At 45.2% G+C, this 946036-nt stretch overlaps 285 protein-coding genes and 4 non-coding genes across 289 annotated transcripts; 124 read left to right on the top strand and 165 right to left on the bottom strand.

Annotated features, from left to right (window-relative positions):
• Nucleotides 1–21326: 21326 nt before the first annotated feature.
• On the top strand, nucleotides 21327–22569 carry rad14 (DNA repair protein RAD14; the record flags this gene model as incomplete). The annotated part of the gene is made up of 3 exons (XM_041690625.1): nucleotides 21327–21428; nucleotides 21485–22070; nucleotides 22154–22569. 3 exons carry the CDS (start codon nucleotides 21327–21329, stop codon nucleotides 22567–22569), a joined length of 1104 nt encoding a protein of 367 aa, XP_041544191.1.
• Nucleotides 22570–23421: 852 nt separating this feature from the next.
• AKAW2_50771A (carbonic anhydrase) lies at nucleotides 23422–24814 on the bottom strand (the record flags this gene model as incomplete). Its single annotated transcript, XM_041690626.1, has 2 exons — nucleotides 23422–24050; nucleotides 24565–24814. The coding sequence occupies 2 exons, from the start codon at nucleotides 24812–24814 to the stop codon at nucleotides 23422–23424; spliced, it is 879 nt and encodes a 292-aa protein (XP_041544192.1).
• Nucleotides 24815–25544: 730 nt separating this feature from the next.
• On the bottom strand, nucleotides 25545–27300 carry AKAW2_50772A (uncharacterized protein; the record flags this gene model as incomplete). The annotated part of the gene is made up of 5 exons (XM_041690627.1): nucleotides 25545–25686; nucleotides 25748–26333; nucleotides 26394–26866; nucleotides 26953–27144; nucleotides 27239–27300. The coding sequence occupies 5 exons, from the start codon at nucleotides 27298–27300 to the stop codon at nucleotides 25545–25547; spliced, it is 1455 nt and encodes a 484-aa protein (XP_041544193.1).
• A 2967-nt stretch (nucleotides 27301–30267) lies between these two features.
• On the top strand, nucleotides 30268–32303 carry AKAW2_50773S (uncharacterized protein; the record flags this gene model as incomplete). The annotated part of the gene is made up of 3 exons (XM_041690628.1): nucleotides 30268–30517; nucleotides 30598–31081; nucleotides 31184–32303. 3 exons carry the CDS (start codon nucleotides 30268–30270, stop codon nucleotides 32301–32303), a joined length of 1854 nt encoding a protein of 617 aa, XP_041544194.1.
• A 1299-nt stretch (nucleotides 32304–33602) lies between these two features.
• Nucleotides 33603–34198, top strand: AKAW2_50774S (uncharacterized protein; the record flags this gene model as incomplete). The annotated part of the gene is made up of 4 exons (XM_041690629.1): nucleotides 33603–33680; nucleotides 33784–33857; nucleotides 33982–34026; nucleotides 34102–34198. The coding sequence occupies 4 exons, from the start codon at nucleotides 33603–33605 to the stop codon at nucleotides 34196–34198; spliced, it is 294 nt and encodes a 97-aa protein (XP_041544195.1).
• Nucleotides 34199–34739: 541 nt separating this feature from the next.
• AKAW2_50775A (uncharacterized protein) lies at nucleotides 34740–36508 on the bottom strand (the record flags this gene model as incomplete). Its single annotated transcript, XM_041690630.1, has 2 exons — nucleotides 34740–36228; nucleotides 36327–36508. 2 exons carry the CDS (start codon nucleotides 36506–36508, stop codon nucleotides 34740–34742), a joined length of 1671 nt encoding a protein of 556 aa, XP_041544196.1.
• A 1124-nt stretch (nucleotides 36509–37632) lies between these two features.
• erg1 (squalene monooxygenase erg1) lies at nucleotides 37633–39147 on the top strand (the record flags this gene model as incomplete). The annotated part of the gene is made up of 2 exons (XM_041690631.1): nucleotides 37633–38803; nucleotides 38879–39147. 2 exons carry the CDS (start codon nucleotides 37633–37635, stop codon nucleotides 39145–39147), a joined length of 1440 nt encoding a protein of 479 aa, XP_041544197.1.
• A 1878-nt stretch (nucleotides 39148–41025) lies between these two features.
• On the bottom strand, nucleotides 41026–44523 carry AKAW2_50777A (PAP/25A associated domain family; the record flags this gene model as incomplete). The annotated part of the gene is made up of 4 exons (XM_041690632.1): nucleotides 41026–43439; nucleotides 43508–43726; nucleotides 43789–43860; nucleotides 43914–44523. 4 exons carry the CDS (start codon nucleotides 44521–44523, stop codon nucleotides 41026–41028), a joined length of 3315 nt encoding a protein of 1104 aa, XP_041544198.1.
• A 1149-nt stretch (nucleotides 44524–45672) lies between these two features.
• On the top strand, nucleotides 45673–46038 carry AKAW2_50778S (uncharacterized protein; the record flags this gene model as incomplete). The annotated part of the gene is made up of 1 exon (XM_041690633.1): nucleotides 45673–46038. The coding sequence occupies one exon, from the start codon at nucleotides 45673–45675 to the stop codon at nucleotides 46036–46038; it is 366 nt and encodes a 121-aa protein (XP_041544199.1).
• A 5782-nt stretch (nucleotides 46039–51820) lies between these two features.
• Nucleotides 51821–53532, top strand: AKAW2_50779S (uncharacterized protein; the record flags this gene model as incomplete). The annotated part of the gene is made up of 5 exons (XM_041690635.1): nucleotides 51821–51905; nucleotides 51980–52036; nucleotides 52200–52304; nucleotides 52362–52580; nucleotides 52748–53532. The coding sequence occupies 5 exons, from the start codon at nucleotides 51821–51823 to the stop codon at nucleotides 53530–53532; spliced, it is 1251 nt and encodes a 416-aa protein (XP_041544200.1).
• A 782-nt stretch (nucleotides 53533–54314) lies between these two features.
• AKAW2_50780A (alpha/beta hydrolase) lies at nucleotides 54315–55265 on the bottom strand (the record flags this gene model as incomplete). The annotated part of the gene is made up of 1 exon (XM_041690636.1): nucleotides 54315–55265. One exon carries the CDS (start codon nucleotides 55263–55265, stop codon nucleotides 54315–54317), a length of 951 nt encoding a protein of 316 aa, XP_041544201.1.
• Nucleotides 55266–55854: 589 nt separating this feature from the next.
• Nucleotides 55855–57253, bottom strand: AKAW2_50781A (DUF914 domain membrane protein; the record flags this gene model as incomplete). Its single annotated transcript, XM_041690637.1, has 3 exons — nucleotides 55855–56708; nucleotides 56778–56968; nucleotides 57033–57253. 3 exons carry the CDS (start codon nucleotides 57251–57253, stop codon nucleotides 55855–55857), a joined length of 1266 nt encoding a protein of 421 aa, XP_041544202.1.
• A 3465-nt stretch (nucleotides 57254–60718) lies between these two features.
• On the top strand, nucleotides 60719–63992 carry PSY2 (SMEK family protein; the record flags this gene model as incomplete). The annotated part of the gene is made up of 9 exons (XM_041690638.1): nucleotides 60719–60832; nucleotides 60972–61068; nucleotides 61156–61237; nucleotides 61307–61356; nucleotides 61434–61760; nucleotides 61811–62611; nucleotides 62671–62838; nucleotides 62902–63335; nucleotides 63393–63992. The coding sequence occupies 9 exons, from the start codon at nucleotides 60719–60721 to the stop codon at nucleotides 63990–63992; spliced, it is 2673 nt and encodes an 890-aa protein (XP_041544203.1).
• Nucleotides 63993–64966: 974 nt separating this feature from the next.
• Nucleotides 64967–66352, top strand: AKAW2_50783S (bifunctional triacylglycerol lipase/ester hydrolase; the record flags this gene model as incomplete). The annotated part of the gene is made up of 4 exons (XM_041690639.1): nucleotides 64967–65551; nucleotides 65646–65830; nucleotides 65909–66204; nucleotides 66291–66352. 4 exons carry the CDS (start codon nucleotides 64967–64969, stop codon nucleotides 66350–66352), a joined length of 1128 nt encoding a protein of 375 aa, XP_041544204.1.
• A 170-nt stretch (nucleotides 66353–66522) lies between these two features.
• On the bottom strand, nucleotides 66523–67545 carry AKAW2_50784A (Dcp1 family protein; the record flags this gene model as incomplete). Its single annotated transcript, XM_041690640.1, has 1 exon — nucleotides 66523–67545. One exon carries the CDS (start codon nucleotides 67543–67545, stop codon nucleotides 66523–66525), a length of 1023 nt encoding a protein of 340 aa, XP_041544205.1.
• A 706-nt stretch (nucleotides 67546–68251) lies between these two features.
• Nucleotides 68252–71434, top strand: AKAW2_50785S (phosphatase family protein; the record flags this gene model as incomplete). The annotated part of the gene is made up of 1 exon (XM_041690641.1): nucleotides 68252–71434. One exon carries the CDS (start codon nucleotides 68252–68254, stop codon nucleotides 71432–71434), a length of 3183 nt encoding a protein of 1060 aa, XP_041544206.1.
• Nucleotides 71435–72109: 675 nt separating this feature from the next.
• AKAW2_50786A (uncharacterized protein) lies at nucleotides 72110–73624 on the bottom strand (the record flags this gene model as incomplete). Its single annotated transcript, XM_041690642.1, has 2 exons — nucleotides 72110–73154; nucleotides 73212–73624. 2 exons carry the CDS (start codon nucleotides 73622–73624, stop codon nucleotides 72110–72112), a joined length of 1458 nt encoding a protein of 485 aa, XP_041544207.1.
• A 333-nt stretch (nucleotides 73625–73957) lies between these two features.
• Nucleotides 73958–74329, bottom strand: AKAW2_50787A (uncharacterized protein; the record flags this gene model as incomplete). The annotated part of the gene is made up of 1 exon (XM_041690643.1): nucleotides 73958–74329. One exon carries the CDS (start codon nucleotides 74327–74329, stop codon nucleotides 73958–73960), a length of 372 nt encoding a protein of 123 aa, XP_041544208.1.
• Nucleotides 74330–75260: 931 nt separating this feature from the next.
• STE3 (pheromone receptor) lies at nucleotides 75261–76754 on the top strand (the record flags this gene model as incomplete). Its single annotated transcript, XM_041690644.1, has 3 exons — nucleotides 75261–75822; nucleotides 75883–76366; nucleotides 76427–76754. 3 exons carry the CDS (start codon nucleotides 75261–75263, stop codon nucleotides 76752–76754), a joined length of 1374 nt encoding a protein of 457 aa, XP_041544209.1.
• A 938-nt stretch (nucleotides 76755–77692) lies between these two features.
• Nucleotides 77693–78395, bottom strand: AKAW2_50789A (single-stranded DNA-binding protein; the record flags this gene model as incomplete). Its single annotated transcript, XM_041690646.1, has 3 exons — nucleotides 77693–77775; nucleotides 77873–77961; nucleotides 78106–78395. 3 exons carry the CDS (start codon nucleotides 78393–78395, stop codon nucleotides 77693–77695), a joined length of 462 nt encoding a protein of 153 aa, XP_041544210.1.
• A 2246-nt stretch (nucleotides 78396–80641) lies between these two features.
• AKAW2_50790S (uncharacterized protein) lies at nucleotides 80642–84197 on the top strand (the record flags this gene model as incomplete). The annotated part of the gene is made up of 5 exons (XM_041690647.1): nucleotides 80642–80918; nucleotides 80980–81109; nucleotides 81163–81211; nucleotides 81267–81654; nucleotides 81712–84197. The coding sequence occupies 5 exons, from the start codon at nucleotides 80642–80644 to the stop codon at nucleotides 84195–84197; spliced, it is 3330 nt and encodes a 1109-aa protein (XP_041544211.1).
• An 886-nt stretch (nucleotides 84198–85083) lies between these two features.
• AKAW2_50791A (putative leucine permease transcriptional regulator (SAC3)) lies at nucleotides 85084–89097 on the bottom strand (the record flags this gene model as incomplete). The annotated part of the gene is made up of 6 exons (XM_041690648.1): nucleotides 85084–85730; nucleotides 85791–86135; nucleotides 86191–87153; nucleotides 87297–88257; nucleotides 88314–88493; nucleotides 88567–89097. The coding sequence occupies 6 exons, from the start codon at nucleotides 89095–89097 to the stop codon at nucleotides 85084–85086; spliced, it is 3627 nt and encodes a 1208-aa protein (XP_041544212.1).
• A 1479-nt stretch (nucleotides 89098–90576) lies between these two features.
• On the bottom strand, nucleotides 90577–92452 carry AKAW2_50792A (uncharacterized protein; the record flags this gene model as incomplete). Its single annotated transcript, XM_041690649.1, has 5 exons — nucleotides 90577–91316; nucleotides 91381–91563; nucleotides 91620–92042; nucleotides 92102–92306; nucleotides 92360–92452. The coding sequence occupies 5 exons, from the start codon at nucleotides 92450–92452 to the stop codon at nucleotides 90577–90579; spliced, it is 1644 nt and encodes a 547-aa protein (XP_041544213.1).
• A 17727-nt stretch (nucleotides 92453–110179) lies between these two features.
• AKAW2_50793A (ATP-binding cassette glutathione S-conjugate transporter YCF1) lies at nucleotides 110180–115371 on the bottom strand (the record flags this gene model as incomplete). The annotated part of the gene is made up of 9 exons (XM_041690650.1): nucleotides 110180–110443; nucleotides 110535–110626; nucleotides 110717–110785; nucleotides 110852–111006; nucleotides 111074–111858; nucleotides 111910–111955; nucleotides 112024–112127; nucleotides 112188–115004; nucleotides 115078–115371. The coding sequence occupies 9 exons, from the start codon at nucleotides 115369–115371 to the stop codon at nucleotides 110180–110182; spliced, it is 4626 nt and encodes a 1541-aa protein (XP_041544214.1).
• A 1866-nt stretch (nucleotides 115372–117237) lies between these two features.
• Nucleotides 117238–119257, top strand: AKAW2_50794S (putative C2H2 finger and ankyrin domain protein; the record flags this gene model as incomplete). Its single annotated transcript, XM_041690651.1, has 2 exons — nucleotides 117238–117286; nucleotides 117381–119257. The coding sequence occupies 2 exons, from the start codon at nucleotides 117238–117240 to the stop codon at nucleotides 119255–119257; spliced, it is 1926 nt and encodes a 641-aa protein (XP_041544215.1).
• A 1067-nt stretch (nucleotides 119258–120324) lies between these two features.
• On the top strand, nucleotides 120325–121591 carry AKAW2_50795S (serine/threonine-protein kinase; the record flags this gene model as incomplete). Its single annotated transcript, XM_041690652.1, has 4 exons — nucleotides 120325–120582; nucleotides 120637–120683; nucleotides 120731–121015; nucleotides 121063–121591. The coding sequence occupies 4 exons, from the start codon at nucleotides 120325–120327 to the stop codon at nucleotides 121589–121591; spliced, it is 1119 nt and encodes a 372-aa protein (XP_041544216.1).
• Nucleotides 121592–125531: 3940 nt separating this feature from the next.
• On the top strand, nucleotides 125532–126452 carry AKAW2_50796S (uncharacterized protein; the record flags this gene model as incomplete). The annotated part of the gene is made up of 1 exon (XM_041690653.1): nucleotides 125532–126452. One exon carries the CDS (start codon nucleotides 125532–125534, stop codon nucleotides 126450–126452), a length of 921 nt encoding a protein of 306 aa, XP_041544217.1.
• Nucleotides 126453–127836: 1384 nt separating this feature from the next.
• AKAW2_50797A (AP-2 complex subunit mu) lies at nucleotides 127837–129305 on the bottom strand (the record flags this gene model as incomplete). Its single annotated transcript, XM_041690654.1, has 3 exons — nucleotides 127837–127843; nucleotides 127917–128895; nucleotides 128969–129305. The coding sequence occupies 3 exons, from the start codon at nucleotides 129303–129305 to the stop codon at nucleotides 127837–127839; spliced, it is 1323 nt and encodes a 440-aa protein (XP_041544218.1).
• A 1496-nt stretch (nucleotides 129306–130801) lies between these two features.
• On the bottom strand, nucleotides 130802–132984 carry AKAW2_50798A (ERF4 family protein; the record flags this gene model as incomplete). Its single annotated transcript, XM_041690655.1, has 2 exons — nucleotides 130802–131872; nucleotides 132979–132984. 2 exons carry the CDS (start codon nucleotides 132982–132984, stop codon nucleotides 130802–130804), a joined length of 1077 nt encoding a protein of 358 aa, XP_041544219.1.
• Nucleotides 132985–133566: 582 nt separating this feature from the next.
• On the top strand, nucleotides 133567–134857 carry NTA1 (putative protein N-terminal asparagine amidohydrolase; the record flags this gene model as incomplete). The annotated part of the gene is made up of 2 exons (XM_041690658.1): nucleotides 133567–133738; nucleotides 133914–134857. The coding sequence occupies 2 exons, from the start codon at nucleotides 133567–133569 to the stop codon at nucleotides 134855–134857; spliced, it is 1116 nt and encodes a 371-aa protein (XP_041544220.1).
• Nucleotides 134858–137973: 3116 nt separating this feature from the next.
• CBF1 (putative HLH DNA binding protein (Penr2)) lies at nucleotides 137974–139225 on the top strand (the record flags this gene model as incomplete). Its single annotated transcript, XM_041690659.1, has 4 exons — nucleotides 137974–138053; nucleotides 138099–138187; nucleotides 138257–138814; nucleotides 138873–139225. The coding sequence occupies 4 exons, from the start codon at nucleotides 137974–137976 to the stop codon at nucleotides 139223–139225; spliced, it is 1080 nt and encodes a 359-aa protein (XP_041544221.1).
• Nucleotides 139226–140958: 1733 nt separating this feature from the next.
• On the bottom strand, nucleotides 140959–142587 carry AKAW2_50801A (putative extracellular cellulase CelA/allergen Asp F7-like; the record flags this gene model as incomplete). Its single annotated transcript, XM_041690660.1, has 2 exons — nucleotides 140959–141372; nucleotides 141439–142587. The coding sequence occupies 2 exons, from the start codon at nucleotides 142585–142587 to the stop codon at nucleotides 140959–140961; spliced, it is 1563 nt and encodes a 520-aa protein (XP_041544222.1).
• Nucleotides 142588–143693: 1106 nt separating this feature from the next.
• On the bottom strand, nucleotides 143694–147692 carry AKAW2_50802A (exocyst subunit SEC8; the record flags this gene model as incomplete). The annotated part of the gene is made up of 9 exons (XM_041690661.1): nucleotides 143694–144677; nucleotides 144737–144844; nucleotides 144932–145077; nucleotides 145133–145268; nucleotides 145322–145762; nucleotides 145812–145928; nucleotides 145990–146975; nucleotides 147026–147199; nucleotides 147290–147692. The coding sequence occupies 9 exons, from the start codon at nucleotides 147690–147692 to the stop codon at nucleotides 143694–143696; spliced, it is 3495 nt and encodes a 1164-aa protein (XP_041544223.1).
• A 1206-nt stretch (nucleotides 147693–148898) lies between these two features.
• ampp (aminopeptidase P) lies at nucleotides 148899–151446 on the bottom strand (the record flags this gene model as incomplete). Its single annotated transcript, XM_041690662.1, has 10 exons — nucleotides 148899–149146; nucleotides 149232–149276; nucleotides 149326–149410; nucleotides 149475–150309; nucleotides 150362–150407; nucleotides 150463–150684; nucleotides 150742–150803; nucleotides 150857–151022; nucleotides 151124–151183; nucleotides 151251–151446. 10 exons carry the CDS (start codon nucleotides 151444–151446, stop codon nucleotides 148899–148901), a joined length of 1965 nt encoding a protein of 654 aa, XP_041544224.1.
• Nucleotides 151447–152573: 1127 nt separating this feature from the next.
• On the top strand, nucleotides 152574–155858 carry AKAW2_50804S (putative importin 13; the record flags this gene model as incomplete). The annotated part of the gene is made up of 4 exons (XM_041690663.1): nucleotides 152574–152636; nucleotides 152700–152890; nucleotides 152953–153439; nucleotides 153504–155858. The coding sequence occupies 4 exons, from the start codon at nucleotides 152574–152576 to the stop codon at nucleotides 155856–155858; spliced, it is 3096 nt and encodes a 1031-aa protein (XP_041544225.1).
• Nucleotides 155859–156471: 613 nt separating this feature from the next.
• AKAW2_50805S (uncharacterized protein) lies at nucleotides 156472–157695 on the top strand (the record flags this gene model as incomplete). The annotated part of the gene is made up of 1 exon (XM_041690664.1): nucleotides 156472–157695. The coding sequence occupies one exon, from the start codon at nucleotides 156472–156474 to the stop codon at nucleotides 157693–157695; it is 1224 nt and encodes a 407-aa protein (XP_041544226.1).
• A 638-nt stretch (nucleotides 157696–158333) lies between these two features.
• On the bottom strand, nucleotides 158334–158657 carry AKAW2_50806A (seipin co-factor family protein; the record flags this gene model as incomplete). Its single annotated transcript, XM_041690665.1, has 1 exon — nucleotides 158334–158657. The coding sequence occupies one exon, from the start codon at nucleotides 158655–158657 to the stop codon at nucleotides 158334–158336; it is 324 nt and encodes a 107-aa protein (XP_041544227.1).
• A 1562-nt stretch (nucleotides 158658–160219) lies between these two features.
• SNZ1_2 (pyridoxal 5'-phosphate synthase subunit PdxS) lies at nucleotides 160220–161285 on the bottom strand (the record flags this gene model as incomplete). The annotated part of the gene is made up of 3 exons (XM_041690666.1): nucleotides 160220–160849; nucleotides 160916–161098; nucleotides 161169–161285. 3 exons carry the CDS (start codon nucleotides 161283–161285, stop codon nucleotides 160220–160222), a joined length of 930 nt encoding a protein of 309 aa, XP_041544228.1.
• A 1050-nt stretch (nucleotides 161286–162335) lies between these two features.
• AKAW2_50809S (uncharacterized protein) lies at nucleotides 162336–162719 on the top strand (the record flags this gene model as incomplete). Its single annotated transcript, XM_041690667.1, has 1 exon — nucleotides 162336–162719. One exon carries the CDS (start codon nucleotides 162336–162338, stop codon nucleotides 162717–162719), a length of 384 nt encoding a protein of 127 aa, XP_041544229.1.
• Nucleotides 162720–163189: 470 nt separating this feature from the next.
• ORC2 (origin recognition complex subunit 2) lies at nucleotides 163190–164971 on the bottom strand (the record flags this gene model as incomplete). The annotated part of the gene is made up of 2 exons (XM_041690669.1): nucleotides 163190–164893; nucleotides 164969–164971. The coding sequence occupies 2 exons, from the start codon at nucleotides 164969–164971 to the stop codon at nucleotides 163190–163192; spliced, it is 1707 nt and encodes a 568-aa protein (XP_041544230.1).
• A 604-nt stretch (nucleotides 164972–165575) lies between these two features.
• AKAW2_50810S (bifunctional ornithine acetyltransferase/N-acetylglutamate synthase) lies at nucleotides 165576–167056 on the top strand (the record flags this gene model as incomplete). The annotated part of the gene is made up of 2 exons (XM_041690670.1): nucleotides 165576–166063; nucleotides 166138–167056. The coding sequence occupies 2 exons, from the start codon at nucleotides 165576–165578 to the stop codon at nucleotides 167054–167056; spliced, it is 1407 nt and encodes a 468-aa protein (XP_041544231.1).
• A 430-nt stretch (nucleotides 167057–167486) lies between these two features.
• Nucleotides 167487–169195, bottom strand: SEC61 (translocon subunit SEC61; the record flags this gene model as incomplete). Its single annotated transcript, XM_041690671.1, has 5 exons — nucleotides 167487–167568; nucleotides 167626–168701; nucleotides 168770–168937; nucleotides 168996–169096; nucleotides 169186–169195. 5 exons carry the CDS (start codon nucleotides 169193–169195, stop codon nucleotides 167487–167489), a joined length of 1437 nt encoding a protein of 478 aa, XP_041544232.1.
• Nucleotides 169196–169728: 533 nt separating this feature from the next.
• Nucleotides 169729–171279, bottom strand: AKAW2_50812A (uncharacterized protein; the record flags this gene model as incomplete). The annotated part of the gene is made up of 1 exon (XM_041690672.1): nucleotides 169729–171279. The coding sequence occupies one exon, from the start codon at nucleotides 171277–171279 to the stop codon at nucleotides 169729–169731; it is 1551 nt and encodes a 516-aa protein (XP_041544233.1).
• Nucleotides 171280–173289: 2010 nt separating this feature from the next.
• AKAW2_50813S (putative cyclin) lies at nucleotides 173290–174259 on the top strand (the record flags this gene model as incomplete). Its single annotated transcript, XM_041690673.1, has 2 exons — nucleotides 173290–173550; nucleotides 173618–174259. 2 exons carry the CDS (start codon nucleotides 173290–173292, stop codon nucleotides 174257–174259), a joined length of 903 nt encoding a protein of 300 aa, XP_041544234.1.
• Nucleotides 174260–175015: 756 nt separating this feature from the next.
• ATG3 (ATG3/ATG10 family protein) lies at nucleotides 175016–176184 on the top strand (the record flags this gene model as incomplete). The annotated part of the gene is made up of 2 exons (XM_041690674.1): nucleotides 175016–175542; nucleotides 175626–176184. 2 exons carry the CDS (start codon nucleotides 175016–175018, stop codon nucleotides 176182–176184), a joined length of 1086 nt encoding a protein of 361 aa, XP_041544235.1.
• An 871-nt stretch (nucleotides 176185–177055) lies between these two features.
• On the bottom strand, nucleotides 177056–178098 carry AKAW2_50815A (putative cell wall protein; the record flags this gene model as incomplete). The annotated part of the gene is made up of 2 exons (XM_041690675.1): nucleotides 177056–177952; nucleotides 178015–178098. The coding sequence occupies 2 exons, from the start codon at nucleotides 178096–178098 to the stop codon at nucleotides 177056–177058; spliced, it is 981 nt and encodes a 326-aa protein (XP_041544236.1).
• Nucleotides 178099–178872: 774 nt separating this feature from the next.
• On the bottom strand, nucleotides 178873–180165 carry AKAW2_50816A (uncharacterized protein; the record flags this gene model as incomplete). Its single annotated transcript, XM_041690676.1, has 1 exon — nucleotides 178873–180165. One exon carries the CDS (start codon nucleotides 180163–180165, stop codon nucleotides 178873–178875), a length of 1293 nt encoding a protein of 430 aa, XP_041544237.1.
• Nucleotides 180166–182038: 1873 nt separating this feature from the next.
• AKAW2_50817A (uncharacterized protein) lies at nucleotides 182039–182785 on the bottom strand (the record flags this gene model as incomplete). Its single annotated transcript, XM_041690677.1, has 1 exon — nucleotides 182039–182785. One exon carries the CDS (start codon nucleotides 182783–182785, stop codon nucleotides 182039–182041), a length of 747 nt encoding a protein of 248 aa, XP_041544238.1.
• Nucleotides 182786–184589: 1804 nt separating this feature from the next.
• On the bottom strand, nucleotides 184590–186034 carry ALG5 (dolichyl-phosphate beta-glucosyltransferase; the record flags this gene model as incomplete). Its single annotated transcript, XM_041690678.1, has 3 exons — nucleotides 184590–184934; nucleotides 184995–185789; nucleotides 185918–186034. 3 exons carry the CDS (start codon nucleotides 186032–186034, stop codon nucleotides 184590–184592), a joined length of 1257 nt encoding a protein of 418 aa, XP_041544239.1.
• Nucleotides 186035–187151: 1117 nt separating this feature from the next.
• AKAW2_50819A (uncharacterized protein) lies at nucleotides 187152–189784 on the bottom strand (the record flags this gene model as incomplete). The annotated part of the gene is made up of 4 exons (XM_041690680.1): nucleotides 187152–187307; nucleotides 187373–188859; nucleotides 188917–189497; nucleotides 189660–189784. The coding sequence occupies 4 exons, from the start codon at nucleotides 189782–189784 to the stop codon at nucleotides 187152–187154; spliced, it is 2349 nt and encodes a 782-aa protein (XP_041544240.1).
• A 7289-nt stretch (nucleotides 189785–197073) lies between these two features.
• On the bottom strand, nucleotides 197074–198524 carry AKAW2_50820A (C3HC4 finger protein; the record flags this gene model as incomplete). The annotated part of the gene is made up of 3 exons (XM_041690681.1): nucleotides 197074–197094; nucleotides 197162–198303; nucleotides 198362–198524. The coding sequence occupies 3 exons, from the start codon at nucleotides 198522–198524 to the stop codon at nucleotides 197074–197076; spliced, it is 1326 nt and encodes a 441-aa protein (XP_041544241.1).
• A 2250-nt stretch (nucleotides 198525–200774) lies between these two features.
• AKAW2_50821S (putative NUDIX family hydrolase) lies at nucleotides 200775–201700 on the top strand (the record flags this gene model as incomplete). Its single annotated transcript, XM_041690682.1, has 2 exons — nucleotides 200775–201116; nucleotides 201194–201700. The coding sequence occupies 2 exons, from the start codon at nucleotides 200775–200777 to the stop codon at nucleotides 201698–201700; spliced, it is 849 nt and encodes a 282-aa protein (XP_041544242.1).
• Nucleotides 201701–201887: 187 nt separating this feature from the next.
• Nucleotides 201888–202888, bottom strand: AKAW2_50822A (MutT/nudix family protein; the record flags this gene model as incomplete). Its single annotated transcript, XM_041690683.1, has 4 exons — nucleotides 201888–202126; nucleotides 202240–202480; nucleotides 202634–202726; nucleotides 202838–202888. 4 exons carry the CDS (start codon nucleotides 202886–202888, stop codon nucleotides 201888–201890), a joined length of 624 nt encoding a protein of 207 aa, XP_041544243.1.
• A 636-nt stretch (nucleotides 202889–203524) lies between these two features.
• Nucleotides 203525–205401, bottom strand: AKAW2_50823A (dihydroxy-acid dehydratase; the record flags this gene model as incomplete). Its single annotated transcript, XM_041690684.1, has 2 exons — nucleotides 203525–205250; nucleotides 205319–205401. The coding sequence occupies 2 exons, from the start codon at nucleotides 205399–205401 to the stop codon at nucleotides 203525–203527; spliced, it is 1809 nt and encodes a 602-aa protein (XP_041544244.1).
• Nucleotides 205402–206453: 1052 nt separating this feature from the next.
• On the bottom strand, nucleotides 206454–207253 carry AKAW2_50824A (HAD family hydrolase; the record flags this gene model as incomplete). Its single annotated transcript, XM_041690685.1, has 2 exons — nucleotides 206454–207179; nucleotides 207245–207253. The coding sequence occupies 2 exons, from the start codon at nucleotides 207251–207253 to the stop codon at nucleotides 206454–206456; spliced, it is 735 nt and encodes a 244-aa protein (XP_041544245.1).
• Nucleotides 207254–209083: 1830 nt separating this feature from the next.
• AKAW2_50825S (initiator tRNA phosphoribosyl transferase family protein) lies at nucleotides 209084–210754 on the top strand (the record flags this gene model as incomplete). The annotated part of the gene is made up of 5 exons (XM_041690686.1): nucleotides 209084–209436; nucleotides 209530–209564; nucleotides 209625–209797; nucleotides 209858–210524; nucleotides 210600–210754. 5 exons carry the CDS (start codon nucleotides 209084–209086, stop codon nucleotides 210752–210754), a joined length of 1383 nt encoding a protein of 460 aa, XP_041544246.1.
• Nucleotides 210755–210810: 56 nt separating this feature from the next.
• AKAW2_50826A (aldo/keto reductase family protein) lies at nucleotides 210811–211744 on the bottom strand (the record flags this gene model as incomplete). Its single annotated transcript, XM_041690687.1, has 2 exons — nucleotides 210811–211146; nucleotides 211229–211744. The coding sequence occupies 2 exons, from the start codon at nucleotides 211742–211744 to the stop codon at nucleotides 210811–210813; spliced, it is 852 nt and encodes a 283-aa protein (XP_041544247.1).
• Nucleotides 211745–213597: 1853 nt separating this feature from the next.
• AKAW2_50827S (alpha-actinin, sarcomeric (f-actin cross linking protein)) lies at nucleotides 213598–215859 on the top strand (the record flags this gene model as incomplete). The annotated part of the gene is made up of 4 exons (XM_041690688.1): nucleotides 213598–213653; nucleotides 213831–213897; nucleotides 213994–215601; nucleotides 215665–215859. 4 exons carry the CDS (start codon nucleotides 213598–213600, stop codon nucleotides 215857–215859), a joined length of 1926 nt encoding a protein of 641 aa, XP_041544248.1.
• Nucleotides 215860–216551: 692 nt separating this feature from the next.
• Nucleotides 216552–218201, top strand: AKAW2_50828S (putative RNA binding protein; the record flags this gene model as incomplete). Its single annotated transcript, XM_041690689.1, has 7 exons — nucleotides 216552–216590; nucleotides 216682–216747; nucleotides 217028–217059; nucleotides 217142–217179; nucleotides 217258–217318; nucleotides 217365–217440; nucleotides 217506–218201. The coding sequence occupies 7 exons, from the start codon at nucleotides 216552–216554 to the stop codon at nucleotides 218199–218201; spliced, it is 1008 nt and encodes a 335-aa protein (XP_041544249.1).
• Nucleotides 218202–218613: 412 nt separating this feature from the next.
• AKAW2_50829A (WD40 repeat domain-containing protein) lies at nucleotides 218614–219724 on the bottom strand (the record flags this gene model as incomplete). Its single annotated transcript, XM_041690691.1, has 4 exons — nucleotides 218614–218750; nucleotides 218833–219458; nucleotides 219538–219633; nucleotides 219696–219724. The coding sequence occupies 4 exons, from the start codon at nucleotides 219722–219724 to the stop codon at nucleotides 218614–218616; spliced, it is 888 nt and encodes a 295-aa protein (XP_041544250.1).
• A 1486-nt stretch (nucleotides 219725–221210) lies between these two features.
• On the top strand, nucleotides 221211–223721 carry AKAW2_50830S (WD repeat PLAP family protein; the record flags this gene model as incomplete). Its single annotated transcript, XM_041690692.1, has 3 exons — nucleotides 221211–221258; nucleotides 221348–221801; nucleotides 221872–223721. The coding sequence occupies 3 exons, from the start codon at nucleotides 221211–221213 to the stop codon at nucleotides 223719–223721; spliced, it is 2352 nt and encodes a 783-aa protein (XP_041544251.1).
• Nucleotides 223722–224027: 306 nt separating this feature from the next.
• On the bottom strand, nucleotides 224028–225153 carry AKAW2_50831A (NADHX epimerase; the record flags this gene model as incomplete). Its single annotated transcript, XM_041690693.1, has 5 exons — nucleotides 224028–224459; nucleotides 224604–224698; nucleotides 224766–224831; nucleotides 224890–224998; nucleotides 225070–225153. The coding sequence occupies 5 exons, from the start codon at nucleotides 225151–225153 to the stop codon at nucleotides 224028–224030; spliced, it is 786 nt and encodes a 261-aa protein (XP_041544252.1).
• Nucleotides 225154–225485: 332 nt separating this feature from the next.
• On the top strand, nucleotides 225486–226013 carry MRPS16 (mitochondrial 37S ribosomal protein bS16m; the record flags this gene model as incomplete). The annotated part of the gene is made up of 3 exons (XM_041690694.1): nucleotides 225486–225562; nucleotides 225678–225873; nucleotides 225975–226013. The coding sequence occupies 3 exons, from the start codon at nucleotides 225486–225488 to the stop codon at nucleotides 226011–226013; spliced, it is 312 nt and encodes a 103-aa protein (XP_041544253.1).
• Nucleotides 226014–228855: 2842 nt separating this feature from the next.
• AKAW2_50833A (uncharacterized protein) lies at nucleotides 228856–229167 on the bottom strand (the record flags this gene model as incomplete). Its single annotated transcript, XM_041690695.1, has 1 exon — nucleotides 228856–229167. The coding sequence occupies one exon, from the start codon at nucleotides 229165–229167 to the stop codon at nucleotides 228856–228858; it is 312 nt and encodes a 103-aa protein (XP_041544254.1).
• A 1959-nt stretch (nucleotides 229168–231126) lies between these two features.
• Nucleotides 231127–232956, top strand: WHI3 (cell cycle RNA binding protein whi3; the record flags this gene model as incomplete). Its single annotated transcript, XM_041690696.1, has 1 exon — nucleotides 231127–232956. One exon carries the CDS (start codon nucleotides 231127–231129, stop codon nucleotides 232954–232956), a length of 1830 nt encoding a protein of 609 aa, XP_041544255.1.
• A 407-nt stretch (nucleotides 232957–233363) lies between these two features.
• On the top strand, nucleotides 233364–233783 carry AKAW2_50835S (uncharacterized protein; the record flags this gene model as incomplete). The annotated part of the gene is made up of 1 exon (XM_041690697.1): nucleotides 233364–233783. One exon carries the CDS (start codon nucleotides 233364–233366, stop codon nucleotides 233781–233783), a length of 420 nt encoding a protein of 139 aa, XP_041544256.1.
• A 766-nt stretch (nucleotides 233784–234549) lies between these two features.
• On the top strand, nucleotides 234550–235978 carry AKAW2_50836S (mitochondrial 37S ribosomal protein mS45; the record flags this gene model as incomplete). Its single annotated transcript, XM_041690698.1, has 2 exons — nucleotides 234550–235047; nucleotides 235310–235978. The coding sequence occupies 2 exons, from the start codon at nucleotides 234550–234552 to the stop codon at nucleotides 235976–235978; spliced, it is 1167 nt and encodes a 388-aa protein (XP_041544257.1).
• A 1076-nt stretch (nucleotides 235979–237054) lies between these two features.
• Nucleotides 237055–239884, bottom strand: AKAW2_50837A (uncharacterized protein; the record flags this gene model as incomplete). The annotated part of the gene is made up of 3 exons (XM_041690699.1): nucleotides 237055–237441; nucleotides 237512–238188; nucleotides 238267–239884. The coding sequence occupies 3 exons, from the start codon at nucleotides 239882–239884 to the stop codon at nucleotides 237055–237057; spliced, it is 2682 nt and encodes an 893-aa protein (XP_041544258.1).
• Nucleotides 239885–241318: 1434 nt separating this feature from the next.
• Nucleotides 241319–242804, bottom strand: AKAW2_50838A (PQ-loop repeat-containing protein; the record flags this gene model as incomplete). Its single annotated transcript, XM_041690700.1, has 8 exons — nucleotides 241319–241589; nucleotides 241657–241705; nucleotides 241768–241824; nucleotides 241878–242007; nucleotides 242064–242154; nucleotides 242246–242331; nucleotides 242387–242421; nucleotides 242540–242804. 8 exons carry the CDS (start codon nucleotides 242802–242804, stop codon nucleotides 241319–241321), a joined length of 984 nt encoding a protein of 327 aa, XP_041544259.1.
• A 1101-nt stretch (nucleotides 242805–243905) lies between these two features.
• Nucleotides 243906–245030, bottom strand: sho1 (osmosensor SHO1; the record flags this gene model as incomplete). The annotated part of the gene is made up of 4 exons (XM_041690702.1): nucleotides 243906–244424; nucleotides 244487–244609; nucleotides 244670–244825; nucleotides 244893–245030. The coding sequence occupies 4 exons, from the start codon at nucleotides 245028–245030 to the stop codon at nucleotides 243906–243908; spliced, it is 936 nt and encodes a 311-aa protein (XP_041544260.1).
• Nucleotides 245031–248745: 3715 nt separating this feature from the next.
• On the bottom strand, nucleotides 248746–249463 carry AKAW2_50840A (putative nuclear distribution protein RO10; the record flags this gene model as incomplete). The annotated part of the gene is made up of 2 exons (XM_041690703.1): nucleotides 248746–249152; nucleotides 249232–249463. The coding sequence occupies 2 exons, from the start codon at nucleotides 249461–249463 to the stop codon at nucleotides 248746–248748; spliced, it is 639 nt and encodes a 212-aa protein (XP_041544261.1).
• A 354-nt stretch (nucleotides 249464–249817) lies between these two features.
• Nucleotides 249818–252746, bottom strand: AKAW2_50841A (uncharacterized protein; the record flags this gene model as incomplete). The annotated part of the gene is made up of 8 exons (XM_041690704.1): nucleotides 249818–250030; nucleotides 250091–250192; nucleotides 250253–250692; nucleotides 250750–251964; nucleotides 252023–252166; nucleotides 252237–252270; nucleotides 252339–252407; nucleotides 252465–252746. 8 exons carry the CDS (start codon nucleotides 252744–252746, stop codon nucleotides 249818–249820), a joined length of 2499 nt encoding a protein of 832 aa, XP_041544262.1.
• Nucleotides 252747–254281: 1535 nt separating this feature from the next.
• On the top strand, nucleotides 254282–256928 carry SNF1 (protein kinase; the record flags this gene model as incomplete). The annotated part of the gene is made up of 4 exons (XM_041690705.1): nucleotides 254282–254688; nucleotides 254775–255610; nucleotides 255690–256322; nucleotides 256381–256928. The coding sequence occupies 4 exons, from the start codon at nucleotides 254282–254284 to the stop codon at nucleotides 256926–256928; spliced, it is 2424 nt and encodes an 807-aa protein (XP_041544263.1).
• A 968-nt stretch (nucleotides 256929–257896) lies between these two features.
• Nucleotides 257897–259420, top strand: AKAW2_50843S (fungal specific transcription factor domain-containing protein; the record flags this gene model as incomplete). The annotated part of the gene is made up of 1 exon (XM_041690706.1): nucleotides 257897–259420. One exon carries the CDS (start codon nucleotides 257897–257899, stop codon nucleotides 259418–259420), a length of 1524 nt encoding a protein of 507 aa, XP_041544264.1.
• Nucleotides 259421–259483: 63 nt separating this feature from the next.
• On the bottom strand, nucleotides 259484–261165 carry AKAW2_50844A (putative MFS transporter; the record flags this gene model as incomplete). The annotated part of the gene is made up of 5 exons (XM_041690707.1): nucleotides 259484–260069; nucleotides 260144–260636; nucleotides 260706–260747; nucleotides 260819–261071; nucleotides 261148–261165. 5 exons carry the CDS (start codon nucleotides 261163–261165, stop codon nucleotides 259484–259486), a joined length of 1392 nt encoding a protein of 463 aa, XP_041544265.1.
• A 1768-nt stretch (nucleotides 261166–262933) lies between these two features.
• Nucleotides 262934–264768, top strand: AKAW2_50845S (putative monooxygenase; the record flags this gene model as incomplete). The annotated part of the gene is made up of 7 exons (XM_041690708.1): nucleotides 262934–262981; nucleotides 263060–263850; nucleotides 263913–263968; nucleotides 264041–264089; nucleotides 264161–264350; nucleotides 264438–264541; nucleotides 264642–264768. 7 exons carry the CDS (start codon nucleotides 262934–262936, stop codon nucleotides 264766–264768), a joined length of 1365 nt encoding a protein of 454 aa, XP_041544266.1.
• Nucleotides 264769–265107: 339 nt separating this feature from the next.
• AKAW2_50846A (Zn(II)2Cys6 transcription factor) lies at nucleotides 265108–267764 on the bottom strand (the record flags this gene model as incomplete). The annotated part of the gene is made up of 10 exons (XM_041690709.1): nucleotides 265108–265203; nucleotides 265277–265607; nucleotides 265671–265845; nucleotides 265914–266245; nucleotides 266294–266314; nucleotides 266361–266472; nucleotides 266528–266561; nucleotides 266610–267423; nucleotides 267497–267560; nucleotides 267614–267764. The coding sequence occupies 10 exons, from the start codon at nucleotides 267762–267764 to the stop codon at nucleotides 265108–265110; spliced, it is 2130 nt and encodes a 709-aa protein (XP_041544267.1).
• A 417-nt stretch (nucleotides 267765–268181) lies between these two features.
• Nucleotides 268182–269307, bottom strand: AKAW2_50847A (cupin domain-containing protein; the record flags this gene model as incomplete). Its single annotated transcript, XM_041690710.1, has 2 exons — nucleotides 268182–268922; nucleotides 269005–269307. The coding sequence occupies 2 exons, from the start codon at nucleotides 269305–269307 to the stop codon at nucleotides 268182–268184; spliced, it is 1044 nt and encodes a 347-aa protein (XP_041544268.1).
• A 4738-nt stretch (nucleotides 269308–274045) lies between these two features.
• Nucleotides 274046–276341, bottom strand: AKAW2_50848A (FHA domain protein; the record flags this gene model as incomplete). Its single annotated transcript, XM_041690711.1, has 5 exons — nucleotides 274046–275681; nucleotides 275733–275784; nucleotides 275843–275975; nucleotides 276050–276255; nucleotides 276326–276341. The coding sequence occupies 5 exons, from the start codon at nucleotides 276339–276341 to the stop codon at nucleotides 274046–274048; spliced, it is 2043 nt and encodes a 680-aa protein (XP_041544269.1).
• A 1606-nt stretch (nucleotides 276342–277947) lies between these two features.
• tom70 (putative mitochondrial outer membrane translocase receptor (TOM70)) lies at nucleotides 277948–280096 on the bottom strand (the record flags this gene model as incomplete). Its single annotated transcript, XM_041690713.1, has 5 exons — nucleotides 277948–278195; nucleotides 278257–278730; nucleotides 278785–279556; nucleotides 279630–279712; nucleotides 279784–280096. The coding sequence occupies 5 exons, from the start codon at nucleotides 280094–280096 to the stop codon at nucleotides 277948–277950; spliced, it is 1890 nt and encodes a 629-aa protein (XP_041544270.1).
• Nucleotides 280097–280666: 570 nt separating this feature from the next.
• On the top strand, nucleotides 280667–281479 carry AKAW2_50850S (uncharacterized protein; the record flags this gene model as incomplete). Its single annotated transcript, XM_041690714.1, has 1 exon — nucleotides 280667–281479. The coding sequence occupies one exon, from the start codon at nucleotides 280667–280669 to the stop codon at nucleotides 281477–281479; it is 813 nt and encodes a 270-aa protein (XP_041544271.1).
• A 1177-nt stretch (nucleotides 281480–282656) lies between these two features.
• Nucleotides 282657–283466, top strand: AKAW2_50851S (MSF1 domain protein; the record flags this gene model as incomplete). The annotated part of the gene is made up of 1 exon (XM_041690715.1): nucleotides 282657–283466. One exon carries the CDS (start codon nucleotides 282657–282659, stop codon nucleotides 283464–283466), a length of 810 nt encoding a protein of 269 aa, XP_041544272.1.
• Nucleotides 283467–284338: 872 nt separating this feature from the next.
• Nucleotides 284339–285196, top strand: AKAW2_50852S (uncharacterized protein; the record flags this gene model as incomplete). The annotated part of the gene is made up of 1 exon (XM_041690716.1): nucleotides 284339–285196. One exon carries the CDS (start codon nucleotides 284339–284341, stop codon nucleotides 285194–285196), a length of 858 nt encoding a protein of 285 aa, XP_041544273.1.
• A 6266-nt stretch (nucleotides 285197–291462) lies between these two features.
• Nucleotides 291463–292146, top strand: AKAW2_50853S (uncharacterized protein; the record flags this gene model as incomplete). Its single annotated transcript, XM_041690717.1, has 1 exon — nucleotides 291463–292146. One exon carries the CDS (start codon nucleotides 291463–291465, stop codon nucleotides 292144–292146), a length of 684 nt encoding a protein of 227 aa, XP_041544274.1.
• An 886-nt stretch (nucleotides 292147–293032) lies between these two features.
• On the bottom strand, nucleotides 293033–293551 carry AKAW2_50854A (uncharacterized protein; the record flags this gene model as incomplete). Its single annotated transcript, XM_041690718.1, has 1 exon — nucleotides 293033–293551. One exon carries the CDS (start codon nucleotides 293549–293551, stop codon nucleotides 293033–293035), a length of 519 nt encoding a protein of 172 aa, XP_041544275.1.
• A 2954-nt stretch (nucleotides 293552–296505) lies between these two features.
• AKAW2_50855S (MARVEL domain-containing protein) lies at nucleotides 296506–297296 on the top strand (the record flags this gene model as incomplete). Its single annotated transcript, XM_041690719.1, has 3 exons — nucleotides 296506–296547; nucleotides 296653–296919; nucleotides 297078–297296. 3 exons carry the CDS (start codon nucleotides 296506–296508, stop codon nucleotides 297294–297296), a joined length of 528 nt encoding a protein of 175 aa, XP_041544276.1.
• A 779-nt stretch (nucleotides 297297–298075) lies between these two features.
• On the top strand, nucleotides 298076–299113 carry AKAW2_50856S (zinc-binding alcohol dehydrogenase family protein; the record flags this gene model as incomplete). The annotated part of the gene is made up of 1 exon (XM_041690720.1): nucleotides 298076–299113. One exon carries the CDS (start codon nucleotides 298076–298078, stop codon nucleotides 299111–299113), a length of 1038 nt encoding a protein of 345 aa, XP_041544277.1.
• Nucleotides 299114–299691: 578 nt separating this feature from the next.
• On the top strand, nucleotides 299692–304299 carry AKAW2_50857S (uncharacterized protein; the record flags this gene model as incomplete). Its single annotated transcript, XM_041690721.1, has 6 exons — nucleotides 299692–299904; nucleotides 299955–300480; nucleotides 300530–300750; nucleotides 300803–301316; nucleotides 301381–302646; nucleotides 302696–304299. 6 exons carry the CDS (start codon nucleotides 299692–299694, stop codon nucleotides 304297–304299), a joined length of 4344 nt encoding a protein of 1447 aa, XP_041544278.1.
• Nucleotides 304300–305225: 926 nt separating this feature from the next.
• Nucleotides 305226–306832, bottom strand: AKAW2_50858A (terpene synthase family protein; the record flags this gene model as incomplete). The annotated part of the gene is made up of 10 exons (XM_041690722.1): nucleotides 305226–305331; nucleotides 305386–305603; nucleotides 305662–305695; nucleotides 305743–305832; nucleotides 305885–306041; nucleotides 306097–306109; nucleotides 306167–306324; nucleotides 306379–306397; nucleotides 306470–306596; nucleotides 306657–306832. The coding sequence occupies 10 exons, from the start codon at nucleotides 306830–306832 to the stop codon at nucleotides 305226–305228; spliced, it is 1098 nt and encodes a 365-aa protein (XP_041544279.1).
• Nucleotides 306833–308075: 1243 nt separating this feature from the next.
• AKAW2_50859S (oxygenase MpaB family protein) lies at nucleotides 308076–309620 on the top strand (the record flags this gene model as incomplete). Its single annotated transcript, XM_041690724.1, has 3 exons — nucleotides 308076–308477; nucleotides 308537–309265; nucleotides 309318–309620. The coding sequence occupies 3 exons, from the start codon at nucleotides 308076–308078 to the stop codon at nucleotides 309618–309620; spliced, it is 1434 nt and encodes a 477-aa protein (XP_041544280.1).
• Nucleotides 309621–313480: 3860 nt separating this feature from the next.
• On the top strand, nucleotides 313481–314696 carry VAS2 (AP-1 complex subunit sigma; the record flags this gene model as incomplete). The annotated part of the gene is made up of 5 exons (XM_041690725.1): nucleotides 313481–313491; nucleotides 313551–313584; nucleotides 313655–313772; nucleotides 313876–314150; nucleotides 314649–314696. 5 exons carry the CDS (start codon nucleotides 313481–313483, stop codon nucleotides 314694–314696), a joined length of 486 nt encoding a protein of 161 aa, XP_041544281.1.
• A 571-nt stretch (nucleotides 314697–315267) lies between these two features.
• Nucleotides 315268–316332, top strand: MAF1 (RNA polymerase III-inhibiting protein MAF1; the record flags this gene model as incomplete). The annotated part of the gene is made up of 2 exons (XM_041690726.1): nucleotides 315268–315273; nucleotides 315352–316332. The coding sequence occupies 2 exons, from the start codon at nucleotides 315268–315270 to the stop codon at nucleotides 316330–316332; spliced, it is 987 nt and encodes a 328-aa protein (XP_041544282.1).
• Nucleotides 316333–316961: 629 nt separating this feature from the next.
• AKAW2_50862S (uncharacterized protein) lies at nucleotides 316962–319390 on the top strand (the record flags this gene model as incomplete). The annotated part of the gene is made up of 3 exons (XM_041690727.1): nucleotides 316962–317018; nucleotides 317150–317992; nucleotides 318074–319390. The coding sequence occupies 3 exons, from the start codon at nucleotides 316962–316964 to the stop codon at nucleotides 319388–319390; spliced, it is 2217 nt and encodes a 738-aa protein (XP_041544283.1).
• Nucleotides 319391–319871: 481 nt separating this feature from the next.
• On the bottom strand, nucleotides 319872–321299 carry AKAW2_50863A (uncharacterized protein; the record flags this gene model as incomplete). Its single annotated transcript, XM_041690728.1, has 3 exons — nucleotides 319872–320389; nucleotides 320465–321055; nucleotides 321209–321299. The coding sequence occupies 3 exons, from the start codon at nucleotides 321297–321299 to the stop codon at nucleotides 319872–319874; spliced, it is 1200 nt and encodes a 399-aa protein (XP_041544284.1).
• Nucleotides 321300–321670: 371 nt separating this feature from the next.
• AKAW2_50865S (uncharacterized protein) lies at nucleotides 321671–322198 on the top strand (the record flags this gene model as incomplete). The annotated part of the gene is made up of 1 exon (XM_041690729.1): nucleotides 321671–322198. One exon carries the CDS (start codon nucleotides 321671–321673, stop codon nucleotides 322196–322198), a length of 528 nt encoding a protein of 175 aa, XP_041544285.1.
• An 815-nt stretch (nucleotides 322199–323013) lies between these two features.
• On the bottom strand, nucleotides 323014–327563 carry AKAW2_50864A (putative protein kinase; the record flags this gene model as incomplete). The annotated part of the gene is made up of 3 exons (XM_041690730.1): nucleotides 323014–327055; nucleotides 327193–327373; nucleotides 327458–327563. 3 exons carry the CDS (start codon nucleotides 327561–327563, stop codon nucleotides 323014–323016), a joined length of 4329 nt encoding a protein of 1442 aa, XP_041544286.1.
• A 1066-nt stretch (nucleotides 327564–328629) lies between these two features.
• On the top strand, nucleotides 328630–330380 carry AKAW2_50866S (PEX28-32 family peroxisomal membrane protein; the record flags this gene model as incomplete). Its single annotated transcript, XM_041690731.1, has 3 exons — nucleotides 328630–328790; nucleotides 328866–329006; nucleotides 329063–330380. 3 exons carry the CDS (start codon nucleotides 328630–328632, stop codon nucleotides 330378–330380), a joined length of 1620 nt encoding a protein of 539 aa, XP_041544287.1.
• A 624-nt stretch (nucleotides 330381–331004) lies between these two features.
• Nucleotides 331005–335628, top strand: AKAW2_50867S (putative ABC bile acid transporter; the record flags this gene model as incomplete). The annotated part of the gene is made up of 4 exons (XM_041690732.1): nucleotides 331005–331055; nucleotides 331138–331443; nucleotides 331493–332003; nucleotides 332057–335628. 4 exons carry the CDS (start codon nucleotides 331005–331007, stop codon nucleotides 335626–335628), a joined length of 4440 nt encoding a protein of 1479 aa, XP_041544288.1.
• Nucleotides 335629–335904: 276 nt separating this feature from the next.
• On the bottom strand, nucleotides 335905–337270 carry AKAW2_50868A (uncharacterized protein; the record flags this gene model as incomplete). The annotated part of the gene is made up of 4 exons (XM_041690733.1): nucleotides 335905–336839; nucleotides 336893–336936; nucleotides 336998–337129; nucleotides 337200–337270. The coding sequence occupies 4 exons, from the start codon at nucleotides 337268–337270 to the stop codon at nucleotides 335905–335907; spliced, it is 1182 nt and encodes a 393-aa protein (XP_041544289.1).
• Nucleotides 337271–337740: 470 nt separating this feature from the next.
• NOP16 (nucleolar protein 16) lies at nucleotides 337741–338536 on the bottom strand (the record flags this gene model as incomplete). The annotated part of the gene is made up of 2 exons (XM_041690735.1): nucleotides 337741–338329; nucleotides 338406–338536. The coding sequence occupies 2 exons, from the start codon at nucleotides 338534–338536 to the stop codon at nucleotides 337741–337743; spliced, it is 720 nt and encodes a 239-aa protein (XP_041544290.1).
• A 307-nt stretch (nucleotides 338537–338843) lies between these two features.
• AKAW2_50870S (Zn(2+) transporter YKE4) lies at nucleotides 338844–340358 on the top strand (the record flags this gene model as incomplete). Its single annotated transcript, XM_041690736.1, has 4 exons — nucleotides 338844–338987; nucleotides 339094–339244; nucleotides 339304–340246; nucleotides 340343–340358. The coding sequence occupies 4 exons, from the start codon at nucleotides 338844–338846 to the stop codon at nucleotides 340356–340358; spliced, it is 1254 nt and encodes a 417-aa protein (XP_041544291.1).
• A 596-nt stretch (nucleotides 340359–340954) lies between these two features.
• Nucleotides 340955–342158, bottom strand: MNN9 (mannosyltransferase complex subunit MNN9; the record flags this gene model as incomplete). Its single annotated transcript, XM_041690737.1, has 2 exons — nucleotides 340955–340975; nucleotides 341034–342158. The coding sequence occupies 2 exons, from the start codon at nucleotides 342156–342158 to the stop codon at nucleotides 340955–340957; spliced, it is 1146 nt and encodes a 381-aa protein (XP_041544292.1).
• A 740-nt stretch (nucleotides 342159–342898) lies between these two features.
• On the bottom strand, nucleotides 342899–343891 carry AKAW2_50872A (putative mitochondrial carrier protein; the record flags this gene model as incomplete). Its single annotated transcript, XM_041690738.1, has 3 exons — nucleotides 342899–343318; nucleotides 343376–343649; nucleotides 343719–343891. 3 exons carry the CDS (start codon nucleotides 343889–343891, stop codon nucleotides 342899–342901), a joined length of 867 nt encoding a protein of 288 aa, XP_041544293.1.
• Nucleotides 343892–343893: 2 nt separating this feature from the next.
• On the bottom strand, nucleotides 343894–344250 carry AKAW2_50873A (uncharacterized protein; the record flags this gene model as incomplete). Its single annotated transcript, XM_041690739.1, has 2 exons — nucleotides 343894–343985; nucleotides 344070–344250. The coding sequence occupies 2 exons, from the start codon at nucleotides 344248–344250 to the stop codon at nucleotides 343894–343896; spliced, it is 273 nt and encodes a 90-aa protein (XP_041544294.1).
• Nucleotides 344251–345415: 1165 nt separating this feature from the next.
• Nucleotides 345416–346420, bottom strand: AKAW2_50874A (uncharacterized protein; the record flags this gene model as incomplete). Its single annotated transcript, XM_041690740.1, has 1 exon — nucleotides 345416–346420. The coding sequence occupies one exon, from the start codon at nucleotides 346418–346420 to the stop codon at nucleotides 345416–345418; it is 1005 nt and encodes a 334-aa protein (XP_041544295.1).
• A 2579-nt stretch (nucleotides 346421–348999) lies between these two features.
• AKAW2_50875A (uncharacterized protein) lies at nucleotides 349000–349311 on the bottom strand (the record flags this gene model as incomplete). Its single annotated transcript, XM_041690741.1, has 1 exon — nucleotides 349000–349311. One exon carries the CDS (start codon nucleotides 349309–349311, stop codon nucleotides 349000–349002), a length of 312 nt encoding a protein of 103 aa, XP_041544296.1.
• Nucleotides 349312–351782: 2471 nt separating this feature from the next.
• AKAW2_50876A (SDR family NAD(P)-dependent oxidoreductase) lies at nucleotides 351783–352631 on the bottom strand (the record flags this gene model as incomplete). The annotated part of the gene is made up of 2 exons (XM_041690742.1): nucleotides 351783–352102; nucleotides 352160–352631. 2 exons carry the CDS (start codon nucleotides 352629–352631, stop codon nucleotides 351783–351785), a joined length of 792 nt encoding a protein of 263 aa, XP_041544297.1.
• A 1252-nt stretch (nucleotides 352632–353883) lies between these two features.
• Nucleotides 353884–355722, top strand: AKAW2_50877S (putative GABA permease; the record flags this gene model as incomplete). The annotated part of the gene is made up of 5 exons (XM_041690743.1): nucleotides 353884–353971; nucleotides 354018–354078; nucleotides 354131–354363; nucleotides 354428–355270; nucleotides 355346–355722. The coding sequence occupies 5 exons, from the start codon at nucleotides 353884–353886 to the stop codon at nucleotides 355720–355722; spliced, it is 1602 nt and encodes a 533-aa protein (XP_041544298.1).
• A 167-nt stretch (nucleotides 355723–355889) lies between these two features.
• On the bottom strand, nucleotides 355890–357469 carry AKAW2_50878A (agmatinase; the record flags this gene model as incomplete). Its single annotated transcript, XM_041690744.1, has 8 exons — nucleotides 355890–356101; nucleotides 356178–356403; nucleotides 356474–356516; nucleotides 356572–356593; nucleotides 356652–356675; nucleotides 356735–356888; nucleotides 356942–357136; nucleotides 357197–357469. The coding sequence occupies 8 exons, from the start codon at nucleotides 357467–357469 to the stop codon at nucleotides 355890–355892; spliced, it is 1149 nt and encodes a 382-aa protein (XP_041544299.1).
• Nucleotides 357470–357969: 500 nt separating this feature from the next.
• AKAW2_50879S (GAF domain-containing protein) lies at nucleotides 357970–358873 on the top strand (the record flags this gene model as incomplete). The annotated part of the gene is made up of 4 exons (XM_041690746.1): nucleotides 357970–357972; nucleotides 358056–358168; nucleotides 358331–358679; nucleotides 358763–358873. 4 exons carry the CDS (start codon nucleotides 357970–357972, stop codon nucleotides 358871–358873), a joined length of 576 nt encoding a protein of 191 aa, XP_041544300.1.
• A 551-nt stretch (nucleotides 358874–359424) lies between these two features.
• On the bottom strand, nucleotides 359425–361463 carry UTR1 (putative NAD+ kinase Utr1; the record flags this gene model as incomplete). Its single annotated transcript, XM_041690747.1, has 2 exons — nucleotides 359425–359936; nucleotides 359993–361463. 2 exons carry the CDS (start codon nucleotides 361461–361463, stop codon nucleotides 359425–359427), a joined length of 1983 nt encoding a protein of 660 aa, XP_041544301.1.
• A 1637-nt stretch (nucleotides 361464–363100) lies between these two features.
• Nucleotides 363101–363941, bottom strand: RRP46 (putative exosome complex subunit Rrp46; the record flags this gene model as incomplete). Its single annotated transcript, XM_041690748.1, has 2 exons — nucleotides 363101–363514; nucleotides 363606–363941. The coding sequence occupies 2 exons, from the start codon at nucleotides 363939–363941 to the stop codon at nucleotides 363101–363103; spliced, it is 750 nt and encodes a 249-aa protein (XP_041544302.1).
• A 1235-nt stretch (nucleotides 363942–365176) lies between these two features.
• AKAW2_50882S (putative EF-hand calcium-binding domain protein) lies at nucleotides 365177–366031 on the top strand (the record flags this gene model as incomplete). Its single annotated transcript, XM_041690749.1, has 2 exons — nucleotides 365177–365240; nucleotides 365304–366031. The coding sequence occupies 2 exons, from the start codon at nucleotides 365177–365179 to the stop codon at nucleotides 366029–366031; spliced, it is 792 nt and encodes a 263-aa protein (XP_041544303.1).
• A 270-nt stretch (nucleotides 366032–366301) lies between these two features.
• On the bottom strand, nucleotides 366302–368419 carry AKAW2_50883A (uncharacterized protein; the record flags this gene model as incomplete). The annotated part of the gene is made up of 6 exons (XM_041690750.1): nucleotides 366302–366663; nucleotides 366742–367109; nucleotides 367203–367562; nucleotides 367627–367833; nucleotides 367896–368153; nucleotides 368229–368419. 6 exons carry the CDS (start codon nucleotides 368417–368419, stop codon nucleotides 366302–366304), a joined length of 1746 nt encoding a protein of 581 aa, XP_041544304.1.
• A 471-nt stretch (nucleotides 368420–368890) lies between these two features.
• Nucleotides 368891–369750, bottom strand: AKAW2_50884A (uncharacterized protein; the record flags this gene model as incomplete). Its single annotated transcript, XM_041690751.1, has 4 exons — nucleotides 368891–369414; nucleotides 369474–369570; nucleotides 369650–369677; nucleotides 369737–369750. 4 exons carry the CDS (start codon nucleotides 369748–369750, stop codon nucleotides 368891–368893), a joined length of 663 nt encoding a protein of 220 aa, XP_041544305.1.
• A 591-nt stretch (nucleotides 369751–370341) lies between these two features.
• Nucleotides 370342–374962, top strand: AKAW2_50885S (type I polyketide synthase; the record flags this gene model as incomplete). The annotated part of the gene is made up of 8 exons (XM_041690752.1): nucleotides 370342–370977; nucleotides 371043–371391; nucleotides 371447–371531; nucleotides 371580–371739; nucleotides 371789–372322; nucleotides 372380–372500; nucleotides 372551–372710; nucleotides 372772–374962. 8 exons carry the CDS (start codon nucleotides 370342–370344, stop codon nucleotides 374960–374962), a joined length of 4236 nt encoding a protein of 1411 aa, XP_041544306.1.
• A 154-nt stretch (nucleotides 374963–375116) lies between these two features.
• Nucleotides 375117–377746, top strand: AKAW2_50886S (putative secondary metabolism biosynthetic enzyme; the record flags this gene model as incomplete). Its single annotated transcript, XM_041690753.1, has 5 exons — nucleotides 375117–375119; nucleotides 375181–375516; nucleotides 375563–375624; nucleotides 375678–375766; nucleotides 375813–377746. The coding sequence occupies 5 exons, from the start codon at nucleotides 375117–375119 to the stop codon at nucleotides 377744–377746; spliced, it is 2424 nt and encodes an 807-aa protein (XP_041544307.1).
• Nucleotides 377747–379066: 1320 nt separating this feature from the next.
• AKAW2_50887S (D-mandelate dehydrogenase-like dehydrogenase) lies at nucleotides 379067–380002 on the top strand (the record flags this gene model as incomplete). The annotated part of the gene is made up of 2 exons (XM_041690754.1): nucleotides 379067–379379; nucleotides 379461–380002. The coding sequence occupies 2 exons, from the start codon at nucleotides 379067–379069 to the stop codon at nucleotides 380000–380002; spliced, it is 855 nt and encodes a 284-aa protein (XP_041544308.1).
• A 319-nt stretch (nucleotides 380003–380321) lies between these two features.
• AKAW2_50888A (ferric reductase family protein) lies at nucleotides 380322–382442 on the bottom strand (the record flags this gene model as incomplete). The annotated part of the gene is made up of 6 exons (XM_041690755.1): nucleotides 380322–380713; nucleotides 380767–380928; nucleotides 380974–381382; nucleotides 381466–381651; nucleotides 381710–381774; nucleotides 381824–382442. The coding sequence occupies 6 exons, from the start codon at nucleotides 382440–382442 to the stop codon at nucleotides 380322–380324; spliced, it is 1833 nt and encodes a 610-aa protein (XP_041544309.1).
• A 692-nt stretch (nucleotides 382443–383134) lies between these two features.
• On the bottom strand, nucleotides 383135–383506 carry AKAW2_50889A (uncharacterized protein; the record flags this gene model as incomplete). The annotated part of the gene is made up of 1 exon (XM_041690757.1): nucleotides 383135–383506. The coding sequence occupies one exon, from the start codon at nucleotides 383504–383506 to the stop codon at nucleotides 383135–383137; it is 372 nt and encodes a 123-aa protein (XP_041544310.1).
• A 1141-nt stretch (nucleotides 383507–384647) lies between these two features.
• On the bottom strand, nucleotides 384648–387593 carry AKAW2_50890A (basic helix-loop-helix domain-containing protein; the record flags this gene model as incomplete). Its single annotated transcript, XM_041690758.1, has 1 exon — nucleotides 384648–387593. One exon carries the CDS (start codon nucleotides 387591–387593, stop codon nucleotides 384648–384650), a length of 2946 nt encoding a protein of 981 aa, XP_041544311.1.
• A 1554-nt stretch (nucleotides 387594–389147) lies between these two features.
• On the bottom strand, nucleotides 389148–390221 carry AKAW2_50891A (flavin monoamine oxidase family protein; the record flags this gene model as incomplete). The annotated part of the gene is made up of 2 exons (XM_041690759.1): nucleotides 389148–390106; nucleotides 390167–390221. 2 exons carry the CDS (start codon nucleotides 390219–390221, stop codon nucleotides 389148–389150), a joined length of 1014 nt encoding a protein of 337 aa, XP_041544312.1.
• Nucleotides 390222–390780: 559 nt separating this feature from the next.
• LAD1_2 (NAD(P)-dependent alcohol dehydrogenase) lies at nucleotides 390781–391943 on the top strand (the record flags this gene model as incomplete). The annotated part of the gene is made up of 2 exons (XM_041690760.1): nucleotides 390781–390944; nucleotides 391004–391943. 2 exons carry the CDS (start codon nucleotides 390781–390783, stop codon nucleotides 391941–391943), a joined length of 1104 nt encoding a protein of 367 aa, XP_041544313.1.
• A 518-nt stretch (nucleotides 391944–392461) lies between these two features.
• Nucleotides 392462–394265, top strand: AKAW2_50893S (uncharacterized protein; the record flags this gene model as incomplete). Its single annotated transcript, XM_041690761.1, has 3 exons — nucleotides 392462–392738; nucleotides 392789–393333; nucleotides 393390–394265. The coding sequence occupies 3 exons, from the start codon at nucleotides 392462–392464 to the stop codon at nucleotides 394263–394265; spliced, it is 1698 nt and encodes a 565-aa protein (XP_041544314.1).
• Nucleotides 394266–394947: 682 nt separating this feature from the next.
• On the top strand, nucleotides 394948–396430 carry AKAW2_50894S (FAD-binding oxidoreductase; the record flags this gene model as incomplete). Its single annotated transcript, XM_041690762.1, has 2 exons — nucleotides 394948–395203; nucleotides 395265–396430. 2 exons carry the CDS (start codon nucleotides 394948–394950, stop codon nucleotides 396428–396430), a joined length of 1422 nt encoding a protein of 473 aa, XP_041544315.1.
• Nucleotides 396431–396532: 102 nt separating this feature from the next.
• On the bottom strand, nucleotides 396533–397753 carry AKAW2_50895A (oxidase ustYa family protein; the record flags this gene model as incomplete). The annotated part of the gene is made up of 3 exons (XM_041690763.1): nucleotides 396533–396855; nucleotides 397159–397377; nucleotides 397441–397753. The coding sequence occupies 3 exons, from the start codon at nucleotides 397751–397753 to the stop codon at nucleotides 396533–396535; spliced, it is 855 nt and encodes a 284-aa protein (XP_041544316.1).
• Nucleotides 397754–398636: 883 nt separating this feature from the next.
• On the top strand, nucleotides 398637–399064 carry AKAW2_50896S (uncharacterized protein; the record flags this gene model as incomplete). Its single annotated transcript, XM_041690764.1, has 2 exons — nucleotides 398637–398700; nucleotides 398751–399064. The coding sequence occupies 2 exons, from the start codon at nucleotides 398637–398639 to the stop codon at nucleotides 399062–399064; spliced, it is 378 nt and encodes a 125-aa protein (XP_041544317.1).
• A 435-nt stretch (nucleotides 399065–399499) lies between these two features.
• Nucleotides 399500–400825, bottom strand: AKAW2_50897A (Gfo/Idh/MocA family protein; the record flags this gene model as incomplete). Its single annotated transcript, XM_041690765.1, has 1 exon — nucleotides 399500–400825. The coding sequence occupies one exon, from the start codon at nucleotides 400823–400825 to the stop codon at nucleotides 399500–399502; it is 1326 nt and encodes a 441-aa protein (XP_041544318.1).
• Nucleotides 400826–401169: 344 nt separating this feature from the next.
• On the top strand, nucleotides 401170–403221 carry AKAW2_50898S (putative MFS transporter; the record flags this gene model as incomplete). Its single annotated transcript, XM_041690766.1, has 8 exons — nucleotides 401170–401656; nucleotides 401710–401807; nucleotides 401859–401921; nucleotides 401976–402214; nucleotides 402272–402533; nucleotides 402588–402707; nucleotides 402791–402891; nucleotides 402972–403221. 8 exons carry the CDS (start codon nucleotides 401170–401172, stop codon nucleotides 403219–403221), a joined length of 1620 nt encoding a protein of 539 aa, XP_041544319.1.
• Nucleotides 403222–403362: 141 nt separating this feature from the next.
• On the bottom strand, nucleotides 403363–404648 carry AKAW2_50899A (glycoside hydrolase family 75 protein; the record flags this gene model as incomplete). The annotated part of the gene is made up of 5 exons (XM_041690769.1): nucleotides 403363–403541; nucleotides 403597–403875; nucleotides 403927–404075; nucleotides 404126–404328; nucleotides 404382–404648. 5 exons carry the CDS (start codon nucleotides 404646–404648, stop codon nucleotides 403363–403365), a joined length of 1077 nt encoding a protein of 358 aa, XP_041544320.1.
• A 3158-nt stretch (nucleotides 404649–407806) lies between these two features.
• bgt2 (GPI-anchored beta-1,3-endoglucanase EglC) lies at nucleotides 407807–409234 on the top strand (the record flags this gene model as incomplete). Its single annotated transcript, XM_041690770.1, has 2 exons — nucleotides 407807–408013; nucleotides 408080–409234. The coding sequence occupies 2 exons, from the start codon at nucleotides 407807–407809 to the stop codon at nucleotides 409232–409234; spliced, it is 1362 nt and encodes a 453-aa protein (XP_041544321.1).
• Nucleotides 409235–413329: 4095 nt separating this feature from the next.
• AKAW2_50901A (uncharacterized protein) lies at nucleotides 413330–413626 on the bottom strand (the record flags this gene model as incomplete). Its single annotated transcript, XM_041690771.1, has 1 exon — nucleotides 413330–413626. One exon carries the CDS (start codon nucleotides 413624–413626, stop codon nucleotides 413330–413332), a length of 297 nt encoding a protein of 98 aa, XP_041544322.1.
• An 888-nt stretch (nucleotides 413627–414514) lies between these two features.
• Nucleotides 414515–415345, bottom strand: AKAW2_50902A (uncharacterized protein; the record flags this gene model as incomplete). The annotated part of the gene is made up of 1 exon (XM_041690772.1): nucleotides 414515–415345. The coding sequence occupies one exon, from the start codon at nucleotides 415343–415345 to the stop codon at nucleotides 414515–414517; it is 831 nt and encodes a 276-aa protein (XP_041544323.1).
• Nucleotides 415346–415633: 288 nt separating this feature from the next.
• On the top strand, nucleotides 415634–419095 carry AKAW2_50903S (CHAT domain-containing tetratricopeptide repeat protein; the record flags this gene model as incomplete). The annotated part of the gene is made up of 1 exon (XM_041690773.1): nucleotides 415634–419095. The coding sequence occupies one exon, from the start codon at nucleotides 415634–415636 to the stop codon at nucleotides 419093–419095; it is 3462 nt and encodes a 1153-aa protein (XP_041544324.1).
• An 8383-nt stretch (nucleotides 419096–427478) lies between these two features.
• AKAW2_50904S (uncharacterized protein) lies at nucleotides 427479–429191 on the top strand (the record flags this gene model as incomplete). The annotated part of the gene is made up of 1 exon (XM_041690774.1): nucleotides 427479–429191. The coding sequence occupies one exon, from the start codon at nucleotides 427479–427481 to the stop codon at nucleotides 429189–429191; it is 1713 nt and encodes a 570-aa protein (XP_041544325.1).
• Nucleotides 429192–429362: 171 nt separating this feature from the next.
• On the top strand, nucleotides 429363–431012 carry AKAW2_50905S (FAD-dependent oxidoreductase; the record flags this gene model as incomplete). Its single annotated transcript, XM_041690775.1, has 3 exons — nucleotides 429363–430078; nucleotides 430163–430872; nucleotides 430918–431012. The coding sequence occupies 3 exons, from the start codon at nucleotides 429363–429365 to the stop codon at nucleotides 431010–431012; spliced, it is 1521 nt and encodes a 506-aa protein (XP_041544326.1).
• A 2378-nt stretch (nucleotides 431013–433390) lies between these two features.
• On the top strand, nucleotides 433391–436109 carry AKAW2_50906S (beta-glucosidase H; the record flags this gene model as incomplete). The annotated part of the gene is made up of 4 exons (XM_041690776.1): nucleotides 433391–433508; nucleotides 433570–434176; nucleotides 434240–435506; nucleotides 435561–436109. The coding sequence occupies 4 exons, from the start codon at nucleotides 433391–433393 to the stop codon at nucleotides 436107–436109; spliced, it is 2541 nt and encodes an 846-aa protein (XP_041544327.1).
• A 49-nt stretch (nucleotides 436110–436158) lies between these two features.
• On the bottom strand, nucleotides 436159–437886 carry AKAW2_50907A (uncharacterized protein; the record flags this gene model as incomplete). Its single annotated transcript, XM_041690777.1, has 3 exons — nucleotides 436159–436999; nucleotides 437048–437653; nucleotides 437711–437886. 3 exons carry the CDS (start codon nucleotides 437884–437886, stop codon nucleotides 436159–436161), a joined length of 1623 nt encoding a protein of 540 aa, XP_041544328.1.
• A 617-nt stretch (nucleotides 437887–438503) lies between these two features.
• Nucleotides 438504–440231, bottom strand: AKAW2_50908A (neutral amino acid permease; the record flags this gene model as incomplete). Its single annotated transcript, XM_041690778.1, has 7 exons — nucleotides 438504–438734; nucleotides 438796–438993; nucleotides 439049–439407; nucleotides 439470–439801; nucleotides 439859–439931; nucleotides 439988–440001; nucleotides 440065–440231. 7 exons carry the CDS (start codon nucleotides 440229–440231, stop codon nucleotides 438504–438506), a joined length of 1374 nt encoding a protein of 457 aa, XP_041544329.1.
• Nucleotides 440232–441911: 1680 nt separating this feature from the next.
• On the top strand, nucleotides 441912–442343 carry AKAW2_50909S (uncharacterized protein; the record flags this gene model as incomplete). The annotated part of the gene is made up of 1 exon (XM_041690780.1): nucleotides 441912–442343. The coding sequence occupies one exon, from the start codon at nucleotides 441912–441914 to the stop codon at nucleotides 442341–442343; it is 432 nt and encodes a 143-aa protein (XP_041544330.1).
• Nucleotides 442344–443668: 1325 nt separating this feature from the next.
• On the top strand, nucleotides 443669–445217 carry AKAW2_50910S (uncharacterized protein; the record flags this gene model as incomplete). Its single annotated transcript, XM_041690781.1, has 2 exons — nucleotides 443669–444717; nucleotides 444773–445217. The coding sequence occupies 2 exons, from the start codon at nucleotides 443669–443671 to the stop codon at nucleotides 445215–445217; spliced, it is 1494 nt and encodes a 497-aa protein (XP_041544331.1).
• A 1113-nt stretch (nucleotides 445218–446330) lies between these two features.
• On the bottom strand, nucleotides 446331–447341 carry AKAW2_50911A (uncharacterized protein; the record flags this gene model as incomplete). The annotated part of the gene is made up of 4 exons (XM_041690782.1): nucleotides 446331–446397; nucleotides 446475–446805; nucleotides 446871–446995; nucleotides 447061–447341. The coding sequence occupies 4 exons, from the start codon at nucleotides 447339–447341 to the stop codon at nucleotides 446331–446333; spliced, it is 804 nt and encodes a 267-aa protein (XP_041544332.1).
• A 1907-nt stretch (nucleotides 447342–449248) lies between these two features.
• Nucleotides 449249–450730, bottom strand: AKAW2_50912A (putative secondary metabolism biosynthetic enzyme; the record flags this gene model as incomplete). Its single annotated transcript, XM_041690783.1, has 1 exon — nucleotides 449249–450730. One exon carries the CDS (start codon nucleotides 450728–450730, stop codon nucleotides 449249–449251), a length of 1482 nt encoding a protein of 493 aa, XP_041544333.1.
• Nucleotides 450731–455718: 4988 nt separating this feature from the next.
• Nucleotides 455719–456651, top strand: AKAW2_50913S (NmrA/HSCARG family protein; the record flags this gene model as incomplete). The annotated part of the gene is made up of 1 exon (XM_041690784.1): nucleotides 455719–456651. The coding sequence occupies one exon, from the start codon at nucleotides 455719–455721 to the stop codon at nucleotides 456649–456651; it is 933 nt and encodes a 310-aa protein (XP_041544334.1).
• Nucleotides 456652–457091: 440 nt separating this feature from the next.
• AKAW2_50914A (uncharacterized protein) lies at nucleotides 457092–457815 on the bottom strand (the record flags this gene model as incomplete). The annotated part of the gene is made up of 2 exons (XM_041690785.1): nucleotides 457092–457442; nucleotides 457507–457815. The coding sequence occupies 2 exons, from the start codon at nucleotides 457813–457815 to the stop codon at nucleotides 457092–457094; spliced, it is 660 nt and encodes a 219-aa protein (XP_041544335.1).
• Nucleotides 457816–458060: 245 nt separating this feature from the next.
• On the bottom strand, nucleotides 458061–458327 carry AKAW2_50915A (uncharacterized protein; the record flags this gene model as incomplete). The annotated part of the gene is made up of 1 exon (XM_041690786.1): nucleotides 458061–458327. One exon carries the CDS (start codon nucleotides 458325–458327, stop codon nucleotides 458061–458063), a length of 267 nt encoding a protein of 88 aa, XP_041544336.1.
• A 409-nt stretch (nucleotides 458328–458736) lies between these two features.
• On the bottom strand, nucleotides 458737–465449 carry AKAW2_50916A (type I polyketide synthase; the record flags this gene model as incomplete). The annotated part of the gene is made up of 7 exons (XM_041690787.1): nucleotides 458737–460314; nucleotides 460369–461133; nucleotides 461181–463423; nucleotides 463470–463663; nucleotides 463713–464716; nucleotides 464763–465054; nucleotides 465115–465449. The coding sequence occupies 7 exons, from the start codon at nucleotides 465447–465449 to the stop codon at nucleotides 458737–458739; spliced, it is 6411 nt and encodes a 2136-aa protein (XP_041544337.1).
• Nucleotides 465450–466205: 756 nt separating this feature from the next.
• Nucleotides 466206–466659, bottom strand: AKAW2_50917A (EthD domain-containing protein; the record flags this gene model as incomplete). Its single annotated transcript, XM_041690788.1, has 2 exons — nucleotides 466206–466457; nucleotides 466507–466659. The coding sequence occupies 2 exons, from the start codon at nucleotides 466657–466659 to the stop codon at nucleotides 466206–466208; spliced, it is 405 nt and encodes a 134-aa protein (XP_041544338.1).
• A 936-nt stretch (nucleotides 466660–467595) lies between these two features.
• Nucleotides 467596–469060, bottom strand: AKAW2_50918A (FAD-dependent oxidoreductase; the record flags this gene model as incomplete). Its single annotated transcript, XM_041690789.1, has 4 exons — nucleotides 467596–467897; nucleotides 467963–468247; nucleotides 468301–468895; nucleotides 468974–469060. The coding sequence occupies 4 exons, from the start codon at nucleotides 469058–469060 to the stop codon at nucleotides 467596–467598; spliced, it is 1269 nt and encodes a 422-aa protein (XP_041544339.1).
• An 879-nt stretch (nucleotides 469061–469939) lies between these two features.
• On the top strand, nucleotides 469940–471588 carry AKAW2_50919S (cytochrome P450; the record flags this gene model as incomplete). The annotated part of the gene is made up of 4 exons (XM_041690791.1): nucleotides 469940–470008; nucleotides 470051–470348; nucleotides 470398–470583; nucleotides 470633–471588. 4 exons carry the CDS (start codon nucleotides 469940–469942, stop codon nucleotides 471586–471588), a joined length of 1509 nt encoding a protein of 502 aa, XP_041544340.1.
• Nucleotides 471589–471888: 300 nt separating this feature from the next.
• Nucleotides 471889–472323, bottom strand: AKAW2_50920A (uncharacterized protein; the record flags this gene model as incomplete). Its single annotated transcript, XM_041690792.1, has 1 exon — nucleotides 471889–472323. One exon carries the CDS (start codon nucleotides 472321–472323, stop codon nucleotides 471889–471891), a length of 435 nt encoding a protein of 144 aa, XP_041544341.1.
• An 875-nt stretch (nucleotides 472324–473198) lies between these two features.
• AKAW2_50921A (uncharacterized protein) lies at nucleotides 473199–473816 on the bottom strand (the record flags this gene model as incomplete). The annotated part of the gene is made up of 1 exon (XM_041690793.1): nucleotides 473199–473816. One exon carries the CDS (start codon nucleotides 473814–473816, stop codon nucleotides 473199–473201), a length of 618 nt encoding a protein of 205 aa, XP_041544342.1.
• A 310-nt stretch (nucleotides 473817–474126) lies between these two features.
• On the bottom strand, nucleotides 474127–474633 carry AKAW2_50922A (uncharacterized protein; the record flags this gene model as incomplete). Its single annotated transcript, XM_041690794.1, has 1 exon — nucleotides 474127–474633. One exon carries the CDS (start codon nucleotides 474631–474633, stop codon nucleotides 474127–474129), a length of 507 nt encoding a protein of 168 aa, XP_041544343.1.
• A 301-nt stretch (nucleotides 474634–474934) lies between these two features.
• AKAW2_50923A (iron-containing alcohol dehydrogenase) lies at nucleotides 474935–476086 on the bottom strand (the record flags this gene model as incomplete). Its single annotated transcript, XM_041690795.1, has 1 exon — nucleotides 474935–476086. The coding sequence occupies one exon, from the start codon at nucleotides 476084–476086 to the stop codon at nucleotides 474935–474937; it is 1152 nt and encodes a 383-aa protein (XP_041544344.1).
• Nucleotides 476087–478186: 2100 nt separating this feature from the next.
• Nucleotides 478187–479209, bottom strand: AKAW2_50924A (Zn(II)2Cys6 transcription factor domain-containing protein; the record flags this gene model as incomplete). Its single annotated transcript, XM_041690796.1, has 3 exons — nucleotides 478187–478922; nucleotides 478975–479138; nucleotides 479195–479209. The coding sequence occupies 3 exons, from the start codon at nucleotides 479207–479209 to the stop codon at nucleotides 478187–478189; spliced, it is 915 nt and encodes a 304-aa protein (XP_041544345.1).
• Nucleotides 479210–481315: 2106 nt separating this feature from the next.
• AKAW2_t50010S lies at nucleotides 481316–481387 on the top strand. Its single transcript has one exon. It is a non-coding gene; the product is annotated as a tRNA-Glu (tRNA).
• Nucleotides 481388–481761: 374 nt separating this feature from the next.
• AKAW2_50925A (uncharacterized protein) lies at nucleotides 481762–482561 on the bottom strand (the record flags this gene model as incomplete). The annotated part of the gene is made up of 2 exons (XM_041690797.1): nucleotides 481762–482167; nucleotides 482221–482561. The coding sequence occupies 2 exons, from the start codon at nucleotides 482559–482561 to the stop codon at nucleotides 481762–481764; spliced, it is 747 nt and encodes a 248-aa protein (XP_041544346.1).
• A 1125-nt stretch (nucleotides 482562–483686) lies between these two features.
• Nucleotides 483687–484816, top strand: AKAW2_50926S (putative cell wall organization protein/glutathione transferase (Gto3); the record flags this gene model as incomplete). The annotated part of the gene is made up of 3 exons (XM_041690798.1): nucleotides 483687–484070; nucleotides 484138–484602; nucleotides 484649–484816. The coding sequence occupies 3 exons, from the start codon at nucleotides 483687–483689 to the stop codon at nucleotides 484814–484816; spliced, it is 1017 nt and encodes a 338-aa protein (XP_041544347.1).
• A 1178-nt stretch (nucleotides 484817–485994) lies between these two features.
• Nucleotides 485995–486150, top strand: AKAW2_50927S (uncharacterized protein; the record flags this gene model as incomplete). The annotated part of the gene is made up of 1 exon (XM_041690799.1): nucleotides 485995–486150. The coding sequence occupies one exon, from the start codon at nucleotides 485995–485997 to the stop codon at nucleotides 486148–486150; it is 156 nt and encodes a 51-aa protein (XP_041544348.1).
• Nucleotides 486151–486642: 492 nt separating this feature from the next.
• AKAW2_50928A (spherulation-specific family 4 protein) lies at nucleotides 486643–488019 on the bottom strand (the record flags this gene model as incomplete). The annotated part of the gene is made up of 3 exons (XM_041690800.1): nucleotides 486643–486957; nucleotides 487031–487388; nucleotides 487439–488019. The coding sequence occupies 3 exons, from the start codon at nucleotides 488017–488019 to the stop codon at nucleotides 486643–486645; spliced, it is 1254 nt and encodes a 417-aa protein (XP_041544349.1).
• A 2725-nt stretch (nucleotides 488020–490744) lies between these two features.
• Nucleotides 490745–492885, top strand: AKAW2_50929S (uncharacterized protein; the record flags this gene model as incomplete). The annotated part of the gene is made up of 8 exons (XM_041690802.1): nucleotides 490745–490820; nucleotides 490896–490925; nucleotides 490978–491045; nucleotides 491103–491319; nucleotides 491384–491729; nucleotides 491785–491955; nucleotides 492008–492327; nucleotides 492392–492885. 8 exons carry the CDS (start codon nucleotides 490745–490747, stop codon nucleotides 492883–492885), a joined length of 1722 nt encoding a protein of 573 aa, XP_041544350.1.
• A 342-nt stretch (nucleotides 492886–493227) lies between these two features.
• On the bottom strand, nucleotides 493228–494800 carry AKAW2_50930A (ankyrin repeat domain-containing protein; the record flags this gene model as incomplete). The annotated part of the gene is made up of 2 exons (XM_041690803.1): nucleotides 493228–493618; nucleotides 493707–494800. The coding sequence occupies 2 exons, from the start codon at nucleotides 494798–494800 to the stop codon at nucleotides 493228–493230; spliced, it is 1485 nt and encodes a 494-aa protein (XP_041544351.1).
• A 1361-nt stretch (nucleotides 494801–496161) lies between these two features.
• On the bottom strand, nucleotides 496162–496893 carry AKAW2_50931A (uncharacterized protein; the record flags this gene model as incomplete). Its single annotated transcript, XM_041690804.1, has 1 exon — nucleotides 496162–496893. The coding sequence occupies one exon, from the start codon at nucleotides 496891–496893 to the stop codon at nucleotides 496162–496164; it is 732 nt and encodes a 243-aa protein (XP_041544352.1).
• Nucleotides 496894–497195: 302 nt separating this feature from the next.
• Nucleotides 497196–498013, bottom strand: AKAW2_50932A (alpha/beta hydrolase; the record flags this gene model as incomplete). Its single annotated transcript, XM_041690805.1, has 2 exons — nucleotides 497196–497552; nucleotides 497603–498013. The coding sequence occupies 2 exons, from the start codon at nucleotides 498011–498013 to the stop codon at nucleotides 497196–497198; spliced, it is 768 nt and encodes a 255-aa protein (XP_041544353.1).
• A 1900-nt stretch (nucleotides 498014–499913) lies between these two features.
• AKAW2_50933A (uncharacterized protein) lies at nucleotides 499914–500353 on the bottom strand (the record flags this gene model as incomplete). Its single annotated transcript, XM_041690806.1, has 3 exons — nucleotides 499914–500031; nucleotides 500095–500248; nucleotides 500302–500353. 3 exons carry the CDS (start codon nucleotides 500351–500353, stop codon nucleotides 499914–499916), a joined length of 324 nt encoding a protein of 107 aa, XP_041544354.1.
• Nucleotides 500354–501705: 1352 nt separating this feature from the next.
• AKAW2_50934S (uncharacterized protein) lies at nucleotides 501706–502519 on the top strand (the record flags this gene model as incomplete). Its single annotated transcript, XM_041690807.1, has 2 exons — nucleotides 501706–501790; nucleotides 501879–502519. 2 exons carry the CDS (start codon nucleotides 501706–501708, stop codon nucleotides 502517–502519), a joined length of 726 nt encoding a protein of 241 aa, XP_041544355.1.
• Nucleotides 502520–503913: 1394 nt separating this feature from the next.
• Nucleotides 503914–504937, bottom strand: AKAW2_50935A (uncharacterized protein; the record flags this gene model as incomplete). The annotated part of the gene is made up of 3 exons (XM_041690808.1): nucleotides 503914–504502; nucleotides 504572–504693; nucleotides 504767–504937. The coding sequence occupies 3 exons, from the start codon at nucleotides 504935–504937 to the stop codon at nucleotides 503914–503916; spliced, it is 882 nt and encodes a 293-aa protein (XP_041544356.1).
• A 39-nt stretch (nucleotides 504938–504976) lies between these two features.
• AKAW2_50936A (uncharacterized protein) lies at nucleotides 504977–505498 on the bottom strand (the record flags this gene model as incomplete). The annotated part of the gene is made up of 2 exons (XM_041690809.1): nucleotides 504977–505053; nucleotides 505114–505498. 2 exons carry the CDS (start codon nucleotides 505496–505498, stop codon nucleotides 504977–504979), a joined length of 462 nt encoding a protein of 153 aa, XP_041544357.1.
• A 3138-nt stretch (nucleotides 505499–508636) lies between these two features.
• AKAW2_50937A (catalase) lies at nucleotides 508637–510603 on the bottom strand (the record flags this gene model as incomplete). The annotated part of the gene is made up of 7 exons (XM_041690810.1): nucleotides 508637–509112; nucleotides 509254–509338; nucleotides 509414–509833; nucleotides 509918–510010; nucleotides 510088–510322; nucleotides 510396–510525; nucleotides 510573–510603. The coding sequence occupies 7 exons, from the start codon at nucleotides 510601–510603 to the stop codon at nucleotides 508637–508639; spliced, it is 1470 nt and encodes a 489-aa protein (XP_041544358.1).
• Nucleotides 510604–511613: 1010 nt separating this feature from the next.
• AKAW2_50938S (GMC family oxidoreductase) lies at nucleotides 511614–513515 on the top strand (the record flags this gene model as incomplete). The annotated part of the gene is made up of 3 exons (XM_041690811.1): nucleotides 511614–513150; nucleotides 513209–513372; nucleotides 513435–513515. The coding sequence occupies 3 exons, from the start codon at nucleotides 511614–511616 to the stop codon at nucleotides 513513–513515; spliced, it is 1782 nt and encodes a 593-aa protein (XP_041544359.1).
• A 213-nt stretch (nucleotides 513516–513728) lies between these two features.
• AKAW2_50939A (putative NRPS-like protein biosynthetic cluster) lies at nucleotides 513729–516752 on the bottom strand (the record flags this gene model as incomplete). Its single annotated transcript, XM_041690813.1, has 1 exon — nucleotides 513729–516752. One exon carries the CDS (start codon nucleotides 516750–516752, stop codon nucleotides 513729–513731), a length of 3024 nt encoding a protein of 1007 aa, XP_041544360.1.
• A 4564-nt stretch (nucleotides 516753–521316) lies between these two features.
• Nucleotides 521317–523226, bottom strand: AKAW2_50940A (uncharacterized protein; the record flags this gene model as incomplete). Its single annotated transcript, XM_041690814.1, has 3 exons — nucleotides 521317–521849; nucleotides 521909–523091; nucleotides 523170–523226. 3 exons carry the CDS (start codon nucleotides 523224–523226, stop codon nucleotides 521317–521319), a joined length of 1773 nt encoding a protein of 590 aa, XP_041544361.1.
• A 4349-nt stretch (nucleotides 523227–527575) lies between these two features.
• Nucleotides 527576–529710, top strand: AKAW2_50941S (glycosyltransferase family 2 protein; the record flags this gene model as incomplete). The annotated part of the gene is made up of 3 exons (XM_041690815.1): nucleotides 527576–527789; nucleotides 527879–528991; nucleotides 529193–529710. The coding sequence occupies 3 exons, from the start codon at nucleotides 527576–527578 to the stop codon at nucleotides 529708–529710; spliced, it is 1845 nt and encodes a 614-aa protein (XP_041544362.1).
• A 417-nt stretch (nucleotides 529711–530127) lies between these two features.
• On the bottom strand, nucleotides 530128–531809 carry AKAW2_50942A (MFS transporter; the record flags this gene model as incomplete). Its single annotated transcript, XM_041690816.1, has 3 exons — nucleotides 530128–531338; nucleotides 531392–531507; nucleotides 531559–531809. 3 exons carry the CDS (start codon nucleotides 531807–531809, stop codon nucleotides 530128–530130), a joined length of 1578 nt encoding a protein of 525 aa, XP_041544363.1.
• Nucleotides 531810–534476: 2667 nt separating this feature from the next.
• AKAW2_50943S (uncharacterized protein) lies at nucleotides 534477–535702 on the top strand (the record flags this gene model as incomplete). The annotated part of the gene is made up of 4 exons (XM_041690817.1): nucleotides 534477–534813; nucleotides 534890–535444; nucleotides 535495–535565; nucleotides 535622–535702. 4 exons carry the CDS (start codon nucleotides 534477–534479, stop codon nucleotides 535700–535702), a joined length of 1044 nt encoding a protein of 347 aa, XP_041544364.1.
• A 370-nt stretch (nucleotides 535703–536072) lies between these two features.
• On the bottom strand, nucleotides 536073–537661 carry AKAW2_50944A (uncharacterized protein; the record flags this gene model as incomplete). The annotated part of the gene is made up of 2 exons (XM_041690818.1): nucleotides 536073–537609; nucleotides 537654–537661. The coding sequence occupies 2 exons, from the start codon at nucleotides 537659–537661 to the stop codon at nucleotides 536073–536075; spliced, it is 1545 nt and encodes a 514-aa protein (XP_041544365.1).
• Nucleotides 537662–538197: 536 nt separating this feature from the next.
• AKAW2_50945A (uncharacterized protein) lies at nucleotides 538198–539705 on the bottom strand (the record flags this gene model as incomplete). The annotated part of the gene is made up of 5 exons (XM_041690819.1): nucleotides 538198–538511; nucleotides 538560–539020; nucleotides 539069–539192; nucleotides 539239–539365; nucleotides 539421–539705. The coding sequence occupies 5 exons, from the start codon at nucleotides 539703–539705 to the stop codon at nucleotides 538198–538200; spliced, it is 1311 nt and encodes a 436-aa protein (XP_041544366.1).
• Nucleotides 539706–541259: 1554 nt separating this feature from the next.
• On the top strand, nucleotides 541260–542623 carry AKAW2_50946S (uncharacterized protein; the record flags this gene model as incomplete). Its single annotated transcript, XM_041690820.1, has 6 exons — nucleotides 541260–541430; nucleotides 541475–541859; nucleotides 541906–542023; nucleotides 542069–542136; nucleotides 542183–542213; nucleotides 542275–542623. The coding sequence occupies 6 exons, from the start codon at nucleotides 541260–541262 to the stop codon at nucleotides 542621–542623; spliced, it is 1122 nt and encodes a 373-aa protein (XP_041544367.1).
• A 1131-nt stretch (nucleotides 542624–543754) lies between these two features.
• On the bottom strand, nucleotides 543755–545773 carry AKAW2_50947A (putative MFS transporter; the record flags this gene model as incomplete). Its single annotated transcript, XM_041690821.1, has 8 exons — nucleotides 543755–543982; nucleotides 544055–544159; nucleotides 544218–544913; nucleotides 544984–545055; nucleotides 545102–545393; nucleotides 545446–545516; nucleotides 545564–545640; nucleotides 545692–545773. The coding sequence occupies 8 exons, from the start codon at nucleotides 545771–545773 to the stop codon at nucleotides 543755–543757; spliced, it is 1623 nt and encodes a 540-aa protein (XP_041544368.1).
• A 1606-nt stretch (nucleotides 545774–547379) lies between these two features.
• Nucleotides 547380–549093, bottom strand: AKAW2_50948A (Zn(II)2Cys6 transcription factor; the record flags this gene model as incomplete). The annotated part of the gene is made up of 5 exons (XM_041690822.1): nucleotides 547380–548189; nucleotides 548258–548529; nucleotides 548582–548650; nucleotides 548707–548996; nucleotides 549059–549093. The coding sequence occupies 5 exons, from the start codon at nucleotides 549091–549093 to the stop codon at nucleotides 547380–547382; spliced, it is 1476 nt and encodes a 491-aa protein (XP_041544369.1).
• Nucleotides 549094–549450: 357 nt separating this feature from the next.
• Nucleotides 549451–551155, top strand: AKAW2_50949S (uncharacterized protein; the record flags this gene model as incomplete). Its single annotated transcript, XM_041690824.1, has 2 exons — nucleotides 549451–549641; nucleotides 549694–551155. The coding sequence occupies 2 exons, from the start codon at nucleotides 549451–549453 to the stop codon at nucleotides 551153–551155; spliced, it is 1653 nt and encodes a 550-aa protein (XP_041544370.1).
• Nucleotides 551156–551276: 121 nt separating this feature from the next.
• Nucleotides 551277–552830, bottom strand: AKAW2_50950A (NAD(P)/FAD-dependent oxidoreductase; the record flags this gene model as incomplete). The annotated part of the gene is made up of 1 exon (XM_041690825.1): nucleotides 551277–552830. One exon carries the CDS (start codon nucleotides 552828–552830, stop codon nucleotides 551277–551279), a length of 1554 nt encoding a protein of 517 aa, XP_041544371.1.
• A 545-nt stretch (nucleotides 552831–553375) lies between these two features.
• AKAW2_50951S (DUF3237 domain-containing protein) lies at nucleotides 553376–554034 on the top strand (the record flags this gene model as incomplete). The annotated part of the gene is made up of 2 exons (XM_041690826.1): nucleotides 553376–553636; nucleotides 553690–554034. 2 exons carry the CDS (start codon nucleotides 553376–553378, stop codon nucleotides 554032–554034), a joined length of 606 nt encoding a protein of 201 aa, XP_041544372.1.
• Nucleotides 554035–554415: 381 nt separating this feature from the next.
• Nucleotides 554416–556315, top strand: gmdB (general amidase GmdB; the record flags this gene model as incomplete). Its single annotated transcript, XM_041690827.1, has 5 exons — nucleotides 554416–554721; nucleotides 554781–555056; nucleotides 555110–555985; nucleotides 556049–556136; nucleotides 556203–556315. 5 exons carry the CDS (start codon nucleotides 554416–554418, stop codon nucleotides 556313–556315), a joined length of 1659 nt encoding a protein of 552 aa, XP_041544373.1.
• Nucleotides 556316–556583: 268 nt separating this feature from the next.
• On the bottom strand, nucleotides 556584–557209 carry AKAW2_50953A (uncharacterized protein; the record flags this gene model as incomplete). The annotated part of the gene is made up of 3 exons (XM_041690828.1): nucleotides 556584–556816; nucleotides 556877–556990; nucleotides 557044–557209. 3 exons carry the CDS (start codon nucleotides 557207–557209, stop codon nucleotides 556584–556586), a joined length of 513 nt encoding a protein of 170 aa, XP_041544374.1.
• Nucleotides 557210–557456: 247 nt separating this feature from the next.
• Nucleotides 557457–558464, bottom strand: AKAW2_50954A (uncharacterized protein; the record flags this gene model as incomplete). Its single annotated transcript, XM_041690829.1, has 5 exons — nucleotides 557457–557708; nucleotides 557753–557892; nucleotides 557942–558008; nucleotides 558054–558169; nucleotides 558215–558464. The coding sequence occupies 5 exons, from the start codon at nucleotides 558462–558464 to the stop codon at nucleotides 557457–557459; spliced, it is 825 nt and encodes a 274-aa protein (XP_041544375.1).
• A 1464-nt stretch (nucleotides 558465–559928) lies between these two features.
• AKAW2_50955S (uncharacterized protein) lies at nucleotides 559929–562273 on the top strand (the record flags this gene model as incomplete). Its single annotated transcript, XM_041690830.1, has 5 exons — nucleotides 559929–560309; nucleotides 560375–560887; nucleotides 560929–561260; nucleotides 561307–561654; nucleotides 561700–562273. 5 exons carry the CDS (start codon nucleotides 559929–559931, stop codon nucleotides 562271–562273), a joined length of 2148 nt encoding a protein of 715 aa, XP_041544376.1.
• Nucleotides 562274–562588: 315 nt separating this feature from the next.
• On the bottom strand, nucleotides 562589–563575 carry AKAW2_50956A (sulfurtransferase; the record flags this gene model as incomplete). The annotated part of the gene is made up of 2 exons (XM_041690831.1): nucleotides 562589–563354; nucleotides 563421–563575. The coding sequence occupies 2 exons, from the start codon at nucleotides 563573–563575 to the stop codon at nucleotides 562589–562591; spliced, it is 921 nt and encodes a 306-aa protein (XP_041544377.1).
• Nucleotides 563576–564147: 572 nt separating this feature from the next.
• On the bottom strand, nucleotides 564148–564231 carry AKAW2_t50011A. The gene has a single exon. It is a non-coding gene; the product is annotated as a tRNA-Gln (tRNA).
• Nucleotides 564232–565250: 1019 nt separating this feature from the next.
• AKAW2_50957S (putative histidine acid phosphatase) lies at nucleotides 565251–566630 on the top strand (the record flags this gene model as incomplete). The annotated part of the gene is made up of 2 exons (XM_041690832.1): nucleotides 565251–565850; nucleotides 565908–566630. The coding sequence occupies 2 exons, from the start codon at nucleotides 565251–565253 to the stop codon at nucleotides 566628–566630; spliced, it is 1323 nt and encodes a 440-aa protein (XP_041544378.1).
• Nucleotides 566631–567561: 931 nt separating this feature from the next.
• On the bottom strand, nucleotides 567562–569589 carry AKAW2_50958A (uncharacterized protein; the record flags this gene model as incomplete). The annotated part of the gene is made up of 10 exons (XM_041690833.1): nucleotides 567562–567776; nucleotides 567842–567937; nucleotides 567991–568058; nucleotides 568115–568321; nucleotides 568379–568456; nucleotides 568513–568688; nucleotides 568741–568935; nucleotides 568982–569145; nucleotides 569198–569240; nucleotides 569308–569589. The coding sequence occupies 10 exons, from the start codon at nucleotides 569587–569589 to the stop codon at nucleotides 567562–567564; spliced, it is 1524 nt and encodes a 507-aa protein (XP_041544379.1).
• Nucleotides 569590–570676: 1087 nt separating this feature from the next.
• Nucleotides 570677–571537, bottom strand: AKAW2_50959A (alpha/beta fold hydrolase; the record flags this gene model as incomplete). Its single annotated transcript, XM_041690835.1, has 2 exons — nucleotides 570677–570948; nucleotides 571000–571537. The coding sequence occupies 2 exons, from the start codon at nucleotides 571535–571537 to the stop codon at nucleotides 570677–570679; spliced, it is 810 nt and encodes a 269-aa protein (XP_041544380.1).
• Nucleotides 571538–574381: 2844 nt separating this feature from the next.
• AKAW2_50960S (uncharacterized protein) lies at nucleotides 574382–575207 on the top strand (the record flags this gene model as incomplete). Its single annotated transcript, XM_041690836.1, has 2 exons — nucleotides 574382–574514; nucleotides 574573–575207. 2 exons carry the CDS (start codon nucleotides 574382–574384, stop codon nucleotides 575205–575207), a joined length of 768 nt encoding a protein of 255 aa, XP_041544381.1.
• Nucleotides 575208–575508: 301 nt separating this feature from the next.
• Nucleotides 575509–577785, top strand: AKAW2_50961S (Zn(II)2Cys6 transcription factor; the record flags this gene model as incomplete). The annotated part of the gene is made up of 3 exons (XM_041690837.1): nucleotides 575509–575594; nucleotides 575651–577211; nucleotides 577261–577785. The coding sequence occupies 3 exons, from the start codon at nucleotides 575509–575511 to the stop codon at nucleotides 577783–577785; spliced, it is 2172 nt and encodes a 723-aa protein (XP_041544382.1).
• Nucleotides 577786–578252: 467 nt separating this feature from the next.
• On the bottom strand, nucleotides 578253–579761 carry AKAW2_50962A (uncharacterized protein; the record flags this gene model as incomplete). Its single annotated transcript, XM_041690838.1, has 5 exons — nucleotides 578253–578587; nucleotides 578656–579110; nucleotides 579180–579303; nucleotides 579353–579482; nucleotides 579531–579761. 5 exons carry the CDS (start codon nucleotides 579759–579761, stop codon nucleotides 578253–578255), a joined length of 1275 nt encoding a protein of 424 aa, XP_041544383.1.
• Nucleotides 579762–580408: 647 nt separating this feature from the next.
• Nucleotides 580409–581909, bottom strand: AKAW2_50963A (uncharacterized protein; the record flags this gene model as incomplete). The annotated part of the gene is made up of 2 exons (XM_041690839.1): nucleotides 580409–581710; nucleotides 581793–581909. The coding sequence occupies 2 exons, from the start codon at nucleotides 581907–581909 to the stop codon at nucleotides 580409–580411; spliced, it is 1419 nt and encodes a 472-aa protein (XP_041544384.1).
• A 1030-nt stretch (nucleotides 581910–582939) lies between these two features.
• On the top strand, nucleotides 582940–589467 carry AKAW2_50964S (non-ribosomal peptide synthetase; the record flags this gene model as incomplete). Its single annotated transcript, XM_041690840.1, has 1 exon — nucleotides 582940–589467. The coding sequence occupies one exon, from the start codon at nucleotides 582940–582942 to the stop codon at nucleotides 589465–589467; it is 6528 nt and encodes a 2175-aa protein (XP_041544385.1).
• A 459-nt stretch (nucleotides 589468–589926) lies between these two features.
• On the bottom strand, nucleotides 589927–590439 carry AKAW2_50965A (uncharacterized protein; the record flags this gene model as incomplete). The annotated part of the gene is made up of 1 exon (XM_041690841.1): nucleotides 589927–590439. One exon carries the CDS (start codon nucleotides 590437–590439, stop codon nucleotides 589927–589929), a length of 513 nt encoding a protein of 170 aa, XP_041544386.1.
• Nucleotides 590440–591788: 1349 nt separating this feature from the next.
• Nucleotides 591789–592271, top strand: AKAW2_50966S (uncharacterized protein; the record flags this gene model as incomplete). Its single annotated transcript, XM_041690842.1, has 2 exons — nucleotides 591789–592005; nucleotides 592060–592271. 2 exons carry the CDS (start codon nucleotides 591789–591791, stop codon nucleotides 592269–592271), a joined length of 429 nt encoding a protein of 142 aa, XP_041544387.1.
• A 9039-nt stretch (nucleotides 592272–601310) lies between these two features.
• Nucleotides 601311–601736, bottom strand: AKAW2_50967A (uncharacterized protein; the record flags this gene model as incomplete). The annotated part of the gene is made up of 1 exon (XM_041690843.1): nucleotides 601311–601736. The coding sequence occupies one exon, from the start codon at nucleotides 601734–601736 to the stop codon at nucleotides 601311–601313; it is 426 nt and encodes a 141-aa protein (XP_041544388.1).
• A 2502-nt stretch (nucleotides 601737–604238) lies between these two features.
• AKAW2_50968A (uncharacterized protein) lies at nucleotides 604239–604632 on the bottom strand (the record flags this gene model as incomplete). The annotated part of the gene is made up of 2 exons (XM_041690844.1): nucleotides 604239–604522; nucleotides 604572–604632. 2 exons carry the CDS (start codon nucleotides 604630–604632, stop codon nucleotides 604239–604241), a joined length of 345 nt encoding a protein of 114 aa, XP_041544389.1.
• Nucleotides 604633–604839: 207 nt separating this feature from the next.
• Nucleotides 604840–606122, bottom strand: AKAW2_50969A (Zn(II)2Cys6 transcription factor; the record flags this gene model as incomplete). The annotated part of the gene is made up of 3 exons (XM_041690846.1): nucleotides 604840–605263; nucleotides 605313–606007; nucleotides 606054–606122. 3 exons carry the CDS (start codon nucleotides 606120–606122, stop codon nucleotides 604840–604842), a joined length of 1188 nt encoding a protein of 395 aa, XP_041544390.1.
• An 831-nt stretch (nucleotides 606123–606953) lies between these two features.
• On the top strand, nucleotides 606954–607825 carry AKAW2_50970S (RTA1 domain-containing protein; the record flags this gene model as incomplete). The annotated part of the gene is made up of 3 exons (XM_041690847.1): nucleotides 606954–606984; nucleotides 607068–607310; nucleotides 607362–607825. 3 exons carry the CDS (start codon nucleotides 606954–606956, stop codon nucleotides 607823–607825), a joined length of 738 nt encoding a protein of 245 aa, XP_041544391.1.
• A 1985-nt stretch (nucleotides 607826–609810) lies between these two features.
• On the bottom strand, nucleotides 609811–611379 carry AKAW2_50971A (class I SAM-dependent methyltransferase; the record flags this gene model as incomplete). The annotated part of the gene is made up of 11 exons (XM_041690848.1): nucleotides 609811–610044; nucleotides 610096–610450; nucleotides 610498–610528; nucleotides 610582–610607; nucleotides 610664–610782; nucleotides 610835–610870; nucleotides 610920–610964; nucleotides 611019–611025; nucleotides 611077–611130; nucleotides 611195–611229; nucleotides 611323–611379. 11 exons carry the CDS (start codon nucleotides 611377–611379, stop codon nucleotides 609811–609813), a joined length of 999 nt encoding a protein of 332 aa, XP_041544392.1.
• Nucleotides 611380–615243: 3864 nt separating this feature from the next.
• On the bottom strand, nucleotides 615244–615330 carry AKAW2_t50012A. Its single transcript has one exon. It is a non-coding gene; the product is annotated as a tRNA-Gly (tRNA).
• A 5893-nt stretch (nucleotides 615331–621223) lies between these two features.
• Nucleotides 621224–621654, top strand: AKAW2_50972S (DUF2406 domain-containing protein; the record flags this gene model as incomplete). The annotated part of the gene is made up of 3 exons (XM_041690849.1): nucleotides 621224–621347; nucleotides 621400–621471; nucleotides 621548–621654. 3 exons carry the CDS (start codon nucleotides 621224–621226, stop codon nucleotides 621652–621654), a joined length of 303 nt encoding a protein of 100 aa, XP_041544393.1.
• A 1200-nt stretch (nucleotides 621655–622854) lies between these two features.
• Nucleotides 622855–624253, top strand: GAS1_2 (glycoside hydrolase family 72 protein; the record flags this gene model as incomplete). Its single annotated transcript, XM_041690850.1, has 2 exons — nucleotides 622855–623455; nucleotides 623526–624253. 2 exons carry the CDS (start codon nucleotides 622855–622857, stop codon nucleotides 624251–624253), a joined length of 1329 nt encoding a protein of 442 aa, XP_041544394.1.
• A 104-nt stretch (nucleotides 624254–624357) lies between these two features.
• AKAW2_50974A (gamma-glutamylcyclotransferase family protein) lies at nucleotides 624358–625854 on the bottom strand (the record flags this gene model as incomplete). The annotated part of the gene is made up of 2 exons (XM_041690851.1): nucleotides 624358–624710; nucleotides 625557–625854. The coding sequence occupies 2 exons, from the start codon at nucleotides 625852–625854 to the stop codon at nucleotides 624358–624360; spliced, it is 651 nt and encodes a 216-aa protein (XP_041544395.1).
• Nucleotides 625855–625918: 64 nt separating this feature from the next.
• Nucleotides 625919–626446, top strand: AKAW2_50975S (uncharacterized protein; the record flags this gene model as incomplete). The annotated part of the gene is made up of 1 exon (XM_041690852.1): nucleotides 625919–626446. The coding sequence occupies one exon, from the start codon at nucleotides 625919–625921 to the stop codon at nucleotides 626444–626446; it is 528 nt and encodes a 175-aa protein (XP_041544396.1).
• An 850-nt stretch (nucleotides 626447–627296) lies between these two features.
• On the bottom strand, nucleotides 627297–629051 carry AKAW2_50976A (FAD-dependent oxidoreductase; the record flags this gene model as incomplete). The annotated part of the gene is made up of 2 exons (XM_041690853.1): nucleotides 627297–628734; nucleotides 628789–629051. 2 exons carry the CDS (start codon nucleotides 629049–629051, stop codon nucleotides 627297–627299), a joined length of 1701 nt encoding a protein of 566 aa, XP_041544397.1.
• An 846-nt stretch (nucleotides 629052–629897) lies between these two features.
• On the top strand, nucleotides 629898–631488 carry AKAW2_50977S (uncharacterized protein; the record flags this gene model as incomplete). The annotated part of the gene is made up of 8 exons (XM_041690854.1): nucleotides 629898–630111; nucleotides 630161–630228; nucleotides 630288–630473; nucleotides 630521–630584; nucleotides 630632–630640; nucleotides 630698–630780; nucleotides 630852–630992; nucleotides 631060–631488. The coding sequence occupies 8 exons, from the start codon at nucleotides 629898–629900 to the stop codon at nucleotides 631486–631488; spliced, it is 1194 nt and encodes a 397-aa protein (XP_041544398.1).
• A 3846-nt stretch (nucleotides 631489–635334) lies between these two features.
• Nucleotides 635335–636714, bottom strand: AKAW2_50978A (uncharacterized protein; the record flags this gene model as incomplete). The annotated part of the gene is made up of 1 exon (XM_041690855.1): nucleotides 635335–636714. One exon carries the CDS (start codon nucleotides 636712–636714, stop codon nucleotides 635335–635337), a length of 1380 nt encoding a protein of 459 aa, XP_041544399.1.
• A 5583-nt stretch (nucleotides 636715–642297) lies between these two features.
• On the top strand, nucleotides 642298–643721 carry PME1 (pectinesterase 1; the record flags this gene model as incomplete). Its single annotated transcript, XM_041690857.1, has 7 exons — nucleotides 642298–642516; nucleotides 642580–642716; nucleotides 642767–642846; nucleotides 642897–643043; nucleotides 643094–643154; nucleotides 643209–643402; nucleotides 643462–643721. The coding sequence occupies 7 exons, from the start codon at nucleotides 642298–642300 to the stop codon at nucleotides 643719–643721; spliced, it is 1098 nt and encodes a 365-aa protein (XP_041544400.1).
• A 381-nt stretch (nucleotides 643722–644102) lies between these two features.
• Nucleotides 644103–645096, bottom strand: AKAW2_50980A (fumarylacetoacetate hydrolase family protein; the record flags this gene model as incomplete). Its single annotated transcript, XM_041690858.1, has 3 exons — nucleotides 644103–644401; nucleotides 644485–644854; nucleotides 644911–645096. The coding sequence occupies 3 exons, from the start codon at nucleotides 645094–645096 to the stop codon at nucleotides 644103–644105; spliced, it is 855 nt and encodes a 284-aa protein (XP_041544401.1).
• Nucleotides 645097–645504: 408 nt separating this feature from the next.
• Nucleotides 645505–646766, bottom strand: AKAW2_50981A (2,4,5-trihydroxytoluene oxygenase; the record flags this gene model as incomplete). Its single annotated transcript, XM_041690859.1, has 5 exons — nucleotides 645505–645984; nucleotides 646032–646263; nucleotides 646315–646462; nucleotides 646515–646692; nucleotides 646746–646766. 5 exons carry the CDS (start codon nucleotides 646764–646766, stop codon nucleotides 645505–645507), a joined length of 1059 nt encoding a protein of 352 aa, XP_041544402.1.
• A 1216-nt stretch (nucleotides 646767–647982) lies between these two features.
• AKAW2_50982S (uncharacterized protein) lies at nucleotides 647983–648483 on the top strand (the record flags this gene model as incomplete). The annotated part of the gene is made up of 1 exon (XM_041690860.1): nucleotides 647983–648483. The coding sequence occupies one exon, from the start codon at nucleotides 647983–647985 to the stop codon at nucleotides 648481–648483; it is 501 nt and encodes a 166-aa protein (XP_041544403.1).
• An 892-nt stretch (nucleotides 648484–649375) lies between these two features.
• AKAW2_50983A (uncharacterized protein) lies at nucleotides 649376–649994 on the bottom strand (the record flags this gene model as incomplete). Its single annotated transcript, XM_041690861.1, has 2 exons — nucleotides 649376–649597; nucleotides 649653–649994. 2 exons carry the CDS (start codon nucleotides 649992–649994, stop codon nucleotides 649376–649378), a joined length of 564 nt encoding a protein of 187 aa, XP_041544404.1.
• Nucleotides 649995–650668: 674 nt separating this feature from the next.
• On the top strand, nucleotides 650669–653662 carry AKAW2_50984S (uncharacterized protein; the record flags this gene model as incomplete). Its single annotated transcript, XM_041690862.1, has 8 exons — nucleotides 650669–650758; nucleotides 650813–651167; nucleotides 651219–651580; nucleotides 651646–652309; nucleotides 652364–652546; nucleotides 652593–652776; nucleotides 652828–653467; nucleotides 653525–653662. The coding sequence occupies 8 exons, from the start codon at nucleotides 650669–650671 to the stop codon at nucleotides 653660–653662; spliced, it is 2616 nt and encodes an 871-aa protein (XP_041544405.1).
• A 575-nt stretch (nucleotides 653663–654237) lies between these two features.
• On the top strand, nucleotides 654238–656662 carry AKAW2_50985S (uncharacterized protein; the record flags this gene model as incomplete). The annotated part of the gene is made up of 7 exons (XM_041690863.1): nucleotides 654238–654255; nucleotides 654312–654335; nucleotides 654415–654967; nucleotides 655032–655348; nucleotides 655401–655817; nucleotides 655884–656110; nucleotides 656185–656662. 7 exons carry the CDS (start codon nucleotides 654238–654240, stop codon nucleotides 656660–656662), a joined length of 2034 nt encoding a protein of 677 aa, XP_041544406.1.
• A 1280-nt stretch (nucleotides 656663–657942) lies between these two features.
• AKAW2_50986S (type I iterative PKS) lies at nucleotides 657943–666117 on the top strand (the record flags this gene model as incomplete). Its single annotated transcript, XM_041690864.1, has 12 exons — nucleotides 657943–658565; nucleotides 658649–659162; nucleotides 659218–659508; nucleotides 659570–660002; nucleotides 660060–660506; nucleotides 660554–662806; nucleotides 662858–662883; nucleotides 662961–664094; nucleotides 664150–664224; nucleotides 664276–664616; nucleotides 664669–665146; nucleotides 665209–666117. 12 exons carry the CDS (start codon nucleotides 657943–657945, stop codon nucleotides 666115–666117), a joined length of 7524 nt encoding a protein of 2507 aa, XP_041544407.1.
• A 573-nt stretch (nucleotides 666118–666690) lies between these two features.
• AKAW2_50987A (putative monooxygenase) lies at nucleotides 666691–668857 on the bottom strand (the record flags this gene model as incomplete). Its single annotated transcript, XM_041690865.1, has 6 exons — nucleotides 666691–667556; nucleotides 667612–667754; nucleotides 667801–668118; nucleotides 668168–668451; nucleotides 668499–668578; nucleotides 668632–668857. 6 exons carry the CDS (start codon nucleotides 668855–668857, stop codon nucleotides 666691–666693), a joined length of 1917 nt encoding a protein of 638 aa, XP_041544408.1.
• Nucleotides 668858–669389: 532 nt separating this feature from the next.
• AKAW2_50988S (uncharacterized protein) lies at nucleotides 669390–671069 on the top strand (the record flags this gene model as incomplete). The annotated part of the gene is made up of 6 exons (XM_041690866.1): nucleotides 669390–669544; nucleotides 669593–670385; nucleotides 670431–670631; nucleotides 670686–670775; nucleotides 670826–670876; nucleotides 670923–671069. The coding sequence occupies 6 exons, from the start codon at nucleotides 669390–669392 to the stop codon at nucleotides 671067–671069; spliced, it is 1437 nt and encodes a 478-aa protein (XP_041544409.1).
• An 85-nt stretch (nucleotides 671070–671154) lies between these two features.
• Nucleotides 671155–671976, top strand: AKAW2_50989S (uncharacterized protein; the record flags this gene model as incomplete). Its single annotated transcript, XM_041690868.1, has 1 exon — nucleotides 671155–671976. One exon carries the CDS (start codon nucleotides 671155–671157, stop codon nucleotides 671974–671976), a length of 822 nt encoding a protein of 273 aa, XP_041544410.1.
• A 756-nt stretch (nucleotides 671977–672732) lies between these two features.
• AKAW2_50990S (sterol desaturase family protein) lies at nucleotides 672733–673712 on the top strand (the record flags this gene model as incomplete). Its single annotated transcript, XM_041690869.1, has 3 exons — nucleotides 672733–672886; nucleotides 672937–673611; nucleotides 673660–673712. The coding sequence occupies 3 exons, from the start codon at nucleotides 672733–672735 to the stop codon at nucleotides 673710–673712; spliced, it is 882 nt and encodes a 293-aa protein (XP_041544411.1).
• A 726-nt stretch (nucleotides 673713–674438) lies between these two features.
• Nucleotides 674439–675364, top strand: AKAW2_50991S (GNAT family N-acetyltransferase; the record flags this gene model as incomplete). The annotated part of the gene is made up of 2 exons (XM_041690870.1): nucleotides 674439–674985; nucleotides 675108–675364. 2 exons carry the CDS (start codon nucleotides 674439–674441, stop codon nucleotides 675362–675364), a joined length of 804 nt encoding a protein of 267 aa, XP_041544412.1.
• A 415-nt stretch (nucleotides 675365–675779) lies between these two features.
• Nucleotides 675780–676145, bottom strand: AKAW2_50992A (uncharacterized protein; the record flags this gene model as incomplete). The annotated part of the gene is made up of 1 exon (XM_041690871.1): nucleotides 675780–676145. One exon carries the CDS (start codon nucleotides 676143–676145, stop codon nucleotides 675780–675782), a length of 366 nt encoding a protein of 121 aa, XP_041544413.1.
• Nucleotides 676146–676787: 642 nt separating this feature from the next.
• On the top strand, nucleotides 676788–677970 carry AKAW2_50993S (NAD(P)-dependent alcohol dehydrogenase; the record flags this gene model as incomplete). The annotated part of the gene is made up of 3 exons (XM_041690872.1): nucleotides 676788–676961; nucleotides 677013–677624; nucleotides 677674–677970. The coding sequence occupies 3 exons, from the start codon at nucleotides 676788–676790 to the stop codon at nucleotides 677968–677970; spliced, it is 1083 nt and encodes a 360-aa protein (XP_041544414.1).
• Nucleotides 677971–678028: 58 nt separating this feature from the next.
• AKAW2_50994A (uncharacterized protein) lies at nucleotides 678029–678842 on the bottom strand (the record flags this gene model as incomplete). Its single annotated transcript, XM_041690873.1, has 2 exons — nucleotides 678029–678591; nucleotides 678641–678842. 2 exons carry the CDS (start codon nucleotides 678840–678842, stop codon nucleotides 678029–678031), a joined length of 765 nt encoding a protein of 254 aa, XP_041544415.1.
• A 447-nt stretch (nucleotides 678843–679289) lies between these two features.
• Nucleotides 679290–680047, bottom strand: AKAW2_50995A (DUF3237 domain-containing protein; the record flags this gene model as incomplete). Its single annotated transcript, XM_041690874.1, has 4 exons — nucleotides 679290–679352; nucleotides 679414–679481; nucleotides 679553–679762; nucleotides 679819–680047. The coding sequence occupies 4 exons, from the start codon at nucleotides 680045–680047 to the stop codon at nucleotides 679290–679292; spliced, it is 570 nt and encodes a 189-aa protein (XP_041544416.1).
• Nucleotides 680048–680481: 434 nt separating this feature from the next.
• AKAW2_50996A (cytochrome P450) lies at nucleotides 680482–682126 on the bottom strand (the record flags this gene model as incomplete). The annotated part of the gene is made up of 6 exons (XM_041690875.1): nucleotides 680482–680647; nucleotides 680696–681326; nucleotides 681371–681500; nucleotides 681547–681687; nucleotides 681736–681766; nucleotides 681813–682126. The coding sequence occupies 6 exons, from the start codon at nucleotides 682124–682126 to the stop codon at nucleotides 680482–680484; spliced, it is 1413 nt and encodes a 470-aa protein (XP_041544417.1).
• Nucleotides 682127–683050: 924 nt separating this feature from the next.
• Nucleotides 683051–684051, bottom strand: AKAW2_50997A (BTB/POZ domain-containing protein; the record flags this gene model as incomplete). Its single annotated transcript, XM_041690876.1, has 4 exons — nucleotides 683051–683261; nucleotides 683322–683673; nucleotides 683731–683833; nucleotides 683887–684051. 4 exons carry the CDS (start codon nucleotides 684049–684051, stop codon nucleotides 683051–683053), a joined length of 831 nt encoding a protein of 276 aa, XP_041544418.1.
• A 540-nt stretch (nucleotides 684052–684591) lies between these two features.
• Nucleotides 684592–685871, bottom strand: AKAW2_50998A (MBL fold metallo-hydrolase; the record flags this gene model as incomplete). The annotated part of the gene is made up of 3 exons (XM_041690877.1): nucleotides 684592–685181; nucleotides 685235–685495; nucleotides 685553–685871. 3 exons carry the CDS (start codon nucleotides 685869–685871, stop codon nucleotides 684592–684594), a joined length of 1170 nt encoding a protein of 389 aa, XP_041544419.1.
• A 502-nt stretch (nucleotides 685872–686373) lies between these two features.
• AKAW2_50999S (flavin-containing monooxygenase) lies at nucleotides 686374–688418 on the top strand (the record flags this gene model as incomplete). Its single annotated transcript, XM_041690880.1, has 4 exons — nucleotides 686374–687011; nucleotides 687061–687314; nucleotides 687362–687498; nucleotides 687549–688418. The coding sequence occupies 4 exons, from the start codon at nucleotides 686374–686376 to the stop codon at nucleotides 688416–688418; spliced, it is 1899 nt and encodes a 632-aa protein (XP_041544420.1).
• Nucleotides 688419–688543: 125 nt separating this feature from the next.
• On the bottom strand, nucleotides 688544–689792 carry AKAW2_51000A (uncharacterized protein; the record flags this gene model as incomplete). Its single annotated transcript, XM_041690881.1, has 3 exons — nucleotides 688544–688691; nucleotides 688752–689499; nucleotides 689564–689792. 3 exons carry the CDS (start codon nucleotides 689790–689792, stop codon nucleotides 688544–688546), a joined length of 1125 nt encoding a protein of 374 aa, XP_041544421.1.
• Nucleotides 689793–690747: 955 nt separating this feature from the next.
• On the top strand, nucleotides 690748–691971 carry AKAW2_51001S (FAD-dependent oxidoreductase; the record flags this gene model as incomplete). Its single annotated transcript, XM_041690882.1, has 1 exon — nucleotides 690748–691971. The coding sequence occupies one exon, from the start codon at nucleotides 690748–690750 to the stop codon at nucleotides 691969–691971; it is 1224 nt and encodes a 407-aa protein (XP_041544422.1).
• A 758-nt stretch (nucleotides 691972–692729) lies between these two features.
• On the top strand, nucleotides 692730–694246 carry AKAW2_51002S (Zn(II)2Cys6 transcription factor; the record flags this gene model as incomplete). The annotated part of the gene is made up of 2 exons (XM_041690883.1): nucleotides 692730–692769; nucleotides 692829–694246. 2 exons carry the CDS (start codon nucleotides 692730–692732, stop codon nucleotides 694244–694246), a joined length of 1458 nt encoding a protein of 485 aa, XP_041544423.1.
• A 2030-nt stretch (nucleotides 694247–696276) lies between these two features.
• Nucleotides 696277–696540, bottom strand: AKAW2_51003A (uncharacterized protein; the record flags this gene model as incomplete). Its single annotated transcript, XM_041690884.1, has 1 exon — nucleotides 696277–696540. The coding sequence occupies one exon, from the start codon at nucleotides 696538–696540 to the stop codon at nucleotides 696277–696279; it is 264 nt and encodes an 87-aa protein (XP_041544424.1).
• Nucleotides 696541–696621: 81 nt separating this feature from the next.
• AKAW2_51004A (uncharacterized protein) lies at nucleotides 696622–697131 on the bottom strand (the record flags this gene model as incomplete). Its single annotated transcript, XM_041690885.1, has 1 exon — nucleotides 696622–697131. One exon carries the CDS (start codon nucleotides 697129–697131, stop codon nucleotides 696622–696624), a length of 510 nt encoding a protein of 169 aa, XP_041544425.1.
• Nucleotides 697132–701305: 4174 nt separating this feature from the next.
• On the bottom strand, nucleotides 701306–702438 carry AKAW2_51005A (uncharacterized protein; the record flags this gene model as incomplete). Its single annotated transcript, XM_041690886.1, has 4 exons — nucleotides 701306–701495; nucleotides 701563–701628; nucleotides 701690–702290; nucleotides 702345–702438. The coding sequence occupies 4 exons, from the start codon at nucleotides 702436–702438 to the stop codon at nucleotides 701306–701308; spliced, it is 951 nt and encodes a 316-aa protein (XP_041544426.1).
• A 77-nt stretch (nucleotides 702439–702515) lies between these two features.
• Nucleotides 702516–703138, bottom strand: AKAW2_51006A (uncharacterized protein; the record flags this gene model as incomplete). Its single annotated transcript, XM_041690887.1, has 2 exons — nucleotides 702516–702912; nucleotides 702978–703138. The coding sequence occupies 2 exons, from the start codon at nucleotides 703136–703138 to the stop codon at nucleotides 702516–702518; spliced, it is 558 nt and encodes a 185-aa protein (XP_041544427.1).
• A 1002-nt stretch (nucleotides 703139–704140) lies between these two features.
• Nucleotides 704141–706100, bottom strand: AKAW2_51007A (sulfatase family protein; the record flags this gene model as incomplete). The annotated part of the gene is made up of 5 exons (XM_041690888.1): nucleotides 704141–704476; nucleotides 704529–704650; nucleotides 704702–705194; nucleotides 705246–705724; nucleotides 705785–706100. The coding sequence occupies 5 exons, from the start codon at nucleotides 706098–706100 to the stop codon at nucleotides 704141–704143; spliced, it is 1746 nt and encodes a 581-aa protein (XP_041544428.1).
• A 924-nt stretch (nucleotides 706101–707024) lies between these two features.
• Nucleotides 707025–709193, bottom strand: AKAW2_51008A (putative glucan 1,4-alpha-glucosidase; the record flags this gene model as incomplete). Its single annotated transcript, XM_041690889.1, has 5 exons — nucleotides 707025–707711; nucleotides 707770–708407; nucleotides 708470–708566; nucleotides 708622–708905; nucleotides 708980–709193. 5 exons carry the CDS (start codon nucleotides 709191–709193, stop codon nucleotides 707025–707027), a joined length of 1920 nt encoding a protein of 639 aa, XP_041544429.1.
• A 662-nt stretch (nucleotides 709194–709855) lies between these two features.
• On the bottom strand, nucleotides 709856–711544 carry AKAW2_51009A (uncharacterized protein; the record flags this gene model as incomplete). Its single annotated transcript, XM_041690891.1, has 1 exon — nucleotides 709856–711544. The coding sequence occupies one exon, from the start codon at nucleotides 711542–711544 to the stop codon at nucleotides 709856–709858; it is 1689 nt and encodes a 562-aa protein (XP_041544430.1).
• Nucleotides 711545–712451: 907 nt separating this feature from the next.
• On the bottom strand, nucleotides 712452–713135 carry PAD1 (UbiX family flavin prenyltransferase; the record flags this gene model as incomplete). Its single annotated transcript, XM_041690892.1, has 1 exon — nucleotides 712452–713135. The coding sequence occupies one exon, from the start codon at nucleotides 713133–713135 to the stop codon at nucleotides 712452–712454; it is 684 nt and encodes a 227-aa protein (XP_041544431.1).
• A 320-nt stretch (nucleotides 713136–713455) lies between these two features.
• Nucleotides 713456–715679, bottom strand: AKAW2_51011A (Zn(II)2Cys6 transcription factor; the record flags this gene model as incomplete). The annotated part of the gene is made up of 6 exons (XM_041690893.1): nucleotides 713456–713496; nucleotides 713543–713616; nucleotides 713676–714458; nucleotides 714507–714738; nucleotides 714789–715045; nucleotides 715093–715679. 6 exons carry the CDS (start codon nucleotides 715677–715679, stop codon nucleotides 713456–713458), a joined length of 1974 nt encoding a protein of 657 aa, XP_041544432.1.
• A 649-nt stretch (nucleotides 715680–716328) lies between these two features.
• FDC1 (UbiD family decarboxylase) lies at nucleotides 716329–717883 on the bottom strand (the record flags this gene model as incomplete). Its single annotated transcript, XM_041690894.1, has 2 exons — nucleotides 716329–716862; nucleotides 716915–717883. The coding sequence occupies 2 exons, from the start codon at nucleotides 717881–717883 to the stop codon at nucleotides 716329–716331; spliced, it is 1503 nt and encodes a 500-aa protein (XP_041544433.1).
• Nucleotides 717884–718891: 1008 nt separating this feature from the next.
• AKAW2_51013S (BTB/POZ domain-containing protein) lies at nucleotides 718892–719880 on the top strand (the record flags this gene model as incomplete). Its single annotated transcript, XM_041690895.1, has 3 exons — nucleotides 718892–719079; nucleotides 719127–719253; nucleotides 719323–719880. 3 exons carry the CDS (start codon nucleotides 718892–718894, stop codon nucleotides 719878–719880), a joined length of 873 nt encoding a protein of 290 aa, XP_041544434.1.
• Nucleotides 719881–720864: 984 nt separating this feature from the next.
• AKAW2_51014S (uncharacterized protein) lies at nucleotides 720865–721847 on the top strand (the record flags this gene model as incomplete). Its single annotated transcript, XM_041690896.1, has 2 exons — nucleotides 720865–721099; nucleotides 721153–721847. The coding sequence occupies 2 exons, from the start codon at nucleotides 720865–720867 to the stop codon at nucleotides 721845–721847; spliced, it is 930 nt and encodes a 309-aa protein (XP_041544435.1).
• A 525-nt stretch (nucleotides 721848–722372) lies between these two features.
• AKAW2_51015S (flavin reductase family protein) lies at nucleotides 722373–723286 on the top strand (the record flags this gene model as incomplete). The annotated part of the gene is made up of 2 exons (XM_041690897.1): nucleotides 722373–722426; nucleotides 722618–723286. 2 exons carry the CDS (start codon nucleotides 722373–722375, stop codon nucleotides 723284–723286), a joined length of 723 nt encoding a protein of 240 aa, XP_041544436.1.
• Nucleotides 723287–723366: 80 nt separating this feature from the next.
• AKAW2_51016A (uncharacterized protein) lies at nucleotides 723367–725263 on the bottom strand (the record flags this gene model as incomplete). The annotated part of the gene is made up of 7 exons (XM_041690898.1): nucleotides 723367–723698; nucleotides 723749–723964; nucleotides 724012–724309; nucleotides 724358–724473; nucleotides 724520–724834; nucleotides 724886–724970; nucleotides 725018–725263. 7 exons carry the CDS (start codon nucleotides 725261–725263, stop codon nucleotides 723367–723369), a joined length of 1608 nt encoding a protein of 535 aa, XP_041544437.1.
• Nucleotides 725264–726002: 739 nt separating this feature from the next.
• AKAW2_51017A (uncharacterized protein) lies at nucleotides 726003–726409 on the bottom strand (the record flags this gene model as incomplete). The annotated part of the gene is made up of 3 exons (XM_041690899.1): nucleotides 726003–726111; nucleotides 726157–726221; nucleotides 726269–726409. 3 exons carry the CDS (start codon nucleotides 726407–726409, stop codon nucleotides 726003–726005), a joined length of 315 nt encoding a protein of 104 aa, XP_041544438.1.
• A 1197-nt stretch (nucleotides 726410–727606) lies between these two features.
• Nucleotides 727607–729115, top strand: AKAW2_51018S (PI-PLC domain-containing protein; the record flags this gene model as incomplete). Its single annotated transcript, XM_041690900.1, has 3 exons — nucleotides 727607–728174; nucleotides 728223–728822; nucleotides 728889–729115. The coding sequence occupies 3 exons, from the start codon at nucleotides 727607–727609 to the stop codon at nucleotides 729113–729115; spliced, it is 1395 nt and encodes a 464-aa protein (XP_041544439.1).
• A 2657-nt stretch (nucleotides 729116–731772) lies between these two features.
• AKAW2_51019S (putative MFS peptide transporter) lies at nucleotides 731773–733893 on the top strand (the record flags this gene model as incomplete). Its single annotated transcript, XM_041690902.1, has 6 exons — nucleotides 731773–732106; nucleotides 732152–732274; nucleotides 732319–732541; nucleotides 732589–732957; nucleotides 733005–733159; nucleotides 733211–733893. The coding sequence occupies 6 exons, from the start codon at nucleotides 731773–731775 to the stop codon at nucleotides 733891–733893; spliced, it is 1887 nt and encodes a 628-aa protein (XP_041544440.1).
• A 352-nt stretch (nucleotides 733894–734245) lies between these two features.
• AKAW2_51020A (NACHT domain protein) lies at nucleotides 734246–740591 on the bottom strand (the record flags this gene model as incomplete). Its single annotated transcript, XM_041690903.1, has 4 exons — nucleotides 734246–739356; nucleotides 739412–739687; nucleotides 739748–740087; nucleotides 740142–740591. The coding sequence occupies 4 exons, from the start codon at nucleotides 740589–740591 to the stop codon at nucleotides 734246–734248; spliced, it is 6177 nt and encodes a 2058-aa protein (XP_041544441.1).
• Nucleotides 740592–745081: 4490 nt separating this feature from the next.
• AKAW2_51021A (uncharacterized protein) lies at nucleotides 745082–746565 on the bottom strand (the record flags this gene model as incomplete). The annotated part of the gene is made up of 3 exons (XM_041690904.1): nucleotides 745082–745179; nucleotides 745257–746187; nucleotides 746245–746565. The coding sequence occupies 3 exons, from the start codon at nucleotides 746563–746565 to the stop codon at nucleotides 745082–745084; spliced, it is 1350 nt and encodes a 449-aa protein (XP_041544442.1).
• An 829-nt stretch (nucleotides 746566–747394) lies between these two features.
• On the bottom strand, nucleotides 747395–748852 carry AKAW2_51022A (flavin-containing monooxygenase; the record flags this gene model as incomplete). The annotated part of the gene is made up of 1 exon (XM_041690905.1): nucleotides 747395–748852. The coding sequence occupies one exon, from the start codon at nucleotides 748850–748852 to the stop codon at nucleotides 747395–747397; it is 1458 nt and encodes a 485-aa protein (XP_041544443.1).
• A 98-nt stretch (nucleotides 748853–748950) lies between these two features.
• AKAW2_51023S (lipase/thioesterase family protein) lies at nucleotides 748951–750423 on the top strand (the record flags this gene model as incomplete). Its single annotated transcript, XM_041690906.1, has 3 exons — nucleotides 748951–749429; nucleotides 749486–749631; nucleotides 749702–750423. The coding sequence occupies 3 exons, from the start codon at nucleotides 748951–748953 to the stop codon at nucleotides 750421–750423; spliced, it is 1347 nt and encodes a 448-aa protein (XP_041544444.1).
• Nucleotides 750424–750781: 358 nt separating this feature from the next.
• AKAW2_51024A (SDR family oxidoreductase) lies at nucleotides 750782–751887 on the bottom strand (the record flags this gene model as incomplete). The annotated part of the gene is made up of 3 exons (XM_041690907.1): nucleotides 750782–751064; nucleotides 751114–751507; nucleotides 751563–751887. The coding sequence occupies 3 exons, from the start codon at nucleotides 751885–751887 to the stop codon at nucleotides 750782–750784; spliced, it is 1002 nt and encodes a 333-aa protein (XP_041544445.1).
• Nucleotides 751888–752448: 561 nt separating this feature from the next.
• On the top strand, nucleotides 752449–754232 carry AKAW2_51025S (cytochrome P450; the record flags this gene model as incomplete). The annotated part of the gene is made up of 4 exons (XM_041690908.1): nucleotides 752449–752640; nucleotides 752694–753109; nucleotides 753182–753566; nucleotides 753618–754232. 4 exons carry the CDS (start codon nucleotides 752449–752451, stop codon nucleotides 754230–754232), a joined length of 1608 nt encoding a protein of 535 aa, XP_041544446.1.
• A 92-nt stretch (nucleotides 754233–754324) lies between these two features.
• Nucleotides 754325–756400, bottom strand: AKAW2_51026A (CobW domain protein; the record flags this gene model as incomplete). The annotated part of the gene is made up of 5 exons (XM_041690909.1): nucleotides 754325–755162; nucleotides 755227–755676; nucleotides 755764–756075; nucleotides 756129–756217; nucleotides 756284–756400. The coding sequence occupies 5 exons, from the start codon at nucleotides 756398–756400 to the stop codon at nucleotides 754325–754327; spliced, it is 1806 nt and encodes a 601-aa protein (XP_041544447.1).
• A 359-nt stretch (nucleotides 756401–756759) lies between these two features.
• Nucleotides 756760–758335, bottom strand: pgxB (putative extracellular exo-polygalacturonase; the record flags this gene model as incomplete). Its single annotated transcript, XM_041690910.1, has 5 exons — nucleotides 756760–757149; nucleotides 757201–757446; nucleotides 757510–757683; nucleotides 757754–757921; nucleotides 757994–758335. The coding sequence occupies 5 exons, from the start codon at nucleotides 758333–758335 to the stop codon at nucleotides 756760–756762; spliced, it is 1320 nt and encodes a 439-aa protein (XP_041544448.1).
• A 998-nt stretch (nucleotides 758336–759333) lies between these two features.
• Nucleotides 759334–760075, bottom strand: AKAW2_51028A (MAPEG family protein; the record flags this gene model as incomplete). Its single annotated transcript, XM_041690911.1, has 3 exons — nucleotides 759334–759536; nucleotides 759626–759918; nucleotides 759975–760075. The coding sequence occupies 3 exons, from the start codon at nucleotides 760073–760075 to the stop codon at nucleotides 759334–759336; spliced, it is 597 nt and encodes a 198-aa protein (XP_041544449.1).
• An 81-nt stretch (nucleotides 760076–760156) lies between these two features.
• On the bottom strand, nucleotides 760157–762475 carry AKAW2_51029A (putative C6 transcription factor; the record flags this gene model as incomplete). Its single annotated transcript, XM_041690913.1, has 4 exons — nucleotides 760157–760237; nucleotides 760289–760363; nucleotides 760411–761988; nucleotides 762041–762475. The coding sequence occupies 4 exons, from the start codon at nucleotides 762473–762475 to the stop codon at nucleotides 760157–760159; spliced, it is 2169 nt and encodes a 722-aa protein (XP_041544450.1).
• Nucleotides 762476–764737: 2262 nt separating this feature from the next.
• AKAW2_51030S (wax synthase family protein) lies at nucleotides 764738–766075 on the top strand (the record flags this gene model as incomplete). Its single annotated transcript, XM_041690914.1, has 2 exons — nucleotides 764738–765572; nucleotides 765633–766075. 2 exons carry the CDS (start codon nucleotides 764738–764740, stop codon nucleotides 766073–766075), a joined length of 1278 nt encoding a protein of 425 aa, XP_041544451.1.
• A 541-nt stretch (nucleotides 766076–766616) lies between these two features.
• Nucleotides 766617–768047, bottom strand: AKAW2_51031A (uncharacterized protein; the record flags this gene model as incomplete). Its single annotated transcript, XM_041690915.1, has 1 exon — nucleotides 766617–768047. The coding sequence occupies one exon, from the start codon at nucleotides 768045–768047 to the stop codon at nucleotides 766617–766619; it is 1431 nt and encodes a 476-aa protein (XP_041544452.1).
• Nucleotides 768048–769010: 963 nt separating this feature from the next.
• On the top strand, nucleotides 769011–769415 carry AKAW2_51032S (uncharacterized protein; the record flags this gene model as incomplete). The annotated part of the gene is made up of 1 exon (XM_041690916.1): nucleotides 769011–769415. The coding sequence occupies one exon, from the start codon at nucleotides 769011–769013 to the stop codon at nucleotides 769413–769415; it is 405 nt and encodes a 134-aa protein (XP_041544453.1).
• A 312-nt stretch (nucleotides 769416–769727) lies between these two features.
• Nucleotides 769728–770965, bottom strand: AKAW2_51033A (DUF1996 domain-containing protein; the record flags this gene model as incomplete). Its single annotated transcript, XM_041690917.1, has 4 exons — nucleotides 769728–770144; nucleotides 770195–770375; nucleotides 770434–770555; nucleotides 770636–770965. 4 exons carry the CDS (start codon nucleotides 770963–770965, stop codon nucleotides 769728–769730), a joined length of 1050 nt encoding a protein of 349 aa, XP_041544454.1.
• Nucleotides 770966–772112: 1147 nt separating this feature from the next.
• AKAW2_51034A (uncharacterized protein) lies at nucleotides 772113–772454 on the bottom strand (the record flags this gene model as incomplete). Its single annotated transcript, XM_041690918.1, has 1 exon — nucleotides 772113–772454. One exon carries the CDS (start codon nucleotides 772452–772454, stop codon nucleotides 772113–772115), a length of 342 nt encoding a protein of 113 aa, XP_041544455.1.
• A 199-nt stretch (nucleotides 772455–772653) lies between these two features.
• AKAW2_51035A (repressor protein) lies at nucleotides 772654–775124 on the bottom strand (the record flags this gene model as incomplete). The annotated part of the gene is made up of 2 exons (XM_041690919.1): nucleotides 772654–772905; nucleotides 772959–775124. The coding sequence occupies 2 exons, from the start codon at nucleotides 775122–775124 to the stop codon at nucleotides 772654–772656; spliced, it is 2418 nt and encodes an 805-aa protein (XP_041544456.1).
• A 3446-nt stretch (nucleotides 775125–778570) lies between these two features.
• On the top strand, nucleotides 778571–781632 carry AKAW2_51036S (putative C6 transcription factor; the record flags this gene model as incomplete). Its single annotated transcript, XM_041690920.1, has 2 exons — nucleotides 778571–778648; nucleotides 779065–781632. 2 exons carry the CDS (start codon nucleotides 778571–778573, stop codon nucleotides 781630–781632), a joined length of 2646 nt encoding a protein of 881 aa, XP_041544457.1.
• Nucleotides 781633–783517: 1885 nt separating this feature from the next.
• On the bottom strand, nucleotides 783518–785280 carry AKAW2_51037A (protein phosphatase regulator REG1; the record flags this gene model as incomplete). Its single annotated transcript, XM_041690921.1, has 2 exons — nucleotides 783518–784607; nucleotides 784664–785280. 2 exons carry the CDS (start codon nucleotides 785278–785280, stop codon nucleotides 783518–783520), a joined length of 1707 nt encoding a protein of 568 aa, XP_041544458.1.
• A 6129-nt stretch (nucleotides 785281–791409) lies between these two features.
• Nucleotides 791410–792367, top strand: tma22 (putative RNA binding protein Tma22; the record flags this gene model as incomplete). The annotated part of the gene is made up of 4 exons (XM_041690922.1): nucleotides 791410–791473; nucleotides 791572–791591; nucleotides 791764–791851; nucleotides 791946–792367. 4 exons carry the CDS (start codon nucleotides 791410–791412, stop codon nucleotides 792365–792367), a joined length of 594 nt encoding a protein of 197 aa, XP_041544459.1.
• Nucleotides 792368–792542: 175 nt separating this feature from the next.
• Nucleotides 792543–793937, bottom strand: AKAW2_51039A (uncharacterized protein; the record flags this gene model as incomplete). The annotated part of the gene is made up of 2 exons (XM_041690924.1): nucleotides 792543–793269; nucleotides 793327–793937. The coding sequence occupies 2 exons, from the start codon at nucleotides 793935–793937 to the stop codon at nucleotides 792543–792545; spliced, it is 1338 nt and encodes a 445-aa protein (XP_041544460.1).
• Nucleotides 793938–794653: 716 nt separating this feature from the next.
• On the bottom strand, nucleotides 794654–795141 carry AKAW2_51040A (CGR1 family protein; the record flags this gene model as incomplete). The annotated part of the gene is made up of 3 exons (XM_041690925.1): nucleotides 794654–794794; nucleotides 794858–795003; nucleotides 795090–795141. The coding sequence occupies 3 exons, from the start codon at nucleotides 795139–795141 to the stop codon at nucleotides 794654–794656; spliced, it is 339 nt and encodes a 112-aa protein (XP_041544461.1).
• Nucleotides 795142–795826: 685 nt separating this feature from the next.
• On the top strand, nucleotides 795827–796884 carry amcA (putative mitochondrial ornithine carrier protein AmcA/Ort1; the record flags this gene model as incomplete). Its single annotated transcript, XM_041690926.1, has 2 exons — nucleotides 795827–795937; nucleotides 796006–796884. The coding sequence occupies 2 exons, from the start codon at nucleotides 795827–795829 to the stop codon at nucleotides 796882–796884; spliced, it is 990 nt and encodes a 329-aa protein (XP_041544462.1).
• Nucleotides 796885–797665: 781 nt separating this feature from the next.
• Nucleotides 797666–798605, top strand: AKAW2_51042S (cytidine deaminase; the record flags this gene model as incomplete). Its single annotated transcript, XM_041690927.1, has 5 exons — nucleotides 797666–797750; nucleotides 797827–797960; nucleotides 798099–798184; nucleotides 798410–798491; nucleotides 798564–798605. The coding sequence occupies 5 exons, from the start codon at nucleotides 797666–797668 to the stop codon at nucleotides 798603–798605; spliced, it is 429 nt and encodes a 142-aa protein (XP_041544463.1).
• Nucleotides 798606–799475: 870 nt separating this feature from the next.
• Nucleotides 799476–804014, bottom strand: VPS10 (vacuolar protein sorting/targeting protein 10; the record flags this gene model as incomplete). The annotated part of the gene is made up of 2 exons (XM_041690928.1): nucleotides 799476–800115; nucleotides 800203–804014. The coding sequence occupies 2 exons, from the start codon at nucleotides 804012–804014 to the stop codon at nucleotides 799476–799478; spliced, it is 4452 nt and encodes a 1483-aa protein (XP_041544464.1).
• A 1364-nt stretch (nucleotides 804015–805378) lies between these two features.
• AKAW2_51044A (uncharacterized protein) lies at nucleotides 805379–806278 on the bottom strand (the record flags this gene model as incomplete). The annotated part of the gene is made up of 1 exon (XM_041690929.1): nucleotides 805379–806278. The coding sequence occupies one exon, from the start codon at nucleotides 806276–806278 to the stop codon at nucleotides 805379–805381; it is 900 nt and encodes a 299-aa protein (XP_041544465.1).
• A 1442-nt stretch (nucleotides 806279–807720) lies between these two features.
• Nucleotides 807721–810468, bottom strand: SEC10 (exocyst subunit SEC10; the record flags this gene model as incomplete). The annotated part of the gene is made up of 2 exons (XM_041690930.1): nucleotides 807721–808227; nucleotides 808288–810468. 2 exons carry the CDS (start codon nucleotides 810466–810468, stop codon nucleotides 807721–807723), a joined length of 2688 nt encoding a protein of 895 aa, XP_041544466.1.
• Nucleotides 810469–811392: 924 nt separating this feature from the next.
• Nucleotides 811393–812586, top strand: AKAW2_51046S (ditrans,polycis-polyprenyl diphosphate synthase; the record flags this gene model as incomplete). Its single annotated transcript, XM_041690931.1, has 2 exons — nucleotides 811393–811882; nucleotides 811988–812586. The coding sequence occupies 2 exons, from the start codon at nucleotides 811393–811395 to the stop codon at nucleotides 812584–812586; spliced, it is 1089 nt and encodes a 362-aa protein (XP_041544467.1).
• Nucleotides 812587–813094: 508 nt separating this feature from the next.
• AKAW2_51047A (uncharacterized protein) lies at nucleotides 813095–813980 on the bottom strand (the record flags this gene model as incomplete). Its single annotated transcript, XM_041690932.1, has 2 exons — nucleotides 813095–813719; nucleotides 813802–813980. 2 exons carry the CDS (start codon nucleotides 813978–813980, stop codon nucleotides 813095–813097), a joined length of 804 nt encoding a protein of 267 aa, XP_041544468.1.
• Nucleotides 813981–814676: 696 nt separating this feature from the next.
• On the top strand, nucleotides 814677–814809 carry AKAW2_t50013S. The gene has a single exon. It is a non-coding gene; the product is annotated as a tRNA-Asp (tRNA).
• A 1107-nt stretch (nucleotides 814810–815916) lies between these two features.
• Nucleotides 815917–818189, top strand: AKAW2_51048S (ELMO/CED-12 family protein; the record flags this gene model as incomplete). The annotated part of the gene is made up of 3 exons (XM_041690933.1): nucleotides 815917–816180; nucleotides 816282–817647; nucleotides 817726–818189. 3 exons carry the CDS (start codon nucleotides 815917–815919, stop codon nucleotides 818187–818189), a joined length of 2094 nt encoding a protein of 697 aa, XP_041544469.1.
• A 1525-nt stretch (nucleotides 818190–819714) lies between these two features.
• RAD17 (putative cell cycle checkpoint protein Rad17) lies at nucleotides 819715–821532 on the top strand (the record flags this gene model as incomplete). The annotated part of the gene is made up of 1 exon (XM_041690935.1): nucleotides 819715–821532. The coding sequence occupies one exon, from the start codon at nucleotides 819715–819717 to the stop codon at nucleotides 821530–821532; it is 1818 nt and encodes a 605-aa protein (XP_041544470.1).
• Nucleotides 821533–822765: 1233 nt separating this feature from the next.
• Nucleotides 822766–823590, top strand: YEA4 (putative UPD-GlcNAc transporter (Mnn2-2); the record flags this gene model as incomplete). The annotated part of the gene is made up of 1 exon (XM_041690936.1): nucleotides 822766–823590. The coding sequence occupies one exon, from the start codon at nucleotides 822766–822768 to the stop codon at nucleotides 823588–823590; it is 825 nt and encodes a 274-aa protein (XP_041544471.1).
• A 455-nt stretch (nucleotides 823591–824045) lies between these two features.
• DNM1 (dynamin-related GTPase DNM1) lies at nucleotides 824046–826038 on the bottom strand (the record flags this gene model as incomplete). The annotated part of the gene is made up of 2 exons (XM_041690937.1): nucleotides 824046–824360; nucleotides 824416–826038. 2 exons carry the CDS (start codon nucleotides 826036–826038, stop codon nucleotides 824046–824048), a joined length of 1938 nt encoding a protein of 645 aa, XP_041544472.1.
• A 1292-nt stretch (nucleotides 826039–827330) lies between these two features.
• Nucleotides 827331–829908, bottom strand: AKAW2_51052A (putative actin binding protein; the record flags this gene model as incomplete). The annotated part of the gene is made up of 4 exons (XM_041690938.1): nucleotides 827331–827417; nucleotides 827538–829409; nucleotides 829464–829651; nucleotides 829704–829908. 4 exons carry the CDS (start codon nucleotides 829906–829908, stop codon nucleotides 827331–827333), a joined length of 2352 nt encoding a protein of 783 aa, XP_041544473.1.
• A 1931-nt stretch (nucleotides 829909–831839) lies between these two features.
• AMD1 (AMP deaminase) lies at nucleotides 831840–834999 on the top strand (the record flags this gene model as incomplete). The annotated part of the gene is made up of 4 exons (XM_041690939.1): nucleotides 831840–833231; nucleotides 833283–834403; nucleotides 834490–834617; nucleotides 834671–834999. The coding sequence occupies 4 exons, from the start codon at nucleotides 831840–831842 to the stop codon at nucleotides 834997–834999; spliced, it is 2970 nt and encodes a 989-aa protein (XP_041544474.1).
• A 212-nt stretch (nucleotides 835000–835211) lies between these two features.
• On the bottom strand, nucleotides 835212–837071 carry AKAW2_51054A (uncharacterized protein; the record flags this gene model as incomplete). The annotated part of the gene is made up of 1 exon (XM_041690940.1): nucleotides 835212–837071. One exon carries the CDS (start codon nucleotides 837069–837071, stop codon nucleotides 835212–835214), a length of 1860 nt encoding a protein of 619 aa, XP_041544475.1.
• Between the last annotated feature and the right edge of the window lie 108965 nt (nucleotides 837072–946036).

Genomic DNA, 946036 nt, shown 5'->3' on the forward strand with positions numbered 1-946036 from the left:
TGGACTTTTAGAGATTGCAGTCCTTCTACCAGCATGGTAAATAACAAAAACCCTCTTGGAAATATCAACGATGCCAAAAAAGTAGGTATACACACACAGAGCACTGCAGTGATGAGGAAGTCAAACTCTCCACTCAACCTAGGGACCCACAGGTTTCATGCGTGACAAGAACTCCTTGGCACATAATCCGCCGGTAAATGGTTCATCTGCTTCTGCCCCGGGTATCCATCGCACGGGGTGTTCATCTCCGGATTGTCTGGGGGGATTCTACTGAATTCTCACAATAACGTAACATTGCATACTTTGGGCAGGTAGTTTTGGATCAAGATCCATTCGGCAGCTATATCATGGACAAGCAGTTCGGGCAGCGCCTCCGGTGCTGTCTTTTACTAATTAACTACGAAACCTAGAACCCGCCAGTTGACATTAGTACTTTGATAAAACATAGACAACAAACAGTAGTAGAATTAGTACTTATCTTTCTATATTTACTCATTCAATACAAATATAATCTTTCTATAATTACTATTTCAAACACTACATAGAGTAAATAATAAATGTAAAAAATATATAAACAATATTTATATAGTATACCTTATCTGTGTGATGACTAATCTCTTAAATACTTAAATTTCTTATACAGTGTGCATATATTTAATCAGCTGATTATAATATAATTAGTTAAATTCTAGTCTATTGGATAAATTCTACTGATATTTTTTTTATAACTCTAAGTATTATATGACTAGTGATAGTACAGATTATTTTTCTTTAACTTATTCTTCTTTTTATATGTAGATTTATATTATTTACCTGTATGATTTAGATTTAGCAGACTAGAGACAGCAGTGGTAAAAACAAGAATTCAGGATATTTCAGTTATAATATCTGTTGGAAGGCCAGGGTGGCACTAAGCCTAAAGGGGAAGGCGGTCTAGTACCACTAGGCCTAAACAAGGTATTGACTCTTCCAAAGCAAAAGAAGTGGGTCTGGTAATATAAAATATAATTATATAATCCTTATATAATTAAGTCAGGTAATACTAATCCCAAATAAGAAACTAGATATTAGAATAATAAAAATAAATATAATTAATAAACTAGTTAAAAGGAAGCAAACCACCTTCCTAAATAAGAAATAAATAAATCCTAAGATAAGAAGTGAATTAAAATAGCTTGACTTGCTTAAAAAAAGTTAATTAAAAATAAAAAAGCTTTATTTATATTTAATTTATTAATAATCTAGATTATAAGTAAATTATTAATATTTAATCATTAAATAAAGAAAGTAAGATTAAAAACAAGATATATAATAATAAATAATCAGAATAATAATTATAATATCAAGAAATACAAGAATTTATATATAAAAGAATCTAGTTTATATTCTTCTTTTTAGACTGGAAACTCTATATAATTTATATAGAAAATACAGCCGATCTGGATTTTTCTAAATTTATTAATATTTAATAATTTAATAAAAATTAAATTAATAATAAAATAAGTTTATTAATTAATATACTCTTCCAGATTTATATTTATATAAAACTGTTAATTTAGCTGGTTTATATTATTTAATTCTATTTAAATTAAATATTTAATATTTTTTATATTTAGATATTGAATGAATTTTTAGAATTTTTAACTAATAAATTATTTAATAAATCTATCAGCTGACATCTGATTAGTTAGAATCTATTTTATTTTAATTTTATTTATATTAATTTATTATTTTAACTAATTTTTATAAATATTAACATATTTAAGTTTTAAATAATAAGGTGAATTGCTGTTTATCAAAATTTATATTATTTATATATTATTATAAATAATATAAACTAGTTATTTAGGATTAAATTTAATGGTTTTAAAAATTTAGATCTACTAGAGGAATTACTTACTGGCTTAAGTAAGAAATAAAAATTCAGCTTCTATAGTAGATAATATTATTATTTTTTATTTTTAAGATATCCAGTCAATTGGCCCATTGAAAAATTTACTTATATAAGTTTCTGAGCTTATTTTATTTATATTATCTGCAAATGCTGCATCACTGGCCATTTGAAAAATTGGATTTGTTTTGTTTGATTTGTTTGTATTGAAAAGTTGCAGGCTTGTTTTGATGGTCCAGGGTCAGGTGATTCTGAGTGATTTTGCTTTCCAATGATTTGGTCATGTGATTCATGAAATTTTAATAAAAAATCTGTATTATTAATAAAAACAATAGATAGAGTTAGTAGTAGAATTAGTAATTAATTATCTAGAATTTAATCAATTTAATTAATTTAATTAGTTTGATTATTTTCATCATTTTTATTATTTTTATTATTTTCATTATTTTTACTATTAAAAATTCTTGAATTATTTTCTTCTATAGAAAATTGGTTGGTTTCAGGAATTCTTGAATTTTTATTAATAAATTTAATAATTTTATTTAATTTTTCTTGATTTAGGGCTTCAGGAGGATTTAATCCTAAATTTTTCTTATAAAATTTATTAATTTTCACAGATAAATGATTATATAATAAATTTTTATTAGAAATATAATCTTTTACTTGAATCATCTTTTGCTTAATAAAAATTTATATTTTTTATATATTAGAAATAGTATAGTTAATAAGATAGTTAATCAGGACTCTTGGATTTAGCTTACTAAGATAAAATAACTTAATAATTTTTATATAAGCTTTTATACTATACTGCTTTAGATTAGTTAAATCAGGTTTTTTATATAAAAAGATAAATAGGTTTTCAAGATATTTATATAATTTATTATATAAGGTTTTCCAGTTATTTACTTTATTTAATATTTTATTTAATATATATATTATTATTTCAGCTGCTTCAGGCTATAAAAAATAAGATAATCTTAAATTAATTATTAAAATATATATTTTATATATAATTAGAGCTCCTGTTTTTTTTGTAAATATATTTTATTTAAAATAATTTTCAGAGTTCTGAATAGCTTGAAGCCCTGATTTTTTATAAAATATAAAATAATTAAATAGATTAAAGTTATTATGTAAGTGAAAATAGCAAGAATTTATCTTGAATTATATTTATATAAATTATATTATTTATTTTAATAATTAATATATATTTAATTTGTTTGCAAGTATTTATCTAAGATAATATTTAATAAATAAGTCATAGATATAACTTATATATTATTTATTTTTAATTTCTGGAGGTATGTGTATAAGATCTCAGTATAAATAATTAAATAATATTTAGCTTATTTGCATTAGTTTATAAGATATTTATTTATTTATATATATTATATAGCAGATTTTATAAAAATTAAATTTACCTGTTTTAGATAGGGCATTTAAGTAAATATTTATAAATAATTTTTTAATATTCTTAATAATTTCTTTATCAGGATAGCTTATTTGTTGATATTATAAAAAAACAGATTTTCTTGATTAAATTAGATTTATACTGTTTATATAATTTAATATAAATTTATATAGTTTATTATTATGATTTTGATTAATTTAATGACTTTAGTCAATTTGATGATTTTAATTATATAAATAATTATTTTCATGATTTTCTTTATAATTTTAATTATTTAAATCATCAATTTTTGTATTAATTTTTGAATGAAATATTTGGTAATTTTGTCTGTTTTATTATATTTATTTTTATTTTATTAATAAAATACTATTTTATTCATTGATTTTGTATATTTGGTGGTTTTTGTATGTTTTAAGTATATTTTTATATAAATTTAAATAAATATTATCTTCCTTGGCCCTGCCAGCAGAGATTATATTTAAATAAAAATAAGATATATAAACTATATTTTTTAATTTAAATTTAATTAGTTTATTTCCAATACAAAGAGTAAGTCTGATATAAATAATTTTAGATTTATATATTTTTATATTTATATTATTAATCAAAACAGCAGTTTTATTATTTATAGATATATAATCAGTGAATTATTATAGATTATTATAAATATATATATTAGACTCTGTATTAAAGATCTAGATATTTTCTATATTTATTTTATTTATTTAATTTATAAAGATTTATAGAATTATAAAACTAAATAAATTATCAGAATTTTTATCAGAATCATTGTTTTTATTGAATTTTTGTTTTATTTTTTTAAATATATATTAAAATTTATTATTTTTACATGTTTTTTTAAATTTTTTAATGATTTTTAGATCTGGTTTCTAGTATTTAAATTATTTTGCTTTATTTATATAAGAATATTTATTAAAAAAATAGATCTTATTATTTAGTTCTGATTTATAAGAGTATTTTAGTTTATTTATTAATTTTGAATAATTTATTAAATTTATTAAATTTACTGAGTAATCTGAATCAGATTAATTTTTAAAAATTATATTTACTATTTTTGATTAAAATTTTAATTTTATTTAATAATTTTAGTAGAGTTTTCTGATTCTATAGATTATCTTATAGAAATTAGGAACTTATTCAGAACTTTTATTTAGTTTAATAATTTTTTTAAATTATATTATTAAAAATATTAGTAAAAGTATTAAAATTAACTTTAAAAAGTTATATTATATATATAATAATTATTAAATCTTTAATATTTATATTTATTTATATTTTATATATAAATTTTTTTATATAGAGATGTGGGTCTCTAAGCTAGAATAAAATAAAATTTATAATAAATAATATTTTTTAATTAATTTATATTTTTTTACTTCCATAATAGGGGCCAGTTTATTTTGTAGGATTTATAAAATTTTATATATATTATTTATATTCAAAACTGACTGTTTATGGAAGTGAAGCAGTAAATTATATATAATTAATAATATAATTAATAAGCCAGTAAAAATCATATAATATTCTTTAAAAGATATCTTATAATCTTATATATAATTATAGTAAATTTTATGTTCTTTTATTAATAAATCAAGTAATATTTATACTGTTTATTTAATTTATTATATTTTTAGTTTATTTAATTATTTTAATATATTTAGCTGGTTTAGTTAATCAGGATTAATATATTTTTATATTTATTTTAATTTAATAAGACTTTTTATATTTTTAATCCATACCAGCTAATTATATGAGGTAATTAATTAATTAATAAACTTGTTTAATTTTATTATTTTAATTAATAATTAATATAAATTAATTAAATTTATCAGAAATATTAAATATAATTAAGTAGGTCTTTTTATAAAGATATACTAGATTTATAATTATTAGAAGATTAGAATAGTATTAAGTTTAAAGAGAAAGATAGTCTAGTACTATTAGACTTAAATAAGATATTAATTCTCTTAAAATAAAAAAATAGGTCTAATAATATAAAATATAATTATATAATTCTTATATAATTAAGTTAGATAATACTAGTTCTAAATAGAAAACTAGATATTAGAATAATAAAAATAAATATAATTAATAAACTAGTTAAAGAAAAGTAAATTATTTTTTTAAATAAGAAATAAGTAGATTCCAAGATAGGAAATAAATTAAAATAATTTAATTTATTTAAAAAGAATTAGCTAGGGATAAAAAGACTCTATTTATATTTAATTTATTAATAATCTAGATTATAAGTAAATTATTAATATTTAATTATTAAATAAAGAAAGTGGGGTCAAAAGCAGGATATATAATAATAAATAATCAGAATAATAATCATAATATCAAGAAATATAAGAATTTATATATAAAAAAATCTAGTCTATATTCTTTCTTTTAGGCTGGAAACTCTATATAATTTATATAAGAAATACAGCTGATCTGGATTTTTCTGGATTTATAAATATTTGATAATTTAATAAGAATTGAATTAGTAATAAGATAGGTTTACCAGCCGACAATATCTAATATTATAATTATATTAGTAAAGGTTGAAATAAAGTTAGAAAGATCTATTAATAAAAGAAAGCTTATTAATCTTACTAGCTTGTAAACTGGCAGGTGTATTACTAAAAAATTTACTAAATTTAATTCTTTTAGAAGAAGAGAACTATAATAATTAATAATTAAATATTTTAAACTTCTAGTTTCTACTGGAAGTAGTAGAAGTTATTATAGTATTTATAATAAAGTCTTATATCTGAAAAATATAAAAGAGATTACAGAGAGATATATATATAATATAATAATTCTTCTAAGGATAAAATCTGATAAAGTAGCTAGATATCTGGAGAATATAACTAACTTAGAAAATCTATTATTTTTTTAATAAATAATATCTAAAATAGCACAGGCAATATAAAATATAATATAATTTTTTTTATTATTTTAATATCTGGTATAAGCAGTTACTTAAAAAATAAATATATAAATATTCTAGGAATCAGTATATTCATTTTAAACTATATTAATAATACAGATTTTAGAATTAGATATCAGAAATAAAGTATTGAAGTAATTATTATCCTGGGGATTATTAGAAAAGGAAATTATAAAATCTATAAAAATAAAAAAATTTAAAAAAAATTATTTATTTTTTTATTAATAATTAAACAGTTATTAACATTAATAGTCTGATCTGGTTTAAAAAATATACTGAACTTATTATAATAATATATAGTATACTGTATTTTCTTAAAAATAATAAGAGTATCTAATTAGTCCTATTCTAGACTATTATAAAAGATAATAAAATAAAAAAAAGAATAAGTATTAGTAATTAATAATAATACCTGTAGAATTATTATTATAATATATTTATAATAAGTTATATCTACAGACATAATAAAGATAAAGAGTAAATAATAGAATAGAATAAGATATAAAATAGTTAAGTAGTTAGTTAAAGAAAAAAAATATAGAAATATATATATTAAAATAATAATAGTAAATATATAAAATTATAGTTATATTAAATAAATTTATTATTAAATTCTAATACAGAAAGATATCCGAGCCGCAGTAGATTCTAAAATAAAATATAATTATATAATCTTTATAATAAAAATATAGATAAAAGTAATATAAAATATTATAAAAATAATAAAATTTAGTAGCTCTGTATGCGAGGTCAGAAAAATATCTAAATATATTAATAATTATTATAAAAAATATTAAGAATCTTATTATAAATAATATTATTAACTAATTTATCCTTATTTTGACTATTAAAAAGAATAGTAATATTAAATATATCTGTAGTCTATGATAAAGCAATATAAAGCTAGCTATAAAAGAATATTTAATTCTATAAATCTAGACTGATATAAGTAAGTAATTAATTCTATAATTTATTAATTATTATAATATATGCTAGATATACAGGAAATTAGTATTATATTAAAGTAAACAGTAAGATAGTATTTATTATTAATAACTTATAGTAGTAAATAAGCTGATAAGAATTTTTCAGAGAAAGATTATTAATTTTAATTTTAAAAATATATTTAATAAAGTATTTAACTGTACATCTTGTACTGTTGTAAAGATTATTTAAAAAATTAATATTATATATAATTATAATTAAAGCACCATGCTTCAGGTATAAATAAATTAAAAATAAATTATTAAAATAGATATTATTTAGAAATTTTATAATAATCTTATTTGGATGGACCCATGTCTCCTCTATATTTATAATATAAAAATTATATAAATAAAAAATATAGACAGTACTAGGTATATAATTAAGCAGTATATTATTTAACTTATAAATATTTTTATTATAATATATCAGAATAGTATATCTATTAAAGAATCCAGAATAATCAGAAATATGGCATAGTAATACTGGAGGATAGATATAATTAATAAAAAATATTAATTCTATTTTATAGAACTTGATTACAGCAGAAAAAGATATTTAATTATAATAAAAATTATTATAAACTATATATTATAGCCAGAATAGTAGATTATAATTATTAATATTTGTCGGCTGGTAAACCTATCTTATTACTAATTCAATTCTTATTAAATTATTAAATATTAATAAATCCAGAAAAATCCAGATCAGCTGCATTCCCTATATAAATTATATAGAATTTCTAGTTTAGAAGAAAAAGTATAGGCTAAATTCATTTATATATAAATTCTTATATTTCTTAATATTATAATTATTATTCTGATTATTTATTATTATATATCCCGCTTTTAATCCTACTTTTTTTATTTAATAACTAAATATTAATAATTCACTCATAATCTAGATTATTAGTAAATTAAATATAAATAAAATCTTTTTATTTTTAGTTAACTTTTCTTAAGTAAATCAAACTATTTTTTATATACTTCTTATCTTAAGATCTATTTATTTTTTATTTAAAAAGATGATTTGCTTTCCTTTAACTAATTTATTAATTATATTTATTTTTATTATTTTAATATTTAGCTTCTTATTTAAAACTAGTATTATCTAACTTAATTATATAAAAATTATATAATTATATTTTATATTACCAGATCTACTTCTTTTTATTTTAAAAAAGTTAATATCTTTTTTAAATTTAGTAATATTAAATTATTTTTCTTTTTAAACTTAGTACCACTCTGGTCTTCTAATAATTATAAATCTAATATATTTTTATAAAAAAACTTATTTAATTATATTCAATATTTCTGATAAATTTAATTAATTTATATTAATTATTAATTAAAATAATAGAATTAAATAAACTTATTAATTAACTAATTACCTCATATAATTGGCTGGTATGGATTAAAAATATAAAAATCTTTATTAAATTAAAATAAATATAAAAATATATTAATTTTAATTAATTAAATTAATTAAATATACTAAAATAATTAAACAGGCCAAAAATACAGTAAATTAAATAAATAATATAAATATTATTTAATTTATTAATAAAAAAATATAAAATTTACTATAATTATATACAAGATTATGAAATATTTTTTAAAAAATATTATATAATTTTTACTGGCTTATCAGCTATATTATTAATTATATATAATTCACTATTTTATTTTTATAAATAATCAGTTTTAAATGCAAACAGTGTATATAAAATTTTATAAATCTTATAAAATAAACTGGCTCTTACTATAGAAGTAAAGAAATATAAATTAATTAAAAAATATTATTTACTATAAATCTTATTCTACTTTAGCTTGGAGATCTATATCTCTATATAAAAAAATTTATATATAAAATATAAATAAATATAAATATTAGAGATTTAATAATTATTATATATATAATATAATTTTTTAAAATTAATTTCAATACTTTTACTAATATTTTTAATAATATGGTTCAAAAAAATTACTGAACTAAATAAATATTCTGAATAAATTTCTAATTTTTATAAAATAATTTATAAAACCAGAGAATTCTACTAAAATTATTAAATAAAATTAAAATTTTAATTAAAAATAGTAAATATAACTCTCAAAAATTAATCTGATTCAGATTACTCAGTAAATCTAATAAATTTAGTAAATTATTTAAAATTAGTAAATAAATTAAAATACTCTTATAAATCAGAACCAAATAATAAGATCTACTTTTTTAATAAATATCTTTATATAAATAAAATAAAATAATTTAAATACTAGAAACCAGACCCAGAAATTATTAGAAAATTTAAAAAAATATATAAAAATAATAAATTTTAATATACATTTAAAAAAGCAAAGCAAAAGTTTAATAAAAATAATAATTCTAATAAAAATTCTAATAATTTATTTAATTTTATAACTCTATAAATCTTTACAAATTAAATAAATAAAATAAATATAAAAAATATCTGGATCTTTGATACAGGGTCTAATATATATATTTATAATAATTTATAATAATTTATTGATTATATACTTATAAATAATAAAACTACTATTTTAATTAATAATACAGATATAAAAGTATATAAGTTTAGAATTATTTATATCAGATTTATTTTTTATATTAAAAACAAACTAATCAAATTTAAATTAAAAAATATGGCTTATATATCTTATTTTTATCTAAATATAATCTCTGCTGGCAGGGCTTAGAAAGATAATATTTATTTAAATTTATATAAAAATATTCTTAAAATATACAAAAACTGTCAAATATACAAAATTAATAAATAAAATAATATTTTATTAATAAAATAAGAACAAATATAATAAAATAAATAAAACTACCAAATATTTCATTCAAAAATTGATACAAAAATTGATAATTTAAATAATTAAAATCATAAAGAAAATCATGAAAATAATTATTTATATAATTAAAATTATTAAATTAATCAAAATACTAATAATAAATTATATAAACTTATATCAAACTATACAAACAGTATAAACCTAATTTAATTAAAAGAATCTGCTTTTCTATGGCATCAACAAATAGGCTATTCTAATAAAGAAATTATTAAAAATATTAAAAAATTATTTATAAATATTCACTTGAATATCTTATCTAAAAAAAGTAAATTTAATCTCTGTGAGACCTGCTATATAATAAATATAAATAAATAAATATTTTATAGATTAATATAAATAAGCTAAATATTATTTAATTATTTATATTAGGATTTTATATACATACCTCCAAGAATTAAAAATAAATAATATATAAGTTATATCTATAATTTATTTATTAAATATTACCTTGGACAAACACTTGTAAATAAATTAAATATATATTAATTATTAAAATAAATAATATAATTTATATAAATATAATTCAAAGTAAATTCTTATTATTTTTACTCAGATAATAACCTTAATCTATTTAATTATTTTATATTTTATAAAAAATCAGGATTTTAAATTACTCAGAGCTCTGAAAGTCAATTTAAATAAAATATATTTATAGAAAAAGCAGGAGTTCTAATTATATATATAATATATATTTTAATAATTAATTTAAAATTATCTTATTTTTTATAGCCTGAAGCAGCTAAAGCAGTAATATATATATTAAATAAAATATTAAATAAAATAAATAACTAGGAAATCTTATATAATAAATTATATAAACATCTTAAAAACCTTTCCAATTTTTTTATATAAAAAGTTTGATTTAGCTAACTTAAAGTAATATAGTATAAAAATTTATATAAGAATTATTAAGCTGCCCTGCTTTAATAAGTTAAATCTAAAAATCTTAATTAATTATTTTATTAGCTATATTATTTTTAATATATAGAAAATATAAATTTTTATTAAGTAAAAGATAATTCAAGCAAGAGATTATATTTTTGATAAAAATTTATTATATAATCATTTATTTATAAAAATTAGTAAATTCTATAAGAAAGACTTAGAACTAAATCCTCCTAAAACTTTAAATCAAGAAAAATTAAATAAAATTATTAAATTTATTAATAAAAATTCAAGAATTCCTGAAACCAACCAATTTTCTATAAAAGAAAATAATTCAAGAATTTTTAATATTAAAAATAATAAAAAAAATAAAAGTAATAAAAATAATAAAAATAATCAAACTAATCAAATTAATTAAACTAATTAAATTCTAAATAATCAATTATTAACTCTATTATTAACTTTACTTATTATTTTTATTAATAATACAGACTTTTTATCAAAATTTCATGAATCATATAACTAAATTATTAGAAAATAAAATTAATCAGAATTATCTGATCCTGGACTACCAAAACAAGCCTATAATTTTTTAATATAAATAAATTAAATAAAATAAACTGAGTAAATTTTACTATTTTTACAAGTATTTTTAACTGAGATTATATATAAAATATTAAAATTATAAAAATATGACCTTCCATCTTTTCCAGCTAATTAAAGAAAATTATAAAAATATCTATTTTAATATCAATTCACTGAAGCTGTAAAAATTGAATATTAATAATTATAAATAATATAAATATAGATTCTTATTCCAGTAGAAAAAGTTAAAAATTAATAAATTCTTTTATTAAAATGGATCTTTATATATAAATTTAATGAAAATATAAACTTATCAAAGTTTAAAACCTGTATTTATATACAGGAAGACTTATAATTAATATTTTTTTAGAAAGAAACTAGGACTCTAATCTTAGAATCTAGAATTTTAAGAATAATATTTATATTAGTTACAATATTTAATCTTGAAATATATTAACTAGATATAGTAAATATCTTCCTGAACAGCTAATTATATAAAGAAATTTATATATTATTCTCTTCTGGTTTCACTGTTAAGGGAAAGATATTTAAATTACTTAAAATTTTATATAAATTATAAAAGTCACCTTTACTCTAGCAGCAAATAATAAAAGAAATCTTAATTAAGTTAAAATTATAACTAGTGAATGAAGATTCCTGTGTCTTTATAAATAATTATCTAATATTAATTATTTTTGTTGATAATATAATCATTATTTTTTATCAAAAAAATCAAAAAATATTTAAAAATTTCAAAAATGAACTGATTTATATATATAATATAAAGAAAATAGATAATGTAATAAAATTCTTGAATATTAATATTTTTCAGGACTATAAATATTGAAAATTATAGATATTTTAAACAGCTTATATTAAAAAGATTAGTTATTGATTTAATATAATTAAATAAAAATCATTAAAAATACCATATATTACAAATATTTAAAAATAAATAAATGAAGTAAATATTCATGCAAATCCTCATTAAATTAAATTATATCAGTAAAAAATTAGTTTTTTATTATATATAGCTATAATATTAAGACCAGATATTATAAAAATAATATAAATACTAAGTAAATATTTATTAGACCTACTTTTAAAATATTAAAATACTATAAATTATATAATTTCTTATTTTTATAGATCAAGATATCTTTGTATTAAATATTTAAATAATTAAATATTATAAAATAAGTAAATAAATCCAATTTTTTAAATAGCTAGTAATATAGTATTTATAGATAATATAAATAAAACAAGCTTAGAAGCTTATATAAATAAACTTTTTAATAAATTATTTAACTGGATATCTTAAAAGTAGAAAACAGTAATATTATCTATTATAAAAACTGAACTTTTATTTTTTATCTAAGCTAGCAAGTAATTCTTCTAGTAGATCTAAATTTTTAAAACTATTGAATTTGATCCTGAATAACTAGTTTATATTATTTATAATAATATATAAATAATATAAATTTTAATAAACAGCAATTCACCTTATCATTTAAAACTTAAATATATTAATATTTATAAAAATTAGTTAAAATAATAAATTGATACAAATAAAATTAAAATAAAATAAGTTTTAATTAATTAGATACCAGCTGATGGATTTATTAAGTAATTTATTAATTAAAAATTCTAAAAATTCATTTAATATCTAAATATAAAAAATATTAAATATTTAATTTAAACAGAATTAAATAATACAAACCAGCCAAATTAACAGTTTTATATGAATATAAATCTGAAAAAATATAAACCAGCCAAATTAACAGTTTTATATGAATATAAATCTGAAAAAATATATTAGCTAATAAATTTATTTTATTATTAATTTAATTTTTATTAAATTATTAAATATTAATAAATTCAGAAAAATCTAGATCAGCTGTATTTCCTATATAAATTATATAGAATTTCCAGTCTAAAAAAAAAGTATAGGCTAGATTTATTTATATATAAATTTTTATATTTTTTGATATTATGATTATTATTCTGATTATTTATTATTATATATCCTGCTTTTAATCTTATTTTCTTTATTTAATAATTAAATATTAATAATTCACTCATGATCTAGATCATTAATAAATTAAATATAAATAAGATTTTTTTATTTCTAGTTAACTCTTCTTAAGTAAGTTAAGTTATTTTCTATATACTTTCTATTTTGGGATCTACTTATTTTCTATTTAAAAAAATAGTTTGCTTCTTTTTGACTAGTTTATTAATTATATTTATCTTTACTATTTTGATATCTAGCTTTCTATTTAAGACTAGTATCACCTGACTTGATTATATAAGAATTATATAATCATATTTTATATTACCAGACCCACTTCTTTCTGTTTTGGGAGAGTCAATACCTCTTTTAGGCCTAGTGGTACTAGACCGCCTTCCCCTTTAGGCTTAGTGCCACCCTGGCCTTCCAACAATATTAGATATAATATCAAGCTGTTAATTCTAATATAAGATAAGATATTTTAAATATAATTATATTACTGTTTTTTAAAGACAGGCATCAACAGTTTATATTTAATTTAATTATAAAATAACTAATAGAATCTATTAAAAGTCTTTATTAAGAATAATTAATATTTTTTTAAAAAATTATTTACTGCCAGGTAAGTCTACTTAAATATTCTATAAATTATAATTAATAATATTAAAATATTCTTAATATATTATTAAAGTCTTATCTTAAATAATTAAAAATATAATATAAAATAATTTAATAAAGTAAGTACTCTGCTTAATATTTCCTGAGGTATCTGACTATAGATTAAATAGAAAATAAAAATATTTATAAATAGTATAACTGCTTAAAAGAAATAAAGAAATAATATTAATTAAAATAATATATATTATAATCTTATTTTCAGTATATAGAAATATATAAAGAATATAATATAAAAAAATCTTACTAATATTATCAAGCCTATATAAAAAAAAATAAGTATTATAATATATTATAGATATTAATATTTTTATTATAATATAATTATAAGTATAATGCTGCTTGATATTAAGCTTATTAAATATATTAATAATTAAATTATATTATTGGTTATATAAATAATTTAGTTTTTGCTTAATTAAAGAATTATTAACTACTGAATCCCAGTTATTTGTAAAAAAGAGAAAGTTAAAATCTTTAAATAATCTATTATTAATATAAAATTTAGTAATAATTAGAAAAAAATTATAATCTAGATAAAGATCTTCTAGAGCAAGATTATAAAAAAGCTTTTTTTTATAAATCTTCTCTAATAAATACTTATATAGATATTTTTTATAAATATTTTAAATAAATAAAATATTATCTAAATTATTATATAATATTACAGTAATAAATATATAACATAATTCTTAATTTATATATAAAATAACTATTTTATAAAAATAATGTAACTATTTATTATTATATTAAAGAATACCTCGGATATAACAGGTATTATAAAAAATACAGTAAATAATATAAAAAATATAATAATTAGTATTCTTATATTTTTTCTTATTAATATATATTTTATAATTATTTATAAAGATTTCTCCTGGAGCTAATTAAACAGTTTATAAATTCTTATATAATTTTAAACTTTTTACCACTGTAAGTAGACAGTAAAGATAAAAAGATTTATTATAAATAAAAAATATTAAATAAAAATAATTAAATTAAACTTTTTTTTATAAATACTTCTTCCAGGATTTCTTATTCTAGGTAAAAAAAAATATAGATAATAGTAATTAAAAAATTTAAAAAGAAAAAATATTTATGACTTAATTAATTCTACAGCTTTATTAAAAATAATTAATAAATTATATTTAATAATATATTTACTTTTATAATATATAATTAAAGCCATGATTAAAAATATTATTAAAGAGATAAAAAACTTTAAAAAATATTATATAATTTTAAAGAAGTCTATAAAATAACTATTTAAATATTAATAAATCTTATTAATTTTGGATTCTATAATTCTACAGTCAGGACTCTTATATATATATTTATATATATATTTAATAATCTTAATAGAATTACAGATTTTAATATTAATATAAGCTTTATATTTCTAGACTAGATAATAATTATATAATATAATAAACTCATTTCTAATTATTAAAATTTTATTTTTTTAAACTAGATATTTAACTTTGACAGTACAGCCAGAATAATAATAATATATAAAATAATTATCAAAAATAAAAATAATCTCTTTAATAAAATTATATAGAAAATCTTTAATATAGATAGATTTAATATTTTTAATCTTTATATATAGAACAGAGAGATTATAATTACTATAAAATAAATAAATTAAATAATATATCATAATATCAAAGAATTCATGTTTAATATTATTACTATTCTTATCTAGAAATTTAGTAGAAATAACTTTATTAATTAAATTAATAATATTAAGATCATAACCCTTTTCTAGCTAAAGAAAAATATAGAAATAAGATATTCTATATTTCTAATATTTAATAATATATATATTAATAATATAAAGATTAAAGATTCCACCTGATCTAGTAATATTATTAAGTAAAGTCTATAACTTAAAGTAAAATATATAAGTAATTAAATCAGGATAATTATATTATATTTATATAAAAATATTATAATAATCATAAATAAGATTATTAGTAATCTTATTTTAGTAAAAATTATAAATAAAAATAATAAATAAGCAGGACTTGCTAAAATAATATATAATTATTATAAAATTCTAATAATATTATTATATATAATATATATTTTTTTTAATTATAGAAGACAGAACAAAACAATAACTAATATTAATAAAATTAATATTATTTAAAAAGACTTATAAAGTATCAGTATATATATTTATATAAATTATATACTAATTAAAATAAAAAAATTCCATATACTTCAGATTATAGAATAAAAAAATATTAATTATTTATTACTGAAATAGCATGCCACCATAATAAAGTATATTAAAATTATTTTTATATATATATAACAGTTATTAATAATATATTACTGAGATTATATTACTTTATTAGCAGACTTAACCACTTTTAATTAAGCCAGTTAGATAAATATAATAATAGAAGTTATGACTACCAGTAATATAAAAAAGAATATAATATAAAAATATATATAATATATATTCTGGATAAATATAAGACAGATAACAAGAATAGCTGTTAATAGATATAAATTTAAAAAAAAATTTTTATTAAAAATATTCTTATCTAAATCTAGATCAGGAACATGGTCAGGATTAATTAGAAAAAAAAATATATTATTATTAAAAATAATAATTAGATTAAACTTTAATAATAAAAAAGTTGTAGTCCTATATATAGGAATCTTGTATAAATATAACTAAATATTATAATAATTAATTAATATATATTTATTTGAAATATCAGGAATAAAAGTAGTAATTTCAGAAATTATAAAAGAAAAATTGTAAGAACAGCCAGCAGATTAATTTAATATTAAATAAAGCTATATAAATTAGTATTCAAGATTATTTATATATATATATATATATATAATTTATTTATAATATACCTCTAATATTATAGAAAGAGATAGAATATACAGAGATTAAAAAAGAATTTTATAAATATAAAAAAAAAGATAGTAAAATAAATTATAAAAATAAAATATAATATCAAGCTTATATAATATTACAAGATATTTTTTAAGAAGAGGCTTATATAAGAGATATATATTAGTAATAATATAATAATTAAAAAAATAAAATTAAGTATAGAAAGGAAACTAACTAGATAAAAAATCTTATATATAATAAATAACTCTCTGCAGTTTAAAAAATATAAAAATTCTTATATAATTATAGGTAAGGATTCTATTAATAATTAATAAAAATATATATTAATAAATTATTCAGTAATTAAATATATTTTTAAAATAGCTTTATCTAAGCTGTATTAATACTTAATTAATAATAAAATTATTAAAAAGAATAAGATATTAGATAAAGAAATAAAAAATTAATTTTATAATATTATTCTTAAGAAGACTGACTAAAAAAAGATAAATAAATTTTAAAATATTAAAAAAAAGTACTATAATATAAATATATTATATTTATAATATCTAAATTTAATAATTATTATTAAGCAGCAGATAAATAATAAGTACAGGATATAATAATATTAAAATTAATAAAATAATAATTAGACTAATAGACTACTTTTAAGTAAATATAATAATAATTATTTAAGATATATAGTTTTCTTTTCTTTTTATAGGACTGGTATTATTTAGCTTATTATTAAGTAAAAATAAAAGTAAAATATATTATTAATAAATAAACTAGTTTAGATAAAGACTTTAAAAAGATATTAAGATACTAATTAATAGGATTAAAGATATCTATATATACTAAAGCTATAGTAATATTATTAGTACTTTAAATAAATAAATTAGAAGTTAGAATAGACTATATAAATTATATATTTAAAGAAATTAATAAGAAAGCTGTTAATATATAGTAAGTCTAATATTTAATATAGTACTGAAAGACAGGAATAATAGTAATATAATATATATAAAATTAAAACTAATTTTGAAATACAGGCTCACTGCTCTTAATAACTTTTTTATAAAAAAAATATTTAATAATATAAAAATTAAATAATAAATAAGCTGTGCAATGTAGATAGTAATAAAATAAAAATATATTTAAAAAAATAGAATATAATAATTAGAAAATAATTTAAAAAAAATATTAAATATATAAATTCAAATCTATACAGAATATATAAATAGATAGAATAATAAGAATAAATAAAGATAAAATTATAATTATTAAAAAAATAGATCTGCAGGAATATTATGGATATATAATTATAATAAAATAAGAAAAAAATTATATAAAAATAAAAAAAATTGATTATTTTATTATATAATATAATAATAATATAATATTAAATAATAGAAAATTATATATCCACAGGCAAGTAAAACCATAAAACAAAATATTAGAAATATAATTAAAAAAGATTAATAATAAAAAAATCATGTAGACTGGATATTTAACTATTATTAAATATAAAAATTTATTTTTTTGTATCAGCTATATTAAATATATTAAATAATTAAATAAAGATATTAAGATAGAGTCTGAGAAGTAGTAAATTAAATTTATATAAATTATAAGAAATACAGAGAAGGCAGTAAGATTCTAGTAAATAAGAATAAAAATATAACAGAATATAATATAATAATTAATCTAAATTCTTATAATAGAGAATAGAGAGGCGCCAGAATTATAAAGTAATATATATATAAAAAAAATAATAAATACTATAATATCTTTAATAAAGCTGTAAATATCTATATAAAAAAGTAAAATATTAAAAATATAAAAAAAAGAAAAATATAATATAAATATAGATATTAAAGATATAAAAGCAGGAACAGATACTTTAAGTTATTTATAATTTATTTTTAATAAAGAGTAATAGACAGACAGTATACTATATTATATTTATATATATTACTTTATTATATAGAAAAGAAAGATATATTTATAATAAAAGTTATTAAATTATATAATACTAACCAAACTCTGATAATAGAAATATAAGTATTATTTAAAATAATAAAATTTTTATAATCCAGTAAGTAAAGAAGCAGATATATTATAATATAATATTAATTTTAAATAAATTTAATTATATTTTATATAAAAATTAATATAATTAAAGAATACTATGCAAGATCCAAAAATACTTAAAAATAAATATTTAAAGTATTAAGAATAATTTATCAAGTAATATTATTAAGTAGAATTAGTAGTAAAGATATATCTGGTATTAACTAAATATAAAAAGAAAAAATATTAAAAATAATAAATAATACTGAAATATATAGCAGAGTAAAAAAGAAAAATATATAATATAAAAAATAAAAAAATTAATTTATACAGCTAAACTTATAATTAGAAATTAGCAGATTAAATAAATTAAATATATATAATAAAAATAAAGAACAGCAGGATAACAGTAAAATTATATAATATAAAAAATAAATTAAATAATATTAGAAATCTAGTAGTTTTTTTATTATTTTATATTTTAGTAGAGCCAGTAATATAGAAATATCTTTTTAAATTTTAATATTATTATTATTATCTTATTTTATTATTATTATTATAACCATCCAGTAATATTAAGATAGTATTTTTTAATATAGAAAATCACAGATTTATCTATATAATATATAAGATATTAATAAAGAAATTAATACTAAAAATAAGAAATAATATAATTATAGTTAAAAATACTAATATTTACCTGAAATACTTGCTCTGTAGTAAATATAAATAAAAAAAAATCTTAATAAATTAATAAAATTCTTTAATATAAGAAATATATTAATATATAATAAACAGATACTAAATATTAATAAAGAACTAGTAATAAAAATATATATTAGAATATTATAAAAGATCTTTTAATAGATATATAAAGTATTAAGAGAAATAATATTATTTAGAATAAAAAATAATATAATTAAATAATAGTATTAAAGACCAGAAAGAGAAGATAAAATTAAATATATTAATAATAATTTTAATATAGAATCAGAATCAGATTATAATTTTAATTATTTTAAAAATAATAGAAGAATCAGAAGGCACCAGAAATCTAATTTAATATATAATATAAATTTAAATAATTATTAGTTCTAATTAATATAGCTGTAAGAAAAGCCAGGCTAGCTGAAAAAAAAATATTTAATAAAAAATAGATAAAAAAAATTAAGAATATAGATATAAAATCAGAGTTTATATAAATAATTAATATATATATACTAAGAGAAAAGATTAGAAAATATAGAATTAATTTATAATAGAAAATTAATAAAGATATATACCAAAAGAGAAATAATAATATAAATATCAGATATAGTTTAAAATAAATATAATAAATAATAATATAGGTAATTACAAGTACAGAGAATAAAGTAATAGAAAAATTAATTATTAAAATAAATAAATAAATTAATAATATAATAAGGCAGAGATGTAAATACAGAAAAAGATAATAAATTATTAAATAAAAAGATAAAAAATAAATTCTAAGTAAGAATATATAAATATAAATAAATATAAATAAAGTAATAGATGCAAGTAATACAAGTAAAGTAAATAATATAAATTATAAATAATATAATTAAGTATTAAAGCAGCTACACACACAGCAGTAAATAAAATATAAATAAAGAGTAGAAAACAGTAAATAATAGATATAGATTAGTAAGATAAAAATAATAGAAGAAGACAGCAGAATCTACCTGCAGGTAGTGAGACTTTATTAACTAATCAGAAACAGCGAAAGTGTACAAATGAGGTGTGAAATAGCCTTTTGCGCGCTTTTGACAGATATATATATGATAACTGGCGCATTACCACACTTTCAGGCCGACAGTATCCGCCTACCTCCTAAGTGTGGAGGTAAAAGCCACCTATGAAACAGTACTACTAGTATTGCAGATTGAGCTTCCCAGGGTGATAACCTCTGAGAAGTGCAAGCTGTTGCGAGCTGGAAATTGATGGACATGATAAAGTCACGTGATTAGCATGCGGTTATCGAACCGGCGATAAACGCGCCGACGATTTTCCCGCCCGATAACGCCACCCTTGCGATAGCCACCGTCTACCACTTCGATTGTCAAGCTCGTCCTCTCCCAGTCACTCTATCTAAGGAGATATGGTGACAGAGGAACAGTCAGCGCCCCCGCTCGAAGTTGGGATGGGCACGCCCGGCGGTCCGAAGCGGACTCCGCTGACTCCAGAGCAATTGCGGAGAATAGTACATACTATGATCACGGTTCCTCTAGTTCGGAGCTAACACGATACTGAAATTAGGAAAGCAACCGCCAGAAGGCCATAGCAATACGGGAGCAACGCGAAGCAGAACAGGCTCGGGCTGATGCTTCATCTACAAAAGGTGTCAAGCGAACCTACTCCTCCATGACTGCCTCCGATCCTCCGGCGACTCTGCGCGATGCGGCCTCTACAGATAACCGCCCACTAGATGGCATCAAGCCGGCGCGCAACTTCACCAAGTTCGTTGAATACGACTTCTCTAAGATCACCGACACGAAGGGCGGGTTCTTGACCGAAGAAGATGACCGGTTCAACAAAGCCCTTCACGTTCGGGATGAGAAAGCGGAGCAGAAGCCAGCGCACATGACGCAGAAGGAATGGGAGCGACAACAGCTGCTGAAGAACCTCCATCGAGATCGAGCGGGAATTTTTGAACCGGGGCTCAGTGTGTTGGATGAGCGGACGCAACAGAAAACATGTCGAGAGTGTGGCAGCTTAGAAATCGACTGGAAATGGGAGGAAGCCTTCCGGTGCTGTGTCTGCCATGCTTGCAAGGATAAATTTCCGGACAAATACAGTCTGCTTACCAAGACCGAGGCACGAGAGGACTATCTCTTGACCAATCGTAAGTATCTCCCCCTCCGCTGCACAGGTTTGCGACAGGGGTTGCCACTGAGCGTTCTTGCTGACTACGGGACAAAACTACAGCCGAGCTTCAAGATGAGGAGCTCCTCCCACATCTTGAGCGCCCGAACCCGCACAAATCAACGTGGAATAACATGATGCTGTATCTACGGTATCAGGTCGAAGAATACGCCTTTTCCGCCAAGAAATGGGGTTCGCCGGAAGCATTGGACGCGGAATTCGAGCGACGCGAGAATGAGAAGAAGCGCCGGCGGGAGGTCAAATTCAAGAGCAAACTGGAAGACCTCAAGAAACGTACACGAGTCGACGCATACCGACGAAGCCGTCAAGGAGCAGCCGGCGGTAATTTCGGCGATGACTTGGGGGGTGGTGGACGACATGTACATCAGTGGGGTAGATCGGTTGAAGATCCCAAGACGGGGATTGGGGTCAAGAAATGCGTTGACTGCGGGATGGAAGTCGAAGAACTCGAATTCTAAATCATCAATGAACATATTAATGTACATGGTACTGTCGTCCTGCTCTCATCTAGGTGTTGTAGATACTCTCGGTCGCCGATCACTGCCTCAGGTATTGATTTGAAAAGCGCCAAGCAACGTGGCTCCGCGTACTCTTACCGGACTTGCCCTCCGTAATCTACTGCTTCAGTATGTCTTGGTATCACCAATATCTCCGGCACCTGGAATAACAGTAAGACAAGAAGAACCAACTATCCTAGGTGCGTAACACCCCGAAAGCATGCAAGGATGTCTGAGTGAGAGTCACAAAGATCATCCCGAGTCAATGCCGCTTCGGCCGGGACTATACCGCATCCAGCCGACCCGGGGATCCACCCAGGTCCTTCGAGTTTCCCATCCGGGCAAGGAAGGGCTGTTACCTTTACATGCGGAGACGAGCAAACAGAATGAATGGTTCGCAGTCTTCGGGGCTGCTTTCCCTCTCAGGCTGCTATGTCAGCGTTTCTTCTTCTCTTTCCTCCTCTTTCTTCCTCCTCCCCTCTTCTTCCTCCCCGACATACACGGACCCCTTCTGCCCACTCTTCACTTGCCTTTATCCGTTTCCATTATTGCATCATCTTTTCCTTGCTTCCTTGATTGACTACTACTGAAGGCTGCAAAGCGTTCATCTGTTTGATGGATGTCATGATGGATGTCATGATGGATGGATGGCATGAATACGCTCGCTGGGATGATTGGTGAAGCATTCATGGGAAATGGATTATTCAAAAGACGACGATATATCGACGTCTGCTAACACTCGCTGGTCGCTGAAAAGCAAAAGAAACAACAGGTGCAAATCGAATCGAGAATATACAACCAATGACCCCGCCGCTAGACGTCGGTCTTGAACGATGTTAGGCGCGCCTTGAGTTCCTCCTCCGGCTCATCAATGTCCATCTCTCGAAGAACACCGCTGCCAACATCATATATCAACCCGTGAACCTGAAGACCCCGATCCTGTACGGCTTCCAGGATTACATTCTTCTCCTTCAACAGTTTGACACCCTCCAGAACATTCAATTCCACCAGCTTAAGGTTGGCTTCGTCGGCCGGCAGCGAGTTCAGCAGATCCAGGTGTCTCGCACGGAGCTGGCGCAAAGGCAGCAGCCAGGGGTCAAGAATACCCAGTTGTTTGTTACCCAGTGCTGCAGCAACACCACCGCAGCTGGTGTGGCCACAGAGGACTACGTGCTTGACCTGCAGGTAGCGGACAGCATACTCGATCACGGCTGAAGAGCTGAGGTCGCCGGCATGGATGACATTGGCGATATTGCGGTGAACAAAGACGTCGCCCGGCTTGAGACCAAGAAGGGTGGTCTCAGGGCATCGAGAATCAGAGCAGCCAATCCAGAGGATCTCCGGGTGCTGGCCGACCGCGAGTGTAGGGAAGAGCGAAGGGTCCTCCTTGGCAATCTGCGCTGCCCAATCCTTGTTCTGATGCAGAGCAGAGGTGAAGCGATCTGAAGAGGCAATATTAGCACACGCTGGTGGCTTGGTGGCTGAAAAGCAAGCGATTTGTTGATATGGGTTTGTGACTGGGTGGGAAAGAAAACGGCGAGGGGTATGAGGAACACCGACTCCACAGCCCTTATACAGTTGTCGCAGTCGCAAAGCAAGCCTTGTGGAATTCATCATGGGTTGAAAGGGTTATGGGAACAAGGAAAAAAGGGTTTGCTCAACCGGAAAACAGCAAAAACGCAGTCAACGAAGTATGAGTCACTCTGCCTGTGCACGGGGGGTGGGTTTAGGAACCACGGAGCCAAATCCAACAATCACAATCTTGCTCTGGAGGTTTGCATACGCCAAATGAAACTGCGGTACAAGAACAAGGATGCAATGATACATGCAACTTCACAGTGCTCATGAAGTTGGGGAGGGTGGGAAAATCGTGGGTCGCCGCCTCTTTGCGAATTTGTCCAGGAACGTGTCCAGGAACGCCAAGAAAACATGGCTCTTGAGTTTATGCTCACGTACCTGTGCTAGTGGTCGACGCCATGATAGCTGATGCGGGAGAGAAATGATTTGAGGGAGGGTTTGCAATGATATTACGGTCGGATAGTTGGATTTGGATGCTATGGAGTAATCTGAGCTGGCAAAGGGGCACTCCTTTCCTTCTCCCCGCCGGAATCCGGGGGAGATTCTCCTGCCACTTCCAGGCCTGCAAACAGTGCAAACATCCACCACGTGAGGGTCTCACCGGAGCCCCGAAAGTGCCGTCGGTCATGCTACTCTCTAATCATGCGATCACAGATAAGCGTCGAAAAATTGTCTGATCGCTGTTTCTCTATCTCTTCATCGGTTCCACTGCCATTCAAGCCACGACGGAAGCCCGAGGGACTCGCAAACGTCGCATGACACCGCTCGCGATTCTAAGGTTTTTTCCAGCTAAGACCATCGATAAGGCTCAGTACACAGGCAGGCGGGGCTCGTCTGATTTCCTGATGTCTTCTAAAATCACACAACTCGATCTGCTTCCCTCCGCCCGGTCCTGCTCGATTCGACTCAGAAGTGACCGCGGTCTGGCCTGGCAATCCCGCAGCCTACGAATACGAATTGCCTGTGTCGTAAGCAGAACGCGGCACCCCGATTACGCTTCGCTCTGCATTGCCACTCTTATAGCCTCTAAAGTCATCCATTCTTGCAGCGGTCTCACCGTGTTGATGACAGGAGACCCAACCCTCTTTACAAAGGTGAGTGGGCCCTTTTGATCTTAAAGGGTCCTCAGGACCTAAACCCCGCGGGGTGTGTAGAGCTGTAGACCCCCACGTAAGAGTCGGTCTTACCCTGAGACTCGCAAAGTAGCCTATTCCACTGCGCTTATTCAGGATATAGAGTTGAATAATGTCCTTCTAACTTAACATTTCTACAACATAACGGCTGTGAAATGTCATTCCCTTAGCTGTACCCATGAATAGCATGAATAACAACAATCAATGCACTCCACAACGAACCACTTATACTGTCTTCTCGATATACTGGCTGAATATCTGGCCGATCTGTTTCGCACTGTCCTTCGGAATCCTCTTCTGGCCATGCTCATAGTCGACGTAGGTCGACCCAAACCGGGTCTCGTAACCTTCAGCCCATTCGAAGTTACTAGTCCAGTCAGTAAGCGCACATAACAACATCCAGGGAATAAGTATATCACAGTACTCACTCCATCAGACTCCAAGCCATATAAGCCCGCACATTCACCCCATCCAACGTATAGGCATCAGCCATAGCAGCAATATAATCACGGAAATACTGCGTCCGAAACTCATCCTTCAGCAGCTCCTCCACCGGCAAGTCATTCTCGCCCTTCAAGCTCGTCCCATTCTCCGTAACATAGATCTTCGGCTGACCGTACCGATCACTCAGCCAATTCAACAGCTTCCGGAACCCAAGTGCATACGGTCTCAACCACGCAGACTGTGTCTCTGGGCCGATGAACTCGCCCTTCTTGTTCTGGAGCAGGATTTCCAGATTTCCAGCGGTATCGTGGGGATCCGCTTCGCCGGTTTTGGCTTTGATGTAGTTGGCGCAGTAGTGGTTCATGCCGTAGAAATCATTGCTGCCGTGAACGAGAGCGATGTCTTCTGCGGTCCAGCGGGGGAGTCGGTCCCCCAGCTGCTTAACCATGCTGTCTGGATACTTTCCGTGGTAAATGGGGTCGGCGAACCATGAGATGGCGAATTCGATCTTGCGGTCGCACGCTTCGATGTCCGCTGGGTTCTCGGGGTCCCAGGGCTCGGCCCAATCTCCTATATATGAAAGAGGTAAGTAAGAAGTAATTGAGAAGAAGTATCCATACATATACATACCGTTAAGCGTAATACCTATCTCCCCACCATCCCTACCTTTAAACTCCTCGCGATAGATCTTCACCGCAGCCCCATGAGCCACAAGAATATTATGTCCCACGATCCAGCACTCCCTCGAGCTATCCCCCTCGGCGCTCTTACTCCGATCACTTGTCCGACCCGGAGCAAATTGCCCGACATTATACCCAAGAACACTACTACACCACGGCTCATTGAAGGTAATCCAATGCTTGACTTTTGAGCCCAGGGCCTGGAACATGACTCGAGCGTAGTGTGCGAAATCGGCAACGAATTCCTCCTTGTTCAGGAGTCCACCGTACCGCTTGTCGAGTTCATCGGGCAGATCCCAGTGGAAGAGTGTCACAAGGGGTGTGATCCCCGCTGCTAGGAGATCGTCGACGAATTTGACGTAGTGTTGGATTCCCTTTTCGTTGATGGGGTCGTTGCGGCCTCCCAGGGGGATGATGCGCGACCTGTATGGATGGATGGATGGTTTAGAACTACGTTCGGGTTGTGGTTGAAAATGAACGTTTGTCATGGTGTAGTATATTAAACTCACCATGAGATTGAAAAGCGGTAGGCCTGGGCGCCGCATTCTTTTAGCAGTGCGATGTCTTCCGCTGTGCGGTGGTATGAGTCGCATGCTATGTCTCCGTTGGCGCCTCCGGCTATCTTGCCCGGGATCTTGCAGAATGTGTCCCAGATGGATGGACCACGGCCGTCTTCGGCTACGGCGCCTTCGATTTGATAGCTGTTGATAAATGAGTTAGTACTCTACTGGTTTAACTGGGTGAAGTGCAGTATTGGTTGAGTGGGGGGTGGGGAGGAAATAGGTGGAAGGATACCTGGCAGTTGCGAAACCCCAGAGAAAGTCCGGAGGCAAAGTTGAGGTTGTTGCAGAACCCATGTTATGAACTTATTCGGCAAATTGATGAAGAGCGATGGTCTTTAGATTGAGAAAGAGATTGATGTCAGACAGCAGCGAGGTTGGGAGGTTTATGGGATGTTTATATAGATCATGTTGGATGTCCGCCAAGGAGGATAAATCCGCGCTAAAGAGAGTGGGGAAAGCGGGGAGGGGAGTAGTACGGACATCGAGATGAAAGAAATTGGTCGGATCCTGCCTGACTTCAGAAATCCAAAGTGGAATTGATTACTAGTAACTGAGGGGGATCAAAGAGGATCATGCTAGTAAGGATGGTGATGGAGGGAGAGAGACGCTGGAAAGATTGACGGCTGGACGGGCCGACCTCCGAAGTGTAACAGGCATAGCGTGGTCTACTTACTACTATATACTATCAACTAGTAAGAACTACTAACACTACCATGATGGAACCACTGATGGCTGGCTTGCCAAGATATAACAATGCTGTGACTACGCCCAGATCCCATTTTCTATACATGCATCCTCCTCCCCTTAAGAACGAGGCGTGGTTGTGCGTTGAATATGAATTTTCCGCTAGGGTACGAAAGTTGATTGATGCGTCTGCCAGGTTTCAAGGCGGGACTGGGTGACGTATTAATGTTCACCACGCGGTTCTGATCCACTCTCATGGCAAATTGGAAAAGATGGCCCTGGTCCATGGATCCCTCTACTGCTCTGCTCTGCTCTGCTCTGCTCATTTGTTTATCTTTATTGTTCTTACTACTTCTTGTTGATGAACACAGTGGTCGATTAATAGCCGCGGCGATGGACCGCGGAAGCATCTGTTTGCATCCACCACTGCCAAGTCTAGAACTGGACCACCTTCAGCATTCAACACACGTGTGAGCTGATGTGCTCGTGAACGGGAAAGAAGGCGGCCGCCGGCTACTTTATGAATCAAATACCAAGCGAGTATGTTTGGCAGGCACGTCAGTCTGAGGGAATTCTTGCTATGGAGCGCGGCTGAATGCGACTCCGAAGGCGTCATCAACAGAGCTGAATAGTGGCAAACTTGAACTGAATCGCTGTTTCAAACAAAATGATCCCGATGCATCACCGACAGGATCGGACCAAGATGAACGGAGCAGAAAGCTACCGACGGGCGCATGCATGACACTGAGCCGAGGAAGCAAGGGGTGATCTAACAATGAGACCCCCTAGATCGATGGCAGACACTTTAAGAGTGCGGAATCTGTCGTGCTCGATGAATGCCTATTCAAAAGTACCTGATGTAATCTGTGTCGGAGCCGAGGCATCTTAGATACAGGCAGCCCGGTCATTCCTCTAGGGATAGACGCGTGCGGGTGAATGTTTTCTTGAAGATACTAGAGCTCCCTGCCACGTACTACGGGGGATTTGTTACTGCTATAGTACTATTCACTCGGCAGGTCTTTCGGTGGTAACATCTAATAGAAAAACAGAAGGCCATTCACAGACAGTCTGATCGGTTAGTTGTAGAGTTCAGCGCAACTAAGCCTCCATTGCCCTGGTAAGAAGGAAATTACAAGAATCTAATTTTGGCTACACACCATGATAAGGCATCTAAATAAAGCGAACGATCCAGGTGCTGCGATATGTCAGATAGCATGAGATAAACCAGTCTGTAAAGCAGACCTGCATACCGTACGAGGAAAAGTGTTATCATGAGTGCTCTTATGAACGGAGACGGACGGCCAATTCCAAGGCAGTGTGGTGATTATGATGCTAATCTTTCAAGTCTGAATCCGAAGCATTCTCATTAGTAGGGTATACAGTTCAGTGAAAAGCATCCATCAGGATGGAATGGATGCTAAGGTGGTCTCTCTGCTGTGCCTTGTTTTGCAGGGAGAGGGATGGCCGAAACCGTCTCCGCCTCGTGGTATCTAATGACTCGAGGTCGAGGGTCTGCCATGGAGAAACAGGATAGGGAATCGGTACGAGCCGACCGCGGGAGCTCCATACGTACCACGCACTATTCATAGCAAACTTGGGGAATTGTTTTGATATCATAGTGGGCTATGATGTTGAGGATGAGTGGCGTCCGATCGGAGCAAAGCTAAGGATGGGAGGGACGGATGCGGGCAGTTCTCGGCCAGCAAGGGCCTAGGCTAGACTATACCTTACTATGCGGGCCGGTCTCAGCGCACTGGCATGTCTATTGTTGTTATTGTTATTATTATTATTATCATTGCTGTTGTTGATTCTCTTCGAAAGACAAAAGGTATTGCTAATGCTGTCTAGAATGTTAGGCTTGCACGCAAGCACAGCGCTGCAATGATTAACTAACTAGTCAACCAGTTAAGTCTCAACCTGTAGTCAGTCAGTAGCCCGATCTTTTTAGGGTGCGCTCGGGTTGGATCCTCCCGAAGATGTGGGGAGTTGCAGTGGGGGAACCGAATGTGTAGTCAAAAGTAGTAGGATACTATCTAATACATACTGACATAGATAGAAATAACTAGTGTTTACCACTTACTTTGAGTAGATAACCCCAACCAGGCCATAAACAATCCAATTGAGCAGATTGTTTGTTTGCGGTAGGGTGGAACAAATCACGTGCAGCGAGAGTAGCCCCGAAAGCGAAAGCGATCGAGGATCGAGATCGGAGACGCCCAATCCTCGCCTCATTCCACCCTTCCCATCCCTGCTGGGGAAAAATCAAAGAGATGCTTCCGAACACTATGAGCATCTTCGAGTCAATAGTGCTACCGCTTTCCTCTGCATTCCACTCCTTGGGCCGACATTCTGGCCCGAGTTCGGTAAACCATCTTTCTATGCCCCAGCTCTGCCGAAACCTCCCCAATTCCTTCATAACAAGCACAATAACAAGCATGGCGCGCTCCATACATATAAGTCCCGCCTCGACCGGCATCGAGATCTCACATCATATCCATCGCACATCTCGATCCACTCAGAGCGGGTTAGTCAACTCATTATTCATCCGCCGCTCCCTTTCCTGGCACTTCGCCCAGCATGAAGTGGTCCCAGCTCAACACGCTGGTTCTGCCAGTCCTGTCATGCCTCGTCCAACTCTCCTCTTCCCGCATCGTGGATTTCAGACTCGACTTGACATGGGAGGATAGCAATGTTGCGGGTATCTCCCGTAAGGCAATCCACACCAATGGCCAAGTCCCAGCACCAAATCTCCGCGTGAACCAAGGCGACCAGGTGAGAGTTCTGGTCAACAACTCCATGCCATTCGGCACCACAGTCCACTGGCACGGTAAGCTCATCGCAGCGCGGCAACACGCCTATCCAAGCCTCGGCCTTGTTCTTTCTTTCAGATACTGACCCACGGACTAGGTATCCCTCAGTATGGCACCCCATGGTCAGACGGGGTCCCGGGCCTCAACCAAGAAATGATCAAGCCTGGTGAGCAATTCTACTATGAATGGACGGCCACCGATTACGGCTCCTACGCCTATCATGCCCACACCAGAGCCCAGATGGACGACGGTCTCTATGGTGCCATCTATGTAGAACCGCGTGCAGACGTGCAGAGACCGTTTAGCAAGATCAGCAGCATCCCGTATGAACTCCAAGCCATGCTGCAAGCTGAAAAGAACACCCATCCAATCATGCTCTCCGATTGGCGAGCTTTCACGTCCGAGGAGACTTTGCAAATCGAAGAAGACTCTGGAGTTCAGGCGACCTGTACTAATGCCATCCTGGTCAATGGTAAAGGGTCGGTTATCTGCCCCCCGCAGGACCACATCAATGACCTCACCCGATCGGGTGAATGGACTGCGCTTTCAAGCGCAGGAAATGCAACCATGTCTGATATGGGGTAGGTCTATTGTCTTCTTCGTTCTTGATCTCTTCATTCCTTTGCTTTCTTCCTTGTTGGCATTGTTGCATGCTATCGATCGGTTCACTTACCATGTATCAGCTGCATGCCACCCCTTAAAGCCCGTCTGGGCGGGTTCCCGTTCGACGTGAGCAAGATTCCGCCGGGGTACTACCAGGGTTGTGTACCGACCGTTGGTGAGCAAGAAGTGCTTTCCGTCGACCCGAGGACCCGATACGTCAGCTACGACCTCATCAGCCTACCTGGCACGTCCAACTTGGTTTTCTCCATCGATGAACATCCTATGTATCTCTATGCGGTCGATGGCCGCTATGTCGATCCCCTGGTGGTCGATGCTATCAATGTGTACGCCGGATCGCGGTACTCGGTCCTTGTGAAGCTAGACCAACCCATTAGCATATATACCGTCCGCGTTGCTAACAAGTTCGCAAACCAAATCATCAACGGCACCGCCCTGATGTCCTACTCTGGCTCCAATCCAAGCCAGTTCAACACCTCTACACGTTACATCAACGAAGTCGGTACCGCGGCTGGTATCAACGGCACTATCATTCTCGACGAGGCCCAAATCGTCCCATTTGAACAGGAGGCGCCTGCTCCCGAGCCAGACCAGACCCAGATCCTTCAAGTCAACCTCTATAACGCCTCCTATCGCTGGACCCTCGGCGAAGCCAGTTATCCCATGGCCAATGAGGATCTCACTCCCCCTGCACTTTTCAACTACTCCTCAATCCCGGCCGAATACACTGTCAAAACTAAGAACAACACCTGGGTAGACATTATCTTCAATATGACCTCGATCGGGCAGCCGCAGCACCCGATCCACAAACACTCCAACAAATTCTTTGTCCTTGGGTGGGGCGCCGGGGTATGGAGGTGGTCTACTGTGGCTGAGGCAATGAAAGAAATCCCTGATAGTCTCAACTTGGTGAATCCTCAACTCCGCGACACCTTCCAGACGCCGGCATCGACACCGAACCATAGCTGGTTAGCGATCCGCTATCATGTGGTCAACCCCGGTCCGTTCTTTATGCACTGTCATCTGTCTATGCACGAGAGCGGTGGATTAGCTGTGGCCCTGTTAGATGGGGTGGATGCGTGGCCGACGGTACCAGACCGGTACCAGTTGCCAGCGTTGGCGGACCCGGCGGGGAACACCCCGGCAACGCATGGATTGATGGATCATCCTGGCTTTGACTGATTGACCATCCGTCAGCTGACTGTTTTCTTTCACTACCATTCATCATCTTGCATATAGCCGGCGATCTCGCGATGTGTGAGCGGCTTAGGGCGTTGGGGTTTTTCATTGGGTTCTATTCTGTTCCGCTTGGCGGATCTTCATGCATTGTTCTGTCACAATTACACGTTGTTCCCGTGACTCTCTTTTTTCGGTGTTTATTTGAGACTATGAATTATCTGGCATATACTTTGAAGATGGACATGGTAATCAGCTGTCGTTAGCATGCATCTATTTTATATTCTTTCAACATGCTCTGCTACATATAATACTAGTTCCCGATGTATTTCTGCTTCGCGAGTGCAGCTATGACTTGGTAGTTGAACTCAAAGTGAACGTCATATGCAATACTACCCCTCTGCGCGATACATACACTCACCCATACAGATATATATATCACCATCACTGCCCTACCAAGTTACAGAATAAAGACAACCCAAACATCCAACAGAGATTGCACTAAATTGATAGACAGTCCGGACTGCGACAGTAGTAGATGAGGCAATGGATATCCAGCTACCACGCACTGAGATCACGAGTTAGATACTACATGCTACTACATAATACTCTATCTATGTGTGCTTCAATTGAACGAGTTGTCTTCAAGCTGGAAAGTGGAATGTAGTATTGTATTTCTCCAAATCCACCCCTTCTGTATATATTGCACCCGCGACCCCGAACAGACTTAATGAACATGGACCTGGACACCTAAGCCCTTCTTAATGGAATCTTTCCTTCATTAAAAAAATGAAAAGAAAAGTCACTCTTCTCCATATACAAAGCACATTACTACATCCACCCCCAGTTCCTGACTACCACGCGAGCACCAATTCCTGAATGCCATAAGCACATATAACCACCCACCCAACACAAACCTTAAATAGTCTCTGCATGTATGCATGCATGCATGCATGCATTAATGTACCCCCTCCCAGCAATCCAAATATCGCGTGGCTGGGCAAAAGGAAAGGAACCATCCACCCCCCCTGGATTGGGATTGAACGCAATTTGCCTCCCCTCTTTTCCCGCAAGCAAGGGATGAATCGCCGTACGCGGAAAAGAAGGCGAAGTTATGTAAGTAAACCTGGCATTTTTGCCCTTGGGAAGGACGGACACATTCTTAAATATGCGCTACGCTGTTCTCTGCACTATTGCTGCTGCATGCGATTAATTGCCTCCCTCTTCACCATCAGTTGACTCCTATCAGTGAGATAGATACGAACTTCATCATCTCCAGCAGATATCGCTATCGCTATCGCTATCATGTATTCTTTCAAAGCCTTCACTCTATTGAGCACGCTGCTTCTGGCTGGGGTTGGGAGTGCGAGGTTGAGTACGACTGTACGTGCCCTTTTTTCTGAATAGCTAGCCAGCTGATTACAACCCTACAATGAATGCATTGAATAATGGATAAGGTCACTAACTAACTGAATACTGTATACAGATCGGTCTTGAGACAGACGAAGGCAGCCACTCGGTTCAGATCCCCTTCGATGACTGTACTCAGGTTGGGCAGTTGTAAGTTGATGATTCACCAATGTCGACTTCATTTGATGTTATAATATATTATACTTGAGATGAGAAAGAAACAGAGAATGAAAGGAGGAGTCTCGTTAACAAAAGTTATTATTACCTGTCACAGTGAAGTTCGAGGCGTGTTCCTCTCAAAGACGTGTCGTCTTTTCACGTAAGTGACTTTCCTTTTACCCAAGATAGTACTTGACTGCACATAGTGCATACTGACTCGAACATGTTTCTATAGTGGAGTAGGCTGCACCGGACGAAACACCCTCCTGCAGCCTGGTGAACATACCTCGTCGGAGCCGGTTTATGTCGATAGTGTGCTGTGCTACCCGTGAAGGGACATATACTTGGTTGTTCTTGGGGTGGGAATGGGGGTTTGGGGGTGTATAATAGGAGTTGAGGGATGAGTGGTTGGGAAGTTATGGAATAATGTGTCATAATAGGTTGAATGGTAATTGTTGAGGTGGATTTCACCTAAATTTCATTCCATCGGAAGCTGGGTAGGAAATATAGAGGGCAGTGTATTATTTACGATTCTCTGATGTGGGATCGATGGGGTGATACTCAAGGTACCACCTCGGCCTTCGTATTTGATGTTTGTGTAGGTCGTAGGTCACAGATGATTTGTGCAGATGAGCTCCTGTGGAAGGCGACTTACTGCACGTAAGTTCGTGATAGCATATCACTTGCTGCTCCTGAAGGAACTAAGTCTCACGGAATACTTTCTGGTTTCCGGTACGATGCAGCGATCACTGTAGGGTAACAGCGGTCCAGAAAAGGGTCCAGGTGTGATAGTCGTGTTTACCAGGCATCTGGATTGGTTTCCTTTCCAGGCACCGCCCCTGATCACTCGTGTATAATCTGCTCATCTCAACATCACTCCTTTTTCCTCCCCTCCAGCACACGCATCACATCCGTCACACTGTCCTTGTCGCCCTTCTTCTTCTTCGGCCCTCGTTTCCTCTTCTTCCCGCCGCGTCCCTCGGTCTCCAGTACCACTTCCTCGTCTTCCTCGTCGTCGTCATTGCGACTTCCTCCAAAGCCCATGTCCATATCCATGGCATCCAGGGCTTCCCGCCGACGCGCCTCCTCCAGGAACCTCTTTCGTCGAAGCGCCGTCTCGTCGTCGACATCTTCAGCATCAGCATTGGCAGCACCAGCCTCCTCGGATTGTCGTAATGCAGCAGCTCGTTTCAGGGCCGCCAGTAGAGTAGGATCTTTAGCCAATGGGTTCGACCGGTCCACCTCAGGAACTTCATCCGTTGTAGACGTAGAAAAGTAATTTCGAGGCCGGCTTGTTGTCACCTCCGGTTTCTTCGTATCACCGGTAGCAGGAGCTGGTTCTGTGACCTTTGGCTTCTCGCCATCTTCACTCTCATCCGACGAATCGTCGTCATCTGGTAGATCACCAAGCGGGTTATAGTCATCTCCGACGCCAGCAAAAATATCATCGTCATCATCCTCCGCCGGCGCGGGAGCCTTAGTGGCAACCTCTGCTGGAACCTCCATGCCTAACGGCTTCGCATCCTTATCCGGCATCAATAACCCAGCAGGCCCATCACCAGCACCACCACCAACCTCACCAGGCTTATCTAGCCATCTCACCTTCCTCTTCGTCTTGCCCTCCGCGTCCGTGATCTGTAGAATCTCCTTCCTTCGCCCATTCTCATCCTGCTCCACCCAACGCTTCTTCTCCGCCTTAGACTCTCCCCCGATCCTCTTGAACTTAGTCCCCAACGCGGGCTCAGCCGGCTTCGCCGCCTCAGCCGCAGCAGCAGCCCGACTGGCCTTCAACTCCCTGAGAATCTCGTCTCTTGATTTTCTCTGAGCCATGACCCCCTTCTTCTTCTCTTTATTCTCCTTCGGGGCAGCAGTCAATGCATCCACCCCCTCGCCCTTTTCTCCCAAAACCCGATCCAACTCCTCATCCACATCTGCCACATCTTCTTTCTCCTTCCCCTCACCCTTCTCCCCTTCCTTTTCCAAGACATCAACATCCTCACCCCCCTTAACCCTCCTCAGCAACTCCCAATCCAGCCCCTTGACCATATGCGTACTCTTCAAATCACCACCCACCCCCATCTCAGCCCGCAACTTCTCAAACGTCCCCTGGTCAATCTGTCCTAATTTGACCATCTCCTCCAACGCCTTGACACGCTTCTCCAAATCCGACACATCGCCGCCACTATCCCCCCCTTCTTCCGCTTCTTCCTTCTGGCGCAACAATGCAGCCCGATCTTGATATCCGGACGGTAGTTTCGTTCCCTTGGGGGCGGCGGAGGATTTGAACTTCTTGGAAGCGGGTTGGGCTTCGCGGCGGTATTCGGCTAGTTGGCGCGCAAAGTCGACGTTTGTCAAGGCGCGACTGCGACGAAAAGAGGGTTCGTTAGTAAGACCAACCATGTAAAATAAAGGTAAGGTTATAAGCGCAGGTGGTTTTGGGGGGGGGGGGTATCAGCTCACGGTGTCATGGGGATGCTGGAGCGGAGGCGCGAGCCCAGAGCGCCGGCTGCGGGGGTCGCATTGCCGATGCTTTTGCGCGGTTGTTGTTGGGATGGAGAGGATGCATCTGGACTGGTGGATTTGGCGGCGGGTTTGGAGGAAGGGTTGTCGAGGACAAGGCGACGGAATTGGTCGTTGTTCATGGCTGGATGCGATGGATGCGCTGCGATGCGGAGGGCGGAGGTTGTCCAACTGTTATGTGCTTTTGCGAAAGGTATCCTTTCCGGTGAGGTTTGAAGAAGATGATTACTATTGAGGCATGTCTCACAGTAGGATGCGCGTTGAAGGAGAGATATTGTTTGTAGCGGGTTCAATCATGATGGGGGAAAGTCGCGGCTTCATATGAAAGATGTTCAGACGTCAGGTTCTTGGCATCGGCATCGGCGATAACTGAAGTGCCTGAGGCTGACCACCTAAACTAAATAAAAATTACCACAGTTTTGTAAGGGATCATGTGATTGACTATTTTTCAAAATGAAACGGTATGCAACATCATGATATTGTATGCCTCCAAAGGTCCATGGTTTATTTTAAAGCGGCACCAGAAATGGGGGAGAAAAGCGGCGGGAGATCGATACGACTAACAAGCGCTTCAACGGCCTCAAGGGAGGCTCCCAATTTAGCTAGAACTACTAATCATTTTGTTTTACAGATGGCACTCAGACTAACTAGCTAGTTTTAGGTTAAAATATTTTGTGTCGGAGGATCTACAGAATTTTGTTCTATTTAATTGTTTTATTTTCTATTTTTCTCCTCCCGAGATAAGGAACTACTTCCTACTAAGATCAAAGTGCTAAATCATCATTGACAATGAAATGGTATAATATGAAACATCCAACATTAGACACGTATTACATCTAAAAGTCAAAAATACAGAGGGCATCCTTTTCGAAAGTCTAGATTGATTACTATCAGAAACTAGTTTAGTAGCGGAGGGTGTGAACAGGAAGAAAGTATCATATCAGGCCATAAGCTGCTCTTTCCTCTTTCTCCCGCGTGCGCCCTTTTTGTCCCTTTTTCACATGTCACGCCACTCCCCTTGTGTCAATCCAAACTCTCCAACTTTCCTTCCAGCACTTTTTCTTCCTCATCCCTGCCTCATTGCTGCCTGCTTGTTCTTCGCAGCATTTTTTACCCTCCATCTCTCTCCTCCGATATTCACGGCCATCGAAATATGCCCTTTGCATCCCGCCATTCTTCCTTGTCCTCTCGATCCTGACCTCCCTTGACTTTCCACCTCCGCAATCCCCCCCCGTTTCCCGCAAAAATGGCCGCCGCTGTTGTCGCCAATGGCCATACCACCCCCTCTGCCGATGTCGCCAAACAGCGCAGGCTAATTCACCACCATGCCGATGTCGTGATTGTGGGCGCTGGAATACTGGGATGTGCATTGGCGGTGGCACTTGGAAGACAAGGGCGCAGCGTCCTACTGTTGGAGGCGTCCATGAAGGAGCCTGACCGGATCGTCGGAGAGTTGCTACAGCCTGGCGGTGTCGAGGCGCTTGGGAAATTGGGTCTTGCCGATTGTCTGGAAGACATTGACGCCATCCCAGCCAAGGGCTACTATGTGTCGTACTTTGGGAAACCCGTCTCGTTCGCCTACCCCAAGCCCTCCCCGTCGTCGCCCGCCCCGCAAGGGCGTTGTTTCCACCATGGCCGCTTTGTCATGAAGCTGCGAGCTGCCGCGCTGGCCTGTCCCAACATCACGGTCGTAGAGACCAAGGCCACCGACTTGGTCACTTGCTCCCACACCAAGCAGGTTCTTGGTGTCGAGTGTGTGACCGGCGACATGAAGGATTGCTACTTTGGCCATCTGACGGTGGTGGCAGATGGCTACGCCTCCAAATTCCGCAAGCAATACCACTCCAACACCCCTAAGGTCCGGTCCAGGTTCTGGGGCTTGGAGTTGATCGATGCAGACCTTCCCATGCCTTACCATGGCCACGTCCTCCTTAGCGACAATGCCCCTATCCTCGTCTACCAAATCGGCACCCACGAAACCCGCATCCTCATCGACATCCCTGAGAACCTCCCATCGGCCTCCGTCAAGAACGGCGGTGTCAAGAACCACCTTCGCAACGTCGTGCTCCCGTCCCTTCCCGAATCTATTCGGCCTTCATTCGTTGCTGCGTTGGACAAGGGTCAGCTGCGCTCTATGCCAAACTCATATCTTCCTAGTGCGCCGAACAAAACTCCCGGTCTGGTCATTCTGGGAGATGCGCTCAACATGCGGCATCCGCTGACCGGTGGAGGAATGACCGTCGCATTCAACGACGTCGTGGTCCTACGTGACCTGCTCAGCCCGGAGAAGGTCCCCACTCTCGCTAATCATGAGCAAGTCCTGCGACAGCTGTCCTCCTTCCACTGGCAACGGAAGAAAGCATCCTCAGTCATCAACATCTTAGCGCAGGCTCTCTATGCCCTGTTCGCTGCCAAAGGTTTGTTTTATAACCTCCCCCATTGCACCCAGAGTCCCAGCAGCTAATGCCAGACCCCTCCTGGGGCAAATCCAGACGAAAATATGCGTGCTCTCCAACGAGGCTGCTTCCGTTACTTCGAGCTAGGAATGACCAGCGGCCCAATAGGTCTTCTAGGTGGGCTGATCAAAAAGCCAGATGTTCTGTTCTGGCATTTCTTCAGTGTCGCCTTTCTCTCTCTCTGGCTCGTCATCACCGAGCACCCCTTTTACATGCTGCCTCTGGCCTTCCTGAAATGCATCATGGTTTTCTGGACCGCTTGCGTTGTAATTTTCCCCTACATGCTGATAGAGGCATTCTGCTAAAGGGGAAATCGCCGCTGCCGTCACCATTACTACCACCATCATCAGCAGCAGCATCATCCTCATTTACCCTACATGTCTTCCCCTAACTTCATTCTACCTCTTTATTTATACCTAATGAACCCACACCGGGTTGATTCATTTCAATGAGTTGCAAGTGCCGAAGAAGCCATGACCACCAATCCCGTCCACATGTATTTATCACACACCAGATCTGATCATTTTTCTCTTGTCATATATTCTCTGTGTTACCTTTTAATACCTCCCTTTCTTGCTTCTGATCCTACATGTATTACTAGAAAGCTATTTCTTGTCTTCTTGCTCCAAAAGTACTACCATCTGTATCTTCTAGATTCTGTATATACGATAGAATTGATCGATCGTCTTCTTTCCGAAAAATGGCAAGGCCCGGACGCATAATCTGCAGGATGTAACACCGGAGGTGATCCAAGATGAAATCTTCTGTTGTATTGGGGTTGAAGGAATAACGTAGTTAGTATATTGTTCAATGTTCAATGACAATAACCACAACATGGTTCTACAGGGAAAGAAGACCTGATGGTAGAAATCACATGGTATATGTAAATTCCAACGTCTACATTTGCACCTCTCCCCCCGCCCCCCAACCCAACTGCCCAAACCCCATGACCGATGTGGATGAATATGTAACATAGGCAATGAAAGAACAAGAAGAAAACGGAAGCAGCATCTCTGTCAACTAATCGACACACACGCACGCAAAACAAGAAACTGTGAAAGTCAAACCATATGAACCCGCTCGCCCGGCTCCCTGCTATGATGGTATATTGACAATGACAATGACAATGATAATGATGATGATGATGATGTTGGTGATGATGATGATGATGATGATGACGGTCATGCCGATGGACTATAATCTTCAAGAGCGGATGAAAAAGAAAACAAAACAAAACAATATGATGAAGAAACAAAAACGGCGAGGAGACCAATTAGGCCCAGACGAAGGAAGAAGAACGGGCCATCTAGGCCATATGCCATTCCGCTTCAATTTTGGTGTCTTTCAAATCAGCTGACACTTCTTTTTTTATCTTCCCCCTTGGAGCTCAATGGCATCCGCGGGGATATTTCATTTGGTCTGCGTAATTTTTTTTTGCGTTTCGCTGCCCTCTATGCAGCACCACTGCAGGGAGCAAGGGGGAGAGATGATACAGCCGGTATGCAAAGTCGTATGGACCCAACAGCCTGGGGGAAGCCCTCAATCACAACCCAAAGGAGTCGAATGTAAACTCCAAACCACATCAAAACAAAACCACAACGTATAAGATGAACCACGACATAGAGGACGGGGCAACATATATCATATGCAATTCTCACAAGTAACCCATGGTAACCAGCCAAACCCCCCTGACTTGCCAATTTTCCGTTATTTAACCTTGCAAAACGCCAATATTGAACATGAAAAGAGAAAAAAAAAAGGACGAATGAAAAGTGTCATGTACTTCCATAACATGTAGCAAGAAAACAAGTGCAACCGAAATCATGTCATTTGCAAGAAGAGGACGCCGCCTCATTTATACGGTACCATGGAACGTCCCTCCAGTTGAACGAAGGGTTCGATAGTATACTCAAGCACTCCCCCAAAAATAAACGCACTTGTAAAACCGTAGCACAGGCTGTACAATAGCCATGCATGTAACAGGCTATATGGCCGCTAGGGAGCTCTCTACCCGATGCTGGTTCAGTCAACAGACCAACCCGGTATGTGTTCCCCAACCAAGCACAACAATGGCTCAGCTTGGCCGGAGGTATCGCGCGTGCGGCCTGTGCTGAATAAGACTGCTGGAGGCAACGCAACACGGACAACAGATAATGCTCACGATGACACATTATCTAATGTTTTCAACCCCCCTTTCTCAATGACTCATCTGCTGGGAGGGGCTCCGCACCACTATGCAAGCCATGCCTGTGTTCTGTTGAGTGTCTGGCATTCTTCTTCGGCTTCCTTTTGGTCGTCTGCCAACCACCACCGGCATGAGCGACAGCGGAGTCTGGCGTCGAACTGACCCCGTTAGACTTTCGCGATTGAGTCATGGGATGACGTTTCTCGTTGTCAGCTGGTCCAGAAGGCTGATTGTGATTCTTCGATTTCGTTTTGTGTGAAACCCCGTTGGTCCGTTCAGACGCATCCACGCCATTAGACCGCCGTTTCCCACTGGAAGGAAAGTGTGAGTCCGTCGCTGGCGATGGCCCTGTGGTCAGTGGCTTTTCCCCTGAATTTACCTGTTTCGAGCGATGATTGTCTCTATCCGCTGCTTCGTGATTCGATTGCGGCACTTTCATCTTCTCGGTATTATGCTTCAGCTGAGGTTCGGAGGACTTTTCGGAGTTTGCGAGATGAAGGCTTTGCAACCGGCTCGAGAGCAGACTCTGCTTTGCACCGTGTCCATTAACAAAGGAATCAGCTGCTTTCCCTGTTTGGTAAATGTCAACCCCCTGGCGACCAAAGTAGGGCGGCTGGTCAATATCGACCGAGCTGTTGTCCTGGTATTCATGAGACACAGAGTCTGAGACGCTCGCTGGCGTATCCATATTCAGGTCATCTGAATTCGACGTACAGTGGCTCATAGCCGTGTACGGATCATAGCTTTCCGCCGATACTGAGAGACGCTGTTCACTAGGGGGTACGGACCCGTCCACGATCAAGGGTCCGCTCCGATCGCCAGATGCAGCTGGTCGCGAAGTTGCACGCTGCGTCGTCGACCCTGGTTTCGTCGGCAATGCAGAGCTGTTATCTGAGGCTTGACCGGTCGCTTCACTTGCCGGAATTGACGTCATATAATCCTGAGGGTTTGCAACAAATGGCACGACGCCACCATTTTGCAGTGCCAGTCCTACCGGAGACAGCGGCGATAGTAAAGCGTTTTGATGATACGTCTGTAGCTGCGGGGAAGTTGCAAGGTAATATCCCATATATTCATTCGGTCGGCATTCATCGAAATAGGTGGAACGAGACACGTTGGGAAGGCTGCTCGGCATAAAGGTATTGTTCTCATCGCCCTGTGTACCGTCAGGTGAGCCTGGAGCATTGCGCGCCTTCGACCCCGGCGAGCTGTCCGCCATTTGAGATATCGAATACAGCGGCGCAAAGCTCGGAAGGGAATTGACTGTTCGCGCCGGCTGTGAGTGTGCCCGGAGTGACCCACCCGGAGATCCGTTCGCAACAGAGGATCGACGCGGACTACGCCGAAGGTCCGGCATGGCAGCAGTGGCTGAAGGCGACGGCGGATTTGTGTTGCTCCCCTGCACGCCAGGAACTCCCACAGGGAGGTAGTGACTGTTGTAATACACGTTCTGGCGGTGCGGTGTGCTGAGAGGCGGATGGTTCACGGTGCCCGACCTTGATCGAGAGTTGTCGTCGCCAGAGGATTCTTGTTGCTGAGGCATTGGGAACTGAATAAACGGTTGGCGGATGAGAACCGGCGGCGGCCTCCCAGTGAGGAGCGCCTGGTTCTGCAGCTGTAGCCGCAATTCTTGCTCTTGGGCCTGAAGGATCTGTATTTGCTGATAGAGATGGTCATGCAAGAGGTACTGTGCGTGCTGTGCTTGCAAGGAAAGCTCAGAGGCGGTCATACCGTTGGGTTGACGAAAGTTACCGGATTTATTCGGTGTGTTGGAAGCCCTACGACCACCGGAGTGCCCGCCTCGGGAGAACTGATTCGAATGTCGTCCGCCACGACCTCCGCCGCGACCTCCGCGGGACGGTGGCGGTGCTGCAGTGAGCACAGGACGCGGTTGGGGCGGTGGTCTCTCCCATGAGCGTTCTTCCTCCGGTGGATATTCGTATTGTTCGCAGCAGTGCTCCAGGTTCCCTTCGGAAACGGCTTGGAATGCCCGGCGCAGCTCCATATGGACTCCTCGAAACGAAGTGTCGTCCGCTGTGTTTCCCAAATTCCGTGAAGTATTAAAAGGCTCTTCCACACATAAACGGTTGTTTTGTAGCAGATGCCAGCCTTTCGCCTCTTTCGACAAGAGCTTCCCCTCACGGACAGATATCACATGCCGTTCGTAATCGAGTTCATGACCATAGTATTTAAAGAACTGAAAGAGAAGCTCTCCGAGGCTCTGCTTGTTTTTTCGCCCATAGCCGACTAGAGAATCGAGGTCATCATCAAAAGAACAAACTATGCCGTCCGCGGTCAATTTCTTCTTATGCGGCCGAGCTTGAAGGCTCGGCAAAACAGGCGGGTCTCGCGTTTGTAGGAAATTGATTATCAGGCAAATCCACGTGTAGGAGCTTAGTGTGCCTCCAAGGCCTGTGTGCGGACAGTCAGTCGAAAACTCGCTCCAGTTGTCTGTCCCAAATCGACGACTCGACACATACCGGCATCGTTGAGGATCCTCCGTTTCGTCCAGTGCTTGATTATCATAGCCAAGGGTCGCACGCGTTCGTCAAGTTCCACATACGTCCGGACCATCCGCGTATTCTCCAGTGCCATGGTATTATTGACGTTCATGTCGCATGCTAATCGCAGCTCCGGATCCCAGATCTTCACGATAGGTACTTTGGCGTGCGATACGCAAACGACTCGTTCCATACCATCTGTACCCCAAATCATTGTCAGCGACTGCGTACACAAGGAAGGCAAATGATGGTTCGCTTACGCCTGGCTAGTACCTCTGCCAAGAGGCATACGTGCTCAAGCTCCTTATAAGTGGTAGTTATACAGATGTCCACTGAATCATCGTTAGAACACACACATAAAGTAAGCCGCGTTACCGAAACATACCGTCCGAGTCACTTGAACACAGCTTATTCCCAGACGAGCCGAAAACATGAACCTTGATATTGCAGCCTGGCCACTGATCATTGAAGAGCTTCTCCAACTTGCGGACTAATTGACGTCGCCGGTCGTCGCTTTCTGCTGACGGCAGGAGCTGATCGTATACCTCCAGCATATCGGCGCTGAGTCTCTTCTCCTCCTCCGGCTCCAACCGCTCCTTGAGACCATCCTTTTCCTCCGGCAGCAGGTCGGCACCTAATGAATACGGCATTCTTCGACGGAAGAAAGCCATGGCGGTTTCATATTTGCAGCCCGAGAACTGTTTTCGCAGCGAGGGGGGAAGATGCGTTGACTCGGAGTGGGTGGAGCGAGGGGAGGTGTTTCCTTGCGGGGGCGAAGGTGACCTGGAGTGGAAAGAGATCTTTCGCGCATGTTGGTATGGGGTGGAGGGTAGGGAATTGGATTGCTGCGAAGTCAATGGCGGCCGATTCTTTGCCTCCGGAGACGTTTCTGTGGATAACTTCCACGGCATGTTCGAGGCCTTCCGTGCTGCTACCGGCGACCTTCCACCTGGGATGGAAGATAGTTTAGCATTCCCATGGGTGTCTGGGATCATATAGCGACTCCAACGTTGATCGAACAACGTTGGCCTCTGGGGAAGAGTGGGACGAGGAAGGTCCGACGGTTTTAAGTCGCTGATGTCGAGGTCCACCTAAAATCCAACCTTGCGGGCGGAAAACAGTCCGCCACCAGCGAGTGCAGTATAATCCGTCAACGAGGGGAAGCACGGCGAGTGTCTTCGGACGGGGACAAAGGGTAACCGTAGGGAAAGCGAAAGCCGGAGACGAAGAAAGCAGTGGATTCTGTGCAGAACTCGGCCAGCGATAAGTCAGCAAAATCGCCTTTGGTGCTGCTGTGCTGTGCTATGCGCGGGCAAAAGGTGTCGCAGTCCTCGATTTGAGGAGGGGGGTGTGGGAGGGGAGGCAAAAGGCAACTCTCGCAATAGTGGACCCGCCAGAAAATGGATTGAATGGAAATCTGAAGCAGACCGGAGACAGGAGTGAATGAGGTATGGGGATTTTCCAGCGCGAGGTAAATCGGGGTAGTGGGCAGAAGGTTCACTGAGTGGACGGACCGGGCGATCGTCAAACAGATAGACGGTGTTTTAAGGGGAGGGAGCGATGGTCTCTAGCCGGGAAGAAGGGCACACTGGAAAAAACCACACAAGGCGAGCGGAAGAGTCGTATCGCGGAAGAGCAACACCGAATTTGCTCCATGTAAGGACCAGCCAGGTGATTTGAGCGAACGAATATACGAAGAATTCCAACAGGTTGCTAGGCAGGTCAATCGACGAAGCAAGCACCGAAGGGGAGGAGGGGGGGTGATCTGCTGGTGGTGGTTGTAGTGGTAGTAGTAGTTGGTTGGTGTGGTTGCTTGGTGGTTTGCTGCAGAGGTAAGCCAAAAGCCAAAAGCCGGAGCCAGAGCCAGAGCCAGGGGGGGGGAGGGAACAACTGCAATTGCGTTCCAACGGCGGGAAACTCTGCCAGGCGTTCCGACAAGTGGGCACGGCTGGGTAACCGCCGTTTATGCTTCCAGCCCAGAGGGAACTATTATCGCTCTATGAGAGATAGACCCCTCCACACAGAAAGCCTGCGAACAACAATAGACAGGGGGCGGGAAAAAAAAAAGAAGAAGAAAAGAGAAAAAGAACACAAATAATAAAATATAAGTCACAGAGCACCGGAAAGTGAAAAACAAAAACGGAATGGGGAAGAAAAAAAAGAAAGAAAAAGAGGAAGCTATTTCCTTCCTTCCTTCCTTCCTTTTCCTTTACTTCGTTTCCAAAAAGGAAAGAAAGCAAAAGAGTGGGAAACGACTCAGGGAAAGAATGACAGTTATAGGAAGAAATCAAAGAAAAATTGAGTGTTTGCAGAAAAGAAAAGAGATGGAAAAGCACAAGGAGTCCGTTGGAGGGGTTGTTGCAGCAGAAGGGGCGAGATTCAAGAGAAAGAGAAGAATACTACCGAGCAATAGAAAGCAGAATTTGAGGATGATTGAAGAACCAACACGTTTGGAAACAGCAGTCAACTCACCTAAGCACAGAAGCAAGGAAGTAATCCCAGATAGATGACAGGTAGCCTGGTCAGTGTCCCTCCTGAAGGACTCGGGGGACTAGCCGGGGAAGGAGGAAACTACTACTAGTAAAAGCAGCAACAGCAACAACAATACTAGGAGTAGGAGTAGTAGTAGTAGTAGTTCTTGTACGGAGTCCGCGGTGGTAGCGGTTGGTGGTGTTGGAGGTAAATACTACTAGTAAGTAGTACTAAGTAGGTGTGCCCCGAGGCAGGAGTAATATCGGAAGCTATTGGTCTTTTGCCAAATTAATTGCGGCGGTTGCGAATGGGGAAAAGGGAAGAATGGAAGAATTTCCTATCAATAGGGCAAGTCATGTCATCCACGATGTCTGGTTTTGATTTGTTCCAGTTGCCCCTGTTCCCCTATTCGATTTTCTGATTTTTCCACCTCTGGATTATTTCTTCGTTTCCATCCGTAGTTTCTTTATTCCCCATCGAACCCACTTCTTTCCCCTTCGCTGCCTCAGGCATATATCCCCATTATAGGATTAAGAGGTCCTGAATATCGATTACTTGACCCATTGATGATTATTGAGTAGGCAGGGTTGTTTGGTATGTATTACTACCAGTAAGTACTAGTAGTATGAGTAGAGGGGAGGAGGGAGGGTAACAAATGAGTACGTAGTTTTGTTTGGCCTATGAGACTTGTTCTCCAATCTGGTGGTCCTGCTCATATCCATCTGAAACCAAACTCCCTCTTATTATTCACTATTCATGAGGCACTCAATCGGATGCGCCATTGCACACCCATATGCTGATATCTGCTTCTACGAAATGGATATACTACGTACCTCCATGGAACCTGCAGCAATTGTCATGTTAATCCCCGTCCATGGGCTGGCCAATTGACTAGCTCAGCAGGGTGACGTGCATTCTCCGACTACTTATTACCACCGATGCATGCGACATCTAGTCCGGCTAAATGTCCTCCGTCCTCTTCATGATGTTAAGCAGTAAAGCGCTCCGCACCAAAAGAAGAGCGGAATGATACGGTAGTAAGAGGGGGGAAGGGAAGCCACGTCCCGATCGTGTCCAACGCTCAAAAGTGTCTAGATAACCCATCTTCTCTGCTTCTTTGTGTGAACCTCGATCGCTGGTACGCGGTAGAAGTCATGTTACTCGACGCCTCAAGGTTTCCAATAGTCGGTTCCTGCCACTAAGGAAGCCCGGCTGGGTTCATTGTTCTTCCCCTTTTTCTCTGCCCCGCGTTTCCCGTGCTCCTGTCAGGGAGAGTTTCAACTTTCGACTGTCTCGGCCCTTAGTCCGGTCAAATGCGTCTTGCTGGCGGCACGTGTGGCCGACGCCTCCAGTCAGCGTTCCAATGAACTAACTTCGGGCCAGTTGCCTTGGTCCACCACCTGTTTAAACACCTTCGGAAGCCCGCTTCTTCACAACGACGGTTTGTCTTGGGTCAGCTATTTAGTTTACTGGCTTGCATATTATGTCTGAAACTCCTACTCCCTTCTCCGTTCTGAGGGCCAGAATGTTGTCCCACTCTCAGCCACAACACCAACACTTGCAGTGATGATGGGGCCGATGACCCTTGACGGATCCTTCTCACATAATGGTTTGAGTTTGTATGGAGATGCGATAGAGCAGACTGCCACTCTGTTTTGTGGGGTGGGAAATATTCTCAAAAAAATCAAATTTCAGCCCAATAAGCTGGTGAGTTACGAATGTATAGATAGCTCACATCGCTATGTAAAGGTGAAAGTGAGCGTAGTATAGTCGCTGCCTCGAAGTACTTTCCGATTCTCCTAGCCAGTCATACAACGTTGGCGCTCGGTCTGTGTTTCAGTAGGTTGGGTTTTGCTTGTATGGTCTTGACCTCCCTTCGTTCAGGTGACGAAAGTTGCATGCGGGAGCTGGAGTTAGCTTAGAGATGGAAAGCAATCGTAAACTGGGCACATAACAATCCCAGCAGCTATGCTTGACATCTCAACTTGATTGGCGAGATCAACTGATATATTTGGCTAATGAGTACGTAGTACTCAGTATCTGGTTAGCTGGGGACCTCCCGAATCCAATCATTCGGGAGAAGAGCTTGATAAATTCGGACGGGGTCGTCTGCTGGCCGAAATTGGATAAGAAGACCCAGGACCCCAGAGTGGCGTAGAAGCTATTGACTCGGGTTGAGTAGCGAGAACTAACATGCACGAAAGCCAGCACGGCCAGCCACAGAGGTCATATTTCTGCAGAGGCGCGCAGCAGCTGAGCGAAACATAATATGCTCTATGATGTAGATAGTAGACGTGCAGGTTGAGTGCACATCTCTTGGCACAATCATACTAGTACTGGGTAGGACAAGTTTTTTTCCAACGGTCAATCGTCGAGTCAATTTAAGCCCCCCCATCCGATGTCGGCCGATCAAAACGCCGTAAGGACCCTTGAAGTAGTAAGTTGGGTTGTCATTTCTGTATCAGGATTATCGCCACTGGGAAAGATCCATTTCTATCCCAATGTTTCCCCGATATGTTGGATGGTGGATGATGGATGACATGCTGATCCAAGCCACTGGCAGCATGATGACGACGGACCAACCCATCTTGTGATTTGGGTATGTTCCTACCTCCTACTCAGAGCGAGCCAGGGGGGGCGGCGGTCCGAGTGTTATCCGTGTTGAACTGGCCATGCCCCACCACCAGAGACCTCCTGGATTGCGCGCCCAGACGATACGGAGTATTTATCCAACATTACTAAAGACGTAAGGTTGAACCGTGACAGATGCCGGACTTCCCACCACTTCTTATTGGAGACAAGCAAGACTAGGCTAGTTAGTAGGCAAGAACCTCGCCGACCTTGTGATGCAGCTGCTGTCAAGGAGAGCCCGAACAGGATTGCTATGATCACATGATGTGTATATTTCGGGACAGAGACACCTTGTTGGAGATCACTTTCAGGTCCAGACGTGGAAGATTTATTGCAACAACCATGAAAGAAATATACACAGTTTGTATATAGTTAGGGATGTGGAATGAGATGCTAATTCACGGTGGATTTTCAAGACAAATCTGACTCGGGGGACCGATGGAGGTGAGATGGTGTACCCGCAAGGAGTGTGGCCGACCACCGCACGCTAGCCCCCTTTGGGATTGATTAGGAGCATACCAAGTTCCAAATTTATCCCCTCGAGGACTAATGACTTTGCTGACTCTGTTCAAATTCCGTTTGGTTCCAATGTCTTCGTTCTGTAGGAAGCCTTTCAAGATCTCTTTCAGACCAATGCCATCATATGAGAGCCAAAGTGTAGTTTGGATCTAGTTTCAACTTACTATTTGATTAGTGGGATATAATACCATTTCGAAACCCGTACCAGTGTCGTACATGTATTGTTTCCTTGCGGGACAATAGTGGTACAATACATATCCCATGTCCCTGGTCGGAGTAGATAAGGACACAACCTCAGAAAAGGGGATGAATGACTGACAGGCTACTTCTGTATAAATTGTACCTTTCCGAATATCTGATATCTGGTTGAGTGCTTGGGTCAGAACAAGTAGGGAATAACATTCCAAGGCGGGTGGGACAATTCTTTGAGAGAATAAGAAAAAGGTTGACGGGCCGACGCTAATAGAAGCATAGGATACAAGGTCCTTGCCCAGTGCACGAAATTTCCGGCTTCCGGCTCCTACGGAGAGGGACTCCATATCTAAATGTTAAAAAGTCCGCGGTGGTGCAACTGGTTCACGGACTTTGTGTATTTAGCAGTCAAGGAGATATATATTAGTTAGACTAAATTGTACTACAAATGAACAGATGTTCGCTACAGAAGACATTTAAATCATCGATTTCCCTGCCTTGCCATCGGTTTTGATGCTGTCAGCAAGTCACCTGCGAGGACGAACGGGTATCATGAATGTAATATCCAGTAATAGTTACCGGAAGTACATTGCCAATACAAGTGGGACTCGAGGAAACAATACCACATGGATTCATACCTGTCAATTGAAGAACAAATGATTTCCATTGATAGCCAAAGTAGTGGACGGTAAATAAAAGAGGCGTAAAACAAGGACCGTTTAATCTTCACTTATTTTGCCTGCAATTCAACTACCATCTATGAAGCAGTCAAACAGATTGGAAGGTAAGATTTTAATTTTATGAGGGGGGGAAATAAAACCAAGAAAAAGCAAAGAGAATAAGAGGAGGACCCTCGGTCGACTAGCGATTCAACAAGCCGAATCTCCATTGCCAACCAGAACAATGCAAATCCGTCCGATGCCCACCCTTTTTTTTTCTTGAACCTTTCCTAAACAGGCTGGAGACTGACGGGTTGTGTGTGCGTGTGCGGGTGGACTACTTGGGAAATACTAGCATGAGCTTGTGGTGGTGTGCGCTTTTTCTCCCAAGGTGGAGAGGACGGAGAACTCGATTCGAAATTTTTTTTTTATCTCACACCTTTCCACCTTAAGGTTTCTTTTTGTTAATTTCCTTTTTGGACTCCGTCCCACGACCGCCATCTAATTTCTGGCCTCTGGTCGATGGGGGAGGATACGTAGATAGATAGATAAATAGGATCTAGTACGGAGTTTCTATCTAGTGATGGTGATGGTGGTGGTGGTGGTGTCTATTCCGAATGGAAGTTTGCGGATGGATTGATTGATTGATTAGTGATTAGTTTTGTAGTGAGTTGGTTAGGAGTGATAAATGGTTTCCATTATTATTACCTAGCAGCTTTTCTGGCTGGCTGTCTCTCTCTCCCTCTGAATCTGCGTTTCTTATCCCCGGGCCAGAAAAAATCATAATATCCACGCATCTCGCTTCCCTTCCCTTGCCCCCCCTCTCCCTCTCTCTCTCTCGCACCCTCTTACTCGCTCCTCTTCTTTTCTTGGTCCTCCCCTCTTCCACCCCCGGTCCTCCTCAATCTCCCTGGACGTTGCACCTCTGCTACCCGACGCCTTTCTCCTCTCCCTCCTCCCTCCCTCTTACTCACTCTCTCACTCTCACTCTCTTCCTCGCCATTCTTCTTCCCTCCCTCTCCCCCTTTCCTGTCTTATTTCCCGCACCCACCACCCCCACGCCTTCTCCAAACCCTTTTTAAATCCCTCACGCCAGACTTTTTATTTGTCTGTCGTGCCTCCAAAGGGTGAGAAGCCGTTCGTCTCGTCCCTGTTCTGCCTCGTTCGCTCGTGGTAGAACCGTCCGGAATTTTTTTGCTCCAGGAGAACACCCATTTGCTTTGGTAAGTCTACAATTTTTTATGAATCTTACCGTCCCGTACCATTGTTATTATTATTTTTTTTTCCCCTTTGGGCCCAACTCGACCATGAGACATCACCTCCATGATTTCTGGAGGAACGCAGATTCACAACTCATCCATTATATCTCTCTGCATCTGCTTGGCTCTTAATCGAAGTTGGTGTCTTGCATCAATTAAAGTTCGTTGCGTCCGCACCTCATTCCTGTCATGTGAAGAGCCCGGAAGGAAAGGGGATAAGATCGAAGGCAGGGAGAAAAAAAAAAGTTCGATACCTAAGGAGTCAAATTGGGAGATCTAATAATAAGTCCGATCGATGTCATCGCTGGTCGCCATCCGCCATTTTGTCACTCCTGTGCGCTGACTCGGCCACCTGGCCCGTTTTATTTTCGGCCTCCACCTCGCTCTAGTCGCATCTTGCTTTTTTTGTCAATGCCGTTCAGATTTGTTGTCGCACCCAAAACATTTACTCACCCGTCATATCCAGACAGGCCTCTCTCGATTGCCTTCGAGCGGATCCATCCCCATCGCATCAAAGCTTGACTCCGTCCGTCATCGTACCACGTTCTCCTCCGGTAAACATGTCATACTACGAGCCTCAGGGTTGGCAGGCACCGGCCGCGCGCCAGGCCTCTTGGGAGCAACCTGCTCCCCCATCACGGTCAGGTATGGATGGCAATACACCGATTCCAACTGCGTGCATCACTGTTCTCAATACTTACGACAATTCTTCCTTACAGGATCGAGCTCCGTTTCCCAGCGTGACGAAATCCCGGCGTTTTCTTCTCAGTTTGATGGTACGAATAGCCGTCCCCTGCCTTATTTCGCCTTGTCTGGTGCCACGACCGTCCAGTAGCGCGCAAGCACATACACTGTTCGCCGTGCCGGAACTTGTGGCCTGTTCCGTTCTGTGACAAACGTAAAATAAACGATTGAGTTGGGTGCTAACACATCCATCAGAGGTCGACCGTGCTATCGATAACCTCGTCAAGAGTGGAAAGCTGTGGGCTGCACCCCGGAGGGATTCTATGCCCATGATGATGGGCCGTCCCTACCCCGACTACGGTATGATATTGCGAGATCACTTGATTACATTCGACACGTTCTAAACTTCAGTAGCAGATCCCCGCATGGTCAACTCCATGAGCCAGCGTCATCACTCGATCAGCGAGTTCGATTCCCGGATGCATCCCAGTCCCAATGTCCAGGGCTTCTATGCCTCTCAGCGTTTCCAGGGTCGCCCCAATGAAGTAGAGCAAATGATGCAAGCGAAGCGTCGGATGGCAGCACAGCGTGAGAGGGAGCTCCGCAACTATCACCAGGAGCAACAGTACAACCGAAGTACGTGGTAGCATCTGTCTTTGGAGCCTTTTTCTGCACCTGCATCTTTCTTCCCCAATATTCCCCATACATACTTCTTGGCCCATGTGTATTTGTTGGCTTGTATATTACGTTGGGACATGGCTCCCGCTTCGAACATGGTTTTAATTCTTTTCTTCTTCTCAAAGGCCTGCTTGCCGAAATGTCTGGAAACAAGTCCGATCGCTCCCTCAGCCCGGCCGCCATGAGCGAAGAAAGCCGCCGGGAACTACTCGCTCGTCAGCATAGGGCTTTATACGGCAACGACAGCCCTGCCTTCTTCCCTCCCACCGGTCTCGCCGACGACGGTACACGTTCCGAAAGCCAGGCAGGTGGCACGCCGACTTCCTCGACCGGCGTCCGTGGTGCCTCTCCCCGCAACGTTGATCCGTTCGGTCTCGCACAAACCCCCGTTCAGGGTGGCGCAGACAGTATCGGTCAGGCGGCCGCCGGCGCTGCCTCCTTGCAGTCGCCTTCTCGTGCCAACAGCACCTCCTCCCCCAGCTCTGCCATCAACCCTGTTTTTGGCAAATACGACGGTGCCGACCAGCCTGTAACCTCGACTTCGTCTCCCGGCGGTGCTGATTCTCCTTCGTCGAGACAAGCTCCTTCCAAGTCCATGGCTGGGCCGATTGGCTCCGTTGGCCCCATCGGAACCCGTCCTCTGCCCCAGCCTCATGCGGGACAGGTCTCCAACCCAGCGCTGAACAAGCGCTCCACGACTCCCCTGCCTTCTCCCTTGGGATTCGGTTTCACTGCGGGCGATGGCGCCTCGGATCGGTCTGTTCCCTCCGTGTCGACCGCACCCTCTGCTGCGGCTGCGACCGCTGGTGTCAAGGATACATCGGGTGGAGTTGGCCTTGGCTGGGGCAACGGCAGCGGTGTCTGGGGTTCCAAGAACGGTCTCGGAGTTCAGGCATCGGTCTGGGGTTGAAGAGTAGAGGGCGGATAACTAACATCACGCATTATTTGTTCGGCATGTGTTCGCTTCTGTGCAGTGGCGTTTTAAAGAGAGGGGTTTCGTTTTGATACTATTGGGAAAAGAGCATGGTACATATTCGGAAGAGGTGGTGGTGCAAGAGTACGTCTTTTGATTTTGTCTAGCGCTCTGTCACATGTGGACTGTTAATTTGGTACATGGCTGGTTTACTGACTAGGGGACTTGGTTGGCCTGTTGGTTTCTGGAGTCGGTATTCCCCATTTGGTGTGCTTTTTTGTGCTTGCATTGATGGTTTGACACTGTGGTTTTGGTTTTTCATCGTTTTGATTTTCCATTGGTTCCTGCATCCTTTCCACTCTGCTTTTTTTTTCTTTCGTCATGACCAGCCACGACCTGCCAGGTTGGGGTTTGTATTTACCTTCAGGGAGGAGTGTACGTCTCGGGCTCTTGTTTCCCACTCATTCACGGGGGGTTCAGGTGTTATTCTATCATCATTCGGGTCTGGTTGCGAGTTCGGCCGAAACATGCGGGTTTTAGTTCAGCAACTGGGCTTTTAGTTTGGGTATGGAAAAGGTTGATTGATTTTTGTGTCTTACTGCGTTTCATGTGTTTTCTGGGGACATTGGCAAAAAAAGGAACATTCGGGGATGCAGGCAAAACATCAAAGAGTTAACGGAGTCTGATCTCATGTTTTTATCAATGGTCATATACTATTTGCCATTTTCCTTCTCATCATCCCCCTCCCATCCTCCATATCCTCCCGTACAACACAGGTATCAAGCCAAAGCCTCCCTAAAAAACCGCACCAACTTGGGCCCCGACACCTCCAACCGATCATACAAATCAAAATGGCCCATCCCAGCCACAACAAACAACTCCTTGGGCTCCCTCGCCAACCGCACCGCCTCCTCACTATAATGCAACGTCTCCGCCTCCTCCCCAGCAATCATCAACACCGGCCTCGGCGCAATCAACCGCATGAACGCAAACGAATCATACACCACCATCCGATCATAACTCTGCAGGGGTACCCTCTGCGTCGACCGTTCATGCTTCCCCCTGCTAGTTCCATAATACTCCGCTGCTGCAGCAAAAAACGAATCCACATTATCCCCTCCTCCTTCTCCCTCTTGCACCATCTGCAACACCTTCTCCGCATCAAACATCTTCGGCGCCTCCCCATTTTCGATTCTTCTATTCCTCTCCCCAGCTGCACCCCCCAACACCCCCCCAATCACCTCCCCCCTCTCCAATAATCCCCTCCCCACCCCACCACACCTACACATCCCCCCCACACAAGCCGCCGACACCGTCGCCACGGCCTTAATCCGCAAGTCACCCGCCGCAGCGAAACAGACGTACCCGCCCGACGCGCAGATGCCCAGCACACCGATTCGCGTACTGTCTACCCCCGGGACGGAGGTCGAGAGATACGTCACTGCCGACTTGATGTCCTCGACGCGCTGGAAGGGGTCTTCGAGGCCCCGGGGGTGGCCGGTGCTGGAGCCTTGGTAGGCGGCGTCGAAGGTGAGGGTTGTGAAGCCTGCGTGGTGGAGGTGGGTGGCGTAGAGAGTGGTGGTTTGTTCTTTGACCCCCGTCATGGGGTGTGAGAGGATTATGGCGGGGGTAAGGGTGGTGGTGTTGGTAAGGGGATTGTGGTGGTGGTAGAGGTGCGCGGAGAGGGTGTGTGTGGAGGAGGGGAAGGTTATGGGTGTTGGTGTAGACATTTTGGTTGAGAGTAGGAGAAGGATTTGATTGATTGAATGGATTCAGTGGTAAGTAGTAGATGATTGGGTTGGATTGGCGATGGTAGTGGTAGTTACTACGAGTAATTTATATACTTGGTTGCTGCTTCGGAGAGTGGTCGGGAAGTCCGAAGATTTTCGGGGTTGGAGATTCTTGATCGGCACGGGTGGATGACGAGGGATATAGGTGTTAGGACGGGATTTAGATGCTGCTTGTTGTTTGTGGGATTGTTGGAGTTATCTAGTGGTGGTTATTTTATAAGTATTGGGAATGGGAATGGGAAAGCTGCGCGGTTGTGGTGAGTACTAGGTGTGGTGTTGGCATGATATGGAAATACAATAAGTATATACTACTTGGTGAATTGGATGCCATGACTTACTAAGTAGTAGTAGTACTAGGTCTTACTGTGACTGAGTACTACTTTACTGACTGTTGTCATTGTTCAGTGGTCAGAAACAAGAAAGTGTAATATATCAATGCTAGTCCCCTAGTATATGATATCGTAGTCCAAAGATGATTGTATGCAAGCGCTCTTGATTATCATGTCGTCGTCTAATCAATTCTTCTAATTTAAAGGTCTGCAGGTAGCATAGGGTCTCGCTCAGAACATGTTGTAGATATGGAGTCGCTACGACTCCGCTCAGCAGCAGCCTCGATCTTTCTGCGTGCTGTAAACAGTCCCGACACGCCACGTTCCTGATTCCGTCCCAGCCAGGGTTTGCGTGCCTCTCCCAGCACACGCCGTCCCAAATAGTATATGAGCTGCCCGAGGATGATGAGGCCGAAAGCAATCGGGTACATCCAGTGGATTGTGTAGTGAAACACCCCCACCCCGATGAGAACACCCCAGAAATTCATCGTCAACATCGAGATATTGAAGAATGCCGCGGATGACAGCCGGAATAGCAGTGGTACCATACAATAGAAAGACGCAAGACACAACGTATATCCGGTCAAGTAGATACCAACCTGGCTGTTCCAGGTCGCATTTTGGAACGAGCTACGGTCGAAAATGCCGGCCTGGATGCCATTTATGACCATGCCGTACATGGCCATTTGACCCAGGACTTCGTACACCGGGGCCGTACTGACGAAAAACTCCTCACCCGTGTTGGCAAGTCCGTAGAATGTCGCACCCAGGAGCGCGAAGAGGTCGCCCTTGATCAGGTCCCTGCGCGAATAACCCCCCTCATCGGCACCAGTGATGCGGTCCGAAGCAATCAGGACGCCCATGCCGCCAATACAGATCAGGATACCTAGCACCTGGGTGATATGGTAACGCACGCGCAAGATCGTGAAGGACACGATGACCACGACCGCAATAGCCCAGAAATTTATCAGCTGGGCACTCAGCATAGTCGTATAGCGATAGGCCAGCACAATGAAATAGTTTCCTTCCACGTCGCAGAAGGCCAAAAAGATATCTATTCAAGATCCGTAATTAGAGAGACGTTGGGGAAGTGTAGGGTATTTACGTATACAGTGAGACTTACATTTCCAACCGTGCCGGAGCACCACTCGTACCCAGCCATTCAGACCATAACGGTATATGGTATATGGGGTAAAGATAGCGTTGAGCAAAAAGTAGTTGAAGAATGTCTGGAAAGCCGGAATTGAGGTTCCCTCGCTGACTAGTAGTGTACTAAAAGTGCTACAGGCAGTGTTGGTGATAGCCAGAACCTGTCTGTGTGACAAGTTAACCATCGACCACACCTTGGTGCTTCAAGCATCTTAACTGTAGCACTTACCCAAGGAAAAGGGTAATGTAGAACTCTTTCGTTGCAAGGTAAGCAAGGACATTGTCTTCTTTCTCAACATGCGTGACAGGCGCTTCTGGTAGGTAGTCGGCGCTCCGAGGAGCCTCTAATATTGGATCAACCTGCTCGGGTGATTGAGCTACAGGTATGTAATTAGCGGGTGGTGGAGAGGATCTCTGAGCGGCAAGCCGAGCAGCCCTGATATCGGACATCTCTGATAAGAGATACAAAAAATTGAGTTTTTGAGCCGGGCAAACTTGAGACTGATATGGTTCTAGGAACGACTGGGTGACTTAATAACCAAGACGAGCGCAAAGCCCCCAAAAGTCGCTCGTCTATGGCGATGGCCAATCCGGTGACAACCTGAGAAAAACGAAGAGCTATCGAGATATAGGTGCCAAGTAGAAGATACTGCTGAAGCTGGAAGTAGATCGATCCAACGTCAAGGCTAAAGCCGAGGTCAAGGCGGGGAACATTCCTTAGGTAAGACAACCGTGGATCGGATCTCGCCGCTATCCCTTTTGCAGTATGATATGCCAGGTCTCTGCTGCAGCTATCTATACCCTCTGAATTTGTGATACCATTGAGAGCGAGCCAAGGCTGGTCACAGATGGCTCGGTATTTAATAATCGAAGCGTTGGATTCAATGGTCCGAAGACCGACAGCTCACCTCAATGCCATAAGCACCTAATGTCTTAATGTACTTGGTGCTGCAAGATGGTTATGGCAGAGACAATAACTAAATCTAGGAAGGCGCAATGGAATTTATAGCAAGGAAATTGCAGATCGATATGCATAGCAGACTGGGAGCCAGGGATATACACGATGGAGATGAGGTTAGAAGTTATCGCCTGTGAAGGCACAAATTTACTAAAAGAGGAAAAAGATCAGGTGATACATGTCCTAAAAGGGAAAGAAGCGGAAGCGGCTTCTAGAAAAGTGCCCGTTCCAATCAAGTCACACCCCAGCCAGAATGGCAGCTGCTGCGCATCAAAGCTCCTCGGATGCTGCTGGTTCAGGTTTTGGGCCATTCTGGGCAGCCCTCGAGCTTGAAGTAGGCACTAAATCCGCGATGTGGGCTCGAATCAAAACCAAGTGGAGACCCTCCGACCATTTCGTTCCATTGCAGTTTCAACTTTGACAGCTTGCATTGCGATAGCCTAGTCATTTTATGCGCATCATTATTGCGACCGCTAACCATTGGCAAGATCATCTTCATGTAGGTATTGACTATTTAGGGCATTTTGTTCGAAGGACTATATGAAGGGTAGACAACCATGATTCCGATCGAAGTACAAGGTCAGGAGAAGTCATTGCATGGGCAACCACCAATTGCCTTAACCCCATCTGACGCCACAGAAAAAGCAGCGTTACACATAGCAAGTGTGTAGAAAACCCACAAATAGCGGTCAATCGGTCATGGACTATGATATCTCTCCCAATGAAGCATTTCCATACACTTCTTGCATGGCCGATGCATACAAAGTGCTGCAAAACGGATAGAGCATTGTAAGATACGTGCGTCCTACTAGACTTACAGAAGAGCTAGTGGAATGAATGGAGGAAAATCAAAGAGAAGAGAAGCTATGTAAAAATAAGCATGGTAGCTTTCAAGCAGACCCCTAAGCATTAGCTTTGCGTGAAGTGATAGCACACTCCTGCGCACATCTCTTAATGTGTGACGACTCGATGCTTAGCCATCGCATGGGATTCCCGAGATAGCAGGAACTGGGGACATAGTATCATCATAGTTTATTCCACTGAATCAGGGAGGCATGATAGATAGCTGTCGGCCGGGGATAGCGGGTACTGCAAAGCAGGTGACGAGCGCATCGTTGCACAGATCAGGCAGGATTGGAAGTGGACGGTTCGGTCGATGCCCAACATGGAGATGCTCTGACGTTTCATGATTATTACTAGTTTCCATGAACTCTGATATCAGAGAGGAGTCTCATATGCGTTGCTGAGGAATTCTACTATGCAGGTGGTGGGAGGAGATGAACAAAAGCATTGTGATGTTTCATGAACCGGTGATGCCCATCGGTTATTGTCCAGGCATGGAGATTTTACATAGTTACAATCGGCGGTGGGACGGGCCCAGGCAAAAAGACAAGAGACGTGGAGACTGGAGACCGACTGGGCCAGACTTTGTTTGGTTCGGGAGGAAAAGGATTATAATTAGAAACTCCAGGCTCCGAAGGCCGGGGGAGGTATGACAACGATGGCTACTGAGGATCACTTGAGAGTTAAGACCTCCTCGGTGTATAGGCTGATTTGTATCTACACTGTGTACAGTAATTGTTCTATGATTTAATTTATTATTATTATTACAAGTCTTTGTAGGGTACAAAATTGTCAGACAGAGTGGACCTGACATTTAACAACCCCTGAAACATTCTGAGATTTGTTAAGCTTTCTGGAATCCAACCAACTTTACCTGACATATAGAAAGGCTATTTAAAATCCTCTAGTAATATCTAGTAGTATAGTAGTATAGTAGTAGAATACTCCCCAGATATGTATACGGCGGGAGCACGTCATTTGTAACCAGTTGACCCCCCTGGTTGACGCTGGTTCCCTTCGGTCGCTTCCCTGCAGATCCCCGTCTCGCGCGTCTTCGGCTCGTCTCCTTTCTTCAGGACATCTTTATCTACTATAAAGTATAAGTTAGTAGTAGTGGCTGTGACTAACTATCATGAAGACTTTTGAATAACCTAGCATTATCGCATTGCTTTGCCGAGTCATATCAGCTCCAGACGCCTAGCTCTCGAGCTTGTTCCCAAGAGTATCGTTCCAAGCAAGTCCGATTCCTCCGAAAGCGCTGCTGGCTGGTGTCCCCGGCGTCCAAAGCAAGCAACCAAATCCTCTCTCCCAGTGGCTTCCTAATCTCCGGTCGCGTGTGCTGGGTGAGTATTGTAGCGCGTCGGCACCAAACGCAAAGAACGGATAAGAGACAGCAAAAGTGCCAAAAAAGATAGAATAGAGACAGCAGCGCCAACCACAGCCGAGGCCGTCAGGTGGTCCCGACCCCAAAGTTCAGGATCATCATCCATCATCGCATCCGCAAAAGCAGCGCCAGAGCAGAGCAGAAGCAGAGCAAAAGCAGCCAAAAAGCACAACCTTCATCAGTCCATCCATCCATTGTGCTTTCCCTCGCACACCCCAACATCACCCGAAATTATTATCATTATTATTATTTTTACCCTTACCCCATCCATTCTCAGTTCAGTTCCCCCATTCTTTTCCATCCTTTCCAACCTCTTTCCCCCCCTCCTAAGTAGGGCCTCTTCGTCATCTTTGACTTAGCTTCTTCGCAAGTCTTTTACATCATTCTTCCCCTTCCCTCCGACCAAACTTCCGAACTTTCAAACTTCCAAACAACAACCCGCCCCCCCTCTACCTCCACCCTTCCCTTCATTCTTCTTCTTCTTCCCTTCTTCTATTCCTTTTTTTAATTTTAACCCTTTGCCTTTGTTCCCCACTTTCCTTCCCTTTCCGCCCCCGAAAACCAAACCAACCTAACCTTTTCCCCCCCTCCCTCCTCCCTCGTCCAATCTGGACCCAAGCCGCGGTCCGTCTTATCATTCCGCCTTCTCGGGGCTCTCCTCGCGCCGGTGCACACTCGTTCCTGAGTTGTCCCGGAGTGACGAGACGCCACCTCGCCATTCTGCCGGACCATGGCGTTGGAGGTGCAACCACCCAGCGATCGCAAGCGGGTGAAAGTTTACGAACTCAAAGATAATGACTGGTTTGATCGCGGGACGGGTTTTTGTACAGGGCAGATCCTCGATGTGAGTACCGGTCGCCGCCCATGTGTCTGGCCGCAGCGCGATCTCCGTCGCCGCTCCTCGGGCGCAAACATTGCGGCTCTCAGGCGCGCGTGCCTCATTTCAGCTGGCTGGTTGCTAACACTCCCGTCTCTGTTTCCAGGATGAACCGCGGATATTCGTCGAGTCGGAGGATGAGCCTAATCGTGTGCTTCTGGAGACCAAAATCTCCAAGGATGACGGCTATCAGAAACAACAAGGTCCGCTGCCCCTTACGCCTTTTGCTGCATCGCACGCAGCGAGCGAGATCGCAGAATGCGAGCTGACATTTCCGCGACGTGATCTAGAAACGTTAATAGTATGGACCGAGCCAAATGGGACGGACATGGCGCTGAGTTTCCAGGAAGCGGAAGGGTGCGCCGTGATCTGGTAAGGCTTGCACATGCCATCCAGGAGCTTTGCGGCAATGAATTCAATCCGTCGCTGACGGCGATATAGGAATTTTGTGACTAGCGTACAGCAGCATCTATTGAACTTGGCACCAGGAGGTTCGTCTTTGCCTATTGCTCGCTTACATCGCTTTTCCCGTTGTCATTGCTGACCAATTTCACGTCTGGTGCTCCAGAAGATGCTCTGTCAGACGAGATAGAAAGCTACCAGTCGATCATGCTGCCTCCACCCGAACTCGGGAACCTGCCCGAGATTGATCATGTTATGAGGGCTGCTAGCATTACCCAGGCCGGACGTGATGCGCTATCGAAATTCGTCATCCGAGAAGAGTACATCCCTAAGCTTATCCCGTTGGTCACGATGGCCGAGGATCTCGAAAGTCTCTCCGATCTACATCGCCTGTGCAATATCATGAAGTCGCTCATCCTGCTCAACGACAACACCATCATCGAGACAGTAGTTACAGATCCTATCATCCTTGGCGTGGTGGGAGCATTGGAATGTGCGTATACTGGTATCCTCCGGACTGACCGTGTTGCTGACGGATTTCAGACGACCCCGAGTTTCCACACCACAAAGCGAACCACCGGCAATACCTCGCAGACAAGTCGCGCTACAAGGAAGTTGTCCCTATCAAGGATGCCTTAATTCGCCGCAAAATCAGCTACACTTGGCGCTTGCAGTATCTCAAGGATGTGGTCTTGGCTCGCATTCTCGATGACCCGACTTTCTCCGTTCTCAATTCCTTGATCTTCTTCAATCAGGTCGAGATCGTCAACCACATCCAGGCAAATGGACCCTTTTTGAAGGAATTATTTTCAGTCTTCGACCCAAGAAGCGCGGACACCAAACGCAAGGAGGACGCAGTCCAGTTTCTCCACCAATGCGCTGTCATCGCAAAGAATTTGCAGGCGCCGGCGCGTGCCAATCTCTTTGCGAACTTCATCAACCATGGCCTGTTTGCCGTCATTGCTTTCGCCATCAAACACCCCAAACCGGCTCTGCGTACGACTGGAATCGATATCCTAGTGGCACTCCTGGACCACGACCCCGTGATGATGCGTGGGTATATGCTGAAAGCCGTCAACGAGAAGAAGACTCCCCTGACCGACACGTTGATTGACTTGCTGCATACCGAGTCCGACCTGGGGGTCAAGAACCAACTCGCAGATGCCGTCAAAGTTCTACTGGATCCCCAAATTCCTTTGCAAGATACCATGGGCCGGGCGGGGCCTGAGAATTACAACAAACCGCGTCCGAATATCCTCTCTGATGCCTTTGTTCAGAACCATTTCGATGAATCCGCGAGGCGGCTATTCTGGCCGCTGAAACGACTCGAACATAATGACCACCGTATGTTTCTCTTGCAGAAAATTCATCCAGGGGTCTGACGTTGACTATAACCTTTTTAGTTCGAAACTTAAGCTTCCAGGATGTGGCGCTGTATTCCCATCTCGTTGATATCTTAACGTTTTTTGTCCGCCAACACCTATACCGGAGTCGGAATGTCATTCAAAACGAATCCCTTGCCCCTCGAATCGCTCAATTACTCACGGTACCCCACAAGCACCTCAAGCTGAGTAAGTTGTCCCTGTAACCAGATCATCAGCATGGGAAATGTTCTAATAGTGCCGTGTTCTCAGCTGCGTTGAGATTTTTCCGTGCTTTGACTAGTCTTCAAGACACTTTCTACCAGGCTCTGATGACCCATAACAACATCTTTGGGCTCATCCTCGACATTGTTTATGAGACTATGCCCCGTGATAACCTTCTAAACTCGGCTTGTCTCGAACTATTCGAAGCGATCCGATGCGAGAACATGAAACCGTTTGTTCTCCACGTAGTGGAGAAGTATGGCGAAAAAATTAGAAACATCACCTACGTGGACACATTCCAGAGCTTGATTCTACGCTACGAGCAAATGCAGGGCTACGGTGCTGAGCCGGAGTCGTCCCTCATGTCGCATGAGGAGGCGATGCCTTCCCGAAGGATGCAAGCCGGCGGCCAGCGTTGGCAAGGTGTCGGGGAGATGGATGCTGCCGAGGAGGAGTATTTCAACACCTCTGATGATGAAGAGGTAAGGCGCTTGGTCCGGCATGGTCCCCTTTCGGAATCAGCTAACCATGGATATCAGTGGCAGCAGGAGAGTAGGCAGACCGCATCAGATGCTGCCCGAATGCAGAATGGCGCCGCGTCGCCCATCGTCAAACCGCTCGTCGATTACCCGGATGATGACGATGAGGACGATGCGATGGACACAAAACCAGAACCCAGCGATGGACAAGCGCCACAGAGCCAGGAACAACCGCAGCAAGATGGCCCGGAACACGATGCTGCTGCCGGCTCACCCGCAGACTCACCGTTCACTCCGGTATCGACGCCTCAAACGCCACCCGAACGGTTGTCGGAAAAGCGTCGGCGCGAGGAGGAAGACGATGATGAGCTGATGAAGCTCACAGCTGGGCCTAAACGAAGAAGTTCAACCAGCGCCGGCCCCGGCACTGCCGGAATGGTGCGGAGGAAGCGAAGTGTGTCGATTGGCTCGCTCTCCGCCAACGACAAGGGGGCAGCGCTGGGGACCCTCAACAGCAGTGCACCACCGAAGAGAATCGCGATCAACCTTAGCTCGGCCACGATCAAGGCGTCTGACCCAGGCTCGACCGATTCTGGAGCTGACCATGCGAGCAACGAGAAAGAAAATCGAGATGACAACCACAGCGGTGATGGTGACTAATTGGAACCCACCACGTCTTTGTTTGATGCCTTGATGGCTCTTGTGACGAGCAAACCGTCTTTTCCATTTGCTGCAAGCATCGTTCGCGTTTCGTCAGAGTAACAGGATCTTTCCTTGCTTGTTTTTACGACAGCCTCCTAGATACCAGATGAAGTGATGTGTTTTTCTTTTCCCCTACCCTTGTGAGCCGGACGTATTTTAATGTACGATCGATCTCATTGTGCTGTTCCTTCTGCATCCTTGCTGTTTTCATCTTTCCTTTTAGATATCATGTATTACGGACTCAGCTCTGCGGCGAGATCTTTTCTGTTCCGATTATACCTTTGCCCATTCATCTGATGGGCACGATGTACATCTACTCGCATTCTCTGCCACCTCTTTTCTTTTTATTGTACTGCTCGCTTGTCCCGGAGTTTCCGGTGCTGTTGCGGTTCTTCTCACGCATATGATGGGGCGCTTTCAGCCGTACATTCAAGGGCCACCAGGGTTCTCGTTTTACATGGACACTGTTATTTAGTGCGTGATAGTGATCAGTTGAGCTAGGCATTCGGGATGATTGATGATCGTGGAATGGCGCGAGCACACCGTTGTCTCCATCGTTTCGCCACATTTGTGGTTCAAGGAGCCCTGGATAGGAGCATAGTCTAGCTGGAGGACACTGAAATGCATTCTCGAGGAAGACCGACTTGCACATACTATGTTGCCTCAGTCTAATCTGACCCGATCTCTTCGATGCAAACAACCGACCTGCCCACTGTAGTTAGCTGAGCACTTGTAGGGTAGCGATACTGTCCGTGCGTCTGGATAGAACGAATGATCGGCATGCGGGTCCCGAATCCACCGGGTGTTTTAACCCGGGAAACTCTCTTTCCTTCCACCCTGGATCGGCCAACTCAATATCTACTTACAACTATTCTCCCCTAATCGCAAGTAACTACAGAGTAGGCTACACCCCCGCATTGTGCAGACAGGCCATGGCCCCTTCAATGCAACCCCATGTCACCCCCGACAGCTTCTTCCACACAACCTCGCCGCCACGACCAACACTACCTACCAATCCACCCCCAGCCCCAATTCTAGTCTATTTTATATCCGGAAACCCAGGTCTCATCTCCTACTACTACCCCTTCTTCACCTTCCTATCCGACAAACTCCAATCTCTCAGCAGCAGCAGCAGCAAACAGAAGAAAGACCACCATCAATTCTACATCCACGGCCACAGCCTAGCAGGCTTCGAAGTCCAGCCTCAGTCTCCCCTTCCCACGCATTACCACAATGTGGAAGACCAGATCCAGTTCATCCAGCACAAGCTCGACTCCTTCGTGCAAGCCACTACTACTACGCAATCATCTAGTACCGTTAGGCGGCCCCGCGTCATTATCATGGGCCATTCCGTGGGCACCTACATCGCCATGGAAGTGATCCGGCGCCATCGCGAACGCCAAACATCTGCCCACGCCAATACCACTTCTACTACTGACTTCGACATCATCTGCGGCGTGATGCTCTTCCCGACTGTCATGGATATTGCCAGTTCGCCCTCGGGGAAAAAGTTGACTGTACGTCTTCCAACTAACCCCCCGGAGACACAAACACTCTGAGTACTCTCCTCTCCTGAACAAATCAATACTTACCAACATGAATATATGATAGACTCTATTATCACTCATCCCCCACCTGGCACTAATCGTCTCCATTTTCGCCCGCTTCCTCACCACCCTCCTCCCCGACTTCGCTCTCCGTGCCCTAATCAAGCTATTCATGGCCGATCCGCCATCCCAGGCTGTCGATACTACCTGCGCTTTCTTGAAGAGTAAGAGAGGCGTGAGGCAGGCTTTGTAAGTTCCCATTCCCCATTATAAAAAAAAAAGCCAATGATCAAAAGATCGCATATATTAACGTTTTGAATTGGAAAGACACATGGCCGCTGATGAGATGCGCACCATCACGACGGATAAATGGAGTGATGATGTCTGGGGGATAGCGTCCTCCTCCGGAGAAAATACAAACGACAAGGTGCATAATGATGATAACGGCTCAACTTCTCGGATGTTCTTCTACTTTGGACGGAATGATCACTGGGTTGCGGAGAAGACGAGGGAGGAGATTATCCAGGCTAAGGCTAAGAGTAGTAGTATGGTGGGAGGGAAGGGAGGGACGGGTCCGACTATGGTGGTTTGTGAGGATGGGTTGCCGCATGCGTTTTGTTTACGTGAGTACTATATACTATTTACCTATCGGTTCATCTTCTGCTGTTGGGGTTCGGGGTTGCTAATCTGGGTGAATGCGTGTGTATAGGTCATAGTGAAGTTACGGCGGGGAAGGTTGCGGGGATGGTTATGGATATTGTTGATGGGTGAGGTAGAGTTCCAAGGTCTATGTGATGGGGAAATGGTTGTAGATATTTAGAGGGTTTGTTGGATATGTATATTGTTATCATACTGTCAACTAAGCGAAGGATGAATTATGGGTATCTAACGTGTCTAACATCTGGAAGGCGAAACAAAAGACAACGGCAAGTAGCGTCGCGCTATTGACCCCCCTGATACGCTAGTCCAGCCCTCCGGAACAAATCCCCAAGAACATCCTGCTGCGGAGGATTCGGATTTGCGCCTACGCCAGGCATCGCCGCAGCCGGCGGGTGCTGCTGCTGCTGCTGCTGCTGCCACTCGTTCGGCGCAAACTGATGTGCACGGACACTCCACTCATCGTCCTGCGTCCGTTGTTGTCCAAAGAGATCCTTGAGCGAGATCTGCCGACCCATCGGTACACTTGACTGCACCTCTTCCAGCGGAGGCGCGGTCGCCGACGCCACAGCAGCAGCGACATGCAAACCGTTCTGCTGCGCGGCTTCAAATCGCTCGTGCGCGAGCTTCATACTCTGTCCGGCGTGGGTTGCGCATTCGCGAATCATTTGGGCGTTGATGGTGCGCGTCTCGGCGGTTGAGTTAGGCGGAGGCTCCGAGTAGATCCAGAGACCGTAGATGCGGACATTGGTGCCGTCGTTAACACCTGGCTTGGTAGATCCGTTGGCGCCATTGGTACCATTGCTGTTGTTGGCTCCTACTCCTTCCACCTCTGGGCTGTAGTCCGATTTCAGGATGATGTAGTCTTCGGTGATTTCGACATTCTCGCCGTCAGTGAGGAGGAGATCGAAGTTATTCAGACCTCGTCGGTTGAGCACAAAGACACTGTACCGCTCCTCGCCTAGGGGGCCTTGGGTGAGTTGGCAGACGAATAGGGAGCCTTCAATGCCGTTCTTTTCCCATTGTCGGGAGCTGGGGCTGAAGATGTAGACGACGGCGTATTGGGCGAGAGAGAGAATGTTGGTGATGGAGGGGTTATGGCGGCGCAGGACGGAGAGGTTGAGCTCCTCGTTGGAGCGGAGCGGAGGAGGCATAGACGGTTCTTGGGAATCTTGAAGTTGCTGGGTATCAGAGAGGTAGTTGTGAAAGTCGGAGTCGTAGTCGGAGGGTTGGGCAATGCCTTGGCTGGGATGACGACGGTGGTTGTGATTGTTGTTGTTTGGACGGCGGGGCTTGCGGCCTGTCATTATGCAGGATGTCTAAACTCTGGGAGAGGAAAAGAGGAGAGAATAGGGGAGAAATAGGAGTGAAACTGAGGGAGATGGAGAGAAGACGGGGAAGAGGGGAAGCTGGAGCGATAGCAAGCTGGAGGAAGAGGGAGAGAGGGAAGATGCAGGATAACGTCGAAGCAACAGCTGGTGCTCTGTTCGGGAAGCGGTCGGGACCCCCGCGCGGTCTGGACTCGCCGTGCCAAACGACTGGAACTGTCCTCATCATCACCTCCATCACCACTTCCTCTGCTACGATTCCCTCTCCTTATCATTCCAATTGACCGGTCGGCTCCTCTTGTACATGTCCGCGGCGGATCTGCGATCGGTTGCCCTGCGCTTAGCCTCATCAATCCCGGCGTCATAGTATCCTCCGTCGGGACCCTTGCGTGCATCATCCACCTCCCTCCGTTACATCCGATCGGCTTCTGGGATAGCAGGACCTCTACTACCTACAGTACCTCCAACTCGTCCATTACAATAGTCCCAGCAAGGCAGATAATCAACTGCGCGAAAGAAACGCTCTCCTACCCTCTGCACCGTGTGACTGCCCCTCCAGGTGAATTCTTAGCCGCCGGTCCTCCTACCCCCATAAGTCTATACGCACTTAGGGATATATTTATATAACGTCGAGATAACTTTTCTGGATCTTCTCGGCGTGCTACAGTCAGCGACTTCCCCCAATATGGCTTCGGGCTCAGCGCAGCCCGCATCGCAGCCTTCGTCCTCGAGCGATTCCTCCAGTAGCAACGACCCCTCTCCCGATCCGTCGGTCGATCCCTCTTCGCTCCCGCAGGCTGTAAAGGCAAGGAAGGCTGAATATACCCATCAACAGACGATTCGTGTGAAAGTCGGCACCTGGAATGTCGCTGCCATTCCGGGCACCGAGAATGACATTGGGAAATGGTTCATACAGCGGGAAGGCGTATGCGAGCAAATATCCGGGCTTCGGGTCTCTGACTCGCAAGAGCAAGCTAGTGTGAGGAATAATGAGCCTGGAAATGGTGGAAGCCTAGCCGAGTTTGCGCCGGACAAGATCGGCCTTTACGTTCTGGGGTTACAGGAGATCGTGGATGTCTCGTCGCCTGCGGAGGCCTTGAGACCCTTTGTTGACCCAGCGCCGTCGAACCGGTGGAAAACAGCGGTCCAGAAAGCACTGCCAGAAGGCTATAAGCTTATTGCAGAGACTCAGCTGGTGGGCTTGCTTCAATTGGTATATGCAGCACCTTTCCTCGCCGATCAAGTGTCGTTCGTTAGCTGCACCAGTGTGGGCACGGGCCTGTTGGGATATATGGGCAACAAAGGTGCTGTTACAACTCGATTAATGTTGGGCGAAACGACATGCGTGGTTTTCGTGAACTGTCACTTGGCGGCTGGATCCGACAAGAATAGTTTGGAACGACGGAATTGGGATGCCTCACAAATTGTCGGTCGGACGAAGTTTGAGCCCATCGACCCAAATGTAGCGCTTCGAGAAGAACCCGTCGAGAGTATAGGGAAGGAGGACTTTGCATTTTGGTTTGGAGATCTCAACTATCGCCTGGAGGATATCCCAGGTGGTGACGTGCGACAAGTCCTAGCCCGGCATACAGCAAATGACTACGATGATAGACATCAATCCCAGACTGGACCCAAGGACAGCACTACGTCGCTGGAGGCCACGGATGAAGCGCAGAAGCAGGACACAGACAGCCCCCTCCCAGCTGTTTCCGACGAGGATGTGGATCCTCACACCGACCCAGCGTCTCTGCAAACCACCATATCGTCACTACTGCCCCATGACCAGCTTCGAATGCAGCAGGATAAGCGAAAAGCTTTCCATGATGGTTGGCGGGAGGGCCCAATCACTTTCCTACCCACGTATAAGTATGACGTGGGAAGTGTTGCTAGGTTTGACACAAGCGAGAAAAACCGAGGTCCCAGTTGGTGTGACCGAATACTGTATCGGACTCGCCAGGACAGAATGCGATACGAAAGACTGGCCAAAGAAGCTGCCGAGGCCAGAAAACGCGACGAAGAAATGAAAGCCCGGGGCTTGGATAAGGCAGCGGCGGACGATAGCGTGTTGTTTGATTATGACCCCGATGTCGACGGAGCGGACAGTGTGGAGGAATACGATCCAGATAAGGATTCCAACGGTGACGCCTCATTAGATCTGGACGACGATGCGGATAACTCGCTGCAGCTTGAGTACTATGTATCGCATCAAGGAATTCTCTCCTCTGATCATAAGCCCTTAGCCGCAGCATTCACGTTGACATACGATTCGGTGGATCCGCAATTGAAAGCTAAGGTACATCAGGAGGTGGTCCGGGAGCTGGATAAGGTGGAAAACGAGTCTCGGCCTGGACTCACTGTTGTGGTGGACCACCACGGCAGTCAACCTACAAGTGAAGACCCCAATGCCGTGAACTTTGGTGACGTCCCTTTCGATGTGCCTGTCACCCGTACACTGACGGTCGCAAACACCAGCGGCGTGCCAGCAACTTTCACCCTAGAAAAGCCGGAGCAAGATGTCTCCAACCACACGCCATCCTGGCTGGACTACCGTATCGACCAACCACAACACTCCGACTCGGAGTCCGGCTCAAACCAGAAACCGCCGTCTCACGAGTGTACCCTGCATCCCGGGGAGATTGCCAACATTGAGCTCACAGCATGCGTTCGAGATATCAAACTGACTCGTTTACTGAACAGCGGGAAACTGAGTCTAGAGGAAATCCTCGTCCTTCGGGTTGCGCAGGGCCGAGATCACTTCATCTCCGCTCACGGCAAATGGCTGCCCACCTGTTTTGGCCGCTCACTACAGGAGCTAACCGTCATGCCTGAATCAGGTGCACGCAGCCTGGTCCCAGCCAAGGCACCCCAAGACCAGAAAGACACCCCGGGCGTGCCTTTGTCGGCTCCTCGGGAACTGTTTCGTTTGACGGAGGCCATATCCGAGATATCAGAACGTGCCATTGCCGAGTGGAGCATGACCAGGAGTGAGGCGGAAGAAGATACACCACCATGGATGCGAGAGACCTCTGGGTTCGGATGGCCCTTTCAGCCCGAGTCCTGGACTCTCCGCGATCAAGACGAACGATCCCATCTATTATCCCGTGCTCGCGAAGCACTCGACACCAACAAGGATTTCAACTCCGTTTTTGCCCCAGAGGTAACTTCACTCCAACGTCTCGAAATCCTCAGCGAAACACTTCTCGCATTCCTCGGATCCCTGAAGGACGGTATTGTCACTGCCGCCGTCTGGCAAGACCTCGACCAACAACTCCTCACTCGCGAGAAAACCAAACAACCCCCCTTATCCTGGGAAGACTCGCAGGCCTGGGTCCTCGAAAGCCTCGCCTTCTCCCCAGTTCACAGCGTCTCCTTCACCTTCGTCACGTTCATGTTAGCCCGCATTGCCAACGAAGTCGCCCCTGCCTCCTCCATCCCCAACAACACCAACACCAACAACAACAACAACCGCGGCCCCACGCCCAACCTTCTAATCTCATCATCTGGAAACGAACCCCAACCAAACACAACCACCCAGAAGAACCCACCAGAAGATGCACCCCAGCCCGGTCCTGCCCCCGCCGCCTTCATCCGCCGTAAAACACGGACCTTCACCTCATCCATCTCAAGCATCGCAACCGAACAACCCTCACTCAATTCTACTCCCAGTCCAATGGCCATCCGTCGTCAAGCCGTGGAAACCGCTCTTGCATCCATATTCTCATCCGTTCTCATATCTTCGGACGTTACTGTGCCCGCAAAGGAGAAAGATCGGCGTGCGCTAGAGGAAAGGAAACGGGGGATCGTTGAGCCGTTTCTGAAGACTATTGGGGTGGATAATAAGGGGCCTTCCGGGGGTGGTGTTTCCTAAGAAAGGAGAGGAGAAGATAGGAGAGAGAAAAGATGATAGGGTTATAGTGGATGGTAGTTGTTTTTGTGTGTTACTACTCGTTATTATATATATATGTAGGTGTGTATGTATATGTATAGAATTTTCCGCTTCGTACATCGGACTTCTGCTTCTGCACGGGTTTAATTTGTTTGTTTATACTTACTAGTTAGTAACGGTGGTAGTTGTGTTGAAATGGTATACTCTACTACTGCCACTTTGGCAGGTGGTAGTAGTTTGCGTTAGAGCTACGGAGATACTACTAGCTGTCGGAAGGACTGGCCACGGGCATTTACTAGTATGGTTAAAGGGTGTAATAGAACAATTGGCACCATCTGACGTGAGATAAGTCACTAGCTGATGTCATCAGTACGCATTATATAGTATCGGGTTGAGATGCGGTCGAAGATTTGGAGACAATCGACTCCAAAACAGCGCATAGTAATTTGCCATTGACTGTCTACAAGCCATCTCGGTCTACTTTTACAACTCCAATCCAACCAACAGTTCTCATCTTTGAATAGACGTAGTTAAGACTGATAGTTCCAAAGAGGGCAAGTCCAAGGAAACAAAAGAAGCGAAAAGGGACCCATAATCCGTCTTCTATAATCTAGGTATATAGTTATGATCGGCCAGGTGCAACGCCGGTTGCAAGAATTATTGAATTTCTTTGATCTGACCAAGGGCCCGGGCATCTGTTGGCTCCTCTTCCGAGGTTGGCCGTGCTGTCTTCTTCGCCAGTCGTGGTTTGCCGCGTGGTGCTTTCTCCTTTGTGGGGTGAGATGTTAAAGAAGATTTTGAGAACAGCATGCCTCTAAAATAACGCAAGCAGCTTCTCGACATGTGCAATGGGAGAGTGACAATGGACATGAAGGCCTGCACAGGCAGTGAAAAGGCAGCGTAAATGCCATTGACTATCATAAGAAAAGCACCCTGTGGCCGTTCAATACTTGCTCGATGGGCTGTTGCCGCTAAGGAGAAGGCGTCGTGCATCTGGGTTTCCAGGGCTTGGAGACGAGAATCCGTTTGGTAGGCAGAAACGGCGGTCCGTTTTTCATACCTTCGTACGGCCCGATTCAGCGCATCAATGTCTGCTTGGAAGGTCTTCCGCACTTCTGCAGCCGTTTGCGTGATTGCTGATTGAATCGTTTCCAGATCTTGCGTATGTGGCTGCGCCTGATCCACGGTACTGGCTGACAGACGTGCTGCAGCAGTCTCCGCTACGTGGGCTTCGAGCTCCTCAAGGCGCTTCGCAATATCATGCACATCTATTCTGTCTGATTCGTCTTCCGACGATAATGTGACGACTCGCTGGAGATGGAGCGTTCGCGCCTGCACCATTCTTAGAAGATGGGAGACAGGCCGGATCTCCGACGCCAGCAGGAATATCGTCAGGTTGTAGTTGGACACTAGCCCTTCCGAAGGGCGCGACAACTTGGATCTGATGGCGTGTAGAATCCAGGTCCCAATTACTGGGAATACGAAGCAAGACACAAGAGCTATGATTTCGTGGATCTGTAGCTCCCTGCTGGCTGCTGCCGCCGCAGTACTGTCACGGAGCTTCTGGTCATCACTCTCAGTTGCATCTCCTTGGTGTGCCTGCGAGGATGGATGGCCGTCTGCTTCTGATCGAAATGGCGAATCCGTGGCGTCAAAGAACCTATCTGCATGGCGGATAGCTTGTGCGGAGCGATACCAGTCCCTAGATAGAAATTGGCTTAGCATGTGACGTATGGGGATAGGGAGCGCGTGCCCTTACCACGGCAATCGAACGGACCAATTTAAGAAGACCGCGGCGAGAATTAGGAGGGTGACGTCGGTGACCACGGCACTTCCGTTCTGGAAAAAGATTCCGGCAACCGCAGGCAATAAAGCGAGGCCCAAGGGTGCTGAATGCCAGTGTGATTCTTCATTTGTCAGATTCACGTCATTTCTCTTGGCCGCACGTGGGAAAAGTATGTCGTCCGTGGATGACCGAATTGAGTTCCGCGCCTCAGATACTGTGTCGGACAAGGTGGAATTGCGACGTTGATTTCGCAGGTTGGCGGTACCCTCTGCAAAGGTTGCAGATCGGCCTGCACCGCGGTGACGGAGCGTCATGGACTCACGGGGATGGACGCGGGGGCTGCGGTCCTCGGAGGGAGACAGGGATGGATGAGCAAGCTCTGGCATGACACAACAAGCGCCTGACGTGATCCAGCTCTCTCACGAGTCGCTCATACTCATGAAGAATCTGGACAGTAGATGGCGAAGAGAAGAGAGGGTACGCGAAAGTTGAAGAATGAGGGAAGAGAGAGGGGGTGGGAGAATGGGAGTAAGTGAGGTGAGAGAGAGAACCACGGGAGATTTACCCTGTGCGATGCGCAGATCTCCCTTGCTCAGCTCCTACTCAGCTCCCACTTAGTAGTACTACGATCACAGCGACGCAAGCCGGGTCCGCGGGGGCGATCCGCAGCCGGAACCCCAATGACGATCCCTCGGGCGCTATGTTTCCCTGCTAATTGGTCAGGCCGTGCGGAGGAAGTAACCGAAGCCGTGAGGAGTGACGACAAGGGACCCACGCCTGGCAATGTGGTCGCTGGTTGCCGTTCCAAGGCTGCTTGCTGCAGGTGCCTGTTTGCTGCCTGCCCCTTTGCAACGAACTCCCCCCGTACAGAGAGCACGTGGATCGATTTGACTCTTATAGGATGATCGGACACTAGGCCGGCAAACTAAATATTTATGCACAGGCCCTGGGAGGCTAGCTGAGGGTGATGTCGGTCCCTTTCCTCCAGCCTTCATGCCAATGGAGTCGTTCACGCTGGTAACACCCGTTCGCAATTCCAATTCTTGGCAGATGCTTTCTGGAGCCGATGAGAGCCTAGTCTCTATGCTCATACGAATCTTGTGTGATCACTCTCCTAGCCGTAATGATTGAGGTGTCAGACATAGCGCTTCTCGTGATGAGCCTTGAAGGCGCTCAGAAGCACCTACTTTCTTTTATTTCGTCCAGCAAGGGCCATATTAAACGAGAGAAGGAGAAGAGCAGATAGTGGCGCTACCACTAGTGCTGGTTTCTGCAAATGAGTCCCCGTGTTGGTCAGACAGGAGGGATGTGTGTGTTGTATGTGTGTGAAACTAGAGGCAGCGCAGGAAGGAAGTGGGCAGGATGGCGCTGAGTCCTTTGATACCCAAAAGGGGAATGGCCGAAGACAGTTCCTGTTCACTGCACCTCCACCAACCCTCATTGCATCGCACCACTCTTAATCTCCACCCCAATTCAGAGAGCTGTGTTCTGGTCTTTTGGGGCCAAGCCATAGGGGAAATTGTCACTTCGAGATCCCTTGACTGGACAACTCCCCTGGTTGTGTGCTGCTGGAACCCGTCGCAGTGTTTCCCCAAGATGGCCACAACATATCACAGCACCCCTCGGTCTTTTTCGAAATTTGCTTCTTCTGTGTCGCTTCAACTCTTACGAGAGGTGTCTCAATTATGCCCCACCAGCATGTTAAGCTTGCTTCGCATTAACTCTGTCTATTCAGGGTTTGGAACCTCAATAAGAAGATCGCTGTTGCTCATGTGTCTGTCACTCGCTGTCGAGCTTGGGCTCGACCACCCGGTATTTCAGGATGGCATTTCTCCTCTTGGTAGGATGACATATTGGGTCATATCTACCAGTTGTTGTTATTCAATCATCTCTCTCATCTTGAGATTCGGCCATCGCAACGAGAGAGGTATCCAGCAGCAAGGTGCATGATTCGGATTCCAGCAGTTATCAGGCTCATATGCTCTGTTGATACGGACGCCCTTTCGATAACGAAGACTCAGAATGGCATCTTCAGTGGCACCGGGTTCTTCGCAGGCGATACTCCTTCCGGTTACTGCATTTGTCTCCGTCCTTCTCAGTATCATTCCTCTAGTCCTGCACTGCAAAAACCGAAATGTTGCAGCGAGCAGCTTGATCTTATGGTATATCCTACTCAACATCTTCAATATCATCAACGCTCTGATATGGCCGACGGATGACATTGATTCGTGGTGGGACGGCAGGGGACTCTGCGATATTGAGGTTAAAGTCATGATTGCCAGCTATGTTGCTATCCCCGGGACCTTGGTTTGCATTTTTCGCACCCTGGCACAGGTTTTGGACACGAGTCGCGCAAACCTCGTTCCAACCCAGTCGCAACGTTGGTGGAATCACGCAGTGGTCCTTTCGTTCTGTGCAATCGCCCCGGTGGTTGCGATGCTTACGCACTACGTCTATCAGTCAAACAGGTACATTCTGTATGCTATTGCTGGTTGCCTCAATAACTATGACCGGAGCTGGGTGACTCTCGTGCTCGCCTGGATCTGGCCACTTATCATCTGCTTGATTGCTGGTTACTATTGCGGTTCGTCCACTGACGTCTGATGTCTCCCTTGCTTTGTAATGAATACTAACATTTGACTAGTCATCGTGCTACATCGTCTGACCAAGTACCGAAACCAATTTGGGGACATCCTCCAGTCCGCCAATAGTAACCTGACCAAGTCGCGGTTCATGCGGCTGTTCCTGATCGCCTTTATTATGTTGTGGGCTATTATCCCAGTTCAAACATATGTTGTCGCATCGAATATTATCGTCACTCAGCCATGGCATTCATACTCGTGGAGTGTCGCTCACCCGCCTGACTGGAACGAGGTGATCAAGGTTCCTGTGGAGGGCCATGTCTTCTACGACCGTTGGATCCCGGTGGCTTCGGGATATATGTTCTTTATCTTCTTCGGTAGTGGGAGGGATGCATTCGTGATGTACCGTGCGATCTTGGTTTTTCTAGGATTTGGCAACTGCTTTACATCTCTTCAGTCATCCTCAGCAAACGGTTCCTCTGCGTCAGGATCCCTGGGCAGCCGGGCAAAGCTTCTGTTCAATAGAAGATGGACAACCACTGCAAGGTAAGGGAGCCTGTACTCTTACGGATGCGCTACTCGTGTCTAACTCTGAAGCTACTCTAGGGCATACTCTAACAATTCTGCGGACGCAAGCCGATCTCCTCATGACTATTATGATATCGAAAAGGATGCAGTGTCACCAGGCAAGCAATCAAAATGGAGGTCGCGATACGGACTGCTTTGGTTTTTGCGAGGTCGGCCTTCCGCCTCCAGTCGGGAAACAGCGATTCCTCTGCGCCATATGGCCGAGCAAACAACCACAATTCGTACCAATGCCTGGGCTGGAGTGAGTCAGAGTCGTGGAAGCAGTGATCATGGAGCCGCGCCACTTTCGGAGGATCAAATCCGGGTCAAGCAGGTAATCAGACAGGAGAGCGAGCTGCATTTGTAACAAGATCTACCGCTGGGGTGGAGATTGTTTTCAAGCACTGGAAGGTCGCGCGGGATGGGGGGCTACAGGGTTTTATTTACGACTGATCCCCTTGGTACTCCATAACCTCTACTGTATGCTCTCTTATACCGTGCCTTGGAGGACTGTTATTCAAACCCAAGATAATTATCCAGGAATTTCCCTACTTCACGTCAGCTACCGGAACTACTTAGGCTGATTACAATCATCCAGAGCGTAGCCGAAGATCAATCAATGTATTGTAAATGGTACTACCAGACAGCTCAACGTGCCAGACGCGTAAAACGTGTACTAAGTTTCCGAATACTTGCCTTTGCCTTCTGATATCATCTATATTTATCAACAACGGCGGATTACGCGACACAGCCATTGCCTGGGCGGATCGTACGCGTCAACTACTACATGCAGCGGTGCAGCAGATAGAAAGCCGTAGTACGTAGATAAGTAAGTAGTACGGAGTAGCAGCAGCAGCAGCAGCAGCAGCACCTAGTATGGAGCGAGACCAGTCAGATTACACACAACTATTTATAGCAACACGAGCCCCAAGCAGAGCAGACAGACAGACATACCCGCAAAAGTCATGCCGAGAAAAGATAGAGAGCATATCATATGAGGAAAGATAAAAAAAAAAAGAGGATATTTTACACGAGAAGACTGCTAGACATGATACATATGGCCAAGGAAACTTTGGAAGAACCCAAATGAGAAGAGTTTCTGATGGCAGGCTGGCTGGCCCATGGTGCCCGATTTTCACCGACAATTGAGAGAGAGAAGTCTGCATCGAACACCTGAGACCAGCAAAGGAATAGATAGGGTGATGTCTGACTTCAAGACAGCTGCATCATCCTGCCGCCCGCCCGGTATTATAGAGAATTGCCAACCAACTCTTACAGTATTATCCGATCATACTTTGTTTCCTTTTACTCCTCCTGCTGCTGCTGGTGCTGCTGCTCCTCAGAGAAAGCTTCGGGGTTGTACGGACGCTTGAGAACCTCGAGGGCGCCTGCGGATTAAATTAGGACATATTAGTATTTCCGCATTACAGCATGAAGAGTATGTCGTTTGTTTCATCGTAATTAGGTTAAGGGAGGATGACGTACGCTGCGTGATGTTCAGGGCTGTCTGCTTCTTGCCCTCTGCGTTCTCCCACTGGCGCATGGTTGCGTCTCCCTCGACAAACACGAGAGTTCTGTGATGGAAATGGAGAAAGTTAGCGCAATGGACATTGAGGATGGGACTTGAAACGGCGCATCCGGAGGATATCAATGGAACAGCAGACACGGATATCTGTGGTTCAAAGGCGTGACTGGAGTTGACGAGCAAGAGAACTTACCCCGTCTGCAGGTTGGTGATGAAATCGCGCTGGTTTCCCTCACTGAAGGCCGACACCTTGAAGAAGCTCGGCGGGCGCTTATCCCTCGAGTTCTGGTTAGAGGCCACGGTGTATCTGATAACTTCCTGGCCAGAAGCGGTGGCCTGCACCTCGGGTTGGCCAGCCAGACGACCCGTGATCATGATACGAGCAATGGAACGCGACGAGGAAGAGCTGAAGGAACGCGTGGACAGGGCGGCGCCGGAGGAGGCGCGGAGGGTAGGGCGCAGCGCAGAGGCAATGGCCGACATGTTGGAATAGTGGGAGAAGGTTTAGGTTCTAGAAAAGAAAATAAAATTAAGGGCAGTAGATGCACAGTGAGAGGAATGCTATAGCGAGGGTATGGCCTGTTTCCGAGTGGAGTTGAGAGTAGCTCTCTCTTCCGCGGCGTCACCGATATGTCACGTGAAACTATACCCGCTATACCCCATTGGGCCTCCACCTTCCCATGTCTCTCTACCAAGTAAACTTATCTATCTTACACAAGATCCTTGATTGTAGGTCGGCTGTGCTTTACCCCTTCCTCTCCCTTGATCAATGGACTCCTCATATCTACGCACATTGCGTATTCAGAAACACCAGTCTCCAGGCTGCTATCTGTTCAATCTTGCTTTGGCGGGCATGAAAAAATAACTTTAGGTGATGCTTTGTGTGTTGCAGGTGCATGCATTTATCAATCATAAACTTTGAACCCTGGGAACATTAAGCGAGTCAACCGCTCAGTTACGAGGCAGTTGGCTTCAATGCAGCTGTAGCCTGTGAGATGTCATATTGTGAACCCATTGGGGAAGCAGCAAGGCACAGATGCGAGGTTTGGCCGTCAACAGTGCATGCCTTTTAAGACTTCCACTTGCCCTTGAAACTCTGCTCACCGCACCTATCGTGCATTCTTTATTGGCATGTGCTGGCAGACATTGGACAGGATTCAACTAACCTCCAAAGCTTCCGTCGGATGGTTCGACCACAAACGGCGCATTGCTCGACACCGCTCGACCTCGACGGAAGCCCTTGTTCACACATACTTTGCTTCCCGGCCGCTAAGTTTTAATGCACCTTATTTTAGCCATGGGCCGAGAATCTACTCGCATATATCTACCGTATACTTCCTAGGATCAAGGATTCCGTGTGGTCCGGACTACTTTGTCAATAGTCACGGAGAACCCCTGGGAAATCAGGCCATGTCGGATATTAGGCTAGCAGCACGGTCCATTGAGAGCACGGCGTGGTCTTTGTCAGAAACCCCAATGAGCATTGTCCTCCGAGCCGGGGGCACGATAGGCTGAAAACTCCGCGATTGAAATTAGATGTGTCTTGACCTGCAGCCGATCACACGAACAGCCTAACTATGGGCGGCTAGTAGTGCTAGTTCTGATCGCCAAATCGCGACGATCGGTCGTCGCGTCCCTGGATCGTTGCAAACCAAGTTACTCCGTAGCCTGCGCTCTATTGAAAATCTTAATCCGGACCATAGCCCGCGACAAGGCAGGGCTAGAGCCAATCTTCTCTTACGCTCAATATGTCATCGCCCTTCCGTGGCCAAGTAGGCCAACGCGTTCAGCCGTCCTATTGAAGCCCGGCCATCGCACGCTTGCATTCGCTCTTATGCTCTTCCTTCCAGGCTCCCGAGACTTGCCGACATCTGATAAAATTCTGGCCTGGGACATACAACTGACCCTATTCCCACTGATCTCAAAGGGGGGCTCACAGTTAAGTAGGTGGATGTGTTTGCGATTGGGGAGACAAAGATTCTTGTCCAGTTCGCTGCTCTTTATAGAGGATGATGGATAATGTCTAATCACGATGCATGGAGTACCCCATGCTTATTCGACAACTCCAAAGTCAATGAATTGCAGGGGCGGATCCTTGCCAAATAATTCCATTTAACAAGCACAACCATGCGAAGGATATTGCTTTTTTGGGCGACAGGGAGTGGATCAGCCCGCATCTTTCGTGCAGGTAGTCTACTGCTACCATCGTTATTCTCCTCGAATTGCCGATGAAGCAGACCGTGGCTATCGGACTGGAATGGTTAGGTTTCAAGACTAAAAAAGAAGGAAAGGAAAAAGAAAAGCGGTCATTTTTAGATCACCTCCAACGTGAAGCCTGGGGACTTTTTATTTCTTTTGCTCCCCTACTTTGCTTTCTTTTTCGTAGTCTCCTTTGCCCTCCATTTCCCTCTCATTTCTCTCTCCCTAATGGCTACATATAGGTGGTAGAGATGAAATCATTGTATTGTTGAGCAATCCGCCTGAATCACGCCACGCTTCCCCCAATCCCTTTGCCTATCTCGAGACTTGATCGTGCGAAAATAGGCCTACTCTTACAAGTGTCTGCGGCTTGCATGGGAATTATGTGCAAAAGTGGCCGTTGAGAACACCACAGGCAGCATTCTGAATCCCACTGCCATTGTACAGAGGCGCAGACATCGTTTAGTCAGGAACCAGCCTATCGGCAACACTGATTATCTTGTGCGATTCGTCATCGATCTAAATTCGCCATGCGATTCTTGCTTGTGTTTGCTCTGCTCGCCTGCCTTGCGCATGGCTTGTTTGTTGCCGCGCAAACTTCAGTTCCCGAACCCCATGAGCTTAACAGCCTTGAAGAAAGAGAGGCCACTCCGAGCACGACAGCTGCTAGTGAAACCTTCAGTGACACAGCATCACCAAGCGTGACAGAATCAGCGATAACACACAGCAATTCCACAGCGTCGTCAAATGCAACCCTCCCAGCATCCACAACTATAACGTCCTTGAACACGTCTCAGGCATCGCAAGGCAAGGGAACCTGAATTACAATGCCCCATTTATTCCTCTTCGATACTGACCTGACCCAAAGATGGCAAGAACTCGACCAGCCCTGATGCCCTTCCTATCCAGCCAACAGTTACACCTGCTCTGGGAATCGGCGGTTTCATTCTCATCGTCACAGGCGCCATTCTCGCAGTAATCGGCATTCGAAATCTAAGGTTAGTTATTTGTCCTTCATAGGCTTCGATCTTGTGGCTTACAAGTGATGTAGGGTACAAGTCTTCCTATCGACGGCTTTTCTGACTAGCCTTGGAGTGACGGTAGGCTTTCCCCCAAATCTTGATAAGCCAGCTGTCTAATCACCTTCTCCTGTAGGTTCTTATTGTCTATGTGATGAGCCCTCCTGTCCGAGTTGCCGTCCAAGGGGCATATCTCGTTGCCGTATTTTTCACTGGCATTACATTCGGCGCGCTTGCAATCGTTTTCAAGGAGTTGACCGAAGGCCTTGGATGCCTACTTGGGGGATTTTGTAGCAGCATGTGGTTGCTTTCTTTGAAACAGGGGGGTCTTCTCACCACTACCGATTCCAAAAGTGGGTTCATCGGCGCAATCTCAGTTGCTTTCTATGCCTTGTCATTCAGTCATCATACACGTCCTTACGGACTGATCGTGTCAACGGGTATTTCCGGGGGCACCGCTGTTGCACTTGGAATCGATTGTTTTAGTCGGGCAGGGTTAAAAGAGTTTTGGCTCTACATATGGGGTAAGTCAGCCTGATCTCGGTCACAAATAAGGGCGAAGCAACTGACACCAATTCTAGGTCTGAACGACAATATCTTCCCATTGAATACGAATACGTACCCAATCACCCGTAATATCCGTGTGGAGCTTGCTGCTACAGTTATCATTGCTATCTTGGGCGTGGTCTCACAACTGAGGCTATGGAAAGTGGTTCGTGAACGTCGACGGAAGGAGAAAGAGAAGCGCGATGAAGAGCAGAAGAAGAAGGAAGAAGCCGAGGCCGAACTCGGACGAAAGCTGGAAGAGGAGAATATGCAAGAGCGGAAGGAGTGGGAAGCGAGATATGGTGGTGCTGAGCCAGCCGCGGGCGTTTCGGAACTTGGAGATGAGACCAAATGTCAGGCAGACGAGATGGATGCTATGGAGAAGGGAGACATTTACGAAATGAAGAGCATAGCTGAGACATCCGAAGGCTCCTACCGCTGTTCCGATTGCAGGGAGAGAGAGGCAAACAGCGATGCTGGGTCAGATGTGACGGGAGCGACTGAAGGTGACTTCGACCACGCCCCGACTGGAACGGCCAAAGAAATATCAGATAACCTGAAGGAGGAAAGTGGCCCACTGCCGATCAAGGTCTTTGACGGTGCAGATGCAGCCAAGATAAAGGACGATAAAAGTTCGGATATGACGGCTGTCATTGGTTCAGATACTGCAACGATCCGCTCAAAGCGACTATCCGGGCCATCGTGCATGCCACGGACGTCTCGAAACGACGAATTGCCCATGTCTCAGTCTCAAGAGGCCCTGGTGTCCGTTGATGATGGCACCTCATCCGTGCACGGCACCGTAGACGAGGGCGGCAACCTGGACTCAGATTGCCCTACTGTTCACGATGATAGTCCTGGACTTACGGAGAAAGTTCCCGAGTCGGATGAGAAGCCTCACGTCGATGTGAATGAGCAGCCGCAGGCCAAACCTAACCACCAGTCCCATGGCAGAGAGTCACCAATTGATAGAGATGGTGGTGAAAGAAGCACTCAGAAAGGAAGCGAAGAATCGCCCACTCCAGCCATCGAAGAGGGACCTGGGAAAGACGAGACCAAAGGGGCCCTCAATGCAGGATCACATACCGCAGCTTCGGAGACCTCATTGACAATGGTCAACCGGCAGAGTAATGGAAGTTCCGGACGTGCCTCAGACATCGTCCAAGGAGAAGAAAAGCTTGAAAGACCTTCATCAACCCGCGCTGACTGCCAAGGCGAATCAGCTGTTGAGGAAGGAAGACAACCGAGAAATTCCACCAAAGACACAGAGACTGCAGCAGCTGTCATGAAAGATCACGAATGCGTTAAACCCCACTCCGACGGCCCCGAAAAGACCGACATCAACGATAGCGAAAATAAGAAATCTCATGCAGAAGATCCATCGCTGCCGTCCCCTCAGAGCTGTAACGGAACCAAGAGGGCAGCTATTCATGACAAACGCAAGTCTCCAGAGCCACAACCTAGAATCGAGCCGGAGCCGATCAAGCTTGAACCTCCCAAGTTGAACGAAGAGACGGTGAAGGAACTGCCAAAGCGGACGTCTAAAGTGGTACAATCATATCGAACGAATGAGTGGGCAAAGCATCTGGCCGACGCCGAAGCTCCTGAGTTGGAACCCATCAAGCCGATCGAAGAAGAACAACCAGAGTACTCCCCTGACGCAGAGGAGGCCGCAGCACCCGTCAACGTTGAAGAACTACTGCAAACGCCGTTCAACGCACAGCCTCCTCCAGCAGTAGAGCCCCGTGTCCATGACACACCAAGCAGACGGGAGAGTCGACGGGTCTCCAACAGCTCTCATAAAGACCAGAACAAAAAGAAGTCACCCAATTCTCCCCCACCAACCGCACAGCCGCGCTTTAGCAACGGATATCAAACGAACACACTGCTCGGAAGCCCTGGGCTCACAGAACCACCTCCGGACGAAACAGAGGCTGCTAAACCGCAGTGGAGAGGTCCCGCGCCCCTGATAGCAGTACGAGAGGACATGATGCGAAACAGGCTATCATCATTCTCACTAACTATGGATCCATACTCACGAACCAGTCCCGGACAATTCCCCGTTGAAACCCTGCAGCGATCGGCTTCATACCGAATCCACGACGGGGCAGATGACATGCCGCTATCTCAACGTCGCGCAATGTTATCTCAGCAGCAGCAACAGCAAACAGTCATAACCCCACTTCCAGTGCACACACCCTACTCAACTCCCCCGCGAAATCATACAAACGGACCTTCCCCGACAAACACACCAGCCGCGATGGCCGCATGGCGGGAATCCGTTCAGGAGGATCTGAGAGATAGGCGTAACCCTCTCGGCAAACAAGGCATCCCTACAGGACCTCAGGACCGAAACAGCCCGCCGGCTTATACTCAATCGCAACAGCGGACTCCATCTTCCAATCATAATATTGGGAATGCAATTGCCGAGGGTATGCAACGAGGCGATATGAGCGAGTTGCATCGCGAAGCCATGCGACGAATGCAAGCCAAGGCAAATAAAACTGTGAAAGGGGCGTGAATGATAAACCACACTTTCAGACACCAAATCTAGTCCAAGATATCTATCCTATTCGGTTCGACAAATGTGTGGGGAAAGTATGAGCTAAGCAATTGCATGCATGCATCGTTATCCAAAAGCTCAAGTCATCCGTCTCTGATTCGATTCCTGTGTGTGCATCGACGGAGGGTATATAGTATATGTACAACTAGTTACTAGTTAGTGACTTTGCCGTTACATCCTCATCTAAAATTAATAATAGTAGTTCAAGTAGATTAGTGATTAATTGACTGCCAATATTTCTCACTTTTCTCAATTACTAGTAGTTCTTTTAGTACTATTATTCGGCTAAACCATTCGTATGTTTCAAATACATTGACTTAGGTTACGAGATTCCTGAAAGTAATAGTAAAATCTATAGCACCTTGTCCTTCATCAATGTCTCATAGAAGATTGGCCGCTTTCTTGATACTATGATAGAGATATCATATCGAACATCTAACTAAGACTCGGATACTGACTGAAGCATAAAGGGTATATGCTATGTATGGGTATAGAAATTCTGGTTCTATTTCAATTTCGCAGTGGAAATATACAGCGCCAATTTCAACAGGATTCTGAGACATAGTCATGTCCCACCGATTGTGGAATCTCGAATAAAACAGTTCCAACCCACAAACCCGAAGAAAAATAGACACAATAAAGGCGTACATGAACCTCAAAACGCCGATGCTGAATGCAGTGGTATAGGGATGAACTGAATAGCCAGAATCACGGTAGGTCTCTTCAAGGTGAAATGGAATCAGATGAGATGAGTGTCGCATATAGAGCAGATTGCATGTGATTCGAAAACAGGGATGAGGAAAGAACAGGAAGAGGATGCGCAGGACTAAGATCTACTGCCAGTCTAGCGAGATTTCCGTTTCTTGTCAGGAGTGAAATCCAACGGCTTGTACGCCAGACCCTTAGCTCCTGTCAGTCGGATTCGTTGCTCGGTTCGAGACAACGTACGGCCAAGTCCGAGATCCGTATCTGGGGCTAGCGAGACCTCATAGCCATTGATGTAGGATGATGATTGGGGGGACTGGCTTCTGGAGAATGCAACAGAAGATGATAGACTAGCCCCGGGGCTGAAGGAAGAGCTTCGGGGCTCGTAGGATGTAGACCACCCATCGAGGAGTTTGGGTCCACTTCTTAATGATTCGGCGGCAATACGGGCAGCAGATAAAAGCAGCTCATCTTCGTCAACTTGAACCGATTTCGGCGCCTCGGGCTTGGGTTCCACCGGCTTTCTGGCGGTCATGGATTCGATCTGTTCCAGAATTGGAAGCTTTGGTAGAGGTTTCGTAGATGCAAGTGCCATGGACTTCTTCTGCGGAGTGGGCACTTCAGCTTTTTGCAGTTTCTGCGCTTTAGGTCCGCTATCCACGAGTTTTGGTTCTTCTGGCTCCTCGTGGACTCGCTTACGTCCATTAGCTACAGTTTCTCGTCTTCTGTCAGCAGCTCCTTTCAGAGCGGATAACCACGCAGAACGCCGCGAATCATCGTCAGTTTCTGTAAAAGATCGATTAGCGGCACGGTAGCAGTAAAAAGCGCAAGAGACCAGGGACTGACCGGCAGATGGTTCTTCAACGGGCGTTTCAACAGATACAGGCTCGTGTTCCTTTTCCACCTCAACTGGCTGGGCTGAACGCTCTCCATCAATAAGGGCGTTCGTTGCTTCCGGTTCTTCAGCAGTCGATGAGTGCAGCGACTCTCTGGAAATGTCATTGCTTGGGAGTGATATATGCTTTTCTGCAACTGACGGTTCAGGCGAGACCTCCTTCTTGAAAGGAACAGCGGTCTTCTCATCAGAGGGGGTTGATTGTTTCTCTTCGACTGACGGACTGCCCAGTTGGGTTTGGGACGCGGTGTCGGATGGCACACGACGCGGCGGGGAGAAGAAAATGCGAGATTGCTCTGAGAAGCAGTTTAGAAATAGATCAAGACAGAAATGGAGCGAGATAAGACATACCTTGCTTCTCCGAGGCAGATGTATTCGTAAATGGCGGTGATGCAGCTGCAAAAGGTTGTAAGGTTGTTTGAGGTTGAGGGGGGGTTGCGTCAGCAGAAGTTATGCTTTCGTTAGAGAAACTGAAGATCGAATTAGATGTCCCTGGGGCGTTCGGCCCCTTTACTGTGCTGAAGGGCGTAGGTGTGGGCTGGCCAGCAGCCGCTACGTTGGCTTGGTCGGACTTTGGGCCGAAAGAAACTGTAGGGGTACTGAATGGTGATGTCGGGGCGGTAGTAGTGTTGACGGCATTCGCGAAGCTGAAAGGTGTGGTAGTAGGGAATACGGAAGGCTTTTGTGTGTCTTGTAATGCAACTGGGCTCGGTGCAGGGGCAAAGAGGGTGTTCGGCTGTTGATTTGCGGGCGGAGGTGTGAAGGCTGTAATGCATTCTTTCGGGGGGCTTTTCGATAGGGTGGATGACTGCATAACATTTGCAAAAGGATTTGGAGGTACACTTGGAGGTGCCCCAAAAGCATTGGCTGTGCTACTAGGCGGAAATGGCGACGAGAATGTCTGTTGCTGCGCACCAAAGGGCTGTGATGGTTGTGGAGTCGGATTAGGAGCAAACGCAAAAGCCGGTGGATGCGAAGTTTCAGGCTGTGAAAATCCCGCGAATGCGTTCTGAAGGCTAGATGCTGAGCTCGGCGAATCGCGTGGGCTCTCTTCTTGTGAAGGAGACCCAGCCGTTTTAGAGTTGAACGATTGAGAGACGTTATCATCGTCGCTCACGAAAAGCGAATCGTCATTCGTAGTCATAGGCGCGGGCAACGCAGGAATGCGCTCGGACAAATGAGATATATCGACCATTCCGAGATTTGCAGCTTCTTTGATGTTGAGGCCAAGGATGATGGCAGCCAGTGTTCTGCCTGCACGCTTTGACTCAACATGCTGTTCCGAGAATGAGTGATCTGACGACGGCTGAAAGGCTGTGGCAGTGAACAGTTAGTCGAGTTTAAGTAGTAGTTCCTATAGGACTGTCATGGGGAGATAGCAGCCATCCGTGGATGCTGATGCGAACGCCACTTGACGAAATCTCGGAAGCAGAAGCGCTGTCGAAAGCAAAACGTACCGACTGTATCAATTGGACGACTGCCCCAGTTAAGATAAAGATCACCATTAGCGTTCTCGGCAAATTCCAAGCCTTGGTCTTCACAGAACTTGATAGTCTGTTCGTGGTCATCAAAGCAAAGAACTGTCGTCAGCTCGTCAAGAGTCCATTCTTCGTTCTTGTGCTGTTGGGATGCAGGATAGCGACAGTATCCTTTCCAGATGGATCGAATAGCGGTCTGACGCATGTGGTTGAAGTAGATCTCTGCAACGCAGGCTGTGAGATAGGAAACATTTGGCGAATCAATGATGTTAAAGAACCGTGCGTAGAAGCCTTGCGCGATCGCGTTTGGCCGCTTCGCATCGAGAGTACCCTGATACTCCCATGTATTCCCGGCAGCAGCAAACAATTCCAGGGCGATTTGAACCCGGGGTGAGTTCCTCAGCTCCGCGGGCCACTTCTGGACACGAGCCTCCAAATCAGGCCGTTGGTCATGAATCGAGAAGATGATATAGTAGGCTCTGAACTCGTCTTCGTTCGGAAAGGCGATCCGGCCTCTATTGTCATCATAGTAGTACATCAGTGACAACATCGTGTTGTTCAGCTGCTCGCGTTCCTGATGGCGATCAAAAGGCTCATCATTCGCAGGGCTCGACAGCAGATGTAGTGATATGATGTGGAACCGAGCAATTCTCTCTAGGCATGTTACCGCCATCTTCACATGATCCTCCTGTGTGAGCTGCTGGACAGAGAAATCATTACGGATGGAGCGAGTTCGGTCCCATACGAACTTATGGATAAGTCCAAGAGGCTCGGGCCCATCAATGACGTGCCGTATGAGGTAGTTCATGGTCTGAAGGAGGGTCTTGGGTGTTCGAATGTCTGACGGAAGCTGTTCATCATAGCCGGCTGCGGATCTTCTGAACCGTTTTAGCATCTTCAGTTCCATATTCTGTAGCGAATTCGTTGCGGGATGCAGAAACTAGTCACTTGGGGTCAGTACGATGTTAGCGACAGACTGGATACAACGAGACGTACCTTCTCGCTTTTGTCGACCATCTTCTGAACTATACGTTCCACTCTTTCGAATTCAGGGCACATGCTCGTACACGTGCCTACGGGCGTAATGGCTTGATTCAAGGAAGTCGGTTGATTTGGATCTGCCATCTGCCCTTCCCTAATGGCCTTTTCCCGTTCCTTGGTTCTAGCGAGTTTAAGCTGTTCGACATATGAGTATTGTTTGGAAACCCTTGCGCAATTTATTCATCCGACTATTGCAATCATAACTGACCTGTTCGTAACGCTCGGTATAGCTGCTCATATGCGACAGTTCTTCGACGGGAACGCTGGATCCGTTATTGGAAGGCGAGGGCTGGTGGGAGGGCCCTTGGCTGAAACCCGTACCGAAGCCGACGCCATTGCCATCGAAGTTGGGGGCAGCAAACGGCACCGGCGAGGCCTTTCCAAACCCTGTAGGAGACGCCTTCTGCTGCAATGTCTGGCCGCCAAAGGGCGACGAAGCAGGTGCCGTTTGCTTAAGTTGTGCGAAAGGCGAGGTAATCGGTCCTACAGAACCCGACGGTGAATCTGACTTGTTGCGCCAGGTATTGTTCGCTGAGGCAGCGCCCCTTCCTTGCCCCCGCCCAGACCTTGTTGCTGATAAAGTCCCTCGTCCCCGGCCTCGAACTTTGGTTTCGCGTGACGTATTAGCGGCTTTGGTTTGATAAGGTCGGCCAGATGGTCCACCGCGTCCACGTCCTGCTGAACCGGCTGGCCCATCTTTCTGGCCGAGGCCAGCAAAGGGATTTACAGGGCCGGCCATGTTGCCGTGTACAGCGGAAACGTGGACGAAACCAAATGTCCTCCAACAGTATGATCTTCAGAGCTTCTGAGTGGGGTCGTGAACAGAGATTCCGAGCGAGATGCGGACAACGAGGTCGTTCGCGAAACGGGCGTAGGCTGATAAATCGTAAAGCTATATAGCGCTACTGTCCAAGACCATTGACACGCGCGTAACGGAGAAGTCAGCTTTTGTAAAGACAGGACGACATTTGAAACCACATGGCGATGATATCATTTAAGTCAAGGAAAATCGCGAAGGCACGAAAACCGTATGAAAAGAAAGCGAAGATGTTGAAAGAAGCGAGAGACGCGAGAGCAAGCAGCGAGTGATGCGGTACCTTTAGAGGTTCGTTGACAGAATCTTGGAGGGCAGCAGTCGATGGATGAGAGAAGATGGAGTACGAGCTCCTGGACTCCCCGACCTCCAAAGGCGTGGAGTATTCCGATACAAAGCGAAGCGCTATCTTATAGGAACCGAACGACGGCTGAGCGCACGATTGCGAATGCAACAAGCTCAAATGCCGGATAATGCAGGACGGGACAAGCCAGCGACGGACTACTGGCTGTTAGTAGTGATGGGAGGAGTGTCATGTCTTCAGTCCACCACGCGAAGCTCCGATTCATCGGCGGGACAGCGTCAATGCACGCTAAGCCCGTTCAAGCGCAAGCGCCACTGCCGCGCGCCTGATCGGAGCTCCCCTAATTGATACATTTGTTGTCTGGTACTCTGTAGTTATTGCATGGAAACACTCTAATATGTCCAATTTCGGAATTTATCCGACTTCTACTAGATCGTCTTCAATGTCTTTATGGTGTTTTTTACCAAATTGCTCAAGGAACCAAGTTGTTCGAAGGAATAGATTGATTTTTTGAGTCCACAGATAGAAAATCGTCACAAACGCTAAAACGCTGCTGTCACATGCCTCACAAAAATTTCCATAAACTAAAAGACTCGCTGCTCCCATGTAGCACCCACCAACCTGGAATTTTTTCTTTTCTCCATAAGCGCCCAAGCGCCCTTGCTTCCCAAAGTCTATTCATCCGCAAACATACAATGAACCCAAAACATAGACGTGCCTTGAACCCGTGAGAGGTCACCCGCCATCGGATCACGTCCACTATCCTCTTGGACGCCTGGAGATCCGCGAGGCATACACTGTCGGATAGTGCTGACCACCGTGAAATATGTATGTAAGTATATATAAAACATCCCATAAAGCAGAAGACAAAAGAGAAAAACCAAAAGCAAAGAAAAAAAGATGTTGAAAAGAGGTGTCCACTCAGGCAATGAAAGAGCAGCCACCTCATATCGCACCTGGGAAAAAGCACGAGAAGAAGGGAAATGCTTGAAGATTCGAAGGATAAAAGCTCGTCATGGTCGTACGTATCGTGAAATTGAGTTATCCCGCAGACTGTCTGGCTCTCAGACACAATGCGCGACTGCTGAATTTGCCGTTGATCAGCATTGGTGAGAATGAGTGAAGTGTGGATGACTCAGAGAACCCGTACGGAATAGGGGTCCTCTCGAGCTCATCGGCTCCATATACCCATGCTGATCGCGAGTAAAATCGGGCATGCCATGTATCTCCTCAGGGTGGGCAGCATATCCCAACGGATAGTGCATACGAGGCTCTGGGAGGCCATGGCCGGCGGCAGCTCCATATTCCAGAGGGCTATACAGCTCCTCCCTGAAGGATGGAGCCCAGTGGTCATATTGGCTGACGGAGTGCTGCATTGGCACTGCTGCTGCTGCGTGGTGCTCAGCAGTACTGGCGTCCGGGAAAGGAGCCTGTGTCAGGTATTCGAACGAGGCAGCCTCTTCGATAGGTGTTATTAATCCTTGATTGGCAGGATCCTCAATAATCGCGTTGGAATAGTTACCGGAGTAGTCACCCGATGACGTGAAGAATGTTTGATCCTGTCTCGCTGGCTCTCCATAATTGTAAGACCCCGGCAAAGGGAAAATCGGCTCTTTGCCCTCTCTTAGAGGCATAGTTTGAGGCACTGGCAAGTCGCTGGGTTCCTTGATGAATGTCGCTTCGATTTCCTCAACTGAAGGAGTCGGGGTCGTGACCTCTTCCTCCGCCTCTGCTGGCTCCTCTGGCTCAGTCTTTGCCTCGGGTCCAGCGACGGAGTCAGCGTCCTTGTCACCCTTAGGGTGTGCTTCACGATCCATCACGTATACGAGGGTTGAAGCATCTAGCACCAGTTTAGCCTCGATCTTTTTTGAATGATGATTATGAGAACTGTGAGGAATACTTACCAATTTCACCTCGTTCGTATCTTTCCTCCATTTTGCGTACCTTGAAAATTTCCTCAATAATCGTGAATTTCTCCTGTTCCTTGAGCTGTCTTCTACAGTCGAATGCGATTTCTAGCAGCTTATCGGCTGTGACTCCAATGCGACCAAGCTTGCGCACGATATGGACCAACAGGTCAACTCTCTCTGTTGTACCTTGTAAGTACTGATGATCCGTAAGAGAAAATAGGCTTTCCACTTACCCTCCTTCTTCAGATGATCTGGCTCCCTATGCACTACACCAGCCGGCCACCACTCAGGCTTCGTCTTCTCTGGGTCACCTTTGGTGCCAGGGGGGGCTCCGGGCTTAGGCCTGCCTCCGTTATAGGGATGCCTTACTTGCTTGCGCGGCTCGATGAACTTGATGAATGCCTTTGCAACAACGCGGCAGTTGACTTGCTGGAAGTGTCTCAGAGAGATCGTGTAGTACTGTTCCAATCGATCGGTATCACCGACTTCAAGCGCGATCCGGTTTACTGCAGCGCCAGACGGTGAACTTGGGAATTCGGAGCGAGGGTTCTGCGTAACTGGAACGGGACTTTCCACGTGGAGTCTACGTCTCTTACCATGGCGGTGGCAAGAGGCATCGTCGGAGCGGTCATAGCTCAGTGCAGCGGGGTTGATGCCTAAGTTTACTCAAAATTAGTTATGCTTTGAACCAGCCCTATGGAATGGATGTACTTACTTTGGAGTAGAGGCTTCTGATATCCGACTCTTGCTCCAAGAATTTCCAGGAAGTTTTCTCGCACTTCGGACGTGAAGATAGTGGCGTGATTGTCACGGATCGATGGCGACTCCGACACGCGGAGCCTACCCATGTGGTCCAAGTATATCAAAGCATAGTGTGCGTAGGGCAAATTGATCGATGTACGCGGAGGGGGTAGCATGGTCTTTGATCATCTAGAATCAGTAAACGAACCCTACATTGTATTTTGTTACTCACCGGAGCAGTCTCCCATCCAATACCGTCGCCTTTCATGGCGGACGAGGGTCTTTTCCCAAGCCCTGTCCTCGGAAGAGGAGAGTTGAATACCATAGTGGCCCTAGGGCAGAAACTTGCACAATTGTCGGGGGGTGGTGTATGTATCGAGGTTGATGCGTTTGGAGACGAACCGGCTCTAAAGCACGAGTTCAAAAAGGGTAGGAAGAGTCAAGCTTATGACTCTGCAGGATGAAAGAATAAGCCTCCGGAAGGTGGCGGGGAATGTGCTCGAATTGTAGGCGTTTCCCGAGTCTGGTGATTTAGTGTATGGGTCAAGGAGCTGCTGCAATGCCCCAGATATAGCAATTATGGTGCACTGTCGACGTCTGCCAGCCAGTTAGTGTTTGTATTTCTTTAAGGACCAGCCGTTGAGGTAGTCTATTGGAAGGGAACAAGCATGCAGTTCCCAACCGGTGTTGGAGGCATTTGTGTGCTAAACAGGAAGTACTATCACGCAAACATCCTCCATGCTAGGGACATGTTGGGAAAGGGTTGCATAGCAAGCAGCTACTACTCACCTAGCCGCAAAATCAAACACCACCGGATGGCTGACAAACAGTAGCTGAACGTTCTATTGGTATAGTAGCTTGCAGGGAAGCTGCTAACAACCGGTACTGGTGCACTAGATAGTCGATCGAGACCCGGTACTCCCGTGAGGAACGATGATCACCCAAAGTACTTCTGTCGTTGCGCCGAGATAGTGTGAAGAAGGACGGTGACACAAAGATGTGGATGTGGATGTATGTTAGGTAGTACAAGGTGCCGAAGAGGATATAGTCAAGGCCGACTACTGATAGTAACGGAAACGGTTGAGATGTGAAGCAAGCGAGGCCAGAACTATGCAGATCCGATCACGAATGAGAGAGAGGAGAGTGATGGAGGAAAAGTGAAGTCAGGAACAGGCGAAGGATCTGGATCTTGAGGCCCTTAAGTATAAAGAGGAGAGGAAGAACGGAAAAGGACTGGACTTTTTGACGACTGGGGACGTCTCAGGATTTCCAGCCTGTCTGCTGTCTGCTAGATAGTAGTAACTGATGGATCGAGATTGCATCTGAACAAAAGAACCCAAATCCACTTTCGTGTGCATCGGGGGGGCCCCTCCCCTCCCTTCGGGCCATCATCCTCTCGATCCCGATTTGGCATCGCACTGGGGACGTGTGGTGGGATCCCAGCAGCATGGATAATCCTTGAATGTATCAAGCCGAAACACTAACGGACAGCTGCTACTCTAGAAAAGCATGGATAGAATCTATTTTACCCATATGCCGCTGTGTCTTTTTGGTAAGGCCGTGCAGTATTAGGGGGAAAATATTGCCCTTTCTCTTTTTTCCTGTTATGGTTGATTTTATTTTATCTTATTTTATTTTATTATTATTTTTTTTCTCTTTCGGTTATAATAGAATTTATTATTATTATCGTCACTTATTTTAATTTATTCCTGGGTTTTATTTTTTATTTTTATTTTTCCCCTCCGCATATTGTATTTTCCCATTTGAGAAATGTTCTATTTTCAAGATTTCTTTTTTTCCATCGGCTGGGACATACCTCTTTACCCTCATTTTGCATCATTATCGTCCCGACACAAAATAAAATTGATTAAATAACTAGGAAGGTATTTCCCACCCGTCCCACCACACGGAAATGTCCATCATCATATTGACAAAGCATTTCGGTTCTTCTGAAGATAAACATCATTTAAAGCACGTACTTTAACTAACTGCCCCGACCACTTACCTGACTAATACTATCTGTAGATCGACCACTCCGTCGGGGCTGTGGCAGCTGGCCCAGGGCTTTGTTCGGAGCGGGCCACTCACAAGGACACCCGGTGGCGCATCGATAATTTGATTGAACTCCACAACCGAGAGAACTACGAAACTGAGGAAGCATGAGGTTCGTGCGAACTGACTCCAAGGTTACTAAGAGATATCTTCAGTTGCGCAAGTAATACCACTTACCACTACTACGCAATCCCCACCAGTCGTCCTCTTGAGCGGGTTGATGATCATCGAGGTTCGCTAGTGCTGGGGCAGCTGGCGGGAGGAGGAGGGGGACCGAGAATTACCCACTACTATGGAGTACTACTTACTAGATGGTACTATTAGGTTACGGAAGGCGTATTCATACCATGGGCTTGGGCTGAAAGTACGGAGTACACTGTCCGAATAAGGGAAGAAGAACGGGGAGGGACTAGGGGAAAGCCTGCCAACCGTCACTCCGATCTTTCATGACTATCTGTGTAAAACGACTTGTGCTAGCAGGAATAATGATAACTTAGCCCGTTCACTAGCGTTGAAGTTGGCTCAGGAGAACTCCAACCGCCACCCAAAAGACCTGAATGACTTAGTATCAATCGGATACTCTGACAGTGTACACTGTAACAGTAAATAGCTGCCGTAAGTAAAGTACTTACTTTCAGGGATGGCGTTCCCGGCAGGCCGATTCAGCGCGGGACTTTTGGCACTCGCAACTAGCTGTCATGATTGGCAGATCTCACACCCACCAAACTGGAACCGGTTTTCTTTCGCCAGCGACACGCGCTTCCCGTCATTTCAGTCCATGTACAGAGTACGAAAAAATTGGACGTTTCTGTAAACAACCCAGTATTTACCAGTTAATCCTCGGGAAACGTCTGCTCTTGCCTCTTACCCATCCCTGGTTGCAGAGTTGTATGAAGAATATCCAACTGCTGTGGTAACAGTGGCAAGGACTCATTGGTACAATGAAGTGTCCATCGCCAACACAGTGATTTTGAAACCACAGTTGGCGCAAAGTGTATGGAATCCATACCCCTGTACATAGGTAGTAACATGCGATACAGGCCATATTCGGCTCTACTGTAAATCACGGAAAACCCCCTAATTAACCATTCTCCTCGAACGGCCTGCATATTCTGTATGACAAGAACGTGTTTGAGATAGGACTCAGCGGATACTGGGGGTAGGGGGAAAAAAAATAAAAAACACAAGAAATCCCGATTACGCACAGGCCGCGCATATCGTCAGGGCCGTTCCACCCAGCTCGCGCTTGGGCCAGACAGCAGGAGATCATCTGGAGCACGGGAGTATACGGCGTAACCTAGATACGGAGTCCATACTTATCCATTGGATCTCTAGGTGAACACCATGTATGACCTGAATTCTCGGTAAGACTGCTGAAGTCGAAGCGAGTGTCCGACAAGATTGTACGAATCCACAAGTTAGTAACTATTCCTGTCAGCCATGGACATCATATCCGCGCGGCACCGTCGACCTCCTCTTCTTAGGGTCATCAGCAGGTCTTCCAGGAGAACTCTGCTACCGATGTACTCCGCACATGTGTAACAACCTTCACAAGTGCGCTCATTTATGCGCATCTGAAACATTTGATCATGACAGCAACTGTGAGTACTTCTTTGAATTGTTGATCGACATCGGACTCGCCGAGTTGCCGCCACCACCAGCTGACTGCCCTTTGTGCAGAAAGATATGCAGCGGATGCATATAGGTCCTGATACTAAGCTGGTTGATCCAAAGATACAAAGTCCGGGCGACGACGTCACATGAGTTGTATGTCTATGCCAGGGTCATCATTGTCACGGACTGAAGCTCTCGCTTGTCCTTGTTCGATTCAGTTTAGAATGAAAGCCACGCCCATTATGGATTGTTCTGGTCCACCATGTGTACATGGAGAAGTACGGTAATGTGAAAAACACAGCCTGGCAGACCCAAAATGACACGATACACAGAGCAATGAGGCAAATAGAATACACCAGTTACATGTACTGACAGATTACGATAGACGAAAATTGCGAAGAATCAAATAGCGGATCTAGAGAGATGTGCCCCGAACTAGTGCCGGTGGCAGGTGGACCAATAGCAGGCTACGGATACTATCCGTACCAGGACGATCTACCGTCTGGAGGAGCTTTGGCTTGCGCATGGCCCAAGGGACTGAGACGGAAGAATGAGCTAACTTGAGACAGTACGAAGTAGTAGTGCTTTGAGGGGGTGAAAGGGTGGATGGCTTTTAGTAGAGGAGCTTTCCCGAGCCGTCAGGATGTAAGGCAAAAGGTTCGGGGAACCTAAGTACTTAGTTCCTACTGATGTGGGCTGTCGGGGCATAGTACTACTACAGAAGTTGAGGGAAGCAATATAACTATAACGCCTAGTGTGCAAGTACCTGTCGTAAATAATCTCCGATTGCTGGGGTAGATGGGGACCACAATGACAAAAGTATTTGGAATTCGAGGGTAGCTTAATGCTTTAGCACCACACAAGCACCACAGTACCCAGAGGATAGCCATTGGGATGCTTAGTATGGCATACCATGATTCCACAACAATCTATAGAGACCCTCTATTATACAACTAAATCTTTCCTTTCCTCCACTGGCTTTCGATCATTCTTGCCGCGAGCTATGTTAGTAACACGCCACCACTTTGCCGGACAAAGAAAGCAGTCATAGCAGACCCAACAAACCAGATGGGCTGTGCAAATACCTCCCGGAGCGAGGACTTTCTTCCTTCCTAACGTAAGTACGGTGTACATTAAGCGAATGTTCGGGCTGCTGATCTAACTTTCTATCTGCGACGCTCCCGCGCCCAGGTACCTGAACCGTGGAATTGGCGACGATGATAAGAGGACCCGATATAGTGGCTTCACGTCAGATCAGAGACCCAAACCCCCTATTAGGGCCAATCCAAGACCACGTCCACCCGAGACTTTAATCTAACTAATGGCGGGCGGTACTTTGCTACGGGGTTAAGATTGTCGTTCGTCTGTGCACTTTCCCTTCTGGGAAATCAGCAGTGTCAATGCTAACAAGAACAATGTCTAGTCGTGCGGAGTACCTCTAGGTCACGGTCAGTCAGTCAGTCAAGCAACATCAAACGAACGCCTCGTGTAGCATCCAGTCGGTCTACGAAAGTACCTTTCTTTTGCTTACGATGATTGTCTTCTCTTCAGCACCTAAGTTGACACTAATTCAGAACCTTGACGGCCACTTACGTACAGTATTCGCTATGCGCACAAAAGAACCATGCCAGGGACAAACAACTGCAGAAAAAAATTCCTTTTTCCCTCATTGTTTGTTCCTAAGCCAATGGGGAACAACTGAGGATAGCAAAGAGAGCCGATATCCGAATTGAATACTCCGTCTCGACGATCGTCGTGGACGGGCCCGAATATTCAGTCAACATGATAAGATAGTGTGACAGGAGACAAGTTCACAGTCTGGCGAAACATGATGGCGGTATCATCAGTCCCCACAGAGAGTTCCTCACAACGACAATAATTGAGACCGAAGTATACCCGTTGTGTTTTGGGCGAGATTCCCATATTCCCCGAGCAATTGCCCGAAGTACTGGCTTCTAGTAGTCTGTTTGACTGCCTAACTACTAACACATTCTCTGACCAGAACCAACGAGCTGAGCACTAGCTAAAACATCACGCAAATAGTCACGCCAATCTTAGGGCGGAGGAGCTTGTCATCCCTGTCTGCCTGGTTCTCGGAAAGTGACCGCCAAGCGGGCAGGTGACCCCTTTCATTCCTCCTGGCCGGCTAACCCGAGTCTAGACCTTTTCATAATACCGACACCAATCTCAATTACCGTCTCGCAAATATCCTGACTGTTTTGATGAGGTGCGCTGTGATGCAATGCCATCATATCAAGTCGCATTAGATGCTATCGCCGTTCGCAACGTGGCAGCGGCAATTGCACACGAGCCACGGCGCCTTGCATTGAACGGTGTGCTACACGGGCCATGATTACAGGCAGAACCGGTGGGAGAGGCTCACCGCCACGATATCGCCTCGGTCGTGGACGGCATAGATGCATATGGGCACACCAATGCTATCTCAATTGCAGGGCCTGGATCCGATGATTTGCCTTGACGGCTATATGGTAGCAACCGGTCTTCTTCCCGCCTGGGCCAAACACCCCTCCCAGCTGGATATGCCTTGGGCTCTCGCCATCGTTCCCAGTATGGTAGTATTGGTGACATAATTCCCGCACTGTCAGGAATATAAGCCGCAATTACCGCTACGCAGGCCGGTCTCCTTCACTAATCACTCGCGCTCTGCACCGAACAGAAAATGGAAGTGCCTAAGGTAGGTACTAAATAGTTACCATACAGACGGGGTCGATCCTCCAGTCCCGATCTTTGGGACTCGTAGGGTGTTTTGCACGCCTAGCGATGGAGGGTAGCAATGTGACGACAACAGTGGGGGGAGAAGAGGAGAGGGAGGAAGAGGGGGGTGGGGGGAAAAGGTCATGCTGGGGCAGGGGAGATTAAACATGAGATTAGCCCCGCTGATTGGCCAGTAGAGGACCTGTCAGACCTCGGAAATCCCTTACTCTGTTATGCTGGTTGTCCACTCAGCATTTCAGCTACTGGGGCTTCGGAAGTGGCTGGAGCACACCATGCCCCAACAGGGGATAGACGAGGGGCTAAGTATATTAACCCAGGAACCTCCTAGGTAAAGAGAGGCTAGACTGCCTGTATCTGGCTGAATATTGAAGTTACACCATTATTGAGAATTTCGCGGGACAACTTCGTCGGAGAATTTCAAGACTGGTGCCCGGTAAGGCAATCTCTGCGATGATAACTGGAGACACAGCCGGTCAGCCTGACGGTCTGCGAGGCGGTTGTTAGGAGTGGGGAGGGTCAGTTCCTGGAGCTAACTAGTAGTAATCCGTCCACTTACTTTGTACAGAGTAGGATCCTTAGTACTTAGTAAGTCGGACGCTGACCTCCAAGCATTCAAAAAAAATTCACCCGCGATAAGCAGACCATCCCGCAACTACTTTGGTACATTGGGCTGATGGCCGCTCACGCGGTATGCCCGTATTTGGCATGATCAGTGAGACCTACGGCGCCTAATCCCGACAGGATAATTTGGGGCCTTTTGGGGGGGAGGGGGGAGGGACTGTGCGGTGGGTCCAGCGACACCTGAAGAAGATACTCGTCGTGAACATATGGACATGCCACTTACATATGATACCTAATGGACAGACCAGTTTACACATGTATATACAGTAGTAAGTAGGTAATTATACTAGAAGTGGCTCCTATCAAGTAGTCTCATGACAACGTTTTGCTGCAATGCAAGAATGAATGAGGAATCCTTGCAGCCGATGCTTGTCCCGCGGCGTGAATTCCAAGGTTGATGATGGAACAGAAACAACTGAATTGCTACGTCATGGTCCCTCCTTACAAAGCAAGTAAGTGGGCGACGGCCTTCAAGGACGTCCAGCAAATAATAATATCTAGCGAGGGGTAGCGCCATGATAGACAAACAAAATAGTATATTCGTACAAAGGAAAATCCGTCAAAAAGGTGCCCAGCCCACTTGGTGTCTTGAACTAGAACCCATCATTGAGGATTTGGGACGAACTAATACCGCTAAAGGGTTAGGGCCGTATAGAAGGGGCCCCCACCCGAAATCCATCCCCGTACTTTGTTAGTTACCCTCTGGTTCCTTCCGGAAACGAGATGATTGTCTGTTTGTCTGTCTGTCAGCGTGTGTGCTCAACTCACCAAATACTTATTTACTAGCTCGCTACTCTCTCGGTTAGTGGCTCCCATGGGTTTAATGAATGCGCTTTGATCAAACACCCTCCCGGTCGTGTACGTATCGCTCGGTAGATGAGAATTGTGCTTCGTTTCGCTCAACTCTCATGGTATTGTAATATCCCCGGACAAAATACTGCCAATATACGCCAAAAAAAATATAATAGACCACCTGATTGTCTATCATCATCAGCCATTCACCAAGCGCAACTCCAAACAGGGCGGGGGCGCGGCCCGGGGAGGGCGGGTTGAAGGTCCCAACGCTCGTCATGGAAAAAGCAACTATAAGGATCGGCTGTCAGAAAGCCCTCGTAGGCTGACAGCAAGCAAATCCCTGCCATTGCTTCCTTCTATACGAAGTACGTATGTATTGTTGTTATTGTTGTCACTTCTCCCTAAAAGTACAACAACCAACTTGCTGTCAGCACAAATCTATCAATCAGCCCAAGGCCGGTCCAGACTCCACTCGAACCGATCGATTCCTTTTCCCCCCGCCTCGCTGACAGCCATTTGTTTTCCCTTGCTCGAGAGATCGTGCGTGATTATTGGAGGTTCGTCCTGCAATCGTTCTTGATCTTCCAAGAACCGATCCTGTTTCCGGGGGACCGAGACGTGACCAGGGCGCCTACTTCTTACAGGCTGTTTATATATAGACATGGTGGTTAGTAATTCGGGTATTACTACTACAATAGTTAGTAGTGTCGCAAAACAACCGCTGCCAGACCTGACGAACGCTTGACAAGTTGCAGAACCGTTTGAAGAAACTAAGGGTCCCTGAAAGCTGCCACATGAATGGTATTACGGATTTACGCTGTAGTACTTAGTAGTACTACTAGTGTACTCCCTCCCATCGGTCTTTTGGAAAAACAGTCAAGGACTTTTTTTCGAGCAGCTTCAGCTCCCTTCCCTTCCCGCCACTCCCCCCTCCATTTCGCTTAACGCTAATCGCTTCCGGGAACCTTAACCCCCATCCCAAGACCGGTGTGTACCATGGGCCAGGTTGATGGGAGAGAATCCTTGCTACGCCCACGGCCTGAGCGCTGAACAAATTATCCTATGACACCCAAAGCACCTCAGGCTCTGTGAGATTAAAGTACAAATGCCACACCATGATTCGCGACGTAATCCTAGTCCAAGATCGATGTTTCAAGGGGGAAGAGTGGAAGTGTAAGTTCCAGGCATAGGAAGAAAGTAATGATGCATACTACGATTTAGATCACCAACTATCTATCAGTACTACTTACTATGAGTATAGTGTGGTCCACGCACGAAAGCACCTAGATACCATGGCCCCAAACCAGCCGAATGGTAATTTTGAGTGCATACGCCACCTCCCTTCATTCTTCTTCCTGGATTAGATAGCTACTAGCAGTGCTTAAACTTTTCTGCCAGTGTTTCAACAAGCTCACAATCGATTGTCCCATTTGGAAATGAAAAAGTCGGTTTACACGATTCCTGGCACGCCGCGTACCATTTTCTTTGCACGGGCATTACAGGTCATAGGGAGGCGGGAAGGAGAGGGGCAAATCGCAATCATTACCCTCTGCGGATGATCGAAAATGAGATCGAAGTATCGTGAGTCGCCATATTCCCCCCATCTCCAGGTTACTCGCAGTTGATGTCTCATAGATCATCTTTGTTTGAGGCATATCTCCCGACCGGGCCGAGCCTCTGCAGAGCAACTGCAGGTAAAGTGGTAGGTAACTAGGTAAGAAGTGGTGATTATGGAGATGATGACAATTCCATCACGGGAAGGCCCGGCCGGACCCTCATCGGTAGATTGATCCGCTGTACTGCCGAATGTTGTACAACATCACTACTGTAGGTCTATTATGGAAGGGAAGGAAAAAGGAAAGAAAGAAAAACACCGTTACACAAGGGAAAAAAAATAAAAAATAAAAATAAAAGTGGGATGACAGAAAACGTTATCGAATATTTTCCGAACCCGGGAATCCTATGAGAGTTGCTTGAGAAAAAGGGCGGCCTGCCCCTACAAGAGCAGACAACCTTGTCACTACTACTACTAACTGAAGTAAGCTGTGGGGTAAATTCTCAGCAAGCCATACTGAGTGAGCTTGACAGTGACGATAGTACCTTTTGCATGCAGCACACCGGGTTACACCCCCAAGTGTTCCTACATAAATTATGATTTCATTTTATTCTAACCTAGTTTATTTTTGTGTTTCTTCTCCTGCGCCGGAAAGATCCTCGCGCGAGGGGCATGGCAACGAGAGCAATAAGATGAGCGTGGTCATCTGAGGACCGATAAACCCCGTGCACAGGTTCGATTTTGAATTTCGGATGTCTCCCACGGATCAAGGTCTGGAAGGTGTCTGACCTGCCTACCTGGGTCTAGTCGCAGTGTGTACAACTCATCGTTCAAGGTTGCGGGTATCTGCCGGAAGACCCTTCTGAACCATGGAACCGCGGACATAGTCGCTTGAACTATATCATAGCTCCTACACGCCAGGCATAGTAATTGTGCTATTCCGACTAGACCAATCGCGGTGGCATAAGACCTATGTCATCCGAGGGCTGGCATTTCCTATCTGGGGAGGCCTGTCATGCCCGGAAAAGAACAGGTGCAGGGCTGTGGATGTTGAGGAAACTACCATGATCCCAGTCCTTTCCCCACCAAAAACGACTTCTGGTAGTAGTAGTACTAGGACTGTCATTATCGACGAGTCGTTTTGCCGGGCTTATCTTGTCAATCCGTGGTTCCGTTGGCACTACGACGAAGTACTAACCAGCCACGCCCACATTTTCTCAAATCGGCCCCGATCGAAAACTCGCCGATTGGATTGTTTCGCATCTAGCTGGGTAGATACTCCTCTGGCCATAGCATTCTGCAACTCTCCCCATGAGGCGTACGCCATGTGTTTGGCGCCACGCCTTGGAAGCCTAAGTAATTGACTTTGGAGACTTCGTGTTTCAAAACAGAGATGAAGAGACCCTACTAGGCTGTAATTGGTAGGATCAATGATCCAACCAGTCCGGGCCGGATGGATCCTCCAATGACTCGCGTGGGCGGAAGACCATCTGCAGCTGTTCGTTAGTCCCGAACCTATCTTTCTCAGGGGATCCCTGTCCCAGGCTGATGAGTGGCCGAGATGTCAACATGGTTTTCCGGGATGTGGACCCATTGCTGCAGCCATCATACAGCAGTTGACTTACTTACAGGCTGGGCACGGCCTACCCACTCTCTCCTCGCACAGTGGAGTCCTCCTGCTCACCTGGACTGGTCAGAATCATCCTGATGGATTCGTTCCCAAGACCTTCTCGACGAATGAGAGCCCAATCATGCCAAGCGGGTGGGAAATCGTGTAGGGATGACCCAGGTAACTGGATGCACGGTGGAAGTTGCTGATCATGAATATCACACTTTGCCTATTTGGTTCACACTGTACGGTGCCCGAAATGGACACTGGCCATCTATGGAGTAAGTACAGAATGATTGCCGCCGGATTATGACCGACCGATCAGAGGGGCTTGCATGCTTTACCTGTCTCTCATCATGATCAATCATCACCACCACCATCACCAACATCTACAGTAAGTGTGCATTTATGTAGGTAGTACTCAACGTCAAACCCCCACACGCATGCCCCGATCATGTCCTGGCAATCAGAAACAGCAGGGATGTTCGATCTGAGGCATCCGCGCGGCGTCTGGAACAAACTACTGCCTCATCATCTGATTTATCTCGCAACGAGCACCATTCCCAACCCCCCCGATCTATTGCCGGCCTCGTCAATCTCCTCCACCCTTACTAATACCCACACGCGTAAGCAATTTAACACACACACTTACACTTGTGTACGGAGTACACCCTTCGGTATATCCGGTTTTCTCAAATCAGATCAACCGCGTAAAATTCGCTGGAAAAACTATCCCCGGCGATGGGATTCGCACAACCCCCTCCGATCGCGATGCCCACACATTACTGGCGCAGCACTAACGACGGATCCGATTGACTGATGCGCCAATCTACGCAGGGATTTCAAAAGATCATTAGTACATCGGTCGTCCCGTCCGCTTGCTGCCTCGCTCGCTTTTGTTCGGAGCTATGCACTAGATAGTCTACGTAACTAAGGACAACGACCACTCATTGTGCACGTCAACAATTAAATCCCGAGTTTAGTTAAGGAAGAGGAGGAGCTGAAACTTGACCGACTATTTGTCCGGGAGCGCGGTTGCTTTCGGATAATGAATCCGCAGGGGCCAATTCCCCGCCATGAGCCATTCTGTCATTCAATGGTCGCAGTTGGAAAGTACCTACGGAGTACTAGACCTTTTGTGCCAAGTGCTCAAGCTTGCGATGATGAACAATCCCGCTTGATGAAATCAGGAATTACTCTTGAATATTGGTCAATCGCTAAATGCTTACTAGTACTTTCTAACCTAGCTATCTAGGGTGTACCGCGTTTTGAAGAATCTTCACTATCTTATCAACTTGACGCAATATGTTTGTCTTGAAGTAGTACTCAAACACCGATCACTCAAACACCGCAAAATCCACAGAAAGATACTACTGTATACATCCGGCAGGTACGGAGAACCACTTCGGCCGACAGTTCCATCTCCCAATTGATCCGTTTCAGATAACCCCCTCTTGGCCATCCGTACCTTTTCTCCATTTTGAGCGACAATCACACCCACCAGCAGGGGTGCGATAGGTTGCGTGTGTGGGCACTGACAAACGAACGGAGCGGATCATGTTCCTTGAGGCGAGACAAGAACAACTTACACTAAGGAGACAGAAGACAGGGTTCTCTGGGATCCACAGGGTTCATTTCCTGGGACCCAAAGTCCTATGCAGCAAACTAACACCGGGGTTCCTGGTTCGTACCTTAGATAAATGGCCGGGAAGGAAGAATTGACCGACAGATAGAAGGATGGGATGATTTGTTTTGTGCGTGCTGCAGCAAAATGATGATTGTGGCTGGCGGGCGCCGCGTCTGGGTATGGGGTGTATCCCGGAATACTACTACACTTCGTCGGTGGGTGCTTATAATAATGAGTATTATTGTGGTGTACCTAACATGGTTACTTTATTATTATCCATTTAGTTCATTTCCCTTCCTTCGTGCTAACTAACTAAGTGCTGATGGATGATGAGGGCCTCGCTGGGCACGGAGATATTGCTTGCTTGGGCAATTGGCATCCGGGTCAGGGGAATTCGGGGATTGGATTTGGGGATTCGGGGAGATCTGCAACGAGCCAAATGATGATGCTGATGAGGAGGATAATTGGCGATCAGTTGAAGGTTACTACCTAGTTAGTTAACCAACTATTCAGTTAGTCAGTTACTGTCAGTCAATCTGTCAGAGAAATAATTTCGATAAATACCCTTATTCAATTACGTTATGCTGCTTAAGTGAGTATGAGTATGGTCTCTAATCGCTTTACTCAGAGTTGTAATAAATTAATTACTATACCTAGGAGAAGGGATATTAACATACGTACCACAATTAGTATACTCCACATCTTCAATATTGCACTGCATACGGAGTATTTCGTATATAATTTTACGGAGTACTTTAGTATCATCATATCACAGCATCGTCTACTAAGCGAAGCCCCAAACCCTGAAAGAACACACAACGCAACACAACGACCACCACAAACGGGCGTGTCAACAAACCACCACTACAAAACCTGGATAGTAAGTAACCCGCGGGGCGGGTTGGACAAATGAGCCATGGCCAGCTGTCAAGCTCCATTCCCGGTGGATGCTCTCCGGTAGGGATATCCTGGACAATGTAATTGTCTGGCCCCGTCGAAAACGGGAGGAAAAAACAAAAAAAACAGAATGAATCCTTACACAACGCACAACAAGCCTGTGGCTCTATCCACACCTACTGTTGTCCCTGCAGACAACTTCCCTTCCCATGGCGTCGAGAATGTTCAAGATGAATCCGTAATTCGTCTGGACTTCTTGGGTCGACTCGTCGGGAACTCCGCCCACCGTCGACTGCTGAACCATGGTTGGCGTCTCGGGGAAGTTGACTGAGTCTCCATAGATAGTCCTAACGGCCTGAGCGTTGAGCCCATTGCGGCCAGCCACTGTCTCTCTTTGGTCTATTCTACTAGTTACTCCTTACTCACTCTTACTATATTTACACAGCCGTCATCCTGGTCTGCCATGAGTGTATAGCCGCTGTCAAGCGCTCACCCCCAATTACTTAGCTAGCCACTCACTGCTGTCAAATATCTCGGAACACAATGTTTGACTATAGTCAATTATTTTCTCGGTTAGATACCAATTCAAATTCCCCTCCTCCCAATTCCTTTCAATCCAACACCATTCTCGCTTATCGCTTGGCTAACTAGCTAGCTCTCTCACTGACTTTCCACTAACTCCAATTTAAACACAATCCTCATAGTCTAGACACCTGTGCCCCGTCGCCACACCCAAATCCCGCGACCACTCAATAACCAGTCGATCCGAAAAACTAGACCTCCTTCCCTTCCCCTTTTGAGGTACAAGTCTCGAAACGAACTTGCCCGTCCCACGACCCAAAGCGAACTACCATCCAATCCGTTCGTTCAATTCCCATGCACGCCGCTCAAAGTGGTCATCCTGTGGATCGCGCCATGAGCTGAGTTCCGCGATCCCTCGACCCGACGACCAGGTCCAGCAAGCGGCGCGGCACTTGGCCCATGCAGAACATCATCGTCATCGTCATCATCATCATCATCATCTCAGATCCGCCCTCGTCTAACCAGCAGCTAGCTTAACTATCGCAGCGCTTCCCCCTCTCGCGTCAAAAGGGGGCGTGCACTCATTGGCGCATTCAAACCCCGGAACAAATCACCGTGCCCACCCTGCTGCTTGCCTTCCAACACCCTCAGACCTGAAGGGACTTCCGCGAAAGTTTACCAACTGAGATATGCTTTGGTAGCTCAGTTTTCCTGGAGTTTATTTCGCGGAGTTGATTGTGGCTAGAGACGGCCTTCTCGCCGCGATACTAAACTTCCCTGGAAGGGTCTGATTGCCACACTCCCCCTCCCTCCCTTTTTCTACGATTGCGATCGGTATCTAGACTAGGCAGGAGTTCTGAAGAAGGCTAATCGATCGATCGCGCGCCCAGTACTCCGTAACCTCATCGACTAATCGCGACGACGACGACGATGATGACGATGCGCGAAGCAAGGAGGGTAACTTTCTTTCACGGTCCTCCAGTAAGCTAGCTTATCATGTCACTTACAGTAGAGCGCATACAGATAGGACTTCGTACTCGACAAATATCCGCACAAGCCCCGCGACCTATGGTAATCCCCAAAGCCTGTCCTAAGTAGTGGGGTACACAGGCTCAACAATATGCCAGGCTTCTTCTCTCTTCCAACCACGTAGACACAGCGAAGTAAACTACCTAATTATGAAACCTGGAAATATGCAGACACATCGTCAAGGCGCCAATTAAGCGCCGCCACAATCACTCACCCAAGAAACCTAGTAATACTCTTCAGCAAGACCGTCAAGCTGAAAAGCGCATATCCGCCACTCGCCCCCCAATCCATCAATTCAGGCTAAAAAGATACTCGCTATCAGCCCTCACATACCCCCGTTATCTGAGTAGAGTAGTAGTACAGTACGTAAGTATATCTGTGGCAGTGCAGAAAAGCCCCAGCAGCTAGCCAGCGGCAACCGAAACAACAACACCAAACTAAAACTAAAAGGGTGTTCAGCTCTGCCCGCTTCTTCTTATCCCTCGGTAAGTAAGTAGATTTAGACCAGGTTAGTCAGGTACCTAGAATTAGTGGTTGACTATTCGTTGTTCTTTGGTTTCTTCGAAGTACGTATGTAGTGTACTGTGGAATATCTAAGAACCTCTTGGATTTCTCTGCTGTTATTTCTCACCGCCAGTTTGGGAACCCCTCATTTTCCCTAGGGACAACTAAGTAGGTAACTAAGTAATTCGCTTATCGCAGTGGGTTGTTAGTCAGTCAATGCTTGCAGCAATAGGTAGGTAGATACTACGTAGTAGGTGTCAATTAGCTAGTACTTGCTTGGTTGTTCTAGACTTCGGGGGTGGGTTGGTGGTGTGGTCACTTATACATTTTGATTTTGGTCTGTGGTTATCGTAGATAGGAGGGTTAGGAGTATCGGGCTTTTTTGTGGTGATATATATATATGTGTGTGTGTGTGTGTGTGTGTGTGTGTGTTAATATATACTTTTCTTCGAAATGAACGAAATACTAGTTGAAGACAATATAACTTAAGTTACTTATATACTTGAGCAAATAAGGGATATATATAAATAGATGTATATATATAAATATATATTTATCCTGCTCCATCCTCACATTAGCAGTAGTATCAATATTGTCTCATGACATGAGAATTATTTCAAAGTAACGCATAATATGCTGCTACTATACACGATCATATCAGGCCTCAACAAACAAACTCTATCTGGTCCATGAACATGCTGGCATACTACTACTACCACCACCTAGTACTGACCATAAGTATATTGACTCATGACTAGACAAATTGCCAGCTTCGAACGCCACCATCGAACTTTCACTACCACATATATACACATCTCCCAATGACACCCCCACGAGGAGGAGGAGCCCAAGCACGAGCACGAGCAACTCAAGCACCACCGTGTATCTATCTCACCGTCAATCCAGATCAGATATAAAAAAACCTGGCCAGGACACAGTAACGACGCCACCTCATGCAAAGCTTCATCAGGGCGGGCTTCGCTTAACTATGAAGATGAAGTGAGTGAGTGAACCCACGTAGCAGATGTCATCATATATAATAGTACAAGTTACTAAGTAAGTATGGATGATCCAAAGTACTTGAACAGAAAGAACCGGTACTTTCCTACTACAACTAGTAGTAGTCAATACGGTCATTTCAATCTATCTTGCAAAAAACTATCAATACTTTCAATCAATATCTGCCTACCTGCGGTGTTTGTATATATACCATACAGAAAGAGTAGAGAGAAACACGTAAGTTATTACTTACACACATACACATACACTCAAACAACAATTTGAATACAATCAACTACTTACTACTGCTACTACTAATTAACTTTCCAAATGGGATACCCAGAAGGGCGCGAGGCTTTCACATAGTACCATACATAGTAAGTACACCTTTAACAAACCACGTAAAGATACCTACCTACCTAGTTTCATCGCATATAATTTACTTTACTTTACTATACTATACTATACTATACTAGTCCCGAAACCTGATCCCATCCCTACTAGTCCATAACTCCGTAGTGACTGACTGACTGACTGACTTCATCGGCATCACATCACATCACATCCAGCATCGTGACACCAATAACCACAATAATAACATGACTGCATCAAAGCTGCTATAAGATTGGCGGAAATGGCTATCAGTCAGCAGAACGCAGAGCAAGTCCAGTTGTTTGTTCTGGTGTGTGTGTGTGTGGCGCTAGTACATGCATGCCATGCAATGCATCCTGCAGAGTCCGGGTTTTCTGTCTGGCAGGTGCCTGCCCTTTTTTCTACACCGCTACTATTGTTCATGGTGCTGATTCTTCTCCTCCTCTTTTTTTTTTCCTTTTGTCGCTTTGCGCGTGGAAAAAGAAAGGAATAGGGTGTGGTGTGGGTTTGAGGGGTAAGAAGAGTTACTACTACTAAGTAGTTTAAGGAGAGGGTTGATAGTGTACGGCGGTTGAGGTTGATGCAAGTTCAATATTTGCTACGACTTTGGATGGTTTACCAAATCAAAACGCCAATATATATAATACTATGTGTGTGTGCGTATATTCCAGCAAGATCATACTTTTTTTAGTCACACCCTGACAGAACAGACCTCCACTTCCTATCTAGACCCAGACAGACAAAACACCTCCGAGCAATCCGGAATCGCTAATCACATCTCGTATGATTCCACGCTCGAATCGTATACCTGGTTCCGCCGGTGCAATACCGACACCCCTCCGACACCCCCTTTTTTCCTTTCATCTTTTTTAATTTTTAAACGTCCTCACTTTGCGTCCCAATCAGACGCACAGACTTGCTATGGACCCCCATGCAGCGCTCGAACAATAGCTCTGTCTATGTACGAAGTACAGACAAAGCCGGGCCTGTTCCACGGGGTACGCATGGTACGCACTCTCATAACGCAGCCCAGTGAGTCATGTCGGGGGCGAGGGATCGGCCTGAAACCAGACAGGCTACCCTTCCGGCCATCTAGGAAGCGCCATGTTCGTCATAAGCGCTAGGATTGTTGCGTAACTCCAGGCCCGTCGCTGCTGTCAAGGAGTCCGGCCTCTTTGACCAGCTCATAAAATCGGCCTTCGCGCTTGATCAGCTCCGCAGGCGTGTCGAACTCGACCACCCGGCCCTTGTCGAGCACCACGATTCGATCAGAATCGATAATGGTATTGATACGATGTGCGATGGTGATGATCGTCCGGTCTTGGAAAATGCTGCTGCGCAACGTGCGTTGCAGCAATGCGTCCGTTTCCACATCCACTGCCGCCTAAAGCTAACTGTAAGTTTGGAGGCGAAATGAAAGAAAAACGGGGGTAAAGTAATGAAACAACCAAATTGCAATGCGATTGGCCACGTACCGTTGCCTCGTCCAGCACGAGAATATTACTAGGCGTCAACAGCGCTCGCGCCAGGGAAACCAGCTGTCGCTGCCCTTGACTGAGATTGGATCCTGCCAACAACTAGGTTAATCCAGATCCTTAATGTGGTAAAAACCGCGCAGAATGCACGAGAGAGAGGCCAAAACCAGCCACATGCTTACCTCCTTCCTGAATTTGGGCATCCAACTGACCGTCCATTTGCGCGATGTGATCTTTAAGTCGCGCATGTTCTGCAGCAATCACAGGTCAGTTAATTAATCACGCTTAGCGTTCGTATGCAATGTAGCCCAACGTACCAAGCACACTCCAGAGTTCGGTGTCATCATGCACATGTCGTGGGTCCAAATTATCCCGTACGGTTCCTTCAAACATGGCCGGATCTTGAGGAATGATGGCAAGGCGGCCCCGCAGGTCGAAAAGACCAATGGTCGACACGTTCAGTCCGTCGATGCTACACACAGCGTTAGCCTTTGAACCTATTTCGCCACGATGGAATAACGTCGGGCAGCAGTCCTTACCTGATGCTGCCATTATCTGGTTCGATAATGCGGAACAGTGCCAGAGTCAGTGAACTCTTGCCTGCACCTGTGCGACCAACCACGCCGATCTTCTCGTGGGGCTTGATATCAAGATTGATATCTTTGAGCACGAGATCAAGCCCTGGGCGGTAACGTGTGCTGTAGTTGTTGAACGATACCGCGCCTTGCGCTGGCCAGCCAATAGCAGGACGATGCTTGAAAATCACCTCTGGTGCCTCGCTGGGCAGGCTTGCGTACTCTAGTACACGCTCAACCGACACGATGTTGGTCTCAACCTCGACCGTCTGGCGGACGATCCAGTTCAGGGATTGGGTAATCTGTAGAGCGTAGGACATGGCTAGACCAACCATGCCAGCAGATATCCCACTGCCGGTCGCTACGGAAACGATAGAAAGTACCGCGGAGGCCAGGATGATTACAGAGCCAATGAACTCGAGACGCACAGCCAGCCAACGGTTGGCACTGATGGATGGGAAGTATGCACGCACATTCGCATCCATTCGCCACTCGTTCTCCAGAGTAAATCGCTCTTCCTGTCTATAGGCACGAATCGTCGAAATGCCCCCCAGAGACTCCTGGAAATGAGCATAGATAGGACTGCGCGTAACGCTGTCCAAGCGCTTCAGTTCACGCGATGTGCGGAGGTAGTACTTTTGGTAGCTGAAGTATACGTAGCTCAAGGGAACCACCAGAATGAGGAACGCCGGGGTTGAAGATGCGATAACAATCATGGTGAAAATGGCTTTGGCAGAGTTTCCGAAGAGCTATGCAGATGTAAGCGACAGTAGCCAATCATAAGAGAATCTCAAACTCACCATGTTGAAAGTCCGCGCAAGCACTTCATCAATGCGATAGACGTCGCTGACCAAGTAAAGTTAGCCTTCCTCGATCAAATGTCATATCTCGATGATACCAGGAAAAGAACTCACCTAGAGAATCGGTTAAGAATTCGGCCGGATGGTGTTGTCTCGAAGAAGCTCATGGGAGAACGGAAAATGGCGAATGCCATGCGTTCATGAAGTTTGCGGGAAGCCTAGCATATGGTTAAGCAATTGATTTGGAGGCCTCTTAGGTTACGGGAAATCCAGCATACCTCAATAGAACAGAAAATCCACAAGATCAAATTCTGAAGGATGACCAGAAGGGATGATCCCAAACCAAAGGCCAAGTAGATACCAATGTATTTGCCGACAGGCACACCTGGCTGGGCTTCGGTAACTTCAGACCAGTGCTTAAGCCAAAAACTGCCTAAGACCTGCGCAGTCTGGGCTCCCAGGAGGGCGACCAGGTAGAAGCAAACGGCAACGATGTTACTGTTCTTAGCGTACTCTCCATAAACACTCCACTTGACTTTGCCTTGCTGCGATGTCTCTTGGGTTTGCTTGCTCTTCAGGACATTTTCTTCGTCCCCTAGCTTCCGCCTAGGGCCCTTCCAGCTGGCAGTGCTCGCACGTCGCAGAGTTACAGTGCTTGTTCTTCTACCTCCAGCAGCCCTAATTGGAGCAAGGGCACCGATTTCTCGCTCAGCATCCTCGGGATCCGAGTCAGACTCCGCGTTGTCGATTACAGTGGCAGATTCCGAGCTTTCAGGGCTCGCTAGGTCACGGCTATCAGTGCCAGACTCTTCGTCGTCGTCCGAGTCGTTCATCGTGGTACGAACCAGGTTCGCGACCTCACCCTTCATAGCCAGCAATTGTTCATAGGTTCCGCTCTCGATAATGGTCTTGTTGCGCAGCAGGCCGATGTAATCAGCCTCCTTCAAAACAGGAATAGCATTTGTCGCAAGGATCCTAGTTTTGGTGCTCAGGATACCGTTTTGACCAAGAACCCTGTTGATGAGATGTCTTCCCACATGTTGATCGACTGCAGAGAGCACATCATCGAGAAGGTAAATGTCGGCACGAGCATAGACAGCTCTAGCGAGGGTCAACCGAGCCTTTTGTCCTCCAGACAGTGAGATTCCTCTTTCACCAACTTCGGTTTGATCACCATCCGGCAGATTCTTGAAATCGTCCAGCAAAGCACATGCCTCGACGGTGAGGTCGTAGAATTGGGGGTCCCAGCGATGACCAAAAACGATGTTTTCACGGACGCTTGCGTTCATGACCCAGGGCGATTGGGCAACATAGGCAATGCGACCTCGTACAACAACTTCACCTTCGGTCCTCCACAAATCACCCAGCAATGACTGAAGCAAAGACGATTTACCAGCTCCGACTCTCCCAACAATGCAGCTGAGCTCACCCTTACGGGCACTGAAGCTGATGTTTTCGATCACGTGCGTGCCTTCGTATCTGTTCCATGTGAAGGAAGCATCCTGGATCCTGACAGACTCGTCGCCGATATGAGAAACGGTATCCTCAATCTTGACAGCGTCGGTTTGCAATTCCTCTGCAGTGAAATAATCCGTTAGACGCTTGACAGCCACCGAGGCCTCAATGACAGCCGTGATGACCATTGGAAGGATAGAGAGCGGGAAAGTAAGCAGATTGAAGAGCGTCAAGGCCGGAAACACCACATCCGTGGTAAGAGGCTTGTCTTGCGTCAAGGCGTAGACAGTGAATGTGGAGCAAGAGACAAGGAAGGGGGTGGACTGCCAGGTAAAGTTTGCAATGGACTGTGTCGCACCGATTTTGCGGAGCGTGTTCAATTCCAAGTCATTACGGATGTGGCTGAGCTTGTTCATGAAGGCTGTATTCCATGCGTAAAGTTTGATACTCTTGATGTTGTTCAAAATCTCCGTCATCAGTCGTGATCTTGAATCCTTGTTCTTCATCTGAATAAGCTGCAGCTTCTTCATCATCCGAGCTATCACACCGTTCAACGGAATCATGAGTAGCATTACACCGATTCCCGCGAACATGCTGTATCCGACAAGCTGATAGAGAGAGAGCATGCAGAGGGTGATCTGGAACGGCGCGGACCATAGCTGAACACCGAACTGGGTGAGATCGGACAAGCGCTGCTGATCGACAGCCATATGATTGACAATGTCACCAGTTGTCTTCGTTGAGCGGCCCTCGCTTGAGAGTCTCAGTGACTTCGCATAGATCAGGCCAGTCAGAGCAGACTTGACGCGCATACCGGTGTCAAAGGCCCTTTGGAAGTATTGGTGAAGACACATGGTCTGCGATACAGACACCAGAAACATGGCGAGTGCTATGGCCACACCCCGAATGACTGGTTGAGGCTCGTCGGTCCGGTAGGAATTGATGAAGTTGATCAGCAGACGCAGAAGCTGGGGCTGGACGAAGGCCAGCGTGTCGCTTCCGCATTTGATTATTCCACCACGCAAGAAAGAGCCACCGAATGATTTGATCAAAGCCAACGATAGAGAAGGCTTGCTCTTCTTCAGCTCATGTTCCCAGTTCTCCCTCAGTGTCGCCCCAGTCACGCCGGTTGTATCGCGACGGCGGAGGTTCCAGAGATCATCTTGGGTCAAAAAGTTCTTGTAGCCGAATTTCATCATCGGGGTCATCCAGCTGAAAGTAAGGACCGAGAAGATATCTGCATATTCATAAGGGCATTCATCCTCGTCGCCCAATGCATCGTAGGCGCTCTGTTTCTTGGGGACCAGGTACTCTAGAGCGAATTCCAAGAGCGCCAGCCCCAAGCTCACCGAGAAAGTAACGAAATATGGAAGCTGATCCTGATATGCCTTTCGTGCCACAAGCGACCGCAATTTGATTCCGTAGACGATGGTGAAGAAGAGCCAGTAGAACAAGACAACGCCGTTGGGCTGCCTGCTGCGCCAGTGCTCATAATACTGCACTGCAAAGATGACGCCGAGAGAAGCAAGCACAAGGACTGAGCTCCAAAATTGAAAGTCGGCAAACCAGGTATCCGGGTAAGTTTCGACCTGAATGGCTGCCTGTAGGGCAGTAGCAAAGATTAAGGCGGACAAAACGACCTAAGCATAGGGGCAATGGGCACCGGTCAGTCCATAGGCAGGGATGCTATAGGGGAAGGGATAGGATGCTAACCAGCTTGGCATAAAAATGCCAGTTCTTCGACACAGGCTGAGGGATTCGCTTTTTAAGCAGGAACCACACAGCACCTGTCCCCATAAGCAGACCCCATGCTGCAACGACAGCCACTCCGGCATCTAGAAAGCATGGCGTCAAATCGAATCTGAACTTGCTAATCGGGCCCCAGCCCTCGACGTCGCCACAGAAGGGCTGCGACTTGGGGGACTGGAATGCTGTGTTCGGGTTTGACGATAGCAGGGATCCGGGGGTGGAATCCCCCAGGAACGTTTGGGAACTGCCTTCCAGCATTTTCCCCGAATGTAAGTATCCCAACCACTAGATCGCTCGTCCTTTCGGACATGCAACGGGGGGAAAGGGAGAAGCAGTGAAAAGCCCCGAGGTTGCCTTTTCACGCAAGGAAGGATTGCGATCGTGAAGGAAGAACGTTTCGTCGAGGGCGATAACCACGGAGAACTACTGATTCGTTAGTGAGCTGCAAGTTGCTTACTAAAAGGCATCGGGGCCCAAGCTTTTGCGGAAAAGATACAAGGCTATGTAAGCAGTCGTACAAGGGCGTTACCGTTTTGCCCAGCCTGATAAGCGGCATAAGCGCTTGGCCCCCTTTTTCCTTTCCCTGGTACAGTTGCGATGAATGCAAACCCTTTTGTAATCTGTATATTAAGCGTGGATGTTGGTATAAGTTGAAGCGTTGCAGTTGTCCTCCCGTCCTCCTGTACCTTTTCTGGTCAAAGTCAAGACGGGAGGGATGTATTCCGAACTTATGACATAATTCGATCTCTTTCCTCGTGGTAACGGTGCTTGGCAGGGTTGATCCAAGGTTCTCGACCGAAAGCAGTAGTATCCTCTATAACTGCCATTCTATCACTCTACTCGGTCTTACAAGTCCATTGAACGTTCTATTTCCGAGATTCATACAGTGTCCCATCAACGGTTCGGGGATTGTGAAGCGCACAGTCCGACAGAGATGATAGACTGGATGAAGAGTAGTAGGTGGGCGGAGGCAATAACCAATGATGTAATGAACGGCTGCTTATCTACGCAGTGCTAGTCTACTACTGTAGTAGTCTCACTGGAGTTAACTCCGGACTCGCCGGATCATCCCAGTCCAGCCTCAGAGGAATGGCCGACTTTAAATTGTAGTCGCTTACACTTCTGGTAAATCATTATGTAACTGCCTGCTGTTCCAATCTGACAGTGTTTCTGGTTGTCTTATTAAATCCTACAACTAGGATCAGCTTCCGCGGATTCTCGTACGCCTAGTAGTAATAGAGTAAGTAATTTACTTTCAGAGCGGTGACTCGCCTTTAGATGACACTAATCGATGTCGTGCTTACCCGCCGGAATGTGCTCAGCCTGATTGGACGTTTAGAAGGTCTCGGGGTCGGCGTTTAAGCCCAAATTAGCACCGACTACCCCACCCGGAGATACCGCCTGTTCGGAGTAAACTTCCAGAATCTCTGCCCGCCCTCACGGTATCTACATCGGACACCAGACTGCGATCGACCGTCTGCTCATCGCCTTTTCTATCGCTTGAGGCAGTTAGATGAATGCCATTGGGCAACACCATTACTAGTTACTGTAGCCTATCAGCCCTGCTCCACTTGGAAAGAGTGCTATCTACCAGATATCCACAGTAGCCTGTGTGTTGATCGCAACCTCTGTCATCGTCAAGCAAGCTTCATCGGGATAGGCAGTTGCATGGCTCGGATATCAAGGAAAATATTGTAATAGGGGCATAGAATATGTGGACAGGGTATTGGAAGCATGCTCGCCTGACGACGTACAGATAATACTGATAATAATGTTTCTGGGGCTACTTCGAACGGCGGGCTATGCAATTTCCAACTTACCGCATGTTCACAACCAGTAGTCCTAGACTGTCTCACCGCTTCCATTGAATTTCATTATCCTCGATCCGGTGATGCAGCAGATACTTAATATTCTACAATAGTAATGGCCAGTCTGGGACCGAACAATGGAACAGCTGCCTTCCAGAAGCATTTGGATCGAGGCTCGCGCCCCACCTCCAAGGCGGAAGGCGGTGAGTAGGCTTGCAAGAGGGGTTCCTGCAGCGTCATTCTTTTGGCGCGCAACATTCAAATCCCAGATCGCTCAAAACTTCAACAACAGGCGTGCGTTTTCTGGGGCGTCAACATGGCTGCAGATACACCTCTTGAGGAACTCATTAAAAGGCCTCTATATGGTAAGAACTGGAGTTCGCTCGTCCCTGAATTGAGCCTATTATTTATTAAATTCATAGTGATAGATGGCTTGCTGACATATTATTACATCCAAAGTGTACAATCTTCCACAGGAACTTCTCTCGACGCTGACCACAAAGCATGAAAACCAATCGATATTACGGGCGGACACTCCTGAAGCTGTTTCAGACAAGACGGATGAAGTAGTGTTGGATCACGCGGTGGCCTCGACGACAAGTTGTACTCTCTGCAGGGTCTCGTATCTGAACGTCCAAGAACAACGGAGTCATGTTCGCTCGGATCATCATAGATACAACCTGAAGGTGCAGCTTAGGGGTGGTCCGACGTTGGACGAGTCTCAATTCGCAAAGGCTATAGGGGAACTCGACGAGTCTATATCTGGGTCCGAGTCGTCAGAAGCAGAGGATGAGGAAGAGAATGATCAACTTTCAGCATTGCTGAAGAAACAGGCCAAACTCTCCCAGGTGACCGATGAGGATGAAGCACCATCGAAGAAGATAACTTCCGGCAGGCCACCTCTTTTCTGGCTCTCTAGCACACGACTGCCTTCCAATATGTCCTTAGGTGTCTACCGGGCCTTGTTCTCAAATGCTGAACAGGATGAGCCCAGACACCTCGTTGAAACCATAAAAAGAAAGCAACTCCCGCCTATCATGCAACCGAGAGCCAACGGAAATGCTCCAGAGGCGCCGTCATCACCCAGCCCTCATGTTTTCATGTGCATGATTGGGGGCGGTCACTTCGCTGCTATGTTGGTCTCGCTGGCTCCCGAAATCCACCGGAGGCAGGGTGGTATTGAGGATAGACAAGCTCGAGTCATTGCGCACAAAACGTTCCATCGTTACACGACCAGACGAAAGCAAGGTGGCTCACAATCTGCTAATGATGCTGCCAAGGGAGCCGCACATTCGGCAGGTTCCAGTCTCAGAAGATACAACGAAGCTGCATTAGAGAAGGAGATCAGAGATTTATTGGCCGATTGGAAACAGATGATTGACGAGGCCGAATTATTGTTTGTTCGTGCCACGGGCAGTACGAATCGTCGAATCCTTTTCAGCCAGTACGAGGGCCAGGTTCTCAGGCAAAACGACCCGAGATTGAGAGGCTTCCCGTTCAGCACCCGTCGAGCAACCCAAAGCGAGCTGATGCGTTGCTTCAAGGAGCTCACCCGTGTGAAAGTAAGCCAAGTCGACGAAGCCGCATTGGCGGCTGCAGAGGCCAAGCAACGGGACGAAGTGTCGAAGCCATCAACTCCACGGCCTCAACAGCAGAAGCCCAAGGTTTCTAAAGAAGATGAAGAGGCTATGCTTCACACAACCCAAATACAAGCTCTTATCCGTCGTTCTAAGATCCCAGCCTTGATGACCTATCTATCTAAGAACTCGATCCCTACATCCTTCATCTTTCGACCTTCCGACTCTCAGCAGAATTTCCGCTGTCCTACCCCCCTCCACTTCGCTGCTAATCTGAACTCACCATCCATGGTCCTTGCCCTTTTGACCAGAACTACAGCAGATCCGACCGCAACCAATGGTGAAGGAAGAACGCCATTTGAGCTTGCTGGGGATCGTGCGACGCGAGACGCCTTCCGCGTTGCGCGTCACGAGCTAGGGGAGTCAAAGTGGAATTGGGAGGCTACCAAAGTGCCGTCACCAATCTCTCGAGACGAGGCCAACAACCGCTCTGAGAGGGAGCGAAAAACCGCAGAAGAAGAAGAGACTAGTCGACGCAAGGCTGAAATGGATCGTTTGAAAAAGGAGGAAGCGGCTAGTGCGGCACAACGCGCCGCCAAGAAACCAGCTGGTCGAACGCTGGGGTCTGTTGAGAAGACGGCTTCTGAGAAGAGAGAAGAGGAGATGCGAGGTATGACGCCGGAAATGAGAATGCGGTTGGAACGAGAGCGCCGCGCTAGAGCAGCTGAGGAACGCTTTCGAAGAATGCAAGGGCAGTGATGGGCTAGCCACTCAACTCTTCCACTCTTTGCTTTCCCCCAGATGTATGATGAAGTCATGGCCTGTAGCATTGCATTTTACGGAGCGTATTGATGTCTTTTGACGAATAGAAATGAATGGCCACGGCAGCCAGCAGTCCATTTTCGGTTGTGCTCCGGCTGACTATACCTCGTATCCTGCTTTCGAACCTATAAATGCTGGCAACTAGTAATTCAACGGCGACCCCAATTCATCAGCAGCATACTAGATAACAGTGATAGTGAAATGGACGATCGTTGCTGCCTTGGAGCTTACCAGATAGGAAGGCAGGCACCTAACCCGTGACCTGCTGGCGTTGGAAGTTCCAACGGAACAACTTTATACTAAATGTTTATTATCCTATTCCTTGCCTCATTGATTTTTTCAATTGATTTCTATCTATATCCCACCTAGCAAACAACCTAAGTTATCGTTATTCCTACAATTTCTCGATCACCCCAGCGCCCACCATGTCCTGGTCTCAGGCTTCGGATGCAGTAGGGATACTATCTAGATGGTATCCAGAGACCGGCCAAGCAGGTGAGGAGCTGATAATTCGGAGCCATCAGACGGTATATGTCGGTAGAGACTCGGATAGATGGTACGCTTCTTTTCCCATCTCGCTTGTGGAGGTTAACTGGACAAAGCCATTTCGTCGTGGATGCTACGTTCATTTCTCGTCAACACCTCCGCATCTACACCGTCCTGTTCGACCATGAGAACCCTGGAACCATCTTGCCATTGGTTTACGCTGAGGATATCTCGGTAAATGGGGCCTTGTGGAATATCTACCCCATGGCAGGCATGGGTGGGTTTCTCCTGAGTGATGGCGATATACTCCAGCTGCCGAGGAGTATATTTCTCAAGTTCAGTTATCCGATGCATATGCAAGAACGCCTAGATGTCATCATGACAAAAGAGATTCAGGTAAGCAATGCTATTTTATTCTACATTGAGACCGATATGCTTGCTGATTTTCGCGGATTTTCGACAACTTGTACTGCGTCACACCACGTAAACTGGGTTCTGGTGCTTATGGACAGGTGTACATGGCCTACAACTCGATTAGTGGTCAGCAGCTTGCTTGCAAGGTTATAAACCTTCGACCTCTGAGGGAAAAGATATTTAGGGGATCATGGACAGGCGACAATGATGACGACGATGGCGATACAACTGTCTTGCGAAAAGCCAAACTCTTCAGTGTGAAGTATGGGAAGAAGCTACGAAAGCCTGACCGTGAAGCAAAGCTTAAGAAAAGATTGGAAGTTTTCGGCCGCGAGGCCCTAATACTGAAAGATCTATGCCATGTAAGTTGGCGCCTTGAATCTTGTTCGTTCGCCACTGCTCTGACACCACAGTAGCCCAACATTGTCAGCCTCGAAAAAGTGATACAAACTAATTTCCATATGTAAGTGTCCACGAACCTGCACATGGGTCATAGCTAAAGAAGCGTAGCTATCTCTTTCAGGAGCTGGTACCTGGTGGAGACCTGTTCTCTTATATCCAGTACAAAGGGGGGATGCTGACTAACATGGAGGCTGCAGTCATAATCAGGCAGCTGCTGATGGCTTTGGATTACTTGCATGGACAGGATATCGTTCATCGGGACCTGAAACCAGACAACATACTTATGACATCTTTGGATGACGGATGCCGGGTGGTGCTATCTGACTTTGGATGCGCCACCCGCAACCCTGGACGAATGTCGACAATGGTTGGCACATTCGAATATAGTGCTCCGTTAGTGCTCTGATCGTTGCAGTTGTTTGGCGCTAACTCCAGATCAGAGAAGTCATAAATCCTAGTCAAGAGGGTTATACGAAAGCTGCAGACATGTGGTCGCTAGGTTGCGTAACTGCGGTCTTACTCACAGGTAGTACTTCGTGCGATGGCTCAATGGCAACGTACGCGATTGACTTGGCTAAAATCGGTGGGTATGAGAAGTTGGAAGCGAGTCTTACCAGACATTCTGCGCTTCCCCGAGCAAAGGATTTCATTCAACGCCTCCTCAGAATTGTCGCAGAAGAGCGCATGACTGCCAACCAAGGGTTGCAACATGCGTGGTTCAGCAATTCCGCCCATTCGTCCGAATTTCGAGAACTTTACTGTCGATCAATCAAAAACTGGACTCCATGCTCTCCCCGAGCGCCGGTAATCGTGGATATCACCAGCTTGAATTGCTTCAATGACCAAACACTTGCTCGGGAAGCAGCGAGTAATACAAAGAGCCCCAGCTCATCACTCGAGGATCTCTCCGGTCACGAGATTGCTTCCCCTACACTGTCGGATCTCAACCTACCTCCACTCTCAGTCTGAGGGGTCAACAGCGAAAGGTGAACTCGTGGGACATGGATGGGGGATATGCCAGAAAGATAGGCTAATATTAACACGCTAGCTATAGCATAGATAGATCCATAATAGCTTTTAAATGGCAAACCACTGAGTTTTCCAGTACTCAAGACCTCGAACAAACAGTAAAATGTAATCGAACAGACAGCGTTGCCGTACATATCAATATTGAGCATCCAGGCCAGACAAACAAACAAGGGCGCATCCCGAACACCCGCACAAAGGCGCTCATTACCCTACACAGTTCATGTCTCAACCGCTCCTTGTAGCACAAACCAGTAAGCGCCAATAGTGCCCAGCATAGTAAGTATACATCTTTGCGTCAATACCAGAGACTCATTACTCATCCCCGTTAATCAACTACACTACTACTACCAATATAGTATCTCAATCCTAACTCTAACTTTCTAGACCACGGAGTCCTTGAATTCATTTGGGTAAGAAAAAGGGGCTTTTGGAAAGTATATTCAGTGCTGATGATAGTAGGATGATCTTATCAAGGGGTGGGATGGGATTGGGAGTCCCTTTGTCTGGTCTGATGGCTTGAAGGGAGAGGGTAGGAGAGTGAGAGAGTGGGAGGGAGGGAGGGAGGGAAGGGAGGTATATTGGGGATACGTAAATCTTGCGTGTAATGTACGGAGTAAGTTATTGTGTGTCAAGTGTTTTGTTTGATTCGGGTGAAGGCTTATAGGGAAACAGGTAGGATCGAGGCTGAGTTGGAAGTATTACAGATCTGGGATGGATCCAGAGTGTAGGTAGATATAAGGTTGCGTTTATTATCATTTTAGAATCCAGGACCACTACGGTGTAGGGGTGTTATGTAGGGTGAGGTGGGTGAGACTAGGTCGATACTCTGATTACTACTAATGGTATAGTGTATAGGTTGGATCAAGGTACGTACCCCAAACTGTATCTATGTGTGTGGGGCCGACGATCTATCCATGTCTTAAGGCTGTACCTAGTAGTGTACGTAGTCGGTTATTACTAGAAGTAGTAATACTAAAGACTCCTTTCACCGTAAAGTTCTATAGTAGACGCTTGATATACTTCCTATGAGATGCACGTTGACGTCGTGTGTTCGGACTACTGGTGCTGCGGAGGGACGTAACCAATAACAGTGCATCAAGGGGTAGCTGATGAAAAAAGCTCCTAGGTGGATCAAGAAACCCGTGCAGGTGTCAATCGCCCTGCACCTGCATGTGCTGTGATTCGCATAGGTAGTTAGTAGATTAGATTCCCCCGGGAACCGGTGGGAAAATTGTCCGATAGGGTGTGGTGTCCCTTGCGTGGATAGTGGATGCTGCGCAGAGGCTGGGGGAGAGTAGGGATGAACGGAAAGGTGGGTAGAGTTAGAGAAACAGGGCAATAGGTTTGAGCTGAGTTTCTCTCGTGCTGATGGTTTGCGCTTGTGGTGCTATTCTAGGGGATCTTCTGAGAGGGTTGCTAATCGTGGTACTGAGATCGTCAACCCTTGTCTGGGTTCTTTGGTTTGGTCTCAGGCTCTGGCTTTGTAGAGGCAGGCTGGGGCTTTTTGATGGATTTGTCTGGTTCTGGGCCCAGTGTAGGTGATGCCAAAACGAAGAACGTATCTGTTGTTAGTGGTCCATGCTATGTCAGTCTGAATGGGGGGGTGTTTGTGGCAAATTCATTGGGGCAGTCGTAGAATATACCCGTCCGGAGATATCTTCAGCTGCGAGATAATGCGATGCAGCAGACCGTGGGCAATTTCTCCGAGTGCAACTCCAGGTTGCACTGATGAAGCAAGGACAAACAAAGGAGGGTAGGCAGAAAGAAACGATGGGCAACATCAACGTGCAGTCATCTGACGCATAATATCCCGAGGCGGCTGGGGAGCTACTAGTAGTCGTAGGCACGATCTTTGAGACACGAGCCAAAATAACAGTGCATAGCCACCTGGAGTCACGATCCTGTGCGAAGGAGATCAAAACCTTGCCCTGAGCAAGAATGTGGACTTGAGAAAGGGAAGATCCGTGAGTGTCCGGGAAAGAAGCAAGGGAGGGCAGGAGGAGGGGGGGACCCGATAAGCCGGAGCGATAGGAGGAAACAGTGGACAATGGGTCTCTTGCTCTACCAGCGAGACACAACTGGTTACTGGAGGGATGCTTGTCTTGTGTTCAAGACAACAACGGCCAGAATCATCAATCGTTGCAGTTCATCGGAAGCCCCGGCTAGAGGAAATTCGATAAATCCAATGAGTGCGATGACGGTGATGCTGATGACCGAGTCGGTCACTTGGAACTGAAGTCATCTAGACATTCGATGAGTCCAGCCGATTGGTCACCTGCGTTGCTCGCCACTGTTGATTGGTGAACGCGCTTCCGCCAGACGCGCTACTCACGCGACGCGACGCGCGACGCGATGGCGTTTCAATTTTACCTGTCTGGGAAGTGGCCCCAAGAAAAGATGTTCATGTATTGATTTCTTTTTATTTGAGGTAAAAGCAGAACTTCTTAGGGCTTTAATCAATTCTACGGAGGGAAAAAGCACTTCATATGTAGACATCTCGTGGTGATAGGGAGTAACTGCGGGACTGAATCATTTTCCCTAAGTATCCAGGTTATCGAGGGTTGCCATCCCAACCAGAAACTATATGGACGTATCCGCTGTAAGAGGGATAGGACTCATGATCGATCAGTATCAGCCCAGCATCGGCTATCTATCTACCTCGATTATACCAAGCTGCATGGCGCATCATGGCTTCGTAGATAGGTATAGATCAACTTCATCCAGGCGTATACTCCGTAACACGCAATGCAAGCTGCAATGCAACAGCCTCCTGTCCCACTCCGGTCCGGCCCATCCCAGTCCAGACGGGTGATAGCTCCTCTCCTCTCCTCTCCTCTCCAGCTAGTGTAGATGCATTTGACATCAAGTGGACACGGCGATGGGGAAATGCCGCAATGGGTGACCCTGCGAGGAGACGCCTTGCAGCGCGCATCCCCTCCGAAGTGGCTCCTGCACTCCTTGTCTCACTCCACCCTCCGGAGGGGCATTAAGAGAGAGGAGATATAGAGGGATGAAGGCAGTGTTCGACCTTCAAAAATAGGCCTTTCCCCTGTCCTCAGGGCAGGAATGAGAGGAGGAAGAAAAGCAGAGACATGAGAAACCAAGAATAAAAGACAAAAGAGAAAAGAGAAAAGAACAAACCTGAGTTGAGTCCAGGAGGCAACGAAAAGGCAGGCAGGCATGAGGGCGACCGACCAAAAGTGTTACTGGTCATTCTTTGTACACGTTCGATGTCATCCATTCAGTTTGTGATATCACATTCAATTCCAGCTGAAGGCCGGTCAATCATTCCTATACCTGCCACCGCATTCAACTGCTTCTTACTTCTACCCTCCTCCTTCACCGTCCATCGACACAAGAGTGGCTTTGTTTAGTGTGTGTTTGGGAATTCTGCAGCCCGGATTTAGACTTTCCAAGAGCCATTGTTGCCGGTCATTGGGCCAGAAGCTGCGTTCCCCCCGTTTGCGGAACCGAACAAAAACGCCAGAAAAGCCCGCTGGCATCGGAATCTCTCCTTTTTCGCCCAATTTCCCACCCATTTCCTTTCTCCGACATCATCCCATCATCATCTTCCTCTGATTTGCGCCGCTTGATATCCTCTCTTCGCCTCCCACTCCTCTTCGCTGTCATTCCCTCGTCGCATTTCCCCGGACTTACTCCAAATCAAAGCGCTTGCTGTTGGCATTTCTTTCACACTCTTTCTGTCCCCCGATCTCTTGTTCTTCTCCTCCAAACCTCTTCCGGCGCAAACCTACATTCTTCGCGGGTTCCTCTTGATCCGCGCACAAACACTCCCGGCATTGACTGCCTCACCCCCACCACCAACACCACCACCACTTCGCCAACTATCTAACTCATCTTCACTCCTTGGTCGTTTCATATGTCACTCATCCCTGGGGAATACCCATCTCCGTCGCGCAAGATGTTACTCCCATCTGCGCTTCCTAGCGACATGCCACAACAGTCGACCCAGTCGCATCTCGCGCCCAACCTACTATTCAACACTCCACCCCCCACCGAAGATGACCTCTTCCGATCAGGCAATGGCCTACTGGGAACCAGTCGCGCCCTCCAATCCCTTCTCAATATCTCTCCTGCTTCGGTCCCCCGTCGCAAGACTCCTCCACGTCTCCTAAGTCCCCTCCAGCTACGATCCCCTCCTCCCTCCCGGTCGCAGAAGCGTGTGGCCCAGAAGAAAGACTTGAACAACCTCACGCGCTCCTCCCCATCACCCTGCTCTCCCTCCAAACTTCCGCGTTGTGCGAACAAGCGCAACCGATCTGCCTATGAAATAGACCTCGACTCGGAAATTGAGGATCGCAAACCCTCCAAAAATGCCAAATCGCGCGACCGTTTCTCCACGCCCAAGCGTCGCAGACAAATCCCCAATGATTTACCACTAGGTCTTACACAGGAAGACTTCTACTCGCTTTATTCACCCCCGATCACACAGTCGCCTCTGTCGCCGGCGCATCGACCGCAAGAAGATTTGAGCGCAAGTGAAATAAACCCTCTGGGAATCTCACTATACAACCCCGACGCGCCGCTGCCATCCATCGAGACAAACGATGAAAGCATAAAGTTCGCGTCACATGAATTAACGCCAATCGATGCGTCGCCTTCCTGGGTCGCCGAGGACGATCGACGGCTAGTGAACTTGGTTCTTGAACGATATCAATTCTCCGAACAAGTCTTGGATGACTGCGCCAGAGAACTAGGCAGAAACCACGAGTCCATCAGACGCAGATGGCAAACTCTCCTGGGCCAAGGGGAGATAGGCTTTGCGACGACGAGGAGCTAAACCAGACCCCCGTTGGGGACCTAAAATGGCCTCTTTTCGTTTCATTTCTCCTTGTCTGTCTACCGATCAAACTTTTCGTTCGTTTATTTTTGCTTACGATACCGACTCTACTCGCTTCTGAACTTGCGCCTTTTTAAACCGCCAATACCCTGATAGCATCGCTACGCTACCTCCTGTATTATGACTTTGTGACTACTCGGCTCTCTTGTTTTACTTTTCTCACAACTTACGGGCTCATGTACGATACGGGATATGGATGGATTTGTTTTATTTCTTTTCTTCTTCTTCTTTTCGTCTGGTGTTACTTTCGGGGGATTTCAGATTGTGTTATTACTACCATTTCCTTAACCTTTATTTCACGGTGTTGTGTGTGGTTTTGTTTCTAACATTTCCGGGGTTACTTACATTATGTCTGTCCATCCAACTATCCACATACATCAGAACTCTAATGTATGAACGGATAGATGTGATATGGATGACCATACTTCGGGGTTTTTCTCTTTTTTACTTCTTCATTTTCATGTATCATATGACTGACTATCTATGACCGACACACACTGGTTGTGTATGTACTTTATTCTACTGTACTATCTATCTATCAATCTATCTATCAAGGTACTATCTATCCATGGGTTCATCCTATAAACAAATGGGTTCTTGCTCCGCATGTATGTATGTATGTCATCGTACGCTTTTTCCAAACAACATGGGCCTTTGAAACCTTAGACTCGCCTTCTATGGTAGATAGATATGTAATGAGAATTAGGAGACTTCGGCGCTTGAGTAGAATGGAAAAAGGCTTTGATGAGTGGTGGTCGAGCCTTCCGTTAACTTTTCATTATTACTAAATTAGTAACCATAACTAGGCAATAAGTACTAAGTAAGCAGTGCTACTGGAGCCGCTTCAGTCGTTGCGAAATGTAATGTAACGCTGTCTTCAATCGCAGTAAACTGTGTAGTGTAGGTATTGACGGGATATATGCATGAAATAAAGGGAAAAGAATAACAAAAAAAACATACCAAGATCGTTACTACTATAAGATTCCAAGACGAAGCATGAATTTGAGCAGATGTAAGCAAGCAGTAAAAGTACTCCGGCTAAGTTGCAAATAAGAAACGAACTACCAATGCCATCTAAGTATGTCCATGACCAAACCCAGTAATGCCATTATGCCCATGCATCAATCAGCCCCTATGTGCAAACAAGTGAACAGAACCTAGGAAGTATGGGTACAGCAGTACACATCCAACATGAAAACATGCAATCGATCAGTCAACGCCAGACACCAAGCTCAAAAGGTCGGGAAATTGGAATGGAAGCTATTGAGATATAGATAGGGGGGAATAGGACCATCGGCCACCCTGTCTGCACTATTATATCAAACTAGAATCTGTTTCGCTTGGAGTTAGCACAGTAATCACCACCCCACATATATCTGCGCAAGGGGTTCACATCAAACGTACCGAATTTCATAACTGCCCGCGCGAGTCATGTACCGCACCCACTTCACACTGCTGTAGTTGCTCTTTTCGAATACCTTCAGGTACCGCACCAATAGTCCACTGCTGGTGAACATGAGAAGACTGAACGACAGACTAAGCGGTGGCCGACTCCAAGCCTTCTGGTGCGTCATGCTCGTCAACGTCGCTTCTGCTGTCAGGACGTATTCGCTTCCACCGGAAAACCGCGCGATCTTCCACACAATGTTATTATGTTCCGGCTCGTACTTGGCCCGACCCTGGCTGGTCCGTTCGGTTGTCTTGGCCGTGTTCAGCGGTGTTGGAATGCGAATCACCACGTTCGTCGCGAAGAGTTTCGAGCTGTAGTTTGCTTTGATAGCAACGCTGTATTCCACCTTGGTGGTGCCGACTTCACGCACGATCGGATGAACCTTGAAGGGCAGGTTGACGTTTTCAGTAGCGCGGTAGCGCATGAGCTCAAACTCGCCATCGGGAGGCACAAAGGAAATAATACGATCGGCGTCGAAGCGGCCCAGCTTGACGCACTGGTGGAACTGGCAGTCTTCGAGGGTGACGGAGCCCGCGGCCGCGCGGGTAGCCTTCATGGTACCATCGCGGTTGCCCGGGGTGGAGGAGCCAGCAGCATCAGTATCGAGGAGCAAGCGGTCATTGAGGCCGAATTTGCACTCTGGAGTGCCGGAGAGGTAAGCTCGCATGACGATTTGGCCGTTGACATCGGCGCGAAGGACAGTGCCTGTGGCGGACATGAGGAGGTTGACGTCTTCGATCACGTCGACAAAGGCCTCGTTCTTGCGGTATTTAACGTCGGCACGGCGCCAGGAGAGAGCGCCAGTGGCTTGCATGGTGATACGGCTGGAGTCGGTCGCAGAGTTGGCAATGGCGGATTTTACGCCTTCGGTGGTGATGTACATTTTCAGGGTGTCGGTCTCGGTGTTCTGAGGGTATCCGAAATCGAGGATTTCTATGAAAGAGAAAACTGCGGTTTAGTAATCTTTCCATTTGGTAGTATTCTCGAAAGTAGAGGTGAAGCGCACCGTCGAGCAACTCGTAGATCAGGACAAAGTTGTTCTTCACGGCCTCCTCATCGAGCTTCCCAAAATAGCTCTTTCCCAGCATGACCAATCGATATAGAAACTCGAAGACCAGCGCGGCATTGGCATTGCTCTTGGTCACGGCGACCAGGTAGATGTTTTCGTGTTTAACATGACTGAAGGTCGTGGAGCCTAGGGTTAGGATGGGCGAGCGGACTTGAGGGTTGGAGATGACTTGGATGCGGAAGATGTCGGCGAGGCGCGGGCGGCAGTCGCTGCGGAAAGCGCGGAAAATCAGGTTCTCGCCCTTTTGGTTGAAAATGAGGATACCGGAGAGCATGGTGAAGGGGCGCTGCGGAGGATGAGGGGCGGGAGGGGGGTGGAAGGAGAAGTAAGTAGAAGAAGAAAGGAAAGGGGGGAACGGAGAGGAATGAGGGGGCCGCGGAGAGAGAAGGTGAAGTCGGTCTCGACCGGCGGAGGCGATGGATGCGGTTTGCCCGCCGACACAACTACTACTACTACTACTACTACTACTACTACTACTACTACTACTACTACTACTACTACTACTACTACTACTACTACTACTACTACTACTACTACTACTCGAATCACTACAGCTCTTTCCGATGCGCACTTCGAGTGGCCAGCCAGTATATAGTTTACTTTATCCAATTCTTCTGTGTATCTGGTGAAAACTTGGCGATCAATAATTCAATGTTCTAATGCGTAAATATAAGTCATGGCGACACAACACTCACATACGCAGTGGTTGCTCGAGCTGTCAAGGATGAGCATCGACAGCTTGAAACTAAATAGTAGAAATCTCATTCATGAAATTGTTGTCTGCGCGTGTTGAAAGGGGCCCGTCATTCAGCTTCTGGTTATTTTGTTTCTCGGGTCCAAGTGAGGCGAGGCAGTAAGAGGTATATAACTTAACAAAAACACAGTAACTGGATAGTTCTTTCGGCTTCTTCTCACGGCTGCGTCGAAGTAGGGCATATAATCTCTTTTGGTAGATTGACAAATCCCTGATGGTGCGATGGCTCAAGTAGTATGTTGAGAAGATGGTGTTCTTTTATCGTATAGGCTACCGACTGGTATTATATGGTCTCATGCGTCTAAAGGGCTAAAGGCAACCGATGTAAAGTCGGAGGATCGATGTCGAATCGAACACCAAAAGAGGACGCTTAGTACACTGTGTGCGGAGGCGCCTACGGAATACTACGTTCATGTATGTGCAGAATCAAACTTGACTAAGGAGGGCGTTGATCTCGAGATCAACCGTGGCAATTTGAAATAGGTATTATGTATGCTCGCGTTATTCCCGACTACAGCTCTATGTTAAGCTTTTTCCGGGTCTTTGACAGTCGAGCATACTAGATGTATATATACACAGCTCATATAGGCACCTAAATACATACAGACAGTAACACACTGAGGGTTGGGAGGTTGTGCTATGCTCGTCTCATGTGCTGGCCGGATGTGCTGTCCACGAGTCGGCATGGAGCGACAGAATGCAACATGCCACTCCGTACTTTCGAAATCAGCAAAACCTCGTAGCGCTGGTTCACATTGCGATAACATGGACTGACGCCCACATGGCGGGTATCAAGGTTAGGGCATGGATATCATGACGGCGAGTCCAGTATCAAAAGAAATCACAAGAAAAAAAAGAGAGAGAATAAAATCTCGGAGATCGGAGTTCGAACGCAATCCCCCCTTCCCAACGAGACATATTAAAAAGGCGTAGATGATTAAAGGAAGTCGTAGAGAATGTAAAATGGGACTCAAGACCGCAGATGGCGATCTGACAGAAATCGTGCGGGAATTCCATCAAACGCCGCTGCTCGGCCGGGTCCCTGGAAGCGACGGAACTCCCTCACTGCGGATGATGCCAACCTTAGGATCCGGAATCTGGATGTCCAGCGACATGTACGCCGTCCTGCGGAGACTCCAGATATGTACTCCGTCCTTGGCCCCGACCTCTCTGTTCCACCTCTCCAGCCACGCTTCCACCCGTTTGAGATGGCTCTTGATTCCTGGCGCGCCTATGTCTTCCCAAATCCATCCCGTCAGAAGGCTCAGCGCACTATCGATGAAGTTGCGAAGGCTGAACGGATCGAACGCCTTAACGAGCTCATCATTCACTGTGGCGATCACCTTTCGAAACTCTTGTTCGGGTAATAGCGGGTCCAGAATTTCGGGGTACAGGTTGGAGAATGTGGGAGCTAGGTCTCCCTTGATCATCCAATCACGCCGGATTCGTATGATGCGGGTGGTCATGTACTCGTCAGACCCAATCGGAACATGTGGGTTGATGTGAGGATAACACGGATGCGCAGGGCCCCAGGCCAACTCCTCCGCCACATCAGCCTCGCCGCCATTCTGAGCGCCGGTAATGGATGGTACAGATGCAATGTGTGACTGTGATCGAAGCGAGGATTGCGACTGGATGTGGCGGGGCCGGTCGTCGTGAAGCGGCCCAGGCCCGTCTACCGCGAGATCGAGGCCTAGATGCGCCCGTTCCGGAGCGCGAGGGTTCTTTACCTCCGGGGCACCATTTGATACTCCCGACTCGGACATTTCTCGTAACACCAGCTGGTCGTCAAATGCGCCACTGCGCCTCTGGCCACGAGGCACTGCGATGCTGGAGCGTCCACTCTCCGTTTCTCCTTGGCTGCGCTCCACCACCAGACTGTTCGGGGATGGGATCGGTCGACTGCGACGCCGTTCGGGGATAGTCAGCAAAGGGTAGGCGTCTCGGTGTGCGTCGAGTGGGAGGTTCTCGTCGGAGAGCTGCGACAGATGGGGTACCGTGACCGGAGTGTTGCGGGGAACGTAATTGACAGGATTTGCAAGTCGCACTGACGGCGGGCGCAAGATCGTGGGAGGTATCCAGGAACTCTTTCGTCGATATGAGAATCGTGCTTGGGAGGAGCTCGCTGCGGTGAACTGATCGGAGGATGTGGGGGGATGTGCCTCGAAGGAATGGCACCGAACGCGGAGGCCTCGCGGGGGATAAGGGGATGCTTTTTTAACCGGGGGCGATGATGTTGAAGGGTCCGTTTGTGAGGCGAGAGGGGACGTTTTCGATGAGGAAAACGACCGAGGGGGCCGCGAGGCGCGCTTAGATGGCGGAGAGGCCGTGGTGGACGAGGAGAGGAGAGACGTTGTGGTGGGAGGATTAGGAAATGATGTCGATGGCCCAAGGATAAGAATCGATCGCAGCGGGCGGCTTTGATTGGCGGGTGAGGATCGAAAAGGGGCGCGGCAAGGGACAGAAGATGATCTGAGCACGACATTCAACGATGGAAGATGGAAACGATGCTGGTCAAGACGAAGTTAAGTTAAAAGGGAAAAGGACCTCGAATGGCCCTCTCCGACTGTCTGGTGGAAGCAAGAGGAGGTGTATTGAATGAATGGGAATGGAGTAAAGGAAAGTACCCAGTCAGTAAATAGTCGGTAGTTAGTATCTACTCCCTATATACACAACTTGCTCTCACTACTAGGGAGGATGATGATCTCGATGATGAGGTGACTCCACCCACAAAAGAATGAATGCAGTGGGATTGAAACGAGTGAGTAGTATAGTTGACGGTTTCAAAGATTGTCTCAACTGCTAGGCCGAGAAAAGAGGATGGCCATGGCTCTTATTATTGTAGCGGAATGAGTTCGCCCAGAGGCCCATCCTTTATCCACCGGATCCCGACTCGAAACAATAAACGAGTCAATAGCCCAAGTAAGGCTCCAACCCAACGCGGGAACCGGACCAGAACTACCTCGATTTTCCAAAGTTAAAAATATATCCCTAGTACGGAGTACTACCGAGTAGTAATGCATCCATCCATACTACTATTCATTCATCCGTCCACCCAAAAAATGGTTGTGCAGCAAATCAGGTACCGCCGACCCTTGGATCAGATGGATTGATTGGCAGGTCCCCTCACAGCACGGTCCAATGTTATTTTTTCTCTTAGACGGCCAAGGACAGGGCGAGCGATGAATGGCACCCTCATGGCCAAGGACAAAGGCAGTCCGAGTCTGAATTAGATTAAATATTGGCCTGGGATGGAATTAAAATGAAGCTTGATCGCCTTCCTTCCCCCGTGCCATGACGTCGCCCGGCAGTCTTTTTGGGGTTCTGGCCACGGGACTATCACGTGAACCCATTGCTTCTCTACCAATCAGAACCTGGAAACATCTTCACTGCCGGAGCTCCCCTCTCCAATCCAGTCAAGTCTCTCGCTTCACTCACTCCATCAAGAACTTTCAATCAATTGTCTATACTTCGCTACTGCAGGCTCCCTTCGGCCACAGCAAGGGGACCAAGTAGAAGCATTTATCTCTAACCACTCTGTTTCATTCCAAGCCAAGACGGGTGGGACGTTCTGTGCATCCTTCGTTTGTACCTCCCAGTCAAAGTGTTCGCACCCATCCATGTCGGACCCTTCCAACGCAGCTTCCGTCTCCTGCATTTGACGCGGTCTCCGCTCGCCATCTGCAATACCAGTATTACTTTGCGCGTTACAAGCAGCTGTGGCCCAGCCCAAATCTATCGTCCTTCATTTCTGCGTTTGTACCATCAACGGTGTCAAGGAATGAAAGTAGCAACGCTGCAGTTTGCCCCTCGTTTGGGCGATGTCGATGGCAACATCAAGAGAGCCAATGAGCTGCTCAAAGACGGGAAGGTAGTGCGGGGCGTTGGAATTGGGGTTGGACTTGATCTCCTGAAGCCGGATGTTTTGATTTTGCCCGAGTTGGCCTTGACGGGTAAGTGTTACTCTGTCCTCCCCACGAACGTCACACGACGCATGAGCTTCGGGATGTTTGTGCTCGGTGGCTTGTTCAGTGCGTCTTAGCCTGGAGCTCTTACCACTACCGACATCCATTGAGATTTCCTTCTCCCCCGGAATTTTCTGCGCAGCACGGTCATTAATACGGCCAGGATACAACTTCCCCTCGTTGGAGGCTATAAGACCCTTCCTTGAGCCCGTTGGACAAGGTCCTTCAGCGCAGTGGGCTCGAGAAACGGCCAAACGCTTACAATGCAAAGTCTGTGTGGGCTATCCGGAGATTTACACCGAAAATGGTGCCCAACAGGCTTCAACTAACTCCACGGAGACTTGCTACAACTCCCTGCTGGTGGTGGACGAAAGTGGTGACATCGTCCTAAACTACCGTAAATCGTTTCTATACTACACGGATGAGACGTGGGCGGCAGAGGGCAACCCGCAGCAAGGCTTCCACCAGCTCTCCTTCCGAAACTCAAATCAAAGCTCGGTGGAGTCCCAGATAGCTACCTCTTTCGGCATCTGTATGGACATTAACCCATATCGATTCGAGGCTCCCTTTACTGCCTGGGAGTTTGCCAATCGGGTCCTGGATACGAAGTCTGAGCTGGTCATACTCTCTATGGCTTGGTTGACCTTGTTGGAGCGGGACGAGCTCGACTCGCTTGCTGATGAGCCGGACTTGGACACGTTCAACTACTGGATCCAGCGATTTATGCCGCTTATCAGGAAGAAGATGGGCCATGAAACCAACTTTGATGGCGATGATGCTGATCGCGGAAAGAAGATCATCATTGTGTTTGCAAATAGAGCCGGAGAAGAACCGGGTGCCGAAGGGACGAACCCAGCTCGGTATGCGGGCACGAGTGCTATCGTAGCAATCACACAGAAACCACCATCCCGTACATCAGGCAAGGAATCTTCTTCTAAAGAAGGAGACCCTGGTGACGATACGGATGCCGCTGAAACAGATGCACCGTCATTTGATACGAAAATCCTGTGTTGGGATATGATGGGTGCGACGACGGAAGGTATTTGTTTTGCCGACACTACGGCAGACCCCAGTATGGTGTTTGGATTGGTCAAAGCTTCAAAATGACATTCCAACTGCACATGAGGCTAAAGCCACCTCAGAATCGGTGGGTTGCAGCCTGGAGTGGTGCCCTTCCTATGAATTCTATTTCAAATGGCGTCACTTGAGTCGGCGTTCGTAATTCACATAGATCGTATACTGGGGTTGCCTTGGACGTGGTCAAAAACCGAATAAGAGTCGCAATGCATGTCCAAGGATCTATTGTCTGGCACGATAGGAAGTCGTGTATTCGACCTTTCCCCTGCTGTGTAGGAAGCTTATCAGGGCACCAGTCTCTCGCTCACTTGTTCTGTTCCATGCGCTTTGGGCTCCCCACCCTGTCCTTTGACCTAGTGGGCTTCTTATCGGAGAGCGAAGTGCATATCGTCAACCGACCGACCGACAGACGGGCAGGTTCCAAAGTCCCGAGTTGCCACAGTGAGCCATGATCTATCATGTGAGGCACTTTCTGGCCCCAGTCAGACTCGACCATCATTCATGTGACAGGAGATGGCAACTCGTCATTGTCACTTGGCTGTTTATTCGCATTGGAGCGACCAAGGCGAATCTAGACTCATTTCTGCTCTCCAAAGAATACCCGCCGACTACACAGTAAATGTATACTATCCTCCAAGGTCGATTGCGGCAAGACCCCCGGATGATCAGAGGGCTCCGGACAATGATCGCTACAGCAAGCTAAAGTACCTAATGGTAGAGTATCCACTCCAGCATCTTATCTCATGACCAACTGATCAGCGACGTCGCCCGTCAGATGGACTCCTAGTTCCTCAGAGTCAACTGCTGAACCTTGGAAGGAGGCTTTTTTTTCTCTTCCTGTCGGGTACCCCCCCGTTTCTGCATGCAACCCTTGACGCGCATCCCTAGGCAAGGAAAGGTAGCATATTTCGGAGGATGCGCGGCCATCTTAGTGAGGAGAAGGCTAGTAGAGATCGCGACGAGGGTTCTGATAGGTTGCATTGCGCACACATGTGACGGTTGGAGTTAGCGGACAGCCTTGGAAAGATTGAGAATTGACCCGGGTTGGTTCGAAAGAAAACAGAGTTGCTGCGCAATGGGGCAGAGCATGGAGGCCCATCGTGGCTTGATCGTGCCAAATGGAGGGTGGATTGCGGCCCTCCCTGCCACCAGTACTTTGTAGACTGACGATTGGAAGTCACTGATAGTATCTATGACCCGTTCGCAGAAAACAGGGGGCACAACGGCAGGTGGACGACTGGACAGTCAGATCATGACGACATACATAGAAAGTTCAGACTGCAAAAGAGATCGGCGGCTAAGGGGAGGGGGGGATCAGAGACAAGCCACCACAGTAGTGACGCTTTTGAGACTTTGGTGCTGACTCGACTTGAAATAACTCATTAGTACTCCATAGATAGTCACTAGTTGTAACTACTGTCCAGTAACTGGTTGCTACTTGGAAGGGACGGGCCGACCGGGATGAGCAGGCACCCTCCACGGCGCAGCGACGTTTCCACTCCAATAAATGGACTTCTGCAGGAATTAACAGGACATTCCCCCATTCGATCAGTGCTACTGTATGTTCTTGAATAGACCGATCGCAGGACACTAGAGAAGTCAGAAAGGACACCAATCAGTCCCCTTTTCCCCTTTCGAGCCAAGAGGGCTGCCGGGTTCCACGTGATTCCGGGTGAACCCCTCCTCCGACCACCGGGACAGAGGAGGCCTGCCGACCAATCAGAATTGGTGATCGAGGAGTTGGGTGAGGAGGGGGCACGGGATGGCAGCACCTGACAATTTTTGTGATGGAGAAGGAGGGAATGGGAAGAGGAAAACCGGTTGGAGCAGAGGTGAAGGGGTGGGGGTGGTGAGGGAAGGGAAAATAGGAAGATGATATTGTGCCAGGATAAAAAAAACTCAATGAGCATGATGTTTACAGAAAATGGTTGGTATTGGTGGTGGTATGATTCCGGGCTGGCCTCACTTGAACAAGAGAGACTGCTTACTTACTACTAGTAAGTTTATTAGGTTTCTACTTTACTGTAAGTGATCAGAATAACCCTCCTCCCCCTTCTCTTTTATTGTCTGTTTTGGATAAGGTACTACAGTAGCCCTGTTTTTGGAGGTAGAGAAGTTGAGTTACATACTATTTACATTGCAGCAAGTACCACGGAAGTATAACATTAATAACCAACTGGTTAGTTAGTTAGTTACTATCAATACTCCGTGACTTTTGACTTTTGGGAAGGGTGGGGTCAGGTGATCGGCCTGGCGTTACATAACTACTCACATTATCCTTTACTTTTACACCTCGGGTCCATTTGGGTCACCGTAGCGGGCGGTTCTCCTCTCTTTGATTCTCGTCCTTCGTCCCTCGCCACGTGAGCAGTCCCTCTCTACTCGACTCTCTCTCTACTCCTCCATGTATCCCTTTTTTCCATTGTAAAATCCGCCACAACTTTTTGCTTGTTTTCAAAGCCGATCCGTCCGCTGTCTTTGATGTGGATGCTTCGATCCCGACCATTTCTTTCGTGAACAAATTTCGTTCTCCAGCTTCTGCGATCGAACCGGTGTCTTCCCTCTTGTTGTTGCCCGTGGCAGGTGACTTGCTGTCAGGTGATAGATAGACCATCCCAAGGTAATCAATCCAGCTCTCCCTCTCCTCCCCTTCGCTCGCGCTGTGCCCTCTACTCTCTTTCGCCTCTTGTCTGCTCCGCGGTTCTTCCACGGCCATCAGCATCGCCATAGCATTATGGCTTCTGCTTTGGCATGCCCCCTTGTCCTCTCCTTCTCCGACATGGCCCGGTCGGGCGATGGCCGAGGATGATGATGCTGTTTTTTCCCGCTTCCATCGGTCGCAAAGACGTCTTCGCGACGCGTCGCCGATCTCGCTCCCATCTCAGGGACTTGCTCTTCATCTCCTCATGTGCCCGTGCTACTGCTTTCACTTCAGTGTCATCTCTCGTTTGTAGTTGTATCTCTGCTGGTGGTCGCGCCGGTCGTGCCGTTCATCTTGTGTTCGGTGCTTGTTGGTGCTTGGATGCGGAGGTGGGCGCGTCAGCGAACGCGTTACTAGCTCACAACCCGTTCAGATCTGGCTCACCTGTGCACCCCAGCAACTGTAGCCCTTCACTGGGACTATCCAATGGCTCCACCGCAATTCAATGAATGCTACCATTTTTCCCCCTTGCAATAGTGTTGCTTTGTTCATCCGCCGGATCATTTTCCTACACCATCTTGAACCGTACTGATCGTGCAAAAGCAACTTGGTTACTAACAGAACTTCTAGAGTTAACGGGAATTGCCTAATCTCTCCGATTAGGCCCCTAGAGCTGGAGCGAAACTCCGGTAACTTCACTGAATCCCTATCGTTAGCAGGTAAGTGCGCTTCGAAGGTGGTGGCTGGCTCCCTATATGACGCGCCCTGATACTAACCGCTACGCACAGGGCAGTCATATCATACATACCTAACGATGTCTGATCCGTCGTTGGGTGCTACCGATGGTAGTGTTACGGCCAAGCGAAAGCGCGATAGTACCGATAGCACCGGTCCAGATGCCCAGCGTCTGAATCGATCTTCCAATGGGAGCAACGGCAGCATTCCCGCCCCCGACACTCAGCCGAACTTCGCCCATAGCTCTCTTGGATCTTATGACACGCATCTTCCAAGTGCTACGACAGAACTCAACATCGACCAGCAAATCCTGCAGCATGTTGGTCCTCAAAACGGTATCTCAGATGATAACGCCCTCACTGCTAAGGCGGCACTCGCCGCCCACACCCCTCAGAACAAATACCCGCCTCCCCCTGATGCGACCTTTGACAACAATCTCGCCCATGGCTTGACGTTTGGAGACGATATGGGCCAGGCTATCGGCTCCGCACATGGTCACAATTCTACTGCTGCCGCTGTCTACGCTGCTCGCGAAGCGCAGAGCATGAACCAGAAGCCTTCTGTAGGTTCTCCCGAATGGCATCAGATTCGGAAAAACAATCACAAAGAAGGTACAGCAATCTTTCCCCCTCTCCACATTTCATAGTGCATCCATTGATAAAGTCTTAGTGGAGCGGCGGCGCCGTGAGGCGATCAATGAGGGCATCAATCAGATCGCTCGCCTTGTCCCCAACTGTGACAAGAACAAGGGTGCCATTCTGCAACGCGCAATCGAATATATATGCCAACTACACGAAGAAAAGAAAGCCATGAGTGAACGCTGGGATCAGAACAATATGACCACGAGCCATGCAATCAACGAAATCAGCTCGCAGAACTCCAAACTGAAGATCGAAGTCAACCGTCGCGGTGACATTGCGCTGAAGTGGTTGCAGCGCTGCCGCGACGCAGGTCTTGATTTCGAAGACTACGAAGACTCGAAGGAGCTGGAGCCCCTTGACATTGACCAAGGCCAGGTTTAATCTAGACTAACGTGCATTACCGCGCGTGCAGAGAATGTAGTGTGAGGATCACTGCATTATCTCGTTCCTTTATATTCACATGTGCTACGACTTGTTTACCTTGGGAGGCATGAGACAGCATCGATCTTGTCGCTTGCTTTCCTCTTCCTTTTTCCCCCTTTTAACACTTTATCCTAACAGCTTCTCCTCTTTCATTGAACAGACCTTGCCTGATCTCTCACTGTTTCCACTTTTATTTTCCATGTCAGTTATTTGCAAGGTACAGTCTTACGATGTCCGGTTTTTGTTGTGAGGGAGAACGATGTGGTTCTCCAATCTTTATTTTAATTGCCTAGCCTGGGGTGGGTATCCTGTTTCTATTTCCCCCGTATCTGCTTTTACCCCTGCTGTGATTCTTTCTGTATGCTATTCTTAAGGATGGGACGGCGAAACTATGGCTGGGAGTGGATGATCCGATGGCCATGTAGCCTAGGACACCACGGCGTGTTATCGGAATGCAAGCTCATTTCAAGTCTGATCTCGGTATGATTCTAGTAATGATTTTGCAAACAGAGCATATATCGGACGAGTAATTCAACATAAGAGTGATTTGTCCAGCTGATCTTAGGTCCTGTCTGCAATGGAACCAAGAGAGTACGTAGTAGATTACATGCAGCAACATACATAACCGATCAATCACTCTAGGATTCCCCAGTACCGGTGTCTCTTTTCCCCTTGTTCCATTACTCATAGAGACTTCCCCCCACCCATTCACACACTCCATTTCTTTTCCTTTCTCTCTTCTAATTTCATCCCCTGCCCCATAGCATTACCATCAACCGCATAAGCAGTAATTACAATTGTCCAACACTTCGATCTACCTGGTAATTCATAGATGATACCACCACCACCATTACGTACTAATAAGTAGCCACCGTACCATATCCAAGCCTCCTTTCTCATAATTACATACATTAGATAATAAGAAACATAGCCCCTGGCAGTCTATATCCGACCATACAACATCTGAGTAGTAAATGTCACATTTATCCATCCAAATCGCATCGCTTAAGTTACTAGCCGCACGTCCCATCCGGGTCTCTTGTAATTTGCGCTGTTGAATCAATTAATCATTCAATCCATCACGTGAATTACATACATACATACATACATCCTCATGCGAAACGAAGTGTGTGTGCGTGTGTGTGTTGATTCCAAATTTGGCCGAGATCTGAGATCAAGAAGGACAATTGTCCGATTTCTTCTTCTTCTATCTTTATTCTTTTTGATTAGTGAGTTGTTTTGCTTAGCTAGCTAGGTAGTAGTAGTAGTGTTGGATTGAATTGAAAGAGTGGGTTTGTAGCATGATAGGCTGAGAATGCAGTGAGTTGAATTGAGTAGGGTAGTAGATGATAGTGATGACTATTTTATTATAGTGTAGTATGATAGTCAAACAGTCGTGGCTAGAGAAGGAGACCTTGATGGATGTGGGGCGATATATGACATGAATGGTGTCATCCTTGGACATAAGTAGTAATAGTGGTAGCCTAAGAGGTTTTCGAAAAGAAAAAGTATATACAGGAAGTTTATAAGATTTGTCAGAAGAAGCCCCCAAACAAAGCGCTAATACACCAAAGAAGCAGAAGCATGACCAAACCCGGCACACACACTTCTAGAGAATTAAAATTTTAAGAAGAGTACAACATCATATCCCGTCATCGCAAACACCCAGTCAGTCAAGTCAGATCACCAATTTACTCAAAGTTGGAGGAAGCAGTGACAGACGAGCCAGACGAGACGCTGACGTTCTTGACGGTGATCTGAGAACCACCCTCGGCAGTGACACGGACATCGACGGTGTCGGTACCGAAACCGCTCTGGTTCTCGAAGTAGTTGTAGGAGGAACGGGTGGTGGATTGCCAGGTGCTACCGCTGTCGGTGCTGACCTCGAGCTTGGTAACGGGGAGGTTGGAGTTGACGACCTGCATGGCGAACCAGTAGGCGGAGGTACCGCTCTTGTTGACCAGTTCGATCGGGGAGGTGATACCACAAGCAACGTATTCCCAGTCGATGCTGATAACGCCCTTGGAGATGTCGGCCAGCTCGGAGAAGGCGCTCTCGAAGAGATCGAGGTGGTTGGAGTCGCATTCGGGACATTCATCGACAACCTTGAAGTTTGTTAGAGACAGGAACGAAAGGACGTAGGGAAGCAGTGCCTAGGAGGTAAGACTTACCATGGCCTTAATCTTGGTACCGCTAGGGCCAGTGACCTCGACACAAGCACCGCATTCCGCTGCGTTGTCCCAGCGTTGGGAGGAGAGTGCTGTGCCGAAGAGGCCAGAGGGGATAGTGTAGTCGGTGAACGAGCAGGTTCCACCCGAGACGTTACCGCCGTAGAAAGTTGCCTCACCCGAGTACTCGGAGCTCAGGGCACTGCTAGAGGTGGAAGAGCTAGAGCTGGAGGCAGACGATGTCGCGGCGCTAGCAGCGGTTGAGCTAGAAGAAGTAGTCTTGGACTCGACGGTAGTGGCTGCGGCCTGGGTAGCAGCAGCTTCGGTAGTGGCAGCCTCAGTGGTAGCGGCCTCAGGGGTAGACTGAACAACGGCTTCGGTGGTAGCAGCAGCCTGAGTAGTAGCAGCTTCGGTGGTAGCGGCAGCAGCAGCCTGGCTAGTGACGGCCTCGGTGGTAGCGGCTTCAGGGGTAGGCTGGGCAGCAGCTTCAGTGGTCGCGACAGCTTCAGTAGTTGCAACCTCAGTGGTGACAGCCTCAGAGGTAGGCTCAGCGGCAGCAGTAGTTGCGGCAGCATTAACAGCAGCATTGGTCGTCACCTCAACGACCGAGGAAGAGGAAGAGGAGGTAGCCTCCACAGCAGCGCTAGTCTCAGCAGCAGGGGAAGCTTCGGCAACGGATGAGGTGGTGGCAACTGGTGCAGCGCTCTCGACCGCGGAGCTCGTGGTGGCGACCGCAGGGGTTGCAGTCACGACCTCAGTCACGATGACGGTTGAAGACGAGTGCAAAGTAGTAACCTGATCAACCGAGGTAGAGCTTGACTCGACAGCAGGGGTCGAGGTTGACTGAACAGCGGGAGCGGAGGTTGGCTCAACGGATGCAGTTGAAGTGGGCTGGAGCGTAATCGTCTTGTAGTAGACGCTCTGAGTGTAGCCAACGGGACATTGACCTTCACCTACACTGGCGAGCGTAGAGGTTGGCGCGGTTGGCGCAGTAGAGGAGGGCTGGAGAGTGATAGTCTTGTAGTAGACGCTCTGGGTGTAGCCTTGGGGGCATTGACCCTCAGCTTCACGGTTCAGCAGTGGGTTGGCAGAGACCGTCGCAGCGGCACTCAGGGCAGTAAAGCCCAAAGAGGCGAGGCGTTGATACTTCATGTTTGGAAGATGGAGAAAAGTGTCTCAGACAAGGTGCCAAGAAATGAAATAAAGAATGGATGTCTTTCTCGCTTTGCCGGCCAAGAGATGGCGTGGAATCACAGTAAAGACAGGACGTGTAGTCAACACAATAATGGTCAGTAAGAATGAATGGACGGGATTTCAAATCCCAGGGTGTAGAATCTGCTGTTCCAGACAGAATGGCAAAGGAGCGACAAAGAGAGAGGAAGCTGAGAAAAGAAGGAACTTCGCAGAATAATAAGAGGCGAGGGAAGGAGAACGAGCGTTCGGGGGTGTCTGGCCCCAGAGCCAGGATAGTGTGATCCATCAGCAACCATCATCTAAGGAAATGAACAGTCGTAAAGATTTTCCCTGGTTAGCGCCTCAACTTTAATGACACATAAGCCCGAGGGAAGGCAGCAGCGATTTCGTTCGCGCACCGCGAAATGAGATCGCAATGTGAAACACCGGGCGTGGATCACCACATTGAAAGACCAGGGAATTGGAGCAGAACTGATGGAGAAGCGCCGCCGCTGGGTCTTCCCTTTGCTCCGCACGTCTTAGATGTTGGCCAACATCAATGGCTTCTGATATTGAGTAATTAAACTACACGGGCCCGACCCACTGCTCGGAAATCACCTAACGGCCAGAGAAAATTGCCCGGCTAGTAAGCAGTCGGGGGCGATGTCTCCCCTGCACCAAGCCGCCAATAGCCTGACCGAGAGCTCCAGGGGTGTTCAAGCCGGGCTCACCTTTGGCTAGCCAGCTTTAGTCCAGGGTAAACAAAGGGAGTGGAAAATATGGGCTGATGGCGGCAAAAAGAACCATCAACCAACGGAGGGCTAGCAATGAACGGGGGATCCATCCGCTCCGCGGCATCCCGCAGTGGGTCGGGTCTCTGGAGTCGGGAGTTCGTTCACCAAAAAATCTCAATAACAATCTTTATCAAAAATATCTTAATCTCCGTTGGTACTGTTGAGAGTGTTGTCTAGCTTTCTAATCAGGTAGGGTCTTCAATCGGATAACCATAAGCGTCCAGGCATGGCCTCCATTGCGGGCTGTGTCCCCAGCACAGTCCTGGTTTGAAGCCGCATATAATCTCTCCGTCACTTGGAATCCCACATTACCTCGTTTAACCTCAAGAGCGCATCGGCGCTGGCTTTCTTTGCTGCCATGAACTCTTCCCGATTCTCTGCACCTCGGGGGCCTAGTAGAATGTCTGAGAAGCAAAGGTCAATGAGGACCTTGAGTTCGTCGTACGTGAACGGTTCGCCATTACCAGCGGCCAGCGCTTGGTCTCCGTGGGTTGCGAACGATTCCTTCTCATCCTTTGCGTAGTCTAAGGCTTTTTCCGCACCTTCCAGGAACCAATCGAGGAATTTAGCGCTACGAGGCAAAGCAACCACCTCGGTGTGCTCACTATTCTGCTGTGAGTTAGGAATGTCATCTTTCCGTCCATCATCTGTTGGGTCTATGATGATGTTCTTCAGATTCTGTTGCAGCACTAGCACGTCTAGCTGCAGTCGGAGTGCGCCATTTTCGTTCATAGCCCCAATATGGCAGGTGTTCGCGACGAAAGTACGGTCGATGAATCGAGCAAGCCCAGACGTGATGAACCATCGCTCAGGTGGTCCTAGGTAAGACGAGATGTTGGTGTCAAACGCGATCAAGTCATTGTTCAGCTCAAGCACTGTAGGAGACGCAGCAGTTGGTTGGTTTGAGAGAATGTGCCACCAATTGGCGAGCGAGCTTGGGGAAGGCGTAGCGGGTTCCGAGCTTCGTGTGTTCCGGGGCTTGGGGCCTTCCATTGTCCGCTTCAGCATATGGATGATGCCGCAACGGATGTCGACATGCAGGGCGAAGAGAGCAGTGCATGCAAGATCGCGGAGAGACTGAAGAGTAGTATCGAACACAGTCGCTGTCTCTTGGTTCAAAGGAAGATAAACTGGTTGATTGATGCCCTCGCACTTCGGTTTCATGGCTCCAATCAGAGTCCAGCGGCGATTGGCTGGTCGGGACTCAGTCTGTCGCGAGTCGGAGGCTGGTTGTGTGATTTGACGTAACTGAGCAAGATGGCTTGCGAACCATTGCTGTACTAATTAGCTTTTGTGATTGAAAAAAGTTGGACTTGGGGATTGTCTCAACTAACCATGCTGTTGAAAAGAAGCGACAAGGATACGACTGTCTTGGGGTCAGATATGATGTCGTATGGCTCCAATGGAACCTCATTCGTCGATTTGATAAGGATGTCGGTTTCCTGATAGTGTCAACTCGAGCTTTCCAAGAAAAAGGCGTACCATAGGCCTTCGATAGGATGGAATGGCACGGGGACTTTGTTAGCTACCTTGTCTACGAGCTCCCGCTTGTTCTCGGTCACTCCGTTCCATAATTCCGTGATAATGTCATGAACGTCGCCTGATTCCGCATGACGCGCGGCAGCCTTGAGTCGGACTTCTCCATTGTCTCGGGGAGATGTTTTGGTCACGATCGCTAAACGTTGCAAATTAGAAGAATGAAACAAGGATGCTGGCCACGGATGTCTCACCTTTGTACCATCCACAACATTTGTCGTAGTAAGTCACAATTTGCGAGAGGAGTAGCTGTGTGAAAGCTTGATCATGTGGGATGCTGGATAGCATTTTACTGAATTCTCGAATAATCGACATAAATTTGACCGTACCCTGCGCGACCAGCTGTTAGCAATATGGAAAGAGTTGCCTAGGATTTCAATTACCCTGAAAACCGGCCGGGGAGAGACCCCAGACCAGTGAGGGTCCTCTGTGAAAGCATCCGGCGAGATAAAGCTAAGAGTACAGAGGTCTGTCACGGTTTCATCTAGCTGAGGGAGGAACACGTTGACCAAGAAGTCATCTAGGAAAGAAGTCAATGTACTCATGGCAATATCGGAATCCACGGGTACTATCTCCTTCAGTCGCTGAATAAATGATAGCGAAGGAGGAAGAAGGAGGCTCATGTTGAAGACGCTTGGCTCTATGAGGATCTTATGCCCAGTTCCCGAGTTTCCTTGTCTGGAGTCGGATGCATCGATGACAGCGGCTTTCTGGCTTGATTTGGTGACCAAGCCAGGAACCGAAGACCTGAGAATCTCGTCCAACTCATTTTGCTCGGCTTGTATTTCGGTAGTATGGTCCGTTTCGGACAATTTGAACATTTTCTATGGCCAGTGAGCAAATAAATAAGCATGTCTTCGTCATAGCACGCACCTTGTTCTTATCTCTCTGCCCTGTATAAAGTTGTCGTTTCGCTTCAGCCTCTTCGTGCCGGGGCCGGAATGATGATTCTCCATCCGTTGCCAAGTAGTCATGCATGAGGGACCGGATCTTGATTGCTTAGAGTTAGAAAGACGGACGAAAAAGCCCACAGCAGAGTCCATTCACGCACCTCACTTTGATACAGCTTCCAGAGTTCCTTGAACCCACCCGCGAGCGCACTTCCCTTTGGTATACCCTCGCGTTCTACTATAGCCGCGATAACATCATGAACAACACGATGACCTTCAGCAATAGCCTCAAATTTGGCATACAAGGTCCAAAGAAACTCCGATAGCACGTGACCACGTTTTTCGATTATATCTGTCGGCAAACTTGACTTGCTGTCTTGTGAGGCAAAGCCGCGGGTATTGTTTGGATACCTTGCATCGATCTCGGCGTTGGTTTTATCAACAACGGCAAATAGTTCAACAGGCAGGCGTTGCTCTATCCTATCAACTGCGATGTCCAAATGACCCATCTTGTTCAGCGCTTCGATCAGCAATTGTATGTAGTAGAATGTATCGGCCTCCGGGTTTCGCGAAGCGTCTTCAACCATAGGCGTGGATGCGTCCAACTTCCCAAGGAATGCATAAACGGGTCTCTCCCATGAGCTTGTCCCGGTCCAGCTGGATGGATGGGCTCCATTTTCACCATCAGCAGCTGGTGGTTTCCAGCGGCCTGAACAGTAGGGAGATTTGAGGTAGAGGTGATCGTGTAGCTCCTCGATCAGAATGTCTGTAAGAGATGCTTCTTGGTTTCCAAAGTAGGCTCGAATATCTGCGAGAGCTCCAATATTTTCGAGTTCAGAGCGCCGCAACAGCCGCAAAGCGTTATGCAATACCTCCACAGCCGCAAGGAATCGTTTGTCCGATATTCGTGACTCTAGCCTTTCGGGCAGAGATTGAATCTCTTGTATCTGGCTGAATAATTGAATGATGTCGTCATATTTCTGTGACGACGTAGCTAATCCCTTTAATTCGGGTTTAGTCGACAACAATCCAGATTTTGCCTCTTCCAGCGAGATCTTCAATGTGCGGACTCGGCTTTGTGAGCTCTGTATGCTTGACTGGATCTTATGATAAGTGCCAATGGAGCTATTGAAGCCCTGGTGATGTTCTGGATACTTCAGCATCGTGTGAAGGCAGATGAATGGTTTGGCGGCTTACCATTGACAACGGACTTCAATGTCCTCTGGATTTTATCATTGATTCTTATAAAATCCGGCTCGCGATCGGCTTTTCCCAAGGTACTGGTATCCATCAGCTGCAAAGCGACTTGCACAGGCACACAATTTTCGGAGGCCACAAAGTCCCATTCTCGTTGAACCATTTGCAGTACGTCTGTGACAGGAGACAGTAGTGTTAGCATGCTTCTGCTCAATCAAACCTCCCCTGGCAAAAAGTAAGAGGAAGAAGAGGTACAATCCGAACCTTCGATGGCCTGGGGACCTGCCGCATGACCGGGAACATTCTCGCCGCTGCTATTATTTCCTAACCAGCTATTATCCCCGCGAGGGCGACCATCTCGAGAACCGAGTGCCCTCCTATCAGCCTCTCCGTCCCTTGTGCGCGATCGCGACGATGAGTGATCACCATCTCTTTCCCGTCTTTCCCGTCGTCGTTCGGGTGACTGCCCCGGTGACAAGGAAGATGATGAAGGCTCTGGATAGAAGCCACCGTATCCACCTGGGCGACGCTCTCTCTCCGCACTGCCTCCTCCGTAGCCGTTCATCCCAAGGCTGCTACTGCTTCCGCCGTATCCACCATCACCGCGGTCATAGCGGCTGGTATCGGAGTATCCGTATCCGTTTGCGTAAGGGTTACTGCCACTCATACCAGAGAATTGTCGTCGTCGGAGACTAATTCGTGGGGAAGCTGATAACTGGGAGTTGAGGCTTTGCTGGCGAAGCGAAGGGAACGGGCTGTTTCGAAACCCTAGGTGAAGTTATGATCATGTAATGTTGTTGTCGCAATGATTCAAGCTAGAAACTATACTAGCATGAGCCTGGGTTGAGTTCAAGGCTAGAGAGGAAACGACGCCAGTTCCAACTGCGGAGGGGGGAAACAATAATATTAACGTTAGGTCGGGGATGCTATGCGGAGAAGGTGTCAGCTTGTAGATAGGAGCGGCAGTTTGGGGTTGGCGGTCTCAAACTTTACCGCCTTGCTGGTTCTATAGTATACTCCGCACTAAGCAAGCCTGACAAGGTTACAGAAACTATGAATCGTTCTATATCCATTTTGTATCATAAGTATGTAGGTATTGAATTTGAAGCAAAGGGAACCATGTATACTTTGCCTAATGCACGTCATAAAATTGAGCACGTGTTACCGAAAGTCCTCTCAACGCGCATCCGCCTGGTCATGGTTACTACAGTCCATCCAAGCCATATGTCCCTGTTAATCCATACTGTACTTCATCTTCTTCTTCTTATTCTTAACTTCTGGTATTCATATGAACTATTTTTTATGAAGAGCAATTCAGGTAGCTAATGCCCAAGTATCTACCTCGCATGGCAGCAGTACAGCCACTTACAGTGATTGGCTTGTTAGCGGGAGCTAATGTCCCTCGACATCATGGAGGTTTGTGACCCACCTTTATGGGACTCAGGTAAGCATTCATCTTATCTCGACAAAGTGAACGCGTTCTCTCCTGGGACTTTGCGTAGTTGGCTGGGGAAGAGATCCAGTCGGTCTTTATACGAAAAGTCATCCTTCTCTCATAGAATGCCAGTCGGAGTTTACAAGGCATTAGGCAACGCATAATCAAGAAGAACGCAGGCGATCATCACATGGGCTCCATGCCACGAAGCCTTTGTGCTCGTCCTCATGAGATTTTCTTCGGACTTGGTCATTTCTAACACAAAACGGGCTCGCCCAACGGTTTAGATACATGATTATGTAGTATGTATGCTTGTTCTCCAACGCATCTATCAAGCCTAGTAGCGGAAGAGAGACGGGAACATATGTATTACCAACAGCATAAGACGCCCTTCAATCTTCGTGCTGATCGCTGTTTCTCACGGTATGTCGAACCAGTCTATTTGGATATAGGCTGGGTCTCGCGCTGGAGCCAACTGCGTGTGTAGTCGTCGTTTTCGAAGAAGCGGTGAGTCTTCTCCCACACCTCTGCATGATAGTCATTTACCCATTTGATCTCATGCTCACTGAGAAGGGATGCGTTGATCAAATTGCGGCCCAGTGGAGCCATGGTGACGTGCTCGAATCCCAGCCATGGTTTTTCACCGAACTTATGAGTCGTTTGCACTTCACGCGCCATGATAACATCTGAGTATAGCATTAGTCAAATCCAGTCATTGTAGAACAGTCGCGAATGAGGTGGAGGGTTGCTTTTGAGAAATGAAAAACGTACTCTCAATACGGATGCCGAATTTTCCGTCCTCATAGAATCCGGGTTCTGGTGCTGTTAGCAAGCGGCCTTGTATCTGTATCCCAACTATCCTTACCGTCAGAAATAACGTTGCCCGCGGCGATGGGAACCTCAGTATACTGGACACGAGTGCCGATACCCATGGGTCCCTCGTGCACATTCTGTCGATACTGTTAGCTAAATGGGGACAGGCATAAGCGGGGAGCTCTGTTTTGTAGTGCTGACCAGATAAGAGCCGATTCCGTGGCCTGTTCCGTGGAGGTAGTCGAGGCCTTCCTTCCATAGGAATTGTCTAGCGAGAGCATCAAGCGCAAATCCGCTAGTACCCTTGGGGAAGACAGCAGTGTCGATAGAAATGAGACCTTTGAGCACCAGTGTGAAAGCTTTCTTTTCCAGTTCGGTGGGTTTTCCGAAATGGAACGTCCGGGTTACATCGGTGGTGCCATCCAGATACTGGGCACCGGAATCGCAAAGGTAAATGGCTGTTGGGTCGATAATGGAACAACTTCCTTTCTCTGGCTTATAATGGATAACTGCTCCATTCGGGCCTGTGGAGGAGATAGTATCGAAGGACAAGCCAGCATACAAATCATGCTTGGACCTGATCTGTTCCAGCTTGTCTGCCGCATCAACTTCATCCAGGGTAGTTTTCTTGTTGATCAACTCGTTCTCGAGCCAAGCGAAATATTCGATCAAGGCCGCACCATCACGAACGTGGCAAGCGCGCATTCCCGCGAGTTCCACATCATTCTTAACGGCTTTGGCATCAGCAATAGGGCTACGGACCTCCTCAACCTGCTCTTCACCTCCCAGGCTAAGGCTGAGAGCCCAAGAAGCCTTGTTTGACAGCAGGAACTTGGGAGCCGCTCCCGTCGCATCTTGCTTTCGCGCCTCGCTAAGCGCTTTGGCATCTGCGAAGATAGAGTCATACGGCTTGATGACGACATCCTGGCCTAGATGAGCTTTCACTTCCGGTGTCAACTTGTCCTCGTCAACGTAGAGATCAACGGTAGTAGGGGTTATAAGGGCGTATGAAAAGAACACTGGGTTGTATGGAATACTGAAAACCATTAGCACGAACCAAAGGGCGAACTCGAGAGCTAAGCACTTACTCGGTGCCTCTCAGGTTGAACAGCCACGCAATCTCATCAAGCATCGCTATTGTATCCGTTAGCCGCAACACAATGCAGATTTGGAAAGCAACATAGCATACAGATAACAATCCCAGCCGCTTTCTTGTTTTCCAACTCCTTGCGCAAGTCGCCGATTTTCTCCTGAAAGCTCTTGCCCGCATACTGCGCAGGGTGCACTCTCACCGCTTCCCTTGGAGGGGCCGGTCGGTCTTTACCCCAAACCAAGTCAACCAGGTTCTGCTCGACGCCCACGAGTGATGAGCCATTCTTCTTGAGGGTTTCCGAGAGACTACGGGCGCCCGCTACAAGGTCTTAGCGTTTGGATCGCTTTTCGCCATAAGGTCCGTGACGTTGCTTACCAGGTGTAACCAGAGCTGGATCGACTCCAACAACCTTTCCTCCCTCGGCTTGTTCTGTAGTCCTATACCCAATTCAGTTTGCGATCCTATGTGTCTGATGGTAGGTTTCCAATACCATTCCTGCCATGTCGGGAATCCCTCAACGCCTCGCTTCAGAAGCGCCCAATTGCTGTCCAGCTGCTTCGAAGCCTGGTTGAAGTAGCGGCCATCTGTCGATAGTGCCGCCTTGGTCATGGAAACAATAGCAGTTCCTGCCGATCCGGAGAAACCCGAGATGAATTCTATCGGAAGAAAGCAAAGCGTAAGTTACAGTGGCGAGGGAGACAAGGCGCAAATGCGAATAATATCCGAACTAGGAAACTGCGGAAGGCGGGATTCTAACCTCGGCGGCCGTCACATGGAGCAATGTATTCGGACTGATGACTGTCTTCCGAAGGAACGACTTTGGCTTCAGTGAGTATATGATTTCCAACGAGAAGAACAGTGAACAGGGTTCATTGATGCCATACTGTAAACGTCCACCTTACGCTCCTGCATCAACTGCCTTAACCTGGCCAGGCGTTCTGACGTGTCCACAGTCTCCATATCGATGATGAAGCGCGGGGCGGAGCTGGAGAAGAGCCTTGAACGGGGTAGGGGTAACTTGCGAGCCGATTGGAAAGCTGAAGTCCAAGCAAGGCGAATTGGAGGGTGAGAAAAGAGCATCGACTGGCAAGGATGTGCAAGAAGAAGCTGCAGGTTTCCGAGCAGAAGGTGGCCTTGGATCCAAAGACTCCAAGAACACAGCTCTCAAGGTTGCACGGAGCAAGCAAGGGCCAAGGTAGAGGGGGACGGAAGGAGGGGGAAAAGGCGGAGGAAAGGTGGGGAGGGGCACCAAGCTAGTTATAGCTGGAATTTCCAACAGGGAGGTCGTGTGCGCAGGTAAAATTGAAGCTGGAAAAGATTTGACGTGGAGAAAGCGACGACTTAGAAGAACGATAAGCACAATGGCAGTACAAAGTTGACTAGCAGCAGCAGTAGCCGAGCATTGAGACGTGGGAGAAACGCGGAAGTGGGTATTTCCCAAGAGCTGTCCGTTGGAGCTCCGGGTTTGGTGGGCGGTGGGACGGAGTTACTACTGGCAACAATCACTACTGGCACCGTAGTAGCAGTAATAATAATTGCCACGGCTGGTAAGGAGACGGAAGTTACCAATATGTTACCGTCATTAATCTCGCCATCCATTCCGGTCGGGTAGATAGGTCCCGGTGATAGGTCGAGCTAGCTAGCTGGGTTATTAGGCCTCAACACACCTGGAAACCTGGTAGGGAATAGTTGAAATATCAAAGAGTCAGTCATAACTAGTCCACTCGAGATGACTATCCCTACATGTCGCCCGGTCTGTTGCTGACCTTACTTGTCTAAAATTGAGCAGCTTTGTCTGTTGCGGTATTTTAAATTTTTATTATTTTTTTATTTTTCAGTCGCTGTATGATCAGCCGAATGTAGTGGTGAAGCTATGACACCACACCACAGTTGATAACTAGTTATCTAAGTGAATGACTACACTAATTGGTACTAACCCAATTCATCAGTGTGAACCAAACTGTTGCCCCCATTACCTTGGATCTCATTATTATTCACACCTGCCCACTATAGCTCTGGTATTCCTTTCTCTTGTTGCTGTCTCACTCTGAACCCATCATCACATCCCACCTTCCTCTTCTGCTTACCGCCTGCTACTTTCGTGATAGCATTATCAACACGTGACTCCCCTTTCACCATCTCTCACCAATCTATATTGTGCCAGTGACAGTTCCCCCAGCCTAAAGAAGGCCCTCATTGTTTCGGCCATGTCTGTGGACATCCCAGGCCAAGCCATAGACGCGCAACTCCTCATCAATGAGGCCAAGTCGGTATGCTCGCTGCTTTATGTTCCCATATGGATCGAATAATCACTAAGGCATAGTTACCTCTAGCTCGTGTCCCAACTTTATGATCCGGGGAATACTGGAAACCCCGCCAAGATCAAAGCCATCCAAGAGCACCTGCAGAGTCTTCAAAAAAGTCCCCAGGCATGGCTAATCGCCAATCAGCTTCTCAGTGAGGCCAGCACAGACTTAAGGTTCTTTGGTGCTTTGACGTTCACGGTCAAGATTAATCATGATTGGTTCGTTCCGTACGAGCCCCAAAATTCCACCAGTGACAGTGGCTAACAGACGACTCATCCAGGCAAAGTCTAAGCCCTGAGGAGGCTCAGGAACTTCTAGGGCGACTGATAGATCATTATGTTTTTCTCGTTAATGGGGGCGAGCGGCCCTTGGTCATACGGAAGTTGGCTTCAAGCCTCGCAACCATATTCCTGAAACCCAACGCTCCCTGGTCCAGAGCACTCTGTAACCTGGCAGCATCACTAGCAAACGGGAAACATGTCTCAGAAGAGCACTGCAAGTCCATTGATTTGCGGGGTGCGGTGCTCCCTGCTATGTCCGAGCGGCATGTAACCTCATTGCTCTACTTCTCCAATATCCTCGCCGAGGAGATTCACAGATGGAGTTCGGAACCACGACGAAGCAGAGAGGAACACCATACATACGTAAATGTCAAGGACGCCTTTGCTGTCGTTGACTATGTTCTTTCTCATATTATGCAGCAGCATGCCTCTGGGATCCCGGTATCAGATGAGGCCCTGGGCACTGAAGCTATCAACTCATATCAAGTAGGTTTCGTTTCTCAAACTTTATTAGATTCTCAGTTGCACCTCGTATCTGACCTGATATTAGGCGTGGATGAATGTACGGAGCGCAATTCAATTGCGTGATTCGTTGTCTGTCTTGGACCTAGCCTCTACGACGGCTTACATCATTCAGAGCATGAAAGTACCTGGACTTGCAAAATCTGCAACACAGGTTGTGGTCGAGCTGATAGACTGGCGTGACAGTATCTTTACCCAGGATCATCTCACTGCTATTATGGAGTATGTTGTCAGTGAATTTGGGGCTGCGCACGTCGCGTCACTTATTGAGGCGGATTTTGAGGACGAGAACATGACGTTCTTGGATCTCCTATTGGCTTATGCAACGTTGAAGCAGAGAGACCTCATGACCAAACAATTAGACCCACAGCATGCGAAAATGCTCACTCTTCTACACACGCTGTTCAAAGCTCCTGGCTATGCAGCGGTGGACGATCCGGCCTCGCCGCTTGTTCTTGAGTGGTGGACAGAAGTCGCCGACGACCTCCAGGATTTATATTCGGACTCGGAAGATCAAACGAGTCTTGAACCGGCTAAAAGGAATTTGGCCGAAGCGGCTTTGGACTGCTTTGAAAAACTAAAATTTCCTAGCCCAGAAGAGCTGCAAGGTTGGGGTGATGATGACCGTAGCGAGTTCGGTTCGTTTCGGCGTGATGTGTGTGACTTCCTCCTAGCCATCTACCCAATGTTGGGGGTGGAGCTTGTCCGGGTCTTCCAAGAACGAGCAAGAATATCACTGGTACAGCAGGAATGGCGCACGTTTGAGGCTGCGATTTTCTGCATTGCTCAGCTTTCGGAGGCTGTCGATGAGAACCAACACGCTGACGAGTGTCTCAATTCGATCTTCTTCTGTTACGAATTCGCTCGCCTGTGCGAAGGAAATGGAGTGCTAATCCCAGACAAACCACGTCAAACCTTGGTGGACATGCTGGGAAAGTATCAGTCGTACTTTGAACGCACACATGCCTTGCTACCTCGCGTCCTTACCTTTCTGTTCGCGTCTCTCGATGTTAGCTCGTGTGCGCCAACAGCATCCAAGTCGATTGCATATCTTTGTAAATCATGCCGCAACGCGCTAACCTCAGAACTGCCAGCCTTCATTGACCAATTCGAACATTTCCGCTTCAAACCCACGGCCACTACTCATACCATGGAAAAGGTGCTAGAAGGAATCGCCGCCATCATCCAGACTTTGCCTACGGACGACGCAAAGTCACAAGTCATTGAACGAATTCTCCGGTTTTTTCACGGGCAGGCAGAGGCGGCCCGTGATGAGGCGGTTGGTGGCTTAGTGGAGCAGGCTCAGACCCGTGGCCAGTTTGTGCTGCGCTGCGTCGCAAGTATTGGTAAGGGTTTGAGAACCGATGGTGAGGTGAACTTGGAGTCGAACGACCATGGGGATGGTGACCCCTACCCTCCGACATTCTGGAATACGGGCAGTGGCGCCGTGTCTCAGAACCTGATCATGCAATGCATGCAGCTGCTCATCACCGATTTCCCTGTCGATGTGACCATAATTGAAGCCGCATGCGACATCTTGAAGGCTGGTTATATCGAAAGTACGGGGCCATATGTCTTCCCACCAATGGTGACTGTCAACTTTGTCAAGAGCATACCTCTAGGCAGTGTTGGTACCGACATAGTGATGGGTACGGCTTCATCTTTCCTTGCATCTCATAGCTCACACTGTCAGCGAATCCGTGACGAAACGGTTGCGCTGATCGTGCACGTGTATGACACTTTCTGTTGGATGCATGAGAAACCTGAGTACTATGACCCCGAAGTCGCCAACAGTGGGATCGACTTCCTCACACGCTTACTCCCCAAATATCACCCTTTCCTATTTGCACTCACGACGCCGCCCCAAGAAGCCAGCCAGATTCCTTCTTCCAATGGGGGTGAGCTTCAACGGCCGTCAGTCCTTGAAGCTGTCTTGAATTTCACTCTCCTCTCATTGCGAGGGCCTGAACCACTTCCGCTCCGCTCTGCCTCGCAGTTCTGGGTGAATGTGCTAACGCTTCCAAACGACGGTGGGTCTATTCAAACTGCCATCATGCAGTGTCTTCCAGCCCTTTGTCGTATCCTGATCAATCAGGTGGCCGGGCGATGCGCGCGGTCGGACCTCGAGCATCTCTGTGAGGTGCTTCGAAAGCTCATCTTCAAACAGCAAGGGGCTGCGCGCCCCCACCTCGCTGCAGCGCTGGCTGATCTAGGTAGCAATGACGCTTCCAATCAACATCAAGGCGCGTCTACGTCGCCCGAGGACAGGCAACGCTTCCTTGCGTCACTGCTAGCGGCAAGGGGTGCCAGAGCGCCAACTAGTCAGTTGATACGCACGTTCTGGGTCAAATGTCGGGGAGTGAGTTTCGACTACGTTGGGTAGATATTAACGTTATCTGGCTCCGGTTTGGAACAGTATGTGGACAGGCAGGGGAGGAATACAGTCAAGTCGCTAGCATTGGATCAACCCGAGTAAACCAGACCAAAAAGAAGAAAAATGATGATTATTCTATAAGTCCAAAGTGAGGCAGGCTGTAATGGGAATGATGCAGTGAATCGCCACCCGAAACGACAACAAGCGCTGCTCATGTGTATGTGTGAAAACCCCATAGGACCATGGCCGTGGAACTGATGCAAGTTGCGCAGACACGATGACCTGGCAGTCAGCCTCTTTTCCTCAGCCACAGAGGCGGTGCATTCTTGGCCCTACAAAGTAAGGGGCAGCACGACACTTTACTCCGTATGGGGCATCGGTTTCAGGTGTCGCCTCGATTTTTCGCCAGATGCTACTAATTTAGCTTGATCGGCTATGAATATAACACGATGTGGGTCTCTGCCCCCTAGCCCATGGGCAAATAAAGCCCTTCAACCTCGGAATTCTGCCGCTGGTTTGCTTTTAAACATGCCTGGTGATATTGCCGCGCTCTTTCTTGCCTGTTCTTTTCCACGCTTACTCCATTTTACCTACTTTTGTTGAAGCGCTGCATAATCACGCCATGCCTATTATTGCAAATACTCCAGAAGCTGTATTGGGTCGCACGGACTCGCTTGATCCGGCCACAACTTGTCGCGGTGTCACCTCCAATGGGCGGCCATGTCGCCGGGCTCTGGCGTCTCCATCGCCATCAGAGACACCGGCTTCAAAGACACAACAGACCGACCTATCTGCGATGTACTGCTGGCAGCACAAAGATCAGGCAGCGTCGGTTCTGCAGACGAACAGCGGGGCCAACCCTTCGCGATTGAGGCCCCGTGGCAGTATCGACACTTTAATGGAGCGGTTAGGGTTGATGGATCTTAACGACGCAGGGACTTCAGACAAGCGGCGCAGGCAGCGGAAACCAACACCAAAGAAGCGGACCAGGCGTACGATATGCTGCTGCTTCGAGGTCATCGAGGAGGAAGACATCCGGCCGTCGCGGCCGGTCAATGCTCCAACGGAAATGCAACAAGCCCCCGCTGGGAAGCTGTCAACACCAACCCCATCCCTGTCTCCTCACCAGGTTCCTGTTCGACCCAGCAAACCTGGCTCTTCCTCTTCAGGAACAGACGACGACATTCTCTCTTGGATTCCGTCTGGCCTTGCGCCGGAGACGACCTCCAACCTCACCGCAGAACTGTCGAAGCCTATCTCGGAAGCCGACGAGCCAGGCTATATCTACATGTTCTGGATGACACCGTCGACATCTGAATCCAAAGAGCTGCCTTCTTCAGAGACAGCCTCGAACCTCATGCCGCCAACAACCTCCCCAGGACGTGACCGCCGCGTAAGCGATGCAATTCGGACCGCCCGCGATCTCAATGCCTTGGCATCTGCACCAACTCATGACAGCCCCGGCACGCTCCGATTAAAGATCGGGCGTGCTAACAATGTGCAGCGACGACTCAATGAGTGGAGCCGACAATGCGGCCACCATCTCACGTTGATCCGATACTACCCTTACACGCCCTCCACCCCGCAACCATCGCCATCTCGACACGGCCGCAGCAATGATGACAGTACTGCAACTCTTGTTCCGGGACGCAAAGTGCCCCATGTCCACCGTGTGGAACGGCTCATTCATCTGGAGCTAGGGGACGTGCGGATCCGCGACCTAGGGAAATGTCCGGACTGCGGACGGGAGCATCGCGAGTGGTTTGAGATCACGGCAGAGAAGGCGTCTCTGAAACGGGTAGACGATTGTATTCGCCGATGGGTGAAATGGGCAGAAACGCATTAGCCATTTACGTAATGCTAACACCACTATTGTTCGTTAGAAACAATCTGCGAACGTTTCTATTACTGTTTCAGTCAAGTACCTGTTGTATGGCATGATAACGATAAGAACAGCAACACAGACAACAACAACAGCCTTCTCCTAAATCATTGATAATCCGGACTGATTCAACCACCTTCAATCAGTCCCAAATCACTACCAAATACTCTAGTGGGCAGTCACCGAATATGATCAGCGTAATGATCGAGAACCAGAACCCACCAACAGCAATTATGATCATAGCTTGTGCTAAGAAAACGGCTAGTGTTTAAGCAACAATTGATATACGTACCCCCAAGGACGAGGGTTATTATTAGCATATCTGCTAATTCCCCATGGCTGAGTTCGGATAGTAAGAGGCATATATTATCGCTGTCTTTGGTGTGGACAATCTACTTTTATTAATAATACAAAGACCAGAAACCATAACCAACTCCATCGCTAGTAACAACTATGATATAACCCATCATACCCATAATCCATTCCTTAACCCCAGTCCCTCCCATTCTATGAACCCTCTCCCATCCCATCCCACTCCCACCCCCAAATCTCCGACTCCAACTCCACAAAAAACCATCTCAACCAAAACTGCCCAAAGCAAATCAGTTAGCCCACCCATTCGGCAAAGGACCAGGAGGCCACAACCTATTAACCAGAAGACCAAAGAGAACCGTGAAGGCAAATCTGCACGCTCTATAGGTGAGGACGAAGAACCACGTTATAGCCGCCACCACGAGGATCACTGGACTGATGAAGAACATCGAGAACAGGGCGAACACGACAACCGCGATTACACCGCATACGGCCACACAGAAGAGGAAGATCCCAGTGGGGATGGCAGCTAGTATGAGGATAGGGATAAGGAAGATTCCGATGATGATGGTGAGGAGAATGGGGATAGCGGGGATCACGGCGAGGTTGTTCATTATTGCTGTGTGGTATGATGCACTAGTAGTAGTGGTGGAAGACACGGTTGCAGGGTTTATGGTTTGTGTTGGGTTTGAGTGTCAATGTATATAAGTAGTATGATTGAGTTGGGTTAGATGAACGAGTGTGTATGTGTGTGTGCGTGTGTGTGTAGTTATTGATGATTGTTTCTTAGAGAGAGTGTGTGGTGTAGATGTGGGAGGGAGGGTTATTGTAACTACTTCTACTATATTCTATGCCGCGGGCAGTAAGTAGTAGTTGTGCCTTCCATATTCAGTAATCAAGATGTAAGGAAGTGGCGGCCTCAGAAACTATATCAGGATAGTATCTCATAGGGAGTGCAGCTAAGCCATACTAGGTTTATCAAACAACCATAATACCTAATTTAGGAAAGTTTATATCTGTTGTACTTGCCTAGGTAGCAGCACCCCCCATAGTGCCTCTGGAGTGTGCTCCTGGGAGTTATGAGTCTTAGTAGTGGCCCTGGTAGTGGCTCTCGGAGACTCTTGAGGAGCTTCGGAGGGGGGAGGGAGGGAGGAGGGGCCTTGGTGGTAGTCTAGTAGGGCTCTCCAGGATAGTTTCTTCGAGGATTTACAGATTTCAACTATATATGCGGGCTAGCTATAGTATTCTAGTACCTGACTTTAGGGCCTTACATCCCGTAGCGGCCTCCGTAGTGCCCTAGAAAGTAGTAATGGTCTCGGGGTGGGGAGCCCTGAAGGGTCACTAACTAGTGGTAGCTGTCATAGACTGACTCCCCCGAGCTCTTATTCACATGGTCGCATCGCTAGGTTTGGAATAGCTTTCACGGCTAGAGTAGGAGGCCGTATGCTTAACTAGCGGTATGGTAAGAGCTGTCATTGCAGATTACCCGTCTGCAGGGTTGGTATGTCACGTAACGGTAATTGAAAGTAAACTTTCTCGGCGCCGTCTCGGTGGATGATTTGATTACTCAATGTCAAGAGAGGGCGCAATGGGGTTCCTGTATTCAACTCAATAATAGGATTTAATTACTAGTGGAATCTTCTTGGCGTGCTCTGGAGGTTCGAACACGAAGGTGAGTCAATTGTTCACCGGCGAGATGGGTCTTTTGCGCGAATTCATCGGCGGATCGGCGGCAAGCCGAGGGCGCCTTCCGGCCCGCCGCTAGCCTGGAAAACGGAGTTGAGCTGTTGCTCCGGTCCCTTCCATTGGAATGGGGAGATTGTTTATAGGTATGGGAGATCGTTATATCAGAGGCGATATTTTTGGAAAGATGTGAGAGATTACTGGCTAGCTATAGCTAGGTCAGACGATCAAGCTACTATGGAACGTTGAAGTGTGCCAAGGAACCCGAGGTTAAAAAAGTCTAAATGAAAAAAAAAAAAAAAAAAAAAGGTCCGTCTAACCACCGCATTTCTATTACTCAAAGGATAGTAGATCATGTGCTCATGGCTCATATCAACAATGTACTAAGACAAATCGCCTTGACGGCAGCAAATGCAACACAAGTGTACAAAAACACAGTAGACCAGCTTTTCCAACGCCCGCGATGAAATCAAGTCTCTAGAATGCTTCTCGCTTACCATCCCCGCTTGGCCAGCTTGTCGGCCTCGGACATCTGCGCCACGTTGATGCCCACCATGGCCTCACCCAGACCCTCGCTCACCTCGGCGAGAACCTTAGGGTCGCGGAAGTGAGTGACGGCCTGCACGATGGCCTTGGCGCGTGCCTTCGCATCGCCGGACTTGAAGATACCGGAACCAACAAACACACCATCGCAGCCCAGCTGCATCATGAGCGCCGCATCGGCAGGGGTAGCAACGCCACCGGCAGCGAAGTTCACCACGGGCAGACGGCCCTTCTCGGCCGTCTCACGAAGCAACTCGTAGGGAACCTCCAGCTGGCGGGCAAACTGGCGCAGCTCGGGCTCGTAGTCGGCAGAGGACTGGTAGATAGCACGGGCACGGGCGATGTCCGAGCTGACCTGGCGCATGTGCTTGACAGCTTCTACGACGTCTCCGGTACCGGCCTCACCCTTGGTGCGGATCATGGCAGCACCCTCCGAGATACGGCGAAGGGCCTCACCCAAGTTACGGCAGCCACAGACGAAGGGAACCTTGAAGTTGTGCTTGGTGACGTGGTAGACGTCGTCGGCGGGGGTCAGGACTTCCGACTCGTCAATGTAGTCAACGCCAATGGCTTCGAGGATCTAGTGGACGGTGTGTTAGTTTGTGGCGAAACGGACTGCCATGAAGTAATGTTGATTGTAGCCTACCTGGCACTCAACGAAGTGTCCAATACGAGCCTTGGCCATGACGGGGATGGTAACGGCCTTCTGAATCTCCTTGATCATGCCGGGATCGGACATGCGAGCCACGCCACCCGTAGCTCTAATGTCTGCGGGGACACGCTCGAGGGCCATGACAGCGGCGGCACCAGCCTCTTCAGCAATGCGAGCCTGTTGGTGAATCGAATGTTAGCAACGATTGATTCAGATTGAGCTTTATGGATCCTATGTAAAGGCATACCTGTTCCGCGTTGACAACATCCATGATCACGCCACCCTTCAACATCTGAGCCAAACCGGCCTTCAGAGTGAAGGTGTTGGCAGTGCCGTTGGAATCGCCATTCTGCTGGGAAGCCATTGTGGAGGAGGGGAAGAAGGTTCAATGTGATGAAGAACAAGAGTATGTACGAGAAGAGAAGTCTAGAAGGAAGAAGGCACCCTAGGGAATGGAGAGGAAGTGAGTAGGAGGATATCGAGAGAAAGAAAAGCAGGAGTGAGTCAACGGCCGACGAGGAACAACTACTAAGTACTCCGTACTGAACTATCAGTAACGCCGCCCGTTCGCCTCCGCGGAGACGGGGGGCAGCATCTGGACCAACCACTGCCGGTTCCTGCTTTCTACCCCTCGATTTTTTCCCCGCGGCGGCCGACTTTTTCCTGCCGTCGTTCGCAGGGCGGCCGTGGCAGCCAATCACTGCCCGCCCGTCCCTCCTTTGCTGCCTATAGAGTTGGTCACGTGATACATAGTCTGGTGGATTTCCCGCGGTTTTCCACCTTGGCGTATCGTAATGCTGGTCACGTCTGGTCATGCAGGTCGTGTGTATGGTCACACCCGTATTCCCCGTCAACTACTAGTGGTATTATCCTTAATGCCTCAGGCATTAGAACTAACTGCAGTCCTCGTTCTCCAATCACCTTCCTATCCGAGACATGCTTGCTTGATTGCTTCATCTCCTCATTCTCATACTAGCACTGGTGCCCACCTCAACACCTTCTCTCCGTCCATAGCCATTGACTGCAGCAGTCAAGCAATTTCTTCTTTCTATCTCAAAAGCATATCTTCCGCTCGTCTTCGTACAATACACCCTTCCTCCATAAACATCTCCTACTACAAATTACCCAGAACAGGGTATCTACCTCTCAGACTAACCCCCGTGACGTCACCGTACGCATACCGAGGGCGCAACTCCAGAACAGCTGAGAACCATAACCATAATAACCACAACCTGCAGCGCCCTTCCAGGCCCCTCTCATTCCATCTCATCCCTATAATCCATTCCTCCAAACCCATCCCATTACCGACGACCAGAACGCCAATAACCACTCAATTGCCTCACCATCCCCCTCTCCCAAACAAGTCCCCCCTCCTATCCCTATCCATCGCAACCACAATCGTCGCAACCAAACAATGGCCTTCCTCCTCAGCCGCACAACAACCACTCTCCTAGGCACCGGTCTCGGTGTCGGCCTCTCCCTCTCCCTCCACCCACTTTCCCCCTTCCGCGCAGCCCCAATGCAATGCCAATACACCGCTCCCTACTACCGCCCCGAATCCCAAATCTCCCCGGACTCCGGCTGGGCCATGGACTCCCAGGACCCGTTGCTGCGCAAACAAGGCACCACCCGGAACTCGAGTCATACTGCAGGTGGCGGGATCCTGACGGCCTCGAACATGCGCCAGGTCAGTCTGGGCAGCGTGCTGGGGTTGGTTGTGGGTGTGGGGTTGAGGGCGTTTTCGAGAGTGTTGGTGGTGCTCTTGGGGATGGGGATTGTTGCTGTTGAGGTGGGTTGATTTGACCATTCTTTATCTCCCTTTTGCTGTCTTTGGTTTTGGGTTGGTAATGTGGGTACTGATATCAATGTAGTGGGCTGCGGCGAGAGGATATAATCTGCTTCCGGTCAACACGGTGCAGAAGTACTTCAAGCGGGTGGATCTGCAAAAGACGGTGTCGCACCATATTCCCTTCAAGATTAGTTTCGGGGCTACGATGGGGTTAGCTGCGTTTGCGCAGTTCTAGGCAGACTATGTTGAGATATGCGGGATGAATGGGATATGGTAGTATTGCATGTCGAAGAATCTATGTATCTTGTCTAGCAAGTGAAGTAACACCGGGCTTGCTACACTCCAATTGCTGCAATAAGTCTTCTGTGTTATACAGGGTATCACGGATTTGTGCCATGCCGTGCAAGGCGCTATACTAGCCTATCTTATACTATACTATACTATACTATCTATCAGTCTATCATTCTGTCTGTCAGCAATCAACTCAATACCAAATCTTCCAAAACCCCCTCCATCTCGTCACGCGCCAATGGGACTCCCAAGATCTCCATCCCACTCGTATCCATCCGCGAAGTAATCATCTGATGATCATGGAACTCCTTCAACAGCGTCCGGAACATCATCTCCGATGAGGCAATGAACTCTTCCGCCGCCTTTTGATACAGCATTCGAAACTCAATGCCCGTTTCCTCTCCTCGGCCGTTGCCACCATCCCCTCCTCCATTACCCCCACCATCCATGTCATCATCCGACATATGTCCCTCATCCGCCATGGATAGCAGCTCTGTGAGAAGTAACCGATACAGATTCCTCGCGTTCTCAGGCAGACTCTTCAATACGAACTCGACACCTTCCTTACCACCGACACGGCGGCCCTTTCTTCCCAGCAGAGTGCTGACCTCCTCAACAACATCAAACTCGGTATCAAACGGCGCGAAGGTTGTACAGTCGTGGAAGACGAAGTTGAACTGGTCACGCAGGCTGAGATCCCACATCAGCAACAGATTCGGGGTATCAGCCGTCGCGAGAAGATGGATTTTCGGCGTAGCTGCTAAACGGGCAAGGAGAGCTTGGTTCGCCGCTCTCCGGAGGGCAGGCGCATCAATGGAGTTGATGAGAACAGTGATTGGTTTCTGGGAGGATCGGGACTTGAGGACAGACTGAAGCAATTCGAGGACTTCTTGGGGCTGAGAGCCCATTTTGGAAGGAATATCGGCGCCCAGGACGGCGGTGACGATCGTGGCGAAGATGGAACGGATGGACATGTTTGGCGTATGTCCATTGACGATGACTACGGAGCTTGAGGCGGAACTGCTGTGGTGACGGCGGTAGAGCCAGTCTGCGAATTCTTGGAGGAGGCGGCGCTTGGAGCCGTAGCCGTACAGGCAGATATTGAAGCCTTGGTCGAATTCGAAGTCCCACTGGGGAAAGGACCGGCAGTGGAGGTCGAGAAGGAAGGATTTCTCTTGTTTGTATGGGTCTGCATATTGTGACATCCGTTCGAAGTACTCCTCGTGCGTTAAGAGGTTTACTTTGCCTAGATTGTTGTTCGAGGTACGGGGTGGTCCGGCGCGGTTTTGGAAAAAGTATCGCTCATGAGCTGGGAGTTCTCCTTCCGGGGTGGGAGAACGCTTGTTCTTTGCCCCCTTTGGTCGACCTGCACGACGCTTGGGTGTTGGTGCTCCTTCTGTCGCACCATTTGTGGCGGGTTGACTAGACTCCTCCTCGATGGATTCTAATAGACCTGTCCCCGTCGCCGATGCCTTGCTGGGGGCCTCGTTGGTATCATCTTGTAGAATCTCCTCCGCAAGACGGTCGGCGCCGTCCCAGATGTCTTCGTCATCCTGTTCGAGGAGAAGCCGGGCGCTCTTCTTCTTAGCGGACCGGTCGGCACGGGCTTTCGACGGAGTTGCAACAGTGGACTTTTTCGTGGGCGTTGAGAATAGATTCTTCGCTTTGGCCTTCTGTGTTGGGGTCTTCAACCCCGAAGCTTTAAGAGCGGCCGGGGTGTTATCGGTCGTGGGTTTTTGAGGTGTTGATTTCACTCGTTTCGTAGGGGTGGTGGTAGCTTCAGGGGTTCGTTCACGTTCACCGTTGGTGTGCCCATTCACGGAGCCATTGGTGGCCGTAGTCCTCTGCCTCTTGGGTGTAGAGATCGGGAATTGGTCATCGGATTCTGGATGCTTGCGTTTCATTTTAGTCAATGGGTCCGGGGAGGTAATCGAAGCAGCTTCGGGGGAATGGCGGAGAGCAAATACCATTCGGGGCACAACAAAGCTCTTCTGGAGGTCCAGAAGGAACGACGAGCACAACAGAGGACGCGAGGAATGAGCGCGCTGGCTGGGAATGCTGATCGCTGATAGATCTGTTCGGCTTCCTCGTGGCTACTTTTTTGCCCTGCGATGGGCGCGTCTGGAACGCGCAGCAAATCAATCAATCAATCAATCAAAGGCAGGCCCGACAGTTTCTCCGATTCCGCGATATCGGAGCGGCATTTCATCGCCGCGAATCGCATCACTTCACCTTTCCTGTTTCCGGTGCTTTGCGCTTGTTTTGTTAATTATATCTTCCATTGAGACTGCTCACTTGGTTTGTCCGGCAGTGGTCTACACGTCCACTTTGCCTGATCGAATTTGTTGCGGTCGTTAGGCCCCTGACAAGTCGAGCGAGTCAATTCGGTGAGTCATTTATCTACTTCAACTTATCTCCGATCCTCTCTCCTGCAGGTATATATACCCAAGGACACTCTTGCAGCCCTGGAGAAGGCATCCACACCCATTGGATTCCTCCAATATAAATTCCCTCAATCGCAGGGAGCAGTTTTTACTAACATCTGCTCATCTGCCCCAGGAAAAAGGAATTCCAATGGCTTTGCCTAGCAACTCGGCGGCCACTACCACCATGGCTACCTTCGCCCGCATGGTGAAGGGCCAGGTGCGTTACTACTCTGCGCCCTTGGATATGGCCATTCCCGCCTCCAAGCAGAAGTATATCCCTGCCTCCGGTACCTACCCTAAGGGCTTCTCCGTCTCCGGAACCCACGTCGGCGTGAAGGCATCCAACACCAGATTCCCGGACCTGGCCCTCATCTCCTCCGAGACGCCCTGCTCCGCCGCCGCCGTCTTCACCACCAACAAGTTCCAAGCCGCCCCGGTCCAAGCAAGCAAGAACACCCTGAAGACCACCCAAGGCGAAGGCATCCGGTCCGTGGTAATCAACTCAGGCTGCGCCAATGCCGTGACAGGTAAAGGCGGCCTGGAGGATGCCGTGAGCATGGGCAGCAAGGTAGATGAGTGCAATGGCCTCGCCCAGCCCAGCACTCTCGTCATGAGCACCGGTGTCATCGGTCAACGGTAGCGATCCCCTCCTTCCTCCCAATTCTCCCGTCATCATCTCATCACTAAACAACTATAACCCTCACAAACAGCCTCCCCATCTCCAAGATCCTCAACAAAATCCCCACTGCGCACTCGACCCTCTCCTCCACCCACGATGCCTGGCTCACAACCGCCCGCGCCATCTGCACAACAGACACCTTCCCCAAGCTCCTCTCCCAGACCTTCACTCTCCCCTCGTCCCCGGACCGCACGTACCGCCTCGCCGGAATGACCAAAGGTGCCGGCATGATCCACCCGAACATGGCCACGCTCCTGGGAGTCCTCTGCACCGACGCGCCCATTGCCCCCTCGGCCCTCCAGCCGCTCCTCAAGCACGCCGTATCCCGGTCCTTCAACTCCATTTCCGTCGACGGCGACACCAGCACCAACGACACCATCGCCATCCTGGCCAACGGCGCTGCCGGCGGCGCACCCATCACCTCGACCTCGTCCGCAGACTACACGGCCATGCAGAACGTCCTGACCTCCTTCGCGCAATCCCTCTCGCAGCTCGTCGTCCGGGACGGCGAAGGCGCCACCAAATTCGTCACGGTCCGTGTGCAGAACTCCCCCGACTACGAGTCCGCCCGACTGATCGCATCGACGATCGCGCGGTCCCCGCTCGTCAAGACTGCTTTGTATGGAAAGGACGCGAACTGGGGCCGGATCCTGTGCGCGATTGGCTACACGCAGGGCGTTGCGGAGGGTACGGTGGTGCCGGAACGGACTAGTGTTAGCTTCAAGCCTGTGGATGGCAGTGCGGAGCTGAAGTTGCTGGTGAACGGCGAGCCGGAGCAGGTGGATGAGGATCGCGCGTCGGTGATCCTGCAGGAGGAAGACTTGGAGATTGTGGTTGACCTTGGAGGTGGTGAGAAGGGCGAGAAGGGTCTTGGTGGAGAGGAGGCGGTTTATTGGTTCTGTGACTTCAGTCACGAGTATGTGACTATTAATGGTGATTATCGGACCTAGGTGAGTGGGAGTAAAAAACTGAATACCGATGTTGCAGTGGAAGTGGTACTGCATTTGATTGTGTATAAGTGTCGTATCGGTATATACCCGCAATTGTTACCTTAGTTATAGATCTGCATCAGACACTCCCTTGCAGTTGTACTAAAAAAGGCACCCGAGATGGTCAAGCCAATTAAGTTAATTTTAGATCTTTTGTCAATATGGTTACAAACCAGGTAGGTGCTATGTACAGCTGTGGCGTGGACGTATCTTCGTAGAGAAGATTTTCCCCTCCTGCAAATTGTTAAAAACTAGCCATACATCCATCAAGAACTAAATAATCCAGATCCCAGCCACAACAGCACTCTACCCGAGAAGAAACAGAAAGTTGCAAGAACAAACATAAGCCCTCAAACTTCTTCTCATGCTTTCATCAAAAAGGGGGCCTTATTTAGTTACCCGGAACAAGGCCCTTGAGGCCCGATCCAATGTCGCCCTCACGGGCGGCAATCTCGAAGTATCCGTATATAATTCTGAATAGAAATGTTAGTAGTTACTTCAGAACACTCGAGACAAGAGTGAAGACTTACGTAACGGCAAGGAGAATACCAGTACCGCTGCCAAGAGCACCAAGGAGGTCAGAAGCGACGGACAGGGCACCAATGCAGGCACCACCGAAAGCAGCGGCAGTAGGGATGACACGCTTGAGCTCCTTGTACATGCTCTGCTCACGGTGACCAGCCATCACGAGACCCTGGTCCTTGAGCTGCTTAGCAACATCACGGGGAGCAGAGCCAGAAACCTCGATCCAGGTCTTGGAGAAGAGAGCGCAAGCGACCAGCATGAAGGTGATGTAAACGGCGGTGTGGATGGGGTCAAGAAGGGCCTCCTTGAAGTTCAGGGGAGGAGACATGTAGTAGGCAATGCCGGAAGCGGCGTGGAGCTGGGCAGAACCCTCGCGAGGCTCCCAAACTCCGAGAAGCTTGACAAGGAGGTTGTCAGAGAAGCGAGAGTAGAGCATCTGACTGATGAGGAAGATGTTGGAGCACAGAGCAGACTGGAGCATGATGGGCATGTTGGAGGTGTAGAACAGGCGAACAGGGTAGGAACCACGCATGCCACGCTGGCGGGAGGACTTGACGGGGATCTCGACACGGAAGCCCTGGAGGTAGATCACAGCGGCGAAAACGAGGAGAGTGGCCAACAGGTTCATGATGTTGGGGAGGTTCTGGCGGTAGAAAGCCTCACGAAGAGCGCGCTGCTTGTCGGACCAGGTCAACAGAAGGTGGAAGAGGGCAATGATGGCACCCTCGAACTCAGGACCACGGCCAGTGTTGATGGTCGTGGGGGAGAAAGCCTTCCAGACGATCGACTCGCAGATGTTGGTCGCGATGAACAGAGAGATACCGCTACCAAGACCATAGCCCTTCTGGAGGAGCTCATCCAGCAGAATGACAACCAAGCCAGCAACGACCAGCTGAACAATCAGGAGGACACAGATACCGGCACCAAGGTCACTGGGCTGGCCGTAAAGACCAGTGAGGACGTAGACACAGGCCTGACCAAAGGACAGGATGATAGCGAAGAGCTTCTGAGCAGTCTGATACAGTTCACGGTCGGTCTTGAGGTCCAGGTTGACATCGATGAGGTGGGTACCAGCGAGGAGCTATCAGAAAAGCCACATATTAGCTAATTCCCGGTTCCCAGTTCAACTTGCAAATTCCCATTACATACCTGGAAAACCATGCCGGAGGAGATGATGGGGGTGATACCCAATTCCATCAGGGTACCACGGTTACTGGCCAGCATCATACGGAGCCAGTACAGAGGGTCGGAGGTGTCAGAGGAGACAATTCCGTACAAGGGCATCTGACTCATGACCAGGAAGATCAGGAGAGTCAACTGCAGAAACAATACATTAGCTTAGAAGCTCTTGTCGAGCTGGACAAGTATCACGTACCCCCGTCCACATCAACTTCTGGTTGAAGGGAACCTTGGTTTCCGGGGCGGCCACCTCCGGGAGGAGGGGCGTGAAAGGTTTGATGAGATCGAGAAACCGGACTAGAATTGAGTATCAGCATTTGCTGACCCATTGAGGTAAAAGATAGAACGCTGTCGCGAAAAGGGCAGCGATCGCGTGCAAGACTCACGTCCGCTCATTGTGACTGTTGCACCTCCCAGAGCTGCAGGATTACTCGAATTAAAGGGGAGGGAAAGAAAGAAAGGAAAGCTGGAGGCGAGAACCAGCTGAAGGAATGGAGGGGAATTACAAAAGAAGAAGGAGAAGAAGTGAAGACGACGGGAAGAGAGAGAGGATGGAGGAGAAAGGGAGGAAGCGATGAGGTCGACGGGGATTGCGGGTGCGATCCAGAGTCGCCTCGCTGGCCACTTTGCGCCCACCCAGCCACGCTAACCCGTTGAGGCCACTTGGTCGCTTTCCTCCGCCCCTACAAGAATTATAATGTCCACGATGCAGCACTATGAGCTGGAAACGACCAATGATCTGTTTGTATGGTAGGGTATTCGACAATTCTAACAAAAATAGTAAAAAGTATCTCTCTCAAAAAGTACTCTATCTAGGTATCTCAAGGTATCACTGTATAACGGTCATATTCGCCGTTTCCTCCCAATCAAGGCCGTGGTGTTCTGGTATCCGTACGCTTCGGTCAACGTAGAGCAAGCATACCAAGCTGTCAGGGCCCAACAAGACACAGGCAATCATCAATCACGTTCTCCAACTCCCCGAGTCGCTCCTTCAGTCCTTTGTTCTCTTCCTTCAAGATCCCCATGACGCTCCAGGCTTCCGAGGAAGGAACCCCATGACAGATGTTACATTTGGAGCTGTTGGTCCACGAGCTGGCGATGCTCCTCGGTGTCAGCCCTTTTATAACCCGATCGTAAGTAGATGGACGCGCAGGTGTCGGTGCTGATGCAGGAGTTGGCGCTGGTTTGAGCTCTTTCTGGCTCTGTTGTGCAGGAGCAGCTGTACTGGGTGTAGACAAGGCGATCTGCGAGATATTGGGAGATGGCGCGACCGTCGACGCTGGAGACTCGAGCACTTCGCGGCGGGAGAAGACACTCTCTGCAAGGCTCTCGTCTCCTGAATCGAAGCCGGAGTCGCTTGTAAATGTACCATTGCTGGCGCGTTTGAGGCTCCGCTTGGGGGTCTGAAGTTCAGCCCCCAGGTCAGAGGTACTCTCGTCGTCGCTGGATCGAACCAGCGTGATGCTGCGCAGGCGTGCCTCTTCCTCTCGGCGACGTAATTGCCGCTCATGCTCCAGCTCTTCTGCCATGGCCTTCATGGCTTTTTCCTGTTGGATGACTTTCTCGGCCATGCCATCTAACTGGATCTTGAGGTTCCCGATGCGTGTCCGAGTGACCTCCAGCTCCTCTTGCTTTTCATTCTTGTCGGCCAGAGCTTCATGCAAGGCGAATGTCCTCTGTTTGTATGCAGCCTGTAGCCGCCTAAGTACAGTATCGGCGTTTTGTCTCAGGGCGTCAAAGGCTTCCCGACCTTCTAGATTACTGAATCCAGTCGGGAATAAAGCGGCGTTGATATCGAGGTTCAAGAACTCGTCCTGGGCAGGTTCGGGCAGCTCCGGTCTGCTCTCCCCCTGTCTCTTTAACCCGAAGAACGAGAAGGGACTTGATGATGTAACCTGTTTCAGAGGCGACGGCGCAGTCATCCGCTTCTGAGTTCGGCTTGTCAGGCCCGTTGGGACATTGGGCGACCCGTAGAATTCGCGACTGGCGCGCTTCTCCATATCGTCTGTGGCGGCGGAGTCCTGCTCTTCTGACTGATACACTACTCCTAGGTTGACCGGTTCCGACTTTCCTTGAAACCAGCCCGACAAGCGCTTTGCGCCTTCTTCGAGTCTCTTTCTGGCAGTATTCTCAACTGGTGGGTTCGAGGGAGTAGTGCCGGAGTCCAAGTCTTCGTAGGTTTTGGGTTGATCGGAGAAGAGCTTCCTGGACGGCAGAGGGGCTTGCCGCGGGATAATCTCGGTGTTCGCCCGACGGTGAGAGGGGTGTGAAGGATATTGTTTCGGCGGTAGTGGGGATAACGCATCCGAGCTCGGTGCTAAAGAAGTTACAGGGGTATTCTGGTGGGCAGGTTGATTGTCGGCGTAAGGCTGACAAGTCTCTTCGATTTCGGTCGACGCGACCGCTGTCGAGGATACTTCCGCAGTATTGCTACTCGCAGGCGTGGCTGCAGTTGACGGGTGCTCGGGGTCGCGGAGCATTGTTGAGGTCGAAGGTGACTGGACGGTAGGTGGGAAGGGATGGGGCTTGGAATGACGAAGGGTCGCGGTCGGTCGCACCACTTGGACACGGACTGGAATGCCACGTCGATTTGTCGTCCAATCCAATGCACGGTCACGTATGCCGCGGTCGCTCGTCTGCGAGGAAGCAAAAGGGGGGGAAGAGAGGGGAGGAGAAAGACGGAAATGAGTAGCTCCCGAAGCTGTCCCTCTAGATCTTCTCTTCTTTGCTGGATTGCGGGGCGATAAACAAGGAATTGATAGAGGATCAAGCGTAAAAACGGTTTAGCAATGGGCCGAAAGTCGACGGTGTATACGTTATGGACAATAGCCTAAGTGGAACAGGACGCGATTGTAACAGATGTTCTTCAGGTTGATGAACTCGACCGCCAAGCGATAAGTGATCAGACGGCGTACCCGCACGTGCCCCTGTCAGCGACGAGTGCTGAGGATCCTGCACGATCTATCTAGGAGTGGATGGAGCGATCTTGGAGAATTCAGAGCCGGACTGTCTTAGTTGGTGTTCAGAATGTTCGATATGTGGTCAACAATCTGACGAGGAATCGCGATGGATCCTTTAGGTCAAGGAACCACGAAATATCGCGAGGTTGGGTATGTATTCTTAGAAGTCATGCTCCGCCAAACAGCAAAAAGCCGGTGGCTGAACAACCTTCTCTTTGCTCCACCACGAGGACCTGCGCTAGATGAGTGGTGGATGAAGCGGGTGGTTACATGGCCTTTGAGTGATATTGTGCTGTCATGATCTTTTATTAGGCACAAATTCGCCCCATTCCCTCAGCTCCCCTGAACCGGGCAAGCAATGACTCCAGACGGCGCATGAATACCTTTCCATGACCCGACGACGTCATTTGTAGTACTGGCAGAGGCAATGGTCTCCTTGACGACTGGATAGTCGCATCTACCATTGACGCCACGTCCTACGCAGTGACCAAAACGGTGATGCCCCTTTTCCGCTGTCATTGCTAGACAGACCCTGGGGTGCTTAGAGTCTGGACTCTTGGGGTCCCGTTTCATGCGGTTTAGTTCGCAGACGATCCTCTCCTCCGTGAGATTAAGCAATCTCGGGGTTAAGCAATCATTTGCGGAGGATAAGGGGGACACAGCAATATCCACTGTGTTCAATCATTGTCAGTACTCCATCCTTCAACCCGACTGGATGAATGAGTCTGAACTTTGAAGAGCAGGCCTCCAGGACGTCTGGCATGTACGGCTCGGAAATATGTACGTAGTCGGCTTTATACCGTGGAACCTGCGAGGCATAGATAGATGTTAATGTGGGCTGCGTGCACTCGAGCTGCAGCGATGCATCGTTTCTGGTTTACGAGGAGGCATGGTTGCCTAAGGCTTGTGGGGTCACATGCTCTAGTCTCTACCAACTGATTATTTCATTGTCTAGTATGCTGATATGGAAGGTATGAAGTATACTATACGCATAGTACATCAGGGTCTACTTAGGTAGGATTAGAAATAAATGAAGCGTCTGCTCATCTGACACTTCTACTAAGTAGTAGTACTACCACTACCGTACTAACTTCCGGTATATATTTCCAAATAGTAGGGCGCTAGAGTACTAGTAGTATATAGTAGTATACATGCAACCCCCTGGTCTACACCTCCTGAATACTGGTCATCATCATGTATTGCTAAAACCTGATTACAATATACCACGATATTGAAGACAATTTACTTCACAATGTCCATTGTGAATTAGTAAGGTTCTGGACCTGAGGATGCATGTCGATGTTGATCACTCCCACTTAACCGGGCGGTGAGCCTCAAATGGCCGCAGCTTTGCAGGAACAACAATCAAGACCAAGCTTATGGATCGAAGCAACAAGATCCTCTTTGCAATCACTAGCCAACTGCACATCAAATATCCAAGGGCTTTCCTTTTCATTGTACTCATCAAAATTGTGATCTCCTTCCGCGCATATTCCTACACGATCTCCCCGGCATTCCCCCGCCAGCGACATGGCAAGCTCGGCCGCAAGCGGGTTGAAGTACCTTTCCAATGCGCTAGCAACACCAGAGCAGCTATCAAATTCATCATCATCTATCGACGGTGTGCCTGTTGATCTAGAAGCATCTGTCCGATTTGCCGGCGCGCAGCTCACACAAACAGCGGGGGTTCTGTTACGATTGTCGCAAGACATCATCGCGCAGGCCATTGTGACATTTACCCGGTTCTGGATAGGCTCGGAAGGTGGCAGTCTACGAATATACTCGGTGAAGGTATTCAGAGTCGCTATTTTCTCTCTGAACGAAGTAGCAAAGGTACTGATAGATTATTTTCTCCTAGGATGTATCCGCCGCAGCGCTGTACATGACTGCCAAGTTATCCTTCCAACCCACCTCTCCACGCTCGGTGCTAAACGTCTACGCTTTTCTCCTGTCGAAAGATGCGTCGCCGTTGTGGTTCATAAACCCCAAGGGGTCGCCAGACAAGGCAATGCCAGAAACCTATCACCTTACGGAAGGCGATTATCAAGCACAGCGACTGGTTCTGCTGCGCATCGAGTCGATCATTCTGCGCACGTTGGGATTCAATACGCATGTGGCTCTCCCTCATACTATCGCCTTGACCTACCTCCAGACCCTTGGTGTTCCATCCTCCGCCGTTGCTCACAGAGTATTCGAGCATCTCAACTCAGCGTTGCTGTCGCCGCAGCTGTTATACGTCACGCACCAACCGAACGCCCTTGCCGTTGCTTCGATCTACCTCGCATCCCGGGAAGTGGGGGTCAAGCTCGTCGATGGCGACTGGTGGGAAGTATTCGACGTTGACCGGGAGGACCTCGGATTCTTGGTGGTGGGCATGAGAAGCATGGAGGGATTTGCGCGGGCGGAAATGGAAAAGTGGAAGGGTCGAGGAATACCCATGACGGTGGACGAGCTGGAGGGTGAGATAGAACATAGGAGAATGATGGAAGAGGGTGAGTGAGGACTACACAGCATGCAAGACAGTTCTATCATGCGGGCGCAGCTGGCTTGAGGAAGATCCCGGTTACAGGCTATGAATGTTCCAAAACAAAAGTATCTGGAACACAAAAAGGGCCATGCTGGATCCGATATGATGGGATATCGGAGATAGTAACCAGCCTTCCCGAGGACCCGTGGGCGCAGAAAACCCGCCACTCGAGTGACAGGGCCTCTGTTCCTTCGGAGGATGCCATAGCCAGTTATACTTCCAGGTCTTTTAGATGGCACAAGAAGGGACGGACCTACGTAATGATTTGCGGGTAAAACCGAGCCCGGCCCCTCTGCAACTCCGCAATCACCTACCAGAACACTGAGTAGACCAGATGAATAAAGGAAAGTCCAGTGACTGGCAAGCCACATGGTTAGCGAAGTAGTATGATCTCCGGGAAGAAAGTGTCCCAGTCCAGTAAACCCATCTAAAAGTGTGTTGCTTTTGGTGGATGACGGAGCCTCAGCCACCTGATGTACCCCGCGTGCATCGTTCAGGGACTCCGATAAGTTCGTCACCGCCACAGCCAAATCTCATTCCCTCCATCCCCATCATTCCCTCTCTCCTCTTTAAATCTTCCGGTAGATAAGCTTCCTTCCCCTCCATTTCATTTATATATCATCTCCTGACCTCATCCTGACCCACTCTATCAACAGCCCTTCTAAATAACCCAAGAAAGAAACGAAACACCAACCAGACAGACAAGCAAGCAAGCAAACAACTCAAGCAATGAACATCCTCCACTCCACCCTCTCCACCTGGCGAGACCGTCTCGCCCCCGTCTCCCGCACCTCAACCTTCCGAACAACCGGCCAGATCACCCCCGAAGAGTTCGTCCTCGCAGGCGACTACCTTGTCTACAAGTTCCCCTCCTGGTCCTGGGCCGATGCCGCGACCCCCGCAAAGCGTGTCTCCTACCTTCCGCCCGGAAAGCAGTTCCTGGTCACCCGCGGCGTGCCATGTCACCGACGGCTAAACGACAACTTCGCCGGGGACGCAGGCCACGAAGACGAGATCGTCCGTGGCATGCTAGCGGGTGAGGGGGACAACGATGACGATGGTTGGTTGCGGACGGGAGGCGGCGATAACGCAGCATCGTCGTCATCATCTGCTCGGATCGGCGATGTACGGACGGTCGACGAGGCCGGGAATATGGGCGAGGTAGAGGAACCAGAGGAGGATGAGATTCCGGATATGGAAGATGAGGATGATGATGAAGAGGCGATTATTCGGGAACCGGTGACGGGGACGACGCAGTAAGTTGACCTCCCCTCCTCTATCTGCAACATCAAGGAATCCGCAGCATCAACGAAGCTAATAAATAAATAATCCCAAACAGACCAACCCGCACCTACAACCTCTACATAACCTACGCCAACTTCTACCGCACCCCGCGCCTCTACCTCTCCGGCTACCTCTCCGCATCTGAACCCCTCCCGCCCCAACTAATGATGGAAGACATAGTCGGCGACTACAAAGACAAAACCGTCACCCTCGAAGACTTCCCCTGGTTCGAAGGCAGCGTAAAGATGGCGACCGTGCATCCATGCCGGCACGCCTCCGTGATGAAAACCCTCCTGGATCGCGCCGACGCAGCGCTCAAGATCCGTCGCGATAAGCTCAAGGCCGCGGCCTCGGCGCACGCAGAGCCTGATGCGAAGGTCGCTGCCGGAGCGGGCGGGTTGGAAGGGTTAGTAGATGATGTTAAGGGATTGTCGGTGAGTGAGGGACATGGCGGCCAGGGGCAAGCAGGTAGTGGTGGTGATGAGTGGGAGATGCTGCAGCATGATGAGGAGGATCAGGTTGCCATCCGCGTGGATCAGTATCTGGTTGTGTTTTTGAAGTTTATCGCTAGTGTTACGCCGGGGATTGAGCATGATTTTACCATGGGGGTCTAGATAACTGACTGACTGACTGACTGACTGGCTTGAGAGGACCCGTCTCCCTCTTTCCTTCTTTCCTTTCTTTCGTTATTGGGTTGCCTTTTCTGTTGTTTTGTTTTTTTTCCCTGTTGTTGTTGGTTTCGGGGTTTTCTTAATACGGGATCATGAGCTTGATTTCATACTTGATCTTCATCCGCCTTTCTGATTCTGCTCTCGTTCTTGTCCCTTATTCTGCTTTGTTGGTGGCCATGCAATATCTCTCCACCTTCTCTCTCTCTCTCTCTCTCTCTCTCTCTCTCTCTCTCTCTCTCTCCCTCCCTCCCCCGGAGGTCCCCATGAACTGGCGCGAGGAAACAATTATCGATGCTTATTACGAGGACATGAATATGATATCACGAGACATTAATGCAAGATACTCTTATTGTCTTTTCTATATATTCCTATTAAACTGAATATCAATGATATTAAGAAAATCAACTGTAAATAATAATAGTAATAGTAGTACTAATACAACCCAAAGAACATTACAAGGTTCATATGCTAACCACCCAGTGATTCAGAAAAGAAAAAAGAAGAAGAGAAAATGAATGAAAGGGAATGAAAGGGGACAATAACCATCCAGTCAAAAGCAACAAGCAATAGACACAACACAGTGTTTCCAGTTAAACTAGAATCACTCTGGGAAATAATTTGTATATCGAAGGGGAAAAAAAATAATATGGGATTTGGGGGATGGGGGGTAGGGAATGAATGATGGTGATTGACAAAAGGAAACTTTGTGGGGGATGATGGGGCAGGGGCAGGGGCAGGGGGATTCATAAAATGAGAGTTATGGATATAGAGGCAAAGAAAGTGAAGGGGGTGATGGGAAACATATGTCAAAAGCTCACGCAGGGCATTGACAGGTGTATGCAGGCAATGCTGGAGCAGCTGGGGAAGGAGTGGGTATGATCCTGGGCTCGGATGCAGGCTCGTGGTCAGGTTGGGGCTGGGGCTGAGGTTGGGGTTGGGGCTCTGGTTGAGGGCTTGGTGGAGGGTTGGGCTGAGGTGCAGGGGTAGGCTCGGGGGCAGGAGATGACTCCGGTTCAGGGGAAGGTCCATGTTCAGCTGGAGGCTCAGGAGACTGCTGCTCAGGCTCAGGCTGTAGCTCAGGCTCCGGTGCTGGGCATGCTTGCACTGGCTCCTCAGGTTCTTCGGTCTCAACAGGAGGAGCCGGCTCGGAGGGGGTAGACGGAGCTGGGGGTGCTGGAGGAGCAGTGGTAGGGGGAGCAGCTGGTGGAGTAATGGTTGGAGGAGCAGGAGGAGCAGTAGTTGTAGGAGGAGCCGGGGGAGCAGTGGTTGTAGGGGGAGGAGGAGGGGGTTGGATAGTGGTGGTAGTTGTAGTAGGAGGGGCAGGAGGGGCAGGAACAGAAGTCTCAATAGGAGGGTTGACTGGTGGAGGTGGAGGGGCCGTTGTGGACTCTGGGATGGTGGTAGTGGAAGTAGTCGAGGGCTTTGGCCGTGGCTCTTCAGATTCTTCATAGTTGTTACTGAAGTAGTTGCCCAAGTTGACGCTGGGACCACCCGGGATGCCGATATTCATCGAGTTCCCTGCGTTGGTGTTGCTGGACTCACTTGAGCCCCCATTGTCATCCATGTCGCCCCCACGGTCTTCGCGATATGCGTTCGAGGCGTACTGGCCAGAGTTGTAGGATGGGCCATCAGGGATAGAGAAGCCCATGTTAGAACCGGACTGGGTGTTGGTATTGAAGTGGTGGCTCTGTCTTCGCACAACGGCTCCATCCTGCAGTATGTGTTAGCTTCGCTGATGTTTAAGCTTGAATGCAAGATTGAGGTCTAACATACTCCAGCAGCGACAGGTGCAGACAGGACGGGAGCGACAGCCAGCACGAGGCATAGCAGTGCCGGAAGGCTCTTGAGGTTGTACATTGTAGAAGGAAAAGAATGTGACGTAATTATCAAGAGAAGGAAACTATGGGAGTTGAAGGAGCGAATAACCAAGTTAGAGACAGACAGGGCTGGAATGAGCTGTGAAAGAATGAATGCTGTGATCTGCAGCGGATGAATGCTCTGATGAAAAGAATGTCAGCATGAGATTTTGGCCTTCTTATACCAAAAGACAAGACACTCCGTCCATTGCGGTATACAAGGGTTCCAAGACCCTATCTAGGACATTATCCCTCAGCATAGGGCCAGCCGAAGGGCCATGCAAGGCCCACGAGACAATGGCGCCGATAGTCATGGTGACCTCATGGCGAGGAGGAGCTAGCCACTCTCCAGGAGATAGCCCCTCCGAAGGGTGACATCCCTGTAACAGTAATTGAAGAAGTGTCGAGGTTGAAAGGGAACTGGGATGATAAGATAGGGAGGGATGGGGGCTTGACCGGGTCGGGGGCGGACGCAAGGAGAGCAGAGCCTGTTCGACCAGATGTACACAATACTGCGAAGAACCAAAATCAAAGAAAACCCCTGTTCTCAGAAAGACTTCCCGTAGCTTTAATATTTACACATAAGTGTCCGATGCATATGCAAAGAGATAAGTTCCGTCATATTCGTCAGTCATGGTATCCGTCCAAAAAGATAATGGCCCATCCCGTAATCTGGGGTCCATCGTACCCATAGTCCTAATGTGGCTATGAGCTTATGAGGTTAACATCCACAACAAAATATCTGCGACCGCACGATAATCCTTCCTCTTCTACCCTACACCTTCCCACAGTCCGAATTTCCAAAAGCCGTACCAAAGTTCGTCGTATTCTTGAACCTTAATTCGGGCTCATCACCCTGACTGGGGGGCTCGACTTCAGCCTGTTTCTGATCAGTGCTTCGGGGATAGCCAAGGGCCTGCTTGACCTGGTCCAGAAGCTTCTGATCAAGCTCCTTCAGAAACTCACTATCATGCTCTTCCTCATTCAGCAAGGTAAGTGGCCCCTTCAGGGCAGGGTCATCCGCCAAATCCCCAAAGTACGAGTCGGAGTTTTCTGCAGGTTGCCGAGGCGCTTTCGAAGCGAGGGGTTCCTCCTCGTTCGCGGTCTCCTGGGGTGACGGCTGCTCCGTGTCGACGTCCCGATCGATCCTAGCCATGGGTGTGTGACCGGCGTTCCTGGTCAGGTTAAACTCTGGGGGGCCAAGTTCAGACAGTTTCAGTTTGAGGCTGTTGCGGTGCTCAGCAGAGGGTCTGGAAGAAAGTGATGGAGAGCCCTCGAGGGATGGTGGCGATGGTGGCGTAATTACTCGAGCGACAATTTCTGGCGGCAAAGCCGAGGACTTGAGCGTGATCCCGTCAAGTTTGCTATCAAGCCTCTCAATTGGGACAGGCACGCATGTGCTCGAGGTCAAGTCAGTCGCATGTGACTTAGGTGAGAGGGCAGCGTCCAAGGATGGCGCAGAGACCGATGGATTGCCTCCTTGCTCCGGAAATAGGAGACCTGAGAAGTCTGTCTTCTCCGCGTTAGGGAATACCCTCGTGGGTTTGCTTCCAGGGCTAGAGCCTTCCCACACTTGGGTACTTGTCGGGTGAGAAGAATCAGTATGTTCTGCCGAAAGTGGGTGACTGAATTGGCTGTGAAATGCAGATGATGATGATGATACATAATGTTGAAAAGTGCCGGTCGGGAGCGCGGCTGTACTAGTAGCGGCGGTTCCTGTGGATCCCCTACCCTTGAGCAGCGACTCTAATTCAGAGATCCTCTGGTTTAGTAACGCACGCTCATTCTCCCATAGATGGCGTTCCTCGTTGAATAGCTTCCTCTCATGCTCGAAATTTGCCCGCTGGCGATCGAGGAGCGACCGCACTTGTCTTAGGTATTCGGCGCTTACAACCGAATAACTGGCTGCTTCTATATCTGGGCCGCCAGTATAGTTTGGCCTCGAGTCGAGATGAGTGTCCGGTACTGACTGTGTTCGACGGACGGGAGTGGGTGTAGGCGAAAAGCGAACCTCCTTGTAGAGGCTCCCACGACCATTGGGGGACTTTGTAGCGGTTGCTGGCTTCATTTTGGAACTATTGGAGTTGCTGAGATACTCCCGGGGCAGTTTGGGTCGGGTGGATTCCCTTCATAAAGAGACGAGAAGATGAGAGAGAAAAAAAGAGGGAGAGAGAGGGGTAAGGGGAGGGCGAAGGGAGCGAACAATTGGCGAAAAAGTCACAACGTGAATGAATTTAGTTCGGTACTAGCTAAAACATCAGCCGAGCTAGATACAGCAGCATCACAGTGATGATCGCGCGTGGAGCGACTGAATGTCATTTAAACAGCGGTAGGAGAGTAGAGGGACAGAGGGAGGGACAAGTAAGAACCGGGGAACCACACCGACCGGGTTAACCTACCAGTGGCAAATAAGATGGGGAACGGTGGGGGAGCTTAGTTACTACTACTTAGTTGTCCGGAGTGGGCAATCGAGCGTTGATAAGCCACCGGTGCCTGAAGCAGAGTTTCAATCCGCAGGGCGAGCAGCTTCGTGCGTCGTGGACCAAAGACGTTGTTGCTGGTAGCAGCCTGCGACCACAAGAGAATGGACAAGTGGACGATGCGCTTGAATTGCAGACTGCAGCGCGAAAAGGCACACAGCATTTATCAGGCGGCGGGAGAGCCTATGAGCAACAAGCCAGCCTGCAGGATGAAGAGATTAATTATTATGCCAATCTTCTCTCAAACCCGACTGAGGTGAGAATTGATGACAGGATGGGAAGAAGATCCACCCAAATGCGGGGAGGAGCCAAAAGAAAAATGGAATCAATAGAAAGGATATTACTACTCACTACTAACACTTATTACTCGATATACCAGGAGATCAAAGTGCTCAGTGGTTCGATATCAGACGTGGGGGGGTTTAATAGCAGGCTGATATCTTCCAAGACGAGACAGGGAAGCAAACCAGGGTAGGGGAACAAAACAGGAGGGAACAGAAGAAAGGGAAAGTTCATAAAGAAAAATAAGAGGAAGAAGAATGGCAGTTAAGAAGAAGAAGCGTGGGATTGAAATGTAATTTGGCTGCTTTCTTCAACCACCAAAAGGAACTTGAGGCCGACGATCACGAGGCAGACCATGACGTTATTGCTTGGATGCGCAACAGAAGCAAACAGTCACTCTTTCTTTCCCTCTGGGGTTTCATCTCCATATTCGGCTCATTTCTTCTTCATTCCCCCTAGCCTTCACACCAAGTAGTAATCAGGTCTTCTTCCTCTTCTTCTTCGTCTTCCCCCTCCTTCTAGGCTATGATTTCATGGTCCAGGCGGGTCAATGAATCCCCATCATCTGGTACGTCCAGCAGACGGACCGATCTGAAGCTAACCCACTACACTAACCGTGCGGGCGGCAACGGTTGCTGCTGCCCGCTGCAAGTCCCCCATGCATCTACCAACTATGATCATGCTACTTTTCCTAGCTTGCAGGAATAAGAAAATGACCAGAAATGACGCTGATTCAAATAGCTCTATCCATAGTAGGAAACATGACGCTTGGAAAAAACAAAACAAAACGAAGAAGACCCTTCCAAGAATGCAAAACCCTATCGCTTCCCGCCCGTTTGCGACCAAAACACCCATTCTCCGTGCTCATGCCCGTCCCCCCACCCCCAAACCTCCAACGTGACATTCCGAGATGATTGGCAATCAAAGAGTGGAGTACCTCAAGACTAAGAGAGTCCACTGCGCAGTGTGTGCGCATATTAAACTCTCTTCGCACCGATCTCCCTAAACGTCATCCTGCAGATAATAGTCCCAGTGGGTATCTGATCGGAAGGAGGAGGAAACCGCCCCTCCAGTCGGGAAAAGTAAATGGCAGGACAAGTGAGACAAGGTATTACTAATGTAGACAAATAGGAAAAAGAGGAGATGATCCTGACCAAAACAAATAATAACACCCGGTTCCTATGCGATAGAGAGCTTCATCTGTGACGCCCGCGTCTCAGCCTGTAGCGATTTCTTTGCATCGTCCATGACATGTCGATGCATCGACGGTAGTGGAAAGAAATGGAGATCCTTCTGCAAAGCTCCAAATATCGTCGCCAGATACCAGATACCCCGCGCGGACGACTCCAGATTCCCTACTGCAGCAGAAGGGAAGTAGAAGCGAGGATCTAAGTAAAACATGGTACTTGTCCAGTTCGGCAGCTTTTCCATCAACATGCGAGCAGCTGCTTTATACTCCTTCAAGGTCCGCTTCGGCACGCCTGTTTGCGAGTGGACAAAGAAGAAAATCTCAAACCCGACGCTGCGAATGCGCTTGCGCGCCGTAGGACTGATGGTGTCGAGGAAGGTGCCCAAACGGTCAAGATTGAACGAGTTCAAAAAGAAGAGGGTATTCTGCGAATACACGAAATCCTCCACCTCATCGTGGATTTGCCGGTTCACGGAAAGTAGGCTGCGAACTCGACCGTTCTCACCCACCCAGCTGGGACACATCGAGAGAGCTCGGTATCGGCCGCGGGCAGTGAAGACGTTCCCGCGGTCGTTGATCACGATCATCGGACGATCCGTGAATTCGTTTGGAACGACCAGCGCATACTCGTAGATCATGAGACGAAGCTCCAGAGGCAATTTGAGAAATGGCGATGGTTTGGTTGAATTCGTCTGGGGAGCATCCACCCAATGCTCCTGTGGTCGTGGGATCCCCATTGTGAAGAGACAAGAAGTAGTATGTACTAGCTCACGCTAGCTAGTGGGTTCGTTCGGAGTCAGTCGACGAAGGAAGCCAAACAGAGATCCACTTCAGATCGAATCACTCATAGTACAATAGTACTAGCACATAGAATAGATCAGATGTGCAACTCCGTCTATGGTTCAGTAGTAGCGTATTTGCCAACGCCGCAAGAGGAGTAAGTACTAGTATATAAACCCACTCCACAACGTCAGCTCCAACGCAAGGAGAGAAACCCCAGGACGTAAGTAGTAGTAGTACTAGTAGTAGACAAGATCCAACGTGTCACCAGTCACCACAGAACCACTAGCCCATTCGTAGTATACTACCACCACAGGGCAAGCAAGTGAGAACAACAACCACAACCGAACAACCGATGATCAGGCTATCTCTGCCAAGGACGGATGTTGCTACAGATGTTGTCTCACCATACCATGAGGTGGATATGTAGTAAGACCACAACACAGCAAGAAGTAGTAGTAGTGATATGACTTCCGGAATCCTTCAAAGCAGCAGAAAGCCACTCTGCAAGCAAGCAAGCACGCCAATAAGTACCAGCCAACGAAGGCAGTATTCCTCCGAGAACCGGTAGAGTGTAACGGCTAAAAAGCCCAGTAGTGTTGGGGTCAATGAGCTAGTACCGTAGCTCGATCAACCTGCAGAATTGACCGGGCTATAGATAACCGAGGGTATATGTGAGTAGACGAGTCGAGTCGAGTGACTTGAAACCACTGCAGCAGCGTGTAACTGGGGAGGGGGGCGTGTGATGAGAAGAAGAGGAATTGAGGGGAAGCAAAAAAAAAAATATCAGACCACCTCTGATCCCTTTATTTTTTTTTTTTTTTTGTCTTTTTATTCCATTTATTTTCTTTAAATAAAAATATTCGCCTCATTTTGGCATGGATGCGAAAAAAAAAGTTTTTTTCTAATTGAATGAAACGAACCACGTTACTTCGGACCGAGAGCCAGCCAAGTCGGAATAGAAATTGACTTTTTTACCACCTTTTTCGTCTGTTTTCTTTTAAACTGACAAACTTTATCCTTTCCTCTTCGTTCAGGTTTCCCCTTTCTATGCTTTCGGGTAGGGCCGTTCGGGGTGGTTCCGTAGTAGTAGTACTAACTACTATACCGTTGCCCTGCCTCTTACAACTAATAAAATTTTATGTTCTATATGCTACTAGGTGTGTTTACCGTTGTATGAATAGTCAGTGATGTCATTAGAGAGATACATAGTAGAAGGAAAGGATATATTGAAAGAACATGTACTACTGTATGTAGTCCTGTAAACTGCTTTCTGGCATGATTCAGGAAATTCTGTTGGTGATGCAATGACGGGATTGAGGAGGTGGTTTAGGCTTCTTCCGGGCCGGTTTTGGGATTCGCCACCGGGGCCTCGCATGACATACAATGCACATATTAATTCAGGATTTGAGGGTGAGCTGTGTGAAAGTCTGGTAGTTTGTACTACTACTACTACTACTATTCAGTATGATTGAGGGTCTTTTTTTTTTACTGGTATATTTACTACTTACTAGTTAAGGTAGGACTTGCAGTTACTATTATTATTAATACTGAGTATAACAGCTCTGTGATCTGGAATATACTTTTGTTGGGATGTACGGTGTACTAGGAAGTAGTAATAGTAGTAACAGATCCTACTTCAACCCGAAATAGTAGATGATTGTATTATGTGACAATGATGATGATGATGCTGTTTGTTATCTGCTTCACTACTCTATTTGCTTCTCTTTGGTCTCCTGATAACAGAGCAGTATGTATATCTCAAGTACGCCGATAAACACCAAGTAACCATGCAGCTCGCAGGACAGCCAGTCCCCAAGCCATGCCGATGCTATCCCGGATTACATTCAACTTGCTGCCCTTGACCTCTCTCCATCCAACGGGCACCTCGGCCACGGGGATGTCGGCAAATTCGGCGAGCATAAGCATCTCCACGTCGAATATCCATCCCTCGGAGTGCATATAAGGAATAATGTACGGCAGCGACGCCCGGGAAAACAACTTGAATCCACACTGCGTATCCTTGATAGTGGCCGTCTTGGAGGGTGTCAACAGCCACAAGATCAGATGAAATGAATGCATGAGGAAGTTGCGCAGCTTGGAGCGCTGTATGGGAATCATCGGTTAGCTATCTCGGGTATAGAGAAAGGATATGGTAGAGCATACCTTGACTACAGCTTCACTTCCCACCATGTGCGCCCGAGATCCAACGGCCACTGCGCGTCCTTTCGCGTCCTCGGTTTCCTGGCAGGCCGCGACAAGCTTTCCTAGATCCTCGAATTTGCTCGCTCCGTCGGCATCTGCAAATACAACATACTGGCCACGGACATGTCGCATGCCGTGGGTGACGGCTCCACCTTTGCCCCTGTTCTCTGTCAGACACACCACCCGGATAGTGCCCGGGGGAATGCGGACACCCTCATGCGTCCCCGGAGTCCAAGGGCCAGCGTAGCCCTTGGGGTGCATTGAGAGTTGATGATCACGAGCGAATGTAAATGCTATCTCTTCTGTTTTGTCCTTGGAGCCATCAGAGACAATAATGATTTCCCACCCCTTGTTGTCATGTACCGGACGATGAGTCGCAGAGCCATTGGTGTGCCCATTGGCCTGTTTCCGTTGACGCACTGCCTTTTCCGCCGTAACGGTCTCAGCGCCATTGGCGGAGTTTGTTACCGTGCCATAGACCTTTTCCAGGTAATCCACTGCCTCTTCCAGCATGCCTGCCAGGCGGTCTTCCTCATTATATGCGGGTACTACCAATGACATGAACAAATCGGCTTCCTCCATCGAGGTGTGGTCGAGAACCCGACCGGGGCGTTTTTGAGCGTCTAGGGCATCTTGCCAGCAAGGTAAATCGAGGGGCTCCGTGATCGATCCATTCTTCAGGAGCGTACGATATTTCTTCTCTTCAGGGAACGGCTTCCGCGGGACCGGGGCGACGATGTAGAGAGTGATGTAGAACTAGACAGGATAAGGGCCGCTAGTTAGCGTAACTGTTCTAATTGCGTCGCCAACTAAGGGCATTCCCAGTTTACGGGGGAGCCATAGGCGCAACGGTAAACCCGAGGATCAATGCAATCTCAACATACCAGGACGGACAGACCAGCGAGAGTTGCGACCAGGGTAACAAAGAGGACCGAGAGCGGAACGTTCGCCAGGAGCTCGGCGCAATGACCGCAGGTACCGAGGAAGGTACCTTCAGCCATGATGTTGAGTCTTGAAAAGAGCAGGGGGTGGTAGAGACGTCGGGCGAAGGGACAGATGGCCTCGAGCGGATGAAGATAATCGCGGACAGGCAGCGGATGGAGAGGGGAAGTGAGCTTCAAGTGCTCAACGGGACAGAGACGATCCGATCTTGGCCAGCCATGCGACACGGAAGCTGTCTTGAAGGATTGATCACCTCACTAACATGGAGAGAAAGAGCAGCGATCCGGAACAGAATGACGGTGAACAACAATGGCCATCGTCCGGGACCGAGGGAAGGATGGCAAGGCAATAATAAAGTAGGAGGAAAAGGCGGAGGAGGAGCAGCTCCGAAGGGGAAACGTGGTGAGATAAAGATAGGTTAGTAGAGCGGGCTTTAGCCTTTAGCATCCAAGCATGAGACGCGTTGCAGACGCCAACTTGTCCTTTCAGTGGGTTTCATTCGTTCTGCAGGCTCCGCTCGGCTTCGGCTCCCCCACTCGGGGCTCGGTTCATCGCTCCGCTCTCTACGTAGTAAGTATGTATTATGCTGGTTAGTCTACGCAATATGAAGATCTCTCGCATCATCTGTTCTGTTTGTTCTCTTGATAGCTTCTTCGTTAATTACATACATACCAGTGACTTCGTTTTCTATTTCATGCTCCCCCACCATGATGGGAGTAGTAGTAGATCTAAATGCTCTCACGCCCATCTTCTCCTCTCCCTATACCAGTAGGGATGATCTTACACTATTAATAGATTTTGTCGGAGGCCCAAGACAGGCTTGAGTGAGTAGCTGCTGGATGAAACCTTGATCGGGTGGCGGCTGACACTATCCTCCTCGACAGTCCTTTTCATGTCGCATGGCAATCTCATCTGTGATCGACCTCCAAAGCGGATGCAGACAAAAGCTAGCTGCCAGGCTTGGGCCTCGACGGGACTCGCATCAATACTTATTTCACCACAATCATATGGCTCTCCTTTTTAGAGCGCCCAGATACCGGGCCTTTATGTTATTGCGGCGAGGACTTTTGGTGGTATTATAATAGATCGGGCCATCCAGATAGCGTCTCTCGCAATATTCGATACTTCACAAACGTCCAAATTGCATGGCTCACAAGTGGGCCAGCCAGGCCGTCCTCATGTTTCGCGCGCGTCGTTGCCTGCACTATCCTGACTGGCCTCACTCGGCGTGGAAAAGGGGTTGTGTTCTTCGGCAATAGTCTCAAGCTCCAGGGCGAATGGGGTAGCAGAGAACTTCCGCTCGTTGGGGTCATATGTGATCCAACGTCCAAACTGCTCGCTATTAGCATGACTCTTTTAACGCGATCATAGTATATTCCTATCCACAGGAAGCTTACCTTGGCAAGCCTGATTCCCAGCCATATGCACCTGTACATCCTCGTGATATCCCGTGACGGCGGCTCAATGTTCCTGCCCTCGCCGGCAGTAGGTGCGTTGTCGAAGAAAGATGCAGGATAGAGACGTTGGCTCCAGATCTGGCCACGGATAAGGAAGTCTTCCGCTACCCAGGTGGTCTCTTCCGAGACGGGAAAGTCTTCCCTCTCGGCGATCTCGGGCCTGATGTAGCTGCGAAACAGAGTATTGAGAAAGGACACAAGTTTTCTCCACGGTACTGCAACTTCCAGGCGGTTCATACCCCGCGGTGTAAGTGACAAGCACCAGAGGAATGCTAGAGAGACATGGCATGCTGCGTATATGTTCCTGTCAGGGACCTGATTGACTTGTTCGAGCATCACGGACAAAGTGTGGTAAGCGAGGTAGGACCCGTAAAAGAGCAGAGGCGATGGATTTGGGGAGTCCCGAGATGCTAAAAACTCTGCTTGCACGGCCTCGAGGTCATTGACAGGAATCCAGGCGTTGGCAGCAGAGTCGTAGACCTCTTCTAGTGACTCTACTTGCGACTGCTCCGCCTCCTGGAACTCGAGGCCCAGGTAAGCGTCGGGGCTGCCATATTCTAGCATGGCGGAAATATTACAAGCGCAAATGAAGAACCCTTGTAGCCTGAGTGCAGCCCCCAATTGGCTTATAGTCTGGTTCAGAAGCGATGCAAATGTGTCGATCGACTTAATAAAGCGATCTCCGACGTCTCTAGTGTACAAGTGGCCATGTGCGGTCACAAAAGCGCTTACTAGTGGCAGACGACCGAGTGCTCGGGGACCTCTCAGGAATGGATTGAAGAGGAGAAAAATACTCTCCCGTGTGCCCGCGAACGGCTGAACACTGACCAGAGATCTCGTATAATAAAACAATTGCTGGATGATATCCGGTCGGGCCAAAACCGCCAGATGATGCTGGATTCTGCCCACACTCGGGTTCCGGTCTGCAGCCTGGTTGTACCAGTATCGTGCCACGCCCGCCCAGGATTCACGTTCGCGAAGGTCGGATTCCTCCACGGCCATCCGGTAGCGCGAGAGATCTCCCAGACACTCAATCCAGGTATCTTGATAGGCGGGCACCGATTCGAGCATCAGTGTGAGCATGGAATAAGCGTAGTAGATGAAGGCTAGCATGTGCTCCAAGGATTCAGGAAGCCGATGGCGCAGCAACTCCAGCAACGAATGGATTCCGTGGCGCCATAGTCGTGCAGGCATGGCATATTTCTCCGCTAGGCGTTTGAGCACAGGGCTCGCGACAGGATGTTGGGAGCAAAGGAAGAAATCGTGATACTCTTGCAGTATAGTTCCGTGGGTTCCAACCAAGCTTTGATATTGAGCGTGCGTCATCGTGGGCAATTCTTGGGCCTGCTTGTGCAACACCTCGCATCTATTTTCCGCCAGCATCAACCCGGCATAGATCCCTCGAACATCCTGAATCAGTCTTTCTTCTGTGCAATAATCAGTTTCTACTAGCTGAAGTATAAGCCCATTTGATGCTGATGTACCTCCGGATGTCCCCGTGACCGCGCCGGCGGGACTATGAGCATTGCTCAATTGTCTCGCGGACTCTTGGCCATAGCTCAGATCTTCCGCAGACTCCCGTGACACTTCGGAGAGGGAGGCCATCTCGTCTGGATTGGCGCTTGGGTTCATTGGCGGACGGCCGGCATTCATAATGGGACTGGAGCGAAATGCTTGCGAATGAAGCGGGGATGAGCCGCCATTACTTTCGCCTATGTCGTCCGCCGTGGGGGCGGCATCTCTAGGAAGGCGGGAATTGCTGTCAGCCGGACTAGCCTGCCCCATTCGACTTTCAGCTACTGCGCGGCTTGATGAGCGGACTAACTCGGTGTCAGACCGCCTCCATTGCTCCTGCCATGCTTGACGACACCCGTTTGGCACGTTGGAGGAAGCAAGGTCGGCCGCTTGCTCACTCACGCCATCCGAGGCAAAATCATCCGGGATGGCGCCCCCTGAGTCGCCTCTCTTGTGCGAAAATGAGGCACTGGCAGAGTGAAGCGCTCGATTGGTAGTAGAGGATCCGGCAGGGGAGCCAGCATCCGACACCAACGGTGGTAGTGGCTTCCTATATGGACTGTTAAAAACACCGCAGATGGTAGTTACCCGACGATAATTTGATAGACCAAAAAAGGAGAAGATACAATATCATAGCGCGATACATGGACAAGCATTCTGGAATTGGTTCAATAGCCCGGTGTGTTGGGGGGGGGGAGGGGATACTACTCACTTGGGGTGGGAGGAAGAATTCGGATGGGTGTCCGGGTTGACGGGCTCTAGTAGGGCTGTTGCAGAAGAAGCTCGATCATGATATGAAACCAGTAGGGAGTCCTGGCCAGCATTTCCGTCACTCATCGTATTGGCTACCGTAGGGTTATGTAACACGTCATCTGATCCGTATCAGCGAGCCGTCCAACACCAAGTATTGATAAGACGATCAGTCCGATGATGGTGGAGCTAATGCGACAGGTGAAGGATGGTGTGGTGGCGGTGGTAGTGGCGGTGATAATAGAACAGTAGTGGTCCTGGGGCAGAAGGGCTGCAGAGACGAGAAGGAAAGAGGAAGTTTGAACAAAAGAGGAGCGGGTGAATGTGCGCAAGTAGGGAAAAAGACTAATATATAGTAATCGTGGCGCAAGTGAAGTGATGTTGGCGATGACGGAGGAAGCCGAAAGGAAAACAGAACGAGAGACGGGGGCAGTGGTTTGAGAGTAATAGATCGGATCAGATCTACAATGACATCAAGGCCTATGTGACAAGGAAAATTGGGAAACCTTGAACAGCACAGCGAATCACAGGGAGATAGTAGATCGAGAGAGCAAGCGAAGAGAAGGAGGAATAATAGTAGTAGTAGTGATGGTGGTAGTGGTAGTGGTCGCAGTAGCAGAGGGCTTTTAAGTAGAAGAATAGTAGACATGGGCAGGAGAAGGAGGTAAATAAACGACAGTCATAATAATATAGGGAACTGACGATAATAATCAAATAATAATGGTAATACTGACCTGGACACGTTGGAGGGACACGGCGGGATTATTTAAGAGGCAGATGACATTTAGGTTCTTTAGGCAACTAAAGTCATCTCTGCCTAGGAATCAGAGTGAGCAAACCGGTTAGGAAAATTGCGCACGAACACCGAAAGGAACGATTGATAGTCCAACCCACCTCGGCGTGATAGTAGGAAGGCTAATTTTCCCTTGAAGAATGGATAGATCGAGAAGGTCAAATCGCGGAGACAAAAAGCGACTAAGAAGAAGGCGGAGAAGAAGAAGAGCGAACAGCAGCAACCAACGCAGCCAGCCAGTTTCCAGCAAGCGGCGGCAGCAGGAGCAGCAGCAACAGCGGTAGCAGTACATTAGTTACTTACCGTAGGGGGAAAAGGGAAAAGGGAAAAGGAAAGGAAAAGTAGTTAGTTAGTCTTCTTCATCCTCTTCTCTTCCTTTCTTTTCTGTCAACCTTTCTCTGTTTTTTTATTTATTTTTTCTCTTTATTTTTGAATTCCTTTTTGGTTGTTCTACTAATGAAAACTAATTTTCACTTCCATTACTTACTTACTTACTTATTACTACTGTACGACTGACTTAACTTTTTTTGACTCTTACCGGTGATACTTGGATGGATGGTATTGATACCAGGAAGAGAGGGGCTGGCTGGTCTTTGGCTGGCTGGAACTGGCTTGACTGGCCCTTTCATAATCACCATAAAACGGTTTCACCGCGGTAATTTTCCGGTATTGGGGTAAGGATGACTTGGCGGCTATGGCTGCCTGTAATTACCAGAATCACCACGAAAGTGACCAAACTCGGGTAAGGATACGGATGGGGGTTGGTAAGCCGCAGTTTTCGGTAGCCTGACGATTTGCGGGCAGTTGCCTCGTCGACTTTGTCCCACTCGCTGTTCTCCCTCCAGTTTCTCTCAAGGGATCAACCTGGTAATTGCTCTGGGATGATCATCTGGTGAACTTTGAAGATCGGTCCCGATCAGTCCTTTGCCTATATCATTTCCTTCTCACATTTCTCTTCTGCTGTCCCCTCTCTCTTTCCCCCCCAAACTCCGAATAGAACCGCATCGTGGCGAGGTTTTGTTTCTCGGTCCCCGGCCTTGTGTGGCGCCGCTTTGCTACCACTATACTACTAAGAAAAGACGGCTCCGTACTACTTACTAACTATTGCTCCTGCCTCAATTCTATCTGCCTGTGATCACGGCTTCCAAAGACACTTCGGCAAGCTCACTTTGGATGGTTCAAAAGTTAATGGTCTGTGTCTCGACGGTTTGCTAGCAATAGCCGATCGACTTCCCCTCCCCTCGAGCGCCACATCCTTCCAGGCAGGGTAAATTGGATATCATAGTATGCTACCGACTCGGTTACCACCAAAGCTGCCCACGCTCCGGATCTCCCTTCTTATGCCTTCTTTCCTTGTTCCTTCCCACTCTCTTTCTCTTTCCCACCCCCCCTGGTCCCCTAAATCTCCACGAGGGTCGTGGCAAACTTATCTGTCACCCCCTGTTTCAATAGTCTCTAATTACCATCTATCTTATGACGGTCCTCCCGCAAGAATTCGAGGAGTTGGCAGACAAACCAAAACAAACTTTAGCTGAATTGGCGATGTTGATGCTAGGATGATTTGGGGAGGACCACATTTACCGGAGCTCCTTGCATGCAGCAGCCTGTGGGCATACTTGACTCGACCCTCATCGCCACTAAAACCAACAAGCTTAATTCCAGGAATGAGGATGCTGTTGCCCTTGCTTTATAAGGTGTGTCCCCCTCCCTTGACGAATCCACAGTTTCTCGAATTCGCGCCCACGCGGTGCTATTCGATCTTCACCGAGACAACGGATGCTACTGCTGCTGGTCGCCTGAGCGGCGTTTAACCTCCGACCTGTTTGATTTGCCGCACCAAGGCTGCGGTTGACAGCGTCGAACCACAACCCTGTTGGGAACCACTCTTAAGGGAGTCGCTGCCTGATCTGATCATGAGCAAAAATGTCCGTGTTTTGCCATAGCCACAAAACCCCCTCCCCGCCAACAATGGATTCTACAAGCCTTGGCCTATAGGGGTCAGAAAATGACAAACCGGCAAAGGCCGGTTTTCATTCCCGGTTGTTTCCCCTCTTCACCGGGTACGTACTGAGCAGACTAAATAATCGGGATTGCCCTTGCATGGACACCGCTACTCTGGTTCGGCTTCGAAACCTACATAGAGTTGGTGACACTTTGCAACAGTACAGCAACGCACTGTTTGCCTCTTGGACAGGAGCACATTTATGTAGGTCAGTTGTTATCAAGTAAGTGCACGAGCACGGCTACCGGCCGACTCCAAGTGCTGCCGAACCGCTTCATACCGACGGTAGCTAGTCAATAGTAGAAAAAACATGTCTCATGTGGGGACCGAATCGCGATCAGCGCGCCACGTTCAACGTCGGAAAGGCTTGAGCTTGAGAGATGGCCAGGTGTGATTCAGGGCTTGATCGACCTGCCGCCCCAGTGAGGCTGGTAGTTTATCAGCTAGTGGTGTGGATCAGTCGTATAAGAGTGGGACGGTCTGCCTTTAACCTCGAGGTGGTGTTGCTATACATATGGCCTCATATCTGTCAACACCCCCAATCCTAACTAGAGCAATCGGCGTACGATTGAATATTTGTCAGTGCTGTCTCCCTTGGACAAAGCCCAAGATTGCATTGACAGGCACCTCTAGCTTGTCGTGATACATATGTCTGACATAAGACAGGCAGACAGACAGACACACTTACTACTAAATGAGCCAGGTACTGCAGATACCAGTGCCTAAAAGTAAGGACATTATGACAGGCCCGTCTTTCGATCGTTTGGGCGCTGCCCGCCTGACCGATATTGGGCCCAAGGGGGCCGTGCAGACACAGCCAGTTCAGTCTGTACGGATTTCGCAGCGTTCCCACAAGCCTTCTGAGATCACACGCCTACCTATATCCGACGTTCCATGGTAGTACACCCCCTCTAACTTGCCACCCGGCGTGGAATGACCTGTCATTGCAAGGCTATCGTTTAAGAATCACTGGTACCGCATGTCGACTGGCAGGTACTATTGGGGCGGATACTTTCTTCCAGGTTTCACGGCGTGGTGATGCTCCAAAAGTGTGAACCAAACTCTCTGCGCGCTGGATGGGTGGAGGAAGAGTCGGATAGCATCCCTTTTCGCAGGTATATATTTGGGTACTATGAGCCTACAACGGGCTGGAAATAAGCGATCTACCGTTCACGCATCGATACGAACCAGATCCGTACAATTGGTGACTACAATTGGTAATGACACAAGACGCCCTAGGAAAAACCAGCAGAATACAAAGGCGAAGATACTGCTAGTGCGGCTCAATGCTTACGAATACGGGCTTGTCAAGGCCAAGTTGACAAGCGAAAGGAGGACTCCGAAGCTAGTCATTGAACCACATAACATATTGTTTTCACTGCCTAGCCTTGCTAGGTTAGGCTATGATATATCCCATTGGAGACCAAAATTTGAGTCACCCAAGGCTATCGATTTCCATACTTTGGTAGACGATAAAGCTATTGACACCAATCCAGACACGTCTGACGTTACCATGATTTTAGGTAATGGAAAGGATAGCTTATATTTGCAGTGGTATAGATCTTCTTATGCACACCAACGCCTGGAATAGGTCGACCAGGTAACGGTCTACCTGTGGTGCTGACCTATTGGATTCCAATTACCAGGAAGGCGAAGTGGAAAATGTTTCACTTATCTACAGGACTAATGGAAAGCTATCATTGCAGATGCCCCCTTGGTCAAGAGCAGTAGTACAATGATGATATCAAATCACAGCCATGATAAACAGCTGGTAAATCATGTTTGAAACATAACACTCAGACCTCTGTATTGAAGCATCAGCATGTATACCTGCATTGGAACAGCAGCAGCTCACCATACCTGTTTGCTCATTCCCTACCAGTTACAGATGCATGATCTTCGACGAGCAATCGCCACCTATCATAACATGCAGGGATGTGTTGCAACTCTAAGACAAACAGTTCAACGAGAGACACAGCGACCAACGGTCAATGCGCATACATACTACATAGTACGCAGACCGGCACGAGCAGAGAGGCAAAGACCGGTTGATAGGGTCTGTATGGACTATCAAATAGTAGTGTATAAGAGGCAATAGCTAGACCCTGGCTGGCCTAAAGATAGTTTGTTTTCGAAGTGATGGCCAGTTAGCTACCTCGACTACGGCCTCCTTTCTCCTACCGTGGCTTGCAGACTGGCAAGCTCACTGGCCAGATACTTCCCCAAGATCCAAACCATGAAAACAATGCCTCCCCGGTTCTTTGCTAGTGGTTGCCTTTTCCCATGCGGCCCATGCACGTTGCCGGGGGATGAAAACCCTGGCTTGGCGGTCCCATTCTGGGTCCTTGATCGGGCAATTGGTCCAGGGCTGGATGGAGGCCCTGCGATGCACCTCGCCGTGTTGGATCTCATCCCTCTGTCCTCTTGACCTTGAGGGGGGTTTCCCTTGACCCCTTTCCCTCCCACGTATTCAATTGCTTGCTATTCTTGTAACTCACATTGACTGAGCCAAGGTGAACTAACTATCCTTTTCAGTTTCTTTCTGACACTAGACCTTCTTTTGCCCGTGATCACAGGACCACATACCCCCCATCTATTCCATTTCTTCATCCAGAAAGCTTCCACTCATCTATCCATACGCTGTGCTTCCATACCAACAATCCCACTCTCTCAACCCCTCCGGATAATACTGAAAGAACAACCTTGCCCCGCCGCTGGACTAATCTGTGGTGGTCCAGCTCACTGCCAAGTCAACTGCACAGTCTGCCAACTCCCGTCACGCCAAGCAGGTGCCCTCTCAAGCGCAGCAGTATCCCCGATGGGTCAATTAGCCACTCGTCAGCACCACTGCAAGTGATAGGGAATCCCACAGAAAGTTCATCTTAATGAGAGGACCGCAATTTTTCCTTGTTCGTTTTCCAAGAGTCCCAGCGCATCAAGCAGAGCCAGCGCATGCACGCCGGTTTAAACACTCGTGCAGCACACGCACTGGGAGGTTCTGCAGAGAAACTGCTCATCTCTGACATGGCCTAGTGAGCCTACTCGCAGCTTCAGATTTAAACCTTCTGGTAATGCATATGAGCCCGATATTCTGCGACGATGAAATGCGTATGATTCGGGATTCCAGAAGAGCTGTGGGGTGGGAAACAATATCGGCTTCTGCGCCATTGTTTGATGAAGAGTCAACTGTATCGGAATGTCATATGAAACCTGTGCAGCTTGAATAATGCGATTGATTCATGAAAAGAGATGATGAGTACTGTATCTTGCTTTGTCCACCATTAACTACTCTTTCTAGTCACAGAATTAATAACACTAACTACATCCGCATACTCTCTCTGCATATCCCCCAACCAACTCTCTGCATCAGAATACCCACCACGCGAACAGAATGAAAGCCTTTAGTAAAAGGAACCAAACACCTCGGGGAAAAATAATGCCTATTAAAGCATCCATAACCACCCCACTAAGTATTTACTCAAGCCAGTGTGACACTGCCCCAGCAAAAACAAGGAATAACCTAGATACAAACAACCAATGAACAAAACAACCCTCGACTGATGATACACCTTCAATTCCCCCGCAACACTGCCCCTAACCTGATAGATATCCATCTTCCCGTCCTTCAACCCAGCAAATATCTCTCTAATCCTTAGTAAAGAAAAACACCATAACAAATAATGTAAGAAACGAAGGATAGGTAGGTATACAAGCCCGCCCTTCTCCCAAACCAAGACCAAACCAAACCAAACCAAACCGAATGCCTGCCAATGAAACAAAACTGCTAAGTACTAAATCCCCAAAAAAGGAAGGAAACAACAATAAGTTCATTCACCGTCCTTCCAACCACGGTAACAGCCGAAAACGCCACTCAAGAATTAATCAAAATCCACTTTCCATCCATCCATCGATCTATCCATTCCCTAAGTACGTACTTACTTTATAAGTATTATAAGTACTCCAACTAATTAAAGAGACAATAATATTAAGTAGTAGTATTAAATCGATCTCGATCACCCGTTGGTCATGATTGGTCGATCTATCTTAACCACAAAACCACCATCGACGCCCTCGAGTTTCAATTATCCGGTTTTCCATGGAGGAGAATTTACATCTATTCTATGCCACATTCCTCAAGCCTCTTTTTTTTTTAATTTCCCGGCTTTGTGTTTTTCTTTCTGCAGAAAATTCGCCTGATCGAGGCGTGGAATACGAGGTTCGGTGCGGGTGTGTATGTAGGTACTTTGTTTTTTATTTGAGAATCTAGATTGTGGCTCTTTATTGTAAGTCTTATCTGGGTAATACCAATGTAGTCGTGGTATAGCATAGATGACTCATACTGAGTATGGTGAATTTATCGACTCAATTTTCTTTTCTAGATCTGGACATGAGCTATATTCTAATGCACTAAAGAAATCCCAATTTACTCCAAACCTGAAACTCCCGAGTATGCAAAGCCAGCCACATACTGTGTGTCTCTCAAGCGCACACACCAATAAAGCCAGGGCAGTAAGTAGCAACTAGTACCAACTAACCAGCGATGTGTATCGGTACATTGAAGGTGCCATAGCACTGCATATGTTAAGAAAGGAAGATCCGCATCTGTGTCCCCAAGTCAGTGTGAGTAATATTCAAAATTCTCGGGGAGTTTTGAAATATGGCCCTATACCTTTTGCCTCACAGGCGCTCGGCATATCACACACGGGGGCTGACCCCCAAGCACGCCTCGTTCCAGGACGCTGCTTGGAATTTGGATCTCGGCACACCATCGACAGAGGACAGCATGGCCGCAAGGAAGCAGTACCGTATCAACGAGTTGGGTGAAGCAAACCTTGCATTCGAGTGATACTCGCATTTCGTGCGCCTCTTTTGGTTCGGGGCGGCCGTCTTTCGCATTGTCAAGACTTGCGGATGGCTTCGTGGGGTTGGTACCAAGCCCCTGGCGCTGACGGAGCAAGCGCTGGCGTTGCAGCTGCATATGAGCCTCCACGATGGCCTGCGCAGCCTGCTGGTTGTGTGGATGGGCGTGGAAATGTGCTCGCCGAGCAAGCTCTAGCCGCTGCGGAAGAGGGCGCCCATATCTGGGGGTTCCCGCATTCATCGAGCGTGAAGACGGCGTGCCAGTTGCTACAAAGTTGGCCGACGATGACTGGGCAGGCGTTGTAGCTAGTGAAGCACTATAGGCGCCATTGTCATGTTCTTCAAGATAGGGCGGCATATGAGAGAATGGACCAGATGCATGCGAATGTTGTTGAGCTTGCGACTGCTGATGATAACTTGACGACGTTGGCCCTGGAGAAGCAGCAGTATGGGCTGGGTGCTGTGTTCCTTGCTGGGTCCTCGCTGATGGGGGCACGTAACCTCGAGGTCGAAGTGTTGGCGGAACCACTGCAGTGGATGATGTCGAATCGGCGTTGTTCGGTGACGCGTCGTTCGGTGAGATGGCAGATACTGATTCCGGCGTCGTCATGGACATTGCTGGTCGGGTGTTGCTTGAACGCGGGTCTCGCTGGGGGTAGGCAGGAAGGCCGCTGTGTTGATTCTGTGGAAGTGAGAGAGTTCGTGTATGAGGGTATGCGAATGAGCGACCTCGATCTCCACCAGGAATATAATCCAGTTGATGACCGATATTGCTCGGCTCCCCGTAGTACTGGTTCGGCGTGTAACGGGGCATTGTTATGACGCCATTGCTCAAGTATGAGAAGTAGGTTCTCGGTGGTGTTTGCTGTGAAGTGAAAGAATCTGTTTGGTTTGAGGCAGCATTGGCTGAGAAGGTGTTTGGAGCCCCAGACAGACTCGCGACCGTAGGGACTGGAAAGCATTCTGTTATTTCACTTGTAAACAACATCACTTGCATCGTTGTACTGACCTTCTTGATGATATGTCGGACGCGGCACGTCAGGAATGATGTCCATTACGTCTTGGGTGTTAGGCTGGGCCAAAGTGGCTGAAGTTGGGGTGTTTTGGAAGTTGGTATCGTTGGGAATCGCCGTGGGAAGCCCTTCAAAAGCAGGCCGACTCGCAGAGTCCATGAGTAATTGTCACCCTGACGCAGGCGTAGGAGTAGTGTTCCCTGGATGTGGTACGCTAATGGCGCATCAGCTAGTAGCTACACGCTTCTAGCTTCTATCAAGCGGGAGTTGTCTTCTCACGAATAGGAGGCTCATAAACATGTACCGATGAAATCGCAATCGACAGAATACAGGGTTTAAAAGGCTGTGACAAACACAAGAAGCGTAAATGGAGATAGTATACTAAGGTGGAGATGTGTAGAAGCGGTTCGCTTCACTAGAGCAGAGTAACTAGGAATAGTGAGTGGTCATCCCAGTGGGTTTCCTGGCAGTGGACCACGACCCAGCAGTGAAAACAGGCAATCGGATTATGCCTCCTTCCGCTGCATCAGACGATATATCCAAAGCCCTATCACTTTCACAGTGACTGGGGGATTCTTGCAGCTTCCTGAAATAAGTATCGGTAACAGTCCACACCCATATAGACCATTGATAGGATATGTAGTCTCAATATGTCGAGATGGGGAGTGCTTGTCAATGCAGACTGAGAAGTGATGACTGGATAAACATAACCCGCAACTAATAGCTTAATGCAGGCAGGGATAGGGAGTGAATGCATACATGCTGTATCGAAGTTTGCCTTCCTGTTGTCCTACTACCGCCGAATATCGGTCGGGCCGTTTGGCTGGTTATCGCGATTATATTATCTGCTGAAGGGAAAACCCATGAAAGCGGCACTTTCCAAAGTCGATAGAAGCACCAGCGTCTCCGCAACAATCCTGCCAACAAGAGGCTGTGTCCAGGCTGTTCAATGTTTCGTACTGGCCACCAAATTCAGATTGTGTTTGAGATCATGATCTGAATGAGCCAACGATGTAATGAAGACACCACGAAGCAAGCGAGCAGGTGTGAGACCGTAGTCGGGGAGAAGCAGGAATCCAAAACAGGAAACCCAAATGGCAGCTGAAGCTTAACGCCGATGGATTCCCGGTCTCTCCTTAGTCGGACCAACTCCCAGCTGAGCCTGAATTCTGGCTTCTTGGGTTCCCAGTGGAGTTGGACCAAAACCTCATCGAAACGCAAGAGGCTTGAGGGGAAGGAAGTCGAAACAAGAGAAGCTTGGAATCACTGGAAGACCAGGCGCATAGGCAATATGGAAGCTTTCTAGAACGACAGCAACAACGGATTACAAAGGGGTAGAATGAATCATGGAAGGAGTTGCAAACAGGCTGACAACGAGCAGTAGCACTTCGGGGACCAGATCACCGATCCAATCGGACTGGAAGGCTAGTTGCAGGGTAGATGGTAGTATGAGTAGGAAGAGAGGGAGAGAGAGACGGAGAGAAGAGGCTGCAAGATGGAGGACAAGCTTCCGAGAGTCTCACAAGAATAGGGAGAAAAAGAAAAAGGGAGGAGAGCAGAGGGGAGAAAGAGAAGAAGAAGGAGAGAGGGAGGTTGGATTGGGGAGGGTGTCAGTGAGAGGTTGAAGAAGAGGCAGTCAGTGTCACCGTCGGACCCCGCAAGACACGGCGATCCGTTGGATCCATTCCTGGAAAGCAATCGGGGACTGGTCAAGTGATATTTAGAGGAAGGACAAAAGTTAGTTGATGAATGGTACTTTGTACCTGGTCGAGACGATTGGCATTAAGGATACTAACTACTACTACAATGTCTTGGGTTGTTGATCCAATAGCCAGTCAAAGAAAGCTGTTCGGACTTGGGACTTGGACGAAACAAGAGGCTACTCCGGCGTTCAGTCCCCGACTTTTCCTTTTGTTGACCATCCATCATCGGAGGTATCCCTAACCGATCAAATCGATCAATCGATCCCTCCATCCATTCATTCATCCTTGTCTTGGGGAGGATCGGAGGAGCCACCGCGTCTAGACTTTGGCCCGACGAGGGCAGTTCGGACACTGCGGAAACAAGCTGCGAAGCCGACGACGTCATGCCCTTCTCCGTCTCTCCCCTGAAAACTTTCCCCTCATGTTCCCTTCAATCCATCCCCGATAGCTCCAATAGCTTCAATAGCTCCTCCCCCGACCCTCTTACTACCACTGGAAGAAGACCCTTAAGATAAGGCTCATCTGTATATCGCCTGTCTTTACTACATGACTTCAACGCTCTCCGATTAACGTTAAGCGCCCGTCCCTCTTCCTCCGCCCGTTCCACACCTCGGCTCGGTTCATGACGCCCGCCCGGTGGCTATCGGCGTCTGTGCGACATACGCGACCAGCTCTCCTCCTTCGCTGCCTGCCTTTGACCCTCACAATGTCCTTCTCCACCTTTACCATTCCTCGCAATCTAGACCACAATGGCTCGGCCACGCTACCCGTCTCCTGTCCGGCAGACCTGTCTCGTGAAGATCTGCTGCGATTCCCAGCTTTCCGTATCTGGCTTACCACCTTGCAACACTCCTTGAGTCGCCAGCAACAACCCTCCCACGAGTTCTCCAAAGACCCCTACGTCCTGCGGAAAATAGATATCCAGAGTGTGGACCGCTTCGGTGGTGGCCGTCTAGGCTTCTTGAAGTTCAAAGCGGAGGTGTCAAATGAGAATGGAGAGACCCTCCCGGGAAGCGTGTTCTTGCGCGGTGGCAGCGTAGGCATGCTGGTAAGCGAGCTACCTCTGTTTATCGCCTACTGACAACGTTGAGTTCTAATGCTAACGCTGCTTCTCTCTCTCCTTAGCTCATACTTCAACCAGACGATGTGCCTCCATCGGCAGAAGACGAGAAGCGTGCCATCTTAACCATCCAACCTCGTATCCCCGCGGGTTCTCTTGCGTTTCCCGAAATTCCAGCCGGCATGCTTGATGACAGTGGATCGTTCGCTGGTGGTGCAGCAAAGGAGATTCAAGAGGAGACAGGCTTGACAATACCACAGGAGGAGCTAATTGACATGACATCGCTGGCTCTGCAGTCCGTGCCACAAGAGGGCGAGACGTTGCAAAAGGCAGTGTACCCTTCGGCCGGTGGGAGCGACGAGTTTATTCCCTTGTTCTTATGTCAGAAACGCATGTCGCGCAAGGATATTGATAGCCTGCAAGGACGACTAACTGGGTTACGACAGCATGGTGAGAAGATCACGTTGAAGGTGGTACCGTTGCGCGATCTATGGAAAGAGGGTCTGCGGGATGGGAAGACCCTTGCCGCGTGGGCTCTATACAAAGGCCTCAAGGAGGAGGGGCTGCTGTAGGCGGACTTCACATTCCGCAGCTGTTTGTGGGCTCTAATACTGGAAGCAGTAACACTCACACCAATGTAAATACATCGCATTCGACAGTATATCGACTCTAACGGCAGTGCCGTCAGAATACCATAGGATGTACAGATCCATGGTACGGGACGAAGACGGAGCCAAAGCTGGAACATCTACATACAGCTCAAAGCTTGAATCTCTTCGCAAGTTCGATACCCTCGGCTATTGTGCCCACCCGAGCATCAATGGCATATCCCTCCCGCTCCAGCTTCTTCATGTCCTCAAATAACGAAGACAAAGGCACAGTGAAGCACTCAATGAATTCGTTATCTTCGAGCTGGGGCTTCGGGTTCTGGTTCTCCGGCAACGACATATCCACCCGGACATGCACCATATTGAGATTGGTATTGCAGAACCCAGGGTCTGTAGACACCGTCAGTCAATACCCCAAACAACCCAACTTGAAACCATGCTCGACAGGTACTGTAGTCTAGTCTAATCCGAAGAGGGGTAAAGGAAAGAAAGTAAAAACTCACCATTATACATAACACTACTAGTCTGCTCCGCCACACCAACGTAACCCGTCTCCTCCTTAAGCTCCCGCACAGCGCACTCCTCCACCGTCTCATTAGGATCAATCAGTCCCGCAGGAACCTCAATGACCACCTTATCGATAGGTGGACGGTACTGCTTCTGCAGGAGCAGTTCTGGCCCGGTTTCCTTGTTGAGGATTGTCACGATTCCAACGCCGTCAATCTCGCAGTTTGCGGGGCGGGTCTTGAAGCAATTAGCAAGCATACAGATAACTAGTATATAACTTCTCAATGCAGGGCTATCACTTCACCCCCAAAAGAAAGAATGCTTCGATTGGAGACCACCAGCAGAAATGCCATCTGGAAGAAAGTTGTAGGGAGGAAAGTAATTTCGTACCTGACGCTCCGCAGACTCCCACGTCCTCTCAACACCATTAGGATCCGTATACGACGACATGACCAGTCGAGTCCATTTGGCTTCTTTGGGGTCCTATAAGAGAAGAATTACCTATCAGTATAAATCCATTCTTCATATATCAATCCCCTTATATAACACTATAAGTTATGGAAAAAAAAAAACCATATATCCATTAATACATACCAACGGACCCCTCGACAGCAACTTCGACCCGGCGTATTTGGGATCGGACATGTTGGCACTTTTTACAAGCAGAGGGTGCAGGGGAAACAAATTGGTGGTAAAGATATCGGATAGAGCGGGTCTATGTCTAATGGGTTTATATGGAGAAGGTGTAAAAGATTAATGATTGTAAAGGTAGGGAGTAAACAACTGGTCTCGGGTGGACTGACGTAGCAGGAGGGGAAACTAAGCTGGTCACTGAGGGGGTCACCAACCGTATTGGGTTAGAGGGCTAGCCCTTATCTTATCGGGTTGGGGGAGCTGGATTTGGATCTGGATTGAGAGGTTGAGGTTGGGTTGTGTGTGGATTATATTAAAGAGAGGTTGGTTGGGGTAGGAGGTCATTGGTGTTTTGGGAGGATAGGTTGTGTGAAAGTGTGTGTTTGTAATGGCAGGTTTATGTGTGTGTTGTGGTGGTTGTATTTGGGTTGAGAAGCATCGATGCTGAATGTAGATAGTAGTCATCTGGTCGGACTACTATATTGCAGGATGGCAACTTGATGATTAATTTAGGAGCAGCGTTGGTCGATCATATAAACATTAATACGTATAAACACGGTAGTTTTATAGTAGGAGCAATCATGTGTCTGGTCCAATATATATTCTCATTAAACTAGCTACTCAGAGGAAAACTAAGTAAGTTCCAGCTTAGATTGGCCCATCCGTCACGCATCCATGACTCGCGTCGCTCACCAGCTTCGCATACTTGCTTAATGTCCCCTTCTTCGCCCGAGGCTCCGGTGCCCTCCAAGAAACTCTTCGCTTTTCCATCTCTTCCGGGGCAATCAGCAGATCAACCACTCTTAGCTCCGCATCAATCACGATCCGATCGCCGTCCTTCACCAGGGCGATGGGCCCGCCCTCCATAGCCTCAGGCACAACATGCCCGATCAAGAAGCCATGACTACCTCCAGAGAATCTCCCATCAGTGAGGAGCGCAACGTCCTGACCTAATCCGGCACCCATGATGGCTGAGCTGGGCTTGAGCATCTCAGGCATACCGGGACCACCCTTGGGTCCTTCGTATCGAATAATGACGACGGTTTTCTCGCCCTTCTTGATCTCACCTCGCTCAAGAGCCTCGATGAAAGCATCCTCATAGTCGTAGCATTTGGCGATACCTTCAAATCGAAGACCTTCTTTACCGGTGATCTTGCCAACCGAGCCGCCAGGGGCCAATGACCCACGGAGGATCTGCAAGTGGCCGGTTGGCTTGATGGGATTACTTAGGGGGCGGATGATAGGCTGGTCAGGTGTGAAGTCGGGCCATGAGGCTACATTCTCTTTCATGGTTTTGCCAGTGACAGTGATTCCGGAGCCGTCGATAAGGCCTTCCTTGAGCAGGAACTTCAGCAGTGCTGGCGTGCCCCCGACTTTGTACAGGTCATGCATGACATACTTGCCGGAAGGCTTCAGGTCGGCCAAGAAAGGTGTCTTGTCTGACACGGCCTGGAAGTCATCGACGGTCAACTTGATCCCGACGGAATCAGCGATGGCGATCAAGTGCAGTACCGCATTGGTGCTGCCTCCAAGAATATTCACGACAATCATGGCATTCTCAAATGCCTGCCGCGTCATGACGTCCTTGGGCCGAATATCCTCCTTCAGCAGATTCTTCACTGTCTGGCCAACATCCTCACACTCTGCCCGCTTACGTGGATCCTCTGCTGGCGTACTGCTACTTCCAGGGACCGTCATACCGAGAGTCTCGATGGCCGTGGCTAGAGTATTGGCAGTATACATCCCCCCACAAGCACCAGCACCGGGGCAAGCGTGTCTGATGATATCGAATCGTTCCTTTTCGTCGATCTCACCAGTGAGATACTGGCCATACGACTGAAAGGCGCTGACCAAGTCAAGTGGCTTACCCCCCGCACTGCAGCCGGGCTTGATACTACCACCATACACCATGATACTCGGGCGATTAACCCGGCCCATAGCCATCAACACACCTGGCATGTTCTTATCGCAGCCAGGCAGCGAGATGTTAGCATCGTACCACTGGGCGTTCATGACCGTTTCAATCCCATCGGCAATGATCTCTCGGCTCTGTAAACTGAAACGCATGCCAGATGTGCCCATACTAATGCCATCAGAGGCGCCAATGGAGTTGAAACGCATGGGGACCAGGCCGGCTTTGGCGACCGAGTCACGGACCAGCGACGACAAATCCATCAAGTGCATATTACAGGGGTTCCCTTCGAACCACACTGATGAGATTCCAACTTGTGCTTTGGACATATCTTTCTCTGTCAGACCGGTCGCGTAAAGCATCGCTTGAGATGCACCCTGGGACTTGGGCTGTGTGATCTTGGAGGAGACTTTGTTCAGTGTTTCGTCGGCATAACGGTGTGCGTTTGAGGAGAGAAGACGACTATATTGACATAACACGATTCACCGTTAGCATCATGGGTATTTGTACGAACTGTAGGGTATACGAACGAGGATGATTTTCTTTGTGATGGCATCCGTCGACCAAACGCCAGAGCTCTGGCAGCTCGGGACGGAGTGGTAGATGTGATCATTTTCTAGCCTGTATGTAAAACACACCAGAAAGGATATATGACTTGCTGCTCTTTCAGGGAATAGAAGTGAGCCAGACGAAGCTGCAGGTCAGGTTATATACCATAGTCTCAGGGGCCTTCGAAAAGCCTGACCGAGAGTGGCCATAGTTCAAGTGAGTCATTATACCCCTGTAATATCTGAAATATCGGCCATTACTTGCTTAGCCCATGTAGCCAGGTAGCACAGAGCCATTACAAAGTAGAAACAGCGGACTTGCGAAGAATTATGGTCATTGGACGGAGAAGGACAGGAACCACCTTGTTCTACTCCGCAATGGTCGAAGGATCAAATGGTTGCATGGGTGCATCTCCAATCAAGACGCAGATAATGCAGCCGATTATCCGAATGCCAGACACTCATGTATGTCTGGCAAGAAATAAGCCGGGTAAGGGTCTGGGGATAAGCAATAAAGTGATGGTCGAGGTCGTCTATAGATCCTTTGGAGCGATCCAGGCCCACCCGGCCGGAGTCGAGTCGCAGCTCCCCGGGTGGATACTCATCCCTGCGATCACTCATAACAGTTCCGTAGGTTGCTACTATGCACTGTGTTTATGTTGGGGGTGCTTGAGCTTTTGTTAATTTACTCTGGAATAGGACTTGTACTACTGTAGTTTTACTTGAAGGAACACAGTGATAGATAAGCTCTATTTGATTGTGCAGGCAGCAGGCGCCCAGGGAAGTACCTTAAATCCATGAATACCTCTCTATTAAAGACATTGAGTAACGATGTAGATATCCCGGTCATGAAGCGACTTATGCAGATGATACAGATAAGTCGTATGGGTTATCAGACGACAACTCCCCAACAAGGTGAGTGATTGTTTTCTGCGCGATGGACTAAGGTAACTCGGTCGTGTAGAGGACCTGAGGCATAGACTAAGCGGCGTCTGAGACGTCACCATGTGAAATGAAGGAAGTGACCCAAAACCCCGGAACGGCCAGCGCGCTTGCTATCGTGACTTCATGCTCATAATCGTAACTGGCGTACAAAATGGCCCCATCTGCTAGAGATTCAGGACTCCTCGATTTCGGAGAGACATTTCTGGAATTCGCTCCAATCCTTCATGATAACCTTGGCACCCAGCCCTTGCAAAAGTTGGGACATTTCCAACTGCTTGGCGTCACCGTGGTAGCTTCCGACATAACCAATGACTGGGATTCCAGCACGAATGGCACTGAGTGCACCAGACTTGCTGTCCTCGACAGCGACCACCTCTTCGGGCTTCTTCTTGCGCACTTCGAGGGCATGGATGTAGATAGCCGGATCCGGCTTCGAAGTTGGCTTGGGAAGAGAGGTGGCTGCGCTGAACACGGCATCTTTGTCGAAATACTTGTCCTGTCCGACCTTCGTGATCGAAGCACGGACACGGCGCAAAGCAGACGAAGAGACCACTGCTAGACCATACTTCTTGGACTCGAGAAGCTTGTCAAGTTCAGCGTTAACACCCACACATGGCTGAGCTTTTTCAGTCAGCTTGGCGATGACCTTGTCCTCCTCCTTCTTCACATATTCCTCGAGCTCCTCCTGTGACAACTCGAACTTGTACTTGGCCTGGAGGGAGACCATCATTCCTCGAAAGTTTTGACCCACAAAATCTTGGATAAGCTGCTCTCCTGTGTAGCGATCCGGGATATTCTGCTTTTCCAAGATTTCATTGGCGAGATCGGCACACGCCTCGAAGGCCAGCTCTTCCGAGAGGACGAGGGTGTTGTCGCAGTCGAAGAAGATCTCAGTAATCTACAGTCAAAGTTCGTAAGCACATTGTGTTCATGCCAACATCGCATGAAGAATTGATAGCTTACCTGCGGCATGATGTATGCAGGTCTAGTAGATCTTTTCTTAATTGAGATCAAGAATGTTGCACAGCAATGACAGTAGAGGAACGTTTATGAAACAAAGCGAGATAGAGGTCAAGGTGGGGACCGATGTAAGGTGGAAGAGGATATGACAGGAAAGGAGACTGTTGTCTTTTTCTAATTTGTAGAGGAAGGAAGGACACGAAAGGTCTGTGGGTGAATTATCTGAGAAAAGTGACAGAGGAAGAGGGGCAGGAACGAGGGTATTCACTTTGTTTAAGTAGTATTGGAAGGGACCAATACAAAGGAAGCCAGCGGGTGAAAGGGGTACCTAGTAGTTATGGGGAACTCAGCCACGGAATGAGTAGGCTTGAACCCACTGCCCGTAATAGATATCCAGTAGAACCGAAGAATGACTAGAAACCCCCGAGGGAATCCCCAATTCCTGTTGTACACAATCCCGGTGTCCAAGGTAGGAGCGGGGTGCCGGCCCTGACTTCCCTGAGATCATACATTTGAGAAAACACCCATGACGTTATCAAAAGGCCGAATTCTAGTACTAGTGAAAGATGCTAAACCGATTCAGGCAAGCACCCGCTGCCATTCGTCGTTCGAATCGCGCTCGGATGCCCCTCTTCCTTTCCCGTTGAGGCATAGCGGTATCACCCCATGGAAAGGCACCGAATCCTCTCTGCCCATTCTTCTCGCCTTCAATTTCCGGTTCCTTTTCTGTCGACGCCTCAAAAGCCCAATGATGAAGCGCAGAGCCAATCGATAGGATTCCATGGCATGTTTATCGACATCCCATGTGCTGGGGGCGCCATATTGCAGATGTGGAACCGTTTTGTTCCTCTACTTTCTTTGCTATTCACAACGATTCTTTCCCCTGTTAGGTAGGCAAATCGTATCGGCAGAAGTGAGAGAGTTTTGTGCTCCTTACCGTTTATTACCAAACTTCACTTACTACCCAGTACCGTATCATGCTAGGTAACCTTTCATACCAGTCAGTCACCGGGTGTGCTCATGCGAGGGGGGTATACTCGGTTACAGTCTTCCTTAGAATAATGCCTGGAACCTCGTCCGTTGACTATGTACGTCTCCCGGAGCACAGTATTCCATTCAGTTACTGCTAGGTCAATTTGTTTCCTGCCTGGACTGAGCAATAATACGTCGCCAAGGATCGGACCATGCGTAACTCTCTGTACGCCAGGGCATTACCCGGGTACCCTCAATAATACTAAGCTGTAGTAAGATAGAGACACCCTGCGGTCGGATGAAACCGTGCCATGAGGGAATTATCGTATACTAATGCAACTGTTCAAGCCAGTTGTTGCGAAGACGGGACGATGAAATTCGAATACAATACTTGAGAGTGCTCGGGCTTCATCCGTCATGAGTAAGATATCTACTATCAAAGACTGCAGCTAGTTATAAAAACTCCGAAACTATAGCCGACAATACATAGTATTGTTTACTACCACATGTTCCTGGAATCATCCTCCAAGCATGTATGTAGTCCCCCCTGTAGGTACCATCGATGGCTCTGCTCCACCCCGCGTGAGGATGGCGTTCGACTTGTCGGCACCGGCCTTAAATGTGGGCCGATCGTTGGCCGGCGAGGAAATTCTAATGGCGCTTGCATTAGAGCCCCTCATTATTATCGATCGCATTTGATCCCATTATTCTCATTACCACTAGGGACGTCAAAGCCAAGTGTGATATTGTTTCCTGCTTCCCGAGGCATACTGTAACCAGATTCGTGAATTTTACGTACCAGTGTCTGATTCTACTGCGAATACGACCCGACAGCTGGCCCTCAAGCCAATACAAAGCACTCCGGGCAACATGGGATCTGCTTCTGGTTCCGATCCCTACCCCGTGTCTATTTCGTCCCTTCACTTCCCCTCCGCAGAGCAACAATCGATTTCTCAGACGCTATCTGCATTGCGACGATCAGCTCTCTCCGTCACCAACCGACTGCGTTCCATCGAAGCCGACGCGGCCTTTGTCCGTGAGGTCGCAGCCCATTACGACCTTCCTCTCATCGCCAACGAAAGATGCGGGAGCTGGTACATCCCTCCTGAAGTCAAGTCTGGCAGTGCGTACTTCAAGAGTACAGATGGTCACACGGGCCAGTGGGATTTCAGCTTTCGCAGACTAAACTTGCAGCTTCTACCAATTGCCAGGGAACATGGAGGGTCAGTGATCCTGTCATCCATCTTTTCCTGCCATCCCTGCTGATCGTTCTGCTTCGGGCTAACTGAATGGCTGACCCTTATTCGTTGATACAGTTGCATTATCGTGGATTCCACGCGCCGGGGTAAATGTAAGTACCCAGCTAACCCCTCAATGTCATTTGTGCACTGATTAACGACGTATGCGCCAGTGATGCCTGATGCCCTGTCTAAAACTGTTCCGATCTGGTGTGCCGTCATCAACAGGGCGCTATTTCCATCTGACACTGCATATCACGCGGTGAACTTTCCGCCAAATTATCTGGGCGCCTCTGAAGAGTCCCAGATTGAGCGGAGGATTGACGGCTTCGTCAAATCCCTCGAGGTAACTCATTCTCTGCTGTGAAATGACCCATAACTCCCATGTGTGCTGATAGGCTACTAGGACCTGAAACTCGATCTGGATGAACTCAAGCAGCAACTTGGAAAGCCTATTCGGGTAGCATGGGCCAACCGAGCCTATTTTCATCCGACAGATCTGCATAAAGGGGATGACTATCGCCTTTTTGTTCTCTGTTCCGCATCGAAAAGGGTCCATGGCGCAGAAATGTCTGAAGGCGGCTATATCCAAGGAGCAGGAGATGACAGCGAGAGTTGGGCCTATGGGCTAACCCCTCCTGTCTTTTGGGCTACTAAAGCGACCCTGTTCCAGCACTCAGAAGAAGATCTCCCGACCGTAATCGAGCAGCTGGTAGAGGATCACAGTAAAAAGAATGTTGATCAGAGAGCGATACGCATTGCCCCAACACGAAACTTATATCTCAGCCAAACACACCCTCAACTGAACAACGGCAGCATGTTTGATCTGGTCATAGATTGTAATGCGAGCGCAGAAGGGGCAGAAGAGAATGCGAATCGCCTGAATCTCGGTTGCGGATCTTCTAAGCTTGGAAGCCGTGACCTGCGCAAACACCTGGACAAGGTCCAGGACTTCGTCAAGTCCCGTATGAGCGCAGATCCATCACGGTCATTGCTGGTGACATGTGAGACTGGTAAGGATCTTTCTGTTGGTGCTCTACTTGCAATATTGTGTCTGTTCTATAACGAGGAAGGTAAGTCTCTCGTCGATCTGTCAAACCGTCTTGTCTATTCTATAAGGTGTCTCTACAGTACTAACAATACGCTAGGCGAGTTCACTGCTGTTCCAACCAACCAACTGATCGGCAAACAGTTCATTCGTCAGCGGCTCGCTTGGATCACATCCTCCAAACATGATGTGAATCCCTCGCGGTCTACGCTTCAATCGATCAATGCCTTCCTCATGCAACGCCCAGATTACTAATACCTTGAAGAAATGAATCTGAAAATCACAATTAATTATGTCTATAAATGGACGAACTACTCGTTCTCGACGGCCTCGACAATAGCGCCACTGCTTCCCTGGTCAAGAGCATTAAGCACCGCCATGTCCTCCTCGCTGATGTCGAAATCAAACACATCAGCGTTAGCCGCAATCCGGTCTGGGTTGTCGGTTTTAGGAAGTGGAACCCATTCCTTCTGCAGCGCGTAGCGTATCAGGACCTGCTGGGTCGTCTTGTTGTATTTCTTGGCCAAGTCCACGAGTGTAGGATCATTCGCTTTATAGTTTCGCACAATGGGGGCATAAGACTCGACAACGATTCCGTTCTTCTTGCAGTATGCATCGATCACGCGTTGTTGGCACCAAGGATGGAGCTGTGCGATTCAATGAGTCAGTCGGATTCTCTTTCTATTGCACCGCAGCGACCAAACAGAAAAAAAGTATGGGGGTACTAACCTCGATCTGATTAACATGGGGCGGCCAGACTTTCGCATACTCCTTCATTTCTTCAATGTGCTTCACTCCAAAGTTACTGACACCGATACTCTTAGCCTTGCCCTCCTCCAGCAGCCTCTCCAGGGCCTGCCATAAGTGCTTGCGACCCGACGAGCCAGACTTGGAGCTATGAATCAGGAACAGATCAACGTATCCGTCCGGGCCACCGATCTTCTCGACGCTAGCCAGCAGTCTCTCATAGGTTGCCTCGGGCGAGCCCGCTGGGCTGAGGATTTTGGTAGTCACGAAAATTTCATTGCGGGGCAGGCCAGAGGAACGGATGGCGTCGCCAACCTCTTTCTCATTTGCATAGAACTGAGCGGTATCAATGTGCCGGTAGCCAACTTCGAGGGCCTTAAGGCAGGACTGCACGCATTGTGTGGAAGGTGACCGATAGACGCCGAAGCCGAGGCGGGGTATTTTGACGGCGGAATTTGGCAGTGGTACCTCGTCCGCAAAGGAGTAGTTGGCCGGCATAATGAAACAAAAGAATTCGGAAATGGCGAAGCGAAACAAGCTTGGGGAATCTGAGATGTTCGGTATGAACAGGCGCAAGGTAATCAGTAGTCACGGAGTGAACCCGGAGAATGACTGACAGGGAGAGGGGAAGCCGATTAAGTTGAGCTGGATGTTTCGCGCGCGCGGGCCCCATCACGCCTCGGCGAATCCGATGATATCATCAGCCCACCCCTTTGCCGCTTGTGTCTCCGGCCTCATCTGTTTTGATCTTCGTATACTAATCTGTATAGCAGGAACTATCTACATACTATGATGTATTCAACATACTTGGATGAACTGAGACAATTACATCAATTCTCATTCTGGCGAGACATTCGGTCTTTGCACCCCCGCACGGATAGGGAGCTTGTTGTTCAAGCTGGAAAGATGGCTAAAATTATGGGGCAACTGGTATCCTCGCCCTTGCATCGGGAAAGGTAAAATGTAGGTTTCTACCACGGTACTTTTCTCGCGTGTGCCCTCCATGTTTATCCCGGCATTTTAAGACTTGTTTTACTGGGGTTGTCTTTGTGCAACCATACAGCCAGCAAAACATCGTACCCCGAATCGTGGATATGCCCTCCGGCAGACGCAGACGAACTAGACATCCATCCATAGCCGGCAATGATCACGCCTTCAGGTTGGGCGACAACATGAGAAACTAGTAACCCCTCAATCGTCTTGCAGTTCCATCGACATTGGTGGATTGAAGTCAGGTTGGTGGGTCACTCAAGAATTTGATCAGCGTCGCTTCGGAAAATTGAACATGGATCATCCTCCAGAGCCGTGCTATTCATATCGCAAGAAAGTCTACGAGTCAGACACCACTGAAGCCCGTCTCACCTGCATATCCCCTGGTTGGGCAATCCTTTCTTCGAACCATTGAAGTAGGACTGAAAGAAGACAAACGCCTGCAGAGTAATAGTGGATGGATGCCCATGCGGGAAAACTTGAGTGCTACGGTGCTTCTCTCGACTCTGAATGGTCATTAAGCGCCATCCTTCCCCTGAACTACTACTAGTACTATTAGGACTGTACTATAAACAGAAACCGGGTCAACAATTGATATGAAAGAATTCTCTTTACGGGATTTGGACGGACATAAATCGACGCTAGATGATAATTCTTGGGCAAGCAATGCGAGAGAATGGGGCGAATTTACTTTTAGAAATTCTCCGATGATAGAAGACTGTGTGGCTGAAGAATGGAGAATGGACGATGAATGAATGAATGGATGAATGAATGAACGACTGGACGGGGGGATGGGATCTGAACCTACCGGCAGCAGCCGACCGGGCAGGACCAGCGGCGGTTGCTGTGGGGGTGGAAGTTTGTTGACAGGCCCTCTTCCACTGCACGGGAGGGACAGAGACAGAGAGGGAGGGAGTGAGAGCCCCTTAAAAGCAATGAATGGGGCCTACTTTTTAAGTGCTTAACTGTACTAAGGCAAGGCTACTAAACTAGTAGTCTCCCTCACGCTCCAGGCTCCAACTAGCAAATTAATCAACTAAATTTCCTAGTTTCCTACTCGATGATTATTCATTCTGCTTATTTCTTTCTTTCAACTCTGCGCCCAACCGCCGACTATCTATCTAGGCGATTCGATCTCTTTGAAACCGGCGAATCGCAGCCCACCCCTTCCCACTCGTTCTAGTCACCTCCGTCCTGAAGATCCTGCCTTTTCTATTCAAGTCGGTCTCCGTCGGCTCCATCCATTAACTCACTGGATACCAGCCTCCAGATAGACAGCAAACGCTCCCTCAGTCCGTGCTTCAATCGCCCAATTTCTCCCCGCCCGCCCTGGATGTTCTCAACCACCCTCGCCATCCATCATGTTGACAGTTGAAAAGCAGTGGATTAATGTGCAACAGAAGACCTTCACCAAATGGTTGGTTCCCTTTCTCATTCTACCCTAATTGCATGCTGGGGAAGAGAGGCCTTCTCCAAATTACCCCTCTTGCCCTCACATGCCCCGAAATATTTTTTTTTTCTTTCGCTGTTTCTTTGTTTTCCCTCTTTACGAACTCTCCCGAAATTGAGTAGGCTGACCCTAGTTTGTCTGCAGGCTCAATGACAAGCTGAAGGTGCGGAAGATCTTCATCGATGACCTCGTGGTCGACCTTTCCGATGGTGTAAGTACACCCCTGCTTTCGTCCTTGTTCGGGCGCCAACCCCTGCGGCGAACTGAGGGAAGCTCCGGTTGCTAATGATTCTTATCGGAACTTCAGGTTATCCTTATTCATCTACTCGAGATCCTGGGTGGAGAGTCACTTGGTCGATATGCCTCGAAGCCTAAGTTGCGGGTACAGAAATTCGAAAATGTCAACAAGAGTCTCGATTTCATCAAGGGAAGGCGGATCCCGATGACGAACATTGGAGCAGAGGATGTTGTGGATGGAAATCGGAAGATCATTCTGGGCTTGATATGGACACTCATTCTGCGATTCACGATCAGCGACATCAACGCGGAGGGAATGACCGCGAAGGCGGGTCTCCTTCTGTGGTGTCAACGAAAGACTGCTTGTTACGAAGGAGTGGAAGTCCGGGACTTCTCCACTAGCTGGAATGATGGTCTGGCCTTCTGTGCCCTTCTGGATATTCATCGCCCAGACCTGATTGACTTCGATGCTCTGGACAAGAAGGACCACCGGGGTAACATGAAACTTGCCTTCGACATCGCAGCTAACGAAATAGGCATCCCTGACTTGCTTGATGTCGACGATGTTTGCGATCAAGCAAGACCTGATGAGAAGTCGCTTATGACATACATCGCTTATTGGTTCCATGCATTCTCGCAGCTGGAGCGTGTCGAGAATGCCGGACGTCGGGTGGAGAAATTCATCAACAACATGCATGGTGCATGGGAGATGCAAAATTCCTACGAGCGGAGAATGAGGGAACTCTTGCGTGTTATCAGAGTGCAACGCGAGGCATGGAAGAACTCTTCCTTCGAAGGCACATACAAGGACGCGAAAGAGCAAGCCCACCAGTTCTCCTTGTATAAAAGGAACCAGAAGCGCCAGTGGGTTGCAGAAAAGTCGGATCTCGCAGCCCTGCTCGGTAACATCAAGACCAAACTCAGCACATACCGATTGCGCCCTTACCAACCGCCAAAGGAACTAAGTCTGGAGGTTTGCGATGAGGAGTGGGAGGGCTTGACTCGTGACGAGCACGAACGTAGCCAGCTTATTAACGAGACCATTCGGGATATCAAGAATGCCCTCCGCCGATCGTTTGCAGACAAAGCCAACGATTTTGCGCTAACGTTGAAGACCCTGTCTCTGGCAATATCTGGTCTCGATGGTGATGTAGAAGACCAATTAGCACATGTCAAGAGACTCAATGACAACCTCCCTCCCCTCGATGCGTTCTTAGATACCATTGCGGCTCTGGACGAGCAATGTGCGGAGGCGAATATTGAGGAAAACGACTACACCACATATACTTTAGATGAACTCTCTTACGAGCTGAGCTTGGTCAAGTCCAGCATCTCCAAAAAGCTGGCATTCCTTGACAATCAACTCGTGGCTCGGAACATGACCAACCTGACCCCAATTCAACTGGAGGAGTTTGAGTCTGTCTTCAGACATTTCGATCGCGACGCTTCCAATACCCTTCATGAGCTTGAATTTTCGGCAGCCCTCGCCAGTCTTGGCCTTGTATATGATGAAGAGGAGATGCATGATGTCTATGTGGAGACATGTGGACCAGCTCGACTTGCGCAAAATGCCGGTGTCAGCTTTGAGCAGTTCATCCGATTCATGGTCAGCGTCACTGAGGATCAAAACACGGCCGAGCAAGTCTACCAGAGTTTCCGCGAGGTTGCGGATGGCAAGGTATGTTATCCCATCAGAATGGCAAAGTGTTGCGTTTCATTCATAGTCTGACTTTTGCATTAGCCTTATGTTACGGAGCTCGACCTTCGACACTCTCTCATTCCCGACGAGGTAATCGAACATCTAGTCCAGACTATGCCGCCGCACAACGGACCGGATCTTCAAGAAGACAGAGACCTTCCCAAGTATGACTACATCAGCTTCATGGAGAAGATGATAGAGCATAACAACAGCGACCCTGTGAATGGTGGGAATTGATGGGCTAGTACGTTTGCATTGCACTGCCGGAGTTTTGTTTCCTTTCTGATTCGGTCCTCTTACCTCTTTTCATTTGCTTGTCACCTTTCTGAAGAGTCTTGCTGGAGGTTGCTTTTGGTGTTTTCTGGAGCAAAAAGGGAGGGTTGTGTCTTCGGTGAGCTTTCGACCATGCATACAGGACTATGAGCCGAGGCGTCGTTTCTCTTCCTTTTTGCATTACAGCCATGAGTTTCTCCTTGTCTGCGCCTCTCTTCCTGCCATTGGGCTCTCGACGGTTCTGAGCGGGCACGCTTGGCTTCCGGGGAAGAAGTAGTTTACATATACACACGTTCCCAACAAAGCACTCATTCCAATATAATGACAACTGTCCCTGTAAATAGAGTACGGTTTCGCGTCAGTAGTCCATCGAATCTTAAAACATTCAGATTACACACCACCAGTATTTAGAGGCAGGCAGATGGCCATCTGTATACTACGGACTTTGGTCACGTGATTCTTCTGCTTGGCCGGGCGGTCTGAGCAGGCACGGTCCGGCATGGATCTATTCCAAGCTCATCTCCGACCTTCATTCAGCTTTCTACTGTCCATCCATCAATTCCCACTGCACACCTGACCACAGTGTGAAATTCAATAGTACTCGATTGTTATTTTCAATTCTCTATTCCGACAAACACCCTCCCCGACTGTTCAAGATGGACCGCAGTTTGGACGAGATTATCGCGGAGCGTCCTGTAGGTCACTGCTAACGCCTCCGGGATGACAAGTCTCAGATGGTCTGCTAGACATCACACCCTGCATGTGCGCTGACTTGACTTCGTGTAGCAGAAGCAGCATCAGAACCGCGGCCGTCGCCCTCCTCAAGGTCGTCGCCGTGATGGCGTAAGAAAGGTATTTCCTCATCCCTGTCATCATCCCATGAGCTGCTACTGTTTCTTGCGTCTGCTTTGCGCGTTTCGATGCTGACCGAGTGCTTGCTTCCCGCAGGTCCTCCCTCCTTGTCTCTTTTCGAACGTTTCTCGCGCATCGTGATAAGCAAATTTCGCTGGCCTCGTAGCATCGTCTCTTGCACAGGCAGACCGCCGCGAAGAGCCGCAGAAAGATGGAGCTGTTTACATGAATACCTAGTGTGACTTCGAGCTGACCTTCTCTCTCTATTCGACTGCAACAGCCTCACAGAGAAGAACGTCCTGATTTGGATCTGTAAATACCTTCCCCTTGCTCTTTTCCGTCAAGCCTTACAGCCCGATTGATGGGATCGCTAATGCGTTGGCTCGACATACAGTGACTGGGTTCATGACAAGTACGAAGACGACAGAGATGGTGCGTTATACGACTCTCAAAATGGCAGATAGCCGTGGGAATTCATCCATGTTGGGTCATTCTTAACACCTTACTCAGCACGCCCTTCTCGTGCCCCCCGACGTCCGCGTGGCGACCGCTACTCCCCCTCTCCCGAACAGTATGTTTATCTAATGCGCCTCGGTGGACGAAGTTGACCTGTACAGACACAGCACTGCGTCTAGCGGAGCTAAGCTTCGCGTTGAGAACATTCACTACGACATTACAGAAACCGATCTCGAGGTAGGCCTTGTTCCAGTCCCGACCCTTTTTTCCCTACTGGGCTCTAACATATGCGATCTGAAAAGGACTTGTTCACCCGCATCGGACCAATCAGCAATGTTTCTCTCGTTTACGACCGGGCAGGACGTTCCGAAGGAGTCGCCTTTGTGACCTACAGCCATATCAGCGATGCCCGAACCGCGATCAGGGAATTCGACGGCGCAAACGCCAAAGGCCAGCCTATCCGTCTGACACTCATCTCTACCGGCGCCGGAAGACGCGACCGCAACCCATTTGACAACGTGGAACGCTCGAAGGGAAGTCTGTTCGACCGCGTCGAGAGACCTCGTGACCGCGACGCACGGAGTCTCAGCCCCGGTAGTAGAAGCGGCAGTCCTGATGGAGGCGCACGCCGTCGTCGCGGTCGTCGCGGTGGTGGTGGCGGCGGCGGGTACAGGCGCAGCGACGTCTCCAAACCTGCTCCCGAGCATATTGACAGATACATTCCCGGTCAGCGGTCGCCGACTCGCAACCGCGGCGCTACGAACGGGCGCCGCCAGGGCGGTGGAGGTGAGAACAGGGGCGACAGCCGCCGCACGGTCAACGGACGGCCCAGAAAGACACAGGAAGAGCTCGACCAAGAAATGGATGATTACTGGGGTGGCTCCGGAAACGCTGGTGCTGGCGCAGCCGATAAAGAAGTTGTCCCTGACGAGCCTCAGCAGATTGCGCCGGCTTCTGCGGCCGCTGCGGGTGATGATGATATCGACATGATTGAGTGAAAGACTCGCTTTCGATTTTGAGTACTATCGCCTGACAGTTTCCATCCACTTGCGAGGGCTTGTGATGGCTTTGCTTTCTTTTCATTACATGTAACTAGTATCACTCCCGGTTGGAATACAAAAGACGTCTTGAATAAAAAACCAAAGGAATCCGAAGGCATGCAGATGACCATACCATAACTATGGCATATCGCTAGTTAACCGCTGCGAGTATAACAACATAGCCATGGTGTCTATATTCCGAGTATCTACATCAAGGTAATATGCGTGCTGCCGCAGTTGCGTAGTGTATAAGCAGATCCATGCCACCACAGCTCGGCAAATGGGAAGGATCGCGTTCGTATTATTTGTCTCTTTTTTTTTTTGGTACATCTCAATATGTGAGTAGATGGCTTCCCGCTCTATCGGTCCATCACCGCCAGAGACCATACGGCTCCCTGCAAGCCTTCCACAACTTGATCGTTCCATCCTCGCTTCCTGTACCGTAGAGTTTGCCGTCAGGCGAGAAACTGACGGACCAGATCGGACCGTGGTGACCTTTTTGGACCTCTGCGAGTGGATTGTTAGCCACATCGGAAGTGAACGGTGATGGATGATGGGGGGTAATTAAAGGGTGGGGAATGGAACGTACCCAGTTCTTCCTCCGTGCGGACGTCGTATACTCTCGCCCAGGTATCCTCGGCACTACCCGTGACCAGTCTGCTTGTTTCATTGTTAACTGCTGCGCTGGCGACCTCGTAGCGGAAATCGATCTTCTTCAAGAGACGACCGGGGCTTAGGCCGTCGAAGAGATAGACGGATCTGCCGGCCGCGACGGTAAGGATTCCGGCGTCGTTGGGTCTGACGGCGAGGGAGTTCAGTTCGCAACTTCCGATGGTACCTTCCACGGCGTATTCGACGACGGGGTGGCGCGAGCGAAGATCCCACCATCTGATCTTGCGGTCTTCCGCGGCGGTCGTGAGGATGTTGTAGTCCTGGTTCCAGACGATCGATTTGATGGTTCCGCCGTGAACGCCGGGGCCAATCTCGTAGCTTGTTACTGCGGAAGGGCTGGCGTCGGTGTTGGGGGTGGCACTCGTCGGTGAGGAGCTGTTACTGCCCCCACTGCGAGTGAGGTCGAAGATGCGAAGCTTTTTCTCGAAGCCACCTGTTGCGACGACCTGCGGGGAAGGCTGGATTGGAAACGCTACTGCGCGACAGATGTGCGAGTGCTGGAGAGTGTGTTTGCATTCGCCGGTGTGAGTGTCCCAGATTTTGCTGTTGTATGGGGAAAAGTTTGGCGGGTTAGTGAGATGCGACGGCGACGTGCATTGAAAGTGGGTAGGTAGGTACTCACGCGGAGAAGTCCGCAGCTGCGGTTGCTGCCAAATTCGCATCTGTCGAGAGCCGGGCTTGCCATACTGCGCCCTTGTGGCCGAGGAAGGTTCCAATCCTATATGACATTGATGGTGAGCATGTGCGGTGTGCGGAGTATTCAATGCGGGGAACACGCACCAGTCACCTGTTATGCCATCCCGCAACATGGGATTGTTGTCTGGTAGATGTCAGCACGGGGATCTTAGCCATGGTTCTGAGGATATTCACCTTTGCAGGCAGAGATTAGGTAGTACTGATCATCCTCGACGGTGGATGAGAAGTTGATGTGCGGCACGGGACGTGAGTGTCCGTGGCAGGTCAACGGCACAACTTTGGGGATGTCTGGAATGTGTCAATAGCCAATTGCTATGAAGAATGGGCCACTGTATCCACCGCACCTGACGCCATTGTATATAAACTTCACTTGAGGTAATGTACAAAGTTAATTGCAATGTGATGAGTGTCGCATGCGATAGTAGTGGCCGTTAGATGAAGTGACGATAAGGTGTTCAGTTGAGATTGAAAGAAATCGTCTCTGAACTGTCGCAGATGAAGCGCAGAGTAGCAGTGAAGTAGAAGACACGAGAGATGAACACAGCGTAGAAGTACACAAGGAAATTCGTCAGTCTCGTCAAGTCATCAATCAGCCCGAGGTAGCGGGGTCGTTCTAGAATGATTGGAGGTGGAAGAAAGGAAAGGTAGGACTAGGAATTAGGTAGAGAAGTCGGGTCTCCCAGTTAAAACGGAACCCTCGAACAAATGTATGAGCCACCGGCGCTTCTAAAGACACGGTGAAGAGGGACTCAAGCCCGGAATAACGAGAACAATGGAGGTGAAGCTGGTTGGGGGGAAGTTTAGGACTTTCTTTTTGATATTCACGCGAATCGTCGCCGGGCCGTTAGCCGCCCTAAGCCTATCGGGGACTAGTGTCAAACAGCACGTGAGGGGTAGCTGTCCCTAATCTGTTCCCGAATAGGCAATCTGGATGCATTCATGGACTTCGATAGTTTGATACTACAACGACGCGCAGAAGTGTGTTAGGTCCAGAACAATGGCATACGGAATCATGCACTCTCATTGACCCTATTGGTATTGCACTACTAACATGCGATGTGGTCCCTGAGTGAGGAGTGCCATTTCAGGGCATCTTCATAAGAAATGGTGGTATGGAATTCAGGATGGAAATCAGCATTTGTTCCTTATGGAAGCCCAATGCAAACTAAGACTAGTAGTGAATGCAGAATGGCCACTAGTCGCGTACCCAATCAAGCCAGGGTATAGCTCCCTTCCCAATGCGATAATACTAACTAGCTAATAGTTAGTTACTTAGTAACATGGCTTATCAAGACTTGGATTCTAGCAACTTCTTCCCGGCGAATACACTGGCGAGCCACCGCCCACGTGATTGCCCCAGATGGTCCCATGGCCCTCCCTTTAGTCTCTAAGCAGCAGCTCCTCAGGTACTCCAGGTCAACTAGTACTACTAAGCAGGAACTCCTCCCCCTCCCTCTCTTCCCAAAGGTGCCTTGAAACCCTCCCGGCCATCTTTGGTGCCTCCATTTCATCCTTTTGGCTCTTGCCAGTTCCCCCTCTTCATCCTCAACCCCTTCTACTGGGATCTATATTTCCCTAATTCTCTCCACTGGTCTATGTATGCCTGAGTTCAAGATCTCCGCTTCTCTGGAGGGCCACGGCGATGATGTAAGAACGTCCCGGCTGTTAACGCTGGCCACCTTTCACCTTCCAACCCTCCATTGTCGCCCACTGACGCCTCTTTCTCTCATTCTCAGGTTCGCGCCGTGGCCTTTCCGAATCCCAATGCTATATTCTCGGCGTCCCGAGATGCAACAGTCCGACTCTGGAAACTAGTCTCTACCCCACCTCCGGCATATGACTACACCATCACCTCTCACGGCCAGGCCTTCATCAACGCTCTGGCATACTACCCACCTACCCCCCAGTTTCCGGATGGACTTGTCCTCTCCGGTGGTCAAGACACTATCATTGAAGCCAGACAACCAGGCAAAGCTGCCGATGATAACGCGGATGCTATGCTCTTGGGCCATACACATAATGTCTGTGCGCTGGATGTGTCACATGATGGCGGATGGGTAGTCAGTGGAAGCTGGGACTCGACAGCTAGGCTATGGAAGGTGGGTAAATGGGAAACCGATGTCGTGCTGGAGGGTCATCAAGGAAGTGTTTGGACGGTGCTTGCTTATGACAAGGATACTGTCATCACAGGTAAGCGCGCGCCGTACCCCTGCATATATGACGGATGGATCATTCCATGTATATGCTAACAACTTTCCAGGCTGCGCGGATAAAATGATACGCATTTTCAACACCTCCGGCACTCTGCTGAGAACGATCAAAGATTCCCAGGACGTTGTGAGAGCTCTTTGCAAGGTTCCCGCCTCCAACCCCACTGGCGCACACTTTGCTTCGGCGAGCAACGATGGGGTGATTCGTCTCTTTACCATACAAGGCCAACTCGTCGGGGAGGTGCATGGCCACGAGAGCTTTATTTATTCGCTGGCCGCTTTGCCCTCGGGTGAGTTGGTCAGTTCTGGAGAAGATCGGACGGTGAGGATCTGGGATGGTACGCAGTGCGTACAGACGATCACGCACCCTGCGATCTCTGTCTGGAGCGTTGCGGTATGCAAGGAGACCGGCGACATTGTCACAGGAGCCAGTGACCGCATCACACGCGTGTTTAGCAGAAGCCAGGAACGCGTGGCAAGCGCACAAGTAGTACAACAGTTTGAAAAGACTGTCAAGGAGTCGGCAATTCCGGAGCAGCAGGTTGGTAAGATCAACAAAGATCAGCTTCCGGGTACGGAATTTCTCAGGCAGAAATCGGGAACCAAGGACGGGCAGGTGCAGATGATCCGTGAGGACGATGGTAGCGTTACTGCTCACACTTGGTCAGCGGCATCACGGGAATGGGTTGCAGTTGGTACGGTAGTTGATTCCGCTGCCAGCAGTGGAAGGAAAACGGAGTATCTGGGTCAAGACTACGACTATGTCTTCGACGTTGACGTGGAAGACGGCAAACCTCCCCTCAAATTGCCATACAACGTCTCTCAAAACCCGTACGAGGCTGCGACCAAGTTCATCCAGGACAACGAATTGTCGATGAACTACCTTGATCAAGTCGCTCAGTTCATCGTTCAAAATACGCAAGGTGCAACACTTGGGCAGACTTCACAGGGTCCGACGCCTGCGGGGGCCGATCCTTGGGGTCAAGAGAGGCGTTATCGTCCCGAAGATGCGCAGTCACCTCCTGCTCCGGAGGCTCGACCGAAGGTCCTTCCGCAAAAGACCTATCTTTCCATCAAATCTGCCAACCTCAAATTGATCGCCAAGAAGTTGCAAGAGCTGAACCAACACGTCATATCCTCCGGATCGAAAGAGTTGTCGCTCAGCCCTTCGGAGTTGGAGACGGTGGCAACCCTGTGTGGTCAGTTGGAGTCTTCAAATGTCGAGCAGTCTCCGGCAGTGGAGGCTGGTGTTGTTTTATTATACAAGGTTGCAACCGTCTGGCCTGTCGCAAGCAGACTGCCGGGTCTTGATCTTCTCCGTTTGTCCGCCGCTGCCACTCCCATGACTGCCACGGCCGATTACGATGGCAAGGATCTCATCTCAGGCATCCAGTCTAGTGGGGTGTTTGACTCACCATTCAATGTTAATAATGCGATGCTGTCAATACGCATGCTCGCCAACCTTTTCGAAACGGACGCGGGACGCGACCTTGCCACCAGCAGGTTTGAGCAAATCCTGAGCGGCGTCAAGTCCGCTTTAACCAATAGTGGGACGACGCCGAACCGAAATCTCACCATTGCCATTACAACCCTCTACATCAACTTTGCCGTTTACCTCACCTCTGCGGGCAGAGAATCGATGCCTGAGTCATCGGAACAGGCTCTGGTCCTTCTTAGCGAGCTAACGACAATGATTACCGGTGAAAAGGATTCTGAAGCAGTCTACCGCGGTCTTGTGGCTCTAGGAACTTTGGTCAAGGGACTAGGGGAAGAAGTCAGGACTGCGGCCAAGGAAGTGTACGATGTTGGAGATGTTTTGAAGAAGGTTTCAAGCTCGGGCCTTGGTAAAGAACCAAGAATCAAGGGTATCATAGGCGAGATTAGGGAGTCGTTATCATGAAGGTATAGCATGTTAAGGCCCGGGTCTTAAGACGTCTCATACCTCATGGAGCGTCTGTGTTCTGCTTCACTACTGCTGTCTATAGCACGTATACATCTCTAGTTCACGATAGCGATACACACTACACTGCATGAATTCCATATTGGACATATTCTCAAGATATTCATCGCTAATATTAGGTGCCCTATAGCGCTATGCGATATGATGTAACAACAATGTAAACTCATAATTATTCTGACCTTCATCTACTATGTACCTAAGCCTTGCAGATAGGCCATTTGATTCATCATTTACCCACTCCAGCGCTCAAAGCTTTCCCTCAGCATCAACCCCAACCTCGACAATCTGCTCGATACCTGGATACTCCGGCAGATCCAATTTATACTTATCCGCAATGCTCTTCGTCAGGAACCGTCCACCCAGGAAATGCCGTCCCTTATAATACTTCACGCACGGCTTCGGCGCAGTCAGACTGATGAGCGCCTCCGGCATGAACTTCGATCCCGGGCCTTCCTTGGGTGGCCCGCTCTCAATGTCCCAGGAACTGGGCGCATCGACGCTCAGAACGGGGATACTGGCTGTTTCGATTTGGGAGATGATGGTTGGGAAGGGTTCGCGGAGGGGTCCGCCGAATGAGAAGCCGAAGATGGCGTCGACGAGGAAGTCGGCGGATTTGATGGCAACGGGGAGGTCGGAGATGAATGGGACGGAGAGATTCTCGAGTTGCGTTTTGAGGCGCTATATTGTTCGAGGTTAGTAGGCTGGGGTGTGTGGCTGGAGAGTAATGTGTGTAGCATATATATATATATGTTTGCAGGGTGGGCGTCCCAACTTCATGTTTCGGGTCATGTCAATGACATGTGGGGCGTACTGGGAGCTTACCTGGTAAAGATCGTTCTTGCCCTGCTTTGGATAGTAAACTGAGGGCTTGTACCCATAGTGAGCTAGATGGCGTGCGGCTACTAGGCCATCGCCGCCTGAGAGGAGGTTAGAATCGTTGTTTGTTCTGTGACTGATAGAAATGAAGGGTCGTTCGAGGCCTACCGTTGTTTCCTGGGCCGCAGATAACCAAAACATCCTTACCCGAGCTTGGTGGATGAATGCGGTAGACTGATATGTCAGAGTGCCTGGTTCTACACAGTGTTGCAGGACGGTGTCGCATTCTCACCGGCTTGAGAGACAGAGAGGCCCGCTAGTTCCATTAACTGGTCCAAAGACCAGCCACCTATTTCCATGAGGTCTTTATCGAGAGATGCGGCATCTTTGGAGGAGATGGCCTGTTTGGGATATTCCTCGTGAGCCTGAGGTACTCTTCCTCTTGAGCGGAAATAGTGAAGTTATTGCACACCTTCAACGACATCTTGGCGGATCTACTATAGTATCGAAATAATGCGGGGATAGGGTTCCGCCTGGGAAGTGCGGCACGGAACATACAATGGTGCCTTTTAAGTGCAAGGTTGAGCGTGAAGAGTATGCAGCAGCACTCCGATATACTCAATGCAACGGATAAGTGTAGGAAATATTGCTAGGAGGAGCGATTTCTTTAAAGTGATGTGAATTGCCATTGCATCATTGTTATCGGGCCCTCCCCACTGACCGACGCTAATCCGAATTCCGCAGTCTCGGCCCGATAGATCTCCCGACCAGGCTGGAAACTGCCGCGGAGTCGGAGACTCTGGCCTGCTTGAGCTTGATCAAGTTGCCCTTTTGCTGTGCAGTCGCTCCTCTTATTTCTCCTTCCAATTGCAGAAATCGCCCGTCAAGATGGTCGTTCGCATTCGCCTCTCCCGCTTTGGAAACCGGCACCAGCCGTTCTACAACATCGTTGTTGCCCAGGCTCGGTAGGTAAATTTTTTATGGATCCCGGGGATCAGTATATCGCGTTCCGCGAGCGACTCACTGGGAGTGTTCTAAATGGAGTATGAGATCCAATGCTAATGGGGATATATTCTACAGGTCGGCTCGCGACTCGAAACCTCTTGAAGTTATCGGTACCTTCAACCCTATTCCGCAGCGCCCTACGAACCTGTCCGAGAAGGAGGCCCGCACCGCCAAAGCATACAAGGAGATTTCGCTTGATCGATCTCGAGCCAAGTACTGGATTGGTGTTGGCGCACAGCCCAGTGATGGCGTTTGGAAGTTACTAAACCTCGTACGTTGCCTGCCACTGTATAACAAGCATGTCCGCTAGTAGGAAGGGGATATGGACCTGGGTTACGACATTGATTGACTAATATTCGGTATCTACTACAGGCCGGGATTGTGAAAGAAAGCAAGAATGTGAAAAACTGAGGCGTGGATATCTGTTGACTTCGACATCTGTATACTTGCACGGTGCACTCACCTTCGAGCTTCCGTTGCTCGGATAGGGCCAGGCGAATACTGTCATTCTTCGGGGACGTTGGTGAGGGCTTTTCCGGAGTGGAAGAACTTTTCTTTTCTTTTCTTTTTTCAATATCATGCTACTGGCATTTCTCATGGCGTTTACTGAGAGCTATTCTCCTGGAATTGATTTATGGGTCGAGAATTTATGTACATTATGTGAGTCGATTACGTGCTGCCTGAGGCCTCTGTGCTTGTGTGATATACAATATACGTTTTATCAGGCCTCTGTTTCCCCCCTTTTTTTCGGTATAAGCGTTCCAACGTGCAGCCAGATACCTCTTCTTAGGTATGGCGATTATGACTGGCTGGGATGAGGTTTCCGCACTGCATGGGCAGGCATACATTTCTTGAGCCTGCTAAAATAATGCTAAAGCCACCTCCGGGATCAGGCAGGGTTTCCATCTGCGAGGCGGACACTGAGGCAGAGAAAGAGGGCAACATCTCTATACTACGTTTATGGTGAAATTTCCAGATGCAGTCTGGTAAATCTATAGAGACCCGAATACACATCGTTGATGTGTTCCTTTATGCTGAGCAACAGCGGGCTCAATACGATTGAATCATTCATTATCTTGCTTAGTTAATAAGGACAGGGGGGAGCAGAAAGTCCCGAGCGACTCCGTACTTTGTGCATCACTGCATGGCTGCTCCCTTGCGCTCAAGGCTGGCAGGTGACCATGCAGGCATCACCACTTGGCTTTTCCGTTAGATCAGCACTGTCATGAAGCAACGCCCAGATCGCCCAATCCGAGCCAACCACACCTGCGACAATGAAAGGGCGTTTGATCCTTGATGCACGTCTTCAGTTTCGGTGAATAAGAATGTGATGAGAGATTCAGAATACCCAGACAGAAGGAAAGTAGATGAAACTTAAAGAGGTGTGTGTACTTTAGGTACTACTATCTATCGCGTCTTATCAGTCTAACTTACATCCACGTATCAGAACGACGAGTCCAACTTGGACAAATGAAAATCCCACCCCTCTCGCAAATCTGGCGTATGCATTACCTAACCTGCATATAGGCATCTAGGTGAAATAGCGCGTTGCTGGCATCTAGTCCTATGCTCCTGCTATGATACCTGTAAATCCCGAGTCATCGGTGCCACTCCCTCAGCCGTCATCCATCCCGGGATGAGCGGCGTGGTGCACGGAGACATGGTACTCCGCAAACACTAGGGAGAAGTAAACATCAGGGGGAGAAAAAAAATATGACCATGCCTTGGTCTTCCTAACTACTAGATACCCGTTCATTCCCGGCACCCACTGGACACATGAAAGGATTCCCGTTCCCCTCTCTCTCATTGTCCCAAATCCCAATCATTGCCCGCGCAATGAGGGTCAGTCATGGACCAATCCCGTTCTGCGGGCAAGGCACAGAACGCACCAGTCCCGAGTCCAGACGTCTGACGGACCGTGATGATTGGCTGTCGTAGGGAATTTCAGGTGGGAAGATCAGCGTCAGAGTTTGTCCTTCCCATGGATCTCTGGCAGCCACACCACCAGGGCCCGCCTCTCCCACTCATCCCTCTTTGAGGTACATGATGGTACCTATCGACGCTCATGTGGGCTCATATTAGCTCTTGTATGGGGAGGTCTCGTCTCAGCTGGACGTAAGCGTTTTTGCCTGACTGATCAATATTGTGATTGGTTGACTGGCTTGTTTTGAAGCCAAAAAACATCCAGGAAGGACATCCTGGTTTGGTTCTGACTATCCAATACCCAGGATAACTGACTAGCTTGCTATGCGCGCTAATCGCTATTTGTGCAGATAATAAGAATGAGTCTTGATTTCAGCAGAAGAAGAGAAGGTGGTAAGCATTTGCGCCTATGAATCTGCCACCGATTTTGTCAGAGTGATGATGAGTCTTGTTATTTTATTCTTCCTCGATACGGTCAGCTGAGAGCATCGCCTATACATTCCGTCCATGGTCCATGGTGCCGAAGCAGTCACTCAATGAGCCTTTTGGAGGGCAAAGCAATTCGGAGGTTCATCGTCATGTACCCAGAGACAAACACATTGGGGCGAAGAAAAACATTGTGCTCTAGACGATTAAATCTGTAGCCTTACACCTAAGTACGAGTCTGGACTTTAATTCGAACGGCAATCGTGGGCTTCGGAGTGGATCGCTCGATTCTGTTTGATTATGTGCAGTAAGCTAGGAAGGCTTCGGGCTGTAAGGCAGGATGGCTCTTCGACATCCATGGGTATGCTCCGCGGGGTGGCTTTTGTGTCGTACAGAGCGATAACCCCCCCGTGATCAGGTGGATGGGGTAAATAGGGTTCCTATAAACACGGTTGGGATGATTTTGCCTTTATCACACGGGAAAGGTCTTCGTCATATATCTCGGGGGAGGGGCATGAGTCAAGAGGAAGACTACGACTCATGGTAGTATTCGAGGTAGGACTGGGAGGTGAAGAGGAAGGCTACAGTATAGCCCCATAAGTGCAGGCATGAGTTGATGGCCAACTAACTGTATGAGAGGATTTATGCGAGAACCCCACCAGCGACTGGGGGGGAATAGTAATCGATTCTCAGCCGTTTGAGCTGACTGGTACAATCGGATAGATGCGTAGGTTGGTAGATGCTAGCTGGATCTGGATCTTCATGACTGCTGTAGGTTCTTGGACGTTGATGTTGTTGTTCATCTTTATTGCTGTCCGCACCCTTGTGGTTCGATGATAATATACAAGTGATAGTTGTTACTATCTAGACTAAATGTCCCAACCATGAGTTTCCATAAGAAGCCCTAAATTTGAATGAAAGTATCATAACTATGGCCTCGGCAATTGAACTTATGCGGATTGGGTGTTGTGTTGAACGTGAGTCTCTGCCTTTGAGAGAGGGCTCCTTCTGCCCTATTTGCCACGCTCCCTGGGGCGTTCAGGACACGCACCTGTGATGTCGCATCCGGATGCTTGTTCCCTCCTTTGTTTCGGTTGTTTGCGTGAAGGACTGCCGCAATCGGGTGGTCTTCCTGGATGGTCTGGATGCGAAGATAATCCCCAATGACACCTAGATAGAAACAGGTGAATTCATCGTTCGACAACAGCGAAACCATGTGAATTTGAATCTAACTAAACAGAAAGAAGTTGGTTGAATCAATGCATGGATGAAGAACAACTTTCCAGGCACACACGGCCACCGGACAGATCCAAAGCACGCCAAAGCACACCAAAGCAAGCATCAGCACGGGATCGGCTGGCACTCCATTGATAGCGCGTCGTGTCATCTTAAACTGCCGGGTCGCGCTTCAGCTGCAAGCGCTCGTTGGACGGCGCATCTTAGTCACTTTTTTCCTTTTTGGACCCGTTCTAGTTCGGGGATTAGTCGACAGGCCTTCAAGGGACTCCCGACTGGCCATCGCTTCATGGAACGGAGCCAGTCTCGATCCGTGGACCAGACCAGACGAGACAGAAGACGGTCGGTCGGCCGTCCTCAGTCAACTTGCTTTCTCTCTCTCTCTCTCTCTCTCTGACGCTTTGGTTTCCTTCCCTCTTTCGCCCCCTTCAACTTTACTCGGTTTCCTAGTATTCTTCCCACCCCCCTAAAAGTCCAAAAGGACCGGCCAGTTCACTCCCTAAATGTAAAAAAGGACCGTTCCGGAACTTGACGTTCATTCATCTTTTTCTTCACCTTTTGATTAGTTAATAGTAGTATTCTATATTATTATTTTAATTATTCTTTATTATTTTTATTTTTATTCGCATTAATAGTATTATTCTGTCTACGCAGTACTACCAGACAACTACTCCTACGTACTTACTACTATCTACTCCATAGATACACTACTACCCATTTCGCCGGATCCTTTCTCACCATTTCCAGTTTCAGTTCCTACGGTTCCTTACGCCGATTGTACGGCAGCCTTTCCTCTTCCTCTTCCTCTTTCTTCTTCTCATTCCCTTTTCCATCTCCCTCTCTCCCCCCATCTTCATCGTCATCATCGTCATCATCTATCCATTCCATACATTCATCCACCTAAGAAATCGATAGATCGATTTCTTTCTTCATTGATTACTACAGTCAGAAACATCCCGATCCCATTTGATTAACGGATTCGCGGGTACTACTACAACAAAACCATTTGGACATTGATTTAATTGATTACATTGAGTCCTCTACCGCTAAACAACTACTACTGCACTACACCACGAACTAAACCACTACCACCACGCATTCTACCAACGACTGCCTACGGCACTTACTTAACGCGCCTCCCCCTCCCTCTTTCTTCCCACCACCCACTCATTCCCTTCCCACCACTCACTCACTCACTAAACCCACTAATACTACTTACTACTTGACTTGCTACCAATCTCTCTCCCCCCCTCCTCCCTCCCTCCCTCCTCCTCCCCCCCAAAACTCAACCCAATCTAACTTTATCCTTCCCCCGAACGGTCTTGGTCGTCGCCGTCCTTCCCTTCCTCTCTTTCTTCCTTCCTCTTCCCTTCTTCCTCACCCACCCTCCCCCAACTTTCTCCTCCTACTCCCCCCCCAATCCTTCGCCATCTTCCCTTTCCGTTCCCGTTCGCGTCTTCCATCCTCCCCTATTCTACCTCTACCTCTACCTTCCCAACTTCTGCCTGTACCATTTACATTTTATTTCTGAGTCGCATAATCATTCCTTTTGCATTTGATTATCAATTCATTTTTCCTTCTTCCCTTCCCATCGTGTGTGGCCTACTTCTTGTCTCTCCCTCGGACACTCGGTCCGTCGCATCCTTACCTCCTTAAACACGCATACCGCGAGTTCAATTGCGCGTGTTGATCCATCGCACTTTTGCTTCCTCCCAACGAGATTGCGTCAGAATTCTGATCCTATAATCTGGTTGATTTACCATTTTACATTATCGACTTGTTCCTGACACTCTTCTGGCTGAGCCCCTCCAGCCTCTGTCCCATCTGTCATCCGGTTGCCTCCCGCACTCCCTTACCTTCTTGGAGGAGCCCGTGCTCCCGTCCGCTCGTGGGGTTAATCGATCGAGTCAGACGCTTTTAGAATTTCGGTCCGTGAGGCATGAGTGGCAGTTCGAATCAGTCAACCCGTACGAGTCCAGGCTCCTACAGCACTACTCAGCGCACGCCCTCGGTCTCTTCGGGCGCGTCGCCTACCCACCAGCCGCTTTCGGCCTCTCAAGCGCCCGCGACGGCCCAGAATGCGATGTCGACCGACGTGTACAATACGCCCGCATCGCAGGCACCAACTTCGTTAGGTCCTTCGTTTACATACCCTTTCTCCCCGATCGGCCCCTCTTCCACTTTTGACAACGTTTCCTCATCTGCTATGCGTCTGGGCGACTCGGATCGGTCGGCGCAGGGCCTGAATGGCTTTATCCGACCGACAAATGGAACAGGTGGCGGCGCGATCCTTATGCGCAAACTCCCGCGCAACACCAGTCGCGATGCTCTGCGCAGCATGCTACTCTTTGCCAAAGATTTTGTGGATGCCGACTTTGTGCCTTCCGACGCTCCGGAGGACAACGGATACTTGTGTGCGGTCGCGCGCTTCAGCACCCTGGCTGCTGCGGAAGAAGCACGAGCACTTCTCGACGGCAAACCGAATTCGAAGAACGACGCCACCATGATTGTGGAAATGTTTTACGGCTCAGTTGGTTCCTCCTTGGTGCCCAGACGAAACACGATTGACCACACCGCGACTCGGGGCTTACTAGGACATGTTAATGGAGGTTTACCGCGACAGTCGTCGCGCTTCAACGGGACTTTCCAGACCTTGGAGAAGTTGAACGCGACCACTGCTACCTCTGGTGATGCCCTGCCCCCATCTGAACCTGGCTCCCGTCTCCACAGTCTCTTCTCCCCCCAGTCCCCGATCGGCAACGGCGTTCCCGAGCTCCCGCGAGTCAGTGGCAAATCGATGATTGATCAGGATATCGATGAAGATACTGGAGAGTTGCTTAAGGATCCCGTGGGCTATGCCGAAAACGGGCATTCGTCTTCTGTCTCTGTCCCTCGACGTTCCACGAACCCTCAGATTCTGGGTAACCAGTTTGCCAACATGTCTTTGGCTGGCAATCTCAGTTCCCCTCCACTACCGAATTACAACCAAGGAGGAAACGCGCACGTCGGCGTTCCAAACCCTCCATCGACCTTTCCCCAACCGATGAACAATAACATCGGGACGGGCCATGTGTTCCCTTATGGTAATCCGCATGTACCTCGCCATAGTCTCCCTGCAGCCAACCCGAACGACATGAACCCTCCATGCAATACATTATACGTGGGGAACTTACCCCCCGATACCTCAGAGGAAGAGCTGAAGGCTCTGTTCTCTAAGCAGCGTGGATACAAGCGTTTGTGCTTCCGAAACAAACAGAATGGGCCGATGTGCTTCGTGGAATTTGACGACGTGGGCACCGCTGGCAAAGCCCTGAACGAGTTGTATGGCGTGAAGTTATCCAACAGCATCAAGACCGGCATCCGTCTAAGCTTCTCGAAAAACCCCCTCGGGGTCCGATCAGGACAGCCCGGCTCCATGAGCGCGTCTAATACCATGGCCTCTCAAGGTGGTGTGCCTGGGGGTAGTAGTCTCGGTGGAATGCATAACCACATGTTTTCGACGGTCAGTGGACCGCCACCGGGCCTGTCTGCGCCTCCAGGCTTGGTCCCTCCCGTGGCAGTTAGGAGCAACGGCGCCATGCATCCCTCCGGGAGTCCAAATGCACCATTGCCCAACAACGGTACTTTCAATGCCAATTCGGGACTTGGAATTCGGACAAATCCGATGAACGCAATGGTGTCCCCGCCACCTCAGCTCACCGGTGGAGCTTCGGGACCCAATGTGGGTGGCTACAATTCCTACTACCCGGATTATATGATGGGTCGGTAGGAAGGTGCACGTTTCTGTGGAGATAATGTCCGACATGCTTGATGATCACTGGGCTACCTGGCGCATTGGGGATTGTTATTGTTTCTATTTCATGAGCTAGATCAGCATTTGGAGGCTCGCCTTCCTCCTGGGAGTAAGGACCACGGGGCTCTCGCTTTTTCAGCTTTGCTTTCTGTGATTGTATTCCATTCGTTTGCTGTGCACTCCGATAGCATGGGATCAGGGGCGCTGTGACTATACATGTTGTGTTTGTTGTTTTTTTTTTTTTCTTTTTTTCTTTTTTTCTTTTTCCTTTTCTTGGGTGGGGAGACATTGCATTTGTGCGCATATGGGTTTCTCTTTAATACGTCCAGGAGCCCGTGTGGATTTTCATTGCCAACTTCGCTTGTTTCACTTGCCCTGTCGTCATGTTTGCACTACCTTCATACCCTGTGCCGTGTTGTTGCGTTATCTATTCAGATGTTTTCCTAATAGTTGCTTTCTCTGCCTTTCCTTCCTATGAGAGGGGAGGCTTCGATTGCCTGTCCGTTCTTCTCCATTCTTCTGTGCGTGCTATTGTCTACATGTGGGAAATTGCCGATCGTTTTTGCTTGATTAAACCTTTCAGCCCTTCGTTTGACCCCCTCAATCACGCAGGATGGGAGAAGGATGCGTTGGCCGAGACCAGAACGCCAGAGATCACGGAAATCCCAGAGGGAAATCCTTTGTACTGGATCTTGTTTGAGCTACTGACCACCCTCCCGTGTTGTGATACATTGTTTGCAGCCTTCATCTGGACAACAGCTAATCATTGTGCGGGGCGTTTACCTGGGTACCTATACACTTGAGATACATTTCTGGGACGTCATCTATCTGTCTTACTCTGATCATTGGGCAAGGGGTGTATCCCAAGGCATGTGTTGGCTGCTGCTGGCCGCCTGGGATTGTAGCGCATTGTTCCGTCCCTTATTCGCATCGTGTTTTGCAGCGTTGTTGCTCTTCCGTCATTGCTTGGGTTACATGGGAGTCATGGAGGCTATTACTACCCTATTTATTTCTTCGTCACCTTTGCTAGTCTTGAATCTTCTATTTGTTCCCTTTGCCGGGGGGGATCTGTTCATGAGCGGGAATTTACCCTGGAAAAGAGGCGTGTTGAATTTGCTTCCCTTCTTTTAACTTCGCGGGAAATTGCTCTACATGTACCAGCTTCAACAATGGAATTGCACCGGTCATTCACTTCAGAACGTTTTGACAGTCATAAACCTGGAGGGAGAAAGTTCGTAGTTCCTGTTGGGAGCCCGTGGGGAATGAAGCCGAAGCCAATAGTGAGAATTGCCGGCGGGACCGTCCAGAGCTTCCTCCCCAATCGGGCCAAGCGCCGCACCACCGGTAGCTTCACGTGACCACCACCGCGCCGAAAAGTTTCTTCCTTTTCTTCCGTCGAGTTCGTGCCTTTCTTTCCATCTCGAACCTCCATATCATCCACCTTCCTCCTTCCCCTCCTACACTAAACTCCCTACCCCGTCAATTGGATTGCTTCTCCTCGGAATCTGGTCCATTGACGTCGGAGATCCTTGTACTCTTACCCACTCACCCCCTGTCCCCTTAAACAACATGGCACCCCGAATACAGAACTCGGTCGTCTCCAACTCTCTCCTCCCTTACCTCACCACATCATCTACCTCATCCTCCTCCACATATCTTCCCAGGCTAGCTACTACATGCCCCTCATCACAAGAGTCATGGCGTTCGTGTCGGTCATTTTCGTCCACGCCGGCCCCTCAAACTACTAGGCGTCGCAGAGAGATGTTTGCGTGGCTCAACACCGACGCAGCTAAGTTGAGAACCCATACCCCAGGCTCAACAAACTACCTCATGCGGACCAATCCCAAACTCAAGGATTCACCGGCTGTTGAGACCAGAGTTTTTCCGGCAAATCCTGCCTACCGCTCAGAGAGCATCCTCAGTGAGGAGCTGCGGACGGAGATCTACAACCGGGTAGTAATAAAGAAAAAGAGTGTGCGTGCTGTCAGTGTCGAGCTGAAGGTCGACATGAGGAGAGTCGCTGCTGTAGTCCGGCTGGTCGAGTTAGAAAAGCGGATGGAGAAACAGGTATGTTTACAGATCCTTCCAAGTCATCAGCAATGCGTTCCCCCTCCTACCCTTCTGCCTTTCAAAGCGGACATACCCGCGGTGTGCAATGATGAGAAAAATTATAAATTCGATTAGTCTTTATGACCCAGTTGACTGGGAATGGTTACAACGCCTATTTTTCTGATATACACCGATTCTCTCTTGTTGTTTTTACTATCACAAGCTCTGATCATGCTGCCTGTACTTTGGTCGAACGCAACTAACAGACTTGTTGTTTCAGGGTAAACCCTTGGCTGTGCCCTACGCTCGTGCCATTCACGAAATGATTCCCGTAACACCTCCCGAGCAGGCCCATGAAGAAATCAACGAACTGCCCGTTCACCGCCTCACCAACCCTCAAATCTTCTATCCCGTCTCCGAGTCCCGCCAATTCAACCGTGTTGACGCTGGCCGTGTTTTCTCCGCTGCCCCGGCTTTAGAACACGAGAAGCTTGCCAAGGATGTTGCTAATCCCTCTGAGGCCATCAGCCGGGTTACTCAGAACCCCTCGCGCATCGAGCTCGTCGGCAAAGGCGATGAAGAACATCAGGTCCTCCAGGCGGCGGACGTGCGTATTCCGCACCCGCACATGGTCACAAGTACCCGTGACATAAATGAGGTACCGAATGAGATTCGCCAACACCCCAAGCTCTACAAGGCTCGCCTCAGGGCGCAAGAGGCTGCCGATCAAGAGCGCAAGCGTCTCGCCCAGGAGCGTAAGGAGAAGCAGACGCAGCGTGTACAGCCCGAGGATTCTCGCTTCGAGTTCCGTATCAACGACGTTGTCGTCAGCCAGGAAACCACCGGCAAGGATGGTCGCAATGCTCGCGCTCCTGGTCGCAGATACGGTGTCCCCAGCTACGACCGGAAGAAGGGCCAGGTCAAGATCCCCACCCGTGTGGAGGTCTAAGCTTGCAAATCTTGACCTTGGATTACACCCCCCTTTTTTTTTCGTCGTCAATCATGTTTATTTCCTCCCCAAATGACATGAAATATCCCTGTATAGCCCGTCCATCTCGCAGTGCGGTATGGATGGTGGATGTATTTGTATGCCCCTCTTGGTTGCCTTGTATTTCAGCTGTACGATACAGTCCTTCTCGACTGGTTGATCGATTGATATTTCCTTTTCTCTTTTTTTCCGAGGAGCTTGTTCGGTTACTACCCCACCTATTTTACTTGGAAGCCATGAATATGTATCTATAGCACTTTTACTATTATCTATCACCTACCTACCTCTCGTCGAACCGTATACTTCAACACTTCACTACTTATAAGAGTTGAACAAGATATATGTCTTTAATGTCTGTTTAATTCACACCAGTCCATTTAGAATAACAGAATAGAGAAAAATAAGTTACATGATGGTGATAGTATATAATTCAAGGAGGGCAAAACCACCCATCCAATCGACAAAACGATCTATGTACATCAAGAGCAACTCTACGAGGCAGACACAAGACACAAGAGACAGAAGGCCAAGTCCCTTCAAAGGCGGCATACACGTAGATGTATAAGGATGATAAGAATGATAACAGAAAACGGACAAAAACGACATCTCGATTCGTATGCGTGAGTATGCCACCCTCTTCCTTCCCTTGCCCTTTTCCCAAAGCAACCAACCATGGAAAAACACATATCAGAGACGCCTGTGAAGTTGAAAGTTGATCACAAACGAACAAACAAAGGGAATGAATGAAGTGTATGGCAACCGCGTACGGGGGGCCGCGGACGCCAGGAAGGCAAAGAAGTATAATAAGAAAATAAGATCGACGATGGGCTATGCTGGGTATCCATTGGAAGACGCAAAATAGCGGGAAATGCGGTTTTGGAGATGAGATGAAATGAGAGAGAAAGAGGGAGCGGGAGAGAGATAGATAATCAAACATGCACGCGATGTGCTCAATCACACAGGCGCGCAGCAGTCTGACAATCGGTCGAGGTGATATTATCCCAATTCGGAGGAAAATTGTATAGCGTGAGGAACAATTAGAGTGCATCAAGATCTGCAGGACCGTCTGGAACAGGGACTGATGTTACCGGACTAGCAGGTGAGTCCAAGCCCTCGCCGCTACCACTGCCGGAAGAGTCTTCGGGTGTAACGTCGATGGGTTTAGGGAAACTGGGGGTTTTGCGGTCCTTCTTGGTGGCTCCTTGACTCAAAGTAGAAGATGGCGAGAGTGGTATAACAGGGGACTGTTTCCGCGAAACTCCGTCTCCGCCAGTTTGCATGGGACTCGTATGGCCATCAGACGTGGGCGAAGGCTGAGTGTCATCGGCGTAACCGCGCCATTTGCGCCAGCCTTCAAAGTCGATCAAGGCTTGCATGCAACCCCATTCTGTCACTTTTTGCTCCAGCCATTCAAAGCGAACCGGCTTCGCAATACGTTAGCATGCTGCGATAGAAACGCGACATGAATGATAGTCCGAAAAGATATATGCATACCTTGGTCAAAAAGTCGTTGCAGCCAGCTGCAAGAGCCTCATGACGATCGCTCTGCAGACTGCTCGCGGTCAGGGCTACAATAATGACGGGACTTTTAAACAGAGACAGATCGTGTAATGTATCCTCTGCCTTCAGAGGTTCCCGACTGCCTGCAATTGCCGAGGGCGAGGCCGCATTGGCAGTGGCAGCGCTCGACCGTCCGTCAGCAGTCTTGGGAAACACACCGATACCGTTCAGGCGTTCGAGCCTGCGGATCTCCTTGGTCGCATCCAGGCCGTTCATGACGGGCAATTGGATATCCATCAAGACAAGATGAAAACCACCCTGGCGCCACTTATTCACCGCCTCTTCACCGTTCGCCGCGCACTTCCAGCGGACGCTGAGGCGTTTCATAAACGCTTCCAAGAGACGTTGGTTGATGTTATTGTCCTCTACGATCAAGACGTTGATGGGCGGTACCGTGCCCTCGATGAGGCCTCCAAAGACCCCGCTCAATGCTTGTGCTGCGCTGGTCTTCTTCGGCTTCGCGGAGGATGTGGAGGGGCGTGGACGCGGGGATGCCCCGCGTGCTGGAGGGGTGAGAGATTTGGCCTGCGGGGATTCTGGCGGCGGGCCTGGCGGAGTAGGGATGGACGGAGCAGGCTGCGGAGGGATACTGTTGGGGACGATCCCGGGGTCTATTGACACAAATTAGAAGGTTTCTTAGCAGTTGCATGCGACGCCTTGTCGCGCTTTAAAATTTCGATTTGACTGACCTTTCGCTGTTGGCGCCTGATTGAGGATGGTGGGTGAGTTTGTGGCATGACGAGTTAGAGGCGGCCGACGGGGATGTCGAGTCCCGCGACTCCCTGGCGAGGGCAGCGGAGGGGCCATTCCTGTTGTCAGTATTGATATTGATGGGGCGGGATGAGCATTAACACTGGCGGACGAAGTCGACGGATGCGTCGGCGGCGTGGGAACACTGGGATTCGCCGGCATGAGCGGAAAGTACTCGCCATGCTCGCCCGGCTCGGAATGATGGTGGTTGTAGTATACCGAATGGCGTGGAGAAGGCTTTGGAGTGCGACGCGAAGGGATATCGATAATCAAAGCTTCCTCGATAGCTTGACCACCCGGGTAATATGAGTCCACCACGCTTGCCAGCGGCTCCTCCGGGCTTAGCATCCGATCAGGAGTAGCCTGCCTATTCGATCCATCTCGCGGAGTAATGCGAATGACAATGTCGGGGGCATCGAAGGTTCTACCAAGCGAGTTCGAGTACTTCAGGATCACCTGGTCCCGTAGCTCATCAACCAAGCTATCGAGCGAGATGGGGACCAAGGTGGCCGACCCGCCTGGCCGCTTGACCCAGATCTTGCGAGACATGCCTGTACTGTAGGTGGCGGAGCGACCGTTACCGTTAGTCTCAGGCTCTGCGGTCAAACCGGGATCCAACAGGCTGTTGATCAGGTGTTGATGAGACGGGGCCAGCAGCGACTGACGACGGGAGCCTAGACTGGGACGCTTTGGGAAGGGAGGAGCGGGAGTATGGTTGGAGGAGGGCTGAAATTCTGGTTCGACCGACGGATTCTCCGCAACGACATCCAACACGGGCAACTGCGGCTCCGCGACCGTAGGCCCCAGGCGATCGGAGCCTTGAGTTTGGCCAAACTGAAAGGAGGCTGAAAGAACACCACGATCAGAGACAGGGGGAGGAGGGGTAGGAGAAGGCGAAGGGAGCAGATCTGGCGATAGAGTTGTCGGGGGTGGGGAAAGGACGTGCTCGGAAAAGGGACCGTGACTGTGACGCCTGTAGGGCGCGGGGCGAACACGATCGCAAGAAGTCGTCGCGTCCAATTGCTGACGCTGGGGGGAAGCACTGGGACCAGCACCAGCACCGGCACCTGGAGGAACGAGGAGCGAGTGCCGTTGTCCCTCACGTTGTTCCGCGACCGGTTCGGGGGGAGAGGAGGATTTCGATTTGAAGTTGCAGTTCTCCAACTTCTCGACCTGCTTTTCTTCCTCCTCCAACGATCCCCTCGACCGCCCGCCTTTCGAGCCAATCACCGATGTCCGCCTCCCTTCAGCTGCACTCGCCCGATCGTCCTCCTCTTCTGGCCTCTCTTCCTTCTCCTCCTCCTTCTTTATTAGCTTCAAGGCTTGGGGCACAGCTTGTAATGATACCGCGCGCCGGTTGGAACTGATGGGTCGCGCTGGGGGACAATCCGCGATCGAATCGTTCAATTGTCCGGGGGCGCAACTCTGTTGGGCGTGGGCATCATGGGGATTGTTCTCGGCAACAATGTCGCTGGTGGCGGCGGGAACGGACGATGTTGACGACGATCGCCGCAATAACAGCTTTGCCTTGAGCTTGGCCCAGCGACGGTCTGGCATCGTGCAACTGCATAAATTTGTCCCTCAATTCCCCGTGTGACAGGTCGATGGTCCTTTTCAAGTCTGCCTCCGTTGCTTACCGCAATGCAGAGGAGAGAAAAGAAGTGGACAATCAGCAGCTGACGAGATAGAAACCCCAAAAAGAAAAGATAACGAGAAGCAAGAAAAAGCAAAAGAGGATACACCCCAAAAATAAATATCGTGAAAAGAACGAAACGCGGGAAAGGTCAGTGAACCCTCCGCCGGTCCAAATGGCAGCCAAGCATGAAGGAGAGACGGGGGAAATGTGCAGCAAACAATGGGCCACTCGGCATGGCTCGATCCAAAGGAGCAGTACTAAAGTATGGAGTAGATGGGGAAGAAGATGGTAGTAGATACGATATTGAAGAGAGGGAGGGGGCGAGACTAAAAAGTAAACTAAAAAATGAACGACGGCAGAGACGCGGCCGGATGGATCGGGGGAGAAAAAGGAAAGATGGATGAGGAAGACAAGGAGAGCGAGGGAGGGACAAGAGAGGACTGTGCTGTTGTGCAATACAGAAATAGCATAGCGACAGTAATCAAGATGGAGAGAAGTGGATAGCTTGAAAGATGACCACAAGAGAGGAGGAGGGGGGGTGGAAGGGAAACAGCCGTTCTAGACTGGGATTGAGGAGAGGGGATGCGCTAACAGCCAAATAATCAAAGGCGAATAATCATGATAAAATAGATGATAATAATGACAATGACAATGACAATGGACTACTACACCCAAGACAGCATCAGAATGATCATCATCCATCCACAACCTTTAAAATTACTTACTCCATCCAGTTCGAGAACTTACAACAAAGTCAGGGGAACCCGGAATAGAATCCCAAAAAAATAGCTCGATTTTTTTTAACCCACGCTTGGACCCGTAAGAGCACCGGGCTTCCCTTGCCATTTAAATAAGTGTCAATTTAAATAATAATCTCAGCTCAAACCCTTCAAAAAGACCTAAAAAGTCTAGGTAACTTTCAATGCAACCCGACGGCAGGCGCAAAGGTTTGTTGTCCGCGTTCAATTGCATGACTAGCGACATCCCAAAGGCAAACTAAGATCCCTTAGCAACCGTCCAGCTGCCACGGCGCACATGCATCTCTGTCTCTGTCCAGCGGCCTGTCCGCAACATTCTCGCTGCGTTTCAGGCCCAGAACATGGGTCTCGATGCATGACTATCTATCTATCTATCCATTTTTTCTTTTCTTTCTTTTTCTTATGTAGTAGTAGTTGCCTCGCATCTTTCGGACCGTTGGGCGGGTCTCGGGTCGAGATGCCATATCTCAGATCTGTACTCCGTAGTAGGGTAAGTTTGGAAGTAAGTACTTTATAGTAAAAAGTATCTGATTCGGCGAATGGCAGATGCACCCGCAGCGCCTATCACCTGCCACCCATTTTCCGCTGCCACGGATTTCAGGCATCGGCAACATTTCCCTCCGAAATGCTTTGCGTTACTTTTGGCTCCGAATGCTGCTGCTGCTGCTGCTGCTGCACAGGGCTGTTGTTCCCTCGGTGATGAGAAACGATCCCATCTTTCTTATTATCCTGAGACGTTTCGACCTGATTTCGCTCCTCCAGCACTTCATCGATGCTTCTGCCAGATGCCTTGGCTTCCTTGCGTACTGCGCGGTATCGAATCCGCCAGATGATATGGCTTGCATATATTCCTGCCTCGAGGACGACCCTATAAGTCACCCACCCGGGTCAGCCAGTCCACAATTAGTACAAGCCCGTATATCCACCCAACTTACACGAGAATGTACATGATCCCTCCGAGAATATCGAACGAACCCTGGGCAGCTAAAAACCCTCGTTAGACCTCACATGATATTAAATACGGTTCCATGCCGGTGCAAGCGAACCTAGAGCGAACAGCGAGAACAGTCCTCCCAGCGTATCAATGGACAAGAACACCCAATCTACATAAAATCAGTAATGTTTCAATCGCGATAAGACACAACTAGATACTCACTGAACCCAATGACGCGACCATCTCTCTTCCACAGTTCAAAATACGGCGGCACAAGCCCAGATGCTAGTAGAATCGCCGCAACAACTCCAACCACCAGGTCCGGCCAGGTCACGCCCTTATTATATGGTATCTGAACAGCCAGAGAATCAGCTATGATTTGAATTGCAGGAAGTAGCGGGGACAAACCCTCAAAGTGAGAATCAACAACGTCTCAATCCCACCAAACAACATTGCCGTACCCACAACTAACGACGTTGCCTTGAGACAAGTATAACTACTATAGTAATCACACACAAAAATCATCAACATCCTCCTAAAGCCCAAACCCCATCTCAGCAGCAATAGCAAACGAAACAAGGACCACATACTGATTATAGTATAATATCTGCCCCCAGCTCACCAGCGAAAAGAAGCCAAAAATCTGCGGCTGAATCTGTAGCGGTAGATTGACCTCCTGCGAGTCGCCCTCATTAGCTAGTAGATCAATCACCAAGAAACGTGCTACTCACCTGCAAAACCATATAAGCACCCATCGGTACGGCACCTATCCAATAAAAGCATCAACTCATCAGGTCAATTTTTCCATCCCATGATATATGCAGGCTATAACAATCACAAAAGCGCGCAGAAATCAACATGGAGTTTTGTTCCGAAAAACGCACAAGAAGCCCACAAAAGCATCATCAAAGGCGGAAACCCATCGGTTTTCTTCTGTCGCCAATTATACCAGATCTGAGGAATTAGCTGGATGCACCAGAGGACGGTGCCAATCGTGCCTAGGACATAGGAGGCAACCGTGATGTTGCCGTCATCACTATCGCTAGCAGTCATAACGCAGTAGGTGGTTGGTAGTAGTGCATAACAACTAAATAAGAGACCGATATCGGTGTGTAAGTGCACAACGACAGAAGTACTACTTAGTAGCATGGCGACTTTCCGAATACTACCAGCAATGAGAAGTATATATACAAAAGAAGGAGAAGAAGGAAAAACAGTTAAGGAATCACTACTGCCATTATCACTGCTTCCCCTGCAGAACTTATCAAGCGGAAACGCTCGAGCGAAATAAAGCCTGAAGAATTAAATTGTCCGGGGGAAGTTCCGCCGTCAGTGGGTGGGTGGGCAAAGAACTACTACTTATCCCCTGGGTCTGATAGCGGAGGGGATAGGGAAAAGGGGCACATCATTGGACAGAGCGGGGAGATGGAGAAAGCAAGAAGCACCGAAACTAGGACAAGACGGGTAAACCAGAGGAGAATTCAGGGAGGAAAAGTTCTAGACGGGGACTGGGCTCGGGCGGAGTATTCGGGAACGGGTGGATGAATAGTTCCAAGGAACACACAACATGTCTGGATGGGCCGCTCCACGATGCGGGACTGCGAGAGAGAATGGGCTTGGATGCAGCGGTTTTTCTGATACCTCATGTCGGCCAGCAGAAAAGTCAATCGCTTGACGCACGTGGTCGCGGAATAGGATCGGTCAAGTGGAAGTTTACTTGATTTCTATATATCTATCCTGCTTATCTACCACCATTTCAATGCAGGAGATCGAATGCGACCTGTCTAATTTGACTTGTGCGACGTATCGTTCATTTATAATGAACAGTCAAGAGGTGAGAAGATAGCATAGCATTTAAACACGGACTCATTTCCAATAGTAACACGAAGAGATATAACCGTCAAGGATGAGGGTGCTTCTGGGCATGATCAAAACAGATCCGAAGGCCATACATAACATATCAACAGCACAAATTCCCGCGGAAGGAGTCGGGGAGCACACATAATTCAAATATGCCAACACGCACAACAAAACGAAGAGAAATGTCTCTAGTGAACGACAAATAAACCAACAGAATACACAGGGCCATCAAAACGTAACATGACTTCGCGAACCAGAATCACGCCGAGTGATACTACTCGAAGGGTATCAAAAACTGATTTTTCTCTCGCGACAAAATAGCGAGAACCATGACAGACCAGAAAGACAGAAGAAGGAAAGGACGTGACACCGTGGGTTGCTCTGCACCGATCACAGCAAGATCAGGTAGTTGGATGGAGCAATACCGGTCTCTCCGGTGGCCTTCCTGGCCTGCCACCATCTACCGCTCACATCGGACACCTCCAAAATCTCATGCTTGGTGAAACTGATCTCATTGGCGTCTTCGGGGTTGGCCTCATACGAATAGATGGCCTTCGCACGGTACGGATATTCCGTTGGCTGGGGAACCTCATCTGGTGTGCCATTGTTAGGCAGGTTCGTGGCGGACGGGTTGCCGAAGCGGGGCTGCGAGGAGCTGCGGTGTTCGGAGCCAGGGGCTCCACCGGGGTAGCCCGACACGGGGGAAGAAGTCTCGAAGCCATTGAGTTGAGCGGACGTGTACATCTGCGGGGGCTGGCTGGATGTCGTCTCGGGTCTATTGCCGAAGGCGGTTGACATAGGCCTGCCATTTCCATACGAGCCAGCACCTTCCTTCTGAAGGGCGAACGAATCGATGAAGCCGCGATGCGAAGCCTGAGGGCTAGATCCGAAGTAGAATATCCAAATGATCTGCATCAAAGGTAAGTCACGTACTGCCTAGTGGGTCTGTGTCGAAGCCGATTATCACTTACAATAACCATAGCCAAAAGAATGAACCCAGCACCGGCAGCTTGCGATGCGGCGCTGTTCGCATAGACTAACGAGTTGATGGAGATTGTTGTAATAACAAGACCAGCGGAAAGATACCCCACGATCTGCCATAAGTCAGTACGAAGGGTTGTCGAAAGATTGGGTCAGAAGGCATGGCGACATACCGCTATGTTGTAGACGGTACCAGTATCGGTGCCGAAGACAAGCGCCATACCAGCAATGCAGCAAAAGGAGTAAGCAACAGCCCACCACGAATAGGTGGGATATCCGCCATGTACGCCAGTGACGATGGACGAGATGAATGCGATCAGCCAAGCCAACTAAACGAAGAAAAGGTCATTAGCCGTGAGCCCGAGCCATCGCACCAGAATGGATTGGAAGTCATACAATCGAGATGGACGTGGTCGCGAGCGCAAAAGGGTCGCCCAGAATATTGCTGGCTCTGAAGCGCGCCATTTTTCGTGGAGGCTCAGGATAGGTATATGGCTTCTGGAAGGAGGGGGAACGCGAAGAGTAAGCCACCATGAATGTGGTTCGAACGAGGTCGCGGAAAGTTATATAGAAGCGTCCGGAATGGGAGGATGCTGTTCAAGACGCGATGCGACGATGACTGTGAAAGCCCCAATGGTGTATATGGATAGTAGCAGAGAAGGTCCTTCTATGCTTTTGATTTGTCGAGTCAATAAACGATTTAGGTCGGATGTGATCTGTGAATGGGAGACCCGTCGAGTGTGGCAATGAGCGTGAGATCCGACCAAGGTGGAAGAAAGTGTCCGACTACAGAGCAATTAGCCAGGTGCTCAGGTGGGCGAACGTGTATGATCAAGGAACATGCAAGTTGATCGACGGCGCACGGAGGACATCGTGAGGAACGACAACAACGCGATCCCCAAGGAGCCTCATGCAGGGAACAGGACAGAAAGGTAAAGCGGATGAGTGCGACCAAAACTCGAAATAAGATTTAGAGGAACAAGAACAAGGATCGACGCATCACATACTTCTGAGACAGACAGGTTAAATGAATGTGGAATGGCTGAGGGTCGGCGAAAGGGGAGGAAGAGAAGCAGTGGCACCGATCGTCTCAAACCGGCGGAGCAATCGAAGGAGTGATCGAGGAACAAGTGCTCGGAGAGGTTGGCTTGGGTTGGTGTGCAGACAAGCCCACGGAATGCCCCTTGCAGAAGCACGAAGAGAAACAGCAGCACCAGGCTGGAGAAGAACGGATAATGATGAAACGTTAGTGTCGAAAAGAGGCGGATGGAGAAGCAGAGGAATGAATCAAGAGAAGCGGGAGACGGAGGAGGGAAAAAAAAAAGAGGGGAAAAGAGGGAAAGAAACAAAAGGTGATAGATGAAATAGAGATAATAGAGAAGATGATGGGGGGGAGGGGTGAACGAGTGAAACGAGTGGGAAAGGGAAAGAAAAGTCGATGGGGTAGACAAGCCGACCGGATAGAGGAGAAGGGAAGGATGAGAGAAAGAGAGGAATGGGAACGGCTGGAGATGGAGAAAGGCGAAGCCCAAATCTGGAGGGAGCCGTGAGCGAGGCCTACTTAGTTCCAGGTTCGAGGTCCGGGAAAAGGAGATGATGGATGGGGTGGGTGGATGGATGGGTGGATAGTGGATGGGAATGGGGACAATTGGGTGGAAGGGGAAAGGGAAAACAAATGGGATCGAGTTTCAGAGCGACGGTGCCTGGCCCGAGTGGCCCACGCGAACCGTAGAAAGACAGTACTTAACCCTCAGGCACTGTCTTTTTGGGGGCCCCCCCTGGGTTTAGTGCGTGGCCTGCGACGTATGGCAGTTTGGCATACATCTATCTGTCTATCTATTAAACTAATAGTTCTATTTCTATTATTCTGTCTACCTAGTTCATCAGTCCATAGATAACTACTACTCAAGTCTACCAATTAACAATTGGGTACTACTAGGCCGTTTTTCTGCCGTTACTATTCTTATAGTAACTCGGAGGATGTTCTAGGGAAGGGGGGGAAAGAACCGGGCTGTGAAGGATGACGACTGTCTTGGTAGGTAACTAAGTATTTACTCCGAACTTACAGCAAAGATAGTATCTGCTGTCATTTCGTTAATCGCAAGTTTGTAATTATTTTTATTTTCTCAATTACGGTCGCATTAATCTCAATGGGTGAATACATTAAATGAAAGGATACTTAAGCTCAGCCTTAGTACGTCGTCCCTTTCATTGAGATTTTCAAGAAAAAAAGCCTAGACTAGACTTCACAATAACAATGATTATATTTTAATTGGCATGTGCACGTCAAACAATTTCAATTTTAATATTTCATCCCGTTAGACAAAAAAGTAAAATTAAATTTCCACGGGCCATCTCATTCCCCTCTCACTACTACCACTTCGGTTACTAGTAGTAGTACTAGGTAGTGTCAATGTGTCTTTTTTTTTTACCCTCCGGAGAGAGAATACTAATGAGATCGATGCATTTTCCTTATGAAAACTGGGTCCCGGCCTAACCCGCTTTGAGGCGGCACGACACGCAAACTCCGGCCATGATTGTTGTTTGATTAGTCGATTTCCCGGAGGGCCTCGTCGCCCCTCTTTTAGTGCCGGTGGTGGATTCTCTTCGTCCATTCTGGCCCCTGGAAAGGCTGAGGCTGAGTTGTGGCTCTCGTGGCGGCGTCGATGGCCTGTGTCCACCGTTTTGAACAGTTGGTTTGGTCGCTGAGACCTAGGAAATTTAGTACCCTCTAGTTAGTTATTATTAAGTAGTCCGAATACATAACCAGAGATTATTGGTAGCGATGTACTTCGTACAACATGGGCTCAGCGAGGATTCACCCAACATTCTTATACCAGACAACCAACGGTTTCTTTCTAGAAAAAACCTCTCTAGGTTAAGCCTTACACTGACTGCCACGATTCCAACCCTGCTGATCATGTTGCTGCTGCTTACGCCCCAGGTGATCCTGGGAATAAATGATGATAGTGTTCTTCCCCTTCGGTAGTTGGTTACTTTGGGGATAACATGACTCGTATGGAACACTGGTCCAATTTTGGTTTAATTCTAGCATAGCACTCATTATTACTCACTACATAACTAGTAATTAAGCATGAATGAATTCATAAACATAGTTGCAAAGGTACCAAATTATCATCATCATCATCATCCATATCTCAGACTGCAAGGCTTAGACCTGCAGATACCCCCTATCGGACTGTTGCTGACCAGCCAGCCCCATCACAAGCAACCTTGTGTAAACACAGAGTATTCATACCGTACACAGTAAGCAGGTGAGACACACTGGCTGTGCCCGACACAGTAAGAATCACGAGTTACCTAGGTACGATTATAGCAATCCTTATACCTCGTATCACATTCACACACGCAGACACACATCTGATCACGAGTTCATCTTCTTGTTGCTCTCTCCCCTCCGTCAAAATATTACCTCGTATACACACATATAAGGTAGGCCAAACAAAGAATTTCCCACGACGATATATTCTCCTTCTCATCACAATCAAAATCACAACGCACTTCCATGCTCCTCATGCAAGGATCGAGCTCATGAGACAGACATAAAAGTACCCGGTCGGGATTCTTCCCCGTGGGTCTTCATCTCAACATAATATGTACCATGTATGTACTCCGTAAGGTAAGGTGACTTGTTGTGTCCTTGAAATGAGCCAGGTACCTTTGAGTTCTACTTTCAGCAGGTATTGTAGATACCCACTAACTAATACAGTTAAGTATGGAGTACACACGGATCGCAGTGTCTAGTGCTTGATAATAGGGACATGCGCCGTTCTTCCTTCCGGGTTTCGGCGTGGTCGATCAATTCTGTCGGGAGTCCAGATCCTCTCCGTGCGTCGTCGGTATACTGCAACCCCGGCTGCCGGTCTTTGTTTGATGGAACCTCCGAAGGGAGCAAGATCAGAGTGCCGGTCGGTCTGTTTCATGTCCAGATGAAAGAACAGAAGAAATGGAAAGAAAGGACTGACTGATGATTTCCAACGGCTTTACTATCCATTCAGTAATCGTTGCCACACAAGATGATGTCTCTCAATGGATGAATGAATCGTTCTCTACATACAGTAGAAGAAGAAAAGATTTACTTACTACACACCATTCTCCTCTATAACCACTATCCTTAACCATGACCAGGACAAACAAAGAGGTATCATATCATATCACAAGCCAAGCACGCTAAAAGAAACATGGGAACCAGAACCAGAAGAAGAAAAAGAAAGCAACTGCCTCATTCTCACAACTCCTTCGCTCGCCGCTCCCTCACCACTTCCTCCCGTTTGACCTCCCTTTCCACATCCTCCAGTCTTCCTTCCCATTCGGCCCAGCATTCACCGCCACTAACCAGCGCCACTTCGTACCATCGCTGCAAGACTCGAGCAGACCGCACACGTAGCTCGGAGATTTGTTTGGCCTGGTCCTCCTGAGTTCGCGCCAGCTGGTCCAGTCGTGGCTGAAGCTGGATAAGCGACGCTGAAGTCTCGGCGTCCGGGATGGGGAGGTCATTCAACGAAGTAAGTCGGGAGGCGGTTTCAGGGAACGCAGAAGCGTAGGATAGGACGATCGAGGCGAGGTTCTGCGTCGATAGATTCTCAGGGAGTGATTTGGAAGGTGTTTGGCGGAAGAGGTCGGGGAAGCGGTCGTCTGGACGAAAGTAATAGTTTAGCTATTGATCCCACCCCCTACGTACACAGTTCGGCAAGTGTAAAGAGGTCAATCATACGGAGACTCAGAACATCTCTAACGGCGGGGATGTTTCTGCTCAGCTTTTCCAGGTCCCTTTCTAGGCGAAGAAGACGGCGCGAGACGCTGTCATCGAGAGATGCGGGCTTTGCGGGCGGCGTGGGATTGCCAGTCCAGTTTGCATCGCCGGTCAAGAGGTATGTGAGACGCCGCAGACGGGTCTCGAGGAGCTCAATTGTGGCACCGGCGACCGCGTCGTTTTCGAGGGTCATTGTGTAGGTTGCTTAGTAGAGGGGGTTGGTTACCCTGTTCGGACAATATTGCTAGAACCACGGTTCTCGAATCTCGATGCTAAGGGGAGACGGCGTCCTTGGGGGTGTGGACAATGCAAACGTGACATACAACATCAACAAACGGCACGTGGGGAGCCATTCTTTAGTCCCAAACAATGGTCAAACAAAACCCTGTTGATCCTAATCCGTCGCTCAGCCTTAAGTTGCTTCTCATTTGACATTCCAAGCGCTATATCTAATTGTGCCAGGTTCTAGATCTCGATTGCGGGACGCCTAAGTATCTAGTCTAAATGACAATAATTACGGATCGACTTAAGACTTCAGCCCTGGGTGTCATGTCGCCTTGTCGTCGACTTGGTCCCACATCGCGTCGGCATTCTGCGAAGGTTGCACAGGTCCAGCTGTGCTACTCCGGCTGAGCAAAGGGCGTCCACCTCTTTCCTCCATTTCCTGCCCCCGGCCCACTCCCTCGTCAAATGATGGGACCTGGTAGTCAAACACGTTCACATTTGGCGTCGTACGACCTTCCTGTTGGCTGAGCGGTTCCTGTTAGATGCGTCAGCACATAATGTCCTAAGGTTTCAGCTATGGCTCCTGGGAACTGACAGAAGCACTCAATGCACGGTTCTGGCGGCCAGATTGGGTCCTAGTACTATCTGCTTCCTGACATTCGGCCTCAAATGCTTGATTGTCCAAGTGCACAAATTTCTGTAATGACTGCTGTTAGTTCCAGCCACTCTTGCCTTTAATTAGTAGACGTTGTCTTACCTGAAGTTGACTGGGAGCTGGCTCTTCCGGCACGTTCATTGCATTGTTATTGGCGTAAACAAGCAAGACATTCTTAGATTCTTCACGGGCCGCTCGAAGGACCTCAATTTCCCTGACCTTGCGAGCGGTATACCCAATGACGTCGGAGTTGTGCAGAGCTGCATCGCCTTCTGAGCTTGTTCCAGCCTGGCGATTCTTCGCATCGTCGGTCGAAAAGCTGATCCGCCACCATTGATACTCGTCATCGGCTGAGGTAGTGCATCCATTCGTGGAGCCTTCCGGCACACGGCGCTTTAGGACATAAGTCACATGTGGCTCAGTACACACGCCCCGCAGTGTGTACTTGTGATGTGGTAATTCGCCCGAAGAAGAAGCTTCAGTGAGGATTTTAGAATAGCTCCGGAGGCTTTCCATAGCATCCTGCTTCTTAGTCTCTAGCTCTGTTTCAGGGACCAGTTAGCGCTGAGTGGCAATCGTACGGGTCTTCGGGATGCTACCTTTGAGCTTGGCTTCTATTTTACAGGATATCGCTTTCAGCTCATCAGCCACCCTCTGTGCCTCCGCATTCGCCGACTCTGGAGTAAAGGCAGTCGTTTCATTTGACAAGCTCTTGGGCAGTGTCGAGGAAACCGCAGCAGCAGCTTTTTCCAGCGTCTCTCTAGAGGTCAGTCCTTGATGAATGACCGACTTAGATGTTGAGAAGCGATTCATCAAGCCCTCTAGTCTGAAGATTTTTTCGTAGATCTGGAGCCTTTGCGCACGGAACTCCCGCGCGAGATCTCGGTTGGCCGCAAGATACCGATCAGGATAGAAAACTGCAGGGATCTTCACATCAACGGGTTTATTAGAGCCTTCCAGCTTGATTGTGAAGACCTCTGCGACGTGTTCTAGCCATACGTCGTCAAGATCTTCGCCCGGCCTGTCGGACCACATGGTGTGGTCGATAACATCATAGAGAGTCTGACCATGCTCTTGCTCCACGTAGGAATCTAGTAAGAAGAACTCTTTATCCAATGGTGTGTCATAAATCGAAAGAGGTCGCTTATATGCAGTTGACGAGAATATGGTCGCCAATTGATTGTCTGGGTCTGCCCGGACTGCAGCTTCTTGCCACGATTCCAAAAATCTAGCCGCGCTGCCCTCCGAGTCGTAACTGGACATGCTTTTCAGGTTGGCTAATGCATCAGCACTTCCAAAGGCGCGATCAGTAGAGTCCAAAAATGCTGCCACACGCTGGGCTTCGTATATAATATCATCCCATTCAGTATCGCCGTCCTGCGCGTCATCAATAGTGACAATCTTAGGAAGTGTAATAGACTGGCCGTTCCACCACTGTGGATCTTTTCCATAGTCCGTGAGAAGTCGGTTCCTGAGCAGAAGAGCTTCTCTCGCCAGAGGAATTGAATGAAGGATCGTCAATAGTCCACCCAGGTACATGTTGTCATGGGATGGTCGTATGAAGGCCGGTTCACCGTCTTTCCTCCTCCGCTCTGCTGGATCGGGGCTTATGACAATTTCACGAGAGGTAGAATTGAACAACGTCATTGCCCAGGCGCCTTCATCATAGTGGTCACGAGTAGCTCGACCAAATTTCGCTTCATTCGTTGTGACACCCGTCTCTTGCTGTCCGAGATTTTGATTCAAAGACATGGCCATAGCTTGTTGCAGTTCCCGCTCCTCTTGCTCGGCCAAGGATAAGCCCTTGTTGGCGTCTGCGTGAAGCGGGGTTAGCCTAGCAGGAAATCAGGCAGTCCCTCAGTGTGCCCTCACCGTTAGCAGTCTGTGTTGATGCAGGTGCGCTATGCTGATATTCAGAACCAGATGCCTGTTCACTCGAGTTTAGGGCTGATGGCGGGCGTGAAGGAGCGGTGATCGAGGAACCGGGGGCCGGGTCGGCGTGTTCGATCTGGAACGCTTCATCAAGGCACATCTGTCAGTACTAACTCAAATACACATCACTCTGACGACAGAGATACAATCATACCAGGAACGGCAGAATCATTTTGGTATCCAATATTCTATATCGACATAGGTCTGACAATCAGTCGCTGCTCCCAAGACATCGTGCGCAGTTTCAGGACGTCACCTGCGTCTGAGGGCCCGTGGGGTCTTCAAAATAGGCATTTATGGCTTGGTTCGAGTTTAAGTTATTCGCCTACAATCCGATCTAGTCAGTTAAACTGCAATGGTCCCAACTTAAATCAATGTTCACCTTGAGAAAGCTTATTGCCTGTTCGCGGGTTGAGCTGGTGAAGCTCACGAAGTTCGCAATAGCTTCCTCCGTTGGTTCGGAGGCCATGTCGGAGCCTCCCCGTCTCAATCCCACCGGCTGGAGCAGGTCGCCCTTGCAATAACCAAATAAGTAGAAGCGCCCGATAATAAATTCAACAGACCAAGTGAGGGGCGACTTCCAAAACCAGTCACAGTGCGAAAGCCAGATGTAGCTGATGGTGGAGGATTGTTTGAATCGATCGGGAGAGCTTCCCCACCACATGACATGCGGCTGCCAAGCCCCGGATAGCCAGGCACATTGCCTGCAGCAAACATGCGTCACGAATTCACTAGATAAATCCTAAGCGAATGCTACACAATCCATCTACGTGAATATGATAAAAATTTTCTATCACAATCATGAACTACTACTAGAAACAGTGCTTGAGTGCAGATTGCAATATTTTTGACGGCGATTAAGCTAGGGTTTCGCCTAAGCCGACAGCAGTTCTCCTTTTAAGATCCTCGGTAGCACTGCAAATAGCGGACTGATTTGTGCACTTGTTCACTAGTCAGTAAGTGACGATGCTCATTAATAGGCATATGACATGCCCAAATATTCTGCGCATGTTCTAGTCAAGTAATACCTCATGTCAAAGGGGTCATCCACTTTGTCTCGTTAGGTATATCGGTATATATCGTGATATATATACTTATATATTTTTAGGACAACGACCACTTAACGAGTACTAATATCTGCATGGTGAAAATCTGGCTGCATCTGCTACTGGTAGTAAGTAGTAGTCTCAAAGTAATAGAAGTACCAATCAGTACTCAGTAAAATACCTTTATATGACCATGCCTGCTAGTAGCTCAGAGAGACTACTCTACTTACCGCCTGCATGAGACTTGACGTACGGAGTAGATTGAAATTGATCATTTTATTTATATAATGGTAGAGATAATCTCGCAGTTCTAGTCATAATCGGTTCCATTTGAGTGATGGGCTTCAAAGGATGTTTATCTTGGTACATCAGTTAGTTGCTTCATTTTAGACCAATCCAATGCCCCGGTCAAACCCAGACACGAGCCAACCATCAGCAGGACAGAGTGTCTGTGCTAAATCTGCTAAATGGATTAGTCGCAGTTACTTTCCATCTAGCCTAAACCCGCCCCATTTTTCCTCTCCATTCATCTGTCCCTTCCCCATTGTCAGCATTATTCCTACCACCGTTGAAGCTACTAGAGTCCATTTCGTTCGGGATCTTCTCCCACTCTCCAATAATAACAGAAGTTGCACTAGAGAGGTATGTTCAATAGTCCGCTCTGCTATCTATCTACTCTAACGAGACCAGCCAGCACATCAGGGATCATCGTAACCACGGTTACCCAAACCCCCTCCCGCTCTCCTCAATAACCTCTCCGCCCCTCCGTCCGCCCCGCTAGCTGGTGCGTTGTTGATGGTTTTCGGTGTCGACCAGACCGATTCTTCTCCAAGCGCTCCACTTCCACCAAACCTGACCGGTTGTGGGGGAGACCCGATCCTCTATCCACAGCCCGCCCTTTTGATCATATTTTTATTGGGTTTTTCGAACCCAAGCTAGTGAGGCGTCGACCCGAATTCCACGAATCATTCTAGAGCTGCCATCAGGGCGAAAAAAAGGGGAGCGAGAGAAAACTAAGAAGAGGGAGGTGAAAAAAAAAGGCAATCTGCCCAAGCGCGGGACCACCCCTCCGGCCAAAATCCATCACGTCACGTTGTCCTCCCCGTCCTTGCCGAACCGACGTCGGCCGTCAACCTCCAGTCTCCCCGTCAGGATGGCCGCTGCTTTCGACGACGAGGATCTCTCTGTCTCGCTCCCACCCATCAACAATTCCGATCGCTCTCGTGACCGTACCGCCGGGACTGAGCCTCCTTCCAATTCCAACATCCCCGCCATGGCGATGCCTCCGCCATCCCGCCCGATCGGAAAGGGCGGCGAGCCTCCGATGCAGTCACCAGCAACCACCCGGGACATGCAGCGCCTCGACCAGTACCAGACGATCAAGATATTGGGGGAGGGCTCCTTTGGCAAGGTGAAACTGGCCATTCACCAGCCCAGTGGTCGCCAGGTCGCTCTGAAGATCATCTCCCGTCGCAAATTGCTGTCTCGTGACATGGTTGGTCGTGTTGAACGTGAGATCCAATACCTCCAACTGCTGCGGCACCCGCACATCATAAAATTGTACTATTCCCTGCATCATGCCGCAATGGCGGACAGAATCCGATTCGAAAGCTTCAACAATGGCTAACTTGCTGTTTTCCCGACAGGTACACCGTCATTGCCACCAAAACCGACATCGTCATGGTGTTGGAATATGCCGAACGGGAACTTTTCGATTATCTAGTCAAGAGGGGCCGGTGTAATGACGCTGAAGCCCGCAAGTTCTTCCAGCAGATCATATGTGCTGTGGAGTACTGCCATCGTCATAAAATCGTACATCGTGACCTCAAACCGGAGAATCTTCTGATCGATAGCGAGAAGAATGTGAAGATCGCAGATTTTGGTCTGAGCAACATTATGACGGACGGAAACTTTCTGAAAACCAGCTGCGGAAGCCCTAACTATGCAGCGCCAGAGGTTATCTCCGGGAAGCTTTATGCGGGGCCGGAGGTAGATGTTTGGAGCTGTGGTGTCATTCTCTACGTGCTCTTGGTAGGAAGGCTTCCGTTCGACGACGACTATATACCGGCCCTGTTCAAGAAAATTGCCGCGGGCAACTTTCATATGCCTGGCTACATATCCCCCGGAGCTGCTCGGTTAATTAGGTCAATGCTACAGGTACATCCTGTTCATAGGCTTACTATCCCTGAGATCCGTCAAGATCCCTGGTTCCTTCAAGACCTACCCAAATACCTACAGCCGCCGCCCGAAGAATTCATTGCTACTGGTGTCGATCCGAATAAGGCCATTGATCCCCGCAAGTTGGTCCCGGGGAAGCCCCTGTCAGTGCAGCACAAAATCCATCAAGTAGCTATCTCCAAGCTGGAGAGAAGTATGGGTTATGCCCGCGACGATATCGAGGATGCGCTCAAGAATCCGGAGCCCAGCGCCATCAAGGACGCTTTCTTTATCATCATGGAGAATGAGATGATGCAAACCAATTGTGAGTACTACAGAAGGTCTCTTTCTATGGGTCTTTGCTATTGTTTCTGTCTCATGTGAAGCGTGCTGACACTCTCCAGCGCCAACAGACGATAATATGTTGGTACCCCCGGTAACACCCTCGCCTCCTCCCGACAGGATACCTAAGCCTACTGCAACGTCCGGACGAGCAACTCCTGTTCCTGCTCCGGGAACCCCACCTGGTCCTCCAACAAGAACACGTAGTGGTTCGCAACGCCAGACCTATCAACCGCCTCAGCAGAGCGATGCCGACGATTTAAACGCACCTCGCGTGAGCCATGTTCGGATTTTACCAACGAGTTTACCTTATGTCCACGACCAACTCATGGAACAGCGCGAGCGCGAGCGCGAACGCGAACGTGAGCAAAGAATTCAGGCCACTGACCGGTTATTGGAGGAACAAGCGCAACGTGGTCCAGAATCCGAGGGAGACTCGCGCCGTGGTGGCCGCTCCCCGGAGGAGCAAGAGGCGACAGCAAGGGCTCTGAAGCCGCATTCTCGTAGTATTATAGACCTTGACAAGTTGCGTTTGGAGCCGCCTGAAGGTCGGAGTGCCCCGCATCAACCCAAGAAATCTCGCAAATGGCAGTTTGGCATTCGTTCACGCAATCAGCCTTACGAGGCAATGCTTTACCTTTACAAGGCCATTGAAGCACAAGGCGGGATATGGGAAATCCAGCCAGCTGGTGCAGGTGAGTCCACACTAGATCTACTTCTCGACTCAGGGTGATTAATGTATTTTCTCTTCAGACGGGTTGCAGATTGGAGTCAAGCCGGCCGACGCAGGACAGCCGCAACCGCTGCAGAGCAAGTATCCTGACCTACCATCGGACTACTACATCCCGAAAGAACCGTGGTTCATACGAGCCCGCCTTTTGAAAGAAGGCGTCAGAGCTCCAGGCCCGTCGACCAGTGTCCACAGCAGTCGAAGTGATCTAGAGGAACTTCGCCGCCGCGTCAACCTCTCAAGTGCGCCGGCTTCCTTGGATGACAGGAATTTAACCCCAGAGCACGCGAGCATGTCGGGTCCTTCCTCTGCGACGCAGCATCATTCCATTTCGCGCATCTCTTATGGAGTCTGGGTGTTCGTCGACATCCAGCTGTACCAGCTCGAAGAGAATAATTACATGGTCGATTTCAAATGCGATGGATACCAGAATGTGATCCGTGGCGAAGGGGATGCCGATTGGCATCCCATCAGCAAGCGGTTCTGGAATAAGGAGAAAGAGGTCACTAGTCCCTATCCGTTCCTTGACGTGGCATCGGATTTGGTGGCTCAGCTTGCGGTTGCTAGCTGAGGTCTCAGCGAGTTGTTTCTGGATTTGTGAAGGCGTTCGCATGGGTGTTTTGGAGCATATAATAGGCAGCATTCGGCGTTTCTTGATTGTCCAGCTATGCACCACTGTTTCTATCGGATGCATCTATTTAAGCTGGTAGCTGAGCATCATACCGACCAACCTTTATTTATAATATATTCCACATTTTCCTCATATTAATTAGATCATGTCCAACAGCTTCTTCATGAGTCCGGTCTGAAAGGCGGTCACGCTAGATAGTTGCTTGTCTCCGCATCCGAACTATTCCGCTCTCCACATTTCTTTTCTTTCCCCGCAAAGACCGAATAGCCTATGGTTCTTTGCTGGCTAATGCGCAAACGCCCTGAAACTGATGGATCGAGTCAAGAAGTTCAAGTGTCACCAATGCAATAGGTCATATACCAAATTCGAACACCTTTCAGTACGTTTTGCACGCCTTTCCTTTGCCAGAGAACCCTTCTTAACAAGGCCCAGAGACATGAGCGAACTCGTAGGTTTTGGGAATGTCACTCATTATTGCACGAATCTCACGCTACATAGATACCAATACCAGGCCATTTCGATGTGATGAATGCGGCAGAAGCTTTGGACGAGGTGATGTCCTTGGCCGACACAAGAGGCTCCATGCCCGTTCTCGAGCAAATGCCTCCTCTGATGAAACGCAATCAGTAGGCGGCACAAACGAGGGCAATCTACCCAGTCCCAAAGAATCTGCACTGAGCCTTCTAGGCATGTCTTCATTCGAGCAGTCTCCATTGTCCGGGAATCAGCAACTACTCGGCTCTGACAACCTCTTGGATTGGTTTATGCCCGACTTTTGAGGCCCATCGGCCATCCCGCTACCATTTACCGAGCTTCCAAATCAACCGCATCTGCAAATATCCAATGGCCCGAACATCCTCTCTGCAGAGGACTCCGGGGTTTCTCAACAAGAACCTGGAAAGATAGTCATGCAGCAAAGCTACAATTTGATAGAGGACCTGTCAAAACGCTTGAACTCGGAGTTGCATAGCTCGGGGATCACATCCGCCTTCCTTGACGCATGCTTGCAGCAATTCTTCGAATGGCTTTCACCATGCTTTCCCGTCATACACAAACCGACATTTTCAACACGTGAAACCATCCCACCGCTTCTGCTGAACATGGTAGCCCTCGGTTCCTTGTTTGTATGCCAACCAGATTCATCTCAAAAAGGAGAGATGCTCTGGCGCCTTGGCCATACCGCGGTAGCAACCTCCTGGCAAACACTAAGTAGCCTGCGGGGGCCGCGAGATGCCTGCGACGGTGTCCAGTTGGTCATGACGGCGCTTCTAGGGCAACTATTTGCACTACTCTCCAGCAATGAAAGCATACGAAGAACTGCATTTGTATGGCATGGACTTGGCTTCTACTGGGCGCGAACATCTGGCATGTACGCCGCAGAAGATATGCAACAATACGACATTCCAGGACGAGAAGCCCCAGGCTCGACAAAGCACGCGGCATGGTTGACATGGGCGGCCATAGAAACTAAACGACGCGCAATCCTGGGCCACTATATACTCGACGGCCTAATCTCACAAGCTTCGGGGTCCCCGGCCAGCACTCGTCACCTAATAAATTCCATCAAGACCGCATGCCCTGATGCTGCCTTCCTCGCAAAGACCGCAGACGATTGGATCGTCGAAATGGAAAAATCGAGCCCAACTCAACGTCCCTTCAGCGAAGTCTTTGTCTCCGTCTTCTCACCAGATTATTCAAGTTCCTCCCCACCACGTCTCTCAGTATTCTCTACCCTTGTCACCCTAGAGGGTCTACAATCCCTCATATCCGACCTGCACGAAACCACCGGACCGGTATTCGGCGCAATTTCCGAAAGGCAGATTATCCAAGCTTTGTTGAATATTTACGACACGAACATCAGTAAAGAGTCACCCATCCATGACAACAAATTCCAACTCACCCTCCGATGGCACACCGTTTGCCTTGAACTAGCCGTTTCTTCTGCTTCCTTATGTCGAAGGATATGTCACGCATATGGTCTACAGCAGCCACTCGGAGGAATGGCCACCAAGGAAGATCAGCTGTCATTTGATCTAAACCAATGGGCTAGAAGCGCCGGTGCTACGAGAGCAGTTCTACATGCACTTGCTATTACTCGAATCGTCAGTCAGATTCCGTTCAAGTCAGCCCACGCACCTCATATCCCCGCTGCTATATATGCCTCAGCAGTTGTGATGGGTGGATGGTGTTTATCCCGCGAAGAGACGATCCACGTTGGGTCAAATACTCCATGGCATGATATCTGGCGTGAGGGACATGACATCGATCAATACCTCCGACACGAGGATACCGACGGGACTAAAGTCCAACTGCTCAATGAGATGAACTTTCTCCAGATCAGTCTGAAAACTATCACGTCACGCTGGAGCGTGTCTCGTCCTATGGCAGAAACAATCCAACAAATAGCCACCTTGGCTCGACAATATCATTGATTGATGAGGGAAAAAAAATATTTAACCTAGTTCATATGAAATATATACAGAGACTGATCATCGTTAAAAGTACTTGGAAGTTCTCTTCCTGATCCACGGCCCGAAGAAATATAATGGTAATCCCAAAGCGAGGACCGCCCATTGTACAGCAGCGAACTCATAGAACATCTTGTCCACACCCTGGGTGGTCATCCAGTCCACTGATCCCTTGCTCAAACCGAAGGCAACGACGTTCTTGCTAGCATTCACCAATACTAGCGCCTCGCCGCTAGTGTGCGGGTATGAGTCGACAACATATGACAACATCACCGAAGGGACTAGCGTCAACCCTGCTGCAGACATGGCCGAGCCTACTGCCGGTATCACATACTGCATGTGGCGGGAGACGGTGTATCCAAAGATAACCAGACCGAGTGGAGTGATGACGAACGGGATAATGAGGGCGGGAACCCGATGCTCCGGTTTATGGACGCCATTATTGCGTTTGCGGAGATAGGCAGAGAGAGCGTCTGTCAGAGGGCCCGCGATGGGCCATACGACGAGAATGCCGACGAAGCTACCAAGCGTCCAGAGGCCGAGAGCAGCAGAGGAGAAGTTATATGGCGGAGGGGAGAAGATGTTGGCAGAAAGGGTGGATATAGAAACCACACTGTCGGCATAGCATAGTCAGATCGCTTGTTCCGTGAAACAACCAGGCTCAGAATGGGGAGTGGGGAAACCTACCCTCCTAATACAACACCGTACATCATCGCAGCTATCAAAACTCCCGGCACTAGAAGCATGGGCAACGGTAGCCAGAACAGCCGAGCCAGATGCTTGAAGACACCATTTTCTCTTGCGGCATCCGATAGGCCAACTTTAAACAAGCTCTTCCAATACCCTCCGTAGGAGAATTGCTGCTGCTGCTGCTGCTGCTGCTGCCGCCAGGTGTTGACGTCAGGTACGGCCTCCACGTGGCTCTGGTAGGCCTCGGCCTTCTCTTCATCGTCCACATCCAATTGCTCCTCGGGACCAGGCTCGTAGAGCGTCTCTGGGAGAAAGAAAAAGGTAGTTACGAAGTTGACTGCAGCAATAATGAGACACAGGATGAAGAACCAGCGCCAGCCACGGGCAGCAACGAGGTAACCAGCGATGAGGGGACCGACTTGGGAGCCAGCCGAGAGGAAGAGAGCGTAGATTGCCATTGCACTGGAGTAGTTGCGTTCGTAGAACATGTCTAGGGCAGGCTTGTTAGTGGATCTGCTCGCTTCGTTTCATATGTATCTTGGAAAGATGGAATACCAACCAGCAAGGATACTAGGCCCCAATGACTCAATCGATCCATAGCCTGTGGCTGTTAGCAAAGACTCCTCCTATTCATCGCACGGACAGAATCCCAGGAATGGTTATATATCATACCAAAACTAGCAAACACTCTAGCTCCCATCAAGCTATTGTAGTCCTTTGCGACGACCGTCCAGATTATCCCAGCGACAAACATAGCCATGGACACGAGTACAACTGGGCGCTTTCCGAAGCATAGTGCCAGCGGCATCCAGACCAGGTTGGCTAGGCCCATGGACAAGACGGACCAGGAGACTAGGTCAGCGAGCTTTTGGTATCCGACGTGGAGATCGGCCGCGAGGGAGTCGAAGCCGGTCGCTATCCCTGACTAATGTGGAACATTGCGTGTGAGTAGTGCTGGTCCGGACAACTGGGGATTATCCAGATGGTGGGTAGTATCATACCGAGTACATATTGCCCATGAAGACGAATACATTGACGGTGAGTAGAGCTGCATATCGGACTCTGCGGGGATAGAGCTGTAAATTCCCGATAGGAGGACATAGAACAGATGGTTAGCGCTTGTTTCTAGTTTGTTTATTTTCCGATTCGATGATGAAGAGGAGGGAGTGACACACCCTAGGATCTATTTGGGATGCCATATTGTACTATGATAGAAGTACTAATACTAGTACTAGTAGAAGTACTATTGGACAATTATCAGGCCACTCAGGGTCCAACTGTTGTGAGGAACAGAAGAAAGGTCATACGATGCCAAGTTCTATATATCTAGAGATGGAGCGGATCATATATCGGCAGTTGGGTTGTTGTCACTACTACCCCGGTTTTACCCCACACAATCTATGCCATCATCACATGGGCTAAACCCACCGGAATCTCCATGAACAGGGTAGTGACTGGCGTTGAAACGCCACTTCATCCCGGGATGTGGCCCTCGGGTTCCCCGAATATTCGGGACCACGTACGATCCTGCGCCGTAGATGGATTGTGATAGGAAGAGCGAGATAGAGTACACTAGTGGCGTAAAGCTACCGAATAATAGTGTCCCGTCCAGAGGCCCATGCTGCTCAATAGGAGAGCCTGTACGGTGTTCTCTATATTAACGGCGGCTGGGGGACTGAGTCGAAGTGCCTCTGGGAGGGGTCGTATCTAGGCGTTATGGCCGTAAAGACTGCGTCTCCTCCCTGCGCGGGTTCTTCCCGACGTCATGACCTCAGACTTTGTTTGCATTATGATAGAAAAAGAGCTTTGCCTCAAAGTGCTTCTGATAGGACCTTCGAGCAATGTACACGTGGGATACTGGTGCCTGGTAAGCGGGGAAGGTCATGCTTAGTATTCAGTGCTAGGAGAGCTTACCTCGGCGAATCAAGTCAAGCATAGACCGTGCTTAGAGCGTTCCCAAAATTTGGGTAAGCTGTCTGTGAGCTCGTCTATTCTTTGGCTGTCAGATGAGTCTAGCCTCCGGCAGGTCTGGTAGCGAGATTCCAAACAGCGAAGCTAATCTCCAGTCGTACTTGTCAGCACTTGCGTGAGCGACTTCATCCCCAAAGATTCCTGGTCAATTAACAGTTTCTTCGGGTGAGACAGATATGCTTTCGGATATTTCTGCCTGCTTTAGTCGATCCACTTCGCAGAGACGACATCAACCGCAAGCATGAATTGACTTTACCTATGGACCATGGAGTGAACCATGGATGGCAATTCGAACATGGGGTTGGAGGAAAAGCACAATGAATTCAGCAGGGCGAAAAGCAAAGGCCCCACGTGACGGAGTCACCTGCTCTGCCATTCTTGACTTGTGGGGGGCTTCTCTCTTTTTCACTTTCCGCGATGGCTTCGTATCATAGCCCTCCACGGGATTTCCGTTCGCCAAATCCCAACATACGTTGCCATTTCCGTGCCAGCCAAGGCACTAGACCCCGGATCCCCCGCAAGTTGCTCAAGATGAGGAATGGGGATGAACGTCAGCCACTGGAACCGTTGCATCACACCCCCGGATATCCCGACCCTCGGGAAAGCCGGGGACTCCGGGGCAAATCCTACAAATCAGCCCCAGTTTGAGCTCAGGAATTCTCTCCTATCTGGACCAATTGACGATTTGTGATTGCGGATAAGTGCAGCTCCGGCGGCAAAGCGTGTTGACGTGGATTTAAAGAGCAACAAGCATCACGATTGCCTCCTTACTTGCCATTCCGCATTGCCATTAATATCCCAGACGCCTCTGCCACCATGGGCATCTTCAACAGTGTTCTCGGGAGAACTGAAGGATCCACAATGGTGTGTTCTATCCCTGAGTCGTACCACGTAACTTTAGAAAGGGGAGATGATGAAGATAAATACTAAACCATCAAATAGAGCCATCAAGACTCACACCTTGACATCATCGTCGTGGGCGCAGGCCTCAGTGGCCTCGCCACCGCCATTTCCTGCGCCATGTCCGGCCACACCGTGACAGTTCTCGAGCAAGCGAAAGAGTTGGCAGAAGTTGGCGCTGGTCTTCAGATCACTCCCAATGCTTCCCGCTTGTTCTCACACTGGAAGCTCCCCGAGAAGCTATGGACCGACGCTGCAGAGCCCACTTCCTTAACAGTCCACCGCTACACAGGCGAAGTCCTCGCCCATGAAGAATCATTTAACCGGAATATCCGTTCCAAGTACTCCGCACCCTTCATCGACCTGCACCGCGTAGACCTGCAACAAGCACTATATGCGCGAGCCAAGGAGCTCGGCGTGACCTTCCATCTCGACGAGAGAGTCAACACCATTGACTTCGATACTACTACCGTCACCACCCTCAGCGGCAGAACTGTTTCCGGGGATCTAATTGTCGCCGCAGATGGACTCTGGTCCCGGTGCCGGGAATGCTACTGCGGGAAAAAAGACGACCCCATTCCCACGGGAGATCTGGCGTATCGGATTGTCCTAACGGCAGACCAGATCTCAGACCCGGACCTGAAAGCTTGGGTTGAGAACCCGACGGTACATTTCTGGATCGGACCTGGGGCACATGCAGTAGGGTATTCCCTGCGCGGAGGGAAGATGATGAATATTGTTCTCCTGGTACCGGATGATCTACCCCCGGGAGTATCTCGACAGACCGGCTCGCTGGACGAGATGATGCGTTTATTCGTGGGTTGGGATCCAGTGTACGTTTGCCTCCCCCTACCACAAACACTTCAATGATCCCCAAGAAACTGATATAGTGCAGCTTAACCCGCTTCCTGGGCTACGTCAACGGCGTTGACAAATGGAAACTCATGCACCGTAAGTACACCAGCACCAGCACCACCCCAACCCGATCCCCCTGTCATCTACTAACCAACTCGATCGACTCAGACGCCGAAATGGAATCCTGGATCAACGACAAATCCAACCTCGTCTTCATGTACGTAGTCCAATCCCCCTTTCCCCCAAACCAACCCACCCACCAACTAACCAACCCAACCAAACCTCCAGCGGCGACGCCTGCCACCCAATGCTCCCCTACCTCGCACAAGGCGCCAACTCATCCCTCGAAGACGGCGCCGTCCTCGGAGGTCTCCTCGGCCACATGAAACACAAATCCGACCTGCCCGCTATCCTCCGATTATACGAGAAGCTGCGCAAGTCTCGAGGTGAAGCGATCGTGAGGGAGACGTTCAAGCAGGTTAGTTGACCACATACAACTCCCACCCCACCTCACCCCCAAGAAAGCACAAATATACTAACCAGTGGTTGTTTACTGGAACAAAAGCGAAACGACTTCCACATGCACGACGGCCCCGAACAAGAAAAACGAGACCAATTATTCCTTTCTCAGCTGGGGAAGGAGCTCAAAGGGGCTTTTCCGAGTCGGTGGTATGTACTATTACTAATCCCTCCCCCACCCCATCTTCTTCTGGTTTGAGAAGTAAGGGGGGTTTAGAAAGTCAGCATATGCTAATACGATAATGTGTAGGACGTGTCCTGAAGTTCAACCATGGCTATATGGATATGATGCGATTAAGGAGGTGGAGAACGTGGTGGAGCAGAATCCGGGGTTGTTTGGTGATAGTAAGAGGAGGGGGGTTACTTCGCATCTATAGAATAGTAGTGTTTTAGTTGGGTATAGATACAGTATGGTGTGGATCTATAAATTCATCTATTCTATCTAGGTTTTTGATTCGGTGGAGGGGCGTGATTTAGTAGTTGTTTTCAATTGTTCTAATTACGTGGGTCACTAGGTAACTATCAATAGCAGTTTCTTTAGATCACTACTAGATCAGATCCAAGATGTGGACAATGAAATAGTAGACTATGAAGTCATATATGAGTTCCGCTAACTAGCTATATACAAGTCAACCCCACTATACAAGACCCCCAAGTCCCTAATATCGACCAATGGAATTGCATAGCACATGGTAAAATATAGTAGTAATACATGGTCACCCATCCAACATCGGCAACCCTCCCAAATCATCGAACAGTCTAGCGATGCCTTCAAAGGAACAATCCGGGAAGCCGAAGCCATATGCCCATTCCTATACCCCCTGTATTAGCAATTCTGTTTCTCCATTTGTACATGAAGCGGGTTGAAGGATCGAAACAACATACCGGAATATCAAACCCTGTCTGGGCAGTAGCCGAAGCAGATGCTGCAGCAGCAGCTCCTGGGTCAGTAGTAAAGTCGGCAAGTTTGGTTCCATCGTTGCTACTGGATGGTGTGGTAGCGGATTGAACATCGATGGGCCGGAATTCTCGCAAATAGTGTTTGATAATCTCGACAGATTTACGCGCCACCACGGATTCGTCCATTGCTTCGAGGATCTCGACGGCCATTTCGACGGAGCGGCGGAGCGGGATGGTTTCGGCGCACATGCCTAGTTTGGACATGGGGAGGAGGAGGGTGGACGTGGCGAACATGACATATGTAGTGTTGTACCACCTAGTTTTGGGTTAAACGGGGTATGGATGGGAGGGTATAGGAAGAGGTATAAGGCAGGCGTACCAGCAGCGGAAAAAAGTGTGAATTCGGTAAATATCGTAAATGACTTGAATGGTTTTCATTGCTGCGTCGAGACATTTGGCGATCGTTTCTTCTAGTTCCATAGGGGTATGTCGTAATTTGCGTGTGAAGTAGCTGAGGAATGGTCGGAACAGGAGCATCTTCACGTTGTAGTAGCCTGGTCGGGAAGGTTTAGTGTCTGTGACTGAAACAAATAATGAGGACGTGCAGGGGGGGAGTGCTTACGAATACCGAGCACTAAGCGTTGCCTTCGTGCCCATTTCGGATCTCTCAACGCCCCTCCTGTTGCTCGTTGAACAATGTCTGGTTTGATCCTGTCCGGCAGTCTCGCCATCCATCGATCTAGCTCATTTTCAATTTGGAGTGCGAGATGCAGCTTCTCTTGTAACGTAATACGCGAATGGTATATCTGCACAGACACCTTGCGGATGATGTATGCAAAATCCACCATCCATGGGATAACAGCGTACTCAGAGTCGTCTCTCTCAGGTAGGGCTCGGTTGTGGTACTCATCCATGCCTAGAGTATCCGGACGGCCTACAGAAAAGCTCATTTCACTGGTGTGGTTAGGACCATGACTGAACCGGATGTCCAGAAAGACTTACATCTCCAAAGAGAACAGTCCCCTGCCAGGGTTAGCGTGAGATCTATCCAAGCAGGGCACGAACCTACCACCACGTCTTTGAAATCCACTCCGAGCGTTGCTCTGTCGAACTGCGCACCTCACGATTGAACCCAGCAGCTAGACATGTGCGGATAGCCAGACCCAGGTACATGTACGCCACTAAGCCATGTCAGCTTATCAGTCGCAAAAGCAAGTAGCGAATTAGTTTACTTACAGTTCGGATTCAGCTCGTTCTGACAGATTTTAGCCTAGACCAGGTCAGCCCGTACTTCGCCCAGGAAGAAAACATCTCATACCATAAGGTATAGACATTGCACCGTATCCAGAGTATTCGAGAACTGCAGGTAGTTGAGGTACATCTGAGCTTCCCCAAACAACTTCCTACTCCATTCAAACCGGGTCAGTCCACCCAGCCTGTCCTCATCCCAGACCCGGACCAGGGCCCCGAACGACAGGATACTCAGATACAAGGCAACAAAACTCGGCTCTGGCTGAACGCCACGATTGAACCAGAGACTGTGCGCCCGAAGCAAAAAGTCCTCCTTATCAATAAGAGGATGAATGAAATGGATATTCTCAAAATAGCCGTTGATGAATGCATGAGCCTGCTCAAAGTAATAGTTCTGTTCCCGTAAGGTCAAGGGCTGGGCGGAGCCGGTACCCGAGGGTGAAAAGCTCGAGTTGTGCAGCGTCGAGACAATCGAATATCCCGGGTCCTCGAGACGTGCATCCCGACGCTCCAAGGAGCGTTGCGGCTCCCGTGCCTTTTGGAGATGACCGAGGAGAGCCGTTGAAGAAGTGCTGCCGTGAAATTCGATACCGTTGGTGTGGTGATTTAGTTCGCTGATTTCATCCCCCACCGACTCCCCAGCTTCGTCATGGTGTTCGTAAATGAAAGGCGCATCTTCTCTCGGCGTGGATGCAGCGCGAGGAAGTGACAATGGAGTCGCCTCAACGCCCACTGGGGGAGGAGGAGCTTGCTTGGGTCCCGAGCTTGGTTGTACTACTACCTTCTGGGACCGCGAGGAATGCTGGGACGTAACGTCCGCCTCTGCCAACCTTAGTCGAGCCGTCAGCTCGTCTACTTTGCGCTCTAGATCAGCGACGTATCTGTCTGATGTGTCAGCAAATACCAAGGCACGAACTAGCTAGCTACTATATAAACGAATCATGATTTACATACCGTGCAGACCTGCTGCTTTCGCGTTGACGGTAATTCCCCTGATAGACGCAATTGAGTTGGCTTTCTAGGAAGGAGGTTAGTTCAGGATGGGACAGCTTATCGCGATAGTCGGCATACTTTTACAGTGCGCGCAGGGATACTGCTCGTCGCACTTGTACTTCTTGGCCCTGCAGCGGTCGCATGCTTGTGCAGCGCGAGGGCGTTTGGCCCGCGGCGGGGGAAGAGAATCATCACCCGCGGTGTGAATGGGGGGCGACTCATCCATCATCCATCTAGACGAAGGTAAACGACATAGGGAAAACTGGGGTATGTATCCAAAACGAACTATAGGGACAAGAGTGGAGGCAAATTGAAGATAAGGAGGAAGTAGTCGATCGTAGTAGAGGCCGAAGTTAATCGCAAAAAAGATGAAGTTGGAAAGGGAGACTCGGCCGGGATTTCCGATCGTGAGCATCACGTGGGAACCATCTGCGGGGTCCCCGCGGGGTGCAGAAGAAAAAATTAATTAAATGAAATGGATTCGATTCCTTTCCACTTTTCTAACTAACTAATACAAATAAGGTAGAGCATGACAGGTATCGCTAATAGTTCCAGTTCCAATAGTCGTCACAAGGGCTCAATTGAGCCACGCTAAGTTCATGCATCCACGTCATCCACCCTTTCCCCCTTCCCCCTTCGCTCCCCTCTAGAGTTCAATGGTCACATTCAACTCGGACGCCACAGACCCAACCTCCGCCGGGTTCCACTCCGGCACTTGGTCAGGTAGAACAGCACCTTCGAATGGTGTGCCCAACCGATGGATCAAAGTCTCAATGCCATCGCCATCGGTAAATGACCAGACCCGCACATACCGACTGGCGAATCTTAGAGCGAACGCCTGACCGGCCGGGATCACAACTGTCTCTCCTTCGCGGAAAGTTGACTCGGGGCCATCCTTCAGCTGGACGGTCAATGTCCCCTCCTGAACACATAAACAGTGATCAACCGACTGGAAGGTCAGGAATTTAGAAAGTAGAGTTTCGCCGTATGTCTTAGAGGATTCAATGCTGGAAATGGCGCAGACACCCTGGCTCTGGCGGGTGGTGATAAATGGTCGGGACATGACACCTCCCAGCATCCATTTGGGACCCGTGTTGGCGCGCAGGAAATATGGTTGTGACGACTCGGGGAGCTTCTCCTCATCTGCACTCCACTCCCCTAGGGCAGGAGGTTGGTAATGTGGTTGGAACACGACGTCAAAGTCCTGCTTCGCAGCCATCACTTTGGGTATTAACAGAGCCTTGAGGTCGCGATCGTCGTTCTCGGGAACCAGGATACCCTCATAAGGCTCGGACACGTAGCGGAAGAAGTCGACCCAGTCGCCGGGAGTAACGACGCCGTAGGTCTCGGTATGTGGTCCCAGCATTTCCGGGTTATGAACCACAGTCTATAGTAGACATTGGAGAGTCAGTCGTGAGCGAAGAAAGGGAGGACAGGAAATGCAGCATAGCAAATAGCATCTGACATACAGGAGGGACATAAGCGAAATCCCCAGGCCCCATTATCCGACATTTGTCTCCATTCCACAGTTTCAAGAAGCCCTTGGTCACCAGGAAGACATCATGGGCGTGGTTGTGATAGTGAAAGCCCGGGGCGTCTGAAAGGACAGCCCCGCTCTGAAAGACAGCCATGAGGCCATTGGTCTGCTTAGAGGAAGCCAGGATACGAAAGGCTCCTTTGCTCCCCGGAATCGTGATGCGTTCACCCTCCAATTGCGGGATCGCATAAGGAACCCTCCCCTGCGGGGGCTGTTCAGTGAAAGACAAGGCCATGTTGTAGGAAAATCAGAGCGTTCCTTAATGAGTAAGGAAAGAACAAGCAGATTTTGAGTTCAGGGGCAGTCATGGTTCCTACATATAGGTTTCTGGGGGAAACAGCATTCGGAACCTGAGGTGGAGTGATCGTCCTCGCGTCTTGCCCCAAACTCCAGAACTCTCATTGCCGGCTGTCGGATATGCCGTGGGATGGGTGGGGTCGGGATATCCGGGGGTGGGAGTGACAGAGACGTAGCGAAAATGGTTCCTTAGATTATTCAAGAGGATAGTGGGGGGGCGAATGAAATGACCCTTGCACTTCTTCGCATCCGAGGCAAATCAATGGTCCTGAATCCAACATGGAGAGAAGCTCGGGAAAACTCACCCCGGGAGCTGACGTCACTCCATCCAAGCATCTGGCATTTCATTTCCCTATTGGTATCTGGCGTGAAACAGTAAATACATCGAAACGAAGTGCGACGACGATGGACTATCGTGACATGGTGCGCAATCAAAAATCCTCAACAGGTTTCCTGCATGGGAGGCCATGCTTCCCTCTATGTCCCGATGCGCCTGCGCTTCGCCAAAAAAGAAAACCCCCGCAGACCTGGTCCTTCATAAATCAAAAAGGGTACGATAGCGCAACACATTTAAGCGGTCGAATGAGTGTCCGAAAGCCAACTGGTCACACGGGCGACCAGCGCCCTTTTTCCGACGTCCCTAAGAATCCTCTATACCGTCCGTGGTGAATTAGTCCCTGCTCCGACGTGTCCGCCTGAAGAGCTCTCATCGCTGTCCCCCGACCGCCTTCCGTTCCCAACGGGCCTGGTATCAGAGGATAAGGTGGATGAGCTTCTGCTCAGGGATGACGGCGAAGCAGGGACAGATGAATTCGGTGTGGTGCCTTGTGAGGATCCAGCAGAGCCCTTGAACGCTGCCGCCGCAGCGGCCGGATTGCAGTGAGGACATATGAAGACATTGAACCCACGGCCGTTGCAGCTACTACAAACGGAGTTTCTGATCCCGATTAGCATTGGCAACACAATCCAAGAATGATTGGATGCATCGACTGACCGTGGTGCGTTTCCCGCACAGCTTCGGCATGTCACCACTGTCCGCCCCCCAATGCAGGAGGTATGCCCCGGGTCTCGTTGATACATTAGTCCGGCTTGATGAGACGTGTCTTCTGGAACGAGGACGAGATGGTAATATGTAGTCCAAGAATAGGCTATGCTCAGAAACTGGTTCCACAACCTTAAGGAGGGTTGATACGTTGATCGGACAGAGAGAAAGAATCAAGAGTCGGATATGCTACTTCCCATGACCAAACGCGGTATTTGTAGGGGGGCCACTGGGCTTATCAATCATCAAGATGAGACATAGAGTCGGCGAAGATTCCCGGATAGGAAGGTAATGAGAAAGAAAAAAGCAAAGGCGAATTGCTTCAGTCAAATCATCCCGCTCCCTGCTTAGTGCCAAGGGCAAGCTCGCGGGGGACGGGAACTGTAAGACTCATTCGGTCATCGATGTGTGCTACCAGCTCTCGAGTCAAGACCACTTCGTATCAGCAACGTCAAATTATCTGTCAAGATTTCATCTTCCGAGCAAAATTCAAGGCACGAAGATTCAGTCACATCCAGAGATTTTTTATTTTCGATATGCCGCACCAATAACATGAGACCGGACGGTGCGGCATGATCCCAGGATCATGAAGGGGCCGCAGAGACAGCCCCAGACCACCTGAGGAGATGCAGGATGTGCCTGTCGGGCGTGTCAACACCTCCGATGCCTTTAAGGAAAGACTCCGCGCCCCAGTGGAGCCTTTTCTGCAATCTTGATCCATAGGGCCGGGTCCAGTTTATGGGCGTTGTGCCGGCCGTTGCCAACCAGACCAGGTGCCTAGATGCACGACTTGCCCAAGCGTATCGGACAATGATGGATCTCGGTTATCATTGATTGGGCGACCGAATAGGTGATTACGGCTGCATGGTGCGCTTAGTCGAAAATACAGACGTCGGTTCAGGCTCGAGTATGTGACCAAGCAGAAGCCGGAAATGTTATACGGCGGGATACAAGACCCAGAAGCATGGCAGCCACGGAGAATTGTGTTACGCGACTAACAAGAATCGCTAAGCTCGGCAAGCATTCCAGGTCAACTGCTTTCAATGCGACGTGGCCCTTTAAGCCTTTCGCTGACCTCCCATAACGGATAAGCGCAGTGCGACACGCACTTACACGATCATGGCTGGCAACATATCCTGACAACGCGGAATTTTGTTCCAGCGATGTGTTGTGGTCGTAGTGACACTGGACTAGCAGCCATACAGAGTCATCGACGTTCGTCAATACCGTATGCCTTGAGTTCACCCTGGGCTTTTCCCTATATGTTGGTATAGTCGTAGGGTGTTCCATGCACGAAGCTGCGTCTCAGCCGGGCTGTTCACCCAATCATTTTATGGCACATGAATAGGCTTCGGGATAGTCTTGACACTTTCTGCCTAACTCTGTGGCCCTGTAAGCTACGCCTCAGCTTATATTCTAGGCGGAATACTCCGTGGGCCTTCTAATGTGCCCGCCAGCGATGGAGCAACGGTCGTGCGGCGTTGAGGCCAATTTAGCGGCAGCGCCACTGCCCATGCGCTAAAAGCCGTCTTCTTATCCCCTGAAGTATAGGGCATATGGAGACTGAGGAAGGCAAAGAAAAAATAGCGAGTCAAACCCGCGAAGAGTGAGGGAAGGGGAGGGTTATTCATGCGTGCCTGTGAACAATGGGCACAGTGTGACGGGAGCCATGAAACCGCAGGGGCACGAGGACACGCGGACAAGCGCCCTCGAAAGAAAGAAAAAGAAAATAATTAGATAGAAGAAAAATCAAAATAAAATATAAAAATAAAATGAGAAGGAATAATCACGGGGAGAGGGAACAAATGAGAGTAGCAGATTACTGGACGATCAGATAGTGATTTTTGCAGGCCGTAATTTCCGCCCCTCGCAAGTGGCAGTCCATTCCCGATTTCTGCAGGTATCCGGTTCTCACTTCTCAAGGGGGGTAAGGAAAGGGAGATGGCGATTCCATCGCAACTGCAGTGCAGCGATGATTGCTCGGCCTTTTGGGGCATTAATCTTGCGTCGTCCTCATTAAAAGGCAAAGGAAATTTTCTTGCCTGGACCAATGGCCGATGATTCTGGAGGTTCTTTGAGTGGCCTGCGTCTGCGGATTGGTCACATGTTATAAGAACCCCTGTCCATATTATGGGATTCGAACTGCGGTTGGAACTCACGCAGTTCATGGCGGGAAACTTGCTTGACTTTGATGCTCCTGCCGCAGGTACGGAGTACGGAACACCTACTTGAGCCCTAGTGGTCTTAAAGGGACCAATCTGCCCTTACTCAGGGATCCTAGACCGAGGCGAAGGATGGCTAAGAAACCCAGTGACAATGCCATCCATGTGGTCCATTTCTGTCTCGGTCACGGGTGGATCCCACAGCCAGGGAAACAGAAGAGACTTGTGGACAAAGAAATGAAATGAAATGAAAACCAGAAAGAAGAAAAGATGCAAGGGTGGGTGGCTTACAGGTAAGGTAGGAGTGGAGGACGGCAAAGTTGGGTCTCAGTCAGATCAATGGTCGGTGAGCTGCAAGTATCCGGCAGACATCACGCGCACGACTGAGGACCCAACTTGGAATTTTATTAGGGCACATAATCGTGGCCATTGTTAACCTGCCCGAGTCACAGGAAAAGTGCTAGCCGGGATAGAGATCCCTGGAAGGAGAAAAAGCAAAAGCAGGGTTGGCGAAGGAGTTCCAACCTTGAACTCAAGGCAAGGCCACGGGACAGGGACACTACCGGGGGGAAACTGGATGCGACTCGCGCGCTTGACGGAGTGGAACTGCTGCTGGAGGCACCGTTTGTTGTACAGAGAAAAGCAAAGCTGGGAGGAGGAAGAAAGAGTGACGTACGGCAACTTGGCCGGCCGAACGGCTGGACACCTTCAACCTGGTTATTGCCCTTGAATGATAAGTTCTACTCTGGGTGTACGACGACCCCGACAATGAGGGGAAGTAAAGGAGGGGAGGGAAGGTGGGGAAGAAGAAGCGGTGGCAGCTCCTCTACGGCAGATCAGGATAGAGAGGAAAATGCAGAGACGGAAAGAGAGAGGAAGAGAAGGAGAAAGTAACGAACGAGAAGCCTTGAAAGAGGCGCCGACGTGGTGGTCATGGTCGACTTCATGGCGGTCACCAAGCCAATAGGCCAATAGGCCCATAAGCTCCACTCAGCAGGAAGAACCAGTATGACCCTCCGGTCATAACTAAAAGCCGGCCCACCGATCATGAGAGCGAGAAGAGCCTGCCTTGCGGCCGTGGTTACATTGGCCCGTCTCATCCACCCCGGAACAACACCGACTAGTGTGCCATCGGAAGAACTGGCTGTATTATTTGCTAGTACAATAATTACATCCAGGTTTGCGGGGGCTGGCTGGTTGTACCTCGGTTCTGAAGAAGCCCATTAGAGCAAGGAAGATAAGAAAACAGCGAGAAACACGCCCAAATACCAAACATAGGAAAAGTGAACGAAAGATAGAAAGAAAGAGAAGAGAGACAGAGAAGCAGCACCCGCCATATCCCAATTCGGAAAGGTATGAGAAGAGAACGCCGATAGCACCACGTACTCGGTGTGGTTCATAAGCACCGTATTTCATAGCAGAAGCGCATGGTTTCCAAAGCGAATGGCCAATTTCGGGACAACTCCTATTCTTTACTGAAAGTAATCCGGGGGGAGCGACGCCAACGCAGCGATAGTACCGAAAGCACCGATGGCTACACCCAGAGCAGCACTTGCAGCATGGCTGGCAAACCTCCCCGTACTAGAAGTCTTTGCTCGCTTTGTAGGAGATGCGGTCGTCTCGGCATCATTAATGGAGTCGTCAACTGACGGCAGCTCCTTCGCACTGTCTAAGTCTGCCAACTGGGATGGAAGTTCCTGTTGGTCCGTTGGCATCTGTGGCTGAGCATCCGGATAGCAAGTCTCTTGGTCAGACGATTGGCTATCGCTTGTCACAGCTGAGTCAACCCCGTCTCGATGATAAGTAGCAACGTCTAGCTCGGAACTCCCAGACGAGCCATCAATCTCCTCCGCCTTCCTTTTCAGTGGCTTGTTTGCGGGAACGCTATCTAATCCTGTCTCGGACCTTTGCAATGGTGTTGGAATGGGATCTGGCTGTTTCTGGGGCATGGGTGTCTCCTGGATTTCTTGTCCGTCGCTCGAAGGTGCTTCCTGGCTTACAATCCCAGGGGTAGCCATAGACGCAACGACCGAATCCCTTCCACGGTTACAAGCAGGATCAGTCTCACCAAGCAGGAACGACTCGTTGTTGACAAAGGGTCCGTCAGCGTAAGGCACTTGCGGAGTTGGGGGGATATGTAGGGAGTATGAAGTGTTTGCAGTGGTTCGTGGATTCCACCAGTCCATGTGCATCATTGGCGGGTTATTCTGGTAGCTAGGTAGCGAACGATCGACTGTCTTTCCGTACGGAGAAGATAGAGTTGGCTGCAATAAGATTGGCGGCGGTGGAGCTTCGGTCGAAATTATTCTGGAAGGGCCAGTGCTCTGAGAACGCAGATCTGATGTGGAATTTCTAACGGCGAGCAACTCCGGCTCACACGTCTCAGCGTCATATGCCATATCCTCCCCATGTCGATCGTTAAATTCGGGCTTGGACGTATCATTTCCAGATGGCAAGCGGGCATTTGTTTCCTCCACAGCATAGCTCGCCTCTGATGCTATCAAGTCGCGAATCCCCAGAACATGAAGGCTGCTCGATCTCACAGACTCCTCATCTTCATGGGACTGTTCCACATTGGATCTGAACGACGACTGGGAATCAACCTCGTCATCTTCGTCGTCATCCGAACCAGCATGGTAATCTTCGCCCCAGCTGGAATCCTCGTCGTCAGAGGTATTCATTGCAGACGCACTGTCCGCCTCCTGGATGAAATCATCAAAATCATGAGCCGCGTTACTTGGATCGTCGATAAGATCTATGACGGAGGGTGGGGTTATCCGGGGAGTTACCAGAGGCTGTTCATGTTGTCCATGCTCGAGATCAATAGGGCTCAATTGGGATCCTTGCTGGCCATCATGTCTACCCACTTGATCTGTATCTGAGCAGGCACCCACGTGGGAATTTCTTGCGTCGTCCCTCTTCAGAGGGGACGTCAAAGGCGACGAAACCTCCATGACGGATTGGTCGTCTGAATCTGAATCGGGGGTGGAGTTGTCAATCTCGGAAGCACTGTCGGATGCAACCACCATAGGAACGGAATCTTCTTTTGCATCACTGTCATCATCGTCAGGAACACAAAAGGTATTGGTTGCAAGGGCGGTTCTTTGGCTGTCCATGGTGTCAGCACTGCTCAAACTAGGCGGGACACATGGGGCATACAAAGGGTCAGGCCATTCGAATTCACAACGAACTTTAAGTGGAGGGAAGGTATCTTATATGACACGTCAATAACCCATCTGTACCTTTCTCAGTAGTCGGGCAAGACTCACCAGAGCCACGATACACTGTGGAGCCAAAGGTGACCACGTCATCATGTTTGATGACAGAGTCCTCCTCTGTTGGAATTCTCTTCCCATTTATCCAGGTACCATGCATCGACCCACCGTCACGAATGTAGACGAGCTAAACAAAGTTCAGCCTATCTTGGCCTGAAGCCCAACTACCTGTTGAGGTGATAGCCATATAGAAGAACATACCTGCTTGTCGAAGCACACCCATAGCTTGGCATGGTTGCGCGACATGACCCTCGATTCAAATAATCCATTGTTTCTGGCGGGGATAAGATTCTTTGATTCACGCTTAGAAGCCCGACCAATGTTGACTTGGTTATTGGTAGAAGTGAACTCTAGGGATCGATATGGCAGATCATCGGATACGGACAAAGGGCGGAGAGTCACAATAGCTGCCCGAAGAACAGGTATTAGTTCCATTTGGCTTCGGTGCGTATAGACTAGTGCAGAGCAGACACTTACCCTGTGTGGCAGGCATGGTGATAAGTGGTGGTGCCGTCAGCACAAAGAGATAGAGCGACAGTTATTAAGACGTGCAGTGCAGTCTGGATCGAACCAAGGTATCAGTGTCTTATATCTCAGAATCCCCAGCGCTTGAACGGCAAGACCGGATGCCAGAAACCGGACAGGCTGCCTGAGCGCTTACCTACTCAGCATCAACATCAACCAACAAGACGGCAGAGAATGAGAAACGGATCTGAGTGTAGCCTTTGAAGGTAGATGAAGACCACGATAGCGTCGAGAGGGGAAAGGCAAGGAAGTGATGAGGTGTTTACAGCAGGCTGACGAGGCGGCCAACGGGGGAAGCCAAGGAAGCTTTGGGTAGGAGGGGCAGGAGCATACGACCGACCCGATGGGATCAGCCTGAGGTCAATCAATGGGCGGTCGCTGTCAGGCACCCGGGAAACGTAGAAGAAAAGTCACTGGCTATGAAAGCGTACCAAAGTGTTAGTCCCAGCAGTGAATGTCAAAGGCAGCCTAGACAGTCCCCAGATATTGCCTGCAGGGAAGGGTTTAGACGGCGATCAGGCAGAGGGCGCTGATTCATAGTTGTATTTGATAAGAAGAATAGGAAGGGGCCGTATCTAACTTACTACCACTCAGGTTTGGTTCACGCAACAAAAGTGAAAGAGGTAGTTTAACACACCTCGGAAGGGACTGAGACAGAGTCTCACTCACAAGAAAGATGGAGAAAGAAGTAGGAGAGGCATCACTCAGCAGACAAGCTGTTGAATGAGTGTCAGATAGGGAGTAGATGAGTCGAACGATAACATGTTCGGACAAGATGGATGACGCCGATGCGGGCGAGAGAGTGAGTGCTGATAGGCCGACGGGTGGGGGGGAATACCCGTCAGGTGGACCAGCACCTTTTAGTTTAGTCGGGCGGAGTACAGGAGAGGTAAGATTAGGTGAATACTAGAAGTTACTCAAAATGGTGATCCAGTGACTTGCCATCTAGTATCTCCCCCATCACTCGACCCGACCTGTCACCATTTCCTTAACTCTTTTTTGACTTGAAGTTATTCATCCCACACTTGGCTTTCCCTATACTATGGTACATACATACATCGCTCGTGCTTGCCCCTCTTCCCAAACCGACATGCCGGATAGAAAGTATATGTGTATCTTCCGGTCCGCAGACCTCTCTCATCTCTCATCATGCCCCGCATTTCTTCCTCGATAAAAGAGCCCAGTGTGCCCCCTCCCAGAACCAATGGAGAGAGCTTGGAGACAAACAGAGAGGGGGGAGAAAAACCATCTCGCAAACAGAAAAAGTGGAAACACGGTCGCAACAGGAGATAAAACAGTATATCGGCACAAAATGAAAATAAAAGATCCAGACGTCAAATAAATCGAAGACATAAAAAGAAAAAGGAAAAGAAAAGAAGTCCTTATAGTAAATACACACAGATGAATGGTTCAGGCGCCCATGCACCTACCAGAGCAGACCAGGCATAAGCTACGGCCTGCCACGCTTCAACCACCGAATTCCAAGACAGAAGAGAATGAGGGGAAATAGATTAGGTCGTACACGTCTTTTGGCGTCTTGACGGGTGTAAATGAAGATATATCAGGACTCAATCTTACAGAGAGGGAGGGGGGGCAAAGCCAGCACCCATGCCTTGCAGACGGGCAGCAAGCTGGGGGTACTTCTCCTGGACTTCCAGCTGCGTGCGGGTGGCCTCGGCATAGGAGATGGCATTGATAATCTCCGCCTCGGTACGAGCAAGCTCAGCGGCGCGCTCGAAGTACTTGAGGGCCTGCGAGACCTTGCCCTGCTGCAGCAGAAGCTGGGCCATCGTTCCTACGGCGATATCGCATTCGGGGTCGACTGCAAGCCGGTTAGTGTTCCAAGATCTCTCCACTATACAGCGAACGTTCGCAAGACTTACTGATCAAAGCTTTCTGGCAGAGGTTCTCGGCCTCCTGGAAATCGTGCTTCCACTGGAACAAGGCAAGAGCCTTGTTGATCAGGGGCAGGACGTTAATACCCATAGGCTTGCTCTGCTTCTCCATCTCCACGGCCTTGTCGAACTTCTCAATTGCCTCCGAGAAGTTCTGCTGGTCGAGGAGAAGTTCACCGTAGTAGTTGTAGACATCAGGCACTTCTTCAAAGTTCTTCACGGATCTTCTGAAGGTGGCCATGGCGGACGCAACGGAGCCCATCTTGTACTGCGTAACACCAAGCTGAATGTGGGAGTAGATGAAAGTACGGTCGAGGTCGATAGATTTCTGGTAATCCTTAGCAGCCTCGGCGAACTCTCCGAGGATGAAGTGAAGCTGGGCGCGGTGGTAGTAGATGTCGGGGTCATCCTTGTTGTGGGTGATGGCGAGCTCGAAGTCGTCGGCAGCGGCGTCCTTGTTTCCTTTGGGACATTGTCAGCAAAGCATCTACCAAACGAAAAGGGCGTTTAACATACCGAGCTCGAGGTGCAAGCTGGCACGCTTGATGTAGCTCTGAACCAACGACGGCTGCAGCTCAACACTCTTGTTGAGATCCAACAATGCGGCCTGAGCGTTACCCTCGAGATAGGTGAAGGTGGCTCTCAGGTTAAGAGCAAGGGCTTCGTATTCACCCAAGTCTCCGAGCTCCAGAGCCTTCTCAAAGGCAGAAGCAGCCTCCTCGTAGCCATCACCAGTCTTCAGGGCCATTGCAAGCAGACCCTTGCGGAGTTGACCCTTACCGGAGTCGTCGCTCAGATCCGCAGACTCATCGAGGCCTTCGGGCAGTGCCTGGGGGCGGAAGCTCTGGAGATAGTTCGAAACAAAGGTCGGGCTAGGGAGCTTCTTGCCCTTTGCCTCAATAATGGCCTTTCCTTTCCTCTCGGCAACCTTCTTCAGGAGTCTTTCCAGAGCAACACGGCTGATCTCGTTGGAGAAGCCGTCGATGATGCAGCTGGCAGTGAAGTCAAGAAGAGCCTCGCTGAACTTCTCCAGGTGTTCGTATGCAATGGCTCTGCGGTTCAGGGCCTTGACGTACTCACTGTCCATAGCGAGAGCGGCACTGGTATCTTCGACGACCTTCTCCCACTCCGACAGGACGTTATAGCAGGCGGCACGGTTCGAGTAGAAGACCGGATCGGGCTTGCAGAGAATGGCCTTTCCGTAGAGCTCAATGGCATTGTTGTAGTCCTTGGAGCCATACGCCTTGTTTCCAGCAGCCTTGAGCTTGGCTGCGTAAGCCTTCCTTGTCTTTAAATCCGGTATTAGCATTTGCGGTATCGGCGACCGGAGGTCTTTCCATCGTAAAAGGCCAAAGACTTACCTCTTCCGACAGCTGTGCAACGGATTCCTCGTCAACTTCTGGGAGTTCTTCGGAGGCTTCCTCCGTCTTCTTCGCGGCAGGCTCTAAGGAGATCGTCAGCCCGAATCGGATGCTTGTCGACGGGAGAGGCAAAGTGTGGTTCTCTTCAACATACCCTCTTGAACGGAGGCAGCCTTGGCCTTCTTCTCTTCTTCTGCCTTCTTCTTCTCCTTTCTTCTCTGGTTCTTGCTCTTCTTCTTCTCTGTGGAAGGGGCTGGGGTAGTCCGACCTGAGTCGGAGAGGTAGTAGACGACACCCGCGCTGGTCACGACCACAGCAACACCGGCAATGGTGTAAACAAGGGCCTTATTTTCCGACACCCATTTCGAGATGCGGTCCCAAACTGATGCTGATGAGGATGGGGGAAGAGAAGTCGTGTCAAGAACGACGTTCTTCGTAGGCTGGGGCAATGGCGACTGGCTTGACATGATGACCCGACAGAGGAACCCGTCTTCTTATCGCTTTTCCTATGAATCTACAAGGGGAGCTCGGTCAGCATCGTGACAGCAAATGGGCCTGGGAGGGAATTGATAGGGAGCACGGACGGTCCTGAGTGCAGAGCAAGTGCTTGTCGGCAGGGCGGACAACTTGTCTTGGGGTTGGGAGAGAGCGAGGAGAGATGCGGCTTGAAAAGTTATGCGTTGCGATGTTCAGGTTCCGGCGACGCAGCGGGCTTTCCGAGCTGGTTTGGGCCAATCACACTCGCCGCAAGGGGATGGGCTCCGTCAGCTCCTGCTTTCTCCACAACATCATCATCCGTGATTCCAAGGCAAATGGGACCAATGTGTCGTTTTCTGTGCTGGATCATGACCATCTCACATAGCTCAGGCTGGCGCGAATTAATCTTCTCAACTGCGCAAAACCCCCTTTTTCTAGTGTGCGACCGTCTAATGTGCCGAGGTGCCAACAGCACGGCTATCACTTGCTAACAGCTCGGTGCTCATACTTACAAGTGTCTTGTCTACTACCCTCGGTCGCAATTGCCGCGACGGCAAAAAATGGCCTCGGAAGTGCTGCCACAGGACTTCAAAATCATATCGTCTCTACGCTACGATCCTGCTCTTTCAACGATAGGCAAGCGGGCAGCGACTAGAACAACACCCGATCCATTGACCACACCGTATTATCTCCTCCCTTACCATCAAGAACGCCTTCGAAATGCAGCGGCATGTTTCAGCTGGGGAAAGGCTCTCGCCTTCCTGAATCAAGACACGAATCAGTTCGTCGAGTTTCTTAACACCTTCATTCCGGACAACACCAAGCCATGGCGCCTCCGAATTCTCCTCGATAGCACGGGCACTTGCGAGGTTGAGGTCAACCCGACGACGTCCATGAATCCGCTAAATTATCTAACTCCAACCGAAACGAACCTTCAGTCCACTGCCTGGCGTGTATACATCGATTCCGAACGCATATCCCCATCCGTTTTCACCACACACAAGACTACGGCTCGCGACTTCTACACAGCTGCACGACTCCGATCGGGAATAGTTTCTTTTGTAGAGCCTGCGGAAGTTCTTCTGGTAAACCCGGCGGGTGAGATCATGGAAGGAAGCATTACAACACCATACTTCAGGCGACGAGATACGACGGATGGGGAGGGAAAGCCAGCTTGGATTACACCGCCGCTTTCCAGCGGTGGCAATGCCGGTACAACGAGGCAATATGCTTTAGCACAGGGATTCTGCGCTGAGGATACAATTGCAGCTACTGACCTAGTGGATGGCGAGGAGTGCTGGCTCAGCAATGGTGTCCGAGGTTTCATCCGCGGTCAGATTGTACTAGGAGGAATCGACGAGCCACATGCCTAACGTCTATCTGAGCCAGACAATAGAAGGATTTCCGAGTAAAGTCGAGGATAACACACGGATATCTCGGGCCCCGACCTTGTGAGAGACCAGGATTTCCCTATCGGTCATGTAGGCGTATGAGCCCGCAGACATGTGTCACACTTGTTGACACATCTTATGCATAAAAGCGCCAAATAGTCCTCCGCACCTATTGTCATTATATTGCAGGGCCACGTATGAGTCCGACTGTACTGCACCGTGCTATGACGAAAGGTTGTTATGAGATGGAGCATAAATAGTACAGGCAGAGCACTGTTGAATTATGCTAGTACCTTTGTGGAGTCCGAACTGGGTGCTCACTACTACAGTAGTAGTACTACCGAGTGACTACCCCTCATACTAGTATGCTATATAATTGAGTGTGACTAGCAGTGGGTACTACTATTAAGTATTCTGCTGTTAGCCTGTTACTACTACTAATTATACTGGTACTAGGACCAAAAAGCTTGGCTGTCATGGCTCCTCCGTTTCGTCACAAGTCGGCACTAGTAGTAGTTATGGTTAGTGATTGAAGTACTTAAAGTTATACTACTAGTACTACTAAACACTATTGCTGGAACTACAGTATTTGTGGAATAGTGAGTAGTTCAAGGTGATGATACTTCTTGTTATTCCCCGTATACAACCCGAATATATAAAATGATGGAAGATTGGCTGGTAGTCCGTTGTGTGTTGAATAATACTACTATCACAAGCAGGGTGCTTGTCCTGACGTCAGAAATTCGATACTGCAGGTATGATCATACGAGGATCAGCAAAGACTTTGCTGTCTGCCACGCAGTCCTGGTCTATAGTAGTGCTTTGTAGCTGAAGAAAACCAAGAGGACTACTAAGTACTACATGATGATTGGCCCGACGGGAGACAATCAGATGATGCACCGGCCCATCCCCGCATTACCAAACAGGCTTAGCGGCGAGCGGCCAGAAGCTGACAGAAATTCTTCCCAGTCGGAGGCTCGGGCAGATTCGTCCGGCCACTGAGAAAGGCGATTGAGCAGGCGAGCACTGCAGTTCACTTTAAACCAAGCAGCATCCCCAACGCCACCCTGTGCTCCAGTTCCATCCTCTCTCTTCCCCAAGTTGGTGTGACTTCCTCATTCCAATTATCCGATCCACTCTGTATGCATCATTCGCAATTATGAAATTCTTCGAGAATGTCTTCACCTACGACTATTCCTTCCCGGCCGTGTCGCTGGCCTACTTCCTTCGCTATCCCAACCCATATTCTCGCCATGTGCTGACCACCGATGTCATTGACCGTTATGTCGATCCGACGACTCAGCGTCTCCACACCACTCGCCTCCTCCTCAAGAAATCCAAGGTTCCCTCGGGAATCCTCAAACTCCTCCCCAAGGGGATTGGCGGCTCAGACAATTCCGGCCAGAGCTATATCCTCGAAACGACTGTTGTGGACGCCAAAGAGGGCTGGATGCAGACGGAATCTCGTAACATGGAATGGACTGGGATATTGAGCGTGGTCGAGAAGCAATTCTACCAGCGTCAACCCGAAGGTCCGCTCGGCACTCTGGAAGGGCTTTCCCTCGATGACAAGAAAAGCGAGCAGACTACGGTGCGCACTACAGTCACTTTCCGCTCTAAATTCGGACAAGGAAAACTGCTAGGCAGAAGGAAGACGGAGCCGAGTAGCGATCACACCGGTGATTACGAGGAAGAAGCTCCAAAAAGAGGCCTTTTCACCTCCTTGTCCACTGCGGGAATCCAACGCACGATTGAGCTGATTGGATTGAACCGCACTCGGGATGCCGTGCTCAAGAGCAAGCAGGGTATGAACGTGGTCCTTGAGCGCTTGCGCAATGGCGGTATCGTAGGTGTTCTCGAAGGGATGCGTCAAGATCGGGAGGCAGCGTTCGGGCCTGAGGGCGGTCCCTGGAAGCGAGTTTGGCTTTCCGGCCATGGGCACGCGTCTATTCAAGATGACGACAATTGATTTCGAACTTCTCATCGAACTGGAGAAAAGGCGACCAACACGGGAAATATATGTGCGACATTCAAGCGTGGAGCTCTGGCGTTTTTGGGGGATTCTCATTTCTTTCTTGCTTTTGACGGACAATCTCCTACCCTTCTGAAACTTTTCTTTTCCTTCCATTCAGGGTTATACTCTGAAATTGCTGACTATTTTGACACCTGCATATTATCTCACCATGTATACAACGAGAAACGTCACGGATCAAAACCTTGTGTATATTAGGAAAGGGCGGCCAGTCGGATACTCTTGCTGAATTCGGTTGCACCTCTGCTACAATATCGATGCAATTCACATTTACTTCTTTCACTTGCTTCTATTTCCTGTAGTTGCATGTCTTCCAAGACGACCACATTGGCTTTCTTTGAAAGCCCTGTTCGGTTTACACTTCCCTCACTGATACTTCATCTTGACTTCTGCCCGACCATCCTTTCACGGAAGATTGTCTCTCACCCTTGAAAGATCCTCTGGCAAGCAAATACCGCGAGACAATCTGCCGGACGCCATCGAGGCTCGCCAGCAGGGACTACAATTGATTGATTGCAGGGAGACCACGGCCAATAATCAGAGACGAACGGTCTGGAATTGCACGTGACCACTACCTGAACCAGAACGTGGTATCCTTTCCGTGAGGAACTCCTTGAACAGCTGGATGACAGTTGGTGTGACCCCTGCGGACTAAACACGAGCCCATGAACCTTCTTCAGGAACTAACATGAAACGATTTATTCCAGCTGGCTCATAAGCTGTTGTACTATCTCGGTTCCTGTCTCTTCAGACCGTCCGCATTCAAACACCCCAGGAATCCCTACATAGATTAGACCCGCCACCGGAAGATGGAACGGCAACTACCGACGCGTGGGGTACGCGTTTTTGATTCTCAGATAGCACCAGAACGCCATGGAGTGAAGCGTGAATATGAAGATCCGGTTACGCCTTTTGCGGACGGTACACAAGTAAGCGAGGGTTTCAGATTCCTACCTGTGCCTACCGAGACGGATGATCTTCAAACGACTTGCACGAAGCTTGAAGAGCTAGCTAAAATAGTCGAGCAAGGAAACAGTCTCGCACTATTCACGGGACTAAAACTAGCAGCATACCCATCAAAAAGCGACCCGGAGAGCGTGGCCATGAGCCAGCTGACATCGCAAGAGCTGTGGATGTATGAGACTTGGAAGGAGATGAAGACGAGACAAGACACCGAGTATAAGAACGGTGACCGTTCCTGCAACGAAGGGGATAGCAATGGTATGAAGCTACCGTACTTCGACTGGGAGCAGAACGTGGCGCCGGTGCCCCAGGGAGCTCATAGTCTCAAGAGGTTTACGCAGCGGGCGGCGGCTATGGACGTGGTCTTTGGCCATCGAGGCGCTACACCTGAAAATGCTTCCTGGCTTACGTCGCACATGATATTTATGCTACCCCTGGTAAAAGCTGTCACCAAGGTTACCAACATTACAAAGAACCTTCAGAACAGCCATCTGTCTCGCCAGACACGTGGGTTGACAGAGATGGAGGTGGCCGAGGTTGAAACGGCACGCAAATTGGTTTCTATTGTGAATAAGAATCGGGCCCGAGAAATGGAAAAGATTCGCCGGTTGATGAAAACGATCGAGGGATATGCGTCAGTACTCAGAGAGCGCGCTGAAGCACTGGAGAGACTGAGGCACACCTCGACTATGCAGCGACGATGAAAGTATACTGTGGGATCTATTTTCTATAGATCAGGCAGGAGAAACCCAGACAAGGGAGAATAGGTCAAGGGGTTGTGAGAAACATCTCCAAGGCACGCGACCTCGTATAGAGGGCCTTTTGCAGACGGAACCCGCAGACTTGCACTTGTTACCTTTTGCATGTGCTTATCAGGATACGAAGGGAAAGCAACGAACATAGGAAGTTATAGTACCATAGTAGTATTTAGCACCCGCTAACTAGTTACGACTCCACAGCAAATATGAAATTGGGGCATGAGCTCCCCATCTCGTCTTCTTTGACTCCTTAGATGTCCCTCTGTCTCATCGATATGTTTATAACTACTTAATACGTTGGGAGACAATCCGACAAAGGCAAAGCTCGAATCCACAGGCAACCTCTACCGAAGAAACCAACTATGGTCCAATTGGTTCTTGTGAAAATACTCCAACTTGGCAGCATTAGGCAGCTGCTGAACCTAGTACCTACCTAGGTAGTAGGACTATACTGCCATGCTAAGCCCCGATTATAATATCACGCTAGAGGAGAAAAACTTAGGGGGGGAAGGTATTCCGGAATGAGTCCCAAAGTAGTCCCCCACCCACGCACTTCCGAGAATCCCGAGGCTGAATGAGTGAGTGAGTTCTTCGAACGAACCGGAAGCGAAGCGAAAGGAAGTGTGAAGAACAGGAGGAGTTTTCTTCCTTTCTTTCTTTCTTTCCCCTTATCCTAGGCAGCCAAGATCGAGTGGATCTATCTAGTATGTAGTATCTACTAATGACCATTGGCATTTAGGTATTGTTGTGAATGGATTTGGAAACGAACTGTTTGTTAATAATAATAAAATAGAATAAATTAAATTTTAGTTACTTGGTGATATGATGGGTAGGGGGTTCGCGATTGACTAGGCAGCAAGCAAGCAAGCATACCTTACCCGAGAAAGAGCCAGCCCACTTGCTTTGGTTGGCCGAGCGAGCGAGAGAGCGAGTCAGTCAGATAGTGCAGGCAGGCAGGCAGGCAGGCAGATGGATGGTTGGAGAATGTGTGTAGTTAGTAAGTTAGTTATTTAGGGCATTCCGGATGGATCATGGATGACCTCATAGGCATCATTAGTATTGTCGCATAGTTAGTACTACGTACATACATGGATGCCATTTCATTTAATTGATCCTGATCCTGGGAGAGCGGGATGAGATGGGATGGGATGGGATTATGAGGAGAGGGGTAGAGTAGACTAGGACTGGGACTGGACTCTCAGCTCTCAATGTGCATGCATGTAATGAATGAATGCATGAATGAACCCTTTTTCTTGAAGGGAACAGATTTCATTGCTACTTACTTATTACATTAACGAATAGATTGTCGGCTGACTGAGTATACTATTCGGCCTGTGGTTGGTTGCACATGGTATGGTAACTAAGTAAGTAGGTGGTAAACCAACAGACAGAGAGAGAGAGAGAGAGAGAGAGAGAGAGAGAGAGAGTGTGTGTGTGTGTGTGCCTCCTACTGTGTAAGTATGTAGTACGTAGTAGAAATGATGCATTCAGACTATCCCTAAAAGAGAAGATCGCGGATGTTTGGAATGCGGGTTCGTCGTGGGTGATCAGGGATGGGCATCACTGATGTCATTGCATATTTTTTCTCTACTACCCATCCATCCATCCCTTCGGTCCATGGGAAAAAAGGGAACTAACTACGTACTAGGGAAGGGGGGAAAGGAAAAAGGTTGAACAAATTCCTCAACCCCACCTCCTTTGGAAAGACATCATAGTTTAGGTAGTTTAGTTGAGAGAGGAAATTGGCAAGCAGCAAATGCGAAACAATAGTCAAATTCTACGAAGTGACGGAGTAGGTAGTGCTGCTATCTTGACTACTTGGGATTTACTGGCCGCTTGGGCCCCTCGGGTTGGTGCCGGGTTGGTTGGTTGATTAGTGGTAGACACTAAAGTAGTAAGTACTGATGGTGGCTCTAAAAACCAGGGATCAATTTCAGTCCAAGTTAGTTGTTAGTTCAACCACTTTCTAACTAGTGAAAAAGGGAAAAGGAAGTGTCAGCTTGGGGTTGATTCCACATGGGAAGTAATTAAAAAAGCCGCCACCGAGGGTCTTGTTCTTTCTTTCTTTCTTTTTTTTTCTTTTCCAATTAGGGTAGACTGCGACCCATCACAAGCTCTTCTGGGGAGGACGGAATGCTTGGAATTTATTGATTCCCTGCTTCTATTTCTCTGCCTGTTCGCTTGCAGTGAGATAAGCAGTGTCTGACCACTTCATAACTGGAGTAGTGAGGTAGTAGACATATCACACGCCTCCTCTTAACTGTACAGGCGTGTGGGTGTGTGTGTACCAAGTGATGAATGAAGAATGAAAGAAAGAAAGTGAAAATGGTATGCAATCGATCGCTACCTACGTACATTGCATGCATGCATACAAACAGAGACTTTTTCCGCAAGCGAAAGCGAACCCAGAAAAACCAAATCCTACCCACCTAACCCACTGGTGGCAACAGCGGCAATAGCCGACCCAACAACAGCACACGATGAGCTATGAAGACTGAAGAGAGAGAGCCCGAGAGAGAGAGGTGGGGGTGTTGAGCGAAAAAGCAACAAACCCAAATGAATTAATTTCGGGGGTTCCATTCAAGGAACGGTGCTCATTGCTCGGAAATCTTCATAGCGGCCACTAGTGGCCCTTGTTCCTTAGCTACGATGGTCGAAAAGAACCCCAAAAGTGCAACCCCGAAAAATCCACTAGTAAGTACTGTCTAGCTAACTAACTAACCATTGGATGGAATTATTTTTGTCGGTCGAACCCCATCGCAACAGGGGGAAGGAGGGAAAATCAGGGACTTTGCTGGCTAAGACGCTAAGTTGGGCAGGCTACTTTAGTACTGTTAGTTTAGTAGATGGCTACTAGTGTGGTGTGCCTGTGAGTTGAGTCGAGTGAGTGTATCAGGGACCACTAGTATTTATCTAGTAGTTACTGAAGGGAAAGTGGATCTCTCCGAGGGACCGCGCTAGTCGTATCGGTCAGGCTAACTAACGGTTCTCCGACAATCAACAAACCCCCCTCTTTGTGCTTTTGCAATGGAAAACGGTCTACCGTTCCAGACATCGTCTCATCTATCGGATAGAGTGGATGATTGACATTGTAGTAGCATGTGATACAAAAGTTGACATCTTGAGTTGCTTGGTTCTGATAGCTGGTAACATCGGCAGCTACCGCTACAGTAGCTTTGGTAGGATCACCAGCCACGCTCAACCATCCTGTAGATCAAAAGGTAAATCTATAGCTCGTTGGCATTCATGATTATGCCGAGAATTTGGGAAAGCCATGATAGGTTATAGCTAGCCTCGGGTCAGCTTGTCTTGCTGGCTAGCTGTATGGACACTTGATAACCTCACCTCACTTCACCTATTCCGATAATATCACTCTGATTAATTGGCCTACGGCCCTTCCCCCAATACCATTGGTGCGATATCTGGGCCTCTCTCTACCAACGGCGTGCTTCAGAGTGACTCCTCCGGCAACCATCACACTTGACCTAAAGCATAACAAAGTCAAGGGTGTTCGGACATCCGACATTTACCCGTGTTGAGTCCGTTTCTCGTTACAGCGAGACCCTGCGGGCATGGCCTGAGCTCTGGGCTGTATCGCTGAACTCACTATATTCTAGCCATGCTTGTTCGAGTAGGTATTTATCACAACGCGCCATGCAGCAAAAAACCTCCGAGACTGGGCGCATTGATTGGCAAAAGCAATACTATAGTAGTAGTAGACGAGGGAAAGGCCAATATGCCGATACGCTAGCCACGTGCGGTTGGCATATAACCATTGACTGCTCAGATATTGGCAGACTCACCGTACTTGAGGTAAATTAATCTGTCCCAGAAACATAGTAATCGAGGCGTGAGTGAGTCGGTTAATGGGAAATACCAGGTATCAGACTGAGAGCATCTAGTCTTTGGTAGTTTCGGGAACCGTTGTGTACGAACTGAGTAGGCGGATCCGAGGCCGAAAGAATCGTGAGACCTGAACACACGCTGGTAGTCATCCACAATTGCTAGTGTAGCCTATCCAACAGCTCAGCAGGGTTCTGCAGAAGTCACCTATAAACTACTATCAGATGGATGGAAAAAGCTTGTTCGACGTTTACCGCAGAACACGAGGGATTGATGAAAGTAAGGCCAGAAAAGTTCACGGGCGACAGGACCAAATTGGGTTAGTGGACAATTCGGCCGAAGTGTCAATAATAATTCACAAGCTGTCCACTGTAAAGTGTAGATTAAATGTGCCGGTCCTTCAATATCCCCCTCGAAGCAGACTTTATCCGCTCTACTGTACTGTACTGTTGTGCCCTCAGGGAATTGATTATTGGGGGTTGGTGAGACCAATGTGTTGAGCCTTGACTACTTCCTCGAAAAGTGGGAAATGGAGATGGACAAATCATCGAGCATATGTGTTCGGAAGGAGCTCCGAATAAGTGGAAAGGCAGGTCTTGAAGCATTCTCGATGTCACCGGAGGGTCCGGATGATGGTGGAAAAAGCCAAAAGCGTTTTAGTTAGCGTCCCAAAAAAAGAAATTGTAATTTATCACCAGTTGGTGATTAGGACCCGCTACCGGCCACTATAGTCAGGCAGATATTAGATAAGTAATATTATTAGTCGGATTGAGTGACCAGACCCTGAAACCGGAAGATCATAGTGTTTCCCAAACCGTAAAGAATAAGGATAATAGTCATAAAAATAATCAGAAGAAATCATCTCAAACGCTGGTTCCAATACGGGGCTTGGTATGAACTACCACACAATACCTGAGATACGAGATACCGACCGTACACAGAACAGCAGTCCGAGCAGGTTCACACCGACGCTGCTCATCAGCACTACAGATCAACTACTAGTATCTTGTTGGTTAGCTAGTTATATGGAGACAACTTGGACCGTGAGTCAGAAAGGAAATCTCACCAGACGCACAGCTAAATAATTAGTTACTCAGTAAGTATTTAACTAAAGACGCGTTTTCTGACTGTCACTGGGCGTGGGAAGAAAGAAAATAAAATACCACCTAACCTCCTAGTTACGATGGTGGCTGGAACATAAGCGAGTCTATTGGCCCCTGAGGAGCGGCGCCAGTCCCGAAATATGTGGTGAATGGGCCCTGTGACTGGCTCCCTGCTGCGACCCTGGGCGGGATTACCCTCCGGAATTACCGCATTCGGCACAAGGTATGCGGGGGCTGCCAGTTAGCGTCGGTGACCGGGCAGCGCCAAGAATGCCTCGAGGATTCTGGGAAGTCAGGGAGTCACCGAAAGCCAGGCACCTTGGACCAATCCCCATGCGTATCCACACGCCTTGTTTCACGGGCAAGACAGTCCAACTCCGCCCTGGCAAGAAAAGAATAATCTGTCCAGGACGGAGCAGCATCATACTACTACTACTCCTTCCGACTTGACCTCCAATTCCTCACTACTGCTAACTAATTCACTCACTCTCCCTCTCTCTACTGGCAATCACACCCTGATTACCTTATGCTTACCCCCTCTCTCTCTCTCTCACTCTCTGGCTAAATACCTCTGCTTGATTCCTTCTCCGCAACCGACCATCGGCCCCTGTCGCTCCGTACACACCCATCATTGACCGTCGCTCATCACCTCCCACCACCACCACCACCCCCTCCCTATCATTTCTAACAGAGGCCCTGGCGCCAGGGACAATTTGAGCAGTCTGCCAACCGCCAGAACCCCCACGGCCCGGTCTGTTCTTCCAGCCTTGACTTGATAACCTTCAAGTATCCTTCAATTCTGAACGAGTGCCTCCTTTACCTCCCTACCATATCTACCGATAAGCCGTCAGCCTGCCGCCCTGTCTGTCGCGACTCCTGCACCCGATCGTCGCGGCTGCGAACGCGAATAACCCTACACATATCTACTGCCCATAACAAGCGAATAACCAAATTGGACTCTCGTCTTATACACTTTTGAATATTATACACGACAGCTTTGGACTTCTGCGAATCCGTCTTGTTCCGCGCCTTTTATGCGTTTATAGCAAATCTAGTTCTGGCATGATTCAGGCGACCGCCTCCCGACCCTGACCATTTTCAAGCGACCACCTATCCCACCGCCTGTTAATCGACCTTGATATACACCGAACCACGGTTATGAGCATGGTCTTCACCCGCTCAACGGATCCCATTAAATCATTATTGTGTCTGTGAAGCAGATCGGTCTCTCTTCTCAGCACGATTTCCGACCGTTCGTGGTACCAAATGGCCGGCCCTATTGGAATGGGGGCAGTCCTCCGATCTTGTGTAAATGCCTTCGTTCTATTGCTTGTTTTTGGATCGCCCGCGATAGCTCAGTTCTGCTCATTTTGGAGTGGTAGCTGTCTTGATGCCCTGGCTCAGACTGCCGTCTCCTTCAACTTCCCGCCTCTGTTTGAAGAGAGTCTCAACCTCTACTATGGATTCGATGCCAACTCTCGAGGAAAAGGCCAGGAACCTATGACTAAGGTCAGCTTCTGGCTTGGATACAGTGCTCATCTCAATAACTCTGTTATCAACTCCAACCGCACCTCCGAGATTGCCTTGCGGGTGGGAAATCTTACCGGAACGCCGTCAGGTTCCAACAATGGCTGCGATGGCGTGTGGGGCGCACAGTGCTCGTACGACTTGATCACTATGTTGAAGCAGGCCTTGTTTGGACTCACCACCAGTGGAAGTTACTACGATGACCCTCTGGATACGGTTTTGAGTGAGATGCTCATCAACCAGCCCGTACTCTCCAATTGCCCTCCACCTCTATTCGACGTCGCTGCCATTCCCTCTATTTGTATGTTGGCTCCGGTTTTTGTTTTACCTCTTTTTATTGAGTCTATTTTACTGACTAAAGAAAGCTTTTGCTCAAGAAACCGATATCACACGAGTTGCAACCCTCCAAACGTCCGGGTCTAGCAGTGAACCGTGGAAGACTTGGTTCATTGACAACATGACTGCCAATGACCAAGCAGCTCAAGTTGCAGTTGCCATTATTAGCAGAGCTCCATCCTACAACGGCCATCCCCCCAAATATGTGGATGATATACAATTAGAACTCGTTTGCACTCAGGCCCCGTCATCGGGCAGTTCGTCGTCAAGTCAAGGTTCCTGACCTATGATTCACCCCGCCTTTCTGGCAAATAAACCGACAAGAATGAACGCAAGGAATATGCCCGTCACAATATTGGAGATCACCCACCAACTATTTTATTACACCAGAAATATCTCACATTGACTGAGATTTCTCGGCACGAGCTGTGCCTGACCTGGGTTGGTTTCGACGAACAGCAGGGTGCCCACCCTTACCGGACATTATATGACACAGCTCTGTGATGCACTTCGACAGGAAGAAACGAGGCACCCGAAGATTGGTGACATGATACTGCGACAGACGTGAATAATCCCGTCAGTCATTGAAAGGTCAGCTGCTGTGATATACGCCGCTGCGAAGACATCTGAGGGAAAGGCCAACGGTTACGGATGATGACTCGACACCTGATGTTTTCTTAAATCCGACCGACTTCTTTCCCCTCCGTGAACCCCGGTGGATTCATACAGATGCACAAAAGGGGGTAACCCATGTAACACCCAATTGAAAGGAAGACATAAACGAGACAAGCATTGCATGTTTGCTAGTTAAACGTCAAGATTCTAAAGGGTATACCAGATATTTGCGAACTAAGCACAAAATAGAATACCATTTTAAATAACCACCATATTAAACCTCTTTCTCCTATAATCAATCCTCATTCAACCGCACAACCCCTCTTGCGGTGCGTACGTTCCCGCGAACTTGCCTCGCCTATAATGTCGGCCATTCCATGTCAATCGGCTCCAAATCACCAGGGCCTCGGAAATCCTCGAGGATGTCTGCTTGTTCGCTCAGGAGCTTCCGATCCGTTTGCTTGCCAATCGCGGCCAACCCCCTCCATCTTTCCAGATCCTTCGCATTCCGCTTGTCGCCGTGAGCCGCCTCCGCTTCCTCCCAATGTCCCTTGGAGAAGCCCAGCAACGTGGTGATGCGCTTTCGTGGAATGTCGTACACCAGCGAACATATGGTACCGGTCTCCTCAAGCCAATTGCACTGCCAGAGCTCGCCCGGTCGAATGCACTGGTACGTGGCCGTTTGAAAGTTCTTCCGGCCGGCCATGGGACCGCCGTGGATGGCATAGACGATGCGGTCCTCGTTATAAAACCACATTTCATAGCGCCATTTCTCGGGGTTGCCTTGGGCGTCCTGCGCGGCGTAATCATATATCAAATGACGGTCGCGAATGTCGGTGTCGAACGGGGTATCTTTCAGCGAAGGAACGACTGGCATGATGGATCTGGATTTGGATACTCTTGGATGTGGATGTGGGATGGAATGAGAGGTGAGATGGAGATAGTTATGCTCTGTGAATGAGACAATCACCGTGATATGGAATTTTATTTAGGTTTCAACTTGAATCTCAATCGCAAAGTATGCAGATATTGACCACCACTACCACCACCACTACTACCTTTATATATGGATTCTTTCCTCGTATATCTATTACCCTATAAGATTAATCCAGTCGTAACTGGTAACTGCCATCCACCTTCCCGGTACCTTCATTCAATATTTTTGTTTTGCTTGCTTTGCCGGGAATCTCTCCCGAGTCGACAACGATGACATCACGACCCAAGTGGGACGGAAATCCCCCCCTTCCCTCCTCCCCTTTGCTATATTTTTTCCTTCTTTTTTTTTTTTTTTTTTTTATTTTCTTTGGTTGGGGTGGTTGTATCCTGTATTCCCTTGCCGGTTTTACCGTTTGGCTCTACCCATCTATTCTAAGCTGCCTGTGTGGATTTCCATGCTTTGGTGAAGTATGGATCCACCCTGGATTACTACTAGGACGACGGTCTTCTGACAGTGGCGAATCGAGTAGTAGTTCAGGCGGGATAGATGATTCGGCAATTGGAAGGCTTAATTTTCGGGCGTTGTGAGCCTAGGCTTAATGAATGGGCTGAGTAGAGCCTAGGTAGTTTGATTGCTTCTGCCGGCTGTTTCGGTACGTGTGCAGGAGTTGTGAGCTAGGAGGTGCGTTGTGGAACATACATTGTATTGTTAATGTTATGAGGTAGAGCAATGGATATGTGGCTGTTTGGTTGGTCTTTAGATGTGGTTGTTCAGGAATGGATGGTGCATTAATCTAAGTGTGTAGGGGTGATGCAGTGGTATATCGTGTTGCATATGTAGATATTGTACTACCCTACTAGATGAGAGTAATCTAATTATGCGTCTGAAGAACGCTCACGTGTGATGCTTGGTTAATCCAAAGGGGAAGATGAAGAGTGAGTGGGGGTTCCTGTTCTTCCTTCTGCATCTATCGTGCCTATAGTGTTGATCATCCATGCCTCTCAGGAACATTGATATTTTCTCAAGTGAGGATTGGTCGTTTCCTAAGATGTATGGATACATCTGCTTGAGAGCCATTAGCGTAATCGGGTAGAGTTATCTGCTCAGTGAGTTACTTCCTTGCTTCCAAGGGAGATCGGGTGTAGTTGTGTACTTTCTTAGGAGACGTCGGTGAGGGGTGGTTGTAATGGTTATTTGGGGACGACATTGGACTTAACCTGCCCTTCATGTTGTAAGTAGTCTAGCTCGGTATTCTCTCATTAGCTGGTTAATCGTCATTTGTTAGACACCTTGGGCTGTCAGGCGTTCAAATGCTGCTTCTTGCTCAGTACTAAACAGGGTCAGATGATTTACGTCCAGAATACGTCTTGTATACCAGGAAGAGCAACTCGAGCAGAAAAGCGCAGAAGAGGAAGCGAATCAAAGATATAGAACGTGGTAGCGGCAGTGTTCTCCGCTATACGAACATTGCCAGATGCTTCAATCATCATGAGATTGGCTACCAAAAGGAAGGTGGGTATATACTATATAGATCTTTCGGCACTGGTGTGCCAAGCCTGTTGATCAATGCTTAAGTTGATCGTCTCTATGGCTTCTCATTGGGGTACTATATTGCCGGCTAGCATTATCCCCCCTATTACATTGATTGACCATTCAGCAGAGAAATATGCGCCAACTGCTGCCCACATGCTAGATATATCAAGCCGGAGCATCTCCTACAATCACATCGGCACCAATTGAGTTTTCTAGACACCAGAAGCCTTGTACACAGAACCAGGCAATTCGGCACGCATTCCCAATGATCGATTTTGGAACAGCCACCGATGGATTTTAGATTGGGCTGGACCTTCGGGCTGCCTGGTTGTGGGTGTTGTACCACCGGAGCTAAGTCGGTGGGCTATCCGTCATAGGAAGGTGGGTATGGAGATGCTGCTCTCTTGCTTCTTCCACCTTCCCTGTGATCGTGACTGCTATCTATTTAATGAATTTGTGAACAGGCTTATTCGACCGAGGCGTGGTGTGGGTGGGATCCTCTCATGTCCCGCCGGAAGAGAATGAACAATTACACTTGCGGCACAAAGCAGATCATCCGGTCAAGGATCTGTTGGCTCCTGTTTGCTGCATGTGTGGTTCATGAAAATCCAGCAAGCTCTATGGTCGGCCATCATGCTGGCCAGTCGAGAAGCGACAAGCTCTTTCAGCTACAACGTTTAAAGTTTGCCGGCCCACTGGTTGGAGAGCTTAATGGGGGATCGCATCCCACCACAAGCTTGAATGGCTCCGCCCATGGGTGACGGCATTGATGTTTCATGCTCGGATGACCTCGGAAGTGATGATTGCAGAGTGGTGCTGTCTATGTATCAAACGAAGCGTTTGATCGTCTTGAGGGGAAATCTGGAGATAATAGTGTTAGGCATTTCTTTTTCAACGTGAATGGGGAATGCGTGGAGCAAACTGCAAAAGCGCCCAACAGCGGCAGGCTGGGCACCTTTGGGTTCATAAGGGGACCACGAGTCTGTGCTAAAAGACAAACACCTAGACCGCTGTCCCGCTCCATCCCACCTGCTGGACGATCTGTGGTGGAAAACTTCAATGGTGCAGCAGTGGTGGTGATTTCATGATTCGGGCCGGCGCATGACGTAGCAGATCCCTGGACCGGCGCATATCGTCATCGTTCGTGTTGCCCGATCATCCCGCACTGGAGATGATTATTCTTATAATTATCACTCCTTCTAACTAATGTTCTCTCGTCCCGATTTATTAATTTCCCGGTGCCGGATCTACTGATTCAGATCGATAATCTACAATCTGCACAACCCACCAAGCGCGCTTCCCCCCGTCAAGTCTCAATCACCACCACTCCTCACTCAATACATTCCGATCACACCACCAAGATGGTTGCCAAAGCTATCCAGCTCGGTCTACGGATCTGGGAGGTATGTCGATCTTTCTCGAGCCATGAGCACCTGCTCTTGCTGGACCTGCAAAGCAAGCAAGTGCCGCAGATGGAAATTCTGGACTAACGCCGATAATGCCATCAGTTCCTCTGGACTCTGCTCGTCATGGCCCTGATCGGTAACATGATCGCTGAAGCGTTCGCTGGGAACCCGTCGACCATCAACTACACCATGTTCGTTGCAGCTTTCTCGATGTTCACACTCTTCTATCTATTCCCAGCGACTATCAATATTGACTGGGCCATCCACCCAATCTTCTTGATCGCTATCGACACGCTCAATGCGATCCTGTTCCTTACAGCCGCCATTGCTCTGGCTGCGAAGTTGGAATGCCACAGCTGCAGCAACGATGTACGTATAGGTGCATGATTTTCTGCCTTATCAGCCGGGGAAACTATCCACTAAAAAGTGGAGAGTGGAGTTTCCGTCCCGCAAAACCCCCAAAAGATGAAGAAGCACTACAGTATTATAATCTTAGGGCAACGCTGACTTGTGGATACTTACTCTAGTCCTACACGCTCCACAACGAAATCACCAACGGTGCCCATAACCGCACGAAGCGTTGCCGCGAGGCTCAGGCCTCGACGGCATTCCTGTGGTTCGCCTGGGCTGGCTACACGGCCTCGATGATTCTGTCGATCATCATGTCCCGCCAGACAAGTGTCAACCTTCGTGGACGCACCGGTCCTGCTCGCGGTGTTACTCGCCCCAGCATGGCTCAAGTCTAAACAGTGGTCCATATCCGCTTCTCCGCCTGGGCTGGGATCACGTCTACCGAACTAAATGTCGCTCTCAGGAATGGAATGAAACGAATGACAAAGCGCGACTGGACCAAATATCACATGAGATGCAATTGGACACAGCGCGCTAATTTTTGACTGATGAAACCAACCTAACGATTCTCATCACGTTCATTACTAATCTAAAGAAAAAAAGAAGTCCTGGCAGTACTTGACCAGGAACTATGGCTGGGGATAATCATAATCGGGGTGGGAAGGAGTTCTGTGTGTAATTCTAATTGTGTGTTCTTTTGATATGTATTTGATAGTTTGTAATACCGATCGATCCAATGTGTCGAGGCTGTTGGATACTGTCAAAATGTCAGATGATATTATTTCTGTCATCAAGTGAAGTCAGATGCCTGTCCATAACGTACAACTCTTTGATGACGCAGGTAGGCGGGGTACTGCTCCGAGGTGAGAAACTGTTAAAGGTACTCCGAGACGCCGTTTGAGAAGAACCCATATGCCGACCGGGGAAGAAGCAATTAGATCGAGCAGCTTAGAAATCCAGGCAGGTCACTTCGGAGACACGGGAAGCTGCATTTCAGCTCCTCACTAGTCGCCGCATGATTCGATTCGGAGAAGTCAAGTACTTCCCTCTTCCCCTCTCGACAGATACATACATAAGGCTCGATCATCGGTCATGCTCTCTAGGACCTTTTTAACACAAAACCATTCTATAATCTCCCCCGCCCCGTGCATCATTCTCCCTAGATATCACCACCATGGTCAAAGCCATTGCCGTCACTGCTCCCGAGACTATCTCCGTGGTGAGCGACTGGCCCAAGCCTACCCTCCGTCATGACTGCATCCTCGTCAAAGTGGTGAGCGTCGCGCTTAACCCCACTGACTGGAAATCCGCCCTTCGAAGCACTCCCATCGTCACTGTTGGCTGTGACTACGCCGGCATCGTAGTAGACGTCGGCCCTGCAGTCACGAAACCCTTTCGGGCCGGTGATCGCGTCTTTGGCGTCATTCGCGGCTGCAACCCCAATCTCCCCTACAATGGAGCATTCTCAGAGTACATCCTCGCTCCAGGTGACCTGCAGTGCGCCATACCGGAAAACCTCAGCTTCCAGGAAGCTGCAACCCTAGGTGTCGGCATGGGCACCATTGCTCAATCTCTGTACCAAAGCCTGCAGCTCGCACCGTTTGATCATCCATTGGCCCAGCCGGAACCGATTCTCGTCTACGGCGGTGCGACGGCCACAGGGACTCTGGCAATTCAGTTTGCGAAGCTGTCCGGGTACGAGGTGATTACGACGTGTTCGCCCGAGACTGAGGAGCTAGTGAAGAGCCGTGGTGCCGACCATGTGTTTGACTACAAGGATCCCGAGGCGGCTGACAAGATCCGCGACGTTACGCAGGATCGTCTGAAGTTGGTGCTGGATACCATCTCGACAGACGAGACGGCGGCATTTTGTGGACGGGCTATGAGCTCCCAGGGCGGTGATTATACGGCGATGATAGACAGCAAGGTGCCTCGTGCGGATGTACGCAGTCGCTGGACGCTGGGGTATACGGTATTCGGTGAGGAGTTGACGTTTCGGGGTGTGCGTATCCCTGCGAGCCTGGAGGATCGGACCTTTGCGTCAGAGTGGATGGAAAAGGCGGCCAAGTTGTTGGCGGATGGCAGGGTTGTTCCTCATCCTGTGAAGCTTGGGTCTGGTGGCTTGCAGGGTGTCATTGAAGGACTGAAACTCTTGAAGGAAGGTAAGGTCAGGGGGTGTAAGTTGGTGTATAATGTGGATGAGATTGCTTGACTTGGTGGTTATATGCAATTATGACTGCTATGATTGCTACTACCTATGAGAAGACATGCTTCCATATGAGTGCTCCACGCGTTATCGTTGGAGTCAATACAGGTATTTTTGGCTGTACGGAGCCCCGACGGCTTAAAGACCTATTAGAGGTCTCCTAAAAAGAACGGTGGAATTCAATCGTGCGTAGCAGCCTTACAGGGGGAGTATCAGGCAGACATGTGTGAGTAGCTAGAGGCTAAGACCCGTCTAGAACCCAGATTACCTCCACACCGTGGATTAATGGGTTTGAAGGGGGGACTAAGTAGTAGTCTTACGACAGGGGTCTTTTCACCCAGTCACCTTATCGCAGTCACCTAATTGCTGGATTTGCAACACCATCCAAGACTAAAGAGGCGGATAGGCCAGCGAGATTAGCTCCTTAAAGGTACTGTCTGCTTCGATTCCACATGACACTCACAGCCTCCTCTCCATCTCAGCCCGCCCCCCCTCGCCAATTTCAACTTTCTACCATACAATCCAAGTCTCATTGCCATCTAGTGTTCTCTCGTCACTTATATGAGTATTGATATTCCATCAGGATGGAGAACATCCATACTTGCGGAGACAATGGATTCGGTCCTCGAGTGGTCCACTGCCGAGGGGACTTCGACTTCACCCTACTGTTTGAAGAATGCTTCTTCTCGATCGCTCCTTCAGCATTACTTCTCCTTGTGCTTCCATTGCGCTACAAACAGCTATGGAAACATCGGACCGCCATCGTCTCTCAAAGCTGGGCATACTGGGCTAAACTGGTACGTGAGTCGTGTCACTCAATGAGCTATCGCTAACTAATTATGCGCAGGTTTCGGCTCAAGCCTTTGGTGCATTGCAATTTTCACTTCTAGTTCTATGGCTCCTCCCTCACACGCCACGGACGCAGACTTCCCTGGTAGCTGCGGTTCTGACCTTCATCACATCTGTTGGCCTACTGTTCCTATCACATCTGGAGCACCTATATTCTGTGCAGCCCTCTTCTCTTCTGAATCTTTTCCTATCATGGACAATTGTCTTTGATGCCGTACGTGCAAGGAGTCTGTGGCTGGCCTCGTACACCGTTCTTGCTGCTCTCTACATAGCGAGTATTGCGGTCAAGTTGCTCTGGTTCTTTCTGGAGACAAGGCCAAAACTGGCCGATTTCGTGAACAAAACCATGCAATATGGCGACGAGGAAACCAAGGGCTTTTATAATCGCGCCTTCTTCTGGTGGGTTAATCCTTTGCTCTTCCTCGGGTTCAAGCAGTCAATATCCCTCGAGGAACTGCCGTACCTTGATCGGGCTCTTTCTGCAAACGAATTACATCGGAAATTTTCAGCGCAATGGATTGCAAGTAAGTAGCAGCCAAGGTTGAATTTCTGGGGTTCACTGACCAGTTTAAGTGCCGAAAACGTATGAAAATGCATTAGCCTATTGCGCTGTCCGCACATTCAGAGCTTCGGTCTTTTACTCTTTCCTGTCGAGGCTCATGAGAATTGGGCTGGATTATACGCAACCTTTTCTGATATCCAGATTAACTATCTATGTTGGCCAGAAGAATTCTAGTAAAGACGATGGGTATGGCCTGATTGGTGCATTTGCACTGGTCTTCATACTCAAAGGCGTATGCTATTTACTCCCTCCTCTAAAACTCTATTCTGATGAAATCCGTACAGGTCATGAACTGTCTTTACGAGCACTATGTATTTCGTCTCATAACGCAAATACGCGGTGCTCTCGTATCTGTCATCTATGATAAGACACTTGAGCTGAAATATGACGAGTACACTGACTCGGCAGCGCTGACTCTTATGAGTAATGATATGGATAACATTGCATCGGGAATCCAGAATGCGCATGAGGTCTGGGCGAGTCCTATAGAAGTGGGCATTGCACTATACCTGCTGCAACGTCAGGTAGCTTGGGCTGCTACAGTTCCTGCCGTCCTTTCTATCGTGGTCTTCTGTTGCACCCATTTGTTGTCGAAGTCCGCACCAGGAAGACAAAAGATATGGATGCAGGCTGTCCGTGAAAGGGTTGCATTTGCTTCGAGTTATCTCGATGCGAGTGTAACTATCAAGATGCTTGACCTTCAGCATCATTTCTCTAGAATGCTACAGCAACTCCGCATTGACGAGCTTGATCGACAGTCGAAATTTCGCCACCTGATGGTGAAAATGAATTTGCTCGGTAAGTTCAGTCTGAGTGCGAATATTTTGCCAGATTGAATTCATGAGACTAATTTTGTTCTTAGCGGGCACAACAACTAACCTCAGCCCTGTTCTCACACTCAGCCTTTTTACTGGTGTTGCACTCCATACCGGACGAAGTCCATTGACAGTGGCTCAAACGTTCGCATCTCTGTCAATAATTTCTCTATTAAGCGGTCCTTTGTCAAACCTGGTCTATTCCGGGCCCAAGGCTAGTGCGGCTTTGGAATGTTTTCAAAGGATTCAGGCTTACTTGCTAGCAAGCCCCAGGCTTGATGATCGATTTATGTCGCAAGGCCATCCTAAATGCTTCAAGCATACAAATTGGGCTGAAATTAACGCCGAGGGGACAGTGACCATGGAGCTTCAGCCTCCAAAACCATCGGATCGAGAACTTCTGCACGGTTCTGTCGCAGCTGAGTCGGACTTGCTGCATATACACCAGGCTGATTTTGGTTGGGATCGGAATTTGCCAGCTACATTGTTGAACATCGAGCTGAAATTTCCTCCTTCATCGCTTACCATAATTACTGGGGCCGTTGGATCAGGAAAGAGCACTCTGCTTCAAGCGATTCTCGGCGAGGTTCCCTGCATGAAGGGCTTCATTTACAGCAATGTTTGCGAAATATCTTTTTGTAGTACCAAGGTCTGGATTCGCAATGGATCCATCCGTGATAACATTTGCCAACCCTTGCCTTTTGATGAGCAATGGTACCGAACAGTGCTCTATTCCACTGCGCTTGACCAAGACATCGAGAGCTTTGCCCTCAAAGATCACACAGTCATTGGCAGTAATGGTATGGCAACTAGTGGCGGACAAAGACAACGGATTGCTATTGCCCGTGCTATCTATGCACGCAAGCAGCTAGCTCTTTTCGATGACGTCTTAGGTGCTCTAGATGCGAAAACTTCAGAGCAAGTCTTTCAGCGCATTTTCGGGACACAGGGCATCTTGCGCCGTCATGGAGTTGCTGCTATCTTAGCCACTCATGACCAGAAACTTCTTGCCTTTGCTGATAATGCTGTCTTGCTTCGAAACGGAGTGATTACGGAACAGGGTCCTCCGCAATTGCTCCAATCACGGGATCTATCGGATGGACCAGCAGCCAATTCACGATCAACCGACGAGCGCCAAGTAGCATTGCCAAATCAGGCAGCTCCAGGCATTGCGTCTTCAAATGCTGACGATATGAACAGGAAGACAGGCGACATGAGTATATATGCATACTACCTCCAAGCTGCCGGCCCTTGGCATGTATCAATCTATTTTGTTTCCTTGATTATAGGAGTGTTTTGCTCTCAATTTCCCAGTAAGTCTTCCTGCCTTCATTGTCTACTTTCACTGATAAAGAAGTGAAGATCTTTGGGTCCAATGGTGGGGAGAAGAAAATGCTCGGACGCCGTTCGGAAGGCTTGCCCTTTATATCAGCGTATATGCTGTTCTGGCCGCTGTAGGAGCTGCACTGTGGGCATGGTGCATGTGGCTGGTCTTTTGCCGCATTGTCCCCGCGTCCTCCAACAGGCTCCATGATTATCTGGTGATGAAGGTTAACAAGGCTCCTTTGCATTGGCTCACCTCCACAGACAGCGGTATCGCCCTGAATCGCTTCAGTCAGGACATGACTCTAATTGACCGATCACTTCCTGCTGACTTTCTTAAAACATCGCGGAACTTCACACAATGTTTAATGAGCGCTGTATTTATCTGCGTTGGTGCTAAATATATGGCTCCTCTGATTCCCCTATCAGCCATTGTGGTTTACTCAATCCAGAAATTCTACCTCCGAACATCACGACAACTTCGTCATCTGGATCTCGAGAGCAAGTCACCACTGTACACCCAATTTACCGAGACGCTAAATGGACTTGTCACTATCCGTGCATTTGGCTGGCAAGACAGCTTCCGTGAAGAGCACCAGGAATTGCTCCAAAGATCGCAACGGCCCTACTATATGCTGTTTGTCATACAGCGTTGGCTTATCCTTGTTCTAGATCTTTGTGTTGCCGGCATTGCAATCTTGCTAGTGATACTCGCTGTCTTTGTGCGCGAGATTGGGCCAATAGGTGTTTCACTTATCTCACTAATCACATTCAGCCAGCAGCTGTCGGAATTGATCAATTTCTGGACATCCATGGAAACCAGTATTGGTGCAGTTACACGCATACGCAGTTTTCAGAAGGTTCCCTCAGAGGACCTTCCTGGTGAGGAAGCAGTTCCTCTTGCTGATTGGCCATCAGCCGGCCATATAGCTTTCCAAAATGTCAGCGTATGCTACGAACTGGACTCTCCACCTGTTCTTCAACAACTAACCCTGACTGTCCCTGCTGGATCCAAGCTAGGGGTATGTGGGCGTTCTGGAAGTGGGAAAAGCTCTCTACTTCTTGCCATTCTTCGCATGGTGGAGATACAAAGTGGTGATATTACTATTGATGCCGTGAGTCTACAGTCATGCCCTCGTGACATCATCCGCAGTCAAGTTACAGTGATACCTCAAGAGCCCGTCCTCTTCCGGGGCACTATCCGTGACAATGTCACTGGGTTCAGCCCCATGAATGATGAGAATGTTCTCAATGCACTACAAAAAGTGCAACTGTACGATCATGTCCAGAGCTCCGGGGGACTCGATGCTAAGATCGATCAACTCCCCTTATCAGCCGGCCAGCGACAGCTCATTTGCCTCGCTCGAGCTATTGTTAAGAAGAGAAAAATCTTGCTCTTGGACGAGGTCACAAGTCGGGTGGATAATGAGACAGATTCCTTGATGCAAGAGGTAATACGCACTGAATTTGCAGGCTGCACTATTATTGCAATCGCGCATAGGGTTTCTACTCTTCTGGATTACGATCAGATTGCTGTCATTGATGGAGGTAAGATGGCTGAATATGGCACACCTAGTGCGCTGTTGGAAGCATCAGGCTCGCTTTTTCGGCAATTGTATGATCAGCAGATATCCAGGTTGTGATGACACTACAAGTATAATTCTTATGCTAGTGCCTGCCGGTATGGGCTACAGCGGAAGATGCTCGAGGGCATCAGAGACACTGGGAGCAGACTGAGAGAAGGGTGCTTATCCTTTTCATCATTACCTAGTATCAAGGGTTCGCTTGTGTTTTCAATATCCGTAAGCATAGATGTGAGTTGGGGGGGAAGCATATTGTGTATCCTGATGTTGAGCAGAACTGGCGAGACAGGATTATATATATCACTTCATCAGTAGCAACTCGGTACTTATGGGCAATATGGGCGCTGTTTCTTTGAAGGAACTTATTCCCACATCTCTCATACAGCGCTGGGCCTGAATTTTTGATTATATATAAACTAATTAACCGATGGCCGCATACTGAGTTGTCCCCCACTTCATTTTCCAATAATGACACGGGTGGTACAATCAATATATACAAAGCTCATACCCTCTTTTTAACAGACAAATTGCAGCATAATCGGGATTTCGGGCTTTCAGTGTAGCCAAAATATTTCTCCAGGCATCAGGTGACAGTAATAGTCTGGTTGTCATTGTGGCCCCCTGCCAAATCAGGTAAAACCGCTGCCAACGTGACCGGCACTGTGCAACCTCCAGCACCTCTTGCTTCTCTCTGTCTTCCCTCTCCCCACAGCAACATAAGAAACTGTGCATTTATTTACTTTACTATATTGAAGCTTTCTCGAATTATAGCTCGTTAATACTTCTTCATTAATGGCTGAATTATCGCCAATGCTAACCGGATTGCAAACAAACAATTACCATGTCCATATTGAGTACCCACGCTGAAAACCAATTACCCGCAACATAGACAAACGCCATTGAATAACCTGGGTAATAAGAAAATTGTCACCATCAAACGCGCAAACACCTTGAAAACACAGACTCGATCAAGGACTAGCCGCTGTCTACGCCATGGACAGCTTAAAGTCGGCGTTATTGCTTCGCACCGTCACAATTCCGGTCTTTCGCACTTGGTCGTTTGCTTTCCCAAAGTATCGACCCGATCGGAAGCTATGGCATTATCGTCAGTATTCTGGGTAACAATGATCATTACTCAGCACCTACCTCCAGTGGAGATTGGCGCGAACGACATTCTGCACGCCTCGGATATATTCCTGAACGTCTGCGTCGATTCGCTCCCCCCAGGTTGGCAGTGCCGCCAAAGCAAGGTACCAGTCTCGGTATCGCTCAATGAGCATTTCACCCACATGGTTAAATGCCACCTGCGCTGGCATGCCATTATGACGGCAGATGGCCACTAAATTATGGCTTACACCTTCTTTCTGTATCCCTTTGTGAGTCGTGCGTGATAGAGCTTGTATTGGCAGGTAGAAAACTAACCTCTTCCTTGCAGTATGACAGTATGTCATTTTGCCTGGGATGCATTAGTTCAGTCATATGTGGGAGTTTGGGGCGGCATACAGTAATACAAGGTCAGTACCGATCCTCTCTATCTCCTGGATGCTTTTGCATTCAAAAACATGATCTGGGATGTCTAGTTTGTGGGCATATCTGCAATCCCGGAGTCAGTGCTGATCACAGGCCAGCAGAAGTGATGACATACTCTACTAAAGCGAAGAGGGGCGAAACGCCTGCAGACTGTCTGCGCAGAGACAGCATCTCTTCAAGCGAGGGCAATTCCCCCTTGGAGCATGAGCGTACTTGGGCCATGCATCCCGTGCAGTAGTCATTCATGGCACGTGCAAACCTGCGACGAATTCCTTAGACAATGTTAGCAGATGTCCTAGAGTATGTGGGAAGTTCAGCGCTACATACCGATAGGTTGAGCCTACAATACCGTTAGACGTCAATGAGAACTCCCAGGACAGTATACTGATCAACGTACCTGAGTGATTCGATGCCATACTGAGTTGTGCACCTGTACTATGGGGTAGTCTGAGAGCACTGGTCTCTGCCCAGTTTCGTCGGCCATGCCTGCTCGCAAATCCTCAACAAGCACTTGGGCCCGTTCCGGATCATCCTTGAGGCTTCCATTATCGAAGACTAGAATCAAAGCTCAGCTATCATACACATGCATTCCGAAAGAATGGTGCTTACGGTCATCAAAAGGGAACACCTGCTCGACAACATCGGTTTAGATTTAGTCAGTGGACCTTCATGTGGTGTCAATCATGGGCAATGAACGCACCCAGTTTCCCCAATCGATAACTGTCCGCAACTCCTCGGGCTCAGCATCTGGAGCTGCTATGGAGCAGAAATAAGCGAAGTCCGTCTTTTGTAGTCGCCTTTGGCTTCTTTCATCGAAGTAACATTCTCTATTATGACGGTGGTCTAGTTAGAGAAAGGTCATGCCGACATTGGGGGGTCATATGCACCTTGAGATCCATGCTTCTGACAGCTCTTTCACACACTTATAGTGTCGGTTTACTGTTGGTTCGCCTGACAAGAACAACACGAACATTTCGGGGAGGCGGATGGAGAGAGAAGTATCTCGCCGGGGTGCCTTGACCGTAGGCGAAGATACACTCTGCTGGACTCTTGTGACGGCCATGTTCAACTGACACGAACTGTGATGGTTTAAACGCAATCGGGAGGAAAGTAATGAATCGGTCGCTGTTTATATGAAAGCAATGTGGATCAGGACAGCACGTCTACAGGTGCCAGTGCATGGTACTTTATATACAGACGAATGCTACGACCTACTTTTGGAACCGTACGAATGGCCAGGATGATCCTACAACTGACCTCCCTGTTCAAGGCCCAGACTTCGGGCTTTGGTGACGACCTGGGCCCACAGGATCGTCCAGCCTCAGAATATCGTTTCCCGGTATTCGAATTTCAATGGCGCCAAACAAAAGGATTAAGGTTTCCCATCGATAACATGCAAAACCCGGAAGTTAGAAAAAAATAATGGCCTCTGTTATACATCAATTTAGGTCTGCAAAAGTCTAGCGCTACTCAGCCCGAGGAGCTAGTGCCTGGGGGTTCTCCGCCGCCGGAGCTGAAGGCTTCTCACGAGCAATGGTCAGTCGTCCACCAAAGCGCGGTATGAGTTTGACGATCCCTGCCCGAATACGTCTAGAGCACCCATTTGGGGCCTCAGGATCTTGACTTTTGATCGGCCCGGAAGCCGGATCTCTCCCCGGTTTCCGGGATTTAGCACGGTCTCCCCATCTTATTCTTGGAAACCTCTCCCGGGAGATTGGCTACCCTGCATGCTAGGACGATTGGGCATCATGACAACGGGGCCCAAGAACATTGATTAGCGCCTCCAGGTCTGAGAGCTGGTACAGCTTGTTGCTTTTTCCCTTGCCCTTGATTTTCTCGCCGGCCTGTCCATTCAGTACCGGTCTGGCCATGGTGGGAACGAGCACATCTGATCGTGATCATACCATTGGGCCACTCTGCTGGGGCGCCGCAGTGGGTCCCACGAGGTGTCTCGCCTCGCAGCCACGGGACTGGGCTCGAACATCCGCCCGGAGCACGATGCATCGTTAGTAGCTTTCACTAGACATAATGTCCCAAAAGGACGGGTGAACGTGAGGGGTGGCCCAGAACCCAATTGCTTTTGTCAGGTAACACTGGCGGAAGGCAGGTCCGGTACATGGAGTGGCCACTGTTGGCTCTCAGCTCCATGAGCTCTATAGTTTGTCGATTCCTAGCTTGGTATCCTGGATTGCGGTATAAAATGCGGGTGAAAGGCGCAATGGTCCGACTATCAATCGCTAGGCATTGGCCTATTAGACACCTTATTGCACTCAATATTTGCAAGCATTGCTCGTTGATTCTTCGATATGGTCTCCTCTCTACACCCACAGGTTGGTGACAGAATCAGTAGCTGGGGCTACTCCTTCTCCTGGACAAAAGACCATCTCTCCAGGGAAGAGTTAGAGCCATTGCGCCAGCAGTATGATAGCTCTGCGGCTAACGCGCTGGAGAGGCTACAAGCAATTCGGGCTACCCTGATGGAAGAAAGCAAAACAAAGGGGACAAGCGCACCACCTAATGATCTTTACGTCCTCTTACGGGACCACCGGGGGGATGACGGTGTCCTGGCTAAGTTCTGGACCGAAGTGAACACTGTTCCTGAATGGGTGGATTGGGAGCAGCTACAACGCGGCCAGCAATTCTTCTATCGCTATGCCATTGCCAATATTGTGGGGTTCGCTTTGCAAGGGTTTGTGGCGGAAAACTCGGTATGTTCTTAACTGTACAACTATAGACAAGAGACGAGGGATCTAATGATGCTCATCAGGCGGCACCTGGGGTCGTCGAGGTCCTTGTCCGAACGGGGGGCTTCTCCACCCGTATGCTTTTGGGCAGGTTGCTCGAAACCTTCCAGTGGCTGATCCAAGTCACCCATTGTATCGAATCAATTCGCCCCGGCGGCGAAGGGCACATTGCCAGCGTCCGGGTCAGACTGCTCCATGCCTCCGTCCGCCAACGCATCGTTCAGCTCTGTCGAACCAGGCCGGACTACTTTGATCTGGCACGCTTTGGAGTACCGGTGAATACCCTGGACTCGATCCACTCCATCAGCACCTTTTGTTGCAATCCTATGTGGCTTCAACTACCCAAGTTTGGCATCCAGCCTACTCCGGATGAGGTCAAGGACTATATTGCGCTCTTCCGGTACCTGGGCTTTCTCCTTGGAACGCCCACATCGTATTTTGAAACGGTGGAGCGGAGTAAATGCACTATGGAAAGCCTTCTGGCGCACGAGCTCCGTACCACTGATACGTCGCGAACGGTGGCGTTTAACTTTGTGGAATGCGTGACGAACTTGCCAGGGCCATTCAAGGTCTCCAAGGGATTCATCGAAGCGGGCAGTCGGTGGATCAATGGCGACGAGCTGTGTGATGAACTGGAACTTGGCAAACCAGGACTCCTGTTCTATCTGGCGTTTTGTGGGTATTGTGCACTAGTGGTAGCTATGGCGTGGGTCCAGCGGCTATTTCTCAGTCTGGATGAACTACTGATTGCTGTAAGGTGGAATCTTATCTTGATCAGTGTGCACGGTTACTGACTCTGTACAGGGGTTCCGAAGTTTGCTGTATGGTGGAGTGGTCCAGCGAAAGTCGCGCACTCGTTTCGAGTTCAGATATGTGCCCCGACTCGGGAAGCAGACAGGGAAAGAAGCATACAGGGGTGGTGATGCGGCTACGACAAAGGCTTCCTGGGTTGCTCACCCGGTGTGGACGATACCCACAAAATGCCTGGGAGTGGGCCTCTTTGAGATGGTGCTTCTCGTGATACTTGGTGTTTCTGGAGTGGTGATAGTGGGAGGTGCGCTCGGAGTCATGCAGGGTATGCATAGGTATTACAAGACGCATGCATAACATGCTGGACGGTGATGACGGGTTCATGCGAGATGATTTGACTATAACTATGTTGATATTGACATTTATGAGAACAACAACAATAATAGAATTGACTAAGATTATGATATATACCCCAGTTCATTTCTCCATTGAGTGTCCTACATGTAACGAAAGGGTTAGTATGAGTAGTAAAAGTGAAGCTGCCGTGTGATTTCGCAGGGATTTGATCAATGCAGGTGACCAAATTGGCCAAGTCGAAACTCCCAACAAAGGAACCCTTGACCGGCACGACCGTGCCCTCAACAGGGCAGAAGAAATACCTAGTTAGATACTTTGGGCCAAAACTAGTACTTACTGACTAAAGTTACTGAATGACTGATTGATTGATCGCTGGCCCAAAGCTAAGGATTGCGCTAAGAGAAAATCCGTGGGGTAAGATCCCTGCTACTTGCATCTGGCGGTAGATCCGTTTCGATGAATGTCTCTGCTCCAAAAAGGACAAGAAAAAAGCAAAAATCTAGACTATGCGCCGGTCCTTCAGCGCTTCCCGGTTTTCGTCAGACTGAAGCGAGAAAAAGAAAGAAGGAAAAAGCAAGCCTACAATTCCTCCGGTAAATCGCCATCTCTTCCGCTCCCGAGATTAAAAAAAAAATGAAAAAAATGAAAAAAGACGATGTATCAATTCCATCATCCTGGTTGTGCCCGATGAAATACGTACTACGGACTGGTACTTTTCCACCATCCCCCATCGTTTACGAAAGATACTACTACTAACTTACCCACCGGTCTATTAAGTACTTACTTTACTTGGTTTGGTTTTCTTTCCTCGAGGGAAATGAGGCGCGCTAAAGAAGGCCCGATCCACTCGGAAACTTAATCCCCCTCGTGCTGCTACTGCTACTGCTGCTACTGTTGTTTTGCGTGGTTTTGTGTCTGTGTCTGTGTCTGTTTCTGTTTCTCATCCACCAAATAGAAAAGTACAATCTGAGGGCTCGTTTGGAGATTCCTTCCGGGAGTGATTATGATGATGATGTATACTTTCAACAAGTACTATGACTGACTTCGCCTCAATTTCAGTCCTATTATTCAGTGAATGCATCTGTCACCGACTCCCGGAATAGGGATTGATATCATATAGTACTATGTTGACAAAGTACTATACTCTCTACACCGGTACTCTTCATCATCTCCTCTTCTGTCTCCACTTTGTTTATCGGTCTGTTCTGTGGCAATTCCTTTCTTGGGAACCAGAATTTGCCCCCAAAGTACGATGTACTTCGTTTCATCGGTTCTAGGCTGTATGGAAGTAAGTAGGTTCACTAAGTACCTACCTAACTTACATACTACAAAGTATCTATCTAACTATACTTATCGGAGGTGTTGCCTATCTTGGATAGTATGTAAATTCCATCCATCCATCCATCCATTCGTTTAGTTAGCCTCGGGTAGAGGCTTATCCCTCGTTCAATTTCCTTTTCCTCTATCCCGGATATGATCGTTGCCGAGATGAACTTACGATTTAGTTACGAACTACAGTAGTACTAGGTATTTCCGGAGTCTTGGGAATGGGTGGGTGGCCCTAATCTGCCGCCCGCACGATTGAGTTATGGTGGCTGTGTGTGTGTGGCGCATTGGTGATCCTCGCTTTTTTTTTTTCCTTTTTTTCCCTTAATGTCGTATGGTGGTCTTTTTTGTGTGGGAGTGTTCATGAAGGTGGTGTGTGGGAAGGTTGGAGGTGTTTTGTGATCCGTGCGGTGTGGATGTTAAGTAGTCTGGTTGATGGGATGATGATGATAAGATGGGATGAACCTTGTTGCTTTGTTGAGTGGGGGGAAGGGGGGTGTGATTGATCTCAAAGTTAGAGAATATGAGGCTTACTGTTCATACTAGTATACTAGTATATTGCTAAGTAAGGAATAGGTGAAGCATGGATGGTGTAGGTGGCTACAGGGGTTCATTGTAGACGGATGCGGAAACAAAGGATTTAGTATTGAGTATAGATGGGTGATGATTCATGCACGAGATAACCGATAACAGTATGATTCGGACAAAGGGGAATAGTAAATTGGAAATTAGTAGCCGGGCAAGTATAGGATGTGCCAAGTTGAGTGTTGACTTGATTCAGACACACTTCCACTTCTTTTCCCCCTTTATTTATTTATTTTTTATGTAGTTGAGTTAGTAGTTCATATCCTGGATTACACCGCAAAAAACTCTCGGCACTGACCTACTTCCTTCAGTCATATCTATAATATCATGTATGTATCTCCTTATGGCAAGTCAGTTACTTTGCAAGTACTTGGGTATCCCCTGTCAAGTTTCCCAAGTTCAAGTCACAATAGTTTGGGGAGCCAAGAGCCAGAGAACGTGTCACTTTCATATTGATTGGGGGCTTTTTTCTTGTTCGGTCGACGACCATCTCGGGACCCATTTCTAGTCCAGACTCCCCGTCCAGGATATCCCTGACAAAGAAGGGCATGTCGGAAGGGATCACTGATTACTGTCTTGGGACGCGTACAGATATGGTCCCATTCTTTTCCTCTCATTTCTTTTTTCTTTTTCCTTCTCTGTTTCTTCTTTCGGTATTTTGTTCCGTATGTTGCGTATGTGTGTGTGTGTGTCTGAACTATGCATCTTGCACATAGATACTACTAAAGCAGTAGTAGACTTTAGGGCGAGGATAGAAGTGGATACTCAACAACCACCACCACCAGACAAAGAGATGTTTCGCTGTGATCATGATCGTGATAGTGTACATAGTAGTGTGTGATCTGACTGACAGCTGCCAGTTGGCCTGAATGACTGATGGGTCGGGCCGAGTGGAGTCATTTCTTTCTTTGTTTCTTTCTTTTTATCTTTCTTGCTTGCTTGACTTGGTCGTTATTGTGCGACATGCCTGGTTTGGGGATGTTGCAGGATTGCTCTTTCCCTTCTTGGGGTGAGTACATGTTTCTTTGTTCGAATTGTGCAGGGTTTAGGAAGTGTGCTGTACTAGAGTGTTGTGGTTATGGTTATGGTTATGGTTATGGAATGGAATCAGTGGTAGGTAGTAGTAGATAGTAGATGCCAGTTAGGGTAGAAAGTGTATTGGTGGATTAAGGTGAGGCTGAAATATATGCTAGCATTGTTTGCTACGGAGTAGTAGTTATTAGTGATAATATACATTCCTATTCCTACAAGGGAGCAGGGAACTGCCACTTACTATCCAGTAGTACTGGATGTGATTACCACACTACTAGGGTATGCTGAGATACTGAGCACATCTTACCATGAGCATCCTTTAGTGTCTATCTACCTTCTAGTTAATCCTCTACAGTAAGTTACGCTGGAAAACCATGCCCCGAAGGTGTCGTCCATATCGCTGACTACTGTTCCATAGGTGCTTGGGTATCTACCATTATCAAGAGAATGTCCCTCTCGATAGAATAGCCCTTGGACTAGAGTAGCTTTTTCAGACTCGCCATTATTGCCTCTTTACGAGCATCATGACTCATTGTTTTGTTGTGAGGCTGAAGTACTTGAATACATAAGAGCTTGGTGACGGTTTGTTTGGAGTCCCTCATCGGATGTGGTGGTCGAAATGGTTGATGCACTTCAATTTCTTGAAAGCCTATTCCGGAGTTAAAGACTCTTCTTCCATTTAATCAATTATCTGGTTTAATCTCTCCCTCTCCATCATCTATTTGTAGCAGCACACAAGTAGACACAGAACAGGAAGAAACAGTGAAGACGGCGGGGCAACAACACCAGGGCGGCCCGTGCAAAGAATTTCTCCAGAGCTCGGCCGGCTCTCCCTCTTCCTCCCACAACTTCCCTCGTGGCCTTTCTGCCTCTCTACCCCCCTTTTCTCATCCCCACTATCAAATATCTTTCGCACAATGGCAATCCAGTGAGTCCCTCATCGGCTACTGAATTGGCCGGAAATGCGCTAACCTCTCATTTCCCCAGCTACTTGATTCTCCTGTCGAGGCAGGGCAAAGTGGTTCGTTTCGTGGCCCACCCAACTCTGTGACCTGGCTGGAAGCGGAGACTAACACAACAAAATTTCCCAGCGCCTTGCCAAATGGTTCACCACTCTCTCTCCCAAGGAGAAGGCCAAGATCATCAAGGATGTGACCCAGCTGGTTCTGTCGCGTCGCACCCGCATGTGCAATTTCCTCGAATACAAAGGTTCGTCCGAATCATTTCCACCCCTCACTTGGATACTCCCCCGCAGCTCGCCCACTACCCCGATCGGACTGCATCTGACTTTCTTCTTCGTCGTCGTCGCCAGACACCAAGGTCGTTTACCGTCGCTATGCCTCCCTCTTCTTCATCGCCGGTTGTGCATCCACCGATAACGAATTGATCACCCTCGAGGTCGTGCATCGTTACGTCGAGCAGATGGACAAGTACTACGGCAATGTGTGCGAGCTGGATATCATCTTCAACTTCCAAAAGGCATACTTCATCCTTGATGAGCTGTTGCTGGCGGGAGAAATGCAGGAGAGCAGCAAGAAAAATGTGTTGAGGTGCATCAGCCAGCAGGACAGTCTGGAAGACATGGAGGTAAGTCGATAGCGTCTATTGCTTCACAACACCCAGCACCCCCTATTTGGAACATGAGCACGGAACACCTGTCTTTGGAGCGTCCAATTGCTACGTTTCTTTTTTCCGGCCCGCCCCTTTTTATACCTGCGAGGTTCCGACATCATGATCAATTCCTGCGGCAACCTCCTTGTCCTCCTCCCCACAACATCGTTTCCCTCCGCCCTGCCCTGCCCCCTCAACCAATCACTTCATCTCAGCGAGCCATACCATCATCTTCTGTCGACGTCAGCTAATGCCGCCTCAGGTTGAGGAAGACGTGGTCACGAAGATTATGTAGACGCCTCTCCGGCCCGCGAGCGTTTCTTTGTTGTTTATACTGTTTGGGATGTTCGTTTCTGTTTCTGGGGCAAGCTGGACTGCTATACATACTGGCGTTGGACGTACATAAGCGTTGTGTTCTACTGTCTCGCGACTTTGTTGCCAAGAACTAATTAATACCACCATGACTACATTCAGGATTCCAAGGAAGTCGTCAATCATTTAGCCAAGGAAGGGCTCCTGTGAGGGGATTCACAGAATGGACGGATCATCCGGGAGAATAATGGATGATTCCGCACTTTGCCTCATTATCTGGGCTGGTTGGCCATCCTTGGTTCAGCGCGCAACCCGTGAGGTGGGTGCGTGATATCACTGGCCCGACCTGCGCCACGTGACTGGGGGCTCCCCCCTCGGGGCGCAGCGCGCATCCCCCATCCCCCCCAAGACCAGTCGTCGCTCTATCGCGCTGTCCATCTCCCATTCCTTCCCTGAGTCTTCTTCCATCTCCTTCCGTCTCATCTGCATCTGATATGGCGACTTGGCTCTCCATACTCACCTATTAACTCACCCATTCTTCGCTCCTGTGCTGCCACCGTAGCAACGGTTCCACTCGCCAGCTCATTCACTCTTATCGCCGGATTCGTGACGTCTCAGGAGACAACGGCCCCGGTTTATTCGAACCCAACTGCTGCGACAATTGCTCTGATCTGCTTGTCGCATCACCTTGAGTCTTGATCACCGACCACGGTGTTCTCCGCTTATCTATCATCACGCCTTATCGTAATCAGCGACTGCTACACCGCAACTCTGGCTGAAGATGAAGGTATGCAATCTAGCCCTATTACGCCGCTGCAGCCTCCCCTAGAGTGGCCTGATACTTACCGTGCCTGTTCTTTTCTAGTTTCTTCCTTTGCCCGAGTTCGAAGACGTGACGAGTTCTCTCAATTTCGACACTGCCGATTGTCACATTGTTGGGGGATGCGATCTGTACACTACAAAGGCTGCTCGAGCCGATCGGAAATTGTACAAGAACATTGAACAGTCGCTTGAGTCTCAATATGAATCGGTTCTCCGTCTGTCAGCTTCGCTGTCACCTCCCAACGCATCGGACGCGGCCGCCTCGCTCAACCTGTCCCGGTCGAGTCCTTTCGGTCCCCTGAGCGACCACTCCAGTCGACGAACATTTGCCTATTTGATCGCGACATTAAATGCCAGTCATCCGGATTATGACTTCTCCCATGTGCTGCGCCCATCAGACTTTCATCGTGAACGGAATCTGAAAAGGGTCATGAACACGATCGATTCAACATTGTTCAATCTTCGGCCACGCGAGGCCATTGATCTGACACCTCCATCCCCTGTGACGATATCGGGTTCCTACAATGCGGGCGCATCTTCTACGTGGGGGCCGAGAATGTGGAGGGTGATCGATGAACATATGTCTCTGAAGGAGTGCTCCCTCTATTCGTTTTCGCCGGATGAGGATCCGTCGGATGCGGACGATGGAGCAATCTGGAGTCTTCATTACTTCTTTTTCAACCGACTACGGAAACGCGTCTGTTATCTGTATCTACGAGCGATCCCAATCCTGAGCCACACGCCCAGCGAGGGACTTGCCACGCCGACAACGAAGAGAACGTACGACGACGGATACTTGACACCGGAACTTGGCTCGAGCAAGCGGGCCCGCTACTGGCTAGGCGAGGGTATTGAACTCGAGAGCGAAAGCGACGAGGAAGCCAGTGGGTCGAAACCGGCGCATCCAGTCGTGGACGAATACGACCACTACCTGCTCAGCGATGAGGAGTTTCGCTCCCGATCGGGCAGCAAGGGCACCGTTCGGGCCATGAGCGAGGAAATCGCCGACTCGATGGAGGTCTAATCCTCCCCTCCCTTCTGCCTTACCTGTTTATTCTTCCATTTCAACCAACCCGGCCCTTCTTGTTGCCATGGGCCGTTTGTTCAGTTGCTTGTTCTCGTTTGGTTTTGACTGCTCGGCGTAATTGTGTTCTTGTCTGCTGCATTCAACCTGCATTTGCACCGGCTAGGGGCGTTATACTCGGCAACCGGAAGGAAGGGAAGGAAAGCCCCTAATTGTAATTGAACGGCTGTTGGTCTAATGATGATGATGACGACGAACGACGTGCTGCGTCACGGCAATCCGATGCGGCGCTCAAGGGCAGGTTCCACAACGGCGGGCGTTGTCATTCTTCTGTTTCCTTCCTGTATTTATTACAAATTGACATTTCACTCTCTGAATTTGATCCGCTACGAGTAGACAGAAGAAATAGCTATTTATAGATCAGACCAGCTATTCAGTAATCAAACAGTATGAGTAGTGAAAGACCAGCGACTTGGTGTTCCCCGATTGGTCCGTGCACCGCGGCGGCCAAAGCTGTCCTCCGATCCGACTATCACCAAGTAGACCATCTATCATCGTCAACAAGCAACCTTCAGAACACACTACCCATTCCACTTCCCCCGCACGCGCATTTCCGCAATTTTTACACAATGGCGGATGACGAAGAGCGCATCAAGGCTGAGAAGCTAGCTGCCGCGAAGAAAAGGGTAAGCATATCCCTTATGAATGCACATTAGCTACCTACCTACCCCGGCCCGTGTATCTGTCCTTAGTCTATCTATTGGAACAGCACACTCAAGCGCAGCGCGAACATATTACTAATGGAATGAGTTTATAGGTAGCCCAGCTCCAAAAACAGAAAAAGAAAGCAAACAAGAAAGCCGCCAGCGTCGATACCTCCAAAGATACTACCCCCGCTGCTGCTGCTGAGTCCTCAGAACCAGCCAAGGAAGATGCGCCCGCGGCGTCGTCTCCGGAACCGGCGCCTGCACCGGCCACAGAAAAGGAGGGAGGGGAGGAAGGTGCTAGTGCTGCGCCGGAGGTAGAGGAGACACAGACAGAGAAGGCGACAGAGCCAGAAACGAAGACAGAACCTCCAGCCGAAACCACCACATCGGAGGAGAAAACAGAGAAGAGTGAAGACAAGGAACAAGAACAACCCCAGGAGGAGAAGAAAGAAACCGAAGCCCCCGCAGCAGCAGCAGCAGAAGAAGAAGGGACTGAGCCCATGCCCGATGCACCCACGTCGCCGGGTCCCGAAACCCCCGCGCAACCCGCCATGAAGCCCGAGTCATCCGGAAGAGCGTCAGCGCACGGTCGACAGCCCTCTCTATCTATCCAGTCGAAGATGCGGTCATCGTCGTTCCGGAAGGGGTCCGTGTCGCAGGGGAGCAGTGGGTCGCCGTCGCCGGCGGCGAGTGCGATGCTGAAGTCGCCTTCGTTGCCGCCATTGAGCGCGGATGGCGAGGCGGTGCAGGAAGTGTATCGGAAACAGTCGACGCGGATTGAGGAGTTGGAGAAGGATAATAAGCGGTTGGAGAAGGAGTTGGAGGAGGGGAAGGGACGGTGGAAGAAGACGGAGGAGCAGTTGGAGGATCTCCGGGAGGCTAGTGTGGATGTTGCGGAGTTGAAGGTGAAGTTGCAGGATGCGGAGGCGAAGGTGGGGGAGATTGAGGAGTTGGTGAGTTGACCTTTTATCTCTACATGGTTCTGAAGGGCTTTATCGGGGACTTCTAAGACTAACGGTCTACTGGGTGTGTAGAAAGCAGAAATCGCATCCCTCCAGAGACAAAACTCACATCTGCAAACCCGCACGCATCGAAGCACCGCCAGCGTCTCTGTGCCCGGTCCCTCGGAGTCTCCCCCAGCGGACCTGGTGCAGCAATTAGAATCCAAGTCCGCGACGATCGAAGCGATGGAACTGGAGATCTCAAACCTGCGCGCACAGCTCGCATCGAGCAGCGCACACGAGGCCCAAATAGCAGCTCTCGAAGAGAAGCTCTCCGGCAGTGAATCCGCGCTCGAGAAAGCCCAGCGCGAGCTAACCGACACCAAGAGCGCGCTGACCCGCGCCTCAGAAAAGGCCGTCAAAGAGGGCGTGGACAAGACCTCCACAGAGACACTAATCAAGAACCTCCAGCGCGAGCTCGAAGAGCTCAAACAAGAGAAGACCACAACAGACAGAAAAGTCGAGACCCTCGAAAAGAAGCTCGAAGCCATGGGCAACCTACACAAGGAATCCGAAGCTCGGCATCAAACCCGTCTGCGCGAGACCGAGAAGATCGAAAAAGAAGCCGCAGTGCTCCGCAAACGACTCGCAGACGTAGAGAACGAGAACCTCCGTCTCAAAGAAGAACAAGAATCCCTCCGTAAACGACACGCCACCGACCACGGCAGCGCCGGCGCCGACGATGACGCCCTCGACGAACTCGAAGACGAAGAACGCTCCCGTCTGCACCGCCGCATCCGCGACCTCGAAGGCGAAGTCTTCGACCTCCGCCGCGGCATCTGGAAAGAACGTCGCGAGGAACTTGCCCATCACCTCCACTCCCCGGACACCCCCTTCCCCCATCCATCCTCACCATCTGCCGCCACAGCAGCAGCAGCAGCAAACACCTTCGACGACGTCGACCTCATCGGCGGAACCCCCGACCACGCCCGTCGCCGCAGCATGGCCGCCAACAACCACAAGTCCCAACAGCAACAACAACACTCCTCCTTCTCAACCGTCCTATCCTCCGGACTCGCCGCCTTCACCGGCGGAAACTCCTTCTACGGTGGAGGCAGTGGTAGCGGTAGTAGTGCTACCCGCGGCCGCGCTTCCTCAACCCAGCAGCACCATCAGCCCGCCACACGGGGCAGTCTGGAGCTCCTCTCCGAGGAGAACTTCGATGATGAGTTCGACGAGGCGGAGTTTGCGCGCGCACAGGCTGAAGAGGAGGCGCGGAAGAGGGTCGAATGGGTACGCGAGATTAAGAAGAAGCTTAGGGATTGGCATGGTTGGCGGTTGGATTTGGTCGATAGTAGGGCTGGCGCTGAGGGGGCGGGGGTGGGTATGGGAGAGATTTTTCAGATTTAGATTCCTTTCCCCCCCCCCATTTCCCTTCCGGTTTAGTTAGTTTATTCTAGTTTTGTTTATTCTATGGGAATGATACCGTGGGTTGCGGGGATAGGGTGAATTGGTTTTGCGTTGATGAGGGTTAGTTAGTTAGTTTGTTTATGTCGCTCATCATGGTATAGGTTACCGGGATGGAGACATGCACTGTGAGTATAGATGATGGATACTTGTATAAGTGCCCCAATGTTAGTAGGACGAGGTCATATGAACGGGTACTTTCTTTCGATATGCTAGTTTCCGGAATACAAGACAGATGGTAAACGAGAAGTACAATATGCAACGCAAAACACATATCTCTTTATCTAACTATTCAGTTTTCCCTCGTATTCTCACAAGAGATATACACAATTCGAGACAAGGACGTAGACTTAGACAAAAGATGATAATGCTAATGACAAAAATTGATGATGATGATGATGATGATGATGATGATGGAGATAATCTAATCCTCCGCATAGTGCTTCCCCGTAAGCACACCCTCTGACTTTCCTCTACCCCGTTTCCGGTTCACCAGTTCTCCAACCCACCCGGAGATCTGATAGATCCAACCGCCCGTGACCATGACTCCCGACACGGTGTTGACGAGTCTGATCAGCAGCGAGAGGAAGCTCGTCCGCTCTTCGCTGATCATCAACAGGATCGGCTCGATGTTGTACTTGAAGAAGATGCCGGGGATGAAGTAGGGATTCTCGGGCAGCTCCTGGGCTTGGGTGGTGGCAGCGTATTGGTTGGTGAAGACGAGGTTCCTGTTCCTGTTGGTGGCGATGAGATCGGGGTGGTTGGTGTAGGTGTCGAGGGCGCTGGCGCCCTTGGAGTAGAGGGTAGGGACGACGGAGAGGAAGTATTGGTACTTGTAGTAGTGGGTTTCGGTGGTGGCGATGGTTTTATCGAGCGGGTTGAGGAGAGTAGGGTAGTGAGGGCCGAAGGAGAGTTCGGTGACCATGTGGGAGAAGTTGAAGACTGGGATTATATTAATTGACTGCGTTTCATTTCTTGAATGTGTGTGGATGGGAGATTGAATGAGTGAGAGCGTACCTCCATGATCCAGATGTTCTCCAAAGTTCCTGTAGCCATGCCCGCGAGCCGTAATGTGGAAGTCACCCTGGACCTTGTTGCCCTCCAGGCTGCCGTAGATGCGACATGAGTCGACGGTATCGCCGCGCCTCAGCCTGGGTCCCTTGGCGAACTTCCGGCGCGGGTTCTTCCTCACTTCACCGAGGACGTGGTGGACGTGTGCATCGGCTTCGCGGGCGGAAATCCGGTCCGAGTCTTCCTGGCTGAGGGTTTGGTATTCATGGACGCCGCCGGAGGTTTCGCGGTTGCGCTTGTCCATCCAGAGCTTCCAGCTGGTGCGCTCGCGTTGGAGCAGGTCGCCGGCGAGGATGCGGTCGCCAGAGGCATCTTGGATGTTGACGTCGAGGGTGTCGCAGGGCATGCGGACAACGAGGTCAAGGTTCAGTTGTAGGTCATGGCCGACACCCTTTTCGACGCTGAAGTGGTGGTTCTCGGAGCCGTTGAGCCAGGTGCGGAATTCTGAGAAGGTGAAGACTGTGCAAATGACGAGAATGAGGACGGTCCATTGTCCTCCGCGGCGGGATGGAGCAGTGTATGAGGGTTTTGTCTTGGCTGGATGAACAATGCGATGGTTAGTTCGAGGTGTAGCTGGCTGGTATGGACCGGCAGTATATCCATGCGCGGCTGTTTACTACAAGGCTTGGGCCATAGTAAACGGATGATTGTGGACATTGAAATGATCCATGAGTACGGAGCTCAACGTACGAAAAGCGTCAAATGTCTTCAGGCCGCCCTGCAGCCCAGACTTCTCCCCGAATGCATCCTCGTCGAGGCCGTGCGATGCGAAGCCATTCATCACGAATGCGTGTCGCGAAGTGTATAACAATTCAACCGATCAAGGCATGAATAGAGGGAGGATAGAAGAGAATGAAAGGAAGGACAGAGTGTAAGTTCGATGAGGATATAGGGAGCGACAATCAATGGAGCTCAAAGCTCTCGTATGGAGGCCGAGGAAAGCAAGAGGAAGAGAGGGGAGCGGCGGAGGGATTGGCGAAAGGAAGCCGAAAGGCCAAGTAGTCCGGATTCCCCTTCAGTTGTTGATTCTTTCTCCGCAATTCCCCTTCCCGCCCTTATCGATAAGCCTTGATCATCCTCCGTGAACCATAGACTACTAGCTAGTAACTAACTAACAACTAGTATCATAAGAACGATAACTGCATACCAAACATGCTAAACTTCCAAATCATCCACTTCATTCCCCCGTCTCGCGAAGCAATCATCCTCAACAGCCCAGTACATAGCATCACCGCAGTACCTCACACCCAGACCACCGGCACCAACCACTGGTGTCTCTATCTCGCAACATCAGATACAACCTCCGTCTGCATTGATTGCCAGCCAAGTCATACAGTCCCAAGCACAGTCCTCCATGGTGGCTCCAAAGGATTCATAGCTATTTCAGAGCTTCCATATCTATGGGCACCGGATGCCCAGGCCCAGTTCAAGCTCAATGTTCCTCCAAACCTGAAGGTCAAGGACGTCTATAATCTCCTCATCCAAAATGACCGCCACAAATACGAATTCGACTCTGCAGGTGTCGGATGCAGGTATTGGGTTACGGACCAGCTTGGTCTGCTTCAGCATCAGGGGTTACTTGTCAATCCCGAGGACGTAACGGCTGCGAAGACTGGAATCGTACTGTTGTGGCCAGATCAGACACCTCTGCCGCTTGACCAGGGGGCTTATTATCAGTGAGGGCTTAGCTATAGCCTGGAGAACGTAATTCATATCAAGAACTAATATTGGTACTCCGATCAATACTGACCCATACAAGCAGTCACTATTGTATACCCATGATAGCATCGTTTCCCGCTGGTTAAAGCTGGGAATAGACAACGGCGGGACTGTAACCAATACTAGTAGATAACATCACTACAGAAAACACGAATCCACAGGCGATATGCACGGTATGTATGCCTATATGGTCTAAGTCATAACATCACGATCCTCCACCACTGGCACCATTCGTGTCACTGCCATATCTATGATGAGGGGAGGCCAAAGAATAAGAGACAACTGTACAGATGCTATCCACGCATCATCATCACATTTACCCAGACCCGCCCATGAACACGGAACACCGGCCATCAGGACCCGATCAGGAAGGAAGAAAAAGAGATAGAGATAAGAAAGGCATATAAGGGGGGAAAGAGTGACAAAGGAAACAAATGCAGGAAGGGGAGTAGACAGCTCCCAGGGTCATGACAGGATTGGAGAACAACATGCTCGGAAAAGGGCTCTAAAATCGAAATGCAAATCATACGGAAGGCATGCAGATGCTCAATTAAGGGTATACCACGAACCCCTTGGACGTCCACCACTCGGGGCCCATAACGGTTCAAAATCAATCATGACAACGGGAGACAGAACCGCCGATGCTTCCACCCGTTTATGCAACCTTTAAAACAAAACAAGAAACAATTATTATTACAAATATGCAAGAAGTGAAAATGGGGAGGGATGCGAAGCCGTATGATACTGCCCACTTCATTTCGTCCTCTGTATGCACGTTAATGACCGGCTCGGGGCGTTTCGTCGGGCTCTTCGGCACTTACCAGGCTGGTCGCAGCCGCCGCCGTCGCGAGGTCTGGCTTGCCACTAATACTCCGGGCTGCAACGCGAGGTAGCGCTGAGCCAGGAGTACTGGTAGTGCTAATGCTAGTCCCTCGTTTGGCGGGCGTCGACGGTGGTAGTCCACTCACAGTCGAATGGCGTTTACCCGCAGGTAGCTTGACTGGAGAGGTTCCCGAAGCATCCCGGTTGCGGATCAGCGTGCCGGATTTGAGGCTGGTCACCGGAGGTTCCGGCAGAGGCCGGCCGGCAGAAGGGTGAGAAGACGTCGTTGCCCGCTTCGCAGGAGATTGCGTCGTCAGTGTATAGGTTCTTGCTCGGGACGGCATCTTCACCCCCGTAATGAATTCGTGCCTCAATGCGTCCTGTGGACTCATACGGCGGCTGGGATCCCATCGAAGACAACGGGAAATGAAGTCGAGGAATGCCTCATCGTCACATTTCAGGACCTGCTTGAGCTCCTTGGAGCTGGGACGACGTCGTCGACCCTTGGAAGAGACTGTAAGTCTCGGCTTGCCCAGTGAGTCAAAGAAGAGTTTCTTCCGAGTGCTTTTCTCAATCAAGTGCTTCTCTGGAGGTCCGAAGACCTCCATGATGCAAGCAAGCTGTTCCTGCTCGTTCTCTCCGGGGAAGATGGGGTATCCGGTAAAAAGCTCTGCCAGAATACAACCAACACTCCACATATCGATGGGCATACCGTACGACATGCCGAGGATGACTTCCGGGGAACGGTAGAATCGACTCTGAATATAAGTGTACACCTTCTCATTCTCAAAGCAGCTGGATCCAAAATCGATGACTCGGATCTCAGAGCTCATGGGATGCACGAGGAGGATGTTTTCTGGCTTGAGATCACAGTGAATTACCTTCTTGTTGTGTAGAAGCACCAGTGTACCCAGCATCTGCTTGGTAAAGCGACGAATCAGTTTGAGAGAGAATCCCTTGAAGTCGTGTGCCTTGATAAACTCGTAGAGATTCATGCCGAGCAGCTCAGTCGAGATGCAAAGATGGCCGCGAAAGTAGAAGCTTTGGGTGAAGTTCACAACGCTGTGTTTACGATGAGGATCCCATTCCTTCAGCTTCTGAAGAAGATTGACCTCAATCAACGCTTGCTGATGGAACCTCTTCTTATTGCGGATAATCTTCACGGCAACCAAGCCGCCTGTCTTGTGATCGATGCATCTCACCACTTGACCAAAACTACCCTTGCCCAGAACATCAATAACCTCGTATCGGTAGGCCAAATGGTCTCCAATAACAATATTATAGTCGCCACGGTCGTCATCGTAGCCAAAGTTCGCTTGCGCAGTCAGATCACCAACATGCTTTTTCGCATTCTGGGTCCCGCAAAAGTAGATATCCTTGAAGTCGATGATCTCTCCACGCTCGAAGATGTTCAGACTGGCGACCCGCAGAGCCTGGGCCGGACTGACACGCTCCTTGGGACTGGCTTTGCGGCGCAAGTCATCCAGATTCCTAGCCGCGGTCTCAAAATCTTTACGCTTGCTGCCAAGCCGTCGCATTTCCTCATCAGCCACGCGTATATCGGCGTCTACATTAGACTCCGTGGGAACTGACGTGGCCCCGACACTCGACTTGGCCGAGCTAATAATCTTGTGTACAGGCGATAAGATCGACGCCGCTGAGCGGTGCGCTACCACATCACTATCGCCTGACTCATTGGAAGGACTTGGCTCCAGCGCGAGGCTCTGGTCGCTGCTGAAGCTAGGGTTCCTCATCGGCTGGTTGGTAGCGGTAGACATCGATGCTTGTCGCCGTGACTTGAGATAGGACGGCTTGAGTGATGGGCTAGAGGTACTCGCTGTTGACATATTACTCCAAGTTGCAGAGGCTGGGAGCTTCGGTGGGGGCATCTTTTCATGTTTTATAGGGTCGCCATTTGACTCGGGCCCCTGCTGGGGCTTGGAACTGCTGCGATTCCGAGTGAAGGTGATCTTACTGCGGAGGGAGGAGGCCGACACGCTGTTATTGTCGGGGTCAGAAGGGGTCGAAAGCTGACTGATGGTCTCGGCATTGGAAGAGAAGGCGGATGATCGTGTTTGGGGACGAGGCCCGGTGAGCTTGTGAGACTGAGTCACCTTGGGAGAGCAATCATCGGTAGCTTTAGTGCGCAAAGCTGTATAGTCGCTAGTGCTTTTCGGCAAGCTGTACGCGATGTATGGCGAAACGGTTCTTGTGCCGACAGAAATGTTGTCAAAAGCCGCCAGCGCACTAGAGCTGCTGGCCGTCCGAAGAGCCGCACTGCCTGATGATGTACTCAAGGCGAAATGCGACGTGCTACTTCTAGCCTGGGTAAGTGGCACTGCATCCTCATTGTCCTGTGGTGAGAAAAAGTTTGCCTTGGAGGCGGTTAACGGAGTACTGGGGGTTTTGGACAGAGTCTGTGCCGAAGGCGTGTAGGATTTGACGTCATCATCCCGGTCCTTCAACGCCTCGATCTTCGTCGTCATTGGGGTACCCAGAGGAAGTAAATTCAACGGCGGTAACTTTAAGGGCTGTAAACTCTTTTTCGCCAGCCCGGCGGATGGCTTGGCTTTCGCATCCGGTGTTTTCAAAGCTCGCTCGTCATTCGCTCCATGTGTATCATCTTCGGTCGCACTTGCTGTTTGATTCGTGTCTGAGTCTTGTTCTACTTTAGGCTTGGGTTCGACGTCCAAGTATAGACTTGGCTTTCGGGGGGTAACATAATTTGGTGGGTCAAAATCACCTTTGGGTGACTCGTACGCCTTTGGAATTGCAGGAACAGGCGGAACCTCCTCATCGGCCGCCGCATGTTCCATACGAGGCTTGGGGGTAGGCAAACGTGACGTGGATGAAGACTGAGATAGCCTGGTCTGCAATGAGCCCCCCGAGTTCCTTGCGGAGTTGTAGCTGGTGTTTGATGATAGAGATAAGCCAGAGCTATAAGATTTCCGATTTGGGTCAGGCGTAGTACGGGTTGACGAGGGGGTTACACTGGTCTTTCGAGGAATATGCGAAGGCGATTGCGCCGTGGACCTAGGACGAGTAGGCATGGGCTCTGTCTGAGTCGGAGGGGTAAACGGTGCTTGTTGCGCCGATGGCACCGTAGACATACGCTTAATTCGTCGCGCATCAGTGGGGCTTATGGTCCGAGCCCCTAAGCCAGTAGCATGTGGCGGCATGACCGAAACCCTTTTGGATGAAGATGATGGAGTTGCCATGGGAGCTGCCGCGTTCTTGACTGGAGTTCGAACAGCGTTTGTGGAACAAGAACGAGAATGCTCCGCAGGGCCAGATGCTGTCAGGTAGGTCTCTTGGGGTTCCCTCAATGGCGGTTGCAGCGACTTGGCTTTGATGCTCCGGGAAGTGCTCGAGAGCTTTGTGCCATCCTGTTGTCGGGCCGGTTCGAAATGCTGTGTCCTCGGACGCAGAAGGTTGCCCTGATCCATCTGTGTTGTGTCTGCACTGGCTTTTCGTGCTGACAGGCTTTGCCGTCTGCCTGTCCCGGTTGCCGAGAGAGAGCCAGGGCCGATGGACTTTCGAGGAGCGCGCGAAGTAGTTGTGGTTGTGGCTGTAGGTTGGGCAAGGCTCTGGCGACGGCTTCGAGCAGCCGTGGCCGAAGCTGGAGCTCGAGCCGAACCTGGTTCGATAGAACCGTTGACCAGGCTTTTCCTCCGCACGGAATTGCTCCTTGACCTAGTAGTCGTGCCATTATCGTTACTATTGTTCGGAAGCCTTGGCTCAAACCCAGCCCCGGCCTGTCCAGGAGTGGGAAAGTGACTGAGACTCGGCTCTGTTATGCTGTTTTGGAGATCGTCGAAATTGACGGGGGCGAGGAATTCTGTGCTGTCAGGAGGGGTTTGTTTGTTGTATTCGATTTTTGAGAAGTTACTTATGCTGGTAGATCGGAGGCTGATGCGGGAGTTGTTGCTCTGCGTCGAGTCGTTGGTGGAATCAATCGAAGAATGACCGGAATGAAAGAAGGAACCAGACATGTTGCTAAGACATCAAGATCAGCCCATCGTCACACATAGAGCTCTAGGAGTAAACTTGGCGCATAAACCAATAAAGAAAACGAATTGTTTGGGAAAGGGGGGCAACAATCCACCAGAAAGAGAAAAAGGAGGTCCAACTACCTTGTTCGCGAGGGATCCTGCGGTCGCGGGCCCTGCGGCACTTTCTGGTCTCGAATCGAGAGTCTCCTCTTGCTCATCACGCCAGTTCGGGTTCCAGCAGCGACTTTAGGGGAATGGAAGGCAGTATCTGATAGGAACGGGGTGGAGGCGTGTTTTTGCAATCGTCTGCGCGTAGTACCATCTGCTTCATTGATAGATAATGTTAACGTCTCGATATCTAGCCACCCGCAAACAGCCTGGATTCCATTTCCAAGTCAAGACTTACCTGCCGAGCTTGTATCATCAATGTGAGATGGGCTAGATGGCCTTGATTGTACCCTGCGCGATTGCCCCTTTCCTGGAGTTTGCTGGAAAGCTAGATTTTCCGACATCCTCAACTCCGACCGAGAAACAGCATCCGACGAACAAACGGGCAGGCAAGAGGATGGTAGCTCAGATTGGCGAAGGAATCGAAATGAGATCCCAATCGCAATGGCGTTCAGAAGTAAACGACTGCTTAGTATCTAAACCAAGCAGAACCTTTATCGACACCGTCGCGCGACCCATCGATAGTTGTTACCGGTCCATTGCGGGGATCAAGAACAGCGATCTCTGTTCCGGGATGTCGACGAGAAACCTGGGCAGCAAGTTAGACCGTCGAAAATCTCCCAGAAAGCGTTGACAGATGAGCCCAAGCGCCCTTTCCAGTTAAAAATATCAAAAGGAAAAACCAAGCGTGGGATTGCAGAGGAGAACTCTGGCCGAGGACAGGAGTTCTGGTAGACTTGGCGTTGGAGAGAAAGTTACGGGCGCATATACCTTAGCAACGGACGAAACCAGACAATAGGAACGGGGCGAGGGCAAATGTAGAAATACACCGAAGAGGTAAAATCGGCCGGTAGCAATCAGACAAAGAAATGAGTAACCCTCCCGGGGCCTGTTAGGAAGCGTAAGAGGATGAGGAAGTGGGAGAGGAAAATGGAGGAAGAAGACAAAGCGGTGGTAAACAACAATAATAATTCCTAGCCCAAAACGCTCTTTAACGTATCGCGAAACCAGTTGTGCCCCCCTGCTCCTTTTTGCTTCTACAAAAATGGGGCCCGGTGGGTTTGCAAACCACTCAAACACCGCTGGTTTTGCTGCTTAATGTTCTGTCGATCTTGTAACGTACCGTGCGTATGAGACGTATCATCTTTACCAGTTGGATACAGGTGGATACACAGTAGTTACTGAGTTTACTGCAATTACTGCAAGTTTCTTACCCGCCCGCCATACTGTCCATACCAGGCACTGACATTGGTGAGCCACCGATAAGCTCCCGCGGCTCTCTCTGCATGTGCTTCTCTCGGAGTTACCAACCAACCGAGCCACTGACTTTCTTCTCTCCTGAGTTGAACCGTCTATCATCAGACATGCCCCTTCGCCTCATGCGACTCGCATCACCTTGGATGGGGCATCATGGAAGATCACACTACGGACGCCCTCGTCAATCGTGACGAGCCTGTCCCGGTCATCGCCGCTGGGAAGCACAATGACGATGCCGAGCGATCAAAACCTGGAGTACTGAAGCGATCAGTGTCCAAGGCCGGTCGCTCTCTACAGGATAGGATCTTCTCCAAGTAGGTAAACTCTTAATAACTCCTTCTCATATCGATATCGTGTGAATTACCTTGGCTGACTGAGTCCGGAAACAGGATCTTGGAGCAAGTTATGCCCGTCGAAGATGTCGATGCTGAATCAGTGTCAGTCGGAGACAAGCCAATTGCCATCGATAGTAAACGGCCGGCGTTTAGTCTACCTCTGATGGCCAACAATTTCCGCCGATTCAATGCAAGGTAAAAGAGACTCTTCTCATTCTCTGGCTGATTCAAACGCTAAATTTCTTTGATAGGATTGGCATCGTTTTCCTGTTTCAAACCCGTGTGGAGCGCCTGCTCAGCTGGAAACAGACCTCCCACACAGTCTCCTTTCTCTTCATCTATTCCTTCATATGCCTAGATCCCCATCTTCTCGTCATTATTCCATTCGCCGTACTCTTGTTCTTTGTCATGGTGCCTGCATTCCTCGCACGCCACCCTCCACCTCCCTCGACATCCACTTCCAGCATCACCCCTTACTACTCATATGAAGGCCCAGCCCTTGCTCCTGCCAAAACCATCAAGCCAGCGTCGGAGACGTCTAAGGATTTCTTTCGGAATATGAGAGATTTGCAAAACTGCATGGCAGACTACTCCGATGTACATGATGCGACAGTTTCCGCGTTCGCGCCGTTGACAAACTTTTCCAATGAGAAACTTTCATCGACAGTATTTCTTACATGCATGCTAATGGCAGCTCTATTATTTTTAACCGCCCACCTACTCCCGTGGCGACTGATTCTCCTTGTTGGTGGCAATGCAGCCATTCTGTCAATGCACCCAAGCTTTCCAGACCTGGTACAGAGTCTTGCAGGGGATATGTTAGATCAGACAGCAGAAGAGGGTCCGGCAACGGATAGAAAAGGCCATGAATCATTCAACGTCAGCGGTGTGGCTATGCCTGCTTCGCCCTCAAAAGCCGTGTCATTGATGGAATCACTGGCCAATATCTCCTTGGACTCCTCCCCAGAGGAGCGGGAGGTTGAGGTATTCGAGATCCAATATCGCTCCCTTGCTCCTTATTCGGAATCGCAATGGGAGCATTTTCTCTTCAGTCCTATGCCTTACGATCCGCTCTCTCCCTCACGCATTGCCGGTGATCGTCCTAAGGGCTGTCGATTCTTCGAGGATGTCCAGCCACCCACTGGATGGGCGTGGAAAGGTAAGAAGTGGGAGTTAGATTTGGACTGTCGCGAGTGGGTTGTGGAGCGCATGATCACAGGAGTTGGCTTCGAGGTCTCCGGTAGTCCATCGGAAAGTGGCATGACCAGTGGCGAGATTGGTGGTTGGGTCTGGGACCTGCCTCCGGCCTCCAACAGATATGAAGAGGCAGTGTCTACGCTAGCATATGATGTCCTCGAGTCGTTAAACCCATCGAAAGGACATGATTCTAAGGGCAGAAAGAAAGGGAAAGAAAGGATCTCCCAAGATTATGAGGAGAAGGTGCACACCGGATCCCATGTAACGGGGGAATGGAGAAGGAGACGTTGGATTCGCATCGTGCACCGTGTCAGTTTACCAGCTGCCGATAAGTATGATCAAGCAGCTGAAGACGATACCCGCGATACATGATAACATGTACGATCGCTGAACGATACTGGCGATGAGATGTATCCATCGAATTGGGGATTATATTCAGATCAACATCGTACATGCCCAGAAGGGCGTTAAGCAAGTGGACATGTATAATCCGACCCACGCATACCAAGTTGCAATCAATCGCAGTCACAGGTCCACCCTGATACCGTACGATTACCAGGCTTGTGGCTAGCAGGAAGGCTCCACAGCATTGATGGATTCGCTTCGGGCACTATCGGACACTTATCGATTGTTGTTTTTTTTATTCTTGTACGCTACATACACACTGCAGGTTAATTAGTGGAGACACAAGGTAGACCTCTCCTTGTTGAAAATATCTTCACTCTATTTAGGATTAAATCTGGGTATCTGTAAAGACTTCTTTCATAGTAATAGTTGCCATGTGAAACCTGCCAGATGCTGGCACTAATGTGGGGAAGCGCCCGCATTTGGTTAAGTCCTGCCTAAGGCAGCAGGGTGTGTTTCGGAGGCAACGCCGATGATCCGCCGTTGCGATAAGATTGAAGGCGGACTTTGGGGGCTGACAGCTTCCAATACCTTGCTTCCTCTGGACAGTCCCAGTGTCCCAGGATACCCATCCCTCGATATCTTTCTCCAATGCCAGTTGAACAGCACTATGGAGCAGTCATCTCCTGCAAGTGGATATGGGTAGGTCAGAAATTGGGAGCGACCACAATGATAATGTTGAAGTTACTAGTCGTGGTATATTGACATATTTCTATGTTACTAGGACTCGCGCGGGGCGCGGCCGTCTCCATGTGCTATGGGATACATGTCTACCATACCCGCAATTGTCATCTCAATTGCTGTACTAGGCTACGTACTCGGTAAAATATCGATTGCAAAGCGTCCCCAATGGACCAAGCCTTTCGTTCCAGAGCAGCCTATGACCTCTGACTTGCCGATTGATGGCTCGAAACAACGGATGGGCTGGGTGATAACCCTGTTTGCCATCTCATTGGCAGGGCTATCATCTGAGCTTATTAAATTAGTCCTTCTGGGGTGGTCGTCTAATCTTTCTCTCTTGATAGCCTGGGTAAGCCAAGGGTGTCCCTGTAGGGAGTCGTTACACTGACGCTCAGTAGACGGCCGCAACTTGTTTGATCGCAATAGCCCGTCCGAGGTCTTGCCCTCTTTCCTTACTCAGTTTCTTTATTAGCATGCTGGCAGTAGAGACCGCCTCTATAACGATCTATGATACGCATGAATCTACCCTCGCCCCTCATTATGTCGCAGCCGGTACTGCTTTGGTTGGATGTCTTGTAATCCTCGTGATGCCGCTTCGAGGTCCTTTATTTCCCTGCATGGACATTGGTGCTGTTGGCCAACCCCCATCCAGTAAATACCGCAGCCCCGAGGACAATTTACGGCTCTGGCAATTTTTGAGCGTGTCGTGGATGGCCCCGTTGATCTCCATTGGCAGGAAGAGACAGTTACAAGAGGAAGATGTTTGGTTCTTGGGATTCGAATTTCAGCACCGCAAGCTACATGAGAAGTTTCGCAGACTAAAAGGGTCTGTCATTGTCCGACTGCTACAGGCTAATGGAATCGACGTCCTGATAATCACCACCATTGCCATTGTGCAGATGGTTTGCGGTCGGTCTTTGATATAACACACACATAATGTGATGTTGCTGACGAAATAGTAGACTTTTCTACACCGGTACTACTCCAGCAGTTGCTACAAGCCATGACTGACCGTGGCTCGTCAAACCGTGTTGCCTTGATATATGCTTTGCTGTCTCTTGTCCTTCGCTTGATTGCCGCGCAGTCGCAAGTGCTAAGTCTATGGTATGGGAGACGTAGCTACGAGAGAAGTCGAGGCGAGATGATCATGATGGTGTATGAAAAAGCTCTTTCTAGAAAGAATGTGTTCGATCAGCAATTGGTGGACAAAGCAGAGGAGGATGGGGTGCAAGATGAAGATAGCACTGCTTTGGATGCGCAGCCGGAACAGCGCAAGTGGTGGCAATTCTTCGTCTTTCGAAGAGCCACGCGCAAAGAAAAGGCCAAAGAAACCGCTTCTATGGGGAGGATATTCAATCTTTTGCGCGGGGATGTCTACGAAGTGGCCCAGCGTTTCTGGGAGATTGACACATTGGTCGATAAGCCCCTAGGGCTGGTTATTGCGGTTGTGCTGGTCTGGAAACTGCTTGGTCCTTCATGCTTTTTGGGAATTGTGGCAGTTTTGATCGCGCAAGTCCTGAACGCATTTGTCACTCGTGTCCTGCTGCAAAAAGAACGGATTCGCCGGCTTGCAACAGATGGTCGACTACAGGTCTCCTCACAGTTTGTGGAGGCGCTGCGCCATCTTCGATGGTATGGATGGCAGAACCACTGGTTGCGCCAGGTTATGGACGCCAGACAATCTGAACTGAACCTTCGTATTGTCACCATGCTATGGGGTATCGTTATCCGGTTCATCAACACCTTCGCCAGTGGCCTCTTCCCTGTAATAGCACTATACGCATATACTCTTTTGGCGGGAAACCCATTACGCATCGACGTTATCTTCCCTGCTCTACAACTCTTCACTATGCTCGAGACTCGTCTGAGGGACATCCCGAGTCTCATAACGGTGCTGATCAATGCGTCCATCGCTATGGAGAGAATTGAGGACTTCATGGCTGAGCCAGATAAGGAGCAGAAGGAGGTCATCGAGACCGAGCCAGCATCGATTCAGCTGGACCATTGCTCTTTTGCCTGGCCTGGTAGACAGTTGCCAGTCCTTCGCGAGGTCGACCTGAGTGTACCAACAGGGCTAACTGTTGTGTATGGCAAAGTCGGAGCTGGTAAAACGGCTCTACTCCAAGCCTTGCTTGGCGAACTGGACAGACTCGCTGGTGTTTCATATGTACCAAATGAAATGATTGGATACTGTGCCCAGACCCCCTGGCTGCAGAGCATGAGTATACGAGACAATATTCTGTTCTCTTCACCATATGATGCGCAACGTTACAGACGGGTGCTGGATGCGTGTGCCTTGTTACCTGATCTGTCTAACTTCAAGCATGGAGATTTGACCTTTGTGGGTGAAAACGGTGTCGGTCTCTCTGGTGGACAGAAGGCACGGGTGGCTCTTGCACGGGCGATGTACAGCACTGCCAGGATACTGTTCCTTGATGACCCCCTGTCAGCTCTGGACCACAACACAGCCGAAACTGTCGCTCGCAAATGCTTCTCAGGTCCCTTGATGCAGAATCGTACAATTGTGCTGGTCACTCATAGAATTCACCTGGTTCGACAGATGGCAGATCAGATTGTCCTCATACAGAAGGGCCGCGCAGTTGTCGAAGATAAGCATGAGCTCTCTTCGCATGAGAGTGGTCAATCGGAATCCAGCTCGTCCGATAGTTCATCTAGTACTGAATCTGAGAGCGAAACGGCACCCACTGATGAGACTGCTGCAGTGCCGACAAAGTTCATAGAAGAAGAGCATCGAGCAGAATGGGGTGTCAAAGCTAGAGTGTATTGGAAGTACATCAGAGCCAGCAAGTACAGATGGTGGATAACCCTGATTCTCGTACTTGCTGTGTACCGGTTCACATCCGTGGGACAATCCTGGTTTTTGAAGGAGTGGGGAGAAGCCTACAATGAAACACTTCTATTGTTCGGATACTCCGGTACGAACAAGAAGTCGTTCTCGGGGGACTGGATAACACCGTCGGCCATGGTGAAAATGCTCGACTGGAAACCTTCCAACCCTATTGACGAATTCCCGGCACCAGTTGAAGATGTCCGTCCGTGGCTGCTGGCCTTCTTCATCATCACCACTTTCCAATCAGTCGTCCTCCTGGTTGCGCAACTTGTGATGCTTGTGATGGTCTATAGTGCAGGAAAGACGCTTTTCCAGGAAGTCATGGTGCGAGTGAGCCATGCTACCTTTCGGTTCTTCGATGTGACTCCCATTGGCCGATTGATGAATCGCTTGACCTCGGACATCGGCGTTGTTGATGGAAATATCAGCGAACAGTTCCAAATGATTGCCTTCCAGGCTATTACTTGGATTTCATCTATCGTTGTGATCGCCTCAGTGACACCGATCTTTCTCGGATTCTCACTTGTACTAACGGCAGCATTTGTCATGGTTTTTCTGCGTTTTCTACCAACGTCGCAGAGCCTTCGGCGGTTAGAGATGGTGTCACTAAGCCCATTGATATCTAATTTCGGTGAACTGCTTCACGGTCTGACCACCGTTCGCGCATTCCATGCCGAAGGGCGCTTTCAGGATCGAGTCATCGCAGTAGTGGATAAATTCCAAGGAATGGACCACTTCTACTGGTCTCTCCAGAGCTGGCTCATGTATCGATTCGAGAGCCTCTCCGCTTTCTCGACATTCTGCCTTACTGTCCTGGCCTTGTACACGAGCGTCTCGCCGGGTCTAGCAGCGTTCGTGCTCGTAGCAGCCAATAACTTCGTCGCGTCTACCCATGCCCTGTGCAAGCAATATGGCCAACTGCAAATGGATTTTGTCTCTGTTGAGAGGGTAGACGAGCTGCTTCACGTCGAGCAAGAATCACCTGGAACGATAGACCCCCCTGCATCATGGCCCAAGTTCGGCCGTGACATCGTTTTCGAGGACGTGACTATTCGCTATGCGCCTCACCTGGACCCGTCACTCAGAAATGTTTCTCTGCGCATCCCAGGGGGCTCCACGACAGCTATAATCGGCCGAACCGGTAGCGGCAAGTCCACACTGGCCGTGTCCCTACTAAGTGTCATCCGTCCCGACTCGGGACGCATCCTTATCGACGACCTGGACATCACACAAGTCAGTAAACAAGCTCTACGCACCCGAGTCACGTTTGTTGCGCAGGACCCAGTTCTCTTCCCCGGAAGCATCCGCTTGAACCTCGACCCAGTAGAGGAGTACTCTGACGCAGAGTGTGCAGACGTCCTGAAACGAATCTGCAGTCGACACGGCTGGAGTCTTGAGACGCATGTTGAAGCTGGCGGACGGAACCTCAGCCAGGGAGAACGCCAGCTAATCGGTCTCGCGAGAGCTGTGTTGCGCCGAAGCTCTATTGTCATCCTGGACGAAGCGACTGCCTCAATTGATCATGAGAGTTCGCTCGAGATCCAGCAAGTGCTACGCGAGGAAATGAGGGAGTCGACCGTAATCACCATCGCGCATCGGCTGGAGGCCATCAAAGACGCAGACTACTATATCATGTTGGACCAGGGAGGAGTGTCCAAGCAGGGATTCGTGAAGGACGTGTAAGCGTCCGATAGATAGATACGTAGAGAGAAGAAGAAGCTTTTCCATTTCCATTGCCAGCGAATACATCACAGTAGAAGCCAAGGCAGAAGAAACTTTTCCCTCCATAAACGCCCGCCATTCATCCCTGAACCGAAACTCGCCACAAACTCCTACGCTGAACGCAGGCATAAACCCACGAGATCAACTCCGCAGTAAAAGAAAAAAGAAAAACAACCGCCATCAACCTAACAGCAATGACCGATATCCATCGAGTCGAGTCATGAATACACTCCCCCATCACACGAAAATGTACGCAAAAACCACCCACATAACCCAGATGACAGCCAAATCCTGGAAAACAATACTATCATCCAGCGCACGCATTTCCGACCCACTCTCCGAAGTATGGCTAGCGTCACTTGTCTTGACCGGGGTAGTTTCTGTCTCAGGATCACCGTTCCCCACACCCGTAGACGTCGGAGTGCCCGTTTCAGTAGCAATGGTTGTGACGGTCTCCGACGCTGCGACTTCTGTAAATCCACTGGCGTAGATAGTCGAGGTTGAAGTTGACAGAGGCCCGTCATGGCCACCACCAGTAGTAGCAGCGGTAGGGCTACCCATAGTGGAAGTAGGATCAGAGGACAATGTAGAGAAACCCATATCCTGGATGGAGAAGGAGGATGGGGGTATTCTTCCCGGATCAGAGCATGCGCGCTTACGTAGAGCTCTTTTCTCTTCCTGCGCGGTTGCAGTTTCGGTTGCAGATGGAGAAGTAGAGGTCATGCTCAGCAGCTTGATCAGTGTCAACGATGGTTCAGGTGTAGATGAAGCCTTTCGCAGATGAGTAGCCGGCAGAAGAGGAGGAACAATGGGGAGCGTAGGGCCAGCGGATGGATCTTCCGTCGGAGTGAAGAGAGGATAGCCGTATTCTTCTTGCTCATTGTTGTCAGGATAGTCTTCGTCATAGTCGTCATCAAAGTCTTCGTCGAATTCTTCGTCGAAGTACTCGTCAAAGTCTTCGTCAAAGTCTTCATCCTCGACATGCTGGTCGAAAGCATCCTCTGCATCACTGGAATCGTCCCAAGTCTGGCCTTTAACCTCATTCTCGTCATCGCAGAGAATAGTCTCCGGCACAGAGACAGGAATAACATCTCTGGACTTCTTAATGATGGCATAGCCGGTTCCATTGAAGGCGCAGAGAGCGTCACCAGCCGATGAGGTGGTCTCATAGCCTGCTCTTTCATTAGTGCTGGGTGGGTTATATATATATTTGGGGTGTAAGTACAGGTAGCTTTCTCCTCATAGCCTTCGGGGAGCAGGTCCTTCAGACTATATATCCCATTACTGTGAGTACATTGCCTGTTCGTTAGAGGGAAGAAGCCCAGCGTACAAGAGGTTGCATGAACTGATCTCGACCGTGTGCTGAGATGCACAGGTGATGATAGTCGGGCCCTCAAGGGAGCCGGAGGCGCAGTAGCTGCCGCCAGGCTTGGAGCAGACGAGCGAGTTAGTCTCAGGGTCACTGTTGCTTCGTTTCATTTTGGTTAGATATCTTGTTCGTTGTAGGAGATATAAGGAGAGGGAAGGCAGACTATGCTATCTGCGCAGCGGCAGTGAGCAGGAGCGTCAGTAAGGTGATTAGGGCAAGGAAGTTGGGAGCCATGGTGATGGTCCTGATCCTGGCGTTGTTTTGGATAGAGGAGATGAGAAGGATAAGAGGGAGAGAAGGATTAGAGGTCTGATGAACTACGCAGTTTGGATCTGTATGTTTCTATGTGAACGCGCCAGGGGTCTTGGACGCGTCCGTGGATAGCTTCGCGACTTGTGTTGCATATAATGCAGTGAATGGACATGCTAATGGCTCATGTTGTTTGTGCTTGAGCTCACGTGGTAGTACAATAAGTGTGATAATGTTCTGAGCAGGAACGGCAAGTTGGATGACCAAATCAAGTGTATTAGCATTTGCGACCTGTGCCAGACATGCACAGATGGAGTCTATAAGATGGTATAACCGCAAAAGCAGAGACAATTCGGACGTGGTCCAACAATCCAGCCGCAAGCAACTTTTTATCCCAAATCAGCCCTGTCAAAACGCCATACTCGCCGATAGAAATGCATCAATTCAAATCCCAATCATGACTGGCTCTGCTGCAACTTGCGGATCCTCCGCTTCAGGTCTCCTTCCGTCTGCTGCATCGGGTTCAATTTCCGGTCGCGAGCCATGGCCGAGTAGTTGTCTCCGTGCTTCTCAATCAATCTCGTCACCCATTCTTGCTCTCTGGTGCTCTGATGGCGCGGCTTCTTCGCCCGGACAGCCACTCCCTCCTGCGCAGCCTGACGCTCGAGTTGCTCAACAATACCATTTCCGGAGGCGTTCTGGCGGGGTTGTGTGACAATCTCATTACTCGACAGCTCGTTCAAGGGGTCGTTCAGCGGGTTGTTGCGCTTGACCTTGCGTCCGGCAATTTCGACCTCTTCGTCGGCCGCACCGCGAATCACACGCAGAATCTTGCCGGTCTCGGGATCACGCTCAACCTTAATTTCGCTCGTGGCGGTTTGCTTGGCGAGTGCCTCAGTGCTGCTCTTGATGTACAAGGAATCTTCGGGCTCTCCTTGGATACCGTCCGCGGTTGCGCGCTTCTGAGAACCACCGGAGGGAGCATTGAGGCGGTGGACGAGACCCAAGCGGCGGTAGTTTTGGGTGAGGGTTTGCTTGCGGTCCCTATCGAGAGCAGCATTAGTATACAGTCCAAAGGTAACTCTTCTTCCTGGTTTGTTCTGTCAGATCATAAACGTACCAGTTTTCCGCAATGATAGCATTTCCCAAGACATTGATCTTCTTCTTTCCGCTCTTGAGGAGACCGGCTCTCTTGGCCTTTGCCTTGGGCAAAGAAGATCTCTTCTTCTTGGCTTGTCTGATGTTAACCATGGTGCCAGATATGGGATTGGAATATCAAAAGTGGGGTGATGTATTCAAAGGACCGGAATTGAAGCTCAAAAAATTGCGGCGACAGAAAACGGATCTTATCGAGTTTGCATGTTTGCACTGATAGGGGCTTGGCGTGTTTGCTGCAGGGTCCCGATACGGCGATAACAAATCAAAGCCGGGATTTGGAGATCCGAGAACGGCGCATCATATTTATCTCACCGGCAGCTATTCCCCTCTTGTTTTTCTCTTTCTATCAAGTTTTCTTCTACTATTGTCTGGGGTAGCCTACAATTGATCGATTGCTACTATGGCGCCCTCTCTTCTGGCTCCAGCTCGGCGCATGGGCCTTGCGCTCGCCGCGGGTCTCGTTCTCTTCTCCGCACTAGCTGTTGCGCATGATGCTATCTCTGTAGGGGATATGTCCGTGGGACAAATTGAGGAGGAGTTGCAGGTACGCCCGTGCCCCCCTTGCATCCTTGATGTTTTGTCTGGGATGGAGAGCCATCGATCTCCCCATGACCCCCTCAACATACCCATTGGGTACTAATGCTATGTAGAACTGCCCCCTCGTCGAGTCCCTCAATGAGCATAAGCGCGCCGCAGCCCCCCAAACAGCCAGCTTGACGTCCAAGATCTTCTCCATCCTCTTCCCCGGCAGCCCTGCAGTCAATGCTATCCTGGCGACGATCTACATCTCCGGCCCACCCAGTATGTGACTTCTCGCATTAAAAACCTCCAACAATCATAACCATGTCCCCCCGCACTAGACTTCCTCTTGGCCCTATGCCCTCCCAACATCGACCCTTCCTCCCTGTCCGTCATGGTCGCCTTCGCCGTAGGCGGCCTTCTAGGTGATACCATCTTCCACCTGCTCCCTGAGATCTTCCTCGGCGAAGACTCGCCCGACCACGTCCGCTTCGTGATGGTCGAGCCGAACCGCAACCTCCTCCTGGGGCTCGGAATCATGGTGGGCTTTTTCACCTTCGTCGCAATGGACAAAACCCTACGTATCGCCACCGGAGGAGCAGGACACGACCACTCCCACGCCCACGCCAACAACGACGACCACAAACCCACCAGCACAACAACCGGCGCCTCCCCGCAACCCTCCACCTCACTGAAACAGCGCAAGCCCGCAAGCAACAACAACACCACCACTCCCCAACCCACCGACGACGACGAGAAGGAAATCAACCCCAGCGTCAAACTGGGCGGCTACCTCAACCTAATCGCCGACTTCACGCACAACATCACCGACGGCCTCGCCATGTCCTCCTCCTTCTACGCCTCCCCAACCATCGGCGCAACCACCACCGTCGCCGTCTTCTTCCACGAAATCCCCCACGAGGTCGGCGACTTCGCCCTCCTCATCCAATCCGGCTTCTCCAAGCGCAAAGCCATGGGCGCCCAGTTCGTCACAGCCATCGGCGCCTTCCTCGGCACTTTCATCGGAATCGCCGTCCAAGAGCTCGGCGGGAATAGCTCCTCAGCAGCAGTCACCGATAGTAGCCTGCCCTCCTCTGGCCTCCTCGGAACAAGTCTCACCTGGGGCGATATGCTCCTCCCCTTCACAGCGGGGACATTCCTCTACGTGGGAACAGTCTCCGTTATCCCGGAGTTGTTGGAAACAGGCAAGGATAAACGCACGGAGATTAAGAAGACCATTGTGCAGTTCTTGGCTGTTATGGTTGGGGCTGGGATTATGCTTGTGTATGTTTTTTTTCTCCCCCTCCTATCCCTTCCTTCTTCCTCTCTCTCCCTTGGTATATGAAGTGTCGTGATTTGCATCGCTAACGCTTCTCATAGCATTTCTTGGGATTAGATGATGAGTATAATGTGGTAGCTTTCGATTGATTGACGATTATGAGAAGAATGCATGGTTGAAAGATGAGATGAGATGAGATGGCATATGGATATAGAATTAGTAAATAATGATGGTGTGGACCATCAAAGAAATAGACTATCTAATATCGAGGTTTATAGATTACTTACTATACCACTGGTGGGTTAGTTCGTCTGTGATATAGTCCGGATCAGTCCTACGCTTCCTTCAGTTATTGACTGTCTACTCGTAGTTACGCATGTACATAATGGGCCAGTGCAGTGTATAGCGAATTGACATAAAACCTAAGCAACTATATATAATAGTAGTAGTAGTAGTAGTAGTAGTGCTACTCAGCCAGAAACACCAGAACCACTAAGCGCCCAGCGCGCGGACGTAACATGAGACCAACTCCCCTGGTAGATGTAGATGGATAAAAGTGTAGTCAGTAAGTAGCAATAGTAGACGTGGACCGTCAACTAATATAGTCTAATCAAAGCAAAGTAAAGCAAAGCAAAATACATTCTTCATTCCGGTCTATTGGTGGTGTTCGCTTCATGTGAAGTCATCTCGTAATTGGAATCTATCATGCGAAATCACTCGTTATAGTGATACACCTGTGGGCATGGCGTTAGTGGGGTCAATCAGATGAAAGAAGGAGGGGGGGGGACATACAAAGTAATCAGGCAAGCCGTAGACGGAATATCCCAATCGCTTCGCCATCTTAGCGAAGCCCTCCGTCTCGACGAGGTGATAGAATGGGAAGGCGGGGAACATGGCGCCGTCGCGATGCACGTCCGCCTTCACAAGGAGTGCGGTTCCACCGACGCCGTCAAGTTCTATTTCGCGGCTAGGACGGGGCGCCCCGGTATTTGCCATGTAGGCCATCAGGGTGCGGTAGGTGGGCATCTCGGCGTATCCCTCGAGGAGGATCTCATCTGGACCCATCATTCCCGCCAGCTCTTCGGCGGTCGAACTGTCGATCCACGAGTTGAAGTCGTAAGGGCGGACGTCCATCTTCTTGGTATCCTTGTTATAGTAGCGCTGGAAGCAGTTCGGAACGATCACGGGTCGATTGTGGGCAGTCAGGTCTTGGATAAGGGTGGCTGGAGTCTCGACAATGTCGGAGTCGAGCCAGAGGACCCAGGAGGTGCTGGGACCGAGGGTGGTGAAGAGGAGGCTGTTGCGGGCGCGACTCATGGACTCACGGCGTGCTTTCTGGTTGGACATTTTGTGGCGCTCTTTCTCGTCCTGCGATTGAATGGGCGGGTCGAAGTCCTGGCGAAGGATGCTGATGCTGGCGAAGCGGCTGTCAACCGGACCGGACTGAGTCTCGCTGATGGCCTGTTCCAGCGCGGTGACAGCGGCATCACCGTCCTTGGTTTTGGGGACGATGAATCCAATCGAGATAAACTCGTGTGGGTAGCTCAATTTCACGACATTATCCCAGAATTCTTGGTAGAAGCGGGCCAATGGGGTCAAAATCAGCACCCGTTCCCCTTTCTTGATGGATTCGCTGGTGCTGCTGAGCTCGTTGAGATTGTAGTGCATCACGGGCGGGGGTGCTTTCTGGCCATCTTCGCGGACGGCTTGAGATTTGAGGAAAGGTTTCGTCGGAGGAGAAAGGGGATGTTCGGCGGCATCTTCTCGTCGTAGCTGCGAGGAGGAATCGGTGACAGGAGCGGCGGCGGCGGCGGAGGAGGAAGGGGACAGCAGGAAGCAAAGGAATCCGAAAGCTAGCAGGGCAGCCAGGAAGACCGTAATGGGGCTTGTGCGACGCATCGAGCGTGCGACGGCCATCGTAGCCGTTTGCTGATCGAGGGAGAAGTAGCAGGTTCGCAGTTCGAGGTGGTGGTGGTGGTTGTTGAGATGCGCAATTGGATAAGGCGGCGACGGCGGAATCGATCTGGCCCGGCGAGAAGTCGAGAGTGAGCTCTTTAGCCAGCAATCATAAGGGGAATGATCCGGGCCCCGGACATAGCGGAAGAGACTGTAGAAGGGAAGGAGTGTAAAATGAAGAAGTTTTAGGTGGATGAGCGGAGGATGAGGCGGGAGAGAAGGGAGGGCAGATTGGAGATGACGGGATGGAACGAACCATGGCCAGCCAGATTGAAGCTGGCCGGAAAAAGAACACGCGGAGCCCGAACTCTCGTCTCTCTCTCTTCCACTCACTCCTCTTTCCTGCTTACCACAACATCCTGCGTCTCCTCTCACCGATCTGAATCAGCCAAACCTGATTCCTTCGCAGATAAGACTCCCAGAGTTTTCGACCCATGGATCGATGAGGTAGTGGAAGGTGCCGCAGTGGCTGCATTGGGCGAGGCATCGCCGCATGCGGCCGTTGCACCAGTCTAGATTTGATGAATATCCCTGCTGTGAGACGCGCCACGATCGGGCCCGCTTTATGGGTTGGCTGGAGAAATCCATTCTATTTCTATCGTCTATCACATTACAACGTAGCTTTCTTTTGGGGATCTATTGGAGTCCCGTTCATCTTGATCGTTCGGGTATAGCCAGAGTTCTGTAGCTTCGCCGTCTCCTCACGGCAGCCACCGCATCACACCCTCAAATGCAACCAAAGCCATAGCATTCGCCGGGAATGCTCGTAGGAAGCATGGCACAAATCCTCGCCAGTATCCTCTCCACCCTCGTTCCCGATAAACTGCCACTGCAGCATCCTTCCACCACTGGAACTTGCGCTGCCCGTCGCCCAGTGCGCCTCCCATCGGGTCTGTCATGAGGCGTTGCTTCACCACATCGGACGGATACGACGTGATCCAGAAAATTTGCGCGGAAATCCCCCCGGCCCAGAAGTTGATGGCAGGGGCAGACAGGCTGGTCTTCTCCTTCATTAACCGGGTCAGGACGTCGTAGGAACCCCACCAGAAGAAGAAGAATGACCGGAATACCATGGTCGCGCATAGTCCACGATATAATCCAGCAATGCCGTGGGTGCGAAGCTATAAATATCGAGTCAACCATTAAACTCGGACGCTTTGAGGGTGTGTATTTCTTACCATCTTGCGAACGCAATCTATAGGTCCACTGTACAGACGTTTGGACTTATCCGCAGAGTACTGGATCTGAAGACGCGCCTTGACGTGCTCCACCGGTGCGGCAATGAAACTGACTGTCGTTCCGGCCATGATGCCTGCAATACCATGACCGAAGCTAGGGAGCGTGTGAAGATCCGTCTGCTTGCCAATGAACGGCATGCTTGCACGAATCTCCGGTTTTGAAAAGACATTTTCCAGTAACAGTCGGCGATACAAGGTTAAGGAACCCAGCATGCTGTGTTTGACCGATCAGTCCTTCTGTGTCTTTATGGACATTTTCCAGCCGTCGGGCAAAGCTACTCACACAGAGTCCATGACCATCCAACCGACCAGCGGCGGAGTGGCTCCCTTATACAACCCACTAACACCCTCCTTGCGGACTGTTTGTAGCACGCAGTCCAATGGACCCCGGAAATGCCCATCATGGCTCGTTTGTAAGCGCACCTTGATTGTGTCGAACCTGCGAAATCCATCCATGGTCAATTTGTGACATTATATGGGCGTTGTCCAGAGAGGTAGTATAAGTGGTAGGGAAGAGGTAGTAGGAGCGTGATCACGTACGGATGGCCAACTATGGATCAGAATCTGTTAGCGATGGTCACTTAAAGACAAGACGAACGCTCGCGAGCTATGCTCAGCGCTGGCAAGGACATACCACTTAGTTTGGCAATTCCGGAGAAGACTCCTGCTACAAAGCCTTTATAGTCATGCTTCGAGCTTTGAGGCTTTGGCGGACTGTGCTTTGGTGTATCGGCCTCGGTCATATTTCCGGAAGAACGTTGCTCTGGTGTCCCGGACGTTGTGGCAGTCGCCAGCGGTGCGGACGTCGACGACATTATCGACAGTGCAGTGCTCGTGTGCCGTGAAAGCCGGTATGTGTCTCCCCCTATTAAGACTGAGTGGGAGTGTCAATTGGAACTCGGCTGCGCTGGACCGAGGATCAAAAATTCGTGAAGGTCTGTCGGGGTCCGCTATCGGACAAAGCAATGGGCGGGATTAACGAGCGCACGAGAGGTCCATTGATGGTTGAGAGCCACCACTTCTAACAATGATAGGGAATGAGGGGAATAGTTCTCAAGGCATGTAGATGATGGGCAGTTGTAGGAGAGAAAAAGATGCCCCAGCGGAGTAAAAGGCAAAAGACGGGGGAAGAGGAACAAGCAGAGCAAGAAGATGATGCGCCCCGCAAAACCCGGCGGTTCGGGGAGCAGCAGCCCAGCTCCGACCGGATAGGCGGCCGATCGGGGGGCAAATGGGTTGGGGGAGCCACTCACGGCGCTCCAATCCATTGCGACTAGTACAAAAGACGGAGTACTAGACTAGTAGTACAAAGTAGTGGTCACTAGATATGCAGTAATCATCTACATTTGCAATTAATGAGCAGTCGGCAGGTCAGTGCGATTGCTTTTTCTGAAGGTTGATCGAACCCAGTAAGTTCATTGCCTATTTCGCAACTAGCAATGAAACACCTCTCCTTCTTCTATACTGCTTGTCGCTTTCTTTAATCGACTTCTTAGTATATAACAATCTGAGCGAAACGTCGCATTCCAGTCCCACCTCAAGGATGACAGGCTGTTTCTGTTCAATCCATGATGATACAATGCCCGAAATAACACAGTGTCGTAAGAAATAAAAAGGCGCAATACACACTTCTGGAAACAAGGGAGTGTAGTAGCAGAACAGGACGGGAAATACAAATATCCGGGAAAGCCCAGGGATCAGCTGCGGGGTATAGTTGCATAATTTCATAATACATAGATGTGGTTTTATAGAAACGTGAAGGATGAAAATAAAAACGGCACGAATGGCCTCGAAAGAGAGTCGAATCATATCATGCTTTGAGCACATAATCGATGCTGTCCTGCAGGCCACCGATGGCACTCAATGTGACCCGGAGTCCGAAGTCCGAGGCCTGAGTCATGTCCTAGTACATAACTGTGCTGACAACCAGATGTAAGAGGATGGTTGCCGCTTGGATGGATGGATGGCTGGACGACAGCTCTAGAAGCCTTTGAGGGGCTTCATAGCTTTCTGTCGGGTCCGTTCGGTCTCCCGAGCAATTAGCCTGTCCACCATATCTGGGGCCGGCCCAGAGTGTTCTCGAGAGGAGAAGTCGGAGGAGCTAGAGGGGCCCGAGGTCAGATAACCACTGGCCTCTTCCAGCGCCAGCGGGGTTACCGGGCCAGGGCTGCGAAGAGGGTCTAGTCGCGGAGCGGATGGGCCCGGCGATAAGGTTCCAGGAGTCTTGGGTAGGGCAGCCCCATCCACAAAGTCTCGATACTGCCACATTCCATCACGGGAGCCAGAAGCCGTGCGATATCCGGGCTGTCGAGGCTGGCGTGGTGAAGAAGGCTGTGCTTGAGTGCTGCCGGATGACTGATAGACTGCCGGATGGAATCGTGGCAAGCTTCCCAAATGGAAGGCAGGCATGGACTTGGAGGTGCTCTGTCCCTGCGAGCGAGAGGGCTGCGGGGAGGAGGGACGTCCAGCTGGAGACATGGCGGGGGAGATGGCGGATGGGTAGAATGTTGAGCTGTCAGAACGCATTCTGGACGAGGGTGAACGATGAGGGTGGTGATGACCAGATCGACTGGCCTTGCGATGGAAGTCCCTTTCTCGCTGCCCCTCGGGGGTGTGGTCACGATGGGCAAAATAATAGCCTTTATCAAAACGCCCTGTTAGAGGGGTGACGGGAAAGTCCTTATCGCGAAGGGAGGGAGACGGCTTGGGGATGGGAATAGGCCGGGAGGTTGACTGAGTCAGAGTGAGGGTCTCGAGGGAGTCTGATGTGTCTGAGCTCGACGAGTCGGGGGAAGGAGGATTATATGTAGATGAGGTTGCGGTTAACTCCTGGAGCGATGACAACGAAACGCGGGTGGGGTGACCGTGTCTGGCAATGAGACTTTCTAACTGGTCTCGGGCACAGAAGCTGGACGGCCGATAGGAGGGCGACCAGGAGGAGGAAGAGAGATTGGCTAGTGGCAGCACGCGATCAGCATGAATCATTGGGAATGTGCAGAGGTAGATGCCACACGTGTCAGGTGGGGATCAGTTTTTTGGGATCAGTGCCAACAACTGAAACGCAACAGCAAAGCAAGACTTTGACCAGGCAATGAAGACTAAAAAGTAAGAAGAATGCAGAGGGGCCAATCAGGATGTTGACGTTGGGAGGAAAGGAAGGGTGAGATCTGCCTGAGAGGAGTGGGGAAGGCAACGAGGCATGGTTGGACGGAAGGTTTAATGGAGGGGGAAATAAAGATGAACTGGTTGATCGCAGAAGGAGAAGGAGAGGAGGGGAGACTTGAGACTTACTGCTGAGCAATGGCGGAGAGTGACAGGAACTGTGTGAGGAAGGATACAGGGAAGGCGAGGAGAATGAGGCGGACGGAGAAGAAGAGGGTGGAGAGGTAGCCATTGACGGAGGGGGGGTTCCCTTTCCCTTATGAATGATTATTTTTTTTTTCTCTCTTTCTCTGTCTTTCCTTTTGCTTTGTCTGTTGGCCCTTGTTTTTTTTGTTACCCTCTTTTTTTTCTTCCCCAGTTGTCAGCACCGTAAGTGGATAAGCCGGATGGGACGATGCCAATCCAGGCACCCCCGGATGACTTCTCCCTGACAGTGACAGGTACACTGTGTCTCTCTTTCTCCCCAGGATACGTACCCTCCGCGGATGCCGCCGTCGCCGTGATACTATGACTCAGGGGAAAAATCATGCAACTCCCCTCTTTCGGTCTTGCCTCACTCTTGATACTGCCGTTTATGTTCTCTCCTTTTTTTGTCTCTTGTTTCCTCTGTTTTGATCCCGAACTCTACTTTGTCCTGAGCCAAATTTCTTTTTTTCCCTCTTCTCTGCCCACTACCTCCAGACTAAGAAATTCTAATGGATCGTCAGCTTGCGGGGAAACTCAAAACCGTCACAAACAGCAGCCGAACCCATGGCGTCATGGCGGGAGACGCGGGATCCAAAGCCTGGAGAGAGAGGGGCAAAGCGGAGCTCCCACGGTACGGTACGGTATGGTTACCGCCCATCCGGGTTCCACTCCACTCCGCTGCAACAAGAGAAAAGAAAGAGAAAGAAGAAAAATGATGCCAAAAGTGTAAATGTAAGAGGGTGACGATCTGAGGTGATAGTACGCTGGGGAGGCAAAAAGAAGGGAAAAAGAGGAGAATCCATCCACTCACATGGAAGCAGCCTCCTTCTCACCACACACCCTCCAAACTGCAGTGTTGTTTCTATAGGCCGCACAGACAATCAAGGCCAGTGTCGACTATCGTATTCCACGACGGGAAGGAGGGGTGATTGGTTCCTGAGGAACCGACGGGCACTAGTCGTGATCGGGGCTAGTAAGTTACTCACTAGTAACTTACCACCAGTGGGAGGGAAAGCGGTCACGCTGAGCAAGAAAAACGAGGAATGAAACCTAGCCAAACAAGGCAAGAATGCAGACGGTGACAATAATATAGCAAGATAATAATTATAAGGCAGGTCACGTTGCAAGGTTAAAGAAAGGAGTCCAAGGCAGGTAAAATGCCAGCGAGTGGATGGTTGAATCAGCACGTTCTTGGCAGGTCTGTTTGGAATCCAGTAGGAGACACCAAAGGTATTTTGCCCTAGTCCTGGTCATGCAAATAGATGAACAGGGAGAAATAGATAGTTGCTAGTCAAGCTATGAGTAACCCCGTTCGAGGAGCGAACGATGTCACTCACCTATCAGCCGCCCCAGAAAAAGAAAGGCGAGAAAAAAAAAAAAAGATGAAGTAGAGGTAACTATCACTCCGTAAACTCGGAGAAATAATAAGCAGATGAATTCGGACAAAGGATGAAGTTTGTACAACATTAAAAAAGACCACCGCCAGATATCATCTCCTCTCCTCTGGCATGGACTCCGTGGTTGTTTATATTCACCTCCAGGCTCCTCAGCAGCACTTCCCTCCGCCTGATACCCCTGTTCAGCCGATGAAACCTGTTGTAACCACACGCGGGAAACTCGGGTGACCCGGCCGGCTACCATCGCAGAGGCACAATGGAGTCAGAGCACACTTCTACTATAACAATACGCTTGAGAATAATGGACAAAGCCAGGATCGCCTGGGCTTGGACGGAATCCGAGCGAGACACTCCCCCTCCCCCAAGTGAGTGCACTGTTGCCCGGGATTTTTTTGTGGTCGAAGCTGATGGGAATCAATCCTGAACGGAGACTGGCTATCGGTCTGGAGGGGATGGCCACACTATCGAGACGCTATCAGGGACTAACTGCTGCTAGCAGGAGAAAGAATACTATCGCTGCGAGTCATCCATCCAGTAGCGCGTTGTAACCCCAGACCCAAACGACTCTCTACGCACAGTCGATCTGCAGCTGCCGGTGTCACAGAGCGCCCTGGCCATCCCCCTTCGAACTGCGGAGAGCAGAAACTAGGGCTGGGAACTTTTTTCATCCTTCCAGTCCACCCCTTCGATCGGTCCAGGCCACAACAACCGAGAAAGTTCAAGATGGTCTAGATAAGACGGTCTACACTGGTCTACCCACCATGCCGTTTAGTATCAACACTTGTCGACTTAGTTCCATTCAAGATGGCTGAAAAACCATCACAAAGAATGTGAGAGGGCGAGAGCGTCATTCACGCCGTGCTGAGCGATCAGACGACTTCCTCTAGTCTCCCCTCCATCACACTCGCTCGTCCAAATGCCCCGCCCCAAAATTTTACCAGCGACGCGTCTGGATTCATGATCGGATCTGCCTGGCTCCTTGAGGTCTACTTTGCATTGACCTTTTCGCTTGGTGATTTCGGCCGTTTCAGGATCCAATGATGTTGGGTGGAACTCGATTCCCAGAGTGGCAAATGCGGTGTTCCTGGGGCAGGAAAATACCCGTGACGATACCATCTTTGTGGGTTCCATTTGCGCTACAGAATATCATTTACTGGCCAATATGTCTTTACAGTCTGCTCAATAATCCCTGTTGCCGTATGCTTTGGTGTCTGGTCCGTGAAGGCTCATTGTCCCGCCCTGCCGGATAGTTAAACCCTCGATCCATGGCGCAGGCACCAGCATAGATCTAACACCAGGATGTCCTGACGAAAATTTATTTGCTCGCGGGTCTGGAGGGTAGGCTTCGTCAGACGCAACGTTGCCCCCCCGGCAGATCGACTCGAGCTGATTTGTCCGTTGCCTTCGAGCCAGCTACATATTTAGTTACAGACTGGTGGTGGTGACTGGGATGCAGATCAATCACGCGTCACAATGGCTGCTTCAATCAATCAATAACCCCACCATCCACTGTGACTGGAATAACCCCTGCAGGGCTGACTACCTAGGCCGCGCTGGTGCTTCACCTCCTCTGTCACTTGTTGCTCGTCACACCTTCCCCTCCTCTCTTCTATTGCCTTTCTTGGATTTGGCATCGAGTTTGGATGGGGGCTATGCTAGACAACGTGCGCGTCCAAGACAAACAGACCCCGTGCTACGGTCGCCCCTCCCATCTGTCGATATTAAAGTCATGTCCTGACTTGCTTATTGGCCAGCATTGACGTCAATGGTCTGAAAAAGGAAGCTGGTCTTTATGCAACTGAAACACCTGGCAATGTCCTAACGTCCTGGGCAAGCGATGCCAGGTGCGGCTTGGGGACGAACAGCCGTTGGTACCAAATCCATCCCTGTCTCTGAGCGTGGTCTGGATCCATGGCTGGGAACGTCCCTCCGACACTAGTATACACTCCGACATAGCGGCATCCAACAGTGAGTGCAGAAGCTTTCATGGGAGCTGCCAGGGCCGAGTCTGTGCGTATGCAGCCTGGTAATGCATCTGTCCCGAGCAGGATCTGGAAGTGCAATACATTGTGTGAGCGATTTACCATGACCTTATGAATTGGGATCTTATGAATCCACTTGAGTGGATTGTCGCAAAGCCTCGTTAACTCATTCGCATACGGCCCGGCCATGTATAGCCCCCATACCAGGCCCGGGCATGATGTGGATGTCTTGGTCTGGATGCTTACAGTCAGAACCTAAATATGAGCACGCCAACACCTGACACCAGCTCGGCTGTAGGCACACCACTCTAATTCCCGAACCAACATCTTCCGGATGCCCTGATTTCGAGCGAGGGTAGCGTCGGATACCATACGCCCCCTATCTTTAGCCAATCACTCCTCCAATTTCGAACCTGATAGCTCTGCTTCGAACTACTGCGCTTGGAATCGGATACTATGGCGCTCAGACAATAATAGCTTGACTAGACCACAGCCAATCAAACGATACGCAGCGGTGATGACCAGACATTATACGTCCGTGCTAGAGTACATACATGTAGAAAGACGACGATCACTCAACATTTAGATGATCTTTCAATCGAGGTGTGTGAATCATCTAGAGCTGATAGCATCCCCTCGGTCAATACTGAGGACAATGCTCCAAACCGTGACAAGCCATCCCGGCAAAAACAACAATATATCGAAGCCGCCAAAACAGCGGCTGAAACCAAACAAAGTCTCAATATATCCACGGTACTTCTAAAAATTGAACCTACAGCAACAGAACTCGGAGAACATCCGCGGCATATCCGGACTGACGCGTGGGCTACCGTGTCTAGAGCATACTGTGTTTGTAATCGTGACGCCCAGAATGCTCGTAGCCCGTATACCCCGACCCTGTTCAAGAATTATGCTTTTAAAGCAGGGAACCTTTGCTCAATGTATTGAAACAAGACATGATTGGACGCAGGTCGCTTATTACCCGGGTGATGGTGACTGGCCGGGATTTACCACCCTACCACCCACTACTACTACTTAGTACTACTACTATGTATGTACTAGTAGTTGGACCTGTTCTATGTCCACCGGTAAGCCAATGATTCGTGTCGTGTCTTTGGGGAATTTTCTTCACTTCTTTCATCTAGGTACACATTGGGAAGTATACGTTTAGGGGTAAAGAAAAAAAAGGTTAATGTGCCTTTCGGCACGCCCATTAACAAACAGGCTAGATAACATATCGAGAATTGGCACTTAATTATGATTATGTATGTGGCACCTCAGTTGATGATTGATGAAGATGGCTTTCCCTACAACGCAGAAAAGAGGAATTCCAGCCATGTCCTTGAGACTATTTAGTGGTGGTGGTTGTATGTATGTGGGGTTCGACTTGTGCGGAAGTTGGTGGTGATTACAGCTGGGGTGTTGTGTTGGGGTAAGGTTAGGGTTGTGAAGGGGTGGAGGGTATTGGGCCTGTGAGGCATATATGGAGATAGGGAGGGTATATCCGGGCGAAAACTACATTGTTTATTGAAGGTTTAGTGAGATGGAGGAGATAGCGGGTGTAAAGTATTTACATTGAAGAGAAATATACAGTCGGCTAGATATTTATATAAGTCAGAATTAACCCAACACTCCTGACATTCCATGATCAATCGGGATACACGTCCCGTTGATAATCTCCGCCCCAGGACCACAAGAGATAGACAGACACAGCTCAGCAACGCGGTTGATATCGCACATCGGTGCTGCTGCTGCAGTCATGAGAGCAACGGCCTTGTCCTTTCCTTCCAGGTTGATGTTGGACATGAAAGCATCCGTGATGTTCGTCTCCATGCCGCCCATCATCAGCGCATTGCAGCGGATACCCTTGTTGCCGTAGTAGGAAGCCGTGTTCTTGGTCAAGCCAACAAGGCCGTGTTTACTAGCGGTATATGCGGCACCTGTCACTTGTCAGTCGATCTATCCAAACATAGGGAATCATTCGGTAGAAAACATACCCGCCATCCAACCCGCCTTTCCAGCAATGGAAACGATGTTGACGATACTTCCATTGACAACTTCCTGAGCAAGCATATTGCGAACAGCCAGTTTGCTCAACAGAAAAGGCGCAGTCAAATTCACAGCCATGACCTTGTCCCACAGCTTCTCGTCCAGGTCACCGACAGCATGGAACTGATCCATGATTCCGGCATTGTTGATGAGGATATCGAGTTTCTGGAATTGCGCGACGATTTCATCAAACAGGGCTTGCACCTCTGTCGCAGAGGTGATGTCTGTCTTGATGACCTTGAGTCTTGCGTCGCCGCTGGGTCCGGCAAGATCCAGCGACGTCTGACGAAGTCGCTCCTCGTTCACGTCGCAGATGACCACGTTGGCTCCGGCGGCGAAGAACCGGGTAGCGATAGCTTTGCCTAGGCCTCCGGCACCACCGGTGACGAGGCAGGTTTTTCCAGTGAGGTTGATCGACATGGTGATTGTTAGGATACCAGTTTGATGCTCTTGTGGGTAATGGTCAGGGGACGTCTATTCCCTTTATAGTTCGGATCCGGGCCTTGACAGCCATATCCGCATGGTCTAACCGCTGGAACGCAGGCAGCCGTTTCGCTTCAAGGGGCCATTCTGTGGGTGCGTATAGACAAGGGCGTAAGGGTTCGGATACTGTGCTGTAGTACGGGCCATCCGACCGGACCGTTTGTCGTATTTGCGTATTCGGCGGGTTGTGTGGGTCAGGGGACCATGGGAATTACCGCGGCCTTCTTATATAGACATGTCGCCGACGTATAATGCGTATTTCGTATAGGGTACGATTAATTAGCTGTAGGGGTGTATTTGAGGTTTGTGGCCACAAGTTACGCGTCGTTGATCCGTCGGATGCGAGATTCGTTTAAGTTTCTCATGCCGTCCCGGAATATATCATAAGGGGCTTCGGACCTCAGAGAATGAGAAGCTCATCGTGAAGTTCAGTCTCTCGGGTCTGCCTCAATATTATACCTGAACATTTTATCAATCTTCAACTGTGACTATAGGACATGGTCGAATGATTACTAACCTTCAATGGCATGGGTTTTGATCGACCTGGACCCATTAATGGGCTGGTGAGTTGACATGTCTGGGACATGGGAAGCGAAGGGCAGGACATACAATAGGAAAGACAGTGGGAGACAACAGAACAGACTGAGAATGGAAGAGATAATGAGGCTGAAGGGTCACATGTCCATATCTCGTCGTCCTTCCCTTTTCCATTATCAACATCTCCACCTGCAACTAACTTCAACTTCAACTACATCCTCTAATCGACACAATGACATTCCGAAATTCCCCACGGCACAAATCCTTATTACTCACACTACATTATCCCAGTCGCATTTGATAAGCTTATCAACTTGGGATGGCTTATGACAAATTGACATGACTGGAGACAGCTGCTCGGTCTGTCTCGTCTGTGGTCTCCCCAGCTTTTTCTGGGCGAAAAGTGCTCCACCGGCCATCGCGCAGACCTTCTCGATCTGGCAATGCTCGCTGTCGGCTTATCTTATCGCTACCCCGGCTATCGCTTCCCCGGTTCCTCGATGCCTGCAGAATGCATCTATGACCCTATCGCTCATGGTCCGAGGCGCCCATCCCCCTCCTGTAGCATGGCAATAAATACCCCAACTGGTGGCGGCGGCCACGATGAACTCAATTGTAGAATTGTCTTTGTATTCCCAACCTTGCCCCAACAATGGCGATATCAGAAGATGAGATCCAGCCTGTGGGCCCTTCTACAACAGGAGAGGATGTTCGGCTGGAGCATTTGGGCTATGAGCAGGGTATGTCAGCCAAATTAGGCCAGTGGAATTGTGTTAACGTCCGTAGAGCTCAAACGGTCATTTGGCCTCCTGGGTATGATCGGCTTCAGTTTCAGTGTTGTCACATCGTAAGTCATTCCCAGGGAGATATAGAGCCCATCGTGCTGACTCTGTCTCAAGATGGACGGCATTAAGTGGTGTCTTTATTGTTGGCGTCACGTCGGGTGGTCCCCCAGTTATGGTCTTTAGTTTCATCGGTGTCAGCCTTCTCACCTTAGCTGTCGCCATTCCCATGGCTGAAATGTGTTCGATGTATCCAGTTGCTGGAGGTCAATACTCGTGGGTGGCTGCTTTGGCTCCCCCAAAAATCTCCCGCCAGTTATCATACATCACTGGATGGTTCATGCTGATAGGTATGACCCAACAACAATACTCCCCTTGTAAATGCACAGCCAAACTCACCAGGAAAACTGCTAGGACTGCTCGCCATGGGCGCAACCAACAACTCCATTGCCGCACAATTCGTACTCGGAATGGCGAATCTCGTCTTCCCATCCTACGAAATCCAGCGTTGGCAAACCGTCTTAGTAGCCTACCTCGTGGCGATCCTCGCTGCTGCCATCAACATCTGGGGTCCTCATCTACTCAACCGAATCGCCCGTTTCATCCTGATCTGGAACATCACCGCTTTCTTCATCACTGTCATCGTCCTCCTCGCCACAAACGACCACAAGCAGTCCGCATCATTTGTCTTTGTCGAATTTCAGAACTTCACTGGCTGGGACCGAGCCATGGCCGCCATCGTAGGCATCCTACAAGCCTGCTTCGGTATGTGCTGCTACGACGCCCCCTCCCACATGACTGAGGAGATGAAATCCGCCTCCAAACAAGCACCGCAAGCCATCATAATGTCCGTCGTCCTTGGCGCCATCACCGGCTTTGCGTTCCTTCTAGTCCTCTGCTTCTGCATCGGAGATATCACCACCACTCAGAACTCCCCAACCGGAGTCCCCGTCATCCAGATCTTCTACGACTCCACCGGTAGCAAAGTAGCAGCCTGCTTCCTAGCCAGCATGATTGCCGTGATCGTCATCGTCGCAGGGAACAACATTCTCGCCGAGGGCTCTCGCTGTGTCTACGCCTTCGCCCGCGACAACGGTCTCCCGTTCAGCCGGTTCCTCGCCAAAGTCGACAAAAAGCGCCAGGTTCCTATCAATGCGGTCCTGCTCACCTTGATCGTTCAGCTCGCTCTGGATGCAATTGACTTTGGCACCTCAACGGGCTTTGAGACCGTCATTGCTATTTCCACTGAGGGATTCTGTACGTCTCCCCCATACCCCTCCCCGCCCCCTTCACAAAAAGGAAACCATCGCTAACACAACGGGAAAAAAAAAGATCTCTCCTACGCCATGGCCCTGGGAAGTCGCCTCCTAGGCTATGTAACCAACCACCGACGAACCCTCACGGGCCCATTCGCCCTCCCTACCTCAATGTCGATTAGTCTGAACGTGCTGGGCCTGTTGTTCCTGCTTTTCGCGTCCATCACATTCAACTTCCCAGAATCATACCCGGTGACGAAGGACTCGATGAACTACACCAGCGCTGCGATCGGAGTGATTGGAGTTATTAGTGTAGCGACGTGGGTAGTGACGGGACGAAAGCATTTCACTGGCCCGGGGGTGTGGGATGGAAGTGGTAGTAGGGTTACGGAGGGGAAAGTGGTTGAGTTGAACGAGGAGAAAGATGAAGTTGAGATGGAGAAGAGGGGATGAATATTTCCGACTGTGACATGGTATCTCTTGTATGTTGAAATTATGTGCAGAATATATGTGCGCAGTATACCCATTTATGTACAAACATACCTGATAATATTAAGACTATGTACATATTCACACTGTGACTTGTAAACGATATCTAGTAACCTGGAAAAAGAAAAAAGTTACTCATCACCCCCCACCGGCCTCGCAACCATCAACGCCAACAACGAGTTAGCCACCTCCGCCGCCGCAAGCGTGGTCGTCTCCCCGGCTGTATCATAAATCGGGGCTACCTCGACCACGTCGGCCCCAATAACAGGCATTCCTCGCAGCGCGTCAAGAATAGTCAGGAGTTCACGGGTAGTAAATCCACCTGGTTCCGCAGTGCCGGTGGCTGTGCATTCTCATCAGTTTTTCTCCATTGTTCTCTTCATATCCTCGTAGTGAAAGGGAAGCTAAAGTGGACATACCAGGTGCATAAGCCGGGTCCAGCACATCAATATCAACTGAGATATAGACTCGGCTGTCCCCTACGCGGGATTTGATTTGTTCGACGAGGCCGGAGACACCGAGTCGGTCGAGGTCACGGGCGGTGATGATTTCGAAGCCGCAGCGGAGGTCGTTTCGGATGTCGCCTTTGGGTCGGACGACGGGGGCGCGGATCCCGACGTGGATGGAGGTGTTGCGGATTAGGCCCTACTTGATTCTTAGTTTGTTGTTGGGGTGGGGGGAGGGAGAGATAGTGAGGCATGGTGTGGTTACGTACCTCTTCGTGGGCAAGGTGGAGGAATGTGCCGTGGTTGACGCCGCTGTGGTTGAGGACGTGTTAGTATGATGGGATTTATTTGGGGATTGTTGGCATACGCATAGTGGGAGACTCCACCGCCTGTATAGGACATTTGTTAGTTAGATATATATGTGAAGTTGGGGAAAACTTGGCATACCCAGCACTTTGGGGTCCCATGTATCTAAAATTATGTTGTTAGCGTTGTTGTACATGTATATCACATGAGTGGAATGTGCATACCAATATGACTGTCAAAATGAATGACAGAAACAGGACCCCAATTCTCGTACGTCGACCGCAGAGCCGACAAGGTCGTAGTATGGTCTCCACCTAGGGTAATGATACGGGGGATTTGGCTGAGATGCGTGGAATTGGCACGACGAGACGAGACGACCTATATCATCCGTCATTAATCGAGCACTAACCCTGGAATATAACTCCGTATACCTTGTGTGCCATATCAAGCTGCTTCAACGCCACAGTATTATCCAACCAGGTCAATGGTGCATCACCGCAGTCAACGAGCTTCGCCCAGCTAGCAAAGGCGTTTTCTCCCGTGTAGATGCTCCATCCGCCGAGACGACGAGAACCGAGACGAATACCCTTAGGTCCGAATCGAGCTCCAGGGCGAGCTGTGACGCCCTACGTGTGTGTCTATTAGTTGCGATCGATGGCGAGGTGAGTGAGGAGGGAATGGCTAACAGTGTCGAAGGGAGCGCCGAGGAAGGCAATGTCATAGTTGTTGGTGGTGGTTGATTCATCATCCACGAAGCAATTGAGGTAAGGCAGGTTGGCGAAAGTAGTCAAACCAGAGAATTGGCTACCGGTGACGATGTCAATGGGGTCTTCGTGAGCGAGAGGATATTGATGGGAGGAGGGATTGTTATGGACTGCAGCAACGGGAGGGAAGACGATATCCCTAGCGTAGGCTGGGAGAATGAGTAGTGAAGCAGCTACAATAATGAGAGAATACATGATGCCTATCTAACAGCCAGGCAGAGACCAGTTGAGCAAGTATGGACCCATAGTGGAGAGAGACAGGACGATCCGAGGAAGTTACTTATAGTTTTGCTGCTAGTTGAAGCTAGCCAAGGGCAGTTTCTTATCGGAACTGGACCCAAAAAAGCAGTTGCATGCGATGAGGGAAAGCTCCACAGCTGCAGCCAAGCGAAGGGGCCCAGCCTGACAGGGGTTGACTTTATCATTGATTTGATTGATTGATTGCCTGAGTGGTAGATTTGATTATTCATGGAAATAATGTTGTTACTTATGGAACCGGGATGGGTGGATGGTTGGATGATGGATGGCGATGAGGGGACGGCGGATGACGATCGCAGAATCTCGTGCGGAGAGAAGAAGGAACCCCACTTTGATTTTTCGCATCGCTGCTTTGCTTTCCTTTCGCGTCATCCATCCACTCCCCCCCAATTCTCAATCTGCTTCATCGCTTAATACTACTTAGTACCATAATTACAATGGTATAGTTTGATAACCTCGCCTGCCATCTGCGGCAATTGATCCCCCGAATTCTTTACTAGCATACACTAACAACCCCCACCAGCCTCACGCAGACTCCTCTTACTTCGGCGCCGGCAATGGCTCCAAATCCGAAGTCTACACTCAGGTCCTAGAGCAAGCTCGTGGTTTGGTATACGACCAGCGCAACTGGGTACGGTCTTCTCCTCATATCCTTACCCCCTATATCCCCCCGCTTTCATTGCCAATTCACCAGCTAACCACTCCCTCCACCACGAACAGGTCAGGTAAGAACACAACCGAAGCCCCAACTATCGCGCCCACTCCCACCCAAGCCTAACCCTCTTCAAATTTAAATAGTAACTTCTCTAACGTCGCCTCTCTCCTCTGGCACGCCTACGCCGCTCTCCCCGCCCCCTCCTCCTCTGTCAACTGGGCCGGATTCTACATCCGCCAGGATAAGTTCCCCGTCCTCGGCGGCGCACCACCCTCCGAAGAGGACAGCAACAAGAAGCCCGTCCTCCTCCTCGGTCCCTTCCAGGGCCGTCCGGCATGTCAGGAGATTCGCTTCGGGCGGGGCGTGTGCGGAACGGCGGCGGAGAAGCGCGAGACGGTCGTGGTGCCGGATGTCGAGAACTTCCCGGGGCATATTGCTTGCGATGCGAGCAGTCGGAGTGAGATTGTGGTGCCGATTTTGAGTAAGGGGGAGGTGAGTACATATCTTCTCAATATCTATCGGTCTGGTGGTTTGTTGAGGTGGTGGATGGCTGATGTTGTATGTATGTGGTGCAGACTGTTGCGATTATCGACATTGATTGTGCGGAGCCCAATGGGTTCGATGATGAGGATAAGAAGTATTTGGAGGAGTTGGCGGCGTTGTTGGCGGAGTGCTGTGATTGGTAATTACTACACAGTAGTATGGTCTGATGTGTGTATAGATCAGTCGTTGTGGGTCTGATGATTTGGGTATGGTTTTATGATATATAGATTGGTGGAGTAATGATGAGACGGTAGTCATGATGATTTGTATATTCCCAGTGCGAGATTGCATTATCCTGGGTGTTTGGTTCTTCAATTTCTATCGCAACGTGCAAAAATGTAACCGTCTAACGCCTGTGCATCGCTGGGGTCTCACGGACCCAAATGTGTCTTCCCAATATAGTAAAACCAAATATTGCGTCTAAGTCAAGGCCCGCTATGGCAACCAAACATATATCCAAAAAGTCTATCAGGCGTCGCTGTATCCCAAATAAAAAAAAAACGAAAGTGTATGTGTGCCGCTGTTCCATGGAACGAGAAAAGGATGCGCGTGCGCCAACCAGGGTCGCCCGTGGAATGAACAATATAAAAGGGTGTATCCGACAAGACGGGAACAATAGAAGAAAACTTAAGCATAACCCCAGAAGAATGGGGTGGTGAGAATGGGGAGGACGGCATCCGAGACAATGATCGGCTTAGGTGCTGAACATGCTCATTTGCCGCTTCAGAGGACTGTTCGATCCGGCATCGCCATCCTCACTGACCCCCAAGCCACTGTCCGTGCCAGTTAACCCGGCATCGGTATCAATGTCCCACTCCGTGTCTTCGTCATCCTCGGTGGCTTCGAGGCCGGCATCCGAAGCGCTGTGCCAGCTCTTTTGCACGGCACCGCGTGTATTCCATCGCAGTGCTCGCTGAACGCTCTGGAACCACTCTCCGCTGCCCGCTACGACGGTCGGGAAGGGGTATTGACTTGCTTCGACGGTAACATAGTCGCCTTGGCGGAGTTCCACACGACCCTTCCCATCGAACGAGCAGTACGCGGTCGACCGGGACCCGGCAGGAACGGCAATACGAAGGAGCAGCGTATCGGAGAGAACCATGGGACGGAAGGAAAGTGTATGGGGGCAGATGGGGGTCAGAAGAATGCCGGGAATAGAAGGGTGAATCAAGGAACCGCCAGCGGAAAGAGAGTATGCCGTGGAACCTGGAACCACATGTCAGTCGGCGATCAAATCAGTCTGTTTTGCGCGTCACACGTACCGGTAGGTGTAGAGAAAATGCACCCGTCCGCTTGTACCACGGTGAGCAGATCATTGTCTGCGTACAGTTCGAGGTTTGACACGTATGGTGACGGCCCGCGATCAATCACGAGCTCGTTCAACACCTCGAACTGTTCCCCTTCCTCCACAGCACCCGCCTCGGCGCCCTTGCTGCGGTCTTTACGGAAGACCGTGCAGGTGAAGCGCATCCGCAAGTTCACTCGCATACCTACATCACCCATGACTGCATTCAAGTGAGACTTGTAATTCTCAAATTCGAAGTTCGTCAGGAACCCTAAGCTCCCAAGGGAAAAGCAGAGGACCGGTGGGACAATGCGTTGGAAGAGCCAGGATGTGAAAAGCACGGTCCCGTCCCCCCCTAACGTGAGGACCAAATCGAATTTCTCGGGGGCTGTCCAGCAGAGATCCGGGGTCCAGTAGTGTAACATCTCCTCGAATCGGGGCTCCTTGTCCAGAAGCCCCTGGGCATTGAATCTTCGTGAGTTGCGAAGTTTAGCGTCTACGTAGACATTCACACCCAGATCGTTGCCGTAGCGAGGGGTGGAGAGAAGCCACTCCGCCAATTCGCGGGTCAGATGCACCAGACTGTTATCCCGCGCCTTGGTGACGATCATAACATTCTTGACAGCGCGTTTGATTGGTCTTCGCTGCAATTGTTTCGACACCTCTCGGACGCCTGTCGCTGTCTGTACCAGACGGGAGTGCGATAGCCACTCATCGTCCGCAATCTCTTCCAATACTTTCTGAATATTTACGGCGTCATCGAAACGTTGGTGGAAGAAGCATGGTGATTGCATGACCAACCGTGCTGTCGCAGGAGAACGGTCCAGGTAGGTCCCTAACTGAATATTGGACAGAGCTGCTGAGAGCATCTGTGACGAGGAATTACTGGAGTTGCGCTCCGTTTCTTCCGACGAGGTAGGGTTCGTGTTGAGAAGCCCCAAAGAGGCCGCCAGCGGCATATTTGGACTTTGGTGGTTGCACATGGATGGTCGTGATGCGAGAGCTTTGAGAAGGGTCTGGCGAGGGATTGAATCGTTAGATAACGCGTTCCGATGATGGCCCGCTAGAGAGGCCGTCTGCCGGCGTGGCAGGAAGGACGTCGTGAAAGCGGGAACAGCGGCGCCCTCACGAGGATGATCAGGTTTCTGGAGAGTGCCAGTGCTGGGACCCAAATTGGGAGTCCCGGGAGCCGAGTCGGCCGTGTGGATATCGTTTGTAGTGTGAGAGGGATCTATGTGCGAGGCATAGTCGCGGAGGAGCGACGCTCCCACAGTGGCCGAGCGATGAGGAGGAGGAGGGCGCACCGGAGGAACTGATAGTGGTGGGGCCGCGGAGGAGGGCGGTGGTGGTGATGAGGGCAATGTTGTTGAGGAGGACGGCAGAGGGCCAGTTGCGGACGAGGGAGAAGGGTGGTTCATCGAGCCATGGTCAAGCGGGGAGGACGCCATGGACAGATATAGAAATATGACAGATTGTGTGATGCAGGAGCTGGTTGGTTCAGTCAGACGGGAACACAGAAGAGAGAATTTAGAAAATAAAAAAAGGGCTTCGATAGGTAATGATGGAATATGCTGGAGACGGAATGGAAAAACGCCGGGGGGGAAATAATAATAATAATGGGAGTAACGAACTCGGATGTAACGGGGTTTGGGCGGGCGCCTTATCCAGTGTAATCCACTTCAAGGTTCATGGCGGCCCTGACCATTGGTCAGGCTAAACACTTTCCTCTGGTCGCATCCACTGGCATCGGTAGTCTAGTCTGCTGGTCGAACTTCGATAGGCTTCCACATCCTTAATAATGAGAGTCAGAGCGGGTGACTGTCATCATTGAAGCCGGGGGATTCCAGTGCGGGTGGCAGCTAACTCCGCAACAGACACTCCGCGGGCCTGAGAAACCATTGAATGTACCGTAAAGTCCCTACTACCCAATCAGTAAACTCACCCAAATTTCCAAAGGCCATGGAACACGCACCGAATACAAAGAGACAGTAGTAAATAGCTGTCGGAAATGACGTGGGTGATTTCCGAGGCTGACGGAAAAAGTAATGTGGGCTTCCTTGATGAAGCGTACAAGTAAGTCAATCAAAAAGGTAGGGGGGGATGGAGATGGAGAGATCCTACTGGAGTTAGTCTAGTGTGGGTAAACTATGCAACTACTGCTCTCGCCCGTATTGTCATGATTATTTACATGATTATTTACCGGGTGAATTCATCCCATCCCTTCCCTTTCTTGTTCCACCCACCCCCATTGCCTGAAGAGGCCGATTACACATATCACACATTGAAGAACCTTTCCTTTCCCCCTCCAGGTGCAAGGGAGCATCATACTGTGCAATGCACTTGCGGCATCTGATTGATCCATCAGATTCTTTCAGCTACTACTCTATTCCATTCAGCTGTGCAGGTCGACGCATGCCTCGGTCGCTCTCCTTTTCACTGGATGATCTCTCGTCTTCATAGATTACGAGCCATTTATTACACGTTGCAGAACGCAGGGATGGGGTGGCCTACAGTAGTACTATTCAATTCCCACTAGTAATCGTCTTCATCCCACAGATCCCTGAAATTTTTGCCAACTCCACACACATCCTTAGCTTTAGCTCTTTAGGACTGGAATGGTCACTTTCTATTAATATCCGGTATATTGCAGCACTCCCCATGTGGCTGGAGCTGGGGGGTTCGCTTTGCCTTATCGCTGAGAATGTAACTCTTCCGAGACATCTAACTAATGGAGGTGGTTGGCTCCTTTCACGCACGTCCCTCGCCGTGATCCTGTTAGATGGCTTGTCGGTTCCTGCGAAGAATTCCTCCCCTGCCATACCCTGCGTCCTTCTCTTAGCCTGCCCATCAGCCAGTAGGATATCGTCGATGACAATCCTTCTACACTCGCCCAGAAAGTCTCGTTCGCGCACATGGGCCCGCGTGCTGTGTGAAAAGCTTCCTTCATGTGCAAGGGGCATGTGTACAAGCCGCCTAAGAAATACTGGCGATAGAAGGGACGACAATTCATGGGAGCGACCGCTCGCTGGCTGTAAGCGCCCGTCGCGACTGAATTTACTTAGCTGCCGTGGTATCCGCGGGGTAATCAAGCAGCATCGATCTTCCAGGCGTAGTCGCGGTGGACCTGATCCTCGATGGACTCGCGCATAATCCCCTCCAGGGGCTGGCCATCTACATCCTCCACCATGGCAATGTCTCCATCAGTGCCAGCAGCCGGTGTGCCGTGACAGATCGCTGACGCGCGCTGGTGGACCTTCTCCCACGTTTCAAAGTCAAAAGCCCCTGAGCTCTCATTCAGCAGCAGATGGCCCTTGGACGAGAAGGCCAGGGCGTGGAGGGATTTGGAGGTGGCTGCCTGTTGGGTCGACGGCTCCCGGATGATTTCACCTGATGCATCGACGGCCAGAACAGTCGCAGAGAAGGTCATGGATAGGGGAACAGCGGCCGATAGCAAGGCAAGAAGGGCGGTATGAAGTAGCGCGGGCAGAAGAGTCAGATACTGTTGTAGAATTCAAGATAATGAGTTAGCCGCTAAGCGCCGCCAGCTGGACAGAAGTTGTCCAAGTCTCGCCATTTCATAGAATACGTACCGGTTCTCCTCTTCCTACACTCCCACCTCCGACGATGGCTAGCGTGACCACGACACCACGCCGAGGGTAGCCCCTCTCGCGTCCCAAGATCAATCTTCCGAGGACTCCCTTGATAATTCCCTCGACGTACCGTTCGCTCACACCAGCAGGTGCAGTGCCCGGCTTAACAAATACTTCCACGGTCGCTTCTTCGGGCTTCAAGGCGTCTCGGCGTCCGGGAAGCTCGACGGGGGCATTGACAGAGCCCAGGATATTGGATCCAGTGGAGGGACACAGATAGGAAGCCGAGCCATCAGCGCGAGCAAGAGGGGTCAGAGTTGCGGTTGGGCCGGCCATAGTGATGTGCAATGTATAGGAACAGTTGAAAAGAACTCGAATAGAAAAAAGAATGAATGGGGATAGCTGGTTAGTAGTATTTCGCAACTTGATGAGCAGCAGACTTGAGGTGATGCTCTGGACCCCAAAGAGCTTCCAAGGTCGCCTTGGAAATTTTTGGCCGCGGAGCCTGCCGAGTGCGGGCCAGCTTGTGATTGGTGGACTCTCTCCCTGCTCACTCACTTCATTCTATACAACCGAAGAACCTGAACAGTTGTACACCTCCCTTCTATGAATGTGCATTAAAGGCTTCCATGGCCTCACTTGGAAATCCTCATCTAGTCGCATATGATTCTCACTCTCTGCACTTCGTATCGTTTATACATTGCAGATCGAATGATCCGGTCTTCCCATCGAATCCTCGATCTTGCATAGTAACAATAACCCATCGACATCCGGCGAGTGACTTACCACCTTTACCGACGAGGTTGACTAGGAAGTTTAAGATACGCAAAAGGACAATTTCAGGTGCTGATCTAGCCTGCCATTTTCTAGAACTATACTTTTATCGAAGTTCATCAACGAAATTGCTGTTTGATCTTTGTTTAACCCACTCCGTCAGCCGGAAGGATTGCTTCGGATGCCGACTCAAAAGCCGGAGTGTGTGCGACCGAGGGCTTTTCGCCGAAGAGTTCAGGTAGTGGCTCACTTTTGACACACTTGGACGCTGCTATCGTGGTTTCGGTGATTAACCATCGCCGAGGAATACGATATGACGCAAGGGGCGGGATCAACGAATAATTTCCGTGCTGTATCGCTGTTACACACCGATGGCTGGCATGCTCTTTGGCAGGCTACTGTTCCGACAAGGATAGCCCGAATCGCAGGCCACGAGAGTCCAAAGTAACGTCTCTGGTATTGCCCCCGCAGTGGACCTGGGATCATCACTTCTCCGGGGGCACTGACTGTGTTCATGATTATAGTATGTATGTACTACATCCCACACGGTTTGGATGCCGAGATCATATAACCCGACCTCCCAGAGATAGATACTCCGGGTCGGACGATACCAGGGGTGGCATTTAGCATCAGCATGCCTTGTTTTAAAGCCCGCGGTGTCCACTTGGCCTTGCTATGCTGGCATCTGCACCTGTAGTGGGGGCGGTCTTCCTACCAACGCTGCATGTTATTCCTCCTTGGAGTTCATCTTCTCACATCTCCTCCTCCAAGAATTGCCTCTAAGAAAGCCTGCAACCATGCCCCGGATACTCTGCCTCCACGGCAAAGGCACCAGTGGTGCAATCTTCAAGTCTCAAACGTGTTGGTTCTACGACCACTCCTCAGTTTAGTCACCTCTCAGCTAACTTGGCTTGTTCTCCTTAGCTGCGCTGCGCGCTCGATTATCTGACCTTCAAATCGACTTTGAATTTGTCGATGGGTTTTACTCCTCCGATCCGGCTCCAGGGATCGACCTCTTCTACCCACCCCCTTACTACTCCTTCTGGGAGCAAGACAATATCGAAGCCGTCTTCCACAGTCGCGACTGGCTCGTGAACTACCTAAGAACCAATGGCCCGTACGATGCCCTCATGATGTTTTCGCAGGGATGCGCTGTCGGATCATCCACCGCCCTTCTTCATTTGCTCGAAGAGCCAAATCAGCCCTTGCCCTTCAAAGCTGCCATCTTTATCTGTGCGGGAGTGCCACTACGCGTGTTGGAAAAGGTGGGGTATAAGATTGCCCCCGAGGTCTGGGACAAGGACATTGTGACTCGGAAGGCACTGGCAGCGCAGGCGGACTCCTCGGCGATCTTGTCGCAGGGCTCGATGCGTTGGCAGGGGGAGAAGGGGATTAGTGCGTCTGAAGCGGATATCCGGAAGGAAATTGCGCCTTCAAATGTCCAGATCGACATCCCGACGGTGCATATATACGGTGATAAGGACCCGCGATGGTCAGCTGGCATTCAGTTATCCCAAGCGTGTAATGCAACCAAGAGGAGAATGTATAATCATGGCGGAGGACACGAAGTCCCTCGTACGAACGAGGTGACTACCGGTATGGCCGAGCTGGTGAGATGGGCACTGCGTGAGGCCGCGGTGATTGATGAGTAAACAACCTGTGCCAACTGTCGACGATTCCCTCTCAATGACCACTTTCCATATAAACTGCTATAGATTTTCTCCTAATTTATCTGAATACACTATCTTGCGTTCGGCAACATGTGGGCCAATGTATGGGGAGTATAGATGTCTAAACAGCAACAGGCGCATGCGAAATAATTTTGAGTAATGAACTACTCGGTCTAGCGATTGAATCATCTCATGTATACTGCATCCTTTTTTATTTCTTTCTTTGAAAATTCCTATTTCTACTTCTAACACCTAACTTACCGAGCCGTTCAAGTTTCCAGAGTTCTGATCGGTCTCGTGATCATACACCCAAGATGTCTTCGCTTGAGGATCGAAGCGGACTTGGTCTTTCTTCCACATCAGTGCAACACCGAACAGTTGGACCACGCCGCAAGCCCCCACTGCGTACATCTGACGATTATAGCCATGTGCATACGCGGTCCGGATCGTTTCCTGGACACTCATCGGCAATCCCGTGAGGTGATTCGGGTCTGCAGCAGCCTCAGCGGGCGCGAGATGCCCCTTGACGTAATTGGTCAGAATGCTATTCACAATAGCGATGCCTAATGAGGCACCTAACATGCGTGCCTGGAGGGTCAAGCCCATTACAATGGCTAAAAAAAGGATGTCAGTTGGAGTTGGTCGAGAAAGTGAAGCATTAGAACTGGATCCCCCTATTGTATCGGACTGACCTTGTTCACGATGTCTGACCACCAAGGGAACCGCCATATACAGGGCCGCGATGGATATCCCGGTGCCCAGACCAGTTACAACCATGTATCCATACTCGCCCGGCCAGGCGTTCACAGTGGGAGGCACGGAAGACAGCAGAAAGGCCCCCACTATCTGTAGCACGGACCCAGCTAGCGTCAGATGCACAAACGGGGTTCTCAAGCGACCGGCGAGGACGCTGCAGCAAAATGCCCCCGCAGGGGATCCCACCCCAAAGGCAAGAACTCGGAGACCCGCCTCGATGGGGGTGAAGTTATTGACCGTTTGAAATCTCTGGGGCAACTCGATGTATAGTATAGTGATTGCAGGCCCGGTTGAGAAGAAGCCACTGCGCGACCGTTAGAGCTCCCATGTCCAGGTTCAGCGAACTACGTACTACGAGATGACCATTATGGGACGGAGAGGGGAAGTATCCACTAACATGATGATTCCCAACACCACCCTGCTTTTGAACAATCGCCATGGCAGCATTGGCTCTATGCGCACGTGCTTCCGGCCACTGAGGATCCACTCCCACGCCAGAAAGGCCGCCAGAAGGACACCTGAACCGGTTAAACACCCGATAATGATCCCCGATGACCAGGCATAGCGAACGTTGGCTTCCTCCAAGGCGGCCACTAGCAGCAGGGAAAATCCCAGAAGAAGCAGATATCCTAACAGGTCCGCCTGGGTTAGATATTGATGCAATTTGCTCTGCGCAGAACGACTTGTTAATCCTCGAGGAAAGTTCTTCGGAAAGAACAGGCAGAGCATAATCCACGCCCATCCTCCCGCAGGCACGCTAGAGACAAGAATTAAGAATAGAGCTACACAACAGGAAGGAGTCTAGTCTGCTATGATCTTACTTGAAGAGAAAAACCCAGCGCCACGAGCTGGAGCTGCTAATGCCACCTCCGATCAGCGATCCTAAGATAAGGGCGAAAGTCAGCACGCCGGACCCCACGGCATTGGCAACCTCAAATCTGTTCGGAGGCACAATGCGCAGTAGGGTATATAGTCCAAGCGCGAAAAGTCCGGAGCCACCGATCCCTTGGAAAGTGCGGCAGATAATCCTTCCGTTTTGTCAGCAACAAGGTTCGATGCCCTCAAATCAGGATCCCCGAAGCCGGCTTACAGTTGGTCGATGCTTTGGGCGGCACCACAGCCCCCGGAAAAAGCAATGAATAGGAGCAGACTGCTCAACAAGGTTGGCTTGAGACCAAAAGCAAGCGCACATTTAGACCAAGGCGCGAGGAATCCGGTGTAGGTTAGAAGGTATGATGTGATGACCCAACTGCTTTGATCGCCTCCTTCAAGGTGTTCGCTGATGGTGACAAGCGATGTGCTGATGACTGTAATCTCAGCGGTGGCTAAGAAGAGACCTAGCGCGACACTAGTTATCGCGCGATAATCTGCATTAGGATACATTCTACCAATCCCGGTCGGAGAAATGATTGCGTTCGCTTACCTGACCCCTACAATCCATAGTCGAAGCCCGTGCAAATATCCCGGTTGGGATATCTGACTCTGAGGCTCAACTACCGAATGATTGAGATTGTTTTTATGGGTAGCTTCGGGCCTTGACAATAATGGCTCTGGGGTCACTGCCGGTAGATCTATCAACTCAGTTCTCGAACCATGCAACTCAAAACTGCCCATGGTTCGGAGTTCGGAGTGAAGTGAGCCCCACTCACTCGACTAGAGAGACGCCAAAACTGATCTGTCTTGATGCAATCAATAGTGGATGTGTGACTTATCGTCAGATGCGTGTGTACCTTCGGCCCCAATCCAATTAATCTTCGAACCCCGTCGATGAAGCGCTAGAGGAGATCCGCAGGACTGGCTTTCTTTTCTGGGAATTTCACACGGAAAAGGACATCTTCGTAGCTATGCTGATAAATTCAGCCACCAATATAAAACGCAATACTTGGCTGCTCCCAGCCGGCGGAACTACAGAGTATGTGGGCAAATCGAGGAACTAAAGAGTAATGGAGTGGTGTGGGGAAAAGAAACACAAAGAACCCTGAAAGGTTGCTTGCTTTGTCAAATGTTATGAACTCCTACATTCCCGTCCCCATCGATTAACTATGTAGTGTGGAGATCAACATAGCGCTGCCCCCTTGGGGTGCATCAATAAGTGGATGCCGTCTCAACTGCCCTGCGAATAATATTGACAGCTTGGGTCACATCCTCCATGGACCCTCCGCCGGGAACTTCGTGCCCTCGACTATGAACATACACCCATCTCACCTCAGCCTTGCAGACACTATTTGACGTGGCTACCTGGCTGGCTGGCTCGTCGAGTGAGCCCCAGATGTGGGCCGTTGGGATTGGAATAATGCCTTTGGTGGCTTCAAGATCAACCGTCATCACACGACCTTTCTGAAGAGCTTCGTAGTCAAGAGGGGGATGGGTGATCGAAAGGATAATTGCAAATTTGAATGGCATCTCAGCCCGAGGATTCTGCTTGGCAAGATGAATCAGGTACGTGAGGATCATCGTGCCTGCTTGGCTGAATGCGATGACCCCGTCATAGGGCCCCTCTTCAAGAAGGTACTCTTCCAAATAGTGATAAGCCGCAAACCCAGTTTGGGGGTTGTGCTCATCGAAGTAGGCATACACTGGTTCATCCTTCCAAGCCACCACGTCAATACCTGTGCCTCCTGCATTTAGCCGACTAGTTCGCGAGGGGTCTGTTCTCCGGCTACGGTACCTGGCTGCATCTTGGATGGAACGGTTCCTTCAACAAAATCATAGATGTGATTATCGCCCAGTTCATACCGAATGGCAGCCGTCTGGATCTCGAATATCTTTGATGTTGAAGAGTATCAGTCAGTCAGTCCAGAAGGTCGCATGAAGCTGATGTCGCTATCTAGGGCTAATGCTCACTCGAGAATTGGTACCCGCCCCATGTAGACTATCGAGAGATCAGCATCAAAGAACTAATGTTGACAGCAGGTTCCACAGTAACATTACCAGAGAATGCGCATTCTGAATGGTTTAAGACAATGTAAATTATTGTTGAGGGTCCTTACGTTCAGCAACTGGACTGGCACATCCATTTATCCCCGCGGGTTTGGGTGTCTGGCATTCTACGGAGGGTTACACACATTCCTCTGTGAGCAAGATTGCAGACTAACACTTAGCTGCATGAACCTAGTACTCCTATCATATTTTAGGACCTGACCAGTTCCAATAATGTTCCACCAACATATTGCTTTTGATGAATAGTCTTCAGGCTATGCAGGAATGCACGGCCATTTGTCAGACCTCACGGGCACACTGACAGACAGGCTTCCGGCCAAGAGCATCGATGGCGGGGCTAATAACTTCGCCTTCAGAATTAAATAGTCACTAGCCATCTTCTGTTCTCGCTCATGGCGGCGATCTGTGATATCAGTCGGGAAATGGCCGTTTGAGTAGGTAAACCCCGAGCTTAAGGATCTAGAGCTTACTAAATAATTTCCTCTTAAAAGCCTACCTTACCAGGCACTCCGTTGCTCAAACCTAGTCATACCCTATTGCATTAGACATGCGCTGTCGGCTGTTGTCCATCTAAACGACTTTAGTATATCTTGACCATGGTGACCTTTTCCGGAAACAAGGCCCACAATGCCGCCGAAGGGAACCTCCTCACTCCTCTAGCCGTCGTTGGGATGTCGCTAAAATTCCCAGAAGATGCGACATCCCCGGAAGCGTTTTGGAAAATGTTGGTTGAAGGCCGATGTGTCTCTACGGAGTTTCCCAGTAATAGAATGAATATCGATGCCCATCACGACGCTGAACGAGGCCGACTTCACAACGTCACATGCCGAGGAGCACACTTCGTGAAGGAGGACCTTAGTCTTTTTGACGCCCCCTTCTTTGGGATCACTGATGCCGATGCGAAGGCTATGGATCCTCAACAGCGCCTTGCGTTAGAGACAGTTTACCGTGCGCTAGAGAATGCCGGGCTTCCGATCGAGCAGGTTGCAGGCTCCAAGACCAGCGTCTTCGCAGGCTCCTTTTGTAGCGATTACCATATGCTGCAGATCAAGGATCCGCTCAATGCGCCTAAGAATGCCACGGCAGGAACTGGTCGGAATATGATTGCGAATCGCATCAGCTGGTTCTACGACTTCTTAGGTCCTAGCGCGACTGTGGATACCGCCTGCTCAAGCAGTCTGATGGCGGTGGACCTGGCCTGTCAATCTATATGGGGCGGAGATGCTGCAATGGTATTCGAATCTCTTTCCCTCTTGATTATTGGTCTAGTATAGAATTGCTGATCCGGGATCACTAGGGCGTCGCTATTGGCTGTAATATAATCCTGGCTCCAGAGATGACCATTGGCCTGGACAATCTTGGGTTGTTATCGAGAGATAGCCACTCTTATAGCTTCGATAGGAGAGCCAATGGATATGCGAGAGGAGAAGGTGTCGGTGCTGTGGTCATCAAGCGGCTTGATGACGCTATAGCCGATGGAGACACCGTGAGGGCTGTCATTCGATCGTCCAGCTCAAATCAGGATGGGAAGACGCCTGGAATTCTGCAGCCGAGCAAGGACGCGCAGGTTCGTTTGATCCGGGATACCTATCAAAAGGCTGGCCTGGACATGGGGGTCACTAGATATTTTGAAGCACATGGAACGGGTAAGAACACATTCCACCCATCGTAGAAGCAAATCAGCTGCTTAACTTCTGCCAGGAACACCCATCGGAGACCCGATCGAGGCTCGAGCTATTGGCACGGCATTTCGCCCATATCGGTTAGAGGAAACGCCCCTATATGTGTATGTATCGGAGATCGAACAACATGATGGTGCCTAATTGGATTATAGTGGTTCTGTGAAATCCAACATCGGCCATTTGGAGGGGGCAAGCGGAATTGCTGGTTTTATAAAAGCAGTCCTTGTGTTAGAGAAAGGTGTTATTCCACCGAATAGCAGCAATCTGCAGAACACAAACCCCCAGATTGATGAAGATTATCTGAGGCTGAATGTAAGGGTACCAACGTTTATAATGGCTTTGATGCTAATGGCCACGGTAGATAGTAAAAACCGCCATTGTCTGGCCTACTACTGGACTACGACGAGCATCCGTGAGCTCATTCGGCTTTGGTGGTGCCAATAGCCATATCGTGCTTGACGATGCTTACAATTCCCTCCGACTGAGTGGCTCCGAGAGTGTTGGCCACCAGACTGTAATAGTGCCTGCACTGGGGCAGATCAATGGTATACGACAATTAAATGGTCACCACAGTACTAATTGTGAAGACAAGTTTAACGACCCCAAAATTGCCTGCAAAACAATTCCGAAGCTGCTCGTCTGGTCAGCCACAGACCAAGCAGGCATAAAACGTCTTGCAGAGAGCTGGAGCACGTATCTCGCGAGTTTATCAGTTGAGGAGCCAGAAGAGTACCTGAGGGATTTAGCACATACCTTATGTGGCAGGCGAAGCCACTGGGCCTGGAGGGCGTTCGTTGTTGCTAAACCAGGGGTACTTCTACAAGATCTGACCAACCAGTTTTCCCCCGCTACCCAAAGCGTTGATTCGCCACACCTTGCATTCGTCTTCACTGGCGTAAGGATTCCTCAGAAAAAAAAGAAAAAGACTCTATGGCATGCTGACATTGAACAGCAAGGCGCTCAATGGCACGCAATGGGCCGTGAGCTTATAGGCCATTACGAAGTTTTCACAAGGAGCCTTACCGAATTGAGCGCGTATCTCAAAGAGCTTGGATGTTCTTGGGATATTTTGGGTGAGTAGACTGACTATATATGTTGCATCTCTCTGACCTTTATGCGGTAGAGGAACTACAGAAACCAGGGCTGGATTCGAATGTGAATGATCCAGCTTATGGTCAGCCACTATGCACAGCACTACAAATTGCATTGGTAGATCTTCTTGAAAGCTGGGGTATTTCACCTGCTGCAGTGGTTGGCCACTCCTCTGGTGAGATTGCCGCCGCGTAAGTCCTCTCTGGTGCTTTAACGCTCATCGCATCTTACTAAGCCTTCTTGCAACTACAGATACTCTTCTGGAGCGTTAACGAAATGGTCTGCGCTAAAGGTTGCATACTTCAGAGGTTCTCTAGCAGGAGTCCTAGGAAGATCTAGCAGCATGAAAGGAGCTATGCTTGCTGTAGGTCTGTCTAAGGAGAACGCGCAGAAGTACCTGGGCACACTTGAGTCCCAGTCTGATGGTCCGCAAGTTGTTATCGCTTGCGTCAATAGTCCTCAGAGTGTCACATTATCCGGGAAACTGGAGCAGATTGACGCACTGCATGGCCTGCTAAATCGGGACGGCGTATTTTCACGCAAGCTGGCGGTCAACGTCGCTTACCACTCGTTCCAGATGCGGGAGATTTCTGATGCATATTTAACTGCCCTTGGGGGCCTGGAGGCACCGCGCAATAGAAAGCGAAGGCGGCCATTTATGGTGTCCTCCGTCACTGGGACATTGATCTCAAGCGAGCGGCTAATGGAACCGGAGTATTGGGTCAATAACATGATATCACCGGTGCTGTTCCATGATGCAGTAAGCTATCTATGCTCCCAATCTGGTGAGAAGTACAAGAAAATCGATGGAAGCCACCGCCATGCTGTCAAGATTGATCACCTCCTAGAAATTGGGCCACATTGTGCACTGCAGGGGCCGTGTCGGGATATTGTCAGCGTCCTGGGAAAGAGCGACAAAGTTTCATACGTCCCTTTCCTGGTACGCAACCGTTCTGCTCTGGAATGCGCCATGGAAGCTGCAGGTCGCCTCCACTGCAGTGGATATCCGATCAAATTGACAGCGGTCAACGGAGATGGCGATGCGAAGGCTCGACGAAGACCGCGTGTCCTGGTTGATCTGCCCGAATATCCCTTCAATCACTCTACATCTTACTGGCATGAATCCCGATTGAGCGAGGGATACAGATTCCGTCGATATGGCTACCTAGAGCTTCTCGGTGCCCCGGAGCCTAATGGAAATCCAATGGAGGCCACCTGGAGGAACATCATCCGCGTTTCGGAGATCCCCTGGGTGCAAGATCATAAGATCAATAGCACTATTCTATATTCAGGTGCCGGTATGCTGGTCATGGCCATCGAAGCCATCAAACAACTGGCTGATCCGGACCGACTCCTTACTGGCTTCAATATACGGGATGCCGTATTCTCAACTGCCCTACAGATCCCTACGCACGCAGAAGGAATCGAAGTCAATGTTCACCTCAAACGCACGAAAGAGGAAAGGTCTGACGCCACCGGATGGTTTGAATGGCGCATATATGCATACGACAATGGGAACTGGGTGGAAAACAGCACAGGGTCTATCCAAGCTCTGTATGAGAGCCGAAACACAAGCTTTGATGCTGACGTTAGGGAAGAAAGAGAATGGGAAAGTCATCTTCTTGAGACCTACAACAGTGCGGTACGCTCATGTACTTCGACTGTTGATGCAAAGTCATTCTATAAGCATCTCAACAGCTGTGGATATCAGTACGGGCCTGAATTTGCCGCGATTCAAAGTCTCGGTTACAGTGAGTCGGACTGCAAGGCGCTCGTCACAGACATCCGGACATTCCAGCCTACCGGCGTTTACCCGACTCATACTATACATCCTACAACACTGGACGCCATCATTCAGATGGCAGCTGGGCTGGAATCAACCATGGGCCAGAGTGCGACCAATGTGGCTGTACCTGTGCGGATTGACCGGCTCTGGTTGACCAACTCAGGTGGTCTCAGCCATCCATTCGCAGATGCTGTCAGGGTTTGTGCTACTTTCAGTCAATCTGTTGTAGGATATAAAAGTTACTCGATGACAGCAGTAGACGTGGAAGTCTCTAAAGCACTACTGAATCTTGAAGGCTTAAAGGTGACGACCATTGCCGGCGGAGGGACAACCCCTGTCTCGGACCAATTCATGACGGACAACCTATGCCACTACATAGCACATAAACCTGACATTGACCTCTTGACACGGGAAGAGGCCCAGAGCCTTTATGGGGTCCACGAATCGCAGGTCAAAGAGCCAGTGGAGTACTACACTGAGCTTGATTTTCTTGCAGCAACCTGCGTGAGCAGGTATGCAGCCTCGTTCCGCGAAGAGGAAAGAAACAACATGCCACCTCACTTGAACAAATACATTGACTGGGCCCTCGAAGTCAAAAGAACACTTGATCAGGGTTTTCGAATTCAGCTCCAAGCAATGGTTAGATCGCATGCATGACGATGACTATATCAGCAAGCTACACCAACGAATTGAGAGAGGCAGTAAAAGGGGTCAATTGACGAGTACCTTATGCCGAAATCTGGCTGGTTTCGTGAACGATCCGCTTTCCCATCTGTTCGGCAACAACCTGCTCGCGGATGTGTATCGCGAAATGGTAAGCAAGTCTGAAACTAAATGGATGTGGTCTGGTATTATTAACACGTTGACATATATAGCTTTGCGCCGACTCAATAAAATCACGGCTGGATAGGGTCATCGGCGCACTGGGACACAAAAACCCACGGATGAGAATCCTAGAAGTGGGAGCTGGCACGGGAGCCATGACTGACTCCTGCATCAGGGCGTTGAGCATGGACTTTCCAGCGGACCCAAATCTGCGTCGTTACGGTCAGTGGGACTTTACTGATATTTCGAGCTCCTTTTTCCCGGGAGCACAGGAAATGTTTGCAGCAGAAGGCCAGCGTATGCGATTCAAGGTTCTTGATATTGAAAAGGATCCTGAAATACAGGGGTTTGAGTGTGGCACTTACGATATGGTCGTAGCATTCATGGTAAGATAGAGTGCGAACAGGTATGGGTTCTCGCTAACGTTCCTAGGTAATACATGCCACGAAGGATTTGGTTGTTAGCTTGAGCAATGTGCGGAAACTATTGAAGAAGTACATGAATTTGTCTTTACCTAAGAAAGGAATACCTGCTGATATGGATCTAGGGGTGGAAAGCTTCTACTGTTCGAAATCACTCACCTTCACCCGCTCAGGCTCAATCTTATCTTTGGTTTGCTTGATGGATGGTGGAGAAGTACGTCATTCTTTGCTCGCGTGCCGATCACCACTGACCATAGTAGGTACGGAAGCATACCGCCAGGCCGGCCCCTGCATCAGTTCCGAGAAGTGGGGAGAGCTCCTAAAGGAGACAGGCTTCTCAGGATGCGATGTTGTAGTCGATGATTACGAGGCCGATGTCTGCCGTGAAGGAAGCATGATTGTGTCAACAGCCGTAGCTCCAGTCCCTACCGATATCACGGCAGTGAACATCATCATCAATCCGGAAGACCAGAAACAGGCTGATCTGGCTGCGGCGATATCTGATCGGCTCCAGCAGCTTAGTATTTCAAGGATCACCCTAACATCCATGACTGACATCGCACAGCGAAAGCTATCGGCGAACTTGTTAGACATCAGCCTTCTGGAAGCGACAACCCCTTTTGTATGCGACATGGACAGCTCGGAGTATGAAAGCTTGCAGGCACTGGTAGCTTCCACCAAGAGCCTCATCTGGGTTGATGAGGGCGGAGGGCGGCAGCCTCATCCCAAGTACCGACTAGTCGATGGGCTGTTTAGGGCTCTTAGTGGGGAGATGTACCGGGCTCGACTGACAAACCTGAGTCTGGAGCGTCACTCCTCAAGAGAGCACAAAGCAGCGCAGATTTGCAAGCTAGTCTTGTCTGTTATTGGTGATGTTGAAAGGGGTGCAGACACGGAATACACGGAAATAGATGGAATACTTCACATCAGTCGCCTAGTAGATGCTAGGTCACTGTCCCAAGACGTAGCCAGAAAGGCTCTTCCACAGCACGAGGAGCTGCTACCGTATGGTTCAGGGCCATCGTTGAGACTGAAGATAGGATCACCTGGTCTCCTGAACACGCTGCATTTCATCGAGGACAGGTCCCTGGAAAAGCCACTTGGCTCAAAGGACATACGAATCAAGGTCAAAGCCGCTGGTTTGAATTTCCGCGACGTGCTTGTTGCACTGGGAAGGTTGGAGAGCGATACCCTCGGGGCAGAATTTGCTGGTGAAGTTGTCCAGGTTGGAGATCAATGCCAGAAGTTCCGGCCCGGCGATAGAGTTGTCGCCTTCCATGCCTGTCGCTATGCTAATTATGTTACTTTACAAGAGGACATGCCCATCGTTGGGATCAGGGACGAGAAGATGCCATTCACGACGGCTGCTGCTATCCCTGTAGCTTATGCAACGGCATGGATAAGTCTTACCAAGATAGCAGCGCTTCAAGCAGGAGAATCTATACTGATTCACTCTGGGGCAGGAGGTACAGGACAGGCTGCTATACTGGTTGCCCAATACCTGGGAGCGACGGTCTTTGCAACAGTTTCAACTGAAGAGAAGCGGCAGCTTCTGATGGACCGGTATAACATCCCAACGGAGCATATTTTCTCTAGCCGGAACACACTATTCGCGAAGGGGATCCGTCGGTTGACTGCCGACAGAGGTGTAGATGTTGTTCTGAATTCGCTTTCAGGCGACGGGCTTATTGCCTCGTGGGAATGCATTGCACCGTACGGTCGGTTTGTGGAGATCGGCAAGAACGATATCCTGTCGAACTCCAAACTGCCAATGCACCCATTTGAGCGAAACGTGAGCTTCACGGCTACTGACCTTGCTGGGATGTCGATCGACAGGCCGCATATAATCAGAGCAGCTTTGGAGACAGTATTCTCCCTGCTCGAAGAAGGCAAACTAGGCCTGATTTATCCTCTGCAGGTCCGGGGGATTGCAGATATTGAACAGGCCTTCAGGCAGATGCAGACTGGAAAGAACTCGGGCAAGACTGTGTTGGAGATGAGGGACACGGACGAAGTGATGGTAAGTCATGCGATTAAGGTGGAAACAACATATGCTAATCCAAACAGACTGTTCTGGACACGAAGCCTACATACACATTCAAGCCAGATGCCACATATGTTGTTGCGGGTGGCCTGGGCGGCCTTGGTCGAAGCGTTTCTCGTTGGCTTGTTGAGCGGGGAGCACGCAATTTGATACTGCTCTCGCGCTCTGGCCCGGCAAGCCTGCATGCCAGGAGCTTGGTTGATGAGCTGCACGCGCGAGGCGTACGAGTCATTACTCCTGCATGTGATATCACGAACAGAGAACTACTTAAGACAGTTCTCGAGGTCTGCAGCCAGCTGATGCCTCCGATTAAGGGCTGTGTGCAGGCATCAATGGTTATTCGCGTAAGACCTCCCAGCAACAAACCTTGCCCCAACAACGCACCATAACTAACTCTCTGCAATGTATAGGCTCATAACTTCGAAAGCTTACCCTACCAATCCTGGAAAGAGACCACATCCCCCAAGGTCCAGGGATCATGGTACCTCCACGAGCTCCTCCCACGAGGCATGGACTTTTTTGTTCTCATGTCCTCCGTCTCGGGCATCATGGGAGTAGTCAGTGACTCTGGCTACGCCGCAGGCAACACATTCGAGGACGGACTAGCGAGATACCGCGTCGGAATCGGCGAAAAGGCGGTCTCACTCGACCTAGGACTCTTCCTAACCGCAGGATACCTCAAAGAGAACCCCGAGAGTCGAGAACTATTCCTCTCTAAGACGGTCCTTAACGAGATACAAGAATCCCATCTACACGCCCTACTAGACACGTACTGCGACCCCACTCAAGGCCCGATCTCCATGCAGGAAAGCCAAGTGGTCGTGGGCATCACACCCAGCAGACAGAAACTGAAAACGAACAAAGCCGAATGGCTAGACCGCCCACTCTTCCGACACTTATCACTGACCGACGACAGCACAGAGAGTAGAGGAAACTCCGAAGACTCCTCCAACCTGGCAGCCCTGTTTGCGGGGGCGTCATCAACAGAGGAGGCCACGGCGATCGCCATGCGCGCAACACGGGAGAAGCTCTCCATTATGATGTCGACGCCAGTGGACGAGATCGACACGGACAAGCCCATTCACCAATACGGAGTGGACTCGCTGGCGGGGGTGGAGCTGCGGAATTGGTTTGCGCGCGAGCTGCGGGCGGACCTGGCCATGTTTGACATTCTGGGTGGTGCGAGTCTTGCATCGGTGGTAACGTTGGCAGTGGGGAAGAGCGAATACCGACGATGATCGGGACGGTTGCACTGCAGGAATAGAATAGTCGGGTATTCAATTCTCGGATTTCTGCATCGGGTTTTGCCCCGACGGCAATTGACGGATATTGAGTTTCCGTTTTGGGAAGGTAACCAGTATATACATACCGCCAGTATAGAAGTAGCCCTGAATTAACCACTTCAACTCACCTATATCCCCCAAGTCGCCTTCCAATCCCACTTTCTCATACTCCAAAGACACAGCCAAAATGTCCAAACCCAGAGTCCTCCACATCGGCGACCCCATCAAATACAACCACGACATCTACGCCCGCTTCGCCTCACAATTCGAAATCATCCGCCCCAGCACCGAAGAACGCGCCCGCGATGCCTTCAAACAAGCCCTAAAAGAGCGCCGCTGGGGCGACTTCGACGCCATCTTCCGGCCCTTCTGGAACACCGGCGGCGAAATGGGTCGCTGGGACGAGGAACTGATCTCGTTGCTGCCCTCGTCGGTGAAGATCGTTGCTTCGGCGGGTGCAGGCTACGATTGGGTGGATGTAGATGTTTTTGCTAAATATGGTATGCCCATCCATCCCTCCCTCCCCCTTTTTCCTTTCTTACCAGAGTACTATACTAATTAGAAATTCGATAATGATACAGGAATCCTCTACTGCAACGGCGCCGCGGCATCCTCCGAATCCGTCGCGGACATGGCCCTCCTCCTCATCCTCAGCGTATTCCGCAACCTGCGCTGGTCCCATTCCGCAGCGCACAGCATCAACTCTTCCCAATTCCTGGACGCGCACACAAACTCACCCCTAACGGCACGGAACCCCAGCACGCAAGTCCTGGGGATCATCGGGCTGGGACAAATCGGGTATACAATCGCAAGGAAGGTGCACGCTGCGTTTGGGATGAAGATTCTCTACCATGATATTATCCGGAAGGAGCAGCGGGTTGAGACAGAAGTCGGGGCAGAGTATGTGAGCAGTCTGGAGGAGATGTTGGGACGGGTGGATTGTGTGGTTGTGGCGACGCCGTTTGCGGGGAGGGTGTTGATGGATCGGGAGATGTTTGGGAAGATGAAGCGGGGGAGTCGGTTTGTGAATGTGGCTAGGGGTGGGTTGGTGGATGAGGAGGCGTTGGTGGAGGCGGTTGAGTGGGAGGTTGAGTGGGGTGGGGATGGATGTTCATGCGAATGAACCGTTTGTGCATCCTAGGTTGGCGGGCAATTCGAGGGTTATGATGATGAGTCATAATGCGGGGGGCACGGTGGATACGCATGTTGGGTTTGAGAGGTTGGCCATGGAGAATATTGAGGGGTTTTTGGTTAGGGGGAGGGCGTTGACGCCGGTTAATGCGCATTTGATTAGGGGGAGTAAGTTGTAGGGAATTGGTTCATGGTTAATTGGGAGGGGATATATTATGTGTATCAGTCTCGGGTACAATTGTATAGAGGAACCAGAATATTGAAGTATCAGACTTGGTGAAAGTAAGCAAACATCAAAGTCAGTTAAGTAACTACCATGAAAATGTCTCCTCGTAAAAGTCCACCTTCTTGTTCCCTTGCTTCGCCCTCACTACCTGACGCACATCGTCGCCCATCTCGCCAGGTCCGCAAACACTCACAGCCATTGCGCCGACCTGGTGCGCCATCTCGACATCCAGAGTGTCCCGGAAGGATGGCCGGCCGGTGTTGATACTTATTGCCACTCCTGTCGGGGCGGAAATGGCCCATGGCGACTCCGGGGAGAAATCTTCGGGGCTGCTGTCGCGATTGCTGAGGTAGATCTGGATGGACAGGGCGAGCTCGGGGAGTTCAAAGTAGGACTCCTGTTTGGGCACGTTCGGCCCTTGCAGGGCTGGGTGGCTGAATAGGGATACCATCCAGGGCTGAATCCAGGACAAGTGGTCTAACAAGGGGTAAGTTATGGCTGCCTGAACAATGTCCTGCTGGTCGACTCACCTAAGCTGCGGACGACCCAGACGAGGGTCACTCGTCGGACAGCGGTCGACCGGGATGCGAACCCGTTCACGATCTCGAGGAGGTAGGCGATTGGGTGCGTGATGCCAATGCCGCCCGCGACCAGAAGCACCGATCCATATGAATCAAGCGACTCCAATCCCCCTGTTCTTGTCAGATACTGTCTGAGCTATACATGGGAAGGCTTACCGTATGGCCCTTCTGCAAGGGTGATCGCATTAAATGTCCGCTCGGGCGAATTGCCCGCCTTTCGTACCAGCTTACTAGTGAGTCCATCGCGTCCTTTGACCAGAAAAGATACCGTCGTCTCCTGCGACCCTCCTACTGCACGATCGAGGGAGTCGTTGGAGGAGTTGGTGGCATCCTTATCAAGCACACTTGTTCCGTCTTTCGATGTCCAGGCTACCGAGAATGGATGGGAAGTCCACAAACCCACTGATGGCATATACAGGTACGCATATTGGCCAGCCTTGAATCTCCATGGCCGTGCCACGGTGACATTCACGCGCGCCACATCACCAGGGAGCATCTCTACGGTAGCCTTGGAGCATCGCGTGCCAATATTGCGCCAGATAACACATGCCAGTCGGGTTGCTCTCTGCATACTATTAGCCATACTCGATGAAATTTGACACGTGGAATGGACTATCTCTCATCCCTCTGAAGGGACAGAATGCTTACATCGAAGCCCCAGAGGACCACTGTAACCAGCATAACATTTTGATGCGACATGCCTTCCAGGTGGTACCATAAGCCCACGAATGCCATAATGGCCAAAGCGATATGGGAGTGAAGGAATGCTTCATAGAATGCATGTCTGACTGGCGACAAGGACTGGAATAGAATCGCCGTGAACGCAAAGATGGCCTGCATTCATCGAATTTATCAGCGATCGGCCTCAGCCTATTGGAACGATAAAACATACAACCAAGCCGCAGATGAAGAACTTCGTATTCCAGATGAGAAGTGTGGCCGCGGCCAAGCCGCCCTCTGTCGACCGTCAGTTTTTCTCTTCGCCCAGTCGCACAAGCATACTCACGTTCGAACACTTTCATCCTAACAGCAGCAATCATATGGACAAGCGCCGAGAAGATGATAGTCCGTCCAACCCAACGGTGCATGAGATTGAAGCAATCGAACTTGATGCCCAGAAGAGGTACCAAAGGGTTATTGCGGCCTGCTGCCAGAACCAGCCCGGGCAGGTTCAACACCGCCATACTACCTGCCGAATATTGAAACTCGAAGATCACTTCGTCCCAGTCTTTCCACCAGTCAACCATGACAAAGAAGAAGACAATGTTGATTGCTATGTAGACGGCTAGCAGAGCTGCTTCAAATCGCAGCGGAAGGATGCCCATATGGATGTTGTTACCGAGTTTCAAGTAGCGACTATGGCGTATGGAGAAAAGTGGCGCATGGAAGACATGCTTGTATAGACTGGTCGAGATGGCGCTCCTTCGTTTAAATCGACCCTGTTTATCGGTTCGTAGAATTTCGCGTAAACGCCGGCGATGGTAAAGTCGTATTAGCGTACGGCCAACAAACAGAACGAACAATGCTCCAGCGAGAATGAACATGGGCGTGGCCAACGCTACATTCATCGGTGGATGGTAGTCTATCTGTCGGGCCTCCCCGGGCTGTAGATGATCTACCCCCATGATGTCTTTGCCTTGAGGCTACCTGCGTAGGCGAAAAGTGTCGGGCTAGGTTCAGTGTTGATATCTATGTCGGGTCAACGGAGGCGCACGTTTCCAGAAAGTGGGAATGGAAGAAACCAAGTCACACCAACAGGGTATTCTCCAGCTACATATATGACAAGTCGGGCTACTATACATATGGTTCCGATCGTGGCGTTCCGAAGCGACTCCCGAGTATCTCTTCGATGCCGTCATGTAACCGGATCGGGGCTTCAGAGGCCATCTTGGTTTGGGCCGGCAGATCTCCAGTGTGTCGTGCTCTCAGGATTTTGGCGCATCCAGACACTACATCTCAGCTTCCACATGTATCAGACGATTGCAACCTAGAAGAGTGGGGGGCTGGGAGGGTCCGCGGAAGCGTGCCTGGAAATTGTCTATCTCAGTGGAAACCAGGCACGAGAGCTCCTCTAGCCAGCATGGCAAGCTTCGATCTCGAGTATAATGGCCAAGGAAAAGCGGGTCTTTCAGATTTGGCTCCCGTTAAGCTTTCTTCAGCGTGTGGCCAATCAATTGTTGGTCTGCCGTGCAATGGAATGGCATCGCCGGAAACGGAAAGAAGGTGGATGTAGCTGCAGCGTCCACAGACCCGAATAGCCTCCAATCATCATCCTGTGGAGAGCAGATTGTTGCATTCGCCCGTCTTTCTAACTGGTTTACAAATACATGACTTGGTGGTGATGTAAGCTTCTGGCCTGGGTGGTGTTGGCTCCCAGCCTAAAATGAGAGGAGTTGAGCAGCTCAATTAATGCACCGAGTAGAGTATCTAGGAATACGTTACTCGCGCAACTAACAGAGACTCTGTTGTCGAATGCATCTAAAACACATCTGCATGCTGAGTGGCTGGCCATGCTTGACAGAGACATGTTCAATTCCATCCTTCCAATATCGACGCAGTCAATAGAACTGACGTCATGGACTGGCTGGATCCCCATGGAGAGCACGATTGACAAGGAGGGACGGGAATCTATGATCGCTTGAATGCCTGGGGAACCCGAGATAATGGTTGCATCCCGACCGATAACCATCGGGCATTGAAGCTCGACCTGGGCCGGTTGCAACGGCGCAAGCTTGGGACTGTCTCACTCACTCAGGGCTTCCGCCGAAAGTACCTGATTAGCTCATCACTGAGGCTTGTCGAGGCCCCCATCGACCATTCCAATGCCACCATATTTTCCACCATACCATGAGACTTTTTGTTCTAGCCAGGTCAACTGTCACCTGCCATGAATTACATCCAACATCTGCCGCTCGACCATTTTCAGGCAACATGCGACGTAATGAGGTGAAGACGCGGCGCAGTGCAGTCGTGAATTGCATCTCTGGCATATTGGCACTGTCTTGTCTGAACCTTGACAGTGAAAGTTTGCTAGCTTAATGCCCGCAAGCTTAATGTGCTTACAAGGCTGGATCGAGCACGGGACCAGGGGTGCACGCCGCGTGGTCGGGGACTGCCAAAGTCTATTCCACATGCTGAAAGTTTTGGCCGAAAGCAAGAATGATCCTGGTCGACCCTGAGACATAGCCAGGGGTAAGTAACGGGCCTGAGACATGGCCCAGGAGAAACCCGACAACATAAGACATCCGCTACAGGAACCGCGACACAACTGAGACAGGCACCATCTTCAGTCATGGATACGCATGCATACATGAATGATGACTGGAATTCAAATATGCACTTAAGGAAAGATTTCAGCCCCGGGGCCACATCCGATACGATTATCGCAAAACATTATTAAGAATTACAGACAGATGAGGATGAAAGGTCTCAAACATCTATTTCCGTTCCATTCCGGAAGCTGAGGGAGGGTAATTGAACAGACCAGTGTCACAATCCAGTAACGCCTTTGACCGGGCAACAAGAAATGGGGTAGGGAGCAAATCAGCGGTTGCGCTGCCCCGTCACACACAACAGTAATTCGCCTTTAAAGTAAAGCAAGGTGAAAAAAATACACGTAGAAGGAGGACGATACCGACTTAGTCATATCATTAATGGGAACGTAACCGTGATATCTTTGAAAGTTTGTATCCGGGTGGGGAAATTTGTCACGAGGTTATGGAACTGCTGGGCTCCAGGCGGCAGTCACTGTCATCGAGACCAGAAGCACCAAAATCGAAGAATCTGTCTTTGTTTTCTTGTCTATTTTGATTCGTCTAAACGACGAGTGCTCATGACCTTCTTGGGTACTTTTTCTTCTTTTTGTCTTTCAGTTGTTTCGACTTGATCTTCTCCTCCTGAATGCAAGAGTAGTCGGTCACATCGACCCCAGCACTATGGCATAGCGAGGTGCATTCGGTTTCAATGACCTTGACAAGCTGAGAAGTGAAACCGTAGAAGGCCGGATTGTATGCATTCCGCGCCCAGTACATGAGTTCGGATGCCACACGACCCAAATTCGGAATTGATTGCGGCAAAATCTCGGGCTTCTGCGACACACGTGGCTTGTCATTCTCCTCTTCATCAGAGGAAAGCGAAGACGACGGGGTGGAACTGCGCGAGGCGGGAGAAGATGGCGAAGAGGACTCGGAGGACGACAGATAGTCGGTGTCAGAGGCCAGGACATGGAGCAGATGGTACACAGACGCGAACCCGAGAAGTGTCAGATCCACCGGGTCAAGCGGCAACTGATTGAACCATGTGACAGCTCGTTGGATAGTGAAGGATGCCGGTAGAGAAGTGTCGCCTGTAGTCCTAGCCGTAAATATAGCCGCAATCATTGCACAGCGAACCGAGATCGCAATCTCTTCCCGCACGGACACAGGAAGAGACGAGTCAAGAAAATTGGATGCTTGGTTCTGTTTGCTCCTCCCTTTATCTTTCGGCAACGCGGCGAGGACAGTTACAATATTCGCAGCGCGGTCTTGCTCGAAGAATACTGCCTTCATCACCAACGCTCGAGTATGGGCGGCGGAGGGCTGAGGAGCGACGTCCAGGGCCAGTTTAATCTTCGCCTTGAATAGATCGCGACTCTTCTTCGCGTCAGGACCACCAGAGCTAGCTTCGAAGTATCTGAGCAGGGCCCGTTGCAAGAGATGGCTAGACCACCAAGCTGCGAGGGCATCCAGGGAAGATTGAATGGCAGGGTCTTCTTCCACCACATCCAGCAGAGCCTGGTCATCATCAGTGCCTTCCTGAGTGGGACGATTCCAAGTGAGGTTTGCCGCTCTTTGCACGATGCTGTCAATCATGACTTCGTCGCAGTTCAGTTGCAACAACGCGGCTAGGTGGCTAGGCAGGGCATCAGGATGATCTTTCGGCATGGCCTTGTGCATGGTCCGAGCGAGGTCCCATTGATACCTTGCCAATGAACGAGCGACATCATTCGACAAGTCGAAGCTCCAAGAGCCGCGGTCCCCAACTCTCCAAAGCAGGATACGGCAATGGAGAGCTTTGAGCATCATTCTCATTGGACTCCTAGGCAGGGTACCTGCCGCAAAGATGGTAAGGACTAGACGACTCTTGCTGATTTCAGCGTCGCCACCAGCCAATTGTGCATCAATTGCAATATCCCAGGTCTTGACTCGCCCCTTTTCGTCCTCCTCAGTAACCCCGGTAATCGAAGAATACAGTTTCCAACCCAGGAGACACCGCAAGACGTACTCAAAGCAGCGCGAGGTCACGACGTACCACTCGTGGAAAAAGCGGTGGCGCGGGACCCCGACCCGCTGTATGCTTGTCAGCCAGGCCTGACGTCGGAAATTTGACGATGTATCAGACGGTGACGAAGTCTTCAGCGAAGAGGACTGTTCACCAGGAGTAGCGTTGAAGAGGTAAACGAAGACAATGAAGGCACTGCCGACGACAAGGGTAGCGAGAATAAGAAAATGCGAGATGGCTCGTGCATGCCACGAGTACCAAAAGTTTCGAGCCATTACAAGCCAATATGCCGCGGTGGGGCTCTGAAGGCTAGCTTGCAAGTTTCCGAACAGGTTCATGGGCATTGCCAGCAGCCCCTTGGCGGTTGACTCTGTTTTCTTTTCGCTGCCCATACCCTCGACGATCATCAAACCAGCAAGGGCACCAAGCATGTACTTGTTGGGGTAATATGAGCGCCTGGTACGACCACCACATGAGGATGAGACATTGTTGTTGCTGCTGGGATATTGGATGTATGATTGGGAAAACGCGTTATCTTTGGCAGTGGATTCCTCTCGCATGCGTTTGAAGGCATCGGGTACCTTTAGCAAACCTTCCGGGGGATATAGAGAGGTCGGCGAGTGGTCACTAGGACTATCCTCGACATGCGAGAACACACTGGGGGATGAGCTCGCGCCAGACTCTGTGGAAACGGTGTAGTTGCTGGGTGAGGAGACGGATGCTGCGGAGGTCAGTGACTGATCAACGGCCTTTTCCGCTTGACGAAGTCGGTTCTTCAAGGCCATGTTCTCATCCTCAAGTCGCTTGTTCCGGATCTCCAGGTGACGAATATACTCGGTGGCTTTTGAAAGGATAGAGGCCTTGTTCAACTTGTTGGCGGGAGTGACCCCTTCGTCGTCGTCATCCATTAGACTACCCGATGCATTCTTAGACGCTCGGAGACTAGGTACACTATCCCTCAACTCGGCAATCTTCTCATTGAGGTTGGCTCGATACCGTTTCTCGATAACGTTGTGTGCTCGCTTTTTGGCCGGCATCTTCTTACCGGTCGGGATCACTCCACTCACGGTTGATCCATCATCATCACTGCCCGACTTTCGTTTGCGAGCAGTTCCTTCCGAGGAAAGCGGGGAACCCGACGTAGCGGAAAGCGCTGACTGGAGGTCGGTACCAATGGATCCAATCTTCGGTTGGCACACGCCACCGTAATTCTGGTCGAGTAGGGAATCGAAAGGAATATTGGTACAGTCCAGGTTGATGTCGGGAGAAAAGTCGGACTTTTGAAAGAGATCTGTGTTGCCAATTGATGCATTGGGTGAGGTGAAGGTAGTATCAAAGGGAGATTGGGAGACGTCCTTTGCCCCATCGGCGAAGCCCTTGTCGTCCCATCTCATCCACTGCGTCCAATCCTGGCTCGAATCTTCCGTTGTAGACTGGGCGAAGGTCGTGGAGTCGGCCTGTGAGTCTCTTCTGTCCGAGGACTGGAGAGGGGAGAAGAGCTGAAAGTCGCTCCCCATGGTGGGCAGTGCCATTCCGTCCAGCGGCCAAGGCCGGGACCGCAATCGATAGCGTCAGTGCCCTGCGGCAGGTAGTACGGAGGTGGATTCCGGCTAGCGTTTAGTGATAGGTTAGTGACCAGGAGACGGATATGAGCAAGATAGCATTGATCGAACAAAGTAGTAGTTGTGGGTGACTGTTCTATGAAGAGGCAGGCATACCTGAGGGGAAAGAAAGGTCAGGAGCGATGCGGCTAGTTGCGGGTTGAAGTCACCGGCGAGGGTATCACCCACCCCAACCAGACGCGCTAACGAGACTAGATTATGAACAGTGGAGTCTGGCTCAGGGACAAGCAGACGAGCAGTAATTGAGGGTAATTGTGGATAGATGGATGTATGGGAAACTGGGTTGGTTTGCAATAATACAGCCTGGTTGATGATCTGTCCAGGCGATGCAGGTAGTAGGAAGAGAGAGAGAGAGAGAGAGAAGGTTTGACGCTGACAGGGTTGTCGTGGCTTCCGGAGACGACCGTGGCAGGGCAGGGCAGGCAAGGTACGTTTTAGATCTTATCGAACCGTTGGGCGGTTGAGGGCGCGGCCAGTGACTGGATCAGTGGCTCTCCGTCCCGGCGGAGCAGATTTTGACTTCTTGCTATGTTATGCTAAGGAGGCTAAACCGAGAGAGGGGCGCGCAATGTACTTTGCAAAGATACCCCCTCAATGCTGTTTCCACGACGGCAAATGATTCAAAGATGATGATGTAGCAGAGGGAGAAAGGGTCCGAGGGAGAGTCAGTGGCCAGCCAGTCCAAATCACAAGCGACCGAGAAAGGAAAGGCGAGGCGTGGGACTGTGGACAAGTGAATTGAACTGAACTGAACTGAACTCCATCTCCAATTGCGCTGCCTGAAGGCAAAGGCGGGCGGTGATCCTCGGCCAAGATTCGGTGGTGGGCGTCGTATGATCGCGGGTGACGGCGCTTCCGGCAAACCGAGCCAGTCATGGAAAGTGGCACCAGATGGAGCTGGTGATTTCGGTATTATTACCCTTCAATGAGTGCAACTCAGTGATGGAGCTGGTAAGTCTGTATTGCACGTATGGTTAGATGGTGTATTAGTACCTTCCGCCTACGTAATCAGCCAATGATGTCGCCAAACTACTAAAAATAACAAACCTCGGGGTCCCACTTACTCAACTCTCCATGTCTTCGGGTACAGTAAGATATTCTGCTCGTATCCAAAGCAATGCAGCTGAATGCAAGAGGTGCATACAGCTACTATACCTCTGCATTCATTTCTAGTATCTCCTCCACATGAGAGAATTAAGCTTAATTGTTAGCCTTTTACCATTTTGACTATGGTGACCTCATTACCTTCCTGTCTACGGGACCGCTTGTCTGCCTTAGTCGATGATTGTTTGTCAACTAAATATATACTAACACACGTTGCAGTGGTGGGTCTCGCTTGGATGAAATGAATCTACCACTGAGAACCTTGAAAGAGAGCATGCCCCGGAGGCTTCAAGACGAGGTTCAATGCTACAAATACAATTCTAAAGTACATACTAACCCCCATATTTAGTTCTGTCGCAATATGTCTCTAGTGACTCGATAGGTGTCTTCGAAGGTGATGGATGAGATCACGTTGATGGGGATTGTCGAGATGACGAATTTGGACACAAACTGATTTCCATCTTCCAGGGTGACAGTAACAGGATAATCGGGAAATTCTCCACTTGTCTGAGTGATTGATGTCACAGGAGAACCAAAGATCCGGGCTTTCTGGTAGTCATCAAGGATTGCGCGCGCGAAGGCCGTGGTGCCTCGTGCGATCTTGTATTTCATGGTGGCTATCTCCATCATGGCAGGATCAGAGTTGCATAATGCATGGGTATGAAGCACTTCGGCAAAGGAAACCTTTTCCGGCGAGACGCCATAGAAAGAAGCGGTATGCGCGCTAAGCATCGACCTTTCCTCCTGGCCGCAACCATCAAGCTGTGAAATACGATCCGCTAGGCTGAGTTTATCCAGTTCGAGGTAGTCCGGACTCTGTTCGACACTTGAAGCCGTACTAAACGGGAATCGGATTACACTGCGCCCGCCTTGCCCATCAACATCAAAGAACTTCTCCATCAGTCCTTCTAGTTGCTCCATCATGTCTTGTCCTTCCGCAGAACCCTGCACTCTAGCAGGGTGAGACCGCGATTCCTTGACCACGAACTCACCGTTCTCAGGAAACGCCACAGTTTCCTGAAAATTGGCGAGGTCATATCGTTGCAGCTCGCTGAATACATGTGGTTGTTGCCAATGCACCCTTGTGCCACCAAGCTCCATCTTGGTAGCGTCTCCTACCTCTGCAGTCCAACAACGACCTCCAATACGATCTCGAGCTTCAACGAGGAGCACCTTTTTGTCTCTAAAAGCAAGGTCGCCGGCGGCAGTGAGACCGGCAAATCCCGCACCGATAACAATCACATCATATCTGAAAGAGAGGCCTGACGGTGGGGTAGATGGGACAACAGCCTCAGTGGTTATTCCTTCACTGTATACTTAGCCGAGTAACTATAACGACTCTGTCGAGATAAGTTACTACATACCATACTGAAAACCGCCTTTGGCAGTCCAGGTGAATCCTTCGTCCGATGTTGGCATTTTAACTGAATAGAATAATATCGTTTGTGGGCGAAGTGTCAACAGCAGGTGTGTTGATTCTATCCAAAATAAGAGGCTGACGATCGGTCTCCACGGTTTCTGTTATCTCTCAACTTTCCCCACTTTCATCAGTGGAGAAAGAGGACGAATGATCACTGATAGTTACTACGAACTAGTAGTTATCAGATCATAACAGTATGTCTACTGATGCCTCTCTCCGAGAACAGCTGCTGTTGGGGTCTTTTGATAGCCTCACCATATTGGTTAGTGTGTTCCCCCTTGTTCAGAAGAGATTCGGACCAAAGTTGTACCGCGACACGTTGCCTGACGGAGGAAATCATGCGAACTGCAGCATCGCAATCAACGATGATCCGGCATGGCAGTGGGGTTGCGCGCCCCCGCTCTTCCCAACCCCGCGTATATTTCCCCATACGTCGAGGAAGGTATATAGCAATAGATCCATAAGTATGGCTTAAAAACTCCCAAGATGATTCTATAATATTTTCATAAGCCAGATAAGGTGACTCAAATCTCATAAGACGTATTCAGGAACACACTCATGGTCAATATGGAGTTACAACTTCCAAACCGAGGGGTCTACACGGACCCGGATCATAATCTCTTTATCAAGGAGGCAGAGCCTACCCTCGATCACATAACCGATGGATCAAGCTTAGCAGAGGGAGAGGTCACAGTAGCAATCAAGTTCAGTGGAATTTGCGGGTAAAGCGGTGCCGCTTAGTCCCATCCATCCAGGATGAGAGCTAATCGTAGCGATCAAGTTCGGACGTGCACTTCTGGAAACACGGCGGGATCGGTCCGTGGGTGGTAAATGAAGCGCATATATTGGGGCATGAGTCTGCAGGCCTCGTCGTCAAGGTCCACCCTTCGGTCACGACACTCGCAGTGGGAGATCGCGTCGCGGTGGAACCTCACATTGTATGCAAGGCATGCGAACCGTGCCTTACCGGACGCTACAATGGGTGCAAGAATCTGCAGTTCCGCTCCAGTCCACCATCTCATGGTCTCCTGCGGACCTACGTGAACCATCCCGCGATCTGGTGCCATAAGATCGGCGATCTATCATTTCAGAAAGGCGCCTTGCTGGAGCCACTGAGTGTCGCACTCACCGCAGTGACCCGTTCGGGGGTCAAGATTGGAGATCCGGTGTTGATTTGCGGCGCAGGGCCAATTGGGTTGGTGGTGCTACAATGCTGCCGCGCTGCGGGGGCGTATCCCATTGTGATTAGCGATGTTAACCGGGCGCGTCTACAGTTTGCACAACAGTTCGTGCCTGCTGCTCGAACACTGCAGGTTCGGCCAGAGGAGACGGACAAGGAATTTGCAGCTCGGGTGGTGCAGCTGATGGGTGGGGAGGATTGTGAGCCCGTGGTTGCCCTGGAATGCACGGGAGTCGAGAGTTCCATCGCCAATGCTATTCAGAGTGTCAAGTTTGGGGGCAAAGTGTTTGTGGTCGGCGTGGGCAAGGACAAGCTTCAGTTTCCATTTATGCGACTGAGCGAGCGCGAGATCGACCTGCAGTTCCAGCAGCGCTATGTCAACATGTGGCCGCGCGCCATCCGGGTGATGTCCAGCGGAGTGATTGATTTGGACCCGATGATCACGCATGTCTATGCCTTTGAAGACGCTTCCAAGGCATTTCAGACGGCGTCGGATCCGAGTAGTGGCTCAATCAAGGTGCTGATTGAGGGGCCAAAATGATCAATGGCGGAGCTTGGACAGTGAAGTCATGAATGCCATAAGGAATAGCAGAACAGAACATGCATTTTCTACATAACATGATGACTATCCTACACTCTGTTAGTGAAAGGATTGGTTCCAGCACGGACTGGCTCAAGACATGGAATGATTCTGCTGATTATGAGGAGTCAAGAGTGGATAAGTTAGTGTGAAGAAGATATATGCGTTAGCATAAAAGCTAAGCTCGAATGAAGAAGAGATGTGGAGTCATGATAATAATATCGAACATGGTAGAAATGTAGAATGGTGTTTTTGTTGCTAACGGTGACTCGGACTCCGTCGGCTTTGCCAGCGATCGGCAGGTCACGCGTCTGCTCAACTTGGTACTTATCTCCCCAGTCACCTAAGCGTTGTTACTCCACACTTCTCTCTTTTCCGATAAGAGATAGCAAACTTTCTTGATAAAAGGGTGAAGAGCATGCTCTGAATATCTTCACTTTGAGAATTTCCTTCCCCATCTTTGATCTCTGCTGTCCGACATGTACACTCTCTGGGCTGCTGCCTTGGTGGCTGCTTTGCCCGTCTCCAGGGCCCAGTTTGTGTCTCCACCCACGGATCTCATTCCCACCAAGGGGTATCTCGACATCCCCGTCCGCTACAAACAGGTCCCCACCGGCATTTGCGAGACCGATCCCAGCGTCAAGAGTTTCTCTGGTTATCTCGATGTCGCCGAGCACGAGCACATCTTCTTCTGGTTCTTCGAGGCGCGCAATCAAGATCCTACCGAGGCTCCCTTGACCGTCTGGATCAATGGAGGCATGTCTCACCCCGGTCATCATTTCGGTGCAATCGCTAACTATTCCTAGGTCCTGGTTCCTCCTCTATGATCGGCTTGTTCCAAGAGCACGGCCCATGCGGCATTGACGCCAATGGCTCCGTCTACAACAACCCGTACTCTTGGAACAACGCCAGCAACATGCTCTACATCGACCAGCCCGTGCAGACTGGCTTCTCCTACAGCATTCCGGTCCCCGGCTACGTGGATTCCTCCACGGACAATGTCATTGCCCTGCCCTCCCCTGTCTGCCCCGACTATGCAGCAGACATGTCCTGTGGCACCTACGCCTACCCGAACGTGAGCCTTACGGCCAACTCCACCGACAACGCTGCCCCCAACTTCTACCGCGCCCTGCAGGGTTTCATGGGCGCATTTCCCCAGTACTCGCGCGAGACCTTCCACTTCACCACGGAAAGTTATGGCGGCCACTATGGACCCGTCTTCAACGAGTACATCGAGGAGCAGAATGCTCATCTCCAGCCGGGAGCCAAGAAGATCCAACTGGGCAGTGTGATGATCGGCAATGGCTGGTATGACCCGATCATTCAATACCAGGCCTACTACAACTTTACGGTACACTACCTGATTCGATCCTTTTTCTGACTACCCGGACGCTAATCCGTCCACAGGTATATCCGGGCAACACATACGACTACCTGCCATTTAACAAGTCCATCAGCTCGCTGTTGTACAATAACCTCTACGGCCCTGGAAACTGCCTCGACCAGCTTTACGACTGCGCCGCCCGAGGCATTGACGAGGTCTGCAGTACGGCCGACAGCTTTTGCGCCAATGAAGTCGAGGAGATCTACGACATCTACTCCGGTCGGGATGAGTACGACTTCCGCGAACTCACTCCAGACCCGTTCCCCTACGAGTTCTACGTCGACTACCTGAACAAGGCATCTGTGCAGGCCGCCATCGGCGCATACATCAACTACACGGAAAGCAACAACGCTGTCGGACTCGCCTTTTCGTCCACCGGTGACGACGGGCGACTCATGAACACCATACAGGATGTGGGCAAGCTGCTCAAGCAGGGCGTCACGGTGGTCATGTATGCCGGCGATGCTGACTTCAACTGCAACTGGCTGGGCGGGGAAGCCGTGTCACTGCAGGTCAAGGCCGCCAACTTCAGCAGTGCGGGTTACACCAACATTGTCACCTCGGATGGAGTGACGCACGGCCAGGTGCGCCAGGCAGGGCAGTTTGCCTTTGTGCGGGTGTATGAGAGTGGCCATGAGGTTCCCTTTTACCAACCGTTGCTTGCGCTGGAGATGTTTGAGCGCGTCATTGGCGGCAAGGATGTGGCAACAGGGAAGATTCCCGTGACGCCGAGTCTGCAGACGGTGGGCCCACTCAAGAGTACCTACCGCGAGGGCAACGGCACGATTCAGTGGGAAGTGTTGGACTCACTGGCGACGTACAACACGACCACTAATGCTCCGAACCCAGTGAGCCGGAAGCTGAAGCGGATGGGACCGGCTTTGAGGTTTCAGATGTAGATCTGAAGTACTTGCAACTGTGCGTTGGAGTACATTGTTCAGCGCCATTTAACGATCATGTCTAGCTGTGCCGCCAAAGGGAAGCTACAGATATTAACGCCTTTCTTTCGATGCAAACATCTTACGAGCCATGAATGCTATTTATGATCAGGCCATCTACTGCCGGTGAATTATTGTAGTGACGGAGAGTTTCTGTTCAATCGCAACCAAAAGGAATCAACTGTAAAGAACACAACATGACTCGCTAGTGACAAACCGGGTGGAAATATTGTGAGGAGCAAAGTTTGAAATCTCTCAAGCCATGGGTCTCATCTCAAGCTTCTTCCAATCCATTGGTCTTAGCTGAATGAACAAGGTAGAAATTCAGGGGTAGAACCAGACAAATTTGGGTCTGGCGGGGTTTTGGTGGGGACCGGATCAAAGTTGCATTAGTTTGAGGCATGATCGGCGCGCAACGAACAGGCAGTGGAGGCCGAGATCGCTGTTTTGACTCAACATTGCACCCAAACCAAGGAAGTTCGTATCCATCGATCAATAGTGCATCTCATCTGGAAAGGCATGGGATCCTCACCCCACTTCAGGCCGGCACCTCCCGGCACAACAAAAGGAGCAGGGCAGCCTGTTTTTTCTCTGTTGAACAATTAGTCGATTGATCTTCTGTTCAAGATCAGTCTCTCCCAATATGGGCAACACAACCAGCATAGCAGGGCGTGATTGCCTGATATCTGCCCTGGGAGGTAATTCAGCCCTTGCGGTTTTCCCAAACCAGCTTCTTTGGACCGCCGATGTCCACGAATACAACCTCAACCTCCCGGTTACTCCGGCCGCCATCACGTACCCGGAGACAGCAGAACAAATCGCCGGCATAGTCAAGTGCGCCTCAGACTATGACTACAAAGTGCAGGCACGCAGTGGAGGCCACAGCTTTGGGAACTATGGTAGCATACGCTCAGCCCAACAACCTTTAGGCCATCTTCCACTGACAAGTACTCGACACAGGCCTCGGCGGAACCGACGGCGCGGTAGTAGTCGACATGAAACACTTCACCCAATTCTCCATGGACGACCAGACATACGAAGCAGTCATCGGACCGGGCACGACCCTTAACGACGTCGACATCGAACTCTACAACAACGGGAAACGAGCTATGGCGCACGGCGTTTGCCCAACCATCAAAACAGGCGGACACTTCACCATTGGCGGACTCGGCCCTACCGCGCGCCAATGGGGTCTTGCCCTGGACCACGTCGAAGAAGTCGAAGTGGTGCTGGCCAACTCGAGCATCGTCCGGGCCTCTAATACCCAGAATCAGGACGTATTCTTCGCTGTCAAAGGCGCCGCAGCCGACTTTGGCATCGTGACCGAGTTCAAAGTCCGCACTGAGCCGGCCCCGGGTCTCGCGGTCCAGTACTCGTATACCTTCAACCTGGGCAGCACTGCCGAAAAGGCCCAATTCGTCAAGGACTGGCAGTCTTTCATCTCGGCGAAGAACCTAACCCGCCAGTTCTACAACAACATGGTCATTTTCGACGGGGACATCATCCTCGAGGGACTATTCTTCGGCTCTAAGGAGCAGTACGATGCCTTAGGACTAGAAGACCACTTCGCACCTAAGAACCCAGGCAATATCCTAGTTCTGACCGACTGGCTCGGCATGGTCGGGCACGCGCTGGAAGATACCATCCTCAAGCTGGTCGGCAACACCCCGACCTGGTTCTATGCCAAGTCTCTGGGCTTCAGACAAGATACACTGATCCCATCTGCCGGAATCGACGAATTCTTCGAATACATCGACAACCACACCGCCGGCACGCCAGCCTGGTTCGTCACTCTGAGTCTGGAAGGCGGAGCCATCAACGACGTCGCTGAAGACGCAACCGCGTACGCGCACAGAGACGTGCTCTTCTGGGTCCAGCTCTTCATGGTCAACCCCCTAGGCCCTATATCCGAGACGACGTATGAGTTCACCGATGGACTGTATGATGTGCTTGCACGCGCGGTGCCAGAGAGCGTAGGACACGCGTATCTGGGCTGTCCGGACCCGAGGATGGAGAATGCGCCGCAGAAGTATTGGCGAACGAATCTACCCCGGTTGCAGGAGTTGAAAGAGGAGCTGGATCCGAAGAATACGTTTCATCATCCGCAGGGTGTTATTCCTGCTTAATACTCCTGGACATAGATGTATATACCCAAAATAATAATTGAATAATGTGCCATGCACAGTAAATCTCTGACTATTTAAGACTGCACATCCCCCCTTTCCCCATCATACCCCATTACCATGACCCCCATGATCCCCATGAAACCCATTCGGATGGAAATCCGGATGTCCGGGAATCCTCCCCGTAGCCTTATACTCCTCGTCGGGAAACGAAGGGCCCAGAGTAGGATGAACCAGGGTATTTTCATCAAAGATATCGAATCGATGTTCCTCGGCCCATTTATCCACCTTGTCCCAATTAGCGCATTCGTGCTCGAAATTGGGTTTCGGGGCGCGATCTGTCGGGTCCCATGTGAAGGTAAGGAGAGAGACATCGGCTTTGCACATGATGTTTTGGCGGAGGTTGTCGATGCAGTGTTCTGCAGCTGCTAGTTACAATCTCTATTGGGTTGTTAAGTTAGGGGGGGGGGGGGGGGGGGAAATGTACCAATATGAAGTGGGGTAGTAGGTTTCCCGACGTGGTAGTAGCTGTGGTAGACTACTTGGCGAAGGAATTTCTGATAGTTATTATTATTATTATTATTATTAGCTGTGCTAAGTATAGAATGAAAGTGGTAGGTAGGGAAGGGTCGTCTTACCAGGCAATGCAGCTGGTGGTATACATCTATTTCATTTCTGTTAGGGCAACAACTATCGATCAGAGCTACGCATGTGGGAGTTTTTAAACATACCCGGAATGGCATAATATCCTCCCTTCTCATCGTTTATTGGGACGGACGTGCGATTTATCTTCGCTAGGTCTTCCGCCGTAACTCTGACATTGGAGTTGATGAATAGCTGGTGCCAGGCGTGGTCTAGTTTTTCAGATGGAGCACCTTTGAATGGATTCTCGCTCTCGATTGAGGCGTTGATGGTTTTGCGCTCGAGTTCTATGGCTTCCCATAAGGGGGCTAATGTGGTTATGTTAGTGGGTTTGGAGTTGGAGTTGAGATTGGTGGGATAGGTGGGCTTACATGCGATGAGATGTGCAGGTTTACTGTCTTGGTGGTTGATATTGCTTGTGGATCGGTACGTTGCTGCTAGGAATGCTGCGCCGTAGATCAGGGCTAGGATGAGGTGGAAGCATAGACTGGTCCATTGAAAGGGGGGTTGGCGTTGATGGTTCATGTAGTGGGGGCATTCCTCGATGGGCGGTTTGTTGAAGGACTCGTCGCGATAGTCTTCTGAACTGTCTGATAATGGCAGTCTCTCGGAGGAGGACGAGGTGCTGTCGGTTCTGTCTCTTCTGAGAGCCATGTATATTGTGCTGAGCCTTGCCAGGGACATTTTTCTTAGGGATTTAGGGTGGACGGTTTGTTGGGGGCATGGATAGAAATGAGGTTGAGGGGATTGAGTGATCATCTTCAAAGGGGAAGTTGGAAGGGTTCCAAGTCGGTGTGTTGATGAACACATCATTGCCTGTTTCCATACCATAGATGGAGTAATTGTGAAACAGCGATTTCCCCGCAGGGTCAACATGGAGGCATGGGACGAGCGGAGGAGCTTTGTACTACTCAAATCACTGCTGCGAATCTGAGGGTACACCTTTCAGTTCATGTAGAGCTTCATCAATGGCCGGCTACCCCGCGCAAGAGGACTTTGCGCCATCTGCTTAGACGATGTGCAGATATTCCCTGGATGCTTAGAATAAGGACATGTCCGTGGTAATAGGGTGAAGCTTCACCATGTAGTTTGATGATGCATGCATCCTCGCTGAACTATCGATGTCAGGCAGCACAGTGTCACATAGCTACACTTGATTCCTGGTAACTTGGGGCCACAGCAGGCAAAATATTGCTTTGCCAGTCGGTTCAGCAAAGTATACCTCATGTTCTATCCTCGGCTGGGAAGGGAGAAGACGCAAAGAGAGAATGTTGCCACAACTATACTATCACCGTCGATCCAAGCAGCAATCTAACTTCCATGTGCTGTACATCATCGTCATGCATGTGTTAGGAAATGATGACGATGTCCGGCTACTCGCCACACTACGCTCATATGACCGACCCCGGTGCAGTATTCTGACATGCCGTGCAAGTAGCCAGCTATATTGATCCATATAAAGGCTTTGACATTCCTATTGATACCTTATCCCCTCGACCAACCACTCTGCTACGAGCAAAAGAGCATACATCTTGAATCTAGGCGAAAAATAATCCAAGCCATCACGATGCATACCCCCAAGGTTCTACTAGCCTTATGCCTCGCCATTGGTATGGCTGCGGCCTTGCCTGGTAAGTAGCTCACCAGTCCCATGAAGATAATTTTGTATTGACATTCTCAGCGGTGGGATCTATCAACGAGCTAGACGGTGACTTGTACAACTACAAACGAGGTACTAGTGAGCTCGACGGGGATCTCTACAATTATAAGCGTGACAAGGCCGAGCTCGATGGCGACCTTTATAACTACAAGCGCAGCAATGCTGAACTAGACGGTGATCTTTACAACTACAAGCGAGGCGGTTATAAGCGGGACAACGCTGAACTCAATGGTGATCTCTACAACTACAAACGCAGCAAGGCTGAACTTGATGGAGACTTGTACAATTACAAGCGTGGCACTGCTGAGCTTGATGGTGACCTTTACAATTACTGAGTCTGCAGTCTGCAGTCTACAGTCTACACTCACTTTGCGCAATATTCTATCATGTCGATCGGGGCCGGGGAGAATCAATGCAAATTACTCAGTTGACGCTAGGTTTGGGGGGGCAGGGAAGAGTTTGAAGGTTCCGATTCTGGAAATAATTCTGTGTAGCTCAATGACACCTCTTGCAGTGACTGTGATACAATACCCAAATTGTAGGTATTCCACTCACAAATTAAGCTAAATAAAACTTTATATGTCACCTCTATTCTAAGTTTGTGCTTGAGGTAGACAGTTTCGCTATCTAGAATATGTACTCGTGACCTCAAAGCTGAACCTAATGACAAGAGGGCATCTAACGTCGGTCTACGAACCTCTGCCCATCGTATCTCAGGTCCATTACGCATTCTATTCTACCTTTACCTCTTAAACCAACCAAACAGCAACTCACAACGGCATCAGATCCCTCACCCTCACCACCTCTCCCCTCCGCATAGACTCATTAGCCGCAATCCCCGTAGCAATAGACCACGCCCCATCAACATGCGTCGCAGCCCTACCCAGAGGATCCGCATCGGGAGTACCAAACAGATCCTTCAGCAGCTGGGGATCCCCACCCCCATGTCCTCCCTGACCCGTCGGCACCTCAATCTCCACCGGCTTCTCAAACAAAGGCCTTAGAAGAATACTCTGTCGCTCAAGAGCGCCCTCCAATGCCTGCTCACCCCCGGAGTTAACGTACGACTGCTCCACGACCTCCACCTCCAGCCGGCCTTTACTCCCAGTAAAGTTCACCCGGAATCCCTCCCAAGGCGCATACGCCGTGAGACTATACGTCATCACAGCCCCAGATTCATACCGGACCATCACACCCATTGTATCCTCAATGCTGATGCCATCCCCGAACACGCTCTGATCGCGATAATACCCGTCTTCCCACTCTGCATCCGCGTACATCCCTTTCAACTTCTCATTACCTTCCAGGTCGAGAGAAAACGGATCATCCCGGGCCACTTCACTCCCGCGAGAGCGCGAGTAGAACCTCGTTTCACCCCGACGCTCAGCATTTTCTTTGCCATAGAAGCGCAGATCCCCCATCGCAACGACCGTCTCAGGTCGAGTGTGGAGCCAGAAATTCACCAGATCAAAATGATGCGTTGATTTATGCACTAGCAGACCCCCAGTATTTCTCTTATCGCGATGCCAGCGACGAAAGTAGTCCGCTCCATGGGAGGTGTTGAGCACCCATTCGAAATGCACGGCATTGATCTCGCCAATTGCCCCGCTGGCCAATAGTTCCGCAATGCGCGTGTTATGCGGCGCATACCGGTAGTTGAATGTCACTCGGACCTGGCGCTGGGTGCGATCCACGGCGTCGAAGATCTGTCGACAACGCGGCGCATCGATGGTCATGGGCTTTTCCGTGATGACGTTACAGCCCAGTTCCAACGCACGGACGATATACTGGTGATGGGTGCGGTCGATGGTGGTGACGATCACCACGTCCGGATGGGTCTCCTCAATCATTCGGTCAAAGTCCCGCGCATTGTACGTCGGGATCGCAGCGTGACCTAGCGATTGGATCTGCGAGTTGGCGTATGCCAGACGAGTGGAGTTGGTGTCGCAGAAAGCGACGAGCTGGGCGGTGCTGGGGAAGTCGCGCACGATGGCCGTGTAGAAGAACATGGCACGGCCGCCGGTGCCGATTAGGGCGTATTTCTTCATTGTGCCGTTGTTTCTAAGTAGCAACACCCCGTAAAACTTGGCGACCATGTTTATGAGGGGGATGATTGTAGCTGGTTTATATGCTGTCGGGAGACAATCACCCGAAGCGCAGACCTCTGACATCTCGCACGGACATCCCACTCCCCCCACGCAGCTTGATTACCAGAGTTTTTCCATCAACCGGAAGCATGCCAAAATGCGGGGAGACTGGGGTTGGAGAATCTGGGGTACATCAGCCGACGAGATTGATGGTGAGATAGCCTCGGTAGGTATCTGATCTGGCTGTGATTGATGGAAGTGCAGTGATATTAGCCGGTTTATCCTGCTGAAGGATATAAATCACATACTAGTCATCGAGTATCTATTCTGTTAGTTGCAAGCAGGTACTCGCGATGGCTACCCGTGCAGAGGATTCCCACGATGCCATCACCGCCGTGGACACGACGGCCCATGGCACAGGAAGAGAAAAGGCAGCGGACTTTCTAGCCACCGTCAAGGAGGAAGAGCGGACATTCAGCCCAGAAGAAGAAAAGCACGTCCTTAGACGCATTGATCTCCGTATTCTACCTCTTCTGCTGGGGGCATACTTCTTCCAACAGCTGGACAAGTCGACGCTGTCGTACGTGTCCATCTTTGGCCTCGTCGAGGATGCGCATCTACACGGCCAGCAGTACTCATGGCTTGGATCTATTTTGTACCTTGCCCAACTAGTCGTGCAGCCGCTTGCTGCCTTGCTACTTGTGAAGGCTCCTACTGGCAAAGTCATTGGAACAGCCGTGCTGTTATGGGGAAGTTCGCTGGCCATCATGGCGGCATGCACGGACTTTCCCAGTTTACTGGGACTGCGGCTGACATTGGGGACATTTGAAGCTATGATCGGTGTGTGTTCTATCTTATCCCATATACTTCGTTACGGTGAACTAATGAAACAGCACCCTCATGTGTGGCCGTCACACAAATGTGGTGGCGTCGAGGCGAGCAGACCCTCCGAACAGCGATATGGAACGCGATGAACGGGGTCACCTTCATAGTAATCCCCCCTACTATCATCCTACCCACACTATCCTAAAGATTCCCACAGGTCGGTAGTCTATTCACCTACGGACTCGGCCACATCCACAGCGACAGCCTCTACTCCTACCAAGTACGTCTCCCCACCTATCCCCAATAATCCCATAATAACCCTCAAAACGCACAGATAATCTTCATGTTCTGCGGCCTCCTCACCGTCGCCTACTCAACCCTAGTCCTACTATTCATGCCCGACTCCCCCATGGAAGCCAAATTCCTCTCCGAACGCGAGAAAGTCATCGCCGTGGAACGTCTCCGGGCTAACCAGATGGGCATCATCTCGCGGGAGTGGCGATGGGATCACGTCTGGGAGACAGCATACGACGTGAAGACGTGGCTGTGGTTTTTTCTCATCGTGACTATCTCGTGCGTACATTCCCTCCCAACCTCCCCTGTTCCACCATAATAACTAACGGGATGCAGAATCCCCAGCGGCGGCATCAGCACATTCGGCAACCTAATCATCAAATCCTTCGGCTACGGATCGTTCGAAACCATCCTGTTCAACATCCCTTTTGGCGTGATCCAAGTCATCGCCATCCTAGGCGGAGGATGGCTGGCTGCACGGTTCCAGAGGAAGGGGATAGTGATTGCCCTGTTTGCGGGGATTTCTGCCATCGGGACGTTGTTGATGATTGTTGTGCCGAGGGAGCAGAAGGGCGTGCTTTTGTTTGGGTATTACTTGGTAGGACCGTTTCATTCGTCAGGGAGATGTGGTATACTGATGATGTATGTACAGGTCTCCTGCCTCGCGGCCATAACGCCCCTCGTATACGCCTGGGAAGCGCAAAACACAGCTAGCGATACGAAGAGGAAGTGTACGTCGGCTGTGGTGTTGATTGGGATGTGTGCGGGAAATGTAGGCCCCCCCTTCCTCTTCCCCCTTCCTTATACAACATCCATGGATGGGCCTTAGCTAACGCAATTGATAATCCTGGCAAGGTCATCGGCCCCCAACTCTACTCCACCTCCCAAGCACCGCTCTATCGACCGGGTCTTATATCGAATCTTATCCTGTTTGTGCTGGTAGCTGCTTTTGCTATGTACGTACCAGCCTCCCTCTCCCTCTCTCTCTCTTCTGTCCATATGTGAAATGGAATAAGGGTCTAACTGACTCTGCCAGTCTTGCTAATCTATACCTCATCTATCTTAATCGGAAACATGCACGACGGAGGACGGAACTGGGCAAGTCGGCTCGAATTGTGGATGAGTCTATGGTTAGAAAGAAAGCGGTGGAGCAGGGGAAGGTGGTGGAGGTGGAGGATGTGGGTGCCAATGTGAATGTGACGGGGGAGAGGGTGGGTGTGGATGGTGATAAGGGGTTTTCGGATACGACGGATCTGAGGAATGAGGATTTTATTTTTGTTTATTGAACGGGGAATTTCTTTCATGAATGGTATGTTTTTTAAATAGTAATTTTATTAATTATGTGGTTTGGTAAATAAGGATTAAGAAGGAAAGGAGACTGTTGAGCTGAGATGGTGAGGATCTCCGATATGACTGTAAGTTGTTGATCACTCGTCGTCCTCGTCGTCCTCGTCATCCTCATCATCGTCGTCGTCGCCCTCATCGTCCTCGTCGTCATCCACATCATCATCATCCTCATCCTCATCCTCGTCATCAGCAGAGCTGCACTTCCCACTATCACATACCAAATCATCTGAGCAATCATCCTCAGTAGAACAAATAGCGCCTGCAAAAAGTTAATATGAGCCATTGTATTCGTATCGACCGGAGCGTCCACGTACCTTCGCAGTGTCCCTCCCAGGAACAGGTGGCCGTGGAGCCCGAAGGACTCGGTGTGCTGGCGGCGCTCGTGGCCAAGGTGGTCTGGGAAGGGACACTGGCGCTGGCACTAGAGCCAGAGCCAGAGCCAGAGCCAGAGCCTGACTTGGAGAGACCCAGGTTAGACGCGAGAGCGCCGACCAGCTTGTCGCCCATCGAGCGCAGGGTGCTGAAGTTGGTGATGTAGTTCTTGTCCAGGGCACTGCTGGGGAGGACAGCGTCGTCGCCGGTGAAGACGATGTCTGTTTCTGTATTAGGCAGTCTGATTTTAGGTTAGCGGGAGTAGGGCTTACAGGTTACGTCTGCTTCGGCATGTCCCTCGGCTCCGTTGAGATCATCGTCTGGGAAGCAGGTGCGGGCCATGAGCCATGAGGCTTCGCCGGTTACCTCGGGGTCGTCGCCGTTGGAGTCACCTAGGATGCCGTAGTACATTTTGCCATTGCTAAGGAGGTCGGTCAGCACAGTGGTTCAGAAGTTGATGGGCAGACTCACCAGATCACTGCGGCAATGTTGTTACCCGGAAGCAAGTCCTCGTTGGCCGTGAGGAACTGGTCTGGGATGACGATCCAGGGTACCTCATACGCGGACAGAGCTCCCCAGTTGGTCTCGGGTAGGCCATCCCCGTTGCCCTTGCACTTGTAGTCTATGCCATCACAATCGACATCCATGTCTGCTACCCAGCTGAGTGCGGCACCCTGTGGTCATTAGCGAGGGCTCTATCACCCATCCGAGGGAGGTTGCAACATACCTGGTTGAACTTGACCCAATCGCTATGGATAGTCGACTTGGGAGAGTTTTTGTCCGTATTGACGGGATAGGTGGCCTTGGATGGCACAGAGCTTGCCTTGGCTGCAGCCGACTGCAAGGCCGCGACAGGCAGGGTCGTGGCCGCGGCAAAGTAGCTGGCCGGGGGACCGTTAGTTGGGCTGTTGTACTTGGAGCCATCCACGGACTGGGCTTTGACGGAGCCCGCGAGAGCGAGGAGGGCAAGACCGGCGGTGGTTTTGAATGCCATGATGAGAGGGTGGTGGTGGGTGGTGATAGAAGCGAAGAAGGTAGATGAGGAACGATGTGAGAGAAGATGATGGTGATAATAACTATGGTCGAGGCGAGCAGGCAATTTATATCATCGTCGTCGAGTTAGATGGTCTCGCTTCACATCATATCCATTCACTTGATGTCGAGAGAGTTGAGTCTGGTGGAGCTTGGCCCCCAAGTCGAGTCGGAGCGAGCTTGTCGATGGAGATCCGATGTCTCGTCACTGTGTCATCAGGGGGGGGGAGTTAATGTTGAGCATCGCGTTGAGAGCTATTGAGAAATCTACTTATTTCTCTTTTGATTTCTCGGTTTCACGTTCGATGAGTGATGTTTCTACAGTTAGAAACGGGTTATTCACAGGACAGGTGGTGATTGCCACGCTGAGCAGATGATGCTATCCCCGTTGACCTGCGACCGTTTCTCCTGCACTATTAGACCCGACCACATACCCTGCAGGGACCAAAGTCAAAACGAAGCACTAATGACTAAAGAAGACCCTGAATGGTGTTTAGCGATCCAGGGTACGAGGGTTGAAGAAGCGTTTCAGCCCGTTCAGCCCGCGGGAATCCGGGAAGGAATAGGAATACGACCTGGGGGCCTTGGGGGCGGCCACAGGCGAGGTTTTGATATGGAGTCGGAAACCCTTTCCATATATTTTGTATGTCATACAATGGGATTTTGAAGGTGGAGGATCACCATAGGATCGCCGGTGACCGTTGTTGAGGTTAAATATAGAGATGGGGTGGTTTGATAGTGAGACGGCCCCCGACCGGATCATCTTCAGTACCCGAAGTGGAAGGTGATTTCATGAGTGATCTGAGTTCATATCATATGGGGTTCAACGAAGGGGTTAATTGTCGTTCGATCGCTGGTGAATACTATGCGGATAATTCCGCGTCCCTTGACGATTCAGATCATCGGACAATATGGCTGCCTTGCACCCACCCTTCCTTGCTTCTGGGAGTCCAGTGAGAATGAACCGTGCCATAGACATTGACAGAAACAATTTTTTGAATTGATCATTGATATGTCAGTCTCTAGAAGTGCACGGAAACAATTCCCGACCGTGAGATTGGAGAATGGTCCAACCGGTCGAGCTGACAAGATCGTGAAATAAGGGCTGACAGCCCTGAGGGGAGGGTATAAAGGCGGCCATGCGTCATGCCTCGAATATTCCCAAGGTGCTCTAGAAACAGCCGATGCTCTCTGTATGAGAGAAACCAATATTCAATTCTACTAGGGTTAAGTTAAGAAGCTACGGGTTCTGAGTGAGATGGACAGGCACAATCTGGGCATGGAACCGACTCCACGAGGCCATTTTCTACGACTAAAGGACGACTTTGCACGGTCGCGTGCGGTTTCTACTTTTTAAATCGCCTTGCATCAGGCACCACTCAGGGACAGGTGTAGACAACTCACCGGTGCCAACGCAGGTACATGGATTGAGCTCTGACCGGAAGAGATGGGAAGATGGGAAGTGGAGGATGGACGATCTTTGCTCAATGCGTGCCTCTCAGGGACCGACGAGATCCGTTGTTTAGTCACAAAGTCAAGTAACCTCGGGTCAGATCTCGATCCCACCCAGCCATGTGCCTTGACCTTGTCCACTTCAATTGTTACCCTCACAATGAAATTTTCACCACCGCAACCATGTTCCGGGGGTCGCAAGATCAATTCCTGGAGTTAAATAGGTAGATCTAAAATTTGTCAGGTTGCACCAGATCTGCCTGTACTCTTCCACTTCTCCGCAATCGGAAACACCAACACTACTTACTACCATGATGACTATGTATGGCAGTGCAACAGTTGGGGTCGGGTTTCAGTCTCTACGGGAGAAACCCCAATCCTCCGGGGCCAAATACTTTCCCCCTTCGGATTGATGCGGGCTGGCAGGTTGGAATTGCCTCGATGTTGCTTGCGTTGACGTGGTGTGATGATGGTGCAGGAAGAGATGCTCGGCAGATGACCTGTCTGGTGACAACCAGAGGATGTGATCAATGCGAGCAGGGGAGTTTACCCTGTAGATGAATTGATACATAGTGACTGACTAGCATCCACTACTGTAGGAACCCCCTGGGTGTGCCTGGACCGTTCCTGCATGGATGTCCTGCCCGACCGCGTCAGCCGGCTGGGGCCAAACATGGAAACCCTTTCATCCAAGAAGGAAAGGATTGCTGACGATTTTCCCGTCAACCAACACCAAAAGTCTAGCTTGGTTACTGTCAAAAGCCTGGGTCTGGATGTCACCCCCCCAAAATCCAAAGAAATATGGCCTCCCTGAAAGCCCCCGCTGAGGGGGGAAGAGGGGGAACCCGTGCCGGAATCCATCATGGACGCTGGCAAGGCAATATCCACAAAATGGATCAAAGGACAAGAAAAAGAGAATCAGGGGGGCATAAGGAGAAGGGCTAGAAGCAACTCTCCCCCACTCCGCCAGTTATTATCCATTCAAACCAGTTAAATCAGTTAATTACCGTTGAAATGAATTGGGTGTTTATTTCTATGAAGAACAAGCATCGGCCCTAAGAATAGCTTGCTATTTTTATCCCGTTACTATTGGATGGTTAGTCTTGATTGTGCCTCTGTGATTTGCCACTCGGCTGCCGGGGTGTCAATTTCGTGGCTGTCCCTGGATCCAACCAGCATTCGCCAAGGTCACCAGAGCTCCACTGCGCTCTTTTGTCATCCCGGCGGGGACATTCCTGATTGGACCATGTGGCAGCCACAACTCCACTCTCTCCCAGTGGTGGGGTGGAGTCCAACTCAGGCACAATCCTCTCCCATTGGCTACAAGATTTACTGACGGGGCGGCCGAATTTCCGGGTTCAGGCCAATCTGGTCGGGCCTCGAGTCTAGAATGTCTCGGTTGCCTCCCTTAGTTTCCTTTCTCTTGTCGTCTCTTTCTCTTTTCCCCTCATACATCTTACTTCTTCTCCTCTTTTCCTCTTCCTCTCTCTCTTTTCATCTTCAATCCTCTCTCTCTCTCCAAATCAGAACTCGGTTTGTGCCTTGTTCATTCCATTCTTTCTCTTACACTCCATCCCATCGCTCTCAGCTTTCTGTGTAGCGTCTCACTCTCTTTCCCACCTTACCCACTCTTTATAATCCCTTACGTTCTTTTTTACGACCGTCACCATGCTCTCCAAGATGCAGCTCGCCCAGCTGGCCGCTTTCGCCATGACCCTGGCCACCTCCGAGGCTGCTTACCAGGGTTTCAACTACGGCAACAAGTTCTCCGATGAGAGCTCCAAGTTCCAGGCCGACTTCGAGGCCGAGTTCAAGGCCGCCAAGAACCTCCAGACCACCTCCGGCTTCACCTCTGCCCGTCTCTACACCATGATTGTACGTCCTTCCCAGATGAGAATGCATCTTATATAATGATTATAACATTCGCTAACTGGTTCATAGCAAGCCTACTCCACCAGCGATGTCATCGAGGCCATCCCCGCCGCCATTGCCCAGGATACTTCCCTTCTGCTCGGTCTCTGGGCCTCCGGTGGTGGCATGGACAACGAAATTACCGCCCTGAAGACCGCCATCTCCCAGTACGGTGAGGAGCTCGGCAAGCTCGTCGTCGGTATCTCCGTCGGCAGTGAGGATCTCTACCGCAACTCCGTCGAGGGTGTCGAGGCCGATGCCGGTGTCGGTGTCAACCCCGACGAGCTCGTCTCCTACATCAAGGAGGTCCGCTCCGTCATCTCCGGCACTGCCCTCGCCGACGTCTCCATCGGTCACGTCGACACCTGGGACTCCTGGACCAACAGCTCCAACTCTGCCGTCGTCGAGGCCGTCGACTGGCTGGGCTTTGACGGCTACCCCTTCTTCCAGAGCAGCATGGCCAACTCCATCGACAACGCCAAGTCCCTCTTCGAGGAGTCCGTCGAGAAGACCAAGGCTGTCGCCGGTGACAAGGAGGTCTGGATCACCGAGACTGGTTGGCCCGTCAGCGGTGACTCCCAGGGTGATGCCGTCGCCAGCATCGCCAATGCTAAGAAGTTCTGGGACGAGGTCGGCTGCCCTCTCTTCGGTAACGTCAACACCTGGTGGTACATCCTGCAGGATGCCTCCCCCACCACCCCCAACCCCAGCTTCGGTATCGTCGGCAGCGAGCTCTCCACCACTCCCCTGTTCGACCTGTCCTGCAAGAACTCCACCACCTCCTCTTCGTCTTCCGTTGTCTCTGCTGCTGCCTCTTCCGCCGCCGGTAGCAAGGCTGTCGGTTCCTCCTCTGGTGCTCAGGCCTCTGCTACCCCCAGCTTCACCGTTGGCCGCCCCGGCGTGAACGGCACTGTCTTCGGTAACGGCACCTACCCCCTCCGCCCCAGCGGTTCCGCCTCTGCTCGTCCCTCTGCCGGTGCCATCTCCAGCGGCTCTGGCTCCGGCTCCAGCGGTTCGGGCAGCTCTGGTAGCACCGGCACCTCGGCCACCTCCGGCCAGTCCTCCACCTCCGGCTCTGCGGCCGCTGGCTCTTCCTCCCCCGCTGCCTTCAGCGGTGCCAGCACTCTCTCCGGCTCCCTCTTCGGTGCCGTTGTGGCCGTCTTCATGACCCTGGCTGCTTTGTAAGGAAATGAACGGATGACACGGGTTTCCCTCCCCGCCACCCTCGTCTCTTGGTGATAGGAGTTCTCTCGTTTTTGGGTAGCCCCGATTTTGTGTTCCGGTGTTCTTTTCGGTCGACCTTCACTTCTTGATACATATTTTTTCCCCATCAAAACTATTTTCGCTTGCCATGGTTGGCCCGGATGATAGACAAATGTTAATTTAGACTTGAGCTCTTTCCATCCAGCTGCATGATCAAGCGCATTGCAATCGACCGAAACGTGGGTTTGTAGATATATTCCATAACATGGTTACCAGCCTACCTGCCTTAGTAATTTCCTCGACAGCCTGTATGCATCGTAGTTCCCAGCGTGTTCCATAAGCGCAGTGACTGCCGAGTGCATCTATGTCCCGATTGTTCCCACGGGGTGCCAGCTTTGCATTCCGTATAGTATCATCTGACCCTTCTTGCTGTCTTGGATCCCTTGCTGGTTTGCTTCCTTGCAGTGCTGCGGAAGACATCCTACTTAGCAAATGTCTGCTATATGCCTAAACTGACAAGATATTTAGATAAAAGACTGACGGTCTTTACTAATTTCTTTATTTGACGATCAGAGTTGAATCACAAGTTCAATTCGGCTTAAAACAGTAGTAGTTCACCTCGTTCGCCAGTAAATTCGTGGGTTCATGATGCCGGATATCAATGTCATTTATATATATTTTGATTTATGAGTTAAACAGCATCCTGCCTTCCTCAATTAAAGATCGTTTACCCGTGGCTCTTTTATGACCACTCATACCTATATCTGCATATTGAAGCAATAGTACATCAAGTCCACGGATCTTCTATAATTTCCTCGAGCAACGAATTATTGGCCATCATCATTGTTTGAACCTCCGATTTTCTGCCGGTTCAACCAGTGTCCCAATCGGGAATAGTCAGGTTGCAGGTTGCAGAAATGGTCCTTCCTAGTTGGGAGGCGGTGTGACAGACATATTCTCCATCTCCAGTGCGACATCTTCCTTACAAAAGGGTTGTCTGAATTGCAACACTCGTTGCATCGGGCAACTTCGGGGCCCGCTGGGTGATTCTTTTCCCTGCATCGCATCCACTTGAATGGAATTGTGGTAACGAAAAGTAAAAGTGCTGAAAACTCTGGCAAGGTACCATCATCAATCCATGGCTGTTCCATCCACGGTTCCCCGTAGAATATCTGCCTGAGGCTACAAGGCTGCCTGTGCGGGTCACGTGCTGACAGCGTCTCCTCCAGTCATTCATACTTTTTATCCCACTAGACTTTATTATTACTTACTGACTAAACATGATATATAAAATCTCAAAAGCTCTGAGGCCCTGTCCTAAATACTAGCTATTCCTTCTTGTCTAACAGGCAATGTACTCTTGGAACCAAGGGGCGACCTCTAATATAGTTATTCAGGTAAACCGGCTCTTTTCTTTCGTATTTTTATTTTTTAGTAATAGAAACTTATGAGCAGATCTGTAAAAAGAATATAAAGAATAAGGATATATCTATTCTTTGCTCATTATTAATTATTTTAATGTACTTTATTAGTGGCTTCGGCTGTATAATAAGTAGTATTTATATATACAGGAAAATTGTCAGGAAGTACCAAAGTATATTATTTTTATTAGAATAAATTATTCAGATTGGCTGTAATTCTGGGAATCTATATATATAATATGTTAGGGGTCGCCCCTTGTTTCCAAGAGTATGTTGTCTGTTAGACAAGAACTTGAAGAAATAACTGATATTTACAACAGGGCCTCAGAGCTTCTAAGATTTTATATATTATATTTTATTAGTAAATAATAATAAGACTAAAAAGCTAAGTCTTCTAGTAAAAATTTATTCTATAACATTATCTCTCTTTCCTGATATGGTATTGATTTGGGGTACTAGTATATTTATAAACTAGTATTTTCAGGGATTTATTTTCTTTAAGATAAGTTATATTATATTACTGTTCATTACCTTTTATAGATATAATAAAGCTTTTAAGACTTATACAGCTTTGACAGCAGCGTTTAGGCTGTTAAAGATTCTGGTTTTTGCTTAGGAGAAGCAGATTCGGAGGTTTACAGGGCGGTTTGCGAAGAGTAAGGCGGATTGATTGGGGAGGTGGCTTTGATGAAGGGTGTGTTGTGTTTCTGTTTGGTCGGATTCGATCATCTATCATTCTTGTTGATGTCCGAAAAACGTGGAAGCAGCCGTTGATCAAATCTAGGGCAGGTTCAAAAAATGGACCAGAATCGATGACCGGACTTGCTGTCTTCACCCTTTAAAATAGATCGTCTAGTATATCTTCCTTCATGCTATATTGACGGACCAAGACACTGATCTCGCTGAAGCTTCCTAAAAATATTACACTTTCTGCTTCAAGTGTTGCTATCTGGCCGCTAACACAAAATGATCCTCGCGAGAGTTCGAGGAAGCGATCTTCCTGTCATTCATCCGGCTAATCGAACTTTTCACCACCTCTCTCCCTGCACTCAACTATGTTTTCAATTATGCTATTCTTCCCATTGGTCAAGCACAGATTGTACTGGATGACACAATCATCATCCTTACTATATTTTCCGCTGCTTTGACCCCATCTGTTCCCACTTTATGTACCCGTCTCGGCCATCCTACGTCTCATCTCAAAGAAGCGGCAACCATCATCTGGATGGCCGTCGCAGCTTCCGTGTTCGTTCACCTTCAGTTCCACCATGACCAGTGGATATATGACGCTTATCTTTCGAGTTTCATTCTCGCGGCCACGCACAGTCCATCCAAGTGCGTCAATTTCCACGAAGGCACCTTTCCCGACTTTCTATCTATCTGCTTGGGCTACGGAATACTATTGCTGGTTCCTGCAATTCACGCAAGCTTGCGGTTATCCACTTCTCGACAAGCCATGTTTCCATCGTATCTCATCTATATCGGTCTTAATGCCTTGGGAGGACCGATTTACATTTTCCGGATGCCAGATCGACTTGGCGTACTCAATGGTAGCAAATGGGTCTCGCACTGCTGTAATACTCTGGCAATAATGTATCTGTCCAAGACTTTGTTTGCCACATTGGTCGCTGATCGATCGGGGCTGTGAGGCAAAGTGCTTGGCCCGGGTCGCGAGCCGCCCTTTGTCGCGCTTCGCGTGAAGCGCGGACCGCTTCTCCAGATATGTGGCAGCATACCAGCGGCGATATCTCACGCTTCATCTACATCTCATCAAGATGGGATTGCGATGAGTCTGCCCATCTCCAGCAGTTGATAATTGGTAATGTTAGTGACGTTAGTGAAGATGTCTTATGCACAAATATGGCGTGTATGCCATCAAAGTTCCCGCCAACACGTCCATTCTACAAAGATAACCCTGAAACTTAACTGTAACTAATTGAGTACTTCTCGAGTTACCCGACTGCGCTTCAACCCAGTCAAACGATTGTTCACTTGTCTCCTTAACTTTATCCCGTAACAAGCTGATACTAAGACACTATTCCACGCCCAAAGAAATGTACATGCACTCTTGACATCAATTTCCCAGAAAGTAGCTTTTCGTTGAAACCCATCCAAATTATTGAATGAAGTACTTGGCACCAAAGCACATTACTAGCATAACAAGGCTATCGTGAGCTAGGAATTCTAGATGTATCTTCGAAACACTTATCTACTATCTCACATTTCCCTTGAAACATCGTGATATCACGCTACGTAGTTGATGTTCCACGTCCACACTTGTAAATAGAATTCAATGTCTGTTGAGCTCGACAGCTGATCCCCCCAACTACCTAAGCAGCTTGGCATGATCCACCGCGTTGTCTGTCTAAGATTTGTTTTGCCAAAACCACCCGAATCAGTGACGACAGACACTAGCTGTTATTCTTTCGATCAATACGCTTTATTTCAGTAAATAAGTAAAGTAGAGACGCATGGGAATTCTAGAGCACTAGAACCCTCAGCGGGAGGCACCATAATTCGCTCACCCTGAGGTTAATACTTGCTAACTATCTCTGCGAAGCGTAGCATAATATTCTGTAACAGAGACCCCTATACGATATGAAAGCACTTTTACAGGACAGTACAGAGGAGCCCTCTACATGGACCCATCCCTGCCTTACAGTGTCTCGCTTGTCTCACCCTTGCTGGAAAAGTCGCGGACATTGTTGTCATTTAGATTGTCAATGGGTCTGGCATCACACATCTGAGCCGGGAATTCAGCGCCTGTATCTAAGAGCTGTAGGTTCATGCCCTCGTGAGCATCGAAATTTGCTCTCGGTTCCGGAGCTGTCGACATATTTCCCATTCCACTTGAGCGTTGAGCGCCCATATCATCAGGGCGTTTCATGGTGTCACTATTTCTGGCCTCCCCATTTACCAAGGGGCTCAGGCTGTCATATCCGAGGTCCGCCATGTTGGGTTGTGGTCGTCGATCGGTCACAAGGGGGAGAGGGCTTTCGATAAAGCCTGGACCTTCGTTGTTCATCGGAGAATGTACAGGAAATATCAGAGTGAGTGCAGCAGTTTAAGAAGTTTCGGAGCCGTTTTTCGGATATGATCTCCCGAAGTGGACGAATTGTGAATATTCTGAAGTAGGGGTGGGCGGAAAGGACATATGTCGGTTGGGGAGGGACATCAGCTCGTTATATCACGCGCGCGGAAAAAGGAGAGTTTATTATAGCGTTGATAAACTTGCTTGACCCCTACGTCTCCATTTCATTAAGGCCATGAAGTCGGTGGCTAATTTGTTGCTCGATTGACATCCAGGCCTTGTTTTCTGTCCGGCAAAAGGTCCACATGGTTCAAATAGGGGGGTCACAAGATATTGTTTGTTTTGACGGGTGGTAGTCCTTTTCTTGGACCTGTTTGCCCCCAATTGACTACTCTAGGGAGTGCGTTTGCCGCTGGTTTAGTCTACATATCTAACATGCTTTCTGATGGCAACATTCGCATCACGTGATTGCAAGGGCTGTGAGAACTGCTTCAAATATGTGGAAAGATGTGGCGGAAAAGGTTTGGTGCCACATTCGAGACCAAACTATCAATTATACCCTTATCCAAAGTGATGGCCACGTGTGGAAAGCTGGTGGTGAAGAATGCCCTTGCGCGTCTGCAGATTTGTCAAAATAATCTGGTAGGTTACGCGTTCCATCGAAATTAGGGCTAAGGATTCCATTGAGATTCCATTGAGATTCCATTAAGATACTGGTGTTAAATGCATTCAAGAACGTGTTAGGTTTCGTATTCCGGCAAATCTGTCTATTTAAGACCATTTCTGTACAGAGGGGATATCCAAACTTCCTCAATCTGTCATTACTATAGCACTTGAGAGAATCTTATCCTCACCCCTAGCGCAGCTCTCGCGCTCCTCTTCCAGCGCAAGCTCGTCCTCCATCTCAATCTCGGCCATATCGTCTCCGGCACCCCGGAGCTTATCATACCTCTTCCAACACGCCTTTTGCGCCAGGGAAGCCTGATCAAAACTCCGGCCCGAGAAAAAGCGCCACCGGATCTTCCGATACTGGACCGCGATGATCTGCTCGCCTTGCGCCAGATACCGGTGCCGCTGCATCTCCGTCCGCTCGTGGTTGCTCGACACCCCGGGGTTTAAGACCTCTCCGAGAGGGATCACGACACCCGTCGCAGCCAAGGCAGTGGAGATGGGAACTATCAGCTTGCCCCTAATGCCACTTGCGTCTCCTCCCTCCTGTATGATTTCTGCATCCTCCACGGTGTGATACCCAACCACAATGTAAATATCTTCGCCCTCGTCGATCTTCTGCTCGATCCACTCGGCAACGTCCGCGGACTGCACCACTTGACGGAACCATTGCGCGCTGTTGTCGAGGTAGTAGGCCTTGACCTGCTGGCTTTTGATGCGCACCACGCTCCGCGTCCGACTTGAGAGGGTGGATGAGAGGAACGAGGTCAGCTCACTCCCGAAGCTGCGATCCACGGCTGTATTTTCATCACCTTCGTAGCAGGCATGGACCGCAGTGAGAGTGGCGGGGCTTACGATGCCGGAGGGGTCGTGGTAGTCGTACAGAGGCTCGTCGACGTTGACCACGAAGCGCCCGAGCTTGATTGCCGAGGACGGCAGGAGAAATTGCCTCAGGAGAACGCTTGTATGCATTTTGCAGACGGGAGAGGGGTCAATGATTGGCAAGACATAAGCGAGATCCCAGAGAGGGATTTATATCCGCGTCCGCGCCATGTGTTTGCTTTTTGCAAGGCTCGGCGCGGCTGAGATGAGCTCACGTGCCACTACTGACAGGGGCCCCGGGGCGGGGTAAAATCAGATGTGCTCAATTTCATTTGTGTATGTCCACTTCTTGGATCCTATTAGGCGTCAACAGAATAAATCCAGCAAGAGCAATCCCCTCCCCGAGCGACTACTCGGTCTGTCACATATCTCGGTCCAATGTCTGGCGAGTTGGAAGCAGAGTTCGTGAGAGAATTCAAAGACCCTAATCACGAAAAGGGGCCTGTCACAGACCTGGAATCCCTCAATGTTGCGATCCGGGATCTTGAGCAAGTGGTTGATGCGACACCAATGCACTCTCAAGCCCTCGTGGAACATCTAAAAGCCCTTAGAAGCTTGGTTTCAAGGCTATATAACATGACATACTACGAGGGGGGTCTCGAAAAGCTGCTCGAGCTCTCTCTTCAAATTCTCACGACTCTTCCAGAGGGGACACATGATCACGAAGTCGACCTCTATACCACGGCGTTTATTCTCATGGCCCTTCATATCAGAACATGGAACCTGGAATATCTCGAAGAATCTCTCATCATGCTGTCGCATGCAAGGAAGGGGGAAGAACCGGCTAACAGCTCGGAGTTATCAAATGATCTAAAGAATCTATCCTTGGAAGTAGAGAGACACGATCCGAGTACAAATGTGAAGAGGAACATGGAGATAGCAGTAAAGGTGCTGCGGCAATGCATCAATCTGACGGCGGGGAGGGACCCTCTTTTCCTCCGCTGGTTAGATCTCTTATATTTCTTGCTTGACAAGCTCTTGTACTATACCCCAGGCGGCAATGACCGTGTGCCCATTCACCAGGAGTCAATCCGAGTGCTCTACGATTTGGCCAACCTTGAGATTTTAAGGGGGGACTTTCAGATTGAAAAGCTTCTCAAAATCATGGGACATCTTGAATGCTTACTCAAGGATACCGGTGACCCGAGATTCAACGAAGAGGCGATGGCAGTGTCTGGGCGCCTGTTGAAAATAATCCCAACCACCCATCCACAATACCTGACTGTCGTTTACAACCGTGGGACGGCCTACCTGCGGCAATTTGAGAGTACGGCCCACGTTCAGGATGCATTGCAGGCCATTGAGCTATTCAGAAACGTCATAAAAATCCCACGAGAAGATAGCATTATATACCGGACTGCGATGCTTAATCTAGGAATTGCACTTGTCTGGCTATCTAAGAGAACGGTAAACGCAGATCTTCTTGACGAAGCTCTCCCCATTTTGCAACGAGCTGTTGAATTGGAGGGGAGAGGAAGTGAACGTGTACGATGGACCACAAATATCATAGAATGTCTTATGGAATCTGGGAAAGAGGCGGAGGCTATCGATACCGCTATGAAGGTCCTCCAGTCTGAATCCTGCCCAGTCGAGATATACACCATGTTAGTCACCGCATATGGGTGCCTATACGACAAAACATCGAGACTGGAGGAGCTGAACAGGGCCATAGAGATAGGCCGGCAGGGACTCAATGCGCTGTCTCAGGAACTTTTGCAACATTTGATGTTCCGGGGTACCCTCGCGGCGCAGCTGCTGCGACGGTATACGCGCAGTCATCAACTTGCGGATCTCGAGGAGGCCATCTATATAAGTAGAAAGGTAATCAAAAACGTCCCCAAAGGTCTCTTCTCGCGGTGTAAAGCCTTGATCAATTTAGCAACCATGCTCAGGATGCGGTATATGTGTTTGAGGAACATCAAGGATCTCCAGGAGTCGATCGAGCTTCAGACCGAGGTCCTTGATACCATCCCCTATGATCATCCGGCTCGGCCGAATTATTTGAGAATGCTTTCAGATCACATCTATACTAGGTACAAGGACCTCGGAGACGATAAAGATCGTTCGAGAGCATTTGCATTGTCTCACGAAGCATTAGAAAGCGTGGTGTTTGACTCCCCATACTTTGCACATTGTCATTTCCACCATTGTAATCTGCTTGCACAATGCAATCCTCCACCTTGGTCGGAAATCTCGTCTTTGCTATCACGGTCGTGGAGGTCGCCGACCATTCTTCCTGGATTACAACTGAGAATGGCTGCAATGCTGCGAGATACTCGCCGGATGGAAAAGGATTTCGATGGTGCGTATGCAGCCGCAGCAGAGTCTATCAGGATCCTGAGACGCATCAACCCCAGCTCGCTTGCCATGGGTGACAGCCAATATTTGATCAAACAGTATCGGGCCCTTGGCAGCGAAGCGTGTGAACTGGCGCTGCGTGTAGGGAAATCGGGGACTGAGGCCTTGCAGCTCCTAGAGCGCGGACGGGCCATTATTATAGGTAACTTGATGGGCACCAAAAGAGACGAGAAAGAGCTCAGAGAGGCACATCCTACCTTATGCACAGAGTACGAGCGTCTGCGCCTCGCAATCAACCGCGCGGGTCAAGGCCTGGGCTTGGATGAAATCATGACAAATGGGAATTCGCCAAATCAAGCCAACTCGATTGCCAAATTTGAAAGTCTCGTTAGTCGCATTCAGGAACTCCCAGGCTTCGAGAACTTTCAGAAGGGCTTAACGGAGAAGCAATTGCGGACCGCAGCGGGTCAAGGCACTATTGTCGCGATCAATTTCAACGCATGGAGAAGCGATGCGATAGCACTCTCATCTAACGGGGTTAAGGTCATTGCTCTTACAGACCTTAACGTAGACACAGCCAATGGTTGGATAATGAAACTTGTTGACTCAAGCGGAGGTCCCAGCAACAAGGAATACATGGAACTCTTAAGGTGGCTCTGGCAGGATTGCGTCGAGCCTATTCTGAGGGCACTTGATTTCCGTCCCCAGGATTCCCCCGAAGATTTGCCCCGGGTCTGGTGGATAGCAAGTGGGGGATTTACATTGTTTCCCTTTCATGCCGCTGGAGATCGCTCAAGGGGCCCAACAGCAAATACATTATCATACGTCCTCTCCTCATATACATCCTCAATCAATACTCTGCTCGAAATGAGAAAGCGAAGCCCGTCTCATCTTGCATCCAACTCAGGCTCTCCAGCCAAGCTGCTCCTCGTCTCCATGCCCACAACCCCCGGCGCTGCAGATCTTGAGGGTGTGGAGCAGGAGGTGGCCGCCATCAAAACCGTGCTTGGCTCCTCGATCCGGATGGAGAAGCTCCTCCAACCCGATGTCGACACCGTGATGCAGCATCTTCCTCACAGCCAGATCGTGCACTTCGCCTGCCACGGCGTGGCCGATCCCATCAACCCCGCGGACAGTGGGTTGCTTCTCCAGACAGCCTTCGCCACCCCCGAGCAACAGGTTCTGACCGCGCGAGCGATCTTTGAGAGCCACAACGTGCAGGGACAAATTGCTTACCTCTCTGCCTGCTCGACGGCGGAGGCCCGGGTCGCCGGGCTCCTGGACGAACACCTCCATGTTGTCAGCAGCTTTCAGGTCGCGGGATTCCGACATGTGGTCGGCTGCCTTTGGCCGTCGGATGACGCGGTCTGCGTCGAGGTTGCTGTCTCCTTTTACTCGCAGCTCCACCGGAGCGGGATGCAAGCCCTGACGGACCGAGATGTCGCGTTGGCTCTTCATAAAGCAGTCAAAGCGATATCGGAGCACAAGAAGTATGAGAAGCGGCCTTTGCGCTGGGCCCAATATGTTCACTACGGCGCGTGATGGCTCGCCGGGCTACCTGCTTGGTTGACGTTTCCGGACCATCACGGTCTACGGGGACTTCGCCCCTCAGCTGGGCGCCTCTATCGGCTTTTACCCGCAAACAAATCGGCTGATGAATCAACTGGGCGTCTGGACTGAGATTGAGAAAGTCGTGGCCCCCTTGTGGGAGGGATATCACTTCGATGAGACCGGCTACTGCATGGAGAAATCCATTGCTCTGCAGTATCTTCAGCAATAGTGAGTCTACCGTCCTAAGTTGCTTGAAGCGAGCGCACCGACTCACTTTCCATATAAATGGGCGAATTGACTGTCTCTCAATCTGGGATATCCGACTATCTTTATGGAGCGCAGTGGAATGTTGCGGATTCTCCACAACCACATCGCGGACCCCAGGAAGCTCCACAGCCAGAGCCCCGTGGTTGCGTACGAAGAAACCCCAGAAGGTATTACCGTGACGACAGCCGACGGCCAGACATTCCCAGGGAGCATTCTGATCGGAGCCGATGGGATCCATAGCCGTGTGCGGCAGCTCATGGCGGATAAGATCCGTGCTTTCTATCTAGCATATGTTGGTTTTGTTGGCATGTTTTTATTTTCTTTTCTTCTATTGGGAAGTAAAATTTGATGTATGGACTTGATGGCAATGCATGAAGGTTCGCGCTGTACCATTAATATGCAGCCGACTGTAAACTCCCCAGAACAGATTTCGCTCCAGCAATGAACTAGTGAGAATTTGTTGGCCTTATGAGATGCATCTATGCAGCTCTTGGTAATAAAATCCTAATAAAGTGCTAAGGTATCGAGTGGAGTACTCCGCAGCACATGATTTGATCGCCCAAGTCTCGTGCCCAACCTGGTCCTCCACATCCTGGCGAACCTGCCTCAGATTGACTGTTTTCGAGCTGCATGTCACTTTCTCCTTGCTCATGTAACTGGCTACTTATAATTAATCCCATATCACCAGGTCACACGCATTACAAGATACCCATAAATGGTCGAATCTGCAATAATATATTATATAATCAGATTAAAGTATATTACAAGGAGCCATTATGTGATAGAATAACCCAACTATCAGGGCCTTGGGCATCGGGATGAGCTAGAGTGGGCAATGGCCAGGTCAGGTCAGGTTATCAGCAATTCTTATACCTGACTGCGGTACAGTTGCAATTAGAATAATTAATTATTTTAAGTGGTCTTGTTGCTAAGACCTATCTATTATATTTATCTAAATATTAGTATAATTAAGATATACTTAGATTAATCTCTGTTTGACCTAGAGTGGTTAACGGCCAGGGTAGGGTAGGTTAATGGAAAAATTTATACCTGCTGTCAGGTTAACAGTTAGATATAAGATTCTCTTATACCTAACCGCGGAACAGTCCAAAAATAGGATAATTAACTATTTTAACTGTTCTTAGCGCTAAGATTTATTTATTATATTTTTTTAGATCTTAGCACGGGTAAGATATACTCAGATTAATAATTATTTATTCTGATTATTTATATCTTTTTAGATAATTAATACAAGACTAATTTTCTTGATTTTAAAAATAATCAGAAGAAAGAAAATAGTATATTTTATTTTATTTTAATTTATTTAATCTAATATTACCTCGGGTGATAATAAAAATTAAATTTATAAGAAAAAATTATTCTTATAATTTAAAATAATAATAAATATATATATTTACAGCTCTGTTTTTATTATATATTATTTATAAATTATAAATATCTTTTAAACTATTTTCCCAGGCTGGTAAATTTCTTTGAAAATTATTTTATATATTAATAAATAGATTTATTATTTTTTTATAAATTTAAAAAAGATTTTTAAGTATTTATAATAAGTCTAAATACTGTAAATTATTTGTATTATTTAATTATAATATTCTGTATTATTCTACTTATTTAATTTATTTAAAAATCTGTATTTTTTATTAATTATAAATATAAAAATAATTAGACAATATTCTATTAAAATTTATAAAAGACTTTTACAGACTCTACTAGTAATATTATTATAATAATAATTATAAAATATCTTTATAAAACTTCTATTTATATTACTTAATAAAATCTAAATATTTATTATATTAAAGATATTTTATATAACAGTTACTAGATACTGTAAAATCTTATTTATAAATAAAATTAATAAAAGATATCTTTTATAAAAACTTATTATTATTAGATATTTTTAATATATATAAATATAATAAATTATATTTATATTAATACATGTTTAAGAGTAAAATAATATTATATTAATTAAATTTTTTTATTCTTTATTCTCTTTAATTATTTATACAGATAAATAACTTATTATAAATTAATTATAATTATTAAATCTATTTTTAAAAAATATTATTAAATCTTCTTCTTTTATCTTATAGATTTTTATAAATTATAATAATATCCGGACAAAGAATAATTTTTTAATTTATATTATCTTTTTTTTTCTAAATCTTAATATCAAGTATATTATAAAATATTAAAAAATTATCCTATATTTAACTCTCTTAGAAAAAATTCTTATTTTTTATAATTAATAATAAATAATTATTTTTAGCTAGGCTTATATACAAGACTAGAAACTATTTTTTTATTTTAATTAAAAAAAATAATAATAATATAAATTTATTTTTAAGAAAGTGCATTATTCCTTAATAAAATCTTTTATATTTTTTATATTATATATTTATATATTTTACAGTATCTAATAATTAATAATTTTAAAATTAATTTTATAAATTACTATCTTTACAAGAGCTATAAAAAATAAATATTCTAGTATATTTTTAAGTAAACTATTAAATAAATATTAGATAAAGAATTATTATAAGTATATAATTATTAACAGTCTTTCTATAAATATTAATTTTAGAATTTTATTTTTAGATGAAATTTCTAGACTTTTTAATAAATTATTATTATTAATATTTATTATAATATTTCTAGGCTCCTGCTGCTTATAATAAAAGAAATTTTCTTAATTAAATATTATATTTTCTTATTACCTGCTGCTTGCTGTTTTATATTATTAAATATATTTAATTTAAATAAATAATTAATTTTACTACTTTAGTATTCTCCTGAATATTTATTTTTTTTTATTAAATATAAATAAAAAAATATCTTTTAAAACTTTTAAAAAAAATGTATATTTAATTATTATTAAAGTTTCCAGACAGCGGGCATATGTTAATTATAATTAATTATTAAATTAATTTAAATTAAAAAATATTTCTTACTTTAACTAAATATTTTTTAATAAAGAATATAAATTACTATAAAATTCTATTAGATTTCTGACTGATATTTAAATTCTATATTAATAAAAATTTAATTAAAATTATTTTAGAAATCTTATAAAAATACTACTTTATTTACCAGCTATTAAAGATAACCATTAATAATATTAATAATAATATTATTATATTTAATATTATTATATTAGAATTTTAAATTTAATTTAGCCAGGGTATTTATTTTTATAATATTATAATAAACTCTAATCTTATACAAATTATTTAAAACTAGTATTATATTCTCTGTCTAGCTTATATTATTTAACTTTTTATTGTTATTTTTCTTTAAAAATTCTAAATTAAAATTATAAATAAAGTAGTTAAATATATATAAAAAAATAATAATAAAAAACTAGAAATCTCTTCTAATATCTTACAGATAATTAAAAAAATATATAATAAAAATTATTTATAAAAAACTTCCGCAGAATTCCTTAAAAATTATCTATAAAAATCTTATATAAAATACTCTAGAAATTATTTACAGAAGATTTTTATAAATAACTTTTATAATTTATTTATTTTCTTTTATTTACTCTTTTAATTCTTAATTATAAATTTAAAAAATTATATATTTTATAAACATGAGTCTTTAATACCAGGAGAAATTTTAGTTTATTTAATAATTAAAATCTGTTTTAGTATACTATCTATTTTTTAATTATAAAATTTAATAGAACTTAACTTATCTTATAATTTATTATATAATTAAACTATGTCCAGTTATTAAAAATTTTATTTAGTATTAAAATTATAATAATATTAATTATTTTTATTCTATTTTTATAAAATAGAAATAGTTAAAATATTTACTTAAATTTTTATATTTTTTTTTATCTTCTGCCTATCAGAGAACAGTAAACTTATAATTTATAAAATTTATAATATTTATAATAATTTCTTTAATTATCTTAACCAGTCTATCAACCGGCTGGTATAAAAATAAATATTTTAAAAAAAAAGATTTTTTAAGATTTAGAAAATATATATCAGAAACTTTATAAATATTACTACCAGACTTACTAAACTGAAAATTATATTTATATAATTATAATAGTTCTAGACCCCATGTTAAAACTTAAAAAATTTAAAAAAAATATCTAACTAGATAATAATACTGATTAATATTTTAAATATTAAATTATTTTTAAAAAAATCTTTTATTTTTACTGCTAGTAAAATCCTGTTATTAATATATTATTTTTAATTTCTAGTATATTTTTAGATTTAAATAAAATTTTTTATAATATCTTAAAATACTAGAAGCTCTTATTTTTTATAATAATATTTAAAAAGCTTAAAATTTATTTTAATATTAAAAATATATAAATTATCAAAGATTAGAATATTAATTTAATTATTTTTAAAGTTATATTTATACTAATAATTATTTAAAAATTACTAAATACTCTAATATTCTTACCTACTGGAAGTCCTGTTATAATTAATTTTTTATTTTTTATTATATAATTAAAAACTTTCTAATTATTATAATTAATAATATTAATATTAAATATTTTTTTAATAATTTTTAAAATATTTATTACTATTACCAGAGCTACCTGTATTCTGAAATTATTAAAATTCTTATATTTTAAATATATATTAATTATTTTATTATTATAAAAGAATATTAAGATATTCTTAATAATTTTTCTTTAAATTTTATTATATTTACAGCCGAGAATCAAGAAAATAATAAATTAATAATAATTTTTTATATCAGTAAAAATGAGGATCTAGATAACTTTAATAATAATTCTAAAAATAAAATATTATTAAAAAAAAGATTAAGCTTTTTCTTAATTTAGTAATATTATATATATTCAGATATAGATAAATGTTTAAATTATATAATTTTTTTATTATTATAACCACCGACCAGGATAATATAAAAAAATAATTTAAATAATAATTTATATATTTTTCTCTAGTAATCTAATATAATTATATTTAAATTTTTAATATTATCTATAAAAACTTAACATAGAAGCTATTAGGCTGCTAATTACTAGCCAGAAAATTTAATTATTATTAATTAATAATTAATTTAATTTATATCTGTTCTAATAATACAGTAATTAAAAGTATATTACTACTAATATATCATTTTTATAAAGTCACTGTATAAATTATTAATTAACTTACAGTTATTAACCTTCTGAGTATACCTAATCTTCCTAACCTGTGGTTAAGATTGATTAAAGTAATCTCTTAACCATAACCTACCCTTAACCATACAGTTAAGAGGATTCTTATACCTTAACCTAACCGTCAGGTTACGGTTAAGGTTAGGTTAAGATATAACGGTCAGGTATAACCACTCTAGTTTGACCTGTCTTTTTATATCTTTATTTATAAATATATTAAAATTAATATTTATAATTTATTAAATCTGATTAATAAAGACAGGAGGACTATTTCTATATATTATTAATTTAATAAATCTAAGATAATCTTTAGTATTAGTTAAAATTAAATTTTTTAATCTGAATTCTGCCTACTATATAAAATATTTATATTATAATATATATATAATGCTGATTGCTGAAATAGACAGATAATAATTAATAAAAGTCCTGATCTGCTAGGATAACTATTAAAGAAATATATAATATTAATAACATTTATACTGATAAAGTAGAAGTAGTATACTGCTACTATTCAAGTATATATAAATCAGTAATACTTATATAGATAGATACCACCTTGACTATATAATATAATAATAAAAGTATTAATAATAATAGTGTAATGGAAAAAATGAAAGGGATAATACAGATTTCCAGCTTATAAATATTATTGTTATAACTAATAAAATACTTTATTAGGTAGTCAGAGAGCTGTAGATAATATTCATAGTAATATCTATAATAATAATAAGACTGTTGAGAAGCAGGGTTTAAAAAATATTTAAAAAAAACAAAAGCTTAAAGATTTACAAGCTATAGTTAAAAATAATATACTGTATACAGATAATTCTGTCTGTCTAAATATAAACTTACTTCTAATATATCTCAGGTCTCTATTTACTAGAGCTTTGTAATGTAGAATTATATGTTAAATTATTATATACAAGAAGCATATCTCTTATAGTCAAGAACCAGATAAATAGTATATATCTTAATTTTCAGACTTTTTTAGACTAGAGGATATACTAGTTAGATTTAAGTTTATTTCTTAATAGAATATATTATATAAGAGAATAGTCATATTTTATAAATAGTAAGAAATTAAATATCATCAAAAATAGTATTTTAATAAGACTAGCTCTGAGACTATACTACTCCTCTAGTATAATTAACTTAATAATTAAATCTGTAAATAGTAATGTTTATACAGAGATTAAAATAACTTAGATAACTAGTTATATTATAAAAGCTTTATTAGATTTATATAGAAAGAAAATCTTCTGGTAAGAATAAGTTAATAATATTATTTAAATAATATTACAGATTATATACCTAAGTAATTGTAGAAATTAATATCTTATTTTATCTGGCTGTTAAGCCAAGCATTATCTAAATATTAAGGTATTATTTATATATTTTGACAGTTATTTATAATACTAATCTGAAAATAAGTATTATAATTAAAAGAATAATTCTTCTCATTATACTAATTATTATTGGTATATTAATAAAATTACTAATTCTCCTGGCCTAGAATTAGCTCTATTTTATATATATTCCAGAATACCCCTGTGGGCCTGGACGCATCATCCCACCATATCCCTACCATGTTGTACACTATGGGAACCCTGCTTGCAAAGGATGCAGCAGACTGCAGATTCCAATTCAGAACAAGGGATACCGCTTTCTGCCTTCGCTCGTCAATCATCTGACGAGAATGAGGAACACATTCTACTAGTGGATGAGTTCACCAGAAAGCATGGTGTTCTCGCCTTATCCTGTGATGCCGCATCTGAGAGGAAAAGCCGTTGTGACCAGTATGCAGCAGCAGCAGCAGCAGCAGCAGCGTTATCTGATCCAATAGTAGGGATTGTGCTGAGAACCTACTGCAGCTAACAGACACAATGGATTGACTGCTCTCGAACCAGCATTGTCTGGTTCACAATACAATTGCAACGTGTTGACCCACAACAGACCATGGTTTGGCTGCTACCTAGGCCTCCTGTAGCTGGTCTGGTCGTCATGCCCGTTGCCGTTGAATGCATCCAGTCTGAGTAGGAATAGGTACACTGTCTGGGATAACTTCTGAGAGCCATGGCATGCAACAAGACAGCAGGGTGGGCTCATCCTATGTACCCATTCCATTCCAATAACCGGACCATACCTAGTTGCCTCTTTGTGCATCTTGCAACCTTCAATCTCGTACGACTGCGGTTCCTGACCTGCCTACAACTCCTAGCTCGTATAACCCAAACATCGATGGATACGGCTTGAGTAATTGATCAGGAGCTTCATGGTCTCCGATCAGCCCATTGATCACTGGATTGGCCGACTGTCTTTGTTGGGCAACCTCACCCGACCTGATTCGGAGATTAGAGTGTAGGGCATGTTATCAGTGCCTAGAAACATGCAGTTCTGGAAGGAACCGAGCAGCCACTGCCGAGACTCTTCCTGATAAGCGGGAGGGTGCGGCGGAGACTTTCACCTTTGCGGAAGATGATCGCCGCCAGCCGCGTTAGTCCGTTTCAACGCTCTTCTTCTGGTGGACCAGCTTTAAGCTTAATCCCCCAGTCATGCCAACCGCTGAGACCCGATCTCGTTATCATTAGTTGGAGAACCTGTACCTGCAGGGCCTCGTCATCCTTGATCCAGTCTTTATTACCTTCTCGCCAGGCAGCACCCACACCTTGCCACTTTCAGGTTTACCGGCCGGATCAGTTCTCTCGGTTGCATCCGAACCGGCGGACGACCGCATCCTCAATCAAGATGGCTGTTTCCAATGCCTCGTGGGTGGGGTGGATTACGTTGCTTGCAGTGGTTTAAGAACCATTCAAATATTCTCTCAGGCGTATATAATGGCTACGTATCCCTGCTGCAGTCAATCTTCCACTCAACCAGTCACTCCTTCAGTCTCTCTTTAACTTTGGTCAGTCGTTCATTATGTCCAAGTTCCTCTTTTGGACCGCCTCCGCGGCGGCCCTCGCGCGCGCCGCGACTCTCGAGCAGGTCTGTACCGTTGCTCACGCAAAGGCCGCCGTGCCCGCATCCGGCCTGGTGCAGGGTGTGGTCACCAACCCTTCCAGTGTCACTGCGGTTCCCGTCTACAATGAATCCACCTCTGGATCCGACTACTTCCCGGCCGGAACCTATGATTACTGCAATATCACCATGACTTATTCTCATGCAGGCAAGGACGACAGCGTCCTGCTGCAATTCTGGATGCCCACTCCTGATGACTTCCAGAACCGCTGGGTGTCCACCGGTGGCTTTGGCTTTGCCATCAACGTTGCCTCCAACGTGCCTGCCGGTCTTCCCTATGGTGCCGTCGCCGGCCGGACCGACGGTGGCTTTGGCAGCTTCGACACCCAGTTCTCCTCTGTGTACCCCCTGGTGAATGGTACCGCCAACTACGATGCCCTGTACATGTTCGGCTACCAGGCCCACCACGAGATGTCCTCCATCGGCAAGGCCTTCACCAAGAACTTCTACAGCATGTCTGACAAGCTCTATGCCTACTACCAGGGCTGCTCCGAGGGTGGTCGTGAGGGCTGGAGTCAGGTGCAGCGCTTCCCCGAGGAGTGGGATGGTGCCGTCATTGGTGCTCCTGCCATTCGTTATGGACAGCAGCAGGTGAACCACCTGGTGCCCCAGGTCGTGGAGCAGACCCTCGACTACTACCCTGAGAACTGCGAGTTCTCCGAGATGGTGACTCTGATCATTGACGCCTGCGATGAACTCGATGGCCGCAAGGACGGCGTCATCGGCCGCACCGATCTGTGCCAGCTCAACTTTGATCTCAAGTCCACCATCGGTAAGCCTTACGCTTGCAACGCCACCACCAGCATGGGCGTGACCACCCCGGCCCAGAACGGCACCATCACGGCGGAGGGTGTGCGCGTCGCTCAGACCATCCTGGATGGATTGAAGGACTCTCAGGGTCGTCAGGCCTACTTCTGGTACCGCATTGGCTCGGAGTTTACCGATGCAGAGACCATCTACGACTCGACCACCGGCACCTACGGTATCGACATCTCTGAGCTGGGTGGTGAGTGGGTGACTCACGGACTGCAGCTGCTGGACCTTGACAACCTCTCGACTCTGGACAACGTCACCTACGACACCCTGCGTGACTGGATGCTCGAGGGTCTCCAGCGCTACGAGGATGTCCTGCAGACCACCTGGCCCGACCTGTCCCGCTTCCAGGCTGCAGGCGGCAAGGTCATCCACTACCACGGTGAATCGGACAACAGCATCCCTCCTGCATCTTCGGTGCGTTACTTCGAGTCCGTCCGCGACACCATGTTCCCCAACAAGACCTACAACGCCTCGGTTGAAGCCCTGAACGAGTTCTACCGTCTCTACCTCGTTCCCGGTGCCTCCCACTGCAACACCAACTCCCTGCAGCCCAACGGACCTTACCCCCAGAACTCCCTCGGCGACCTGATGAACTGGGTCGAGAAGGGCATTGAGCCGGTGACTCTGAACGGCACCGTGCTGAGCGGCGATCTCGAGGGAGAGGAGCAGAAGATCTGCTCGTGGCCTCTGCGTCCTCTGTGGAAGAACAACGGCACGGAGATGGAGTGCGTGTACGACCAGAAGTCGATTGACACATGGTTGTATGATCTGGATGCGTATGACATCCCGATCTACTAGTGCCTTTTTAAAGTAAACGTCCATTCTGTACATTGTACATTATTGTGAACATAATACCAATCCACAACTGGAATCATCAAAACTCTATACCCAGAACCAAAGTAGACCCCAACCACGTAACAAATAATAAACTTCCGACCATCGGCTCATCCCGTAGGCAACAACATCATCATGACTCCCCACCACAAGCTTATCCCCACGTCCACCAACACCTTACCTACCTACACCTCAAACCTCAAAAACAACAACCAACCAACCATGAAAATCATCATCATCGGCGCCGGCATCTCCGGCTGCGCCGCATACCTCACCCTCCGAAAACACCTCCCCCCACCACCCCCCTCATCACCTTCCCAAGACCACGAATTCACCATCTACGAAGCATACCCCTCCCCCTCCTCCCCTAACCCCCCTAACCCCACCAACAAAATAACAGTCGGCGGCGGCCTCGGCATCGCCCCAAACGGCCTGCGCGTCCTCGAACGCCTCGACGAGAGCATCCTCCGCGACGCCGTCACCAGCGGCTACATGCTCGACCACACCAACCTGAAAGATAAGCACGGGAAGACACTAATCCAACTGCCATCATCAAGCAGCAGCAACAGCGGAAGTAATGAAAGTAGTGGAAGTAACAAAGCACTCCACCTCCTCGGCACAAGCCGGCACAACTTCTGGCTCTGCCTGCACAGGCGCATCCCGGAGAACGTCATCGTGTATAATAAGCGCGTAGCGAGGGTGATTTCCCATCCTACCCAGCGGAATACGGTCACGTTCGTGGATGGGAGTGAACCTGCGTATGCGGATTTGGTGATCGGGGCGGATGGGTTGAGGAGTGTGGTTCGACAACAGAGTATACTTGATGGTGAGGGGGATGGGCCGAGATATGAGTATACACCCTAGTCTACCCTATCCTACATATCTATCTCATGAAGTGAAGTATACATACTAATGATATATGATATAATTGAAAGAGGCCTCATCGGCATCGGCGGCTTCCTACCCACACACACCATCGGTGGTATAGAACCCGGCTCCCTAAACCTCCACTTCAGCGGGACAGGCTTCTTCGGCTACTTCTATGCCACCAGCTCATCTACGTCCCCGACTCGCTCCTCAGCGTATCATGTTTCCGAACCGGGGGATACCTTGGTTTGGTGGACGACCTACTCAACACCTACTCCTCCCGACGGGAGGGATGTAGATGTGGATGATGTGAAATCCCAATTGAAATCGAGATTCTCCACTTGGACTGACCCCCTTGTGCTCCACATTATCAACTCCGTCGAGGTGCAGACCATGTGGCCTACCTTTACCACTCCTGAGCTTCCGACGTGGGAGAGGGAGGGTGTGGTGTTGGTGGGGGATGCGGCGCATGCGTTGCCCTCGACGTCGGGCCAGGGGGCGAGTCAGGCGTTGGAGGATGTGGAGGCGTTGGCGAGGCTGCTGGGGCATGAGGTTGGGGTTTGGTATCAGGAACAAGTGTTGGGGGGCATGTCTGGGGGATCTGGTGGTGGGGTGGAGGGGGAGAAGAGGGCGATTCAGATGGCGTGTAAGAGGTATGTGGAGATGAGGATGCCGAGGGTGAAGCGGATTTTGGATACGGCGAGGGGGATGCAGAATAGTAAGAGGGATATGGGCGGGTGGGGGGAGTGGGTGATGTATTGGGTTATGTGGGTTATGGGTATGTTTTATTCTATTGACCTTGGGATGATGCTAATGTGGGTAGGGTTCTTTCCTGGGTTAGTTGCAAGGCAGCAGCAGGAGGTGTTTGATTATGATTTGCCTGCGGAGGTGGAGCGGGTGTTGGATCGAGGATTGTAGTATCATTCATCGTATATAGTATCAGGCCGCAACTCTCTCCTCATGAACACTATTCACCTTCTTCTCTTCGAGCCGCTTCTCTTCATCCACTTCACTCTCTACCGGCCCATCGAAGATTACCGCCACCTGCTCCAACGAGTATCCCTTTGTCTCTGGGTAGAAGAAGAATGCAGTCACTGCAAACAGCACCAGCACCACAATAAACACAATGTAATACCGCCACCCAATCGCGTCCAGAGCAATCGGATTCACAAATGTATTGAAGAACATGCCGATAATCGTCGCCACCCAGGTCACGGTCAGACCGCGGGATCGTAGTCGGTACGGCCAGATTTCGCAGGGGTATGAAGTTAAGAATGGTGTCCTAGACCACATTAGCATAAACACGAAACTACTGCTGCTGGTGGTGGTACTAACAAAGCAATGCAGTATCCTGAAAAGTAGATAAACAGGAACGGGATCACAGCAGCCCCCGTGGCCGCATTGTTAGTGGTCTGGAATGATCCTGAGAGCGCTGTCACCAGCACGTAGCTGACGAACATGATGCCCGCTGAGGAAAGGAACAGTGGACGGCGACCAAAGTTATCGATAAGGAACGCCCCTAAAATAGCAAAGACGAGATCCCACATCTGCAGACAGGCCGAGATGAGCGTCTGGTCACGGACAGTGGTAATTCCGATTGAGTCCAAGATGAGCGACAGGTAATACGAGATCACTCCGTTGCCGGTCCACTGTGCGAATAGTCCCAAAGTAATAGAGATCATCAGGCGCCATCGGTTACCCGGTGTCTTCACCATCTCTATGTAGCTGCCACTGCTGTGGGCTTCTTGCTCCGCTTGGATGGTCGAAGTGATCTCGGAGAATTCATATGCCACAAGGGGAGAGCTCTCGTCGCCGGCAGCGTGGTAGCGCGTAAGGATTGCCCGAGCCTCCTCGTTGCGGCCTACCGAGATCAGCCAGCGAGGGCTTTCCGGGGCCAGAAGGAACCCTGGTAATCCGACAACAGGCACTAGGGCCTGGAGGATTGAAGGAAGCCGCCAAGCCCAGGAGGAGTTGTAGGTACGAGAGGCGAAGACGACCCAAGCAGCGACTGTCCCACCCACGTACCACCCAGACATGAACAGCGAGTTGAAAATGCTGCGGTGAGTCGGGTAAGCAACCTCATTGATGAGCAAAGGAACGGCATTGCCGAACAGGGCAGACGCGCCTCCCAGAAAGAGACGAGCAAGCATAAACGCAACGGCATTAGGGGCAGCAGTCTGGAGGGCGCAGCCCAGCGTCAGGAAGAGGTATCCGAGGTAGACGCCTGGCTTGCGCCCGTATCGATTGGCAATCCAGGATGCACTTGGGTAGCCAATGCCGCAGCCAAGCCAGTAGATGGCATTCAGCCATCCCAGCTTTGCTCCAGTAGGATTGTTCATGAAGGCTTTCCACTGGTCCAAGGCTTCAAGACCGTTCATGAGAGATCCGTCAAAGCCGTTGGCGGATGAGAACATAACCAATGAAAGAATGATGAGGTTGAGTCGCAGCAAATGAGGCTGCTTGTACCATGCAGGACCTGAAGGGAGGACCGCCGCGAGGTGATCTTCTCCTGCATGCTTGCTCGATGTGTCTGCTTTGGTGATGCCCATTGTCGGTTCCAACGTTGACGAAGACAGTAAACTCGGCATAGGCAAAACCGAGGAATCGCAGGCTATTTCAAGGATGGCCTGAGAGGCGCCTATACGTCGGCGGTTTAATCCTTCCCACCCCGCTAGCTACGTCTCGTGTGGCTCTTCTGGGACACGACGGCTGCTGAACGAAGCCACTGATGCTATTAGCGAACTTGTACCCTGCGAATAATCCGGAACTAAGCCATGTCAAAACTGCCAATCGTAGCGAGGCGGCTATACCCATACCCATGACGCGAAAGACGCTGGACGGCTCATCATGGTGCTAAACCCACAGACGCACGGTTATCTGGGAAACGGCAACGAGGACAGTGTGGAGAACTGGGGGAAGTTGGGGTAGGGCAACGGCAAGGAGTCGGGGAAGAACAGACGGAGAAACGGAGAAAAGGAGAAACGGAGAATTAGAGGAGCTCTGAAGCCAGTCAATGGGACTGGATGGCCGTTGAAGAATCAATCAGAACTCGCGGAGCTGGTGGAGCTGGCCCGTCGACCCAGAGATCACCCCATCCATGCTGGTATCGGTCGGCACTGTGCGAGCTCTCGTGTACTCCTCCGAAGACGCACTGCAATGTCCATCCGCACGTTTGCGAGAACATAATTAGTTGGTGTGCCCAGTGCTCGACAAGATGGAGTTGGAAATCTGCGAGCATTTGTCTCAGCTCCCGACAAACCATCCCCAACCACACGCTGTAGCAGACTGCACGCATCATGCCTTGCGTACATGCCGCCGCCGAGACGGACAAGTCCTTTGTTCAAATCGCAAACGCCGATATTGAGGAGCTCATCAAGCAACTGACCCTAGATGAGAAAGTTGCCCTGCTAACGGGTATGCCCACGATGCACCGCTTCTTTCTAACTATGACCGAAAGCTGACTGCCTCTGGCTAGGTGACGATTTCTGGCACACCGTTCCAATCCCCCGGCTCGGAATCCCGTCAATTCGCCTGTCTGACGGCCCGAATGGCGTCCGTGGCACCCGCTTCTTTGGCAGCGTGCCAGCAGCTTGTCTGCCCTGCGGTACGGCCATTGGAGCGACATTTGATGAAAATCTCGCTGTTCAGGTTGGCCATCTGCTAGCGGCAGAGGCCAAGGCCAAAGGCACCCACGTTGTCCTTGGCCCGACGATAAACATCCAGCGAGGTCCTCTGGGAGGGCGGGGGTTCGAATCGTTCTCTGAGGACCCGCTGCTGTCAGGAACAATAGCAGGTCATTATTGCAAAGGCTTAAAGGAGGAGAACATCATTGCAACGCTCAAACACTTCGTATGCAATGACCAGGAGCATGAGCGAATGGCTGTCAATTCCATTCTCACCGACCGGGCGCTGAGGGAAATCTATCTTCTGCCATTCATGATCGCAATTTCTCTGGGAAAGCCCGAAGCCATAATGACGGCATACAACAAGGTAAACGGGCTTCATGCATCGGAGAGTCCAACACTTCTTCAAGACATCTTACGTGAAGAATGGGGTTGGGAGGGTCTGTTGATGAGCGACTGGTAAGGTTTCCTGATTCACAATCACGCTTTTTTTAACCCTTTCCGTCGCTGACTCGCTGGCAGGTTTGGAACATATAGCACATCCGAGGCCGTCAACGCTGGACTCGATCTCGAAATGCCAGGGCCGACAAGATGGCGCGGCAGTGCTCTGTCACATGCCATTACCGCAAACAAGATTCCCATGGCGACGGTCAATGCCCGTGTTCGTGCTGTGCTGCGTCTGGTCCAGCAAGCCAGCCGATCGGGTATTCCTGAGCGTGCGCCGGAGTTGCAGCTGAACCGTGCCGAGGATAGACGGCTACTCAGGAAGATCGCCTCAGAGGCAGTTGTCCTCCTGAAGAACGATGACGGCATTCTGCCTCTGGACAAGACCAAGAAAGTAGCCGTCATCGGTCCTAATTCCAAGATTGCTACCTACTGTGGAGGGGGCAGTGCAGCGCTCAATCCCTACCAGGCTGTAACTCCCTTTGAGGGGATTTCGAACTCGGCTTCCGGCGGCGTGGAGTTCGCTCAGGGGATATACGGACACCAAAACCAACCCTTGCTGGGGATGCGCCTGCGGACTCAGGATGGCCGTACTGGATTCACTTTGAAAATCTTCAATGACCCTCCCACCGTAGCGAACAGAGTACCACTCGAGGAACGGCACGAGACGGACTCGATGGTATTCTTCCTTGATTACAACCACCCAGAGCTGCAACCCGTGTGGTTTGCAGATGCGGAGGGATACTTTGTCCCAGAGGAATCCGGCCTATACGATTTTGGCCTTTGTGTGCAAGGGACGGGCAAGCTCTATGTGGATGGAAACCTATTAGTCAATAACGCTGATGTACAAAGGCCGGGGTCTAGCTTCCTTGGGAGCGGCACCATGGAAGAAAGAGGCACATTGGAGCTCACGGCCGGTCGGCAGTACAAGATCCATGTGCAGTGGGGGTGTGCTAAAACCAGCACGTTTAAGGTCCCCGGGGTAGTCGACTTTGGTCACGGTGGCTTCCGATTCGGCGCCTGTAAGCAGCTCTCGCCTTCTAAAGGCATCGAAGAGGCAGTGCAGCTGGCTGCATCGGTTGATCAGGTCATACTCGTGGCTGGCCTGAGTGCGGAATGGGAATCAGAGGGCGAGGATCGTACGAGCATGAGCCTGCCGCCACATACAGATGAGTTGATCTCTCGTGTATTGGAGGTGAATCCAGACACTGTTGTCGTCCTTCAAAGCGGAACTCCCGTGGAGATGCCCTGGATTCAGAAGGCAAAGGCAGTGCTTCACGCCTGGTATGGCGGTAACGAAACTGGCAACGGCCTTGCCGATGTCATCTTCGGCGACGTGAACCCGGTAAGTTCTTCTTCCCAGCTGGCCTGGAGCTGCTAACTCATTCGGATGTCTTAGTCTGGCAAACTTCCACTCACGTTCCCCCGCCACGTCAAACACAACCCCACCTATTTCAACTATCGATCAGAGGGTGGTAGAGTCCTATATGGTGAGGACGTATATGTCGGTTACCGGTTCTATGACGAGGCTGAGGTCGATCCGCTGTTCCCTTTCGGCCATGGTCTCTCGTACACAACATTCGAACTATCGGGGCTGTCCCTCAAAAGGGAGGCATGTTCACTGCAAGCCACATGCACGTTGCGTAACACCGGATCCAGAGCTGGAGCGGAGGTGATACAGCTGTATGTCACCCCGGTCTCGCCGCCAATCAAGCGGCCACTGAAGGAGCTAAAGGGTTTCCGAAAAGTCTGGTTAGAGCCAGGTGAGGAAGAGGTGGTGCAGATTCCGCTGGATCTTGTCCGTGCGACAAGCTTCTGGGATGAGAAGAGCAGTAGCTGGTGCAGCCACAGTGGTACATATCAAATAATGCTTGGATCCAGTAGCCGTGGGACGTTCTTGGAGGACTCCATTGAATTGAGTGAGACCACTTTCTGGTCGGGACTCTGAGTGGAGCTGGGTAGCAAGAAATAGCACGCTGCCACTATTATGAATTACCCTATATTCGATCTGTATCTATCCAGGTTTGTAGGTGCATTGTGACCATGCTTTCGCTACTGTCTATGCGGGATAGGACGTCGGTTGACTGTCGTAGGTACTCGGTTGCTCGCTCCGCTTCCGGGCCAGCAGGATGAAATGGGCAAACCAGCAGGCCCGCCGCGATATCACGTACTTTGTGCGCCAAATGTAGACCGTTCGCTTCCAGGTTGATCTGGGGCAGGCTGAATAGTATGCAGAATAGTTGACGACAAAGATCCTCCCTCTGGAGCCACAACGCCTTTGCATCAAGCATTGGTTGTGCATGGCCGGTAGATGTTAATGATAGCTCTGATTTGTGCGCTTGCGCCGCCTCCAGCTGATCAACAAGCAAGCTTTGTAGCCATAGGTGTGTAACATGTAGGTTCACTCGCATAGAAGCAAAATGTGACTGCGTCATCTCCGTCACACCAGTGCTCCCACCGTTAGCGATAGCCTCGGTATCCGATGGCTGCCATGGACGGAGAAGAGGTGGGATATCATCCAGTAAGAACCGTAAATTGTGAAGACGATCCTGGATGTAAGAAATCTGCACGACTGGATCCCGGGCTCTCACACAGGGACACGGGCCAGCCGGTGATTCTGGACAGGTGCTCCTGATAGCAGCCCAGAACACCTTGGAATGGAGGATAAAGCCCGTTACCAGGCATGGACTTTGGGACGGTGGCATAAGCACCTCGTTCTCGAAGATAAATTCGTCATCAACTTCGAGTGGCATGAGATCTTCCGGATTAATGGAATGAAGAAGGATGGGGTCCAGGTATGACAATCGCTCTCCCAGCACATTCTGCAGTTGATTATGGCTGGATGAAATGAGCAAGACAGCTACTCTCCGGGTCATGTCCACTTACACGAATCCGTAGAAAATCAACCAAAAGCCCTTCTTTCGCAGCTGAGTCTCGATGCAATTAAGCCCATCATATTCAGAGATGCGATGGAGGTTTAACAAGCGAGCAAGTTGTGTTGCCTCCACATCTAACATACGGGACCAATTGTGGTCACCCAACTGCCGAAATGCAGCATACAGCAAGTACGAGATGGCAAACTTTTGGAAGTTAATGTGGTCGAAGTAGGTCGAATCCCTCAGCCGCAAAATTTTGTCATAGCAATGACGGACCATGTCCCTTCGTGACGTGAATCTCAAGGGCGGGGTCGCACATCGATAAGTATGAAATCTACTAGGCATTGTGGCGATGACCACCGCAGCGATGGCGGTGACGAGCCCAAGGAATCCGCTGTCCTCGCGATCATGGTTCTCCTGCAAAGACTGTCGAAACGACGGCCGATGCACTATTGGAATCAGGGGATACAGGTAATCCAAATAGTCCTGCATGATGCCGGAAAATAGGTGTCGATCGCACAGATCATCCGTGGGATAATTGATGGCACCCAAAACCCGGGCCTCCCCAGTCTCTCCATCTTCTGGCTGCGTTTGGGCCGGAGATCTTGTACGTGAACTTGGAGTGTACGTTAGCAATCACCACTCACTGCAGAAGGAGACTCGAGCAACGTACCGTTTCTTCGGGCCTCGCGTCCGGGATGGGGATAGAAAGGTGCACGGCAGGTCCAATCTAGCACAGCGCCCACATCTGGAAGGGGCATCGGTCGATGACGAAGTCACATTGCATTTGACCTTGCGCTTCCGGCAGATATCACAAGCCTGAGTGACCAAGTCTGCACGCGTGGTCATGGTGACAATTACTGTCAACAGTAGACAGCCGGAAGGGAAGTACTCAGGATGGTTGGATATCGCCGGCTGCCAGCAGTTGGTTTGGATCGCAAGGTGCTGCCTGTATGCCTGAGGCATGAAGGATAGCACAGAATATCTAACCTGGAAGGGTATAGTGTTGTTGCTAGTTATGCAGATCACGCTTAATCAGCACGCATAATCCCAGTTCGCCTCCTGTTCATACTTGCAGTTGTGCTAGTACTCAATCAATCGTCTGCTGTTAGTGTAGGATATTGAGACCTATTACTCAATCTTTAATCACATACAAGGAAAGTTTAACCCCTGGCTTGGACTTTAGGCTGTTCTGAGCTTCAATCTTCAGACAAGCAATTACATACCCACCGTGGATCAGGGTACAACGAATTGCGACCGGATAACTCCACTACAGAGGACAACCTTGAAGTAATAGATAGGAAGATAGATGGTAACATATTATGTACTCATGAATAAATCATTAGCTAGTCCGTCATGCAAATAAACCCGTCACGCCGTCATCTGCCGCGGTCCCAGACACGCGGCAAAAGAATTCGCTCATAAACGCCATTAATGATGTAAAGTCTATATATATAGATGCACATTCAGCTGTCCGTGTTGGCACAGGTGAAACTGTTGCTGTTGGCATCGTTGTGGATGGCTGTTCCCGAGGCATAGAGACCCAGGACACACAGCACCAAACCGAACACGGCGATACCGGCATTCAGCACGGTCAGGGCGATCTTGCGGGGGCTGGCAAACCACTGGCCGTAGTTAAGGTGGAGCCAGTAGATACCACTGAGACCATAACTGAACCAACTAGCGAAGAGAGCGCTCTGAATTATGACATTAGCGACCGGCACGAGATGGAACTGTGCAGGGAAGTAGGTGACTTACAATCAGAGAGTTGAGGTCGCTGAAGACAGGGATGGCCTCGGCGATGATCCAGGCAACCAGCCAGCAGGCCAAGCCCAAGGCGATCCAGACAAGGACCGAGCGGCGGCTACGGCTGTGGATGAGACCCGACTTGGAGCAAGTGCGGAAGTAGATGTACTTCAAGCCAATGTGACCATTAACGACACCGGCACCGACAATCTGTGGAGATGTTAGTGTTCGTGGAACGAACAAATTCATCAGTTGGTTTACTTACGGTGGGAATGGCAATCCCATAGGCAATCTTCTTCAGAAGAGGACCAGCAGAGCTGAGAGCGGGAGATTGCACATCCTTGCCGACGTAGTAGTAGATGACGCAGGCAGCAGTCACGTACAGACTGATTTCAAAGGTCTGCAGCATGAACAGCGACTTCTTGAAGTCCTTGGGCTGCTCCATCTCGGCGATAAGACCGAAGAAAGCGACGTGCGCACAGTAGGCGAAGACAATGTTGGAGACGGCGGTGAAGGCCGTGTAGAGGTTGGTGTCGACAGTGGCCTCGATGATGCGACCGGGGTGCTTCTCCACACCCACACCGATCATAGTAATCATGACAGCACTGAAGATACTGAGGAAAGCTAAACGGCAAGATGCCTATCAGATCATGATTCGTACGCAGGCAATTGAGAAGTGTACTCACAGGCAAAGGAAATCCAGGTCATGCCCTTCATGGTACGGGGAATGGAGAGGACCATGGAAATGACCATGCCGATCACACTGAAGACGATGGAGCAGGTGCCATGTTCGGTGATGGTGTTCATCATGACACGGAAGGTCAGGAGGTGGCTGCCCATGACGAAGATGCAGAAGAGGAACTGGCCCAGGCCGAAGAGTTCACGGCCAAAAGGGCCCATCAGGATTTCTCCCGCATCGGCGAGGTTCTGAATGTGGGGGTAGCGTTCTCTGAACAATCCAATGTTGTAACCGGTGTAGGTCGCGAGAATTCCGAGACCAACGATGAGGATGATGGCCCTGAAGGATGGGAGTTAGCGGACTGTGAGGTTGCATCGTCGATCCGGCTAGACTTACGGGACGAAACCCAGGGTTGCAACGGCGGCGGGTAGCGAGAGCACACCCAGCGAGACAGACTCGCAAATCATGACTGCGGAAGGATTATTAGAGTTTGTGATGCAGAGAAGAGGTAGGAAGAAAGCATACGCAGTCCACATTGCCTGTTGTGAATGTGTTAGCAGAAATTCCGGAGAGATGGTGGGAGGCGGGGAGCGGATACATACCACCACTTCAAGGTCTTGTACTTGATTTCCGCAAACTCCTCATTACCGAAAGCGTCGGACTCCTCCAGGCCCGGCTTGAGGTTCTGCTCCACCTGGCTGATATCCTCCTTCTTCTCGTCAATGCCATCGGTGGCGTAGGGAGGGGGACTGTCGTGAACGGCCTCCATGGTGGTGAGGTGTAAGGGTGCAGGCCGTGTTGAAAGGCGGAAGGTAAGGGGAGGAGCGGGAGGCGGGAGAGGAAGAAGATGAGGTGAAGACAAGGAAGATGAGGAGAGGAGGAGGAGAGAGAAGGAGGAGAAGAGTGGAGGCAAAGAAGGGGAGCTGGGGGGGGGATGGGGGAGTATAAAAGGAAGATTCGGGAAAAGTCTGCGGATAATATATGGTGATTTGAAAGGCACAGACAGGATTGAGTTTCGGGCAGGCACGAGTTGACAAGCCGGGAATTCTGGGGACAACCAATTGACTGGAGAGCTGAACCTGAGTGGAAGTGGAAGGCAACACTGATTCAGAGGCCGGGCTTGTGGGGAAACCCAAGCCAAAAGGGCCCCATCGTATGTTTCTACCGTTTTGAGACAAGCAACGGTTCTTCTCCTCACCGGACACTCGCTGATCGGACCGCATCCGAGGTTGATGACCATGAATAATTGGTCATCCCCCCGATGGCGGACTGTCCGCTCCAATCATGAAGGTTAAGATGACACAGGGAAACCATGGATGGGCTCCGCCAAGCACAGCGCCGTCGCTACCAGCGCCCCTCGGATCCCGCTTAGTCTACTTGTAGCGCCAGATGCGACGCGGTGCATCCCATCCCCGTCCGGACGTGTCTGCCGGACAGAACGGCATCAGCCATCAAGAGCTCCTGCCAGCTCCGATGGTCGCTTCCCCGCAGAAGAACCGCGTGGGTAAACGAGGAGATACTCGGCAGATAGGTCGATGGGTGGTGATATCTATCTATCAACCATGTGGTTTGACTAATTGTCGTTCCTCACTTGTTCGGCAGTCCATCCAGACTAGACCAAGGAGTATCTAGTGACGATAAATTTGCACTCCCTCACATCGCCCACTATCTGGAAGCTGGATCCGCTAGGCAGGTTGGGGCCTAGACAGCAGCCGGTCGCCTCACCGGTGCAGGAGCTTAAAGCTAAAGTGCAGCAAGCATTCCACTATCGTGCAGAAGATCGCCATATTGTCGCAGCTTCTGTCGATAAGCATTTCTGTCGATGGCTTTATCAGAATAGATAAAGACCGAATTTTATTCATTAATTACACTTTTATTCGAATCCTCCTCTAATGCCTTGATAACCATGTTGATCATGAAATTGCTGGGGGGCAATCTCGCTAGGAATGTGCCGTGTGGTGTGCGTGGCCACTTTCTGCAACACTTGTTGAGAAGCGAGCGGGCGAACAATGAACCGGCCTGTGCTGCAGGTACCCGCCACCTCAACCAACAAATCACAGTGGCGGCATAGAATATCCTTCTTCTCTCTTCACCGGAGTAGCACCCTCCGAGTCCGAGCCGTCTTCTCTTTGATTATTATTATTGCTGTTGAGCCTCCCGGTGGGTGTTTCGGGCCCGATGGATCGTGTCCGCTTGTCTCTACTGGATCCAGCTAGATAGATAGACTGGTCCTCGGCCGGAGGAATGGTTCTGGAAAGGAAGAACATCCCTAGGATCCATACTTTAGCGGGAATATGAATGGTTAAGGCCTGCCAATTGAACGTGGCATATTAGATGCTAGAGTGTGGACATCACTGTGAAGCCCAAAGCTTTAATAGTGGAAGTGTTCAAGCACGACAAACAGTGGTGTCAGAATGGTTTCAGCTTTTGGTAAAGTAATCTGGATGATATGTTTGGGCTATGGAGAGGTGACGCACCAGCCGGCCCCATGAAGCATCTCAGATGGGCGGGTGGCGAGGCAGAGGCAAAGGGAATACGAGGAAAATTGAGTTGCGCACCGGAATGTGCCGAGACTGACTGTGTGTGCGACAAATTATCGCCGGCTGTTATCTCCGCTGCTTATTTTGCTGGTCGAATCACGTGGATCGGTTTCCGGGCGGATGAGGGAGATTCCGCTCCGTTCTTTCTCCGTCGTGTCCAATCCATTCCTTCAGGTATTCTTCAGCTGTCGCCTCGGATCACGCATAGTCTACTTGATGGTTCACTTATCTCATTTCCATGGATCCATGCTACCCGTGACAGATCCGATGCTCCTCTGATGCCACTCCTGATGGCCACCTGTTACTCGCTCCCTCATAAAATGCATGATCTTCAAACCTAAACGAGATACTCCTACATGAGGTCCAACAAGTGCACCAGCACCCCGGATGTCTCCAACTGCACAAGAACAATTATTGATCAGCAGATAATATATGCAGGGGGTTTAAGGGCTATGATATCATGAGCAGAGGGAGAATGAGGCTGTTCTGATTTTCATTGGCTAGGAGTGCACGGATGCTCGGCGGATTGAATCCTTCCGGGCCAAAGAGATGGCTTGGGTGTTTTCTCTTGGTTGCGACCGATCCATCTTTCTACTGATAGGGATTCTGACATCCAACAATTGACCCACCACTTCTTGAAGTCATCTCGCTAGCTTTGCTCTTGCAAGCTTCATCTTTCATGACACCAGAGATCGATGTTCTGGCACGTTTGCAGATTCTACGGTTCATACCACAGTGCAGCCCTCAGGCTGTGACTGGAGCAGATTGGAGCCAAATCAGTCGCGCCATTGATCCGGCGGACTAACCCAACGGTGAGACAAATACGAATGGACAAATTTGAGCGGTCATCTTGCTTGTGGAAGGAATCATGATGCAGATGCAACATCGATGGGATTATGCGCCTTCGTGAACCTGTGGCCTTGATGGAATTTTCGCTTCGCTCTAAGCGGGCCTGCTCCAGCTTAACTTCCCAACATGCATATATACACATCGGCCTGGCGGATAGTAGATAGCCGGAGTTGATTCGAAGAAGAAAATGAAACAGTTCAAAATACCAAGTGAGACGCACTCGGTCATGAGCTAAAAGCACACCGATCTTGTTGAACATCTCTGAAAATCCCATGTCTGTGGACCGACATCCGGGAAACTCTCACGAAGCAATGGGCATGAGCTTACGATTAAAAATACAAGCTGCGCCATCACTGAAGCTCCCGTCAACAAACAAACCGAAGACGGGTCGTCGCCATGCATTGTATACATATTTTTCATTTCAAATGTAACCCCAGACAGTATTTCATGCATGCTTAATCGATCATAATTTCATGGGAACCCCCCGTTGCAAAGGAGGACTGGATAAGAATAGTCCAATCACGACCGGCTGCATCGACAATAACAAAACATTGTCGATCCAGTCATGTTCGCAATCAGTAATGCAAAAATCAAGTCTACTTCTGCTCTTTGTTCAATTCGCAAGTTACCGTTGTTCCTCACCAACTTTGTCCCTGCATTGGTTTTCTCTTTGCGAAGAAGATGTACCATTCGTGTATAAGACGCGCAACCTTGCTCCACACACAGAGAGCAAAGTACAGGCTGACTTGACCCATCTGTCTGATTCATTGTTATCCATCAAGATTCTCCGTCAACTATACACAGCCTGTACATCACAATGGATAGCCCTTCGGTCAGCGAGATGACCATCTCGGCTCTACACAAACTCAACGACTGTCTGCAACACGCAACGCTAAGAGAATGGGCCGAACAGATGAAGACATACTTTGAGAAGAACTGGAGACAGAAACTCCGAATCTGCGCCACCTCTAACGGGATCTATGATGACAGCGGGATGCATTCTGACGAATTTGTCCGACCGCATGCCGTTCGACGTTTGAAACAGCTGATCGAGGGGCTGGATGAGTGTATTGAGACAGCAACTAAGCCTGAGGAGTGTCTGTTTCCAGGCTGTGCTGACCAGTCCCATGAGAACAAAGAAGATGTCGTGTCATCAGAACCCGGCTGGGATGAGTTTGGCCCTAAAATTGAACGGCCGGTGAGGCCTGAGGGGGCGCCCAAACTTACCGAAAAACTAAAGGAAGCCCAGCTGAGTCTTGAGAAGCTCGGTTTACTCGCAGAAAGAATGGCAGATCTTTATAATGACGCCCGCGACTATGAAGCCAAGGCCAAGTTCACGTACGTGGACTATCAAAAGCTGGATGACCCCGATCATAAGTATTACCGTGATGTGGATGTTGAGGGCCTGCGCAGCTTGAAGAATCATCTTATCCGGGAGTACCATCAAGGATACTCCATCGACTTCCCCCACTACAAAGCAGGAGCTAGTGAAGGCTTACCCAGCGATAAACCTGCGCTGGCTTATCTCGAACAGGATCATCGACAGCAAGTACACCGCTTAATCTACGTCGTACTCCGCCGACACCACCGGCTGAGCCTGTCGCGAAAAGCAGCGGAGAAGCGGGCCACCGCGCGGGCTGCAAGTGGCACTGGAGACGGTAACGGAAAGGATATTCTATCCGAAAACCCGCCAGCAAATGTATTCCAACCCCAGCTGCCATCCACCGATGAAATGAGGCAGTTGAAGCTTGCCTCTTGGTCCAACGCCCCTTCTCCAAAGTCCATCGAGGGGCAGGAGCGCACATTCCAATGCCCATACTGCGGTGACATGCTCCTGGAGGCAGACTCGGAGCGCACAGCCTGGTAGTAAGTTTCCTGCCCGACAACGAGAGAAGAATCTATCAGCTAACTGTACAAACAGCGAACATGTAAACAACGATCTTCTACCATTCACCTGTCTCTGGTCATGCTGCAAGCAGGAAGATCCGAAGGAATTCGACAACGTCGTTGAACTAACAGCCCATCTCGAAGAGAATTTCGGGACCGTCGAGCACTGGGTGTGTGATGCCTGCCTTTCACAGGGAAAGTCCTGCAACAGTTGCGAGTTCACAAACAAGAACGATCTTGACAAGCATCTTGCTTCGTTTCATCGAAACAAGAGTAAGAGTTCGACACCGACCACCCGGTTAGAGGTTCCCAGCCAATGTCCGCTTTGCCCTCGGAAGCTCATCTACAAGAATCGGGGCCCTGACTCGTTGTATCCCCACGTTGCCAATCATATGGAAAGGTTTACTACCCTTGCATTGCCGGAGATTGGGATTGAGCAGTCGAATCGTCGAGAGGGTAAGCCTACAGCTGCCATGTAGATTGGGAGTGAGGCGGATGTAGTAATTCTTTAATTCGTGCTTTAGATGTTATGTTTATGCTATCAGAATGTGAATCGCAGTATTTGACAACTATCATAATTCGCAACTCTATATGTGAACTGAGGAAGAGGGTTGTTTACCATCAATAACCAATAATATATCATCCAGCAACTCTCACATCCAGATATTAACCCCACGGCACGAGACGTAATGACATTTCCCTGCGAACTTAATCTCTTCAACCAAAATTGGTTCAACGTGGGGCCAAACATTAGACACAGTCAAGCCGAGTAACTTTATGCCAGTCTGGAACGAACCGACCAAGTCAGCGTGGCCACGGATTTGTTCCGATGCTAGTCTACGGTCATAGCAGTCTTTGTTGGTTGGTTCTTATTACCGCCTCATCTATACTTATACATAGAAATTTAGTCCTTTCATGATCTTAATCAAGGGCTAGTCTCCTCTTTTACCACTTGTCATCTCTCGTCTGAACGGAAATATATCCATGATGAATTGGGTTATAACGTATACTGATGATAAAGTCACGGAAGCAGTTATTTGAATCAGATGGTAAATAGGCTGTAAGAATATATGTTAATTTAATCTTTGATGGATATTCTTGCACGTGACAACTTCTTCTTCTTCCAGATATTACTAGAGAGGGATAATACGGTGTTGTTTGCAATGATGTATAAGGGGGTCTAATCTACCACAAAGACTTACTCAATTGTTGTTATCTATTGTCTTTGTTATGTTTCTCTTTTGTTAGTTCTACCTACAAAGAATAGCAGATTAAAATCATAAACACAATACCTGACTTTTCCAACAAATAACCCCCAGCAAAAAACACCCCTTTGTTGAGCAACTATTGATCTTGTGTTACAATAAGCAGCCTACGCAATAAGGTAAGATTTAAGGTTGGCACTTTGAATTAGACTCTAGTCAAGGGTGTATGTATGACAGCTGCATGGTTACACAAGATTAGCCATAGAGTCCAGATCGAAGATGGGTAAAATCCAGAATTCAAGCCCCAACACTCTCTCACAAAATGGAAGTGCAATCCATCCATCCCGCAAGAGTCTCCCTCGAATATATACATCTTTTGGATTCAATTTAATCCAGGTTAATCTGCAACCCCAAGGTAGCATTCATAACCGAGTTACCGTAGAAGAACTCCGTCCTAAACCACACACACCACACATTAGCTTGCTTCTCTTCAACCAACCCATCTTCTCAAAAGAAAGGAATTTAACTCACCCTCCATTCCCAACATTCACATACGCTTCCTTCGTAAACTTGCCCAACTGAACCAACTCCAACAACCACTCCTTAAGATCACCCTCAAAGGAGCCCTCGAACTGGGTATCAGGCAACAACGAGCTCACAGTGACGCCCGAATCCTCATTCACATCCTCGTACAGCTTCCAGGACGTGCCGAAGAGGTTATCAATCGTGGCGACGGCTCCGTTGGTCCAGCCGATAGGGAGCTGTCCACCCTCGTATTGAAGCCAGAGCATGAGTTCGTGGGCGGAGCTGGAGCTGGAGTCACCCTTTGTGGCGGAGGTGATGAAATCGAAGCAGACGTTGCCTGTACCCATTTCCAACATTATTATTAGTACTGTTCTTGAAAAGATGGGTGCTGGGGAAATGTACCCTTGAAGGCAGTAGAATTCGTTCTCGACCAAGTATATTCCGCCGGAATGGACTCGATGGCGGAGATCTTGGTCTCCAGGTTCTGGGTTAGTCCGACGAAGGAGTATCCCTTCGGGACATTGTTGCTGTACAATCATTAGACATATTCAGGGACAAGGGATTAAGGGAGGGAGGGAGGGAAATGGCTTACGTGCTCTCTACATATTCGATATCAGTCACACTACTCCAAACAACCTCCTTCGTGCCGTTCGTGGAGGTAGTCATCTCGCCGTAGTCGGTGCACTGGGTACCGACGATCTCGTCGGCGTTGTAAAGCATGTTGTATACGATCCATGGCGAGTCCTGCAGGATGATGTAGTCGTAGTCGCCGCAGAGGGAGGTGGAGGACTGAGTTTGGGCGCGGGTGGTGAGGGCGGGCAGCGCCAGCGCTGAGGAGGCGAGGAGGGGGAGGAGGGTGGTTGGGGCGAACATTTTCACTAAATTTTTCTGAAAGAGTGGACGAAGTTGAACAGTAAAGAATGTATGTATGTATGGTTGAATGAATGAAAAACACGCCAGGTGTGGAGGAAGTTACTGTGTGGAAAAGAGCATGGGATCAGGATCGGGTTATAAAAGGTTAAGCTTAATATCGGGTGTTTCTAGATGAAACCTCCTGAAACTGCGGTGGGGAACGGAGATGGTCCTTATACGATCTATCATCGAACGAGGGTCTACGGCATATTAGGGTGCTATGGATACAGTATCTTTGTATATTGAGATGTAGTTGATTGAGAAATGCATTGATGAGGGTGGGCAATGGGTATGGGCAATGTGGAAGGGTGTCCTTCTCGCAAGCATGTCGGGCGGGTTAGGGTACCATGTTCCATCTGACGGGCCACTCACTGACTACGACTAAGATTGTAGAAGCCTTAGAATTGGCATAATATCACTCATGGATAGGAGTATAATATACTATATTATATCTCTACCAGGGAGACTAGACACTTACCGATGACGACAACATCCCAGAGGGCAGGAGATGCCGTCCCAGCCGCAGAAAAGATTGCCACAGTACCTAGACCACAACCTCAGCCATCCACACGCACACGAACCACCCATACCTCCAAGCTGACGCGTCGAGGCTACACGGATAGTTCGTATCCGAGGATCACGGCCTGCAAGCGAAGGCAACAAGGGCAATCCAGGTGCTAGGCAACGAAGGCAGCAAACTGCATAATTAGCCGCACAAGGTTATCTACACATTCATCATTGGGAAGCTGCATGTTCTGCGGCTGACAGCTGATACCCGATGATCCCTCGAGACACCAGCAGGTTACATGCGATGCGTTCGATCGGGGGATCGGGAAAAAGCGCCCAGCAGGAGAAAAGGAAGCCATTGCCAGGTCTTGGCAGGGACCGATGCCCTGTTTCGGTATGGTGGGTCAGCATGGAAGTGGAAGGGCTGAGCTGATGGAGTACTGGACAGCTGAGAGAGTTACTCCGTGTAAAGTATGCTGGGCAAGCAAGCAAGTAAGACATGTGTCAGGGCTGAAGATTAAAAACTACAAACTAACAGCGGGATGGAGTAATTATCCCTGCATGAGCAAGATAGAGGAGGAGGGGATCGTCGATACCCAGCACCGCCACAAAATATCGAATCTCAGATCCTTCGGGGGACTCTCGGGGTTCAATCCCTCCAGATGATGGAAGAACCAGGTCGAAACCGGTTCATTCAAGTGGGGAAGGGAAAGACACGGGTTCATGCAACGTAAAGTAAATCACATCATGGGTCGCGGCGGATGCGATCGAGAGGATCGGCAGCAGCAAAAAGCAACGCCCACGAGGCTGTGGCGCATGTAGATCAATATGTGGCTGTGCATTATAGAGGAGGAACAGGAATTCACTTTTTCATCACATCAATAGCTTTATTCAGGATCCTTGGCTTGGTCTCAGCTAGCCCAGATACATCAGATAGATGAGCTGATTGGATGGAGCCCCAGACCGAAGGAACACCATCGTGCCCTACTAGCTGCTTCTGCTGCCCCCCCGGTTCGAGGTGCCCTATATTCATCTCGGCCCCGAGCCATCCGCGCCCCTCTTGGTTCGTCTGCATCAAGCATAGTGGGATCGCTAGTACTGCCCGGCCAGATAGCCGATCTAAGACAGATTCACATGCGTGGGGGGCGTTTAACCGGGTGAGACTACGATGACCCAAATATTGGTCCCCGTCCTAGTAAGACGAACTCGCCCTAGCAGGGAATACGATCAATAGTGCAGGAGTGCAAAGACCAATTAGAACACCGTTACTCTAAACACTATAATCTGTATGACAGCTATACACAGAACATTACGACAACAGATGGCTCGATAAACATGTACACATCCACATTCATACCCCACTAGCACCCATCACGCGGGCCAAGTCCACTGGTGTCAGGCACCCGGTCCCGGTAGGTTTTGGTAGCAAAGTCGAAAAACCGATCTACATCTGCTGTATTCGAAGCCACGCCAAACGATACCCGGATGGCCCCTCCCGACGGAAGACGACCAATGCTGATGATGGTGTCCATCTCAATTAGGCCCTTGCGGAGACGACGTCGCACGCGCCGCAGCGGCCGCGTATCAATCCGTAAAGCCTTCTCTGCAGGCCCTGGATTGCAGAAACAGCCAGTGCGCAGAGAGATCGAGGCAGCTGATGATTCCTGCCCCACAATCCGCTCATCCACAATATCTCCCTTGGCGTCCAGGAAGTTGAAGCAAATGGTGCCGCCGCGACGCTTGAGGTCGGTGGGCCCGTAAACTTCGGCCATCGGGGAACCGTCGCTGTGACGGAGTCCGAGCAGCCGCTGGAGGAACCAGCCCGTAAGGCAGCGCACTCGGGTGGAGATCAAAGACATGTTCACGCGCTCCAGCCATTCCAGACCCACTTGGACATCCGGAATGGACAGGAAATTCAGGGTGCCATCCTCGAACCCGGCCTCGTCGGCGGCCATGACGTGCCAGGTCAGCGCTACCCCCACTGTCTTGACTGTCCCGCCAGAGAACCAGGGCCGTGAGAGGCGACTAAGAGCATCGCGTCGAGCAATCAGACAGCCCAGACCGGTGGGGTAGCCGAAGAGTTTGTACCAGCTGACCATGACAAAGTCAGGCTGGGGGTTCTTGGGAGACAGATCCAACTTCTGGGTAGGCAGATATGCCGCAGCGTCTAGGAGCACATCAAAGCCACATTGTTGAGCCAATGTCACCCATTCGAGAGGATGGCGGACTCCACTAAAGTTGCTCTGGGCTGGATAGGCAAATAGTCCCCGATCACGGTTCGGACGGCCTCCTTTAGTCAATGCTAGTCGGTCTCGTCCCCACTCCCACCAGTGGCCGCCGAGGACTGATGCCAAAGTAGCCGGACTGACTCGGAGCTCCGGGGACTGCACAGGCACATAGACGGTGCGTGCATGCTTTGCTCGAGCGTACTCCCGGATTCCATTTACAGAATTGTGGTTGTCTGCCGTCAAGATGAACTGCTTCTGCCGGGAGAAGGGGTAGGATTCGCCAACAAGACGCGCTGCTCCCGTAGCATTCTGAGTGAAGATGACGGTATATGTGTCGGGAGAGGCATTAAGATAGGAAAGTACATGGGCGCGCGCCTGCTCGACGAGTCGGGTGGAGTTCTCGCTAGTGGGACTGACGGAGTGCGGGTTGCCAAAGGCCTGCTCCGTGAGGCGTGCATTGTGGGCATGATACTGTTCCTTAGCAGCGAGACCAGAACCGGTGTAGTCGAGGTATGTGTGACCCCTTTCGTCCAAGTAGCTATACTGGGTCTCCCGCAGATGATCCAGAGATGTCGTCTGGGCGTATTCAGGGAAGGTATCCAAAATGTTGCTCATCTTGTAAATCTTATGTAGAGGGTAAAAAAACAATGTTGTGACCAGATATCTGGACAGGTGGAAGGATGAGTATGGCTGAGGAAGTATGGGAGACTAAATCGGGATGCTAAATAGTCCAGTTTATATGTTGTAGAGTGATGGGAATCACAGGAATTATATAGACAAACAGGCACAAGTTGTTGAGAGTGACGAGGAGGGGTGAAGATAGACAGATGAGGAAAGGAGCATGCCAAATCATTATCTCAAAACCCTGTCCAACTCCAACATCAGCTTTCGTCTTGCTCAAAATGGAAACATGATGAATGGGGGCTAGGTGAAGGGCTCTACAGAGATACAGCTCTCGGTCTAGAGGAAGTGAAGGACGGAGCTGGCGCCGAGTGGTGCCTGAACGGGCCATTGCTGAGATGTAATGGCTAGTGAGTGGTGCCCTACAGGCCAGACGGGTATTGTGGTCGAGAGCCACTAGGAAGCACTAGACGCTCTGATCGACCCCCATGATGCTGTCAGATGAACTCTCGTCCGTCAGCCTCAAGCTAACACGAACGGCCTGTTCACGCCCCATGGTTCGTGCTACCCTGTCCCCTTCTCTCCCCCAGTCAGGTCGCTGCAAGCCACCCTCATAGCAGGTCAAAAAAGTTTCCCTTGCACGGCCTCTGCTGCAGGTCCCAGTCACATCCGCTGCGTAATCCCTGAACTCTCATCGCCCCATTTCCAACAACGGCCCCGTCATGGCATCTTTCCTAAACCTGACAATCCATGGCTGGCGGCTACAACCGACCGTCTCTTCAAGCCAACGATGTTATCATCGGAGATTGTAACCCCGAATTCGCCACCAAAGGACTTCAGATAAGCAGGACTGGGCTGGCTGAAGGGCACCCTTCTTCGTGTCCCATCATACCTGTCGGCTCTCTACAATTCGGATCGCCTATACCAGCTGGATGCGATCGACGATGCCACGCGCTGATCAACGACCACAGTAGTTGACTAGATCAGCGAATCGAGCGAGTCCTACCTTTTGTGGTAAGACCTGGACATGGGATAGGGTTTTTCGTTCTGATGGAGGCCGAACAAAGGCATTATTGAATCTACGCACACTCCAGTGTGAGCTGCCAGCCAATAGGATTGGTGGATGCTGTTAGCGATCCGAAGTCAAGTTTCTCCGGAAGGCAGCATAGGCTACGCTATCTGCAACCGCGTGCACTCGAGCATACTAGCCAAACTCTGTCGCAGATAGTGCACGCGCAACGCGCTGATTAATTGTGAGGGAGGGGGCGGGGGGCATCCCCTCACGGCGTCGTCTCGAGGCTCAGCCATACTCCTTTGCGCTGGCTTGTCGTCCTGGAGGAAGAGCCAAGACAGAATCTTACATGCAAAGGCACCCGTCAACCTGATTATCTCCTTTCACATGTAAGAAGGTTCGGATGAGGCTCTGTCGCACCGGGGGATGGCTCATCAGTCTGATGGAGGATGCGACCATGAAGCACTCCCCAGCAGTAATCTCTTGGACACTTCTGTCAGAGTCATCACAATGACTATCATGTCGGCTAAATTCCATGATGACGGTTTCCCAACAACCGGCTATTTTCTCGGGAGAGGACAGGATTTGTTGTTGAGATAGTAAGGACATCAGTTATCTGGACTGCATGTTGTGGAGTCTGGAATTAATGACGACCGTGCGCGCCTTGGCCAGCAGGGTTCGCGTTGGTGGTAATGGGAGTGTGGCTGTCGCGAATGAAGTTGTTCAGACGAAGGATGGAAGGGTGTGAGGGCAAAAGGGAAGGAGAGGATCACGCGGTGGAGAGGGAACAAGAGGGACTCCGGCCCGACCCGTTCATCTGCCCGCAACTGTCTTTCCTCTTCTTTTCTCGTTCCCTCCCCATGAAGTCTTTCCTAGCACTAATATGCTGATCCTATTGCCTTGAAGCATGGGAAAACAATCCAGGATGGATCATACTGAACCGAGTGTCCACTTCACTCTACTCTACAGAGTTACCCATTTATCCTCAATTATAGGATGCTCTCCGTACCCCACCAGTTCCTTAACATCGCGATTCTAAACCGAACCCTCTCCGATGCATCTTCTCCAAGACGCCTACGTCACTCGCAGTGGTTGGAGCAGCCCAGGTGACGGGAGTTGCCATGGATTCATCGGTGTATCCCATATGCGACCGTATCTAGAGTCCGACGGTAGCGGTCAGTGATAGTCCATTCGAACCCGAGGCACCCATGCTCCCTAGACTATCTCTATCCCCATGGCTAAGCTCATTCTTGTGATTAATAGGTCGTCCCTCTATCACTCCATTATTTGTCAGTAACCCCGGTCGGATTGCAATCTGGGCTGATGTGCTGCAAGGATGACGCGCCATTCAAATAACAACCACGTGCTGTCAGGGTCAGAAAGGGACACGGGCATACTGCTAATGTCAGGGACAGTCATTCATCCAGCAGTCAAAAGGACATGTCTGGAAGCTATGCGTAACATCAAGCTAGGATACACCGTGTGACTGGTCTACACGTTCACACCAGTAGGTCAGGGCTAAAATTGCAACACGTATTTAAGGGACTAAAGTTGCTACGAACGCAAAACGCTAGCCACAGCAGCGACGATGATAACGTTGTGAACCTTAGATAAGCGCCCTATCAGACATGCAGGTAGTTATGCTAGCGCAATGTCTCTCGGTTGTCAACGGGCCTATCGAGATATCACGAGGACAATTCGCTGGACTGCATTAGCAACGATGGAAAAGGGGCGAGGCGGAGCATCCCCTGCCACCTGCACATTTCCGCAACTATTCAATTTGCCTTTACCCCCACAACAGACCGATCGTGGACAAAATAGTTGGGAGAGTGCTAGGCCAGGTTTACGACGACCGCACTAAGGGAAACCCCCATTCCATTCAATGGTCGGGAATTCAAATCAGTCGCGACCTAGACCGACTCCACCTGCAGTGCAAAAAATACCCAATGATAGTGAAGGTCCAGTTCCCTATACCTACGAAGTCACTGAGCATTTTGGGAGATGCAGATATACCACTTTGACGAGCGCCTAGTCCGTGTTATCGGTATCCAAGTTAGCCAAAAGGGAAGACCGGAAAGTATTTGCGTGCAACAGAACAAGCTCACTAATCTCTTGAGGGCGATTGATAACCCCTCTGAAGTAATACAGCAGAGAAATCCCCATAGAGCCTTAACGGGGCGGGATAACAGGCGTTCATGTTACGCATGCAGTAAGCCTCATAGCCACTCCGAAGGATCACAACAGGCGCACTCCACGTATCCACAAATGATATGTGCTTCATATGACAACCGGAAAAGGCTTGGAAGTCTGCCGCTTCGGGAAATTTTGAGCATCGCAGCTTATTGGTCAAGACGACAACACAATCACGGAAAATGACGTCGGATTATTGCCCACCAATCGGTGACTGACAGAGGGGCTGCGATAAATATAGGCTTGTAATGGTGGTGATTTGTCATTCCGCGACTGTCACTCCAGACTTGCAGGCGACTTAACCTATTCGTAGCATGTGAAAGAATTGTCCTATTTGACATGAAAGTCTGGTCTAGCTCTAAGTTGGCGCATGTTTATTTGCATACTAGCTTCAGCCTTTGTCGGGCGGAGGAAGCACTGACATAGGCTAAACGTAGACGTTCCATATAGATCCCATTATTGTGCTGGAGTCGATGAGACTCGCTCTACTGACCAAATTGATGACGAAAGGAGGGTTACTTGCCGAAGCAAACTAGCTACCAAATTCCATATACCTGAGATGTGAATACCGTAGCGCAGCCCACTGTGTTATATTTTGGTTTGTACTTGTCTAAAAGCCCGAAAAGCCTATCCTTAAATATATTACCTTGTTTCATTCCATGATCAGGCAGAAGCGCCTCAAGACTCATTTAGATATATATCAAACAAACACTGCCATATGTGATGTTCGATGTCGGTAGCGGATTATGTACGTCCAGTTTATATATTTCTATTCGCCCCGATAAGACTAAGTCATAACATCTTGACAAGTAGAAGGGGACCTATGCCTTTCAGATTTCGAAAACAATCTTGCTTTGATATCGCAAAGTTTTACAGTATACCTAAACTAACATGCGCTAAGGAGACAGCAGAAGAATGATAGCCAAGAGAATTTGAGGCCTGTCGCCTCCCGAAGTGGCTTTAGCTCACAGTATGAAGTTCAGGATGGGACGCATGTTGGAGATAATGCGACACAAGATGCCAGCAAGACCCTTACCTGGTTGTTGGGACCAGCTGAGTCTGAGTAATATATGGCAAAGATCACGATACCAGCTCTCGGACTATATATATAAGCCGGAACTCAATACATGCAACCATACAAGTCGACTACCTTACGTCCCACCTTTCAGAAGCCTGAAAGACACATCCCCTAGACCATTCATTACCCACGGAGTTTTCCTCGCACCCAGCTTTGTGAATGACGGCGCCAAACCAATCGATCATGCAGCAGATCCCTCTACGCATGGGGTCTACGGTGACAAGAATATATGCGGACAGTATTCTCTTTCTCCGAAGAAGCAAATCGATAGGATTTGCTTATCATACCGGTATCCCCAGACTTTCCAGATGACTACCCAAATGTAACCATGACAGCGAACCAAGCACGGCCCAATTCAATCGACAGCCATGATATCTGCACAAAGAAAGGATTATGCTTTCGGGTAATATCGAGAATACGGCGCCAAGATCATCACTCTGATACCAGCGGCCGGACTTAGTGGCCGGATTTAACGAGCAAATCCCAGGATCCGTAGTATACAGGGATATTTGAATATCGCACACTGACCATCGTCGGACTCCGTTCTTTGTTCCGAGATGCAGAGTTTCGCTGCTCGGTCTGCGTGAGAATACGAGCGACTCCTTTGTCCCCTACAAATTGCGAGGACTCGTGCGCCACCACCTTGCAGCAACAACTCCCAGCAACACCAGAATTAAACCAAGCCAGACGATCTCAACCACAATGTCTAAGATCCTAGTGGTAGTGGGCGCCACCGGCCAACAAGGCAGCTCCGTCGTTGATGCTATCATCTCCGACCCCAAATTAAGCCAGGAGTATACCATCCGCGGCACAACTCGCGACCCCAACAGCCCAAAAGCACAAGACCTAGCATCCAAAGGCATTGAAATCGTCGCAGCCAGCTTCGATGACCCCGAATCACTCCAACGCGCCTTCACCGGCGCACACGTCGTATTCGCAAATACCCCAACAATCTACGACGGCCGCACCTACGAGCACGAAGTCACGCACGGCCGCGCCCTAATCGACGCCGCGGTCGCAGTGGGCGTGCCCTACTACATCTACTCCACTCTGCCCAGCATTTCAAAGATCTCCCAAGGATGGCTAAAAAACGGCGGCCATTTCGACGGCAAAGAAGAAGTCGAACAGTACATCCGTACGCAACCAATCCGAAGCGCCTTTGTCGCGCCGGGCTCATTCATGTCGAATTTCCATGAGACCATGGCTCCGCGACGCATGGAAAATGGTGAATACGCTTTGCTTCTGCCTGTTCCACCTCATGTGAAGCTGCCGTTGATAGATACAGATGATGATCTGGGGAAGTGGGTAGCAGCTATTCTGGCGGATTTCGATCAGTATGAGGGAAAGGTGCTTTGCTGTGCTACCGCAATGTATAGTTTTGAGGAGATAGTGGAGACTATGAGCCGCGTATCGGGGAAGACGGTAGTGTATCGTGAGGTGCCGGAGGAGATTTGGAAGGGGTTTTTACCGGAGATGATGAGGGATCATATTGTGGATATGTTTACGCTTTTCAGGGTCTTTGGGTATTATGGGGATGGGACGGAGGAGAAGGTCAAGTGGTCGGCGGAGCAGGCGAGGGGGGAGTTGACAACTTTGGAGGCATATTTGAGGAAATATCCACTTAAGCTTGAGTAGGTGGATTAGCAATACATGAGTGGAGAATGGAATGGCGGACTGGAGCTGCTGGGACGACTATGGCGTCTCTTACGGAATCGATTCTTCATATATATTTGTCTGTCTTAGAAAATCAGTAACACGAGGCCAACCCTCACGAAAACAGCATGAAAACTAAAACAGTATGCTAAACGCAACCGTAGGTACACCCCCAACCAGCGCCATGCATCTAATCATGACCATTCATAATGGTAAACCCAATCTCAATAATCGAATCCCAACTCCCCTCCGGTCTATGAATCCCCAGAACCTTCAGTCTCTTATCCGCCAAAGCAATCACACCCTCCCAATCCTCCCTACTCCTCTCCTGCGTATTAAGCATCTGCAACATGGTGACATCGACATTTCTGTCCAAGTCAGCACACTCCCCTTAGGAAATCCTTGAAGGATGAGGATCCTACTCACCGCATATACCTCTCCTGCACCCGATTCACAACCCCCGGACGAACCGTCACCACCTCAACCAACAAAATCCGACTACTACTCTTCATAGCAGGGACCAAATTCCGCAGAATCCGCGCCGCATTCTCATCAGACCAATTATGACAGACATGGCGAAGAAGGAACACATCGCCGGCCACAGTCTGCGGGGCGAAGAAATCATGCGCCTGAAAGGATACCCTTTCACTCAAATGAGGGGGTAGTGCCGCACGCCCTTCATCAACGGTATGTTTGTAGTCCTGCACCACGAAGGACAGGTCCCCGTATGCGTTCGCGAGAGCAATGCTCAGGAAGCCGGAGGATCCTCCTACCTACAAATATCCCAGTCATCATTGATGGTCGAAAGTAAAGAGGTATGAGGAAGAGGTGACTTACGTCCACAACAACCCCCCTCCCCAACTTCCCCCAATCAAACCTCCCAACTACAAATCCCAAATCATGTCCTCCATCCATACCCACCGCCTCCATCGCACCCTGAAACCGTCTCTGCTTATCAGGCCTTTTCTCAAAGAACTCAAACACGCTCTCACCACCACCGATAGCCAAACTAAACGCACTATCTTCCGCTCTCCCTCCCTCTATCCCACTCCGACTACATCTCTTTAACGCCTTTGCAAGCTTCGCACTAGCTGGAAACACCTCCTCCACTGAATGCCCAAACCAATCATAAAATGGCGCATTCATCACAAGAGCGGCTGAAGAAGCCGTATGCGCGACACGGTCTGGTTCCGGTTCGTGGAAGATATCATTGAGGAACGATTGGCGGAGGAGGAGTCGAAGGGTTCGTTCTGGGAGATTAGTTTGGGAGGATAATGTGGCGTAGCTGATGCTGGACTTCAAGGGGATTAGGGTAGGGATGTAAAAGTGGTAGAGGACTTGTTGGACTGCTAGGTCGATTGTCTATCGTTTATATCATGTTGTCAGTAGGGTTAGTGTGGGTTGGATAGGACATAGCATACACTCCAGCATAGTTCGCGGACGACCTGCGCTGGCCCGAGAGCGTAGTTGCGCAGAGTCTGGGTGTCTTCAAGAATGGCTATGCGGGCTGATTCCACGGCCGGGTCATTGTTCGGGTTGGGGAAGTCGGGGGATCCGGTGGGAGCTGTGGATGGGTATGGCAGGTTGTGTGACTGGAGATGGGCATCGAGGAGCTGGGCGTTTGCGGTGATTCGAGCTGCGAGGTCGGTGAGAGACATTTTTCTTCTAACTGATGATGATTCTCAGTGGAAGATGATGTAGTATGAGAGATTTAAATGCAAGTCATCGGAAATAAACAGCTACCGGCTTTATACTCGAATAGCTCGTTACACAGCGCAGGGCAGAATTGGCATCCATGGCAGGGCTTGCCGCGCTCTCGGCATCCGAAGGAACTTACAAGATTGGATCAATGTCCCTGCCAATACGCAAGGACGTCCCGCTTCATTGGCGGTCTTTGTGCCATCAGCCCATGCCAAGTCAGCGACAGGGGGAAAACCAGCTTAACGTATGCAGTGTGACAAAGAGAGGTTTGATTCAGAAGGTCACCAGATATCATGACAACAGCGAGGGTATTCCGTCAGCATTATCCATGCCTATCTACTCCTATGAGATTCAAGGTTGGGATTCCTACAGCAAGGCCCGGCAAAGAAACCCCTCAAACGCTTCCATATGCTCCCCCGGATCCATCATCGAGAAGTGATTTACCTCGCTCAGGACCTCGATATGGAGGTTCTCTCTTCCCAACAGCGATGCCCACCCATCCCCACTAAAGTCGGTCCGGTTCTCAATCAACCAGATCATCTCACGCGGATCATCTGGCCGGCGCTCCGGCCGAGGGCTACTAGCATCCTTGCAGATTCCGTCGCGTGCGTACACTATATGAGTCTCGATGGACGCTCCAAGTGGTTGGATCCGATATGCGTCCAGCAACCGGATAAAGGCATTGAAGTGTGGGATCAACCAACTAGGTGGCGGCTTGCCACTGGTCCCGAAGAGCCCGATGCTTTGGAAAAAGTCGTACATTCTCTTTGGGGGATTCTCCATACCGATTGGGTTAGGTGAGTCGATAAGAATAAGCTTGGCCGTTGTCTGACCGTCTTGCGCAAGCTGGCGGGCAGCTTCGTACGCGCAAATTCCTCCGGCGGACCAACCGCCCAAGTAGTATGGACCGTTCGGCTGACGTCGACGTACTTCCAAAAGGTACTTTGCTGTCAGCTCCTCGAGGCTGACTGTCATCTGCTCCGGTGTCTTCATCCATGGGCAGTTCAACCCATACGCAGCTGTGTCGTTGCCAAGATTCGGAAGAGCGGAGTAGGATGTGGCTGACCCGGATCCATCGGGAAAGAGGAATAGTATCTTTCTGGCTTTCTTGGGCTTACCCCAAAGCAAGATCGAAGTGGCTTGTGGACCAACAGATGGATGGAAAGCGGGCTTAGGAAGCACTAAATGCTGTGGGGAAGTCTTCGGGTTCACTTCAAGACCAAGTGCCTTTCCGACCTCTTCCAGGTTCTCCTTCTCCATTAATATATTAGAAGGCAGGGTTATGTCGTATGTCTCTGATATGGTGCTCACAATGGTAAGAGCGAGTAATGAGTCCACGCCGATGTCAGTGAACGCCGTGGTCGGTGTCAGCTCATCGGTTGATACACCCGCTTCCTGGGCGATCGTTGTCCGAAGAATCTCGAATACAGACACATCCGACTCGTGCTCTGAAGTTGCAACCGTCTCGTAGCTTGATGTGTCATCCTCGGTGCTCCCTTCCAAGGAGGACGTGAGCTGAGAAGAGTCATCTTCCACCCCAAAGAAACCGATCAGATCCTTAGGGGTGGGATAGTCTGCGAACAACGAAGATGGAACATCAACATCCAGCTCCTCTTGAATACGACCGCAGATGGTCAGCGATAGCAACGAGTCAATCCCGTAGTTGGTAAACTCTTCATTAGCCCCCAAGTCTGATGGATGGACGCCCGCTTCCTTGGCAATGATGGCCATTACGCGCGCTGCGATCCCGCCCGACGAACCTACCGGCTCCTTGGGCTTTGGAGTTGGACCTATTGGTACAGATGGAGGACCAGCTTTTCGGCACACCGGTTGTTTATTGACCGGCGCTGTTGTGGGCTGCGCTTCCTGATTCCTGTCTGCGAGGCGCGACTGCGTCTTAGGCGGCAGTAGTCGGTCGAGAAGTCGTCGAGGGACCCCTTGGAACTACACACATTAGCTATTTACACCATCTTAAATTTAGAGTATGTGGTTACCTACTCGGATCCCTTGGTACACTGCCACTACAGTCTCACCCTCGAAGATGTATGTGTCACCCACGTAGGTTGTCCCCGTCTCCAGCTGCATTCGGTTATACACTTGGTACTGCTTGCCTTTGTCAAACCGCACGGCGCATCGCATACGCTCCCAACCATGGTTAATGAAAACCTGCTCTTTGGAAGGAGTAGCATCGCTGGCGTTCATAATGAATCCAGCAATATGCCCAAGACTGTCTATCCAGCACGGATTGAACACGAAGCCGTTTTCGTCGATCTGGAAGGACACCTTGGCAGTGGCTTCATGATTGTCACAGTCTAAAACAACCTCTTGCATCCCTTGGTAGCTGGTCTCATATTGCACGAGAGTGGCAAACAACTGGTATGCCAGACGTCGCTTGAGTTTGTGCGCGTCGCCTTCTTCCGCACTGCGATGCAGGGAGGCAATTCGACTCCGTACCAAATGTGCGTGACGTTTCCATTCAGTCAGCCATGTCTGAACCTGCTCGGTGATGTGCACCACATATGCAGCGTGCTCAACGGTTTTTTTACCATTGCCGTTGACACTATACAATCGGAACAAAATGTCATTTATTCTCCAGTCTGCTGATGCAGACACATGGAAGACTTGCGATTCAGTGTCTGGTCGAGAAGTCAATGGGTTTTGCACCTGCATGTCAGCGACATCTAGTCCAACTGTATCGGTGTATTTTCCAATTGCCTTCAGCATGTGCTTCGAGATAGTTATACCAATGTCGGCATAGAGTGACTGGGCCATGTCAGCATATAACAACATAACGCTACGTGGTTACCTACAGATGGACATAGCATCGCGCCATTAACAACATGACCTGCCAATATTGGCGCCAGCCTTGCGTCGTGAATATCTGACTCAGCCAAAAGGGTAGATGTTTCTGGGCCGTCATTCTGCTCGAGAACTCTCTGGACAGATGGAGAAAGATACTGGAGAATGCGCGGAAACTCCATATGCGGCGACACTGCTTGCTGTCCCGCAGGAATCAATCCTTCACCTTTCAAGAGACAAAAGTTGTTCCTGTATTGTATCCAATAATTCTTCAGATCCCAATCATACCGCGGCAGTTGGAGGACCTCGCGAGCACCAACAATTCCGCGATGATACTCGACCCACTGGATGTCAATACCATGGGAGTAAAGGACTTCCAGGCTTGCCGATAGTACACTCCAGGAATCTGAGCCTTTCCGGAGCGATGCAATTGCAACGCTTTTTGCACCCAGTATGCCCTTTACCATGCTTGAGCAGGCCGGGTGCGAGCCGATGTCCACCCATATGGTTTTCTCGTTGACTAGACCAGTCTTCTCTGCTGCTTCAACAGCACCCTGGAAGTTGACTGGCTCACGACATGCATTTTTCAAGTAGCAAGCTCCAAACATATTTGGCTCGCCAGTTAGAATGACCCTGCTCAGAAGAGGTGAGATGTATGGAATTGATGGAACGCAGTACTGAACACCCGCAGCTATCGCCATGAAGTCATCTAGAATCGGATCCACTTGTGCGGAGTGAAAGGCATATGGTATATCAAGCTGGACACTTTCAATGCCACGAGACGTGAGCCAGTCCTTCAACTGCATTAACTCTTTGATCGATCCGCTCACAACATTACTAAAAGGTTGGTTCAGGCAAGCCAGAGCGCACCCTGTGTTCTGTAGCTCGCCCTGGATACAATCTACCGACCCCTTCACCGCCAGCATAGCATGGGTCCGTGGGGTGGTCTTCTCCGCTAGCAAGGTAGCCCGAGCGCCCACCAAATATATTACACTCGACGCTGTAAGAACACCCGAAGCATACAGTGCAGGGTACTCGCCGAGGCTGTGGCCAATAGTTGCCGATGGAATCACCCCTAGAGACTTCCAGTAGTTGTATAGCGCCATCTGAATGCAGACCAAGGCGAGGTGGGCTACCGTGGGCGATGCTTCCTGATGGTTGATCATGGAACCATCAATAAGAGGCAAGAAGCTTGGAAAGCCCATTTGGCTTGCGATCCCATTGAATCGCGTGACGTCCGCCCTGAACGAGGGTACGGTGTCGTAGAACTGTTTGCCCATACCGACATAGAGGGTGCCCTGTCCGGTGAACGTCATAACAATGTTTGGCAGCTTTCCCGGTGGAGGAACTGGCCTGTGGCTCTCCAGGCCTGGCAAGATTTCTTGCATCCGGTGTAGAAATTCCCCTGTATCAGAGCCGGACACTATGACCCGATAGCTATGGTGGATACGTCGGGCAGTGGTGGTATAGGATAAAGACGACAAGGATACACCCGGGTGTTGCTCCAAATATGCTATTAGGGAACTGATATTTCCCTTGAGAGCTTTGATGGTTTTCGCTGTCACTGTCACTACGTGCTTGGAGCGAGGATCCGCACCCAACTTGCTCTCTCGGATCGGCGCATCCTCGAGGAGCATGGCGGTATTACCTCCTGCTGCGCTGAAGTTATTCAAGAACACTGTTCGCTTGGATTGCGGCATCTGTTCACGGAGCCAAGGCGTAGGTTTGAATGGAATATGCACGTTGCGCTGTTTTAGGTCAGTTGGGTAGGTATGGTTTATCCGGGTCTTGATGCCACAGTGCGGTGGGATCATATCATTTCGCATCATCAGTAGCACTTTTATCAAAGATGAAACTCCGGAAGCAGACTCGGCATGGCCCATATTAGCTTTTGCTGTACCCAAGTACAGAGCGTTCTGCCTGCGCATATGAGGCGCAAATACAGACAACACCGACTTCATCTCTGTGGCATCCCCGGCCTGGGTTCCAGTGCCGTGCATTTCGATGTAACCCACGTCTTGGGGGTTGACTCCAGCATATCGCATGATCCGATTGAACACGGTTGCCTGGTCGCCTTCAAAAGGTCGGGTAATGGAGTCTGTTCGACCACAGTGGTTGGTGTATGCACCACGGATGACTCCAAATATGGGATCGTTATCCTCTAGAGCATCCTCTAGGCGTTTGAGAATAACGGTACCGACGGCGTCTGAGCGACAGTATCCGTCGGCTTCATCATCGAAAGCATTGCAATTGCCTGTGTCATCAGCTTGAATGCTCACATAAAAATTAACCAAACCAACCTTTAGCCGTCAGAAAGTGGCCCCTATCCAGTCCACAGAAGTTATCAGGGTTCGTCAACACATTCACGCCTCCAGCCAGGGCTGTATCGCATTCACCTCGCCATAGGTAGGCACACGCTGTTTGAATAGCCGCGCAGCTGGATGAGCATGCCGTGTCGATACTCAGGCTGGGGCCACAAAACCGGAAGAAATAACTGTGCTGTCAGCACACTAGTACTTCAGTCATCAATCGAGAAAACATACCTGATCCTTCCGGGAATGAAGGCACGATTTCCTCCCGGGATAAAGTATGTGTCAACATTTTGCCCGCTATTGACCTCGCGCCAGTCATCACTCGTCACCCCATAAAACACCCCGATGCGATCTCCTTGGGTGGACGGTGTCGCATTTGGCACCAGCCCCGCCATCTCCATTGCCTCATATGCCGTAGTGATGGCCAATCGCTGTGCCGGATCTGCATTCTCGGCCTCCCGGGGAGACATATTGAAAAAGCGAGCATCGAACACCCCAGGCTCCTTGATAAAGCAGCCATACTTGACGCGACTGGTGTTTTTGGTCTTGCCAGTGGGATCATAGTGGGCCTTCCAGTCGAACCGATCCTCGGGAATGGTGCGATGTACATCTCGACCCGCCAGAAGCATCTCCCAGAATTCTTCATTGGAGCCAGATTCTGGGAAGCGTCCAGAGAACCCAATAATAGCAATGCTTGATTGAGAAAATTTGCCAGTTGGGCTCGAGAGAGCAGGTGATACAGCGACATCTCCTATGGATTGCACGATTTTGACTCCAAGAAATGCTTCTTGCAATAAAACTGAGCTGATGAGCGATCCGCTTCGCGATGAGACTTGGTTGATCACGCATTCTGTAAACTGGCCCTGCTTTAACTCCTGAGAAAGAGATGCAGTAATGCAATTCCACTGGAGAGGCTCACAGAGGGCTTCCTGGACTGCTCGATGCAGCAGACTGCGCAGGTCAGACGCTACAACAACTTCGCCAGAGACGGCGCAAATAACTTTGGTCCGTTGCGTGTACTTCAGCAGTGAGAAGTCGTGGAAGTCGCCCACAATAATCTCTGCATCGTCCTTCCGGAAGAGATGCGACGCGTGGTACGGCAGCTCAATAGGAAGTAACGAGTGCTTCCAGGCACATGATAGAAGGAACTGGCCCAGAAGGCGTGGGGGCCCACTAATCGAAACATTCGTTCGACTGACTGAGCTGAGGTATAGACGAGCTACAGGAGGCAACCCCTGTGACTGTCAGCTTCTGATTTCCTTGGTTGTGGATTTGACACACTTTCTCAACGTTGAAGCACCGGATTGCATTTGCTGCTTCTGGCTCAGAGGCCCCTACAATAGCGGACCATGATTTCTGTGGTCCATCTATAGTAAGTTCTAGGTCATTTCGCAGGATCAGCGATCGCAACGCTGTACGGAACGCAACGGTGACGGCTTCAACCGCAGCAGGGACAAGCTCTGCTAAGGTTTGGGCAGTTGCAACTGCTGCAGCAGCAAATGCCCCCGTGCAAGCCCCAATCAGGAAGGTACTTTCTGGTGCAGGGTATGTCCTTCCTGCTTGTCCATAATGCCTACATGAAGTTCAGAATCATGCATTGATGAGCATGTGGAAACAGACCTCAACGGCTCACCTAATAAATTGGCCAAGCTCCGTCGCACATAGCAGGGGCAACTTTAATGCTGGAGCCGCATGGCAGTTTTCGTGCTGGGCCAGCAGGTCAATGAGGGTAGTGAAGTAAGGGAACCATTCTTGCTGATGCAAGGGGAGATTCCCGACATGTCGACGCAACTGGTACCCAACGCGATCAAAGAAGTCGGTGAGAACTGCATTGTCCTTCACGTGCAGCAACGAGTGTAGCGTCGACTCGAATGCCACCGTTTGGTCACCGAAAATGAATACTTCGGCGACTGTCTCCATCTTGCTCATGGCTGAAGTGTCGGTTTTTGTGCTCGATTCTTCCAGCATTGTCCTAACGACCATGTTCATAAGATTGAAATATTATTTCTATCAGAAGGTGTGAGATTCTCCTTTCCATGAGCTGACAGACATCTGGAGGAGCAATGTATTCATAATGTTCGAAAGGCTGTTCATTTGGATTTAGGAAGTTGGTATCCTAGCATAACACGAGGCGACAGGGGTTTATTCCCGAGTACTGCTGACCCGCAAGATAATAGTGACCTAGAAAAGTCTATACCCTGGCAGTTAATGCCAACTAACGATCGAATGATGTCCGAACATGTACTTTCAGCTCGGTCTTGGCCCACGACCTTTACTTGAGGGGCGTCGCTGACGCCGCAGATACGGGTCGATTCTCGGAGAGTTCTGGAGAAAGGCGAACCTAGCGCGCATTCCCGTTATGCCATGGCTACACTTAGAGCGGTTGGATAATGCTGATGTACAAGTGTTGTACAGATGGAGAATCATGCAATAAACATGTTCCATAGCTGCATTGTCACACTTATTTGATCAGTCGCCACATGCAACATATGATGTAGGGACAAGCACGAGGATCACGATATTATACTTTCTTGGGCAGACTATTATACTATCACTATAGGTGGTAGGAGTTCAAGAAGAGATTCAAAAAAACCAATACTTGATATTCCATCTTGTCTACAGCCAACCACAGTCTACATCAGAGGACTCCAGCTGCCCGATTTTAAATATTGGCTGTAGCACTTTGCTTGACCATTCGCCACTATCACTCTTCATGAGATGCCTCTAGACTATCTTCCCATCAACAATATGGCACTCCACCCAGCCAGTCACAAACTGGGTTCTGTTAGAGTCGGCAAAATTCTCATGATCGGGGAAAATGACTTCCTTGTAGTAGGGGTCATTCCGAGCGCGGACATAATCCTCCACATCACGAAAGATAATCTGGGCCAAGCAGTCGCAATCAGAGGTATGGCCCTCTGGAAGGTTTCCAAAGATACGCTTCATCATCTCTTTTGTCTCGGACGTGTTGTGCGTCTAGCAGCGTCAGCAACTTCTCGCACTCATATTTTCTTAGCCAACCTACCAGAGTGTATCTGACAATACCCATCTTCACGAGATGGTTTCTCACCAAAATAGCATGGTGATCACTTAGATAACGATGATACTCATCCTCAGGCATACCTGGCTTGCGGTAGCCGTAAATTGTCAAAGCGTAGAGGCGCTCAGAGGCCATCATTAAACACAGTATCGATGAATTGCGGTAGGAGGAATGGCACAAAGCGTTGGAGTTACATTTCAGCAAACGTGAGCATCTCCAACTTAAGGGCATTCCACAAAGAGTCGGAAGATAACATTCGGTCTCCGAGGCAATTCCACATGCTTCCGCGGAGCACAAGACACGACATGTGGAGCTGGAGAAGTTAAGTTTCGGTATCCGGAACGCTTAGTGACTCCGATGCGGAATACACAGTTCGGGGAATACAGATGCCATGATGTCGGAATCTCCGTCAGATGATCGGATCTCGTACAGATCTGTCCGACTTCTTTCCGCCACTGAGATTGACCAGAATAATCCCTGTCAATTAGCCTTAACAGCACCAGACTGAGGGATGTCTTCACATAGAAAGGCTGTCAGCCTTACGGGCTAGCTCGGGTATCACGACACATGCCCTGTGGGTGCCCAGGTTCACATATCTGGGAATGGCGCACGTGGCTGTGCTGATATATCCCCGTCCTTTGTGTTGTCGAATGTTACCATCGGAGGCGTCATACCATGGCTATTATATTTTGCTTTTCTAAAGTAATCAAGTCGGTTAGATAGCAGTGCGAACAAGTTCTGGGCGACTGGGTTTTGGCCCTAAGCAGGTCATGTACATAGACGCAGCCGACTAACGCTTACTTCGGATGCTCATACCTATAATAGGGTTTGATTCAGAAAGTCTACTGTATGTCTGCTAAATTTGTAGTGTGCTTAGCAATGTCAGCTCAGTGTGGTACTCCGCAATTGCATGATATGGATATGTAACGACTGCGCCATTATGTCGTACTAGATCCAATAGTGCTCCAATATCAAGCCAGGATTTTGCAGCACGACGTGAACAGCATCATTATCAATCGTAGTACTGATATCTCATAGCTCGCACAACAGATGCATGTGCATCCCTTACCACACTCAATTAGCTACAATATCCTTTGGTTGCATCTTCTCATGTCCATCGACAGACCCACGATCGTGCCCACTCATAGGCCGGAACCCTTGTCGGAAAACAGGACTTTCACGGACTTGTTCCCAATCATGCAGCATATACCCGTTTTCTACTGAGCACTTGACTTCTTCGTGACCGCGGGGAATCATCTCTGCTTCGTACGCAGTGATTGCCTCCTGCAGAGTAGCAGTCCCAGACACTACCTTCTGAATGCCAGCCAAAAGATGAGATGTATCACATATGCAGTGATTAAGACCCTGTCCTCTGTCTAACCATCCGAAGCATACCATCATTAGTACATCACTATGTTCAGTTACTGTAGGGTTAACTTACACGGCGGCATCGGATGCGCCGCATCCCCAACCAACGTCAATCTTCCCTGTCGATTATCCCAAGGCTGAGTAACCCAGTAGCTGATATCAGCTTTATGGACCTGCGTATCATCCGGGATCCAAGTAAACGAGGACCGAGCTGGCTCAGCGAGACTCTGGGCTTTCTCGCGGATCATGTCTAGTCTTTCGCGGTAAGTTGCAGGTTGACCGTGGTCCATGAACCAGGCCATAGCCAAATGAAATATCCAAGATTCAGGGTGATCGGGACCATCAGGCATGCTCGAGACTACACAATCAGTAACCGACCCAAAGTGACGTAAACAAGATATGGATACCTACTAGATTGGAATGCATGATACGACCTATCACTCAAAGCCAGATAACTCGTCGGAAAACGCTGCCTCACATATCTAGCTTTCTCGGCATCGTTGTAGGAAACGGTCATGTTAGTATGAAAAATAGGAAAGCGGCTAACGGCCGCCTTTTCGGCCGAACCCATGGCAAACTCACGGACCTTCGAGCGAGGCCCATCCGCGCCGATGAGGATAGTTCCAGCAACCATGGAACCATCATCAAACAATGCAACTACTCCTTTATGGCTTTCAGTGAACGCCACATCGATCAGATTCTTTCCATACTGGACGTCAATTCCCTTGCTACACAGATCCCGCATCTTACTGCGCGGAACCCGCAGTCCTTTAGCATACGGCACACCGGCAATCAAGTGACCAGTTTCTCCGTGGATGATGGGATAGTTTCCGCCCGCGTTCAGGGCAACGTCTGGGTTGCACGAGACGGATTCCATGTGCGCAAAACGGTCGGCGGGGAGAAGGTCGCGCAGACGGTCGAGAGACCAGTGAATAGCCATCGTCCATTCATTGCTGCGATAGTTCATGGACACTTCCTTTTCGAAGATGGAGTAGCGGATGCCGGCCTGCGGCACGTTAGACGGTTACTGTTACTCAGGGAGGGGTATTTGGCGAAATCATGGCGGCGTGGGGGTCAAGTTTACCTTCTTGAGAGATTGTGCGAGGATAAGGCCGGTGATACCTGCGCCGATTATAAGGACATGTGTGTCCTCTGAGCTGGGGACGGTCATGTTGGATGTGAGTCTGTGTGCAGTGGTTCGATGGTTCAGTGATGAATGTGGCAGAGGGGAAGGAGCGGGGTGGTATAGGAGTACCACCAGGCAAGGGTTTATTATTGTATCTCAGCTAGGTTTGGGTATTATCACCTGATTCAGCCACATGCCATAGTACATGCTTTCTGCTTGTGCATCGAAAGTAACAACATTTGCTGTATACGGGAACTTGCTGGCGATATACCAGCCAGGGTTACTGTACGACGGAGGCCATGACCATCCATACTTCAGCAAGCCGACAAACTGCATACTGACGCGGCATTGTCCCTTGTTACGAAATGACCGATGACTGAGTGTTTTCTTTTCCAGTGATCTAGATATACTTTTGGCTTCGAATATGGGATAAAATAAAGTTTCTCTGAAATGGACATTCTATTCGTCAGTCCAACATATCGCTTGTCCTCATGACTTGTTTCAGAGAGCAATATGCAGTAAAAGCACATAAGGTTAATTGCCGTTAAGTTAGCTTGATTAGCTAGTGGTGTTCGTGAAGTAGTCCCTCCTGTATTTGCCTGTTTTCTCGTATGTCCGATATAGTAACAGTCTAGATCTTTGGAGGCGTCACCCCCTTGCGCCTGAGCTCATACTTTGATAGGCGCCCCACTCGCATTACATGGCCTGATGGCGGTTTAAATTGCAATGCTGACTAGTCATCAGGTCTCACAGAGTCTCGGGGTCCGATTGCACAGCTGACTACATCCACTTCGGGACTTGCTTTTGCTGGAAGAGGGGACGAACTCCACGAGTTACTCAATTGGGCTGTTTCAGAATCTCGCCGATACACATGTCTTTCTAGCTCTCAATACACTAACACCATGTCTCCAAACATTCAGAGGAATGGCATTGACTCAGGTTGTCAGTTCATGTCCTATGTTTGGTCTTAGTGGTGCAGCTGCCCTTACATCGGTAAGTCTTCGAGCTCGAGGCGGCTTGTACTAACGTCAACAGCTGCTCGCATGCATCATTCTCTACATATGCTACAATGTGTTTGTTCATCCACTAAGACGGTATCCGGGCCCCTGGCTATGGGCTGCCACGCGGCTACCATGGTGCTGGTACCAGGCTCAAGGCCGGCTAAACCAGAAGCTGCTCGAATTGCATCTACGATACGGCCACATCGTGCGAGTAGCTCCGAATGAACTATCTTATAACTCAGAGGAAGCATGGAGAGCTATTTACGGGCCGCGATCGGATGAGATGGGCAAAGATCCGGTCTTTTCGCTGCGAACGCCAACTGGCGTACAAAGTATACTTCCAGTTCAAGGACTGCCTCGGTCGAAACTGACAGAGAACAGATATCCTGACGGCAGACAGACAGACACATACGAGACAGCGCCGGCTTCTATCGCATGCTTTTTCCGAAAAAGCATTACGTGAGCAAGAAGGCATCATCCAGGGTTATGTAGACCAGCTCATGAGACAACTAGCCGCTCGAGCAAACGATGGCCCGCAGAACATGGTAGACTGGTTCGCCTTCATTGGTATGTTATCAGCTGTCTGATCTTAATTCAACGATTCTCAGATCAATAGCATATGATCTCATTCGAGACCTTTCCTTCGGCGAAAGGTTCCATTGCCTGAACACCGCGGAATACGATCCCTTCGTGAGATCTATCCGTGCAATCTCCAAAGAACTGACTTTCATCCAAATGTTCGCCTACTACAATCTACTGCCTTTTCGACAGCTATTCATGCCCAAGTCCATTGCGGGTGCACGGGCACAGAATATGCAGCGGGTTATTGAAACCGTCAATCGTCGCGTAGCTCGAAACACCGACCGCAAGGACTTTCTGCACTACATCCTCGCTGCGATGGAGACGGGAAAAGGGATGTTACAGGCAGAGATGAATGTCAATGCTTTTTCCTTCAGCATAGCTGGGTCAGAGTCGTCGGCGACAGCATTAAGCGCGTTCACATACTACATTCTATCGCATATGAGTGTGTACGACCGACTCATCGCTGAGATCCGTGGCGCGTTCGAGAAGTACGAGCAGATAGATATCTCTTCTGTCACCCAGCTGCCATATCTAAACGCCGTTCTGCAGGAGACGCTGCGTATCTACCCTCCTGTGGCTGTGACTCTACCCAGAGTTGTCCCAGCCAACGGCGCAGTTATTGACAATAAATTTGTACCCGCTGGAGTGACGGTGGGAATCAATCACTTTGCATGTTACCACGACCCACGCAACTTCTACCGTCCACAGGAGTTCCTACCTGAGCGGTGGTTGCCAGAATGTCAGGAGAAGGAGCCTTTTTCCATTGATCGCCCGAAATGCTGTCAACCTTTTTCTTTTGGGCCAAGAAACTGCCTTGGTAAGAATCTAGCGTGGGCAGAAATGCGACTAATTGCGGCGAAACTGCTGTTTCTATTTGATATGGAGCTGGTTGGGACAGGAAAGGGTTGGGCTGATGGGCAGAAGGTCTTTGGGTTCTGGGTGAAACCGCCGTTGCTAGTGAGATTGGTACCGAGGGCTGGCCAACGATGATGTGTGAGACAAAAATCATATCGCAGATGAAGCCCGGGGGGTAAAGATGAGATAAGATGAAAATGTTTGGTCCCGTAGTTCTCTCTGCAGCTGCTAATGCCACTTAAATCCCTTGCCTCGCAGCTCACGCCAACCACAGATTATCGTTAGTGGAATTCCAACGCTAATCCGCGGTAACTTAAACGCCAATTTACATGCCGGGTTCGCTAAACGGTCTGCATTCCATCCCTTAATAACAACATATGCGTACACTTAGGCCACCCGTGATGACCTCTCCACGCAAACTTATCAATCCTATTGCTATTCACCCCTTTTCTCTTCGGCCAAGAAATCCACGAACTTCTCCCCCTCAGTCTCAGTCTCAGCCACAGCTACACTCTCATTCCCCATCCCCTCTATCTCCAAACTTTCCACCTCCTCCTTACTTACCGGCACAGTCGCAAACCTTCTCAACGCGGCCTTGTTGATTTCCGGCGTAAGCACCGTCCCCTCGCCGATCAAGTACTCAAGGTACTCGAAGTACCTCACGAAGAATCCCGGTGTAGCTGTGTTCATAAAGACAGCTTCTTCGTCGAAAGGGTTACTGAATCTATGAGGCAGACGAATAGGGACGATGATTAGGTCGCCGGCTTTGGCATCAACGTCGGCACGGCCAGGACTGTGGAAGCGAACAGTTCCTTTCTGCATGCCGTACACTATCAGCAGACGTCTCTTCTCAGAAAGGGATAATATCATGGTAGAGAGATAATCACCGTAACATAAAACCCCTCATCATGCATCTCATGGAAATGGAACACGGGACCCTCGCTGTGGGGCGGAAGGAGACTCTCGATTGCAGCGAGACGATATTGAGTGTGCGTCCCGTCTTCCATAACGCGGTAGAGGTCTTTCCTCGTTAGTATGACATCTGAGCACAGGTAAGGGAGTATGCAGGAAAGCGGTAGTACATTGTCCCAGTCGACGCCATGGCGTCCTTTCCGGCTGGTAGTGATGGATGGATAGATTCTTTGTGTAGGATAAGTCGACGCGGTCCATGGTCTTGGTTGTTACAGGGAAGCTAGCTAGGTTATCTCTACGGGAAGTAGCATTGGTAGTAGGAGGTATATAATCGCTCAGTTGAGTGAGTCGGAACCCGACGAAGAGTACACTGGCTTGACGCTGGGTTTCCATGACAGTTCGGGAGCTGACATAGTTTGCTTTCCGGCTGGTTGTGAAACATCGTTTTGCAAAACAACGGACCAGATTGTTATTTGTACGTTGAGGTCGGTGGTTATCGGCATAAGTATTGGCGGATGCTGCGATTGAGCAAGCGGTGGCCTAGGAGTGGTCTTCCCAGGATCAACCTTGAGTGTGTGCGAAGCGGCTCTTGGCCATCAGGCCATGTCGAGGTGATCAGTTGGGGAAGAGAAATAGCCTCGCTGTACCAGCTGTTACAAGCTGTGCCTCGTTTGACAGCTGAGTTGAGAACTGTGAAATTAAGAGTGAGCCCATCCATAGTATGTGCTATGTGTTCCTTCTTGTGACCTACACGATCATAATGCCAATCTACCACCCAATGTAGATATTTTCTATCATATATGCTAATTTCATCACCATCATCATCATCACCATCATTCATCGACAAAGCTAATCTCCCATAGCCCCTTATAGACATGCGAACTTCTCCCAAGTGTAGACTCCACCCGTACACTCGGGGCAGCTTGCTTGAACACCCCTACCCACTCCTCCTGTGTCCTCTGCTTCACGTTATGCATACTCATAGTCGTAATATCCCTCCGTCGATACGCAATCTCCTCATGTAGTGGGAATTGCCCTGACACGGGAGACACGCCATCGGTAACCAAGATACGGGTAGATGCGCCCACTCCTTGTTTAATAGCTCTCATCAATCTCACAACATCTGTATCAGACCAATTCCACAACAAGTTCCTAATAACGTATAGCCATACCGTATGCGTATCGCACGTGGGGGGTGAATCGAAAACTGACTTGCAATGACTGAAGGATATTCGTTCCCGACAAGAAGATGGAACTTGTGCGCTGCCGCGGTCGAGAAAGTCTTGAGAGTCGGAGCGGACTTCGAATGAGAGTTCTGGGTGTTTCTGTACGAGGGAGACAGAGGCGAAGCCATAGCGACCTCCGATCTCGACGATCTTGGTCTTGGTGGTGGGCGTGTGCTGTTGGATATAGCCCTCGATTAGGGAATCCGCAGGATCAAGGGCTAGCATATCCGATGTGTTCAGTAAATCTCTATGCACGGACATAAGCACAAAAGGCACTCACCGCGCGAGACTCCCCTCATAGCACGACGAAAACGCTCTCCCTTGTCAGGATGGCAAGCGTGCCAGTTGTACATCTCCATGCCAAATCTATTCCATTAGCACCAACCTATCACACATTTCGATGGTGTATATTCACCCCTCTTTAAACGCCGATACACCATCGACATACCCATTCGGCTTCCTCGCCAGAGCATCCGCTAAATGCGCACTTGCAATGCGTGTCTCGAATAATCTACGCCATAAGCGTTCATACTCCCTATCTCGCAGGTAATACGTACTGGAACTCCAAACACGCCCTTGAATCGCTGTCTTTGACCAGTTCTTCCGATACCGCAGTCAGCGTATAAACACCCTTTTCGGGCTCATCAACGATGCGCCGACACCGAAGTAGCCCAAGGATCCGAACTAGCTTGTCTGCTGGGATACCAGATTGAGATTCGAGGTCTTCAATAGAAGCGCGCCCCGAACTCGCTATATACTCGAGGAGCTGCGAGTGGAGGAATGCATATAGCGCCCCGTGGTCCCAGTGCGAGGCGACGAACTCATGTAGGAACTCTTGTGGCCCCTGAATAAGAACAGTTAGTTCCTCTAGCAAACCGATAGCTGTAGATCGTGTAGCTTCTATCTCAGAATTAGACCAGAATGAACTTCTGGTGTCTGCGGAGAGTGACGGAGGGGGAATATCAGCTTCATTGCACGTTTGTTCGAGGTGGGTGCAGAGGGCAAGGATCTGTGTAGCTAATTCTCGAATAGTTGAAGTCATTTTTCCGGCTGTTAAATTAGCTTTCTGAAAGCACTTTATCCTAGTCTATGCCAAGGAGGGGTTGTTGTCGTTATAAATGATCCTACTGTGTATACGAGCGAGTACATTCCGATGCGGCGTCCGGAGTCCGAGCAAATTACATCTGTCAGCACACAGCTACCCGATAGCTGCCATGAACACATTGGCAATATTACGATAAAGGCAAAACTCAACCGTTCAATTGATTATCCCAAGTGACACCATCTCTCTTGACCCTCAAAGCGGAAATACTAACATCTCACCTCCCCCTTGAATCCCTACATCAAAAGAACGACTCTACCAACCCCTCAACCCTGTCATAAAACTCCCCCTTATCAACTCCCCTCAACGCCCTCCTCACAATAAGCGAAACCTCATCCCTACCCACACCCAACTCCTCCAAGGACCTAACCCCCAACCCCAAAGTCTCGACCAACGCCACAATCCTGTCCCCGACAACCCTTGCGTCGACTTCATCATCACCCGTCCGCACGCCCCCTACCGCCCTCACCAACCTTGCAATCTCCCTCCCCTTCCCCTCACCCACCATAAACCCGACCACTTTCCCAAGCGTAACACAACTCGTAATCCCATGCGGAATCCCATACGGACTCCCCAGCGCATATCCCAGCGAATGTGATAATCCCATCCCAGCGCCCAGATCCTCACCTTTAAGTCCCGAACTAGCAAATGAAGCTAGCATTAGCCTAACAGTTGTGGCGTCGTCGCTCATATCACCGTCTTTCTTCGCCTTGGGCAAGCACTCGAACAATTCCCTCACTGCGTATATAGCAAGGATCTTCCACGGCACTTCACTGGCAGTAGGATGATACATCGCCTCGACGGCATGATCTAGGGCTCTGATTCCCGTGCTGAGCCAGAGATCCATCGGGGTGTACTTTGTATACACCGGGTCGTAGAAAATAGCATGTACTGCCATCTTGGCATCTCGGATGCCGGTTTTGGTTCCATCGGGTTGCGTGGTGCTTCCGGCGGGTGTGGTTTCAGCGGCGCTGAGGGTCGTGGGGATGGCGAGGTGGGTTAGGGTTATATTGGTGGCTTGATGGAATTTTAGGGCAAGGATTTTAGCGGCGTCAATGGGGGAGCCGCCGCCTAGAGATATGAGGGTGTCGGTTGTTGGGTCTTCGGCGTGGAGGGTTACTATAATGTTGATGGCATCGTCTATGATGTGGGAGGGAGTGTGTTGGGCGATGGAGGAGATGGTGGCTGCGTGGTGGGTGGATAAGAGGGTTTGGAGGCGCTGGACGAGTGGAGTTCGGGTAGCTAGCGTCGTGCCGGTGATGATGATGGCTTTGGATGTAGATTTTGGGAGGGTATCGAGGAGGTGTTGGGAGACGCAGTCGGGGCCGTAGTAGAGGTGCTGGAGGTGAGGATTAGGTTGCCAGTGGCCGGAGAAGGGGTGAGGTTGAGACATAATGGTGGTGAATTCTGCAGATGGAGTTCTAAATTGTGTGCGTATTCTGCTCGGATCTCGAATCAAGACACGGCCAAGTGAGCTGAAACTTATGGCTGTCTATTAAGGGCAGATGAGTCCCCTAATCCTCTTGAATTATGCTAACGCTGGGAGAAATGGAAGGTCAGCAATAATCGATACGCTGTGACATTCGTCAAGGTTCTGAGGCTTTCACAGTCTTATATACTATTTTACTAGTAGAATTCTCTTCCTCTTTATAGATGTCCTCACGATGGGGCAATGAGTGGCTCTGCCAGCGATGCATTGCCTCCTCATAACTTATGGAAAACACAGCCAGGGTTCGCCGGATTTCGGGTACCGAGGTGTGCCCCGGACCCCGGAGACACAGTGTAACAGACACCACAAGATTCCCTATGATGGAAGAAGGAAGGTTGAGAGAAACTTAGGACAACTATGTGATGGTAATGTCTAATAGGGCCAAGTGCCAAGTGCCAACTGATCTTGGTGAGCATTCAATTCTCACGAGTGGTTTGTCGCACACGATTTACCGATTACCACTTAGTCGGCTTTTGTAAGACATCATATTGTGCTACGTATTGGCACACATTTAATCATTTCAGTCAGCTATCCTCCATCCGGGGAAACAGAGGTTTGATTGCAGTCTAGCCGAATCTATATATGCCTAGACGATGCCTAGCCATGCCAGTTATGCTGAGCTGTCACTGCAAATCGTCATCGCCCACTAGCCGCAGACAAGCGCCTGGAAGTACCTCCGCTCTGAGGGCAAGCGGCAAGCACAATCTACAGGCATCACCTTACAGTGCATCCCTATCTTCAGCACCACCTACGTGCTCATAATGCGAATTTTTAAATGCCACAGGCGGCCTCCCGCTGGCTGTTGGCCACGTCATCAACCCTTCGCCGTCCAGGGCCGGGGTTCCAACGTTCCATGTCCCGAGCGGCGTCGCAGTTCCAAGGGAAGGCAGTGCCAGCGATGATGCACCGCTGAGCCAACTCTCCCAATTCAAAGGGGCGGTTGATTGCTGAGCCATCGGCCAGTATGGGGGACTGGGGAAGTCATTCTGAGCAGGGGCCCGAGGTGAGTCAATAAAATGACAGCCCAAGCGTGCGTCCACAACAACGCGAACCAAAGACATCAATTGTGAAAATACCCATGCTATCTTTTGGTGGTAGGTATTTGCCGGCATTTGACTAGCATGATCGGTATAGCAAGCTGACACCCGCCGCAGCAAATCCAAGTCGGATATCATGCCAGCTGGAGTTTCACGCGCGCGCGACATGAGAAAATCCTGTAATAGAATGAAAAAGGCGGGAACGGAGAACGCGTTTAACACACTCGTGAATGACACTATAGGGAAACAATGAGACTGATGGTTGCTATTTGGTGTGGTTTTTTCTCCCGTTAACAAAGCGTTGAAGCAGTATGAAATCGCCGGATCCTGGTCCCCGTGTGCTATCAGCAAAAGCAAACAGCTCAACCGCGCATCTTGCTGAATTTGTCGCGTGTGATATGATTCCTGTCCATGTTGAAACGCCATGATTCGCGTTGCCAAGAACTCCATCGTATCTATAGCATGGGATCCACAGCATTCTGACGGAACGTTTTGGCCATGTAATAAATACAATGTTCGACCATACTCATCAAGCTGCTTTTCAATGCGCATCAGCAGTTCTTGGCTGTCATGTGTGTTCGCGGAAATCGAGCCGACTTGAGCCAGTCGGTGTATGTCTTCCTGCAGCATGGCTAGATGGAGCCGGGTTGAGTGCTTCCCTAACTCATCACTAGTTGCACACAACTGAGTAGCGATGGTATATTCGTCACAGGGCATCCAAAGCACTGATCCACGAAGCGTATACAGACTTCTATCACGGACGTACAATGCTCGAAGTACCTTGCCTCGTTCGACCTGTTCAATGTCGCCGTGGTCTGAAGCTTGGCTGCAATTCAAACCTAAGATTCGCGCCAGTGTGCACGCATGGGCGAATATCAACTCTGCCGATCCAGAATAGTCGAAAAATTGTGCCGCAACACTCTACATATTCAATGTCAGTTCTGCACACCAGAAGGTCCTAAGTCTACTACCATACGAGGAGAAGCAAAGCCTGCACGTTTATGAGTCTAGGCGTATTTAGCAGGCCGGGGCAAACCACTACCGCCCGGCTGGGTACAGAGGAATGCACAAAGTTTTCAAGCAATCCCTGCATAGCTTGGGATGTGACCCGGGCCAGCAGGGTAATGGTCTGGAAGCATATGCCCCACGCGGCATCATCGGGCTGCGGCTGATGCTGCGAGTGCAGGCGCTGGAGGTTGGCGCTTAGATTGTCCGGTACGAAGACATCGGTCTGGCAGTCTAGGTTCTGGAGGAACCGATCTATGGCGGCGGTAGCTTGCTGCCTAGGCAGCAGTGGAACGACGAGCCGGTCACTGTACAATGGGATAGGTTCGGATACTTTTGTGATCTCGCAGAAATGCTGCAACATTTCGCAGAGCGGTCGCCATATAGGCCCTGTTGCGTGGGGTACCGACTGAACCCTTACCTTGAGGTTTTCGCACAGAGCAGCAACGCATGAGCGTCCAAAGTAATATTTTGACTGTTTAGGGGCAAGTATCCCGGAAACCTCCTGCTTGTGCTCCTCTTCATCGTCAATATCAACGCAACTACTTGTTGCAGATACACCCTCTAGCAAGGTTCTTGGTTGTGATGATTCGTGGTCCTCTTCGAACCCCGGAGTCCGGGGGCCAAGACCTTGGAGTCGACTAAGGTGAGACTCGATTATCGTCAATCGATCCTGCAGTCGTTCAATGCTACCGCACCTATAGCATGATTAGCAATCGATGTCCTTGCTAGCCAAAGAGATTCACTGACAATAACTTGAGGTGATTTACGCGTTTGGCAGGAATCCGATACAGGCAAATCACACCGCCCTCTCTCTCGCAGTTACGACAATGAGGCCGTTCCCGGCCGCAGCGTATCTTGCGCTCTCGGCATCTGGTACACGCCAAGTCTGGCATGGCATCTTCACCGCGGTTCTGGGATATCGCCGTTAGTGCATAGTAGGACGATGTCAGTAAGGTGAGTGTCATACTTTCTTGTGCTTCATGAGTGTCTCAGCTAGGTTGCGCTTTTCCGTCAAACTTCGATGTCCCTGTCCCGGAAATTCTACCACTTTCCGAGCCACCAACAATGTGTGCACCAAAAGAGCGAAAATAATCCAGCTTGTAGAATGTGCATGACAAAGGTCAATGAGACTACACTATTATACTTCATCGTACCGAGTCTTGCCATCAGCAGATTGGCCAGGACATTCGATAACTCTGACAAGGGAGGTTACACTTGACACGCCCTCTGTCTTATTCAGTGGCAGAAGCGGTAGCTTCTTCTTGGCTTTCACCTGGGGTTCGATTGGTAGCCCAATATACGGTTCCCACTGATTACCGCATTCCTATGGCTTCACATCCTTTTTGGGGGTTGTAGGGTCCACTCAAATAACAGGCGCCAATTTCTCAGAAGTGACTGTCAGCCAAAGGGAGGGGTAGTGATAAGGTGACGTAGGCCAACGACGACATGGATTTGAAATCAGACTGCGGTGATTCCAAGTGCATGAGTGGGTCGTTGCTTCTCGTAATAGCTAGATCTTCAGGCCTGTGATCGATCCTATTTGGAAGGCCAGGAAACAGGCGAATGCCTGTGCTCCATTGAGTGAACACATATAGCAATGACATATGAGAATGTTGCCATTTCCGTCAGCAGATGGCCTCTGCCACTGCAGCATGCCTCGGCAGGCAGCAGCTACAACGTTACTACGCCTTATCCGAGACTCCTCTTCGCAGCACCGCCATGGATAGGCGGGATGGAGGTGCAGCATTGTCTGTCAACTCTTGATTACCGCTGAGTCAGCGGCATACGGGCAGCTCAGCCAGCCATCCCGATGTCAAGGATGGATGCGCTTGCTGTCTCAATGCTATAGGACACCATTTAACCTTTCTCCGTGTTATGGTGGCGGTCGGTATGCCGGTATAGTATACCGAATGCTTTTACTCGAACAGTTCTAGTTAGCGATGACTTGTCGGGTATGACCAACAGTATCAGATCGATGAACACGCAATTTTCTCTTGCAATCAGATCGACTTGTGGAAATCCTGATAACTGAGTCGTACATCTTTCGGTCGTCCAGCTTATAGTGCATGCTGTACTTGCAGTCAACATTCAATCCCAGGGGTTTTGGTTGCTGGCCAATGTCGAATGCACAAGAACCGATGCGTTCACCAAAGAAGACCAATACCTTGACATAAATCTGGTATATTCCCGGTTCACTAGTTCGACGTGCGCCTTAAGTCCCTCAACGAGGACGGAGAACATATGCCATTGGTCTTGACCCAGGGTCAATCTCCGACAAATCCGATTCCGTCCGGATTAGAATAGGCCGGTGGTTGCTGAGAATCAGGCTGACATCTGTGTAACAAGACTATTTAATCGCGGAAGGACGGTGATGTTTAGCTCTCAGCTCCCGGGCCTCATCTCTAGGACCTTCGTAATCCTGCTCGGGCTGACGTCTCAGGTGCTCTGCGGGAGTTTTAGCTGCAAGAGGCCGCAAATAGGTTACACACGCGGTCTCGAGCGCTGCTAATGATGTCGTGAACTGGGTATGTAGGAAGTAGATACCATACATGGTTCAACTAACATATTTCAAGTTCCCGATCATATGTTGATGTTCCAGCCTGCAGGAGCGGTGCTTTTTGTGCAATGCTGAATAACTCCCTGTAACTCGCTGGCTAATGGTGGCGCTACAAACTGGCCATACCTATTTTGGATATTTTCTCTCGTAGTAAGTCTGGATTCGAGATATCCATAGCAATCGTGAGCATAGAAACCGTCTTGTTCGATCGAGTTTATGCTGAGGAATTAAATCCCATATGCCCGATGTAGTAAATATATGTTTCGAGCGTCAATAGGAGGAAGACTACTTCAAGCAGTGGGTTTGAACAATTGTCATCGTAGCTCTCAGACCGAACATATACTATAGTAACGTGTTAAGCAAATACATATGAAACTCAGTTTTAATATGATGACGATGGGGTGGGTATATAAAGTACACTACTATGGAGGGAAGGTGAGGAAGATATTTCAAACGATGCGATCGGGAGCCACGTGACAACAGCTTATCTTAGCCTTATAGGGGCAGAAAAAGACGAAGAAAAACAAGTAATCCGATATGGTGTAGTGGCTAACATCGCCGTCTCTCACACGGCAGCCGGGGGTTCGATTCCCCCTATCGGAGCTCAACATTTCTTTTTTGGGGTTTTTTTCCCTTCGATCCCCGCTGATGATATGATGCACGCCCTTTCCAACTTTTCATTTCATTTTCTTTTGATATCTTACGCAGCAGATTCACAGCTACCAATGCAACAGGATAGCAGTCCCGCGAGACCACAGGGAATCTGCAGCGATAGACTCCATCCTGACTTCTACCAGTACAAGCAGTATAACTCCCGACTACTGTTGCCCCATTAAGATTTTTAATATTCATAATCGACGATATTAATGTCTATCTGGTGATGAAGCACCATCAACTTGGTCACTTATATCTTTAGGGCCTTCACCATTTCTCCCCCGCCAAAAAACTCGGCCGTAACTCTCAATCTACCTCAACTACTAAGTGTTGATGCTAATCGTGTACGGCGCAACCGTGAACCAAGCATCAGAGCCCGTCTTCGGTTCCGTACCCGCACCCAAAGTCTGCAGATACAAGCTCGACGAGACGCCCTCATTATCAACTAGATAAGTGAAGAACTCCATAAGATCCGCCGAGAAGTCCGTGATAGTCTCGCGGGCCACGAAACTATACACTGTCCAGTCGTTGGGTCCCTCGTAGAGATCCCAGGTGTAGCCACCGATAGTGGGACTGGCGATAGGACCGTCCGAGTTTCCAATGGGCTCGATGCCTCCGTAGGCGGCGAGCCAGATCATGATTTCATACTCGTGGGTGGCCGTTGTGGAGTCCGTGGTGGCCAGGAAGGCATCGTAGGAGACGTCAGCGACGAGGTCATCGCCGGTGTAGCTGAAATCATCATTAGACAGTAGCATAATTGGTGGTAGGGGATATTGGCTCACCTCCACTTCCAGGTAGAAGGAATCGTAGTGATCGTGCTCAGCTGCTTGGCACCGACGTTCAAGACGGCATTGGGATAGCTCTTGACGTAGTCATCACCGCCGGCCCAGGTCCACGACGTCTGCCACGAGATGGAGTTGCCGCTGTCATAGTCGAGGTAGGTACACTCCGAGCCAGAAGTAGCGTAGTCCTCACCCCAGAGATTGTTGTAGAGGATGAAGTCGTCGGTGGTGATGATGTTGTTCTTGGTGCAGATGGTGCCAATGGGGTCGCGGGCCGCCAGACCCGCTAGCGCAGGAACAGCGCTCGCCAAGCACAGGGGGATAGACAGGTACCGGTGCATGATGATAAAGGTTCAGTGAACTGGTAGAGATTCTGTGTGAGGAATTGTCAACCGGGTCGGTTACCTACCTGGTTTTATTTCCTCGATTTGTTGATTAAGGGGGAACTAGGTTTCGCCCCCAACATGACTGAGTGGGAATTGGATCATTCTCTTCAGCACAATCCTGCTAAAAAGTTCATCTTATGCCGCGTTGCGGTCGCAGTCGAGTGGCTTAGCGGGTGGCCTAGTCTGACAGCAGCCTAGCGGGGCCATATCGGGCATGCTTTACGGCGATCGATCGATCCTTGTTGGAGAAAGTTGGTGCGTGAAGCTTGCACTGCCCTCGGAGATAGTCTAAGCTGTGAGACTAATGGAGCTTGATAGCGCCCCACTGATTGTGTCCGGGTAAGCCGGGTGTTGAGGTTCAAGCGGTCAGCAGCAAAGTAGCTGGAGCGTAGCAGCTGTGCTTTTGGTATTTAAACGCTAACAGAGCCTATTATCCCTGATAAATGTCTGCACTAAATATTAAGTCAGTTGGTCGTGGTCAAGAGTTGCTGTCAGGAGATGTCACATGAATTCACCTGTTGGTTTAAGAAAGATCAATGGCCCCTCAATGGTGGTCGTCAAGAGAAAACCAAATTCTGCTAAAGTAATATACAAACAAACTGTTGAGTGTGGTTTAGGGTATTGTCCATCCGAGTAAAATGATAATAAATCTCGGGACCCAGATGTTGCAGATATTGCCAAGCATAGTACTATCAGCCCAGATGACGACACAATCCGAGCCAAGCATGAACCAGGTCTTTAAAGGTTAGTACTCAGGGGATAGTCGATATAGTTGCAAGTAAATATCTGGGACAAAATATCCCCACCACGTGGCCAGCCTTGGCACAGCATTAGTTACATGGCTGCATAGTTGCATAGTCGCATAACTAACTAGTCAGTTAGTTAGTTACTTCAAGAATGATGACGAATCCAGCATGACGCCAGTGCGGAATTGCTCCGGACCCCGCATAGTTGAGCCCTCAGATGATGGCATTGCCAACTGTCCCTTCAGCATTCCTGGTACTCTCCTCTTCACCCTTCTTCTCCCACTGAATCCTCAAAGTACCATCAATACTTCCTAATATCAACATCGCCACCACAATGACCATCCATCAAGCGGGTACCGCCGATAGTTGGCACGGCATCATCCCGAGCACCGACTTCCCCGCCGAACCCGACCGCTACCACCTGTACATCGGACACTTCTGCCCATTTGCTCACCGCGTCAACTTTGTCCGACACCTCAAGGGCCTCACCGACATCATCAAAACCAGTGTTGTGCGAGCGTACCCGAAGGGAGATCTCAAAGGCTGGCCGGGATGGAAGTTCCCCGAATCGGACGACGAGTACCCCGGGTCAACGGTGGATCATCTATACGGAGAGGATTACCTGCATAAGGTATATTTTCGGGCGGATCCCGAATATAAAGGACGGTATTCGGTGCCGCTCTTATGGGATACGAAGACAGGGACAGCAGTTTGTAATGTATGCTACCTATCTTTGTGTTGAGATGGAGATTCATTACAGTAACTGACGGATGTGCTGAATCTAGGAAAGTCTACAAATGCTCCGCTGGCTCCCCAAAGCATTCAACTCCCAGATCCCATCATCGCTGGCGGAAATCGACCTCTACCCTAGCCATCTACAAGCAAAGATCGACGCCATCAGTCCGTGGATGCAATCGGACGTGAACTCGGGTGTGTACAAGGCCGGATTCACAGACACGCAGGAGGAATACGACCGTAATGTGGTTCGGGTATTCGGGGCACTGAACAAGCTTGAGCGCATTGTCGCGCAGAATGGGGGTCCATTCGTGCTAGGGAAGGAGATGACGGAGTTGGATGTGATGCTGTATGTGACATTGATTCGATTCGACGTGGTGTATGTGGAGCACTTCAAGTGTAATTTGGGAACCATCCGTCATGATTACCCGGTGCTGCATAACTGGCTCAAGGGGATGTATTGGGATGTGAAGGCTGCGAGGGACACTACGGACTTCAAGCATATCAAGGAGAACGTGAGTCAATTGAATATGCCCAGGGAATATGTGCTAACTGCAATAGTATACGAAGAGCCACTGGCATATAAACCCGAAGGCGATCACACCGCTAGGCCCGTACCCGGACATCGAGGAGGGCGTGGAGAGAGATTGGGCAAAGTTGCGAGTTGGAGGTGTGAAGCACCCGGCTGTGTTGGAACATGAAGCCAGTATCCCCGATGTAAGCCAGTAGACCTATGTCCAGGATGATGGGATATACCGTTAGCCATGATTGCATTGTCTCCATGAACATTAACGCCAGCCAAGCCGGTCGGAAGTGTGCTCCGCAAGCTAGCCAGGATATGATCAGCGGATCTGCAGACTGAGAACGTTATTTGAGCGACATGCCCTGATTTGAGCGAGTTGAATTTGAATTGTGAGATCTCCGATCGGTAGTCTGCTATCAAAACTGGGAAGAAGTCTGGGTTCGTCCAGTGTCGTACGTGTCCTGAACCAACCATCAACAGAATGCATCTAGAGCAGAGTACTTATCAACCAACCACAACATCTGTCATAAAAATACGATTAGCCAGTACCTTGGTTTGATAGCAGGTCGAAAATGTAGTCGATCACGTAAACGCCTAGAACGTAGTCAAGTTCCCCTGACCCGGACGGAACCGTGGTTGAGATATAGGGACGCAGATGTAGCCGTGGCATAGCCGATGGCTATCTTGAATGTAGGTGGAAAAGGCAGCCGATATGAGATCCATTATTTGATTAGGGCTAAGTGCACAATACAATACTACAGCCTTCAGTATATAAGATCTTGGATCTACAATACACGGGCAATCGCTGTGAGCGGACAAGCGAGCTATTCTTCGTCATGTTTTTTTACCCAATCTGGCCTAATTACTTAGGCCTTAGCACCATCTGATGTAAATATTATCACACCCATATAAAATAATGATTCTACTAGGTAGTAGGCTACCACTAGTAAAACACCCTGTTTCAATATATCTGAAGCAACCGCCAGATCGATCAACGGCTACTATCTCAACGGTCGCCTCCCGGCCACCCGAGAAGCCGAAAATTTGGGTCCCCGCAACTCCTCAAAAATGGTTATCTCCGATCGACTGGATCATAACCATGTATGTAGAGCATCCATCAATGACATGGTTCTAGACTTCCTTCTCATCGTTTGAGTATTGTAGAGAAACTGGGATAATATTGTTGTAGAGAAAGATATAAATTGACCTTCATGGTCTTCAGATTATCTACCATCATTCTCATCTACTACCTCTCTACTTCTCACACCTACAAGACTTATCCAAACCATCCTATATCACTCTACCTACCACTACCGTATGTGCTTCACTATGCACTACTATCAAGCAGAGATACATTTACTGACAGCTCCAGTCAGATACCAAAATGAAGTTCATCCTTCTCTCCGCCCTCTCCTTCCTGGCCGTCTTCGCCACTGCCAACCCCATTGACATCGATGTCGGCGCGGTGGTCTCGGGCGCTGCAGATGCAGCAGCCAGCGTTGGTGCGGATGTAGATGCCGCTGTTGGTGATATTATCTAATCTATTACTACCTACATTGCGGTATGTTCTGCCCATCATAATGTTTCTTTTATGTTGGGGTGAGGGCTGATCATTGAGCACTAGGTTACATACTAGGTTTATGGTGGGAGTTAGGCGATAAATTACTATACTGTGTATATATTATATAAATATAAATTAACGGGAATGAAATGATTGTATATGAGATATTTTCGAAGTATTTGTTGGCCATGTTTTATCCCTATCCTACTGTAGGGATGAAACTGTCTCAGCCCAGTTGAAGAATTCCCACGGGTGGCGCCGCGGCCTACCTACACTGACTGTATCTTCAACCACAGCCTAATCTGTAGCCTACCAACATATAATAAACACCCTTGGAAGAAAAAATTTTGCACATTGTTCCACAACATACACAGCTATATACATAAAGGGTAAAATAAACGAGAGACAAGAATTGAAACACAGCATCATCTAAATAACCCATCGCCCTGCGACAGCCAGCCACCATCCACATCAAGAAGAAACAGGCAACAACAACGGAATCACCTGGTTCATGTACGAGTTATACACGGTATACGAACTCGTATTCCCCAGGAAGATCTGGTCGGAGATATTTCCAACTTGGCTAATGAGAGTCGGCAGATGCACGGTATCCGGAACGGAGTAGACCATCGTAGCCAGCGCGCTGTGATTTCCGCCCCTGATGGCAGAGAATGAGTCTTCCGACACGGCGCTTAGGAACGAGTCGTAGGGCGACTCGAAGACCACGGTGGAGTCGGGAATGGTGAGGTAGGCCGAGTCAGGGACTGTGCCGGGGTTGGTCACGACCTATACATATCATTCATTAGTTACCGGGGATACAGGGTGGTGGAAAATCGGGATAGGTGGGAGGGAGACATACAAAGTTCTCCGGTCCCAGGCCGGAACTCTCCTTGATGAGATTGGCGAGTTGCTGGTAGTATGAGACCAGCTCCTCGCTGTAGGCGTTGGGGGCTTCGTCGAGGAAGATGCCGTGTACGGCGAAGGAGGAGTTACCGGAGGCGGAGGGCCAGCCGGCGTAAGTCTTGATGTCGCTCTCGACATCCGAAATGGAGCGGGTGCCCTTTTCTGTCGGGACGTATCCGATGGCGAGTACGTTGCTGTAGCTGGTGAGCCTGGGAACAGCGGTCAGGAAGTTGCTGTCAGGGAGACTGCTGGAGCCGGGACCGCTGTCAGGGTTGATGATGATGGTGAAGTGGACGTTCGGGAAAGCCGCGACGCTGAGGAGATTAGTAAGTTGGTATGTTATAGTCATAATATCACAACGTACAGTTCTTCCATGGGGGTCCAGGCGCCAGCTTCGGGATAGACGTAGAATGGGATGATGACCTTTGCGGTGATGTTGCTCTCGACTACCGCGGCGGCAGAGGCGGAGGCGGAGGCAATTACTGAGGATACTGCAGATGGGGCCCAGTAGCATGCGGAAGGGGCTTCAGTAGGAGCGGTGCCCTGAGCGATAGTGATGAGGGTGCTGGGCTGGGGTTGCTGGGTGGGATTGATGGGATTGATGGGATGATGGTGACGGTGACCGACGTGCTGGTGTGCCGCCAAAGCCTGACTGGGCAGGAGGGCCACACAGCTGAGCATCCCCAGGATGAGGCGAGAAGTAGATCCGAACATGGCGGTAAAGTCTTGAGAATCAACAAAGGAATGACGAAAAGTTGGGAAACGAAAGACGAGGCGACAGGCTTTCCAGAAGCTGGGAGTCAACACCAAACCATCCAAGACCAGCTGGATGGGGCCCTGAAGGGTTATATACTGGCCCCCGAACGGAATGAATGAGGGACAATGAATGAAAGATGAGATGACAGGTTTTTGGCGCTGGAAATGATGGCGCCCCCCATCGGACATTTTAGGTGAAACACCAGGCGGCGATCCGATTCGAGCACGAACCGGTGAGATGCTGGATCGGGTGGAGATTGCAGGGTATAGGCAGTTTGGCCATTAAGTGGCATTCGTGGTGGTGATTGGGCGATCTGGGGAATGACGGGGGCGTCGCTGGAAATTACACGATCCGCTCGGACTAAAAGAACGCTCGGGGTTGCGGGTAGCAGATGGTTTCAGAACGGCCGTTTGCTAGTGATATATCATGTTTCTAGTACATTGTGCTACTAACTATCCCGTATAACTTAATGTGAATAGACAGGTCAACGGTGAATAACTACCTTGGAAATGAAGTGTCCTACTTGTCCCTTCTGTTTCTACCATCACTGGGCATACCGCTGGGAATGTTCCCCACCGCGTCGCGGATGGCCCCGTCCAATTTCCACACCTCGCTGCAGGATTCCAAACCGACCCAACATTTGGGCCATACGCGAGCGTGAATCGCTTCCTGTGGTTGGCGGATCCGTCGTTGCGTCATGAACTATGCCTGCATTTGGGGTCCTTGAGCTTATATGAAATGAGCAGTTGGTCCAGGAGCAGAGAGGGACCGCTACTGTCAGCTGGTGGGCTAACGCTGGTTCTTGCAGGTACTGTCTGTTTTGTCTTGAGGGCATCATCGGAGTTTATGCGCTGCTCACCTACCCAAAGACGCAGGTTCAAAATTGATCTGCTTGAGATGATATCTCCGAGGATATGCAGATGATATCGTGAGGTGTAAATCTGGGGATTATCTAGTCAAGAAAGCAATGCAGCGACATGATCATGGGGTCGGAAGTAGAGGTACTGGGAGTGACCACCAGGTACACACCGGGTTGCCGCCATCTAGACCCGGCGATAGAACAGGATCTATCACCACCCCCATGGCTAGTGCCGCCTCGTTTCGGGGAGCCTGTTGATCGGTATTTGACTACGGAGGCACACAAAGAAATGTGTAATACATAATTATCGGCCACCCGAGTTGATGGACGTATCAATTCAGGAGGTCCAGGAGACATTAGGCAGCAAGATGGTGGGTGACTCCATCTGTATACGTTCTGAGACTGGTGCAACAGGGCCAGAGACTCCCCGATCAGCTGGGTTCATCTCTGTGAGAGTTGAAGGCATTCCCGACCGGATCCTTAAGTTCTTGGAAGGGGGGTCCGGAAGGGTTCCTGGCGGCGTGCCCTGAGCGAACCCGAAAATGGACTAGTGGCGGGCACCGGAAAATTATTTGATCCAGACACCCATTCATTCAAAGCACTCTTTGATCTCTTGATCTTGAACTATTCTCCGATCAAACCTTTTTCAATACAATAATCCCTTGGACAAAGCAATACAACAGACTGAAGGTCCACATGTATTGACTGACAGTCTATGGGGAAACAAAGTTTTTGACCGTGCTTGGCATGAGGTCACGTCTCAGTCACAGCGCGTACAAGTGCCTGAGCGTCCTCCTAAGCGAGTAACTTCACTGCTGATGCTGTAACGTTGCAGCAGAGTAGCGTCGCCACTGTTGGCTATGCCAGTCAGTGACTGTCTGCCTTTACAGTCGGCAGTTATTACTAGATAGGGAGCATCACGCCGAAAGAGATGCAATGAGCAGCAGTATTTTGAACCAACAGCATCTGATTGACAGTAACAACTATACTGGTTGTAGTGTTGACCGTTGTGTTGATATCGCGGCTGATACGATAACTGTCTGTGTGCAAACTGGCGATAGTCGGCGGTTATCCCGCCTGCCATCGGGGATGAATCCTCCGTCGTCCGCTCTAGGCTCCAGCCATTCATTGCATTGCTACTTTGGTCTGGTCCGGCAGATTTGACCGACAGCCTTTATAGCCACAGTGATTGGTGGACGAGGAACCAACCAATCCACCCATCCATATTAGCCAGTGTTCCAAAAAAACCCTGGTGTTCCAGCAAGGCTTCGAGAGCTTCCATGCTCGACGCCGTTCATTGTTAGCTGCTGCTAGTATCTTGAACCGGTAAGTGTCACTCCAGATAGTATTCATCTCAACGTCAGCGGAGCCTATCACCGACCCCATCATGCCACTACTTTTAGTAGCCTGCAGCATGGCATGTTCTCATCCAGGTATGGCCGTTTTTCTTCGGCCATTCACCGAGGAACCAGCCCAACTGCTCCGTCCCCACTGGAATATTAAACTGTAGACCCACGACCGGGAGATCCTCGTTGAAAAGGAAAAGAAGGGCAAAGAAGGGAAAGAAAGAGAAAAATTCGCAACAACGATGACCCGAACAGCCTCGTGAACGGGGCTGACACCTTGTTTGGGTATAGCGTCGGAGCATGGGGATGCCGTGATTGGACGAAGGTGACTAAGATAAACCCTCAAGACAAATAGGGTTACAACCTTACCCTCTCTTGCTATACTCTTTCCAGCAAAGGTTGGTTCCAGCCATCTCAGAGCTTATCACCAGCGGCGTGAAGGAGGGGAGGCATATAACCAATAAGATAGTTAAAAATAAGAATTCTCCACCACTATCTCTAGGCATTCCCCACTGGTTGCTGTTCTTATCACTTCACAGTTAAAGTGTGGGTGCAAATCTTTGCCCGCCGCGTGCTCAGGCGCCACGCCCCCCGCGGAATAAAATCCTGCAGCTGCCGTGCACCATGCGACCTCTTTTCAATCTTTAGGTGGCCGGGGTCGATACACTGCGTCCTCTGTCTTTCCTACTGGTCCATAGTTTCAACATCATGGCCAGGTTTGGCAGTCGGGTGGTCTCCGCCCTCGAGCTGGAATCCAGCCAGGACTCGCGCTGGTCTAACGAAGGTCGGCAAACCCTATTCAAGTAGCTGTGAAAGCTGCTGCGCGCGGCACGCGACTTGGAACTTACCTTCTCTGCAGATCTGCTTCCCACTCCTCCGGAGCAGTGCAGTAAGTCTTGAACTTGACCCAGTGTCTGCTCATGCCAGTGCTAATGATGCAGCCTGGCGCTGGTGGAACTATGTCTCGTTCTACTGGTCCATCTCTTTTACCAACTGGACCTTGGGATCGGTATGCTTTTGGTCCTTTCTGCTAGGCTTTTATTTCGATGGTATACTGATTCTGTAGACCATGATCGGCATCGGTCTTAACTGGTGGCAGTCGATTATCGTCATCTTCGTCTCCCAGCTCATCTCGTCCGTCGCCATGGCATTCAACTCGCGCGCCGCCAGTGTATATCATCTTGGATTTCCCTGCGTCGGGCGCAGCGTGTTTGGCATGTGGGGGAGCTACTACTTTGTCGGTGCACGAGCGGTGCTGGCCATCGTGTGGTTTGCCATTCAGAGTATGTGACAGTTGCTTGTCACGAACCGCTTCAAATGATGAACGCCTCATTCTGACCCTTGCAGTGGACTTTGGCGCCGAATACATGTACAACATTCTGCGGGCGATTTTCGGTCACCATTACACCGACATCCCCAACCACATCCCATCCAGCGCAGGTATCACCACGCAGAAGATGCTGGCCTTCTTCCTCTGCTGGCTGGTGCATCTGCCCTTCTGCCATTTCCGTCCCTACCAGCTGCGCAAGTTCTTCATCTTCAAGACCTTCATTTCCCTGCCCGCCATGTTCGGATTGTTCATTTTCGCCATGGCCAACACTAAGGGTCAGCTGGGGACGATGTACACGGCCGAGGCACGATCCACGACAGCAACCGCCTGGATGATTATTGCGGGAATCAACAGTGGCTTGGGGTAAGCCATTCCTCTCGGAATCCTTGGCACACCGACAGAAGACTAATAAGACCAGTAACACGGCCACGTTGATCACCAACCAACCCGACTACTGCCGCTGGACTAAAACTCGCAATGCCCCGCTCTGGACCCAGTTGCTCTCGAACCCGATCGCGGTGACGCTCTCGGCGAGTCTGGGTATTCTGGCGACAGCCGCCATCAACAACAAATACGGCACCGACATCTGGTACGCCATTCTGCCAAATACCTAATATTTTCGATCCTTGCTAATGAAGTAGGAACCAATGGGACATGATGGAATTCATCCTGGACCATTACTGGTCCGGCACGACCCGATTTGCCGTGTTCCTCGTGGCCTTTGCCTGGCTGGTACAGATCCTCGGAACCAACATCGCGGCCAACATGATCTCCTTCGGTGCCGATTCCTCCATGCTGTTCCCCCGATTCATCAACATGCGTCGCGGACAGTACATCGTGCAGACGCTCGCGTGGGCCGTCGTGCCATGGGAGATTCTCACGTCGGCGACGAAGTTCGAGGACTTTTTGTCCGGATATGCGTTGTTCATGGGTGCTGTCGTGGCCATCATGGTGTGCGAGTGTACGTCCCTCTTCCCTCCCTCCTCTACACCTCCAAATGGCCAAAACATACTAATGAACTATAGACTTCTGCTTCGCTAAAGGCAACATTTTCCTCTCATCCCTGTATGACGGCACGAAACTCAACAAAAACTACCGATACTACGGCGGGTGGAACATCCAAGCCGTGATCGCATACATCATTGCCATTGCGCTGCCATTCCCTGGTACATTTATCCTTTCATCTCCCATAACTCACCAGATTTTAATAATTACCTGTACAGGTTTCGTCGGCTCTCTCGGCGCCAGCGTCTCCATAACCGCGACCCGCATGGGCGATCTCGGGTGGATCCTATCCTTCACGACCGCATTCGTGATGTACTACATCATCTGCACGTTCTGGCCCACGGAGAACCAGAAATTGATTAAGAAGCAGGGGTTGACGTGGGAGCAGACGGCTCAGGATACGGACCCGCAGGACTTCTATCTTAACGGGGCGGGACTTGGGGGTGCGGATGAGCCGGTGGCGGCTCATCAGCAGGTGGTCGTTGAGAAGGGGGTCGTGGAGAAGGATATATAATTTGTACAAATGTGTGAGGATTGATGGATATGATTGATATGTTTTGGGAGGTATATACATAGGGAGGTATCACTCTGCTCTGAATTGGATATGGATATAGAACTTTTTTGTCATGATTGAGCCTGTTCTGGATAGTATCTACCGAAATGTAACAATGAAGCTTGCTGTCTGGAGTAGGGCAACGCCCACTCATACAGCTAATAATACCATGCAATATCCCAGAGATGGACACAAAGCAAACACTACTTTTAGGTATCTCAAACGAATGACTCAAAACCACCCTCTTCACATACCAGACTCAGACGAACAATGCATCCATCACCACCACCACCACCACTCAACTCACAACTCCTCAATACTCTCCACCACCGTATCCATAACCCCAAGCGTACTCTGTCCACTCCCACCCACACTGTTCAAGAACCGATCAACTTGGGCATCCAAACTCATAGCATCGCCCACGACCTCACCACCGTCCAGAGGATTACCAGTTCCCGAATTGGATACAGCAGCGAGGGAATGAGCAGGAGCAGAGACATTCCCACTCCCATTCACATTCTGCCACCCAGCCTCACCAGACCGCTGCGGACGATGAGTATGAGCATGATCCCTGACACTCCTAGCGCGTCTACTCCTCGACCTCCTCGTCTCAATTCCCCGGATGTTAATAATACTCGGGGTCAGAGCAGGCCGGGGACATGTAAGAAACGGGGATAAGCATGAGCGCCATGATCTACACACACACACAAACAATATATTAGTCAATATTACTTATACTTTCCATGAAGGGGGGTGGCGCTAGGTGAAGGGTAACAACATACAATCCTAAATTCCGTCTAATCATATCCACAATCTCGGTATTACCCATGTACAGCGCGACGCGGACAGCGGCCTTCGCATCCGAAACCCACTTCTGCGGCGGATACGCGAAGAGCGCCGTAGTCGATAATAGTAACTTGACGACGCGACGCAGGCCCATACATGCCGCTAGGAACAGCTCGGTGCGGTCGTACCCGTGGCGCGTCTGCAGGCTCATATCGGCCGAGATGAGGAAGCAGGCAGTCGGCTCATTTCTCTCCAGGATCGCCATGTGGAGAGGCGTCACGTCCCAGTCTGTGTATGTGGTGCGGAGGTGCGGAGCACGAGCGAGCAGCAAGTCGCAAACCTCCGGGGTGCCGAACGCGGCGGCCGAGTGGAGGATGGTGTGGCCTGATTTTGAGCGTTCGTGGAGCACATCCGGATAATTCTTGATAAGGAGCTGAAGGAGCTCTGGGGCGTTCCCGGGGGAGTCGAAGAGGATGTTGAGGGTGGGGAATCGGCGGATTTGGGCGCCGTATCTAAGTAGCAGACGGAGGATGTCGACGCGGATAGAGCTGAGCTGCGGGGCCACACGATCGGGGCATTGGAAGAGTTGGTCGAGCTCAGGGACTTCCGGGTCGAAGCTGTACTGGGGGCTGGCTCCACTCTCAAGTAGGAGATCGGCGATACCCAAGTGACCGGAAGTTAGGGCTAGGTGGAGGAGGGAATTTCCTTCGCGATCGCAAGTGTTGAGGGGCATCCTGCCGGACGACAGGTGGTAGTCGACTTCGTCGATGTCGCCGAGTTGGATGGCGTGGGAGAGGTTGTCGGTGAAGGCGGAGACGTGAGGGTTACGAAGGTGCCATCTACCAGTTGGGTCCATTCGACCGGAGCGGAGGCTTGCTGGGGTTTCGCAGATGGCGTCTGCCCAGCAGTTCTTGCGGACGTTGGTATATAGATTGTCGACGAGATTCTTCGTCGAGGTGGAGAGTGATCTGATGCCTTCTGCCGTGAGGAGTCTTCTGCTGCCGCTGGCACGAAGCTTCTCGGCCACAGCTTCCAGAGCCGGGCTGGCGTTGGGCACGGGGGCCTTGAAGGGGCGAGGCGTGCAAGGCATAGTTGGCGACGGTGGTGGTGGTGGTGGCTCCTAGACTGGTGATGGCAACGTTCGATGCTTGTGTTACCGGGAGGATCAAATCCATAGTGGTATATATATGGACAGGGGTACTTTGAGTTAGGTTATTGTTGCTGTGAAGGAGGGTATACAAGGTACTGAATGACGACTGGGATTGCTTGGGCATGAGGACATTGTTCTGGGTGTGGCCGTGATGGAGGTATAGATGTGAAAGGAGAATTGCGCTGTTGCGTCTGGGATTCGAAGTTTGAGAGCTGCCAAGGGTGGTGATGGCACAGGGGATGGGATAGCTTCGTCGTTGCATGAAGTAAATGGACTGGGGTTGACTATTATTTGTAAGGTGGTTAATGGAAGTATCCATGGCTTAACCCTGACAGAGTTCTGAGGGACCCAGGGCAATGGTAGCTGGAATTCCGAGACAGATACAATCGGAAATATCCAAGAGATACTGGTCATTTATGGTTTGTTTCCATGAGGAAGCATATCCTCGCTCTCCGAGATTGTTATAGCTCGATTCTCCTCGTGTTGCTGAATTTTGAGTCTGCAAGATCTGTTTCAGGGTGGCCATGTCGATCATGCATCGATAAAGGAACTTGCCGCAACAAGGCCCATTTTGGACCTCAGAGTAGAGCATATTCATGATTCGAGTGGGTTGACTCCAGCTAATTTTGTATGATGTGTTGCTTCCAAGATATTGCCAGACATTCTCGTATTCAGGGTATGCCAAGTTACCTTTACAGTGTTAAGGCAACTCCCTTAAAGCAGGACCACCAGAATAGGCGCGCTGACAGAGAGTATCGACCGCTGATTTGAGCAGATATGTCTTTATACGCCTCTGACGAAGGCTGAACATCTGATTATCACAGGCCCAGTGCATCTTCATCATTCTCTAAGTAATATCTCCTGTGCTTATACTTTATGATATACTTCACTTATAAAGCGAACGCCTAGTCCACACAGACTGATGAGTTGCGCTTGATATGACTCGGATCTTATGGTCCTGTTTCTCTTGCCGATGAGAGCCTTCGAGTATACGTCTCCAGCAAGTGACAAAGGTTGAACACCTCCTCTCCACACACGAGTCATCGTCTGTTTCGAAGTAGTTCTCTGCTCGGCTTCCTCATTCCAAGCCTTGTCTCGAGCTATACAGCATCAACGAAGTGTGAACACCTCATCTCCACACACACAATTCATGTTCCTAATTACTTTTCTCTTGCCAACTACTGTCTCCAGCTACACGCCCTCAACTGAGGGCGAATATCTTTCCCACACACAGTGCATCTTCCTCGTCTTCACCACTCATTGCCTTCTCAGGTGTCAGATATACACCCTCCAACACCCATTTATAACTCCCAAGTCCTCGCCACCTCACTCGAATATACCATAGCCTGACCCAGATCCAGACTGGACCACTTCTCCGGATTTTGCACCGCATCGACATAATGATTGAGCGCCAGGATCATCTGTCTGGCCCACTTCTCAGGCGAGACAAACCCACACCCCGTCGCAAACGGGGTCATCAAGAGACTATCAATCCTCGTTGCCCCGTCTGCTGTCCTCTCAACATCACAGTTATGTCTGTCGATAGCGCACAACAAGCTCCAGATACACTCATACACAATCTCCCGATCCCAGCGCACATCCTGCGGCACTCTCATGGTCGGACAGAGCGCCAAGTACCTCGTTTTCCAGACATTCTTCGACCGATGGTCAAACTCCTCCGGGATAGGGATGAGCGTACATGATCCCGGAGGCAGGTAGCCTCGATAGTCGCGATAGAGAATACCCTGCGTGTGGCGAGTCAAGGCGAGGTAGTCTGACGTTGGGGAAAAGGCACGTGAGATGGCGTCGTCGAAGCCACCGTCTAGCCGGCCGTAGGAGTTGGCTGGGGAGACGATCACATCGAATTGAATGTTCGGGGAGATATAAGAGAGGGAGCAGTTGTGGAAAGTGATCTTAGGAAATTGGGGAGATGTGGTGGTTGTCGACAAGACAGATTCGAAGGCATGGATGAATATTTCGTCCATGCAGAGGAGATGAATATGGGGAAGAGGGGAAGTTGTAGCAGGCATCATGGTTGTAATGATGTGATTCCGGACAGATAATAATCTTGAATATTACTTTGGAGGATCTTTCTATATTTATATTTTCCCGAGTATTGCTGCAGCCTTGCCTTGGCGCCCCACGGAGGCTGAGTTGTTCATGGGTAGTGCTGATGAGGCTGATGAGGCTGATGAGGCATTGTGCAGGCAAATGACTCATGTGACTTGTGTCCTCTAAATATCTAGGATGGTGGCTCTGTGATTGAAATCTGAGACACGCAGGTCTTACGTCCTATTTATAATGTTGGGAAAGAGATATTCTAGAATTATGCAGTTCACAAATTGGCGGAGTTTCCCGCACCACTAGTCAAAGCCTTGCCCGCGAGTTCCTCCAGAATATCCGCCACCTTGTCTGGCATGCTCAGATACGGCGAATGGGAACTCTTTAACTGATAGATCCACTTTGTGTTCAGCATTTCTGCCATCTGCTTCTGCACATGTGGAGGAAGTGCCCGATCTTCCTCGCAGATGATATAGGCGGTCGGCATAACATGCCAAGGCTCAAAGGTCGAGGCACCGGAGAATACAGCAATAGAAGTGTGTGTCAACCGGGATGTCCACAGTTCTTGGTCGGCAGGTGGGATGTCGTGGAAACCGTATTCGGGTCCTTCAAGGCAATGCACGTAATCACCCTGAATCATGTAAGGCGAAAGTCGCAACTTCGCGATGTCATTGAACTCACCTCTGCCTTCATGAACGGCAAGAACCGGCCTCCCAGCATATCCAGGAGACTCTTCCCCTTTGGTATGGCAAACGCGCTCATGTACACGACCATGACAACCCCACCCTGTTTTCCCTGTTGCGCGCGTTCTGCCTTGCCCAACCCTTCGACCGCCCCGGACCCGACAACTCCACCGTATGAATGTAGCACTAAGATGATGTCTTTTCCCTCGTCGATCATCGAGACTAGCTCGGACCGTAAGTGGGCAACATCGTCGGCCAGAGTCTTCGAGGGTGGCTCCGCACCAATGGAGGGGTGGGCAATGGCCGTCGAAGATAAACCACGCGAGGTTAGAGTAGCACGCAGAGCATCATAGACGATTGGCGTGCACCACGCACCGGGAACCAGGACAATAGTTGGGACAGAAACCATTTTGCGAATGTAGATAATTGCGATGTACCAGAAGATGAACTGATTTGCAGATTTGAGCAGCGGGGGAAGCCTCAAAAGAGGGCAAAATTCCCACTTACCGAGGTGTCCCGCGCCTCAGGTCTAGATTCCCCATAACGGGGTGCGATCTTCATCCCTCTGTTGCAACGGCGTTCTATGCCATTATTGAGATAGCCCATAATTGGGCCAGTCAGTTCTTAGCCCACCTGTCAGCCCTCTTAGTTCACTCGCTTGGACATTGGCAAACCGAACGGTCCAATACCGTTGCGTGCACGGGTGCACTATACCATGAGTATCCGCAAACCGTTTCTTGGACGAAGTGGATCCAGCCACTCGGAAATTCCGCCAGCCGAGTGAGGGCTATCGTTCATCGACCCGTCGAGCAGAAGGGTGGTGTAGACCTGACATATAGGTAACGTCGGGTATGCCGGACGGGACATTTGACTTCATGCTGTGGCCCGTATCGCCCAAAGCGTATCATAGGAATTGTGGGCGTTGTAATATAACACACAAATCGAGCAGCAAGCGAGGACGGTTGTGCTTATTGTCTTGGCGAAATAGACTTTGCTGCTCCCTCTTGCCAGTAGAGGGGTAAAAGATTGCCTCGGATGTTGTCAAGCTTACACTCGTCTCCTAAGGCGTTGTCATTTTGACTTCCCGAAAAGATCGTGTCAATATGTTCATTGCCGTCCATGGCTTGATGAATATGATGTGGTGAGCGATTATGCAGATATCATGTACTGTAAATTGTTCGTTTGATAGACCAGGCCCTTGGACGATGCTTCACAGCATCTGGCAGGCTGAGTATCACTTCACCAATGATTTGATCAGTGCTGCTCTCTAGTAATCTGTTGCAGCTACCCAATAAAGCTGACAGAAACCTTTTCATCGCCTGTCAACTCAGTGTGGTGATACGAACAAAGGTGGATGAAGGTTATGATTGAAGACTAGGCGTAGCCACTCTAGCTTGCGAGCATGAAGGTGTAACCATAGTGTAATCCAGGATAGCTATGTTAAATAGCCATTTATCCAAACATCAATATGGTTATTTGGGGAAAGTTGAACAGTGATCATCTTCGACAACATTTGTCTGGCCTAACCGTCCTAACGCTTAGGTTCACCTCTGAATATTCGTCAAATTATGACTGCTGTGAATGCGGTATAATAAGGTTGCATCTGTACACCACACCCTCCGACAGGCTTGAAGAAGCTGTGGGAGATCTGGACTTCTCTAGGCTTGTCACTGTTGTGGAGCATGGCGTGGTCATGCTGCTTGATCCAAGAAATTGTTACTTCTGTAAATAACCATATGATGATGAGGATGCATCGGAAGGTAGTTAGATAGATTTAAGAGAAAGAAATGTAGTATTGGGGGGGTGCAACAGTAGCATCCTGAGAGAATTGGAAGATGAGGAAGTTCTGAAATGAATCCCACATCGATGAACTGCTCGAGATGTGCGTTGTCACCTGACTATTGGAACGCCCTGGCCCTCGCTATTCAATTTCTTGCACTGGCTCACCGGAGCTTTCCTTGAACGCAGATAATAATGGTGCCCAATGTTGGGACGAGCCTGGTGAAGACTAGATACAATCCAAGCATTCGACACTAAGTGCAGATTTCATTCAACGCCACGGGATTCAGGTACGTAGTCGGCTGAATTTTCCATGCAGATTCCGTCCTTTCCATCGATATTTACGAGTAAGCAAGTTGTGACAGGACGTTGGAAGCTTTTTACAATCGCAGGGCTGAGGTGGTCCGTCAACGAGTTTACATAGAGATGTCCGAAATGCTACCAATATGAAGACGCAAAAATGACACCATTCGCTAATGTATGCAACTAACATAATGCACCCTTGTTGCATTCACGGCAAAGTCCAGCCCTCAGCTAGAGGGATTAGACCAACCTTCCAGGTTCACCGTGATCGGCTTTCTTCCTGCTCTAGTGATAACCCATTCGACATCCTGGTCTGATTGGTTCATCTCCTGGTGCTCAGTGTGACTGCACACAGGTTGATCCCGAGTCAGTCTGTGTCCTCGATCAAGTAGAGGCCGCACTACTTACGCAGGAATGATAGCAAAGTCACCTGGGGAGAGGTCTTTGCGCTGCTTTCCTCCATCGAATACAATGGAACCATGGCCCTTTGCGGCATAAACGATAGTATCCTGCTCACCGTGATGGTGAACAGCCGAGCAGGAATGTGGCTCGGCGCACATGACTGTTAGGAATTGTATTAGAAACAGTCCAAGTCCTGAAAGGGGCTCGACCAACCTAATGCACACAACTGATCCGACTTGTCGATAATAGCTCCCTTCCGAACCATTCCTTCAGTCTGGCCCCCTATCGTGTGTTGTGGTCATTATACCATCCTCTGTTCCCCGGAGAAAGGTTGACATACCCGTTGCCTCATTCAACTCCGAGGATCTGGTGACATCAACCTTATTATTGGCCATTTTGAATACCTTTACTTGTCCAAGCAGACACAGGATGCTTTTAACAGCCAGCTTTCTCGAAGCTGCGACATGAGCTTATAAGGGGATGATGCAACCCCACCATGCTGAATAATGCCATGACATCACCGGCTGCCGATTTCGACGATCCAAGCAGGCTGCCGAACTACAAGAGACACATATATTGCTGCTTATCACTCGGCCGAGTACAATTCAGGATTTAAGCTTATACCCATGTCAACACAGGGGTTGGTTAAAGAAGTCGGTGTTAGTGGTAGGGTTGCATGCTCCGAACTGGAAGTCTAAACCTACTGAACCTGAACGCCAAGCTTCGATATGATGCTTATTTGTATCATGATGGACTCGCAGGAGATCATGACTCGCTCAGATGGAACTGCCAAGAACCTCGGTTCACATTGTGGGACCAAGGCAGGCACCCACCATGTGGAAGGTGATCCCACAAATACGAACAAATGCAAAAAGTAGGTCAAGGCCCTTTCCCGGCTAGTGTGCGGCCTGAGGTGGTAATATCTTTGTTGCTGCCTGAGGCGACAAGCAGTTTATGCAACTATCTCACTGCTGAGTCAGTAGTACACACTCTCATCAGTTATGTCAACACAAATGTTTCTGTGTCCGCTTCGCAAGTGACGCCCAGAAATAGCGAGGAAGGTCAGAGAGTATGATGCTACAGAAAAGGCCAGTTAGACAGACATTATATGCAGGGAGACATAGCTGTAGTAAACACAGCCTCAACCCAGGAGTCCTCACTGGCATGGATTTGTTTCCATGCAACTGATGCTGCCCACTCATAAGGCGTGAAGCAAATTCCACTTCCTTGATGAGAAGCAAAACAAAATATATCATGCTAGGTGGAGTATCAAGAAATCTGGGACTGCTATTTACGCTCGATGTTGGTATGGGTAGAGCCAGCCAATCCTCATGGAAACTTCGGCAAACACATGGTGAATGAGAGGTGAAGCTGCATTATCCTGACAGCAGTGTTACTGGCAAGCATACTTTCCGCGAACTAGCAAGATTTGGCAATACTTCATGAGCAGATGACAGTGAATGCGGGTATAGTTCTCATAGTTGAGGACTAAACTTCTTAGTTCAGATTCCACTCGCCACCACTCCCATCTTCCCTACACTTTCTTCTACGCATTCTAATATAGCATCAATTTCGTCAAAGTACTCTCTAGGGTTCATTCAGGGTTCACCTTCCATCATGAGCAAACGCAGGCCTCTGCCTGCCAACACAAGACGTAAAGGGACACCCGCAGAAGACGGTGGTGATAAAAAGATAAAGCTTGGTCAGACAGTGTACCCCCTCGACGGGCCTGGATCTAAAGGAAACTCGGCACGCTCTGTGACAAAATCGCTAACACATGAACCTCTTAGAATCCATACCCAGTGGCGCTTTTACGAACATCCTCCAAACCGATGTCATTATACTTAGCACAAAGGGCTCCGACTCGGAATTCAGAGTCCACACGGGGCTCTTAAAGTCCAAGTGTTCTGCTCTCTACAAATCCCACATAGAAAAAGCAGTAGACGATTATGTCTGCATGGATACAGAGGCCAGCACACTCTCTGCTCTTGTCGGGTGGGTATATACAGGAGAATACCCCGAAAAGGCGGACCTTGAGAAGAGCGACATCAAATGCGCATCCAACCATGAAGAATCCGTCGAATGCAAGATAGCCGATTCGGTCTCCGACAACATCCAGCTCTACGTGTTTTGCGACAGACATGGTATCCCAGAATTAGCAAGCCTTGCAATCACACAGATGAAGAAGATCATGTCTAGGATGGGCGATAGTCGGATACATGTGTCGGGGGCTTTGATACCGGCTGTACGGTTCGCTCTTTCCAAGCTCAAGGACAACGACCCATTGTTCGCCTATCTTGCACATTTCGCAGCCTACCACATCGAGATCCTCAAATGCAGTGGTAGCTTTTGCACGCTACTAAGCGATCATCCCAACTTTGCATTCAGCATTCTTCACTATGCAGGGCCCGCAAAAAAGAAGCCAGAGTAAGCTTTGAATCTGAAGGCCCCTGGCGTCTTTGTACTTCTAATAAACACCGGGCGTTGTTGGACAGGGAAACTGTGTCGAGATTGAGTTTTACACGGATTGATCACATTGTGATTACCCCCAAACGACCCGAAGGGTCATCTGCATGTATTTCAATTGAGTCTAATCTAGTCCAATAATAACAGTACAACCCTCTTGCTACCAAATATCCCCTCTTCGATGTCCACCACAAGCGAAGCCCACTTAAAAACATCACCGAAACGCGCAAGCCGTAAAAAAAAAAATCTCTTGCCGACTACTATGGTGAACCCCTTCCCTCCCCACCGACACACTCGAAAAATTGGCCCTCATCCAGCTCTATATATACACCCTAGTTTAATATAAATAAAATACACTAGATATAATCCTCTCCCGCCCCAAACTCAATCCTAGCCAATAACAAAAAGTACGCTTTTTAGTGTCGGAGACGGATACGGACACGGAACGGGAATCGGGAAGCTTCGGAACACTGTCGGGGTAAGCTCGGGAGTATATTCCGATCTTAACGGTGGGCAGATCCGAAGTAATAATTTCTGATTAGGGAAGATTGTTTACCTGCTGGGGCAGGGGATGGCGTATTGTAAAGTAACATGTTCCAAATGAATGGTCACCCGATATTCTTATGCGAGGCGCCCGTAGATCGAGGTGCTTACAGAAAGTTTATCTCAATCATATCAATCATGAAGATCACCTATTGTATTGCACCGTTACTATGTATTAACTCGATACATTACCAGCCTAACCATGCAATACTGGAATCTTGCGTTCCTGCATGCTTGCCTCTCCTTACATGCACCGGTATGCGAGACTGGGTTTCTTGGCATCGATATTCGCCCATGATTGGAAAAGAGCGGTTCGGCGGAGACATACATGTACACAAGCATTTTACAGAGATCATCCGGACCCGAGGATAAAGATCGATATATGCAAGGCATGAGATATCTGTGGTATTTGAGAGTCTGATGTCATTGTGCATAGAACAGGTTGTGTGGGGATGTGGCGATCTCGCCTTTGTAGGGGGTGAGTTCAGCAAAGTAACAGAGTACGTGTGCGAGGGAGTGATTTGCTACGATATTGCTTATTACAAGCAAAGATGCCATCGTATGGCACGCAGTGTGGTAATATATAGGGAATATTCAATCTTGAGGGCCTGTTATTCCCTAAGTGATATGTACGTTGATGTCGTGGTTATGACGGCCTTACCTGATGGAGAGTGGAGTACGGAACGAGAAAGACGTAACGAGAGGTTATCTGCTAGCAGCTGTCTATACTATGTAGTACAGACATCACAGTCAGCGTCGTGCTGCTCGATAGCCTCCTGGATAGTACCATTGAGTGGCATATCGCTCAACTTATAATCAACGCGTTCCATCACTTTGGAGATGTGAATCAGCCTTCACCTCTTGGCTCTGCCAGAGGAGTTTATTGAGAAGGCATTTTGCGACAGCTGCTTGTGCGGACTCATTCAAATAAACCAGGTTTTGGGCCACCTTTGTGATGAAGCTGCGAGCTGAGGGGCTGAGCAGGAGATTGAAATGATCCTCCATCAGAAACTCATATAGCTCCTGCGAAGAGCGTTTCCATATACTCTTGCTCTTAGACAGAGCTTCGTTTAATACTGGCAATTTGTCGGTGAAGGAGCGACCAAATTCCGGCGATGACGAGTAGAGTGACTCTTGAAAAATCACAGCAAGTACGAACAAGCAGAGGAGTGTATGATCTTGGACATTGGGCGATGCGTTTCCCGATAAGTTCGAGAAACTCGCCAGGAATGTTATCGTTTCATGAATATCAGGGTAAGCGATCAGCCCTTGGGAGGCCTGTGGGTTAACCTGGTGTAGTCGAAGTTCGATTGCTGGATGCACGGTGGCGGGGGTAAAGTACTCTGAGATTTCCCAGACATGCGCTGGGGAGGAATTTCTTGACGGCTCTGCCAGAGAAAACGCCCTATGCAGTCAAGATATTGATTAGCACACAAAGGCCGTAGGTATTAGTATGAACATCATGATCACTCACAGGAAGAGAACCATATGAAGACGCCAACTTGACCGAAAATTTTCTACCCCACCCCTTGCATTAATAACGCTGACAAGGCCGTTTTTATGGGCACGCCATTGGTCATCGATGGCCCAGTATTTCTGAATCAGAGAGGGAGAAATAAGATGAGTAACTTGAATGTTATAATGGAGGCCCTAATATGGTAATACTCACCTCGAACATCAGGAGGCGTGCAATAGCCGTAATCGTGTCATCCTGTGTCGATTTTCTTTCATCGGCCAGCCATTTCGCGATGATGCCCACAGCCAGGGTCCTGAACTTTTCCGATTCTATCGACTTTGTCTGGCCTTGACGGTGTGCGACATGGGCTGCCGCATGAGCCATCAATGCACAAAACGAGGCACTATTCGATAGATCCAAAGGTTACCAGACATCACGTACAGGGTCGAACCCAGTACTCTGTGACAAGCCGGGGCCAAAGCTAGCATGTAAATCGAGCCCTGTATAGATTTCAACATCAGTTGCCTGGAGAGTATCGGAATTCTCTGTATTCAACTCACATGAAGAGAAGATCTCTTGGTCTTTAGCCGACAGATCTATCGGAAACTTGGGACCTGGCCCTTGAATGATCGAGGACTGATGCCCGTGATCGACGTCTGAAGCTGGAGATTTCGCGTAGGCGGAGCCTTCTCGACCTTCACCCTCTGGTGGATCGGGGGTCTGACCCTGTGACGCATCCTGCTGATACCCTCTGCTCTCTGAGCTATAGTCCTTCGGAAGTAGTGTCCTAAGCTGAGGTCGAGTGGTCTGGGGGGAACTTTGGAGGGCCTGGTGCCTCCTCCTCCAGAACTGTCGCATCGCATGGCTGCGGGCGCCTGGCTGGTCTGTACCGAATACAAACTGGTACTCGGTTGTTGTTGAATCCGAGTCTTGGTCTTCGCTCATGGTGGCGCTATTGATGGGTATCTAGGTCATGCCGTGTGGAGCTGATAACGGGTGGCTGTAAGAACCAGATAAATCTAGGAGGAGGCTGTTTCTGAAGGTCGCTTTCCCGGCATAATCGAGGTTGATAGGTGACTGGGAGTTGGCTTGAGGCTTTGACAAGGGGGTAGAGGCGGGATTAACGAATGCACGGGGTGACGTGGTTTGATCTGGATTTAACAGCAGTGAACAACACTACGTGCCCATCTCTCGCGGACCGGGGATCGGGTGCTGCCCGAATCCCTGTGCAGCTGAAACGAAAATAAACATTATTAGGGTACCCTAAGGTACTGCTGCATGCTTTCCTGCCCTCTTTTTCCCGTAGTGGACACTGTCGTGGCTTGGGTGGCCGGGCTCAGATATGGCTGACAGCCATCCCCCGGTTATGTGGACGCGCTTAATGACCAATATTAGTGCGGGATGGACACTTACTAGTCTTTCTTGGCCGGCAGATCGTCTGAGATTGGGAAAATGAAAGGTTGAAAAGATCATATTACATGCAGCTGTTGGGGTCTCACGATCAAGCTGACGGGGAGGGGGTCCCTTTGCAGCCTTAGAGAGGGGCTTCAAGAGTTCGCACCAGTCAACCCTCACCACTCGGACTAGTCCTAAGAGCCATCCACTGGGGCTCTGATTGGCCGAATACTGTTACCCTATTGGGTAATGGGACCTGGGTCCAGTGAACGGTCCGGTCCCGGATGCTTTTTGTACCTCCAGTGCCATTGTGTTGGGCCCTACCAGATCCAGTTGTAACCTTCAACTGGGTCCCATGAGTCCGGCTCCGTAGATCATCTTGTCTCGGGCAGCATCTGGTATGTGTAAGGACTGTGTGTTTGAGTGTCTGACGCAGTGGTCAAGGAGTATATGGCTGGAGAAGCATGGAACCTGGAAGAGGTTGGGGTCTAGCGGTACCACGATTGCGTTCCATGCGCTTCCGGGGCCGCTATCTAGTTAGCAAAGGACTGTATATGTACGCGAAAGAGCTATGTCTCACCAACCCAAGGCGAACCAAGGTCACACTGCTCGTCCCCCAAATCCTCCTAGCGGAAATAGTATCCGTAGCCCGAGATATTTGTTGTTGCTATCCTTCCCACATGTTGTGTTCGAGATTGCCGGGAAGTCGTGGCACGCGCTTATCGAAGGGCGCTCTTCCCTTTCAAGTCCAACCAGGTCAGAGCCCATGTACGTATCTGTTATGTATTGGTTACTTAATCGCGATCATGTTCCGCCATCCCAGGGTTCCACGGAAGGCCTTTTATGTTGCAAAGAGTACGAGAGTTGACCGAGGGAATCCCGACTGCCTTCCGACACAGTCCCACCTTTCTCCTCTCCTTCCAGCATGCCAGGATGCTATTCAGCTCTCATCACCAAAATTCCCTGCGTCGTAAACACTTTGAAAATGTTCCCTTCCATCGACGATGGTCTCTTGCGGTGGAGACCATGGTATGCTAAGATGCCTGAGCCTAAATGAATAGACTTCGAGCTATAGACAGCCCATCGCTAATAGCCGGAGATGGTGCAGGCTACTCGGTTGGAATCGTACTAGGGGGCTCGCTTAATCTGACCTGCGCCATTATTCCGATTTCCTCCAGTTGCACGATTGATTGCGTGACTATATGGCTGGGCGAATTTCCGATCGAAATGAGCTAACTCTTTGGCCCTAAATATATCTGCTGGCCTCTCATGAGCTGTCATATTCCAACCTTAATTGTTTCAACAATACCCGGGTCTTGTTATGGTTACTGCTCTTGCCCAAGCCCATCCGGCATGGGTCTTTTGCAAAAAATTTTCATGCACGCAGTCTATTGTGATCCATGCTTCAATGTGTATGAATGGTCTTTACATAACTTCTTCCAGGAGCTGTCTCAGAATCAATACAGAAAGAAAAAGACCTCAAAAGGACAAGAAAGGAGGAATCCCGTCTGATTCAGAGATTTTCTGCAGCTGGTTAACTGTTGTGCCACTGCCGTGTCATCAGTGGAACTTCAAGGCCCTAGACCCATGGTTCGCAAAGCCACTAGTTGTAGTCGTGGGACCTGCCTGTCATGGAAAAGGGTTCCGCTTATTTCAGCTTCTCCAAATACCTCTTTGTCTATTACTAGGATTATTGAGTTGCGTCAGATGATAAAACCTTCAGACCCGTGAAAATTGGCTCTGGGAGAATGCACATCACTTTGATTTGAATCCGCCTATCTCGAGTATCTGGTAAAACCCACACCCACTTCAACGAAGATCGACTCGCACGACAGACAAATAGTCAAACCCCAATAACGGCAGCAGCTTCGTCTTAGCATCTGCGAGAGAGTCCCTTGCGTTCCTCCGCCAAATCAGGCCCCATAATGCCCAAGCACTAATAATTGTCTGCAATCATACCAGGAAAGCCCAATCCGGTTAAACATCGGTACCAGCGCGAAGATCACGTCGGTTATTCTCGTCTCCAACATCTCCAGTCCCACCTCGCTTATCACCTCCATATCTATCCCCTTCCCCTAGATCAACCGAGCACATATGAGTTCTGCTGCACCGACGGAACTGCGGATCTGGCCGTCGGACCTGTCACTTGAGCTTTGCCCCGCAGTCCTGTTGGGGGCTTCTTGCACATTGTAATTTGGGCGCTTACCATGTTATCCCTTGGAGTCATCAGGCCCGAAAATATGCAACCAGGAAATCAATCAAACCACGTGGGCTGCTCACGGACACTCACTTCCGAGTAACTGGCAAGCTCCAAAGTGGGTTCCTTTCCCTCGACTTGGCAGACTCTATCTCAGTCGTCCCATGCTATGTTTTTGACTTTGTCGAGCAGCCACCCACGTATAACGAGAGCAAAGAGCTTTCCAGGGCTTTCTAGGGTGACTCTGAAGAACGTGGATCAACGGAAACCCTTTCCCGATTAACCGTGCTTAACCTCACAGACTAGTGGCGAATTTCCATGTGCAATTTTACTGCAGTTGGCCTCGGGCCAAGATCCTTACTTAACAGATTTCAAATTAGATGCTAACAAGGCTTTAGAGATAGGAATAGAGAGCTATCGAACATACAATTTCCCTCGCCCTGAATTCTCAGCAACCCATACATCCACAAATATCACGAACCCCTTCACCTCTACAGTCGCGAAATATCCCTGACCTTTGCCCCTAACATCTCTCTCAAGCGACCATCGACTCTCCCAAACATATTCACCACAGCCTCCTTCAGTGGCTCAGGAACCTCAGCCAGCGTCTCAGCAAGATTTGCAACCCACTTTCGCCTTTCTGTCTCGTCAAAGACCCTATTCCAGAGGTCCCGTGGCTGAACGAAGTCTTCTTCATCCACTGGAATCTCATTCTGGCCCAACGCGAACGACAGAATCCGCTCATCGTGCCGTACCTGGACCTTATTTCGACTCACAACTCCAGGAGAAAGCGAGCTGCGCACATAGTTCGGGTCACCACCATAATTCTTCGTCACTGTTGCAAAGCCATCCCTCTCAAACAGCGCGTAGACAGGACAAACAGCGCGATTGGGCGGGAGCTGAGTGTAATTGACCCCAAGGCGGTAGCGCTGAGCATCGGGGTAGGCAAACATGCGGGCTTGTAACACTACATAAAGCCAGGGATATCAGTGCATGTTACACAACTCCGCAAGATTGGTATGCATGAACCAAGGAAGAGAGACATGGCCAACAAAACAGAAACACAATCAAGGGAACGCAAATCAGCAAGGATGCAATGCAAACTTACTGGGATCGGGCGTGCTAGCAATCCCAGGCACCATATTCGATGGCGAAAACGCCGCCTGTTCGATTTCGGCGAAGTAATTTCCGGGCTGTTACTATGTTAGCACACGACACGCCACCCACCCCAAAGCTATGCCACCAATTAGCAAAGAGACATAACTCACATTCTTATTCAAGGTCATCTTGCCCACTTCAATGAGTGGGAACTCCTTATGCGACCAAACCTTTGTAATATCAAACAGTCCCCGTCCGAATTCTTCCGCCCTCTCAGGCTCCATAACCTGCACATACAGCTTCCAAACAGGATACTGCCCCCGTGCAATAGCATCCCACAGATCCAAGTTATGGAAGTCGGCATCCACTCCGGCCATCCGGGCAGCTTCTTGTCCGGAGAAATATTTTCCGTCGAGCTCAGGCCGGAAATGGAACTTGCAGTACCGGAAGGTGCCATCGGGGGATACGAGCTTGAAGGTGTGTACGCCGAAGCCAGTGACGGATCGAATGGAGCCTGGAATGCCTCGAGAGCCGAAGAGATGAAGCAATGCGTGGACGCTTTCGGGTTGGTTGGTGTGGAAGTCCCAGAACTGTGGTACCCCAGAAGGTGAGTTGGTCAGTATACTATGTGGTAGGTAGGATAGCAATATATGGCCAGAGGGTGAGGGACATACCATGGTCCAATCCGGACGATTCGTGGCAGGGTGCCGTTTATGGCTTCTGTTCAGGGAGGGGAAGCGGATAGGGTCTCGGACGAAGAAGACAGGCTATTGGCATCATTTAGCACACAAGTCCTGGGAAACCTTCCTTCAGTACACAAAGAACGGTAGGTAGGTATACATACGATATGGTTTCCCACAATATCATGGTTCCCATCTTCGGTGAAGAACTTGACTGAAAATCCACGCACATCTCGCACAGTATCCGCACTACCCTTTTCACCACCCGTCGTGCTGAGTCGAAACAAAACGGGGGTTTTCTTTCCAATACCGTTGAGGAACTTAGCGGAGGTTAGGGACGATACGTCGTTTGTCACTTCGAATTCTCCCCATGCGCCGGCTGCTTTCGCGTGGACGACCCTGCAGAGATTTTGTTGGTTAGATGAGGATGGACTGGAATGGGGGCTTGATGGTGGAGGAAGGGAACGGGTACCTTTCTGGGATCCGCTCACGGTTGAAGTGAGCCAGAGTCTCGAGGAGAAGAGTGTCCCCTAGGGTTGTGATGCCTCCACCGCCAATTGTGGGCAGCGTAGTGCTCACGGAGGGATCAGGGATAGGTTGGCCTAACAGAGTCAGAACATGGAATTGAGTGTAGGATCGAGGAAGGGACCTTCTGCCAGGGTATAAACAGGTCTGGACATGATGAAAGGGTGTTTCGACAGACTACTATCGTTGAAGCTCGAATATAAAGGCTGATAATGATTCCTGAGCTGCTTGTTCTGTTTGATCAGCAGTTCCTGGTAACCCCGTATATATATTGCCAGCAGCCGCGGAGTGTGACGTCCATGGTGAATCAGCCAACATAGACATCTTTAATCGCTCAATGTGAGTCAATTCTCCAATTCAATGCCAGAGTATCTCGGTGTACACAGTGGTGAGGGGAAGTATAAGACAAGGAATCTATTTCCGGCCAAATTGAGGAGTATTTTTTTGCAGCTGGTGGTGACCGAGCCAATGCCGACCGGTGGCCGAGTTTCCCCCTCGCGTGTGTTTTGTTTTCCCCTCAGAGGCTTTCTTTCCCCTCTCCTTGTTCTCCAATGCTGTCATTACAATGATGACCGCAGTGGCTAATAGTCTCGAAGATGTCATTTGAGTAATCTGACACCGTATAACCATGGATGGGAAGAATATGGCGTGGTGATGCCAGTTGACACCTTGACAGCTGCGTCCCGTGGATGCCGCATTGCCGGTCAGGGTTCAGCTTCTTTACCCTCATAGCAGAACTGTCCCTACTCAATTTGCTTTGAATTGTCCCCGCATGAGGGGTTAAAAAAATATCGATCAAGCAAAACACGATCTAACGCCTAGACCTTTGGAGATCAGATCTACAATGCCATCGCAGCTACAGTAGAACGGTGGGCCTCCCCTCACCGGGCGCTGCCGAATCCACTAAGCCCTCTCAGGCACCAAAGCTGCATGTTTTTCGACTTTACGGCGATGACTCGGATGTCGGCAGACATAGAAAAAAAGAAAAGTCTCATAGATGAAAAGATTCAGGATGATGGATATAAATACGATAGATGCATCGCTTGTTGATTCTCTCTTTCCGTCAGCATCATCACAGTTCATCTCATCGCATCTCTACTACTCTTTCCTACAATCTCTCACATAAACATCATCTGTCTCATCCTTTTGATTCCAATCCATCATCATGGCAATGGTATCCAACGGCAACGAATACGACTTCATCGTCGTCGGTGGTGGTACGGCAGGCAATGCAGTAGCTGGTCGCCTCGCTGAAAACCCTAATGTTCGCGTCCTGGTCGTCGAAGCCGGTATTCCCAACCCTGACCAGGTCGACGAAATCACCACTCCCTCCAAGGCCTTCAACCTCCGAGGAAGCAAGTATGACTGGGCCTACAAGACCACTATGATCAAGCGCGACGACTACGAGCGTGTCGAAAAGCCTAACACTCGTGGTAAGGCGCTGGGTGGAAGTTCTTGTGCCAATTACTTCACCTGGATTCCCGGCTCCAAGCCCACCTTTGATGACTGGGAGGCCTTTGGCGGCCACGACTGGACTTGGGACAACTGCGTCGAGTATCTCCGCAAGTGCGCAACGTATCATGATGATGAGAAGCTCTACCCGGCCGAGCTTAGCAAGATCGGAACCGGAGGCCCCGTCCAGATCGCCCATGCCGACTTGGTCCCCGAAATGCAACCCTTCCGTGACGCACTGACCCAAGCGTGGGTCTCCAAGGGCGAGAAGCTGACCGAGGATATCTACTCCGGTGAGATGCGCGGTCTTACCCACTGCGTGGACACCATCTATAACGGCCAGCGCCAAGGCAGCTTCCTCTACCTGAAGGACAAGCCTAACGTGACCATCCTCTACGGAGCCCACTCGAAGCAGCTGATCATCGACCCCGTCACTCGTGTCTGCTCCGGAGTGACCGTCGTCAGTGAAGCCTACAACACCGAGATCAGCGTCTACGCCAGCCGCGAAGTGATCCTCTCTCAGGGTGTTTTCGAGACCCCCAAGCTCCTCATGCTAAGTGGAATTGGTCCCGCCGCAGAGCTAGCCAAACACAACATCACTCCTATCGTCGAGTCTCCCCACGTCGGTCAGCATCTTCTCGACCACCCCATCGTACCTTTTGTCCTCCGTCTTAAAGACGGCTACGGTCTGGAAGACCACATTCTCCGCCCCGGTCCCACCAACAACGCAGCCATCGCCCAGTACAAGAAAGACAAGACCGGCCCCATCAGCTCCGGACTCTTGGAACTCGTCGGCTTCCCTCGCATCGACCAACGTCTCGAGAAATACCCCGCCTACCGCGAAGCCAAGGCGGCCAACGGCGGACTGGACCCCTTCGGCCCTGCAGGACAACCTCACTTCGAGCTTGACTTCGTCGGCATGTTCAGCACCGCCTTCCAATGGCACTATCCCGTCCCGGAAGAGGGCAACCACATGACTGTGATTGTCGATTTGCTGCGCCCCTTGTCAGAGGGCGAGGTGACGCTCAACAACTCGAACCCGTTGGTGCAACCTAACATCAACCTCAACTTCTTCGGCAATGACCTCGATATCCTGGCTATGCGCGAGGGTGTCAGATGGACCTATGATCTCCTGACCAGCGGTGCCGGCTTCAAGGATATTGTCCTGTCGGAGTACCCATGGAAGATGCCTCTTCAGTCGGATGACGAGATGAAGCGCGCTGTTTTGGATCGCAGCCAGACTGGATTCCGTAAGTCTCAACAGTACTTTGTTCCTATTAAACGTGAATACTAATGATGGTATGTTAGACCCATGCGGCACTGCCCGTCTTTCCAAGAGCATCCACCAAGGTGTCGTCGACTCGAAGCTCCGCGTGCACGGAGTGCGCAATCTCCGCATTGCAGATGCCTCCATCATCCCTGTCATTCCGGACTGTCGGATCCAGAACTCGGTGTACATGATCGGCGAAAAGGTTAGTGATCCTTCCCCTTACGAAATAATTATTCAGTGATGTGAGAACTAACGAGCATCTAGGGAGCGGATATCATCAAGGCGGACCACAAGGATCTGTACGAGTCGAAGAACATCCCGTACTTTGTTCCGAGTCGGTTGTAAGTACTTATGAGTGGCTAGGATATGGGTTTGTCTTGGGGGTTTGGGAGATTGTATCGCTGGATATTGGTGACATGCTAGCTTTTTGCATTGCTCTTTGGTCCCTGCTTCATAGATTCGTCTCGTTTTGGACCGGTATTTATGAGCATAAAACATTCTCTACTCTATAAATCTAAAATTGTAACTAATGCATAGAAAACGGGGGGGAAGGCATATTCACATCTGATAGAATCCCTTGAGAGCCCCAAAACCCAGCAACCTGGTCAACATCTCCACATCAAACGGCACATATCTGATCCCCGGCGCATCTCTCAACGCTGCAACTGTATTGGAACAATCATAACGCGTCGTATTCTTATGCATCTCCAACCACGACAGTCCATCCTGCACTGTCTCCTGCAACAGCGACATCAACGGCATCAACGGGTTATCAGGACCACCCCTTTCCTGCAGCAAACGCACCCAGCCCCAATATTCCACCAGTTCAACTGGATACCCTGCCTGGTTTATAATCCGCCACGTCTCTTCAAGATCGATTGAGTCCGCCTCATCAGGAGCAACGAGGTTATACGTCTTCCCGAGATTACCATTACTGGCAGCGATATGCAGCACCGCATCACACACATAATCTGCCGACACATACTCCATGCGCTGGTTTGGTAGATGTGGAAACGCACCAACCTGGATACATCCCATGACGAACCGAGCGAAGAAATCATCAGGATTCCCACACCCCTCCTCGATATCGCCTAGAATAAACCCCGGGCGGAAAATCATAGCTGCTAGACCGTGCTCGCGCGCCCGACGCACCATCATCTCTGAGACCCATTTCGTAGCCGCATAGCCGAGCTCATATTTCAGTGCGTGGAGATGCGGCTCTAGCGGACCGTCCTCGAGGACCTTCTCTGTGCCGAGGACGTGGCCTGTTGGCCCGAAGACGTCAATACTAGACATGTACATGAACGCCTTGCGGCGACCGGAGGTAGCCACTTCCATGACGTGGCAGGTTCCGAGGACATTAGCATCGTAGTGCGCGGCATATGGTTCCAGATAGTTGACTTTTGCGGCGAGGTGGAAGACCACGCTGGCCCAGTTGGTTAGCCAGGTGAACATGTCCTCGGTTAGACCGAGATGTCTCGTGGTGATGTCGCCGTTGAGGACAGTGAGTTTATGGATGCAATGTGAGGTCTTGTCCCAGAGGTTGTAGCGTTCCAGGACTGATTGGACCCTTTCGCTGGCGGAGATGCCGAATTTCCCTCGCACTAGACAGACGACTTCCTTGACGGTGGGCATTGCGAGACAGCGGCTGAGGAAGTGGGCGCCTACGAACCCTGTCGCGCCTGTGAGAAAGATGCGGCCTTCTTCGGCGGCTTGCCAATTGGGAACGGTGTGGAGATCGTCGGCGGTGTGGGCGTCTGTCATCCAGCGGTCGAGGTCGTTGGGGTTGTTGTCTTGGATGGAGTTGTCGATGCGGTTGGCTAGGTCCATTAGTCGAGGGTTTTCATACAATGTGCGCATGGAGACGGTGTTTCCGAATCGCCTCCTGGTTCTGGAGATCATAGCAGCCGCTTGAAGGGACGATCCTCGAAGAGTGGAGAAGAAATTGTCTTCGTCGTTGATCAGCTGTTGGCCGAGAACGGAGGTCCAGATCTTTCGGAGGATGTTGGTTGTGGTGGTTGGGTGTTCATTCGTTGGTAGAATTTCCTGAATCTTGGTATAGTGGGTGGTATACTGCCTCGCTAATGTCTTGCGATCAACCTTGCCATGGTCTGTTAGGGGATAGTGCGAGCATAAGACAATATTTCGCGGCACAGCATAAACTGGTGCTTTTTGCTTAATGAACTCCAGCATGTCTGTAGCTTGAATAGTACTAGCAACAGCCGGAATGAGAAATGCAACGAGAAAGGGTTCATCTTCGGCAGTTTCTGGCTGAATTTGACACACCGTCGCGGCTAGGAGCCGGTTACTACCAAGGAATGACTGCTCGATCTCGCCAAGTTCGACGCGAAAACCGCACTGCTTAACCTGCAGGTCTACACGACCGATGAACTCGAGCAAAGTTGGATCGTCGGGACGCCACTTGGCAAAGTCACCAGTTCGGTAGAGTCGGTACCCTGCTTCATCGACGAAAAATCTATCCTCGTTTTCTTTAGGACATCCGATATATCCTGCTGTCAGGCCAGGTCCGCCTATGAGTACCTCGCCGATGCTTCCGGGCTCGGTTATTATACCGAGGTTGTCATCAGCAAGCAAAAGCCTTGTATCGCCGAATGGCGTACCGATGCTGATACTGTCGTAGCGCAAATCATCTACCGTAACTGAATGCATTGTTGACACGATCGTCGTTTCAGTGGGGCCATATGCATTCCACAGATGTTGAGGTGGATTAGGCGATTCAAGGACAGCCTTCATGCTGGCCAAATTGGCTACTTCACCAGCAATGAGGACATGTCTCAAACCAGTAAACGCACTGGGACATGCTTGTGCAATTATTGAGAAGAATGAAGTAGTTAGGAAAGATACAGAGATATTTTTCCGCGCGATGAAACTCTTAGCTTCCAACGGATCCGTAATTACCGGCCGGGGTACTGTGACCAGCGTGGAGCCTGACATTAGAGCGACGAATATTTCAAAGACTGACATATCGAAGCCTGGATTGTTAAATACGCTCACACGGTCCGATGGCAGAAGCGGCGTGGCAGGACTCTTGAACATAAGGTGGAGGATGCCACTCTCTGGAATCTGAACAGCTTTTGGCTTTCCACTGGACCCTGATGTATATAGGATATGACTTCGATAATCACAGTTGGACAGACCCTCCAGTTGTACACGCTTAACACTGGCTGTCCTCGGTCGGACTCCTTTTGTAAGTGGGTGGTATTCGCCACTGATGGGGATAATGACCATATCATTGTCAATGTCCAGTGTATGATTAGAGAGAATGTACTGTGTTCCGACATCTTTCAGGAGGTTTATCAAACGACTGGTTGGAATCGAAGGCTCGAGGGGAACGCATGTCAAGCCCGCCCGGATGACGGCAAGTTGGGCAATGATGGTCTCACTGCCCGCACCTTGCAAGATACAAATGGGCTCCTCTGGAGGTAGGTCCAGAGTCTTCAGAAGGGATGCGATACGTTGGACTTCACGGTCGAGGTCTGAATACGACCACTGATGTGCTCCATCATCTATTGCCAGGGCTCCCGGATCGATAGCGACGTTATGAGAGAAAAGAGAGTCCATGACTTTGCCCAGTATGTCGGCTGTACAAAAGCCCTTTCAGACTTGCAAAAGAAGTCCAAGATCTTGAATGTGCCTGTTGGATAGCTTTAGTGAAACATCTATTTCTTTCATGCAGTCCTGCCATATTTAAAACCCATCATAACTTCATTGATAGGTACAATCAGATGAAATCACCATGATGATTTGCCATGCGCGCATCGTGACGATTTACGAACGCCCACCATATTTCAAAGTTGACTGGAATTAGGTCCAGCCTCTCAAAACAATATCGGTGCGCACAGATCGTGGTTTCTCCAAGGCAGCTGTCCCTATAACCGTCAGTTATCAGACTGATAGGCGAGAACGATACCCCACGAGGAAGGTATGCATAAAAAAGAAAAATGATGTGGCTGAACTTTACTTGTTCGTTAATACCGGTGACATATTGCCCTTTGTGGCTTTGTACGGAACCATGGTTGTGTTGCAGAAAATCATGAAACAGCAAGGATTGAGTTTCTCTTCCCGGAAGGAACTTCTCACATTGCGACCAACTTGGAAGCTGCATCGCAAATTCGCAAATTTAACGTTGGGTTGGAAGACTGTCTTTTGCTGTGTTCCTCAAGAAGATCAGTGCAGTGACCGGTTGTTCCCTTGTGATCTTGATTACCTGCGATGGGAGCAAGCCTCATGAAAGTTTACCAATTCATATTTAGCTGAGCATTGAAAACTACTCACTACAACCAGGTTTGCAATTGTTGCGGCTCTTCCCCATAGATGCTGTTGCGGGTGATCTCTCCGTCATGAATTCCGGCCTAATGTGGCGTCAACCAGGCCTCGGGGTGGTTGATTACCCGCGGAGCATGCCTTTATTTCATGTGAGTTCAGATTGAAGTTTTCCGGGCGCCAACAGCGCCCGTTAGTATTCTTTGGTGAAAACATCCGTCGAACTATCACATTGAGAGTGAGAAATCAAAGTAGTCGGTTACGGAGAGGACCACATGCCTTTGATGTGAGGCGTGGCTGAGTCGATAAAGTGAACACACAGAAACTATGCACATAGGAAAGACTGTGAGTAATGCATAATCCGCGCTATTTTTCTAAGCGCCAGTGCAAGAATAAATAGGGTTTTCCCGGCCAACGCTGTCAACAACACGGCATTTGGTGAACAAAGAAGTAAAATAATCCCTCTGTTGCGAAGATTACACTGCTTATTCCACGAAAGTGTGAATGAGACGATGCTTCTTCATTACATGGCTGGTAAGAGCACTCTGTTGTCTGCGGCTGCACGCTATCCTATATTTTAAAGCAGGCTTCAAGATCTGTTTATTTCACTATTCATCATAGGTAAATTCCTCCATACCACATCTGCTCAAGCAAATAGTCAGGAGCAGGCCAATGTACTTAAATACGATCTTATACTCTTCTTTTTACGTCCTCGTTAGCTGTCAAACTTGTGTTCATCTTACCCAGAAGCATCATCACCAAGATTTTTCTTCGCATCAATTAAGTCTACATTTACCATGCATGAAGCCAGCTGCCATCTGGGAATGCTTCCCCGCGAGATATTGTTGCGTCTTACTCAATGGCTGGACCCTTTATCCGTCGTTCATTTATCAAGCACTTGCAAGGATTTCAAGGCGGTCCTACGAGAGAGATATTCCTGGGCGGCAACTCAACATGCAACCACAGAATTTGAGTATTATGTTAAGTCTTGGATATCTCGCTGCCCTAGATTATACAAAGATTTTGGCCCCCCTGGGGATATGTGCAGATTGGCCACCCCTGATGATCTCCCAATGAGAAAAATGTTGCTTCGAATTCAAGCCGTTGTTCTGAATAATCGCCAGAGAATTCTTGAGGCGTATATCAATGCAGGCGTTAACCCCAATATTGTGTCAGCGGAACACGGAATGGGGTCACTACTATTTTTAGCCGCTGTATCTAATCATTCTGATATGGTCGAATTTCTATTCGAGAAGGGGGCTGAACCCCGGCGAAGGCAGACGTCCCCGGCAGAATGGTCTATATTGGATGAGGTGGGAGTATACATCGACACGGAGAAGGCGGTAGAGGATTGGGGGGAAACGATGTTATCATTCCTTGAACGCGGTGTCCTTTTTTCACACCCGGAATTGACTCGGCAACTATGTAACATGTCAAACGCCCCACATCTTCTTGAGGTTGCACTCAGGAATGGCCTGGATATCCATCACACATTGGGAGAGACATGTTTGCTCCACTTTGCTGCTGGAATTGACAATCAGCAACTGTTGAAGACTATAATCTCCCATGCACCAGAACAATTACACGCCCGAGCAATTCTTGATTCGATGAGATACCCCGTCAGACACCAACCGGCCCTAGACGTAGCAATTTCTAGTGGTATCACGATGAATGTTGGGTACTTACTCGACATGGGAAGCAAGCCAACCTTCTATTCCCTAGAAGACGCAATCAGAATATGCAATACGGGACGCTGCGGGGATAGAGTGAAATGTCCATACGGAAGTGGAGGATGGATAGCATGGAAGCTTATATGGGTTCGTTATGTGCAGTTGATTGCAAGCAAGCTTGATCTTGACAGCGTGGAGGCCGCTTCGACTATTGAAAAGATTTTGCGTAATGAGTCGCAGTCCGTTCAATGGGAAGATACAGAGGATGGAAGTTTATACCTGCCTGATTTATTCCGGAAGATGAGCCGGCGTAGCCAGTTGCTCTATGCGCGCAGGCTTGAGTTCAGGAGATATGAAGTGAGATTAACTGTAGCGAGAAGAAAACTTCAGGAGCTGGAGGACAACCTTGACCGGTCAAAGCCTAGTTGGTGGCAGACTTTGGATCAAAGAGTACCCAGAGATACGTCTGTCTGCCGCAAGATAATCCAGGAAATTGAGAAAGCGAAAGAACGTGACTATGTTGAAGAAAAAGTAAAAGGGCTTGAGGAGATTCTGAAACTGAGGCATGAGGCTGCCGTGGATTTGCCATAGAGACTTGCCGATATCCGCGGTTAATGAGGCAGTTTGTTTCGGGAAAACTCTCAATTGTACTTGAATCATGTCAAAAGTCTTTGAACTAAAATGATATAGACCTAGCATATGGACATTTTACCAATGGATTTTACGGCTGTCACGTTATTTAGCTGTCTTTATTTATCGTTTCCAATATCATGTAGAATCTCTTGTGTAGAGTTAGTCAATACGCGAGTAGCCTCCATCGAAGCAAACACGATAATGTCAAATAACAATGTATATCGTCTTCAATGTTATGTTTACCATCCTATACAGGCTCTCAGCTGTAAATCTCAAGGGCGCATAAGCGGGTTTCTCAATAATGTGCACCATGAAAAAGAAGACTTGTTAAGGTTAGAAGCCCAGAAACAGTGGATGTTACTCTGACAACGTACTATCGGCTAATAATGCATGTTTTCTACCTATGAATTACCGATCCGCGAATCATGATTTGCTATATTTTATGTATCCATCTTGTAATACAAGAAATCCTGATAGGTAATCGTCGATGGCGGCATCATCAAAGGCTGTATCACTTATATCGCTTCCGCGAGAGGACTACCTTGAAAACAAGGCTTTTCCAGACAGTCTGTTGCCTTCCTTGCTGAGCAATATAGGTCGTCGTATTCGTGCTCTGTGTCTTGACAGATTTTATACTGTAATTTTTGAGGATGATGTGGATAAACCTAGGTATATCATTGGCTGGTGTGAAGTCTCTCTCCAAAAAGAGATATAAAGGGAAGGGGAGATTGAGATTAGCGTAACAGATACATCAAAGAATAGTCTTTCTTTCTTGGCATTTTTTTAGATATTATGAGAGGGTACAGCGAGGAATAGTCGATCTTTTGAGAGAGGCGATGCTATATTATGAACCTCCGGAAACGTCTCAACGGGTTGGGTGATGGATAGTAGTATGTCATGTACACCAACCCATTATCTATCACATTTTTCAAATACGGTCACTGCTAGATCTGTGGTCGGCATTCTGTATGGCTTCATCATGAATTTCCTTCCTCATCAATATAAAGATACGAACAGGACTCTACCCATTGCAGTTCAATCAACAGATCGCTAGGCCATAATCAGGTCACATCGACATCTAGCCAGGCTCTCTTGAATATTCGTAAACTGAGCTAGTATACTGAGCTGTCATCAAGGGAAGCCAGACGCCGCCTCTGGGAATCATTTCTTGAAAGTCTGGACTTTCCGTACATCAGATAACGCCAAGCCACATGTATAACAAATGTTAACGCTATGATTCAGGGACACAGGTAGATGATACAAGCCACAAGAACAAACACTTTTACACTTTAGTGTCTGTTCACGGTGTAATCCAATGCTTGATAGGCGTGCAGGTAAGAATTACAGCTCTGTTGGAAGGTTGTGGGACGGGCTTTGCAAAGGATGGTTTGAGTGCTCGGACTCGCCATGAGAATGGGTATCTACGCTTGTTAGGGCCCTTGTAGTACCGGTCTCTTTGTGGGCTTGTTACTTCTCGTATTAGAAGGAAGAGAAATGAATTAAACATCAATAAAACATGGGAACATGCGTGAAGATATCCGCAATGAAAACAGTTGCTATTATTCTGGGGTAGGATCAGTCATCTTGACTGTTGTCTTATCTTCCACAAAGACATTAGCTTTAACAATAAGCTGACGATAGTCAGGAGAGATAAAACCCCCACAGAAGTATACCGCTGGATACCTCATGCTCATAATCCGGTGGCCATTGAGGTGGACACTGTCAAAGGCTTGGGAAGAATCTGCATCCATATCTGGGTTCGACACATCGAAGACTCCTCCGAGCTCATGCAAGTTGCGAAATACTACATTATGGTCGTCCTTAGATAGTCTCACAGAGAGTTCTGCGGCACGCTGATATGCTACTGTCAGACTCCGCTCTGTAAGAGCGACTGATTTCTCGTCCGGTGAAGCTTTTAGAAGGGGCTCCAGTAGCTCATGAGACATGACTTGCTTGACCATAGTGTTGATCATGAGGTTTCGGCGGGCGATCATGCTCTTGGCGAAGTTGCTTTGATCAGCACGGACGTTGGTGCTGCAAAGACGGGCTGTCCATAGGCGCCATGATTGAGCTAGAAAGCCTTCCTTGCCATCTGAAAATAACAGTAAGATATTACGGAATCGCAGCCTAACGGAGAGAAGGGTTACTTACCAGTGTCGAACTTTTTAAGTAGCTCATGAAGTCCGGTACCAAAGCGGGTAGCTCGTGGCAGAACTTCCTCATCAAACTCGGTCCCTTCTCCTGGATGAGGCACAATGTACCAAAAGGGGTTCAGAAAGAAGCGTTCAAGACAGTCCTTGACAAGAAACATGGTCACGATCTCCGTTCCAAATATATCACCCAGTTCAAGAGCACCAAGGATTTCATTCAAGTCAAGTTGGGCACAGTAGCCATCCAAACTCTTGACGAGAGCTTTCTTATAGTTCGCGGAAAGACCGTCCAAGACGGCCGTTTCCTCAAGAGCGTGGAGTCTTGCCCAATTTCTTAGGAGGGCCCAAAGACCGAAGAACTCTTTCTCATAGTAGTCATGCGATCTGCATTCCCAGCCGCTAGAATCAGCGGCCAAATACTGGTATTTGTGTAGTGCCTCAGCTGTCCAATCCTCCAGACAGGCTACCCGTTCCTTCACTCTTTGGTATTGTTCCTTCATATCCTGGCATTGCTCTTTCAGCCTGGCGGATTGCTCTGTACTGCGATGGTGTTCATCTTGCAGTAACTGATGCTTCGTTTCGAGCTTTTGATGTTTTCTTTTCTCCCTCGAGAGTTGTTTATTCGTCTTCAGATGTTGTTTGCTCATCTCTTGCTGTTGTCTGTTTATGTCGCGATAACGTCTGTTCAACTTCCGACCTTGTTTCTTTGATCTTCGATACACTTTTTGCTTGAGGTTTTGGTCCGGTTCCCTCGAAGAACCGACATTATCTGGTGGCAATTCCTCAACAGACGGAAGAAAATTTGATCGCTGTTCCTCCACGGTCTCTTCATTGTTCGTTGGCTGTTCCCCAGGAGAATGGACGTAGTCTGGTATCGGTCCCTCCGCAGACTCGTTATTATCCGCGTGCTGTTCCTTAGTAGTGGCGATATTAGTTGATGGCTGTTCGATAGGACACTGCGTATCGTCCGGTGGCGGTTCCTTCACAGACTCGACATCATCTAACATTGGCAAGCCTTTAGATTTGCTACCATGACGGACTTCTGTTTTCGAATCCTCCATGGCTCGAATTCGCTTCGATCTCCGGATTTCGACGGCGTCTAGATGTCCCTCGCCGTTTCCATTCTGTGTCCCATCCGAAGACGGCTTATAGGACGAAGATGCTGATGGTCCAGGGGTAGAGGACTCCTGGATGTTAGATCTCGGGGGCCATTGGAGGGAGGATGAGATAGACAGATAGAGTCACGTGCTCAGTGTACGTACTTTTGCGTTAGCCTTTGCGTTGTGTTTTGCCTTGTTCCTTGCCATCTTGGCTGCCATTGTAGATAGAAGGTGATATGACCACCTCTCTAACTGAGCATTGGATAAGGCGGCGGCCTTAGGTGATGGTAGAGATAACTTGAGGATGAATGAAGGTGTGTAGAACTGTACTACCCGGGGAAAGCGGAAGGGTTGGGAAATGAGGGCAAGGTGGAAGAGCGCACAGTGGTGCACAAATGTAAGACAAAAGAGAGGCTAGACCAGAATTTCACTGCATCGATGCACAGACTGTAATTCGTCCGACAGCGTTTGGCTCGATGGCACAGTCTGATCATGGCGTCTCATTGTTGATCTTTTGTCTATGTGGTGCAAAATTCGTCAGTTCCGGGCGCCTTTCTTTCAGCAGGCTGGGGCTGTGTTCTTTGTCAGATTGGGGCGGAACGAGAAGATGGTCTAAAAAAAAAAAAAAAAAAAAAAAAAGGAAGGGGCAGCCAAGACGGGTTGGACGCCACGGACTTCATCGCGGCATCAATACAAGCTCCTATAGATTGAGTGCAGGAAAGAGTGGCCTTCCTCATTGCTTATGTTTGCGATGGATAACGATATGGGAACGTTGAGATCATATTGCCACTGCCCTGGATCAAGCACACACGCACTCTGTAACCCATCGAAACAGGACAAGCCAATACTACAGATACTTATGCCTGTATTGTATTCAGCAAACGTAATTCGTGCAACGAAGACGCATGAAACGAAGAAATGCCAGCGAAGATTATGGATTACAGAAATAACTGTTGTGCTGCCATCGAATGAGTGACTAGGATTGCTTGCAGTATAACCACCGACAAGATATTCGTTTGGCGTGACCATCAAGTGGAAGTGTCTAGGGTGAATGCACCACCTTGTGTAGATGAGTAGCTGCCAGTGCATCATCATATGATCCTGCACTTTGAATAGGAACTAACTGTGAAACCGCGAGCCACTATATAGGGAGGTCTTCGGGATATGTCTGCGTCTGACATCCTAACACTGGGAATCGAGAACAACACAAGAATAATTCAGTTAACTAGTACGCTTCACTGCGACAGTCTTTTATTCGGACGTACTTTTACATTCTCACGATGCCACTGAGAGTAGCAGAAGATGGAAAAATCATGGTCGGTGTCGACTTCGGCACGACCTACACTGGCACGTTATCCTTTCCAAAAATGCCATTCTCTTCTGGAATATAACACTTTGCTGACTCGCAATACTCACAGGCGTATCCTACTCCTTGAGGGGCCTTGAAGTGCGAGGAGGGGAAGATAATGATCACCCCATTGATGAGTGGCCCGCTGCCAATGCCAGGAAAATAACTGCAACTAGAGTTGCCTCGATCGTCCAGTACGAGCATAAAACCGAGGACGGTATCGAGAATCTAGTCGCGACCCGATGGGGGGCCCGACATACTGACTATAATTCCGGAGCCCATAGCGGCAGCAGTGGATATCTTGAAAGAGAAGCGGATACATTCCAGGTACGCTATGGTAGATCCCACTGCTATGATCTTGGTAATGATAGTTGACAATTAGCCAATAAATCAGGGTGACGACGTCATGCTCGTATGTGATATCGGCGGAGGAACGATCGTGAGTTTTACCCCTACTTTTGTTATGTCGTTCTTTGTCATTTTTTACTATATTTGGTGCCCCTATTATAATAATTCACGCATGAAGTCCTGGCATACATAGGATGTAGGATCGGTTTTTATCCGTCAAACTGAGTTTGGCCGCTATATTCGGCAGCTCGAGCCAACCCGAGGTATTCCCGTTTCCATAACTCATTACCAACGAAGCTAATCCATCATACCAGGGGACCTTGGCATGTTATCAGTGGAGGCGGCTTTCTACAGAACAATGTTTGAGAGGTTTGGGACGCTTTCAATAATCAGGACACGGAGTCCATAGGTCCAAGTAGTGCCTTGATTTGCGATTTCGGGATTGCTTTGAGAGATTCGCCCCCGAAAACCTAGAGGGGTACGGCTGGAAATGCCGTTTGCCGTTCGGGTCACTACTATCGGCTAATAACCCGGACTTTTACGACCGTCGCCGGAAGGAAATAATCCTGTCCGCTCGAGACATACAAGTGTTTCTCGAGCCTGTCATTGATATGGCTGCAAGTCTGATCAGCGAACAGCACCATACTTGGTGGTAAAAAGCAGGCAAGTATTTCCTGGGGTCAAGACAGAAAACACAATGGAGACAATCGTAATTGACAATGGACGTAGCATGTTTACTTGGTAGGAGGTGGGGCAGAAAATGCCTACATCTTACGGTTAGTCAAGCGGAGGATAAAAGATAAGCATGCGCTAGATGTCTACACTCCTGACAAGCGGTACGTCGACTAATTATTTGACGATGTTGGTGGAGATTGTAACTAATGTTTGTTAGGCAACTAGCCGTCGTCAATGGAGCGGGAGTTTACGGCCTCGATGACGTGCTATCCATCCACAAATGTCCCCAGCATATCGGGTCTGAATGTGCCCAGCGGTATGGCGCAGACAGACATGGCTAGCCACGACCGGAGCTCCTTACACGAGACCCTATGGACGGTAGAAACATGGTGACCGGGGCGGCGATCGGGGCGTTCGATATGGTAACTACAATTACTCGCGTTCCGACTTTGGTGCGTGTCTGCTAATGATGTGATGAACAAAGGGGAGGACATATGATGAAGGTGCAGTGGAAAAAGAAAATGTTACGGAATACTTTCTTGACTCCACGGCCACCGGCCTTTGTGACAGGTAAGTCTCCCTTTTCTTTCTTTCTTTCTTTCTTTCTATCTATTTTTATCACAGAAGACGGGGCGACAGCTTACTCTAGGCTTATTCAGGATCCGAACCTAGCTCATCTACCTGTAGCTTGGGCTTGCGGCTATTGATTAAATGCGCACTGCTTTATCTCCTCCGTGCTTACAATAGTCGTTGAGTGTTCTGTAATGAGACATAGCTATCCCTGTGTCGGGGCCATTCCATGGGGTGGCAGTGCAATTTACTTCCTCCACCATAGCAACATACTACACAGGGCGTTCAGCTAACAACACCAGTCTTTTGTTATGTCCACGCCATATAGTGTCTCCGAGGGAGCCATCTTTGAGGCCCTCGACGAGTCGAAATAACGGACTCGAGACCCCAGACATATAAGTCACGTGATTTACCGACATCCCAGATTGTCCACATCCCGATCCTTCCTTCTATTGGCTGGGGCGCTGCCGGATGTCCCCGGAACCGCAAAACCAAAGCAGCAGCCCTGAGGTGAACGAACCCCTGCAACGATTTCCCCCGGCCGTTCCAATTAAGCGGGGACTTGATCTGACAAGCAATTGACAGGAGATCGATCATCCAGCATATCCGCTCCATGACAATCTCTTCTCGTTCCTGTTGTCTGGTGATGGGATCGAATTACTGATCAGGTTTTTCCCTCCCTGTCCACCCTGCAGCCTGCGGGGTACCGATGATGGGGAGGGTGGCGGCAAAAGGACCCTACCAGTCTCAGTCTAGACTAATTGAGGGCGAAGCCTCCTTCAACTATGGATAGTGAGCTCTCCAGGGCCGGCCCGGAAGATGACAGGATGCCAGGCAATTGGTTGCAAAGAGGCGGTCTGGCCAATGCATCTCCCCATCCCTGCCGAATGAACTGTGCGCCCCAATCACTGGCCTTCACAGCGGATTGCCGCCTAAAATTCACGGATAACCTGCTGCTTCAACTTTTCACAATCACCACCACCACCACCTCTTTTCATTCACAACGCACTTGACTGCACCGGGCTGACCTGGATGGGCACGGTCCTCCTCTCTGGATGCTGGCTGCACTTTTATCCTCTCACTCATGCAATTCATCGCCTAATGCAGCCCTGTTTTTCCGTGCAAGTAAGAAGATCAAGGTGATAGATGAGAGGAGAATGGAAAGCGCATCATGTGAAAGTCGTCAAAAAAGAATACTATTTAAGCCTCCAGTAACATATCTAAATCTACAAGATGAATCTCCTACTCCGCTGTTCAAGATCACCAGACATCCCGACTAGGGAATTAGTGGAGCACGTGTGGTAAATTCTAGAACCCCAAGGCAAAAGGGGGCGGCCGCCGCACAAAAAGCCCGGCCTGTGATGCCCTTGGAGACTTTTCTCCTTTCTCTCATTTTTCTCGTCAACCATGCGCTGTGAGTGTGTTTGTATTTCACGGGTATTGTGTGCATAGTACCGGCCATTGCAGTGGTGTGGTGATCCATGCTCTGCTACTAAGCACCCCGGCCAGTTTCACCAGCAACAGAGTGTCAGACTCGGTGCAACGCTCTAGCTGACCACGCATTGTAAGCTGCTTTGGTTTTCAGGGTCTGCAGCTGACCGTGGTCTTCGTCACGCCGCTCCGACAAATGCTGTCTAAACTGCTCTACAACATTCAGGAGCTCCCGCCTGACCATCGCGTTATCGCGGGACAGCGGCACCGACGCTTGCTCTATTACGTAGCCCATCTGGCATCATGGACCTTCAACCTTTATCTCGTCCTTCGACTGGCTCTGGGTTTCTCTGCCGTGAAACAGGATTGGCGAGTATGGCTAACTCTGTTGGTCGAGATCGTCCTCACCAGTATGTCTATACCACCGTGAGCTGCCGTGTTTCGGCATCCCGGCTCCCTTCCTGAGCAAACGAGGACGCGCAAGCTAATATGTTGTCAGACATTTGGCGCCAAGATCAACTTCTTACCATATTAGGTGGCTCGGCATCAGATGGCCAACCACGCAAAAGACTGCGATTACACGGCACCGATGATCTACCGCGGGTGGACATTCTGGTGCCCTGCTGTGGAGAGCCAGTCGACGTCATCCTGGACACCGTGCGCGCTGCCTGTACGATGGACTACCCAACTTCCAGCTTTCGGGTCCGCGTACTGGACGACGGTGCTTCCACAGAGCTCGAGTCTGCCATTGCATCACTGCGCACCGAATGGCCTCACCTCTTCTACCACACCCGGGGAAGGCAATCCGGTAAAGTCTTCGCCAAGGCTGGTAACATGAATTATGCCCTCTACACCCTGCAAGAGAAGGCGCCACCTGAGTTCTGTGCCATCTTCGACGCAGACTCCATTCCCATGCCTCACTTTCTGAGGGCGACGTTGCCCCATCTCCTCCAGACCCCGGAAGCAGTGCTCCTCACCACCCGGCAGTACTTTTACAACCTCCCATCAGGTGACCCCCTGTCTCAGTCACGTCTTCATTTCTACACATGTGAGAATGCAGAGCTCGATCGTCGGGGCCTTGCTCAGGATGCAGGCTCTGGGGCCCTTTTCCGGCGACAAGCCATCATCGATGCCGGCGGATATCCGACGTACTCCTTTTCCGAGGATTGGCAGCTATCGCTTGTTCTGAAGGGTCTAGGTCACCGCACCATCCAAGTCCAGGAGCCACTACAGTACGGATTGGTTCCGACGTCGTTGGATGGACACATTGCACAGCGCAACCGGTGGCACATTGGCCACTCCCAACAGCTTCGGGCGTTGATGCCGCCCACAAACAAGACGCTTCCCCGCAAACTGCAGTGGACTATTGCATGGAATGGCGTCTTCATCATGGCTGGGGCACTTGGCTGTTTGATCACGTTTGCGATGGTTCCATTGCTCCTGGTGTCGGGTCACCTGGTCCCAGACGTTTCGCCACTGCTGGCCAAAACACAGTTTTTCTTGGCTGTTCTCCATATTGCCTTGACTTGGGCGTATGGACTTTTGCAAAGCGCACATACAGGGTTTGAAAGCTTTCCGTTCTCTCGTTTTGAAAATATCTGGCTGGCTGGAGGTAAGCTACACATCGTTTGTTCTTGTTTTTCTGCTTTACACCCGCGTATCGTCGTTGCCCGTTCTATTATGGTCTTGAAGGGGTTCTGGACTTCAATCCCACTAGTTTGTTTTAACATTATCCTCACCTTGCATCCCTCCATGACGACGGAAGCTCTCTCTTGCCTTCCACTATGATTCAAGACATAACTAACAACAACAGCACACATCCACGCTGTCGCTCGATTCCACCTTCTAGCCAGCCGACCAAAAGGCTCCTTCGTGACTGGCAGCAGCGCCAACTCATGGAATCGCAGCGCGACCCCGACATCCCTCCAAAAGCTTTACCACAATCTGTGGCACAACGGGATCGCTTACAGCCTCGTGATTTTGCTTGCCACTGTTGCATCCATCTTCTACTCGATTTACTCGGCCATCACAAGCACCGACGATGGTTTGCTATCCCGCTTGCTCACCACAGTTGCCTGGCCGCCAATGCTTCACATCTGCTACCTCTCCATCGTCAGTTACTGGGCGCCCGTCTCCTATCTGCTGAACCCGCCGCGGTATCCGGAGCGGAAGGCTGGATTGGCATTGTCGGAGACTGGTGTGGTGCTTCCGAGTGCGAAGGTCCAGCAAGCTGCTATGGTGCGTGGGGAAGCGCCGGTCGGGTTTTATCGTCAGTGCGTGGTGGTTGTGTTCGTTCTAAGTGGGTTGTTGTTGGGTGGGTTGGCGTTGTGAGTGATAGAGATGGATTTGATGCGCTGCTAGATTAGACCGTGGGTAGACGAGGTGGTGTTAGGTTTCCTAAATATGAATATTCGTGGTCTTTATTTATGAATGACCCATGAAAGAGTTCAATGTGAGGCAAACACAACTAGTAGGATTCGCCTGTCCTAATCCACGTTTGATACAATATACACCATTGAAACAGTAAATTTGTACTTCATAGATATAGTCAAAGAGCTCATTCAACCGATCTATAGATAAGTATATTAACATTTCAATTCAATTCCACCTCAGTCATAACCGATCTAAGCACCCATCCAACCAGCCAGAGCATATAATATAACCTATACAATACGATACAGTTACCATCTTAATTCGACCCATCACAACCCTCAATCAATCCCTCAATCCCATCCACCCCCAACAAATCTACTCCACCAACCTCTCCACAAACCTCGACTTCGCTCTCAACCTCTCCCCGAAATAATAAATCCCCAAGAGCCCCAAAACCCCCAACCCACTCACACCCCCAAGCACACTCGACCCCCTAGCCATCCCCAGATTCTTATACAAGGGAATTCCGAAATGTACGGCCCCAGCAGCCAACGTACTCCGACAGAAGTCATTGGCCGCAAACAGACTCGCCGCGTACTCGGGATATATACTGGGTATATACATGGACAGACACTGCAGGATGATGAACACTGCGCTAGCGTACATTGTCACGCCGATGATGCTGACGATCCAGTGGATGGAGGGGCGGAGAGTCCAGCCATAGAGGAAGAGGGAGATTGGGACGAGGAAGGTAGCTGGGATGGCGGGGATGAGGTGCCGTTCGTGTTTTGTAGGGGGTGTAGGTGTTGGGGTGGATTTTGGGGAAGTGTGGTTATGGTGTTTGCGGAGGTAGTTCGGGAGGGAGAGGTATATGAAGTAGGCTGCTACTGCGAGGAGGCAGCCGACGAGGACGGAGAGGTAGAATAAGCTGAGGGTTGTAGTGGATACATTATAGACGGGTGGGTAACCGATGGGGAAGGCGTCGAAGAAGGTATAATACGTGCCGTAAATGAAGGAGGTGTAGATGTTGGCGAAGAGAATGGCAGGGTCTTGAAGGGTGATTTGGACGGGTTTGACAAGGTAGAATTTCAGCTTGGCGAGGGGGTTGTCACTTTCACTACTAGTATTGTTGTTGTTCTGGTTGTTGCTGGTATTGAACGCACTGCTGCGGTATCGTATGGTAGGGGCGAAAGTTTCAGGCAGGAGGAACAGCAGGATGCATACCGGGCCGGACATACAGGCGAGAAGCCACATGGTCCATTTCCAGGAAATGTTGTTGACCAGGCTGTTGGTGAGCAGGGGTCCGAGAGCCGGGCCGCAGTACGCTGCAGCTACCCATAGGGCGAGGGCGTAGGGGAACTGGGATTCGGGGTATAGGTCGTGCATGGAGGCGCCGCCATTGGCGAGGCACGGGCTGCCGAAAAGACCCTGCATGAAGCGAAGGAAGACGAATGCGCTGTAGTTGGATACTTCGGCGGCTCCGATCGTGACGAGGATGAATGCTACGAATGTACCGAAGTAGACGACCGAGCGTCCGATTCGGGGAATCTCGCTGAGCGGGCCCCAGAGGAGGGGTCCGACACCGTCTGTTGAAGTGAGTATAGGGTTATGGGGTAGCATTGCATGGGGTGAGGCGTACACCCGAGCACGTAGATGGACAGCCCTAACATGGCGCGTTGCTCGGAGAGGTGTAGCTCGTGCATCACCAATGGAACGGCGGTAATGAACATGGATGACCCAGAATACACCACGAAGCTGTACTTTTAGATAGGTACTTTTGTTCGAGGCGTGATTGGGCGGACTTACGTGTAGATGTATACTACGAGGGATGTGATGACTCTCTTTGCGAGAGGCCAGTTATGTGGATTCTCGCGACTTCTTGCCCAGTCCTCGACTGTAAGTGTCTTTTCTGAGTCGGATGAGTGTTTTCGCCGGTGGGAATGTCCGTCGATCTGCTTGGGTGTCTCTTGTCTGACATGGTGCTCTGTAGGATCAACATTATTGGGTCTATGCAAAAAGGACCTCAAAAATACAACGCAAGGTATATCTAGCGACATGGTGATGATTATTCACAGAACAAATAGTAGGTGGGGTAAGGAGACAGTTCAAGTAAGCAATGCGGTGATACTGGAAATATAAAGTACCCGAAGATACATTCTATCGCCACGTCCGAGGTACAAGCACGCTTCACAAAACTCAATCCAAGAAAGTTGTGTAGCTTACCATTGAGACACGGCATGATCCACGTATAGGAATGCGGTATGACATGTGTCATTCCCGATGTGGTAATCGACCACCAGGCCGGAACAGTGCAACTGACCCTGGAACAATGAAGTCTATACAAGGTTTGCTGCATCATGTTGAGGAATGTGGGTCTCTGTCAGTGTGACCGGTTCACCTCGTTGTTAGTCTCGCAACACCTTCCACGGCAGTGGCACAGTGGCCTCGGATGCTTGCATGCGCATTGACAAGGCTATAAAGCTTAGCAGAACGACATCTCTTGCCGGATCTTACCTAGAGGGCGCTCGGCCCTTTGCTGATATATTTTGGGTGAAGATTTGCGGCCCCAGACTGAGATCTGCTTTATGAAAAAGTCTTCTCAGAATGCAGATCATCTTCTCCCTTGTTTTAGCGGTAACGACCCTGCTGAACAGCCAAAGCCTGGAGTGCTCGAATACCTCATCACCAGTGGCGACCGACTCTCTGAAGAAGTATGGTGTGGTCACTGCGTCCTCAGTCTACCGAGTGTATTACCTCGTAGTGGGCCTTTTTCACGCTATACTCGTCACTCTTCCACAAACACAGCAGCAAGCGCTTTGCCCGAATTTAGAGCATGTCCGACATGATCACCTTGCTCTCACTTGCAGAACCACAACTGCTCTTGCATTGATCTGCCTCGGTAGTTGCATTCGTATCTTCGCCTTCTGGCAACTAGGCTCATGCTTCACGTTCTCTCTCTCAAAGCCTGATCGTCTTGTCACTACGGGTATCTATCGCCACGTTCGTCATCCAGCATACGCTGGATTAGCCATCCAGGCCCCTGCAGTGTTGTATTTCTGGGCAAGAGAGGATGGTGTACTTGCATGTTTAATGCCAGATCTACCACTTTTGCACGTAGTGACCATTGTACATTGGTGGTTCTGGGCTATATGCCTGCCAACGATCGGATGGGTACGAATTAAGGAAGAGGAGGAACTGCTAGAGAAGACGTTTGGTCAACAGTGGAAGCAGTATCGTCACACAACACGCATGTTGGTGCCGTTCCTCTTCTAAGTAGGGATGGGCGGGCCCGAGTGGGTCATGCCATTTTAGAAGATAGCTTGCATATGGTACACGCAACCACCGTGTTCTTCGGGACTAGCGGTAGTCGGCTGGAAGCTCTTGCATGACAGTTTCATTATCGTTGAATGTAGTTTCCTAGCTATAACTAGTCTTTTAATGTAAGAGAACTATCCCTTATGATGACTGCGATGCCGTGTTACGATGGCACCACCGTCATAACTACCATCGAATATATGTCCAGTGCCAATTTAGGCAAGTTCTTTGCTCTCTACCACCACTCATTGGTTGCTAATTCTGCGGACATGCATATTCAATGAATTTAAAGGGTAGTATATGATACCCTGATTCGGTTCTCCTAATCAAATTGGTCTGAGAGCGCCGCTGGCAGTGGTTCTTAGGTGCTATCTCTTTCCGGCTCAATCATGGATATATATCTCGGGCTACGCGTCGCGAGATCATTGACAAAATGAACACTAAAGGGATGTTATACTGTCTTGCGGAATAATCATGTTAGGACCGTGTCATCTATAATAGTTATGCATTTAACTGTGTTAAGCATGATGTAACGCCAAGATCGCTGGCATGCGCTCAGGAGCAGGTGGCATGTTCTGGGATTATCCCGGCCTCATAGACTGAATTTTGAGGTGTCATAACTCAACAGATCATTGGATACTAGTAGCAACCTGAGACGCCTTGACTAACAGCTACTCTACACCCTCCCGTGCACAAGAATGTGATGCCCCAGTTTCGGTCAACGGCCGAGGGCGCTTCCGAATTATCGGAATAAGAGTGCCACTCAAACTATGGAAATAGACTCCGGCACCCGACCGAGGCGAAGCAGCTTCCGTGGTGCACAACCGTGCATTTAAATCCGAGCACAGAGACACGCACATACCATGTTGCACCATACGGGCTCATAGATAACCTGTTCGGAGCCGGGCCAGCAGGGTCAAAATGCCGAGTGACATCACGGACACGAAAATGGCACCGCTACTCCGGACCCCAAGCTGACTTCGCTACCAAACTGTCATACCAATCATCGGGGTATTCCCGTCTCATATAGAGCAAGTGGTGGCAAGGGCACGATGATAGCACAGACAGCTATCTCCACAATCAATGCGGTCGGTTGAAGGATGATCCCCACGGCCAGCCATCGGCCGTAGCTTATCTGGCAATTCGGCTCTCTCACTGGCCGATCAATTCAAGTCGACAGAAAGATTTTGCAAATAATTTCTAGAAGCCTTCTTTATCTCGGCTAAACGACCCACAATTCTGCGGCGCCCCCGAGTTTGCCGACCGACCATCACCATTTCTGCATCCCGTTTCATCCCGATCGCGCCTCTCCAGCCCTAGACCGGGGCCTCCCGATCACAAAAACGTCCCCTTCACCACGCGATCAATTGCATACAATCCTTTCTTATCTTTTCCTATCTTTCTCTGACATGCTGCAGAAACAAACCACTTATCTCGATAGCAGCAGCAGCAGCAGCAGTCATCGCACCCCCTCACCCAAACGAACCATGGTGGTCACTTATCTCCCCGAATATGAAAGCGACGAAACACATCCCCAGCACCATGGGCTCGAGCCCGCCATCCCGCCATTCGCGGGCCGCATGGGCGGAAACCAGGATTTCGTGGTTGATAGGACGGACCCCAAGAACTCAAAGGTGCTAGAGAAGGTGCCCGACGCAGCACCGTGCATGACACTAAAAGAGATATTCGACTTGCGGGGGTTCCTGAGCGTGGATCTATGGAAGTTTGCTGTGCTAGAATGCATAGGTAATTCCCCCGCATACTCCGAAGTCCTACCCCATACCAAAGATGAGCCCCAAGCTAATAAGTGTATAATCAACAGCAAGTATGATGAACGTTTTCATCACCTGTTGGGTAACAACTCACCCACTCTCCGCAACAACATCTCCCAAAGGCCAAGCCGGCGTCTACGGAACGGTCACCTTCTTCTCCCCAGCATTCGGCGGCCTCACCAACCTCCTCCTCACTCCACTCCTCATCTACACCTTCTCCCCTTCCAGCGGTGGCCACATTAGCCCCACAATCACTCTCGCCACCTTCTTCGCCCGCATTATCACTTTCCCGCGCATGATCCTCTATCTGGCTGGCCAAACATTGGGAGGCGCACTCGCCGGCTTTGCCATGCACTCCGCGTACGGCACGCGTGAGTTCACCGTGGGAGGATGCCACATCGACTCGACCATGGTGTCCGCAACTGATGGGCTGGTCATTGAGTTTTTTGCTTGTCTGATTCTGATTTTCTTGGCGTTTGGTGTTGCCTTGGACCCCAGACAGGCCAAGGTGTTTGGTCATGCTGTTTCGCCGTGGTTGGTCGGTGTGGTGTTGGGAGTTGTTACGTGGGGAACGGCGTTTACGAGGGAGGGCTATATTGGTGCTAGTGAGTATTTCACATCTCGAAATTGAAGCACGGTGACTGACATGCTGCAGGCGTCAATCCAGCGAGGTGTTTCGGCGCATATGTCGCGAGTGAATTTCCGACGTATCACTGGATTCATTGGGTGAGTTTTATCCCTGACGGCTCAATTGATTGTGAAAGACGTACTAACGAAACTAGGTTGGTCCCCTGGCTGCAGCAGTGGCGCATGGGCTGGTCTATTTCGTTGATCCCCTTTGGAAGGATCCTCGCACGGAGTAAATATCTTTTCAAATTTATGGTTACGGAATGTGGGATTGTATATAGAAGTGACGGATTTGTACAAAGTGTATTATATAGACCTGTGAATACTGCCAAGAAGGCTTTCAGAACATCTGCCATGTTGAAGTGACAGATGCGATGACCCATTCTGACTACATACTTGCTGTGCTGTTGTAGGAAACGTATCATCAAAGACGAGCACAGCAGCCCTTTCCATTAACCGCAGACAAGCGACAATAACACGAAGTCGAGATCGGCACATCAGCCGACCCCAACGCAATATCCAATTGCACCTGGACAACACGAGCCTCATCCATCTTCCCAGAAGCAACCAAACACTCATGCAGTCCATGCAATCCCCACACATTATTCAACCGGCCCTTACGCCGCGGAAACCCCTGCGCCATGCCCAGGTCCTCCCGGAAGACCTGCTCCGCCTCGGGCCCCGCTTCTGCTCCAGCAGTAACCCACCTAGGGCATGCCGCACGGGCTGCATCCAGGCCGGCGGGTCACAGTACGCCAGGCCATCTTCTAGCTTAATCGCCCGACGCAGCGTTGCAAAAGCTAATTGAATATTCCCCTTGCGGTACTCCAGCTCACCTGCTAACATCAAAGATGCGACGGCAAGGAAATCGACCTGCCGAACAGGCAAATTATTTATCCGGGATCTCGGCACCCGCTTGCGCGCCTCCTCGAACTCCTGCCGGGCGACTTCTGCCTCCTGGGTACGTCCTAGGGCGCTGAAGGCGAGGCCTCTGGCGTACAGGATGTTAGCTGTCTTGCAGCAGTATAAGGCTCGGTCTTGTGGTGCTGGGAGTTCTAGCTGTAGAATTTCTTCCCAGCGACCGAACCGCACCAGGACGTGGGCGTGACTGCCTAGAAAGCTCTCCGTCCAGTCTGCCATTGGGGGAGACTTAGTAGCCAGTAATTTTGCATCGACGACCTCGTCCAATTTATCCGCAGCCAACATGGCCTCTCGCGACCGACCAGACATCAGAGCGCAGTACAGCTTCGTGACAATGTTATGCACCCGATAGGCCACATAAAGCGGAGATGCATCCAACGTGGCGAAGAACATATCATCGCCTACAATAGCATCGTCACTGGAATCGATTGCCCGGCGATAGTCCCCAACAGCCATATCAATGTGCGCAGGCATGTGCACCATATGCGACGCATCCGGGATCATACGACGCAGTCTGTCTGCAGCAGGCAGGGCCACCTCTGGTGTAGCGGACATCTCCATGAGATGAATATACAGATGGCATAGGGCAGGATGCTCTCGACCCTCTGGACTTGTCATTGCAGTATCAATTGCCGCGTTCGCCTCGAGAGTATGAGAGCTACTGGCTTCACCTGTGTTCATATCCCACAGCTCGCGCGGATTAACGCAGATAAGCGCCTCGATGAACAACGATGCCACGTCGAGATCATCTGGGTAGGCTTTATACACGACGCGCATAGCATCTGCATATGCTTGATTGTACTGTCTCATCTCAGTAGGAGCGGGGATGTTATCCGGGGTAGGAAACCGAGTAGCGATGGCTTTGAGCAGCATGTGGAAGAGTGGGGATGCATGCGTAGCATGTTTTTGAGCGGCATTAAGCGCATCCCATGCCTTTTGCACCGTGGCTATGAGACTAGGGATGTCGAAGAAGCCCCAGGCTATATTGTAGCTCGGTCCGATGGCGTATGCGATGCCCCAGTATGCCAGTGCGCAAGTGGGGTCGCATTCGACAGCTCGTTCGAAGCATCGTGCTGCTTCGCCGTGATTGAAGGAATAGGACCAGAGTAGACCGCGGTCGAACCATCGCTGGGCGGCTGGGGAGGATGTGGCGATAGGTCGGTGGTAGGAACCAAGGTTGAAGTTTGGGTAGTCATCTACCTGGGGCGAACGAGCTTCGTTTCTGGGAATTGTCAGTGCGAGACTGTTGGGATGGTATAGGCTCACTTGTTCATTGTAAGTGTTGTTTTGGGTAGGTGTTGTGGACGACAGCCGTGAGACAGCAGAATGACAGAAATCCGAGGATTTTAAACCACTTCGGTAGGTGGACATGCATTATGGCTCCTGAGGGGTTGTTGAGATACTGGGTAGGTAGGGGGTAGTGGGATGGGACACAAAAAATCTGCCAGGCACCCAGATTGGATGTTATACGTCGTCTAGAGGTTGTCTTATAGGCTGTAAAGTTGGTTTAATACCTCCTTGTGCCACATAACTGCTCGTTAATCAACCCCTTGCGCTTGATACTTGTAGCCATCCGTTCGATGGGACTATGTCTTGAATACCATTCTCTTTATCGGATGTCCCAACAACATGCAAGGGGACTTAGATCATGTCATTATCTGTGTGAAGATGAAGTTGCAGCTTGAATAATAATGTATACACGCATCACACTAGAGGTAAGATCAACGCAGCATGAGACAAGTCTCATAAGCAGAATAATGCTACTTCATTATAAATCCCTAGATCTTCTGTTGAAAAAGTGAGAGCATCATCAAGCCAGTTCGCACTCAATAAGGCTCTCCACGCCCCTCCGCACAGTCCATATCTTGGTAATCTTGAGACCGGCGGATTCCACCAGCGCCCGCCACTGCTTCTCCGTGCGTTCAGTCGACGCAAAGTCCGCCATCATGATAATGTCCAGACTGGTAGTTTCCCAGTATGCATTCGTGCTGGGAATAACATTCTCATTTAGCAAAAGCTTGCTGTGCCCCCGCTTCATAGCAGGAATAACATTAGCCAATATCCGACGACAGTCATCGTCTGTCCAGTCATGCAAAACAGAATGCATGTAATACGCACGGGCGCCTGCATAAATGTTAGCCATTGCCTTAAATGGCTTTATACAGCACTTACCCTTGATCGGTTGTTCTGTAAAGAAGTCATGTGTCATGAGCTCAATAGCCGGATCCAGGTTCATACTTCTGGCCTGTTCCACAACCTTAGGTAGATCTTGAAGAATAAGCCGACCTGACACCTGTGGCCATTTGCGGCGGAACTCTGACAGGTCGTGTCCCAAGCTTCCCCCCATATCGACAAGCAAGGCGTCATGATCACTGATATTTGCCTCGGCAACTAGCGACAACACCGGATAGAAGCCGACATCCATCCAGCTCGGTCGTCCCTGGTGGTATACGGACATGTGATTGTTAAATTGGACGGCATGGATAGGGTTCTCTGTGAGGAAATCGAAAAAGTGGAGCGGTGTGCTGAACCCACGCTGAAAGGCGCAATCTTTCCCGTCGCTGGGGTTTCGGTAGCCCATTTTCTTGAGCTGGGCGGGAAGGGCTAGGACGCCATCAGTGATGCAACCAGTCCTAGGTCCAGTTAATAGCTAAAATAGCCAGGATGTGAGTGTAGCTTACATGCAAGGATAAGAATCACTGTATCTATTGCACATCATTGACATGGAAAATCCCGTGCGACGGTATTCATCAGGACCAGTCTCCGTGATCACGCCCATGGCCGCGAGATGCTTCAAGATGCGGGCTAAGAAGTTAACTTCCACAAATATGATAACAGCGTGGTTACTTACCAAGCATCGTTGGGTCGGCACCGGTAGCTGCGGCAAGTTGGCCAGATGTCTTCGGTTTGTCGTTCTGCGATAGGGCAGTGAAAAGCCCCAGATCGACGCCCGTCTCCAAGGCTGCATAGAGTGTGCTCTGCCATGCCCCTTAGTGTGCTTTCACTTTTGCTTAGCTAGTAGTTATGGCTCACCTGGGACCAGCAGTGTCGGATGATGGCTTCTCGAGGAGTCTCAAGAGCGTAGACCAATGATCGCGCTGCATCGAGAATCTTCGTTCGCTCGTTCTCATCATTCTCTGTGAGGTAAGCCTCACTATGCAATGCTATGCGCTTTAGAAGAGTGGGGACCTCCTCAGGGGCATTTGGAGATATGGCAATGTTGTCATCGACAAAGGCCTGCTGTGCATAATCGTCCATCCTGCCGTTCGGCTGGCAGCAGCTGTTGCCATTGGGGCTGCCCTCTGCTGCACTTATCATGGTGGCTTATAATGTATATTGGACAATGAATAGACCAGGTGAAGGGGAATCTGTGAACGACAGGTCATATCGCGGAAGATGGCTCTGTTATATCAATAGTGACTGGGCCTATGAACCATAACTCGGTACCAACGTGGCCTATCGGAAGGTACAAGAAGGGGCAAGTCTTGAAACTTGAAAGAATGGTCAAAGTGGGATCAACTATCCCATAAGGAGTATTTCGTGGCTGCCCTTACCGTGCTCCATCCCAAGCATTACCCTACTAGTTCAGGGGCTTCACCGTTAGTGACACAACGTGGCGGGAAAGTACCGACAGGAGGATCGTGATCATCATTGGACGCGTACACGTACCTCTTTTGAAGCCATACCCGGGGGTAATTTAAGAACTGGGTACATGAACAGATTAGGAAAGGTTCTTGCTCGGGTATCTACCGGTAGACCGTGCCCATCAAGTATCAACACATGCCGCCTAGACATTCATTCCATCCATATTAGATATGAGCTGATACAGTCAATAATAGATATACAATGTGCGACTTAGATCAAACTTCAGGAGAGTCCACTACTGCACAGGACCTGACATATTGAGCCTTGACACGGGAGCATAACCAACTATCACAATAGCTAGGACACACCATTGCTGTTGGTCTGACTTGGCGGTTGTCCATTCAGCCGGATGGACCCAACGGCGTGACCCAGCCTGCTGGTGTAACTTGGGAATTGGAGCCCTTAAAAGGTCCGATATTCCTTTGAGAACGAGCTAGCGATCCTTCGGCGTTTGAGTGCTCCATCCGGAACCTTTCGTGATCATACTGCCAGATTTGATAGTCTTCGAATATCTACACTTCATTTTTGATCGTTGTATCCCGGTTCATGGCTCTGGAGCAAGGGCCAGAGAAAAGTACCACCTCACTATTATATTACCCTTGCGAGAGACTTATGACTTGTATATTGACTCAGACCCATCACAGTGGCTCGGGGTATAATGGTTATGTTAAGCTTCCTCTCAACGGCGTGGCGGCCCCACTACCCGTCTGTCAACTGACCATATGGATCCTATCCTACCAGCGGGACATCCAGTTTGTCACTGTTCGCCTTGTCTATCCACCGGTGGCACGGATCTACTGCAAGGCTACCAAAATGGGCGATCCAGGGCTAGTCAGACCAGCTAATCTCTGCCAGCATCAGCACCGTATTATGCCTTAGCGGCCACACGGCCTTTGTGACCTTGCTGGCTCACCTTTAATCGAGAAAATTATTGGCTACCAATGCGAAATAACGAAACGATTAATACACGAAAGGAGAGGTCACTGGAAGTAAGGGATGTCTATCAGTCATCGCAATTCCCTTTCAAGGAGAATTTGATGTCACCCGCTCATCGAACAGATCGCAAAATGAAGGTGGAGGCTGAAATCCTTCGCTTGTCGGAATAATACTGTCTGCGTTTCCCTTGCTTGCCCTGCGGGTGACCGTAAATATCTGGATTCTTATTCATGCTACGTGTTCCTCGTTCGATTGTGTGTCACGTCACGAACTCCTGTGCTACACGCAACAATGGCTTCGTCAGAAGATGGAAGTGCCAGCGACAATAAAGGTCCGATGATCCTATCGGTCCTGTGGGCACTGACAGGTCTCACATCCGTCCTTGTCATAGCGCGCATGTACATCAGGACAAGTCTTTTGCACAACCTCGGACCGGACGACTGGCTGATCACAGCGTCGTTGGTATGTATGTACCATGCAAAGGATACAACCACTAACTTCAACAGGTGATGGGAGTCGTCTACTGTGCCATTACGACAATAAACGTGGATATCGGATATGGGAAGCATGCATGGCTATTGAGCGAAAGAACTGTGGAACGTGCCACATTCCTCAATTGCTTGAGCTTTCTTTTCGGGATAATCTCATTCGCGATTCCGAAGCTGGCGGTGACTGCGATGCTCAATCGGATCCTCAACCCAAGTATGACTCAGCGCATATGTCTGTGGACACTGACTGGATTCGCTGCGGTTGTGTCAGGGATATGCATCATTGTGCTGTTCACGATGTGCGACCCGCCTGAGGCGCTGTGGAAGACACATCTGGTGACAGAAGGCAGGGCAACCTGCAAAGACGTCTGGATTTTGATCGACTACGCAATATTCACTGGAGGTTGGTTCATGCTACCATTGATGTTTGGCAGCAGCTGACAATCCAGCCCTATCCGCGTTTGTCGATCTGATGCTGGCCGTCTATCCGAGCACGGTGCTGATGAAACTCCACATGTCGTTGCGCAAACGGCTCGCGTTGTGCGCAGCCTTGGGTCTGGGCTCGGTGTAAGTATATGCATATTCATGAGGAATCAGCGACTAACCTAGCAGTGCTTCCGCAATGGCCATCGTCAAGTGTACACAGTTAAAGGGGTTAGCCGACAAAACCGACTACACCTGTGAGCATACCCACCACCACCCAAAAAGAAATACTAACATCAGCAGACGGCACCGCCGAACTCGTCATGTGGACAAAGTAAGACCATCTCTACGACATCTCTACAATACGATAATAAACACAGACCTAAAAAATGTAGCATCGAGTCCAACGTCGTCATAATCGCCTCCTGCATCCCGACCCTCCAGCCCGTTCTCGAACTTATCCTCGGTAAACGCACCACAAGCTCCTACAACAACAGTGGCAACCGCTACAAGGGGAGTTCACAACTGCCCGATTCCTCCTACGACCATAGCAAGCTGTCCAAGCCACGAAAGCCCGACTACGAGATCACAACGGCGGGAAGTCAGGAGAGCATTCTCCGAGAGGAAACCAACGGGCGCATTGAAAGTCATCCGATGGGAGCGATTCGACGGACGGATAATGTAACCGTGGAATATGAGAGTCGGTCGAGAGAGGATCCCGAGGAGCCACGGGTGTCGTGGTAGTTTCTTATCGCTCCATCTTTTTGTATACTACTATCTTAAAAGCGTTTTCTCTCACTTCTATCCTTATCCGATCATGTGGATATATTCGTTGGTTGCGTTTTTGACCTGCTCGACACAATGCACTAACACCATCAAATCACAATGTCAGTTAATTAGCGACAAAACAAATAGAGAATCTAGCATATTATTATATTAAAGCATTCAAAGAGACAAAGCAAGTCAAACCCCAGCGATTCGATCTATCAACTACCACAATCAAACCCTGAACACCAATCAACCATCCTGTGTATAACTCACGGACCCGAAGCCACGCCACAACGAAACCAAAGTCCCACCTTCAATCTCACCACATTAACACCAACGAAACAAGCAATAACATAGGAAATAAAACTTCTTATTATATACCCATGCTGCGCAGTATCCGATCCACAGCGTACTCATTCCCTGGAATAGAAACCTGGACGCCTGATGGACAGGTACTAATTCTACTCCATAGTGGGCCCGGAACGGCCATCCGTCCAATAGTGCCATGTGGAATAGATTGAGTCCGTTGTGCTATGCTAGATGAGGAAGTAGTTTGTTTCTGAGGTTAGGACATCCTAAGAATCGAGTACAGTAGTGGAAGGATTGGCGAGGTACTTTGGCAGATGTAAGTCGAAATTTATGTTCCCCATATATCGCTCGGTCATATTACCAAAACACAATGATATTTTTGGATTTATTGCAAGGTTTTGTAAGTGGAAATTATAAATGGGGGCTTCTTTGTTTGCCAAGTCAGTCATCTAGGGCACTGTTTGGTCATGTGTAGATGTATGCTTTAAGTTCCACCTTATCTGTTCCTATTTCTGGGTAGTGTACAAATTTCAGGAGAAAATATTGCCACTGCATACTGTGTGGACTGGTATTTGAAAAGAAGTAAGTTGAGCCCGAGAAGGATTCTACACACCGTCTCGAGTTGAATCCTTCGGGATTTTCTCGGGATCGGGCATTTCCAAAGCACTGGTAGGCGTGACTACTAGATCTTTTGGCTTCCTTCACTACTAGCACCGAGCATTGACCATTTCTGGGGTACATTGGGTTCTCATTCTACATCCATCATGCCATGTACCTAGTGCAACCCGAATAAATAAACTACTTCCCGGCCATAATCCGATACCTCTCCGCGGTGGCCCTCCTCATCCGCTTGCCCCAAACCACCATGGGAATTATGGTCAAGGTGATGGCCAAACTAATAAATCCACATGCAATAAACATGTTCTGTGCGCCCGATCGGTCTAGCCAAGGACTTATTGCGAATGGGATGCCGATGCTGATGGCATTGCGCATGAAGGCGACTCCTGTGAAGGCATCTCCAGTAATCTGTTTAAGAAAAACTCGTGAGAAGGTGTAATCAGGTCTCATAGAAAGGTAGTGGCAGAGTGATATACTCACGTCACGGTAGGAGTCAATAACCAACGTCAGTGATGCATCGCTGATACTGCCTAGTCCGAAGCCGAACAGAGCACCACCAATGCTGGGATATATCCAGTGCATTCCCTGGTCGGGGCCCGTTAGCTTGTCTTTTAACGATCATAAGCGACGGTAAGAGGCTTACCCGTGCAATCGTGGCTCCAAACATTATCAACCCCCCAGCCATTGCAAGAGCCGGTAAATGAAGAATATACAAGCGCATCTCCGGCTCATAGTATCCTTTGTTGCGCTTTGAAAAGAACAATATAGACCAATCGCCGAGGAAGCCACCATAGACAGACCCGATGAGATTCCCGATAAACGGACCAACACTCATGAACCCGATTTGCTCAGAGGTGAAGAGATACGGGGGCAAAGGGAATACCAAGCTGAGGGTGGAGGATAGGATAGTTAGCCAGACCACACCAAAGGCATACTGCAAGGCACAGAAAAGGACAGCAGGAAAGGCAGCCACGACGTAGAAGGGACGGTAGAAATATGGCCAAATGGACTCGGGGGTGTAGGTTATCAAGGCAAATCGCTGTCTCCATGTTCTCATTGGGATCCTATAGTCTAGCTCGTGGTGATCTGCTGGTATTGGACTCGTTTCGGTTCGATTGGCAGAACACTCAATATCCCGTTTGCGATCGGCTTTGATGTTGTCGACTGTGTGCTCGCAAGATTCGTCGACGCCGGGGATGACTGGTGTATACTTGGTTTCCTCGTAGAAAAGCACGAATAAGACAAATAGAACGGCGTTAGTGATACCAAGTGTTTGGTATGATGCTCGCCATCCTTGATTTGTGGCTTGAGTCCCGGCCGCCATGGGTGTTAGAAAGCTCTGTCAAGGAATGAGTAAGCGTGTCAAGAGCAGGCAGATAATAGTCATTTCTCCACAGATTTTCACATACACCTATCATGACCATAGTCATGTACAAACCATTCATCCCTCCGCGATGGTGGACGAAAAAGAGGTCGGAGATCTGTAACAGTCAGTCAAGAATCATTGAGCAGAAGGGGTATCACTACCGTAATCTGCACGATTGATTCATTCGTTGCTCCAGCAAGCCCCTGGAGCAAGTTAGTAGCATACAATTCCGCAAGAGTATGCAACTTCGACGTCCAGAAAGAAGTTGCCAACATGAGGGCCGTCGAAACGAGATACACGGGTCTTCGGCCGAACTTCTTCGCTAGAGGAATGAAGAACACGCAGCCGACGGCAAGGCCAACGAAATTCACAGACATGGCACGGTTCAGCTGGGCATATGTCACATCGAGATCTACTACCATCAATTGCCAGAAAATTGCCTGGATCGAAAGCCTATCGACCACCATTAGCACAGAGCCATCTGTGAACGGAAGAAGTAACTAACGCTGTAAATATGAGTGCCGTCACAGCGAGAACGAGGGTAAAGTTGCATATTTTCCGCGCTGTACTCCAATTCTGCAATCGTCAGTGGTCTCGGATGTCACCAAACGCGGGACACCGACCAACGGTTCATTGGGATCGCTGGACGGGACGGGATTTAGCATAACCTGGCGGTTGCCATGTGCTCTTTCATCTTCGTCTGCTTAATGGTGAGATTAATTTGCGATGACTTCAGCTAGCCTTTTCATACCTTGGATCAGACGGAATGTCCCAGGTGGCAGATTGTCGTGTGGGTCAGGAAATAGTGGGTCGCAGGGCTGATTCTGTGCCATTAAGACTTGCTACCAAGCGAACACGGTAAATTAAGACAAAGATATTGACCAGTCAAGGGATAAACTGGGTCATTCGCTGTGATATCAAACAGTCAAGATGTAGGGACGTTCAGGGGAGTCATAACGCTATATACTATCCTGTGTATCAAGTTCGGAGCACCGACACGTACACCATACAGATAGCTCATGTCTATCAAGTGGTAGGAAGTCAATTACTTGGTATCAAGCCAAATGCGGGGGTATGCACGCAGGCGAGATAAGAATTGGCGCCAAATGGAGCCGATCTGCCATCTGCTGAAGGATGAGACCAGTGCGGGATGGGGTCGACCTGCCTGAATAGGAATGATGAATGCATATCCGCATACCGCACTAGGGGAACAAGACAGGCTGATGAGCGTGATCCCCACGATATCATTCGTCCAGCTGGCCGAGCAATTAGCGAACAGCCTTTGTGATGTTATCAATATGCATCAGATCAAACTTGGATCCAAAACAAAAGAAGCAGGTTGACCCTGCAATCTAGTCACAGGCGTCTCTCCTCGGCACCAGGACATTTATCATCCCTACATTGAACCTGAAGTATACTTCGTTGGCAACCTCCAAGTGACGATAAGAATAATTTAACACCTGCGACTGATATGAAGGATATCAATCATCGATCGCAATGACCGCCAATCAAACGTTGCGACTCCTCCGTGTCCACGACGGTACGTCCAACCCAATCACCTCCTAGGAGCCTTTACTAAAACATATCGTCATAAAGAACGAAATTCAATAAGTGCAGTTGCAAATACAATTACTACATCTTTTGCTCAAGATCCTCTGATCACATGGTTACGCCCTCGAGCTCCGGCCTGGACGAAATATAACATCGAATTATGCAACTGGCAATATCGTCGGGTCCAGCGAGCTGTTGCAGAGGGCATAGTTCTGCAATCGGGACCGATTTACCAGATAGCCCGTTGCTTCCCTCCTAGACCTTCTGAACCGTGCCTTGTTGGACCCGATGTGAAAGGTTCAGTCGCCAAGGAGAGCTGGAGCGAGGGTGGCGATGAGGATAAGGATGCAGGAGTTGTGGCCCTCTTATTTCCTCCTCGAAGGCATCAAAAATGGACCTTAGAAAAACTGGTACTTCAATTCAAGCTGGTTCTCCTCGATATCTTTTGCGCCCGTCGTGAAAGTGGTACCGATGTACAGGTATGCTCCGAAAGCCGACCTGACAGCAGGGACGAAATATAACGGTTAAGTTTTTCAGAGACTAGAGATCATGATGAAGAGTCATGACGACACAATTGCTCGAATAAAGAAGCTGCAGCGGCTGTCCGATCTATGGTATTTGGAGGTTGTGGCTGTTCATCCCTCTCTCCAGGGTCGCAGCCTCGGCAAGAAAGCGATGACATGGGTGTTGGACCATATCAAGCACGAACCAATCTTACTAGAGTGTACAAGTGAGAGTAACATCTCGTTCTACCAAAACCTGGGGTTTGAAGTTGTTGAAGAAGTCGAGTTGATGGAGGGTGGTGAAGCAGTCAAGTTGTGGTTCATGCTACGGCAAGTTTCTAAAAGCGAACACAGTAAATAGCAAAATGAAAATGGCGAATCCACATCAGAATAGGCCAAGTTCTATTCCTCGTGACTGCGCAATCTGATGTATATTGATAGTGTTTTGAGGATAGGTCCAGTACTCTTCCAGTAACTCCAGAAGTAGTCGATATTGCTTGTTCCAGAAAGGTCCATCTGCGATTGCCACCAGGATCTTCCGGATAAATTCTCTTAAGTCGGGGTCCTTATTCAATGCATCCGTTTGAAGGCCAGCGACGAAGACAGGATAAGGAATGGCATTTATGATCAGTGTAACCTTTCCCCCTGCTTCTGAGGACGCTCGATATATAGCGTCCACGCAGCTGAGAAGTCGCGTGATGATCACCGCCGTTGTTGGAAGTGCTGATTGTCTTTGGCTTCGTCCTCGCTGTGCTGGGTTATCGTCCAGTTCAAAAGGCAGTCGCATTGCACCATGTCGGATCACCAACATCCCAGCCAGTCGATATGCTTCCCACAGCTGGCACTGCAAAAAGCACCCCCTGGAACCGGGCCAATCCCAGAAATCTTGTTCTGTTGCGCCCTGATAAATACAAGAGAAAATGTCAACCAAGGATCGCGGTAAACCACTCATGACCTCCACATCATACTGTTCAGATGGGTCCGGCATCGATTGATTGCGACAGTACTGCCGCCAGAAACCTAGATATGGGTGTTTTCTACCGATCGCGAATGTCGGGAGATCCATGATTCCCATTACCTCTAACAAATGGGCCCGAAAGGGAGAGACCTGATCATGCGACCGTGTCACACTGTGTGACTGTAGGATGTTATACATCCCTCGGAGATGCATAGTCCACGGTATCCCTTGCATAATCTATATACACATATCAGCTAACTAGTTTGATAACTTAGGAGACAGGGATGGAGAAAGATGAGACGTACACCAATAGTACACAACAGCAATCCAGCAGTTAGTGTACCATCCTCTAAATAGGCTTCGCTCCGATCTAACTCGCTACGGAATTTGTTCAGGGCTGCGTCAAAGTACTCAAAGAATTCAGACTTCAAATCCGGACGTATAGAGACCTGTAGTGTGATGCATATTTGATACAGCGCTTCCGATTGTTGACACAGTCCTGGTAGTCGTACTTTGAGTGGTATTTCACCGTCGTGCATAGTCGTGGAGTGAAGGACATTGATGCCAGATGAGAGGACTATCGATATTGATCAATATCACAGTCAGTAGTAAACATCTATCAGGCTCACAGTCACTAAACAATTCTGCATAACGATCCGTCTTCCAAGTCTCGGATAGTAACGGGCTGAGTAGCAACTCTAGTTCAGTGGAGTCAACAATCATCATGACGAGACGAGAAGCCACTACGACCTACCCTCAGTTCCCTCTGCTGAGATGTCAGATCCAGAAGATTTCCGCACTTGATCAGCTACCTGCAACTGCCGCTTCCTCTCCCGAAGCAGATCTCTCTGTCGTCCTTGAAGCCTCGGCGAAATTGACGACTCGGCAGGCGCATCGGCGCCGGTAAATCTCCCTCGCGAGGCAATTCCGGTTCCCCAGCGGAGACGAACATCGTAACCCTCACATGGCACTCCGCGTTGAGCACAAACCTGACATGTCGGGCGCGCACGATCACACTTTCGCCGGCGGGCTTTGCAGGTCCAGCTAGACGGTAGAGTCAGTTTCACGGAAAGTGGAGAAAAGTAAAAGATCGGGAGTGACCCTACCATCCCTGGTGGGTTCGGCGACCGGGGGTCGACATTCCTATTTTGAGTGGTGATCGGATAGAGATGAAGAACCTCGTATGCGAGCAGCGGATGGGAATTAGCTTTTAGCACAGATGCGGGGAAGATAACAGGACAGGAATCCACACTTGTTTTTGATTAGGTTTGAGGGTCGACCTGCCAATTTGAGTGTAGCCTGGAGATAGCTAACCTGGGAGCTACCGTCCGGAGTCAGATAAGAAAAGCCGAGGTTCGAATATGCCTATAGAAGCTATCTCAGGTCCCTATGACAGACTGCATATACTATACTCAATCAACTGGCCCTGTAATATTATTCGGCATTAATTCTCATCTTCTCATCTTCTCATCAAGGGCCAACGGGTCAACTGGTCAACATGTCTTTCCAAATTCCTACCACAAAATGCAAGACAGAAATTCCCACCCTTGGCCAACTTGAGGGTTTTCAATTTGCGAATGGTGTCCAACAATACTGTGGAATACCATATGCTGACCTGCCCAAGCGCTGGACAAGATCAACACTCAAGACTTCTTGGACAGGCTCTAAACATGATGGAACCAAAATGGGGTAAACTTACCTACATCTCAATCTCGCTGTAGACAGCCTAACGGATCTGCAGAAATGACTGTCCTCGGCCCTACTCCGAAGGAGACGACAGCGATGACCTCGTTCCAGTGCCACCACCTGCTCACTTTCCGGATACTCCAAAAACAGACGAACTAACTGGGCTTGTGATGAACATCGTAATTCCATTCGCCCCAGCCTCCGACAGGCGAAGTCTTCCCGTCATGGTTTACGTCCATGGAGGCTCCCTACTCTATGGAGGCGCGAACCTCCCCATCTTCAACGCTGTGAATCTCGTTTCACAGAGTATTAAGATGGGGAAGCCAATAATATGTGTAAATTTCAATTACCGCGTCGGACTCGGAGGCTTCCTCGCAAGCGAAGCCATACGCCGTGAGTTGCAAGATGATGGGTTTCAGGGCTGTGGGAACTTCGGCTTCACCGATCAGAAAGTTGCATTCGACTGGGTTCAACGGTATATCGCGACCCTCGGCGGAGATCCCGATAATGTCACTGCAGTAGGGGAGTCTGCTGGTGGGATATCGATCAGTAACCAGCTGGCAGCTACTCATCCACCGAGATTCCGGCGCGCCGTCTGTATGTCAGGACTTTCTGTCTCCATTCCTCCTTGGACTATCGAGCAACATGAGGCTCTCTTCCGGGCAGTTTGTCGGTATTTCAAGATAGACGCTTCACAACCCGATGTATTGGATCGACTCCGACAGATTCCGCAGCAGAAAATGGCGAATTCGACCCCGGCCATCCAAGGCGTTCTTTCGGGAACTGGGAACCCTTGTCTCGATGGATGGTTTTATCAGACCGATCCCTGCGAGATACAGAAGGCACCAACATGGCTGGAAGCCTTGATGATTGGAGATACATACCACGAAGGGGTCATTTTCCATCTTAATCTTCTCGACGACGATTTTGCTTCCATTCGCCGAACATTGTTAGATCATATCCAAAATGACGACGAGACAGACCAAATCCTGAGGGAATATGACATACACCACGCGCTTCCGCATGACATGCTTCTCGGGCGCGTCGAACACATGTGCGGAGACGCGGTTTTCAAGATTCCCAACTACGCCACTGCGCTAGAAAACACTACGCTTCGCGATAAGGGTGGTCTATTCCTGTACCATTTTGATCAGCGTTCTCGTCTTAAGAATCCGCTGGAGGGGACGGCCTACCATGCCCATGAGCTCTTGTATCTTTACAAAAACCTCGAGACAGAGATGGATGAGAGCGAAAGAGGACTGGCGGAAGGGTTTGCTACTGCTTGGATTAGATTCTGCAATGGAGAGGCACCATGGTCAGCACGCAAGGGAGAGTGGAAAGTATGGGGACCAGGTAGTGTTCAGTCTGTCAAGAACGAGGAAGAAGATGAAGAGACCAGATCATATCAACGGATGAAGCGGATCCTGGCCATGGGTAACGGAGAGACTTGGAAACGATGGCTTGCTGGGGTGGATGTGCTGGTTAATAAGAGAATGAATATGGGAAAGGTAGCATAATATTTCTAAGATACTATTCAACAATAATGAACAAGATGACTGGGCTGTCCACGGTATTTCACATTAGGAGAAGCTTTGAATCGATCACCCAGCTCATTTCTAATCGAATTGCACCTTTGTGTTACAAGTATGAGCGCTCTTGCACATGGCGCATCAAAACAGCCTTCTTGACCCTATCTTCCGTCACCAGCATTTGCTCTGGAAACCACGAAAGATCCGTAGACTCAGTCTCGAGCAGTTTATCATCATGGATCAGCAACGTCGTCGCCAATGCTTTGCCACACAACCATGCCAGCACCATTCCCTCCCCTGAAAAAGCAGCGGATACCCATTCAGCACCCTGTCCTTCATTATGGAGTCCACGCTGGGTTGCCGAAACAGGAAGCCGTCCTACCCAGGGAAGTCCATCTGCACTAAATCCCATATTTCCGGTCCACATCTGCTCCACGCTCTGTCGGGCAACATTGCCCCAATTGTTACGGCCAAACACCGCACTTAGCGCACCCGATAGATGAATATCAGCATACAGACTGATGTCTGAGTCTGTTGCGACGCCCATATCGGCAATTCCACCTCCCCCTCCCTGAGCAAAACCTCCACCGAACATCATCATCTGTCCGGCCTCTGATTGCGGCAACTGCGTGAGGTAGTCGAACCCACGATCGTAATTAAAGATCCAGGAGTGCTCCTCTCCCTGACACCGGAATTTCTGTCCCGGGTGTTGCGCCGACATCTGTCCACGTATAGGATAAATGCGACCTCTCAAACCAGGTACGAGGTGGCCAACATGAGCATTTGTAGAATGAACGACATGACGAGTGCGAATAACACCCCTGGATGTAGATACCAGGTATCGCAGACGCGAATCACTTTTCTCACTCATGTCCTCCTCGATACCAGTCACAGGCGTATTCGTCTCAATCAGCAGATCTTGCGGGAACTCTGCCTTCAATTGGCCCAAGACACCAGTGACAAATCTGTAGGGCCAAATGGCCCCTCCCGGGCCAGCAACGATCCCTAGCGCACGAGGAAGACAGAAATCTTCTGGGATCTCCTCTCTTTCATACATCTTCCATTCCTTCGTCTCGTCGGGCAAACCCGCCTTCAGCCGGCGTACCCGCTCTCGGGCATCTTCCCACCCATCCTCGTCGAAATAAACGCTTAGAAATTGTACCCTTCGCGCTTGACAGTGCCCGGTAAGTCCATACTCCTCCGCAGTATCAAGCATCTCGCGTAGATGTGCCAAGCGAAATTTCATGATCTTCTTCGCTGCGTCAGTGCCGTGCATATCCTCAAGATCGGCGAATTCCTCCGCCGTCTCGAGAATATGTCCGCCATTTCGACCGGTCGCGCCACTGCAAACGTCGCGCGCTTCAAGGATGACCACAGCCGGTCTATTGCTGTCAATCTGGCTCTTCTCCGCCTTTCGGGATTTGAGAAGTGTCCTTGCGATGGAAGTGCCGGTTACTCCAGAGCCAATGATCACGACGTCCGCTTCTGATGGCAGCGTCGCGGACTGGGCTTTTGCCAGGTGAGGGTGTGGAGAGCGCAACCAAAAAGATGAGGTCGTGTTCGCTGATGGGAGACTTGGGTCAGCAAAGGCTCTGTCGAGGGCTTTTTGGCGGTCTTTGGCTGGGATTGCTGGATTGGAGAGTTGAGCTTGCACGAAGGCCATGATGTTTTGCGATGATGCAGTGCTGTACTTGTTCTGGGTATGGTTGCGATGGAATAATTGTGCTCCTCTTCAACGAAGCGGGGCTATCTACGGTGAATTGTATCGATCTTAGTAGTAAGGCAGGATTGGCTTCTCAGCTTCTCAGTCGGACTCCGCGGAGTGCGATGACTTCCTTGATAGCGCAAGGAGTTTGTGATAGTCGCATGGACTTGATGGTTATGGTTAGAGAAAAGTTTGATCCGGAAGGTTGAACCGAAGGCTATCTTTGCCTTTGGTTATCATTCTCGGGTATCATGTAGCCTGCTCACTCTCTTATCGAGGGTCGACCTACCAATTAGGGTAATAAGCTATCCAAACCCCACACTGAGGAAGCCCTGCGGGGTAAACACGGCGCTATATTCTGTATTCAACATATTAGAAAACTGGGTTATAAGTATTGCGAGCGAAAGAGTTGATACCATATTAATGTCGGCATCATAGAGATACTATTACCACACTGAAATAATCTTGACATTCTTGGTATTATATTGCATCACATTACCACAATGACTGCCAAACCCGCCGACTCTCCGGGAAACTCCTACTATCCAAAGAGTCCTCCGATGCGCCGTCCAAGTCTAACATTCCTGTATCGACTTGAATGCACCATCGCCGCAGAAGAAATCAATGTCGGGGCACCCCACGGCGCAGGCATCATTCGCAGTATTGCAAATATTACTGGAGGTACCTTCAAAGGACCAGAACTCGAGGGGACGATCCTCCCATTGGGAGGAGCAGATTGGGCAACAGTCATTGAAGGAACACACGTGAGTCTATCCATCATTGCTATATTATCTGAAGAAACAACTAACAAAACCAGTCCATGACCCTCGACGCCCGATACACTATCAAAACTACAGATGGTCACTACCTCTTTGTGCAGGCGCATGGGCTCTACCGTCCTGGACCAGGAACCGAGTACGCGAAGCAGGTTGCAGATGATCCAGCGATGAGGCCTCCACCGACCGTTACTCAGGATGATGTTGAATTCTTTTCGCATCTACGGATTGAAGCGGGTGGGGGCAAATATAACTGGTTGAATGGGTTGGTTTGCGTTGGAGTGATGAGTTGCGAGAACGATAGGATAATTATTGATGCGTATTATTTGACAAACTTTGGGGGTGTGAGGCCGGATGATGTTGTTGTTAGGAAGTCATCTCTTTAATAATGGATTATTACCTAACTGGTGTTATCTCGAGTAATCCAGATTCTATAAGATGATAGTGTGATTCGGCCTGCTCCTATAGTTCGGTCAATATCATTAGCGGCACATGTCCCGAGGTTAATAGTCTCATCTTCATCATATTACCCGATATGAAAAGCCGGGCATGTCTGTATACGTCAGTGCGTCAAACTAGCCTGTTCAGGAAGGTCGACGCACTTCTACTGGGTCACCCTACACAATGGGTGGTTTCAATAGTAGTCATGCTAACGACTTCCAAAGTGGAGTAACAGATATCTTGATGAGGGGTTACAGATGACCATCCCCGCACTATATAACTCTAGGCGGCATCGAGTACAACAATGCACATACATCAATCACAAAATGACCCAAACAACTTCTACAACAGATGACTGGCGCACCCTCGTGGCCCGAAAGCGCAAGCAATTAGACGCACAAATCCCTTCCGAGTGGCGTCTAACAGATACATTCCTCGCAACAATCCCCGCCAATGGCCGCCTCATTGAAGCCGATGTGATCCGTGGCAGTGGTATCTTGTCTGAGAGAGAGCTCAGCATTACCGAGAATTATTCTGCGACTGAGCTTCTAGACGAGCTATCAAAGGGGAAAATAAACTCCGTTGAGGTTACAACTGCGTTCTGCAAGAGGGCAGCTATTGCCCAGCAACTTGTATGTCCCTTCTTTCTGAACACATGTAGTACGTGGTACAAGTCTTACTGACAATTTAGACCTCATGTTTGACCGAGCATTTCTTCCAGCGTGCTATTGAGCGTGCTCAGTTCCTGGACGAGTATTTAGAACGAGAGAAGAAACCGTTCGGACCGCTTCACGGCCTTCCTATCAGCATCAAAGATAGTTTCTGTATTGAGGGTATTCAGAGCACTGTCGGATATGTCAAATTCCTTGAGAACAGCCCGGCTTCACACAATTCAGCCATCGTGGAAATGCTATTGAATCTCGGCGCTGTGCTCTACGTCAAGACAAATATCCCACAGACGATGATGGTCAGTCACCACCATTTCCTCTTCACTATCTATAAACACTGACAGATTTATAGACAGGGGACTCAGAGAACAACATCTTCGGTCGAGCCCTGAACCCCCACAACACCAACTTGACTGCCGGTGGCTCAAGCGGAGGCGAAGGAGCTCTAGTAGCATTCCGCGGCTCAATCTTAGGAATCGGCACAGACATCGCAGGATCAATTCGCATCCCCTCCCTCTGCTGCGGCGTGTATGGCTTCAAACCCAGCATTGACCGCATCCCATGGGGCGGCCAAATAGCCGATATAGCCATGGAAGGAACTCCTGGTCTTAAGCCGTCCGCCGGACCACTTGCTCATAGCCTGAATGATATCGAACTATTTATGTCGACCATTATAAACGCCGAGCCCTGGAGACACGATAGTACCGCAAGCGCGGCACCCTGGTCATACCCAAAAGCCTCAGCTGATGAGCCCAGGCAACTTACCATCGGCATCCTCCCTGAAAGCAAGGACTTTCCCCTGCATCCACCCGTCAAAAGAGCACTGCAGACCGCCATATCCGCTCTGATAATGAAGGGCCACCATATAGTTTATCTCTCAGAAACCCCCAGCATTGATTTCGCATATGCGAACCGCCTCGCCTTCCAATATTTCATCTACGGCCCACACACCGACCACATTGCAGCCAGCGGCGAACCACCCGTGACATCCGTGGCAAAGATGTCCTCACCCATGTTCACGGGTCCATTTCCAGTAGACATGGAACTACCGCCATTCGAGAAAATAGACGCATTGCACAAGGCGCGCAAAGCATATGCCGAGGCATGGCGAAAGACATGGGTTGAGAACAATCTAGATGTCCTTCTTGCGCCCGGGGCGCAGAATACGGCTGTTCCACATGATACATTTGGATGGCCACCGTATACCGTGGTTTGGAACTTGCTTGATGTGAGTGACCCATATACTACCTCTTGGGCAGTTCGGGGGACTGTATGGCTAATGATAGTGTAGTACCCTGCTTGCATTATTCCGTACTGCAAGGCTTCGAAGGAGCTTGATCCTGAGCCGATGGCTATTACTGATGGGGTTCAGCCTAGCTGTGAGTAATATATCTGTAGATTATGCACTTGTTTTGAGGGTGTAATAGCTAACATTTGATGTCTAGATGATCCAAACGCTGTTGATGGAGCACCATGTGCGATCCAAGTAATTGCACCTCGGTTTCAGGATGAGAAGTGTCTTTCAGCTGCGAGAGTTATTGATCAGGATATTCGGTGATGGGGCTAGCACATTGTCCTACAGTTTATTAGATTCTTTTGTCGACTTTCCATTCATACACCAAGAACTGATTCAGGTTATGTTATCCCCATGCGCTAACCGCTAGACCCAAGATCTATCGCATCTATTCGGCCAGCCGACAGAGGCATGACCCAACACCTTACTACTACCTAGGATCAAGTACTGTATTTGTCAACAATAATCTGCTTTTATTTCTATTCAAACAAATAAACTCTATCACTCTATAAAACAAAAAGAACCTGCGAGTCTAAAGCATATATCTGAAAGTAGGAGACTTATCCCCCATCTCACCAAGTTCCTGTGCCGAATATTCCGGCCGAAGCTCCACCAATTTATCCACACGCTGTCGGTTGATGCGCACATATGCAAACCTCGTAATCACGATAGCCACCACGCCCATAATTCCAAAGGCAAGTTCCAGCGCATGGCCCATGATATATTGTGGGGAGTCGCGCGTGCGATAGAAATGGGAAGCCATGGCTAATATTTATTAGCACGTTCTGCCTAAACGCCTTCATGAATGGGAAAGGGGGTAATTACCTCCTGCAAAGTTCCCAATGCCAATGTGTATCGCCATTCCTGCTGCTCGTTTATGTTCCGCAGCGAGATTGCTGCTTAGCCATGTTATGAGGGCGGGAATAGCGGGGTATATTCCTTTTTCTTATTAGGATGGCCGACAATATGTGTGAAAGCATATGGGGGCTTACCTAGGATCGCAAGGAACACACCAAAGTATACAAGTCCCGGAACCCATCTTTGCGATCCTGCCAGACAGACGAAAAATCCGGCTACGATGCAACCGATGTGAAAGAGGAGAAGCGGTGAGCGCTCGCCATTGCGGTCTGCAAAATATGCTGCCAGAATGGCAGCCATGGAAGCTATGATGTACGGGGGTACCTAATCAGTCAGTCATGATACACGTTGCGAGTGTTGATGTCCAGGGCCATTACTGTAAGAAGCTGCGCAGTAGACGACGTATATCCTAGATCGCGGATTATGGTCGGTAGGAAGAATGATATCCCGTATAGCGGACAGACGGCGGAGAAGTATACTGGAGACCATTAGCAGAGACCTCACCGACCTGATGGAAGAGCATACTAAGAATGGCCATATAGACCTGCTAATCCTTGGCCGCATCCCACACGTACTTCCACTTGAAGTCACCAGCCTCGGGAACCACATTGCCATTGTTGGAGAATTGTAGACTTAAGCGGCGCAGAATCCAAGCTCGTTCGTCTCGGGTCAAAAAGGATGCCGTATCAGGGTAGTCGTAGAGAAAGAAGTATGACATGACAGCTACGACAACTGTTGCGAGCCCTTCGATAATGAATATCCAGCGCCAGCCGGAGTACCCGCCAACACCGTTCATTTTCTGACTTGTTAGAATTGCACAGCAGATAAAGTTCCATAACTTACACCGATCGCAAATGCAAGTAACCCCGAAAAGGCACCTGCAATACTCGCCGCGCTGAAGCATAAGGCTTGGCGGAACTGAGCTTCATGACGAGAGTACCACATCGTGATATAATAGGCCACTCCCGGGTAAATACCCGCTTCTTCATGATGTTAGGATAGATCATTTCTTGTGGTTGGTGGAGATCTTACCTGTGGCACCGAGGAATATCCTCGCTATCAGCAGACCGTGATAGTTGGTCACGATACCCATTAGAGTCTACGGACAATTAGAGTCGTACTAGCTCGGCGAACGGGAACGAACCATCACCGTCCCCCACGCCACCATCAGTGACGGTATCCATATTGAGGGCCTGACTTTCTGCAAAATAAGGTTCGATGGTAGCTCAAACACGGTGTATGTGAAGAAAAAGACGGTCACTAAACAATCAGAAATCCATCAACAACATGGTCGGCGCTACATACGTGCCCAGTTGTACTGTGTGCCTCCGAGATGCAGATCTTCCTCCATGCCTTCAATCCTGGCGTTTCCGATATTACCCCGATCGAGGAATGAGAATAGGTATAGGAGGGTTAGCATCGGCATGAGACGGAGGTCCATCTTGCGCAGGAGCTTTCGCTCGTCGATATGGTCGAGATTACCCTCGAGATGATTGAAGTCGCGGCATACTGTTTGGATTCCATTGCGTCGCTTAGACTGTTTCTCGGTCCTCATGTCGAGGTCGGACAACTGAGTTGCTTGCCTTGTGAAGCCACGGAGGTTCCTTGATGGCTTTGAGCCGTTGAAGGTCTCATGGGACAGCCCATGAGTTTTGACTGATGCAGGTCTATTGGTGTGGCTGAGGAACTATGTAAGGGGCTAGGGAATGTGGGCGAGAAGATCATTATTCCATTCGTTCCTCACAGAAAGCTTCCAGCGATAGGCTAATTCTTCAACGGGAATCATTTTTGCATTGGATATTCCGTATGCATGGGTCCGTTCCCGTCATCCTAAATGTTAAGAGTAGATCATATGCCCAAGGCAAAGGCAGCAATAATGCATGGGTAAGTATGGTCATCATTTAGAAGTGAGACAAGTTACGTCTCCTTTGGTATCTCAGAAGGCAAATAGAGTGTTGTGATCTGCGAGCAATGTTTGCTGATCGGCCGATCTTCACAATGAGAGTTAAATGCACATTTGCAATGGAAGAATCCCATTACGTTCATGATCCGAAGTTTAGCATCTAATGTACTTCAGTGCCTGTGAGACTTTATCGTTTCAACCCTAATTATTGTCCATGTGCCAATGGGCAGTGCTCAATTATTAGTGGACACCTTGTGATTAGAGACTGATCAGCGTTCATTAGCGTTGCCTAGTATGGGCAGCGATCGATGACATATGAGATAATCCAGTCCCGATCAGTAGGGTAAGACAATGATCGTCCTTGCATCAAACCTTGCATACACTGATCGGGAGTGTCAAATGAGACCATTAGGGGCTGGGTGGCTGGCTATGGTCATCTCACCCTTGACGTGTGTGGGTGAGATGAGCACATCGTAGTCCCAGGTGTTGTTATCGCCTTACTCTTTCAGGAATGGTGAAAGTTGGCTCCCATCATGCAAGTCTTTATTGGAAGCAGACTATGGAGTCTGTGATGATGACACATAGTTAGAGGCAAGCATCGATCGCTTCGACGTGAGTCTATAGATGAGTGAGCATTCTTGGTCGTGTTCGTGACACATGATTAGGTCCTATTTCAGTACAAGTCTTGATACATATACCCCAACGAATGGTGGTCCATGAAAACGTAACATACTATCCCATCCGTCATGTTGACGGCATTATAAAAATACCTCCATAATGTCTGGATAATAAAGGTAGAACAACTGGCGAGAGTGGAATAGTACAGTTGATGATTAACCTGGAGACGGTTTTTGTGTCATCCTGTCATCTCCCAGTCAAGAAGCGCATTAAGGGCCGTGCCCCCAAATCACTGACCGCCAGTTCGTGATGGTAGGCGATAAGATAGCAAGCCCCACCGCGGACCGAATTCCAATACACTGGGACTTAGATTTTGTTCGATCCAGACCCCTCCGCTTTATCTGTTTGCCACCATTCTACAACCAATCGGTATTCTGACCAGAAACCATGACGAATTGCTAGAGCCCGCTTCATTCAAGCTTCTATCCACCACAGGCCATGTCTGCGCGGAAGGTTCCTTCGCCCAGCCAGCCCACCAGTCTTGGCCCACCAGAGGCCGCGACTGCCGGGCGAACCGCCGGGAAGGTTCTGATTCCCCGGGATCGATCGAGGATCGTACCGGCTAGCCCGAAGATACGTACCTCTCGTGCTTGTGATTCTTGTCGGCAGCGCAAGGCCAAATGCAATGGGGGAAAACCGACATGTACCCAGTGCGAGAAGTTCGGGATCGAATGCAGGTACTCAGAGCAAAAGCGGACCCAGGAGAAAAGAGAACTTGACATGTTGCGGGCGGCTATTAAGCGGCACGAGCGGATGCTGCAACTTCTGTCGCTTCGCCCGTCCAGCGCCGCAGTTTCCACCAGTGGAGAGGGTCCATATGTGAGCTTCATTATCATGCCACTGATCCCTGTTACTGACGACCAGCTACTAATCCAGTCATGTAGGTTTTGAGTTTGCCGCAAACAGAAGGGCTAGCTACCCAGCAAACACTGTCTGGTAGCCTGGACCGCACGATGGAGCTCCTGCAAACACAACTCCGTGAGCTGCATTATGTGTATCAAAATGTCCACGATTGTGACCCCACAATTCTTCCGGCTGTGGTGGACACGATCCGCAGGAGTTCCTCGGTGCACGAGGCAGCCAGTCTACTGAGTCAACAGATGTCATCACAATTCCCGGGTATGACCCTGGAGAGGATGCAGAGGTCGTGGCTGACACGGCTATCGGGAAAACCAGAGCTGGTGAACCGAACACCCCTATACAGCGTGAATGCTGCAGAACGCTGGACGGCAATTGTTGATAACGCGGCCACTTCGCATCTCTTTTCTTTCTTCTTCGTTTGGGATAACCCAACATGGCATATCGTTGACCCGGTGTCATTCCTGGGTGATTTCCAGCGTGGAGGGACACACTTCTGCTCGTCACTCTTAGTTCATACTATTCTTTTTTATGCGTGTGTACGTATCTCATTCTCTTTATGACTTCGCTGACGGACTAGCACCTTTCATACGACTTTGAGAAGCCATGGGACCGGCGCATGGAGATGTCTACCGCCAGAAGACTTCTGCGGGAGGTGGAACGCCTGTGGCAGTGTGATAAGTTGAATATCTCTCTTCCCACCATGCAGTCAGCCCTTCTATTAGGGTTATTCTTCTGTGCTTCTGGAAAAGACAAGATCGGTGTTCAGTATATCCGGTATGGCGCACAAATGGGGTTGCATCTGGGCTTGCATACCTCGTCGCCTGAGACAGGCCAAGCCAATCCAGCAGAGGCAGCTCGCATTAGGCGAGCTCATAAACTCATAGCTAGTGCGGTCTATGAGGTGCAAACGTAAGTCATTAAAAGATAATATGCAAAGCAGTCACTAATTCAATAGTCTGTCTTTGCAATTGGCAAGGATACCGTCAGTATGGCCGGGGCCGTCAGAGCTTTTCTTATCTGAAGAAGAGGCAACGGCGGCGGACGTCAATCAGCAGTGGTCACCATACCCATTTACCTATCCTGTTTATAAGCCCTTCTTCCATACGGGCCTATGGAGCAGACGGGACCTATTTGTTATTATAAATGATGTGGCGGATTTGCAGCGGCAGCTCAGTGGACAAATAGATCTGTCTGGATGGCAGCAGGGTGCTGTACTGTATCAGAGACTTATAAGCCTCGAGATGAATCTTCCTGCCGTCCTTAGGGTACAGCGGAATAGGACTCCCCACAATCTGTGTTTTCAGTGAGTGGTCCGAACGCAGTCACGGCTCTATGCTAACAAAAGAAGCATGTATTACCACATTACAACAGTCAACCTCTGCGGGATTTTCATGACCCGTAGTAGCACCGGACTGACAGAAGAGCTGATACGATCCACTAAATTCGATCCACAGAGAGTACTAGGCGAAGCGATGGACTCGATTGCGACATTGATATTGCTCTATCGGGTGTCCCATGGCTGGAAGTCCATCCCAGTAATGATGGTTCACTACTTTATGGTGGCAGGTGTACACGCAGCCTCGCACTTGGAGTCGTCAAAGTGGCGCGAAGTGTTGGTCAGCTGTGTCTCTGGTCTCTGGCATATGGGCCTGGTTTGGAGGGTCTGTCGACCATTCTTGCGGACCATCCAGTTAGTACTCCAAAGCAAGGACGAGACGTTAATCCCCATCGAAGCAGTGTCGATATTGAGGGAATTCAACGAGAAGGTGTGGAATCAGAACGAGGTAAACGCGCTGGCCGCCAACTACGTGGTGCAACACCATCCCAGTCAGACACTTGCGCTGGACCATGACAAAAACTTCCAGGGGAAAGGCCTCGAGAGCTTGATACGAGATTTCGAGAAACTGAGCACGGATGATTAAGACGAGGAAGGATGAAGAGAGTGGGGAGGATGAGAAGCGGAAGAAAAGTACCGGTCTGTATACGAATGACTGTAAAATAATGTTTGTTTATGTTTGACGATACGATGCAGTACACGAGCTATGAGAATATACGACTCAGGCAGCAATATACCATGTGACCTTCCACTTTCATAGATTTGACTTGTGCGCTTTCAGTCTAAAATGGTCTATTTGAGTCCAGCTCTTTCATGTACAACACAGCCGTCCCATATATACAAGTAGTTCTATCATGTACATCCTCCACCATATCCACCAAACAGCTGTCATTAGCTGTCATTACGAAACCTCAATCAATTCATCCCCTACCCTCCTCGTCCACTCCATCCAGCTACCATCATACACCCTTCTGGATCCCTTCGCCCCAACCAGCCTCGAAGCTAGATCTAGTGATGCAGCCGTAACCCCCGAATTGCACGTCAGGATGTATGGCACTCCCTCATCTTCTTCCGCCAACGCGCCCGCATCCGTCAAAACACCCCTTAGTTTCTCAGGAGCTAGTATCATCCCAGTCTCATCTTCCAATAAACTAGCCAATGGCACATTGACAGCTCCAGGAATGTGCCCGGACCTCAAACTTGGATTCATTTCCGGCTGTACACCTTGAAACCGACCTGGTATCCTCGCATCGACAATCCTCACCTTCTCCTGGTCCCTCCCAACAACAACGTCCTTAACCTCCTCGAACGCTATTACCCTTCCGGTGTCAAAGTCTCTCTCTTCCACGACATACTCATCGCCTTGCTCTCCTCTCGTCCCAACCACTGGAACCTCTATTCCCTCAGACCCGGAATCTACGGGCAGCCGCATCCGCACATACTGCCTGAAGTTATTCAAGACGTGCACATCCTTATGTCCATAGAGCTCACACATAAACGCCAGCCGCGGGGCATGATACGTGCCTATCTCATCTGCATCGTAAATAACTAGAATATCATCGTTGCGAATACCGAGGGCAGTCATTGCAGCGGCGAAGAGGGAAGGTGAGGGAAGCATGGAAGGGTAGGGAGAGGCGGTGTCACGAATTTGGTCGAGATTGAAGAACCTAATTGGCAAGAAGATGTGTTAGTATGGGGTAGTGGGGTGTATAGGGAGCGGGGATATGGAGTACTTTGAGCCTGGAAGGTGAAAGGATTCGAAGGACGAGTGGAGCGTGGGACGGTAGGCTGCTAAGGGGACAATCCGCCTACGCTTGGTGTCCTTGCATACTGCCGCATTGTGATAGTATTCGGCTGGAGTTATGAGAGGAGACTGGAAGGGGTTCATTGTTCAAACTCCGATAGTTGTAGATGGTGAGGGATGAGGGGAGACATGAGGGGAATTGCCGTTATCGGGATATCAACTTAGGCATTGGTTATGCAGTTGTGCGTATTTGTCAGCTGTGCACTCAGGTACCGACTCCGCCCCTTCCGGTCGGGATAGCAAGAGAAAGAGTGCGAGGTATGAGCTGATGAGGCAATACTACAATATACTACCAGTGTATTAACTTACCTTTGAAACATAGGTGCTGACGGCAGTAGTTTTCGTGAGACAAATTGTAATAGCACCAGATTTCCCTTGTTTTGCGATACCAACGACCTGAGCACTTGACCTAGTACTAGTACAAATGGGACACCGCCCGGGATATATATATATATATATATATATATTTGAAAACGAAGAGGGACGACTCGATCATACGGCTACCATTACTATCATGCTTGCTGCGAAAGCTACCAGTTAAATAGATGTATATACCCAAGTCACCATGAAGATAAAGAATTGAAGAAGAATGGAATGGCAAGAGAGCAAAAAGTCAGGAGTGAAGTGAGGTGGGGAAAAAGAAAAAGGAAAAAGAAAGGTCGTGCCCGGGATCGAACCGGGGTTGCCGGAAATCTGGTAAGATTCAAAATCCGGAGTGATAACCCCTACACTACACAACCAGGTGCTTGTGAAAAGTTGAATTTGCTGATGATATATAAGTGCCATTGTTTGCGAAGCGAATTGTAACTGCCCTGGAATTCACCAAAACAATTATCCACACCAGCTGTGATGAACAACCACATCTACGTACTATATCCACAAGGCTGTTGCCCATGCTTAGAGAGAATCCTTTGTTCTGCCAAGACAACTTTTGTTCATTTCTAGTCGACATTCCGGAAAGCTCAATACCTCCAGATGCCCTCTAAACTGATGATCTGTCCAGAAATTACACCGAAAGGGCTAATAAAATTGTGGTGGTTGTGGCTTTGATCCTGTACAGGCTTCGGTGTCGACAAATAATGAATGCATTTGGTTGTGCCTGGAAAAAACACTCCGATGACGGCATTCCTTCGGGCCCAACAGCACAGCTGAGAGCGGCAATCCTTGACTGTTTGGGATAGGCAGTCAGCGCCCGCGCAACCTTGGGGCTAGATGCTGAGTTAGCCTCACACATGACGGAATCTGGCTTTATTGATGAGTCGCTTGGTTATGCAGAAGAATGCACTCACCGTGATATTGTGCTCTTCAAGCCCGTTTACCTCGCATTTGAATGTTTCTTGAGTGTTTGTTTACCTGGGTAAGATGCCCTTAAGGCTATTGTGCCTGGTCCCTGGAGTATCCACATCCAGCCGCACTCCACTCACGCCAACAAATGGCCCTAAACCGCCCGGTCGATGGCTTAAATGACGTATTTACCAGGATTAAGCAGCCCCCATTCTACCAGTACAGTCAGCTCCACTGTCCTTGAGCCACAACAATCTGCATCATACGGTGTTTGGCTTGCATAAAGCCAAGGACCCGGCCTAGAAGCTAGTGATGTAATCATGCAAGTTCAGGATCTGGATGCTCTCTCAGCAGGCTGGATATATCTTGCCGTGAATTCCCTCCTAGTGACGATGTTCATATCAATCCAACACCTGTCACTACTCCAGGCCCAATTGACAGTTGCAGCCCGGGGGCCTCATCCCGGTCTTTCATCATGAGGTCTCTTACAAGTCTCGTCGTTGCCACTTTATCCAGCACAACGGCATCCTACCAGTTCAATCCTCTCCACCATCTTGCCGGTATCGCTCCTTACTTCAGCTCTCATGATCCCCAGATTCATCCAGCTCCCCCCGCTGGCTGCAATGTCACCCGCGCAGCTTATCTCGTCCGTCATGCGGCCATCTACGCCAACGACTTCGACTACGAGACCTACATCGAGCCGTTCATCGAGAAGCTGCGCAACACAACACAAAGCTGGACAAACACCGACTCGCTCGCCTTCCTCGCCAATTGGACCGCGCCGATCACTGAGGACCACCTCGAAAAGCTGACTCGCGTCGGACTCCAAGAGGCAACAACCCTGGGCGTTAAGTTCCGCCAGCGATACCCTGACTTGCACACCGACAAAGTTTGGGCCGCAACTGCCGAGCGGACGACCAAATCTGCCCAGGGCTTCATAACCGGCTACACCAACAACAAAACGCACGTCGACCTGGTCAGCGTCGCACAGAGTGACACGACTGGCGCGGACTCCTTGACACCTTACAAATCCTGCCCAGCATACAGCTCCAGCTATGGCAGCACCTATGAAGATGTACGCCTACCGTCGCATCACCCTTATCTCACCTGGCACAAACTAACAGTATCCTAGGAATTCATAGAAAACTACACAGGCCCCATCATCAAGCGACTCGATACTCTCGCCCCAAAATTCAACTTCACTTCCTCCGATGTAACCGCCATGTTCGAGCTCTGCGGCTACGAGACCGTAATCCGAGGCTCCTCGCCATTCTGCTCCTCCTCGCTCTTCACCAACAACGAATGGCTGTCCTTTGAGTACGCCAACGACATCATGTATTTCCACAACACGGGCTACGGCCGTCCCGTGTCGCCGGTGATCGGCTTCCCCTGGGTCAACGCCAGCTACAACCTTCTCTCCGCAGAGACCAGCGAGCAAGACATCTACGTCTCCTTTACACACCGCGAGGTGCCGCCAACCATTGTCACAGCGCTGGGCCTATTCAACAACAGTGCTTATTCGGGCGCGGATAATGTGAACGCTACTATGCCAACGAATGAGGTGAATTACGATCGTGCCTGGAAGAGCAGTAACATCTTGCCATTTTTGGGAAATATTGGAATCGAGCGGATGGAGTGCAGTGGTACTCAGAATGGTTTCGACGAGGGCGTGTATTTCCGGGTGTTGGTCAACGAGGCTGTGAAGCCGCTGATCGGGTGTCGGGATGGGCCTGGGGAAAGTTGTAGCGCGGAAAATTTTGCCGAGTTTATTAGCGGGAAAGAGAAGAGGTTTGGAGATTTTGGCAGGATGTGTGGCAATTCTTCTGCTTTGGATACTTTGGATATCTATAATTAGTAGTGGTGGTGGTACGCTGGTACTTACGTCGGGTAGTAATGCCTGGGATGTGATTTATGAAGCATGTTCATAAGCGGAAATGCTGTGATTATTTGTAATGATCCATTCATGCGTCTTTGGACAACCCCTTCCAACACAGATAAATCTGACAAAAGCCTGAAAATCGGGGGCGCTACGGTGATGCTACTACCTAGGCAGCTCATAGTCTGAAGCATGACACATTCTCCAGGAGTAGGTACTAAGGGGAAAATAGAACAGCTAAAGAAGCGTGTAGCTTAAAATATACAGACTGAGGGGTGGTAATGTGCAAGCAATGCGGTTGAGAGACAGTACAGGTAGCCGTATTATACACTTCCCCTGCCAATGATCCCTCGAGCGCAATATGCTGCTTATCTTCCACGTAGTGTTAATATACTAGTAGCATTCTGCGGCTCTACATGCTGTGTATACTAAAGATAGCGCTCGATAAGGTTGGCAGCTGAGCAGTGGGGCACTTTAGTACCACCGTCGGACTCCGGCCTACTTTTAGTACTAACAATGTGTCCCTGAGAGGGTAAGCATACTACGTAGTTATTGAAGACTAAGTTTGTGTGGGGTGTACCTTCTATACATATATAGACTAGACCGTTCTGTACGAGGCCCTATTTAGCTTGGTTAGTATTGTTTTTAGCCTTACTAATGGTATGGTTCGGATGGCGGGGAGTACAATATGTATCAGTTACAAGACTATGCCCATCCGATAGATTTACCGCATCGTCGCCATAGTTCAGGATTGATAGTCGGGAAAAAAAATGAGATTGTCTGGGTGCTGAGGCGCCCATAAATGGCCTCTTGTAGGGCATGTAACACAATGAACAACCTATAGTGCATAACATGGAGAATAGGTCCTAAGACTCAACTAATGGTAATAGTGCAAAGTCCCTTCCGAGCACTAGAGCAAGAACCGGAATCCCACTGCCACTGCCCGGCCAGGCAAGCCGTGTTCTTCATTCTCACGAGCCCGCGCGAGATCAACACCTTCTAATTCATCGAGCTGTTTATTCAATCTACCCAGATAAATGCGCAGGATGGTGGCGATTACGATTGTCATTGCAAGCAAAGCGATATTGACACTGAAGGCGGCGATATAACGAGGAGAGGCGGAGTCTATTAACCCCAACATAGGTTAGCGAGTTTTATGTAGCTGGAGATAATGGAGGCTTTTAGCGTACCGGGGTAAAGATATGGCATATAGATCTGGCACACATTACTGAGACAATTGATGAAGGCTAAGGCAGCGGCCCGTTTTGTGGCTGGGCGAGGAAGGACTGCGATCGTCAGTAATGTAACTAGTCTCTGAGCCTGCACCATAGACGCTTACTGTTCGAAATATATCCCAAAGACACTACGTAACCTGCGTAAATGCCACCAAGCATTATACACATTGCCCTAGACCATCTTGTGTTAGTCATCTCGATCGGGAGGACCTATTAATTAAGACTTACACATATCGGGCGGCGAAATTGTTGCCTGCCATAGCTAATATGAATGCCACAATAGCAACGACAGGCGGGAGTGCTATATGAAGGTATCGCTCGCCTGTTCGATCCGCATTCCAGGCATGCACCAACACAACAAGGGTAGCGATAAGATATGGAGGTGTAGTCAGAAGCAAGGTATCAATGTTGTTTCGGCCAAGTCCGGCCATCACGCTGGATGATAGCGATAAGTATCTGTAGACCGCCGGAGAAACTGGATATAGCTCATACCTGGGAAAGAACGTTGTTACGCATCCGGCAGATGTGCAGCCGTAGATGACGCCTAGCATTAGCCAAGTCTTTATGTCTCTGTTGTGCGATGATGAGCTTGGTGACCAAAGCAAATGGAAGATTGGAGTACTTACGTGACGGCGAGCTTTGCACCCTTGGTCATGCTTTGATGTTCATTATCCACCCAGTCATCTTCGCCAATGTCCTTTTCTAGCCTCCATGCCGCAAGGACTTTCTCGTCATCTGTTAGCCACGAAGTGGTCCGGGGTAGATCGGGAACAATGAAAAATGCGATCAAAGCTGCAAAGATCTAAGATGGTCAATATCAATTGGGTTACTAAATTCAGAGAATTGGTGTTTACAGTTAGCGCTCCCTCGATAATGAAAAGCCACCTCCATGCAGCGATGCCTCGTGCGCCGTTCAAGCCGCTCGTGATACCGGCGGCTATCAGACCGGAGAATGCACCCGAGATCAATGAACCTGCGTATAGAAACGCAGTCCGTTTCCCCAACTCTTTCCTCGTATACCAGGCTGATAGAAGATATAGACATCCGGGCTAAAACGTTAGCATATATCTAGAAAGCAAGTAGAGGGATTCTCACAAAGTATGCAGCCTCGACGAATCCGAGTAGAAACCGAACGACCACCAAGCCAGCGAAGTTGTGGGTGGCCGCAGTGCAACACGAAATGATACCCCACGCTACCATACAGCCAGGTAGATATATTGAAGGCTTTCCGAGCTTGTTGAGGATCAGGTTCGAAGGCACTGCGCCAATTAGTTGGCCTGGCAACAAAGGGAACAGAACAGTAGTACTGACCCTGCATAAGAAGATACCCGACGAACAGGATACTAACACACACCTGTGGCGTGTTAGGTCCTCGCATGCCTTGTAAATATCTATCCTTCATAGTTTGTTGACTGTCATACCTGGTATTGGTCACCTCTAAGGTTTAGGTCCGCTTGCAAACCAGCCAATTTCGCTGCTGCAATGTTGTTGCGATCCAGATAGTTCAAGATGTACATAATCAACATCATGATGAGCAACCTGATATCAATCTTCCTAACTAGCTTTGCCTCCCGTCGCTGTATCTCTTCTGGCGTCAGATCTTGCAACGATGTTGGCACAGCAACAGTGCCCGAGCCCTTTAATGTGTCCTCCATCCCGGGGAATTCGATGTGTTCGGCCCCTGAATTCTTGACATTATCCATAGAAGGCAATTGGGTGATGGGACAGGAGCACTTGAGAGTAGTAAACTGAGATGTGCAGGGGCGAGTATGTTTGCCGGACGAGAGCAATGGAAGCGAAGAGAGCGGTTGTGGGTATTCCAGCTTATCCTTAAATGCTTGAGGATTCTCGAGCTTGGACTATTTTTGCACCAGGCTACCCCGTGGGGTGGTGAACAACCAACCGGGTTCGAGGACGGGGCTCTCTTCGGATATCTCAGGCGGGGTTGACGCACTTGGCAGCGGGAGCAAACAACCTGCCATATCCAGTGCATATCCGATGATTTTCCGGACTGAAGGGTCTGAGGACCAGGGGAAAATGGTTTGCTCCTACAGCAAGCCTGAGCCATGGTAATGTATGCTAAGATTTTCATTATACATTCGGCGTCAAAGCTGAGATCACTGGCAAACTACCAGAATGTACGATCAGAAAGGAAGCATTAATAATATTGTGCGGGTATAGCAAATGTTACAACCCTTATTACCATTCTATCTTGATCCTAGCACAATTTTCCCCTTTGCCAACTTTTAAGAACATTGCGTGTAACGTAACCGGCAAGCGAGTCGGCCAGGCAAGCCAGTCGGCCACCTGTATATCCCATACTAATCCAGCAATTTTTGAGCTGTAATACTACAGCCAAACTTCATATATTTAAATTTATTTAATGAAACTGGCATACTAGAATATATCTAAGATTAGTATACAAATATTATAAGATAAATATCAATATTTAATCAAGTAAAATAGATTACGCTGTATTTTTTTTGGTAATTTATTTCAAACTCGTATTATATATAATATGAATCCTATTATATTATATATTTTTGATATTTGGTTTCTTAAAGTATATATATAGCTTCGATTAATATTCTATTGTAATTGAACTTACGGTGGGTGAGATATTAGAGTTAGATAAATGTTAGATTAGTATGGGATACACAGGTGGCCGACTGGCTTGCCTGGCCGACTCGCTTGCCGGTTACGTTATACTGGAAGGGAGAAAGAGGGATCTTCACCCCCTTTTAAGATGGGAAACTAACCACTTTACATGAAAGGGTACACGGAAGAATATCACTCCTTTTGGTTTGCGTCCAAGAATTCCAGCAGTCTTTGCGCAACAGCAGATGGTTGCTCTTCGGGGAGGAAGTGGCCACAATCGTGAATAGCGCCTCCGGAAACATTGGCCGCGAACTTCTGAACCAAATCGATCATACCCGTACCAACCGAGCTCTCTCCACCCAGAGCTAAGACAGGAATATCAAGTGGTGTCTTTGCGAACTCCAGATTCTGCTTCGAGCTCGTCTCAAAAGACCGATAGTACTCGAATCCTCGACTCATGGCTCCTGGTCTCGATTAGGCTTGAATATAGCGTTCAAAATGATCTTTGTGCATACCATCGGGATGAACGGTCTTCAAGTTGAAAAACCAGGTCAAGAGCTCCCGCTCACGACCGCTCGTCAGGATTTCAGGTAACTCAGGAAGTGCATTGAAGGAGAATTGCCAAAGACGCAAATTGGTCTGCTGAGACAATGGGAACTGAAACTGAGGCAAGAAACCCGGCACTGATGCATCTAAGATACTGAGCGATTTGATTCTCGATTGGAATTGAGCGGCCCAGGGATACGCGATCCATCCGCCCACATCATGGCCAATTAGATGATACGGTTGTTCTTTCAAAGCGTCGTGAATGGCTTCGGCCATGATCTTGCTCACGTTCGCGGTATCATAGCCATTGGCGGGAGGAAGAGAATCACCCAAGCCTGGGGGGTCAAGTGCAAAGAACTGGTAGTTTCTGGAAAGTGGCTCAAACATGTCACTCCACGCTTCTGCTGTCTGTGGCCAGCCGGGAATGAGCACCACAGGAGGACCTTGACCGCCGACGATGGCTCGGACCCCGTGCAGGAGACGGGTGACTTGCCACTTTGCCGTCATTATGTAGATGTTTGTCGGGTTAAGTGACGCGATAAAGATTTGAATGACGTGTATTTTTCGGCCAGGTCAAACCCACCGGCATTAAATAATATTTTACTTGGACACTGAACCGTCCTGATTATATTCTGGTCATGAGTCACGGAGACTTCGATGAGTCAAGGCAAGGGGATGATGCTAAAATCTCATATCTACCGATACTAACTGTATTCAGGTTAGGGTATAGCTCAAGTCCAATTTTGATTATAGAGGACAGATCTCCGTTATATAACGATCCGTCTCAAACAAAGTCAGTAACTACCCAATGCAACTTGGAAATAAGGATTATGAGACAGACAGATTATTAAGATATCATATACAATGTATCTTTTTTCTCTCACAGGCGTTGCCAGTCTTCGGCGAAGTGGGTCCCGCAACTTGCCTGTAACTTACCCGGCCGGCATATAAAGCTTAGCTGGTTAGCCTATTGCGATGTTCGGCAAGATGGATCGAGGTAGGTCAAAAGCTATCCTCGCGAGGAAACTCAGTGTCTTGATTCTTTCTCCGACCTGCTCATTTCTGGCATCGGTAAAACCCCCGCAGAGTCGGAGTCACTCAACCACCAATTGCACTATTTTTACTTGCTGTGGGCTATTCCACACAAATAGACTTTCCTAAAGGTAAAACGGGCGTAAAAATTCTAAGATATCATACTCAATGAACAAGGTGAGGTAGTTGTTGCTAAGCTTGTTTGATCGACCCAAGCTATAACAGGAGCCAATAGCAGTGAGCAGAACGCGTAAGCCCAGGAGGTACTAGATGCCATGTTACAGGTCACGGTCCTCATAAACTGGAATATACTTTACGATTTCTATTGATCGTAGTCCGTCAATTTAGAAAGGGATATTGATGGTCGTGGATCACCATACCAAGAATGTCGATGGATGTTTGCATGTATCCGTAGAGATATTTTCTGTAGTGACAAACGAGATCTCGAGGGGTATCTGGAAGCACCAGCTCTATTTACTCTGATGTCAACCCAAACAGAAAGCAGAAGCCAAACGGTAGTTCCAGAAGAAATCAATCCGACATAGGAGGCAGGATTTGTAGGATGAATATCTCACCCGTGACCGGTCAGATGTTAAGCATAGCACAACAGCAATAGATGCTATAAGAAGCAAGAATGATAATGAACCCATAGAGAGTATATAACTGCCCAGGCCACGGCGGCATGTGTGAGGCAGTCCAAGTCTCATCATTCTCCCTCTCAGGGCTATCTTTTGGCATTTTTAGCAGACTCTTAGGACCTGTACACATGATGCGTAGTGATATGGGTTCCATCTTCTGTCTTGAAATCGACAGTCAAATGCTCTTTCGGGTCATTGTTATTTGAGTGCCATGTTCCACTACCTAGCATTAGCCAAAGCAAACGAAAGAAGAGATGGGCTTTACTCAGGAGTCGATCTGACTTGTGCTTCATGCACCCCACGCTTTTCTAATCGCTTAGCATGCGCAGTCACTGACTCGTCGGCCGAGGGGCTTTTTTGATAGACTTTATTATAGGTGATCTTCTCGAGGGGCATCTTGGAATGGTAATATGACAAAGAATTCTTCTAATGAAAAAATAATAATATTTGACAAGCTTGATGAAGATCGAGCGGCACAATTACTTGGGCCCTGAGATTGTATACTTGCATCTTTTCTCCTGCCTATATACTGCACATTGCTTCCTCCACTACCAATATGAGGTGCTTTGTGCCCCTCGAGTAAAAATATTTTGGGGGCTTTTATTGCACTATCATGTACATCCCGCTGTAGGTTAGACTCCATTGACTAGCAGAGAATTGCACTCAAGATAGCAGCCTAACATCAGTGGTAATCGGACTGTAGGGACAATGAAGAGAGAGGGAACCATGGATACCATGCAGTTCACTTACTACATATCGTAAACCTGCTTGCGTCTGATTGATAGTTCGCCTACTTCTTTGTGTTCAGATAGAGTCACGACTTGTAGTGAAAGGGGAGCGAAACTGAAAGAGCGCGTGTTTTAAGTCTGGTATTTCAAATAAAGAGTTTCAGTGCGCTTTATGTTCGAGTACAAATTTAGCAACCAGACAATATCTAGGCCATATTGCTTTTTGGACATGACGAAAAATCACGTAAGAGCTGCATTGGGATTAGCTGGTCAACAGTAGGAGATTTCTGTCACAGCTAGGTAACTTGTTAATAACTCGTTGTTCATTGCTTAGCCGTCGAGATAAGTTATGTAGCCAGCCACTTAGTGCGAACATTTAGTTAGCAGCTACTGTTCAATATACACATTCAGCCTTGTTTGACCCAGGAAACAAGAGACCTCAGGACCGTGCGCATGTGACCTGTGTGACCAAGCATCAAATACGACACATTCTCTTTCCGCCCAAACTCTGAGCTCAACTTCTCTGTCGTCCTCGAGCAACACCTGTCAATTGTACTGTCATGGCTACTGTGAGCGGTCCTTGCAGTGCTGACACCAATATCATTCTCGATATTGGAGAAATCTTACACGAACGATATCGAGTACTACAGCAACTGGGTGCTGGGCGCTATTCAGCTGTCTATCTAGCGCGGGACCAGAAGTACGCTTTTCCTACACCGTACAAAACAAACAGAAACTTAACTTTTAATAGGGAACTATCTTACAAGGCAATAAAACTATTGAGGGAAGATTGCTATGACGGAAAACATGATCTCTTTGAGTTAGAGATACTGAAGCATTTACGCGAGGCGGATCCCAATCATCCAGGCTATCAGCACATTACCATCCTTCTTGATGACTTCACCTACATTAGCCGGTCGGGTACTCAGCATGTCTGCCTTGTAATGGAGCCAATGGCAGAGGACATGAAGACCTTCCCCCTTTTCTTTGAGGGGGCCCGGATACCTAACCATATCATGAAGAAAATAACGAAACAATTACTATCTGCCCTGGAATACGCACATGCTTGTGGTGTCATCCACACAGGTAAGTCTATATGCTAATTGATCTAAAAAGACATTCGTATTGACTCTCACTTGCCCAGACATCAAACAAAGTAACATTATGGTGAAATTCCGAAATCCAGCTATAATCGATAAGTATTTGGAAGATTCCTTGTCAAACCCAGCTGCCGATCTTGGAGAGTACAACTTCGATGATGCTTCTGAGTTGGTTCAGGCGGATGTTGTACTAGGTGACTGGGGATCGGCGAGTTGGGTCGAGAAGCATCTGACAGACTTCATTCAGCCTACATTACTTCGCGCGCCTGAGGTTATACTTGGGGCACCCTGGGGAACCAAAGTAGATATTTGGAATCTAGGCGCCCTTCTACCCGAGCTTCTGGATGCCTTACGCATGTTCAATGGTAGGGCGGATGTTACAGGGGGTGTTTACCTTACCAAGCATCACTTGGAGGAAATTGAAGCCCTGTTTGGTCCTTTTCCCCCCGAGTTGTTGCAATCTGGAAAGCCGCAAATTGTTCAACAGTTTTTCGACAAGGAGTTCAACTTCCGTAATTGGACCCAGAGACCACCAGCGGTACTGGAGCGATGGATCGAGAGTATTGGTGGCCTCGAAAAATCCAATTTCCTTTCAATGATACGCTCTATGTTGGTTATCGATCCAGAACAGCGAATGACCGCTCTTTCTCTTCAAGATGCGCCGTGGCTTAGTACATAGAAATATACTCATGGTGCGTACCTCAGATCAGAGGTCAGGCGGAGACTCAATTGCAAGGCTTCAAGTGTATTACTAACCAATATAAAGGATAACCATGTATAAGGGCAGCTACTATTGCGGACAATCGGCAAGCACTTGTAGCCTGGAAGGGAATAGTCCGAGATTTACCCCGCAAACCTTCTGTTACCGCTTCCTTTGCTGATCAACAGCTCCCTGTTAGTCGGATATGTAAAATGCCAGTCCTTCCCCCGGAAATAAGTGATCGGATAATTCTTCGACCAGCGCCTGATCAATATCTCATATGGAGGTGCGAAACAGTCCAGCAAGCAAACGGCGGATTGCTAAGAAGCGCGTCCGAGTTACGCGGGCTTGTGATGCCTGCAAAAGGTGAGCCAATGTTGGGAGCCTTCACCCTGAAGGGCAAGCTTACACAATAAACCTAGGAAGAAACTGCGCTGTAGTGGGACATTACCCTGTCCGACGTGCCTCAAAACTAACAAAGCGTGCGAGTACACTGCCGAGTATAACAGGGGCAAGCCCCCTCAGGTCCACATCGCTCAGCCATCAGTACAGGGCAATGAACAGCAACAGAAAGCTGCAGCCGAGGGGGGCAGCACACCTCCTGCACCATATGCGCATATTCTGGAGCGCTATAGCATGCCCGACAGCCAGATAGACAATCCGCCCTCTCACGCCTCGCCTGAGCATCAAACGGACTTGGAGGGCCATTATGTCGGTCCTTCGTCTGGGGTATCCTTTCTCCTCCGAGCGCAGCGGAGACTCCAAAAATATGTCGCGTTGCCAACTAACACGCCGATATTTACGTTCGGAGACTCTCCACTCCCGGACGTTGAGTCGAACTTCATGCTATTGCCTCCCCGGAATGAGGCCAATGCGCTCTTGGCCCGGTACTTTGACTTCGCCTTTCCCACACATCGCTTTCTCCATCAGCCCCAGGTTGAGGGCTGGGTTGAAGAATTCTATCGCGCTGTGCAAGAGTCGGAGGCAGTCAGTCCCGGCATGCGGGGAAGAAGGGCAGTGGTACTTATGGTCTTCGCTCAGGCAAGACAAGGCCAGCCTGACAGGGACCAATCGTCCGTCCGATCTTTGATTAGTAGGTTCGCTGGCACGGAATCCTTTCCAACAGGTTTGATCAACTCACGAATGGCCAGTGCGGGCTACTTTACAGCCTCGGAGCAACAGCTCTCCGCCGAGACGGGACCCGTGCGAATAACCAGCGTTCAGGCACGGCTGGCCCAGTGCTTCTATCTTCTGTCTCAATCTCGCATCAACCACTGTTGGAGTTTGTTCGGAACCACTGCTCGACTGGCCATGACCATCGGTTTGCACCGTGCAAGAAGACGTGAGTATGGTGCCAAGATCGATCATATCGAAGCTGAAAGTCGGAAGCGCGTCTTTTGGTGTGCCTACAGCTTAGATAACTATCTGAGTGCTGCTTTGGGCCGCCCTCGGATATTTCACGATGATGACATTGATCAAGACTTTCCTACTGTTGCTGATGACTCGTGGATTCTCAGAGACCGAATCCTCACCCCCGTGTCGACGACCCAGAGTATAATGCTTGCCCCTCTTTACCATGCCAGGTTGTCCGTCATAATTGGTCGCATACTCCATGACATATATGGAGTTCGCAGAGGTGGCTTACAAGCGGAAGTATCCGCCGCCGCTCAACACGGTGCTGAACTTATCAGTTGGCGTCAAGAGATTTCCAACTTCCTCGACACCCCAAATGTGGATCTTTTGATGTTGACGTACCAGCGCCAATACACAGTGCTAAACTTGGCCTTCTATCACGCACAAATACTACTCTACAGGCCATTTATCCTGCGCAATTTTGGGATCATCAGTCACGAAAGTCCACGAGATGGCCCGTCCAATAAACCTGTCGACGATTATATCGAGATTTGTCTTGACGCGGCCATGAGGATTGCCGCCATTATCCGCGAGCTTTGCGAGAAAAGGCGGATGTACAACACGTTCTGGGTACGTAGCTATTTTCTCTTCGCTGGTAGTATAAGCTGATGTCGGACAGTTCACACATTACTACGCGTTCTCAGCAATTATGATTCTGTATTTCCGAGTCATCCAGCTGTGTGCCCAGAGGGGCAATGTAGAGGAAGTATGCCTCAAATATCTGCGGAGAGGGGAGTGCGCCCAGCAAGATCTCGCTAGCTGTAGCTCCCACTCTTCTTTCGTACAGCGCTACATCGTTGTTCTCGAGGAGCTTCGCCAAGAGGCGCGAACGGCAGTTAATCAGCCTCTCCCCCATGATCATAGGATCTCACACATTGGGGCTCTAGACTACGAGGAAACAATCCTCCCGGGTGAACCTACACTTAATCAAACCGAAATAGCTGGCGGATTACAGAGTGGCAGCCTGGTACCTCCTATGATGGAGGGCAATCTTTCCCAATGGGAACAAGATTTAACTGAGGATGGCTTTACTGCGCCTGGCCTTTCAGGATCTGCAGAATGGGAAGAAGTTGACTCGTTAGCTATCGCAGGACTGGGGGAGTTAGACTACCTGTTCCCTCATATAGACCATCCTGGAAAATAGCACTCCTGGCCCTGGCTCATTTATTGACAGGATCGCGTTGATCGACAATTTTGTAATAGCCCCGCAGTGCCTTTTTATATATCCATCTAGAGCTACTTAGTCAGAAAGTCATATCAGTGAGCTATCCCAGTACTCACGGAAGCTTTATCTATTCCCAAATATTTGCCAAGGCTATAGTCTTTCACATTGGCGACTCTAGCTCTGACTGATGGCTTTTCCGTGTGGCTTCATTTCCGCCCGAGAGCCCGGAAAAGAAAAGTCGGATAAGTCTACTGTGCCGAGGCAGTACCCCTATTAATCTCATCGAAAGATCTTTACCAGTGCTCGCAATTTTACTCTGAAGACTGTGCGTGATGTCTAACCATCCGGTTTCGTTCTCATGATGCATAACATTCAATTTCATCATCCTTCATTTTGTTTGAATCGTCGGTCGCATAACCAGAAATGTAGCTTCATCAAATTCCATGTCATGCTTCTCCCTCGTAATTGGTTACTTCGCACTCAATCACGCTTTCCACCCCAGCACCAGCGCTCCAGATCTGTACGATCCTCAGACCAGCTCGTCTCTCAATCAAGTCATACCACGCGACCCGAGTGCGCTGTTCAGAAGAAAATAGTGCCAACATCATCATATCAAGCCCAGTAATCTCCCAATGGGCCCCCATCTCCGGCACAACGAACTCATTTATGAGTAGTCGGCTGTACCCAGGTTTCATAGCCTCCTTGACACGCTTAAGTAGTGATTCACATACATCGTCACTCCAATTATGTAAAGTCGAGTGTATGTAGTAGGCCCGAGAGCCTGGATATATATAAATAATGCATTAGCCTGAACGTGGTATATGAAGAAATGAAAAAGACTGTACACACCTTTAACAGGTTGCTCATCCCGAAAATCATACTCCATACGCACAATAGATGAATCTAAATTCTTGACTTGACCAATCATCATGGGCAAGTCTTGGAGGATGAGCTTCCCGGGCGCATCTGGAAATGCAGCGCGGAATCTTTCCAGATCGTGGCCTACGTTACCACCGATGTCCACGAGAAAAGATGCATCCGGGCTTGGATCAGCGCCATTAATGAGCCTCTCCTTCACAGGATAGATATCAGGATGAATCCACCATCGGCGACCGAGATTGTAACCACCTAGATAATCATTCAGGTGTTTCCCATAACCTAACTCATTTACCCGGCTGAACAGGTCCTTGTCAGTACCATACGCATCCATGAGCGAAGTATCCTCAGGGTTAGTTGGGTTTATCCATCCACGCTTGCGAGAGAATTCATGGTATTTTAGACAGCCCGCACTGGTACATGCAGTGCTGGTGCGCAACGGAGTAGCTATATTAGCTATGACATGATCAAGGTCTGAAAGTGTAGAGTATACTCACAGGCCGAGATATCCATTTCCAATCTGAGGGAGACTAAGGGCTTTGGTATAATTAGTGGGCTGGTACTCGTCCTCACCGACCTCGTTGAGGAGACCCATGGCGCTGAGGTGGCGCAGGAGACGACCTGGTAATATGTTAATGAGGTTCATAACACCTAGGAACATGGCACATACTGAGAAGTTTCGGTTCGATTCCTAGGCTCGACGCCAGGTCTGGGGCCCTCTGCGGTTTATCTCCATTCTGGGCCATCAAGTCCCACAATCCTGAGTCCAAGCCAAATCCTACTGCCATCATAGCTCCGATCTATTGCGGTTAGTGTATTCTAGGTTCGTTGTGACCAAAGGTACATACCTGTCCCCAGCAGTGGTCAGCCATAATCTCTCGAGGGGTCGATAGAGCTAGGAATAGCTGTCGACATTTGAATATTGCATCTTTGCGGATTTCATCCGTATCAATACCAAAGCGTTGAATATATTCTCCGATTTCACTCAATAGCTTGGGAACCTCATCAAGATTGCTAGGAGATGAAGCGACAGAGATATCTACAGTAGTTGAATCTTTCACTTTGTTGTCTGCATCCATTTTTGTTGATACAGCTCATTAATGGGAAGACACACGATAAGGGGCTTATATGAAGAGGGGTTAATGCAAGGGTCTGCTTGCCGCCTTTGAAGTAGCCAGGGTATGTTGGAAAGCAAAAAGAGAGAACAGTGTTACCCTTGAGATCACCTGCCCCGTTTGATGAAAATTCCAGCCGAATTTGGCTCCATGCAGCATCCTACATACCCTAGATGTGAACCATACATCTCCACTACAACAGGATCCGCGGCATTCCCAGGTCCTGATTGCGGGTCAGCTGTCCCTTACCACAAGATGCGAACATACTGATGTTATCAATGCTATTGCGTTTCGGAGGAAAATTATTTTGCTCGTAAGAAGTCTGTCGGTCAGTTCTGGCAACACTTGACAGGCTCCAACTGCTCGGAATACGATGTTTCCAGTTCAAGGGACTCCAACTCGTATTGGTCTTATGACCTACCATTATCGGACATGCCTCGTACTATTGCCTTGATTTATTGTTCTGATTTGCAGGGATCTGCCTGCGAACCGGTGACGAGTACTCTCATTCTGTGCGCGATTGCTATTGGATGTAATACTTTACATGCAAGATATAAGAAATTAGTAAGTGGTAGACCTATTTATCGATACTGAAAATATCCAGCCGAACATCATTCCCCGCAATCTCCACTAACCACGCCATGCCACTTATGAAAAATATTCTCCGGATCATACCTATTCTTCACCATTCTCAGCCTCTCCAAATTGTCCCCGTATGCGTCAGTAGGCTTTACCGGCCCGTTCTCCATATTCAGATAACGCCCCACTGGCCCTGCCTGTAGATGGTCCCCTTCACAGTGGCTTTGACGCTCATATCCGTTGATATTTCGTATCACCGTACACAAGTTCGCATTAAATTGACGCACAGCCGTATCTAGGCTGGAATCAGTCCATCCAAACATGGTAACGACATCATAGTACGCCCCGCGATTGGCGTACGCTGTAGCATGCAGGGGAACTTCGCGTAGCTTGTGGGTGGAGAAAAGTTCCACTGCCATGGAGCAAACAGTAACATTCGGATGGTCATCATGAAACGACCAGACCATATCCGCCATTTGCTGAAAGGCTTCTATTTGCAGGGGCATCGTGACATTCGCAGAGCCTTGGTGACGGCGCATCCCGTATTCGCACAATGGGTTCTGTAAGGTGTTGACCTCGGCGATGGACATCATTTTAGTTGAGTCCATGATAGGTCTCATGTTTAAGAGTTCTGAGAAGTAGCTCTTGGCTTCCCCCTCTAGACCATGATAAAGTGGGATAGCAGTGAGGATACGAGTTGTCCCATCCAGCGTGTGGCCCACGCCGATAGTCAAGCAATGACCTTCGCGATTATCTCGATTGTGGAACTCATTGGCAAATGCCAAAAGTCCAGGCAGGGAATCCGGTGCAAAGGCGAGGATCCCGCTCCATACCTCTCCCTGGTGGTGGACACGGTACAAAAATCGCGTTACGACGCCAATCTGAGTCCCAGCTCCACGGACGGCCCAGAAAAGGTCTTCATTTTCTGTTTCTGAGGCGTCAAGGATGGAACCATCGGCCGTAACGATTTGGACTGCTATGAGGTTGTCGATCGCCAGGCCATGCTTCGCTGTCAGCCATCCATGGCCACCACCTAGGATTAACCCCCCAACCCCGGTGTGGTTCACCGCGCCTCCGACGACAGCTAACCCGCGGGCCTCTAATGGCTTGTCAATGTCGGCCCACAGGCATCCGCCCTCAAACGACACAGTCATACTGGTTTCATCCGCGTCAACCCTTCGCATATTTCCGAGATGTATGAGCATGCCTTCTGATGATGATGCCCCGCTCGTCGAATGACCGCCGCCACAGACAGCCAGGGAGAGCTTGCTAGCAGAGGCAAACTTCACGGCGGCAGTTACCTCCTCAGCACACGCTGGTTTAACTACCACGCACTAGAAATGAGTCAGTATGGTCCTAGATAAATATGATGAAAGTTGGGCTGATGGTGAGTAGAAGATCTGGGGCTTAACTGACAGACTTCAATTCAGCCGCCTTGCTCCATCTCGTAAGGCTAGAAGCATATCCATCATCACTTGGCATCAATACTTCACCATTTGAAATGACTGTGTATAGTCTGTTCCATTCAGGCATAATTGAGAAAGCTTTAGTGTAACTCGTATATTGAGCTTGAAGGAGTTAGTAGGCATGCTAGTGCGACCTTTAGCGCCTTTTGTCGGGTGAGTGTGTGAGCCAACTGAAGCCTGTCAGGATATGTTATCAGAATCCTCTACAAGTCCATCCCTGACATCATTTAAATGCACGCAAATCTATTTTAGTAAACTTTTTGTGGGGTGAGTGTGTGAGCTAACTGAAGCCTATCAGAATAGATTATCAGAATCCTCTGCAAGTCCATCCCTGACATCATCTAAATGTACGCAAATCCATTCCGGTAAACTTCTTGCTTCTAAGTACTAATCTTCTAAGCCAGCTGCATCAGCCTGTACAACCGAACTTCCATCTTTGACTGGTGGCATGATTTCTCATGACAAAGGACATGTACTGTGCACCCCCCGCTGCTTAATGTATTATGATGCATTTGATGAAAAGCAAGGACGGAGGACCCCTTTCTATTTAAGTTTATTAAAGTGCCAGGAGGGGATCAGTCAACAGATACTCAGGTTAACTTCTCATTGGACAATACAGTAAGGGCTGCAGTAGTCAGATATCTTCTTTCCTTCTTCCTTGAAGCCCTTTGAGCAAGGATTATCACCTTGTCGCTGCCGATCAGCTATGCAGTGGTTTGCGCCTAGTCCTTCGTCATGTAAGCTCAGCGTCTGCAATGCGCATCTATTCTTCAAGCGCGTTACTCCTAACAGTTACTGATAGTTATGAGGGGCAACCATATTTGTTGTATTATGCTACTTCGTGGTCACTTGATACGTCGGATAAAGTTCATTCCTGCGCTTTCTCTGGATGAAATTAGGTACTTATATACTGTGCGACAACCTCAAAAGAAGCATCAAGGCTTTGTTTGGGCAGCTTTACTTGCCTATTTGGTATAAAACTGCGAACCAAAGTGAGACAGGAATGATAGAAACATCCATCTTGAATTGGGTGTGACCTAGGAAGACAAACAGCGAGAAACCCTCTCAATCAACTTTCGGCTTCCACCATTACCGCAATGTCAACCAAGACACGAAAACCCGATAAGAAAGATACTGACGCATCGAGCTTCCAGGACATACCGGAAGGGGATCTGAGAAAAATTTGGAAATGGAACGAGGTATGCCCACCACCAATCATGCGCTGTGTCCACGAAATATGCGAAGAAAAGGCACGAGGGCAAGTTGATGCACTGGCTATTTCTGCTTGGGATGGCGAATTGCACTACGGAGAGTTGATACAGCTCGTCACAAAACTAGCAAAATGGCTCTTCCTTTCTGGAATACGACCTGGCATGATTGTGCCTCTCTGCTTTGAGAAATCGCTGTGGACAACCGTAGCTATGCTGGGTGTGCTCAAGGCTGGTGCGGCATTTGTTATGCTTGATACCTCACTGCCTGAACAGCGTCTTCAGGCCATTGCTGAAAGCGTAAACGCAAATATGATCTTATCGTCTGTTGCAAGCAACACCATCGCGGCATCATTGGCTGAGACCGTAATTGCCATTGATTCGACTTTCTTCTCGGCGTTGAATAACCTGGGAGGACAAGACCCGCCACCAGTCGACCCATCGTCACTCATGTACTTAGCCTTTACATCAGGTTCCACAGGCTCACCAAAGGGATTACTCATAACACATACCAATTATGCATCATCTCTCCATCACCAACTGCCACTCCTGGGGTTCACTAAGGAGACCAGATTCTACGACTTCTCTTCCAATGGCTTTGATGCTTCACTCAGCCACACATTTACGGTCCTCGCCGCAGGCGGTTGTTTATGCGTGCCATCCGAGCAAGACCGGAGAAATAGCTTGGCTCAAAGCATAACGTCTCTCCGGGCAAATGCTATCGGGCTTACCCCATCAGTTGCCAGGTTGCTGAACCCTGCTGACACCCCAACATTAGCAACGCTCTTGTTTTTTGGCGAGGCTTTGCGTGTCAGCGACGTTCAACGCTGGTGGGATAAAGTGAGGATCAGCAATATATACGGACCTAGCGAGTGCACGCCCTACGGTGTCATCAACACCAGCGCGGCGAGTCCGCAGGAGGCCACTCGAATAGGCAAAGGTGCAGGACTAGTGACATGGGTCGTTGATCCAGATAACCACGACTGTCTACTACCCCTTGGCGAAACTGGTGAGCTACTTCTAGAAGGACCACTAGTGGGCGAAGGGTACTTGAATGATGCAGAAAGAACTGCACGAGTGTTTATCCAGGACCCAGTATGGCTACGACAAGGTGGACCCTATCATCCAGGACGATGCGGACAACGTTTGTACAAAACAGGGGATCTTGTCCACTACAACAACGATGGAAGCCTGACCTATGTCGGTCGCAAGGATACGCAGATTAAGATTCACGGGCAGCGAGCGGAACTCGGAGAAATTGAGTTTTGCCTGGAGCAGCACTTGCCACAAGCCAAACAGGTTATAGTTGAGACAATTACAGTCAAACAGGAGGAATCAAGCACACTATTGGCAGCTTTCATTCTGCCACGTCAGACCTCGGCCAATACCGAGGGACCGGGAATGACTTCCATGGAGATATACAATGTGCCCCTTGATGTCATACAAGTACTAGCTGAGAGCCTGCCAGCATATATGATACCGTCGTTTTTTCTGTCAATACGTGAGTTTCCCAGGACCATGTCAGACAAGTTGGACCGAAAAAAGCTGCGGGAAACAGGTACTTTATGGTTCCAACAATGCGTTAAGGACCAAAGCCACAGGGTCAAGACAAAACCAACATCTCATGTGGGAATTGAGCTTCAAAGAATTTGGGGGGATGTTCTATGTATTGACTCGGTATCAGTCGGGCTTCAAGATAATTTCTTTCGGTTGGGAGGTGACTCTATTGCAGCAATGAAGGTCGTGTCCAAGGCTCGACAGGCTGGTCTCGGGCTGACGTTTTCCGAAGTCTTCCAGTATCCCACACTTGGTAGTCTGGAAGGTCGGTGTCGCCTTGAGCATGCGAAGCCCATTGAATCGATTCCGCCTTACTCCCTTCTCGGGAAAAGATGGAATGAAGCACTTCTCCAGGACATTATGACCTATTATCAGCTGGACCCCAATACAGTGGAGGATGCATATCCTTGTACACCCCTACAAGAAGGTCTCTTGTATCTATCATTTCAGAATCCAGGTACATACATGATGCAGCGAGTTGTGGAATTGCGTCCGGATATAGATACAAGAAAATTATGTTGCGCCTGGGACAAAACGACCCAGAGTACGCCCATCCTACGAACAAGGATCATACAACATACAGACATTGGCTTTTTGCAGGTGGTCTTAAGGGAGGACATCCAATGGATTCATGCGAAAAGCCTACAGCAATATCTTGAAAAAGACAAAGCAACTCCCATGGGCTTCGGAAAGCCTCTTGTACGTTGCGCGACTGTCACGGACGAAGAAGCCAACCGCCGATGGTTTGTATTGACCCTTCATCATGCTCTATACGATGGCTGGTCAATGCCACTATTGTTGCAAAGGGTGAGAGACGTGTATCATGGCATGCCCAAGGGGCCCACTCAACCAGCGTTCAAGGCTTTCATAAAATACATCCAGGGCCAGAGCCACGAACGCGCTGTTGGATATTGGAGGGACAACCTCGCCGAATGTGACTGCGAACCATTCCCATCTTTTCCGTCGTCAGTACAGCGGGTTAAGACCGACAGGGAGATTACACATAAACTATCATCATTAAATTTACATACACTAGGGTTTACGCCCGCTTTACCCGTCCGTTCAGCCTGCGCTCTTCTCCTCAGTCACAGGACCAACTCAGACAAAGTAGTGTTTGGGGTCACCACGTCAGGCCGAAGCGCCCCTATTACTGGTATTGAGGAGATAGTAGGCCCAACAATTGCGACGATCCCACTCTACGTCAAGATACAGCAGTCACAAACCGTTATGCAATACCTTGAAAGCATTCAGCGGCAGATGACGACCATGATCCCTTTCGAGCAGTTCGGCTTGCACAACATCGCCAAAACCAGTCCCGGTGCCCGTCGAGCGTGCATGTTCCAGACTCTTCTCATTATTCAACCCGAGGAGACTGCAAAAGCCGATAATACGTTCGGGGAGTGGGAAGGTTGGCAAGATCCGGAGTGGGACAACACTTACGCTCTTGTACTGGAGGTGCAGCTTGGGACCGGACATGTCAGCGCCAGATTCGATTCCAATGTGATCAAACCGTGGATCGTCCAAGATTTACTAGAAGAACTCGATTTTGTGATACAGAAGCTCGCCACAGCACAATCCAATATGAGAATAACAGATCTTGATCTAGTGACGCCCCATAGTCTCGAGCGCGTATGGGGATGGAATAGAATCGTTCCATCACCGGTCAAAGCAACAATCAACGAGCTTGTTGAGAAGCAGGTGGAGCAACACCCGACTGGAATGGCAATACACGCGTGGGATGGAGACCTAACATACGTTGAGCTTGACCACCTCGCCACGAGCCTGGCAACCGAGCTCGCCAGACTTGGAGTCAGCCCATCCCTACTTGGGCCGAACAATGTCGTCCCACTTTGCTTTGAGAAATCAAAGTGGGCCATAGTAACAATCCTTGGGGTCTTAAAGAGAGGTGCAGGCTTTGTGTTGCTCGACCCGTCTCTACCGGAGTCCCGATTGCGCTCTATCATTCAGACAGTCGGAGCTAAGATCTTGCTCTCCTCCGAAGCCAACATGGATCTAAGCCGCCATTTATCCAAGATGGTGATACAAGTTGGTCCAGACTTGTCCAAGGTTCCTGCCCATATGGGAAATCATACCAAAAACATCACGGGACAATCGCCACTGCCTTCCAGCCTACTATATACAGTGTTTACTTCCGGTAGCATAGGGACACCTAAAGGAGTCATGGTGTCACACGAGAACTTTTGTTCTGCTCTACATTATCAATCGAAACTTTTGAACTATACGGTCAGGTCACGAGTCTTGGATGGTGCATCATATTCATTCGATGCCGCGATCCATAACATTCTAACCACACTTGTGGTTGGAGGATGTCTGTGCATACCATCGCAAGAGAGCTACAAGGGTGACATCGGCAGTGCTATAGCGGCTATGCGCCCTACCATTTGTAACTTAACACCAACAGTAGCGCGTCTGTTAAACCCGGAGAGGGCATACGACCTCGAGACGTTGATACTTCTGGGCGAGCCCGTTAAAAGGAGCGATATTGACCGGTGGCGGTTGAGCAATGTTCGAGTCATAAACGCTTACGGACCTGCTGAGTGCACACCAATAAGCACTATCAACGCTCGTCCGTCCAACACAGAAGAAGCTATCCGAATTGGAAAAGGCACAGGTGTGACAACCTGGATTGTACATCCCGAGAGTCATAATCGGCTGGTACCGCTAGGATGCACCGGTGAATTACTCCTTGAGGGACCCCTTGTTGGCTTAGGCTATATGAACGACCCAGAAAAGACAGGAGATGTATTTGTGGAAGATTCTGAATGGCTGCTCACAGGCTCAACAAGCCATCCCGGTCGCCGTGGTCGTCTTTATAAAACTGGTGATTTGGTGCAGTACAACGAGGATGGAAGCTTATCGTTCATGGGGCGCAAGGACAACCAAGTCAAGATACGTGGTCAGCGGGTAGAGCTCGGAGATATTGAGTACCATGTTTCAGATTCCTTGCCAACGAAAGCGAATCAGGTCGTGGCCGAAGCCGTTGTACTGGAGGATGACGGAGAGCCGAAACCGGTGCTGGTAGCTTTTATTCACTCGGATAACAATTCTATTTCTTCCAGTAAGGAGACGACAGTCACCCCAAAGCTATACCAAATGACCGACGAGGTCATGCAACGGATTTCACGCCGTCTGTATATTATTCCCGACGTTTTTGTCTCCATGCAGAAACTCCCTCTGACGCCAACAGGCAAGATTAATCGCAAACAGCTTCGTGAGATAGGCCGGTCACTTCTCTTGAGTGAAGAACACGTCTTTTTTTATGGCACTTCCGACCCCTCTCATAGCGGCGACGACTCTCAAGGCAATTTGATACTGCAGAATGATCATCCTGCATACACAATCGCCCAGAAGGTGTATTCCATGCGTCCTTCGTGGATGAAGAACGGAGATCGAAACGCAAAAACAGGATACAGAGATATTTCTTTACACTCCTCTGGTCTGGACTCCGTCAATATGATGGAACTCACCTCTTTTTTTTCACGACACTTCAACATCCAAGTCGACATGCAATATGTAATGGCCAAGACGACTACAATCAGAAGCCTAGCGGAGTACGTACTTCACTACCAAAAGGACGGTACTAGCCCTTGCTCCACCGAGCATACTTCGACCGGGGTTGACCTCATGAGGGAGATCAATCGACATGACACAAGGATTCGGGCTGCTCAACTCACACTTTCAGGGAGCAATAACCCAACATCCAAATATCCCTCAATCTCTAGAGACAAGGGATCATCCACCGTCTTCCTGACTGGAGCAAACGGTTTCCTGGGTACTCAGATCCTCCGCCAACTCCTATCTCACCCCAAGATCAGCCGAGTCATTTGTATCGTCCGTGGTGATACCGATGACGCTGCGAGAGAGCGCACCATCAGCATGGCTAAAGAGGCCCTCTGGTGGACAGGCCACCACGCAGAGAAGCTCGAGGTTTGGCGAGGAGATCTAACATTACCAAAACTCGGACTTGACCCAGCTCGCTGGGGATCTCTCAGCTGTGGTCAAACAGTTGATTATATCATACACAACGGTGCTACCGTGCACTGGATGAAGGGCTACGACGTTCTAGAGGCTGCCAACGTCGGATCAACCATGGAATTGTTGCAAGTCGCACTGAGATGTCCCAGGATGAGATTCGTCTATATCACAGGTGGTCGTCCATGGAAAGCCCATGAAGAGGAAGACGTTGTGGCGGAGCTGTCCGCTCCCGATGCTATCCCCTACAGCCAGACGAAGCTGGTCTCTGAAGTCGTCGTCCGACGCGCTGCAACGCGCAAATTACCGGGAAGCTCTACCCCCACTCCAGCAGGAAATATTTGTGTCATAAACCCAGGATGGGTCATCGGAACACCAACTGAAGGCTATTCCAACACTACGGACTATATCTGGCGGCTGGTAGCAACGTGCATCAGACTGGGGGTATATAACGCCGAGGACGCAGAGGGATGGCTATCTATTTCCGATGCTACTACCACTGCAGAGGCAGTGCTTGATGCAGCATTCAGCACGAGCAGCGACATCATAGGCGATGAATATGCTACACAAGGAATGCCTTGGAGAGAGTTTTGGGCCATACTGCAGGAGATGGGGTACACGCTAGAAGGAGTAAGCCTAGCTTCGTGGATGGGTCTTGTCGGAGCGGATATTGAGACTGCAAGGGAGCAGCATCCGCTTTGGCCATTGAAACATGTATATGGATGGTTGCAGGGGAACGAGAGAGTGGCTGGTAGGACTAGAGGGCAATCCGGTGATACTCCGGTGCGGTTGAAGGTGGCTGTTAGGATGGGAGCTGAGTTCCTTGTCAGGCTTGGGTTTTTACCTGCGCCTACGGGCATTTCTTAAGGAATGGGATAAATGGGCAAGAGGCGTAGGTGGTTGAACTTTAGTTATGAGGACAGGTAATCTGATGTGACTAGACAGCCAGTACTGGTCTTCAAGAAGAGAACGGTTTAGTGTGCAGTAGAAGAATCGCATCTGGAACACTTAGCGCTTTGTAGTCGACAATGGGCTTGGGGTGGCGAATTGAGTTCGAAGTACTAGACCCAAGGATAACATTATAATGATTGAGATTATTTTGTTCTGATATCTTAGTATTCTGGATGATACTATTACCCAAGGTTTAACAACACTGCAGTTCGCCTTACAAGATCTCAATGTCACGGGAAAATCTCCTACTTTGTCATTAGCTATTCGTATGTTGTTTCAGAAGTCCATGTGTTTAAAATTTTTTTTGTTTGGCCTAGTTTCTAAGATACTTGTTGTGGTAGTAACGACCACGAAAATGGAATCGCCCAATGCCCGCTAATCACTTCCATAGCATAGTGTCCAGTCGCCCGAATTGTCAGTCTGAGTCCCTACTATGACGCTCAGAAGCTCTTTGGCATAAGCAGCCGCAGTCGCAGCCGCATATCCCTGCCATGCCTTATTTTTGTGCGAATCGGAATAATCACAGATTCCTCGAATCACCAGGCAAGGGAATGAGTCGACAATTCCAGCAGCTTCCATCTCGAAGCAGAGGATGTCATGTCCGTCCCGCAATTTGTCGCGAGTCTTGCCGTCTCTCATTACCCTGTTACCCGATGCGATGAGTCCATAGTGGATACGGGGAGCAGTAGAAAGTCGTGGTTGGCGCTGGACCAATTTCGAACGGTCGCATCCATCGCAGAAACTACCATCCCTGAGTGTATCATGATCGTAGTCACTCGCAAAGAGGATGTCGTGCTCTACACCAGAATCCGAGTATACTGAACTCATATCAGGATAACTTTCCACAATTTCAGTGAGATAGATACTGTAGAAGAAGACAGCATGCATTGAGATGTCCACAAAACACCCGCAGTTCTCGTGGTCCCAAATCTCCAAAATAGTCTGCACTAGTGTGAAATGGCTCGAGGCAATCACGAAGATGGATGGTGGTCTTCTCAAACACTTCCAGAGTCAGACAAAGCTCCCTAACATAGAGGGCACAGCGTGTAACAGACTCCTCACCTGGAGTGGCATCATTTAAGACTCGTTTGTATGTCAGCAACCATGGTTAGATGGCTGCAAATTTGGGTACCGATCATCTCCAGGCCGGAGGCGCTGGACGGTCCGATTCCTATATAACTCTTTTGACACAAGTAAATGGAAAAGGCAGGAGATCCCTCTAGGCTCCCCGAATCCCCCTTTGCCCGATTTAAAGAGTTAAAACAGAAACATACAAAGGGAAAGGCACCAGTGAAGGAACGTAGCCAGGAAGAACCTAGCAGGAGGTAATTACACTTCCCATTCCCTGTCTTTGTGTAGTTGCCGAAAGGCTAATTCATACCAAAGTTAAAACACCGGATCTTTTCCAGGTCGGTATCAATGGATTAGCCGCACTGAATCAAAAAACTTTGAGGGAGTGGAGGATCTCTCGTCATATCGCCGAGACGCATAGGGAGTATCTTTCTGTCTGTCCTATCAAAAATTGCGGGCAAATATTTGCCGATAGTGAGGATTATGTGAAATATGCGCAGGTTTACCATAAGAGATTGTAAGCATAGTCCCCTTAGTCATCTCCTATACGTCAGTAGAAAGAATAACAATTATCCAAGACTACTTTCCAGCCAGATGGCGACGCGTTGCCAACGGGCCGGTTGCACTACAAAGGATTATTTCGACCCACGCGTTGACGTCGGCCGACATATTCGAGACATGCATTTATAACATATTTGTCTTTTATCTTGGTATGTTGGGCCTAATTAACTTTATTTGTTTGTTGTTTGGCAAAGGTATTAACTAAGATCTCCGTCTCAATCAACCCGCGATTTGATGAGACGTCACAAAAAAGGCCCCGGCTTATCCTGTTTAGGAACAACCACTGCAAGGCTCAGGACCCGCTCGTGGATGATCCATCTCCTGTAAGGCTGGTAAGATGCAATGCACTCTACTAGTCTAAACTCGAACAATACGCGCACAATGATTTGGGACGTTAGACTTCCTGTAATACCCACTGCCAAGTAAGGGATGCCGATCTTAGTTCAATCGAGAGAGTTCTGCAGGTTTTGGGGGTGCACAAACTACGTAACGCGTTGAGAACACTGAATGTCATCACCAGCGATGAAAGAAGATATATTTCTCGTGTATCATGCTGCTCTTCCATCCTCAAGAAACCTTATTCCCCAGTCCTCTAAGACCACACCATGACCAAGAACACCGAGCTCGACCACCTCCATGAAACCCTCTTCGAACAGGGTATAAAACTCCGCCGAACCGTCGTCGGCGACGCCTACGTCGATAGAGCCCTATCCCAAGGATCCAGCGATTTTTCACGTCCCGGCCAGGAACTCGTAACTGAATGGTGCTGGGGTCACATTTGGACTAGACCTGGACTTGAGCTGAAGCAACGAAGCCTGTTGAGTAAGTGAGATATACTTCCTCGACGGAATAGATATATGGCTAAAGTAGAGTCAGATCTGGGTATGTTGATCGCGTTGAAAGCCTGGCCGGAGTTGGCTCTCCATACTCGCGGTGCTATTATCAACGGCCTTACCGAGAAAGAGATTAGTGAGGCGGTTTTGCAGGCCACCTTTTACTGTGGAGGCCCTTCGGGGATTGAGGCTACGAAGGTTACGGAGAGGGCTATTAATGAGATGATCGCGAATGGGGAGTATAAGCGGGAATAGAGTGTGCGTTTTTGGCTTATGGGGTTTAAAATATGAGAGCATCTTTTGTTCTCTTGGAACGTTGGATCGCTTCAATTTGCAGATAATAGAGATGAATTAGAAAGGTTAGAGCAAAGTACTAGATTTAAAGAGGGCATACTACTTCTTCCAGGCTGGATCTGAACATTGCTCTCTGCATTTTTGTTTTATTATTCAGGGATACTGTAGGTCGTTAATGAAAGGCCCAAAAAATTATTAGCTTTCTATTTTTATGTTTGTCTTTGTATGGAGGTATAATAAGATGTGCTGAACTGAGTGTTGCCTCGAACAGGGTTTGAATGCTGAGGAGGTGTACCCAATCGAGCATGTATCAGACAATCACGTGCCTTGAAATCTGTCTGGGCTGCGTAAATAGAGATGCGTATATCAGTCAACAGAATACCCAGATCATATCCTCACTATAACGCCGTCAACTCGGCCAGAACCATCATATATCTGTCTATAAATTCCTTCCCATAATGGTAGACAGTAGAAAGAGATGTCATTCTATACCATTGTAACCTTTCAGTTTTTGAGTTTATCTTTCATGATACCCTTCCATTCTTTCCATCCAAAAATGCGCGCAGTGAGTCTCGAACCCTAGTCATAGTAGGAACAACACCCAGACAATTCCAGGAGAACAGGCATCCATATGCAACATGAACGAGCTGCTACACAGCCCACGCAACATGGGAAATCGGGGGCGCAGTAACATTGACAATATGACGAATGTCACTCCCCTCTGTAGACTTCTTCCAACTTCATAAAAATTTCACCATGACAGTGAAAGTCACAATAACAATATTCACTGTGGCGTAGACATGCTTGGGTGTTTAAATCATCCCAGTCATTGATCCGTAGATTGTGTACTCAATCTACCAATTGAGGAAGACATTCTTCGAGTAGACCTTTTCATCATCTGTAAGAAGATATATGGACCATGCACTAAAGTCCGTACTATTGGACGAAGCTCTTAGCAGCCTGCCGATTAGAAAGACTTGGGAACGATGCCACTTTTTCCTGGTGTTCGATCCTTTCGCAGTGTGCAGGGAAGCCAGCCGTTTTTTGCGATCTTCAAGTATTGTTTGGTCGAATTAAGGATCCGGTGATGAGTGGCTCATGCGATCGGTAATGTATCTGATCGCATACGCCCCGGGAGGTGTCAAGACGCTGTTTTCGGTTACCACGGCTGACCACGCTTCATCTGGAATGAGGCCACCCGTGTCAAAGCACACTTTGATGGCATTATGTCTGTGCAAGCGCGTCGTCCCTGTACCAGATAGACGGACGATATGTGACGCATTGATATGGAGAATTTATGTCTCTTGCTTAACTGGTAAAAAGTCGGTCTTTCATAAATCCGCTAGGCATGGCATCCACTTTGAGCAAGCTTCATAGACGCGATCCATGGATTATTATATCCAGGTTCACCAAAAGTTTCGAAAGATTTCCGACAGAGGCAGAAGGTCTGATTTGTAGGCCTTACTACCTACGAGTGTGATATTTGCCCCCGGCTCTCGGTAGTATTCTTCGGGAGTTAGGAGATCAGCAAGGCAAGTCATTTGGCGCAAGGTGTTCACCAGGTGACCTGATCAGCCCACCAGTGATGTTTGGAGCGACATGTTGCGCAGATACCCAGCCCCAAATATCCCATATGTCTCTGCATTTGTTTTGTAAACCATCCAGGGGGACATATTGCCACAATGGATGTTGTTTGGAAGTGGCCGCTGTATGAAATATGCTCCGGTAGAGACAAGCTGTCAGATGCTTCCTATGTGATCCTTGACACCACCACACATGGGGTGGAAGTAAGACTAGCTAGCCAGTGGACTCTCCGCACCGGAGCTCAGAGCGGGTATATCAACGGAATCCTTCTCGAGTAAGGGCCGTGCAAGAGAGGGCTGATCTGGGTGGAAGTCCAGATAGGCAATATATAGCTCGTCAGATCTCGAGCACACCTTCAGCCACGGAAAGATTGTAGTGCTGATCAACGCCGAATGACATGCGGTCAAGGACACAGCAATGAGACGTTGTGCCCGTGTTATCCGTAGTATATCGTCATAACACCGTTCGTCGGTCGAGGAATCCCAGAATGTCGCTGTGGTTCTCGATTTTCCAATGGCGTTTGGATAGAGCTGTGGAACATGGGCATGGGCATCAGAGGGAGAGTGTAACCTGCGATGCCTGGGTATCGCCATACATTTGCTGATAACATTCAACACGTTCGACTGTCAATTGTCAATTGGGTGTCACAGATAAACGCGAGGTCGATAGTTAGGTCCTTCAGAAAGACTGTGGCATTAAGGAGATGGCGATGACTCCTAGACCCTTTCCATTCAGCGATGCGATCGACAATGTTCGACTGGCTAATAGTAGTAAGGAAGAACGCAGTCGACTCAGGGTCCGCCTATCATCCGAATGTTGCTCAGCACACCGCAGAATCTGACGCGGGACTTCTGCTCGATTTCAGGACAGGGGCTGATGCGTGCTATGAATCAGGTGTAAGGAGCTCCTCGATATCGATGTTTTAGAAAAGCAAACAGCCCGACCCATCGTATGGGTAGAATGTGACCACCCAGCGTCTTTTTAGAATTTAAGGTCGATGACAGCATGGCATGAGACGTCATGACTTCGGTAGCCATCCATAGCATACTATTGCGGCCCGCTATGCTTGTCACTCTGGCAATGGATGATCATTTCTGCCGCATCCGAAGTATTTCATGGGCAAGCGATAGAAACCCCCGTATTTAGCAACAAAACCGGTGCTTGAGCTGCCTTCAGATCGATTGATATCCCAAAAGAGTCGGAAAGTCGCAGATGTTCCTGCAACTCTATGAAGGCTCCACCACAAGATTGTCACAATCATATATAGTGTGTCCCGACACGTGCGACACACTAGGTAGACTTCCGTTATTGAGGTTAGATTAACAGGAGCAATTTTGACGATGTCGTCAATGGAATTAGCCTCAGAGCATGAGCTGTATGAGCATGTACGAAGATGCCTCAATGGGTTAGGCGCCAACCGGATCATCCAGTCAATATCTATAGGGTCGAAGACGGCCGACCAGTGAAGTCTTGCTTGACTTGGCAGTATATGAATTGTAGGAGTAGTAGGACGGGAGTGTTGCTCAACCCGCTCGATCTGAGCCTACCCCTGGTTGCCATCAACATCTGAAGCAATGTGATGAAGGCGTACGAAGGATTCTCACGAAGAGAACACTGATGTCCACGACCACCCAAGGCGCGTTTACAACAGGCGCCGCGGACGAAACCGGACGCGATTTCGCATTCAGCAAGAGGAGCTTTGCTCTACGGCAGCAAGAATAGGCGGCAGAGCCGATGTTCGATTCCACTGGTTTGGAGAAACGCAGTCTGGCGTGTCTGATTGTTCGCATCGTCAGAAGAAACGACGATCTCTCCGAAAGTAATACGCCAAGTAAGACGGCGGACGGAAGCAGTAACACCGCAATAGTGTTTGATAGCGAAATCAAGAACACTGGAAAGAACTTAGCATTCAAAATCAAGTCCCAGGGGCACCGAAAATACCATCACCAACGTGAGCATTGCCCTGGTCACTGCTGTCGCTCAGATGTTAACTCCTAAATGTCATGAAGATCGGTGTGCCTTAGCGTCTTCGCCGGAAGTGACAGAAGAAAGGGTATTATCAGTGCGATTGTCCCCATGCAAATAGCTAGCCATCCATCGGCTTTCTTCACCACTCGTATTTTTCCTATACTAATGAGGCACTTGTTGGCTCGGTGTATCTCGACGTGCTGAGCAGGACGTACCGCAGGGTCCGTCACCACAACCATCGGATAAGCGGAGTGGAGAAATAGTTCATATCCGGCGTCTCCCCTATGTAGACATGTATTTACCGAGCAGATTGAGGGTGGTGAGTCTGACCTCTCGGATGGTTGAGTGGAAAGGGTAAGCCAGGCCCGACACGAGTTGATGGTGTGAGGTAGCCTGCAGACATCCCAGATATTGCACAGTCTGTCAATGTTTAACTCAGCCATCGAATTTGCCACGTTCCTCAGCGCAATATGTGATAACGCTAATTCCCTTTCGTCAAAGTCAAGTGCTTGTAAAGTCGTCAAAGAACCCCAATGCTGGCAAAATCCCGTCATCAGTTTGACCTTATGGACCAGCTCTTACTCTGGGGCATAATCCAGGCCACTGTTTCCCAGAAGGTACACGCGGGAAAGACATGTCCTTACTTCAATGTCCCGAGGACGTCAGCAGCAAGCTGTAATGTGAGGTATTTCCTGGACTCTCAGTTTCTCGTTGCAGTCGTACTTCCCGTCGACGGTTACCTTCCATAGTGGTTGTTGAACGGGTCTGACAATGTTGAACACCTTGCGGTCTCCTTGTACCGAAATGGATACAGATGAAGCTTTTCCGAGGTCACAGATCCCACCACTTCTGTTGGGTGGTTTGGACTGTCGAGTATACTTGACGTACCCATTCAGGATAATAATCACTGACGTCCGTGGAGGTGGAAGGTCTCGTTGTCGTTCTGTCAACGGACATTAGGTAACTGCTCGGAGAGTCGGTAGTATCTTCGCATTGCGTTCTGAGACCAAGCACCCATGTCTGCCTCCTTGCCGGCCGATGCAAGTCTCAGAACTCTGGGACTTATTTTATGTTTGGTCAACCATCCATTTGCTTCTCGGGGTGCTCACATGATCTTCTGACTGGGCGTCATGTCACTCCCGAGCACGCCGTGTACTCAGCGTGTTCAGGTACCTGTGCACTTGCTGAGCTGTGATGGGCATGTAGGGTTTTGTATCGACACCACCGCTGGCAGATGGCAAATAGCTTGACGCCATCAGGCTTAAAAACCGAATGACAGAACCCTTATTCTCTTGGTCTGTGTCATTATAAGAGATCCTGACTGCTTCTTCATCTCCTTGATCGATGATGATTAGGATTCCATGGTTACATTCATGTTAGCTAGGATAAAACCTGCCAATGCATGTGTTTGGAAGAGTAAGATTATCACTCTCCAGAGCTGTCTGAAGGGTGTCATTATACCGCAAGACCTTTCTTTTTGGCCCATATCTGTGTCCATGAGCGAAAGCGACCGAGAATGGAGTTTGTGTGCTTATGGAAGATATTCGCAGAGGAGGACTCCAGTCACACTGCTCGAGCTGTTGTTGAGCCATTATCACCAGCTCGTCGCTAAAACGTGGGGCACTTGCGGACCAGTAAAAAGCATTTGTTCCCAGGAGCTTGGGTCTTTTTGCAGTTCGGGATAGGGTGGGGAATTATGAAAATGGAGCAATCCTGTCCATCACCAGTGTGGGAATGGAATTGTCCGAGGCATGAGATACGAAGCCCACTTCGTTGGGTATTCGTGCAACATCGTCCGATGACATTCCTAGTATAATCAATTGCCCCTTGAACCTAGTAGGTCAAATTAGCATCTGTTGTCTCCCACGACATGTATCTGTTGACGACTCACTTGAAAAGGATCTCGATGGGGGATGTTCTGAAGTCCATCCAATTACCATCTATTCTCGCCGTTATTGAAGACCGTCTCGTAGTCTCTCTTCCTTCTGGTCCTGTATCTGGAAAGCATGAGATGGAGAGGATGCTTCAGCTCATAGCCATTTCCTGGAAGTGGATCAGCCAAAAGTTCGGACTGCACCAGATGTCATCCATTGTCCGCACCCTAGACACATTCGATGCCATGGTTGACAGACCCGGTCCGGCTTCCACATCCTTTTCAGCCGCTTTCCTGTCATGAGCAATAATTTCGACGTGCCAAATGGTTCTGCTTGGACGCCGACCGTGAAGCGTTCACGTTCTCGCCTAAGTGCGGTACACACCAACAATGGCACTTAAACCAACAAGTTCTTTTGTTGATCATAAGAGAATGTCGAGGTATCTGGTGAGGTGTGTCTTGAAGTATCCCCGCATGTTTTCTGGCAACCAATCCTCTCGACGGATCGCGGTATCCTCGATCACTAGTCGGAGCTCAGCAGCGAAATTAGGAGGCTTGAAGTTCGCAGTAAGGGAATTTGGAGCACTGTCTATCTTCTGCGGTCAAATCTCATATCGAAGATTCTTGTACGCGATGTTCTTCATGAACATCTGCACCCATTCGCGATGAAAATTAAGAAAAAGGTGACATTGGAACACCAGGCGCAGGTTATCATCACAGTGAGGCTGGTGATCGGCATAAAGGGAATTAAGCCACTGGTAGATTAGACGAACTCACCAGTCTCCAAGATCACACTGCAGGCTGAATGTCGACGTTAAGACGGAGGCCTCTGCATCGGCACATCATACCCACGCGTTCGCCAGATGACATGGGTCAGAGTTTAGTCTTCTCGTGGGACGAGTAGTCGCAAGATTAGTGATAGCGCTTCATCTCAACCATCTCTCCTTCAATAGCCAGTGCAGTTTGGGCCACACGGAACTTCAGGGTATCATGCTTCCGACAGACAGTTACTTGTGGACCTCCGTCGCGGCCTTGGAGTTTGTCGCACAAATACTTGGCTGAAATGGAGCCCTTCAGCTGCGCGTCGTGCGCTTTTATATATTGTCGCTACTGTACATCGAAAGGGTTTCCCATCCACAGCCCGAAAGCCTTTGACGTGGTGTTGATAGCTGCGACTCCTGTTTCACGCACCCTGAAGGTTGCCTTGAAATCGGTCAGGTGTTTCGTTTGTCAGAAAGGGAACGCAGGACAATGCGCTCATGTCTCTACTGGAAAGACTGTGGTTCTCGTTCGTATGGGTCAAGAAGTAGAGACCTATAAATGGAACGACTGTCGTTATCGTATGCGCCAGCCAAACCAGACGCAGAAGTCATTCTATCACCCTGCTTCCGAAGTGAGAGGTGAGGATTGATGTAAATACATCGTCCCGGTAGCTAAAGCGTCCAGTGCAATGTCCCAGTTGAATTTTGCAGCGTAATTTCGAAGAATGGCCTGAAAGGCAGAAGTCGTAGTTGGCCGATTGCAAATGTGTGTCATATAGGAGCAAGGCAGTGAGACGCAATGGTATCGTCGTTCCCATGGACAGATACAATCGAGCATATCTTCTTGGTGTGATCCGGGAAGGCGTACGGGAGAAGCCGCGCGGTTTTCTCCATGCCTGTTGGTCAAATCCGCGGGAGTGTAGACCGCACCACGATCCAAGTCAAAAACTTCCATCAAGTTTAGTAGACGCTCGAGATAAAGGGATATAGAAATATATAAATATAATAAAAACATACAACAGAAGGGATTCGCTGGTGGTCACCCACCCAACTACTAACCTCCCGGCGTGTGGCTTAAGTACGGCTGAGCGGACGGGAAGCCCTGTTTTCCACACCCTATGGTCGTATGTGATTGCTTTCTCTCGCGAAAGAGCTTATATCATGTGGACTTGAATGACCGGTCGCTGGATGATTGGTGCTCACGATCCCAAACGGATCTCTCAAGAGTTGGTGAAAGTATATAGAAGTATTTGAGCATGACAGATGACACTGGAGAATGTCACAGTGATATATCCAACGCTCGTAGAATTCCTCATCATATTTGAATGCGGTCGCACCTCGCCGATATGAGAAGGCGGGAACGGTAATTCTTTATACCCATGTGCAACCTGTTGCCTCGAGTATATTGGGCCGAAGGTTATGCTAATTCGGAATGTAGCTACCGCATAGACTGTCCGTAGTTCGCGGCGTGTGCAATCAGACGAAAAGCAGGTACCCAATCCACCTGTCAAGATAGGAGGTGGCAGCTCCAGATATCTCATTTTGGAGATCCTGAAGTGCGCGGCCGTAAGCGCATCGTGGTCATGTCGTTCCCACTGCGGCGTGGTACCCTTCATTCAATATCACGATCATCTTATATATGATTCGATAAATATCGGGCGTGTTACAGTAGGCGCAATGTCTCTCATTGGTGCAGAGAAATTGGTCTAAACGAACGCTTTCTTGGTCTGCTGGATAGTGGAAACCGAGACGTGGATAATCTTCCTCAGATGTGCCATGTACCGAGGCGCTTGGATCTGATCCCTCATCGGAGACCGTTCTGCAGTCTCGAGGCCGCACACAGCCTCCGCTTTGCGCCGCCTGGCCTTTCGAAGATATCGAAATAGTCGATCTCAAAAGAAAAAAATGTTGCCAAAAACATGTTAGCTAGCGAACCGCACCATGCTGAGAGTCAGCTTAATCGCAACAAGGTCGTAATCCGCTTCCGAGCGATTAGAGCTTGATCCCTTCAAGCCGGCCTCTGCGCCGAGGAAGATGACCCCGGATTTCGAAATGCAAGCCAGAACTAGAACCCATTACACCGCAAGTGAGGGATGAACTGGCGGGCATCCATTGTGTTGGATAATGTAGTCTCGGAAGGTTCTTCCTTCTTGATAAGCAGGAAGCAGATTGTCTATAGGAGCACTGTATAGTCAAATGTCGGACTGTGCTACGAATATTCCAGACCCGCACTTCGTGTGTGTCACGGATTTGCGAATGGCTGTGTCTGATCACTTCCTGGAGGCATTCGATTAGCCCAGTTCTAATCTCCCACCAGAGCATGGTACACACCGACTATGTCATGGATGAAGAAACACGCTTTGCAGTGCATGTCGTATAGCTTGTTCTGGACCATACCAATCGCGTCTTTGATGTGTTCGCGGAGTTCGAGCGAATCCTGGGGCTTCTTCGGTTCATCACTGAAGAATGAATATCATCGACCGCGTAAGATGGTAGGTATCTGTTGGCATAAGGGGCAGCAAAGCCAGTGCGTCCGGTTGATGGTACCTAGACTTGGTACCGGGGAGAAACATTTGCTTGGACCCATCATTGCTGCAGCAGTGTATATGTAGTAGGGGCCTTTGTGTCGACGTCCATGGCCCAGATAACACTGCTTTGGGCGAATAAAACTCTCAGGTGCGAGTGTGAGTTTGACTTCTCGTTTATTGGCAAAAGCAATTGGTTTCTCTTGTGCACGGCATATGAAGAGCCAAACCATTAAGTAATTTGCCCCATTATGTTCAAGGAAATCTATTGCGGATGAAACCAAGCTGGTTAGCGCACTGTCTGTTGGTCCGCGTAGCTCTGTGGGTAGACCATGTATCGTGACACATTGGCGCTTGCTCTCTCGATCTCCTGTAGGGTAACTTGCCGACCGCATAGGATGAGTAGCGCTTCCTCTATCTGCGTCGAGAAATGTGCGATCGGAGTGGTAATCGGAACAATTATGAAGCCAGGTCCCGCTCGTGGAAGGGACATGAAGCATGGCTGGGCGGGGTGTAACCGAGTTACGTGGCCGTAGTTGTCAATGAAATAGTTGAGGCCGGAGCCTTCTCGACTGCTTCCTTCGACCTTTCTCTCGCTCTGTGACACAATGCTAGCCCTATCAGGCTCAAAGATATAGCCATATATTTGGCATCGAATTTCTGGTGGAGGTACGTATTTAAGATACTTGTTATCGTTTGATAGTGGTGCGCCCATCGTCCAAGACCATTGAGCCTTCAGGAACCCATCTCGTTGGTTCGGATTTCTTTATCCTGTCAAGATGAAATGTTGATGGGACGATAGATAAGATCGTCAATTGGCTTTTGTTTTTGGTCTTGTTCGCATGGGAATCGATACCAAGGTCGTTGCAGTATAGCTATTTCGATCGACGGATAGGAACAACGCGTAGATGTAGACTGCTGGATCTGCAATTTCTTTTCAACTTGCAAGATCCGACGATGAGATGTTTAGTGTGTCAGACATATTATATCAGACATAGTAGTGGCCGGTAACCATTCAGGGAACACATGAGCTGGTTCAATTGCTCGAATCAGTCGTCAAGGCCGATAACACAGTCACAGAAAGGTAGGAAGCGTTTAGGTCCGGGAGATATACCGTAAGCGATACTGTGTAGCAGTGGCTCCAAGCCGATTCGTAGTCCTCAGTCTGACTGGATCCTATCCTTTGAGGTTCCTGAGAAAGGGTGAAATGACGGTTATTGTTTTCGTTCCGCGGGACCGGCAATGCGTCGCCAAATTCCGCCCGAGCAACGCGTGATGCTTCGCCGATGCTTGGAAGATGCCACAGATATTCTCGAACGAAGCGTCAAGTAATAACAGATAGTCATGCCAGAGGTGGTTGGGTTCGCTCAGTTTCAACTATCAGAACGAGGTTTGGTAGCAGATAAGCCGACCGACCCAGGACAGTGGCTTAATGGTGCTGACGATGCTCTAGTGAGGTAACCAAATTGACTAATTCGATGCCTTCAGTCCTGCCTTGTAGACCTGGCCAGGTAATCCGCAAACTTTAGGCGATAGCTCCGTGACAACAGCGTGTATGATTGCCTGACGTCTGATGGTGTAGAACATGCTGGGTGGTTCTGCAAGTTATTAATAACACCTCGTTTGAAATGGACTTAGAAATAAATGCAGATTGTTTGCATATGCTCTTGCCAAGTTCGTAAGTCATCGGCAGCAACAGCGAGACAATAACTTGTCGTCACTGACAAGCTGAATTCCGAAGCGGTTTTCGTAACAAGATCTAGGTAAATTTCCGAGCTGATCGGATCGCCGCCTTTGAGGGAGGCAGCATTGCGAATCTTGCTCAGCATTTTGAACAATGTATAGCAGATCTCCAAGTTCTGTCGGCGTTGTATGCCGCTTCTTCTGCCCTGACTTGTGCTGTCTGGAGAGTAATATCGTCAGAGATTGATCACTCATGAGACTTTCATGAATAGATGCTTACCTGTCCAACTGTTCAGTTGATCATGACATTGAGTCATTAATATACTAGCCACTCCACGCTTATATTGTGGCCTCGACTGAGTATAGGAGCCGGAATAAGCCATGTGACGATCCTCTGCTTGATCCCAGTATAGAAGGACATTCATTAGGATGACAGATACTGGTCGAGTCTGCGTGGCATGCGAATGGCTGAGAGATAATAGTCAGCACGAAGCACGGAGCAAGATGCAGTAGCTTGTATCTGGGGTAGAATCATAGTGTATGGTCCAGGTCTATGTGTGTTCGGCTCAAAAGCAGCCCCATCAGAGAACACAACAGTCAGAGAAGGAAAGAGGAAGAAGTGATAGAGAGATGGAACGAGACAGCGTGTGAAAATAATAACAACACACAGGTCAAATCTAAACAAGCCACACATGTTAAAGCAGGTCCTGTTCAAAGTAGTTGCCGCGACAGCCCGCCGTGTGAACAGGCCAAACACTCAGATATGGTCAAACATGTGAATCTCTTGTGAGGGAGACAAGAGGCATGATCTGACAGTGTGCATATACAGCGATGAAGAGGTAAACTGCCTTGAACCATTAACCATGATGTATAAAGAGGTAATCGTCAAAAGAAGCATACTTTGGGAGGTGTCATTATGCCCTCCATGTCCCATCAACCTAAGGTGTTGTTTCCTGCTTGTGCTTCTCACTAAGTGAGGGTAAACTCAGGAATATATATAGAAGGAAACATAAAAGAGTTGAGCTGCTAGAGAGAGATAGAAGAGGAAGAGAGAAAGGAAGGAAGGGAGGTAGGATGAGAGACTTTTATACCCAGACAAGCCCTCTTCAATGATCAGGCGGTCACTGGATATAGCTTCGTGAATCAGCTCATACGAATTTGTCAGATACGTGACTGAGATATCTACGTGACTGCGGTATCCGTGAAGTAGGCTTAAGAATCGTCACTATAAATGCGTGACTAGAGACGGGATGTTCCGCCAAATTCACGAAAAAGCCCGAATTCATCTAGGATACGTCACCACGAAAAGCCACGTGAGCACAAGTCTCGGAATCGATAGAGAATCTCAAATCAATTCCAATTATTCTTTCCATTTGGCCCATGGCTTATTGGTTCAAGGGGTGTATATCGCGATACCAAGGACTGTTCTATATTTTGCTTTTTCGACCTTGAAACCTGAAGAATGCCAAGTACATTTTACAACAGTCCTCAATACGAACAATCGGACATAGCACAGGAATCAGGATAACAATATTTATTTACAGGCTTGGATGGCCCTACAGGCCTCGTATGGACTATCAAGTTGCGCCATGAAAATCGCAGGCTTCTTGAGAAGCCTGCGTCGATACTGCAGACATCGACCGGTAATCAGGACCCGACCTCGACACGATTTATCGAGGGCGTAACGAAAGAACTGCGAGTTGGCCCAAGCTCCAGTATTTTTCTGGAACATCGTATCGACATCTCTGACATAGCCCAAGCAATCCGCACAGAATGCCACATTTTCACCGGAGCCTCTCCAGCCTTTAGATAGCGCGGCTAGCGCATCATTAGCGTATTGGCTGGACGACGAGAAGAAGGTACATACCCCAGCTCAAAATGAATATGCCAACAGCCACTAGGGCGACTGGAATGAGACGGACCCTCATTGCGATGGGCACAGACAGGCGTGGATCCGGAAAAATAAAAAGGAGGAGCGATGGATGTGGCTGCCTGGTGGCCGGCACTTGTGCCTGAGGGTCAGGGGGTGTTCTAACCGCTTTGGGCTAGTTCATCGCTGGTCCAGGCGATGGCCATGTATGATGTTGGAGTGTGAGGAGAGAGGTTGAAGGGCCGAGAAACAAAGCAATATAGCATCACTCAGGAAGGGTGCCGCTGGAGCAAAATTGCCTTGGCCAGTCCAGCCAGTGTGCAAGCCGTGACGGTAGGGCAGCAGCTACTGCAGACAGCAACTCGTGGGCGCGGTCCTCTACGAACCAGTATCCACGAAACAGGTATAACTGGGCACAATATTGCGCCAACAAGATAAGACCGATCGGGCTCCTGTCCAGCAGAAAGCCTACGAATTCATCCCGCACGCTGATCGGCCACATGTAAATGATGCCACATTGGGCAGGCTTCTCACAAACCTGCAAACGCCAGAATGCTTTTTCCAGACACTCAGTGGCCTGCTGATAGATGAGTCTCTCCTGCTCACTAAGAGGTTCTGTTGCGATTAGTTGTCTGATCGCATCTAATTGATCATCCAATCCTGGGAAGCGCAGAGACTGGACATGGTCTCTATTTGTCGGTTAGCATGCGCCAGATTACAGTATGGGGCAGGGCTTACTCGAGTGGGCCAGGGTCGGATCGAAAGTCTCTCAGAAATAACGGCGCCAGGGGGCCGTTTTCAACGTGGGACATAAATGGTTGAAGAGTCATTATTCCCCTACACAAGTTGAAAAGGCGTATTATACTTTCCAAGGGGCGGCTATCGCCCAGATCGGTCGGAGCTCCACAAGTCCATACCATGATCAGACTTGAGAAGCAGAAGAGTGCCTCGCAATTCTGTTTGGTTGGGTTTTGCAAGATAATGCGAAATGTTTGCAGGCCCAGCGCCATGTGGAAGTTGGAGCTGTTGAGATAGTGGCTGTATCTTTCGGGTCTGGTGTACGCCAAGTGCAGAGCCGACAGCGACAAGATGCCATGCATGAGGAACTCGTACGAATAGGCAATCTTTGGCACTTCGATCTGCCAGACATCACGGATCACCTCCCGATCAGACAGAGTCTTGGAGGCATAGATGCAATAATGGTGCATCAATTCGGGATCCTGCGCGCCCCACTCGCGGAGGAAAGCAGATGCATCGGCGACTTGATGCTGAAAGGCGGCAATGGCATCGTCGGTCCGTGATGAAACAGTCGGCGACTCGGACAATTTGCCCGACTGCGTACTGGGATACGGCTCGGGTTTGGGTGGGCGACGTTCAAACGTGCACGTCAGGTTGCGTTTCACGCAGTTGGCACATGGCTGAGCTTCATCGCACTGTCTGGATCAGCGGAAATTCCAGGCTGAGGAGCGGACAACGCACTTTGACTCGGCGAGATTTGCACTGGTCGCATCCGTTCCGGGACTTCGTATGGGCTCGTCGCGGAGGCATATCGAACGAAGTCTAGACTAGATGGACTTCCACACAATCCCGAGAGGAGTGGTGTAGACATCGGACGTTACTGCGAGGAACAGGAATTATACGACAGACGAGAGCGGAAGCGAGAACGAGAACGAGGAAAGCGTGCCGGCGATGAAGTTTTCGATCGAGTGGAGAGGCGGTGGATCCTTAGTTTCCGCCCTCACCCAAAGATAGGCTCAGACGGCCCCTAGTCTACCACAATGCAGTGTCAAAGTTCACTTGTTCCTGTTTTCCTACCTATCAACGTTATGCTGTCCAATTTCAAGAGCTGTCGAAGTATCAGCCTAGCCAGGAACACGTATTGACCCCACCAGATTTCGATCCCTAATGCCAGGCACACTAAGATTAGAATAAACTTGCTGGGGAGCACTCGGCAACCAACGAATGCTCTTCACGCAGGGAAGCGATAGCGAGAACGAGTCAGTTAGTTGAGGGCTAGTGCCTTCTCATACGTGTATACTATCCTAGGCAGATGAAAATAGTATTAGATCTAAAATGGTGGTGATCCAGTTCAACGACTTAAATTATCCTTATTTCTCAAAGATATGCCAAGTTACCCCAAATAGGCTCAGGCTGACATGAGTCGGAAAAAAGAGCTGGACGAGCAATCAATTAGTCCATCGCATAGCATCCCCGTCACAAAGGCTGTTAAAAGTTGAAACACTTCCTAGAGCACCAGTTTTTTTCATAGCCAGAGATCTGCATGCCCGATGTCTTCATCATACGAGCTTTATCGCTACACCCCGTCTTTGGCGGCAGCAATTCTCTTCACAGTTTTGTTCATCTTCATAACAGCCTACCATGCCTACCAAATGGCCCAAGCGCGAGCCTGGTATTTTACCTGCTTTGTGCTGGGCGGAATATGTTCGTGAAGACGCATTTCGAGTTACCGGTTTACGCTAACCTACCGCACAGTCCAAATCATTGGATACATTACGCGTGCATTAGCACATAGCAACACCCAAAGCGTACCCATATACGCTGTGCAAGATATCCTAATCTTACTCGCACCACCTCTCTACGCTGCGACGATCTACATGACACTTGGACGGCTGATTACTCTCCTCGACGCGGAAAGACTGAGCCTTATCCCAATCAGATGGCTTACGGCAGTCTTCGTGACCGGAGATGTATTGTCTTTTCTCCTGCAAGGAGCTGGTAAGACCTGAACCTGATATCGATGTCCTTATTATATTAATATAACTTCAGGCGGCGGCATCATGTCCAGCGGCAGTCTCAGCGGAATGACCACCGGCGAAAACGTAATCATGGGCGGACTAGCCGTCCAGCTCATCTTCTTCAGTGTTTTTGTGATAGTTGCGACACTTTTCCACTATCGCATTCATCAAAACCCTACAGAAAAGTCAATATCTACGTGCATTGCACGCAGTGGTTGGCGCACCCCCAATTGGGAGACGACTATGGTAGGATTATATATCGCCAGTATTCTTATTTTGATACGGTCGGTTTTTCGGATGATTGAGTATGCTGGCGGGAATGATGGATATCTGATAAGCCATGAGGCTTTTAGTTATGTCTTTGATGCGATGTTGATGTTCTTTGCGATGATTGTGATTAGCGTGCTTCATCCGTCTAAAGTACTGGGTTCGGGCAAGGAGGGGAAGGTGGATAAGAGGGAGAGTGTGCAGTTGCAGAGATTATATTCTAGTTGAGATATCCACTGAAATTTAAGTATAGAATGTAGGTATTTAGGGCTCGTTCGTTTCTTTTCCTCCCATGTGTATTGTGCCCTGCACTTTTTGTGAAACATCCTCGAACAATTGGCCAGGGATCTCATGGAATGGCCAGGCCATTCAATACAGCCACATCCCTCATCCATCTTCATGATGAATAGCTAGCACGTCGTCATTCCCATTTGCTACCCGATCGTAGTGAAATCTTTCTGTCCGCCGATGCATCTTTGACAAATATTACCATCCCCGAATTCAATCCATGTAGTGACTTGACATCGTATTCCATGCAGTCTACATGATTTGTCGTCTTCTCTTTCTTTTTCGATGTCGATTATTCTTCCCTTCTACACCATACAGCAAGTAAGCAATGACTGCATCCACTGGTAATAACTTAAGGAGCTACGACACCCTAGACCTACTATCCCCTCCATGCAACCATTCTATTGATTCTAGTGTACACTAGCACACAATCGGAAGACATTACGACGGGGCCTACAAGCAACATCCCCTATTCATTGAAAGATACGATATGCGGCCATAAGACGGGACGATATATTGGTTGATTGATCAGCTCCTCTACTACGCATGGCTTGTTTCCTTTACAACCCATCATAGCGGGGATGGCAATGTACTGTAAGTATAATAATACATCTTGCATGTAGCCAAGCCTAACTGATAGTCAGGTTACACCATTTAAATGTTACTCTGGTCCAAAGCCATCGCATGAAGGATGTTATCGGTAAAAGTTATTGAGGCCTATGTCCGTCATTGTCTAATGATCGTTGCCTTATGCTGCCAGTTTGACTGCGGAGCCGAAAATGAAGGCCGCCATAACTGCAGAGAACAGTTACCTCCCCTCCCACCGTTAAATATTGCAAAGTTTCATCCGTTACCAATTCGCTTTCTCTATCACAACAGAATCGTTCTATTGAGATGCAGTCAACTGATTACTTGGCAGAAACAGCCCAAAGCCTATTATATCTATCGAAGTATGTTTGTCTTTGCTATCCTCTTGGAGCCAAACCCTGGTATTATGCCACTATCGAATGATTGTCCGTCGGGTAATAGTCAAAATTGGAGTCGAGAACGGTCGTTATTTACATCAATCTGGGTATTTTCAGGGATATCAAATGACCAATCTGTTTTGGTCTCAAGAGAGATACGGGACAAGATACTACTCTACTAAGTAGTCTATTCGGGTGTGATAAGTGACGGTTAACTTCGGACTGTTATGACAGAAGATCTAATTCCACTGGCGGAGCATATCTGACTGGGGAGATATAGCAGTGGTCGATAGTCAGAAGGATGCATATGATGATAATAGGATTGTCAGAATTTACCGCATTAGGGCACATTATTGCTCTGTTCCAAATTTACCTAACATAATTCTACTCAATGGAGCATCAATCCTAATCGATAATGATCAGCCTAACAGACCGCACAAGTCGATTATGCGACACTTGCTTTTATCACCCCACATCAACTACCCCTCATGCTCATGCGAGCAGCACACGAGAGACCCAAATGGCAAAGTCGCCCCGACACCATAACCCGATGCAGACAACAACATCGGGCCATGACATATCCGATGTGATACGTTTACAGGAGGGAGGATTTTCACGGTTAAAGATTGGGAGGTGGTTAGTGGGGAATCTGTGGTTTATATCAAGAGGGGGATTATGGGATGTTTATGGGTGATGACTGCAGTGGTATGCAGCACCGGAGTCAAAATATAGAAAGTGTCGCTGAATTCCCTCAAGGGGTTGGATGGACGATAAAGCATGGTAGTGTAATCATTGTAGGTCACCCTACATCGTATTCAACAAGCATTATGATAAGTAGTACTGGACATGACGTGAAAAGACGCTTAATGAATGGGCTCATATCACATGATCAGAAGGAGAAAAGCCCCGATAATCAAAACAGCCGACACCAGACACAATGAGAGATGCTCACATCCTATGTCATTCCGGCCGCTGCCCGTACACAATGTGCACTTTCGTGTACAAGTGGTTATTCAAGTCGCGCAACTCCTGTTTCATGCCGGCAACAAAAACTTCAATCTCCGTTCTTTCCCAGCCCATCACGCGCGTGAACAGCGCGTAGCAGTACGGGCCCAACGCCTCGAACATGTTGACTTGGTGATAGCGACCGAGATCTTTCATCTTGGGGTCCTTCGGCCAGGGGCTTTGGGGGAGCTGCGACCGTCAGTATGAAAAAATAAATGGACAATGTGTCGGGAATGATACCTTGAAGATCTCTTCCCGGACATTGACGAAACCGGCCTTTTCCATCTTCTCCTTCCAGCTGTGCACACTGGTCATGTCTTTTCCATACTCCCGAGCGCAGTCATGCATATAGACTATGCCCTCTAGCAGATTCTTGGCCCTTAAATGTGTATCGTCGTCTGAGTATGTGTTGACCTCCATGGAGGCCATTTCCATCCATCCTCCCGGCTTCAGATTCTCGAGTGCTTGGCGATAGAGGTTGTCGATATCGCGAACGCAGCCTTCTAGCTCTCGACCGTGGATATAATCAAAAGGTTTGCTGTAGGACCATGGTTGCTCAAAATCATCGACTTCGAATCGGCAATTCGGCGGAATCCTGCACGGTCAGTGGCGAGGACCTCAACGGCAGCTGGCAACACCTACCAGGACGGTTGAATGGGACTGAGATCGTTTCCTGCGTCATCTTGTCAGTGATCCATCATTTTTCAGTCGTGTCGCTCATCGTACCGATCACTTCTGCTTCGGGATGCTCGCTGCCAGCACGCATTAGCGCTATTGATTGTCAGAGGTATCACATGTCCCCGCTTACTCGGCATAGTCGATCGCCCAGATTCCCGTGCCGGTTCCAATGTCTAGTACGCGCGCGGGATTTTTGATGGGTGCTCTGTTCAGCTCTCCCTTGAAGAGCATACGATAGATGTGGTGGCTCTGTTCCGGTCAACGCTGGACTCGCCCGTCGGGTTCAAAATGCGCCACTAACCAGGTCGAGACGATCTTGTTCTTGTTCATCATTGGGCTGTGAGATCAGTAGGGGCGATGCGATGTGGGTGATCGAATGGACATACCAGGACGTATTCTCCCTCGTGGTAGGAATGGTATCTGCGACCGTTCTGCGACACTTAGCCGAGGCTCGACGAAGGGTGGGTGCGGAGGGATTCCAGTACCTCATATCTGGATGGGTTAGTTGTCGCAAAGCGGAATGGCGGGACAGGAAGAACCTACGCATAGTTCATAGCACTGGACGTGATGCTGGTGGTGTAGCTGGCGTCGCCCAGCCTGGATTGCGGTCAGCGCGAACCGTTGGAACCAGACGTCGGGAAGGTCGCGGGTAGGAACTTACGAGCCGGGATAGGTGGAGTCATTGTCGCTGAAGTTCTGTGGTGGGGGAAAGGTGAGAGAAGGTTAGCGGAGAAGTAAGGATAAACAAAGTTAGAGCTGACAGTTTGGGGGGGATGGAGAGATACGCACATCAGGTTCAATGACGCTGGATTCCGGGGGAGGAGGAGGAGCGCGGTCGGAACACATGGTGGATTGAGAAAAGAGGGCGATGACGGGCGGGCGATGCGGGAAGGGATGGGAAAAAAATAAGAGGGTCGTCGACTCGCTCTCTAATGATATCGTAATAATAAGCAACGGTGATCGGTTTCCCCCACTAATTAAGTTTCAATGTCCCAGAATAATAAATAAATAAGATTTGTCGAACAAGGAAACAAGGTGCGATTTCCAGAACACAAGAATAAAGGGGAGGGATGGGGGCAACCCGGTGGAAGTGATTTCCCCAGGGCTAGACTGACGGACTAGAAGCCACGAGAAAACAAGGAAGAAATAACAGTACGTACCGAAAGCAACTATTTCCACCGCACGATCAGATCGAGATTAGCACACCGGGGAAGACCCAATATGCGACCAGGGGGGGAGGGGTGGAAAAGGAGTGTCTTTACCCAGTTGAGTAAAGTAGAAGGGATTTAAGGTATGACTTTGACTCGTAAGTGGTGGGATACGCCGTAATGGAATGAATACTGGCAAAAGAGCAGAGTATTCGAGGGATAAGCAGGACAAGAATAAATGCCAATGGGCGAAAATAGGTTGATGATAGAAATGAAAAACAGAAAAATAAAAGGATGTGCCTGCAGCCAACACCTTTAGATTAATTAAAGAAGCGATGAACCAGGCCCGGAGGTCAAGCTGGTCAAAAAAAGTCCATGCGCGATGACCGTTTTAACCCTCAACCATTCGTCCATCGGTGTTCAGGGCCTGTAAGTAGGACTAGTAAGGACTAGTAGTGTGTACAGTAGTGCCCGAGAGGACTAAAACTATCGGGCTTCATTTCATCTTCCACCCTCCTGACCCAGTCAGCCAGTCCTTGGCCGACTGGCGGTCGCTTACGGAGATGCAGCAGGGCATCTGCCGGCGAAGCAACAGAACAACAGATACTGTTGGTCCGTTCGGTTGGCGCTGAACGACTATCCATCCCACTAACCCTCCTCGTCCGCCTATCGGGGCCAGCCGGATTCTTCTCCGCCTGCATCTACTTTTACTTTGTATGGGGAGGTGTTCTAGTGGCATTAATGAAGATATTTTTTTTTCTTATATTATATATTTATATCTCATTTATTGGCTGATGCAATCTCTCGATTTTTATCATATATTATATACTCTGTGGATATCCCAGTGTATGCACACATCTTTCGAATCTGCCCTAAGCAGTCTGAAGGAAAAAGGAGAGCGACACATGGCTATCCGCACTAGTAGCCGACCTTGACTCCTCCCCCCCCATAATTGACTGGGTAAAAGTCCCGCGCAGAGCAGAAGAAAATGATCAAAGACAGCATCGATCATCATCACTACACCTGGACTAGATCGACATTGGACCTGTTCTGCACACCTCCCTGCAGCGAATCGCCATTGCAGCTCCAGCGGACCCAGAGTCTTTGCCCAGAGTCTATTTCTTGCCATGTGCCATGACCCTCGGGCTAAAGAACCACGTCAATTCCTGAAGAATCCCTTGATGGGGCAACTTACCATTCGGAGGCAAGTTTCTCCTGCTGCTGCTGCTGCATACACAAGTACTACGGTGTACTTTTTTTGCACTTCAGCCTGCAGCTTCCCTGCCAGTGCCAGCTCTCCACGCACCCTCTACAATCCCTTCATCGGGTTTAGTCGATCGCACGGCCATCCGTCGCTGCCACGATCGGGGAATCCATTCATTAATTAGTATGTCGGCCGAATGGAGACAAGAGTGGCGGGCAGCAAATTCGATGGATCGCGCACATCACATTCCCTCGAAGGTGAACTAGTAGAAAACTATTAGATATAACTATCCAGCTCAAACCCCCCTCGGCTGCCTTCGTATGCCTTGCTTTTCTCCCGCCCTGCGTGGTTGATCCATTCCTCGCCCCCTGGATGGTCACTTTTTTCCCTCTTCTTCGACCAACTGACCATGATTTGCCCTTTCTCTTCGTCTTGAATAATAGAAAAAACCCTGCTGCCCACCGGGCCCCTCAGACCCTCCAGCGGCTGTGGAGTTGCCTCCATGCCTCCACTCCACTAGATCCGGATTCTCACCAATAAGCCCCCCTTGAGAAGTTCTTCGTGCCGTCCGTCCATTTCGCCATGTCACCGTCGATTCTTCAGGCTTAGCAGTCGGGTCCACTCCTTTCGGCTCGTCCCATGTCCTACGATCCTTCACCGTTATGCCTGCGAGTCTACGTTTTGAGTAACCACAGCACCTCGCCTGTCGCTGATCGGCCTAAAAAGTGTTCGCGCTGTTACCCTGCAACAGTGGCATGACAATGTCATCATCGTCGCTGCATTGATCGTTGGATTCGCCTCTATATACTATCGACTGTTCCTGGTTTCCCCAACGTCGATCTGCCAGGCAATAGACAATCACACGTGGTTCTCAATATCGCAAAAGTCATGCTGGACGACTGGAAAAGATTTCCGATCGAAGAAAAGAACAATTCCACGTCAGCCATGACGTTCTTCAGCAATCGCCACCCATGCCGATTTATTCCCGGGGACTAAGAATTTTTCGAGCTAGTTTCTGCCTGGCACACATCCTGGTCGAATGAACGTTGATCTGGCGGAGATGGATGGGCCAGCTGGTTAGTACTTTGGTGCTAGCTACAAAGTACCTCCGAGCCCTCCCCGCCCGAATCCTGAACCGACTTTCCCCGTATTTCCGTGCGAATCAAGCGCAAAAAGGGTTTATGTGAGGTTAATACGCCTACATACAACAGCAAACGGCCAGGGATCGCTCTTGCCCAATCTGGCATTGTGCTGGCTGCGTATCCAGTCACACGCCACGACACCCTTTGGCCGCTCGGGGTCACGCAATGCCTGTCAGCCCATCTCTTGTTCGCGCTTCACCATCTATCCCTATAAGGATTGAGTTGCATCGCAGTTCTTTGTTTACTCACAGCCATACAGGAGACACGACGGCCAGAACTGGTAGCCACAGGTGTTTGCTAGCACCTCACCGGCGGTCTCTTTGTCAGGGACGGGAAACGGCCCGAACCACTGATCGTGATGGGCCTGACCTTAACATTCGTTGATATACCTTCATTTGCGGACTTGGAATTGAAGGAAGGCATCATATCTCAGCTGATTGGACCTCCCAGTCGGCTCTCCTCATTTCAATAATTCACTGAGGTATAATCGTGTCCGGCCTGGATGCTCCATCAAGTCATTGCTCCGAAGTCTAAAGCGCGCACGCATCTGAGCGAATACGCCCATCCTCAGGTAGAATCAATACAGCTGCCGGGATATTTCTGGCCAAATGTCTGGGATTGTGCTCGGCAAGGCTGTTGTCTGACTTGTCGTGTCAACGACATGCAACGGATTGCGAAAATGTAGTCGGAGATTTTACCGGCTCTACTATCCCATCCACCAGTAGTAGCTCCGTATTCAATGGCCGGCAATTGACGCCGTTCCAAGTCTAATGTAAAGACAACTAGTCCTTCAAACCTTTTCAAAGTAACGACAATATTGTGTTTCTTTTTCGTGTCTTGTACTCCGGATCACATGAGCGAAAGCGCTCTTTTAGACCGAGAACAATTGACAGCAGTTCATGATCTCAGGACCCGTTGAATGAGTGTGCATACCTCTAAGGGCAATCCCAATGACAAATGGTTGACAACCCAAATTGCAAAAAGCATTGCAGGTGACAACTCGTGCCACTCACCGATAAAGGAAAGAGACAAGCAAGGGATCCTGCTGGTTCCGTGGTTGAACGACGATCGTTCAGCTACCCGCACCCCACGAACCAGTCGGCCAACTGTGCATGTTGTGCAGCTGGTCGCATCACATACGAATCCATCACGCATACTAAGTACATCCCGGTATTTGCGCTCGAAGAAAAAACAAAACTAAAAAAGATAACACATATGCGTTAGCTGGGAGTCGAACCCAGGGCCCAACCTCACGATAATCCAATCATGGAAGGGTTGAATGTTACCGTTACACCACTAACGCTGGCAATAGTACATTTGCTGCACTTATGATATTATAACGTTATGGATATAGTTAAGAACAAAGCAATGAGTAACTTTCGGCAGTTGCTCAGGAGTATCCCCGGGATCCATGGATTCATCGAATTTAGACTATCCGATCACCCAGCGGTCAATCACTGAGCGGATGCCACGTCACCCGACGAACCACCAGGGATTCATTCAAGCGTGTGAAACCCGAGACTGACAGACAGACAAGAGCTAGTCTAGGTACTGTACAGAGTAGACTCCTACCCTTTTGAACAAAGGTCAAATGCAAGTACACACGGAGTCGTATGACATCCTCCGAACAAACCCTCCCCAAGAAACCACCACTCAACCACACCACCCCCAACCAAAATCTCACGGACGGCACGGCTCTTATCCCGTGTCTTCCCCTGCAAGAGCCAATCCATGTGGTTGACAGCCTGTGGAGACAAGGCGGGCTACCCTGTGCCCTCGCTACGTACACTAGTCACTACCGTGTACACCGTTCGAGTTGATGGAGAACGAGACGACGCTCATTGCCCAATGCGGTAACAGGTGTCTGGGCGGACTTTTGTCTTCCTTCCTCTTCCCGTGTTCGACTAATCCTTCCTTCCCATCCATCCCTGCTAGTTTGGGGGGGTATATCACTCTCGGCTTATTGCGGTCAGATACTGCATGTTAAGCATGTTGCAGCTGCGGGTGACTAACAGCCAGCCCGTGACAACTAACAGTTAACTACAGTTTGTGATGAGTGAACATTGAACAGGTTGTCGAAAGTTAACACTACTCTGAGTTAACTAGCCTCGGATAGCTGCTAGTTACCGTCGGATACCTCTCAACTTCTGTTGGATGGAACAAAAGTTCCTACCAATTGCACCTACATCATCTGTAGTACCGTGGACTGTCAGCAGCATAAGCACCAAACTGAAAATAATCATAACAGTCCGTGCACCCGCTTATCCCACAGACAGGATTCATTATCTCGCAGATAAATGCAGTACGTACTTTTACTAGTTCTGTGTGGACCAAATCTGCCGGTCAAGTCACGAGACTAACTCGACACCACACAACTCACTCTTTTTGTGATGGAGGCTGCAGCCCGCAGGATTCAAGATGCCGCGGGCGCGGACTTCTTCCGGTCTCACTTTTCTTTCGCTTCTTTTCTCTTCTCCTGTAATGATAGTGACTGGATGGGACTGGTCTGCTGTACCGCGCGGGGTATAGTGAAGTCTTGGCGTCCAGTGAGCTTGGTTTGAATACGAGATGTAGTAGAGTAGTTTGTCTAGAGGTGTTGTTCACCGATTTTGGGGGTTGGGAGTGTCTTTCTCCTACAACTGTTAGTTGGGATCTTCCTTTTTTGTTCTTGATGGGGGATGGTGAGTGCAGTGGTGCTTGATCCTACCGTAGATAAATTCCATGCTTATACGGCATGCTGCTTATAGTGATAAACTAGATGATGGTATGATGAACGGTTGCTTGAAAGTGGGATTTACCCTCGAGTCCAGCCAAAAGTTGACTATGTTTACCAACAATGATCACACAAGACATAGTTTCATGCTTGCTAATATGTAAAATATCCTCCGAAGAGTAACACATTTGGCAGTTCGCTGCTATTCATGATAACTCGGCCGATATCTATGGCTTGATTCCAGAGCCTCGAGCTTCTTAGACATACTATACCTTAGGTCAATCGAGAGAGCTATCAATCTCCTGGTCTACCTACGTAATAATTCTGGTTGGGATTATGTCATCTGACTATTCACCGTCATGGTATATATTATCTGCTGTGGACTTCACGTCACAATTGAAGTTATCATATTTAGCAACAAACAAGTTAATACTTATATAATCAGTTACTGGGCACATTCCACACAAGCATATGACAATTGCTGAAGCGCAATACTATTTAGCTAATATATATAAATCAGTGTTTAAGTTATCATGCTATTAGACGATTTGTCCTGACTTGACCGGAAATTTACCCACTACTACTTCTCCATCTGCTCATACAGACTTGACATAGCACTCCAATGACAATATATCCTAGGATAGCATTCGCGAACTTCAAGTTATGTTTCTTGGAATGATGCGATATGTTTGATGATATGAATAGCATGCTAATGGCAACTACCGATCTGAGATTTTGTTCGGCTACACGAGTTGCTCGATTCCGGTGTGCACACCCGCAGCATGGAGCAGTATTCTTTGCATGGAAGGCTCAGATGGAGTATATATTGCCAGGATGAAAAGGGTATACTTCGATCAGCCTTGCCCGTTATGTATAAATCGGAGTTGGTGTCTTATTGCACTATTTTCACTGCTCCGTTCCTCGACGCCGGGAACTAGGTCGTCCACAACCGATGCGCAGTTTTGGAGAAGGCTAACAATATACTATAATGATGCTTGCTCGTTACGATAACCCTTGAGGTATGCAAAGTGGGACGACCAACTCGAACCATCTAAATCGCATTGTTATGTTCTAGCAAGCTATCTTTCACCTCGCAGCTGCCGTCCTTCGGCCTGCTACCTCTTGTCACTTGCCCTTATCACATTATTGTGAGATAACACTACAAACTATAGATAGCATGCAATTCTCTATCTTGAAGGTTATTATCAGTGTTTTTCGTCAAGGAGATATTATAGATAACCACATTGAACGAGGACCACTCTGGATGTGGAATATGCTTGGGTATGCGAAAACTTCAGGTCAACACTTTCTGTCATAGCAATGCTACATAAAACCAGGAGCATTGCTAGGAACATTCTAACAGGGTAGATACTGGTCGACAACTACCAAAAAACGAGCCATGTGTCGCACTGCTCTTTTTTATCCACCGTGGAATTTAGAATATCGGTGCCTGGTTCTCGATCCACCCAACGGGAATATATTTATTTACCCTATCTAGCCCCCATGAATCATAAAGGGATATCTCTAGAAATCATAATTATTAGCATCTACCAGTGTACTAGTATCCACACTACTCCGAGTTGCAATTTTCGATGATATAATCTAAGTTCTCTTGTACGTGTTGTTAATGTCTACGGGCGGTTTCATTCAACTGCGCATCCGTAAATATGTGCGTTTCTACGAAGTCCGGGAGAATGTCTTGAACCATCTATCTTTGAAAATATATGTTCGATCTACGGGCTTCTCGACATTACCTACTTTTGGGATGTAGCTCTGAGATGAAATTAGTATGCGGATTCATATTGTTGTAGATGCGTTTTCGGCTTCCTTCAATGGCTTCCGGTGGCATGGATTATACTTGTGACATATGTATTCGTACTTGATATGGCCAATGTGACCATCTGATCTGAAATGTACCTCAGGTTATATTATATGCGCGATCTAAGTGTGTTGACGCAAAATCCTCGTCTTGTACCGGATAGCCCAGCGGTATTGAATTTCGAAACAATCACTCCTGTTCGCACCAAGAGCGGGTTCTGACAACTGAGGCAGAAATTTGCGCATGACTTTCATTCTGAGCATTTGGGGCTTCAGCTCGTAGAACTTGTTTCTTGCTAGAGGAATTGAGACATCTGTCGGCTAAATCTGGGAGTCCAGCTCCATCTGGATGATGATCAGGAGGTAGTGATCATTCTATATATAGGTGTCAGATAAATGATGGGAGAGAGCTGGTGCCAGTATCCCATATGGCTGAGATCCTCTAATACTAGCACATGCTTCACAGACTGGCATTGTTGGAGCTTCAGGCCAGAATAGACACACGTATATCCACGAAATATGACAAGGGGGGATATCCACCCTTCAATTAGAACTTTCAATCTCATTGGCAAGATGTGAACCTGTAAAGAAGTTCTAGATCATAAGATCTATGATTCATTGAGTTAGATAATCCCTGTCGAAAATCATACCGAGGTTCAGATTCTGGTTCCATTCCAGGGACAGCAGAAAACATGGCTCAATGTAAGCTTAAAGGTTATCCAAAGATGAACCACACCTACCATGCGAACGCAGAACAGGCACAGCCAAAGTAGAATAAACTATGTTTGTTTCCGTGGTTCATCGGACTATTCAGCAGACAATCACTGAGCTCACTCCACATCACCCCGGTGTGTTTGCTATGGGACAAGGCTGACGGAGTAGCTTACGTACCACAGCGGAAGTGTCAACCTCGTGCCATTGCACGTCAGGAGGCTATTACTTCAGATTGAGCTACACCTTTGCTTCATGTGGAAGTCCATTTCGAAGATCAATGGAAGTGGACGCTTAAACCCGACCTTTGGAGTCATGACCCACCTTTTGGAAGCTGGAAGAATGCACAGCTGACGTTGACATTCAACACACCATCAGTAAAGAGTTGGTAGTAGTCTATGTAATATCAAGTTTCATCCCTAAGGGGCCGAAAACTAGCAATGCTTAATGCTCATGCAGAAAAAAGCACACCGGGAATGCGAGGAACCGACATCCTGCATAAATCTGCCTCGGAAGTTTTATTTCCCTCCTCTGAGACAGCCCCATTGATCGCTCTGAGAATTTATCCGATGGGATTTCCACAGCACGGTGTGCCGCCTATCATTGATGCTCGGACGGAAGTTTCTATATCCTGATTGTTAAGCAGAAGCCCGTTCTATATTTATCACTCATGGCTGAGCTGCTCTGAGACTTATCAAGCGCACTAAAAATGGCGATCGAGTTGAGCGACGGCGACCGGAGCAACAATTAAGAATGCGCGTAAAATCGATTCGTCGCCTGATTTTTGAGTAACTTTGTCTATTTTTACTCGGTGAAACCGCGTCTCAGCCAGGAACCGTTACGACACAACCAACACGGGCCATAACGCGGCGAGCCCCTGATCCTCGGGGCCCCCCGTCGTTCACGAGCCGAGGTGATCGTTTAGCGGGACTCGCGGATCAACAGGTGCGACCGTGTTTCAGATGTCACCATGACAAGGTGGCTATGAGTAATTCCAGGCGATGTGCCGTGTGTTAGTGTCGTCCAGCAATGATGGGCCGGCAATGATGGGCCGCCAAGAGCGGTTGGGTGTAGTGGAGAGAGACAACTCACGGACAGAGCATCTCATACCTACTGTGATTCATTACTACGTACAGATCGACCCTATTCCGACCGAGTCGTGGTTCTAGACCTGTGGGCTTGGCGACCGCAACACGACCTTTGCGTACATTCCTGAGGATGAAACACTGCATCAGGCACGGGCATGCCGGATCGAGCGAGACCCTGACAGAATTTGGGGCGGCCCCTGATGATGTGCGGACTCAAAGCGTCATCACCCATTTGGACCTGCCAGGAACAGCAACGTTGGAGCCAATCGCGGATGCAAATCTGGCTGCCTAGAATAGCAATTGCCACGGCCTCAGCCCCCGTGATTGCGCGGCCCATCTTTTTTGCGGCCAGGGAATTAGACACTTCTATTGGCTGAAACCCCGAATAAGCCTTGGGTTTTGTGCAGTAGTGGAAGCTTGGCAGGCTATTGCACCAATAACATCTCTCGATTACCTCAGAGGAGGGTGCGGGCCTGCTAACGTCACGGACCTGCTTCCATTGCCTCCCCCTCCGCTCATCCTTCCATCCCAGCCCGGGCGGCCGCGTCACAGACCCGGCTGGAAAGGCAACAAGGCTCGCAACCTCATGCCCATCATTGGCCGGTCTTGCGTGATGCTGCAGGTCAGCTTCCAAACTCAGTCGCCCATGCTGACCTTTTTCATGCAGCCGGGCTGCTTCTTGCATTTATAGGGCCCCGTCTGGCATGTGTCTTCCCACCACTTCCGACTCACTCCACCTTTTCCATCTGTCATCTCTACATAGATTCTTTCTTATATCTTATCCGTGGTTCCTTCCTCTCTGGCCCAGATTTTAGCCATCTACCAACACGAGAAAAAAAAGTTCATTTCTATCCTATCACATCACAATGTCTGCTGCTGCTCCTGCTCCCCCAGTCAACCCTGACCGGCCCGAGACCGGTCACTCGGCTGGCAAGAGTTCCTTGTCCAGCAAGTCGGACCCGAACCAGGCGTTGAGAGGTGAAGAGGCTGGTATGTGAATATAGCAGTGGCTTGTCTGACCTCTTGCTAATATGGTAAACAGTGTACAGCGTTGGATCGAGTGGATTCTCTCTACGCTCAATGCAGCATCGCGACCGCGAGGGCAAAATCATCAGTACGTTTATAACATCGCCATCTCACCAGTTAAAACAGACAAGAATCTGCCAGCTAATTTGCCTGTCTGTGCGCAGCTGAACCCGACTTGTCCAACCCTACCCGTTACCGATTCGAGCGGCCGCTGGACACTATTCGATCGTTCGAGGCAGCCATCGAGCGACGTCGTCGTGAGGCCATGTAAGATGCGACATGGCGTGTGAATATACTGCGAATGATGTTTGATTCTTGTGATTATGTTTGGGTTCGGCGCTGGACGACGTATGGACATGGACATGGATATGATTTGGTTTGATTGAGCGTGTATATTACTTTACTGGGTATGCTTCTGGAATATTACCTGCTATCTTATCACATACTCTCCATGCGGTGGTCGCAATGAAACCTAACTACAGCTCGCACTGATCGACAACTACTTGACTGTATCGACCTCCCAAGACTTTTCTCGCTTCCGGACGAATAAAAACACCCTCGCAGCTTCCGCCACTCTTGGCACGCTCATTATTCTCTGACCGGCCAGCAGGCGAGGTCTTGGCCGTACATATAGTTTATCCGGTCCTCGACTCCGACCCACTGCTTGCCTCTATCCGGAGATAAAGCATCCACTTCACCAAGACGCTATCTGCCACTACACCATGTTTTGGGATAACGTCCCACCCAATAGCCACTCCCACTCACCGTATAGGTCTCTTGTTTGCTTGGCTAAATATTGGAATTTTCAGGCAGCTATACTTGGCTTGATCTTGGCGTGTCGCAAAGGTCATGGCAGGGGCGTCGGTTACAGTGTGATTGAGTCGTGGGTGGACAGAGGAGAAGAAAAGGCTGCTGTTTAAATGTCTGGTGAAATCCGGGGGGTGTTTGAGTTTGGAATTCCGTCATTATAGTCGCTCGTTTGATACCAGTCGCTCTTTTATACATCCATTTTGTTTGTTCGTTACCATGAAACTGTCTCTGGCTGTTGGAGCAGCCCTAATGGGCTCTGCTCTTGCAGTGGATATTGATCCTATCGTCATCAAGGTAAACCAGCTCAGCTCAGCTGACATCTTTAACACTCTGGCTAACGACAGTCCAGGGATCCAAATTCTTCTACAGCAGCAACAACACCCAATTGTATTCCTCACCACCCATAGACATTACTTATTCAAGCTAACCATCTCAGCTACATCCGCGGTGTCGCCTACCAAGGCACGTCCCCTAACCCTCCACCTCCAACCACTCCATCTAACTCATCCCAGAGGACTACACCGGCAACTCATCCTCCAGCTACATCGACCCCCTCGCCAACCCCACCCTCTGCAAACGCGACATCCCCATCCTGCAAGAACTCAACACCAACGTAATCCGCGTCTACGCCATCGACCCCACCAAAGACCACAGCACATGCATGAACCTGCTCGCCGCCGCCGGCATCTACGTGATCTCGGACCTCTCCAACCCAACCCAATCCATCGACCGTTCCGACCCGGCCTGGGAAACCAGCCTCTACACGCGCTACACGAACGTCATCGACGAGCTCATCCAATACAACAACACCTTGGGCTTCTTCGCTGGCAACGAAGTCTCCAATGACGTCGCCACCACGGATGCCAGCGCCTTTGTCAAAGCCGCCGTCCGGGATACGAAAGCTTACATCAAGAGCCAGGGATACCGGTCCATTGGTGTTGGGTATGCGACTAACGATGACTCCGACATTCGGGACAATATATCAGACCACTTCAACTGTGGGAGTGAGGACGAGAGTATTGATTTCTGGGGGTATAACATCTACTCCTGGTGTGGAGAGTCGAGTTATACCAAGTCCGGCTTTGATAAGCGGACGGAAGAGTTTAGGAATTATTCCGTGCCGGTGTTCTTCTCCGAGTATGGATGTAATGAGGTCCAGCCGAGGAAGTTCACGGAGATTAAGACGCTGTTTGGGGAGAAGATGAATGATGTTTGGTCCGGTGGTATTGTGTATATGTATTTCCAGACGGATAATGATTACGGTAACCCCCACCCCCTATTGCCCTCCTTCACTAATACAACTGGAGCACCGTCAACTAATCACATGAATAGGCCTCGTCTCCGCCATCGACAGCACCAGCGTCTCCAAACTCGCCGACTTCACCTACTACTCCTCCCAAATGGCCAGCGCCACACCCACCGGCACAAACAAAGCATCCTACACCCCCACCAACACCGCCCTAGAATCCTGCCCAGCTGTATCCTCTGACTCCTGGCTCGCGACCTCCTCCCCACTCCCACCTACCCCCAACGACCAACTCTGCACCTGCATGGACAACGCCTCCGGATGCGTGGTCAAACACTCCGTCTCATCCAGCGACTACGCTGACCTATTCAGCACTGTGTGCGGAATGACCTCCTGCGATGGCATCTTGCATAACGGTACCACGGGTAAGTATGGTGCGTATAGCATGTGCGGTGCAAAGGAGCAGTTGAATTTCGTTCTCGACAAGTATTGGACGGAGCAGGGAAAGAAGGCGAATGCGTGTGGGTTCGGGGGGTCTGCGACCACGACTAGTACTGTCAAGGCGACGGGGACATGTAGTGCGTTGATGAAGGAGGCTGGGACGGAGGGGACGGGGACGGTTACGAGTAAGCCATCGGCGACAGCGGCGGCGAGTGGGAGTGTGAGTGGAACGGCGGGTGTGAGTGCTGTTGGGTCGGCAGGGAGTGCGAGCTCGGGAAGGGGAAGTGTGATGATGGTTAGTGTTGGGACGTGGCAGGTGGGTGTGTATATTGTTACGGGTGTTGTGGCGGGGTTGGGGATGGTGTTGCTGTAGATGTATAGTTATATCAAGTTGGTGTGTAAGGGGACATCGCCCTGAAGAAGAGCCGCAGAGGAAGAATGAAACATCCAAACCACCAACAAACGAAGACTATCAAATCATAACCCTACCCTCCCACCCATCTGCCTCTCCCAAAGCACCCTATCAAACCGCCTCTCAAGTAGCGCCTGCGCATCCCCCGCATACACAAACACCTTCCCCTCAGCTTCGTCCGGCTGCTCCCCATCCTTGAAGAAGACCAAACAGTCCACAACTTCATACGCATTCGTCTCATAACGTGCTAGTTTCTCCGCCTCTTCCTCGGACTTGACTAGGTAAGCAGACCCCGATACCACTTGTCCTTCGCTCCCATTAATAAGGGCAGGATAATCGCCCCATTTCGCAATGGCGTAGCCTGTTACTTCTGCTTTGCGGAGGTGTGGGTCCTCGGGTAGATCGAGGATTCGTGCAACTTGCGTTGGTGAGGTTAGGGTTCCGTAGAAGAAGTAGTAAATTGGGAAGGTGGGTGGGGGGCGGAGTGGTTTGTTGTTCTGGGTGAGGGGGGGTAGTGGGGTGGGTGGGGGTTTTCTGGTTAGAAATGGTTCTGGGGGTGGAGGAGGAGGAAGTGGTGGTGGTGGTGTGGAGGGGTCTGTGGTTGGGGGTGTTTTGGCCTGCATGAGATGTATGAGATGGAAGTGATATTGATATTGAGGTTTGATTGCTTAGGTGTAGAATGAGTGCAGGAGTGAATTGTTGCGTGAGAGCTACGACAGGCAACAATGATGGTAGTAGGCGGTGAAGGGTACGTAGTACTAGAGATCAGCCAGATAAAGATTGACTTGACGCATTCCCAGTATATATCGAGGATGCGGATATGCTGCGTAAGTTCACTGTCTATTGCTTCTTGTGCATATTTGCTCATTGGCCTCTCAGGGTGGGCATCTATTCTGTATACGCCCAAGTGGGAGAAGATTGTTAAACGGCTGTGGGAGAGATGGTAGAAGAGCTGTCGTTCGCGAGGGTGAAGGATATCCTAACGTGTTAAGCGGGTCGTCTGGATTAGATTCATCCTCTCCCCAATGACAATCTGAGGTATGAATACCATCATGTGAAAACAATAACTAAGTCACCCAGTACAAATCAAACTCTTGCTAACTTATCTATACGACTTTTGACATCCTCAAAACAGTGGCAACGAAAACACCCTTGATACTCCCCTGGATAAAATCCAATTTACCGTCCATCACCCTTGCCGGCTTCCCCCAGGTTTAGTACTCAAACTTGATCGAATTATCTGTGGTATTAATGTGAGGCTTACTGGTAAGGCCAATGATATGCGTTGTACCCTTCACGTCGCCGCCCCCTAGTACTTTTGAAACAACCCACAAAGCAACACTCTTGGTAGACGACACATCCAAATCCTGCAGAGTGTCGATAGACGGGCTCGCCTCATAGTACGGATCCCAAGTAACATTCGCAAAGAACCCCGTTGCATTATACCAGTTTTTCATTTCAGGTGCTGCCATGTCCAGCGCCACGGTACCAGTCCCGTCCGATGCGCCCTCATAGTCGATAAACCAATCCCGGCCGTCGCGAAGACTACTCATCATCATCATGATGATGTGCTAATTGAGTTCTACTCTACACTCACACCTCATTCAAAAATATCATCATCATGCGATGACCGACTACGCCCAACCTCTCAGTAAAGTCATGGAGATGACCTCTCCCCCACCACCCCCCATGACCCTCCCCGATATGCCCACTCCCGCCCAATCCATCCCCACCACCCTCGAATTCGCACCCCATGCCCCAGCCACCACCCCACCGATCCCTTCCATCGCCGCATACTGGAATAACAGCTGCGCCGGCGGCGACGTGCAATCCAACTACTGCGCGCACTATCTCTCCGACGCATTTATACACGCTGGCTACACCGAACTGAGTCAACCAAACCAGCACATCAACGCGCGGTGTCAGACTACCGCTCGTCGGCCAATTCGTGCCCGCGACATGTGGAGCTGTTTTTGGTCTAAGGCTCAGGTGAGTAGTCGCAGCGTGCAGAGGAATACGGGCTGGTGGGCGGTGTTTCAATTGAATGAGAGCCAGTATTGGGGTGGGCATGTGGCGGTGTTGGATTCGAATGCTTGGGTTTATTATGGGACGGGTTGGTATCCTGATTGGGACCAGTATTGCTATCAGTGGTAGGTGAGTAGGTCGTTTGTTGGATGGTGTGGGAAAGATGTGCGCATCTCATTTGCGGGACTCGAGGGGGATTGCTGTGTTTGAGACCTTGGGCGTTTAGCAACAGATTGATTGGTGTTTTGGAATATGGTCCAGTCTTGGTAACTACGAGAATGAATCATTTTTCTGTTGCGTTTTCCACGTTCATTGCTATGTAGCTTTTCGCATTTATCCTGTAGCATTGCTTCCCAGTGTTATCCTACGATGTCGAACATCATAATCACGTATCCTGTCATAACAATAATGATAATTTGCTTATGCAGTAACCCATCAATATACAAGATGAGATGTATGTTTGAGGCGATAGGACGTTTTCGTATCCTGTGGGCACGATAGTGATAGCTGGTCAGCGAATCCTAGCAATAATCCCCCGAAATTCCAGCATACTTCAAGCCATAATGTGCAAAACCCACTAGAGGCGCCATGTAAAGTGGAGACATGAGCACGCAATATCCTTTCACAATTATAGTATCTATTGCAGGGATAACATCAGCACTAGTATGGTCAAAGCTTGTTGGAGATAGCGTTGAGACATGGGGAGATTATGGCGCGGTAAGACAGATCCTGCCTAACTATGATCGGACATCATCCACGGACATATTGCAGGGGCTAGGTATGGATATTGTTGCATCCAATATAGCGTCTACGTTTGGAGTCCAGAACTAAGATCCTTATGTTCTAATGTGGATGCAATAAGAGATACAAAACACTTTTCGACACTAGCTATATACACATAACATGCCCTCAAACATAATCCACACACCTATATCTCCCTATATACAATCTATCTTACATCTAAGTTACAACTCATTTTCTAGGCGCGGCACAACCGACCATCCTCCAACTGGGTCCAAGCATCCGAGCCGACCGCCTTAAGAGCATAGAACAGTCCGTTGGGATCATACTTGTTCTTGACCTGCAACAAGCGGTCATAGTTGACGCCATAGAAGGCCTTCTTCCAGTTAGGCTGCTGGAAGTTGCCCTCGTTCATGTACGCTCCAGAGTTAGGAGCCAGAGCCTCGAGCAGAGGGATGTAGTCGTAAGTCATCTTGTCCTGCTCGACAATCATCTCGGCACGGGCATCCCACTCCCAAGGAGTCGTCAGAGTAGTATCAATGAGGGCCTCACGCCAGGCGGGTAAGACAGCGTTGTCAACGTCGCCGGCAATAGAGCGGTTGACATTCAAGCCGACTCCGATAAAGGTGGCTCCGTCAGACACAATCTGGCGGTACGCGTCCGTCAAGGCCGTGGTGTTCTGCACCACAACCTCGCGGGGGATCAACCAACCACCATACTGGGCCTTGCCGACGGCGATCTCGGCCTCCATAGTGTTGAACTCCTCGAGATAAGTATCAAACATCTTGGCTTCAAGAGTGTAGTTGATACCCAGCTTGGTGAGTCCGGCTTCGAAGGGTGCCACCAACGAGCGGAGGGTGGCAACAGGGACACCCGGTCCAGTGAGAGGAGAAATGTAGAAGGAGGTGTTGGTGAAGTACCAAACACTCATGACGCCAGCGTCAACAATGCTAGGAAGAAGAGTGTGGTACAGAGTGACAGCCTCGAAGAAGGTATCCTGAGTGATGTTGGAGTTGGTGAAGGTCAGGCTCAGACCGGAAGTAGGGGTAGAAGTGTGAAGCTTGGAGGTCATAGCCACGACAACACCATAAGTACCACCGCCGCCACCACTGAGTGCCCAGTAAAGATCCTTGTACTCATTATCACGGGTAGCAGTCACAAGCTCGCCAGTACCGGTAACAACATCCCAGGCGAGGACCTGGTCAGCTGCCAGTCCGTAGCGCGACGAGAGCGCAGAGTGCCCACCACCCTGAGAGTATCCACCAGCAATACCCACTGAGGAGCACTCTCCGCCTACGATCTGGTAGCCGTGAGCATCAGCGAACTCGTATGCCTCAAATCCCTGCACACCTGCGCCCAGCCGCACTGCAGCGCCAGTGTAGTGCGAGTCCGTGTAGTTACTGATAAGCGTCCTGGACTTCAGGTTGTGTGTCCACACGCCCAGACCACCTGCACCAGTGGACTTGCCATTGTAGTCGTGGGCGGTGTTGCGGATCACCAGCCGGATATTGTGGGTGTCGGCAAAGCGGAGGGTCGCCGAGATATGCGCAGGAGTGGAGACGTTTACGGCGTAGTCGATGTAGTTGCCCATCGTGCAGGGCTTGTCAATCGGGTGGAAGGGGTCACAGCTGCCATTGGCGAACCATGGGGCCATGACGGAGCTGCTAGAGGTGTAGCTAGTGGGCGAAGGTATTAGCAACGGGAATGTGACATTGGGAAGTGCATCTTACTGAAGCTCAGGCTCCGTCCATTGTTCCTTCAGTGAGGCACAGACTGAGGCATTGTAGTAGGGAGAGTGGCATGGCTTGCCCAAGGGAATGGTCTTGATGAGGCGACCCTCAACAGTTTTGTTGAACTGAGCCCATTCGCTCTGGGAGGGCCAGCAGGCATCTCCAGGGAAGCAGCGGCAGTTGGAAGAGTTGCTGCTAATGGCCGAAGCCGAGGCTGAGGCCGTGAGGGCCAACAAGCTAGTCCAGAGGGATGGTGCCAACATGATTGAGGGATAACAAGCTCTGCTCGGGAATCCCTCCGAAGAGACCGGGGATGACCGATTTATATCCCTGTCGATAATGCTAAAACTCCTATGCCACTACCGGCAGCTGTCGGCTCCTACAATCACCTACAGCAAGTGAAGTGGGCCTAGTCATTTCCGTTGCTCGTGAAGATATTAATTAGATTGCATGATCCCTGTTGGGTTGGGGGGACACATTTCGTGCAGTCTGCACACGTTTAGGCAGAGAGGTTTCATGGCAACTTGGGGGCTATTCTTCCTGTTCGCCCACATGGTCAGCTGCATGGCATTTTATTTGCTCAAACCACCGCGCCGCTTGGATCTAGTTTCCAACGGTCTCGGCCAAGGTCCTCGAAATATACAAGCTCCTCCACCATCTTCGTCGTCCTATCATGCGAGCTGATCGATATTGGCCCAGGCTTTTAGTCTCTCCGCTTATTGACCGGACAGGGTTTGCCCCGCTTGGGGTCTACGCGGCGCGATTTCCCCGTTCCTGGCGGACGCTTAGGGCATCTCCACAGCGGGTCGTTAGTGTCTGTGTGGCGGCGACGGTTTCTGGCACGGTTTCCAGTCCGGCGATGTCTTACATTTAGCTTCATTTCGCTTGCCAGGATTCGATCCATCGCGTAATCGCCAAGTTCTCGCAATTTCCTCGGCTTTTCCATATGGCTGACAGGGATTATTCCTGCAGAAGTGTGATTAATTAAAATCTCACCTGAAGATGCTTGGTATCTAGGGTTGGGGGATCTCACCCTGCACCGTGTGTGTTGGGCAGAATAATTTTTGTTTTCATGTCTTCCCAGTTTCTACGATCAACTGCGGAATGCCATGGGTTGGGTCCATAATCTTGCCCACCCGGATGCCCACAGCCATGTGGCGCGAGTGATCGCGATCTGCTTGACATTCAGCATCAGTGCGGTGATCGCCCTTTTGCTACGGTTTTATATCCGCTTGCATTCGAAACGTGCCCTTTGGCTAGACGACTACTCGGCGGCATGCAGTGCAGTGTTGGGATTGGCTTACGCGGGGATTGCAGTGGCCCGTACGCTGCCCTTGGACAACCCGAATGACCAGTGCAACTGACAGTTTAGAAACACGGTATGGTTTAGGACTGGATGCAGCTTCGTTCCCAGATGCGAACGTGGTGATGTTCAGTAAGGTCGGCAAACCTCTGTTTCCGCTCTTTGCCGTGGATTTCTGACACTGGTGACAATTCAGATCCAATACGCCGGCGGCCCCACGTATATCCTCGCTATCCTCTGCTTCAAGGTCTCGCTCCTGACTTCTTATCTGCGGATCGGAGGTTTCGTGGCCACCTATCGATGGAGTATCATTGGCGTGGTGATAGCAGTGGTGTGCAACCAGGTTATTTTCACTTTTCTGTTAACACTGGCGTGCAATCCAGTCAGTATATTCCGGTTCACTGCGGGATCTATCTAACAAAAGATTAGGTCGCAAAGCAATGGGACGCGAGTCTTCCAGGAACATGCATTGACACGGTTGCTTCATATTATGGTATGCGCCCACGGCTATCATCATAATTCATACTGACAAAATAACAGCATTGGCCGGTACATCCATCCCCTCCTCTACCCCAATAAGAAAATAATTCATGACCGAAACAACAGGAACAAGCCTGGGCTTCGACATAGTCATTATTGCCCTGCCCCTCCCAGTCCTATGGTCCTTACAACTCCGACAAGCGCAAAAGGTGTCATCCGGTCCTCGCCCTCCCTCCCCTTCCCATCCAACGTACACTAACAAGTCAACCAAACAATAAAGATCGCTCTCATGGCCCTCTTCGCCCTAGGATTCTTCATTACCATCATCCAAATCATCCGTATCTTCACCATCAAGCATCTGAAAACCTACACAGACAGCCAACCGATCGTCTTATGGTCGCAAGTGGAAATAAGCCTGGGAGTAAGCAATATTTCCGTTAACACCACATCCCTATGCCGCACCACTAACAGAACCCCCCCAAAACCAGGTGATAATCGCATGCGTCCCCACCTACGGCCCTTACTTCCACGCCTTCGCCTCGACCCTCACCTCAAGCTACAACACCCGCCGCCAACGACGCCAACACGCCTCGCAAAGCCAGACCATGGATGCTGGCCGCTCGTACGCGTTGAGTGGGGTTCGTCGTACGCAGCGCAACCAGAGTCGCATGTTACCTTCTGAGACGGATGATCAGGCTGAAATACTGGAGTTGGGGGAGGCCAGTGCTGGAAGAAACAGGCCGTGGGATAATTCCGTCGCGGTGACTACGACAATCGGACACGGTGATGGAGATAGTAGTGGCGGAGAGAGGAGTTCGTTGGGAAGTGGCAGGGGGAGAGGAAGTGGAGAAGGGAAGGATGGGGAGGGGCCGTTGCAGATTCAGAGGGTCGTGGAGGTGGAGGTTAGGGTTGATTAGGTTTCTTGATGTATAGGGACTGGTTTGGGTATAGAGAAAAAGTGAAATTGTAGTAATAATAATGGTATCTCATATGTTCATTAAACCTCTTCTACAACGATCCGTTTGTTTGGTTCTATGTTCCTAGCCAGTGGAAAACAAAAGTAAATACACATGCAAAAGCTGAAGACGGGCCAGGGCTTGTCCTTGCCACCCAACAGTGCTGTACTGTGACCCATGTATTATCATGCCAACCTTGATTATGATTTATGGCAGTCTCTAGAAAACCTTTCGCTCGCGACGTGCGCTCCAACTGGCTTTAGCATACCCAGAGGCTTCTCTCTGTTCAGCATAATATAAATGCAAACTTGCAAGGGGTTGCAACTACCAGTCTTTGCAACAGGTAGTAATGAACCTCATCAATTGGTGGTGGAACAGGTGAGACACCCAAGAGTCTGGATATAGGGCACTTCATGCCTGATAGTCGATGAAAGATCAGTCGTTACTTGGCTATTACTTCGTCATAAGCTGTGGTAGATATACCTAGTTACTGGTTATCTCATAATGTTGATGACTGCAAGAAACGGTTTGCTATCAAACCACGTATGCTAAATCCAGATCCGCCGTTCCTTGCATTGAGGCAAATAGAACCCAAATAGTGTGATGGTGGGGAAGAATATAGAATAGACGAGGTTATCATACATAGAATTCAATGGCGTGGCCGGGATATGGTGGAAATATATGAGTAGGTCTTCTCATTGTTCTCTTAAGTATTATAATCAAGAATCTTTGCTTTCTGTTCCTTGCGAATGCTTGCTTCATCGCGCCTCTTTCTTCTCCATTTTGGTCTTTGCTTTCTGTTTTTTATGAATACTTATTTTATTATATCTCTTTTTTCTTTATTTAGTCTTTATCTTCTGTTTTTTATAAATGCTTGCTTTATCGTCACAGGAAATAGAAGTGAACAGATTCTAGGATTTCATAAAGAAACTTAATATATGATCTGCATAAAAAAAAAAGTAAAAATATAAAGTAAAAAATAAATAAAAATATAGGACAGAGATCAAAAGAATATATAAATAAACCTGAGTAAGTTTTATAGAAGAATACTTTTAAAAAAAGTATTGATAAGATATCTATAAGAGAATAGTTTTAAGTATTCTGATTAATTAATTAAACTTGAGGATAACTTCATGCTTGAAATATAGTATTTAAGTAATATTATAAGATTATAAGGATTTAATATAAGGAAGAAATAAGATTCTGTATACTAGAATTTTACAGCATGAAGGCCTACTCAGGCTACAGGTACCCTGCAAGAGTGCCCTGGCCGCGCTATATTAGGGTAACCCAATCTATTTATCTATCTATTTATCTAGTATTATATCGAGGACCAAGGGGAAGGTGGCAATGACTCTGAAAGAACAGGCTGATACATATAGCGCGATAATTACAACGAATCTATCGCGGAATGCATCCGGCTACGAGAGACTAGTGACAGCCGAACTAATCCGGCGTCTAGGGGAGTGTATCCCCGGGCAAAATCTTAGATCGTCGGCCACAAGTACAACAGAAGTAGATCCCTCATTCTCCGAAGCTCTAGAGTTGTATGCTGCCGAATATAAAGGATCAGCAAGTTCAGAGAAGCTTAACCACATTCACATACTTGGTGGGGTTCAGGACTCCCCTGCATGGGATCTGGAGAGATTAATCTTGCAGTGTGGAAAGAGGTTAAGACTCCTCAACGCACCCGTGGCACAGTGCCATGTCAACTTCGTCCAGCTCTTTCCCAATAGTTTTGTCATGCAGCAATTTGAGGAGATGCTTGATTGCTTGAAGAAGGACAAAGCTGTAGCAGGCAGAGTGGTAAATCTGGCCCTTCCTTATTGGATGATTCCTCTACATATTTGCGGACAGCAGCATCCTGACCAGCTCAATAACTGCAGGTGCCGAGACTCACACTATTTGATATATTCAATTTACAGGATGATACAAACGAAAATATCGTTTTTTCTGGGCTCTCAGACGCAGCATTAGCTGCAGCGCAAGAACAAGAAGCAGAAGCAGAAGCACCACGCTCCGATTTTTCTTCACTTGAACAGACGCCGAAAGATTGCGAGATAAACATCAGGTGAGATACACACCTTTCTTTCTTCCACATTTCTTATATTATAGCTCGCTGCATCCCAAGGTCCGGGCGACTTTACACGGGCGAGAAAAAAAAAAAAAAAAAAAACAATCCCTGACCTTGCATAGGGGACTTTCCAGCTACACCGAGGCCGAGCCTTTACGACTCCAGTACTCCAGTTCTCCTCTTTCGGCAAGATTATTGGCATAGTATGATACTTTCAATTCCTGCCACTTACGATAGCGCCTAGCGTGGGGCTTCTTCTGAATGGCTGATTATATTGGGTCTGTCCATATAGGAATTTGATGAGGACACAGTCGATTCTCTCACAGGCGCGGCATATGATTCCTATGCTTTCCAACTATACGATACCGAGTTAAAGACGGGGAAGCCTTTTCCTCCGGTCTCTAAAAGTAGTTCCCGTCAAAGAGTTACGAGAATCATATACGCTCAACATGACTAAGCAGAGGCTGCGTGCGTCAGTATGAACGGAAGCAGGTATGTTCCAAATGCTTCTATATCACCACACCTTCGGTTTGGGTGCTAACAATATCTGCTTTCATTTTTCAGATTTGATGGAGAGGTCATCCACGTCTTTATGGTGAAAAGGCAACCTGGTAGACAGGCTCTTTCGCCTGTTCCCGAAGGCGATGGGGTACATTCTCGACCAACGTACTAACAAGTCTGGGATGCGCGTTTGCAGCTATATGAGAGGGATGACGGAACCTACCTACATTGCTTTCTATGGCTACTATCACATAGCGGATGGCAGTATATAGGGAAAGCTGTCTCGAGGAGCTCTAATATGACTTGTTATTTCAACAAAAACCTAATAAGTTCAGGTCTCGCAGTAGCCAAAGGAGAACAATGAATTAGAACGTGAAGGGGATTTTATAGCCTGACATCCTAGAATAGCTAGGAATTTCCTCTCCCAAGCCAGGACTTATATCAAAACTATGACTCGTCGAAATATTCTGGCCGCTGTCCCAGTTAGAGTACTGATACGCCTCAGAGGCGAAAGCCCATTATACGGGTATAATACTCAACTCAACCCATAGACCTATTTCACATCTGCGGGTATCATTTAAGGGAATGTATTGAGCCCAGCAAGATAGTGCCACTAGAGACACGCTCAGGATCGTTTCCGCGCTAGCGCGCTTCGGGGTTCCCGGATGAAGTTGGAAATTGCGTCTGCCTTGTCTGATAGCCACTGGAGCCCTGTCAACCTTAACTGTACTAGCAAGCAATTGTGCGTATTTTGTTTGAATCGAAACCCCAACACTGCAGATACCCCTCTCTGAGAATATCATTGCTCCATTCGGGCCCTTGAGATCCCCCACGCACGGCATTTGCGGAGACTAAACTGGTTTCGGTATGGATGAGCGGAATGTGGGGTCGGCAAGCAAGGAGAGCAATGTTGAGGGTTGAGATCTCGGGCGAAGATACTGCGTTGAGTTTGGCGGTGATGGCCTTGGACTTGACCTGCTGCTTGATGATGTATTGAGATAGACTGAAGATGGGTTGGTTAGTTGTCTGGAGAGGATGCGGACGATAAGTCTCCGGCTCTTCACAGGAACGGGACAAAAAGAGGGACGAGGAAGTATGTAGAAGAATGCCAGGAATATTAGTTTATGGAGTGACGGAATTGAGTGATTTAATCCTAAGCTAGCTATTTCACACACAGTGACTATACAAGATACAGGATAGATAATCTATCGTACACGATGTCCGCGAATTGTTTACAAGAAGCGACCCTCCTTGCTCAACCACTCCGCCATGTAGTTGTAAGCAGTGTAAAGAGTGTTACCATACTCTCCGGGGTACGTTTCACACTCAGTGCAAGTGACAATAGTGTGCTGAGCACCCTCGACGAAGGCAATCTCAGCATCCTTGCTACCAGCGGCAAGGTGGAGCTTCTCGGCGTTCAGGTACTCGTAGTGGCCGGTGTTGCCCATGTTCAGCAAAGGCACGGTAACACCGCCGATGTTGCCGAGCGGAGCAGTTTGACTAGAGTTCCAGACAATACCCTCGAAACCATCCACCTTGTACTCGAAGTCGTCGGTGACGCGAATAGCCAGAGTGGAGAGGTAACGTTTGATGGTGGTCTTGAGGGCGCCACCCTCGAAGTTGTCGGCAAAGCTCTCGAAGTTAGCGGGTACACGAACGGAGGGAACAATCTGCGTGGTGATTGATCCGTTGCGGTGAAGAAGAGGCCAGGGGTGGGTGGTGTGGTGGATCCAGCGGGTGTCCTGGGCGAAGAACTTGTTGTTGAAGCCGACGTACATGGAGTCGACGATGTAGAAGGGCTCGTCGTCACTGAAGATGCCGCTGCCGTTGTTGATAGCGGCCAGGCGAGACTCGGCGTGCTTCAGGATACGGTTGTTGCGAGCAACGACACCCTTCTCGAAGGCTTTCTTGAAGGACTGGGTGTAGTTGGCGCCCGACTCGGAGAAGCCATTCGCGGGGTTGTAAAGGTTTAGTGACTGATCGATCTTGGCACCGGAGTGCTCGTCAACGATGGCGGGATTGAGACTCAGAAGAGCCATGGTGGAGAGTCCGTAGTTGGCGTCAATGAGAATAAGGCCGTCGGCTGCAGGGAGGTCGGCCATGGCGTCGGAGCAGGGGTAGATACGTTCGGGACCATTGCAAGCCTTGACACCGTTCTCAGCGATGTTTTGGTAGGCAGTCATCATGGCGCCGCCACCACTGTGGCCGAAGATGACAACCTTGTCGATCTCAGTCAGGTTGCGCAAGTAGCTCATGCCCTGGCCGACGTTGGTCATCATATCTTCGAAGTTGATGTCGGTCATGTAGCCGCTCTTGCTGGCATCATTGTTTGCGCAGAAGGTAGTAAAGCCGCGGCGGGGGAGCTCGTGGCAGGCTGAGAAGTTCAGGTAATCCTGCTCAGCGTGCATCACGTAGACACCGATACGGGACAGAGGGCTCGTGGTATTGGGTCGGTAGAGGCCACCGACAACTCCATCATCATCAAAGTCAATCATAACGGGTTCAGGAAGACCATAGGGATCGGCAACAGCATAGTTGTAGGTGGCAGCAACTCCAGAAAGAGCGTTAAAAGCCATGAGGCCCGCAAAGGCCGCGGTCTTGGAAGAAAGCATGGTGACCGGCTGAATTGGAGGAAAGAGAGGAATGATGTCCAGATTATAGGTGGTGAACGGGGCTTATATAGTTCTCTATGGAGCAGACAAGACATGATCATGTCGGCCGGAATAGCTCCTTATGTTTGAAGTAGAGAGGGTGGGACTGGATGACGAGTGCTGCAGTAGACCGCTTCTCTGTCAAGCAGCCGTTGAAGTCCTGGTATGGACAGCCAGTAACGAGTGAAGTTAAGATGGGTCCTGCATTGTGCAGAGGATTGGTCGTACGATGAGACGGTACAAAAGTGTCTGTCCGCCAATACTTAGGCAAGGCAGAAGCGAAAGCTAGCAGAGGCTAGATATGTCTATTTGTTGACGTACGCAGTTCCTGTTCTGAGGAATGCGATATCGGTCTGCCGGCACCTGCAGAGGCGTTCTGCAGCAGGAGTAGTCCTAATTCGCCCTGCGTTCAGAGCTACTGCAGCAGTAACATAACCTGCAGAAACCTGTCAGGCACGTTTTCTGCATGTTCTCAAGGTCTGGGGACATTTCCATGAATTGTGGTTCGACCTGGGTCGTATCTCCGAGTGTCTCCGCGTTTGGCAACTCCCGCCGAACGATCGTCACAACCCTAAATTACAACATCTGGAGCCATGCCCACTTATCAGGCATCTAAGTTTACAACTTGGATATTCGGGAAGTAAAAACATAGTTCCTGGCATTATCTTTCGATCAGTATATCTAGTATCCACTGATCGTCGGGTACCGTCCTTATCAATTCAATCACCTAAAACGGCCATGAAAATTTCCTGCAATTTGAACACCGCTCACTGACCAATTCCTCTCTCGTTGGCTGTTTGCAAGCCAGCATAGTACGCGTATTTCGTAGAGGGCTTGAATCGCTACGTCGATACCGTAGTCAGCGTGGTTACTAGCAACGATGTTGCCCCTCTGTGCCATCTTACATGTAGTGGGCATCGTATGCTTGGTTCGCACGGGAATGTAGCTTCCATTTATGATGGCGGAATCTAGACCTATTCTAGTATGATTCATACGGGATATAACCTGCTCACTCGTATCTCTATATATATCTCCAGGTAGCTGCATATCCAGTGGTTGTTAGGGTGGATATGTTCCATGATTCCATGAACTAGCTTTTTCGAGACACGGCGGATAGAGGTACAGACACTATCGGAATTTGATATATCTAGCAGCCTTTCCGGCAAAGGCTTACGTTCTTCTGTTGCTTTTCCTCATGCGAACGTACGGGTTGCAATTTATCTTCATGTTGAGGGTGGGTTCCTCTATGCTTCTCTCCGGAAGATGTCTGAGTTGTATTGTTCCCACAAGAACGTCCTAATTACCTTCAACCGCCGTATGGTCTCTTTTTCTTCTATCGTTATGGTGAGCGATCATGGTGAACATTCGGGACCTGATATTCCTGGGAGTACATATGTGACAGGTGCAAGGCAGTCAGAAGAATCGAGTGAAAAGTGTATATCAAGGATGGAATATATTTTTGCATCTATTATCCAGATAAATGTGTTCCATCGCTTTTTGTTGGCTCTTCAGCACCTTTAGTGCATCCTTGTAATATCCAAGGTAGAAGGTACTAAGAGGCGACCACAGGAGACATAGACCCAGGGCAGCGACGCCGGGAAATGCAGAAGGAACAAGCATGTTGGGAGCCGGGTAAGGGACGAAGAATGGAGAGGATGGTAACTCGCAGACAGCCAGGCGGCTGCGACCCTCTTTTATATCTCTACCGTTGTATGACTACGCTTTTGCTTTTGTCATTTAATTGTGTTAGCTGCGACGACAGCCTTCCTGCGCCGTGGAATGCGTTACTTTTGTGAGTACTGCAGAATGTTTGGACTTAATGGTGTTTGGGGCCATATTGTTGCTTCAAACGGTGAAGCACCTGCAAAGGTAGGATCTAAATAGCGGGGTCGATCGGTATAAGTATTTGAGTTGGATCGAATTTAACTGAAGTGGATTGCAGTTGGCCGAGCTGGGCGTGAGGTACAATAATGCTCTCTTCTAATAGAACTCATTTTACGGTGATGAGTTAGTATGTTGATTCGACTCACTGCGCCCATGGCTGTGATTGCAACCTATTCCCACAAGTCCCTGTTTTATGGGTAAATAGGTTCAACTGCTGGCTTATGAGAATGCCTTGACCGTGCACTTTACAAGAATTGTATCGGAAATGCGTCACAGCGAACCCCAACAGAGTCAATACATCACGTTCAAATCCAGGGATCTGAACACGAACTTGCCCCAAACTCATGGCGCGATTAGAAATCTCACTCGTCAGGATAAAAAGCACTGCACACACCACCGATGTATAGACTTGCAAAGGACAAATTCGCCGATATTCGATATCAAGGTCGAGTAGTCCAGGGCCTTGTGTCCCCCAGTCAGGCTTATTCTGACTAACTTGCCTAGACTTCGGGCTCGTGTGAGTTTCAATGCATCATAACACCGACCAAATATAATGGCCGCCCTTCCTGGCAAGAGTACCTCGAAAATTAGTAAATTTGAATGGACATCTGTCACTACTCCCCTCAACCAAATTGCTGATTGGAAGCATGGCAATGCGAGCGGTTAACATCCTCGGCATGTAGTTGAGTTGCTTTGGACGACTAGAAGAAGCACACCAGATTCATGACCAAACTGAATGAGCTACTCATTATCTTTGGATTCACCAACGGCCTGATTCATGAGATGCTGGACAAACCAACGTATTTGAGCCTATCCTCGCCTTTATTCAAATATTTAGGTCGGATACAAGACAAGCCATGGTGTCGGCCTAAGCCATTCGCCAATTTGAGTTGCATCTGCCCCGTAACGGCAGTGTCCACAATCGCGTGTCCTATCAAGTCCCAGGCACGGCCCAACACAAGTAGGTGAGGATGGCCTCAAGTATGTGATTAAGTGAAGCACAGCCCACGGCATATCTATTGGTCCTCTAAATCTCCCTGTGGGTCATAGTACACCACAACGAGAAATCGGGATATTATCAACCGGCGGCATCCAGGCAAATTCTGCAAATAATGACACTTGATATAACACGGACGAGCGGGTCGGGGAGATGGGCAACATCTGACAAGCCGACATGAAAGCATTTCGGAGATGAAGAGTCTGAGGAACCGGAATTCTCACCAGGAAAAGCTGTATCAGGAAAATAACATCCATCAGCCATCCACTCCCACGATTATCCTTATTCACAGCAACGTTAACATTCTGTCGGTACTCACATGAAATAACGCGTCGTTCAATACGGTAGTAGTGCCTAGGTCATGTCATAAGTGGCAGCAGAAATATCAATTGAATGTTCGAGGAAAGTCGATGATAGAATTCTACAAACAGAAGTTCATCAACAGAAAAGGTGGGTTATCGGGAGTCTGGCTTTTTCTTTTCGGGACCTTGGCTAGCTTCACCTGCTCAAGGCGAAAGCCACGGTGGGCAAGAAATACCGTACTAATCAAGCGAGGCATGGTGGGAAGTTCGATTGAGGAACGGTTTTTGGTTCTAGAAGGACTTGATATCAGCTATAAAGCATTGTCAATATTATGGGCGAAAATTATGATCACAAAAGGTATATACCTCGCATTCTATACTGAAGTATCTTTCCTCGCCGTCTGAAGTGATGGAACGTACAGAGCAGTCTATTTGTGTTCGAACAATATACCTTTGTTGCAGAAAAACTGGGCTCCATTCATCTATTTCAGCAGTAATGCACCAAGGCACCAACTAAGACTGTGGAGGGGGATATACAGGGGTTGTGATCTTTCTGCACTCGAACCAAGGAACTCTACCGTATTGTAGTAATTAGGCTTTTTTTTCAAGCCATATATCTTCATCACTTCAGAGCCCCAATATGACGGTCTACAAACACCCTTGGTCAGATGGTGCTCGCAACTCAATCCTTATTTGGATTTTGGAACGACATCTGTCACTCAAGTTCGTCTGTGCTGCAGCGTCAAGTCCACTGCTTTTTCTCGGGCACTTGTCAGATACCCCTGAACTCCAATGCTTGTTAATATACTCAAGATATACTAATTAAGTAGCTCGTTGCGATATGGTAAGCCTTGGCAAATTTTGTGGTGGCTCATTAGCAAATTGAGCTGATGCGTCCTTCACTGCGCTTACTCGTCACGCAATATATATTATGCCGGCAATCGTAATACCGATATCGGTATTACCAAGAGGGGAAGGTTGTGCAAAATGATCCAGCAACCACTCTATCAATTTACACAATTTATATCTTCTGTGGTTTAAAGATTTTTCGTGCTGGAAAGTGAGGCTTGAAGCAACTGCTGGCTTACCTGACAGGATGCTCACAAGCCCGGGATCGAGGTCCCGACAGCGACACCATACCGACCAAACGGATCAGTGAGCGCTGCATAATCAACATGACTTTCCACCTCCAAATTAACTTCTTCTAGGCTCAAGCCTCTTCTAAACCACTGCACCGTTATGGGCACCCAACGAATACGAAGGAGCGGACTCCACCCAGTCTCCCGGATTATCGCCGAAAAGTGCTGCAGTAGCTCGGCGTGACACGCAATCCGAGCAAGCTTCATAAATACTTCCGAACTCCGACGGTCATCCTGATTTGATAAACCCCATACTGTATATTCAGGTTCTGCTAAGGTTCGACCACGAAGCTTGGTTCGCCGGGAAGCATGTACGGCAGAGTTCTTCCGAGAAGGGGGTGTTTCGTGATTTTAAGATCCCACCAATAATCACACCGACACAAGTGGAGGGCGAAAAGAGGGGAACCATTCGCGACTCAGTGTCGGAATCTTGTTCGGCCTTGTAGACTCAAGAGCGGAAATAGAAGAGGATGGGGTCATCCGAACGGAAAGCTTCCAAAGGATTGGCGACCCTCTTTCCGTAACGGGTTACCAAGACAGACCGTGCGGTTTCATCCGTTCCTTCCGTCCATTGAGTGCCAATACAGGAGATAACGATGTGCGAATGTCAGCTGCAGTTGCTTAGTTTCGCAAATTAACGGGAGCAAATTGGCCGCTCTCTAACGTGTAAAATTCAGGCCATCATGTGGTCGGATTTTGCACGCACAGAACTGAGACGCTTGAGCGAAACTGCAATTACGTACAGTATAGGGTTTTGGTCCGTCGCGCACCCCACAGGGCCCAAACAATGGGACGCGATTCTGGAATCCAGCAGCCCAGGATTAAGGAATGGGAATGGGACTGCCAAGAAGCCCCTGACTCAGAGCTTGGAGCTTGGCGAAATTCAGCGTTCATTTGTTCCTGCCAAGCCGCGAAATCATCTGGGCTGATAATGATGTTCTGATATAGGCCCAGGGTCTTCTGTCATTCGATCATTTATATTGCCCATAAATTAAGAATCTCCAGCGTCAAGGCAATTGGTGGAAGACCCGGTTCCACTAGCCCTAAGAAGCTTCTTTGAACGCCTCCACATTGTCAACGGCCGGCCCAATTGCCTCACTCCTCCTAGTCTTCTCAGATATGGTTGTTCAAGCTGTGACAGAACCCCGCCGGCGTCTCCACACGGAGGTCCTGAACCTTATGAGGCAAATACTGACCGATAACAAGAGCTCATGATGAGTGGATGGCATGCGGTTCCTATAAGAACGAGGTCTCGCAGCGTTCTCTGGTTCCTCCATCAGCAGCAAAGTTAAAATCGCCGATCAGTCGATCCTTAACAGCAATCATGGTTAAGTCAATTCTTGCATCCGTTCTCTTTGCAGCGACCGCGCTGGCCGCGAGCCGCATGACGGCTCCTTCCGGTGCGATTGTCGTTGCCAAGTCCGGAGGTGACTACGACACGGTAAGCATCTCGATTGTCGATCGCATGTTGCAGATGTGTGGCTGATAGTGTTTGCTTGGACAGATCAGCGCTGCCGTTGATGCTCTGAGCACTACTTCGACCGAGACCCAGACCATCTTCATTGAGGAGGGATCCTACGACGAGCAGGTGTACATTCCTGCTCTCAGTGGAAAGCTGATTGTCTACGGTCAGACTGAGGAGTACGTTATCCGTTGTGTATGGAAAGCCAAGGATACTAATGAGGGTTTAGCACCACTACCTACACTAGCAACCTGGTCAACATCACCCATGCCATCGCGTTGGCCGATGTCGACAATGACGATGAGACTGGTCAGTTCACCAGACGGGAAAAGGTCCATGATTTCGCTGACAATACGCAGCAACCCTTCGTAACTACGCTGAGGGCTCGGCCATCTACAACCTTAACATTGCCAACACCTGCGGTCAGGCCTGCCACCAGGCTCTCGCCGTGAGCGCCTATGCCAGCGAGCAGGGATACTACGCCTGCCAGTTCACCGGATACCAGGGTAGGATCAAATCCAGATATGCCAACCAACCCTGCTAATTCCGACAATAGACACCCTTCTGGCCGAGACCGGCTACCAGGTTTACGCCGGAACCTACATCGAGGGTGCCGTGTATGTCTCCCATCATACCTCCAAAAGGGGGAACCCAGCTAACATAATCACCAGTGACTTCATCTTCGGACAGCACGCCCGCGCCTGGTTCCACGAGTGCGACATCCGCGTCCTCGAGGGCCCCAGCTCCGCCTCCATCACCGCCAACGGTCGCTCCTCCGAGTCGGACGACTCTTACTACGTGATCCACAAGTCCACCGTCGCTGCTGCTGATGGCAACGATGTTTCCTCCGGCACCTACTACCTCGGTATGCCACTAGCCTAGATTCGCTCAAAAAGCTACCAGCTTACTGACCAAATATTATAGGCCGCCCCTGGTCCCAGTACGCTCGCGTCTGCTTCCAGAAGACCTCCATGACCGATGTGATCAACCACCTCGGCTGGACTGAGTGGTCGACCTCCACTCCCAACACCGAGAACGTCACCTTCGTTGAATACGGCAACACCGGCACTGGCGCCAAGGGTCCCCGTGCTAACTTCTCTTCTGAGCTGACTGAGCCCATCACTATCTCTTGGCTTCTCGGATCTGACTGGGAGGATTGGGTTGATACTAGCTACATCAACTAAACTTGTGTGAAAGTTGTTAGCTGGTTGGGGAAGGGTCGTATATAGTGTTGTGGATCTGTATATATGTGATATGGAGTATATAGCTAATTGTGGTTAGTTAATCACTACTCAATTCATTTCGAAGTGACTTTGGATTGGTGGAGTTTTGTGCCGTAATCGGAGAAGTGACTAGAAGGCAGTTGGAGTAATGCGGACTATTACGAATAACGTTAGCGTGCGTATTCGCAATGAGCCAAGCTAGCCACCACTCCTAATATGGAGTAGCACCGAATAACTCTGCATCCTGCCACGCACACTATCTTGCTCTTCATGATCCATGTACTATTATGTACTCTCCATTTGTTCCCCCTCCCACCGACCTAATAACATATTTTGATGAGCCTACTCATACCGAACCTTATTAATCAGTGTTCCAACACCCCCAATCCTAACCCGAATATCATCCCCATCCCTGAGCACCACCCTCGGCTCTTTAAAGAAGCCAATTCCCGCCGGCGTCCCGGTAAGAATAATAGTCCCGGCCTCCAATGTCGTACCTTGTGACAGGTACGCGATCGTCTTCTTCACCGAGAAAATCATATTCTCCGTGTGTCCATCCTGACATACTACACCGTTATGGATAGTCTGGACAGACAGGGTCTGGGGATCAGTGATCGCAGAAGTGGAGACCAGAACAGGTCCTATTCACAGATATATATATCATTAGCCATGCCCACCACAATACCCAACAAAAATCAATGGAAGAAAGAAAGGGGGTATATACCAATCGGACAACTCCCATCCAACCCCTTCGAGAACCCCCACTGAGAGGTAACAAATTGCAACCCCCGCGCAGAGACATCATTCGAAGCCGTATACCCCAGGACGTAATCCAGTGCCTCTGACTCAGGGATATCGCGACCTGTCTTTCCGATGACGAAACACAGCTCCGCTTCGTAGTCGCTTGTCCCATCCTGGGCGCATTTCGGGACGTTGATTGTGGCCGGGTACGGGCCGTTTAGGGCCGTCCGGGGCTTCGAGAAGATGGTCGGTGCGGTGGGGAGAGATAGGTTCGCTTCTTTAGCGTGGTCGGTATAGTTGAGGCCTAGGCAGCGGATGTAGGTGCATATGGAAGGGGGGAGGGGGGAGAGGAGCTGGTTTGGTGGTGTTAGATTTTGTTCGCACGGAAGGAGGGGGAGGGGTGACGTGCCTGTTTAACGTGCATTATCTGGCTGGTTACGCGGCCATTGAAGATGTCGCCGTTGATTAGGTATGCTGCGATGTCGATGCCATTGACGCTGTCTTCGCCGACATCGCGGGTGGGGTCGACGAGTTGGCCGAGGTGGGTTTGGCTGTCTTCCACGGCGATGAAGCGGATGAGGTGTGTCCAGGACATGATTGAGGGTTTACTTTGAGGTGCTGGGTGTACCGATGGGTGGTTGAGTATACTGGGTGTATATTTTCGAGTTGATTGTTGTGGTTTTGTATGAGGGGTTGGTCCCACATTGTAGCTTTGCGGGGCTACTTGAGATGTGGGATCTATTCCGCATTGCCGAAAATGCGGCTGACAGTGAGATACTCAGTCAGAAGATGACTTGATTGGATTAAGGGGTTGAAATGCGGGGTAAGATCTCGTGTTAATCATTGCTGCGATAAGAGCTGCAAGAGGGAGGAAAGGCTGACCCAAGCGTTTGCATTCGTATTAACGCCAGGTAGAAAGACCAGTATCGAATCTGTCATTGAGAACAAAAATTGCGTGGAGTATAAGCTATGGCACACTACGAAGAGCTAACTTGTCATACAATCATTTCAAAAATGTAGGCGGCACATCGGGGCCCCAAACTGCTAACGACTCATCTCCAGCGGGACCGTACCCGATTGGAGTCTCATCAGTCACTAAGTCTCCGTCTGCATAATGCTCGACCATGTTGCCAGTCGTGTCCCACCAGTAGTCGAAGATCTGCGAACCGAGAATATGCCGTCCCACTCCCCACACCGACTTGTACCCCTTTCCGGCCAGCCAGTAGTGTCCCAATTGCTGGGTATCGAAGTCGTGAACTTCGAAGGAGCAGTGGTGCACATGAGAGGTCTCGTTCGTGCTCATGAAGAAGGAGTGGTGGTCAACGGGATCGCTTCCCCGATCGATGTGGGCAAAGACTGCTACGTTCACTTTTTGGCCGTCCTTTTCCACGTAGAGGAAGTCACTCGGGACGAGGTTGAAGTTCCGGGTGTAGAAGTCGAGCATTGTCGGAAAATTCTGTACGCAGTATCCAAAGTGACCAAGCTATTTTCTGTTAGACGATGGGTTTTGCTAGTTAAAATGCCTCATACCTTGTGCACGGGTGCCGGTCCGACATTAAATCGGTGAAATTTTCGCAGACGGGGTTTGTCTGCCTCGTAATTGACAACCAACCTTTCTGGATACTCTCCTACCTCCCGTGGTGTCTGTCCATGGATCAGGTTGACAAGGTATCCTTCCGGATCAGTGAAGCTGACCAGGTGACCACCGCCGGGATGGTCGACCAGTTCCTTGATTCCACTGGTGTTCGGCAGCTGCAGTGCCCTGCTCCAATTAGCATACTCAATCAAGCTAGCAGAAAAGGGGATTGCTTACTTCTCCAAATCCTGATACGACTCGACCTCAAAAGTAGCACCCAGGAATTGCTTAGGTCCTTTCCTTGCATAGTAAACATAAGGGTCGGGTCCATAGCCGCGATACCAGATCTGATCGTCTGTTTGTTTGACAATCTGCATGCCAAAGTCTGGGTCAGTTAGCATGCATACTGACAGCTCCGTGTATGTGTATTCACATACCCTTTAGGAAAACAGTAATCTGATCCAGATCCGGATGCTGGTACCGCATATGCGACAGCTTCACCAGGCGGATCTGTGCATCGGTGTCGATACCAACCCGCTCTCTCCAAGAGGCGATGGATTCGAACTCCGACCCCTTGGTGGTTATGTCCGGAACAGATGCGCCATGGCACACGGTCTGTAGGTAGTAATTTAGTGTGGTATGCTAGAAGAAGAGGATCGGAGCCTTACTGGTTCTCCAGCGCTGCCCATCTTGACTATTACTATGTGTTTTGCACCTGTAAACAATGCTAATCTCGCCTAAGCGTAAGATTCAATGTTCAAGAGCTCAGGTCTAGGCAGAAAGAGGTTCGTGTCTATTGAAAAGGCGGAACTGCGGTGAGGCCCCCCTTCTCGTGTGGGGTCACAGCGGGGGTGGGGCTGGAATGTGGAGCTACAGGGGGGGCTCGGATGTACGCATGTCGGCTCAGATCAGCGCGATGGTCACGTATTACTTCTTCAGATTATTGGGCAAAAGACAGGATTGAACCTGTAGATGACTCAAGGTGTCATTTTGCTAACGAACGGCACGACTCTTACCCGCAAATACGGGGTCGGAACTAGATACAAGAAACATAAATGCCGAACATTCTGGAATCAACCAAACATAGCTCGCTTAGCTATGGCCGATACTTCCGACAAATGCTCACACGACCTTTACTCTCACACTAGGTATTGCGAGGGTGAATCATTTGCACACGCCCTGTGCCTGGCTAGGGGTTTGCTATACAACGACAGTCAGTCTTCAGCCGAGCCTGCTCGAGGTACGGATGTCACATACCACACACAAGTTCGATTCACAGACACCCATACTTCCGTCTTGCTTGCAAGGAGCACCAGCAGGGAGCTGTAATTTCTGTTAGCACCGCATATTCGTGGAGCTAAAAGGGATTTGCGGACCTTGGCGGCAAAGGCAGTGCCAATGAGGGTGATGATAGTGATCGCAGAGAAACGCATCTTGAAATTAACCTCTAGAGTATTGTAAATCTTGTTGGATCTATGAATTCTCGTTGATTTGCTTGTCCCATACAAAGATGTCGCATCCAATTTATATCTATGTTTCTCCGTCTCCTGGTAACTGATGCTGATCGATATCCCGGGATGGTCTTTCTATCCCGAATTGAAGTAGAAACAGCCATGTATGATCGACATCGTGGATTTACTCAAGTTCTGCCTTGTGGGCCACATATCAATAACCATGCACACTTTTCAGCATCTCCTGGAGTATGTCTCAGGCAATATGCTTATACCGGCTATTTTTAGCCGGGAAGAGACAGGCATTTCTTGGTCGTTCTTGGCAGTACCAGACCCATCCTCAGTGAGCTTGCGCCAATAATCCAATATAAATTGCCAAATGAATGGAATAAGCATAATACACTAAACATCCAGATTTTTTTCTAACTTCCTCACAATTGAACCATCTCCCACAATGACATCCACAACTACCACCTCAGCAGCAGCAACATCAACCACCTGCGGCGGCTCCGGCCAATACGAACTTCCCGTCAAAGACGCAGCATGTGGCGTGCCAAACACCAAAAACTACCAATTACTCCTTGATAACTGTGCGAAACCCGCCGGTTCCCGATCATACTATCACGATTGTGCTCTGTGGAGTTATGCCATAGATCAATCTGTCCAAGACCTCACCGACTGTCTTTATAAGGCTGGGGTAGCGTGGGAGGATGTTTGGTGCACAGGAAACACCAATGCGACGGCAACAGTCACCTCATATCCAACCGCAACGGCTACGGGTACATCAGGTACAAAGAGTGAGGGGGCGAGTAAGACAGGAAGTTCGACTTCTTCTACTGCTTCTGAGACAGCATCGGAGAAGAATGCGGCATATTCTTGCCGCAGTCAGGTTTCTACTAAGCTTGCATTGGGAATGCTGGGGCTCGTTGTGACGGGGGCTATGGGCTGGCTTTAAGGGGGATTGTCTGGCTACTTCATGTTGTTGAATTATCTTGTAGTAATTCTTTGTATTGTACTTATATGGAGATCGTCTTATCCTGCAATTCAGATTCCTCTCACCCAAGTAGAGTATGTGCCTAGAAGCAGACCGTTACTCAGGCCAGGGAACCTCAAACGTAGTGGCTAAATGCTCCCGCACTACTACACCTTGGACATCATGGATATATTCAACCCAGCTGTTATGAAAATTTTATATTGATGCTGATATATTTAACCTATGATGGAGACAAAACGCGAACCGGGAAGAGAAACTCTAATATCCTTGACTGAAACGAGTGTTAGCTCACAATCCCATGAGGCACTTCTGATAACTCACATTGTTTCGCCCGAATTCAATGCCAAGTCTGATCTCCAACTTGTAGCTCCGGGTGACATTGCATGTTTCGAATGTAGGTGTCAGGCAATGTGGTAGACGATGCCTACTCCATACCGCATCGTCTAGAGTCATGACCGTCCCAGACGCTGCCATTGCATTCAAAAATGGTTTTCCCAAGTTTGTTATCGTCTGTATAATCCACGAGCGGGTAGCGCTTTGCATTATCCCATGTGCCCTGATATCTGTTGTTTCGATAAGCATGGATTGGAAGTCCCGTAGTGATACATCGGGTTTCTCGTCATTAATGTTGGTGACCTTTACACTCAGTGCTATTGGGTGTCCTAGCAGAACAAACGGTCCGTTCACCAGTTCGGCTTGGATTTCATACGTTAGTGGTGGAGATAGTAGCTCCGCTGCCTTCGTATTGCATGTCACAGTCTTTCGGACTACTACACTCTGTGATGGCTTAGGAACAGCAGACACCGGATGAAAGGATATTTGGCGGGTCTATTCGACGCTGTTAGCACAGGCTCTAGCCGCCCAAGGTGGTATACTCAACGGATCTGTAGGTTCTGTACATGAGCCCATTCTGCGTGATGATAGCTTCCAGAGAATATCTGATCTCCTCAGGAGTGTTGAAATTTCCACTGGACGGCGGAAGCTTTCGTAAGAGATGGTGTAGTTGACGGTTTGCTGATCGCGTGTGAACGGCATCTCTAGTACTACCCTTGTAGCATTCCGAGACATGAGGAAACTTCAAGAGGTTAGGTTTCTGTTCAGCAAATGTGTGCGCAGATGCTAAAACATACCATAATGGAGAATGGAAACGAGTGTTCCCCGGGGGGCATCGTAACGGCTCCCGAAGTGAACCATCCGGCACAGTTGACGGGCGGGAAAATCTGTTCATTCCGTTGGAAGAGCTTTTTCGGTAGGGTTAGTCTACTTGTATATAGAAGTGTAGTGACAGCACATGCCTTGTGTGTTTCATTCAGCTTCCTCGAGTCTAGCCTCGATGTTGCCTGACCGGATAGACTGATTACTATCGTGGCGATGTCTAGTTCGGTATCACTGCGAAGGACGACATGACCGGACACCTCGTCCTCATTTGTGTAATAGAGCACCTTCTCGTCGAGCTGGATTTCAACTTCCATGTTTGCGGGATATCCAAATAACCGTGCCACTCTTGACAGCATGAAGCTATGGTGATGGGAGGGTTGAACTTGATACGGCATGCACATGCTCAATAATGCGAAACACGCCTGTTTGCTTTGGAATGTGTAGATATAGAAGTCGCAAGATCTGTAATTAATACTACGAACAGAAGGGATAGCTGTACTCATAAATAAGAAAAATTATTGTTTCATCTGCACTCGGTCTTGGTATCGCTGTCATCGCCGAGAACATGGCCGGCAGTCTTCCAGTGCTGCACCTCACGTTTTTTTCCAGCAACCCTCACCCGCAAGGAACAACCACGGACCAGACTGAGTCTTGAGACTTTCGCTACCCAAAGGCGAACCTCTTGCTGAATCAAATCGCCGAAGATCTGGATAAACGCCTCGTCCAGTTTCCCGACTATATTTAAATTTGATTTTGAGGCCGCTAATTGGCTCGGCATAAGGGCGGGGCGTTGGAGATCCAATCAGAATATGTGCTGCTGCTGAGACATTCACTTCAAGTTGTTGGAGGTACTATATACTACTAGTAGTAGAGCTGACAGTATCTGGGAGGACATAGTCAATCTCCAGCCGTCGAAAAGGCGCGCCTCATTCAACGCGTACTACGCTTTCTCGATCATCTTCTTGAAAGCTCTGGACATCAGAACAACATGGATAATGCCCACGATCTGTCGTCACGCCCTCTCTCATTCGAGTTGGAGAGTAACCACCACTCACTTCGCCAGCTAACACCTCCCATTGTAGGCTTATCCGCAAAAGCAGCATAAAGATTTACTGGCTAAATCCTAATTTAGGCCAGTTCATATTCGTTCAACGAAAATGATGATGCCTCCCACTCGCTGCTACCGGCGCCACTTGACAACCATCATCCTTCTACCAGCTCACAAGGGCCTCCCGTTATCATACAGCATAACACTTACGAAGACCCGCACCAGCAAAGTGAATCCGAAGCGACCAGTCAGACATCCTGGCAGCGACGACAGAAATCGGGCTCAGGCCTGCGCCGCTACCCAACTCGCAGGATCAATCTAGTTCAGGGATCCGTTCTTAGTGTTGACTATCCTGTTCCTAGCGCCATTCGCAATTCGGTCGAGGCAAAGTATCGCGACTCAAGTGATGCTACAGCTGAGGAGTTCACTCACCTACGATGTAAATCAAGTGGACCTGCACATTCGAACCCCAGCTGACACGATATTCTAGACACGGCTGCGACTTGCGACCCCGACGATTTCAATTTACGCAATGGCTATAACTTGAGGGCCGCCATGTTTAATCGACACACCGAGATTCTGATTGCAATTACCTATTATAACGAGGACAAAGTTCTTACCTCTCGGACTCTTCACGGTGTCATGCAAAATATTCGAGATATCGTCAATCTGAAAAAGACACAATTTTGGGACAAGGGAGGACCTGCATGGCAAAAGATTGTTGTCTGTCTTGTGTTCGATGGTATTGGTCCTTGCGATAAGAATACTCTTGATGTCTTGGCCACAGTCGGCATATATCAGGATGGAATCATGAAACATGATGTCGATGGGAAGGAGACAGTGGCTCATATCGTATTGTACCCTCCTCTACCGACATAGAAGACAGATTCAGAAGCTGACTAAAGTCATTGACTTAGTTCGAATATACCACACAGCTATCGGTAACCCCTTCCCAGCAGCTAGTCCGCCCGCAGAGCGACAGTCCTGAGAACCTGCCGCCCGTACAGATGATCTTTTGCTTGAAGCAAAAGAACAGCAAGAAGATTAACTCACATCGTTGGTTATTCAATGCGTTTGGAAGGATTCTAAACCCGGAAGTCTGTATATTGATTGACGCAGGAACGAAGCCCGGTCACAAATCCCTTCTTGCGCTCTGGGAGGCGTTCTACAACAACAAGAATCTGGGAGGCGCCTGTGGCGAAATCCATGCGCTACTCGGCCCACGATGGGAGAAGCTAGTCAATCCCTTGGTAGCTGCGCAGAACTTCGAGTACAAAATATCCAACATATTGGACAAACCTTTAGAGAGTGCCTTTGGGTACGTCAGTGTTCTCCCGGGAGCATTTTCTGCTTACCGCTACCGTGCTATCATGGGTCGACCGTTAGAACAGTACTTCCATGGCGACCATACTTTATCAAAGAAACTTGGTAAAAAGGGGATAGAAGGCATGAATATCTTTAAGAAGAATATGTTTCTTGCCGAGGATCGAATTCTGTGCTTCGAGCTCGTTGCAAAGGCGGGATACAAATGGACACTCAGTTATGTGAAAGCCTCGAAGGGCGAGACAGACGTTCCAGAAGGTAAGATATCCCACCCTCAACTGTACCCCACCTACTCTAATGCAAGCAATGCAGCACCCCCAGAGTTTCTTAGTCAAAGGCGCCGATGGTTGAATGGATCCTTCGCAGCCAGCCTCTATTCGGTCATGCACTTCAACCGCATCTACAAAAGTGGCCATAATATACTCCGACTCCTTTTTCTGCATGTGCAGCTCGTCTATAACATCTGTCAACTTACTATGACTTGGTTCTCTCTCGGTAGGTCTTCTGCGTATAGCTAAATGATCGGCGCTAATCAGGACAGCTTCCTACTGGCTTACTACTTCGGTCATCATGGACATCGTTGGGACTCCAAGTGCGACGAATAAAAACAAGGGATGGCCATTTGGAAACGCTGCATCACCTATCGTCAATAATATCATCAAGGCTTTATATCTGGCATTCTTAATGCAGCAATTCTTCCTTGCGCTCGGAAACCGGCCTAAAGGGTACGTGCTCCGGGCCTGCCATGTAGCTCCTAGACTAACAACAAATTGCAGGTCCCAAACTTCCTATATTCTAACCTTTCTCTACTTCGCTGTTGTTCAACTTTACATCCTCGTACTATCATTTTACCTTGTAGCCCAGGCATTCGCCGGCGGCAATATAGATCTCGATTTCGATAATGGGGCCGGAGGATTCGTGGGTTCTTTTTTCACTTCGACTACAGGTCTAGTGTTGATCGCGCTGGTCTCAACGTACGGAACTTACATCATAGCGAGCATACTCTATTGCGATCCTTGGCATCTTCTGACATCTTCCTGGGCGTATTTTCTCGGGATGCCTTCGACCATCAATGTCCTTAACGTCTACGCGTTCTGCAACTGGCATGATGTCTCGTGGGGGACGAAAGGCTCAGATGACACGGCTTCCCTTCCTTCCGCCAAGACGAAGAAATCAGAAACGCAAAAAAGCTTCGTTGAGGAGGTTGACAAACCACAGGCCGATATCGATATCGACTTCGAGTTAACTGTCCGACGCGCCCTTTCACCCTGGCAGGAACCGATGGAGAAAAAGGAGGTGCAGTTGGAGGACTCATACAAAACCTTCCGAACCAATCTGGTGCTACTGTGGACGTTATGCAATGGCTTACTGGCATTGCTGATCAACAATGATAGTGTGAGGAATCTATGCTTGACGGTATGTTCATTCCAACTAATCTTAGGTCACGAAAGTTTGCTGACAATGTGCCTCCAGACAACGTCGACGGATCGTACGGCTTGGTATTTCAAGGTCATCCTATGGGCTACGTCGGGCCTATCTGTCTTTAGATTTCTGGGTGCTCTTTGGTTTTTGGGAAAGACGGGGCTATTGTGTTGTTTCTCCCGGCGCTAGCCAACATATTAGACAGTACTTTATGCGTTATTTTCAGGCCCCAATGATTGGTATTAGCATACCCGCGACGTAGTCCTCTAATATTCACTCTGTGTGGTTGTCTCTGCCCTATTATCCAGCGTAGCAGTAGACCACTAGATATCCACTTGGCCTCACCAAGAATGCAGAGAGGATTTTTCACTCAATTTCTTGGCATTCGGGATCCGTGGAACCCGCCCCTATCGAGCTTGACTTTTCAACACAGCGGAAATCACTCCTTACGCCAAATAAAGCAACCCAGTTGGCTGAACTGCGAAAGTTAAACCCAGAAACCGGTAAAGGTTAAGAATAGTAGTCTCCATTTCTTCAAAATCGTGTACTCTATTGGCGAGTCCTATACGTAGAGTGGCGCAGTGGTGCCCTCCGCCATGCTCCTAGCCTTGGCAACTTATTTTTGTCGCCTTCTTGGCTCGAGCGAGCGCTTCCACCCGCACTCATGGCTTGAGATGGCAGTTGGGTGGTAATTTATAATTATCACCGTCGAGGCCTTGCATACTGTGCTTGACAGTGGGACAGCGACCACGTTCATCTTCACAATGCTGCGGCGTCGTGTGGTGTGTAACCCCGCCCCAAAGATTGATATAGACTCAACTTAATTTATACCCTACAGTGTGATGCATGCCATGCGCGAAAGGTACAGATTTGCATCTCAAACAGCATTGAGGTGCTTTCTTCTTTTTAACGATGAAATGTTTTAAGTAACACGGTATCAGGTTCGGTGCGATAAGGAAGACCCATGCGGAAATTGTCAGGATCAAATGACCGCTTGCACTCGAACCCGAGGCATGAAACGGCTTCCCAAGCGAACGGCCGGTCAAAGGCGAACCAGAGAGATCAGTAGTTCAAGGAATGGGGCCTTTGTTGCTCAGTCTTCGGTTGTAGGCGGACGCTCAAGACAAGTCTCTACCGAACTGTCAAATGAGGGTTTCATGTTGAATGACCTCTCACCTCACATGCACCGTGATGTCTTGAATATGCTTGATGATCGATCTGCTGCGTTTCTCGGTAGCATTGACATGGGCCACGAATTGCCTGGCTGGATGTCTCTCATTCCTCTCACGGACTCCCAGATGATCAAACCACCCCAATCAGGACAACCGATGGATATAATTCGTGACAGGCACCAGACTCTGGAGTTTGCTCTGTTCATTGCAAGCAAACTCCTAGGCGGCAAAAATCAATGTACAGGCATGCTGTTTGAGGAAACTATAAATGAGGACTTGCGCAAAACTCCCTCCATCGAGCTGTTGTATTGGATGCTGAACGGTGGGTATAAAATCCATCTTCTCTCGCCGGATACAGCTCTTACTTATCTTCCAAATACTCTCAGATATCGAAACCAACAAGTTTGGGTCCTACGTCCAGGACTATTTCAGACATGTCAGCAAAGAAACCCTCAAGCATATGGGGCTTTCCATTCTGTTGGGCACTGCTACGCCCCCCGAGGCCTTGCTGTATACTGTCTGTGTCAATTCGGTGGCCTACAAGTTCCTCAATACAGTAGCTGCCATCGAGAGCGATGGTATCTTGGCTCAGAGTCTGCGTAATAGCGCCTTACTCTACCGTGAGACTGCTCAACGATGCTTGAGAAGGATACCCCTCTTCATGGAGCCTTCACTTTCCTTGCTACAAGCTATATTATGTGGAGTAAGCCGCTTATCATCCGATGTGCTTCATTGTTTTTAACGGACTGTGACAGATATTCCTATATCAAGGATCAGGTGACGCTAGCACCTGCCAAGAGTTGACGAAAACTGCATGCAGAATATGCATGGATATCGGCCTTTATCCTGGTGCAATTGACCTGCACGATTCAAATGAAGAGGAATATTACTGCTTCATGTGGTGCTACATTCTGGACAGGAACTACGCATGGAAACTTGGCAGACCGAGAATGCTAACAGTGGAATCTGATCTAAGGGTGGACGCTGCGACAGTGAAAGCTACCATTTCAACGCTCCTTCTAATATACTTGCAATTAGCCAACGTTCAGGACACGATGATACCCTTCTTGGTCAACTGTTCCATAGGAGATAACACAGTCTTCCGGTCTTTCACTAGTATAGGCGCGCAGCTTCTGCGGGACATGGATGCCATACGCAGGAATATTGATCAGGTAGATCCACTAGCGTTCCTAATATACCCTTTGAATTCGCATGATAACTGACAAACGTGACATCAGATTAATACTCCATCCCCAAATTGGACTGGCCTAGACGTCAACAGCGAAATAGCAACCCTCAATTTCTCCTACCACTCCATAATGACCAGCATCTTATACCTCCGCCAAATCGCCCCGGGACAAGCCACCATAGAGACGTGCCTCACATCAGCACGGCAGGAACTACAGGCTCTAATAACAATCTGCGAGTCAAGTGACACACAAAAAACGGTTGCTTATCTACATTGGTCAGTTCCCGCCCCTGAATTCGAACCAGCATGTACAGAACAGACAGTGCTAATATTCATCCAACCGAAAACAGGACCCTCCTATACTACCCCATCACAGCATGCTTTGCACTATTCTGCAACGCCGTAGCAACATGTCATAACGGTGATTTCCAGATTCTTAAGGCTGTAGCAAATTGTCTCGCGCATAGTGGAACAATGAGTCAGCCTATCGCCACAATGCAAAGTCTTTTTCAACAGTTTGTGGCACTGTCAAAATGCTTTTTTGCCGATGAGAGCTTGACCTTGGATAGCTCAGAAGGGAATATGAGCGCATTGCAGTCGCAGATGCAGTTGGGATTCCAACCGCTGGACGGTGGGATACCTGACTACTCTCAGGTTCGGTTACAGTCGCCTTCCGAGTTTGATTCATCGTTTATCTGTGGGCCTTTACTAAGATCTATTGGCGAGGGTGTTGAGAGTGTCGATTTTTCATCGCCTTTACATATATTACAAGGCCGTGATGACCTTTATGACAGTTTTCTGATTTCTAACCAACCGGGGCCTGAGTAAGGTCTAATTTATGTACCCCTGTGGCTCTTGCAGCGGCATTGTTATCCTGGAATGGAGTCTTTTTTTCCTGAGCTCTGTAATTATACACATGCTTAATCGATTATCTGTACACTGTATGTATGGAAGGTTCACATCTTAAGCACTACTGGAGCAACCGGCATTGTGATGAATTGTATTGGGGCTTATATGGCACACTTTTGGTTGTACGCGAACATCGAACCCCAAAGCTTAGTTTGGCTTGAAACCGCACATGCATGTTACCAATGAGAATATTTCCTACACTACGTCCATCTTTCAAGAGAAACCACCGCCCAGCAATGTGACAGACGACAAGCGATAAACTCTTAGATGTGGTAGGCATGTGTCAATTCGTGCTGGCGGATCATAAAGGCCCGATGAAAAGCCCCGAAAAGTAGGTGCCGGGTGTACAAGGACGTACACGCGCAAGTGGACTCTGTCCACTCATAAGGGAGTTCAGGTGCCTGCGCAAGCTGATTTTCACCAATCCAGAAAGTAACTAGGAACCTGGCAGTTGAATCTTCTGAATTCTCAGCGCAACGAGACTCGCAATCTTGATAATCTCTTGCGGATTATCCTTCTCTTTCCCATTATCGACTCAATCAAGGCGTGTTTTGTTATTTTCCGCGGTCCTTCCTTCACGGAGGCATTGATCTCATTGATCAGATTTCAGATCTCGAATGATTCCACACCTTATCGTCCTAGAACATGACCACTCGGTCGCTAATGAGCCCTTCTCAGGTTTTGTCGTATCTGGACTCCTATAATCATTAGTACCCGACCTTAGGTGGGATGTCTGACACAGTATGTGCGTGGTTTTCTTGAGGTCTTTTGCACGTTCAATTCCAGATTCCAGAATGCGAATATGTCTCAGATATCTCCGGCGTTGGTGACCATGTTCCAGTCTTTTTCTCTGATGGATCTCGGTTGTCCTGTCGCTGCTCAAGCAGGTTATGACCCCAGTTGGACGTTTCGCAAGGTTCAAACAATTCCCACCAATGATCTGGGTTGTGGATATATACTGCATCATGCATATGCAAATGCAGGCCCATGTTCTTCTGCTCTGGTTAATATACGGCGACTTTCTTGCCGGGGAGTTAGCAGAACCGGAGTTTTTGCTCCTCTGTACTCGAAACAGGATAGCTAACGTATATGATCATCATTGTACAATGAGAATATTAGCACTGCACCTGTAGAGTATTTTGTGGGTTTCAGAAGATTTCGCCGCTGGGCTTCCTACGCCGCGACTACAGCTCAGTCACATGGCCATAGACAATGGAAGCGAGCACGTGGTGGAGGCCTCTGCGATCCACATCGAGGATGTCGGGGAACAGCCTCATCCCGAGCAACCTCCCGCCGCACCATGGAGTCAGGTCGACCAACTGCCAAGTGGCTCCCTACCACCCATTGCCATTGTAGGCATGGGGATGAGGTTCCCTGGTAACATTCGAACTGCAGAGGAATTTTGGTCGCTGCTAGTGGAGAAAAGAAGCGCCCTAGGCGAAGTTCCTCCAGGCAGGTACCATGGAGACTCGTTCTATCACCCAACCAGACCTCATGAAATCAAAACTAAACATGGGTACTTCTTGCAGGAAGAGTATCTTGGCAAGGTTGACAAGGACTTCGTTGGAAAACCTTCAGAAGCTGGAAGCTTGGATCCTCAACAACGACTTCTCCTCGAGGTTGTGTGGGAGTGTATGGAGAATGCCGGCCAGATAGACTGGAGAGGCCGCGATATCGGCTGTTTTGTAGGCAGCTTTGGAGAGGACTGGCTCGAAATTACCAGCAAAGATACTCAGTACATCGACCGCTTTAGAGCCATGGGGACGGGTGACTTTGCGTTTGCCAACCGAATCTCGTTCGAATTTGACCTGAAAGGGCCGAGGTACGTTGAGTCCACTGGTTTTCCCTCAGAGTGTATCCAACTCTTCATTTTTCCCTCTCGTCCAACTAACCACGCGTGAATAGTATCACATACAAAACGGCATGCTCGTCTTCTCTGGTCGCATTACATCAAGCTTGTCAGGCAATATACTCCGGCGACTGCTCCACGGCTATTGTCGGTGGCAGCAGTATCATATTCTCTCCTACAATGTCTGTGACAATGTCCGATAATCTGGTCCTGGCTCCCGATGGCAGATGCAAAACCTTCGATGCCTCAGCAGACGGATACGGGCGCGGAGAAGGCATCAATGCCATATTCATTAAACCGTTGGATGCTGCCATACGTGACGGTGATCCCATCAGGGCAATCATTCGCTCGACAGCAACCAATAGTGATGGAAAGACTCCGAATATTTCAACCCCAGACCGGGAAAGCCAAGAGACTCTTATCCGCAAAGCATACAGCAGGGCGGGGATTAGTGATCCTTGTCAGACAGCCTTGTTCGAGTGCCATGGAACAGGAACAACTATAGGTGACGTGACAGAAACACAGGCTGTGACTAGCATTTTCGGAGAAAAAGGGATATTTCTTGGTGCGGTACGTTCCCTATGCATAAGCCTTCGTTGACTTGCATCAACTAATGTGCGAAAAGGTAAAACCGAACGTTGGTCACATGGAAGGCGCATCTGGCTTGACCAGTGTGATCAAAGCCGTCCTTTGCTTAGAACATAGACAGATTCCCCCAAATATATATTTTGAGACCCCTCATCCACAGAGTAAGTTTCTTGGAATTGAGAATCCATATCAGTCTCTCAGACTAACCCACATAGTTCCATTTCAGCAGGGCAAATTAGAGGTACCAATAGACACAGTACCATGGCCGGAGGACAGAGAGGCGAGAGTGAGTGTGAACAGCTTTGGGATCGGAGGAGCAAATGCGCATGTAAGTCTCCTTAAACAAGCCCTTACACCCTCTGCGCGACGGTGCTCTGATGTGATACCAGGTTATACTAGACGCGTTTCAACCGCGCGACACAATCTTGGCACCAAGAAAACAACCAAATCAGATACTAGCTTTATCTGCATGGGGAGCAAATGCCCTAAATAAGAAAATTGAACAACTCCAATCATACATCGACCAACACCCTCATAAGTTGGGAGACGTTGCCTTCACATTTGGTTCTAGAAGGGATCATCTATCTCATCGTGCTTTTGTGGTTACAGACGGCGATTCAGTAAATGCCGATGCGTTTCAAAGGAGGCATTTACCCGAGCTGCAAGCATCGGAGTTGATATTCGCCTTCACCGGCCAAGGTTCACAGTGGTCTGGAATGGCTAGGGGACTCATTGAAGCATATTCCCAATTCTCCAGTGATTTACAGATAATGGATAATACCCTTAAAGGCCTTCCAATCCCGCCAAAGTGGCTCTTACATGGTACTTTTTCTTCCCTTTTACCAACCACAAACATGACAATGCGCTAATGGACTAAAGATACCTTGATGAACGGCGACCAAACTACAATGGACCGCGCTGAGTGTTCCCAACCGCTCTGCACCGCCATTCAGTTGGCTATGGTCAATCTTCTCGCGTCATGCGATATACACCCATCTAAAGTGATTGGCCATTCTAGTGGGGAGATTGCTGCTGCATATGCATCGGGAGCCATCTCTATGGAGACAGCTATAATTTTAGCATACTATCGTGGTCAAGTATCTTCTCAGTCCGAGGGGAAGGGGGCCATGATGGCAGTCGGTATGAACCCAAAACAAGTCAGTTCTTATATTACAGGTGGTGTGGTTGTCGCCTGCTATAATAGCCCTGAAAGTGTAACTTTATCGGGAGACAAGGCATCGCTGGAAGACGTGGCATCAAGAATACGCAGCGAAACACCAGACACACTAATGAAAATGCTCCCTGTCCAAGTTGCCTATCACTCTAGTAAGTTGCACTGCCTCGATTCGAGGATCAGCTTTAACACTTGATAGGCCACATGATGTTCGCAGCAGCCCACTATGAGGAACTAATCCGTCCTTACGTGTCCTGTAGGCCGAAGTTGGCAGCTCAAATGTTTTCAACCATGACTGGCCAAGAAATCCAGAATACGAACCAGCTGGATGCAGCTTACTGGAGGGCGAACCTGGAATCACCAGTCCAGTTCACTGCTGCCATGGGTGCAGCGTTGAAGTCGACGTCTGAACTACTGCAGCCCCTTGTCCTAGAGATTGGGCCACATTCAGCACTTTCGGGGCCTATCCGTCAGATCTCCAAGGATGTGGATATAACGAACACATACTGTCCGACCGTGGTGCGAGGGGAGGAATCTACTTCCACCTTTCTGAAAGCAGTGGGTCAGGCGTATCTTCACGGCTCACGGGTTCGTTTTGCGGCGGTCAACGGCTCTGGAACCTGTATAAAAGACTTTTCACCCTATCCCTGGCAATACGACGACTTGGGCTGGTCCGAAAGTCGACCCCCTCGACAATGGCGTTTACGCAAATTTCCACATCACGAATTGCTTGGTTCACGTACCTTGGAATCGGGTGACTTGGAGCCTTGTTGGAGAAACATTCTTCGCCTGGATGAGGTTCCATGGATTTGGGACCATAATGTTAGCGGCCAAATAGTGTTTCCTTGTGCTGGCTACATAGCCATGGTGGCCGAGGCCGCCAGACAATTCACCGGTTCGGATAAGATCTTATTGCGAAACATATTGATCAGGAATGCCTTGCTCTTGGAGCCGAGTCTTGAATACGAGCTTCTGACAAGCTTGCGACCAGTAACAGTGAATGACCTAGTGGAATCCTCATGGTTCGACTTTACAGTTTGTTCGTATGATGGTAACTCGTGGAAAAAACACTGCTCTGGCCAAGTTAAGTCTGGTACACTGAGCGATCCACCGCCGCCGTCAAGGACCGCTGTATTCTCAAGACCTCTCTCGTCGCCTTATTTGTATCGACAGCTGAAGAAGGCGGGACTAAAATATGGGACTTCTTTTCAAGGTCTCCATGACATTACAGCTAGCCCTTCATCTTATGAAGCCGCGGCGACTGTTGAAGACGATCCAAGCCTGCATAGTGATCACTATCTTATTCATCCCACCGCCATCGACCAGTGCTTGCAATTACACTGCGTTGCGGCATGTCGCGGTATTGCACCAGGGGTGGGTGTAGTTGGTGTTCCCTCGTATATTAGTGAGGTGTACCTAACGCACAGTAGCGAGACCATGTCGTTGGTGGTCAGTCCTACATCGTCTGGGCCTATGTCTGGTAGTTTAGGAGGAGATTCCCGCCTGATACGCAGTGATAGCAGCATCGCCCTATTCATGAGGGACGCCCGTTTCTTTGCGCTAGAAAGTGAAGGAGCGATCGTACGTAAAGAGCCGTTTCTCTGCTCTCACATGGATTACAAACCAGAGATCCGTCTCAATCGTACAAAAGGCTCAATCAGGCGCGCTGGTGTGGATACAGGACTAGAAACAACAGCTAGGCTTGCTGTTTTGGCTATTTTAGATTTTGATGTTCTGGTCCGTAATCTAACACCAACCGTGCCTCATATGACAAAGTATCAGCAGTGGATTCAGTCCGAGGCGCTTCGGATAAGAACTGAAGACTATCACAGCATTGAAGAGGCACGGGAATCCGCACGTATGAGTCCTGGTGAACGCCTCAGTCTATGGAAAGATCTACTTGACAAGGTTCCCGATCCGAGACTGTCGGAATTCTTTGCGGATGCACGATACTGTCTTGAATCAGAAATGGAGTCCCTTATGGTCGGGAAACAATCAGCAGCACAGTTACTAGCTCCTCGTGACTCGTGGAAAGACATATATGCCTACGCAGTGGATGATTTTGACTGGAATCAACTTTTCCGGCTCGCGGCACATTCTAGTCCTCAGCTGAGAATCCTTGAAATTGGCGCCGGAACAGGATCCGCCACGGTGGCTGCATTGAGAGCTCTAGTCGATGCGAGTGGAGAACGGACCTTCGCCAGATATGTTGTGACGGATGTCACGCCTGGGTTTTTGATACCATTGCAGGAAAAGCATGGGAATCAGTTGGAATATGCGGTCCTTGACATATCGCTGTCACCTGCAGACCAGGGTTTCGAGGTTGGAGGCTTCGATTTGGTTATCGCATCCAATGTAATACATGCTACGCCAAGTTTGCACGAAACTCTCATGAATGTGAAGACACTACTGAGGCCTGGCGGCTGGTTTTTCCTTCATGAGCTATCTGCTGGTACGATCAATTTGCCCTCATTTCAAGCGCCTGCTAACTCTTAATGGCCAGACGTACCTTATGTTGACTGGGTTATGGTATGTATACCTTGTTTCATTCTTACTCCACGGCGCTGGAGTTGGTTATAAGGGGGAACGGTTAACTTCTCGAACAGGGGACCCTTCCCGGATGGTGGTTAGGCGATTCAGACCAGCGTGTCGATCGACCTTATGTCAAGGTTGATAGATGGAAGAACGAACTTATCAAGGCAGGCTTCCTGGAGATGGAAGACTTTGTGTATGACGAAGACTTTCCATTCCAAATGTCTGCCACCATGATAGCAAGGAGCGCGCCATCCAAGCCATCGATTCCTGTAATCAGCCTCCTCGGAACGCTGCAAACCCAGAAGCACCCGTGGGCAGCGGTCATTGAAAAGAAGCTTTCCTACAATGGGTATGATGCGGAATGGTGTATATTCGGCGGCGATGTTAAAGAAGGTGTTGTTATTTCCCTACTTGATCTTGATGGTCCTTTCCTTTATGACCTGTCGGACGAGTCGTTCTCAAACCTTCGGGGTTATCTGTCATTTGCCCGCCGCACACTCTGGGTCACCCGGCTTTCTCAGAAGACGTGCTCAGATCCCCGCTATGGACTTATACAGGGATTTGGCCGTACCATCCGAGCTGAGACTGGCATGGATTTCAGGACCCTCGAGATCGACGACTTTAATGATACTACTGCAGACCTCTTAGTCCGCGTGTTTAACGAATTTCTCGATGAGAAAGCCAATCCGTCTGGCAGAGATTATGAATACACCATTGAAGACAGCATTGTATATACAACAAGATGCAACGGTCTATCAAAAGAAAATCAGCTGGAAGTTGAAGGCAACTGTGGACCCCTCCGCCTCCATCCTGGAGTACGCGGTGTCTTAGATACGCTCCAGTGGGTGGAAGAAGAACGACAGATGAGCCTGAAGCAGAATGAGGTCGAAGTGGAGATGAGGTTTCTTAGCTTAAACTTCAAGGATCTCATGTTCGCCTTGGGCCTACTCGTGACCGATCTTCCTTTGGGTCTAGAGGGCAGCGGTGTTGTCCGCAGAGTAGGCTCGGAAGTGGTTGACTTGCACGCAGGAGACGCCGTGATCGTCATTCAGCAGGGCACATTCAAAACCCGACTAATCGCGCAGGAAACGAACTGCATGCGTATCCCAGACGATATATCGCTCGAGCAGGCCTCTGCGATGCCCTGTGTCTACGCAACAGCGATTTATTCCCTATTGACAATAGGCAATTTGAACAAAGGACAGGTGAGATGATGATTAATACTCCGAGAGGCAGGCTCTTCTAATCTTTATACCGCAGACTGTGCTCGTTCATTCAGCTTGTGGCGGAGTTGGGCTAGCAGCGATCGACATATGCCGCATGGTTGGTGCTGAGGTATGTCTGTCTCCTTTTCACCTCAATAGACCAACGCTCATTGATTTGTAGATCTATGCCACTGTTAGCAGCGAAGAAAAGATCCAGTTCCTGATGAAGAACTTCAATATTTCACGAGATCGAATATTCGACTCTCGAAGTGTCTCATTTCGCAGTGGCGTTCTGGCTGCTACAAACGGACGTGGTGTAGACCTTGTCCTGAACTCGCTGGCAGGCGAACTTCTGCATGCATCTTGGGACTGCGTAGCCCCAATGGGCAAGATGATTGAGATTGGAAAACGTGACATGCTAGAGCATGGGAAGCTGGAGATGGTGCACTTTGCAAATAACCGCTCGTTCTTTGGTGTTGATTTGAGTGAGATGCTCGATGACTATCCAGATCTGGTTCGGGGGTATGTTTCGAATCCCGTACTGACACTGAATACCTGTGCTAATGTCGTATAGTTCTATCAATGAGATGTTTAGCTACTGCCAAGAAGGGCGTTTACAGGCGCAATTGTTTCCACGGCTGTTCGAGGCAGACGATATCGCCAGTGCATTCCGACATATGCAGACAGGCCGGCACATTGGTAAGATAGTGGTAAAAATGCCAGAAGTGCCTCACAGTCTCAAATACAAACCCATTGAGAAGAGGTACATCTTCCCTCCTACAAAGTCGTATCTGCTGGTTGGTGGATTTGGTGGCATCGGTCGAGTACTAGCGACATGGATGGTCACCAACGGCGCCAGACATTTGGTCATAATGTCCCGATCTGCAGGCCAATCCGAGTCTGATCAAGCCTACGTCAAGGAGCTCGAAAGCCAGGGCTGCACAGTGGCTGTAGTCCACGGCAGTGTCGAAGACGCAGATAGCGTCGAGCAAGCAGTGTCTGCCAGTGAGCATGAACTCGCAGGAGTCGTCAACCTCTCCTTAGTACTACGGGTAAACCTCCCAATTTACCAATCGATCCTGGAAGACATGCTGAAACTGCCCAACTGCAAAAGGACGAGCTCTTTGCGAACATGTCATACGCGCAATGGATCGCACCCCAAGGCCCGAAGATCCGTGGCACATGGAACCTACACAACGTCTGTTCCGGAAAACAGCTCGACTTCTTCGTTCTCTTCAGCTCCGTTGTAGGAACATCCGGCAACCCAGGCCAATCCAACTACGGCGCAGCGAACACCTTCGTCGACGCCTTCGTAACCTACCGTCGCTCTCTAGGCCTCCCAGCAACCCGCGTCACTCTCGGTGCCGTCGAAGAAGTCGGCAATTTCAGTCGCAACACACGGCTAGTCGAGCTCTTCCAAACACAGTCCCGCTTCTCCCTCTCAGAGCAAGAAGTCATCGACGCATTCCGTCTCGCCCTACCACACACCAACACCACCACCGATCCTCCCTCCCTCATCCCCTCCCCACTAGACATAATGGTTGGGATAACCTCCTTCCTCAACCCCGACCAAATGGAAATAAACAACAGCAAAGCCTCATTCGAGCAAGACGTGCGCTTCAACATCCCATCCCTAATGCGAACCAGCAAAGCCGAAGCGCACAATCAAGAAGCCGACGTTCTCCTCCGCCTCTTCGAAGCCATCGCCAACGACCCTTCCTTCCTGAACGACCCGAAATGCGAGAGCACCATTATCCGCGAACTCGGGAAACGCGTCGGCAATTTCTCGGCGCAGGCCGGACTCGACGAGAAGCAGATCGCTAGTTTCCCTATCGACTCGCTCATGGGGCTGGAAGTTAAGTATTGGATTCGACGTAGCTTGGATCTGGAAACATCTGTTCTTGAGATCTCGCAGGCGAAGACTGTCGCTGGTGTAGCGGCGCTGGTTATGAAGGGGCTACGGACGAAGTATGGAATTAGTGCTGAGGATGCAGTTGCAGTTGCTGATAGTGGAACTAGCTAGACCGCTCCAACAATGTTGAGCAGGCAGGCAGGCAAGCTGGGTGGGACGATGTGAGGACAAAAGGCGGTGTGTGTGGGTGAAGGTGGTGTGATGTGGTGCTTGTGGGGCCCATGGGGCAGTTTCCAGAATGTGGGGCCAATTTGCTGTTTGTTTGCTTTGTTTTGTTTGGGAAGCGCTCACTCAACAAGTACACGGTCGCTGAGTGTGGTCTGATTTCATCCCTTACTTACTCCCTCGTTTGGAACAGTTTCGTTAGAAAGAAATGAGATTGCTTTGATGCTTCTCACATCTCTATCCGGTACAAAAATCCCCATCTAATGTAGTGGGCGTAGATGCGACCGGTCTATGTATCGGTCAGGTGACCTTTTCGGAGCGCGATTTGTGTTTTGTGTTCCTTTATCCCCAACCCAACCAAGGATCACATCAATGTAGACTTTTGTGAAACTTTTGGCGATGTTTACTATAGATGTTCAAAATACATGTAGTTGTGGTTATGTGTGTTTACATGTGCAACATCAATAAAAGAGTAGAGATCTGGTTCAGTACTGTCAAACAATCCTTTCCTCAACCCGTCTACATCGTACTATATATCTTCGACGAGTACTCAGCAGAAGTATCACCGTAGAGATAACCCAACATCGTCTGTACAGCACCCCTTAATTGATCCTCGTTCGCACAGGATGCGAAAACGGTTCGGTCCATCCGCACAATAATATATTTCCCCAGCACTTTATTTCCTAAGAGGAAAGGATCGTAATCCGAGGGCTTGGGACGATCGTTGCACAAGGGTGAGTTGGCAAATTCGTCAGCGGTAGCGACGTGGAAGATGTTTCTTCCTTTAGATGAGCTCGTTGGGTCAATATCACCCTTTTCCAAAATAAAGGGGATGTCAGTTGCCCTGAGCTCGCCACGGGACCAATTTTCTATTCCCTCGAGGGCGTGCTTGATAGCTGGGATCTCGGATGAGTCCTGCACGTATACAAATAAGCGGAAGAGAGAGGTGGTATTATCTGAACCGTAAATTGCGTCGTCTGTGAAAAGTATCTCATCATCCTCTGTTCGACGACAATATATTTGCGGAAGATATAGACCACCGTTTAGATCTGGGATAAAAGGCATTCCGCTGGAGTATTTGTATCGGAATATCGCAGCATTTCTGCGACCGTGCTGCAATTGTCGTCTCCAGCTGGGAATGAACTGGAGGAACCAGATGTACCAGTCTCGGAGAAAGATCTTCAGCGGATGAGTTTCGCATACCATAACTCCATTCGCGACCGTTGTTGCTAGCGAAAGCTTGAGCTGTTGCTTACGTTCCTCATACCAAGACTTTAGGACATCATGATGAGATTTCTTGTTAGAGTGGTAGCGACAGAGCATAGCTAGGCGCCAGGAGAGTGATATTGCGTCGCGGAAACCGGAGACGATACCCTGCCCGCCAACTGCAATGATGTTTTATGAGAACACAGGTCGTGCAGGGAGAGGGATATGACTTACAGGGCGGAAATACGTGAGCTGCATCGCCACACAGTATCACTCGATCCTTCGCCCATATGTTGCAGGTCCGCGACGAAAATGTGAACGGGCGACAGCGGAGTACTTCGATGCAGTCTTCAGGAAACTGTACGTCTCCAGCAAGCCTGCGCGGTCAGCTATTGTCTCCGGCCAATAGGAAGATAGACATACTGGTATTGACTGCCCTTGTGTGTGATATAGGGATAAACAACGCGTCGCATTTCTTCTGGACTAGCCATCACATAACCGTCTTCTCCTTTATGGATAATATACTCGAACCGCCACAGTCTGTCAGCCGGGAGGCCAAAGCGCCCAGCAACTGCTGGTCTGTCCGGATTGCAAAGAAATCGGAACTCGGGTGGAAAGAATAAGTCATACACCTGCTCTGGTGAGTAACCTCGCTTCCACAGAGGGAAGCTGGGATGCGACTGGGGTGTTGGTATGGTAATTCGCCAGTTCAATGCCACCCAGGTTTCCTCGTAGAAGGCCCTGTTGCAGAGTCAGGACCGGCAACTCCCAGAAGAGTAGGTTAACTGACTCATGAAATTTCTCTAACATGACGCCTCGCGGTTCCAGATATTGCTTGCGCGTGTAACCCGTCTTTCCGTCCGCGCCAACGAAGAATTTTGCTCGAAGACTATGCTCTTCTCCGGTCGCGGTACGGTATGTACAATAAGTCCAGTCTTCGTCTTCTTCTAGACGAAGGACAGTCGCGTTGCATCGCAAGGAGCAATGTGATGAAGGCATGCAATCCCTGATGTGGCTCTCGAGAACGGGTTGTTTGTGGCCTATGTAGCCGACATGGCCTGTCGCTCCTGCGATCTAAACACATCAGTGGGTACACATCAAAGCGAATTGATAGAGCCCACTATGTTGTAGTCCATTGCCAGAATCGGAGCCCTGTGCATATCGCAATCGGTCCCACTGACGAAATTGAATCTTCCCATGGCTGAGTGATCGGCTTGTTAGTCTCCCGAGTATGGTGGCGGTAGGGAGACTCACAGGTGCCTATCTTGGTATAGATAGAGTCGTACAGACCCAGGCCCTGTAGGTAACGAATTCCATCGTCATCCAAGGCTATTCCACGGGGATCCGTGGTAATTGTTGGTTCCTTCTCCAGTACCACGTTGTGGACACCGGCGCGACCGAGATAAGCGGATAACAGGGCGCCCGTAGGACCACATCCACAAATAACGACATCAGTCGTTTCCCAGTCTTTCTGATTCATTATGCTTAGGTATTTGTCTGCCCCAGGTCTCACCGTGGATCAAGATGAAGCTGTCGAACAGGGGTTGATAAAGCCGTGGCAAGGGGGCGGAGGCCGCTTATGGGGGAGAAACAGCCAGCGCCGGCGGGACCTGGCGTTGAAGGTAGACCTGCATGACCTGTTGTATTTCGTATGGGAGGAAGCAATAAGCCGCAAATAGGCTGCCTTGAAACCCTTATGCCATGTTGGCATTAATGTTGATCTCCCGAGATGTCGGTGGGGGAGGAAGAGGAGAGGATGAGGGGAAAGCCTTAAAGCCGTAAAGCCGGTGGGACCAGCGGGACACCGAGGAGAACCTCAGGCAGCAGCAGCTTGGTGCCTGCGTTCATCACGAGTACTCAACTAGTTAGAAGACTCCAACCGCCCCAACATCACTAGCAGCGGGTGATAATGGTCCCTCCCCACCCCCAGATACTCCAGCCATGCTTTCAATGCCAGACGTGGGACAACCGATCGATAACGAGTGAAGTTTGGTTCACAATTGGCTGCCAACATGCCCCCAAGTCGACCTCGCAACAGAAAGCAACGGAGCTGTCCTTGGTGCTCTCAGTCCTTCACCAAGGAGGATCATCTCTCGCGCCATATCAGAACCCACACGAAGGAGAGACCGTTTCTTTGCTCTGTCTGTGGTAAACCTTTCAGTCGCCAGTATGCTATCATCAGTATTGGGTAATGGCTCTTAGACTGACCATCCAGTGACTCCCTTCTGCGACATGCACGTAATCACGGAGAGGCTAGTCCCCAGCAGCCCAGACTTCCAGAGCAGCCAATGTCTGCCCGGAATCCCCAAGTTGGTAATACCCTCTGTGCTGGTCCCAGATTGGATGACAGCATTGCTTTGGATCCACTACAAACGCCGCCTTTATTGTTAGATACGCCGCCTTTGTCATCGGCTGGCCATCCAGAATCCGGAAATGTATCTACATTTCCTTTTTCTTCAAATGCTGGAAAAGGCGAGTGCCTTACGATACTAGAAGCCAGCGGAAATAGCTCGACAGTTGACAAGGCATACGAACGGGGTCCACAGCAACCAGGGCCGGCAGCCAGCTCTCCCAGTGGCTGTCCAAGTTCCCTAAGTCCACCGGACAATGCATTGAATGAGAACTTACAGTACCAGACCTATGATTGGTCACTTGAGAGTATGACACAGATCCCCACTTGGCTCGCTACTGATGACTTTGATATCAATGCATTGAATGCTGCCATTATTGCATCGACCAACATACCAGCGTTGTTGCAGAACTCGGCAACCATGGGTCCAATAAGCGACCTGATTCCACAGACAGGAGAAACTCTACCAAGTGACACGGAAAAGTCCGAAGACATTGTTTGCCGTCACTGGTTCACTCATCCCGAAGCACCAGGTACAGATCATGGATTGCCAGATCCGGGATCAAGGGCAACCGTTGATGAGCCATACCGACAAAGTTTGACTGAGCGTCTACAATATCGGGTTCCAACAGACCCCTTGCCCTCAACGGACTTCCTAGTATGTGCTTAGCGAAATATTTCTCTACGTAGCTGACATTTCCAGAATATGTGCATACAGATGTACTTTGCTAGATTTCATCCAATATTTCCCGTAGTCCATGCGCCAACATTCCGACCTTCAACTGCAAACGCTTTGCTGTTACTTTCGATTTGCTCAATCGGTAGTCTGTTTCTAGGCTCCAGACATGGTATTTCTTGTGGCACCAGGATCTTTGAAACACTCAACAAAGCTATACTAGCATCCGTAAGTTAGGTTATTCCTGAGTGAGAGAAAAGTGCTTTGTATTAATGCTCCCAGTGGGAAACCTACATTGGCAAAGGGGAGCCTGAAGTCCGGTCCATGTCTCAGGCGGCTTTGATAGGTCAGGTGTTTGGTTATTTGAGCGGAGTAAGTATGTCAACATCAACCGACTGGTCTTATCGTCTGACATAGAGAAGAAGCCCAGACATCTCCTGCTGATCCAGGTTTTTCACGGTACCATAATTACGGTATGCTTGCCCTGTGGTAGACTGTCGAAAAAACTAATTTAGCCAGTGGGTCCGGAGGATTCGGGTGCTTCGCAGTCACCAGTCGACATGTGAGATTAAAAGAGAGGAAATCGAACGCGACCCAGAGGGAGCGTGGACTAAATGGGTTGCCAAAGAGGAGCAACGCCGGTTAGACGACCCAAGCATTCGCTGAGTCCCGACTGACCGTGTCTAGCCTCTTAGCAGGATTGGCCATACTGGATAGCGAGTTTGCGGATTTGTTTCTTGCAGAACGGTACATGAGACGCCCGTCGCTGAGGTCCTCTATCTCTGACGATGAAATCTGGACCGCGCCAACAGCAGCAGACTGGAGTCGTAGTTTAACCCGGCAACTAAGTTCCCATGTGCGTTCGGACTCGGTGGCCAAACAAAACAGCTTCAAAGAATATTTCGCCCTGGAGGAGATTGCAGGATCTGTATGTGATGCCCGTATGTCTGATGATTACTCCGCGTTACCTTCACAGCAAAGTGTGCTCGAGAAGTTCTACTGCAATAATATTACCCAGAGAAGTTCTTCCGCTGGCCCTGATAACTTCTGCCTGAGAGCGCTGTGGCACGTCACATTTCTCTCCTCCCTGGTGGATTTTGATCGCTTGGAACTTGCAGTTGGGCGTGAGGGGCATGAAGAGTCACAGAGGCACGTGTGTTACGCTCGAGCCTGGGCAAATTCGCGAGATGGCTGCCGGTGCGTTGTCCATGCAGTCCTGACCTTCCGCTGCCTGGAGAGTATGCCTAGAGCGAAGGAGCCACCAATCCACGCGCCTCGGTCTCTACATCGAGCTATATTGGTACTCTATTGCTATCTTCAGTTCAAGGATATAGCATATCACACAGATGTCACACAGAATGTCTTCGACTTTCCGGAACTCAAGCACGCGGGTATTAATTGTGAAAGGATACTCGCGGAGGTCAATGGTCCCGGAATGTGGGGGCCAAAGCCCATGCATTCCAGCATGCTGTGTCATTGTATTGACCTATTAAGACGTCTTGGACACTGGGGCCTGGCGCGACAACAGGCTGCGATGTGGGAAGTTGTCGTGTATGGACTGTCGCCAAATTAGGGATTTGAATGAGACATGATCCCACTGTTAGCTGGCTCTGGCATCGATGCATGTGAACCTTAGGCTCCTAAAGAAGCTCGCAGATCTAAGTCGGTCGCTGATTGGCCTTACGAAGAGCATAAAAGTGACCGGTAAGGCTGAGCTCTTTATCCATGACTCCAGAGTGTCACGATCTCCATCGTCATCAATTCGATTGACGACAGTGGCAACATGAGGGAATTTCGAGAGATTAGGAAAGAGCTCACCTGCAACAACCTTCATGGATCAAAGCCTGGGGTGCATACCGGAATCTTCTGTTGCCGATCTCGTACGGAAGGTGCCTTCTAGCTTACTGGACCATCATCCGGGGATCCAGGCATCCGGCGTCGTTCGACCTGACCCCTGAGGTCTGTGCCTGATGCTGCTGTGGCGTTGAGGTCAAAGGCACCACTAGCGGCTAGCCAACACGGCAGCCTACTAATCCAGATCCCGGCTCGTATGGTGTGAGATTTGTCTCAAAGGATTATCGAGGGCTTAGCCAAATCTGGGGAGCCAGTCAGCGGGGCGGAAATTGAATTGTTGGATGATTAATTAGCCCGGGGTCTGGTCAGTCGATCGAGCCCGGCATCCGAGTGGTGTGCCGGATCAGACCATCCGGATAGTACCCACCAGGCTGAAGTCACGAAAAGTACTCAGAGTACATATACTGGATTTTAGAAGCGTTTAATTTCATTGTCAAGCGCGGATGAGGGCAGACGCTTAAGCTTGTACACTAAGATGGAGTTCAACATGAACTCGACCTTTGCGCCACCGGCGGCGGCAACATATCCCGAGCTCTATGCCCTGGCGAGTCAAAACCCGAAACTGTCTTTTCTGGAGAAGGCGTGGTGGACACACTATGCGTACTGGGATAATGACATTATCGCAACTGGTACAACCCCTCCCCCATGCATTCTATCTGTCACCTACTAACGTCGATAGGCATCATCACCTTCCTTGCTCACGAAATCCTCTATTTCGCCCGTTGCATCCCGTGGATAATCGCCGACGCTCTTCCTACACTATTCCACCGTTTCAAGATTCAGGACAAGAAGGCACCCCCGTCAGCAAAGGAACAATGGAGTTGTGTGAAATATATCCTTGCTATTCACTTCATTGTGGAAATGCCTATGATCGTCCTGTTCCACCCGATGATGGAGCTCTTTGGCCTCAAATACGCCCTTCCATTCCCCGACCTTAAAACCCTGGCCATTCAGATCACGATCTTCTTCTTCGTCGAAGATACATATCACTACTGGCTACACCGTGCCTTCCACTGGGGCCCTCTTTATCGTGCCATCCACCGGGTGCACCATCAATATGCCGCGCCGTTTGGTCTGACAGCCGAGTACGCCAGTCCATGGGAGACCATGCTTCTCGGCCTGGGCACGATTGGACCCCCTTTGGTTCTTGGCTACTTCACCGGTGAGGTGCATTTGATGACTGTGCTGGCTTGGGTGGCTCTGCGTCAGTTCCAGGCCATCGACGCGCACTCTGGATACGATTTCCCCTGGAGTCTGAGACGGATCTTTCCGTTGTGGGGAGGATCGGACTGGCATGACGATCACCATCGATACTTCCGGGGGAACTACTCTAGCTCGTTTAAGCATTGGGATAGTGAGTACCTTTTTTCTCTTGTCAGTGTTCTTGACTAACGAGTTGTAGTCTTGATGGGAACGGTTGCCGGTCCCCGAGGGAAGAAGATGCGGCAGGATTGATGCTTTCAAGATTCGTTTATTGTTATTCTTTGCATATTAATACATAATATCTTAATATAATTTACGACCCAGAACTTGCCAAGCTGCCGTTGAGAAGGTACGATACCTGGCAAGGCTGTCAAGTATCCTCTTCTAAAATGGTTATGCCAGTCTGTAGTAGACCCTATACCGAGTCTCCAACAGATCACGTGTACGCTTTAGGCAATGCTCATCGGCTCTTATCTCCAGTTTAGCGTCATCAAACTCACTCCACATCGACAATATCTACGATACCATTGGTAGCCATGGAAATAAGCACTAGCCAGATTACAAATGGCAATAAAGTTAGCATCTCCTCTGCCACTTGACAAATGCACTTGATGCATAAACAATTAGCCAGACTCAAGAGTACAGAGCACAACCAATATATCTATATATCGCAGACAAGATCTACTAGTTATAATTGGAACCAAATTACTTATTTACTACTAAGAATCAGAGTAACTTAACCATCTCTACACCCACCACCCCCATCCCATAGATCATCCTTAAAATAAGCACTACCATGGACAAACCACCACACCGACAATCCTGCAATATCACACCACCCGATAAGCATCATCATCATCATCGTATCCCCAAAGACCACCTGTCTTCATCCAAAACCCTTCTTATACAAACCACATCACCACCCACAACACAGCCTACCAAACCATCACCACCATCACCAAGACAAACCCACCCAAAATGGCACCAAAAGAATACACCCTCCACCCCGCGCACCCCTCCCACTCCCTTACCCTAGCAGAAACCATGATCCTCTCTCGCCTCACAGACCCACACTGGGCCTTCCTCTTCACGCCCTCCACCACTCCAGCATCCATCATCTCCTCGACTGCGTCCCGCCTCCCTCATACGCTGAGTACAGCGCGCGAGGTCCGGAGACATGAAGTAGTCCTTACCACTACCACAGAAGAATCTACCCCTAGAACCGGGACCGAGAACGCGGAGCATACTACTCTTGAAGGTAAAGAGAGAGTGATCGGCTACGCGCGATGGACTCTCCCTCCTTCTCTCTCCAACCGAGACGACGTATGGCTCTCAGCTCAGGTACCTGCGCCTTCATCGCAAGAGAAAGAACAACAATTCAAAAAGATGTATGATCTCGGAAGTGACGAGAAGGGCAGAGTGAAAGGAATGAAAAGCGATGGGTTGTTGGAGTTTCGAGGGACGCCGTTAGAGGAGGTTGAGGAGAGGGTGTTGAGGGATGTGGTGGGGGGTGAGGAAGTTTTGAGTATGATTCCTCTTTATCTTTCTCTTCATTTATCATACTTGTTGTTGATCATGATTTTTTATCTCCATATTGATATATATATTGGGAAAGATAGAATTGCTAATTTAGTTCTGTGTGTACAGCGCTGGAATACCTCACTACTCACCCCGACTACTGGAGACAAGGGGTAGGAAGTATGCTTGTGCAGAGTGGACTACGCGTGGCGGATCAGTACGGCATCAAGACGTATGTGATGTCTGAGCCGGCCGGGTTGAAGGTGTATTTGAATCATGGGTTCAGGGTTGTGGATGAGATTACGGTGGAGTATGCGCAGTTTGGAGGGACTGAGCCGACGACGCATTATTTTTTGGTGAGGGAGGCGGTAGGGGTTGTGAATTAGTAAGTTGGTGACTATTTTTTGTATCGTGTGATGAGGTTACTGTTCATTGAATGAGGGTGAAAATAATGTTTGATGATGGTTTTCATTGGGCAATAATGTTTGATGGACGTCTGTGCAGACATACTGCCCTAGTAGCAGCAGAGTTATATTATTACTACTGATACCTCCAAATCCACTACCCACAGCTTAGCATCGGCGATTGTCTAGAACATACTGGCAAGTGGCCACAAACATCCAGTCTGTCATCCATCGAACAGTAGACTCGATAACCCCAGACTCGGCTCGTGGCTAACGCTGTCAGCCGTCAGCTTGACGGACTCCATCTGGAGTGCGACGGATATCTCCGGTCCAGCACTTATCGGACGAGAATGATGTCACAGGGCATTCCAGTCCGCCTTAGTCCAAACTAAGTTTTTCAGTGGCTAATTTCCAATGAAGAGGCACAACAAGCTTTTGAGCCATACCACAAATCCACTATGATTGGAAAACACAGCGGAAGAGCATGTGGCGGCCCGCTGACAGCAATCCCACGGGCTGACCGCTCGGGTGGCTCAGGCTCAGGTTCAGGCTCAGGCTCTAGAAGTTTCGAGCGTGAAATTGGAAGTCCGGGATCTGAGGATGCCGCGGCTGGCTCACCTTCCGTGGCCGGAGAAAGATCGGCACTAGCCCAACGTTTTGTTAACGCCGGGCGGGTGTAAGCGCCGGAGATATCGTCGGTCACCGGCGTGACTAGAAAGCCATTGATGCCATTTTCACGGTCGGAAATGCGAGAATCTGGCATATGTTGGAAATGTAATCACAAACAGAAGAAGTATATCGAGATTCTTTAAATAAATGAGCGATTCATCGTTGTATTGTTGTGAAGGAAGACCTGTCAGCATCTTATGCTTAACTCCGCTGCACACGAGTGGGCCGTAAGCAGACTGCCGTTAGCGCGTCAGGTCCATGGAACCCCATCCCGAACATTGGAACTCACCACCATGCGATGGGTCCCTTACTAACTGGATCCAATGAAACTCCTCAACCAAATTCCATGCCGTTGCCCCGTGGCAGGAAGCTTCATACTGAAAAATCTTCGATTGCGGCGAACTGCGCCAGCTGCATGATCGCTGGTAAGCTTCCAGGTACGCTTACCGGCCATCAAGGGGCGTGTAAATCCGATGTCGTAACCCATTCAGGGTCGACCCAAGATCACTGTCGTATCATCGTATGTCATCGAATGGGCTTCGGACGGAACATGTCTCCACCCTCGTCACGCATGAATCCAAAGTGGACCAGAGTCTGCTCGATTTCTAATCTTGTCCCGTTGTCCCGTTGTCCTGGTTGCAAGTGATCCGTATATAAAGGCCAAGAGTACCCCTGGGGAATCGACAATCATACTCTGTGGATAATCATAACCTCCATACTCAAACACTCAATCAAAATGGCTGCTTCCGATTACAAGTTCGAGGGCTGGATGGGCCTTGACAAGAACTCCGTCGGCAACATGGTCTGGCAGGAGTTCGAGCCCAAGCCCTGGGAGGAGTCCGATGTTGACATCAAGGTCACCCACTGCGGTATCTGCGGATCCGACTTGCACACTCTCAGAAGCGGTTGGGTATGCATGCTCGTTCACTCCATCCTTTGACTGCAAGCTAACAAGATGTAGGGCCCCACCATGTACCCCTGCTGTGTCGGTCACGAAATCGTCGGTGTCGCTGTTCGCGTTGGCTCCCAGGCCGAGGGTGATATCAAGGTTGGAGACCGTGTTGGTGTCGGTGCTCAGAGCGACTCTTGCCGCGGCCGCAACGGTGACTGCGAGGAGTGCGCCTCTGGTCTTGAGCAGTACTGCCGCCACTCCATGGTTGGCACCTACAACGGCGTCTACCAGAACGGCGGCAAATCCTACGGCGGTTACTCCCTGTACCACCGCTCTCCCTCTCGTTTCGTTGTTAAGATCCCCGACGCCATCCCCTCCGCCCAGGCTGCGCCCATGCTCTGCGGTGGTATCACCGTGTACTCTCCCCTGAGACACTACGGCTGCGCTCCCGGCAAGCGTGTCGGTATCATCGGTGTTGGTGGTCTCGGTCACTTCGGTATCATGTTCGCCAAGGCCCTTGGCGCCGACAAGGTCGTTGCCATCTCTCGCAAGAACAACAAGAAGGAGGATGCTCTGAAGCTCGGCGCTGATGCCTACATCGCCACCGATGACGATGCTGACTGGGCCAAGAACAACGCCCGCTCCCTTGACCTCATTGTCTCTACCGTCTCTTCTTCCAAGGTATGTCTCCTCAACACATCTGTATCACACTCAAATCTAACATTTGCAGATGCCCATGGTGGACTACGCCACTCTGCTCGACCTCGACGGTTGCTTCGTCCAGGTCGGTGCTCCCGAGGACGGTGCCCTTGAGATCCCCGCCTTCGCTCTGATCGGCAAGCGTGCCAAGCTGGGAGGTTCCCTCATCGGAGGCCCCAACGAGATCCGTGAGATGCTTGCCCTGGCTGCCGAGAAGAAGGTCCAGCCCTGGATCGAGGAGCGCTCCATGAAGGACGCCAACAAGGCCGTTGTGGAGATGGACGCTGGCAAGGCCCGCTACCGCTACGTCCTGAGCAACGAGCTGTAAGCAACCATCACTTGTATATAATATAGAGTAATGAGTATATAGACGAACGTGACGCACCTTAGACTATTCTTTCGAATCCTCTGACAACGTATTCTCTTCCTGCAAGTATAACTGTCTGGCCAGTTTGCCACGAGCTATCCCCGAGAATTTGGGTCGTAGAAGGTAGTTGAGCTCCGGCGGGACCGATGGAGTACTTGAGCTGCCAACCGGAAGCAGAGTCCCATTCTTCCCTCCTAGCACTGACTTCCTGTCCCGATTTAACGACCGTCGTAGATGAACCTCTGGGACGAGTATGTATCTGAACCTGGTGCAGAGCCAGGTACGTACCCCAAACTCTCCCAAGGAAAGTCCTCTCCACTTCAGCCTCCTCCCCTTCCTCCAGGGGTCTTTGCTTGGACTCAAGGACCCACGAAACACCCGTATTGGGGCCCTCCGGGCCCTCCTGGAATTTCAACTCACGCCAAACTTCCTCATACTCTGCGATCGGGGAGCCAGGTAGGTCGGCACGAGGCATTTCGCCCTTCTCAAGATCATCGCCATTAGGAAGAGCGGAGAATGTACCGCAATCAACCGCGTCAAACGAGTTCCTAGAGTCGAGTTCATGGGTGAATGACACCCGACCTATAGCCGTTAACCTCTCAACGAAAGAATCGGCTGGAAGTGATCATACTGGAATCCGCGTCATCGACAACTCGCTGGCCCGCAATAGCCCAGTCGATATCCCCGGAGATCTTGTCAACACGAAGGTCGACGTACCAGCCTGCCACCGACATGACTATTGTGTCGGTATTCTCGAAGGCGGGCTCGGGGACCCAGCGGATAGAAATCCGCGTCGAAAGACGGCTCTGCGAGGGAGGGTTTTCAGCAGCCATTGTATGAATTGAGTGTTGAACAGTAAAAAGTTAAAGCTTTAGGTGCAACAGGGTGCAGTTAACGAGGGAAGAGAATGACACATATGAGGACCTTGGTTGAGTGTGTCGGCTAGACTGAGTAATTCGACGCTATCGCTGGCTTACCCCGCACGGCGTCGGCCGGCGCCGAATTCGGCGACACTGCCATATCAGCTCCGCGGCTGAGAGAATTCCACTTTTACGTGTAGATAAAGCATCTTATTGCACATACTCAGTAGCTTATGATATAGCAGTAAAGCCATGGTTCCAGGTTACAAAAGCTCTATGTATTTATCTCCCGGTAAATATTCAGCCAACATTGAACATGGCAGCAATTCTTCTTCGGTTGGCCTTATCTCCCCAGCAGGCTCAACAAATACAAGAAGAAAAACCCCGTGATATACTATCGACCGATATATCCTGACTCTTTCAGCCAGATGCAGTAGTCGTAGTCGGATTCACAAAACTCGTCGAATTCCAATCCGTAGCCATCTGCATTCAACCCTCCGTCAGCGACATACAACCAAGTAAGAATAAAGCTCCGTCAACTCACATTCCAAGCATCAATTCTGAGCAGACTAGTATTAGCCGTCTCGGCCACATTGGTAAGAATACCGATCGCTATTCATCATATTAGCGTACCCTACCCATCAACATACCTCCCTCTCCGCAGACTGCAGACCCCAACATACCAACAACATTATTCAACCAGTAATACTTCCGACTGCCCGTCTCAAACACGAGCCGAAGATGTAGCTGTCCACTGGGCGACTTAGGCCCAGATGTCTGAAGGAAGATATTCTCTCCATCATGGGTCCGGAAGTTGTATCGGGTGTCTGCGCTGAAGATGCCGGTTTGAGGATCGACTAGGCCCCAGTCGGCGCCGACGTCGAGAATCTTGCCTGTCAAGGGATGTTAGTAACTAATATGAAGGTATGGAAAACGGGGTGTTGACTACCGGATAGATTAGGACCAGTGAAGTTTCCACCCACAATTGGAATTGTACGTCGCACACCGTGAGGGCCAGGAGAGCTCATGAGACTTGATTCGCATTCGACATAAGCTGTGTATAGGAATGATAGTTCTGGGGGAGATGGTGAGGAGGAAGCTACAGGAATGTTGGGAGAAAACAGAAGAAGGGCCTGGAGGGCTACTGTGGCCCAGTTTGAGAGGGAAGACAAGTGCATGGTATTGACGAGGCTGTTATTGAGTTATGAATGGATATGATATAGAGTGATTCAGATTGACAGCCATTATGCTGGATTGTTATCGATAATGTAGCTGGTACTTATAGAAGATGCAGACGTCTGATTTTTGGAAGCCAAACCTCGGTTCTCTCAGCTCTGTATTTGGTACCAATTACCAATGATACAGTGGACACAAAGTTTATAGTGTTTTCGAAGCAAATGCCGGTGCAAACAGCCGATAAATGAATTGATAGACAGCTACTTCTGACTTCATCTCCTAGCGTTCGCCTCTGATCTGCTTACCCCGCATCAAAAGCGGACCGGATATCTCCACCCCTCACGGCTGTCCGTGCCTGCGTTGGAATAAACCCCGATGATATGGTGATGCCAATGAGTCATAGACTTCATCACCTTGTGCATTCTGTAAATCGATCTCATATTTCACGAGGAGTAAATATAAGCTTGCACTTCTGTCCCTTCGGTCGAGACGAGATGATTTGGTCGTCGATCTCCATGGAGCTAGTCATGTCCGGAGCCACCGTCGTCTGGAACCGGCAATAAACTTCTTGGAGAAGGATCTTCATCTCAACAGTCGCCAGGCTTTCAAAAGTTAGACCAGAATTCATGAAAAGACTAAATGCAACTTACTTTCTTCCAGTGCATCCTCTCCCTCCGGTGCTAAAAGCAAAAAACAATCGGTTGCGCTCGTTGATGCCATCTTCCTCCATCCAGCGATCCGGATTGAAAGTATCTGGATCCGGGAATACCTTTTCGTCGAGGCGATGCACGGTGTACGGCTGGCAGCTGACGATGGTTCCCTCGGGGATGAAGGTCCCGTCAATTGTTCTACCACCGCTTGGCACATAACGAGGGAATGACATGGGGATTGGCGGCGCACAGCGCAAGGCCTCCTTGATTACAGCATCGAGGTACGGCAATCGATCAATGTGCGTACCTTCTGGTGCTGAGCGAAGCTCTTCATAAAGGCGGTCTTGGAATCGAAAGTTGTGCGGTTGCGACAACTCCCACATCAAGAAGCACAAGCCATCGCCTGTTGTGTCGATCCCTGCCGCCATGTGATCTTTGCATTCTGCTGCTGCTTGTGACCTGGAAATGGACGAATCCTTTCGCAAAAGACGAGCAAGGAGACTGTACTCGTCTGGACTTGTCTGGGCCGTCACTCTATGGACGTATGCGTTAGATTTAGGGGCCCGACGGGGTAGCAGCCAAGAAGGGAAGTATGGAGCTAGATGTGGCAGGTAGTAAGGAAGTAGGTTTTCTATATCCGTTAGTAGGTCCTTTATCGCAGAGGTAGCAACATACTCTGTAAGCTGTTATGGTATGTCATTTCCTCCATCAGCTCAAAATCATTTTCATTGGTGAGAGACTTCAATCCGCTAGGACTGAACATGAAGTGTGTTACGCAGTCAAGGGCATAGCAATGTAGATAGACCTATGCAAGTTAGCATGGCCCAGTCTGATCTGAATTCCTCACATACATAGACATCCACACTCTTCGCCACAGCAGCACACTTGGATACAAACGCTTTAGCGCTATCTCGGATCGCCGACACATGATGTTCTCGCAGTATGTTTGACATGGCATAACGGTCGGCCAGTTGCCGCTTCCGCTCACTGTGCTTTGAATGGTCAGCCAATGAGTCTCATTTCTACTGTGAGTAACCTACTGTCTGCTTGTCGAGTGTAGAGAACATGGTCCTAAGACGGATTAGTATGTGAAAGATACCAAAGATGCAGGACCTACTTGATCCCAAACTGTCGAAAGAGGTCATATAATTCCGTCTTATCATAGCCACTACCGCCTGACGCGTAAATCTCTCGAATGGCATCTAAAGATGCAAAGGAGACCTCGTTGGGCGCTATCCGCACCACAGTGCCATACCGCTTATGCAGCTGATGGATAAATACACGACGGCTAGCCGAGAATTCATGGTACTTGATAACCAGGCTTGTAAACTTGGTATACCAAGGACCAGGGAGTTGAGAAATGGGACTCGAGAGCCGCTGATAAAGGAAGACAAGAAAAATGACAATAGCAGCACACCAGAGTCCTAACATTGTCCTAGATAAACCGATCCTTGAGTGAGGTCGGTACAGTATTCGAAAAGCGTGCTAGTAGAGATATCTATAGACAGAAGTAAAGGACGATAAGGCAAGCAGCAGTCAGTGCGCTATCCTCAAAGGGAAACAGCAGGAGATCAAATCACACCAGCGGGATAGATAATCTTCGCACCCTATTGTAGTCATGGATTTGTGCGGCGCTAATTTAGGGAAAACACTAACAAGTCCTGGGTTGCATTATCGTGCGGGGTGGTAGCGATCGGGGGTGGCCAGCTGATAAGCGTTCCTGTTGGCCTGGGCCACAATATCGATGGTTATCCAATGGACCAGCTGAAACTTCAAGAGATATCTCGTTTATAATGAGCTATAGAGATCCTGGTCCAATGAATTACCTAATCAAGGAAATCTTAACTGAATATTGAGGCTTGGTTAATTCAAAATACATAGTGCTAAGGTTCCATTCCCCTATGCTCAATCTGTCAAGACAATTCAGAGGCTGCCGTGCATCGATAAAACGGTTTCCATGATCATCCAACTCGTTTCCTATCATAAATATGCTATCCTCACCGGTGGTCTTGGTTTGCTTTGCAAAAAGTCCGCTTTAGTAACTTTCGATGTGACAAATAATGCCAATGTGACATGCCGGTGAACTATCCATTTCGCTGCAATAACATGGCCTGACGATGCGAATGATAATGGCCGTCAGCACGGTGCGTCCTGCTTTCTCACAACTACATCTGACACGCGTCAAATGGCTGCTCGTGATCAGGCAGGAAGAAAGTACTGGCTCTAGAGAATTGGAAGTGGAAGGGCAAGACATCATGGGCTGAGGCATGCGTGCAAATAAGCCTCATTATCTGTTTCTCTTAGATGTCAGCAACAACAATTCTGTAAGGTAGAATTGATTTCGAGTGGACCAACCTAACAGTGTTTGGTCCGGCATCGAATGCAACGAAGAAAATAGCCATCTTCAATAGCACCTTTGCATACAAGCATGCCAAGAAACAGCATACCGCAATGGCGGCAAGTCGTTGTGTCATGAAGCAAATTGTGGCCTTGCTCTACACCAGCTTTCATATTACTGATCTTCTTCTGCAGCAACTCGACCTGTGCTTTCAAACTCTCCACTGTTCTGTTCGTCGTTATCAGGCATTCCTGAGTAACCATCAACTGTGGCTGCGTCCACTCATACCTTGCCTTCATGGCCATGATCACGCATCTGCTCAGTTCGTCATCGATGAGCTTCTCCAGCACTTCGGTCTGGCCAAAGTCGTCAATATGTTCACTAATAAGTTTAGCTAGCTTTTGACGTATGGTTGTATCAGCTTTTTCGAACACTTCCTTGACGAACTCGACAAATCCTTTCGGATTCCAAGCCATTTTAATCGCGGACTCTATGTGATTTGCTGCCTTGTTTTTCAAATCTTGCAATTGGTATTCGTCCGCAATATAGTAGACGTAGATATGGGGGCGCAGTCTTTCCGCTGTAGTGGGCTTCTTTGAAGCGTCTGCCGAGATGCTTAGCTCACTCTCTTGAGGTACTTCTAGTCAATCGTGTGTTAGCAGAGATAGATGACCGAGGAATTTACATGTCCCCGTACCTTTATCAGGAATCGCATAATCTCCGAAGTATAGGAACTCAATCATCAGTTTTACTGTCGCTGAATTATATCCCTCGATCTGAATGACTGCCTCAGGAGCACCCTGTAGGATTATTATCGGCTCCGTATGGCGGCGTAATAGAAGTATCGCCTCACCTCAGACGCGTCTTTGTATTTATGAGATAGGATCTCAGACTGGGAACAGACGATGGCTTTGTGCACATGGAAAGCTTCTCCTTCACACTCAATCTTGAGGTCACTGTACTGTCCAGAGTCTTTGAGATCGTGAAGGAACAGAGGAAGGGTGTCTTTCGATGACATCTCTGACAAATGGGCTTTGCGATAGCTTTGGATACAAGTAAAATCTAAAATAAAGTATTAACGGCGATGATAAACGATTATGAAGTGAAAGTGAGGATCGATGTAAAGGAAGTGAGGATAAAAGGGATGAAGAGCAAGTAAAGAAATAATGTTAGCGACATGGATTTTGAGGGGCCGCCATGGCTGATTTGGTTTTCTTCTGGGTAATGCAAACGCATATGCTTAAAGTTTGTCTTCGGGCTATTTTCAATTTCGTGAAGAAAGAATGAAGAAAGAACACTCAAATTGTGTTCTCAACCACATATTTGGAAAGCCCGACCAGCGTGGAAAGGGGAAGCGCGTTCTCTATTGTAATTCGTGCTTAAAGTGTTTCTCGCCCCTTGTAAGAGATATGAGGGAAATATGGTGAAAGGCTCGGCTTTAAGAGCTGGAGGAAAAGGTAGTATTATGGAAGCTCTCAATTCATATATTCTCCTATTATAGAACCTGTCATAGAGAGCCTTGGTGCCTGAAGGGGGTTTTCCATTTGTGATCGAACCTCTACGTTTCTGCCTTGCGACGAAGCGTCTGCACCGCCTCTTCCCATAATTTACCATCGCGCCAGTACCCTTCAACATGTGGCTTCCTGCCAGGACGACCAGCACGTGGCAGCTCATTGACCCATCCCCAGCGCAGCTTCTCCTTCCAGCCCTTCTCTTTCCACAAGTTGAGGTCGGAGGACGGCGAGTCATTGAACGTGGGAAGATGCAGTAGCAGACCAGAATCATGTGCTATACATATCAAAACATTCTCGGATGCCTCAAAGTCCAAGAGTTTAGTGACAGACTTCTGTGCAACCTCCGCGTCGAAAAAAGCACTTCCTTCGTAACCGGAAACCTCATAGAAGGGTTCTTGTCTCGGGTCAACCTTGGCTATCGGGTGACTATTTGTGAAAATGCTGCATGGGCATGGACTTGGAAAGAACGAATCTTTGTCCAAGGCCTCTGACGGGATGTTGTCTGGGAATGGAAGCCTGGCGTTCGGTCTTATGACGCCCGGAAAGTGGCAGATGTCACCACCAAGGAAGACGAAGGTGTCGGCCGTTGTTCGGGCAAGACCGCATAAGTGACCGACGCAGTGCCCAGGTGTGTCTAGTTATACAGTAAGCAGCTCCAGCTTCTCACAGGAAGATTGATTGACTTACCCAGCAAATAGAATGAACCATCTCCAAAGAAATCTTGTGCACGAAACCCTCCGATCGTTAATCCGTCTGCAAAGTCAGGCTCAACCACGTCTCTCCCAACGAACGCATCCGCTGACACGGGAGACTCAGCATCGTCCGGGAAGCCAGGAAGTAAATGAGGGTGGGATTTGAAACCAGGGCCTACAACCAAGGAGGTGGTTGAGGGAAACAGAGCGACGTTTCCTATATGATCCCAGTGGTAGTGAGACCATATGACAGACCCTACACAGTCAGCACTTGTGAGAAGAGAACGCATGGATATAAACTGGAGCTTCTTACCAATGTCGTGCAGCTCGATTCCCTTCTCAGAAAGGATTTCAGTGACATCTTTGTCTACTCTCGCCGCCTTCATGGCTTGATCAAAAGGCTGGCGAACGACCGGAGGGAGGTTCCAGTAGTCCTTTCGCGTGCCGAGGTCGAACATGACCTTCTGATTTGATGCCTCATGTTCTATAAGAAAGGCAACATCAGTGAGATTCAGAATCTCATGGCCCGGCTGCACTGGTTGTATGAGGAATCCAGTGTTGACAGTCATTAAAGTGGTGGTATCGACCATTCGCACCCGAACGGTACGGTCGGACTTTGGGAATTCGAGCATTTCGCGGTTGGCTTCGGATGGTTTGAACAGTCAAGTAACAGATATGTCCCCAGCGTGCATATCCAAGCGATGGATTTGCGACCGTCTCTGGAATTGTGGGCTCTATATATGCAAAGGATGGGGTGGTTTCACCGAGGATAGCCAGTGTGTAACGCGGATTGGCTCACGCGTATCCACCCACCCACTTGGTCCAAAATTGTGCCATCCGCCCCCTCACTTGCCCCTCCCCACGCTTGGTTCCAGTCCACTGATAACCATCAAGTACACACAGTAAGGAATAGTCTAATGCAACCTATCGCGACAGTCCAGACCTCGGCCATTTTCCCTCATGATAGGCCTTACTGAGTGACAGGGATGGTGATAGCTGAATGCCAGATGGCAGGTTATATATTGGATAGTCGGTGCGCCCGCACCACGTCCTCCAGCTAAGTTCGGCTCACTGTCTCCACCTCTTAACTCAATTGATTCAAGCATCGAGTATTTTGTAACTCACCCCACAAACATGGGCTCCATTGATCAGACCGTGCAAACCAATCCAGTGTTCGAGAAATATGGCCTCCCCGTGGATACTCGCCTTGGGAGTAATACCCCAGGGCCTCATCCTGCCTCAGTAACTAGACCAGTCCAACATGCCGAACTCAACAAACCATCCGACCGGGGCTATACGGTTCACAGTCATCTGATCAACGAGCCTCCACTAGGGAAACCGTTCAAGATAATCATGATGGGAGCGGGAGCATCGGGGATCGACTTTCTCCATTATGCCCCATCGGCGCTAGCCGGACTGGATGTGGAGATCGTGTGCTACGAGAAGAATGCAGATATCGGGGGTACTTGGTACGAGAATCGGTACCCAGGATGTGCGTGTGATGTGCCTAGCATCGCCTATTCGTTCCCGTGGCGTCCAAACCCAAACTGGTCGAGTTTCTATTCGAGTGCAAAGGATATTTGGGAGTATCTGAAGCAAATCGTCGTCGAAGAAGACATGATGGAGTATATCACGCTAAACACCCGCGTGGTATCAGCAGTTTGGAACGAGGAAAAGAGTAAATGGGTGGTCAAGGTGCAACAAGATACGCCATGCGTAAAGGAGTGGGAGGATGAGTGTGATGTCTTGATAAACGGAGCTGGCTTCCTGAAGTGCGTCTTATCCTCCCCCCTCGCATTCATCCTCCTGACCTCAAAGCAGCTCTTGGAAATGGCCTGACACCCCGGGACTACGCTCCTTTCAAGGAACCCTGTGCCACACAGCAGCCTACCCCGAGGGACTGGATCTGAAGGACAAGCGTGTAGCAGTGATCGGATCGGGCAGTTCAGGCGTTCAGGTCGTTCCCTCAATCCTCAGTGACGTCTCACACCTCTACACCTGGGTGCGAACCCCAATCTGGATCACAGCTGCTTTTGCGCAACGCTACGCCGGGAAAGACGGTCGGAACTTTGACTGTACGTTGCATTCCCTGCCACAGAATATAAACTCTAACCCAAAGCAGATACTCCAGAACAGAAGAGCGACTTCAACAAAGATCCCGAGATGTACCACCGATACCACAAGTCAGTAGAGCATGAGCTCAACCAACGCGCCAAACTCACACTCCGCAACACCGCTGAGTCTGACGAAGCGAATGCTGTAAGTGCACTCATAAAACAATCAACCCCAGATCCTAACGCATACATCAGTCCTCCTACAAGAGCATGTCCGACAAACTCGCACCAAAACCCTACGTCAAGGACGCCCTAATCCCCAAGACCTTCAACGTAGGCTGCCGGCGCCCAACTCCAGGCACAGGCTATCTAGAAGCGCTCGCGTCCGACAAGACAACCGTCTTCACAGAACGGATCCAATCGATCACACCGAAAGGTTTCATCGACTCCGCAACAGGAACTGAACATGAGATAGACGTCATCATCTGCGCCACCGGTTTCGACACATCGTTTCGACCCCGATACCCGATCATCGGGTTAGACGGCGTTAATCTGGCGGACAAATGGAAAGATGCTCCGACCAGTTACTTGACAGTTAGCATCGACGGATTCCCAAACTACTTCATGTACGGAGGTCCCTTTACGCCTGCGGCACATGGGTCCATTCTCCCCATCATTTCCCATGTGACGAACCACTTCATCCAGATCGTCCAGCGTATGCGGAGAGAGCATATCCGGCGACTCAGTCCTAAGGAGTCCGCAGTGCGCGACTTTGTCGAGCACGCTCGGACATACTTCCCACGCACGTGTTGGTCTGATCCTTGTTCTAGCTGGTTCAAGCAGGGCAAGGTTGATGGCCCGATTACCATCTGGCCTGGATCTCGGTTGGCCTTTTTCGAAGCACTGAATACACCTACACTGAGTGACTACGAGATTGAATATTGGAGTGGAAATAGATTTGGGTACTTGGGATGTGGATTCGTTGATGTGGAGTTCTCCGGGGGTAATATTACCTGGTATCTGGATCGGTACTCGGATAATGAGGAATGGAGGAAAAATGGGGTTTGGTACGATAAGGAGCAGAAGGAATTTGCGCATATAAGCGAGAAGGCATGTTCTAGCTAATGAAGCTAGTTGTATCATACGATTGGTGCAACGACCATTCCATAAACACACAATGCCAAGGCCACCACGGTAGTCCACATGTCAATAGAAAGGAAACTCCATGGTATGACAACTTGTGATTAGCTTTATTCGGTATACAAACGCCCAGGCATCTTCAGAATCCACCTAATATTATCCTCGACCATAGCATTTGCGGCTTCAGCCTGTGGTAAGACATAGATGCGACGAAACTCGTGAGGCATTCCGGAGAATACCTCGAAGGAAAGCCTAACACTGGTAGACTGTCAGCACAACCACAGTAGATGAAGAAAGTAAAAAGAAGCAAAGCCCTACCCAGCTTGTTCCATGCAATGCGCAAGTCTCAACGCCTGATCCCTCAACAAGCTCTGTCCCGCAACCAGCATGAAAGTCCGCGGCAACCCCGAGAAATCCGAACATTCCCCCACAGTGAAATGCGACAAATTCGACTCCTCCATTTCGAGCATGTCTCTATACATGTGGTGGACAGCCATCGGCAGAAATGGCGCGTTCCAACATTGATACCTCGAAAATTCGGTCTGCGCGCTCTTCTCCACATCCATGTGCGGAAACCACGGCGTCGTCAAGTTCAACCCTACAATATTGAGCCTTTGCGTCTTGGGCACTACCTCTGTCTTCTTCGCGAACATGGCAACCCACAGTGCCAGCGCAGCGCCAGAGTCCTCCCCGCCGAGGATGACGCGTTTCGGATCCCCGCCGTAACCTCTAATTCGTTCCTCAATGAACTCGTATGCCTCCCAGGCATCATGATACATGGCTGGAAAGGGCTCTTCCGCGGTACTTCGGTAATCGATGCTAATGACAATGATGGGGCAGGTAGGCGTCAGGCTACTGACCATTTCGGCGCAGATGGCGTCCTCGGTGTCCAGATCTCCGCATAGGAATCCGCCCCCGCGAAAGTGGATGTATAGGGGGAGCGGATCCGCGGTGTCTCGTTGCTCATAGAAGGCTATGGGATAGTAGAGTCGGATGGAGATGGGGTTGTTGGGCTCTTTGGATCGGGGGATGGTGGAGTTGCAAATCTCGACTTTGTATTCGTAGCCTGGTTATTGAGATAGTATTAGCACTGAAATTTAGCAAACATCCATGGGGTCAGTATATCAGACCTTTCCTACGCAATTCATGCTGAGCGCTCGACGCCCATTGCTTGGTGATCTGGGCATCAAACTCGTCATGATAGGGAAACTCGTCGCCCGGAGAAGTCACGCCGCACCAGGGGATCCTGTTTGCATGGCAGAAATCTATCCATTGACTGGATGGTTCGTGAAGGTGCCAGGGGTCGTAATTCCGCGCTTCAGCGACTCGGCTTTGAGAAGGAATTTGATGAACTGTCATGTTTCGTCAATAGCAGAAGAGTACGTGGATGGACGATGGGGGATATGGATGCACCGCTTAAGTACCCTTTTATACTGTCTTGGTCGGAGGATTATGAGGGAAATCTAGAGCTACGAGTGCGGGAAGGCTACTTTTGAATAATCGAGAAGAATTCTTTGTTGCGGTCTTTTGCGAGATTGACACAAAAGACGGATGGATGCTCCCGAGTTCTTTGATGTTGGCTTTGTCGAACAACCTTTCTCTAGGATTGTCAATCGTAGTCTCTGTTTCAGGGAAATTTCTTGTCATCCAGCTATAATACTACGTAATTGATGATGTATACCACTCTGAGCCCTTCCTTCCTGATATGGGATACAGACAACGCAATGTGTCGACCCCACAAACACCACATAGTATCTTCTGTAACATGTTGAGATGTTTTCCTGCCTTTCCATAGGCAGCATACAGTATAGAGAATAGTAGTAGTAAGTTGCAATCAATACATAGTCCCATGTATCCACTAATAGTAACTATCATGTCGACCGATCGTTGTATAATTAGTGCCTATCAGCACACCTCGGAGTCCCGCCATGTAAATAAACCCCCAAGATAATCAATTGATCGTCTTGTACAGAAAGCCCCCCCACTAGGTCCCAATATCTCAGATCATTACCCTAGGAGGTAAAGGCGCGACTATATCTGCAACACATGTTATTAGCCGAGCGAGCATAAGCAGTTTCGGGTTTTGGGAAACTGTTGTGCCGGGTAAAAAGACGCTGCGGAACATAAAGTAGCCTTGAAAAGTCCGCTTTCCGCTGAGTAAGCAGTCCTATACAATCATGTTTCTCTACATTTAATCGCCAGGTGTGTTATTACTAAAAACCATAGTACTCAATTAATTTCCACTACTCTCATTTTCTTTTTCATTCCACCTGTTAGGCTCGTTTTTTTTTCCTTTGGTTCATAAACCATCGCAATGTCCACCTGGCGCCCCGGCAAACGAGTAGCTATCGCAGGCGGTGGACCCGGTGCTATATCCACAGCGTTGGCATTCATCAAGCGTGGCTACGACGTGCGAGTATTCGAGCGTCAAACCGAATGCCGCGCTATCGGAGGCGCGGTTCTCCTCTCTATCCCTGTGCTTGCGATTCTGCGCTCCTACGGAATCAGCCTCGAGAACTTCGGATCCTATACCTCGACCTACTTCAAGAACAAATGGGGTAAGGAACGGGCCCTGCTGCCCTTCAATGCAGAAGTCGAAAGACGGATGGGCATCAAGGGTTGGCAATATGGCGTCTTGCGATCATCTGCTTTTCAAAAAATGCTCGACCTTGTCCCCAAGGGCGTCATTTTCTGCAGTCACGAAGTGACGGGATACGAAGAGGTCGAAGGTGAGGTGGAAGTCAAGTTCAAGGATAGCAACATCAAACCAATAAAGGCAGATATCCTGATCGCAGGAGATGGTATTCGGTCCGCCGTTTCGCGTCAGGCATTTGGTGACCCACAGCTATTCCACACAGGCATCCGGCTTTGGCTCGCGTGGTGTGATCACATCCCCGGAATTCCTGCCAACACCGGTGTCATCTCGCACGACTGGCAATACCAAGCGAGTTTCTTTCCTATGTTGCATGACGGGAAGCCAGGGTTCGAGTGGTGGGTTGTCGAGCCGGGGTGGGAAGGAAAGCCGCTTCCTGAGGATCCCAAGGCCCACGTAGAGAATATTCTACAGGGCTGGTCGGATCCCATGCGGCAACTGGTGGAAGCCACTAATTTTAATATGCAAGTATATCGGTGGGACATCTACAATCGGCCATCGATGAAGAAGTGGTCTTCAGGAAGGATTGTGGGTGTGGGAGATGCGGTGCACCCAGTTTCGCCATATGCGGCGTACGGAATGGGCATGGCCATCGAGGATGGTTATTATCTTGCCAAGGCGCTCGACGGAGTTGATCTACGGGATTTGAGGGCTGTCAGCGCGGGCTTTGAGTTGTTCGAACAACAACGTGTGGACTATGTCAATCATCACATGGAGTTTGCTCGGTTTTTGAGTTATGTGTTCCATAACTTGCCTTGGCCGTTGGCGAAGCTGAGAGACTTGGTGTTTGATTATACACCATTTTTGAAGACATTGCTGCAGAAGTCGTATTTGAAAAGATCGGAGGATGAAACAATGGATCTGAAGGAGCTTCATGTCGTTTAGGTCTGTTTGTTTACTATAGCTCTTTTCTGTTGATAGTAGATCAGTAGGTTCTGTGTATAATAGAGTGTTCGATTGATGATGGAACCAGAAGCCTCAGCAGAAGCATCCTTGGTACCTAACAGACATGATCAGTTCATGAATTCATTATTCCATATCCATAATGCGGGGACGGGTCTGGTTCGGTGCGTGGAAATAGCAACCACACCGAGATCACCGACCCATCCAGAAAAAGGGTCCCTGATTCTTTTCAATCATTGAATCTCTGCAAGCAATGTCATGATGGATATGTCGACCGAGAAGGATCAATAGAGTGTCCACTACATGGAAATCGGGAGAATATAAGATTATCTATTGTGCTATTATCCAGACTGGCAACAATTGGACCCTCGTCACGGGTACCTGACCCCACTAAAAGTCTATTCTCACATCTTGGCTTCCTTTTTGGGTTTAGACTGGCCGGTCTGGGGTTTGAACCACACATCGTGACACCAAACTGTGGTGACAAAGCAATGTGGCAACGCTGCTTGCCTTTTTCGCTTCGCCGATGTTCAAACTCTGCTATACATCCAACTCATCATCATGTGCATCCGCAGATGAAGCCCTGCTTGATGGTTGACTAGCCTTGCACTCCGCTCACCCTAACACCAAGTCTGTGAGCATTGTCATCAAATTCGCAGCATGGTTTCCAGTGGAGAATATACCCTAAGAGCTTGGCTGGACGATCTATCGAAGTCACTCTATTGCGCTTCCCAATACACATGACCTCCGATCGGACGCCCTCAGAAGCCCCAGCTAAAGGTAATTTACCCCAGTCAACTACCGAGGTAGACTCTCGAGTTAACTTCTTAACCTGCTAGACTGCCAAGTCTGCAGAACCCGTCGGATCTCCTGTGATAGAACGCTCCCCCATTGTCGAAAGTGTGCTTCACGGAAACTTCGGTGTCCTGGATATGGGATCAATCTACGATGGGGCCAAGGTGTCGCAAGCAGGGGTAAATTGACAGGACAGGCAATACCTGTCCGAAGGGACTCTCAGATATCACAGAAGACTTTTCATCCCCGTGCAGTCATCGCCGTGCCCAATGTGGACCTCCAACTACCGGCCCGTTGGCCCGGCTTGCCCTTCGACAGTCTTACTGCTCAATTGCTTGACCACTTCGATCGAGGCGTCGCTACAAGACTAGCGTGGGTGGATGACCTCCACAATCCTTGGAGAAGCTTAGTATTGCCTCTGTCACACGACTCATCAACCGTACGGTACTCGGTGCTTGCTCTCGCTTCGAAGGACCTTGCGGCCAAGTATCCAGCAGACCATCATTGGGCACAGTCACTCCAAGCCATCTCCCGTCACAACCAGAATGTGGCCTTGTCTTGGTTGTCAAAGAATATGAGAGACCTACTTCAGGATCCGACCGCGGTTCAAAGCAAAGATCAAGCGAGACATATCCTCGCATCTGCTCTCCTTCTCTACAACCTTGAACTACTAACAGCACCGGCTGCCCAATGGCGAATACACATACAATGCGCCCGGGAAATCATCCAGTGGAACTTACAATCCGCCAGCAGTGCACTGTATGCGAACGTGGCCGATGTATTCCTGTTCTACGAATACTACTACACATCAGTTTACATCGGATTAACAACATTCGATCCAATCGACCAGCTACAAGATGACTTCCCAACACATGACAACGTCACGATATTCAGTGACTTCATCCGGATCATGCATAGCGTCACCCGCGCCGAGCGACAAACCTACACTACGCAGCCCGTCTCGCACCCCGTCCCGATCGAATCCACACTACTAGACATAGAAATCGCCAAAGCTCGGATGATGCAGATGAGCCACACAATCAAGTTCAAATCAGACCAAGCACGACAGGATTTCGAATGCCTAGTGGACATGTTCTATCATGCCACGCTTATCTATACCCACCGTGTCTTTTCCGACAGCGTGTCCCCGGATGAATGCATACAATCTTCGCTCGATGTGCTTCTCGAACACGTGCTACCCCTATCATGCAGCGCCGCCGTCACGCAGGACTTGGTATGGCCTCTCTTCATCACAGGCACAGAATCTAGAGGCAACCCACAGATGCAGAACACTGTCGAGACGGCCATGATGAACGTGATCAGATTGAGTGGAAACCTTGATCGGAGCCGCGTTCTTTCTTTCCTCAAGACGTTCTGGTCATTGGATCTCGAACCTGGTACAACCTGGATCCAGTATGCACGGGACAGGTGTATCGACTTTAGCTTTTTGGTGATTCTTTGAATGCAGCTTTGGATTATTCCAATGTGTATTCCTGTGTTATAAATACTATTATCGGAGATATCATGAGGATGTATATTGAGAAAGAGAAAGAAGTAGCTGTATAATATATATATTTGTGCATTACTGAACCTGCTAACAGTCTGGCTACATATAATGTGAAAAGTAAGTAATATCCACGACAGTGATTACATTGGCATAGTACCTTCAGGGAGATTGGTCGTTTTCTGTAACCAGTGTCAGCTTATCCTCCTCTTACAGCTTAGCTCGTCTGGAGGGAGATATAATCATCATTACGATCAGGAAGATGTGGTATCCTATATAATGGCTATTGACGCATTCAGTTTGGCAGTTTTCATCTTGATTATCAGGCTACGGGTGATGATTGGATTCGGGTGCAAGGCTTTTACTGGGTATAAGATTGGTAATGAGTCTGAATGTACGAAATTTGCAAGGTTGAAAATGTGTTTCATTCTTTGGTACTCTAAAACATCTAGAATCGACCACACTGCCGCAACATAGCTTCCTCGTACTGAATCATGGATTGCTTAATTGTCCGATTCATTGATCTTATCCTTGGCTTTGGTCTTGAATAATATCCCCGATAATCAGAAAGGGAACCATGACAAAACCGGAATTGGAATATATCGAAGCGAAAAACCGAGAAGATACTATATAGGAAGAAGTAGTAAGAAGATATGCAGGGCTCTGTTCGAAACTGCAGGGACTGACTTCTGCAGAGCCATCACGAACACAAACATAAAATTGGACCAACTGGCCCACTACAAGAGCACGGTAGTCTCCTCTGCTGCTTCACAGTCGACCACAAACTGAATCTGATTGATTCGAACCGGGCAATGGTTTGGCAGAAGAGGGGGGAGAAGAAGATGAGGACTGCTGAGACTTGACTCCGTTGACTCCGAAAAAGAAAAATCACATAGGAGAATAAGGAACGGACTACTACTCCGATCTCCAATAGTCTCGGCGCCGTCTTTCAGTCAACCAGCTAGCCTCTTGCTGTAGCAGAGGCCTGTCAAGGAAGAGAGAGACAGAAAATACTTGCTTAGAGCTTCTCAGTTATCGCTGTTCGTGAAATTCAGTTTTTCTGAAGCTTAGGAGTGAGATACTCCATGCAAGATAGTCCGCATCAAACTACTGGTATGGGAGAGCAAAAAAGTTGTTTTTGACAAAGTAGGCAACGTTGAGACTAGAATCGTTCTCAGTCAGTTTGAATGCTTTGATCATCCTAGTGAAGCAGGAAAAGCACTTACAGTCCCTCGTTCTCTGCGCGGACTCCGCACAAACGTCCCTGCAACTCGAAGTTGTTCTTCGCCAACCAATCTCGGACCCAACTCTTTGACTGACGTTCTTCGGGAATGTATGCAAATGTTAAAATCAGTCGAGCAAACTCGCGACGTCTTCCCAGACGTACCCACTGAGACCACTGTGGTAGAAATCATGGCTGGACGAAAGGAGGGGGCGGTCTCTTCATCTTAGGGCTATGCGAGGTCGGCTTCGAAATTGCGGTCGCCATAGTAATTCCTCCTCGCAAACATAAACTCTGGTGTAAGAGAGATCCAGTGGCGCAGACCAGTTGAAGCCCACATAAAGGGGCCTGTGCATTGCAGCCGGTGGTATTTCATTACCAACATAAGTTGAAGCTGACATGATCGCAGGGGATGGCGTATCTGCGCTATATTCGGTGTAGGAAAAATGGACGTAATCGACTGAACATAGAGAGGAGGCCGACCGTAAGGCTGTACTTACGCTCTGCTTGGCCTGCTAGAAACAGCCTGCTTTTGGCGTTGCGCTTGAGGCTGCGCTAGATGATGCATCCAGCTTAGAGAAAGATCGTATGTCATCTTACGGCTCAATGTGTGAACTCATCAACATCATCTGCCTTAATCGGAGCAAAGTGATATTGATCCATTCAGCAGGTAGTCGTAATGTTGCCTTGCTTCCGTATAAGATGCGGTTCTTGAAGTTGACTCAACGCTCGCCCGCAGAAAGATAGAACTGGGCTTGATTCCTCGCTACCAGAGCGCCATAGGCTGGTGCTCTCCGGCTCCTGAAATCCGCCACAGGCATCCTATGCGCAAATCATTCAAGCTCGTAATAAAACCTTCCACTTCCATGTCTTCGTCCTCAATGAAGCAATTGCGGAAGCTCTCCAAAGCGAACTCCAGCGGATTCTCAATGGGCTCTTCAACATCAGCCAGTGTTACCGGCCAGTGGTACTTGAACAATGTATCATCACTGGGCACGATAATGTTACCATACTGGCCCCCGCCGTTCATAGATATCGCTCAGTTAAACCCCAAAGTCGATAATGAGGTTTAGCTGTTCTGATATACATGATCGCTACTCCGTATTCGATCTTATTTGGCCCATGAGACGCGTATCTCTGCGATGTGCTTGTCCAAGACGTTTTGTGTCGCAAACCCTTGGTAATGATGCTGACATTCAAGGACACTACACTTGAATGCCCTACCCAAGGCTGCACTAGCCATTCGTGCATCGGCCAGTTTTCCTGTCTGCGCCTTGGAAATTGACGTGGAACGGGTGTAGCACCAGCTTTGGGACTTCTTGCGTTTCCTCGCGATAGAAAGTTTCAATTGTTCCGGAAACATACTACCCGGGCCATAAGCATGATAAACACCTTGAGGCCGCTTGCAACAGACATCGATGTCCTCATCACAATGCTCGTGGTCCCTTTCTTCCCCAACCTGCTGTTGTTCATCCGTCAAAAGGACTATATAATTTCTCGTTGCCACCACTCTAATACTGCAATCCCCGAGGACCGCGATGTGACATAGGAAGTCAAACAAAACACATAGGCGGTTTGTGCAGCTGCTCCCATTTATACGTGCGAATTCGATAGACGCCATACATTTCAGACTCGTTGAGAGATGCAAGGGGATTGGTCGAGATACAGTATTGCTCCTTCAGCGCGGAAGCTAGCTGTAGGTTCATGGAATCATCTTTGCTCGATGATTCGATTGCAGGAGCGACTTATCATAAATGCCATGGCGCCAGCAGAGTGACATGAACGCTGTGGAAGAGGGACCAGCAGTAGCCACTATAACACTTATCACTTCTTGAATTGGTATCAAATTGTCAGAAAAATGCTGATATATATGATAGATGAGAAAAGATCGTTTATCGGCGGATGGCGTTATCGACACTCGCTGCTGTCTTGATGTGACATGAGGTAAACAGCCGGCCCATTGCGGATGACAGACATGTATATACGAATGGGTCGTAGCCGTAGCTGTGTATTCGCCGCCACAGATTGGAAGGATCGGACGCTGAATTAGCCCACTAGAACTGGCGGAAGACCAACTTGTTTGGTTTCATCATGTTTTTCAGCAACAGCAAATTGCCACGTTACTTCCCTAAGAAAGCTTGAAAGATGTTTTCGGTATCAAGAATAGTTGGTGGCCGGTCTCTTATAGATAGTGCATTGCAAATAATCCCAACATAGTTACAAGCTGACGTTGTAGCGAATGGCATTCTTCAAACCGCTCAGGCAAGGCAGGTTGCTACAGTTTTGCTAAAACTGAAGGCCGAACTCCACGATGTTGGGGGTTCATGTATACCCGCTTATTGCGTTGGTGTCATGCGAGCAACAATCTCCTGTAGTATGGGAGCTCCAATAGATTTTTCGTTTCGAATCCGAATCCCGCGTACGGTAAGGGCATCATGTAACGGAGCAGAGGACATAGCACAAGTAGTAGCTGATTCTTTGAATGATGAAGTAAAGAGGCCTGCTAAATGAGAGTCGAGGAAACCGCAGCCTGAAGATATGCGATTGCTTCAGGTTATTGAAGCGGTTATACTTGAACGTTGCTGCCTGGAGGTGCCATTCAATGGGAATATCCCCTTAAAACATTGCGGCAAGGCAGAATAGGAACTCTCCAGGGTCAAGTAGGGCATTACTTTCTCGGGCATACCAGGCGGACATGTGTAGGAGCTCGGAATGGCTGAGAAGTGAGTCGGTGTAACGTGCCATCACCGGAGAAACTATTTGTTTGGATGGAGTTTCGAACTCATAGATATGTAGTAAGCCAAAGTGATTGCACCCAGCGTCTTCCATCGAGCGCGTGGCAGCCTTGCTGAACCGTTTCTTATAACTGTCAGGGACACCAACGATGATCTGATATGATCACAAGAGCTGCTTATGTAGCTAAACCTTGTATGCTTAGACGGCTTGGTGTATGCCTGTGATGTTGATTTGTTCCGGATGTAGTGTGTAGTGATAAGTGCAACCCGCATTGATCATGCTAGTGGGCTTTGTAAGAGGATGCGAGCTGGTCAAGATCGCGTGTAGTGTTGTCCCAAAAATCTCGCATACTCCGGTAGAACTCCAGCTCTCCAGAGCAAGCAGTGGTACAGCTGTCTCCTAGCAATCTGCCCAACTGGCATCACGGTCGACGGCAGCAGTAAATACGTTCGCGGCCGTCTTGTTAACTAGGAACACTGCCTCAATCTGGTCAGAGTTTACTCCTGATAAGACGCGCACTGGTGAAAAGAGGTGGCGCGACGTACCATTTGAAGTACTGGTAAGCTCAGGGAATCAATCAGGGATCTTCTTCGACTAGCTGAAGACCCGATAGTGCCCGTGCATGCCAAGTCGTATATATCGGGGGTCACATCGTTGCAGACTCAGAGACCCTTCCGATTTCTGCCCATTCTCATTCGGCCTTTTGTAATCTGACCATTGACCATCTGTTGCCTTGACTAGACTGCTGCAAGGGCATGGACTGCTGCAAGGCGTTCCCTTAGATAGAGCCCGAGTATTGGAGTTGTCATGATGAGCAGCCCACCGCAGTGAATCGATACGTGAGATCTCCAATCGCCTTTGGCCGTTGCTGTATAAGACTAATTGCGTAGAAAGATTGTATTCGCAACACTCTGCCTTCGTAGAACAGAATATAAAATAGGTTGCCTGCCAATAACCGAAGGCCAAGGAATGGCGGGCGGGCAGATGTTTGTGCTGAGTGGCTGCACAGAGTGACTTTGTTTTTTATAAAATGATTGGGTTGAGATTTGAAATTTGAACATCAGGGAGGCTTGAAAAAGAACTGTTGAACTTGAAAAGCTCCGGGTGTTCTTACGGTCATACAAAAAATGTGAGCTTTGTATATTGCGCTGAAGGAGAGTCTGCGCCCCTTGTTCTTTGCCAGAGCCCCAGACAGTTTGGAAGCGCTGGACCATATAGTGCCAGATGGCGGGGTGTGATGACGTTGTTTAGCAGCACCCGGCCAGCCAGTATGAACGGCAGTATACAGCGTCCAGTATGTGTTTCATGGTTTTATTAGAACCCTGTTGGACGTTGAGTTTGACAGGAGCAACGGAACGATTGTGTTGCGGGTGTCCATATGTAGAGCCCCAATGTTATTCTCCAGTCATTGATGAAAGAACAATTGGGGTTTCGGGAGCTTATAGCGATAGTCGGGCAGTCTGATCAGCCACAGCCAGCAAGAGCAAGCTGGTATGTGGGAATCTTCAGCTATAATTGCTGAAGGATGAGCTCACCATAGGAAGCAGGGTCAAGCATGTCGCTAACCGCACTCATTGCTACTTGTAGCTCGCCAACGCTCGCGGCCCGCTCGTAGAAGACCAAGGGTATTGTAGCCCTGTCCCACCAGCAAACCTCGGGCGCTCTGTCCGTTCTGTTGTGTGAGGATCTTATGACCAGCAATCCAACATGATATCGGAAGTAGTAGCAGAGCGACAAAAGCAATGTGAGAGTCAAATCCATTGCCAGAAGTCAACTGCTCCAAACCAGATGCACAGTCAAGGAGTGTGAATGGAGAAAGTAATCACCATGGTGGGAAGAAGACCGCAGCAGTCTGATGAGTGTGTCGTCATCAAACTACCAGGTTATATAAGAACTCGGGAAGGGTATATAGGAGATGAACAGCGAGACTTATATGTGTGTGGCAGGCAACAGTGGAGAGAGATGAGTAGTAGCAATATATGTAGAACACATATCGCACAAGATATTCCGAAAAATGAATGAGGGGTTCGTAATTTTGAACCCTTGACCATATATGCAAAGCATATATCAAGCATGATATTGTGTCGGACTTGTGACACAGAGACAATGAGGGAGGGTTGTCTGTGATCTGGGAAACCGCACACAGACGATGCAGGAGTCGAAGAACCAAATATAACATCAGTGGCAAATAATGTGATACCACACACAAGACATAGTAGAACTTATGAGGAAGTGAATTGAAATAACAACATCCATCATGCATGAGTGAGATGCAAACACCATGATGTAGGAGAAGAAGTGAGAAGTGGTCACAAATGATAGTGTTGCGGGAGTAGCGAGGGCAATATTGACTTCATGTGGAAACCCTCACGACCACTACCCGCCGCCACCACCACACGTCACAAGCACAGAGATGCACATGTGACATATAAAGGAACGTGCAGTATAATAAAATAAGAAAGACTAAAATAAAGAAAGGACGACAAAAGGTCACGGACCCATAAATGTCTTCGATGCAACGGGCGGCTGCCGGCAAACCCGGATCGTTAGCGTTACTGTCGTACACTTCGCCTGAAACTCGTTGTTGATCCAGGACCGATAAGTTCCTGGTCATGCTCGAGGTTCAACGTATGTTTGTTGTCTTCGAAAATGGAGACATAGTTGAGCTGGATATATAGTGATGACTAACCCCCTCCCGGGGGTGGTAACCAGGAGGGCAGATGCATGAGAGAGAATGAAAAAGGGAAAAACTTCCAGCAGGGTGCAGGGAGATTATATAGCTTTCCAGGAGACGCTAAGTCACGTTACAGGAGGCAAATCCAGAACTTTTTCTACGGAGATGGCCAGGTGATGACGCAGGGTCCGGCTGCCGGGGGGAGGGGGACAGGGTTCAATTACTACTTTGCCTGCCAGACAAAAGGAAAGGACCGAAGAAAAGGGACTGGGTGGAGAGGGTGGAGCATCCAGTGTGAAGAGAAGAGCCTATCATTAAGTGTTTCTATCTCGTAGCATCATTAAATCCAGGGATACATGGTCCGGCATCATCCCAGATGAGCATCTCAGACCGTTCCAGCCTGCGCCTTCTTCCTCCGGAAGAGATACTGTAGGTTCAAGACCAAGGTCTGGACCCATGACGCGGCTGCCAACGCACAAATGGCCGTAAGGCCGTGGATGTAAAGGGGGGCGTCTGAGGATCGAAAGATCTGGGCTCCAGAGATACCCGAAAGGTTGGCGGACATGACGATCAACCTATTTTTGCCACCGTATTAGCATGTATTATCTTTATGGAATTAATGAGGGTATGTGTCACACGTACGCCATGGATATACTCCGCTCTTGTGGTGTTTTGCAGTAGAAGGAAAGCCACCCAACATTGAGAACACTATCCACATTAGCATATAAGCATCCAACGGGATACCTGGGGGAGACCAAAGGGTACATACTGCATACTACAGTAGGCTACATTAGCAATAGCAATGACCGAATACTTGTGCCAGCTTGATGCATCTGTAGGACTGGTGCGCAGACACGCATACGAAATGACGTTCCACGTGATACAGAGGAGGACGAAAGGCCCCCGATGCCCGATTTTGTCCCTGCAGCAGTCAGCATCCAACTTCCCCCACCACAGGAGCCGTGTCACATACGAGGAATAAGCCAGAATCGTCGTCCAGACAATGCTAGCATACACTGGTACTGATGCCAGTGCATTTGCTCGGACGGCACTGAACCCAAAGGACTTGATCATGCTGGGAGTGTAAGTGTTCAGGCCCTGGAAGCCGGACATGGCCACCAATGTGATGAACATATGCTGAAGCGTCGTGGGTTGCGTAACAGTCTTCCAGATATCCCGCCCAGTGATCTTGATATGTTCTCGCGTCTTGAGAGGGTCGTCCAGCAGGACACGGTCGATGATGATGCGCTTCTCCCGAGGGGAGAAGTAGCTCCAGCGACCCATGCTGATGAGAGGACTTCCATCACCTGCCCTCTTGGGAATGAACATAATGAACAGGATAGCAGCGAAGATGGTAATCAGGCCCTCAACTACACATTGTTAGCTCTCCTCATTTACTCATGCCGCAGCATAGGGACACATACCCAGGAAGATCCACCTCCACCCAGCAAGCCCACACTTTCCATCCAGCTTCAACAAGCCAGCCGAGATCAGACTCGACGTTGCACCCGCAAACATCTGCCCATAGAAGAACAGAGTCGTCCGGAAACTGGTCTCAGGACGCTTATACCATGTCGAGAGATAGTACAGGGCGCCTATACCAAACCCATCGTTAGCCCTACCACCACAGACCAAACGGGGCGATCAGACAAACCAGGAATGAACCCTCCCTCCAACAGTCCCAACAACAACCTCGTGGCCAGAAACGCCGGATACGATTGCACAAAGGCCTGAAACGTGCCAACCAAACCCCAAGCGACCAACTGTGTCGACAACCAGATCTGGGGACCGATGCGCTGAAGTATAATATTCGACGGGATCTCCGTGATGACAATGCCAGCCGAAAGCAACTGTGTTCCGATATTGATTTGGTTCGTGGTGACGCCTAAGTCTTCGGTAATAGTGGAGGTAAGGGCAGCGCTGATATTGCCGCGATCGATCTGGAGGCCAAAGAAAGCGAGAGCGAGGATGGGGATGAGGATGATATCAATCCTATATACCAGTCAGTTATATGCTTATACCCATATAGCAGTGAATGGACGACAGGGACGACTTACTTCCTCCGCAGCTTGCCCTCCTCCTTGTCATCCCAATCCTTGACGATCTCCTCCGACGCAACATCATTATCGGTATAGACCTCATCGACGACCTTCTTTTCCTCGAAAGGAGGCACCACACCATCCTTCGGGTCCTCGAACTCGAACTGTCTCCCCACCATCACGACGACGACGATATAAGACAGAGGTTGAGCAACACTTCAGTGACACAAGCCAACACCCTGAGTCAAGCAATCACCGACCGTATGCAAGGGACGTCCAAGACAATCAATAATAAGAAAAAGAAAAGCAAACACAACTAAAAAAAAAAAGGTATATTCCTTTTTACCCGCTCGACAACACAACGCATAAAATCTCCGAGTGAAAAAGGTGTCTACGGTGCCTACATCCAATCTACTTATATTTAAAAAACCCCAGGCTCGGCAAATCAATCCCAAGTCCACGGTCTGGGCACAGACAGCATAGCGTGAGTGTGGGTGAGTGTGTGTGTCTAGACAGAACAGTCAATCAGTAAGAAGAGTTGACCCGCAATTCCACTATGAAGTGAGACGGGGGCTTGATGGCGCAATCGCCGCTGGCTTTGATGTCAGGGTTAGTTTGGATCGATGGCCGCGCGTGCTAGATAGATACTCATATCAATTTCTGAACTATTCTAATTGCCTTTTTATCCTTTAAGCGATATACTATATGAACTCACTTAGGCTGAAGGATTCGATGGTGTCATTTTTGACTGTTTTCATTGATCCCGTTGTGGTTGTCGTTACTACCCGTGGGATTGATCTATGGATTAAGGAACTCGCTCGGGTCCGTCCCAGGGTTTATCTACCGGGTGTGCCTTTTCTTGTTCCATGTGTACTTTCTTTGTGTCTGGTTCTCTTTTGTTTCTCGGCTATTTAAACTTCCCTGATTTCATGGTATTATTTATCTATCTATGGTGTGATCGGTTGTTATCTGATTTCTTAGTGCTATTCTTGGCTACTTGTGTATCCATCCGCCCACTTCGCCTACTAGTATGACTGACTGACTATCGTGATCTACACTCGCCCCATGTCATGCATTCATTTTCATGACTCTTGTGATTTTCATCATGATGTACAAATAACCCATCTATATATATACATAACAATATCGCTCATAACTCATATCTATACTCCGTCGTATCATCAAGTCCACGCCTCCCAGCTCAATCCATCTCTATACTGAAGACCCACCTGTGGTCCCTCCGCCGCAATGATATACCCAGGCTCACACACAGAGTACGACACCTTGGGTTGATTCGTGTAAAAGGAATCATACTTCACTTGCAGCGCATCCTTGAGGCTCTCTACAGACCCATCGGGATGGAGGACCCGCCACGGCTGGATGCAGGTGTTACCCTTGCAGGACTTCAAGACGAGAAGGAAGGCGTCGATGCGATCGATCACGCTAGAAAGAGGTCTGTTGAGGAGGTTGATAGAGTCTTGTTGGGCGTAGATGTTGTTCATCTGGTAGGGGTCCGTCTGGGACTATTAGGTTATCTTCGATAAAGATAGTGAAAGGGATGATACTTACCGAGAGATCGTACAGCTCGTGGTCGCCGTCGCACCAGACGGAGTAGTACAGGTTATATTCTTCCGAGAGGATTCTCGCGGATTTGTAGGTGTTGTTTCCCATCATGGAGGAGCCTCCGGGTCCTGGTTACGTCAGTCATCTTCCCGTGGCAGTTAAGAGAGAAGGTTACTCACCGATAGAGCCGTACTCGCCTTCAAGCACGGCGTGGCCCCAGAATTCGACCGTGACATGCTCGTGCAATATCGACTCGGTCTTCTTGCTAGTTGAAACGGGCATCGGAGTCCCGTCAAAGTCCTCTCGCAAGGGAACGCCAGCCAGCTCGAACAGTGTAGGGGCGATATCAATGTGTGTGGTTACGCGGTCAACACTCTTTCCTTCGGGAATACCAGGGCCGCGAATGTAGAACGGGACTCGAATGTCCTCCTCATAGCCGGTCGTTTTGCCCGGAGGCAGACGATGATGGCCAATGTGGTAGCCGTTATCAGCACTGTAGATGATGTAGGTATTGTCGATCTGCCCGCTTTCTTCCAGCTGCGTGATCAGCGAATCCACCATCTCATCAACGGCTTGCAAGGCGCGCAGACGCTGGCGATAGAGATGGTCTTCGTAGTCGATGACGGTCTGGTTCTGGAGTTCCATGGTTTGGATCCACCCCGCACCGGAGTCCTACTCTTGTCAGCGGCCATCCCCGCCATAGGACCAGAACATCACACATACCTTGTCCGGATTGAAGTTCGGCGTCCGTGGCACCTTCGCATCAGCAAACAAATGCGCATGTCTCGGTGCAGGCAGCGGCTCCGTCATCTTCGGACCACCAGAACCACCCAGTCCTTCCACATCGATGTTCGTGTGCGGCGCGATCGGCGCGACCGTCAGGAAGAACGGCGCGTCGCTGTCCAGCGCATCTGCCAACAACCCCGATGCCTTCTCCCGCATCACATCCGTTGTGTATTGTCCCTCGTAGCTCCGCGGAGGCTCATGGTTTCGCTGGTACGTCGCGTTCCAGTAGGAATAGGTGTGGGGGTCAAGAAGGAAATCGGAGCCATTGAAGCCGTTCACAAACGGTGCGTTATAGGTAGCGACGCTGTGCGAGTTGAACAGTTTCCCCGTGTAGAAGGTATTGTAACCGGCGGACTGCAGCCAAACGGGGAGGAAGTTTTCGTTGAAGCCTTGGGCGACGAATTTGGGGTATCCGCCTATGCTGCATTAGCAATCTTACACCGAAGAAACATGACCGATCTGAGGGGTATTCATACCATAAGGCGGGTTCACATCCGTCACATTAGTATTATGAGCCTGTCTTCCCGTCCAAAGACTCACGCGCGACGGACAGCACAGAGCAGTAGTAACAAAATGATTCAAAAACTCAGTACCCTTCTCCTTGATTCTCGCCTGTGTATACGGCATATACGCCGGGGAATTCATCTGCAGGTCCTGATCATCCGTGAGAATGAAGAGGAAGTTGGGCTTGCGCGCGGAGACCGACGGCTCATCATCCAGCAGTACCTGCTGCTGCACAGCGAGGGCGTCGCATCCGACGAACAGGGCCAACAAAGCCGGCAAGAACATCATGGCGGGAGCAACAATCCAATTCCTGAATAAATTTACCCCCTGCACAATGGTGTTGTCTGTCACTCACTCACCGACACGCAGTCACCGAGAACAACTATTAAAACAGGAAGTGAGTTCGAGCTCGCGATCAAGATAGCGATGGCGCAGCAACGGCACGGGATAACGCCATAGCTCTGATGGAGCCGATCAGACCAGTAGGTAGAATAGACTAGTCAGTCAGCACCTGGACTGGAGCTGCAGAGACTCGAGAGAGTGTGTGTGTGAACCTGGACGCAGCGCAAAAGCAAAGACGCGCCTCGTGGGCGGTGGATCAATGATCGGATTTAGTGGCAGATGGCATCACAGCCGGCCAATGACCTCCGGGCCAACTGGCCCCGTCATTCCGGCAATACTGTCTACTTTGGACTCCACCATGCATCTCGGCTATATTTTGAATTAGCATTGATGGATGGGGACCCTCTTGGAAGTGTCAAGGACATTGAAGCGAAGACGATTCATTGGCTGGTTGAGACATACTCCAGGTTTAGTCGCTAAGAGGCCCTGGGGAGAGAAGCAATGATGGGTGCTGCTGTTGCTCCACTGTGGACCTCGGCTATGGAATTACGTGCTTGGATCTAAGATGAGCTCATGGCTTTTCTTTGAGGGACAGTGATATCAGTAGAGCGAAAAGAGAAGGGGGCCATGTCAATTGCCTAATGTTAGGTGCAAGAGTTAATCAGGGACTGTCTGGTCCCTTAACGTGAAGTGAAGACAATGGCTTTGGCATTGTCCGTATCTCCGCATATCCTCAATTCCGTCGGTCGCAATACAAACAATCACATGATCAGGCTTCCATTTCGTTGCTCTTATGCACATCCACTACATACATGATTATATAACCAATTACCCTCATACTCATCCTTCATATCAATAGGAATGAATAGTCTACCGCCAGGTGTCGGTCACCGTCGCGGTCGACTCGCCGCACGCCTGAGGAACGGTGTATTCCCGGTTCGGGTCGCTCTCCCACTCCACGGAGTCATCGCTCTCAACGCGGATGAACTTGTACTCAAATGACTCACCAGCCGGCAGAGTCACAGTTACATACCAAAGCGGGTTACTGGAAGTGTACTTGTCAGCGCTCAGAGCTATGCCATCGCTGGTCTCCCAGTCACCGAGCTGAGAGATCGACCCGACCAGGTAGATGTTCTCGCCGTAGGTGGTGGTCGCCGTCAGATCAAAGGTCACAGCTACGGCAGTGGGGGTGGTGCAGGAGGTCGAGGACGTAGTGGTGCTGGTCTTACTAGCAGTTGTGGTGGTCTTGCTGGTCGAGGTCACGCCGCCCGATCCAGTGGTAGTAGCCGTCGTAGTGGTGCCACCAGTAGCCACGATGCTCGGCCACGAGGTGACGGTCACACTGCTGTAGGTACCAGAGGCAGAGGTAGCCGCACAGGTGCCGGGCACGCTGCTGGCAGAGGTCTCACCCCAAGACGGGGGCACGACAGAATTACGACGGTTGTTGGCGGTCAGCAGAGCAGCGTAAGACCAGGTCAGATCGCGAGCAGAAAGCTCGTCGCCATCAGACTTGTCGAATTGCTCAGACAGAGAGCCGTTGCTTGCGGCGTGAGTTTCCTAATCCTGTTAGTACGCACCCTCTGTAAATATGAGCGCTCGTCTAGCGTAGACTTACCACAATAGAAACAAAACCATCAGCGAAAGTCTTGACGGCACTCACAATGCTGCTATAGGTCGAGCTGGACGAAGAGTACGTGCCGGTGGCAGCACCACTGTACAGAGCCTTGAAGAAGTCAAGTGACACGTCTGTGATCTCCAACGACCCCTGCTTGTCCCACTGGTACAGAGCATCGTACAGCTGTTCCGCGGCAGCCAAGGTGCACAGGAACCACGGGTTGCCGTTGTAGTAGCTATCCTCAGGGTACCGACCGACCGCAACCGCCTCACTGTCACTGAGACCATCGTTGAGAGTATAGATCGAGCGGAAAGAGTCTACAACCTCCTTATGGTTGGCGAGCGCACGCGGGGAGCAGGGCTGGAAGGTGGAGTCGTCGCATCCAGCCTCAGGATCAAAGGTGTGGATGCTTCCCAGGAGGGTGTTTGTGTCCTTGCCGGAACGGCTGCTGTCAAAGTTGGCCAGGATGTAGCTGCCGGTCCAGAAGGACTGCAAGTAACAGAGAATCTGAGGTGCCTGCGAATCACACCAGGAGCAGGACGAGCCGACGGCCGTCGCGAAGGCACTACCTTCGACGAGGGCGCGGTGTTGCACGGCAATAGTGAAGAAGGACGAGCCATTAACTTCTTCCCAGAGATCTGCGACCGCGAAGTTAGCTCCGATGCACAAACACCCTTGAACCCCGATCAATCAAACACACCATATCCCGTCTGGTTCCAGTACTGAGCCACATACGACAGGTCGTTCCTAACGAGGGGCCAAACAATCTCTGTTGCAGCGCTGGTGTAGCCATTGTCCTGACCAGTCAGCTACATATGTTGCAGATCAGACGCAAGGGGGTGGAGAACATACAAGCAGCCACTGCCCAAAGCCGATCATAGCAGTTGCTCTCAGGGCAGGACCATCACGCTGCGGCCGTCCCCAAGAACCGGTGTAGGCAGTCTCATCGACATTGAACTTGGGCTCACCAAGACCACCGCTGGACAGATCACCAGAGGGGTTACTGACACCCTGAATAATTGCCTGAGAGGAGATGTAGTGCTCAATGGTGGAAAGGAGATCAGTATCTCCATTGCGGAAGAGGTCGACGAGGGTCTTGATGACGAGACCAGAGTCGCGAGTCCAGGTGTAGAAGTCTACAATCATCAAAAGACACGCCAGTCAGCATCAATCAACCAAGACACATTCATAATCCGAACTCAAAACATACAGTCCGGGTTATCGGTGCTGGGACTGGCAACGACAATGCCAGAGTCCGCGCCCGACACCCAAGCACCGTCCGCCCCGATGTTATTCAGGATCGCAGTACGAGCCACGGTCGCTTCGTTGCTCAACCACGAATCCAAGGTCGCGCGCTTGGAAATCACACTTGCCAACCCCGAGCAGACAAGGCCGCTCAGGGCGAGAAGAGATCGGAACGACATTGCGGTGGGGGAGTAACGATGTTGAGGATGAAGCTCAGTCACTCAGTTGTCGCGTCTTGAGGGGGAGGAAGCTACTTTCAACCCCTCACTGACCCCTGAGCGACCACGTCAATTTATATCCAAACCAACATCTGCACGAGGGGGGAAGTTGAAGGAAGAAGCACATGCATCAACACACAATACAAATTGCAATGCAACATCGCTTAACATCTAGCTTGGTATTCCTGCAGAGACCATCTCGCCACTTCAGCTCTTCAGAACGACGAATCTCCGGTGGTGTGGAAGAACCAGCCTATCGCGGTGTCGGGCCGGCCCGGGGGAAATTGCACTGAATCCACCGGCACTGCAGAATGGCCCTGTGCCTTGGAGATGTGTCCAATCGCTGGCCGCATTGACCTGAATTGCAATTTATTTCAGTTCCCGGGGATTCGCCGTCCCCGGTCGAGCGTGGTGGCTTGATTGGCTGCTATAACACTGGTAATTATACCTAACGGGAAGCTATAATGCAGGTCCCAAGGTCCAACGCGTGGTATATACCCTTCCATTAATATAACTAGTACTACTTATTATGACCCTATATATCCTTTGCCGAGGCCAGACACTTCCATCATTACGTTCATAAGGCTAGGTCCCTGACCCTCCGGACACCTCCGCCAATGGCATCAGATGTGGAACGCCGCGGTATTCTGCAGGATGAACTCATATGTCCCGTTGCGGAAATCATCCGTAAGGAGACTGGCGCTGTTCGCTCCGAAATTCATCAACTGTCGTGATTCCTTCCACTGGGGCCATTCCATGTACTCCCCCCGATTGGAGTTCGGATCCAGCGTGTACACAAAACTCAGATAATACGTGTGGCTGGAACTCGCTGCATAGTTCGGCTTGATCCCATAGAACACCTGCAGCAGGTCACTTCCATGGAAGGTCCCCAGAATTGGCGTGCCATAGTCATAGGTCGCCAGGTACGACCATTTCGGGAGGTCAGGGGAGAGCTCCTCTGCATATGACAGGAATGCACGCCGGGTAATGGTGAAGACTAAGTCGCCGAGAATGGCGGCCAATCGCTTAAATTGCGGATACCAGTTGTTGGCCGTGCCCGTCCTGAAGGGAGACCCATATGTGGTGGTGTCTGGGTACAGGGCCACTAATTCTTCAAGCTGCTCCTGGCTAGCGTCATAGAAGAAGTAAGTGCCCAGATAATCGACTACCTCGTCGATCGTCGTAATATTGGACTGAAACAAGGCGAACAAGGTCCCCTCATCCTCTTGGTCGCCCACGATGAATGGGACCCGCGCATACTTCCCTGCTTTACCCAAAACGTCTGGTGACGCCGACAATGCCGTCCCGTCTGGTCGAGGCACATATGATAGCGCCACGGAGTGATAACCTAGGATCCCCGGCACGGAGTTTGCCGCATTGAGATAGTCGGTGTAGTCTAACTCACGCAGACAAGCCAGGGTGTCGTTCGAAGAGGAACAGCCTGCAGAGTCCACAACCGCATCATATACTTGCTGTCCCTTGACCCCGTCGACAGGGTCTGCGGGAACAACACTACCGGAGTCCATGATGGCTCCCCGGAACAAGGGCTTGTCCTTGTAAGTGATGTTTCCGTCGTACAAGATCATCTGATCAAAGACGGAAATAGCCCCTGCTGATTCACCCCAGATTGTCACCTTGTCTGGGTCTCCACCAAACGCCTCGATGTTGTCGGCCACCCACTGCAGGGCAAGGCGTTGGTCAAGTAGACCTAAGTTAGCGGACCCGTCCTCCAGAATCTCCTTTCCGGGCAGAAACCCGAAGCCCCCTACGCGATAGTTCATCGCTACAAACACGATAGGCATGTTCTTGTCTATCGACGATGATACCATCGTTGTACCGTCATACATGGCCTTTGAACCAAGTTCAAAGCCTCCGCCAAAGATCCAGACCAGCACGGGCAGCTTCGCGTCCGCAGTGGTCCCGGCTGGGCGCCGAATGTCAATGTTCAGACAATCCTCAAGGGCATTGGTAGCCGACTGTACCAACGGGAGATCCGCAAGGAGACCAATGACAGAGGTCGGGAATTCGCTCTCATCCGTGGTGAAGTACATCTGCGGACAAGACTGCGAGGCACCGGTTGCCTGGACAGTTCCAAGGGAGGTTTCCAAAGGCTGTGGAGGCTTCAGACGCAGCGAGCCCGTGGGGGCCTGCGCGAAGGGGATATTGTTGAAGCTCTCAACATCTCCAGACTTGCCAATGATGGTGGCCGATGGATGCGCAATAGTGACAGTAGGAGCTGCATCCCGTTTGACTGGGGTGGCCCAGACGGCGAGGGGAAGGGAGAGCCAAAGAAGGGCCTTCATGATGGCCATGATCTGTACCGCTATGGGTCACAGGCTCTCCGATCGGGCTACGAGGAACCCTATATACAGTTTTCCATTTTCCCACCTTCGTTTCAGGTGCGGAAATCCATCTATGTCCTGAAGCATAATCCGAGAACCGAAAAACCAGCTCCCAAGGGGTTTTCGACATCTCCATGTGCCTCCTCGGCTGTGGATCCAGTTATGAGACCTGCATTTTAGGCATCAAGACAACAAAACCCCTATACCCCTAGCCAGCTGGCCTGACGATCGCTGATCCGAAGGTTCTCCATCATGGGGGGAAGACAGCGTGGGCGGAGAATATCACGCCAACCGGGTGGCCCAGGAACGGTCGAACCCGTTCCCATGCGCAAACCGAGGCTGGTACAAGGGGGGACCATGTCAGCAGATCAGTGAGAATATATTAGGTCAACATTGCTAGCATCTTGTTGGTCACTTCACGAGGATTGAGTTGATCAAATGCCGCTTCCCCCGCAGTTCGAAGGCTGCAGAATGACTGCCTCTGCGGGGAAAGGAGCCTCGACCGTTGCGCTTTGGTTCGCCAACTCGGACATTTCACCTGCTTTGTCGAATCTTCCGATTCGCATGCCTGGTGATACAACTCAGTTAGGCGGCTTGCATAGTTCAGCAATATTGAGGAACTCAATATAGCAAACACAACGTGCTTGTGGTTGTGTTGGGGTTTGGAAAAGCGGTTCGGAACTCCGACCAAAAATGAAGGAAAAAGGAAATCATATGCAAATCCGGTTCGTGGGTCGGCCGATCGTCGGCTATCAAACCGCACCCAAACTATGTACAGTCAAAGCTAAGAATAAATCCCCCAAGTACCAAAATCCAGTCAACGCCCCTTTAATTTTATACAAGACAAGCCCGCCAAAATTCAGTCCCAACGGAAATTTTATTTCTCCCATCCATTCCAACGCTCAAAATCCCCCGTGTCGAGGTCAAATAAATCCAACATTCGTCCAACACTCTGGTCAATGAGGTCCTCGATACTTGCGGCCTTGATGTAGAATGCAGGCACGGGGGGGAAGATGACTGCCCCAGCTCGTGTAACCTCCAACATGTTTCGCAGATGGATCTCGCTTAATGGCGTCTCCCGCGCTACTAGCACCAATCGCCTGCGCTCCTTGAGCATCACATCTGCTGTCCTTGAGATGAGATCGTCGCAAAAGCCCGAGTGGATAGCAGCCAATGTTTTCATGCTGCACGGTACCACAATCATTCCGTCTGCGCGGAATGAGCCGCTGGACACTGGGGCAGCCATGTCATTGATGTTGTGTACGTAGTCGGCCAGCGCTTTCACGTTTGAGGGATGGTAGTCGGTCTCGTATTTGATCGTAGCCTCCGCCCACTTGCTCATCACCAGATGCGTCTCCACGTTGAGACGGCGCAGGGCAATTAGGACTTTGATGCCGAGCATGGCTCCAGTAGCACCCGTCATGGCCACTACAATGCGGCGGCGACGGGGCGCTGGACGGGCAACGGCCACGTGATCATTATCGATGGGCATTTCGCTGGTGGGAGGAGATGCACGACCGGAGGTTGGGGTAGTAGTACCGGACAGAAGTGCATTGAACATATGTGTTGATGCGGAATATATAGTGTTGTAGTAGGCACAATTGCGTAGATTGAATGTTCCCGTTATGGGGTGGTCTGGATGGATGGATGGCAATGATAGCTGTCAGGAAGTTGAGCTGTCAAGTATATATATATAACCCTGTGGCAACCCGGTAGCTACAGTAAATCATTGAGTTGAAATCTTTTTTGCTGGGTTCGATTTCCTCGGACCCTTTCATGCCTTACGGTCAATCTCGGTGTGGCCCTGTTTTGCTATTGAGCCCGAGACATCCGAGCCACCGAGAGGCCGTTCCCGAGGAGCGGCATAACGTCATGGATGGCTCAAAGAAAACCCAGCTCTTTGGATAAGTCAAACATGGGTACTACGACGGTTAGCTCGGTCAATGATACTCGGAAATCTCGGCATACCATTCATGATAGAGTCAAGATAGCTGGCTGGTGAGAAGTCTTGACCGAAGTCGTCCGGGATCCCGTTCGGCATACTGCAAAATCAGCACCCACCACACAGCTCCACATATCAGACAATAGTGGGCGCACATACCCATAGACAGGAAAAAATGGCTGGGGCTGTTCCGCGCGTTCTGTCTCAACATTTGCTTCCCCCTTTTCACGTTCAACTGCCGTTCGAACCGCATTGCGCAGAGTGATTAACGCCCGTATATGCCGTTCCGATAGCCATTGCCCGTTCTCCGATGTTGTGTTCTCCACTGTGCCCACTGAACCTGCGGCAGAGAAGACCTCAATCACCTTTTGCTGTAAATCGCGGCACTCGGGATCATTTCGGGTCTCCTCCCAAATGCTGAGAAGTAAAGTGGAACTCAGAACTGTGTGCACCATTGACCAGGTTCGGAGGGGGACAGCACTAAGAGCCTGAAAATCCAAAAAGGCCCTAGAAGCGTCGATCAGGCTCAGTTTAGCGCGGCTGCGCAAAATATCATAGGACGCGTCTTGCATAACAGTGCGCTTCAGCGCTGGACGTGTCAAGACGGAAATGGCTAGAGACATATGCATTCGCAAAGCCAGGTGCTCCAGGTTGTGTTGGAGGCTTTTGCATTCCTGGCGGTCACGCAGATGTGGCTGAGTGCGTTGATTGAGGCTATCAATCGTGGCCAAAATGTCAAGCTGTCGCGCATTTTCCGGTATTTCGGGACCATCTGTTGTGATCATGTTCAACGCAATTTGGCATAGAAAATACATGGCTTCAGTAAAACAAAGTTCGTTGCTGGAGAGAATCGAATAATCTGGAGCCCACCCAGTCATGGAGACCACACGAGGCCGGTCGTAACATAAACAGAGCAGGCAATCTTGCCAAACAACAGTGTACCTGTAACCGCGTCAGCTTGTGTCGCGATCTGTAGCATTGCTTATGTACCATAGCTTTCGTGCTTTGTATTTGACATGGTCTGGTAGGTGTGCTACACTCTTTTCGGTGTGAAGACCCAATGTCTGTGCAAGACGGACTGTTGTCCCCAACAAAGCCCATGCTGCATCAGACTGGCCATTGTTTTGCAGAGTGTTCCCTATGATCAAGAGTGCTTGTATGATGTCCATCGTCGGACGGAAGAGAAAGTTGGCTAGTCGAAGAGCTTGAAAGGATCGTTTGGCTTCTTCTTGTTAGTTCAACATGCATAGACAATCATCCTGGGTGACGTACCGAAGTCCTGGTATAGCTCGGTCCTTTGCATGTAATCCAGATCAGAATAATGCGCACCAGAAGCCAAGGCCGCAAGTAGCAGGCTAATCATCCCGACAGACCGATCAGTGGCCCAACGTTCACAAATCTGTGAAGTGTTCTGCAGCTCTCCTGCTGCAAGAGCATTGAGATATGAACACATATCCTGCTCAAATCTCTCAATGTCAAGTATGATAGGGTTGAAAGGGTGGGCTGATATTTTATAGCAATGAAAAAACCTGCCCTCTGTTAGTGGTTGGTGTGATCAACAACAAGGTGTGCTTACTTCAAGAGTTCCGTTCGCTGTGGGATGATTCGTAGAAGCTCCCTCCACCGGTCCTGAGGCGTTCGGAAGTCCATAAACGGATAGCTGCCGTAAGTATTTTGCAGGCCTAGAACAGAGCCCACCTCACGGGTCATGGAGCCATTGGTATCTTGCGTGCGATTACGCAAATAAGATAATACCGAGTTGTCGCCCGAGTAGACAATGTCATTATCGGGACCATCGGAAGATGGGATACGAGCACTATAGTACTGCCTCGTCTCCGTCTGAACCTCTGGTAAACTGCGTGTTGAGGGCAGAGTTTGTGGCTCGGCATCGAGTCCCTGTTCAGTGACTGATGTCTGATTTGGTCCGCGAGGAGCAGCCGAGGAATGTCTTTGGTTGATATTACGGGACTTTTTAGACCCTGAGGAATCTTGATCATACACACATATTTGGGGATGACCCCTTCGACGGCATGTTCGACAGGGCTGAGTGCTGTCGCATTTCACCTTGCGCTGGCGGCAAGGATAACACGCTCGAGCCTCGCGCTGATTGCGTTTCTGTCGCAGCACGCGGTCGATCTCTTCACGATTTATCGGGGTGCCCATAATTCTACTACCGCTGTGTCGGCACCTCAAGAGTGCATATTTTCCGGAAGAATTTTGCGGGATTGTATTGCTTCTTTCTCCGGGGTATTAGTCGATATAGTCGCGGTGGTCGTGCAAAGCGTCGAAGTGGCGGATCTGATCGGCACCTCGGTTCCGAGATGAGTCAGCAATTGGTATAAAGCCAATTCGAAGTACAAACTCAATTAGAATGGTAATGTGGATCGAAAACAAACTATCGGACTGGGTATGGCCTACTGCGCATAAATTTATGACTCTGGGGTGAAAGATCTTTTGCACGCTCTAAAGGATGGTGATCGAATATATATATTTGGAAACGTAGCCGACGCGGGAATGATAGATAGTACTATTACTAGCAGTAGTGATGCACTAGCCCACAAGTCTTATTTAGTGTAGAATGATTTAACTTCAGTAGTCCCACCCACTAAGATTAGTTCCTTATCATTATCCAGAGATTTTGATTATGATTAGATGTTACGTCAACTTTCTATCGACTACGAGCAGTAGTGGGAAGGCTGTAATGAATAAGAAGAAAAATGTAAACGATTTCAATTATATGACTCTATGCTCTATGGGTTCTATGTCTATGTATCTGCCATATCAATTCGAAGTAGTATGAAGACAAATACGGTTAGTTGCTAAAGCCCATCTTGGTCCAGTTGTCCAAGATCTTCTGCTTCAGATCCTCCGGATAAGATTGGTTGAAGTCAGCAGCCTCCCAGTTGCGACCAGTGGTATATTCAGTTGGCATGAGAGCATCGGACACAATCTTTCCGCCGCGGTGGGCGGGCCCATTTCCGTGTCCCATGTACGGGATCAAGGGGAATCCACGAACGTCCTCAAACAAGGTCTCATCCATTCCAGGACGGCAGCGGGTGGAGAATGCCCAAAGTACATCCTTTCCTTCATAGACATCAATGTCGTCACCAACCAGAACCAGGCGATGAATAGTGTATCCGGCCTTGTGGTTGAAGACAACATCTCCCACTCTCTTGCGGAATTCCTCAGATGTCGTCTTCATCGCACGTAGCTTCTCAGTATCAACCCGCAGAGCAACCCAGGTGACTTGTGACTCGAAAGGAGCGAAGGCATCAGTGATGGGAAGGTCATTCTGCTGGCAGAGCTTACGGATCTCCGCCGCAGCCAGAGAGCCGATCATGGTGTGCTATACAGTGTCAGTCCTTGGCCATGGACGGCACAACGGGGATTAAACTTACTGTTTCATCTGTCAAGCGGCCACAAGAAGACATCGGCAAGATGGCGTTGTTGCGATAGGTGATCCGGTTGACCTTGTATTTGGCGCCAAGATGGGCATCCCCAGGGAAGATGTAACCATGCATCTCACCAAAAGGTCCTTCTGGACCAGTCTCGCTGATAGACAGAGTACCTTCGAGGACGATTTCTGAGGTAGCGGGGACGTATAGATCGTTCGTATCACATTTGACGAGCTCTAGGGAAGATCCCGTCATAGCGCCCACGTACCCAGCTTCGGTGACACCATCGGGGATGGGCATGCTGGAGGCCATAATGGCCGCGGGTGGGACACCAAAAGCCAAAGCCCAGGGAACATCACTCCGGCCATCCTTCTTCCACATCTGGTGAATCTGCCAGATGTGCTGAGGAGGAATAACCAAGCCGGTCAGATGGTTCTTGTCATGGACCATCGCGCGGGCAATAGACCAGTTGGTCCAGGTTCCATCAGGAGACTGCACGATGTGCATACCATAGGTTTGGATGTATTTACCACCATCTGATTTGTGAATAAGAGGGACGGGGAGTTCGGTGAGGTCGAACTCGGAGTCATTTAAGCTGTTCTCCTTGCATGGCCCGGTGGGTACAATGGTCGGAGGAATGGGAGGCATTTCGCTGGCGGAGAGCATCTTGTCAAGAATCTCACGCATTGAAGCCGTAGGCGGGAGGGCTAGGTGACGAGCAAGGCGGCCGTAGCGACCAGCAGACGACTTCCTGAGAGAGCCAGGAGCCCCAAGTATACGGAAGAGGCCATTCTTCATGCCAATGAGGTTGTTGAAGAGAGGAGCCTTGTCGTTGGTCTCACATACTCGACGGGTGATAGCAGCAGCTTCGAGATTGGGGTCGATGGGGGTATCGATTTCCACAAGGTCATTGTCGGCCTTGAGGGCCTCAACGAAGGAGCGGAAACAGAGGTGAGCGGGTTGTGCAGACATATTGATTGATGGTACTAGTGTGATGATGTTTTAGAGGGGTTGGACGGACTGTTCACAAAACAGCCTTCCCGTCCGAGGACATTTATAGCCAGACATGATGATACTTGCCGGCTAAATCGGGTTTGCCTCAAAGCTCTGACAGTAGCCTCATGATCTGGAACTTTCGCATCTAGACTTGGTTCGGTGTTCGGGTTCGGGACTCGGGACTCGGTACCTCGCCATGTGGATATGTTTCTGCAGGGATTGGGCAGTACGGATCGACCGAGTTGATGAACGTTGAATAATGTGCCCCACAGTGTTTTAAGGGACGCATCATGCGACCCGGAAGCAAGATTTAGGAGAGTAGTGGTCGATCAAATTGCTTGTAGCTGTGTGTATGGCTGCATTAGTGGTGTTGCTGTCGGATTCGGAATCACCTTTTTCCGGCAGCACCGGCTGGTTTATATCTCCAACTGCATGCATAATACCTAGTTCGTAACATGCGTATGGAAGTATGTGTGAGACGTTTGCTTCGTCTGCATGCCATAGCTCATCGTATAGTTACCAAAAAATGGCAGAAGTGAAGTTATAATGAATTGTGTGTGTTTCCACTCAGAGCTGAAGCAGAAGCTCAGAGACTGCTTGATTGAAACGGCCTTGGTCATTCAGATTTTCCTCACTGCAAAAGGGGAGGACAACAGATTCTGTGTTATGAGGCTTTCTGCACGAATATTTTGACTTGAAATTGAAAAGTCAATATCGCTGGGGTGAACCTGGGACCAATAGACAACTTGCTATAAAGTAGGAGGGAGAACAGTTCGATTTATCCCAAACTGTATCTGTACAGGAGACGACTAAGAGGTTGATTCTTGCCTTGTCATGTGAATGGGGAACTCGGCCAGCTCAATCCGGTTTCTTTGTGTACTACTTACTTATACTGTTGCCTTCATTGACTATTCACGCGTGCCTGTCATCTGCTGGCAGCTGATTCACTAACACAACAACCAAAGCTGACCACCACTTCAACTCATGAACTATACATTTTCAAGATACTACCTCGCTTTCATCCGATTCCGTGCTCAACTCTTTCTCATCCCTTTCTCATACATCTATCTACCACAGGAAGCAAATCCGTCAATCAGCGGCAAATTCCTTCACAAAATGTCATCGTCAAGCGAGGATGCAAGGCCACGGGGGCCGACTAAGGTCATCTCAGAGTAAGCATATTTTATGTCCCTTATCAACAGCTTCTAATCTTTAGCAGCCTCTTCCTAAGCTCCACATGGAGCGACTTATCCATCGTTTGCGGAGATGTTGTCTTCCCAGCTCATAAATGCGTCGTGTGTCCTCAATCTGGTTACTTTTCACGCGCGTGTAATAGCAGCTTCATCGTGAGTCACTGCTACATATCAATCTTACATTGAATGTGAACCAACGTAACACATGCACGTCATACTCAGGAGTCTTCTGGAAAGATTGTGATAGAGGAACTCGAGCCCATCTATCTCGAGAAGACGCTGCAATTTCTCTATAAGGGGTTTTACACCAGATTGAGCGACATGAACACCTCTCCTGCAGTAGAATTTGGTCATCCCAGTCCCATTCCTAGTCCGATTATTCGAAGCCTCCCATATACTACCTTGTCATCCGTGGAAAATGGCGGGCTTTCAAAATTCCATGTTCATATGTATGAGCAAGGAGATTATTTTCAGATCCACGATCTCAAAGAGAAGGCAAAAGAGCACTTCAAAGAGTGCTTCCTGCGTGACTTGGACAGACTGTTCTTCCGTTCAACTGTAAACGAAGTCTACTGTTCGACGATTGAGACCGATCGCGGGCTTCGAGATATCGTCATTGAGACCGTCCTAAATGATCTGCCAACGCTAATTGATGGGACCTCAACGTATCTCGACAAGGAAGATCTGAAAGAGATGCCTGAGTTTACGGTTGACCTGTGCCAGGCCAGCCTGGTTCAGAATGCGTACCTCATGGGCATTATCTCGGAATGTACACAATAACCGACGTAGTAAGTTAGTCATATTTCTTTTCCTGCACGAGTCATAAAGAACAAGGATAGGTGGAGACAACGAACTGAAGGCATGCAGATCAACGAGCTACCCGAATATTGCCTATAGATTGCATCATCCGAGCCCTGACAGATGACAGTAACCGCGAACTGCAACCATGTCTATATCCCTCCGCAATGTGCCCCGTACTCTCATTCCTAGCAACCCGTACGGATCCCAATCAGGCCCTCCAGAAGATAATTCAGCTGCAATCATGCATTCCCAACGTTAAAGTGTGTAATGGGCGATTCCAGGGAAGTGCCGTGGACAATAGTGTATATGGTTAATGACATGACGACAAAGCCGAGGAACATTATTGGCGACCGACAAACTGTCTCACCGTCGATATAAGGTTTAGTGCTTATATGTTCGCACAGGGGTAATGGCTGCACTTCCTTGGCTTGATACGGAGGGATTTCCGAGGTCGGGGAAGAATAAAGCTGAATGAGCCGAGATGAACAGCTAATAGATTGCATCGAACGTCAGAATGGCGTTTGCTTTTTCAATAAACTCTCTTGTTTACTGTTATAGCTGAAACTTCCGACAGAACCTTCTATACAGTATGTGGTCATTCTCATGGCTAGCCATGACCACTTATCTACAATATTATTCAGCCGCCCCTTTAGCTGCTCTCACCGGTCACAACTCACGTTCGCTCGTTGATCACAGCGGGGGAGCCGTCTGAATCTACACCCAAGTGCAGAAACGGTATTCAGAGATGAACATTAGCTCAAGCATCACGGGGAACGCCAATAACTACAATCAAGTTTCAACACTGCCCTCTATATGATGCCAATTGACCGAGTCATATATAACCAACGTGGTCCTCTTCTGCCATCATTCCGCCCCAGGGTTCAGTCTTGTTTCTGTTCTCTTCAAGTTCCCAACTTTCTCAAAAAGGGCATAGAACCGTGCTTCCCACGCTCATAGTACACAATGTTGTGCTACTATATCTCCATTTTCAGAACCCTTTGGCCTCTGGTGACTAGGGAAGACTTCGACGATGCGCGAGAAGTCGCCCGGTACTTGATCTACCACTACAATGAGGCCAATAAAGGGTTTGGTAGACCGCTCAGTCTCTATGACAAGAAACAAGGAGTTGACCCCCAAAAATGGACCCTGGACATCAACCCAATTAATTCTATGTTTGAACCGAGAACGGATGTTTTCTGTAAGTTAATCTCCACCTACCCTCTCATATCCCCAGACACTAACCCCAAGCAGGGAGAACCAAGATTACAAGCCCCATCATGAGTGACGATGATGCTTGGGAATACATGTCATACTTCTTGGAGACAATTGATAGGATGTTCAAGGTGGAGAGCGACAACATGGACACGCTGCAAATCTACTTCATGCCAGCCAAGGGCAGGTGGAGGTTGCTGGAACTCAAAGGCGTTGTTCGTGCCATCATCCATTTCAGGGACGTTATCGAGGACTTTGTGGACCCATACTTACACAATGCAGATCGTGACTGTGAGGCAACAAAGGTGATGGATCCAAAAGTCAAAGAGGCCCTGATCAATGGCTTGGAACAAGCCAATGACTTCGATCAACTCAATCAGTTCTTGAGCTCGTCTTCTGGCCTGGAAAACTTCCGTAACTGGAAGTTCTGGCAGTGGCCTGCTTCTGAGAGCAATACTCTGGTGTTTGTGCGAGAATACCTCAAGATCCACCGCGATGAGGATATCACAAATTGGTATCTTTTCGTTGATACGTTTGTCCGTGCAGGTATGAATGCATACAGTCCAATCATTTACAATTTCGATACAGATATGGAGGGCCTGCAGCAGTTCCTGTTGCGTTACAATGAGGACACTGATGTTAATTGGTTGTGTGCTTTTACGGCTCCGCCGCGGTTGGACATGGTTTTGAGTAGTCAGGCGTTAACCGATACCAAGGGGAAGGGTAGAAGCTGAGAACTACTACTAGATCGTTCAGAACATGAATATGTGTTTGGATTAGCATGCAATTGCTTTACATGAAGTATTCGGTACTTTCGTAGTAGACTTTTCCTAAAACGTACTTAGCAAACTGCCGCCTTCAGTCCTCAATACACGGAACAACCTCTTCTTCCCATTAAAACACATAATTGTCCACATACACGCAAGCACTAATCTTATTATTAACTCAATTGATAACTACCATGCCAATGCGAACAGCAATGATGTGCACCCGAGCTCGGCAGTCGGGCGTCTCGGGGATCCCCCATCGCCCCCCAGCCCCAGCAAAACTACACCCCCACAATTCTCGGAACCCGAGTCTCAGGCCCTAACAGCCGTACAAAGTACTAGCTCCTTTGCCGTGCCGTCTTCCCGGGGGTTACTATAAATTATATCAATTACCCACTAGATTACACCTTGCAATCAAAGCACCACAGAATCACAATTACATTCCAACCCAGCTGGACCCTCTAGAAACAATACAGAAGAAAACTAAAGAAAATGTTCTACCAACCCGGCAAAACCGACCACGGCCTGCCTCATGATCCATTCAAGGTAAGTACTTGGATTCCCCTGCTCCAACTCCAACTCCAACAATGATTCATCCCCAATGATCTACCCCGCATATGCCAACTTTCCCCCTCACAATCGCCAATAACCTCACCACCACAAACTCATTCAAACTTCCTATCTCACCTCCCAAATTCACAAATTAAATAACTAACAAAAAATCAAATTAAATCTAGGCATGCGTCGTCCCCCGCCCCATCGGCTGGATCAGCACAACCTCTCCCACCGGAGCCCCCAACCTCGCGCCCTACAGCCAATTCACAAACCTAACGTTCGACCCACCCTACGTTCTCTTCAGCAGCAACCAAACCGTAACCGGAGACCGAAAGGACACCGTCGTGAACGCCGAATCTACCGGCTCCTTTGTGTGGAACCTCGCGACCTGGGACCTGCGCGAAGCGATGAACATCACGGCGCAACAGTTTCCCTACGGAGTGAATGAATTTGAGAAGGCTGGGTTGACTGCTGAACCGTCTACTGTTCTTCCGGTGCAAGTGCCCATGGTGAAGGAGTCGCCAGTGCGGTTTGAGTGTGTGTATCATTCTACGATGAGATTGCCGGCGAATCCGCCTATGGGGACGGTGGATGTGGTTGTGGGACGGGTGGTCGGGGTGCATATTGATGAGGGGGTGCTTACGGATGGGATTCTGGATGTGAAGAAGACGAAGCCGATTGCTAGGTGTGGGTATTTCCAGTATGCGGTGGTGGAGGATACGTTTGAGATGGTGATTCCGGGGATGTCGAAGGATGTGCTTTATGGGTTGGAGGGGAGTGCGAGGATGAATGGGGAGAAGGCAAGGGAGATGGAGGCTAAGGAAGCGAGGAAGGAGAGAGGGTTGTTGTAGACCAGGTTAATGAAAGAATGTATATAGATGGAGTTGGCTTCGTGATGAATGTATATACTCTGGTGATAGTGTGTATAGGTTTACCCCCAGATTCTGAATGGTATAGATGAGTTGTAGCATCCCGCGTCAAGCCAGTCGCCTGTGATGGTCCGCACTGCTGTCTCGTTGCCAAATTCCAGGATGAGACCACCGTTGCTCTCATTGCCTAGGTATACTGGCCATCCGACCGTCTCGCCGACGGTTGACGAGTCCTTGAGGAAGGCAAGCAGGTAGTCTTGCATCGTAGCGGAGGTGTCCACTTCCAATTGTGAGATCTCGCCAACATCGAGATTGTATGTGCCGAAGATCATTAGCAGGTCGGTCCAATGGAATGCTCCTAGCCATGGGACGGGACTGATGTTGGAGAAGTTGCCTGTCTATGTTAGCACTATCATCGATATGGGAAGTAGGTCTGGAACATACCAGCCCAGTAGTAGCGATAGGTCTCGAGTCCAATCGACGCACGCAGTGCAAGATCAGTCACTGCCAGGCAGTCTGATTCGCCCTCATCAATATTTACCGAAGTCGTGTTTGTGCTGGGGAATTCTCGTGCCGTGTCAGATCGAATTTCCGGCCCCGGAGCAACCTTGCGCTCAAGGTATCGCTGTCTTTCGTCGGAGAAAATGTATCGCTCATCGGCTGATGCTGTTAGTAGGAACAGGCATACAAGCCATATTGGGACATACGGATATAGTTGGTGAAAGCGATAGAAGGAGAGCTATTGTAGCGGTTGATATACTCCTCAATCTGCACCCAGGAGATCCCGCGCATGCACTCCAGCTCGGCCTCAGCATCATCACCATAATTACACCCTAGTCCCTTGGCCACGATGTCAAAGTCTTGGTACACGTCAGGCGTGGTGGAGAGGTTGAGTGTCGCAGATGCTCCTTGGGAGATGACGCCGAACTTGGCGGCAAGAGGCTCTTCTGGCCATGCGAGGGTGTACAGATGTGTCAGCAGGGCACCCTGTGACTGTCCCCATAGCTGCTTATCGTTAGCTCTAGTCATGTGAGAGGAAAACTGTAATCTGACCATAATATTTTCGGGGTTTCCACCAAATGCTTCAATGTTCTCGTATACCCATTCCACGGCAGCACGCACATCCATCAGTGTTAGCGATGTTTCATTCAACGCGCGCGACTTGGGATCTATGCATGTCAGATCAATCAAGACAGCCGAAATTTAAATACTTACTTCCGAAAATGTTGACTCGATAATTGATGGTAACAGCGATATGCTCCTGAGAGCGCGATACCCAAGCGGAGGGAAGCTGGGACGGGATGTTGATGCCCCCCGTGATGCCACCACCTCCCGTAACAAACAGCGCAACTGGCAGCTTGGAGGTCTCATTAGCATACGATGGAGTCCATACCGCTAGAGAAAGGCAATCCTCCGACGAGGACCATGCCGTGGATCCCTGGTTGAGCCTTTCGCCGACGGAGAGCAGCAGATTCTCCGGTTCGTATTCATTCCAGAAATCACTCTCTCCCGACACATACTGCGGACAGGCTGATATTGAGTTAGTTGCACAGTCTCATACTTATCTGGAAGTCCACTTGCCTGGACCGTAGAAGGTGGAATCGATCTTCTTGCTTGAGTTATCAAGCCGATGAGGAGGAAGCCATCTCAGATCCCCAACAGGAGGCTGGCCATATCAGAGACAGTACAAGATCCACACAATGAAGGCATTACCTTGGCATAAGGGACTCGCAAAAACTGCCGAACGTCCGGGTAAGTGTCATTCAGCATGCCAATGAACGTCCCTGTGCGTGTCTCCACGGTAAGATTGGACCAGTTGGACAGCGTCCGCGGTTGCTCCCACGTCAGGTTCGCATAGTAGGGCGCATAGGTGCCCAAGGCAGAGGCAGCTAGCCCGAGCAGTCCAAAAGCGACAGCCTGCACCATTATTCTATCGATTCGCCGTTGCTGTTGTCCCATCTACAAGAGCATGGAATTTACGAGCCTTATATAGCCATAACGCGGGGTACCTTCGGCTTCCGGCTATACAAAAAATCTAGACAAATTCACCGTACGGCATGCACCTACATCATTCAGCTAGTTGGTAAACCCGAGCAACAAACTTCGATGGCATGATGTAGAGACCTCTGAGGGTATAGTATCTGTGCACAGGATGAAAGCTAAGGAAAAAGTGCCAACCACAGCCAAGTTTGTGGGGGAAATCCGGGGTCCCACCCCCACGCTCCGCGTCTCGGCGTTGGACCAGCTTCGATTGGGAAACTAAGACCGAAGATGAAGCCATTTCAACCTACACGGGTTTAAATCTACTTCAAGTATCGGACCACTGGTCTCCGTTGCTGGTCAAAATTAGTTGAGCTGATGATGCTGACTGGCATTGTGACTGTCATCGACCCCACTTTGGATGGTTGAAAGGTGTCGATTGGGATACAAAATCGGCCCATCTCGTGTACAAGACCGGTCTGGATGACTTCCCAATAACTTCATGATCCTCACATAGAACTAAGGCAACAAGAGGTAAGTTCTTATTCAGTCAGTGCTGACGAAGGGTATATATTGATAATCACTATTCACATCAGGCGAGGAACAGTCACCCCGGGCCGACAATATGTTTATCACGCAGAACTCCTTGGTCGAACTCTTAACCATATGGCCCGATTCATATGCGAACCAACGTTCTCCGAGTCTATCTATTGTTCACTCATGGAGGTCCGGGCGGGCCGGGAGGAGGGGGAGGACCATCGGGCCCGTCGTCGCCGCAACAATCGCAGCAGCATTCGCAGCATTCAAAGCAGCAGACACCAGCACAACTAGACTAGTTAGCACCATCCCCTCATTGGACGCAGAAGACTTACATTCCACAGCAGACTTCTCCTTCACCACCACCGCGGATCTGCAGCTGCATGGACTCTCCAGTGCGCTGTTCTTGTTAATACCTTGGCCGACCTTACGGATGACTTAGCATACCGGTTGCTCAGTAACAATGTGCTCCAGGGAGGGACCGGATGGGCTAGCAGGCTGCTCCATCGTCAGGGTCTCGGGGTCCCATTTGCTTTCAGGCACGGCCTCGGAGGGCCTCAGCCACGACATCAAGCCACTACCGAACATCTTGTGTGTCTGTCTGACGAGTACAGGACGTGCAGGTAACAGGAGAAGGGACTATACGGGTAGGGGGCATTGCCCCTTAAAAGGAGCTCTCAAATGAAGCTACTTCGCCAGGGGCCACAAGGGACGAGCCGCCGTCGAGCTGACCCACCTGCAATCGGGGCGATAATATGGTGTTCTCGAAGCGACGCCCTCGTAATAGGACCCTCAGTAATCCAGCTGCCTGACTTTCACGGCTTCATCTTCAGCCGGGTTACCCGGGACGCATTTGACCTGTCGTCTCTTTCAGATGTGGCTTAGCATCAGGATGCGATAGGTGCTTCGTGACACCATTGGCTTCTTTAATTCCCGGCGCATAGATGCGATAGTACCTGGGACAGTAATTGGACGCCACTTGCAGCACATTCAATTCGTGAAACGAATTCGCCGTTGGCGAGCGTTACGAAAACAATGTGTCGTGTCTAGGCATGAAGAATGGGGCCGGAAGTCAGGAGTAGATGATTATTTGCACCGGTTGACTTGGCACGACCGATCGCCGATGGGTGCCACGCCTTTCAGCATTGCTGTTCCTGAACGTGTCGCACAGTGACGACGGGTGGCTTAGCAGCACAGCAAGTCACTTGACGCTATCGAGTATTGGAACTTAGTTTTCGCCAGTGTAGAACAATGCCTAACTAAGTTCGCATTACTATTGTGCTTCCTTCTGTCAGTCTTGAACTACGCAAAGAAGGATTGGTGGTTGGTCCCACCGGAAAAAGACTCTGCAGCAAGCGCAGACTAACCGTGGACCACATCCCCTAGGCAGAAAGATTCGCAACCAGGTCCTCTCACCACACTGAATAGACGGAGCCAGACATAGAGGCTAATAACAATTCAGGTACCTACTTCGGATGATGTCAGACACGTAGATTGATTGCCAATGATTGCAAAAGATCCGCACATGTTTGGGTATGGATTTGTGCAGCGTAGAAGAATAAGAAAGAACCAAGCCAGCCAAGCTTTTCTTGCCCAGCAACGCCGACGTCACCCGTCGACTCACTTTTGGACTCTCCGCCATCTGGGGATGCGCAAGCCGTGGATTGGCCAAGAGATCGGCTCCGAGATAGCCTCAGTGGCAAGTAAGATCTTTCAATAAAATCTCGTGAGGCGGCGATGTTTGAGGGTTGATCTGATTTTCTCATCCGCGCACCCTTCACCCTCATGATGCTCGCGGTCGCATATCTTTGGATTCTCCTGCTGCTGCGGGGAATCCACGTGGGCGCCAAGAGCACGACAAGCACGAGGGAAGCCGAAGTCACCACCATCACCGATGATACCTCTACAGCATCAGCATCGTCCACTCATTCAGGAACCGACAGTGATTCTTTCAGCGTCGTGACCACCGAAACTGCCGTCGCTGTTCCTACCGGCAGTTATCTCAGCTACACCACTACGATTACGGTCGGGGATAGCGTCTCCCAAACGACCTTCACCACCATCACCGCGGCCAATACAACCATTTCTACTAATGGCACCACCACTGCCACCACGACTACGGATACAAATGTCGTCGTCACCGGCACGCGAAACTCCAGTAGCACTGCGACGTCCACTGCGACCACGCCAGCCAACTCGCAGCCTTGCAATGGCTACGCCGAGTTCTGTAGCCGACAATATTCGAATATTACCATGGTCACAGCACACAACAGTCCCTTCGTGAAGAAGAACAATATTGCAGCAAATCAGATGTACAATGTGAAGACTCAGCTTGAGGACGGAGTGCGCATGCGTAAGTCTTCTTGTCAACATTAGCAATCTACTTCTAACATTAGTGCAGTATCTTTCGAAGCCCACTATTACGAAGATGACATCTACCTCTGCCACACCTCCTGCGACCTCCTGAACATGGGTACCCTAGAAGACTACCTCACAACTGTGACCGACTGGATCAAGGACAACCCATACGACGTCGTCACTATCCTGATCGTCAACTCCGACTACGTCTCCCCCTGGAACTTTACCGCTCCCATCGAAAACTCCGGTCTCATCGATTACGTCTACGAGCCGTGGAAAATCCCCATGAGTTTGGACGACTGGCCTACGCTATCGGAGATGATTATGGGCGGCAAACGCGCTGTTGTCTTCATGGACTACCAGGCCAATCAGACTGCTATTCCGTACATTCTGGACGAGTTTACCCAAATGTGGGAGACGCCGTTCTCGCCGCTGAATACCTCCTTCCCTTGCACGGTGCAGCGGCCCCCTGGAATTACAGCTGCGCAGGCAGAGGAGCGGATGTATATGATCAACCATAATCTGAATCTTGAGATTGTGTTTGAGGGGATCGATATTCTGGTACCGGATTCCGCTCAGATCAATGAGACGAACGCAGTGTCGGGATATGGGAGTCTAGGACTGATGGCGAACAATTGTCGAGGTAAGTTGCCATTATCAGCACAGAATATACATGATCCTTTGATATACTAACATCAATCAATAACAGCAAAATGGGATCGTCCGCCCAACTTCCTCCTCGTCGATTACTACAACGACGGCAACTTCCAAGGCTCCGTTTTCGAAGTCGCAGCTCAAATGAACAACGTCACGTACAATGGTAAATGTTGTGGCGGGTCGAGCAGTGCGGCGTCGAGAATTGTTGATGTTCCATATACTTGGCTTTCTGCATTTGTTGCCATGGGTGTTGGTTTGTTTACTCTCTTTGGATTATGATATGATACCTTTTATACCATTGGATTGATCGATGTAGATAGCATATTATACCATTTCTTTGTAATTAGTTGCTTCTAGTTATGTGACAATTGATCCTTCCTGTATTTAGAAAAATCTCATTATGTATTTCCCAGGACCGGAAAATGCGGTATATCCAAGCGAAATAAAGTTTAGAGAATAAATGGATTTCCAATCAATCATTCCAGGGTTGCTTCTTCTTCCGCCACAACCTCAAGCAATATCCTCATTGCAACAATCCTTCGTTTCCACCAGCTAACTGCGGGTGCTCTGTAGCGTTGTGCAACTCAAGTGGCATCGGACATAGAAATCCATAATGAAAATCATGAATTCCAGCTTTCTGTGTATGTTCCCGGTGTCTGCGCCAAAAGACAAAGAGATGCATCGACCGAACTGGCGATGCATTCTCTGATCCAATATCATCGTATTGTTTTGCTTGGTAGTGACCACACAAGGGACGTTCATCCTTGACCGTATGCGAGGAATATATTGATTTATCTTCGCCCATATCTTTTTATGTCTCGATTTCCTTCCATTCGTTTGCTACGCCACCATCGAGTAAACAAGGGAAAATCTTTCGTATAATTTCAAAGCTTATAAGCAGGATAACTAGCCGTTGGGACTTTATAGTCAGATGCACATTGTCTATAGGCCGCTATTTGTCGTGTTATATCTAATCCATAGCTATGGAGGCTAGATAGAGATTTCTCAATTTATTGCAGAGAGTACCCGATGCGACATGGTTAAATGTACTGAACGGTATACCGCATCACTTCAGATGGCGTGTCTGCCAGAGAATGTGGTATATTCAACCATGGTAGTTTCTAGCATTGTAGAAGGCGTCGTTCTTGGATAAGTGTGGATAGTCCTTATAGTCTAATTGTATGTATCATATATTTGTCCTTAGACTAACGACAGTCAATAGATTCTCTAATTTCGGTGTTGAATTTTAGTATCAATTTCAGAGCATTCATATGTGATTGCTTTCATCTTTCTAGACACTCGTTAGTGGGGGAAGAATACGAAATGAGAATGGAGGAGGGCCGGTGGATGATTTTATAAAGCTGGAGAATGATCTAGTGAAGAGACTCCATCAGAGCAAGGAATATCGATTGTTATGCATTGAATATTTTAGAAATAGTTTGAATGGACATGCCTAGAATGAATGGCCTCAATGCTTATCTACATGTCATCCCATATGCACTACACTACAGACTAATTCACCCACTTCTTTAATAAGATCGCTAATGGAATTATACACTCCTCTACAGGGTACAGACAGTTCTATGTCAAATGGCAGGTCCGGACCGTTGAGGGATCTTCACGATGCATCGAGCTTCGGCCACATGGACTCTGAGAAGGGTGTGATCAGGTGCGAACAGAGACGGAGACATTTCCACGTTGAGGCTCGATGCAAACTGCTACTTTGTGGATAGTCTAGAACGTGTCTCACCCCACAGGCCAGATTGGGTTGGGAAAGCATCCGTGGTCGGCAATGATCATCGGTTGGTATGCGGGGAAGCAAGGAGCTACCCCATATTTTTTACCTCATTATCTCGCTTATGTTCTGCATTTCAATTTGTCTCCATCCTCTAGACCATTTAGATGTTAGTACGGTCAGACCAACAATAAAAATTCTTTTTCAGCGTGACCAGAAGATGGCAGACGTAGGGAGTGTACGCTGTCTTAGCCAGCATAAATTTCCACTGGCACATGATCGCTTGGCCGGACGACCCCTCCAGCGTATCATCTCATGGAAGGATGTTACCAAGAAATACAGTGGCGGGAACAGGTAGATGTCCACGTTTATGACTAGCATCTTCCGTCGGGATCCCGTTCTTACTTTTTCCTCCTTTGGCTCCTTTGAGGTTAAAGTCCGAAATGGTGTAACAATGGCCCTCCATGAGCCAAGGCAAGGGACTGTCGGGCTGCTCCGATAGGATCGCGTGGTGGTATCATGACCCTGACATCCTAATCTTGAGGACTGGTTCAGGGTCAATTCCCTCAAGTGATCGATCATTGGTGCCCCCAGTCGAGCCAAGCCGTGAGGTTGCACCCCAGCCTGCCAGCCAAGCCCAACATTCCGCCAGTGCCACATTAACAACTTCCTGTCCCAAGACCTGCCAAGCCACTCCAAATTTCACGCACCAATCCGCTTGTTCTGCCGGGCTTATCGCGGTGGCCATTAGGGAGAGTGCCCAGCTCGAGCTGAGACAAATGCCTCGGTCTCGTTCGCTGACATCCCGGAAAACATGACCGAGCGAGTGCCCGGGTCACTGAGGAGACATGAATAATTGCGCTTTGTCGCACAACCGGCGATAAGGCAGAATCTTGGCACCATATGGCGTGGAGGAACCCTCACTTCCTCCGGCTGTGTTGAGGGTGGCCAGCCGATAGGCTCTTCACACCAAACTCAGCTTGCACTCACCTCCTTCCATGATTGGAGGTGGCACAAAACAAGCGATAATGGTCGGTCACCTCGCGCTCAGACGGGACTTCTCCTTCACTGCACAACCGATCGGCTGTCCAACCTTGGCTTGTCCATTTTAAAGTCGTCCAGTCCCCTGGGCCTCTTACCCTCCCAACCGCATTCTATCGTTTCCTTCTCCCTCTGCGCATCTGTCCCTGCTGCGCCCATCATGAATCCCTCAGACACTGCTGAAGTGGCAGAGATTGCGAAGTCTGCAGCCTTTGCTCATGATGCGCATCCAGACGAGAAGAGGGATCGAACCTCATCTGAGCTGCGTCCCGCCACCTCACCTGAGATCGAGGAGGTTCGTGAAACCGCTGAGAAAGGCGGGTTCAGTTCGTCGGCCGCATATGAAGACGATGCAGCTCTACAGAAAGACTTCCCTTCTCCGGATGAACTGAGGACTCTACGTCGCGTCTCCGGCAAAATCCCCTGGACAGCCTATACTGTAGCCTTTGTGGAATTGTGCGAGCGCTTTTCCTACTATGGAACCACAGCAGTTTGTACGTCCGTCACTACCCCGCTCTATTCCCTGCTAACATTGACAGTCGTCAACTTCATCCAACGACCGCTTCCTGAAGGTTCATCAGCCGGTGCGACTCATGGTCTAGACAATCTGGTACCCGGTGCTCTGGGCATGGGTCAGCAAGCGTCCACTGGATTGACCTTGTGTAAGTTGCTACATATGCGGAATGACCATCTGCTGACCCATCAGTCAATTCTTTCTGGTCTTATATCATGCCCCTCATGGGCGCCTTCATGGCCGACCAGTACTGGGGTCGCTTCCGCACCATCATGTTCTCGATTGGAGTCGCTTTGCTGGGACATACAATCCTCGTCATCTCAGCCATCCCGCCGGTTATCAAGAATCCACACGGTGCAATTGCTTGCTTCTCAATCGGTCTGGTTATCATGGGAGTGGGAACAGGTGGTTTCAAGTGAGCTCGTTATCACTTCTATAGTGGCCATTATCTAACTGAATTAGGTCAAATATCTCGCCATTGATCGCGGAGCAATATCGGGAGAGCAGGCCGTACATCAAAACCCTCCCCTCAGGAGAACGTGTCATTGTCGACCATGCTGCCACCGTCGCGCGCATCTACCTGTATTTCTACATGATGATTAACATCGGCTCCATCCTAGGACAAGTTAGCATGGTGTATGCGGAGCGCTACGTTGGCTTCTGGCTCTCATATCTTCTGCCCACCATCATGTTCACTTTCTGCCCTACAGTGTTGTTTATCTGCCGCAACAAGTACTATCTGGTTAAGCCAACTGGGTCCGTGTACTTGCAGGCATTCAGGCTGTGGAAGCTGGCTATGGAAGGGCGCTGGTCGCTGAATCCTGCGAAGATGTAAGTTTCCCCCTGTACACACTGAACCTTGTTCTAACACATGTTAGGTTCAAGAAGAACCCTACCCCCTTTTGGGATTCGGTCAAGCCCAGTGCTCTGGGTGCCAGTCGTCCCCAATGGATGACCTTCGATGATGAATGGGTAGATGAGGTAGCACGTGGTCTGAAAGCATGCAAGGTCTTTCTGTGGTATCCTTTGTATTGTACGTTCATCACCCCCTGATCTCTCTTCGCAGCTCATGCTAACAGTCCAGGGCTGGCCTACAATCAAATGTTAAACAACCTGACCTCTCAGGCGGCCACCATGCGTCTAGGTGGAGTCCCCAACGACATCATCAACAACCTCAACCCCCTCTCTCTCATCATCTTCATCCCCATCATGGACCAGCTAGTATATCCATTCCTCCGAAGAGTCGGCATTCAATTCACCCCTCTCAAGCGCATCACAGCTGGATTCATCGCCGCCGGTTTGTCCATGATCGCCGCCACCGTCACCCAATACTACATCTACCAGAAAGGTGAATGCGGAAAACAAGCTAACTACTGCCTGGATGAATACAACTCGCACTCGCCCATTTCCGTTTGGGTCCAAGCGCTAGTCTACATCCTAGGCGGCATTTCCGAGATCTTCGCATCCGTAACCTCACTCGAATACGCCTTCACCAAAGCACCGCGCAACATGCGCTCCCTCGTGCAAGCCGTGGCTTTGTTCATGAACGCGTTCTCTTCCGCCATCGGACAAGCACTTGTGGGGCTATCGAATGACCCGCTCCTGGTGTGGAACTACGCCGTCGTAGCAATTCTGGCCTTTGTCGGCGCTGCAGGATTCTGGTTGACGAACTATAAGCTCGATCGTCAAGAGGATGAGTTGAACCATCTGCCACAGAGTCACTATGAAGGTCGCCCCGAGGGACATGCTGATGAAGAGCAGCGATAGGATGCGTGCTGCTTGAAAGAAGAAGTCACGTACTAGGTAGTTAACACATAATTCAAACCCAGTATATGTTTACGACCACTCATATGAATTAATATCATATTTTCGCTCACATCCTCCTTCTCAAAAACTCCATCTTGATTCGCATCCGCCTTATTTATGCCTACAAGATGGATCTACAGATATTACAAACTACGCAAGAAACATATTAAGCGTCGCACAAGCAGTCAATTAGGTGTCAGGCAAGTAAGTGAAGAAGCAAACTAATAGAGGGAATCAACCAAAGCCAAGTAAATCCAAAACAGGTAAATCACAACATGAACCACTCATCAGATAATCCATGCAAACATGATCATTACAATTCCTCCTCCGGCTCAACAACAGGGCTACCCTGGGTATCAATAATATCCCAAGACTGCAAGTCCAGGTTCAACACATCGTCGTTGCTCGAAGCCTTGCCAGAGCCAAAAGCCTTCAGGTTCCACTTCTCGACTCCCTCGACTCCTTTCAGGTCCTCGAGGTATGCTGCGAACACATCACGGTTCATACGCACGTAGTCCTGGTAGTCACCGGGCCAGTCACCCAGACGCTCAACGGCCAGCTTGAAGAGCTGCAGGTGCTGACGGACACGCTGGGCCTCGGGAACAGTATCAGGGGTGCTGTCCTGCCCATCGCCGTACATAGAGCCATCGAGACTGGCGTCGAGGTTTTCCTCGTAGTCAGCATAGTAGGGATCGCTGAAGGCACGAAGAATGCTCTCATGCACCTGGGCGCACTTTTTGTAGTAGCGGTTGGCCAGCTCCTTGTGGTTCTGGTGGCTGGTAGCCACCTTAGTGTACAACTGCGTCAGCAGAGTCGACATCTCCAGAGTGCTGGGGTGACGAGGTCCGTGCACGCGGCGGCAGTTGTAAGTGATGTCCTCGGCCAGGCGGATAGCGTCCTTGTACTTGCCGATCTGGAAGCGAGCAATGATGAGGCGGTGGCCGAGAGAAAGGGTGTAGGATGGCCAGTTGCGGTGCGCCTCACGGCTATCCCACAGGATGGTGAGAAGCCATGCCAGGTTTCCATAGTCCTTCAGGTCTCCAAGCAATCCGATCAACTTACTGAGCTGCTCGAAATTGACGCCGCCCATGTCGAGCTTCAGACCCTTGATGACGGTGAGCGCTTCCTTGATGATAATGGAAGAGACACCCAGCATCTTCTGGCGAGAGGCTTCATCAGGTCGAGCAACAAGGTCACGACCCGCAATAGTCATACCAAGAGCGAAGATGAACTTGACGATCCCGACAGAGCGGTAGACCTCCTGGTGGGACTTGATGTAGTGGAACGAGGCAAGGGCAAGGTCGCAAGCGCTGCCCCATCTCTGGCTCTTCAGCAGCTGGTCCACGTAGTCGTTGCTGGTGATACCGATGGAACGGATGAAGTCATCCGAGCGGTGGGTGCTGAAGTGACGCAGGATCGTCTCAGCGAAGATGCGTACCTGCGCAGGCTCCGTCAGCTTCACCCGCTTGCCCTCGGTAGCGACGAAATAGTCCACGAATTCATCAAAGACGCGGGCCGCAGCGGTCTGACGGTTGTTGGACAGCAGGAAGTGGTACAGGCGCGCGGTAGACACAGAGACGGTGTGAATGGAGCTCGTCTTGGACTTGGTCAGGCTTCTGAATTCTTCGAAGTAGACATATTCGGTCGTCAGAGCGGCCAGAATCTCGGTGATCGTAACCGATGTGCTACGGCGCAGACTGTACTCGAGCTGTGCCAGGAAACTGAGGCTCTGACGCTCCTTCGAAGCAAGGTCGAACTGCACGGACTTGACGTTGGAGGTATCCTTCATGACAATCTGACGGTAGATCTCCTGAGTGAGCTCGGTCGCCTTCTGGATCTGGTTGGACGCAATGTAGCTGGACGCGATAGTGGAGGCAGCGGCAATCAACCGGGTGGTAGAAGTCTCAGACTTCAAGATTTCCACAGTAGCTTGCTTGAGCTCGCTCAATACAGTCTCGGTTTCCTTGCGTTCAGCGTGGAAAGAGATCATCTGCTTCATCCGGGTAAGGGATTCCTCGTGGGCCCAACCGTGGGTTTTCCGCACGGTCGATGTGCGCTTCTTCAAGACCTTCAGAGCGCGTTCGGCCTGCTGCGTAGTCACAGACTCCGCATTCTCCGTCACGAGAGCTGCCTGCTCTTCATAGATAGCGTCCAAGGTATTGGAGATCTCTCCAAGGTCGATGTCTTGAGACTTTGTCGCAAGCAGCTCTTCGTAGATGCTGATGGCCTGGACCTCATACGACTTGGATTCCTGGCACAGCTTTGCGAGGGTCAGAGAGGCTTGCAGGCTGATGGTAGCAGTAACACCGAACACTGCCTTGACCTTGGTCTGGTACTCAACGGTGACCTGGTGCAGGGCAGTAAATTCAGTGCGGACGCTGCGCAAGCAGTGAGTGTACCGGTTAAAGATTGTCTGCACGAAGGTCTGGTCCTGGAACCTGGGGCTGAGCTTGGGGTTGCTGACGAAGGAGGTGAAAAGGATCTTGAAGTGCTGCACAGCGTCGGAGTACCGGCCTTGATTCCACAGCTCGGTCGCGACAACGACCAATGGCTGGAATGCCTCGGGATGGCAAGTAGTAGAGTCCTTATTCAGAGTGCGAACGATCTGCAGGTAGTAATCAACAAAGATGGGGCGAGGGTGCGTCAGCTCGGCCAAAGTCCACAGGGTCTTGATCACAATTGCATCGCCCGGGCCGTAGTGGCCGACGTAGTCATTCAGCAACTCCTGGTGAAGGTTAATGATCTTGTCAGTCTGGGAGTTGCGCTTCAGCAAACGAAGCAGCTCATCCGTGTTGTGTTGCCTGAGCTTGTCGTCGACCTTGCGACCACCCCGCAACGCGCGGTAGATACGGACGCGGATATCTTCCTCCTTGCTCAAACGACGACGAGAATAGTAGCATTTGCTGAGACGCTCGGCAAGGTCAATGCAGCTCTCTACATGCTTGGACGGAAGGGTGACATCTTGCAAGTTCGGGGCGAAGAGTGCAGGCCAAACACCGTGGAGGACCTTCTTGATCAGCCGAGTGGCGGCTTGCCAGCGGTGCTGTTCAACATATTGAGCATAGAGCTCTGTCGTCGCAGTGAACGACATCTGAGACATGGTGGTAATGGAGCTCGATGCCTCGTAAACCATTTCCTCAATCGTGGTCTCGGACATGACCGTTTCAGAACTGAAGGACTGCATGACCTCCTTCGATGTGGACTCGATGCTTTGCTGTACCTCCTTGAAGCTCGACGTCTGGGTGCGGTTTGTGCTCTTGTAGTATTCAGAGCAATGCTTGAAGACGGTTAGAGCCAAGGTGGAAATGCCGACCACCTTCATCATCTTTGCGATTTCCTGGAAGTAAGATACCGAGGTATCAGAGATGGTAAGACTGGTCTGCTCATGCTCCTGCCAAGCACTGGACAGAATGGAAGCGGCTTGGTATTCTTTCTTCTGAGACTTCAAGAAATGAGAGTAAGCAAGGACAGACGCCAGCTTCCTCTCTTCCCACAAGGCAGTCATGTTGGTGCGGCATTCCTTGTTCACGCGCTGCCAGATCTCGACGTAGATGCGCTCCGCGAGGTCAAACTTGCCCTGCGCAGTATACTGCTCGGCCTCCTTGATCATGGCTTCAAAGTCGAAGGATTCGGAACGTTCAATCAGAAGGTCATGTTCTTCAATCTCCAAGAAGTCATTGACTCTGATCTGGGAAACCTTGCCGCGATGTCCCCTGACACGCACTCCCCAGTCACCATGGTATTCACGTGACTCAATGCCCTGCTCTCCGACAGTGAGGATCTTGATGTGCTTGCTGATTTCCTCGGCCTTATGGAAGTCCTTGATTGTTTGATAGTGCTTGACCAACTGCTCCCGGGTGGAGATGACCATCTTGTGGGATTCGCCGTAGAGCTTTGTGTAGCAAGTGACAAGGAGATTAAGAGTCTCTTCGCGCATGGTCATAATCTCGGTCTTGCTCTCCGTAACGCGGCTCACGGTCAGCTCTAGGAAAATGTTGGCCAATTGTGCCGTGAAAGACGGGCTGTTGACCAGCAGTTCGCGGCTCAGGCGGGTAGCCTCGAACAACAGGGGTGTCGCCTCCGGGATATATTCAACGTCGCGGAAAAATAGCGCGAGGTTGATGATGGACTGAAGAGTGACCCTATCCTTGGGATTCAGAATTTGGCGGCAAATAGTAGTCACCGTGGTCTGGTAGGTCAACAGCTCAGGAGTGGGCCTGTTCGCCCAGAGAGTCCTCTGAAGCAGGAGAACGGTGATGGAAGTCGGCAACACCTTGGCAAACTCCTTCGCGGCACCAGTCTCACCCTGGTTGACAAAGACAATCGTTTGTCTCAGATGAGGCACCCAATATTGCACCGCAAATTCAAGCAGAGGGTACCTGCTGACCAGCGAATCCGTTTCGTGGCCGATAAGAGGGGAGAGAGACGGCTCCTTGCCCTGCGGCTCAGTCACGTACGACTTGATATAGATCAACAACCTAGTCACAAAGTCGGCGTGACGGTCCTTGACGTTGGGGATCAATTTGCCTTTGGAGAAGACCTCCAAGACCGCTTCGCGAATGAGACCGTGACGAAGATAGACCTGCCCGTCCTGGAAAAATACCAAAGAACTGACAGGCCTAAGGACCTTGCGTGGTTCGATCTGGTAGCCCTCGGCAATTGCCAATTTGTCGATCTGGATAGAGGCCAGAGTCTGCAATTCCTTAAATAGAAGAGGGCGGTCAGCTGTTGCGAGCCACAGCAACATCAGGCGAGCCTCGTCAGTTACGCCCTTATGCTGCACTGTTTCGAGGACGAGGTTGGTGATGGTCATCTTAGCGTTCACGACGTCATCCACCGCCTTGTTCAGGTTATCGGCATTATCCGCGCTGCGAACGCGCTTCGAGGCAAGCTTGGCCCACAGGAATGAGCCCTTTGAGGCTTCGGTGATGCGATCCACAATGGACTCCTGCTCAATGTCATCAAGCTCAGGGAAAACAACGCACTCCCTGGCCTTAAGGAACTGGCTCCGCACAACGGTAGCAATGTCTTCGAAAATTCGCTCATCCGTGACCGGCACAGTGTGATGGCCTGGTGCCTTGGCTGGCGTCTCGGCACCCAGGGCGATCAACTTCACGTTTGTGCCCTTCATTGTGGCAGCGCTCAGCTTCTGCAGCAGTGCAGATTCACCGCAGGAAGCCTCGTCGATGCCATCAACAACAATGACAAGATCCTTAGCACCTTGAAGTGCAGCGCCCAACGCATTTTCCAAGGCATTCCAGAGGATGTTGTCGTAATCATTATCGTTCGTAGCCTTTTTGCTGCGTTGGAAGGCATCAGTCAGAATTTGGAGCAGCTCGACGTTTCCAATGCGCTTCTCGAATAGCTGCGACAGAATGGCCTTGACGATAGCCCGGGGCCTAGTCCCGGCAGGAAGACGAGCATCTAAATTATTTTAGTAAATTGTGGATCAGAAAGATTAACCTGTGATTGGACTTACTGATGGGGACAAACAGAGTCTTGTAGGGGACTCCGCGGATCGGGTGTTGCAGATTGTCAACAAGAACAGATGCCAGAACGGTTTTACCAGAGCCTGGCTTGCCCACGATGGACAGAACCTTGTTTTCGCTTGTTACGAAGTCAAACAGAGCTTGCTTGACCCAGCGGCAGGTGTTCTCCTCGCGGTCATGGGCAAGGTGTGAGACGGTTTCGGCAACGTTGGAGAGGACACGGTCTTCGGGGTTGAGCCAGGATCTGACAGCCCTAACATCGACGACTGGAGGTTCGGACAATGTCAGTTTATGCTTTGATATCAGAAAGAGGGAAGAAAGCTTGCCTTTGGTCTCATCACCGCGTTCCTTCACAAGCTGGTGCTTCCACATGGACTCGCTAATCTCTTCGCAAGCACGGCGGAATTTGTGAATTTGCTCCGGGAAAGCCTCGTAGATGTTGATGTATTCCGACTCATCCCCTAGGCGGAGAACGGCTTTGTGGAAGTGCATGGCCACACTGGCGACCAGGTGCACCAAGTCCTCCAGTGCCTGGACCAGCTGCCGGCGGATATCACTACTCACACTGAAAAGGCCAGTCCGTTCAAGAAGGTTTCCAAGGGCTGTGGAGTTGCTGTAGAAAAAGCCAAACGATGTCATCAAGGCGGAGGCATTCTCGTCACCGAGCTAGAATAAACGACTATCAGCGTGATCCTCATATTTGATATCAGGCGAGCATACCTTGAGAAGGAGAAGGCAGTAACCGTAAGCCATCTGGAAGGCAAGGCCGCTGACGTTGGTGAAGCCCTCAATAGCCTCTTCAAAAGACCGGAGTCTAGTAACGAAGAGCTGTGCCCAGCCGAGGACCTTGTCATAGTCGCTTCCGTCGGGGGGCACAAGGGTCATACGCTCGTCCTGGATCCAGGACAGGACCATCTCATAGGAGTCACCCGAGATGGTCAAGCCCAGCTCATCACCGGTCTGGCGCTGAAGGATGGACAGTTTCCGGGAGAATTCCGTCTCCTGAGGGTCGAGCCTGCGGGAGGACACCCTTCTGGAAGTGATTGAGCGAGACATGCCATTGTTGGACATTGTGTCACTCTCCGCGAATCCCGAGATACGTCTGGGCATCTTGGGGGAGAGGGGGGAAGCAAAGCTGCTAGGGACGGGGGACAGGATAGATGGGGCCATTGTGATTGTTTGAGTATCAGCAAGATCTGGTGTTTCTGTGGGCCTCGAAGGTGGTGTTTTCTTCACGGGAGAAGGAGTGCGAGTGAGTTGTGGCGACTGCTTGGGGTATCTGGAGGGGGTGACTGTAGGCCGTGGAGGAAGGTCAGGCTCAGCAGAGGTCTCTCCGGAGAAGCAGCGGCAACAACTCACTATACAAGAAAAATAGCGACGCAAAACGGCAACCTAACACATGGAAGAACAAAGGCTTTGATTAAGAGGTTAATCCTCGTATCAATCTGAGAGAGATGGAGAACTTTCTCCGTGGGAGGAAAGGTCACTTATATAAGTAGGAGAAGCAAAGAAGAATAAAAAAACCCTAGACAGGGGGTTGGATTGGGTTACCGGGGGCTGATGCAATGATGTGGGCTGGCGTGTGAGCACGATTCATGAGCGAGCAATAGTGGCAAGCTTAACCCCCCATCCACGATGATACCTCTTGCAGCATAGCGTGGCTGAAAAGAGTCTGATCCCGATGGGTCCCTCTGTATCTTTGGCCTCTCAGCACCGCCAGAACGGCTGAGAATTCCAAATCAAAGTTTCTTTCGGAGGGGACCAATAGAGAGATTGCTGTCAATGGGGTTGCAAAACCCATGTCTTTGACTCAATGCGTCCCCTCTGACGATCAAAGTTTGGTCCCCATGGCATTGACATCACGAATGCAGGGTATTCGCCGCTGGACACCTGCAAAGGGAGATGGAGGGGGGGACAGCTTCGTGATGACACGATGGGCGTATCAGAAAGGAAGGTGAACCCTCTGCGCAGTGCATCCCAGCCTACTGCATATCGACTACTGTCCTATTTCTTGCCCATGCGGACGGGATGGGCAGTGGAGCAGCACAGGCCAGTCTGGACGAGTGCAATGTCACTCTCCACATTAGCACCGGTGTCCCGGGACTTTCTGTCATTCAACACGGGCCATATCCCGTATGGTGCCCACACCCACGAGCAGCGGCAGGGGCAGGCGAATAAAGCTCACATTGGGTCTCGTGAATTGCTCGTGGCGGCCGTTTCCAGCTACTTTGACCAGCAACTCGGAGTCTCCGCTGGACTAGAGCTAAGCTCCTCCTTGTGTTAGTTACCCCTTCTGGCTGCATAGTCTATTGAACAGCTATGATCCTTGCTAGGGCAAGAGTTCAGCTGTGGCTGCCTGAGGGGTAGAGAGAGGACGTGATCTCCCGACTGGGGCGGAGGGGGCTGGATGGGCCCAACTCTTCGATCAGGGGCCAATGGCAACGAACGAGAGTCCGATAGTGGGCAAACCCGCATCGTCCTGACGAACTGCCGATCGAGGGGACGGATGCGGATTGGTTGAATTCTTCTCGGCTGGCAGGACTCGATGTGATCGTCGTGGTATGTAAAGTTGATACCATGCCAGTATTCTGTATGTTAGAATTAGTTCGGCTACTCAGCAGGCAGAGAAGGTTCCACCGGGCTGAAGACGGGATAGACGGTTGCCTTCCTCGGACAGAACAATCGGTTTAATCGTCAAACTGAGCCGGTGAATATATTTGCTTAGGTTTCTTGTCTACCGGAGTAACTATGTCGATGCACGATCTGGTCTTCCATCCAAAACCAGTGCCAACACCATTGCCGTGCGCTGGGTGATTGGGAGTTCCATGGTTGGCAAGCACACACAGACTCCCGGCTGAGGAACCGCCCCGGCCCGCTTAGCGCGGTGGGTGCACGATCCGGAACCTCCGCAGCAGCCAGTGCTGAACCTGTATGTAATTTTGATTACTGACCAAACAGAGCTGTTTTAGCTCAGGAGAGTGTGGGAAGCGTCTGATCCTGACCAAGTTGGGGATTGACGTTCCTGATTTGGCCAATGTGCAGGCCGCGTAGTCCCCGACGCACCAGGATGGAACCCCGAAAATTGCAGGCAGGAGTCATGATTAGCCGGATCAAGAGGGATACATTAGTTTCATGGAGCCCGTGGGATCTCGGGGCAATAAGCAGATCTGATTCAGCCAGGAGGCATGGCGGGTGGGTCGGTATGGATTGGACGGAAGAATCTCGTCATTCAGCTGGCAAGAGAGATCGGAGATTCACGATGGCTGCAATCCGCGCGGGTGGATAATTTTGGCTCCCACGTGACGGTTCAGCGAGAAAAAGGCTCGATCCAGTTATCGGTAAGGGACACGGCGCCATTGCCGATGTCTCGGGGAGAAAAGCGGACGGAATTGACTGAAAGGGGAATATTTGCAAACCCATCAAAGGGTGGCAGGCACCTGGCAGGCACCTGAAAGCTACCAAGTGGTGGATTCATGACCTAAACTTTACTCCATAGTTCGTGCCTTGTTCTGTCAAGAGGGGAGAGATGTTCGAATCGTCATGGCGAAGCGACCGAGGACGGACCAAGGAACGAAAGCACGGGATCCATCCCTGGCGGAAGCGATCGATCCTCGTCGTGCCTGTTGCAGTCTAGCGTCCGAGTGGTTCCAGTGATGCGGGAACCAACACTGACCCTGACAGGCCCAGCCTGTCCTGTCCGCATGTTCATCCAACTTTCAAAGTGGAGATGATTTTTTTATGAGTGCAGGATGGGGTATACACTATACAGTATCTTCTTGCCACACTTTGTTCCCAGGACTCCGGCACTCACCATGTCCTTGATGTCGATCATGTCGGAAGAACTGAAATCTTTTCCTGCTAGCTACAGCAAAGCGCCGACCTCACCTCGCGTCTGCGTCATCTACCATTCCCTACCTACGGACGGGATACCACCAACAGCAAGGGGTCCACTTACTTGCAGATGCCCCAGTGCTCGAGCAAAATTCAATCATTAACTCGACTCAGCTACCCCACTCGCAAAACTCCGGGCTGAACAGGAGGATGCCATGCTCGTGGCTACTGTGGGAGGTACTCTCGAGTACTGCTGTGGTTTGCAAGCAGACAGACATACACAGTATGCAAGAATTAGGTGTCAATGATTCCATTGAAACCATCAATTGTATGCAACCACATTAGATTAGTTTGATGGGTGGTGTTCTGCATAATGTGTCTGTCAACTGTCAATTAGTAGAGTCAGGTTACACAAAGATCATGTCGAGTGACTGCTGCGGCAGCCGGTACAGACAGAATGCAGATGCAGACAGAACGCAGATGGAAATAGAGGCCTCGCGTGGTATTTGCTCACTGGAGTAGCCCGGCAGCAGTCACGGCAAGTATGGATTCAGCATTCCAACCCACCCGCCCTCTAGACTATCACACACTATCTATCTACTTCACTTACGGAAGATCATCCAAGGTGCTACTAGGATCTCATAGTGAGGCAAATGCTCAATCTACGCTTATTGTAGAAGATTATATTTGTCCTCCAGTAATACCCCGTATTTGGAAAGAACATGGGTGTGATCATGGGTGCGATCATCATTTCGGAGTCCCCGTATACCCATTTTGAATATATATCTCCACCTCAGAATACAATGTATGCATCGTCGTAATGCTCTGCTAATGCCCCAACTTGATCCGAAGATCCAGCAACTTTGTCTAGAAAAAGCAATATATTCTATTAAAAGCTTTATGCTGTTTTCACAAACTCATAGTGGTGAGTATCCGCGATCGATTAACAAAAGGAATGCAACCTAGTACCTGTTACAGTACGGAGTACATGCGCTGTAGACAACACCAGTGTTACACAGTGGACAATAGTATATATCAGAAGTACCCTACCAATAGACATACAATACTACTCACGTATCGAATCCACCACAACGATCCTATACTTCCGTAACTATCAGGTATTTCCATCTCGGATCCTGTCACATCCTTCCCCATCAAAAGAAGCAAAACTTCGCGACGACGCTAAACCGTCGCCGTTTCAACGCTACTGCTGGACCAGCACTATCTATGCAACCCCAAAACACTGCCTCCACAGTCAGACGCACAAGTCAGGATGTAGCCTTCAGTCCAGCATAGCACAAATCCTAGCGCTGTCCCATAAATGGGTCAGACTACCGTAGCTAGTAGATGAATATAATATCTGACTGATCGCCCCAATAGATTGAAGTAGATTAAGCTGGGTCTACCCCTTACTTAGTCACCTTCTCCCTCCACCAGACGGGATTTCTTCGGAATTCGAATCCATTCAACATCATAAGTTATGCGATTCTCAATTTCTCGCCGTGTAGCAGTGTGGTGCTTAGTGGCTGCCTTGACGTGTCACTCTGGCCGGCATCACCGCGGGAGGCGCAATCAGCTGGATGGGGATGGATGGTTGGACCTTCGGGGCACCAAGGTGCTTAGGATGGATGCTGTGGGTGTGATGCTGAACCCCGGGTTGGTTGGCTGGCTGATCGCCGGGTCTAGATGTCCACAAGCTCGTTTGCTTCTTTACTAGGTGTATCATTGTTGTCGCTGGATGTACAATTCCACGGAGTCGCCGAATCTCACAATATCCACCATTATTATTGACAGATCCCTCGGTCGGATATATCACAAAAAGAAGCATCCTAATAAGCCACCGCATTCAACGCATGTGGATGGTATCCGTGACTGCGAGCAACCAAATCGTCGAAGTTATCGACGGTCTCCCTCATGACATCTGTACCTACAGTAACATAACAACCACCCCGTCAGTATCGCATCTTCAGAAGCACCGCATTAATCAGAATGGCACAAACTCACCCCACATGAAATCCTGCCAGGATTTATCCGCCCAAAGATCCGGATTCTTCCCAGGGCCGCGAATAGCCTCGTCGCGCTTGCGCTGTTCCTCGCCATCCGGCAAATGCAGCGCTTTCCGGGTCACTGCCGCACTCTTCTGAATCTGTTCGGCGCGATCCTTTCGTACCCGCTCATAAACCGCCAACGCGCTATCGATATCGTCCGTCAAGGCCAATACACACCCGAGCACCCCAGCATCTTCGATCGCCTGCGCCGCTCCCTGCGCCACATACGGCAGCATAGGATGGCACGCATCGCCCATCAGAACCACGCGATTCTCAATCCACGTCGGCAGCGGGAAATGCGAGTTCAGCGTCCACTCCATCACCTCCCCATCCGGAACATAACTCAATAAATCGCGAACGAGTCCATTCCACTCGGAATAAAATTCCTCCATCTCCCGTTTATCTCCCTTATTCGTCCAGCTTTCCTCCGTCTCCGCGCCTTCTTTCTGCGGATGCAACAACACCATATTATACACGGTATTGTTTTTCATCGGATACGCCATAATATGGCCTCCCGGTCCCATCCACCGCATCCCAACATTCTTCTTCAGTAACTCCCGCGCCCGCGGATCCCCCTTCATTTTATCCTCAGGGATCTGGATCCGGTACGCCGCATCCCCGGTCGGCTGACAAATATCCTTCACGCCATGTTGCGCCGCCATCTGGTGTCGCAGATCGGACTTGATCCCATCCGCCCCGATAACAACATCCCCGGATACCCATTCCCCGGTATGAAGCTGCACGCGAGCGGAGAAATCAGGCGCCGCACATACGACCCGCGAGTCAGTTCGAATGGGAATATTTTCCGACCGTACCGCCTCAAGCAGGATACTTTGCAGGTCGCCGCGATGGATGACGGCAAGGGGGGCGTGATACTTTTCTCCGACCTACACACATTAGCCTTCCCCCACGATGATCAAAGGTAAAGATATGGTATTACATACAGAAGGCATCAACTCCGCCTTCCCCAGTTCCTCATCATTCTTATACCGTCGGAGAGAATTCATCTCCAACACGTTCGCCTTCTCCATGACCTTCTCCAGTAGACCCAAGCGACCGAGAATCCGCGCTGCGTTCGGCGCCATCTGGATGCCCGCCCCGACCTCGGCGATTTCCCGCACCCGCTCGAGGATGGTCACTTTGTGGCCGGTTTTATGTATCGCCAGGGCGGCGGAAAGGCCTGCGATGCCGGCGCCGACGATGAGGACATGCAGGGGTTGGCCCTTGATGCGGGGAAGCTGAAAGGTGTCTTTATAGGTGTCCATGATGACTTCGTAGTATTGTGTATAGTGCAGGTAGGTATGATTTCAAAGTTATAGTAATGAGAGGTAAGTGAGTTGAGTGTACTTATAACAAAACCAAAGCAGTGACATCATGGCTACCGATACAATCCTACTACCCCTTGTGCAACATCAGTCGGTTAATACGTCGGCAGTACTTCCCAACATATCTCCTATCCATGACACCGCACCAGTAAATGTGATTCCTCACTCGGAACACATCTCGGGGGTCACACTTACAATAATCCCCCCAATATAGCTCCACAGCTTCATAACAAGCAAAGACTTCCATATTCAAGATCATCATCCCGAACCTGACAGTATCTAGATGTGGAGATGCGGATCGCCCGGAAGGAATTTGACTTCTTACTTTTTCCATAGAGTTATCGGCACCCGAGTTCGGGATGTAGGTTTGCTGTTATTGGGTATGATGTCATTTCGTATTCAGCATCATGCATCTATGATTCAGTACTCTGTGTGATATTCGAACTACAATCCGATTAGAATGAAAAAGAACTCATAATTTAGTGGAGCCCTTGAAACTAGATTTGTTATCTTCATATATGTTGAATATAGAAAGGCGGATTCCTGATACAGTAAAATAGGAGTGAAGGACTTGTCTTCCTAGGAAGGTGACAACATGTATGACTTGAACAGGAGATATATCTTGCATTGAAATGTAGTAGTATCTGCAAAATAAAAGTAAAAACGCAAAAGGATATATATACGCCAGTCGTAATACATGAACATGAAGCCAACACCAAATCAATCACTCCGCCGAACGTCCTCCAGAATCTAATCTACTGATCAAGCATCACAGCTGCTTCTTTCCCCCCTCAAACACCAACCCCTCCAAATCCCCATGTTCTGCAAACCATACATCCTTCAAGTAATTTCCTCTAGACACCCACGGCCCCCGATCTGCCGCCTTGGGCAACGCCCCCGACGCGCGGGTGATATAAGTCGAATTTAAATTCAACAGCGGCCGCTCCTTCAAGCTTCCCGCCTCACCCGGCTGCAACCGTGGAACAGCCGTCTTCACACCAGCCGCCTCCAAGTGCTTCAACAGCCGACAGATAAACAACGCCGTAGCGTCGGCGCCCAACGTCCACGACGCATTGGTGTACCCGATCACGAATGCTGCATTAGGCAGATCCTGCATCATCATGCCATGCCAGAGGAACTTGCTGGGGATGTGGATGGGTTCACCATCGACCGTGACGGAGGCGCCGCCGGCAATAAGCAGTCTCAGCCCTGTGGCTGTGACAATGATGTCCGCATTGAGGGAGTCGCCGGAGGAGAGCTCGACGCCGGATTCAGTGACGGTAGAGATGGTGTCGGTTTTCACGTCGGCGTGGCCGGTGTGCAGAGCGCGGAAGAAGTCGCCGTCCGGGCAGATACAGAGACGCTGATCCCAGGGGTTGTAGCGGGGTTTGAAATGCGGGGAGTGGGAGACGTGAGCGGGCAGTTGGCTGGAGACGGAGAGACGGAGAAGGAAGCGCGCAACTGTAGGGAAGGTCCGGCAGAAGAGGAAGAAGAGGTGGCCGCTGATGAACCAGGTGATGCGCTGGATGCGGCGCGAGATGGCGGCGGGTAGAATGTAGCTGTACCATGAGCGGTTGCGGTTGGGCAAGGAGAGGATATAAGTTGGGCTGCGCTGCAGCATGGTTACTTGCGCGGCCTTCTCGGCCAGCTTTGGAATCAGAGTGATAGCAGTGGCACCGGAACCGACGACTACGATCTTCTTGTTGCTGTAGTCAAGGTCTTCGGGCCAGAACTGAGGATGGATGACTTCCCCCGAGAAGCGGGAGAGGTTCGGGATATCGGCTTCGAGAGGTTGTCTGTAGTCGTAGTAGCCGGTGCCGAAAATGACGAACCGTGCAGTCAGGGCGCGTGATTGCCCGTCATGGTCGACGGTCAGGGACCAGAGCTGGTCGGAGGAGGACCAGTCGGCGCCGAGTAGGCGGTGCTGGTAGCGAATTTTCTTGTCGATGCCAAATTTGCGAGTGGCGCGGTGCATATATGAGCGGATGGAGGAGGCCTCGGCGATGGGGCTATTACCATCCCAGGGAAACCACGAGAAGCCGAAGGAGAAGAGATCGGAGTCGGAGCGAATACCGGGATATTTGAAGAAATCCCAGGTGCCACCAAGAGCATCGCGGGCCTCTAGAATAGTGTAACGATAGTTGGGGAATTGAGATTGAATGCGATATGCCGCATTGATGCCGGAGATGCCGGCACCGACAATAACAACGTCTAAGTCAGTCTCCATAATGGAACAAGAGCGGTATGATGATGGTGGATGATGAAATGAGCGGTCGTACAGGCTACTTATAACGAGGCATGCAGCTCACATGGCCTCGGCTGCAAATGCAGCGCAATGATGAGTCCGAGGCTATCCTGAAAGATCGCAACCGCCGGCCGTTGGGGCATCAAAAATGGACCTGGCGATCAGCGGCCAATCCCTCCCAAAACGGCAACCCTTGCGACCCTCACATGCGATTGAACCGAATCGGCCTCTTGGATTTTTTGCAATTCAGACTGGGTGACACAGTGGCCCGTGAAGACTTAAACTCGCTGTCGCACAGCCAGGATGTAGCCATTACTGTAAACAGTACTTGCTATCTTGAGACCGGTATCCTACCCGAAATGATTGCTCCCAAAATCTCGCTCTCTTTGGCGGAGAAACTGGACTTGTTGCCAGCTCTTGCGTCAATTACTTTGACAGTTTTCTGGGCTCTCCTGACCTCCCTTTGGCGTTCTGCCGCATACCCTAAAACGTTGGTGCTTCATATTGGCTATGCGGCTTTCCGCAAAGCCACGGCCCGCTTGACAGTGGCCCAAATGCAGTATGTTACTCGACCGCAACCAACCCCGACAATGCCCATGTCCACTAACAATGCAGATATGCCCTTCCAACCACAGACCAGAACTACGAACGTTACGTCCGGAAGCACAAGCTACCCTCCAAGACAGTAGACTTGGGTGACGGGGCTCTGGGACATTGGATCGGGGACCCGAAAGCGGACAATATCTTGATTTGGTATCACGGTACATTCATCCCTTCCTCCCCCTTCCATCATCCCTTCTCTACAACCTCCCACTCACAAAACAAATATAGGAGGCGGCTTCGCCCTCCCCGCCAACAGAGGCTACTTCCAGTTCTTCTTGAACCTTATAACTCATCTGCGGAAATATCACAACAAATCACTCTCCATCTTCACACTAACCTACACTCTCGCCCCGGGAGCCACTTACCCAACCCAACTCCGCCAAGCAACCTCCGCCCTCCGCCACATCCTGACCACTCACTCCCCATCCCAAATCCTCCTCGGCGGGGACTCTGCAGGCGGGAATCTCGTCGGTGGAGTCCTCTCCCACCTCGCTCATCCCCACCCTCAGATCACCCCCATCCCTTGTGAAGAATCCCTCCGCGGAGCCATCATGATCGCTCCCTGGACTAGTCTAGCCTCGGACTACACCGACCAGGAGATTGACTCGCGCGGGGACCTGATTACCCCCGCTGTTGCGGGGCCCTGGGCACAGGCGTATCTTGGGTCCGGGGAACGGGACCATTATACGGATTTGTCGAGTGCGCCGGCGGAGTGGTTTGAGTCTTTCCCCGTGGAGAAGGTGTTGGTTTGTGGTGGCGGGAGAGAGATTCTGCTGCCTGTGATTGAGGGGTTTGTGGAGAAGTTGAGGGAGGGGTTCAAGGGGGAGATGGAGTTTTGTGTTGGAGAGGGAGAGGGACATGTAGCGCCGATTTATAATTTGTATATTGGCGAGAAGGAGGAGACGGGGCAGGGAATGAGGGTGAGGGGGTGGTTGGGGGAGACTCTGTGATGGCTGCAGTGTAGATGTGTATGGCTGGAAAGGAGTATATATTGCTGGCAGGGGATAGCTTCATTGTTGGTATAAGTTAGTTGTAGTTTTTTTTTTTTTTTTGTGTGAATATTTGAATGGTACATATGCAATGAGACATGAAATTGGTATATCCTGAAATAGGTCAAGACGAGTTGCCACGTAGCAGGCAGTATGTGCCTTGAAAGAACCTTGACATATCATATACACTTTGACCAAGTAGCTACACCGTTTCTTGTTCTAACTCCATCAATAAACTCAACTCATGCAATGCATCTTACACAAATCATTATATTAACATTATACATGAACCGCCTAAACACCACAACCAAATAAGCAGCTATTTACTAACATCATTCTCTTTCTGCCACGATCTCAACTTGACCAAATCCTTCGACGCCAATCCCCTCGCCGTCTCCTGCAACCATGTCGGCCACGCCCGCACCAAACTAATCCACCACAATGATTCAGGTAAAACAAGCTGTCCACTCTTCCCTGAGATAATCTGCCTCGCAATAGTACTGCCCACTCTCTCCACCGTCAAAACAGGCTGCTTGAATTCCTTCCCAGCATCTGTAAGCTGCTGAATCATGGGTGTGCGCACCCACAGCGGGTGAACCACACTGTGCACTATTAGCCCTCTTTCCTGTATCGCAAAAAAAGGAAACTCACCTCGTCTTCACCCCAGTAGTCTTATGCCAATACTTCAACTCTTGCCCCAACCCCTCATGGAATGCCAAGGCACTCGCCTTCGAACAGCTGTAATCCACAATCTCTCCGAGCGACATGAAACTAGCCTGACTAGCCACCGTCACCACATGGCCATGGTTCCGCTCAATCATGGCGGGGAGAAATTCCTTCACGGTGAGAAAGTGCGAAATCGTATTCACTTCGAAAGTTTGTCTAATTTTGGCCTCGGGTTCGTCGAGGATCGTCGCGTCGTTGGCGACACCTGCGTTGTTAACGAGGACTGTGGGATGGCCGTGCTCGCGCCGGATTTGTTCTGCCACGGGGTGCAGTGCGGCGGAGGAGGTGATGTCTGCTTTGTAGAAGTGGACGTTGGGTGCTGATTTGCATTAGTAGTTGATATTTTTGCATACGATGTAGGGAAGTGAGCGTACGGAGTTTGAAGGTGGGTTCACTAATGTCAAGAATGATGACTTTCGCGCCATGCGATGATAGTTCTGTCATGACTTGCTTGCCGATGCCACTGCATCCGCCAGTTAGGAGAACGAGTTCACGGGCATTGTCCCATTTCCGGGTGCTGAAGTTGCCAAGGGATAGCGAATTGAGGGCGTGGTTGGTTTGGCGCAGAGCAGTGAAAGCTAAGATAGCAGCAAGAGCTTTAGGGACCAGCGGGTGCAGCAATGCTTGCTGAGCTGGAGGGGGCAGATGGGCCAGAGCAGTTTGAGTCCATTCGTGGACAACAGGAGGGATGAATGACATGATGGTGGGATGCGATTCTATTGGTGGTGACTTGTTCAAGGTACCTTGATCAAGCTAAGATAAGGTAAAATTGTGGCAGCCCCTGCTATATATCCCCTTCTATTGATGGCCTCGGCTCACATGGCTGAAGATTGTGGCATGAATGTGGCATTCTGTACATTCCACAAACTGAGAACTCCCCAAACGGGAAATTGTTGCGATTGATCCGCGGTTAACTTTCGGACAAACAACAAATTGCGGAGATGTTGATCCACTGGTTTGCATTGACGCCGATCAACGGTGCCGATCCCATGTGATTTGTTCCTGTCCCCATGAATAAGGTATTGGGGTAGGATATACTCCATATCTACTCCGTACTAGCCTATCTGATAATGTTGAGCGATGAGGGGTTAACTAGGGCTGATCGTCGGCTCATGGCAACCGAGGCAAGACAGACGCACTTCGGTTGACCCTGGATGTTGTCGATCCTCATACTCTTTTTCCGACTGCAATATTTCTCTTCAACATGACTTTCATTTTGAAACTATTCTCTGCGATGTCTGTCCAACATTGTGTCACATCATGGACTCTCTCGTGCTGCTGGCAGCGTCCCTCGTAGAGGGCTACCTTCTCCAACACAGTTTACTCCCCGACTGGGCCTTTCGCAGTGTGACGCTGCTCGCACTGGCAGGCAATCTTATTCTCCGATTTGTCTGGGGGTTCATTATCTATCCATACTTTGTGAATCCATTGCGTCATCTGCCTACCCTACCGGTATACTTTGTACTCTGCCTTCTCATTGCAATAACAGTCACTAAAAGCTCCAGGGCAACCTCAACCATGCGCGCGTCCTCTTCGACGACCCCCGCGGCCGTCTCCCACTGCAATGGATGAAATCCATCCCCAACAATGGCCTCATTCATTTCCGCGACATTCTCAACCGCAGCTTCTTGATCGCCACGAGCCACCAGGCCCTCCTGGACATCATGAGCACCAACACGTATGACTTCGAGAAGCCCTGGCGCACTCGCGAATTTCTAGCACGGATCATCGGCTTCGGGCTGATTCTGTCCGAAGGGAGTGCACATAAGAAGCAACGTCGGGCGTTGACGCCGTCGTTCAACGTCCGGCATATTCGTGCGCTGTATGCGCTGATGTGGGAGAAGACGGGGTTATTGATGGATGAGCTGCAGAAAGAGATGGATGCGAATGACTCGTGTGTGGAGATGAGTGTTTGGGCGAGGTACACCATCCCCTTTACCTTTCTAGCAGCCAACATTCCACCTTTAAAAATACAATACTAAGCGACGAATAGTCGTCTAACTCTAGATATCATCGGCCCCGCCGCCATGGGCCGCGACTTTCGCTCGCTCCACAACCCCGAGAACAAAGTCGCCGACAGCTTCCTCGCCATTTTGGAGCCAACCCGCGAAAAGATTGCCTTCTTGGCAGTCAACGTTCTCCTCCCGCAGTGGTTTGCCCGGAAGCTACCATGGCGCATGAACAAGGTTATCGACACAGAGACAGGCTTCCTCCGCGACCTGTGCAAGGACATTGTAGCAGAGAAGAGAGCCGCGATGCTCCAGACGAAAGCCACGGCCGCAGAACTGGAAGCGGACATTCTCGGCACGATGATGCTAGGGGGTGACTTTAGTGATGATGAGCTGGTTGATCAGATGCTGACGTTCCTTGCTGCTGGTGTATGTTTTAACCCAACCACCACCCTGATCCCTGTACTAAATAGAAGACAGCACGAGACCACCGCCAGCGCCTTCACCTGGGCCTGCTACCTTCTCACGCTACACCCAACATACCAGCCCCGTCTGCGAGACGAGATCCGTTCCCGTATTTCAACAGGATCGTCACCTATCACCCACGCAGACCTTGAATCCCTGCCCCTACTGAACGGCATCGTCCAGGAGGTCCTTCGCCTGTATCCCACCGTCCCGCTGACTCTGCGCGAATCCATCCGCGACACTACCGTCGCCAATACCGCCATCCCGAAAGGAACAAGGATCCTTCTCTGCCCGTACGCTATTAATCGCAGCCCAGAGTTCTGGGGTGAGGACGCGGATGTGTTCAGGCCAGAGCGATGGGTGGACACAGATAAAGAGGGAAATCAGGTGGTGAATGGACATGGAGGAGCCGGGACAAATTATGCCCAGATAACGTTTTTGCATGGCCAGAGAGCGTGTATTGGGAAGGACTTTGCCAAAGCGGAGTTGAGGTGTGCGTTGGCGGGAGTGTTGGGGAGGTATGAGGTGGAAATGAAGGATCCAAACCAGGTTATCCATATTGCTGGAGCGGTTACGACGAAGCCGGTTGAGGGGATGCATTTGAGGATGCGGAGGGTGGAGGGATGGTAAATACATGTGGATTTGGGATGAGAGTGTATAAATGTTATGAGTTATGCAAATAGTTACTTGTGTTAATACCAGTCTATAATTTCATCGCAGCATCACTTCTTGACCACTGGTCGACTCTTATGCCCCGGTCCATGTGCATGAGAATGCCCATGAGCATGGCCATGTCCATGACCATTCAACAGCTCACTCGCCTTCCTCTTCCCACTCTTCTCCCCCTTTACCTCCTCCTCCTCATCTTTGATATCATCATCCTCCAAATCCGGCCAATCCTCCCATCCATCCTCCCAAATCCCCGCCATGATCTCCTGCTTCTCCGCCCTCTTAACACCCTTTGTCCGCATCACTTTCTCCCACTTCTTCATCTCCTTTTTGTCCAACAGACACTCATCAAGCAGCTTTTTAATCGCCGTTGTATCAATACCCTCACCAATAAACACAATCTCCTGACGTCGATCGCCCCATTCGCCCTTGAAGTCATCTTCAATGGACTTGCGCACGTCCGCATCCTCCGGCCATGCTTCGTCAGGTAGTTCGGCGAACCACCCGCCACCACAGCCTAATGTCAGCATGGCGCCGGCTTGACTCCATTCGCCGAATTGGTATGGGCGGGTGGCGAGCCAGAAGAAGCCTTTGGAGCGGAGGATGGGGGCGAGGATGGGATCGGAGCGTTTGTTGGACAGGATGGTTTCGGGTGGGATGGAGGTGATGTCTTCATCGTCGTCTTCTTCCTCGTCTTCGGTGTTGTCTTCATCGTCATCTTTCATCTCTTCATCATCAACGTCATCTTCTCCCTCTTCTTCCTCGTCGTCGTCATCACCATCCTCACCAGCCGCATTCTGCAAAATAATAAACTTATCATGCAGCAACTTGAACAGCCTGCGTGGATGAAACGGCCGTCTAGCCGTATACACAAAGTTATTAATGCCATACCTGTCCACACATTAGCCAACGATCCTAACCATGAAACACAGAAATGAGAAAAGGCAATACATACTCAAGCGTCTCCGGCTTCGGCGCCACCCTCTCCCCATTCCCCGTACTCAACCGACTCATCTCATGCAGACTCCTCAACCAACCGGCACCACTCGCCGCCTTAACGAAATCAAACCTCCCCGTGTCCAGAATCTCCCGCACATCAATCTTGGAGTACTTCGCCTCCAAGACCTTCGCAGCGGGGTTAAGTAATTTAATCAACGTGTGGATTTTGTCCTTGGCAACCTTATCAACAAGATCAATCTTATTGATGATAATCACATCCGCAAACTCAATCTGATCGACCATTAGATCGGAGATGGTTCTCTCATCTTCCGGGATGACTTCCCCAGAGGTATATCTATCTGAGAGGAACTCTGCGGTATCGAGATTCGAGTAGAGATTGAATGCGTCGATGACGGTTACGGTTGTGTCGAGGCTGGTGAGGGTGTGTAGGCCGCCTTGTTTGACACTATACATACCGATCCATCAGTACACATCACTCGTATAATGAAAAAGATGATGGGGGATGATGGGGGGAAGGAAGGGAGAGATATACATATCCTCAATAACCCTCCTCTCCTCCACACTCAACACCTGCTGTTCAGCTCCACTCCCATCCCCATCCGCCTCCAACATCGCGGCCCCGAACTCCGCGGTGAACGTCTCAGCCACCTGCATCGGCTCACTAATCCCCGTGCTTTCGATCACGACGTACTCGACTCCATCTTGCGATGCGAGTCGTGCTAGCTCGGCGAGTAAATCCCCGCGGAGAGTGCAGCATATACAGCCGTTTTGCAGCTGGATAAGGGATTCTTTTGTGTGCGAGACGGTGTGGTGGTGTTTGATTAGAGTTGCGTCGATGTTGAGACTATTCCTTCTGTTAGATGGTACAGGTATATAGAGGATGGATGGGTGATGTACCTGCTCATGTCATTCACTATGACTGCGATGCGGAGGCCATGGTCAGGCGAGAGGAGGATGTGTTCGAGGAGGGTAGTTTTGCCGCTTCCCTATTTAGGAGCCATTAGATTAGTTTTCCGTAGATTTGACAATGAAGGGAAGATGGAGAGATGTACTAAGAATCCAGAGAGGAGAGTAACAGGCAACTTTCTCCTCTTGGATGTAGGAGCTGGGCTCTCCAATGCATTGTTGGGGATTGCTGGGTGGAGGGATTCTTTGCCGGAGTCGATCATTTTCTTGATTCTTTGTTCCTTTTTTGAGAGATTGAGAAGGATCAAAACCAAATGGATAATATTGTCTACTTTATCTATGTTATATAGTTGTCACCACCAAGGTGTATATACTAATGTATACTACTTAGGGTTGGTTAGTTTTATCGACGTTGTGATTGGTTTGCACCCAAGGTCCTCTTGTCTACAAGGTAGTACTAGTAGATCTTATGGTTTACCAAGGTACTCAGTGGTCGTACCACATTGCGTGCTTTACTAATAAGAGGAAGGTAATCAGTAAATAAACATAGTTCTATTTGTTTTACTACTACCATATGTGACATAATCATCGACGGGAGACATCAAATGGACCATGCGAGTATCTACCGCGTAACACTATCATCACTCACGCAATCCACCCCAATTCCACCCTGGATATCGTCACACACAATCTCCGCAGTTCCCTTGGGGCTCGTTATATTGACATTCGACAGGGTAATATTGGTGCACACCGCATCTGGCGAACAGACCAGATCTGCCACAATCTTGCCATCTTTACCTGAGGATGAACCCCAAATATTCTCAAACAAGATGTTGGTAATGTTCACAGCAGACGGGTACTCGGCACACTCTGTAGCGTTAATATCAAAGTAACACTGGTCCAACACGATCGGCGCATCCGTGTTCTGGATTTGGATGTTCTTGTACGTGACGTTGTTGATGCGGCCATAGCCGACGTCTTGGCCGGCCCAGGCTTTGAGACGGGCGCCGTTCTATTCCACATCAGTCTTGTAATATGGGTCAGTGGGTGACGAGCTACGTACCTGTCCATTCAGCAACGTCACATTCTCAATGTAAACATTCTCAATGATATCCATCTCACCAGCGTACTGGCCAATACTACCCATGCTCACGCCGTGCGTGTTGTTGCACCACATATTCTGAACGAAAATGTTGGTCGTGTTCGGCTTCGGCGAGAAGCAGTCATCTCCGACATCAATGCGCATATTGGTGAAGCTGACACCGTCAACTTCGAGAGAGTCCATACCGTCGGTGTTGGCGGGGTCGGACTGTGATCAGTTAGAATATATGCAATGAGGATCAAGATCGACACCAGGGGAAATAGAACTGACCGAAGCATTAGTCGAAAACGCATGAATGTACACATTATCAAAGGAGACATCATTAGTGCGAACGAAAAAGTTTGTCCAGCACGGCGAGTTCAGCTGCGTGATGCCCTCAACCGAGACGCGGGTTGCGTTATCGGTGAGGAAGAGGATGGGGCGGTAGAATGTGTTGTCCGAGTCCTATAGTTATTGCCATTATCAGCATAAGCATATTCCTTCCTTGCAGGGAGGGTATATGGATGTAGCATACCAAGATCTGCTTCCCAGCAAATTCATCATACCATTTCTGTCCATTGCCGTTCAGCACACCACTTCCGAAGATCTTGATGTCCTGACCACCCCAGCGCCAGAAGGTGATGGATTTCTGGAAGTCGTAGTAGAAGTTGTTGGCTTGCCAGTAGGTGATGTTGTTGGTAAACTACATAAGCACTAGAGTCAGTATCCTATATCATAATCTGATTTCTCACTGGAAGAAAAGGAAGGAATGTACCTGAATCTCCCCTTCAAGCTGCACTTCAATATTATCCAAGAAGGTCAAGTCCAACTTCTTCCCGATCACATAGGTCTCCCCCCGCTTCAACAATAACCGACCACCATGGTTCGCCTGCTTCAAGCCCCAGAGGAAGTCACTGGACACATCGTCCAGTTCGTTCCGCGAGGGTCGAATAGTAACTGTTTCGCGGTCTGGATACTTGGGATATTGAGCTCCAATGGCGTGTAGATGTGCTGTGTTGGACGCAGGAATGATTTGTGCGCCGGGGATGAGGGGAGATCTGGGGACGGAGACGCCGAAAGCGGCGGTGAGGAAGAGGGTTAAGGGGAGGAGGTGCATTTTGCAGGCTAATTCTTTTCTGCCGCTTGCTTTTATTTCGGTCTGAGTGAAAGTTAAAGAGACATTGATCTTCTATTATATATGGATCTTCTAGGTAGGTCTATCTGTATGTACCCCAGATACATACGATCGATAACATCATAGCAATCTAGATAATCTGGGGAAGAATTTGGGGTAACCCCACGGGGAAACCAGGGAGAACAATTTCCCACCTGTCATGGGGATCTTGGCTGGTGCACGGGGTCCGCCTGAGCTGGCACAAATTCCCCGGATTGTCTGTGAGGCAGTTGGTGGAATTTCCCACCAATCGAGGGTTGACTCAGGGTGATTCTGGGTATGGGTTGAGAAATGGGGTGATGTGTTGGATTTGGTGGAGTGACTAGCTAGCTGTGAGGGTAGTAACTCATCATGGTGTACTAGTATATGTAGAATGAGCTGGGAAGGTGGTTGTTGTGGGTTTGCTGGTGGGATGATATCCTCCGTGACGTAGGAATCCACACTGAGGATTGCTGTATTGCCGCATAGCATAACTCAACTGTTCTGACAGCACAACTGTAATCCATATTTTATTGCAGGAATAACTGATTTTTTAGATTCTCACTACTATCTTTATTTCATCATAACCTCTGTAGTACGTACCTGCCTGTCAAAGAGCTCATAGTTGATGCACATCGGTTTTATACAATTATCCACAGTTAGAACTATACACCATAACCTAAATAATAAATGAATTAAACAAAGTTAATAAATTTAATGCATACCCATTTCAAATCTAAAAGAAATACTACAAATTCCAATAAACTCATAAATCAGCTCCCCCCAAAAACAAGTCTACCTCGGTCCAAAGCCAAACATCTATTTCCCCACTAAAACCCCCGCAGATCATTCCCAACAGGCGATCCCAATCTCCGACTTATTCCCCACACACATCCACCCCCCATCATCCATTTATTATTCCATCCCAAAATCAGAAAATCCTCACAATCCAGACAACTAGATCAATTCAACTTCCTCCCTCCCAACACCAAAGCAGTAATACAACTGATATTCCCAGACCACCACAACACCGACCGCGAAAAGCTCAACGTCTCCGATTCAATAAACACATACGCAAGTCCAAACAGGATCCTAGATATCGTGTACCATGCCCCGATACCGTTGATCACGTCGTTGGGGAGGCCTGTGCGCAATGCTACTACCACTATATCTCCCCAGATACATAATTAGCGGTTTTATCTATGATGCCAAAGACGAACATTGGCAGTTGGGATAACAGGTATGGTCACGCACCAGCCGCCACGAAAAGCGGAAATCCCTCGACGGCATTGGCATGCGCTGCCTCCTGCCGCTTGAGTCGATCCAACTGTCTGCGGGAGATTTTCCCCGCTTGCACGGCTGCCTCGCCGTAGACTTTCAGGTCATCCCTGGGGGCGACGTTATGGTCGATACGGAGGAGACGTTTCGCAGGCCGGGTGCTGAGAATGCCGTAGGCGTAGAACCAGTTGAAGAGGAGATAGGGGATAGCCCGGTTGGGAAGGTCGAGGCCTTCTGGGGCTGTGAGGCCGAGGAATGTGAGGAGGGAACTAACATCGTTCTTTTAGTAGGATGTACTGTAGTGTAAAGTGACGATGTGACTTACGACATGGTTATGGTGCTTAGTTGGGAGATGTTCCTGTTGTGGAGATGGGAGAGATTATATACTATATCTATGGAATGATCGGCAGTCATATCGTACATCATAGCCTGTCGGCTTCACATGAAACTTTTATCCTTGTTCGCAATAATTCGCTGTCCCAACGCCTCGGTACTACCAACCCTTATCTACAATAGCGCCAGAAAGTCCTGATCCCACATATCGGGGATCGCAAAGTCGTTGAGGTCAAATAGTGTCCCGAATTCAGACTGCGTCCATTAGCATGAATCACCAACATATGGTCAAACCAGAGAACTTACCGTATCTAACCCGTACGACGCAGGGTCGAATTGCATTTCCGGCGTCTCGAGATTCAACGATGGCGTAGAAACCGGCTACATCTGTTAGCATATATCACTAAAAGCACGAACTGTACACCTACTGTCGACGTAGCCTTGGCTCGGACCGTCTCCCAACTTGCTCCCTGCAACATCTGCTCGCTCATCTGCATGCATTGCATTGCATCCTGCTCTAATGCCTTCTGCGGATCTTCCCCTCGCAGTCGCGCCTTCACCGATGACAAGGCAAGCGTCGGAAAAAAGAATGCCTTCCCTCCCTTGCCGTTTGGCGTAATTCGGCTTCCAAATGTTTCAATCGTTCGCTCGACTGCCCCGATCATGACCTCCTGTTGCGACCGTACCAGATCGTTCAACGATGTCAACGCGCTGGACTGCATTGTCGATGTGTTATGTGTGTTGAACTCGCCTGCCTGCAGGTACAGTTCAACGCATACTGTCAGAGCAGCGTGCAAGAATTCATCGCGGAACATTCCTCCGCTCAGTTGCCCCAGATGCGGGCTCACCTGCGAGCTCGCCGGGGGTTCGTGGTGAGAGAGGATCTCCAAGGCGGACTCAAGGCAGATCTTCCGCGAGTAAGAGAATTTGGGCGACCGGATAATACTCAGCGCAAAAGGCCGATTCAGAACCAAAATCGACCGCCGCAACAAAAATACCAACATTGACTGCGCGAATGACGGGCCCGGTCCGGCCTTCTGGAAGATCTCCAAGCCAAAGTGCATGAGTTGGATCAGCTCTTCGCTCAGCCGCAAGGCCTCATCATATGATATCGTAAGTTTCAGACTGTTGATGGCTTTGGCGATGCGGATTCGCAGGGGCAGCGACTGCAGAAGCAAAACCTGAAAGGTGCTTTGTGTGTATACCCCTATGTCTTTGGGAACGGGGTCATCGACCATATTTTCCGTCAGCTGGGAATCGTCCAGGTTCGAGGGCGCCTCGCAATCGTATTCGTCCAGGTCGATCGTAGGCGGCATACCGCCATCCAAGGACGACTGCAAGTCAAGCTCCAAAATGGTTGCCCACAGCCGCCGACGCATCTCGGCCCAAAATTTTGTCATCTTACCGAATCGATGAGGATCTCGATGCAGTCCCATGGTCATGGCAGTCCGTATGAGCGAGCCCGAGGAGATCCACACAATGTCCCCGTCAATAGCATCGGCCTGCCGTGCAATCATCAAAAGACACTCGATCTGCAAAATGTTGAAATCGATGGTCGAGCTGACCATCGTGAACGCAATCCACGACCGAACACCGGCAATCCATTCAGCGGCTGCCTGATACACCCTGCTCTCCCCATTGATCTTCGTGTTAGGGCCCAGAAAACAGCAACTGGCTGCCATCAATGCTAGAAGCTTCGCCACAAAAGACGGTTCTTTCGGCTGCACTCCCGACCAGAAGTTTTCGTATTGCTCCAGGAAGGTTGGGATATGTAAAATACGGTGTGTCGTCTCAAACGTGGTCAGATACAAGTTGAGTAGTTCGTCAGCAACTTGTCGAGGCGGAACCATCTCCTCAAGCGAGGGAGACTTTTGCTGATAGGCACGCTGGTGCTCCTGTCGCTCTCGAGCCCATATCTCCCCCTTGAAGTTCTTGAATTTCTTGTAATTGGGGATTCTCTTCATCGTACTGCGGCGGCCCCGCATGAATTTGCCAACATCATCAAACTGCGGAAATTAGCACCATCCACGAATCAGCCATGGCACAACACACACTTACAAAAGATAGAGAGACGGACGCATGGCTCCGTCCAACGAATCGCGTGCGGATTTTCTTCCCCCGAAAACAACACCGATCGGGAAGATCTTTCACATTGTCAATGAGATTCTGCGACTCCGGACCCGAACGATGCCCGATGTCTATCGAGTCACCACCCAGACTTTCTGGGGTGTGCATCGACCCAGTTTTGGAGAGAGCGCTTTCCAGGAACTGGATGCGACTGCGCAGTTCGTGCAACTCGTCTGACCGCGCTTTTGGCTTGGTGACCCTGTTGGTGGACTGGTGCTTGGAATCAAAGACGTAGAGACCCCCGTGCGCCGGACTGGCTCGACTGCTGGAGATACGCACGCGTTCTGGCGGGGTGCGGGAAGCGCTCCCCGACCCCGGCGCCTGAGGGCCAACGTAGATGCATTGATTTGGCGTTTTGGACTTCATGCATTGCCCACATGGTAGAGAGCGGTCGCATTTTAACTTGCGACGCCTGCAAATGGTACAAGATAGCGGTGGTCTGCGCCGTCGCGGCGGAGACTTTGGGGAGTGGTCTTCATCCATGGCCTTGTTGGGATAGAGCGATGTTCTTGTTTGGCGGCGATGATGTGACTGATGGTGGTGGGTTGGACCGACCGTGCCAAGTCACCTGATGTAGTTCTATCGGTGGTGGAGTGTCGTGAAGTTGAAGATGAAGCGGAGGGCAGCCGACCGGCAACATCAAAGTCTTATCTGATCTGTAAGCTTACGGCCGAGCCCCACGGGCTTCGCTGCCTAATTTGGTTCAGGAGAAAGTCGTGGTCATTCAGGGAGTGTGGCCCTTGATGGGCTTGAGTGGTTAGTTGGCAGCCTGGAGGTACTTTTGATTCTTAGTAGTATCTAGTTAGTCGATGGTTTAGTCGGCCTCTTTCAGGAGTCATTCGGGATTACGCATCGGACTTGCTTGATGTGGATGTCCGAGTGCTCGGAGTTACGGTTTCTGGTTAGCTTTCCTCACATAAGCAGGTTTGTCAGTGGCCCACAAGAAGAAAAGGTGAGCAGTGAACTAAGGGGCACTTTTCTTGTTAAGTAGTCATCCCGGACAGTGTCTTTATATATTGATTGAAACAGGTCAGGTTCTATTTATACTGTATCTAGCATATAGAAGGGCGTCTCTTTGGGAAAGATAGTAGAGGGAACGGCAAGCATGACAAACATCACATGCCGGCTCTAGTTGAATCTGGTCTAGCTCCAATTCCCATAAGGCTGAACATTGCACCAATGCTTGTATCTTACGCTCTTTTCCCACAGATAATTAGTAAATCAATGAAATTCAGCCACTGGCTGTCATGGTATTATCTCTATCACGGGGACATCGAACTGACCTCATAGCTACCAACCGTCGATAGATACCGTGAACAATTGGAGCTGCTAAGCTAAAATAATCTGTTTTATCTCGGCCTTCGGGCCTAGCTAACCCCGAGCATTGTCAATACTCTCCTCAAAAGAATAATCCTGGAATTTTCCACACTGATCTCGTCCGGATACTATGCCTAAAGGGCTTCTAAATTTACAACACAGGCAATCCGGTTACAAAGTAACATGTTTCTTACAGTGATAGTCTGAGCCCACCTGTCGATCGTCCGGTCCCCCTTCCAAGTTCCCTTCCACTCTATTACCGACAGGTTCAGACCGCTTCAATTATATCACCAACATATTAACTTGGCCTGTTCCTTCCATCCGCAAGTCTCTATCGGCTCCTAAGCAGGACTACAATTTGCTATATCGGTTACTGAAAACCACTGAATTGACAGTAATTGAATCCAAACCCCTAAACAGGTCTGGCTTCTCCTAGAATGTGAATAGGGCCCAGTGTAGGTATGGAACCCTGTCGGTACATAGTAGCATACCAGAGTAAGTGTCTAGGTCGCCCAGGAGGGAAGTAGATGATGACGAGGAGGGCATGGGTAGTCCTACTGATGGGGCCATCTTCTACCTACCCCCCTGCTTGTTCTCCCACTTGCTTCTCATCAACTTCTTCTGAGCTAGCATCAAATATCATCTTGAAACAAACTGGTACCAACGAGCACCGCTATTTTCTAGCCACACTGTGAGTCCGCGAGGTACTCTATCGAGTCTATTATCCCCTTTGCGAATGACATCAGCTGCCCATCTCTGTCCACGAGTGGATAGCAGCAACCACGTAGTGGACGATAGTTTAAACCCAAGCGTCTTATAGATGTCGCCTGCGCACTGCAGCTTGAAAATGGACATGACCAAACAGTCAGCCCTGGCATTTGGGCTATTCCGCGGAGTTTCTCACCAGTTGGCGCCCGCCGGGAACAGGCGGATTTGAAAGCCAACTTCGTTGGAGAGGGGTATAACTGCCTCGTGCGCAACATTATGAGAGTCCCACTGTTTCCGAGGCACACTTAATCACACTCCCCATCACGATGATCTGGCACACAGTCCAACAAGTTGTCCGATATCCCCGAAAGTGGGAAACAGGAGTGGATATCAGATTCCGATACCGCTGATTAATGCGGGCCCGCGCGGATGATCAGCCGCGCCAAAAGACACCCTATCGCCGCCACTCCAACCATGTTATTTGAATACCTTCAACACCTCTTCACCTCAGCTTAGATCGCGTTGCTTTTATTTTCCTTTTCTTTTCCGCATGCGGGTGTTATCTCCTGGAGTTTCCGCCCTGAAACTCACCTCTTCTGCAACATGTACACCCTGCCGGTCTTGATTGCGGCCTTATTTCTACATGTCAAGTTCCCCTTGCTTCCGGGTCTGAGAGACACCCTCTATGGCATCATCGTCCTCAGCGCCTGCTGCGCCATTTTCTACCCGCCCGACACCAGGGACTTTATAAGATATACCAATGCATTTCTCTCTACCTCCTTTGTCATCCGCGCTGTGGAACTCCTCCTGGTCCATGATCTGAGTCACTTGAAGCGCCTGCAGAGGGTGTCTTACCTATCCTCTTCACCCGTATATACATGGGAACCCATATCTCCCACGCTAGGGTGGAAGCGTTTTGTTCAGATCTGCGATCTAATCATCAACCCGCGCGCTGTGGGTTGGAGCTACGGCTCTCCCAAGTACCAGCCTCCCGTCCGCAAGCTCGAAGCTGTCCCGGACGGCGCAAATGGGTGCGTTCCTAAACGCGAGGACATCGTCCTGGTAGCAGATGACGACCGCTTCTCGTTCTTGAGAGGCAAGATCGTTCGGGCTCTGGTAGCCTACTTTATCATCGACTCGTATCAGTCAGCCATCGGACGGAACTACTCCAGCGTCAGCAACTTCGTAGAGACGTTCCTGGCCAATGTGCTGAACATCCAAGCATCCCCGGCCACGACTGAGGGCGTAATTCGGTTGTTCATCCTCCCACCAGTACACTGGATGGCCTCCTACGCCTTCGTAGACGGAATCCACGCCGCCACCGGCGTAATTTCCGTCGGTGTGCTTCGGATCATCTCTCCACAGCTCGCAGCGGAACCATGGATGTATCCCCCTGTCTTCGGGGCGATCCGATACATGTTCACATTTAGCCTACGAGGCAAGTCACCTACCCCCCTTACCTTCCCAAGGACAGCAGAATAACAAAGTAACAATCCAGACATTTGGGGCAAAATGTGGCACGACCTCTGCCGTCGCCCATTCCTGGCCCTCACCCTCTCCCTCATCCCGGACTCATGTCCCCTAGGCCTCAAGCGCCTTCTCGTCGTCTGCCTCTCCTTCATGGTATCAGGCGTCGTTCACGCAGCAGGGACGTACGCCGTCTCGAAGGACTGGTTCGCCGCGTCCATGATGATGTTCTTCTTCTGCGTTCTGCCAGCATGTGTGGTCGTACAGCAGATCATTTCCGATCAGATTCTGCCGCGTGTCCTTCCCGCGAAGAGTAACATCTCTCGAGTCGTTATTTGGCTCGTGGATGCGGCGTTCGTGGCCGCGTGGGGCTATTATACTAGTCCGTGGTTTTTGAATTATAGTAGACTGCCGGAGGCGATTGAATCCATTCCGATGCCGGTTAGTTTCTGGGGGATGGTGCTTGGGGTTTAAGTTTGTTTCTGTAGTGTTGGTGGTTGCTATATATAGACTGTGTCTTCACTACAGGGGGCGGGTGTGATGTTATGTGGGGTTGGTGAACGTTCCTTGGTTTGTTTTCTGTTTTGGCATAGCGATATGATACCATCTTATACATTGGTCTTTTATAGGGTTTGGATAGATTATTGATAGGATTTCGGTTGCTAGCGAGAATCCGAATACCATAGTGAGTGTCCAGCTGGGACTACTGATCCAATAATAATGGGCATTATATAGTGCTATGTTCGCGTCGGCCATCATGGTTAGTAACCGCCACGCTACAAGTCCCCAAAGTATAACCATATTTGTACAGATTTTGGCTTGAATGGATCATTACTGCTACAGGCACAATGATTCATCATATCCTCTCCCTCAGCAAGGATACTAGTGAAGCATCCTGGAAGCCAAATTTACATGGACAGAGTGTCATCAAACTCTCGAGAAATCGTATATAAAGCTAGACGAATGAACCTGACAACAAATCACCGAAATAAGATGGTTGTTCTACAATTCCCTCTCAGACACGCACATACTCGTACTCCTTCCGAAATTCGCGATAACGCGAACCCGTCCTAAGCTTTTCTTGCATGACGAGGTACATCTTCCAGGCCGAACAGCTGAAAATTTCGACTGAAAAGTCCGCCGTTTCGATGAGATCATCCAAGCGTCGACACGCCTTCATCATTTCCACTCTGCCCTCCTCCGTTTCCCATAACTCAGGAAAAGGTTTGATCCCGAGGATCCAACTGCCTTCCCTTGGGTGAATGTCCCCATTTTGGTATAGTTTGAGGGATTTCAAAGCCAATTGGCCGATCTTTCTCTTTGATATCAGGCTGGTGAGAAACTCATATACAGGTTGAGCACAAACCACAAGTCTCAGGTGTTCTAGAGAGCCTGGAAGGTCTGCGGCATCTTTCAGCCCAGTTTGCGCCAGGCCAAGATGTGTGAGGCTTGTGAAGGCTGTGAATGAGCCATATTCACTAAAGTCACGGGGCCTCACAGCGTCCAAATCGGCGTCAATTTGTTGGAGGCTGTTTTGATGAGGCTTCAGGATTGATACTAGATCGGATTTTTTGGGATGAGAAGCATCTTCAGTTTCCCAGGCCGAATAATAGCAGAATACCTTCAGGCTCCTGCATGCATGAACCATTTGGCGCAATGTTGTTTGATGAAACTTAACTCCTACCAATTTCAGTGTCGTAATACTAAGAGACTTGGGTAGAAGAAGTTCAAGAGGTGGACAGCCAGGGCCATCCTCATCAGCGTCATACAACGTGAGCTCGTTCAAGTTGGGCAGATGCATGAGATGAAACAAACCTCTCATCGATTTGTGAAGCATTTCATCACATTCAATATCAAGTTCCTTCAAGTTGGCGAGATACCCATGGCTGCGCACGCTCTGAGAATCTCGCTCCCAGAGCGGCTCCAGCCCTTCCAATCCTTCCAGGCCTTCTTCAGTGATTTTGAGACGTAATGTTTCCAATTTAGGCGTCAGCGTTATAAGAAGCATGAGCAATGAGTTCGAATGTACTTCATCGGGAGCTGTCAAATATTGTTGCTTCCAGCTCGCTGGAAGTTGGTTAGCTGCTCTTGCAAACATCTCAAATAAGTCCTTCAGGAGTTTTTTCTCCCAGTCTTGCGGTAAATAAGACCTCTGGTTGAACGCCTCCACGGTCAAACTGCGTACACAGGCTCCCAAGCCAGGCCGTTCAATAACAGTTCGTATGAAGCAGATAAGAGAACCAATGCGGTGTTCAAACACAGGTAACCAATATCTGTCATCGATATAACCCCATCTCGGATATTGGCGGAAGATTTTGGGCTGGACGAGGGCACATACAGTCTTTGAAGTTTGGCAAAGCTTTAACAAGGTGTTATAGTCGCCGGATGCCTGCAACTTAGATATTATGAGCACCAAGATCTCCTGCGGTAGGTTTAAAAGACTCATTGTGACTATCAGAGCGATCAAATGTGAAGGAGAATGCTTTCGCTAGATGCTGTTGTATGGGAGGGATCGATGTCGAGATAGCAGTTTAAAAGCGAATTGAAGATTAATGCACATGCTAGCTGTTAACAGTAGTGATTAGAAGGTCACCTGGACACTTTTTATAATCCAGCATCTACCATAGGTTCAGGGACTTGTCAGGTGAACTCCGAAAACTCCCATGCTGGATGTCAGTCCAATTGATAGCCAAGGCTGAGAAAGTGGAATACAATGAATGGGAAAACCATTCAAGAGACAGGGAAAAGGGGAACTCCATGGTATCGGGTGGTCCGAAGTGATACAAGGAGGTCGGTAGTTGCCTTTTCCAACTGTCTCCAAAAATATATCATGTATATATATATATGTTTTTGCAATATACGTTAGCACGAATTTCGGAGTGATGAAGCTGACAAGGGGACAGTAATTTTTTCGGTTGTGACTCAGCATTATATGAGGTTAACTAACCATCTTAGATCAAGGCACAAGCATTTATATACAAAAATTTGAAGATGAAGTTGAAGTTTATGCTGGAGTTTCACAGATCAACCAAGGATGGCTCAGCCGCGATCATTGATTGGGTTGATGAATTGGCAGCAGCCGAGACCACAACTTTGGACTGCGTAGTACGGATCCACTTTTGTTACTCCCAGAGCTCCTCCTGTGTACCATCAAGGCCAACAGAGAATTGAATCGGCCTAGGTCGCACAACTGTCGCCCTTAGCGCTTCCAAGCTCAGATGCGGGCGACGAAGTCCGAACACTTCGACTCTTTTTATTCTTGGTCTTCCGAGCGAATACTTTCCCTACTACCTCGCGGTCGGCATCCAGCTCCTCCACCGCAGAAATCCCTGTTACCCTGTCCCTCACAGAAATGTCAGATAGTCAGCAAAACCCAATGGCTTAACCCGAATTATACAAATAAAGAACGATGTTCTACAACGCCCTCATCCGAACCCACCACATCACCTCCCGCAAAAAGGTGTCTGCGCTGAAACGCGCAGCCGATATACACAATTGCTTCGTGCTTCTGCGCTCCGGTGGTTGTCCAGGGATAATGTATGTCGAGGCGAAAGACCAATCCGCTGTTGAGTCTTGGGTGACTGTCGTTCGAAAACTTCGGTACAAGGATTTTCAACTAGCCACGCGACCAGGACCCCTCCACGACGAGAATGAGACAGACCTTCGTGATCGGAAGCAGTCACCCCACCAGACAAGAATGAGGGATATAAGGGCCGGTGTGTCGGAGGTAGAGACCGTCAAGGAATTTGGGGGTTTGATGGAACAACGGGGTGTCTGGAAATGGTGGAGAAAGGGGATGGGATACGTCTCTTGATTTTGCGATCGCTGCAAGTGCATACGCAATTCATGGACTGGGCTCTCCCGATGATGGCTACCTATTCCCTTGGATATCATTCAACCCGGCACTCTGCAGGATCCGAGGCCTGAGCTCATGGTTCTGAAACCAGCATACTTGTCTAGTCACCACAGTTGGAAGCCTCAACACACGCAGCTGTTTCCCTCGCGTGCCAGGTCATCCAAATATCGGCAATTTACAGCCACGGAAATGGTGCAATCTAATGTGGATACTACGTCACCTCATCGAAGCTATATACACGAACTCGATGTCGACTTATGCAGGCCTAGCTCACCCATGCAATGTCGAATTGTCATGCTTAGTCGCCCAGTTACGGTGACCGGGCAATCTATTGACGGGGCCATGTTGACCGATGTTGTCTTTCGGTGCAGGAACATCCAATGGCTGCGAAATTGGGGCCAAGTCTCTTGTTTGGTTCCTTGTTATCGAGCAGTCTGGGTCGGTCAATCCTTGTGGACCGGTACAGGTGTCTATAGCTTGCTCCAAGGCGACCTGGTCTGTCCAACCGTACATGAAATCTCCGTGCAAGCCGTATCCGGTTTTGTCACCTGTCGCATATATCCAGTTCTTGTAGTCTGGATGGGGTGCTGTGTTGAAAAAGAATTCCAGAAAGATGGAATATATCGCAACGGGATGAGACTTGGGACAAACACCCTTGTTATAGTCTCCAGTGTCGGGATACGCCATCTACGAGTACTGTCAGAAAACCCCAAGTGCTCGCAGACAACGACACCTACATGACTCTTATGATCTGAGCTGTCCAGATTCTCTCCATCCCAGCAGGAGGGCATAAAAACCTGCGACCTCAACATTTCATAAGGCTGCTGAGGCAAGCCTTTTGTCTCATTCGAGCTTCCATCTTTGCCAATGCACATATGACTGATGGCACGCTGGGACCAATTCGAATCATTATAGGTCCTGTTCCCATGGGATATCAGCACTGTCAGACATCGGGATAAAGAACAGGCGAACAAACCGAAGACTCGGATCCCCAGCAAGCATGCGCAGACCTTTCGGCGGCGCCAGCGGAACCAGCTTCTCATCACAATCAGTAGCACCGGCCGTATAATTACACGCTCGATCAAAGTAATAAATACTCTATCTAACTCATTAGCCAATTCCTCTCGGCCCTCAACCAAGCTTCCAGGACTCTCAATGAAGTCCAAAGCAATACCTACACTGGACTGATACTCCACAAGCTCAAACGACCCATTCCTCAGGCGATGATAGAGCTGCGGAACCCAATAATTGCTCCTATTAATATCCACTTCGCACGTCGTCCCCTTTGCGTTCTGCGCCGTGCTCTCGTTCATTGTTCGCTGGAATGCTGTCCCCCCAGTAACAACATGCGTATGCGTAGATGGCTTTCCCGGCGCGACTATCGGGTCGGACAGTTGAGTCGTCAATGGATCGCAGCTGAAGGTAAACTCATCTGTCGTGCGCTGCTGAGCAAGGACATTGCTACCGCTGCTGAGCAGAAGTAGCGCTGCGATGTAGCGGTTCCACATAATGCTGTCCGTTTTTTTTCCTCATTCAACAGACAGAGGCACCATTTGCTTCATTCGATAGCAAACAACGTAACAAAGCAGCGTAGGAATTGCACTCGCAATCCGCGAAAGCAGTATCTTAGGACACAAGAGTAGAATAAAAGCAATTGAAACAAGCAAGACAAAAGAATTCATACAAAGATAAAAAAAAACAAAACCGAACCGAACTCAATATATTCCGTCCGTCATTCCTCACGTCCATTTAACCTCCACCTTCAGCGCCTCCTGGGTGCTTGTTTTCCGCCCCGGGCATCTCTGTAGGTTACACATTCCAAGCGCCACCGCAAATATCTCAGCCTCTGAGAATATTTCCGAGGAATGCTATGTTATGTTGTTGATGCATGTAGGACACGTGTCCCCTGTGTATTGTATGTACCGTGTAGGAGCAGTGATGGTGTAGATGCTCTGCAGGAACTGTGTTTTTTTTTTTTTTTTTTTTCCTTCTCTTGTGCTCAGGAAGGGGTTGCTAGTAGGATGGATGATGGATTGACCGGTTTGGTGGAGGGTCTTATTATGTAAATATGTGTGATGTGTTGAATTACTATTCATTGATGCTATAGATAATGGTATATTATACAATTCAAGTTGGTAGTTCACAGGTTGCATGGGCTTGGTGGGTAATGTGACCGAGGCATTGGCGTGAAATATGTAGGACTCGGTTGTTCTGCTACTGGGGTGCAATTCTGGATGGAGAGTTGTAATAGTCGTGGTCTTATTTATACATATATTTTGCAGTTCTATCAAGCACTAGTGTTACATGTACATCATTACTTTGATATCATTTGACTGCATCCTCATATTCGTATCAAAGGAAAGCCACTACTATAACGAACTGCAAAGAAAAGTACTTTTTGACTAAAAAGACGTCGTTGCCCAAAGCCAACCGAGAGGAGCCACTTAGAGTACCTTATTATCTAGAAATTCTCTACCATGACTGTATGCTTTTGTGCAATGTACTTGGAAGTCCGCTTAGATTATATTATTCAAGCGCAACGCTATCTCTTAATTCAAACGTGCTCTTGCATATGAAAATCCCTCTGCTGAATTCTGATCGCATAATGCAAATACAGACGTAATCTGACTTGCCAAACACCAAAGACACCCGGCCTTAAACGCCGCTGACAACATCAAGCTCCCCATTTGACCATTCAATTCTGGGCCGTGGACATGGCGGCCTGGCCATGCATGCATGTACTACCGAAGTAACATTTGCATAAGCAGCTAGGATCAGACCTGATGTCACGCCATTAGCATCCGTCGGACTGGGCACAGAAGTGGATCCTTGGCGACCAGGGACTAACCCAGTGACCAGTGAGATCCCAAATCCAGATGCAGTAATATCAGCCCATTGGACTCCAGTAGTGCGCTGGATGAGCGGGCTCTTATATCTTGGCTTGGTCGTAGCCTCGCATAGCAGAACCCACCTCTTGCCTCGCATAATGGTGCCCATCTCAGTTTCTCTACAACGTAGAATACCCCAGACATATCCCTGATATCCCTGGTTTGAATTCCTTCAGACACAGCAGCGGCTGCGTCGAGGACACCCTAAAAAGGGCCCCGAACCTTGCACGCAGCCACAAAATGGAGCATCAATACCTCTGTATGCGATGTAATGCAGCTATGCTCTCTAACACACAAGTCCGGTATTGTTACCGAACATGATCAAGCCTGGCTTGGATCGTCTTGTCATCGAAGTGACCTTCTTCGCCAACATAGTTGTGAAGGGCTTCTGAAAACATCAAGCGACGGGGTGCCTTTCGTCCCGTCATGAGCTCAAACTGGGGTATCGCTTGCTCGACCACATTGTCCAGCCCATCAACTAATACCCAAGGGCGCCCGGTTTCAGTCCGAATACGACGCATCTGGCGCAGCAATGGAGTGTCCAGTGGCTTGTAAGCGAACTAGCATGAAAACGTTAGTCAGGCCCACCTGTGCACATCATTAAAGAACTTACCTCAAGGACTACGCCGCCAGTGGGGCTTCCCAGCCATTGCATAGGCATTTCAAAGTTGGCTGGCGGTTCATCGCGGTCGCGGTCCGCAGGCACACAAGATGCGATCATGCAAGGCGGACAGGCATCCTCAGGCCATTCATCCTTCAATGACTTGAGCACATACACAACTTCCGCCGAGTCCACTTGTGAGGCTGCCCATGAGTTGAAATGGCGAGCGACACTTTCCGCTCGTGACAAAGTTCTGTTGTAGATGAAGATCTTACGACATCCGAGCCGCAGCATAGCATAGACAGCGGCGCGGGCCATACCGCCCGCTCCTATCACCAGCCCAGTAGTCTTCGATGGGCTGATGGCATTGCGTGGAGAGAGGTTGCGGTTGATGCAGTTCATAATGCCAACCCAATCCGTATTCTCACCGTACCACCCTAGCACAGGTCCAGCCTGGTTACGCCGACTCGCCTGCTCTTGTAGAGGATACATGGATCCATCAGGGCCGGCGCGCAGGGGTACAATCGTATTGATCGCACCAATTGCCTCCACATGGCGGCTTTTCGCCGCGAGCTTATGTGATAGTTGTACTCTCCAAGGCTGAACCACACTTGACCCTCCAAAATGTGAATCCCTGCCCAACCGATCCATGATAGCAAGCGAGGGCGAGTCCGGTATGGTATAGGTATGGCTCATGCCACAGTGGCGGAAAGCAGCGTTGTGCATTGCAGGGGACAGACTGTATGCGACATTACCTCCGAGGATGAAGAACTGGAGCGGGTCCAGGACGTAACTTTGGAACAAGGCCTGAACTGCATCACGAGAAGTAATCTGCGGGTCTCGCTCGTTGTCGGAGGACCTTTCGATTGCTGGGTGAGTTACCGATGTGAGGATAGAATTGAACACTTGCGAGGTGCGGCCAAGACGGCCAATGTTGTATGCGATAACGGGTGGATGTTCGCCAGGCAGCGCATGAACCTTGTTTGTGAATTTAGCAACCGCTGCATTATCCTCACGCGACGTAGCCACTCGAAGAAAGCGAACGAGCTGACACCCCAGCTTCTCGGCTTCAGAATAGAGGGAAAGGCATTCTTCGCTCTCCCAAGTCTCTGGCGCAGAAGGTTCGAAGATGCGTTGACCAATAATCTTTGTGTTGCCTCTGGTACGGATTGCCTCCTCCACTCGAGACCGTTCCTGGCTCAAGTCCACGGCCAAATACTCAACCGCCAGCCGTAGAGCATGGTCCACAATAGTGAAGTATAAAGTGTTCACCTTTGTAGCAGACAGATCACCTCTCGCAATGCCTGTGGAGGACATATCTATAGAGATTATAATGGGTGTACGAGCATTCCTCCGGAGTAGAGCAACCTGCTTGCTGAGAGTTGCGGTCAATCCCGTGCTCCAGCGGTCAACACACAGCTCAATGGCATCACCTCCTGACTCAAGCTCCTGTACGTTGACATTGCCTTCTGCCAGGTCGGAAGATCGAACAAAAATGGCATGGGTGAAGGACCGGAGTTCCGGGGGAGTCTCAAGCAGGACGAAAGGCGAGTCATAACTGGTGTGCCCTACATCGGTGCCAGTCACGAAACGCACGAAGCGCGTGAAGTCCTCTTTCGCTTCTTTCAACTTGAAGGAATAATCGACGCAACGTCGGTCCGGCGATCCCTCATCCGTCTGGGAAGCGATACTGGAATGATCTTCAACATTGTAGAACTCGAAATTCGAGCATGTTCTGTGTAGAGGATCGCCCTCGGCAAGAAGCTTGACTGATTGCTCCTCCAGACCTAATAGGCTTTGAATGCGATCCATGTCGCGAACTATGTATACAATGGGATTGGTAGCAGAATAGTGACGAAGGTGCTCCTGAACCGGACGGGTAAGACTGCCGAGACCGCATTCAATCACACAACGGGAGCGGTGGTTGTCAAGCATTGACTTGAGGACTTCGACATCGCGTTGCTGGAATTCCTGACTCCCATAGCGCTTGAGATACTCATGCCTGGTATGTCCGGTCACCTCTTTGAAATAGTGGTCTTCCGTGATGAACCGCCGTTTCAACGCAGTGGCAGCGACAAATCCCAGAGACCGCTTTCCGCACCCCCGGATGCCCACAAGCACCAGAGAGGCATCAGGATCGAATCTCCGGCGCTTATCTACCGGGGATATTTTGTGCATTGTGGACGTTTACGTGGATCAGTGGGACGGAGGTCTTGTGTGGTCGGTGCGCGGGAAGCAAGACCGTCCGCTGCAGAAAGTCTAAGTTGCTTAGAGCAACGAGAAATCAAGATGATATCAGCAGTGTATCCAAAGCAACCCAATAAGGACCAATCATCTGCACTCCGTCATATTCGAAGTGGCCATGCTTCAATTGAGGGAGGATAGCGTGGTCGAGGGCCGCTCTTGACTTTATTTTTTTTCTTGTGACTGAAGCGGAGAAGCTAGTATACCGGGGAAGATGGCGGGGGTAAGGAAATGGTGACTAGCTTTTGCTAGCTATCGGGCGGAGGCGGAGTGCAGTAAGTGCGGCAGGGACAAAGGCGGTCAATTGGCGCAGCACCTGGCATGCCTGCGAAGGCAGCAATGGGACGGAAACGTGTTGAAGCAGGCTGGTCAAGCAGGCGTGATTGGTTTGCTGGGGGGGGGCCGCTGGAGAAAGTGTGATTATAACAGAACCAAAGGATGACAGTTGGGGGACCATGGCAAGAATGCTCGGTTGCGGGCATCAGCCACCGGAGTCCCAAAGGGTTCGCGGGTTCAGCATCTCCAGCCGCATTGCCGGACCATCGCATCTGCCACGAGGGACCGCCTGCCCTCCAGGCTGTTTCCGGATAAAGTAATACCCGGATAGACGATCTCCATCCGCGGGACTCTCCGTAATCCGTATACGACATAGATTGGCCTGGGTGTCACCCCCCGATCCATCGGTAGCCACCTACTCAATTAGTCTCTTCAACCGCATGCTAGTATTTATCATTAATCAATAAGCATGCATCCCTGATAAGTAAACCGACCCCATTCTCCAGGCAGAAACAAAACGCCTGTTTAGCGGGCGGGCGATGGGCTAATAGGTGGGTAGCCAGCAGCTGCGAAAACGATGGTAATCCAATCAATAGAAAAAAATGGTTCTGTCAAATCCGGGTCAATCTGTGTCTACATCATTCTAAACACTAGCACGTCGCCCATTAGCCCAGTAGCATTGAGGCGAATGTATATGCTTAAACTTGAATGGAGTATAGTGAGTGGTACTATTGAATCACTTCGCGTCCCCGGGGTAAGGACCCTGCACGATTGTTCGGACCCGATGGGTATACCGACGCCCGGAGGCCTGGGACTGATGAACCCTTGAAGATGTATATCTCCATCTGCATGACTACCGAGTCGGGATGCCGGATCGTTTGCCGGATCCGCGAATGATCTGAAGGTCATTATTCAGTAGCCGAGTCAAGAGCTTGACACGGACAGTGAGCATGCTGAAGAGGAGGACGTACCAGGAAGGGTGTCGGACCCCTACAGCCGGCGAATCAGAAGTCAAAACGGGTCGGTTAGTTCGGAGTGCCACAATAGACAGTAAACTAGTCGTGGTTTGGATTCTTCTTGGGCTCGACGCCTTTGTGGGGTGGACTTTACAGTTGGTCCGCCGACAGCGGAACGGCCGGTTTTCGGCGGTTTCTATCTGCTCAGTGATTGGGCTAGTGGGTTTCGAGTTTGATAATTAGGAAGACGGTCGGGCGCCCTTTTCGTCCATCCATTAGGTGATAGTAGATAGCCACAGACAATGGAGGTTTGAAGTCAGCATTGAGGACCCATGATTCGTAACTAGTCAGGACATAATGATGACCACAGATGGGGGAACTAAGAAAGCAGGAACATTATCGGTTCAAAAGCTTAGATGTACGCTATTCTTGTCCTCTAGACTTATTGTGATTAGTTCCCTCGGACGCGAAAGATAATAATAGGAACTGGTAGGTAGTTAGTTACGCGGATTATTGATGCGAAGAATTCTTGGCTGATTGACACGGTTCAAGAGAATGCTATTTTTGTGAGTCGCTAGGAACAGAGGAGGCTGAGCCTGAGGAAGTTATTATTATCAGACATTATTATCAGACATCTCTAAATATACTACGATTGACCGGTAATTTTCTTAGCACAGTGGAAAGGTGCAGGGATCTGAATCCTTTGATTTCTGCTGTTCATATGAATATTAATACTTTATATAGCCATTCAGCGTTGCTATTCAAGGCTTCACCATGGCGAATTAAGAAGGCGGTGCCGTATGGGAGACTTACCGCTTCAAGGATTCAAATTCCTGCAACTCTCCACCGTACTCACAAAAACACCGGGTTCAACCAGAGTAGGGGGGCTGTAATGGAGTATGGATTATGGAGAGAGGGAGCGAGCACGAATCCCACCGAGCCAAGACGGCGAAGGACGGCGGAAGTCTCGGTTTCTCCTGCAGCCAAAAGGTGCAGGGACTGTGTAGGGGGAAGCAGTTGGGAGGAAAGTCTCCCACACTGCGTCGTGGAGAAGCCGTGGGGATCCGGTGTGGGGTGCTAGCCTCAGGCACAACATGGCCCTCCGTTTTGAGGAGAGTCACCACACGAAAAGTGGGAATTTTTGGGTAAAAAAAAACCTTTTTGGCACTATTATCTAGGTTATCTCGATTTTCTTACTGTTTTAAGAATAGAAAAAAGAATTTTGTTCTCTTCTTATGTGATTTACTATCATTTATTATTATTACTTTTTTCCTTTAGCATTGAATTCTGGAAAATCGTTGCAGCTGCCAATCTCAGTCCCGACGGAACCCAAAATTCACCCGGAAAAAGGCGACTAAACCCAACCATCATCCACTAACTCACTCACTAAAGACAGAGTAAACTAGTAGACAACTTTTTTTGAATTGTTTTGTTTTATTTATTATTCTATTTTATTTTTTCCAATTTTTTGCTCATCCCGAAGTTTTTGCCCCGATCTTTTCCTTCCCCCTCCTTCTCCCGTCCCTTGTATTTTCCCCCCGTTGCGGTCCCTTCAACTTGCAGCTCGTAGTGTAATTTTTTCTATTTTACTTTTACACTTTCCCGGATCCCTTTCTAAACTTGGTTGCCTCAGGATGGGTCTGGGCCGATGCACAACTCCATATTGGATTGGATGGACCAAGGAGATTCAACAGCGAGACCCTGAGGTGGCTGTGGTAGCTATCATCCATCTTTAGACTCATTGGATTCTTGCGTAATACTACTTGCCATCGCTTTTCTTGACAAGTTCTTTTCCGATTGCGTCTGGGGGACCCGAGGGTCTTGTTTTATAACAGACGGGCATGCACTGCGGGATAACCTTTTCGGCTTGCTCCAATCCTCCGCCGCGGTCCCTTTCTCGGCTTGCCTGGCGACTACTACTACTTACTTACCTATCACTATTAACCTTCCCAGGTTACTTGAACTTTACACTTCCTATTCCTATTATTCCCTACTAAATTGAACTGAAAACTGCCTTTTCCGTCACGCCTTTTTTACCTTCCCCCTTCTGGAGGCCCGACCACCTTTCGCTCGCTACCTTCTTCTCTTCTTTCCTCTCTTTTTCCTGCTTTCATGACATGCCATATCTTTTCTAATTAACCCTCTCCCATGGACGAGGGTTCCGATTCTAAAGCCCCTCGACGGAAGAGGGTGTCGAGAGCCTGTGATCGCTGTCGAAGTAAAAAGGTCAGTTAGAATCAATCAATTAATTAATGCCTTTTCATTTGGCTTCTCTGCTTCTTCCCTCTCCCCACTCTTTTATAGATTTCCCCTTCCTTTCGCCATCTTCATCTTTCTCTTGCTTTTAGCCCGATCGGTGCAATTCAACCCCGAAATGCAGGTGGTTTTCGATTTCTGTCCTCGGTAATGTTCGGGGCGGCGTTCTTGCGTCACGTCACGTACTTGCCCGTTTTCGGTGCTTGTTATCGCCTCGGAGCTGCAGCTCAGCTGCCCAAGGCCGTTTCAAGTGGCCATCTACTCTCCTTCTTTCCTACTTCCTCAACTCAACATCCTGGATCTGCTTGCCCCTTCAGTTTCTATCTACTTCTCCACCATGTCTTTAATTCCCACCCTCCATGCTGACAATGACCTCCAACTTTTAGGACAAGTGCGATGGACTACGTCCCGCTTGTTCGGCCTGCCAGGCTTCAGGCCAGACCTGCTCATATGATCCCCATGCAAAGAAGCGCGGGTTACCAGAGGGCTATGTTCGTGGCCTGGAGAAGCTCTGGGCCTTGTCCATCTGCAATATCGATGGCTTCGAAGACACAATGCTAACTCTACTGGGGACCACCGCCGAATCAGCTGGTCGGAGACAGAAGCTCATGTCCTTATGGACGGATGATGGCGCGTCAGAGACACTGCATGAATCTTGGAAAACCAGTCGCCTATATGGGGCGCTCGAGAAGATGCTGTCTAACTCTGAGCCTGTCACGGAGAGCTCAGGAAAGCGCTCTCGGGAAGACCATGATGACGGCACCGGACGTGAATGGGGATTCCGCATCGACCGTAGTTCGACTCCTCTCGCTCATGATGCTCCGCGTGTTGTTGAGCCTTCCACCTCTCCCCATGCTAAAAGGCCCCGGCTGGCCGCTCCCACAGACAGCAGAATCACGTCGTATACCGCCAGCGCTACGAATGCCCTACAATTACCCCCGCAGACTTCGCAGTTGTTGGACGTCTATTTCGCAGTCACTCACTCATGGTTCCCAATCGTCGCAAAACACAACATTTTACGAGCATCGTACCTGTATGCAAGCGCGCCGCTATCTGTCGCAAAAATGGCCCCAGGTTCGGGCGACCACGCCGCATTGTGGGCCCTGCTCAGTTATACCATTTCGCAATCTCGGGTTAACCCGCAGGACGGGGCGTTGGAAGCGCTTTCGAAAACCAAGGAGTATTACTCGGTAGCTCGAAGCTTGATTCCTTCTGAAACGGAGCGGTTCGAGCTTGGACATGTGCAGGCACTGTTGCTGCTGACGTTGGTGAACATCGGCCTGGAGGACTGGACTGCTGCCTGGCTGTTGAGTGGCCAGGCTGTTCGCATGGCCATTTCGATGGACCTTGGAGCCTTCATGGACGTCCGACGATCGGACGAGTTGAGGCAAGGCAAGGCGGTTTTCCTTGGGTGTTTCGTGATTGACTCGTTGCTTTCGTTCCGTTTGTCGAGGAGACCGTGCATGCATCCTCGTGATCTCACCATGGTCGGGCTGTTGGAAGAAGATGGCTTGGAAGAGTGGAACTCATGGTCGGATGTCTTGCCACCTACGGGGGCTGGACAAGGAAAGAGCCCTCCTCGACGGGGTCCGCTGCTCGCTCTAAGCTGCTTCAATCGACTAGTCGAATTAGCCGGTGTACTGAATAAGATTGCTCGCGACTCCACGGCTGGACCAAACGCACCCTTATTTGCACAACAACTAGTCATGGAGCTTAAGCAATGGGATGATCGTCTTCCTCTTGGATGTCGCTTGATTGGCCCAGAAAGTATCTATCCGGAACGACACTCAGCCTTGCTCCCGCACCAGAGCTACCTTGGCCTGACATATGTGGCTACGCTTCTGTGGCTTTATCTGCGCATTGCGCCTCAGGAGCTTGGGCTGCATCGCTCCCAACGGCCGGCTATCGAAGGAGCCAAGAAACTCCTTTATAGAGCTCTTCCAATGGTGTCCCAGCACCTTGATAACTTTCAGGTTTGCGGTTTGCCGCCGATATTCGAGCTTTCTTTGCGCACTATCGCCGAACAAGCGTTCACTCTGCGCAATAAAATCGAATCCGACATGTTCCCTTTTGGACGGTGGACTGAAGCGCTCCTTCAGCGAACCACGGAGCTTAGTTCAACTTGGCCAGTGTATCGCTCATTGTCTGCTTCCATCGATCACTGGTACCGTTCTAAAGATCTCCCCGGAACCCCTGCTCTATCCTATCAGCCACCAGAGGCAGGATCAGCACCCGGAATGGCTAGCGGTATAACCAGTACTACACTACCCCCTGGGCCTATGGCAACATCGGCGGCAGGGTATCCGAACATAATGGGCGAGCCTACGATGAACCCTCACATGAGAAGGACTGCACCTGGAATGGGGGATTCCGATTATACATCTGCCATTATGGGCATCACTATCCCTGTGGACGGACAGTACATGACGCCAAAAGATCCCACGGTGGAAAATCCTGATCTATCCATGATGGACGTGTCCTTCCAGCAAACCTTGGACGGGCGAACGGCAAACATGGACAAGTCCGAGCCTGCTGCTGCTCTGAATGCAGCATTACCGCGGGGCCCGCGCCCCCATCCGTCTACACCCGACTCTGGCGTGTCGAGTTCGATGATGTCGGTCACCGGCCCGGGCGTTATACACGAACGTTCTGTACCTTCCGGGGATAGGAGCTCGGATACGACAGAGCGTATCGGGTCAACCGGCGACATTGACGCCATCTTCAAGGATCTTGCATATCTCGACACCACAGAGTGGGCTAACAATCGCGAGGCTGCGCTGAAGGATTTTGGATTTATTGACGAGAGTACATTCCAAGCTTTCTGCCATGACCCAGACCGACTCGCTGGGACTCAGCCGTTGGTACATCCCCCGTCGATTGCCGACATTTGGCCGCCACCGGGCTTTTTCCCGGAGACGTTTCGTGACACTACGGAAGATGTGATGGAGGGTTGAGTGGCCGTTTTTTCATTTCTTTACATCTTGCTTTTGACCAAGCAGAGGTCGAAGGGGCCTTCATAGGGACTTATCCCTATTTCTGATATATATGGAAAACTTTCACGAATCTCTGTTTTCCGCTATGTATGATGGTGGTGCTATCAACGCACGCATCACCCTTTTTTTGCCATCTCTCTTGTTCCTTGTTGATGATACCCAATGTAAGTAACACATTACAAAGAAGACCGAAGTCGACTAGCGAATCTCAATCATGATGCTGATAGTCCTCGTTACAGTCCAGAAAACCTCGAATGCAACAGGGAGTTAGGATTTTAGGTATCTAGGAGTTGGTTATTGCTATTGGTGCATGCATATACATCGTCGCAAACCCTGATATCGAGGTTCTGTGGCTCGTGAGCCCACGCTTACAATAAAATGGTCTCATTTAACCATCGTTCAACATTCTCCACCACCCCTGAATACGCTCAACCTCCGAGTTGAGCCAGCCAGCCAGCCCACTTCTAGCCGTCCTGACGTAACATTGAGCACGACGTGATCCGGCTTCAGACCCGCTTTGTCTAAAAAGCACGGTCTTCCTTGCATCCCTGCCTAGTAAATATCTAGTAGCTACTCCGTAGTAGAAAAGTAGCAAAGTAGCTTGGTAGTATGCACTAATCCCCACCAACGATTAGGCACCGATGCTTATTCCCTTATAGTACCCTCCTGCTATTAATCAATCCACCGCGACCCAGCCAACCCACTTGTCTCATTCTACAAAAGTACATACATTATTAGTTGACTAATTTACCTCTTTCCATGATTCAATCCTTGCTCTCATTCCATCTTCTAGTCCAAATTCGCGGGTTTATGCCCGTATTTCTCTCCTATCTTACCAGCTCCCCCTTCCCCCCCCACCTTCCACGCAAATTACACAGTAAACCTGTCTGCCTTCTTTCACCTCTCTTCCGATTGGTACTTGGTAACTGGTGTTGTTCATTTCCAAATGAGATTACTGGCAAAAAGTGCCTTGCTTTCTATAGGCTCACAAGCCTAAAGTTTTTTCCCTAGAGACGGAAAAGAGGTACCTGATTTTCACGGAGACGAACTACTTGTAGTAGAGTAGTTGAACAGGTGTGATCACTACTCTTTTTTTATACCTTTATTGCTCGAATATGGTAGTCTGAGAGTTGTGTCTATAAGTCGGTGTCTTCGATGGGGGTGCAGGTTGGTAAGTAGGCACCAGTCTTTGTTTGGTAGCAACGGTGGTGAAACTGGTACCTGTGTGCTGCGTGAGCATGAGCTGGTAGGTAGCTATGGTGTTTAAGGTTGTGGTAGCATACTTGGTGTTTGTTGGCGGAACTACTAAATGGAGTTGGGTGAGAAATGTGATAGCCTAATATGTATGGAAAGATATTCTGGGGTGTAACATGTTATACACTACTATAATGGAATTTCATCTGCTGTATGTTGGATCATCATATGTCTCATTGGGTCATAAGAAGGCAATGCTACCTCGCGTGGTGATATCTGGGGGTAAAAGAAAAATAAGATGCAGGAAATTAAAGCCGTCATGACAGCCAGCCCATCGAGAAACGCCCCCAGGCAGAACCCAAAACCAAACATGAACTACGCCAAAACATGATCCGGAAATTCCGGTTTCCTCCAGGCACATACAGCCCCACGGAAGATGGGAAAAGAAAATAGAAAAATCCCTCCTTTAACCCCTTTTATCGTCGACCAGCAGCCAGCAACATTAATTGGTGAAAGCTCAGAACGCCGCAACCCGTCTTCCTGGTTGTTTATTGTATGAGAAAGATGCATGAGAAATTGATGGCTAGGAAATCAAGTGCATTAAGTCGTAAAGCCCGCTCTGCGACCTTGTGGATGCTCCACGGAGAGGGAATCACCGCCTCCAGCCGACGTTCCATATCACATGTGCAATGTCCTTGGCTGTGTTTACGGTGTCTGCCACACGGTCAAAAATGCTTGCACTCAATGGTTCGTCGTCTTCGTTGGGTGTCGTTCCTCCCGGAGACATCGAATGGAAGTAGTATTCGAGCTCCTCATCATCTTCTGGATTCACAAACCAGGGACGGCTTAGACTTCCTAGGCCATATGAGTTGCGGCTTGGCTCCCAGTCGAATTCCACATCATTCTCTTCTTCGTCGAGAAGGAAATTAGCAGATGGCGTGTTATTCCTGCCAGATCGTGCGTTTTTCCGCGTCGACTTCTCGGCTCCAGACGAAGTAGGCGACGTAGAATTCAAGAAGTAGCTGGACCACCGACCCATCATTGAAGATGCTGGTGAATCTGATGTGGTTTGTCCGTTCCCACAGGCATCCCCTCGGCAATCTGGCGGATCATCCGCATGGTCCGAAGCATCCCACCGGTACTTGAGTGTTGTAGAAGGAAGCGGGGCAATGGTTTTGTTGTCACCAGTAACGCTACCACAAGGCGTACCTTTGTCGCTGAGCGACGAGTCAGAATGAATGTGTTTCATCATGACGATACCATCCTCTGATGACTCATCCCCGAAATGAGCAGGCCATCCATCGTCTTCCTCTTTCGCCTCAACAGCAATACATTGCACCACCTCGTTGTTGAAGTGAATATGCCGTCGTTCGCTAGGGGTGGCCGACGTTGACGTATTGGTGGCGGTACCCTTAGCAGTACCCCCCACGGGAGTGGTGGACGACTTGCTAAGCATATGTCCAAACTCCGAGGAGGCCCTCTGTAATGGGGGACGGTTACGGTTGATCTCGGCCTCCTGTGCTTTCAAAATGGCTCCCGCATGTTGCAAGAGCGTGTGCTGGGACAGAGAACGCTGCAAGATAGTCTCAGAAGCCGTTCTCTTTTTCAATATTGGTTTCCTATCCGGGTACAAGGTCGGTGTCTCCAAGCGGCTGGGAGGAGGAGAGCCATTGAATGCTTTCTCCCGCTTATTGCACGTCTTTAAGGGTCCGTACAACCACGTCACATCGCAGTCCTTCAGCCTATTGGGAGTGTTAGCAAAGAGCCAAAGCCTAAGGGACTCTGTCCAAGAACTGACCAGTTGAGGGCTTCTGGCGATACTGTACCCAGATTGAGTTTCAGCTTGGCCCACGTCCTCCACGAGGCATTCTCTAGCCTTGTCCCATTTTCATATATGTTCCTCCGGGCGACGACGTAACGCCACGACGCCCAAATATCCTCCTGTCTCCATTCATGAGATAGATAATCCACGTGCCTCGATGGCTCATCCTCAATTGTACTATCATCAGCAGCCGGTGCCTGCGTCAGGCGTGGGAAGTCCGCCGAGGAGTCCACAGACACATCACTGAGGGCTTCAGGCTCCTTCTGGGCGAATTGGCTGGAATCGTACGACGGCAGGACCAACTCGTCATCATCATGGTCCTCACTCATAAGAGATAGACTGCTCAGAGTCGCAGGCGTGGGAGGGAGATTCTCCACAGCTGTAATAGTGAAATCCGGGGATGGAGACGCTGACCGCGGCGGGGAGGACACCACAGCATCAGAACGATCCTTGCGATGATATGCGGGCAGATTAAATTTGGCTGTGGCGACATTGGGCTCTTCGAGGAAGTAGGTTTGGGTGATTGGACTTCGCAAAGGGTCCGGAGAGAAGCGTGATCGCCCCTCGTTCGAGGCGGAAAGTATGGCCGTCATCCTAGCAGCTCAATCAGGTACATAAGGGCAGTCTGCGAATGGGATGGCCGTTGCAAGGGCTGGAGTTGAAGCAAAAAAGGTGGAACAATTGATTGAGATAGAATGTTCGGTCTCCAATGGAAAGGCGCGAGAGGCGTCGAGGAAAGGCCCGCTATCTAGGAATGGCGACAAAGTGCTGAGATCATGGTACAGTATGGGGTAGGCCAGAGTAGGATTTGATCTTGATTGGCAGCATATATGAAGGGGCAGCTAAGGCGCCTCGGAGATGTTATAGGGCGAGAGAGCTAGTAAGATGTATCTTGAGGAGCCATCAAGGTGTCAGGGAGTGAGTGATATCCGAGAGTTATTAACGGCTCCAAACAAGCCCCTCGGAGGGGGGTGGAGAAGGCCTTTTGCTCGGTCGCACGAAAGGATCGGAAACTTGGATGGGGTCGAAGCTAGATTAAGATGAAAGGTCGGGAATAAACCAGCGTGTGTATGAAAGTCGCAGGGTGAAAGGCAAGAGTCGTAAAGTAACGTTGACGGGAAGCGGCGGGAAACCGGAAATACCTGTCTCTCTCTCTCTTCTTTTGCGAGTGCGAGTTTAGTGATAGTGGCGAGTGGAGATGCGATAATGCACGGGGGGTTCGACCGTTGATTCTTCTTTTTTTTTGGTATTATTATTATTTTTATCTTTCAATTTTCGTTTTGATAAAAAGAAAAACTCTTAATTCTTCCTAGGTACTAGACCAGGATCTAAAGAGTCTAGATACCCGATGGTAGGGGGGCGAAGGGGGGAGGTAGCGTTGATGTCGCGCGGATCAAGTGAGGTTTGGTAGATAAACCAACGAGAAGGATCAGAGACGCAGGGTACCGCGTCGATGGCTTGGCGGAAGGAGGATTTGTTGGAGAATTGATTACGATTGACGTACGCGTGGGTTAAGAAAGAAGTACGAGGATATTTCCAACCCCCCTCTTCCCCCCCTCTCCTTCGTATCAAGCAGTGCACAGTACCTAGGAACGGGTACCTCCCAAGGAGGGCATCAAACAAGGTTGAACCAGCACAGAAGAATCTGTCCGGTGCTTTTTTCAATCTTGTTTGCCACCAAAGAACCAAATGCTCGCAAAGTGAATCATGACGACGGTACCTCGAATGGAAAACCGGCCGGGTGGGGACGAAGCAGTTGCGCTAAGACATGTCGGTCTAGTCTCCAGCAACTTTTACTCTTTCCTGTCTAGTGCATGTATTCTGGCTCATTGCTGATTGGTCGGCACTGGAATGGTGTAACTCTCGTGGTGCATGAGTGTGGGTCACATTAAGCATTTCGCAGCCCGCCATTGGCTCTCCTTGAGGTGGGGTTAGACCAGTCTTGACACCCGAACATCGACGATCCAGAGCCAGCCTCATGAAGCAATGTCCTTTACCTGTCGTCCATAGTACAGCCTTCCCTCGTATTATCTACTATATATCCATACTGAGCTGCCTAGCTAGCTAAATTACTACCTTGCTATCAGGGACCGAGCTATGTATCCTAGGCAAAGCCTCCGATCTCTACCTTAGCCGCATACCAATCATCGACGGACTTTACGTACTGCGACCGGAGTCTAGAAGGACTCCGAAACCCCCAAGACGCGCTAATTATGCACTGTAGTGAGGTCTCTTCCTAACATCCGGTTTGGAGCTGTGCGGGAGGGACGTGCGATAAATTACTTACTAACTGCTACCTCCCCATGGCCCGGGATGACAGATCAATGGCCTTACCCAGTCACTAAACTAGACTAGACGGGGGCATGGCAGCTAGCGTGAACATCATCATAATCTCATTCCCAGGCCAGAAACACGGAGCAGAGTAGTTAGGGATTCAGTTTGTTTCCTCCCTTAGCGAAACCCCTCCCCGAATGCGTCGAGTATCAGACCCACCGGCTTTCCATTCCCGCAGTATCCCTTGGGAGAGAGAATGATGTGATATTGATAAGGAGAAGCAGAACAAAGAACCCGAGAGTTTGTCGGTCACTCCTCCTGCCTGTTTGGATTTCTGGGGAAACCTCCGCACGGTCTGTTGAAGTCCAGATCCCAGATTCTCGGCAAGCCAATGCGCGACCGTTGCTTCGTTCATTCCGGGGCACCCGCAAAGCAGGAGAAGATCCATTTCCCCCTTCTCTTCCCGATGAATGACCGATCCACCCAGAACTGTATCTACTATTTATCTACTAATCATAATCTTCACAGTAGAAGCCAGCCTTTAGCTGTGTCTCCTCTTTCACTTGACTACAATTATACAAATGTATACTGCTTTAATTTGCAAATTGAGGAGTGCCCCGTGGCTGCCCTCCGGGAGGTAACATGTCCAAGTTCCCAGCCGACAAGTACGTAGTCTCGGGATAATACGGGATGCTGGAAGCTTCCGGATAGTCGTGTCATCTTGCCGATTACTACCTTCTTCCATTGTCTTAACGGGATGCACGGATGTTTTGGTGCGGTTGCTTTGCATACGCTTTGAACGAGCACTGCGCACCTACCACGCTGACAGCAATGTTTGTTCTCCAATTTATAGTTCAATTTCCAGTTTCAAGTTAGTGCCCTGTACTACCACTGTCCTACCAGTGCCACTATATCTCTAGAGGACAAAGTGGATGCTCTTGCTAACCACCTTGACACGTTAAGCCCAGTCCATTAGGTCACTCCTCTGTCACATGTATGTTTGCTCTCTCGAAGCATAGTAGGACACAGTCTTGACTAGACTAAACTAGGTAGATAGCTAGGCTGCTAGTTAGAGTGAGGGCTGGACAAAACACTAAGCACGCAGGTCTCTCCTGTCTGCGGCGGAGCACGTGGATCCGAGCGTCTAGCAGAAACGTTCACCGGAGCTATTGCTACTATACGGGTTTTGTCTTGGGCAATCTATGTCTTCGTTCCCTTCCTCTTGCCATCCTCGATAAGATTTGGAAGGAATAGGAAGTTTTCTAAAGCCTAGTAATTCATGATGTCATGCTGGTTTTCCTTTCAATTGGCTTGCTTATCAGGGCCACGAGAAGCTTCGATCTAAATGTCGCTGAATGCTGACTGACAAAACGCCAGAACTAACTAACTCATTGGATGGCCAAAGTACTTCCTTTCTCGCGTCAACCTCTCAGGACTTGGGTCCGTTGATCCGCCCTTAGTGCCCGTTTCCGGACACTCAAATGTGCACTAGGAATATCTACAAGACTAGCTACCGTCTTGTTTCCAGACACTCGTCCGCAGCCTCCTTCTGACTAGCGTCCCAGCCATGTCCGTTCCTATCTGCGCATCTCTCCTGTGGCGTGGTCGAACGTGCAAGCGAACAGCCCCTCATCTCTCAAAATCAAGTGGGGGTGAAACAATCTTGTAATTAAGATTGGCGTCAAAAGAAACCCGTAAGGCGGCTCGATGCATGTCAGACAACTGATGGCTAGGATAGCAGATCGTGGTACGTACGTCGTGAGCGCAAGGACCTTCCCACGAGGGGTATTTTGACGTTTCTCTTTGGTCAACCGCCGCATGCGGTACTCAGCGATCAAGCAACAATCAGCCACGCTTGCATATGGGACATGTTGGACCCCCTAGGTACTACTGCATAGACCGTCCCTCGTTGTCCGCATGCCATCATCTACGTCCGTTACGATTGGCTAGACATCCTTGTCCTACTCATCATGGACCTCTGTGTTCCATCTTCCCCTTATCAACACTTACGTCGCTTGAGAACCTAAAGAGCTGACAAGCCCAATCTAGATGATCGAGATTGGTTTGGACCCAGGGAACCGAACTGGAGGGATTAAATCGCCTATCAGGGCCTATCAGGGCCTATCAGAACAGCTATATTTAGGCCAATACTCACAGGAGGAGCCACGGACAACCCCGACTATCCAACACCAACCGGAGAGATACGTTCAGGCCAGGCCGCCGTCGATCATTCTAGCCCGCTTTCAAACGCGGGGTCCCATACACTATCCCCCCAGGTCTGCTTCCCGTATGCTTTCGCTTTCTTTTGTTCTCACACGTATTGGCAGCTTTACAGCAGAAATTATTTCAACGTGGCATTTAGCTCGTCGGGTGCGCTGCCCCGGGAGTTTCTCGGACGCGAGACTGGCGTAACCGAAGCGATATACCTGCTCCGTGAAGGCGCCGATGGAATTAGCGACGAGGCAATTTCACTGACGTGTCTTGAAAACAGCCGGTGCCCGTGCACCCGCATGGCCCTGGTATGACCGTCGGGCCCTCTCGTGGGCTCCGAGGCTACTGGATTGGCCGCAACTGCTCATTGGAAGAGGATGTGAGGGGCAGAGTGCCAAACCGATTGGGCCCGTTAGCTCATTACTTGACAGACGGTCTGATCTATCTGGCCCTGCGCAAACCTCACTAGTTCTTCGCTAAGTCGGAGAGACAGCGTCTAGCTACGGACGAAGTGACTTTGCTCGCGCGGATTGCCATCCTGCTGGATAACCAAATACGCTAGCGACTGTTAGGTTTAGGTTTGAATCTCTGCGGCATCTCGGTGGTCTAGAACGAGGAGCAACGGAGCATTAGTCTTAGTATCAGGCAAGTAAATTTCTTGCCCGCTAGCATTCGCTTGGTGTGCGAGCATCATAGCTATGGCGCACTGTATGTCGACTGTCACGCCGGTCAGCCTTCGACGCTGCTTCTCACCAGGGCATTAATACGCCATACCTTTTGTTTCGGTTTGGCATACATTGCTTCTCTGCTCCTCTCTCCTTCACTTAATTATCTTAAGCTGACATGATGGAATGATACGTGAGGTGGTGTCTGCAATCACACGCTCGTCATATTACAATATGCTTGACGCGGGAAAAAAAAATGGTAAACGCCACTACCGGTTCGCTCACAACTTGCTTGACTGAATTGCCTTTCGAGACCTGGCCTCTGCAGGCCCGCAGTATGAAACGCGGCAAAATCAGCCACTCTAATCTTCCATTCCAACAATTGACGAAATGTGGCCATGCCAAGTCACTCATGCATAAACTATGCTGGCCAGTCCGGCCTCACGGAGCTCTTCGATCACCAATCGTCGTCCAGACATGAAGCATGTCTTCAGATCCAGTCCCTGCTTTGTTATCTGCATGCGTGTGCGTTAACAATGCTTTGCTTTGCCTTCGATTCTTCCCAATACACATTGTTTGCCTCTTACATTTGAGTACAGTGGAATTAGATGCCGCATGCCCGAAGGCTGAAATGTGTCGTTCTCGAAGGTCTACCGTGTTTTCGACTGCTCAAAAGTTGCATGCAGCGCCACTTCAGTGGCGTTAACATCGAGCGTCATGACAGGGGGCATGTTTGCTTGACGGCTCTTGATCGCCACTGTCAGTTCCGAAATTCATACCGAGTTGGTGCACGATAGAGTTGACGGGATGGACAACTTCAACCCGTGTGGCAAAACATCATGCAAAAAATGCCAGGTTCAACTGACTGCAGCTTCTAGACTGGCCTAACAAAAGCAAGCCCAAGAGGTACTCACTTACGATATCAGCGTACACGTACCCTCCTCGCCCCTCTGCTACAGCGCGTGAACTGAAATATCTTAAGAATAGCTTACCAACCAAACCATCCAAAAGCATTCAAATGAGTCCAGTCCTCGTACAGACATCACATTAGACAATAACAGAGGATCCTAGCCAGAGAATAATGCATCATAACCAGCTTCAGTCTTCCAATACGAGGCATAACATACCAGGATCCCGCCAGCCCAGCAAATTAGTATAGTAGCCATGACACCAAAATGTACCCAACGCAACTCTGCTCCCAAATAAACAGAAGCAATAATCAATATCCTCCCATTTTCAACCCAATTCAATAACCCACACAACAAAACCAAACCTAAGCCTTCTTCATACGGATATGAACATAGCATAAATCACATGACAGATAGATAACATAGATAGGTAACTACCCAAAACAGCTTAGCTTCCAAAACCAAACCGCAACCCAGCGGGAAATACGTACATCCAGACCCGACCCCGCGCTCATTCAGAGGGCGGTCGACAGCGGCGGCGGGAGGGGCCTACCTAATACCGCGCGAACGAGATTTTGTGTCCAGATATATCGATCCATAATATCTTGAATCTCTACCCCTCATACCTCTATACGTCTATTTTTATATCCCTGGATATATCACAATGGCCGAAGTCGCCCAATCGGTTCCTGCTGAATCGCAGGCTAAGCATGTTGTTTACTGTGGAGGTAAGTCGTCTCTCTTCTTTTGTCTCTGCTATCGCTTTGGTAATGATGTTTTTAAGAGAGAAGATCTAATAGCTAACTGAATCTTCTACTATGGATAGTTTGCACATTGCCTCCGGAGGTACGCATACATAGACACACCCCATGCACTCGAACCCAAGCTTCCCGTCTTCCTCTTCGAGAATAAACCAACCCCCCCTCCCCCACCTCTGCTCGTTCCAGCATTATATTATCTATACCACCCAAAAGAGCGTGTTGGGCAGCCAGCTAACATTAGTTTCGAAATCGAATAGTACTGTGAATTCGGCGGCACGGCCAAGAAATGCGAGGACTGGTTGAAGGAAGCCCATCCGGACATGTACCAGTCGTTATATTCTGAGGGTTCGTTTATTTTTTTTTTTTTCCTCTCCCCTTCGCCCACCTCCCGGGTCTTTGAGATCAGTCGCTAACTTTGCGACCTATTTGTGCTATGCAGAAGCCCTCAACTCCAACCTCGCTACATTGTCGGTATCGGCTCGGGAGCGCGCAGCTAAGGATGCGGCGAAGAAGGAGGCCAAGGCTGCTGCGGCTGAGGCGCGCGATGCTGAGCGGAAGGCGGCGTCCAAGGTACAGATTAAGCGGGTTGAGCGGAACAAGCGGAAACATGTGACCGTTATCACGGGCTTGGATATTTATGGGTTGGAGAATAAGAAGATCGCTAAGGACCTGGGCAAGAAGTTTGCTACTGGTTCTTCGATGACTAGGTCTGCTGGTGGAACTGAGGAGATTACCGTGCAGGGTGATGTGAGTGAGGATGTTAAGGAATGGCTGCTCGAGGTGTACGGGAAGGAGATCCCGGAGGCCAATATTGAGCTCATCGAGGATAAGAAGAAGAAGAAGGCGGCCGAAGCGCCCTGAGGTATAGTTGACGGGCCTATGAATGCATAATGTACAAAAATGCTATGCTGGGGGGGACACTATGGGTATCATGACATTATTTATGGTTTACATATTAGATCAACGGAGATACGACAGTCTCGAGGCTGGCCTTGAAAGTTGTCCTGAGTCTCGGAAATAGAAAGATCCAGCGCGCTCATAGCTCGTCAAATATTGTCAGTGGGTCTGGATGAGTAGTCCTGACATTAGTATCATCTCTAGTAGCCGTGGCTACGACGGGAACTGATCCCCCAGAGGGCCGATTATGATGACGAGAAGGGAGATTCCGCAGAGATCGTGGCCATGCTTCCCTCGGGCTATCTGAGACTGCTTCATGGCCATTCTCTGGTGGTAGAGCATGCGACGAGTTTGTTAGAAACAATGCTTGCGAAGGTAATCCAGAAGGGTCTGGACTCGTCGTAGTCGGCCAATTTTGTATCGCAACAGCGAGAAGAACTGCGAGCGCGCCAGCTACCACCACAGTCCAGAAGATCCGAAGGCGCCGATTAACTCGTGACTGCCATTCTAGTTCTTTCTTGTCCCAACGATCAATTTCATGGCGCATTGCCTCGAGTCGACTGTTAAGCCCCTCGGCCCTCTGTCGCCCCGTCTTCATGCGATCTTCCAATGTCTTAATCCTCTCTAATTGGGGTTGAAACTCTTTCAATTCCCCCATCTGTTTCCGGATTTCCTTATCCAAGCCCGATGTCTCCCGCTGGAAGTCGTCAAAAAGGGCAGAAGTAGAACTAGAAAGCTCCTGGAATGATGCGATGGTCGAATTCAATGCGGCAATCTTCTCCAGAAGGTTATAGTACGTATAATCCAGTCTACGGGTGATATCCGTTGCAAGGGTCCCGATCATTGACAGGGCAGACCGTAAGTATCTATCATCAAACCAGTCAAAACCATCCCAAAATGCGAACGGACAACAATCGACTTACTCCTCCCCTTGTTTTCTCTTACTCTTTACTTGCTCCAGGTCTTCCATCGAGCGTATCTCTTGACGCCTGATGGGACCAAGTTTGTTGCTCGGGTCAATGACATCAAGTAAACTGCCCTTTCGGCTCCCACTACCCAAGGCTGCGGTGGAATCCGAGCTCCAGCGCGACCAGGTTGTCTCCTGCGTTATGGGTCTAAGCAAACCATCGTCGGTATCGTTATCCTTTTCCTTGCTACCAGACCATGTTGGCAGAAGACCTCGAGAACCAGCGGACGAGGCGAGGTTGTTCATTCTTCGGGGAAAACGAAAGTCGCCGGATTTACTGTGCTTGTGCTTGTGCTTCGAACGGGATTTAGACTTAAGGCGATCTGGTCGGGGAGCGTCGAAGGTTAGAAGTTGATGGTGATGCTTCTCTCCAGTCAGACCGGGAGGTTGAGATACTTCGCGACCATGGTGATTCTGGCCGAGTTGAAGACTTCCGCTATAGTCGCTGGTGGCACTGGAGGGCTGCAAGCTGGGTGGTGGTGGTGCTGGTTTCTGGCTTCCGGCGGCTCCAGAGCCATGGGCCGGTGGGTAAGACGCGGACAGCTGTTTGGACGGTTGGGAAACCATGGCGGGCAGGAAGGATCCAGGTCAGTGAACCCTCTCCACTTTCCTTAGCACGCCCTGACCCGGATAACACTGCTCAACGCGTTGGTCAACCTGGGCGGTCGGTTTCTGAAGATGTTTTTCCATCGGTCGTACGACTCGCTAGCAGAGGTGAAACACAACGTGGTTGAACGTGATGCCAAGCGCTGATCCATGCGCTGGCCGATCGAAGGTATCGGCCCCTGATCCCGCAAAGGATCAGCAGGACTCGGAATATATACTTACTTCCATTGGGATTTGACTACTCCGAGCATTCTGATGTATGAAAGTAAAAACAGTCTGCGCTTTTTCTTTGACGTGTAAAGTAACACAGCTTTTGTGTACATTATTGTGATGTGTTGTCATGGATAGGTCAGGAACCATGTAGATAGTTCGGTGTATCCATTGTAATATATACTATTCTGAAAGGTTGATTTCTAACTCCACGGTCGCCAGCGAACTCCACTTGTCATGAAAAACAGTAGCCATCAATCGGCCGTAATTCCCAAACCCGGCAAGAAAGGAAACATGGTGTGAAGGTGAATGATACAGAAAGTTTACGGCGTGGGGGTACATCAGCCACCACTCGAACGAGATGTAGACGGGTTAGTGATCAACAGACATGGCGAAATAATAAAAGGTAGAAAAAGAAATGAAGCTGGGAGAATAAGGAAGGGAAGAAGGACCAGATCCGACGGCGATCAAGAGTTCAGCAACTTGTTGCGCTTTTCGCGGCGCTTCAGGCGCTCGACTCGCTTGCGGTGCATTTTCTCGGCCATCTTCTCATAACGTTCCTTCTCCTCCTTAGCGGCTCGACGATCCTTGATTCTTTGGATATGCGCCTAGGTGATTGTCAGCAAGATTAACAATCTCTTTTGTAAGACATGTCATAGGCTGGATCCCACCTGTCTCTCTGCCTCCTTTTCTTCCTTCAACTCTTTCTCGTGTTCCTTCACGGCTTCATGGTGCTTGCGTGCTTCCAGTCGCTTAGCGTAGGAGGTCATGCCCGAAGTAGGGCGGAACGGCTTCTTGGTATCATGCCAGTTTTTTCCTGCGGGTCCGAGAAGCGAAAGGCATTAGCAACAGTTATTTTCGAAGGCCAGGGAAAAAAAAAAAGTGGGGTAGCTAATTTCATACCATTTTTCCGCATGCCCTTAATGGGGGCAGCAGCTGAAGGTGCGGAAGACATGATCGGACCGAGAGTAGGCAGAGCCAAACGAGCCGATCGACCAAAAAGGGGGGGGTTGTGTTGGGATGTGAAAGAAGAAAGTAAAAGAAAAGAGAGATTCCAGACGGGATGATGATGGAATTCTCTTAGCTCTCCGCTGCCCTCTTTTTTTTTCGGGGCCTCCGAGTTTTGAGGAAAAAGTTATCTTAGACCGATCAGATAACCGGATCTCGGCAGAAGTGGTGCGCCGGGCCCCGTCTGGCATGGAATTGAGGGATTTGTCGGCGAGAAGTCTGACGGATCACACTCAACTAGTTGCAGCACTCGCCGCAATCAGCCAACCGCCGCGAGGTTCTACCCACCCCACCCATCGCTCATATCCCGATTTCCCCTGCCCCCTTGGCCTTTTGGGCTCGTGTTCCGTTTTACTGGCAAGCGATGTTCGCTCTCTCTTAATTTATCGCGCGTGGTTCGGGCACACCTCCAAGCAAAACCCCTCGTCGAGTCACCACACCGCCCCATCACTCTGAAAGTCTTTAAATACCCTTTAGACCGTTCTCTCCCTCGAACAGCTTGCGAAACTACAATGCTCTCTCGATAAGACTCGTCTATCCTTTTACCCCCCACTGTGTCTCTCTCCTTGCATACACCCGCCAAAGTCGTGTCGTGTAACCCGAGCTCGACTGCTCATTCAACCTTTTCCCTGATGGCGGCCGCCGAACATGCGATAGCAATCAATGATGATATTTCAATGGAGCTGCCTACACTTCCGCCCAACCAGGGCCTTGAGGCCTTTAAAGATATCGTGTTTGGGTCGGTGAGTTATTAACCGTCGTGCCCAACCCTTGTGGACGTGAACATGATACTGACGTTTGACCCCACTAGGCTGCAGGAATGGCAGGCAAAGTGATCGAGTACCCTTTTGATACAGTCAAAGTGCGGCTCCAATCTCAACCGGATCATCTTCCTCTAAGATACAAAGGCCCCTTGGATTGTTTCCGACAATCCTTCCAAGCAGATGGCCTACGCGGGCTCTACCGGGGCATTAGCGCTCCCATGGCAGGTGCTGCCATTGAGAACAGCTGCTTGTTCTTCAGCTACCGTCTGATCCAGGATATATTGAAGGCCACTGTCTACTCCTCTGCCGATGACCTCCCTTTCTCGGCACTGGTGTTCAGCGGCGCTGCGTCAGGATCTATTACCTCCCTTGCACTTACCCCGGTTGAGCTTATCAAGTGCAAGATGCAAGTCCCCGTTACGGCGTCTGGCGGAACACCCCCTGGTCCATTGACTCTGATAGCCACTGTCTTCCGTCAAGACGGTCTCCTTGGCTTTTGGCGCGGACAGTTGGGAACACTTATTCGCGAGACTGGTGGCGGCGCTGCATGGTTCGGTGGCTATGAGGGGGTATCTGCACTGTTCCGCGCATACCGTGCCCCATCTGCAGAGCTCAAGGAAGATGTGACATCCTCTGATTCCATTCCTATCTACCAGAAGATGATTGCAGGTGCCGCAGCAGGCGTCAGCTACAATTTTCTCTTTTATCCTGCCGATACGATCAAATCGCGCATGCAAACAGAGGATGTTACGCGAGGAGCATACAACGGCAAACGACAGACATTCTGGGGAGTTGCAAAAGCCTTGTGGAGACAGCAAGGACTAAGGGCTCTGTACCGAGGCTGTGGCATCACCTGCGCTCGATCTGCCCCCAGCTCCGCCTTCATCTTCACCGTCTATGAGGGACTACGGAATTATTTTGCCTGATTCTCAGCTTCCTTCCACCCCACATTCTCTTTTCTTCTCCAGCTCTTGCCCTATATCTTTTCACTCTCTCGCATCCCGATTTTGCCTTTCCTTCCCCCTGACGTTCGTCGGATGCTTCTTGTTTATACACTTTCCGGTTGAGGCGCTTTCGTATGATACCTACAGTCATGTTCCGAGTTAGATTCCAACATCTTCTTTTGAGACCATCAATCTGGTATTGGTGCGAAGAAGAAAATGGAGTGTTGATCGATTTACAATATTCTTTTTGTTTACTGTCCATGATTATTTCATGCTTATGAATCTTATATATCTTCATCTTGTTTTGATGTTTTTTTTTTTTACTCTATTTCATTGTTGATATAGACGTGTGTGCGGGGATCCCGAAAAGGCAATTGGCGATTACTTTAGTGATGACATCATGGATAACATCGGGTGGGAGTCGATACACCCTTGAAACACTGGCAGCCGAGGTTACAGAAAAGCATCTAGATTAGATAAAAATTGAAGATTTAATATAGATAATTCTTGGTTATCCGTGTTATCAACATTATCGTGAGTCACACTGAGACAAGTTAATCTTTGCGATAAGAGAGGGGTTGTGGAAACATGAACAACAACCACAACGGGCGTTTCTTCCGGTGCAGATGACCTCTTCCCCGCGCAGTAACTACTACTACTACATCCATCCGTATATCTATCTACCCGCTACCTGTCAACTTCATTTGACTTTTCATTCTTGGGAATAGACCCATCCAGCCATCCAGCTAGACAAGGAGAAAACATGGTCCACGCTGCCGACCACCTCTCTGCCCAAGAGCTCGAAACGCTCTCCACCAAGGCCATCGCCGCCAAGGACACCGCATACTGTAAGTCCACCTGTCTTCCCCTAACCCAAAAGCTGCCATGGCATATATCTAGAATTAACTAATGCGACACCAACAGGCCCCTACTCAAAGTTCCGTGTTGGCGCATGCATTCTGACCGAGTCGGGTGAATTCGTCCAAGGCGCCAATGTTGAAAATGCCTCTTATCCCGTTGGAACTTGTGCAGAGCGAGTAGCGTTTGGAAATGCCATTGTAAGCTGTCAACTCTACACCTCTTTTTCTTTTTTCAATTTTATCTCCGTGTCTACTTGCTGTACCTTGCACATGTCGAAAATGAACTGAAGAAAATCACTCACGCATTTTTGCTTACTACGTCGGACTGCTTTGCAGGTGGCCGGGCATCGCAACTTCAAAGCCATTGCTGTCGCAAGTGACATCAAACCTCCCGCTTCGCCATGCGGCATGTGTAGACAGTTGTACGTACCCTCTCTTGTCTCTCTCTGTCTCTCTATCCCCTGGCGCCTGGTTTTCCGATTTTTCGTGCTGTACCCGCAAATAGCTTGCGCGAAAAAGAAGGCAAGCAAATTAATATGATTGGCTACCCGGGGAGTTCTATAATTCCCTCATCACAATAATGCGACGACAACAAACCACGAACGTACGTACTTACTTGCTAACTAACAATGATTCGTGTCTCTCAGTATGAGCGAATTTACCACCCCCGAATTCCCCATTTTTATGTACGACGGTGAGGGTAATTATACTCTTACTACAATGGGAGAGGTAATATATCTGACCAATCCATCCATTTTGTTCTGTATCAGTGGCTGACAACTGGTTTTGCTCGCATTGCAGCTCCTGCCGAACTCGTTTGGCCCGAGTGATTTCACTCATTGAGCATTGCATCATGTCACTATGTTTGATTTGCTTAAATACTCATTGGTTGCTATTGTGGAGTAAAGCAGGGTGACTGGCATGTGTAAGCGGGTGGGTGATTCTTTCTTTCTTTCCAAGTCCTGTTTGTTGTTGTTGCTGCTGTTGCCTGTCGACGCTACTGTGCTCGGTGCATTCGTTGGAAGTCACCGCGGGAAAGGGTGTTTGTGGTAGGTGCTTGAATTACCCAGGGTAGTTGGTTCCTGGGAGAGACAGATGATGATTATGATGCTGAGCTACGCTCTCCTTATGTTATGATTGAGCATCCAAAATGTACGGTGCTGCTCTTTTGACGCAAACGTATTCGCAGGACAAGGTAAAATAATATGCTCATATGAATCGAAGGGGCTATTCAGGCTTCCATCATATACAATCGCCTTCTAATTAGAGAGTCGTCGTAATCAGCACCTCTCATATGAGGGCAAGCAAGAATATTCAGGTTAAACTCTTACTTCTTTGAGGGGTCGATGTCTCAGTTTGTACCATGACATGCAAGCTAAACGAAGTCCCTGCACGGCTTATAGGATAAAGCTGTCTCCGTAGATTATCATGTCATGCTACGTCTAAAATGTTATGGCTCGAGTTGTTTGGGCAGTTCCCGAATTGGTATGACTTCGTAAACTCCAGAAAATTGCAAGATACCCATTAGCACTGATTCTACTTCACCTCTATGGCACGCACATTATATAGGCGATTAGAATAAGAAAAATAAAGACGGGAGACGCGAAAATTGCGCACATAGAGACACATTTCAATACATGACGTTCTCATAATAAAACATAACCTCATGGGCCCGACACGGTTGACGGACAAATGTCAGGATGAGCCATATTATTACAGCTCTTCCTCTTCATCCGCTTCGAGATCTTCCACGCCAAGAAGCTCATCCTCGTCGTCAACAACACCAGTATAGTCGCCGCGCCTGGCGGCAAATGATCCGCGAGACGCATAAGGCCTTGAGTAACCCCGGTTGCGTCCTAGGCGCACATATCCACTCGCGCTTCGCCAGAGGCTTGTAGCTAACAGTGGGAGCGCCTTGATGACGGCCACCGCACCCGCAATTATGGCAACCGGGATGGTGATGAGAAGAGAATCTCGCGAAAGCAGACCCTGGGAGGTACCAACATTCTCCCCGAGCCGAATCTGGCCAAACTTGCCGTCCCACCTAGTATAGCCATAATAACCGACAGCGCTTGCTACAGCAATAGGGATGACGATCGCGAAGAAAAGACCAACCCCGCTAATCCCATGCTTCTTCTTATACTCTTCCTCTCTGTTGGGGCAAGGCTTGGAAACAATATGATCCATTTCACGTCCACCCTGACACGTTGATTGAGGGAGACGCCGATATCCTGAGGGTTCCCAGTATTCATATGCATCAGGGTCTTCTCTGCATACAGCCATGGTATCAGGAGGAGCGAGTCCTTGAACAAGAGCACAGCTGCCATCACTCTGGGGCTCGTAGTTGTAGTCACTGCCTCCGAATCAGCAATTGCACCATTGATAGGTAAGAAGTAGCGCTAATGAAAAATAAGGGAGGCGGTTAACGAAGACTACTCACCATTCAAAATCAGCCCTCGTGCAGGGGCAGTTCTCTCCGATGCTGTGAACATGAGGCTCACGCCAGTCGTTCCAACATTGAGCTGACGGTTTCTTCCGATGATACTGCTCAACATGGCCAAACAGGCAATTATCGTCCTGGAACGGATGTTTTGGTTCCCAGAGGTAATAATCATGGCTCTCAGCTTTATTCTCGTCCAACTTGCACGAAGAGGAACGGAGCCCACTGAAGTCAACGCTTACTGTCGCGAGCTTATCTCGGTAATCCGATTTCAGCTCTTTGCCCCAGAGAAGAAAGCTCTTGGAAGTGTCGGATGGTACGGTGGAGATATCATCGATCTGCATCTCCACGTCTGAGAAGACAAATTCTAACCACGTGTCACCCTCGTCAAGACTGTAGTAAAGAGTTTTGGTGGGCTTCGACTCCGGCACGATTACAATCAAAGAGCCGGCATCACCAAACTCCCAGATGTACCTGCCCTTCTTGACCGACTTCCATGTGAAGCCAGCATCCCGGGTTATGAACGTATCGGCCTCGTCTTCGCCACCGAGGTGGTCACCAACATTGCCGACTCCGAGCATCAAGCCGATTGCTGAACTGGACGAAAAAGTGTCCCGCTCATCCCTGCGTTCTGTATAGCCGTGAAGGTGGAGCGAACAGCCAGGAACGCCTTCTCCTTCAACAGAACACCCAAAGTCCTTGCCCTCTGCATCCTTACTTGGGGGAGAAAGCAAGGTCCATTGCCCTCCATCGTTGTGGGTAATCATTGTCCTTAACTTTTTCGGCTCCCCATTTGACAGCTTGTTCACGTTACTGACAACGTTGGCAACTGCCACGCCTTCTATGCCTTGCATCTTCTCAAAGTCAACATACCCCCGGAAATTTCGATTCACCGCACCAAGGCTGAGCACATAGGAAGTTCCGTTGCTATTACTCTTGATAATCGATCCGTACTCGGCCCCTTCCGAGTTACTTACTGTAACATGCAGGAAAACGGCGTGAGTAGAACTTTCCAGAACGGTATATGCCATTTGGACAGGGACATTGACATTGGGAGGAAATTTTGCCTCCGCAAATGTCTTACCATCGACGCTGCTGCTCGCCACCAAAGATTCGGGCTTTTCTGGATTTCTTGAAGCCACAACAATGAACTCGGACATAGTGGCATAGTTGGTGACATCTCTGAAATGAACCTTCGAGTCTGAAAACCAGTTCTCACTGGATATGAGTTGTAGTCGGTTGTTCTTGTTCTCATTCTCGAATTGCTCGCAGAATATGAGGTTCGTGCTATCTTCACGGCCTTCCCTGCTTTCGAATTCACACTTTTGAACATAGCGTTGCAGCAGCTCCCAATTGTCCCCGCGGTTTTTACTGATGTAGGCGTTGGAGTGACAATCACCAGATCCGCAATCAGCGGCCCCTGTCCAGATCAACCAGTCTTGGTACTGAGGATGGAACGTAAGGGTTGGAAGGCGTTCCTCAGTTGGAGGCGCTGGTGCATCGAAAGGCTTGAATGACTGGCCACGGTCAACAGTCCAAAAGCCTTCAGCACCGTCTGTCAAGAAGAAAGCACCATCACTGTTATATGGGTGAGGAACGATTCTGTTGATTGCTTCTCCTTTCAGTGGCTGCTTCCATGTCTTCCCATGATCATGTGATACATAGAGCGCACGTTCACTGGTGAGCATAACAATCGTCTCGTCATTACCAGAACTGCTTGACTGGCGTTCTAGGTAATAGTAAGCACTGAATTGCCTTGCGTCAAAGTATTGTTTTTCCACGCTGATCTCGCCAGATGTGGGCACATTGCCTGCATCCTTGCAACGCCACTCAATATCGTGATCCAAATTCTTGCCGCCATCACGGATGCAAGTGTCACCTGGTATCAGTCTCCAACCAGATGGTCCCATGAAGGTATCATCGGGGTTTTTGCACCCTTCTGGGGGCGTTGGCAGTAAGGCCGGGATACAACTCTTTCCGTCCTCGCTGCCTTTGAACTCACATTCGAAGTCCTCTGCCGTACATTTGCATGGTTCCATAATTGGCTGCGGATCTTTGAACTCCTCATCCACGAAGCAGTCAGCATTCGCCTTCCTGCGGCGGAAGAATTGTTTGTGACCCATCAAGCAGTCTGGCTCGCCATTTTCGTCTAGTCTAGCTGGCCACTTCTCGAAGTCATCTTCTTCGCATTTCCGCTCATGCAATCCCTTGAAGTCAATGGAATAGACAATGTACCCGCTTTCCTCGTTTTGCTTGCCGACTAGTAGAAACCTTAGGCTCGTGGAGTCTGGTGTCGTAGTGACCATGGTAGGATATATTTTATGTTCAAGCTCCACCGATTCCCATTCCTTGCCATGGTCAAGAGAAAAGCTAATCTTGTTGGATTTGCCCTTATCGCTGATTGCCATAACCACAGCTCCTTGGTCGCCAAACTCGTACTTATGCGGCCCGTCAAGAGCATGACGCCAGGTCACACCAGCATCATCCGAAATATAAAGATCGCCGTCGGTGTATTTCTGAAGGTGATCACCTGTATTGCCAATTCCCATGACTAATCCTGGTGCTGGACTGGAAAAGACCCGGCCGATATTGGCGAAGGTAGTCACAGAATGTAGATGTAAATTCTTTTCACCAACCTTGAGAGGTTGGAAACTTCGCCCATCGTCGAAACTTATTCTGCTGATGACCTTTTTCGCTTGCCCGGACTCAACCTCTTTCGGGTTTTTCACCGTATTGACCAAAACTATGCCTTGAATGCCAGCAATCTTTTCGAAATCGACGGTTCCTTCCATATCGCGATTGGTGTGTTCAATATTGCGGCTGAAGAATGTACCGTTCGAATTGGAAGTGAATAGGACACCCATGTTGCTGGATGGGCTAGTCAGGACGTCTACCTGCAGGCTATAGTTGGTGCTCTCCAACATTGTATACGCGTCCTGCTCTACCCGATGCCCATCGAATTCGGCTCGGTGCCAGGTATTCGTATCCGTTGTCACAAACAAGGCAAGCTCTTCTGTTCCCTTGGATTTGACGGCGGCCACAATAAACTTCTTGACAGCGGCTGTGCTAATAACACCGGAGACAGGCCGGCCCTCATGTAAGTTCACCTCTGTACCTTCAATGTTACTGACGAAGTAATCATCCGAGTATACCAAGCGGTTGGCGTGTCCAAAGGGCACCTTCAACCCAGGAACGACGCATAGTGATCTGTCCTTCAACTCCTGGTTCATATTCAAATCTTCAGCGAAGTGAGGGTGCCCAACTGCCCAGGAGCACCCTGCCGCACTCTCCCGCAACAGCCTAACGGTCTTGAAATCATCAGTCGTGTAGTACGACCTCACAATGCAGAAAAACCCGGCACATTCTTCGCTTTGGTATATGACCTTACTCGAGTCCCAACCATGAAAAACAAGGGGCGGGTGCTGTAAGGCCGGCTGGTCGCCTATATCGAACGATCTCCACGTCTTGGCCTGATCCGTTGTGACCAAGTGATGTCCGTTAAAACCGAGAGCATAAGCCTTATTCTTGTCGAACGGGTGCTGTCGTATGAAAACCACTGGTTGTGCCACACTACCATCCTCGCTGCTAACCACGTCTTCCCAATCCTCCCCCCCGTTGAAAGACTGCTTGAAGTCTCCATTCTTCAGACTCATAAGAACAGTTTCTGAGTCCTCGAAATAGAAGAGAGAAAAGGGTTCATGTTCAAGCTTAGTCGCCGTGACCTTCGGTTGATCGGATTTCTTCGCAGAGCTTTGCTGGGGAATAAGAGCCACCAAAAGGCAGCTCACCAGCACGAGCCATCGAAAGATCATGGCCGTGAAGTACAACACATTTGAAGGGCGTAAGAGCTGATAACCGGCAAATGTGGCCGGATGAATGCTTTGAATAGAAGATTCTGCTGAAAAGCACAGTTGATGCAGATCAAGTATATTATGTATCTTTTGTGAATAGGTAGTCTGAGGCCGAGGACGTTCCGGTTGATGAGCAAGCAGGGAATAATGTCTCGGTGATCGCTGCAGCTGCGTGGCCGCAGGGAAGCTCCCACGGTCACGTGGTCAGCATGCTTATCGCAGCACGTCTAGACCTCGGTTTCAGCCGGGCGCGCGCGCGCTTGACGTATGGAGTGGATGAACCCTGACCCAGAATTGGCCGGATCCGGGGTCTTCGAAAACGTTAATTCATTTCCTGGAATCATGCGACACTCGACCACCATTCCTACACTATAATACAATATGAACTTACTTGGAGCCATTTAGTGGCCTTCCTAATGTCACGGTATCTAGCACCTTCTTTCTTTTGAACAAGTAATCTATTGAAACCATCATAAGGTCCTAGCTTCTAGCGGTCCTCTTCTCACTTTGTGTTAGGCAGGTCGTAGATCCTACTTTGGGGAGCAAGGTATAGCAAAGACTGTCATCGCAGCGAGGATCTCTGAGTCTGCTGGTGCAACCAGAATTTGGCTTACTGCCATATTCCGATCATATTCGAATACCAAAGTATAACTAATAAGGTTTTTCTTATGAGATGACATTTGTGCCATAGGGAACCATAAACTGCATACAGTCCGACAATCCCTAGTGACTCAATTCTAATATATATATATATATATATAAAAACCGTGATATTAGCACATGGCTTTCCTGCCCTTTGATTATGGGGATGTGCTTACAGTGAGTCAATAGCCCACTGTCTTGGCGTATAATTTAGGTTGTTACTGGCCTGTCACCAATACTAGTTAGGGTGCAAGTTAGATCGCGCGCATCTCGTACAAGCAGGGATGTGGGATTACTGGTACAAGGAGGCTAAGCTCGTACATTAACGAGCATAACGAGCATAAATACGAGATACTTGAACCAATGTGGAGAAGCGATTGGCGGCGAGGCACAACAGTAATAGTATCTTATACTATGCTTGTTGGTATAGGCGAGCAGTACCTTGCATCATTTTAACCCAGGGAAGGGCCACAGCAGCCTTAAATCTATATAAATGAGAGGATAGCCATACTCCAATGCTAATGGTCCGCTCAAAAGGAGGCAGCAGTAGCTCACCAAGCAAACTGGATAGAACATGACATATCATAAAGCACAGTAAAAGAAGACTACAATAGATGAGCCATTAAAAAGGTAACGATATGACATACTCATTCATAACATACATTTCATCTGCAAATCCAGCCCTATTTCCATACCCTAAGCTTGCACCACACATTTTTCATTTTGTGTCGTATATTCTCATCAGCATTGCGAGTTTGTGGGTCTCCTTCTGCTGAAAATGACTCGGTAGACACCGGAGTAACCGGTGAAACGGCCTCCCAGGAGCTTGTTCGAAGATCTGGTCGTGTCAACGTCATCTTCAGTGTCATTTCGCGATTGTTTGGATCAAGCCGCTTGCCAATGCCCTTATCGCCTGAACAAGATTGTTGCGTATTACTCGGTGAGATATGCTTGTCTGAGATGGGATGCTCCAAGAGCCGGGGCGGCTGTACGGCGTCTGATATAGTAACATTGGCCTCTGTGAAAAGGTCTGCATTCTTAGCCACAGCTGGGTATACCTTTCTCCTACTTCTCTGGGGCTTTGGGCTCTGCTTTAGTACACCGGGCAGCCCTGATGTCGTGTCCTCATCCGCTGGGGCCGGAAAGCCGAACTCGATGGCTTCGTCGAAGTTATGCGGGGATGCTAGGTAGAGTCGTAGTTTGAGGCGCGCTTCTGGATCCTGGTAATGCTGAGCACCCGGATCAATGCTGCAAAAGGATGATTGGAAACTATGATCGCCTTGCGCTTGGCTCGATAGCGGACGAGATTTGGATTCTCGAGTAAGAAGGTTGGTTAAGAAGGACGACGTGACGGGAGACTGGCTGGAATGTCGGTGGTTCTTGTGCGAAGCAGCAAACGATGGTTGTCGAATAAGAGTGGCAGAAGTCAAAGACAATGTCCTTCTGATGCAAGGTCTCTTCAGTTTTCGGTGTGGCATCTTCATTGGTGAGTTGACGTAGTTGGTGGGATCCTTTTCGAGGGCAAGATCAAGGTCATGCTCCTCACCAAACCACCGCAAGACATCACCAGGAAGTTTATCCATGTCGGCGTGAGATTACTCGTAGATGAAACAGTGAAAGATGAATATTGTACTCCGAAGGTGATGTTACAGCGTCTTTAACATATGAGACTGACTGATCTTTGACGTCTGAAATGGCTGAATGTCGACAAGACAGGCTTAGTGATATAGGAGGCGGTTTTGGGTTACAAAGGGTTTGGAAAGAGTATCATTTCCCACGAGAGCCTCTCTGGGATTGAATGCATGTACACATGTGCTCCGAATTTCCTTCAGAGTTATAATCTAGCCTCTATGGATAACTAGTGTTGGTTAGGCCCGAAATGCATCTATCAAGCGAACTGAAGGGGTAAGCCCCTGAAAGCTAGAGTCAATAGTGAGGGTATCCTCGAGTCATTGCGATCTATACCGCGCAGGGAAAAGCTAAACCATAAAAGAATAAAATAAAAAAGAAAAAGAAAAAGAAAAAGAAACAACAACAAAAGAATGCAGACACTATTATATATGAGCCTACACTAAGCGCTCTGCTTTGTCAAGCTTCTGATCGCGAACATCATCACGCCTCAGCTCATGTGAGGGGTTGCACTTAATACAAGTAAGCTGATTCTTCTGGAATGGAAAGACGTCCATGTTTACACAACCAGTTCTCTGTAAGGGAATTAATGCGAAAAACGTGGTGCTATGGTTGCTGGACTTCGAGGGAAGAGTACTACCGGATGGGCCCTTTGACTTTGTACAAGTATTTGAATTATCTGTCAAGGATCCTGGAGGTATAAATTGTCTCCAATAGTATCGAAATAGCGCCGAAAATAGTAGGAATCCCTTAGCAGTTCAACGGGTTCACCCTGGTCATGGGCAACACTATCTACAGGGTAACTTCGGATACATGGACTAGCTCTTGCTAATCAACAAGTGGGGCACATGGGGAAAATAGTTATATGCAGGCATCATTATTATTCCGCAGTAGTGCGGGTACACACATGTACGAGTTATATACGGGAGAAATCTGTACTTAACTCTAATTACGAAGAAGCAAAGCCTAGGCTCCTCAGTTAATCATGAAGAGGGTCTATCCGGCGGAGGTAAATTAGTCAATTAATATACAAGGACAAGATTAATAGGTTGGAGCATAAAAATCTGACGCCATTTATACTATCAAGTTAATTCCCTCCTCCTTGATGGCATTATGTAGTTCATCAACTAAAGTAGATTGTCAATCCTGCCACTAGCTGGCTAGCTTCCGGACTAGTAAAGGGGTAAGTCGCCGGGCATGCCCGTCCCCCTTTTCATTTTCCCTCTAAGCCGGAAAAGAAAGAGAGGGGGAACAACAGAAGACAGAGAAGGAAGGAAAAGAATATTAGTACACTACATAGACTATTAGCCCTGGTTGGAGATATACTCCGTACGGAGTCTAACACGGTCAAGTCTTCATTATCCATAGTTATTGGCTGTGTCCACACTGTTCCCTATCACAGAATATTAAGGACACTCTGCAGCGCAGCTGTGTTGGAATCTTCTCTGCGGGAAACATACGCCCTGACCTCCTGGACGCTAAGGCCTGTTTCCGTCTGGCCGGAACCCCCGAGGCTTCGGCCTGGGCTATTTCCAGTATTATTTCCAGCGCTTCCACCAGTACCACTCCCTGTACCACCACGAATTCTTTCACGTAAAGCTTCAGAGCCAATAACAAAGAGGTTGCCCACTTCCAGCAGTACGTCCAGCGTACCGCTTGGTCCTTTGACCTGTTCCTCGATGTCCCAGGACTTAAGGAGGTCCGTATATTGCGTCATATCCTTGGTAACCATAAGCCCGCCAGGCCCATTAACAACGAACCGTTTGAAATGATCCAGCAGGAGAGTGCGCGTTCCAATGGCAATTTCTGTCAGCAGTTGGCGAATATTGGAGCCACTGGGCGGCAAGGATGTCTTCACCACGTTATGCACACGAGTCAGGAATGTGCAGATTGTAGCACAGGTCTAAGATAGATTAGCATGGCCTGCCAGAGGTTGAAAGTAGACCTTATCATCATAACTCACAGGTGTTTGTAGCTTTTCCAACCAAGCCGTACTATCCCCCTCCTTGGGTCGGAAATCGTTTTTCTTTTGACCAGACAGGAGTTTGCCAGTCCATGTTAGTGTATTGTCAATGACCTTCTGCTCAAGTATGTTGATCTTCTCTTCTATGCGCATAGTGATGAGACTTGTTTTCTTCTCCATCTCCCGCCGGATGGTAATACTACCCGCCGCAAGTGGGATGAGTAAAGTATTTATGCACATAACCATCAAGTTTGCAATACCAATAGCATTCCGAATGGCTGGTAAATATGCAAAATCCGGCTCTGCTTTCCCAGACTCTTGCGATGTTGCTGCTTCCAGTGCGGCATCTAGAGACACTTCAATGAACCCTTCTCCCATTACTGAAAGAAGGAGAGTCAATAGTGCAAGCATATCCTTGGGTGTTTCACTATTAACGCTAAGCTCTAAGCCTCTGCCAACTGCTTCGGCAAGCCACTTAAGCATCCGCTTTGCAGAAGATATGCTTGGGATGCCGTCTTCTTCGGTCAGTTTAATATCAGTAGGTTTTGAGAGGTCGCTAGACTCTCTCAATCCTGCCACTTGGAGTAGCAGTCTTCTTTGGGTTGGAGGAAATTCCGAAGACTCCAGACGACTCAAATATGCGTCACGAGCCGAAGAAAGCATTTCAGTACCGGATTTGGAAAGGGATGCCATGAAAGTTGTTGCTGCCTTTTTTCTGCGTGCATGAAAAGTAGTGAACTTGAAAAGCAAGGACGTATAAAGTTCTTCCAGTGTCCTCTTCTCCCTCTCTATATATGACGATCCAACGAAATAAGGTACGAACAAGTCTTCCAACTGCTGGTCAAGGACCAAAGCCGTTTGTGAAGAGATTGGATCCGGGTGTTCTGTCAGCCCATGGCTTTTCAGATCATCAACAAGAGCACTGATGTAACTTCGAGAGCTCTGTAAGGATCGTAGAAATGCTAGTGACGAAACGCTGTTTGCCTTTTCCAAGACCATTTCTAATCTTTGCTGAATAGACTGCTGAAACACGCGTTGCAAAAACTTCCCGAGGACCTGCTCATAGTATGGAAAGGCTCGCCGGATGATGGCCGATTCCTCTTGCACTACGACCTTGACTTCATCGATCAAAGACTGAAGGCTAGGTTCCACTTTCAGAGGTTCAGCATCGGGGTCTGCGAGCATCTCCCACGTCTCTAGATCGCCCCCTACTTCTTCTGTAACTAGCTGGCTTCGATCGATGAAGAACTGGTGCTGGTTGACGAATAAAGCAATGACGCTTGCACCACCGTTGAAATCCTGAAGTACAGTTGCGCAGTCCTTCATGCCTTCGAAATTTGCCTTGCGGTAGAAGTCGTCAAATTGCTTTAATAAATCATTCTCCAAAGTTTCAGAAAACTTCTCGATGATTTCACGAGTGTTCCGTCTGGTCCCATTCCCTTTGCCATTTATGTTATCGTCTGCAGATATAACTCCATTTCCGGGGAGCCCAGCGGACCTTCCACTCGAATCGTTCCAGCTCTCGGTATCGAGTCTTTGACTTATTCGAAGCAGTTGCCGCGCGATCTGTGCCGACCGTACCTTGGCCTCACCAGTTCCGGAACGTCTTAGGTTCTCTAGAAGCGTTAGCTCGCCCCTGTTGCTCACACCATCCCAACACTCGAGCAGAAAGCGGGCATCAAGCGCCCGGCGTCTTTGGCGGTCTAATTCCTCCAATTTCTTTCCAGTCTCGACAGCCATATTTCCGGTGCCCCCGGCAAGCTCTACACCTGATAGCCCGGCACCATTGAGCGAGGTGTCGAGCTGCTGAAAAGACTCGATTGTCTGTTTTAGCTTCTTACCCAGTGTATTGAGGTTCTGGGAATGCTGTGCCTCCGCCCTGCGAACTGCCGCAGACAATTCATTTTCTCTGATCTCTAGGTCGCCGGAGATTTCACCGAGGCGCCGCTGTGCGTGCTCAAGGGTCCTGATAAGTGGCTTCGGGTCAAACGGTTGGTTTCCGGTTGTAGGCGTGATTGTAGAACGACGATTCGAAATGGCGGAGTCCGACAGCGCCTCGATAAACTCCTTGACAATGAAGTCGCGACTTGAGAAGTCCTCAAGGGTGAAGCTGGGACCTGTTGGGAACACTGATCGAGATGCAGCGTTGAGTGGGGTAATCGAGGACGCATCGTCCGGCATCTTTATAACTAAAAGCCGGGTCTATCTGCATTGATATCAGCATGGATTGTTGTGCAATCCGGACTTCACGGTGAGCGTCAACCGATGCCCTTGATTGCGCCGTGAATGCGGAGAGAAGAGCAACAAGAATTACGGGGCAGCCCAACTACGGAGTACTAGATAGGTGGTCCATTATCGGGAGGACGGGATAGATGGGTTTCTGGTCTAGCGGATTACATAACTGCATAGCTTCAATAAGCTAACTACTGAACGACGAAACAAACATTATACCACCTCACTGCTAAATTCAATTTGTTGAATGCCTTATATCTGCTCTAATTATCTGATCTTTCTTCTAACTCCCTATTCCTAGTAGTGGTATGCTAGGGTGCAGTAGGACTATTCAGCACTCTGTTATGACTATCAGTGTTACCAACGAGGAGAAGAACATATTTCGAATAAACCCGGGGGATCTAGTAGATAAACATGGTGTATTAAGCTGCACCTAGGAGTACTATTTCTTCACACAGCATCCATAGTCCGGGTCTTTCTCATCAACCAATAGTCACTAGTTCTAGAATGGCCGTTGGTACTGATATCGCAGGACTAGATATATAATTAGATCACCTTACGGAGTAGACTGGCGCATCAATACTAGCACTGCAAACTTGGATGCCATGTGCATGGATACACCTATCTCTACACACCTTGTATGAATATGGAGTAGTCCGTATTCCAGCTAGTTACCGATCTTGTACGGAGGAGCACTTGGGATTTCCCAAGCTCGAATCGAATTCGGTCCTTGGGACCCACCACTAGTACCACTGCCACCCGCCGCCTGGACTCCCGAACTACTGTCTAATAATACCCATACGACTTACATCTCCTCAACATAATCAAAACATCTGGGAGTAACTCTGCGCTAGCGCTCACAGATAATAAAACATGGTTACGCAGCGTGATAGAGAATTGTTCAGGGATGATATTCGCTCTCGAGGAACGAAGCTCAATGCTGCTGAGCGCGAGAAATTGCTAAGGCCATATCTGCCAGACCCGTCTGATCTTCCACGCAGACCAACTCAGCGGCGCAAGAAGGCTCCTCGAAAGACACCAATACGGACGTTTGTCAAGTCGCAGCTGCATCTACTCACATACGCCATTGTTCACATCATCTTTGGGATTTTTTCTCGTCTCATTTTGAGCTACCATGCTGTTGTGGATCGAATCTTCGCCATCGTCTATTACCATCACCGAACACCAGAGTTAATACGAAAGGATGTGAAAGGCTTGAAGCGCTTACCCGAACATCTGAGCGTCATCTTATCCCTACGCAAAGAAGACGATGCCCTAGCAATCTTGATGGATGAAGTGGCGGAACTTTCAGCCTGGAGCGTGAGTTCTGGGATACCTGTCCTAAGTGTCTATGAGAAGACCGGTAAGTGATGGCTTCAGACCCCTAAGACCTCTACGTATACGATAAGAAAGGGGGAAAAAAAAATGGAAGGCAAGGTTGGGGCTAACAACTTATGCATCTATATAGGTATCTTGAAGTCCTGCATCCCCGTCCTTCACCAAGCTATCACGAGCAAGTTGTCATCTTACTATGGGTCTCCGGCGCAACAACCTACACTGCGGCTGTTTGCTCCCCACCACCCTATCTATAATACACAGCAAGATGTTCCGCCGTCTGACAGACACAACGCCAGTTCTCTCACAGTGCTTCTCCTGTCTGCGACTGATGGCAGGGAAACGTTTGTTGACTTGACCAAGACCCTGGCGGAGATGTCCCAAACTGGTAAATTGTCCCCAGAGGACATTACTATGGAATTGGTCGATGCAGAGATCAGTGAGATCACCACTCAGCCAACCCAACCGACAGCACCTGTCAATCAAGGCAGCACAAGAATGGGCCTCAGCCGTAATGCCTCCCTAGTGAAGCCTGAGCCTGATCTTCTCCTTGTTTTTGGTCCGTTCTTGAAGTTGGATGGATACCCGCCTTGGCATATCCGCCTCACCGAAATGTACTGCACCGGCGGTAGGAATAGTGGGATAACGAATTCCGACGAGGCTGTTGAGTACCACGGGTTCCTCAGGGGCCTCTGGCACTACGCCGGCGCTCAGATGAGGTTTGGCCGTTGATGGCAATTCCTTTACTCATGACTGTCCAAAGTGACTCTTATTATATACTGAAGTCTTATTCCCATGATCTACAAATTGAAAGAGAGTAAGCAGGCACTAGTCTCAGCATATCTATAAATGGGTAATCGTATTATACGTCCCCTAGAATAAGATACGTGGGGTGCGAGAACCGAATAGACATGAAATAACTGGTAATGCCCCAATGAGGTGCAGCGTTGGCTAGAGAACATACAACCAGTCTTTTGGTGTGCTTCGTCGCTGTACATCTGCCCCATCAACCATTGCCATTGTTTGTAAGTACCAGGAAGTATGGGGATGTCTCATGATATAAGTCATTATTACTTAGTCTGCTAAGTAGGGTATCAAAATTTCTATCTTCTATAATTACACATTAGTGGTTCGGACAAAGTGTCTTTCGAGAAAAACCTCAATGAGTCCGCCAGCGGATAACAGACCACTGTCTCACGTTATTCATGCAGGGTCTGTTCCAAGGCCGCATGAAGCTCTCCTAGTGTAGATGAAGAGCTTGCCATTGGGATTGGAGGCCTTGTACACATTCAAGGCATCTTATTACTTCTTTTCCCGATTCGGTGACACCTTCGACCGCACAGGCAGAGCAAACTTTTCGTGCCCGCTCTGTCTGCCATTCGTCGTCGTCCGGCCTTTCTTGACAGCCGCTTGTAGGGGTCCTGAGTAACCCACTGCAGTCTACAGAGTCACAATGCCGTAAACAAATGTAGCAGCTCCTCCCACCACAAAGATCACAGTCTGCATAGGCGTCAACATATTCTCGAGTGGTCGGTCTCCGGTGGCAGATATGACATGGGCGGAGACAGGACGCAGATGCGAATAGTGTTTGTGGTTGCTGATATGGGGTCGGAGGAATTGTTTTAGGAGACACGGGCGGAGAGCTGACTCCAGAAATGCAAGTGTCTTGCGACGAATCCGACTGTAGCATGTAAGAGATACCGTCTGTGAGCGGTGGCTTATTGTAAGCAGGTGGCTGCTGGAAGACTCGTCGTTTCCTGTGGAGACATCGCTGGCGCGTGAAGACCCCTGCGCTGTCGCTTAAGCATGTTTTATTGTCTAGGCAGAATTGCGGGCTCGTATCATGAAGGGCCGATGAGGCAAGCCTAATTGATCAATGATATGAGTTAGCCACTTCCTCTGATTGCATTCAGCGATACTGGCCGCTTCATTGTTAAAATTACAAACCTGTTTGATAGAGCTGGAGTAATATCTTCCAAAGCTGTTTCTCTTTTTCGCTTTCTTATGTTTTGGGCCGTGATAGAGGCATTGCATTGGACGATTGGAAGGTGTGGCATGGGATCATAAACTGTCGTCGCTGTACAATATTCGGACTGAATTGTCGGCGGAGGAAGATAGAATGTCATGAAGCAAGAAAGGAAAGTGGCCACAACATTAAGAATAAAACCTCAATCAATGCAAGCTGTTATGATGCACGAGAAGAAGAAGCCACCACAAGGTAAAGGGCGAGGGTGGCCTTCGATGAATGAAACAACAAGGACGCTTGATAATTATCTCACTCAAATCAGGTGAAACATTCCATGTGGTTCTGAAAGATCCTGGTGCGTGGCAATTGTTGCTATTTTCCACCTGAATAAACAGCCTTGTAAGTAACAATGGATTGAAGCCAGTAAGGGTAGCCTAAAGCGGACTAAAAATGGTTGGCTACTGAATTATAATACTTAGTACTTTGCAAATTCCAATTATAGCAAGACCAATCTTATTCATGCGCTCCAATTGTACTCCAAAATGTGCTGCACACTACCCTTCGGCTAGTATGACTATCCCCGATGTGGCCGACCAAGGAGTGATTGCTGTAACAAGAAAGCCTCATCATCCAACAATTATGTACTAGAAGGGAGTCCTTCTGCGCTATGCTTTTGTGCCTAAGGAAGTAGCCGTGCGGTACAGATGAGAGTATCTAACCAAGTGACAGACTACTACATAGCAATACTACTAAGTCCATATGACATGGCGGAACGGCCAAATACTGAGCACGAATCGTTCTTACATTTTTCTCACTAGAGTATGTAACATTATTTGAGACACGCTGTGTATAGCCGGTCTCGGTGGCGCAATTGGTAAGCGCGATCCCAGACAATTATCACTCCCATGAGTAGACTACTAACACCTAGAAAAGGTTAGCGCGTACGACTGTTAATCGTGAGGTTGAGAGTTCGATCCTCTCCCGGGACGTCTTTTTTTTTTTTTCGACGATCTTTATGAACCCTATCTACATCCTGATGTACCCTTCTACTCCATTATATATAAATGTCTCCTTATTCTCCGCCTGAATGTAGTAGTAGATTCATGTATGTTTTTAGGAAGTGGAAGCAAAAGCAACTATCTACTTTATTTACTCTATATCAAGTTGCGTGTCTTTCAAAGCTCTAGGTGTCTGGGAACGTCTGAGATATACTACTATGCACTGAAGCGTAGTTATGAGATAGAGCGTACTCCGTAAAACAGACCTAGTCCACTCTAGCTGACTGGTCTATACACAGTCCAGTTGCCCAATGCTTACTAGGTTGTTACCCCTGCAGATCTTAGCCTGCCATATCATCCTGCATGAAACATCAATTTGCAAGTGTTGAACATCGTTGTAATTCCAGGCCCTTCACGTACAAGTGAACCAATGAATCTATCAAATAATTTGAATGTTCCTCCTGTCAATAGCCGACATTTTCCAATGACCGACCCCTCCATAATGATCGAGAAACCAGCGTACTTAATTATCTGCGTAGGATGGCAAGGAGATGCCAAGGATATTTCGGGCCCCTTTTAGATATCCGCTCGAAATTGTGACGTACTATGTCCCCTGATTGCATGTTACAGCTAAATACGAGGTCATGTAAAAATGATCATTTCGCCAAAGCTCCTTGATCGCCACCCAATTCACTTGATGGAGTAGATGACAGCAATTGGACCTTTACTCCCGGCCCCTGGCCCCCGATACGCAGATACACAAGTAGTCAAGTTTAAATTATATCGCAGGTCAGCTACATATCCTGGAGTCCATTAATGGGTCGAACTTGCCCGGTTTCGATCTAGCCCAAGTGCGGAGTTCCGTTATTGGATCTCTTGGCAACCCACCCTCCCTTATTCTCTTTCAACCGGTAGAAGGTGCTGATTCCCTTGAGCCTCGTTTTCTGAAGTTCTTACAGGGCCATGCCACTCGGAATCTACTGCTTGTATGAAAATTGGTCAGAGAACGGGTACGGTTACTGATTGGTTTACCCTCGCTTTGACGATTGCCCGTACTCTATTGCGACCGGAGGGGCCACATTACTACTACTTTCCACCATGGAAACCAGCATCTCTGAGCTGGTTGAGAGGCTAGGAAGTGACGAAGATGCGGTGCGCAAAATGGCAGTTTTTAAACTCCAAGGGAGCATTGGGGATCCCTCCTTTGCCGATAATTTCATCGCAGAAGGTGGACTCACTAGGTTACGCTACTTGACTCTGCATGCAAGTGGTAACACCTTGGCATATAGCCTCACAAGCTTCGCCAGAATACTAGAAGTTGACAAAGGCTGGGATCTAGTAGACCAAGACATGGTTGAAAGAGTAGGTAACATGAACAAGCTCTCCGTCTTTTTAAAAACATACTCCCGCAAACCACCTTATATAGTAACATACTGATATATCGTACCGTCTTTTCTTTCCAGGTTGTTGAACTCATAGTGACTCACCCATTGGTTAACATCCTAAGGGGTGCAATGTCTATATTAGTTTCCATAGTGTCACATCCTTACTCAGGTAATCACTTATCACAAGATGGAAACTTTGGCTTTCGTGCATTGAAGCCCGCAATTGCCATTTATCCGCAATTCCTGGAAATGCTTGTCAATAGACTTTCGTCTGCAGACCATGCCCTCTGCGCAAATGCACTTCAGTTGATTAATTCGCTCATGCGCGACTCTATCACGAATGAGGCAGATACGGAGTGGCCAAAGTTTATTCAAAAGCTGCAAGATCTCGGTGTGATCAGAGCAGTCTATTCCCTCATGCAAGGTACTGCACTGCAGGATCACGTGCACCCATTAATAGAATTTCAGTCTCTTACCAAAGTTCTTCTGAGGAAATGGAGAGAGATACCCTTGGATCTGGAGAGGCCAGAGCACAGGAGAGCCTTGAAAGGGATCTATGTGGCTAGCTCGCATGAGCGGAGCCAAGAAAAGGGCCTCGATAATGGTGATGAGATGAAACAGTCTAAGAAACACAGTTCTGAGAAGTGGAGGCGTCTTGGTTTCGAGACGGAGAGTCCTTCGATGCAGTTTGAGGATACCGGGTTCTTGGGCATGATGGATCTGGCAGACTATGTCAGGAATCATCAAGATGAGTTCCAAAAAATGCTTCTGGAGCAGTCCACGAAGCCTCCTCAGCAGCGATGTCCCATTGCCCGTGCCTCACTGTCAGTCACTTCGATCTTATACCAGCATTTTGAGGTGGACAAATCGGAAATGGATGACTCCAAGGGTTATCTTCTACTAGAGTCTCGCTCTAACCTTGACAAGTTGTTTGAGCCTCTGCTGTTGCATTGGACCAGATTGCATGTAGCAGGATTACATGCTCTCTTTCGACTATGGAAGGCTACCGGAGCGGAAGTCGAAGATTACGGAAAGATCGTTGAGCTTGTTCGAATCCTGATCGAGTCTGTTGTTGGTGGAGCACCTCGGACAAAGGATGTGCAAGAAGTGGAAGAAGAGTTGACCAACTTCGAGTATGGTCGGCTCCGCGAATTGCAAATGGAGTTGTTGGGGCTCACGTATGAAGATGCCTGGGGCCAACACCTGCAGCAGATGCGCGAAGAATTGTATCACGAAGCACTTCAATTTGTTAAAGAACAGAGAATCCGCTGTCTGTTGCACGGCGCATGGTTCCTCAACGAGGGCTCTGATAGCTCAGACGTGGGAACCGAGCAACGCTCATGGAAATATGCTCAACTTTCGCACAACAGGAGGTTCTTACACTTTGGTGATTTCAATTCCATTCTTGAGAGGTGTCCAGAGCTCGATACTTTACCCGAGAAGAGTAAGTTTGCTCCGTTGATGTCGATGCGTGGTCTGTTCTATTCTGGATTCAAATACTGACTGCGCTTTACTACTTAAGTCGACCTCTCATCGGTATCTTCAGTGGTCTCTAATGTCTCTGCTTCATCCAACGATCAGTCAGCGGAGCCTGCAAAGGACATGTCTCATGCTGTATCTTATACTAAGATTACCGTGCACGGCTACTCGCAGCCTGTACACGGGACTGGGGACATCCAGAAAAGTAATGGCCATCGCCGAACCTCGAGCAGATCAGTGCAAGGTGAAACTGCGCTGTTGAGTTTCTGTCCACAATCAACCAGTGTCGCATCTGAGTGGCTTGATGGTTTGCTTATGCTTCTCAACCAGCAGCCTATAACTGCAGAGACAAACAAGCTTATAAGTTTGGTCAGCGATTACGGGCTCAAGATCCGTTTGTTGAATGTTCGCTTTGATGATGTGGCCTTCGCGGGTGAAGCGCCCCAAGTTCCCACGCGAGATGGCCTTGATGACAATTACTACTATGACGTCTTTGGTGGCTCATAATAACGAGCTCCTTTTCGACACTGACACGGTTGTTCAATAACAAATATTTGCGAGACATCTCCATCCATGTGGAGGGTATTTTGAGTGACGATAATGTGGATGTACAGGGGCTACCGATTCGGTTGGAATATTTATTAGTACTCTTCGGCGAAATCAGCTGCTAGACCACTGCATATTATATACTCGAACTAATATGCTCTGTAGATAGTGGATCTGTGGTATCTTTTTTTCTTTCTCTTTTCCCATCGTCCATTTCGATTGTCTCGTGTAATTCTCGGTCTAATCTCTAATACCTGCAAATGAGTTACTTCAAGAACAGCGACATGTAAGCTCCGCTCAAAAATTCCGCCGGGCTCAATGTGATCATGAGCGGGGGAAGTCATACAATGATACAGTGCATTGGTCATCTAGTTTGGGTTAACATCTCTAATCTGTGGCGCTAAATAAGCACATGCCAAACTACAAAGGGACACAGACGCGTCCGCGTCCAGACACTGGCCCACCAAGTCATACCAGATAAAGGCTAATGCGGCGGGCGAGAGGCTCGTGCGCGCAGAAAGTGCAGTACCTAAGCTCTGTGTAGGCGGTAACGAGTAGCAGGAGTTCGATTCCGCATTGCAATATTCCACCTATATCATACAGCTTCCTTGTTTATACTTCTATGTCAGCCTCTAGCTAGACATATCAATGTCAAAATTGGATCTTGCTCAGTGACTCATCTGCTTTCTCGCATCCATCATATCAAATGGTCATGAATTGCTTGTCCCATCGCGAAAAGTCAGCGGAATTAGCTAGACTGTCATTCGATCGGGAGGCCCAGGATTCAGATTAGTGTTGCTTACCTGCCCTTCTCGATTGTACGGAGCACCACAGCCAGTTCCCAGTCTCTTCATTGGCTCCGGACTATTTACCTTGCAGACCGCGAATAAGCAAGAAAAATGAAACGCAAGCATTCGTTGGACGCTACAAAGACGAATAACTCCCTACATAGCTTCTATGGCCCCGCAAACCCCAAACAGCAATTGCCTGCGCGAGAAATTGGTGATAGGCAAGATCTAGAATCTACAGATGGGAAAGAAAGCAGCAACGAAATAATTGAAGATGATTATGATTCGTTTGATGAGATATTCACGCGCCACATCACCTTCGATACTGATACTCTGGCGGGCGGTTGGACAACTCCTTCGGACCAAAATGATTCAACTAAAACTTCCAAACCTAGACAACGATCTGCTGGGATGGCCAATCGGTTTCTCATTTCCACCGAGCAGCCTAAATCCAGATCACGTTCTTTACAACCCGCTCATAGAACCTTGCCATGGGCGCAGCAGTTTGCTCCATCCAGTATAGAAGAATTGGCGGTTCACCACAAGAAGGTTTCTGATGTGAAAAGCTGGTTAAACAATACTTTTGCCAGAGGGGAGCGACAGGTAAGCTACCAGCCTTTCTCTCCCCTCACTTTGTTCTTTGGCCTTTCCATTCGTGCTTGTTTCCATATCAGTTCAAGGAAGAATTGTCTAGCACTATGCTTCGCTACATTGATTCCTTTCTAACAGAAGACAAGCTACTTGTCCTTCGAGGTCCTGCAGGAAGCGGTAAGACAGCTACAGTTTCATTACTATCAGCTGTGTTGAATTACGACATTCTCGAATGGAAAAACCCTTCTTCATCAGAGTCTGCCACCAAAGCACATGTATCGATTGCTTCCCGTTTTGATGACTTCCTGGAGCGTGGGAACGAATTTAAAGGACTCGACCTAGATGAGGTGACTAGCTCTCCCGGACCTGGAGATAATGACAATAATGCGGATGCTTCGCGACGGCGCATAATTCTCATAGAGGAATTTCCAACGCTTACAGGTTCTGCGTCTGGCCTAACACTGTTCAGACTAGCTCTTCTGCGGTATCTTGACAGAACATCACAACATAACATAGATTCTGAAACTGATGTGCAACGAAACTCCCCGATTGTCTTGATCGTGTCAGAGACACTTCTTAACTCACGATCTTTTCCTTCAGATAGCCTAACAGTCCATCGGTTGCTAGGACCAGTACTCTACAATCACCCAAAAACGAGCATCCTTGATTTTAATAGCATAGCCCCGACTTTTATGTACAAGGCTTTGCATCTCGTGCTAGAAAAGGAGGCTCGGCTTTCCAAACGTGAGAGATTTCCGAGCCCTGCCATACTCCATAATATCTCTACTATCGGGGACATTCGAAGTGCAATCTCGTCCTTGGAATTTCTTTGCATGAATTCTGGGGGGTTCAAGAAGTTCCCACCCCCTAAAACTAGGAATTCGAAAGGATCTAGCATACCTCTTACGGCCTTTGAAAGGGAGACGTTGGATTTAGTTACACAGAGAGAAGCGAGTCTTGGGCTATTTCACGCCATTGGCAAGGTTATGTATAACAAACGTGTCGATGCCGGTTCAACTGAAGGCGCCCAAGTTGTGTTGCCCCCAGACTACTTAAGCCACCATAAGCGGCCACAATTATCCCAAGTGTGTGTCAACGAACTTGTGGATGAAGCCGGAACCGATAATCAAACCTTTATTTGCGCTCTTCACGAGAATTATGTTCCGTCATGCAATGGTTTATCATTTACAGACTACCTGGACGGATGCATAGGTGCATTATCCGACAGCGATATGCTGTCTTTCGACACAAGGGGACGAAGCAAACTCGGGTTGGCTGGTGTCAGTAGATACAACTCCGGGTCAGACTCATTGCGCCAGGAAGACCTCAGTTATCAGGTTGCTACTCGAGGTATACTGTTTGCTCTTCCAAGCCCTGTGAAGAGATCTGCATGGCCCAATAATGGCTCGAACCATACAAGAAGCGCATATAAAATGCTTTTCCCGGCTTCGTTGCGATTGCTTCGAGATATGGAAGAGATACAAGATCTCATAGATGTATGGTCTACTAAACTATTGGACCCATCATACTCGAGCTCCAAACCTGAGGAGGCCACTAGCATAAGTGACAGCCGCAGTAAACCAACTGTAGCTGTTACCATGATGTCACGCAGTGATCTCATTCTTCACCAACTGCCTTATCTGGCTCTTATAGCTGGCGACATGGAGCAATCCCAAGGACTCCATAAGCTTGTCAAACTCAGCGGGACTGAGAGTCAAAGTGATGCTAATGACTTTGATTTGCTTGACAACACTTTTGAATTACCTGCAGTCACATCTACGGCTCCATGGAAGGGCCCTCCTACAGGAAGCCCGTCCCAAATCAGTCGTCGATACCACAGCAATGCTTTTGGGCCCCAGCTGCCGCCGTCTTTGGAAGAGGAGAGGCTGTTTTTGGCCGATGATGATATTGTAGATGACTACTGATATTATCATATTTGATTTGGACATAGACTTCCAACATATTCTTTCGCAACAATGAGATTTTAACGACCCAATAGCCTAAGCGTATCAAGCCAGATGCAGTGTAGGAGACTGATTTTCTGGGATGCTTGCTTGCTTGCTCCCATGAGAGAAGAAACAGGAACGGAACGTCCTGTAGATCATGGCAGATGGTTATTGCTTGATTGATTGACTGCTAGTGGCGGATAGCAGCATGCCTGGCCGCCGGGGCTGCTAGTAGGTCGCCAGCATCTAAGGTTAGCGGTCACTTTCTCCGGAATATGCACGCTATACCACATACAGTAAGTAGTACCTACTGTTAGGTAACCAACCCAAGAACACGTATAACATAATCACGTCTGGACCAGAGCCCAAGTCTCGCGTCACTCTCGTTCCAATTCTGCCTTTATCCTTGTCTCATTCTGGACCGCAATTCGTTCTCTTGTCTGCTACGGAACACGGCCAGCAAATGTCCGCTCGAAAGGATACGGTTTATGACCGTAACCCCGTTTCGACACAGAGAGAGAGTAAACCGGGTGCTGACTACAAGCTTGAAACTACTTTAACTTCAGGTAATGGGATAAACAATGTGGATGCTGAAATGGTCCCGAAGCAGGCAAAAAGGAATAATGAGGTTATGGGCCCTACAGGTGCCACTTCTGGGCACTTAGCAAGTGTAATATGTGCTACCACTCATACTGTACTGCCTCAATGGACAAATATAATTTTGATGTTCTCCTTGATCTTTGGTGGCTGTTGCGCCAATGTGAGTATGTGCCCAGGTATGGCTACGTTCCGCTACTGACGCCAGATGGTAGGTTTTTGCACTTGAGGCAATCATCAAGTAAGTGCAGTGCCTCCGCAATTCATAGGGGTTTGAACGAAACTGACTTCTATACAGAGACCAGCCAAGCTCTGGTATTTAGTCTCCATCAACCAACCATTCCTATCCCAGGTTTCTCTAACGTTTTCGCTCAAGGTCCTCTAATAACGTTTGCTCAATTCCTTCTAACTGCAGTCCTAACGATTCCTGGCTTTCTCTCTGTGTCAGCGGGACCTCATTCACTATACCTTAGTCCGCGTGCCATTCCACTAAGATCATGGCTAGTCTACACAGCGTTTTTCGTTACAGTCAATCTTCTCAACAACTGGGCCTTTGCCTATAGGATCTCAGTTCCGTTGCACATTATTTTAAGATCTGGGGGCCCAGTAGCGTCTATGATCATCGGCTACTTGTTCAATGCTAAGAGATATTCGCGAGGGCAAATACTCGCGGTTCTAATGCTTACTTTGGGTGTTGTCACTGCTGCTTTAGCAGATGCCAAGGCTAAAGGCCAGTCTATGAATGTTGAAAGCACTTCTGCAACCACGACATTGGTTGGGTTCACCATCCTTGCTCTAGCGATGATACTCTCGGCTTTCCAAGGGATATATGCGGACAGGCTCTACGCAAAGTACGGCCGAGACCACTGGAAAGAAGCTCTGTTCTACTCTCACACCCTATCACTGCCGCTATTTTTACCCGCTTATGCACAACTTGTGAGCCAGTGGCGGATGCTTTTCTCGACATATCCCCCAACTTCTGGGCCTGAGATTTTGGGCATGACCGGAATGGGTCCTCTGAGCCATGCATCATCGGCCGGTCTTGAAGGCATCAGTTCCTCGGAAGAGTCGTGCGAGGGATGGCGTTTTGCGTCAATACCCGGCGGTATATCACGGCAGATCCCGATTCTGAAGGATATTTTTCAATTGCACTCAATATTCACGTGTGTCCCGACACGTGTAATCTACCTTCTGATTAATGCGCTGACGCAGTACTTGTGCATACGAGGAGTCCATCGCCTCTCCGCAAAGTCATCTTCTTTAACAGTCACCGTTGTTCTTAATGTTCGGAAGCTTGTTTCTCTTCTCCTCTCCATCTATCTGTTTGGGAATGCCCTTTCACCAGGTGTGCTCATAGGCGCGTTGTTTGTGTTCATAGGCGGCGCCTTATATGGCATTGAGGGTGCGCGCCCCAAGGTTAAAACTGCTAAAAACGATTAAAGCAGTCATGTTTCGCTAGAATTATCTTACACGTCATTATTACGGCCAGGAAGGTCTTCCAGACATAAAGACAGAAATGTGCATATAAATACATCTGAGTGGATTGTGTATGTTGGTGCATGTGCCTCAAGAATTGGCTTGAGCTTTATAAACATATGTATACATTGGAATGCATAGTACTGCCTAGTCCTGACATCTATTAACTTCGACGCATCGATGGCCATTAATAGACAACACCTAGTTTCTTTTGATTGACTACTCGCCACCACTGCTTCTCTATTGTTCCGCATGGGGTAACTGGGGATTACCGCAGGTGATGATAATATGTCAAAACTATAAATACAAAAATGTGCGACATCATTCGAACCCCGGGATTTCAGAAGGCCAGAAGCTGGATATTGTCTTGGCTGATAGCGCAAGCTGATGGTCCCCAGTCTGCTCTTTCATCAATAATGTTACAGGACTTCTCCGACAATCTTCGCTGCCTCCTTGTAGGTATCCAGCAATCTCTCGCACTTCTCCCTCTCCGCCTTGATGCCATCATCCTCGTAAAGAAGCTCTGCAAATAAATCTTCCTTATAAAGTTCACTCACGAGTCTATTTTGCACAACATCCTTGCTGTGGTTGACAAGGAGATGCATGATAGCCTTAGGAACTTGATCTGCGATGGTCTCTCTAACGATGTTGAAGTAAGAAGATATGAGTCGACTAATCAGCTCGGTCTCTAACAGTTCACGGTCGGAGAGGACAGCTTCGGGGTCGTCCTTCGGCTACAATGATGATCAGCACATGTCTTTCGTGTAACAAAGGGTACGAGAAACTTACGACAGCTCCGACATCACCGGTAAATTCCATAGGAGGTGGGAACTCATCAGTTGACATGATAGGGGAACGTATATCAGTCCGGCGAGTGCTGTGACTAATGCTTGCTTCATTGACATTGGTATATGGACGGCTCTGTCCCGACAGCTGAGGCAATGAGCTGGTAGGTTGCGCGCCGTCCTTACCGAAGAAGTAGTTAAAGAACGAATCACGAGTGGTATTGGCTGTCCCAAAAGCAGTTTGATACTGTGCATGGGCTCCATTCAAGGTTGCGGTCACGCCACCTTCTTGTCCTTTGCCAAAGTGAGGGGACATGCTTCTGGTATTTCTCGGAGGTTGACTCCTGATGGGAATATTTTGCGTCTTAGAATCTGCATGCTGTTCGTCCTCATCCTCAGGGGATGCTGGCGGGTTCCCATTCACCGCTCCGAGTTCTTTCAACCGTCTCTTCTCGCGCTTTTTCCGGTCATCGGCTAGCGCTGCCCGTCTCTCCTGTTCTTGCCTGTTCTGCATGACAGACGACATAGCCGCTGCTGCACCGAGGAAGTTAGGATGGTTTGTGTTGATATATGCCCTCTGTATGGAAATGAGCGATTCAACATAAGCTGAGCACGGTCCCAAACGCTCACGAAGAAGGTCAGACACCACCTCTATCAGTTTCGCTTGAAGCCGTGGAAAACGAAGCAATTCCTGCGAGCCGCACGTATGACAAATCTTTATGAGTTCCTCATAGACCAATTCAACACACCTCTGGCTAGGAGCTTCTAGCATTTTTATTTGAGGTTTGACAAGCAGGTCAAAAGCGAGCTCCGGAACAAATAGGCTCGGACGTGGACCAGTCGAGTTCCGAATAGCAGTTCTAATGTCAGTAACAGTTAAGTTGTGGGTAGGATCGATTGTTTCGAGAGAGTTGCCGAAAACCGAATTGAAGATATAATATATCCTCGCCCCTCCACAGAGTTCCTTGGTTGATATTTCGGAGGACGTTCCATCGATGGAAGATATGAAAGACGAGGCGAAGCGCGTCATAAGCTGTAGAATAAGGGATCCACGATGTTCCTTTCCGCTGAACTGTTTGTTGCCGTAGCTTGCAAGTTCTTGCTGAGTTTGACCCATGAGAGTGTTAAGACGCGCTTTGATGTCGGGCAGCCGATCCCGAATATGGGACATTAAGGTGGTATTCAGGGTTTTCGCAAGAAACTGCGTACCGCAACGGTTCGCCATATTCCTATAGGCTGGGTGATGTCGGAAGAAATCGACTTCGGCGTGCAATGCGTCAGACAGTGATTTCCCAGATTGAATGTCTTGTTGTGATCGATTGACAACTCCAATAAATCCGAGCTTCAAAGGATAGACCCGCCCAGAGAGAATGTCCATGGCGTTCGTGCCATGATCCATGAGGTCCAGTTTCGTCAAAACTCCAATTGTCCTTCGACCCATGGCGTCCACTTGACGAGCAAGCTTCAAAGCTTCAGAGTTCACAAGGTCAACATTAGCAGGCGAAACAGCTAAGATGATACTGTTCGGCTTCGCTATGTATTCAAGTATTAGAGCCCGTGTTTGCTTTTCAATGTCGGACGGTTGGTCCCCGATAGGCACTTTCGTCAACCCCGGCAAGTCAACCATGGTAAGATTGAGTACGTGCGGTGAAAATATCTTGAGGTTGATGGGCTGTCTATTAATTCCTTTGTTGCTTCCAGCTATCCTTGCGGTCTCCGCTTCAATCTCTTGCTTAACCAAGGCGAAGTCATCGAATTTGCGGCCAGGGAGATGGTGAAATTCTGCCCACTCATACTGTCCCGCCACACTTGCTGCTGTATGGGGTATATGAACCTCATCGCTTTCGGGCTTATCGTGCCGTTCGCTGGGAATATTTATGAGTTGGAGGATCAACGGGCGCCTCGTGACTATACCGCTTCCTCGTGGTAAGAAGTCTCTGCCAACAATGTTCTCAAGTACGGACGATTTGCCAGATGACTGAGAGCCCACAACAACCTGCACAGATTATTAGCACCATAGCAGGGGCGGACTCTTGCCGGGTGAATATTGAAGGAACGTACAATCTGCGGCAAGTCAAGGGAGTCATTTCCGATCGTATTAAAGACAAGATCTTGAAGCTTGTTCACAGTCACAAGCAGATCTTCGCTAAGAGCTGTCATCGTTGTAAAAGTGCCCAGTGATACAGGCCCCAATGCCTTTGTCAAACGTGGATGATCTTCTTGACAATACTGGGGAAAATAATAACTGAGAGGTACAGTTTCATGTTAGGTGCTGTATGCTCACAATATCTCTGCCAACATTCACAAAAAACGGGGCTAACCTTTCTTTCAATGCTTCAAATATCGAAGAAGAAATAACGAAGTATGCAACCCGGGCAGCGCCCTTTATCCTTTTCTGTAGTACCCTCAGTGGTTCACTCCGCCGGATTTCATGTGCAGTAGAGTTAGATCAGAATGTCATGTGATTATTACTAATGAGTAGTGGCACCGCTTTCTACCTTCTGATTCGTTCGTTTTAACAGCGGTCCATCGGCTTTCTGGACCTCTATTCAGAGTCACGGTACTGCTATGCACCCATGTTGTTTTGAACTTCAGCCACTTCCTTCTTCGGTGAAGTCTTGCATATACCAACAACACCCTTCTTCTCGACCTAGAAATATTTGACCCCGCTGACCAAACAATACAAGGCTCGAAACTATACACTATGAATTGATAACAAGTGCATACTAAGTACATTTACAAAGCACCAAAGGCAGGAAACAAGCCCCTCCCCCAAACAACAACCTGCCAAGGAAAGTTGCACCTTCGCAGAAATACTTCTGTTCTTTCCCCCTCGCCAGTTGATTTCTTCATGCTCAACTCGGCCACGTTCGGGTGTCGCACTCAGCGAGTCTGCAGTAGACAAGGATTGCACGGCAATTATTTCGCAAGTTGCACATAGTTGGCTGGGAAGAGCCCCTTCTTACCAAGGTACTCACCAAACCACCAATCATCATCGGGGAATTCCTGGAGGACATAGGCAATCGCCCAGATGATTAGCTATCAATGATTGAAGGCTTCCTCATATGCTGGGAAGAGGGGAAAAGGGGGCATCGAGATTTATAGGCTCGAATAATCACGACTTACAATGTTAGTTATTTCAGCGCCCTCGGGAAAGCTGAGTTCGTTATCTTCAGCGGCTTCATAGTCATACAGAGCCGTCGCAGTAGACTCATTGATTGGCACGGGAGCCGGAGCCGGAGCCGGAGATTCAGTGACTTTGGTGACAGGTACTGGAGAATCCGATTCAACCGTATCTTCGTGACGTCCTGAAGCCGCCTGGGTCGGTTCCTCATCTGCAACTACCTCCACATAATTGCTGGGGAAAAGTCCTCTATCTCCCTGGGCGTTCGACCCTAACCACCAGTCCTGATCGACCATCTCGATATTAGTAACGTACTCGCCTTCCTTCAATTCGATCTCATTATCTTCTGCTTTCTCGTAATCATACTGTACGAGAGCTTTAATCCCATCTTCTTGCATTTCATCACCAACAGTAGCTTGGGCCGTTGCCCGTCCAATGTCGTGCACATCATCCTCCAGCTCCTCTTCTTTGGGCACTGCGTCTTGTAGACTTCCGATGGGTATCACAGGTGGCGAGCGTTGCTCCTCGTGAACATCAGTAGGTCCTTTACCCACGGGTAGGGCAACGCGTATTGGGGAAGTTTCGCGCTCCGGACTGGGTGGGGTTGGAGATCGAGGCTGTTGCGGCGGGGTGGGAAGCTCTTGACGAGTTACAGGCTCTTGAGGAGCTTCCAAGTCCTGAGAATCGACCCGCAGACCAGGTAAAGGAATGGAATGGCTGCTATTCTTGGCATTTTCTCGTACCAGAGGAGAGTCTGGCGCAGGGCCTTGAGAAAATTGATCCCTGATAGCACTGACACTTGGTTGGGGAGTTTGGGTATCAATTTGGGTCGACTCAGTAGGAGCAGAATCTGACGCCTGGTACGGCTGGGGAACGTCACTATCGAAGGACTTGCCGGTGTTAGTGGTCTGAACCGGGGCCCAAGTTTTGCCGCTATAGGAACTCTTCCATTCCCCCTTTTCACTTTCCTGGTTGATGGCAGTGGCGCCATTAGACGGTAGCGGGGCCGATACATTCTCTTGTCCACGCTCTTTAGCTTTCCTCTCTGCCCAGAGTTGTGCCGGCGTCTTTCCACCTTCATCGGCAAATGTACGGCTTGCACTGCCAATCTGTGCGGTAGAAGAGCCCGGCTTTGTAGAAGGGGCAACGGGCAGAGGCGGTTTTGTACCCACGAACGCTGAATTAATACCGAACTTGTTCGCCACTTTCGGCTTCGGTAAGCTGCTCAGACGCTCGGAACTGCTGGATGGCGCTGCATTAGTCAATTCGTGAGAGCCGCGCTCGTTGTCAGCTGTAGAAACGTTTGGCTTCTGTACTTTGGACCGAATTGCAGCGATGTCGACTTTTCCGACGGGCTCATATGCACCCCGCACAGGCTCTGGCTTATCATCACTAAAGTTGCCTGCTTCGCGGGCCTGTTTCCGGATTGTGGCAATATCTACCTTCCCAACAGGTTGGTAACCGCCTTTGACAATATCGCCACGATCCTCAGAACGCTGCGCGTCATTCACGGCCGTGGCATCTCTTGGCTCTGACCTCAGTTTCTGGATATCAACCTTCGTCGGCTTATAGGCTGGTTGGACCTTTTCAAGTTCGGTCCTAGTAACAGGTGGCGCATCAGGGCCCCAGCCATCATTGTCATCATGGCTCCGGACTACCCGCTGTGGGCCCGATCCCCCTGCTCTCAGATCAATGCCAGCAGTTCGGCTAGGGGTGAAAACAGGCTTCGTCGATATCGGCGGCTTGGGTGTCAAGGATGGTTGTTGGGCTGTACCTGGGGTATACTTTGCGCCAGATGAGTCGCCAACTTTCTGTATGATTCCTTCGGCGGTTAGGTCTCCCTCCGAGCGAGCAGTTATCTGTACATGGTATCCCTGGTAGATATTTTAGTCAGATAAGAAGTAGGAATGGGGCAAGTGTGAACTAACGTGCAAAAACTTCGAAACGGCAGACAAATGACTGGTAAAATATCCTTTTGTCCGTTCAGGAACACCTTCGCCGCACCAGGCAATGAGAACATTCTTGGGAAGACCCGTGTTCGGATCTACAACCTTGACATAAGCGAACTGTATTTTCCCTTCTGAAAATTCATCGATAAGATCCGCCAATTCCCCGGCTTGTGAAATATAGTCAGTTAAAGTTTCATTTAGTTAGTGGGAGAGACTTACCTCCGGTATCTTGAACCTTCAAGACACTTTCTTTGTTAGAACTCTCTTTCTGGAATGCATTGACGAGTGGTGTAGAGACAGAGAAGATCGCCCATTGTCCATAAGTAGGAGATTTTGTGTCAGAACCCGCAAAAGAAGAGTTCACGACATTCTGATAGCTCTTTGATATCGAAGGTCCATTTGCCGATAAGTTCAGGGTCGCCATATCTACCAGCTGGTTCACCACAAAAGCTTCAAATGTCTGTGTAATAACCTAACACAATTGTTCCCTGTCAGACGTGGCAAAAGGCAACAAGTGACGCTCCAAATTTGTATGACACTAGCGAGATTGAATTGTATACCTTTATCAACTAGAAATGATCGTATGTATGGAAGAACACCGGGTGATAGTTTGGTAAATAGGAGTAGTTGTGTCTGCCTAGGAGTCATGTTCAGACTAGCGGGATACGTCACACTCTACGGAGTATGGGGGGCACCGGAATCCGGAACAACAGTTGGGCGAGGCGGTGCACTCCCCTTTACAGTATCAGTAATTCAGTACGAATAAGGTACCCAGGCACCTTGAACACCGAACACTCGGGTAACTTGCCCACTGTAACTACCTACTGTAGATCTGGCTAGAAATCGGGCCCGAGGGATGCCCAGCTGGGCATAACAGGGCAACCGGATGTTTCTGGCTGCAGACGATGTCCATTATGGATATACTACTATAAAGAATCGAGGCGAAGGCGGCAGAGGGGAAATATGTCTACATAAATACATAATGAGCGTGCCAGGCTTCAGTTGAGATACCACTGAAATACTCCGCACTTCGTACTTTGTGAATTAAAACGCAGTTAAGGCCTACCATCCAACCACCCCGAGCCACAAAATAAAGTTCAGGGGTTAATTTCAACAAAGTCCTGACTTGAGCGTTACCTTCAAGACTGGGCCTTTGGTCTAGCTTTAGCACTCCACAAATGCTTCTTGATGTTCTAATCACACAAGTGTCCTTCACTAGGCGACTTGAGGTCGTTGCTATACAGTTAGGCCCGGCTTGTTCGAGTTACTGGGGCGCTGGCTTCCTTTACTGCGGCCAATCGGCAGGCACGAATAAGCCATGCATGACAATCTACAGTACTGTGTATCAGAATCTACATTTACATTTAACTTCAGTAACTATGAAACCATAACAGTATAGTTTTAGTAACTTACACCAGTCCGCATTGATACAAAGAGGTGGCTGCTAATCGGATGGCATTTTCACCATACGGACTGCATCCTATACCGGATTCTGTTTCTGCTGTACCAGCAGCACTCTGATTAGTAGCTGATCCTGGATTTTGACTTCTAATCGATCAGAGCGATTTTACAGTATTTGTATAGTATTCGATTAGAAAATCTCCTTCCCGGCTATTTGAGTATAATAATTTACTACTTTGCTCTTACCAGGGGATTTGGAGTGTATGAAAGTTATTAGAGTAGTAAGATTTATTGGAGATTTGTATGACTTGATTTTCGATCTACTTTGTGCTTATAGTGGTCAAGAATACAATCATGTCGAATTAGATCTAATATGCAGTTTGTATGGTGTAAAATCGTCATCTGTTTAGCAGTTGCCTAGATAGAGCGATAGCTTTTTCGGTTGCTCTCCGAAATTACGTTACGTGTATGGGAGGTACCGCATACTACTGTGTTTTCTGCAAGCCGAACTAGCTTGGTACAAAATAACTACTAATTACATCATAGTACTGTAGCGAGTGGAATCATGTGACGAGATTTAGGGCCAGCGCATAGCGTAGTGTGGAAGATATGCCGAGTAACAAGGCAGGTACTACCTAAGGTATTAGATACAAATGCTAGTATGTATATATCAAATCAATGAAAGATTTACCCCGCGAAACTTCCATTTTATCTTACCAGCTGCACGTACATATTGAATGAAAATGTCTGATACAACCAATACATTCTGGTCCCCGACAGGCGCAATAACCAGCGGGTATTACTTGGAATTACATAAAATTTACGTTTACGTACAGCGGTGAAGCCTTCAGTTTGCTCATACCAAATTTCGTCCAGCCAGCTTGGACCTGACCAGTGTCACAATATTGTACAGAAGCACCTGTTCGTGTAAACTGCCCTAGCAGTTGTCAAGGGATGACCTCTTCACACTCAGGTCATGCTCTCAGGCTGGATGCCAATGCCAGCACATCTCAAGATCCATCAGAAAATGGTGTTCATCTACAAACTAACAACAATGTCGACGGCCCATCGCTTGTTCCTGGTGACGAAAGGATAGAAGTGGTTGAGCCGAACAACTGCGACGTTGATTCAACAGAAACAGATTCGGGAAGCATTCTTCCAAGGGATATACAATTGAAGACACCCACCTACGATTATGCCTTCGAAAAGTCAATGAGCCACGCTGAAGCAAAGCTCTTTTACCAGCATCACCAGATCGCATCTCGGAACCTTGATGGGGATCATCACAACGAAGCATCGGCTATGGCAACTTTAGTAGGCGACTCTGATCCTAGAGACATGGCAGGGTCACCTCCAGCTATTAAAGTTACTGGTGTTTCTTCGGACAACAAACCAGAAATGACTTTCCCAGCTGGGAAAAATACCACTGACTTTTCTGCTTCGCAACAACATCCCGAGCCACATGAAGTGCATGTCATAAGCCCCCAAAAGGAAGAAACATCCTTGTCACGTTCGCATAATGTGGAGAATACTAGCGACTCCTTGGGGCCAGTTCAGGGTATGATGAACATCTCAGCAGATAGCAGCGCGGTCACTTCTGAGTTGAATGTTATATGTCGCAAGATGAAAAACTTACTCGACCGCCGGGCGAAATATATACAGTTGTCTCTGCAGGGGCCTGAGGATAACCCGAAAGATCATCCCGACTGGGAGATATACCCTCCTCCCCCGGAACCAGCATGGGATAACGAGGGGGACATTGGTAGAAGTGCCGATAGCTCCCGTATCGATCAAAAAAGACGGAAAATGGGGCAAGACGTTGGAGAAGATTTTGACATGGCCCATTGCTTGCCGCTTCCTACCGAGTCCCGCTGGGTATACAGACTGGATGAAAATAGTGTATATCAAGTCTATGAAAACGATGCAGCGGCTGATTTACGACAGCCTGTGGTCAATATCCCATCCCTGCGGGATTTCTATATGGACCTTGATGCGGTAACGGACGTGTCAACAGACGGCCCAGCTAAAAGCTTTGCGTTCAAGCGGCTTTCCTACTTGGAAGGGAAGTTTCAGCTCTATGCTCTCCTAAACGAATACCAAGAGATCGCCGACAGCAAGAAAGTACCTCATAGAGATTTTTACAATGTCCGAAAAGTCGACACACATGTTCATCACTCTGCGTGTATGAATCAGAAACACCTTCTTCGTTTCATCAAGAGCAAGATGAAGAAATCCCCGGACGAAGTAGTATTGTTTCGAGACGGCAAGCATCTGACGCTGAGAGAAGTCTTTGAGAGTATTAATTTGACGGCTTATGACTTGAGTATTGATACGCTTGATATGCATGTATGTCTCAAAGTATTACCCTTGACCGTTTAGCTACTAAGTGTGGTATAGGCACATACCGATTCTTTTCACCGTTTTGACAAGTTTAACCTCAAGTACAACCCTGTGGGTGAATCAAGGCTGCGTGAAATATTCCTGAAAACAGATAATTTCATCAAGGGACGCTATCTGGCCGAGATAACCAAGGAAGTAATCTCTGACTTGGAATCAAGCAAATACCAAATGGTGGAATGGCGCATCTCCATATATGGACGATCCATTCAGGAGTGGGACAAGCTTGCAGCCTGGGTTGTTGACAATAAGCTCTTTTCTCCTAATGTCCGTTGGCTGATCCAGGTACCTCGGCTGTATGATGTGTACAAATCGAGCGGCATGATGGAGAATTTCGAGCAGGTGATCACAAACGTTTTCCAGCCATTGTTCGAAGTGACAAAGGATCCAAATAGCCACCCTAAGCTCCATATTTTTTTGCAACGAGTGGTTGGGTTTGACAGTGTTGACGACGAGAGCAAAGCAGAGCGGCGACTATACAGGAAATATCCAATTCCAAGGGAATGGAATACGAAGCAAAACCCTCCGTATAGCTATTGGTTATATTTCATGTTTGCCAACATCGCATCTCTCAATACCTGGCGCAAGCAACGCGGTTTTAACACATTTGTCTTGAGGCCACACTGTGGCGAGGCTGGGGATCCCGATCATCTTGCAGTGGGATTTCTGTGCTGCCATAGTATCAGTCATGGAATCCTTCTGAGGAAGGTTCCCCTGCTGCAGTACCTATATTATCTCGACCAAATAGGCATTGCTATGTCACCCCTCAGTAACAACGCGCTGTTTCTAACCTATGACAAGAACCCCTGTGCGAACTTTTTCAAGAGAGGCCTCAACGTTTCCTTGTCTACTGACGATCCCTTGCAGTTTGCTTTCACCAAGGAGCCCCTTATCGAGGAATATTCAGTCGCTGCGCAGATCTACAAGTTTAGTGCGGTAGATATGTGTGAGCTTGCAAAGCATTCAGTCGAACAAAGTGGATTTGAAGTATCTCTGAAGAAGAGATGGCTAGGCAACAATTGCTGCCTACAGGGTGTCGCAGGAAACAATGTTGCCAAAAGCAATGTTCCTGACATTCGTGAACAGTTTAGGCATGAAACTTTGATCGGGGAATTGACACTGTAGGTTTCAATCCTTTGGCATACGTGGAGTGATACCGTGCTATTTATTACAAAAGGGGGATATTGGCTAACTGTAGGTTCCTTAGGATCGAGCGACATGCAAACATGGGGGACGATACAACAGCTCGGTTGAGAGGTTCCAATGTTACCACTATCAATCACTGGGGATCTTCGGGGCCACTGCTTCCTCAGGTACGAGGTGATCCGGGTTCAGGTATGCTTTTACATATCTAGGTACCGAGTGATCTGGTGCTTATGCTGTCATAGTTTCATTGGATTATACCGATGACTCTTCAACTTCTCAGTACCAAAGAGCAGGTGTACGAGATGACTGCATAGACCCGCAGGCCGCGAGCCCAAATGTCAGAAAAAGTGCATCCGTTGGCGGCTTACCAGCACAAGATCCTGAAACAACAAGTCCCACTGCTCCTGGGGAGTTCAGCACATCTTCTAGCAGCAGTGCTAGTGCTGCCAAATCTACGCTCAACACGGACCCTATACCAGAACAAAAGATCTTCCCAGGCATTGTTCATGAAAGAGCTCACAGGAGTAACATACCAATTGATGGCATAACTACGGAGGACGGAGAGGAATGATTACTACATACGTTCAACATGGGCAGCAGGTTTGAGGTAGTATTAGTCTGGATAGAACCAATGCGATTGATGTGTCAGCCGTGGTTTCATCGCTTAGGACCCTGCAAAAGAAGACAACAATACCACCCATGAATATGAGACATACCTAGATCTTGTATCCTGAGTCTTCACATATGATTCAGGACAGTTCCTTCTTTCATAATAGAGCTGTATCAGATGGCCCAGCTACCCTTTCGTTCACACACCCCCCATGCTCCATGAATACCGTCGTCAGCCACTTTGGGCCGTTTCCTAGCCCACTCTTGTATATATAAGCGCAGTGCCATCCATCGCATACATGGGCCCTTCTCTGCCTTCCGATCCGTTGGACCTTCATCCATGACGCTGACGTAACCCTTCGCATCTGTCTTGAGATCATCACATCTAAGATCTGCTACAGAAATTCCAGAAACGATACTGAGCTCATGGTCGTAGTAGCGAGCAACACAGGGATAGCCCAGGGACAAATAATTGTAGATCTGAGTCACAAAGCTATCAGTCAACTCATGATCAAGGTCCTGGTCGCTAGCATGTTGTCTCGTGTGCCTCGAGTCCAAACTTTCGGTATCCCTTGAGAAATCCAATGACGACCGGTTCTCATAACCTGTGAGGGTTTCGGTTGAGCATTGAGCATATCCACCGGCATTGCCGCTTGACCGCGGGCTCGATGACTTCGAAACGTCCAACCGCGAAAGGCGCTTGTTGGATTTACAAGTTCCCATCCAAAGGCCGCCACCATCAGAATCATCGAAAAGGTGGCGGTCTGCATACCAAAGCCCAGCATTGTGATACTGTTTGTCTTGCGTGACGTAATGTTCAACATTGCTGCTCTCACATATTGTCGCTTCGGGTGAAACACTTTGCGGAAATACAAGATCTTCTCCAAGCATGGGCGGGCTTATGCCTGGCTTGATTTGTGTCAAACCAAACCCACCGGCCCAGTTTCCGCAAGACCCGCTCACTCCGTCAAAAGGTCGCCTATCAGTAGGCGACAAATGCAGTCCTTTTGTTCCAGCCATAGCACGATCACACATCTCGGCCTCCTCCTTATGCCTGCGCAAGTACTCGAGTTCCCATGGCAGATCTGCGGACGAGGCCCTTCGATGGATGCCTGATGTGAAAATGTTTGTACGGACTTGCAACTTTTCATCCTTCGAAGAGTCATCATCCTCTCTATCAACTGCGAAATGATCCACGGGCTGATAGACTTGTTCGTTAGGGAAAGCCGCGAGGGCCTGCTCCTTTAGTTGATTTTCTGCAGAATGGGCCGCTAGAGCTACCACATACTCCGATAATTGATTTGCATGACGCTCATTTAAATGAGTCTTCTGTTTCATAGAAGGTCCAGGATGAGTAGTAGATAATGATGGTGGCCCTGGAGAAACTTCTGAATCATCAGAATCCTCACTACAACTCGATGGGATTGCAGGAAGATCAGGTATTCGGAAAGAATGTCTTCTGGTTTCCTGGCGTCGTTGCAAATTTGCATATGAAAAAGAAGACTCTTCTATGCCGGTGACATCATCGGCGAATTGGTCCCTAATACTTTCGAGGTTTGGAATTCGAGGCAATGCTTCTGGTATGCTTTCACTGTGATGAATATGCCTCATCTGGTGTCGCCGAAACGATCGTTTGCCAGTCTCCACGAGTTGCGGTGTGAATTTCCTCGGAAACAGGAGCACGGAGTTTCTCGGACCTACAGAGCGTGGTTCTTTCTTGAATTGCTTGTCTTCCCGGGCCACCCTAGTTGGCACAGTTAAGCTAACGGCTTCGTTGACCGCTGGCCCTGAACCTATATCATTCGTTCCAGAACTATCGCGGACAGGCTGCGGAGACCTTTCTGTTACAATTTGACGCGAGCTATTCTTAGGTTTAGGTGACTGTTCGTTGGAGCCTCGTGAGCCCTTCTGTGTCGACGGGCTGGTTTCTCGGAAGGTAGCCTTAGGGTCCCTAGAACTGCGGGAAGAGGTTTCGACAGGTTCGGGCAGGAAACGCCTGACCCTTTTATCTGATGTGAGACCTCGATGAGACATCGCTTCGTCTTCGCTAAGGACGAAGATCACAGAGGCCCCTTTGTTCCCTTCGGCCTTTGGCTTCTTCCAAACCCGGCACCCAAGTAAATACAGTGCCTCATTCCAAGGTCACTCACTATGTTAGCAGCACTCTCATGTGATAAATTCAGCATTCCTATGCCTCATATGTGATAACCACATATAGTGGGTGCGGAAGTCCGAAGTCTTGTATCTGGGCGTTGTTTCACTGCAACAGAGGTGCTTTAGCCACTCAACCCCACCTGGTGTGGTTGAAAGGTAGCTTGCATAGATATCATGTGACAATAGTACTTACATGGGTTACCTGTCTTGTCACATGACATTCATTGATGAAGTGTACGGTCGTTGCCCCACAATATATGCCTAATCATCCCACCTTCCTAACTAAGCTTAGACGATTTTACCTACCAAAACAATGCATATGAAGCCCCTGATTGTAAAATATTACAGAAGTTAGTTAGATTACGGTATTAAGATTTTATTACGCTACAATGTACAATAAGTATTCAAAAGTCTCGGGACAACCCCCCAAATCACACCAAAACTCATCTATTTTAAATCTATTTATCTCGACAAATTTATATGATATAGTGGATTTTAAAACTGATATTATTATATTTAAATATTAAAAGATTAATATTCTACCAAAATATTTTTTTTATAATTTTTTTATGTGAAATTATATAATTTAAATATAATTAAAATTAAAAAATTATATATTTTAATGGGAACCCATACAAAATTTTTTAAAAAAAATTAAAGATTTTTATATCTATATTTTTAAAAAATCATGAAATATTCGATTTTGAGTTTTATAAGAAATAATATATATAAAAAATATTTAGAATCGATTGAAAAGTAATATAAAAATATAAAAAAAATAGTATATTATATAAAAATTTCAATATATTCGCGTCGAAAAAAATAGTAAAGATTTTAATTTATTATAGATTACTTCTTGAAAAATGAATATTACTTACTATTTATTATATTTATATATAAAGATAATAGTTATTTATATATACTCAGAATTAGAGACTTATATCCCAATATTTGAGAGAGTTATTGGTGTTAGAAATTGAAGAAATTTTGAGTGTCCCGAGACTTCTGACTAGATAGTGTAGTATCTTTATATAGGCACCTATGTAAGTACTATGGTTGACCCGGTAATTTTGTTAGTATGGTGGAGAGGTGCAGGGGGTTGAATCCTTCCAGCGGTGAGTCTCCTAACTAATACTGCTTGCCTAATATAGTTAGCCCCTGTTGAAATTAAAGCTTATAAACATGAAAATAATAATGTATTTTACTTATTCCTAGTATTTTAAAGATCAAAGATATCTTTTACACCTGAACCTACCTCTCTGAAAATAAATTTAAAATATTTATCTTATAATGATTATATCTGTATTCTTACTCTTTATAATATAAATTTTACTTATTAAAAATAGTTAATCAGTTATAGATTAATTATTACTAAGTTTAATATATATATCAAAATCAATAAGTTATATTTTATAAAATAAAAGATAATATATTAAAGCTCTCAGATAAAGAAGTTATCTATATTATATAATAAATATTAAGTTTAAAGTGTATGTGTCAGCTGCTATATTATTATATTATTAAAAAGTTTAATCTTTCTGTTAAAGTATCAGCCTTGATATATTTCTTGAAAAAATATGATTATATATATTATAAAATACTTTAAAAACTACTTCTTTTACCAGTTAATAAATAAGTAAAATTAACCTGGGCTTTTAAACACCTATATTAAATATAGAATTAATAGAATTAAATATTCTAGACTAATAAAATCTAGATAACCACAGGCTTTTATAAATAGATATATATAATTTATAAGTCTGGTAAAGAATTTAATAAAACCTATCTTTATATAAATCTATTATATAAGTATAGTTAGATGTTTTAAATTTCTTTTTATAATAATTTTAAAAGACCATGCCTCTTTTGGAAGAAAGAATAAAGAAATATTAATACTAAAAATGTGATAGAATAACCTAGCTATCGGGGCCTTGGGCATCGGAATGATGTATTACAGTGGTTATGAGAGTCATGAGATCATTGATAGAGGTTCTACATCTCTCTGACATCTATAAGATGCTGATTCCTTTGTAATAAGCTACTGATCCCTCAAGGATCAGTCTATCCCGTGGATATAGGCTACCTTTGTCGTTATTAGACGAATCTACTGCGTTTCAAGGTTGATTCCTTACCTAGTCGACAGGCTTTCTACCCTGACAAGTAGATCCTATCACAAAAAATTATACTGAATATATTTTTCTATTATTAATAATTTTATATATTTGATTGAATGCAACAGATAATAATTTTAATTAATATAAAATAATATTTCTAATCATATAAGTAGGACTACTATATAAGAGTTTAATAAGTATAAGATTTTTTAATTACTTAGCTGGTATTTTTACCAGATCTTAATTTATTTAAAACTGTTTGAAACTAGATTAGAAATTAAATTAAGTAATATTATCTTGAGAATAAGCAGTTGTTATATAAATTAATTATATAGGATTATATAAGCTATGTATAATATTTTACTAGAGATATTCTTAAATAATTTGATTGATAGTATACCTGCAAGGTATCAGATAGTAATCAATACAGAAGATAACTATATAAAGTATTAATAATTATATAAACAGCATGATTAGAAGGATTCAACCCCCTGCACCTCTCCACCATACTAACAAAATTACCGGGGTCAACCATAGTAAGACCTCATGATAATAGGCTTTGTACGCGTTGTTGGCGCAGGAATCTGATTTTTGAAATTATGCCGCAACGCAGGCCCCTACAAGCTACAAAATTTGATAAACTTCTTCTGAATGCCGCCGTTATCATTTGATACTAATTTTATTTGGTCATCTCATTAATTGCGACTATGGTGTTAACGATTACAGAATAATCTTCTCAAATAACTTCTAGAAGGAAATCTGAACATCTCTAGGAACACGCTTTACACCTCAAATATTATGGTGATATAATACTTAAAACACCTCAAAGAAAGCAAGGACTTTTAGATACTCTAGGCCAACTGTTAATCATTTCAAGCACATACAAAGATTCTCGGTCAGGGAGGTGTGGAAGCTGTTCAAACAGTCATATTCAGTGCTATATAACAAGAATTTCTAATTTAAGAAAAGAAGAAAGAAACTCAAAGAAGAATATATAATTTTATAAAAATAAATAAATAATATAATATAAATAAATAAAATAAATAGAACAGAAATTATATAATCCTAGAATATTATTTATTATTATATTATTTTTTTTATTTAAATCTAGCTATCTTCAGTCAGCAGTAAATATTTTTAAATTATTTTTTATGATTTAATATAAATATATTAGTATCTGCAGCTGCTAGTTATTATAAAAAATATTCAAAAAAATTAAAATAAATAAAATATTTTATATAATAATTTTAAAATCAGAAAAAAAATATTCTTAAAAGTTTTTTATTAAATATTAAATATTATTCATTATATTAAGTACCAGCTACTTGACTTTATGCTAAAAATAGTTATATTATAAATAATTTATTAAAATATCTTTAATCCTTTTTTTATTTGATTATTAGTCTTGATAAGTATAATAATATTTTAAATTTAATTTAATAATGTTATGGGATAAGTCCCTACTAGAGGACTCAGCTACCTAGCCTTGTAGCCGCCTGCTGATTAACTAATATATATAAAATTTTAAATACTTTAAGATTCCTGTTTAGATACCAGTTATTTCTTCTTATTTAACAAGTGATGTATTCTTAGAATCAAGGAATGATTCTTAATATTAAAAATAGCTTTTCTAGATAACCTGCAGAACAGAGTTCAACTGTATAATTAATTTAATAAAATAAAATAAAATAAATTAAATTAAATTAAATTAAAATATTAAATAATATAATATAATTATAGTTTCTTGCTAACCTTATAAGCAAGTTAATAAAATAAAATAATAGATAATAAAATAATAAAATTACTACTAGTAAATCTAATAAAATAAATATAAATAATTTATTTAATATATTAAGAAGTTACAGAGTATTATTGATATATAAACTATAAATAATATATTTTATAATACTATTATTATTTTGATACATAATTTTTTACTGAGATCTCTATATCTTAAAATCAAATTATTTAATGAATGAAATAAATAAAATTATTTAAAAATTTTTTTATATCTGCAGTCCAAGTTCTTTATAAATATAATTATATATTTTGATGATACATTCTGAGTAATTTATATATTTGAATAACTAGAAAGTAGTATAGAAAAAATTTTTTTATTATAGTACTAGAATATAAATAATATAATTATTTATAAAAAAATAATAAAAAAATTTAATAAAATCTATAAAAAAAATAAAAAATAAAAATTTAACAAAAAATTATACTTCCTCTAGCAAGGCAGCAGGAATTTTAAGAATTTTTTAAAAGATTTTAATATTATTTTAATTCAGGCTGACAGTACTGTATAAGAAATATTTTTAAATTATAATATGAAAAAGTTCATTTTAAATAAAATTTTTTTTAGGAAAATATATAAATTTTAAATCTTTATTTTTGAGATTATTATTAATCAGATAACTGATATCTATATTATAATTAATATAGAATATTTTGTTTATAATATCATTAATCTGAAATATATAAGAAAATATAAATTAATTGTAATTTTTATTATTTTTATTCTAGTAACTGAGATCAGGGAAAAAAATATTAATTATATTATTTAAATATATTTAGATATCAGTACTTATATTAAGACTGGGTTTTATATATATATATATCTAATTATAATTTAAGATATAATATTATTCTAGATTTATTTTAGCTGGAATATTATAATAAAAAATTAAATTATTCCAAAATAAAACTTATTTATAAAATATTTAAATCTAGATTAAAACAGTCTAAATATTATATTTTAAATATATTTTAATTTAAATATTAGCCGCCACCTTCTAGACATAAATTAAAAGAAAGAAAAGAAAAGAATTTTATAATTAAAAATAAAAATATTTATTATATTCTTAAAGAATATAAAGAAAACTCTGTATTTTAAATTTAAATTAAATCTAAAAAATAAATTACTAGAATAGTATTAGTAATTTTTAAAATTATTTAAATTAAAAAATATAGAAATTTTGTCTCTGTATTATATATTAGATATTAATGATTCAATTAAATTAAAAAAATAAGAAGATTTTCTATTTTTTATAAAGATTTTTATATAATATATCCAGGAAAAAACTTATAATATTATAATAGAAATTTTATTACATTATTAAATAAGAGATTTATTTAAATAAATAATTTATTAATTGAAATCCTGGGTTTCTTTATCTAGAAAATTAAAAAATCTCTATTTCTATACTAATGATTATAAATTAAATATTATTATTAAAAATAACTAATATCTACTATTTCTAATTTATAAAATAGTAAATTAAATTGAGAAAATTATATAATTTATTAAGTTTAATATATCTGCAGCCATTTATAAGATATATATTATTAAAAAAATAATCATAAATAAATATCTTTTATATTTAATATAGATTTATAAATAATTAATTATATTATTCAGACTTAAAAATATTTCTAGTATTTTTAAAAAATATATTGACTAGATTCTAAGAGAGTACCTGAATATATTTTATTTTATTTATTTAAATAATATACTATACTTATCTTCTTAACTAGAATTTTTTAATAATATTAAAAATATATTTGAAGGATCCTGACTAAGTTATAAAAAATAAAATTATATTTTAATAATAATAAATTTAAATTTAAATAAGAGAAGATTAAATATCTTAGATTTATTATTAAAATAAAATAAAAATAAATATAAATCCTGAAAAAATCCGCATATTTTAAAAATAAGATTTTTTTATAATAATTAAGAAAATATATAGATTTATTAGATTTACTAACTTCTACTATCAAATTATACTGAATTTTTTGGAATTACTTAATTTTTTTATAATTTTATTAAGAAAGATATCTGGTTTTAATGAATTTTAGAATACTGGAAAAGTTTTTTATATTTAAAAGAAATATTTTATACAGAACTAATATTTATTTTTCAATTTTAATAAATAAATAATACTGGAGACAGATTCCTCAAATTATAATTTAAAAAAATATTTATTCTAATATAATAAAAAAATTATACCTTTATATCTATCTTTAAAATAGTTAGTATTTATAAATTCTAATTATAAAATTTATAATAAAAGATTATTAGCTGTTATTAAATATATAATATTTTAAAATATTAAATTATATTTTATTTCTGAGTTTAAAATACTTATAAATTATAAAAATATAGAGTACTTTTATAAACTAAGAAAATTATCTAAAAAATATATTTAATAAAGTCTGTTCTAATAAATTTAATTTCTCTTTTATCTATAAAAAAAATATAAAGAATAATTAAGTTAATATTTTTTTAAAAAAATAAGAATATATCTGATTATTATAATAAATAAATTATGATATGGATTTTCTAGTTTCTCCAGTTAAATAAATATCATAAATATTTTTAAATTAAATTTTCTGAACTAGCTCCCGTATCTGTTAATATTATATTATCATAAAAGAAAATTAAAAAGTAAGATAGTTAATATTAAAAATTTAAATAATTAATTAAAAAGAGAATATAAAAATTTCTATCTAATTTAAGATAAAAAATCTTTATTTTAAAATATATTATAAATTCCTGAGAGACTTTAATCTCTAAAAAATGAAATTGAATTCTTGATTATAAGTTTTTATAAATAAAATGAATATAAAAAATTCATAATTTTCTGCTGATCAGGTATCTGGAATAAAATAAATATATTTAATAATAAATTAAGAATATTTTTAGTTTAATATAACATAAGATATATAAAAATTTATATAAAATTATAATATTTATAAAAAATAAAAATTTAATATAAAAAAATACAGGCTGTTGATATTACTTTTAATTTTTAAATATTTATAATTAAAATATTAATATAAATTTTATTACCAGACTCCTGGAAAGTAAGAATTGAATTAATATTTTGATTATTACTAATTAATTTATAAAAGAAATAATATTAATAATTATAAAGAAAATAGTACTTACAGATCTAGTATAAACATTTCTAAATAATTATATATAATAATATAATATATTATCAATAATTACTTCTATCTGTAGGATATAGTTTATAAATAAGATTTAAAAATAATTATATATATTAATAAATATTAAATAATAATCTACAGTATACTACTTCCAGATAGATAAGATTATTAAATAAATATAAAAATATTATAAAAATCTACCTGTAAATTTTTATTTGATATAATTAAAATAATTAAAAATAATTTTTTTCATTTACTGAGCTGGCTATTAATATCTAAACTTTAATACTAATTAATATATTCTTATTTTTTTAAATTATAAATATAAGTTATTTCTTTTTAATCTTACTGAAAATTAATTTATTTTATATATTAAGATTTCCTAGAGCCTAGTATAAATTGAAAAATATATTATTTATATTATTGAAGAAGCTAATAATCAAATTAAGATATTACTAGTATATATTTAATAAAAAGTAAAGAAATAAAGAAATAAATTATAAATTTTAATTTTAATATATTAAGTCAGAGATATAATCTGACTAAATTTAAAAGATATTAATATTAATTAACTGAATAAAAAACTAGATTAAAAAATATTAAGTATTAAATTATTAAAATATTAAAAATCTATTTTATCTGTCTTGATATATCTGCTGTAATTTATAATATTTACTATATAAATTTATTATAATTAATAATTAGAAATTAATTTATATTTTAATGAAAAATAATTGGCAACCTCCAGTTATTTATATTAATTAAAAAGAAGAATACTTAGTAGAAGTTATTCTTAAAAAGTTTAATAACTAAAAAAATAAGGATAAAGATTTTATTATCAAATTAAATAAATAAATTATATAAAAATACTTAAAAATTAGCTAATATTTATTAAAATATAATATTATTCATATCTGAGAGCATTTCCAGAAAGAATTATAATTAATATTAGTATATTCTTATCAGAATTAAAAAAAACTTTATTAAATTAAATATAAAATAAAAAATATAATAAATTATCTAAATAAAATTTTTAAATTATTTCCAGCAGTGAGAGAACCATAATAAAGAATAAAAAAATAGAAAAAATAATATAACTAGTTATTATAATTCTAAAAAATTATATTAAGTAATATATAGATTTATCTAGTTAAAAATTAATATAGTTTTATATATATAAAGATCAGGATACTTATTATTTATAAAATAATATAAAGATCTATAATAATATTCTTAATATTAGGAATAGCTTGGAAATTACTAGTAGTAATATTAGATTTAAAGAAACTCTAGTAAATAGAGAATTTACTATTATTTATTAATTTTAACTTAATCTAGTTAAATAGATAATTAATATAATTTATATATTTTTGATTAATAAGAGCAGGCATTATATAAGCTTTAATAATATTATATTTTATTTAAAAAAGTTCATAAAAATTATATAAATTTATTAATATTATTTTACTCAGGTTACTTCTAGTCAGATCAATAAGAAAATTAAAATATTTCAGGATTCCATGGATATTAATAAATAAAATAATAATTAAAATCAAAGTAGGATTCAGAGCAGGAATTAAAATAAAAAATAAGATCATAATTGAATAATATATTAAATAATAGATTAATTAATAAAATAGATAATAAATATAGTAATAGATACAGAAGATTATATAATTAATTAAAATAAAAGTATATAAAAAGAAGCAGGCAGGCAGATAATAAGTTAAATAATATTGAGAAAGAAAAAGAGAGAAGAGTTATAAAAAAAAGAATTTTTATATATATTCTATATTCTATAGGACAGAGAATCACTAAGATAAGTAAATATAATCTGAGAAAAGAAATAAGAGAAGTAAAAGAAATAAAAAAAGAGAAAAAATATAACTCTTATTTATTGAAATTTAAATAAAGTAAATCTGCAGACTCCGAGAAAAGTAAGAAAGAAAATATATTTTATTTTTTTAAAGAAAAGAGAAAAACCTGCCAGTAATACAGCTATAGCAGAAAATAAAATAAAATAATTTTTTAAAAATATTAAAGCAAGCTAAAGTATCAAACTCTTAATATGACTTGTATATTATATAATACTGGATCTAATTATTAAAAAATAGAAAAAAATTAAGAAGTTATTCTTTTTATCTTTATTAAATTTAGATATTAATAAATCTATATTCTTATATATATCTTATCTTTAATCTAGACTAGTCTAATACCTGGTCTAGATGAAGAAGATTTCTGTTTATAAATAGAAAGAAAGAGAAAAAAGAAAGAAAAGAGAAAAGAAAAAAATCTTTTTATAAAAGATTAGATTAATTATATAATCAGGAAATTAGCATAGTATAAATCTATATTGAATAATAAAATCTTATTATGATAAGAGCAAAAGCTATATTAAATAAATAATAAAAGAAGAAATTATAGAAGAAGACAATGTTCTAAAATAAATAAAATATAATATTCAGAGAACTGTAGATAAGAAATAAAAAAAATTAAAATTATAATAATAACAAGAATATAAGCAGAGAAGTTACAGAAATAAAAATAAAATATAATATTATAATAAATTAGATTACTCTGAAATCTGAATTCTGGATTTTCTGGTTTATAAGTATACTAATATCCTGATCTAATATTATATTAAAGAAGAGGGATAATATTATAAAATAAATTTTTATTAGAGAACTTAATTACCTAGTCTTATAGCCGCCTACTAATTAACTAATATATATAAAATTCTAGATGTCCTGAGGCTCCTGTTCAAATACTAGCTATTCCTTCTTGTCCAACAGGTGACATACTCTTGGAATCAAGGGGCGACCCCTAACAAATAATAATTTAAATATATTATATAGACAGAGCTTCTCAAAATAAAAAATAATATATATATATATATTTATAAAAGTAAATTTTATATATATTATTAATTTTATTAATAATAAGTACAGAGCTATTTTAATTTTTAATTAATTCTTATAGAAAAAAATATTAATAAAAATTTTATTATTAATATTAAAATTAACAGAGTAGTAGAACTAGTTAATTCATTATATTTATTATTTTCAAATTTTCTAGAATTTATCTTCTATAAACATCTAGATTTATTTTATATAATAAGTAAATTCATAGACTTAGTTCTAGATTATTATATATAATAATAGATTTATTAAAAAAGTCTAATTAAATTACATTTAAAATTTATTTTTTTTAATTATAAATAAAATCAATTTTATAAATTCATGGGAACCGAGCTGCAGTAATGAAATTAATTATTAATAATAATTTAATGAATTATTTTTAAAAGAATTAATAAATAAAATAAGTTACTGGATTATATATCAATTAATAGTCTTTATTTATTTACTAATTTATAGATAATATATTATTAAAACTTTGAATTTAATTTATAAAATTAGTATAATTTATTCTAAAAATAAATTATAAATTATTTTTTTAATTAAAATTGATAATATCAGGGGGTCCTGTCAAGATATAAATCTAATTAATAAATAAATATATTATATTTTATATAAAGATTTATTTTATATAAAAATAAATATTATATATCTGTTAAGACAGTTTATTATTACAAAAATAGTATTAAATCTATAATAGTTCTTTAAGAAAAATGAAAATATATAGATATATACTACTATAGTTAGTCAGAAATTTGAAGAAATTACTATAATTTAATTATATATTAATATATATTCTTTCTTTTATAGACTAGATATATATATATATATATAATATTAGATATTTCTGTTCCGAGTACTCCAAAATATTAATATTTGATTAAAGCTATTATTTTTATTTATCCAGGATAAACCAGTAATAGCTGCTGGTAAATCTTATCTAATAATTAGACTTATAGATTATCTTTATTAAGGATTACTAGTCTATTTTAGTAAATGGCAGCCCATTTTACAGGGAATAATCAGCCTCCTGCTGACGGGCTCGCTCCCGGAGATCTTCCAGGGAAGGATGGGTGAAATGATATTAGAAATTATGTGGAAGCTGTTCAAACAGTCATATTCAGTACTATGTAATAGTGTTGGATTAGGTCAGGTTGAACCCGTGGAAATTTGGGTCGGGGCAGGTTTTTGGGTTGGGTTTTTGGAATTTTTTGAACCCGTCCCATGGGGCGGGTTGAGAATTTTTAATCTAATTTATAATACAGATTTTTATTAGCTGACCTGACCTGCTAAGAACTTAGATTAGATCTTAATTAGTTAATTTAATCTATAAAGTAGATTATTAAATATAAATCTAATCTGCTAAGACTTAGGCTAAGTTTTTTTTAATTATAAATTTGATTTATTTTAAGAAATCTAAAGATAATTTATCTGATTAGTACTAGTTGTTTTTAAAAATTTTAAAATACTAGATATATAGAAATATATTAAATACAAAAAAATAAGATAAATATAATAATATAAAAGTATTAAAAAAGTCTTTCCCAGGACTCTAATTTTTAGATTTTTATTTATGAAAATCAAATTATGATTATCATAAAATTTAAAGAATTTAATATCTAGTTATATTAAGATTTATCTTAATTAAATATTAATTTCATATTATATTACTTATCTTTTATAATATATAGTAGAATTTTTATTATAATTACAAAAAGTAAATAGACTTTTACAGAAATTTTATTTAATAAAATATTTTTAATTATAGAAATAGTTCTCTCTGTATTTTTAATTTAATAATTTAAGTTAATATTTAGAAAGCTATTAATATTTTTTAAATTAATAATATTAATTAAAAAACCTTAATTTAATATTATAATTAAATTAGAAAAATTTGATTAAATCTTTTATATACAGAGATATCAAAACTGTTTTGTATAATATATTTATAGATTTTAGTAATTTAAAACTGTCTGATATAAAGCACATATTTATTTGATTTAAAAAGACTTAGAAAATTAATATATTAAATTAATAAAAAGTCTAATAAAGATACTATAAATTAGAACTAACTATATTAATATAATAATGATAAATAAAAATTATATATTAATTTTCATTACTCTTTTACTAAGAGATCAAAATAATAAATATGATAATAAATTCATATATAATATAGAATTACTATATTATATTTATTATAATAGGCCAGTACATTAAATAATAAATTTTTATGATAAAAAAATTTCTTATTAAATATTATTAAATACAATATATATTTTGTAAAGATTCTTAAATAAATAAAATAAACAGGCTTTATTGTTAAAAATTTTGAAAATATTATAAAAGATTTTTTTAAAAGACAGATCTAGTATCTTATATATTATTATAAATAAATTATTTTTAAATTCTATAATTTTTCAATAAGATTAAAAGCTAGTATATACCTTTTTATCTAAAATTTTAATTATCTATAAAAGTTATTAGTTAGTTGACTATATATAATAAAATCATAATTAATTAATTATTAGTATTAATCTTTATTAGATTATCTAATATAAAGTTATTTAATAATCATAATTAAAAATCTAAAGTTTAGCTGACAGCTAATATTATTATTTATTATATTATTAATGTTTAGTTTCAGAGTACTGTGCTTGTACTAGATAATATTAATATAAAAAAATAATATTATTAATTTTCTAGTTATTCTCAAAGAGAATTAAAAATAAAAATATATATTAAATTGTTAAATATTTCCAGATTAAATAAGTATATAATTTTTATATAATTATTTTAATTTCAACACCAGTTACTGAATTAAGAAATATAAGAATAAATTAATTAATTATTTTTATTATTATTTAATAGTATAAAAAGATTCAGTTTTATATTTATTTTGTTATACTATGTAAACTTATTTTTTAAATAAGAAATAAATACAGTATAATAAATTTTTTATAATTATTATAGATAGATATTATAATTAAAAAAAGAATAAAATTTATATTAACTTTATAGACAATCGTTTATTAGATAATATTTTAATTATTTAATATATAGATTGTATTAATAACCAGTATGTTGAAAAGTCTAGTTACATCTTAAAATTAAAATGAAAAATAAATATTTCTTTTATTATATTTTTTAATAATTAATTTATAGCAGGCAGCCAAGGTCTGAAAATTTATTATTATTATAATATAAAAAATCTTAGATTTCTAGAGCTGTATTATATTCTTTTTAATTTCTTTAATATTTTTCTTAGAACTAGTAGCTGTTCACGGAAGTTACTATAATAAATGTTTATTTATTTATTATTAAACTAAATATAGAAAATAGAGTATCAGTATTAATATATTAAAATAATAAATAATATATTAAAATAAATATTAAATATTAAATATTAAGCTCCTGGGAAAAGCTTTTCTAAAAAAAATAAAAATATATATAAAAAATATACAATATAAATATATAGATAGTTTTTAATTTTTATAATATCTGCTAGGATATAACCAGCTAATAATATATTTTTTAAAAATTTATAATTTACTTAGACAGCTACAGATTACTAAAAATATAAAAAAAATTAAAATTCATATTTTAGAAAATATAAGATTCTTTATAATTTTTTATATTTTTATATTTTTTATATTAAAAGTATAATATACTTTCTTATAATTCTCTTGATAGAAATTTGTAAAATTAATCTAAAATAAAATTTTATTTAAACAGCACACAGAGTCTAAGATAAATTATATTAATTTTAAATAATATTTTATAGTTCTTTTTTTATTATATAATAATAGTATTAACTGTATAACAAATAAATAAGTATTTATTAAATAATTTATCTAATTTAAAAAATTAATAGATAAAAAAATAATATTATACTTTCTAAAAGCTTGTGAAAAGTTAATAAAATATAACTTTTTTAAAAATATATATCCATTTTTAAAATTTATTATATTTTTTAATTTATACTCTCTGGTGCTTATACCTTTGCTTCAATATTTACTTTTTCAAAATAATATTTCATAAATTGATATTGCTAGTATAATTTATTAAAATTAAATATTTTAAAATTAAATATTTTAAAATTAAATATTTGAAAATTAAATATAATTAACAAGCTGTAGATAGAATAAGATTATTTTTTTAAATAAAAAATAGTACAGAGAATAAAGATATTTATTATATTTTAATAAAAACTTTTAATTTCAAAAGTTTTAGAAGTAGAAGTATAGACAGCGGCAGTAAAAATAAAGATATTAATATAATTCAATAAATTTAAGATTAGGTCTGTCTCTTTAAAATACATTTTTAAATTAAATAAATAAACTAGATCCTTGAGTACTATTTCTGATATTACTTAAATTAATATAATTCTAACTAGCCAGTAATGTTACCAACTGCTTAATTTACTTATAATAATATAAATAATATAACTATAGGCTTATCTTCTTATAATATCTTATATAATTATTTTCCGGACTTTCATATCAGGATCAAGAATAATTTTTAATAGTAAGAGGTCCCAGCTGTATAAAATAGAATTAAAAAACTTAAAAAAACAAGGAAACAGTTACAGAAGATATAATAAATAATTATAAAAAATAAAAGAAATACTATAATAAATATAAAAAGTTATTTTTATTTAAAAAAAGGGATTTAATTAAATTATTAATCTAGAACTTAGAATTCAAAGAATTAAGAAAATTAATTTTAAAGTTTATAAAATTCTTTCAGATTTTTAAATATATCAGATTCCAAGTATATTACTTATATTTATCTAAGAAATACAGATAAATCTATAATATATTCTATGTTTTACTACTAGAACTATAAAATATTAGTTAAAATTATAAAGAACCACTCCTGATGTCTGACCTAGATAATAAGAATAAATAAGAAATTAAAGAAATCAAAGATTACTAACAATATAATAACTAGGATTATTACTTAATTAAATAAAAAGAATAGCTAAGTAAGTATAATTGATAGATTTCTAATAAAAATATAGAAAATACACCCGAAGCTATAAAATAATATTAAAAATCTTATAAAAAATACCCTGTGTCAAGGAAGTAGAAAAGAATTATTATTAAATTATTTTATATTTTTAAAGAATAAGCTATAGGAATATTAATTTTTTAATATTTTTTATTAACTATATTATTACAGACTAAATATGTTAATAAATATAAAATTATCTTGTTATAAGATAGTAAGGAATATTTAAGTATATTTAGTTATATTTATTATCTATTTATAAATTAAATAACGAGGATAAGCAGGCTTTTTTATTATAATTTAAAAATATTTATAGAAAAAGTAGATTTAAAAAAAAGAATATAGGAGTCTATAATTAATCTGATTATATTATTATCATTATCCAGAGTAGTTTATAAATTATTAATATCCGGGAACTGGATACATGCTATAACTTTTACTAAATCTAGAAAATTCTATAAAATAAAAATTTAATCTATATATCCCAGATCACTGAATAATAAATATAACAGTATTTCTATTTAATAAATATTATAATTTTTTAATAAAGCATAGAGGCCAGGATGGAAAACTAATTAAATTAAAAAAATATATTAGATCTTAATAAACTTGGTATATTCAGTAATATATTTTTAATAAAATATTAATAATAAGACTATAAAGACTTTATTTCTTAATTATTATAAGAACTTATATGCTTGGCTATTTTAGTACTTTTTAATAAGAATTTATAAGTATAGATATCTTCTATACTATTAAATATCTTAGTAAGAATATAGATTTTCTTATAGATTATCTATTTAATATCTTTATTCCAGTATTTTATATCAAGAATAAAAGTAGCCCATTTAATAATATCTACTAAATTATGTGTGTTTCCGAGTAAACTAATTATAGATTTAAAAAATATCAGTGATTTATATATATTTAATATAAAGTATATGAAATATATAGAATTATAAGTCTTTTTTCTGTTAGAATAGAAGTTATATAAAATAAATATCTTTATACTTAATAAGTAACTAATATTATACAGTATACCCTCCTTGGGATTAAAATTATAATTAATATATTAGAAACAGTATATATAAAAGTTATATCAGGTCTTGATAGAAATATTCTGTTTAAGATACTTAATTCTCTTAAATATTATATAAAGATTAAGAGTAAAATTAATATCTGAAAAAAGAATAATAAAAATAATATTAAATAAATAAAATTAAAGAAAAATAATAAAATATATATGAAATAATTGTAAAGAACAAAGAAAATAATTATAAAATATTATAAAAGTAATAACTCCGAGATAGAAAAAAAAGAAAAAGAGAAATAATATATAAGAATTTTTTATTTATACTTATTTCTAATTAATCTATTTATATAAATATAACTAAATATTCTTGAAGCTATATAAAAACAGCATATAATCTTATTTTTATAATATTTTTTATAGATCTTATATCTTCTACTATCAGATCCATATTGTTCTAAATCAGGAATATATAAGATTATTTCTAATATCTAAGCCAGATAGCTCGCCTCAGTGAAAAAGAGTATTATTTATAATAAAACTATCTAGCTATCAGAGCCTTGGGCATCAGAATAATATATTATAGTAGTTATAAGAATTATAAGATTATTAATAAGGATTCTACACTTTTCTGACACCTATAAGGTACTAATTTCTTTATAAAAAGTTACTGATCCCTCAAGAATCAGTCTATTTTGTGGATATAAGCTACTTTTGTTATTATTAGACTAATCTATTGTGTTTTGTGGTTGATTCCTTACTTAGTTAACAGGCTTTCTACCCTGACAAGTAGATTCTATCACAGACTGATAAAGTAAATATAAAATAAAATAATTTATTAAATCCAGTGTGCTATGTGACTGAGGCTTATAATATGATTTCATTTACTTTATTTATTTTTATTATATAGATATGCTTTTTTGCACTTCTTTCTTTTTCTATATTTAATATTTTTGATTGGGACATACCATATAAGATATATTTAATGAAGATTCATATAATATTAAGTATTATGATTGATTTCTTCAATAATATTATATATAGTTAGTTATTCATTAAGACTACTAGTGTTCTCTTAATTAATATTTAATAGCATCAAAATAACTAGAATAAAACAGCAGAAACTAAGTATCAAGAAAAGTACTGGTTAATAAATTTTCTGAATCATAACAATTAAATGAGGCTAGGCTGATTTTACTCTATTTAAAAAGAGTTTAAAACAATACTCAAGTTATTTTGCTGAATAGAGAAACTGATGGTAATACGAGTATTATATAAAAGAATTTATTAATATATATATATATATATATATATAAATCTGAAGAAGACTTTGTGTCTGTGGAATCAAATCTCAATACTGTACCTGAAAAGATAATATATACTCTTAAAAAGTGAATAAAGTAGTTCAGAATATACTGATACTCTTTAGAAATACAATGCATAAACAGTATAAAATTATAATAACGTAAGAGATAAAATGTTTAGATTTTGAAAAACTTATATTTTTTTGATTCTCCAGTATTTGGTAATAAAACAATTCTTATTGTAAATATTGAATGTATAACATAATCTTTATTATGATAATCTATTTAGTGAATATATAGTTCTTGATTTTCATATTGGATATTCATTTGAACAGGATTGTCTAATATTATTATTTTTTATGAATATTATTTAATAGCTGACATTTGAAATGAATTCTATGAAAGTTTACAAATCAAATTAAAACACTTTATTATATATTATTTTCATATTAACAAATATATACAGACTATAAATTTATATATAAACCTAGTAACTCACTTTTGACTATTAAATAATTCTGAAATATATAATTAGAATTACTATTCTTAATTATCATATCATATTCTTATGTAAATCGACCGGACTATTATTATCTGTAATGAAAATTCAAATTTTGAAACTTATTTAGGCAAAATATAACTATCTGAAGCTAGATACATAAATTTATTGTTTAAAATAAACCTAGTTTTTTATATAAGAAGATTCTAGAGGCTTAAGACCAATATATATCAGATAAAATAGAGAGTTGAAGAGGTTGATTGATAAATTACATTATGATTACTAATAATTTATAAAGAAATAATCAATTTAACTTGAACTAATTATACATAAGATAGATATAGCTGGAAATTTGAAGAATGTTTTTCTATTAATAAACTCATTATACTAGATATTTTATCTGGTCTGGATTTCTTGAATAATTACCGCAGTGACTTGCCACCACTACAGCTGATAGATTTATATTAAATCATAAGAATAATACTATTGTTCTGTCTGAAGACAGCCGGTCTTAAAAATAAAGGTAACAACATAATAGTAAGTATTATAAGTAAAGTATATAATCTAGCTTTAGTTGTCTTATTTTTATTTATATTTTTATTATTCATATATATTTTTCTATACTTTTTTCTTTTTCTTCCTATATTTGATATTGTAGTTTAAATATACCAAAGGATACATTTACCTGGCTGTGCATAAATTCTAATCTATTAAGGAAAAAAGATATAAAATAATTATAGATCCATATGAATAATCTATTTTTTATTTTATCATTAATTGCTATCTTAATCTGGAAGTATTCATTTTGAATAGTTTATATATATCATTCTAGTTTTCTAATTATTATGTAATTGTCTATATACCTTTCATAGAATATAAAAACTTTTAAAAAAAATCGTAATATTACCTTTTCAAATAGATTAACGTAATCCACAATCGCGCGGCCCATCTTGTAATGCCATATAGAAGTTATCTTTTATAATAATTATAATATCTCAATAACTATACTTTATATAAGATTACAATAATAAATAGAGATTAATAATGACAAAATCAGTATATTAGAAGTGTCCAAATATTTTTGAATATTTTATTCATCTTTAATCTAGAGATATCTATAAATTATAAGTAAATTACAGGTATTTTATATTACCAGCTGTTATATGTAGTTAGTAAAATCTAAAAAAATATTAAAAATAAATTTTTGATTATTATAATCTATCTTTCAAAGATAAAGTCATATGATTCCAGAATGGTTGAGATATTAGAGATTAAAAAAACAGCTTTTATATGGCATTAGTTGATGGGCCGCGCGATTGTACGGGCCGCGCGATTGTGGATTACGTTATTAAAAATTTTTATATAATATTTTATATAATCCTTTAGGAAACGATTTTAATCTTTTATACTTGATCTATTGAATTTTTTCAAATAAATTATTGTAAGATAGCTGTATACAAATCTTGATATTAATACTCAATTAATATGTTATAATACATATAAGTAATAACAAATTGAAAAGGGATTGAAAATAAAATCTAATATCTTTTTTCTGCAAAGACTTAAAGCAGGTTCATTAGATCTTTATATAAGAATCTAGTAGGTTTGATTTAGATCTATTAATTCTATAACAATTACTCTGCAATCTAAACTGTTGGATAAATAAATCATAAATTTAAAGAAGATACTTTATTTTCGAATTTATATAGACAAGACGTGTAATTGAATATATATAAAAATAATGAGAAAATATACATGACTCTACCAGCTATTCTGGTAGTACTCTATTCAGGAATTTATTGATATTATAATCTATTTATTTATAGATGCCTATATCAGTTCTAGTAATAAATAATAATGTAAACCACAGTTAAGCGGCCCAGCTGGTTATCCCATATAAAAGATACTTTTTTAAATCTTTATATCTTAACTAATACTGAACCTAATCAGTTCTAACTTTATATATAGATAATAGATAGATATTATAAAACATAATATATGATTTTCTCAAAATCCTTGGAATTTTCCCTTTATATATATTATTAATATATTTAAAATTACAACTAAATCACAAATTTTGTAACATAATAAGAGACTATTTATATTTATATAGATTTTTAAAGAAATATTAGATGATTATTTATATAATTTATATTCTATTTATATAATATCGAGTCTTCTAGTCTTATAATGGTTGAGATTTCTTCTATTTAGAAAGAGTCTTTTATATAGTATATTACCAGCTGGGCCGCTTAACCGTGGGTTACAGTAGATGGAATTAGTCTAATAACTAGATATTATCTTTAAGGTAGTAAAATGACATATTTGAAAATGCATATTATATATATAAAGTACTTTGATTAATGATTTTTAGCTATTTCATTATGTGTCTCGGCCGCATGGATCAAACAATATTAATCTTTATTTATATAAAGGTTAATTCATTGGTCTAAGGACCTATTTCTAAGATATATTTATTATTATAAGATATAAGACTTCAAAATTTATAATCATCATATATGTAGCCAGCAGGGGGAACAATAATATTGAAATGGAAAATTATAAATATTATTCTCCGGTATTTTATCAACAGATGAATTAAATTTAATATTATCTTACAGTTAAGCAGTACTTAATATATTTAACTTAATTTGAAAATTATTATATTTATTACTAAAAAATATTAACTTTATATATAATATTAATAAAACTGATAATTAATAAAAAATCAGAATTAGACATCAATTATTAATTATATTATTTATAAAAAGGTTATTAATGAACAAAACTTACTATTATATAAATATTGGAAATCTTATAATATATACTATAAAGAAAAAAGAAAAAAAAGAAAGTACTTTAAAAGACATATACCTATAAGATTTCTAAAAATTATATCTATAAAAGATTATATTTAACATCCTCTAAAGATTATCTATATTTATTTTTAGTATTTGTCAATATTTTATGCTTATAATACTATAGAAATCTATGAAAAATATATATACAATTTTAAATATTCAGTCTGATTTTTTACAGAAATTTTTTAGATATATAACTATCTTATGAGAGAGTTAATTTTAAATATTCAGAAAAGAAATAATAAACATAAATCTATAAATCTTTGTAAAATTCTTGAATATTATAGTTATATTTATAAAAAAGATTGAACAAAGGCTCTCTCACCTTGAACTAATTATAAAAATTTCTAGAAAAATTAGAAATATTATATATATATATATATATAATAAGCAAGCTACATTAATTTAATTGGATCTAATATAAATTATCAAGAATAAAAATTTATAACTATTATATTTGTATTAATCCAATATTTTAAATACATTTGAAATGAGTAAGATAAGACTCTGTATTTATTTTAGATTATATATTTTTAATTAATTTTTATAAGAGACTTGAGTCCAGCTAAACTAGAATTTCTAATAGAAAATTTCAAATTATATAAGAAATGATCATTTAATATAATGATTCTAATATTGTATTATGAAAATTATAATTTAATTAATTAAATTAATAATAATATCTCTGCTTATAAAGTTCAAAATTTTAAAATATAGGATTATTACTATATAGATTTTTCTAAGTATATTTTATAATATGTTCTATGGATTCTTGGAAGGTCCTGGGAGCAGATATATTATTTATATATTATAAATATTTTAGGATTTTTACTAATATAATCAGAAAGAAGTTTTGAACTGTTAATATAAATTAATTAAATATTTATTTATTATTAATATTTATTATTGGATTGACATATTGTCAGATATATAAGAATAAAATAAGATTTTAAAAAAGGATTATCTAGAAAAATTATTGATTTATATTAATTATAGCACTTAATAATAAATATATAATTAACTTAGTTATTGATATAAGAATTTCATTAGATAATAATAAGTTTAAAATTATAGTTTATAATTAAGATCAGTGTATTTTTGATATAAATATTGATATTACGTATATATACTAACAGTCTGATATTGTTATATATATCTGGTTTATATATATTATATAAAAATTATAAGAATATTAATGACTATAGAAATTATCTGAATCATATATATTATATTCTTTATAATAGAAAATAGAAAAATTTAATTATATTTATTATTACCAAAAGACCGGCCCATAAATAGTTTTTATATTGAAATTATATTACTAGATTTTCTATTGATCCTCTGGTTGAATATTATACGCAAATAAGATTTTTTGATAAATATTTATATATATATATATATATATAATTACTCTCTAGATCAAGACTCTAGATTCAGATATATTATTATAGATATTATAAATATATTAGTATTTTTATGAAATCAAATATCAACTTTATTTTCAAGGTATTAATATAAGGTAATTAAATATTATGGAATCAGTTTCAATAAATATCATATGTACAAACTAGATTAGATTCTAAATACTATTCAAAAATACTTATATAAATAATTCTTATAATAATTAAATTGTTGATTAGATTGTCTGTATAAGAATTATCCTTTAAAATAGTATTTTAATATTATAAAATATAATTAGAAGTTTATTAATTAATTAATCTATACATACTCATGTCAGCCTTATAGCTAGATAATAGATAGTATTAATCTAGCAGCTAGACTACTACTAAGATAGCTGATAGGATTACTTGTATCTAAAGTTATATAATATTTAAATATATAAAATACCTAGAATTTTCTAAAGCCTCTTTCCATTTATATTGAATACTCTTATTTAATAGATCTGGAGATATTAACTTTAATTTATATGAAATTTCTGCCTGAGATCTTATTTAATAAATTTACTTATTATTAGCAGAAAATCAAGTTCTGTTTGATTATAATACTAATCTTTTTATAGAAATATTACAGTATCTTCTGTATGGCCGAAAGAGAGGATATTATTATTAAAATAGATACATAAGAAATTATTATTATTATTATTGTTTATACTATAATTCTGCAGGGGAGTGTCATTACTATTATTTTATATAAAAATAAAAATATAATTACTTTTTCCTATGAGTATCTTATTCAGTAGGACCCTGATAATATTAGTATAAGATTTATATTATAATAATAAATTATATTATTTCACAGGCTAGACTAGGAGATCTAATCGGAAATCCTTAAAATTTATTTATAATTATTTATAAAATATTTAAATACTCTTATATATACACCTGCATGTTATACATATATAAAAATGAAATATTTTAAACTGATTATTCTTCTATCATTTAATAATGGATTATATATATATAATATTATACTTGTAGAACATGACTGCTAGTAAGAAATATATAATATTAAATTATTTATATTATTTTTTCCAGTGAATAGGTGCTGTTTTTTATATTAAAATAATTAATCTTAATAAATCTATATATTTTTAATATTTATAAAAGATTTCTAGATATTTTTCCGGGGCTGTAATCATGCTATTATACTAAAAATTATTTTTAAACTTTTACAATTTTATATATGAATCTTTTTTACTAGCTATTACTAGCACCTGTTTAATAAATATTAAAATAATTTAATGGAATTTTCTTATTTAAAGATAATAAGGCACTAAAAATAAAATATAAAAAATTAAATATAGATTTTTATATAATAATGATTTATGATATATATAACTATAATTCCCAAGTATTACTTATTAAAAAAATCCGACTTATTAATAATCAAGTCTTTAAATAAATATTTATAATATTTTTAACTTATACTATAACCTCCTGTCTTATCTCAAAGATTTTTTTATATCTATAATTATATTATTTTATTATTACTCCTTTATCTTATCTAATAATACTTTAAATATTTATCTAATTTTAGTAAAAATACCTGCCTGCTTTTCTATAATGAATATTTTATTTAAGAAAAGTTTTTTATTTATATTAATTTATAATTAAAATATAAAATTCATCAGTGCCTTGTAAAATATAGTTTTTATAATATTATAAATTATCTTATTATAAATTATTTAGATTATTAGAAACTAATAAAAAAAATTTAAATATATTTATAAATAATCTTTAAAAAATTAATTTTAGTACTCTATTTGTTATCTATTTAGAGATAATATATTATTAATAATTTCTTATAAATATTTATATATTAATACAGGATTATTTAATATCTATTTATAAGAATGATTTATTTATTAATTAGTAATTTCTTTATATTTTTAAGGATAAATATAATATATTTATATATTAATTCTATAAATTATAGAGCTGTGATATCCTTCTAATAAAATAAATAGAATATAAATTTAGTATATATATTTATTATTATTAAAATCATATTATAGATTTTCTCTTACTATTCACTCAGAATTAAATCTATAGTAAAATTTATTATTATTATTAATTAATTAAATTTATTAAATTATAGTAGCAGTTCCAGCTTATTATAAAATATATATATAATAATAAATTTAAATTCTTTAATAAAAATTATATATTTTTATATATCTTTTTACTTTAATATATATATTATACTACTAATATTTATATTAAATATTTCTTGAAATATATTATTCTCAGTAATACCTGCTCTCTAGGATATTATAATTTATTTATAATATTTTTTTATTTTATTATTAAACTAGCTGAGACTATTATATATTCACTTTTTTTAAATAAAATTATTCTATTTATCTTTTAGATTAGGTTACTCAGCTCCTTTTCTATAAGAATTTTAATTTTTAATTTTTATTTTTATAAATCTTTTCTTTATACTTTACAGAGTAGGTCTGTTATAAAATTTTTTAAGTTAAAAAATATTATTCTAAATTTAATTATTCTATGTATATAAATTAATATTATCAGAAAATCTAGAATTTTTATATTATTATTAATATTTCTTTTATTTATAAGTATATTTTAATACCTGCTGATATTTTCTAAAAATATATATATTTTAATATTTATTTAATTTTTCGGATAACTACTTAAACTATTTTCTATTAATATTTATTCAAAGATTTTATCTATTCTTCTAGATTTACTAAATTCTCTAATAACTTTATAATTTATAATATAAATAATAATAAAATTTATTTTAGTTTTTCTAGTAAAAGAATTAAATATAGATATTAATTGAATATATTTATAAGATTCTTCTCCCCGGACTAGTATAATTATAAAATTAAATATTATAAATAATTTTATTTATTTAATTTACTAAAGGATATATCATATAATTAAAAAGCAGCGGGTGCCTCTAGTATTTACTAATCAAATATAGAAAGTTTCTAATAACTGATATATAACTTATTATATCTAAAGTATTTCTAAAGAATACTAGATTATGAGAATTCTACAGGAATTTTATGTGTATTATATGATATTTATTTTATAATATTGATCTGCTTAGTATTTATAAAAAGATTATAATAATAATTAGTTTAGCTCAGCCGGTAGAAATATTTTTGTCTATAATATTATTTATTTAAATATTTATTACTAATTCTTATATATATTTTAATCTTTACCTGCTAAGTATAATCTATTCTATTTAATCAAATAGTATTTCTTTATAATTATTATCTATAATTTATATACCATGAAGCTTAATCAATTAATTATCCTAAGTATTACCATTAAGCCTGTAAAGAAATTTTATTATTTATTTATTTTAAGATACTGTATACGCCTGAAGACTTTAATTAATAAAATATAAAAAGCTTAATAAACTACTAATCTTTATGATCTTTACGTATAAACCTTTCTAGAATCTACTTCTAAAACATTTATTCTATATATATAAATATATATTGGATATAAGCTCAATTTAAATATAAATCTAAATTAGAAAAAACTATTCTTATAAATTGATTTAATGCAAGTAGAATTTTATATTTGATATTTATACAGAATAGAAGAATGATTGAATTAATATATTATATATATATATATAATATTTAGATATATAAGCAAGAATCCTTGGAAATACTCCATGAATAATTTAGTTTATAAAATAATATAATATATTATTATAACACAGATCTTGAGAGAGTTCAGAATTTTAATAAATAAAAATATTATAATGTCAGAACAAAAATGATAATAAGAACCTTGATATATTTCTTATATATTTATTTTGATAATAATACCCCTCCTGCCAGCTACGCGTAGGAGAATATTATAATATCAATAACTATAAAAACAATCAATATAATCAACGAAATCTTGTATTCTCCCAGCAGCGAATCCAATAAATTAAATCTTCAATAATTATAACAGATTTCTATATAAATTATAAATATCTCTAGATCCACGTGGGCCACGTAATATACTAAAATTTTTAATAAAAGATTTTAGAAGATTACAAGTATTTTATATATATAATTTTTAGATATAAACAATTCTACCAGCTATCTGCCAGGATAGCTGGCAGTATAGTATTTAAATATTAGATTACTATCACTTACTACTGTTATAAGACTTATATAAAAATATTTAAATTAATCAATTAATTAATTGATTTAGATATATAAAATCTTTTACATTTTCTATACTATGTATACTAAAAATATATTATTATTTAGAAAGTTTTTTTTGATGTAATCTTATATCTTAAGATCCAAAAATTTATAAATGATAATAATTTTATTAATTAATTATTAATCTAATTAATTAAGTTTTAGTGCTTGTGATGTAATAATTAAATTATAGTAATAACGTTCTTTTATATATATATATAATTTTATATGTTTCATCAAAAGCTCTGGCTTTGCTAGAATCAAGATTTTTATACCATAGATTATATTATCTTTAATATCGTAAATATGAATAATTTAGAGATTAACATATAACTCTGTCTTACTATTATTAAGTATAAAGCTTCCGGTTTGTAATATTACAATTAATTGAATTAATTGAATTGAAATAGTTTATTGTAAATATATAATATTTTTAATATAAGATTCTTTATATTTATGTCTAGAAAAAATCTTTTTTATTATTTTTATAATTGTAATTAAAATATCTTACAAATTTAGAAAAGTATTTTTCAGAAATATTTATTTCTATTATTACTCCTCTAAAAGCATTTCAAGTTATTAATACCATTTAATAAAATCTATTATAAGGTGGTTAAAACAAGCTAAATAAATTTATTATTTTCTTAGACTAAGAAGTCTTTTCCTATCTTGATACTATATATTTACAAATAATAAAGTAAAAATTCATATTATTATCTGGATTATATATATCTGACTGATTTCATAAATTTTATTTAGGTTTTGTAATCTTAATCAGGCTAGAGTTTCTGACAGAGAATCTAGACTTATATATTCAAATAGAATAATTTAACTATTATCTATACTAATGGAAATCACGACTTAATAAAATTATTCCAAGTTTTATTATAAATATTTAAAAGCTTTTAGATTATAGGAATAATTAATTAGATAAGTCTTTTCCAGTGATAATTTATTTCTTAATATATATAACATACAAATTTTTAATATTTTATAAATATATTATTCTCTCAAGTCTTCGATGCAGGTATGATATTCAGATATTATACATATATTTTGAATATATTATAACTCCTCTTAATTTAAAAATTAATAATAATATTTAGTCAACAAAAGCAAATCTTAAAATAATAAAATTTGAGAAGAGTTATACTGTTAACTGGGTTATTTATAAAGAATTTTTATTTAATAATACCAAGTTTAATTAATCTTATAATTCATTAAGACCAACATATCTGTCAGTATTATAAATATCAATATTGAAAATATATATATTAATATTACTAAGTACCCGGCCCATATATATATTATATATAATGATATGAATTATACATACTATATATTTGATAGTAGAAACTTATATAATTTTATTTACATCTTGAAATATAGAAAATTATATTTAATATATACATTTATACAAATTATATTATCTTTCTTAATCTTTAATTGATCTTCGAGTTACATATTATATATAAATTATTCTGTACTAAGTTATTCAATATTATCATAATCAAAATACGGAATACTACTATTATTTTATATAATTAAAAATTTACTTCATAATTTTATACTAAACGAGATTGTTCCTGGTTGAAGATTTAAAAACAAGTTATAATAATCCAAAATAAAGATTGCTATAATAACGATTATAAAATTTCCTTGGTTCCGTTATAAATCAAGGACTTCTATAGTAGATAATTCTATGCTAAATAATCTTCTATAAAGTCCTGTGAGATTTGATAAGATTTTTTTTCAAAATTTATACTTTAGTAAGATAGTAATTTTCAAAAATTTCAATTGAATATCTATCTCTGTTAACAAAACCAATAGAAATTTAATAATAAATATAAATTATAATTTGTTTCTTCTATATATAGAGCCCCTGACTGTCCGGATTATTAGAATAATAAATAAATTTGAATAATAGTAGACAAGAATTCTTTAAATCTTGATTTCAATAATAATAATGGTATTAATTATAGATAAATATATTTTGATTTAATATATTATAGATCTATTAGTAAGAAAGACTTCTCTACCTATAATATAATTTTGAATAAGAAAGGGATACAAGATCCTAATAAAAATATTATTTAAAGACTATATCTAATTATTATATATTATAAGTAATTATACATATATAGATTTTACAGGGCGGTTTTTATATGCCTAAATCAATACTCTTTGAGTAATATATTAGATAAAACTTATCTTAGATCTACACTTTTATCAATAAGATAGATTCTATAATGATTTTCTTAATATCAATTTTCAATATTTCAATATCTTAATTATTCAGCGTCTTGCTGAGAATAGAATCATTTATATATCAAATATATATAATTTTAAATTATAAAGATATTTGAGTAGTAAAGATTTTTTATGAAACTATAAAGATTTATAATAAATATTTAATCATTAACTTTCTGATTTATATATAGTATAGATTATATAAAAACATTATCATGATTTTGAGACTGACACTCTAATTCATTTAGTTAAGTAAGATTTATGATTTAAAAAAACTTCTATTCCCTAAGAAAATAATTACATAAAAAATAATGATAAATTATTATCAATTTCAAATAAATATGTATATAATTCATAAACTAGCTGCTCGGTTACTATTCTTCTAAAAATTAATATTAACACAATTCAAATTTTAACTTACTAAGATGCCCGTGCTAGAATAATAAAATTAAATAATAATTATTTTATTATTAATCATAAAGGATTTTTATTACATATATATCTTTATTTAGATACAGATATTGTATTATTGGATAATTATGATGTTATTATATCTTTATATTAATAGTCACGGAGGTAGCTAATGAAACAATCTAAAAAAATAAATTATATAATAATTTTAGATGTATTGATATAAATAAATAAAAGATCAAATAGATATAAGCAAATTTAACTATATATACTTAGAAAAGAACAAGAAGAGATTCTATTAAATATAATATATAATAAATAATTATTAAAGTAATCAAGAATCATGCATCACAAATAAAACAAAAGTATAAATTAGTATAAAAATTTTAGTAACTAATAAAATAAACTTATAATAACGAATTTGAAATCTATGTTTATATTTGATTTACCCCAGTGAAATAAATAGCATTGAAATAGATGAACTGGGAATAAAGTCTAGATTATTTAGAAAAACATCTTTTAAGATTAGGACTACTGATTTAAAGCAATCTTATAAAATATTATGATTTAATACTAATATATATACTACATATTATTCTGTAAAAGATTTATATGATTATATATTCTATTATATTATATAAAAGATTTAGTACAGATAAATATTGTAAATTCTTTTGGTAATCAGTAGTATTCTTAAATATTATCAAAAATATATGATATATATTAAGATTCTAAGTCCTATATATACTTCTGAGGTTTAATTGTAATTGTTTTATAGAAGCTAGAAAAATATAAATATATAAATTTAGAAATTAAAACTTTATTTTCTATTAGATATAATCCATAAGTCTTGTAATTGTATTATTACTATATATTTTAATTATTGGATTAAATATTATATACTTCTACTAAAGGGATATATAAAAAATAATGAAAAGATTTATAAAAATATATATTATATTCTTTAAAGTAATTTATATTATCTGATAAAGCAGATATTATAGCTTTTCTAATTTTTTATATATATTTAAAGCTTCCAATATGGTATATTTATGTTCATTAAATGATCTTCAAAATATAGCAGATATTTCTTATACTTATTAATTAGATTTAAAACCTTAATAATATATATAATTATGATGTTAAGGAAGGGCATTTTTAAGAAATGTTAAATTATTAGTAATCTTTTATAATATTTGTTATTATTCTTATATTTGATTTATTTGCGAGTACTAATTTATTTCACAATAGTAAAAAAATAATAGAGATTAACTTAGTTTAGCTGACAGATATTCTTAATCAAAATATATATTGATTGTTTAATCGACCAATTATTTTATATATGTTTATGTCAGTCCTGCAGCCGAGAAGTAAGTAATATTAAACCTGTGATCTTACTTATATCTAAGATTATAAAAAATATATATACTTGTAATCTTCTAATCTCTTTATACTTATTCTATTGCTTTACTTATATAGATTGGAAGTATGAAGTCAATTAATATAAATTCATGATATATAAATATCTGAGATACTATTAATAAGATATACTTATTACTAGAAAGATATAAAATCTATTTGATTATTTTAGAAATTTTTGTATAAATATTTCTATTAAGATGACTTTTTTCTCGGTATGATCAGCAGGAGGATATTCTTATCAAAATAAATATATAAGAAATAAAGATTACCATTATCTTATAAAAAGAAATTATTTTTATTCTCTAGTGTTTTATTTAAAAGAGCCCTGAATTAATCTAGGATCAATAATATAATACTAAAATATACTGCTCTGTGAACCAGATAAATAAATAAAACTTTAATAAAATTCCAGATAAAAATATAAATAATATTTATATATTCAATGAAACCACCTGTGATAATCAGACCAAGTTGATTATTATTATCTTTATTTCCAATATTTCAAAAAGAATTAGTATTGTAAACTAAATAAAATATAAAATATACCAAACGACTCTATAGAATACGAGTAATAATTTAATATCATTAAAAATATTCTCTAATATAATAATAAATACCTATTAATTACTTCAAAAATTTTGATTTAATTAATAATTATTAAAATACCTGTTACTTTTCATGATTATATAATAAATAGAAATACAAAACTTATAATAAATTTCAATATATTAAGACTTCAGAAACTAATACAATACATTTATTTTTACTAGACAATACAGATATATAAGAAAAAAATATAATATATATTTATAAAACATTCCTGTTATCATCTTATATATTTCTATAATGAAAACCTATAATTTTCAGTTAAATGACTGATATATATATATAATAGTAATAGATTTGAAAGTTTTACTAATTATACTCAGTAAATTTAGAAAATAATAGTTTTTAGATCTTTAAAATTACATTCAGTTTGTATAGAAAAAACTGTAATTAAAATTAAGATATATAAAATAATAGTTATAATCTAAATATATATTCATATAATTCTAATGATATTTATCATAAATAAGAAAAAATTATCCAGGCTAGGCATCTATAAGATATCATATAATATATAATTATATAAATCTCTTACAAAATAATTTATAATATATAATAATAATAATAAAAAATATTTTTATAATATTATTCAGATCAGTAATATTAATGTTGAAAAAATAAATTCTTTTAAATCATATAGCTTTTCTTTTGTAATAATAATTACAATATTGTTATGACTTAGATTATACAAAAGAAGATATAAAAATAAATATAGAATTTCTTAATTTATAATTTATTATACTAGCTGCTACAAGCCCTGTATAAATTTATTTTTCTTAAATCTATTTATTATATATAATTCTTTAATAGTATATAAATTCACATATCATATATCAAAGTACACATAATATTTTTTCAAGAATATTTTATTTATATTCTTTTAAATATGTATCTAATTTATTTTTATATCTACTTCATCTTCTTTCTTACATAATTAGTTTTACTAATTCATTTCAATTAGAATTTTTATATAATTCATTTCATTAATTTTATTATATTATCTTCATAAATATTAATACAAGGCAGAATATAATAGTATAATATCTGTATCCAGGCGGGATATATATATAATTAAAACTTTAAACATATATTTTAATTGATATCTGTTTACTTTTATTATTATAATATTAAATTCTAATAAATCAGAAATTATTAAATTATTGATTTTGTAGGGCTGGCAGAGGTTGATTAAATTATAAGTTCAAAAATAATATTTATAAAATTATTAACAATCATATAATTATTTTTTGTACATGATTTTTCACAATGTATTAGCTCTAAATTATTATAATTAATAAGTAAATTAATCAAGACCTCTATTTCAAGACCTCAGTAATTATATTCTAATATAATTCATATTAAATAAAATATATTAGAATTATTACTACTGGAATATTTACTATAGATACTTATAATTTCATAAATAATCTTTAATATTAAGATCTTCCTATAATTTAGAATTATATATATAACATAACTCCCAGCCACACTAGCCACCTAGTACAGGTACACTAGAAGATTCTTTAAGTAATTAACTTATAATACATTTATTTATAATTATTTTTAAAATTGGTCTGTTTACTGCTTCAATAATAATTTATTAATTAAAATCTTATTAATCCAGATAGCCAGGAGCTCTGTATAAAAGAAAAGCTTCTTATTATATATTTTTATTATTATATTATTATTATTATTATGATTTTTGGAGACATGTCTTCTTTAATAAGATTATTCATAATATAATATTCTAATATTAGTATTCTGAGACTGTCTTCAATCAATATTCTATAATTCATTAATTACTTTTAGAAAACTTTATAATTATTATAATAACTTTTATTATGAATTATTACAGATTATATTCCTTAATTTCTTGATAAGCATGATTTTTTCAAAATTAATATAATCTATTAAGTTCTCAGCTCTATAGAATAATATTTTATATATTAATTATAGTAATATTATACAGCATACTAGAAGATTTGTTATATATATTAATATCTATATAAAAAATCATTAGAAAATCTAATAATATAATTTGATATTTTTAATAATTTAATTCATCTCTAGATAGGCCCTTTAATATTTATAAATTAAGTGCTTGCAGCAGTATTGATATATATATTTATAATTCTAATATTTATAATACTGAAAAATATATTAATCTTAAATTAAAGTATAATATTAAAATTATTACTATCAAATAAGATTACTCTTTAAATAATAAAATTTGATAATTTTTATATCATTAAGTTTTATTATTAATATTAATAATTAGTTTTGTAGATAATTATTTTTTAGGAGCTTGCTTAGTTTATATATATATATTCTATATATTCAATAGTCAGACAGTCCACACGGTTAGACAGTCTATCTAGTTATCTATAAAAGATACTTTTTTGAATTTATTATATCTTAACTAATACCGAAGCTAAGTAATTCTAACTTCCTATATAAATAATAAATATTATAAATAATAATATATGACTCTCTTTTAATTATCTTTTAATTTTTCTTATATGAATTATATTAATATATCTAAACATACAGATAACATATATATACTGTATTTTAGTCAGATACTATTCATATTTATATAGATTTTTGAGGAGCACTAGATAGTTGTTTATAGTATTTATAATTTATTTATATGATATTAAGTCTTTTAGACTATTAATAATTGAATTATCTTATATTCAAAAAAAGTCTTTTATATAATATAACTAGATAGGCCGTCCGACCGTTGATTATATTATCAAGACATTAATTTAATAATAAATAAAAATAGTAAATAAATATTTAATTAATCTACATTAAAACTTAGAAGATTATTCTTTTTAATTATAATATAAATATTTTTAAAATTTTATCTAGGGATCGGTTATATATGAAATATATTTTATTTTTTGAATTATAAATAGTACAAAATAAATTATTGCTAAAAAAGGCTTTTCTAGCTATAACCTTATATCTTAAAATCTTAAGATATAGATAATAATATTTTTATTAAACTGATTAATCAGATCTTATTTCCTGTATTAAACATCCTAAATTATTATATTTTGAATTGTTCATATATTATAATGCTAAGTTTTTTACTAGAAATTTTAGTTTTACTGGAATTTAAGAGATTCCTGATAACAGTTTATTAAATCAGAGTAGTAATATTATTTTTTAATATATTTTATTTAAAAATTTGAATATATATGATTTAGAGATTAATATAATTCTTTATTTTGTTATTTCTAAGTATGAATTCAATATTGAAACACATATAAAACTTTTATCTTATAATATTTATAATACATTTAATCAGTTAATCTGATTAGCTTATTATAAGTATATAATATTTTTATCTCTATAAGATTTTCTCAGATTGATTCAAAAATAGAATTTCTATTATCTTTTTATTAGTATAATAATATTATGCAGAAAGTTTAGGAACATATTTTAGATATCTATATTTACTATTATTGGCTAATTACATTATAATATAATAATATTATCTAATATATTCTTTATTTATATAAATAAATTCTTAATATCTATAATCAGATCAATTATTTAAGATAATATATTAATCTTTTAATTAATCTTTATAGTATTATAACCATACAATATTAAAAATAATAAAAAAGTAATATAGATAATCTTGAAGTATATTTAAATATAACTTTATAAAGATTTTGACCTCTAAAAAGTTCTGGTCGATATACTTTTATAAGATACTGATTCTCTTATAACAGAGAAGAGCTAAAATAAATATATAAATAATATTTATATTTTTATATAACGTCTTAGTATTCAAATAATTAATTTGAGTTCCGAAATACGCATGTATTAAATAATAAAAATAAATATATATCTCTAAATTGTTATTTATTAACTATAATATATTTTATCTGATTAAATAATGTATTTCTATATTCATTATTTCGAACTTTTATATTATTAAATTTAATCAATTATTTACTTCAAGATATTAAAACTAAATCTATAAAATAATTAAGAATAAGGATAAATCTAGTCTATATCTTATTATTAATTATTATAAATCTCAGATATTTATATATTATAATTCTAATTTTATAGTTTTTATAACTACTTCTTAAACAATATATAAAATATAAGAGATTCTTAAAAGATAGTATTTCATTTATATTATCTAATATAGTTAATATGATCTTTTAAAAAGTTATCTTTATTTTACTTCTTTATCTTTTTCTCTAATAAGTTATAGAAAATAGCTATCTATAGGTTTTACTTTAATACAATATTAAATATATTTTAGCTGTAAAACTAGAATCTAGACATAATTAAAAAAAGAGAAACTAGTATTATTATATAAAGAAAATATATTTTAAAATAATTAATAAAAAATATTAATACTATTCTTAAAAAAGAAGTATATATTTATATAATATAGATCTATATGAATTCAGATAATATTTATATATAAGTAATAAAAGCATATACTATATCTAAACTTTTAAATAAATAAATAATTTTATAAATATCTTTTTTAAAGAATAAGGAGGTAATTTTATATTATATTTTAATTATAATTATATAATTAAATTAGAGATAGAGAAATAAAATTTATTTTAATTTATTTATAATCTTTCAGAGACTAAGCTCTAGACTTTATATAGATATATTATAATTATAGTATAATTGGAATAGATTTACTTCTCTTAAAGCTTGATAGATATATTTATTTCAATTATTTTGAGATGAATAGTATATTATATTTTTATATAAATTATTATAAACCAAATATAATTACTGTTAAAAACTATTAATTTTTATTTTTACTTAATAAAACTATGGACTGTTTTAATAAGTCTACAATTTTTATAAAACTTAATTTATATAATATTTATTATTATATTTAAATTAAAAAATAATAAATTAAAAATTATTTTCTACATTTATTATAGTTATTATAAATATATTATTATATTATTTAATTATTTAATTAATATATCTGCGGTATTCCAGAGCTATATAAATTATATATTTAATAATTTGCTTGATATTTACTATATTATATATCTTAATAATATTTTATGTACTTATAAAATTATATTTTTATAACAAATATATCAGATATATATAAGTAATATTAGATTATCTAAGAAAATATTAGCTGTTAATAAAGATCTTTAAATATAAATTTTATATATAAAAAATATATTATTTAAGATTTGAAATTAGACCAGAAGAAATTTTAATAAGAAAAAAAAATAATATAATTTAATTATAGTCAGAGCTAAAGATAATATATAAAATCTTAGTATTTATAGAATTTATAAATTTTTATGAATAATTTATTAAAAATTATTTTTATATAATTTTTCTTCTCATAGAGCTTACATGCTAAAAAGAAAATCAGGATTTTATATAATACTAAAATAAAATTATTAATAATATATATTTTTAAATGAATTTTAAAAATTTTTAGCTGACGTATGAAGAGCATTTAAAAAATTAAAATTTCTTTTTAAAATATATTATTTTCATAATATTTTAATCCAGAATTGAAAATTAAGCTTAAAATAAATCTTTTAAATTTTATTATTAATATACTTATATTATAATTATAAATAAAAAAGATATAATATTTTATTATGTTTTTTTGAGAAAAATAACAGATATAAAGTACAGATATTTATAAATAATTAAAAATTACTTATTATTATAGAAGTATTTAAATAATAATATTATTATTTAAAAGAGAGTAAGTTTATGATTATAATAAAATTTAATTATATTAGTTCTAAAAAATTTTATATTCTGTACTTAAGAAGCTAAGTCTTTAGTAAATTAGATAAATAAAATTATTTATAATATTTAAATTTATAATTAAGTACCAGCCTGGAAAGAAAAATCCTGTAAATATATTTAATTAATATTTAAATTTAAATTTCTATTAGAAAAAGCAGGACAAAGCTTATTATTATTCATATTGTAAATAAATATTGAATAATTTAATAAATCTAGAAAAATAGATAGAATTACTAGAAAAGTACTAGTAAAAAATAATTTAAATAATTCCATAAAAAGAATTAATTAAATATTAAAATATATATTTATAAAAGAAAGTGCCTACAGGCATTAAAATATATTTATAAATAAAAAAATAATTTATAATAAAATAAGAATTCTAGATCTTCTAGTATTGCCGGTGTATATATATATAATTATTAAATTTAAAATAATATATTTTAATCTAGAGAATTCTATAATAACTTTATTTTATAACATACAGGAAAAGAACGCGTGGGTATAAGAATAAAAAGTTAAAACTTTTATAAAAAATTAAATAATCTAATCTAGGTAATAAATAAAATAAATTTATTTAAAAAAATATAGGTATAATAATTTTAATTAGCTTAATAATAAGACAGAAAATATTAGAAATCAATTATAATATATTAGAAAATAGATACTATTAAAAATAATATATTTCAAAAAATATCTAGTATAAATATTAGTAGTATAAGATATATATTAAGATAAAAAAATATATAAAAATATATATAAAAGATTTTTAATAATAGACTTTTCTTAAACAGATAGATAAATAAAATATTAAGATTAGATTTTTGAATATTATTTATCAGTTTACTTAAATTTTCTCTAGAATAACTAGACTTGATAATTTTCAATAATCTAAATAATTTATAATAGTAAAATTCATAGTATTATAAAAGTTATATTTTATAAAATATAAATAGATTTCATGTCCTAGCTACAAGTTAATATAAATTAAAACATTTTTAAATAAAATAATTATTATAAAAAAGCAGGCAGGTATCCTTACTAGAATTAAGAAAATATTTAAGATTTTATTAAATAAGATAAAGAAAATAAGAGTAAAATAATATAATTATAAATATAAAGAAAAGATATTTTGAATAAAATAAGAGATTATAATATAAATTAAAAATATTATAATTATTTATTTAAATACGAGGCTTGACTACTAATAAATTAGATCTTTTCTGATAATTAATATATAAAGATTATACTTATATAAATTATAATTACTATTAAAATATAAAAGCTTATATTTAATTTTTTTTTATATTTTATTTTTAGAGTCTTATTATTTCTGAATAGGTGAGTTTTATTAACTATTAATTATTAAATATTAAAAATAATTAATAAGAGATTTTTATATACAGAATAAAAGGAGCTTAGAAAAAAATTCTTAAAATAATAATATAATTATAATTCTAAGAAAAATATCTAGGATTTTTTATAAATATTAAAAATATTTGGATTTATTAAGACTGGTTATTCCAGCTAATATAGAAAACAGTACTTAATTATTAATGAACAAAATATAAATAACTAATATTATATATTCTACCAGTCACGCTCTATAATGATATTATATATATATATATATATAGAATACATTTTTATTAATTTTAAGATTATTATATAGAATATACCATTTATATTCTTTAAATATCTCCCGCAATAGCTTACAGCTATAAAGACTGATAAGTTTATATTAGATTATAAAAAAAAATTTATTATTAACTGAGAGCAGCCAGACTTAAACAGAAAAATAATATAATAGTAAGTAATATTTCAAAGTCATATAATCTTTGTTTTATTTATCTTATTTATTTATATTATATTATTTACTTATTTTTATATAATTATATATTTCCCTCTGAGCTTCTTTCTTTTCTTTCTTATATTACAAATTCTTATTACATAGCACCAAATATGACTGTTTGAACGGCTTTAACATGAATTAAGTATATGTAAATAATAAGATAATATTTCCTATCAGTATTATATATTAATTTATGATGAATAAGTATAAGATAGATATATGCTGAATTACTATAAAGAACTATAGAAGTTTAATATAATTATCTATAATCTTAGTACTGTAAAGCTTATTATGAACACCTATATAATATATAAAAGATCTCTTGATTGCCTATACCGTTATAATAAAATGATAAATAAATAATTAAAGTAAAGTTAAAGATTTTATATCTTTTCTAGAGAAAAATATATAAATAATGTTCGTATTCTTACCTGGACCTTGCTATCTGAAATAATTATTCTTGATTTTAATATACATGTATATATACTCAGTAATAAAAATAGTTTATATATTCTTTTTTATTCATTATATATAGTCTGATCTATCTAGTCTGATCATACATTTTATATTTATTATCTATAAATTTCATATTATGAACTTGATTGTTTGTTTTTTAAATACTAAAGTTAAAATTATAAAAGAATTAATTCTAATTTACTATTTATTCTAACTCTAATTTATCAAGAAGGATCCATTTAAAGTAATTATAAATTCAAATAATTAATCTGATTTACACTATCTTTAACTACTAATTTAACACAAAACTACTTATCTTAAATCTTAAATCTCTAATATATATATACTGTAATTCTATTTTTTCAAATTTTTTATATAGTATTTTATCCAAACTTTAAGATTTGTCTTTATATTATATCTTTTTATCATATAATTAAATTAATTATTAACAATAACTGTTTATAGATTCTAGTATCATCCTTCTATTAAATATTTTATATATAACTAACAGCTAATGATATAAAAGATTCTATAAAACTTAATACTGTTTTCTTTATAAAGACTTGAAATAAATCTCACTTAATTTCTAAATGAAAATTTAATAAATTACCAATTCACAAATTATCTAATTTATAATAATTTTTTAATGTAGCCTGCTGTATACAAAAATTATAAATATAGAAAGAAATATTTAAGCAGGATTAATAATTCAAAAATTTTATATAAATTTATACAGATAGTAACAACTATGAAGATAATATTAGTATTAGTTAATTATAGTATTTCATACTGTCAGCCGCCTTAGTAGGCTTTAATATAATATATATAATTTGAATTAAGAAATTTATTAGTATTATTATAATTATAGCTCTTATTGAATAGTTATATTTTAATAAATTAAAATATTAACTCTGGTTATGATTTTCTTATAATACTAATTTCTTTATTTTTAAAAATATATAATATAGTTATCTTTATAATCACATTATTATCTAGATGTGTACTAACTTTGTAGCTGTTGTTAGTTATATTATTAATATATTCTATAAAATATTATTATAAAACTTGACTGCTTTTATTACCTTAACCAAATAATTTTCTATAATAATCTTTTAACTATAAAGAGATTACTAGTAATGAGCATACTGATTAGCTTATTAAGATTAATATTAAAAATATTCTTTAATTATAAAATAATATTAATTTTAATATACTGATCCTGCTCTTGGCATATTATACATATTTCAAAACTTTAGTGAATAAAATATATGAAGTCTAGTAAATAAAGAATCTATGAAATTTTTATATGTAAATAATATTATATATACTTAAACAAAGCATTCTATATATAAGTAAAAAAAAGAAAGAATAATAATGAATTATATACTTTTATTATTTTTATAATTATATTTCTGGAGCTGGCAGATTATATATCTTGTATTAGGTTATATTTAAAATAATAATATTTATTTTTTGGTATATAATACTAACTAGAGATTTATTATATAGCTTAGCTTAATATTATATTTAAGTTATTTAATACAGAAAGATTACTTACTGATATATAGGAGTATTAATAAACTGAATAATAATTATATTTAATATATTTAATAAAGATTATATAGTAAAGATTATCAATAAAACAGAATTTTATAAAAATAAGATACTAGTAATATTAGAGATATACAGAATAACTGCAGCATATAAAAGAAGAAATAATAATAATAGTAGTAGTAGTAGTAGTAGTAGTAGTAGTAGTAGTAGTAGTAGTAGTAGTAGTAGTAGTAGTAAGTGAGGCAGGTACAGCAGATAAAATAAATATAATAAAAATACTAATACTAATAATAATAATAATAACACGGGCGGCAGTACAGATATAAAAAATATATAAAATATAAAAAGAATAAATTATCTTTATTAATTATTTTTATGAATTTCTTAGTAAATAGTAATATAACCAGCCATGTATTTCTAGAAGAGAAAAATTAATAATCTAATATAAATATATATATATAATATATAATTAAATTATATATAAACTCAAACTCTGTTTAATATAGTTATCTTTTATATAAAGTGTACATTATATATTCTTATTATGTAAATTATTATTTACGCAGAACAGCAAGGAAAATATACTAAATAACTATTTTTATAAAATAAAAAGTAAAATATATAAATAGGTTGGTTTATGTGAAGAATATAAATAATATAAAGAGATATCAGCAATTACTATTATTAAATAGATAAGCTAGTATAATAATACATCATAAAAAAAGAAAAAAGATAATTATAGAAGAAAGAAAACAAGAAAAACTTTTAGTCTTATATTATTGATTATTATAAATAAAATATAATACATAATAAATTTATAAATGAGTTTTTACTCTTTAGGTACAGAGCTGTAAAACTATATTTATTACTTTAAATTAATTTACTATATAACACCTGCGCGGTATTACAGTCCTGTATATAAAATCTTAGAATAAGAAATATATTTTATATTAATGATAAAAGTAATTATAATCTTAACACTTTAATTAGTTAAATTATTAATTTCTTGATTTCTTAATTGAAAATATATAAAATTATATAACTTCTTTTTCAGCTGCGGGGATGTAGTCTCTAAAAAAAGAAAATAATATTAAAATAAGTTAGTTAAGTTACTAACTATAATCCAGTAGACTATTAAAGTAATATATAATTATGAATCACGTGAAATAGATAAGATTATATAATCTATTTTTAATAATGTACCTTGCTGGTCCCTGGTATTAAAAAAAGATAGTAATTAGTTCAAAGCAGTATGATAACTAGGTTTACACATAGTAATCAAACTTATCATGTCTCTTACTACTAACAATTTCTTAAGAAATTATCTTATTTCTGGATTTTTATTATTAATTAAAAAATATTATCTCTGTTTATATACCAGATCTATATAATTAATAATAACAAGGATTTTATATTTCTTTTATAAATATTCCTTTGAAGCTTCCTGAAATATATATTATTAAATTAATAATTTATTTTTAATGTTTTAGATTGAAATTTAGAGTAAAATAGAAAATATCTTTAAATTTAATCTTTTTGTTATTTTTTTCTAATTTAGAAAAGGATTGGTAGTGTCTGGAAAATATTTTGTTTAAAAAATTGTTTTTTTTTAGAAATAAGCTATTCTTTTTTATAGATTAATAACTTATTTTAATTGGTAAATATACTTTTTAACTATTAGATCTCTTTGATAATAAAGATAATATTTAATAGTAATTCTAGATTAATATAATTTTTAGATACCTTCTATTCTTTATTATTTTCTTAAATAGTATTTTTCTTAAGTAGTTAAAAAAATTAGAATATAATAGGATCTACTTATTAGAATAGAAAATCTGTTAACTAGATAACAAATCGGCTACTAAATATAATGTATCCATTTAATAATGAGAAAGGTAATCTATATCTATAAAATAGATTAATTCTTGAAGAATCGGTAATCTTCTACAGAGGAATGAGTACTTTTTAGATGTCAGAGATATAGAACCATTATTAATAATCTTATAATTCTTATAATTATTATAATATGTCATCCTGATGCCCAAGGGCCCTGATAACTGGGTTATTGTGAGACCTCGGTCATCCCATACCTTATCATGTGACTGTCGCGCACAGGTCATGTAACCTCCAGAATCTAAAGAATTACTGACAGTAATCTTCAAGAAAATAAATAGAATACAGGACTTACTAGAGGCAAGAATAAGAATTAACTGAAAAAGAAAAGAAAGAAACTAAAAGATTAATAGAAAATTAATAAAGAAGTAACAGAGAAAAGGATAAAATTTATTAAAAAAATAATTAATTTTTAAAAATATATAAAATAGCTTGATCTCCAGGAAGTAGATAATTTTTTTTTCTAGATTTATTTATTTTTATAAATATACAGGCTCTATTCAGACTTAATTATTTTTTATTACCTATAAATTCTTATATAATTAATAAATCTTACTATTTTTTTTTATAATAAAAAGCTGATATATAATTTTCTTAAAAGAAAACTCTTCTTGAGAAACTTGCTAATTATCACTTTTTCTTAAATATTTTAGCATTACTTTAAAATGCTGATAAAAAAATTAATTAATTAAAAATATAAATAATTCTAAAGTACTAGAAACAATATTCTTTTCTAAATTTTAAAGTCCCCTGCTGCAAGAAACCCAGATAATATATTTTAAACTTAAAATAATTTTAATTCTTAAATTATTCTAGCACCAGATATCTGACCTCTATAAAAAAAAAGAAAAAGAATTATCTAAGCAGAAATAAAAGAATTAAATATACTTAGAAATTAATAAGATTACAGAAACCTTTTATCAAGCTAATAAAGAAAAGAAAATATAAAGAAATTAAGAAATATTTTATAAAAAATTATTAATCAAATATAAGTTACTTACTAAACAGATTATTAAAAAAATAGAAATATAAGATTTACCTTACCTCCCTGAAATCTATTATTATTATAAGAAAAAATATTAAATTCCTGGATTTTCTAGTATTAACTAATAGTAAAAATCCCTGTTACTGAGAATAAAAGAACTAGATATATTAAAAGATAATAATAAATATTAATTATTTAAATATTCTGGTTCTCTGATAAATCTATATTTAAAATTATTATAAAAAAAACTTTGATTTATATAATATTATATATTAAAATCTATAAATTTAATATTTTTTAGAATACTGAGAGCATGCTAGAATTCCTTAAAAAAATTTATAAAAATTTAAATTAATTATTTATTATTAAAAGTGACTTTTAAGTCTTATTTATGAAAGACTTTAATAAATTCTATATTTTTTAATTTTAATTTATATATTTTATAACTAAAGTACAGGTCTCTATATTAGAATAATAAGAAAAACTTTATTATTAATTATCTAAAAAATTAATAAAATTAATTATATTAGAAATTAGTAAATTATATAATATTTTTTATAATTTTATAAATTACTACTTCTAGATATTTAATTAACTGAAAAATATTAAGACCGGAAATACTTAGAAAAGAATTTTTTTATTATTTTAAAATTAGATTTAAATAATAATTCTTTTAGGGCTTCTATAAGTAAAGCTTTTATAATTAAATTTTAAAATAATACTATAATTTTTATAATCTAGATTATAGATAAAGCCCGGAATATTATTAAATAATAATAATATATAAAAGAAAAGTACTGTTTTATTTATAATAAAATTAATTATTAAATTAAAGATAGATGCTCTGAGCAGCTTAAAACTTTAAAATTAATAAAATTTAAAAATATAAAAAAGATAACAGAGAAATCTATAAAAAAAGCTAATATTTAAGAGAAGTTTTTATTTTAAATAAAATTAATATTAATTATTAAATATCTAACTTATTTATCTTTTTAAATAATTTTGAATCTAGCTTTTTTATTAAAATTTTGATTTTCTATTCTGGTATAACTATAAAAGCTAAAATAGTTATTAACTCTAGAATAAATATCTATAATTATATAAATATTTAATTAGTAATTTAACTAGCTAAATATTTTAATTTTAATATAATTTTATTAAATATTCTTATCTGTATCTTAGAATTTAATAGAAAAGAATAAATCAAGCTTATCTATATTATTTAATTAAATTTTATTATAAATAACTAATTTCTTTAAAATAAATTATTTCTTATTCTAGATATCAGGAATTATAATATTATTCTTAAATAAATATAGTTTTATGAGTAGAAAGATTTTTTAAATTATATTAATAAAACTATTATATAGCCATAACCCCCGGAAATTAAAAAAAAATAAAAAAGAAATATTAAAATAAGATTTTTAATTAAAATTTTTATTAAGATACTAAACAAAAAAGTCTTAACCAGTACTCTTATTCTAGTAATCTATAATTTAATATAAGAAATAAAATTAAAAATAAATATAATAAATAAAATTATTACTAGAATACTTTCTCAGAAAATAGAAAATAACTAGTATTTTATTATCTTTTTTTTAAAAAACTATAGCTTTTATAAAATATAATTATAATATTTATAATAAGAAAATACTGACAATTACCCAGTTATTAAAAGAATAATAACTGGAACTTAAAGAATTATAATAACTAAAATAATTTAATATATATATTAATTACTAGTTTTTAAAATATTTTATAATTAATAAATATCTTAATACCTGACAGGTATAATAGCTTAAATTTCTATTATAATTTTATTTTTTAATTTATTATTATCTAAAAAAATAAATATTTTAATAAATATTTTTACACGCCGTGATAGAGAGCTGAAAAATATAAAAAATTATTATAATTAAATTTTATCTAAACAGAAGTAACTAAAAGAAAAAATATTATTAACTATAATTATAAATAAAAATAATAAAATTATAATTATATTATTAGTATTACTGGACCTTGATTTAATTATAATAAATTATATATTATAAATTAACTATAGCTATAAATTATTATAAACTTATTAAAATTAAATAAAGATAGGAGATAAAGACTGAATATTATAAAATAAATTATTATAATTTAAAAATAAATTAATTATATTAAATAATAATAATCTTTATACCCGGCTGCTGGATAAAATCTATTAATAATTTTTAATAATTTATTTTAATATTATAAAAATAAGAATCTTAATTAAAAAATACTATTACTAGTTTATATAAAAAAAGAATATCTAGAATTATATTAATAATTATATAATTTATTATTAAAAAAATATATATCAGAATTTTCCTCCCGGCCTACTCCAGCTATTATTAATATTAAATAAATTTTAATAATATATTTTAATAGATTTCTACTTTTTCCTGAGGAATAAATACAGGTATAATATTATATTTATAATAATAAATTAATTTATAAAGAAAATCTACTTAGTATTCTACATAAAAATAATTATCTTTATAAAAATAATATAATTATTTTTTTAATATATCTACATACATGCTAGTTTATTAAATATAATAATATTAAATAAAAAACTATAATTTATTATAAATTTCTATAATAAATTATATATATAATTAAAAATTAAATTAAAATTATTAATCTTTTACCATCTATAGACTAATAAATAAATTAAAATTATAAATTAATATATAGCTCAGCGCCTAATTCTTTTTATAAATTATTATTAAAATAACTAGTCAGATTTATTATTTATTCTAGATTTTATAATATTAATTTTATCCAGTATAACTACAGGCTAATTATTCTTTTATATTAAATAAAAATATAAATTCTGTATATTCTTTAACTGGATAAAATTATAATTACTTTATTAATTAAATTTAGATTAATAAGAAATTAAGCAGCTAGCAGTACAGATAACAGAAATTTAAGAATTTATATATATTAATATTCTAATTACTCAGATTAAATAGTCTATATAAATTAACAAATATTAATAAAATAAATTATTTCAGATTAGTTAATAAATCTATATAATTATAAAAGATTAAAATTTAGAATAATTTAATTATAAACTGTCAGATTACTAGACAGGACTTTATAAAATATTATAAAGAATAAATTATTTATATTTAGTAGATCTGCTAGATGAAATTAAAATAAATCTAATTTTTAATTTTAATAAACTGTAGATTATAATAAGACACTAATTATTATTAAAATAATACTTAGATAATACCCAGGAACTATATATAAATAATAAAACTAAGTATAAGATTAAAAAAATCTTATCTAGCTATATATAAAGTAATAAATTATAATATAAAATTAAATAAACCAGAATAGATATTCCAGATAATTAATAATATAATACTAAAAAATTTAAAAATATTCTTATAAAACTTAAGATCTTTTATGAAAAATATTCCTTCTATATAAGACTGCTGGTTTAATTTAAATTATAGCTAGAATTTATAGCTAGTAGTATATCTTTACTTAATTATAATAATAATAATATAATTATATATTAAAATTGTACACCTAGGGATAGTCATACTTAAAAAAAGATATATAAGATTTTAATTATTTTATATTTTATTATATAATTATTATATACAGGTTATGTGACCTCCAGAATCTAAAAAATTATTAATAATAATTTTTAAAAGAATAAATAAAATACAGGACTTGCTAGAGACAAGAATAAGAATTAACTAAAGAAAAAAAGAAAGAAATTAAAGAATTAATAGAAAGTTAGTAAAGAAATAATAAAGAAAAAAATAGAATTTATTAAGAAAGAAATTAATCTTTAAAAATATATAAAGTAGCTTGATCCCCAGAAAGTAGATAGTTTTTTTTTTTTTTTTTAGATTTATTAGTCCTTGTGAATACACAGGCTCTATTCAGACTTGATTATTTCTTATTGTCTATAGGTTCTTACAGTTATCCTATCACACCCCGCATCTGTAGAAAAGTCTATATACTATTATATAATTTCTAATTAAAAAATCTAATTAACTCAAAATATTACAATAATAAGCTTTCTTATTACTAGTATATAACAGGCTTTTTTATTTTATGATTTTATATATATATATATATATGTATAATATTATATATGTCTCTACAGCAGACTGATATAAAATAATATAATTCTATAATTCTGTACCCTAGTAAGCAAGAATTTATTAATAAATAATTTTACTAGTTTCTATATTTAATCTATAATAATGTATTATATAAGATGAATTCCTTTTTTATTATTTTCATAAATCTTTTTTCTTGTCTTTTATAGTATATTATTATACTAGCTTACTTACTCTGTAGCAGTATTTTCTGATATCTTTTTATATAATTTTTATCATCTTATAAAAGCAGTTATTTAATATGTTTTTCTTACTCTTCTGTGTAGATAGTAATTTATATAATAATTTATGTACCAAAAATATATAATCTGTACCTTATATAGAAAAATAATTTAGATATATAAATTATGAGTTTATATATCCTAATTATATATTATATATACTTTTATATTAGGCTGCTGATTTTTTGTCTCCTTTTTTTTCATGAATATAACCACATATATTAGTATTTACTTGAAAATTTACAGAAAAAATAATAAAGATAATTTTTTTGGTAGTTTATATATTATCTGTACTTATATCACTGCTTATATTATTATTATTATTATTATTGTTGTTGTTTCTTTCTCTGTATACTGTGGCTGTTTTATATATTTTCAAATACTGCTAGCACTTTATTCTTATTAGATTCTAATTTAATAACAATCTTTATTTCATAATCTCTACTAGCTATATTAAATATATTTATTATTTCATTTACTTATTCCTGTATATCAGTAAGGAATTTCAATATATATATTTAAAATAAATTTTAATTTATATAATAAGTCCCTGGTAAATATCATTACTTAATAATTATTATTAGAAAGAAATAACAATATTATATTTATATTATTATTTACCAATTAGATTTTTTGATACCTAGTATCTGGAGATGAAAGTTATATATATTATGATTATTATCAGAAAATATAAATTTATATCTAGTTTTTTATATTTCGGAATAAATAATTTCTATCAATTATCTCTGATAGTAATTAATGAATATTAAAAATAACTAGTGGATGGATTTTTATATACAGAATTCAAAGGTTTAAAAAAGCCTTTAATATAATAATAAGACTATAGCCCTGAAAAATATATTTAGAAATCTTTTATAAATATTAAAAATATATAGACTTATCAAGACTAGTTATTTTAATCGATTGAGAAGCATTATTTGATCACTAGTAAAAATGATGTAAGTAATCTTTTATTATATATATATATATATACAGCTGTTATTATTTGATAATTAGTTATTTATAAAAAGATATCAGAAAGGTCTTGAAATTTATTTAATTATTATATATATACTAAATTAGATAAAGTAAATTAATATTAGATAAATTAGCTAATTTATATTTTAAATTATTTCTATATTATTATATATATCTGAACAAAGCACTCTAAATATAAATGAAAATGAAAATTCATTATCTAGTATTATTATTTTTATAAATACCCAGGGCTGGCAGACTGTATACTAGAAAATTAATATTATTAGTGCTAGGCATTACCAGATTATATTTAATAGATATTATAATATCTTGTTCTATCTAGAGAATCCTTTTTATATTTATAACAATATAATTTTATTATAATTTCTTTTACGTTATCTAGTGAATTTTTATTTATTATCTAATTTTAATAAGAATATTATTTATATTTCTTTATAATAAATATTTTACTAGAAGTCCTAGGACTCTTAGTCTATATTAATTTATAATTAAAATATAAAATCTATTAGCGCTTTATGCAATACAATTCTTATAATAATATAAATTATATTATTATAAATTATCTTAGTTATTATAAGCTATTAAATCCAATTAAGTTAAGAAGAATCCAATAAATTCATAAATAATATTTCAATATTTGATTTTAACACTGTAAATCCATTTATTGAGATTTATATATTATTAATAATTTTTTATAAGTATTTATATAACAATACAGGATTATCCAGTATATGTTTATAAAGATAATCCTTTTATTTATTATTAATTTGTTTATATTTCTAGAATAATATAATATTTTATATATTAACTCTATAAGTTATAAAGCTGTAATATTCCTCTAATATATTAAATAAAATATGAATTTAATATATATATCTACTGTTATTAGAATTATATTATAAATCTTTCATGATTTACTCAAAGATAAGCCTGTAATTGAATCTTATAATTATTATTTTAATAAATTTATTAAATTATATTATTAGTTCTAGCTTACCATAAGATATATAATAATAGATATAAATTTTTAAATAAAGATTATATATCTTTAATATATCTCTTTACTTTAGTGTATATATTATCTAAGTAAAATTTATACTAGAAATTTTTTAAAATATATTATTCTCGGTAATGCCTGCTCTCTGGTATATAATTCTATCTACTTTATGTAATTTATTATTTTATATTCTTTATATAATTTACTAGATCACAGCAAGCCGGTTGACCTACTAATAATAAGATTTAAAGAGTTACCCAGATTAGATATTTTATATAATATGATATATTATACAGCCTGGCAGATTTCTTGCCTCTGGAGTAATCTATAGTATATATAATAATAATAAATAATATATATTAGTACCACTACTCAGGTCAGTAGTACTAATCTTAAAAAATATTAGTTTGAGAATTAAATTCCCTTCTCTGGATTATCTATTAGAATATTATTTATTTTATTAGAACTATATAGAACGGATGTGAAGATAGAATTAAAGTTATTTTTATTTTATATTTATTATATCAAACATTAGAAAATCTGTACTAATTTGCTTTTCTCATGAATTTATAATATATGATTCGAAGTTTTTAGTGATTATTTATTTATATTAAAAACTCTCTTTAATCTTTTTCAAATATATATCTTTATATTATTCTTATACTTATTTTTTAGTTTTTTAATTTTGTTTGTATACTTTAGATAAAATAATTTTATTAATTATCCCAGTAAGCGCTAATAAACATAAAATATAAAAATATTAATATTAATCAATAATATAGTATCCGTATCCTATATTTATGATTAAGATTTTTTAACATAATTTTAATTTTGGGTTATCTAATCTTATCTTTCTAGTGTGGGTGCTTTAATAGATTGAAAACAAAATTAAATTAAAAATGATATATGATTAATTTTTTTAATAGTTTTTATAAGATTAGTAACTCATCAGCTAGTTTATGAACTATATAATAATTTTATGATTATATATCTATATATAACTATTTTTTCAGGAAGCAGCAGTTCCAGATTAGATTTAATAGTTAAATTAATTAATATTTTTGTCTCAGAGTTTTAGCAATTAAATTAGATATAATCTTAAATAAATAATATAGATTAATTTATTGATATTTAAATATTTCTTATAGATATTTATGGTTTTGTATAGAATTTATTGTATAGAGATATTTTCCGGTAGCTTAAAATTATTCATATAATATATAAATAGTCTTATTCTCAATAACGCCCTGAATAATTCAAAATATTATAATATCTAGAATAATATTAGGTAAATTATGTTGTTGAATTTATTTTTGTTAATAAATAAATAGATCTATAGTAATTTCTTTTCCAATATGCTTTTCAAAATAAATCATATAATTATATAAAAATAGTTTAATATTATCTCTGTATACATGGTTATTTGAAATAAGTAATAATTTAGATGAAATTTCTAAAAAGAATATAATAAAAAACTTTGTATCTTTTCCTCATTAAAAAGATATATGCTAACGAAAAATCTCATTAGTAATTTATTTATAATAGTTAAATATGAATTTATTCATCATAGTTATTATAGTTGAGGCTTAAAGAATTAATTAATTATTATTGTTATTTATATTCTTCAATATTTATATTTATTATTATTTATATTTATTTTTAAATTATTACTAAATTTAATAATAGAGGCGAGCGTCTTCTAGTAAGATTATTTATAAATCATTCTTTTAATATTTAAAGCTAAATTGTGTTTATTATTTTTTATTAATATAGGATTATTTGATATAGATATATTACTTAGTCTATAAATTTATCTGAACTATTTCATAGTCTATTTCATAACATATTTTATTTTATTTTAATTATATTCCTTGTTCTAGTTTTTAGTTTTTAAGAAGAATTATTTAGTAAATTATAATTAGCTAAGTTCTTCATTATTTAGAATGATATCTCATGTATCAGTTATAATAATAATAATAAATGTATAAAATTGTATAAAAAGTATTTTTATATATTATATCTGACCAGGAGATTAATACAAAATCAGATAATATAATTTAATAGTATTGATAGACTATCTCCAGGTATAATTTCCTATATGTATAAGTATAATTAAAGATATAGTTACCTTTAATATATGGTATATATCATTTTTATTTCTATTATTCTTATAAGAATCATTAATATTTCTAGAAAATTTTATATACTACATACAAGCGCACTATCTATCATAATATTGATATATATATTTATAATTTAATATTTCTAATACTGTAATATATCCTGTTTTAAATTATAAGTTATAATATTAGGATTATTATTAATAAGGTTCCTGTACGGATAATCATCTAAATAATATAACTATTATAAATTTTATTATCAATATAACAAATAATTTTCCAAAGTTTTTATGGTCTGGTTTACTTATAATTAATCCTTATATATTAATTTAATAATAAATTCTATTAGCAAGTAGGCGCTCTGCCAGTTTGTATTGATATTATTAAAAACTTTTCTGGTTATATTATTTCTATATTATCAAAGGTTACAGTATATCTGTAATATTCAAATATTATACTTATATTTAAGGTTTTAGTTTCAGGAAGTACTTATATATATAAGGTATTGTATATGTTTTACATTATATAGATTGAAAATATATTATTATTGAAAATGACTTTTTTGATTATAATCTTATAGTTCAAGATGTTAGAATCTTTATAAACAATGATATTTTAATAATTTAATACATAAGACTTTGATTTCTATATTAGGATAATTAAATCATTATATTAATGAATTATATCTATATATATCTAGATTGTGAGAGACTCTGCTTAATTGAAGTTTAGAAGGTTTTTATATAAATTAATTAGACTAGACTGGTGTTAATATTTTAATATATATTTTACTAAATTAATTAAATCTACATAATTTAAAGATTAATATAAAATTTCATTTGGTTATCTTCAAAATATAAATATGTATAATATTAAGATAGGTACAAAATCTTTATTTTTTAAAATTATTAATTATTAATTTAATTAATTTGGTCTAGTCAGCTTACTGTGAGTATACAGCATTTTTAATTTTTATAAGAATTTTTATAATTATATTTAGAGAGGAGACGCCTGCTATTTCATTTATAAATATACTTATAATATTTGAAAATTAAGAAAGTATTTATTAAAGATTTATATTGATTATTATTTTTCTGCGAATGTTTAAAAATATTTATTTACATATATATAAAATCTTGTATGTAATTAATTCTATTATTCCAGATTATATTTTTTTCTACTAGATTTCTATACTGCTATAATTATATATTATTTAAAGATATTAAATAATTAATATAGATAATATGGAAAGACAGTTGAATATAATTTTTAAAGTATTCTAATCTCTAAAAGCCTTGTAAATAGGCTTTCACAGACTACTGACTTCTTATTTGTATAAATACTTTCTAGGAAGATTTTGGAAGTAAATATAAAATTTAAATATCAGAAATATATATTCATTTTTACTAATATTTCTGTTAGTATAAGGAGAATTTTTAAAATATTGATATATGCTGGCTGAGTACCTGCTTACTATTAATATTTATTAATATAATAATTTAATAAATATTATATATATAGATTAAATAAAATTTAAAGAAAAATTATTCAAAAATTTTTATATTATTCATAGAATTTATTCTTAACTATATTATTAGGAGAGTTATTCATAATAAAATCTTATTTATAATGATTAAGATTTTAATGATTATTGTTAATAAAATAACGTATGATTAAGACCAGTATACTTTTTAATATTATAAATATCAGAAGTATTAATATAATATCAATACTATTTATCATGAGTGCCCAGCCTGTAATTACTGTATAAAAATCATATAAATCTTGATTATTTCTAAAAAGATAAAGGCCATATATACATACTGCATTTTTATGATTAAAAATGATATCTTTAGATATACTTATATGTATAGAAAAATATATTGGGAGAAAATTTATTAATAATTTTAAATTATATTATCAAAGATTTTATTAATTTTCTAAATTAATATTATATATAAAAAAGCCTTCTAGTATGCTGTTTGATAATATTATAATAAGTATATGAAAAAATATCATTATTCATTTTCTTAATATTAAAGACAGTTAATTATATTATATAAAATAATTTATACAAAAGTTGAAGCTTTAGCATAAAGAAAAATAAAATTATAAAATCCTTTCAATTGAGTTATAAATCGTATAATATTATATTGAAAAACCATGTATTAAATGATTCTATATTTAATTTGAATATTAAATAGAACTAGTCCCAGAATATTGAAATATTGATATGTATTTAAATAACTTTACTAAAATATATTTATTTTCTCAAGAAATTTACTACTTATATAATAATAATGAGAGTTTTTTTATACCGGGCCCCTGCCTGTCTAGATAAAATAAATAAATTTTTATAATAATAGATATAGGAATAATTTAAATCATAATCTAGATTATAATAGTAATTCTGATAATAATAATAATGTGTATTTAAAATTATAATAATTTAATATATTATATATTAAATACTGACAGAGTATGCTGGTTTTAGTATATTTTTTATATGATATTATAAATTTAAAATCTTAATATAATGATCATTCAAGAGTTTTATCTGAATTATTATAATTTCTTAATAATTATATATATATAATCTTTATTTAACTGCTTTTGCATGATTATATCATCAATTTCAAAAAAGTATATTCTTAAAAATTATCCTGGATCTGTTTCTTCATTAATAGAAAATCTTAAAATATTATTTATCTAATTATCTATTGAAACAGCCTAGAATTACTATGTCCTAAAGAAATACTTATATATGAAAGGAATAATTATATGTTTAACATTAATCTTATATAAATTTCTTTATTATTTATAGACTGGCTGATAGATTATCGGCTTTATAAGGATAAATTTGATTTTAAATTTATTTTTGATTTAGATTAATTTTGATTTATGAAGGCCTTTGCACTGGAATAATTGTTAAAGTTATATAATTAATAATTAAAAATTATTTGCTAGAACTTCTGATTATATATACTTTAGTTAAATAAAAACATTATATTATTAGATCATATTAATATTACTGTATTTTATTCTATATTAGTATTCATAAAAAAGCTAATAAAGTAATTATAAAAAAACTAAATTATACAATAATTTTGCTCAGAAGATACTAATAAAATTGAATAAGAAAATATAATAAATATTATAACAATATAAATACTTATGCTTGGAGGGGGATGATAAAAGGTTTTATATATTCAATCTATAATAAATTAAATAATTATCAAAATATTAAGAGCTATATGTTATAGGTAAATTTTAAGAAAAAGTTATATAGAATTCTCACTGGCTATATAAATATAGATTAAATATAATTAATTATATTTTTATACTGTTTTATATAATTCTAGTAATATTAATAATAACATAAAGAAAGTGACACCTTGGTTGACCGATAATGTTGGACAACATGAATACTAACATAACTGATTTTAGTAATATTATCACTAAATATTATTGTTTAATGTTATTATACATATCAAAGATTACGTTATAAATTATTTGATTCAAATAATATTTTCAATCTTCTCTTCCAGCAGGTACTATCTTAAATTGAATAAATAGTACTATAATTATGTAATATATATTTATATCACAGGTATTATCTTATTTTTTCTTATATATTAATTATTATTATACTGTGCAAGGCCAGGTAAAGATTATAATATAAATCTAAATTTTGGTTATCTTATTATCTTGCTGAATATAATCCATAAAATTTCTAATATATTTAGTTATTATATATTTCACTTATGCGATGGGATATCATGTTTACTATAGAAACATATAAATTAACAGCAGGAATATTTCTATAAATATATATAATATTCTTCCAAAATGATTTATACTTAAATATATTAAATATCTTATTATAATTTTCTTAATTTGTAATATATCCAGGATTTAAAATAATGTTTTTTATTTTTATTATATAACATAAAACATAATAAATAGTAACTTTAGTATTCATTAATTGAATCAAAAACTTTCTTAATAACTAATATATGATTAATACTACACTAGAAAATATTAGCACGAAGTATTGAATAATATTTAACAGGAGTTTCTACTTCTGTATTTGAATGATTTTATAATATTAGTTTATTTCTCAAATTAATAATAATAGCTTGATCCAATCAGAATTATTCTTTCAATAAAATATATAAATAATATCTATATTTTTCTCTAGAATTGTATTATTTAAAACAATCAAGTTAAATTTTAATATATATACATATATGTAAATTCTTAAATAAGTATAACTTAATCTATTTAACTGAATAATATATTTTTATATTCATTATTAATAACTCTTATATTATAAAGCTTTGCTACTTATTTTCTTTATGGAATATTAAAATTAAGATTATAAAGAAATTCTACTATCTCATTTCTTATTTCATTATATGATTTATGATTTATTGAAGGGATTCTATTTGAAATGGTTAAGAATTATAATAATTAGCCTTATTTTTATTTTAATTTCTATTATTGACTTAATATAATAAATTTTATGAGAATACTAGAAGTTTTTATACCATATCTTATATGATTTTTAGGCATATTTTTATATTCTACCTGTCTGTATTGCTTTTAAATTAATAATTAAAATCGATTATTTATATATTCTAGTATATTACTTTATCAAATACTTTATTTTATGTATAACTAAAATCTAATATTGTTCTCTTTGTAAAGGCCTAAAATAGATCTTATTTAATACTTTTAAAAACGAATTAATGAATGTGTAGAATTTGAGATTATTAATTCTATAATAATTTCTTTACTAAAGCATCTCATATATGAAAATTTTCAATAGAAAAGAGAACTTTGATAATATTAATATTTAACTATTGATCTTTAAATATCTTCTTATATCTATACTAATAATAATAATTAGAAAGACAATATTAGTATAATAATATTAAATCATAAAGTTTTATAATATTTATTTTCATGGGCTTTAATTATAATAAAAAACTAGATAAGATTAAGACCCTTTTTGATTTTTTCATAAATTTTGTTATATTATTTTACTAATTTACTAAGTAATAGTAATCTTTAATGTCTTTTTATATTATCTATATTCTTTTATATAAAGGTAGCTGATATATATTTTTTCTTATTCTCTTATTAAATCAGTTATATAATATAATTTTCTAATTACTTTATGTAAGGAATGATTTATATAGCAAGAATATATAATCTGTATCTTCTATATATAAATTAGTTATATTATATAGTTTATATATTCAATTGTAACTTAATTAAATATTATATAGATCTTTTATATTAGATTACTTAATTTCTTTTCTAAAAGTATATGGTCAGGTGTAGGATGATTTATAAAAAATATATAAATAAAAATAATTAAAGTATTATTATTATTATCTTTTCTTATTCTGCATGTTGTAGTTGTTTTATATATCTTTAATATTATTAATATCTTATCTCTATAAAATATTCTGTTTTAAGAGTAATATTTATTGTGTAATTTTTATATACTTATTACTTACCCAGTTACTATCTTTATATATCAGTAAATAATTTCCTTGATATTAAAAATATGAGATATAATCAAATTAATTTACATTATAATTTCTTGATTATTATTATTACTATCTACTATTACTATTAAATATAGCCTGGTAATATCTCACATAAAATTATATCTAAAATAATATTATTAATTTATAACGTATTCCACAATCGCGCGGCCCATTAAATAATGCCATATAAAAGCTGCTTTTTTAATCTCTAATCTCTCAATAACTACAATTTATATAGGTCTATAATTTTAAATTGAGATTAATAATAATAAAATAAATATATAAGAAGTATTCAGTTATTTCTTAATGATTTATTTATATTCAATCTAAAAAAATTTATAAATTACAAGTAAATTTCAGGTATTTATATTACATGTAGTTATTTAATATAAAAAAAATCGAAAATAAATATTCAATCATCATGATTTGTCTCTCTAAGATAAAGTCATGATTCCATAATGGTTGAGATATTAGAGAGTAAAAAGCAGTTTTTATATGGCATTATTTAATGGGCCGCGTGATTGTACGGGCCGCGCGATTGTGGTTTATGTTATAGTCCGCTATCTCTAGAAATCTAATATCAAAACAATAAAAAACCTAAAATACTATTTTATATAGAAAATTAATTAGTTAATTTATTTATGTATGCTTACATTAAATCTATATTTTAATATTAAATAATATTAATCTAGTAACTGTGTATTACTGTTAAGACAATCAATAAAACCCTTTTATTATCTTATAAAAGCACACCCACTAGAATTAGAAATCAAATAATGCTGAGAAATCATATTATTATATAAGAAAGATATAATTAATATTCTAGCCAGACTTTCTTTATACTGGCTTTTATTACTAAGAAAGCAGAAGCATGTATAAGTCTCTAGAAAATATATTTTTTAATTAATTTTGAAAGTAATTAGAGGATTTCTTTATTATAATTCTTTTATTACTATGAAAGATTCTTAATAATAAGTATATAAATTATCTTACTAAGACTGCTATATATAAAATACTAGTATTATACAAAATCAAATTATTAGCATTAGCTGAGAGTATAATATTGATATTTTTTATATAGCTTTCTTCTAATACAGATATAGAAAGAATTATTCTTATAAATTATTTTATTTCTATTAGGTTATATAGTTAAGTTGACATATTTTGTTCTTATTTATATGATTTATAATTATATATCTAAGAATCTCCAAAATATTCTATATATATATTGAGATAAATAGTAAAAATAATATTGATTAGTTTATAAAAATAAAAAATATAATTTATTATATCAATACAGACCTCGGACTAATTCCGCGTTTCTACAAATATATTAAAATATAAAAATAATAATAATATATTCGTGTATTCTTTACATATTTTCTTTAGCAATAACAACGTCTCTGCCAGCTATGCGGAGGATATTAATATAATTTGAAAATCAAACAGATTTAATATCTTCATGGTACTAAACATATCTGATAAATAAAATCTTATTATTTATATATAAATATTTATCTAGAGCAAAGTCCTTTCTGAACCATCTAAGCCAGATAAACAGTAAAATAAAATAAATATAAAAAGATTAGAAAAAAAGTATATTATATATATATTTTTTCTAATTATAGATGTAAATAATCCTACTGGTTACTGTAATGATAATATATAATTATTAGATTAATATCTCTGCTACTTAGCTTGATTAATTAATAAATCAATCAATATATACATCAGCCCTAATAACCAATAATAATTAATATTAATTTGTTAACTAAGTATTATACTGCCAGAATAACTAAAAGAACTATCTATATCTGAAAATAAAATATAACAGACTTATAATTTTCTGAAATCTCTTTATACTTATTCTATTAATTTATATAGATAAACTTATTAAGTATAGTCTGTATAGAGCTGTATATACAAATAATTAAGATTTTATTTATTATAATATATTTCTTATCAGGAATATATAAGACCTATTTATATCAGTTATTTTTAGATGATTATTTCTTATAAGAATCTCTTCCTCCGTGTGGCCAGCAGGGGGGGGATTATTATTAATATAAATATGTAAAAAAAAGATTAGAATTAAAACCAGTATCATTTATGATATTAATTATCTTATCTAGTAGTATTAGCCCAGAATGTAGATTATAATAATATGTTATATTAATTTCAAAATTAAATTAATAAATCTAATGTTTAGCATTTATCTATAATTAGCTACAAAATATTCTTAAAAGCTCTTGCATGTATACCTGTATATTATATATATATAAATAAAATATAATAAAATAATTATTTTCTATTCTATATAGATATCTACTTAAGCCTATGTACTTTTTAAATATGTGTTTAATTTTAATAAATAATCTTTTTGATATACATCTATATCAGGACAGAGTCTTATACACAATATATTAATATATATATATATATATATATATATATATAAAATAGATATCTTAAAATAGATTCTAAGAACATATTTTATATTTAGAGACTAGAAATCAATAAATTATTATCCCTTTTATATTTTGAAAATTAAGATCTTGAGATATATATTGTATATAAGAAATAAATTAAATCACAAAATTCAGCATTATTTCATTGAATAGTATTTCTAATACTAGTCTTGATAAGATTATTAATATATTAATTATTAAGGAATATATATAATCAAAGAATTATTTATAGGAAGATTACCCAGCCAAGATATAAAAATTAAATCCTATAATAATATTCTATAAAATATGATTAGTTTTAACTAATAATAATTGATAAATCAAATACAGGTCTAGGTTATAATCTGCTTATTAATAAAGATAATTATATTAAATTTTTTAAAATAGAGAGGATAGTGTGATAAAAATATATAATTTTTAATAAGAGAATTACTAATGTATAAAGTCTTCATAAGGAATATGATTATATCAATATATATAAGCTTTGTAATATATATTATATATTGTCAAATAAATGATAAAATTATTTATAAATACATTCTGGTTGTTAAAGTACAGGATTATGAGCTTTTTTATTTCTGATTTAATTTCATATATATTGTTATTCCTGAATCTAAAAACTTTAGAAAAAAGAACTATTATATATCAGCGATAAAGATAATAGTAAAGTAATCCTAATGATTTAATTAATTAGATTATTATAATTATTTTATTTTCTAATTAATAATAATAATATCATATAAAGTCTTCCCGGACTGCAGGAATTCAGTCTTCAGAAAATATAATATTAAAGTAAAATAACCAGCATACTATAATCTAAGAGAGTTCTATAAATAATATAGAATTATAAATCAAATAAACTAGACAAGATGATATACCTAATCTTATTTTATATTTTACAAGTATTTTCTAGTACCGCGTAAAGATGGTAATCAGTTTTAAAGAAAGTAATAGCTAATATTTATCCATATAATTAAACTTATCATATCTTCATACTCTAACTAAGTGAGAACTAGTATTTATGTAAAAGCACATCTACAACACTTTTAGGGATCAAGATTTTTAGAAATTTTTATTTAACTGCTTTTTTAAGTTACTCATATTACATTTTTGATATTTTTAATATTATATAAGTACAATATCATAAAGTCGTATTAAAAAGATTATATAGTTTTATATAATCAAGCTGACTATATACAAGAATTTATATATAAAACTAAATACTTTACTAGAGAATACTAATAATTTTAATTACTTTTAGAAAAGTAATAATAGATATAAACCTTTTAAAGCTATCTTTCTAAACTCGCTATATACTATAATTATACTTATAAAAAGAGTGGTAAAGGCTCTTTTTCTAGTTATAATTATAGAAAATCTAGCACTATATATAATAACTTCAATATAATAATCTAAGAACTTTAATGTAAAACCAAGAATCCAATGAATTGAACATAAAAATTTTATTATTTATAAGAGTCCTGGGATCTTAAATAATAAGACTATAACTGGAAGAGTCTTTTTGAATAATAATATATTCCCTATTATATATAATACAGAGAATAATAAACATTTTATATATATAATTACTTTACAAATCGAGGTCTTACATATGATATAGATATAATAGTAAAATATTTAATTGATTAATTTACATTTACTTTAATCAGTACTACAGCTGGGTAATATGATTTCATATATCATCATATAATCTATTTTTACTTAAATACTTTCTTTAACTATCTAAAGTAATTTAACTACTATAAATATTACTAAATTAGCTATCTTATCTAAAACTGTAGTGGAGCAAGAAAATAAGGTTTTTCTTATTATTAAAATTATTCAGAAAAATTAAGTTGCTAATTTATAAAACTATATAAATTTTTTAATATTTCTTAAATTACTTATTATATTTATCTAACTGGACAAGGCTTTATTAAAGATACAATTAATATATAATAAAAGTTATTAAGAAAATGGAGAAAAAAGTACTTATTAAATAAATTTTATTCTTAAATAATTAAGACACACTTCTATAACTATTTAAAATCAGAGATATAATTAATTTAGTACTTTTTAAACAAGAGTTAATATCTCAGAAAGATTCTAACTGGACTTATAATTCTTTTAAATATTATAAATCTCCTTAAATCTAATTTACTAGATAAATATACTAAAAAATTGAAATAAAGAATCCTGTAATTATAAAGAAATAGTTTAATTAGATTCAGAAAATTATATAAAAGTATAAAATCTTAATTTTGAATTATATATATAATTTTAATAAAAGAAGATTTTAATCATTAATTTCTAAAAAGCTGGCCAGCTATTCCTGAACTAATCAAAGAATTAAAGATAAATTACTTTAATTAAATATCTTTATTTTAATAAAGCGATTTTATTTCTCATTCATATTTTTAAGAATAAATATATTTCTGAATATAATATAAAACATAATCTGTTCTCTTTATCTGGAGAATGAAATATAATAATAATAATAATAATTAATATAATTAGACTTTAATAGCTTTAATAATCTTAAATATTATTAATAAATTTAAAGTAAGAGGTCTCAATCGTGATTATGTTATTAAATATCTATTAAAAGATATTATCAATCTTAGACAGCCAGTCAAGTAATGTAAACCACAATCACGCGGCCTGTACAATTGCGCGGCCCATCAAATAATGCTAAATAAAAGCTGCTTTTTTAAATCTAATATCTTAATCATTGTGGAATCATATGACTTTATCCTGAGAAGATAGATTATAATAATTAAAATTTTATTTTTAATATTTTTTAGATTTTAATAACTACATATAATAGCTAGTAATTTAAATACCTGTACTTTACTTGTAATTTACAAATATCCGTAAATTAAATATAAATAAATTATTTAAAGATATTTGGATACTTCTAATGTATTTATTTTATTATTATTGATCTCTATTTATCATTGTAGACTTACATAAAGTGTAGTTATTAAGCTATTATAATTATTATAAAAGATAAATTCTGTATGGCTTTACAAGATGGGCCGCGCGATTGTGGAATACGTTAGTTCGGTATTTTAAATATTATATAATATAAAATATATTGAATAATATTTTATATTATATATATAATATTTAAAATATTATAAGATATTTAATCTAAAAGTATTAAATAAATTCAATTTTATTTATATATTCTATACTGTATATAGTAGCTTCTTAAGAGATTTAAACTTGTAATAAATTTAATTTTATTGACCAAAAAATCAAAAAATAATGTATTAGTGATGAAAATAGCTGTAAAAGAGAAAATATTTAAAGAAATACGTAGTTTATAAGAAAAACATTATTATAAAAAATACTCAATAAACTATATAATATAAAAAGATCTAATATAGTTAAGATATAGAGATTAGTAATAAAATCAAATAAATATCAAAATATATAAAGGTTTTCTTGCGGGCGCCTCTACAGGAAAATAATTATTTTATTATTAGTTATAATTAGATGCACTGTTCTAGACTGTCTAGTAATTAACCATATAATAATCTATATATAGAATTATAATAATTAAGAGACTTTAAGCTCATTATATTATATTATATTAGTAGAAGAATAGACCACATAATTATTTAATTATACAGGCTATGTAATTATATATTATATTTATAAATAATATCAATCTAATAATCTGAATTACTGCTAGAATAACTAAGGACTGTTTATATCTAGGACCATATAATTTACATACTAAAATATCTATATATATAAAATATTTATGATTCCCTAAGCTTTTCTATATCTATCTGTATATATTATGTCTACATAAATTAAAAAGGATCTTAATATATATAAAATATTTATTTAAGATTCCATCTATTAAATAGACTTGTTACCAGAAAGATATAAGATCTATTTGATTATACTATATTAATTATTTTTATAAAGTTAGTTCTGCCATAGTATTCTTATTTACATAACTACTAAAAAATATATTATTATTATAATTATATTATAGAAAAAATTACTTTCATTCTCTAGTATATTATAAAATGAAGTCCCAAATCAATTTAAGATTTATATATTATAAGAATAAACTGCACTGCTTAATCTTTAGTACTTATCTATAATTATCTATAAAAGACTTAATTGAAATATATTTATATTTATGTATGCATATTATACACATAAAGATAGGACATATTAAATCAATTATTTTTCTATCTTATATAAGTATACAGTTAAATTTATAACTTTAATAATATTGAAAATAATATATGTATAAACATTATTTTTCAAACTATTAATATCAGAACAGAGCTCTATACCCAGTATATATTATATAAACTTTTTTTAAGATAAGCTCTAGAAAAATAGTTTATATATATATTATAGAAATCTATTATTTACTGGGCCTTTTATACTTTAATAACTAAGGCTTTAAGAAATATATAGTATATTAGAAATATAATCATTTTATTAACAATACTACTAGTATTTTATTTTTCTATAATGATCTCAGCGCCAGTCCTAATAAAAAATTAATATACTTACCAGGAATCTTATTTTTAACTAGAGAATTTTTACAAAAAAAACCTCTAAGCAAGACAGTAAAGTTAGTTAATATAATAATTATATTTTATAGAATATATAAGTTTAATTAGTAATAACTGGAAAGATTAGTACAGGCCTGGATAAGAGCTTTATTTTTAAGTAAGAATAACTATATTATATAATTCTAAAAATACAGGGATCAGTAAGATAAAAAATTCTTAGTTATTAATAATATAATATATAAAATAAAGCTGTTTAATAATAAGTAAGATTATATGAATACTAATAAATACTTTAATATATATTATTTATACAAGCAGTCTGGGCAGCGCCCTTTTACTAATCAACCACGAAACCTAGAACCCACCAGTTGACGTTAGCACTTGGATAAAATATAGATAATTAAGAATAGGATCAGTACTTACCTTTCTATATTAACTCATTAAATATAAATATAATCTTTTAACAGTCACCATTTCAAACACTATATATAAAGAATAATATATATAAAAAGCATATTAACAATACTCTGGGTTATATAATATATATCTTACCTATATAATAATTAATTTCTTAAATATCTAAGTTTTTTGTATAGTATACATATATTTAACTAACTGAGTATAATATAATTAGTCAAACTCTAATTGCTTAAATGAACGCTACTAAGGCTTTTTCTTCTGATTTTATATATTATATAACTGATAACTGCATAAATTATAATTCTTTAATTTATTCTTCTTCTTATATATAGATTTATGTTATTTATTTATATAATTTAAATCTAGTAAATTAGAAATAGTAGCAGAGAAAGCAGGAATTCAAGATACTTTAACTTTAATATTTAATATTATACTAATATTAATAAAGATAAAAATAAAATTAAGAAGATTTACTAATAAAAAAAGTTTACTAATCTTATTAGCTTGTAAATTAGCAGGCATATTATTAAAAAATTTATTAGGTTTAATTTCCTTAAAAAAAACTATAATAATTAATAGCTAAATATTCTGGATTTTTAGTTTTTACTAGAAGTAGAAAAAGTTACTGTAGCTTTTATAATACAATCTTATATCTAGAAGATATAGAAGAGGTTATAAAAAACTATATATAAAATATAATAAATTTCTTAAGAATAAAATCTAATAAAATAACTAGATATCTAGAAAATATAACTAGTTTAAAAAATTTATTACTTTTTAATAAATAATATCTAGAATAATACAGGTGATATAAAATATAATATAATTTTTTTATTATTTTTATACCTGGTATAAGCAGTTACTTAAAAAACAAATATATAAATATTTTAGAAATCAGTATATTTATCTTAAACTATATTAATAATACAGATTTCAAAATTAGATATCAGAAATAAAGTATTCGAATAATTATTATTCTAGAGATTACCAGGAAAGAGAACTATAAAATCTATAAAAATAAAAAATTTAAGAATATTATTTATTTTCTTATTAATAATCAGATATTTATTAACATTAATAGCCTGATCTAGTTTAAAAAATATACTGAATTTATTATAAGAATATATAGTATACTGTATCTTTTTAAAAATAATAAAAATATTTAATTAGTTCTATTCTATATTATTATAAGAGATAATAAAATAAGAAAGAAGAATAGATACTAGTAGTTAATAATAATATTTATAAAATTATTATTATAGTATATTTATAATGAGTTATGTCTGCAGATATAATAAAGATAAAAAATAAATAATAAAATAGTTAAGTAGTTAGTTAAAGAAAAAAAATTATAAAAATATATATATTGAAATAATAATAAATTTACAAAACTATAGTTATATCAAGTAAATTTATTATTAAATTTAAATATAGAAAGATATCTGAGCCATAGTAAATTCTAAAATAAATTATAATTATATAATCTTTATAATAAAAACATAGATAGGAGTAATATAAAATATTATAAAATAATAAAATTAGTAGCTTCATATATATAAAATTAGAAGAATATTCGAATATATTAATAATTATTTTAAAAAACATTAAGAATCTCACTGTAAATAATATTATCAATTAATTTATTTTTATTTTAATTATTAAAAAGAATAGTAATATTAGATATATTTATAATCTATGATAGAGTAATATAAAGCTGGTTATAAAAGAATATCTAGTTTTATAAATTCAGATTAATATAACTGATTCTATGATTTATTAATTATTATAATATATATTAAATATATAGAAAATTAATTTTATATTAAACTAAATGGCAGGGCAGTATCTATTATTAATAATTTATAATAATAAATAAGTTAATAAGGATTTTTCAAAGAGAAATTACTGATTCTAACTTTAAAATTATATTTAGTAAAGTATTTAATTATATATCTCATATTATTACAGAAATTATTTAAAAATTAATATTATATATAATCATGATTAGAGCACCATGCTTCAAGTATAAATAAATTAAAAATAAATTATTAAAATAAATATTATTTAAAAATTCTATAATAAGTTTATCTAGATAAATCTATATCTCTCTTATATTTATAATATAAGAATTATATAAATAAAAAATATAAGCAGTACCAGGCATACAGTTAAACAATATATTATTTAATTTATAAATATTCTTATCATAATATATTAAAATGATATATTTATTAAAAAACCGAGGATAATTAGGAGCATGGTATAATAATATTAAACAATAAATATAATTAATAAAAAATATTAATTCTGTTTTACAGGACTTGATTATAATAGAAAAAGATATTTAATTATAATAAAAATCATTATAAATTATATATTATAATTAAAATAATAAATTATAATTATTAGTACTGGATATAGTATCAAACTATTACTTTTAATATAAGATAAGATATTTAGATATAGCTATATTACTGTTTTCTGAAGATAAATATTAATAGTTTAATTTTTAATTAATTATAGAATAACTGATAGAATCTATTAAAAATTCTTATTAAAAATAATTAATATTTCTTTACAAAACTGTTTACTGCTAGATAAATCTGCTTAAATATTCTGTAAATTATAATTAATAATATTAAAATATTCTTAATATATTATTAGAATCTTATCTTAAATGATTAAAAATATAGTAGGAAGTAATTCAGTAGAATAAATACTTTATTTAATATTTTTTAAAATATTTAATTATAAATTGAATAAAAAATAAAAATATTTATAAGCAGTACAACTGCCTGGAAGAAATAAAGAAGTAATATTATGTGATAGGATCTACTTGTCAGGATAGAAAGCCTATTGACTAGGTAAGGAATCAACCACTAAATATAATAGATGAGTCTAATAATGACAAAGATAGTCTATATCTATAAAATAGACTAATTCTTGGGGGATCAGTAGCTTATTATAAAGAAATCAGTATCTTATAGATGTCAGGAAGATATAGAATCTCTATTAATAATTTTATAATTCTTATAACTATTATAATATATTATTCTGATGTCCAAGACTCTGATAATTAAATTATTTTATTATAAATAATATTCTTTTCTGCTGGGATGAGCCGCCTGATTCAGATATTAGAAATAATCTTATATATTTTTAATTCAGAATAGTATAAATCTGATAGCGAGAGACAGGGAGTTTATAGAGAATATTATAAAAATAAGATTATATACTGTTTCTATATAGTTTTAAAGATGTTTAGTTATGTTTATATAAATAGATTAATAAGAAAAAATATAAATCAAAGATTTTTTTATATTATTTCTTTTTCTTCTCTTCTCTTATCCCGGGGTTATTATTTCTTTGGTAATTTAGTATTATTTTATTTATTTTTTATAGTTAATTTATTAATTCTTTATTATTTCTATTATTATTATTAATTATTTGGCAATTCAGTATTATTTTATATTTATTTTTTAGATTATTTATCTTCAGATTATATGTTATATATTAAATCCTTTAATATATTTTTTAAAGCTGCTCCTGAAAATAAGACTTATATATTATAAAAACAGTCTATTAAAATTTAATATTTTTTTTATATATACTACTTATATATAGTAAATACCAACTTTAATATTTCAGAAGGGGTACTGTATAATATTAATTATTATTAAAATATTTATATTTTTATACTGTATTGTTAATATTCCAAGAAAAAAAAATATATATATTTGTATATATTACTTGATTTCTTTTATTATACTAGATATAAAACTAATATTAATTAGATCTCCGCAGGTATACTAGATAATACTTATAATTTTACTAATATTTTTAAATAGTAAGTAATTCTAATAAACTCAGACTAGTAGAATATAAATATTAAATATATTATTCTTAAAAAGATATTAAATCTGGTTATTATATATAATTATATAAAGTTAGCTTATATTTATTAATTTAATCTAAAGAGAACCTGAAAGACTGTTCAGATAAATATATTTTATAAATTATTAAAATTAATAATTAATTAATAGTATTTTACTAGAAGAATATACTAGAATAATATATTTCTTATTATTTTTTATAAAATAACTAGTTTATTAATTTCTTTTCTTCCTATTAATGCTATTTTTGAGTAGTATTAAGCTTTTAAATATAATATTCTACTATATTTAATATTAAAAAATAAAGATTATATAATCTAGATTTCAGCTCTGAAATATTACTTAAATACTATTATTAATATAATTTATATCTAGTTTTTTGATATTACTGATGAAGCTGTATCAGATAATAATAATAAATTTAATAAATATATCTCAGCTTCTAAGATTAATAAGTTTATTAATATATTTCCTGTCTTTATTCCCAGTTTATAAAGAGATTAAAAATTTCAGTCTTTAATTTTTAATAAGATAATTATATTATTAGGCTGGATTAATATTAAATTACAGTAAATAAAATTATTAATATATATAAATATAACCTGTTATTTTATAATAATATTTAAAATATATTTATTAGTATATTAGCTTAATATCATATATTTTTAATTTATTTTTAGGATTTAAGCTTATTCTAGTAAATTAATTAATAATATTTTATCTAGTTTTCTTTAGCCGGTGTAGTCTCTGGTATATTCTTTAATAATTCTAAATACTTTCTTATATATTTATCATATTTTCAGTAGAAATTTATTAATTATACTTACTTAGCTAGTCTTTCTACTTAATTAAATAATAATCTTAGCTATTATAATATTAGTAATCTTTAATTTCTTTAATTTTTTATTTATCTTTATTATTTAGCTCTAATATCAGAAATAATTCTTTATAATTTCTACTAGTATTCTACAGTTCCAGTAAAAAAACATGAAATATATTATAAATTTATCTGTATCTTTTTAGTAGATATAAATAATATACTTAGAATCTGATATATTTTAGAATCTAAAAAAATTTTATAAACTTCAGAGCTAATTTTCTTAATTCTTTAAGCTATAAATTTTAAGTTAATAACTTTATTAAATCTTTTTTTTCAAAAAAAAAAATAGTTTTCTCTGCTTATTATAATATTTCTTTTATTTTTTTATAATTATTTATTATATCTTCTATAGCTGTTCTCTTATTTTTTTAAATTTTTTAATTTTATTTTGTATAGCTGGAATCTCTTATTATTAAAAATTATTCTTGATTCTGATATAAAAATCCAGGAAATAATTATATAAGATATAATAAGAAGATATACTTATAGTTATATTATTTATATTATTATAAATAAATTAAGTAATTGATAATATTACTAGCTAGTTAAAATTAAACTGGCTAGAGTAATATTAAAGATAATATTTAAAAATCTAGTTTATCTGTTTTATTTAACTATTAATTTAAGAATAAAACATAGTTAATAACTTTAAAATTATATAGCTATTATAGACCAGATATAACTAGAATTTATTTATAAAAATTAATTTCTGATTAGATATAATATCTGATAATAATTTAAAAATTAATTTTATTTATTTATAAAACAGTTCTACAAGGTCTGGGACAGTTATTATAAATAAAATAATAAAAAAAATAGTATTTTAAAAATTAATTAATAATAATGAGAATAGTATTAATAATTTTCTTATATTAAATAATTAGAAGCAGTTCTATAATAAAATTTATTATTAATTTATTAAAGAAATAAGATAGAATTAATAAAAATTTAAAAATATTATATAATTAATATTTTAAAGTAGTATTATCTTGTTAAAGTAGTATTATCTTGATATATTGAATAAATTTAAATATATTTAATTATATTATAATATAATCTATTTTAATAAAACTTTTTATATAATAATGCTTCTATTCTTATCTTTCTAAAATATTTTATTAATAAATTATTATAATACAGATAAATAAGCACATGTTATAATATTTCTAAGAAAAAGATATAATAATAATTTTTAAAATATAAATAATCTGTAATTTTTATTATCTAATATTTTTAATCTAGTTGTCTTTATTAAATAATAGTTTTTTATTATTATATCTCTGAATTTTTATTTTATAGATATAAGATTATTTCTTAGAATTTAGAATTATATGTATCTAAGTACAGAACTTTTATAATATATATTTATAATATTACAGATTAGAAAATAAATCTTTCTTAAAATAAATTTTTTTAAATAATCCAATCAGCTATCTCTATACTGGCTTAATTATTAAAATTCTTTAAATTTAATATAATATAAATATCAAACCCAGGGTAATCCTGTATATCTTAAGATTTAAACTAGGATTTTTTTAATTAAGTTTCTTATTATTAGAGATAATATATCTATAAATTACTTTTAAATCAGGATTAATAATTTTTTTTATAGAGTAGATTTTATCTAGAATCTTGAAAATATTCTAGAAAGCTTATTTATTAAATTTAATTTTTCTATTTTATATTTAATAATAAAATTATAAGAAATTAAATTTATAAGTTATTAGGCTTATCTTCTATTAATTCTAGTTTAATATATAAAAAATTATAAGTTTAAATAATTAAATAAAACTTTAATTATTTAGAGAATATTTTCAAGATACTATTATTACTATTTAAAGAAATAAATAATTATAAATAACTCTTAATCTGGAATATTATAGTTTAATTCAGTATTAAAAAATTTATAAGACTAGAAGATAACTGGATGAAATATATTCTTATTATTAAATTAAGATAAAATATTATTTATTTTTTCTTTAATATATCAGTTTCTAAATACTAGGATTTTATAGAATTAAAGTATATTAATAAAAATACTTATTAAAAAACAGTAATCAGACAGTAAAAAATAAATTATTTATATAAATTTAAATAAATTTTTCTAGATTTTTAACTGTTAACTGCTCCACAAAGTAAGAAGATAAATAATAAAATAATTTAGAAATAATCTTAAATAAATTAATAATAAAAATTATAGAATTTAAGAAAAACCTGGATATCATAATAACTTTTAGAAATTAATTATAAAATAATATTATTTATCTGTTAAGAATCTATAGATACTCTAATAATATTAATAATATATTTTAGAAATTTAACTTAAAATTAATAAAATAAATATTTAAATAATTTTATATAAAGTTAAGCTTCTCAGAGTCTTCCTAGTACTTAATAAATATATTTTATATAAAATTTTTTATTTAATAAAAAGATAAGAATATTATTAAGATATATTATATAAAAGTTATTAAGAAATCTATAAAATATTATATATATATATAATTTTAAAAGATTACAGAGGTATTAATTAGCTTAAATAATATAATAATATATTTAAAATAATTATATTAGATATAAAATACTATTTTTTATTTATTATCTTTTTTAATATAGATTCAGTAGTAAACATTCTTAATATTAATTTTTAAAAAATATTTATTATCTGAGACTCTATCAAGAATCTCTGAGATAAAAGATAAAGGATAATAATTTTTTATTAAAATCTTATTAAAATCTTTGTAATTTATATAAAAATATAAATTATTATTTTTCTTTAATATAAAAAAGATAAAAGTCCCTGCAGGATTTTCAAAAGATTAAATTTAATTTAATTTCAGATTTTTTTTAATATATTTTTATAAGATCTTGAGTTCAGCTTCTAATAAAAAATATATAAATCTGTAAGAAAGTATTTTATTAAATTTAATATTAATTATATAATCTACAGGATCATAAGAAAAAAATTATTAAAAAAAATCTATAAAAAAAATATCTTAGAATTCTTAAAATTCTACTAAAATTTTTTTTTAATTTAAAAGAAAATTAAAAGACTTTTTCTCCAGGAGCTAAATATCTTTAAAAAGCTTGATAATAATATATACTTTTATAAAGTTTCAGATAACTCTATTAAATTAGATAGTAAAAAAAAATAAACAGTATATTAAATTATTATTATTAATTCTATACTAATAAGTTAATATAAAAATATAATTATTAATAATAGGATCAGACTGCTATATAAACAAGAATCTTTATTAATCTTTATATAGTACTATTTAAAGGTATAGGTACTTTCTTATAAATTAGTAATAATAATAAAAACTTTCTATACTCTATAAATAAAAGTAATAACTTAGTTAATAGCTTTAATTTTAGATATAGTAATTAGAATATATTAAAAATTATAAATTTTAATAAATTGATAATTAATAATATTTATTTTTATATAATTATCTAAATCCGTAAAGGTTTCAAGATTATTTTAAATATAAATAAAAATATAAAAATAATAAGTAATTCCTACTTCAGGTAAAGAAATTAAAATCATAAAATTTATTCTAATTTTTTTATTTTTTTTTAAAATCTAATAAATATTAATAGGTTTTAGCAGATTAAATATTTCTATTTTTAGTAGAATATCAGTTTATAAGATACTGGATACTATTATATATAAAATATTATAATTAATTATTATTTTTTTAATAAGATTTTTTTTACAATTCAATACATCTTTTTTAATTAGTTAATTAGAGTGGCTTTAGAAATATTTATATAATTTATAATTATTAAATTAATTATTATTTTGCTTGTATTTCTCTCTATTATTTTATAATTTATAATAGTAAATAGTAATAATTATTATTTTATTTTATTTTTTTAGTAGATGGGGAACATGCTCTTATATATAATAATTAAAATTAAATAATAATTTAATAAAATAAAATAAAGCTTTTTCTTTCTCAGCTTAATAGAGAAAATATTATTTTAAGATATTAAAATAAATATAAAACTTTCTCAGATCTTAACTATATTATTAATAAGTCTATTTAAGTTAAATTATAATATCTAATTAAAGAATAGCAGTATTCTAAATTAAAATAAAAATTTAATTCTTAAACTGAAATCATGATTTCTTAAGAAATTATCTTATTTTTAAACTCTTATTATTAATAAAATAATACTATTTCTGTTTATATACCGGATCCATATAATTAATAATAGTAAAAATCTTGTGTTTCTCTAATAAATACTTCTTAAAAGTTCTTTAAAATATATATTCTAGATTAGTAATCTATTCTTAATATTTCTGAAGATTAAAGTTTAAAATAAAATAAAAAATATTTTTAAATTTAATCTTTTTCTTATCTCTTTCAGATTTAGAAGAAAATTAATAATATCTAAAGAATATTTTATCCAGGAAATTATATCTCTAGAAATAAATTATTCTTTTCTATAGATTAATAGTCTATTTTAATTAATAAATATAATCTTTTAATTATTAGATTTCCTCAGCAGTAGAGACTGTATTTAATAATAATTTAAGATTAATATAATTATTAGATATTTTCTTTTTTTTATTATCTTCAAGGGGTGGCATCTTCCTTAAATAATTAAAATTAAAGGATCAGAATATAATAGGATTTACTTATTAAAATAAAAAGTCTGTTAACTAGGTAAGGAATCAACTACTAAATATAATAAATAAGTCTAATAATAATAAAGATAACCTATATTCATAAAATAGACTAATCCTTGGGGAATCAGTAACTTATTATAAAGAAATTAATATCTTATAAATATTGGGAAGATATAGAACCTCTATCAATAATCTCACGACTCTCATAACCACTGTAATACATCATTCCGATGCCCAAGGCCCCGATAGCTAGGTTATTCTATCACATATTAATTAAAATAATATATATTATAATTTTATTTTCAGTATATAAAAATATATAAAAAATATAATATAAATAAGTCTTACCAGTACTACCAGACCTGTATAAAAAATAGATATTATAATATATTATAGATATTAATATTTTTATTATAATATAATTATAAGTATAGTACTACTTAATATTAAACTTATTGAATTATTAAGAGTTAGATTATACTACTGGTTATATAAATAATTTAGTCTTTTTTTTATTAAAGAATTATTAATTACTGAATCCTAGTTATTTATATAAAAGAAAAGATCAAAGTCTTTAAGTAACTTATTATTAATATAAAACTTAATAATTAGGAAAAGATTATAGTTCAGATAAGAATCTTTTAAAGTAAAATTATAAAAAAAAACTTTTTCTTATAGATCTTCTTTAATAAATATTTATAAAGATATTCTTTATAAATATTTTAAATAGATAGAGTATTATCTAGATCTTTATATAATATCATAATAATAAATATATAATATAATTTTTAATTTATATATAAAGTAACTGCCTCACGAAAATAGTATAATTATTTATTATTATAGGGGGACACTACTGCTATACCAGCCAGGCTTTCTCCACACTGGCCTCTGCTCATGCCACATCCTCTATCTTCTATTTAAGGTAAGGTTCGCGCTTTTTCAGGTAAGGCTTACTCCTGTTTAAGTAAGACTTGCTTTTTGTATCAGGCAGAATTCCACCACTTTCTTATTATAGATATATACTGCCTGAAGTCTAAATCTTTCTGCCTCAGGTGATAATAGGCTTAAAGTAGTAAACAGTAATATTCTGCCTGACTCAAAAAGTAAATCTCATTTAAAAGGGAGCGAGCCTTATCTACTAAGGTAGGCGGAGGATAGCTGAGAGTATGGCAGGAGCGAAGGCCGGTGTAGAGGAAGCCTGGCTGGTGTAGCAGTAGCACCTCCCTTATTATATTAAAGAATATCTCAGGCATAATAAAAATTATATATAATATAATAAATAATATAAAAAATATCATAATTAATATTCTTATATTTTTTTTGATATATATTTTATAATTATTTACTAGAATTTCTCCTGGAGCTAATTAGATATAATCTATAAATTCTTATAACTTTAGGCTTTTTACTCCTGTAAGTAAATAGTAAAAATAAAAAAAATTTATTATAAATAAAAAATATTAAATAAAAATAATTAAATTAAATTTTTTATAAATACTTTTTTCAGGATTTCTTATTTCAGATAAAATATAATAATATTTTTTAATATATAAAATCTGATTCAAGAGAATGTAGATAATAGTAATTGAAAAAATTAAAAAAAGAAAATATTTATAACTTAATTAATTTTACAGCTTTATTAAAAGTATTTAATAAATTATATTTAATACTATATTTATTTTTATAATACACAACTAGAGCCATGACTAAAGATATTATTAAAAAAATAAAAAAATTCTAAGATATATTATACAGCCTCAGAGAAGTTTATAAGATAATTATTTAAAAATTAATAAATTTTATTAATTTTAAATTTTATAGTTCTACAGTCAGGATCCTTATATATATATTTATATATATATTTAATAACTTTAATAGAACTACAGATTTTAATATTAATATAGACTTTATACTTTTAGACTAGATAATAATTATATAATATATGTTAAGGGTGTAGTAAGAGACGTGATAAGTTTGATTACTATGTATGAACCTAGCTACTGTTCTGCTTTGAACTAATTACTACTTTTCCTAGGTACTGGGGAGCAGCAAGGTACATTATTAAAAACAAATCATATAATTTTGTCTATTTTATATAATCTGCAACTGTATATTATTTCTATAAATTATAATAAGCTAGCTAGTCTACTTTAATATTATCCTTTTTTTCCAGAGACAGTATTCCCGTAATTATAGAGTAATCTGTATGGCCTCATATATTTTTTAATTAAAAAATTAAGATATTATTATAATCTGATTAATTAAAATACTAGGATTATAATTTTTTTATTATTAATATATAATATATCTCCCACTCTAGGGCCCTGCCTGCGGAGTAATATTATATATATATCTTATAATAAACTAGTATAAAATAGTAAATATAATTTTATAATTCTATATTCTAGAAAGTAAAAACTTGCTTATAAATAGCTTTATTATTTATTATATTTAATTTATATTAATAAATTATATAAAATCAGGAATATCTTTCTTATTTTCTTTTTTTTATAACTATCTCTTCTTTTTTTTTATAATATAATATTATACTAGCTTACTTACTTAGTAGCAGTAATTTCTAATATTTTTTTATATTATTTATATTTTTTTATATAAATAGCTTGCTTGCATATTTTTTTTAATATTTTATAAAAAATAATTATTTAATATATTTTTCTTATTATTCTGCGTGGGTGGTAGTTTATATAATAATTTATATAATAAAAATATATGATCTGTATTTTATATAAGAAAATAGCTGTATTAAATAGATTTTAAGTTTATATATAGCTTAGTTATATATTATATATATTTTTATATTAGCTGTTAATTTTCTTTCTCTTTTTTAAAAATATACAGTTAAATATATTATTATTTATTAAGAAATATATAGAAATAAATAATAAAATAACTTATTTTTTTTATATTTTATATACTACCTGTACCTGTACTATTACCTGTATTATTACTATTATTATTATTATTAATTTTATTATATTTATTTTATTTATTATATCTACTTTTCCTGCCATGCCTGCTGCTGCTATTATTATTACTATTATTATTTCTTTTCTTCCAGTGTACCGCGGCTGTTCTATATATTAATAATATTATTAATATTTTATTTTTACAGAATTTGTTCCTGATACTAATCTTTATTGTATAATATTTATTAATTATATTAAATATAATTATTACTTGGCTCACCACCATCCTTATATATTAGTAAATAATTTCTTTATTTTAGATATATTATATGTGATATTTAGTTAACTGGTATAATAAATTTCTAATAAATATTATTATTTAATAACTATTATTATAAAGATTTATTATTATTATTATTAAATATAATCTGATAATATCTCACACCAGATTATACTTAAAATAATAATATTAATTTTTTAATATATAATCTACTAGTTTCAGAAGTCTAGCTGCAGGAATAAAAAATAAGTATAATTTATTATTATTACTTTTTCTTTTTTTATCTGTATTTAGGATTTGTTATTCAAGTATATATAATATTATAAAAATAATATAAAAATATAATTTAGCTAATTTATATAATATTAAATATTTTTTTAATAGAGTATTGATGTGTAATTAGATAATTAAATAAATATATTTTAATATTTTCTTTTATTTTTCTTTTATAAATAATTAATTATTGAATAACAATAATTATATATATATATAATATATTTTTTATAAAATATAAATAATAAAATATATAATATTAATTATTTATATTACTTTTACCAGTGAATAGGTGCTGTTTTTAATATTAATTAAAATAATTAGTTTTAATAGATTTATATATTTTTAATATTTATAAAAAATTTCTAAATATCTTCCTCAGGGCTGTAGCTGTATTATTATATTAAAAATTCTTTTTAAATTTCTCTAGTTCTATATGTAAGAATTTTTTTTATTAACTATTTTTAATATCTGTTAATTAATATCAGAAATAATTAATAAAATTTATTTATTCAGGAATAGTACAGCTCTACAAATAAAATATAAAAAATTAAATATAAATCTTTATATTTTAATAATAATTATAATTTATATGACTGTAATCTCTAAATATTAAGTATTAAGAAAAATCTGATTTATTAATAATCAAGCTTTATATTTAGATAAGTAATTATAATATTTTTAACTTATATTATAATTTTCTGCTTTATCTAAAAATTTTTTTTTATATTTATAATTATATTATTTTATTATTACTTCCTTTATCTTATTTAATAAAACTTTGAATATTTTTTTAATTTTAATAAAAATATTTACTTATTTTTTTATAGCAGATACTTTATTTAAAAAAAATTTTTAATCTATATTAATTTATAGCTGGAGCATGAAGTCTATCAATATTTTATAAAATATAATTTTTATAATATTATAAGTTATATTATTATAAATTATCTAGATTATTAGAAGCTATTAGAACCAGTTATTCTAAAAAAATTTAAATAAACTTATAAATAATATTTAAGAATCTGGTTTTAGTGTTCAGTTTACTTATTTATTTAAAAATAATATATTATTAATAATTTTTTATAAATATTTATATAATAATACAGAATTACCCAGTATCTGCTTATAAAGATAATTCTTTTATTAATTATTAGTTTTTTTATATTTTAGAATAAGTATAATATATTTATATATTAGCTTTATAAATTACAGAGCTATAATATCTTTTTAATAAAATAAATAAAATATGAACTTAATATATATATTTATTATTATTAAAATTGGATTATAAACTTTTTCTTATTATTTACTTAGAGATAAATCTATAATAAAATCTATGATTATTATCTCTCTAGGTTTACTAGATTATAGTAATAATTCTAGTTTATTATAAAATATATAATAGTAGATTTAAATTCTTTAATAAAGATTATATATTTTTATATATTTTTTTATCTTAATATATATATTATGCTATTAATATTTATATTAAATATTTTTTAAAATATATTATTCTCAGTAATACCCGCCCTCTGGTATATTATAATTAACTTATAATATTTTTTATTTTATTATTGAGCTGGCCGGGATTATTATATATTTATTTTTTTTAAATAAATCTTTTTTATTTATTTTCTAGATTAAATTATTTAGTTTTTTTTATAAAAATTTTAATTTTCTATTCTTATATCCATAGGTCTTTTTCCTGTATTTTATAAAGTAAATCTGTTATAGAATTTTCTAAATTAAAATATATTATCTCAGATTTAATTACTACACATATATAGATCTATAATATTAAAAAATCTAGAATTTTTATATTATTATTAGTGCTTTTCTTATTTATAGATATATTTTAATATCTGCAGGTATTTTTTTCTGTAAATATATATTTAAATATTTAATTAATTTTTTATATAATTATTTAAGTTATTTTCTATTAATATTCTTTTAGAGGTTCTATCTATTCTTCTAGATTTATTAATTTCTTTAATAATTTTATTTATAATATAAATAATAGTAAACTTTGTCCTGTCTTTTCTAATAAAAATATAAAATTTAAATATTAATTAAATATATTTACAAGATTTTTCTCTCCAGGCTAATATTTAATTATAAGATTAAATATTATAAATAATTCTATCTATTTAATCTGCTAGAAACTTAATTTTTTAAATATAAAATTTAAAAAGATTCTAAAATTAGCATAATCAGATTTTACTATAATTAGAAATTTACTTTTTTCTAAATAATAATATTATTACTTAAATACTTCTATTATAATAAATAATTCTTAGTTATTTATAAAATATCTATACTTTATATCTGTTATTTTTCTTGAAAAAAATATAATAAAATATCATATTTCTTCTATCTGTAATTATGATATAATTATATTAATAATAAAATTTAAAAAATCTATTTTAAGCTTAATTCACAGCTCTGGATTAAAATACTGTAAAAATAATATATTTTAAAAAAAATTTTAATCTTTTAAATACTCTTCTTGTATTAGATAGAAGAATTAAAAATTAATCTAGAAATATATATTATTAATAATTTTATTTTAATATTATAAAAGTTCCTGATTTCTTTTTCTTTTTTTTTAATATATAAGCTCCGTGAGAAGGAGGATAATATAAAAATAATTTTTAATAAATTATTTATAAAAATTTATAAATTTTATAAATATCAGGATTTCATGCATAGTTTTTAATTTTAATTATAATTAAATTATATTTATTTACTTTTTTTTATTAAAATATCTTCTAGCTTAATTTCAAATTCTAAGTAGTATATTTTCTATATATAAAATTTATACTTTAAGATCTTTACTACTAGCTGATATTTTTTTAAGTAATTTAATATTATCTGTATATACTTAATATAGTTCTTATAATTTTATAAATATATAAGAATATTATTAAGATATATAATATAATAGATATTAAGTAGATTATTAAGTATATGGTTTATATAGCTTTAGAATATAGTAAATATATTAATTAAATTAAATAATATAACTATATATTTATAATAATTATAACAAATATAAAAGACAGTTTTTTATTTATTATTTTTTTTAATTTAAATATAATAGTAGACATTACACAAATTAAATTTTATAAAAATCTTAGTCTTATTAAGGTGGTCTATAATTTCATTAATTAAAAATAAAAAATAATAATTAATTTATAGTAATTTATATAAAAATACAGTATTTTATCTTTTTTAGAAATAAACAGAATTAATATATCTGCTAGACTTTGAGAGAAATAAATCTATTTTTATTATAATATAATTATAATATATTTATATAAGATCTGGAGCTTAATCTTAAAAAATAATAAATTAATTAATATAAAGATTATTTTTCTATTTCTAATTTAATTATATAGTTATAGCTAGAGTATGATATAAGAATATTTATTTATTTTTAAAAAAATATTTATAAAATTATTATATTTATCTAGAAGTTTAGATATAATATCTATATTTATTATTTATATATAAATAATTCCTGAGTTTATATAAATTTATACTATATAAATATATACTTCTTTTTTAAAAATAATATTAATATTTTTTTTATTAATTATTTTAGACTATATTTCTTTTATATAATAACACTAGTTTTTTTTTTCTAGTTAATATCTAGATTCTGGCTTCGCAGTTAGAATATACTTAGTATTATATTAAAATCTTATATATTAACTGTATTAAATTATTACTAGCTTTTTTTTTATTTTTTATAGTTTATAGTGTCTATTATAAGATTATATGATATATAATATTTATCTAAAGTTTTTATATAACAGGAGACTTGGTTTAATAAATTTAATTATTATTTTATTTATAATCAACTTATAAAATTTATTTATATATTATAATTTATTAAAATATATACTAATACAGGGTCTTGAAATATATTAATTATTATTTATATATTATAAAAATTAAAATTTTTTTATAATTAAAATTCTAGTACTGCTGCTATATACAAAACTAAAATATTTAATTTTTTATCTATATTTTATTTTCTAAATAATAAAATATTATATAATCCAGCTTCTACTAATAATAATATTTAATATTAAATATAAAATTACTTATTCAAGATCTTTTTTTATTATATTTAAATTTATTCTAGAATCTTATTTATATTTTCTGGATTCTGTATTATCTGGATTATTATAAATTTTCTAGAATAATATTCTAGTATTTTTTTATTTTATTATAAATATTTTTTATTATTTTAATATCTGGTCCTCAATAATTTATAAATAAATTATAAAAGTGTTATATATATCTAGCTCTCTGGAATATTTTAAGATTTTTTTATAAATTTTTTTTAATATTTAAATATGTAAATAATTCTTTTATTAATTCTTAATATATAGCTCTAGAAATTAAGCATATTATTAATAAATATATTATATAAATTTATATACAGATTAGTAGCTTTCTTATTTTATATTTTAATAATATTAATTTATATCTTTTCACAGATTTATAAGATTGATAAATTATTAAAAAAGAAAATTATAGTATTTTAGTTAAATTAGAATAAGTTATTTATTAGCAAGTATTTTTTTATTATATTACTTCCACTGAAGAAACAGTGGAGAATATAAATAAAAAATAATATTTATTATCTTTAGATTGATTATCTTAGATAAAGTAATATATATTTTATATAAAATAATTCTTTATATAAGCCATGTAGATATGGTATTTAATTATTTTTTTTATAATATTTCTTATTTATTACAGGCCTAGCTAGTAGTTTTATTAAATATATAAAATTTTTCTTATTCTTTTCCCGGGATTTCCTCTATTGTAGAAGACTGGTAGAGAAACTTTATAATTTAGAATATTATTATTTTATATTTTTTATTATCTTATCTAGATCTGTGAGTTATTTTTATAATCATAATTTTTTAATAAGATTTCTTTTCTTGCATAATTATTACTTCAGTATTATAATATTTTTATTACCTGAAAATCCATATAATTCAGAGGTCTTGCTAGTTTTTGTATTAATCAGATATTTACTATTTATAATTTTAGTTATTAAAAAGATTATATAATAAAATTACTAGAGGATTTCTGTGAGTCTTCTTCTAATACTATACTTTAATATAAAATACTATATATTTATCAGGTCTTTTTTTAAAAAAGAGTAATCAGAACTGTTAAAAATATAATAAAAGACATAATAAATTTAATTATTATATATAAATCTAACTATCATTTTACTCTAAACTGATTATTACTTTTTCTAGATACCGGGGAGCAGCAAGATATGTTATTAAAAGTAGATCATATAACTTCGCCTATTTCACATGATCTGCGACCGTGTATTACCCCCATAGGTCACAGTAAGCTAGCTGGCCTGCTCTAACAATATAACAGACTTATTTCTGATTATTGAAAATTTATTTTTCTGAACAAGATATTTAACTTTAATAGTACAATTAAAGTAATAATAATATATAAAATAATTATTAAAAGTAAAGATAATCTTTTTCATCAAATTATATAGAAAAATTCTAGTACAGATAAGCTTAGTATTTCTAATTTTTATATATAAAATAAAAAGATTATAATCAGCACAGGATAAATAAATTAAATAATATATTATAATATTAGAAAATTTATATCTAATTTTATTACTATTCTTATCTAGAAATTCAGTAAAAATGACTTCATTAATTAAGTTAATAATATTAAGATTATAATCTTTCTTTAGCTAAAAAAGAATATAGAAATAAGATATTTTATATTTCTGATATTTAATAATATATATATTAATAATATAAAGACTAAAGATTCTATTTAATCCAGTAATATTATTAGATAAAGTCTATAGCTTACGATGGAATATATAGATAATTAAATTAAAATAATTATATTATATCTGTATAAGAATATTATAATAATTATAAAAAAAATTATCAGTAATCTTATTTTAATAAAAATTATAAATGAAAATAATAAATAAGCAGGACTTATTAAAATAATATATGATTATTATCAAATTTTAATAATATTATTACATATAATATATACTTTAATTATAGAAAACAGGACAAAATAATAGCTAATATTAATAAAATTAATATTATTTAAGACTTATAAAACATCAGTATATATAGTAATTACCAATAATATATTATTAAGATTATATTATTTTATTAGCAGATCTAACTATTCTTAGTTAAGCTAGTTAGATAAATATGATAGAAACTATAACCACTAATAGTATAGAAGAGAATATAGTATTAAAATATATATAATATACATTTTAAATAAATATAAGACAGATAACAAAGACAGCTATTAATAAATATAAATTTAAAAAAATCTTTATTAAAAATATTTCTAACTAAATCCAGATCAGGAACATAATCAAGGTCAATTAAGAAAAAGAAAATATATTATTATTAAAAATAATAATCAGGCTAAGCTCTGATAATAAAAAGTTATAGTTTTATATATAAAAACCTTGTATAAATATAATTAAATATTATAATAATTAATTAATATATTTTTAAAATATCAAAAATAAAAGCAGTAATTTTAAAAATTATAAAAAGAAGATTATAAGGACAGCTGGCAGATTAATTTAATATTAAATAAAGTTGCATAGATTAGTATTCAGAAAAGAATTATATATATATATAATTTATTTATAATATACTTGTAGTATTACAGAAAGAGACAGAATATACAAAGATTACGAAAGAATCTTATAAATATAAAAGAAAAAATAATAAAATAAATTATAAAAATGAAGCATAATATTAAGCTTATATAATATAATAGAATATTTTTAGAAAAGAAATTTATGTAAGAGATGTATATTAGTAATAGTATAATAATTTAAAAAAGAAAGTTAAATATAAGAAAGAAACTGACCAGATAAAGAATCTTATATATAATAATATTTTATAATTAAATAATATAGAAATTTTTATATGATTATAAGTGAGGATCCTGTTAATAATTAATAAAAATATATATTAATAAATTATTTGATAATTAAAGATATTTTTAAAATAGTTTTATCTAAGCTGTATTAATACTTAACTAATAATAAATTTACTAAAATACATAAAATATTAAATAAGAAAATAAAGAACTAGTCTTACAGTATTATTCTTAATTAAATTAATTAAAGATAAATAAATCTTAAAATATTAAAAGAGAGTACTATAATATAGATATATAATATTTATAATATTTAAATTTAATAGTTATTATTAAGTAACAGATAAATAATAAGTACAGGATATAATAATATTAAAATTAATAAGATAATAATCAGATTAATAGACTGTTTTCAAGCAGATATAATAATAATTATTTAAAATATATAATTTTCTCTTTTTTATAAAATTAATATTATTTAATTTATTATTAAGCAGGAGAAGCAGAATATATTATTAATAAATTAATTAATTTACACAAAGATTCTACAAAATTATCAGAATACTAATTAGCAGGATTAGAAATATCTATATATATTAGAGCTGCAGTAATACTATCAGTACTCCAAATGAATAAATCAGGAATTAAAGTAAGTTATATAAATTAAATATTTAAAAAAATTAATAGAGAACTACTAATACACAGTAAGTCCAGTATTTAATATAATACTGAGAAATAAGAATAGCAGTAGTATAATATATATAAAATTAAAATTTATTCTAAAATACAGGTTTACTGTTCTTGATAATCTTTTTATAAAAAGAATATTTAATAAGATAAAAATTAAATAATAAATAAGTTATATAATGCGGACAGTAACAGAATAAAAATATAATTGAAAAAATAAAATATAATAATCAGAAGATGATTTAAAAAATACTGAATATATAGAATTAAATTTATATAGAATATATAAATAAATAGAATAATAAGAATAAGTAAAAATAAAATTATAATTATTAGAAGAATAAGTCTGCGGGAATATTGCATATATATAATTATAATAAAATATGAAAAAATAATATAAAAATAAAAAAAAGTTAGTTATTTTATTATATAATATAATAATAATATAATACTAAATAATAGAGGGTTATATACCTGCAGATAAATAAAATTATAAAATAAAATATCAGAAATATATTTATTAAGACTAACAGTAAGAAAATTATATAGATTAAATATTTAACTACTATTAAATATAAGAATATATTTTCTGTATTAGTTATACTAAATATATTAAATAATTAAATAAAGATTCTAAGTTGGAGTCTGAAAAATAATGAATTAAATTTATATAAATTATAAGAAATACAGAAAAGACAGCAAGATTCTAATAAATAAAAATAAAAATATATTTAAATATAATATAATAATTAATTTAGATTCTTATAACAAAAAATAAAGAAATACTAGAGTTATAAAGTAATATATATACAAGAGAAATAGTAAATATTATAATATCTTTAATAAAGCTACAGATATCTATATAAAGAAATAAAATATTAAAAATATAAAAAAATATAATATAAATATAGATATTTTAAATTATTTATAATTTATTTTTAATAAAAAGTAACAGATAGATAGTATATTATCTTATATTTATATATATTATTTTACTATATAGAAAAGAAAAATATATTTATAATAAAAATTATCAGATTATACAATACTAACCAAACTTTAAGAATAGAGGTATAAGTATTATTTAAAATAATAAAAATTTTATAATCCAGTAAGTAAAGAAGCAGATATATTATAATATAATATTATTTTTAAATAGTTCTAATCACATCTTGTACAAAGATTAATATAATTAAAAATATTATATAAGATCTAGAAATACTTAAAAATAAATATCTGAAATATTAAAAATAATTTATTAAATAATATAATTAAATAAAAGTAATGATAAAGATACATCTAGTATTAGCTGAATATAAAAAGAAGAAGTATTAAAAATAATAAATAATATTAAAATATATAATAAAATAAGAAAGAAAAATATATAATATAAAAAATAAAAAATTTAATTTATATAGTTAAGTCTGCAGCTAGAAATTAGTAAATTAGATAAAATAAATATATATAATAAAAATAAAGAATAGTAGGGTAATAATAAAATTATATAATATAAAAGATAAGTCAAATAATACTAAAGATTTATAATTTTTTATTATTTTATATTCTAGCAGGGCCAGTAATATAAAAATATTTTTTTATATTTTGATATTATTTGTATTATCTTTCTTATTATTATTATTATAATTATTCAGTAATCTTAAGATAATACTTTTTAATATAGAAAATTAAAGATTTATCTGTACAGTATGTAAGGTATAAATAAAAAAACTAATAAAAAAATAAAAGATAATATAATTATTTTAAAAAATACTAATATTTATTCAAAATACTTACACTATAATAAATATAAATAAAAAATAAAAATATATTTTAAAATACCACGAGAGATTTTTTAATAAATATATAAAATACTAAGAGAAGCAACATTATTCAGAATAAAAAATAATATAATTAAATAATAATATTAGAGGCTAGAAAGAAAAAATAAAATTGACTATATTAATAATAGTCTTGATACAGAATCAGAATCAGATAATAATTTTGATTATTTTAAAAATAATAAAGGAATCAGAATATGCTAGAAATCTAATTTAATATTTAGTATAAAATTTATGTAATTATTAATTTTAATTAATATAGCCGTAAGGAAAGCCAGGCTAATTAAAAAAAGAAAATATTTAATAAAAGATAAAGAAAGAAAATCAAGAATATAAATATAGAATTAAGATTTATATGAATAATTAATATATATAAATACAGAGCTAGTTCAAGTATTAATCTGAAAAAAGGTTAAAAAATCTAAATTTAATTAATAAATTAGAAGATATTTAGAATTAATAAAAATATATATATTTTTTAAAAAATAAATCTTAACACGGATATCAGATATATTAATTTAAGAAAGATACTTAATATAAATATAATAAATAATAATACAGGTAATTACAAGTACAGAAAATAAAGTAATAAAGAAAATAATAATTAAAATAGATAAATAGATTAATAATATAACATAATAAAAAAGAGATATAAAAAGAAAAAAATATTAAACTGTCAGATAAGGAGATAAAGAATAAAAAATATATAAAAATATAAAAATATAAATAAATATAAGTAATATAAATGAAATAAATAATATAAATTATAAGTAATATAATCAGATATCAAAAGAGTTATATAATAGTAAATAAAATATAAGCAGAAAGTAGAAAATAGTAAATAATAAATATAAATTAATAAGTTAAAAGTAATAGAAAAAAACAGTAAAATCTATTTATAAGTAGTAAAACTTTATTGATTAATTAAGAGAGATAAAAACATATAAATAAAATATGAAATGACTTTTTATAAGCTTTTAATAAATATATATATAATTATAATAAAGTGTACAGTATAACTGATAATATAGAGTTTTATAATTATTATTTTAATATTATTTTATAACTATTACTGTTAATATAAATATAAAATATATTAATAATATTAAATTATTATTATTATATAATTATTATTTTTAAGCTTGTGATTCCTGTATATAATAAATTTTATTTAAAAAATTCTTATATAATTTATAATTTTATGTTTAAATGAATAATTTTTATAATAAATTAATAATTAAAGACAGAGCAGAGACTAAAATAATTAGTTTTATTTAAAAGTATTTAAATAGATTCTTTTTAATAAATAAAAATTAAAATATATATTAAAATAATTAAACTTCTTATAAATAAACAGAGTTAATTAAATTTTATAATATAAAAATTATATATTATAAATATAAAACTATATTCTTTGACTATGTAGACCAGATTATATTTAATAAATAAAAATTATAATATATATATATTTATTTTATTACTCAGCATATTCATATATATATTAGAATTGAAAATAATAATTTTAAATAATAAGCTTCCAGATAAAGAATATAGATTTTCTTTTTATATTTATTTTAAATAAGAATTTTGTTGTTATTAATAAATAAATTAGTATTAAAAATAAATGAAATTTAAAAAATAATAAAGTCTTATAAGAGATTTTTTATAATAATTATATTAATTCCTGAGAAAAATTTGAATCTAATGAAAATATTAAGAATATTTATTATTTTTAAAATCATATAATAAGCATGAATGTAGAATATTATAGTTTCTATATATATTTAAAATCACAAAAATTATGATAAAATATTTATTTTATGTAACAGCATGGATTTTCTCTAAGAGAAAATATAATATATATTATAAAAATATTTTTACTGTTTTTATATATATCTTTATAATAAAAATTTATAAATATTTATCTAAGTAGCTGAGCTATATAGTAATAATAAAATTAGAATTTTATTAATTATATTTTATAAGATTATATAATAGTAATTTCTTAAATTTATATAATTATTTTATCTGGCTTTTGTAATATAATATAACTGAATATATAAAAATAAATAAAATAATTATTATAATTCAAATATATATTCAGAATTAATGATAATATTTTATTATAGAATAAAATTTAGAATACTGTCGAGGCCAGGTATCTAATAAAAGATGATATAATATATAATAATAGAATTTTAAATAAAATAAATAATATTATATATAATAATAATATAAAATGATATTTTATGATATTACCCAGATCAGTAGTATTAATTTTAAAAAGATATTCTTTAAAATAGTCTAGTATTTTTCTTACATTATTAATAAAAGATTTAATATTATGTAAAACAGGCATGAATATAAACTTAAAATTTTTCTAATATTAATATTTATATTTTATTAATTATTATAAATTTTTATATAGAATTTTTTAATTTATAGCTTATAGATAATATTTAATCTTTAATATTTTAATTAATATTAGATTAGGTTGGATCAGCCTATTAAAATCTAGTTTATAAATTAGATTTAAATTTATTTAGAAAATCTATCTAAAAATCTAGTTTAATTTAATAATCTAATTTAAATTAAAGATTAATTTTAGCAGTTATCTTATCTACTAGATATTAAATTATATAAAATCTTTTCTTAAAATATATATTTATATTATTTTTCTATCTATTTTTTCTTTTTCGTTTTTTAATTTTATTAATATATTGTAGGTAAAATTACTATATAATTAATTAGAAAATTATTTTATTACTTACTTCTATAAGTATTAATATAATATAAAATATAATAATATTATATTATTTAATAATTCAATACCTGTATTTAGAGCAGGATATATATATTTCAAAGATTTTTAAAAGAAGTTTTCTAATCAAAAATTATTTAATTTTATTATTCCAGTACAGGCCTTGGTGGGTTAAAAAACTAAATTAATTTATATTAAATTATAATTAATATTCTATAATGATATATAAAAAATAATATAGCTTAAACATATTAATTACTAGATATTTATAATCTTTTATAGCTTAGAATTATATATATTATATAATAATAATTATATTCTCAGATTTATTTTCTTATTAGTAAGAAATAAATGTAAAATAATTCTTTATTTAAATATAATCTTATAATTAATATATATAATTATATAAAAGCAGTCCTGTAGAATCTGTATATATATATCTATTTATAATATATAATCTAAATCTAAGTTCTAAATAATTATTGTATTAAAATTATATATATAATCTATACTAAAGATATATATTATAACTAGAGAATCTTTTAATAATTAGTTTATAATATACTAAGATATGAAATATAACTTAATAATTATTATTAATATTAAAATATAAGAAGTCTCTATTTTTACTGTTATTAGAATTTATTTATATATTATTTTAATAATAATTTATTAATATAATTTTAATAATTTAAGCGGCCAGGGGTCCTGTAGAAAAAAGAAATTTATTATGATCTATATTTATTATTATATTATTATTAATTCTAATAACAGAGACGTGTATCTTCTGGTAAAATTATTTATATATTATTATTTTAATATTATAATCTTAATACTGTTCAGCATTTTGCAGTTTAATATAAGAATATTTTTATAAATTTTTATAGTTTTTATTATAGTAGTTTTTATTATAAATAATCATAATTTTTTTAGTCTATAAGCAGGGTTACTTTGTATAAAATATTTAATTAAATCTTTTAATATAAGTTAATATTTTATATATCAGTTATAGTAATATCAGATAATTTATTAAAAATCTTTTTTCCATATTAATACCTGATTATAAGATTAATAAAAAATCTTATATTATAAATTAAATATTCCAAATTATTTTTACATATATTTTTATAGTTAAAGATATAATATTTTTATAATATAATAATAATAAATATCTAATAATTCTTATATAATATATACAGACTAAGTAATAATAATAATATTAATATACTTTTATGATTTTAACATTTATAATACTAAAAGATATCTTAATTTTGATTATAAATTATAATATTAAAGTTTTTATTATTAAATATTATTATTAATTCAACAGTTTTTCAAAATAACTTTTTTCTAGACATTGAATTGACTAATATATATAATATTAATAAGTAAAGTAATTTAAATTATTTAGAATAAATAAATATTCAGCAGCTAGTTTATATTAATATCTTAAGAAAAATTTTTCAAATTATATTAATATTCACTTAATAACAGATTTAATATTTTTATAATATTTAAATACTATATCCGTATCTAAGGCTAAAATCTAAATAATATTTATATATATATATATATATAATATTTTATATTTTTATATTATATATAATAAAAATATATTATTATTAGAAAAAACTCTTCCAGCTATAATCTTATAATTTAAAAGCTTGCAATTTCTGTAGATAATAATAATTTTATTATTTTGAATTTAGATTTATATAGGGGGACGCTACCGCTACACCAGCCAGGCTTTCTCTATACCGGCCTCTGCTCATGCCACACCCTCTACCTTCTATTTAAGATAAGGTTTGCGCTCTTTCAGGTAAGGCTTACTTCCGTTTAAGTAAGGCTTGCTTTTTATATCAGGCAGAATCCCACTGCCTTCTTATTATAGATATATACTGCCTGAGGTCTAAATCTTTCTGCCTCAGGTAATAATAGACTTAAAGTAGTAAGTGGTAGTATTCTGCCTGACTCAAAAAGTAAGCCTTACCTAAAAGGGAGCGAGCCTTACCTACTAAGGTAGGTGGAGGATAGCCGAGGGTGTGGCAGGAGCGAAGGCTGGTATGGAGGAAGCCTGGCTGGTGTGGCGGTAGCGCCTCCCTTTATATATATATAAATTAATAATTTTTATTAAAGATTCTAGTTGAGTTAAAATTAAGATTTCTATCAGATCTATTTTTTATTTAAATTTTATTAAGCTAGTTAAATATATATAATTTAAAAATTAATATTAAATTCTGTCTTACTGTTTTTAAATATAAGTATAATATTAAAAATATAAAGATTAATCTCTTATCTTCCAGGATTATAATAAAAACCATAAAATTTCCAGACTTAGCCATGAATCAAGTAATATTTTAAAAAATAATTTAATATAAAATAATTTTATATGAAATCTTAAGACTAAATAAAATCAATTTTAACATAATAATATACTAATTTATAATTAATCTTTCCGGGAGACACCTGTGTTTATTATTTTATTATATAATTATATAATAATAATAATTATAAATAATAATAATAATTTTTTATATAATGCCCCTGGCTCTCCAGATTAATAAAATTAAATTAATAAATATATATTTAAAATAATAAATAAATTTATTCTAATAATAATAGAAACAAGAATTTTTTAAATCTTAACTTTAATAATAACAGTAATACTGATAATAATATTAATTATAAATATTTAAATTATAAATAATTATATATATACAGCCTTTACAAATTTATAATTATATAATTATATAATTTAATTTAAAATATATATATTTAAACCGTCCCCCTGGGTCTATGTTTTATTAATAAAAAATAAATTTAATAGAATCTATTTATTATTTTTTTTAATATTTGTATATCCTGATCTTTCAGGAATTTATTAGAAATAAATTAATTTATATATATAATATTTAAAACCCTGAGTTACAAAAAAAGGTTTTTTTAATATTAGAATTATAGAATACATATTTATAATAAATATTTCATTATTAATATTTTTGACTATATTATTTAATAAGAACTATGAAAATTATAATAAATAATAATTATTAAATTTTTGAAATAGAGATTTTAAATGATTTAAGTATTAATTAAAATATTAGCTTGAAGCTGCTGTTTTTTAAAATAATATTTATTTATGATAAAATAATCATAAAAAATATTATTAATCTCATAAACTATAAAATAATTTAATAATTAATTAATTAAACACTAGTCCTATAAAAATTAGTAATAAAATATTAATTATAAATTTATATTAATTTACTTCAAATTTTAACCTACCAAAGTACCCTTACTAAAGAGATAAAATTAAATTATAATTAATTAAAAATTATAAATACAATTTTTAATTATATGGATGCCTTGTCCAGATATAGATATTATATTATTAAATAATATTAATATATTTTATTATATATTAATATTTTAATTAATTTAAAAAAATAGATTATATAATAATCTTTTTTAAAATATATAATAATTTATAATTATGTAATCTATCTTTTTCTAAAATATTATTCTAATTATTTATCTAAGATAATTTAATTATCATATATATTATGAAAATCTGTTATCTTATTAAAATCTACAGCTAAGTAAGAAGATAAGATTTTTTTTATTATTAAAATTATTTAGATATATTAAATTACCAGTATTTATAGGATTATATATATTTTTAATATTTCTTGAACTGTTCTTTACGCGTATTTAATTAAATAAGATTTTATTAAAGATATAATTAATATATATCAAAAATTAAAAAAATAAAGAAGAATTACGTATCAAATAAATCTTATTTTTAAATGTAAGATATATCTTTATAACTATTTAAAATTAAAAAAATAATTAATTATATATTTTTTGAATAAAATTATATAATATCTCAAGAGGTCGGTATTAACTGGACTTATAATTTTATTAAATATTATAAATTTCTCTAAATTTATTATATTAGATAATATAATTATTAAAAAGCTAGAATAAAGAATTTTACAATATTAAAAATTAATTCAAACAGGTGCAGGAGATTATATATAAATATAAATTCTTATTAAATAATATATATAATTTTGATAAAATAGGATTTATTATAGAACTGATTATTATTATTAAAGTAATAATTAATTTTTAAAAGATTAATTAATTATTTTTAATTAAACTAGAAAACAGGGAATAGATTACTTTAATCAAATATATTTAATTTAATAAAAAGATTTTATCTCTGATATTAATTTCCAAGAATAAAATATATTTTTAAGTATAATATAAAAATTAATATTTTTTTTTTTATCTGGAGAATTGAAGTCAGTAATAATAATTAATTATTTAATTCCTGAATTTAGTTAATACTATACTGAAAATAAAATTATTTTTATTTATATATTTTTATATTTATCCCGTCTACTTTAACCTCTGGATGTTAGTTATTTTAATGTATTTAAATATTTATATAAAGATTTAATTAAATAGCAGGCACACTGTAGTTATAATTATATTAATAAATTTAATTTTTCAGAAATATATTCTAAGATATATTAATAAATCTTGATAAAATTAGTTATTATTAGTAGATTTATAATAATAGATCTAGTTCTCTTAAATCCTAATTAAATACTTTATAAATTAAATATTTACTTAAAGATATTATTCTCTCTGGATAGCTAGTTAAATAGTTCAATATTTTAAATATTATATAATATAAAATATCTTTTGAAGTATTAGAATATTATAGAATATTTATTTTACAAATATTAAGTAAATTTAATATTATTTACCTGCTCTATACCATGGCAGTTTTTTAAAAAAATATAAGTTTATAATAATTAATTTAATTTTATTTACTAAAGAGAATAAGGAATTATATATTAATTATTAAAAATAATTATTAAAATAAATATATAAAAAAGTAAATGATTTATATAAAGAAATATTATAATTAAAAGTACACAGTAAGCTATCCAATATAATTAAAATATAAAGATTAATAATAAAATTAATAATATTAATAGTAAGATTAAGCAGATATTTTAATCTATAAAAATTTTCTCACGGGTGTTTTTATAATATATTAATTATTTTATTATTAATTATAAATATATACAGTATCTTAAATTATCTAGTAATTAGTTATATAATATTTTATATATAAAATTATATTGTTTTAAAAACTTTAATTTACTATATTAAATATTTCAGGTAGGAAGGTAAGCCGTATAATTATAAATTATATTATTAATAAATCTAAATATATAAAGAAGAAAAATAAATATCAACAAAATATAAAAAAAAATAGAAAATTTTATGTAATTTAATATTTAGCAGATAAGATATTTACTAAAGTATTAAAAATTAAATATTATCTATAAATTTTAAAAGAATATTATATTAAAACCTTTAAATATTTATGTTCAAGCCTGTTTAATATTATTTAAATAATAAAAATATTTTAATTAATAAGTTAAAGAAAGCTAGACTATTTTAAAAAAAATTTAATTTCACTGATCTAGTAATATTATTAAATATTATTATTTATTATTATTATATATAATATTAGTTATTTTTTATTAATATTTCTTTAATTATATATTATATTAGATTCTATAAGATACCTGGCCTGGATACTATTCTGAATTTAATTTTATAATAAATATTATTAAAGATATCTAATATATAATTATATATATATTATAATTACTGCTTTATTTATTTCTGTATATTAATTATCTAGTCAAATATTATAAAACTCTATTATATAAATATATAAAAGAACTTCTAAGATATTCTTATAAAAAATATATATTATATTACGTAAAAGTATTTATATTATTTAATAATTAAATATTCTATATCCATGTTTGCTACGTACTTAAAAATAATAAATATTAAAAAAAATATATTAATTAGAATTATTATTTCTTTACAGATTAATATATTATTATTATTATCTTAGAAAAATTTCAAAAATATAATAGTTTATAATTAGTATCCTGTAGAATTTTTTATTATATTTCATATATTATTTATTTTATATTACTGATTTACTTGGTAGTAATAATAAAAATCTTTTTTAATTAAATATATAGATAATATCTATCTCTTGAATTCAGGCTTTATTATCTGAAATAAATATTTTTGAGTTTATATATAAATATACTGAATAATGGAATAAAATTATATATTTAAATTTTTATCAAATATAATTAACTTTATTTATTCAAGTATTATATTTTAAATTTATGATTTCTAGCTCCTGTGTTATGAATTTTGATTAATTATTTTAATTATATAAAATATTAAAACTTAATTTATAAAAAACTCTGTTATCTTAATATTTATTTCAATTATAATATAATTAAAGCTTATTTAAAACAGCTATAAATTAAAATAAATAATTTAAATTTTATCTTATTTTTATTTACTCAATTCTTTAATATATATATATATATATTATAATTCTAATAATTTAATTATTATATAACTACTCTACATAACTTAAATAAAATATTTTTATAGAACTTATAAAAAATAATATATAATATTATTAACATTATAGAGATTATCTCGTCTTATATACCTTAATAAATTCATAGTATTTTCTATATTAAATACTTTATAATTTTAAAAATTTATTTCTAAATTATATTTTTTTATCGTGAGTAACAGGTCTATTAAATATTAAGAATAAATAAACTATTTAATATATATTAAAAATAAGAAAATTATTATACTAAAGTATTAATTATATTTAAGAATAAATTAAGAGTTTAGTATTAAAATAACTTATAATACTGGAAAATATAAAATTCTAATATTTTAGATATATATAAATTCTTCTTAAATTTACTATAAATTAATTAATTGAGTAATTGATTTATATATATTTAAATTAGTTTTGATAATTATAATAGATAGTATTAATAAAATAATAATTAAGAATTATTTATTATTATAGAAGTATTGGAAGTATTTAAATAATAATACTATTATTTACAAGAAAGTAAATTTCTGATTATAATAAAATTTAATTATATTAATTTTAAAAATTTTTCAAGTCTTATATTTAAAAAGTTAGATTTTAATAAATTAAATAAATAGAATTCTTTATAATATTTAACTTTATAATTAAATACTAGTCTAAAAAAAGAATTCTATATATATTTAGCTAATATCTAAATCTTATATTTTTATTAACAAAGAAAAGATAAGACAAAGCTTACTATTATTTATATTATAAATAAATTTATTAAAAAAAAATCAATAAAAAATAACTCAAGTAATTATACAGAAAATTAATTAAAAATTTAAATATATACTTACAGAAAAGAATATATGTAGATATTAAAATATATTTATAAATAAAAAATATTAATAATAGTATAGAAATTGTAGATCTTCTAGTACTATAAATCTATTTATATATAATTATTAAACTTAAAATGATATATTTTAATTGAAAGAATTCTATAGCAGATCTACTTTATGAAATATAAGAAAAAAAATCTATAGATATAAGAATAAAAATTTAAAATTTTTATAAAAAGATAGCTAAGTAATCTAATTTAAAAAATAAATAAAATAAATTTATCTAAAAAAATAACTATATAGTAATCCCAGCTAGTTTAATAATAAAATAAAAAATATTATAAATAAATTATAATATATTAGAAAGCAGGTATTACTGAGAATAATAAAATTTAAAAAATATTTAATATAATTATTAGTAGCATAATATGTATGTTAAAATAAAAAAAATATAAAAATATATAATCTTTATTAAAGAATTTAAATTTAATATTATATATTTTATAATAAGCTAGAACTACTATCCTGACTTAATAAATTTAATAAAAAACATAATTATAGATTTTATTATGAATTTATCTCTAAATAAATAGTAAGAAAATTTATAATTTAATTTTAATAATAATAAATATATATATTAAATTTATATTTCATTTATTCTATTAAAAATATTATAGTTTTATAATTTATAGAGCTAATGTATAAATATATTATATTTATTCTTGAAAATATAAAAAAATTAATAATTAATAAACAAATTATCTTTATAAACAGATACTGGATAACTTTATATTATTATATAAATATTTATAGAAAATTATTAATGATATATTATTTATAAATAAATAAATAAATAAAGTACCAAAGTAAGACTCTTAGATATTATTTATAAATTTATTTAAACTTTTTCTAAAATATTAAATTTAATAGTTTCTAATAGCCTAGGTAATTTATAATAATATAATTTATAATATTATAAAAATTATATTTTATGATATTTATTAGTAAGTTTTATATTCTAATTATAAATTAATATAAACTAGAAGTTTTCTTTAAATAAAATATCTATTTTAAAAAATCAGATAGGTATCCTTACTAAAATTAAAAAAATATTTAAAAATCTTATTAAATAAAATAAAAAAGTAATATTAAAATAATATAATTATAAATATAAAAAAAGACCCTTTAGAAAAAAGAGGAAACTATAATATAAATTAAAAATATTATAATTATTTATCTGAATATAAAGCTTGATTACTAATAAGTCAGATTTTTTTAATGATTAATATTTAAAAATTATAATTATATAAATTATAATTATTATTAAAACACAAAAACTATATCTAGTTTTTTATATTTTATTTTTAAAATTATATTATTTTAATTATATTATTTTAATTATATTATTTTTAAGTAAATAAGTTCCATTAACTACTCTTGATATTAATTAATAGATATTAAAAATAATTAATAAAAAAACTTATATATAGAATTATAGAAGTCTAAAAAATCCTTAATATAATAATATAATTATAGCTCTGAGAAAGATATCTAGAAATCTTTTATAAATATAAAAATATACAGGTTTACCAGGATTGGCTTCTTTAAATTAATATTAGAAATAATACTTATTTATTGATAAAGATAATATAAATAATTAATATTATATAAGTTAAATAATTTATATTTTATATTATTTTTATAATATTATATGTACTTGAACAAAGCACCCCAGATATAGATAAAAATAATAATAATAGATTATATTTATTCATTATTCCTGCAGCTGGATCCCCAGGATTAGTAGATTATATATTGAAAGATTAATATTATTATTTCAAATATCATTTAATATAAGATATCGCCAGGCTATAAATAGTAATAATAATAGATTTTTATAATAATAATCATTAAGTAATAATATTTATTAAGGACTTATTATACTAGATAATCTAATATTATATCTAATATATTTAATAAGAATTATATAATAAAAATTAATATCAGAATAAAGTTTTGTAAAAATAAAATATTAATAATACTAGAGATATATAAGACAGCTGTAGTATATAAAAGAGAGAGAAATAATATAAATAATAATAATAAGATAAATAATAATAATAATATAAATAATAATACGAGCAGCAGCACAGGTATAAATAATATATAAAATATAAGAAAAATAAACTATCTTTATTAATTATTTCTGTAAACTTTTCAATTAATGATATTATATTTAACTATATACTTTTAAAAGAAAAAAAATTAATAATTTAATATAAAAATATATATAATATATAACCAAGTTATATATAAACTTAAAATCTGTTTAATATTATTTTCTTATATTAACTATAAATTATATATTTTTATTATATAAATTATTATATAAACTGCCACCTACGTAGAACAGTAAAAAAATATACAAATAAGCTATTTTATATAGAAGAATATAAAATAATATAAAATATTAGAAATTATTATTAATAAATAAGTAAATTAATATAATAATATACCACAGAGAAGAAAGAAGAGATAATTATGAAAAGAGAAAGTGAAAATGCCTGACTTTATATAATTTATTATTATAAATTAAATATAGTAAATAATAAAGTTATTTATAAGTAGGTTTATTATTCTTTTGAATTTGAAATTATAAGATTATATTCACTACTTTATATTAGTTTATTATAAAATATATATATAATATTATATCTCCACAGGCGGGGCCCCAGAGTAGAAAATATATTTTATATTAATAATAAAAAATTATAATTCTAATGTTTTAATTAATTAAATTATTATAATTTCCTATTTTTTTAATTAAGAAATATATAAGATTATAGACTATTTTATAACTGCAGGAATATAGCCTCTAAAAGAAAAAGATAATATTAAATTAGATTAGTTAATTTATTATAATTTATAAAGATAATATACAGTCACAGATTATATAAAATAGATAAAATTATGTAATCTATTTTTAATAATATATCTTGCTATTTTCCCGGTATCTAGAGAGAACAGTAATCAGTTTAAAGTAGAACAGTAACTAGGTTCATACATGATAATTAAAATTTATCATGTCTCTTACTCCATCCTTAACAATAAAGGTAATCTATATCTACAAGATAAACTGATTCTTAAAGAATCAGTTATCTACTATAGAAAAATCAGTATTTTTTAGATATTAATATAGTATAAAACTATTATTAATAATCTTATACCTTTTATAATTATTTTAATATATTATTCTGATATCCAAGACCCTAATAACTGGATTATCCTATTATAAATAATATCTTTTTTTACTGGAGCGAGCTACCTGGCTTAAGTATTAGAAATAATCTTATATATTTTTAATTTAAAATAATATAAATTTAATACTGAAAAGTAAAGATTTTACAGAGAATATTATAAAGATAAAATTATATATTATTTTTATATAGTTCCAAGAATATTTAATTATATTTATATAAGTAAACTAATTACAAAAAAGTATCAATTGAAGATTTTTTTATATAAATTCTTTTTTTTATCTCGGGGTCGTTGTTCCTTTGGTATTTTATAATTCTTTTATATATATTTCTTCATTTTCTTTTATTTTTATTTATCAGTTAATAATTAAGTATTTCTTCCTATTTATTTTATACTTCTTTTATTATTAAATTATATTCTATATCTTGGGTCACTTAATATATCTTTAAAGGATATTTATATTTTATATAAGTAGCTGATTAAAATATATTATTTCTGTTCTATATATTATTTATATACTATTAATAATAATTTAATATAAAAAATTTTTTTATAATATTAATTACTTTTTTAATGCTTGTACTTTGGTTTTATATTATTAATATTTTAATAATAAAAGAAACTTATTTTATAGTATATTTTATTTAATTTTATTTATTATACTAGATTTAATATTAACACTAACTAGATTTAGCAGGTATATTTAATACTTATATGTTAATTAAGATTATTAATTAGTAAGAAGTCTTTATTAATTTTATCTATTAGAATAATAATATTAAATATATTATTTCTAAATAAATTCTAGCTCTGATTATAATATTTAATTATATTAAATTAATTTATATTTACTAGTTTAATCTGAAGAAAACTCACTGGGTGATTCAAGTATGAATATCTTATAAATTACTTAAATAAATAACTAATAAATAATATTTTAATAAAAAAAATATAGTATTTTATATTTTATTTTTTTACTAATTATTATTATATTATAATTTTATTAATTTCTTATTTTCCTACTGGTGCTATCTATATAAAATATTATATATATAAGTATAATTTACTATTATATTTACTGCCTGGAGACAAGGACTATATAATCTAGATCTTAATCTTAAAATTAATTTTGAATAATATTATTAAAATAACCTGTATCTAGTATCCTGATAAGACAGAGAAAATTATATTAAATTATAAAAATCATAGTAAAGTAAATTAGTTAATTTATTATGATATTATTTCCTTTTTCCAGGAACTATATCCCCGCAGTTATAAGAGGATCTGTCTAACTTTATATATTTTCTAATTAAGAAATTTAGAAATTATAATAATCTGATTAATTAAAGTATTAGAATCATAATCTTTTTATTATTAATACAGAATATATTTTCTACTTTGTCATACTATATATAAGACTGTAATACTGTGTGCATATCTTATAGCAGATGTGGAAGCTGTTCAAACAGTTAAATTCAGTACTATGTAACAAGAATTTCTAGTGTGAGAAAAGAAAAGGAAGAAGTTCAGAGAGAAATATATAATTATATAAAGATAAATAAATTCTATAAAATAAATAAAATAAATAAAACAGAGATTATATAATTCAGAAATATTATTTACTGTTATATTATTTTCCTGTTTAAGTCTAGCTGCTCTTAATTAGTAATAAATTATTTACTTAATCAGATATAAATTTATCAGTTTTATAATTATTAATTATTATAAAAAATACTTGGAAGGTCCAGAATAAATAAAATATTTTATATAATAATTCTAAAATTAAAAAAAGATATTTTTAAAATTTCCTGCTAGATACTAGATATAATATACTATATTAAATATTAATTATTTAATTTTATACTAGAAATAACTGTATTATAAATAATTTATTAAAATATTTTTAATTTTTTATTTTATTTAAATATTGATTTTGGTAGATATAGCAGTATTTTAAATTTATTTTAATAATAAATCAAATATATTATATAGGCAGAGCTTCTCAGAATAAAAAAATAGAATATATATATATTTTCAGGCAGGTAAATTTTATATATATTATTTATTTTATTAATAATAAATACAGCGTTAAATTAATTTTTAAATAATATATATAAAAGCAGGCCCTATCTTCAGTTATAAATATTAATAAAATTTATATGATAAAGTTATAAAGCAGAGCTGTGGCAGTAAAATTAATTAATAATAATAATTTTAATTGATTATTATAAGTAATTAATAAATAAAATAAATTATTAATTTATATATTAATTAATAATCTCTATTTATCTATTAATTTATAAATTAATTTTTTTGATTAAAAATATAATATCCGGGGGCCCTATCTAAATATAAATTTAATTAATAAATAAATAAATTATATTTTATATAGAGATCTGCTTTATATAAAAAATCACTATTATATATTTATTAAAATGATTTATTATTATAAAAATATAATTAAAACTATAATAGTCCTTCAGGAAGAAGCAGGAATTTATAAATATATATTATTATAATTAATTTAGAATTAAAAGAAGTTAAAATAATTTAAATAATAAATCTTAACATATATTTTTTCTTTTATAGATTAAATAGTTATTTATATAATATCAGATATCTCTGTTTTAAATATTCTAGAAATATTAATATTTAATTAATATTATTATTTTTATTCATCTAGAATAAGCCAGTAATAATTATTAATAAATTTATTTAATAACCAGACCTGTAAATTATCTTTATTAGAAATTATCAATTTATTTTATAAAAAATAATAATTAATTTTTTACTAGCAGGCTTGCTCCTGGAAATCTTTTAAAAAAATAATTATAATTAATTCTTGAAATATAATTTATAATATAAAAATCTTATTTTATAAAAATTATTAATATTAATTTTAAAGTTATACCAGGTTTTAGAAACTCAGATTTTAATAATATTCAATAATAATAATTAGTTATTTCTGAACTAGCTTTTTTTATATAAGATAATTAACTAGTATATTATTTTTTTATATTAATATTTAATAATAAAATAATATTAAAACAGTATTTCTGTCTAGTAAATATATTAAATATTAAATTCTTTAATAATTATAAAGTATTCCAGAGTTTAATAATCTATTAAAATTATAAATTTTTTATTATAAGTTTTTTAGCTCTGCTCTCTATTCTATAAATATATATATAATTATTAATTTTTTTATTATAAATATTATAACTATATTTAGATAGAGATATAGTCTTTAAATAAAAATTTATAAAATATTATATATCTATAATTTATTAGTAAAGAATCTTTATAATTATTCTATCAATTATATTAGTTTTAATATATACAAATTTAGATAGATTATAATAAATTAATACTAAAACTAATATTAAAATCTGTTTTAGAGTCTGGAAAATATTTTTATAAAATTAATTTTAAAAAAAATATTTTTCTAGATAAGCCAGTTTATAGGTTTAATGATTTAATTATTATTTTTTTTATTTTTTATAAAATATTAATAAAAATTATAGAACCTGAGAAATATTTAAATATTATTATTCTATAATTATAATAATTTTTACAGGATTAATCTAAATATTTATAATAAAAATGATAAACTCTAGAAAATTAATTTTCATTATATAAAATTTATATTTAGAAATTACTGCTTGAAGTCTGGCTGTATTTAAGAATGTAATAAATATAAAGCTTATGCTTTACTTTATTTTTATTAAAAATTAATATATTATTAATATATATTATAATAAATTTATTCAGAAAATCTATAAGAACCTTATTAATAAGATATTAAAAGATTATGAATTTATAAATTGAAACAGTAATACTTAATACTTAAAAATCTTATAATAGATTAAGAAGATAGTTAGATCTTTAAATTTGAAATTTATATAAATATAGTAAAAGTCTTAATAAATATTCAATTTTATAAATATTTTTATATTTTAAAGACAGTCCATCATCTTATTAATTAAAAAATAAAATAAAGTTTTTTTTAGATTAAAATATTAAGTTTTTAATAATTAATATATAAATATAATTTTTCCGGGTTTTTTTACTATCAGAATAAAAGAGATAAATAAAACTATATTAAATATAATAAATTTTTTTAAGTTTTTAATAATATAGTTTTGAGCAATTTTAAATTTTCTTGAATTATTTTATAAAAAGAAATTATTCTTAATAAGTTATTTCCTTCTAACTAGATATAATAATCATAAGATTAATAAAAAGATAAAATATCTAATTTCTTTCTAAAAAATATTCATTAAATTATAATAGTACTTAAGTAGAGTCTGCTTTATTTTTTTTAATTAATCTAAATATTTTATTTTAAAGCTTTATTTTTTCTGTAATAATTTTTTAAATTATACTTAAAAATATAATAAATATCTTTAATTTAGAATTTTATAAATATTTATAAAAAATAGTAATTCTGATAAAAGCTATTTTGATTTTTCAAATATAGCTTTTTTCTAAAGGCTCTAAAGAATTTTAAAGATTTAATATTAAAAATCTTAATTTATTAAATTTTAATATATCTTTATTAAGGCCTCCTATAAAATACTTTAATAAATTAAAGATATTTTAAACTTTTTTTTAAAAAAGAATATCTATAATTAGATATTAATTATTTATTAAAAATTATAATTTTATTAGATAATATTTTACTAGTAGCTTTAATTAATAAAATATTATAATAAAATATACTGGAGGATTTATTATAATAATTTAATTTTATTTTTATTTTATAAAAAATATAGTTAGATTATATAAATTTATTTTACTAGTAATTTAATAAGATCTTATATTTTATAAACTATATTTATTTTAAAATAAAATTATAATAATTTAATTTAAATATTAAAAATAATATAATACAGAATTAATATTTATTAATTATAAGTATAAACTAGATAATATAAATTACAAATACTATAATCTTATTATCAAAGCTTATAATAATATAATTAATCTAAAAAAATAATATTAATTTATAATTTAATATTAAAATTTTAATAATAAAGTTTTCATTTTCTTAATCTAGCAGATCTTATAAATTTAATAAATTAATATTAATATTTATTTTATTTAGATAAAAGACTTCTTCTAGATATGATCTTTTATTAAGTTATTATTTTTTATTATTTCTAATAACTTAATCATTTATTTTTCTTAAAATTTTAAGCTAGATATTTCTATTTCTAATAAATAAAATAATTTTTTAATCATTATATAGATATATTTCTCTAGCTTTATATTAATAATATAATTAATATTATAAAAGATCTTAGCCAAGATAAAGAAAATTATAATTATAATAATAATAATAATTAATATAGACAGTTAATAACTTAAAATATTTATTTTATCATAATATTCTATTATATAAATAATCAAGTCTGATAATCGGGCATACTTTTTAATATATTATTTAAATATTATATTAATATTATTAAAATAGAATATCATTAATTTTTATAATTTTAATAGAAAATACTAGTAAAAATTATCTTTTTAATAAATTTCAGTAATATCTGCCTTTACTGTAAAATAATAAAATATAAATATAAAGTTATAAAATTTATTATTAGTTATTATTTTAAATTTCCGATACTGTTAATATATATTATAAGATTTATTTAAATTAATATAAATTAATTTTCAGATATTTAAATATATTAATTATATTTATATAAAGATCTAAAGCATCAGGATAAAATCAGAAATTGAATAATTCTTAATATTATTTTTATAATAGCTAATTATATAAGCTTATTAAATAATAATTATATTTAAATAATCTATATTAGCTTCTAGTTTTCATTATATTATAAGAAACTAGGTTTTAAAGCTGATAATTTTATTATTATTAAATAAAAATAGATTAGAGATCTTTATTAATTTTTTAAATTTAGAAATCTTAATTATTTAGTTATTTTAATTATTAAACTAGAAAAACTAGACAGTATATAAGTTATATTTATATATTAATCTATTATAATTATTATTAAGCTTATCCTGCTAGTAAATAATCTTATATATTTTTATTTTTATTTTTTTCATAATATAAAAAATTTTATTAAAAATTTTATTAGGATTTTTCATGTACAGCTTATAAAACTAATTATAAATAATATTTTGTCTAATTATCAGGCTTTTTTTAGTAGAATAATTAGATATTATTAAGAATGTATAATATATAATACTAATTTAATATAGTTTTCTCTAGCTATTATAAATATTCTTACTAATTATTTTATCTTGACTGTATTTAATATTATTAAATATATATAGAAAATAATACCAGCTGCTGAGTTGAGTAATTAATAATATATAATATTAATTTAAGAAATAGAAAATGAAATGATACTAGAAATTATATAAAAATTATTTAAATAGTTAAATTTAATATTATCTAATAAGAATTTTTGATATAGAGAAAGAAAAGAAAGAAGCTCAGAAAAGAATATATAATTATATAAAAATAAGTAAGCCATGCAAGATAAATAAATAAAATAAATAAAACAGAGATCATGTGACTCAGAAATGTCACTCGCCGTCACAGCAGGCTGGTATAAAATAATAAATATAGTCTTACAGCTCTGTATTCTAGAGAGTAAAAATTTACTTATAAATGATTCTACAATTTATTATATTTAATAAGTAAAAATAAATAAGATAAATTAAAAAAAGGAACAAGTAAAGCAAGATTTAAAAGAAAGAAAAATAAAAAAAATATGAAAAAAACAATAAAAAGAAAGATTATTTTTTATATTTTATAGAAAAAAAAAGTAAATATAATTTAAAAAAGAGATAAAAGAAATAAAAAATAAAAGAAATAAAAAATAGAAAAAATAAAAAAATAAAAAAATAAAAAAATAAAAGAAGTAAAAGAAATGATAAAAATTTATTTTTTATTTATTAAATATAAATAAAAAGTATTTATAAATAGCACAGCTATAGCAGAAAGTAAAATAAAATAAAATAAAAAATTAATAAAATAGAATAAAATATATAAAATAGTTTTTTTTTTTATTTTTATTAAATATAGATATTAATAATTCTTTATTCTTATATATATTAATTTTTAATTTGAATTAGTCTAGTACCTGGCCCGGGTACAGAATATCTTTATTTATAAATTGAAAAGAAAAAAGAAAGAAAAAATCTTTCTTCTTTTATTAAAAATATAGATTCATTATATAATTAATAAATTAATATAAATAATTTCTTATTTAAAAATAAATTTTTATTTAAAATAATAATTAAAATAATAATAAAAATTATATCAGACAGATAACTAGAGAATAAAATATAAAAAAAGATTTTCTATAAAAACTGAGTATTTATATAAAAACTGAGTATTTATATAAAAACTGAGTTTTTATATAAAATAAAAAAGATAAATATAATATAAAACTTAGGAAATATATAATAGAAAGAAAACTAAAGATAAAAAATAAAAAAATAGAAATTATAATAATAATAAGGATATAGACAGAGAAAGTAGAAAGATAAAAATAAAATATCAAATTATAATAAAATAAACTAGCCAGAAATCTGAATCTAAAATATATTAATTTATAAGTATATTAGTATTCTTAAACCAATACTATAACAGAGAAAGAGAATAATATTATAAAATAAGTTCTTTTAAAAAAACCTAGTTATTTAGTCTTATTACTATTTATTAAATAATTATTATATATAAAATCTTGGAAGCCCTGAGACCTTATTTAAATACCAGCTATTCTTTCTTGTCCAACAGGCGATGTACTCTTGGAACCAAGGAGCGACCCCTAACATTTACTCATTTCTTTTCCTGCGTGAATAATATATTCACACAGGTCTATGTGCTCAGTGCAAGAATCCGGAAACTCCTCACATTGAGTATTAACTGCAAGCTTACAAGTGATGCGCATTCTGAGTCAACAAACTCAGAATTGTAGTCTTTACCTGGATAGCCGAGTGGTCAGTAGTTCCGGACGGTTCACTCCTGAAGCACACCAGGCGCTAGCGGATCGTGACACTCAGCTTCAGTACCCTACATGGAGTTGAGTCCCACTTATGTGGGCCCTTGA

This window comes from Aspergillus luchuensis, chromosome 5 (assembly GCF_016861625.1).
Source record: "Aspergillus luchuensis IFO 4308 DNA, chromosome 5, nearly complete sequence".
NCBI lineage: Eukaryota > Fungi > Ascomycota > Eurotiomycetes > Eurotiales > Aspergillaceae > Aspergillus > Aspergillus luchuensis.